This window comes from Dendrobates tinctorius, unplaced genomic scaffold, assembly GCF_039654945.1.
Source record: "Dendrobates tinctorius isolate UK_male_01 unplaced genomic scaffold, ASM3965494v1 ptg000293l, whole genome shotgun sequence".
Classification (NCBI taxonomy): domain Eukaryota; kingdom Metazoa; phylum Chordata; class Amphibia; order Anura; family Dendrobatidae; genus Dendrobates; species Dendrobates tinctorius.
Genome location: NW_027361960.1, coordinates 6,521,111 through 7,517,885, shown reverse-complemented (window position 1 = coordinate 7,517,885; position 996,775 = coordinate 6,521,111). Strand labels below are relative to the sequence as shown.

The window sequence follows — 996,775 nt, the reverse complement described above, 5'->3', positions numbered from 1 at the left end:
AGAAATATTGGTCTTGTAGAAAATCTTCCTTTCATCCAGGGTAATATTAGTAATATATTCCATTTGGTTCATGGGGACGGGGACTACATGGGCCTGTGTGATTTCAAATGCCAGGACTGAATTTCAGCCCAAGTCCGTACCTGAGCGCATGCTAGATCTAAACATTTTGAAAAAGCAGCAAAGTGCAGTTCCATTCAATTTGTCATGGTTGCTGCCAGGTACTGCAGAACAGCTTCTGTTCTTTTAAAATAGGAGCTGTTCGGCAGTACCTGGCAGCGGCCGCTATACAATGACTGGAGCAGCACTTTGCTGTTCTGTTCAATATGTTAACATTTGAAATCTGCTGGAACAAACAACAAGTGATAGATGGGGGATCTGGGTATCCGACCTCCACCAATCCAATATTGATAATCTATCTTATGGCTTGGTCATTTATTTGTTGAGATCAAACAAATTATTTAACCCCTTGACACCCAAGCCTGTTTTCACCTTCCTGACCAGGCAATATTTATGTGGTAATAACACTCCACATATCTCAGTGATCCTAAGATTGCTTTTTTTAATGACACATTGTACTTTTTGGAAGTGGTAAACTTAGGTCGTTATGATTTGTGCTTATTTATTAAAATATCAAAAAGTTGACAAAAATTTGGAAAAATGTGAAAATTTTAGAACTTTGATTTTTTTTGCCCCTAAAATAGTCATACGATACAAAATAGTTAATGAATAATGTCTACTATACATCAGCTTCATTTTGAAAAGACTTTTCTTATTAGGATATTAAAAGGGTTACAAATTTTTAATACATTTACAAAATCTTTAGTTTTAGGGGCCACATCACTTTAAAAGTGACTTTAAGGGGTTTATATGCCAGAAAAATCAGAAACAAGACCCGATTTCCAAATCTGCACCCTTCAAACTATTTATAACTGTGTTCAAAAACCCTTCTGGGGCAAAATTTACTGCAAATGAAGAAGAACATGAAAAATTACATTCTTTTTTACTAAAATGTTGCTTTATCTTTACTTTTTTCATTTTCACACGGAAAAAATGAGAAAATGGACCCCACAATTTATTGTTCAATTTCTCTTGAGTATGTTGATACCCCATATATAGACTACTGTTTAGGTACACGGCAGGGCTTGGAAGGGAAGAACGCAATTTGACTATTGCAGCGCAATTTTCAGTGGAATATAAATTGCAGTTGCCATGTCTCATTTACAGAGCCCTTGAGGTTCCAAAACAGCAGAAACCACCCACATGTGACACCAATTTGTAAGCTACACCACTTGAGGAATTTTTCTAGGGGAGGGATTGAGCATCTTGAACCCACAGGTGCTTCACAGAGATTTATAATATTGGTATGTGAAAATGAAATATTAATGTTTTTCCATGAAAATGTTGATTTTTGACAGAAATTTCTCATTTTCACAAGATTAAAAGGATAATATGGACCACACAATTTACTGTGCAATTTCTCCTGAGTACAGGATTTCCCCATATGTGATTGAAAACTACTGTTTGGCCATATGGACAGATTTCTACATCAGGGCAAGATTAACGAAAATTACCTCTACAGAGTGGGAGAAATAGAACTAAGCAACAGCACGTGTGAAAAAAACCTTGGGTATACTAATAGATTACAGATGGCACACGAGTCAATAGTGTGATGCAGCCAGAAAAAAGGCAAACATAGTTCTGGGATGTATTAAGAGAAGCCTCATCTGCAATACTGTGTCCAGTTTTGGGCACCACATTTTAAAAAAATACATCTAAAAACTAGATTCAGAGAAGAACTACCAGAGTGTTGAGGTGACTGCAAAGTATGTCCTACAAGGAAGGGTTAAAAGATCTGGGTATGTTTAGCTTGCAAAAAAACAAGACAATGAGGAGACTTAATAGCTGTCTACAAATATCTGAAGGGATGTGTCACAATCCCACCAGGGGGTCAGTCAGCTGACGGCATGACACACGCAACAGGATGGAAATGGGGAGAGGAAAGCCCTACTGATAGGGAAATGAGGGCTGGTCACCTCCTGATCAAACCTGAGCCTGACCCTGCACTCCCCTAACGCCATAAGTGGGTCCTTCCTTCCCACCGCCATCAGTAACCTCGTCCCTTGCTGTCACCTAGCACTGCCCTGGCTAGTGCCCTGGCCTGCAAGGGCGCCAGTATCACCACTGATGGATCAATACAGGACAGTGACAAGCACAAAACAGACAAGGTAAAAACACAAAACTTAGCTTTACAACTTTCTCTGCTGCAAAGCACCGCACAGCAGAAGAAAGGCACCAGGATCATGAACTCACAAAACCAGCAGAGGCACCACTGAAACCAGAGCGCTCCTTACTCCAGGCTTGGTCAATATAGAATGCTCTATCACCGACAGTCAGCTGTTGCATCAGGTGACTATTTAAAAGATGGTGGGAGTGGTCACCACCCACATCGGCTGACCTAGCAATTCTGCAGCTGCAGCCAGGGAAACTGACATTAACCCCTGCTGGCCTGAAAGCAAAAAGCTAAATTTAAAACATAGTGGAACCAGAGCTGCCACAAATCCAAAAATGGATCGTGACAGGATATCACAGTGTAGGGGGATCATCCTTATTCTTATTTGCACATGGAAACACAAGAAGAAATGAAATTAAACAAAGAGAGAAGATACAGATTAGATATTAGAAAGAACTTTTTGACAGTGAGGGTGATCAATGAGTGGAACAGGCTGCCACGAGAGGTGGTGAGTTTTCCTTCAAGTCTTGAAACAGAGGCTGGACAGACATCTGTCTGAGATGGTTTAGTGAATCCTGCATTGAACAGTTTGTTGGACACGATGACCCTGGAGGTCCCTTCCAACTCTAATATTCTGTGACTCTATGATATGGGAGGACTCGGAAGAAAAGGCTTCTTTTGGAGCACAATTTTTACTTGAACAGATTGTAGACAGCATGTCACATTAGGAAAAAACCCCTGAGGTGACAAAACAGCATTGACCCTATTTTGGAAACTAAACCCCTTGAGAAATTTATTTAGGGATGCAGTGAGCATATCGACACCACAGATGTTTCACAGAGCAGTGCAGAAAAAATAATTACATTTTTATCACTAAAATACTATTTAAGAACCAGATTTTACATTTTCACAAGGGGAAATAGGTACAAATGGCACCAAAGTGTGTTACACAATTGCTCCTGAACATAGCAACACCCCATACATGACTGTCCAGTACTGTTTGGCCACATTACAGGTCTTCGGAGCGAAGGAGCGCGATTTGATTTTTGGAGTTCAGATATTCTTAGAATATTTTGCACTCTCCAAATTCACAGCCCCTAAGTGCCAAAAGAAGTAGAATCCCCCTTAAATGACCCAATTTCGAAAATTGATCTCTAGGTGTAATGACAATTTTGACTCCATGGGTGTTTTCCAGAAACAAACCCACAGTGGATGTTGCAGAGTGAAAATTGAAAATATACCATTGTAGTGCCCATACATTATACCCAGCTTGAGATTCTGAAGGCACGCACCCCATAAATTCAGTGGGTCGCCTTATAATAGTAATGCCAAACATGTGGACGCTAAGGGTGTTTGCACACGTTGCGGATTCTGCTGCGGAATTTTCCACGCGGATTTGTCTAAATCCGCAGGCAAATCTGCAGGTCAAAAGACCTGCGGTTTATCTGCGGATTTATTGTGGATTCATGCGGTTTTCCCCTGCGGTTTGACACCTGTCATGTAGCAGGTGCCAAACCGCTGCGGAATCAGCACAAAAAATTGACATGCTGCGTATTTAAATCCGCAGCAAATCTGCGCGGAAATTTCCGCACCGTGTGCACTGCGTTTATCAATTTGCATTGAGTTAAATGGTACTGTACATCGCAGCATAAACTGCTGCGGATCCGCAGGGCCAAATCCGCTGCGGATCCACAGCAGAATCCGAAACGTGTGCACATACCCTAACTATGGTCTAAGCACATTGTCGAGCTGAGAAGGGAGATGAGGCATTTGGATCTTGGGGCACAGATTTTGCTGGATTTCTTTTTGAGGGGAAGTAATACTGCTTTTTCAGTATCTTTGTGCTGCCAATAACATTGAACCCTCCTACATTTTTGTAAACTGATGACGGACCTGAGTGGGTAATTGCTTTTTTTTGTGGATTGAGTTGAAGCTTCTATTAGTACCATTTTGGGGTACATAACAATTTGGATAACTTTTAAAGCTTGATTCATATTTACCATATGTATAATGTTTCTTATTTTTGCCCAAATGAGTCATGTGAGGCCTTGATTTTTGCAGGATTAGTTGAAATTTTTTTTATACCATTTTGAGATGCATTACATTTTTAGATTGCTTTCTTTTCTTAGTTTTTGATCATCCTGACTCCTAAAATATCAATTCAGCAATTGTATTTTGGGTTTATTTTTACGCTGCTCATCGTTTGGTATAACTGATAAGATGACTTTATTCTTTGGATCAGTATGATTTCTTTGATACTACGTTTATATAGTTTTGTTGCTTTTACACAATAAAAATTAGGTTATATAAAAAATAATTTGTTTTTACATCTCAATAGTCTTAAGAGATATAGCTTTTTTGTTTTTCCATTGACAGAGCTGAGTGGGGGCTTGATGTTTGAGGAAGCAGTTGAAAATTTTAGCTATACCATTTCTATTTACATACAACTTCTTTATTGCATTTTAATCTATTGTTTGTTTGGCGTATGATGAAAAAGAATATTTTTTTGCCACCTTTTTTTTTTTTTTTTCGGTGTTCACTGTAGGGGTTAAATAGTGTGACACTTTTATAGTTCAGGTTGTCCAGAAATACCAAGTATGTAATTTATTTTTGTTTTTGTATAAAAAAATGCATATTATTGCAACATTTTTAGTGATCTTTGTTCCTTTTTTATATTGTGTTTATTTTAATATTTTTACATTTTCTTTTCCTTTTTTACTTAGTCTCTCTATGGAAATTTAACTTTGATTTCTCTGTTCACAGGTGTGATGCATTACAATGCCCATTCATTCCAATGCATGAGACCTGTTAGCTTTGAACTGATAGATCGCCTGTTAGACCCTGCTTCTGGCTGTTATTAATTGACCTCTGGCTCCCATGACAACCCTCAGCTCCCCATGATCAAGTTACGTGGGTGTCATTGGAGTGAGAAAGTGAGCCCACTCCCTTTCACAAACTTCTACATGCATCTAGAAGATAAGACATTGCTGGGACCTGTCGCACTCCTCCGCACTGGGTCACCCTGTCATCAACATCTGGTGGGGGGCATCAAATGAGCATTGCAGCCCACTGCAGCATTTACCTACATTCAGTCTGAGCAGGTCTTTTCCAGTTGCGTGGAATGTGAAGGTTATACCTGATCAGCAGTTGTGAATTTCAGGCTATACCTGATCAGCAGTTGTGAATTTCCTGAACCAGTTATGTGATACTGAATGCTGTATTTTGATGCTACAGTGCACATTGTGGAGAAGCGGCATCAGTGTGGAAGGTGCATATAAGTTTTTTTTTTTATTACACCTCCCAGAAATGAGTACGTTAAACTTGGAGAACCCATATGACTTTGCTGAGTGGGCCTTCTCTGGGAAACAATAGCTCCTCTGTGCTGCCGCTCCTACAGCAAGGTCTGTATCGCTCTGTGGTGAAGTGCTGAATGGCATTGCTACATCATCTAGCGTGCCTGAAGTTATGCTGCCTTTACATACATCAGCTTTGTGTGCTTTCATGAGGTGGCATTATGTCATAAACCTTCTTCACAGAGATTACAGTGGTTGGCCCACCATTGCATATCACATTTGCACATCACACTGTATAAATCATAAACCATGAATATTATTGGTAATTCATTTGCTGTTAAAAAGAAATATAGTAAAGAGTTAAAAAAAACATTCCTATATGGTATGGTGCCACCTGATGTTTATGATGTAAAAGGTTCAACATTTAGCCCTGGGCCCCCCTGCACGTTGGTCAGATGTATGGGCCCTTGTAGAATTATAGAAACTGTAAGGACATATGTGTTGCCCCCAGTCTCCCATTATGTAAAAATGACCCCCATCCTACACTAATGTTCCCCATCCTGGTATATATATCCTCTATTCTGGGCCTCTTCCTGGTACATATGTCCCCCATCCTGGAATATATGTACCCTACCCTGGGCCCACTTTGGTGTTTATATCCATCATCCTGAGCCTCTTCATGACAAAATGTCCTCCATCATGGGCACATCATGGGCACATGCTGGTATGTATGTCCAAGAACTTGGGCTCCTACCTGATGCATATGTCCCTCATCCTGGTATACAGTACATACCTCCCCCATTCTGGACTCCTTCCTGGTATATATGTCTCCTGTCCTGGGCTGATTCCACGTATATATGTCCTCCATCCTTGGAGACTTCGAAATACATATGTCCGCCATCCTGGGCCTCTTCCTAGTATATATGTCCCTCATCCAAGGCCCAATCTGGTATATATGTCAACCATCCTGGTATATATGGCCCTCATCCTGGGATCCTTTCTGGTATGTATGTCGCCCATCCTGAGTCTCTTCCTGGTGTATATGTTCTCCATCCATGGCCCATCCTGGTATATATGCCTCCATCCTGGATTATAAGTCCCCCATCTGGTAAATATGTCCCCCATCCTGAGCCTCTTTCTGGTATATTCAGTGATGAAAATAAGTATTTGATACACTGGCGATTTTTGGAAGTTTTCCCACCTACAAAAAATGGAGATGTCTGTAATTTTTATCGTAGGTACACATCAACTGTGAGAGACAGAATCGTAAAAAAAATCAAGAAAATTAAATTGTATGATTTTTACATAATTAATTTGCATTTTATTGCATGTAATAAGTATTTGATACAATAGAAAAACGGAATGTAATATTTTGTACAGAAACCTTTGTTTGCAGTCACAAAGGTCAGATGTTTCCCGTAGTTCTTGACCAAGTTTGAACACACTGCAGCAGGGATTTTGGCCCACTCATCCATAAAGATCTTCTCCAGATCTTTCAGGTTTCTTAGCAGTCACTGGGAAACATTGATTTTCAGCTCCCTCCAAAGATTTTCTGTTGTGTTCAGGTCTGCAGACTGGCTAGGCAATTCCAGGATCTTGAAATGCTTCTTATGGAGCAACTACTTAGCTGCCCAGGCTGTGTGTTTCAGATCATTGCCATTCTGGAAGATCCAGTCACGATCCATCTTTAATGCTCTTACTAAGGGAAGGAGATTGTTGGCCAAAATCTCACTATACATGGCCCCATCCATCCTCCCTTCAATGGGGTTGTACTCATCCTTGTGAGTTACTAATGGTAATGTTTGACACTGTGGTCCCAGCTCTATTCTTGTCATTGACCAGGTCCTCTCGTGGTGTCTTTTGTACAGGTAACATGTTCAAACAGGTGAAATTAATACAGGTATGAGTGCAAAATAGGACAGCATCTTAAAGAAAAACCAACATGTCTGTGAAAGCCAGAATTCTTGCTGGTTGGTAGGTGACTGAGAAGGATTGACAATCCTCCTGGAAATGTGCAGCTGTAACAGGACAACCAGCATAACAAGGATTCATGCCTCAAAAGGCTGTGAGTGACAGATCTCACACCATGAGCCAGCTAAGCTCAGAAAAGGCTTGCTTGCAATGTCCATACCATGTGGCCTAACTGCTTTATTCAGACAGCTATGATTTTATAAAGAGAACATGGAATTATTGTAAGTTCCCACTGCTTGTCAAAGGAGGGGACTTGCACACTTTCTTGTTGTCATTTGAAAAAACTTGCCATCAGTACAATCTACCTGAGTTCCAGTGAGTCTGGTTCTTAACCCCTCGCCTCAGGGATAAGGCCCTGGAAATCTTTGTGTACCTGCCCAACAAGACCACCCTGAGCTTTGAAAACATCAAGCAGACTCTGGTCCAGCAGTACAACTTGACCCCTGAAATGAACCGGATGAAGCTCCATAGTATGCAGCGGGGTTCTGCAGACAGCTGGGCTGATTACATGCGGGCCCTACTGAGAACAGTCGACCAGTGGACCACAGGATTGGAGCTCAGCATCATCCAGCAGCTGAAGGAGCTCATCACTACTGAGCAATTTTTGTGGAACTGCCTGGAGGACCTGAAGCTGCATCTCCGTGAATGGAAGCCAAAGGGGGCCTCTGCTACAGCGACACTTGCTGAAGAGTACGCCAACAACAGGACTCCAGAGGCCAAGAAACCTGCCAGCTGGAGACGGAGTAAGATAAAAACGGTGCCTGCAGTCCCTGCCCCCTATGCCAAGGGGGCACCTGCCCATGCTTCCCTTTCCATGGTGGAGGAACTCCGACTATGTAATCTCCGCAAGCAGCAGGGACACTTCAAAGCCATGTGTCCCCAGCGCCAGAAGAACCTGTCTCCGTCCCCGAAACCGTCCACTGTTTTGTGTGTGTGTGCGAGTGGTGGGAGGTCACTTGACATCTTTCAGACTGTCACCGTAGGCCAGGCCATGGTTATGGGACTAAGGGACACTGACACTGAAATGACTCTTGTGCGACCTGAGATGGTGTCCCCACAGCATTTCGTACCCGGAAAAAACCTTGTTGTCTACAAAATTGTGGGAGTCGAACCGGTGCTGCCCATCGCCAAAATGTATTTGGACTGGGGAGCAAGGAAGGGAGTGCAGGAGGTGGGGGTAACCTCGAATATTCCCGCAAGTGTTTTGCTTGGGACAGACTTGGGGCGACTAGTGTCCCAGTATGTGGCCGCTGTACCCCCAAGGCCGGAGACACCAGAAAACAACGTAATGCCCACCCTTTTGATGTCAATGTGATTAACATGCCTACTGATGGGAATGTGGGGTGGGTGATGTACCATGTCCATCGACCCTTGGGAGGGGGGGAATCTATCACGCAACCTGTAATAATTAGAGATGAGCTAACCTTTTTCAGGATTGGTTGCAATTGGTGAACTTCCCGATATTCGCCAGTTTGCTGAACAGTTCATTTAACGTATCCGAATACCATTGAATTCAATGGGAGGCAAAATCAAACGCATAGACAACACCTTTAGTGGATAAATTAGGGGCAGACACCAGGAAAAGTGGCATCAATTGACCCATAGTACAAATAATATAATTATGCAGCATGGATACATGTGACAGGGCCTGGGATAGGGCTTGGACCAGCATTTCAAGCTTAAACATTGAACAGTAATAGGTGGATAAGTGACAGGTGTAGGACTGGTGCTCTAAAAGAGCCCTGCAAACTCTAGGCAACACACATGAAGGAGACCCAACTTGAAATCCAAACATTTCCAATAAGTTAGGGTCACATACCAGGAAAAGTGGCATCAATTGACCCACAGCATAAATGTTATAATGGCATAACAATCAGGCATGGGTCGTGCAAGAGACAGGGTCTGGACCAGCTTTTACCGCTTTGAATTTAATTTAAAATTAAGAGGTGGGAGAGGGAACAGTGTAGGCCTGCTGTGCTGGAAACCCTGATACCTCATGCAACAGCTCAAACTGCTTTTCTGCTCAGCCACACTCAGGTGGCACAAATGTCAGCTTTGCAGACTACTATTGTTATAAACATTTAAGGATAGTAACACAGGTAGTTGATTGAAAGTAAGTGCAGGCCTGCTGCTACAGGATGAGTGCCAGGTGTAGGTCTGGTGCTCTGAGAGCCCTGACAAATTGAGGCAACACACATGAAGGAGACCCAACTTGGAGTTCAAACATTTCCAAAAATTAGGGTCAGACACCAGGAAACGTGGCATCAATTAACCCACAGTAGAAATTTTATAATTTCACAGCATGGATGGATGAGACAGGGCCTGGCCCAGCATTTCTAGCTTACAAATTGATCAGTAAGACGTGGACAAGTGACAGGTGTAGGCCTGGTTCTCTGAGACCCCTTCCACAACAGGAAACCCATCAGATGAAAACCCATCTTGGAGTTTTCACATTTCAAAAAAATTAATGGCAAACAAGCGTAAAGTGGAATCAATTTCTCGGGAGTAGATAGTATAATGGTGCTCTGACACCCCTTCCACTACAGGCAACCCACCAGGTGGAGACCCAACTTTGAGACTCCTATTTCAAAAAATTATTGGAAAAGTAGCATCAATTTCCCCATAGCAAAAATAGCAAATTGTAAAAGTAACAGTGGTGGACACACCTTGTTGCGCCTACAAGGCTCTTATTAATAACATCAGCAGCAGTAGCAACAGCAGCCACAGAAACCATCACAAAGGTGTCACAGATTGCAATAATGCGAGGGTAATGCAGCATACTAAAAACTACACCATTGCCTAGTCTGACCAATCTGCGACTGGGGTGCAAAAGTCATTGGAGATTCATGACTTGTTCATCTTGATGGAAGTTAGGCAGTCCACACTTTCAGGGGATGCTCTTATTCGTCAGGACACCACCAGCAGTGCCGAAGACATTTTCTGAGAGAACGCTGGCTGCCGGGCATGACAAAACCTCCAATGCGTGACTGGCGACCTCAGACTACTCTTCCATTTTTGAAGACCAAAATGCAAAAGGGTCCAACCTCTCCTGATGGTATGGACATTGAGCTTGAAATACTCCTGCACCATCCTCTCCAATCATTCACTATGTGTCAGATTTGTACTCTGCTCTGCTGGTGGACCAATGTAGCGATGCAAGTCGATGACCCACGGCGTGTGAACGGCGGAAGTGTGCACACAGTGATCGAGCTTTCTGCAGCAATGTTTCCAGGCCAGGATAGTGGAGGAGAAATAGCTGTACCACCAGGTTGAGGTCGTGAGCTATGCAAGGTATGTGTTTTAGGTTGTGTATCGCACTCGGCCTTCCCTGGCTCTAGGTTCAGTGAAGACAGCCATTGCTCAAACTCGGCCTGGATAGCTGTCCGCAACTCTTGAGCTATGTGACTGCGATCTCAAAGGCATATTAACTTAAACACTGCCTTATTGCAGTGATCCCTGGCTTCGCTGTACAGAGGTGTGGGGGGATTCTCTCTGCACTGTTGGAATGCATGTCTCATTAAGGGACAGGTTGAGGGAGCAGGTGCAGGCCCTAGAGGTTGAGAAGGCAGATGCAATGTATGAAGTGTTAGAAACAGAGGTTTGTCCTCCAAGCCTTGGGGTTTTCAAGACTTGTGGAGCAGCCCCTTCGGCAGCTCTGCCTGCAGCTACCACAATCACCTAGTCCCCAGTCAGCGAGATGTAACGCCCCTGCCATGCTTGCTCGTCCAGGTGTCAGTAGTGAAATGCATTCTGTCAGACATAGATTTTTTCGAAGAACGGGTGATGTTGTCTATGACATGCTGGTGTAGCTCAGGCACAGCTTTCTTAGGAAAATAATGGCGACTAGGCAACTGGTACTGGGGGACTGCGACGGCCATCAGCTTTCAGAAAGCGTCTGTATCCACCAGGTGGAAATGCAGCATTTCTGTGGCCAACAGATTGGAAATGGTGAAGTTCAAGCTCTTAGCTTTGGCATGTGTAGGAGGAAGCATTCCTTTACGTGACCACAACTGTGGGGCCGAGGGCTGGCTGCTGTGCTAAGAGGGTGGAGTAGGGTGTACACAGCAAACTTCTGGACTGTGTGTGATGTGCAGGCGGAGTTGTTAGTCGATTGAGAAAGATGTGGTGTGCTCTGTGTCTGAAATCTGTCAAAAACAGCAGGCATGTCCACTATCGTTACAGCTGATGGCCTCTTACTCACCCCTACTGTAGCGGGTAAACAAGTGGAGGTTCTTTGGCTGCAGACCTGCGTGGGAACACGCCACGGTGACAGAGGTGGAAGAAGCAGCAGATGCGGTTGATGGGGTCGGTTGTTGGCGATGCCAGCTTAGCACAGTGTGATTGCCAGACTAACGCATGTTGATCGCGCATGTGTCGACACATGCATGTATTAGTCAAGTTATTGCAATTTTTTCCTATACTGAATCGTTTTTTTACAAAGTTGGCAGATAACGTGAGTTGGGTCTTCCATTACGGTCTCAAAAAAGGAATGGCTAGGCAACCCTTGCTGCCTCAGTGAACTGCAGCCCGCAATCACTGCTGGCCAAAGCCAGAGTTGTGGATGAGGATGCAGAGCTTGTCGTGCTGAATCACTCTGTGTCTGTGCGGGAAGCTGCAATGTTCACCTCCTCTGCAGGGCTACTCAGCTGAGTGCCTGTGGATTCACAGAGGGATCTACAACCTCGTCGTTATCCTCTATGTTCACCCACTCTTTGCCTTGTGAATCACCCTCCTCCTCTGACAGCACAGTACAGTCCTCATGCGCCTCAGATATGAGTCTCATCAGTATCACCTCCATCCCCATCGGTTAACGTCTGGTGATGAGGGTCTTGATTCTGGTAGGACCCTTTTCGTCAGGCCTATTCTTTTTTTTTTTGTCCAACTAAAAAGCATGGATTTTTGTGGTACTCACCATAAAATCCTTTTCTCCGAGATGGTCATTGGAGGACACAGGACTGTGGGTGTATGCTACTGCCACAAGGAGGCTGACACTAAGTAAATGAAAAAAGGGTTAGCTCCTCCTCCGCAGTATACACCCTCACCCTGGTTGCCGGCTAGACCAGTTTGGTGCAAAAGCAGTAGATCCAAAAAACAGACAAAATCAATCCTATTGCTGGTAACAACATGTTTAGAATACCCACCTGCTATCAAAAATACATATTAGCAAACAAAAAAAGAGCCAATTGGCTAACAAGGTGCGTGCTGTGTCCCCCAATGAGCGTCTTGGAGAAAAGGATTTTACGGTGAGTATCACAAATATCCATGTTTCTCCTTTGCCTCATTGGGGGACACAGGACTGTGGGACGTCCTAATACAGTCCCTGGGTGGAAAGTCGACTCATCGGTTCAAGCTATACACACCTCCTGTCTAAAGGTGTGCCACCGCTGCTTAGAGAATCCTTCTATCCAGGCTTGCATCTGCTGAAGTCTAAGTATGGATATTGTAGTGTTTAGAGAATGTGTGCAGACTGGACCAGGTTGCCGCCTTACAAACCTGCTCCGCCGATGCCTGGTACCGAAGAGCCCAAGAGGCGCCCACTGCCCAAGTTGAGTGTGCTCTGATCCCTGCTGGAACAGCTGCGCCTCTGATGCGGTAAGATTCCTGAATCGTCAGACGAATCCACCTGGCTATGGTCGATCTTGAGGCAGCAAGTCCCTTCCTGCGACCCTCGGGGAGCACGAACAGCGTGTCTGTCTGACGAAAGGATGCCGTCTGTGACACGTACTTCTTGAGAGCTCTCACCAGATCCAACGTATGGAGAGCCTTTTCCACAAGGTGTATCGGTGCTGGGCAAAAAGAGGGCAAGACAATATCTTCATTAACGTGAAACGAGGAAACGACCTTTGGCAGAAAAGGAGGAGCCGGCCTGAGAACCACCTTATCCTTGTGGAAAATCAGATACGGGTCTCGACAGGATAGAGCCGCCAGCTCCCGCATGATTGACATTATGGCCACAAGGAACACCACCTTCCAAGAAAGGTATGCCAAAGTGACATCCTGTAGTGGTTCAAATGGAGCTTCCTGCAGAACACCTAGGACCAGGTTAAGGTCCCAGGCGTCCAGAGGGGCCCTATAGGGAGGTACCAAGTGGGAGACCCCCTGGATGAAGGTCTTTACCTGCAGATTGGTAGCAATCCTGCTCTGGAATAGAATGGATAAGTCCGATATCTGTCTCCTGAGGGAACTTGGAGCTAAACCTGAGTCTAGGCAAGACTGGAGAAAAGCTAAAATGTTGGGAATGGAGAACCTCAGTGGAGAATAACCGTGGTCCCTACACCATGTAAAGAAATCCAGGTGTGGTGGTAAATACGAGCTGAAGTGGGCTTCCGGGCGCTAACCATTGTAGCAACCACATTCCGGCCAAACCCAGCCTGGGTCAGGATCCAAGATTCAATGGCCAAGTCGTCAAACACAGGACCCCTGAGTTCTGGTGGTAGATCGAGCCCTGGGAAAGTAGGTCTGGGCGCTCTGGCAGCCGCCAGGGGACATCGGCGAGCAGCTGCACTAGATCTGCGTACCATGACCGAAGAGGCCAATCTGGGACAATCAGTATTACTGGGACCCCCTCTGCCTTGACCTTCCTGATGACCCTCGGAAGCAGCGGTAGTGGAGGGAACAGGTACGGGAGGCGAAACCGGTTCCATGGCAGAACCAGCGCATCCACGGCGATTGCCTGTGGGTCCAGGACTGAGTGACAAACATGGGCACTTTGGCGTTTAATCTGGAGGCCATCAGATCCACATCCGGAGTTCTCCAACGTTGGCAAATCTGCCGGAAGACCTTGTGGTGGAGAGACCACTCCCTGAACGCAAGACCCTGCCGGCTGAGGAAGTCTGCTGCCCAGTTTTCAATGGGGTTGGTCACTGCAGCCCACCCGCGGTTGCGAAAGGACCTGAAACTGTGTCTGAAGCTGGTGACGAAAAGGCTGTTTAACCTTTTGCTGAGGGAGAAAACTGCTTTTGCCCCCTGTGTAGTCAGAGATAAGCTGGACCAACTTCTCACCGAATAGGCGGCCGCTCTGATAGGGTAAAGAAATTAAGGATTTTTTGGAGGTTGAATCTGCACGCCAAGTCCTCAACCACAGAGCCCTCCTAAAGGAAATCGCATCGGGCTCCTGGGCATGTTCAGAATCGCAGGCTTCACATATTTGTTTGCTCTGTGCCTGTGGGAAAGCGAACCGACAGGAGGTGCATGCAACGTACAGAAAGGTGTGCGTCTTAGTCTTTCTGGACATGGTGGCCCTGCTAGGTGATATGTATGCAGGGGGGATAAGCAAATCACTTAGCCTCTGGAAAAAAAAGGGACAGGCCCTGCCAACAAATGGGGGGTGGCCTTCCTCCTTCAGGAGTAGAACTTACCCCAGCCCTGTGTCCCCTTAGGAGTCCAGGCTGCCGAACAGCTGCTCCCTTTTCAAAAAAGTGCGCCGTGATGGCATGGGGGCGGGGCATCTGCCCGTGGCCTAGTGCCAGCTGAAGCCGGAGACTAAATCTCTGGCGCCCGCCCGCCCGAGGCCCCAGGGGCGGGCCCGCCAGAAGTAGACATGTCGCCGTGGGGCGGAACTTCCGCCCACGGCCTAGTGCCGGCTGAAGCTGGGGGCTAAATTTTTGGCGCCTGCCCGGGTACAGGGGTGGGGCTGCTGGAAGCAGGGGCCTGGGCCAGGTATGGTGCTGCCGACCACCTCAAGCTCTGGGGGCGCCTGCTGGCATCCGAAGCCCGTAACAAAAAGGTGCCACCAGCCTATGCTGCCACGGGGACCTACAGATGCCCTCCCAGCCCATCTCCTTCTGCGCCCCACCCCTGGATGATACAGCTGTCGGCCTCAGGTTAGGGGGGGAAGAGGGGCTCTACAAAAACAAGGATGGTGCAGGCACCCTAACTCCATCTTCCCTCCAAGGGAAGAGGAGAGGGACCGTCCGCCTCCTTCCACCACCGCAGTCTTTGCATTGGTGGTGCAGTGGGGGCCGCACGTACTGAATGTGTGCCTCTGTACAGCCTAGGGTTTCAATACATTAGGGTGGTCAGGGCTGAGTCCGGCATCATGTCCCACATTGCAGGAAAGGATATGTGGAGGTGACACTCCACGTGCTCGCCTGTTGATAGTTTGTGGAGCTTGGACCCTTTCAATTGGGTCCGTCGCCCCGTCTCATCTTCATGGAAAAAAAAGTCTGGGAAAAAAACAGATATGCCTCCTACGGACACTAAGCATGAACTGGTATCGCTGGCAACCAGGGCGAGGGTGTATACTGGGGAGGAGCTAACCTTTTTTTCATTCATTTAGTGTCAGCCTCTTGGCCGCAGTAGCATACACCCACAGTCCTGTGTCCCCCAATGAGATGAAGGAGAAAAATGTTGGGCATCGGTGCAGATGTTTTCCTCCTCTTGAGTCTATGAATCTTTGAGCAGACCTCTGATGCCCATGGAATAGAATGTGTGACCAGCTCTGCAAACTCGCCCCTCTGTGGTTCCCCACAGTCAGTTGGGTGGTTGGAGAGTTGTGATGCAGGGAAAAACGAGGGTAACTGATGTGCCACCTCTGAGTACTGTACTGTGTTTGATGTTAAGATGGAGGAAGAGGAGAGGCCACTTGATGCAATGCTTGCTATCCACTGGAGCACATGCTCTTTCTGGCCCTCATCTTCATGGTGTACCGCTCTGCGGCTGCCAAAGACAGGGAGTCGATTAGCTCATCCAGTAACACAAGTTGTCAATTGTTTTTGGATAGGATGAGCCGGTGTTTGTTCAGTAGAGATTTCAGTAACATTAACACCTACACCATGTACAGGGCCGGCTCCAGGTTTTCGTTGATCCCGGGAGAAAGAATCTCCGTGGTCCCTGTTAACACATACTACGATTCATGATGAACAGATACGGCACAGAAATATAGGTACAGTACAATGCCAAAGATTTCACTTACTTCTTACATTACATGAGTGATATCTATTGTAAATTAAACAATATCATTCAGCTGAGGGGGTTCAGGTGATCGAGGGTCCACTGGTTTAAGGGTTTCAGTACCTGTAGTATTAGAGGTAAATGGGATATTGATAAATGTACCCTACCAGTAGAAACTGTTCTCAGCAGTGTACCCTTTACAAAAGTCAATTTCCTCCTATATAGTCCTCCACACAGTATAATAGGCAACATGTTAGGAGTCAGATTTCTGCCTCTCCTATGCTGAAATCTAGTCCCTCACATGCTGCAGTCTCCTGCTCTTCATCTGCTGCAGAGGAGATTGCAGAGGAGATTGCCTTGCGGCAACTCTCTCTAGAGGATAAGTCCTTTGTTCCCTCACCTGAGCATGCTTATGGGACGAACTCCCATTGGAGTTCGGGAGTCAGGTGCTCAGGTCCTGTGTCGGATCCTATTGGCTCCTCTTGGAGCCTTGGAGATTTCCGGAAGGTCCCGTTCACTATAAAAAGCGCGCATGGCCGTTCCGCCATGCGCTAGTATATTCATACTTGCTGCTGTATGTTTGTGGATGGATGCTTGGACTGGTGAATGACTCATTTGAAACCCCCATTCCTCTGATACTACGTATGTGTGAGTGATTGAGTTCTGCCAGTAGCAGCGCCAGCGCGCCTAGCTCCATCTTGGTCAGCAGCTTAAGCGTCTGCATTGCGCCAGCGTTGTTGCAGCGTTTTGCCAGCGGATCAGTTATTGCCGCGCTGCAGATGCAGCTTATCTCAGCGTCCGCGGCTGCGACGCCAGGCACACTTGTATCCACGGTAGGTCTCTGCGGGTGTAGTGCAGTCATATTTAACTACCCCGGTGACCATCTACCGTTTGTGTGCTGCTGTGTTCCTGTGCAGCTAACAGGTTTAGCACAGCTATATATTTATTATTTGCCTTTGGACTCTGTGAGTACAACAGAGTCTGTGCAGTGAACACTGGGTGTGGTTTAACCCTGTGCACGCTACCGCCAGATTGCACTGTCGTCACTTAGCTGCGGTTTTCCATCCTCCTCTCGGTGGACCCCGAGTGGCTAAGTCACTTTATTTACATTTTTATTTAGTGCCGTCCGCCACTCCTAACATTACACTAGCGCCAGGGTCTGGCTAGTGATGGCAGATCAGCAGCAGCTTATGCAGTGCATACAGCAGCTTGAGAGCCGGTTACTCTGGAGGCTCTCGCTGCTTGCACAAGCTACTGATGCTGCTGTACAGGCTCTAACTGATGCGGTAGGCTGTATGTCCGTGTCCACCCTTACACCGACAGTCACCCGCCTCCCGTTACCCGATAAGTTCTCCGGGGATGCCGCCTCCTGTAGGGGTTTCATCAGCCAGTGCTCAATCCACCTGGAGCTGCTGGCCGCGCAATTCCCCACTGAACGGGCCAAGGTGGCATTTATTATCTCCCTACTGTGGGGCAAGGCTCTGGAATGGGCTGCGCCTTTGTGGGAGCGCGGTGATCCTGATATTCGGACCATAGGTCACCTGTTAATGGCCATCAAGCAGGTTTTCCTCGGCCCACGGGTCACGCATGATACGTCTCTGCAGCTACTCGCGCTTACTCAGGGGTCACTCTCAGTTAGCCAGTATGCCGTCCGTTTTCGGACACTGGCGTCTGAGCTGGAGTGGTTGGATAAGGCCCTTATCCCCGTCTTTTGGCGAGGGCTAGCGGAGCACATTAAGGATGCTCTTTCCACTAGAGATCCCCACCAGCTTGGAGGAGCTAATTTCTGTCTCCTCACGCATTGACCTCCGTTTTTCGGAGCGCGGTATGGAGCGTGCTCACTCCAAGCGCAGAGCTAGTTCGGCTCCCAAATTTTTTGAGCCTCTTGAGCTGCCTGAGCCAGAAGTTCTACCCCCTTAGCCCATGGAGGTGTCTCGCACCAACTTTAATAGACTCAGACCAGGAGTCCTTTTGCGGTTGTCATCACGTGTGTGCGGCTTCTCCAGAAGCCAGCTCCCCGCAATGGTCGGAGTCTGAGTCGGTCAATGAGACCTTTGTCCCTCCTCATCTTAGGGCTCAGGTTCTCACCTGGGCACATGCGTCCAATGCGCACCACCATCGGGGTTACATGCAAATCTCGAAGCTATTGTGCGGAGTGTATTGGTGGCCCCATAGGGCTCGGGACATCAAAAAGTTTATTCAGGCCTGCACCTCATGTGCTCAAGATAGCCTTCCTAGGCGGAGAGGGGTGACGGTCGCCGATTCACGACGGCGTTCTGTTACATCGCCCGCTCCCACTATCTCCCAGGTGTCCCTTCTGAAACCTGGTGACCTTGCTTCCACTGATGCCTTCCAAGTGTCCCGGTTTACTGTAACACCTACCAGGACACCAAGCTCGCCTTCGGACAAGTTTGAGCCCTATGCCACCGCAGGGCACAGGGTGATGGCCCGGAAGGCTCAGGGAGGATGGGGCCCTTGGAGGGGGGGTAATGTTAGGCGTCAGATTTCTGCCTCTCCTATGCTGAAGTCTAGACCCTCACATGCTGCAGTCTCCTGCTCTTCATCTGCTGCAGAGATTGCCTTGCGGCAACTCTCTCCAGAGGCTAAGTCCTTTGTTCCCTCATCTGAGCATGCTCATGGGACGAACTCCCATTGGAGTTCGGGAGTCAGGTGCTCAGGTCCTGTGTCGGATCCTATTGGCTCCTCTTGGAGCCTTGGAGATTTCCGGAAGGTCCCGTTCACTATAAAAAGCGCGCAAGGCCGTTCCGCCATGCGCTAGTATATTCATACTTGCTGCTGTATGTTTGTGGATGAATGCTTGGACTGGTGAATGACTCATTTGAAACCCCCATTCCTCTCATACTACGTATGTGTGAGTGATTGAGTTCTGCCAGTAGCAGCGCCAGCGCGCCTAGCTCCATCTTGGTCAGCAGCTTAAGCGTCTGCATTGCGCCAGTGTTATTGCAGCGTTTTGCCAGCGGCTCAGTTCTTGCCGCGCTGCAGTTGAAGCTTATCTCAGCGTCCGCGGTTGCGACGCCAGGCACACTTGTATCCACGGTATGTCTCTGCGGGTGTAGTGCAGTCATATTTAACTACCCCGGTGACCATCTACCGTTTGTGTGCTGCTGTGTTCCTGTGCAGCTAACAGGTTTAGCACAGCTATATATTTATTATTTGCCTTTGGACTGTGAGTACATATGAAAAGTCTCCTTAATATCTGGGCCAAATGAAAAACAATAGAAAAAAAGTGACTAAAATTAGAGAAGAAAAAAATTCAGGATTGAGAGTCCTCAGTAGTTGATACCTTTTAATTGCTAACTGAAAAGATGGTAATACATTGCAAGCTTTCTGATAAAATTAAGAGAAAATTTCCCCTACAAGGTGCCTGGATCTAAGGGCCCATGTACACTGTCCAGTGTGTACGGCAAACAATCGATGACCAATTATATGAAGCCAATCGGCAGGCGTTTAATAGCCTGTTTAGACAGATCAACTGCACTTTGTGTGCACAAAACAACCCTTTAAGGTAATATGTCAGTAGTTTTTTTTGCTATATAAAATCTGAGAGCAGCATAACATAGGGCAAGTAAGCCTGATTCCAGAGATGTATCACTTAATGGACGGCTTGGTGTAGTTTTTATAGAATACTTGTTTTGTCTGATGCAGATGTAGCAGAGCTAATTCTTCTGCTGTGTGTATAACCCTGCCCACATCCCTGATTGGCAGTTTCTCGTGTACTTTGTGAGCAAGCTGCTAATCAGTGGTGGAGGTGGGGTTACACAGATTAACTGGACTGCTCTGTACAGGAAATGCAGTCCTACAGTGTTAATCTCTTGCTTATAAAACCAATAAGTGAGATATCCCTGAAATAAGGGCATCATATAGTGATGAGTGAGTATACTCGTTGCTCGGGTTTTCCCGAGCATGCTTAGGTGATCTCCGAGTATTTTGGCGTGCTCGGAGATTTAGTTTTCATCGTCCTATATGCATGATTTGCGACTTGTAGACAGGTTGAATACATGGGGGAATTCCCTAACAAGCAGGCATTCCACACATGTATTCAAGCTGTCTACAAGTCGCAAATCATGCAACTGAGACGAAAAACTAAATCTTCGAGCAAGCCAAAATACTCGGAGGAAAACCTGAGCAACGAGTATACTCGCTCATCGCTATCATACCCTATATTATAAGGTGCCTGATTGTAGTAATAAAGTGCATATGCAAGAAATAAGCAGAAGTATACTGACAAAACGAAAGACCCTGCACCTACCCGACACACGTTTCGCCTGAGTTTTGACAAGGGACGAAACCCTCCCCTCGTCAAAGCTCAGGAGAAACGTGCGTCGGGCAGCTGCAGCATCTTTCGTTTGGTCAGTATACTGCTGCTTATTTCTTGCATATGCACTTTATTACTACATTCAGGCAACAACTTATATGTTATACATTCTTTCTACCCCAGCTAGCTTTATCTTACCATGCTCTTATTACTATGAGTCATCCCTTACATGGATGTGATTTTGTTTTACTGAACACTTTCATTAACCTGTGGTAGTTTTATTTACTCTGTTAACCATCTACACTGTGGTCACTGTTATATGTAGTCAGTGATTCCATTTCTCAGCACCTGACCCCTTACTGTTGCCAACTTTGCACTTTATCCTACACACCTCTGACCTTGTCTCACATTGATCAGGCACATTTGATGTACTTTAGATTTGTACTGTATCAGGAACTTACTGTATATTATTTAATTCATTATTTAATCATTTACGTATAGACAGTCAAGTCAATCCATCATTATTCATTATGAATATTTAGATCATGCTTGTGATTTTATCATTGGCGTTTGTTAATACTTTATTGGTACATAAACTTACCCTGTACTCCTTTGCACATTTTTTCCACCTGTTTGGTTTTCCCTTTACTCCTTTTCTTTATGCCTTATAATTATTTTTTTTTTCTAAATCTCAGTTGTATATCATATTTATAAGTTTTATGCATTTCAGTGGATACACAACCTCTATAATACTGTATTAATAAACATTACTTCAAGAAAATAATGAAAAAAAAAAAAGTATGAAAAAAAGAAAGTACATTGCTATACTTTTAATTTAAAAAACAAACTCTTAGGTTAAAGTGTTATTCCCATCTTGTACATGTATGGCATATCCACAGAATATGCAATAAATGTATGGTAGATGCGGATCTCACGAACGTGTCACGCCTTTAACTTGTGCGGCTGTCAGTGGCGAGGAGTTCAGAAACCTCCTAAAAATGAATGTAGAGAGTCGCTTATTACATATCCTATTGATCTGACAAACAGTAAATGTATGATTTGGGATTACCTCTGTTTTTTTAATAGAAGAGTCTTACCATTTTTACGTAATCAGAATTTAAAGCATGCAGTATGTAAAAAAAGGAGGTAAATATTCCTTCAAATGGAACACCACACAATATGCATCATTTCTATACTTTTATTGTATCACTGGCATGCCTGTGCAGGCATTTTACATTTTGAGCAGGAAGCACTCAAGTTTCCAACAGAGCAAACCACTCTAAAACTGGTTTTTAATTTCTAAATAACAAACTTCAATTTTCTTAAAAAAAACAACACACTGCTCCTCTTTTGGCCACCATAACGTTATAGAGCTTATTGAAAAAAAAACAAAACAACATAACCTTAAACTACATATGTATGAAACATAAGGGAGATTCAATCAAGACTAGTTATATAAAAAAAAAAGGTAAAAACCTTTGGAAAAGCAATTATACCCATCTATAAAAAGTTCTTCATAATATCTGAATATGTAAGGAGGTTCTTGCGAGCAATGCTCTCCTGATGATTGACATTTTGGACCAATAGCCAGATTGAGCTGCTGGTCTGAATTGTGTGCTTTTCAGTGCTAGAAGCAGAGCTAACTTTGCCTCTGCAGTATCGGAGGAGTGGATCCAGATGGCTTTTGAGCATGAATTGCAGGGTCTACAGCAAAGATCTTTACAGCTGTGCTCATTGCCTAAAAGACCTGACACAGCTGAAGGATTACACAGGTGGCTGGTAGCCTAATCAATGAGTAATACACAAGAGTTAAAAATCACTGTTTCTGAGAACATAGTAGATTTTGTAAAAGCACTTTGCAACCAATACTTCATAGATGAAACCTAATAAATCACTAAGAATATGTATTTTGTTGTCCAGAGTATTTGTAACACCCAAGGTTAGAGTATGCTATCATTTATAAAATAAAGTCCTATATTATTAGTATCATGCATAATGTCAATTGAAGAACAAAAAGATGCACTTTAAAGAATATTGCAAAAAAATTTCTTTTCCCTAAAAGGATTTTCTGAGGCAGGCACAGGTAGAATCAGTGGATCTTCTCTAACGTGAGCGTCACAATAGGCCATCAAATCTGCTGCAGCTTTGGATATCTAGAGAGAAAAACAGGATTTCCATCAGTTTTCAGCATATCAAGAGAACGCCGTGTTAAACAAAAATGCTTCAATTAAAAAAAAAAAAACACCTCAGTTTTAAATGCTTATTTTAATAAGAAGAAATTAACGTAAAAATATAAGACATGATTCTCAAAAGTCCTGATTTTGCATGGAATTATTCTATGAACCAGATCACAATATGGATGGAGGTGCCTCAAGGGGACACCATTTAGTTTTGCTTCTCCTCCTACCTCTCAAGGCTCAGTCCTAGGCCCCCTACTCTTTTCTAGATACACTGCATCTATTGGGCAGATTTGATTTTCAGTACCATCTGTACGCTGATGACACCTTATTATACACATCTTCTCCTGACATCACCCCAATCTTAATACCAAATACGAGGGATTGTCTTATTGCAGTTTCTATTATTAAGTCTTCCCTCTAGCTGAAACGGCATCTCTCCAAAACTTAACATCTTGTGTTCCATCTCTCTACTATCCTACCTAATCTTGATATTGCATTTTCCTTGGGTTGTTCAACCATAACTCTGAAGCAGCACACTCACTGCCCTGGAGTCATATTTGACACCGAACTTTCCTTTGTTCCCTATATCCAATCACTCACCTGCTTCTTAAAACATCTCCAGAATCTGGCCTTTCCTCACCTTGAAATCTGCAAAAACTCCTACTGCTGCTCATATTCATTCTTACCTGGAGCATTGCAACTCTCTACTGATCAGTCCGCCTTTAACCAAACTGTCTGCCCTCCTATTCGCACTGAATCTGGCAGCCAGGTTCAGATTTCTCAAAACAAAGAAAAAGAGCTTAAAGAGGTTGTCCACTACTGTTTTATTGATGACCTATCCTCAGGATATCTGTCTTGGCGGCCGTCGGCCAGAAATACTTGCCAAGCTTCTCCGTCTACCGATAGAGGCCGCGGCAGAGTACTACACATCCCCCTCCTAGTCACATCAATATGAGCAGAAGATGGAGCATCTCGTCAAGTGAGTATTTCTGGCAGGTGTTAGACAACACCGATGACAGCTGATTGGCCTGATGGTTGTCAAGGCATGTCTACCAGTGTCACGCTTACAGCTTTAATGTTTTCTCCCCTGCCCAGGAGCTATGGTATGATCAGACCATGTTCCTGCACGGTCAGGCACAGCCATTACACAATACACAGCAGGGGCACATTTATAAGATTATCTCAACACAGGAACATTTTATTTAAACACATCCAATTGTGAAACATATTTTTATTCCCAGATCTATTGATTCAAATGTATTTTGTTTGTGGGAAAACCCCTTTAAGTTTTCATGAAATATCTAGGCATTGCACTATTTGATGCTTTTGACAGCAAATGTAACACTGGGGGGAGGTATGTTGGTCAGGAATAGTTTGCCTAATACATTGGAAGAGCATTGAGTTTGTAGGACTCTGTTTACTTTCACACTTTGGTGTTTACTTTGTTACAATGTTTACGTTGCACACATCACTAATTTAATTAAATTGTACTAATCACTAATTTAATTAAATTGTACTAATCCCAATTAAAATTGTACTAGTCCTAAACTGCCATTCTCAGGTGAAGAGACCAAGACATTATGGTTTAAATTTCGGGACATCACAGAAATAAATGGTTTTCACATACTGCAGTACCTGCTTTTTTCACTACAAACCTGATAACTGCGTTTTTTGCTGAGTTTTTTGCACTTACTAATTGCTTTCTATGGGTGCAAAAACACTGAAAGAAGTGACATGCTGAAGTTTTTAAAGACGCAGCAGTTTTCCAATTCAGTCAGGAAAAAAAAAAGTGTGTTCATAAGATTTCTGAAATCTCATAGATTTTGTTGGTACTGTAAAATGCAGCTTTTAACCCCTTTGAGACCTTGCCCTTTTTCGTTTTTGCGTTTGTATTTTGCTCCCATTCTTCCCAGTGCCATAACTTTTTTATTTTTCTGTCAATATGGCCATGTGAGGGCTTGTTTCTTGTGGGAGAAGTTGTAATTTTGAACGACATCATTGGTTTCACCATATCGGGAAAAAAAGTGCAATTCCACAACATTTTTTGGGGATTTTTTTTTACCATGTTCACCAAATGCTAAAACTGAACATTATGATTCTCCAGGTCATTTTGAGTTCATTGACACCAAAAATGTCTAGGTTCTTTTTTTATTTAAGTGGTGAAAAAAAAAATCCAAAGTTTGTTAAAAAAAAAAATTTTAAAAAAAAAAAGCGCCATTTTCCGAGACCCATGGTTTCTCAGTTTTTCGTGATCTTGGGTTGGGTGAGGGCTTATTTTTTGCATGCCGAGCTGGCGTTCTTATTGATACAATTTTGGTGCAGACTTTTGATTGCCCGTTATTGCATTTTAATGCAATGTCGCAGCGACCAAAAAAAAAAAAATGTAGTTTTGGCATTATAACTTTTTTTCTTGCTAAGCCGTTTAGCGATCAGGTTAATCCTTTTTTTTTTTTTATTGATCAGGCTATTCTGAATATGTGCATGCTTGATTTTTTTTATTGTTTTATTTTGAATGGGGCAAAAGGGAGGTGATTTAAACTCTTATTTTTAAAACATTTTTTTTTTTTTACTTTTGGCATGCTTCAATAGTCTCCATGGAAGACTAGAAGCTGCCATAACCCGATCGGCTCTGCTACATACAGGTGATGATCAGATCACCTGTATGTAGCAGAATACCTCACTTGGTTCAAAACAGCTGACGTAGCGGGAAAAATGTAGGCTCACCACCGGAGCCCACATCAAAGGGAGAGAAGCGACCTGCGCATTACTAGTACGGCGCAGTTCGCAAAGGGGTTAATTAGCATAAATTTGCATAAAAACACAGCAAAAATGTGTGTGAACATAGCTTAGGAGTGAAGGGGGAAAAGACAGCAAATCTACTGTACGTGTCATTACATAAACCGCTCTGCATGCATACCAGACACTCAGTTCCCTTCTCCTTCTGGCACTTGTAATCACAATAGATAATGGTAGTGAGATCTATGATGACCTAGGAAAGAGACCAGAGTTGTGTGCCCTTACATACAGCTTATTATCTACTATGCCAGGAGGAGAGCAGAGTTGTGTGCTTGGTAAAGATGCAAAGCAGTGTATGTAATGACACACAGCTCTGCTTTTCTCAAATTCCCCCACACAGTCAGTGCTACAGGATGAGAACTGCAGTGTGTCACATACACTGCTCTGCATATATTCAAGTTACTAGAGAAATATTCCCCAATGCCTGGGGATGATACAGAGCAATGTATGCAATGTCATGACAGCACAGCTGTCCTCCCTTGCACTTGTAATTATAGTAGTTGCCAGCAGTAAGATCTCAGTGTGACCTGGTTACACACATCAGTCTCACCACATTCACATCACACAGAGAAAGCCAGTTGTAAATATCTCTAGGGAGTTTTTTTCTTCCCCTGCATGATTGTGCAAAAAAGAATCTCTGTTACTGCCCACTTGGTTAAAGTGTAAATTAGAAGAATATATTAGAATATAGACTTTATATGCTAATATCTCTGCAAATGGTAAAACTATTAGAGTGATTACCATTTGCCAATCTAGTAAAGTACACGGCAGCACTAGGTTAGAGCAAAAAGCAATATCCCTCTCTTTCACAGTGAGAGGCGCCGTGGAGGACTATGGAATAGCACTCTGCGTGCTAGGATCTCATAATAAGGCTGGTTTCACACGTCCAGATATATCCGGTACCAGAGATATCCGGAGAAGACGTGGCTACTGTAAGCGCTGTTCCCCGGCGGCTAATGGTGAAGCTGGCTGTCATTCGAGCAGAGGAGAACAATGAGCGGTATATTAACCCCTTCCTGACATCCGACGTACTATCCCGTCCATGGGACCCGGGCCCCTATGCCCATGGACGGGATAGTACGTCAACCGCGATCAGCGGCGCCCACGTGGTGAGCGCCGCTGATCGCGACGGGTGTCAGCTGATTATCACAGCTGACACCCGGCACAATGTGTCAGGGGCGGTCACGGACCGCCCCCGACATGTTAACCCCTTGCACACCGCGATCAAACATGCTTCCCTGAGCCCCCCACAGCAGCGCAATGTGCCTCCTTTCCTGCAGGCCCCCGAATCCAAGATGGCATGAGGAAGCCTTGTGCACTGCCTGTGACAGATCGCTGATCTGTCACAGTGATCTGTGATGTGACAGATCAGCGATCTGTCACAGAACAGTGATGTCCCACCTGGGACTATTTAATAAAGTAAAAAAAAATAAAAATAAAGTGTTAAAATAATTTTCAAAAAAAATCGCCAAATAAATTAAAAAAAAAAAAAAAATATTCCCCCAAATAAATCCATTTTTTGAAAATAAAAAAAAAAACAATAAAAGTACACATATTAGGTGTCCCCGCGTCCGTAACGACCCGCCCTATAAAACTGTCCCATTAGTTAACCCCTTTAGCGAACCCCTTAAAAAATAAATAAAAAACGAAGCAAAAAATAATGATTTATTATCATACCGCCAAACAAAAAGTTTAATAACGCGCGATCAAAAAGACGCATATAAATATCCATGGTACCGATGAAAACGTCATCTTGTCCCGCAAAAAACGAGCTGCCACACAGCATCATCAGCGAAAAAATAAAAAAGTTATAGCTCGCAGAATAAAGCGATGCAAAAATAATTATTTTTTATATAAAATAGTTTTCATTGCATAAAACAGACAAAACATAAAAAAACGACCTAAATGAGGTATCGCTGTAACCGTACTGACCCGAAGAATAAAACCGCTTTATCAATTTTACCGCACGCGGAACGGTGTAAACACACCCCCCCAAAAGAAATTCATGAAACGCTGGTTTTTGTTCATTCTGCGTCCCAAAAATAGGAATAAAAAGCAATCAAAAAGTGTCACGTGCCCGAAAATGGTACCAATAAAAACGTCAACTCGTCCCGCAAAAAATAAGACCTCATATGACTCGGTGGATCAAAATACGGAAAAATTATAGCTCTCAATATGTGGTGATGCAAAAACTATTTTTACAATAAAAAGCGTCTTTTAGCGTGCGACAGCTGCCAAATATAAAGACCGCCATAAATAGTAAATCAAACACCCCGTTATCACCCCCTTAGTTAGGGAAAAATAATAAAATAAAAAAAATGTATTTATTTCCATTACGGTTAGGGTTATGGTTAGGGTTAGGGCTGAGATTAGGGTTAGGGGTGTGTTGGGGTTCGGGTTGGAGTTAGAATTGGGGGTTTCCACTGTTTGGGCACATCAGGGGCTCTCCAAATGCAACATGGCGTCTGATTTCAATTCCAGCCAATTCTGAGTTGAAAAAGTCAAATGGTGCTCCTTCCCTTCCAAGCTCCGAGATGCGCCCAAACAGTGTTTTACCCCCACATATAGGGTATCAGCCTACTCAGGACAAATTGCAAAACAATTTTTGGGGTCCAATTTCTCCTGTTACCCTTAGGAAAATAAAAAATTGGGGGCAAAAATATCATTTTTGTGGAAAAAAATGATTTTTTTATTTTCACGTCCGAGCGTTATAAAATTCTGTGAAGCACTTGGGGGTTCAAAGTGCTCACCACACATCTAGATAAGTTCCGTGGGGGGTCTAGTGTCCAAAATGGGGTCACTTGGGAGTTTCAATAGTTTAGGTACATCAGGGGCTCTCCAAACGCAGACCATTCCATCAAAGTCTGCATTCCAAAACGTCACTACTTCCCTTCCGAGCCTCGACGTGTGTCCATACAGTAGTTTTCTCCCACATATGGGGTGTCATCGTACTCATGACAAATTGGTTTCCACTGTTTAGGTACATTAGGGGCTCTCCAAAGGCAACATGACACCCGCAGACCATTCCATCAAAGTCTGCATTCCAAAACGTCACTACTTCCCTTCCGATCCCCGACGTGTGCCCATACAGTAGTTTTCTCCCACATATGGGGTATCAGCATACTCAGGACAAATTGGACAACAACTTTTGGGGTCCAATTTCTCCTTGTACCCTTGGGAAAATAAAAAAATGGTGACTAAAAGATCATGTTTGTGGAAAAAAAGCCGGATTACTTACCGGTAATGCTCTTTTAATGAGTCCACGACAGCACCCACTGGAGGTATCGGATCCGCCCATTTGGAACAGGAAACCCTACAGGAAAGATAAAAGGGGCGGTCCTCCTTTCCTCCTCAGTTTTACGTTTCAGAGTACCAGAAGGACCGCCAAGGATTAGGCAATGTTCTCTTATTTTAACATCTTTCTTATCCATTATTTGGTTAATATACTTTAACTATTGATATCTTTAGGGGGGGGAAGTGAACGGGTGCTGTCGTGGACTCATTAAAAGAGCATTACCGGTAAGTAATCCGGCTTTTTACTCTTCGCCACGACAGCACCCACTGGAGAGATTCCAGAGACCATCACCTGGGTGGGACCACCGTGCCAAGGATAGTCCTGCCAAAGCTTAAGTCAGAGGTGGATGAAAGATCAAGTCTGTAGTGCTTATAGAAGGTAGAAGGGGATGACCAAACTGCCACCTTACATATAGTTTCAATCGGAACATCTCCCTTTTCCGCCCAAGAGGTTGCCATTGCTCTGGTGGAATGCGCCCTGATGTTCCCTGGAGGCTCTTCGTTTTTTGCGGAGTAGGCTAAACGAATGGCCTCTCTGATCCACCGGGAAATGGTGCTCTTCGTGACTCCATACCCCTTCTTACAGCCCTGAAATGAAACAAATAGGGCCCTGCTCTGCCTCCAACTGTTGGACCTCTCAATACATTTTAGGACAGTTCTTTTGACGTCCAGAGTATGGAACTTCTGCTCTTCCGGAGTAGAGGGATTTTTATAGAAGGTTGGGAGGAGTATCTCCTGAGATCTATGGTATTTTGTTGCCACTTTTGGCAGGTAGGCAGGGTCTGGTTTTAATACTAATCTGTCTTGGTATTCTTGGAAAAAAGGTGGATCTATTGACAAGGCCTGAATATCACCCACTCTTCTAGCTGAGGTCAGTGATACTAAGAGGGCCATTTTAAGTGCTAAGTATTTGAAGGGTATTGTGTCGATCGGCTCAAAGGGGTCTACCGTTAGGGCGTCTAAGACCAGATTTAGATCCCATGTAGGGACGGAGGGTATGTGGATTGGAGCTATTCGTTCACATGCTGTAATAAAACGAGTTATCCACTTGTTGCCTGCTATATTATGGCCATATAGTGCTCCTAATGCCGATATTTGTACTCTCAGTGTATTTACTGCTAAGCCTAAGTCTTTCCCCTTCTGCAGAAATTCCAAGATTGGGATTATCGGAACTTCTGTTGTATGAGGTACTGTATGGAATTGAAGAAATTTTTTCCATATTCTAGTGTAAATTTGGGTTGTGGACTGTTTTCTACTTTGTAGTAGTGTAGTAATTAAGGACTCCGAGAATCCTCTTGTCCTCAATAACTGCCTCTCAAATTCCATGCCGTCAAGTGCAAGCTGAGCACTTGAGGGTGGAAAAAGGGGCCTTGGGAGAGTAGATTGGCAGTCGGAAGGACCCAAGGATCTGTTATCGACATAATCTGCAGCCACGAAAACCACGGTCTTTTTGGCCAGAACGGTGCTATTAAGATTATTCTTGCTTTGTCGTCTCTGATCTTCCGAATTACTTGAGGTAGGAGGATCAATGGAGGGAACGCATACGCCAGGTTGAAATTCCATGGAACTAGAAAGGCGTCCAGTATGTTTGGGTGATCTGACGGAGATAGGGAGGCAAAAGTTTTTATCTGCCTGTTCTCTCTTGTGGCGAAAAGATCCACCTCGGGTTGTCCCCATGCGGCTACTATGTCCCTGAAGACCTTCCGATTGAGGCACCACTCTCCTTGTCGTAGAGTGTGACGGCTTAGGAAGTCTGCCTTTTGATTGCTCTCGCCTCTTATATGAAGGGCCGAGAGGGACAAAAAATAGTTTTCTGCTAAGTTTAAAATTCTTGCCGCTGAAGACATCAGAGTCTCTGATCGAGTTCCTCCTTGTCTGTTTATATATGCCACTGTGGTGGTATTGTCCGACAGGATCCTTACATGCTTCTGCTGGAGCTGCGGAAGGAAGTTGTATAGAGCATAGAACACTGCAGTCAGTTCTTTTAAATTAGATGAGTAATCACATTCCTCTTTACTCCACCTTCCCTGATAAAACCCATTCTCCATGTGGGCTCCCCAGCCCTGGGGACTGGCATCGGTGGTTACGATACAGGATGGAACTATAACCCATGGAACTCCTGAACATAAATGATCATCGTCTAACCACCACTCTAGGGAAGTCAAGACTTCTTGTGACAGGGTTATTTTGCTCTGTAAATGACCACTATGTCGCTTATCCTCCTGGAGGATCTGGTGTTGTAGCGTACGGACATGGTACTGGGCCCACCGGACTGCCGGGGTGCAAGAATTTAGTGATCCTAATAGTGACATTGCTCCTCTTAAGGATACACGTGGTTTATCTATAGCTGCTTGTATTTTTTGTTTTGTGAGGATGATTTTTACCTGGGGTAGTAGACATCTCTGGGTCAAGGAATCTAGTTGAAATCCTAGAAATGTCTGGAGAGATTGCGGATCGAGTCTGGACTTTTGGATATTGATGATCCAGCCAAGGCTCTGAAAAGAGGATATTGCGTCAGTCACGCGTTCAGTACATTGTTTGACTGAATTCCCAATTACTAGGAAGTCGTCTAGATATGGCACAATTAGTGTGTCCTTTTGGCGAAGGTAGGCCATCACTTCTGCCATCACCTTGGTAAATATTCTTGGTGCCGTGGAAAGCCCGAAGGGCATGGCCGCGTATTGGAAATGATGAATCCTTCCCTCGACTTCCACTGCGACTCTTAGGTATTTCTGGAATCTGTTGTGTATAGGGAGATGATAATAAGCATCTTTTAAATCAATCCCTGCCATTACGCAATTTGGGAAAAGAAGCTTTATAGTGGATCTGATTGATTCCATTTTGAACTTATAATTTTTTATAAATGAATTTAGCTTCTTTAAATTAATAATGGTTCTAAATGTACCGTCTGGTTTAGACACCAAAAACAGGGGAGAGTAAAAGCCTCTACCCTGTTGTTCCTCAGGGACGTCAACTAAAACTTTTTTAGCTAGCAGGACTCGAATCTCGTCTTCGAGAGCCTTTTGCTGAAGTGAGGAATTAAGGCGAGTTATAACAAAGAACTCATAGGGGATCCGAAGGAATTCAATCTTTATTCCTTCCTTGATTATATTCAAAATCCATGGGTTTAACGTAATCTGTTCCCACTTGGTAAAAAAAATTTTTAATCTACCCCCAACTGGTGGGTCTAAACTTTTAATTTTTTTCTCTCCTATATGTTGGCCCTCTGAAGATGGTACCCTTCTGCTTTTCGTCTTTCGTGGCCCATCTGTTCGTTCTGTCCGATTGCCTTCTTCTCCCGAATGGCCGTCTTTTAAAGGTTTTCCTATAAAACGGAATGGGAGAATCACTGAAGGCCTTTTTCCTTTCTTTTGCCTTGGCGAGAATTTCGTCTAAGGCTTTTCCGAAGAGGAACTCACCCTCGCATGGGGTTGCACTAATTTTGGATTTTGACTGTGCATCCCCTTTCCAGCTCTTTATCCACAGCGCGCGTCTGGCGTTATTCACCAGGGCTGCCGACCTTGCTGCCAGTCTTAGGGTGTCCGCTGAAGCGTCTGCCATAAAGGCAGCTGCCCCTCTTATCAACGGGATGGCTGCACGCAGTTTCTCCCTTGACACTCTTTGCTCAATCTGCTGGTCTAATTGATCTAGCCATACCAGCACATGTGCTGGCTATTGCGGGTTTGAATACCCCGGTGGTGGATTCCCAGGACCTTTTGAGCGAAGATTCAGCCTTTCGGTCCAATGGGTCTGCTAACAATCCTGCGTCCTCGACCGGGATCGAGGTTTGTTTGGAAGTGGAGGATATAACAGCGTCCACCTTTGGTATTTTAGTCCATTTTAATAGATCTTCATCAGTGAACGGATACTTCCGTTTTGAAGCGGATGGGAGAAAACCCCTCTGGTCGTGTTTTTCCCACTCTCTTTTGATGAGATCTTTAATTGCCGGTATCACTGGAAATGATCTCCTCTTTTTCTCTGCCAATCCCGCAAACATAATGTCCTGCGCGGTCTGGGCTCCCCTTTCCTCTTCACACCCCATAGTATTTCTAACCGCTTTTACCAGGTTATCTACGCTGTCCAGTGGAAAACATGCGCGTCCTTCCACCTCCGAGGATGATGATGAGGATGTGGATGCGGAGCCTGAGTTTAACTCCTGTTCTTCCTCTGACTCTGAACTAACAATGACCTGTTTTCTATGACTGGACTCTGCGGGAGTGCTGGCGCGGTTGATGGCTTGTATTTCCTCCCTAATTATGGCTCGGATATCCTTAGAAGATATCGTCGACCCCTGCCTGGTCTCTTTAATGCATTGTTTGCAGAGTTTTTTGGGGTAGGAGTCAGGGAGAGGCTCTGAACATAATGCGCATTCTTTATGTTTTGTTTTTCCTTTTTTCTTTGACTTAAGTGGGAGGTCAAAGGTAAAGAGAGGGGGGAGGGGGGGGGAGGAGAGGAGGTTAGCTTAATAGGTAGAGCATATGCTTTGCACACTCACCCAGTGAAGCTTAATACCGGTTCGGATGGCTGAGACGGTTTGGATCGGGTTTCTGCTGCCTCGCTCCTGCGGGCAGTCTCTGTCCTGGCGCTGCGGTCCCTGGTGGAGTTGCCCCCAGCTGAATCCCCTGCTGGGGTCTGCGACTCTGCGGGGGACGACATGTTCCAACGTTGCAGCGCTGTTTTATCTGTACACTTATCGTACCCCCGGAAGTCGCCCTGTCACAGGGCGCATGCGCCGCGTCATCGCCATCTTACCCCGGAAGTTCAACCATTACTTCCGGGGTATAGGAGCGTCGGGCGCCGGCCTGCTCCCGCGCCACCGCTATTGACACGCGCGGCTCGCGCGCTCATGGCCTCACCATCCACGTTATACCCCCACCGATGGGGATGGGGGGGGGAATCTCCCGGATGCCAGACCGGCCCCGCTCCCTGGTAAGACCGGGCGGCCCTCCCCGGACCCGGCCATTACCACTATGCCACCAGACGAGGGGGGAGCCGTCAAACGGAGTCTCCCCCGACGCTGCTTCCGGACCGCAGCCCCTGCCGTTCCCGAAGAGACCGCACAGGCAGATGCATGGCCCAGGTAAGATCCTGCAGGATCCTGCTCCATTTGGAACAGGAAACCAAAACTGAGGAGGAAAGGCGGACCGCCCCTTTTATCTTTCCTGTAGGGTTTCCTGTTCCAAATGGGCGGATCCGATACCTCCAGTGGGTGCTGTCGTGGCGAAGAGTAAAATACGAATTTTTTATTTTCACGCCCGGGCGTTATAAACTTCTGTGAAGCACTGGGGGGTTCAAAGTTCTCACCACACATCTAGATAAGTTCCTTGGGGGGTCTAGTCTACAAAATGGTGTCATTTGTGGGGGGTTTCCACTGTTTAGGTACATCAGGGGTTTTCCAATCGCGACATGGTGTCCGATCTCAATTCCAGCCAAAAACGTCAAATGGCGCTGCTTCCCTTCCGAGCTCTGCCATGCGCCCAAATAGTGGTTTACCCCCACATGTGGGGTATCAGCGTACTCAGGACAAATTGCACAATAACTTTTAGGGTCCTGTTACCCTTGGAAAAATAAGAATTGAGGGTGAAAAGATCATATTTGTGGAAAAAATATGATTTTTTAATTGTACGGCTTTATGTTATAAACTTCTGTGAAGCCCTTGGGGGTTCAAAGTTCTCACCACATATCTAGATAAGTTCCTTGGGGGGTCTAGTTTCCAAAACGGGGTCACTTGTAGGGGGTTTCCACTGTTTAGGTACATCAGGGACTCTCCAAACGTGACATGGCGTCCGATCTGAATTCCAGACAATTTTGCATTGAAAAAGTCAAACGGCGCTCCTTCCATTCTGAGCTCTGCCATGCGCCGAAACAGTCGTTCCCCCCCACATATCAGGTATCAGCGTACTCAGGACAAATTGCACAATAACTTTTGCAGTCCAATTTCTCCTGTTACCCTTGGTAAAATAAAAAAATTGAACCTGAAGTACTTTTTTTGTGAAAAAAGTTAGATGTTCATTTTTTTTAAAATATTCAAAAAAATTCCTGTAATGCACCTAAAGGGTTAATAAACTTCTTGAATGTGGTTTTGAGCACCTTAAGGGGTGCAGTTTTTAGAATGGTGTCACTTTTGGGTATTTTCTATCATATAGACCCCTCAAAGTGGCTTCAAATGTGATGTGGTCTGTAAAAATAAAATGGTGTTGTAAAAATGAGAAATCGCTGGTCAACTTTTAACCCTTATAACTTCCTAACAAAAAAAAATTTTGGTTCCAAAATTGTACTGATGTAAAGTAAACATGTGGGAAATGTTAGTTATCAAGTTTTTTGGGTGCCATATCTCTGTGATTTAAGGGCATAAAAATTCAAAGTTGGAAAATTGCGAAATTTTCAAAATTTTCGCCAAATTTCCGTTTTTCTCACAAATAAACGCAAGTTATTTGAATGAAATTTTACCACTAACATGAAGTACAATATATCACGAGAAAACAATGTCAGAATCACCGGGATCCATGGAAGCGTTCCAGAGTTATGACCTCATAATGGTACAGTGGTCAGAATTGTAAAAATTGGCCCGGTCATGAACGTGCAAACCACCCTTGGGGGTGAAGGGGTTAAAGTCCGAACGACAGCAGGTGTCGGATGATGGGGGTAACAGTCCCAAAAGCCCCCACCTGCTGTCGTTCAGACTTTAAAATACCGCTCATCGTTCTCCTCTGCTCGAATGACAGCTGGCTTCAGCACCAGCCGCTGGGGAACAGCGCTTACAGTAGCCACTTCTTTCCCGAAGGCCGTCAGTGCACACGGAGGACAGTGTGAACTGTTCTCCGTGTTCACGTTTTGCGGACCGTGCTGCAGGTAAAACACGGACATGTCAGCGTGTTTTACACATGGTCCGTGTAAACATGCTGACATGTACACAGACCCATTTATTTGAATGGGTCTACGTGGGTCAGTGTCTCCAGTACATGAGAAAACTGTCACTACACGTACCAGAGACACTGATGTGTGAAACCGGCCTAAGGAAGTCAGGGTCAGACTTTCTGTTCGGAGGACAGTAGAGTCACTTTTGAGTGCTTTTGTAAATATGTCATATTTAGAAAAATACAATAATCACCAGCTAGTTATCAACATAGGTTGTGTGAATATTCACGGCTTAAACATTATAACTACTCCAGAAAAGTGAACTGACACAGCTGCACTGAATAAAAATGTACAATTTTATTAAATTCATATTATCCAAAAGAGCAATAAAAAAGGGGGACATAAGGGGATGTATAAGTCCTATACAAGGAAAACACAGTAAAACTTACAAATGGTGGGTATAATCACAAAATAGTATTTAAACCTCCACAGTATGGCCATATGGCCCGCATGAAGACGAACAAAGTGAGAATAGGTATATACCGTATTATAAGACGTACCACAAAATTTTGAGAAATTTTTTTTTTTAATAAAATGGTGCTTCATATAATCCATGCGTCTTATTGCTTACCGAGGGTGGTGGCTGCAGTAAAGCAGGTTCCCAGGGTCCCTGCTGGAGGAGGCAGGAGTGGGGTGATGCTGCAGGCTGGGATGAGGGGCTGTCCGATGTGCAGTGCACCGCTGCAGATGTCAGGTGCTTTGGGTGTCTCCGGCGGTGCTGTCCGGGGTGTCCGGTGCTGGGGGGGGCTCTGCCGATATTTTGTGAAAAGCCAGAGCCCCCCGCAGTTCCTTGGTTTTCTGTGCGGTGGACTCTGGGAAAATGGCTGCTGGGGGGCAGCGCATGCACAAATGGAGATCTCGGCATCAAGATCTCGGGAGATGAGATTTCAGCACTGAGATCACCAGCAGCGGACACGTTGGGGAGCACCGCCGGACACTCCCTCATCCCAGCCTGCAGCAATGGTATCGGTAAGGTATATATGCATTATAAGACGCACCCCCATTTCCCTCCCAAATTTTGGGGAAAAAAGGGCGTCTTATAATGCGTAAAATACGGTACATTTTTACATACTAATTCATAATAGACAAAGGCTAAAAAGACTCATGTGCATGACATGTAATAAAAGTACAATGATGTGGAAAAATTTAGTTACCAGTAGTAAGTACCCAGGGGCTCCAACGTATGTTTCGCCTGGTGGCTTTCTCAAGGAGTTCCACACTCTAACTGATAGGAATGGCTTGCAGACACACTTGGTTGGATCTCAATAGCATGGCTATATTGCTCCTGCAATGTAACCAGTCCATCTGGGGTGTGCATATTATCCATCTATAGTAATACTGCAAAGTTTTTCAGCACTTAAATATTATTAAATAGTGCATCCATCTTGCATCAAAAGTATACAGCCAAACTTGGTTGGATCTCAATAGCATAGCGATATTTATACTGCAGTGTAACAAGTCTATGGTAATAGTCTTGCCAATTTTTTCCAGCAGACAAATATACGCCATTTATACTCTGCAAGTTGTGCATTAAAATAGATAAGCCTTGGTTGGTATTTCAGAAATTGCATCGTTATATTGCTCCAGCACTGTAACAACTCCATGTGAGGTGGTCAAATTGGTGTGTTCTAGTATTCCTGTCAATATTTTCAGCAGACAAATATTATAAGCCATTTATACTGCGCCAGTTGTACATCAAAATAAAAAATCCAGACTGGTTGGTTACAAATAGCATCGCTATATTACTCCAGCACAGTAACAAGTCCATGTGAGGTGGGCAAATTTTCCTGTGCTAGTATTCCTGCCAATTTTTTCAGCAGACAAATATTATACACCATTTATACTGAGCCAGTTCCACATCAAAATAAAAAAGCCACAGTTTGGTTGGCTAGAGGGTATTTCTCAGCACTAGATCCCTAGCCCCCACTATTTCTCCTGTTGTGATGTCCGCGTCTTACACTATCACGTGTCCCATAACATCAGCCTTGACCTGACCAACGCTGTTACTGTGAAGATCTACTTAACCACGGACATGTGCTTGCGTCCAGGGACGCTACATTTTGATGACGGCACACTGGATGAATATTGTGGAATCTGGTACCCAGTTGCACCTTGGGACGGAACATGTGCTACCAACACCAAGGACTGCAGCCTCAATCAGGGTTGCTCCCACCGTCTAGAGCAGTTGCTGCACCTCCTCCTCCTCAGCCTCCATCTCCAATTTGTCAACATCAGTCGCAAGCTGGAAGAACAGCAGCACTACCTCAGCCAAGCAGCAACAGGCTCTGCTAAAGTTAATCTGCTTAGATAACAAACCACAGACAGAATTGTTGAGAGGTCTAACTGTCCAGACAGATTTATGGCTCTCGCCCTGAAGCTACAACCAGACATGCTCGTGCGTGACAGTGGCTGTAACCTAACAGTGGCTCAGAAGGTTGGCAACCTCACAAACGTAACATGCCTGGACCATGCTCTCAATTTAGTGGCTCATCTGTTTCTCAAATCCTATCCAGATCTGTCTGATACTTGTGAAAGTATGACGTGTGTTTGCCCATTTCCGAAAGACAGCTACAGCTGCTGCCTCCCTTGCAGTGTTGCAGGGGCGTTTGCAACTTCCAGCTCACCGACTGGTGTGTGATGTCACCACTAGAGATGAGCGAACTTGTTCAGAACATGTTCGCCAATTTCAAATTCGGCACGAACGTAGCATATTCGGATTCCTGTTCGAATTCCTGAGCATTTTTCTTCAAAGTTGGCAAAATTGGGTAAATGATCAAGTTTCCGCTAAATGCTTTTGTTGGGACTTTGGCTAGGGTAGTGGTTCTGTATGATGAGCTGGGGGGGACGTAGTTGTCAGAGGAGCAGCGGAGAGTAATTTTTTTAAATTAGCTTAATGTGTGTACATTCCAGCAGTAAATTGGGGCGCAAAAACATCCACAATGTTCAGACACAAGGGCTTCTGTCATTGACTCCCGAAGTCACATGTCCCTCTCCACATAAAATGCGGACATCTTGTTTTGCTGGCTCCATTTTGTCAGTGTAACAGCGCATAAAGGCGTCTCCTGCTGCAACTGTCAGAAAGTTGGATAGGATCCTGTCCTGTGTTAAATCGACCATCCAGCATCTAACTTGTTTGTGCTAATAGTGTTCACATTTCCTACTCAAAATCGTTTCGGCTAATACTCTGTTGCAGTCAGGACTCAGGAGGTCATACTGTATTTGCTAATCAAAATCATTAGGGCTAATATTGGAGTGCTGCCAGGAGGCCCCATTTGCTAATCAAAATCGTAAGGGCTAATATTGTTGATCAGGCACACTATATCTCAAAATAAATACTGATTATTCATTTAGTGAAAAAGCAAGGTCATGGTGGAAGGGGAATAGGCTTGATGTTCAATGTGTACGTATTCTAGTTGGTAATGTTACTGAAAGCTCTACTGAACAAACACTGTCTCGTCCTAATCCAAAGACAACATCTGTTACTGGAAGGGCTACTTGACTCCATTTCTTTGGCAGTCGCACAGCGGTACACCTTGTAAATGAGGGTCAGAAAGAGCATGTGCTCCACTGGATGGCAAGCGCTGCATCAAGTGTGCTTCTCCTCCTCTTCCTCCACCTTAAGATCACATCAGTACAATCCTCAAAAGTAACACCCCAATTACCCTGGTTTACCCGGCATCACAACTTTCCAACAGCCCAACTGACTGTGGAGAACCACAGATGGGTCAGTCTGCAGAGCTGTTCACACATCCTGTTCCATGGGCATCAGAGGTCTGCTCCAAAGATTCACAGAATCCAAAGGAGGAAAGCATCTGCACTGATGGCCAAAATGTTTTCCTGTTGGATTTGGGGCCGGACGAAGTAGGGTCCCAGCAGAATCCAGACCCTCGTCACCAGATGTTAACCCCGGGGATGGAGGTAACACTGATGAGATTCAGATTCCAGAGGAGCACGAGAATTGTACTGTGCTGCCCAGGCGGGAAGGGAAGGAGGGGGTGACTCTCAGGGTGAGGAGTGGGAGAATAGTGAGGATGACAATGAGGTTATAGATCCCACCTGGTAAGAACCCAAAGGCATGCAGCTGAGTAACTCAACAGAGGAAAACAAATGTGGTTACAATGCGGCTTCCCGAACACACACAGAGTAATGCAGCACGACAAGCAGTGCACCAGTTGCGAGTCTGCAGTTTGCAGGGGTGGCAAGGGTTGCCTGGGCCTTTTTTGAGACTGCAAATGATGACCCAACTCATGTTATCTGACAACTTTGCAAAAAAACAACTCAGTAGAGGCAAAAATTGCAATAATTTGACTAATACATGTATGAACCGGAACACGCGTGAGCAACATGCTTTAGTCTGAAAATTACACTGGACTAAAATGCAGACTAGTGGCCTCGCCAACCACCGGTCATCCCATCAACCATATCTACTGCCTTCTTCCTCCTGTCACCGTGGCAAATGTTCTCACATAGGTCTCTGACTGCAGAATTTCTACTGGTTTACCCACTACAGTCAGGGTGAGTGAGAGCCCGTCAGCTGTTACAGAAGTAGAGATGCCTGCTGTTTTTGTTTCACCGAGCACACAATATCTTTCTCAATCCACCATAACATATCCATCTGCACTTCACACTCCAGAAGTTTGACTTGTTCACCCTACTCCACCCTCTCTCAGCACAGCAGCCAGTCCTCGGTCCCGCAGTTGTGGTCATGTAAAATAAGGTTTCCTCCTACATGTGCCAAACCTAAAAGCTTGAACGCCACCATCTCCAACGTGTTGGCCACGGAAATGCTGCCTTTCAGTTTGGTGAATACAGATGGCTTCCGAAAGTTGATGGCTGTCGCAGTCCCACAGTATCAGTTGCCCAGTCGCCATTACTTCTCTAAGAAAACTGTGCCTGTGCTACACAAGCATTTTGCAGACAACATAACCCTTTCCCTGAAAAAATCTGTCTGCCAGGGTGCATTTCACTACTGACAGCTGGACGAGCAAACAAGGGCAGGGGCGTTACATCTTGCTTACTGGACACTGGGTGACTCTGTTCGCTGTGGGTGCAGGTGAGCAAGGGGCTGCTCCACAAGTCTTGGAATCTCCAAGGCTTGCGTGATAAACCTCTGTATCTAACACTTCCTCCATTGCTTCTGGCTCCTTCATCTCCTCTAGAGCCTCAACCTGCGCTCTCAACCTCTCCTTTAATGAGACACTCGTTCCAACAGTGCAGAGGGAATCTCCCGACCTCCATACTGTGCAGATAGGGCTCATTGCAATCAGACAGTGTTCAAATTAATATGCCTTGGAGATCGCAGTCACACAGCAGAAGACTTGTGGACAGCTATCGAGGCCGAGTTTGAGCAATGACTGTCTCCACTGAACCAGGAGCCAGAGAAGGCCCTGTGCGATAGAGGAGCAAACCTGGTGGCGGCCATATGCCGGGGAAATCTCACACAAGGGACTTGCATGGCTCACTTCCTCAACCTGCTGTAGGTAAGCCCTGAAAGGCAGTGGCCGTATCTTATAGCGGCCAAATCAGGTGACATGTTCCCTTTAATTTGTGATGTGCCGACACGGTGGAATTACACTCAGCACATATTTCAGTGACTTTGGCAACAGCGACGAGCCCTAGTGCAGCATGTCCTTTTGCACAGCCTGGGCCAACGCAGTAGGAACGTGGTGCAAATCAAGCTTGTGAAGTGGGCAAAGATGAAGGACCTCTGCACCCTTCTGAACAGTTTTGAAATGGCTGCAAAGATGATTAGCGCTAATGATGCCGTCATCTACATCACTATTCCAGTCATCTACATGCTAGAGCGCCGCTGATTGCTATGACTTACTATCCCGTCCATGGGCATAGGGGCCCGGGTCCCATGGACGGGATAGTACTTCAGATGTCAGGAAGGGGTTAATTTATATTTTGATAAAACGGACATTTCTGAAAGCAGTGACAAATGTCTATTTTTAATTGTTATATTTTGAATGGAGCAAAAGGGGGGTGATTTGAACTTGCGTTAATTTTTTCTTTTACTTTTTTAACTTTTTTTAACTGACTTCAATAGTCACCCCAAGTACACCTGAAGGTGCGATCATCTGACTGTCTGAGCAACACATAGCAGAAATCACGGGCCGACATTAACAAAGACAGACAACCCATCGGTGCCACTTGATCATGTGACATGGGCACCGACGGGCGGGACTAGTGATGCACGCCATGACAGCTTGTGTTAAATGCCACTGTCAGTGATTGACAGCGGCATTTAACTGATTGGAGCCTGCAGGGACACGACCTATGACATACCTATACGTCTAAAGTCTTGAACGGGTTAATCAAAGTGCACAAGTAAACAGCAACTCATGAGTTTGCTTCCTATGCACCTTTCATAATTTCAAAAGTGATAATACAACCCTTTTCTTCAGGTTAGGACAAATAAAGAATTACTAGATGTATTTATTTTTACGCCGTTACTTTTGCACACTTTTTACGCATTGACATATTTATGAGAGCCATTTCTTTTACTTTTCAGCTGACAGAGCTGTAAAATGGCTTCTTTTTTGTGGGGCGAGTTGTTTCTATGGGTACTATTTTGACTGTTTGATCACGTTCTATTCCACTTTTTGTGTTGCAGTAAGTAATGGTTTTATAGTTGAAGTTGTTGCGGACAAGCAATACCAATTATCCACATTTTTTTGCTTTTACTTATGCAAATTGCCTCTTCAGAGAGGAAGAGGACTTTAACTTTAAGTGCCATCTATTGGAAGTAGCAATCCTAAAAGTCAATATCAAGCATGCATTGATTATAAGTCTCCTCACTCTGACATCTCAGACCTCGCTTGTCACTCTCCACAAAGAGAAACGTTATCCCTTAGATCCCAGTCGTAAGCCTCTCAAGTAGCCAAATCAGATGTCATACTTTGCACTGATGAGGGGCAATAGCCCAAAACACCATGTCTACAAATAGAGATTCTGGCTTGGCTTTTCTCCTAAGTCATATGGCAAGGTTCTTTAAAGGGAATCTGTCACCCCATTTTAGCCCTATGAGCTGCGGCCACCGCCATCAGGGGCTTATCTACAGCATTCTGTAATGCTGTAGATAAGCCCCCGATGAAACCTGAAAGATAAGAAAAACACGTTAGATTATACTCATCGGGGGGCGGAGTCGGGTGCGGCGAGTGTCGCGGTCCGATCCGGCGACTCCCATCTTCATACGATGACGTCCTCCTCCTTCCTTCTCCCTCGGCTCCTGCGCAGGCGTCTTTATCTGCCCTGTTGAGGGCAGAGTAAAGTACTTCAGTGAACAGGTGCTGGGAAAGGTCAGAGAGGTCCGATGCCTGCGCACTGCAGTACTCTGCTCTGCCCTCAACAGGGCAGAGCAGTACGCCTGCGCAGGAGCCGAGGGAGAAGTAAGGAGGAGGACGGCAACTGATGAAGATGGGATGCGCCGGACAGGACGGCGACACCCATCGGACCGGACCGAACGCCGGGGTGAGTATAATCTAACTCTTTTTTTCATATCTTTCAGGTTACATCGGGGGCTTATCAACAGCATTACAGAATGCTGTAGATTAGCCCCTGATGGTGGTGCCAGCAGCTGATAGGGCTAAAATGGGGTGACAGACTCCCTTTAACAGGTCAATATTGATTGTTAGGATTGCTACTTCCAGTAGCTAGCACTAAAGTTCAAGTCCTCTTCCTCTCTGAAAAAGCAATTTGCATATTCAATTTTCCAGAGGAGCATGCATGGCTTTGGCTATGTGTACACAGGTGGAATTCCCGTGGAAATTTCAGCAGGAATTCCGCAACTCCCTGCCGCGGGAAATACGCGAGAAATCCGCATGCGTAATTCCCGCAAAAAAATAGCATTTGGCAAGCGTAATTAGCTTGCAGAATACTAGCATTTTCCAAGCAATCTGTAGCATCGCTTGGAAAACTGATTGACAGGTTAGTTACACTTGTCAAACATAGTGTTTGACTAGTGTGACCAACTTTTTACTATTGAGGCTGCCTATGCAGCATCAGTAGTAAAAGATATAATGTTAAAAATAGTAAAAAAAAATAAATCGTGATATTCTCACCTTCCGGCGTCCCCCGCAGCGTCCCCAGGCCTCAGCGATGCTCCCGGCAAGTCTCGTGACGGCTACATCATCAAAGGTCATTGTTGCAAGGCATCGCTGGGAACGGGACTTGCCGGGAGCATCGCTGAGGCCTGGGAACACTGCGGGGGACGCCGGAAAGTGAGAATATCACAATTTTTTATTTTAATTATTTTTTTTAACAGGGATATGGTACCCAGAGCCTGGAGGAGATTCTCCTCTCCTCCAGACCCTGGATACCATCTGCACATTTTCCGCTTACTTTGCGCATGGTGGGCATACCAATATGCGAAAAGTAAGTGGAACAATGCATTCCTATGTGTGCGGAATTCCCGCGATTCCGCAAAAAGAATGAGCATGCTGCGTATTTTTCCGCGATGCGATTCCGCCGCGGCTAAATATGCAGCATTAGCACAGAATGTGCGGAATGCCATTGAATTCAATGGGTTGCTTATTTTATGCGTTTTCCCAGCGTTTTCGGGGCGAAAAAACGAGGGAAAACCGCCTAAAATCCATGGGAATTCTGCACGTGTGCACATAGCTTTTTAAGTCTCCTCACTCTGACATGCCAGGCCTGACTTGTCAATCTCCACAAGGAGAAATGTTAACCCTTAGGTCTTAGCCTTTATATAAAACCTACATTTTATTTTGGCAAACTCTTTTTGCGATTTCATCGTTTGCCATGATAAGGATCACCCCTTCTTCTGTCCATCACTTGGATGCTGAGCATGCTAGTGAGTGTGGCATCTAGATAGGGTTAAACAGCCATTGATGGTGCTGTTGCTGCCAAAGTTCAGTTGACAGTTAAGGCCTGTTTCACACTTCAGTTTTTTTTCACATCAGTCAAAATCCGCCACTTTTAGAAATTTTTTGGCGGATCCGTTTTTTCCCCCATAGACTTGCATTAGCGGCGGATTTTGACTGATGTTCGTCCGTCAGATCCGTTTTTTGACAGATCCGAGAAAAATTTTAGCGTCTCCCGGGCGGAAGAGACGGACGATGCAATGTTTTTTTGCAGCGACTGTCCGCTATTTTATAGTGCGCATGCCCGGCAGATTTCCCCTGCCGACCACATTAACTCTAAATACTGTTCTGGAAGCGCAAAAAAAAACAAAAAAACGCTCTTTCCCTCTCTCTCTCCTTCCCGGACCGCGGTTCCTTTAAATTTAGCCCACATGCCGACTCCAGCGGATCCGTACACAACACGGATCCAGTGACGACCGTTTGGCCCACAACGGCAGCGGATCCATTTTTAACAGCTCTGGCGGATTTGGCCTTCCGTCAAGAACCGGAAATGTGAAACAGGCCTAAGACGAGCTCCCATGGTGATTATACTGGACACAGCTCCTGTGCCCACCCAATCTTGCGGAGACTCATTGTTGATCATGACGTACAAAGGAGCTAATCTGAAGATTTAAAGGTGTTATCCGGGCTTATCACAAATTTCTGCAGTCACTCTATGTGACTGCAGACTTGTAAATCCTCACACCACACGCACTACACACCATGAATATTCTCCAAGTGTTGGTGGCACTAGGATGTATGCATATTGCATAACTGCAGTCAGTTTGGTTTTGCCGTCAGCACAGGAAAATTCTCAAAAAGTGACGGCAGACTTCTGTTATAAGCCCGGACAACTCCTTTAATAATTTCTATGTTTAATAAACATTAAACACAATTGATTTTTTTTAGATTGCTAAAAATACCTTTATCCTGTCCATGAATGCTTCCATTTTGAGTTGTTCAACCGCTTTCCGTGCTTGAGAGATGCTAGTTGTGCTGTTGTTACAAAGTATTTCCTTCATGGTTTTGATCCTGATTATAAAAGAGAAAAAAAAACCTGTTCAGTATTGATAGTAGGAATGTCAAGTGTCAGACATAGGACACAAACCACCGCCCCACGTCAAAGGCTACTGTTCCGCTGAGATGCCACGGAGTAGGGATGCCAAGTTTGGTCATCTTGTGTAAACAGGGGCTACCGTCTCGTTTTCATTCCCCCCACCCGTCTTCTAAGAGCCAAACATCTTTGTTTGAGGACTTGTTTTCTTGCAGGAAGAATTGTAATTTTGAATGACACTATTTATTTTATCAGATAATGCACTGGAAGCATGACAAAAATTCCAAGTGCTTTGAAATAGCAACTAAAGCCCCCGTTACACACTGCGATATCGCTAGCAATATCGCTGTAAAGTCACCGATTTTGTGACGTTGCAGCGATATTGCTAGCGATATCGCTGAATGTGATACTTACCTCCGACCGGCTCCCCCGGTGCTCATCGGTGGTCGCGCGAGAACTCCCTGGACCATTCCTCGTCGGCCACTTCTTGCTGGGCTTCCTGTGGCGCCGACGAGCGAGGCGTGGAGGCGGGCGGGAGGACGCCAGGATCGCCGCGTATGACAGGTAAGTAGCGACCCCCGACCCCTGCGATGTTGCTGGTGAGATCTGCCTGTGTGGCAGCTCACTAGCGACCACTTAGCGATGCACCAGCGATCCATATCGTTGTCGGGATCGCTGGTGCATCGCTACGTGTAACTGTACCCTAAAAGTGCAATTCCAAAATTTTTTTTTGTTTTTATAGTTACCATGTTTACTGTATGGTAAAACTGACCTAGCAATATGACTCTCCAGGCCAGTACAATTGCGCACATACCAAACATGCATTTTTTTTAATTATTTATTATTTATATTTATTTTTTTTTAAAATTTGTAATAAACAAAAATTTTTTGATAATGTTGCCATGTTCTAAGAATCATAACGTTTAACATTTTCAGGCTATGGGACTGGTAGAGAGTTTATTTTTTGAACCTCTTGAACCTTCAGGTGCTGCACAGAAGTTTATAACGTTAAGCCGTGAAAATAAAAAAAAAAAAATAAAAAAAAAATCTCATTTTTCCCACAAAAATCTTTTTTAGCTCCATATTTTGCATTTACATAAGGGTAATAGGAAAAATTGCTCCATACAATTTGTTGCGCAATTTCTTCTGAGTGCGCAGATACCCAATATGTGGGGGAAAACCAATGTATGGGTGCACGGCAGGGCTTGGAAGAGTAGGAGCGCTATTTGAGTTTTGGAACGCAAAATTTCATGGAATAATTAGCGTTTGGAGAGCCCCTGATGTGCCTAAACAGTGTAAACCCCCACAACGGACACCATCTTGGAAACTAGACCCCTTTGGGACCTTATCTAGATATGTATTGGGCACCTTGAACTCCCAAGTGCTTCACATAAGTTTATAACGCTGTAAAAATTTAAAAAAAAAAAAAAAACATCACATTTTTCTCACAAAAATCCTTTTTAGCTATAAATTTTGTATTTTCACAAGAGCAAAATGAGAAAATGCACCCAAAGTTTCGTTGTGCAATTTCTTCTGAGTTCACCGATACCCCATATGTGGTAAAAAACTACTTTTGAGACACAGTGCAAAGCTCAGAAGGGAAGTAGCACCATATTACAGTGCAGATTTTGCTGCACTTGTTTGAGGGTGCCATGTTACATTGACAGAGCCCCTGAGGTACCAGAACATCAGAACCCCCCATAAGTGATCCCATTTTGCCATTAAACCTCTCCATTAATTCATCTAGGGGTGCAGTGATTATATTGACACCACAGGTGTGTCACAAACTTTTATACCATTGGGCAGTAAGTAAAGTAAAAATAATTCCCAGTTTTATCACCATGATTGTGTGTTAGCTTCAAGTTTTACATTTTCACACTGGGAAATGGGTAAAAATGACACCATAATTTGTCCCACAATTTCTGCTGAATGGAAATACCCCACATGTGGCTGTGCAGTACTACTTAGCCATACAAAGTGACTCAGGAGGGACAGAGCGCTATTTGCCTACTGGAGTCCAGATTTTCTTAGACTAGTTTGTAGATTTCATATAAAGAGCCCCTAAGTGCTAGAAAAGCAGAATTCCCCCTCAAGTGACCCCATTTAGGAAATTATACTCCTTTGGGAGTTTATCTACAGGTGTAATGATGATTTGACTCCATGTCTGTTTTCCAGAAACAAGCAGCAGTGGATGTTGCTGAGTGAAAATTACAAATCTTCTATTGTAGTTGTCACGCTGCTCTCACCTGAGTCAGGACCCCGGGTCCGGCGTCACCACTTCCGTTGCCACGGCCGCTGCGGGGGTCCCGTCGGGTGCGCACACGCACCTCTCACACCTAGTTCCATGGTTGCTCAATGTTGCTAGTGCACATGTGCGCTCTTCTCAGCTCTGTCTACAGCCGTGTCCTATCTATGGTCCTGGAGGACCTGACCCGGAAGTCCAAGTGCTCATGTGCTATATCAATGCTACCTCTGCCTATGGGAGGTGCCTGATTATTGTTGCTCTTCCTGACTTGGTCTGCTTGGTCCTTGGCTGGCTATGCGCTGTATTCGGGTCCTCTGCCTTGCGCTCCGTTCCTGTGCCGTGCTTCCTAGCACATGCTCCGTCCATATACTCTGCTCTGTCATATTCCTTTGCACACGGCTCAGCTCCTACCTTGCTCCTGTCGTGCTTGTCAGCACACCCTCTGTCTAACCTTGCACTCAGGCGTGCCCTCTGCGCACGCTTTGTCTAACTCTGTACTCTGGCATGCTCCTTCGCACGCGCCCTGCTTTGCTCACACCCGGGCGTGCTTTTCTGTGCACGCCATACATGGCCTTGTGTACTCGCCTTGCACTATCCTGTGTCTAACACACTCCCGTGTACGCGCCTTCTATTGTCCTGTACTCTGTGTGCTCCCGTACAATTGCCATGTATCGTCCTATACCTTGCGTGCCCGTGTCCACACTTTGCACACTCTTGTACGCTGCACATCTCCAGTTGCTAGACACACTTGTGTCTCCTGTGAGACGACCACCTGGTTCCAGCAGTCGTGGTACCTCACCCCCTTGGGCTTTCCCCTGACACTTCCTGTATAGGGGGTGGTCCTCACTAGGTCAGCTCGCCCTAGGTGGGTTGGTGCCACAACCCAGAGGGTCCACTCCAGGAGTCGTCACAGTAGTGCTCAGTAAGTTATGCTCAGCTGATGCTTCTGGAGACAGGCACCTGTACAGTAAATTAGGCAGGCTCTCATCACTACAGAAATGACAAACATGTGGGAGCTAAATGTGGTTTAGGCACACTGGGGCTCAGAAGGCAGAGGGCATTTGGATCTGGAATTGGAGAATTTGCTGAATTTCTTTTGTGGGGCGAGGAGCCATTTCACTTTTCCAGAGCCTTTGTGCTACCAGTAACGTTGAATGGAAGCCCCTTATATTTCCGTTAACAGATGACAGACCTGAGTAGGGACTTGCTTCTTTGTGGATTTAGTTGAAGGTTTTATTGGGAACATTTTACATAATGTTTGGGTTCACATTTATCAGGTGCTCTACGCTGAGCGCTTACTTTGGGGTTTCATCTAAATCTCCGAGTGACGTGATTCAGATGAAACCCCCGATGGATCCATTCACTATAATGAGGCAGCAGAGATACTCTGGACTTTGTCTGGCCTCTGTTCCGCGGTATCCTCCTTTTCAGAAGTGCACAGAACTGTGGCCGACAGCACTTTTATGTAATCCTAAAAAGATGGACACCGCCGGATCACAGGTCAGATGGCGTCCACAGTGTCTCCATCTGCCTCATTATAGGGAATCTTCCGCTGGGGGTTCTGACTGAATCACGTATTTCAGAGATTTACATGGAAACCCCGGTGTAAGCGCTCAGCACAGAGAGCAGGATAAATGTGCGCCAAGCCTTACTGTGATCTTTGGGAGGCAGAATGAAAAAAAAAAAACAGCATGTGAAGAATTGGTTCTATTTAGGCGACTTTATTCTCGGGTCGGTGCGATTACAGTGATACCAGGATTATATCGGGTTTTTATATTTGGCTGCTGTCACACACTAAAAGATGCTTTTTATTGCGAAAACTTTTGCATCACCACATTTTGAGAGCTATAATTTTTCAGATTTCGACCGACAGTCATGTAATGGCTTGTTTTTTGTGGGATAAGCTGATGTTTTTACTGGTACCTTTTTCGGGCACATGACATTTTTTGATCGCTTTCTATTCTGATTTTTGGGAGACAGAATGAATAAAAGCCTGCAATTAGGGATTTTTCTTTTTATACCGTTCCATGTGTGGTAAAATTGGTAAGGCAGCTTTATTCTTCGGGTCAATACAGCGCTACCTCATTTATATCGTTTTTTATGTTTTGGCGTTTCTACACACTAAAAACTATTTTATAGAAAAAATTATTTTTGCATTGTTTTATTCTGCTATTCTGAGAGCTATAACTTTTTTTTATTTTTCTGCTGATGATGCTGTATGGCGGCTTGTTTTTTGTGGGACAAGATGACGTTTTCAGAGGCACCATATTTATTTACATCCGTCTTTTTTGTCGCATTTTATTGCAAGTTTTGTTCGGCGGTATGATAAAGCATTGCTTTTTGTGTTGTTTATTATTTGTTTACAATGTTCACTGAAGGGGTTAACTAGTAGGAGTTTTATAGAGCGGCTTGTTACGGATGCGGCGATACCAAATACCGAAAATGTGTTTATTGGAAAAATACTTAATTTTTTCTTTATTTAAGGATATTTTTAAAAAATATTTTTACACATTGTAATTTTTTTTTAAACTTTTTTACATTGTCCCAGTATGGGACGCGCCTGGGCAGTCTGGCTCCAGATAGAATCAGACACCCAGCGTATGGCGCCAGAGATGGCGGTACGCGTAGACACTGAATGCATACCGCGATCTCCGGCGCCATACTTACATACTTACCTGACTGGGAGGAGCGTTGTCGCAGCGCTTCTCTTCTCGCCGAAGACCGGGGCAGGAGTTCATTGTCAGAATCGCGCATACACATAGCACTATCCGGCGCCATTTTACTGAAGACACATTTGCAGTGTGTCTTTCACAATATGGTGCCGGACAGCGCAGTATGGGCATGCGCGTACTCCAGCGCCACACTCCTCCCTCAGCCTCCAGCAGAACTGGACAGCACTGGAGCACAGGGAAGAAAGGTGAGTAGAAATGTTTTTTTTTTGTATGTGTGCAGTTTAATAGGGGTGAGAGGACCATGCATACCACGATAGGGGGGGTGAGGGGTAGCATGCATACCAGGAAAGGGGGGTGAGGGGACCATGCATACCAGGATAGGGGGGGGTGAGGGGGACCATGCATACCAGGATAGGGGGGGGGGTGAGGGGTAGCATGCATACCAGGATAGGGGAGTCAGGGGTAGCATGCATACCAGGATAGGGGGGTGAGAGGACCATGCATACCAGGATAGGGGGGTGAGAGGACCATGCATACCGGGAAAGGGGGGTGAGGGGTAGCATGCATACCAGGATAGGGGGGGGTGAGAGGACCATGCATACCAGGAAAGGGGGGTGAGAGGAACATGCATATCAGGATTGGGGGTGAGAGGACCATGCAAACCAGAAAATGGGGTGAGAGGACCATGCATACCAGGAAATGGGGGTGAGAGGACCATGCATTCCAGGAAAGGGGGGTGAGAGAACCATGCATACCGGGAAAGGGGGGGTGAGGACAATGCATACCAGGATAGGGGGGTGAAAGGACCATGCATACCAGGAAAGGGGGGGTGAAAGGACCATGTATATTAGGATAGAGGGGTGAGGGGACCATGCATACCAAGCAAGGGGGGTGAGGGGACCATGCATACCAGGATAGGGGGGGTGAGAGGACCATGCATACCAGGATAGGAGTGTGAGAGGGCCATGCATACCAGGACAGGGGGGTGAGGGGACCATGCATACCAAGAAAGGGGGGTGAGGGGACTATGCATACTAGGAAAGGGGGGTGAGGGGACCATGCATACCAGAATTGGGGGATGAGGGGACCATGCATACCAGGATTGGGGGGTGAGGGGACCATGCATACCAGGATTGAGGGGGTGAGGGGACCATGCTTTCCAGGATTGAGGGGGGTGAGGGGTACCATGCATACCTGGATAGGGGGGTGAGAGGACCATGCATACCAGGAAAGGAGGGTGAGAGGGCCATGCATACCAGGAAAGGGGGGTGAGGGGACCATGCATACCAGGAAAGGGGGGTGAGGGGACCATGCATACCAGGAAAGGGGGGTGAGGGGACCATGCATACCAGGATTGGGGGGTGAGGGGACCATGCATACCAGGATTGGGGGGTGAGGGGACCATGCATACCAGGATTGAGGGGGGTGAGGGGACCATGCTTTCCAGGATTGAGGGGGGTGAGGGGACCATGCTTTCCAGGATTGAGGGGGGTGAGTGGTACCATGCATACCAGGATAGGGGGGTGAGGGGACCATGCATACCAAGAAAGGGGGGTGAGAGAACCATGCTACCAGGATAGGGGGGTGAGGGAACCATGCATACCAGGATAGGGGGGTGAGGGGACCATGCATACCAGGATTGAGGGGGTGAGGGGACCATGCATTCCAGGATTGAGGGGGGTTGAGGGGTACCATGCATACCCGGATAGGGGGTGAGGGGACCATGCATTCCAGGAAAGGGGGGTGAGAGGAACATGCATACCAGGATAGGGGATGAGAGGACCATGCATACCAGGATTGGGGGGGGTGAGGGGACCATGCATACCAGGATTGGGGGGGAGTGAGGGGACCATGCATACCAGGATTGGGGGGGGGTGAGGGGACCATGCATACCAGGATTGGGGGGGTGAGGGGACCATGCATACCAGGATTGGGGGGTGAGGGGACCATGCATACCAGGAATGGGGGGGTGAGGGGACCATGCATACCAGGAATGGGGGGGTGAGGGGACCATGCATACCAGGTTTGGGGGGTGAGGGGACCATGCATTCTAGGATTGGGGGGTGAGGGGACCATGCATTCCAGGATTGGGGGATGAGGGGGTACCATGCATTCCAGGATAGGGGGGGTGAGGGGACCATGCATTCCAGGATTGGGGGGTTAAGGGACCATACATACCAGGATAGGGATGAGGGGGTACCATGCATACCAGGATTGGGGGGTGAGGGTACCATGCATACCAGGATGAGGAATGGGGTGACATGCATACCAGGATTGGGGGGGGTGAGGGGACCATACATACCATTATAGGGATGAGGGGGCCATGCATAGCGGGATAGGGATGAAGGGGTACCATGCATACCAGGATAAGGATGAGGGAGCCATGAATATCAGGAATGGGGGGGTGAGGGGACCATACATACCATTATAGGGAAGAGGGGGCCATGCATAGCAGGATAGGGATGAAGGGGTACCATGCATACCAGGATAGGGATGAGGGGGCCATGCATAGCAGGATAGGGATGAAGGGGTACCATGCATACCAGGATATTGATGAGGGGGCCATGCATACCAGGATAGGGCTGAATGGGTACCATGCATAGCAGGATAGGGATGAAGGGGTACTATGCATACCAGGATAGGAGGGGAGCAGCACATACCAGGATGGGAGACCATATACCAATAAAAATGTTCGCCACCCGGGCGTAGAACGGGTTCATAGCTAGTTACTATATAATGTCAGATTGCTGATCTGACAGGCAGGGAAGGAGGCATGTCAACTGCACCCGATTGCCGCGGCGCTCAGCGCGAGGCCGTGCGATCGTACCGCCGTACATATACTGCTCTTTGTGGGAACGCACCTCCCACAGAGCAGTATACTACTGTATGTACGGTGCACGTCGGAAAGGTGTTAAAATATTTAGAAAACGATGTATCATTTCCTTTATGCCTCACAAATACTTGCTACTTTAAGTTGGGATATCAGATAAAATCCCAATAAAATACATTTAAAGGTTGTTGGTGTAACGTGAAAAAAAATGTGCAAAAGGTCATGTGGTATGAATATTTTGTCAAGGCATGTTAGAATATAAGCAATGAGGAAAACACAGGTTCAAATTTGGGGCTCATGCACATAACATATCTTTGTAAATCGGTTGGAACATGGACTGCTAATATACGAACTGGCTGCGGCTCTCCCGACCTGAGCATGGCAGACTCACTGAAAAGGAATCTGTCACCTATTTTTTCATATAAGCTGCTGCCACGGCCATCAGGTGTAATCTGAAAGAGAAGAAAAACAAGTTTTATTATACTCACCCGGGGGTCCGGTCCGATGGATGTTGCGGTCCGGGTCTGGCGCCTCCCATGTTCTAGCAATGACGTCCTCTTCCTTGCTTCTGTCGCGGCTCTTGCGCAGGCGTACTGATCTGCCCTGTTGAGCGCAGAGTAAAGTACTGCAGTGCTCTCTGACCTTTCCCGGCGCCCGTGTACTGCAATACTCGTACTTGGCTCTGCCCTCAACAGGGCAGATAAGAACGCCTACGCAGTAGCCGCGACAGGCAGCAAGGAAGAGGACGTAATCGCATGAAGATGAGAGACCGGGCCGCGACACCCATTGGACCGCCCCCCTCCCCCCCGGTGAGTATAATCTAACATGTTTTTCTTACCTTCCAGGTTACATCGGGGGCTTATCTACAGCATTTCAGGATGCTGTAGATAAGCCCCTGATGGTGGTGGCAGCAGCTTATGTATGAAAAAAAATAGGTGCCGGATTCCCTTGAAACACATGAAGCTGTCACGTTAGGACCAGGAGAGCTGCGACCAGTCTGTGCACTGCGGCCAGATATCCACGTACGTCTGAGTGAGCCCTAAGGTAACTAAAAAAAATAAAGTAAAAAAATAAAAACAAATCTTTTTAAAAATACATAAAATTCAAATCACAGCCCACACGTTTACTCCATTAATACTAAATTAAAGATTAACCCCTTACAGATATATTATGTACTATTACATCATATGCCGGCTCTCTGACTTTGATACTCTCATGCTGAGCCCTCATCTTTCCCAGCACATGAAGGCTGATTTAACAGCTGCGTATGGAGAAGAGTTCTGCCTGCGGTTGTTAACCTGTTGTGAGGCAGTGACTGGTGTTACATGTGAGGGTTACTGCATGTTCGCCCCAGGATGCTCACTGAGGCGTATTAAGGCCATGGGAGTGCATTGCGGTCACAGGTGTAGCTGGGGTTGCAATGCAGACTAAAGTCAGCATAGGTCTTGGACATGCTGTTTGTCCAAGGCAGAGTAAGGCCGGGATCACACATGCGAGAAACAGGGCTGTGTAGTCGGAGTCGGTGCTCATTTTGGTGGAGTCGGAGTCGGTATAAAATGGACCGACTCCTAAAATATATAATAAATTGGGTACAGTAATTCAATGCAGAATGTGCTGAATATATTTTCACAGGAATTTGGGAAAGTTATGAAATATCCTATAAATGACTGTTCTATTCCTGATCTAAGGCTACATTCACACACAGCGTTTTACCTGCATTTTTTGAGGATATGTTTTTCAGCTGCAAAAGCAGATCAGCTTTTTAAAAAACCGCATCACCTGAAAGATTTTTGAGCTCATAGATAATGTTTTCAATAGCAAGATTAGAAATCTGCTCTATCTATCCATTTATCCATATCTGTCTATCCATAGCTTATCTGTACCAAAAAGAATGAAAGCCGGGTAGCACACTCCTTTTTTTTTTTAGCACCAGTCAGGTACACCTCATAGCTGCCCAAAATGACGCCCAGGTCAGGCATTGCTCGTCCTTAGTAACACATTAACATCAATTGATAGTTGGAATAAAGAGACTGCATTCATCACCACATCTTCTTATGGTGCAGGCTTTATTTTCAAGTGTAGGGGTGTGCAGTATGAGGTTCTGCGGAACAATATGAGGTTCTGCCCCCCCAGGTTTAATCCTAGCTATGCCCATGGTGTGAATCTAGCCTGAGGATCTAGGCTTTGTCTATGCTGAGATAAGTCATAGTGATTATATATATATATATATATGTATATATATATATACACACACACACAGTATAATGTGTATATATATATATATATATATATATATATATATATATATATATATATACACATACAGTACAGACCAAAAGTTTGGACACACCTTCTCATTCAAAGAGTTTTCTTTATTTTCATGACTATGAATATTGTAGATTCACTCTGAAGACATGAAAACTATGAACACATGTGGAATTATATAATTAACAAAAAAGTGTGAAGCAACTGAAAATATGTCTTATATTCTAGGTTCTTCAAAGTAGCCACCTTTTGCTTTGATTACTGCTTTGCACTCTCTTGGCATTCTCTTGATGAGCTTCAAGAGGTAGTCACCGGAAATGGTTTTCACTTCACAGGTGTGCCCTGTCAGGTTTAATAAGTGGGATTTCTTGCCTTATAAATGGGGTTGGGACCATCAGTTGTGTTGTGCAGAAGTCTGGTGGATACACAGCTGATAGTCCTACTGAATAGACAGTTAGAATTTGTATTATGGCAAGAAAGAAGCAGCTAAGTAAAGAAAAACGAGTGGCCATCATTACTTTAAGTAATGAAGGTCAGTCAGTCCGAAAAATTGGGAAAACTTTGAAAGTGTCCCCAAGTGCAGTGGCAAAAACCATCAAGCGCTACAAAGAAACTGGCTCACATGAGGACCGCCCCAGGAAAGGAAGACCAAGAGTCACCTCTGCTGCGGAGGATAAGTTCATCCGAGTCACCAGCCTCAGAAATCGCAGGTTAACAGCAGCTCAGATTAGAGACCAGGTCAATGCCACACAGAGTTCTAGCAGCAGACACATCTCTACAACAACTGTTAAGAGGAGACTTTGTGCAGCAGGCCTTCATGGTAAAATAGCTTCTACGAAACCACTGTTAAGGACAGGCAACAAGCAGAAGAGACTTGTTTGGGCTTAAGAACACAAGGAATGGACATTAGACCAGTGGAAATCTGTGCTTTGGTCTGATGAGTCCACATTTGAGATCTTTGGTTCCAACCACCGTGTCTTTGTGCGATGCAGAAAAGATGAACGGATGGACTCTACATGCCTGGTTCCCACCGTGAAGCACGGAGGAGGAGGTATGATGGTGTTGGGGTGCTTTGATGGTGAAACTGTTGGGGATTTATTCAAAATTGAAGACATACTGAACCAGCGTGGCTACCACAGCATCTTGCAGCGGCATGCTATTCCATCCGGTTTGCGTTTAGTTGGACCATCATTTATTTTTCAACAGGACAATGACCCCAAACACACCTCCAGGCTGTGTAAGGGCTATTTGACCAAGGAGAGTGATGGGGTGCTACTAGTGTTGAGCATTCTGATACCGCAAGTATCGGAATTCCGATACTTTTAGCATATCGAATACCGGAATCGGAAGTTCCCATAATGCTATGAGCCAGTTTGATTTGATTCAGCCAATGACAATCCTCAGAAGTGTGGGCACATCCTGTTAGGCATGTAGGCATGTTAACTAATGGCATGGCTGTGATTGGCTGCTGAAATGATGTCATGATGCACTATAAAAGACGCCGCCGCCATTTCGGGTTCACTCTGCTGTGAATTCAGTTAGGGACAGGCTGCTGTTCAAGACTCTGAGGGACAGTTAGAGATAGCGATTTTCAAAATCATATTGTGCTTTACCCAGGCTACATAAAAAACCACTGTAGCTTTCTTTTGCCTTGCAGTGTGTTCACAGCTGTCTGCAAGGTCTGTGTGAGTGCAGCTCACGCTGTGTAGTGTGTCCTGCAGCCACGTCTGGTTGTAGGCCGCTCAGCGTGTGTCACTGCCTCATACATACTTTTCTTTTTTTGCTGCTTTTTTCATTCTCCTATTAGTGTGCATCCATCCGTATCCATCTACATTGGTTGGTTGCAAACACTATAGGAGTAGACAGCGGAGCCTCTCTGCAGCCTTTCAGTGCTAGTGCCCAGTTTTCTGCACTGTTCACGGCTGTCTGAGAGGTCTCTGTGTGTGAGTGCAGCTCACGCTGTTGTGTGTCCTACAGCTACGTCTGGTTGTAGGCCGCTCAGCGTGCGTCATTGCCTCACACATATTTTTCTTTTATTGCAGCTCATTTTTCATTCTCCTATTAGTGTGCATCCATCCGTATCCATCTACATTCGTTGATTGCAAACACTATATAGGAATAGATAGAGGAGCCTTTTTTCTGGCCTTCAGCTGCAGCCAGATTAGTATTACCCTATTTTTTGGAGCCTCATCTTTTGCATTGTAGGTTACCTTCCTGCATTGTAATAGCTCCAAAGAGTTTGTGATACTATCGCTTTCAAATCTTTGGTCACATCCTTTTAGTTTTTTTGAAAAAAAACCCAAAACAAAATAAAGTTCACCAAACACTCCATTTGACAGTTGTGTAGTCCACATTAGCTCATATTAAAGTGTAGCCCACACACACACTTTATAAAATTAGTGTTTCTTATACCTGTTAGCAGCTGTTCAGGAATAAGCACACTAAGCCCCCCTTTTGTACTTTTCTGCCTATCTTTATCAGTCTACCAAGATGAAGAAGGTAGGGAGTAAGGCACGTGGGCGTGGAGTTTCAGCAGGGAGAGGATGTGGGGATTCTGTGCCTGCTACGAGCACCAGTGAGTCAGCATCCCCCAGTTTTACCAGGCAACAGTCCTTTATGCGCAGCTTTGTAGGACCTCGCCGTACCCCACTGCTGCGGGAGGAACAAATTGAAGCCGTTGTCGGATGGATGGCAGCTAACGCATCGACTTCAATGACTTACACGTCCTCTCAGGGCCAGAGCACTGAAGAGCAACCATCTGTCTCTTCACCACCTGCCAAAGTGCCCAGGCAGTCAGAGAGCCCTGGACAGGAGCCATCACAGTCTCTACTTCTGTTCTCTGAATCTGTTGGCTTGGAAAGAGGGGGCCAGCCAAGCAGCATTCAAGAATGTGAAGAGGGAGTATGCAGTGATGCGCAACTTCTTTGTCCCTCTGAATCTGAAGAGGCGGGTGGGCCAGTGCCTATGGTCAGCACACCTCTGTACGCACCAGATGATGACGAGACTCAGGTGCCACTTTCTGGTGCGTATGGTGCTGGCGAGACAACCCAGGAGAAGCAGGTGTTGGAAGAGGGGAGTGTAGATGATGAGGTCCTTGAGCCATCATGGCGTGAGGAACAGGAAGGTGGTGGGAGGGGGCAGACTTGGTTGCCTGTAGCCTCCACTTCGGCACCCGTTAGGAGCATTCCTCTTCCAAAAGCCAAAACGGGCGCTCCCAAGACTTGCAGTGCGTGGTCCTTTTTTGACATAGTTGCAGATGACATTTGCTTTGTCAAATGCAAGCTGTGCCATCAGAAAGTCAAAAGAGGGAAAAATGTCAGCAACCTCAATACCACAAATATGTGGAAACATGTGCGGACCAAGCACGAGCTGGAGTTACACAGACACACTGAAGACGTAGGCCAACGTACAGCACCACCTACCACCTCTTCAGCTCGTGTTAGGGCCTCTTCCTCCAGCTCACACACAGCTGGTTCGGCTTCCTCACAGGATCACCAAGGAAGAACCTCTGCCACGGTTGTCCAGAGACCCAGTGACATTCCACCCACAGCACCACATTCCCAGTCTTCCTCACACTCCCAGGCCACTCTACAGCCATCGGTAGCACAGGCATGGTATAAAAGGCGGTCATACTCGGCAAACCATCTCCGAGCACAGGCTCTGAATGCTGGCATTGCCAAACTACTGGCCCTTGAAATGCTATCATTCAGGCTGGTGGAGACTGACACCGTCCGGAACTTCATGGCATTGGCAGTCCCACAATACACCGTGCCCAGCTGCTTTTATTTCAGCAGGCAAGCCGTCCCTGCCCTGCAAAAGCATGAGGAGGGAAAAATAAAACATGCACTACTAAACGCCTTCAGTAGCAAGGTCCACCTGACCACCGATGCGTGGACCAGTAACCATGGACAGGGACGATACCTTTCCCTCACTGCCCATTGGGTCAATATTGTGGAGCCGGGTACAGATCTGGAGAGTGGCGCTGTATGTGTTCTGCCAACTCCACGGATTGCAGGAATCCAGTCTGTACACATTGACTCCTCCTCCTACTCAAGTTCCTCAGAATCAGCGCTGCAGGAGCCTGTTACGACCGATATGAGCACAGCCGTGGCCAAACGTCAACAGGCCGTATTGAAATTAATTTATTTGGGGAATCGAAGCCACACAGCGCAGGAGCTCTGGAATGCCATCAAGCAGGAGAGCGACGTGTGGTTTCTGCCAGCGAATCTCCAGCCAGACTTGGTAGTGTGTGACAATGGCTGAAATCTTGTGGCAGCTCTGGGCCTAGGCAACCTCACTCACATCCCATGTCTGGCACATGTGCTGAACTTGGTCATGCAGAGCTTTCTGAGGGACTATTCGGATCTTGATGCACTGCTACACAAGGTCCGCATAGAGTGCGCTCACTTGCGGCGTTCCAGCACGGCAAGATCGCGCCTTGCAGCTCTGCAGCGCCGATTACGCCTTCCGGAACATCGCATCATATGTGACCTACCCACCAGGTGGAATTCAACGTTACATGTGTTGGAGCGGTTGTGTGAGCAGCAGGCAGCAGTAATGGAGTACCAGATGCATCAGGTGCAAACAAGTCGCACTATGCGCCGGTCACACTTCAGCACCACTGAGTGGGCCTCTATGAAGGACATCTGCCTCGTTTTGCGTGCCTTCGATGATTCCACGCGGATGGCGAGTGCAGATGATGCACTAGTCAGCATGACTGTCCCCCTTATCTGCCTGCTTCAAAAAACACTGCAAGCACTAAGGGAGGAGGTTTTGGAAGAGGTGGAGGATGAGGAGTCACAAATGCCATCTGCTTCTGGACAGTCTGCGCTACGTGGTTCCTCACAAAGGCCTAGGCAGGGGACACTTTGTGAGGAGGATGAGGAGGAGTCAATGGAGGAGGAAGACATCTCTCCAGAGGAGGGGGGTACACAATGCTCTAGTCAGTATGTACAGCGAGGGTGGGGTGATGCAGAGCAGGCAGAGATGACACCTCAAGCAGGGGACAGCGTTTCTTGGACAGTTGTCTGCAGCACATGGTTGATTTCATGCTGCAGTGCCTGAGAAACGACCGCCGCATCGCCCACATTCTCAACACGGCTGATTATTGGGTGTACACCCTCCTAGATCCTCGCTACCGGGACAACTTACAAAGCCTCATAACACCGGTGAACCGGGAGCGTAAAATGCGGGAGTACCAAGACACACTGGTGCAGTCCATCATGCTCTCCATTCCACCCGAGAGCAGTGCTGCTAGTGCTTTACAAAGCAGCTCTGTGAGACGAGGCAGTGGAGGAAGCTCTGCACAAAGAGGGAGCAGAGGCAGCGCCTCAGCACAAGGCAAGACCAGTATGGCCCAAATGTGGCAAAGTTTTGTCTGTCCGCCACAAATGTCTACACCATCACAGACGGCTCCAGTCAGCAGGAGGCAACGTTTCCGTCACATGGTGACAGACTACATGTCTTGCCCTCTCAGTGTACTCCGAGACGGCTCTTCCCCCTTCAAGTTTTGGGTCTCTAAGCTGGATACATGGCCAGAGCTTAGCCAGTATGCATTGTAGGTGCTGGCTTGCCCTGCTGCCAGTGTATTATCGGAACGCGTCTTTAGTGCCGCAGGTGGTGTACTAACAGACCGTCGCACTCGACTATCCTCCGATAACGTTGACCGGCTTACTTTTCTGAAAATGAACAAGGCCTGGATCTCGCCAGAATTTGCCAGTCCTCTTCCAGAATAAATAATTGGTTGGCAACAGTATCCAGGTCTCCTGTTGTGTTCATGTTTCTACCACCTGAACTGTAATCCCTGGGCTTCAACACAGCCAGTTGTTGCTCAGAAGTGCCCTCTGCACAGAGAAAAACACTAGCTCCTGTGTTAGTAGGGTTCAGTAACGCCAGCTGCTCCCCTGCTGTCTCCTGCTCCCACCACATTCAAACTACTACTGATTTTTAACCGTGCTCCACTTAGGCCTCTGACTCCACTGTCTCTAGTATTTCCCCTGGCTTCCAACCCCGCCAGTTGCTGCTCTGAAGTGGCGTCTGCACAATCCACACTTGTTCCTGTGTTACTGGGGCTCAGTCACATCAGCTGATCCCTTGATGTGTGTCCGGCAATGTCTCCTGCTCTGTCCACATTCCCATTACTAGTAGTGGGAATGTGGACAGAGCAGGAGACATTGCCGGACACACATCAGGGGATCAACTGACGTGACTGAGCCCCAGTAACACAGGAACAAGTGTGGATTGTGCAGACGCCACTTCTGAGCAGCAACTGGCGGGGGTTGGAGACCAGGGGAAATACTAGAGACAGTGGAGCCAGAGGCCTAAGTGGAGCACAGTTACAATCAGTAGTAGTCTACAACCTATATAAAACTTGCTGCAAGTAGGCCTCCGCCTGCTGCATGATTGATCCTGGGCTTCAACACAGCCAGTTGTCGCTCGGAAGTGCCGTCCACACAGAGAAAAACACTAGCTCCTGTGTTAGTGGGGTTCAGTCACGCCAGCTGCTCCCCTGCTGGGTGGACGGCAAAGTCTCCTGCTCCCTCCACATTGACACAACATCTGATTTTCTACTTGTTCCAAGTAGGCATCAGCCTGCTGCATGATTGATCCTGGGCTTCAACACAGCTAGAGAAAAACACTAGCTCCTGTGTTAGTGGGGTTCAGTCACGCCAGCTGCTCCCCTGCTGTGTGGACGGCAAAGTCTCCTGCTCCCTCCACATTGACACAACATCCGATTTTCTACTTGTTCCAAGTAGGCATCAGCCTGCTGCATGATTGATCCTGGGCTTCAACACAGCCAGTTGTCGCTCGGAAGTGCTGTCCGCACAGAGAAAAACACTAGCTCCTGTGTTAGTAGGGTTCAGTCACGCCAGCTGTTCCCCTGCTGTGTGGATGGCAAAGTGTCCGGCTCCCTCCACATTAACACAACATCCGATTTTCTACTTGTTCCAAATAGGCCTCAGCCTGCTGCATGATTGATCCTGGGCTTCAACACAGCCAGTTGTCGCTCGGAAGTGCTGTCCGCACAGAGAAAAACAATAGCTCCTGTGTTAGTGGGGTTCAGTCACGCCAGCTGCTCCCCTGCTGTGTGGACGGCAAAGTCTCCTGCTCCCTCCACACTGACACAACATCCGGTTTTCTACTTGTTCCAAGTAGGCCTCAGCCTGCTGCATGATTGATCCTGGGCTTCAACACAGCCAGTTGTCGCTCGGAAGTGCTGTCCGCACAGAGAAAAACACTAGCTCCTGTGTTAGTGGGGTTCAGTCACGCCAGCTGCTCCCCTGCTATGTGGATGGCAAAGTCTCCTGCTCCCTCCACATTGACACAACATCCATTCAGTAGTGGGAATGTGGACAGAGCAGGAGACATTGCCGGACACACATCAGGGGATCAACTGACGTGACTGAGCCCCAGTAACACAGGAACAAGTGTGGATTGTGCAGACGCCACTTCAGAGCAGCAACTGGCGGGGTTGGGGGCCAGGGGAAATACTAGAGACAGTGGAGCCAGAGGCCGAAGTGGAGCAAGGTTACAATCTGTAGTAGTCTACAACCTATATAAAACTTGCTGCAATTAGGCCTCAGCCTGCTCCATGACTGTTCTTGGGCTTCAACACAGACAGTTGTTGCTTGGAAATGCCGTCTGCACAGAGAGAAACACTAGCTTCAGTGTTAGTGGGGTTCAGTAATGCCAGCTGCTCCCCTGCTGTGTGGACGGCAATATCTCCTGCTGCCTCCACATGCAAACTACATCACCTCTAAAACTTGATGCAATTAGGCCTCAGCCTGCTCCATGACTGTTCCTGGGCTTCAACACAGACAGTTGTTGCTTGGAAGTGCCGTCTGCACAGAGAGAAACACATGCTCCAGTGTTAGTGGGGTTCAGTAATGCCAGCTGCTCCCCTGCTGTGTGGACGGCAATATCTCCTGCTGCCTCCACATTCACACTACTACTGATTTCAAACTTGCTCCAATTAGGCCTCTGGCTCCACTCTGTCTCTAGTATTTCCTCTGGCCTCCAACCCCGCCAGTTGCTGCTCAGAAGTGGCATCTGCACAATCAACACTTGTTCCTGTGTTACTGGGGTTCAGTAACGTCAGCTGAACCCCAGATGTGTGTCTGGCAATCTCTCCTGCTCTGTCCACATTCCTAGAATGTGGACAGAGCAGGAGACATTGCCAGACACACATCTGGGGTTCAGCTGATGTTACTGAACCCCAGTAACACAGGAACAAGTGTTGATTGTGCAGATGCCACTTCTGAGCAGCAACTGGCGGGGTTGGAGGCCAGGGGAAATACTAGAGACAGAGTGGAGCCAGAGGCCTAGTTGGAGCACGTTTGAAATCAGTAGTAGTCTACAACAGATATTAAACTTGATGAAATTAGGCCTCAGCCTACACCCTGATTGACCCTGGGCTCCAACATCGCCAGTTGCTGCTCAGAAGTGTCTTTGGCACGAGTACTCCCTCCTGCCCAGCCTGGTTCCAGCACGCCTGCTGTTTCCGGGTAGTGTCAACGTCACTTTGCCACCGACTCGTTGTCCGGTCGTGCTGCAGTCGGGTTAGCCGAGTCTATGGTGCCTGCAGTTTAGGTGCTTCTTATGTGGGCTGCGGGTTCTGGTAATAAAGGCTGGTTCCGTAGTGCCAATAGGACAAGCACCCCCTGTAGGACTGTGGGTTTCGGTAACTGCCGCCTGCTCGCGGCCTTGCAACTTTGTTTATCATGGGTAACTTCTGCTACCCATCCGGGTTCCAGCACCGTCAGCTGGTTCTCGGCAGTGCCTTTGGCCGAGGTGCCTCCTTCTCGGTATCCGAGTTCCAGCAACGTCTGCTGGTCCTTGGTAGTGCTTTCTAGCACAGGTACCTCCCGCTTAGTAACCGTGTTCCAGCACCGTCAGCTGGTCCACGGTTGTGCCATTGGCTCTTGTTCCTTATGCTGCCCCTCCGGGTTCCAGCACTGTCAGCTGGTCCTCGCTATTTCCATTGGCTCTTGCAGCTTCTGCTACCCATCCGGGTTCCAGCACCGTCAGCTAGTTCTCGGCAGTGCCTTTGGCCTTGGTGCCTCCGTCTTGGTATCCGAGTTCCAGCAACGTCTGCTGGTCCTTGATAGTGCTTTGTAGCACAGGTACCTCCTGCTTAGTAACCGTGTTCCAGCACCGTCAGCTGGTCCACGGTTGTGCCATTGGCTCTTGTTCCTTATGCTGCCCCTCCGGGTTCCAGCACTGTCAGCTGGTCCTTGCTAGTTCCATTTGCTCTTGTTGTTTCTGCTAACCATCTGGGTTCCAGTACCGTCAGCTGGTTCTCAGCAGTTCCTCAGCCTTCTTGTACCTTCTGCTACTTTTCCAAGTTCGAGCTTGTGGAAATGGTTTTTGGTTCTCACTCTGGATCTCCCTGACGACGACCCTGAAGACCACACCGAAGAAGACCAAAAAGATGACCCTGAAGGAGATGACCAAGAGGACAAAGAACATGAAGACAACCACCAAGATGCAGAACAATAAGAGACAGAAGACCAAGAAGCAGAAAAACCAAAAGCAAAAGAACACTAAGCATAAGACTAAAAATCAGAGCAAATGATATTATCTATATTATAAGCAGAAGACTAAGCAGTGTATGGGGGTGAGTCCGTTCCTCCTCGTGGTGCCCCTGGAAAATGCCTGCTCCTGCAGGCCAAACTGAACGAGAACAAATACTGTTGTAAATCTTTTGTGACAGGCAGAACGGAAGGTGTAATCTTCAAACTTTTATAGATAACAACTACAGGAATGCCTGTCACAAATAAGAATATGATGAAGAAGAAGAATAGGAAGAAAATGAAAAAGTAGAATATGAAGAAGAATAATAGTTGAATAAGAAGAATATGAAGAATGTAAAAAAAAAGAATAATAGGAAGAAGGTGAAGAAGATGAATAAGGTGAAGAAGAAGTTGATGAAAAAGATGCTGCTGCTGCTGCTGCTGCTGAGGATCAAGAAGGAGAAAGTGTGGGAGAAGTAAAAAAGAAGGTGAAGAGCATGGAAGTAGTGAAACATACATATCTGACAAAATATAAAAGAGGTTGACATAGTCAATATCTTTGTAACTCCGAACGTCTTTAAAAAAAAATAATAATTCCTGCTATTCCATTTGATTGGGCTAAACCTCTATGGCTTTAATGTCTCCTCCACCTCCCCCAATACATTCTACATTATTATTAGTTGTTTTTCTTCATGTAGAATTAACCTACAAGGAAAGAAAGTGTTTTTGTTATTCCGATATTTCTGTCCCATTGACTTGAATGGGACTTCCGGGATCGGAATCGGAGATACCCGATACTTTTTGGATATCGGCCGATCCAATCCGATCCAATATTTTTCAATATCGGATGGTATCGCTCAACACTAGGTGCTACGCCAGATGACCTGGCCTCCACAGTCATCAGACCTGAACCCAATCGAGATGGTTTGGGGAGAGCTGGACCGGAGAGTGAAGGCAAAAGGGCCAACAAGTGCTAAGCATCTCTGGGAACTCCTTCAACTGTTGGAAGACCATTTCCAGTGACTACCTCTTGAAGTTCATCAAGAGAATGCCAAGAGTGTGCAAAGCAGTAATCAAAGTAAAAGGTGGCTACTTTGAAGACCCTAGACCAGGGTTTCCCAACTCCAGTCCTCAAGGCACACCAACAGATCATGTTTTCAGGATTTCCTTAGTATTGCTCAGGTGATAATTGCTTCACCTGTGCAATACAAAGGAAATCCTGAAAACATGATCTGTTGGTGTGCCTTGAGGACTGGAGTTGGGAAACCCTGCCCTAGACTATAAGACATATTTTCAGTTGTTTCACACTTTTTTGTTAATTATATAATTCCACATGTGTTAATTCATAGTTTTGATGCCTTCAGAGTGAATCTACAATTTTCATTGTCATGAAAATAAAGAAAACTCTTTGAATGAGGTGTGTCCAAACTTTGGTCTGTACCGTATATATGTACATGTATACAGTGTATAAAAATATTTACAATTTATTAGTTTTTTGTGTTCTAAAGTTGTATTCCAATAAATATATATTATGTTCTATCTAAATATCTTCATTATTGTATCATAAAAATGATTCAATGTCTGATGTTCACATTGTACTACAATAAATTTTTCACTTAAATATAAGCAATATATGTGGGAGTCGGGAGTCGTGGAGTCGGTGTAAGGGAAATTGAGGAGTCGGAGTCACAGGTTTGGCTTACAGACTCCACAGCCCTGGCAAGAAACACGACCGAGTCTTGATTGTTGATACCCGGAGCGGAGCATGCGGCCGCATAGCAATAAATGCAGCTGAACGCTCTGCTCCCGAGTGCCTTGTATTAACAAGCAAGACTCAGCTGTGTTTCTCGCATGTGTGATGCTGGCCTTAGGAAAAACCTGCTCTGGGTTTGTGCTTTGAAACAGACTACAAGATGGTAGTGTTGCAGTCCGTTTCATTCCTGGCCGGGTTATCCATGTGGCTGAAGGCCACAGGTTGCTAGTTAAAAACCCTGCAGTATAGGGTTTGGTTGTGTCAGGTTGATGGTCATTGTCAGTCTGGTGTTTGGAGGAGTACAGAGCAGAAGGCTCTGCAGCGCTCCACCTGTGTGACGCAACACAGGCCAGCGAAGCCAAACAGCCAAAGCTGCTGGAAAAGCCTGGCACCCACAGCGGTGCAGTCGTCCATGGCAACTGGTTTCAAGAGGACTGCCATGTTTAGTGACTGTAAACTGAAGGATATCATGTACTGTGTAAAGCTGTAAGTAGCACATTAACACGGCGGTACAGTCGCCCATGGCAACAAGTCAGAGATGGACTGGCGTGTTTAGTGACTGTAATCCAGAGGATATATTTCCCGGCTGTGATCTGGAGGATATCACATGCTGTGTTTTGCTGAACATTAAAAAGACGTTTGGCTTTGAACTTTGCTTTGTCACTACTTCATCACTGCATAGTGTGCTACCGCAGCACTACACTGTTAAATCCCATTGTCAATCTCAGCAAATAACATGCATCGGCAGGTGGTGTGTCATTCCACATGTCCAACAGTGCATCCGTGACGTATCCATGAGGCACTGATGGGTTGTTGTAACAGCCAGGGGTCTGTTGATGACTGTCTTGCTGTCATTAGGATTTAAAAATATGTGAGCAAACAAGTTCCTATCACCCCCCTTTTGCCCCAAATACAACAAATTAAAATTGATCTGTAAACGGCATAATGACAAAAGAAAATCAAAGCGCTAGGATTACATATTTTTTGGCCACCGCAACATTGTAATAAAATGTAAAAACATTGTATCTACCCCAAAATGTTATCAGTAAGGCTGAGTGCACACGTACTTTTTTGCCCTGCGGATTTTTCCGCGCAGAATTGAAGAAATCCGCAGGTCAAATGACCTGCATTTTTCCTGCGGATTTCTTCCATTTTTAATGCGGTTTTCCACTGCGGTTTTCCCCCTTCGGATTTGGAGACTGGGGAGGTGGAAAACCGCACAAAAGAAGTGACATGTTGCGGATTTTGTACAGCGGAAAAATCCGCAGCGTCTGCACAGCGTTTTTTTTTTTTTCATTGACTAACATGCTACTGTACATCACAATGCGGATATGCAACGTTTCTGCGCGTAAAATCCGCTGCGGATCCCCTGGATATCTGCATCGTGTGCACACAGCCTAAAAATGTCAGCCTAAAAATGTCAGCTCGGCGCGCAGAAAATAAGCTCTCACACGTTTTAATTCCAAGATCTGTTAATTTAAATGTACTTTTAATTCGTGGAAAAACCCTTCTCAAATCTGCGAAGGGGATTGGTGATAACTGGCTGTTCTGCGGAGGTCTCACTGTAGTGACATACACCACTCAGTCCAATGGAGAACTTCTGTCATGTGCGGCCTGCGCACCAATCTCAATCAGGTGGCAGAGCGTGGACTCAGCGTTTTCCGGTGGCCCCATAGAGACTGAATAGAGCAGCGATCGGGCGTCCGACCTTCTGCCCCATTTTGTAACGGGATACAAATTCCCTGATCTGACAATCAGTGCGAGCTTCAGCGATCACCAAGATAACACGGAACAACCCCTTTTACGGCCTGTTTCACACTTCCGTTTTTGACCATCAGTCAAAATCCGCCGTTTTGCAAAAAAAACGGATCCGCCAATTTTTTTGGCGGATCCGTTTTTTCTCCATTAATTTGCATTACCGGCGGATCTTGACGGGTGGCCATCCGTTGGATACGTTTTTTGCGGATCCATCAATTTTTTTGTGTCCGCCGAGATGCCGGGACGGACCCTGCAATGTTTTTTTTGCTGCAGGATCCACATTTTATAGTGTGCATGGCCGAACAGAAAAAATTCTCTCTCGGGCAGCGGTTCCTTTAAAATTCTTCATTCATCGGCTCCGTAAAAAAAAACGGTCCGGTGCCATCCGTTCACATCAGTTAGCAACGGATCCGCTTTCCACCATTTTGGCGGATTTTAACTGACACAAAAAACTGAAGTGTGAAACAGGATTAAGCAGAGGACCATCTATGATCTAGAAGAGCCCTAACTGATAAATGAGCAGGACCGCACCCATCTCTGCCTGCTACTCAAAGCCTAGGATAAGAACAAGTAGAGGATTAGCCAATCAGCGCGCAGCTCTCATTTACCTCATACCAGTTGGAAGATGAAAGCAGTGAGCTGACTGGTTGCCATACATTGTCAGCCCCAGGTTTTCGCAAATATGGCGGAAGAGCGATGAGTGAGCCATACACACTGGCGTCACGGCTATGGAAGAGTAGCGGCTGCCCTCATGACGGTGCCATACTTACCACAGCTGACAGTGCGTGTGCTGGGATTCCGGCGGCGGCCTCCTTCATGCACACTGCCCGGTTCTTCAATTAACACTGACGCTGGTGATAAAGCGACCACGGGAACCGAGCTGCAAAAAGCACGAGCAGTGTATTAGCGTGTGCGAGCCGTGAGGCCGGCATTGCCGTGCTGCTTGTGGAGGGTGAGAGGCGGCCACGGGCTTGGTGACGGTGGTGGCCCTGTCCGCAGTGCACGGAATGAGGCCCCCGGACCCGCCATGCCTCTATTGTCTCCCTGGCTGTGTGCTGCACAACTTACCGGACGGGAGCATGCTGGGGAAGGACCGGGCCAGACTGCAGAGTGTCGCCAGGGACCGGCTCTGAGCACTGCCTGCTGCCGACACCGGCGGGGGCTTCTCTGCAGCTACTGATTCTCTATAGAAACGCGCTGCTGTGTGTGTGCGCCCACGCTTCACCCAGCCCACCACACAAAGAGCTCTCGGGCTGGCAGGCATGTGAGAGGAGGCAGACCTAGAGTGTGTGGGGGTCCTGCCAGGTATATATTATAGGGGCCAGCGGAATGTGTGGGCTCCTGCCAGGTATAGGGGCCCGCAGAATGTGTGGGGGTCCTTCCAGGTATATATTATAGGGGCCAGCAGAATGTGTGGGGCTCCTGCCAGGTATAGGGGCTCGCAGAATGTGTGGGCTCCTGCCAGGTATAGGGGCCAGCGGAATGTGTGGGGGTCCTGCCAGGTATAGGGGCTCGCAGAATGTGTGGGGGTCCTGCCAGGTATAGGGGCCAGCGGAATGTGTGGGGGTCCTTCCAGTTATAGGGGCTCGCAGAATGTATGGGCTCCTGCCAGGTATAGGGGCCCGCAGAATGTGTGGGGGTCCTGCCAGTTATAGGGGCTCGCAGAATGTATGGGCTCCTGCCAGGTATATATTATAGGGGCCAGCAGAATGTGTGGGGCTCCTGCCAGGTATAGGGGCCCGCAGAATGTGTTGGGGTCCTGCCAGGTATAGGGGCTCGCAGAATGTGTGGGCTCCTGCCAGGTATAGGGGCCCGCAGAATGTGTGGGGGTCCTTCCAGGTATATATTATAGGGGCCAGCAGAATGTGTGGGGCTCCTGCCAGGTATAGGGGCCCGCAGAATGTGTGGGGGTCCTGCCAGGTATAGGGGCTCGCAGAATGTGTGGGGGTCCTGCCAGGTATAGGGGCCAGCGGAATGTGTGGGGGTCCTTCCAGTTATAGGGGCTCGCAGAATGTATGGGCTCCTGCCAGGTATAGGGGCCCGCAGAATGTGTGGGGGTCCTGCCAGTTATAGGGGCTCGCAGAATGTATGGGCTCCTGCCAGGTATATATTATAGGGGCCAGCAGAATGTATGGGCTCCTGCCAGGTATAGGGGCCCGCAGAATGTGTGGGGGTCCTTCCAGGTATAGGGGCCCGCAGAATATGTGGGGGTCCTTCCAGGTATAGGGGCCAGCAGAATGTGTGGGGGTCCTTCCAGGTATAGGGGCCCGCAGAATGTGTGGGGGTCCTTCCAGGTATAGGGGTCCTTCCAGGTATAGGGGCCCACAGAATGTGTGGGGGTCCTTCCAGGTATAGGGGCCCGCAGAATGTGTGGGGGTCCTTCCAGGTATAGGGGCCCGCAGAATGTGTGGGGGTCCTTCCAGGTATATATTATAGGGGCCAGCAGAATGTATGGGCTCCTGCCAGGTATATATTATAGGGGTCTGCAGACTGTATGGGCTCCTGCCAGGTATATGTTATAGGGGCCAGCAGACTGTATGGGCTCCTGCCAGGTATATATTATAGGGGCCAGCAGACTGGGATCCTGCCAGGTATATGTTATAGGGGCCAGCAGAATGTATGGGCTCCTGCCAGGTATATACTATAGGGGCCAGCAGACTGGGATCCTGCCAGGTATATATTATAGGGGCCAGCAGACTGTTTGGGATCCTGCCAGGTATATATTATAAGGGCCAGCAGACTGTATGGGCTCCTGCCAGGTATATATTATAGTGGCCAGCAGACTGGGATCCTGCCAGGTATATATTATAGGGGCCAGCAGACTGTTTGGGATCCTGCCAGGTATATATTATAGGGGCCAGCAGACTGTATGGGCTCCTGCCAGGTATATGTTATAGGGGCCAGCAGACTGTATGGGCTCCTGCCAGGTATATATTATAGGGGCCAGCAGACTGTATGGGCTCCTGCCAGGTATATATTATAGGGGCCAGCAGACTGGGATCCTGCCAGGTATATGTTATAGGGGCCAGCAGAATGTATGGGCTCCTGCCAGGTATATATTATAGGGGCCAGCAGACTGGGATCCTGCCAGGTATATATTATAGGGGCCAGCAGACTGTTTGGGATCCTGCCAGGTATATATTATAGGGGCCAGCAGACTGTATGGGCTCCTGCCAGGTATATATTATAGGGGCCAGCAGACTGGGATCCTGCCAGGTATATATTATAGGGGCCAGCAGACTGTTTGGGATCCTGCCAGGTATAGGGGCCCACAGAATGTGTGGGGGTCCTTCCAGGTATAGGGGCCAGCAGAATGTGTGGGGGTCCTTCCAGGTATAGGGGCCCGCAGAATGTGTGGGGGTCCTTCCAGGTATAGGGGCCCGCAGAATGTGTGGGGGTCCTTCCAGGTATATATTATAGGGGCCAGCAGAATGTATGGGCTCCTGCCAGGTATATATTATAGGGTTCTGCAGACTGTATGGGCTCCTGCCAGGTATATGTTATAGGGGCCAGCAGACTGTATGGGCTCCTGCCAGGCATATATTATAGGGGCCAGCAGACTGTATGGGCTCCTGCCAGGTATATATTATAGGGGCCAGCAGACTGGGATCCTGCCAGGTATATGTTATAGGGGCCAGCAGAATGTATGGGCTCCTGCCAGGTATATACTATAGGGGCCAGCAGACTGGGATCCTGCCAGGTATATATTATAGGGGCCAGCAGACTGTTTGGGATCCTGCCAGGTATATATTATAGGGGCCAGCAGACTGTATGGGCTCCTGCCAGGTATATATTATAGTGGCCAGCAGACTGGGATCCTGCCAGGTATATATTATAGGGGCCAGCAGACTGTTTGGGATCGTGCCAGGTATATATTATAGGGGCCAGCAGACTGTATGGGCTCCTGCCAGGTATATATTATAGGGGCCAGCAGACTGTATGGGCTCCTGCCAGGTATATATTATAGGGGCCAGCAGACTGGGATCCTGCCAGGTATATGTTATAGGGGCCAGCAGAATGTATGGGCTCCTGCCAGGTATATATTATAGGGGCCAGCAGACTGGGATCCTGCCAGGTATATATTATAGGGGCCAGCAGACTGTTTGGGATCCTGCCAGGTATATATTATAGGGGCCAGCAGACTGTATGGGCTCCTGCCAGGTATATATTATAGGGGCCAGCAGACTGGGATCCTGCCAGGTATATATTATAGGGGCCAGCAGACTGTTTGGGATCCTGCCAGGTATAGGGGCCAGCAGACTGTATGGGCTCCTGCCAGGTATAGGGGTCCGCAGAATGTGTGGGGGTCTTTCCAGGTATAGGGGCCAGCAGAATGTGTGGGGGTCCTTCCAGGTATATATTATAGGGGTCAGCAGAATGTATGGGCTCCTGCCAGGTATAGGGGCCCGCAGAATGTGTGGGGGTCCTTCCAGGTATAGGGGCCCTCAGAATATGTGGGGGTCCTTCCAGGTATAGGGGCCAGCGGAATGTATGGGCTCCTGCCAAGTATATGTTATAGGGGCCAGCAGAATGTATGGGCTCCTGCCAGGTATAGGTATATGTTCTAGGGGCCAGCGGAATGTATGGGCTCCTGCCAGGTATATGTTATAGGGGCCAGCAGAATGTATGGGCTCCTGCCAAGTATATGTTATAGGGGCCAGCGGAATGTAAGGGCTCCTGCCAGGTATATATTATAGGGGCCAGCAGAATGTTTGGGATCCTGCCAGGTATATATTATAGGGGCCAGCAGACTGTTTGGGATCCTGCCAGGTATATATTATAGGGGCCAGCAGACTGTTTGGGATCCTGCCAGGTATATATTATAGGGGCCACCAGAATGTATGGGCTCCTGACAGGTATATAATGTAGGGGCCAGGAGACTGTATGGGCTCCTGCCAGGTATATATTATAGGGGCCAGCAGAATGTATGGGCTCCTGCCAGGTATAATAGGGGCCAGCAGACTGTATGGGCTCCTGCCAGGTATATATTATAAGGGCCAGCAGGATGTATGGGCTTCTGCCAGGTATGTATTATAGGGCCAGCAGAAAGTATAGTCTCCAGCCAGGTATATATTATAGGGGCCAGCAGACTGTATGGGCTCCCGCCAGGTATATATTATGGGGGCCTGCAGAATGTATGGGCTCCCGCCAGGTATAATAGGGGCCACCAGACTGTATGGGCTCCTTCCAGATACATATCATATGGGTCACCAGACTGTATGGGCTACTGCCAGGTATATATCATAGGGGTCACCAGACTGTATGGGCTACTCCCGAGTATATACTATAGGGGCTACCAGAATGTATGGGCTCCTGCCAGGTATAATAGGGGCCACCAGAATGTATGGACTCCTGCCAGGTATATATTATAGGGGCCAGCAAAATGGGCTCCTTTTTTAAGGGGTCCTTTTACCTGCAGCTCTAGGGAACAGCCATGGGGGCATCCTATGTGTGTTATGATTGGGTCAACGAGGAGGAACACAAAACCAAGCTAAGTCACAGAAAACAAGAGAGGTTGGTAACTACGCGGATTGCAGACCCTGATCCTATCCACACAACTAACAGTAGCCTATGATGATTCTAGATGCCTCGTCACAGCCGGAAAACTAAATAAGCCTAAAGCAAGAAAAGGGGAAATCTACACTGCCCCAGAGCAGACCCCAAAGGAATAGACAGCTCCCACACATGTATTGACGGTGAAACAAGACGAAAGCACAAACACAGGTAGGATAATAGGCTGAGCAAACGATGGGGCCCACACTAACTAGAAAGGTCAGGAAAGGAAAGATACTGTCTGCAACGACGCCAAAAAACCCTGCAAAAAATGTCCAACACTTCTGATAGCAAAAAAACCCTGAAGTCACTAGACTTCACCCACTATATCAGCATTCTGGCATATTCTGAGAACAGAGCAAAAAGAGGCCAATCTAATAAGGGACAAAAAGCAAACTGGCACATACGGTAACATAAGAGTGGAAATTCAGCACAGCCCCAGCCGGGGCTGGCTGACCACACAAAAACTGAATAGAAAAAACCAAATCAAATGTGAACATTAGCAGAGAAAACTTAGCTTGAGAAGACAGGAACTGAGCCGGAAACCAAGACCTCAGGAGGCAGGAAAAAATCAACAGCATGGGAATAGGGAGTCGACTGTCTTAAATCCAGTCTGAGACTCCAGATGTCCATTCGTCGTCCTCATTATCAGGTGGCAGGTCTCTGTTAATTAGATCAGCTTCATTACCTCCTGCCACCACCAGAGGGAGCCCGGAAAGAGAACTCATGACTTCTCTGTCATCACAAACAGTTCCCTCACCAGAAACCAGAGGCAGACCAGGAAATGAGTTCACAACAATGTGCCTTCCTATGCAAATCTGTTCCTGGGTCTGTGGGAGAGGGACCTCTTCCTGTCGGATCGGATGTCATCTATGGGCCGTGTCCTTTTTTTGGGCACGGTACATAGATGACATCTTTTTGATCTGGCAGGGGTCTTTGGACTTGCTTCTTTTATGGCAGCTTTAAAGGGAATTTGTCACCCCATTTTTGGCCTATAAGCTGCGGCCACCGCCATCATGGGCTTATCTACAGCATTCTGTAATGCTGTAGATAAGCCCTCGATGTAACCTGAAAAAGAAAAACAAGTTAGATTATACTCACCGGGGGGGCGGGGACGGGTGTCGTGGTTTGGTCCGGTGCCTCCCATCTTCTAGAGATGACGTCCTCCTTTTTACTTCTGCTGCGGCTCCTGCGCAGGCGTACTTTATCTGTTGAGGGCAGAGTAAAGTACTGCAGTGCGCAGGCGCCGGGGGGAGGTCAGAGAGGTCCTCAACTGGGCAGATAAAGTACGCCTGCGCAGGAGCTGCGGCTGCAGTAAGAAGGAGGATGTCATCTCTAAAAGATGGGAGGCGCCGGACCGGACGCTGGGGTGAGTTTAATATAACTTATTTTTCTTATCTTTCAGGTTACATCGGGGGCTTATCTACAGCAGTACAGAATGCTGTAGATAAGCCCTTGATGGTGGTGGTGTATTGCCAAGTTTTTAACACTAAGGTTCGGATACGGCTTTAAAGAAGGCTACTGCTTGCGATATAACGCAATTTTATTACAAAGTACAAAATTAAAGGAATAGTATGATTGGATAGTATGATTGCATACACTTTGGTATAGTTTAAGATACAAAGGTTAAGTACATATAAAGATTCAATACATATAATGATTAGGTATATATATAAAGATTAACTATATACAGTATACCCACATCATCAGTCACCAAGAGGCTTTTAAACATCATCCGCCTGGAATATCAGAGAAGCAACACTAAGACAGAGACCCCTGGAAGATTCACAACACTGCACGGGCGTCCCCACTTATGCAGGTATCAACACTGTACATGTGTACAGGTATCCAGTTTTTGCTTCTGTCTACAGCCCCCGTTACACATTGCGATATCGCTAGCAATATCGCTGTAACGTCACCGATTTTGTGACGTAGCAGCGATATTGCTAGCGATATCGCTACATGTGATACTTACCTCCGACCGGCTCCCCCGCTGCTCATCGCTGGTCGCGCGAGAACGTCCTGGACCATTTCTCGTCGGGCGCTTCCTGTGGCGACGCATGGACGCGGGTGGGAGGACGTCAGGATTGCCGCGTCTGACAGGTAAGTAGCGACCCCTGCTATGTCGCTGGTGAGATCTGCCTGTGTGGCAGCTCACTAGCGACCACTTAGCGATGCACCAGCGATCCATATCGTTGTCGGGATCGCTGGTGCATCGCTAAGTGTAACGGTACCCTAAGTCATGTTTCTCTGGCCTTATATAATAAATTACACTAATGTGTAACTTGCTTCACTCAACCCATCCAGTGGCCGGCCTTCAAGGTTGGATGAAACAGACAACATGGCATCATCAGACAATGGGTTGTAAACCCTAACAATATAAAAGCCACATGGGTTTAGATAAAACCAACACAGACAGAGGTTAAGTAAACCTTAATGTTTTACAATGACAAACATAGCTGTAACTGTTAATGTTTGATCAGAAATGCAGCTTTGTAATATACAGAATTCATTCTATATATTTCAATATGGACTCAAAATAGCCATTTTTATATTTGCAGTACAATCCACCCTTGGCTATTTTGAGCCAAACATTTATACAAGGTACCATATAAGTGTACACTGTATACAACAGCACAAAGCAATGCATGCAGAAAGTATAGCAAAAATTCCTATTGTATATGAAGTTCTGGGTCATATTTTCTTGTGTATTTTCATCTTGAATAGATACCCCTATCAGCTTTGTCCATAACTGTAAAGGGGTTGGTACTGCCACCAGCCAAGTTTCTAATATATTGGTAGCAGTAGTAGTCTTTGTCACACCAAAATGACTAGTGTTCATCAGCTAAGCCAAGTAAATCCATAGATTCTCTTTGGTTTTCCATAAAACTCTATTTTCCATGGTTGGTCTCTCGGATTTTCATCTGAAGATCTCTTGGGTAGTGGCAGAAGTTGAAAGGACCATGACACTGTGGCTGCAACGATGCACCATTTCCAGATTCTAATCTAAAGGGAAAAATATATACAGTGGGGCAAAAAAGTATTTAGTCAGTCAGCAATAGTGCAAGTTCCACCACTTAAAAAGATGAGAGGCGTCTGTAATTTACATCATAGGTAGACCTCAACTATGGGAGACAAACTGAGAAAAAAAAATCCAGAAAATCACATTGTCTGTTTTTTTTCATTTTATTTGCATATTATGGTGGAAAATAAGTATTTGGTCAGAAGCAAGCAATCAAGATTTCTGGCTCTCACAGACCTGTAACTTCTTCTTTAAGAGTCTCCTCTTTCCTCCACTCATTACCTGTAGTAATGGCACCTGTTTAAACTTGTTATCAGTATAAAAAGACACCTGTGCACACCCTCAAACAGTCTGACTCCAAACTCCACTATGGTGAAGACCAAAGAGCTGTCAAAGGACACCAGAAACAAAATTGTAGCCCTGCACCAGGCTGGGAAGACTGAATCTGCAATAGCCAACCAGCTTGGAGTGAAGAAATCAACTGTGGGAGCAATAATTAGAAAATGGAAGACATACAAGACCACTGATAATCTCCCTCGATCTGGTGCTCCACGCAAAATCCCACCCCGTGGGGTCAGAATGATCACAAGAACGGTGAGCAAAAATCCCAGAACCACGCGGGGGGACCTAGTGAATGAACTGCAGAGAGCTGGGATCAATGTAACAAGGCCTACCATAAGTAACACACTACGCCACCATGGACTCAGATCCTGCAGTGCCAGACGTGTCCCACTGCTTAAGCCTGTACATGTCCGGGCCCGTCTGAAGTTTGCTAGAGAGCATTTGGATGATCCAGAGGAGTTTTGGGAGAATGTCCTATGGTCTGATGAAACCAAACTGGAACTGTTTGATAGAAACACAACTTGTCGTGTTTGGAGGAAAAAGAATACTGAGTTGCATCCATCAAACACCACACCTACTGTAAAGCATGGTGGTGGAAACATCATGCTTTGGGGCTGTTTCTCTGCAAAGGGGCCAGGACGACTGATCCGGGAACATGAAAGAATGAATGGGGTCATGTATCGTGAGATTTTGAGTGCAAACCTCCTTCCATCAGCAAGGGCATTGAAGATGAAACGTGGCTGGGTCTTTCAACATGACAATGATCCAAAGCACACCGCCAGGGCAACGTAGGCGTGGCTTCATAAGAAGCATTTCAAGGTCCTGGAGTGGCCTAGCCAGTCTCCAGATCTCAACCCTATAGAAAACCTTTGGAGGGAGTTGAAAGTCCGTGTTGCCAAGCGAAAAGCCAAAAACATCACTGCTCTAGAGGAGATCTGCATGGAGGAATGGGCCAACATACCAACAACAGTGTGTGGCAACCTTGTGAAGACTTACAGAAAACGTTTGACCTCTGTCATTGCCAACAAAGGATATATCACAAAGTATTGAGATGAAATTTTGTTTCTGACCAAATACTTATTTTCCACCATAATATGCAAATAAAATGAAAAAAAAAACAGACAATGTGATTTTCTGGATTTTTTTTTCTCAGTTTGTCTCCCATAGTTGAGGTCTACCTATGATGTAAATTACAGACGCCTCTCATCTTTTTAAATGGTGGAACTTGCACTATTGCTGACTGACTAAATACTTTTTTGCCCCACTGTATATATTATTCTCTGAGATAAACCTGTCAGTTGGGACGTGTTCCCACTTCTGTTGCTCGGGTTTCAAAACTATCAGCACATTATCTGCTTCACGAGCAATTACTTTAGCAGGTTCTGGAGGACCTTTGTCCCCCAGATTTTTACACCATTATTGATAGGATGTGAGGATCCAAATCCTTTATCAAATCTAACCTGATGGGCAACCTTCTGGTCTGTGCCCATTGGTAAGCAGCTATTTCTCCATATTTCTGGTGTGCCCACTGAGTCAATCTGAGCAGTCCCTCAGTGGCGTCAGTCTTTGAACTGGATTCAGCGACTGATATTTTGGAAGGTTCCTCTGCTAATAAGTTGAAGAGTCTTTCCAGTGTACCTGAAGCACAATAAGCATCAACATTAAACACAGTCACTTTAATTCTTTATACAATTGTCCAGATATCTTGATACAACTATTTCTCCACACAGGATTGTTCCATTCAGTAGTAGTAGGCACAAGCACAGGGTCTCCTACTAATTCTGTAACCTTGCACCCACTGAATTGTTTTGGATTTACATAAAGAAACTAGCCTCCACCCTCCACTCTTGAATCTACCAAAACTTTATCATGTTGGCTGTTTTTATTGTTCAGTTAATCACCAAATCTACATGGGGGTGTCTATCCATTTATGGAGTGTGGCCAGCAAGTCAATAACTCATCTTCTTCCCCCCATTGATCCTCCATTTTAGATGATAACATCTACATATGGGCTTTGAATTCCTGTATAAATGATTTCATTTCAGCATAAAGATCCTCTCTCCCTCTCTGCCCGTGTCTTGTCTCGCCCCTGCTGTGGAGATTCAGAATCTTTTACTGTAACCTCTCTATTATGTGAAACATCCGCCTTTTTATTAATTCCTCTCTTTTGATACAGTTTCCACATCTCTCCAGTACCAATCCCATCTATTTTATCCCTGTGGACGCCAGCCTTTATTAAGGCCCTAAACATATATTGCCGGGTACTGCGGGGTCTAGGATTGTAATAACTTTTGTCACTGTAATGCTGCTCTTCAGAGGAAAAATTACCTTTTTGTTTGAGACCCCAATCTCCCAGATCCCTTAACTCTCGAATTGCCTCCAATGTATTAGCGATTGTTTTCCCAGTCTGATTTACCATAAACGTCATCATGACGTGTTTATAAGCTGGAGGGGCATGTCTAATGATACGATTTCTAACAGATACACTTACGCCAACTTGCATATAATCATTATAGGTGTTTGCTGAAATAGCATTTTTCATTACCTCCTCCTTCAACCTCTGAGCACAATCTTTTAACGTAAACCATGGTTTTTCATTGGGCGACCAGGCCGCCTCAGATGGGTATTTATGCCGCAATGCCATAACCACAACATCAAGCATACTACACACCACATGTGGTTGCTGGATTATCAAGGTACGGAATGCCTCCTTCACTACAGGCTCATGACTGAGCTGGACAAATTTTGGGCCATCCACAGTGTCTGCCTGTACTTCATGAGCCCCCCATCTCCCATAATCTGACTGCCCAAGCTACCAGGGATTCATTTGACTTGAGAAAAGCGATCATGAAGGTCATTAAGCTCCTGCTGAATGGGATCCTCTATCGCATTCTCATTCCGCTTACCTGTCGCTGTCTCTACAATCCGTCTCCGATATATAGAATGAACTTTCACTGGGTTAAGAGGAGGAGCAATTTCCCTTTTTCCATGGAAATGTTCATCCTCAGACTCCGGATCGGTAATGTTTTCGGAGTCAGTTGAATTCCACACATCACCATCCCACTGATCAGGGTTCCACTCTACCCCTGCTTTGGCTATGGCCAAAGCTACTTTCTTTTTATTCACCTTGCCTTTCCTCCTTCTGTTCTTATACTCTGCTACACGTACGGCAGCCTTTTCTGCAACATTTTGATAACCATCACATTTATCCATTAATATCTTATTCTGACATTGTGCTATAACCAATGCATTCTGGGCTTCACACAACTGTTTTTCTAATTCCTGTACTTTTGTTAACATACGTATTCTTTCCTTATGCTGTTTTCTATATGCAGACAATAATATCCATCCGGGCCTACCAACAGCGCTCAACTCTTTACCTTTCTCAACTTTCACTTTCTCTAAGCATGCAGCCACATCAACAGGTTCAGCGTCCTTCAAACATTTATCCCATGCTTCAACCAAACCAGCACTGTGCGACCACTTGGTTGCCAAATTATGATAGGGAGCCTGTTCCCAGCCTGGAATCTCAATAGATTCACCCACAGCCACCTTTTTCTTAAAGACAGGCATGTTTTACGCAATATCACACAGAGTCCTGTTAATAATAGTAATAAAAAAACTTCTGAGCCTTCTGCGTATCCTGCCGACTACGCCAATTATGAATTGCCAAGTTTTTAACACTAAGGTTCGGATACGGCTTTAAAGAAGGCTACTGCTTGCGATATAACGCAATTTTATTACAAAGTACAAAATTAAAGGAATTGTATGATTGGATAGTATGATTGCGTACACTTTGGTATATTTTAAGATACAAAGGTTAAGTACATATAAAGGTTCAATACATATAATGATTAGGTATATATATAAAGATTAACTATATACAGTATACTCACATCATCAGTCACTAAGAGGCTTTTAAACATCATCCGTCTGGAATATCAATGAAGCAACACCAAGACAGAGAACTGGAAGATTCACAACACTGCACGGGCATCCCCACTTATGCAGGTATCAACACTGTACATGTGTACAGGTATCCAGTTTTTGCTTCTGTCTATAGCCCCCGTTACACACTGCGATATCGCTGTAAAGTCACCGATTTTGTGACGTAGCAGCGATATTGCTAGCGATATCGCTATGTGTGATACTTACCTCCGACCGACTCCCCCGCTGGCTATCGCTGGTCACGCAAGAAAGTCCTGGATCATTTCTCGTCGTCAGCTTCCTGCGGCGCTTCCTGCTGTGACGACGAGCGATGCGTGGAGGCGGGCGGGAGGACGTCAGGATCGCCGCGTCTGACAGGTAAGTAGCGACCCCCGACCCCTGCAATGTCGCTGGTGAGATCTGCCTGTGTGGCAGCTCACTAGCGACCACTTAGCGATGCACCAGCGATCCATATCGTTGTCGGGATCACTGGTGCATCGCTAAGTGTAACGGTACCCTAAGTCATGTTTCTCTGGCCTTATATAATAAATTACACTAATGTGTAACTTGCTTCACTCAACCCATCCAGTGGCCGGCCTTCAAGGTTGGATGAAACAGACAACATGGAATCATCAGACAATGGGTTGTAAACCCTAACAATATAAAAGCCACATGGGTTTAGATAAAACCAACACAGACAGAGGTTAAGTAAACCTTAATGTTTTAAGGTACTGTCACACTAAGCGATATCGCTAGCAATATCGCTATAACTTGTGACGTTATAGCGATATTGCTAGCGATATCGCTGTGTGTGATACTTACCTACAACCCACTCCCCCGCTGGTTATCGCTGATCGTGCGAGAACAGGCTGGACTGTTTCTCGTCATCAGCTTCCTGCGGCGCTTCGTGTGGAGAGACGAGCGTGGAGCCAGGCGGGAGGACGCAGGATCGCCTGGTGTGACAGGTAAGTAGCGACCCCCGTCCCCAGTGATGTCGCTGGTGAGATCTGCCTGTGTGGCAGCTCACTAGCGACCACTTAGCGATGTACCAGCGATCCTGACCGCGTCATATCGCTGGTCGGGATCGCTGGTGCATCGCTAAGTGTGACAGTACCTTTACAATGACAGACATAGCTGTAACTGTTACAGCTTGATCAGAAATGCAGCTATGTAATATACAGAATTCATTCTATATATTTCAATATGGACTCAAAATAGCCATTTTTATATTTGCACTACAGGTGGCCGCATCTTATAGGCCAAAAATGGGGTGACAGATTCCCTTTAAATGTTATTGACTGCAATATGCATTTGTCTTATCCCGTTACTGTTAATTTTTAGATGTGCGTATTAAACGGGACAACGAAACGTTCTCCAAATGGATTTATATCGGAAACCTAGCTCAGCTAATACTCTGTTACAAACCTTGTCTGCTCATCCGTCTTCCATTGTCAATGCAATCCCGACTGTCAATTTCTCCGGTTGCGCCACGTGTTCTTCGGATACGGATTTTATCAAACAAGCTCAGGATTTAAAAACACAGCTGTGGAAGCGAGGTTATAGTCGCAGATCTGTAAAGAAAGCGTTTAACCGAGCAAAACATTCATCACGTCATGAATTACTTTATTCAGTTAAACAGAGATCTAATGACGATCAAGTTAGGTTTATTACACAATTTCATGCACAATCTGTTGCCTTGAGAGAGTGTCTTAAAAAATCATGGCTAGTTTTGCTTGCTGACCCTACTTTATACTGCTGCTTACCACAAAATCCACAAATTACGTTTCGTCGTTCAAGGAATTTGTATGATAAATTGGTCAGCAGTCATTATTAGCCGATTCCACTATCCACATTTTTGGATAATGGCTGCACTCCATGCGGTAAATGTGAGGCATGTCCTAATGTCGAACATGCGATTTCTTTTACTGACTCAAGTAAAAAAAACTTTCAAATAAAATACCCTATAACTTGCACGACAAAAACTGTCATTTACTATGCCTCATGTCCATGCTTCAAAATATATGTGGGATTGACCAAGAGACAGTTAAAAGTACGTATTCATGAGCACGTGTTAGGAATTACGGCAGCTAAAGACGTAGAAGATGTTAATTCCGAATACCGAAACATTTTAGAAAATACCATTATTGTGATGTATCCCTGTTTAAAGTACGGGGTATTGATAAAATCTCCACAAATAACAGGGGAGGTAACATCAGCCGTATACTTGCACAACGGGAAACTAAGTGGATATGGACTCTTAATACTGTGCAGCCACATAGCCTTAATAATATTAATACTTTTGTCCCTTTTCTGTGACCACCGTTTATATATATATTTTATATATTTTTTTATATTTTTTAAAAAGACTCAACTTATGTTTTTATATCATTCGGTGGTTTTCTGTGCCTCTTTATATTATTGCTAATTTATGTTTTTATTTTTATGCTTTAGGTTCTATATTATATATAATATATAATTATGTGCAACTATATATAATCTAATATTACTTTGTTGCATTGCATGTTAGCTGAAAGGACATCAAGACCTAGTCGTATATTGGATTTCACTTTAACCCCTTTTTGCCATCTGACATACTATCCCCTTCATGGGACCCGGAACACTATTCCCATGGACAGGATAGTGCGTCATAGCGATCAGCGGCGCTCACGGGGGGAGCGTCGCTGATCGCGGCCAGGTGTCAGCTGATTATCACAGCTGACAACCGGCACTATGTGTCAGGGGCGGTCACGGATCGCCCCCGACATGATAACCCCTGGCACATTGCGATCAAACATGATCGCAGTGCAGCGGGGGTTTAGGGAAGCATTGGCAAGGAGGGGGCTCCCTCTGTGCTTCCCTGAGCCCCCCGGAGCAGCGCGATGTGCTGCTCTGGGGGCCTCCTTCCTTGCAGGTCCCCAGATCCAAAATGGCGGCGGGGACATTCGGGGGCCTACAGGGAGCCGGCTTCCTCATGCCTGCAAAGCGTCGGCATGAGGAAGCCTCCAGCACTGCCTGTGACAGATCGCTGATCTGTCACAGCGATCTGTGATGTGACAGATCAGCGATCTGTCACATGACAGTTATGTCCCCCTGGGACAGTATAATAAAGTTAAAAAAAGTGTAAAAATAATTTATAAAAAAAAATCGCTAAATAAATAAAAAAAAATATTCCCTAATAAATTCGTTTTTTGGAAATAAAAAAAACAAAACAATAAAAGTACACATATTTAGTATTTTAAAACTGTCCTATTAGTTAACCCCTTTAGCAAACCCCTTAAAAATAAAAATAAAAAACAAAGCAAAAAATAATGCTTTATTATCATAATGTCGAACAAAAAGTGCAATAACGCGCGATCAAAAAGACGGATATAAATAACCATGGTACCGCTGAAAACGTCATCTTGTCCCACAAAAAACGAGCTGCCATACAGCATCATCAGTGAAAAAATAAAAAAGTTATAGCTCGCAGAATAAAGCGATGCAAAAATAATTATTTTATATAAAATTGTTTTCATTGCATAAAAGCGCCAAAACACAAAAAAAAAGATGAGGTATCGCTGTAATCGTACTGACCAAATGAATAAAACCGCCTTTTCAATTTTACCGCATGCAGAATGGTATAAACGCACCCCCCAAAAGAAATTCTTGAAACGCTGGTTTTTGGTCATTCTTCGTCCCAAAAATTAGAATAAAAAGCGATCAAAAAAGTGTCACATGCACGAAAATGGTACCAATAAAAATGTCAACTCGTCCCACAAAAAATAAGACCTCACATGACTCGGTGGGTCAAAATATGGAAAAATTATAGCACTCAAAATGTGGTGATGCAAAAACTATTTTTACAATAAAAAGCATCTTTTAGCGTGTGACAGCTGCCAAGCAAAAAAACCCGCCATAAATAGTAAATCAAACCCCCCGTTATCACCCTCTTAGTTAGGAAAAAATAACAAAATTAAAAAGATGTATTTATTTCCATTTTCCCATTAGGGTTAGGGCTAGGGTTAGGGCTGAGATTAGGGTTAGGGGTGTGTTGGGGTTAGGGTTGGAGTTAGAATTGGGGGGTTTCCACTGTTTGGGCACATCAGGTGCTCTCCAAACGCAACATGGCGTCTGATCTCAATTCCAGCCAATTCTGTGCTGAAAAAGTCAAATGTGCTCCTTCCCTTCCAAGCTCTGCCATGTGCCCAAACAGTGTTTTACCCCCACATATGGGGTATCAGCCTACTCAGGACAAATTGCAAAACAACTTTTGGGGTCCAATTTCTCCTGTTACCCTTGGGAAAATAAAAAAATTGGGGTCTAAAAGATCATGTTTGTGGAAAAAATATGATTATTTTTGCTTTCACGCCTGGGCATTATAAACTTCTGTGAAGCCCTTGGGGGTTCAAAGTGCTCACCACACATCTAGATAAGTTCCTTGGGGGTCTAGTTTCCAAAATGGTGTCATTTGTGGGGGGTTTCCACTGTTTAGGCACATCAGGGGCTTTCCTAACGCGGCATGGCGTCCGAACTCAATTCCAGCCATAAAAGTCAAATGGCGCTGCTTCCCTTCCGAGCTCTGCCATGCGCCCAAATGGTGGTTTACCCCCCCACATGTGGGGTATCAGCGTACTTAGGACAAATTGCACAATAACTTTTACGGTCCTGTTACCCTTGGGAAAATAAAGATTGGGGGTGAAAAGATCATTTTTGTGGAATTAATATGATTTTTTAATTGTACGGCTGTACATTATAAACTTCTGTGAAACCCTTGGGGGTTCAAAGTTCTCACCACACATCTAGATAAGTTCCTTGGGGGGGTCTAGTTTCCAAAATGGTGTCATTTGTGGGGGGTTTCCACTGTTTTGGCACATCAGGTGCTTTCCAAACGCGGCATGGCGTCCAATCCCAATTTCAGCCAAAAAAGTCAAATGGCGCTGCTTCCCTTCCGAGCTCTGCCATGCGCTCAAATAGTCATTTACACCCACATATGGGGTATCAGCGTACTCAGGACAAATTGCACAATAACTTTTAGGGTCCTGTTACCCTTGGGAAAATAAAAATCATACGGCTGTACGTTGTAAACTTCAGTGAAGCCCTTGTGGGTTCAAAGTTCTCACCACATATCTAGATAAGTTCCTTGGGGATCTAGTTTCCAAAATGGGGTCACTTGTGGGGAGTTTCCACTGTTTAGGCACAGGGGCTCTCCAAACGTAACATGGCGTCCAATCTCAATTCCAGCCAATTTTGCATTGAAAAAAGTCAAACGGCGCTCCATCCAGCTCTGCCATGCGCCGAAACAGTGGTTCCCTCCACATATCAGGTATCAGGACAAATTGCACAATAACTTTTGCAGTCCAATTTCTCCTGTTTCCCTTGGTAAAATAAAAAAATTGGACCTGAATTAATTTTTTTGTGAAAAAAAGTTAAATGTTCATTTTTTTAAACATTCAAAGAATTCCTGTGAAGCACCTGAAGGCTTAATAAACTTCTTGAATATGGTTTTGAGCACCTTGAGGAGTGCAGTTTTTAGAATGGTGTCACTTTTGGGTATTTTCTATCATATAGACCCCTCAAAGTGACTTCAAATGTGATGTGGTCCGTAAAAACAAAATGGTGTAAAAATTAGAAATCGCTGGTCAACTTTTAACCCTTATAACTTCCTAACAAAAAAAAATTTTGGTTGCAAAATTGTGCTGATGTAAAGTAAACATATGTGAAATGTTACTTATTAAGTTTTTTTGTGTGCCATATCTCTGTGATTTAAGGGCATAAAAATTCAAATTTGGAAAATTGCGATATTTTCAAAATTTTCACCAAATTTCCGTTTTTTTCACAAATAAGCGCAAATTATTTGAATGAAATTGTACCACTAACATGAAGTACAATATGTCACGAGAAAACAATGTCAGAATCAGTGGGATCCATGGAAGCGTTTCAGAGTTATTGCCTCATAAAGGGACAGTGGTCAGAATTGACCCGGTCATGAACGTGCAAACCACCCTTGGTGGTAAAGGGGTTAAGGACAGTGGACTCCTGACGTATAACGCTGCTGCAATTACTCTCTATGGACTCTATTGTACCGTGTGTTAATCACTTTGTTCATGTAATTTTTATTATTCATTTTTACTTTTATTATTTTGTTCATATTTATTGTTTACTTTTCATTTTTAATTGTTTTTGGCATCGTGGTGTCATATTTTGTATATCATAATTTTCTGCTTACTTTCTTATTTTATATCACCATTTGCTTTACATTTATGGATTATTTATTATTTTTTCTTTATATATAATTTTTTTTGGCCACCTTCTTATTATTATTGTTATTATTATTATTATTTTTACTATATACCCGGAGTACAATAATCAGAAGTACATATCATGTCCTCTTATAGTCTTTTTTCTTCAGTTTATACAAAATATCCCCTAATTTTGTCGCTTTTCGGCTATCATTCATTCATTTGTCCAGGGAGAACGCTGTACGCACGCTATCACGGGCGCGCCTATGTTCCCTTGATTACCGCGCCTCTGTGTCCCTGCCTTCTTCGGGTCACGTGTCCCTGATATGGCTGTGATGTCAGCGGTGGCATGACGCGGTTGCCGGGGTTGCAAGTCTGCGAGAGCCGCTCATCACGATTACGCCTCCTCCCTGTGATTAGCTATTTGTCCACACACCCTTCAATTTTGATTGGTCATTGGCACTACTTAACCACGACCTGTAGACTCCACCCTTTGACGAAGGCGCAAGCCGAAACGCACGTTGGGGTGGACGCCACGTGGACTCAGGAGCCTGCTTCCCATGTTTTTTGCCTTTAGTATATTTAATTTACTTTTCTCACCACCCTTATGCTGGCATAAGCACTACTCTTGGAATATCCACATACTGCCTATTATAAATGCCTTGCGATATCTTTGCCACACAGATGATGGTGATTCTTTTTGTCTAGCCATCATATTATATTTTAAGGAGCGATTCACACCATCAAGTTTTTAATATGGCTATATTTGGTTAAACTTACACTTTGCACTTTACAGCATTACTTACATTCTAACCTATATTGACAGCACTATAATATGTATAACTAATTGATTATACAGTTGCATGGTACATTACTTTGCACATTGTTTTATATGGCAATATTATAACTGTTAAATATGAATTATTGGTTATGGATTTATTGTTATTACACTCAATTCTGTACCGAGCACATTGGCTTTTGCTGACATTATATATGTTATTTCTGTATGGTAAAATGTCAACCCCATATATAGAGACCAAATGCTCTGAGGGATGTGTATATATAACATGGCTACAGGAAGTGAGGGGGTCGCTCTTCACTTTCTTCACACACTCCAGGGATGTTTTACTCTGACACTAGGTTGAATGAACAGCTGGTATGTAAGTTAATCACATGTTGCTTCCAGAGATGCTTTTAACAGAGACAGACGCAATTTAACATTCAGGATCCAAGGAAAGAAGTGTACAAACTTTGATATGGACAATGAAACTATTTCACCTAATTTTATATTTTGCTATAATGATCTTTTTTGGGTGGACAATTTTCTTTAAAGTATCACATCTGGTAACAAGTCCTGAATTAAATAAATATACAAAAATAAGTATATTTAACATTGGTAGAGTCAGTTATATCTGGCTTTTCTGTGCTATTTTTTTTGTGTGGATTTCCCTCTAATTGCACAAGGGGGAATTTTAAAGAGCTTTGTTAACATCAGATGTGCAAGTTATCAGGAATTCCACTACTATGTTTCTAGTTACAAGGATCAGACAGAACCTAGGAGTGAGGACTAAGAGTTGCCAGATAGATTGAAAAGCTACAAGTGCCAGATGTACTACAAGGTAGACGTGCTGATGACCACAGCCCATAGCATTATCCAACAAAGGAATTACAAGCTGAGATCTTTCAAGGTAAGAAACATGGTTGTAATTACTTCTTTTTCTAAGCAAAGTAAACTGAAAATTATGTCTGTAGACGAGTCTACTTTAGATGTTTTATGGCTCAGCTTATATGCAGAATGTGAAATGGAAAATCTAAAGTTAGATTCTAAGCTGGTGTCCTTTAATTGAGAAAGAGAGAAATTGAAAAATATTTTACAGTTGGTTGATGTATTCCACAAGTTTGTGTCAGAGAAATCCAAAAATGACTGCAAAGGAAAGTAGTGATGTTCCCGAGATAGACTGTAATGTGGAGAAACAGTTACAAGGTGAGGCATGTGTCTGTAACAGCCACTCAAGGTGACCTTATGTCTGAAGACATGGAAAAAGATCGAGGAAGCAAAGGAGGAGACTTCAGACCTTACGTAGAAGACGTGCGAGGGACAGATGTACCACTAAAAATAGACCACTCAGAGGCCCAACTCCAAATTAAAGTTAAGAAAAATTTGCTAAAATTATACAAAATCATTCCTGCATATGATAACAAAATCCATATGATATTTGAGAGTTTTGCTGGTAAGTTTGATGTAACTAATGAGAAGAAAAATCAGTTGTTTAAAATGTGGCTTCCTGTAACCTTTTCCAGACGAGTAACATTAAAAATTTCTTGTGAGTCACATGAAATTTTAAATGATAAAGACAGATTAAAAATTTTGATTTTCTGTGCGTCAAATGAAAATTATCCAGATATTGATATTCTTCAATAATTAAGGATTGGTCGGAAAGAATGTACTTTTATATTCATGTCCATATTTGAACGGTTGTACAAAACTCTCAATAACAATGTGAAAACACAATGATAAAAAGTTTTGTAAACAAATTTGGATTTTTAAATCCTGTATCTTGTGTTATTGCATCACAAAATGATTCTTTATTTGATTGTGCGCAATCCCTTGACTTTGCTAGAAAACATGAGAATTGTGAAAGAAAAATAAATCGTGCTAAATTGGTAAAATCAGGCAGAGTAAAATCTTATCAGAAGCCAGTATCAAACTCTCCTAAACTGAGTTATCTCTGTAATCAAATTTATGAAGTACGAAGAAAATTACATATTTGTTATAAGCCTTACCAAATGATCCAAGAGTCCACAGAAAGAGTTAAAAATTCCAAGTTCAGACCTTTAAAAAGACAAACGGCGGAAATTGTGAGAAACAGGTCACTTCTCAGAGTGACATCATAGGGGGTGTGGTGTAGTTACCACTATGTCAGCTAGGGGGCGCTGTGTGGGTGTCCCAGGACGGGTGTACAGGCACATTCAGTGTGGTAACAGGAGCAGGGTCCTAAATGACCATTATGGGTCTCAAGGTGGGTGGCCTTGGGATGCAGGCTCCAGGGTGTATTGATCAGCAGAGGTACTGCTGATCTTTCTGTTACACTGTGTCAGGGAAGCCTGTGTGTGTCTATACAACGTTTAGTGATGTCATAGTCATGTGATCACCTGTGGGTGTGGTTACAGGGCTATGTAATTGAGGTGTTTGGCACATGTGAGAGAGTGTGAAAGTGAGTCTGTCTGAGTGTGGACAGACTTCCATGTGTCCAGGTGGGACACTACAGAGAGTGGCCTGTGTGCTAAGGAAGGAGAAGCCTTCCTGGGTCTGCGGCTGCAGATAGAGCGCTGCTCGGGACATTGCCCTGGCCTATGTATATTAGTTGTATATGGGGAGGACTACACCTCCCAGCATGTGCTGAGACTCTCGGTCCGAGTCTGAAGCCACGGACGTTTATGTTCTTTTATGCCTAAGCTAGAGGCTATTTTGGTGATATGCTGAGTTATGGTTTATGGAGCAAATAAACCTCATGAACTTTGGGAAGAACCTTCCTCATGATTGTCTCCCACTGCACCTGAGCGAGTCACATCCCTACAATTGGTGACAGACTGCGGGCAGCGACTCCCAGAAGCACGTGTGGCAGCGCTGGCGATTCTGAGCCAGGAGAGCAGACTGTCTGACAACCGTGAGTAATACTGACCGAGGTCAGAGAAAGTGACTGTGTTAATATTTGTGGGATACCTCTGAGGAGAAGAGGCATCCAGGAACCTGTGTGGCCGACACAGGTAACAGACAGGAGTCTGTGTTGCACTGACCAGGGTCAGTGAGAGACTGTGTTCCTGGAGGGGTCAGTGAGCAAGGTCCTGGAGGGTCAGTGTTGGGAGGTTCTGGGAGAGGAATCGGATCCCTGGAACACGTGCTATGACCTTGGACCTGGTGAGGCGTGTGTTGGGCAGTCTCAGGCGGAGACGGATGTCCTGAAGAGCACCCGCTGAGCCCCTGGACCTGGTGAGGCTGGTGTGTTGGGAGACCCTGGGAGGAGGGTCGGCTACCTGAATAGCACCCGGTGTGCGCCTGTGTGTTGGACGGTCTCAGGCGGAGACGGTACGTCCTGAACAGCACACGGACAGGACATGAGAGACTGTGCATGTGTTTTTGGGTTTTTTTTTCTTTTCCTCTGCAAAACCTGAAGGTGCTTGCTGTGGCTCAGTGGGGTCACGAAGGTCTCGCAGCACAGGGTCCTGGTGTTTTTCCTTTTTTGGGATCTGCCCTGGGAGCATTGGTAGCAGACGCTGTCTGTCTACACCATCCTGCTGCAGCTTTATTGCATGTGACTAAGCGGATACAGTAGTTGTGGCTTTACACAACTATTAAGGGGTGACAAGCGGCTTCCAGTAACCCGGCGGGGTTACGAAGGTGACAAGCGGCTTCCGGTGGATCGGCGTGTCCACGAAGATGGCGCAGCAGGAGCTGCAGTGACACCAGCCGCTGTGTATGTGTGTGAACAGCAGCCGGAGGTGCCGGTGATCAGTGACAGCAGGAGCTGTGGTGGTGCCAGCAAAGACTTGTGTGGTATCGTTAAAAGACAAACTGTACTGTGTGAACTGTGGCCTAAGAGGTTCTGCAGGACGGACATGGGGAAATCCCAAAAGGGGCGGTGACCCAAAAGGGGGCGGTGACCCAAAAGGGGGCGGTGACCCAAATTGGAGTGGTAACCCAAAAAGGGGTGGAGTTCCAAAAGGGGCGGTGACCAAAATTGGGGTGGCAACCCAAAGCGGGGGGGTGGTCCAGAAAGTGGCCAAGTGTGAAGAAGTGACAGCACTGGGTGACTCAGTAGGTATGTCTGGAGTACCGCAGTGTATGTGCAGGTCTTTTTCAGAATGTGGAATATCCTTTCCGGGTAGTAATGATGGGCCACAGATGTGTACAGTGATGCTGCACCGGGAAGGAGCCTTTGGTCGGCTGGAGTCAGAGAGTCAGGTGACTCTGACAGGAACGCCTCTCGTTTTCTCTCTGACCGAGAAAAACATCAGGGTTCGCTGTAAACACGGGGTCACGGTGAACTACGCAGTAGACACAGTAGTGTTTGAGGGGACCAAAGGTGGTGAGTGCCAAGGTAGAGGGATACCACGGGACTTAGTCTATGCCTGGGAGAGGGGCCGGGACTTTCTTTTGTTTGATGACGTTTGGTCTGACGATGGAGATGCTTCGACTGTGGGGCAAGCAGACACTGAGACAGTGACGGCTCCTGACATGGACAGGTCAGAGGTAGAACTGACCAGAGGAAGAAGTACATCTGCCCAACTGATGGACCTGACGTCTCGTGATAAGACAGATGGTGGGCTGGGAGATGAGACTACTGGACTAGACACATTGGTGCTGAACGGTAACTGGAGGGTTCACTCGACTGGTGTGACTGACCCAGTGGTACCCTTTGATGATATAATTAAAGAGGTAGTGGTGAGACACGTGCTGGCCAAAAGAGAACAAGATCATGAGATACAGCTGATAAAGGAGACTGTAACAGAACATGTCGAACGGGAAAGAGTCCTAAGGCAAGCAGCTGAGCACAGAGTGGATGAGCTGGAGAAGGAAGTCTCTGAGCTCAGAGGTCACCTGTCAGCATGTAAAACCATGAACAAGACCCTGTTGGAAGATATGGAGGTGCTCAGAGAGGCCCAAGAGAAGCATCAACAGGAGATTCTCAGGAGAGAGGATCAGCATCGCTACCTGGCAGAGGAGCGAGATAAAGTTCTGCAAGAACTCAGTGGAGTAGTAAAAGGTCTTCTGCAGAAGAAGTGGATGGGCGAAGACGTACAGCGGCCGTGCCCGACTGATAGCAAGGCAGAACTGCCAAAGCCCATCTTGGAAAAGGGTCCTGAAGACTGTAAATCTCAGGAAGATGGTGAGCCAAGAGCTGCACAAGACAGTCACCCGGTCTTGGCAGATACCTTGAGGGAAGTGTCCGTGGGGAACCCAGAGCCATCTGTCCAGGATGAGAGCAAGTCCATGACCTTCAAGTGCGTGATGGAGGTACCCGAAAACGTGCGAGAAGCGTGTGCCAGCGAAGGTGTCCATGAGACCTTTAAAAAGGCAGTAAAGGCCTATAGTGTGAGCTGGGCACCAGAAACAGACCAGTTGGTGATACTGGCAGAAACGGAAGACACAGAGAGAAGGGTGGCTGTCCTGAAGGAGATGCACCTACAATGTCTCCGCACGAAACAGATGCTCGTGGAGCGTAATAGGAAAGCCGCTCGACGTCTGGAGCTTGCAAGGGAGGCTCAAAGTCGGCTGGGCTTTGTGGAAGACATAATTCCGGTACCCAGAAATCTGGTAGGGAAAGTCATTGGCAGACTTGGAAAGGTGATGCAGGAGATGGTGAATCGATCCTGTGTGAAGAGAGTGAGGATCCCACTTGCTGGTGAAATCCAAGTCGTTATTGAAGATGACATGGTTCCTGTCATTGTGGTTGGTTCGGTGGAAAGCATTGGGAAGCTTCGCATGCTCCTGGAATATCGGGTAGCGTACCTGAAGGAGATTGAGCAGCTAAGACAGGATCGACTGCAGATGAATGAGCAGATAGAGAACGTCAGGTGGCGTCCCCCTCCAACCCAAGGTGTAAGGACCCGAAGGGATCCTCCAAGGAATGAAAGGACAGGTAGTCGAAGGCAAGAACGTCGAGAGTCCGCAAGTGGCCGTTCTAATCTTAGTAACATAGGCACGAGACTCGGTGGTGGACATAGCGACAGAGGGTCAGACTCAGACCAGCCAGTTGGCCCAGCTGGACGTGGGACTCATGACCGTGCGAACTGGGAGAGCCAGCCAGTGAGAGAAAGGTCGCGTGATGAAGCACACTGCAGACAGGTGGAGACTAAAGAGTGTCTGGTCACACTGACGGACGTTGACGGGAAGGCCAAAGCCCAAGGCCGAGATACTGACCGCTGGGGGCAGGGGAGGCCTAACGTAAATATGCAGTATGACTACCGAAACAGACGGAGATGGTCCTCCCGACTGGTAGGGCAAGGTGACATGGGTGCCAGGTCTCAAGATCCCTGGGTGATGTCATGTGTTCAACCCCACAAGTTTGAACAGAGGGGGGAGGTATGTGGTGTAGTTACCACTATGTCAGCTAGGGGGCGCTGTGTGGGTGTCCCAGGACGGGTGTACAGGCACATTCAGTGTGGTAACAGGAGCAGGGTCCTAAATGACCATTATGGGTCTCAAGGTGGGTGGCCTTGGGATGCAGGCTCCAGGGTGTATTGATCAGCAGAGGTACTGCTGATCTTTCTGTTACACTGTGTCAGGGAAGCCTGTGTGTGTCTATACAACGTTTAGTGATGTCATAGTCATGTGATCACCTGTGGGTGTGGTTACAGGGCTATGTAATTGAGGTGTTTGGCACATGTGAGAGAGTGTGAGAGTGAGTCTGTCTGAGTATGGACAGACTTCCATGTGTCCAGGTGGGACACTACAGAGAGTGGCCTGTGTGCTAAGGAAGGAGAAGCCTTCCTGGGTCTGCGGCTGCAGATAGAGCGCTGCTCGGGACATTGCCCTGGCCTATGTATATTAGTTGTATATGGGGAGGACTACATCTCCCAGCATGTGCTGAGACTCTCGGTCCGAGTCTGAAGCCACGGACGTTTATGTTCTTTTGTGCCTAAGCTAGAGGCTATTTTGGTGATATGCTGAGTTATGGTTTATGGAGCAAATAAACCTCATGAACTTTGGGAAGAACCTGCCTCATGATTGTCTCCCGCTGCACCTGAGCGAGTCACATCCCTACAGGGGGTAAACTGCAGACTCAATTATCAGAGCTGCTCAGAGAATCCATTAGCTTAAAAATGGCAAGAGCTTTTCAGGACATTTTTTACAGAGAAATAAGATTTGTTTAGGAATTGGCTAAAAATGTAATTATAGGTTGTGTAAAAGTGTTATTTGTAATTATTTTATAGAGTATAATTCTGTAGTTCCTTAGTTTATATATATATATATATATATATATATATATTCATACAGTATATATAGTGTACTTGCATAAGTAGAGATTGTATAACTGTATTTATGTTATTGCCCGCTACAGGAATAGCTATAAATATATATATATGTATATCATCCTTTCCCACTAAATGAACAACAAAACATTGACATAGTGTGTGGCCACTACATATATAAAGTGACTAACCTTGACTTTGATAATTCCTTTCAGCCACTTATCTTGGGCTGTCTTCTTGAGAGATTTTCTTCTCCTTCTGCACCTCACGCAAATTTCCAACACTGGACTAAGGTAATACCTCCCTTCATATTTCAGCTCTATTTGGTGCTAGTCGACTAGGCTATTTGATTGGCATATCCTTGCTTAACTATGGATTATCATATTGTATATATTGTATATATGTGTATATGTATTTATCGCCACCACTTTGATCCACCGGGATGATCTTTGTGTTTTAATGATTTTTTGTTATTGTTTCTCTGTATTTCGTTCTTATATCTGATATATGTTTTTTATATTTCAGCGATAAAGTGATAAAGGCTCGGGCTGAGCCGAAACGTCTTGTTTATATCGCTTCTACTGTGTGCTATATATTCTTGTTTGGCTCCCACATGTAATAAAATGAACACCCATTTGCATAAAATCTGTTTGAGTGTGCGGTGAATTAGATTAATTTGAGATTGGGACCTACTGGTCCGTTGCACCTGCACCTCGTTAAATTTGACTAGAGTGCACGCTAACTCCCCAGTTTATGTTAGGACTGGCGGAACGCACCAAATTATAAAATAATAGTAGGTGCGTTTGCAGCCCGGGGTCCACCGTGCAGAGGTGGTACACTGCTGCTAGGTAATGGCGGAAGAATAGAGCAGCGTAAAAACTCACACGTGGATTACGTCACCCAATGTGAACAGGAGCGGACTTTGTTAATTCACAGAGCCGCACAGCCGCTGAACGTGGATGCCGGAGCCTGTTTAACTCACAGAGCCCGGCCAAAGAGAGCACAGCAAGCGGCCACAGAACTCTACCCCAAGGACACGGGGTTAGAGTCCCTCTAGGCCCACTGAGCGCACGGCGTCGCTGCCACGAGCGCCGCTATAGACGCTGACTATGGAGTGTGGAGCACGGGGCACTGAGGCATGCCGAGTCTCTGATGATGGCTAATGCCTGACTCAAACTCTGACCTACCTACGCCTAAGCCTGGGCGCTAGCAGGCTAGGCTGCACAACACATGCGTACCAAGGGTAGGGGTTTCATAATGAGTCAGTCACCAGAGACATTCATATGTGCATACACCACTCACTCCTTATAGACTGAAAATACAGGCTATCCTAACACATGGCCGAGCGGCCATGCAAACCTTTTATAGCCGCGAGCGTCCGAGACCTTCCTGGCTTCTCAGATGGGCCAATCCGAACACGAGCAGGACCTGAGCACGTGACCCTTGATTTCCAATGGGAGATCACTCCATGGGCATGCTCAGTGGCCCAACATGGGGACTTAGTACCTGGAGAATCTCGCTGCTGAGCAGCATGCATTGCCATAGCTGTGCCAGAGGTGGCAGCAGCAAGCAAACCCCCAGAGATGGTCTGGGCAGAGCGCCGGGACCGACGAGTTTGATGAGCAACCTCCCCTGCGGCTGGAGAGGAATGGGAGACCGCCAGAAGTAAGGCTCGGGATTCCCGCTGTGCAGCGATATGAACCCGATGCCTAACATTTTATATGTATAGTGACAATTAAAATTTACTCCAGTAATAATATTTAGAATTACATTAAAGTCAATACATATATGTATAAGACATTGCAATTATTTTGTTTCTGTATGAATTTGATATTTAACTTTTATCTTTTGTTTTTCCTTAGAATTTTGATTTCACAGCAGGACTTAATCAGAAAAAATTCTCTTACATGGATTTATGGCTTTATTTACACATGAAGTTGTAATAACTGCATGATTTCATATATCATTTGAGAAATATTTGGGGAATATTCAAAGAAATATTAAGATATTAAATGTAATAGTTTACAATGCGCATTGATAATTAGGACACAATAATTTGGGTTAATATACATGTATTCATACCTTCATATGTGGAAACTGTGGTTTGAACTTATGTGTCACAGTCTGAGTGATGAGTGACAGATGAGGATGAGCAGCTGCTAAGAGAGAACATAACATAAGAGTAACATGGTATGGATGATGTATGAGAGGCCTCATGACTCATGGTATGCTAGGAAAAATGAAAAACCTTGTTTTTATGGGAAATAATGCAAATCAGTTAATTAGAATATTAAGATACATAATGAAATATCTACACAACATATATTTCTATATTTCATTAGTAATTATTTTTGGATTTATGTAATTGTGGATAAGTGTAACCACATCAAAATGGGTTATCAGGAAAATCTACATTTAGATTAATTTTTTCCAAAGGATAAATTTATGATATTCAATGTTATTTTTAATGATTACAAAGATGGGTACACATCGTCAGACAAATATATGGTATAAAGCAAGTATAGAATTTACACAATTTATGAATTAATCATTTTTAATTTTGGTTTTGATAAATGAACTATTTCATAAAAATATTTTTTGGTATTAAGGGGGAAATGTGTTTTTAATCCTCATTACATCATCACATTTGATTAATACCTCTTCACACATTTTAATAAAGAAGAAATATGAATAAGGCATAATGGTATAAGTATTGGGTATAATAACATTAAGTATTATAGAGAGTCATTTCTTTACACTAAGAAGGGTATTACATGCAAAATTGTGTAATTTGAATATTTTGATAACACAAGTTTGACAAATATGAAATAATCTATATCATAGAAATATTAAGGTTATATGTTACTGAAAACATAACTACTCTGCATTTATCAACATAAAAGCCTTATTTTTATTCTTATTTATTTTTCATTTTCAATTTTTATTCTTAATTCTTAAATTTTTATTTTTTCTCTCAATCAAGAAAAATACGTCAATATTTAATAAACTAATGTCTAGTATGAGAATATTGCATCATTAAATATAACGATGATATGGTTCCATTATAAGGGAGAAATGTTTCAATTCTGAGTTATATGCAACAATTCTTTCATTCATTCACTCATATATTCTTATTTTGGTTCATTGCTATACATTCTTACGGTCTAATAAATATATAATAAATATATTCCATTAATAAAGTTCTAGTAATAAAGATGGAAACACTTGCTACATAAAAAACACACTGACTCCTATAGGTTAAAAAGGTAATTACACCTATGACATAAAAAATGTTCTATCACATGAAGAATATGGTTAATAATGTATTATCATTTATTGTTTTATTATTTAAAACATGAATTCCATATTAATATTCTGATAATTATATGGATATTATTGATTGCTATGGTATGCTGTAATATTATAGGTTAGGAAAATTACCAGATTTGGTATAGAACTAGGGAATGAAGACTTCAAGCAAGATATTTGAATTGCGTTAATAGAGACTTTTCATATTTCTTAATTCAAAGTAATTAAAAGTTGCAGGAAGAAAATGCTATCCAGAAGGTAACACTGATTTGATTTCTGTGTAATAATAGACTGTGTCAATTACAACTGCAGTATCCATCACTGACAACCATGATTGCAGTATCTAACCTGACAACCAGAGAACGATGATCCTATGATGCTGAGATGAGCTGTGTTATCACGTTTTTATCAAGTTCCAGTGGTTTCCTATCACCTGCAAAGCTTTAATGAAAGTTGGTGAACAATAAGGTAATTGTCAGAAGCTACAACCCTCACATATGTCCTGTGTATTAGGACTACGGACTGGTTAAGGTGCGATGTTTAGCAAGGAAGAGTCATTTTAAATACTTGCTGTGCTGACCAAAGACGTCACACCTGTTCCAAGACCAGGGCGGATGACATGGAGGATTACAGAAATACCCAAGGTGAGCCAATATAAGTCCAGGTCTTTAAAGGTGACACTGCACAGATAAAGCTACATTTCATCTATGGACTTTGTTTTCTTATCAACATTTGAATTTATGGAATTTGATTAACACATGACACACGGTCTCAACAATATCTACATGCTATGTCAAAGGAATTATCATATAAAGACTGTTTTAAAAGAACCAAAAAGAAGACAGAAGAAATCAAAATGAAGACCAGATGATATCAGATGATGATGATGACTGGACCTGATCTGCTTCGATTAAGATTTGGGGAAGTATAATTACATATTTTAATGAATATTGTTCACGGCTTACCATGAATTAACCTCATTATGTTATTGAGTACATATAACAATAATCTGATATTATTATTATGGACATTAAATTATTTTGGCAAAAAAGAAAGAAGATACTATCCTAAAGATGAACTTATCTACTTTGAGGGTTCCAATTAATATTTGTCACCCTCAAAAGAGGAATTGTCAAATATTAATTATTAGTTATTGATTTATATTCTTATGCTGAATTCTTTACCGAGCACATTGCTTTTAGCTGACAGAACATGTGCTCTGTTGTGAATTCTCTTGCTCGGAGTTCTGAGCCGAAGCTCCCTCTGCTCCCTCTGGTGGTTGCTGAGAGTAGTGGAGCTGGCCAGGTGGATGGAAGTTACCCACCTGATGACGATAATTGGAAACCTGGGAATACTGGCTGGGAACATATAATTGAGCTGGCTGCTCTAGGAGGTACATCAGGGGCTTTCCAAACGCACATGACACCCGCAGACCAATCCATCAAAGTCTGCATTCCAAAACGTCACTATTTCCCTTCCAAGCCCCGACGTGTGCCCATACAGTAGTTTTCTCCCACATATGAGCTATCAGCGTACTCAGGACAAATTGGACAATAACTTTTGGGGTTCAATTTCTCCTGTTACCCTTGGGAAAATAAAAAAAATTGGAGACTAATTGATCATGTTTGTGGAAAAAATACGATTTTTTTTATTTTCATGCCTGGGCATTATAAACTTCTGTGAAGCCCTTGGGGGTTCAAAGTGCTCACCACACATCTAGATAAGTTCCTTAGGGGGTCTAGTTTCCAAAATTGGGTCATTTGTGGGGGGTTTCCACTGTTTAGGTACATTAGGGACTCTCCAAAGGCAACGTGACACCTGCAGACCATTCCATCAAAGTCTGCATTCCAAAACGTCACTACTTCCCTTCCGAGCCCCGACGTGTGCCCATACAGTAGTTTTCTCCCACATATGGGGTGTCAGCGTACTCAGGACAAATTGGACAACAACTTTTGGGGTCCAATTTCTCCTGTTACCCTTGGGAAAATAAAAAAATTGGTGACTAAAAGATCATGTTTGTGGAAAAAATAAGATTTTTTTATTTTCATGCTCGGGCGTTATAAACTTCTATGAAGCACTGGGGGGTTCAAAGTGCTCACCACACATCTAGATAAGTTCCTTGGGGGTCTAGTTTCCAAAATGGTGTCATTTGTGGGGTTTTCTACTGTTTTGGTACATCAGGGGCTTTCCAAACGCGACATGGTGTCCGATCTCAATTCCAGCCAAAAACATCAAATGGCGCTGCTTCCCTTCTGAGCTCTGCCATGCGCCCAAATAGTAGTTTATCCCCACATGTGGGGTATCAGCACACTCAGGACAAATTGCACAATATCTTTTAAGGTCCTGTTACCCTTGGAAAAATAAGAATTGAGGGTGAAAAGATCATTTTTGTGGACAAAATGATTTTTTAATTGTACGGCTGTATGTTGTAAACTTCTGTGAAGCCCTTGGGGGTTCAAAGTTCTCACCACACATCTAGATAAGTTCCTAGGGGGGTCTAGTTTCCAAAATGGTGTCATTTGTGGGGGGTTTCCACTGTTTTGATACATCAGGGGTTTTCCAATCGCGACATGGTGTCCGATCTCAATACCAGCCAAAAACGTCAAATGGCGCTGCTTCCCTTCCGATCTCTGCCATACACCCAAATATGCAAAAACGGCGTGAAAGTGCAATGAGGACTGCGCTTGCTTCTTGTGGAGTACAAGGTTCTTTATTCAGCCAACGCGTTTCCTGAGCCTACTGGCTCACTTCATCAGGGCATTTCCTTTCAATGCACCCAAATAGTCATTTACACCCACATATGGGGTATCAGCATACTCAGGACAAATTGCACAATAACTTTTAGGGTCCTGTTACCCTTGGAAAAATAAAAATTGGGGGTGAAAAGATCATTTTTGTGGAAAAAATATGATTTTTTAATTGTACCGCTGTACGTTATAAAATTCCGTGAAGCCCTTGTGGGTTCAAAGTTCTCACCACATATCTAGATAAGTTCCTTGGGGGATCTAGTTTCCACAATGGGGTCACTTGTGGGGGGTTTACACTGTTTAGGTACATCAGGGGCTCTCCAAACGCGACATGGCGTCCAATCTGAATTCCAGCCAATTTTGCATTGAAAAAGTCAAACGGCGCTCCTTCCCTTCTGAGGTCTGCCATGCGCCGAAACAGTGGTTCCCCCCCACATATCAGGTATCAGTGTACTCAGGACAAATTGCACAATTTTGAAGTCCAATTTCTCCTGTTTCCCTTGGTAAAATAAAAAAAATTGAACCTGGAGTATTTTTTTTGTGAAAAAAAGTTAAATGTTCATTTTTTTAAAATATTCAAAAAATTCCTGTGACGCACCTAAAGGGTTAATAAACTTCTTGAATGTGGTTTCCGTAAAAATAAAATGGCGTTGCAAAAATGAGAAATCGTTGGTCAGTTTTTAACCCTTATAGCTTCCTAACAAAAAAAAATTTTGGTTCCAAAATTGTGCTGATGTAAAGTAAACATGTGGGAAATGTTATTTATTATGTTTTTTTGTGTGCTGTATCTCTGTGATTTAAGGGCATAAAAATTCAAACTTGGAAAATTGCGAAATTTTCAACATTTTTACCAAATTTCTGTTTTTTTCACAAATAAACGCAAGTTATATGAATGAAATTTTACCACTAACATGAAGTACAATATGTCACGAGAAAACAATGTCAGAATCACCGGGATCCATGGAAGCGTTTCAGAGTTATAACCTCATAAAGGGACAGTGGTCAGAATTGTAAAAATTGGCTCAGTCGTGAATGTGCAAACCACCCTTGGGGCTTAAGGGGTTAAGGCATTCACAGTACCTGATATGCTTATTTATTAATATATAGTACTACATAATATATATGTAACGGCATAGCGGTTGATGTGTACTAGGTAGTTATACTGTAAATACTTATTTATCTGATCCCACTATATCGTTTGGCACATGTTTTGGAAGGATTGGAGATCTGAATACAATATCATCATGTGTGTGCACATGTGTCTTTATTTAGTCCGGTCCTGTATCTTCTGGTCATTTTTTTGACCCATGGATTCAGTCACATGATTTATAAATATACCCATGCAATTTGTAATAGATGTATTACGTAACTTTTGTACAATTATTGGTAATTTATTAAAACAATTTTTGATAGATACACTGTTTTCTTTTTGAAGTTATTGGCAACATATACTCTTTGTTTCTCCTTGCTTTTATATGTTTGGGGGCTGTCTATCCCTTTGGGAATCTGCTCCGGGGCAGTTTAGAGTTCCTCTTTCTGTCTTTAGGCTTTGTTAGTCCTCCGGCTGTGACAAAGCGTCTAGGGCATCGTAGGAACGCTCCACGGCTACTGCTAGTTGTGTGGATAGAATCAGGGGTCTGCAATCTGCTTAGTTACCAACCTCTCTGGTCTTCTGGTGGCTTAGCCTGTTCCTGCCATGCTCCTCGGTAACCCATTCATAACAGAATCACCAGCCAACCGCAGACTCTATGGTACTCAAAAGTAGTAATTGTAAAAAAAAAAAATAAGTGTCAGAATTTTTTTAGATATTTTATCCTCTTTTTCTCTGGGGCTGTAGGAGAATTTTTTCTTTAATGGAGACTAAGCAATTATCCAATCGTGTTGAGCAGCTCGCTGCTGAAGTGCGGGGAATTTCTGCCTATCTCGCTCAATCATCTGCTGTAGAACCAAAGATCCCTACTCCTGATGTGTTTTCTGGGGATCGGTCTAAATTTTTGAATTTCAAGAATAACTGTAAACTATTTCTTGCCTTGACGTCTAATTCATCGGGGAGCTCAGTGCAGCAGGTTAAAATTGTCGTCTCCCTGCTGCGCGGCGATCCCCAGGATTAGGCTTTTTCTCTGACACCTGGAGATCCTATTGTGGCTAATGTGGATGCGTTTTTTCAGACCCTGGGGTTGTTGTCTGATGAACCTAATGCTATTGATCAAGCTGAGAGGTCCTTATTGGCAATGAACCAGGGTCAGGATGCTGCGGAGTTATACTGCCAGAAGTTCCGGAAGCAGCTCTTTTTCAGAAAGGTCTAGCAGAAACTGTAAAAGATGTTATGGTGGGATTTCCTGCCCCCTCCGGTCTTAACGACTCCATGTCATTAGCCATTCAAATTGATTGACGTTTACATGAACGTAAAAGGTACGCGAGAGGCGGTGCTGCCTTTTGAACAAACTTCTGAACCTATGCAATGTGATAGGGTTTTGTCTAGGACGCAGCGTCAAGAGTTTAGAAGGCGCAATAAGTTATGCTTCTTTTGTGGGGACGCCTCTCATGTTATTTCTGTCTGCCCTAAAAGAGAAAAAAAATTTTCTCACGCATTTGCGGCGGGCAGTGTACAGCCTAAGTTCCTGTTGGCAGTTACCTTGATCTGCTCCTTGTCTACTTTTTCTGCTAAGGCCTTTGTTGATTCAGGAGCAGCTTTGAATCTGATGGATATTGCCAAGGCTTGTGGTTTCCCCATGGTGCCCTTGAGAACCCCTATTCCCTTGAGGGGGATTGATGCTACCCCTTTGGCGGAGAATAAACCCCAGTTTTGGACCCAGGTGGTAATACGGGTCACCCCGGACCATCAAGAGAATTGTAAATTTTTGGTGTTGCACAATGTCCATGATACTATTGTACTGAGTTTTCCTTGGTTGCAAACCCATAATCCTGTTTTAGATTGGAAATCTCTGTCTGTGGTGATTTGGGGTTGTCATTGTGTTCTTAGTGACACTTCTGTTTTCTCCACCTCTTCCCAGTCTCAAGACGTTCTTGACTATTTGGCTGATTTTTCTGATGTGTTTAGTGAGAGTAAATCCGCGTCTTTGCCTCACAGGAGTTATGACTGCGCAATTGAGTTAATGCCCGGTTGTAAATTTCCCAAGGGTTGGCTTTTCAACTTATCTGTACCTGAACATGATGCTATGCGATCTTATATCAAGGAATCATTATAGAAGGGTTATATCAGACCATCCTCTTTGCCTTTGGGTGCTTGTTTTTCCTTTGTGACCAAAAAAAGATGGCTCATTAAGGCCATGTATTGACTATCGTTCCCTTAACAAAATCACTGTTAAATATCAGTACCCCTTACCCCTGATTTCTGATTTATTTTCCAGAGTTAAAAGTGCTTGTTGGTTTACCAAACTTGATGAATGGAAGACGGCGTTTAATACTCCGGAGGGACATTTTGAGTACCTGGTGATGCCCCTTCCTTCTTCCAATCTGTTATGAACGATATTTTCCGGGACCTTGTGGATACGTTTTTGATCATTTATCTGAATGATATTTTGATTTTTTCCAGTGATTGAGATTCTCATGTGGAACATGTCCGGACTGTGTTCCAGATTTTGAGGGAAAATACTCTGTATGTTAATGGATCGAAATGTCTTTTTGGTGTACAGAGGATTTCATTTTTGGGATTCATTTTGTCCCCGTCTGCTATTGAAATGGACCCGGCCAAGGTACAGGCCATTTATGATTAGGTTCAGCCCACTTCTCTGAAGGCTCTGCAGACGTTTTAGGTTTTGCTAATTTCTAACGTAAATTTATAAGTAATTTTTCTGGTATTGTTAAACCTCTAACAGATTTGACCAAAAAGGGCGCTGATGTGGTAAATTGGTCTCCAGAGGCAGTCTCGGCATTTCAGGAGCTTAAGCAGAGATTCACTTCTGCTCCGGTTCTACGGCAACCTGATGTTTCACTCCCATTTCAGGTGGAGATAGATGCTTCTGAGATTATGCAGGAGCCGTTTGTCTCAAAGAGATCCAGTAACCTCTAAGATGAATCCCTGTGCCTTCTTTTCTCGAAAATTTTCTCCTTCTGAACGTAACTATGTCGTGGGGAATCGGGAATTATTGGCCATGAAGTGGGCATTTGAAGAGTGGAGACTTTGGTTGGAGGGAGCTAGACATCAAGTTGTGGTCCTCACCGATCACAAGAATTTGATTTATCTTGAATCAGCCAATCGCTTGAATCCTAGACAGGCAAGGTGGGCCTTGTTTTTCACACGTTTTAATTTTGTGGTCTCCTTTCTTCCGGGCACTAAGAATGTTAAGGCGGATGCCCTTTCTAGGAATTTCTTTGCAGATTCTCTTGACGTGACCGAGCCTACGACCATTCTAAATGAGGGTGTAGTTCTTTCCGCCATTTCTCCTGATTTGAGACGTGCCCTGGAGGAATTTCAGGAGGATAAACCTGAACGATGCCCTATGGGAAAATTGTACGTCCCTGACCAGTGGAGGAAAAGAGTAATGTCTGAAATTCATTGCTCCGTGTTGGCTGGTCATCCAGGTATCTTTGGTACCAGAGATTTGGTGAGTCGATCTTTTTGGTGGCCTGCCTTATCTCGTGATGTCAGGAATTTTGTGCAGTCCTGTGGGACTTGTTCTCGGTCTAAGCCCTGTTCTCGTGCTAGTGGTTTGTTGATGCCTCTGCGGCTGCCCTGGAGGCCATGGACCCATATCTCAATGGATTTTATCTCTGATCTCCCTGTCTCTCAGACAATGACTGTTATTTGGGTGATCTGTGATAGATTTTCTAAGATCCTCCATCTTGTATCACTCCCAAAGTTGCCATCTTCTTCTGAGTTGGTGCCCTTGTTTTTAGAACAAGTGGTTCATTTGCACGGGATTCCTGAGAACATTGTGTTGGACGGAGAGGTCCAGTTTTTTCCAGATTTTGGAGGACTTTTTGTTCCAAACTGGGAATTCAGTTGTCTTTCTCCTCTGCATTTCATCCTCAGACCATTGGGCAGACTGAGAGAACAAACCAGACTTTGGAGTCCTATTTGAGATGTTTCATATCTGCTGATCAGGATGATTGGGTCTCATTTTTTCCCTTGCCCGAATTCGCACTAAACAATAGCCACTTTGATGTCTCCTTTCTTTTGTAACTTTGGGTTTCATCCTCGATTTTCTTCGGGGCAGGTAGAAGCTTCTGCCTGCCCAGGTGTGGATTCTGTGGTAGAGAGAATGCAGCAGATTTGGGACCAAGCAGTGGATAAGTTGTTCCACTCTCAGGAAAAGGCCCAACGGTTTTCCAACCGGCATAGGACCACTTTAAAGTGAGTGATATGGTTTGGTTGTCCTTAAAAAATATCCCCATGAAGGTTGCATCTCCAAAATTCAAGCCAAGGTTTATTGGACCTTATAAGATTTTGGCAATCCTTAACCCCGTTTCTTTTCGTTTGGCTCTTCCAGTTACGTTTAAGATTCATAACGTCTTTCATAAATCTTTGTTGAAAAGGTTTGTGGAGCCAGTCGTTCCTATGGCAGCGCCCCCTGACCCTTTACTGGTTAAGGGTAATTTGGAGCATGACGTAGAGAAGATATTGCATTCTTGTCTGGCTAGACGGAGACTTCAGTGCTTGGACAAGTGGAAGGGTTATGGCGAGGAGGATAATTATTGGGTCTCTGCTTCTGACATCCATGCCAAGAGATTGATTCGTGCCTTTCACGGGGCCCATCCTGATCGGCCTGGTGGAGGGGATGAGGGTTCGGTGACCCTTCCTCAAGGGGGGGTACTGTTGTGAATTCTCTTGCTCGGAGTTCTCAGCCGAAGCTCCCTCTACTCCCTCTGGTGGTTACTGAGAGTAGTGGAGCTGGCCAGGACAGGTGGATGGAAGTTCCCCACCTGACGACGATAATTGGAAACCTGGGATTACTGGCTGGGAGTATATAATTCAGCTGGATGCTCTTGGAGGTTGCTGGTGATTTCCTCAGTGTGCACTTGGAGCTTTTTTGTCCCCTGCCTGATCTGCATGGTTCAGCTAAGTGATTCTTTTGCAAATCCTTTGCATCTAATCTGGTTGTGTCTTTCTTTTGCTTTCTGTTTTGCTGCTAGGGTTCAGCGTGCTCCCTGCTGGGGGCAGCGCTGGGCCCTGCTTCATATGTTGCAGCTTGTTCAGTCCCCTGTTATGTTACTATCTTTTTGCTTTGCTGCCAGTTTATACGAGAGTGCTGATCTAGCGGGGGTGAGGTCGTGTGACCTCAGGTTTTTTGTATATCAGAAGTGCTGGATTTTTCTAGGGTTTTGTGCGTGATTGCAGACAGTATCTTTTCTGTCCTGTCCTGTCTAGACAGCTTGGGCCCCACCGTTTGCTCAGTCTGTTCTCTGCCTGTGTTTGTGTCTCATCTTGTCTCACAGACAATATATGTTTGGGGGCTGTCTATTCCTTTGGGAATCTGCTCCGGGGCAGTTTAGATTTCATCTTTCTGTCTTTAGGCTTAGTTAGTCCTCCGGCTGTGACGAAGCGTCTAGGGCATAGTAGGAATGCTCCATGGCTACTGCTAGTAGTGCGGATAGGATCAGGGGTCTGCAATCCGCTTAGTTACCTACCTTTCTGTACTTCTGGTGGCTTAGCCTGTTCCTGCCATCCTCCTCGGTGACCAATTCATAACAGTGCTCTTTGCGATGTATATAACATGACTCACAGGAAGGAGGGGTCGCTCGCTCTTCTTCACTCTCCAGACACACTACTCTGACACTACAGTGAATGAACAGCTGATATGTAAGTTAGCCACTTGTTTCTTGAGGAACTTCTACCATGCTTTTAACAGACAGATGTCATTTATTATTCAGGATCCCAGGAAAGAAGTGTACAAACTTTGATATGGATATCGTACCATATATATTCGTGTATAAGTCAACCCCCCTAAGCCTAGGGTGGGAAATGCAGCAGCTACTGGTAAATTTCAAAAATAAAAAAAGATACAAATAACATTTGAGGGTATCCACATTAAAATTGGATGAAGGGTTTAGGAGTTTCAGCTCCTTAACATGTGCCACCTTGTTTTTAAAGGGACCAAAGGTAATTGGACAGATTAAATAATTGCAAATAAAATGTTCATTTATAGTACTTGGTTGAAAACCCTTTGTTTGCAATGACTGCCTGAAGTCTTGAACTCATGGACATCACCAGACGCTGTGTTTCCTCCTTCTTGATGCTCTGCCAGGCCTTCACTGCGGTGGTTTTCAGTTGCTGTTTGTTTGTGGGCCTTTCTGTCTGAAGTTTAGTCTTTAACAAGTGAAATGCTTGCTCAATTGGGTTGAGATCAGGTGACTGACTTGGCCATTCAAGAATATTCCACTTCTTTGCTTTAATAAACTCCTGGGTTGCTTTGGCTTTATGTTTTGGGTCATTTCCATCTGTAGTATGAAACGACGACCAATTAGTTAGGCTGCATTTGGCTGGATCTGAGCACACAGTATGGCTCTGAATACCTCAGAATTCATTCGGCTGCTTCTGTCCTGTGTCACATTATCAATAAACACTAGTGACCCAGTGCCACTGGCAGCCATGCATGCCCAAGCCATCACACTGCCTCTGCCGTGTTTTACAGATTATGTGGTATGCTTTGGATCATGAGCTGTACCACACCTTCGCCATACTTTTCTCTTTCCATCATTCTGGTAGAGGTTGATCTTGGTTTCATCTGTCCAAAGAATGTTCTTCCAGAACTGTACTGGCTTTTTTAGATGTTTTTTAGCAAAGTCCAGTCTAGCCTTTTGATTCTTGATGCTTATGAGTGGCTTGCACCGTGCAGTGAACCCTCTGTATTTACTTTCATGCAGTCTTCCCTTTATGGTAGATTTGGATATTGATACGCCTACCTCCTGGAGAGTGTTGGTCACTTGGTTGGCTGTTGTGAAGGGGTTTCTCTTCACCAAGGAGATTATTCTACGATCATCCACCACTGTTGTCTTCCGTGGGCGCCCAGGTCTTTTTGCATTGATGAGTTCCCCAGTGCTTGCTTTCGTTCTCAGGATGTACCAAACTGTAGATTTTGCCACTCCTAATGTTGTAGCAATTTCTCGGATAGGTTTTTCTGTTTTTGCAGCTTAGGGATGGCTTGTTTCACCTGCATGGAGAGCTCCTTTGACTGCATGTTTCCTTCACAGCAAAACCTTCCAAATGCAAGCACCACACCTCAAATCAACTCCAGACCTTTTATCTGCTTAATTGAGAATGACATAACGAAGGGATTGCCCACACCTGTCCATGAAATAGCCTTGGAGTCCATTGTCCAATTACTTTTGGTCCCTTTAAAAACAGGGTGGTACATGTTAAGGAGCTGAAACTTCTAAACCCTTCATCCAATTTTAATGTGGACCCTAAAATGAAAGCTGAAAGTCTGAACTTCAACTGCATCTGAATTGTTTTGTTTAAAATTCATTGTGGTAATGTCTAGAACCAAAATTAGAAAAATGTTGTCTCAGTCCAAATACATATGGACCTAATTGTATTTTAAATTCACACAAATCAAAACTTGCATGGTCTAGAAGTGATATACATCAGGGATTATATCTTGAAATCAAAGAGACCATAGCATTAGGAGCCAAGTGTGTCAAAGGGGAATTATACCACCTTTCCCAAATCTTATGGAACTTCTGGTGACATTTTCTGTTTTTATACAATATGTTCTCATAAGAGATTATGTAATTCACTAATTTCTTCCATTGATTAATCGAAGGGAATTTCCCTCCCATCCACCTCAACACCACTGCTTTCCTAGCCATAAATAGAACCTCTTTAAGAAATATTCTATCATAATGAACCCACATCTCTTCATCCACAACACCCAGGAGACATAATTCAGGAGTGCATTCAATCAGTATTCCCAATATTCTTTCCAATGTATACATGACATGACTCCAATACCCTTGTATACTGCCACAGCTCCAGATAAGGTGCCAAAAGTCCACCCCCGATTCCCCACATCTATGGATTTCATCCGTTGCCCTTCTACCAAATTTATGAAGTCTTCTTGGGGGTCATATAAGACTGGTGAAGAATATACAATTGGATTAACTTGTTGTTTGCAGCTGGTGGCACCATCGTACGTGCCTCTAGGGCGTCATTCCACTGTTCATCAGTGATAGAAGGTATCAAGTGGCGCCACTTTCTACAACGAGTTGAGTGGATGCAATTTTAGAGTTCAATAAAAAGTTATAAAGAGAGGAAATCACCCCTGTAGGTCCCTGGGTTGATAATATTCCTATCAATGGGTATTTAGATATTCTCATTCTAGGAAACGGGAATTGATACATTAAGGCATGCCTCACCTGTAGGTATCTATAAAATTCTCTATAAGAAACTCCAAATCTTACATGAATTTGTTCAAACGATAGTCAGATTTTTTAAAACTAAATTTTATTGTGTTATTATTCCATTCTGTTTCCAAAAACTTGGATCTTGTAAATTCTGGAGGTGTGGGTACTCGGGATTATCCCATATCTGAACATCTCCAATCCGATCATTGAATTTTATAATACGCTTACTTTCTTGCCAAATTTGTATCGCTAATTAATGCGCAAATAACAATTCCTGGGGTGGTCTATATGAACCTTCGAATATTGCCCACGGTGTATGTCCATCCACAAAGTGCATGAGATGTGCCTCTTCCTTACTGAGCCAAACTCCAATTAACCAGAATTTTAAATGACGCAACTGACCAGCTATATTACATAAATACAAGTCAGGTAGAGCATAGCCACCCTGGGTTTTGGGCCTCTGCAGGGATCCAATACTCAATCTAGATCTGGATGATCCCCATACAAACGTTGCTATCATGCTATGTATTTTTTTAAAGCCGTTAGGGACCCTTATTGATATGTGCTCCAGCATATATAAACATTTGGGAAGGATTATCATTTTTATCAATCCAATTCTGCCCGCAACAGATAGGGGAAGCCTGGACCATATCTCAAATTTTTTCCTCATCATATTTCCTAGGGGGTATATATTATCTTTAAGGTCATCGATCGGGTTTTGATTTATTATACCTAAGTATTTAAATTTTTGTACTACCTGTAAGCCACATAGCATAGGCACAGTTATGTTATCCACTAGCGGCATGATCACAGATTTGCTCCAGTTGATTTTAAGACCGGATAATTCCCTAAATCGATTAATGAGGTCAATTGCTCTTGGCAAAGGTCGATCTATTTTATCCATTAAAAGTACCAGATCATCAGCATATATTCCAACCTTATCCATCCTGGAGTTTATATTGATTCCCTCCACCACAGTATCCTGTCTATAATCCTCAGTGCAATCAGCTCAATTGCAAGAGCAAAGAGCATTGGGGATAGTGGGCAGCCCTGTCTAGCTCCCCTGCCTACATCAAAATAATCAGATAATAAGCCATTAACAAGGATATTAGCTCTGGGCCTATGATAGACTAACTTGATCCACTTACGAAATTTATCCGAAGAACCAAATCTCCGAAGCACCCGCTGCAGGAAATCAGACTCCATTGAATCAAAAGCCTTTGCAGTGTCTAAAGAGGCTATCGCCCAAGGTTTCTTATATTTATGTCCTATTTGTGTTAAAACCTGTACCCTTCTGACATTAAAGGAGGTGGATCTTCCTGGCATAAAGCTGGATTAATCTTCATGTATTATGTTAAGAATAGTGTTGAGCATTCCGATACTGCAAATATCGGGTATCAGCCGATATTCGTGGTATTGGAATTCCGATACGGAGTTCCAATACTTTTGCATTTCGAATACCGGAATCGGAAGTTCCCATAATGCTATGAGCCAGTTTGATTTGATTCAGCCAATGAGGAATCCTAAGAAGTGTGGGCACATCCTGTTAGGCATGTAGGCATGTTAACTAATGGCATGGCTGTGATTGGCTGCTGAAATGATGTCATGATGCACTATAAAAGCCACCGCCGCCATTTTGGGTTCACTCTGCTGTGAATTCAGTTAGGGACAGGACGCTGCTGTTCAGACTCTGAGGGACAGTTAGAGATAGCGATTTTCTATATAGTGCTTTACCCAGGCTACTTTATCAACCGCTGTAGCTGTTCACAGCTGTCTGCAAGGTCTATGTGTGTGAGTGCAGCTCACGCTGTAGTGTTCTGCAGCCACCTCTGGTTGTAGTCCGCTCAGCGTGCATCACTGCCTCATACATAGTCCTTTTTTTGCTTTATTGCTGTTCATTTTTCCTGATTTCTCCTATTAGTGTGCCTCCATCCGTATCCATCTACATTGGTTGCAAACACTAAATAGGAATAGATAGCGGAGCTTTTCTGCAGCCTTTCAGTGCTAGTGCACAGTTCTCTGCACTGTTCACGGCTGTCTGTGAGGTCTCTGTGTTTGAGTACAGCTCACGCTGTAGTGTGTTCTGCAGCCACCTCTGGTTGTAGTCCGCTCAGCGTGCGTCACTGCCTCATACATTGTCCTTTTTTACTGTAGTGCTGCTTATTTTTCCTGAATTTCTCCTATTAGTGTGCTTCCATCCGTATCAAGCTAGATTGGTTGCAAACACTATATAGGAGTAGATAGAGGAGCCTTTCTGCTGGCTTGTGCCCTGCAGCCCCAGCCAGATTAGTATTAGCCTATTTTTTGTAGCCTCATCTATTGCATTGTAGGTTACCTTCCTGCATTGTAATAGCTACAAAAAGTTTGTGATACTATCGCTTTTACATCTTTGGTCACATCCTTTTTTTTTTGTGAAAAAAAAACATAAAAAAAGTTCACCAAACACTCCACTTTACAGTTGTGTAGGCCACATTAGCTCATATTAAAGTGTAGTCCACACTTTATAAAATTAGTGTTTCTTATACCTGTTAGCAGCTGTTCAGGAATAAGCACACTAAGCCCTTAGTACTTTTCTGCCTATCTTTATCAGTCTACCAAGATGAAGAAGGCAGGGAGTAAGGCACGTGGTCGTGGGCGTGGAGTTTCAGCAAGGAGAGGACGTGGGGATTCTGTGCCTGCTGCCGGCACCAGTGACTCAGCATCCCCCAGTTTTACAGGGAACAGTCCTTTATGCGCAGCTTTGTAGGAGCTCGCCATACCCCACTGCTGCGGGAGGAACATAATGAAGCCGTTGTCGGATGGATGGCAGCTAACGCATCGACTTCAATTAGTTCCACATCCTCTCAGGTCCAGAGCACTGAAGAGCAACCATCTGTCTCTTCACCACCTGCCAAATTGCCCAGGCAGTCAGAGAGCCCTGGACAGGAGCCAACTCTACTTCTGTTCTCTGGCTTGGAAATAGGGGGCCAGCCAAGCAGCATTCTGGAATGTGAAGAAGAGGTAGTATGCAGTGATGCGCAACAGCTTTGTCTCTCTGAATCTGAAGAGGCGGGTGGGCCAGTGCCTATGGTCAGCACACCTCAGTACGCATCTGATGATGAGACTCAGGTGCCACTTTCTGGTGCGTACTATGCTGGCGAGACTACCCAGGAGAAGCAGGCGTTTGAAGAGGGTAGTGTAGATGATGAGGTCCTTGACCCATCATGGCGTGAGGAACAGGAAGGTGGTGCGAGCAGCTCTGAGGAAGAGATTCCCTGAACGGCCAAAACAGGAGGGAAAGGGAGGGGGCAGACTCGGTTGCCTGTAGCTTCCACTTCGGCACCCATTCCTCTTCCAAAACCCAAAACGGGCACTCCCAGGACTTGCAGTGCGTGGTCCTTTTTTGACACAGTTGCAGATGACATTTGCTTTGTCAAATGTAAGCTGTGTAATCAGAAAGTCAAAAGAGGGAAAAGTGTCAGCAACCTCAATACCACAAATATGTGGAAACATGTGCGGACCAAGCAGGAGGTGGAGTTACACAGACACACTGAAGACGTAGGCCAACCTACAGCACCACCTACCACCTCTTCAGCTCGTGTTGTAGCCTCTTCCTCCAGCTCACACACAGCTGGCTCGGCTTGCTCACAGGATCGCTATGGAAGAACCTCTGGCACTGTTGTACAGAGACACAGTGTAATTCCACCCACAGCACCACGTTCCCTGTCATCCTCACACTCCCAGGCCACTCTACAGCCATCGGTAGCACAGGCATGGGAGAAAAGGCGGCCATACTCGGCAAACCATCCCCGAGCACAGGCTCTGAATGCTGGCATTGCAAAACTACTGTCCCTTGAAATGCTCTCATAGAATCATAGAATCGTAGAGTTGGAAGGGACCTCCTGGGCCATCTGGTCCAACCCCCTGCTCAAAGCAGGATTCGCTAACTCATCCCAGTTAGATGTCTGTCCAGCCTCTGTTTGAAGACTTCCATTGAAGGAGAACTCACCATTTCTCGTGGCAGCCTGTTCCACTCATTGATCACTCTAACTGTCAAAAAGTTTTTTCTAATATCTAATCTGTGTCTCCTCCCATTCAGCTTCATCCCATTGCTTCTAGTCTTTCCTTGTGCAAATGAGAATAAAGTTGATCCTTCTACAATGTGACAGCCCTTTAGATATTTGTAGACAGCTATTAAGTCTCCTCTCAGTCTTCTCTTTTGCAAACTAAACATTCCCAAATCCTGCAACCTTTCCTCATAAGACAGGGTTTGCAGACCGGTCACCATTCTGGTCGCTCTTTTCTGAACTTGCTCCAGTTTGTTGATGTCTTTTTTAAAATGTGGTGCCCAAAATTGGACACAATATTCCAGATGAGGTCTGACCAAAGAGGAGTAGAGGGAAATAATTACTTCACGTGATCTAGACTGTATGCTTCTGTTAATACATCCTAGAATTGCATTTGCCTTTTTTGCTGCTGCATCACACTGTTGACTCATATTCAGTCTGTGATCTATTAGTATACCCAAGTCTTTTTCACATGTGCTGTCACTTAGCCCTATTCCTCCCATTCTATATATGCTTTTTTCATTTTTATTGCCCAGATGTAGTACTTTGCATTTCTCCCTGTTAAAAGCCATTCTGTTAGTTGCTGCCCACTTCTCCAGTTTATTTAAATCTTTTTGAATCCTCTCTCTCTCTTCTCTAGTATTAGCTATCCCTCCTAGCTTTGTGTCATCAGCAAATTTAATCAGTTTACCCTCAATTCCTTCATCTAAATCGTTGATAAAGATGTTGAACAATACAGGGCCCAGGACAGAGCCCTGTGGTACCCCACTTGAGACATTCTTCCAACTGGATGTGCAGCCATTTACGACCACTCTTTGGGTCCGATCACTAAGCCAGTTATGAATCCACCTAACAGTTGCCTTGTCCATTCCATACTTAGTCATTTTTTCAATAAGGATTGTATGAGAGACTTTGTCAAATGCTTTGCTGAAGTCAAGATATACTATATCTACAGCATTTCCTTGATCCACCCAATCAGTAATACCATCATAGAAGGAAATTAAATTAGTCTGACATGACTTATTAGTTACAAACCCATGCTGACTCTGTTTAATCACTTCATTCTTATCCAGGTATTGACATACATGTTGTTTAATAATTTGTTCAAAGATCTTTCCTGGTATAGAAGTCAGACTCACCGGCCTATAGTTGCCTGGGTCCACCTTCTTCCCCTTTTTGAAAATAGGAACAACATTTGCTCTTCTCCAGTCTTCTGGCACTTCTCCTGTTCTCCAAGAATTTTCAAAGATTATGGAGAGGGGTTCAAAAATTTCTTCTGCTATCTCCTTCAGTACTCTGGGGTGTAATTCATCTGGACCTGGAGACTTGAATACATTTAGGTTAGCTAAGTGTTTCCTCACTATCTTTCTGTTTATAGATATCCTGGATTCTTCTATTCCCTTAATAGGACAGTGAATAACAGTTGATGTTACATTTCCTTTCTGAGAGAAAACAGATGCAAAATAGGAATTTAAAAGTTCAGCCTTCTCAACATCCTGTCTTACCATTTCATCATTTTCATCCTGTAAAAATCCTATAGCATCTTTGACTTTTCTTTTACTTTTGACATATCCCCAAAATCCTTTATTATTGCTTTTGACATCTCTTGCAAGCCTCAATTCATTTTCAGCTTTAGATAATCTGATTTGTGCCTTGCAGGTTCTGCAGACAGCATTATATTCTTCTTTAGATATGCCTCCCTCTTTCCATTTTATAAACATTTTTTGCTTCCTTTTTAGCATGTGCTTAAGCTCTGTGTTCATCCATCCTGGTTTCCTTAAATGCTTCCTATTCTTCCCTCTTTTCGGAATTGTTAACAACTGTGCTTTGAGAATTTCATTTTTCAAGATTTCCCATCCTTCCTGGACATTTTTGTCTTTAAGGATATCCAGCCATTGGATCCCTCCAATTCTCTTTCTGAATCCCTTAAAATCTGCCTTTCTGAAATCTAACCTTGACGTCTGAGTCTTCACAGGTCTTCCGCCTCTAGTTATCCAAAATTCTAAAATAGCATGGTCGCTACCTCCTAGGGTCCCAGCCACTTTTACCTCCTCAACCATTTCCTCCCTGTTTATAAGGATTAGATCCAAGGTAGCAGTTCCCCTTGTTTTCTCCCTTACCTTTTGGAAGATAAAGTTGTCAGCAAGAGAGGATAAGAATTTCCTTGACCTGTTAGTTTTGCCTGAGAGAGATTCCCAACAAATGTCTGGATAGTTGAAATCTCCCATGACAACTATGTCATATTTTTTGGAGAACTTGGCGATTTGATGCATAAAGAGTTCATCCATATCTTCAGCTTGCACAGGCGGCCTGTAGTAAATGCCTACAATGGTGTCCTTTCCATTGTTCTGTCCTTGTATTCTTACCCAAACAGTTTCCACAGAACTCCCAGTCTCTGAAGCTTCAATCTCTGTGCAGATATACGCATTTCTAACATACAATGCGACACCCCCTCCTCGTTTATCAAGTCTGTTTCTTGCAAATAAGTTGTATCCTTCTAGTCTTGTATTCCAATCATGTGTATTGTCCCACCAAGTTTCAGTGATTCCAATGACATCATATTTCTTTTCCTGTGTTAGTAGTTCCAATTCTCCTTGTTTGTTGCCCATGCTTTGTGCATTAGTATAGAAACATTTTAGTTTGTGATTGGTTTCTCTTTCTCCAATATTTTTTTTAATTAGATTCTTTCGTCTTTGTTCTTCCTTTCCACTTCTAATAGCAGAGTTCTCAGTAGCATTTGTCAGGTGTATGGCTTTTTCTGGTCTTTTGCTTCCCTTCCCATGTTGTTCTAGTTTAAAGCTCTCCTTACAAGTGTAGCAAGGCGACTTCCAAATACCTGCTTTCCAGTCTTCGTAAGGTGCACCCCATCTCTAGCAAGTAGTCCATCGTATAAGTAGTTCACTCCGTGATCCAGAAATCCAAATCGTTGCTGACGGCACCATCGACGTAGCCAGTTGTTCACCTGCAGAATCTTATTCCACCTCCTTGTTCCATGGCCATCCACTGGGAGGATGGAAGAGAAGACCACCTGCGCTCCCAGTTCTTTCACTTTCTTGCCTAAGTCTTCAAAGTCTCTGCAGATGGTTTCCAGGTCGTTTCTTGCGGTGTCATTTGTCCCCACATGTAGTAGCAGGAATGGGTAGTCATCTGTAGGTCTGAAGAGTCCTGATAATCTGTCAGACACATCTTTAATTTTTGCACCTGGAAGACAGCACATTTCTCTTGAAGTTATATCCGGTCTGCAGATAGCGGCCTCTGTTCCTCTCAACAGGGAATCCCCCATGACCACCACTCTCCGTTTCTTCTTCACAACATTTTTCTTTCTCCATCCAGGAGGACTCTGAAGGCGTACAAGGTTGCTGTTTGTTGGCAAAGTCTTATCCTGATGTATTTCTTCATCGTTTTCCTGCGTGAGAGCCTGGTACTGGTTTCTGAGCAGTATGGGTGCTGACTGCCTCCTGATCCTCCTGCTTCTCTGGGTCACATGTCTCCAATCCTCTGTTTCTTCAGGTGCACTTCGAATTTCTTCTCTTTCTGTAACATGAAGAGATAATTCTGCTCTGTCCAAGAACTCTTCACCTTCCTTAATGATCTTCAACGTAGCTAACCTCTCTTCGAGATTTTGCAACTTTTCCTCCAACAGGGTCACAAGCTTGCATTTGTGGCATGTGAAGTTTGGTTTTTCCACTGGTAAATCTGTGAACATGTAGCAAGAAATGCAGCTCACCAAATGGCTCCTGGCCTCTTCCATCTTGAGATTTCTTAAAAAGATGAAAGATGAGCCAAAATTCGCGCGCCGATAGGCGCGCGGTTTCTCCGATTTCCTCTTTTCAGCTGCAACGGCCAAAACCCAGTGATCGTTGAGCTCGCGGAGACTCTTCACTTATCCCAGAAGGCACTGGGAATATGCAAATGATCTCCTCAAGACTCTTCCCCTGGTTTCTCCGATTTCCTCTTTTCAGCTGCAACGGCCAAAACCCAGTGATCGTTGAGCTCGCGGAGACTCTTCACTTATCCCAGAAGGCACTGGGAATATGCAAATGATCTCCTCAAGACTCTTCCCCTGGTTTCTCCGATTTCCTCTTTTCAGCTGCAACGGCCAAAACCCAGTGATCGTTGAGCTCGCGGAGACTCTTCACTTATCCCAGAAGGCACTGGGAATATGCAAATGATCTCCTCAAGACTCTTCCCCTGGTTTCTCCGATTTCCTCTTTTCAGCTGCAACGGCCAAAACCCAGTGATCGTTGAGCTCGCGGAGACTCTTCACTTATCCCAGAAGGCACTGGGAATATGCAAATGATCTCCTCAAGACTCTTCCCCTGGTTTCTCCGATTTCCTCTTTTCAGCTGCAACGGCCAAAACCCAGTGATCGTTGAGCTCGCGGAGACTCTTCACTTATCCCAGAAGGCACTGGGAATATGCAAATGATCTCCTCAAGACTCTTCCCCTGGTTTCTCCGATTTCCTCTTTTCAGCTGCAACGGCCAAAACCCAGTGATCGTTGAGCTCGCGGAGACTCTTCACTTATCCCAGAAGGCACTGGGAATATGCAAATGATCTCCTCAAGACTCTTCCCCTGGTTTCTCCGATTTCCTCTTTTCAGCTGCAACGGCCAAAACCCAGTGATCGTTGAGCTCGCGGAGACTCTTCACTTATCCCAGAAGGCACTGGGAATATGCAAATGATCTCCTCAAGACTCTTCCCCTGGTTTCTCCGATTTCCTCTTTTCAGCTGCAACGGCCAAAACCCAGTGATCGTTGAGCTCGCGGAGACTCTTCACTTATCCCAGAAGGCACTGGGAATATGCAAATGATCTCCTCAAGACTCTTCCCCTGGTTTCTCCGATTTCCTCTTTTCAGCTGCAACGGCCAAAACCCAGTGATCGTTGAGCTCGCGGAGACTCTTCACTTATCCCAGAAGGCACTGGGAATATGCAAATGATCTCCTCAAGACTCTTCCCCTGGTTTCTCCGATTTCCTCTTTTCAGCTGCAACGGCCAAAACCCAGTGATCGTTGAGCTCGCGGAGACTCTTCACTTATCCCAGAAGGCACTGGGAATATGCAAATGATCTCCTCAAGACTCTTCCCCTGGTTTCTCCGATTTCCTCTTTTCAGCTGCAACGGCCAAAACCCAGTGATCGTTGAGCTCGCGGAGACTCTTCACTTATCCCAGAAGGCACTGGGAATATGCAAATGATCTCCTCAAGACTCTTCCCCTGGTTTCTCCGATTTCCTCTTTTCAGCTGCAACGGCCAAAACCCAGTGATCGTTGAGCTCGCGGAGACTCTTCACTTATCCCAGAAGGCACTGGGAATATGCAAATGATCTCCTCAAGACTCTTCCCCTGGTTTCTCCGATTTCCTCTTTTCAGCTGCAACGGCCAAAACCCAGTGATCGTTGAGCTCGCGGAGACTCTTCACTTATCCCAGAAGGCACTGGGAATATGCAAATGATCTCCTCAAGACTCTTCCCCTGGTTTCTCCGATTTCCTCTTTTCAGCTGCAACGGCCAAAACCCAGTGATCGTTGAGCTCGCGGAGACTCTTCACTTATCCCAGAAGGCACTGGGAATATGCAAATGATCTCCTCAAGACTCTTCCCCTGGTTTCTCCGATTTCCTCTTTTCAGCTGCAACGGCCAAAACCCAGTGATCGTTGAGCTCGCGGAGACTCTTCACTTATCCCAGAAGGCACTGGGAATATGCAAATGATCTCCTCAAGACTCTTCCCCTGGTTTCTCCGATTTCCTCTTTTCAGCTGCAACGGCCAAAACCCAGTGATCGTTGAGCTCGCGGAGACTCTTCACTTATCCCAGAAGGCACTGGGAATATGCAAATGATCTCCTCAAGACTCTTCCCCTGGTTTCTCCGATTTCCTCTTTTCAGCTGCAACGGCCAAAACCCAGTGATCGTTGAGCTCGCGGAGACTCTTCACTTATCCCAGAAGGCACTGGGAATATGCAAATGATCTCCTCAAGACTCTTCCCCTGGTTTCTCCGATTTCCTCTTTTCAGCTGCAACGGCCAAAACCCAGTGATCGTTGAGCTCGCGGAGACTCTTCACTTATCCCAGAAGGCACTGGGAATATGCAAATGATCTCCTCAAGACTCTTCCCCTGGTTTCTCCGATTTCCTCTTTTCAGCTGCAACGGCCAAAACCCAGTGATCGTTGAGCTCGCGGAGACTCTTCACTTATCCCAGAAGGCACTGGGAATATGCAAATGATCTCCTCAAGACTCTTCCCCTGGTTTCTCCGATTTCCTCTTTTCAGCTGCAACGGCCAAAACCCAGTGATCGTTGAGCTCGCGGAGACTCTTCACTTATCCCAGAAGGCACTGGGAATATGCAAATGATCTCCTCAAGACTCTTCCCCTGGTTTCTCCGATTTCCTCTTTTCAGCTGCAACGGCCAAAACCCAGTGATCGTTGAGCTCGCGGAGACTCTTCACTTATCCCAGAAGGCACTGGGAATATGCAAATGATCTCCTCAAGACTCTTCCCCTGGTTTCTCCGATTTCCTCTTTTCAGCTGCAACGGCCAAAACCCAGTGATCGTTGAGCTCGCGGAGACTCTTCACTTATCCCAGAAGGCACTGGGAATATGCAAATGATCTCCTCAAGACTCTTCCCCTGGTTTCTCCGATTTCCTCTTTTCAGCTGCAACGGCCAAAACCCAGTGATCGTTGAGCTCGCGGAGACTCTTCACTTATCCCAGAAGGCACTGGGAATATGCAAATGATCTCCTCAAGACTCTTCCCCTGGTTTCTCCGATTTCCTCTTTTCAGCTGCAACGGCCAAAACCCAGTGATCGTTGAGCTCGCGGAGACTCTTCACTTATCCCAGAAGGCACTGGGAATATGCAAATGATCTCCTCAAGACTCTTCCACCATTCAGGCTGGTGGAGACTGACACCTTCCGTAACTTCATGGCATTGGCAGTCCCACAATACAACGTGCCCAGCCACTTTTATTTCAGCAGGCAAGCTGTCCCTGCCCTGCAAAAGCATGTGGAGGGAAAAATTAAACATTCGCAACTAAACGCCGTCAGTAGCAAGGTCCTCCTGACCACTGATGCGTGGACCAGTAACCATGGACAGGGACGATACCTTTCCCTCACTGCCCATTGGGTAAATGTTGTGGAGCCGGGTATAGATCTTGAGGGTGGCGCTGTACGTGTTCTGCCAACTCCAAGGATTGCAGGAATCCAGTCTGTACACATTGACTCCTCCTCATACTCCAGTTCCTCTGAATCAGTGCTGCAGGAGCCGTCACGGTCTACCTCCACATGGACCCGTGAACGCTTACCTGTTACGACCGATATGAGCACAGCCATGGCCAAACGTCAACAGGCCGTACTGAGATTAATTTCTTTGGGGAATCGAAGCCAAACAGCGCAGGAGCTCTGGAATGCCATCAAGCAGGAGAGCAACGTGTGGTTTGTGTCAGCGAATCTCCAGCCAGGCTTGGTAGTGTGTGACAATGGCCGAAATCTGATGGCAGCTCTGGGCCTAGGCAACCTCACTCACATCCCATGTCTGGCACATGTGCTCAACTTGGTCGTGCATTGTTTTTTGAGGCACTATCCGGATCTTGATGCACTGCTGCACAAGGTCCGCATAGAGTGCGCTCACTTGCGGCGTTCCAGCATGGCAAGATCGCGCATTGCAGCTCTGCAGCGCCGATTCCGCCTTCCGGAACATCGCATCATATGTGACCTACCCACCAGGTAGAATTCAACGTTACATATGTTGGAGCGGTTGTGTGAGCAGCAGGCAGCAGTAATGGAGTACCAGCTGCATCAGGTGCAAACAAGTCGCACTGCGCGCCATTCACACTTCACCACCACTGAGTGGGCCTCTATGAAGGACATCTGCCACGTTTTGCGTGCCTTCGATGATTACACGTGGATGGCGAGTGCAGATGATGCACTAGTCAGCATGACTGTCCCCCTTATCTGCCTGCTTGAAAAAACACTGCAAGCACTAAGGAATGAGGTTGTGGAAGAGGTGGAGGATGAGGAGTCACAAATGCCATCTGCTTCTGGACAGTCTGCGCAACGTGGTTCCTCACAAAGGCCTAGGCAGGGGACACTTTGTGAGGAGGATGAGGAGGAGTCAATGGGGGAGGAAGACATCTCTCCAGAGGAGGGAGGTACACAATGCTCTAGTAGTCAGTATGTAGAGCGAGGGTGGGGTGATGCAGAGCAGGCCGAGATGACACCTCAAGCAGGGGACAGCATTTCTTGGCCAGTTGGGAGTCAGCAGCACATGGTTGATTTCATGCTGCAGTGCCTGAGAAACGACCGCTGCATCGCCCACATTCTCAACACGGCTGATTATTGGGTGTACATCCTCCTGGATCCTCGCTACCGGGACAACTTACAAAGCCTCATAACACCGTTGAACTGGGAGCGTAAAATGCTGGAGTACCAAGACACACTGGTGCATTCCATCATGTTCTCCATTCCACCCGAGAGCAGTGCTGCTAGTGCTTTACAAAGCAGCTCTGTGCGTCGAGGCAGTGGAGGAAGCTCTGCACAAAGAGGTAGCAGAAGCAGCACCTCAGCACAAGACAAGACCAGTATGGCCCAAATGTGGCAAAGTTTTGTGTCCCCGCCACAAATGTCTACACCATCACAGACGGCTCCAGTCAGCAGTTTCCGTCAGATGGTGACAGACTACATGTCTTGCCCTCTCAGTGTACTCCCAGACGGCTCTTCCCCCTTCAAGTTTTGGGTCTCTAAGCTGGATACATGGCCAGAGCTTAGCCAGTATGCATTGGAGGTGCTGGCTTGCCCTGCTGCTAGTGTATTATCGGAATGCGTCTTTAGTGTTGCAGGTGGTGTCAGGGCCGCATCATCCATGAACCAAGTTGAGAAGTGAGCTCAGGCGGCACTCAGGAGGGGGCGTCAGCGTGGCGCTGCCCCTGCAGTCAGATAAGTGCTATGCAACAGAGGCACAGGGAGAATTAGAACTCCCAGTCCCAGCCATGGGTGTACTACCCACTGTGGGGCGGCTCCCCCCCTAGAAGCAGGGGCGCACAGTGAAAGAAGTAGGACTTTGAGAGCGGCCGACCCGGCCAGGCGGCCACACACAGCTGACAGGGGGTGGGTGGGACACTGCAGAGCAGGCTGAGATCCCTGGCGTTGCTATGGCACCCAGCAGCGCGCTGGAGTTCAGACAGGGTTCAGAGGCTGTCATGTACAGCGTGCTATGTCAACATGCCTCTGAACGCTGTCTGAAGCCTCCAGGTGACTGTGTGAAGCGAGAGAGCTGAGAGCAGGACAGGGGACCTCCGGGCACCTAGAGAGAGACCCCCACACCTTCCCTGAGGACCATGTTCCAGCAGGAGCTCCTGGAGGAGACATTCTGGCAGAGCTGTGTGAGTACTACTACCTTGCTGCTGCTGCATCTTCCAAGGGTCACTATGGTTAGCTCCAAACTATGCATCTAGTGAATCTGTGATATCCTGGGATTTGTAGTCCACAGGCACTTCTACTCTTCCCTATTAGTCCAGCTTTATATGCTGGGACTTCTAGTTCTCCAGCAGCTACAGCTTATTACTCTTTACCTAAAACCTGCTGGAGTTTATAGTCCCACAACAGTAACTTGTGGACTGCTACAAATTGTTACCTTGCGTTGCTGCTTCAGAACATCTTGGCAAGGTTGCACTTTATGAGGTTTGCAACCTGTGTCTAGTTGACAAGTTTTTTATGACATGCTGGTAAATGTAGATGAGTGGCTGCTGCAGAACATCTTGGCCACATGTAGTGTTTGATGTACTGGGACTTGTAGTCCCATAGAAGTTGAACAATTACAGTTTGTAGATAGAAATGATGCCGTAATTTACCAAGTAGGACTATAAATAACGGTATGTGCACACGTAGTTTTTTGGGTGTGCGGATTTTGGAGAGTAAACCAAAAGTCCTGCGGTTTATCTGCGGTTTTACACCTCAAAATGGATGAGGTGTAAAACTGCAGCGTTTCTGCACCAAACAATTGACATGCTGCGGATTGTAAACCGCAGCAAAACCGCGCGGAAAAATCCACAGCATGTGCACTGCGGTTTTTTTCCCATTGAAAATAAAGGTACTGTACAACGCATCAGAATCTGCTGCGTTTCCGCAGAGCCAAAACCGCTGCGGAAACGCAGCAGATTTCACTACGTGTGCACATACCCTTAGGCCTGGCCTCAACTCAACCTGATGATGCAGTGTGTGTTTTGTAAAGGTGGAAGCTGCTGCAGAACATCTTGGCCAATATTGACATATTCAGCAAATATTCCCATAAGTTGAAGAGGTTGTAGGTAAAGTTTTGGACTATTAGGACTATGCTCCATGTCCTCTGCTTAGTGATATGGTTTGGTTTGCAGGTGCAAGCTGCTGCAGAACATCTTGTGGCTATTTCTGAACTAAATCCTAATTTGTGATGCTAGATTTGATCAATAATTGAGCTAATATTAGGTCATGCAGGAGGCTTAAGGACCCCATCATCCATGGGATACCAGGTTCCCCATTCCCAGTGGCTGCACATATGAGGTCACCACATTAATGGGATTGTGAAAAGTTCTGCTTTGTTAGCGCCCTCTTGTCTATGGGCTGTGTCTGGTATTGCAGTTCAGTCATATATCTCTCTTTTAGGCTGTGTGCCCACGTTGTGTTTTTTAAGCGTTTCTGCTGCGGAAACGCTTAAGAAAAGCATCCAATGTAATATAATGGAAAACGCACATGTTGTGCTAATGGTGCGTTTTTTCCGCTGCAGAAACGCTAAGCGGAAAAAAACGCAGCATGTTCAATAATTTTGCGGAAACGCACACGTTTCCGCATACATTCAATTGTATAGCAAAAACGCATAGGAAAACGCTTAACAAAAGCGTCAAAAGCGCTTACAAAAGCTCTTCATAAAACGCATGCGTTTTCCTGGGAGGAGGGTGTGCGTTTCCGCTCTGGAATATTCTGCATGGAAAACACTACGAGGGCACATAGCCTTAATGTAGAGTGACTATTTGGGGATTTAAGGGGGTCCTAAAGTTGGTCCCCTCCTGCACCACAGCTAATCAGTTTTATATTAATATTTACTAAGAAAATGTCATATAAAATATTACATTGTTTTGAATAGCATTTATATACCTTTCACGTCCATTACATCAAAGAAGGTGACATTGACTGTGACACAAACGGCCAAAAATTGCTCTAGGCTGCTGCTGCTCCATTGACGGGGTCGAATTATGACCCACAAGGTATTGCAACTGTGACAATCAAGTTTTAAAAAAAATCCAACTGGTTCTGATTCATTGTGGCGGTACCTAGCGGGTCACAATGTGACCCCATTCACCTGCATTATAGAAGCCGCTGTTTCATGGCCAAAGTCGACATATAGCCCCAGCTTAATGAAAAATGACTATTTTCACATCATGTGCGGTATATAGACTGTAGTGTATGATGTATACAGGTCATACACATCGTGTGCGGTATATAGAGTGGAGTGTATGGTGTATACAGGTCATACACATCGTGTGCGGTATATAGACTGTAGTGTATGATGTGTACAGGTCATACACATCGTGTGCGGTATATAGAGTGGAGTGTATGGTGTATACAGGTCATACACATCGTGTGGTATATAAACTGTAGTGTATGCTGTATACAGGTCATACACATCGTGTGTGGTATATAAACTGTAGTGTATGGTGTATACAGGTCATACACATCATGTGCGGTATATAGAGTGTAGCGTATGGTGTCATACACATCTCACACACATACAGGTCATACACATTGTGTGTGGTATATAGACCCCTCTTCTGGATTCTTCTGTGTGGTTCTTATATATGCGGTGATGGCGCTGATATCCTTGTGTTCAGACATCTTTTCTCTATTTCTCTAAATTAAAATGTCCACTATTGTACAAATTTTTACAGGATAGACATGAATCTGTATGAACCAGATTAATTACTACCGATTTTAAAAATTTACTAGGGAGGGGGCGCCGTTGTGCAGTTCGTCTCAGGCGGCAGAGAGGCTAGGTTCACCCCTGGATGGTGTACTAACAGACCGTCGCATGCGACTATCCTCCGATAACGTTGACCGGCTTACTTTTCTGAAAATGAACAAGGCCTGGATCTTGCCGGAATTTGCCAGTCCTCTTCCAGATTAAATAATTGGTTGGCAACAGTATCCAGGTCTCCTGTTGTGTTCATGTTTCCACCACCTGAACTGTAATCCCTGAGCTCCAACACTGCCAGTTGCTGCTCAGAAGTGCTGTCTGCACAGAGAAAAACACTAGCTCCTGTGTTAGTGGGGTTAAGTAACACCAGCTGCTCCCCTGCTGAATGTCCAGCAATATCTCCTGCTCCGTCCACATTCACACAACATCAGATATTAAACTTGCTCCAATTAGGCCTCTGGCTCCACTCTGTCTCTAGTATTTACCCTGGGCTCCAACACCGCCAGTTGCTGCTCAGAAGTGCCGTCTGCGCAATCAACATTTGCTCCTGTGTTACTGGGGTTCAGTAATGTCAGCTGAACCCCAGATGTGTGTCCGGCAATTTCTCCTGCTCTGTCCACATTCCCACTAGTAGTAGTGGGAATGTGGACAGAGCAGGAGTAATTACCAGACAAACAGGGGATCAGCTGATGTTACTGAACCCCAATAACACAGGAGCAAGTGTTGACTGTGCAGACGGCACTTCTGAGCAGCAACTGGTGGTGTTGAAGCCCAGGCTAAATACTAGAAACAGAGTGGAGCCAGAGGCCTAATTGGAGCAAGTTTAAAATCAGTAGTAGTCTTCAACAGATATTAATCTTGATCTAATTAGGCCTCTGGCTCCACTATGTTTGTAGTATTAACCCTGGGCTCCAACACCGCCAGTTGCTGCTCAGAAGTGCCGTCTGCACAGTCAACATATGCTCCAGTGTTATTGGGGTTCAGTACTGTCAGCTGATCCCCAGCTGTGTGTCCGGCAATTTCTCCTGCTCTGTCCACGCTCACACAACTACAGATTTTAAACTTGCTCCAATTAGGCCTCTGTCTCCACTCTGTTTGTAGTATTTACCCTGGGTTCCAGTACCGCCAGCTGGTTCCCGGCAGTGTCTTTGGCACGGGTACTCCCTCCTGCCCAGCCTGATTCCAGCACGCCGGCTGTTTCCGGGTAGTGTCAACGTCACTTTCCCTCCAAAACTTTGTCCTGTCGTGTTGCGGTTGGGTTAGCCGACTCTATGGTGCCTGCAGTTTAGGTGCTTCCTATGTGGGCTGTGGGATCTGGCAATAAAGGCTGGTTCCGTAGTGCCAATAGGACAAGCACCCTCTGTAGGACTGTTGGGTTTCGGTATCCGCGGCCACCTCGCAGCCTTGCAACTTTGTTTTTCATGGGTATCTTCTGCTACCCATCTGGGTTCCAGTACCGTCAGCTGGTTCTCGGCAGTGCCTTTGGCTTAGGTGCCTCCTTCTCGGTATCTGAGTTCCAGCAACGTCTGCTGGCCCTTGGTAATGCTTTCTGGCACAGGTACCTCCTGCTTAGTAACCGGATTCCAGTACCATCAGCTGGTCCTCGGTAGTGCCATTGGCTCTTGTTCTTTCTGCTGCCCCTCTGGGTTCCAGCACCGTCAGCTGGTCCTCGGTAGTTCCATTGGCTCTTGTAGCTTCTGCTACCCATCCGGGTTCCAGTACCGTCAGCTGGTTCTCGGCAGTGCCTTTGGCTTAGGTGCCTCCTCCTCGGTATCCGAGTTCCAGCAACGTCTGCTGGCCCTTGGTAGTGCTTTCTAGCACAGGTACCTCCTGCTTAGTAACCGGGTTCCAGTACCATCAGCTGGTCCTCGGTAGTGCCATTGGCTCTTGTTCTTTCTGCTGCCCCTCTGGGTTCCAGCACCGTCAGCTGGTCCTCGGTAGTTCCATTAGCTCTTGTAGCTTCTGCTACCCATCCGGGTTCCAGTACCGTCAGCTGGTTCTCGGCAGTGCCTTTGGCTTAGGTGCCTCCTTCTCGGTATCCGAGTTCCAGCAACGTCTGCTGGCCCTTGGTAGTGCTTTCTAGCACAGGTACCTCCTGCTTAGTAACCGAGTTCCAGTGCCATCAGCTGGTCCTCTGTAGTGCCATTGGCTCTTGTTCCTTCTGCTGCCCCTCCGGGTTCCAGCACCGTCAGCTGGTACTCGGTAGTTCCATTGGCTCTTGTAGCTTCTGCTACCCATCCGGGTTCCAGCACCGTCAGCTGGTTCTCGGCAGTGTCTTTGGCACGGGTTCTCCCTCCTGCCCAGCCTGGTTCCAGCACGCCGGCTGTTTCCGGGTAGTGTCAACGTCACTTTGCCATCAATACGTTGTCCTGTCGTGTTGCAGTCAGGTTAGCCGACTCTATGGTGCCTGCAGTTTAGGTGCTTCCTATGTGGGCTGCGGGATCTGGCAATAAAGGCTGGTTCCGTAGTGCCAATAGGACAAGCACCCCCTGTAGGACTGTGGGTTTCGGTAACTGCGGCCGGCTCGCGGCCTTGCAACTTTGTTTTTCATGGGTACCTTCTGCTACCCATCCGGGTTCCAGTACCGTCAGCTGGTTCTCGGCTGTGCCTTTGGCTTAGGTGCCTCCTTTTCGGTATCCGAGTTCCAGCAACGTCTGCTGGTCCTTGGTAGTGCTTTCTAGCACAGGTACCTCCTGCTTAGTAACCGGGTTCCAGTACCATCAGCTGGTCCTCGGTAGTGCCATTGGCTCTTGTTCCTTCTGCTACCCATCTGGGTTCCAGTACCGTCAGCTGGTTCTCGGCAGTTCCTCAGCCTTCTTGTACCGTCTGCTACATTTCCAAGTTCAAGCTTTTTGAAATGTTTTTTGGTAATCACTCTGGATCTCCCTGACGGCGACCCTGAAGACGACGACCCCGAAGACGATGACCCTGAAGACGATGACCCTGAAGACCACCCCGAAGAAGACGACGACCCCAAAGATGACGACCCTGAAGACGACCCCAAAGAAGACCAAAAAGATGACCCTGAAGAAGATGACAAAGAGGACAAAGAACATGAAGACAACCATCAACATACAGAACAACAAGAGACAGAAGACCAAGAAGCAGAAGAACAAAAAGCAGAAGAACAAAAAGCAGAAGAACATTAAGCATAAGACTAAAAATCAGAGCAAAAGATATTATCTAAATTATAAGCAGAAGATGACTAAGCAGTGTATGGGGGTGAGTCCGTTCCTCCTCGTGGTGCCCCTGGAAAATGCCTGCTGCTGCAGGCCAAACTGAATGTGGACAAATCCTGTTGTAATTCTTTTGTGACAGGCAGAACGGAAGGTGTAATCTTCAAACTTTTATAGATAACAACTACAGGAATGCCTGTCACAAATAAGAATATGATGAAGAAGAATAGGAAGAAAATGAAAAAGTAGAATATGAAGAATAATAGTTGAATAAGAAGAATATGAAGAATGTAAAAAAAAAGAATAATAGGAAGAAGGTGAAGAAGAAGATGAATAAGGTGAAGAAGTAGATGAAAAAGATGCTGCTCCTGCTGAGGATCATGAAGGAGAAAGTGTGGGAGAAGTAAAAAAGAAGGTGAAGAGCATGGAAGTAGTGAAACATACATATCTGACAAAATATAAAAAAAGGTTAACATAGTCAATATCTTTGTAACTCCGAACGTCTTAAAAAAAAAAATTAATTCCTGCTATTCCATTTGATTGGGCTAAACCTCTATGCCTTTAATGTCTCCTCCACCTCCCCCAATACATTCTAAATTATTCTTAGTTGTTTTCCTTCATGTAGAATTAACCTACAAGGAAAGAAAGGGTTTATTTTAATTCCGATATTTCTGTCCCATTGACTTGCATTGGTTTCCGGTATCGGAATCGGCAATATCCGATACTTTTTGGGTATCGGTCCGATCCAATCCGATCCGATATTTCCCGATACCGGAAGGTATCGCTCAACACTAGTTAAGAATTACTGCTTTAAGCCTATTGGCGATAAGTTTGGCGAGTATTTTATAGTCTGTATTGAGTAGAGATATGGAAGGATAATAGCCACACTCCTCAGCAGGTTTATCTGGTTTTGGTATTACCACTATAGTGGCATCATAAAAAGATTGGGGGAGCGAGTGTCCAGCCAATGCCTCGGGAAAGGTCTGCAATAAAACCGGACCTATCTGATGAATATATCTTTTATAGAGTTCTATGGGCATTCTGTCAGGGCCTTGGGTTTTCCCACTAGAGAGACATATTGGCTTCTCCAGCGTGATATCTCTATCCAAAAACAAACGATCCTCCTCCGACAGCGTGGGGAATACTATATGGTCTAAGTATTCGTCAATTTCTTCTATAGTATGATTCAGTGGCGAATCATTTAGATCTCGAAAATATTCTGCAAATCTATTTGCAATTTGGTTAGATTTAAGTAGTGGGGTTCCCTCCTTAGTACTAATGGCTAGTACAGGTGGAGACAATTGATTTTGCTGGACTATATATGCTAAGAATTTACTCGATAGGTTACCAAATTCAAAGTAAGTCTGTTTAGTGAAAAAAAGTTCTCTCTGGGCTTTTTCCTGTAAATGCAACAGATATTCCCTCCCCTTCCCAAGCCATCTATGCAAGGAATCGTCAGAGGGGTTACTGATATATTCACCCTCTAAGCGTTTACTGTCATGATCCAGTACGGGGTTTCGCTTTGGCCCATCCTGGTCTGATTGGGGGTTAATTATTCTGCCTCTCCCTGGCAGAGGACGGCTATTTAATGCTCACTGGACCTAGGTCCGGTGTCAGTTATACTCCTGCCCTCGGCTGAGTTAGTTGACCTTGTGAGTACGTGTGCCTTGTGCCTGATATCTTGCTTGTTTGGTTTTGATCCGGTTCTGTCCCTGTTAGGCTGGTTTCACATTTGCGTTTTTTAGCGCTGGAAAAAAACGCACACCTGCGCATGCGTTTTTTCCCCTATATTTAACATGGGTGCGCATACCTGCGCGCTGGTAAGCGCATGTATGCGATTTTCATGCGCTGCGTTTTTTTGGGGTGTGCGTTGGGATTTTCCAGACGCAGCATGTTGCATTTTTTGGCCCTGCAAAAAAGCGCATGCGCACATATGCGCACGTTTTGCGCTAAAAATGGCCATTATAGCCTATGGATGCGCATATGTGCGCACTGGCATGCTCATGTATGCGTTTTTTTGCATATGCGTTTTTTTTTTTAAACCATGGAATTTAGGGGTTTGGGTTAGAGTTAGGGTTAGTTAAGGGGGTTTAGGGTTAGGGTTATGGTCAGGGTCAGGGTTAGGGTTGGGGTTTGGGTCAGGGTTAGGGTTAAGTATGGTTTTGTTAAGGATTAGGGTCATGGTTAGGGTCAGGATTAGGGTTAAGTATGGTTTTGTTAAGGGTTAGGGTCAGGGTTAGGGTTAGGGTTAGGGTCAGGGTTAGGGTCAGGATTAGGGTTAAGTATGGTTTTGTTAAGGATTAGGGTCATGGTTAGGGTCAGGATTAGGGTTAAGTATGGTTTTGTTAAGGGTTAGGGTCAGGGTTAGGGTTAGGGTTAGGGTTAGGGTCAGGGTTAGGGTTAGGGTTAGGGTTAGTTAGGGTTTAGGGTTTGGGTTAGGGTTAAGTATGATTTGGTTAAGGGTTAGGGTCAGGGTTAGGGTTAGGGTTAGGGTCAGGGTCAGGGTTAGGGTTAGTAAAGTCATGGTTTGGGTAGTGTGAGGGGCCACCTAAAAATGTTGGAAAAAAATGCAAACGCGGTAAAAACGCGCTAAAAACGCATACAAACGCATAAAAACGCTGCGTTTTTTTCATGCATGCTCATAAAAATGCTTGAAAAAAACGCAGCAGTTGTATGCTTATGTATGCGTTTTTTCAATGCGTTTTTTTGCGGGAAAAACGCGCTGCAAAAAAAAGCAAGTGTGAAACTAGCCTTACGAGTTCTGCCTGTCCCTCTTGTACTGCGCTACCTCTCGTGTATGACTCTCTGCTTGTGACCCGACTTCTCTCTGCTCATCCCCTTTGTACCGTGTCGCCCTCTTGTGTATGACCTTTGGCTTTGTCTGACCTCCCATCTGTTTATCCCTCCTGTACCTCGCTGTCCATACCGTGAATGACCTCCGTTTTGCCCGACTCTGAGTTTTATGTCTTCTCTGAAAGCAGGACGCTAAGCCCCGCCCCTTGGCAGTCACATGACCGTAGGTCCCGTGCCGGCTTGTTAAACTTCATCTCTAAGGTCCTGTGCACCTATACTTTCTAGCTATCCTGGTCCCCAGGGGTCCCTACAGTGCGGGTGAGTCCCTGCTCAGCGGAGGCTGTACGCCGGCACTGTCAGGATCCTGATATTATAACTGACCAATACCATTTTTTTTCTCTGCTCCCATTCTCCTGTGTATGTGATGGATCCTATGCACGCTCTTTCTGAGCAGGTTAAACACCTGGCCCAGATGTCTCAGAAACTCCTTGGAGAACAACGAGTCCTGGCTCAGTCTCAGCAGCTGATCGCTGTGCAGGGGGTTTTTTCATCGGGGGCTCGGGATGTTACATTAGTTTCCCCTGAGTCTCCAGTGAATTTACCAGATACCTTTTCTGGAAATAAAAAAGAGTTCAGAGTTTTCAAGGAGGGCTGTAAGCTTTTTTTTTCCTTAAGACCACACTCTTCTGGGGATGAAAGTCAGAGAGTAGGGGTCATTATGTCTCTTTTAAGGGGGGCCCCCCAAGCTTGGGCTTTCTCCCTTCCGACCACGGCCCCTGAGCGTATGACGGTAGATGCATTTTTTAAGGCCATGGGGCATATTTATGATGAGCCTGATCGTATGCATATGGCTAAGGACATGGTAATGAGTGTGTGCCAGGGGAAGCACTCAGCCGAGTGGTTTTGTACAGAATTCAGACGCTGGGCTGCTGAGGACTGTTGGAATGATGCCGCCCTCCGGGGTTTGTTCTGTAGAGGCCTGTCTGAATATCTGAAAGATGCTTTGGCTCTCTACCCTCCGCCTGATTCCCTGTAGGAGGCTATGACACAGGCCGTCCGAATGGATCGCCGGCTACGGGCGAGGGGAGTGATGCAAAGTGAAAGACCGTTATTCTCCCAAGGAAGGGGAGCCAGTCCTATATTGGAGATTGCGGAGATGGGAACCATCGACCTCAAGGAAAGTGAAAGGAGACAACGGCGCGTGGGAAAAGGCTGTTTTCACTGTGGCGATTCTGGACATTGGAGAAAGGTGTGCCCCTCCCATCCACTAACCAAGCGACTGAGCCCGGGTGATTGTCGTGGAGGTCACCCAGGCTCTCAGGTACCTTTTTCTGCCTTCTCTAAAATGTTGTTGCAAGTGGAACTTTGTTGTGGGAGTGTCTCCACATCCACTTCTGCCTTCGTGGATTGCGGATCAGCATTGAACTTTATTGACTCCGATTTGGTATCCAGGTGTAAGTTAGGGACAGTTAGGTTGGAGACTCCTATTCACATTGTGGCCATTGACAAAACACCACTGGTAAAGAATGACATTATGTTTCGTACTGAAGAGTTTCTCCTTAAAGTGAGTTCCTTGCACCAGGAATGTATTTCATGTTTTGTGATGGACAACCTGTTGGGGTTCCCCTGGTGTTGGGGTTCCCCTGGTTACAATTGCATAATCCTGTAATTAATGGGGAATGTCGGGACATTGTTAAATGGGGTCCCTATTGTTCTGAGAAATGTCTTGATACTGTGTCTGTGTCGTCCGTGGGTCTGGAAGGTATTCCGGAGTGCGTGATAGACTATACGGACATTTTCTCCGAAAAAGAGGCTGAGGTTTTACCACCACATCGTCCATTTGATTGTGCCATTGACCTGGTTCCAGGTGCTAAATTGCCCAAGGCCCGCTTTTATAACCTTTTGGGTCCAGAACGGGCTGCGATGAAGGAGTATATTTCCGAAAGCCTCCGTAAGGGACACATTCGTCCTTCTGTTTCTCCTGTGGCGGCGGGGTTCTTTTTTGTAAAGAAAAAAGACGGTGGTTTACGCCCATGCCTCGATTTTCGTGAGTTAAATAAGATAACTGTGAGGAATACGTATCCCCTTCCACTTATTCCTGATTTATACAACCAATTGTCCGGAGCTAAGTGGTTTTCAAAATTAGATCTACGGGGAGCGTATAACCTTATCCGAGTCCGAGACGGAGATGAATGGAAAACCGCTTTTCACACTACTGAAGGGTTGTTTGAAAATCTGGTCATGCCTTTCGGCTTGACCAATGCTCCAGCGGTCTTCCAAAACTTCATAAATCACGTGTTCTCTGATTTTATTGGACTTTTTTGGTGGTATATTTGATTGACATATTGATCTATTCTCCTGATAAACAGACTCACATTGGTCATGTTCGGGCAGTTCTCCAAAGGCTCCGGGAGAACTGTCTCTTTGCTAAACTGGAAAAATGTTTGTTTTTTGTTCAGGAACTGTCTTTTCTGGGGTTCATTGTGTCTGCTGAGGGGTATCGCATGAATCCTAATAAGGTGCGGGCCATTGTCGAATGGGTTCAACCTTGTGATTTGAAGGCTCTGCAGCCTAGGATTCGCCAATTACTATCGCAAATTTATAAAGGGGTTCTCACAGGTGGTTAAAACCCTCACAGACATGACTCAAAAGGGGGCCTATATCAAGAATTGGTCAACCGCAGCGGTAGCGGCATTTCAGTTTTTGAAAACATGTTTCATGTCGGCCCCGGTTCTTGTTCAACCGGACCCATCTGAACCATTTATTGTTGAGGTAGATGCCTCAGAGGTGGGGGTGGGGGCGGTATTGTCCCAGGGACACGCCACTTTAACCAATTTAAGACCTTGCGCCTTTTTCTCAAAGAAATTCTCTCCTGCGGAGAGAAACTATGATGTGGGAAATCGAGAACTTCTGGCCGTTAAGTTGGCCTTTGAAGAATGGAGGCATTTTTTGGAGGGGGCTGTCCATCCTATAACCGTAATTACGGACCACAAAAACCTAGCTTATATTGAGTCAGCTAAGAGGTTGGCTCCTAGACAGGCTAGCTGGTCACTTTTTTTTTCCCGATTCAACTTCTCGATCACTTTTCGGCCAGGATCTAAAAATGTCAGAGCAGATGCCTTGTCACGCAGTCTAGATCCGGTGTCCCCCCGGAATCTCCATCCCCCATTCTTCAGCCCGGGGTGGTGGCAGGTATTTCGAATATGTTGGAACGAGAGATTCGGGAAGCCCAGTCTCTTGCACTGCCGGCTAAGCCGGTGGACAAACTTTTTGTGCCAGCTCAACATCGCCTTAAGGTCCTCCGGGAGTTCCATGACTCAGTTCTGGGTGGACATCCAAGGATCTCGGCTACCCGGAAGGCCATTGCTAGAGTATTCTGGTGGTCTGCTTTAGCCTCTGATGTTGGGGAATATGTGTCTGCTTGTGATGTTTGTGCCCATGCAAAAACCCCCCATAACCAGCCCGTCGGGGAATTGGTACCACTGCCAATTCCTGAGAGACCATGGACGCATTTGTCCATGGATTTCATAACCAACCTTCCCCCCCTCCAAGGGTAATACCGTTGTCTGGGTTGTGGTGGACAGGTTTAGTAAGCAGGCACACTTTGTACCTTTGGCAGCTCTACCTAATGCGGAAACATTGTCCAGATTGTTTGTTGAGCATGTGGTGCAGTTGCATGGGGTACCCTTGAATGTGGTGTCTGATAGAGGAGTGCAATTTGTTTCCAGATTTTGGAGGGCTTTTTGTAAAAGGTTGGGTATTGGTCTGTCCTTTTCATCAGCTTATCATCCAGAGACTAATGGGCAGACCGAGCGGACCAATCAGTCTCTGGAGCAAATTTTGCGTTGCTTGACCTCAGACCGACAAGATGATTGATGTTCTGTGTTACCAGTGGCTGAGTTTGCATTTAACAACCGCCTTAACCAGTCTACGGGTACATCTCCCTTTTTCTGCAATTATGGGTTTCATCCTCATTTTGGAGAATTTTCCCATTTGAATTCTGGGTGTCCTGGGGCGGATGATACGATCCAGCGGTTGGGGGAGGTATGGCGAGAGGTCCAGAGTAATATTACGAAGGCCCAGGACAAATTTAAATTTTTTGCGGACAAAAAACGATCCGCGGGACCGGTGTTTCAGATTGGGGATAAGGTATGGTTGTCCACCAAGAATATAAGACTCAAGGTCCCCTCTGTGAAGCTTGGACCCAAGTTTATCGGTCCTTATGAAATTACCGAAGCAGTTAACCCGGTGGCTTTTCGGTTGCGTCTCCCGCCATCTCTGCGGATCCCTAATGTTTTTCCTAAGGCCCTTTTGAAACCTGTGAGGTCCGCTGGGGAGGGATCATCTGCTTCCCCAACAGCTGTTTTGGTAGACGGGCAGTTGGAGTATGAGGTGGAACGAATTGTTGACTCCGGGTTGGTCCGTTGTTCCCTTCAATATCTGGTACATTGGAAAGGCTATGGTCCTGAAGAACGCTCGTGGGTTCCTGCTCGATCGGTTCATGCGGAATGGTTGATCCGGGCCTTTCACGTCAAGTACCCTGAGAGACCTGGGGGTCCAGTGGCCCCCCATTGAGAGGAGGGTACTGTCATGATCCAGGATGGGGATTCGCTTTGGCCCGTCCTGGTCTGATTGGGGGTTAATTGTTCCGCCTCTCCCTGGCAGAGGGCGGCTATTTAATGCTCACTAGACCTAGGTCCGGTGTCAGTTTTACTCCTGCCCTCGGCTGAGTTAGTTGACCTTGTGCGTACGTGTGCCTTGTGCCTGATATCTTGCTTGCTTGTTTGGTTTTGATCCGGTTCTGTCTCTGTTACGAGTTCTGCCTGTCCCTCTTGTACTGCGCTACCTCTCGTGTATGACTCTCTGCTTGTGACCCGACTTCTCTCTGCTCGTCCCCTTGGTACCGTGTCGCCCTGTTGAATATAACTTTTATAGAGTTCTATAGGCATTCCGTCAGGGCCTTGGGTTTTCCCACTAGAGAGACATATTGGCTTCTCCAGCGTGATATCTCTATCCAAAAACAAACGATCCTCCTCTGACAGCGTGGGGAATACTATATGGTCTAAGTATTCGTCAATTTCTTCTATAGTATGATTCAGTTGTGAATCATATAGATCTCGAAAATATTCTTCAAATCTATTTGCAATTTGGTTAGATTTAAGTAGTGGGGTTCCCTCCTTAGTACTAATGGCTAGTACAGGTGGAGACAATTGATTTTGCTGGACTATAAATGCTAAGAATTTACTCGATAGGTTACCAAATTCAAAGTATGTCTGTTTAGAGAAAAAAGTTCTCTCTGGGCTTTTTCCTGCAAATGCAACAGATATTCCCTCCCCTTCCCAAGCCATCTATGCAAGGAATCGTCAGAGGGGTTACTGATATATTCACCCTCCAAGAGTTTACTGTCATGATCCAGGATGGGGTTTCGCTTTGGCCCGTCCTGGTCTGATTGGGGGTTAATTGTTCTGCCTCTCCCTGGCAGAGGGCGGCTATTTAATGCTCACTGGACCTAGGTCCGGTGTCAGTTATACTCCTGCCCTCGGCTGAGTTAGTTGACCTTGTGCGTATGTGTGCCTTGTGCCTGATATCTTGCTTGCTTGTTTGGTTTTGATCCGGTTCTGTCCCTGTTATGAGTTCTGCCTGTCCCTCTTGTACTGCGCTACCTCTCGTGTATGACTCTCTGCTTGTGACCCGACTTCTCTCTGCTCGTCCCCTTGGTACCGTGTCACCCTCTTGTGTATGACCTTTGGCTTTGTCTGACCTCCCGTCTGTTTATCTCTCCTGTACCTCGCTGTCCGTACTGTGAATGACCTCCGTTTTGCTCTGAGTTTTGTCTTCTCTGAAAGCAGGACACTAAGGCCCGCCCCTTGGCAGTCAAAAGCCCGTAGGTCCCGTGCCGGCTTGTTAAACTTCATCACTAAGGTCCTGTGCACCTATACTTTCTAGCTATCCTGGTCCCCAGGGGTCCCTACAGTGCGGGTGAGTCCCTGCTCAGCGGAGGCTGTCAGGATCCTGATATTTACACTCTTCAGCAAGCCTTTGCTTCCTCATACAGGATTCTCTTTTAATATATGAGATCGTGGATCTAACACCTCCCCCCCTCAAATATTCTTTGAGTGTATACCACACCAATAATCTATCAGGGATTCACCATGGTCTGTTATAAATACCATATGACCATATTATATCTCTGAATTTTTAAAAAAATTGTATCAATAAACTTTTGCGATTTTATGGCATATAGCTTTCTGTCTTTTCCTTCCCTTTATTTTGATTTATGATTTTTTGGAAGTGCCACAAATCTAGGCATGCAACACTTTTGATGTTTATTCTCTCAATGAATTAATCCCGAGGTGCAGTGATTATATTGACACCACAGGTGTATCACAAACTTTTATTCCATTGAGCAGTGAAATTTTTTTTTACATTTCTACCACCAAGATTGTGTGTTACCCCAAGTTTTACATTTTCGAAATGGGTACAAATGGCACCAGAAATTGTCCCACAATTTCTGCTTGTCATGCTCACGCCCTGACCGGTGGATGTGAGCCAGGGGGTTGTGGCCCTACTGTGCCACAAACCAGATTACCCTGGAAAGGGCGTGACTAGGACAGCTGCCTTGGTTTTCACTGGAGCCTCTGATGGTGAGGTCAGGCTTTTGCAGCAGGTAGCTGCTAGGTGCCACTCCAGGGGGGGGTGTCTGGCTGTGGCTGCTGATCCCACTTGGGGAGACGGTGGCATGGCTGAGACACAGGGCAGGTGGGCACGGCTGAGACACAGGGCAGGCAGGCACAGCTGAGACACAGGGCAAGCAGGCATAGCTGAGACACAGGGCAGGCAGGCACGGCTGAGACACAGAGCAGGCACGGCTGAGACATGGCAGGCAGGCACGGCTGAGACACAGGGCAGGCAGCACGGCTGAGACACAGGGCAAGCAGGTGTGGTGTATGAAGGAACAGGTAGAGACCTGTTCACACAGCGGGTGCTAGTACTGGTACAAACAGAAAAGAGTGGAGTATGATGGAACAGGTTTGGGTCAGTTCACACAGGAGGAGCAGGTACGGGTACTGACAGAAAGGAGTGGAGTATGACGTAACAGGTTTGGACCTGTTCACACAGGAGGAGCCGGTACGAGTACTGACAGGAAAGAGTGGAGTATGATGGAACAGGTTTGGACCTGTCCACACAGGAGGAGAACCGCAAGGCTGCAGAGAAGATTAATAGAGCAGCAAGAGATTCTGCAGCAGCAGAACCAGAACCAAGCAGAACTGCAAGAGTATGGAGCACAGGCAGAGCCTGAAGATTACAGAGCAGGCAGAGTTGCAAGAGAGCGGAGCACGAGCAGAGCCATAAGACTGCAGAGAAGAATAGTAGAGAAGCAAGAGGTTCTGCAGCAGCAGAACCAGAACCAAGCAGAACCGCAAGAGTACGGAGGACAGACAGAGCCTAAAGAGTACAGAGCAGGCAGAGTCGCAAGAGAGCGGAGCATGAACAGAGCCGCAAGAGTGCGGAACACAAGCAGACAGGGAGGACACAAGGAAAGACACAGCAGGGAAAGAAGCCAAAGACAGGGAGACAAAAAACAGATGTAGGACAGAGTTCAGACAAGATGGCAGTGCGAGACAAGGTACAGGACCAAGGACACAGGGACCAGAGTTTACACAGGTAAAAAGCAAGGCTAGAACAAAGACACAGAGACCAGGATATTCTGCCTCGGAGGACAGCCAGACAAGTACCAAGCAAAGCAAGGCGCAACGCCTCCAGAGAAGGCTTTTTGAAGCCCTTGGGGGTTCAAAGTTCTCACCACACATCTAGATAAGTTCCTTGGGGGGTCTAGTTTCCAAAATGGTGTTATTTCTGCAGGGTTTCCACTGTTTAGGCACATCAGGGGCTCTCCAAATGCAACATGGCGTCCGATCTCAATTCCAGCCAAAAAAGTCAAATGGCGTTGCTTCCCTTCCAAGCTCTGCCATGCGCCCAAATAGTGGCTTACCCTCACGTATGGGGTATCAGCATACTCAGGACATATTGCACAATAACATTTGGGGTCCTGTTAACCTTGGGAAAATAAAAATTGGGGGTGAAAAGATCATTGTTTTGGAAAAAATGATTTTTTAATTGTATGGCTGTACGATATAAACTTCTGTGAAGCCCTAGGGGGTTCAAAGTTCTCACCACATATCTAGATAAGTTCCTTGGGGGGTATAGTTTCCAAAATGGGGCCACTTGTGGGGAGTTTACACTGTTTAGGCACATCAGGGGCTCTCCAAACGTGACATGGCGTCCGATCTCAATTCCAGCCAATTTTGCGTTGAAAAAGTCAAACGGCGTTCATTCCCTTCTGAGCTCTGCCATGCGCTGAAACAGTGGTTCTCCCCACATATCAGGTATCAGCATACTCAGGACAAATTGCACAGTAACTTTTGCAGTCCAATTTCTCCTGTTACCCTTGGTAAAATAAAAAAAATTGGACCTGAAGTAATTTTTTTGTGAAAAAAGTTAAATGTTAATTTTTTTTTAAATATTCAAAAAATTCCTGTGAAGCATCTGAAGGGTTAATAAACTTCTTGAATGTGGTTTTGAGCACCTTGAGGGGTGCAGTTTTTAGAATGGTGTCACTTTTGGGTATTTTCTATCATATAGACCCCTCAAAGTGACTTCAAATGTGATGTGGTCCCTAAAAATAAAATGGCGTTGTAAAAATGAGAAATCGCTGGCCAACTTTTAACCCTTATAACTTCCTAGCAAAAAAAAAAAATGTTGGTTCCAAAATGGTGCTGATGTAAAGTAAGCATGTGGGAAATGTTACTTATTAAGTTTTTTGTGTGCCATATCTCTGTGATTTAAGGGCATAAAAAATTCAAAGTTGGAAAATTGTGAAATTTTCAAAATTTTCGCCAAATTTCCGTTTTTTTCACAAATAAGCACAAGTTATATGAATGAAATTTTACCACTACCATGAAGTACAATATTTCACAAGAATCGATGTCAGAATCACCAGGATCCATGGAAGCGTTCCAGAGTTATGACCTCATAAAGGGACAGTGGTTAGAATTGTAAAAATTGGCCCGGGGCATTAACGTGCAAAGTAAGGTAAAGGGAGTAAAGGGGTTAGGCCGGGGTCACACTGTGTTATGGCAGTCCGTTAGGCGGACTGTGTTACACCGCGGCATAGCACGGTATAACGCAGTCCATTAACGCTGCCATTCACCCCCATTATCGGGCGCATCACGACGCATGCCGTAAAGTGGCATGCGCACGCGATGTACTGTCATTCAGTGACGGAGCCATGGACGCGGGCTGCAGCGTTTGAGACTCCGTCACTGATGAATCATCGCGCAGATCGCGTTATGCTATAGCATTAACGGAGCCCGTCAATGCTATGTGTTGAACTGGCTGCCTTAACGCAATATGAACCTGGCCTTAATAAAATGGGGTCTGTCTTATAGTCCGAATTTATGGTAGCTTACCTGGGGACCAGGAGGCACGGTCCCTGCTGCAGGAAGTCAGATGCTGTGGGCCCTTGGTGGGGGGAGGACATGTCCTATCGCTGCGAGGCTGTGGATCCTGGGCTGGAAGGAGGGGTGTTAGCGGTGAGGCACAGTGAGGCATTGATTTCCCAGTTTTAGGCTTAAGAAAAATGGTCGCCTCTGGTGGCGCATACGCAGATTGGAATCTCAGCTGAGGGCCCGCAGCCTCTCCCCACTTCTGCCGCCATCTTCCTGCAGCAGGGACCCTGCCTCCTGTGATCTCCCCACCGTAGGCTATATTCCTCCCAAATTTGGGGAAAAAAGTGCGTCATATAGTACAAAATATATGGTAAATTCTGGTGTGGACAGGAAAGAAATTATTAGCGAGATCTAAAGGATTTAGTGTGGGTCTACGGGTGAGAACTTTGATGCAGATCGTTTACCCAACAAATTGCAATGTGTGAACAAACTCTGAGATTTAGAAATCTAAAAATGAAAATTCAACCCATAGTTCTCAAACAGTTTTATTAAAACACATGTATAAATAAGTCTAAAAGGAGAAAGAAAAATATATTTATCCATGCAAGCCTATAACAATGAACTTTACACATCAATACGTAGAACTAAGCACGTTAGAGAAAAGTCATGAAAACAAAAAGCACACAAGTGACATCACCCCCCCACAGCTCCACCAACATGCAACCCCACGTGACTAACATCACCGTCTTAACTGTGCAGATCAACCTCCGCACATGAAGCCCTATGCATGTGAAATTAAGCCCTTCCCTACACAGCCCACCCACCACATGCAGCTACATGCAAGTAACATCACCCACTAGCCTGAGCAGCACATCAGCATACAGCCCAATACGATTGGCATTACCCCCGTTCACAACACATATCCCCAGCATGTAGCACCATGTGATTGACTTAGTCCCATTCCCTTTGCAGCCTACCAGCATGCAACACCATGCAGCACCGTCATGCATCAGTCCTCAAGCGTGCAGCCACATTAAAGTAACATCATTGCCATTGCCGCACAGCACCCCCATGAGTGACATCACTCCTTTCTCTGCACAGTCCCCAGCATGCATCATCAAGTGAGTAAAGTCACTCCCTTCTCCACACAGGCACTCAGCATGCAGCCCTATGCGAGTGACATTACCCTCTTTACTATGTAGCCCCATGAAAGTAACATCACTTCCATCAGCGCTCAGCACCCAGCCCCACCTTGCATGCAGCTTCAAGAGAGTGACATTATCCAGTTCCCAACACAGCCACAAGGAAGATACATCACCCCCTTCCCCTTGCAGCCACCAAGCATGTATCATCACCCACTTCCCCGCACAGCACCTCATCATCAAGCCCCCTTCTCGGCACAGCCCATCATCATCATGTCTGCGTCTCAGCACAGCCCCTCATCATGACCCACTTCCCTGCACATCTCCACATCATCTCCACTTCTCCACATCATCTCCACTTCTCCACATGACCCCTCCTCATCATGCCCACTTCTCTGCACAGCTCCTCATCATCATGCCCCCTTCTCCAAACAGCCTCTCATCATCATGTCCCTTCTCCGCACAGCCCTTCATCATCATGCCCCATTCTCCGCACAGCCCCTCATCAACATGCTCCCTTCTTTGCACAGCCCCTCATGATCATGCTTTCTTCTTCACACAGCCCCTCTTCATCATACGCCCCCTTCTCCGCACAGCCCTTCATCATCATCATGCCCACTTCTCCGCACAGCCTTTTCATCATCACACATGCTTCTCCGCACAGCCCGTCGTCCTCATGCCCCCTCTTTGCTATCTCCCCTTCTCCACATAGATCCTTGTCATCATGCCCCCTTTTCCGCACAGCCCCTCATTGTTATCCCCCCTTCTGCGCACAGACCTTCGTCATCATGAACCCTTCTCCGCAAGGACCCTCATCATGCCCCTTCTCCACACAACCCCTCATCACTCATTCTCCACACAGTCCCTCATCATCCACCCTTCTCCGCACAGGCCCTCATCATCCACCCTTCTCCAAACAGCCCCTCATCATGCCCCCTTCTCAACAAAGCCCATCATTATTACGCTTCCTCCACACAGCCCCTCATTATCATGCCCCATTCTTCACACAGCCCCTCATCATGTCCCCTTCTCCACACAGCCCCTCATCGTCATGTCCCCTTCTCCACACAGCCCCTCATCATCATGCCCCTTCTCCACATCCCACATCATGCCCTCTTCTCCACACAGCCCCTTATCATCATGCCTTTTCCTCATATACTGTCATCATCCCCCTTCTCCACTCCCACATCATCATGCCACCTTCTACACACAGCTCCTCATCATCCCTTCTCTACACAGTGCCACATCATCATGCACCCTTCTCCACACAGTTACGCATCATCATGACCCCTTCTTCACACAGCACCTCATCATCCCTTCTCCAGAGAGCCACTCATCATTATACCCCCTTCTCCACTCAGCCGCTCATCATCATTCCACCTTCTTCACATAGCCTCTCATCATGTCCCCTTCACCAAACAGCCCTTCATCATCATGTCTTCTTCACACAGCCCTTCATCATCATGTCCCCTTCACCAAACAGCCCTTCATCATCATCATGTCTTCTCCACACAGCCCTTCATCATCATGTCCCCTTCTCCACACAGCCCATCACCATGCCCCCTTCTCCACACAGCCCCTCATCATCCCCTTACTCTACACAACCTGTAATCATCCCCCTCTTCTACAGTACTCCCTCATAATCATGCCCTTCTCCACACAGTCCCTCATCATCATGCCCCCTTCTTCACATAGCATCTCATTATAATGCAGTGGGGCATATATGCACATTTATTCAAAGTACATTTATTAAAGTACAGGCAGTTATAACACGGCTGAATCTAACACGCATCTCTATTCTCTTCATACAGGTATATAACAATTTCAAGCTACTTCACTGAATCCTGCATGTGTCCTACCTATGTTACTCATGTTAGCAGCATATATAATGGTATTTAACTATTTCAAGCTACTTCACTGAATCCTGCATGTGTCCTACCTATGTTACTCATGTTAGCAGCATATATAATGGTATTTAACTATTTCAAGCTACTACACTGAATCCTGCATGTGTCTTACCTATGTTACTCATGTTAGCAACATATATAATGGTATATAGTTATTTCAACTTACTCTGCTTGTTCCCTTATGTTATGAGGTCAAGTAACTTTTCAAAGTGGTTTATGATCCATATACCATATGCATTTGTGCAATGTATATCCTGGCTGCTGCATTCACACACATCCACTGCTCTGGCATTAACTCTCTACACGCATATCGGCCCCTCGCTTCTTTCCTCTCCTATGTATAGCACTCATGCTCTTTTCACATTGTTAAATTGCACAGATCCAGTCAGTCCCCCCATTCAACATAAGAGAAGCTCTCACAAATCACTTAACCATCTGCTCACTCTTTCTATCCTCCTTCTCCAAGTCACAGGAGACATTGCTCCCAACCCTGGTCCCCCATGTTATAGAAAGTCAAACTCTCCAACTACTACACTCAGAAACCCCTCGAATCTTATTAATATTCCCTGCATGCCATCTGTCTCTCATAATTGTGCACTTGGGAATTCTCGCTCAGCGTGTAACAAACTCTCCTTCATTCATGACTTTTTCCTTTCTAATTCTCTTAGCCTCCTGGCTCTTACTGAAACCTGGATCCAGCAGTCAGACACTACCGCTGCTGCTGCTCTTTCATATGGTGGACTACACTTCTCTCATACCCCAAGATCAGACAACAGAGCAGGTGGAGGCGTTGGTCTGCTTCTATCAAAATGTACCTTTCAGGTTATCCCTGAACTACCCTCACTAGTCTTCCCTTCTTTTGAGGTCCATGCCGTCAGACTCTACACCCCCTTCTCCATGCGAGTGGAGGTGGTGTATCGTCCTCCCGGCCCCTCCCATCAGTTCCTGGATAATTTTGCCACTTGGCTTCCACATTTTCTCTCCTGTGACATCCCTACCCTCATCATGGGAGATTTCAACATCCCCACTGCTCTTCCCCTCTCCCCATCTGCTACACACCTTTTATCTCTAACCTCCTCATTTGGCCTTTTGCAGCTTACTAATTCTCCAACGCATGAAGACGGAAACTCCCTCGACTTGGTCTTCTCTCGGCTTTGTGCAGTGGATGATTTCGCAAACTCCCCTCTCCCGCTCTCTGACCACAATCTTCTTTCATTCTCTATCAAGAACTGTCAGGCTGCTCAGGTCACCCACACTGTCCATACTTATAGAAACATACAGGCCATTATCACCCAGAAACTTATGAAGAACTTGCAGTCTTCATTGGCCCCTATCTCCTCCCTCTCATGTCCTAATTCTGCACTGAATCATTACAATGAAACACTTCAAAGTGCCCTGGATGAATTTGCACCCGCTATAAATAGAACACCACAACACAGACGGCGACAACCCTGGCACACCCTGCAAACACGTTTCCTGCAGCGGTGTTCCAGGTGCGCCGAAAGTCTGTGGAGAAAATCCAATCTACACGAAGATTTCATCCATTATAAGTTTATGCTTCGAACATACAACACTGCCCTTCACCTCTCCAAAAAACCTATTTCAACACCCTCATCACCTCACTTGTCCAATAACCCGAAACGTCTCTTTGACACTTTTCATTCTCTACTCAACCCAAGAGTACAGGCCCCAACCACGGAGCTCCGAGCTGACGATCTGGCAAATTACTTCAAAGAAAAAATTGACCAGATTCGACAGGAAATTATCTCCCAATCACCTCATACCATGCACTGTCCTCCCTCCCCCACTGCATCTAGCTCACTCTCTGATTTTGAACCAGTCACAGAAGATGAAGTAAGCAGGCTCCTTGCATCTTCTCGCCCAACCACTTGCATCAGTGACCCATTTCCGTCACATCTCCTCCAGTCCCTTTCCCCTGCTGTAACCCCTCACCGAACTAAAATATTTAACCTCTCTCTCTTCTGGCATCTTTTCCTCCTCATTTAAGCATGCCATCATACATCTACTACTTAAAAAACCATCCCTCGACCAAAACTGTGCCACTAACTATAGACCTGTCTCTAATCTTCCCTTCATCACTAAACTCCTGGAACGCCTGGTCCACTCCCGTCTTATCCGCTATCTCTCTGATAACTCTCTTCTCGACCCTCTCCAATCCGGCTTCTGCTCCTTACACTCTACTGAAACTGCCCTCACTAAAGTCTCTAATGATCTACTAACAGCTAAATCTAATGGTCATTACTCCTTGCTAATTCTCTTGGATCTCTCTGCAGCATTCGACACTGTGGATCATCAGCTCCTCCTCACTATGCTCCGTTCCATTGGCCTCAAGGATACCGTTCTCTCCTGGTTCTCCTCCTATCTCTCTGACCGCTTCTTTACTGTATCTTTTGCCATAGAATCATAGAATCATAGAATCGTAGAGTTGGAAGGGACCTCCTGGGCCATCTGGTCCAACCCCCTGCTCAAAGCAGGATTCGCTAAATCATCCCAGTCAGATGTCTGTCCAGCCTCTGTTTGAAGACTTCCATTGAAGGAGAACTTACCACTTCTCGTGGCAGCCTGTTCCACTCATTGATCACTCTAACTGTCAAAAAGTTTTTTCTAATATCTAATCTGTGTCTCCTCCCATTCAATTTCATCCCATTGCTTCTAGTCTTTCCTTGTGCAAATGAGAATAAAGTTGATCCTTCTACAATGTGACAGCCCTTTAGATATTTGTAGACAGCTATTAAGTCTCCTCTCAGTCTTCTCTTTTGCAAACTAAACATTCCCAATTCCTGCAACCTTTCCTCATAAGACAGGGTTTGCAGACCGGTCACCATTCTGGTCGCTCTTTTCTGAACTTGCTCCAGTTTGTTGATGTCTTTTTTAAAATGTGGTGCCCAAAACTGGACACAATATTCCAGATGAGGTCTGACCAAAGAGGAGTAGAGGGAAATAATGACTTCACGTGATCTAGACTGTATGCTTCTGTTAATACATCCTAGAATTGCATTTGCCTTTTTTGCTGCTGCATCACACTGTTGACTCATATTCAGTCTGTGATCTATTAGTATACCCAAGTCTTTTTCACATGTGCTGTCACTTAGCCCTATTCCTCCCATTCTATATATGCTTTTTTCATTTTTATTGCCCAGATGTAGTACTTTGCATTTTTCCCTGTTAAAAACCATTCTGTTAGTTGCTGCCCACTTCTCCAGTTTATTTAAATCTTTTTGAATCCTTTCTCTCTCTTCTCTAGTATTAGCTATCCCTCCTAGCTTTGTGTCATCAGCAAATTTAATCAGTTTACCCTCAATTTCTTCATCTAAATCGTTGATAAAGATGTTGAACAATACAGGGCCCAGGACAGAGCCCTGTGGTACCCCACTTGAGACATTCTTCCAACTGGATGTGCAGCCATTTACGACCACTCTTTGGGTCCGATCAATAAGCCAGTTATGAATCCACCTAACAGTTGCCTTGTCCATTCCATACTTAGTCATTTTTTCGATAAGGATTGTATGAGAGACTTTGTCAAATGCTTTGCTGAAGTCAAGATAAACTATATCTACAGCATTTCCTTGATCCACCCAATCAGTGATACCGTCATAGAAGGAAATTAAGTTAGTCTGACATGACTTATTAGTTACAAACCCATGCTGACTCTGTTTAATCACTTCATTCTTATCCAGGTATTGACATACATGTTGTTTAATAATTTGTTCAAAGATCTTTCCTGGTATAGAAGTCAGACTCACCGGCCTATAGTTTCCTGGGTCCACCTTCTTCCCCTTTTTGAAGATAGGAACAACATTTGCTCTTCTCCAGTCTTCGGGCACTTCTCCTGTTCTCCAAGAATTTTCAAAGATTATGGAGAGGGGTTCAAAAATTTCTTCTGCTATCTCCTTCAGTACTCTGGGGTGTAATTCATCTGGACCTGGAGACTTGAATTCATTTAGGTTAGCTAAGTGTTTCCTCACTATCTTTCTGTTTATAGATATCCTGGATTCTTCTATTCCCTTAATAGGACAGTGAAGAACAGTTGATGTTACATTTCCTTTCTGAGAGAAAACAGATGCAAAATAGGAATTTAAAAGTTCAGCCTTCTCAACATCCTGTCTTACCATTTCATCATTTTCATCCTGTAAAAATCCTATAGCATCTTTGACTTTTCTTTTACTTTTGACATATCCCCAAAATCCTTTATTATTGCTTTTGACATCTCTTGCAAGCCTCAATTCATTTTCAGCTTTAGGTAATCTGATTTGTGCCCTGCAGGTTCTGCAGACAGCATTATATTCTTCTTTAGATATGCCTCCCTCTTTCCATTTTATAAACATGTTTTTCTTCCTTTTTAGCATGTGCTTAAGTTCTGTGTTCATCCATCCTGGTTTCCTTAAATGCTTCCTATTCTTCCCTCTTTTCGGAATTGTTAACAACTGTGCTTTAAGAATTTCATTTTTCAAGATTTCCCATCCTTCCTGGACATTTTTGTCTTTTAGGATATCCAGCCATTGGATCCCTCCAATTCTCTTTCTGAATCCCTTAAAATCTGCCTTTCTGAAATCTAACCTTGACGTCTGAGTCTTCACAGGTCTTCCGCCTCTAGTTATCCAAAATTCTAAAATAGCATGGTCGCTACCTCCTAGGGTCCCAGCCACTTTTACCTCCTCAACCATTTCCTCCCTGTTTATAAGGATTAGATCCAAGGTAGCAGTTCCCCTTGTTTTCTCCCTTACCTTTTGGAAGATAAAGTTGTCAGCAAGAGAGGATAAGAATTTCCTTGACCTGTTAGTTTTGCCTGAGAGAGATTCCCAACAAATGTCTGGATAGTTGAAATCTCCCATGACAACTATGTCATATTTTTTGGAGAACTTGGCGATTTGATGCATAAAGAGTTCATCCATATCTTCAGCTTGCACAGGCGGCCTGTAGTAAATGCCTACAATGGTGTCCTTTCCATTGTTCTGTCCTTGTATTCTTACCCAAACAGTTTCCACAGAACTCCCAGTCTCTGAAGCTTCAATCTCTGTGCAGATATACGCGTTTCTAACATACAATGCGACACCCCCTCCTCGTTTATCAAGTCTGTTTCTTGCAAATAAGTTGTATCCTTCTAGTCTTGTATTCCAATCATGTGTATCGTCCCACCAAGTTTCAGTGATTCCAATGACATCATATTTCTTTTCCTGTGTTAGTAGTTCCAATTCTCCTTGTTTGTTGCCCATGCTTTGTGCATTAGTATAGAAACATTTTAGTTTGTGATTGGTTTCTCTTTCTCCAATATTTTTATCAATTAGATTCTTTCGTCTTTGTTCTTCCTTTCCACTTCTAATAGCAGAGTTCTCAATAGCATTTGTCAGGTGTATGGCTTTTTCTGGTCTTTTGCTTCCCTTCCCATGTTGTTCTAGTTTAAAGCTCTCCTTACAAGTGTAGCAAGGCGACTTCCAAATACATGCTTTCCAGTATTCGTAAGGTGCACCCCATCTCTAGCAAGTAGTCCATCGTATAAGTAGTTCACTCCGTGATCCAGAAATCCAAATCGTTGCTGACGGCACCATCGACGTAGCCAGTTGTTCACCTGCAGAATCTTATTCCACCTCCTTGTTCCATGGCCATCCACTGGGAGGATGGAAGAGAAGATCACCTGCGCTCCCAGTTCTTTCACTTTCTTGCCTAAGTCTTCAAAGTCTCTGCAGATGGTTTCCAGGTCGTTTCTTGCGGTGTCATTTGTCCCCACATGTAGTAGCAGGAATGGGTAGTCATCTGTAGGTCTGAAGAGTCCTGATATCCTGTCAGACACATCTTTAATTTTTGCACCTTTAATTTTTGCACCTTTAATTTTTGCCAGTTCCTCCTCCTCTCACCTTCCCCTTTCTGTTGGGGTTCCTCAAGGATCAGTCCTAGGCCCCCTACTCTTCTCTTTGTACACTGCCCCTATTGGTCAAACAATCAGTAGATTTGGTTTCCAGTACCATCTCTATGCGGATGACACCCAATTATATGCTTCTTCTCCTGACATCACGCCAGCCTTTCTAGAAAATACCGGCGATTGTCTAAACGCTGTGTCTAACATCATGTCCTCACTATATCTGAAACTGAACCTGTCAAAGACTGAACTCCTTGTGTTTCCTCCCGCTACTAATGCACCTATACCCGACATTGCCATTTCTGTGTGTAACTCCACTATTACTCCCCAGCAACATGCCCGCTGTCTTGGGGTCATACTTGATTCCGAGCTTTCCTTTGCCCCCCACATTTGATCACTGGCTCGCTCTTGTCATCTGCACCTCAAAAACATTTCTAGAATTCGACATTTTCTTACTTTTGAGTCTGCAAAAACTCTTACTGTTTCTCTTATTCATTCTCGTCTCGACTATTGTAACTCTCTTCTAATCGGTCTCCCTCTTACCAAACTCTCCCCTCTTCAATGTGTCTTGAATGCTGCAGCCAGGATCATATTCCTCGCCAATCGTTACACCGATGCCTCTACCTTGTGCCAGTCATTACACTGGCTACCCATCCACTCCAGAATTCAGTATAAACTTATTACCCTCACCCACAAAGCCCTCCATGGCTCAGCACCACCCTACATCTCCCTTGTTTCAGTATACCACCCTACCCGCGCCCTCCATTCTGCTGATGACCTGAGGTTAGCATCCTCAATAATCAGAACCTCCCACTCCCGTCTCCAAGACTTTACACGTGCTGCGCCAATTCTTTGGAATGCACTTCCCAGGTCAATACGATTAGTCCCCAATCCCCACAATTTTAAGCGTGCCCTGAAAACGCATTTATTCAGACTGGCCTATCGCCTCAACATATTAACTTAATCTATCCCTGTGTGGCACAGCCAAAAGTTTTACCATAACCAGGTTCCCCGCATCATGTTCCCACATGCTTTATGCATCCATTAGCCCTCTGTGTCTGTACTTATACACACTTAACATTATGGCTGGTCCATACAATCAAGGCAACTGTTACCACCCACCTTTCATGTCTCCCTTTTTTTCCTCATAGATTGTAAGCTTGCGAGCAGGGCCCTCATACCTCTTGGTATTTGTTATAATCTATGTGATTATTGCTATGCTGTAATGTCTATTGTCTGTACAAATCCCCTCCAAAATGTTAAGTGCTGCGGAATATGTCGGCACTATAGAAATAAAATTTATTATTTATTATTATGATCCATGTAGGTCTGGACACTTGTTTATCTGCTCACTACATTTATTGTGTCCTGCTGTCTCCACTTAATTTGATTGATTGATAACGAGCGAAAAAAAAGTAAGGAGATTTTAGAACTGGCCTCTTATATATTCAGACTTAGCCTGAAGAATCATTTATGCAGGGGGGCATTTATGTACATTTAATTGAAGTACATTTATCAAACTACGGGCAGTTATAACATGGCTGAATCTAACACGCATCTCTCTTCTCTTCATACAGGTATTTAATTATTTCAAGCTACTTCACTGAATCCTGCATGTGTCCTACCTATGTTACTCATGTTAGCAGCATATATAATGTGGTATATACAGTGGGGAAAAAAAGTCAGTCAGCAATAGTGCAAGTTCCACCACTTAAAAAGATGAGAGGCGTCTGTAATTTACATCATAGGTAGACCTCAACTATGGGAGACAAACTGAGAAAAAAAAATCCAGAAAATCACATTGTCTGTTTTTTTTTCATTTTATTAGCATATTATGGTGGAAAATAAGTATTTGGTCAGAAACAAAATTTCATCTCAATACTTTGTGATATATCCTTGGTTGGCAATGACAGAGGTCAAACGTTTTCTGTAAGTCTTCACAAGGTTGCCACACACTGTTGTTGGAATGTTGGCCCATTCCTCCATGCAGATCTCCTCTAGAGCAGTGATGTTTTTGGCTTTTCGCTAGGCAACACGGACTTTCAACTCCCTCCAAAGGTTTTCTATAGGGTTGAGATCTGGAGACTGGCTAGGCCACTCCAGGACCTTGAAATGCTTGTTACGAAGCCACTCCTTCGTTGCCCTGGCGGTGTGCTTTGGATCATTGTCATGTTGAAAGACCCAGCCATGTTTCATCTTCAATGCCCTTGCTGATGGAAGGAGGTTTGCACTCAAAATCTCACGATACATGGCCCCATTCATTCTTTCATGTACCCGGATCAGTCGTCCTGGCCCCTTTGCAGAGAAACAGCCCCAAAGCATGATGTTTCCACCACCATGCTTTACAGTAGGTATGGTGTTTGATGGATGCAACTCAGTATTCTTTTTCCTCCAAACACGACAAGTTGTGTTTCTACCAAACAGTTCCAGTTTGGTTTCATCAGACCATAGGACATTCTCCCAAAACTCCTCTGGATCATCCAAATGCTCTCTAGCAAACTTCAGACGGGCCCGGACATGTACAGGCTTAAGCAGTGGGACACGTCTGGCACTGCAGGATCTGAGTCCATGGTGGCGTAGTGTGTTACTTATGGTAGGCCTTGTTACATTGGTCCCAGCTCCCTGCAGTTCATTCACTAGGTCCCCCCGCGTGGTTCTGGGATTTTTGCTCACCGTTCTTGTGATCATTTTGACCCCACGGGGAGGGATTTTGCGTGGAGCACCAGATCGAGGGAGATTATCAGTGGTCTTGTATGTCTTCCATTTTCTAATTATTGCTCCCACAGTTGATTTCTTCACTCCAAGCTGGTTGGCTATTGCAGATTCAGTCTTCCCAGCCTGGTGCAGGGCTACAATTTTGTTTCTGGTGTCCTTTGACAGCTCTTTGGTCTTCACCATAGTGGAGTTTGGAGTCAGACTGTTTGAGGGTGTGCACAGGTGTCTTTTTATACTGATAACAAGTTTAAACAGGTGCCATTACTACAGGCAATGAGTGGAGGAAAGAGGAGACTCTTAAAGAAGAAGTTACAGGTCTGTGAGAGCCAGAAACGTTGATTGCTTGTTTCTGACCAAATACTTATTTTCCACCATAATATGCAAATAAAATGAAAAAAAAACCAGACAATGTGATTTTCTGGATTTTTTTTTCTCAGTTTGTCTCCCATAGTTGAGGTCTACCTATGATGTAAATTACAGACGCCTCTCATCTTTTTAAGTGGTGGAACTTGCACTATTGCTGACTGACTAAATACTTTTTTTTCCCCACTGTAGTTATTTCAACTTACGCTGCTTGTCCCCTTATGTTATGAGGTCAAGTAACTTTTCAAAGTGTTTTATGATCCATGTAGGCCTGGACACTTGTTTATCTGGTCATTACATTTATCTTGCTGTCTCAACTTAGTTTGATTGATCGCTCATGAGTGAAAAAAAAGTAAGATCTTAGAACTGGCCTCCTATATATTCAGACATAGCCTGGGGAAGTATTTATGCAGGGGAGCATTTATGTACATTTAATTGAAGTACATTTATCAACGTACAGGCAGTTATAACATGGCAGTTAGACAGGTCAGGAGACAGGTAAGACAAATTAATAAATCTGTGCCCTGTACATTTGGATTGCCACAAATATATACCATATGCATTTGTATAATTTATATCCTGGCTGCTGCATCCACCACCCTTGCATTAACTCTTTAAACTCCATCCGTATCGGCCCCTCTGTCCTTTCCTCTCCTATGTATAGCAGTTATGCTTTTTTCACATTGCTAAACTGCACAGATCCATTCAGTCGCACCATCCAACAATACGAGACGCTCTCACAAATCACTTAACCATCGGCTCACTCTTTCTATCCTCCTTCTCCTAGTAGCAGGAGACATGTCTCCCAACCCCGGCCCCTCATGTTATAGTAAGTCGAACCCCCTCTAATCTTATTAATATTCCTTGATTGCCTTCTATCTCTTTTAATTGTGCCCTTTGGAATTCTCGCTCAGTGTGTAATAAACTCTCCTTCATCCATGACTTCTTCCTTCCTGATTCTCTTAACCTTCTGGCTCTTACTGAAACCTGGATCCAGCAGTCAGACACCACCACTGCTGCTGCTCTTTCATATGGTGGACTACACTTCTCTCATACCCCAAGATCGGACAACAGAGCAGGTGGAGGCGTTGGTCTGCTCCTATCACCCAAATGTACCTTTCAGGTTTATCCCTCAAGTATCCTCACTTGTCTTCCTTTCTTTCGAGGTCCATGCTGTCAGACTCTATGTCCCCTTCTCCATGTGAGTGGTGGTGGTGTATCATCCTCCGGGCCCCTCCCATCAGTTTCTGGATCACTTTGCCACCTGACTTCCACATGATCTCTCCTGTGACACCCCAACCCTCATCATTGGAGACTTCAATATTGCTCATCCCCACTCACCATCCGCTTCTCACCTTTTATCTCTAACCTCCTCTTTCGGCCTCTTACAGCATACTAGCTCCCTCACGCATGAAGACGGAAACTCCCTCGACTTGGTCTTCTCCCGGCTTTGCTCAGAGGATGATTTCACAAACTCCCCTCTCCCGCTCTCTGACCACAACCTTCTATCATTCTCTATCAAGAACTGCCATCCCAACCAGGTCACCCCCACTTTCCACACTTTTAGAAACATACAGGCCATTAACACCCAAAAACTTATGAAGAACTTGCAGTCATCGTTGGCCCCTATCTCCTCCCTCTCATGTCCTGATTCTGCACTGAAGCATTACAATGAAACACTTCTAAGTGCCCTGGATGAAACTGCACCTCCTATACATAGAACTAGGCAGAGACGGCGACAACCCTGGCACACACTGCAAACACGCTTCCTACAGTGGTGCTCTAGGTGCGCCGAACGTCTGTGGAGAAAATCCAATCTACCAGATTTCATCCATTATAAGTTTATGCTTAAAACATACAACACTGCCCTTCACCTCTCAAAACAAACCTTTTCAACACCCTCATCACCTCACTATCCAATAACTTGAAACATCTCTTTGACACTTTTCATTCCCTCCCTACTCAACCCAAGAGTGCAGGCCCCAACCACGGAGCTCCACGCTGACGATCTGGCTAATTATTTCAAAGAAAAAATTGACCATATCCAACAGGAAATTATCTCCCAATCCCCTCATACCATGCACTGTCCTCCCTCCCACTGAATCTAGTTCACTCTCATTTTGAACCAGTAACAGAGAAAGAAGTAATCAGGCTCCTTGCATCTTCTCGCCCTACCACTTGCACCAATAACACCATTCCATCACATCTACTCCAGTCGATTTCCCCTGCTGTTACCACTCACCTAATAAAATTATTTTATCTCTCTCTCTTCCGGTATCTTTCCATCCTCATTTTAGCATGCCATCATACAGCCATTACTTAAAAAACCATCCCTCGACCAAAACTGTGCCGCTAACTATAGACCTGTCTCTAATCTTCCCTTCATCTCTAAACTCCTGGAACGCCTGGTCCACTCCCGTCTTATCCGCTATCTCTCAGATAACTCTCTACTCGAACCTCTACAATCCGGTTTCCACTCTCTTCACTCTACTGAAACTGCCCTCACTAAAGTCTCTAATGATATTCTAACAGCTGAGTCTAATGGTCTCTACTCCATGCTAATTCTCTTGGATCTCTCCACAGCATTCAACACTGTGGATCATCAGCTCATCCTCACTATTCTCTGTTCCATCGGCCTCAAGGACACAGTTCTCTCCTGGTTCTCCTATCTCTCTGACAGCTCCTTTACTGTATCTTTGTGTCTTTTGCTGGCTCCTCCTCCTCTCATCTTCCCCTTACCGTGGGGGTTCCTCAAGGATCGGTTCTAGGCCCCCTGTTATGAACACTTTTGACCTGGCTTCCGAGTTTAGGCTCCCTCTGGTGGTTGCTCCTGGTAATGGAGCTGGTCTAGCTGACAGAAGTCAATCACCTGAGCTGGATGATTGGAGGTCAGGTGTTACAGACTGGGGAGATTTAAGTGACCAACCTTCCCTCAGCTCTTGCCGGTGATTTGGTTTGCTTCCTGAGCATATTTTGAAGTCTGCTTGTCTCCTGCTCAGTCCTGCATCTTTCAGATAAGTTATTTGTCTTCTTGAATCTTTTTTTGCATTGGATCCATTTTTGCTTGTCTCTGATTTTTGCTTAGCTGGTGTTACTTCAGCCTGGCTCCCTGCTGGGACCTGTGCTGGACCCTGTTCCATATGCCACTGTGTAAGTTAGTCTTTTTAGTAACCAGTTCACACCAGAAATCTGATCTAGTGGGGGAGAGGTCGTGTGGCCTCAGTATTTTTGCATATCAGACATGATGGATTTTTCTTAGGGTTTTTTGCATGATTGCAGACAGTATCCTTTCCTATCCTGTTCTATCTAGACAGTTTGGGCCCCATCATTTGCTTACTCTATTCTCTGCCTATGTTTTGTGCTTCATCTTGTCTCACCGGCAATATATGTTCGGGGCTATCTATTCCTTTGGGGTTCTACTCCGGGGCAGTTTGGCTTTCCCATTTCTCTCTATAGGCTTAGTTAATTCTGTGGCTGTGCCGAGGCGTCTAGGGCATCATAGTATGTCCCACAGCTAATTCTAGTTGTGTTGTCAGTTTAGGGGTCTGCAATCCGCTAGCTACCAACCTCTCTGGATATCTGTTTGCCTAATCTATTCCCCGTTATCCTCCTCGGTTACCTAATCATAACAGCCCCCTCCTCTTCTCTTTGTATACTGCCCCATTGGTCAAGCAATCAGTAGATTTGGGTTCCAGTACCATTTCTATGCTGAAGACACCCAATTATACACTTCTCCTGATATCACGCCTGCCTTTTTGGAAAACACCAGTGATTGTTTAACGCTGTCTCTAACATCATGTCCTCCCTCTATCTGAAACTGAACATGTCAAAAACTGAACTCCTCATGTTTCCTCCCTCTACTAACCTACCTATGCCCGAATATTGCCATTTCCATGTGTGGTTCCACCATTACTCCCCAGCAACATGCTCGCTGTCTTGGGGTCATACTTGATTCCCAGCTTTCATTCACCCCCCACATCCGATCATTGGCTAGCTCTTGTTATCTGCACCTCAAAAAGATTTCTAGAATTTGACCCTTTCTTACTTTTGACTCTGCAAAAACTCTTACTGTTTCTATTATTCATTCTCGTCTGGACTATTGTAACTCTCTACTAATCGGTCTCCCTCTTGCCAAACTCCCCTCTCCATTCTGTCCTGAATGCTGCAGCAAGGATCATATTCCTCACCCATCGTTATACTGATGCCTCTACCTTCTGCCAGTCCTTACACTGGTTACCAATCCACTCCAGAATTTAGTATAAACTTATTACCCTCACCCACAAAGCACTCCACGGCTCAGCACCACCCTACATCTCCTCCCTCATCTCAGCCTACCATCCTACCCGTGCCCTCCATTCTGCTAATGACCTGAGGTTAACATCCTCAATAATCAGAACCTCCCACTCCCATCTCCAAGACTTTTCACATACTGCGCCAATTCTTTGGAATGGACTACCCAGGTTAATATGATTAATCCCCACAGTGTTAAGCATGCCCTGAAAACGCATTTGTTCAGACTGGCCTATCGCCTCAACGCATTAACCTAAATATCCCTGTTTGGCTCATTCAAAATTTTTTACCATAACCAGGTTCCGTGCATCATGTTCTCTCATGCTTTATACATTTAATAGCCCTCTGTGTCTGTACTGTTACATATTTAGACTGTTAACTGGTTCATGCAGCAACAGGAACACCCGATTCTTACACTATGGCTGGTCCAAACAATAAAAGCAATTGTTACCATCCACCTTTCGTGTCTCCCCTTTTTCCTTATAGATTGTAAGCATGCGAGCAGGGCCCTCACGCCTCTGTTTTGACCTATGTGTTTATTGGTATGCTGTAATGTCTATTGTCTGTAACAGTCCCCTCTATAATGTATAGTGCTGCGGAATATGTTGGCGATATAGAAATAAAATTATTATTCCTTCTCCAGAGAGCCCCTCATCATCATACCCCCTTCTCCACACATCCCTTCAACATCATACCACCTTCTCCATTTAGCCTATCATGATCATGCCCCTTCCCCACACAGCCCAGCATCATCATGCCCCCTTCTCCACACAGCCCCTCATCATATGCCCCCCTTCTCCACACAGGCCCTCATCATGCCCCCTTCTCCACACAGCCCCTCATCATGTCCCCTTCTCCACACAGCCCATTGTCATGTCCTCTTCTCCACACAGACCCTCATCATGCCCCCTTCTCCACATCCCCCCTCATCATAATAATAATAATAATAATAAATGTTATTTCTATAGCGCCGACATATTCCGCAGCACTTTACATTTCAGAGGAGACATGTACAGACGATAGACATTACAGCATAACAATAATCACATAGATCATAACAGATATCAAGAGGAATGAGGGCCCTGCTCGCAAGCTTACAATCTATGAGGAAAAAAAGGGAGACATGAAAGGTGGGTGGTAACAGTTGCCTTGATTGTATGGACCAGCCATAATGTTAAGTGTGTAACAGTACAGACACAGAGGGTTAATGGATGCATAAAGTATGTGGGAACATGATGCGAGGAACCTGGTTATGGTAAAACTTTTGGCTGTGCCACACAGGGATAGATTAGGTTAATGTGTTGAGGCGGTAGGCCAGTCTGAATAAATGCGTTTTCAGGGCATGCTTCAAATTGTGGGGATTGGGGACTAATCATATTGACCTGGGAAGTGCATTCCAAAGAATTGGCGCAGCACGTGTAAAGTCTTGGAGACGGGAGTGGGAGGTTCTGATTATTGAGGATGCTAACCTCAGGTCATCAGCAGAATGGAGGGCGTGGGTAGGGTGGTATACTGAAACAAGGGAGATGTAGGGTGGTGCTGAGCCATGGAGGGCTTTGTGGGTGAGGGTAATAAGTTTATACTGAATTCTGGAGTGGATGGGTAGCCAGTGTAATGACTGGCACAAGGTAGAGGCATCGGTGTAACGATTGGCGAGGAATATGATCCTGGCTGCAGCATTCAAGACAGATTGAAGAGGGGAGAGTTTGGTAAGAGGGAGACCGATTAGAAGAGAGTTACAATAGTCGAGACGAGAATGAATAAGAGAAACAGTAAGAGATTTTGTGGAAACAAAAGTAAGAAAAGGTCGAATTCTAGAAATGTTTTTGAGGTGCAGATAACAAGAGCGAGCCAGTGATCGGATGTGGGGGGCAAAGGAAAGCTCGGAATCAAGTATGACCCCAAGACAGCGGGCATGTTGCTGGGGAGTAATAGGTGAATCACACACGGAAATGGCAATGTCGGGTATAGGTACATTAGTAGCGGGAGGAAACACAAGGAGTTCAGTCTTTGACAGGTTCAGTTTCAGATATAGTGAGGACATGATGTTCGACACAGCGTTTAGACAATCGCTGGTGTTTTCTAGCAAGGCTGTCGTGATGTCAGGAGAAGAAGCATATAATTGGGTGTCATCAGCATAGAGATGGTACTGGAAACCAAATCTACTGATTGTTTGACCAATAGGGGCAGTGTACAAAGAGAAGAGGGGGCCTAGGACTGATCCTTGAGGAACCCCAACAGTAAGGGGAAGATGAGAGGAGGAACCAGCAAAAGATACACTAAAGGAGCGGTCAGAGAGATAGGAGAACCAGGAGAGAATGGTGTCCTTGAGGCCAATGGAACGGAGCACAGTGAGAAGGAGCTGATGATCCACAGTGTCGAATGCTGCAGAGAGATCCAAGAGAATTAGCATGGAGTAATGACCATTTGATTTAGCTGTTAGTAGATCATTAGAAACTTTAGTGAGGGCAGTTTCAGTAGAGTGTAAAGAGCGGAACCTGGATTGGAAAGGGTCGTGAAGAGAGTTATCAGAGAGATAGCGGATAAGACGGGAGTGGACCAGGCGTTCCAGGCGTTTAGAGATGAAGGGAAGATTAGAGACAGGTCTATAGTTAGCGTCACAGTTTTGGTCGAGGGATGGTTTTTTAAGTAGTGGATGTATGATGGCATGCTTAAATGAGGGAAAGATACCAGAAGAGAGAGGTTAAATATTTTAGTTCGGTGAGGGGTGACAGCAGGGGAAAGGGACTGGAGGAGATGTGATGGAAATGGGTTACTGGTGCAAGTGGTTGGGCAAGAAGATGCAAAGAGCCTGCTTACTTCTTCTTCTGTGACTGGTTCAAAATCAGAGTGTGAGCTAGATGCAGTGGGGAGGGAGGACAGTGCATGGTATGAGGTGATTGGGAGATAATTTCCTGTCGGATCTGGTGAATTTTTTCGTTAAAATAATTGGCTAGATCGTCAGCTCGAAGCTCCATGGTTGGGGCCTGTACTCTTGGGCTGAGTAGAGAATGAAAAGTGTCAAAGAGACGTTTAGGGTTATTGGACAGTGAGGTGATGAGGGTGTTGAAATAGGTTTGTTTTGAGAGGTGAAGGGCAGTGTTGTATGTTGTAAGCATAAACTTATAATAGATGAAATCTTCGTGTAGATTGGATTTTCTCCACAGACGTGTATGCAGGGTGTGCCAGGGTTGTCGCCGTCTGTGTTGTGGTTTTCTATTGTTCATCATGCACTCTTCTCCACACAGCCCCTTATCATCATACTGCCTTTTCCTCATAGCCTGTCATCATCCCCTTTTCCACTCCCACATCATCATGCCCTTCTCCACACAGCTCATCCTCCCTTTTCCACACAGCCCGTCATCATCCCCCTTCTCCACTCCCTCATCATCATGCCTCCTCCAGTCCCACATCATAATGCCCCCTTCTCCACAGACCGTCATCATCCACCTTCTCCACTCCCTCATCATGCTTGTTTCTCCACACAGTCACTCATTATCATGCCCCTTCTACACACAGCCCATCATCATGTCCCTTTCTCCACACAGTGCCGCATCATCATACCCCCTTCTTCACATAGCATCTCATTATCCCTTCTCCAGAGAGCCCCTCATCATCATACCCCCTTCTCCACACATCCCTTCAACATCATACCCCCTTCTCCACTTAGCCTCTCATCATGATCATGCCCTCTTCTCCACACAGCCCATCATCATGCCCCCTTCTCCACACAGCCCCTTATCATCATGTCCCCTTATCCATACAGCCCTTCATTTCCCTTCTCCACATAGCCTCTTATAATCATATCCCCTTCTCCACACAGCCTCTCAATGTCACCTCCACACAGCCCTCATCATCATGTCCCCTTCTCGACACAGCCCCTCATCATCATGCCCCCTTCTCTACACAGCCCCTCATCATCTCCCTTACTCCACACAGCTCATAATCATCCCCCTCTTCTACTCCCTCATCATGCCCCCTTCTCCACAGTCCTTCATAATCATGTCCCCTTCTTCACACAGCACCTCATCATCCCTTCTCCACAGAGCCCCTCATCATCATACCTCATTCTACACTTAGCCTCTCATCATAATGCCCCCTTCTCCATACAGCCTCTTATCATAATATCCTCTTATCCACACAGCCTCTCAAGTCACCTTCTCCACACAGTCCCTCATATCGACTTCTCCACACAGCCTCTCATCATGCCCCCTTCTTCACACAGCACCTCATCATATCGACTTCTCCACACAGCCTCTCATCATGCCTCATTCTCCACACATCCCCTCATCATGTCCCCTACTCAACTCCCTCATCATCATGCCTCCTCCACACAGTGTCACATCATAATGCTCCTTGATGATGAGGGACTGTGTGAAGAAAGGGGTATGATGTGGGACTGTGGATAAGACGGATGAGGAACTGTGTGGAGAAGGGGGCATGAAGATGAGGGGATGTGGAGAAGGGGATGAGGCCATGGTGATGAGGGGCTGTGTGGAGAAAGGGGCATGATGATGAGGCTAATGGAAAAGTGGGCATGATGACGTGGGGCTGTGTGGAGAAGGGGGCATGATGAGGACAAAGGGCTGTGTGGAGACGTAGGCATGATGATGAGAGGCTGTGCAGAGAAATGGGTATGATGATGATGAGGGGCTGTGTGGAGAAGAAAGCTTGATAATGATGAGGGGCACCTATTGTAGGCTGGACATCAGTGTTTCAGACAATTTAATTTAACTGAAAATGCTGCGATTGGCTATTCAGAATTGAATAGCCAATCACAGTGATCGTAGTTGTGAGGGAGCTTCTCCACCCATTGGGACGACAACTCCATGTGCCCTGCTGTAAGACTGAGCAGGCACCTGAATGCGATCACCGCGACTGTGATGCTGAATTAAAGATATGATGTATATGTAAGTCCAAGGTCGGTAAGCACCTACCGACCTGGACTTATGGATATGTTAAAGTCGTAAAGGGGTTAAGTTGCCTGAGAGCTTGGACACAAATTGTTCCAGCATGAATATAACTAAGACATATTCTGCTTCCCAAGCCCCCAAATCTTTCTATCCATCAAGTTCATGCCATACCTATTGTGCTTCGGGCTTGTCAGTCTCTCGAAACTTCCTCCAGTAGGTTTCAAGCGTGACAGCACACCTCTCTAGTAATGTGCTGCAAACAGTATAGTACCATCTGTGATCTCCAGAAGACAAGTTATTAAAAGCTTCTCTTGCTTTCCCAGTCAGGCCAATGCTGACAAATCTGGGTCAATCACCGACTGACACCTCACGCAGCAGACAGTGATTCTCAAATTACTGGAGATGTTCATCAATATCCGAGGTGTCTTCATTGAACTGTGGTATGTCCTGATATTTTAAAGATGCAGATCCCTCTCTTCTGTTATTTACTGTCATCTGCACTGGGGAGGCAGAGGTACTGCTGCATGCACACCCAGATATTTGCCTAACACCGCTGCTCCATGAACAGCTCTCCTAGTGGGGCCAGCATCTGCCTCAACTGAGTAGGTCAATTCGCCACCATCAGGATGGCAGCACTGGGCTGTGGTCACTCCACGAAGCACCACTCCTCCACGTCTGAACTGACCTCTTCCTGTGGGTGTTCACAATCCAAGTCCGTCAAGCATTGCATTAGTTAGGGTCTCCCAGTTGTCCCCTGGCAACCACTATAGCTCTCTTCAAGAGCAAAGGGCTCTCAGCTCAAAGTCTCAAGCCTTATGTAGGTGGAGTCTGCCATCTCTTCTGCCAAATCACCGCACAGTAACTTTCCCTGGTATGCTGTCCAGAGATAGGTGATCCCACTGCTGTCACCACATGTGAAGATCAGAGGTTGTGGGTTGTACTAATCACCTAGACAGGCTAATGATACAATTAGTTTTATTTTTTTCGTCCATGGTTATACAGCAACTCTAGGTAGATGGCCAAAATAACATGCCAAGTCCACAAGATCTCATCCCAGAAAGAGCAGTTCCACTGCCCCCCTACCAAGCAATGCCCACTGTCCTGTCTCCCAACTTTTGGATGGCCCACAGCTATGGTATCTCCAGCTTGAATAGTGTGAAATCACAGCCTATGCTCCTTCCCATGACTGTAGCATGTGTATCCAGCTCCAGCCAGGAGCAACCCCCCTTTCCCTCGTCAGTGTCCTAAATACCCCAAGCTGCCCCCTCTGGAATTGAGCCCAGCCCTCTGGAAACACAACCCCGCCACTTACCAAAGCTAACTGTGCATTGGTGGAGGTATTTTCTTGATGTCCTGATGCTGAGCCCATCACCTGGGATAGCATGTGAGATCCCCTGTGGTGGCTACACTGGGTCTACTATCCCCATCCACATAATAGTATTAGTGACTGGGAGAACAATGGCACAATCACAATAAGATCGCTGTAACCAGTGCTTTATGCAGGAAAAAGTCCGCATCCATTAGAGCAGGGTTCCCCAACTCCAGTCCTCAAGGCCCACCAACAGGTCATCTTTTCAGGATTTCCTTAGTATTGCCCAGGTGATAATTGCATCACCTGTAGAATACAAGGGAAATCCTGAAAACATGACCTGTTGGTGGGCCTTGAGGACTGGAGTTGGGGAACCCTGCATTAGAGCAGTGGCTTCCGCGCTTCGTGCATTGGTCCAATAGTCTTTAGTCCGTGGCCAGCTCCTCACAACGTGATTCGGATGAAACCACCGATGCATCTATTCTGGCCCCCTTTACAGTGGTAAAATCCAAAAACTCGTCACTCACAACTCTACATCAAGGGATAGAGTTGACAGAAAAAAACACAAGAACTAAAATTATAGATAAATTGCAATTTTATTAGAAATATCAATTTTTTTTATCACATAAAATTTATTATTTAAGCCCTTGTGTACCATATTTAGAAGGAACAATAAGGCTAAGACATTATTAAAGACAGTATACAAATTAAAAATGAAAAATCATTTCTGCTAATTAGCTAAAAAATATACCACCATGTGAGATAATAAATATTATTATAAAAATTATTTTTTAGTCCTTTCCTAAATAATTAGCTGTAATTTTATCTGTCACAGAAAGCACTATACCAATTATTTAAATATATGCTGGAATAGCATGTAATTATGATGGTGCTTTTTTTTTAAAAAGGAGCAGCAGCCATTCATCTAGGAATTGCCCACAGGTGAATAATTTAACTATGTTTAAAAAGGAACTTGTGCATCAATTTCACTCAGCATACTATAGCTGCTCTGATTCAAACATTCTAATCATCTGCCAAAATGCAGAGAATCATAAAAAGGCGCTGCTAATACAATACAAGTTGCAGTGAAACAAATTTTAAACAAACTTACATGTGCGATGTCTAGAGCCGTAATCCTCAAAACCCTGATGCGCTTTTCGTTGGCAACTTCCTCAGGGGGCGTGTCAGGGCAAAGGAACACCGGATCTAATATAATCATGAATAGCCAATCACACACCCTGGTGAAACTAGGGATAGACTTTTTTTATTATCATAATTTTGATGAATACACATAAATTCACTGGGTCTGTTGGAAGCTGTGGGCACTGCTCTCTTCCAGCTGAGATCTGACCTTTCCTTTCTGGCAATACAAATGGACTCGCTGACACTCATAGTGTATATCACCATGACGCTAGGATGTTTAGCGTTCCATAGACCGGACATGACGGGTCATGTTTGAGATTTCGGCGGCAGGGTGAAGTGCGCCGCATTATGCTTCTTAGTAACAGCCAGCGATAAATTCTAATTGATCAGGCGGTGTGATTGGCTATTCATGATTATATTAGATCCGGTGTTCCTATGCCCTGACACGCCCCCTGAGGAAGTTGCCAACGAAACGCATGTTGGGGTTTTGAGGAGCACGGCTCTAGACATCACACATGTAAGTTTGTTTAAAATTTGTTTCACTGCAACTTGTATTAGCAGCGCCTTTTTATGATTCTCTGCATTTTGGCAGATGATTAGAATGTTTGAATCAGCACAGCTATGGTATGCTGAGTGAAATTGATGCACGAGTTCCTTTTTAAACATAGTTAAATTATTCACCTGTGGGCAATTCCTAGATGAATGGCTGTTAATGTGCCTTTGTTAACAAAGCACAATCATAATTACACGCTATTCCAGCATATATTTATATAATTGGTATAGTGCTTTCTGTGACAGATAAAATTACAGCTAATTATTTAGGAAAGGACTAAAAGATAATTTTTATAATAATATTATCTCACATGGTGGTATTTTTTTGCTAATTAGCAGAAATGATTTTTCATTTTTTATTTGTATACTGTCTTTAATGATGTCTTAGCCTTATTGTTCCTTCTAAATATGGTAAACAATTGCTTAAATAATAAATTTTATGTGATAAAAAAATTGATATTTCTAATAAAATTGCAATTTATCTATAATTTTAGTTCTTGTGTTTTTTTCTGTCAACTCTATCTCTTGATGTAAAGTTGTGAGTGACGGATTTTTGGATTTTACTAATTGTAATAACACAAGTTATTTGGGATCATAAGTTGATTTTATACCCTGTTCCGTGGTGTCTGATTTTTCAGTGGTCCATTAAAGTCCAAAGTGACACCATGTGCCTCATTACAGTGAATCTTCTGTCGGATTTTTGTCTAAATTATTTATTTCAGAGATGTATTCAGAAGCTATGATTCAGTGCTCATCTTGTAGAGCACAAGATAAATGTCAACCGAACATTACGGAGGCAGAATGAACAAATCAAGAGCTGGAGAATTGTCTCTAATTTTTAATGGCATTTATAGTGCATTATATATCAATCTTTAATGTTTTGCTACACACTAAAAAAACATTTTTGTTTGTTTAGGGTTTTTTTTACAAATATTTTCTGCTCTACGATATTTTATATGCTATCATTTTTCAATTTTCCTGCGACAGTCATGTGAGGGCTTCTTTTTTGAGTTGAAGATCTTATGGGAAGAATTTTTGGGTACTTAACAATTTTGGTTTTCCGATTTTTGGGAGGCAGAATGAGCAAAACCAGCAATTCAGGGTTTTTTTTTCTTTCATGCTGTTCAGTGTGGTAAACGTGATAAACAAGTTTATTCTCAGTGTCAGTACAATTTTTATGTTATGACACATTAACACTAATCAAAAATAAAATGTTTTTGCATCGCTAATTTTGAGAGCTATAATTTTTCTTATTTTTCCACTTACAGAGCTGTATGGAGTCTTGCTTTTTGTGGAACAACATGCATTTTTTCAGGGATACCATTTATATTTACATAGGACTTTTTGATAGTATTTTATTTTACTTTTTGATCGGCAGTATGATGAAAAAATATGCTTTTTCTTTGAAAGTATTCACTGTAGGTGTTAAATAGTGTGACAGTTTTATAGATCAGTTTGCTCTGGATGCAGGAATACCAAATTTGAGTACTTTTTGTTTTTACATAAAATATGCGTATCTACATGTACACTATTTTTTTTTAAATTTTTTTATGCTTATTCTGTGGGGGGCTTTTTTAATTTTTTTTTTCACTTTGTTACTTAATCCCTTTATGGGACTTTAATTTTTGTATGCCTGATCATTGTTCTAATGCACTGCAATACACATGCATTAGTCCTGTAAGTTTTACACTGAGAGAACGTCTGTTAGGACCAGCAAAAAACATTGACATGCAAACTCAAATTGTCAGGAAATTGTAGATTTATTTACTTATTGTGCAAAGAAAACAGTCAATGTACATAAAGAATCATAAAGAAATTGTCATCATAATTCCTTTTGTTTTACATGTGTTACTCAAAAGCAAAAAAGTGACTTATGAAAATTCATGCGTAATAATTCAAGTTAAATATACACACTTTCCTTAAAGTTTTTAAATGAAAGCTGCAATCGTGCTCACTCTGCCAGATGTGTCATGAATTGTGACGGGAAAAATAGGGCTTTGTGCAGTGTTATTTTGACTTTCAATATGATAGCAACTTAAATGGACTATGTTTGAAGATCCTGCAGCATTGAATCAATACTACCATATTCTTCTGATTCACTTTGTGTGTTTCTGTAAGCAGCATCTCATAAAATCCCCTATGGCTACAGAACAACTTGACTGCTTTCAAAAATATTTCAACTGTAAAAAAAACTTAGGTAGATGATTTAGAAAGCAAATATATGAAAGTTAATAAGCTACATCAATTTAAAGATGGACGCCTTAAAAAGCTCTAAAGATAATGCAATAGTACATTCACAAAGAACTTGTGTGATATATACAAATAGACTAGACAAAACAAGTCAAAAAAGAGGCCATTAGCACTTCACAAATTATGACCTAACAGTAAAGCAAACATAAAACCACAACTCTCTAAGTTGTATCTATAAAGTGACAGAACACTGGAATAGGTTACCTGACAATGAATTTTCAAATTGGATGTCACCAAAGGAAAAGAACAGATCAGGCTTCTGGAATGCGTCTATAGATGTATTCTCAACAGCTCTAAGATGACTTCAGGAGATCTGCTTTTTACTACGGTTTGTCTAGACTGATCAAAAATATGAATGGATCCTTAGACAAAGAAAATGATGGCAAATGTTTTTCTTCTCCTTTGTGCTAGGATCTGTCTTTATGTTCTCAGCAGCACACTTACATTCATAAATTAGCCCTTATAAATATAAATGTATTTAAATGCAAAGAGCAAAAATATTACTGCAAAAGTATTGCTCAAAGAACGCTTAAAGAAGACCTATCACTTGAAACAAAAATGGAATTTTTTGCCTGGTGTAAATGTCACTGTTCTCCTAAATTTGGCATTGTTTATTTTGCACCTCTCAGTTCTTGAGACATGGCCCCCTCTTCCCTGTACGTGAATCTAATTCTGTTACCCAAGTAGGCATGATCCTCAAGAAGACACCTATAAAAGAGTTGAGGACTAAGCCCACTTGGCTAACAAGACTAGAATTACACACAGGAAAGAAGGGGCATATCTCTTGATCGGAGAGGAGAAGAAGAAAAAAATGTCAGATATAGAAGGACAAGGATATTTACTTGAATGTATGTCAAGGGAAGGGCAAGACTTCTTTTATTCTTTGGTAGAAACTTGTTCTTCATTGCATTGATTAAATGATCACCTGACATCATACGATGAAGGGATCTCCAAACAAAACAACCTTTGTTTTTAGCTTTAGAGGCTACAGCTAAGAAATGCATTAAGCAATCATCAATAATTACATGATCAAATATACATTTATCAATATTAACAAAGCTAAAATAGAGTTTAAGCACAGTTCTTTTGAAATGTTGCTACAGACAACTGTAACGTTTGCAAATTACAGCAAGTGTTTCTAACAAGCCGCATAATTGCTGAGGAATGCGTAAAACATGGGTAGTTTCTTCAGACGTTGTTGGTCCTTGCGACACCAGCCAATCACTGTACCTTCACTGTTTGCAGTGTAAAGATGATGGCCATCACAGGAAAAGGTAAGGCTGGAAGCAGAGCAGATAAAAGGGTACATTATATTACATGGAACTTGATTTAAAAGGCATTATCAAGGAATCATATGTCATTTTTGTTTTCAAATTAGCACATTTTCAAGGCGATTATAATAAAACTTTAAACATTTTTTAGAAAAAAGTCTAGAAAATAATTGCTTACAGCTGTGATAAGTGAGCTTGTGTCATGTGTATAGTGTCCATATTCGGACACTCAGTTACATAACATATAATATACTGTAGATTTGAGACAAATTGCTCCCCCTGACTATTGATAAACTTCAGATGTGCTTCACATAGAGAATGATCGTTTATTCAACGAGCTTCAAAGTCCAAGTGACTTCTTCATCGGGAAATACCATACAAATGTGTGGAATTTCCTGAAGAAGACATTTGGACTGTGAAATGCATTGAATAAACCACCATTCTCTATGTGAAGCACATCTGGACCTACAATTATTCAGCAGAGGGGATGATATCCACATTAACCCGTTCATTTATCTACAACATGGTCACTTGCTGACCTGTGGATCTTCTGCAGCGGATAATTCTACATGCTATAATAATAGCTCCATTTGGTGAGTATAATCTGATCATATTGATCTATTTTGCATCGGATAAGACCCTATTTGCGCTGATCTCTCCAGCAGCATTCATGCTGAAAAAATTCAGCATAAGCTCCCATACATATTAGGTGAAAGTTATTTGTACCCACTGAATTTGCCAGAACCGACCAATAACGTGTATGGAGTCTCACAACTCTCCCTGACAGTTGATGCCAGGGAAGAAAAAGAATTTCAATACCCTTTTGCTTTCAGGGGACATAAGCCAATGTCAGAAGTGTCTACAGATGCCATCTCCTCTCTGTGTGTTGAATACACATGAATTCTCAGCTGATCCAGAAAAGGTTGCCTTCCAAACAGAAGTTTAGCTGACAGCTATTTTATGTGTATGGACATCTTTAACACGAGCGATTATCTTTGTTTTTCGTTTTCACTTTTTCCACCCTTTCTTCCAAAAGCCATAGCTTTTTAATTTTTTCATCAATATGGCCATGTGAGGGTTTGCTTTTTGAGTGACGAGTTGTACTTTTGCATGACACCATTCATTCTAACACATAGTGTACAGAAAAGCGGGGAAAATATTGCAAGTACTGTGAAGTTGCAAAAACAAAATGCAATTAAACAATTTTTTTTTAGTCTTTTTTATTTAACATGTTCACTATATGGTAAAACTGGCCTGGCAATATGATTCTCCAAGTCAGTGCACCAAACATGTATATGCATATTTTTTTTTTTATTTAAGTGGTGAATAAAAATGCAAAAATTTGTAGAGGAAAGAAATATTTTGGGTTTTTTTGTGGCCATTTTCCAAGACTCACAATATTTTCATTTTTCTGGATATGATGCTATGTGATGACTTATTTTTTGCCCCCTGAGCTGACGTTTTTACTTATACCATTTTGGGATAGGAACAATGCTTTGATCACATCTTATTGCATTTTACTGCTATGCTGTAGGGGCCAAGAAAACATAATTCTGGCTTTTCAATTTTCTTTTCATTAAGCTGTTTACAAATCGGATTAATTTATTTTATATTGTTATGGATCGGACATTTTTCAATGCAGCGATACCAAATATTTGTATTTTTTCATTGTTTTACCTTCAAAATGGCAAAAGGTGGGTGATTAACTTTTTTTTATTTTTTCATGTTTTTTAAAACTTTTTTTTACTTTTCATTGTATTTATTAGTCCATTAGGAGACTTGAAGCTGCAATCATTCGATAGCTTGTGCTATACATAGCAGTGCATCAGTGGATTGTAATGAAGTAAAGTTGGCTGTGAATTTAGGAGGCAGCGATCATGCTATCCTCAAATTTTGGATCACAAGAAGAGGAAAACCAGGGAGGAAACACATTTTAAGGTTGGACTTCAGAAAGGCAGCTTTTAATGTACTCTGAAAGAGGGTAGGAAAGGTCCAATCGCTGGATGTTCTAAAGCAGTGGTTTTCAACCAGTGTTCCGCGGCACACTAGTGTGCCGCGACACATGGTCGGGTGTGCCGCGTGTCCGCATGGCTAATTTACATGCGATGCAAATTAGCCATGTGGAGGCAAGCAGGGCGGCGGGTCGGAGAGGCAGCAGTCCCGTGTTCCTGTGTCGCTTCCTCCCTGACACAGCAGTCAGCGGCGCGGCTGGATGACATCATCATTCAGCCCTGCGGCTGCTGTGCCAGTGAGAGGAAGCTGCCGGTGAGGAGAGGTGAGGGGTGTGTGTGTGTGTGTCTAGGTGAGAGGTGTGTGTTTGTGTGCGTGTGTAGGTGAGTTGATGGATGTGATGAGAAGCAATGATGGGAGTCATGGAGAAGGCGGTGATGGGGAGAGGGCAATGGAGAAGGCGGTGATGGGGGTGATAAGAAGGCGGTGGTGGGGAGAGGGCAATGATGGGGTTGTCGAAAGGGCAATAATGGGGTGGTGGGGAGAAGGAAATGATGGCGGTAGTGGAATGGGCAATTTCTACATGAAGGGGATTATGATGGGGCATATTACTACAAGAAGGTGATAATGATGGGGCATATTACTAAAAGAAGGGGATAATGATGGGGCATATTACTAAAAGAAAGGGATAATTATGTGGCTCATATACTGCAATATAAAGGGGTACAATGAGAAATACTATGGCCATGAGGCTGGAGTACAAGCGCCAGCTCATATACTATATATATATATATATATGGTATATGCTGATAATTATGTGGCTCATATACGTGGGACTGTATGTATGACTTTACATGGGACTGTATATATATATGGGAATACATGGGACTGTATGTATGAGGTTACATGGGATTGTATATATGAGGGGGTTATCCTTTTTTATTTAACTTTTTTAAAATAAATAATTTATTGAAAGGACCTCTGCCAGGCATATTTCACTCTTGAGGGCTTAAAAAGCAGCTCTTGTGGTGATAAGAAGCTGATTTAAAACCCCCAAGAGTGAACTCCGTGAGAGCTGTATGTGTGGAATAATAAATGATATTTTGCCGGTCTTCAGCAGTCATGTCCAGCTTGAATTGACTCTAGTGGCGTAGCTCGTAGCACTTTGCAGCCGGCTCTATTCTACTTATAGAGAAAGCTGAGTGCTACGTCACTAGTGTCAATTCAAGCAGGAAATGCAGACCGTAGTAATATAAGTCATTATTACACACATACAGCTCTCACGAAGTTCACTCTTGGGGGTTTTAAATCGGCTTCTTATAACCACAAGAGCTGCTTTTTAAGCCCTCAAGAGTGAAATATGCCTGGCAGAGGTCCTTTAAGACTTAAAGTTTAAGTGTGGCAGATAATGTAATACTCTTCTATTTTAGTGTGTGGCTGCGCACACTATCTCAGCAGTGATGGAGAAGTATTTGAGAATGGAAAAGGCAAATGCCGAACAGGACCCTGGACACAATTCTAACCCAGATGAAGGCCCTAGTATGAGAGGTCGACAAAAGAAAAAAGACAAGACAGTGAGCTCAAGGCAATACAGTGAAAGCTATCTTTCATTTGGATTTACTTCCGCTGGGGATGCGACAGCACCAACACCACTGTGCTTGGTGTGTGGTGAGAAGCTTTCCAATAGCGCCATGGTGCCAAGCAAGCTTAAACGCCATCTCCAAATGAAACACCCTTCCGTTCAAAACAAGCCGATGGAGTATTTTGTATGCTTACGTACAAACAATGAGAAAGGGGCAACTTTTTTGAGAAAAAGCACAAAGGTAAATGAGAGAGCCCTCAAAGCTAGCTACCTTGTTGCTGAACTCATAGCTAAATCAAAAAAGTCCCACACTGTGGCAGAAACATTAATACTGCCAGCTTGTAAAGCTATTGTAAATGAGATGCTTGGCCCTGACGCAGCCAAAGAGATAGCTAAAGTGCCTCTCTCTGATAACACAATTGCCAGACGGATTGATGACATGTCTGCGGACATTGAAACTGTTGTTTTGGAAAAGGTGCGCATCAGTAAGAAATTTGCCTTGCAACTTGATGAGTCGACGGATATCAGTGGACATTGTCAGCTGTTGGCCAATGTGCGTTTTGTGGATGGAGAAGCAATTAGAGAAAACTTCCTATTTTGCAAGGCACTGCCAGAAAAATCAACAGGAGAGGTAATATTCCAGGTCACATCGGAATATCTTGATAAAAGTGGGCTTACATGGGAAAACTGCACAGGTGTCTGCACTGATGGAGCCGCAGCCATGGTCGGGCGCATCAAAGGCTTTGTAAGTAGGGTTAAAGAAAGAAACCCAGATGTTCTTGTTACCCACTGTTTCTTGCACCGTGAGGCCCTCGTTGCAAAGACCTTACCAGCAGATCTAGCTCCTGTGTTGGATGATGTTGTGCGCATAGTGAACTTTGTGAAGACGCGACCTTTGAGATGTCGCTTATTTGCGTCTTTGTGTACAGAAATGGGAGCGGAACATAAAATCTTATTGCTCCACACGGAGGTCAGGTGGCTGTCACGCGGCAAAGTGCTGGCCCGTGTGTATGAGTTGCGAGAGGAACTTAAAATATTTCTGACAAACGAGAGGTCCGATTATTCAAAGCTGCTTGCAAGTGATGAGTGGTGTGCAAAGCTGGCATACCTGGCTGATATATTTCAATATCTGAATGAACTAAACACACGGATGCAAGGCCGAAATGAAAACCTGCTTACAAGCACTGATAAAATGAACGGATTCCGTTTAAAGGTGCAGCTCTGGCAGCAACATGTGCAGGGTGGCAACCTTCAGATGTTCCCGCTCACCGAGAAACTGCATGATGACAACACTGCTGCAATGTGCGAGGTGATTGGCAGACATTTGAAAACTCTTGAGGAGAAGTTATCGTTTTATTTCTCTTCAACCTTCACAGAATGCCTTGACTGGGTTAGGGACCCATACAGCTCATTATCCGTTGCTGGAAAGGACATGACTTTAAAGGAGCAAGAGGAACTCATTGAACTGAAGCAAGACCGAGGTTTAAAGCTAAAGTTTGCTGATCTTCCTTTGCACAGTTTTTGGTTATCTGTTGCCAAGGAGTTCCCCATTCTGGCCAACAAAGCTATTTTGACATTGCTCCCATTTTCGACCACATATCTATGTGAGCTGGGCTTCTCAAGCTTGACTGCGATAAAAACTAAAAACAGGGAGAGACTGAGAACTGTTGAGGAAGAGCTTCGTGTGTGTCTTTCCACCATTCCTGCCAGGATATCCCTTTTGTGTTTATCGAAACAGGCCCAGGTTTCACACTGAGTGAGTAAAAATACATTTAGAATCTATATTATTAACTATATGTATAATATGTACTGTTTTAGTGTCATTTTGTGCCATTTTGGTTGGTGGTGTGCCCCGGGATTTTTTACGTATAAAAAGTGTGCCGCGGCTCAAAAAAGGTTGAAAATCACTGTTCTAAAGGACAGAAATGTCCAAGGAAGGATGGGAGATTTTGCTAAATGTAATTCTCAAGGCACAATTGGAAACAAGCCCGAAAAGAAGGAAGAATTGGAAGCATTTAAAGCAACCAGGAAGGATGAACAGAGAACGTAATCACTTGTTAAAAAGGAAAACAGAAATGCATATAAAATGGAAAGAGGTGGGCATATCTAAAGAAGAATAGAATGTTGTTTGCGGGGAATGCAGGGCAAGAGTTAGAAGAGCTAAAGCCATGAAGTGAGGCTTGCAAGGGAGACTAAAAGCAATAAAAAAAGATTTTGATGGTATGCCAAAAGATAAAGAAAAGTCAAATATGCTATAGAATTTTTACAGGATGAAAATAGTGAAGTGGTCAAAAATGAAGTTGAGATGGGGGAACTTTTAAATTCATATTTTTCATCTGTATTCTCTAAGAAAGCAATTGTAACATCGACTGATCTTCAACGTGCCATTTAAGGAATAAAAAAATCCACAATATCTACATTGCTCAAAAAAATAAAGGGAACACTTAAACAATAGAATATAACTCCAAGTAAATCAACCTTCTGTGAAATCAAACTGTCCACTTAGGAAGCAACACGGATTGACAATCGATTTCACATGCTGTTGTGTAAATGGAATAGACAGAAGATGGAAATTATTGGCAATAATCAAGACACCCTCAATAAAGGAGTGGTTCTGTAGGTGGGGACCACAGACCACATCTCAGTACCAATGCTTTCTGGCTCATGTTTTGGTCGCTTTTGAATGTTGGTTGTGCTTTCACACTCGTGGTAGCATGAGACGGACTCTACAACCCACACAAGTGGCTCAGGTAGTGCAGGTCATTCAGGATGGCACATCAATGCAAGCTGTAGCCAGATGGTTTGCTGTGTCTGTCAGCGTAGTGTCCAGAGGCTGGAGGCACTACCAGGAGACAGGCCAGTACACCAGGAGATGTGGAGGGGGCTGTAGGAGGGCAACAACCCAGCAGCAGGACCACTACCTCTGCCTTTGTGCAAGGAAGAACAGCAGGAGGACTGCCAGAGCCCTGAAAAATGATCTCCAGCAGACCACAAATGTGCATGTGTCTGCACAAACTGTTAGAAATCGACTCCATGAGGATGGTCTGAGGGCCCGACATCCAGAGATGGGGTTGTGGTCACAGCCCAACACCACACAGGACGCTTAGCATTTGCCACAGAACACCAGGATTGGCAAATTCGCCACTGGCGCACTGTGCTCTTCACAGATGAAAGCATGTTCACACTGCGCACATGTGACAGACGTAACAGAGTCTGTACACGCCATAGAGAGCGATCTGCTGCCTGCAACATCCTTCAGCATGCCCGGTTTGGCAGTGGGTCAGTAATGGTGTGGGGTGGCATTTTTTTGGAGGGCCGCATAGCCCTCCATATGCTCGCCGGAGGTAGCCTGACTGCCATTAGGTACCGAGATGAGATCCTCAGACCCCTTGTGAGACCATACATATGCTGGTGCGGTTGGCCCTGGTTTCCTCCTAATGTGTGACAATGCCAGACCTCCTGTGGCTGGAGTGTGTCAGCTCCTGCAAGATGAAAGCATTGAAGCTTTGGACTGGCCCGCCCGTTCTCCAGACCTGAATCCGATTGAGCACATCTGGGACATCATGTCTCAATCCATTCGTCACGTTGCACCATAGGCTGTTCAGGAGTTGGCAGATGCTTTAGTCCAGGTCTAGGAGGACATCCCTCAGGAGACCATCCACCGCCTCATAAGGAGCATGCCCAGGCATTATACAGTAGGGAGGTCATACAGGCATGTGGAGGACACACACAATACTGAGCATCTTTTCCTTATCATGAGGCATTTCCACTGAAGTTGGATCAGCCTGTAATTTGATTTTCCACTTTGATTTTGAGTATCATTCCAAATCCAGACCTCCATGGGATATTCATTTTGATTTAAATTGATAATTGTTATGTTTTATTGTTCTGAACACATTACATTATGCAATGAATAAAAATTTGCAACTGGAATATTTCATTCCGAGATATCTAGGATGTGGTATTTTAGTGTTCCCTTTATTTTTTTGAGCAGTGTATAAACAGAGAGATGGTGAGGGAACACTTCGCTACTTTAAAAGAATTTGAATCTCGTGGTCCAGATAAATTACAACCTAGGGTACTGAAAGAGTTAGCAGAGGAAATTGCAGAACCACTAGCCAGAATCTTTGAAAAATCCCGGCACACAGGGGAAATCCCAGAATATTGGAGAAAGGCAAATGTCCCTATCTTCAAAAAAGGAAAGAAGATGGAGCCAGGAAATTACAGGCCTGTGAGGCTTATTTCTATACCAGGAAAGATCTTTGAACAAATTATTAAACAGCATGTATGTAAGTACTTGGATAAGGATATAGTAATTAACCAGAGCCAGCATGGGTTTGCAGCAAACAAGTCATGCCAAACTAATCTAATTTCATTCTATAACGAAATCACTGACAGGGTGGATCATGGACATAAGGTAGCTATAGTATATCTCGACTTCAGCAAAGCATTTGATAAAGTATCTCATACTATCCTTATTGAAAACAAATTGTGAGTGTGCACTAATAAAATAAAGCAATAATTGATGTAAAGATACTGGGATTAAGCATAATCAACACAAATTTAATGTGTTCCTCCACTCTTGTTGCGTTGTGGAGATCAGTACCCTTGATATAGGGCTTCTTCATGTCTTCTTCAAATATGACCTGCTTTTAAGGCGGCCCCAGTTAATAACTGACCTAACTGCAATAAATAATATTATACCACATGAGATACAGTGTATATTGGCACCTGCTCAAGGACAAAACCAGATGTATAGTCAGGTGATCAGTAATATTTCCCTGGTATTTCCTACCTAATGTGACCCTTCCTGACCACAGGGTTTGGCACCCTAGCAATTAGGCCCTCCACTCACAAGTGGTCTATGCCTAATATTGCCCTTATTATATTGCCCTTAAAATAATGTATCCAATAAGAGAAGGGTAGCTATGCAACAGAGGATCCAATATATCCAAATAAATATGGACAGAGGCTGCTCCAGGATACTTATTAATCCACATGTTTCTCCCTCTAGATGGTGGTTCCTCATAAGATCTAGGGCTTAAAGAGAGCCTGTCAGCAGGATTTACCAATACAAACTAAAGGCATGGCTATAATGGCATTCTTATGCTGATTAATATGATACTTGATGTGAAGAGATCCATGCAGTGGCTGCTGAATACTCACCTTATGAAGTTTTCAGAAAATGACATCTTCTGTGCTCCTGTATGCTTCCAGGTGGAGCGTGGGGGCAGGGTCTTCTCATTCTCCAGAACCCCAGCCTCCTCTGTTTCTTGTGCAGGTGACTGATTTTTCAGTGACCTGCCTCCTTTTTAAAATTCTGTGCCGCCCACACAATGGCAGTGGGAGCTGACATCCTGTTTGCAGGACTTCAATAAAATGGCGCTGGAGGAGGCGCATGCACACATGGAGGAATCGACTTAGTTTGTGTGGCGGCAGTGGTGCAAAAATTTATAAAGGAGGCAGATCATTGAATAATCAGTCACCTGCACAAGAAACTGAGGATGCTGGTGGGGGGAGTGAGGAGAACGAGGAGAAGACTTTGCCCCAACATCCTGCCCCGAAGCACACAAGATGTCATTTTTTGAAAAATTTATAAAGTGAGTATTCAGCAGCCACTGAGTGGTTCCCTTCACATCAGGTATCATATTAATCAGCATTACAGTGCCATTATAGCCATGCCTTTAGCTTATAGGGCCAAATCCTGCTGAAGAGTTATCTTTAAGAATCCATAGATATGTCCTGCTGATGATGTGCATCAAAGATACCCTGGCACATGCCACTTCTCTTTCTGAAATTTATTACTGACATACCATGGGACATGCTCTTATATTTGTTGTATGTTTCTATTAAGCAAGGATATTGTACAGGGGCATGTAAAAGCTTTGGCACCCCTGGTCAAAATTACTGTTATTGCGAACGGTTAAGCAAGCTGAAGATGAAATGATCTCTAAAAGGCCTAAAATTAAAAATAACCCATTTCATTTGTATATTAGGCAAAAAATATATATCTTTTACATTTTAAAAATTACAAAAGGAAAATGGGCCTATGCAAAAGTTTGGGCACTCTTGGAGATTTGTGTGCTCAGATAACTTTCACCAAAGTTTCAGATCTTAATTAGCCTGTTAGGGTTATGGCTTGTTCACTATCATCGTTAGGAAAGACCTGGTGATGCAAATTTACCAGCTTTTTAAAAACCCAGCCTCCTCTAACCTGGTGCCAAAAAACAGCACTCCAAAAATGAAAATGGTGGTGTCATGATCCAGGTTGGATGATGACAGATAAAAGCACATGTAACCTTTTTTTTCCTTAAGCTGTGTGCTTAAGTTTGGTTTTGCCCCCGTTGGCCATTAGGGTCATTGCACAGTGGTGTCTTTTGTTCTAGTTTGCTCCCGGTGGCCATTAGGGTCATTGCACTCTGGTTACTTTAGTTTAGTGCACGTGATTATAAAGCAGGTGTGATTGCTCTGACCTATAAAAGAGTGTCAGGTGTTGCAATCACTGTTGGTGATAGTGGTCATTTCCAACCATCCTTGGTGGAGGAAGGAGCTAGAGAGAGTTCCTGGCAACTTATTCAGAGTCCTGGTGTGGAAGGACCTAGAGAGAGTTCCTTGCAGCTCTGACAAAGCTTGGTGAAGTAGCAGCGATTCTGGAGGAAAGCTGCATTCTAGTGGTGGACTCTGTTGCTGGGAGCAAGAGCAACAGAGCAAAGCTAAGTGGTGTTATCCCTGTTTGTGACTTCCCTTATGTGTGTTTTAGTGCAGTGGTGGGATTAGTTTCTGCACCGTCCAATTCATTATAAAGGGCTAGGTGCAGGGCGAGCCAGGGTTCTTAGGTTTCAGCTCGGCGACAGGTGCGGAGCCTGTATAGGGACTGTAAGGAGTGTACAGACACTGACTCAGGGGAGTGCATGTCCCCGTTCCCTATCGCAGGGCCCTCCATTGTATCAGTTTCCCTGGTGTTTCCCTTTATTATTTAAATTCGCCCTGCTGGAGGCGGTGTGTCCAGTCACACGTGACCATCACAGGTGGAGGCTCACAAGCAGGAAAATGCTATAAGAAGACAGTAAAGTGTTTTTAAATTGCCCTTTCTTCAGTTCGAAATGCAATTAAGAAATGGCAGTTAACAGGAACAGTTGAAGTCAAGATAAGGTCTGGAAGACCCAGCAAAATTTCAGTGGAAGATACTCTTAGGATTGCTGTGATTTAGCGGACTCTGCAGTTGTGGTTTATAGTTCTACTGTTAACAAATACCTGCACAAATATGGCCATCATAGAAGAGTCATCAGAAGAAAACGTCTCCTGCGCCCTCAACATCAAATTCAGAATCAGAAGTATGCAAAAGAACATCTAAACAAGCCTGATTCATTTTGGAAAGTGCTGTGGACACATGAGATTAAAATAGAACTCAATGTCCATAATGATCAAAGTTACAGTGGGTACGGAAAGTATTCAGAACCCCTTTAAATTTTTCACTCTTTGTTTCATTGCAGCCATTAAGTAAATTAAAAAAAGTTCTTTTTTTTCTCATTAATGTACACTCTGCACCCAATCTTGATTGAAAAAAACAGAAATGTAGACATTTTTGCAAATTTATTAAAAAAGAAAAATGCAGCTGACACCCGGCACTATGAGTCAGGGGCGGTCACGGACGGCCCCCGGCACAGTAACTCCTGGCACACTGCGATCAAACATGATCGCAGTGTATCGGGGGCATAGGAGAGAAGCGCACAGGGAGGGGGCTCCCTCTGTGCTTCCCTGCGACCCCCGGAGCGACGCGATGTGCTGTGTCGCTCTGAGAGTCCTCCTCCCTGCAGGCCCCCGGTTCCAATATGGCCACGGAGGCCTTCGGGGTCCTGCAGGGAGGCGGCTTCCTCACTGCCTGTTGAAAGCAGGCATGAGGAAGCCTGCAGCAGCGCCTGTCAGATCGCTGATCTGACACAGCGCTGTTCAAAGCTGGGACAATATAATAAAGTAAAAAGAAAAAAAAAACACTTGTAAAAATCATTTTGAAAAAAATCCCAAAATAAATAAAAAAAAATATATTCCCTAATAAAAATTTTTTTCTAAATAATAAAACCAAAAACAATAAAAGTACACATATTTAGTATCGCCGTGTCCGTAACGACCCGCCCTATAAAACTGTCCCACAAGTTAACCCCTTTAGTGAACCCCTTAAAAAAAAAGAAAACAAAGCAAAAAACAATGCTTTATTATCATACCGCCGAACAAAAAGAGCAATAACGCTCGATCAAAAAGATGTATATAAATAACCATGGTACCGCTGAAAATGTCATCTTGTCCCGCAAAAAACGAGCTGCCACACAGCGTCATCAGTGAAAAATTCAAAAAGTTATAGCTCGCAGAATAAAGCGATGCAAAAATAATTATTTTTTATATAAATTGGTTTTATTGTATAAAAGCGCCAAAACATAAAAAAAGACAAATGAGGTATCGCTGTAATCGTACTGACCTGAAGAATATAACCCCTTTATCAATTTTACCACACGCAACGGTGTAAACGCCCCCAAAAAAGAAATTCATGAAATGCTGGTTTTTGTTCATTTTGCGTCCCAAAAATCGGAATAAAAAGCGATCAAAAAAGTCACGTGCCCAAAAATAGTACCAATAAAAACGTCAACTCATCCCGCAAAAAATAAGACCTCACATAACTCTGTGGGTCAAAATACGGAAAAATTATAGCTCTCAAAATGTGGTGATGCAAAAACCATTTTTACAATAAAAAGCATCTTTTAGCATATGACAGCTGCCAAACATAAAAACCGCCATAAATAGTAAATCAAACCCCCCTTTATCACCCCGTTAGTTAGGGAAAAATAATAAAATAAAAAAAATGTATTTATTTCCATTTTCTCATTAGGGCTAGAGCTAGGGATAGGGTTAGTGTTAGGGCGAGGGTAAGGGCTAGGTCTAGGGCTGAGATTAGGGTTATGGGTGTGTTGGGGTTAGAGTTGGAGTTAGAATTGGGGGGTTTCCACTGTTTGGGCACATCAGGGGCTCTCCAAAAGCAACATGGTGTCTGATCTCAACTCCAGCCAAAAAAGTCAAATGACGCTGCTTCCCTTCCGTGCTCTGCCATGTGCACAAATAGTGGTTTACCCCCACATATGGGGTATCAGCGTACTCAGGACAAATTGCACAATAACTTTTGGTGTCCTGTTTCCCTTGGGAAAATAAAAATTGGGGGTGAAAAGATCATTTTTGTGGAAAAAATATGATTTTTTAATTGTACGGCAGTACGTTATAAACTTCTGTGAAGCCCTTGGGGGTTCAAACTGCTCACCACATATCTAGATAAGTTCCTTGGGGGGTCTAGTTTCCAAAATGGGGTCAATTTTGGGGAGTTTCCACTGTTTAGGCACATCAGGGGCTCTCCAAATGTGACATGGCGCCCGATCTCAATTCCAGCCAATTTTGCGTTGAAAAAGTCAAACGGCGCTCGTTCCCTTCTGAGCTCTGCCATGCGCCGAAACAGTGGTTCCCCCTACATATCAGGTATCAGCGTACTCAGGACAAATTGCACAATAACTTTTGCGGTCCAATTTCTCCTGTTACCCTTGGTAAAATAAAAAAATTGGACCTGAAGTAATTTTTTTTTGTGAAAAAAAGTTAAATGTTCATTTTTTTTAAACATTCAAAAAATTCCTGTGAAGCACCTGAAGGGTTAATAAACTTCTTGAAAGTGGTTTTGAGCACCTTGAGGGGTGCAGTTTTTAGAATGGTGTCACTTTGGGATATTTTCTATTATATAGACCCCTCAAAGTGACTTCAAATGTGACGTGGTCCCTAAAAATAAAATAGTGTTGTAAAAATGAGAAATCGCTGGTCAACTTTTAACCCTTATAACTTCCTAACAAAAAAAAAGGTTGGTTGCAAAATTGTGCTGATGTAAAGTAAACATGTGGGAAATGTTACTTATTAAGCTTTTTGTGTGCCAAATCTCTGTGATTTAAGGGCATAAAAATTCAAATTTGGAAAATAGCGAAATTTTCAAAATTTTTGCTTTTTTTTTTTTTTTTTTACAAATAAACGCAAGTTATATGAATGAAACTTTACCACTAACATGAAGTACAATATGTCACAAGAAAACAATGTCAGAATCACCAGGATCCATGGAAGTGTTCCAGAGTTATTACCTCATAAAGGGACAGTGGTCAGAATTGTAAAAATTGGCCCGGGCATTAACATGCAAACCACCCTTGGGAGTAAAGGGGTTAATGAGAAAAAAATGAACTTTTTTGAATTTACCAAATGGCTGCAATGAAACAAAGAGTGAAAAATTTAAAGGAGTTTGAATACTTTCCGTACCCACTATATGTGCAAAGAAAAAAGGCCACAGAATTTCAGGAAAAGAACATCTCGCCAATCATTAAGCATGGGGGTGGATCAATCATGCTTTGGGTTGTGTTGCACTCAGTAGTATGGTAACATTTCACGGGTAGAGGGAAAAATGGATTCAATGAAATTTCATAAAAATCTTGATGCAAACATAACACCATGTAGCGCATTGGCCTGCGCCCCTGCATGGGGTTCTCTTCACCTTCCTTGAAGGGACACCAGCTTATTCACCGCCCCTCGACATGGTCTCCCTGTTCTCTGCTGCTGTGTGCACCTCTGCTTTTAAAGGGGCAGCGTGCGTTTATAGTAAATGCTTTCAGCTTGTAGCTGAGAGGCATTTAGTATATTTAGTACACCTTCAAGAGTGCTCCTAGCCAATAGCTGTGAGGCATCTTGTATAAAAGACTCCCTTACCTTTTGGAAGTCGTCGAAGCAACAGCATTCATGAGGATGTAGTCTCCTCTACAAGTGAGTTGTTAGGTCCCAATGTGGCCAGTGTCCTGAACCGGAATCCCTGGTTCAGGTGCAGCCAGTCTCCTGAAACCAAATCCCTGATCCCGGTGTGGCCATGCCTGAATATTGTCCCCTGGCCCTGAAGTGGCCATTGCCTGAACATTATCCTCTAATCCTGGTGTGGCCAGTCCTGAACCTAAAGTTCCCTGGTCCCAATGCTGCCAGTGCCTGAAAACTGTCCTCCAGTCCGTGTGCAGCCAGTCCCTGATTCATTATCTTGCACAGGTGTGTGTCTGAACGTAGCACTAGTCTGTGTCAGGGAACCTGACCCCGGGGTAAGCAGCTGCAGTACTGGGCTCTGCCTAGAAGTGATACCTGATGGCAACCTGCAGCCCAGCCTGTCTCCACCATCAAGAGCTCCAATGAACAATAAGTAGCCACTTAGATATACCCCTTCCTAAGCAGATCTGGTCCTGTGGCACAGTAGGTACACAAATCCACTTGCGCCACCCTTGTAACACTTTGCTTCAGGCATGGGCTCCGCTGATCCCCAGTTCTCTCTATGTTTGGAGATGTGTTGGTGGCTGATCTACCAGCGAGAGAGCTAGGAAAAAACTCTGTATTATCTGCAGATATTACATGCCCGATTGGAAGCAATGATGTCAGTTGTGCCAGTCCAAGTCGCAGTACCTATGGCTGTGTTTATGCAACCCGAAACTTATGTCTCTGGAGTGAAACCCGTTCTGTCTGGTCCTCCTCAGTACTATGGGAATCCGAAGCAGTGACGTAGGTTCCTGAAGCAGTGCATGAGGAACTATGAAGTTTTCGGTCAGCAGTTTTCCTCTGATCAGGCCAAAGTGGGACTCCCGATGTCCTACCTAGCAGGAAATGCCCTGGCATGGCTCAAGAACGCATGGGAAAGATGGACTATCACCTCAGACCTGCAGGATTTCCTGTTGTCCTTACGGAAGGTCTTTGACAAGTCAAACCCACAATTTTCTGCAAAAACATCTCATCTCAGCTTCCAGAAGTAGACCAGACAGGTGACGCGTGTGAGGAAACCGTCACATCTGGCCTGTTCTTCCAAAGAACACCCATTTCCAAGCCTGCTGAGGTACCTGTGCAGAATCTATGAAGGCCGGCCACTGAGCAGAAGCCGAAATTCTGTCGTGAGATGGGATTGCGATATTGCTGTGGTTGTGTGGAACATCCTGACTGTCCAGTGAAGTCTAAAAAAAAACTCCAAAACCTTAGGTTAGTAGGATAGCTGCCCTTGGAGGAAGTATCCCCTTTACACAGATGACTGTGACTGGTATCGGTGGCAAGTGGAGGTTACGGTACGGAGGGAAAGTTTGTGCTGCAAGCCGTGAAAAGTTGATGGCTGACTCCCATCCGAAAGCTCCAGAATCCGGTGAGGGTGTTGTCAAGGGAAGGACTAACGCTTCTTAAAAACAGTTAAGTCATGTCTGAACAACTTGAGCTCCAGATTGGAGAATTGTACACAGAGAAATTTGCCTTGTGCATGGACTTTACATAGACAATGACTAAATAAGATGAGTATGTTATATATTAGCGTGTTTTCAAATAACATAAACATGCTGTTTAGGCAATTTTTTTCCTTTTTTTAATTTAAGCATTTATATAGCCATAACTTTACATTTTTTCTCGACACATCTATTTAACCCCTTCAAGACCATTGACACAACGTATGTGTCACGAAAGTCGGTGCCAATCCGACCAATGACGCATATGCTGTGTCATGAATTGATAGCCCCCCGCGGATCGGTTAACCTTTCATTGACCCCGGTCACCCGACCCGCAGGTACAGGGGGCTTTGTACTTCACCCTGAGGGGGGTGGCTTTGCACCCACGTGGCTACGATCGCTCTGATTGGCTGTTTCACTTTGAACAGCCAATCAGAGCAATTGTAATATTTCACCAATGAAATTTGGTGAAATATTACAATCCAGCCATGGCCGATGCTGCAATACCATCGGCCATGGCTGGAGACCGAGATCTGATCCCCCCACCCCACCGACTGATGGGGGCAATCTGCCCCCGCCATCGACTGACTGCTGCGATCTGCCGCCGCCGTCACCATCTTCTCCCCTCTCCCCTTCCCTCCACTCCCCCCGCCTTCCGATCCCCTCCCGGATGCTTCAAGGGCGCTGCCATCTTCCAAAATGGCGGGCGCATATGCAGTGCGTCCGCCGAATCTACCGGGCGGCATTCATTCATTCTGATCACTGTGATAAACCATCACAGTAATCAAAATTAAAAAACAAAGTAAATACACCCCCTGTTTATCATCCCCATAAGTAGGGAGATATAATAAAAGAAGAAAATATATTTATTTTAATTTTTCTATAGGGTTAGGGTTAGAATTAGGCTTAGGGTTACAATTAGGGTTAGGGTAGGAATTAGGGATAGAATTAGGGTTAGAATTAGGGTTGGAATTAGGGTTGGGATTATGGGTGGAGTTGGAATTAGGGTTAGGTGTTATGAATGAGTCACCGGAGGAGGAAAAAACAAAAATACAAGCTAAGTCCAGAAAACCGGAGAGGTTGGTAGCTAGCGGATTGCAGACTCCTGATCCTCTTCACAACAACAGTAGCCGTGGAGCGTTCCTACGGTGGTCCTAGACGCCTCTTCACAGCCGGAGAACTAAATAAGCCTAAAGAAAGGGGAAATCTAAACTGCCCCAGAGCAGACCCCTAAGCAATAGACAGCCCCCAACATGTATTGTCGGTGAAAACAGATGAAAACACAATCACAGACAGAAAGACAGGCAGAGCAAACGATGGGGCCCAACTAACTAGATAGGAAAGGACAGAAAAGATGCTAGCTGCAATCCGCAAAAACCCTACCAAAAATGTCCCAACACGTCTGATAGGAAAAACGGCCCTGAAGTCACTAGACTTCAAAATCCCTATATCAGCACTCCGATATATTCCGAAGACAGAGCAAAAGAGATTTAACCGATCAGGGTCAAAAATGGAAATTCAGCAGAGCCCCAGCCGGGGCTGGCAGAACACAAAACTAAGCAAATCAGACAAAATCTCATGGAACAATAACAGAGCAAAACTTAGCTTTACAAGACAGGAACTGAACTGGAGGCCAGAGCTCAGAGCAGAGAAATCACCAGCAACCCTACAGGGCGTTGGCTGCCTTATATCCACTCAGAGATTCCAGATGTCCAATCACAATCCACCTGTTCAGGTGACAGGTTTCTCCCATCCAAATCAGTTTCACCAACTCCTTTCACCAGCAGAGGGAGTTCATCGGACATCAAAGGTGAAGGAGAAAATGAGCTCACAACAGTTAGGGTTGGAACTAGGGTTAAGATTAGGGTTAGGAGTGGGTTGGGGTTTGGATTAGGGTTAGGTTTGTGGTTAGGGTTGAGATTAGGGTTGTGGTTAGGGTTAGGGTTAAGTTAGAATTGAGGGGTTTGCACTATTTAGGCACATCAGGGGGGTCTCCAAACGCGACATGGTGCCACCACTGATTCCAGCCAATTTTGCGTTCAAAAAGTCAAACGGTGCTCCTTTCCTTCCGAGCCCCGACGTGTGCCCAAACAGTGGTTTACCCCCACATATGGGGTATCAGCGTACTCAGGAAAAATTGCACAACTTTGAGTGTCTAATTTCTCCTGTTACCCTTGGGAAAATAAAAAATTGGGGGCTAAAAAATTATTTTTGTTGAAAAAAATGTTTTTTTATTTTCACGGATCTGCGTTATAAACTTCTGTGAAGCACTTGGGGGTTCAAAGTGCTCACTACACATCTAGATAAGCTCTTTGGGGGGTCTAATTTCCAAAATGGGGTCACTTGTGGGGGGTTTCTACTGTTTAGGCACATCAGGGGCTCTGCGAACGTAACATGATGCCTGCACACCATTCCATCAAGTCGGCATTTCAAAACGTCACTACTTCCCTTCCGAGCCCAGACGTGTGCCCAAACAGTGGTTCTCCCCCATATATGGGGTACCAGCGTACTCATGACAAATTGGACAACATTTGGGGTCCAATTTCTCCTGTTACCCTTGTGACAATAAAAAATTGTGGGCTAAAAAAGCTTTTTTTGAGGAAATAAAATGATTTTTTATTTTCACGGCTCTGTGTTAAAAACTTCTGTGAAGCACTTGGGGGTTCAAAGTGCTCACCACCATCTAGATAAGTTCCTTGGGGGGGGGTCTAGTTTCCAAAATGGGGTCACTTGTGGGGGAGCTCCAATGTTAAGGCACACAGGGGCTCTCCATACGCGACATGGTGTCCGCTAGCGATTAGAGCTAATTTTCCATTTAAAAAGTCAAATGGCGCTCCTTCTCTTCCGAGCCCTGCCGTGCGCCCAAACAGTGGTTTATGACTACATATGAGGTATCAGTGTACTCAGAAGAAATTGCCCAACAAATTTTAGGATCCATTTTATCCTGTTGCCCATGTGAACATGAAAAAATTAAGGCTAAAAGAAAATTTTTGTGAAAAAAAAGTACTTTTTCATTTTTACGGATCAATTTGTGAAGTACCTGGGGGATCAAAGTGCTCACTATGCATCTACATAAGTTCTTTAGGGGGTCTAGTTTCCAAAATGGGGTCATTTGTGGGGGGCTCCAAAGATTAGGCACACAGGGGCTCTCCAAACACGACATGGTGTCTGCTAACGATTGGAGCTAATTTTCCATTCAAAAAGTCAAATGGCGCTCCTTCCCTTCCGAGTCCTGCTGTGCGCCCAAACAGTGGTTCCCCCCTACAAATGGGGTTTCAGCGTACTCAGGACAAATTGGACAACAACCTTTGGGGTCCACTTTCTCCTTTTATCCTTGGGAAAATAGAAAAATTGTTGCTAAAAGATCATTTTTGTGACTAAAAAGTTAAATGTTAATTTTTTCCTTCCATTTTGCTTCTGCTGCTGTGAAACACCTGAAGGGTTAATAAACTTCTTGGATGTGGTTTTGATCAGCTTGAGGGGTGCAGTTTTTAGAATGGTGTCACTTTTGGGTATTTTCTGTCATATAGAACCCCTAAAACTGACTTCAATGTGAGGTGGTCCCTAAAAAAATTGGATTTGTAAATTTTGTTGTAAAAATGAGAAATCGCTGGTCAACTTTTAACCCTTATAAACTTCCTAAAAAAAAAAAATTATTTCCAAAATTGTGCTGATGTAAAGTAGACATGTAGGAAATTTTATTTATTAACTATTTTGTGTCACATAACTCTCTGGTTTAACAGAATAAAAATAATTTGAAAATTGCGAAATTTTCAAAATTTTTGCCAAATTTCTGATTTTTTCCACAAATAAACGCAAAAATTCTTGACCTAACCACCAACATGAAGCCCAATATGTCACGAAAAAACAATCTGAGAATCGCTAGGATCCGTTGAAGCATTCCTGAGTTATTATAATATAAAGGGACACTGGTCAGAATTGCAAAAAATGGCCTGGTCATTTAGGTCTGTGATAAAACACTCCAGGATTACCTTTGCTGGGGTCAAAGGCCACTTGGGTTTAGCATGAAACTCAGGTGCACAGCCGGGATTCGGTCATAAATGACGCTGGGTCAGGTTTATTTCAGGTGAAAGAAAAACATACAAGAAATAAAACATAAAACCAATCCTTGCCTGTCCGGGACTAACTAAACAGGGTCCATACTAACTACCAACTGGAGGGATTCTCCCAGCCAGCCAAACTATCGTTACCATAAGCACAGCTTTCACTCACAAGTGTTGCTCACACAGACATGCTCTCTGTGTTCCCCAGGCTGAGTGACAACTCTTAGGGTACTGTCACACTTAGCGATGCACCAGCGATCTCGACAAGCAATGTGACGCGGTCAGGATCGCTGGTGCATCGCTAAGTGGTCGCTAGTGAGCTGCCACACAGGCAGATCTCACCAGTGACATAGCAGGGGTCGGGGGTCGCTACTTACCTGTCAGACGAGGCGATCCTGCGTCCTCCCACCCGTGTCCACGAGTCGCTCGACGGCGCCACAGGAAGCCCAGCAGGAAGCTGACGACGAGAAACGGCCCAGGACGTTCTCGCGCGATCAGCGATAACCAGCGGGGGAGCCGGTCGGAGGTAAGTATCAAATATATCGATATCGCTAGCAATATCGCTATAATGTCACAAAACCAGTGACGTTGTAGCGATATTGCTAGCGATATCGCTTAGTGTGACAGGCCCTTTACACACACCACCTGGCATCCTTTTATATCCGCTTCCCATTACTCATTAGTCACCAGGTGAGATACTGAACAGACTAGACTAGGCCACATAGGAAAGGTATTTGGGCAAGATATACCTGCCCTCATACACTATTCCCCCATGATTCTCACAGGTCAAAATAGGCTTGGTCATGAAGGGGTTAAGGGCTTGTTTTGGCAGGACAGGTTGTATGTAATGGAACGACTGGCAGATATTATTAAAGTTGTATTGTATACCTTCTTTTTGTTCACAGAGAGGGAAGTTAATCCTATAGTGTAGGGGAGATTTACTCTATGTTTTATGGAAGCCAACATGGGCAATATCTGAAAAATTGAAAAATGGACAACTGGCCTCAGGCCTTCGTCATGGACATATTTCCTAAGAGCAAAGACCATCCAAAGGAAGATGACCTCAGATGATGACCTCTCTGGCCACATTTGGAAATGACCCTCAGAGGAGAATTAACATCAGCTGCAATGTATTTGTTCCTGGAGCATTCACTCAAAGACTGATATATATACACGAGTATAGCAACTGCAGACTTTTGTGCCAAACCTGGACAACCCCTTAAACATTCTGTCACTGCTGTAATACTGAAAACCTGTGCTAGAACTGGAAACACAAGCCCAAATCTTGGTCAAACCCACGTTTCATACCACGTTTACAAGATGACTTGTATGACATAAATGCTTAATAAATATGTGGCATTGTAAATAAGATACTATGTTGGACTAAAACTCCCCACAAAAATACAGGGTGGGCCATTTATATGGATACACCTAAATAAAATGGGAATGGTTGGTGATATCAACTTCCTGTTTGTGGCACATTAGTATATAGGAGGAGGGAAACTTTTCAAGATGGGTGGTGACCATGGCGGCCATTTTGAAGTTGGCTATTTTGGATCAAACTTTTTTTTTCAATGGGAAGAGGGTCATGTGACACACCAGACTTATTGAGAATTTCACAAGAAAAACAATGGTGTGCTTGGTTTTAACGTAACTATATTCTTTCATGAGTTATTTACAAGTTTATGACCACTTATATAATGTGTTCAAAGTGCTGCCTATTGTGTTGGATTATCAATGCAACCCTCTTCTCCCACTCTTGACACACTGATAGCAACACCACAGAAGAAATGCTAGCAGAGGCTTCCAGTATCCGCTGTTTCAGATGCTGCACATCTCGTATCTTCACAGCATAGACAATTGCTTTCAGATGACCCCAAAGATAAAAGTCTAAGGGGGTCAGATTGGGAGACCTTGGTGGCCCAAGACGACCAATCCACTCTCCACAGAACTGTTCATGTAGGAATGCTCGGACCTGACACCCATAATTGTTGGTATGGTGTGGTGTATGGGGTACAAAGCTACTTGGTCCATTCTTCATCAATGGAAACCCCAATGCCACTGGATATCTGAAATTGCTACATGATGATGTGTTGCCCTCTTCATGTACTGAAGATGGCACGTTCCCTGAGTCTATCCAGCAGGATGGTGCACACCACATTATGGGTGTCAGGTCTGAGCATTCCTACATGGAATCTGATCCCCTTAGCCTTAGGGTATGTGCACACTTTGCGGTTTCTGCTGCGTTTCCGCAGCGTTTTTGGCTCTGCAGAAACGCAGCAGATTCTGCTGCGTTGTACAGTACCTTTATTTCCTATGGAAATTAAAAAAAGCTGTGCACATGCTGCGTTTTTTTCCGCGTGGTTTTGCTGCGGTTTTCAAAACGCAGCATGTCAATTGTTTGATGCAGAAACGCTGCAGTTTTACACCTCATCCATTATGAGGTGTAAAACCGCAGGGCAAAACCGCAGAAAAAACGCAGATAAACCGCAGAAAAACCGCAGCACTTTGTCCTGCGGATTTCCTGCAGTTTTCTCTACAAAATCCGCAGAGACAAAAAACTATGTGTGCACATACCCTTAGCATTTCTTCTGCGGTGTTGCTATCAGTGTGTCAAGTGTGGGAGAAGAGGGTTGCATTGTTAATCCAACAGAAAGGGAAGCACTTTGAAAACATTTTACAAGTGGTCATAAACTTGTAAATTACTCATGAAAGAATACAGTTACGTTAAAACCAAGCACACCATTGTTTTTCTTGTGAAATTCTCAATAAGTTTGATGTGTCACATGACCCTCTTCCCATTGAAAAAAAGTTGCATCCATAATGGCCAACTTCAAAATGGCCGCCATGGTCACCACCAATCTTGAAAGGCTTCCCCCCTCCCATATACTAATGTGCCACAAACAGGAAGTTGATATCACCAACCATTCCCATTTTATTTAGGTGTATCCATATAAATGGCCCACCCTGTATTTTTGTGGGGAGTTTTAGTCCAACATAGTATCTTATTTACAATGCCACATATTTATTAAACATTTATGTCATACAAGTCATCTTGTAAACGTGGTATGAAACGTGGGTTTGACCAAGATTTGAACACATTAAAGAAATGCAACTTTTCTTAGAAGAATGGGATAAAATTATGCTTCTAAAGCACACAGACCCTGATGCAGAAAAGTTGCACAATTTTAACGAAGGCAAAATGCAGTCAGAAAATTGGCCCATTTCTCAATACATAGCATTAGTTTAGACATGGGCTAAATTATGCCCCTTTAGAGAAATGTGGGTCCAAAACAGTAGAATATTTTTAATCAAGACTAATGGCTACAATTAATAGCTGCTACAAGTCAGCCCCAATTCAACATAGCAAATATCTGACTCACCTCACTATTGGCTTATTTGACTTTGGGAATGTTATTTCTCGAACGGGCTTCAAATCCCATGTACTCCACAATCTGTGAAAGGAAGTTATATATACTCATCACTCCATTAGAAAATAAAGAAAAGGATCACATTGCTGAAGCCTGAGTACTACCATGATATAACATACAGTAGAATGTTTCCATCTGGGGCATATATGTCATATTGACAGCATATGTCATAAATAACCCACTGCTGGGATCAGTGCAAGTGCTTTTTAAAGGGTTATATGTATGCATCATCTTAAACATCATAGTGTTGCCTTTAATTTTATCAACGACTGTAGATCATCTTGGATGTTATCTCTAACTACATGGCATGATAATATCCTGCTGATAAATTTTATTGAAACAACACAGACTAGTAAGTGACTCATCGCTGCAATCAGGGTTTCTGCCCCAACATCATGTTGCTCTCAAATTACAGAGCAAAAATCTGTGTGCAGATTCCCTTTAAGCACACCATTTTAGGGATCATAGCATCTACAATGTTATAAATAACCTTTTAACTTTATTCTGTGGGTCAATATAAAAAAAATGTATAAATACATAAAACAAATCAAATAAAAACACTGTGGGGCCGATTCGCCAAAGCCAGAAAAAAAATGCTTATAAATTTAGCAACTTTTGGCGGTTTCACACCAGTTTCAATCAGTTCTATTGAAATAGGCAGAACTGCAGAAGAGCCTGTGTATGATGCCTGTCAAATTGATCAAAAGCGAGTGCATTTTATTCAGAAGAAATGCTACTCTAGTCCCTGACTGGAGTAGCATTTCTGTTGCGGTGCATGAGGCGCGAAATTCATTATGTTGCATGTACCTTTTAATTAATTCAGTGATTTCTATGAAACAAGACTGGCATAGCGTGTCGGTGCACTATGCAAGTCTTGATGAATCAGCCCCAATATTTTCTGTGTTGCCACATTTGAAGACCAACAATATTTCAGCTTTCTGTTGACAGTCATATGAGAGCTTGTTTTCTTTGGGACAAGCTGAATTTTAGAGTGAATTCAGATGTCCCCACGAGGCTGGATGCAGCTGCCTCTGATGGCCCCAACGGAGGCGTATGACAGAGATTTTCCTAATTCTTTCCACCAGAAATATTTTAACACTCAGTGGAACTAAAATTTCAAACATATGGGGAAGTGAACCGAAGAAGCACACGTACTTTCCATTATTGAAGTCTATATTACTGTGAATCACTGGTAAGAGACAGTGTAATAGTCGTTAATATGGTCCCTGCAAACTGGGGTACCAAAGCACCAAAAATAGAGAATCAAGTTTGGTCCCCTCCATATATACCTTATTATACTTACAGTGCCTTGCAAAAGTATTCAGCCCCCTGGAACTTTTCAACCTTTTCCCACATATCATGCTTCAAACATAAAGATACCAAATGTAAATTTTTGGTGAAGAATCAACAACAAGTGGGACACAATTGTGAAGTTGAATGAAATTCATTGGTTATTTAAAATTTTTGTGGAAATTCAAAAACTGAAAAGTGGGGTGTGCAATATTATTCAGCCCCTTTAATTTAATACTTTGTTGCGCCACCTTTTGCTGCGATTACAGCTGCAAGTCGCTTGGGGTTTGTCTCTATCAGTTTTGTGCATCGAGAGACTGAATTTCTTGCCCATTCTTCCTTGGAAAACAGCTCGAGCTCAGTGAGGTTTGATGGAGATCGTTTGTGAACAGCAGTTTTCAGCTCTTTCCACAGATTCTCGATTGGATTCAGGTCTGGACTTTGACTTGGCCATTCTAACACCTGGATATGTTTATTTGTGAACCATTCCATTGTAGATTTTGCTTTATGTTTGGGATCATTGTCTTGTTGGAAGACAAATCTCCGTCCCAGTCTCAGGTCTTTTGCAGACTCCAACAGGTTTTCTTCAAGAATGGTCCTGTATTTGGCTCCATCCATCTTCCCATCAATTTTAACCATCTTCCCTGTCCCTGCTGAAGAAAAGCAGGCCCAAACCATGATGCTGCCACCACCATGTTTGACAGTGGGGATGGTGTGTTCAGGGTGATGAGCTATGTTGCCTTTACGCCCAACATATCGTTTAGCATTGTTGCCAAAAAGTTTGATTTTGGTTTCATCTGACCAGAGCACCTTCTTCCACATGTTTGGTGGGTCTCCCAGGTGGCTTGTTGCAAACTTTAAATGACACTTTTTATGGATATCTTTGAGAAATGGCTTTCTTCTTGCCACTCTTCCATAAAGCCCAGATTTGTGCAGTGTACGACTGATTGTTGTCCTATGGACAGACTGTCCCACCTCAGCTGTAGATCTCTGCAGTTCATCCAGAGTGATCATGGGCCTCTTTGGCTGCATCTCTGATCAGTCTTCTCCTTGTCTGAGATGAAAGTTTAGAGGGACAGCCGGGTCTTGGTAGATTTGCAGTGGTATGATACTTCTTCCATTTCAATATGATTGCTTGGACAGTGCTCCTTGGGATGTTTAAAGTTTTGGAAATCATTTTGTATCCAAATACGGCTTCAAACTTCTCCACAACAGTATCACAGACCTGACTGTTGTGCTCCTTGGTCTTCATGATGCTCTCTGTGCTTCAAACAGAACCCTGAGACTATCACAGAGCAGGTGCATTTATATGGAGACTTGATTACACACAGGTGGATTATATTTATCATCATTAGTCATTTAGGACAACATTGGATCATTCAGAGATCCACAATGAACTTCTGGAGTGAGTTTGCTGCACTGAAAGTAAAGGGGCCGAATAATATTGCACACCCCACTTTTCAGTTTTTAACTTTCCACAAAAATTTAAAATAACCAATAAATTTCATTCAACTTCACAATTGTGTTCCACTTGTTGTTGATTCTTCACCAAAAATTTACATTTAGTATCTTAATGTTTAAAGCATGATATGTGGGAAAAGGTTGAAAAGTTCCAGGGGGCAGAATACTTTTGCAAGGCACTGTAGTTGTATGTATAGCAGTAGTGCTGGATAATGCGCTGAGGTTTTGTGAGGCTTGATGTTTTGTGTTTTTTCTTTTAATATAGATGAGCAGTTAAAGACCCTTTAGGCCTGTTTCACATTTCAGTCTTTTGACGTCAGTCAAAATCCGCCAGAGTGTGAAAAAACGGATCCGTTTCCGTTTTGCCACAAATGGATGACACAGGATCCGTTTTTCGACGGATCCGTTTTTAGCTGATAGTTCATGAAATTTAAAGTGACATGACTCTGGAAATGAGAGAGAGAGAAAAAGAAAAAAGAATGAGAATTTTTTGCTGCCGGAATTTGGGTTTAAAATTCATGAAAGGAAATTCTTTTGGGTATGCGCAGTATAAAAATATGACAAAAAAAGACACGTCACTCCGAGAATTCAGATGTGGGGTGCGCAGAAAAGGATACCACTCCCAATTCAATACAGAAAAAGAAATCTGGCACTCCCAAATGCAGAAAAAATAGTTTATTTTTTTTCACAGCTTAATAATCCACACGGTGTACATTCTATTTGTTATGTTTCGGTCACTATCATGGACCTTCTTCAGACTGTATACAGTGTAGAGGAAAAATAACAAACAAATAATAAACATAAACATACATAATAACATACAACTGGTTTCAAAATGACATTTCATAATCCAGTAGAGTCATATTTGAGCTAAAGCTACATAGAAGCACATGTTACACATGAATGAACATTTATATAAAGCGGATTCTAGCCCCAAAAGAACAGATTAACTCCATCATATAGAGGAAAAAATATAGAATCCCTATCAGGACATCAGACATGTTATACCTTACAGAGCAAACAGAGATATATTCATAAAAATATTCAAAAAAAATACCAGGAGAACTTGGATTAACCAATAGATGGGTTTGTGAAGAGAAAATCATGAGTGGTTTTATTATCTAAACATTCAGTTTGCCTCAGAAGGAGACGGTAAATTATGCCTTCTGAGGCAAATTGAATGTTTAGATAATGTGGTCTGAAGAAGGTCCATGATAGTGATGGAAACGTAACAAATAGAATGTACACCGTGTGGATTATTAAGCTGTGAATAAAGCTAAACTATTTTTTCTGCATTTGGGAGTGCCGGATTTCTTTTTCTGCTCAGTATAAAAAGGCGGATCCGTTGGCGGATTCCATCAATTAACGGTTGCCAACGGATCCGCCGCCCATAGGTGTCCATTATAACGCATGGCGGACAGCGACGGATCCGTTGCTATCCGCTTTTTCGATGCACACAAAAAACATTTCAATGCCTGCCCACTCAAGACAGCAGACGCCAAAATTATGACAAATCCATCAAAAAACGGATGCAACGGATGACCATCCGTCAAAATTCGCCGCAATGCAAGTCAATGGGAAAAAAACGGATCTGCCAAAAAAATGGCGGATCTGTTTTTTTTTTGCAAAACGACGGATTTTGACTGACGTAAAAAACTGAAGTGTGAAACAGGCCTTAGTTATGTTTGCCAAAAGTATGGTTATCATAATGTAGGTCTGTGTGATTTTTACTTGATATTGGAGAGAATTTATTAAAACTGGCGTTTTATATGTTACTAGAATTCCACATAAGAGAGTAAGTTTATCACATCTATGCTCCTCTATATCTGCTACATGTTGGCATACTTCATGTCGGGTGGCTTGTGGCCTCACACTTTAAACAAAACTTAGTAGGCAATGGGGAGATGTTTGGGTGCACAAGGTAAAATATAGCCTAGTGTAACACTTATTATTATTCATCTGCAAGGATGCTGTTCCATTTATTTGATCTCTATTTCAATCTTTCACCATTATAAATGAATTTGCTTACTGTCATCAAAGTGCCAATGCTTTATTCATTAAAACCATATTTAATATGTTATTTTGACAATAAAATATATTAGTAATCAAGACACTATTGGGCCCAATTCATCAAGGTGTCTAACTTTTTGCTATTTCATACCAGTTTTGGCCAAAACTGCCAAAGTGGGCAGAGCTGTAGTGGGATAGGGTTTGATGAAGCCTGCCTGAAAAAAAAAAAGTTCATTTTTTGTTCTCATTAATGTACACTCTGCACCCCATCTTGACAGAAAAAGACAAATTTAGAAATGTTAACACATTTATTAAAAAAGAAAAACCAAAATATCACATGGTCATAAGTATTCAGACCCTTTGCTCAGACACTCATATTTAAGTCACATATGCTGTCCATTTCCTTGTAATCCTCCTTGAGATTGTTCTACTCCTTCATTGGAGTCCAGCTGTGTTTAATTAAACTGATAGGACTTGATTTGTAAAGGCACAAACCTGTCTATATAAGACCTCACAGCGCATGTCAGACCACATGAGAATCATGAGGTCAAAGGAACTGGCCAAGGAGCTCAGAGACAGAATTGTGGCAAGGCACAGATCTGGCCAAGGTTTCTAAAGTACAGGGTGGGCCATTTATATGGATACACCTAAATAAAATGGGAGTTGTTGGTGATATAAACTTCCTGTTTGTGGCACATTAGTATATGGGAGGGGGAATACTTTTCAAGATGGGTGGTGACCATGGCTGCCATTTTGGATCCAACTTTATTTTTTTCAATGGGAAGAGGGTCATGTAACACATCAAACTTATTGAGAATTTCACAAGAAAAACAATGGTGTGCTTGGTTTTAATGTAACTTTATTCTTTCATGAGTTATTTACAAGTTTCTCTTTGTTTACAGCCAGTGACATGTCGCAGAGGTTAACATGTGAGGAACGGATAGAAATTGTGTTGATGTTTGGTGAACGCAGTACCCGGGTCATTGCAGCATATTTCAATGCAAGACACCCTGCGCAAGAAAACTGTCACCATTCCCATTTTATTTACGTGTATCCATATAAATGGCCCACCCAAAAAAGTTTGCCTCATCACTGAACATAATGTTCTGTGTAATCTGAGGGTCCTGTTCCAATTTTTGTTTTACACATTCTGCAAATTCAGTGCACCAATCTGGGTCACCAACCATTCCCATTTTATTTAGTTGTATCCATTTAAATGGCCCACCCTGTATTTCTGCAGTACTCAAAGCTCCAAAGATCACAGTGGCCTCCATAATTCTTAAATGGAAGACGTTTGAGACCACCAGAAGTCTTCCTAGTCTGGCTGTCCAGCCAAACTGAGCAATCGTGGGAGAAGAGGCTTGGTGAGAGAGGTAAAGAAGAACCCCAAGATCACTGTGGCTGAGCTCCACAGATGCAGTAGGGAGATGGGAGAAAGTTCCACAAAGTTAACTATCACTGCAGCCCTTCACCAGTCGGGCCTTTATGGCAGAGTGGCCCAACGGAAATCTTTCCTCAGTGCAAGACAACTGTGTGACCATTCTTGACTGGCTCAGCCAGTGCCCTGACCTAAACCCAATTGAGCATCTCTGGAGAGACCTGAAAATGGCTGTCCACCAGCGTTCACCATCCAATCTGACGGAACTGGAGAGGATCTGGAGGAAAGAATGGCAGAGGATCCCCAAATCCAGGTGTGGAAAACTTGTTGCATCATTCCCAAGACGACTCATGGCTGTACTAACTCAAAACGTAATTGTACTCAATACTGAGCAAAGGGTCTGAACACTTATGAACATGTGATATTTCACTTTCTTTTTTAATAAATTTGCAAAAATGTTTACATTTCTGGGTTTTTTTTAGTCAAGATGGGGTGCAGAGTGTACATTAATGAGAAAAAAAATGAACTTCTTTGAATTTACCAACTGGCAGCAATGAAACAGAGTGAAAAATGTAAAGGGGACTGAATACTTTCCGTACCCACTGAACACCCGAAATGATATTCTAGTGAATGATTGGAACAACTGTATGAGTGGTGAAAGTGATGGTCTGCTCACTGACACTCTAAGGCAGACCTGGGCAAAGTGCGGCCCGTAGGCCACATCCAGCCCTCTGGCTGTCTCAGTCCGGCACACGGACCGAGACAGCCGTGAGGTTGAAAACCTGAGGTCCTCCGGCCACTTCCTCCACCAATCAGCATATGTAACCCCTGCTCTAAGGGGTTAAATGTGTTTTATATACAATGTATGTTTCTGAAGATAGAACCCTCTGGGGCAACAGTGTAGCCTAGACCTGGTTAACTGTATTGATTGCTGTCAAAGTTCCAGAAGAGGAAAATCCAAGGAGGCCTGTGGGCCACAGCTAAGTGTTATGCATCCACACACACCAGCACACCGAGACGGGGATACCTGTAGTCTGTAGAGTGCCTAGGCAGTGGGAGCAGTAGTTCGCCAACGACTGCCTAGCTTGGGCACTTTACACAACAGTTTTGACAAAGTGCTGAAAGGCGCACATTAGTGATGAGATGTGCCTAATTCATTAAGTGGCATGCACCTGTTAATAAATTAAATACACCTTACTTCTGCTCACCCATCATTAAGACTGTCATGTGCAGTGCCAGAATTATCCTTGAATAGTTAAAGGGATGCCACTTTCTCTTGTTAGTGCAGCTTTCTTCATTAACTGACCATCACTTCTGACGATAAAATGGCTGCTGATCGAGAAGCATGTGACCAGACCAGCAGCTTTCCCATGTGAAGTGTTTTACAATTGTAGGAGGCTGATGCACAGGTCTGGTCACATGTTCCACCATCGGCAGCCATGATCAGAAGTACTGGTGAATTAGTGAGGAAAGCAGCATTAACAGGAGAAAGTGTCTGACCCCTCTAATGATTATTTATATTGTACACTTTGTGCAGGTAGGAAATGATCCCATTGCTTATGTCAAAAGTATCCACAGACAACTTTACACCCAAAACTAGAGGGTTTGGGGGCATCCACTAGCGTGGTAAAGGTGGATATACATTTTTTCGGTGTATAATCAATTTCCTATAGAGCTAGGCTGGTTTCTCATTTGCGTTTTTTTGCACTGCGTTTTTGCGCATACGTGCGCATGCATTTTTTACCTATATTTAACATGGGTGCGCATACGTGCGCATTGGCATGCACACGTATGCGTTTTCGCGCGCTGCTTTTTTTTAAGATGTGTGTCCATAATTTCCAGACACTACATGTTGCATTTTTTGGTCCGCCCCACCGCTTAAAAAAAAGGCATGCGCATGTTTTGCGCAAAAAATTAACATTATTGTCTATGGGTGCGCATGTGCAAGTATGCGTTTTTTTGCGCATGCTTTTTTTTAGGTGTCCATTGGTTAGACAAGTTATAAAAAACCCCAACTACAAAAACTACATGTCTGTATAAAAGTAGGTGTCTGCCAGAACTGTACCACAACTATAGAGACAGCCTGGAGAGCAGACAGACTGCAAAAGACGACACCATTTTAAATTCCAGCTTCAGCGGCAAGAATGTGAGTATTATCACATCTAAAATTGTATTCCTGTCCTTTTAAATTGGATATGTACTAATGCTTTGTATTATTTTTACATGCAGTATGTCTTCGGAATCTGAATAATCACCATCCTGGCAGGAACTGGCGCAAGCAGACCGTGAGGTGATTATTTCCGTGCGTTTGGTAAGTATATCTGCTGCTTCTCAAAATCGCTAACGTTTGTTGCTTTTTTTCAGACATCGTCATCTTCAGCGGATGCGACTAGTGAGGGTGAACAGCATGAGCAGCCAAGCCAAGTCCCGGTGGTGATACGGAATGTAAGTATCTAATGATTTGTAATGTCCTTTATTTTTTATCTTCTATCTTTCCTCTTTTCTGGATCTTTTTTAACTTTTCATTCACACAAAATTCGAATATTCTAATGAATGTTTTTGGTCTAGGTTCCACAACTGGATGAAGACGTCTACCTGGATAATGAGCACCTTATCCGCCTGGTCCAGGAGCGTGCCCCGTTGTGGGACAGTCGCGACCGGTTGCACAAGGACAATGTGGTGACCCGTCGGCTATGAAATGAGGTGGCCACAGTGTTGATGGATGGATGTGACAGCGCCACTGCAACCTCCAAAAAGGCGTTTAGTAAGTATTTCCCTGCTCTGTTATGCCGCAGTGAGTATTGTCCTTGATGGCACTGTTGTGTTTCGTGCTAGATATATTCTAACAGGAAACCCAACAGTGTCATCTGGCTCAACAGTGACTGTTTTTGGTATTGTATTGCTGTATTGTGCCGCACTGACTCTTGTTCGTGATGGCACTGTTGGGTTTAGTGATAGCATATATCGTGCATCATACACAATTGTTAAATGTTGTTTGTTTGTTTTTCCAACAGTGAACAAAGTCCGAACACGTTAGCGCTCGATCAAGGAGCGCTTCAACACTGATGTTCGTGCTGAGGGGCAGGTCCGCAGTCCGCAAGGACCAGAACAAAATACCGGTACTATCAAGCTTTGCAGTTCCTAAGACCGGTCCTTGCCACCAGAGCGTAAGTATTATAATTTTTGGGTTTTTATTTTTATTAATCTGTGTTTTTCTATTCCGCAGCTGATGCTTCTTGTAAATGCATGATAGTAATGTTTTTCCTTTCTTTAACAGCACCTGGAGCAGCACCCTGCAACCTGGCCCTGAAGCGGTCCTTCATCGGACGACCTCGGACCCGTCTCAGCCATCCGACAGCCAGGAAGCACCTTGCACGTCTGCAACACGGACAGCTGCTGACCAGGAAGCTGGTCAATCAGGTGTTTCCCTGTCACAGGTCTCTGCCACTGGTTATGCGGGCACTACCCGCCAGCGGGAGAGGGCCTTGGAGAGGAATGTCTTGCCCGAGTTTATGCACTTGAGCGAGGCCTTTAATGCCAGCCTCAAGTCGCTGTCAGACAGAGTGGAAAGCGGTTTTTCACTAATGGAACATGGTTTTAACTACATGGAACACCGCTTCCACTCTGTCGAACAGCGCCTTGACCGTCTGGAGGCCAACATCTACAGACCAGCGCACCATTTTTTTTAGTAAAACTGAAAAGGGCATGGCGGAACACAGTCCTGAGCAACAGCTGAGTGTGCTGCAGGCCTGCAACAATGTTTTCTTGCAGACTATGCAGCATAATCGGTAAGGGCAGCAGTCATTTCCAACTGTGCCACCATTGACTCGCTTCACCTCACTACCGACTTGTGCTATATACCACTGCACGGACACCTCTATTCAAAGCCAGGACACCCACCATTACACCACCATAAGTCTGAGTGCTGCTGGTGACTTCACCAACACCACCATGGCAAGCGCTGCTCCTGTCTGGAGCACCACCGCCACCCCCATGCATGCTTGGAGCACAGCCACCATGACCACTCCTCAAACGTGGAACAGCCCGGCCGCCAGCACTATAACATGTACTAGCCCTGCCACCACCACTCCACAAACATGGACCATCACTGCCGCCACCAGTCCTCCTGCAAGGACAAGCACTGCCACCACAGAGCATCAGCAGCAGGCACAGCAGCAGCAGGCACAGCAGCAGCCACAGCAGCAGACGGGGGACCTACATTCCTTATTTGCCACAGGTTCCAGGCAGGGCCAACAATCAAGGTGGGAATTGGGCCCAAGGAGGTCCAGGCAGGCCAGTTTAAGGAGACAAAAAACAGTTAGGACCACTGTCGCTGAACCTCTGTCCTCTCCTCCTAGTGTGTCTAGTTCCATTCCCATCACTGGCCTCCCTTTACCCACAAGTTTTGTTGCACCTTCCCCTAGAACACCTTCATCCACTATAAGCTGTTCATCTTCACTGCACACCCCAAACTTGCAACCATCTGCCACCAAACGCCGAAAAAAATAAAGTTTTTTATAATTTTTTTGTATAAAAATAAATTTGAATTTCTGGTTTACCATAAGAAAGTTTGATTAATATTTTTTGCGCCGCCTACACACACTGCACCGTACACACAATGCGCCTTCAACTTTGCAAGGTGTCATTAAGTGTTTTGAGGATGAGCTGTTTTTACCATCCTCATTTCACTTATTGTTATACTAGGCCAGGGGGATGATATACCTTGTAATTAACAACATATTCTTATTAAGCGTGTGTTCAATCAACTGATGGGTAAAATACACGTCATATGGCCAATACCCAGGCCTAGTATCATAACTATTTATCAATCATGGGCAGGTTAATACACATATTACTTTTAACTTGCAGCGTCGCTTCGTACTTAATATATTTCACAAAAACTAGCGATGCTGCAGTTTAACTCGTATGTGTAGTTACCTGCCCAGGTGTGAGAACATCATTATTTCACAGGTATACATGGGAAGTTGTTTATTTTAATGGAGTGTAAAAAGACATAGTGCACTCGGTACAGGTATCAAAACAGGTTTTTTATTAACATATACACACGAAAACATTTTTACACCATTTCATCATGCTAGTGCACCCGTCCTACATCAGAGAAAAAGTAGGCCGCAAATTGGTCCCTCATTTGGCCAACTTCAATGGATGACCTGAGAGGGTGCTGAGTGAATTCAGGCAATGGGTTAGTAGCAGCATCATCGAGTTCAAAGGTCGGGTGCTCTTCAGCCATCACAAAATTATGTAGAACCACACACGCCTTCACCACCTCATCCACTGTTTCAAGTTTAAGATTAATGGCTGTGCCGAGAATTCACCATCTGGAGACAAGAATCCCAAAAGCACACGCTACAGTTCTTCTGGCCCTGGTCAGCCTGTAATTAAAGATTTATTTGGTGCGGTCCAAGTCACGGCTGGAGTAGGGTTTCAGTAGGTTTGCGCACATTTGAAAAGCCTCATCCCCAACCATTACAAAGGGCAGTGGCGGAGCTTCGGTGTGGGGAAGAGGCCGTGGCATAGGGAAATTAAATTGGTTGCCATACAACCTCCGGCCCATGTCTGAGTTTTTAAAAGCCTGGGAGTCATTACCACGGCCAAATGCTCCAATGTCCACTGCTACAAACATACATCCGGCATCCGCAATTCTTTTGGGTTTGATGATCCGTATGTGTTTCCCATCCACCGCTCCCTAACAGTTGGGGAAATTGCATACTGTCCAGAATTTGTCAGCAATTTCCATCCACTTTTCAGCGGTGGGCAGGGGCATAAATTCTGGACAAAGAACGTTCCAGAGAGCCTGGCAGGTGTCCACAACAATTCCAGACAAGGTGGAGATTCCAATACGGTACTGGAAGTGTAGTGAAGATAGGGTCTCTCCAGTCGCCAGGAATCTGCGAAACAGAGGAAGAAGTAAAATTAATATTTCTGTATATGGTTTTTTAAAACAATAAAAAAAAAATTAGTACATTCACGAAAAATAATGTGGCCAGGTTTAGAATAATACAGGTCACAAAAAAAAATGCAGACCCCCCCCCCTTGGTTTTTAAATATTACATACTGTAATGTCACCAGGAGCCGTTCCTCAGGAGGAATCGCACGACGGAGCTGTGTGTCCTGTCTCCGGATGGATTCTTGGACACGAGCAAGCAAATCCCTGAAAATTTCTTGGGACATCCGGATATAATCTGTAAATTTCTCCGGGTTTGCCTGTAGCTCACTGTAGAGGGTGTGGTGCGCTACACAGCTCTCATGGACTTTAACAATTGGATGTATCCACAAACGCCGCCGCTGCCGTCTTCGCTGTCTCTCTCTCTTCCTTTGTTCATGGCAAGCAACTGCATATGCCCTAGCCATCGCGATGTCCAAATCCAAGTTGAAGTGAAAACTCTTCCAGCGCAGGTCCATGTTGACACGAAAAAATCAAGCAAATGTTAAGAATACGGCTGTAGACAGGGTCTATATATTACCATACCACACCACCACTGATGTCCCATTGGTGGTGTGTGTTGCAAGATTGTTATCTAGATTTCTTTTTGTGGGAAGACAAACAATGTCCAAAAAAACTCAAACGCATAGAAAACGCATGCAAACGCATACAAACGTAGTGTTTTTTTTCTTCATGCGCACAAACAATGCTGGAAAAAAAGCAGCGTTTGTATGCGGTTTTTTAATGCGTTTGTATGCGCAAAAAACGCAGCGCAAAAAAACGCAAGTGTGAAAGTAGCCTTAGGCACTGAAAAAGAAAGTATACTATGGGGCTTATGGGCAAGATATTAAATTGTATTACATACAGCTGAATTCATCAGAGGAGGAATTTCATTTAGAAAAATCCTAGGCATGTACAACTGATTACATGTTCTATTGTACTCCACAGGAAACATAAATCAACAAAAGAAATAATTTTTCAAGGTGGACCACCACACCTTTAAGGTACTGTCACACTTAGCGATGTACCAGCGATCCCGACCAGCGATATGACGCGGTCAGGATCGCTGGTACATCGTTAAGTGGTCGCTAGTGAGCTGCCACACAGGCAGATCTCACCAGCGACATCGCTGGGGTCGGGGGTAGCTACTTACGTGTCAGACGAGGCGATCCTGCGTCCTCCCGCCCGGCTCCACGCGTCGCTCGTCATCACAGCAGGAATCGCCGCAGGAAGCAGACGACGAGAAACAGTCCAGGACGTTCTCGCGCGATCAGCGATAACCAGTGGGGGAGCAGGTTGTAGGTAAGTATCACACACAAAGATATCGCTAGCAATATCGCTATAACGTCACTAGTTATAGCGATATTGCTAGCGATATCTCTTAGTGTGACAGGCCCTTAAGAATACAGGGATTTGGGGCTATATGTGAAACATGGCTTACTTTTTTTAATACATTATTTTAAAATGCGTCATTTTTTAGCTTTGATAATAGAGCCCTAAAATAATAGAGGATAACATTAGCCAACTGAGCACAACAATGCTACTGTTTCACCCGGTCCCCGTCCTGGCGCTACACGCCCAGGTCTGCCGCTGTTACACCTGGCCCCCGTCCTGGCACTGCGTCCAGGCCTGCCGCTGCTCTCTGTTCTGGGCACTCACCTCGAGCCTCTCATGCTGCTGCTCAGCATTCTATCCTCCCTCCTTCTCCTGGCGTCCTGTGAGGAGATCTGTAACTAAGGCTATTAGGGCATGCCCGCCCGCTCTCTTGCCTTCTTAAAGGGGTGGTGTGCATTATTCAAAAAATGCAATCAACCAATGGCAGCACACTGGCTGCTATTTCTGGCCTCTCCTCCATAGGGAGAGCGCCGGAGCAACGAGTATCTATCATTGCTACATCCGGTTCTCATGCTAACCTGTCTGCACTGCATCTGCAGTCTCTGTGCATTGTCTAATGCGCTCTGTTTCCACAGCATATCAGTATCCTGTGTTACCTGGTTATATCAGCAACCATCTGGGCCTAGGCCATCCTGTTCCGCCTACAGCCATCTGAGTCCAAGGACTGTGTGATGGTCACTGGAACAGACTCCTTACCAACTAACCGGATCCAGGACCCAGCGCATTACGGACTCTGCTGTAACTTTTGTTATCCCTTTGGTCCTGCTGGGACAGCTGCCACGTGTTCGGGGTCTAACTGGAGGTAGCACCTGTGTCCTCCGGGTATTCCATTCAGGCCCTGCCTGAGGGGCTTTACTACGGGTGCCCGGGGCTCACTAGTCACGCCCCCTTCGGAGCCCCCGGACCGTGGTCCCGAGGTTCCACTTAAAAAATAAAAACGAATGTGAACTTCACCATCTCTGCCTCCCATTCCATTCGTTACAGCTACAGATGACTTGGCATCGCTTCACAAACTTTTGGAGTCCGATTCATTCATTAAGAATGGGCATAGTACAGTCTTAATGCAGAGGCATGGTGCCTAATTCATGAAGAGACACATGCCTTTAAAGGCGTTGTCCCACGAACAAAGTAAATTTTAATCACTAGATCTTGGAATAAAAATTAGTTCCAGAATTGGTCAGACACAGCCATTACACAGCTGAGCACATTTATAAGATTATATCAGGACAGGAACATTTTTTAAACACATCTAATTGTGGAACCTATTTTTATTCCAAGATTTATTCATTAAAATTAAAGAGGTTTTCCCACCAACAAAGTTAAAGTAAAAAAAATGAAACATTCTTCTCCCAGACAGCCCATGCTTACTTCTCCAGATGTTTTTGAAAGGTGATATCTGGAGAGAAAAATATCAAATATTTGTGACATATTTGGCTCAATATGCTCCCAAACTGCTGTAGGATGATTCATAACTGTGGAGCTATGATCATCTGTAAGGAAAGTAGTAAAAGATCATTATTTTAAAGGGGATCTGTCAGCAGGTTTTTCTAAGTAATCGGAGAGTAGCATAATATAGGGCAAATCAGCACAATGTCTCACTTAGTTTACTGGGTGCAGCAGCTGTGATACAATCAGAGTTCTTAGAACATTGTTTATTGACAGTGAGCTGCTTATCGCAAGAGGGGCGTAGTCAGACAACTGCTTACGGGAGCACCAGTACAGACAGTGATAATGTTCAGATGATAAAACCTTCATTGTAAGTTTAAAAGGGGCTGCCAAAGCACAGCACAAAATGTATTTCTAGGGGCAACAATTATACCAAACAAATATGTTAAAGCATGGTTCCCAATTAACCCCTTCATGACATATGATGTAGCAGAAACTGAGTCCCACAAGCAAGATATTTTACTCTTGCACGCACTGTGTCCTAATGATACAGCTGGATTTCCTTATATCTGCCGAACCATGCTCTGGTGTGGGGATATTGGAGCAGTCAGTCCCACCCATCTCTTTGACTGCTCGTAAACCTGGCCCTTGACACGCCCTATTAACTCTCTCAGCACTATACGTGCTGGAGCCGACTTTTCCAAAATCACCAAGGCTACCATTTTTGATGATACCCATCTCCCCCTTCAAAGACCTGTCTGGCGGCCATCTTGCAATGTAAAGCACATGTGATCAGATGATCGTAGCTTCAAGTCCTCTAATTGGACTATTACATACGGTAAAAAGTTTTTAAAAAAAGTATTTAAAAATATTTTTAAAAAAAGATGTCAAATCACTCTTATTTTTGCCCCATTAACCCCTTTCTGACATATGACATACTACCCCATCCAGGTGACCCGGGCCTGTATGATCGTGGACGGGATATTATGTCATCACAATTAGCTGCGCTCACAGGGTGAAGGGGTTAAATTAAGTTAAATTAATGTACACAAAAAATCATAAGATTGAGCTTTTAAAATATTAAAACAATAATAAAATCAAATTGTAAATATTGTAGAAAATACATTGACAGGATGTCAAAGACAGCAGCAAAATTACCTTCATTCAAGACAAAATAGGATTCACTCCACTTGTAATCATCCTATACATTTTAGTACAACAGGTGTATTTACAGCATAATCTTACCGCACAACACCATTTTCCAGTCCTCCAGCAACAACATTAACAGATATTCCCTCTGGTTGATTTGAAAATGCGATACAGGAAATTGTCTCTCTGCAATGTACATGTCCAATAAGATCACCATTTACAGTCCAAAGTCTCAGGTCACTGCCACCGCCAACTAGAAAGAAAATAAACCTTTTATAATACACTGTTGTAGTAAGGGTTATTTTTAATAGTTTCAATACTCCAATTAATTATAATACTAATAATTAATCAATCAGTTATACAAACATATATATATATATATATATATATATATCCCATTACTTCCATGGAGTTCACATAAGGTCATTGAAGTTTAAGGCTGTGTGCCCACGTTGCATTTTTTAAGCGTTTCCGCAGCGTTTTTTTGCCGCTGCAGAAACGCTTAAAAAAAGCTAACAAAACGCATCCCATTAATTTTAATTGCATTCCACAATTGCTGTGCCCATGCTGCGTATTTTTCTGCAGCGGAATCGCATCGCGCTAAAATACACAGCATGTTCATTAATTTGGCGGAATTGCAGCGATTCCGCCACAATAGACTCGTATTAAATCAATAACGTAGGTGAAGGGGAAAAGGAAAATAGCTCACCAGTCTTCTGCAGGTTTCTCTGATTGAAGCACGCACAGAGCCGCCTTGATCAGAGGCGTGATTCACAATGAGAAATGGAAGAGGAAAAATGTCTCCAGCGTGTAATAACTAAGACCGCAAGAGGTTGAAACGCGCTGGTTGTCACGGGGACCCCATCCTTCCTTTCCTTTGTCTAATTGTATTTTTGATACATACATTTTAACTTGTCTTGAATAAAAGAATTGATTTTATTGGATTACACGCTGGAGATATTTTTCCTCTTCCATAGACTTGTATTGGATTGCTTGAAAACCGCAAATATTAAAAATGTTTGCGGATTTCAAGCGCATTTACTGCAGTTTTGTAAATCAAAACCGCAGCAAATGGGAAGTGACATCATGGGCATCCCATCATGCCATCCCATGAGCATCCCAGATCATTCCCGTCTTCCTGGATGATGGCTGCTACCATGGAATGGTATGACCGCATGGCGTTGGATGTCCCTTTCATGATCAGTGTGGTAAGTGTATATGTGTGTGTCTGTGTGTGTGGTGTATTTGCTGTGTATTTGAGGTGTATGCGTGTAACTAGACATAGGCCAATGGTCTACTACTCCCATCGGTCTATATCTGTTCTCCTTTCAGTAGCAGCAGCAGGATAAGCTCGATGGGAGCAGTATTTCCCATCGAACTGTTCCTGCTGTAAAAAAAACTACAATATATATATTTTTTTGCCACAATATTTTTTATTGCCCCCCCCCCCTTATTTTTCAAAATAATTTTTCCCCTCTATTATTTTATTATTTTTGCTTGGCCAAATATTATTCCTGTCACCCCCTTTTTTTGCCCCATTTTTTTTTTTAAATTTGTCCCCAAAATTAATTTTCATTGGTGGCCAGTGGTTACCTGTGGAAATAAATTATACATACCTGTCCCCGCAGATCGCCACCTAAAATAAAAAAAAAAATACCATATACTCACCCAGACACCTAATTCCCCGAAGCACTCGTTCACTTTAAAAAAAAAGTAGAACAACAAACCACAAAAGATACCTACCCTCCGTAGAATCCATTTTAAGCGAGTGTCCCACGATGCAAAAACACACCAAAAATCACAGAAAAACGCGCATTTTTGCCACCAAGGGATGCAGAAACCTTGCAGAAATTTCAGAAAGCAAATATTCAATGTGCGCACAAAGCCTTATGGAGTAAAAATTGTCACTACACCTGCAGATAAATATCCAGATGGGTGTAATTTCAAGGGGTCACTTGACAGGGAATTCTGCTATTCTGGCACTTAAGGGTTCTTCTGTATATGAAGTCCGCAAACTATTCTAAAATAATTTATTCTCCAAGAGTCAACTAGCACTCTGTCCCTCGTGAGTCTCGCCATATGGCTAAGCAGTACTGTACAGCTACATATGGGGTATTGCCACTTTCAGCAGAAATTGTCTGACATTTTGCCACCATATTATTTTTCCCATTTCCCCATGTGCAAATATAAAATCTAGGGTTAAGTTTTTTCGTTTATTTTTTGTAAAAATGTAATTATTTTTTCTTTACTGCTCAATGGTAAAAATCTGTGACACACCCGTGGTGTCAATATGATCACTACACCCCTAGATGAATTTATTGAGAGGTGTAGTTTTTAAAATTGGAGCACTTAATGGGTTTGTGCTCTTCTGGAACCTCAGAGGATCTTCCAATGTGACATGGCACCCTCAAACCATAACAGTAAAATCTGAATTATAGTATTGCGCTCCTTCCCTTCGGAGCTTTGCACTGTGCCTCAAAAGTAGTGTTCAAACACTCAGGAGAAATAGCACAATACATACGGTACTGTTTGTTTTCTCCTCTTACCCCTTTTGAAAACTGCAAACTTGGGGTCAGAGCAACATTTTAGTGGAAAAAATAGTAATATTTCATCTATTCAGCCCAATGTTATGCAAGTTTGTAAATTGTTTGAGGGTTAAAATACTCACTACACCCCTAGATGAATTCCTTGAGAGGTGTAGCTTACAAAATAGGATCAGTTGTGGGGGTTTTGTGCTGTTTTGGCATGTCAGGAGCTCTTCAAATGTGACATGGTATCCCTAATCTATTCCAGTCAATATAGCGCTCATTCCCTTCCCAGCCCTGCTGTGCACGCAAGCAGTCATTTTCCAACAAATATGGTTATCTGCTTATTCACGAAAAATTGCACAAGAAATTAGAAATTTTGGTATCCATTTTCTCCTGTTACCCTTGTAAAAATAAAAAATTGGGGTTAAAACAACATTTTTGTGAGAAAAATGTTTTTTATGTTTACTGCTCAAAATGATAAAACTATGTGAAGCCCCTGCTCACCACACATATCTAGATACATTTCTTGAGTTGGTTAATTTCCAAAATGTGGTCAGTTGTGGGGGTTTACACTATATAAGCACATAAGGGGCCCAAACCAGACACAGCGTCTGCTATCGATTCCTTACAATTTTTAATTCCAAAACTCAAACGGTGCTCCTTCCCTTCTGAGCCCTGCTGTACACCCAAACAGTAGTTTTCCACGACATATGGGGTATTGGCATACTTAGGAGAAATTGCATAACAAATAATTTTACATGCATTTTCTTCTGCTACCATTGTGAAAATGAAAAATTGAGGCTAAAGTAACATTTTTGTGGGAAAAAGTTAAATGTTCATTTTTTCCTTCCACATTCCATTAATTCCAGTGAAGCACCTGAAGGGTTAATAAGCTTCTTGAATGTGGTTTTGTGCACCTTGAGGGGAGCATTTTTCAGAATGGTGTAACTTTTGGGTATTTTATGTCATATAGACCCCTCAAAGTCACTTCAAATGTGATATGGTCATTAAAAATATGGTTTTGTAAATTTTATGGAAAAATTAGAAATTGCTGGTAAACTTTTAACCCATCTAACGTCGTAACAAAAAAAAAAGTTTTAAAAATGATGTTGATGTAAAGTAGACATGTAGGAAATGTTATTTCTGAACTATTTTGTGTGACATAACTCTCAGGTTTAATTAAGGGTACAAAAATTAAAAATGTGAAAATTTTCTATATTTTCTGAAATAAACTCAAGTCATATAGAACACCTTTTACCACTGTTATGAAGTAGAATATGTCACAATAAAAACAATGTCAGAATCACTGGGATACATAGAACTGTTCCAGAATCATTACCTTACAAAGTGATACTGGTCAGAATTTAAAAAAATTGGCCTGGTCACGAAGCGAAAAACAGGCTCTGGCATGAAAGAGTTAAATTAAAGATTATTAAATTCTAAATGCCACAATGTAAGATTTAATTATTTAAGATGCCACAGAATATTTTACATACATTACCCAACCTAAAACATTTCTACAACTTATCTGTTACACAACCTTTTAAGGTTATGTGCACACGTTGCAGATTTACCTGCAAAATTTTCTGCACAGAATCTGCATCTCTTGGCAGAAAACGCAGGAAAACTCCACTTGGATTTCATGCGTTTTTGATGCAGATTTGTATGCGTTTTTGTAAGCTAAATAAAGATCTATTATTTAACAAAAAAAAGTATTGTGATGTCATTTCTTTGTCGAACCTCTTATTTTGCACTAGATTATGGCCCGATGCTATCGCATCGGGAGGATGCGATAGCATCACACATCTTGCCATGTTAACCCTCAACACACACACTCCAAAACACACACTCCTCTCACCTTTCACCATCTCCACTCACGTCCACTCACTCCTTCACTCCACATACGACCCCTTCTCTCACTCCGTCTCTCATACTCACGCCGTCATCGCCGCTGATCCACGATCCCCGACATCTTCTTCCGCCGGCGCCATCCTGGATCCAGACGTCCTTCCATGCCGGCGACATGTCCTTGCGGCGACGCCATCTTGAGTATCGTGAAATCCCGCGATACTCAAGATGGCGTTGCCGGAAGAACATGTCGCCGGCGTGGACGACGTCGGGATCCAAAATGGCGTCGGCAAAATCTTGCGAGTTTTCGCCGACGCCATTTTGGATCCCGACGTCGTCCTCGCCGGCGACATGTTCTTGCGGCGACGCCATCTTGAGTATTGCGGGATTTTGACGATCCAAAATGGCGTCACCGCAAGAACATGTCGCTGGTGTGGATGCAGTCGGGATCCAAAATGGCGTCGGCGAAATCTCGCGAGAGTATGAGAGACGGAGTGAGAGAAGGGGTCGTATGTGGAGTGAAAGAGTGAGTGGAGATGGTGAAAGGTGAGAGGAGTGTGTGTTGAGGAGTGTGTGTGTTGAGGAGGAGTGGTGTGTTGAGGGTTAACATGGAAAGAGGTGTGCGGTGACGTCACCGGTTACAACTGGACGGAAGTTGTTACAACCGGAAGCTGCTTAGGGCATTTATTATTATGGATACTCCATTTAAGAATAATGGTTACACACACAAATAGATAGATCTATAGATAGATAGAACTATAGATAGATAGCTCTATAGATAGATATAAATCTATAGATAGATAGATCTATACATAGATAAATAAATTAATAGATAGATCTATAGATAGATCTATCTATCCATAGATATATCAATCAATAGATATATCTAGGTATCTATCCATAGATACATCTATAGATAGATATATCCATGGATAGATATATCTCTGGATATATCTATAGATATATCTATCTATAGATATATCTATGGATAGATACCTAGATATATCTATTGATTGATATATCTATGGATAGATAGATCTATCTATAGATCTATCTATTAATTTATTTATCTATGTATAGATCTATCTATCTATAGATTTATATCTATCTATAGAGCTATCTATCTATAGTTCATAGGCATAGGCAGCATCAGTAGTAAAAAGTTGGTCACACTTGTCAAACACTATGTTTGACGAGTGTGACAAACCTGTCAATCAGTTCTCCAAGCGATGCTCCAGATCGCTTGGAAAACGCTAGCATTCTGCAAGCTAATTACGCTTGCAAAGCGCTAGTTTTTCCGCGGGAAAATCGCGGGAATTTAAAATGCGATTTTCCTGCGGAATGGAATTCGAATTCGAGAGAGAGTTCCGCTACGTGTGCACATAGCCATAAAGTGAAGGTTTTCCTAGTTTTTAATCTTTTAGTTTTCAAAGCCAAAGATAAATGTAAAATTTACTTTCAATACATAGTTACGTACAACGTACCTGAATCACAAACTGTTGCAATGTCTCCTGTTGTTTCACTAGCAGACACTGCTGTTACTGGACTTTTGTGGCCAGTGAGACTTTGCACATAGCATAATCTTAAAAAGGAAAAACAAATTAATTAATTAATCCTTGCACTATACACGTAATTAATAAGACATTTTTTAATTGGACACGTTTAAGGATTTAGGACCAAACACAGTCACACCATAATCTATGGCCTAATCCTACACTCATCTCTTAAAAGGGTTTGGAGGTATTTTTATTTTTTAAACTGTTTACTTGCTTGCAGGACCTTCGGTATCTATGGTTACGACCACTGATATAGTGACAGTTAGTTACCTAGTTGCTAGTGGTCGTAACCATGAATAAATAAGGTCCTGTAATGCAATGCCCTGCTTATGAGGAAAGAGACATAGCAAATCAAAAAACTATACTATATTTCTAATTGGAGGAATAGGCTAATATTAGGAATACCCCTTTAATATTTTCAAAGCATTTACAACATGCAGAACATTACAGGAGAGGGAAGGAGAGTTGGGGTGCATTTATACTGACCGATAATTGGGAACAAGTGTTTCTAGTAATGCTCGTTTCAAATGAAATGATTTTAATGCTTCCTGTGTAAATAGGACATGAGCTGCTGTGAACATTAATATTCCATGTGCACAGAATAGTCTCTTTCCAATGATTCTGTGCACATAGGAAGTGTGGTCGGTCGGCCTGTCTAAACAAGCAATTAAATGATTGCTGGTCGTTTACAGCCACAGGTTGATAGTGTAAATGAGCTTTTAGCATATTAGAAACAACATAAACAGGCATTGAAGTTGTCAAACCAACACAAATAAATACAGTCAAATATTAAAGCAGAGAGCCAGTACTAGAGCCAGAATATTCTTTGTGGATTGAGTTAGCGCACTTTGCCCTCCTGTGCTGCTCCTGCCATCTCAGCTCTGTAGGTCCATAGCTCTGCATATCCAGAGTCTAGGTGAGGCCATATAAGCAATCTCATTTCTCCTATGTAAAGCACATACAGCAGCCTCAGCTTCTCGCATGTGATGTATATACAGAAGTCTAATGATTCCTATGTGATTTATACAGCATCCTTATGTCTGCTGTTATGTATACAGCAGTCTCATGTCTGTTGTGCTATTCATACAGCTGTCTTAGTGTATGCTACATGATGTTTACAGCAGTCTCAAGTCTCCTATGTTGTATATACAGCAGTCTCATTTCCCTGATGATGTAAACTGCAGTCTCAGAGACTCCTATGTGATGTATTCAGCAGTCTGTGTCTCCTAAGTAATGTATATACAGCAGTCTCAGTGTATGCTATGTGATGTATGCAGCAGAGTTTCAGTGTATCCTATATAATGTATATAAACTTTCTGCGCAATAATTAAGCAATTTGAACCTTTGATGATTTATTTTATTTTTGAATGACTCCAGTGCTGTGGGTCAATCCAGAAGGTTAATAACCTGAATATTTTATTAAGTAAAAATTAGATTTTGTCTTTCTAAGGAGAATATCCACGTGTATAAAGTTATTGAACAACTATTAGTGTACAGAGTTATTATGCAATTAAATTAAAAACTTAAATTTTCCCAACCCAAATGTTTATTTTCATCTATTAAAGTGAGAATAACAACCAAACCACTCAAAATTAATAAAAATAAATTGATGATCAACTTTTTTGGCAGCACCAACTGCAGCTTCCCAGACACTGTTGAGATATTCAGAGGTGTGCTGTTTTCCTTCATCATAAATCTTCAGTTAAAGAAGGGCCTACAAGTTCTCACTAAGGTATAAGTCAGGTGAGTAAGAGGCCATGTAATTATATTTTCAACTTCAAGTCCTTTAGTGGTCAGCCAAGCAGTAGAGTACTTTGATGCATACGATGGTTTTCATGAAATATGCAGACTTTTCCCTTCACCCATGACAGCACAACTGAGAGATATAGAAACTTGGCACACACTATATATGATTTCCAATACAAAAAGTGCTTTTATTTTTACAGTACATACAGTATAGACGTTTCGGTCACATTGACCTTCATCACAGTACTATTAGTTGTACTGCTGTTGTGAACTCATTTTCTGGTTTACCGCTGGCTTCTGGTGAGGGTGGTGGAGCTGGCTGTGTTGACAGAGGAGTCGTGAGTTCTCCATCCGGGCTCCCTCTGGTGGTGACAGCAGGTAATGAAGCTGATCTAAATGGCAGAGACCTGCCACCTGAGTAGGAGGACTGTGATTGGACATCAGGAGTCTCTGACTGGATTTAAGACAGCCGACTCCCTAATTCTGTGCTGGTGATTTTTTCCTGCCCTGAGGTTCTGGTTTCCAGTTCTGTTCCTGCCTTCTCAAGCTAAATGTGCTCTGCTATTTTTTCACACGTGCATGCCTGCGGTCTCGCTCCCCCAGAGCGCCTAGCGAGGGAGGGCTGCGGGCGTCTTCCGGCCGCTGACGTCAGCGGCGCAGGGCATTCTGGGCACGCCGGCTGACGTCAGTTAGGCAACGGCAACATGGCGCCGGGTGTGACGCCGGCCGGCCTTTCCTGAGAAGATACAGCGATCGGCCGGCGGTCACAGGAGGAGGGGAGGAAACACTCACCAGGACCGAGACAGCCTATTTAAAGGAGGATGGTCGTCGGCACGGATGGGTAATCATGGGGTCAGAGCAGGAGCGGTCACCATCTCTGCCTCCTTCACAGCCCTCCGTCCACAAGCATGGCAGCCGATCGAGCAGCAGTCGCCCCAGCCATAGGTCGGGGGAATCATCGAGATCCAGAGAACACAGATCACGTGCTCCTCCACAGCCTCCGCGTCCGGTACCCTTGACTACGGGTGGTGAGTGATCTTCGTGAATGTTAGCAAGCTGTTAATAAGGACCTTATTTGTATGCTTAAATTCCTTAGGAGAAACCTAAGAAAGCAGGCAGTAAGAAGAACAACAGAGATTGTGCCATATGTAAAAGCTCCCAAGCGAGAGACTGGCACAAGGACCTCTGCGCCAGCTGTATCCAGCGTACCATGGCAGAGGAAGCGCCTAGTTTCGCAACCAATCTTAGATCTGTTATCAGGTTGGAGATGGAAGGCTCGCTTAAAGCTTTGTTGAAAAAAGGGAAAAAGAGCAGGAAGAATCCCCCTAGCTCTATCTCAGACTCGTCCTCAGCCTTATCTCAGGCCGAACACCCGTCCTCCTCCTCAGACAGTGACACGGGTGGCAAACCGTGTTTTCCAGTAGAAGATACAGATGCTCTCCGTAAGGCCATCAGAGTGACGATGGGCCTACAGGAGGAAAAAATGGCTAAAGTCCCTGGAAGACGTCATGTTTGGGGGACTACAAGAGAGAAAGAAACGGACCTTTCCAGTCAATGAAAAGGTCCAAGCACTCATTGAGAGAGAATGGAGGAAGCCTGAGAGGTCAGGGGCTCTTCCCTCCGCCTCTAAGAGTAGATACCCCATTGTGCATAAGGACGCAGAAATATGGAACAAAGTCCCAAAGGTTGACGCGGCGGTGTACAGGTCATCCAAAAAGTCGGCCCTACCCTTAGAGGACTCAGGGGTGCTTAGGGACCCGCTAGATAAAAAATCGGATTCCTACTTGTGACATGCAGCAGCAGGAGGATTGAAGCCTGCAATAGCGGGCACCTGCACGGCTCATTCCCTAATGATTTGGCTGCAGCAATTAGAAGAGAGACTGGCTTCAAAAGTCTCTAGGGAAAAAATACTAGCAGATATGTACCTTCTGCATGGGGCGGCAGCTTTTTTGGCGGACACCTCTGCTGACTATGAGGATGACAGATAGGGCGGCAGGATTTTCAAACGCCGCGAGGCGTGGATTGTGGCTTAAGGGCTGCCCAGGAGATCTGCAGTCTAAAGCTAAGCTGTGCTCCCTCCCGTGCGATGGTCGGTTTTTATTCGGGAAAAACCTAGATGACATCCTAGAGAAGCCAAGTGACAGAAAGAAAGGCTTTACCAGGTTTCCAGCAGATCAGAGGAGGCCGCCCTTTCGGAGAGGAAAATTCAACAGGGTCCATCCCCCGGGGGATAGAACGAGATGGGAAGATAAAAGGAAAAAGGAGTCTGGTTTTATGTTTGGTGGAGCCACCTCCACTTCCAAAAAATCCCCACAATGACGCCAGTATTCCGGTAGGGGGGAGATTGGCGCTCTTTTCCCAGGCTTGGGAAAACATCTCTTCTAATGCCTGAATCCTAAACATCATAAGGGAAGGCCTAAATATTCCTTTTTCACAGCAGCCGAACACAGCATTTGTCATTACCCCTATCAGGAAGGCAATAGAAGAACAGCTGGCCTTAGCATCAGAAATCCTGAGCCTGCTAGACAAGCAGGTTCTTTCCGAAGTCCCGAGAGCACAGGAGAGATCAGGGTTCTACTCGCCCCTCTTCCTGATAAAAAAACCGGACCAGTCATTCAGAACGATCATAAACCTCATAGGCCTCAATCAGTGAATAAAAAACAAGACTTTCAAGATGGAGTCGGTAACTACAGCCATAAAACTGCTGCATCACGATTGTTTCATGGCCGTAGTCAATTTAAAGGATGCATACTATCACATCCCCATCCACCCAGGCTATCAGAAATACTTAAGAGTGGCCTTCTATATCCAGGGCATTCTCAGACATTTCCAATTCAGGGCCCTTCCATTCGGCATATCCATAGCCCCAAGAGTTTTTACCAAAGTCGTAGCGGAAATGACAGCCTTCCTCCGAATTCACGACATGGTCATAATACCCTATTTGGACGATTTCCTGATAGTGGGCAGCTCAGAAGACCACTGCACTGTACAGTTGAGACGAGTAACCAACACCCTACAGGAACTGGGGTGGATGGTAAATGTCAAAAAATCAAGATTACAGCCACTAAAAAGACAGTCTTTTCTAGGGTTTATCCTGGATTCCGAGCAACAAGCCTGTCTACTACCGGAGGCCAAGATAGAGAAGGTTAGGAATATGACCTTGGCAGTCCTAGACCAACCCCACATGACCCTGAGGAACGCAATGTCCTTGCTAGGTACCCTGACGTCCTGTATCCCAGTGGTCAGGTGGGCACAATTTCACACCCGACAGCTTCAAGGTGAAATTCTAGCATCACAAGGATCGCTGAGAGGGCGTTTAGAAGGAAGGCTGGAACTTTCCTTAGAGGTCAGGAACTCTCTCAACTGGTGGTTAGACAGGACAAACTTAGCATCAGGGATGCTCTGGGACAAACCAGTGACCGACATAATCCTGACAGACGCAAGCTCCTCGGGGTGGGGGGCGCACCTAAGGGGTCATGCGGCCCAGGGGTCCTGGGAGCCTCAAGAACGGGACGCATCTTCCAACTTGAGAGAACTGTGGGCAGTGAACAAAGTAACAGTGGCATACATCAATCATCAGGGGGGTACAAGATCTCACTCCCTAATGAATGCAGCCAGCGACATTTTCCACAGAGCAGAACAGCACCTACTCTCTCTAACGGCTTTGCATATAAAGGGGTAGAGAATATAGAAGCCGTTTTCCTAAGCTGCAATACACTAAGGCAAGGGGAATGGGCTCTAAATCGGTCCTTTTTTCAAAAAATAACACAACTATGGGGGGAGACGGTGACAGACCTCTTTGCCAACAAGAACAACAGGCAAGTGGAGAGATTCTGTTAAATTAAACCCAAGGGAAAAACCATAGGCAGTGGACTCATTACAGATCCAGTGGAACTTCAGGCTAGCCTATGCCTTCCCCCCAGTGACTCTGATCCCAACGGTAGTCAGAAAGATCAGGAAGGATCAAGCCAGGGTGATGCTAATAGCCCCATTCTGGCCAAAAAGACCCTGGTTCTCGCTGCTGCGAATGATGTCCCTCTCAGATCCATGGATTCTGCTGGAATTTGAAAGGTCGCTTCTAATGGATAGAGGGTTCTCTCCCGGGTTGGTGGCCACCCTGCTAAAAAGTAGGAAACCGGTAACGACTAATATCTACGTCAGAACATAGAATAAATTCATGCAGTTTTTAGGTAAGCTGTTAGAGCAAGAACCCCCGATTAGTGCTATCTTGGAGTTTTTACAATCAGGATTACAGCTGGGGTTAGCAGTAAATACCCTCAAAGTTCAGGTATCCGCTCTGGGCGCGCTTTATAACTGCAATTTGGCAGCAAACAGATGGGTAGCTAAATTTATTAAATCCTGTCATAGGTCTAGACCTATCCCATTAAAAAGAGTAGCTCCATGGGATCCAAACCTGGTATTAGAGGCACTTACAAAAGAACCATATAAGCCTACTCAACAACTACCCATAAAATATCTTACCCTAAAAACGATTATTTTAGTGGCCCTCACGTCGGCCCGTAGAGTGAGTGACTTGCAGGCTCTCTCAGTAAGTCCACCTTATACTCAAGTATTTCAGGACAGAGTAGTATTAAAAACAGACCCCGCATATCTGCCTAAGGTAGCATCAGATTTCCATCGAAGTCAGGAGATTGTCCTTCCTTCCTTTTGCAAAAATCCAAAACATCCAGGGGAGGAAAAATTCCAGAGAAGAGAGCCCTGCTAGAATATATAACTGTGACTAGTCAATGGAGGAGGTCCCAGTCTCTATTCGTAGCTTTTCAGGGTACCAGGAAAGGCTATGGAGTATCAAAAGGGACTATTGCCAGATGGATTAGGGAGGCCATTAGTATAGCTTACTCAGCTAGTGGTGTTCCGATTCCTGACGGCATCAAGGCTCATTCCACCAGAGACGTGGCGACCACCTGGGCTGAAAATGCAGAGGTATCAATTGAGCAAATTTGTAAGGCCACTACCTGGGCCTCACCATCAACCTTCTTTAAGCACTATAGATTAAACTTATCCTCCTCTGCTGACTTAACCTTTGGTAGAAGGGTGCTACAAGCGGTGGTCCCTCCCTAAGGTGTTTTGAAGTCTCCAAAAATCTCTCAGGTGTGCTGTCATGGGTGAAGGGAAAACCACCATGGTTACTTACCAGTAGCCAGTTTTTCCAGAACCCATGACAGCACCCGTATATCCATCCCCCTTTTTCACCGTATGGGTGTGCACGTAAGTAGGGTGTATTTGTGTGATGTGGTGTTAGATAAACATGTAACTAACCGGGAAGTCCTCTCATGCTCTGTAACCAACTGAAGCGGGGAAGAGGTGCCACCCCTTATATTTCAGTAGGTTCCTGTCCTGGCAAGGCGGATCCCTCTCTCATGTGTGCTATCATGGGTTCCGGAAAGTAACCATGGTGGTTTTTCCATTACCACTGCTTGAAAAAAGTGTCTTCTAAAACCTGGCAGTAAGTTTGGGAGTTAATTTTAAGTCAGTTTGCAACCCAAAAAGGTCCAATTAGCTCATCTTTAACAAAACCAGCTCACAGCAGAACCCCACCTACACCTTGCTGACATCTGAGTCGAAGTGGAGGTCTGTTCCCATTACTGTTCCAGCTATGGGCCCCATCCATATGGTCCGTCAAGAGTCACTCTCGCCTTATCAGTCCATAAAAAAACTGGGAAAAATCTGTCTTCAGATATTTCTTGGCCGAGCCTTGACGTGTCCACTTCTTTGTCTTGTTCAGTGGTGATCGGGTTTCAGCCCAGCTTACATTGATCATGTCTCTGAGCACTGAACACCTACTTCTGGGCAGTTCAAGAATATGAAAGCACTGGAGGATAATGGGCTCCTTGCCACTTCACATTTGATTCTTCTAAATCTTTGTCAGATAATATGCGCCTTTTTGTTTATACACTTTTTTGCAACCTGGTTGACTATTTGCGACAAAACTTTTGTTGATTCTGTCATCACGTCCCAATATCAATAATGCTGCATCCCTCTGGAGGACTTAACAATTTTTGACTTTTCAGAGTGAGTTAAATCTTCTTTTTTGGAAAACAAGCTACCTAATTGTGCACAGCTTGATATCCTTAGGCCACACCTTCCCTAATTACACAAACATACATTACCTGATATGCTTCATACAATAAGCATTCAATTTTACATAAATTTTACTTAGATTTGAAAAATATGCATACAAATTGCAATATGGTGAAAATACTCACTTGCCTAAAAATTCTATACTCAGTGTATAGCAATCTCAGTGTAAGCTACAGTATGTAGTGAAAAAAAACAGAGAACGCTCCGAACGAGATGGAAAGATGCAAATCGATCCAATGAACGCAGATAAAACAGTAATAAAAAATAAAACTATTGTATTTAAAAAACACTATGGGTTTTGGCTGCATCCAGCCTTCCTCAGGTGTACAGGAAACGATCACGTGATGTTTACAGCAGTTTCAAGTCTCTTATGTTGTATATACAGTCCACACTACATCAGCTTCAGCAGGGAGATCGTCTGGCGGTGGAGTATTGCTCCGAGTTTCAGAGGTGGTCCACTGACACTAAGAGGAATGATCCCGCACTCCATAGCCAGTTCTGTGAAGGGCTATCTGCGAGGGTGAATGATGCCTTAGCCCTGTATATGACTCCATTTTCCCTTGAGACGGTCATATCTCTGGCTATCCAAGTAGATTGCCGTCTTCGCCAGAGACATAAAGAGACATCCCAATGTGCGGGAGGTCCGGGGCCAAGAGAAACCTGGTCTGAGTCATCTGACGAACCCATGCAGTTGGGTGGGGCAACTTGTCGTGGAAAGCAGTCTGTTGTTCGACGCAAAGGGCGAGTATGTTTTTACTGAGGTAGACAGGGGGACTTTGTAGACACGTGTCCTTCCCTATCTCACGGTAAACAGCCACCGGAAAACTAAGGAGCCCAGGTTATAGGGAAGTTAGCAACTCGGTTGTACATATTTCCTCCATGGGTAGGACACAAATTTTGTATGCCTGCTGAAATCCATCTGGGCAAAAATAAGGTGGCAATTTCTGCCTTTCTGGACAGTGGGGTGTGATTTAACTTGATTGAGGCTAGGTTCATCCAGGGTCTAAACCACATACACTGTCCAGAGCTATACCCATAATCACCATCGACTCTACTTCCTTGAGACAGGGGTATTTAACTCAAGTCTTCCGAGGGTTACATCTACAGGTAAGGCCTCTTTCACACTTCAGTTTTTTACAATCAGTCACAATGCGCCAGGTTTTGAAAAAAACGGATCCTCAATTTTCTTTTGAGGATCCGTTTTTTTCCCCATTGACTTCCATTAATGGCGGATTGTGACGGATTGCCGTCCGTTGCATCCGTTTTTTTTGAGGATCCACCAAAAGTTGCTGTCCGTCACCATCCTCAAAGATTTCAAAACGGAGCTTGCAACGTGCTTTTCTCTGGCGGATCCTCCAGACACTCATTTAACCCGAAATTCTTTCTGGGTGCCGGACAAAAAAAAAATTCTCTCTCTCTCTCTCTCTCCCCTTCCCGGCCAGCGGTTCCTTTAAATTTCCTCATTTTCAGGATCCGTCTGAAAACGGATCCTGTGGCATCCGTTCACATCAGTTGAGAACGGATCCGCTTGTCTGACTTTTTGGCGGATTTGAACTGATGAAAAAAACTGAAGTGTGAAAGAGGCCTAAGGGTCATGCACTCAAAGTATTTACTTATGTGCTAGAGGGTCTGCCCCCTCCTGTGGGTCTTAGACTTCCTTAGCTCACTCTACACAACCCTGTGGTAGATTGGCAGACTTGGAAGATGGTAAAGTGGAGTGAGTATTGTCAAGAACACTTCTTGGTCACCCGGCTTGCAAGGATGGGTACCCAGCCTGTGCCTAAATACCTATCTGACTTTGGGGATGTGTTCTCAGAGCAGGGGTGCCAAGACCTTCCTCCCCATCATCCTTATGACTGTGCCATTAATCTTGTTCCTTGGGCCAAGCTCCCTAAGAGCAGACAATATTATATCTCTGGTCCAGAGAGGCAGGCAATGAAGGACTATATCACGGAGAGTTTGGCAAAGGGTCATATTAGACCATCCTTATCTTCCATTCATGGATAAGGTGAAAGTCAGGGCGGTACTTGATTGGGAAGGTCCTGAGGATTTGAAGGTGTTACAAAGGTTTTTGGGATTCGCCTACTACTACCATAAGTTCATCAAAAACTTTTCGGTAGTGGCTAAACCTCAGATGGATATAACCAGGAAAAGGACAGACTTTTCCAAGTGGTCCAGTCCAGCCAGGGAGGCATTCGATACCTTGAAGGAGTGTTTTACATCTGCGCCAATTCTCACACAGCCTAATGTCACTCAGGCTTTAATTGTAGAAGTTGACGTGTCTGAAGTGGGGGTGGAGGCTGTATTGTCGCAGAGTGCGTTGCCTGGTAAATGGCGTCCATGTGCATACTTTAAAAAAAAACAAAAAAAAACTGTCATATGCGGAGAGAATTTATGACATTGGTAACAGGGAACTCTTGGCAATCAATTGGGCCTTTGAAGAATGGCGCCATTTTTTGGATGGGGCAATTCATCCGGTTATGGTAATCCTGGATCATAAAAATCTCGTATATATAGAGTCTGCAAAACAACTAGCGCCTCGTCAGGCAAGATGGGCATTGTTCTTCACCAGGTTTAACTTTTTTGTTACATATAGGCTGGGGAACAAGAACATTAAGGTGGATGCCTTATCTTTCTGGGGGTGGAGATAATTGTGAACCAGTTCCTATACTACAAAAAGGGGTGTGTATTGCATCTATATGCTACAATCTTGAAAAAGAGGTTGTTGACGCTCAGGCGTACGTCGTTGCTGCCTGTTTGGTAAACTGTTTTTGTCTCTGAATCTCAGTCTGAGAGATCTTAGTGAACATCATGATTCATTCTTTGCTGGACATCACAGTAATAAATCCACCACTAATTTTCTTACTCTGCGGTTTTGGCGGTCAGGGGTACGTCAGGATGTCCCGGAGTACTGTAGCTGTCTGCAGTGTCTGTACGATTTTCTATAATCTCTCATACTCGTCTGTCTGGTTCTCTAGAACCATTTGCGATTCCCAGTAGGCCTTGGACTCATTTATTGGTCAATTTTATCACTGATCTAACCAGATCGGCAGGTAATACTGTAATTTTGGTTGTGGTGGACAGATTCAGTAAAATGTCAAATTTTATTGTGCTACCCGCTTTACCTAACGCCAAGCAAGACCTTGGCACAAATGTTCATCACAAAGAATATAAAATTACATGGGATCCCAACAGATATTGTTCCTGACTGGGGAATTCAGATTATTTCCAAATTTTGGAGGGCGTTTTGCACTCGTTTCAGAATCCAGCATTTCACCCACAGTCTAATGGGCAAACTGAATGGGTTAACCCAAATCTTGGGACTTATCTTAGGTGTTTTGTGTCTGAGGATCAGGAGGATTTGGTTACCTGTTACCTACTTACTTCTAGCTGAATTCGCAATAAATAATCGTTGTCATGTGTCTACTGGTAAGGCCCCGAGTTTTGGGGTATACAGGTTTCATAATCATTTCAGCTCATTTAATAGGAATCATTCTTCTGGAATAGCTGAAGAGGAACAGTTTTCATCATTACAGTGCCTTGCAAAAGTATTCGGCCCCCTGAAACTTTTCAACCTTTTCCCACATATCATACTTCAAACATAAAGATACTAAATGTAAATTTATGGTGAAGAATCAACAACAAGTGGAACACAATTGTGAAGCTGAACGAAATTGATTGGTTATTTTAAATTTTTGTGGAAATTCAAAAACTGAAAAGTGGGGCGTGCAATATTATTCGGCCCAATCCTTTGTTGCGCCACCTTTTGCTGCAATTACAGCTGCAAGTTGCTTGGGGTATGTCTCTATCAGTTTTGTACAATGAAAGACTGATATTCTTGCCCATTCTTCCTTGGCAAACAGCTCGAGCTCAGTGAGGTTTGATGGAGATCGTTTGTGAACAGCAGTTTTCAGCTCTTTCCACAGATTCTCGATTGGATTCAGGTCTAGACTTTGACTTGGCCATTCTAACACCTGGATACGTTTATTTGTGAACCATTCCATTGTAGATTTTGCTTTATGTTTGGGATCATTGTCTTGTTGGAAGACAAATCTCCATCTCAGTGATGGTACAGAGGACATAGCGTCATCTCCAGTCATTGTGGATGGAAATTTGAAATTTCAGATAGCTAAGATCACTGAGTCTTGCTTAGTTTGTTGGTCACTTCAGTATTTGGTACACTGGAAGGGATACAGTCCTGAAGAGAGAATGTGGGTTCCAGCAACTGACATCCATGCAGCCAAGCTGATCTGATCTTTTCACGTGGAACACCAGGATCAGAGGTTCCAGTGGTCCCTCATAGAAGGGGGGTCCTGTCACATAGGTTTACCGTGACAGACAGGAGCCAGAAGACAGCAGCATCTGATAAGAAGCACTTCACCTTCATATTAAACGGTGTAAATTTATTTTGGCAGTACAGAGGTTAGTCTGTTCAGTTGAGAAATCCTGGCAGCTTTCCTGCATTAAGGATCTCAGCTGTGCACTGTTAGCCACTCCCATCTCCTATATAGTTTGGGTCCTGTCTAGCACTCATTGTCAGAGCTACCTTTGTTGCATGGCTGGTGGTTGTTATTGGAGAAGGTGTTTGGTGGATTTATCTGCAACTCTTGCTAGGTTTTGAGTGTGTGATAATTCGCTTTCTTCTCCTACTTTTGTTTAACTGTATCCTCCACTCCCACAGTGTATTTTTCTATTGTATGGGTGTGAGTATATTTGTGTGTTTGGTATTTTTCATTACCCCTCTTCGTATTACCTTTCTACTCTGGTTGGTGTATTAAGGTACACTACTACTCCCCTCCTCCCTAGCTGGGGGAAGGGTATGGCCTGAGGGCAGATTCAGGACCTAAGACAAGGTACGTGGTCCCGGCGTCTTCACAATCAGAAGTAATCCAGGGAACAGTTTGAGCCAGGGCGCCCCTAGCAGTGGAGACAAGGTCCCAAGACACCCGACAACACAGTCGTGAAAACACAGCATTGGACGTGGCTCGTATGCTTCGTAATAGTGAGGTGACAGATGTATATTGCAAGGGCCATGTGACGCATGTTACACAAGTCTGGAATGGTGGCCAAAAAAAAGTGAAGGCGCCTCAACTTCAATATCGTCATTAGAAGCGTTGGCTCAAGTTTGCAAAAAAATTAAAAAAAAAAGTAGAAGATAGGCAATGGGTGATTTGTAGTGATGTGACAAAATTCAATAGACTAGGATCTGATGGTTGCAAATGGGTCTGGAAGAAACAAGGAAAAAGGGGTGTAAGGTAGCGCTTGTTATTCAGGTAGGGGATACTCGCTAGGCAGCCGATAAATCAGGTCTAGCACAGGTTTCTCAACATAAACTCAGTAGTCCATTCGGTTTATTATGCAGCATAATCCATCAACAGCAACAGAAAGATCATATCAACAGCATAGCGTCCATGACAAAGCCCCCCTCTGTTAATCCCATGGACACACAGGCTTTGCTATGTCCGATACACAGGCTCTCTAGCCTCACGGTTACATCCCTTTCCCTTATTCGGGTTACCTTCTCATAGCTGCTTCTCAGTGCAGACGTTCATTCCCTCCAGGGAACTATCAGACATATGCAGCCATTCTACACAGTCTCTCCACGTGCTGTCAGGAAGGCAGCCACATCAGCCCAGACGAGACCTTCCATACGGACTAACCGGGTCCAAGCATTCACTCATGCGACCTACCCTGGCCACTTTATATGTTCAGTAGCACGTCCACCGGATCACATGGCTATAACCTCATCACAGGTCCTTCAAGCATTCATACACATATACTTTACTATGGCATTCTGGACACCCGCCCCTAGGTGGGTTTGTAGGTGATTGATCCCACCCGTCTCATCAATCACCTGAAGGCTTCTCCCTAATACATTGGAACAAAAGATCAGCTCTGCTGATCAGCACACAATCGAGCCTTCATCCCAAGACCACCCACCTTGGGATACATAACGATCCTTTAGCACCCTGCTCCTGTTACCATTCTGGACATGGCTATCCGTCCGTCCTGGGACACCCACACAGCGGACACAGTGGTCACTACACCACATACCTCCCCCTTCTGTTCAAGCTTGTGGGGTTGAACACACAACATCACCCAGGGATCTCGAGACCGGGCACCCATGTCACCTTGCCCCAACAGATCGAGAGAACTGTCTCCGTCTGTTTTGTCTGTCATATGGCCTCATCTCTACGTTAGGCCTCCCCCGCCCCCAGCGGTCAGAATATCAGTCTTGGGCCCTCCAGTTACAGTCTTTCTGCATCATCAGACACTGTTTAGTCACCACACTTCTACAGTGCGCTCCGTCAACTCCTTTTCTATCTATGTGTCTTGTAACAAATGGTACATCACTACGTCTAAGTTTGCTTTTCAGTGCATTAACCTCACGGTTCATTGCACCTGTTGTCTCAGTAGCATCCTCCAGTTCACGCTGTAATCTACGGTGCAATGTATTGGCATGTTGAGCCTCTTTCTCTGCTTTTTCCACCTGGCACTCCAGCTGTTTCAGATGCACATTATTTCCCTCCGCCAAGTCTTTGTACTGCTCAGAATTACGCCTCTCATCATCCATTTGCAATAGTACATCTTTCAGTTTTCTCTCTGTATGCCATACTTGTTTGCTTGCAGATTGTCGCTTTTTAGTTTCAGCATCAAGCTGTTCTTCCAGCTGTGCAACCTTTGCTTTTAACTCCTTATTCTGGCGATCTAATTGCTGATGGGCATTCTAGTTCTTCTGAGCATTACTATGTTCTGCATTCAGGTCAACCTGCAGTGTGGCCTTTCTCAGCCTGTCATTGGCTAATTCAACGTTGCCTTATTCTTGCTCCAATTCTTCTTCAAGCTGTACAATGCGAGACACTAAACGCCTTTTTTCTTCCAAAGTCAGAGCACCTTTACCACTGTTGTTGGCAATTTCATCGGCCAGTTCATCTCTTTCCTGCGTGTCCGCTCCAGTCGTCTCATCTCCCCGCCCACCATCCGTCATGTCACAAGACGTCAGGTCCGTAAGTTGGGCAGATGTACCCCTTCTTCTGGTCACTCCTACAACTGACTTGTCCACTTTAACAAGCGTCACCGTGTCACTGTCTGCTAGCCCAACAGTAGAAATGTCTCCAACCCCTTGCCATACATCATCAAACACAACAAAGTCCCGGCCCCTCTCCAAGGCATACAATACACTAAGTCTGGTGGTATACCGCCACCTTGGCACTCAATGCCTCCGGACCCCTCAAACATTACTCTGTCTACCGCATAGTTCACAGTGACCCCATGTTTACAGCAAACCTGGACCCTTTTCTCGGTCAGACAGAAAGTGAGAGGAGTTCCTGTCAGAGTCACCTGACTCTGAGTCCAATTGTCCAGAGACTCCTTCCCGGTGCAGCATCACGGTGCACACCTGCTGCCCATCATTATCCGGAAGGAATGCCTCACATTCTGAAAATGTCATACACGAACACTGCGGTTCCCCAGCCATGTTCACTGAGGTACCCAGTGCTGCCCTTTTCTGGACCACCTCGATTTGGGTCGCCACCCCCCTCTGGGACTCCACCCCTTTTTGGGTTACCACCCCAATTTGGGTCTCCACCCCTTTTTGGGTTACCACCCCCATTTGGGTCACCGCCTCCCTCTGAGACTCCACCCCTTCTTGGGTTACCGGTTACCACCCCGATTTGGGTCACCGCCCCCTTTTGGGATTTCCCCATGTCCTTTCTACAGGTCTCCTTAGACCACAGTTCACACCAAACCAGTTTATGTTTTTAAAAATACCACACAAGTTCTTGTTGGCACCACCACAGCTCCTGCTGTCACCGATCTCCGACACCTCCGGCTGCTGTTCACACACAGCTGCTTGTTGTGAGTTCATTCTCTGGTTCACCAGTTGTGAGTTCTCCTTCCAGACTCGCTCTGGTGGTAACGGGAGGTAGTGAGGCTGATTTGATCGGTGGAGATCTGTCACCTGAGAATGAGGATGACGATTGGATCTCAGGAGTCTCAGATTGGATTTAAGACAGCCGACACCCTATTCAGTTGCTGGTGATTCCTTCTGCTTGTCAGGTCTTGGTTCTCAGCTCTGTTCCAGTCAGCTCAAGCTAAGTTTCTCTGTTAATGTTCACTGTTGTGAGTTCATTTTCCCCTTCACCGTCGATGTCTGATGAACTCCCTCTTCTGGTGAAGGAAGGTAGTGAGGCTGATTACCAAACACCTGATCTGGTAGATGATGACTGGGTAACAGGAACTTCTGACTGGATATAAGGCAGCCGACGCCCTTCTGAGTCGCTGGTGATTTCTCTGCTGGATTCTTGGAGACCAGTCTGTTTCCTGCTTCCCAAAGATAAGTTTTGGCTCTGCTATTGAACTTATTAGTTTTGATTTGTTTACCTTGTTTTTTGGAGTTCAGCCATCCCCGGTCTGGGGTGTGCTAAGTTCCATTTTTGTCTCTGATCAGTTTGTCTCTTGCTCTGTCTTCAGAATTTACCTGAGTGCTGATATAGTCATTTTGAAGTCCTAGCGACTTCAGGGCCTGTTTTTCCTATCAGTCGTCTGGGACATTTTTTGGTAGGGTTTTTTACGGATTGCAAACAGCAGCTTTTCTTTCCTGTCCTTTTTAGTTAGCTTGGGCCCCATCGTTTGCTCAACCTATCTTTCTATCTGTGTTAGTGTTTTCTTCTTGCTTCACCGTCATTATATGTTGGGGGCTGCCTATTGCTTTGGGGTCTGCTCTGGGGCAGTTTAGATTTCCCCTTTCTTTCTTTAGGCCTATTTAGTTCTCTGGCTGTGATCGAGGGGTCTAGGGCATCGTAGGAACCCCCCACGGCTACTGTTAGTTGTTGTGGATAGGATCAGGGGTCTGCAATCCGATAGCTACCAACCTCTCCGGTTTTCTGGACTTAGCTTGTATTTTTGTTTTTTCCTCCTTCGGTGACTCATTCATAACAGAATCACCAGCCATACCGCAGATCCTAGGGTACTCAATAGCAGGAAAGAATTGTAAAAAAAAAAAAATAAGAGAAGAGTTTGTCAGAATTTTTTTTTTTGTGTATATATTTTTTCTCTATGTCTCTGAGGCCGTAGGGGGAAATTTTTTTCTTTCTCATTGGAGATGCATTGTCTGATCGTGTGGAGCAGCTCACTGCTGAAGTGCGGGGAATTTCCGCCTATCTTGCTCATTCACATGCTGCTGAACCAAAGATCCCTACTCCTGATGTGTTTTTTGGGGATCGGTCTAAACTTTTGAATTTTAAGAATAATTGTAAATTATTTTTTGCCTTGAAGCCTAACTCGTCGGGGAGCTCCGCGCAGCAGGTTAAAATTGTCATCTCTTTGCTGCGCGGCGATCCCCAGGATTGGGCGTTTTCTTTGAAACCTGATGATCCTATTCTTACTAATGTGAACGCATTTTTTCAAGCCTTGGGGTTGTTGTATGATGAACCTAATGCTATTGATCAGGCTGAAAAGGCCCTGTTGGCATTGAGCCAGAGTTGGGATTCTGCAGAGTTGTACTGTCAAAAATTCCGAAAGTGGGCGGTCCTTACTACCTGGAATGATGGTGCCTTGGCAGCTCTCTTTCGGAAGGGTTTGTCAGAAACCGTAAAAGATACTATGGTGGGATTTCCTGTTCCCTCTGGTCTTGACGATTCTGTGTCATTAGCCATTCAGGTTGATCGGCGTTTGCGTGAACGCAAAACCGCACGAGAGGTGTTGCCACCTGTTGAACAAATGTCTGAACCTATGCAATGTGATAGAGTTTTGTCTAGGGCACAATGTCAGGAGTTCAGAAGGCGTAATAAGCTGTGTTTCTTCTGTGGTGATGCCTCGCATATTATTTCTGTCTGCCCTAAATGAGAGAAACGTTTTGCACACACATTTGCTGTGGGTGGTGTTCAACCTAAGTTTCTTCTGGCAATTACTCTGATCTGCTCCCTGTCCACATTTTCCGCTAAGGCTTTTGTGGATTCAGGAGCAGCTCTGAACCTGATGGACTTGGACTTTGCTAAACGTTGTGGATTTCCTATGACACCTGTGCAGACGCCTATCCCTTTGAGGGGTATTGATGCTACTCCTTTGGCGAAGAATAAACCTCAGTTTTGGACCTAGGTGGTAATGCGGGTCGCCCCAGACCATCAAGAGAATTGCAGATTTTTGGTGTTGCATAATTTGCATGATACCATTGTTCTGGGGTTTCCCTGGTTGCAAATCCATAATCCAGTTTTGGTTTGGAAATCTGTGTCTCTGGTGAGTTGGGGTTGTCGGTGTGCCCTTAGTGATGCTCCTGTTTTCTCCACCTCTCCCCAGTCGCATGATGTTCCTGACTATTTGGCTGATTTTTATGATGTATTTGGTGAGAATGAGTCTGCGTCTTTGCCTCCTCATAGGAGTTATGACTGTGCAATTGAGCTGAGCCCTGGGTGTAAATTTCAATTTATCTGTACCCAAGCACGAGGCTATGCGATCCTATATTAAGGAGTCGTTGGAGAAGGGTCATATTAGACCATCCTCTTCACCCTTAGGTACTGGGTTTTTTTCGTGGTTAAGAAAGATGGGTCATTAAGGCCTTGTATTGACTATCGTTCCTTCAACAAAATTACTGTTAAATACCAGTATCCGTTACCCCTGATTTCTGATCTATTCTCCAGAGTTAAAGGTGCTTGCTGGTTTACAAAGCTTGACCTTAGGGGGGCGTATAATCTTATTCGCATTAAGCATGGGGATGAATGGAAGACGGCGTTTAATACTCTGGAGGGACATTTTGAGTACCTGGTGATGCCTTTTGGGCTCACTAATGCCCCTTCTGTCTTCCAGTGCTTCATGAATGATATTTTACGAGACTTGGTGGATATATTTTTGATCATCTATCTGGATGATATTTTGATCTTTTCCAAGGATTGGGACTCTCATGTGGAACATGTTCGGACTGTGTTCCGGATTTTGAGGGAGAATTCCCTGTATGTCAAGGGATCGAAATGCCTTTTTGGTGTACAGAGGATTTCATTTTTGGGATTTGTTTTGTCTCCGTCAACTATTGAAATGGACCCGGCCAAGGTACAGGCCATTTATGATTGGGTTCAGCCCACTTCTTTGAAGGCCCTCCAGAAGTTTTTGGGTTTTGCTAATTTTTATGGTAAATTTATAGCTAATTTTTCTGGTATTGCCAAACCATTGACTGATTTGACTAAGAAGGGTGCTGATGTGCTGAATTGGTCTCCGGAGGCTGTTTCTTCCTTTCAGGAGCTGAAGCGAAGGTTCACTTCTGCTCCGGTTTTGCGGCAACCTGATGTCTCACTCCCGTTTCAGGTAGAGGTGGACGCTTCTGAGATTGGTGCAGGAGCTGTTTTGTCCCAAAAAGATCCTGTAACATCTAAAATGAATCACTGTGCTTTCTTTTCCCGAAAGTTCTCCCCATCCGAACGTAACTATGATGTGGGGAATCGGGAACTGTTAGCCATGAAATGGGCATTTGAGGAGTGGAGACATTGGTTGGAGGGAGCTAAACATCAAGTCGTGGTCCTTACTGACCACAAGAATTTGATTTACCTGGAGTCGGCCAAACGCTTGAATCCTAGACAGGCTAGGTGGGCCTTGTTTTTCGCACGTTTTGATTCTTTGGTCTCTTTTCTTCCGGGCACTAAGAATGTCAAGACAGACGCCCTCTCTAGGAGTTTCTTTGCCGATTCTCCTGTTGTGACAAAGCCTGCTACCATCTAAGTTGAGGGGGTAGTTCTTTCTGCCATCTCGCCCGATTTGAGACGTGCTCTGGACGAGTTTCAGGAGGACAAACCTGAGCGTTGTCCCATTGGAAAATTGTATGTTCCTGACCAGTGGAGGAAGAGACTGATGTCTGAAGTTCATTGCTCTGCATTGGCTGGTCATCCAGGTATTTTTGGTACTAGAGATTTGGTGAGTCGGTCTTTTTGGTGGCCCGCCTTGTCTCGTGATGTCAGGAATTTTTTGCAGTCCTGTGGGACTTGCTCTCGGTCTAAACCTTGTTCTCGCTCTAGTGGGTTGTTGATGCCTTTGCCGCTGCCCAGGAGGCCATGGACCCATATTTCAATGGATTTTATCTCTGATATGCCTGTCTCTCAGAGAATGACTGTTATTTGGGTGATTTGTGATAGATTCTCTAAGATGGTCCATCTTGTACCACTCCCTAAGTTGCCATCTTCCTCAGAGTTGGTGCCCTTGTTTTTGCAACAGGTGGTTCGCTTGCACGGGATTCCTGAGAACATTGCATCTGACAGAGGAGTTCAGTTTGTGTCTAGATTTTGGAGGACTTTCTGTGCCAAGCTGGGAATTCAGTTGTCCTTCTCCTCTGCGTTTCACCCTCAGACCAATGGGCAGACGGAGAGAACAAACCCGACTTTGGAGTCGTATTTGAGATGTTTTATTTCTGCTGATCAGGATGATTGGGTTTCATTTTTGCCCTTGGCCGAATTTGCTTTAAATAATAGAGCTAGTTCTGCCACTTTGATGTCACCTTTTTTTTGTAACTTTGGGTTTCATCCTCGATTCTCTTCAGGGCAGGTGGAGCCTTCTGCCTGCCCAGGTGTTGACACTGTGGTGGAGAGAATGCACCAGATCTGGGACCAAGTGGTGGATAAGTTGTCTCTCTCCCAGGAAAAGGCCCAGCGGTTTTCCAACCGGCATAGGACCATTGGTCCCCAGTTTAAGGTGGGTGTGATATGGTTTGGTTGTCATCAAAGAATATCGCTATGAAGGTGGCTTCTCCAAAGTTTAAACCTAGATTTATTGGACCTTACAAGATTTTGGAGATTCTTAATCCAGTCTCTTTTCGATTGGCTCTTCCTGTTACATTTAAGATCCATAACGTGTTTCATAAGCCTCTCTTAAAGAGGTTTGTTGAGGCAGTAGTTCCTGTGGTGGCACCTCCTGACCCGGTATTGGTTGAAGGTAATGTGGAATATGAGGTTGAGAAGATACTGGATTCTCGCCTGGCTAGACAGAGACTCCAGTATTTGGCTAAATGGAAGGGTTATGGCCAGGAGGATAATTCTTGGGTCCCTGCATCCGATATTCATGCCGAAAGATTGGTTCGTGCCTTTCATCGGGCCCATCCTGATCGCCCTGGTGGCGTGGATGAGGGTTCGGTGACCCCTCCTCAAGGGGGAGGTACTGTTGTGAGTTCATTTTCCCCTTCACCGTCGATGTCTGATGAACTCCCTCTTCTGGTGAAGGAAGGTAGTGAGGCTGATTACCAAACACCTGATCTGGTAGATGATGACTGGGTAACAGGAACTTCTGACTGGATATAAGTCAGCCGACGCCCTTCTGAGTCACTGGTGATTTCTCTGCTGGATTATTGGAGACCAGTCTGTTGCCTGCTTCCCAAAGATAAGTTTTGGCTCTGCTATTGAACTTATTAGTTTTGTTTTGTTTACCTTGTTTTTTGGAGTTCAGCCATCCCCGGTCTGGGGTGTGCTAAGTTCCATTTTTGTCTCTGATCAGTTTGTCTCTTGCTCTGTCTCCAGAATTTACCTGAGTGCTGATATAGTCATTTTGAAGTCCTAGCGACTTCAGGGCCTGTTTTTCCTATCAGTCGGTTGGGACATTTTTTGGTAGGGTTTTTTTATGGATTGCAGACAGCAGCTTTTCTTTCCTGTCCATTTTAGTTAGCTTGGGCCCCATCGTTTGCTCAACCTATCTTTCTATCTGTGTTAGTGTTTTCTTCTTGCTTCACCGTCATTATATGTTGGGGGCTGCCTATTGCTTTTGGGTTTGCTCTGGGGCAGTTTAGATTTCCCCTTTCTTTCTTTAGGCCTATTTAGTTCTCCGGCTGTGATTGAGGGGTCTAGGGCATCGTAGGAACCCCCCACGGCTACTGTTAGTTGTTGTGGATAGGATCAGGGGTTTGCAATCCGATAGCTACCAACCTCTCCAGTTTTCTAGACTTAGCTTGTATTTTTGTTTTTTCCTCCTTCGGTGACTCAATCATAACAGTTCACACTTGATTTTGTTGTTCTATTCAGTTTTTTGTGTGGTCAGCCAGCCCCGACTTGAGCGGTGCTGAATTTCCACTCTTATTTTTCTGTGCTTGCCAATTTGCTTTTTGTCCCTTATTAGATTGAAATATTCTGAGACAGAGCAAAAAGAGTCCAGAGTGCTGATATAGTGGGAGAAGTCTAGTGGCTTCAGGGTTAATTTTGTTATCAGAAGTGTTGGACATTATTTTGTAGGGTTTTGGGCAGATTGCAGGCAGTGTCTGTCCTTTCCTCTCCTTTCTAGTTAGTTTGGGCCCCATCGTTTGTTCAGCCTATTTTCCTACCTGTGTTTGTGTTTTCATCTTGTTTCACCGTCAATACATGTGTGGGGGCTGTCTATTCCTTTGGGGTCTGCTCTGGGGCAGTTAGTTTTCCCTTTTCTTGCTTTAGGCTTATTTAGTCCTCTGGCCATGACGAGGCGTCTAGGTTCATCGTAGGCATGCTCCACGGCTGCTGCTAGTTGTGTGGTAGGATCAGGGATCTGCAATCTGCATAGTTACCAACCTCTCTGGTTTTTCTGGGCTTAGCATGTTTAGGTTTTTTCCTCCTTGGTCACCCATTCATAACAGCTGCTGGTGTCACATTCATAACCCCGCCAAATTACAGCAAGCCGCTTGTCACCTTCGTAACCCCGCCGAGTTGCAGCAAGCCGCTTGTCACCTTCGTAACCACGCCGAGTTACAGCAAGCCGCTTGTCACCTTCTTGACCCCACTGAGCCACCACCAGCTGACTCACATGTCCTGTCTGTGTGCTATTCAGGACGTCCATTTCCTCCTGAGACCGTCCAACACACAGGGCACACCGGGTGCTATTCAGGGAGCCGACCCTCCTCCCAGGGTTTCCCAACACACTGGCCTCACCAGGTCCAGGGGCTCAGCGGGTGCTCTTCAGGACATCCATCTCCGCCTGAGACTGTCCAACACTCACACCTCACCAGGTCCAAGGTCACAGCACGTGCTCCAGGGATCCGATTTTTCTCCTAAAATCTCCCAACACTGACCCTCCAGGACCTCGCACACTGAACCCTCCAGGTACACAGTCTTACTCACTGACCCCGGTCAGTACAACACGGACACCTGTCCCTTACCTGTGTCGGCCACACAAGTTATCGGGTACCTCTTATCCCCAGAGGCACCCTATAGCAATCAACAGTCTCTTTCACTGACCCCGGTCAGCACATCACATGGCTTTCACAACCGTCACCTGCTGGCCACGCAGGTTCTCGGACCCCTCTACTGCAGAGGTGTCCTATAAGTCTCTTCCACTGACCCCAGTCAGCATATCACACGGCTTTCAAGACCGTCAGCCCTCCTGGCTCAGCGTTGCCAGCACTGCAACATGTGCTGTTGGAACCTTTGCCCTTAGCAACCGAGTTTTGCAGTCCTCGTCCGTTGCCCCTAGCAACAAGGCTACAACACTGCCCTTTGCATTCTCCACCAATTGTAAGGTAGCGCTTGTTATTCAGGTAGGGGATACTCGCTAGGCAGCCGATAAATCAGGTCTGGCACAGGTTTCTCAACATAAACTCAGTCCATTCCAGTCCATGCTGAACTATACGTGAGTATCCTACAAGACAAGTTACTTCGTACACTCGAGTACTAGGAGTATGAAAAGAACAGTGTTCAAGCACAACAATGACCTGAATCATACATCGATATTGGTGAAAAAATGGTTAAATGACAATGAAGTAGAGATGCTGGATTGGCTCCCACAGTGCCCAGACTGCAACCCAATCAAACACTTGTAGGTCGAGTTGAAGAAAAAGCTGTATACATACACAAGTGAGTCGATTAATATGCACCAACATTGTGAACATGTAGAAGAGACCTGGGATCAAATTTTTGGTCGAGACATGCTTGAATCTGATCAAGAGCATGCCCAGAACGATTCAGGAAGTGTTGAAAGCCAAAGGTGGATTTAGAAAATACTAACAAAATATTAAAAATTAAAATTTACATTTTTAGGAGCAAAATGGTAATAATGCAGTGACATGACAAGAATTTGCATAACCAATCATATGCTAAATAGTTGCAAGTCAAACTTATGTATGAGATAGCCAAAATGACTGTCTATAAAATGATAGTAGTCTCACATTTGAAGCAGTAGTGGATGGTAAGCTATGGAGCCTAAAGGTCAAAAGTTCAAAACATGGTTACCCTTTTGCTCAACAGTGTAAATAGGTTGTCACAACTATGGCAGTGTTACAGGTGGGGATTGGGTTATAACAGAAAAGACAGACATAGAACCTTGGAGAGGGGCCTTAGATCTCAAACATGACACATTCAGTACTGACAAAGACAGCTGAAGCATGTAACTGCTGAAATACTACAATAAATCTGTATTTTCCAGCAAACTGTTTTAACCTCCATAAAGGAAACTCAATAAATCATTATATTTTTTATAAATATTTTTATCACGAGTAAAATTGTTCTAACCTGATCAAGACTTCAAGTAAAGTAGAACATACCTGTTTAGGTCCCATATGATGCACGTTCCATCCATGCTGACACTTATAAGTATACTGAACGGTTTACAAACAAACAGGTTGGTTATTTCTCCAGAATGGCCATATAATTGTACCTGTGATTCTACTTCAATTTCCATTGGCTGCATAAAATAATCATAAATTTAGAAGAATTAATGAACAACAACTAAAAAAATATTTCAATTGATTTGTCCATAGGCTTGCTGACTGAGCTTTGGATATATTGGGAGACTCCAGTTAGGTCCAGAACTGTATTTCTCATCCAGAATTTAGGTATGGTATAATAAATACAATTTTTGTGACTTTTTTTATTTAAAATTCATCCTCCACTGCTGCATTGTCCACTGAAACAAATGCAATAAGCTTATCCCTGTTAGACAGACACTGCCTGGTCACAGCAGGGCCAAGTCTCGGGTGTAGGCCACACTCACATCAGTGTTGTGGGCAAATGAAAAATACAAAGAGGCTCTGATCAGCCTGCTATTTAAATGTCTCCCTTATATAACCTTTTACCACTTTCTGCTAAAATTTCCCATAACAAAGCCACCTAATTTGTAGCACTTAACAGCAGATCCCTAACCACTGTATCATCAGGGAAGGGTCATCAGCCTCTATGAGTATATCCACACAACGCCTTTTTCAAATGGATTTAACTTGAAACCTACCTGAAAAAGGTTATAAAAAAATAATTCAGCATTTTGTAACTTCTTTTATCTGCTTCCGCCCAGAAAGTCACGAAGTGGCTAAAAACTGACCTTACCATTTTTCACGTGACTTGTGAAAAAATAAAACAACATTGGTGGAAGCAGAAACGGAGGAAATAATGGCAAAACAGCTTCAGGAAAAACACAGCTTTTCTCCTTCAAAAATTATGCAGATACCTCTACGGATATAAAGACACCATGTGCGCATTCATTCCATTTGCTGTGTATGACTTGGTTTTTTTTTTCGATTTGTTTGTGTACATTTTTAAGTGTTTTAAGCTTTTAAATGGTAATTATGCAAATTGTCTCTTCAGAGAGGAAGAGGACTAGAACTCTAGTGCCACCTATAGGAAGTAGCAATCCTAAAAGTCAATGTCAACCCTTTAACGAGCCTTGTTACATGACTTAGGATAAAAGCCAAGCCAGAATCTCAATTTGCAGACACTGTGTTTCGGGGTACTGCCCCTCGTCAGGGCCAAGTGTGAGATTTGGTTTGGCTGTGAGAGAGGCGTCTGACCGATATCCAAGTAGTATCATTTCTCCTTGCGGATAATGACATGCTAAGCATGTCGAGATGAGGAGACTTAAAGCCGCAATGCTCCTCTGGGAAATATGCTAATTATGCAAATTGTCTCTTCAGAGAGGAAGAGGACTAGAACTCTAGTGCCACCTATTGGAAGTAGCAATCCTAAAAGTCAATGTCAACCCTTTAACGAGCCTTGTTACATGACTTAGGATAAAAGCCAAGCCAGAATCTCAATTTGCAGACACTGTGTTTCGGGGTACTGCCCATCATCAGCACAAAGTGTGAGATCTGGTTTGGCTGTGAGAGAAGCGTCTGACCGATAAGCTTTTTTATGTCTTAGATTACTTAAATAACATTCGGTATCCTCTTGCTATATACAATTCTTAACTTTGCTTCCTCCCAGTTTAGGTGTGTGCAAATGAGTTGCTTATATTATATTATACTGTATAATAGGCGATGACCATGGTTGTTTTTGTGATTTCGAGAGAGTACGTTTGGTGCATTCCATAGATGATCTCCTGAGGTTTGAGAAACACATATCTATAAATTTAATAGGGGCCAAAAGATTTTCCCTGGGAACTGGATGAATAGTGTATTGCTGCTAAGTAAGGCAGAGGGGTTTCAGGCTGTGTGCACACGCTGCGGATTTTGCTGCGGTTCCGCAGCGGTTTTGGCCACTGCGGACCCGCAGCAGTTTCTGCTGCGGTGTACAGTACAATGATTCCCTATGGGAATCAAAAAACGCAGTGCAGACGGTGCGGAATTTTCCGCGCGGATTATCTGCGGTTTTCAATCCGCAGAAAGAATTGACATGTCAATTCTTTCTGCGGATTCTCCTGCGGTTTGCCATCTCCTCCATTGAGGAGATGAAAAACCGCAGGGCAAAACCGCAGAGCAATCCGCAGGTAAAACCGCAGGTCTTTTGACCTGCGGTTTCACCTGCGGATTGTACAAAATCCGCGCGGATGAATCCGCACCTTTTCCGCAGCGTGTGCACACAGCCTTATACTGCCATGAGATCTTGGGTCCGATGGGGCGTTTTGCACACCAGTCTTATCGAACAGGACCACAGGAATAAACTGCATCTAGTTCATTACTAGGCGCTCCCATGAAGCCCAGAAGCAGTCAAAACATGTTGACGATTGTGTGGAGATTTAATACGGAAAGCAGGCGACCCCTGCCACATTGCAAAATTATAGAAGAACTGAGGACCATGACAAAGACTTCAAAATTTTAACTTGTCTTCTAAATATCCCAAGCCTCAATCTAAATCACACATCTATTACATATTAGTTATATGTTGCAAACAGTATGAAACCACAAACATATTGGGGATTAAATAAATACAAATGTGTAACCCAAGTCACCAATGAAGGCTAAGCACCCAGATAAAAACCTTATATTATTTTTCCTTTGGCTACATGTAATGCTATTATTTATAAAAGGTTGATGTCTTTACTTTTCACTAAGACCCTTAATATATATTTTTTTATTTATTATCATTTTACCTGTCTTTATGAAGTATTGATATTTTTATTTGCATTAATTTATTTTTATTTTTCATTTTTATTGGCTTCTTTACTTTTTAGTTCTAAAATAAATCATGTCTTTGTGATAATTTTTCACTGTATCATGCCTTTATGAAAAGAGCAATTTATATTTAGAACAACTATGATTGGTACTATGTTACAATTTGGATTAGTTTAATTCTTTATACCCCATCTTGGTATTTTACATAATTACCTCACATGCGCATGCATGGCTACCGTTGTGGTCGGTACACAGTGACACGTATCTGTAGGTGTTTTGGGTTGTGTGACCATACTCTGGATCACCTGACTTATCATGTGACCGTGACTCCATTCACGCCCCTCAAAGATGCTTCTCACTTGACAATTTGTTAGTGTGTGCGGGTGTCTGTGCTAGAACCACTTTATGCGCCGCAAAATGACTTGCATGTTACCATACCTGGTATTATTAGCTCTTTATTCTGATTGGTCTTTGGATGGTTTAAGAGACATACTTTGTTCAATGTGACACCATGCCCGTTAGATGGCAAGCGCCAAAACGCTTGTTAGGGTGGGTGCGGCTCTCATAGGAAGACTATGGATAGTTCTCTCTATCGATTCACTCAGCCTTGATTGCTTTTTAACCTAAATTTTTTAATCTAGTGATGAAATTGACAAACTTTTTTTGAGCTGTGCATTTTTTGAGTGCCTATTATGTTAACAATATGTGTCATCCTTCCATTTGAGTGACTCACTTTTTATTTTCTACTAAGGCTACAGGTAATGTTTTATTTAATACAGGTTGATGTTTTTACTTTTTTTTTTATAGCTGTTTACTTTTTCTATATAGGACCTAATCTATCAGATATGATGTGTGTCCATGAAGGTCTTTATGTTACTTAAAGGGGTTGTTCAGTCTAAAATGAAATCCCCCAGAGCACAAAGAGTGACTGCAGACTTTTCATTTTAGACTGGAACAACCTCTTGAAATGATCTGCTGCCACGTAATCACAGGACATCATCTTTCGCAGCCCGTGTCTTCAGAGTGGCATGGGGGAAACTAAAGATCCCCACACACAGACTAATCTTGGCCAAACCTTCCGATATCGACAGGTTCAGCCGACAGTTTAATGAGTATTGGGGCTCTGGCCAAATGTAGGAGAAGACGACTGCTAATTGCATTGTTTACATAGGAGCTATTTGCTGAATGAGTACTCCTATGTATTGGAGAGTCAACTGAGATGGCTGTGGACCAACAACCATCTAATGTCTATGGCCTGCTCTACACAATATAAGGCAAGTACCATAGCTATAATTTGATGGCTGATAAGTGTATATATATATATATATAAGTATATGAAGATAAACATACCATGGCATTTGTGAAACGATTTAGGTATGCAGTGATGACACCACATTTGCTTCCAGTATAGAGTTGACAGCTGTCTGGTACCCAAGCACAACTTGTAACCTGTGTAAGGAATACAAATCCTAGTTATTGTAAGTAAATTTAAAGTGGGTTGTCACGCTTTTCCTATAAATTAATAGTAATAAAAACAAACAGTTCTTTACTTCCCCTTCCCTGGTCCAATTCTGTGTCTCCTTAGCTGTTCCAGGGTCTTCTATTGTCTGCAGTGCTGATGTCATGCCATGAGAGCTGCAGACTGAGCTCAGTGGCTCTGCAGAGCTAGATGTCACATACAACTTAGAGATGCTTTGGTCACTCATTGGCTGCCATGGTGTGGACGTGTCATCAGAAATGCAGACAACAGACACTGAGGTGCAGACCTGAAGCCGGACCCAGGGAGAGTAAATAAAGCACAAATTGTTTTTAGTGCCCATGGAACTTCTAGGAAAACGTTTATGAAAATATGAAATAAGAATTCTAAACAAGAAAATAGTTCTGATTTAAAGGCATATGTTTGTAGAGGTTATTTGGTGATGGTATTTCTTGTCCCATCATTTCTTGTTAGCAATAGATTAAAAACATGGTTGTATAAAATGTGTCTGGGTAAAATGAAAGCTTTCTCAGGGACTGGATTTGTAAAATTAAACTCTTTAACAGGATAAACATCGGAACTTGCAGGGTTTTGTGCAGCATTGCGAACGTTTGTCTATGGTGGACATTCACGCAGCGCTCAAGACCCCCAGGGTCCTGCAAGTGCTGCAACTCCGGTGCAGAGTGACAGCTCTAAAAGGTGAGAATATCGGGACCAGATTGGCTCAGGTCCCAACGATGTTACCCCTCTGGTATATTTTAGATGCCGCGATAAATAGCAATAGTGGCATTTAGAAGATTGTGAGAGGGAGAGGACTCCTTACCTCTGTGGTGGCCATGTCAGCCGGATCTGAGTCTGCTAGCTACAACAAGCCTGTTAGACCTAGCCAACAGCAGGGTATGCCAGGCAATCTACCAGTAAAGCTGACAGATATCATGTATTGCAATGCATAGTCTCATACAGGGACTAGGTAAAAAAAAAAAAAAGTAAAAGAAATTAAACTTCTTAAGCTATTTAAAAAATAAATCATAAACTAAATAAAAAAACCCTGAAAAAATATTAAACCGATAAATACGTGAGTGGATCCTTCCGTGTGGTGGTACATTTGAATCATGTCATTCCGAAATGTAGATGGAAACCTCAATGTATGTGCTCAGCGTTGAGCACAGGATAAGTGTGATCCAAAATATTATGTGAAATGATCTCCCACAAAAAACAAGTTTCATCATCTGTTAACGAAAATATAGGAGGCTTCTATGTTACTAGTAGCACAAAAGCGCTGTGGCACCTCACCCCCCAAAAGAAATTCAGCTAAATTTTGCACTCCCCAATCCAAATGCCTAATTCCTGCTAAGCTCCAATGTGCCTAAACCACATTTTGAGTACACCTGTTTGGCATTTCTATAGTGATGAGAGCCTGCTTAATTTATGGGGTGCGTGTCACCAGAAGTACGAGCTGGGCACAATAATGTACGGGCTCAACAATGTACTGAGTGCCACAATGTTAGATTTGCAATTTTCACTTGGCACCATTGACTAGTGCTTGTTTCTGGCGAACAAATCATCGATTCTGCTTTTCTGGCACTTATGGGCTCTAAACAGTGGCATGTAAAAGTTTGGGCACCCCTGGTCAAAATTACTGTTCTTGTGAACAGTTAAGTAAGTTGAAGATGAAATGATTTTTAAAGGCCTAAAGTTAAACATGACAAATTTCCTTTGTGTTTTAGGCAAAAAAAATATATTTTCATCTTTTACATTTAAAAGTTACAAGAAGGAAAATGGGCTTATGCAAAAGCATAGGCACCCTGCATGGTTAGTTCCTAGTAGCACTCCCTTTTGCAAGTATCACAGCTTGTAAATGCTTTTTGTAGCCAGCCAAGGATCTTTCAATTCTTGTTTGATATTATATTCACTAAAGGGTTGAAACAAAAGCGCAATAGGGTCTTATCCGGGTAAAATGTACAAATACTGAAAGTATTATACTCACCTTCTCAAAGAGAAAGTAAAGCCTGCATAGTAAGTCAGCCTGCTGCACGTCCAACGGTCCACAGCGGAACCGCACCACAGTTCAATAAGGAATAAATTCTTGGACTTTAAGTGCGCTGCCAGACAGATTCAATAACCACACAAGGTTAAAAAAGTTTACCCTTTAATCCCTACGCGTTTCGAAGCATAATGCTTCTTCTTCAGGGGTTGATACAACCCCTGAAGAAGAAGCGTTATGCTTCGAAACGCGTAGGGATTAAAGGGTTAACTTTTTTAACCTTGTGTGGTTATTGAATCTGTCTGGCAGCGCACTTAAAGTCCAAGAATTTATTCCTTATTGAATTCTTGTTTGATGCATTTTCTTCCATTGTTCCTTGGAAAATTCTTCCAGTTCTATTAGATTCCTGCGTCGTCTGGCATGCACTGCTCTTTTGAGGTCTAGGCACAGATTTTCAATGATGTTCAGATCAGGGGACTGTGAGGGCCACTGTAAAACCTTCAGATTGCGCCTTTTGAGGTAGTCTATTGAGGAATTTCAAGTGGTTTTAGCATCATTATTCATTTGTAGAAGCCATCCTTTTTCAGCTTTTTTACAGATGGTGTTATACTTGCATCAAGAATTTGTTAAATTTCATTGAATCCATTCTTTCCTCTACCCGTGAAATGTTCCCTGTGCCATAGGCTACAACACAACTCCAAAGCATGACTGATCCACCCCCATGCTTAATGGTTGGCGAGATGTTCTTTTCCTGAAATACTGTACCCTTTTTTTTCCACACATACCTTTGATCATTATGGTCAAAGAGTTCTATTTTAACCTCATCAGTCCACAAGGCTTGTTTAGAAAATACAGCAGGTTTGTTTAGATGTTCTTTTGCATACATCTGAAGCTGAATTTTATGGCGAGGACATAGGAGAGGTTTTCTTCTGATGACTCTTCCATGAAGGCCAAATTTGTGCAGGTGTCTCACAGTAGAACAATATACCACAACAACTGCACAGTCTGCTAAATCTTTATGAAGGTCTTTAGCAGTCAATTGGGGATTTTGATTTGCCTCACAAGCAATCTTACATGCCGCTCTCACTGCTTGATCTTCCAGACCATATATTCACCTCCACTGTTCCTGTTAAATGCCATTTCTTAATTACTGTACATTTCAAACTGATGAATTGGCAACTTGGCAATGCTTTGCTATCTTCTGATAGCCTTCTTATGCTTTATGGGCTTCCACCATTTTCATCTGTTATTCAGATTCAACTGAAACCTGGGGTTAAAAAACCCATCTTGTGTAATCAGTGTTAGAAGTTTTCAGTTAATGAGATGCCATAAAGGGATGGAAAAATGAATTACAGAATGCCCAGAAACTCACAATCTATCGGTCACTGCAGGGGGACTACACTTTGGCCCCATATCTGGAGAGGTTACACCACCCAAAAGATAGGCAGAACCTGAGTCTGTACAGACTGAGTGCCCAAAGCCTAGAGGTGGAAATAGAACCAGCCCTGCCAGAAGGAGGCCCTAGAGGACAAAGTGTACTTCCTGCTGCACTGCAACAAATACTCAGCAGTGAGGGCCACCCAATATGTCACCACATGTCATGAGAGGACCGTAAGACCCCTGAGTGGACTATTACTGCCAAAACTGTGCCCCCCAACATCCCATCCCCATAACCAAAATTCCCTACCCGGTTATGCTTATGTTTTCTAACTTTGGCAACACTAATGATATTTTAGTCCTGCCAATAAAGCCTACTTCAATTTGAATCAGAGATACAGACACAGAGAGACAGACAAACACAGAGAGACAGAGAAAGACAGACATAGAGAAAGACAGACACAGAGAGACAAACAGATAGAGGCAGCCACAAACAGACACAGAGAGACAGAGACAAAGAGTGACAGACACAAAGAGACAGAGACATAGATAGTCAGACACAGAGAGACATAGACAGACACAGAGAGACAGACAGACAGACACAGAGAGACAGACAGATACATACAGAGAGACCAGACATAATAATGATCCTTTTTTTTTTTTTTAACTATTTCAAACATATTTAACTATTGGCTCAGTGGTTAGCACTGCAGCCTTGCAGTGCTAGGGTCCTGGGTTCAAATCCCAAAAAGGACAACATCTGCAAGGAGTTTGTTTGTTCTCCCCGTGTTTGCGTGGGTTTCCTCTGGGTACTCTGGTTTCCTCCCACATTCCAAAGACATACCGATAGGGAATCTAAATTGTGAGCCCCATCGGGGACAGTGCCGATAACGTCTGTAAGCGCTGAGGAATTGATGGCGCTATATAAATGAGTAAAATAAAGAAAAAATAAACTATTTCAAACTTTGGCATCAGCCCATTTTCTGATTTGTATTTTTTAAAATGTAATAGATGAAAATAATTTTTTTTGCCTAAAATACAAGGGAAATGTGTCACCTTTAACTGTAGGCTTTTTGATCTTGAACTTGCTTAACTGTTGACAATAACAGTAATTTTGGCCTGGGTTGCCAAACTTTTACATGCCACTGTATATGGAGTCCGCAAACTATTCTACGATAATTTGTTCTCCAAGAGTCAAACCGTGCTCCATCCCTCCCAAGCCTCACCGTGCAGCTAAGCAGTATTGGACATACACATATGGTATTGCCACGTTCAGCAGAGATTGTGACACATTTTTATGCCATTTTACCCATTTTCCCTGGTGAAAATGTAAAATCTGGGGCTAAAACAATGTTTTTGTGGTAAAAATGTAATTACTTTTTCTTTACCGCCCAAAGGAATAAAATTTTGTAACACACCTTTGGTGTCAATATGATCACTGCACTCCTAGATTAATTCATTGAGTGCTATAGTTTGTAAAATGGGGTCACATCTGTTCTGGGACATCATCGGCTGCCATGGCACCTGCAAACAACAGCAAAATCTGCACTGTAATATGGCGCTCCTTCCCTTGTGAGCTTTGCACTTTGTCTCAAAAGTAGTTTTCCACCACTTGAGTAACAATTACTCTGTTTGTTTTTTCCCTTTTGAAAATTGCAAACTTGATCAAAGTAACATTTTAGTGAAAAAAAAAATGGTAACATTTCATTTCCTTATCCCAATGTTATACACGTCTGTGAATCACCTGAGGGTTACCAATACTCACTATACCCGTAGACGAATTCCTTGAGAGTTGAAGTTACCAAAATGGGGTCACTTGTGGGGGTTTCTGCTGTTTTGGCATTTCAGAGCCTCTTCATTTATGACATGGCATATGCAACCTCTCCTAGCCAAAATGGCGTCCCTTACCTTCCAAAGCCAAACATTAGTTTTGTACCATATATGGGGTATTGGCGAACTCAAGAAAAATTGCTCAACTTGTTGTCTATTTTCTCCTGTTACTCTTGTGAAAATGAAAAAGTTGGGGCTAAAACAATATTTTTGTGAGAAAAACGTGATTTTTTATTTTCACGACTCAACGTTACAAATTCTGTAAAGCATTTGAGAGATCAAGGTGCTCACCACACATCTAGATACATTTCTTAAGAAGTCTAATTTCCAAAATGGGGTAGTTTGTGGGGGGTTTCCACTGTTTAGGCACATCAGGGGCTCTCCAAATGCGACAATGCATCTGCTATCGATTGCAGCCAATTTTGCATTTCCAAAGTCAAATAGTGCTTCTTCCCTTCCGAGCTCTGCTGTGTGCCCAAACAGTAGTTTTCCACCACATATGGGGTATTGGCATACTCAGAAAAATTGCACAACAAATTGTTTGGTACCACAAAAGAAAAAAGGTAGCACTCATTGAGTTGAGGAAACTTCACACATTTATTGACATATAACTCACATGTCGGGCCGGGGGAGTGACATAAGGAGTGCAGAAAGGCTGCAAACGGCCGTTTCGCGCTACACGAGCGCTTCAACGGGTCCCGGCGAAACGGCCGTTGTCAGCCTTTCAGCACTCCTTATGTCACTCCCCCGGCCCAACATGTGATTTATATGTCAATAAATGTGTGAAGTTTCCTCAACTCGATGAGTGCTACCTTTTTTCTTTTGTGGATTCTGAGGATCATCTAGTTCCAGGTCAAGCACCCAAGTCTACCAGTTGTCAGCTTCCCGCACACCATTCAGGAGTACACGGTAACAGCGGTGCCATCCGCGTTTTTTCTTGATTCATTTAAATTGTTTGGTACATTTTCTCATAATACCCTTGTGAAAAATGCAAAATTTGGGGCAAAGTAAAATTTTTGTGGGAAAAATTTAAATGTTCAGTTTTCCTTCCGCATTGCTTTAATTACTGTGAAGCACCTGTAGAGTTAATAAGCTTCGTGAATGTGGTTTTGAGAACTTTGAGGCGTACAGTTTTTAGAATAGTGTCAATTTTAGGTATTTTCTGCCATATAGGCCCCTCTTAGTAATTTCAAATTTGATGTGGTCTCTAAATAAATGGTGTTGGAAAAATGAGAAATTGCTGATAAACCTTTAACCCTTCTAACTTCCTAACAACTAGAAAAAATGTATAAAAAATTATGCAGATGTAAAGTAGGCACTCTCTGATTTAAGGACATAAAAATTAAGTTAGAACACTGCTACATTTTAAAAAATGTTGCCAAATGTCAGTTATTTTCACAAATAAATACAAAAAATATTGTCCCACTAACCGCAATTTTCAAACTTTCAGTATTTACATCTTTAAACCAGTTAGTCATACTGTACAAAATAATTAATAAAATTTCCCATATGGCTACAAAACAAAAAAGTTGTATGCATTAAAGGTTTTGGATCATCTAATACATTTTATTAAACAACATTGAAAGCAAAAGGTTATAGTTCTAATAAAGGTATGCAAAAATGTAGCAATCACCTTTCCCCATCTGCTCCACAAAAGAACCATCAAGATTGTAAATATTAAGAATAGAAGTGATATACTGCAATAATCTGCTATAAATCTAGCATATCATCACTGATATCAGTAATGAACAGCCAAATGCTGAAGAAACCTAAGAGGTACAGTACTAATAATCAATATCATATCATACCAAAACCCTACTGATGTTCCAATAACGGGGATTTGTTTCCTTCCTACAGATGTACTTAAAGGGAATCTGTCAACCATTTTTAGTGATATCATGTAAAGATATTGCCCAATTGTGCGTCCCATAAGGATTCTATTAGGACTTTTGATTCCCCCCGACCATGCACCTTTGATGCATAAATACCTTTATCTTGGTGGAGATGTATGGAAATTGTCGTGGGTACGGTCCGATGGAAGTCTTCACATGCAGGACACACTTCTGGGGCATAGACCGCGCTGAAAAATACTGGCGCATGCGCAGTACCGATTATATGCTTTGCCCACAGTTGGGCAAAGCATACTGCGCAAGCGCCGGAGGCCTTTTCAATGCGCAAGCGTGGAAAACTACGGCATCTGTGATATTCACAGATGAAGATTACGCTCAGTAAGCAGAGGGGGGAGAAGGCGACTAAACCCTGCCAATCGGACTGTACCGCGGCGATTTCCATACATCTCCACCAAGATAAGAAAGGTATTTATGCATCAAAGGTGCGGGGTCGGGGGGAATCAAAAGTCCTAATAGAATCCTTATGGGATGCACAATTGGGTGATATCTTTACATGATATCACTAAAAATGGGTGACAGATTCCCTTTAAGCAGTTATCAATATGGATCCATGACCCGGCATTCAATACAATAAGAAAAAAGTTACCCACAACAGTCCTCTGTAGATAATATGATGATATCAATGTGAGGATTGCTGAGCACAGACACAAACCTCACAAAAACCTATGTATATGAGGAGTGGAGCTTCTGGTGCAGTCCAATGGAAGGAGCAAAACTAAAGATGAGGAAAAACCCCACGCATATCGTCACCTGCCATGTGGCTTCTTCAGGGGTAGAATACCATTAGTTATAAAGTCATCACATTTTATATCACATTAATAAATGAATAAATACTACCAGCTGTTCGGCGGTGTGCAGATAAGCCTGCATCGGAGAGATGCGGTGTCTGGAGTACTAGAGGTGCAATTGCGAATGCGGGAAACACAAATGTGTTCCATAAACTGCGTAAGCGCAAAAGGAGATCAGCAGAGAGCAATGATGCTGTATCTTAGGGTTTTTTTTGCAGCACATGCACTTTTTTGAAAATTTCCCATACCGTATTTTTCGTACAATAAGACGCACTTTTTTTCTCCTCTAGGAAAATGGCTAGCGGTGGTGGCGCATGCTCAGATTGAGATCTCGTCTCGAGAGACGAAATCTCGTCACCAGAGATCTCAATCAGAGCATGAGCCTCCCCCGGCGGTCATTTTCCCAGAGGCCACCCACATCGCAGTAATGGATGTGCGGGGGGCCTCCAGGCTTTCACAAAATGCTGGCGGAGCCCCCCGCACGACAGCTATTTTCACCCGCAGCAGCACACATCAGAATACCCCCTCATCCCAACCAGCAGCAACGTACCACTCTTGCCTCCTCCAGCAGCAATCCCGGGACACTGCTCCACCGCGGCCTGTAATGTATATCTGCATTATAAGACACCCCCCCATCTTCCCCACAAATTTTTGGGGGAAAAAGTGCGTCTTATAATCCGAAAAATACGGTAGTTACAAATTACAGACACAGTGTTACCAAATATGAGTCTTGAGCGAGTTTTTTTTTATTAAAACACTTTTTATTGGTAAAACTGATATTTTCAAGCTTTTTGTAAATGAAAAATAATTTTAAGAAATTGATTAGTTCAACAAGGGAACATGAAAAAGTGATTCTTTAATCCCATAAATAATACACTTTACTACATTTGTAGTGTAATGCATTATCTAAGGCCTCTTTCACACATCAGTATTTTTGATCAGTATTTCATCAGTATTTGTATGCCAAAACCAGGAGTGTCTCCAAAACAAAGAACAGACATCAGTCTTTCAATTATATTTTTTTCTTGGTAAGTTCCATTCCTGGATTTGGCATTCAAACTCTGATGCAAAATACTGACCAAGTACTGATGTGTGAATGAGCCTTAAGTCTGTGCATGTATAGGGCTCGCTCACACTGTCGTTTACTCTCTCTTGCAAGAGAATCGGGCTGAATATGCTATTGACACTCTGCTCAAACTCTGTTAGTGAGTCATCCGAGTGTGCTTTGATTCTATCGCATGAAAGAATAACAGCACAGGTGCAAAGAAGATGGAGAACGTAATTTCTCTATACCCTCCTGAGCCTCTATGGGAGTACATCAAACTGCACACGGATGACATCCGAATGCAGTCCGATGTTTCACACGTACCCATAGACTTGCATAGGTGCACATGATCCGATCATCACAGGCACTCACAGTATACTGTGATTGTTCTCTCATGCCGAATAGTCATGAGAAAATAATCACAGATCTGAACTGCCCCACAGAATAAGAGTAGGCCGAGTGCTGTCCAATACAACATCAGATAGCTTTGTATAAGCCAAATACCAGGATACAAATCAGCTATATTTAAAACATGGCATACCTAAAATACAAAAATCACAGCGTCAAATACGCGATAAAAAAAGCATGTAAAAAATCGGCCACAGACGCAATTAATAAAATGCAAGTAATCTAATTTACATAACAGGTGTAGAGAAATGCTGCAGAAAATGAGCAACATCTAAGACTCCCCCACCTACACATGCATCTAATTCTCATTAATGTAAGATTGGAATTTGCCTTAAAAGTAGGTAAAAGTAAAAATGTTACCTTATGCAGTTCTGAACACTGAATAAAGTTCACGGGAGGCTCACTCTGTTTGCTTTTCAGTCTCAGAATATTATCAGGATACCCCCAGCTTAGTATTGCAGACCACTGGATATCGGTGCTATGCATGCTTCGAACACCTAGACAAAGAGAATACGGTTGTACTTTGAAGCTCTGGTTTATTATATACAGGAAAGATGTATATCTTTGTACCATGTTAGCCAGTAGATAGAAAAATATCCAGAATTGAGAGTCCTCAGTGGTTGATACCTTTTAATGGCTAACTGAAAAGATGGTAACACATTGCAAGCTTTTGAGACTACTCAGGTCTCTTCATCAGGCAAAGACTAATACAAAATCTGAAGAATCACATATTTATGCACAACACAGCACAGAAAAAATGCAATAGATAAGATAAGTGGCGTGAAGCAGAACTATCATTATGGGAGAGGGATAGACATAAATATTGGACCAGTTCATAGATAAGGAGTATGGATATTTTATTGTTCTGTGATTGGGGTCTGGTTCTGGGTTGTGATGACCCCAGAAGGTCCTAGGAGCAAATTCCTTAATTGATGTAAAAAGACAAAAATCCATGCGACACATTCATTCCTGCATTGAGAGTATCAAAGGTCGTCATGAGTTTATACTCCCAGACTTTTCTGTCTCTCTAAGATGTGAAGTTACCTTTCAATACCAGTAATTTCATGTCTGTGGTGTTGTGATCAGGCATACAAAAATGTTTTGCCACAGGCAGATCCATTTTTTTTTCTCTTATTGTTTGGCAATGAGAATTCATCCTTGTTCTAAGCTTTTGCCCTGTCTCCCCCACATACAGACCCCCAGTTGGACATTTAGTACCAATAATTAAGTACACCACATTAGATGTGATGCAGCTGAAAGTACCTGGGATCTTGTAGTCCTGAGGTGAATTGGAGATCTTTATCTTGTCCGTGGTCATTATAAAAGGACAGGTTTTACATTTATTCTGGTTGCAAGGAAAGGTTCCTGCTGCTGTTGGAGAGGACAGGGAGCTTCTGACAATGATGCTTCTTAGATTTGGGGGCTGCTAAAAGCACAGTAGTGGCGGGTCTGGAAAATGGATTGTAAATCGGGCATCTTTTGGAAGTAAAGGTTATCATTTCCGTGCTGCTCCCCTTAGCACTTCCAGATTTGGGTTGTAGGTGACTACTAGAGGCACCCAGTTATTTTCTTCTTTAGCTTTGTAATGTAGCAGGTGATTCCTTGACATTCTGGTGGCTCTTGTAATTTGGTTTTGAATTGTTCTTGGATGGTAGCCCTGATTCAAAAAGGTCTTTTTGAGGCGACCAAGGTGTTCATCTCTATCAATGGGGTTGGAACATATACGATTGTATCTGATGGCTTGGCTATAGATAATAGAGTTCTTTATGTGCTTTGGATGGAAACTGTCCCATTTAAGGTATGTTGGACGGTCGATTGGCTTCTGATACAGGGATGTCTCTATTTCATTGTTCTTTAGCTTAACGATGGTGTCCAAAAAGTTAATCTCAGTGCTGGAGTAGTTGAGTGTTAAGTTGATGGTGGGATGAAATTTATTAAACTGTTCGTGGAACGTATTTAGCTGTTGCTCAGACTCCGTCCAGATGATTAAAATATCATCAATGTAGCGGTAGTAGGCCAGAGGCCTGATTGGACATGAGGACAAAAAGTTGCTTTCAAGCTTGGCTATGAAAAGATTTGCATACTGTGGTGCCATTTTACTTCCCATAGCTGTGCCAGTCTCCAGTATATATATCTTGTTGTCAAATTCAAAGTATTTGTGGGGGGAGGATGAATTTTATAAGTTTCACCACAGCATCAGTCCCTGTGTTTTCCATGAAGATTTTGCAGGCATTTAATCCATCCTGGTGTGGTATTTTATAGTACAAAGATTCCACATCCATGGATTTGGTTTATTATATGACTTTTCTAAAAATAATAATAGATAGAATACGTGCACTATAAAGTGGCATAAGTTTTGTCCCATGTTTATTTCCCTCTGCTTTTGAAAAAATGTGCATTCTAGTCAAAGTTATTCACAAACTGCATTATAATAGTACATCACAGAGAGTAGTATCCTTCACAGCAATATATATTACAACACTGGAAGTGAAAAATGTGGCATTAAACAGCTAAACACATTCTTTTCACCTTAATATCTTATCGCTTCTCACCCACATAAATGGGTTGTCAACCGAGATAAGACGTTGTGTCCATATGTTACGAATTTAGGGTCCCGTTACAAATAGCGACGCACCAGCGATCCCGACAACTATATGACCTGGTCAGGATCGCTGGTGTGTCGCTACATGATCGCTGGTGAGCTGTCAAACAGGCAGACTCACCAGAGATCAGGACCAGCGAGGACGCGGGGAACTAAGCGCATGTGTCGCTTAGTTACCCGCTCTGTACCCTGCATACCAGTGTGCTCACGCTGGGAGCTGGTATCCAAGGTAAACAGCGGGTAACTAAGCGTGCACGCTTAGTTCCCCGTGTCCTCGCTGGTCCTGATCTCTGGTGAGTCTGCCTGTTTGACAGCTCACCAGCGATCATGTAACGACACCAGCGATCCTGACCAGGTCATATCGTTGTCGGGATATTCATTAAGCAAACTAGGGAGCAGGTCACTGAGGGATCAGCAACCTGTCAGAAGCCAGGTACAATTTCAGATCTACAGGCCAGAGAGCATTTGGGATGCAGTAACCATAATATGGTAAGTTTCAGTGTAATTTCCAATCAAACATTCAAAAGGGGAAATGCCAAAACCTGGAACTTTAGGAAAGCTGAATTCAAGGGAGAGCTTAATCGTGTAGACTGAGACCATGTCATGGTATCTGAGGATACCGAACATAAATGGGGCATTTTTAAGGAAATACTACAAGAATCCTGCACAAAACTTATACCCTCTGGTAATAAAATGTCAAGGAATAAAAAGAAACCATTATGGATAAATTAGACAGTACAAAGTTTAACAAGACAAAAACAAGGGGCATTCAAAATCTTGAAAGCCGAGAATACTTTAAAAGCATTTTAGGAGTATAAAGAACTAAATAAGAAATGTAAAAAAAGAAATCAAGCTAGCAAAGTTATCTACAGAGAAACAAATCACCAACGATATTAAAATAAATCCCAAACATTTTTATCAATGCCAAAAAGGAAAAAACAGATGGTATTGGCACCTTAAAAGACAACAATAACAAGATACCGTATATAGTCGTGTATAAGAGGAGCTTTTCAGCACATTTTTTGTGCTGAAAATGCCCCACTCGGTTTAAACACAAGTTATTGTCCCAGAAGCTGGCGGGGGAGGGGGAGTGGCATAGTAGTGGGTCACAGGAGGCGGCGGGGCTGCGTCTGTAACCGTGCCCGCTGCTAAAGAGAAATGAATATTCACTTCACTGGCAATGAATATTCATTTATTTATAGCGCACACAGTTACAGCTGCAGCTGACGGCCAACAGTTGTAATAAAGAAAAACCCTCTCCTACTTACCTTCCCTGCGCGCCCTCGCAGCATCCTGTTTTGGCTTCCAGTAGCTCCTGCGGCCAAGCAATCACGTGTCCCCGGTCAGTGAAGAGAGGTGAATATTCATTACCTGAATGAGCAAGGACACGTGATTGCTCAGTCGTAGGAGCTGCTGGAAGCTGGTACAGGATGCAGCGAGGGTGCGCAGGGAAGGTAAGTGTTATTTTTTCTTTTTTATTTTTTTCTCATGGGGGGCCATGCATTCAAGGATAGAGATGAGGAACCATGCATACAAGGATAGGGATGAGGAGCCAAGCATACCAGAACAGGGATGAGGAGCCTGGCAGACAAAGACGAGAATAAGGAGCCATGCATACAAGGATAGGGATGAGGAGCCATGCATACAAGAATAGGGCTGATGGGACAATGCATACCTGGCTTATACTCGAGTCAATAAGTTTTTCCAGTTTTTGTGGCCAAATTAGGAGCTTGGGCTCATACTCGGGTCGGCTTATACTCAAGTATATACGGTAATTAGAGGACAAAGAAAAGGCTGAGTTAATTAAACAGGGACTTTTCATGCATGATAATCAATTAACTGACTGTTACATTGATAATTCAACAAGGCAGAAATCAAAGTTCAATACCCGATATGAACTAGTTTAACACAAAAAGTACACATACGTCCAAGCAATTTAAACATTGACAAATCCCTAGGTCCAGATGGCATTCATCCATAGATACAGAGGGAATTGAGCTCAATAATTGACAGACCACTGTATCTCATAGGCCGGGATCACACATGCGAGAAACACGGCCGAATCTCGCATGTTAATGCCCGGCACTGCCACCGGAACTCATGAGCGAAGCATTCAGCTGCATGTATTGATACGCTTCGCTCCCGAGTGCTGACGGCAGTGCCAGACTCGGCTGTGTTTCTCGCATGTGTGATCACGGCCATATTCTTAGGGTCCCGTCACATTTAGCGATGCACCAGCGATCTCGACCACTATACGACCCGGTCAGGATCGCTAGGGCATCCCTAAATGGTCACTAGTGAGCTGCCAAACAGGCAGATCTCACCAGCGACGTAGCAGTGGTCGGCGGTCGTTACTTACCTGTCAGACGCGGCGATGAAGACGTCCTTCACCCGCGTCCACGCGTCGCTCGTCGGCGCCAGCAGGAAGCCCAGCAGGAAGCGGCCAACGAGAAACGGTCCAGGACGTTCTCGCACGATCAGCGATAGCCAGCGGGGGAGCCGGTCGGAGGAAGTATCACACATAGCGATATCGCTAGCAATATCGCTGCTACGTCACAAAATCGGTGACGCTTTAGCGATATTGCTAGCGATATCGCTATGTGTGAAACCCCCTTTAGACTCTCTTCTAAGAGGGGGTGATGCCATAGGATTGGAGGATGGCTGATGTGGTAGCGATATTTATGAAAGGTAAGAAGTTGGATCCAGGCAACTACTGTCCAGTAAGCCTCAGTAGTGTGAAAAATTTTTGACGGCATTATAAGAGATGACCTGCAGAAATATATTGTAGATAATAATATAATAACTGACAACCAGCATGGATTCATGAAGAATAAGTCATGTCTAACTAACATGTTGGGTTTTGTATGAGGAAGGGAGTGCAAATCTAGATGTTGGTAATGCGGCTGATGTGATTTATCTGGACATTGCAAAGGCATTTGATACTGTTCCACATAACAGCCTTATACTGAAGCTCAATAAGCAGGGACTGGGGGAAACTACATGCAGATGAGTAACGAATTGGCTAAATGATAGAAAACAAAGAGTTGTCATAAATGGTACAGTGTTGCGACTGTGGACGCGGCCCAGCCGACGCCTCCACATCGCCCGACAACGTGGGGCGAGCGTCCTAGGTGGGCACGGAATGTGGACCCACTGGACCACATAGGGTAATCTGGACCTACCCAGACTAGGGAAGGGCAGCGAGCAGGGTCTGTCGCAGTTGAGCATGTGGACGAGATGGCGACGTGCAGAACCATATGACACCGCACAACTTCAGGTATGAAGAACATAAAGTTTACTCAAACAAAATCACAGTGCATAAACGAAACATAACCATGCCAGGCTCCTGATTCTGCACATCAGGGAAAGGTACACGTCTCAGAATAACAGACGAAGGCATGAGAACATTACGGGTTGATGTAGTCCAGGATCATCTGACAAAGGCATACTTGGACGGCCTCTCTCTCAGGCCTCAGGCGTAGCACAGGCTCAGCAGGAGAACATCAGACACCGACGTCGGACAGACGTCAGACGATGGCAGGGGTCATCACGGGTTGATGCAGTCCAGGGTCATCTGGCATGGGCATACGACGAAGGTATGAGAACATTACGGATTGATGCAGTCCAGGATCAACTGGCATGGGCATACTAGGACAGCCTCTCTCTCAGGCCTCAGGCGTAGCACAGGATCAGCAGGAGAACATCAGACACCGATCCAGGATAGACGTCATCACAGGGTGGACCCCAGGGAACAGGCGGAACATTGGGACACAGACAGGACAGGAACAGGAACACTAGTATACTGGTGTGGGAACATTCTTTTGTGCACCGACTCAGCTGTGCCACGTTATATTATTGAGGAACAGGAACACTGGCATGGCAACACAGGTCATTGGCTGGTCAGATCCAGGCAGAGCTGTCACCGAGAAACAAGGCTGGAGACTTCCCAGGAACACGGAGGAGGAGTCCATCCAGGAACACATGCGGGACCGACTCTGGAACACAGGCTGGACCGTAAGGACCACGGACCAGACATCTGGACACAGGCTGGACAACCAAGACCACAGACCGGACATCGGGACACATCCGTCACTTCATGGTACGAGGAACCCTCAGTCGTGTTAATGTAGAGGTATGCTGTCAAAGGTTCTTTATCGTCCCCACCTAAGCCATTCATTCTCGTCCCCGTCCCAGGAGACACAGAACGTCCAGGAGGGGTCCTTAGCTCAGACGCCCAACTCCCCGGGTCTAACAATCCCATCACCCGTTCTCCATCCAGCCAGAAGGGACACTGTAGGGTCAGTTCACTGACCAAGCTATCCACAGTATAGCAGGAAGTTCGCTGCTCCCAGCTACAGTCCAATGGCACCTTCGCCACCGCCTTTTTTTGCCACCACCCCAATTTGGGTTACTGCCCCCTTTTGGGACTCCACCCCCTTTTGGGCAACTACTCCATTGTGTGATACCACATCCTTTTTGGCAATCATCTATGTATGGGTTACCACCCCATTTTGGGACTCCCTCTTTTGAGCAATCATCCCTGTTAGGGTTACCGCCCCATTTTTTGGGATACCACCCCGCTTAGAGACACCACCCTTCTCCGGAGTACACTCTGTGGACTCCCCCACGGCAGTCTCAGGTCCAAGTTCACACAGTTCCTTATGTCTTTCTGGGGCTGGTACTGGCCCTTTAAGAGGTTGCACATTCTGTACCTCTGACGTCTTTTTATGACACCCCACCAGCTCCTGCTGGCACTGCCACAGCTTTTGCTGTAGCCGCAAATCACCGGCACCTCCGGCTGCCGCTCACAACCAGCTGCTGGCGTCACTGCAGCTCCTGCTGCTGAATCTCTTGCTGCAACTTGCAATTTCAGCTCGCGCTGCCACAAGTCCGTGCACACTACCGCTGCGCCATCTTCGTGGACACGCCGATCTACAGCAACCTTCGTAACCCCACCGAGTTACAGCCAGCCGCTTGTCACCTTCGTGACCCCACTGAGTAACAGCAAACACCTTCAGCTCTTATAGAGAGAGAGAGGGGAAAAAAAAAACACATACACAGTCTCTCACTGACCCCGGTCAGTACAACACGGACTCCTGTCCACTACCTGGCTCAGCATTGCCAGCACTGCAACATGTGCTTCTTGAAACCGTTGCCCCTAGCAACCGATTTTGTAGTCCTCGCCTGTTGCCCCTAGCAACAAGGCTACAGCAGTGCTCTTAGCATTCTCCATCATATGTCACACAGGAACACTTTCCGTTAAAACAGTCCAATGCAGTTTATTATGGCATCATAAACCGCACTGTAAGCCATGTTATACTTCACAGGCTTACACATAGTTCATAACATTTCAACATATGGCTTTTCTTTGCAGTCCCTAAACACGCTGGGCCTCCTCACTGTCCAGTTACAGTGGGCGACCGCATGCCGTATAGTTCATTAATGTTCATCGAACACAACAATCACAATGTCCGGGGTTACTTCGCAGGAGCTCCAGCTCCAGATGCCGACTCTTTGTCAGTCCTCTCTTTCCCAGGGAAGCTGCTGAACTGGGATCACCGTCCTGGATAACGTCTCGCTCACCAGGCCACCTGACCAGATCCACAGATGGACAGTAGCTCCCCCAATGCAGTGACGTCACTGTCTCTGCAAACACACATGGCCTGTCCGGGTGCTATTCAGAGATCCGTCCCTACTCCCAGGGACTCCCAACACACCGGCCTCACCAGGTCCAGGGCCTCAGCAGGTGCTATTCAGGACATCTGTCCCCCCCTGAGACCATCCAACACTCACGATTCACCGGGTGCTATTCAGGGTTCCGTCCCTACTCCCAGGGACTCCCAACTCACCGGCCTCACCAGGTCCAAGGTCGCAGCAGGTGCTATTCAGGAAGGCAGCACACCTTCCAACACCTAGACCCTCCAGGACCTTCCACCCTGAACCATGCAGGTACACACTCTCCTCCCCATGTGACCAGACCTCAGGCACATTATATGGTACATAACCACACCCACAGGTGAGGTATGGATCACATGGTCATGACCTCACTACAGGTCCTATTCCACACAACCAGCCACACACATACAGACTTTACATTGGGCATTCAGACACATGCCCCTGGGTTGGTTTGTAGGTGACTGGTCCCACCCATCTCACCAGCCACCTGGAAGCTCTCCCTATTACACTGCAGCAAACCCTTAGCAGTACCTCTGCTGATCAACACATGTTCCAGCTTCCATCACAAGGCACCCACCATTGTGATACATATCGGCCATTCACATCCCTGCCGCTCACCATTTCCCTATCAGGTTAAAGGAAACACCTGCATGCATATCCTGGGAAGCCCATACAGCGCCCCCTAGCTGTCACAGGGGTCACTGCATCACAGTACCTATGAATACACCTGCACAAATTAAGGATTTTGTAGGATTGTAGTCAAGTGAGTACCAAACAGGTGGTGATAAACAAAAATTTCATAAGAAATTTGGACATAGTGAATCAGAAGAACTATACTACATTTCTAATTGGAGGTATTTGCTACTATTATTATTACATTTGATAAAAATTGGGATAAGATTGGGAGATAGGAATACCACTTTAAGTTCATAACGAGGCTACTTCTGCCAAGCCTTTTCCAACTGTCAGTTCCATACAATGAACAGAGAAAATAACAATACCATACAGTACTACTGACATAAGTCAGAAGACATATTAGACTGATTATTAGGAACTAGATGGAGGCTCGATGCTATCGCATCGGAAGGGCGGTAATGTCACGATGGGGGCAGGCTTTGCAGCGTTGAGAATCTCTCTCCCCCTATGTGCTCACCAACATATCCACTCTCTTTCCCCATGTGCTGACTTCTCCCGTCTGTGCTCTCTTCTTTGACCTGTCTGCCCCATGTGCTATCCCCCTTGTCTGCTGTCTCTCTCCTTCCTGTGCTGTGTTCTCTCCTCATGTGCTGTCCCGTTTGAGCAGTCTTCCTCCTGTGCTCTGCCTCTCACCTCTGTGTCTGACCGTGTACAGAACATACCACAGCTCCTGGGCAGGGGAGGAAGCAAAAGACAATACTGACATTACAGCAGGAGATTGCAGAGAATACATTTTGTGAGGTAAAATATTGTTTAAAAACAGTCAGTGAAATATTTTACCTCACAAAATGAATCCTCTGTGATCCCCTGCTGTAATGTCAGTATTATCTTCTGCCTCCTCCCCTGACGAGCAGATGTGGCATGCCCCGTACACAATTAGTAACAATTGAACATAACTGATTATTCGAAAATATACCAGAAAAATAGAAAATAATAAAATACCATAATATGGTTCATTAATCAGGCCGCCGGTATCAGCCGAATGATTCACTGCTTCTGTGCGGAATTCGTGCAGGCGCAGTGCGACGGTGTTCCGCTGGTGGTACTGTGCAAGAGGCTGCGTGAGTCTGACTGTGTGAGTGAGTGTGACTGTGAGAGTGTGAATGTGTGTGTGAGTGAGTTTGAGTGTGAATGTGAGTCTGAGTGTGAATGTGAATCTGAGTGTGAATCCGAGTGTGTGTTTGACTGTGAGAGTGTAAATGTGAGTGTGGGAGTGTATGAGAGTGAATCTGAGTGTGAGTGTGTGATACGTACAGCATATAGAGTGTGTGTGTGTGGTGCGACGGTGTTCCACTGGTGGTATCGCGCAATAGGTTGGTATCAGCAGGAGTTTCCATATTGAGACACCCATCACTTGGGTGTCCAAATATGGCGGTCGGTGAACTTTCTCCGCTTGGAATTCTGGGTACAATGACATCTGGACAGAACAGGAAATGAAAACATTACAAGGCAATTATATAAATAGATAAGGAGAACTGTATTCAGGTACTCTACTGAGAGATTTAAAAAAAGGGTGGATCCCTGGTAATCTCTGAGTATGAAAACTGCATTGGCGCTGAGGTTGGAACCCTAAATACAAACGCAAAATGACACATATGCTCAATGTCCTGACACACCAGAAAAAAAAAGTTATTTGGTAGAGTTTTATTATAGTCTAGGAAATTCTAAAGTTTCCATAGGAAGACGCACAGGTGCTTGGAGGTGCTTACAGATTCCCTTTAAGCAGATCCAGGTTCACTGGCCAGGGAAAATCCATTGTTTAGTTGGTGAGGCAGCACAAAACACAGATGGACACAGTTTTACCAGGTAAGCTGACGCCTGTGTTACACAGAATACACAATCGGCAATATTATGCAAAGGATTCATACAACCTCAGAGCAGAACATGAAAACATGAGCACAACTTCTTTTTTACTACTTCTATTTTTTACTTGAACAATATAAAATTAATTGATTTCAGGAACACCTTTAGACCTGTAAATAGAAGCCATCATCGGAAAATTATCTATTCGTTATATCAGGATTTTGTGCTAAATGCATTTAAAAAAAGGGAATGCTTTCATTCATTTATTTTTTATGTGGAAATAGCTGCATGAGGTTGTTTTTGCAAGAAGAGTAATAATTTTAAATGACACTATTCAGTTTACCATATAATTTACTGAAAAATAGGAAAACTATTCCAAGCGGGATGAAATGGGGAAGAAAAATGCAAATGCACTATTGTTTTTTTGGGGATTTGTTTCTACAGCGCTCCTTGTGCAATGGCAATACGTTTTTTAAAGTAAGTACAATTATGACAAAACCAAACTGAGTTTTGTTTTTCTTTTTTTAAATTGAGAACCTTGTATTTAAAAAAGCAACCCTAGCGGCACAAGCGTTTTCTCCAGCAGTGCTCTAGATGTGATGAACATCTGTGGAAAAAAATCCCTTTTTTCTGAAGATTTCATTATCATTTTATTCTTAACACCTATAACTTTGCCCTTCACCTTTCCAAGAAAGCCTACCACCCTCATCATCTCAATATCCATCAATCCTAAACAACTCTTTGACACTTTCCTCTCATTTTCAGTCCTCAGCGCTTGCAATCTGGCCAACTATTTTCTACAGTAGAATTTTTGTTACCACATAAGACAGGAAATTGTCTCAAATCCCCTAATATCATTCATCCTCTTCTCCACCCGGCTCCTCACTTCTTTTCACTTTACTACCTCCACCAGTGACTCTATTCACGCTCACCTCCTGGGCTAGTTCTGTGGAATGCACCAACCTGGACAATTTGGTTAATTCCCAGTATCCAAAATTTTCAGCAAGCCTTAAAAATGTATTTCTCTTGACTGATCTATCACTTTGTCCCACCCCTATTTCCTTATAGGTTGTAAGGTTGTGGGCTCACTCCTCTTGATATGTGTTGAGGTGTGTCTAACTCTGTAATGTCACATTTTCTTTGTACATGAACCCTCTGAACCCATAACGCTTTTGTCTTTCTGTCCATAGTTATATATATTTTTTGCATGTTGAGCCATTTTGTCAAGGATTTTCAAAGCAAACAAACATACCAGTCTCATCAGGTCTCAGAGATCTATTTATTAGTGTATGCAGTTTGCATTGTCTAATCTGTTGACAGATCCGCTAAAAGGATAAAAATCTCTCAGTTCACAAGAGGCTAAAAATGAAACATTATAGTTACCTTGTTCCTTGCTGTAACTCATCATTAGGCAGAATTTTCTTGATAGTCCACAAATAGCTTTAGTGGGCAAAGCCTGTAACGATCCAAATATTTCTCCATGAGGCTGACTGAAGCAGACAGTGGGATCTGGAGCACTTGGAGAACCAACAAATTCTCCCCATTTCAGTCCTCGTATCCAAGATAATGGACTCTGTAATTTCAAGAAATTGAACTTTAATACACAAGTTAAAGCTATTTATCTGACATGAAAAATGATCTGTAAAGAAAAAAAAAAATATAACATACAAGTAAAAAATAAATCATATATCTAGATCCGCCATAGCGGAAAATATTGATTATCAGTACAATGATACCACTCAAATAGTAAATTAGGCAGCAAGTGATAAGTCAGTTCAACCAACCAAAAATGTTCGTAGGAAGTAGGAAAGACAGATTGTCCGCAACATTTGAACACTTATTTAAATTTGTTTATAAGAGTTTTTAATTGTGCTTTTGAGAGAGTTTTTAAAACATGGATTTTTGTGATAACTCACTGTAAAATCCTTTTCTCCGAGACGCTCATTGGGGGACACAGATACTGTGGGTGTATGCTTCTGCCGCTAGGAGGCTGACACTAAGTGAAAAAAAAGAGGTTAGCTCCTCCTCCGCCGTATACACCCTCGCCCCTATTGCGGGAGTAAATCAGTTTGTTGCCAAAGCAGGACAACAAAATCAGCCTTAATACAGGTACAACATGTCCAAAACACCACCCTTATATCAAATTAGTAAATGCACATAAATTTAAACAAAACAAGAGCCAACTGGCTAATAGGGTGGGTGCTGTGTCCCCCAATGAGCGTCTCGGAGAAAAGGATTTTACGGTGAGTTATCACAAAAATATATGTTTCTCCTTTGCCTCATTGGGGGACACAGATACTGTGGGACGTCCTAAAGCAGTCCCTGGGTGGGAGATTGACTCACCGATCCACGCTACATGCACCTCTTGTTTACAGGTGCACCACCGCTGCTTGGAGAATCCTTCTACCCAGGCTCGCATCCGCTGAGGCCTGAGTATGGATATTATAATGTTTGGCAAATATGTACAGGCTGAACCAGGTTGCTGCCTTGCAAACCTGTTCCGTCAAAGCCTGGTGCCGAAGCGCCCAAGTGGCTCCCACTGCCCGAGTAGAGTGCGCTCTGATACCTGCTGGAATCGGCGTGCCTCTAATGCGGTAGGACTCCTGAATAGTCAAACAAATCCATCTGGCTATAGTCGATTTTGAGGCAGTGAGTCCCTTCCTGCACCCTTCGGGGAGCACGACCAGCGTGTCCGTCTGACGTAAGGGTGCCGTCCTTGACACGTACCTCCGGAGGGCTCTTACTAGGTCTACGTGTGAAGAGCCTTTTCCACAGGGTGCACCGGTGCTGGACAAAATGAAGGCAAGACAACATCTTCATTAATGTGAAAAGAGGACACGACTATCGGCAGAAAAAGAGGGGCTGGTCTGAGCAACACCTTATCCGTATGGAAAGTGAGGAATGGGGCTTGGCAGGACAGGGCTGCCAGTTCTGAAACCCGCCTGATAGAAGTGATGGCCACTAGGAACACCACTTTCCAGGAAAGGTACCTCAAGGAGATATCCTGAAGCGGTTCAAATGGAGCTTGCTGCAGAACACTTAGGACCAGGTTAAGGTCCCAAGCGTCCATAGGCGCCTTATAGGGAGGTACCAAGTGGGAGACTCCCTGGATGAAAGTCTTCACCTGCAGATTGGTAGCAATTCTGCGCTGGAACAGGATGGATAAAGACGATATTTATCTCCTGAGGGAATTTGTGGCATGGCCCGAGTCTAGGCCCGACTGGAGAAAAGTCAAGATGTTGGGGATCGAGAATCTCAGCGGAGAAACACCGCGGCCTCGACACCAAGCAAAGAACACCTTCCAGGTGTGGTGGTAAATTCGTGCTGAAGCAGGCTTCCGGGCGCTAATCATTGTAGCGACCACCTTGCTCCCGAACTCTGCCTGGGTTAGAATCCAAGATTCAATGGCCATGCTGTCAAACACAGGGCCCCTGAGTTCGGGTGGCAAATCGGCCCTTGAGAAAGTAGATCTGGGCGCTCTGGCAGGTGCCAAGGAACGTCGGCGAGCAGCTGCATTAGATCTGCGTACCACGCTCGACGGGGCCAGTCTGGGGCCAGCAGAATCGCCGGAGCCCCTTCCGTCTTGATCTTCTTGATGACCCTCGGAAGTAGTGGAAGCGGGGGAAATAGATATGGGAGGCAAAACTGGTTCCATGGCAGAACCAACGCGTCCACAGCGATTGCCTGCGGGTCCCTGGCCTGAGCGACATATGTGGGCAACTGGCGTTCACTCTGGACGCCATCAGATCCACATCTGTAGTTCCCCACAGCTGACAAATCTGCCGGAAGACTTCGGGATGTAGACACCACACTCTGGACGCAAGACCCTGCCGGCTGAGAAAGTCTGCCGCCCAATTTTCCACACCCGGGATGTGGACAGCCGAAATCACCGAGTGGTTTGCTTCGGCCCACTGCAGCATGTGCCCCACCTCGCGCATGGTTGCTCTGCTGAGGGTGCCCCCTTGGTGATTTATGTAAGCCACTGTCGAGGCGTTGTCCGACTGAATCCGGACAGGGCGGCCCGCTAGAAAGTGATGAAACTTTTGCAGAGCCAGCCGAATTGCTCGTATCTCCAGTAAGTTGATCGAGAGGTGTGCCTCCTGTGGCGACCACCATCCCTGGGTCGTGTGATGGCGAAACACCGCTCCCCAGTCGAGGAGACTGGCGTCGGTTGTCATCACCAACCAATGGTCTGGGGGGAAAGGTTTCCCCTGGGTCAGAGAGGAACTGGTTAACCACCATCCGAGCGACTGCCTGACTTAAACGGACAGTCGGCACTGCCGATCGAGCGTGAAGGGTTTCTTGTCCCAAGCTGACAAAAGGGCGTGCTGCAGGGGGTGACGATGGAACTGGGCGAACGGTACCGCTTCCATTGCTGCCACCATTTTCCCTAGAATCCTCATCCCAGATCGGATGGTATGAGGGACTGGTTGCCGAAGTGTCCGGACTCCCTGCCGGAGCGCTAGCACCTTTTCCTGAGGGAGAATTACCAACCCTCGGCGAGTGTCGAGAACCATTCCTAGAAAGGAGATATTTTGAGCTGGCACAAGGGATGACTTCTTCGCATTGACCAACCACCCTAAGCGGGCAAGAGTATCTAGCGTGATGTTGACATTTTCCTCGCATGCCCGCATTGAAGGGCCTTTGACCAAGAGGTCATCCAGATAAGGCAAGACGACTATGCCTCGAGAATGCAGTATGGCCATGACAACTGCCATAACCTTTGTGAACACTCTGGGAGCCGTGGCTAGCCCGAAGGGTAGTGCTATGAACTGAAAATGTAGATCGCTGATGGCGAAGCGTAGAAACCTCAGATGAGGAGTAAAAATGGGAATATGCAGATATGCATCCTAGATATCTATTGAAGCCAAGTATTCTCCCTGCTCCATGGCAGATATGACTGACCGGAGAGACTCCATCCGGAAATGTCTGATCCTGATGAATTTGTTCAGAAGCTTCAGGTCCAAAACAGGCCTGACCGACCTGTCCTGTTTGGGGACCGCAAAAAGGTTGGAATAGAATCCCTGATTTTTTTTCGTGTTCCGGCACTGGAACAATGACTCTGTTGTGCTGGAGTGATTTGATGGCACCCAATGGAGCCCTTGCCTGGGCATCCACTCTGGGAAGCCGGGAAAGAAAAAAACGTCTTGGTGGGTATCTGACAAATTCTATTTTGTAACCTGAGGCCACCAATTCCTTTACCCATGTGTCGTGAGCGACACTGGCCCAGACGTGGAAAAACCAGAGTAGGCGGCCGCCCACCTTGCCGGTATCGTCTGGTAAAGGCCTCGAGTCATTTGGCCGACGATCTTTGGGATCTGGATCCCCTCGATCGGGGCTGCTGAGTATGCAATCTCCCCAATGGGTTGGCTCTATATGAGACCAGCCGCTCCCTATCCTGGTTGGGGCGGCCTGAGGCGGCGGAATTGGCCGCTGTAGTCCACCCGGTGTTGCGAAAGGCCCAAAAACGTGCCTGAAATGGGTGACGAAAAAGCGGTTTGACCCTTTGTTGAGGGAGAAACCCACTCTTCCCTCCTGTGGAGTCGGAGATAAGTTGATCCAACTTCTCCCCAAATAGGCGGCCGCACTGATAAGGCAGGGAAGTCAAGGACTTCTTAGAAGAAAAATCGGCTCACCATGTCCTTAGGGCTCTTCTGATCGAAATTGCATTAGCGGCAGCAAGTGCCGAGCAATTGGCCGCATCCAAAGATGCATTGATTACATAGTCTCCGGCCATCTCCATCTGACCTGCAACCTCCGAAATCTCTGCAGGTAGCTCCTGCGTGACCTTGTTTAATGTTTCTGACCATGATATCATAGCCTTGGCTACCCAAGTTGCTGCGAACGAGGGAGCGTTTGCTGACCCTGACGCCTCATATACTGAGCGAGCGAAGCTCTCTATAAGGCAATCCGTGGGATCCTTAATTGAGGAACCACTAGGGATGGATAGCAGGGTCTTAGTGGCTAGGCGCGAAACCGGAGGATTCACCATCGGGGATTCCATCCATCTTTTACGGAGGTTCGGAGCAAACGGATACCTTGTTTCGAGTGCCTTTTGACCCAAGAAACGCATGTCTGGATGTTCTCTGTGCCGCTGCACTATGTCCTCAAACTCTGGGTGAGAGGAAAAAACTCTGTGCAGGCGCTTCACTTGCTTAAATGCCACTTTATGCCCCGTAGCCGTTGCGGGATCATCCTCAATCCCCAGGGTCTGATTGACGGCTTCTATGAGGCTGTCCATTGTTTCACGTGACCCTCGTCTGAGTCGTAATCTGAGGTCTGCTCGCTATCAACCACTGGTGACGGGGAGCGAGAAGCAGAGCTTACGGATGCCAAGGCACCAGACGGAATGGGTGGGTGACACCACGTGGATTTGTTTCCTCCAGGTCTGCCTGGAGCGAGAGTGGCCCCTGCAGGTCGGAGGCTTTTGTGAGGTGGAGGTTCCCTCTAAGGCCGGCGAGCCATAGTCCCTGCCCCTATCTGGGGCTTGAAGGGACTCTATTGCTCTCGTAAGCGATGCCATGGACTGTGACAGTGACCAGGCCCACTCCGGGGGATTTGACACATTGGTCACGGTCGCAGGGGAGGGCTCCTGGGCGCATTTGGATTCGCAGGCTTCTGCATAATCGCTTGCTCTGCGCCCGCGGAAACGCAGCCCGACAAGAGATGCATTCAGCGTAAAAGAACGTGTGCGTCTTTGCCTTTTCGGACATGCTGGATCTGTCCGCTGCTGGGGATGTGGGGAGGAGGTAGCACCTCGTTTTCCATGGCGTGGCCTCTCGGGCAGCACTTACCCCAGTCCCCCCCCCGTCCTGGCTGCTTCCTTCAAATCGTGCGCCACCAGCTGTGGGAGTGAACCAGCATGTAAAACTGCTCTGGGGCGGTGTTTCCGTTCTGCGGCCTAGCCGCGCTCCGAAGCCGGGGCCCAAATTTCTTCGCCGCCGCCCAGTGCGGGGCGGGCCGTCGGAAGTGACGCGCGGCTCCAGGGGCGGGACTTCCGGCCGCAGCCTAGCTCCGGTTGCAGCCGCGGCCTCTATTTTTCCCCTACCCGACCGGGGGGGGGTACACAAAAAAACATGGCGCCGCTAACTGCGCAGCGCCGCCTGACGGGTCCAGCCACTCTCAGCCTTGCATGGCCGGTGGCTTTCGCCGGCTGGGGGCTCCAGCCCTGAGATCTTCGCAGGAGCCCTCCCAGACCCTCTCCTCACCGATGATCCTCTTCAGCCTGAGCACAGGTATGTGAGGGGGTCTTGATAAAATAGGACGGTGCAGGCACCCTAGCTCCATCTAACCCCTTCAGGGGGTGAGGAGAGGGACCGACCGGAACCTTGCAGCACCGCAGTCTAAGCATTGGTGGAGCAGTGGGGGCCGTACGGACTAGTCTTGTGCCTCTGTACAGCCCATGGTTTCAATACCTAGGGGTGGTCGGGGCTAAGTCTGGCACTGTGTCCCACAATTCGGGAGAGGATACATGGAGGCGACACTCTCTCGTGCTCGCCCGTTGTTGGTTTGGGGAAATTAGACCCTTTCAATAGGATCCGTTGCCCCTGTCACATCTTCATGGAAAAAGATGAAAAAAGTCTGGAGAAAAAAACAGACGTGTGCCTCCATGGACACTAAGCAAAAAACTGATTTCCGCCGGCAATAGGGGCAAGGGTGTATACGGCAGAGGAGAAGCTAACCTCTTTTTTTCACTTAGTTTCAGCCTCCTAGCGGCAGAAGCATACACCCACAGTATCTGTGTCCCCCAATGAGGCGAAGGAGAAATAAGTTACGTTTTGGAAGCAGCGCTTTTTAATGTCATGTTTGTTACAATAGTCCTGATGTCCCTGCATGTGTCCCTTTCCTCCCCTCTGCATGGATGGCGACGTGTTGACTTACCCATCTGCGCACCCCCAGCATCTCTCTCCTGACTAAGCAACTTCAGTAATCAGTATACTCTCTGTTACCTAGTTGTGAGGTCCCTGTAACAGTGCTCTCTGAATTTGATCCTTCCCGTCCCATATACCTGACCCTGTCAGCTCCTCATCCTGCTCGTCCTACTGTACCTATACCCGAACCCATCCTGCCTGTGCCTACTCCTGTTCCTGATCCGTCTGAACCAGCCCCTACTGTATCGCTCCTGCTACACCAGTTCCTGTCCAGTCCTGCTTCCCTGATCCTTTGGGGGCCAGCTGCAGGGGTTCCGTAGTCTGCCCTGGAGTACCACCTAGGTTCAAGTCTATCCACAACATCACAGGCTCTAGTGAAGAACCAGGTGTTCGCATAGTTACGCCACTCAGGTTCTTTGAGGACCGCGGCACAGTGGTTCCACAACCACGTGCGTAAAAATGTTTTAACTAAAGCTGCTTTGCTTTTAATAATACTTGGCAATAGGTTTTGACAAAACTTTATGGATACAGTCATGTGTAGTTCACATGAGTTTTTAGTCAGTTTCCACAGCATAAACACACTAAAAACACATTTGCATTTTGATGCAATTCTGTTCGGAAAGTCTTCACAAAAATGTTGACTAACACGGAAGAGAAATTAACATGTTGCACATTTAGAAAAGGCGCCACAGCTACAAATCCCATCCACTTTGCTGAAAGTGTAAAATGCTGCGTTATTTGCGCAGTGAAAATATGCAGGATCAAAAACTCACCAAAACTCAGCGTAAATGATTGGCTATTACTTTTTTTTATTGTTGGCTTATCTTTAGGAATAGAATAGGCCATCAATGTCTGATCGGTGGGCTTGTGACACCTGGTACCCCCACGTAATTTATTGATGATTTGAGCTAACATGACAACAGCTTATTTTCCTTCTGCAGAGCTTGGGCACTGAAAAAGATTAGTCAGGAGGCAAGTGAAAAGGAATTCTCACCCCGAGATGACTGCACAAAGATCCACAACCAGTGCTTTCATATGATATTCAACCTCCTTCACCAACAGTGGTTCGTGCATCATCTTCTCCCAAACTGACAGCAGAAAAACAGATATGCACTTGAAGATCTTTTGTCATGATGTCAGCTCCATCTACCAATGCCACAACCCTCCTCTCCTCTTCTTTACTGACATCACTTCCTCACATCATCACCTTCTCACTCCAATCTCATTCCCAGGTTGACCACCATAAATTCATCATCATCATTAAAATCATCCATGAAGCAGCTGACAATTGTCTCAGTGTGGGAAATATTCTGAGCTCCTTGCCCCTTCTCCTGATTCCCATCTCTAGATTTGTCCTGACTCAGAATATCACTGCAAGTGTGGTGAAATTGCAAAAAAGTGCAATTCTAGAGTTGTTTTTTTTTTTTACCATGTTGTCTAAATGCTAAAACCGACCTGCCATTATGATTCTCCAGGTCATTATGAGTTCATAGACACCAAAAATGCCTAGATTTTTTTTTAATCTAAAGTGGTGAATAAAAATTCCAAAGTTTGTTAAAAAAAAAAGAAAATTGCCCCATTTTCCGATACCTGTAGTCTCCATTTTTCATGATCTGGGGTTGGGTGAGGGCTTATTTTTTGCGTGCTGAACTGACCTTTTTACTGAAACCATTTTGGTGCAGATACAATCTTCTGGTTCATTCTTTTTTTCCATTGATAGATTGGGCGATTCTGATTGTGGCGATACCAAATATGTTTTTTTATTGTTTTATTTTGAATGGGGTGAAAAGGGGGTGATTTGAACTTTTATATTTTTTTCATTTTTTAAATATTATTCAAAACATTTTTTTTTACTTTTTGCATGATTCAATAGTCTCCATGGGAGACTAGAAGCTGCACTACTTCGAACGCCTCTGCTACACACAGACGATGATCAGATCTCGCCTGTGTGTAGAAGAAGTGCTCACTCACAATCTGGCTATGACAACCATAGAGGTCTGCTGGAGACCTCTGGTTGTCATGCCGACCCATCGGTGTCCCGTGATCATGTGACGGGATCACCGATGTGCGGGATAAAGAAATTACCAGTGGCATTTAACTAGCTAACAGCCACGGGTGGATCGTGATTCCACCCTCAGCTGTTGCGGGCACATGTCAGCTATATAGATCAACTGACATGTGCCCGCAAAGGTGCGGGCTCAGCGCCGGAGCCTGCACTAAACAGGGGGAGTCCGACGTGGGCGTATTATTACGTCTAACGTCGGAAAGAGGTTAAAGTCTGCAAACAAAAAGATTATCTGTTATGGAGCTGGATGAGGATGAATTTGCAGAGCACTGAGCCAAACTGATGGTGTCACAGTCAGAGGTAACACAGTACTGATGTTATCAAAGTAAGTGATGTGCCTTATAGTTAATAATGTCCTCAGCATTCTCCACACTAACATGCTTGCCAGCCAAAAGAGGAAAATGGTTACCTATGTTAGGTAGTTATATTACCTAAATGGCTTTTTATCAGTGATGGTGGTGTTGTTGCTGCTACTTGCGGCTCCCACATTGTTACTGCTAGATGCAATAAGTATATTTTTTTCTTTCACAGTACCCCCTCCATTGCCATTTTGACATTACCATTTTCTACAAAAGAACTAACTTTTGTGTTCTGAACCACATTTCCTCCTTCCCCCAAAAAAGCAACCCTGTTGTGAGTTCATTTTTCCCTTCACCATTGAGGTCTGATGAACTCCCTCCTCTAGTGAAGGAAGGTAGTGAGACTGATTACCAAACACCTGGGCAGCTAGATGATGACTGGGTGGCTGGAATTGAGGACTGGATATAAGGCTGCCGACGCCCTTCTTCCTGGCTGGTGATTTTCCTGCTGGATTCTTGGAGACCAGTCTGATTCCTGCATCTCAAAGCTAAGTTTTTCTGCTCTGCTTAGTACTCTTCAGATTTGTTTTTGTTTTGCCTTGTTTTTTGGGAGTTCAGCCATCCCCGGCCGGGGGTGAGCTGAATTCCATTTTTGTCTCTGATCTGTTGTTCTTTGCTCTGTCTTCAGAATATACCTGAGTGCTGATATAGTCTTTTGAAGCCTAGCGACTTCAGGGCCTGTTTTTCCTATCAGTCGGTTGGCTCAATTTGATAGGGTTTTTGTGGATGGCAGACAGCAGCTTTCCTATCCTGTCCTATGTAGTTAGCTTGGGCCCCATCATTTGCTCAACCTATCTTTCTATCTGTGTTAGTGTTTTCATCTTGCTTCACCGTCATTATATGTTGGGGGCTGCCTATTGCTTTGGGGTCTGCTCTGGGGCAGTTTAGTTTTTCCCCTTTCTGTCTTTAGGCTGTGTAGTTCTCCGACTGTGATCGAGGGGTCTAGGGCACGGTAGGAACCCCCCACGGCTACTGCTAGTTGTTGTGGATAGGTTCAGGGGTCTGCAATCCGATAGCTGCCAACCTGTCTGGTTTTTCTGGACTTAGCTGGTATTTTGCTTTTTCCTTCTTTGGTGACTCATCATAACACAACCCACAAAAAAAAAGCCGTTGCGAGAGGACATAATATTGTTAGGCGGAGTAAATAGTCATAAAATATGACGGAGTATTGGATATGATCACCCAAAAAAGAACAAGCCAATACCTATACAGTCAGGAGTCTATACTCAGAAGCTACAGCTACACTCAATAATAATGGCTTGCAATTCTTTTACTATTGCAAAAAATAGGAGACAGAAAAGCGCAATAGGGTCTTATCCACGTTACAAGGAGAGAATATAACAAGAAATTTGCTCACATGGTTAGGATGAGAAAAAGCATAAAGGCTGGCGGCTGCTGCAGATCCACAGGTCCTCAACGACCAAGGAGATTACACAATCAAAGGCACAGGGCCTGGCTACATCCATATGCTAGTAACACCTTGCACCTGATAACATCTCTACTGGCCCCAACATGGATATACAGCACGTCCTGTCTTAACTATATATATATACACGTGTGATGCCTGTACATACTGTGTGGTATTTCCTGACAAACGGGCATGAGACCCCAGAAATGCGCTGAATAAACCACTGTGAATCTTTGACATCTCTCTCCTGGAATCCTTCCTTGCGGCAGCACGGAATATAACTACAAATTCAAAAATTCTTAATAAATATAATTCTGGATTAATTATTCAACAGCTCATATACAAAAAAATCAATCCTTAAAAGATACTTTATTAACCAATCATTAAAAAGTTTTCAAAACTTCAAAAAACAGGTAAACAAAAATAGGCTTTTTGCCGATTTTCAAAATCCAGCCACAAACACTAGAGAGTCGTTCCAATGTCAGGTAGAGGGTCACAAACCTATTTGTCCCTATAGGGCCCTATATCTCTCTCCTACCTGACAGCGGAGGTTGGCACCCTCTTGATACGCAAATGGCGCCCCCGCTCCTCGGCGGCTCTCCCTAATCACCCTGTTGACTCCTATCTAAATGACATCAGCTTGGAGTACAACAGATGGCCGGGGACAAAAATATAATAGATAATAACCCCATGCCACAAACCACCAAGACAAAAATATAAGGAATAGTAACTGGAAAAAACTCTAATTTTTGGCAGATTTGTAAACATTTTCTTTGGGAGGAAAAGGGGTCTAAATAACCCTATTTAGGTGTCTCCCTGCCTGACAGCGGAGCTTTTACACCCTACGTTACTCTGGTGCCCCCGCTCCACGTGGGCTGACCCTTACTGACCCGTACACTTCTCACCCAGAAAGAGGAAAGAGGGTGTCAGAACATATGGCCAAGGGAGACAGGGGTAATAACTTAGAATTATCCCTGAATAAAATCCCCCCCAAAGACAAAAAATGTTTTAATAATAATAATAATAATAAAAAAAAAAAAAAAAATGTATCTGCAAACTGATGTATACAGTGTATGGGATAATAGTGCATTAGCAAAGGCAGTTGCAAGTAAAGGGGGTAAGATATCAATCAGAACAGATACACAATCATTTAAATGTTCTTAAGCAGCATTAATGTACATTTCTCACATCACAAAACGCTGCTATTGCCTCTAATCCCCAACAACACATTTTTCATATTGCATCATGCCCAAAACAATGAGCCATTGATCGCTCAGGCTCAAAATTGCACTGTCCCAAAAAAAAAAAAAAAAAATCAGCAAATTAACAAATATGTAAGAACTTAGCTCATGGCCACTGAAAAATCACCTCAATATATATAGTAGGCGGGGTGATAGTACTTTGACAAAGGCAGTTTCAAATAACGGGGGTAAGGTATCAATCAAAACAGATATACAACCATCTGAGTATTCTTAAACAGCTTAGGATGAGAAAAAGCATAAAGGCTGGCGGCTGCTGCAGATCCACAGGTCCTCAACGACCAAGGAGATTACACAATCAAAGGCACAGGGCCTGGCTACATCCATATGCTAGTAACACCTTGCACCTGATAACATCTCTACTGGCCCCAACATGGATATACAGCACGTCCTGTCTTAACTATATATATATACACGTGTGATGCCTGTACATACTGTGTGGTATTTCCTGACAAACGGGCATGAGACCCCCGAAATGCGCTGAATAAACCACTGTGAATCTTTGACATCTCTCTCCTGGAATCCTTCCTTGCGGCAGCACGGAATATAACTACAAATTCCCCTGAATGCGTGATTTCTTTTACTATGACATGTTTTGGGTAAAAGAGCATGCTACTGTTTAACACTTTTTTATATTTACAGAGTTTTTCCACTTAAAGAAAAATGGACCTAAATACTTATGTACAGTACAGATCATAACAGACAGAGGAGGATCTGAACCTTCCTGGGTCTTGCCCTGGCTCTCCTCCAGTCTCAGTGTATTGACTGTATTGGGGATGTCACATTAAAAGCTCACATCAGGAGCAATTGTTGAGCTCAGAAGCTCTGCTGATATACACATTATGAGCTGCCGAGTTGAAAATCATGGAATCATAGAATCTTAGCTCGCGAGGACTCCAGCGGCCATTTTCCCGGAGGCCACCGCAGTGCAGCAATGGAGCTGCCGGGGGCCTCCGGGCTTTGGGGATATGCCGGCGGAGCCCCAACGCTGGACAAAGAGCCACCGCCGCCCCCAGCTGCACAAAGAGGAGCCGCCACCGACCCCCAGCATAGAGCTCCCATGCTACACAAGAGGGGCCGCCGCCACTGCCGACTCCCAGCACAGAGCCGCAGAAAGCACCGCTGCCACCAATGAGGTAAAAGAGGGATGATAACTCCAGTTACATCTTCCCTGTGAGACGCCCCCTCCCTTGGTCATCGGGACCACTCCCCCACTATATGCAGATTGGTCAGCACCTGGCGCATAAGGCGACTCCCAGCGTATAAGACGACCCCCGACTTTTAAGAAGATTTTCAGGGGTTAAAAGGCCGTCTTATACGCCGGAAAATACAGTAGTTATTCTAAGTGTTATGGACTTGAGTTTTCTCTGCACTTGTTTGAAGCACCGTGTGTTTATAATATAGACTTTTTCACCTACAAGCTGTGTTATGTATTGTCTTGCTCCACGCAACAAGACTCCTTAGTCGTCCAGTATAATTATTACACTGAGGAGCGATTGCTGTAATCATAGAAGCAGTCAGGACAGCCAGGAGCATCTTTGTTACCTCAAAATAGAAGTGAGAAAGCTACAGCAATGGACTCCTCTGTATTGCCTTCATTGATTGACAGTCATCTTGTGCTTCTCCCTTCTAATAATTGTGCCAACAGTTTTTGCCTTCTCAACAAGCTGCTTCTCTATTGTCCTGTAGCCCACCCCAGCCTTGTGCAGGACTACAATTTTGTCCCCGATGTCATTAGACAGCTCTCTGGTCTTGGCGTGGTGGAGAGGTTGAAGTGTAATTGTGTGGTCAGGTGTCTTTTATACAAGTAACGAGTTCAAACACATGCAATTAACACAGGTAATGAGTGCAGAGTAGGAGGGCTTCTTAAAGAAATACAAACAGGTCTTTGAGAGCCAAAATTCTTGCTGGTTGGTAGGTGATAAAATACTAATTTCTTGCAATAAAATGAAATTTAATTATTTAAAAATCATAAAATGTGATTTTCTGCTTTCTTTTTATTTTTAGATTCTGTCTCTCATAGTTGCCGTGTACCTATGATAAAAATTACAGACCTCTCCATTCTTCGTAGGTGGGAAAAATCAGCAATGTATCAAATACTTATTTTCCCCAATGTATATGTCCATAATGGAGCATGACGTGATGTTCTCATGACAGATATATATGTCAAATAGCATTAAGAGGTTAATGAGCCAATATTTAACAATTTATTGTTTTTTTCTTTTTTTTTTATACTTTTTAAAATTAAGGCTGAAAAAGATAATGTGTTCCTTTTTTGGCATTGGTTTTTCTCACCTTTCCCTTTTTGTACTTCCACATACCTTACAATTACACTATTTAAGAATGCTAAATATGTCCTGAATAAAGCACTTGTTTGTCACTAAAGAGACCATATAGCTACCTATATAGGTTGTGCCCTATGGATCTTTGCCTCTACGCTCCAATGGATTCACTACAGATGCCATAATGCATAATCAACACATTGAGGAGCTGTGGCTGGTGTACTTGTGTAAGCTTTTGTACACAGCTGTACCTTTTATAACCAAATCTTGCCATAGAGAGCGGCTCTGCTTAAACAGGTTTGTCAACAGTTTTGGCCAATGTAAAGTAAGGCCACCACCTTTCAAGGCTGATTTACAGCATTCTATAATGCTGTAGTTCTGCCCCCAACCCGACCTGTCAGAGAAAAAAAATAACTTTTATTATACTCACCTGCGGGGCGGTCCGGTCCGAGGGGTACCGCAGGTCTTGGACTTGAGCCTCCCTTCTTCTTATGATCGCCGTCCTCCTGCTTCCTTCATATGGATGACGCATCCCTGCGTCATTCACACAATCTCTTCGTACTTCTCTCACCTGTTGAAGGCAGAGCCAAGTACTGCAGTGTGCAGGTGCTGGGAAAGGTCAAAGAGCCCCAGCGCATGTGCACTGCAGTACTTTGCTCTGCCCTAGTCAGGGCAGAGTATGTCAGTGCAGGAGCGTGATGCCGAGTAGATTGTGAGGATGACATAGGGACGCGTCATCCACATGAAGCAAGCAGGAGGATGGCATCACAAGAAGAAGGGAGGCGTTGGACCAAGACCTGCAACACCCCTCGGACCTCGACACTCGCAAGTCAGTATAATAAAAGCTATTTTTCTTCTCTTTCAGGTCGGGTTGGGGGTAGATGTACAGCATTCTATAATGCTTTATTATCAGGCCTGAAAGGTGGTGGCCATAACTCATATCGGTCAAAACTGGTGACAGGATCCCTTTCATATCGCTGATTGAGAACTGATTTTTCTTGTTACCATATTATGTCAGCCTGTGTAAAGGCAGTGTAGTAGGGGGACCAAGATCACTGCACCAATAGCACATTATATTTCGTTAGATAAAATACAGTGAACTAACAGTTATATTTATGGACTAAACTACTGCAAGAGCTGGTAATTACAAAGTCTAGGAATATCTCAAGGACACTAATTATAATTGAATAGTTTTAACAACTGTTTTACTAAGAGGAATTATTACAAACATTCAAATTAAATTAAATGACTTTTTTTTTTACTTACAGGGAATGTAGGTTCCTTGGTTTGCTCTCTGCTTTCCCGAAAAGCAAATTGAACTAGCAATCCCATGGCTGCAGGTAGCTCTCCTTCCATCAGAAGCTTTGATCCTGCGCGATTCACGTGGGATGAGTGGAAAAGTTGGCGTGGAGTTTGCCCATATGTTTTAATCATAGTTTCTAAAGCCCGCCTTTGTACGGGGTCTTCAACGGCTGAAACATCCATTCCAAAATAAGTCTAGAAGGAAATACAAAGCATACTTCTTATGCCTAAATTAGTTGATGCACATTATTAATAAGGTTATCTCAGCAAAAACCTAGATGACCTACTGTTGGGATGTGGCATTAATACAGTGGGGGAAATAAGTATTTGATCTCTTGCTGATTTTGTAAGTTTGCCCACTGACAGACATGAACAGTCTATATTTTTAAAGGTAGGTTAATTTTAACATTGAGAGATAGAATATCAAAACTAAAATCCAGAAAATCACATTAGATAAATTATATTTTTTTTTGCATTTTGCAGTGAGAAACAAGTATTTGATCCCTCTGACAAACAAGACTTAATACACGGTGGCAAAACCCTTGTTGGCAAGCAGAGCAGTCAGACGTTTTTTGTAGTTGATGAGGTTTGCGCACATGTCAGGAGGAATTTTGGTCCACTCCTCTTTGCAGATCATCTCTAAATCATTAAGATTTTGAGGCTATCGCTTGGAAACTAGGAGCTTCAACTCCCACCATAAGTTTTCTATGGGATTTAGGTCTGGAGACTGGCTAGACCAATTCACGACTTTAATGTGCTTTTTGAGTCACTCCTCTGTTGCCTTGGCTGTATGTTTTGGGTCATTGTCTTGCTGGAAGACCGAGCCATGACACATTTTTAATGTCCTGGCGGAGGGAAGGAGGTTGTCACTCAGAATTTTATGGTACATGGCTCCATCCATTCTCCCATTGATGCAGTGAAGTTGTCCTGTGCCCAGCACCCCCAAAACATAATGTTTCCACCTCCATGCTTGACATTGGGGATGGTGTTCTTTGGGTCATATGCAGCATTTCTCTTCCTCCAAACATGGCAAATTAAGTTAATGCAAAAGAGGTAAATTTTTTTTCTCATCTGACCACAGCACCTTCTCCCAATCACTCACAGAATCATACATGTGTTCATTGGCAAACTTCAGACGGGCCTGCACATGTGCCTTCTTGAGCAGGGGGACCTTGTGGGCACTGCAGGATTTTAAACCTTTACGGCAAAATGTGTTACCAATGGTTTCCTTGGTGACTGTGGTCCCAGCTGCCTTGAGATCATTAACAAGGTTCCCCGTGTAGTTTTAGGCTGATCTCTAACCTTCCTCATGATCATACACTTAGTTAGGAAGGAAGGATCATCACCGCGATGCCGCAAGAAGAATTACAAAAATTGTAGAGGTTTCAGCGTGGTTTATTCTACGCGTATCAGGGTTCAGGTGACCCCTTCATCAGGACACACCACAAATATTGTACAAGAGTCATAGGCATACAGGGTTTAAGTACACATCAGCATTTGAAAACGACGCCCAATGGATCAGATGACACCCAGTGTCAAAGTTCAGGCTCATCAGAAAGTTCACATGAAGATTAAAAGTCATCAGAGAAATACAAATTAATATCTTACACATTTAACCTCATTTTTTTTGCAGGATAACAAAATTGAAAAAGAGAGATATCATGGAAAGAGAAAAAAAAATGTGGCAAGAAGCACAGTCTCACTGAGAAAAAAGATGGAATCGAACTCACATAGGAGTGGTGAAATAAATTCAGAGGTGCAGGCATTTACTTTGAGCTACTGAGCTGGAGGGATGGACTCTTGCAGAACATAGATTGCCAACATTGAACCATAGTTAAAGTACTTTTTTTATTAATAAATATTAAAAGAATTTTTTTATATATTAAAAGTGGAAATGTGTTTGTCAAGTTATTTGGGAGTATGTTATACCACAAAAAGAAATTTTCTTAAATGAAAAGGGGAGAGAATATAGTTGAAACAAACTAATAATTAAGAACTGGGGAGTTAAAACACTGAAGCATACACCAAATGAGGATCTGGTCCAGAATATAAAAAAACAGTTATAAAAATGAGTTTATAGGATCCTGCATTAAACTGACGAGAGAGATGATAAAAAAAAAGTCAGAGGACATCCTGAGCTGAGGAAACTTCTATATGAAGATCTCTAGAACTTTATTTCATTTTGCCACTGACAAAAGTCACCATCTCAATGTTTTCAGCGACCTTGTATTGAAAAAATTTGAGAATATTGTTCGTAACCCGAGAAGTACATATAAGGAGGGGTTCACCAAAAAGAAAATGAATTTAAATCCACGAGAAAGGCAAGCAATGAAAGCTCTATCTATGAATTATTCAATAATCATCAGATCAGCGGATAAAGGAGGGGGCATAGTAATCCAAAATAGATGTGACTATGTCAATGAGGCACTAAGAACTCTTTCTGATACAAGTTATCATGTAAAAAGTTCATATGACATTTATTTTCGTTCAATCCAGGCATATAATGATCTCATTACTGAAGGGGTGGCTTCTAGTAATTTTAATAATAAAGAAAAAAACTTTCTGTGCATAAAAAACCCCAGTATTCCATTCTTCTACCACCTTCCGAAAGTGCACAAAAATGTGAATACGCCAGGCAGACCCATTATTGCTGGCATCAACTCACTAACATCTAATTTGGCACACTACATAGACAGAGTCATGTTACCCCATGTTTTTAATCTTAAGAGTCATCTTCAGGATTCCACACATTTATTATGGCTTCTTAATGAAATACCATGGAAACCTTGTTATATTTTTGTTACCATGGATGTAACATCACTTTACTCCAACATTCCACATAATGTTGGTTTGATTTGTTTTGATCATTTTCTAAAATTTGACAATAGATTGTCTGAGGCACTGAAGCACTTTATCCTGAAAGGTATTGATTTTATATTGAATAATTTTTTTTTTACTTTTGAAGATGTATTCTACCATCAGATCAAAGGCACCGCAATGGGCTCAAAAGTAGCGCCTACGCATGCTAATTCATTTACGGGGGTTTTTGAAGAGATTTTTATTCTAAATGGCATTTGGGGCAAAAACATCATTTTTGATGAGAGATTTATAGACGATCTATTCTTTATTTGGGATAATTCTAACAACAATATTGAGGATTTTATTCAGCAAATTAATTTTAACAATTGGGGTCTTTCCTTTATGGCTTTTAACAATTTTTCTATTATTTTTTTAGATGTCACCATATTTATTGTAAATAATAAAGTATGTAGTGAAACGTTTTTTAAGAAAGTCGATACTAATGGGTACATTCATTTTAGCAGTGGGCATTACAAAAGATGGCTCAAAAATATCCCTAATAACCAGTTCCGTCGGATTAGAAAAAATTGTACATTTGATGATTTTAAGGAACAATCTAATTTATTGAAGAATAAATTTGCTGTCCAAAAATATGCTTCTTATCTTATTTCTAATGCCTTCAAAAACTCGGCAAAACTAGATCTGTTCTCATTACTTTCACATAAATAAAAAAAAAAAACATTCTGGACAAGCATGTATTGAATTTCATTAAACAATATTCTGATGAGCACAAAAAGATTTGTGATGTACTTAAAAAAAAATGGGCACATTTTGCTGAACGACCCTATATTGAATAAATTCCTCCCAAGGAATCCCTCTATCACATTCCGAAGGGCTCCCACCATCAGGGACCTAATACCCAGTCGCCTGAAAAGAAATATTAATGTTAATGAGGTCACAAATAAAGGCATATTTAAATGTGGCACCAAGAATTGCCTTTGCTGCCTCAATATTAATCACAGAACTAGGAATATTATTTCTTTCACTACCAAACAGAGTTTTGTGGTCCCCTTTTTCATGAACTGCAACTCAGACTTTGTGATTTATGTTATTGAATGCCCCTGCGGAAAACAATATGTCAGGAGAACCACACAAGCATTACACCTCCAACTTAATTCGCATTGATATAATATCAAAAATGGTCTACTTACCCATGGCCTTTCTAGGCACTATACCTTGTTACATAATAAAGATTTTAAAGCCCTAAAAATTAGTCCTATTGATCACATCCCGGCACATATCCCCAACAGAGTCATGAAGCTGAACAGAAAAGAGGTTTATTGGATTTACAAGCTTGGCAGCCTGAAACCTCATGGTCTTAATGAAATTACTGAAGTTTTTATCTGATTTTTGCAAGCTTTTAATAATGTATGTGTGCTGACTATTTTTTCATATATACTTTTATTTACATATATTTTTTTAATATATATTTAGTTATATATATATATATATTTATTATTAACACTTTTTTTTATATATTTGTAGAGCTAAAAATTACCCAAATGATTTTATTAATTTTATTACTAAGTTTTAATTGTTGTAAGGCTTTGCTTATATTTATATTTTTATGTGCTTCTTCTCAGTGTGATGAATAAGTTTCTGTGTCTCTCTAGGAAACCAAACCCTTTTTGCGCTCTGCTGATGCTTGAACCTGTCGGCTCTATTCCATATGATTGGAGAAGCATTTGTCCTCTGGACTCTCCATGAATTGATCAGATGTGCCTATTTCCTCTCAATCCTAGTGAAGTGACCCTCTCTTTGCTTCTAAATGGACATGATCGGTCTTACTAAATATTGATGCATACACATTAACCTTTTCGACATCTCCATGTGATATATATATATATATATATATATATATATATATATATAATTTCCACATTAACGAGCTCCTTTATGTCTGTTCCTTATCAGTGGCAAAATGAAATGAAGTTCTAGAGATATTCATATAGAAGCTTCCTCAGCTCAGGATGTCCTCTGACTTTTTTTTTCTATCATCTCTCTCGTCAGTTTAATTCAGGATCCTATAAACTTATTTTTGTAACTTTTTTATTTTCTGGACCAGATCCTTATTTGGTGTATGCTTCAGTGTTTTAACTCCCCAGTTCTTAATTATTAGTTTGGTTCAACTATATTCTCTCCCCTTTTCATTTAAGAAAATTTCTTTTTGTGGTATAACGTACTCCCAAATAACTTGACAAACACATTTCCACTTTTAATATATAAAAAAATTCTTTTAATATTTATTAATAAAAAAGTATTTTAACTATGGTTCAACGTTGGCAATCTGTGTTCTGCAGGAGTCCATCCCTCCAGCTCAGTAGTTCAAAGTAAATGCCTTCACCTCTGAATTTATTCCACCACTCCTATGTGAGTTCGATTCCACCTTTTTTCTTTTTTTTTCTCTTTCCATGATATCTCTCTTTTTCAATTTCGCTATCCTACAAACAAAAATAAGGTTAAATGTGTAAGATATTAATTTGTATTTCTCTGATGACTTTTAATCTTCATTTGAACTTTCTGATGAGCCTGAACTTTGACACTGGGTGTCATCTGATTCATTGGGCATCGTTTTCAAATGCTGATGTGTACTTAAACCCTGTATGCCTATGACTCTTGTACAATATTTGTGGTATGTCCTGATGAAGGGGTCACCTGAACCCTGAAACACGTAAAATAAACCACGCTGAAACCTCCACAATTTTTGGAATTCTTCTTGCGGCAGCGCGGGGATGATCCTTCCTTCCTACCTAAGTGTATGTTTCAACCAGGTTCTGCACTGACCTGTGGATCTGCAGCAGTCACTATTCATATATGTCTTTCCTTCACTCTTACCAGGTCAGTAGTTCTCTTGGTGGGCACCTCTGTGTAACGTTTGATAAGACCCTATTTGCGCTTTTGTGTCTCCCTCTTTTCTCCGACTTCCTCATGATCAAGGATACCCCACAAGGTGAGATTTTGCATGGTGCCCCAAATCGATGTCGACTGACAGTCATTTTGTATTTCTTCCATTTTCTTATTATTGCACCAACAGTTGACTCCTTCTCACCCAGCGTCTTACTTATGGTTTTGTAGCCCATCCAGCTTTGTACAGGTCTATGATCGTGTCCCTGACATCCTTAGAAAGCTCTTTGGTCTTGCACATGTTGTAGAGGTTAGAGTCTGACTGATTGAGTCTGTGGACAGGTGTCTTTGTCTATGTAAGACAGCTGTCTCTAATGCAGATAACGAGTTGATTAGGAGCACCTAACTGGTCTGTAGGAGCCAGAACTCTTAATGGTTGGGTAGGGGATCAAATACTTATTTCTCACTGCAAAATGTAAATAAATTTATATAAAATTTATACAATGTGATTTTCTGGATTTTATTTTTGATATTCTATCTCTCAAGGTTAACAGTAACCTACCCTTAAAATTTTAGACTGTTCATGTCTTTGTCAGTTGGCAAATGTACAAAATCAGCAAGGGATCAAATACTTATTTCCCCCACTGTATGCCTTCTGTGATTGTTAGATTGAAGTAGCATTCTGAGAACTGGTGGGAACAAGATGAAAAAAATATTTAACATATAATTAAATATGCCGTCCAATAGAAGCAAATGCACACTTTTCTGGACATGTCAATTTTTGGGTTGTCAATTGAAGATTTCGTTCTCAGCAACTGAAATAGTTACTGTGTTAGTAAAAGTTGTGTGCATGATGAAAAAGTGAAAAATTAAAACAATCTGAAACTACATGGAACAAATGCTTCTGAACACTGTTCTCTCCACCTTGGAAATTTTGCTAGCATCAGGTATTTATATAAATGTATGATACAAGCAAAATTTCCAAGGTGGAGGGGTACATTATGCAGGGGCATTTGCCCCTTGAAGTTTCAGTCCACTCCCATCCCCCACATTTTATACACAATAAAAGGCTCTTTGCCCTTAGATACAGAGTGCCACTGCAAATTCTGCTTCTAAGCATTTATACTACTGTCACTATTTCACGGTCTGCGGTTACATAGAGTAACTGCAGACTAATGTTAGGAAACCAGACAAGCCTTTTAAAGGGAATCTGTCATGTAAAATAACTCTATTAACCTGCAGATATGGTGTTAATCTGCGGGCTAATAGCGTTCTGAAGTCCTGCGGCCACCGCACTTAACATCCCAGCTGCCAGGAGGAAATGAACTTTAATGCTCCTGGCAGCCTCAGGCTTTCAGTCATAGAAGTGCTGCTGTGCGGCTTTAGTAGTTACTCAGTGCATTGTAAGCGGCATCTGTATCTAGGCCCCTGCACTGACTTAAAGCCAGCCCTAATGCTGTCAATGCGGGACGCGGTTACAGCCAGGATCTGTCTCTCACATCCGTGGGTGGAACTGAGCTCCACTGGCTGCTAACTCTTTAAAGGGGTTTTCCACTACTCTGGCAACCCCATCTCAATCTGTAAGTTTCACCATTGTAAAATACCAACACTTACACTTACTACCGGCGCCATACTATCGATGCTGCTCGTACGGCATCGGAAATTAGTGTAAGGGTATGTTTCCACAGTCAGGAAACGCTGCGTACAGCCACAGCATCCAATCCGCATCGCCCAGATGTTACAGCATAGTGGAGAGGATTTTATGAAATCCCATCTCCACTATGCGTTGAAAGACGCAGGTGGCAGACCTGTGTAAGTGGACATGTGGCGCGTCTTTATAAACTGCAGCATGTCTATTTATCTTGCGGAGCGTCTCTGCAAGATCATGGGTGGCCATACCATACCACCGGTTCAACCGGTGCGACTGCACAGGGCCCAGAGCCTCCAGGGGGCCCTGCAGGGTGGCTAATGATGAGGGAAATCTGGCTGGTTTCTCTGGGCCTGAGGCTCCGGGGGCCCCTGGCCAGATTGCCCTCATGTGCTGCGGGCAAGCAGGAGAAGCAATGATATAATGGGGACATGGGGAGAAGGCCGTGATGAGGAGAGAAGGCCATGATGGGGAGATGGGAGAAGGCCATGATGGGGTGCTGGGCGAAGGCCATGATGGGGTGATGAGGAGAAGGCCATGATGGAGAGAATGCAATGATGGGAGTGATGGGGAGAAGGAAGTGATGGGGAGAAGGCAATGATGGAGAGGGCAATGATGGGGTGGTGGGGGAAAAAGAAATGATGATGGGGTGGTGGGGGAGAATGCAATGATGATGGTGGTGGAAAGGGCAATAATGGGGTGGTGGAGGAGGAGAAAATAATGGAGGTGGTGGAATGGACAATGATGAGATGGTGGGGTGAGAAAGCAAAGATAGTGGTGGGGGGAGAATAAAATGATGGAGGTGGTGAAGAGGGTAATGATGGGGAGAGGACAATAATGGGATGGGGGACAATGAGGGGTGTGGGGGACTGGGATGGGAAGAAGGGGGACTTATAATGGCCTTAGGAACAGGGGGAGGTGGAGGAAGACATTATTATTGCTTATTATGTCTAACACAGGCCCTTAGCATATAGTGTACTCACCAACTCTGTATAACACAATTCATAGTTACATAGTTTCCTCTTTTATTATATATAACACCGTCCCTTATTACGTACCATCCTCTCTAGTTATATATGGTGCCATCCCTTATTATATAGCTTCCTCTGCTGTTATGTATAGTGCTATCTCTTACATATTGTATTCTTGTTAATTTTGTTATTCACAGCGCCTTTTTTTTATCACATAGTCCCCTCTCTTTTTAGATATAAAATGACTGCTGATAGAGGAGCCGGTGACCAAACTACCAGTCCATCAGCTCCTCCATTAGAAAGGACGATTTCCCATGCTCCATCAGCCATCATTGCACTATACAGCTAACAAGACAGGACGGTATGTAATAAAAAACAGAGCTCTATATAATCCAATATGTAAGGGACAGTACTGTACATAACAAGAGAGGGCACTGTGTAAGGGACAGTAACATACATAATAAAGTAGACTATGTAATATATATTCATGTGTGTGGCTATAATATATATATATACAGTTAGGTCCATATATATTTGGACAGAGACAACATTTTTCTAATTTTGGTTCTAGACATTACCACAATGAATTTTAAACAAAACAATTCAGATGCAGTTGAAGTTCAGACTTTCAGCTTTCATTTGAGGGTATCCACATTAAAATTGGATGAAGGGTTTAGGAGTTTCAGCTCCTTAACATGTGCCACCCTGTTTTTAAAGGGACCAAAAGTAATTGGACAGATTAAATAATTGTAAATAAAATGTTCATTTCTAGTACTTGGTTGAAAACCCTTTGTTTGCAATGACTGCCTGAAGTCTTGAACTCATGGACATCACCAGACGCTGTGTTTCCTCCTTTTTGATGCTCTGCCAGGCCTTCACTACGGTGGTTTTCAGTTGCTGTTTGTTTGCGGGCCTTTCTGTCTGAAATTTAGTCTTTAACAAGTGAAATGCATGCTCAATTGGGTTGAGATCAGGTGACTGACTTGGCCATTCAAGAATGTTCCACTTCTTTGCTTTGAAGGGGTTGTCTGGGCTTTTCACATAATCTCAGTACATATCTGGGCTGCAGAATTATGACAATAAGTAATTTACTTTCTGTCACTAGTTTGCACGGTTTTCTAGATATTCTGAACAGAACGTCCAAGGGGGGGTTTTATGGCATTGAAATGAGAACTAGTCGTAACCTCCTACTCTACTCCAAACATGCCCTCTATAGCGACAACTCCACCCTCCATAGCTACAGGCCCTCCCCGTTCACATGAAGAAGCCCTCATCACACAGTAACAAATCCTCCCCCTCTAGCAGCCTCAGTGCAGAGAGCAGACCACCCAGCTGCTCCTCCCCCAGACACACGCTGAACAGTGATCTATGGAAAGTGAAACTAGTGAGGAGGGAAAATCGTCCTGTATTCTGGGCCACTCCATGATTACAATACATAACTCATTATCAGTAATTCCTTCCCTCACTGTCCCAGGCTGCTGGCAGCAGTGAGAACAGACTGTGTAATGGCCAGTGATGGGGGTCTGCAGCTTCTAATCTGCACAGGGGATGGCAGTCACTGATGTAATCTGTTGTGTGACAAAGCCTCTGCCGTGTGAATGAGACAGCTCTGTGTCACTGATGTCTTCACACAGCAGCAGATTTGGTGCAGTGTAAGTGTGAGCACTGTGTCTCTAATGACACAAATACTGATGGAAGCAGCCTGTCCTACATTTACATTGACCAACTGGCTGTCGCAGTTGTTTTCCATCCCAGAGAAAACATTTGGCAGGCAGTGCATCTTACCATATAACTAGGTGTGTATTATACAGTATATAATGTTAGAATTCGGCTCTGCTAGACAGTTCGAGCGGTTGTCACATGACTGCAGTTTAAGATTTGTGCTAAATTGTGGTCAAGTTCTGACTAGATTGTCATCTACTTCTCTCAGTAGAACATTGAGGGAAGCGAAAGAGAATCTATTAGACAGGTAATCGCAACTATAGAAATCAAACAATTGCAGTTATGTGGCAACCATTCAAACCAGCAAGCATAGCCAAATCCTAACATTATGTACTCTACACACTGTTAGTTATTCAGTAAGTTGCAATGTTTGCTAAATGTTTGCTCTGGGGTGGAATAGTCTTATAATGGACCCAGTTGAGAAGTGTAAATGCATCTAACTCCTGTCCAAGATAATTGTCGAAGTCAGATATCTGTTAACGCTGACAGCTCATAGTCTGAAATGTTTACTGATTATTCTATTATGTTCTATTCACATAGACCTAAGCTTAGCATATACACCTGAAAACCTCCTAAATAAACACTGTATATATGGGTTCATTAGTCAGAGACCAAAAGAATGTCCTTTTGGCCTCTGACTGGCAATATACATGAGTGTCTTCCCATTAATATAATTTTGGCTGCATTTAGCCTAAATACTTTCTCATGACCAAGCTACTTAAGGGGAAGACCATGAAGTGTTGAACAAAATAAGCACAGCGCTCCAGGAACAGCTGCCCACGGTAGAACACCTAACTGTATAGACCACCATCCGCAATCAGAGTAAGGACTGCCAGCTTAGCACCCTAGTAATATATACAATGACCTCCCTTATCCCATATTGTTTTGTATTGTTTTCTTAATTACAACTATGTGTACTTCTTTCCCCTTTGGAATATCCATAGTTTCATTCAGCAGCTATTGTTCAGAAATAATCTGTTTTGATGATGACACTGGTCACATTACTGTACGCACAGTCTGAACGGCCCGGGGCCCTGGCTACCCTTAATCTGCTCGTGCGCTATATAAATAAGTAAAATACATACGTTACCCTCAATTTATTATGTATTACCTATACAGTGGACAGGTGATAAATGTGTCAAGCTATAACACTTACACAATACAGAGACATGGATCAGACCAACGACTCCATCTGTTGCCATCACAGGAAGAGGTTAACAACGGAATTCTAATTTTAAGACTTTGCGGAGAACATTTAGTAAAATTCCAATATTGACAATGTAGATTTTAACAGATTATTTGCAACCAATGTTATACTCACAGCTGGATGAAACACATTGATAGCTTGAACAGCAGCACGTCCTTTTTGTTTACAGCCGAAAACCAGATCAATCCAATGACAAATAGTTTGAGAAACATATTCTGATTCGAGGGCTTGTCGGTGTATCAAGATGAAAAGGCGAGGATCATTTCGCGCCCAAGTCGGTAGATTAACATGATTTACACGTTCTCCGTTTTGGCGAATTCCAAAATCAAAGCCTGTGTAATTTAAAAACAAATGCTTAAAGAACAAAACAACAGACAAGTACTACGAGAACGGAGGCCAGAGACTCCTTAGGCTTAAATGATGTGAATGGCGCCATTGGGGTACTGTCAGAGAAACACATAAGCCATATATGGGAACTTTCATTTCCAGAAACACTACTTACCTGCAGATAAACAATTAATATGCAGGTAAATAAGGTTTAAATCTTATGTAGCCCCCTTATTAGATCAGTGGCTACTACAGAGAGGAAATTCACTTTTATTCTCCCTTTGTCCGCTTGCTTCCACACATTGTGGAGGTGCAGGGAGTGGTTAGTCACCACTCACTATAAAGTGAGTGCAGATGTAATCACACCCTGGAACTTTGACTGATGGCCTTCTCAGCCGTGCAATTTGTCTTGTCTTGTTGATCATCTGCGGCTGTATATATCCTTCATATTTATCCTATTAGACCCGCTACGGACCAGATGTTTTTATTTGTTTTTTTTTTAAATATATTCTGATATGTAAAACCATACAATTCAAAAAGGGTTACTGAGTTTTTCTCATGACAGTACATAGATGGTCAGTCTTACAAAGCAAAGTATATTTATGTTAGCAGCTTTCTGCTTGGCCCATTGAAGGTGTCCTAAGAATTAGGTGTGCCACGTTTTGGTGCATGTCTAAAAAAGACAAGTAATACCAGGACAGAGGCCAGACATTGTCCACAGTGACTCTGTAGACTTAATTGGAGAGAATGGCTCCATCAGGTTACTGTCAGAGTTCTTGTCAGAATCCTGGTTTTCAGCGATTTTGGCAGAAACCCACACATAGTGATCGGCAGAGAGCACTGTATTAAGTGTGGCCCTAGATCCTTTTTGTACTGATGAACAATACCCACATCATTTAACATACCTTCTCTGTTTACTAAAAATTCTGGTAAGTAAAAAAATTCTGGAATCAACTCTTTTACATCAGTCATCGATTCATAAGAAGACAATCGCCATGTTGTATTCATGGAATGAAAGGTTCTGTCAGGAATATCAAAGCTTTGATCTGAAATGGAAGCAATTTAAAAGAAGTGGGTCAGGGCAAAATTAAGTTAGTGTATCTTCATTTATGGTACATTTTCCTGAGAAATAGCATACCCACAGTTCTGAAGTGTCTGGGAATATTTCAAGAATGCTATCTAACAAGTAAATCACAAGAGCAGAATAACTGGAGCACTCACCCGATCCTTGATAATGAATATCTTTAATCCACAATTAGGATGACATCAAAATCATATTAAAGTGCGGTGTGCAGGTGGCAGGGGAGTTTAGCAAGTGAAAGAGCCTGTGTGTCCGTGTGACCCATACGTAGACATGTCAGTTTTTTACCGTCAGCACGAACTGCAAAATGTACCGCATACATGCACATGGATGACACACTGGGATGTCATCCGTGTGACACATCCTGATGCCTGAGAAGTAGTGGTACAGTAAGCGCTGTTCCTCAGCGCCGGGTGCTGAAGACGGCTCTCATCACTCTTCCCTGCTCTGCCGGTGATCAGCGTGAGCAGGGCAGAATGATGAGATTTGTATTCAAATGAGAACAGTGACAGCAGGTGGCGGCTGATGGGAGAATTTATCAGCCAACTCCTTCACTGTAAATCAATCATTTTAAAAAATCCGGGGTGGGGTCCCCCCCCATTTTTGACAACCAGCCTTGCTACAGTTAACAGCTGGGGGCAGGTATTCTCAGGCTGGTAAGGTGCCATTGATATAGCCCCCCTCCAGCCTAAAAATAGCAGTCCACAGTTGCCCAGAAAAGGCGCATATATTAGATGTGCCAATTCTGGCGCTTTGCCCAGCTCTTCCCACTTGCCCTGTAGTGGTGACAAGTGAGGTTCATATTTGTGGGGTTGATGTCACCTTTGTATTGTCAGGTGACATCAAGCCCACGGATTTGTAATGCAGAGGCGTCTAAAAGACACCTATCCATTACTAATCCTATAGTTACATGGTAAATAAAGACAAAACCAGAATAAAGTATTTTATTATAAATAAAACAAAAAACAGTTTTCCATTTTTATTTAAGAATACTAAACAGAGTTATAGTCACCTAATGCCTAATTCCACTGAAGCCCTCGTCTCCTGTAATAAAACAAAAATAAAAAACAACAATATTACTCACCTATTGGTCGATCTGTTCCATGCCATAATACATGTTGGGGGGACAAATAGTTTTCAACCTGTTTGGTGCCAAGATATGACCGTCCAGGTTGAGAACCACTGGTGACTGAGCTGCTGCGGGAGCAGTCTCAGTGACTAGCGGTGACATCATCGTGGTTATTGCCGGTCAGTGAGGCTGTGTTCCCAGCAGGGCTGAACTGCGGTGACCTCAGCACCGTGGGAAAAAGCCAGTGATGAGGTCACCCGCAGTTCAAGCACAGTGTCTTCACAGCAGATCACCGTAAAAAAATCTCACTTTTGTGGTATACTACCTATTTCTGCCACCAAGGTTGACATTTCATCTTTGCAGTTTTCTAAAACCCATGAATATGACAAATATAAGAGTCTATTTAATTCTACAGATGTACTGAAATCTTTGTTTAGTGAGACAGAAGAGTGAGTGTAGTTACTGAGATGGGGTGAGCTTTGACCCCGAGTAAGCACTGTGCTGTGAAGCTTGTGGACTAAGGCTACTTACAGACTTGCGTTAGGAGGCGCAGCGCAGGGCCGCCGCTAAGCTCTACCCCCGGCTGCGCCTTCTCCGGTCAGCTCCTCCTATGGGCGCATGACGCTGCATGCGACCAGCGCATCCTATATTTAGCGTTGGGTGTGCTGGCCGTGCGCTGGTATGATTTTGCTGGCCGTGCGTCCTTTTGGCTCTGTGCTGAGCGCACAAAAATGCAACATGGTCTGTTTTTGTGCGCTGGGCGCAGCATCAAAAAGGCACATGCGCTGGCAAAATCATACCAGCGCACGGCCAGTGTACCCAACGCTAAATATAGGGTACACTGGTCGCATGAAGCGTCATGCGCCCATAGGAGGAGCTGACCGGAGGAGGCGCGGCCGGAGGCGGAACCTAGTGGCGGCCCTGCGCTGCGCCTCCTAACGCAAGTCTGAAAGTAGCCTAAGTCTGTCGAGTTTGTGCTCCTTGCTTTGTATTTTTCGGCACGCAGCGGCTTTGCCGGTGATGCTGTGATTCTCATGGCTTTTTTCTCCCCAAGTTGTGAAAGGCATTCCAATGACGTCTGACTTGGTTAGGTTTGAGCAGGTCTGTCCAACTATGAGAAACTAGGTCTGAGCTGAAAAAGTAAATAAATGTGTATGCAAAATATAAATGCATTTATATGCATTTATACACATGACCTTTACACAGAGAGAACAAAAAGCAAAAAACAAATATCCTAAACTAAAAAATTAAAAAATAATAATAAGTAATAATCTAATATATAAAGCTCAATGTGTGTGTGTATGTATGTATGTATGTATGTATGTCCGGGATTGGCATCTGCACCGTCGCAGCTACAGTCACAAAATTTTGCACAGTCACACGTCAAGACCTCGAGAACGTCATAGGCTATGTTGTGAGGCGAAATTTTAACCCCGCACGTTCCAATTCACCAAACAATTTTGCTTATTGTTCTTATCATTTCTATTGTGTTATTGTCCTTCTGTAAAGCTGGAAACATGGATTTTTGTGATAACTCACCGTAAAATCCTTTTCTCCGAGACGCTCATTGGGGGACACAGATACTGTGGGTGTATGCTTCTGCCGCTTGGAGGCTGACACTAAGTGAAAAAAAGAGGTTAGCTCCTCCTCCATCGTATACACCCTTGCCCCTATTGCGGGCGGAACTCAGTTTGGTGCCAAAGCAGTAGGAGGAACACAAAATCAGCCTTAATACAGGTACAACATGTCTAGAAAAGGACCACCCTTACATCACATAAATAAATGCATATTAATTAAACAAACAGAGCCAACTGGCTAATAGGGTGGGTGCTGTGTCCCCCAATGAGCTTCTCGGAGAAAAGGATTTTACGGTGAGTTATCACAAAAATCCATGTTTCTCCTTCACCTCATTGGGGGACACAGATACTGTGGGACGTCCTAAAGCAGTCCGTAGGTGGGAGATTGACTCTCCGATCCAAGCTACATGCAACTCTTGTTTAACAGGTACGCCACCGCTGCTTGGAGAATCCTTCTACCCAGGCTCGCATCCGCCGAGGCCTGAGCATGGATATTATAATGTTTGGCAAATGTGTGCAGGCTGGACCAGGTTGCTGCTTTGCAAACGTGTCCCGTCGAAGCCTTGTGCTGAAGCACCCAAAAGGCGCCCCCTGTCGGGGTAGAGTGCGCTCTGATCCCTGCTGAAATCGGCGTGCCTCTAATGCGGTAGGACTCCTGAATCGTCCAACGAATACATCTGGCTATGGTCGATTTTGAGGCAGCGAGTTCCTTCCTGCGCCCTTCGGGGAGCACGAACAGTGTGTCCGTCTGACGAAAGGGTGCCGTCCGCGACACGTACCTCCGGAGGGCTTTTACCAGGTCTAACGTGTGAAGAGCCTTTTCCACATGGCGCACTGGTGCTGGACAAAATGAAGGCAAAACAACATCTTCATTAATCTGAAAAGAGGACACGACTTTCGGCCGAAAAGGAGGGGCTGGTCTGAGGACCACCTTATCCCTATGGAAAGTGAGGAACGGAGCGCGAGAGGATAGGGCCGCCAGCTCTGAAACCCGCCTGATGGAAGTGATGGCCACTAGGAACACCACTTACCAGGTAAGGTACCTCAAAGAGATCTTCTGAAGCGGTTCAAATGGAGCTTCCTGCAGAACACTTAGGACCATGTTAAGGTCCCAGGCGTCCATAGGCGCCTTCTAGGGAGGTATCAAGTGGGAGACTCCCTGAATGAAAAGTCTTCACCTGCAAATTAGTAGCAATTCTGCACTGGAACAGGACGGATAAGGACGATATTTGTCTCCTGAGGGAACCTGGGGCAAAACCCGAGTCTAATGCTCTACCGACTGAGCTATCCGGGCTCTCTAAGCCTGACTGGAGGAAAAGCCAAGATGTTGGGGATCGAGAATCCCAGCGGAGAAACACCGCGGAGTCAACACCAAGCAAAGAACACCTTCCAGGTGTGGTGGTAAATTCGTGCTGAAGCAGGCTTCTGGGCGCCAATCCTTGTAGCGACCACCTCGTTCCCGAACCCTGCCTGGGTTAGAATCCAAGATTCAACGGCCATGCCATCAAACACAGGGTCCCTGAGTTCGGGTGGCAAATCGGCCCTTGAGACAGTAGATCTGGGCGCTCTGGCAGTCGCCAAGGAACGTCGGCGAGCAGCTGCATTAGATCTGCGTCCCACGCTTGACGGGGCCAGCAGGATCGCCAGCACCCCTTCCGTCTTTATCTTTTTGATGACTCACGGAAGTGGTGCCAGTGGGGGAAATAGATATGGGAGACGAAACTGGTTCCATGGCAGAACCCATGCGTCTACCGCAAATGCCTGCGGGTCCCTGGCCTGAGCGACATATGTGGGCACCTTGGCATTCACTCAGGAAGCCATCAGGTCCACATCCAGAGCTTCCCACAGTTGACAAATCTGCTGAAAAACTTCGAGCTGTAGAGACCACTCTCCGGATGCAAGACCCTGCCGGCTGAGAAAGTCTGCCGCCCAATTTTCCACGCCCCGGGATGTGGACCGCCGAAATCACCGAGTGGTTTGCTTCGGCCCACTGAAGAACGAGCTCCCCCTCTGGTTGCTCTGCTGCAGGTGCCCCCTTGATGATTTATGTAAGCCATCGCCGTGGCGTTGTCTGACTGAATCTGGACAGGGCGGCCTGCTAGAAAGTGAAGAAACTTCTGCAGAGCCAGCCGAATTGCTTGTATCTCCAATAAGTTGATCGTGAGGCGTGCCTCCTGTGGCGACCACCGTCCCTGGGCTGTGTGGTGGCGAAACACCACTCCCCCACCGAGGAGACTGGCGTCGGTTGTCATTACCAGCCAATGATCTGGGGGGAAAGGTTTCCCCTGGGCCAAAGAGGAACTGGTTATCCACCATCCGAGCGACTGCCTGACTTGAGAGGACAGTCGGCACCGCCGCGCCGATCGAGTGTGAAAGGATTCTTGTCCCAGGCTGACAAGAGGGCGTGCTGCAGGGGTGAAGGTGGAACTGGGCGACAGGTATCGTTTCCATTGCTGCCACCATTTTGCCTAGAATCCTCATCCCGGATCGGATGGTATGAGGGACTGGTTGGCGGTGTCCGGACTCTCTGCCGGAGAGCTAGCACCTTTTCCTGAGGGAGAATTTCCAACCCTCGGCAAGTGTCGAAGATCATTCCTAGGAAGGAGATCCTCTGAGCTGGCACAAGGGATGACTTCTTTGCATTGCCAACCATCCTAAGCTGGCAAGAGTATCTAGCGTGATGTTGACCCTTTCCTCGCATGCCCGTATTGACGGGCCCTTGACCAAGAGGTCGTCCAGATAAGGCAGGACGACTATGCCTCGAGAATGCAGTGTGGCCATGACAACTGCCATAACCTTTGTGAACACTCTGGGAGCCGTGGCTAGCCCGAAGGGTAGCGCTACGAACTGAAAATGTTGATCGCCGTTGGTGAAGCGTAGAAACCTCTGATGAGGAGGAAAAATGGGAATATGCAGATATGTGTCCTGGATGTCTATTGAGGTCAAGTATCCTCCTGCTCCATGGCCGATATGACTGAACAGAGAAACTCCATCCGGAAATGTCTCATCCTGATGAATCTGTTCAGAATCTTCAGGTCCAAAACAGGCCTGACAGACCCGTCCTTTTCTGGAACCGCAAAAAAGGTTGGAATAGAACCCCTGAGGTTTTTCGTGTTCCGGCACTGGAGCAATTTGATGGCTCCCAATAGAGCCCTTGCTTGGGTATCCACCCTGGGAAGCCGGGAAAGAAAAAACAGTCTTGGAGGATATCTGACAAATTCTATTCCGTAACCCAAGGCCACCGATTCCTTTCCCCATGCGTCGCGAGCGACATTGACCCAGACGTAGTGAAACCAGAGTAGGCGGCCGCCCACCTTGCCGGTGTCATCTGGTAAAGGCCTCGAGTCATTCGGCCGATGATCTTTGGGATCTGGATCCCCTCGATCTGGGCTGCTGAGTATGCATTTTCCCCAATGGGTTGGCTCTACATGAGACCTGCCGCTCCCTATCCTGGTTGGGGCGGCCTGAGGTGGTGGAATTGGCCGCTGTAGTCCACCCGGGTTGCGAAAGGCCCGAAAACGTGCCTGAAAATGGGTGACGAAAAAGCGTTTTTCCCTTTTGTTGAGGGAGAAACCCGTTCTTTCCCCTGTGGAGTCGGAGATAAGTTGATCCAACTTCTCCCCAAATAGGTGGCTGCACTGATAAGGCAGGGAAGTCAAGGACTTCTTAGAAGTAGGATCGGCTTGCCATGTCCTTAACCATAGGGCTCTTCTGACAGAAATTGCATTAGCGGCAGCAAGTGCCGAGCAATTGTCCGCATCCCAAAACGCATTGATTACATAGTCTCCGGTCATCGCCATCTGACCTGCGACCTCCAAAATCTCTGCAGGTAGATCCTGCTCCCGCGCGACCTTGTTTAATGTTTCTGACCATGATATCATAGCCTTGGCTACCCAAGATGCTGCGAATGAGGAAGCGAGCGCTGACCCTGACACCTCATATACTGAGCGAACTAAGCTCTCTATAAGGTGATCCGTGGGATCCTTAATTGAGGAAACACTAGGGACAGATAGCAGGGTCTTAGTGGCTAGGCGCGAAACCGGAGGATCCCCAAAGGGGATCCCATCCATTTTTTACGGAGGTCTGGAGCAAACGGATACCTTGTTTCGAGTGCCTTTTGACCCGAGAAACGCCTGTCTGGACGTTCTCTGTGCCGCCGCACTACACTGTGTTCCAAATTATTATGCAAAAAATATTTCCTCATATTTTCTCTAAATTACCTATATGAATTGCAGTCATTGTTATTTTCCAGTCATCTAATATTGTAGTATAATTGCAATGTTTTTGAACAAACTGCCTATGAAAACAGTATATTTTTAAAAATAAGAAACTCAAAATGCATGTTCCAAATTATTATGCACAGCAGAGTTTTCAACCTTTTTATTTTTATTTTGAACAAAAAAATGGTCAATTGTGAAATTATAAGCATTATCAGCTTATTACAAAATGAAATCAAACAGTTTTCAAGTCAAAACTTTATTCTAGGTGATGTTACATTTGCACATAGGACCCCTTGATCAAAAGAAGCTTCTGAACTCTCTCGTCCATTGAATTTGTCAGTTTTTGGATGGTGTGTGCTTCAATTGTTTTGCATGTGGACAGAATACCCTCCCAGAGCTGTTGCTTAGATGTTAACTGCCTCCCGCCATCATAGACACTCCTTTTGATGATGCTCCAGAGGTTCTCAATGGGGTTGAGGTCAGGGGAAGATGGTGGCCACACCATAAGTTTGTCCTCTTTTATGCCCATCGCAGCCAGAGATGCAGATGTGTTATTTGCAGCATGAGACGGTGCATTATCATGCATGAAAATGATCTTGCTGCGGAAAGCACGGTTTTTCCTCTTGAACCATGGCAGGAAGTGCCGTTTTAGAAACTCCACATAGATTATGGAGTTTATCTTTACCCCTTCAGGGATCCTAAAGGGGCTGACAATCTCTCTCCCAATGATTCCAGCCCAAAACATTACTCCACCTCCTCCTTGTTGGCGCCTTAGCTGTGTTTTCATGGGGTGTCCATCAACCAGCCATCCTCCACTCCATCCATCTGGACCATCGAGCATTGCTCGGCACTCATCGGTGAACAAAACAGTTTGGAAGTCAGTCTTCATGTATCGTTTGGCCCACTGGAGCCGTTTATGCTTGTGTGCAGTGGATAGAGGTGGTCGACAGGATGGCTTATGCACAGCTGCAAACCTCTGAAGGACCCTGCATCTTGTTGTTCGGGGGACGTTGGAGACACCAGCAGCTTCAAAAACTTGTCTGCTGCTATGACAAGGCATTTTTGCAGCTGCTCTTTTAATCTGACGCAATTGCCTGTTGGAAAGAGTCCTCAATTTTTCCTTATCAGCACGTACACGTGTGTGCTGGGAATCAGCTACATACTTCTTGATTGTGTGATGATCACGATGAAGTGTCTTGGCAATGCTGATTGTAGTCATGCCTTGACCTAAATACTCCACAATTTGTTGCTTCTCAGCAGCCGACACATCCTTTTTCTTTCCCATTTTGGCAAAAAATGTAGGCTGTTTAATAATGTGGAACAGCCTTCTTAAGTAGTTTTGCCTTTATTTGGACACACCTGCCAAACTAATTTGCACAGGTATCTGCAATTGCTTTCAGTGATATAAAGAGCCATGACACATCACCATCACTGAGTTTAAATGACAAACAAAAATATTCTAACCTTATCATTCCTAAACTCTTTTTGCATAATAATTTGGAACACAGTGTATGTCCTCAAACTCCGGGTGAGAGGAAAAAAACTCTGTGCGGGCGCTTCACTCGCTTAAATGGCACTTTATGCCCCGTAGCCGCTGCGGGATCATCCTCAATACCCAGGGTCTGATTGACGGCTTCTATGAGGCTGTCCACTGTTTCACGTGACCCTGGAGTGTCCAGGTCAAGGGGCTCGTCTGAGTCGCAATCTGAGGTCTGCTCGCTATCAACCACTGGTGACGGGGAGCGAGAAGCAGAGCTTACGGATGCCAAGGCATCGGATGGACTGGGCGACACCGTGTGGATTCGTTTCCTACGGGTCTGCCTGGAGTGAGAGCGGCCCCTGGAGGCTGGAGGCTTTTGTGAGGTGGAGGTTCCCCCTAAGGCCGGCAAGCCATTGTCCCTGCCCCTATCTGGGGCAAGAAGGGTCTCTATTGCTCTCGTAAGCGACACCACGGACTGTGACAGAGATAGGGCCCACTCCGGGGACACCTTGGCTACAGTCGCAGGGGAGGGCTCCTGGGCGCGTTCGGAGTCACAGGCTTCTGGCTCTGTGCTCGTGGAAACCTAACCCCACAAGAAATGCATGCGGCATAAAGGAATGTGTGCGATTTACCCTTTTCGGTCATATTGCTGCCAGACCTAATTTATATAAGGGTTGAGGGGAAGGGAGGAGGAGGAAAAAACCACCTCTAATCGCCCGTAGGGCGCCCCTAGGGTTGGGGTCACACTTACCCCGTCCTGTGTCCCCACTCGTTCCTGCCGCTGCCTCTGCGCTCCGATGCCCAGTGTTCCTTTCCTCTGGGTAGGCCGGGACGTTCCTATCCCGGTTGCGGCCTACCCTGCGATGAAGCCGGAGGCTCAATTTGTTCGGCGTCCGCCCTAGCCCAGGGGGCGGCGCCGGAAAAGACGTGACGCCGAAGCCGCGGGCTAAATTTTGCATGCCCGCCGGGGGGGGCGCGCTGGTGGCCTCTGCCTTTTCCCCCTGCGATCCCTGCCGCCGGAACCCGGCGTCCCTGCCTGGTGGAAGAAGGCAGCAGGGAGGAGAGGGAAGGAGGATTGCCTTACACAGCCTAAGATGCCTGGAGCTTCCCCGGAACGCTGCCGCAGGGCCCTCCCCAGCCCTCCATACCTAGCTCCGGATCTAGCACACCCGGTAGAGGGGATGGGGTTAAATTCTGGATGGTGCAGGCACCCTAGCTCTGTTTAACCCCTTCAGGGGGTGAGGAGAGGGACCGTCCGCCGCCTTGCAGCACCGCCGTCTAGCGTTGGTGGAGCAGTGGGCGACGCACAGACTAGTCTTGTTCCTCTGTGCAAGCCCATGGTTTCTATACCTAGGGGTGGACAGGGCTAAGTCCGGCATCATGTCCCACTTCACGGGAGAGGATACGTGGAGGGACACTTGCACGTGCTCGCCCGTTGTTGGTTTGGGGAAATCGGACCCTTTCAATAGGATCCGTTGCCCCTGTCTTATCTTCATAAAATAACAAACAAAAATTGAAGTCTGGGGAAAAAGGCCCAGATATGTCCCTCGGTGCGTGAAAGGATACGTGGAGACGATATTCAACACGTGCTCGCCCGTTGATGGTTTGGGGAGATCGGACCCTTTCAATAGGATCCGTCGCCCCTGTCTTATCTTCATGGAAAAAAGAAGTCTGGAGAAACCCAGACACGTGTGCCTCCAAAGACACTAAGCAAAAAACTGAGTTCCGTCCGCAATAGGGGTGAGGGTGTATACGACGGAGGAGGAGCTAACCTCTTTTTTTCACTTAGCGTCAGCCTCCATGCGGCAGAAGCATACACCCACAGTATCTGTCTCCCCCAATGAGGCGAAGGAGAAATAACACAATTTATTACCGTGCCAACACAGACCACCCTCTGAGACAGACTGCAGGGGGAGCCCAGTATCACACAGGATAGGATTAGATACATGGCTCAGCTGTCAGTATCACACAGGATAGGATTACACACATGGCTCAGCAGTCAGTGTCAAACAGGATAGGATTAGATACACAGCTCAGCAGTCGGTATCACACAGGATAGGATTAGATACACAGCTCAGCAGTCAGTATCACACAGGACAGGAATAGATACACGGCTCAGCAGACAGTATCACACAGGATAGGATTAGATACACGGCTCAGCAGTCAGTATCACACAGGATAGGATTAGATACACGGCTGAGCAGTCAGTAACACATGATGGGAGTAGGTACACGGCTCAGTAGTCAGTATCACACAGGATAGGGTTAGATACACGGCTCAGCAGACGGTATCACACACGATAGGATTAGATGCACTGCTCAACAGTCAATATCACACAGGATAGGATTAGATACATGGTTGAGCAGTCAGTAACACACGATAGGATTAGATGCACAGCTCAGCAGAAAGTATCACACAGGAGAGGATTAGGTACACAGCTCAGCAGACATTATCACACAGGATAGGGTTAGATAAACAGCTCAGAAACAGGATGTGCCAAAGGAGAGGACATTTTCATTCCAAGAATTCCACTCATTCCATCTGATTTGTTTTTTGATTTTAAACGCCTCCAGTTTCCAGTTCAAACAGAATAGGATTAGATACACGGCTCAGCAGTCAGTATCACACATGATAAGATTAGATACACGGCTGAGCAGTCAGTAACACACATGATAGGATTAGGTACACGGCTCAGCAGTCAGTATCACACAGGATAGGATTAGATACACTGGTCAGCAGTCAGTATCACACAGGATAGCATTAGATACATGGCTGAGCAGTCAGTAACACACGATAGGATTAGATACACTGCTCAGCAGAAAGTATCACACAGGAGAGGATTAGGTACACAGCTCAGCAGACATTATTACACAGGATAGGGTTAGATACACAGCTCAGAAACAGGATGTGCCAAAGGAGAGGACATTTTCATTCGAAGAATTCCACTTATTCCATCTTGATTTGTTTTTGGATTTTAAACGCCTCCAGTTTCCAGTTCAACTGCTAATTTGCAATGTCCATTAACAATGCTCAGGGACAGTCATTGAAAGTAGTAGGGATCAATTTAAGTAGTAGGGATCGATTTGCAATCTCCATGCTTTTCTCATGGTCAACTTTACGTGATCTGTTCAAGAGTTGGAACTGCCAAAAATCTGTTCATCTTTGCACCGAAAGGAAAAACCAAAAATGTTGTTTATCAAAAGGCTCTTGAATGAGTTGAAAATAAAATACTATCAATACTTGGGTAATCGTTTAGTTAATTTGTGTTGCAAATCTGTAGTGTTGAATATATCATGTGAAATATTTTTATGTGCAATATAATCATTATAATTTGTTATAACTAACCACACTTGGTTCAAATGCCCATGCATCGCCGGGCTCTTCAGCTAGTTATAATATATAATGACATGGCTTGTACATTCTTTTGATCAAAATAATGTTTACGAAATACCCTTATAATTATCACTACCTTTATGCAATTTTTGCAATTTATTTTTTAATTTTTATTTTAGGATATTTGTTTTTTTCTTTTTGTTTTCTCTGTCCAACTATGGTATGGTGATGCTGAGCGGTGGTGGCTGAGTAAACATGAATGACCCTGCCTTCCTAATACTGGTGGGATGCAATGACTTTGGAGTAAAGATTGATGGAATTCAGGAAAGTGCACACTAGTGTGGTCTTTAAAGGGAACCTGTCACCAGGTTTTCCCGATATGAGATGCGGTCACCACCTTTCAGCCCTCATGTACAGCATTCTAAAATGCATGCATGCACACTGCACTACTTTACCACACAAATCACAGAAGAAGGATGGCATTGAAAGAAGAAAGGAGGACCAGGACCAGCAACACCCCTCGGCCCTGACCGCCCTGCAGGCGAGTATAATTAAAGGTGTTTTTCTTTTGTTGCAGGCTGGATCGGGGGAATATACACAGCATATTAGTATGCTGTATATGAGGGATGAAAAGTGGTGGCCATATGACATATGGGACAAACGTGGTGACAGGTTCCTTTTGTGTTTCAATATTTTTTATTAATTTTAGAATTTTTTTGAGGGAAGGGGAATAGGGTACAGAACAAAATGAAGGGATTAGGGTAGGGAAAACATAATCCCTGTAAAGACAGGGATACCCCACAAAGTGGGGAATTAGACAGGCAAACATACGTGTTGTACAAGTAGTGTAACAAATCGCAAAGCAAATTGTATGCTATTCAAATCTAAGTACCTATGTCTGTAAGAATGTACTAATCAACTGTTGCTTTTTTTGCAAAAAACCTGTAGGAAGAAAGGATTACAATACAAATGCAAAGATCAATATACTTATAATAGCCGTCAGAAAAAAAAAAACAGTACACATATTGTGTTAAATTTTACACAATTGTGATAGCTCAAAAAAAAAAAAAAAAGATCAATACACGTATTATACTCCTGATACTTCAGAAAAAAATTTAAATAGCTAGGTACGTTATATATATCGTGCGCTTTACAGCAGTAATTTTTTCCTATCTCTGCCTATATTTATAATATGCTGCTATGGATAAATATTTTTAATCTACGTTTGAAATAAAGAAAAAGATTTTTTATGTACTTCAAACTTGGCTCTCTGGATTCATCTCCTTTTCGCATTTATATATATCATAGATACCGCTATACCTAAAAAAAAAATCATATTATATTGAATATAAAGAATATGAAAGCCTGTCCTGTCCGGGACATCCAGTGATGTCCCTAGGACTGAGCGGAGGCAAAAAAATTGGTTCTTTCAAAAAAAAAACTATATAAAAGTGGAAAATATTTCTTTATACATTTCTATATGTAACTCTAGATTGAACAGCAACAAATAAATTACAAGACCCTCAGCCAAGAGGAAGATCCGATTTCGACGTTGAAAGGCTCGGGATAACCTTTTGAGTACTTATTCCAACGCACTCAAGGAAGTCCTTTCCCTCATCCGGAGAAGAAATAGGAATCACTCTTGATGCATATTTTACTTGAAGAGTTGAAGAAAGAGTCCAGGTGTATGGTATCTCAGCTCGCCGGAGTTCACGTGTGGTGTGTGCAAACGCTTTCCTTTTTTGTAAAGTCTCTCTTGAAAGGTCCTTGAGGAAGATCAGATGACTGTATTTGGAAGATAGAAATCTTGGCTCTTTTGAAATACTCAGGAGCGCACTTCTTATCCAGTTGGGGTAAAAGGATACAATTATATCACTTGTTAAGCCCTGCGGCAGAGAGGGCGGCCTTCGTATCCTAAACGCTCTCTCAACCAGACATCTCTCATTAATGTCAGGGATCAAGTGAGAGATCATCGAGGATATATAATCTTTTAATTGAGAAGAGTGTATTGACTCAGAAATCCCTCTGATCTTGACATTATTTTTTCTTCTAAAGTCCTCGAAGTTAGCCATATGAATTTCTAGAGAAGCAATATCTTTTTGAATCTTATCTAATGAATCTGTTAATGTAGGTGAAATATGAACATCTCTATGTTGCGTTATTTCACGTTTTTTATTATTAGAGGGGACCTTCATTTTCCGACCACAAAGAGGACCATCAGAGACTCCAGACGAGGTTGAATGGGTGTCGTCAGTCAAAATCATTAATGTATCACTAAAAAGTCTTTTTATGAAAGCCTCAGAGGCTTTGGATTTATTTAATTGCTTGAGGTCAATGTTTTTAAGAGTGGGATCACAGGATACATTACAGATGATATCAGCATTATCTTCTTTCCCCAAAAGTTCCACTGATGTAAGAAGAGCTTTAAACATGCTAACCATTAAAGCCTCTGTTGGATTGTCGTCAGATGCAGGTATCTCGTCTATCAAATTGGAAGAGGATTTTCCATGTTTCCCCTGATCCAATTTAGCTATGTCCAGTTGTTGTAAAGAATTTTCAATAGGGTCTAAGTTTCCCCGTATATCATCATCTCCCAAGTAGGAATTTGTGGATGAAGATTCATCAGAATCATGATTAAAATAATCACTTTTACTGAGTTCAAAAAAATCTGTCCCTTTAAAAATCTTCTCTGAATATACACTCTCCAGTTCTTCCGATAAATAAAGAGAGTCATCCAATTGATCTGATCTCCCAACCAATGATTCCGGGTGCTTTGAGGATTTACTTAGGGGTGCCCCTTTAAGTTTTACATTAGCTTGTACCATATATTCTTGGGGATCGGAAGTAGAGCCCCCCTCAACCAACAGTCCCATATGTACTCCACTCTTATCAGCAGAAGGAGCAGGTTTAGTCCCATTTAACTGCAGACCAGACTCACAAGAATGAAAGCATGTAATCAGACTGCTGTGATTTTTCCTTGTTATGAACATTCCCTCTATCTTCCCCTCTATTAAATTTGTTATTGCATGGCTTCTCATTAGATACATAACTATTTTCCACGCGATTTGTAACTTTAGGGCTCTTATGGGAAGATTTAATAGAGGTACTACGATTCATAATAGGGGATGTAGAAATGAATTGTATGAGTCTGCTTACCCCTTCAGTTGTCTGCTGAACTTTTTCAGACTTTTGTGTACTCCTTTGTCCTGCTTTCTCTTTCCCTGTTGTCATGGCTCTCCCCTCCTGCTCCCGTTCTCCAAAATGCACTCCAGGTGGCTCCCTCTCTGTCCGGAGACCTAGGGATTCCCCAGGCCGGTTCCATGTGCTTGTCACTGTCTCCTGCTCCTCCTTAGCCGCATCCTCTGTTATAAATCCATTTTTTGTTTGTGTCCAAGGAACAAAAGCTGGCGCTTCCACTCTTAATCCTCCTGCCTGCTTGATTGTAGATCCACCAACAGGTCTTGGCTTTGTGAGAACTGCTGAGTCATCTCTGGCTCCTCTCTTCTGCCTCCCAGCACCTGGGCTCACTGCGATCTCCCGACTTTCTTTCCTAGGTCTGTCTTCAAGTACTGGAGTTGCTTTAGGGGAGGATTTCTTCCCCACAGGTTTCCCACGAATCCAAGGTGCTTTGGAAGGCTCTGACTTCACCAAGGCTTGTCTGTCTTGACGTGCAGGTACAGCTTGTTTACCTCCGGCTGAAATCAGGCCTCTGCCTGGTCTTCCACTGCTTTCTTGTCCCAGCATATGACTTTTCTCAGCAATATCAGCTTCTTTCTTCTTGTAGGTGGATCCAGGCATGTTCTAAAGGTTTTAAGTCACAAAATTTTCCACCTTTAGTAGATTTAAGCCGCTTCAAATAGGGGAATTGCAGGAGCTCCTGATGAACAGGTCTGCTCCCTTCCCCTGCAAACCACTCCCCTGATAGGTTCCTTTTAACCCCTTAACCCCCAAGGGTGCTTTGTAGGTTAATAACCAGGCCTATTTTTACAATTCTGACCACTGTCCCTTTATGAGGTAATAACTCTGGAATGCTGCCATGGATCCCAGCGATTCTGACACTGTTTTCTCATGACATATTGTACTTCATGAAAGTGGTAAAATTTCTATGATATGACTTGCGTTTATTTGTTAAAAAAAAACTGGAAAATTGGCGAAAATTTTGAAAATTTCGCAATTTTCCAACTTTGAATTTTCATGCCGTTAAATCACATACGTATGTCACATAAAATACTTAAGTAACACTTCCCACATGTTTAATTCACATCAGCACAATTTTGGAACCAATTTTTTTTTGTTAGGAAGTTATAAGGGTTAACATTTAAACAGCAATTTCTCATTTTTACAACACCATTTTCTTTTAGAGACCACATCATATTTGAAGTCACTTTGAGGGGTCTATATGACAGAAAATACCCAAAACTGCACCCCTGAAGGTGCTCAAAACCACATTCAAGAAGCTTGCTAACCCCTTCAGGTGCTTCACAGGAATTTTTGGAATGTTTAAAAAAAAAAAAAATGAACATTTAACTTTTTTTCCATAAAAAATTTACATCAGATCCATTTTTTTTTTATTTTACCAAGGGTAACAGGAGAAATTGGACCCCAATAAGCTGCTGTGCAATTTCTCCTGAGTACGCTGATACCCGATATATGTAGGTAAACCACTGTTTGGGCGCATAGCAGAACTCGGAAGGGAAGAAGGGCCATTTTGCTTTTCAATGCAAAATCTGCTGGAATTGAGATCAGACGCCATGTCGCGTTTGTAAAACCCCTGATGTGCTTAAACAGTGGAAAACCCCCACAAGTGGCCCCATTTTGGAAACTAGACCTCCTAAGGAACTTATATAGATGTGTGGTGAGCATTTTGAACCCTCAAGTGCTTCTCAGAAGTTTATAACAAAGAGGCGTAAAAATCACAGTTTTTCCACTAAAACGATCTTTTCGCCCCTGATATTTTATTTTCCCAAGGGTAACAGAAGAAATTGGACACCAAAATTTATTGTGAAAATTGTCCTGAGTACGCTGATGCCCCATATGTGCAGGTAAACCACTGTTTGGGCGCACGGCAGAGCTCAGAAGGGAAGGAGCGCCAAATTTTACTGTTATGGTTTGCAGGTGCCATGACCCACTAGGAGAGCCCATGAGGTTCCAAAACAGTAAACCCCCCCCCCCCAAAAGTGACCCCGTTGTAAGAACTACACCTCTCAATGAATTCATTGAGGGGTGCAGTGATCATATTGACACCATGGGAGTGTCACAGAATTTTATACCATTGGGCAGTGAGGACAAAATAACTACATTTTTACCACCAAAATGTTGTTTTAGACAACAATTTTACATTTCCACACAAGAAGTGGGTAAAAATGGCAACAAAATTTGTCCCATAATTTCTACTCAACGTGGCAATACCCCATATGTGGCTTTATAATACTACTTAGCCATTCGGAGAGACTCGAGAGGAAAGGAGCACTACTTGCCTTTTCAAGTGAATGGGTCAGTGTGTTTGCATGGACCGTAAGTCCATTTTTTAATGTCATCACGGGCCATAAAACGTTCTGCACATGTGCATACACATAACACACATTGATGTCATTCATGTGACAAGCATCGGCGCCAGGGAAGAAGCGTTACAGTAAGCGGTGTTCCCCGGCTCCAGGTGCTGAACACGGCTCTCATCATTCTCTCCTGCTCTGCCGGCGATCGGCGCGAGCAGGGGAGAATGATGAGAGTTGCATCTAATATATACAGTTGTGGCCAAAAGTATTGACACCCCTGCAATTTTGTCAGATAATACTCAGTTTCTTCCTGAAAATGATTGCAAACACAAATTCTTTGGTATTATTATCTTCATTTAATGTCTTAAATGAAAAAAACACAAAAGAGAATGAAGCAAAAAGCAAAACATTGATCATTTCACACAAAACTCCAAAAATGGGCCAGACAAAAGTATTGGCACCCTCAGCCTAATACTTGGTTGCACAACCTTTAGCCAAAATAACTGCGACCAACCGCTTCCGGTAACCATCAATGAGTTTCTTACAATGCTCTGCTGGAATTTTAGACCATTCTTCTTTGGCAAACTGCTCCAGGTCCCTGATATTAGAAGGGTGCCTTCTCCAAACTGCCATTTTTAGATCTCTCCACAGGTGTTCTATGGGATTCAGGTCTGGACTCATTGCTGGCCACCTTAGAAGTCTCCAGTGCTTTCTCTCAAACCATTTTCTAGTGCTTTTTGAAGTGTGTTTTGGGTCATTGTCCTGCTGGAAGACCCATGACCTCTGAGGGAGACCCAGCTTTCTGACACTGGGCCCTACATTATGCTGCAAAATTTGTTGGTAGTCTTCAGACTTCATAAAGCCATGCACACGGTCAAGCAGTCCAGTGCCAGAGGCAGCAAAGCAACCCCAAAACATCAGGGAACCTCCACCTTGTTTGACAGTAGGGACTGTGTTTTTTTCTTTGAATGCCTCTTTTTCTCCTGTAAACTCTATGTTGATGCCTTTGCCCAAAAAGCTCTACTTTTGTCTCATCTGACCAGAGAACATTCTTCCAAAACGTTTTAGGCTTTTTCAGGTAAGTTTTGGCAAACTCCAGCCAGGCTTTTTTATGTCTCGGGGTAAGAAGTGGGGTCTTCCTGGGTCTCCTACCATACAGTCCCTTTTTATTCAGACGCTGAGATAGTACGGGTTGACACTGTTATACCCTCGGACTGCAGGGCAGCCTGAACTTGTTTGGATGTTAGTTGAGGTTTTTTATCCAACATCCGCACAATCTTGCATTGAAATCTCTTGTCAATTTTTCTTTTCCGTCCACATCTAGTGAGGTTAGCCACAGTGCCATGGGCTTTAAACTTCTTGATGACACTGTGCACGGTAGACACAGGAACATTCAGGTCTTTGGAGATGGACTTGTAGCCTTGAGATTGCTCATGCTTCCTCACAATTTGGTTTCTCAAGTCCTCAGACAGTTCTTTGGTCTTCTTTCTTTTCTCCATGCTCAATGTGGTACACACAAGGACACAGGACAGAGGTTGAGTCAACTTTAATCCATGTCAACTGGCTGCAAGTGTGATTTAGCTGTTGCCAACACCTGTTAGGTGCCACAGGTAAGTTACAGGTGCTGTTAATTACACAAATTAGAGAAGCATCACATGATTTTTCGAACAGTGCCAATACTTTTGTCCACCCTCTTTTTTATTTTTGGTGTGGAATTATATCCAATTTGGCTTAAGGACAATTCTTTTTGTGTTTTTTCATTTAAGACAAATTAAATGAAGATAATAATACCAAAGAATTTGTGTTTGCAATCATTTTCAGGAAGAAACTGAGTATTATCTGCCAAAATTGCAGGGGTGTCAATACTTTTGGCCACAACTGTACTTACCTTGTAATGTCTTCATATCCTGTTCCGTTCAGATGTGTCCGGATCCCAGAATTCCAAGCGGTGGAAGTTCACCGACCGCCATATTGGGACACCCAAGTGATGGGTGTCTCAATATGGAAACTGCTGGTGGTACCACACACACACAAACACACACTTTAGGCGCCGTACGCAGTCTCTTGCACGGTACCACCAGCGGAACACAGTCGCGAACATGCCGCCGCCAGGATCAGCCAAATGATTCACTGACCGCCACCATCTTTGTACAGCAGGAGCACATGTGCAGTTTTAGTGTGACCACCGCTATCTGTCTGCACAAAGATGGCGGCGGTCTGACTTAGGCTAGTTTCACATTAGCGTTTTTTTGCGCAGCGCATCGGGCGCATAAAAAACGCAAAGAAAAACGCAAAACAAATGCGCGTTTTTTTAACGTCATGCGCACGCTGATGCGTCAAAAAAACGCAGCGTTGCTTGCATTTTACATGCGTTTTTGCATGCGTTTGCGTTTTATGCACATGCGTTTTTAGGTGTGTCATTTTTTCCATTGTCTAGAGAACATTCTAGACTTGTTTAACTCAAAAACGCATGCGCAAAAAAACGCAACCGTGCGCAAGACCATTCGCACGCATGCGTTCCCATAGACTTCAATGTGTTGTTTTTGCGCATTCCGTGCGCAAGCGTGCGAATGCTTTTTTTGCCGAGACAGGGCGCACCAAAAAATGCAACATGTTGCGTCTGGCGCGCCTGGCGCGAAAGACAAAAAAACGCATGCGCACGAAAACGCAAGTGTGCGCAAGACCATGCGCACGTCATGTTAAACATAGGTGCGCACTGCGCATGCGCACGGGTACGCACGATGCGCTGCGCACAAAAGAGCAAATGTGAAACCAGCCTTACTGCGCGAATTCCGCAGTGAATGACAGACAATTTTTAAAATGAACTTTCGTTCGTGAGAAAACCCCTTTATAAGGCAAATATCAATGCCAACATGGCTCCTCCTAAAAAGTACGCCAATGACAATGAATGGTGGAAAGCAGCAAAGGAACAACGTCGAAGACAACAACGGGCGTATGAGACCCTTGAAGAGCAACAGCATCGCTGGGACAAAAACAATGCATATAAGCGTAGGCGTCAAGCAATTGAGTCCCCTGATGCAAAAGTTATTAGATTATCACAGGATGCCATTAGGCAACAACAGCTCCGCAAACAGAAATCTGCAGTCTTAAAAGCAATACCATGCTCACAAGATGACCAATTGGAACCAGCACACCACACCGCCAAGTCTACAACTTCAAAGTGTATGAGGTTAACTAAGAAGCCATTTTCCCAACGTAAAATACTTCAGGAACAATGTCCATTGGCCACAGCAAGAAGACTGCCACAAAATGCAGAAGCACACAGTCTACAGAGACAAGTTGAGACACAAAGCCAGAGAGATGTGCGACTACAACAGCTACGACAAATCAACATCTGCCGGCAAATAAGTCAAATACAGCTCAAACGAGAGAACAAATCAGGGAAGAAGACAGCACAGTGGTGGAAAGAAAGAGAGCAGACAAGGGGGAGAGCACATGGGGTGCACTGGTCAAAGAAGAGATGACATGAGGGGAGAAGACAGCAGATGGAGGAGAGAGAAAGCACACAGGGGTGAGAGAGCCAGAGCACAGGGGGGAGACAGCTCAAACAGGACAGCACATGAGATGAGAAAACAGCACAGGAAGGAGAGAGACAGCAGACAAGGGGGATAACACATGGGGTAGAAAGGTCAAAGAACAGAGCACAAACGGGAGAAGTCAGCACATGGGGAAAGAGAGAGTGGATAGGTGGGTGAGCACATGGGGGGAGAGATTGTCAACGCTGCAAAGCCTACTCCCATCGTGACATTACCGCCCTCCCGATGCGATAGCATAGGGCCTCCATCTAGTTTAAGTAATAAAAGAGACAGCAGGCAGCGGCTGATGAGACTATTGCTTCCATCAGCCTACCCCTGCTTCTGCTAATAACAGTGACAGCAGGATTGGCGGATGGGAGTATTCATCTGCCGCTCCTGCGCAGTAAATAAATACGGTAATTAAAAAAAAAGGCGTGGGTTGTCCCCTCTTTTTGATAACCAGCCAGACCAAACTCACCGCTGGGGCTGCAAACCCCAGCTGTCAGCTTCTGCAAGGCTGGATATCAAGAATAGAGGGTTTTTTTTAAGTATTTAAAAAAATAATTTTAAAAAATGGCATAGGGTCCTCCCTATTTTTGACAACCAGCCTTGCTAAAGCAGACAACTGGGGGCTGGTATTCTCAGGCTGGTAAGGGGCCATGGATATTGACCCCCCAAGCCTAAAAATAGCAGCCTGCAGCTGTCTAAAAAAGGTACATCTATTAGATGCGCCTTTTCTGGTGCTTTGCCTGGCTCTTCCCACTTGCCCTGCAGTGGTGGCAAGTGGGGTAATATTTGTGGCGTTGATGTCACCTTTCAGGTGACATAAAGCCCACGGCTTAGTAATGGAGAGATCTATAAGACACCCATCCATTACTAATCCTATAGTTGTACTGCAAATAAACACAGACACCCAGAATAAAGTCCTTTATTTGAAAAAAATGACACAAACTTCTTTATTAATCTCAATTAAATCATACTTACAACCATGCCTAATCCAAGCTAACCCATGATCTCATGTAATTAAAATAAAATAAAAAGCAACAATATACTATAACTGTCCGTTGTTGTGTCTCACGCCGTAATCCATGTCTGGGGGATATACAGTTTTCAACCTGGACTGTGCCAAGATGCAACCGTCCCCGCTGAAAACCACTGGTGAATGAGATGCTGGAAACGCAGCGTCAGTAACCGGAGGTGACATCATAGAGGTTACATTCGGTCACTGAGCTCCGTTCCCAGCCGGGCTGAGCTGCGATCAGATACCCGCTAGCACAGTCAGCGCTCACGGCTCACTCCGCTAGCAGGGATCTCACCGAAGTCACAACAGCTCAGCCCAGCAGGGAACGCAGCGTCAGTAACCGAGGGTGACATCATAGAGGTAATCTCACTGGGCTCCCTTCCGATCTGTGAGATCCCCGCTAGCACCGTGAGCACTCACTGTGCTAGTGGGGATCTGATCGGAGCTCAACCCCACAAATATTACCCCACTTGCCACCGCTACAGGGCAAGTGGGAAGAGCCAGGCAAAGCGCCAGAAATGGCTCACCTATAGATGTATAAAAAACTGGAGTCTGAACTGAGAAAGTACATTGTTTTGATCAAAATTATGTTTACTAAATACCTTTATTATTATTACTACCTTTATGCATTATTTTCAGTTTATTTTTTAATTTTTAACTTTAGGATATTTGTGTTTTTGTTTTTGCTTTCACCTATAAATGTACATTTTCTAGGCAGCTATGGGCTGGTATTTTTAGGCTGGGGGGGTCAATATTCATGGCACCCTTACCACCCTGAGAATACCAGCCCCCAGTTGTATGCTTTATCAAGGCTGGTTATCAAAATTAAGGAGGACCCCACACCGTTTTTATTTTTTTAAATTATTTTTTTAAATAATTAAAAAAACAGCATGGGGACCCCTCTATTCTTGATAACCAGCAATACTGAAGCTGACAGCTGAGGATTGCAGCCCCCAGCTGTGAGTTTTGTCTGGCTGGTTACCAAAAATAGGGGGAACCCAAGCAGTTTTTTTAATTACCGTATTTATTTACAGCGCAGGAGCGGCAGATGAATACTCCCATCCGCGGCTCCTGCTGTCACTTTTATTAGCAGCAGGGGTAGGCTGATGGAAATAATAGTCCCATCAGCCACCACCTGATGTCTACTTTATTACTTAAATGTAACTCTCATCATTCTCTCCTGCTCACACCGATCGCCGGCAGGGGAGAATCATGAGAGCCGGGGAACAGTGCTTACCTTTAATGCTTCTTCCCTGGTGCCCGTTCTTGTGGTACTGATGTGCCTCAAGTATGCCGCAAGTATTACACACACAGACACTGACATTTCCGGTACCGGAAATATCAGGACGTGTGAAAGAGGCCTTATAGCGGGTTTTTATGTTTGGCTGCTGTCACACGCTAAAAGTCGCTTTTTATTGCAAAAAATAGTTTTTGCATCACCACATTTTGAGAGCTATCATTTTTCAATATTTTGGCCCACAGAGTTATGTGAGATCTTGTTTTTTGCAGAACGAGCTGACATTTTTATTGGTACCATTTTCGGGCACATGACAATTTTTGATCGCTTTCTATTCCAATTTTTGGAAGACAGAATGAGCAAAAACCAGCAATTGATTAATTTCTTATTCTTTGGGTCGGTGCGATTACAGAGATACCTCATTTATATTGTTTTTTTATGTTTGGGCGCATTTATATAATAAAAACTATTTTATAGAAGAAGTAATTGTTTTTGCATCGCTTTATTCTGAGAGCTATAACTATTTTATTTTCCACTGGTGGAGCTGTATGGCAGCTCGTTTTTTACGGGACAAGATGACATTTTCAGCGGTACCATGTTTATTTATATCCAGCTTTTTGATCACGTGTTATTCCACTATTTGTTCGGTGGTATGATTATAATGCATTGTTTTTTGCCTTTTTTTAATTGTGTTCACTAAAGGGGTTAACTAGTGGCACAGGTTTAGGGGGGGTGTGCACACGCTGCGGATTCTGCTGCGGTGTACAGTACCATTATTCCCTATGGGAATAAAAAACCGCAGTGTAGACGGTGCGGATTTTTCTGCGCGGTTTTCCTGCGGTTTTGAAACCGCAGAAAGAATTGACATGTCAATTCTTTCTGCGGATTCCGCTGCGGTTTGCCAACTCCTCCATTGTGGAGATGAAAAACCGCAGGGCAAAACCGCAGAGCAATCCGCAAGTCTTTTGACCTGCAGATTTACCTGCGGATTTTACAAAATCCGCGCGGCCAAATCCGCACCCCAATCTGCAGCGTGTGCACATACCCTTATAGGTCGGGTCATTGCGGACTCGGCGATACCAAATATGTGTACTTTTATTGTTTAGATTTTTTTTCATTCAAATATTTATTTAGTGATAGATTGATTTTTTTTAATTATTTTTGAAAAAAAATATTTTTAGTTATTTAAAACATTTTTTTTTTTTACTTTTTTCTAACTTTTTTACTTTGTCCCACTATGGGACAATCATTTTTTGCAGGCTGATCGCTTTTATAGCATGCAGATGAAGCAGCATCTGCATGTCATAGAAACTGTGAGTGCTGCACTAACAGAGAGACTTGCTGATCATGCACTGCACATGATCAACATGTTTACTAGCTCTGGTGAGGGAGGTCTCCAATCCAAAATCTGAGGGGCTGTCAACCCTGTGCCGGCTCCTGGAATGCTGCGATCTTGTTTGATCGCAGTATTTTGGGGGTTAAAGTGCTAGGAGCGGTCTTTGACCGCTCCTGGCACCTAGTGCCAGGTGTCAACTGTGAGAATCAGCTGACACCCGGCTGCTCATACCCCATGAGCCTAACCGGTCGTGATGACGTAATATTCTGTCCATGGTCAAATTGGCCCAGGTTACATGGACGGAGTATTACGTCAGATGTCAGAAAGGGGTTAATGCAAGCAAAAAATTATATTTTCAATTTTTTGATGAGGCAATCTCAGAAATGATTCATTTTCTATAAAAAAAAACTAAATAAACAACAAACATTTTAAAAATCTTTTCAATTTTACAGGTGCCTACCAATCAAGATATGTAGTCGTTTGAACATATCTTGGGAAAAATTAACTATTACGATTGGGAATTACAAATCAAGTCTATTTCTCAACAAAAACAGTTACTTTGTTGCCTGACAGTTAAACACTTGTTTGATAGCGTCACTTATTATTTGCAGTCCATGAGTGTTTTTTTTGCTCCATCTCCATATCGTTCGATACTCCTTCACTACCAGCAGCAGAAATTGTTTCTGTTCTTCATTTGTTGAGTGTAACTTTTGTTATAGTCTTCCATCAGTACTACTCCTCATTCTGCAATATTATTGGTCACTCTCATGACACTGGCAGCCTGGAAGCCTTCACCTGCAGAGCATAGATCTAAAACTTTGGGCAGCAATGCCGATGACATGACGGTGATGATAAAGAACCTGCAGGTTCTGAGTGACAAAGTCTTCTAGGTACTTCGTCACAACTGATGTTGAATCGACAGCTATCTTCTTGGGAGGATGTTCTACAGCTGGTGTTTGTAGGGCTGTCACCATCAGACGTTTTGTGTCATTTGCCACAAAATCATTAATTAAGGATAGAGCGATCAGTTCCTCCGACAAGTACCATAAGCGTCTTTTCATCTTCTTCATTGTGACTTCTGACACTAAATTGTTCTGTCCCTTGCACAAATAGATGATCTTCAGCAGCTGGGGATCAATGTGTGGAGCTGATGATGCCAGGAACCAAAAATAAACTATACATGTTTTGTATCTGCGTACTCATACTGACCTGGGGAATCATATTGCCAGGTTGGTTTTACCATATAATAAACGTGGTAAATAAAAAAATAAATGAAAGTATAGAATTGCACTTTTTTTTTCAATTTTACCAGACTTGGAATTTTTTTCCTGTTTTATAATAAACTATATGGTAAAATCAATGGTGCCAAAAAACAAGCCCTCATATAGCTATATTGATGGAAAAATAAAAAAGAGGAGGAATAATCGAAAACAAAAAAGTGTCACGGCGTGAAGGGGTTAATCACAGGTCTCATGAATTAAATAGAGAAGATTTGGCATCAACAATGTTTAACGTGCAAGCAAAACGCAGGCTTTTCAAGAGAAGCAGATAATTTCCTATTACCTTGTCTACATATGCATTTGTTCCATGAAGGACAACATTACCTGTATTTGCTGAAATTACAAATTTACCACCCACTGCATATTCTAAAGTTACCTAGCTTACAGCGTCATATGGGGGGGTCTTCCGAGGACCCTGTGGTTTGTAAAGAGTGCAGTGACGGCTTCCCACTGAAGGGGAATTTGCTGGCTTCTTCCTGCTAGATAACTGTTACTTCCTGTCTCTTACAGCTTCCTACATGCTCCAATTAAAATCCAATATTCGAGAAGATGCCACGCAACACTGGAAGTAATATGCCACTTCTAAGCAGTAGGTGGTCAACAACAAATCTTCAGTCTGTACTCCCGGTACAATCCCTACACTCCATAAATTCCACAGTTCATGACCTCTGAACTTCTATTTTCAATATCAGTGCGTGCAGAAAGGGACCAACATGTTTCTGCCCAGACTCAAGGAACGACCTTAGTCTTCTATTCTGGATCTTGCGGTCATGAGTATTAGGTGTGGGAATTCCACATTTTTTGTCATGTGTTGTAATGCTTGAAATGAAGCAGTAGCAACACTGTGCGGACACACACACACGTCTAATCATGCTCAGAAACTCACCTTGGTATGCAAGGAACATTTTGGTGAAAGGAGGCAATCTGACCAAAAAGTGAAGCACGGTACCACTGTTTGAATAGTGTGATCCATAATGATATGGCTGCACTGGAGGCATTGGGTCATCTTCTCTGTCTGTTTTGCAATACTCATCTTCCAAATACTAAAATTATAGAAAAATTTGTTAGGTTCAAATTCACATAGATGTCCATTATCAAAGTCTTACATATACTTCACAAGCTACAGAAAAAGATCTTTACATTAAAGGGAATCGGTCACCTTTTTGAGTTATTAATATGGGCATACAGGTTGTATACAGGTGAAATTAGTCATACCTGTATGCCTCATGGATGTGGCCTTGTTTAGTAAAAATCATAGCTTCGATCTTCCAGGCTATGGGGCATATACTACCTGGAAGATAAGACTGCCTCTTCATTATAAAAGATTTCTCCTCCCCTTCTCTTCATACATCCCTATGATGTTGTGTGTGAGGCCGGAAATCCAGCGCCTGCACATTTTGCCTACTATTGCTCCGCTCCAGGATTTTCCTTTTGATATGCAATTGCCATCAAATTTTTAATTAATTATATTTAGTAAAGTTTTAGTTTGTTATATATTTAAATATTAAAAAATATGTGTCATTTTTGATGACTGTTACTCTCTAAGTACTACATCTAAGCTCCCTTTCACCTCAATAAAAGCTGCAGCACCTGACAACATTCGGCTCTATATACAATGTACATCTTGCCTGCGGAGCTGTAAACAGCTGGTCAGCGCACAATGCTTTCTAGATTGTTTTTTTGTTTATTGTTTTGCAATAGTGATATAAGACAAAGCAAGAGCAACAATTACAAACTAACAAAATAACAATTACTTGGGTTGGATTAAAAAAAATGTTCAATATTGAATTACAGAGGCTTTCAAAGGGTCAGCAGGATTGTGCACAGTAACCTACAGACAGTGTCAGGTCATTATACTGAATACAGTGATACTTTGGTTGATGAAATCTGACGTGTGGTTGTTGTTTAATCCTTATTTTTTGGCCTGTGGGGGGTCTTCATGTGGTGGCGCCTGTTCAAACAGGATGCATTTTTGTTAGAACTGGGCAGCTAATAGTATGGGTGTCACTAATAGGCTTTAAGCCAGAGGCTCTGCATTACCTGTATGTGAACAGCACTGCACAGAGATTATTATTTTTTGTGTATTAATATACCAGACAACCACCCCCTCCATGGATTGGTAGGCTGAGAGTAGTTGTTTCATCGGTATTGTTGCACTTGTGTGGCCGCCACCTTTAATTGGGTCCACTGCACCCCGATAATGCATTTGTTTGGAGGCCTGGGCAGGGAAGCATCTCTGCCTTTTTTCCGGTGTTTTTTGAATAATTTTTGGAGGATTTCTAAGTTCTCTTTTTGTGGTTTTGCTGTCTTCATATTGTGCCATGATTAGATATGCATCTGTATGGCTTCTGTCCAGTGACATCAGAGCACCACATGAAGACCCCCCTCCAGGCCCACCCCGGAACACGAGCATATCATTAACTCAAAAATGAAAATAAAGATTACACTACAAACACAAGATGGATTTCATCAACCAAGGTGTCATTAATCAGTATATCGGCGCCGACCTGACACTGTCTGTAGGTTACTGTGCATAATCCTGCAGACAGATTCCCTTTAAGACTGTCTTCAGTACCTTGTAATTATCTGTATAACGATCTTCTTTCTCCTTTGATTGAACAGCTATAGGTTTCACAAGATTCCTTCAGCACAAAAAAAATAAAAAAAATCAAGTATATAGAAGACACAAACTCAAATAAAGATTCCAAGATGTACCGGTATATTTATAACAGATATAAGCACCTGCTGCTGAAATGTCTATATGTAACATGCTCTGTCTGTCACACAATTTACTTTCTTCATTGTGAGCAAAACCTGCAAATCAATATACCTATAGACTAGAAAATAATAATAATAATATTTATTTTTCTATAGCGCCAACATATTCCGCAGCACTTTACAGTTTTGCGCATATTATCATATTTAAAGAACCCTTCTGGAAAAATGTGCTATGCGTCCATGTACCTTCAGACAGACATAGATTTCTGCACCTCTCTATTAGCTGTCCGCCTGTCCTGTGTCGATTGGGACAAGGTCCGAAGTCATCTTAGTATTGGAAGGCATTAGAGGGCTCAAAGGTTAAACGGGTTGTCCGGTCCAAAACGATAAGTCTGCAGTCACTCAGCAGACCGTCACTTATACATACTACCGGCCAGTGAGCGTGGCTTCGCTCTCCATTCACTTGTCACACCTACTAGATGGCCACATCACTAGTCAGGGCACGGCCTTGGACCAATATAAGTGTATGGAGAGCGAGGCCGCATCCACTGGCCGGGGACATGTATAACTCATACATATCCTCGGGTCCCGGGTCTGAAACCGGCAAATCCCGGCAGCGCACAGTGCTTGCACTGGAAAGATTCATAAGTCTGCCGTCACGCAGTGACTGCAGACTTATTGATTTGGACTGGACAGCTCTGTTAAAGAGGACCTGTCACCAGGTCAAAAGTGGCCTATTTTTGCTCTTATTTTATCCCTGCTGCCTCCTACGGGAATAAAACCACCATTTGGTTTACAGTTTGAGAAATATGGGCCTTTTTATTTAATGGCAATAATGCAGAGCAGCCTCAAGAGAATCCTCTGAGATATGCTCCCGTGCTAAAAATCCAAAAATTAGCACCCAATCAAAATTCCTACATCTCTGGAATCATATGGAGGACTTAGAAAGAAAACAAACCATTACTCAGGGAAGCAGTGAGAATAAAACAAGAGAAAAAACTGGCATTTCTGACCTTGTCCTCTTTAACAATTTACGAACATATGACGGGCAGGGATATCATCTGCCTGCTCCCTGACTTTGATGTGGGCTCAAAAACTGATCCTGTATCTTCGTCAGCAGATGATGACTCAGTTATTCAGCCATCATCTGCCTCTAACAGCCATAAGTGACACGAAGCTCCGCCGCCTGCGGCTGTTAACCAGTTAAATGCCGCTGTCAATGTGTGACAGTGGCATTTACAACATGCATCCTGGAGCATCAGCATCCTCATAACTTGATTACAGGGTGCCCATGGGTTGCCGTAACAGCCAAGGGTTTGCTGAAGATCCTGCCTATCATGAAAGGACTCCTGTCAATGCCAGGTCACAGCTGGCCATTATCAGGAGACTGTAATTTTTACTATATACAGCTGTCCTGTGGTATTGCTGTACCTAGTGCCTGAGATAAGACAATCGCAGCTGTAAGTCTCCTAAGGGAACTGATAAATACAGTAAAAAAAAGCCATAAAAATATTTAAAAAATACATTTAAACGTTCTCTTTTCCCCTATTAAAAATTAAGTATTTAAAAAAATACACATGGTATGACTACCTCTGCAAAAGTCTGATCTATCAAACTATAAAATGAAAATCTGATCAGTACGGTATATGACATGAGAAATAAAATTAAAATACCAGAATTGCATTTTTCTAGTGCTCCATTCAATATGATTGGCATATAAAACACCAGTCTTAAAGAGCAACTGATTTTTTAATAAACCTTTTTTTCAGAAATCAATAGAACACGTAAAAATAGCAAAATTAATACATCTTATTAGAGAAATCCACTACTTTCTTTTTCTGAACTGATCTTTCATTCTCAAAATTCTCAGTTCATTAATAAAATCCATCTTCAGGGAAAACAGATTTTTCGCATTATGGAACTAGAAGCGGACAGTTGATTCTCATAACGTGACAGGAAAACCGTAATTGTCTTTTCAGGGCACTTTGCAGCAGAATGTCTGTGCCAATCTCTAGCTCTTCACTTCTCCTTCCTTCTCCATAGAATCTTACAAGCTCCAACTGTCACTTTCTACCTCAGTAGTGGAAAAATCTGTCTTTAGTGTATATAGATTTTACCATGAATTAAGGGTGAAAGATTAGTCCAGGAGGAGAAAGAAGTAAATTTGTCAGATAAAATATATTACAAAGTTTCATTAATTTGATGATGGGGACACACAATTTAAAAAGGTTGTCTGGTGAAAAATTATCACCTATTCAAAATGGGGGTCCAACTGCTGAGACCACCTTCATTTGTAGATTGGGGAATCTCTATCCCTGTAATAAAATGGATAGGCAGAGAGGATGTCTAACCGCCGCTTCATTCATTCTCAGGAGAAAGCCAAGTGCAGCGCTCGGCAGCCCTGTAGAGTATTAATGGAGCTGTGGTCAATCACTGCTCGAACGGTTCCTTGTTCTGCTGATGAGCGGTCTGAACCTCACCAATTAATAAGTTATCACTTGTACCCACAGTAGATGATAACTTGATTTCACCAGACAACTACGGTACTTTAACTACCATGGCTAGTTCCATAAATACCTGTATATTAAGGCGCTGCTAAGGTCAAGTGTTTCACTGCTGTAATCACTGAGTATGAATGGAAAAACAGGATATTGCATTAGGTCATTGAAAGATCGTCCAGCATGTTTGTTCAGGTGAGTGAGATATTCAAAGTTGGTGATCTGTCCAGAACACCAGAGCTGTGTCAGAGCAGTAATGTTTCCATATTCTAACAGATTAGGAAGATCATTGGACAAGATTTTCTGGAAAACATCATCTCGAACCTTTAAGAGAAAACATACAATTTGGGTAATACGCATTTTCTAAAGCTATTAATATATTTTAACAGAAAGATAAGAAAAAGCTATCTAAAGTTATGTGCGCATGAGATCTTTACAGGGATTGTGCAGGTTTGACACAAAGGTCTGCAGTTGCGCTATGTGACTTCAGACTTGTGAACCCTTACATCGCATATTATGTGAGCTGTCAAGATTCTCCAGAGCCAGTGGTGAGATATATGCAATATACATACTCCCTGCTACTTTATGACTAGACTGAACTGAGCAACGCGACACACCTCTAGTTGTAATGTGGCCGCTACCCAGTGGCAGAGAATCCTGACAGCGGGCGCTGTGTGTGATTTGAAGATCTACAAGTCTGCAGTCACATATAGTGACTTCAGAGTTTCGTGCCAAACCTGGACATACTCTTTAAGACACTGGTAGACCCGTCAAGTTTTTCAAGCCGGAAATGTTAGCAGTCTTTTTCCTGAAGCCTCCTCTCCAGCCGTGCTGTCTTTTTTAATAAAACATTAACAATAAATAGTGAGCTGCTTCTGCCCAAAAATGAACAGCTTCCTTCTTTTAGCTGCTTCATGGCTTTCAAAGCCTGTAGTGGTTAAAAGAAGCTCCAAAAGACGAAACATATGCCCAGCAAGTCATTTTGACATTGCTTTGCATTATGTTCATCCCTTGTAGTCATTATTTTAGTGCTTTTTCAGACCAATTCTGGCACTTAGCCTCGCTCTTCCCACTTGTCCTGTAGCGGTGGCAAGTGGGGTAATATTTGTGGGGTTGATGTCACCTTTGTATTGTCAGGTGACATAAAGTCCATGGCTTAGTAATGGAGAAGCATCTATAAGACACTTATCCATTACTAATCCTATAGTTATATGGTCAATAAAGACACAACCAGAATAAAGTCATTTATTAATCTTAATTAACCATACTTACTGCATTGCCTAATCCCCGACTCCCTCGTCTCCTGCAACAAACATAAAATAATAAACCAACAATAATACTATCATGTCCGCCGTAGTCCATTTACCGAGTGTCCCATGATGATGTCACGTGTAGAACAGTCCCATGGGGTGCCACCCTGAGAGTTCACCGGAGTTCATCACTCCGGTGCTCTCACTTTAAGGCTGTACCTCTGTGTGAGAACTTTCCCACGCAGTGGTGCCGTGACAACACGGAGCCGATGAGCTGATACACTGCAGGGGCGATTATCTTCTGTCAGTGTATCGCCGATCGAGTAGAGTGGTCACATCTCCCAATGTGACTGTTCTACACGTGAGATCGCCGTGGGACAATCTGGATTACCTTGGACTACAGCGGACAGGGAGTATATATTGATTTATTATTTTACGTTATTTCTAGGAGACAAGGGCGTCGGGGATTTGGTGTGCGGTGAGTATAATGTGTTGTTATGTCTATGTGAATATGTATATATTATGTATCAATATGTATGTATTATGTGAATAATGAATATGTATGTCATTTTTCTTTTTTTTTTTTTTTTTTTTAGCAGTGAGCACAGATGATACTACTCTCCCATCAGCGGCACCTGCTGTCACTGTAATCAGCGACACCAGACATAGCGCGTCACCTGCTGTCACTGTAATCAGTGACACCAGACATAGCCGGATGGGAGCAGTAGTCTCATTGGCCCAGGCGCTGGCAGATGATACTACTCTCCCATCAGCGGCACCTGTTGTCACTGTTATCAGTGACACCAGAGATAGTCCGATGGGAGCATTAGTCTCATAGGGCCAAGCCTGCCTCACCGCTGCGGGTCACAGTCAGCTGCGGAATCACGCTGACATCTGACTGCATGATCTGACAGCGCTGTGACCGACAGTGCCAGCGGTAGTGTTACCGCACACACCCAGCACCCAGACACCCCCACACAGCCGCACACATTCTCCGCTAAATTTCAAAAGCAACATTGTTCACAGCAGTGACCTGGGAGTCAGAAATGCTTCCAGGGAGTCTTCCCCATGCTATTCCAATGTCATTGGAGCACTTTTCCCATAGATTTCTGCAGTTTTTAGGCCCTCAAAAGACCTCCGGGGGGGGGGTGTTGCGGCAAAAAAAAGCTTGGGTTTCTCAAAGACTTACATTGGGCTCGTTGCTCGGGTCAAGCACCTGAGCATTTCAATTTGCTCGACCCGAGCAACGAGCACCCGAGCATTTTAGTGCTTGCTCATCACTAGTTCTAACTAGTTAAAACATCGGGGCACCTCAGGGGTGTGTTTTGTCCCCGTTACTGTTTTCTCTCTATACGAATGATTGCATCTCTTCAGCAGACTCAGTAAAAATCTTGAAATTTGCCGATGATATGACACTGATTGGTCTCATCAGGGGAAATGCTGAAGACTTGTATCGGAGTGAGGTGAAAAGAATATGTGACTGGTGTAAAGCCAATAATCTTGTACTCAACACTAAAAAAACTGCTGAGATGGTTTTGGATTTTAGGAAAGATCAACATGAGATACTTCCAATCTACATCCATGACGAAGTGGTTCTTAGGGTCACAGAGACCAAATTCCTTGGTGTTATCATCTCTCATGATCTTAAATGGGGGAAAAACGTGGATGCTGTTATAAGAAAAGCACAACAGAGGATGTTCTTCCTGCGTCAGCTGAAAAGATATGGTTTGTCTAAGAATCTGCTGATCTTATTCTTTAATGCTGTCATCAGATCTGTGATTTGTTCCTCTCTGATAGTCTGGTATGGGGGAGCCACTGCGCATGACAAACTCCGCTTACAAAGGACTTTCAGAACAGCAGAGAGAATTATAGGTTCCCCCCTGCCTAAAATCCAGGATCTTTATGATAAGAGTATTCGATCCCACGCATTGAAAATTTCATCCGATCCCTCTCACCCAGGACACTCCTCATTACAACTACTCCCTTCAGGACGTCGCTTCAGAGTCCCCAAATGCAGCACCAACCGCCATATGAACAGCTTCCATCCACTCTCTGTTCAACAATTAAATCGTCATGTGTAGACTATATACTGCATCTGTCTTGTTGGATGTTACTTGTTGTATCTGTTGTTATATATTATGTTGCCTCTTTGCCACAAAGAATTCCTTATATATATGTAATATGTACTTGGCGATAATAAATTTGATTGATTGATTGATTGATTGATTCAAAAAAGAAAATAACTTGGTGTCACTAATGCCGTACACTTACCTTTGTACTGTCAAAAGCCAGCAACAAGGTTCTACCATTTGTTAAAAAAGTTTCTAAAGCATTATCCCGTAACTGCCACCAGCGTTTGTGGACTTCTTTTATTTCTTCATAAGTCCAGGAAAATGATGCAGGTTCTGATTCGCCAGGGAGAGTCTGTAATATAGTCATATACTATAGTAAATTGTATATTTTTTGTAAAGAATTTAAAGGAGTCTGTCAGTCTGTACTTAGCACATAGCCTTATAGGAGAAAAAGCCCGTTAAAAACTACAACTTTAGTGATCAGATTATTGACTCTGTGCTGCAAAATCTATAGTTTACCAAATTTGATCATTATGGTGCTCAGTGCACTATGCCAGAGTTCTCTTTGGATGCGGTTTGAGCGGGGCGGAGGGGACAGGCAAAACAAGTGGGTGGAAAGGGTACACTGAGCTGGGCACCTTATTATACACCATCATTTGCAACACAGAGGCAGTAATAAGCAGTGATAAAAACATTAAGGTGGGATTTTTATAGGGTCTATATCCTGTGTAAAGCTAAGACCCTAGGCATCAAGACCGGTGATTTTAAGCCAGTCTTGATGAAGGGTCATGCTGGAGTCAAACACTTCTGATTCATTAGGAGGTGTCTAGTTACTGTGCCAGGGACTAATCAAATTTCTGGTGTAAGGAATACCCCAGCTTGCCATGAATTAGATTAGCTGTGCCATGACGCAGATACTATTCCCATTCCTAGCTCTGCCCATTTTGTCGGAGCTGTCCAAAACTGGTCTGAAAACACCAAAAGAAACAAAATTAGAGCGCAAAAAATTTGTGACTGTTCAAAGTCTTTTAAGCCAGAATTCTGGCGTTAAAGCTTTAATGAATCAGGGCCTATGTTTTAGTTTATATTGTTGGTTTGGGCTGACAGACTCCCTTTTAAAGTACTGAATTCACTGAAAGTACAGCACATATTGTTAGAATGGTCAGAGGGGAATACAAAACTAAAATACATCTGGTAAAGTTGGGCATGGAAAAATAATAATTAACAACAGTAAAGAAATGTCAAAAATAGTTTAGGAAATAAATGTTAAGAAAAAAAATCTGCTAACCTTGCCTCACCTAGTAGTAATAGGGAAACTGTATGCACAGACTCACTCGAAGACAACCACAACAGAAATAGAGAACTGCCTCCCAATACGAATTATGGGTGAAGCTAAAGAGTGACTGAAAAGGTTTTCCGCTCCTCTCTTTTATTTTGTATAAAAAAGTAAGAAATACCACATACTTGCCTGCCACAACGGAGGAGGAGCTGCCAGGGATTAGTATGAGAGTATGTATTATTTGTTAAATATGTAGCACATTTGGGCATTATGGAAAATAAAAGAAAGGCAAGGAAAGAACCTTTTGAATGTTTTTCTGCCTCTCTCAATATCCTCAGTGAGAAGCTCTGTTCATGGTCTTTGGCTCGTGTCTCTTTGCTGAAGTGTCTTCTAACGTTACCAGCAGAATATGAAAAACAATGGAAGGTGGTGGTGGATTTCCACAGGACGCCATACTCTGAGTCAGGAACTACCCACGTTAGATAAGAGAAGTCAATTTATTCAACATAGAACTCATTTCAGGGTCGATCCGTCAGGTAATCACGTGATGAAGGGGACGGATTATCCCTGAAACGTATTGTGTGTTGAATAAAACCACTTCTCTTATCAGAACTGGGTGGTTCTTGACTCAGATCGTGGTTCCTGACTCAGAGTATTGGACTATCAAATCAGATAAAGGATTCATTGGTTCAATTTCCAGCACCAGACTCTCTTGATTCAGCCATGTCCAGGGTCAGACTGGCCCATCGGAGGATTCTCCAGTGGGCCCAGGAACTAACATCTGCTGGCACAGTGAACATAAGTAATGTTTGCCAGCAATACGCATACCGACCGCTCTCCCCGGTTGTCATACTGGGCGGAGCAGTGACAAATAATCATCAGAACGCAACTCTGGGAGGAGCCAAGAGCAGGACGTCCTCCCAGCATGTATGTCACCATTACTCGCGTCTCCTCTCACAGTCAGAGAGCAGTACGCATTTCACTGATAACACAGCTGACACAACTTGCCTGCTGCAGACTGCGGCTCACTATTTGTAAGTAACAAGAGCACTGTTGCGCCCTGATGGCTTTTTATGTAACTGCTCTTCCCTGCTTTGGACAAGCAGGAGGAGCAGTGCAGCTCTTCATAAGGCTAACACTGATAGCTTTGTGTCCTCTTTCCCCGGCTGTATAGCACAGGTCAGGTAATGAGCTGTGCTTTCATCCATAACACGCACTCCCCTCACAAACAGTGTAAGCAGCAGGGGGAGATATATGACTCCCTGCTACAGCTGCAATGGTTGAAGAAGGGCCCTTTTGCCAGCTTAACAGTGAGCAAGTGGGGGCCTTTAGTCTGGAGTGATAGAGGGGGAGGAGCTAAGTTACTTAGGGATGAATATTGGCCCCATTATCTCATCTCTCCTTTCACCCCTGACTGACTGCACCCCCCTCCCCCTATATCATCCCTGACTGAGCCCTCTCCTTCCATATCACCCCTGATTGAGTCCCCTACCCCTGTATCACCCCTAGCTGAGCCCCCTCCCCTGTATCACCCAACTGAGCCCCCTCCCCCTATATCACCTCTGACTGAGCCCCCTCCATCTATATAACATTTGACTGAACCACCTCCCACCTTATCACCCAACTGAGCCCTCTCCCCCGTATTACCCCTAACTGCACCACCTCCCCCGTATCACCCTCACTGAGCCCCTCTCCCCCTGTATTATCCATGCCTGCACCACCTCCCTCTGAATCACCCTAACTTAGCCCCTCTCTGCCTATATTACCCCTGACTGACTGAACCCCCTCTCCTTATATCACCTCTGCTGAACCCCCTCTTCCTGTATCACCGGACTGTACCCCCTGTTCCTGTATCATTGGACTGCACCCCCTATTCCTGTATCACTCCTGACTGAGCCACCTTCCCCTGTATCACCCTGACTGACTGAACCCCCCTCTCCCTGTATCTCCCGACTGCGCCACCTCCTCCTGTATAACTCTGACGGTGCCACCACCCTGTATCACCTTGACTGCACCATCTCTCTGTTTTGGCCTTTTAGGTGGCAGAGAGATTTCTGTAAAAAGTGTATGTGAGGATGTGAGGGAAAGCTCTTTCGATATTATTCCAATGTCATACATAAGTGATTTAACACCCCCACCACTATAAGCAGGGACATTCCCGTAATGTACTGGCTGCAGAAATTCTACCATGAAAATCCCACAGCAAATTAACAATGGAAATATCTACACAGATACTTCCACCTCCCCTTGTTTCACCCTGTATCACCCGGACTGGCTGAACCCCCCTCTCCCTGTATCTCCCGACTGCGCCACCTCCTCCTGTATAACCCTGACGGTGCCACCACCCTGTACCACCTTGACTGCACCACCTCTCTGTATTACCCTGACTGAGCCCCTCCCCCCTTTATCACCCCTGACTAAAACTTTTCTTCCACTACTAAAAACAAAATGAGGCCTTTCATAAAAAGTTATGGCCTTTTAAGTGGCAGAGAGATTTCTGTAAAAAGCGTATGGGGGATGTGAGGGAAAGCTCTTTCGATATTATTCCAATGTCATACATAAGTGATTTAAGACCCCCACCACTATAAGAGGGGACATTCCCATAATGTATTGGCTGCAGAATTTCTACCATGAAAATCCCACAGCAAATTAACAATGGAAATATCTACACAGATATTGTGCAGATATTGCTGCGTTTACTACTATGTAATGTCGCACCTTTACCACTGACCTGATCATTCATATTGCAAAGGATTAAATCGGTGGTGAATATGCACAGCACAAATTGACACATTGTTCATGTTAAATCTGCATTGGTTAATTCCCGCCGTGGATTTTCTCAGCGTATAGATGAGATGTCATAAAATATCATCCACTACACTGGTGTTATGACACATTTATCATTGCATTTGCACCAAAATGTGGGCACCAACCCCTGCTTTATCATTAAGACGTGTACTACCTTATGTTATTCCCTGATATTAGCGTGTTGGTGATCTTGTATTTTTTTCTATGTAGTTACATAGTGGTCCCCTAGAAGGATTTTTTCTGGTGGGCTTAAGGTGCTCCAGTCCTACACTGGCCATGTCCCTGGAAATGCATTAGGAACAATGCCTGTGGGAGTACAGACTAGATTGCCAGAGTGATCCAGCTCCACTTCCTAAAATAAAGGCTGCTGCTACACCTACTGAGAACCCCATGCAGATTAGGGTACTCGGTCACAAAAACAGCAATGGTTGTCGGGAGTTGGGCCTTTGTTTTTACTGTGGAGAATCTGGACATCAGACACGTGTTTGCCCACCGGGAAATTCCAGCCTCTAGGTGGGACCAGGGATACCCACCTGGGCGCACAGGTATTTCCCTTTTATTCTTCTCAATTATTGCTCCATGTTTATTTATCTTATCTTGATAAAACTATGTTGCATGAGGCCTTTAATGATTGCGGGTCACAGGAGGCTGGGGCCGGCGGCTGCAGCTAAGGCTAGTTTCACACTAGCGTTTATTCCACACAGTGCACGGCACCGCTAAGCCCCGCCCCCTGCCGGCTCCCTGCCCGCCCCATCTGGTCATCGCCGCCTACTATCGCACATGGACGCATGCGATCTGCGCACCCTATCTTTAGCAAAGGGTGCGCAGATCGTGCGCTGGCCGTGCGCTAGTAGGATTTTGGCGTGCGCTGGGCACTTTTTTGAAGGTACGCCGAGCGTGCCGAAATGCAACATGCTGCGTTCGGTGCACACGGGCGCACCTTCAAAAGTGCGCAGCGCACGCCAAAATTCAACTAGCGCATGGCCAGCACACGATCTCTGCACCCTATGCTAAAGATAGGGTGCGCAGATCGCATGCGTCCATGTGCGATAGTAGGCGGCGATGACCGGATGGGGCGGGCAGGGAGCCGGCAGGAGGCGGGGCTTAGCGGTGCCATGTGCTGCGTGGAATAAACGCTAGTGTGAAACTAGCCTAACTCCTGTTCTCGCTGCTAAAGAGAAATGAATATTCACTGCATTCCACACCCATGGGCATGAAGGGCAATGAATATTCATTTCTCTGTAATAATAGTATCTTGCTATGATTTCCCTAATCCCTATAATTGGCCCCCACCCCATCCTGGTATGCATGACCCCATCAGAAAACATAAAAAAAAACCAAACCATTACACTTACCTTCCTCCGCTCCGTCGCAGCGTCCTGCTCCATTGCCAGCAGCTGCTTAATGCTTGTAAGCAGCGCATAGCAGGGATGTCATGCACTGCTCACAAGCAGAGCACAGCTGATGGAATATTGCTGGGACTGTGCGCGCAGTGAGTATTCATTGCTCTTCAGTAGCACGCACAGTGTCAGTCACCGGCTTCCTGCTGCTGCCGGTGGTCACATGACCGCCGGCAGCAGCAGGAAGCCGGTGGCTGATACTGTGCGCGCTGCTGAAAAGCAATGAATACTCACTGCTCTCTGTGCGCACAGTGCCGGAAAGATTTCCGGCAGCTGTGCTCTGCTTGTGAGCAGCGCAAGACATCAAAGCCATGCGTTGCTTACAAGCATAAAGCAGTTGCTGGCACCGAAACAGGATGCTGCGAGGGAGCGCCAGGTAGGTAACTGTAATGGTTTGTTTTTTTCAATGTTTTCTGATGGGGCCATGCATTCCAGGATGGGGGTGGGGGCCAATTATAAGGATGGGGCCCATGCATACCATGACTGGGATGGGGGACAATCATACCGGAATAGGGATGGGGCCATGCATACAAGGACTAGATGGGGGCCTTCATACCAGGACGAGATGGGGACCCAGCATACAAGGATAGGGATCGGGCCATGCATATTAGGACGAGGTGGCGGCCCTGCATATCAGGATAGGGATGGGGCCATGCATACAAGGATATGGATGGGGCCATGCATACTAGGACAAGATGGGGGGCCCTGCATACCAGGCTGGGGCCATGCATATTAGGACGAGATGGGGGCCCAACATACCAGGATAGGGATGGGGCTATGCATACAAGGATATGGATGGGGCCATGCATACTAGGACAAGATGGGGGCCCTGCATACCAGGATAGGCATGGGGCCATGCATATTAGGATGAGATGGGGGCACTGCATACCAGGATAGGGATGGGGCCATGCATATTAGGATGAGATGGGGTCCCTGCATACCAGGCTGGGGATGGGGCCATGCATACCAGGATAAGGATGGGGCCATACATACTAGTATAGAGATGAGGGTGATCATTCCTACCAGGATAGGGATGAGGGATTCATGCATACCAGGGTAGGGATGAGGGGGGAATTTTTTATCAGGACGAGGATGAGGGGAACATATATACTGTACCAGCATAGGGGATATTAAGTAAAGAATTGACCACATTTTTTGCTTCAATTTTTTTCCTAATTTACTCCACTAAAACCTAGGTGCGTCTTATGATCTGGTGCATCTTATAGTCCGAAAAATACGGTAAGTATTTGAAACACTACCGATTTTGAAAGTTTTCCCATCTACAAAGAATGGAGAGATCTGTAATTTTTATTGTAGGTACACTTCAACTGTTGTAGACAGAATCTAAAAATCCTTTTTTTTTTAAACAAAAACCTAACAGGTCTGTGAGAGCCCGAATTCTTGATGGCTGGTAGGCGATCAAATACTTATTTCATTTAATAAAATGCAAATTAATTATGTAAAATCCTACAATGTGATTTTCTATTTTTTTATTTTTAGATTCTGTCTCTCCCAGTTGAAGTGTACCTACAATAAAAATTACAGATCTCTACATTCTTTGTAGGTGGGAAAACTCGCAGATTCGGCAGTGTATCAAATATTTATTTTCCCCACTATATCTCAAAAACTAGAACAAATTCAGCAAAAGTAATGAGATTTTTAAATTCCGCACCCTCAAAATACCCTAAATCCATTCAAAAAACCTTGGAAAAAATATTTTTTTTGTTGACCTGTGTAAAAGATGATTGTTACAGCTCACCTTCTCCTTCTCTTCTCACTGCACACTGACCTGTGACCAGATTAGAGTATGTATGCTCTTCTATCATATTCAATTTGTGTGAGACATACTGTGGCAAACCTACAACAGAGCTAATGCAACTTTCTTTTATATTTAAGTGGATTTATAATACTTACATTGGATTCCACTGTATCAGTTGAAGAGTCTTCGACAAAATACATGCCAGTTTTCCCTAAACCGAAAAGGAACACAGTAAAAAACAATATGAATAGAGAAGAAACAAAAATTAGCAACAATTGGCTAAAATACACAGTAAAGTGCAGGTGTGGAAAAAAAGTGCTGCAAATTAAGAGGGCTTTCAAAACTAACAATGTTAATATTTGATTTTTTCAATTAACAAAATGCAACATGAATGAATAAGAGAGGAATGTAAATCATACAATATATGGTGAGACCACTCTATGGCTTCAATGCAGCATCAAAGCATCAATTCTTTTAGATATACTTGAACAATTTTTGAATAAACTTTGTCAGGAAGGTTGTCCCAAATATCTTGGGCTATGTTTCCACATATGGTTGGGCTTTTTTATGAGCAGTGATCCCACATGTGTTCATTGAACACATGCGGAATCACCGCATCCTATGCATAGACTGTGTCTCCGCAAGATAAGTAGACATGCTGCGGTCTAGAAAGATGCGCCGCATGTCCAGTTACGAAAAGTGGGCATGGGATTTCATAAAATCCCCTCCATTATGCTGCAACATCTGGCCGACGCGGCAGTACGCAGTGTCCAATCCGCAGCATTTCCTGAAGGTGGAAACCATACCCTTGGAGAACTAAGCACAAATCTCCAGGCGATGCAGGCTTGTGCAAACACTTTTGACTTATCAGGTAATTACAGACAGTTTTTATGATGATGATGAAATCTTCTTTTTAGTGCAGATAGCATATTGTAGAGATAGAGACCCTGATTCCAGCGATGTGTCACTTACTGGGCTGCTTGCTATATTCTTTATATAATTACTATTTTATCAGCAGATCAGCAGGAGATTATCACTAGAGGACTTAGGGTACCGTTACACCTAGCGATGCACCAGCGATCCCGACCAGCGATATGACGCGGTCAGGATCAATGATGCATCGCTAGGTGGTCGCTAGTGAGCTGCCACACAGGCAGATCTCACCAGTGACATCGCTGGGGTCGGGGATCGCTACTCACCTGTCAGACGCGGCGATCTTGACATCCTCCCGCCCGCATCCACGCGTCGCTCGTCGGCGCCACAGGAAGCCCAGCAGGAAGTGGCCGACGAGAAATGATCCAGGAGCTTCTCGCGCGATCAGCGATAACCAGCGGGGGAGCCGGTCGGAGGTAAGTATCACATGCAGCGATATCGCTAGCAATATCGCTGCAACGTCACAAAATCGGTGACTTTACAGCGATATTGCTAGTGATATCGCAATGTGTAACAGGGGCTTTATAAACATGCTGCTATCTAGTCCTTCATAAGCATGATTTCTGTATAACCCCACCCCACCACTGATTTGAAGCTTTCTGCCTATGCACAGTGCACGTCTTTATGATATGAGAAGTGCAGCGTGGGTATAGCAATGGTTCCGTAACAGCCTGTCTGTGCGCCATATCAGCGCAAACAATTGCCAGCAATTAGGTGGCATGGTGGCTCAATAATGCTGGTTAACTATTATCAGCATGGTGACAAGATTGGGAGATTGTGTTTGCAGCTGCCGCAAGCACATGTGCTTACCGACACCGGCTGCGCAACTACAGATGCGGCTGGAGTTTTGAATTGTACAGCGAGGTGCAAAATAATAGAGGTGCAGTGATACACAACATAGAATAATGGTTGTGATATCTCGGAGTAAATTATTAAGAGCCTAAAGCACCCTTCATACCGACACGCTGGCTAACACTAATGCCGCCGAGACAGACACATTAAAGGGCTGTGCCTGCACCTACGGTATTATCAGTGCATGCGACACTAGCCGCACATGTGCAGATGCGGTTACTAGTAGGATGAATAGCGGGGTGCATGGTGATACCTAACAATCTATGTCAGATGAGCTGAGCAATGAGTCATCATTCTGATTACCCATTTAAAGGCAGAAGCTGAAACTCCAGTAACGTGAACCGCTGTACTACTATAATGGCCCATGCCACAATTTGTCAATGTCAGTTTTAAGAGCTTAAACTAAACTGCATTCTGTTACAACAAAACTTTCACAACATCTGCTACAATATTGTTGCACTCTGGATCCTATATTTTCAACTACAGTTCAGTCACTTGTCCATATATACATGTTGAATGCTTTTTAGCCGCAATTCTTCCATGAAGACCAATTCTGGTCTATCTTCCTCTAACAGTAGATGTGTGTAGCTGTGTCCCACTAGCAGTTCTTAGCTGATGGCACTGCTGGACATCTTCTGATTTCAAAGGGTGGTTTGGATTATGAAAGTTTCATCAGCTGCACAAAGTCTCTTTGGCTGACCAATGTGTCTACAGTCCTCAATGTTATACATTTCTTGTCCTACTTCAAAAGAGGTTGAAAATCTTGAAAACCCAGTCTGCTTTGAAATATATTCCTGGTAGAAAAGCTTGCTGATGCTGTATAACTACATGGTGTCTTGCAGCTGTGCCCAGTTATGCCATGCAGTCTGGCCTGTGACATGATACTATCCTTAATCACATCGCCATTATAGCAGACTTAGGCTATTTCTCAACCAGTTAAGGTACTAAGAGAAGGCTGGTAGTACAATAAGAGACTGCGCTGCTGTGGTAGAATTCAAGGTATCTTTATTGCCAACGCGTTTCCTGAGCCAGTCCCAGCTTACTTCATCAGGGCAAGTAAGCTGGGACTGGCTCAGGAAACGCGTTGGCAATAAAGATACCTTGAATTCTACCACAGCAGCGCAGTCTCTTATTGCACTACCAGCCTTCTCTTTGTACCAAGTCCTTGGACCTTGTGCAGACTGCTGCAGCTGTTTTATGCGATTATAGGTGTTGTGACTCTCACAACCCTATCAGGTGAGCCTAACACTTGCTGTGCACTCATCTACTTTCCATACAGACCTACGCATTGGAAGCGCCCTGTCTCCCCCTTTTCTTTTCCCAGTTAAGGTACTGTCACACTTAGTGATGCACCAGCGATCCCGAAAACGATATGGATCGTTGGTGCCATCGCTAAGTGGTCGCTAGTGAGCTGCCACACAGGCAGATCTCACCAGCGACATAGCAGCGGTCGGGGGTCGCTACTTACCTGTCAGACGAGGCGATCTTGATGTCCTCCCGCCCACGTCCACGCATCGCTTGTCGCCACAGCAGGAAGCCCAGCAGGAAGCTGATGATGAGAAACGGCCCAGGCTGTTCTCGCCCGATCAGCGATAACCAGCGGGGAGCGGTCGGAGGTAAGTATCACACATAGCGATATCGCTGCTGCGTCACAAAACCAGTGACGTTATAGCGATATTGCTTAGTGTGACGGGGCCTTTAAAAGCCTGCTACTAAGCTGAATAATTTCAGTTAATGTCTGGTTTCAACCCACATATCAAAATGATCGTTATCACCTGTTTGGTATAATTGGCTGCTCATACATCGGATTACTATAATGCTACAAAATTCATGACTTTTGTGCAAATATACCTGAGGCTGTTTTGAACACAAAGGGTGAACAAACCAAATATTTATTTGATTATTTGTTTAGTTAACAACTTTGAAAGCATTCTTATTTTGCAGCATTTTTTCTACATCTGTAAAAAACATTTGTATAGGTCGAACCGGGGGCTTATCTACAGCATTATAGAAAACTGTAGATAAGCCCTGAAAGGCAGTGGCCGTAACTTATATCAGTCAAAACTACTGACAGGTTCGCTTTAACAGGAACCAAAACTGCTGTGTAGAAGGCATAAAACTAGGTGAGGAACAAAAAAAATCTTCTATCTACAGTTAGTATGGAAAGTATTCAGACCCCTTAAAATTTTTCACTCTTTGTTTCATTGCGATTATTTGGTAAATTCAAAAAAGTTCATTTTTTTCTTATTAACCCCTTCATGACCCAGCCTATTTTGACCTTAATGACCTGGCCATTTTTTGCAATTCTGACCAGTGTCCCTTTATGAGGCAATAAGTCAGGAACGCTCCAACGCATCCTAGCCATTCTGAAATTGTTTTTCGTGACATATTGGACTTCATGTTAGTGGTAAATTTAGGCCGATAATTTTTGCGTTTATTTGTGAAAAAAATGGAAATTTAGCGAAAATTTTGCAATTTTCAAATTTTGAATTTTTATTCTGTTAAACCAGAGTTAATAGTTAATATATAACATTTCCACATGTCTACTTTTACATCAGCACAAATTTTGAAACAAATTTTTTTTTTGTTAGGACGTTATAAGGGTTAAAAGTTGACCAGCAATTTCTCATTTTTAAAACAAAATTTACAAAACCATTTTTTTAGGGACTACCTCACATTTGAAGTCACTTTGAGGGGTCTATATGGCAGAAAATACCCAAAAGTGACAGCAATATAAAAACTGCACCCCTCAAGCTACTCAAAACTACATTCAAGAAGATTATTAACCCTTCAAGTGCTTCACAGGAACTAAAGCAACGTGGAAGGAAAAAATGGACATTTTAATTTTTCCAACAAAAATTTTCTTTTAGCATCAATTTTTTCATTTTCACATGGGTAACAGGATAAAATGGATCCTAAAATTTGCTAAGCAATTTCTCCTGAGTACTCCAATACCTCATATGTGGTCATAAACCACTGTTTGGGTGCACGGCATGGCTCAGAAGGGAAGGAGCGCCATTTGACTTTTTGAATGGAAAATATGCTGGAATATTTAGCAGTTGCCATGTCACGTTTGGAGAGTCCTTGTGCGCCTAAACATTGGAGCTCCCCCACAAGTGACCCCATTTTGGAAACTAGACCATCCAAGGAACTTATCTAGATGCATAGTGAGCACTTTGAACCCCCAGGTGCTTCACAAATTGATCCGTTAAAAAACAGTGGTTTATGACCACATATGAGGTATTGGTGTACTCAGGAGAAATTGCCCAACAAATTTTAGGATCCATTTTATCCTGTTGCCCATGTGAAAATGAACAAACTGAGGCTAAAAGAAAATTTGTGTGAAAAAAAAGTCCTTTTTGGGTGCACGGCAGGGTCCGGAAGGGAAGGAGCATCATTTGACTTTTTGAATGGAAAATTAGCTCCATTCATTAGCGAACACTATGTCGCGTTTGGAGAGCCCCTGTGTACCTAAACATTGGAGCTCCCCCACAAGTGACACCATTTTGGAAACTAGACCCCCCAAGGAACTTATCTAGATGTGTGGTGAGCACTTTGAACCCCCAAGTGCTTCACAGAAGATTATAACGCAGAGCAGAGAAAATAAAAAATAATTTTTTTTCCTCAAAAATGATTTTTTTAGCCCGCTATTTTTTTATTTTCACAAGGCTAACAGGAGAAATTGAACCACAAAAGTTATTGTGCAATTTGTCCTGAGTACATTGATACCCCATATGTGGGGGGAACCACTGTTTTTGCGCATGGGAGAGCTCAGAAGGGAAGGAGCGCCATTTTGGAATGCAGACTTTGATGGAATGTTCTGCGGGCGTCATGTTGCATTTGCAGAGTCCCTGATGTGCCCAAACGGTAGACAGCCCCCACAAGTGACCCCATTTTGGAAACTAGACCCCCCAAGGAGCTTATCTAGATGCATAGTGAGCACTTTGAACCCCCAGGTGCTTCACAGAAGTGTATAGTGCAGAGCCGTGAAAATAAAATGTTTGGGCACACGTCGGGGCTCGGAAGGGAAGTAGTGACGTTTTGAAATACCGACTTGATGGAATCGTCTGCGGGCGTCATGTTACGTTTGCAGAGCCTCTGATGTGCCTAAACAGTGAAAACCCCCTACAAGTGACCCCATTTTGGAAACTAGACCACCCAAGGAACTTATCTAGATGTGTGGTGAGCACTTTGAACCCCTAAGTGCTTCACAGAAGTTTATAACGCAGAGCCGTGAAAATAAAAAATATTTTTTTTCCCTCAAAAAATGATTTTTTAGCCTGCAATTTATTATTTTCACAAGGGTAACAGGAGAAATTGGACCCCAAAAGTTGTTGTACAGTTTGTCCTGAGTACGCTGGTACCCCATATGTGGGGGGGAACCACTGTTCGGGCACATGTCGGTGCTCGGAAGGGAAGTAGTGACGTTTGAAATCTTGACTTTGATGGAATGGTCTGCGGGTGTCATGTACGTTTGCAGAGCCTCTGATGTGCCTAAACAGTAGAAACTCCCCACAATTGACCCCATTTTGGAAACTAGACCTCCCAAAGAACTTATCTAGATGTGTGGTGAGCACTTTGAACCCCCACGTGCTTCACAGAAGTTTATAACGCAGAGCTGTGAAAATAAAAAATCATTTTTTTCCCTCAAAAAATGATTTTTAGCCCACAATTTTTTATTTTGACAAGTGTAAGAGGATAAATTGGACCCCAAAAGTTGTTTTCCAGTTTGTCCTGAGTACGCTGGTATCCCATATGTGGGGGGACCCACTGTCTGGGCACACGTCGGGGCTCAAAATGGAGGGAGCACTATTTGACTTTTTGAACGCAAGATTAGCTGGAATAAATGGTGGTGCCATGTCGCGTTTGGAGACCCCATGATGTGCCTAAACAGTGGAAACCCCTCAATTCTAACTCCAACCCTAACCCCAACACACCCCTAACCCTAATCCCAACCCTAGTCATAACCCTAATCACACCCCTAACCCTAATCCCAACTTTAGTCATAACCCTAACCACAACCCTAACCCCAACACACCCCTAACCCTAATCCCAACTCTAACCCTAACCACAAGCGTAAACCTATTCCCAACCCCAACCCACCCCTAACCCTAATCTTAACCCTAATTCCAACCCCAATCTTAATTCCACCACTAACCCTAATTCCAACCCTAACCCTATTTCTAACCCTAGCCCTAGCCTTAACCCTAACCCTAATGGAAAAATAAAAATATTTTCTTTATTTTATTATTTGATCCTACCTATGGGGGTGATAAAGGGGGGGTGTATTTACTTTTTTTTTATTTTGATCACTGTGAGAGTTTTTCACAGTGATCAAAATGAAAAAAAAAAAAGAATCTGCAACCAGCAGGTCCCGGCGCCCACCATTTTCCAAGATGACGGCGCCCATGATCCGAGACGGTGGGACACCGGGACGGCCAGAGGGACGTCGGAGGCACCGTGGATGGTAACAGGGGGGGATCGGAAGGTGAGGGGGAGCTGATGGCAATGGAGGAGGCACATAGCCGCCGTCCGTCGCCCCCGCCAGTCGGGGTTAGGGGGTCGGGTCCCGGTCTCCACCCATGCCCGATGCTATTGCAGCATCGGCCATGGCTGGATTGTAATATTTCACCAATTTTCATTGGGGAAATATTACAAATCGCTCTGATTGGCAGTTTCACTTTTAACAGCCAACCAGAGCGATCGTAGGCACGTGGGGGCTAAGCCACGCCCCAGGGGTTAGCTTCAAAGGGTCTTCTGTGTGCGGGTCGGGTGACCTTTCAGTGATCCCACTCACCCGACCCGCAGGGGGGCAATGAATTCATGATGCTGCATAGGCATCATGGGTCGGATTGGCACTGACTTTCATGATGCCTATGTGGCGTCAAAGGTCAGGAAGTGGTTAATGTACACTCTGCACCCCATCTTGACTGAAAAAAAACAGAAATGTAGAAATTTTTGCAAATTTATTAAAAAAGAAAAACTAAAATATCACATGGTCATAAGTATTTTAGACCCTTTGCTCAGTATTGAGTAGAAGCACCCTTTTGCGCTAGTACAGCCATGAGTCTTCTTGGGAATGATGCAACAAGTTTTTCACATCTGGATTTGGGGATCCTCTGTCATTCTTCCTTGCAGATCCTCTTCAGTTACGTCAGGTTTGATGGTGAACACTGGTGGACAGTAATTTTCAGGTCTCTCCAGAGATGCTCAATTGGGTTTAGGTCAGGGCTCTGGCTGGGCCAGTCAAGAATGGTCACAGAGTTTTTCTGAAGCCACTCCTTTGTTATTTTAGCTGTGTGCTTAGGGTCATTGTCTTGTTGGAAGGTGAACCTTCGGCCAAGTCTGAGGTCCAGAGCACTCTGGAAGAGGTATTCATCCAGGATATCTCTGTACTTGGCCACCTTTATGTTTCCTTCAATTGCAACCAGTCGTCCAGTCCCTGCAGCTGAAAAACACCCCCATAGCATGATGTTGCCACAACCATGTTTCACTGTTGGGATTGTATTGAGAAGGTAATGAGCAGCACCTGGATTTCTCCACACATACCGCTTAGAATTATCACCAAAAAGTTCTACCTTCGTCTCATCAGACCAGAGAATCTTATTTCTCATAGTTTGGGAGTACTTCATGTGTTTTTTTTATCAAACTCTATGCGGGCTTTCATATGTCTGGCACTGAGGAGAGGGATATAAAGAAAGAGCGTGGCACTACCGGTGTGGTTCGGTCTTAGTGATGAGAGAGCTATCCGTGCGCACGTTTTTCATGGTCAGCAAACAGTGGTGGACACCGTGACAGACCCAGGCAGCCACTCTCCTTAAGGCTAGTTTCACACTTGCTTTTTTTTGCAGCGCGTTTTTCCCGCAAAAAAACGCATTGAAAAAACGCATACATAAGCATACAACTGCTGCGTTTTTTTCAAGCATTTTTATGAGCATGCATGAAAAAAACGCAGCGTTTTTATGCGTTTGTATGCGTTTTTAGCGCGTTTTTACCGCGTTTGCGTTTTTTCCCAACATTTTTAGGTGGCCCCTCACACTACCCAAACCATGACTTTACTAACCCTAACCCTGACCCTAACCCTAACCCTGACCCTAACCCTGACCCTAACCCTTAACCAAATCATACTTAACCCTAACCCAAACCCTAAACCCTAACTAACCCTAACCCTAACCCTAACCCTGACCCTAACCCTAACCCTGACCCTAACCCTAACCATAACCCTGACCCTAACCCTTAACAAAACCATACTTAACCCTAACCCTGACCCTAACCCTAACCCTGACCCTGACCCTAACCCTTAACCAAACCATACTTAACCCTAATCCTGACCCTAACCCTGACCCTAACCCTAACCCTGACCCTAACCCTTAACAAAACCATACTAACCCTAATCCTGACCCTAACCCTGACCCTAATCCTTAACAAAACCATACTTAACCCTAATCTTGACCCTAACCCTGACCCTAACCCTAACCCTGACCCTAACCCTTAACAAAACCATACTTAACCCTAATCCTGACCCTAACCATGACCCTAATCCTTAACAAAACCATACTTAACCCTAATCCTGACCCTAACCCTGACCCTAACCCTAACCCTGACCCTAACCCTAACCCTGACCCTAACCCTTAACAAAACCATACTTAACCCTAATCCTGACCCTAACCATGACCCTAATCCTTAACAAAACCATACTTAACCCTAACCCTGACCCAAACCCCAACCCTAACCCTGACCCTGACCATAACCCTAACCCTAAACCCCCTTAACTAACCCTAACTCTAACCCAAACCCCTAAATTCCATGGTTTAAAAAAAAAAACGCATATGCAAAAAAACGCATACATGAGCATGCCAGTGCGCACATATGCGCATCCATAGGCTATAATGGCCATTTTTAGCGCAAAATGTGCGCATATGTGCGCATGCGCTTTTTTCCAGGGCCAAAAAATGCAACATGCTGCGTCTGGAAAATCCCAACGCACACCCCAAAAAAACGCAGCGCATGAAAATCGCATACATGCGCTTACCAGCGCGCAGGTATGTGCACCCATGTTAAATATAGGGGAAAAAACGCATGCGCAGGTGTGCGTTTTTTTCCAGCGCTAAAAAACGCAAATGTGAAACCAGCCTAAGACGACCTCGTCCCATATAAGAAAAACTTGAGCACAAATGAGACCAAAACGTCTGTGAAATTTATACCACTAACTGTTCATTAAAAATTTCTCTATTCATCTTATTAAGTTGAGTGCCAAGTCTTATTTCATATACATCTGGCACTGAGGAGAGGCTTCCTTTGGGCCACTCTGCCATAAAGGCCCGACTGGTTGAGGGCTGCAGTGATAGTTGACTTTGTGGAACTTTCTCCCATCTCCCTACTGCATCTATGGAGCTCAGCCGCAGTGATCTTGGGGTTTTTCTTTACCTATTTCACCAAGGCTCTTCTCCTACAATTGCTAAGTTTGGCTGGATGACCTGGTCTAGGAATGCTTCTGGTGGTCCCAAAATTCTTCCATTTAAGGAATATTGAGGCCACCTTGAATACTGCAGAAATTCTTTTGTAACCTTGGCCAGATCTGTGCCTTGCCACAATTCTGTCTCTCAGCTCCTTGGCCAGTTCATTTGACCTCAAGATTCTCATCTGGTCTGACATGCACTGTGAGCTGTGAAGTCTTATATAGACAGGTGTGTGCCTTTACAAATCAAGTGGGTCGGAAATAAAGGGGTCTGAATACTTTCCGTACCCACTGTATGTCAGTTTAAGACTGTTTAATGTCATGGGTCTTGCTTAATTCCCTTTGAAACCATATGTCCAGAAGTGCCATCAGCTCAGAACCGGCAGCAACTCGTGAGTCACGGCTATATTTATCAAAGGGAAGTAAGCAAGATGTGCCTTTCACCTGATGCACTTATTTTCCTTGGATGACCACAGCATATATGGCCCTCAAAGTTACTCATTTATTGGTTCAAAACAGGAAATCTTAAAATGCCTATCTGCATTGAAAATATTTCCCTGCCAGAAACTTCTTTAGCATAGCTACTTTGTGTCTTGCTGCTGTGCTCAGTCTTATCATGGTGTATGACCCATGATATGAAATGGTCTTACATTAGCTCATCTATATAGCAGAGATTGCCTGTTCCCCACCTAGTTTTAAGCCTCCTAATACTGCTGTTTTTGTTTCAGTTATTGACTGTATTTCAACCTACAGTAACGTGTGAAAGTTTTTTGCAAATATAGAAAAATGCTGCAAAGTAAAAATGCTTTCGAAATAGAAAGGTTAATGATTTAATTTTATCAACTAAAACAAAATCAAATATTTTGGTATTATCATCCCATCCTTTGAATTCATAGTAGTCCAATGCATGAGTAACCAATTATACAAAACAAGTGATAATGACTATCATTTTCATATGTAAGTTGAAAAAACAGACAATAACTGAAACTAAAACAGCTGTGTAGGAGGTTTGGAACTGGGTGAGGAACAGCCAAAATGTTCTATAGAAGTGAGATTGTGTAACCCCTTAACGTCCATTGACAGACACAGTCTGTCATGGCCGGGTGTAAGTTCCCGCAGCATGACGAACTGTGTCCGTCATGCATTTAAACTACCACAAGCTACAGAAAGCATCTGAGACCATGCTCACAGCATTGTGTTAGACACTTTCAATATAGGTAAAATGCACTGCAATGCTGGAACATTTAAAAAAACAAATATTTTAAAATAATAAAAATAATTTAAAAATCCACTAATAAAAACACATTTTTATGTTAAAAAATTAAACAAAAAAAGTACACGTTTAGTATCGCCATGTCCATAAAAATCAGATCTATAAAAGTGTCACACTAGTTAACCCCTTAAGTGAACGCCGAAAAAAACCCAATAAGTAGTAAATTATGCTTTATCATCATACCGCTTGGAAAAAGTGGAATATAACGCGATAAAAAAGACGAACGTAAATAAAAATAGTATAACTGAAAACGCCATCTTGTCCCGCAAAAAACAAGCCGCCATAAAGCTCCATCAGCCGAAAAATATAAAGGTTATCGCTCTCAGAATAAAGAAACACTAAAATAATTATTTTTTCTATAAAAGTTTTTATTGTGTAAAAACCCCAAAACATTAAAAAAAAAACATATAAATGAGGCATTGCTGTAATCATACTGACCAGAAGAATAAAGCTGCCTTACCAGTTTTACCACATGCAGAACGAAGAAGAAAAAAAAATCCTGAATTGCTGGTTTTTGTTCATTCTGTCTCCACAAAAATCGGAATACAAAGCGATCAAAAAATGTCATGTGCCCAAAAATGGTACCAATAAAAAAGTCTGGTTGTCCCGCAAAAAACAAGCCCTCACATGACTCTGTCGGCCAAAATATGGAAAAATTAGCTCTCAAAATATGACTATGCAAAAACTTCTTACAAAAAAGCGTCTTTTAGTGTTTGACAGAAGCTAAACATAAAAAAGGAAATAAATCTGGCATCACTGTAATCGCACAGACCCGAAGACTAAAGTCGCCTAATCACTAATACCACATGAGGAATGGCGTAAAAAATAAACCCAATTCTTCACCTTTTGTGTATTTGTTCATTCTGCCTCCCAAAGATCGCAGTAAGGCGATCACAGTGTTTTACCCCCACATATGGGGTATCCGCATACTCAGGACAAATTGCACAACAACTTTTAAGGTCCAATTTTTCCTGTTACCCTTGGAAAAATAAAAAATTGGGGGAAAAGATCATTTTTGTGGAAAAAATATGATTTTTTATTTGCTCGGCTCTACGTTATTAACTTCTGTGAAGCACTTGGAGGTTCAAAGTGCTCACCACACATCTAGATAAGTTCCTTGGGGGGTCTAGTTTCCAAAATGGTGTCACTTGTGAGGGGGTTTCCACTGTCTAGGTACATCAGGGGCTCTCCAAGCGCGACATGGCATCCGCTGATAATTCCATCAATTTTACGTTGAAAACCTCAAATGGTGCTCCTTCCCTCCCGAGCCCTGCCGTGCACCTAAAGAGTGGTCCATCCTCCTCACATGGTGTATCGATGTAATCAGGAGAAATTACCCTTGACAAAATTAAAAAAATTGTGTCAAAAGTAAAATTTTTGGCCAAAAAAAGTTAAGTGCTCATTCTTGTGAAGCATCTTAAGGGTTAATAAACTTTTTAAATGCAGTTTTGAGCACTTTGAGGGGTGAAGTTTTTAGAATGGTGTCACTTTTGGGCATTTTCTCTCATATTGACTCCTCAACATGACTTCAAATTTGAGGTGGTCCCTAAAAAAATGGTTTTGTACAGTCTGATGAAAAAATGAGAAATCGCTGGTCAAATTTGAACCCTTAGCACTTTGTGCTGATGTAAAGTAGATATGTGGGAAATGTTATTTATTAACTATTTTGTGTGATATAAAGCTCTGATTTAGGGGCATAAAAATTAAAATTTTGAAAATTGTAACATTTTCAAATTTTTTGCCAAATTTACATTTTTTCCACAATAAACACAAGAAATTTTGAATAAATTGTACTACTATCATAAAGTACAATATGTCACGAAAAACAATCTCAGAATCAGTGAGATACGTTGAAGCATTGCAGACTTATAACCACATAAAGTGACAGTGGCCAGATTTCAAAATTAAGGCCTGGTCAATAACCTACATAGTGGCTTGGTCCTTAACCCCTTCATGACCCAGCCTATTTTGACCTTAATGACCTAGCTAATTTTTGCAATTCTGACCAGTGTCCCTTTATGAGGTAATAACAGGAATGCTTCAATGGATCCTAGCGATTCTGAGATTGTTTTTTCGTGACATATTGGGCTTCATGTTAGTGGTAAATTTAGGTAAATAATTTTTACGTTTATTTGTGAAAAAAATCGGAAAATTTCACAATTTTCAAATTTAGAATTTTTATTCTGTTAAACCAGAGAGTTATGTGACAAAAATAGTTAATAAATAACATTTTCCACATGTCTACTTTACATTAGCCCAATTTTGGAAACAATTTTTTTTTATGTTAGGAAGTTATAGGGGTTAAATGTTGACCAGCAATTTCTCATTTTACAACAGAATTTACAAAACCATTTTTTAGGGACCACCTCACATTTGAAGTCAGTTTGAGGGGTCTATATGGCTGAAAAGTGACACCATTCTAAAAACTGCACCCCTCAAGCTGATCCAAACCACATTCAAGAAGTTTATTAACCCTTCAGGTGTTTCACAGCAGCAGAAGCAACATGGAAGGAAAAAATGAACATTTAACTTTTTAGTCACAAAAATGATCTTTTAGCAACAATTGTTTTATTTTCCCAAGGGTAAAAGGAGAACGTGGACCCCAAAAGTTGTTGTCCAATTTGTCCTGAGTACGCTGATACCCCATATGTGGGGGGGAACCACTGGTTTGGGTGCACAGTAGGACTCGGAAGGGAAGGAGCACCATTTGACATTTTGAATGGAAAATTAGCTCCAATCGTTAGCGGACACCATGTCGTGTTTGGAGAGCCCCTGTGTGCCTAAACTTTGGAGCTCCCTCACAAATGACCCCATTTTGGAAACTAGAACCCTGAAGGAACTTATCTAGATGCATAGTGAGCACTTTCAACCCCCAGGTGCTTCACAAATTGATCTGTAAATATTAAAATACTTTTTTTTCACAAAAATTTTCTTTTAGCCTCAATATTTTCATTTTCACATGGGCAACAGGATAAAATGGATCCTAAAATTTGTTGGGCAATTTCTCCTGAGTACACCGATACCTCATATGTAGTCATAAACTACTGTTTGGGTGCACGGCAGGACTCGGAAGGGAAGGAGCGCCATTTGACTTTTTGAATGGAAAATTAGCTCCAATCGTTAGCGGACACCATGTCGCGTATGGAGAGCCCCTGTGTGCCTAAATATTGGAAACCCCCCCACAAGTGACCCCATTTTGGAAACTAGTCCCCCCCCAAGGAACTTATATAGATGTGTGGTGAGCACTCTGAACCCCCAAATGCTTCACAGAAGTGAAAATAAAAAATCTTTTTTTTTCTCAAAAAATTATTTATTTTTTTAGTCCGCAATTTCTTATTTTCACAAGGGTAACAGGAGAAATTGGACTCCAAAAGTTGTAGTCCAGTTTGTACTGAGTACGCTGGTACCCCATATGTGGGGGGGAACCACTGTTTGGGCACACGTCTGGGCTCGGAAGGAAAGTAGTGACATTTTTAAATGCCGACTTGATAGAATGGTCTGCGGGCGTCATGTTACGTTTGCAGAGCCCCTGATATGCCTAAACAGTAGAAACCCCCCACAAGTGACCCCATTTTGGAAACTAGACCTCCCAAGGAACTCATCTAGATGTGTGGTGAGCACTTTGAATCCCCAAGTGCTTCATAGAAGTTTACAACGCAGAGTCGTGAAAATAAAACTCCACAAAAATAATTTTTTACCCCCCAATTTTTTATTTTCCCAAGGGTAACAGGACAAATTAGACCCCCAAAGTTGTTGCGCAATTTTTCCTGAGTACGCTGATACCCCATATGTTGGGGTAAAGCACTGTTTGGGCACACGTTGGGAATCAGAAGGGAGGGAACATGTTTGACTTTTTGAATGCAAAATTGGCTGGAATCAATGGTGGTACCATGTCGCGTTTGGAGACCCCCTGATGTGCCTAAATAGTGGAAACCCGTCAATTCTAACTCAACCCTAACCCCAACACACCCCCTAATCCTAACCACAACCCTAAACCCAACATACCCCTATCCCTAATCCCAACCCTAACCCTAATCCCAACAACACACCCCTAACCCTAATCTTAACCCTAATTCCAACCCTAACCCCAACCCTAATTCCAGCCGCAGCCCTAATTCCAACCCTAACCCTAATTCCAACTCTAATTCTAACCCTAATCCTAATTCCAACCCTAACAGAAAAATAAATATATTTTCTTTATTTCATTATTTTTCCCTACCTATGGAGGTGATAAAGGGGGGTGTTTATTTACTTTTTTTATTTTGATCACTGTGATAGGGTTTATCACAGTGATCAAAATGTAACTGGAATGGATGAATGAATTTGCCGGCCGGCAGATTCGGCAAGCGCATTGCGCATGCACCCGCCATTTTGGAAGATAGCGGCGCCCATGGAAGATTCAGGAGGGACACCAGGACTCAGGAGGTACCAGGCAGGAGGGGGGATCGGAAGGCGGGGGAAGTGGAGGGCAGGGGGAGCAAATACTGACGGCGGCGGCAGTCGGTGGCAGATCGCCCCGTCAGTTGGTGGGGGGGTCAGATCGTGGTCTCCAGCCATGGCCGATGATATTGCAGCATAGGCCATGACTGGATTGTAATATTCACCAAATTTCATTGGTGAAATATTACAATTGCTCTGATTGGCTGTTGAAAGTGAAACAGCCAATCAGAGCGATCGTAGCCATGGGGGGAGGGGCAAAGCCACCCCCCCAGGGGTCAAGCACAGGTCCTCCTGTACCTGCGGGTCTGGTGACCTTTCATTGACCCCGGTCACCCGACCCGCAGGAACATGATCTCCCCATGACGCCACATAGGCGTCACAAGTCAGATTGGCACAACTTTTCATGACGCCTACGTGGCGTCAAAGGTCGGGAAAGGGTTAAGGGGTTAAGACAGTTTCATGTCATAACTTGTGAGATCTCCCTGTTTAGTTAGGAGAGTGAAATAAAGAAGTGTTCACATATGCGTGACTCCCAGGAACATCCCTGCACTTCAATAGAAGACCGATCACTTATGTTTCCCTGCCCAGCGAAATGTATATTTTGTTGTCCCTGCCTGTCAGCAGCTTCTCTGTCTTTCATCATCACTCTGGTCATTGTACTGATCCGACTGTTTTCACTCTGATCAGAGCAATGATAAGTGTGACAATGGTATATAGTGCAACTTGCAGGCAGAGAAGTCTTCTAATAAAGTAGCAGTGTATTCCTGGGAGAAGAACGCTTCCAGTCTCTCTGTTTGCACTTGTGCAGTAAAAGCATGTGTGGTGCAGAGGGATCAGTGAAGCTTTCCCTTGAACATCAGGTACAAGGTTTTTAGGTTTTTACCGACTTTCAAAACGGTCTGTATCTACAGTGGGGAAAATAAGTATTTGATACACTGCTGATTTTGAAAGTTTTCCCACCTACAAAGAATGCAGAGGTCTGTAATTTTTATCGTAGGTACACTTCAACTGTGAGACACAGAATCTAAAAATAAAAAAAAAAACAGAAAATCACATTGTATGATTTTTACAGAATTAATTTGCATTTTTTTGCATGAAACAATTCTTTGTTTGAAATTACAAAGGTCAGACATTTCCTGCAGTTCTGGACCAAGTTTGCACACACTGCAGTACGGATTTTGGCCCACATCTCTATACAGATCTTCTCTAGATCTTTCAGGTTTCAGAGCTATTGCAGGCAACATTGAGTTTCAGCTCCCTCTGAAGATTTTCTATTGTGTTGAGGTCTGGAAATTGGCTAGGCCACTCCAGGATCTTGTAATGCTTCTTACGGAGCCAATCCTTAGTTGCCCTGGCTGTGTGTGGGGTCATTGTCATGCTGGAAGCCACAATCCATCTTCAATGTTTTTACTGAGGGAAGGATGTAGTTGGCCAAAATATCGGCATACATAACCCCATCATCCTCCCTTCAATATTGTGCAGCCGCCCCTGTCTCCTTTACAGAAAAGCATACCCAAAGTATGAACCTTCCCGCCCAATCAAGCTTCACGGTTTGGACAGTGTCTTTAGGGTTGTACTCATCTTTCTTCTTCCTCTAAACAGCAAGTGGAGATGATATCAAAAAGTACTATTTTGGTCTCATCTGACCACATCACCTTCTCCCATGCTTACTCTAGATCATCGAGATGGTCATTGGCGAACTTCAAACGGGCTAGGACATGTGCTGCGGTGAGCAGGGGGACCTTGGGGGCTCTGCAGGATTTTAATCCATGATGGCGAAGTGTGTTACTAACAGTAATATTTGAGACTGTGGTCCCAGCTCTATTCAGGTCATTGACCAGGTCCTCCCATGTAATTCTGGGCTGATTCCTGACCTTTCTCAGAATCATCCTTACCCCACGAGGCGAAATCTTGCATGGAGCTCTAGATCGAAAAAGTTTGACAATCATCGTGTGCTTCTTCCATTGTCTAATTATTGCACCAAGAAACGTTGCCATCTCACCAAGCTGCATGCCTATTGTCCTGTAGCTCATGCCAGCCTTGTGATGGAGAGGTTGGAGTGTGATTGTGTGGACAGGTATCTTTCATACTGGTAACGAGTTCAAACAGGTGCAATTAATACAGGTAATGAGCGTGGAGTAGGAGAGCTTCTTAAAGAAAAACTATCAGGTCTGTGAGAGCCAGAATTCTTGCTGGTTGGTAGGTGATCAAATATGCATTTCATGCAATAAAATGCAATTTAATTATTTAAAAATCATATAATGTGATTTTCTGGATTTTTTTAAGATTCTGTCTCTCACAGTTGAAGTGTACCTACGATAAAAATTATAGACCTTTCCATTCGTTGTAGGTAGGAAAATTGGCAGTGTTCGAAATACTTATTTTCCCCACTGTATCTAAAATACGTAAATACACACAACTCTATTTTTTATTTTCTAATCAGAGTAGATTTTTGGTGATTGTTCCTCTTTAACATTATAGAGGCTGTCTGGTATTCCATGAAGACAAATCAATTTGTGCCTGCATCGCATTAGCTATTATCCAATTCCCTAAGACAAAAAATCCGTAACTAAAGACTGTTAAGATTTAACTTTTATTGGGGGGGTGTCCGGATGCTGGCCTGAGCAGACGCGCAGGTACAGAGCTCCTGCCAGGCTTCCTGCTTTCCTGCCTTGGCGTCCTATCTCACCTGAGCCTTGTTGGCCAGTTCTGCGCCCACTCTGGACACCTTCCTCCTGTAGAAGCAGAGCGGCGTGTCGGCCCAGGCGCCATCTTGCCTGGAGGGGGAGGTGTCCAGTCGGCATGCAGAGGCTGCAGTTCCCGGCGCCCTGAATGTAGGGGGCTCGCAACCATGCTCAGCGGACTTGGTGCCAGGAGGTGGTAAGCAGGATAAATGTGGGGGTGGCGTCCCACAGCAGAAGGCTGATGGGGACCAGGAGACTGTTATCCTCTCGGCAGTGTATCACACAAAATGGCGGTAAGCCACTGGCTGCAGAAGGAGGACATAGCTCCTCCCCCCTCAACAGGGCCATTACTTGGTCCCTATGCTATCCCCAGACCCACAAAGATCCCCATGGATCAAAGCAGAAATGATGGAGAAGTGAGGGAAATGTTTTTTAAAAAGGGCACCCTAAGTTAACATCTAAAGTCACCCAGGAAAGGGAGTGGAGTAACTATGCGGGGGTAGACCTCTGAGGAGAAAGAGGTCCACATGGGAGAACAGCCTACGCTAGCATGGGTGAAATTTTTTTCAGGTTTTCCCTCAAAGGACGATTTTAAATAGTTACCTGTGTGCGTCGGGACCTGCAGCTTCTGTCCGGTCGGATTGATGCTTTAGAGGGGGACCACAACCTCACCAGATCCCACTTGGCTGAACTACACCAGGCATCTATTTTACCGCAAAAAAACTGTTAAAGAACTTTGGTTCAATTGGAAGACCTTGATATTTGGGGCAGGAGATGTAACATTAGAGAGGGAGGTGTCCTAGAATCTAATGAACAAGAAAATATCAAAATAATTCTGCAGGATATCTTTAATTCCATTTTGGGTGTCTCTGTGTCATGCTCCATGCTGGATCAGGACTGATAAAAAGCACAGGTAACCTTTTTTTTTTTTTTCTTAAGCTGTGCTTAAGTTTGGTTTTTGCCCCCCGGTGGCCATTAGGATTATTGCACTGTGGTGTCTTTTGTTCTAAGTTTGCCCCCGGTCGTGGTGAGCATCACTGCACTCTGGTTTCTTTAGTTAAGTGCACATGATTATAATGCAGGTGTGATTGCTCTGGCTCTGCTATAAAAGAGTCACAGGTGTTGCAATCAGTGTTGGTGATAGTTTTCATTTCAACCATCCTTGGTGGAGGAAGGAGCTGGACAGCGTTCCTTGCAGCACTGTCTTAGCCCTGGTGTGGAAGGAGTCAGAGGGGATTAACTTGTAGCTCTGACAGAGCTTGGTGGCAGCTATTCAGGAGGAGAGCTGCATTCTGGTGGTGGACTCTGTTGCTAGGAGCAAGAGCAACAGCGTACACCTAAGTGGTGTTTCCCTGTTTGTGTTTTTCCTTAGTGTGTATTAGTACAGCGGTGGGGCCAGTGCCGGCGCCACCCAGCTCCCTAGCAAGGGATAGGTGTAGGGTGTGCTAGGGTGACAGGTTCCTGATCGGCGCCCAGTGCGGAACCGGCATAGGGAACTTTAGGAGCGTTAGGGTCACTGACTCAGGGGAGTGCAGGAGGTCTCCACGTCCCCTTACCCTATCGCAGGGCCCACCGTTGTAACGGTTTCCCCTTTCCCTGTGTCTTGTTGTTTTAGTTACCGGCCTGCGGGCCGTGTCACACAGGACAGTTTCACGTGCCGCGTCTTGTTGTTTCAGTTACCGGCCTGTGGGTCACGTCACACAGGACGGGTCATCACCATCCATAACTTTTTTTCCTGCTGAGCCATGGACCCAGTTCAGCTCTTTGCCCAAATGCTGCAGATCCTTACTAATGAGATTAGGGGGCTGCGCGGAGGGTTGGTGCGGCAGCTGCGGCTGTTGGTGGGCTCTGGGGGCTTGGTTCAGGAACAGGATCAGCCAGAACCCAAGATATCCCTCTCTGACAGATTTTCTGGAGGGAGAGATCAAATCTTGGTGTTTCAACAAACCTGCAAATAATATTTCAGGCTGCGCCCTTGTTCATAAGGGATTGAAGATCAACAGGTGGGAATCATTATGTCCCTTCTTAAAGGGGATGCCCAATCCTGGGCCTTCTCCCTACCGGACGATTCTCCATCATTAGAGTCCGTGGACGAGTTTTTTGCAGCTTTGGCACTTGTGTATGTGGATCCTGACTCCGTAGGTGTAAACAGGGAGCCCGGGTTGCTGAGGAGTACTGCTCAGAGCTTAGGAGGTGGGCCACTAACACTCAGTGGAATGACCCTGCACTTAGGAGTCAATTTGTGCAGGGTTTATCTCCAAAGTTGCAGGATACTCTGGTGCAGTACGCTGCCCCCAAGTCGCTGGAGGCCGCCATGTCCCTTGCCATCCGGGTGGATAGACGCCTTAGGGAAAGACATATACAAAAAGTGCCCCCTGAAAGAGTTCTCCAAATGGTGACAAACGAACGAGTGGCAATAAACGTTCAGGTCCGGACCTGTGTGTGAACGAGCATGTATGGGTGGCCACCAAAAAACATCCAGTGGAAGTGTGTTGTGGAGTGTTACCAGCTCATACCAAACATACACATACACAACTCGTTCCCCAGGTCAGCGCGTCAGAGATGTGTAGTGCCTCCAGAACATACATTGCCAATACCAGCGGGCTCGTTTCTCATCAACCTGACGTGCAGGTAGTTGCTGGGGTGAACTCTGGGTCTGGGCGCCCCTGCTGTAGGTGTTCCCTGATGGGGAGAAGTCTTGAGGGTCCAGAGGCTTCTCATTAAGGGGAGGGTACTGTCATGATCCATCCATGCTGGATCAGGACTGATAAAAAGCACAGGTAACCTTTTTTTTTCTTAAGCTGTGCTTAAGTTTGGTTTTTGCCCCCGGTGGCCATTAGGATTATTGCACTGTGGTGTCTTTTGTTCTAAGTTTGCCCCCGGTCGTGGTGAGCGTCATTGCACTCTGGTTTCTTTAGTTAAGTGCACATGATTATAATGCAGGTGTGATTGCTCTGGCTCTGCTATAAAAGAGTCACAGGTGTTGCAATCAGTGTTGGTGATAGTGTTCATTTCAACCATCCTTGGTGGAGGAAGGAGCTGGAGCGCGTTCCTTGCAGCACTGTCTTAGCCCTGGTGTGGAAGGAGTCAGAGGGGATTTCCTTGTAGCTCTGACAGAGCTTGGTGGCAGCTATTCAGGAGGAGTGCTGCATTCTGGTGGTGGATTCTGTTGCCAGGAGCAAGAGCAACAGAGTAAAGCTAAGTGGTGTTTCCCTGTTTGTGTTTTTCCTTAGTGTATATTAGTACAGCAGTGGGGCCAGTGCCTGCGCCACCCAGCTCTCTATCAAGGGATAGGTGTAGGTTGTGCTAGGGTGACAGGTTCCTGATTGGCGCCCGGTGCGGAACCGGCATAGGGAACGTTAAGGAGCGTTAGGGTCACTGACTCAGGGGAGTGTAGGAGGTCTCCCCATCCCCTCACCCTATCGCAGGGTCCACCGTTGTATCTGTTTCCCCTTCCCCCGTGTCTTGTTGTTTTAGTTACTGGTCTGCGGGCCGTGTCACACAGGACAGTTTCAAGTGCCGCGTCTTGTTGTTTCAGTTACCGGCCTGCGGGTCGCGTCATACAGGACGGGTCATCGTGACACTGCCTCAACACCTATTAAATTTGGTCGAGCCCATCGGGCCCTACAGCCCAAAGAATCGTCACCTTACCCACGAGATATTATGTGCTGCCTCCATGATTTTGAAATCAACCAAAAAATTATGATGAAAGCCAGGTCCCAAAGTAAGATATTGTACCTGAGAAGTGCAATCCAGTTATTCCCAGATTTGCATTGTATTACCCTGCAAAAAAGGTGTCATCTCAAGCCCTTATTCACCATCCTGAAGGATCTCCGAGTCCATTTCAGATGTTGTTTCCCCTTTGCTTTAACAGCTCAGAGAGAGGGAATCTCAGCAACCTTGCACTCTCTGGAGGATCTACCAGCTTTTCGCGACTCACTGGGGCTTAAGATCCCCAAGATTGTTGATTGGGACGCTCCTTGTCCTGAAGGTCCACCACCACCACCGGACTGGTCCCAGAAAAGAAGAAAGGAACGAGGAGGCCCAGGTCCCAGGAGTGGCAAGAGAAGATCATCTACTAATGGACTTTGCTGATTATTGTTAGATTTAACTTAACCTGTTGTTAACCATTTTCTAAAATGCAGAAGTCAGCATACTGAACTTGCTTTTCTCTCTCTAGTAGTATTAGCCACTACAGGCTTATCTTTATATTGTTTCTTAAGAAATTGGAAGCCGTTTATATTTTATGCGGAAATTACCGCAAAATAGGGATGTTATAAGCCTGGGGGAGCCCTCGTATTCCCTGCTGTAAGGATTTTCTTTCTTGGTTACTGTTTTGCCCTTTTTTCTCCTTTGTGGAGGTCAAACTTTGGGTTCTGCCCCCCCCCCAGTAATTTTTCCTGGGGCTACGATTATTTCCTTTGTCCTCCTAGTGGGTTCATTTTGCTCCACAGGAGTCTTGGACCATGTAATTCATAATTATAGTTCTTTATTTTCTAATGCCAGCAATTGTTTAATTTTTTTTGTCTTGTCCTTGTCGTTCCCTTGCCCTATTGTTTCCACCTACCCATTTGTTCTGATGCAGCTTCTTGTTCTAGAAACACGGGACATCCTGGAGGAATTGTCACTGGCTTGTCACTGCATACTTGTGGTCTTGGGAGATGTGACAGTTTCCAGATTCTTCAGTGGTGTGAGTACCTCATGCACACACCATGACACACATAATATCAATGAACGTTAGGGGTCTCAATTCCCCCAGAAAAAGGAGGCTCACTCTTCAGGGCCGACATAGTCTTCTTACAAGAGACTCATTTTTATAAATCTAGAACTTTAAGGTTTGCCATCAATTCATTCCCGGTGTCCTATTCTGCCTTTAACAATAATAAGAAGGGTGGAGCAGCAATTTTGATATCTTCAGGTTGCCCCTTGCTGGTGAACAAAACGCATATTGAACAGGGGGTAGGTCTGCGGTGTTGGAAGCTTCTTTGAGGGGTAGACTTGTCATTTTATGTAATCTATATGCTCCAATTACTGGACAGATCAGATTTCGGAGGAAGGTATTCTTTTTAATCCAAAACCTTACACCAGCTGCCTAATTGGAGAAAATTTTAATGTCCCTGTCTCCAAGGTATTTGATAGACAATGTTACCAATAAGCCTGCACCAAAAAAATTAATTAGGATGAGGAGGTATTTTAGAAAATTAGGGCCAACTCCCTGTTTGATTTAGGGAGGATTGAACACCCTAAGGATAGGGCCTTCTCCTTCACTTCCCCTTCCCATCATACCCATACCAAAACTGATTTCTTTTTTGCTAACATAAAATAACCCTTAGGATGATAAAGAAGGTCGAGATGGGTTAAATCACTTGGTCTGATCACGCCGCTGTTGCATTAGACCTCAAGTCCACTCAACTGTTTACGAGGGCATGTCATTGGCAGTTGAATGAGTTTCTAATTAGGGACCCAACTATGCGGAAGACCTTATTGGATCATCTCACTCACTTCCACTCCCTCAGGTTTGTGGGAAGCCCATAAGGCTGTTATGAGGGGTTATTGCATTAACCCCTTTACCCCCAAGGGTGGTTTGCATGTTAATGACTAGGCCAATTTTTATAATCCTGACCACTGTCCCTTTATGAGGTAATAACTCTGGAACGCTTCCATGGATCCGGGTGATTCTGAGAATAGTTTCTCATGATATATTTCACTTCATGACAGTGTTAAAATTTCTTTGATATGACTTGTGTTTTTTGTGAAAAGAAAAACGGAAATTTGGCAAAAATTTTGAAAATTTCGTAATTTTCCAACTTTGAATTTTTATGCCCTTAAATCACAGAGATATGTCACATAAAATACTTAATAAGTAACATATACCATGTTTACTTTACATCAGCACAATTTTGGAACAATTTTTTTTTGTTAGGAAGTTATAAGGGTTAAAAGTTAAACAGAGATTTCTCATTTTTACAAAACCATTTTTTTTAGAGACCACATCACATTTGAAGTCACTTTGAGGGGTCTATGTGATAGAAAATACCCAAAAGTGACATCATTCTAAAAACAGCACCCCTTAAGGTGCTCAAAACCACATTCAAGAAGTTTATTAACCCTTCAGGTGCTTCACAGGAATTTTTGGAATGTTAAAAAAAATGAACTTAGAGAAATTAGACACCAAGAGTTGTTGCGCAATTTGTCCTGAGTATGCTGATACCCCATATGGGGGGGTAAACCACTGTTTGGACGCATGGCAGAGCTCGAAAGGGAAGGAGCGCCGGTTTACTTTTTCAACGCAAAATTGGCTGTAATTAAGATTGGATGCCATGTCGCGTCTGGAGAGCCCTTGATGTGCCTAAACAGTGGAAACCACCTAAAAGTGACACCATTTTGGAAACTAAACCCCCCAAGGAACTTATATAGATGTGTGGTGAGCACTTTGAACTTCCAAGTGCTTCACAGAAGTTTATAACATAGAGCCGTAAAAATGAAAAATCATATTTTTTTCACAAAAATGATCTTTTCGTTCCAAATTTCTATTTCCCAAGGGTAACAGAAGAAATTGGACACCAAAAGTCATTGTGCAAATTGTCCTGAGTACGCTGATACCTCATAAGTGGGGGTAAACCACTGTTTGGGCACATGGCAGAGCTCAGAAGGGAAGGAGTGCCCGATTTTACTGTTATGGTTTGCAGGTGCCATGACCCACTGGTAGAGACCATGAGGTGCCAAAACAGCAGAACCCCCATAAGTGATCCCATTTTACTAACTACACCGCTCAATAACTTCATCTAGGGGTGCAGTGATCATATTGACACCATGGGTGTGTCACAGAATTCTACATGAATTTTGTTGCCATTTTTACCCACTTATTGAGTGAAAATGTAAAATCTTTGGCTAAAACAAAATTTTGGTTGTAAAAATGTAGTTATTTTGTCCTCACTGCCCAATGGTATAAAATGTTATACCATTGTGCAGTGAGGACAAAATAACTACATCTTTTACCACCAAATTTTGTTTTCGCTAAAGATTTTACATTTTCACGCAAGAAGTGGGTAAAAATCCCAACAAAATTTGTCCCACAATTTCTACTGAACGTGGCAATACCCCATATGTGGCTGTACAGTGTCTATTTGCCTATTTAAGTGAATGGGTCTGTGCACATTTCAGTGTGTTTCCACGAACCGTGTGTCCGTGGGCAAAATACAAAGACATGTCTGTTTTTTACTGTCAGCACGGACCATAAAACGTCCCACACATGTACATACACATAACATACATTGATGTCATCCGTGTGACACGCATCGGCACCGGGGAAGAAGCGTTACAGTAAGCGCTGTTCCCTGACTCCGGGTGCTGAAAATGGCTCTCATCATTCTCCCCTGCACTGTCGGCGCTCGGTGTGAGCAGGGGAGAATGGTGAGAGTTACATTTAAATAATAAAAGAGACAGCAGGTGGCAGCTGATGGGACTATTACTCCCATCAGCCTACCCGGCAGCTGCTAATAACAGTGACAGCAGGAGCGGTGGATGGGAGTATTCATCTGCCGCTCCTGCGCTGTAAATAAATATGGTAATTAGAAAAAAAAACAGCATGGGTCCCCCCCTATTTTTCATAACCAGCCAGATAACAAACTCACAGCAGGGGGCTGCAACCCTCAGCTGTCAGCTTCAGCAAGGCTGGTTATCAAGAATAGAGGGGTCCCCATGCTTTTTTTTTAAAATTATTTAGATAAATAATTTAAAAAAACGGAGTGGGGTCCCCCCTCATTTTTGACAACCAGCCTTGCTAAAGCTCACGGCTGAGGGTTGGTATTCTCAGGCTGGTAAGGGGCCATGGATATTGACCCCCCAGCATAAAAATAGCAGCCCGCAGCTGCCCAAAAAAGGCACATCTATTAGATGCACCAATTCAGGCACTTCGCCCGGCTCTTCCCACTTGCCCTGTAGCGGTGGCAAGTGGGGTAATATTTGTGGGGTTGATGTCACCTTTGTATTGTCATGTGACATCAAGCCCACGGCTTAGTAATGGAGGGGTGTCTATAAGACACCCCTCCATTACTAATCCTATAGTTGTATTGTAAATAAAGTCACAGCCAGAATAAAGTCCTTTATTTGAAAAAAATCATACAGACACTTAATTAAACCATACTTTCAACCTCGCCTAATTCCACCAAAGTCCTCGATCTCCTGTCATAAAAGTAAAATAATAAACCAACAATATACCATACTCCATCGTTCTGTCCCACGCAGTATTCCACGTCTGGGGCATAATTAGTTTTAAACCTGGACGGTGCCAATATGTAACCGTCCCGGCTGAAAACCACTGGATCACCGGCAGAGCAGGGGAAAATGATGAGAGACATGTTCCACACCCCTCGCTGGGGAACAGCGCCTACTGTTACGAGTCTTCCCTGGCGCCCGTCCTTTTAGTACTGATGTGGCACATGCATGTCACACGTGTGCCGCAAGTATTACAAACATGGACACTGACATCTCCGGTACCGGAAATATAAGATCGTGTGAAAGAGGCCTTACAGCAGGTTTTTATGTTTGGCTGCTCTCACACTCTAAAAGACGCTTTTTATTGCAAAACACGAAGATTTCTTACCGGTAGCCGTTTTTTCCGAAGCCCATGACAGCACACCTGAGAGAGGGATCCGCCCAGCCAGGACAGGAACCTACTGAATTATAAGGGCGGTACCTCTCCCCCGCTTCAGTTGGTTACAGAGCATGAGAGGAGTTCCCGGTTAATTACACATATAACCAACACCACATCATAAATACACCCAATTATTGTGCACACCCATACGGTGAAAACGGGGAGAATATATGGGTGCTGTCATGGGCTCTGGAAAAACTGGCTACGGACCAGGTAGCGGCCTTACAGATTTGGTCAATTGATACCTCTGCTTTTTCTGCCCAGGAGGTTGCCATGGCTCTGGTGGAGTGAGCCTTGATGCCATCAGGAATCGGAGCACCACTAGCTGAGTAAGCTACACTAATCGCCTCCCTAATCCATCTGGCAATGGTACCCCTTTGACACCCCATAACCCTTCCTGCTACCCTGAAAGGCTATGAATAGGGACTGGAACCTCCTCCACTAGCTAGTCACAGATATATACTCTAGCAGCGCCCTCTTAACATCTAGATAGTGAAATTTCTTTACCCACGAATTTTTAGGGTTCTCACAGAAGGAGGGAAGGACAATCTCCTGACTTCGATGAAACTTTCCGCCGTCTTCCAGCATGGGATTCCCATCCAGGACAGGAACCCAACTGAAGCGGGGGGGAGGTACCACCCTTAAATTTAATTAGGTTCCTGTCCTGGCTGGGCGGATCCCTCTTTCAGGTGTGCTGTCATCGTGAAGGGAAAGAATAGTTTTTGCATCACCACATTTTGAGAGCTATAATTTTTCCACATTTTGGCCCATAAAGTATTGTGAGGTCTTGTTTTTTGCAGGACGAGTTGATGTTTTTATTGGTACCATTTTCGGAACATTTTTTGATAGCTTTCTATTCCGATTTTTGGGAGACAGAAAGAGCAAAAAACAGAAATTCATGAATTTCTGTGTGGTAAAATTGATAAGGCAGTTTTATTCTTTGGGTCAGTACGATTACAGAGATACCTCATTTATATTTTTTTATGTTTTGGTGCTTTTATATAATAAAAACTATTTTATGGAAAAAATTATTTTTGTATCACTTTATTCTGAGAGCTATAACTTTTTTATTTTTCCGCTGATGGAGCTGTATGGCGGCTTGTTTTTTTTGCAGGAAAAGAAGACGCTCTCAGCAGTACCATATTTATTTATATCCATCTTTTTGATCGCATGTTATTCCACTTTTTGTTTGGCGGTACAAAGATAAAGCATTGTTTTTTGCCTTTTTTTCTAATAATGTTCACTAAAGGAGTTAACTAGTAAGTGGGACAGTTTTATAGGTCGGGTTGTTGAGGATGCGGCGATACCAAATATGTCAACTTTTATTGTTTAGATTTTTTTTCATTCAAATATATTTAGTGATAGAATATATATTGATTTTTTATTATTATTTCTGTTTTTTTTTTGGTTTTACAATTATTTAAAATTTTTTTTTACTTTTTCCTAACTTTTTTACTTTGTGCTACTAAGGGACAATCAATATTTTTGCAGGCTGATCACTTCTATGGCATGCAGATGAAGCAGCATTTGCATGCCATAGAAGCTGTCAGCGCTGCACTGACAGGGAGACTTGCTGATCATGCACTGCGCATGATCAACAAGTTTCCTAGCTCTGGTGACCAGGATGTCGTCATCCGCTCACCATGACAATAATTGGGACACCGTGGGGTCTCCGATCCAAAGGCAGAGGGGCTGTCAGCCCTGTGCCGGTTTCCGAAATGATGGGATCTTGGTTGATCACAGTATTTCGGGGGTTAAAGTGACGGAAGCGGTCTGTGACAGCTCCTTTCACCTAGTGCCGGGTGTCAGCTGTCAGAATCAGCTGACAATTGGCTGCCATCGTCCGCGCACTCCCTGCAGCCGATCGTGATAACGTAATGATCCGTCCATGGTTAAATTAACCCAGTGTTATGATTAGGTAACCGAGGAGGATAACGGGGAATAGACCAGGCAACCAGATAACCAGAGAGGTTGGTATCTAGCGGATTGCAGACCCCCTAAACTCACAACACAACTAGAATTAGCCGTGGGACGTACCTACGATGCCCTAGACGCCTCGGCACAGCCACAGAATTAAATAAGCCTAAAGAGAGAAATGGGAAAGCTAAACTGCCCCGGAGTAGAACCCCAAAGGAATAGATAGCCCCCGAACATACATTGCCGGTGAGACAAGATGAAGCACAAAACACAGGCAGAGAATAGAGTAAGCAAATGATGGGACCCAAACTGTCTAGATAGAACAGGACAGGAAATGATACTGTCTGCAATCACGCAAAAAACCCTAAGAAAAATCCAACATGTCTGATATGCAAAAATACTGATGCCACATGACCTCTCCCCCACTAGATCAGAACTCTGGTGTGAACTGGTTATTAAAAAGACTAACATATGCTGTGGCATATGGAACAGGGTCCAGCACAGGTCCCAACAGGGAACCATTAGAATCAAAACCATTTAGCACAGCTAGAGAGTGGTGGTGCAACAAGTAGGATCCTAGTCCGTAGTCATATAGGTATAGAAACTTGGCACACACAATATGTGATTTCCAGTGAAAATGTAGTTTTTAATATAAAGTACATACAGTATAGACGTTTCGGTCACATTGACCTTCATCACAGTACTGTAAGAAAATAAATGAAATAATCAAAAAAACCAAAGTATATACAGTGGGGCAAAAAAGTATTTAGTCAGTCAGCAATAGTGCAAGTTCCACCACTAAAAAAGATGAGAGGCGTCTGTAATTTACATCATAGGTAGACCTCAACTATGGGAGACAAACTGAGAAAAAAAAATCCAGAAAATCACATTGTCTGTTTTTTTTTCATTTTATTTGCATATTATGGTGGAAAATAAGTATTTGGTCAGAAACAAGCAATCAAGATTTCTGGCTCTCACAGACCTGTAACTTCTTCTTTAAGAGTCTCCTCTTTCCTCCACTCATTACCTGTAGTAATGGCACCTGTTTAAATTTGTTATCAGTATAAAAAAACACCTGTGCACACCCTCAAACAGTCTGACTCCAAACTCCACTATGGTGAAGACCAAAGAGCTGTCACAGGACACCAGAAACAAAATTGTAGCCCTGCACCAGGCTGGGAAGACTGAATCTGCAATAGCCAACCAGCTTGGAGTGAAGAAATCAACTGTGGGAGCAATAATTAGAAAATGGAAGACATACAAGACCACTGATAATCTCCCTCGATCTGGTGCTCCATGCAAAATCCCACCCCGTGGGGTCAGAATGATCACAAGAAAGGTGAGCAAAAATCCCAGAACCACGCGGGGGGACCTAGTGAATGAACTGCAGAGAGCTGGGACCAATGTAACAAGGCCTACCATAAGTAACACACTACGCCACCATGGACTCAGATCCTGCAGTGCCAGACGTGTCCCACTGCTTAAGCCTGCACATGTCCGGGCCCGTCTGAAGTTTGCTAGAGAGCATTTGGATGATCCAGAGGAGTTTTGGGAGAATGTCCTATGGTCTGATGAAACCAAACTGGAACTGTTTGGTAGAAACACAACTTGTCGTGTTTGGAGGAAAAAGAATACTGAGTTGCATCCATCAAACACCATACCTACTGTAAAGCATGGTGGTGGAAACATCATGCTTTGGGGCTGTTTCTCTGCAAAGGGGCCAGGACGACTGATCCGGGTACATGAAAGAATGAATGGGGCCATGTGTCGTGAGATTTTGAGTGCAAACCTCCTTCCATCAGCAAGGGCATAAAATATGAAACGTGGCTGGGTCTTTCAACATGACAATGATCCAAAGCACACCGCCAGGGCAATGAAGGAGTGGCTTCGTAAGAAGCATTTCAAGGTCCTGGAGTGGCCTAGCCAGTCTCCAGATCTCAACCCTATAGAAAACCTTTGGAGGGAGTTGAAAGTCCGTGTTGCCAAGCGAAAAGCCAAAAACATCACTGCTATAGAGGAGATCTGCATGGAGGAATGGGCCAACATACCAACAACAGTGTGTGGCAACCTTGTGAAGACTTACAGAAAACGTTTGACCTCTGTCATTGCCAACAAAGGATATATCACAAAGTATTGAGATGAAATTTTGTTTCTGACCAAATACTTATTTTCCACCATAATATGCAAATAAAATGAAAAAAAAACAGACAATGTGATTTTCTGGATTTTTTTTTCTCAGTTTGTCTCCCATAGTTGAGGTCTACCTATGATGTAAATTACAGACGCCTCTCATCTTTTTAAGTGGTGGAACTTGCACTATTGCTGACTGACTAAATACTTTTTTGCCCCACTGTACATAGCAAGAAGCAAAAGATCTGGGATACAGATAAAGTTGCAGATGATGTCTATAAACATTTATAGACATCATCTGCAACTTTGTCTATACTGTATGAACTGTATATTAAAAACGACCTTTTCTAGGTTCGGCTCACTTAGTAATTTTAAAGTCAATTATTCCAAATCAGAAGCCTTAAATATATCAATTTCTCAGAATGAGGTCCTTCAAATCATGAATAAATTTCCGTGAAAAAAAACAAACACACACCGGCGCTACAAATACACAGTCAATAGAAAAGCTGCTGGCACACCTGGCAGATTAAGTGTGCTGTCTGCCACTAAAAAAGACAACTGAAACTGAACTAAAAGTGGCCGCGCTTAAACACTGTGTAATAAATTTGCAAGCATACTGACAATGAAAGTGAAACTAAAGACAGACATTACTCACTGTTACGGAGACTGGCTGTTGGTGATCATAGTACTCTTAAAATCATGAATGTTGAAAAGAAAAGTCTCAAAACTAAAGAAAAACCAGGGAGCGTCCTCCCGTTTGCAAAAAGTAACAGCTCCCAGCAAAGGAGCGCATCCCCCTGGGCGGCAGGCACCCACGGCCGATGGCGCCGCCGGACAGTAGCGTGGTGATTTTTAGTAACATTCAGCCCGAGGGCATTACGTCACACAATGGGATATGTCCGCGCTGCCACTTTTAGTTCAGTTTCACATGAATAAATTTCCATTTAAATGGCAAGGAGAGTCATTGAAATATCTAGGGGTCGTGGTCCCTTCTGATCCTAATAAATTGTTCGAACTTAACTATCAAACTTTATTAAGCAGAACATACAGAGACCTAGCGAATTATAGTAAATTTAAACTGTCCTGGTTTGGAAGGATGAATGCTATCAAAATGGACATTTTGCCCCGTTTCTTATACATATTCCAAACTATACCAATTTCCCCCCCTCATAGTTTCTTCTGTAAATTACGATCAGCTTTAACCAAATTCATATGGGGTAAACTCAAACCTCGCATAAGCATACAGACCCTTTCTCAACCTAAATCTATAGGTGGTGCTGGTCTTCCCAATTTTAAGAGGTATTTTCAGGCTACTACATTACTTAGGATTCTAGACTGGCACTTTTGGGCTGATGCTAAACAATGGGTGGGGGTGGAACAGGAGGGTTTAAATCTTTAAGACATCTGCCGTGGTGTTCTGGGGAGTCATTGACTATTGTCAATTGTAATTTAACTAGAGACACACTTAAAATATGGCACACTCTGAGAAAGAAGGGGTTCCCAGATAGGAATATTAGCCCACTTACATCATTGTTTTTCAATCCATCCTTTCTCCATGGATACTTGCGCGGATCTTTTCTCGGTCGGAGGGCAGTGGAAGATACATGATTGTTTCAGGTGCTAGAAAATGGGAAGTTGCCTTCTTTTGGCTCTATACAGGCTCAGTTTCCAAATGAGAAAATTAGGTGGTTTGAATAGAGAGGAAAATAAGCTGCCACATGCTATATCTGTGATTTATGGGGGATTAAGCGGAGAAGTTAACATTTCAGCAGGCGTGGGAGAGAGACTTGGGGATAAGCTTATCTCCTGAGGAATGGGAAAGGGGGTTTCTCTTCACTCAAACTTGCTAGCGCTGGGATTGCACAAGAGAAGAACTATAAAATACTCATGAGATGGTATCATTACCCTTCTAAACTATATGCAATATATCCAGCAGTTTCAGGGGCTTGTTGGAGATGCGAGAGGGAGATGGGCTCTATGATTCACATTTGGTGGGAATACTCTAAGATCAAGCCATTCTGGGATTAGGTTTTCGACAATTATCAACGAATCACGGGAAACTGTGTAGCAAGGTCCCCTCAAATAGCTCTTCTGTCAATTTTACCTTCTTCAATAGGAACTCAGAAGAGAGATATTCTTCGGTTTTGTTTAACAGCACCACGAATGGTAATCCCGCGGTTTTGGAAACTTACAAACCCCCCTGACATATTAGACTGGTATAAAGAAATGGTCAATCTGTGTAAAATGGAAGAGCTGTCTGAAGACTGCAATGGTACAAACGATAAATTTAGAAGGATTTGGAGTGAATGGATTTTGTTTCAGGACTCACCTGATTTCCATAATTTGTTCCGCTGACTTTTTCAGTTACATAGGAATTTGCACATTAATATATATATGATTTTAAGGACCTCTTTATCCATAACCCCTTCCCCCCTTCTTCCCTTGTCTTTCTTTTCCACTTTTTTTTTATCCTACATCTTTCCTCTGCATAATATAGAGAATACTTCCTCTCTTAAATACCTTGTTGGCGTTCGCCATATGGTTACTGTTATTGTCTACCATGGAATGTTTGACTTACTGATAGAAGGTTGTATTCTCATTTTTGAATACTAGATGTTTTCTATGATTCTATATATTATCTATTTGCATATAATATATTCTTTGTTTGTAAAATGCTTAATAAAATAGATTGAACGTAAAAACTACCTTTTCACTGGAAATCACATATTGTGTGTGCCAAGTTTCTATACCCAACAGGGAACCAGGCTGAACTCACACCAGCTAAGCAAAAATCAGAGACAAGCAAAAATGCATCCAATGCAAAAAAAGATTCAAGAAGACAAATAACTTATCTGAAAGATACAGGATGGAGCAGGAGACAAGCAGACTTCAAAATATGCTCAGGAAACAAACCAAATCACCGGCAAGAGCTGAGGGAAGTTTGTTCACTTAAATCTCCCCAGTCTGTAACACCTGACCTCCAATCATCCAGCTCAGGTGATTGATTTCTGTCAGCTAGACCAGCTCCATTACCAGGAGCAACCACCAAAGGGAGCCCAAACTCAGAAGCCAAGCCAAAAGTGTTCACAACAGACCAGGTCACAAGGACATATAATTACATCGAATGTCAGAAATGGGTTAAAGAAGGTTCAAGGTTAAAAAAGAATGCTAAATTTGAATTTAACAAACTAACCTCTCAATTAGTCGAAGAGGAACATAAGATGGCCGTTTTGTCCTCTTGAGTGCACTGAAGAAAGTAGTAGGAATTAGAAATAGTCTAAAAGATCTTTCTATGCCTAAAGTTGAAAAACTACTTCTTTATACAAAACAAAAATATTACAAAAAAAGTAATAAGACCCACTCATTACTGGCTACGTTATTGAAGGCTTCGACCTCACATCCCAAGGCCCTAAGGGGAGCTGATGGTATGATCCATTACAATCCAAGTGAAATCTCAAATATATTTTGATTTTTACTGCAAATTGTATAACCTTCAAGATACCCTTCCTTCAAATAGGGTGATAAAGATGTCATGTTGAATTTTTTTTTAATCAAATATAAACCTTACAATCCTCCCCTTGAGGCTATGCTGTCACTTAATCAACCAGTGACACAAGAAGAGATTGTGTGCAATCGGAGAGATCTTCCTTTGGGGAAATCCCCCGGACAAGATAGGTGGATGTATTTACAGTTGTGGCCAAAAGTATTGACACCCCTGCAATTTTGTAAGATAATACTCAGTTTCTTCCTGAAAATGATTGCAAACACAAATTCTTTGGTATTATTATCTTCATTTAATGTCTTAAATGAAAAAAACACAAAAGAGAATGAAGCAAAAAGCAAAACATTGATCATTTCACACAAAACTCCAAAAATGGGCCAGACAAAAGTATTGGCACCCTCAGCCTAATACTTGGTTGCACAACCTTTAGCCAAAATAACTGCGACCAACCGCTTCTGGTAACCATCAATGCTCTGCTGGAAGTTTAGACCATTCTTCTTTGGCAAACTGCTCCAGGTCCCTGATATTAGAAGGGTGCCTTCTCGAAACTGCCATTTTTAGATCTCTCCACAGGTGTTCTATGGGGATTCAGGTCTGGACTCATTGCTGACTACCTTAGAAGTCTCCAGTGCTTTCTCTCAAACCATTTTCTAGTGCTTTTTGAAGTGTGTTTTGGGTCATTGTACTGCTGGAAGACCCATGACCTCTGAGGGAGACCCAGCTTTCTCACACTGGGCCCTACATTATGCTGCAAAATTTGTTGGTAGTCTTCTGACTTCATAATGCCATGCACACGGTCAAGCAGTCCAGTGCCAGAGGCAGCAAAGCAACCCCAAAACATCAGGGAACCTCCGCCATGTTTGACTGTAGGGACCGTGTTTTTTTCTTTGAATGCTTCTTTTTTTCTCCTGTAAACTCTATGTTGATGCTTTTGCCCAAAAAGCTCTACTTTTGTCTCATCTGACCAGAGAACATTCTTCCAAAACGTTTTAGGCTTTAAACCAGGGGAAGAGTCCTGAGGAGATCATTTGCATTTTCCCAGTGCCTTCTGGGATAAGTGAAGAGTCTCCGTGAGCTAAACGATCACTGGGTTTTGGCCGTTGCAGCTGAAAAGAGGAAATCGGAAAACCAGGGGAAGAGTCCTGAGGAGATCATTTGCATATTCCCAATGCCTTCTGGGATAAGTGAAGAGTCTCCGCGAGCTCAACGATCACTGGGTTTTGGCCATTGAATTTTGGCTCATCTTTCATCGAAATCTCAATATGGAAGAGGCCAGGAGCCATTTGGTGAGCTGCATTTCTTGCTACATGTTCACAGACTTACCAGTGGAAAAGCCAAACTTCACATGCCACAAATGCAAGCTTGTGTCCCTGTTGGAGGAAAAGTTGCAAAATCTCGAAGAGAGGTTAGCTACGTTGAAGATCATTAAGGAAGGTGAAGAGTTCTTAGACAGAGCAAAATTATCTCTTCATGTTACAGAAAGAGAAGAAATTCGAAGTGCACCTGAAGAAACAGAGGAATGGAAACATGTGACCCAGAGAAGCAGGAGGCAGTCAGCACCCATACTTCTCAGGAACCAGTACCAGGCTCTCACGCAGGAAAACAATGAAGAAATATATCAGGATAAGACTTTGCCCACAAACAGTAACCTTGTACGCCTTCATAGTCCTCCTGGATGGAGAAAGAAAAATGTTGTGAAGAAGAAACGGAGAGTGGTGGTCATGGGGGATTCCCTGTTGAGAGGAACAGAGGCAGCTATCTGCAGACTCGATATAACTTCAAGAGAAATGTACTGTCTTCCAGGTGCAAAAATTAAAGATGTGTCTGACAGGATATCAGGACTCTTCAGACCTACAGATGACTACCCATTCCTGCTACTATATGTGGGGACAAATAACACCGCAAGAAACGACCTGGAAACCATCTGCAGAGACTTTGAAAACTTAGGCAAGAAAGTGAAAGAACTGGGAGCGCAGGTGGTCTTCTTTTCCATCCTCCCAGTGGATGGCCATGGAACAAGGAGGTGGAATAAGATTCTGCAGGTGAACAACTGGCTACGTCGATGGTGCCGTCAGCAACAATTTGGATTTCTGGATCACGGAATGAATTACCTATACGATGGACTACTTGCTAGAGATGGGGTGCACCTTACGAAAACTGGAAAACATGTATTTGGAAGTCGCCTTGCTACACTTGTAAGGAGAGCTTTAAACTAGAACAACATGGGAAGGGAAGCAAAAGACCAGAAAAAAGCAATACACCTGACAAATGCTATTGAGAACTCTGCTATTAGAAGTGGAAAGGAAGAACAAAGACAAAAGACTCTAATTAATAAAAATATTGGAGAAAGAGAAACCAATCACAAACTAAAATGTTTCTAAACTAATGCACAAAGCATGGGCAACAAACAAGGAGAATTGGAACTACTAACACAGGAAAAGAAATATGATGTCATTGGAATCACTGAAACGTGGTGGGACAATACACATGATTGGAATACAAGACTAGAAGGATACAACTTATTTGCAAGAAACAGACTTGATAAACGAGGAGGAGGTGTCGCATTGTATGTTAGAAACGCGTTTATCTGCACAGAGATTGAAGCTTCAGAGACTGGGAGTTCTGTGGAAACTGTTTGGGTAAGGATACCATGACAGAACAATGGAAAGGACACCACTGTAGGCATTTACTACAGGTCGCTTGTGCAAGCTGAAGATATGGATGAACTCTTTATGCATCAAATGGCCAAGTTCTCCAAAAAATATGACATAGCTGTCATGGGAGATTTCAACTATCCAGACATTTGTTGGGAATCTCTCTCAGGCAAAACTAACAGGTCAAGGAAATTCTTATCCTCTCTTGCTGACAACTTTATCTTCCAAAAGGTAGGGGAGAAAACAAGGGGAACTGCTACCTTGGATCTAATCCTTATAAACAGGGAGGAAATAGTTGAGGAGGTAAAAGTGGCTGGGACCCTAGGAGGTAGCGACCATGCTATTTTAGAATTTTGGATAACTAGAGGAGGAAGACATGTGAAGACTCAGACGTCAAGGTTAGATTTCAGAAAGGCAGATTTTAAGGGATTCAGAAAGAGAATTGGAGGGATCCAATGGCTGGATATCCTTAAAGACAAAAATGTCCAGGAAGGATAGGAAATCTTGAAAAATGAAATTCTCAAAGCACAATTGTTAACAATTCTGAAAAGAGGGAAGAATAGGAAGCATTTAAGGAAACCAGGATGGATCAACACAGAACTTAAGCACATGCTAAAAAGGAAGAAAAAAATGTTTATAAAATGGAAAGAAGGAGGCATATCTAAAGAAGAATATAATGCTGTCTGCAGAACCTGCAGGGCACAAATCATATTATCTAAAGCTGACAATGAATTGAGGCTTGCAAGAGATGTCAAAAGCAATAATAAAGGATTTTGGGGATATGTCAAAAGTAAAAGAAAAGTCAAAGATGCTATAGGATTTTTACAGGATGAAAATTATGAAATGGTAAGACAGGATGTTGAGAAGGCCGAACTTTTAAATTCCTATTTTCCATCTGTTTTCTCTCAGAAAGAAAATGTAACATCAACTGTTCTTCACTATCCTATTAAGGGAATAGAAGAATCCAGGCTATCTATAAACAGAAAGATAGTGAGGAAACACTCAGCTAACCTAAATGAATTCAAGTGTCCAGATGAATTACACCCCAGAGTACTGAAGGAGATAGCAGAAGAAATTTTTGAACCCCTCTCCATAATCTTTGAAAATTCTTGGAGAACAGGAGAAGTCCCAGAAGACTGGAGAAGAGCAAATGATGTTCCTATCTTCAAAAAGGGGAAGAAGGTGGACCCAGGCAACTATAGGCCGGTGAGTCTGACTTCTATACCAGGAAGGATCTTTGAACAAATTATTAAACAACATGTATGTCAGTACCTGGATAAGAATGAAGTGATTAAACAGAGTCAGCATGGGTTTGTAACTAATAAGTCATGTCAGACTAACTTAATTTCCTTCTATGACGGAATCACTGATTGGGTGGATCAAGGAAATGCTGTAGATATAGTATATCTTGACTTCAGAAAAGCATTTGACAAAGTATCTCATACAATCCTTATTGAAAAAATGACTAAGTATGGAATGGACAAGGCAACTGTTAGGTGGATTCATAACTGGCTTAGTGATCGGACCCAAAGAGTGGTCGTAAATGGCTGCACATCCAGTTGGAAGAATGTCTCAAGTGGGGTACCACAGGGCTCTGTCCTGGGCCCTGTATTGTTCAACATCTTTATCAATGATTTAGATGAAGGAATTGCGGGTAAACTGATTAAATTTGCTGATGACACAAAGCTAGGAGGGATAGCTAATACTAGAGAAGAGAGAGAAAGGATTCAAAAAGATATAAATAAATTGGAGCAGTGGGCAGCAACTAACAGAATGGTTTTTAACAGGGAAAAATGCAAAGTACTACATCTGGGCAATAAAAATGAAAAAAGCATATACAGAATGGGAGGAATAGGGCTAAGCAACAGCACATGTGAAAAAGACTTGGGTATACTAATAGATCACAGACTGAAGTTGAGTCGACAGTATGATGCAGCAGCAAAAAAGGCAAATGCAATTCTAGGATGTATTAACAGAAGCATACAGCCTAGATCACGTGAAGTCATTATTTCCCTCTACTCCTCTTTGGTCAGACCTCGTCTGGAATATTGTGTCCAGTTTTGGGCACCACATTTTAAAAAAGACATTAACAAACTAGAGCAAGTTCAGAAAAGAGCGACCAGAATGGTGACCGGTCTGCAAACCCTGTTTTATGAGGAAAGGTTGCAGGATTTGGGAATGTTTAGTTTGCAAAAGAGAAGACTGAGAGGAGACTTAATAGCTGTCTACAAATACCTAAAGGGCTGTCACATTGTAGAAGGATCATCTTTATTCTCATCTGCACAAGGAAAGACTAGAAGCAATGGGATGAAACTGAATGGGAGGAGACACAGATTAGATATTAGAAAAAGCTTTTTGACAGTTAGAGTGATCAATGAGTGGAACAGGCTGCCACGAGAAGTGGTGAGTTCTCCTTCAATGGAAGTCTTCAAACAGAGGCTGGACAGACATCTGACTGGGATGATTTAGCGAATCCTGCTTTGAGCAGGGGGTTGGACCAGATGGCCCAGGAGGTCTCTTCCAACTCTACGATTCTATGACCTAAAAATTTTCACCCACATAACTGGCCAATAAGCTTAATTATTGGCTAACCCCAACTTATCAATAAGGACCAAGTGGGGTTTTTCGCGAATCGGCAGGGAGGAGACAACACCAGACGGGCAGTAGATTTAATCGAGGTCTCCAATAGAAATAATTCACAGTCGCTCCTTGAGTTTAGATGCCGAAAAGGCATTTGACCACTTAAACTGGTCCTTTATGTTTGAGACTTTAAAGATCTTTGGAATTTCGGATTCCTTCATGACAGCCATTGGCGTATTATATAGTTCTCCTTCGGCCTCAATTAATCTACCTTTTCACACTTCTCCCTCGTTTAGTATCTCAAATGGCACTCGGCAGGGATGCCCCCTATCGCCTCTACTCTATGTCTTATCCATCAAACCATTAGCGGAGATGATACGACAAAATCCTAACATATCCGGAGTTGAGGTTAAGAACAAAGTGCTTAAGATCTCTTTATTTGTGAATGATGCTCTTTTAACTCTAACTAAACTCCATATTACATTACCTAATCTTATGGAAGATCTTAAAAAGTATGGTGATCTATCGGGTTATAAACTGAACACCTCTAAAACAGAAGCCCTACCATTAAATATTCCACCTGATGGACCATTTAAAGTTAAAATTTAAGTTTAGATGTAAGTCTAAAGCTATTAGATACCTAGGGGTTAACCTGTCTTCTTCTTATAGTAATATATATGTTTGCAATTTCTCGTCACTCCTGGGTGAACTGAGGAGTGACGGGATAGGTGGATGACACTCTCGCTCTCATTAATAAGCAGCATAGCTTTAGTCAAAATGTCTCTCCTTCCTAAGCTGCTTTATTACTTCAAAACCCTACCAGTTAAAGTTCCCATGTGCGAACTTAAGGCTCTTCAAGCAACTATAATGAGGTTCATTTAGAATAATAAGCGTCATCGAATATCCAAGCATGTGCTTGTCTCCCATAAATCAAAGGGGGGGGGGTTTCTGTCCCGGATGTTGTTAAATATCACTGGGTGGCTCATCTATGTAGGATTCCCTCGTGGGTTTCATTGTGGGCTTACAACAAATGGAAGAAGATAGAAATTATGGATGGCTCCTATCCATTCAAACTCGTTATTGTGGTCAACTATATCCACTAAAATAACAGTTTCTTTGTTGGATCCCATACAGTTTACGAGGGAGGTCTAGATTACATGCATGAAGAAGTTATCCTGGCTTCCCCTAGCTCACCAATAATAATTATTATTCATATAGTGCCAATGTATTCAGCAGCGCTTTACAGTTTATGCTCAACAGTCATAAGTAACAACATTAAAGATAATACAAAGATAAAAGCAAAATAAGATGACCCTGCTCATGACAGCTTAAAATCTACAATGAGGTGGGGGAAGACACTAAGAACAGGTGCGTTTTTACAATGATGGTCCAGCCATCTTGAGGGAGTGGGGGATAGATATAGGCTGCATGAGGCTGTCACCAACCAGTATTTGTGGTGCTATTGGGTGCGGTAGAGTTTGATGGAGGCTTATTATTAGATAGTGAACATATGATATACAAACACACACACTTACACATAAAATGACTTGAGTTTCTTAGGGTAGAGCATTCCATAGGATTGGCGCAACAGTGCAGAGGTTAGTTGAAAGTCGTTTGCAGAGAGTAACGAGCGGGTAGGCTGATAAACAGAAATGAGGGAGGAGATATAGGGGGGGGGTGCCGCACTGTGGAGAGCTTTGTGGGTGAGAACAAGCAGTTTTGATACCGAATAGTATGGACTCTGCAATAGTCCATCCGTGGATCTCTGCGCGATTATTCAGATATGTGGATTGGTAGATGGGGACTCGCTCGAGCTTCTTTCTTTTGATGCCATTAAGTCTAAATTTGCCATTTCTAACAAAGAGTTCTTCCTGTACTTGCAAGTCAGGCATTTTACCTCTTCGCTTTATGGTATATTGAAGGTGTCCATGCCTACTGATTTTGAGAGAATTTGCAAAAGGGGTATGTCAACCAAAGGATTAATTTCAGAACTATAGTGCCTTGCGAAAGTATTCGGCCCCATGGAACTTTTCATCCTTTTCCTACATATCATTCTTCAAACATAAAGATACCAAATGTAAATTTTTGGTGAAGAATCAACAAGTGGGACACAATCGTGAAGTTGAACGAAATTTATTGGTTATTTTACATTTTTGTGCAAATTCAAAAACTGAAAAGTGGGGCGTGCAATATTATTCGGCCCCTTTACTTTCAGTGCAGCAAAGTCACTCCAGAAGTTTATTGTGGATCCCTGAGTGATCCAATGTTGTCCTAAATGACTAATGATAAGTATAATCCACCTGTGTGTAATCAAGTCTCCGTGTAAATGCACCTGCTCTGTGATAGTCTCAGGGTTCTGTTTGAAGCACAGAGAGCATCATGAAGACCAAGGAAAACAACAGGCAGGTCTGTGATACTGTTATGGAGAAGTTTAAAGCCGGATTTGGATACAAAATGATTTCCAAAACTTTAACCCCTTTCACCCCCAAGGGTGGTTTGCACGTTCATGACCGGGCCAATTTTTACAATTCTGACCACTGTACCTTTATGAGGTCATAACTCTGGAACGCTTCCATGGATCCCGGTGATTCTGACATTGTTTTATCGTGACATATTGTACTTCATGTTAGTGGTAAAATTTCATTCAAATAACTTGCGTTTATTTGTGAAAAAAACGGAAATCTGGCAAAAATTTTGAAAATTTCGCAATTTTCCAACTTTGAATTTTTATGCCCTTAAATCACAGAGATATGGCACACAAAAAACTTGATAACTAACATTTTCCACATGTTTACTTTACATCAGCACAATTTTGGAACCAAAATTTTTTTTTGTTAGGAAGTTATAAGGGTTAAAAGTTGACCAGCGATTTCTCATTTTTACAACACCATTTTATTTTTAGGACCACATCACATTTGAAGCCACTTTGAGGGGTCTATATGATAGAAAATACCCAAAAGTGACACCATTCTAAAAACTGCACCCCTTAAGGTGCTCAAAACCACATTCAAGAAGTTTATTAACCCTTTAGGTGCGTCACAGGAATTTTTTTGAATATTTAAAAAAAAAAAATGAACATCTAACTTTTTTTCACAAAAAAAATACTTCAGGTTCAATTTTTTTTATTTTACCAAGGGTAACAGGAGAAATTGGACTGCAAAAGTTATTGTGCAATTTGTCCTGAGTACGCTGATACCTGATTTGTGGGGGGGAACGACTGTTTCGGCGCATGGCAGAGCTCAGAATGGAAGGAGCGCCGTTTGACTTTTTCAATGCAAAATTGGCTGGAATTCAGATCGGACGCCATGTCACGTTTGGAGAGTCCCTGATGTATCTAAACAGTGGAAACCCCCACAAGTGACCCCATTTTGGAAACTAGACCCCCCAAGAAACTTATCTAGATATGTGGTGAGAACTTTGAACCCATAAGGGCTTTACAGAAGTTTATAACGTACAGCGGTACAATTAAAAAATCATATTTTTTCCACAAAAATGATCTTTTCATCCCAATTTTTATTTTCCCAAGGGTAACAGGACCCTAAAAGTTATTGTGCAATTTGTCCTGAGTATGCTGATACCCCACATGTGGGGGTAAACCACTATTTGGGCGCATGGCAGAGCTCGGAAGGGAAGCAGCGGCAATTGACGCTTTTGGCTGGAATTGAGATCGGACACCATGTCGCGATTGGAAAACCCCTGATGTACCTAAACAGTGGAAACCCCCCAAAAATGACACCATTTTGTAAACTAGACCCCCCAAGGAACTTATCTAGATGTGTGGTGAGCACTTTGAACCCCCCCAGTGCTTCACAGAAGTTTATAACGCCCGGGCGTGAAAATAAAAAATTCGTATTTTTTCCACAAACATGATCTTTTAGTCACCATTTTTTTTATTTTCCCAAGGGTAACAGGAGAAATTGAACCCCAAAAGTTGTTGTCCAATTTGTCCTGAGTAAGCTGACACCCCATATGTGGGAAAAAACTACTGTATGGACACACGTCAGGGCTCGGAAGGGAAGTAGTGACGTTTTGGAATGCAGACTTTGATGGAATGGTCTGCGGGTGTCATGTTGCCTTTGGAGAGCCTCTAATGTACCTAAACAGTGGAAACACCCACAAATGACCCCATTTTGGAAACGAGAACCCCTAAGGAACTTATCTAGATGTGTGGTGAGCACTTTGAACCCCCAAGTGCTTCACAGAAGTTTATAATGCCCGGGCATGAAAATAAAAAAATCGTATTTTTTCCACAAACATGATCAATTAGTCCCCAATTTTTTCATTTTCCCAAGGGTAACAGGAGAAATTGGACCACAAAAGTTGTTGTCCAATTTGTCATGAGTACGCTGACACCCCATATGTGGGAGAAAACTACTGTATGGACACACGTCGGGGCTCGGAAGGGAAGCAGTGCCATTTTGGAATGCAGACTTTGATGGAATGGTCTGCGGGTGTCATGTGCGTTTGGAGAGCCCCTGATGTACCTAAACTATTGAAACTCCCCACAAGTGACCCCATTTTGGACACTAGACCCCCCCACGGAACTTATCTAGATGTGTGGTGAGCACTTTGAACCCCCAAGTGCTTCACAGAAGTTTATAACGCTCGGACGTGAAAATAAAAAAATCATTTTTTTCCACAAAAATGATATTTTTGCCCCCAATTTTTTATTTTCCTAAGGGTAACAGGAGAAATTGGACCCCAAAAATTATTTTGCAATTTGTCCTGAGTAGGCTGATACCCTACATGTGGGGGTAAAACACTGTTTGGGCGCATGGCAGAGCTTGGAAGGGAAGGAGCACCATATGACTTTTTCAACTCAGAATTGGCTGGAATTGAGATCAGACGCAATGTTGCATTTGGAGAGCCCCTGATGTGCCCAAACAGTGGAAACCCCCAATTCTAACTCCAACCCGAACCCCAACACACCCCTAACCCTAATCTCAGCCCTAACCCTAGCCCTAACCCAAGCCCTAGCCCTAACCCTAACCCAAGCCCTAACCCTAATGGAAAAATGGAAATAAATACATTTTTTTAATTTTATTATTTTTCCCTAACTAAGGGGGTGATAACGGGGGGTTTGATTTACTATTTATGGCGGTTTTTATGTTTGGCGGCTGTCGCACGCTAAAAGACGCTTTTTATTGTAAAAATAGTTTTTGCATCACCACATATTGAGAGCTATAATTTTTCCGTATTTTGACCCACCGAGTCATGTGAGGTCTTATTTTTTGCGGGACGAGTTGACTTTTTTATTGGTATCATTTTCGGGCACGTGACATTTTTTGATCGCTTTTTATTCCGATTTTTGGGACGCAGAATTTACAAAAACCAGCGTTTCATGAATTTCTTTTGGGGGAGTGCGTTTACACCGTTCCGCGTGCGGTAAAATTGATAAAGCGGTTTTATTCTTCGGGTCAGTACGGTTACAGCGATACCTCATTTAGGTTTTTTTTATGTTTTGTCGGTTTTATGCAATGAAAACTATTTTATATAAAAAATAATTATTTTTGCATCGCTTTATTCCGCGAGCTATAACTTTTTTATTTTTTCGCTGATGATGCTGTGTGGCGGCTCGTTTTTTGCGGGACAAGATGACGTTTTCAGCGGTACCATGGATATTTATATGCGTCTTTTTGATCGCGCGTTATTACACTTTTTGTTTGGCGGTATGATAATAAATCATTATTTTTTGCTTCGTTTTTTATTTTTATTTTTTAAGGTGTTCACTAAAGGGGTTAACTAATGGGACAGTTTTATAGGGCGGGTCGTTACGGACGCGGCGATACCTAATATGTGTACTTTTATTGTTTTGGGTTTTTTTTATTTTCAAAAAATGAATTTATTGGGGAATATTTTTTTTTTTTTTTACTAATTTATTTGGCGATTTTTTAAAAATTATTTTTACACTGTTTTTTTATTTTTTTTTACTTTATTACATAGTCCCAGGTGGGATATCACTGTCCTGTGACAGATCGCTGATCTGTCACATCACAGATCACTGTGACAGATCAGCAATCTGTCACAGGCATTGAAGAAGACTTCCTCTTGCCTGCGCTTTGCAGGCACTGAGGAAGCCAGCTTTCTCCAGGCCCCCGAAGCCCCCCGTCGCCATCTTGCATTCGGGGGCCTGGAGGAAAGGAGCCCCCGCAGCAGCGCTGCACATTGCGCTGCCGTGGGGGGCTCAGGGAAGCACGGAGGGAGCCCCCTCCCTGCCGATGCTTCCCTTTAACTCCCGGTACACCGCGATCATGTTTGATCGCGGTGTGCAAGGGGTTAATGTGTCGGGGGCGGTCCGTGACCACCCCTGACACATTGTGCCGGGTGTCAGCTGTGATAATCAGCTGACACCCGGCCGCGATCAGCGGTGCTCACCACGTGGGCGCCGCTGATCGCGGTAGGCATACTATCCCGTCCATGGGCATAGGGGCCCGGGTCCCATGGACGGGATAGTACGTCGGATGTCAGGAAGGGGTTAAACATCCCAAGGAGCACTGTGCAAGCGATCATATTGAAATGGAAGGAGTATCATACCACTGCAAATCTACCAAGACCCGGCCATCCATCTAAACTTTCATCTCAAACAAGGAGAAGACTGATCAGAGATGCAGCCAAGAGGCCCATGATCACTCTGGATAAACTGCAGAGATCTACAGCTGAGGTGGGACAGTCTGTCCATACGACAACAATCAGTCATACACTGCACAAATCTGGCCTTTATGGAAGAGTGGCAAGAAGAAAGCCATTTCTCAAAGATATCCATAAAAAGTGTTGTTTAAAATTTTCAACAAGCCACCTGGGTGACACACCAAACATGTGGAAGAAGGTGCTCTGGTCAGATGAAACCAAAATCGAACTTTTTAGCAACAATGCCAAACGATATGTTTGGCGTAAAGGTAACACAGCTCATCACCCTGAACACACCATCCCCACTGTCAAACATGGTGGTGGCATCATGGTTTGGGCCTGCTTTTCTTCAGGAGGGACAGGGAAGATGGTTAAAATTGATTGGAAGATGGATGGAGCCAAATACAGGACCATTCTTGAAGAAAACCTGTTGGAGTCTGCAAAAGACCTGAGACTGGGATGGAGATTTGTCTTCCAACAAGACAATGATCCCAAACATAAAGCAAAATCTACAATGGAGTTGTTCACAACTAAAGATATCCAGGTGTTATTATGGTCAAGTCAAAGTCCAGACCTGAATCCAATCGAGAATCTGTGGAAAGAGCTGAAAACTGCTGTTCACAAACGATCTCCATCAAACCTCACTGAGCTCGAGCTGTTTTCCAAGGATGAATGGGCAAGAATTTCAGTCTCTCGATGTACAAAACTGATAGAGACAAACCCCAAGCAACTTGCAGCTGTAATCGCAGCAAAAGGTGGCACAATAAAGTATTAAATTAAAGAGGCCGAATAATATTGCAGGCCCACTTTTCAGTTTTTAAATTTCCACAAAAATTTTAAATAACCAATAAATTTCGTTCAACTTCACAATTGTGTTCCACTTGTTGATGATTCTTTACCAAAAATTTACATTTGGTATCTTTGTTTGAAGCATGATATGTGGGAAAAGGTTGAAAAGTTCCAGGGGGCCGAATACTTTCACAAGGCACTGTATATAGGATTATAAATTGTCCTCAGGAGGACCAACAACGTAAACATCCTTACATGAGCAGATGGCAATCTATCCTGGGGAGAGGGTTATCGCCTCAGTGTTGGCAGGCCATATGGGAAAAAGTGTCCAAGTCCTCCATTTGCACCCTTTACAAGAAAAACCAGTATAAAATATTGATGTTCTGGTATCACACCCCTGATCGCCTCTACAGACTGAACCCTCAACTCTCAAATCTGTGCTGGTGATGTGGGTCCGAGGTGGGCACTCAATATCACATTTTTTGGTCTTGTCCCGAGATGATGGGTTTTTGGGATGAAGTGAGAGTCTTAATCAATAGGGTTTTCAAAGTGGAGGTGGGGCTTCCACCAGTTATATATTTGCATAGAACAAAAAACCTGACTTGCACCTCCATATAGTATAAACAGGTGACTACTGCAATGAATACATAACTTGCAAAAAGAATGAACGCAGCAGCACTCTGTGGAGACTAATACACATGCGAATCCAAAATGTATCATAATTGTTGAGTAAACTGTAATAAAAAGTAAAAAAAAAAAATTACTTACAAAAATGAAGGCTGCTGCGTTCCTCCATTTTGACGGTTATATATTTGCTTAATGTTTTCCCCTAAAGGGGTGGAGAAAAATTCTGCCAGGTTGTTACTAAATATCCTCATGGTAGCAAGGTGCCTGTTTGCCCTTAACGGGAAGCAGTCCTCTCCTTCATCTCAGCATCACCTGCTGAATAAAATAGCTGACATTTGTAGGATGGAGTATATGACGGCTTTGATGGGAGCGAGAGTGGATGGTTTTGACTCTGTTTGGGCCCTTTGGGATTATTACTGGGATCAGAGAAGTACTTAGGGTTTCTTCTACCTCCTATTATTTCTTCAGGAACCTGCATCTCTCCCCCCTTCCTTATCCTTGTTTATTATTTTATTATTTATTATTTTATTTAATCTAATATTCTTTATTGTTAATTTAAGTACACTGTACATTGCAGCTAGCAAACAGAGGCTTTCGAAGTTTATGTTCCTATGAATATATGTAATCTTGAATTTAATGCTTGTTTTTATTATTTAGCGTCTCAACATTAGAGGGTGTATTTCCCTTTATCTGTCTAACATTATTTCATCCTCGTGGCTCCTCTGGTTGAATTTTATTGATTTCTGTATAATGGTAGTGAATGTCATTGTCTGGTCGGACTTGTGTCCAATTATTAAACTAAACATTTCAATACAAAGTTACAGTAAGATAAATAATCTTTATTTACACTATTTAAGAGGAATAAAAAATTAATAATTGCAAAGGTCAGTATGTGGCTCAGACAAACTAGGTGATCGTTCCAATCACCATCTTTTATATCACTTACAGTCAACACTCTATGAGGTATCCCCTAATCAGAGTCACTCTTGTGTTTGGAATGTAGCTCAGTGTGACCGTGGACCTACACTTTCCTATGGTACTATATTCATACAGTGTGTACATAGAAGAATTATGCTGTTCTGAAAGTAAAGGGTGGTCAATCCAATTATTGATTCAATTTAGATTTCTCTTTTGTTCATTCAATTTGCATTGTGTTATAATTGATAAAAATAAACTATTATCATTTCTATTGTTTAAACCAAACTTTGCAGCATGTTTTCTACATCTGCCTAAAACTTTTACACAGTACTATACATATAGCCACAACTTTACAATGTCCGAAGTAAATGTAATGTAATTTGAAGGTCACCAACCTAATAATAGTTCTCCAATGGTTTCCCTTGATGGAGCTACGTTAATACACCTTCGATTTACCCTAAACAGGAGGTAAAAAAATTATATTTACTGAATTGAAGTAGACTTAATATTTAACGACACATTCCTTTAAAGCTGTGTGATTATAAAGTAATAGAGGTCCGAAATACGACAGCCTAGTTACTTTTCAATGTTGCTATTTATTAATTATTATTATTTATTAACTTTATCGTTGTTGGAGACTTGACTAATGGAAACCCCACTGATTTGGAGAATGTAGAGACTACTATGGATGTTATTTTCCTGTTTAATGGCACTCAGCTATGGGCTGTATGGGAGCCTGCAGAACATTTAAGGGTACAGCGGAGCCCATATGCCATCACTTTATAAGATGCTTGTTGAAGGCAATCAAAATGAAATTCTGATGCGTAAATTACAACAAACAGAGGGATTTACAATGTGGTACCAAAATAAACTGAAAAGCATGGTAGATTCACAACATAAACTGTAAACATTATTAGATAAAACTTAGGGCCCCGTCACACATAGCGATCTCGCTAGTGAGATTGCTGCTGAGTCACTAGTTTTGTGACGCAACAGCGATCTCACCAGCGAGATCGCTGTGTGTGACAGCGATCAGCGACCGGCCCCCCTGCCGGTATCACTGAACGTTGATGGAAAGCCCTTGACATTTTTGGGGTTGCTGGTCTCCCTCTGGTTAGCACGCATCACTGCGTGTGACAGGCAGAAGACCAGCGAGCAGGAGCTGGTAACTAAGGTATACATCGGGTTTCTAAGGGGGCGCGCTGTGCCTAGAAACCTGATGTGTACCTTAGTTACCAGCGCGCTGATGCAGGGAACTGGTAATCAAGGTACACATCGGGTTTCTAAGTGACGCACGCCCCTTGGAAACCTGATGTATACCTTAGTTACCAGCTCCCTGCATCAGCGCGCTGGTAACTAAAGTACACAGCGATGCTGCGCGCTCGGCGTCGCTGGTGCTGATCGCTGGTGAAGCTGTCTGTTTGGCAGCTCACCAGCGATCATGTAGCGACTCACCAGCGATCCTGACACGTTGATATCGTTGTCGGGATCGCAGGTGAGTCGCTATGTGTGACGGGGCCCTTAGTGTCAATATACACTGGTGAAGGTTCTCTAGCAAAACATTTCTGAACTGTAGCACCGATTACATCATATACTTCAGTGGCACTGCTCTCTCAACAGTTGTGGCAACGAATGTTCAAGCAATTATTGCAAACAATTTCCTACAGCATAGTGTATCTCGGCACTTTGCCGCTTACCATGAGTCTGATTTCAGTAAAATTACCATCCTACCCATTAGAATAAATACCTGTAGATGCCCCCAATAGGTTTACGTAGGCTTTCTGGATTACCAATTTCTCCTGATTGCACCCGAATGAGCTTAATCAGGTGGTTGATACGCCTTCTGATATGTATTGATCACTCGTTCTATTTAGTGATGAAGAACAACAAGTCCCAACATTTGCTTTAACCCGTTTCCTTTATCTATACTGTATAGAACATTACTTTTACGGGGAACAAAGCAATATAGGAAAAAACAGCATTGAATACAATCCAAATCTCGTCAAAAATTCAATATGTAAAACAGCATAGACAAGAATTAAAACATAACTTTTACTAAATATCAGATTAAAATACAAAAAGCGTCACCGAATGTGAATGAATATAAATGAATAGGTTAAGTCAGACTATTGTTAAGTCAGACTATTGTTAGCCCTTTAGGGTTTTATAGGGCTTTTTCTTCCCCATATACTCTATGGATCATCCTGGACCAAGGATTTCTTTCACCTTCCGCACCTGATTATTGAACTAGTGAGACTGTTCCTTTTATTCTCACTTATTACTGTGACAATTTTTGTGGTAACTATGTATTAATGTTACTTAATTTCTAGTAATTATCGCTATATGCAACCAAAATAGTTAACTTGTTGTATGAGAGGTTATGTTGAATCTTTTCCAGCTTTACAACGTGATATTTTGGTATCTTGTTGGTTTCACAGCTGAGACCCTGGACAATTTCCGACGCTGGAGGGCGCTATACACATTTCTCAGTGCCTTTAAAAAGCGGCGCTAAAGAATAAGTACCCTTAACTGCCGCTATTAAAAGGCATATCGGCGGTCGTTAAGGGGTTAATACATATCATCCTATGCACAAAAAAAATACTGCCATAAATTTAAAAAGCAAAAATCAGACTTGAACATTAGGTTATTTTGTGACGACACATTCTCTTTAAAGCGCTATCCGTCGGTTTAATTTTTCTTCATACAGAAATAGTACACGGGAAAATAACATGCAGGCATGGCATGTAAATGTAACATGGAGTATGATCTGTAGAATAGTGTAACCTGTACTGTATGTTATACTCATACTTTGTATAGGGAATATAATTACCGTGCACTGCTTACATGATAACGGATTGCTAATAACCATTTTCAATAAAAAAATTTCCATTCAAATTTGGGCCCTCCTTTTTAGTGATTGTAGAGGACCCTAAAGAATCAGACATTATCACCTACCTAGGGAATAGGTGATAAACTGTAGAATAAAATCTTTTTATAGATTCAAAGGAAATCCAGTTAAAACCATCTTCTCATATGTCATTGATACACATGAGATTACAGTGGTGAATCTTTGATTTAGCGTCAACACTTATGTACAGAATGCTGACTTCAGTGAGCAAAGACTTCACCAACGTGACGTTCATGTATAACGTAACAGATCTGATTAGATTTAGTTTACCGTGCTCATAACTTCTTGCTTTTATTTAAAAGTTAGAACCGTTGAAAGAAAATCCCCAGATATTCAGAAGAGAAATTAGAGCTTGGTGATGAATGATCACGATAAGAACAGTAGTGAACATAAAGAGTTCAAACTCGATTCCCCAGCCATTTGCAATCCCATTGCGTAGATCTATTTATTAATGTATGCAGTTTGTATTAAAAGTCAATTACCATAAACTAAAGGCTTTGTACATACACGTTAGAATGCTTACCTTATATGTTCACTTGCTGCCTTCTCTTTTACAACAGAAGATAATGAGGAATGTGTTTTGTCTTCAAAAAAGTAAGACAGAGGTGGCTTAATAGAATCTGTAATATGACAAGAAAATTAATTGAATGCAACAAAATAATAAAACCATAGGAGGAAATACAGGAATAATGGCAGAGAATTATAGAATTTATAATATTTCTATTATAATATTTTAGAATAATATATACACAGTTGTGTGAAAAAGTGTTTGCCCCCTTCCTAGTTTCCTATTGTTTTGCATGCTTGTCATATGTTTCAGATCACCAGACAGATTTAAATATTAGACAAAGATAACACAGTTAAACACAAAATGCAGTTTTTAATTGAAGGTCTTTACTATTAAGTGGAAAATTAAATCCAAACCTACCGGGCCCTGTGGAACATTTACATGTGACAAACATGTAAAGAATAGGAAATCAGGAAGGGGGCAAACACTTAACCAGGTTTGGACGATATAAGATACAGCCACCGCCATCCAGGGCTTATCTACAGCATTCTATAATGTACCCAAGTACCCAAGTACTGCAGTGCGCAGGCGCCGGGAAAGGTCAGAGAAGCCCAGCACCTGCGCACTCCAGTACTTTGGTCTGCTCTCAACAGGGAGAGAAATACGCCTGTGCAGGAGCGCGATGCCAGGAAGCCATGAAGCTACAGGAGGGCGGTAATCATAAGAAGATAGGAGGCCCCGGACCTGCGACACCCATCGGACTGGACTACCCCTCCCCCGGGTGAGTATAATAAAACTTATTATTCTTCTCTTTCAGGATGGACCGGGGCTTATCTACAGCATTATAGAATGTTGTAGATAAGCCCTGAAAGGCAGTGGCCGTATCTTATATCGGCCAAAACTGCTGACAGGTTCCCTTTAAAGTAACTATCAAAGAGAATCTGCCACTTTATCTAAGAGCAGAACGATATAGAGACAGAGACCCTGATTCCAGAGATGAGTTACTTACTGTGCAGCTTGTGCTGATTTTTATAAAGTCACAGTTTTATCAGCAGGAGGTTATCACTAGAGAACTAGTATACTTGTCGCCATTTAGTCCTCCAGAATCATGAGCTTTGTATAACCCTACCCAGTGGAGTAACTTAAAGCTCTGGGCCCCAATGCAAAAGCTCCAATGGGACCCCACCTATTTCAAGACTTTAATAGTATTGGTCTTTTCATAAAAAGACTACAAGACTGAATGCGACTGCAAACCCAGCACCTACTGTAGTTACACCGCTGATCCTGCCCCCATTACTACTTGTCAACTTTCTGTCTATGCACAGTGTACACAGAAAACTGTCTATCAGTGGTGCAGGCAGGGATATATACTGTAGATTCTGAGACTGCTTTTTTCTTAACTCATAGTGCTTTACGTTAACAGTAAATTAAAGGGAACCTGTCACCAGATTGCTACTCCATTTCAGAATACTATGATGTATGGGCAGAGACCTAGATTCCAGCGATGTGACACTAACTGAGCTACTTGCTGTAGTTTTGATAAAAGTCAGTTTTATCTGTTGCAGCTCTACCAGTTCTCTTAATGCTGAGCTCTGCATAACCACGTCCACGCCACTGATTGTCAGCTTTCTGTGTATAGTGTGCATAGGCTAAAAGTTGCCATTCAATGGTGGGGAGGGTGTGGAGACACGGGAGTCAGTGGGGGCTCTAGTCTGCTAGCCGAAACTGCGTGGACCAGGGCTCATACCACCGAATGCCCTTCTCCTCTTACTGATGACAGAATTCTAGTCAAACAACACAGGGTGAGGGCAAAACAGTGTGACAATACTTTATTGAGCCACAAATAAGGCAAATAACACATAGAACAGTCCCAGCAAAATACCCAAGATGGTGGAAAATTGCAGTCTCACTCTGCCGCTGACTCTCTTGGGTTAAGAGCAGTTGTGAGTTCTGAGCTTCCAGGGCTGACTACCCTCACCTGTCGCACATACAGAGAGGAGGCAACAACAAGCTTTGGAAGCTGACAGTCCATTGACTTACAAGGATAGGTGAATGGAGGGTCACAAAGTGGCTTCTGCAGACATCTCCATAGAGCCAGGTGACCAGTGGGTCACAATCCTGGCTTTCCCAAACGTATCCATAAGGCTCAGGTGACCAGTGGGTCCTAATCCTCGCTTCCCCAAACATATCCATGGGTTCAGTGATGTCAATGGAGCAGATTAGTAGTCTTTCTGCCCTGGCCGTGGTCCCCTAAGCTGGCATCCTGTAGCATGTGTCCCTTGTGATGGAGTCATGATCTGGCAGCTGTCCTGTAGCGTGTTCCTGGCTGTGGTTTTGTAAAAGAGTCTCTGGTTCCTTGGATCTCTTGGATGTTTTGTTACAGAGGCATACTCCCTTTATAAAGTTCACAACTGTTCTTCAAGCCATCATTCACAGGTCAAGGGGAAGGGGTAATGAGATTAACTCACATTGTTTGATTATTTAAATCAATTTGCATAGTTTTTCCTCCTCTGTTTGCAAATTAACAAGCTTCCAGACCCACACAATACTCAATCAATATATTAAGCAAACATCCACTGTTCAAGGACCCTGTATCACTGTCTTACAAATATAGCAGAGAATAAGATGCAGGAGCTGATATAAGAGGCAAGCATCAGCCATTCAAAAATATAACAAAGCAATGGTTAAGACTCATATAACAACAGTGTATGGTTCTTGACTAACTGAAGAACAAATGCATAAATTTAAAAGTCAACATATAGATAACAGTCTATGCCTTCTGGATTGTTGAATTTACGTCAGGATAATTAAGATTCAGGGTCTGTGCACACGGTGCGGTTTCTACTGCGGATTCTCAGCGGATTTGCGGCTGCGGATCTGCAACAGAACTGCAGGTGATGTACAGTATCATTATAGCCTATGAAAAAAAAACCCGCTGTGCACATGCTGCAGATTTTTCTGCGCGTTTTTTGCACGGAAAAAAAAAAGCAGCATGTGACTTCTTTTGTGCGGTTTTGCTGCAGTTTTCTACCTGCTCCATTCTACAAATCCGCAGGTGGAAAACCGCAGTGGAAAACCGCACAAAAACGGCAGTAAAACCGCAAAAAAAAGGAAGAAATCCGCAGGAAAAATGTAGGTCATCTGACCTGCGGATTTGGAAAAACCCGCGGGAGGATCCGCACCGTGTGCACATAGCCTCAATGCTGTGTTGTCAGAGAGGGGTTATATAAATTGTTCAAGAACATGGAGGACTACATGTCAGCAGCCTTACTAATTCTCCAAGTATAATTTACTGCCGTTTTAAAATTGCTTTTTATCAAAACTATAGAGACCCCTACAGTTCCGGCTTGTGAAAATGGACAGTGGAGTATTTATGAGATCATATAAGGTATATACGGCTAGCTTATGATAACCTGTTTATGAAGCAAATGTCAACTGACAGTTGGAGGTATCATCATCCAAATGGAAAAGAGTGCTAAGATCAAAGAGGTTGACTACTTAAAAAAAAAATTTTGCTTGTAGGTTCCCTTAGTCTACAATCTCATGATATATAGTACCGTATTTGTTAATTTTTATGACGTTGCAGATTATCTGCAACATTTCTGCATATATTAACTTTATATATTAGCTTAACTAATTTTTTTTTGTGTTTGTGAATTCCTTTTGCTATGTAATGTTTTATATAAATCTGCTTCATTTTTTTCACTAACAAAATGAATAATCAAAAGTACCAAATTGCCTAATTGTGCACACAGAGAGTATACAGTGCTTGAAAAGGGTGCCCAGAGATCAGTATGCTAAAACAAGCTGTGAACATGGCTTGCAGGAATTTTAACTTAGATGTGACTATGCAAAATAATCAGGTCCACATTTGCCATAGAGTGGCAACCAATTTCACACCCCTGTACTGTAGGGAAGGGGTTCCATTGGGTGGAGTGCAGAGCTAGTTGTCCTCACAATTCAGTGCACTTACTGGCTGGAAACAAAAGGTGTGGAGAGCTGGAGAGGAGCAAGCTAACTAGTGGAGCTGCAGCGATTGTGCAGCCACTGGCGAAGCATCGCTGAGTAGTAAGAAACCGCTCCGATGCATGCTATCACCTCCCTGTGATGATTCTGTATGTTTTCGTGATTGATGGATGGTGTGTATATTTCACCCACATTTCTACACTGGCTGTGTAAGTAAATCAGCCATGAAGGTTGGAAACAAGGGATCTTGTATATTTCACTGCTCAATTAAGCTACTACAGCGTTTTGGGGGACGATTGTAGCTAATCTCCTGCAACTGCTCAGATATGCTTTAAAAGAGCGGGAAGTTCACTAGCGGATGGTTCTATGTCCTCCTGAAAAAAATGCTGTGATAAAAGCAAATCTACGGTTTGTTTGGAGCCCAGCTGTCTTGAGTTAGCATTCATATATATAGTTAACAGCTAGGTGGTCTAGGACTTTACTTTAATTTATTTTGTATTATTTTTTTATTTTTGGTAAAACTAAACTGCATACACCACAAATAAGGTTAGATGGAGCCCGGAAATATTCTGAGGACTCCATATTAGAAGCTCATCAACAGGACTAGCATAGCACATAAATCAGTGTTTTAAAATCTATAGCAAAAAGCCCAGAATTAAGGTCTTTTCCTCTACTGTACACTCCCCTCAGTTGACAGCAACATAAACCTGGTGATAAAGTCTATTTAGTTTGTTTGCTTTGCCACACTATAAGCATCTGTTGGAGTTATTTGGATGTATGTGCTGCTCATGAACTACTTTTAAGCATTTAACAAGGAATTGTGTCAAAAGATATGATGGTTCTTTGAAAATCAAACCATGGAGGTACCAATGAAAATCTGACTATTTAGCAGCCAAATCTAATATATACTTGAAAATCATTTGCAGAAATTATTACTGTACTGATGCTCATTGTAACAAAAATTATCTGCACACCATACAAGTCCAGCACCCAGATTTGGGGCTGTCACCACCATTCAATTAGGGCCAGTCACTTGTACTATAGATGTCATTGGTTATCATGACGGTGTCAGTCCAGTTATCCCAACAGTGTGCTTCTCTTCACTCTTTTCAAGGCTTACTGAGAAGTCCAGTCATCTTCCCCCACCTACCTCTGGACCATATGGATCTTTATACCAGTACTTGGCCGACCAGAGGCGATACCTCAACAGCGTATATTAGCACTGATCAAGTGCATTCCTAGCAGCAGGCTGAGATACCAGTTCAAGATATATATATATATATATATATATATATATATATATATATATATATATATATATATATATATATATATATAGGGACTTTACAAGTAGTAAAAGAGTTTACAAAAAAATGGAAAGGTAGTGAAAAAGAAATAACTTGCCTTCTTTTTTCTGCCGGTCCGGGAGAACGTACTTGTTTGGAATTGTTAAGTAGCACTTTTGTAAACGTCTTCTCTCACGATTTGGACCCTCAGTTGGATCAAGCTGAAAAGAGGTTGGATATGATGCTGGGTCATACCAAACAGCCCTATAAGATAAGATGCACAGAAAGTGTTAGAATAGAGCTATTAAAGAAGAACTGGGCAGCACCAAGAAAAAAGTCATACAATAAAGTACACAAAAGCAAATGATAGAAAAATACATAAAAAGTAATAGCGCGCCCTTCTTAAGGATTATTTCATAAACAATCCAACCTGTCCACCAGAAAGATTATAAATGTATTATCTCTAGGGATCCAGTTGCAAAGATCACAAATGATTCAAAGAACAAGGATTTCAAAGTGACCTCTCTGTATGCAGTGTGAGAATCATGTGGGAATAGTGGATGAGGGCAGGTATATCTCGCCCAGATTCCTTTCCTATGTGGCCTAGTCTGGTCAGTATCGCACCTGCTTGCTAATGAATAATGGGAGGTGGATATAAAAGGATGCCAGGTGGTTGTGTGAGTGTCTCAGCCTGGGAACACAGAGAGCCTGTCTGTGCGAGAGACACACGTGAGTGGAAGCAGTGCCCACTGCAACTGTGGTTTGGCTGGACGGGAGAAGCCCGCCAGTTGGTAGTTAGGTTGTCCATTGTTTAGTTAGTGCCGGACAGGCAAGGATTTGTTTTGTGTTTTATTTCCTTTTGCATTGCTTTCACCGTTAATAAACCTGACCCAGGGTCAGTTACACCCGAATCCCAGCTCTGCGCCTGAGTTTCATGCTGAATGCACGTGACCTTTGACCCCAGCAAAGGCGATACCGGAGTGTTTTATCACATTGTGGTGGAGAACGCGGGCATCACGTTGCAAGCATGAGCATGGAGGACGTGGTGAAAGCGCTGGTACAGTCCACCGCCGTCCAGCAAGAAGCTAATCGGGTGATGATGGCCCAGCTGAAGGAGTTGGTGGACATGACAGTTACCGATCGTTCGCTTCTCCAGCAGGTGGCGCAGAGCTTGGCAAGCTTACCTGAGGTTAACCTGGAAGCCGAGTCGAGAGTGATTCACGTGAGTCGGTACTGGCAGAAGATGACGACAGAAGATGACGTCGAGGCATACCTGACTACGTTTGAACGGACGGCGTTGCGAGAAAAATGGCCGAAGGCAAGATGGGCCGGCCTGATTGCCCCGTTTCTTTCCGGTGAGGCCCAAAAGGCTTATTATGACTTAGAGCCTGAAGCTGCGCAGGACTTTGACAAACTGAAAGCCGAGATCTTGGTCCGGCTGGGAGTGACGACCGCTGTCCGTGCACAGAGAGTGCATCAATGGACTTATCAGCCGGATAAACCACCGCGGTCACAGATGTTCGACCTGATCCACGTGACGAAGAAGTGGCTACAACCCGAGGTGCTGACAGCGCCAGAGATAATCCAGAGAGTCGTCATGGACAAGTACCTGAGAGCTCTACTGCCAGCCCTGAGGAAGTGGGTAAGCCATGGAAATCCTACGACGGCAGTTCAACTGGTGGATCTGGTTGAACGTTACTCCGTGGCGGAAGGACTCCGAGACGACGCTACCCCACCTCGTTTTTCATCATCTCCACGTGGAACCGATAAGACTGTTCCAGGGAGTAGGGGAGATGGAAAAATCCCTAAGACAGTGGGGGAGGAAAACGGGACTGCCCGCACTGCGAGGCCGAGAGTAACGAACTATGGTCTAAGCAAGGGGCCCGTTAGGTGTTTCCGCTGCCAAGAGATGGGACATATTGCTGCGAACTGTCCGGTCACTACTGAACCCATGCAGTGCGACGTCACAGACTCTAAAAACCGCATGTCTATGGTTGCACGGGTAGTGAGTGTGAATGCCGGTCAAAAGGATGTGGAAAAACACTTGTGTGATTTAACTGTTGATGGCAAAAATGTGGTGGCATTGTTAGACTCGGGAAGTGTGGTGACTCTGATGAAGGCCAGTCTGGTGTCAGCCCCGACTGGACCAGCAGACAAATTTTCTGTAACGTGTGTGCATGGAGACACCTGTTCGTACCTCACCACGGTCATATGCATTACAACTTCCTATGGGTCTGTGCAACATAAAGTGGGACTCGTCCCGGCGTTATTGCATGATGTTATCCTGGGCCGGGATTTTCCCCACTTCTGGCAATTGTGGGAGAATCAGTTGATGCCTTCGGGTAATATTGTACATGATTCTTCTCCCAGGGCGCGTGTGGGTCCCGAACCCCGGGAAGAGGTCTCCCCGGAAGACTCGGGGGAAGAGTCTGCGGGAAATGACCTGCAGTTCCCGTTTTCAGTCATGGCGGGTGATACGGAGGAGACCGGGGAAGAGGAGGAGGCTGACAGCCGTCCACCTCCCCGTTTGCCGGATTTAGAAGTTCAGAAAGATGACTTCCAAAGCGAGCAAATAAAGGATCCTACCCTTTCTCAGGCTAGGACAAATGTAAAAGTGATAAATGGGGTACCAGTAGAACCTGGCTCTAGGCTGGCATATCCTTACATGGTTCTGGAGAATGATTTACTCTATCAGATAGAGAAAATGGGGGAAGATACGGTGCAACTATTAGTCGTGCCAAAACCCTACCGGCGGCAGGTGCTGGACCTGGCCCACGGACATGTGATGGGAGGTCACCTGGGAGTCCAGAAAACCACCGAAAGGATATTACACTGTTTTGTTTGGCCAGGCATGCATCACGATATCCGTGTATATTGTGAGTCTTGTCCTGACTGCCAAGCCTCTGCACCTAAGCCCCGGTTCTGTAGCCCTTTGGTACCCCTACCTATTATTGAAGTCCCGTTTGAGAGGATTGGGATGGATTTAGTTGGGCCCCTTCCATGGTCTGCACGTGGACACCAACATATCCTGGTCATCTTGGATTATGCCACTCGTTACCCGGAGGCCATCCCTTTGCGTAACACGGCCACCAAGACGATTGTCAAGGAACTGGTGCATGTGTTTAGTCGGGTCGGTATACCAAAACAGATACTCACCGACCAGGGGACCCCCTATATGTCCAGGGTAATGAAGGAGCTCTGCTGATTGTTACAAATCGAACCGTTACGCACATCCGTGTATCACCCTCAAACAGATGGGTTGGTCGAACGGTTCAATAAAACTCTGAAGCAGATGCTGAGAAAGTGTCACGGGGGCTTAGTTCAAGTAAGGCTGAAATACCCGGGGCCCCTGTGGTGTCCCTTTACTAGGGGAAACCCTGTCTGACCCTCAACCCAGGGTTTTTGCTGAAGGTGCAAATGCCTGAGCCTCCGACCTTTCGTTATCTCCTGCTCAGCCCTGCACTTAACCCTCCACCCTCCACCCAGTGAGAAGTCACCACCAAAGCTCCCACACAAATAATGACAGACAGGGAGAACTTAAACTGCACTGCGCCGCACACACACAGGAATAAACAGTAATGTGAACAGGGCACAACTAAACACAAATATGGGAAGGAGAAAGGATAACGACGGATCATACGACACCAGATATGAATCTCTCTCTCATGAACACCTCCACTCCAGACCGGAACCACTTGGTATGAAACACAAGCTATAATCGGCGACGCCCATATGCCAGTATGACTATTTAAAGACCGTGGGCGTGGCTAACCATCCAACCTGGTCTCCAGCAGGATTAACCCCCGAGAGCCTGAAGATCAGGCCGGCGCCACTGAGGCTATAGTGGCTGGAGGTGGAACTACCTCTGCCTGCCGGATGCTGTGGTGTGAACAGCGTCCGACATGACAGTACCCCGTCTTCTACGAGGGACCCCAGGGCCCTCAAGACTCATAGGACCTGGCTTGTCCGGATGACGACGGTGAAAAGAACTGACCAGCCGATCCGCATGTATGTCTGAGGCTGGAACCCAAGACCTCTCCTCTGGACCATACCCCCGCCAGTGCACCAAATACTGAAGAGTACGGCGTACTACTCGAGAGTCCACTACCTTGGCGACCTCGAACTCTAACTCGCCATCCACCATGACTGGAGGTGGCATCGGCGTCGTGTCCACCAAGCCTACCACCTTTTTCAATAAAGCCCTGTGAAACACGTTGTGTATCCTGTACACCGTGGGAAGTTCCAACCGATAAGCTACTGGGTTAATGATGGCAGAAATCCTAAAAGGCCCAATAAACCTTGGACCCAGTTTTAAAGAAGGGATTTTGAGTTTTATGTTCTTAGTAGCTAACCACACCCATTCACCCACACACAGGTCCGGACCTGGCACGCGTCTACTGTCAGCCACCCGTTTGTACCTGGCACTCATGCTCAACAAACGCTGTTTCACCCGCCTCCAGACTGATGACAATTGGGCTCCTAGCTGATCCTCCTCCTGGACACCCCCGGAGTCACCCTGACGTAAGGTACAAAACTGAGGATGTTGACCGTACACACAAAAGAATGGAGACTCTCCTGATGACTCTTGGCGGTGATTATTTAATGCGAATTCGGCCAGAGGAAGGAAAGTAGACCACTCCTCCTGGTTGTTGGACACAAAGCATCGTAAATACTGTTCTAGATTTTGGTTCATGCGCTCAGTTTGTCCATTAGACTGTGGATGAAACGCCGATGAATGTGACAACTTGATCCCCAACCTTGAGCAAAAAGCTTTCCAAAACCTCGCCACAAATTGCGTACCCCTATCAGATACTATGTCAGACGGTACTCCGTGGAGTCTGACCACCTCCTTCACAAATACCTGAGCCAACGTCTTAGCATTGGGCAAAGAGGACAACGCCACAAAATGCGCCATCTTTGAAAAACGGTCCACCACCACCAGGATGACCGTGTTCCCTGCCGAGGCTGGCAAGTCAGTGATAAAATCCATGGAGATTTCTGTCCATGGCCTATTGGGTACCCCCAGAGGCTGTAGCGTGCCAGCAGGACGGGTTCGGGGTGACTTAGCCCTAGCGCACGTGATGCAAGCTGCCACGTACGAGACCACGTCCTGCCGGATTTTGGGCCACCAGAAACGACGCGATACCAGCTCTAAGGTGCCCTTCACCCCTGGGTGACCAGCCAGTACCGAATCGTGGTGTTCCTTCAACACCTTAGGCCGAAGATGCAGGGGTACAAATGATTTGTTGGCGGGAAGTCCTGGTGGTACCTCCTCTTGGGCATCGGCAATCTCCGCCTCTACCTCAGTCGTGAGAGCCGAGACCACTACCCCTTTATGGAGGATGGGTACCGGCTCTTCCCGAGGTTCTCCCCCCGGAAAACACCTAGACAAAGCATCCGCTTTGGTGTTTTTAGCCCCGGGACGGTACGTCACAAGAAAATTGAAACGAGTAAAAAACAATGCCCAGCGAGCCTGCCTAGGAGACAGACGCTTGGCCGACTCCAGGTAGAGCAGATTCTTATGGTCGGTGATAACTGTGACCTGGTGAGCCGCCCCCTCCAAGAAGTGTCGCCATTCCTCAAAAGCCAGTTTGATGGCCAACAACTCCCTGTTGCCGATATCATAATTCCGTTCGGCCGGCGACAACTTCTTGGAGAAGTAGGCGCATGGATGCATCTCGCTCAAGGACGAGCCTTGAGACAGTACTGCCCCCACTCCCACCTCCGACGCATCAACCTCTACCACAAAAGGTTTAGACACGTCTGGTTGCACCAGAATGGGGGCTGAAGCAAAACTATTCTTCAGACGCTCAAATGCACGTATAGCCACCTCAGGCCAGTTCGCCAGATCGGCACCCTTTTTTGTCATGTCCGTGAGCGGTTTGGCGACAGTCGAAAAGTGTTTTATAAATTTCCTATAATAATTCGCAAACCCAAGGAACCGCTGGAGTGCTTTCAGACTCTCCGGCCTCTCCCATTGCAACACCGCTTGCACCTTAGCGGTGTCCATTTTAAAACCAGCTGCGGACACAATATATCCCAAAAAGGGCAACTCCTGGACAAAAAATAAACATTTTTCCAGCTTAGCATAGAGCTTATTCTCACGGAGCAGCTGTAACACCTGCCTGACATGCTCTAAATGAGTGTCCCGATCGCTAGAATAAATGAGGATATCATCCAGGTATACAATCACAAATCTCCCCAGGACATGAGCAAAGACATCATTAATAAAATGTTGGAAAACGGCAGGCGCGGTGGTCAACCCAAACGGCATAACCAGACTCTCAAAATGACCCTCAGGAGTGTTAAACGCCGTCTTCCACTCATCCCCCTGACGGACCCTTATGAGGTTATACGCCCCCCTGAGGTCCAGCTTGGAAAACCATTTTGCCCCCGCTACCTGGTTGAACAAATCCGGGATCAACGGCATTGGGTAGGGATCACGGATAGTAATCTGGTTTAACTCTCGGAAATCACGGGCGTAACCCCCCATCTTTCTTCTTAATGAAGAAAAACCCCGCGGCTACAGGCGAGGATGAAGGCCGGATGTGACCTTTGCTCAGACTCTCCGCGATGTAGTCTTTCAGAGCTTGTCTCTCAGGACCAGAAATATTAAACATCCTGGCCTTAGGTAATTTGGCCCCGGGTTTTAACCTAATAGCACAGTCATAGGCTCTATGTGGAGGCAGTTCTGAGCAACCCTTCTCAGAGAAAACATCCGCGAAATCCTGCAAAGCCTCCGGCAGGCTGGGCGTCACGGCGGACACACATGTGGCCAAGCAATTGTCTTGGCAGAAACCACTCCATTGTACTATGTCCTGAGTTTTCCAATCAATTACCGGGTTGTGCCTGGACAGCCATGGAAAACCCAGGACCATTTGAGCTGGGAGATTACGGAGGACCCTACATGTAACCGACTCAGAATGTAGGACCCCAATGTGGAGTTTCACCTCTGCCACAAACTCAGTAATCTCCCCTTGAGGGAGGGGAACAGCATTAATGGTCACCACCTGTATGGGGTGAGGAAGTTTTTCAATCTTAAACCCGGCGGTGTGTGCAAACTCCTCATCTATGAGATTGGTGGCGGAACCGCTATCCACAAACACTGATATAGGTAGCTCTCTGCCAGCGATAATAACCTTGGCAGGGAGCATACATTGAGATACCATCATGGAGGATATGCATACGCTCAGTTGGGTCTCCATACCCTCTGAGCTTAACAGTTTTCCGCCGGTGTGACCCTCTTAGGTAGTACCGGGCAAACGTTAACATAATGACCTCCTTTACCACAGTAGAAACATGCTCCGGACTTCCGGACTCCCGGAGCGCGAGGCTGAACCTGTGCCACGCCAGCAATCTGCATAGGTTCAGGGGACTCATCTACTTCAACCACACCTGCACCTCTGTTTTCCCCCAGAGGTAGCGTCTCCTGTGCCCCCTGACGAAAACGGCGATCAATACGTATCACCAAACTCATGGCAGACTCCAATGATGCCGGAGTCTCATACATCAGGAGGGCTTGTTTCACCCTCCCTGATACCCCATGAATAAACTGGCTCCGCAGTGCTGGGTCATTCCACTGTGTGTCTACAGCCCAGCGACGAAATTCCGAACAATAGTCTTCTGCCAAGCGCTCCCCCTGGCGGAGGGCGCGGATTTTAGATTCCGCTAGAGCCAGTCGGTCAGGGTCATCGTAAATGAGCCCGAGGGCAGAAAAAACATTATCGACCAAATGAAATGTAGCAGAGTCAGGTGGTAAGGAAAATGCCCATGCTTGGGGGTCACCACTCAGTAATGACAACACCAGCCCTACTCGCTGGGCCTCATTACCTGAGGATATTGGCCGCATGCGGAAGTATAATTTGCAGGCCTCCCGAAATACGACAAATTTGCTGCGAACGCCTGAAAATCGTTCTGGCAGCGGAAACTTCGGCTCTGCACCGATACCTGCAGATGCCGTTTGCACCTTTGCTACTATCAGGCCCTGCTGCTGAACTGCCCCATTCAACTCGGAGACCTGTATGGACAGCGCCGCCAACTGGCGGGTTATGGAATCTAATGGATCCATGGACTCCTGAAAAAATGTGGGCCGATTATAATGTCACGGGGGCTTAGTTCAACTAAGGCTGAAATACCCGGGGCCCCTGTGGTGTCCCTTTACTAGGGGAAACCCTGTCTGACCCTCAACCCAGGGTTTTTGCTGAAGGTGCAAATGCCTGAGCCTCCGACCTTTCGTTATCTCCTGCTCAGCCCTGCACTTAACCCTCCACCCTCCACCCAGTGAGAAGTCACCACCAAAGCTCCCACACAAATAATGACAGACAGGGAGAACTTAAACTGCACTGCGCCGCACACACACAGGAATAAACAGTAATGTGAACAGGGCACAACTAAACACAAATATGGGAAGGAGAAAGGATAACGACGGATCATACGACACCAGATATGAATCTCTCTCTCTTGAACACCTCCACTCCAGACCGGAACCACTTGGTATGAAACACAAGCTATAATCGGCGACGCCCATATGCCAGTATGACTATTTAAAGACCGTGGGCGTGGCTAACCATCCAACCTGGTCTCCAGCAGGATTAACCCCCGAGAGCCTGAAGATCAGGCCGGCGCCACTGAGGCTATAGTGGCTGGAGGTGGAACTACCTCTGCCTGCCGGATGCTGTGGTGTGAACAGCGTCCGACATGACAGAAAGGTGATAGACAAGGATGGGAATAACTGGGACTATTTACTTCCGTATTTGCTTTTTGCCATCAGGGAAGTACCCCAGTCTTCCACGGGATTCTCGCCTTTCGAGTTATTGTACGCCCGACGTCCTCGCGGACTGTTAGACGTTGCAAAAGAAACCTGGGAAGGTCAGGTCACTCCGTTTAAAACAGTGATAGATCACATCACACAAATGCAGGACTGTATTGCGGCTGTTATGCCTATCGTCAAAGAACACATGATACAGGCTCAAGGAGCCCAAAAACGAATCTATGATAGGGGCGCCAAGATCCGTACGTTTGCACCCGGAGATAGGGTGTTGATCCTGGTCCCCACGGTGGACAGTAAGTTCCTGGCAAAGTGGCAGGGCCCCTTTGAGATCAAGGAAAGATTTGGTGAAGTAAACTACAAAGTATACCAGGCAGGTAAACGGAAACCTGAACAGATCTATCATGTAAATCTGATAAAGCCCTGGAAGGATCGGTCTGCCTTGTCAGCGGAGCTGGCCCGTCCTGTCTCCTCGCATACCGTACCGGAGGTACGGGTTGCAGAGACTCTCTCGGAGCGGCAAAAGACTGAGGTCAGGCAGTTTCTACTTCACAACCCAAAGTTTTTCTCAGAAAAACCCGGGCAGACTACGCTAATAAAACATGACATCGTAACGGAACCTGGTGTCACAGTTCACGTCAAGCCCTACCGAATCCCGGAAGCGCGCCGTGAAGCCGTTTCCCGAGAAGTGAAGGCCATGTTAGAGTTAGGTGTCATTGAGGAATCGCACAGTGCTTGGTCCAGCCCGATTGTGCTAATTCCTAAACCGGACGGCACCATCCGGTTATGCAATGACTTCAGGAAACTGAATGCGGTCTCAAAATTTGATGCCTACCCCATGCCCCGGGTCGACGAGTTAATAGATCGGTTAGGAAAAGCCCGGTATATTACGACCCTAGACCTAACAAAGGGGTATTGGCAGATCCCTCTGATGGAGGCTGCCAGAGAAAAGACAGCATTTGCTACCCCAGAAGGTCTATTTCAGTATGTGTATATGCCGTTTGGACTGCACGGAGCACCGGCGACCTTCCAGAGACTGATGGATCGAGTCCTGAGGCCACATAGGCAGTACGCTTCGGCCTATTTGGACGACATTGTCATTTACAGCTTGGACAGGGAGACTCATCTCCAGAAAGTACAAGCTGTGATTGACGACCTGTGGGAGGCAGGTCTAACCGCGAACCCCAAGAAATGTCACATCGGGCTAGAAGAAGCCCGGTATTTGGGGTATGTAATTGGGAGGGGTGTTGTTAAACCCCAGGTTGATAAGATTCAGGCGGTTCAGGACTGGCCACAACCTGTCAACAAGAAGCAGGTGCAAGCCTTCCTGGGGATCGCCGGTTATTATCGCCGGTTCATACCCAATTTTGCAGCCATCGCTACCCCCTGTCGGATCTTACAAAAGGGAAAGACTCCGTCATGATTAAATGGAGTTTAGCGGCTGAAGAAGCCTTCCATAGCCTAAAACGGGCACTTTGCTCTCAGCCCGTACTGGTGACTCCGGACTTCCGCAGTGAGTTTGTGGTACAAACGGATGCCTCTGATACCGGTATCGGGGCCGTACTCTCACAAGTGAGGGACGGAGTGGAACACCCAGTCCTCTATCTCAGCAGGAAGCTGAATAAACACGAGCAAAGATATGCAGTCGTAGAAAAAGAGTGCCTCACCATTAAGTGGGCTCTAGAGGCCCTCAAATATTACCTGGTGGGCCGAAAGTTCAGGCTGATCACTGACCATGCCCCTCTCAAGTGGATGCACTTGAACAAGGAACGGAATAGCCGGGTGACCCGGTGGTTCCTTGCCCTGCAGGCCTACACTTTTACGGTGGAGCACCGTCCAGGGGTACAGATGGGAAATGCAGATGCCCTGTCCCGAGTGCACTGTTTGGCGGGTGTCATTGCTCGACCGGAGTGGTCTGAGCAGAGGGGGGGGATATGTGAGAATCATGTGGGAATAGTGGATGAGGGCAGGTATATCTCGCCCAGATTCCTTTCCTATGTGGCCTAGTCTGGTCAGTATCGCACCTGCTTGCTAATGAATAATGGGAGGTGGATATAAAAGGATGCCAGGTGGTTGTGTGTCTCAGCCTGGGAACACAGAGAGCCTGTCTGTGTGAGAGACACACGTGAGTGGAAGCAGTGCCCACTGCAACTGTGGTTTGGCTGGACGGGAGAAGCCCGCCAGTTGGTAGTTAGGTTGTCCATTGTTTAGTTAGTGCCGGACAGTCAAGGATTTGTTTTATGTTTTATTTCCTTTTGCATTGCTTTCACCGTTAATAAACCTGACCCAGGGTCAGTTACACCCGAATCCCAGCTCTGCGCCTGAGTTTCATGCTGAATGCACGTGACCTTTGACCCCAGCAAAGGCGATACCGGAGTGTTTTATCACAGCAGCATCAGAGAGGATGTGAGACCAACACACCAAAATATCGTGAATTGATCTGTGGTCACACATGCTCACTACGGCTCCATCAAAAATCACACTAGACCAGGATTGCTCGCAGATTGAAAATTGGGATCCATGGTAGGCACAATCCAGAAGAAATTAGGAGCAACAGAAATGATCTAAGACCAGAAAAGAAGCAACTAAAAAACTATGTGAGCAGAATTGACCTTATAAATTAGGATGTTGAAAAAATGTGATACAGTGGGGGGAAATAAGTATTTGATCCCTTGCTGATTTTGTAAGTTTCCCATGGAAAACTAAGGGTATGTGCACACGCTGCGGAATGCTCTGCGGATTTGGCAGAGCGGATTTTGTAAAATCCGCAGGTAAATCTGCAGGTCAAAAGACCTGCGGTTTTGCCTGCGGATTTGCCCTGCGGTTTTTCATCTCCACAATGGAATAGATGGCAAACTGCAGCGGAATCTGCAGAAAGAATTGACACGTCAATTCTTTCTGCGGTTTTGAAACCGCAGCAAATCCGCGCGGAAAATTCCGCAGCATCTGCACAGCGGTTTTTTTTTCATAGGTTAGAATGCTACTGTACACCGCAGCAAAAACTGCTGTGGATCCGCAGCAGCCAAATCCGCTGATACAGTCATATGTAAAAGTTTGGGCACCCCTATTAATGTTAAGCTTTTTTCTTTATAACAATTTTGGTTTTTGCAACATTTATTTCAGTTTCATATATCTAATAACTGATGGACTCAGTTATATTTCTGGATTCAAATGAGGTTTATTGTACTAACAGAAAATGTGCAATCTGCATTTAAACAAAATTTGACCGGTGCAAAAGTATGGGCACCCTTATCATTTTCTTGATTTGAACACTCCTAGCTACTTTTTACTGACTTCCTGAAGCAGTAAATTGGTTTTGTAACCTCATTGAGCTTTGAACTTCATAGCCAGGTGTATCAAATCATGAGACAATGTATTTAAGGTGGCCACTTGCAAGTAGTTCTCCTATTTGATTCTCCTATGAAGAGTGGCATCATGGGCTCCTCAAAACAACTCTCAAATGATCTGAAAACAAAGATTATTCAACATAGCTTTTCAGGGGAAGGATACAAAAAGTTGTCTCAGAGATTTAACCTGTCAGTTTCCACTGTGAGGAACATAGTAAGGAAATGGAAGAACACAGATACAGTTCTTGTTAAGCCCAGAAGTGGCAGGCCAAGAAAAATATCAGAAAGGCAGAGAAGAAGAATGGTGAGAACAGTCAAGGACAATCCACAGACCACCTCCAAAGACCTGCAGCATCATCTTGCTGCAGATGGTGTCACTGTGCATCGGTCAACAATACAGCGCACTTTGCACAAGGAGAAGCTGTATGGGAGAGTGATGCGAAAGAAGCCGTTTCTGCAAGCACGCCACAAACAGTCGCCTGAGGTATGCAAAAGCACATTTGGACAAGCCAGTTACATTTTGGAAGAAGGTCCTGTGGACTGATGAAACAAAGATTGAGTTGTTTGGTCATACAAAAAGGCATTATGCATGGAGGCTAAAAAACACAGCATTCCAAGAAAAACACTTGCTACCCACAGTAAAATTTGGTGGAGGTTCCATCATGCTTTGGGGCTGTGTGGCCAATGCCGGCATCGGGAATCTTGTTAAAGTTGAGGGTCGCATGGATTCAACTCAATATCAGCAGATTCTTGACAATAATGTGCAAGAATCAGTGACGAAGTTGAAGTTACGTAGGGGATGGATATTTCAGCAGGACAATGATCCAAAACAGCGCTCCAAATCTACTCAGGCATTCATGCAGAGGAACAATTACAATGTTCTGGAATGGCCATCCCAGTCCCCAGACCTGAATATCATTGAACATCTGTGGGATGATTTGAAGCGGGCTGTCCATGCTCGGCGACCATCAAACTTAACTGAACTGGAATTGTTTTGTAAACAGGAATGGTCACAAATACCTTCATCCAGGAACTCATTAATAGCTACAGGAAGCGACTAGAGGCTGTTATTTTTGCAAAAGGAGGATCTACGAAATATTAATGTCACTTTTATGTTGAGGTGCCCATACTTTTGCACCTGTCAAATTTTGATAAAATGCAGATTCCCCTTTTTTTGTTAGTACAATAAACCTCATTTGAATCCAGAAATATAACGGAGTCCATCAGTTATTAGATATATGAAACTGAAATAGCTGTTGCAAAAACCAAAATTGTTATAAAGAAAAAAAGGTTAACATTAATAGGGGTGCTCAAACTTTTACATATGACTGTATTTGGCATTCAGGAAGGAGCGGGCCCCAGTACTTCCGGAACTGAAAGTGGTCGTATCGTGCCAGGTCAGCATTTCTCGGGGGTGGTCCCACCAACTGGAAAAAAGGTAAGCCACAAAAAAGGTGCCGAGTGTGTTACAAAAGGGGAATACGCAAGGACACCATTTATCAATACGACACCTGCCCTGGACAACCTGGCCTGTGTATGAAAGCCTGCTTCAAACTGTACAACACCTTCATGCCCTACTAATTGACTTAAATTTACATTAACAGGAAAGAGTAGATTAGTTCAAAAAAGGGGGCACATCTAGATAAGTTCCTTGGGGGTCTAGTTTCCAAAAAGGGGGCACTTGTTGGGCATTGCCACTGTTTAGGCACATCTACATAAGTTCCTTTGAGGTCTAGTTTCCAAAAAGGGGCACTTGTTGGGCATTGCCACTGTTTAGGCACATCTAGATAAGTTCATTGTGGGTTTAGTTTCCAAAAAGGGGGCACTTGTGTTTTTTTTTAGTGTTTAGGCACATCAGGGGCTCTGCAAACGGAACATGACGCCCGCAGACCATTCCATCAAAGTCTGCATTCCAAAACGTGTGACCAAACAGTATTTTTTCCCACAAATGGGGTATCAGCATACTCAGGACAAATTGGACAACAACTTTTGGGGTCCAATTTCTCCTGTTACCCTTGGTAAAATTAAAAATAGGGGACTAAAAGATCATTTTTTGGGGAAAAAAATAGGATTTTTTATTTTCACGGCCGGGCATTATAAACTTTACTCAAACACTTGGGGGTTCAAAGTTCTCATCACACATCTAGATAAGTTCCTTGGGGGGTCTAGTTTCCAAAATCGGGTCACTTGTGGGGGGTTTCTACTGTTTAGGCACATCAGGGGCTCTGTAAACGGAACATGACATCCATAGGCCATTCCATCAAAGTCTGCATTCCAAAACATCACTACTGCCCTTCCGAGCTCTGCCGTGCGCTCAAACAGTGCCCTCCCCTACATGTGGGGTTCATGCAGTCAGAACAAATTGGACAACAACTTTTGGGGTCCAATTTCTCCTGTTACCCTTGGGAAAAAAAATTTTTATTTTATTTTTATGCTGGGCCTTGTAAACTTCTGTTAAAAGAGAAATACCGGTATTTTTCGCTTTATAAGACGCACCCCCAAATTTGATGAAGAAAAACAGAAAAAATGTTAAATGGAGGTGTGTCTTATCATGCCAATGTCAGTCTTTCAAATCGTATACCGTATATGTCCCTCATCCTGGTATATCTATATAACCCCAATCCTGGTGTATTGCCCCCTTGTGCTGGCACATAACCCCCCATCCCATGCTGGCATTCACATGGCCCCCCTCTCTCTATATGCCCCCTGCTGGCATGTACATGGCCCCGTCTCTATATGCCTCCTGGTACGGACATGGCCCCCCGTAGCTATATTCCCCCTGCCCGCACACATTGTCCCCCCATCCCTATTTTCCCCCCTGCTGGCACACATTGTCCCCCCGTCTCTATATTCCCCCCTGCTGGCACACACGGCCCCTCATTCATATATTTCCCCCTGCTGGCACACATTGTCCCCCCCGTCCCTATATTCCTTCTGCTGTCACACATGGCCCCCATTCCTATATTTCCCCCCTGCTGGCAAGCACATGATAAAATAATAAACAGTTAACTCACCTTCTGATGATGGCTCCTGCTCCTAGCTCGGCCCATGGCTTTCCTGTGTCTGCTGACATCCTCCTCCTGCAGGGCGCACGCAGTTGCTGCTCATTCAGGCAGGTCATTGTAGCTACAGGACCTTCCATGATGTGACCAATAGGACCTGCGCTCACGTGACTCGCAGTGCACAAAGGGAGTCACGTGACTGCAGGTCCTATTGGTCACATCATGGAAGGTCCTGAAGCGATGAACTGCCTGAATGAGCAGCTGCTGCCGCGCGCCCTGCAGGAGGAGGATGTCAGCAGACACAGGAAAGCTACAGGGGGACTGGGAGCAGAAGCCATCATCGGCAGGTGACTATAGTGACGGGGCGCGGGGGGGGAGTACAGACACATGTAATATGCACTGCTCCCCTGTCTACCAACTCGGCGTGGCTTCAGCACTGAGGTGATGGACAGCGGGTTCAGTGAATATTACATGAGCCTAATTACATGAGCCCGCAGCCAGCCCACACCTGCCCCCTGACACTATGCCAGCGCCGCCCCCCACTCTATAGCACAGCAGCACACAGATTCGCATTATAAGACGCAACCCCCACTTTCCCCAAAAATTTGGGGGGACAAAAGTGCATCTTATAATCCGAAAAACACGATAGTTGCCAAAGGCAACAAGATATGTACTAGTCCACAAAGTGATTATATGAATCATACAAAATTTTATTGTTTAAAATTTCATACAAAAGAAAGTATCTAAATCGGCACAAGGAATGACAAGGGGGAATGATGGAAAATTTGTGCAAGGATGCTACTGTACAAGGAAAAGACCGCACAAAACCCCTGGGCCCCAGTCAGAGAAGCAATATAATTAGTACCACAATGGTACAATTTAGTGGAACAATAGTGGTATTGAGCCAATATACCAGGAACAAAACAAATAAGGTACATATCCTAGCCACATGTGTGATCAAAATATAGATGACGAAGGCATAGGCCGAAACGCTCGTTGGGGTGGGTGTGCACATCTCCCCGGATCACACAGTGAAACCTGAGCCTGTCATCTTGTCCAGGTAATGCATCTATATGCATGTGTGTACATTGGTGGAGTATATTGCTTGTAAACTTCTGTGAAGCATTTGAGGGTTGAAAGTACTCACCATACAGCTAGATAAGTTCCTTGGGGGGTCTAGTTTCCAAAATAGGGTCACTTCTGGGGGGTTTCCACTGTTTAGGCACATCAGGGGCTCTCCAAACGCAACATGGTGTCCGATCTCAATTCCAGCCAAACGGCGCTCCTTCCCTTCTGAGTACTGCCCTGCGACAAAACAGTAGTTCCCCCCACATATGGGGTATCGGCGAACTCAGGACAAATAGGACAACAAATTTTGGGGTTCAATTTCTTCTATTACCCTTGGCAAAATAAAAAAAAATTGGGGACTAAAAGATCATGTCTGTGGAAAAAATATTATTTTTCATTTTCACAGCTCTACGTTATAAACTTGTGTGAAGCACTTGGGGGTTTAAAGTTCTCACCACACATCTAGATAAGTTCCTTGGGGGGGGTCTAGTTTCCAAAATGTGGTCACTTGTGGGGGGTTTCCATTGTGTAGGCACATCAGGGGCTCTCCAAACGCGACATGTGTCTGGATCTCAATTCCAGCCAATTTTGGGTTGAAAAAGTCAAACGGCGCAACTTTCCTACCGGGCCCTGCTGTGCGCCCAAACAGTGGTTTTCCCCCACTTATCATAGAATCATAGAATGGAAGGGACCTCCTGGGCCATCTGGTCCAACCCCCTGCTCAAAGCAGGATTTGCTAAATAATCCCAGACAGATATCTGTCCAGCCTCTGTTTGAAGACTTCCATTGAAGTAGACCTCACCACTTCTCGTGGCAGCCTGTTCCACTCATTGATCACTCAATAATAATGATAACTGTCAAAAAGTTTTTTTCTAATATCTAATCTGTGTCTCCTCCCATTCAGTTTCATCCCATTGCTTCTAGTCTTTCCTTGTGCAAATGAGAATAAAGATGATCCTTCTACAATGTGACAGCCTTTGAGATATTTGTAGACAGCTATTAAGTCTCCTCTCAGTCTTCTCTTTTGCAAGCTAAACATTCCCAAATCATGCAACCTTTCCTCATAAGACAGGGTTTGCAGACCGGTCACCATTCTGGTCGCTCTTTTCTGAACTTGCTCCAGTTTGTTGATGTCTTTTTTAAAATGTGGCACCCAAAACTGGACACAGTATTCCAGATGAGGTCTGACCAAAGAGGAGTAGAGGGCAATAATGACTTCATGTGATCTAGACTGTATGCTTCTGTTAATACATCCTAGAATTGCATTTGCCTTTTTTGCTGCTGCATCACACTGTTGACTCATATTCAGTCTGTGATCTATTAGTATACCCAAGTCTTTTTCACATGTGCTGTCGCTTAGTCCTATTCCTCCCATTATGTATATGCTTTTTTCATTTTTATTGGAGAGAATATAGGAGAATTTGAACAACAGCTTTATCTTTTTTTTACCCTTGTGAAGATAAAAAAATTGTTGCTAAAAGATCATTTTTATGACTAAAAAGGTAAATGTTCATTTTTTCCTTCCACGTTGCTTCTGCTCCTGCTCCTGTGAAACAGCTGAAAGGTTAATAAACTTCTTGAATATGGTTTTGATCAGTTTGAGGGGTGCAGTTTTTAGAATGGTGTCACTTGGGTAAGTCACTTTTCTGCCATATAGACCCCTCAAAATGACTTCAAATGTGAGGTGGTCCCAAAAAAAATGGTTTTGTAAATTTTGTTGTAAAAATGCGAAATCGCTGGCCAACTTTTAACCCTTATAACTTCCTAACAATAAACAATTTTGTTTCCAAAAGTAAAGTAAACATGTAAAGTAGACATGTGGGAAATATTTATTAACTATTTTGTGTGACATATTTCTCTGTTTTAAGAGCATCAAAATTCAAAATTTGAAAATTGCAAAATTTTACAATTTTCACCATATTTCCGTGTTTTTGCATAAATAAACGGAAGTCATAGCAAAGAAATTTTACCACTACCATGAAGTACAATATGTCACGAAAAAACAATCCCAGAATCGCCAAGATCCATTGAAACGTTTCAGAGTTATTACCTCACAAAGGGACAGTGGTCAGAATTGTAAAAATTGGCCCAGTCGTTAACGTGCAAACCACCCTTGTGGGTAAAGGGGTTAAATCTGTAGCCATACTACTACATGGATGTCTATGCGATGTGCATTATATTTTATGAGTAATTATGGGATGTGCATTATACTACTACATATATATCTATGGGATGTGCATTTTACTTTATTAGTGACTATGGGATGTGCATTATACTACTACTTGGATGTTTATGGGATGTGCATTATACTACTACATGGATGTCTATGGGATGTGTAGTGTACTTTATTGGTGACTGTAACATGTGCATTATACTACTACATGGATGTCTATGGGATGTGCATTATACTTTATTGGTGACTATGGGATGTGCATTATATTACTACATGGATGTCTATGGGATGTGCGTTAAACTTTATGGGTGACTATGGGATGCGTATTAAACTTTATGGGTGACTATGGGCTGTGCATTATACTTTATGGATGACTATGGGCTGTGCATTATATTTTATGGATGACTATGGGCTGTGCAGTATACTTTATAGATGACCATGGACTCTGCATTATACTTTATGGATCATTATGAGGTGCATTATACTTTATAGATGACTATGGGATGTGCAGTATACTTAATGGATAACTATGAGGTGCATTATACTTTATGGATAACTATCAGATGAGCATTATACTGCTACATGGATGTCAATGGGATGTGCATTATACTTTAGTAGTGACTATGGGCTGTGCATTATACATTATGGATGACTATGGGCTGTGCATTATACTTTATGGATCACTATGAGGTGCATTATACTTTATGGATGACTATGGGCTGAGCATTATACTTTATGGATGACTATGGGATGTGCAGTATACTTTATGGAAAACTATGAGGTGCATTATACTTGTTGGATGACTATTGGATGAGCATTATACTGCTACATGGATGTCAATGGGATGTGCATTATACTTTATTAGTGATGTAGAACCCTCCCGGGCCCCATAGGATCTGCATTATACTACTACATGGATGTCTATGGGATGTTCATTAAATTCTATGGGTGACTATCGGATGTGTATTATACTTTATGCATGACTATGGGCTGTGCATTACACTTTTTGGATGACTATGAACTGTATATTATACTTTATGGATGACTATGGGTTGTGCATTATATTTTATGGGTGACTATTGACTGCATTATACTTTAAGGATGACAGTGGACTGTGCATTATGCTGTACGGAGGACTATGGGGTGTGCATTATACTATAGGGAGGACTATGGGCTGTGCGTTATACTATATGGGGGACTATGGGAAGTGCATTATACTTCTGTTATGGATACGCCCCTGGTGAGTATAATGGTTTACTTTTCTTCTATACATTAAAGAACAGCGGCAGAACAGGGGACATATACCAGGATGGGGGATATATATACCAGAATAAAGCCCAGGATAAGGGACATATACCAGGATGGAGGGTGCATATAATGACAGATTTTTTTTAATTCACCTCTGCATAAATTCAACAAAATGGCAACCGCTGGCTACTATTTTACTAAATCGCAAAAGGACTTCAAAATGCTATTTAAAAAAAAAAAGTAAATAAAATTACCTAACAGCTCATTTAACCAGTCGCTCCACTCTGGAATCCCTGGGCCTCTGACATTGGGTCTGGATTTCTGTCTTTAATGGGGCCTGGGAGGGTTCTACATCAGCGTGTAAAAGATCCCAGTGTCATGACGTCACAGCACATGTCATGACTCGCAAGTGCATGCACAGAATCCTCCCAAACACTATTACAGTCGGACATCCTGACCCAGCGTGAGATATCCGGGATTTCAGCAAGCGCTGTGATGATCAGAAGATATGTCAAGAACCAAACAGGTGACAGTAAGGAGAAGAAGGGCCACAGAGAGGTGAGCGGTGTCTATAAAAATATTCATGCTAGTGTGTAAGTAGCTGTATATGCATACATGATGCAGACCCAGAAACTTTTAATTTAGCTCTAGCTGCTGTTGTGCAGCGGGGTTCGTGCAGTGTGACAGACAGGCAGTGACCCACGAAAATTCAGACCAAAGTCTCTTAATAGTCAGCGTACTCACAAAACAGAAAGTAAATAGGATCCCCTGGATCACAGCTGGGAAACAAGATAGTCTGTTACCGGAACCGTTACTGTGGGCGACTGCATCGCCGTGTACGCTGAGGAGTGCCAAGCCTTTTGGCTCCGCTTGGCTCTGTGTTGTTTCACGTAGGCTAAAGCTAAGGCAGAGCCTTCTGCTCTCCAGGTTTGCAAAACAAGACTGACGCACCCAATCCTCTGCTGCAGAGGTTTTTACAAAGAACCTGTGGCCATAGGCCACATGGAAAACCTAGGCCTGGGGGAGTAAACGGACTGCCCCACTATGATGCTGTAGTCCATTTAAAAAATAAAAGCCCAGAGCAGGTTTTCTTAAATCTGCCTTGGACAGATAGCTTGCCCAAAGACCAACACACTTTTATTTTGCATTACAATCACAGCTATGTCTGTGACTGCAATGCACTCCCGGGGACTCAATATGCTACTGTGTGCATCCTGGGGGACACATAGCACATAGCGACCCTAGCATATGATACCTGTCGCTGCCTCACACTGCCCATATCATACTGTGCTGATGCATCATGTATTGATAGTAGAGAATAGAAGAAAAAGAAGCAGAGTGAAATCTGAAATTCAATATTGAGTCTGAAGAGAAGAAATCAGGGTTTTGATATGCATGGAAATAAGTAGAACCAGGAAATACATCACTAAGTTTTTTCAAACATCTTTATTTAGCTCACAAAAAGCATTCATTTCTGTACAAAAAAAAATGCAAAAATGCGAGTTTTTTTCAGCAGCATTTTTGCTGCCAAGAGATGCAGAAACCTTGCAGAAATTTCTGCAAGCAAATATTCAACGTGCGCACATACCCTTAGTTTGCATGAAAATAAGACAGTTTGTAATTGACCTGTTTTTTTCTCTATCTGCTATCATTCTGCTGCTGCAAGAGCTTTTATCTTACATAGTTTACAGCTTGTTGCCTTGAAAATCGATCACTAGAGCCTTGCCAAATATGAGCAGTAGCTATATTCCAGGCTGGGAACTTAATTTTTGTGCTACCAGACACTTCTCTCAATCCCATTGCTTTCTACACAACAGTTAGCTGATCACCTGCCACCCGCACCCTCTCAAATTCTGACCTTTTATCAGTCCTGCAAAATCATCAGTTTCAGCATTTTCCAGAGCAGTTTTCGGAATCAACACTTCTTGTTCCAAGACTCTTCTCTCCATTTGCAAAAAACAGTGTAGACTTTAGAACAAGTGCAGTGACAGACCCATTCATTCCTAGTATCACTAGCTTAGGAAAAGGAAACTGTCACTCAAGAAGTTCCCACAACTAAGCAATAAGAAAGTGACAAACCTGGAGAGATGTGAATGGCTCAGGACACAACTGTTTACCTCAGATGTGATATTACTTTAGAGCAGGAAGATTATATTCATGTATACTATAGTGTTGGTTAGGAACAAGGAATGGTTTGAGTCAAGGGCTCACTAGTAGATCTGCTGGTTCCTGGAAGAGCCAGTCTAGTCCTGTGTGGGTGTAAGCTGATTTCAGCTTCTGTATTCCTCAGTAAAGCAAAAGATCCTCGAGTAACACAGCCCACACAAGTAAACACTATGACCTGGCTGTGCACATGTTATGTAAATGTTATTTTTGACAAATACATCTAAGGTTTTAAATTATAATGCCAAGATTGTATTAATCTCAGGTACCGGCCACTGCAGGGGGAAGTGAGCTGTAATATACAAGCTGACAACTGCTGACAATGATTTGCTACAGCTTCAGTACCCATGGCAGTCCTTTACTATTGTGCTGTTAGCACATCCTGATAGTAACATAAAAGAAAGTATTCTAACCAGGTATTAGCAATTACTTACCTGTCATGAGTCATTTGCTGGACAAGTTCTTGCCAATGTCGACTTGCACTCAAATCAACCTTGTACATATTGCGAATGTGTTGTATAACATTCTTTCTCTCCATTCCCTGAGACAAACACACACTCTGAGTTATTTCACCAGCTATTTTGGAAATCTCTTTCAATTTTGATTCTAGACGTTGGAAAAGTCTGTGAAGCAGGATGAAAATAAAAGAGTTAATATAATGAAAATGCCATTAACTCTTTCACAAAAAAAAGTGTATTGTCAGTACGTTTGACTGACAGGTGCTCCTTCAATAGGCGCTCCTGGTCAGTAACAATGTAGTCACATGCCAGGATTTGTTGAAAAATAGCAGAAACACATGTCGCATTTTGCCTCAATTTTAGTTAAACTTATAACCTGTGATCACATATCTCCTCTGGAGTATTGCGAATAAGAGAGGAAGGAGGCTGGCTTATCACCTGGAGACCACCAACTGGCTCATCTGTACATCTGCAGCCCATATAACACACATGCCAGCGGACTACCGAGTTAGATATATATTTATGACGTGTAGTGATAGTTTAAAATGATCCCTGCATTTGTAGAAGTATTTGTGTAAAGCATTCCTGCTTGTGAAGAAGTATGTGTATAAAGCTGATGTGTGCAGCCCTATATGAAGGAGATCCTTAAACTTGTCATGTAGCATTGGAGCTCACTATTAGGACCCGAAGATATTCATTTTCCCTCATCTTCTTAGAGCAAAAGGAAAATCTGAGTGTGGCTCAAAGGGATATAGAATTGTTCACTAATATTTTTTAGAAAAACTTTCATATCTACAATAAGATACACTCCAATAATCCCTTTGCCCTAAAATTATTTGGGAAAAATGGATGTTATAAATGTGATGCAAAAAGGAAACCTACTTTGGAGATCCCACAGAAGGTGGATGCAATGCGTGCCATTTCCTAGAAAAAGAATTTGCATATAGTTGTTTAGATACAGTTAGGTCCATATATATTTGGACAGAGACAACATTTTTCTAATTTTGGTTCTAGACATTACCACAATGAATTTTAAACAAAACAATTCAGATGCAGTTGAAGTTCAGACTTTCAGCTTTCATTTGAGGGTATCCACATTAAAATTGGATGAAGGGTTTAGGAGTTTCAGCTCTTTAACATGTGCCACCCTGTTTTTAAAGGGACATAAAATAATTGTAAATAAAATGTTCATTTCTAGTACTTGGTTGAAAACCCTTTGTTGGCAATGAATGCCTGAAGTCTTGAACTCATGGACATCACCAGACGCTGTGTTTCCTCCTTTTTGATGCTCTGCCAGGCCTTCACTGTGGTGGTTTTCAGTTGCTGTTTGCTTGTGGGCCTTTCTGTCTGAAGTTTAGTCTTTAACAAGTGAAATGCATGCTCAGTTGGGTTGAGATCAGGTGACGGACTTGGCCGTTCAAGAATATTCCACTTCTTTGCTTTAATAAACTTCTGGGTTGCTTTGGCTTTATGTTTTGGGTCATTGTCCATCTGTAGTATGAAACGACGACCAGTTTGGCTGGATCTGAGCACACAATATAGCTCTGAATACCTCAGAATTCATTCGGCTGCTTCTGTCCTGTGTCACATCATCAATAAACACTAGTGACGCAGTGCCACTGGCAGCCATGCATGTCCAAGCCATCACACTGCCTCCGCCGTGTTTTACAGATGATGTGGTATGCTTTGGATCCTGAGCTGTACCACGCCTTCGCCATACTTTTCTCTTTCCATCATTCTGGTAGAGGTTGATCTTGGTTTCATCTGTCCAAAGAACGTTCTTCCAGAACTGTGTTGGCTTTTTTAGATGTTTTTTAGCAAAGTCCAGTCTAGCCTTTTTATTCTTGATGCTTATGAGTGGCTTGCACCGTGCAGTGAACCCTCTGTATTTACTTTCATGCAGTCTTCTCTTTATGGTAGATTTGGATATTGATCTGCGATCATCCACCACTGTTGTCTTCCGTGGTCGCCCAGGTCTTTTTGCATTGATGAGTTCACCAGTGCTTGCTTTCTTTCTCAGGATGTACCAAACTGTAGATTTTGCCACTCCTAATGTTGTAGCAATTTCTCAGATGGGTTTTTTCTGTTTTTGCAGCTTAAGGATGGCTTGTTTCACCTGCATGGAGAGCTCCTTTGACCGGATGTTTCCTTCACAGCAAAACCTTCCAAATGCAAGCACCACACCTCAAATCAACTCCAGGCCTTTTATCTGCTTAATTGAGAATGACATAACGAAGGGATTGCCCACACCTGTCAATGAAATAGCCTTGGAGTCAATTGTCCAATTTGTTTTGGTCCCTTTAAAAACAGGGTGGCACATGTTAAGGAGCTGAAACTCCTAAACCCTTCATCCAATTTTAATGTGGATACCCTCAAATGAAGCTGAAAGTCTGAACTTCAACTGCATCTGAATTGTTTTGTTTAAAATTCATTGTGGTAATGTCTAGAAGCAAAATTAGAAAAATGTTGTCTCTGTCCAAATATATTTGGACCTAACTGTATGTAGATAAATGGAATGCATGTGCATAGTGACAGTACAGCCCTAATGTAAAGGTAAAACCAAAGTGGCTCAGTGGTTAGCACTGTTACTTTGCATCGCTGGTCCCAAGGTTCAAATGTTAATATGTTCTCCCCATGTTTGTAAGCATTCAAATAAAGCAGGTAAAAGTAAATAATCAATTACCCCTCCTCTGTCAACTTTAGAAGTGTTAATCCAAAATATTTCCCTCTCCTGGTTCAAAAATGGTATTCATCCAATTACTGATCTTGTATTAAACAAGGTACCCAGCTTGCTTCCAAACTCTCAAAGATCACTATCAGATACCCAGACAAAATTTTTACATACAATTGCATATAACACATTGATGACCTAAGGCTAGGCCCATCAAAGTAAAAGTAGTGAACAACCCTTTAATGTCACCCATTATCTGCACAACTAAATTGAAAAAAAAACTATTTTTCTTTTTCTACCGGGAAAGATATCAAAGACCGAAACTAATATGGTAGTACATATGTATGCAATCCCTTAAACTAATACATTGCTGAAGTACCCTTTGAATTTATGACAGTATACAGTATTTTTGGGTAGGATTATGTCAGCACAACATATCTAGAATTGTCAATCTTTGCCCACTCTACCTTGAAGTAACACTCCAAATCTGTCAGATCGCGATTCAGGTCTGGGCTATGACTGCGCCATTCCAAAACTTCAATATTTTTCTGGTAAAGCCATTCTTTTGTTGATTTGTGGGCACACTTAGCCTCAATGTCATGCTAAAAGGTGAAATTCCTCATAAGATTTTTATCAAGGCCATGCAGTACACAACCAGTACTTGGCAGAAAGTCTTGCAGCTTCTTTAATGTTGCTGTTGACCTCTTAGCAGACTCCTTGACCAGTTTTCTAATTGTCTTTTCATTAATTTTTGAGGGATGTACATGGCGCGCCCGCCAGGGCCGTGGGGACTCGGTACCTGGCCAGTTCTTAAGGGGATGTGTCACGGTAGCAGTGAACCGGTCCGTGGCCATGGGCGTCCAACGAAAAAGGATGATTAAAGGGGAAATAAAGTTTATAAGAGATGGTTCGTGACGCAACCTGTGGTACTCGGCCAAGGATGGCCAATGCTGCTTAAAGAGACCGCTCGGCTGATGGTGATGCAGCTCTCTACAGGTAGAGCTTAGTCCCAGGGAAATTATATTGTTAAAGATGGTGATTATGGATGTAGTGCAGGGTGGATGGTGCAGTAAATAACTCTGAGGACACAGCAGGGTGCAGTTTCCACACTTTTACTCATGGTTTGTAGTGCAGGCCAGGGCACTAGTTACAGATGACAATGGAGGTCCGGGCAGTCTGAAAGCAACTTAGGATCCACTAAGCCAGATGGGTTTTGAGGCCTCCTTACTGCGCTGTTCTCTGAGGTCCTTGCTGCCTAAATCTATGCTGAGTCTTCTGTTTCTTATTGTTCTAAAATACTTGCCCATATGGCAGGCAGCTTAAGCCTATTGCAGGTGTTGCTCCTTTATGGCATCTCCAGGCTCTGGTCTGCTGCTGTGCCTTCGGGTATTGCTGGGCCATGAGACCTGCAATCCCCTGCTCTTCAGATTTAGCTGCTTGGACTGTTGTACCAGTCAGCCATGGACTCTGGCGTCCAGCATCTAGCGCTGTACTCTGGGGTGAGCTTGATCACAGCTCCACTTCCCAGGTTCTCTTTCACTTCTCTCTTCACTCAGACTCTGTCTCTCTCAGTCCCAGACAGACTGACTGACCCCACCTCCAGGCCAGAATTAATAGAGAAGTTCCCCTTGAAACTGGGTTTAGAGCTCCCCCTTCTGGTCTGGAGTCAGGAAAAGTGATGGATGTAAGTGTTATCTGGTCAGGAAACCACTCCTTGCTTCCAGGCATGTCATCACCCCCATATGAGGGAGGCAATGCCAATGTGGTAACCGGACTCCTGGAGTGCCACATACACTTCTAGGTAATGCCATTCTTGTGCCAATTTAAAGCCACTTTTGATGACTGTCTTCATAGTTTTCCAGTGTACTGTATATCTAATGATATGTTAGAATTTTTTTTTCTTACTCTTCTCCTGAATGATAAACTTTCAAAAATGAGATCCCTGTGATGTAAGATGCTGTTTACAGACTATGGTTTTTGTTGTAAAATACAACTAAAATAATGTCTGGCAAATCATACTAGAACAGCTAAATCAAATTATTTGATTTTTTTATTTTTATTTTCCGCCTAAAGTAATTTCAGTTGTTTTTTTTTTTTAATTATTTTTTTTAGTCATGTAAAACATTATAGCAAGAAGAATGGTTTAAGAACTTTTTTTTAATGTCAACCATAATCTGTACAAATAGGCAAACTAAAAAGATTGACTTGTTGGCAAGGGTGGCAAGATGGAAGACTTTTTTCTTTTTCTTAACAAAGAAATACATCCCCACCAGGCTATGTTTAGCCAAAACCTATATGATAATTCTGACCAAGTGATAAACTGATGCCTCCATGCTCTGCAAGTCACTGCAAATACTACTGGTTGCCCATCCACTACATAATCCAATATAAACTTTTCACTCTCACACACACAGCTCTCTCCACAGTTCTTCACCGCCCTACAGCTCCTCCCTCATCTCTGTCTACCACCATATCTTTTCCTCTTCATTTCACTAATGACTGAAGACTAACATCCTCTATAATCTGAACCTGACACTCCCGCCTCCAGGACTTCTCTCGTATTGCCCCAGAAAATCAGGCTAATTCCCAGTATCCACAGTTTGAAGCGAGCCCTAAAAACACATTTCTTTAGAATAGCCTCACCTATCTAATTAACTATTGGAGAAAAAAGTGGTTTCATTCCAGCTCCTTTATTAATCCAGTTTAAAATGATAATAGATGCTCCATATCATGAGCGAACAAGGGTGAAGCATTTTGATGGCAGTGGCAATCTTTATCATAGTTGGAACATAACCACTTTTTTCTCCATTTGTCTAAGACGCCTTCTCAGGAGAGAGTTCTGTGTGCCTACAGTGGCTGTCGGTGAGCTGGCTATTGCCTTTTATTAGCTATTCCCTGTTCTGTCTTCTACACACTCAGCAACACTCTGCATCTGCACTTGTACAGATACTGGCTGGTGACTAGTTCATGCAGCGTTATTGGAACGCTTCTGTTTATTACACCAATGGCTGGACCTTAAATGACAAGCACTTTATTTTTAACTTTTGTTGTACCTTATTTCATCAAGTAAGTCAAAAGCATGTGAGAAAAAGTGTTATGGTCACATGAGCCCAAGGTTGAACTTTTTGGCCATAATTCCAAAAGGTATGTTTGGCTCAAAGCCAACACTGTGTATCACCAAAATAACACAATACCCATAGTGAAGCATGGTGGAGACAGCATTATGCTTTTGTACTGTATTTCAGCAGCTGGCACTCTGGCTTTAGTCTAGGTAGAGAGAACTATGAACATTTCCAAATATCGATTTATTTTGCAATAAAATCTTAATCCCTCTGCGGAAAAGCTGAAGAGAAATTTCACCGGCCATAAGCATACCGCCAAATCAACAAAAGAATGTCTTTGTCAGAAGATGATCAAAGTTTTGTTGTCACTCACCCAGAGTCAATACCTGAATCCAATTGAAAGTCTGTGGGATGACCTGAAGAGGATTGTACACAGGACATGCCCTCGCAATCTTACAGATTTGGAGCACTACTGCAAGGAAAAGTGGACAAAGATTGGCAATTCTCGATGGGTCATGCCTATAGGCTTCAATCCAAAAAAAGACTGAATGCTTTCATAAATTCAAAGGCTACCTCAAAGTATTAATTCAAGGTTGTGCATATATATATATATATATATATATATATATATCCATATATATGAATATAAAAATTTTCAAAACTGCCGTCAGGTAATTTTTTAACACTTCAGATGCTTTTCAGAAATTAACGCAAAGCAGAATGACAGGAATGAAAACATTATATTTTTACCACTACAATGTTGCTAACTTCTGAACAGGCCACTATAGCTAGCAGACTCCAAGGCCATTTCTTCGCCATGGAACCATACAATCAAGATTTCAGGGTGCCAATGGTGGTGATGGCTGATGCAGGTATAAGAAGAGTTTGTGTCATCCACTTTTTCCTCCTCCCCTACCTCCTGCTGTTGAAATATGTGGAGTGATGTAAAACATCACAATGTTTGTATGTTTAATAATTTGCATTGCTCAAGAATTATGCTTGGCCCAGCCATAGGTAGTTGACAGGGATAGTTAAAGTTAATAGCTGAGACTCGCTCAGAGAGGAGGAGCCAAGTGAAGGAACTGAAGAGAGCTTCCAGGTAGAACGGGAGATAGTAATGAGCCGGCAATAGAAGCAGACTTCTAATCTGGCTAGTCAGCGAAACTGCATGCAGTGGGTGCTTGTCACAGTACTGTTGCAGGATATCCTGTGGCTAGGGGCTCCTTCCCTATCCGTAAAGATAGAGGCATACCAGCTAGCCCTGATCTCAGTAATTACTTCTGATGGTGAAGATGCAGGAGCCACGTTCCTTGCTGAGCTCCTAAATCAGCCCTGATCTGTCCCCTCCCAGGTAAGTGTGGTGTTGTAGTGTATAAGAATGCACAAACTGGACTAACAAGGGAAGATGTACAGGGATGAATGAAAATACCAATCATACAAATATGCACTCAAACAACAGAGTAGGACACCGAGAAGTTAAGAAAGGAAAAAACAAATAGGAGAGGATGGTGATGATATGCACACAGAGAAATCACCAAGCAACCATTTTCTGAAAAACACTTCAGGAGCTCTCAATTGAACACATTAACCCCTGCAATGCTAGCAGAAACTCTGTTTAATATGATGGTGAAATGATACTAATCAGTGCAAAAGTAAGTGAAATCAGACACCTCGGTGTTCTGGCCCCTCTCTGTCATGGTAAATTCGTGACAGTGCTTTTTTGGTAACAGTGAGATGACCAAGGCAGGTAGTAAGCGACAACGAGAAGGAAGTAAGTAGTGTCTAGAGTTGGCCCAGAGCAAAACAGAGAAAAGGAAGAAGTATAAAGGCCTAGGGCAGGAAGCCTAACGGGATGGTATGCAGTTGTCTGTCAATAGGGTGACCTGCCCAAGAAGGAAGGATAAGTGAGCGGATAAGTAAGTTGAAGAGGAAATGCCCCTGTGTGGTAGTCCAGAGAAGTGAATAAAGCGTAAAATTAAGTAGCGACGATACTGGCAGAGAAAACTCCCCTAAGGGGAGAAGTATGCATAACTGGACGTGAAAGTATAAAACTCATGCTTGCTGGACTATGGCGCCATTTTTGGGGACTAGAAGGCTCCTGGAATAGTGTGCTGGGCTGTGCTGAGGCAGAAGAGCTAAGGCTGGTTTCACATTAGCGTATCTGTGCACAGCGTATAATTCGCATAGATCTGCATGCATCACGCGTACATAAATCTAACATTGAGCTGGTACACATGCAGCATATAAATGCATGTTCACATGGCCAAAAAGCATACAAAACCTACAAAAGACAAAATGAAGAAAACCCTGCTGTAATTAAATAAGTAAAAAGCAAAAGTGCATTTAAATCATACAGAGTTCTTAGTAATACTGTATTTTATGCCATGTTTGATCAAATACAGTATTACTAAGATCTCGGTATGATTTAAATGCACTTTTGCTTTTTACTTAATTACAGCAGGGTTTTTTCATTTTGTCTTTTGTAGGTTTTGTATGCTTTTTGGCCATGTGAACATGCATTTATATGCTGCATGTGTGCCAACTCAAACCAAGCTCAATTTCTGTGTTTTTTCTTTGTATTTTTGCATTCTGTGCAAGCTGGGGTGTGGCCTCCCTCTCCTGAGCTGGAAATTGTATTTAAAGGCTTCCCCTAACTGGTGTCCAGTGGTTGGGACCCGGTCCTTGTCTGCCCTTATTCACACAGACGTCAACTTTGACAAATGATAAGGTTTTTAACCCCTTCCTGACATCCGACGTACTATCCCGTCCACGGTACCCGGGCCCGTATGACCGTGGACGGGATAGTACGTCTACCGCGATCAGCGGCGCCCACGTGGCGAGCGCCGCTGATCGCGGCCGGGTGTCAGCTGATTATCACAGCTGACACCCGGCACTATGTGTCAGGGGCGGTCACGGACCGCCCCCGACACGTTAACCCCTTGCACACCGCGATCAAACATGATCGCGGTGTACCGGGAGTTAAAGGGAAGCATCGGCAGGGAGGGGGCTCCCTCCGTGCTTCCCTGAGCCCCCCAAGGCAGCGCAATGTGCAGCGCTGCTGCGGGGGGCTCCTATCCTCCAGGCCCCCAAATCCAAGATGGCGACGGGGGCCTTCGGGGACCTGAGGAAGCTGGCTTCCTCAGTGCCTGCAAAGCGCAGGCAAGAGGAAGTCTGCTTCAATGCCTGTGACAGATTGCTGATCTGTCACAGTGATCTGTGATGTGACAGATCAGCGATCTGTCACAGGACAGTGATGTCCCACCTGGGACTATGTAATAAAGTAAAAAAAAAATTAAAAAAAAATGTAAAAATAAATTAAAAAAAATCGCCAAATAAATTAGTAAAAAAAAAAAAAAATATTCCCCAATAAATTCATTTTTTGAAAATAATAAAAAAAAAAAAAAATAAAAGTACACATATTAGGTATCGCCGCGTCCGTAATGACCCGCCCTATAAAACTGTCCCATTAGTTAACCCTTTTAGCGAACCCCTTAAAAAATAAAAATAAAAAACGAAGCAAAAAATAATGATTTATTATCATACCGCCAAACAAAAAGTGTAATATCGCGCGATCAAAAAGACGCATATAAATATCCATGGTACCGCTGAAAACGTCTCCTTGTCCCGCAAAAAACGAGCTGCCACACAGCATCATCAGCGAAAAAATAAAAAAGTTATAGCTCACAGAATAAAGCGATGCAAAAATAATTATTTTTTATATAAAATAGTTTTAATTGCATAAAACCGACAAAAACATAAAAAAACGACCTAAATGAGGTATCGCTGTAACCGTACTGACCCGAATAATAAAACCGCTTTATCAATTTTACCGCACGCGGAACGGTGTAAACGCACCCCCCCAAAAGAAATTCATGAAACGCTGGTTTTTGTTCATTCTGCGTCCCAAAAATAGGAATAAAAAGCGATCAAAAAATGTCACGTGCCCGAAAATGGTACCAATAAAAACGTCAACTCGTCCCGCAAAAAATAAGACCTCACATGACTCAGTGGGTCAAAATACAGAAAAATTATAGCTCTCAATATGTGGTGATGCAAAAACTATTTTACAATAAAAAGCGTCTTTTAGCGTGTGACAGCCGCCAAACATAAAAACCGCCATAAATAGTAAATCAAACCCCCCGTTATCACCTCCTTAGTTAGGGAAAAATAATAAAACTAAAAAAAAAAGTATCTATCTCCATTTTCCCGTTAGGGTAAGGCTGTGTGCACACGCTGCGGATTAGGTGCGGATTCATCCGCGCGGATTTTGTAAAATCCGCAGGTGAAACCGCAGGTCAAAAGACCTGCGGTTTTACCTGCAGATTGCTCTGCGGTTTTGTCCTGCGGTTTTTCATCTCCTCATTAGAGGAGATGGCAAACCGCAGGAGAATCCGCAGAAAGAATTGACATGTCAATTCTTTCTGCGGATTGAAAACCGCAGATAATCCGCGCGGAAAATTCCGCACCGTCTGCACTGCGGTTTTTGATTCCCATAGGGAATCATGGTACTGGGGTCCGCAGCAGCCAAAACCGCTGCGGAACTGCAGCAAAATCCGCAGCGTGTGCACACAGCCTTAGGGTTAGGGCTAGGGTTAGGGCTAGGGTTAGGGCTAGGGTTAGGGTTAGGGCTCAGATTAGGGTTAGGGGTGTGTTGGGGTTAGGGTTGGAGTTATAATTGGGGGTTTCCACTGTTTGGGCACATCAGGGGCTCTCCAAATGCAACATGGCGTCTGATCTCAATTCCAGCCAATTCTGAGTTGAAAAAGTCAAATGGTGCTCCTTCCCTTCCAAGCTCTGCCATGCGCCCAAACAGTGTTTTACCCCCACATGTAGGGTATCAGCCTACTCAGGACAAATTGCAAAACAATTTTTGGGGTCCAATTTCTCCTGTTACCCTTAGGAAAATAAAAAATTGGGGGCAAAAATATCATTTTTGTGGAAAAAAATGATTTTTTTATTTTCACGTCCGAGTGTTATAAACTTCTGTGAAGCACTTGGGGGTTCAAAGTGCTCACCACACATCTAGATAAGTTCCGTGGGGGGTCTAGTGTCCAAAATGGGGTCACTTGTGGGGAGTTTCAATAGTTTAGGTACATCAGGGGCTCTCCAAACGCACATGACACCCGCAGACCATTCCATCAAAGTCTGCATTCCAAAACGTCACTGCTTCCCTTCCGAGCCCCGACGTGTGTCCATACAGTAGTTTTCTCCCACATATGGGGTGTCAGCGTACTCAGGCCAAATTGGACAACAACTTTTGGGGTCCAATTTCTCCTGTTACCCTTGGGAAAATGAAAAAATTGGGGACTAATTGATCATGTTTCTGGAAAAAATACCATTTTTTTATTTTCATGCCCTGGCATTATAAACTTCTGTGAAGCCCTTGGGGGTTCAAAGTGCTCACCTCACATCTAGATAAGTTCCTTAGTGGGTCTAGTTTTCAAAATGGGGTCATTTGTGGGGGGTTTCCACTGTTTAGGTACATTAGGGGCTCTCCAAAGGCAACATGACACTCGCAGACCATTCCATCAAAGTCTGCATACCAAAACGTCACTACTTCCCTTCCGAACCCCGACGTGTGCCCATACAGTAGTTTTCACCCACATATGGGGAATCAGCATACTCAGGACAAATTGGACAACAACTTTTGGGGTCCAATTTCTCCTGGTACCCTTGGGAAAATAAGAAAATGGTGACTAAAAGATCATGTTTGAGGAAAAAATACGAATTTTTTATTTTCACGCCCGGGCGTTATAAACTTCTGTGAAGCACTGGGGGGTTCAAAGTGCTCACCACACATCTAGATAAGTTCCTTGGGGGGTCTAGTTTACAAAATGGTGTCATTTGTGGGGGGTTTCCACTGTTTAGGTACATTAGGGGCTCTCCAAAGGCAACATGACACCCGCAGACCATTCCATCAAAGTCTGCATTCCAAAACGTCATTACTTCCCTTCCGAGCTCCGACGTGTGCCCATACAGTAGTTTTCTCCCACATATGGGGTATCAGCATACTCAGGACAAATTGGACAACAACTTTTGGGGTCCAATTTCTCCTGGTACCCTTTGGAAAATAAAAAAATGGTGACTAAAAGATCATGTTTGTGGAAAAAATACGAATTATTTATTTTCACGCCCGGGCATTATAAACTTCTGTGAAGCACTGGGGGGGTCAAAGTGCTCACCACACATCTAGATAAGTTCCTTAGGGGGTCTAGTTTACAAAATGGTGTCATTTGTGGGGGGGTTTCCACTGTTTTGGTACATCAGGAGTTTTCCAAACGCGACATGGTGTCCGATCTCAATTCCAGCCAAAAACGTCAAATGGCGCTGCTTCCCTTCCGAGCTCTGCCATGCGCCCAAATAGTGGTTTACCCCCACATGTTGGGTATCAGCGTACTCAGAACAAATTGCACAATAACTTTTACGGTCCTGTTACCCTTGGAAAAATAAGAATTGAGGGTGAAAAGATCATTTTTGTGGAAAAAATATGATTTTTTAATTGTATGGCTTTATGTTATAAACTTCTGTGAAGCCCATGGGGGTTCAAAGTTCTCACCACACATCTAGATAAGTTCCTTAGGGGGTCTAGTTTCCAAAATGGTGTCATTTGTGGGGGATTTCCACTGTTTTGGTACATCAGGGGTTTTCCAAACGCGACATGGTGTCCGATCTCAATTCCAGCCAAAAACGTCAAATGGCGCTGCTTCCCTTAAGAGCTCTGCCATGCGCCCAAATAGTGGTTTACCCCCACATGTGGGGTATCAGCGTACTCAGGACAAATTGCACAATAACTTTTAGGGTCCTGTTACCCTTGGAAAAATAAGAATTGAGGGTGAAAAGATCATTTTTGTGGAAAATATATGATTTTTTAATTGTATGGCTGTATGTTATAAACTTCTGTGAAGCCCATGGGGGTTCAAAGTTCTCACCACACATCTAGATAAGTTCCTTAGGGGGTCTAGTTTCCAAAATGGTGTCATTTGTGGGGGGTTTCCACTGTTTTGGTACATCAGGAGTTTTCCAAACGCGACATGGTGTCCGATCTCAATTCCAGCCAAAAACGTCAAATGGCATTGCTTCCCTTCCGAGCTCTGCCATGCGCCCAAATAGTGGTTTACCCCCACATGTGGGGTATCAGCGTACTCAGGACAAATTGCACAATAACTTTTAGGGTCCTGTTACCCTTGGGAAAATAAAAATTGGGGTGAAAAGATCATTTTTGTGGAAAAAATATGATTTTTTAATTGTACCGCTGTACGTTATAAACTTCTGTAAAGCCCTTGTGGGTTCAAAGTTCTCACCACATATCTAGATAAGTTCCTTGGGGGGTCTAGTTTCCAAAATGGGGTCACTTGTAGGGGGTTTCCACTGTTTAGGTACATCAGGGACTCTCCAAACGTGACATGGCGTCCGATCTGAATTCCAGCCAATTTTGCATTGAAAAGTCAAACGGCGCTCCTTCCATTCTGAGCTCTGCCATGCGCCGAAACAGTCGTTCCCCCCCACAAATCAGGTATCAGCGTACTCAGGACAAATTGCACAATAACTTTTGCAGTCCAATTTCTCCTGTTACCCTTAGTAAAATAAAAAAAATTGAACCTGAAGTATTTTTTTTGTGAAAAAAAGTTAGATGTTCATTTCTTTTCAAATATTCAAAAAAATTCCTGTGACGCACCTAATGGGTTAATAAACTTCTTGAATGTGGTTTTGAGCACCTTAAGGGGTTCAGTTTTTAGAATGGTGTCACTTTTGGGTATTTTCTATCATATAGACCCCTCAAAGTGGCTTCAAATGTGATGTGGTCCTAAAAATAAAATGGTGTTGTAAAAATGAGAAATCGCTGGTCAACTTTTAACCCTTATAACTTCCTAACAAAAAAAAATTTTGGTTGCAAAATTGTGCTGATGTAAAGTAAACATGTGGGAAATGTTACTTATCAAGTTTTTTGTGTGCCGTATCTCTGTGATTTAAGGGCATAAAAATTCAAAGTTGGAAAATTGCGAAATTTTCAAAATTTTTGCCAAATTTCCAATTTTTTCACAAATAAACGCAAGTTATTTGAATGAAATTTTACCACTAACATGAAGTACAATATGTCACGAGAAAACAATGTCAGAATCACCGGGATCAATGGAAGCGTTCCAGAGTTATGACCTCATAAAGGTACAGTGGTCAGAATTGTAAAAATTGGCCCGGTCATGAACGTGCAAACCACCCTTGGGGGTGAAGGGGTTAATATTAGACAGTGTAGGACCGCCCCGACCACAGAGTCACCTTGTCGATGGTGGACGGCTTTTATGCTGTTTGATCAAATACAGTATTACTAAGAACACTGTATTATTTAAATGCACTTTTGCTTTATACTTATTTAATTACAGCAGGGTTTTTTTCATTTTGTCTTTTGTAGGTTTTGTATAAATCTAACATTGTGTACGCAGGGATATGCGTTTACATCAGTTCACATGCGGATGCGAATGCATGCGTCGTTTTGCGTTGTTCGGCGGTGTCCGGCGAACGCAACATGTTGCTTTTTTTGAGGCGTCAATTATGCGCAGACCTGCACATGCTGATGAGTGCATCAAAACAATGCATTACTGTCTAAGGGAACGCATTGGTACGCAAGGACATGTGTACGCATGAGTTCGATACACATGCGTATTTCAGAATGAGCAGGTCCAGGAAGTGATTTCACCACCTGCTAATTGCCAGCTGTATAAAAGGAATTGTGGACACTGAAAAGCCATTACTCTCCAGACTCTGGATGTGAGTAGAAGACTGTCTATATAAGCATAGAAGCTTAGAAAATGTCTGTCTCTGCAGTCTGTACTCTGTACTATTTTTTTTTTCTGTTCCTTGTAGACTGGTTGCTGCTCCGGTCCCGGACTACTGTTGTGGCTTGCATTTCCTGTTCAGGATTTTTCTTTTCCCGTGGTGTGGTACTGGCCCTTCAGTTCTACTGTCCAGGATTTCTCGGCATTTCAGTGGTGTGGTATTGGTCCTTCAGTTCTCCTGTCCAGGATTTCTCTGTTCCGGTGGTGTGGTATTGGCCCTTCAGTTCTACTGTCCAGGATTTCTCGGCATTTCGGTGGTGTGGTATTGGTCCTTCAGTTCTCCTGTCCAGGATTTCTCTGTTCCGGTGGTGTGGTATTGACCCTTCAGTTCTCCTGTCCAGGATTTCTCGGCGTTCTGGTGGTGTGATATTGGCCCTTCAGTTCTCCTGTCCAGGATTTCTAGGCGTTCCGGTGGAGTGGTATTGGCCCTTCAGTTCCCCTGTCAAGGATTTCTCGGCGTTCCGGTGGTGTGGTATTGGCCCTTCAGTTCTCCTGTCCAGGATTTCTTTGTTCCGGTGCTGTGCTTCTGTCCCGCCTGACTACTGTGCTGTTGGTCTACTACCTGTAATGTAAGTATTGGTGTCCATTGTGTTTTTTATTTTTTTTTTGTTTGGCTCTTAACAAGTTTAATTTTTCTTCTCTGTTCTTTTCTGCAGTATTCCACTTGACTGCTGCCTGCTATTCCAACTTGTCCTCCAGTGAAGCTTCCCAGAGTGGGCATGACACTGATTTGTAATCACATTTGATATACTGATTGGCATGTATTGATTGGCAATACTAGTAATGTATGTGTGCTCAGGTGGGCACCACAAAAAATGTACCATATATAAAATAGCTAGGTGCAACACTGTACCAGGAAAGTAATTAATCAAGAGAAGCTACACGTGTTGTGCGTTGTGGGCAGTGTGATTATTCCCAGGCAATCATTATGTAATCCAGCATTGCACTTTCTTGCCAATTGACTTGCATTAGATTTTTTCAGATCTAATCATTATGCCATAATCTACTCATTGATATCATGAAATTATATATATATAATTATTGGAGATTTTTTCTTTTCTCCTGCAACCTTCCAAAAAGATCTAAACCCCTTTTTTGGTGCTTCATATTGTATTATGAATTGGGAAGAGAGAGCATTGTTGGAAATATATACATTTGGGATATATGTAATGGTTTCACTAGAATGAATACTGCATGTTCTTATATGTAAATATATATCCACTTGCCCACACTTATTTCATCTACTGTTTTTTAACTGTTTTTATTGTGCACTTGGTTTGTCTGGCAATTGCATCTTCAATAAAAGCCTTTTTGCATATTGACTTAATGCTGTGGATGTGCACGTTATTCTGTGCTTCTTTTTTCTTCTCTTGACTGGCAATACTACACATTTGGTAAATCATGTATTTTCTTTACAGGTACCTTCCAGTGCAGAACAGCAGGAGCAGTCGAGTGGAAATGAATCTTCCCAGGATCGTCGGCCTCAAGTTTCTGAGGAGGAAAGAAGGGGTGTAAAAGTTGTCTTTTCATTATCAGAGTTGTAATTGAAATTGTTTTGAGGTTTACTTACCATTTTTTTTTTAAATTTGATCTATAGGTTCCACAATGTCAGGAAGGCAAACCAGAGATTGATAACGACCAACTCATTCAATCTGTGCAAGAGCGAGCAGCGTTGTGGGATCCCCGTGATCGTAATCATTCAGACTCAGCATTGATTCGATAATTTTTTTGACTAATGTTTTTCATTTATTTTCCACACAGAACCTGGAGCAGCACAACACAACCTGGACCGTCCTCAGTTGGAGTGGCCCTTCATCGACCAGCCAACAAACAGGCCCAATCGCAATCATCCACCAGCGATGGAGCAACCAGGCTGGGGAACAGGCAGTCAGTCCCATCTGGTTTTCTCCTCTCCCAGCCCCTTGCCACTGGTTTTGCTGGGTCTTCTCGTCTGTGGCAGAGGGCCTGGGAGAGGCTAGTCATGCCCGAGTTTCTTCACTTAGGCTCGATCTTCCGGGATGGAATGAAGGCGGTTTTAGAGAGAGTGGATAATGGGTTCATTCAGGTAAACACACTTTTCCAGGAAGTGCACAGAAGCTTTAACCGCCTGCAAGCCGACCTTCAGAGACCGGCGCAACATTTTTTTCATCAATAGAGCGGTGCGTGTCGAAAAACCGAAAAGAAAAGTTGTCAAGAAACATTACCTACCACCTCCACCCTCACCTCCCAATGTATCTCTGTTTCCAAGTCTGTCCCCACCTTCCCTTGGGTCTCTCCCTTCTAATGTGTCAATCCCTTTCAATTTGTATTCCACTCCTAATGTGTCATCTTCCCCCAATGTTACATCTGCTGCTAATATATCTGACCCAATCCTCCAATTAACTGCCACTTCATCTTTAACCACTTTACCAACCACTCCTAGCCAATCATTACAGCCCGACACCCCCCAGTTCCACAATATCACACCATTGGGCAGACCCCGAAAGTAAACCTCATTTTTTTCTTTTTTTATGTTTAAAACAATGTTTAATTTATTTTTGTTAATAAAAATTCTTTTATTTCTCAATCCCTGTCTCCCTGTGGTTTTTTCATCTCTTTATTTAAATATGTGTGTATTGTTGAGTGAAGTACTAAGGGGTCTTACAGTCAAGGTCCTTAGTATTAAAGTTACGGTCAAGGTGTTAGTAATAAAGTAAACAAACATTACAGGTACATTTTACTTATTAGCGGCTTAAACCATTTCGTCTTGCCATGCCACACATCCAATATCCGAAACAAAGTAGGCAGCAAATTTATCCCTCACTTGGGCAACTTCCACTGTAGTCCTCAGAGGGTGATCTTGGTAATCCTGCAATGTGGTAGTAACGGGTTCCTCAAGTAATAAGTGTTGACGGTTGTCACTCTTTCACCAGAATGTAATTGTGCAGGACAACACACGCTTTCACAACCTCATCAATTGTCTCAATTTTTAGATTGATGGCTGTTCCCAAAATGCGCGATTTAGACACTAGCACTCCAAAGGCGCTCTCCACAGTTCTTCGTGTCCTTGTCAGTCGGTAGTTGTAAATCCTTTTGGTGTGATTCAAGTCCCGACTTGAGTATGGTTTTATGAGGTTGACACACATTTGAAACGCCTCATCCCCGACAACAACAAATGGCATTGGTGATCCTTCAGTGTTCGGAAGAGGTCATGACTGTGGAAAATTGAAATTATTCCCATACTAACGTTGGCCCATGTCAGAGTCTGTGAGTCATTTCCTCGTCCAAATGAGCCAACGTCCACGGCGACAAATCGACAGTCAGCATCTGCAATTGCCATGAGAACAATCAAAAAGTATTTTTTGTAATTGAAATACTCAGATGCATTTCCAGCAGGTTTCATAATCTGAATGTGTTTGCCATCCACATCCCCCAAAAAGTATGGAAAATTAAAAATGTCCTGGAATTTTTCAGCATTTTCCAGCCAGAGTTCAGTTGTGGGTTGGGGAAGGAATTCTTCATGCAGAACGTCACATAAAGCACGGCAGGTGTCTCCAACAATCCCAGAAAGCGTGGACACTCCAATCTGGAATTGAATATGTAGAGATGATAAGGTTTCTCCGGTAGCCAGGAATCTGCCGAACAGAAAATGGGGAAAAAAAATCAGTACATGGCTTTTAGAACAATCATATTAATGACAGGTGTTTCTTTTTCAAAATTACGTACCTCAGGGTCACCAACAGACGTTCCTCAGCAGGAATTGCTCGATGTAGCTTTGTGTCCTGCCTGGTGATGGATCCTCGGACACATAGCAGCAAGTCAAGGAAGTTCTGTTCCAACATTCTCGTGTACTCGAAAAACTTCACAGGGTTTTTACGTAGCTCTGTGTACGACGAGTGGTATGCGCCACGGCTTTCTCAGACTTCATCGATGGGGTGTTGCCAATAGCGATGACGTCTTCTCCGTCTTTCTTCTTCACAAGCCACAGCAAAGGCAACAGCCAATTTTAATGACAAATCAAGATTAAGAATGAAGCTCTCCATGCTAAGATCCATCTTGCAGCTGGATACAGCAGCAAAAGATGAGGATTTCATCAGTGCAGTGTGTCTATATATAGAAATCCCATGAGACACACCCAATGGGTGTCTAGTGTCAAGGAAATTCTACTGGAAAAACATTGGAAATATCAAACGCATGCACATACACTGCAAACACATGCAAAAACGCATACAAACGCATGCAAACGCAGCTTTTTTGGCGTCATGCGTAAGATGATGTGGATAAAAAATGTTGCGTAAACATGCATTTGCTTGCGTTTTTGCATGCGTTTGCGCATGCAGATGATACGCTGCGCACAGAAATGCTAATGTGAACCTAGCCTAAGCGGAGTAGAAAGTGAAACTGACTTTAAGAAAGAGAAGGGAAAATGAATGATGATGTTCCATGACACAACGGAAATGTCAATGAAGATGAATGCTTACTATCTGCTGTACATAGTTCCACATAAAATATTCTTGAGTAAAAATACATTTATTTATGAACTATGGTCTCCCTCACTGAGCTATTTATCATCAGGTCATGGTGGGGCAAATAGAATGGTATCATGCGTCTACAAGGGGCTTATCGGCATCACAGTAAAAGTCCACACACCCAGTCAGGATCCCCATTTCCATGTAATATGCTGTGGCATGAAGCATGAGTACCTCGTCCACGGCTACCACTCCGCACCACATTACACTTGGCATAGTCGGCAAAGGGATGAACTAAGAAATGCGGCGAGGACTAGAGAAAGATGGAAAATGGTAATGAAAGCATGCTTAGAGATGGTCGCAGGAATGGATCCAAAGATGGGGGTTTATGGTACAGTACATAAACAAACCTGTTCATCACAGGTGTAGAGGGCATGGAGGATCGTTCAACCCTCCAGAGGTTTCGTCTTCAGAAGGGAGTGTCTTGCAGAGAATGAGCAGCCCATTGTGGAAGGTGCACACTATAAGAAGGTGAGATGGAAAAGAAATGCCTGCCCACCAAGATGTGATGAAAGAAAACAGGCAGAGGCACTAGATAAATGGGATGGACTGCGAAACAAAGCCCCACCCAGTGAAAGGCAAAGCAGTAATCAGGAGCACGCAGCGACTAGGAGGTCGGCGCCATTAGTTTGGTGGGAGCCGGACAGTGAAATGAAAAGTACTATACCAGGAGAGCGAGAATTATAGTGATGACAGAAGAAGCCTGGATGAAAGGTGGTTGGAAAACGCCTATGTTTTGTTTGTACCTAAAAGCAACCAGAGCGGAGTCGGAGAGTGCAGTGGATGGCAGGGATCAGAGCGATTCCGAGAAGACTGAGGTAGGCTACATACCTAGTTCACAGTCAGGTGTTGGAGAAGCATGCTTGCGACAGTTAATGAAGCTGGTGTTACAGCATGACACGATACAGGGATTGATGACCCGCATAGCTGATGGTATGCTAGTACTGCTGGAAAAGATGCCACCGAGGACCGTGTTTCTTTGTGTCCTGGATTGCAGAGAGGCAGAAGAGCCCAAGGCCTGAGGTCCGAAGGAGAGGTGAGGCTGGGAGATCTGGCGGAGGTCACCCGGTCCCCTGAACGGAATGGAGCTGGAGTAGCGGGACTGGAGCTGGAGGTCGAGCCTCTTACCCTGGCCTGGTTTGAGGATTGTGGAACGGCAAAGCGGCTAGTCACCATACAGGCTAAAATACCAATCTGTAACCCACCTACACATATGGTGGTGAGGGTCACAGCCAGGGCCTGGTGAATTGCCGCGGTAGCGGAAGAAAGAGGAGAGGAAAGAGGAGAGACGAGTCGGCAAAGGCCTGGGTTGATTGCCCTGAAGGAGATCGTTTGGCTCACTGACAGCCAAAAGAAAAAGTCCTGTCCTTTGATAAAAAAGCAGGGGTACGAATTCCTTGAGGAAGAACATACCAGACACATCATGTATGTGAATCACTGGTCTGGTAAATGGGACTATTTCCTCTCTCCTATGCACAGCCTACAGCCCATGGAGTGGGTGAGGTTCCTGAAAGAGGATGGGCCTAGGGCATGCTATTCGGTGGCCTTCTCCCAAGTGAAGACGGAGAGAAAAAAGGAAAAGTGACTTGAGCAAACAGAAGGGTTAGTGCGTGATGATGTTCCATGTCAAAATAGAAATTTCCATGAAGATGAATGACTACTGTCTGCTGTACATAGTTCCTCATAAATTATTCTTCAATAAAAATACGTTTATTTATGAACTATGGTCTCCCTCACTGAACTCTGTAGCATCAGATCCTGACTGGCAGAATATAATGGTATAATGGTATGATGAGTCTTCAAGGGTGTATAGCCATCACAGCAAAAGTCCACACACCCAGTCAGGACCCCCATTTCCATGTAGCGGGCAGCTTGAAGCAAGAGTTTCTCACCCATGGCTACTGTTCCGAGCGGCATTACACAGCAAAATATCAGCTATAGTGTATATTTGACAGCTGCCACATTTACCTTTTTAAGGGGATATGTTATTTTCTTATTTCTCAGGTCAGTAAAAAGTCATATTAGTATTGGTGGTACATAAGAGCTTAACATGTCTCTGTAGTTGTTAACATCCACAGTATTATGCATAACATAATATTCTACAAAACACAACTAGAAACATACCACCAACAGAGATGTCACTGAAGCCCCGTTATAATACAAAAAAATGATAATGAGTAGGCATACCATATGAGTAGATGCAACTCATCACTTTAACAAAGTTCCTAGGTTAGTGTAGACCTAGCAAATTTGTAGGGTCCCTTGTCAGATCATGTAGTCCTACTTGTTTTAGGTTTCGTCATTCACAAAAAGTAGATGTAGCTCATGTCTAAATTTTGACTGCACTCAGCAAACTAATGGTAGACAATGTGCTATAATTGGTCTTAAAGGGAATCTGTCAGCAGGTTTCTGCTATGTAATCTGAAGACAGAAGGATACAGAGGCTGAAACACAGAATTCAGGGTTATGTCACTTGTCAAAGTGCGTATTGTTGTTTACTAACTGTGAATGATTTATCACTAAGAGATTATCACTGCTGGACTACATTAGTCCGGCAACGCCCCCACCCCCATTATAATCACAACACTGTCTATGGACATTGTACACAAAGAGCCTAATGTGGGTGGGGGCAGATTTCTCAGCTCGGCTTCATTGTAAAACTAAATCTATGATTGTGAAAGAACAGCTGCACCCAGTAATTTAAGTGATATATTGTTGGGTTCAGATTCTCTTTGCCTACAGCTGTGCTCAGATGAAATAGCAAAAACGTGCTGACAGATTCCATTTAAGGAATATTAGGAAAACTTGATTATAGATGTGACTCCTGCAGCCTCAAACTTCTGGCCACTACACACATAGATTACACATGTTTACTTGCCCTGCAGAGCGGTCACATCTTAGAAGTAGAGGGTGAGCAGAGAAAAAAGCTGACATTTCCTCCTTCCATCTTTACCGACTGAGCAGCTACTTGGATCGATTTACAGAGCAGCAGTCAGTACAAAGCTGTCCCTGTACACAATCCAACAGACTGTCCATCAAGATATCCATCTGGGATACACAGGAAAATGTGTGCTCTTACACAAAATGCTGATGCTAATGCAGGAGCACGGAAAGCAGAGAGTAAGGGTCCAGTTTCACATAGCGACGCACCAGCGATCCAGACAATGATACGACCTGATAAGGATCGCTGGTGCGTCGCTACATGGTCGCTAGTAAGCTGCCAAATAGGCAGATCTCTTCAATGACGCAGCAATCCAACAGCGATCCGTATAACGACCTCAGCGGTCGTTGGGACCCTGTCACACAGCAGCTATTCTGACGACTCACGCCTGTGTCCCTGAGTTCTGCGTCGCCAACGAGGTCGCTTGTCGGTGTCAAACACAGCGATGCATGCTGGCCAGCGGAACGCCAACGATCAAACAATGGCCCAGGACATTCGAGCATGATCAGCGATATCCAGCGGGGGGGCCGGTCGCCGCTATGTGTAACACGTAGCGAGATCGCTGGCAAGGTCGCTGTTGCATCACAAAATCGGTGACGTTTCAGCGATCTCGCTAACAATCTTGTTGTGTGAGACGGGGCCTTTAGGCTGGGGTCGCACTGCTTTATGGCAGTCCATTAGACGGACTGCATTACACCGCGGCATAACGCGGTGTAACGCTGCCATTAACCCCCATTATCAGGCGCATCGCCAACGCATGCCATAATCGGCATGCGCTAGCGATGTGCCGTCATTCAGTGACGGAGCCTCGGACGCGGACTGCAGCGTCTGAGGCTCCGTCACCGCTAGTGCAGATGAATCATCTGCGCTAGCGATAGAGCATAACACGATCGCGTTATGTTATACCGTTAACGCAGACCGTCAAGGCTATGCGTTGAAAGGGCTGCTTTAACGCAGTGTGACCCTAGCCTAAGTGCCTGGAGGTTGAATTCTTAACTGTGCTTTCCTCGGCTGAGGTGAATGTCATTGCCCTCTGCTCTGAGTTGTGCATGACCATGTAGACAGTTTATGAGGGTTTATCCTATTGGAACATTCCCTTTAAGGGTATGTGCACACGTTGCGTATTCCGCTGTGGATTTTTCTGCGCGGATTTGGCTAAAACTGCAGGTATAATGACCTGAGTTTTACCTGCGGATTTAATGCGGATTTCTATAATGGAGCAGGTGTCAAACCGCTGCATATTCCGCACAAAGAATTGACATGCTGCGGATTTCAATCTGCAGCTAATCCGCGCAGAAAAATCTGCAGCAAGTGCACAGCATATTTCATTTTCCATTGACTTTAATGGTACTGTACACCAGGGCCGGATCTGCAGCAGAATCCACAACGTGTGCACACAGCCTAAATGTTCGTAATGTGTGCAAGATGAATACAAGAAGAGTGAATCTTTCTCTATTATAAAGATATGGAAGGGCAGACTGTATGAAGGGCTAGCAAAGGCTTTGTGCTAAGTCACGGGATTTCAAGAATGTTTGGACGACTTCCCAGCAATTTTTATTACAATCATTCTGATTTAATAAATAAACTATTTTTTTTTCTGTCTTGACAATTCAAAGTTTTATTTATTGTTTTACTTGGTATATCTCCAATCAGTGTGTTGGCAATGGCAAAATAAAAGCCTGTTTTTTGGCACCCATCCATTCTATTTTTTCTATTCACTTGGTTTATTTTATTGTACTGGATAAAGATCAATCCGTTGTGAATGTAGAGGTGGGGTATGTGCTTCTATGAGAGTGACAAGCGTTTAAGATGGGAACACCCCCTTAAGTATATCCCCCTTAAGTAGCTACTGCAGCTGTCAAGCGACAAAACATGTGCAGACCATACAGCTCCATAGGTCTGAGACCAGCAGATTCAGTTCTACATTTACCAGCAAAACAATTGGGAACACAAAATCATTGAAATACATTTCATAGATATTTTCTTACTTTTGCTGATTATTTACAATTGTTTTTTTCCAAGCTTCTTTGTTGGCTAGCTCTTCATTCTTATATTTTTCCTGTTCCTGAAAATAAAATGAACAAAATATGCAGCAACGTGACGTATAGGAATAACATTGATGTTTATCTCATATTTCTAACAAAACCTCGGCAGGAGCCCCTTTCTGGCATAAAGTCCTAAAAAGGGATGAATTAAAAGCAAAAATCTGGAGACTCTCCATGAGATATTAATTCTGATTTTTGGTTTTATTGTTCCCAACGCATTCCACTATGCAATGAATAAAGATTTGCAACTGGAATATTTCATTCAGGGATATCTAGGGTGTGGTATTTTAGTGCTCCCTTTATTTTTTTGCACAGTGTATTATACTAATGTCCCATCATATGATTTTATAAAACTACAGTTTTTGTACATGGTTTTGTATTTATTTATGAATGTACTAATTTCAACTACCATATACAGCTATGGCAAAATTTTCAGTTTTTCTGATTTTTGTCTTTATAGGTATATTTTTGAGTAAAATGGAAATTGCTCTTTTATTCCATAAACTACTGACAACATGTCTTCAAATTTCCAAGCACTAAATTTTGTATTTATTTTCAGAAAATGAGAAATGGTCAAAATCACAAAAAAATACAGTGCTTGCAGACCTCAAATAATGCTAAGAAAACAAGTTCATAATCATTTAGAAACACAATACTAATGTTTTAACTCAGGAAGAGATCAGAAATCAATATTTTGTGGAATAACCATGATTTGATTTTTAATCACAGCTTTCTTGGCATGCTTTCCACCAGTCTTTCACACTGCTTTTGGGTGATCTTATGCCACTCCTGGCACAAAAAATTAAGCAGTTCTTCTTTGTTTGATGGCTTGTGACTATCCATCTCCCTCTTGATTAAATTCCAGAGGTTTTCAATGGGGTTCAGGTCTGGAGATTGGGCTGGCTATGACAGGGATTTGATGTGGTCGTCCTTCATCCACACATTGTGTGGCATGGCACATTGTCCTGCTGGAAAAAAATAGTACTCAGGCTGGTTTCACATTTGCGTTTTTTTGCGCTTGAAAAAACGCATACGTGCGCATGCGTTTTTTCCCCTATATTTAACATGGGTGCGCATACCTGCGCGCTGGCATGCGCACGTATGCGATTTTCATGCGCTGCGTTTTTTTGGGGTGTGCGTTTGTATTTCACAGACGCTACATGTTGCATTTTTTGGTCCTGCAAAAAAGCGCATGCGCACGTATGCGCACGTTTTGCGCTAAAAATGGCCATTATAGCCTATGGATGCGCATACGTGCGCACTGGCATGCGCATGTATGCGTTTTTTTAGCGCTGCGTTTTTTTGGTGGTGTCCACTTGTTGTACTAGTTATAAACTTCTAAAGTCAAAAAAAAAAGTCTATATAAAGGAGGTGCCTGCCAAAACTCTGCCACTACTACACTGACAGATTGGAAAGCAGACAGTCACCAAGGAACCCATTATCAGCGCAAGAATGTGAGTATATTACATTATATGCCTGTCCTTTTAAATTATGTATGTACTAATGATTTTTATTATTTTTACATGCAGTATGTCTTCATAATCCGAATATTCCCCATCGCGGCAGGAATTGGCGCAAGCAGACCGTGAGGTGATTATTTTCGTGCATCTGGTAAGTATATCTGCTGCTACTCCAAATCTCTTACGTTTTTTTCAACTTTTTTAAGACATCATCATCATCTTCTGCGGACGGGACTTCTGAGGGCGAAGAGCAGGAGCAGCGAAGCCAAGTCCCGGTGGTGATACGGAATGTATGTATCAAATGATTTGTAATGTTCTTTATTTTTTATCGTCTTTTTTTACTCTTTTTTATGTTTCTTTTTTTGTAACTTTTTATTCAATTTAAATTTGATTATTCTAATGAATGTGTTTTGTCAAGGTTCCACAACGGGATGAAGACGTCTACCTGGATAATGAGCAGCTCATCAGCCTGGTCCAGGAGCGTGCGCCGTTGTGGGACAGCCGTGACCGGCTGTACAAGGACAATGTGGTGACCCGGCGGCTATGGAATGAGGTGGCCGCAGCGTTGATGGATGGCTGGGACAGCGCCACAGCATCCTCCAAAAAGGCGTTTAGTGAGTATTTCCCTGCTCTGTATTGTGACGCAGTGACTGTTGTCCTTGACGGCACTGTTGGGTTTCGTGCTAGGTATATTCTAGCAGGAAACCCAACAGTGTCATCGGGCTCTACAGTGACTGCTTTGAGTATTGTATTGCTATATTGTGCCGCAGTGACTGTTGTCCTTGACGGCACTGTTGGGGTTCGTGCTAGGTATATTCTAGCAGGAAACCCAACAGTGTCATCGGGCTCTACAGTGACTGCTTTGAGTATTGTATTGCTATATTGTGCCGCAGTGACTGTTGTCCTTGACGGCACTGTTGGGTTTCGTGCTAGGTATATTCTAGCAGGAAACCCAACAGTGTCATCGGGCTCTACAGTGACTGCTTTGAGTATTGTATTGCTATATTGTGCCGCAGTGACTGTTGTCCTTGACGGCACTGTTGGGTTTCGTGCTAGGTATATTCTAGCAGGAAACCCAACAGTGTCATCGGGCTCTACAGTGACTGCTTTGAGTATTGTAATGCTATATTGTGCCGCAGTGACTGTTGTCCTTGACGGCACTGTTTTTTTTTTCCCAACAGTGGACAAAGTCCGAACACGTTGGCGTTCGATCAAGGACCGCTTCAACAGTGATGTTCGTGCTGAGGGCCAGGTTCGCAGTGGATCTGCGTCAAGGACCAGAACTAGATACCGTCACTATCACGCGTTGCAGTTCCTAAGACCGGTCCTTGCCACGAGATCGTAAGTATCATAAATTTTGGGTTTTTATTTTTATTAATCTGTGTTTTTCTAATCCACAGCTGATGCCTCTTGTAAAGGCATGGTAGTAATGATTTTCCTTTCTTTCACAGCACCTGGAGCAGCACCCTGCAACCTGGCCCTGGAGCGGTCCTTCCTCGGACGTCCTCTGACCCGTCCCAGCCATCCGACAGCCAGGAAGCACCTTGCAGGTCAGCCACACACACATCTGGTGACCAGGAAGCTGGGCCATCAGGTGTTCCCCTGTCCCAGGTCTCTGCCACTGGTTATGCGGGCACTACCCGCCAGCGGCAGAGGGCCTTGGACAGGAATGTCTTGCCCGAGTTTATGCATTTGAGCGAGGCCTTTAATTCCAGCCTCAAGTCGCTGTCCGACAGAGTTGAAAGCGGTTTTGCACTCATGGAACGTGGTTTTAACCACTTTGAACACCGCTTCAATTCTGTAGAACAGCGCCTTGACCGTCTGGAGGCCGACCTCAACAGACCAGCACACCATTTTTTTAGTAAGATTGAAAAGGGCATGGCGGAACACCTTAGTCCTGAGCAACAGCTGAATGTGCTGCAGGCCTGCAACAATGCTTTCTTGCAGGCTATGCAGCATAATCGGTACGGTCAGCAGTCAGTGGTGTCATTTCCACCTGTGCCACCATTGACTCGCTTCACCTCACTACCGACTTGTGCTGCATACCACTGCATGGACACCTCTATTCAAAGCCAGGACACCCACCGTTACACCACCACAAGTCTGAGTGCAGCTGGTCACTTCACCGACACCACCATGGCAAGCGCTGCTCCTGTCTGAAGCACCACCGCCACTCCCATGCATGCGTGGAGCTCAGCCACCACTAGGCAAACATGGAACAGCCCTGCCGCTACAACAACATGTAGTAGCCCTGCCACCACCACTCCGCAAACCTGGACCATCACTGCCGCCACCAGTCCTCCTGCAAGGACGAGCACTGCCAACCAAGAGCAGCAGCAGCAGCCACCTCAGCAGCAGCCACCTCAGCAGCAGCCACCTCAGCAGCAGCCACCTCAGCAGCAGCAGCAGCCACCTCAGCAGCAGCAGCCACCTCAGCAGACGGGGGACGTACACTCAATATTTGCCCCAAGTTCAAGGCGATATCAATCAAGGCGGGCATTGGGCCAAAGTCGGTCCAGGCACACAAGCCTACGGCGACATGCCATTACAACAAATGTACCTGAACAGATTTCCTCTCCTCCAAGTGTTCCTAGTTTAATTCCCTTAACTGGACTACCTTCCCCCACAAGTTTTGTTGCCCCTTCCCCTCAAGCACCGTCTTCAACTGCAAGTGTTGCATATTCCCTGCACACCCCCAAATTGAAACCATCTGCCCCCAAACGCCGGAAAAAATAATTTTTTGGTTTATTTTTGTGATTAAAAATAAATTTACATTTGTGGTTCACCATTACAAAGTTTCATTAATGTTGTTTGCGCCGCTCACACACACTGATGGGTAAATACATGTTAAAAACCAACCCAAGGCCTAGTATAGTCATATGTGAAATAACACGGACTAGTATAGTCATACCAAGGCCTAGTGTAATAACTCGAGTTTTACCAACTTGGATCTGGTTTCATGAAAAACAAACTGGTGAAACTTGTCAAGTTTCACCAGTTTGTTTTTCGTGAAACAAGCTCCTAGTTGGTAAAAATCGAGTTATTACAGTAGGCCTTGGTATGACTATACTAGGCCGTGGTATTTCACATATGACTATACTAGTAGGCCCAAGGCCTACTATACTCATATTTGAAATACCACGGCCTAGTATAGTCATTCCAAGGCCTAGTGTAATAACTCTAGAAACTTGTCTATTTCTGCACTACAAGTTGGAATTGAGCTGATTACATTCATCCACTCAATGCTGACTTGTATTCCCCATTGAGTTTCATTGGGGTTGGGTTTTGAAAAAATCACATACTTTTTTTTCAACTAGTTGGACAATTTTCTCTTGAAAAAAATTGGTTTCCTGATTCATGGCCTGCAGCTTTGCTCGTTCCAATATATTTCACGCAGACTAGCAATGCTGCATTTTAACTCATATGTGTATTTACCTGCCCAGGTGTGTGAACATCAAAAAATTCAGTTATACATGGGAAGTTTTTTATTTAATTGGAGTTTAAAAAATATAGTGCACTCAGTAATGGTATCAAATAAGGTTTTTTATTACCATAAACAAACAAAAACATTACACCATTTCATCTTGCCAGTGCACCCGTCCTACATCAGAAATAAAGTAGGCCGCAAATTGGTCCCTCATTTGGCCAACTTCAACGGATGACCTGAGAGTGTGCTGAGTGAATTCAGGCAATGGGTTAGGAGCATCATCGTCCAGTTCAAAGGTCGGGTGCTCTTTAGCCATCACAAAGTTATGTAGAACCACACAGGCCTTCACCACCTCATCGACTGTTTCAAGTTTAAGATTAACGGCCGTGCCCAGAATTCGCCATCTGGAGACAAGAATCCCAAAAGCACACTCGACAGTTCTTCTGGCCCTGGTCAGCCTGTAATTAAATATTTTTTTGGTGTGGTCCAAGTCCCGGCTGGAGTAGGGTTTCAGTAAGTTTCCGCACATTTGAAAAGCCTCATCGCCAACCATTACAAAGGGCAGTGGCGGAGCTTCGGTGTGAGGAAGAGGCCGTGGCATAGGGAAATTAAATTGGTTGCCATGAGTTTTTAAAAGCCTGTGAGTCATTACCACGGCCAAATGCTCCAATGTCCACTGCTACAAACATACATCCGGCATCCGCAATGGCCATGAGTACTATTGAAAAGTACTTTTTGTAATTATAGTACTCAGATCCCGTTCTTTTGGGTTTGATGATCCGTATGTGTTTACCATCAACAGCTCCCAAACAGTTGGGAAAATTGCATACTGTCCAGAATTTGTCAGCAATTTCCATCCACTTTTCAGCGGTGGGCAAGGGCATAAATTCTGGACAAAGAACATTCCAGAGAGCCCGGCAGGTGTCAGCAACAATTCCAGACAAGGTAGAGATTCCAATACGGTACTGGAAGTGTAGTGAAGATAGGGTTTCTCCAGTCGCCAGGAATCTGTGAACAGACAAAGAAGTAAAATTAATATTTATGTATATTATTTTAAAAAACTATAAAATAAAATATTAGTACATTCACGAAAACTAATTACCCAAGGTTTTGAATACTAAATTTAAAAAAAAAACATCAGACCGCACCCCTTGGTTTTTAAATATTACATACCGTAATGTCACCAGTAGCCGTTCCTCAGGAGGAATCGCACGACGGAGCTGTGTGTCCTGTCTCCGGATGGATTGTTGGACACGAGCAAGCAAATCCCTGAAACTTTCTTGGGACATCCGGATATAATCTGTAAATTTCTCCGGGTTTGCCTGGAGCTCGCTGTAGAGGGTGTGGTATGCCCCACGGCTCTCCCGGCGTTCAACAATCGGATGTATCCACATACGCCGCCGCTGCCGTCTTCGCTGCCTCTCTCTCTTCCTTTGTTCATGGCAAGCAACTGCATACGCCTGAGCCATCGCGATGTCCAAATCCAAGTTGAAGTGAAAACTCTTCCAGCGCAGATCCATGGTCACGAGAAGAATCAAGCAAATGTGAAGAATACTGTAGACAGGGTCTATATATTAACATACCACACCCACAATGAAGTCCCATTGGTCTTGTGTGTTGTTGAATGTTTTTTTTTTGTTTTTTGGGGGGTTTTTCAAAAATCTGTAAAAAAACGCAAACGCACAAAAAACGCATACAAACGCACAAAAACGCTGCTTTTTTTTCCTGCATGTGCATAAAAATGCTTGAAAAAAACGCAGCGTTTGTATGCATTTGTATGCGTTTTTTCAATGCGTTTTTTTGCGGGAAAAACGCGCTGCAAAAAAAAGCAAGTGTGAAACCAGCCTCAGAGTTGGAAAACATTGGATGAGCAGAAGGAATCAACTGTTTTTCCAGGATAACCTTGTATGTGGCTTAATTCATAAGTCATTCGCAAAGATTATCCTGCCCAATTCCTGCCTTGCTAAAGCATCCCCAGATCATCAGTGATCACCGATCCTCCACCAAATGTCACAGTGGGTGCAAGACACTGTGCCTTGTTCGCCTCTCCAGGTCTCCGTCTAACCATTACATGACCAGGTGTTGGGCAAAGCTGAAAATTAGACTCATTAGAGAAGATTACCTTACTCCAGTCCTCTATGGTCCAATCCTTATGGTCTTTGGCAAACTTCTGCCTGGCAATCCTTTGATTCTCATTGATGAAAGGCTTTTTTCTAGCTTTACATGACTTGAGCCCTGCCTCTAGGAGCCTGTTACGAACTTTCCATGCCATGCACTTCACCCCAGCTGCCATTTGCCATTCCTTTTGTAGGTCACTTGATATCATCCTGAGGTTGCTGAGTGACATTCGAATAAGATAACGGTCATCCCGGTCAGTGGAGCGTCGTTTTTCACCCTCTGCCGGTCTGTGGCTTTGTTGTCCCCAATGTCTGCTGCTTCACCTCGTTGTAATGGACCGCCGTCTTAGAAATTTTAAGGATGGAGGCAACATAACGCTCACTGTATCCCTCTGCCAGAATTAAGCCCTTCTTTTCCTCACTCAAGACTTTTCTTTTAAACTCCTTTGGCATGGTTAAAAGTTATTTTTTTCATTACTATTACTTTTGAGATATTACTAGCTCTTGTTTTGCCATCTAGCTTGTCCTATTACAAGAGGATTGTGAACACCACACAAGGGTTTTTTATACTTTCCTTTGTTAAATAAGATTTGGTTTGGGTGATTACCTAATCAGAAGCACATTAAGTAGAATGAGGTGTACTCTGATTGGAATGCAACTGACACTGGAATGGCTGTCAGACATGTAGAGAAGCTGATGTTTATAAAACTGTGCAGTGGTCTTTTAATGTTTGCCAGAGCTGTATATGCGGTTGGGGGATTGATGTTAACCAACAGATTCCATTTAAGAAAAGGCAATAGAGCAGGACAGCTAATACTCAGGATGTAAAGTTCCCAAACCTCTTCAGAAGCCTTAATTAGGTCAAGATCGAGGGGAGCATTTGGAGGGATACATTTATAACCAGACTCCTTTAGTGCACTCATAAGTAATGCCCCCAACGTTTGGTCTTCTTTTGTTAATTCCTCCTTGTGATTGTACATCAATTCAAACAAATACAGAGACATCTTGGGTCCATGCTGAAAAAGAAAAAACAAGTTCTCAATAATTCCAAATACCATAAAGAAATATACATTCCAAATTAAAGATTATTACATTCTTCAATATTGAAATTGCAATACCAAGAAAGAAAAGTTTTGGAATTATGGAAATCACAGCCTTCATAGATATTTTAATGGCATGCAAATAATAAATAAAAAGCTAAAAAAAAATTGAAACCTCTTCATTTACTCATTATAGAGAATGAGCACCACACACAGTAATACACTTTTTACACATTTTGGCATGCTATCAATGAGGTTCATAAGGATTGTCTGAAAAATGTAACGAGACAGTGAACCACTTTGTGTATGCAAATCATCAATGTCTCATTTTCATATAAATTACTATGCAGAGTAACCATACAATAATCGCATTCAGATGCTATGATATTAAGATTAGGGTTCGGTGGGGACACATTATCACTTCCAGGACTTTCCAGGTGTTCTTTTTGATTTAAAAATCGACCATACTAACCATACTAACATTTGTTGTATTGTTTGGGGCCATTGCCCTGTTGCAGAATAAATTTTGAGCCAATCAGACATATTCCCAATGTTTTAACAAGATGGATAAGTAGCTGCCTATATTTCTTAGGACATCATTAGTTATAACCCAATCCCCAACTCCATTTGCTGAAATGCAGACCCAAATTTTCAAGGAACTTCTACCATGCTACACTGTTGTCTTCTCATTGTTGCATCGCTCTTCATTCCTCAGGCAAAAAACTGCCTCTTTCACAGCCAAATATTTCAAATTTTGACACATCAGACCAGAGCATCTGTTTCTATTTTCTATACCCCAGTTCTTATGCTTTTGGGCACAGTCGACTCACTTGGCATTGATACCATGTAGAAGTTATATTTTTGGCAACACTCTTACATGAAGGCCACTTCTGGAAAGATTTATCTGAACTGCAGATGGCAGTAGCTGGCTCTCATTGGTTGCTGCCAGTTTCTAAGCTGATTGAACTGTAATATATATATATGTATGTGTGTGTGTTATGTACTATGTGAAATAAAAGTTTCATGATTAATGTGTAATATAAGTGTCATGTACAAGTGCTTCTCACTAAATTAGAATATCATCAAAAAGATAATTTATTTCAATTCTTCAATACAAAAAGGGAAACTCATATTATATAGAGTCATTACAAACAGAGTGATCTATTTCAAGTATTTCTACGGGTCCTGAGGACCCATAGAAGTGCAGGTGCGCGAAACTGCCGTCGTCCGATTCTTATCCACTTGTTCTCACCTTGCCTGTGTGAAGATGTTTTAAGGTTAGTACTAATAAAAGACTGGATTTTAAGAACGGTGACTGCCACCCATTTTTTTCTTTTTTGTTTTGTACCCGTAAGTTCACGTGGTAATGCTCGGAACGAGGTGATTCAATATTGTGGACCCGGGGTTCTGCTGAGATAGTGCAGATTTTTTCTCTGTGATAAATGTATTTCAAGTATTTATTTCTGCTAATGTTGATGACTATGGCTTACAGCCAATGAAAACCCAAAAGTCATTATCTCAGTAAACTGGAATACTTTATAACACCAGCTTGAAAAATGATTTTAAAATCCAAAATGTTGGCCTACTGAAATATATATTCTGTAAATGCGCCTCAATACTTGGTTGAGGCTCCTTTGGCATCAAGTACTGCATCAATGTGGCATGGAAAGGAGACGATCAGTCTGTTGCACTGCTGAGGTGTTGTGAAAGCCTAGGTTGCTTTGATAGCAGCCCTCAGCTTGTCTGCATTGTTGGGTCTGGTGTCTCTCATTTTCCTCTTGACAATACCCCATAGATTTTCCATGAGGTTAAGGTAGTAAATAAAATAAAGCAGATGGATACAGTGGCGAGGGAACGATAGAGACTTTTTTAATTAAAGCATTTCAGAAAAGAGGTTAGATTAGAGGTTAGACATTAAATAAAAAGACATTTAGGATTAAAATAAATTTTAGTTTCGGACCACCCCTTTAAGGCATGCGGTATGTGGTTGCACCACCTCATGTCACATTGATGGGCAGATCAAATTTCATGGACTTTAGAGCAGATTGTGATTTTAGCTATATACTGCAACACTTTGGTGTTTTCAAACTGGTGTTATAAAGTATTCTAATTTACTGAGATAATGACTTTTGGGTTTTCATTGGCTTCACAATCATCAACATTAACAGAAATAAACACTTGAAATACATCACCCTGTTTGTAATGACTCTATATAATATAGGAGTTTCATTTTTTGTATTGAAGAACTAGAATGTTCAAATTTTGTGAGATGCACACATATATATACACACACATATATATGTACACCCCTCGTTTAATGACAGAAGAACCCACAATGGTCACAGAAGTAACTTGAATCTGACAATGGTAATAATAAATCCAAAATCTATGAAAATGAACAATTGAAAATCAGACATTGCTTTTCAACTTTGCTTCCACAGAATTTAAAAAAAAATAAAACTCATGAAATAGGCCTGGACAGACATGATGGTACCCCTGAAAATATTGTGACAAAAGGGACATGTTAAATCAAGGTGTGTCCACTAACTAGTCTAGCATCACAGGTCTACAATCTTGGAATCAGTGAGTGGGCCTGTATAGAGGACTACAGATACTCACTGTGCTGTTTGGTGACATGGTGTGTATCACGGTCAACATGGATCAGAGGAAGCGAAGGAAAGAGTTGTCTGAGGAGATTAGAAAGAAAATGAAAGACAAACAGGTAAAAGTTAAAAGACCATCTCCACGTAGCTTCAGAAATTTAAGCTCCATGGGACTATAGCCAACCTCTCTGGACGTGGCCGCAGGAGGAAAATTGATGACAAATCAAAGAGACGGATAATACGAGTGGTAAAAAAAGAGCCCAGAAAACTTCTAAATAGATTAAAGGTGAAATTCAAGCTCAAGGAACATCAGTGTCAGATTGCACCACCCATTGCTGTATGAGCCAAAGTGAACTTCATGGGAGACGACAAGAGGACACCATTGTTGGAAAAAAAATCTTAAAAAAGCCAGACTGGAATTTGCCAAACTACATGTTGACAAGCCATAAAGTTTTTGGGAGAATGTCCTATGGACAGATGAGACAAAAATGGAACATTTTGGCAAGGCACATCATCTCTATGTTCACAGACAGAAAAATGAAGCATATCAAGAAAAGAACACTGTCCCTACTGTGAAACATGGAGGAGGCTCTATTATGTTCTGGGGCTACTATGCAGCATCTGGCACAGGGTGTATACAATCTGTGCAGGGTACAATGAAATCTCAAGACTATCAAGGGATTCTAGAGAGAAATGTGCTGCCCAGTGTCAGAAAGATTGGTCTCAGTCGCCGGTAATGGGTTTTGCAACAGGATAATGACCCAAAACACATAAAAACACCCAAGAATGGCTAAGAGGAAAACATTGGACTAATCTGAAGCGGTCTTCTATGAGCCCTGACCTAAATCCTATTGAGCATCTTTGGAAAGAGCTGAAACATGCCATCTGGAAAAGACAACCTTCAAATATGAGACAACTGGAGCAGTTTGCTCTTGAGGAGTGGGCCAAAATATTTGTTGAGGTGCAAAAGTCTCATTGACAGTTACAGGAATCGCTTGATTGCAGTAATTGCCTCAAAAGGTTGTGCAACAAAATATTAAGTTAAGGGTACCATCATTTCTGTCCAGGCCTATTTCATGAGTTTTATTTTTTTAAAAATTCAGTGGAAGCATGATTGAAAAGCAATGTCTGACATTCATTAGTTCGTTTTCATAGATTTTTGATTATTACTTTTGTCAGATTCAAGTTTTTTCTGTCACCATTGTGGGTTTTTCTGTCATTAAATTTTGACCACGTGTGTGTGTGTGTGTGTGTGTGTGTGTTGTATATATATATATATATATATATATATATATATATATATATATATATCCCTTCCTGGCACCTTCCTCAGGGATATCCCTGAGGAAGGTGCCAGGAAGGGCGCCGAAACGCGTAGGAGGAAATAAAGGAGTACACTGCTACTACATCTTGCATCCCAGGTGATTTGTGAATCTCGGCAGCACGGACCGTAATACACCCTGCTTCCCACAACTTTCTGGAGTTTTTTCCATGTGCGAGTGGTTGGTGGAGGTCCTGCAGCAGCTGATTCTGTGATATGCTCTCAAGCCAGTTGTGGGTTACACAACTGGAATAGGTGAGTGGAACTGTATTATACCGCTCATACTTCAAGTGTCACTAGTGATAGGGCACTATTGCGCCTCTTGTTCCCCCCACCATTTTTGCATGGACAGTCAATGTCAGACATGTGAAACCAGCTTCAGTTTTATTGTAGTGTGAATCCCATGTCACAGTTAATGAGTAAAAGTTGTGGCAGTATAAGGCTACTTTCACACATCAGTTTTTTGCCGTCAGGCATGATCCGGCTTTTTTTAGAAAAAACGGATCCGGCATAAATTTTGGAGAACTGTAGAAACGGATCCGTTTTTTTGCTGGATCCGTCTCTGTTCCTGGAGGCTGGCCAATTGGATCTGAGCATGCGCAGACTTAAAAAAACCGGATCCGGTGGCTGGATCCGTCTTTTTCTGGATCCGGCGCATTCCGGCGCCCATAGACTTTCATTGTAGCAAAAAGCTGGAAGCGCCGGATCCGGCGCTTCCGGCTTTTTCGCCGGAGACAAAAAACGTTACAGTAGACGTTTTTTCAAGACGCCGGAATGAGACAAGTTGCCGGATCCGGCAAAAAACGGATGATACGCAATGCCATCCGGCACGATCCGGCGCTAATGCAAGTCAATGGGGAAAAACCGGATCCGGCATTGCATTTTGCCGGATCCGTTTTTTCCAAAAAAAGTCGGATCGCGCCTGAAGGCAAAAAACTGATGTGTGAAAGAGGCCTAAGGCAATTAATGAGTTAATTAGAACTCTTATCTTGGAGCTGCTTTGTGTGACTCATTGTGAGGCGTTACCTAAGGATCTGTCTTCTCCACACAGCCTACACAGCCCAGGAGAGGAGGTCTGATACTTCTGCTTATTAGAAGTTTAATGCTAGTGAAGCGTAATTTCCGATGTCCAAAGGATGTTTTCTGCCAATCGGAGGATTATATATGGGTTTGATATATTTTTTGTGAAAGTGGGGAGACACAATGGCAGTCCCCCACCCATAAAAAGTGAGCGATTAATACTAGTTAGTTTACACTTTTTGAAAGTACCCTGATTTATTTGGTTATACGCTGTCAGCTTTTCTTCATTTCATTCCTGTATATTGCCTGCCCGGTTCCCGCAGTGGAGAGGATTCACCGGTTGTGGCTTGCAGCTGAGTAACCAGTACATTTTGTGGAGGCTTTTGCTGGATTATGAGTAGTAGTTACCTGCAACTCACAGAGTATAAATGAAGACTGCTATATAGCTACATCATAATTCTATATTCATCAATCTAGTCAAAATCGCTTTACCAGTGGCATACATATTTTTGTGGGTATGGGGAGAAGTTGCCAGAGACAGGCCTCACACTGGTTAGCCATACAGTCAATAGAGGGCTTTTCAAAGTATGCTCTCTGTGAAAGAGTTTCAGTGGAAAAGTCCATTAACACAAACCAACTGGCAGCATGAGACAACTTTTACAGATCGGTGATCATTTGACTGCCTGTTTACACAGGCAGACCAAAGCAAAAGATGTAAATTGAGCAATCTAGACTAGATTGTTTAGTGCGCATAGGCTACCATGGTTCTACGCAGCGTGAGTCCTTTTTACCCAGGACGATGCACTACATAGAAAGATGATCTTTATGTTACGCAACAGATGAAGTCCTTGATGAACAAGCATTTGCTCATTCATCTGGTGATCAGCAGCCTGTTTACATGAAAAGGCAATCATGAAACAAATAGTTTTAACCCCATAAGGACCAGGGGTATTTCCGTTTTTGAGTTTCCATTTTTTGCTCTGCTTCTTCCAAGAGCCATAACTTTGTTATTTTTCCGTCAATATGGCCATGTGAAAGCTTGTTTTTTTGCGGGACAAGTTATACTTTTGAACACCATTGATTGTACCATATTGTGTAATGGAAAACGGGAAGAAAATTCAAAGTGTGGTGAAAATGCAAAAAAAAGTGCAATTGCATAATTGTTTTTCGGATTGTTTTCTCCCATGTTCACCAGATACTAAAACTGACCAACTGACTGTAGATACCAAACATGTAACGGTTCTTTCTTATTTAATTGGTGAAAAAAAAATTCAAAGTTTGTTAAAAAAAAAAAAAAGTCGCCATATTCTGAGACCCGTAGCTTCTCCATTTTTCGTGATCTGGGGTTGGGTGAGGGCTTATTTTTTGCGAGCCGATATGACGTTTTTATTTATAAAATTTTGGTGTAGATATGATCTTTTGAGTCCCTGTTATTGCAATGTTGCAGTGACCAAAAAAAACATACCGTATTTTTTGGACCATAAGACGCACTTTTTTCCCAAAAAATTTTGGGGAAAAATGGGGGTGCGTCTTATGGTTCAGATGCACATACCAGGAGACAAATCCGAGGCTGATGGGCGGCGATTTGGCAGATGATCGGTGGTGCTGGGGCTCCACCGGCATTGGTGGAAATCCCAGAGCCCCCGCACATCCATCCCGGGCTGGTGCGGCAATTTTGCAGGTGATCGGCGGTGCAGGGGCTCCGCCGGCATTTTGTGAAAGGCCGAAGCCCCCTCACTTCCATTGTTGTGATGCTGAATTGAGCTTCAAGAAAATAGCCGCGCATAGTGAGATCTTGGGAGACGAGACATCGTCCCGAGAGACGAGATCTCGTCTCCTGAGATCTCACTATGCGCATGCGCCGCCTCCGGCGGCCATTTTCCTGAAGCTCAATTCAGCATTACATTGTTGTAATGCTGACTTGAGCTTCAAGAAAATGGCCGCTGGAGGCAGCGCATGCACAGAGTGAGATCTCAGGAGACGAGATCTCGTCTCCCGAGATCTCACTATGCGCAGTCATTTTCATGAAGCTCAATTCAGCATTACAACAATGGAAGTGCTGGGGCTCCGGCCTTTCATAAAAAGCTGGCGGAGCCCCTGCAACGCCGATCACCTGCAAAAGTGCCGCACCAGCCCGGGATGGATGTGCGGGGGCTCCGGGATTTCCACCAATGCCGGCGGAGCCCCTGCACCACCGATCATCTGCCAAATCACCGCCCATCAGCCTAGGATGGATGTGTGGGGGCTTTCACAAAATGGCAGAGCCCCAACACCACCGAACCTGCCGCACCAGCCAGGGATGAGCCAGACCACCTCCTGTGACCCCACTCCACCAGCGCTCCATATCACACCCTACCCCACAGGTAAGCTGAATAATTCGGACTGTAAGACGGACCCTCATTTGACGCATTCATTTTTTTCCCTATTCTTCTTCTGAAAATTTGAGGTGCGTCTTATGGTCCGGTGCGTCTTATAGTCCGAAAAATACGGTAGTTACTTACTGATAACGGGATTTCTCAGAGCCAATGACGGCACCAGGGAGAGAGGGGATCAGCCCATCAGAGACAGGAAACCTACAGATAAAAAGGCGGTATCTCTCTCCCGCATCAGTTGTTTTCAGAGCACGAGAGGAGAATAATAACATAAACAACAAAAATTTAATATTACTATGAAGCTTAGCAGAGACACCACGTGGCTACCTCTAAGAATGAACGTTAAACTGTGTGCACACCCACACGTGAAGGGAGGAAATGTACAGGTGCCGTCATGGGCTCTGAGAAATCCCGTTATTGGTAAGTAACTACATCCTTCTCCTTCCCCCATGGTGGCACCATGGAGAGAATTGCAGAGATTTGTACATTAGGGAGGGACCAGTGCTTCCAGAACCCTTCTCCCAAAGGTAAGGTCTGAAGAAGAGGCTAGGTCCAGCCGATAGTGATTAAAGAATGTAGAGGGGAAAGACTACGTTGCGGCTTTACATATCTGTTTTATTGAGGTACTGGCTTTTTACGCCCAGGATGTCGCCATTGCTCTTTTTGAGTGAGCCTTTATTTTTTCCGGGATGGTTGCCCGATGCGAGGAGTATGACAAGGTAATTGCGTCTCTTATCCATCTTGCTAGTGTGCCCTTTGATGCTTTCTGCCCCTTTTGAGGACACTGAAAGCACACAAAGAGAGAACTATCCTTCCTACACTCCCATGTGGCCTCTAAATACTGGATTAGGCACCTTCTGACGTCTAGTGTGTGCAAGACTTCCTCTTCCATATTTCCTGGATTGGGGCAAAAAGAGGGAAGAGCGATCTCCTGAGATCTGTGAAAATGTGACGCCACCTTTGGAAGGTAGGCCGGATCAGTATTAAGAATAACCCTATCTTCTAAAATTTGCATGAAAGGTAGGCAGGCCGATAGAGCCTGAATGTCGCTGACCCTACGAGCTGATATAAGCGCTACAAGAAGTGATGTTTTCAGGGACAAGACTTTCAGCGAGGCCTCTGACAAGGGTTCAAAATGGGGCTTAGTGAGGGGTGTAAGGACCAAGTTTAAATGCCACGGAGGGGTACAGCAGAAGAGGATGGGTCTAGACCTGTCCGACACTTTGATGAACCTAGATATCCAACTATTCCCAGCCAGGTCGTAATTGTACAAGGTCCCCAGAGCTGCAACTTGAACTTTTAAAGTACTTGTGTCCAGCCCCTGTTCTAACCCCTTTTGAAGGAATAGAAAAACAAAAAGTCAGCTCATCCATCAGTTGTTACTGGACTCCGAGCATGGAAACTGTAGTGCAACAGGAAAATCAATAATCCAAGGTATAATCCGGCTCAAAAAAGTCCATTAAAAAATTCAAAACATTTTAATTGAAAAAATATATTTCATAAAACAATGGCCACACAGTGTTAGGGTTGAAGATCGCACTAAATATAAAATATAAACAAGTGCGATCGCAACCCGGGGTCCACCGTGCAGTGTCATGCTCGCCATGTCTGTTATGTCCGCCATGTCTGTTTTGCCTCATGACCCTGGAGCGGTGTGCACGCGCATCTCATGTCTGCTATCCTGCTTGATCCCTAGAGCAATGTGCACACTCACCTCATGTCTGCTGAGCTGCAAGATGCCTGCGTTTCTGCTTTGCCTTCTGTGATCTTCTCGTCATGTCTAGAATCCCTGATCATGTGTCTTTCCTAGGATCCTGCACTGTCTGGTTCTGCAATCATCTCGTCATGTCTAAAGCCTTGATCAGGTGACGTTTCCCAAGATCCTGCACTGTCTGGTTCTGCAATCATCTCGTCATGTCTGAAACCTTGATCATGTGAAGTTTCCTAAGATCCTGCACTGTCTGGTTCTGTGATCATCTCGTCATGTCTGAAACCCTGATCATGTGACTGCGCTCTGTGATCCTGGAGCATCTGAACTAGGAAGTTCTCCCCTGGTCCTGACCCATTAGAGGAGGTGCTATGCCCTATATTAGACCGCCCCTATCTATGCTCAGGGCCTGAGTATTGTGTTGCTTCTCTGCATGGCTGTTTGGTCTGTGGGGTTGCTCCCTCTATTCTGTGCCCTTGCACTCCGCACACGCTCCGTGCTCGTACTCCATCTCTTGTCCCGTGCCTTGTCTTATGTTTGTCCATTGTGCCATGTTCGTCTTTGTCCTGCTTGGACTTGTAGTCCTTCTGTTATTCTCTGCCTTGCCTGTTTTCGCTATGCCTTGTTTCGTACCTTGCCTTGCTCTGCCTTGTTCCTCCCTATGGTCTCAGTCTTTGCTTGCTCTGCCTCGCTCTCTCCTATGGTGCTCTGTAGTGCTCCCTAGCACACGCACCATCCCTCCTTTCTTTCCTTTTGTGCTCTTTTCCATGTCTAGTCCCAAGGCTCTGCCTTGGCCCGGCTCTGGGCTTCGGCCTACGCTCCACTGCTAGACTCTTTCCTATTATGCTCTCTTGCACGTTTCTAGGCTAGTCCCAAGGTTCTCCCTTGTCCCGGCTCTGGGCTTCGGCCTACGCTCCGCTGCTAGCTCTGTTCTTGCTCTGACCTAATTCCGTGTTTCTGCCTATGCTTCCGTCCCTGGTTCCGTACACTGCCTAAGCTCTGTCTTGTTTCTCGTCTTGTCTTCCCTTGCTCTGTTTCTTCGTGTGCCCTTTGCATGCGCCTGGCCTTCCTAGACTCCTGTTTGTGCCTCAGTCGTGCTCGTCGGTCAGTGTCAGCTGTGTCGCCTGCCATGCCTCAGTCGGGTTTGCTGGAGTCTTTCCCGTCTGTCAGTGCTGCAGCCCGATCAGTTAGCCAGGGCCCCAGCCGTGCCCTCTGTGCTCCCTTGCACCTCACGCTGTTTCTGCACTGTGCTCTACGTGCTCTGTTGTGAGTTCATTTTCCCCTTCACCATTGAGGTCTGATGAACTCCCTCTTCTGGAGAAGGAAGGTAGTGAGGCTGATTACCAAGCAGCTGAGCAGAATGATGATGACTGGGTGACTGGAACTGCTGACTGGATATAAGGCAGCTGACGCCCTTCTGCCTTGCGGGTGATTTCTCTGAGGGATTCTAGGAGACCAGTCTGATTCCTGCTCCTCAAAAGCGAAGTTTTCTACTCTGCTTTTTGCATTTGTGTTTTGGTTTTGTTTTGCCTTGTTTTTCTGGATTTCTGCCATTCCCTGCTGGGGTGAGCTGAATTCCTTTTTGCTCTGTCTTCAGAAAATACCTGAGTTCTGATATAGTCTTTTTGAAGCCTAGCGTCTTCAGGGCTTTTTTCCCTATCAGTCTGTTGGCTCTTGTTTTGATAGGGTTTTTGGCGGATTGCAGACAGCAGCTTTTCTATCCTGTCCTATTTAGTTAGCTTGGGCCCCATCATTTGCTCAGCCTATCTTTCTATCTGTGTGAGTGTTTTTTCATCTTGCTTCACCGTCATTATATGTTGGGGGTTGCCTATTGCTTTGGGGTCTGCTCTGGGGCAGTTTAGATTTCCCTTTCTGTCTTTAGGCTATTTAGTTCTCCGGCTGTGATCGAGGGGTCTAGGGCACCGTAGGAACCCCCCACGGCTACTGCTAGTTGTTGTGGATAGGTTCAGGGGTCTGTAATCCGATAGCTGCCAACTTCTCTGGTTTTCTGGACTTAGCTAGTAGTTCTGTTTTTGCCTCCTACGGTGACTCATTCATAACAGTGCTCTTTTTAGCATGCGTAGGCCTCGCCTGCCCATGGCATACCTCCCCGTGCTTCTTTAAAAGTGCGCGTAGGCTTTGCCATGTCCCCTGTCGTGCCCTCTTGCACGCACAGGCCCTAACCTTGTCCTGGAACCCTGACCCTGGCGTGCCTCTCTGCACGCGCAGGACTCTGCCTTGCCTGACCCTGGCGTGCCTCTTTGCACGCGCAGGACTCTGCTTTGTTACCTTGTGCCTTGGCGTGTCTCTACACACGCACTCTGTCTTACCTTGTGCTTTGGCGTGTCTCTACACACGCACCCTGTCTCGTTTTTTGAACCCTGGCGTGTCCCCTACACACGCACCTTGCCTTGCACCTAGCCTTGAACCCTGGTGTGTCCTACACACACACCTAGCCTTGCACCTAGCCTTGGACCTTGGCGTGTTCCCTAACACGCACCATGCCTGGATATCTGATGTGCCTCCTTGCCTGAACCCTGGTTTGCCTGCCAGATGCCTGGAACCTGCCGATCGCTGCCAGAGATCGTAAGCTGGATGACTGCGGCCTGATGTCCGGAGCTGATGTCCGCAGCCTGATGCCTTGATCATGTCGATCGTTGCCAGCGGTCCGGAGTCCGATGCCATTGTGTCTTTACCTGTACCTAGGTGTGCCACCTGGCACGTACCATGCTATGGACCTTGGCGTGCCGACGCACGCACTTTGCACGTTTTGCTTGTTCACACGTTTTTACACTGAATGTGATTCTGAAGCTATCCTAATGAAGATACCTTGCACTTACCTCTTGTCTTGTTTCCTGCCTGTCCCTGGTCATCAGACACTCCTGTAGTGTCCCCCTGAGCTGGCCGTCTGGTCCCAGCAGTCGTGGTGGCTCACCCCCTTGGTCTTGCCCCTGACACTCCCTGTACAGGGGGTGGGTTCTCACTAGGTCAGCTCGCCCTAGGTGGGTGGGTGCCACGGCCCAGAGGGTCCACTCTAAAAAGGAAAATGGGCTCAGCAGAAGCTGAGTCCGTCACATGCAGAGATGGAAACTGCTGCTTAGTAATGGCGGAGCTCTAAACACCGGGTTAACCGCTGAACCGGTGTGTACAGAAGCAAACTCTTACCTGACAGAGCCGCTGGAACAATTGCCAGAGCCTGTTTATCCTCACAGGACTCGGCAGGAGAGCGTTAGTGCTAAGACACAGGACTCTGCCCCAAGGACAAAGGGTTAGAGAACCTCTAGTCCCACTAGCGCTCAGCACAGCAACAGCGATGCCTGAACAGACACTTATAGATTGCTGTGCCCTGTTAGAAGTCACAGGGTGCAGCTGAACGTTGCTTACCGCACTACGTGTGTACAGCGCAGCTCTGGCGGACTCCACTAACCAGCCTAAACTCAGGACTGGAAAGCGCATAGGACGCGCACGACGCCACACTAACGGATGCTGCAGTACCTGCGGTAGCGTAGTACCTTAGGTAGAGTGGTGCACTCTGGTGTTAGCATGTGTGAGGACCTGGGAGCACTGTGGCGCTAGGCAGTGCCACAACTCGGTGCTGATTCTGAACCCTAAACCCGACTAACATGTGTATCAAAGGGAAGGGGTTTCATAATGAGTCATTCAGGGGTTCACAAGCATCCATCATCACACACATCACTACCAATTACTGCCTATACTAGCACATGGCAGTGCGGCCATGCAACTCTTTTATAGCAGCGTCCTTCCGGGACCTTGCTAGTGGTCCAATGGGAGCAGCAATAGGACCTGAGCATGTGAGCTCAGACCTCCAATGAGAGGACTTCCCACGGGCATGCTGAGTGGGTCGAAAGAAGGACTTAGTTCCAAGAGCTGCTTGCTGCTGGCTATTGCAGGTTACTATAGCTGAACCCTGATTGGCAGCAGTAACCAAGCCAACAGTAGTAGACTGAGCAAGACGCCGGGAACGACGTCTTTGCTGAGCAGGCTCCTCTGCGGCCGGAGAGGAATGGGAGACCACAGAAAGCAAGGGTCAGGATTCCTCCTGTGCAGAGGCAAGAACCCGACGCCTAACACACAGTGTAAAAATCACAACCCCCATGTGGGAATAGTAGCGTGGGCAGACACGTTTCGAACAAGAGTTCTTAGTCTTTGCATTTCAATAAAAGAAATTTGAATTTTTTAATGGACTTGTTTGAGCTGGATTATACCTTCTGAAGGAACTCTAAGATGGACTTTAGTGGAACCCCCCCATCTACCTTGGAGCCTGAAGCCAAAAAGAATTTCTTCCAGGTCTTCCCATACAGTTTGGTGGTCACAGGTTTTCTACTTTGCAGCAAAGTGAAGACTAGGTTTGGTGAAAATCCCTTATTGCTCAGGAGAGACCTTTCAAGTTCTAGGCTGTCATATTTTTTAGCTGCAGATGAACCACCGGCCCCTGGGAAAGAAGGTCCGGAAGCACCCAAGTGTCGGAGATGGACCTCATCCTCAGCCAAGAAAACCATGTCCTCCTTGGCCAGAAGGGGGCTATTATGATCACTCTTGCCTTGTCCTCCCATATTTTCCTCAGAACTGCTGTAATCACGGTAATTGGAGGGAATGCATATGCTAGATGGTAACTCCATGGAGTCATGAAGGCGTCCAATGCGACGGGGTTTGCCAAAGGTTCAATTTCGCAGTAAGCGTGTTCTTTCCGGTTCTGACTGTTGGTGTGCGGATCTATGGCTGGGTACACCCACTTTTCTGCAATTTGATCGAACACCGCCTGATTCATTTCCCACTTGCCCTGCCTCAGCTGGGTCCAACAAAAAATTTGCCCTGCGATTCTCTACCCCCTTATATGGAGTGCCGTCAGAGATCCCAAGTTGTCCTCGGCTAGCTGGAAAATGGACCTTGTTACTTCCTAAGCAGGTGAGACCGGGTTCCTCCCTGGTGATTCATATAAGCTACCACAACATGGTTGTCTGAAAATACCCCCACGTGGTGTGACTGAAGGGTGCTCAAGAATTCTAAGAGGGCGGACTTCACTGCCAAGAGTTCATTCATGTTTGAGGTTACTGATCTTAATTCTTCTGTCCAGACCCCCTGAGCTATCTGGTCGTTCAGGTGAGCCCCCCACCCCCTGAGGCTTGCGTCCGTTTTCAAGACCCGGGAAATTGGTAATACCCAAGGAATGCCCCGGGTTATATTGTCTACCCTCATACACCATTCTAACGAGAGAGCTGTTTTTGATGACATGGTGAACTGCACTTCTAGATTTCCTTCTAGACAGTTTTCTGCTGCCAATATTTCCCACTGTACCTTTCTGGTAAGTACCTGAGCCCACTGAACTGCCAGGATTCAAGATGTCATGGACCCTAGAAGTGAAATCGCCTTCTGCAAGTGGTGAAGGGGAGATCTCTTGCTCGAGATACCAGCTCTATTATCTTTTAAACTTTCTCTATCGGGAGGCAACACTCCTGTTTGTTTGAGTATAGTATGATGCCCAAGTATTTTTGTGACAGGCTCGGCACAATTCTGTTTTTCCCTAGATTCAAGAGCCAGCCTACGTTGGTTAAGGAAATCATGACTCTCTCTAGCTGGTCTTTCCAGTGTGGGGGGAGTTGCCTATTATCAAGAAGTTGTCTAGGCATGGGAAGATATCTTGTTCCCTTAGATGAGCCATCACCTTCGCCACTACCTTGGTGAATAACCGTGGAGCTATGGACTGACCAAATGGAAGGGCATTGAACTGGTAATGTCTTATCAGCCATTGCATTGTGATCGCCACGCTGAGGAACTTTTGATAATCGATGGGGATGTGATAATATGCGTCCTTTAGATCCAGAACAGTCATGAAACAGGATGGAAATAGGATTTTCACTGATATCTTTATTGTTTCCATCTTGAAGAATTGCACTTTCAGACACTTGTTAAGTTTCCTCAAATTTATAATCATTCTGAATGTCCTATCTGTTTTTTTCCTTAGGAAAAGGGGGGAGTACTATCCTTCGCCTCTGTCTTAGGGAGGGACCTCCTGAAGAACTGCCTTCTCCACTAGACAAAACAGGAAGAGATGCTTACTTGTATAAACAGGCCTCAATACAAATGCACTAACAGGGTGCAGCGGACTCAAGTAAAATGGCAACTGCACAGATGCAATAATACCTAATGAAACAGCCAGCCTACAATCAGGGATTGGCCGTGTGGCACACCAGTGCAATTGACATGTCAATTCTTTCTGCGGAATCCGCAGCGGGTTCCTATCTCCACCATTGTGGAGATGGTGAATCCGCAGGACCAAACCGCAGTCAAAACCGCAGATAATCCGCAGGTCTTTTGACCTGCGCTTTATCTGCGGTTTTTGCAAAATCCGTGCGGATTAATCCGCAGCGGATTCCGCAGCGTCTGCACACACCCTAAGGCTAGCCTGTTCCTCTTCTGAGGATCTCGGAGGAGTCACTATGAAGGATGGAGGGGGAGGGGAATGGAAACAAAGTCTTAATTCGGATTTTATCAGGTTCAATATCCAAGGGCTGTTGAACAGGAACCCCTTGCTTCTACTCCTTCTATCTTCCCACTCAGGGGATTTCCTCTGCATAAATCTCTTATTCCAAAAGAGCCGTTAATAGGATTGTTTGGAGAGGATACAGAAGAGTTTATTTTTATCCCCCGCTTTCTCCAGAATATCGTCCAGCGTGGAGCCAAACAAGAACTCACCCTCACAGGGGATGGAACACAATTTTGATTTTGTCTGGAGATCTCCCTGCCAACACTTAAGCCAAAGTGCCCACCAGGCTGCATTGGAGAAGGATGTCGATCTAGCGGCTGATGCTGATCTTTCGACGTCTGCTGACACTTCTGCCAGAAAGGCAGCAGCCCCCTTCATTACGGGTATAGAATTTAATATCATGTCTCTAGAGGTTTTGTTCCTTAGCTTGGATTCCAGCTGGTCCAGCCAGACCATTAAAGATCTGGCTGTACAGGTGGCAGCTACTGCTGGTTTAACCCACCCCTGGCGGCCTCCCATGAACCCTTCAGGAACGTATCAGCTTTTTTCGTCCATGGGATTTTTTAACACTCCCATATCCTCAAAAGGAAGGGCAAATTTTTTGGAGGCTTTGGCAATTGCCACGTCTAACTTTGGTGCTTTCTCCCAAAAAGAACAAACAGGGTCCTCAAATGGCTATTTCCTTTTTGGGGTAAGAAGGCCTTTCCTTTCTGGCTTTTTCCATTCCCTTTTAATGTGTAATGAATGGGATGGAGACACAGATTAGATATTAGAAAAAACTTTTTGACAGTTAGAGTGATCAATGAGTGGAACAGGCTGCCACAAGAAGTGGTGAGTTCTCCTTCAATGGAAGTCTTCAAACAGAGGCTGGACAGACATCTGACTGGGATGATTTAGCGAATCCTGCTTTGAGCAGGGGGTTGGACCAGATGGCCCAGGAGGTCCCTTCCAACTCTACGATTCTATGATTCTATGATTCTATAATTAAGAATTGGATTTCTTCATTCATTGGAAAGGACATCCTTTTTGTTAGCTCTTGTCCCCCAAACATAATGTCCTGTACCGTTTTTTGGGGCGAGGGTCTACCAGTCCATGGTGGTTCGGACTGCCTTAATGAGGCTGTTTACAGTACAGGAAAACAGTTGCGCCCATTTCTACCACCAGAGGAAGATGATGGCAATGATGATCAACACGATGTATCTGAGTCGCCTCCCTTGCTTTCCATACTACTAGACCTGGGATCAGGGAACCTGTGTCTGGTTTCGCGACGTTTCTTCCCTGATTCCTGAAGAGACCAGAAGGTGTTTTGTACCCGACTCTTAATTAAAGATCTAAGGCAAAATCCAGAGTTTCCTTGCAAATTGTCTGCTCTATGCAGGAGTTACAGTCTCTTTCCTCTCGTAGTGGGTAACTTTTCCATACAGAGTGCACAGAGTCTATGCTTAGCTTTCCTTGTATTTCTCTTCCTCTAAAAAAACAGGGGCCCTAATTACAAAGTGGACTTTCATGAAGCTCACTTATCATCTTGACAGAAGAAAGGGTACCGGATTTGGAGGAGGAACCATTCCTAAAGATGGATTCTCTCCTGTGCCCGACGCCACACTGGAGCCCTTGCTGCACTGAGAACCCGAGTTGCCACTTCCGCTGTTGCTCCGTTTATGGTGATGTGAAGGGTCTCCTTCTGCTTGTTGCTGCTGCTGCTGCTCATGATGATGAGGTGACTGAGCCTACAGAGCCTGTACCTCCAGATGCCCTGGTCACTCATGGCTGGTGGAGAAGATTGCCCAAGCTCCATTAGGCTGGTTTCACATTAGCGTTTTTTTGCGCAGCGCATTGTGCGTGTCCATGTGCATGCGTCATACGTACCTATGTTTAACATGGCGTGCACATGGTCTTGCGTTTGCACGCGTTCGTATGCATTTTCGTGCGCATGCGTTTTTTTCAAGGTGGGCGCCTAGACACGCCAGACTCAACCTGTTGCATTTTTGGGTCTGCTGAAAGGCATAAAAAAAAACACATGCACACGCTTGCGAAAAAATAATGCATTACAGTCTATGGGAACACAGGCGTGCGCATGGACATGCGTTCGTCTGCGCTTTCATGCGCATGCGTTTTTGGCGTAAAAATGTGTAGACACTGGTTTTAACCCCTAGAGAATGAATGCGCATAAAAAACGCAAACGCATGCAAAAACGTATGATGCGTTTTTAGCATGCGATTATATTGCGCACAATGCGCTGCGCAAAAAAACGCTAATGTGAAATTAGCCTTAGAAGCTTTGCTTCAGTGCTTCCTTCTGCCAGTAATACTTATGGTACCTCCCCCGGCCACCTGATCCATATCCTTCAATTTCCGTAGGAGGAAACGCCATGCGCCCGGCATGACTGGATTACCCAGTCATGCATTGTGGTCCATATGTTATTGCCCGCACGTTCACTCAACTGGATTACCCAGTAATGTCCAGCGGTGCTCGCTCGCATCACTAGAGCGCTCTGCCCCACGCGTGCGCACTAACTTGCTAAGGTGCTGGCGTGGCCATGAGACAGTACCAGGGAAAGTTCCGGGAGAGGCGGCCTGCGGGAATCTTCTTTTGCAGACTCTCCCCACAAACCCTAAAGGTCCACTGACCCCAGCAGTGGCACGTCAGGGAACCCCTGCTGCCCGGATTGGTCCAGTCTTGCATCCCACGATGATCCTCAGTTATGTTCTCAAACGTCGACTGTAGGTTCCCCATCAGGGATAGGAAACCAACTGATGCGGGAGAGAGGTACTGCATTTTTATCTGTAGGTTTCCTATCCCTGATGGGCGGATCCCCTCTCTCTGTGGTGCAATCATGGGGGAAGGAGGAAACGTAATTCCGGCGTTTTTACTTTTTTTTTTTTTCACACTACACTGTTTACTGATCGGATTAATTCTTTTTATATATTGATAGATCAGGCAATTTTGAACGCAGCGATATCAAATGTGTATTTTTTTAATTGTTTTATTTTGAATGGATCGAATGGGGGGTGCTTTGAAATTTTATTTTTTTTAATATTTTTAAAAACATTTTATTTTACTTGCTACAATTGTCTCCGTGGGAGAATAGAAGAGAAGCTGTGATCATCCGATTATTTGTGCTACATAGAGCAGAGCTTCAGCCCTGCTCTATGTAGCAGATATGCTCACTTGCTAAGAGCGCCGTCCGCTAGGTGTCGCTCATAGCAATCTGGCAATGACAACCACAGGGGTCTCCTGCAGATCCCAGGCTGTCATACCAACCCATCGGCGACCCACAGTCATGTGACACAGGTGCCGAAGGCGGGGTTAATGACCGGTGGTCGATTCCACCCGCGGATGTTAGGGGCACATGACAGCTGATCAGATGTCATTGGACGTTAAGGGGTTAACAATGCCTGTTCACAACTCTCTTGCACTGTAATTGCCCATGGTTCCGAGAGCATGAATCAAATGGCAGGTTCACCTATAGTGCGGAATTTAGAATCAAAGATGACACAAATATCTGCAAAATATTGTTCTAATTAAAAAAAAACAGTAGAAATATATAAACAGCAGTTCAGAAAAGGATTGTTTGTCAGAAATATAACACTTTGGAAATAAACACTTACTTGCAAACCAGAACTGAAACATTCTGCTAAAATATCCTGAATCTGTTTTGGTTCATTGACTATTTGAAGAACTTTTATTCGATTCTCAGTTGACTGTGAAGGTGACAAAAGATGCACCAATAGCCTTACAAGCTGAAGACGAAAAGTATCAGTACATAGATAAAGTATAGTCTTCCACTGATGTTTAGGAGTGCTCACTTTACCAGAGCCCTGCAGAAGGAGCAAACCTAGAATTAAAACATTTACAGCAAAGAAAACTCAAATGCAGTCATTGGAAAGAAGTCTACATTCACAGATGACAGATTTGTTGCAAAAATGTATTATACAGTATACCGTACTTCTGAATGTGGTTGTTTCTGCAACATGTGAAAGAATATGTAAAAATTATCAGAATTATTACTGAACTTTATGCTACAAGTTAATTTCTCCTGGACCTCCATCTCCAAGTAACAGCCATACTGTGAAGAAATGAAAAGTCATTCTTTGTATAGGAGTTGGGAACAAAGCGAGAGTCCAGTGTATCTATGAAAACATTAGGAAGATAATAACCTTACTCAAACCAAAAGCAGACTAGATAATTTGATCCACACTCCACTCAGAAAAACGATTTACAATGTAGTATTCTAATTGTTATTTTTTTAGATGATTCACGAACACTCCTGAATTTAGAACGCATTGCTAAACATGGCATCTCTTCTCTGTCCTGCTGAGTGATGGGTAACAAATTCATAGACTTCTCTTCTTCTATAATAGTTATGTTCAAATATTTCCTTTTCTATTCACCCATTTTTAAGTGCCTATTTTCTGCTTTCTTTCTTGCTACATATTGTGGGCAGTTTTCGGATGTACAGAAGTGGACTGCTCATTCATGGGGACTCTGTTTCTTGCTCTGCTAGGAATTAACAATACATGATTCTTATTTATACTGATCTAGAAAAAGACGTGTGCAGTTCCCCCAAATGAGCCTAGACCTGAGTGTTCATAATGTTTTACTTGTTTCTTTTAACATTTCAGTAAAAACTGAATGTTTAAAAAAATGTGAATTTTTTGTATGCCTAAATGTATCAATACTGAAGACGTTAAGGGGAATCTGTCACCTATTTTATCGCATATAAGATGCGGCCACCGCCATCAGGGGCTTATCTACAGCATTCTGTAATGCTGTAGATAAGCCCCACAATGTATCCTGAAAGATAAGAAAAACGAGTTATATTATACTCACCCGGGGGGCGGTCCGGACCGGGTCCGATGGGTGTCGTGGTACAGGTTCGGTGCCTCCCATCTTCTAGCGATGACATCCTCTTCTTTGCTTCCCGCCGCGGCTCCGTCGCAGGCGTACTGCTCTGCCCTGTTGAGGGCAGAGCAGAGTACTGCTGTGCGCAGGCACCGAACCTCTCCGACCTTTCCCGGTGCCTCCGCACTGCAGTACGCCTGTGCTGGAGCTGCGATGGGAAGAAAAGAAGAGGACGTCATCACTAGAAGATGGGAGGTGCCGGACCCGGACCGGACCGCCCCCCGGTGAGTATAAAAGAACTCGTTTTTCTTATCTTTCAGGTTACATCGGGGGCTTATCTACAGCATTACAGAATGCTGTAGATAAGCCCCTTATGGCGGTGGCCGCATCTTATATGCGAAAAAATAGGTGACTGAATCACTTTAAAAGGCCTATCCAGCACTTCTCCGTTCAGTATCAGGAGGTGAAAGGCCATCCTGACACAGCATTAAAAGCAGTCTGCTGGTGTCATGGGCTATGGTTTATTCTTATTTGGTTACTGAAAACATGGAATGAAATAGCACAAACATTGCAAATATAAGAAAATCATATGTTGGTAATTAATAAAAAATGACATACAAATGAGAGCATGATTGCTTCAATCATGATTCTTAATAATTCACTTTGAAATTCCTTTTTTACATGGAAAACATTCAAATGTAACTCGTCTTCAGAAGCTTCTAAACACAATTCGGGGTCCACTTTTTCTTCTGCAACATCTAAAACAACGGAAAACAAAATCAAGCACTTTCACAAAATGTAACTATTGGCATCTAACTCTTATCCCTATCTGCACAAATATAGAAAAGTGTTCTTTTGAATGAAGCAAAAGGAGAAAATATACTGACTTCAAATGGAGAGTCGCGGCCCATTTTAATTTGAACCCACTGAAATTGTACAAGCAAATGAAATTTGGGAAGTTATATATTAATGAACGCAACTTGCTTAGCCACAGAGGGTATTGTTCTACTATAGCCACAGCTTGTGGCTGCAGATACAATGAGAGCTACCAACCATGAGAACAAGTGTTGGAATGAACCTCTGTCCTCAAGTAGTTAGTATTGACCCGCCGGTTGACTTAAAAGCGTTAGGCTGACGAAGGCATTCACTATTTACGGACAACAAAAATCTGCCCATGTAAGTGTGTATGTAAAAGTGTCAGTTGTTGGGGCTGGAAGCTTCAGCTGTTAAAATATGCTTAGGAAATTCTCGATAAATGTGCACCAGTTATTTGCAGGTATAAAAAGCAATGGAAACAGTTTTACAAGTCCAATGCATGAGATTAATAAATTAGGAACAATTTTTGCCAACTACCCTCTTTGACGTCATGGGTTCAAAATATCTAATTAATAAATCTGGGCCAACTGATGTTGGTAAATATGATTGCCGTTAATTACAGTATACTTTTTTAACATCATACAATAAAAAAGCTTTGTAAACCTTGATAAATAAGTCTGTTGACACCAAGAACTGTCAGTCGCTGAAGTCTTTGCACAAACTCTGATTCAGAAGCACTTATTGGATTTTCTTGACTCATTCGTCTGTGCATTAGTTCTGTAAGTGCACTGCTTGCAAATGAACGCATAGTCATTAAAAGAGGGTCTGACTGTGCAAAAGGCAACCTTTGTGCACCTAGGAAGCAAACACACGATGTTAAAGTGGACAACAATAGTAAATAGCTTCTATATTGTTATTTTATTATTTTTGAAATATTCAAATGTTTCATAGTTTATGAAATAAGTAAAGAAGATAGATTACCCTGGTTGTATATGCGGTTATGGAATATTTTTCTGACCAGCCAAACATTTTACACATTTCTACAATGGAAAGTTCACATATGCACACTTGTTTTGCAAGCTGTTACTTGGTAATGTGTTTAAAAGAATCCCATTTACACAAAAAGGTTGTTTTTACAAGCTGTTGGGAATATCTGTTACCTAATATTATAATACAGTTTGCATACCTTCATGAGGCTGATATACTTACTTTAAAAATTAATGTCAAAATGGCTGTATATTCCTATTTGAAATGCTACTCACTTCATTTCAAAATGAGCATTTTTGGATGTCTTCCTTTGGTTCATCCTTCCCTCACTTCCATTAAGGTTCTGCATCAGTGATGATGTCTTTGACCTAGATATGTTTTTTGGACAACCTGGACACCGCTGCATCAATCTTTGGGACCTTGTCCCATATCTCTGTGTCTTTATGTTCAAAGGGGTACCTCCTTTTAGAGGAGGAGGGAAGTGCTCCTGATCTCTCAGGCTTCTTCCATTCTCTTTCAATGAGTGCCTGGACTTTCTCATTGACTGGAAAGGTACGTTTCTTCCTTTCCTGTAGACCCCCGAACATGACATCTTCCAGGGACTTAGCCGTTTTTTTCCTCCTGTAGGTCCATTGTTACTCTGATGGCCTTGAGGAGAGCATCCGTATCCTCTACCGGAAAACACGGCTAATCCCTGATTGTAGGTTGGCTGTTTCATTTGGTATTTATGCACTTGTGCAGCTGCCATTTTACTTGGGTCCGCTGCACCCTGTATTAGTGCAGATGCATTTAGGCCTGTCTGGTTTGTATCTGAATTTTTTGGAGGATTTTCTTTCCTCTTTTTGAGGTTTCCATGTTAGAGTAGGGACTGACAAGTGTAACGAACTTTGACGCAGTTTGCCAGCTTCCGTATTAAGGCCTTAATATCAACCAATACCTTACATATATTGATATGTTTTTTGTGCACTTTTTATATTTCTTTCAGGATACAGTTGGGCCCAAATGGTTCTGCAAATTTGTGACCTCTGTTCACACGGGATGCATTCTAGTTGGCACTGGGCAGCCCTCCTATATGGTGTTACTAAGAGGTTGTGAACCAGAAGTCCTGCATTTCCTGTGTGAACACTGCCACAAACGGATTATTTCTTCTGCACTGGTGTACCACACGGCCAATCCCTGATTGCAGGTTGGCTGTTTCATTTGGTATTTATGCACCTGTGCAGCTGCCATTTTACTTGGGTCCGCTGCACCCTGCCACATTAGTCTGACAACGTGGAGTAGAAATTCTGCCATACTTGTGTTATGACGGGATCTAGAATTCAGGATTAATTTTTACATCAGTAATGACTTGGAAAAACCACCAAAAATGTATAAAAATAAGTTTAGCATGACATTTTTATAAGATCAATAGTGATTATTTCACAATATAATCCCTTTGAAAAAACAGCATGTTTCATCACATATACTTGTATTAGATTTTTTTGCTAAATGTTGAAATACTAAGGCTCAGGAACATTGGATTTCTCAGTAACTCAGTAGGCTAATGAACAATGCAAGTAGGGCAGCTTGGTGGCTCAGTGGTTAGCACTGCAACCTTGCAGCGCTGGGGTCTGGGTTCAAATCCCACCAACGACAACATCTGCAAGGAGTTTTTGCATGGGTTTCCTCCAGAATCTCCGGTTTCCTCCCACATTCCAAAGACACACTCAAAGGGAATCTAGATTATAATGTCTGTACATAAGTGTATGCATGCGTAAAATAAATATAGAAACACAAATTACGGGCTGCATATATATCAGACATGATAGCTATACCATAAAGCTTACACAACCTTAATGTTACTGGAAATTAAAGGTGTCCATTCTTGGATAGCCCCTCCATAATTTCTACAATGTCCAAAATAAAATAAACAACACATACCGTACTTAACTCTTGGACGGGGAGCAATGTCTAGATGAATCTAATATGAATTTCATCTGATGTTACTGGGATGTTGGTGCTGAGAGAGACAGAGCCAACATTACGCTCAGTCCAGCAGGCGAGTATGTGTTATTTGGGGCACTGTACCATTTAAGAAGGAATTGTCTAATGGTGGATAATAAGTACAAATACAAAAACAACTACAGAATTTCTTTGTAATCAATCACTTACTACTTAGGACTTACCGGTCCCACTTTTTCTTTTAGGGTATTTTGTATGCGAAGATTGAGGAAAATTAGATGTGGTGAAAATATTTTGAGGATCTTGGTTTGAAGTTGTCTTTATGAACTCCACAGCAGAGTGTAAAATTTTAAACTGCATTGCAACAGCAAGGTCTGGAAAAGAAAAACACCACCAACACAAACTTATTGGAAGTTAAATTACATCTCCTAAAAGGAACCTTTTTTTTATCCAAAAACACTTTATCTGCACATATAGTGTTAATACGAGGGTAAATAGTGTTAAAATCTTGCTTGTCTTTCTTACTGGAAGGAAGAGTGGCTACAGGGAGAAAATGAGCCATTCACTTCCAGTCAGAGGGGCGGTTATAGTCACCCGTGACTACATAGTGATGGCGTTGTAATCACTCCCCAACACACTGAATGACAGCCTGCTCTGAAGCGTGTGTGTATTAGAATTTTTGCTTTTTTGCACCGTTTACCATGCAGTATATATAACATGATATATTTACTCTGCAAGTTGTTACATTTACTGGCAATAACAAACCTGAATTTATTTTTGTGTTTTAATACTTTTACACAGTAAAACAACAATTTTTGGGAAATAAATATTTTGTTATTATGTCACTTTATTTTGACAGTAATATTTTTCATTTTTTCAGCAACAAAGGTGTGTGAGGGCTTTTTGGTACATTTTCAGGTGCACATAACTTAAGTTTTTTCGATAATGTGAATGTTTAAAAGCAACAATTCTACCACAGGGTTTTTTTCAGAAAGACTTTGCTTAGGCCTTCATCATGCAGTATAAATTAAGTGCTAACCTTATTCTGTAGGACACTACGATTACAACAATCACACAATTTTTTTTATATTTTATTTCTGCTCAATCTACAATAAAAAACAATAAAAACACTTCAAAATTATTTATATATATATATATATATATATATGTAAATATGACCTGTGGAAGCTCTGTTAAGTGCGAAACGGCCGTCGTTGGTGCGTGCACGTGAAGTTTTAATTGCGTGCCAATAAAAGCGCACTTTCTATTTGGATTGGTGAGTGCTATGGTCCTTTTTTCTTCTGATTGTGGACTTATACATATTTTGTTTTCTGGACAAGCACCAGGATCTTTGTAATAGCCTGCAACACAGCACAAGTTTGACAGCAATACCTGGCAGGGATACCAGCGGTGCCGGCTGGCCTTTTTTCTTACCAAGTTTTATATATACATACATACACAGTACAGACCAAAAGTTTGGACAAACCTTCTCATTCAAAGAGTTTTCTTTATTTTCATGACTATGAAAATTGTAGATTCACTCTGAAGGCATCAAAACTATGAATTAACACATGTGGAATTATATAATTAACAAAAACGTGTGAAACAACTGAAAATATGTCTTATATTCTAGGTTCTTCAAAGTAGCCACCTTTTGCTTTGATTACTGCTTTTCACACTCTTGCCATTCTCTTGATGTGCTTCAAGAGGTAGTCGCCGGAAATGGTCTTCCAACAGTCTTGAAGGAGTTCCCAAAGATGCTTAGCACTTGTTGGCCCTTTTGCCTTCACTCTGCGGTCCAGCTCACCCTAAACCATCTCGATTGGGTTCAGGTCTGGTGACTGTGGAGGCCAGGTCATCTGGCGTAGCACCCCATCACTCTCCTTCTTGGTCAAATAGCCCTTACATAGCCTGGAGATGTGTTTGGGGTCATTGTCCTGTTGAAAAATAAATGCTGGTACATCTAAACGCAAACCGGATGGAATAGCATGCCGCTGCAAGATGCTGTGATAGCCATGCTGGTTCAGTATGCCTTCAGTTTTGAATAAATCCCCAACAGTGTCACCAGCAAAGCACCCCCACACCATCACACCTCCTCCTCTATGCTTCACGGTGGAAACCAGGCATGTAGAGTCCATCCATTCACCTTTTTTGCGTCGCACAAAGACACAGTCGTTGGAACCAAAGATCTCAAATTTGGACTCATTAGACCACAGCACAGATTTCCACTGGTCTAATGTCCATTCTTTGTGTTCTTTAGCCCAAACAAGTCTCTTCTGCTTGTTGCCTGTCCTTAGCAGTGGTTTCGTAGCAGCTATTTTACCATGAAGGCCTGCTGCACAAATTCTCCTCTTAACAGTTGTAGAGATGTGTCTGATGCTAGAACTCTGTGTGGCATTGACCTGGTCTCTAATCTGAGCTGCTGTTAACCTGCAATTTCTGAGGCTGGTGACTCGGATGAACTTATCTTCCGCAGCAGAGGTAACTCTTGGTCTTCCTTTCCTGGGGAGGTCCCATGTGAGCCAGTTTCTTTGTAGCGCTTGATGGTTTTTGCCACTGCACTTGGGGACATTTTCAAAGTTTTCCCAATTCGGACAGACTTCATTTCTTAAAGTAATGATGGCCACTCGTTTTTTTTTTTTACTTAGCTGCTTTTTTCTTGCCATAATACAAATTCTAACAGTCTATTCAGTAGGACTATCAGCTGTGTATCCACCAGACTTCTGCACAACACAACTGATGGTCCCAACCCTATTTATAATGCAAGAAATCCCACTTATTAAACCTGACAGGGCACACCTGTGAAGTGAAAACCATTTCCGGTGACAACCTCTTGAAGCTCATCAAGAGAATGCCAAAAGTGTGCAAAACAGTAATCAAAGCAAAAGGTGGCTACTTTGAAGAACCTAGAATATAAGACATATTTTCAGTTGTTTCACACTTTTTTGTTAATTATATAATTCCACATGTGTTAATTGATAGTTTTGATGCCTTCAGAGTGAATCTACAATTTTCATAGTCACGAAAATAAAGAAAGCTCTTTGAATGAGAAGGCGTGTCTAAACTTTTGGTCTGTACTGTGTGTATATATATATATATATATATATATATATATATGTACATATATATATATATATATATATATATATATATATATATATATATATATATATATACACATACACACACACAGCCCTGGCAAAAATTAAGGGACCATTGCAAGATTTTCAGTTTGCCTAGCTTTTGTCTTTATAGGTAAATTTTTGAGTAAAATGTAAATTGCTCTTTTATTTTATAAACTACTGACATGTCTTCGAATTTCCAAGCAATAAATTTTGTATTTAGAAAATGAGAAATGGTGGAAGTAACAAAAAAAGCAGTGCTTGCAGACTTAAAATAATGCCAAGAAAACAAATTCATAATCATTTAGAAACAACAATACTAATGTTTTAACTCGGGAAGAGTTCAGAAATCAATATTTTGTGGAATAACCATGATTTATAATCACAGCTTTCATGCGTCTTGGCACGCTTTCCACCAGTCTTTCACACTGCTTTTGGGTGACCTTATACCACTCCTGGTACAAAAATTTAAGCAGTTCTTCTTTGTTTGATGGCTTGTGACTCTCCATCTTCCTCTTGATTACACTCCAGAGGTTTTCAATGGGGTTCTGGGCTGACCATGACAGGGATTTGATGTGTGGTCCTTCATCCACACACTGATTGACCTAGCAGTGTGGCATGGCACATTGTTCTGCTGGAAAAACTAGCCCTCAGAGTTGGGGAACATTGCCTGAGCAGAAGGAATCAACTGTTTTTCCAGTTTAATTCATACGTCTTAAGTCATACGTCCTTCGCAAAGATTAACCTGCCCAATTCCAGCCTTGCTGAAGCATCCCCAGATCATCACCGATCCTCCAGCAAATTTCACAGTGGGTGCATGACACCGTGGCTTGTACGCCTCTCCTGGTCTCCGTCTAACCATTAGACGACCAGGTGTTGGGCAAAGATGATAATTAGACTCATCAGAGAAGATTACCTTACTCTAGTCCTCTATGGTCCAATCCTTATGGTCTTTGGCAAACTTCAGCCTGGCTCTCCTTTGCTTCTCATTGATGAAAGGCTTTTTTCTAGCTTTACATGACTTGAGCACTGCCTCTAGGAGCCTGTTATGAACTGTTCTTGCAGTGCACTTCACCCCAGCTGCCATTTGCCATTCCTTTTGTGGATCTCTTGATGTGAATCCTGCGGTTGCTGAGTGACATTCGAATAAGATGATGGTCATCATGGTCAGTGTAGAGTCGTTTTCGCCCTCTGCCTGTCCGTAGCTTTGTTGTCCCCTATGTCTGCTGCTTGAGCTTGTTGTAATGGACTGCCGCCTTAGAAATTTTAAGGATGGAGGCAACACGACACTCACTGTATCCCTCTGCTAGTAAAGCCAGAATTGAGCCCTTCTTCTCCTCACTCAAGTACATTTTTTTTGTCTGTGGTGCCAATTGGGTGTGGTGATTTATGTCTGATTTCACATTTGGACATATTATATATATATATATATATATATATATATATATACGTCCAAAGAAAGAAAACATCCGGCACTGTCCCTGGGAAAGAAATACCTGCAAGGCTGCTTGTAACCGCTATTGGTGTAACACTTGTAACCCTTTACTGAAACGGTGCCCTATCCATGTGAAGAAAAAACATGAAATGTCATAGTGAAAAAAGACAGCAGGATGGCACTCATCGTTCTCTTGAAATGATTCACTTTATTTCATATCGACAAAGCATAGGCATCGGCACGGGAGAAATGTAAAGAGGCGGCCTTGTCTTTTTTCACTATGATATATATATATACACACACACACAACAAAAATCACATCGTTTTGGCATTACCAGGCTTAAGGCTAGCTTCACACTAGCGTTTTGGGCCGCAGCGCACGGCCGCCGCTAAGCCCCGCCCCCTGTCCGCCCCCTCCGGTCATCTCCGCCTAGTATCGCACACGGCTGCATGCGATCTGCACACCCTATCTTTAGCATAGGGTGCGCAGACCGTGCACTAGTAGAATTTTGCGTGCGCTGCGCCCTTTTGACGGTGCTCCGAGCGCACCAAAATGCAACATAGTGCGTTCGGCGCACACCGGCACACCGTCATTGGTGGCTGTTGGGATATTCGCCTATTTGGTGATGCAATAAAGTCAGGAGCCGCTCGATCTCCACCCTCACACCTCATCGCTGAAGCTACTCACTACACTTCCTGGTGTATCAGCGCAGCAGGCAGCATCAGCAGTGATAAGTCAGGTAGGTGACGCCATTGTGTTCACACTCACAAAAAACTGCACAGACAGAACAACCAGTGTGAGTCCGCATGCGCACACACATGAGGCAGTTGTTTGATCTATCAAGTGAGCGCTGTCCATCAGAAGAAAAAAGTCCGGGTGCACTGTAACACCCTCATTTGCATAGAAATTCAAACATATTTTCTCACGCACTGTGACACGTACAGTGCTATTAGAATTTTTAAATATATATATATATATATATATATATATATATATAGTGGTGTAGTAACCACTGAGTCTGCTAGGGGGCGCTGTGTGGATGTCCCAGGAGAAAGGATGAATGGCAGAATACGGAATGGCCGTTATGAATCCCCAAAGCGGGTGGCTTTGGGATGGAGACTTATGTGTTGTTCAGCAATGATATTGCTGAGGTGTTGTTTCAATGTGTAAGGGAGAAGTCTCCAGGTAACTAGAGAGATGGACGGGCCAGTTACCTACAAACCCACCCAGGGGGTGTGTTTAAAGCACTATTGTAAAGAGTGTGTAAATGCTTGAAGGACCTGTGATGAGGTAAGAGTCATGTGACCCGGTGGGCGTGGCTATGAACCATATAATGTGGCCAGGGTAGGTCACAGGTGGTGAATGCTTGGACCCGGTTGGTCCATTGTGGAAGGTACCGCTGAGATGGGGCTTCCTGCCTGACAGCACATGTGTACGCTGTGAGTAATGGCTGCAAGTGCCTGAGAGTTCCCTGGAGGGAATGAATGTCTGCAGTATGGAGAAGCAGCCATGAGAGAACCCTAACGTGGTGAGATATAACTGTGAGGCTGAAAAGCCTGCGTATTGGACATTGTACAACCTGTGTGAACACAGGGTTTACAGAGTGAACCTATAAGGCCGGGGTCACACTAGAGAGGAATATGGACGAGTGAGAACCGTAAAAAGCACTCATTAGACACGGACAAATTATTCTCTATGAGTTTGCTCCCAACAGCCGTATATTTCTCGGGCGTATTCTACGGTCCATGCCAATCGCAGCATGCTGCGATTGTCAGCGTACTACGCCCGTAATACGCCAATGCAAGTCTATGGGTGCGCAAAAAATACAGATTACACACGGACCACACATGTGACTTGCGAGAAATACGCACCCGGTGTCTTTCAGAAAAGCCGGCAATTCAGTGCGCTATACAGTAAACTCACACTGACAGGTTTAATAAAGAAAGAAAGAATAGATATATACACATAGAATACATATATATATATATATACACACACACATACATGTCATTGTGACAAACATATATATATATATATATATATATATATATATTTCACAGAGTTCTTCATAGCAGAATAGCCGCAAATTAACTTGCCGGCTTCTATCAAATAATTCCCCAACCCGACATGAAATGACACATGGTTTACAATCAGTAAAGCATTTCATCTCATGTTTTTTTATATGTCCTTGACTAATAATTAGATGAGGGTTTGTGTGCAAAATTTGGGAGTTATAGTTGTTATTTTAAGGGGTTAATTCTTTGTTAAAAAATGCGTGGGCTTCCCATTGCCCTATATTGGTGGCGAGTGGGTTAATCTAACAAAGGGTTAATGTCACCATTCGATTGTTAGGTGACATTAACCCTTTGTTAGATTAACCCATTCGCCACCACTACAATTTTTTAACAAATTAACCCCTTAAAATAACAACTACAACTCCCAAATTTTGCACACAAACCCTCATCTAATTATTAGTCAGGGACATATAAAAAAAACATGAAATGAAATGCTTTACTGAATGTAAACCATGTGTCATTTCATGTCGGGTTGGGGAATGATTTCATAGAAGCCGGCAAGTTAATTAGCGGCTATTCTGCTATGAAGAACTCTGTGAAGTACAAATATATATATATATATATATATATATATATATATGTGTTTGTCACAATGACATATTATATATATATATATATATATATATATATATATATATATATATACACACACACACACATGTATTCTATGTGTCTATATCTATTCTTTCGTTTGTGTTATAAAACCTGCCATAGGGCTCCATTATATGTCCATTTTGCAAGCCGGCGAGAAAATCTCAGCATACGGATTCCATACGGATGCTTACATGCGCAAAATACGCGACCACACCTGGCTTACGGATGACATACGGAGCACTATTTAGTGGTCATTCATCCGTATTACACCTGTAAACTATGGACCGTATTTTGCGCCTGTTAGTGTGACCCCGGCCTAATGGACGCTCTGCTGTTTTGTTTTGGTTTATGATGATGAATAAACCTCATGGACTTTACTGCTTTATGAAAACCCGTGCTGGATCTGGTTTTGTGGCGGCTGAGCGAGAATTCCCTAACTGAATGACAGCGCTACCTCACGTTATATATATATATTTATACATATACACACACGTCTTATATATAGTTTGTTTAAAACTCATTTAGTTGAAAATTCTTACTTTGCAACTTTTCATTTTTGCTTTCATTCAGATATCCAAGTATTACTATTAAATCCTCAATAATTCGAAAATACTGAGATCCAGATGAACTGCAGGAGTGTATAGTAACAGCTATCAGCAGTTGCTGCAAGTCAGAAGCAAGCAAAATATATTCATCCTGGGAAACACTAGAAGATGGAATGAAAAAAGTTTGCAATCTTTGAATGCGTGGGTGTATATTAATACATAAAACTCTAATACATTCAGAACATGTGGCCCCTTCCTCACCTTCTAACATCCATTATCTCTGACTAACCACTAAAGAAGGAACTGGTTATGTTGCAAATGCAGTTCAATTTGTGGTCAGCATAGTATAGCGAAGGAGGAACTGAGCTGCATGATATAAGTTGTTGGAAAAAGATGCAATAACATCCCTAGTGTGTAGGCAGATCTATTGAGTGATTGACAGCCATCTGTGCATGCAGTCATATAGGGCAGGACTGTCATTCACTGAATAGGACCGCCTCCTGAACTTACAAAATGTAAGTTTTACGATAACATCAAGCCTGCAGATCAAATACCATTCTCAACCTTACAGGCTCACTTTAACAAGAACTGGGTCACGTGACTGTTGTGAGGAATCAGGAAAAAATTGTCTGGAGGCCTAAATATCCCTTCACCGTTACACTGTATTTGCTTTCAAAGCCTCAAAAGAACAAGGCAAACGCCCGATGCTGCCTGTTTGAGAGTCTGTAGGTTTGTAGAGTTTTAGCGGTCTGAAACCAAAGTTTAATGTAATCCGAAACGTCTATACATTTAACATGGTAATCGATTTGTTATCATCTTTTCAGTTAGCCATTGAAAGGTATCAACCACTGAGGACTTTCAAGTCTGAATATGTAATAATCTAATCACTTTTCTAATGTAGTTTAATTTAAAATGCAAATTTCGCCAAGTCCCCGCTTTAGTAGTGCCCTAGACAAGGAGACATCACTCTTTTCCTCCTAGTCTTATAAGAATATTCATATTGGAAAAAAAAACCTTCTGCAGGCCATGGAACCTTCGCTGCAGCATGATCGCAAGTGTAATTGTGCATATAATTATTATGGTTGAGGTCATCCTGATATAAAAAAAAAAAATCCACTTGAAAATGGCACCCAATGCATCTGCACAATAGCAACGATTGGTATATATTGAGGTGATCCGACAGCTGCTACTGCGCAGGCTCTGCAGCACCATCTTGGAGAAGGAAATTTATTTTTTCTCTCGCAAGATGGCACCGCCAGCGCAGCAGCAGCTATCGGATCACCTCTATATACACCCATAGCTGCTACTACGCAGGGGCCATTTTCAAATGGATTTTTTTTTAATATCAGGATAACCTCAACCATAATAATTATATACCGTATATATTCATGTATAAGCCGAGTTTTTCAGCACATTTTCTGTGCTGAAAACACCCCCTTGGCTTATACATGAGTCAACTGTCCCACAAAGACAGTGAGGGGGAGGGGTAGCGGCGGAGCAGCAGGTCACAGAGGCAGGAGCTGGTGGCTGCTGCTGTAACTGTGCACGCTGCTAAAGAGAAATGAATATTCATTTCTCTTATAGCGCGCACAGTGACAGCCGCAGCCACCGGCTTCCAGCACACATCCTACTTTCCTTCCTGCATGCCCTCGCTGCACCTCTTTCGTTCCGCTGCAAGCATTTCCGGCCGAGCGATCACGTGGCCCTGCTCATTAAGGTAATAAATATGCACGCCTCTCCACTCCCACAGGCGTGGAGTGAAGATTCATTACCTTAACGCGGCCACGTGATCGCTCAGCAGGAAGATTTGCCGGCACTGGAAGGAGATGCAGCGAGGGCGCACAGGTGAGATAAGTAGGATGTTTGTTTTTTTTAATAGGAACCATGCATACAAGGATAGGGGATAAGAAGCCATGCATACCAGGATAGGTGATAAGAAGCCATGCATACAAGCATGGGACTGGGAGCCACACAGACAAGGATAGGGGATAAGGAGCCATGCATACAAGGACAGGGATAAAGAGCCATACAGACAAGGATAGGGGATAAGGAGCCATGCATACAAGGACGGGAGGGGGAGCCATGTATACCAGGACAGAGATGGGTGAGTCATGCATACCAGGACAGGGGATAAAGAGTCATGCATACAAGGATAGGGGATAAGGATCCATGCATACAAGGACAGCGATAGAGGAGCCATGCATACGAGGACAGTGATGGGGGAGCCATGCATACCAGGACAGAGATGGGTGAGTCATGCATACCAGGATTATGGATGAGGGGACAACGTATACCCAGCTTATACTCAAGTCAATACGTTTACCCAGTTTTTCGTGGCAAAATTAGGTGCCTTGGCTTATACTCGGGTCGGCTGATACTCGAGTATATATGGTACATATTACACATGCAATTATTCTGCAGTGCAAGTGCCACAGCCAGCTCCTGCCTGCAGAGGTTTTTTTTAATATGTATATATAATATTCATTATGTAAACAAGGGGATGGGTCACTGAGAGATCAGTGACCTGTCAGAAGCCATACTGATGAATACATAATCAGAACACCACATGAAGACCCACCCACAGGCCGCCCCGAAGCATGAGCATATCATTAACTTGAAACTGAACATAAAGGTTAAACAACCACCACAAGATAGATTTCATCAACCAAGGTATCATTTTAATCAGTATAACGGCGCCGACCTGACACTGTCTCAAGGTTACTGTGCACAATCCTGCTTGACAGGTACCCTTTAAGGACAAAAAGAAAAGAGGTCAATTTGGGGCTTTGCACAAAATTCATGAATCTAGTCAGCCATTTTTGGGAATTTGTTTTAAAAATTCTAGTGAAAGTCAAAAAGGACAAGTGACTTAACCCCCACCTCCAAGAAATGATGACTTGGAGATCCTATCTCAATATGTAGTAGGTGTAATAGCATATACCTCCAATAAGTGTAGTATAGTTTTTCTGATTTGCTATGTCTCTTTCCTCATGTGCAGGCATTGCAGGACCTTAGGTATCCATGGTTACAATCACTAGCACCTAGCTGTCACTATATAAGTGGTCGTAACCATGGATACCTAAGGTCCTGCAATGCCTGCACATAAGGAAGGAGACACAGCGAATCAGAAAAATTATCCATTTCTAATTGGAGGTATTTGCTATTATTACACATACTACATACTGGGATAGGATCTTGGAGATGGGAATAAATTATTAATGTTTGGATGCATAGCATCAATATAAATCTACCGCGGATGAACTTTATTTCAGTGACTGCTTATAGTGAGGGTTATACTGATATCATTTTCTGTGTGGCTCACAGAAATATCACAAAAGAAAAAAAAATCTTACCTTGTTTGAATACCACATAGGGTTGCTAATGTATTACACAAGGCATACAGCAAACCACTGTCTAGCAGCATATCGGCAACTTTTGAGCAGGAATTAATCATCTGAAGCAAAAGGCAAAAGGAGTTGTGCAAAAGGCGAGCATCATGTAAAGAATTCTCAATCAATCCAAGAACTGGGATGATGCACCACTTCCTGAAAATATTTGCAGATTTGATTTCATCAACATGAAACCTATTTGGGAAAAACAAACTATTAGCCATTTGTCTAATTTTATTGAAATCGCACAAACACAGCCTGTGATACAAACTTCATTCATTTCCTATGGGAAAGCTTTTTCCAACAGACCTATACAAAAAAAATTAATGGTGCAGCAGTTGGGCCTGACACATCATTTCTGTAGTAGGAATAAAAGTGACCAGATCTGATGACCCTATCCTTTCAATAGATGATGACTTGTTTTCATTGGCTAACACCTTTAAATTTATGATCCTAGGTTTCATATACATTTTGAAAAAATGTTTTAAAATTTTTGGCAAAAACTTTGTGATTTTTCTTAATACCCGTATAAAATTAGTCAGACCACAAAAAAACAACAATTTACCATATGTCTATTTTAAGTCTACTTAAAAAAAATAAATTAGGATGTTAGAATGTTTGGTAGTTTAAACGTTCACATTTTCAAGGAACTTTATACAAAAAAAAAAAAAAAACATTTTAGAGCCCGGTTCAATTTTGAAGTTACTTTTACAATTAGAATCATTCCTATAACACTTAAACATTTTTAAAATATGCTTCTCTCAAAATATTTTACAACCACCGTCAGGAAATTTGCTAGTTTTCAATTATTCATGAACTTCACAGAAATTAAAGCAAAATACAATGAATACCGTAATTGAAAAATTCCACTTTTCCAGCCAATATATTGTATTAGCTCCATATTTTTTTATTCTCGTAAGGGCAAAGGAGAAAATGATACCCATAGTTTGTTGTTTAATTTCTTCTGAATGCACCAACTACCCCACAAGGGGTAAAAGGTACGGTTTGGGCACACTGCAAGGCAGGGCTTAGAAGGGAAGGAGTGCTTTTTCACTTTTGGAACGAAAACGTGGCTGGAGCAGATTTACTGACGTTATGTTGCATTTTCAGAGCCACTGAAGTGCCATAATAGAAGAAAACCTCTGACAGTGACCCAGTTTTGAAAACTAGACACCTCATGGAATTAACCTGTGGTTGAGAATTTTCAACCTACAAGTGTTTCACAGGTTCACATTTCATAACATTGGGTTGTGAAAATAAAAAAGTTATTTTCCACAAAAATGTTGTTTTAACCCCAAATTTTTAATTCTCAAAAAAGGTAATATGAGAAAAATGTACACAACAATTTGTTATTCAAATTCTTTTAAGTGCAGTAATACCTCTTTATGTGATCAAACTATTGTTCAAGAAAACTGCAGTGCTCATATATTTATTATTAGATATTCTGTAACTTGCAGCAAAAAGAAATTCCACTCTTCTGTGAAGACCTTTTATTTGGAGTGTGCCTTTGGGAATCTTTGCCCATTGATCCAGAAGAGGACTGAAATTCATCACAAACATTTTTTCAAAGATTTGAGGTAAAGACCTTGTGTGGGGGCCAGTCAAGTTCTTCTAGACCAAACTCACTCAATGCATCAAAACTGGTTCATAACTGCACCGTCTGGCCTCTCCCTTATATTTGGCTATACAATTTATTAAAAAGACATATTTACATAAATCAGCAAATAAGGGATGTACTGTATATTATTAAAAAATGGTTGTTACCTCTGAAGTACCACGGAAGGAGTTTTTTTTTACATCAATTAGTATGCAAGTAAGATATTTAGACAATTTTAAAGATCACAATTACAGTAGATATATAGAATAGAGATGGGCGAGCCAGAACAGTAAAGTTCGGTGTCTGTACTGAACACCTACCATTCGGGCACGGACACAGAACACGGGCTTCACCAGGAAGGTCGTGTTATTGTTCGGGTTCGGCCCCCAAACCCCAGGTGTTTGTCGTGCTGTAATGTGCAAGTCAGCAGGGCAAACACCACTTCTGATCGGTGGTAAAATCATCACCGCTAATCAGAGATTTTTATACCTCCATTTACAGCTGCTGGTTCATGCTGTCTTTTGACACTGTGGGAACCGCGGCTCTCTGACCAGCGGTGATTTTACTGTCGACCAGAAGCAGTGTTTGCCGCGCTGTCATGCACATGATTGCATGGCATACATTGGATGTTCAGGCCCCCAATTCAAGTGAATGCAGTCCGGGTACTACTTTGGTACCCAAACTTTTTGTAACTGTTAGGCCGAACCTGCTGAATCCGAACATCCAAGTGTCCGCCCATCGCTAGTATAAAGTAAATGGCTCTATGGTTAGCTACTGAGGAGCCAGAGTTCCACACTGTATTTATAGCATGGCTGTCTGGACATGTAACAAGTATGAATTACTGTAAAGAATAAATGATTTGATACTTACTCCTCATCCAATCCAATATGTCGCCCAAAGGACATTTCCAGCAAACATTCCAAAACCTCTTGACTACCCTGATGGAGATATAACTGGTTGGCAAGTAGGGAGAAACCACTTTTCTTTAAAAAGGCCTCCTTCTCTTCTTTAGATGCCCGATGAAAATATGCATTCAGTAACTAAAAATATAAATAGATTTAACATGTGTGGAATTACACACACATATGTGCAGTATATTTTAGAAATACATTATATTATAGAATCCTTTTCTGGACTAGTAGGTGTGTATAAACTATTGGACTTAAATTATGACAATTTTTTTTTCTTTTTTTAAAGTTTTAAAATGAATTCCCCCACTGAGGAACTTAAACCTGTAATCACACAACTGCAGGTACAATACTTTTGTATTGCGGTGCAATTATAACAATCGCTTATTAATAAAAACTACAGAAATAGGAGATATGGGGCCTTTCAGGAAATCTGTCATAAGGTTTTTGCCACCTAATCTGGACTAGCCAGGGATGCCCACTATCCCCTTTATTGTACATCTTGATTATGGAACATCTTGGAGTGGCCCTTCGCAATAACACTTCTATCAAAGGAGTCAAAATCTGAACAAACTTGCCATAGTCACAGATAACCTTCTAAACATATTTTCCCCTATTACTACCTTACCAAACATTATATCTGAACTACATACATTTGGTTCTCTTAGCAATTTCACAAACGCTCACAAATCTGAAATGTTCAATATCTTACTTCCCTTAACATTAGTTGCCCAGTTGCATTATTCCTTCCCCTTTCTCTGGCAAATGAACTTCCTTACCTATCTAGATATTAAAATAACCCCACATTCCTCTCTTCTATATAGCACCAATTTTCTTTGCGCGTTATGCAAAGTTGAGTCTGATCTCAAAAAATTGAATAAGCTCCAGCTATCATGGTTCGGAAGAATCAATGAAGTTAAAATGGACCTCCTATCCAGACTATTAAACTTTTTCCAATCATATGCCTTTATTTACCCTTCTCTTTCTTCTCCCATTTTAAAACTGCAATAACTAGATTTGTCTGGGCCTACAAACGTACTCGGTTGTCATATCATATGGCAAAACTAAACAATTGCGCCTGAGTAACAAACTCTGTGATCAAGAGTAAATATCAAGGCATAATAAGGTTGAAATCAGGGATATTCCTGAAGCCATTGCTGACAAAGATCTGCATGATTACTTTCAAAAGTTGTTAAAGTGGGCGCAGCCAGACTGGGATACTAGGAATCTTATTGTGGACAGGATCCACAGGGTCCCAAAGCCCAAAAATATAAACCCTGCTCTCCCACGTGATACACTGGCAAGGATTCATCTTTTTCAAGCTAAAGATGCCTTCATGCAGAAATTCAAGCAGGATCATCCACCTCCAGACCCTTTTCACAACCTGAAAATCTTCCCTGATTTGTCTGCCGCTACTTTGGCCAAAAGGCGGGAATTTGCGGGGCTGTCTAGGATCCTCCGTGAAAGCAATATTCCATACCGGTGGGGATTTCCAGTTAAAATGGTGGTCACCCATGGTGGGAGACTGCACATATGCCACTCTCCTTTGCAGCTGGAGAAACTAATGAAAGAATGGAACCTAATCGCTCCCCAAGCCACTTCAATGGTGAGGCCTGGTCTAGGTCATTCACAGAAAAAGCTTTCTCCTGACTGGTATAAAGCTTGAACTTAAGCACATATGTCCTGTGCTGTATTTTCCAATTCTGGGTTAAGATAGTATAACCCTCCTGCATGCTCATGGACCTAGAGCATGTCGTCCAACCGTGGCTTTTGTGGTCCTGGTTGAACTTGTTGTGTTTTTGTGTTCCCTTTCCTTTCCATCCTTGTTCCCTTCCTGTTGGACGATGTGAGAGTGCAGCAGAAGTTAACCTGATGTGCTTAGGATTTCTTACATGATTATTGTTGAATGTAAAGGGATTGAACTTGCCCATGAAGAGAACTTTAACCCCTTCACCCCCAAGGGTGGTTTGCACGTTCATGACCGGGCCAATTTTTACAATTCTGACCACTGTACCTTTATGAGGTCATAACTCTGGAACGCTTCCATGGATCCCGGTGATTCTGACATTGTTTTCTCGTGACATATTGTACTTCATGTTAGTGGTAAAATTTCATTCAAATAACTTGCGTTTATTTGTGAGAAAAACGGAAATTTGGCGAAAATTTTGAAAATTTCGCAATTTTCCAACTTTGAATTTTTATGCCCTTAAATCACAGAGATACGGCACACAAAAAACTTGATAACTAACATTTCCCACATGTTTACTTTACATCAGCACAATTTTGGAACCAAAATTTTTTTTTGTTAGGAAGTTATAAGGGTTAAAAGTTGACCAGCGATTTCTCATTTTTACAACACCATTTTATTTTTAGGACCACATCACATTTGAAGCCACTTTGAGGGTCTATATGATAGAAAATACCCAAAAGTGACACCATTCTAAAAACTGCACCCCTTAAGGTGCTTAAAACCACATTCAAGAAGTTTATTAACCCTTTAGGGGCGTCACAGGAATTTTTTTGAATATTTAAAAAAAAAATGAACATCTAACTTTTTTTCATAAAAAAAAATACTTCAGGTTCAATTTTTTTTATTTTACCAAGGGTAACAGGAGAAATGGGACTGCAAAAATTATTGTGCAATTTGTCCTGAGTACGCAGATACCTGATATGTGGGGGGGAACCACTGTTTCGGTGCATGGCAGAGCTCAGAATGGAAGGAGTGCCGTTTGACTTTTTCAATGCAAAATTGGCTGGAATTCAGATTGGACGCCATGTCACGTTTGGAGAGCCCCTGAGGTACCTAAACAGTGGAAACCCCCTACAAGTGACCCCATTTTAGAAACTAGACCCCCCAAGGAACTTATCTAGATATGTGGTGAGAACTTTGAACCCACAAGGGCTTTACAGAAGTTTATAACGTACAGCGGTACAATTAAAAAATCATATTTTTTCCACAAAAATGATCTTTTCACCCCAATTTTTATTTTCCCAAGGGTAACAGGACCGTAAGAGTTATTGTGCAATTTGTCCTGAGTGCGCTGATACCCCACATGTGGGGGTAAACCACTATTTGGGCGCATGGCAGAGCTCGGAAGGGAAGCAGCGCCATTTGACGTTTTTGGCTGGAATTGAGATCGGACACCATGTCGCGTTTGGAAAACCCCTGATGTACCAAAACAGTGGAAACCCCCCACAAATGACACCATTTTGGAAACTAGACCCCCTAAGGAACTTATCTAGATGTGTGGTGAGAACTTTGAACCCCCATGGGCTTCACAGAAGTTTATAACATAAAGCCATACAATTAAAAAATCATATTTTTTCCACAAAAATGATCTTTTCACCCTCAATTCTTATTTTTCCAAGGGTAACAGGACCCTAAAAGTTATTGTGCAATTTGTCCTGAGTACGCTGATACCCCACATGTGGGGGTAAACCACTATTTGGGAGCATGGCAGAGCTCGGAAGGGAAGCAGCGCCATTTGACGTTTTTGGCTGAAATTGAGATCGGACACCATGTCGCGTTTGGAAAACCCCTGATGTACCAAAACAGTGGAAACCCCCCACATATGACACCATTTTGGAAACTAGACCCCCTAAGGAACTTATCTAGATGTGTGGTGAGAACTTTGAACCCCCATGGGCTTCACAGAAGTTTATAACATAAAGCCATACAATTAAAAAATCATATTTTTTCCACAAAAATGATCTTTTCACCCTCAATTCTTATTTTTCCAAGGGTAACAGGACCGTAAAAGTTATTGTGCAATTTGTCCTGAGTACGCTGATACCCCACATGTGGGGGTAAACCACTATTTGGGTGCATGGCAGAGCTCGGAAGGGAAGCAGCGCCATTTGACGTTTTTGGCTGAAATTGAGATCGGACACCATGTCGCGTTTGGAAACCCCTGATGTACCAAAACAGTGGAAACCCCCCACATATGACACCATTTTGGAAACTAGACCCCCTAAGGAACTTATCTAGATGTGTGGTGAGCACTTTGACCCCCCCAGTGCTTCACAGAAGTTTATAATGCCCGGGCGTGAAAATAAAAAATTCGTATTTTTTTCCACAAACATGATCTTTTAGTCACCATTTTTTTATTTTCCCAAGGGTACCAGGAGAAATTGGACCCCAAAAGTTGTTGTCCAATTTGTCCTGAGTATGCTGATACCCCATATGTGGGAGAAAACTACTGTATGGGCACACGTCGGGGCTCGGAAGGGAAGTAGTGACGTTTTGGAATGCAGACTTTGATGGAATGGTCTGCGGGTGTCTTGTTGCCTTTGGAGAGCCCCTAATGTTCCCAAACAGTGGAAAACCCCCACAAATGACACCATTTTGTAAACTAGACCCCCCAAGGAACTTATCTAGATGTGTGGTGAGCACTTTGAACCTCCCAGTGCGTCACAGAAGTTTATAACGCCCGGGCGTGAAAATAAAAAAATCGTATTTTTTCCACAAACATGATCTTTTAGTCACCATTTTTTTATTTTCCCAAGGGTACCAGGGGAAATTGGACCCCAAAAGTTGTTGTCCAATTTGTCCTGAGTATGCTGATACCCCATATGTGGGAGAAAACTACTGTATGGGCACACGTCGGGGCTCGGAAGGGAAGTAGTGACGTTTGGGAATGCAGACTTTGATGGAATGGTCTGAGGGTGTCATGTTGCCTTTGGAGAGCCCCTAATGTACCTAAACAGTGGAAACCCCCCACAAATGACACCATTTGTAAACTAGACCCCCCAAGGAACTTATCTAGATGTGTGGTGAGCACTTTGAACCCCCCAGTGCTTCACAGAAGTTTATAACGCCCGGGCGTGAAAATAAAAAATTCGTATTTTTTCCACAAACATGATCTTTTAGTCACCATTTTTTTATTTTCCCAAGGGTACCAGGAGAAATTGGACCCCAAAAGTTGTTGTCCAATTTTTCCTGAGTATGCTGATACCCCATATGTGGGAGAAAACTACTGTATGGGCACACGTCGGGGCTCGGAAGGGAAGTAGTGACGTTTTGGAATGCAGACTTTGATGGAATGGTCTGCGGGTGTCATGTTGCCTTTGGAGAGCCCCTAATGTACCTAAACAGTGGAAACCCCCCACAAATGACCCCATTTTGAAAACTAGACCCACTAAGGAACTTATCTAGATGTGAGGTGAGCACTTTGAACCCCCAAGGGCTTCACAGAAGTTTATAATGCCAGGGCATGAAAATAAAAAAATCGTATTTTTTCCAGAAACATGATCAATTAGTTCCCAATTTTTTCATTTTCCCAAGGGTAACAGGAGAAATTGGACCCCAAAAGTTGTTGTCCAATTTGGCCTGAGTACGCTGACACCCCATATGTGGGAGAAAACTACTGTATGGACACACGTCGGGGCTCGGAAGGGAAGCAGTGACGTTTTGGAATGCAGACTTTGATGGAATGGTCTGCGGGTGTCATGTGCGTTTGGAGAGCCCCTGATGTACCTAAACTATTGAAACTCCCCACAAATGACCCCATTTTGGACACTAGACCCTCCACGGAACTTATCTAGATATGTGGTGAGCACTTTGAACCCCCAAGTGCTTCACAGAAGTTTATAACACTCGGACGTGAAAATAAAAAAATCATTTTTTTCCACAAAAATGATATTTTTGCCTCCAATTTTTTATTTTCCTAAGGGTAACAGGAGAAATTGGACCCCAAAAATTGTTTTTCAATTTGTCCTGAGTAGGCTGATACCCTACATGTGGGGGTAAAACACTGTTTGGGCGCATGGCAGAGCTTGGAAGGGAAGGAGCACCATTTGACTTTTTCAACTCAGAATTGGCTGGAATTGAGATCAGACGCCATGTTGCATTTGGAGAGCCCCTGATGTGCCCAAACAGTGGAAAACCCCCAATTATAACTCCAACCCTAACCCCAACACACCCCTAACCCTAATCTGAGCCCTAACCCTAGCCCTAACCCTAACCCTAATGGGAAAATGGAGATACTTTTTTTTTAATTTTATTATTTTTCCCTAACTAAGGGGCTGATAACGGGGGGTTTGATTTACTATTTATGGCAGGTTTTTATGTTTGGCGGCTGTCGCACGCTAAAAGACGCTTTTTATTGTAAAAATAGTTTTTGCATCACCACATATTGAGAGCTATAATTTTTCCGTATTTTGACCCACCGAGTCATGTGAGGTCTTATTTTTTGCGGGACGAGTTGACGTTTTTATTGGTACCATTTTCGGGCACGTGACATTTTTTGATCGCTTTTTATTCCTATTTTTGGGACGCAGAATGAACAAAAACCAGCGTTTCATGAATTTCTTTTGGGGGGGTGCGTTTACACCGTTCCGCGTGCGGTAAAATTGATAAAGCGGTTTTATTCTTCGGGTCAGTACGGTTACAGCGATACCTCATTTAGGTCGTTTTTTTATGTTTTGTCGGTTTTATGCAATGAAAACTATTTTATATAAAAAATAATTATTTTTGCATCGCTTTATTCTGCGAGCTATAACTTTTTATTTTTTCGTTGATGATGCTGTGTGGCGGCTCGTTTTTTGCGGGACAAGATGACGTTTTCAGCGGTACCATGGATATTTATATGCGTCTTTTTGATCGCGCGTTATTACACTTTTTGTTTGGCGGTATGATAATAAATCATTTTTTGCTTCGTTTTTTATTTTTATTTTTTAAGGGGTTCGCTAAAGGGGTTAACTAATGGGACAGTTTTATAGGGCGGGTCATTACGGACGCGGCGATACCTAATATGTGTACTTTTATTGTTTTTTTTTATTATTTCCAAAAAATGGATTTATTGGGGGAATATTTTTTTTTTTTTTTCTAATTTATTTGGCGATTTTTTTTTTTTATTATTTTAACACTTTTTTTTATTTTTTTTTTTACTTTATTAAATAGTCCCAGGTGGGACATCACTGTCCTGTGACAGATCGCTGATCTGTCACATCACAGATCACTGTGACAGATCAGCGATCTGACACAGGCACTGCTGAAGGCTTCCTCATGCCTGCGCTTTGCACGCACTGAGGAAGCCAGCTTCCTCAGGCCCCCGAAGGCCCCCGTCGCCATCTTGGATTCGGGGGCCTGGAGGAAAGGAGCCCCCCGCAGCAGCGCTGCACATTGCGCTGCCGTGGGGGGCTCAGGGAAGCACGGAGGGAGCCCCCTCCCTGCCGATGCTTCCCTTTAACCCCCGGTACACCGCGATCATGTTTGATCGCGGTGTGCAAGGGATTAACGTGTCGGGGGCGGTCCGTGACCGCCCCTGACACATTGTGCCGGGTGTCAGCTGATAATCAGCTGACACCCGGCCGCGATCAGCGGCGCTCACCACATGGGCGCCGCTGATCGCGCCGATGTACTATCCCGTCCATGGGCATAGGGGCCCAGGGCACATGGACGGGATAGTACGTCGGATGGCAGAAAGGGGTTAAAGGGAATCTGTCACTTCAATTTGGTGCGGTATGTAAATGAGTTTTGTCCGGTTCAATGGGCGGTGTTTTGGCTCCTTCCCTCCACTCCTCCTTGGCCGCTGTACGCAATCTTTAAGGTAATATGTGCAGTTGTCGTCCAGATTACGCACGTGCACATTGCAATTTCCAATCGCGCGTGCGCAGTATGATTTGCCCAACTGTGGGCAAAGCCGAAAAGCATTAGTGCGCATGCACCGGTGAACTATGTTTTTTCTTCAGGCTTTAGGTCGGAGGGGTTCTCTATTTCTAATGGAACCCGCCAGGGGTGTCCTCTTTAGCCTGTAATTTTTTTCTTTGGTTATGGAACCCCTGGCGGAGGCTATCAGGAGTAACCTGGGATTGACAGGCATTAAGGTGGGGTACTCTAACCATGTAATTGGTCTATATGCGGATGATGTTATTATCGCTTGCACGAATATTAAGCAATCTCTTCCGGCTATAATGTCCACTTTGACAACATTTTCCTAGGTTTCTTATTATAAACTTAACTCACAAAAATTCCCATAAATAATGGATATCACTTCTAGAACTCTAGATACAATATGACACACTAATTTTTCTAGCTAATTATAGCAGAAAAATATTAGTATTTTAAGAAAGATATGACAATTTTTATTAGAATATATTTAAAATTACATCAATAAACAGAGTTTCTCCCACTAAGCAGGCATATAACATGGGGTTAATCCAAAAGTAAATAATGCTATACATGTGTTCACAATTTTGCACATTCAACACGGCTATAAAGAATTATTACCATCTCAAAACCATCCTTATATTGTAATACTAGCATAAGTGATGTAAGCTTGTAAATTCCATTGACTATAGCTCAATACATTATGAAATCCAAATACAAAGTGCTTATAGTGCATATAGTGCATATATTAAACAATGGGCTATATATAATCTACCTAAAGTATGACCAGTACGCCTATACCAAAATTCAGTGCCAGCCGAATAAACAATACTGACTCGATCCACATGTGCTACATATGGAGGATTATATAATGCTGCCAATACATAAAGAGTGGCCCCACTAAGTAAGAAATATCAGGAATCAGGAATCAGGAATTCCTCCTAATACTTACATCTAACCGTGTACAATAGGATTCCCCCGGCCTGCCGCCTCCACGGGCGTTTCACCGCTTCTTCCTCAGGAGGCGTAACCTACACCAGCCCCGGTGCCAGTATTTATAGGAAGTGATGTCCAATTGCACAGAAGCAATCAGAAAACAGGTCATCTAACGGCGCATGCGCAGAATCCGGACCGTCATCAACCTGGGCTTTCTCCCTTGTGCTCATGGAATGCCAGCGTCCCGGTGCTGCTAGCAGGGCTGTGGAGTCGGTAAGCCAAACCTGCGACTCAGACTCCTCAATTTCCCTTACACCGACTCCAACTCCAACTCTGACTCCACGACATCCGACATATATTGCTTATATTTAAGTGAAAAATTTATTGTAGTACAATGTGAACATCAGACATTTAATCATTTCTATGATCCAATAATCAAGATATTTAGATAGAACATAATATCTATTTATTGGAATACAACTTTAGAACACAAAAAACTGTAATAAATTGTAAATATGTAATACACTGTATACATGTACATGTATACGGTACAGACCAAAGTTTGGACACACCTTCTCATTCAAAGAGTTTTCTTTATTTTCATGACTATGAAAATTGTAGATTCATTCTGAAGGCATCAAAACAATGAATTAACACATGTGGAATTATATAATTAAAGTGTGAAACAACTGAAAATATGTCTTATATTCTAGATTCTTCAAAGTAGCCACCTTTTGCTTTGATTACTGCTTTGCACACTCTTGGCATTCTCTTGATGAGCTTCAAGTGGTAGTCACCAGAAATGGTCTTCCAACAGTCTTGAAGGAGTTCCCAGAGATGCTTAGCACTTGTTGGCCCTTTTGCCTTCACTCTGCGGTCCAGCTCACCCCAAACCATCTCGATTGTGTTCAGGTCTGGTGACTGTGGAGGCCAGGTCATCTGGCGTAGCACCCCATCACTCTCCTTCTTGGTCCAATAGTCCTTACACAGCTTGGAGGTGTGTTTGGGGTCCTTGTCCTGTTGCAAAATAAATGATGGTCCAACTAAACGCAAACCGGATGGAATAGCATGCCACTGCAAGATTCTTTGGTAGCCATGCTGGTTCAGTATGCCTTCAATTTTGAATAAATCCCCAACAGTGTCACCAGCAAAGCACCACCACACCATCACACCTCCTCCTCCATGCTTCACGGTGGGAACCAGGCATGTAGAGTCCATTCGTTCACCTTTTCTGCGTCGAACAAAAACACGGTGGTTGGAACCAAAGATCTCAAATTTGGACTCATCAGACCAAAGCACAGATTTCCACTGGTCTAATGTCCATTCCTTGTGTTCTCTAGCCCAAACAAGTCTCTTCTGCTTGTTGCCTGTCCTTAGCAGTGGTTTCCTAGCAGCTATTTTACCATGAAGGCCTGCTGCACAAAGTCTCCTCTTAACAGTTATTGTAGAGATGTGTCTGCTGCTAGAACTCTGTGTGGCATTGACCTGGTCTCTATTCTGAGCTGCTGTTAACCTGCGATTTCTGAGGCTGGTGACTATGATGAACTTATCCTCCGCAGCAGAGGTGACTCTTGGTCTTCCTTTCCTGGGGCGGTCCTCATGTGAGCCAGTTTCTTTGTAGCGCTTGATGGTTTTTGCCAATGCACTTGGGGACACTTTCAAAGTTTTCCCAATTATTCGGACTGACTAACCTTCATTTCTTAAAGTAATGATGGCCACTCGTTGTTCTTTACTCAGTTGCTTTTTTCTTGCTATAATACAAATTCTATCAGTCTATTCAGTAGGACTATCACCTGTGTATCCACCAGTGTTATGATTGAGTCACCGTAGGAGGCAAAAACAGAAATGCTAGCTAAGTCCAGAAAACCAGAGAGGTTGGCAGCTATCGGATTGCAGACCCCTGATCCTATCACAACAGCTAACAGTAGCCGTGGAGGGTTCCTACGATGCCCTAGACCCCTCGATCACAGACGGAGAATTAAATAGGCCTAAAGAAAGAAAGGGGAAATCTAAACTGCCCCAGAGCAGACCCCAAAGCAATAGGCAGCACCCAAAATATAATGACGGTGAAGCAAGATGAAAACACTAACACAGACAGAAAGATAGACTGAGCAAAGACGGGGCCCAAGCTAACTAGGAAGGAAAGGACAGGAAGGCTGCTGTCTGCAATCTGTGAAAAACCCTATGAAAATAAGAGCCAACAGACTGACAGTGAAAAAGGCTCTGAAGACGCTAGGCTTCAAAAAAGCTATGTCAGTACTCAGGAATATTCTGAAGACAGAGCAACCGGCAAAAGGAGATTCAGCTCACCCCAGCAGGGAATGGCAGAATCCAGAAAAGCAAGGAAAACAAAAACAAAACACAAACGCTAACAGGCAAAGCAGAAAACTTAGCTTTAGAGGAGCAGGAATCAGACTGGTGTCCTAGAAGTCCATAGAAAAATCACCCGCAGGGCAGAAGGGCGTCGGCAGCCTTATATCCAGTCAGTGACTCCACTCAGCCAGTCATCCTCATTAGGCTCAGGTGCCTGATAATCAGGCTCATTACCTTCCTTTACCAGAATAGGGAGTTCACCAGACCTCAGTGACGAAGGGGAAAATGAACTCACAACAGTACCTCCCACTTGAGGAGGGGTCACTGAACCCTCAACCACGCCACCAGGGCGATCAGGGTGAGCCAGATGAAAGGCACGCACAAATCTTTTGGCATGAATATCAGAGGCAGAGACCCAGGAATTATCCTCCTGACCATAACCCTTCCACTTAACCAAATACTGGTGTCTCCGTCTAGCCAGATGGGAATCCAGTATTTTCTCTACCTCATATTCCATGTTACCTTCAACCAACACAGGGTCTGGAGGTGCCACCCCAGGAACAACTGGTTCAACAAACCTCTTCAACAAGGCCTTATGGAACACATTATGGATTTTAAATGTGACAGGAAGAGCCAAACGAAAAGAGACCGGATTAATAATCTCCAAAATCTTGTAAGGTCCAATAAATCTAGGCTTAAACTTAGGAGAAGCCACCTTCATAGCAATATTTTTTGATGATAACCACACCATATCACCAATCTTAAACTGGGGACCAATGGTCCTATGTCGATTGGAAAACCGCTGGGCCTTTTCCTGGGAGAGAGATAACTTATCCACCACCCAGATCTGGTGCATTCTCTCTACCACAGTGTCAACACCTGGGCAGGCAGAAGGCTCCACCTGCCCTGAAGAAAATCGAGGATGAAACCCAAAGTTACAAAAAAGAGGTGACATCAAAGTGGCAGAACTAGCTCTATTATTTAAAGCAAATTCGGCCAAGGGCAAAAATGAAACCCAATCATCCTGATCAGCGGAAATAAAACATCTCAAATACGACTCCAAGGTCTGGTTTGTTCTCTCTGTCTGCCCATTGGTCTGAGGGTGAAAAGCAGAGGAGAAGGACAACTGAATTCCCAGCTTGGAACAGAAAGTCCTCCAAAATCTAGACACAAACTGAACTCCTCTGTCAGATACAATGTTCTCAGGAATCCCGTGTAAGCGAACCACCTGTTGCAAAAACAGGGGCACCAACTCAGAGGAAGATGGCAACTTAGGGAGTGGTACGAGATGAACCATCTTAGAGAACCTATCACAAATCACCCAAATAACAGTCATTCTTTGAGAGACCGGCATATCAGAGATGAAATCCATTGAAATATGGGTCCATGGCCTCCTGGGGACCGGCAAAGGCATCAACAACCCACTAGAGCGAGAACAAGATTTAGACCGGGAGCAAGTCCCACAGGACTGCACAAAATTCCTGACATCATGAGACAAGGTGGGCCACCAAAAAGAGCGACTCACCAGATCTCTAGTACCAAAAATACCTGGATGACCAGCCAATGCAGAGCAATGAACTTCAGACATCACTCTCTTCTTCCACTGGTCAGGAACATACAACTTTCCACTGGGACAACGCTCAGGTTTGTCCTCCTGGAACTCTTGCAGAGCAAGTCTCAAATCGGGCGAGATGGCAGAAAGAACTACCCCTTCGCCTAAGATGGTAGTAGGCTTGGTCACCACAGGAGAATCAGCAAAGAAACTCCTAGAGAGGGCGTCTGCCTTGACATTCTTAGTTCCAGGAAGAAAAGAGACCACAAAATCAAACGTGTAAAAAACAAGGCCCACCTAGCCTGTATAGGGTTCAAGCGTTTAGCCGACTCTAGGTAAATCAAATTCTTGTGGTCAGTGAGGACCACAACTTGATGTTTAGCTCCCTCCAACCAATGTCTCCACTCCTCAAATGCCCATTTCATGGCCAACAGTTCCCGATTCCCCACATCATAGTTACGTTCAGATGGAGAGAACTTTCGGGAAAAGAAAGCACAGGGATTCATTTTAGATGTTACAGGATCCTTTTGGGACAAAACAGCTCCTGCACCAATCTCAGAAGCATCCACCTCTACCTGGAACGGGAGTGAGACATCAGGTTGCCGCAAAACTGGGGCGGAGGTAAATCTTCGCTTCAGCTCCTGAAAGGAAGCAACAGCCTCCAGAGACCAATTCAACACATCAGCACCCTTCTTAGTCAGATCAGTCAGTGGCTTGGCAATACTAGAAAATTTTGCTATAAATTTTCGATAAAAACTAGCAAAACCCAAAAACTTCTGGAGGGCCTTCAAAGAAGTGGGCTGAACCCAATCATAAATGGCCTGTACCTTGGCCGGGTCCATTTCAATAGTTGACGGAGACAAAATAAATCCCAAAAATGAAATCCTCTGTACTCCAAAAAGGCATTTCGATCCTTTGACATACAGGGAATTCTCCCTCAAGATACGGAACACAGTCCGAATATGTTCCACATGAGAATCCCAATCCTTGGAGAAGATCAAAATATCATCCAGATAGATAATCAAAAATTTATCGACAAAGTCTCGGAAAATATCGTTCATGAAGCACTGGAAGACAGAAGGGGCATTAGTGAGCCCAAAAGGCATCACCAGGTACTCAAAATGTCCCTCCGGAGTATTAAACGCCGTCTTCCATTCATCCCCATGCTTAATGCGGATAAGATTATACGCCCCCTGAGGTCAAGCTTGGTAAACCAGCAAGCACCTCTACCTCTAGAGAATAGATCCAAAATCAGGGGTAACGGATACTGATATTTAACAGTAATTTTATTGAGGGCACGATAATCAATACAAGGCCTTAAAGAACCATCCTTTTTGGCCACAAAAAAAAAAAAACGGCACCTAAGGGTGAAGAGGATGGTCTAATATGACCCTTCTCCAAAGCCTCCTTAATATAGGACCGCATAGCCTCGTGCTCGGGTACAGATAAATTGAAGAGCCGACCCTTGGGAAATTTACACCCCGGGCTTAGTTCAATTGCACAGTCATAACTCCTATGAAGAGGCAAGGACGCAGACTCATTCTCACTAAATACATCATAAAAGTCCGCCAAATAGTCAGGAACATCATGCGACTGAGGAGAGGTGGAAAAAACCGGAGCCTCACTAAAGGCACACCGACAACCCCAACTCACCACAGACACAGATTTCCAATCCAAAACTGGATTATGAATTTGCAACCAGGGAAACCCCAGAACAACGGCATCATGCAGACCATGCAACACCAAAAATCTGCAATTTTCTTGATGGTCTGGGGCGACCCGCATGACCACCTGGGTCCAAAACTGAGGTTTATTTTTAGCCAAAGGAGTAGCATCAATCCCCCTCAAAGGGATAAGCATCTGCAGAGGTGTCATCGGAAATCCACAACGTTTAGCAAAATCCAAGTCCATTAGGTTTAGCGCTGCTCCCGAATCCACAAAAGCCTTGGCGGAAAATGTGGACAGGGAGCAGATCAGAGTAATTGCCAGAAGAAACTTAGGTTGAACACCACCAACAGAAAACGTGTGTGCAAAGCGTTTCTCTCGTTTAGGACAAACAGAAATAATATGCGAGGCATCTCCACAGAAAAAACACAGCTTATTACGCCTTCTGAACTCCTGACATTGCGCCTTAGACAAAACTCTATCAGATTGCATAGGTTCAGACGTCTGTTCAACCGGTGGCAACACCTCTCGTGCAATCCTGCGTTCACGTAAACGCCGATCAACCTGAATGGCTAATGACATAGAATCGTCCAGACCAGAGGGAACAGGAAATCCCACCATAGCATCTTTTACGGCTTCTGACAAACCCTTCAGAAAGAGAGCAGCCAAGGCATTATCATTCCAGGTAGTAAGGACCGCCCACTTTCGGAACTTTTGACAGTGCAACTCTGCAGAATCTCGACCCTGGTTCAATGCTAACAGGGTCTTTTCAGCCTGATCAATAGCATTAGGTTCGTCATACAACAATCCCAAAGCTTGAAAGAATGCGTTTACATTAGTCAGAATAGGATCATCTGGTTTCAAAGAAAACGCCCAATCCTGGGGATCATCACGCAGCAAAGAGATGACAATTTTAACCTGCTGCGCGGAGCTCCCTGACGAGTTAGGCTTCAAGGCAAAAAATAATTTACAATTATTTTTGAAACTCAAAAATTTAGATCGATCCCCAAAAAATACATCAGGTGTAGGGATCTTTGGTTCAACAGCATGCGAACGAGCAAGGTAGGCGGAAATTCCCCGCACTTCCGCAGCGAGCTGCTCCACACGATCAGACAATTGCTTTATCTCCATTGAGAGAAAAAGTGAAAAAGGCCCTGAAGACGCTAGGCTTCAAAAAAGCTATGTCAGTACTCAGGAATATTCTGAAGACAGCGCAACCGGCAAAAGGAGATTCAGCTCACCCCAGCAGGGAATGGCAGAATCCAGAAAAGCAAGGAAAACAAAAGCAAAACACAAATGCTAACAGGCAAAGCAGAAAACTTAGCTTTAGAGGAGCAGGAATCAGACTGGTGTCCTAGAAGTCCACAGAGAAATCACCCGCAGGGCAGAAGGGCATCGGCAGCCTTATATCCAGTCAGTGACTCCACTCAGCTAGTCATCCTCATTAGGCTCAGGTGCCTGATAATCAGGCTCATTACCTTCCTTTACCAGAATAGGGAGTTCACCAGACCTCAGTGACGAAGGGGAAAATGAACTCACAACACACCAGACTTCTGCACAACACAACTGATGGTCCCAACCTCATTTATAAGGCAAGAAATCCCACTTATTAAACCTGACAGGGCACACCTGTGAAGTGAAAACCATTTCCGGTGACTACCCAAGAGTGTGCAAAGCAGAAATCAAAGCAAAAGGTGGCTACTTTGAAGAACCTAGAATATAAGACATACAGTATTTTCAGTTGTTTCACACTTTTTTGTTAATTATATAATTCCACATGTGTTAATTAATAGTTTTGATGCCTTCAGAGTGAATCTACAATTTTCATAGTCATGAAAATAAAGAAAACGCTTTGATTGAGAAGGTGTGTCCAAACTTTTGATCTGTACTGTGTGTGTGTATGTATATATATATATTTATATATATATACACACACATACACACACACTATGACTTATCTCGGCTAAGATAAAGCCTAGATCCTCGGGCTACATTCACACTATGGGCGTAGCCAGGATCAAACCTGGGGGGGGGGGCAGAATCTCATACTGTTCCGCAGATTTTCATACTGCACACCTCAGCTGCTGCAGAACCTCATACTTCACACCCCTACACTTGAAAATAAAGCCTGCACCTTAAGAAGATGTGGTGATGAATGCAGTCTGTTTATTCCAACTATCAGTTGATGTTGATGTTACTGAAGACAAATGCCTGTCCTGGGCGTCCTTTTGGGCAGCTATGAGGTGTACCTGACTGGTGCTAAAAAAAAAAAAAAAAAAAGGAGTGTTAGTCTGTGTGCTATCCGGCTTTCATTCTTTTTGGTACAGATATGATATGGATAGACAGATATGGATAAATGGATATATAGAGCAGATTTCTAATCTGCTTTTGCTATTGAAAACATTATCTATGAGCTCAAAAACCTTTCAGGTGATGCGGTTTTTTAAAAAGCTGATCTGCTTTTGCAACTGAAAAACGTATCCTCAAAAAACGCAGGAAAAACGCTGTGTGTGAATGCAGCCTTAGATCAGGAATAGAACAGTAATTTATAGGACATTTCATAACTTTCCCAAATTCCTATGAAAAAATATTCAGCACATTCTGCATTGAACTACTGTACCCAAATTATTATATATTTTAGGAGTCGGAGTCGGTCCATTTTATACCGACTCCAACTCCACCAAAATGAGCACCGACTCCACAGCCCTGGCTGCTAGGCAACCGAAGTCGCTCACCATTCTCGTCGAGCGCTCAAAAAAATCCCTGACATGGCCAGTTCTGGGCATGCGCACTTGAACATAGATAAAAAAAGACAACAAATTCACATGTAAACATACAAGGTGCTACTCCTTCCATACAAAACATGCAACAGACTGTTGAATTGTATCTATCTATATAAAAAACATAAAAAGTAAATGGCACCGTGAATATGGTGCCACCCTAAATTTAATGTGAATTAAATGTGTATATTATTATCTAATTACTGCAACAAAATGTGTACTAAAATGTGAAAATTGACCTACCAATATATGACACTTATATTGTATCAATCATGACACTAAACTGGTGAATATATATATTGGTGATATAAAGAATACTAATACCAAGTGTCTATACAACACATTAATTAATGAAATTAATTATAATACGTGACAAAATAAATATACAACTAATTACCATATACAAAACATATATTAAATACATTAAACCCAATCAGTCCATTTTCTTCAAACGACAATTTACTTCTTTTTCTCATTAGATGGTATCCACAGAAAATCTTGACTTTTTCCCATCCCAGGACCAAAAAAAGGGGCTCGTCAACAAGATCATACGCACCATGGATGTACCCAAGAAAATACTGTAATAAAAATAAACACAATAATGAATGAAAATTAATAAAAAAATAAAGAATAAAAACACCTAGGCTAAAACAACCCATGTATTTATAGAAAGGACCCAAACCCATGACTCTCGTTCAAACCTCGAGGGACCATAGAATTAAGTCTATAAATCCACCTACTTTTGATTTGCGACAATCTTTTAAACAAATTCCCACCCCTCATCCCCAACGATACCTGGTCAATGGCCATTATCCAAAGGCCATTTGTATCAGAAATATGACACTTTTTAAAATGTCGGGGTAGGGTCTTTAATTGCTCACCCTCTTCAGATTCTTTAGACCTCTCGATATCCCGGACGTGCTCTCGTATTCTTATTCGCAGCTCTCTTGTTGTCATTCCAATATACATTTTGTTACATGGACACTTGGCCAAATAAATAGCTCCCTTAGAGGAGCAGGTCAAACATTTTCTAATAGAGTATGTTCGGGTCTGATCAGAATTTTGGAATTCCTTCCCTTTCATGGTATTAGCACAAGCCTTGCATTTTCTACAAGGAAAAAAGCCCTGGATATCACCCAGAAAACCTTTTTGTTCTTTTTTAGATGAAAAATGACTATTGACCAACAGGTCTGACAAATTCCTAGATCTCTTAGCAGTTATGCAAGGCTTGCTATATAAGGTTTTATTCAAAATTGGATCAGTCAGTAAAATTCCCCAATGATCATGAATGACACTGGAAAATTGTTTCCACTGCTCATTAAAAGGTGTAATCAACCTTACTATTTTGGAATCCACATCACGAACTTCTTTCTTCTTATATAAGAGCTGATTACGCGAAACACTCTGTGCTCTCTTATAGGCATATCTAATTTGGCTATGGCCATAGGACCTTTCTCTAAATCTAGAGATTTATATTCAAGATTTAGAGAAAGGTCCTATGGCCATAGGCAAATTAGATATGCCTATAAGAGAGCACAGAGTGTTTCGCGTAATCAGCTCTTATATAAGAAGAAAGAAGTTCGTGATGTGGATTCCAAAATAGTAAGGTTGATTACACCTTTTAATGAGCAGTGGAAACAATTTTCCAGTGTCATTCATGATCATTGGGGAATTTTACTGACTGATCCAATTTTGAATAAAACCTTATTTAGCAAGCCTTGCATAACTGCTAAGAGATCTAGGAATTTGTCAGACCTGTTGGTCAATAGTCATTTTTCATCTAAAAAAGAGCAAAAAGGTTTTCTGGGTGATATCCAGGGCTTTTTTCCTTGTAGAAAATGCAAAGCTTGTGCTAATACCATGAAAGGGAAGGAATTCCAAAATTCTGATCAGGCCCGAACATACTCTATTAGAAAATGTTTGACCTGCTCCTCTAAGGGAGCTATTTATTTGGCCAAGTGTCCATGTAACAAAATGTATATTGGAATGACAACAAGAGAGCTGCGAATAAGAATATGAGAACACATCCGGGATATCGAGAGGTCTAAAGAATCTGAAGATGGTGAGCAATTAAAGATCCTACCCCGACATTTTAAAAAATGTCATAATTCTGATACAAATGGCCTTCGGATAATGGCCATTGACCAGGTATCGTTGTGGATGAGGGGTGGGGATTTGTTTAAAAGATTGTCGCAAATCAAAAGTAGGTGGATTTATAGACTTAATTTTATGGTCCCTCGAGGTTTGAACGAGAGTCATGGGTTTGGGTCCTTTTTATAAATACATGGGTTGTTTTAGCCTAGGTGTTTTTATTTTTTATTAATTTTCATTCATTATTGTGTTTATTTTTATTACATTATTTTCTTGGGTACATCCATGGTGCGTATGATCTTGTTGACGAGCCCCTTTTTTTGGTCCTGGGATGGGAAAAAGTCAAGATTTTCTGTGGATACCATCTAATGAGAAAAAGAAGTAAATTGTCGTTTGAAGAAAATGGACTGATTGGGTTTAATGTATTTAATATATGTTTTGTATACGGTCATTAGTTGTATATTTATTTTGTCACGTATTATAATTAATTTCATTAATTAATGTGTTGTATAGACACTTGGTATTAGTATTCTTTATATCACCAATATATATATTCACCAGTTTAGTGTCATGATTGATACAATATAAGTGTCATATATTGGTAGGTCAATTTTCACATTTTAGTACACATTTTGTTGTAGTAATTAGATAATAATATACACATTTAATTCACATTAAATTTAGGGTGGCGCCATATTCACGGTGCAATTTACTTGTTATGTTTTTTATATAGATAGATATAATTAAACAGTCTGTTGCATGTTTTCTATGGAAGGAGTAGCACCTTGTATGTTTACAAGTGAATTTGTTGTCTTTTTTTTTTTTTTATCTATGGTCAGGTGCGCATGCCCAGAACTGGCCCTCTCACGGATTCTTTTGAGCGCTCGACGAGAATGGTGAGCGACTTCGGTTGCCTAGCAGCACCAGGACGCTGGCGTTCCATGAGCGCAAGGGAGAAAGCCCAGGGTGATGACGGTTCGGATTCTGCGCATGCGCCGTTAGATGACCTGTTTTCTGATTGCTTCTGTGCAATTGGACATCACTTCCTATAAATACTGGCACCGGGGGTGGTGTAGGTTACGCCTCCTGAGGAAGAAGCGGTGAAACGCGCGCCGAGGCAGCAGGCCGGGGGAATCCTATTGTACACGGTTAGATGTAAGTATTAGGAGGAATTCCTGACTTTCGTACTTAGTGGGGCCACTCTTTATGTATTGAAAGCATTATATAATCCTCCATATGTAGCACATGTGGATCGAGTCAGTATTGTTTATTCGGCTGGCACTGAATTTTGGTATAGGCATACTGGTCATACTTTAGGTAGATTATATATAGCCCATTGTTTAATATATGCATTTTGAGCACTATAAGCACTTTGTATTTGGATTTGCTAATGTATTGAGCTATAGTCAGTGGAATTTACAACCTTACATCACATATGCTAGTATTACAATATAAGGATGGTTTTAAGATGGTAATAATTCTTTATAGCCGTGTTGAATGTGCAAAATTGTGAACACATGTATAGCATTATTTACTTTTGGATTAACCCCATGTTATATGCCTGCTTAGTGGGAGAAACTCTGTTTATTGATGTAATTTTAAATATATTCTAATAAAAATTGTCATATCTTTCTTAAAATACTCTTTTTTCTGCTATAATTAGCTAGAAAAATTAGTGTGTCATATAAACTTAACTCGTCCAAGTCTTTAATCCTTCCAATTGGAGTCCCGATTGACTTGAGGGAAAAATTAACAGCTACGTTACCTTTTCAGTGGGCCGAGAAAAGTATTCCTTATTTAGGGATAAATCTGTCAGCCTCCCATCTCCTGGTTCAATCTAATGTACTCCCTTTACATAGAACTCTCAAGAAAGAATTGATTAGATGCTCTAAATTGATCCTTTCCTTTCATGGGTTGCAAGGATTCAATCCTTTAAAATGGTCTTTCTACCAAAAATAATTTACTTATTCAAGTGTCTGCCAGTGTTGTACCCCCCACCCCCCCCAAAGTATATTTCTAAAATTCAAAATTTGGTGGGGAGATTTGTATGAGCTAACAAACCCCCTTGTGTAGCAGCAAAAATTTTGCAATATCCCTACAGCATATAGCAAACTATATATATATAAAGCTGCCCTTCTGGAATCAGTTAGGGACTGGTGGCTGTCTTAGATGCCTCATAGATGGCTGCAAATTAAGCCATTTCTTTCCAGGAGCGGGTCAACGAGACGGTCACTTGAAATCAAATATATCAGACCTACAGAACATAAACTAATCCTTTTAACTATGGAGGCAATGATTAGAATCTGGAGACGATTAAGTCAGTCGAACGTCATATACCCTATCTAAGTATGTCAAGATGGGAGGCCGCGGGTATTAAATCATTGGGAGACCTTATAGATGACTTTGGCTTAATTCAATTTAATGATATCCTGACATCACAACCATCCCTGAAGGGGGCCTTTCATCAATACCTTCAAGGTAGGCATCTGCTATACATTGGGCCTACTCCTTGGACTTTAACCACGACTTCTTCACTGAAAAAATCACTTTTCTCCTCTGGTAGGGAAAAACTCAGGTTTATCTCCTTTTTATAACATGCTCAATAAACCCCCATGGAGAGAACACTCCCATACATGATAAAGTGGGAAAAAGAATTGAAATTCTCTACATCCCCTCGGAAGTGGCATGATGCTATTAGTCTAGTACAAAAATCCTCTAGATGCGTTAATCACCTAGAGCAGATTAAAAAACTTCACCTCAGATGGTATCTGATCAGATGGTATCACTTCTCACCAAATTATTCCCCCCTTTGCTGGAGAGGTTGCAATCAAAAAGGTTCCATGAGCTATATGTGGTGGGACTGACCAGTAATTCTTCCAGTCTGGCTTAGGGATTTTGATCTGTGCTCACACATTTTAGGCCAGAGAATACCCCCAGACACAATATGCAAACAGAATGATTGGTTGATTAAATAGTATGCAGAGGATGACCAATATAAGTATTGCCAACCAGTGGTATTGCAAAGAATCAATGGACATTCAATGCTTAATCAAGCTTAGTTAACATGCTCAGAGCCTCTGAACAGAGTAAAGGTAGAGGTAAGGTGAAGAACTAATCAGTATTCAAATAAATACAATGACCAGAGCTGAGAGAGAGCATGCCAGGTCCTCTACACGCGCTTCAGCACTTGCCTTCTTTGGGCGTAGTGCTTAAGAACACCCAAGCGAAACGCTTTGCTCTGATTTACACAGGTTATGATGGAGAAGATGGTCCCTTTTTTTATATATCTCCTCCACTCTTCACTTTAACAGCACTCTAGTGATTACAATACCTAGTACCAGCTAGATTTAGAGGCATAGTGGTTTCTATGTATCTGCATTTTTTGTGAGATCTATTCCACTCACACAGTATAAGGGTTTTAGAATGTATGCACTGGCACTTTAATAGTTGATGTATAACAAACATAGTTACCGTATGTACTTGAGTATAAGTCAACCCAAGTATAAGCCGAAGCACATAATTTGGTCACGAAAAATAGGGTAAACTTATTGACTTGATTATAACCCAGGTATGCATGACTCCCCTGACCCGCTCTTGTATGCATGACTCCTCATTCCCATACTTGTATGCATGGCTCCTTATCCTCTATCCTTGCATGCATGGCTTCTTATCCCCTTATCCGTGAATGCATGGTTGCTAAAAAAAAAAAAAAAAAAAACACATCCTACTTACCTTGCCTGTGCGCACTTGCTGCACCTTGTTCCGGAGCCAGCAGCTCTTCCTGCCGAGGCCGAGCGATCACGTGGCACCGCTCGTTAAGGTATTAAATATTCACTCCACACCTATGGGAGTGGTAAGGCGTGAATATTCATTTCTCTTTAGCAGCGGCACAGGCTTTAGCCACAGACGCCGGATCCTGCCTCTGTGACCCGCTGCTTCACTGCTCCCCCTCCCACGCCGTCTTCCTGGAACAAATGACTCGTGCATAAGCCGAGGGGGTGGTGGTGTTTACAGCACATAAAAAGTGCTGAAAAACTCGGCTTATACACAAGTATAATTGGTATATCGTGTCATCTCCTAATCAGAAGTGCCATTAGTAGCTATGAGTACATTGTTAATCTATGGTATATATTTATACATGGGGATGTGTGTGTGAGTGGTGCTTTTAAATGTGTATTGTGTGGGGTTTGTGTAAAGGGTACTACTTATTATAAAAGTAGAAAGAGAAAAAGCAGAGAGAAAAAGTAGAGAAACAAGCATAAAGGAAAAATTTAGAAGAAAAAAATGAAAATCAGATGTGAAAAAAAAATTACAGTGATATTCACTACACTAATGCCCTACCTAGAAATTTATCTGGCGCTAACTATTCTTTCTTTTTTTGCAAAAGGAAAACGGACGTCACCAACACTGAGACGTACGCTTCCCTAATGCATTCGCTAAAAATTTAATCAACGAAAATAATAATTTTTTTTTTCAAAAGAAAAATGTACGTCACTAACAATTTAACGCACACTCCCATGATGCACTAGCTAAAAATTTACTCAACACTATTTGTTTTGTTTTTGCAGAAGAAAAACTAACATCACTAACAATGCAATGTACACCCCGCTAATGCACTCCATAAAAATTTGCTCGACCCAAATAATTATTTTTTTGCAAAAGAAAAACGGACGTTACTAACAATACAACGTAAACTCCCATAATGCACAACATAAAGATTTACTCAACGCTAACAATTTTTTTTCTGCAGAAGAAAAACGAACATCACTAACACTGCCACGTACGCTCCCCTAATGCACTAGAAATTGGTGCTGTGTCAGACAGCACCCATCGCAGCATGTCACATGATTTTTTTAATAACTTTATTGTCACATTGGTGTAATTGGCTGATAAGAATTGACTAGCCAATCACAGCAATCGCGGAAGCTGGGGGGAGGGGCATACAGACCAAACAAAGCAGTATATGTACGGTGCATGTCAGGAAGGGGTTAAGATCAACTTGTAACTATTTAGATCATTGTTTTTTTTAATCACAGTTTTTATTGAAGAAAATGAAAATGAGAATAACAATACATACTGTACAGTACATAAGCATGTATATCAGCAATATTACTTTCCTTTCTCTACACTTTTAGTAATACAAGAAAATCCCCCCTTAGAAACTAAGAAAAACCTCCCCTAACTCCCCCTCGTCACACTTACACAATCCTTGTCCATATAATACAATGCCGCACACATTTCTTCTATAACACTAATGTCCTGTCTTTAATGAGTTCCAGAGAGGCTAACCCAGGAAAGTCCAATAATATATATTTTCATCACTCTTTCTATCAAATTCAAGACCACTATCCAGAATGACTGCAATCAGGGACAGGACCATAATAGATGTAGCATATCGGCCTCATCCATCGTACACCTGGAATCCATTTTCAAACCAGCTTTTTTCATCCACACAGGAGTCCTATACTCCTTATGTATGGTGAATAATTGCGACACCCTCCCAGACTCATTTATAGAAATTTTAGGGACATATCGCAAGACCGGCTCCCATTGGGCATCAGATATGTCTCCCAAGTCCGCAATCCACCTAACTTTGGCCGTCAACGGATGTCTGTCCAAAAACGTGTCTAAAAATCCCTTGTAAATAAGTGTTATAAAACCCCTAGTACTCCTCTGTGCCCCAAGTATACTCAACAAACTGTCCCTCTGTATCATTATCGGTGATCTTCTCCACTGCTAATGAAATGCATGTCACAGCTGTAGGTACTGATAGCGCACAGTACAGGCAGTCCAAAGGGAATTCTTTCTCAAGTGCTTCAAATGTTTTGAACATCCCACCATGCAACAGCTGCGACACATACCATATACCTATTCTTCGCCACTGTCCAAAATTTTGTAGATTTAGCATTTCGGCCAACCGCTGATCGTACCAAATAGATGTGTAACTCGTGTATTCCCTTATTCCCCTCCACTGCTTAAGATTTTCCCATAATTTCTCAATCAGCGCCAGTGTTGGAAACCTTCTAGAACTCAGCCGAAATCTGCCCGCCTCCAAGGAAGCCAACAGTGGACCTTTACCCACTATATGAGAAATAAACTTCCCCACTGAACTTGAAAATTGAGACCCAATGTAATATAACCATGGATTGGGGACAGCCAAGCCTCAGTCATCCTTTGGGCGCTGCAACAACTCTAGCTTCATATGCGCTCGGCCTCCCTTCCATATAAAATCTCGGAAGATGACCTTTACCCACCATATGAGAAATAACCTTCCCCACTGAACTTGAAAATTTATGATCCACCCATCCCACCATATGCTGACATTGAGACTCAATGTAATATAACCATGGATTGGGGACAGGCAAGCCTCAGTCATCCTTTGGGCGCTGCAACAACTCTAGCTTGATATAATATCTCGGAAGATGGCATTAATTCTATAAAATCTGTTCTGAGGTAACCAGATCGGTGCATTACAGTATGCAATACATACAAAAGCTGAGGCATGATTATCATCTTTATTAAATTCGAACGCCCGGCCCTTGTCAAGTTTAGCTACTCCACGCTGCGATCTTCCGTTTAAACTTACACAATAGCGGAGCCGACTACCTGTAGTTGAGTTAAACAATCAACAGGGGTCCTGCAGTCCAGTGGCAGCAGCACAGATTTATCCTAATTAATACGTTTCCCAAATACACCGTCATATTCGTTAAGGACCGTCATCGCTGCACTCAAAGAGCCCCCACATCCCCCAAAAACAACAGCATATCATTTGCATAAAGTGCCACCTTTTTCTCGGGTGTTCCATATTGGAATCCCACAATATTTTGTTCCCGTCTTATCACCGCCACCAGTGGTTCAATTGATATGGCAAACAGGAGAGGAGACAGGGGGCACACCTGCCTCGTACCCTTAAATAAGGAAAATTAATCAGACAACTGATTATTAACTCGCACTCTGGCCTTTGAAGCAGTGTACAGCAATTGAACCCACTTAATAAATACTTCCCCAAAGCCCATATAACACATTGTAGCCCACAAGTACCTCCACACTACGCTATTGAATGCTTTGGCAGGATCGCTCTGTGCCCTACATTGTCCACCTCTGCCTGCATATTAATAAAGAGTCTCCACAGATTTCTCGCTGTGGATTTGTTCGGCATAAACCCCACCTGATCCTGGTGTATTATAGAAGTTATGACTTTACTAAGACGATTAGCCATCATCTTTGTCAACAACTTTACATCTGTCGTTAATAATGAGATTGGGTGATATGAAACCGCTGCGGTGGGATCTCTACCTTTTTGGGAAGCACAACAATGATCGCTTCTCGCATGGACCGCAGGAGTTCACCACTTTCTACCCCTGCCTCATATACTTCCAACAAAACAGGCAACAGAAGTTCTTTATATTTTTTAAACATTTTCCCTGGCAAACCATCTACCCCTGGAGCCCTATCATTAGCCATGGAGGCTGGTGCCAGATCTAGCTCCTCTAAATCAAACAGTTTATCTAAAAAATATTGGGACTACATGGACAATTTTGGAAGCCCAGCTCTAACTAAAACATCATCAATCTCAGTATCCATCAGCTGCACCTGTGACCCATACAAGTTAGTATAGGAGCCTGTCATCACCTCCAGCAAACCTTGAGTATCCCTGACCTCCTGCCCATCCTCCCCCTTTAAGGCGACTATGTAAGCGCTGTCTCTTTGAGCAGTAGCCACTAGGACCAAGAGATGACCTGCTCTCTCTCTCAGCAAAGTATTGCAAAGTACAGAACATCTTTTTCCGCTCAGCTGCCCGCAATGACAGTGCATTACCTCCAGCCTGAGCCTTTTTTAGCCTCTCTTGTGCCCGAGTGGATGGGTCATAAATCAATGCCAACACCCAAAATGCCAACTGATCCTTCTGATTAGTGTTTGTTTGGATCTTAGATATCTCTTTAATACACAGCCCCCTAAAAAAGCTTTCATAGCCTCCCAAACAATCCCTTCATGTGCCGTACACCTATTGATCTTAAAGTACTCCCGAAGCTCCCTCCCCAAGTCACCTCCTTTATCAATAAGCTGTAACCAGAAGAGGTTTTATCACCAGAGAGGTCTTCTATTGATCATTTGACCCTGGTCACCAAGCAACACATACATTGGGAAGTGATCAGACACCGTTCTGGTCAGATAGCCCACATCCGCCACAAGGCCCAGCATCCGCTTACTCCCCAGGGCCAAATTAATCCTTGACATTGAAGAGAAAGTTGTGGAGAAACAAGAGAATTTACGCACCCCAGGGTTACAAAACCTCCACAGGTCAGTCGTAGATGTCTCCCTTAATAAAGCCCCAAAAGGATTATAATTGCCCCCCTGCTTTATGTCTTCCCCCTGCCTCTGTCCCAGTGAGAGTCAGGTACATTGTTAAAGTCCCTCATCACCAAGACACGGGATCCTGGGGAATTTTGCAATAATCTGCAGTATCTTCAGGAACAGCTTGCTATTATATGGCGGCGGAATGTTTACAGGCAAAAGCAACATATGCCTATTACTGAGTTTGCAGCGTAGACACACATATCGCCCCTCCAAATTAATAAGTGAAGTAAGCTTTTCAAACTGTATTCCCTGTTATGAATGAGTCACCGTAGGAGGCAAAAACAGAAATGCTAACTAAGTCCAGAAAACCAGAGAAGTTGGCAGCTATCGGATTGCAGACCCCTGAACCTATCAACACAACTAGCAGTAGCCGTGGGAGGTTCCTACGATGCCCTAGACCCCTCGATCACAGCCGGAGGACTATATAGCCTAAAGACAGAAAGGGAAATCTAAACTACCCCAGAGCAGACCCCAAAGCAAAAGGCAGCCCCCAACATATAATGACAGTGAAGTAAGAAGAAAGAACACTAACACAGACAGAAAGATAGACTGAGCAAAGACGGGGCCCAAGCTAACTAGATAGGAAAGGACAGGAAGGCTGCTGTCTGCAATCCGTGAAAAACCCTATGAAAATAAGAGCCAACAGACTGACAGTGAAAAAGGCCCTGAAGACGCTAGGCTTCAAAAAAGCTATGTCAGTACTCAGGAATATTCTGAAGACAGAGCAACCGGCAAAAGGAGATTCAGCTCACCCCAGCAGGGAATGGCAGAATCCAGAAAAGCAAGGCAAACAAAAACAAAACACAAATGCTAACAGGCAAAGCAGAAAACTTAGCTTTAGAGGAGCAGGAATCAGACTGGTCTCCTGAAGTCCACAGAGAAATCACCCGCAGGGCAGAAGGGCGTCGGCAGCCTTATATCCAGTCCGTGACACCACTCAGCCAGTCATCATCATTAGGCTCAGGTGCCTGATAATCAGGCTCATTACCTTCCTTTACCAGAATAGGGAGTTCACCAGACCTCAGTGACGAAGGGGAAAATGAACTCACAACAATTCCCCTACATATCAAAATACTGACTCCTGTGAATATGCAGAATACGTAGCATGGTAGCTTTCTTGTATCCAGTGCCCATTTAGTATATGGGACCTTTCAGGGACCAAATGGGTCTCCTGCAGACAAACCACAGCTGATTTTGCTTCGCACAGGAATTGAAAAACTGCTTGTCTTTTAACATCCACTGCCAGACCTCTTACATTCCAGCTTAAAAATTTGATATCACGTACCATTAAAATTCAAACTTGCATATGATATAAAATGTGTATCAGCATGTATACTGCCTGAATAGGAAGCATGACAAACATTTCCCATAATCTGCCTTCCCCTTCCCCCCAAAAATGAACCCCCAAACAAAGAACACAAAACAGAAAAATCAAAATATCTTTTCTTGTGATGGAAAAATTGGCGTATAATAGCCATAACCATCCTTAATCTCTCCATATCCAGTCCCACATTGGATCCCTGAATGCAGGGGTCCGTGATGTCTTAACCTTGTGATCAAAAATTAAACAGCTAAATCTCCACAGAGATCCCCATAAAACCACCGGGGAAACAGATGACAGAACAGAAGCATAAGTCATGTGACCCTGTCCGCAGAATCCTTTGCCTTCTCCATCAGCAGTTGTTTCTCATTGCAGTCCAGCCACCTGAGTGCATCTTTGGCCTCGGAGAAAAATGGACGATATCAGCAGCCACGATCCGCAATTTAGCCGGATATAACATGGAGTATATAACACCAATCTCCCGCAATCTCTTCTTGATGCTAATAAATTTAGCTCTCTGTTTCTGTACTTCAATTGAATAATCCAGAAAGATGGAGATTGCAGAGCCATTGATTACAAGATCACGGTGATCCCTAGCAAGCTTCAAAATAGTATCTCTGTCCCGATAGTGGAGCATTTTAGCTATTACAGTCGGTGGTGGACATCCAGGGGGGATGGGACGCGTGGGGACTCTATGGGCTCATTCAATGGCATAGAATTGAGACAACTTATTGGCCCACAGTTTATCAAATATCCACTTCTCAGAAAACTCTGTAGGGGTGTTACCCTCAACTTTTTCTGGTACACCGATCAGCCTCAGGTTGTTGCGCCGGGATCTGTTTATTAAATCATCCGCTTTGGCTTGCACAGCGGTTAGAGCCATTGCCATTTGCTTACACTCCTTCTCGGTTCCTATTATATAGTCCTCTGCAGAACTGACCCTTTTCTCGATTTCTCTCACCCTTTCTTTCACCACATGCAGAGTGTGCTGTAGCTTGGACAGGTTAGCCTGGATACCATCCAGCTACATCGCCATACTGAGAATGAAGGAGAGACACTGCATAATGGAGCAACCTTTAGGGTCGGCTCCTCTGGCAGTATCAGTATCAGCTCTACCACCTTCCCCCGCAGCAGCTCTGCAGTCATCTCACCATGTCCTGTGTCTCCCTCCTGTGAGCCACTCTGTCCCTCATCTTCACATTCATTAACCTCCTCTTCCCCCCGTTCCTGCTCCTTCTCTCCCCTCTCATACCTCTGCAGAGAATGCGTGTCTGCTCCATCTCCGGCCTGGCGCCGAGGCTCCCCCTTGTTTCTGGCAAACCGCTGCAGCTTACTTACAGCGTCCATCCTCCGAGACTCTCCCTGTGCCGACTCCTCCTCCACCTCTAGCCCTCCAGAGTCATAGGCCTTTCTGTCCGGGTTCCCGGCGTTTCTCCTGGTGCTTCTTCTGCCGGTCATTGGTGCTACCGATAGTTCCTGGGCGATCCCGGGAGGTCACTGCACTCTAAGCCTCACAGCAAGGAGGCAGAGAAATGCTGCTGGGTGTCACAAGGTATGATTTGGCTACTCTGCAAGAGCTATATCCGCACACATCTCACTCCAGGCCACACCCCATTTAGATCATGTTTAATGTGGCTTTTTTTTTTTTAAAGTGTATTTATATGCTTTCTAATTTGCAAAGTCTTGGTTGATATTGTATACTTTAACCAGTTTCTGACATTAGACGTACTATCCTGTCCATGAAACCCGTGACATTCTGACCATTGACGGGATAGTGCAGCATAGCAATCGGCCTCGCACACAGGGCATGTGCAGCCGATTGCGTCCGGGTGTCAGCTGATTCTCACAGCTGACACCTGGCACTAAGTGGATCCACATAGTAGCTCATGTAATTCATGTACCGTAACTACGCTTCCCAGCGCACGCGCACTTGTTTTTTGGCTTTGCCCGCAGATGGGCGTATTGCGCAGGCACACAAGGCTATATTTCTCAGCAGGCGTGAGATGTCGCACGGGAAAAGAGGTGTTATCGGACGAAGTAGGACGGCGAGCAACAGCAGGTGGGCGTGATGTAGAGACCCGAAACCATGCCCATCGGACCGGACTGAGAAATTACCATACAGCGCGGGACACACTAAAACACGTTTTTGTGAGCATAAAAGGGAAGTCAGGGGGTTCTATAATGATGTCGGAAATGCATAGCAGACTCTTAATAAGGTGATATTTTTAGCTGCAATGCCAAAAAAGTGGTGACAGATTCCCTTTAAATATTTTGTGTGAAATAACTCTGTGATTTAAGGGCATGAAAATTAAAAGTTGGAAAATTATGAAATTTTCAAAATTTCCGCCAAATTTCCTTTTTTTCACAAATAAACGCAAGTCATATCAAAGAAATTTTACCTCTATCATGAAGTACAATATGTCACGAGAAAACAGAGTCAGAATCAGTGGGATCCATGGAAGCATTCCAGAGTTATTACTTAAAAATTGGCCTGGTCATTAACGTGCAAACCACCCTTGGGGGTAAAGGGGTTAAATTTGTACAAAAGCTATATAGTACTCAAGATTAGAGTTTTGGTATTGCTGTGGATATCGTCCATTATGAGTCGTGAAACCTGAAAAACCAAAGCTTCTTTTCAAAGTCAACTAAGTTGTTATAGATGAAAACATATTTGTTTTAAATATTTAAGGTGTTGTCCGGCCTTTTGTTCAAAGTCTGCATGCTGTTAGGACTGGAGGCGGTCGTATGATCGAAAATATGCCATTCCATCTTGACAAGCTAGGCCTTGCTTAAGTGAACTGAGCGAAGCAGAGCATGGCTAGTTGGAATGTGTCCAATGTTGTATTATGCAAATCGCAATATTTGCGGTTACATGTCCACCCACTCTCACCGGCAATACTGACAGGGTGCAGTCACTTTATTTAAGCAGAAGACCAAACAACCCTTTTAAAGATAATATAGCACACACCGAGAAAAGCATAATAAGAATTATAAACATAATAAAAATAAAATCTTACTTTCAGAACTCCTTGTTGAACAAGTAAAGATGGATGGTTAACCAACACTATAAGGACATCAGCATGTATGATTTCATTGAAAACTTCAGAAACCATAAAATCTGGCATAGTAATTAGAACTCCACATAAAAGGCTATAAAGCCCGCAGCACACAAGTTGCATACATTCATCCACTGATCTTTAAAAAGGAAAAAAAAACATTTGACATAAAATGTTTGCTAAATACACTTATAACATCATAAAAGCAATATAGAAAAAGTTAATATATCTTATTCAATGTAAACATTAAAGAGGACCTTTCACCAAATTTTTCATGTTGAACTGGACACAGAATGGCTACAATGTGGAATTAGGGGTTCAATCAGACATCCATGGATTTCGATCAGATATTGGACCACAGTGCATGGAATGGCCACGGGTCTTCTGACCCGAGCGTGACAGCCTCATAGAAATATATGAAGCTGTCACACTTGATTCAAGAAACCTGCGGTCAGTCAATACATTAGTGGACCGACCTCAGACTGATTGGCACAAACGTCTTAATGAGCCCTTAAATGTTTTTTTTTAATTTGGCCTTTCCGTTGCAGATATATCAGCAATCAAAGTAATTTACATCTAATAAGTTAATTTTTGTGCAAATGGGTGTGATCACATTTTCAGTTTACACTTGGGGTGTACATGTTACCCCTCTATATGAGTGGACCTACTATAAGCCCCAGGTTTCTCAGTGTGAGCAGGTTTCTCAGTGTGTGAAGTGTAATGATACTGAGATGATTTCCTAGTCTAAGGGCCCCGTCTCACACAGCGAGATCGCTAGCGATAGCACTGTGCATGACATGCATTAGCGGCCGGCCCCCCCACCGGGTATCGCTGATCGTGCAGGAATGTCCTGGGCCATTTTTTGATCATTGGTCTCCTGCTGGCCAGCATGCATCGCTGCGTGTGGCAGCGGGAGTCCATCGATCAGCGAGCTCCTAGCGCTGTAAGTAGATGCTGGGAGCTGGTATCCAGTGTAAATATCGGGTAACTAAGCGCACACGTCGCTTAGTTACCCGCTGTGTACCCTGGATACCTGCGTGCTCGCGCTTGGAGTAGGTATCCAAGGTACACAGCGGGTAACTAAGTGACGCGCACGCTTAGTTACCCGCTATTTACCTTGGATACCAGCGTCCTCGCTGGTCCTGATCACTGGCAAGTCTGCCTGTTTGACAGCTCACCAGCGATCATGTAGCGAGACACCAGTGATCCTGACAAGGTCGTATCGTTGTCGGGATCGCTGGTGCATCGTTTAGTGTGACGGAATCCTTACCTAGTGCATGATTAGAAAGTGCTGAAAGTAGAGCACATACAACTGAAAATAGAGGTTTATATACACTATATAAAAAGACACATATGCATGTTTTTCTCAATATCTGATATGAAATCAGAATAAACCATTCCCTTTTTATGACAATTAGGATTACCAATATTATTAATATTTGTCAAATGCCAGAATAATGAGAGAAAGAGAATGTTTTAAGGCATTTTTATTACTTACTGTAAAGTCAAAAGTTGCATACACTAAGATTACTATGACTTTAAACAATTATGGACTGCCCATATGATGATGTCATGTGTTTGGAAGCTACTGAAGCGTAGCTTGGGTTGATATGCACATGTCGGATCAAGGACAAAAACAAAAGACGTTGTGAAGATGATGGCGGAAGCTGGTAAGATTGTGTCAATATTCACAGTGAAACGAGTACTGTACCAACATAGGCTGAAAGGCCACTCTGCCAGGAAGAAGCCATTACTCCAAAAGAAACATAAAGCAAGACTAATGTTTACAAATGCACACAGGAACAAAAACCTTAATTTTTGTAGACATGTCCTGTGGTCTGATGAAACTAAAATTGAACTTTTTGGGCATAATGAAAATGGTTACGTTTGGAGGAAACAGGGAGAAGCTTGGAGGCCTAAGAACAACATCCCAACTGTGAAACATGGAGGTGGCAGCATCATGTTGTGGGGTTGTTTTGCTGCAGGAGGGACTGGTGCACTTCACAAAATAGATGGCATCATCAGAAAAGAAGATTATGTGGCAATACTGAAGCAACATCTCAAGACATCAGCCAGGAAGTTAAAGCTTGGAAGGAAATAAGTCTTCCAAATGGACAATGACCCAAAGCATACTGCCAAAATGGTAAAGTGGCTTAAGGATAGCAAAGTCAATGTTTTGGAGTGGCCATCACAAAGCCCTGATCTCAATCCTAATAAAAATTTATGGGCAAATCTGAAAATGCAGGTGCGACCAAGGCGACTTACAAACTGGGATCAGTTACATCAGTTTTGTCAGGAGGAATGGGCCCAAATTCCGACCAACTATTGCGAGAAGTTTGTAGAAGGATATCACAAAAGTTTGACCCAAGTCATTCAGTTTAAAGGCAATGGTACCAAATGCTAATGAAATGGTAATCCTAATTGACCTAAAACAGGAAAGGTTTATTCTGATTTCATATTAGATATTGAGAAGAACATTCATATGTGGATTTTTATATAGTGTATGTAAATTTCTAGTTTCAACTGTATGACTAACACCTTTCAGATAAGGACATTATAGTGTAGAGCAGGCTGTCATTATATGTCTCACAAAAGAGTAACCTGCTCTGCTCTTAAGGGCCTGTCACACTAAGCAATATCGCTAGCAATATCGCTATAACGTCACTGTTTTTTGTGACGTTATAGCGATATTGCTAGTGATATCACTATGTCTGATACTTACCTCCGACCGGCTCCCCGCTGGTTATCGCTGATTGCTCGAGAACGTCCTGGGCCTTTTTTCGTCGTCAGCTTCCTGCTGGGCTTCCTGTGGCACCGACAAGGGACGCGTGGACGCGGGCGGGAGGACGTCAGGATCGCCTCGTCTGACAGGTAAGTAACGACCCCCGAACCCCTGCTATGTCGCTGGTGAGATCTGCCAGTGTGGCAGCTCACTAGCGACCACTTAGCGATGTGCCAGCGATCCTGACCGCGTCATATCGCTGGTACATCGCTAAGTGTGACACTACGTTTACTGCAGAACAATAACAAGTTGCTGTGAGCCCAAAAGATATAAAGGCCCCGTCACACACAGCGATATCGCCAGCGAGATTGCTGATTTTGTGATGCCACAGCGATCTCGCCAGCGACATCGCTGTGTGTGACATGGATCAGCGACCGGCCCCCCTGCTGGGAATCGCTGATCGCACTCCATCATCCTGAGCCATTTTTTGATCGTTGGTCTCCTGCTGCCAGTGCGCATCGCTGCGTGTGGCAACGAGAGACCAGCGATCAGCGACGCTGGACGCTGGTTTCCAATGTAAACAGCAGGTATCTAAGAGTCGCACGGCTCTTAGATACCCGCTGTTTACATTGGAAACCAGCTTTCTCGCTGGTCCTGATCGCTGGAGGGGCTGTCTATGTGACAGCTCACCAGCGATCAGCCTAACGATGTCCCAGCGATCCCATCCATGTCGGATCGTTGGGACATCGTTATGTGTAACGGGGCCTTAAGTGTGACTCATCTCCACACAGTGTGGGGGAGGGGCAGTACAGTAGAGCTGATACTGCTATGACAGGAGGAAGTCTGACAGAAAGGATTGTATTGTGAAAAAAGCTAAACTCAGCTGTGCTGCCCATGTACTGCAAAGACCTTACCTGAAAGTTGTTAATCATATGTACTCTAATCTCCCAGGACTTACTAACCATGCAGGAGGTTAGACCAGAAAAACAGTACTATATCCTTACATGTCACACATTAAGAAACCTGTTCTAAGCTATGGTGAGGGCGTATTCTTCTTTCTCTAGTGTATTGCTGTTTATGATAGGTAAGCATCATACAGGAACATGAAAGCTACATAATACCCACTTGGTCTTAACAAAAGTTAACTCATTTGGTGCAAAATAGTTTGATTGCTAGTACTGCCGCAACGAAGAGGCAAAGTAAAAAAAAATATATTTTTATAACACTCTGCGGCCACTATTACACTCAGCCACTATACCTTTATTTTCTTCTGCAGTGTACAATTTACTAAAACTTTGTAAGCTACAAAAAAAAATCCATGTGGGTTTAGCTTGAAAATAGACCTGTTACACAGATTTTTAAGCCATAGCATTTAATTTTACGCTACATATTTTCATCTCTACTAAGAAAGAGAATGAAAACTATTCAGATAGTTAATTCTTATTTTTTTAAATGGTTGCAAGGATATACATAGCTGAAATAGCACTTCAAAGGCTTACCACAACATTAAAGAGAACATGTTCAGGCGATTCATCCTCTCCAAATCTTGGGCTGACTGAATAGCAGTTTAGCCGCACAATAGTAAACAGGCATATTAGTGAAGCGTTTCAGAGAAAACATCCTGTCTTGGGCCATAGCCATAGATAACACTAGTGTGGTGCCGCCTCTGGCCAGCTCTTCCCAGAGCCGCTACTGTTGATTGACAGGTCTCTATCTTGCATGTACATAGAGAGAACGCTGTCAATCACCTGCTAGGGGTGCTAGGAACAGCCAGCTAGGACACAGCTGGACTAGTATCCGTCTCTGTTCCCTGGCTGGATGTTCAAATTATATTTTTTCTGAAACATTGTGGTTTGGGCAGCATTTCACCTGACAGGTTCTCTATAAAATCAAAACAAACTACTGGTTTAGGAAACTGAATAATTAGCACATTGTAGGAGAAACAGTGTTTTCTTTACTTTTTAATGCTACATACCTATTCTGTGTGAATATAACAAACTGCGGTTATACCATATCTGCACATGTATTGTATACAACGAGTGAACAGCGTTCAGATTCAAACTTGGATGTGAGAGGAGGGGAAATTTTGTTTTATATTTCTAGTGGGTATTTAGGTGTCTTATAATTACTACATCATCACTGTGTACATCTGAATAAAAAAACAATAATGAAAAACAAAACCTTCCCCCTGTATTCTGAAAGCATGTTGATTTATAACTAAAAAAAAATAAAATAATAGTAATTTATAATAGTACCTTTCTTCCATATTGATTGAATTTGCATGAGCAATACCGAATACAGGTGAGAAGGAAAAGCTCCTCCGATCTTCAGACTTTTTATTTTCTGGAACAGCTTCCCCAGTAACACTAGGGAAAGATCCACATGAGGAGAAAGGAAGACTATTGCTAGCTACATTGACATGTCCTTGTCCAAAAGAGTAAATCCCTTTCAATTTACTAGGCCTCTGCAAAACTGTGTCTTCTCCTACCACGTCTTGAGGTGTTCGGATACTTGACTCATCATTTACAGCGAATTGGTCCAAATCATCTTTTGGTACCTCAGTAACTGTGATATAGTCCGGAAGTAAACTTGATTCACAGACTGTTTGAGCTGACTCACAACTGCTTAGCTTTTGATCATCTTCTGTCTTAAGCACTTCTAACCTGTGGTCAGATCTGCATGTTCCATTCATCACGGATTTTTCACTGTTTTTTAGATCAACTTCACTCCTACTAAAGCGTTCCCCTAACTTGACTGGCTGTAAACAAGACGGAGATTCTGGCAAACTCTTGGAACGAAACCTCTTCATTACAGAAAGGTGCTGTTGTGATGAAAATACAGAGGTTTCGGCACCTAAATTAAAGAAAATGCACATTATTATACAATTCTTTATAAATACTAGTCAGCATTTTAGTTAGCAAATCATTTTCTCCTACCTACCTAACCACTATAACTTGTGAAAAGAAAAAATAACAGCAGTGGCCAATAATGGCTGACACAAATTTTGGTTTTCATGAAGTATGCCGTTTCCAACTCTGATATTTTTAGTGTATACTGAAGTGCAATGATAAGCATTTTACAAGTTGTTAAATTTTTATAATACATTCTATTAATTCAATCCATTAAGTTTATGCAAAGATCCGAGATCTTATTAGCAGGTGTAATAATAACATTAGCCAATTCCTCCAATTAGAAATGTAGTATAGTTTTTCTAATTCGCTTTCTCTTTCCTCATGTGCAGGTATTGCAGGACCTTAGGTATCCATGGTTACGACAACTATCAACTAGCTGTCACTATATCAGTGGTGGTAACCATGGATACCTAAGGTCCTGCAATGCCTACATATGAGAAAAGAGACATAGCCAATCAGAAAATCTATACTACATTTCTAATTAGAGGTATTTGCTAATATTATTAATATTACACCTAATAATAGGATCTTGGAGATGGGAGTACCCCTTAAGTCTTTGCATAAACTTAATGGATTACTTAATTTTAAAATGTTTTTAATTTTAAAAGCTTAGCAACTTATAACATATTGAGATAGGATCATGGAAATGGGAATATGTCTTTAAAGGGAACCTATTACCAGCAAAAGCACTGTTAACCTGCACATATTGGGATAATCTGCAGGCTAATAGCATCTAACAATTTGCCATCTTATATCACTCCTGATGAACCTTTGGGAGGAAGGGGTAATCTATCAAGTTCTTTGGCAACAGAGCATGCACTGTTATGGCTATGGTGCAGTACTATAAGAGCGCTCCCAGTATCATTTGTCAGTATGAGTTATTCTTGGTAGGATATTTTTATTTGATTATTTTCCCAACCTGACTAAGGCGGTTTCTGTCAGATGACCTTATACTTGACTATGCACTGTCATGTACTAATTAGGCACATCACTGTTGGACTACCTCATTTTGATGATAAGCTGCACTTGGCACTTTAGTTGTTATGATACCTTCAGAACACAACTTGATCTTACAATTTAATCACAAAAATTGCCCAATAATTACACATTCCCAATAAGGGTAATATACCACCAACAGATAATAATCACTTTATGGTAACCAAAAAAGTAAAAGAAAGAATTTGGCATCACACAATAAAACTACATTTTATTTGTACAAAATATAAATAAAACACAAGACGTAATGAGAAAGGTGTCACACAAATCACAAAGGGACAAACAAAGTCCATAGAAAATCCTACCACAGCAATTTGTTAGAAACATTTTAGTACATCCAAATGTACGGGGATCAAGGGACGTCCAGGTTTCTCCTCCAGCATATACTTATAGGTAATTTACCCTTTTATTGTTCATCCGCCCTGTGGTTAGTACCGTCAGGGCATTCATATGAGAAGGGATTGGCATTATCATTGAACGGTTATTAACCCTCTATTGGTTCATCTACCCTGCGGTTAGCACCATCAGGGCATTCATGTTAGAATGCATTTAGATAATTATTGATGGGTACACGTTCATCATAGATAAAGGGTATTTATCATCATTATAATTACACCTTCGGTGTGCCTTCCTGTCCCTTTTACATTTCATCCTTGGATGTACTAAAATGTTTCTAACAAATTGCTGTGGTAGGATTTTCTATGGACTTTGTTAGTCCCTTTGTGATTTGTGTGACATCTTTCTCAATACGTCTTGTGTTTTATATTTTGTACAAATAAAATGTAGCTTTATTATATGCCATTGTGTGGTGCCAAATTCTTTCTTTTACTTTTTTGGTTACCATAAAGTGATTATTGATCTTACAATTGAATTAGTTTTCAATTGTGCGATAGGCTATATTAATCAGGGCTGAATAGGACCAGAAGGGTCAGTTGTCAAGGAGTGGGGGCGCCATTTGTACATGTAGGGTGCCAACCTCTGCAGCCAGGTAGGGACTTGAGAGTGTTTTATTAGGGTGAGACATTTTTCTAACCGTTTCCTGAGTGCTATTGTTTCTAACGGTGGTAGTGAACTTTTAGCTTCCATTATGCTGCCACATTAATTTGTATTGGTTCGGATATAGTCGCTGAAATACTTGCCTTGTACAGTATGAACCAGATATATTTAGACCGGATTGAGTGTTATGATCTATACTCCAGCAATTATGAGTTGAGTTATGCTGAGGAATCAGAAATTTCTTTAAATTTTTGAGTGATTCTGATATATCTTTTTGGTGTTGTAAGCATCGTCCCAGTTACCCTAGCAAAGGTTGAACAGGGCCAGAAGGGTCAGCTGATGGTGAGCGGGGGCACCATAGATATAGGATGCCAAACTCTGCAGTGCGGCAGGGATAGGACAGCGACCTTGTAGGATGAGGGACTGTCCCACCTTGGTGCTCATTTGTTGTCATCCCTTTAGCATTTTTGGTGTTGGTGGTTCTATCTTTGTTCAAACATATGTGGTATTTTTAATTAACTATTAAAGGTTACATATAAAGGTTTAATATATCTTATAAGTACAGAGTTTTTTTGTGGTGACAACTTCTCCAGCCATAAATTGTCTGCAGAGTTTACACAGACACTGACTTCTCACATTTCCTGCACCGTCCCTATCTATTTCGAACGTGCACAAACTCCTCATCCTACTGATACCTCAATGCTGAGCTGCTGCTGCCGTATGTGTCCTTATTACTGTACTTGCTAAGTGACACAAAACAGTACTCCCTTTACTGCCCCACATAATAATTGTCCACCACTATGCCTCTTATATAGTAAAATTGTCCCCTATAAAATATTAGTGCCCTGTGAAAATGCCCTAGAAAACAGACCCTAGAAATGGCCCATGTGCACCTTTGACAGTCACAATACCTTGAGTGGCCTTATTACAATAATGCTTCTTAAGTGCCCACTTAACATTTAATAATGTACCCTGAGTTCTCCCCATGTACAGCTCCCCTATACACAGTATTATGAGCCTACAGATGCCCTATACACAGTACAAGGGACCCACGGCTCCATTACACAGAACAATACCCTCACAGCTTGCCTTTACACAGTATGCTGGGTCCATGGCTCACCTATGCACAATATTATGGGCCCACTGCTCCCTCAAAACACAATATAATGACCCCAACCTATATAAAAGCCCCACACACTTTAATGATCTTCATAGTAGACCCCACACAGTATAATGACTCCCACAGTAGTGCCAATAAAGTATAATGGTCCAACAGTAGCCTTTACAGTAGTCGCCACACTGTAAGATGGCCCCTAAACGGTATAATGACCCTCACATTAGCTCACACAGTGTATAATGGCCCACAGAGTAATTCCCTACATAATACTGGCCCGGCTGGAAATGCAGCCTCAGTTACCCACAGTAACTTCAAGCATTCGCAGCAGCTTATTCATCAGTGGTTCTCAGCCTGGACGGTCGCATCTTGGCATCGTCCAGGTTGAAAACTAGTAAACTCCAGACATGGATTTCGGAGTAGGACAAAACAACGGGCAGGTGAGGGATATTGCTGTTTTTTATTTTTGTTTTATTACAGGAGACCAGGGATTCAAATGGAATGGGCTGTGTTTGTTATTTTTAAATAAAAAAAGGAAAAGTATGTTTTGTTTTTATTTCAAATAAAAGACTTTATACTTGCTGTATGTTTATTAACAATATAACTGTAGTATTAGTAATGGATAGATGTCTAATAGCTGTGGGCTTGATGTCATCGCACATTACAAAAGTGACAGTCTACAAAATAGATAGCAGTAGAGGAGGGAGATCATGTTGACCTCCAGTATCATAGAGCTTAACTATATCGGTGTGCTGCATATGCCGATACAGTTAGGAGCTGTGGTAGCTCTGAGTGGCTGCCGCCGATTTAGAGGTCCCAAGTGACCGTACCCGCTGCCACCTGGTAGCTACTAGAGATGGGCGGAACCCTGGATGTTCGAATCTGGTCAGTTAAAAAAAAAAAGTTGGGTTCGGGTACTAGGAGAGCACCCAATTCACGCCATAATTCATGTAATAGTTTTTAACTCCTTCATGACCAAGCCAATTTTGACCTTAATGACCATGCCATTTTTTGCAATTCTGACCAGTGCCCCTTTATGAGGTAATAACTCTGGAACGCTTCAACACATCCTAGCGATTCTGAGACTGTTTTTTCGTGACATACTAGGCTTCATGTTAGTGGTAAATTTAGGTCGATCATTTTTGCGTTTATTTGTGAAAAAATCAAGAGATTTGGCGAAAATTTAGAAACTTTCGCAATTTTCAAATTTTTATTCTGTTAAACCAGAGAGTTATGTGACACAAAATAATTACTAAATAACATTTCCCACATCAGCACAATTTTGGAAACAAAATATTATTTTGTTAGGAAGTTATAAGGGTTAAAAGTTGACCAGCGATTTCTCATTTTTACAATAAAATTTACAAACCATTTTTTTTTAGGGACCACCTCACATTTGAAGTCACTTTGAGGGGTCTATATGGCAGAAAATACCCAAAAGTGACACCACTCTAAAAACTGCACCCCTCAAGCTACTAAAAACTACATTCAAGAAGATTATTAACCCTTCAGGTGTTTCACAGGAACTAAAGCAACGTGGAAAGAAAAAATGGACATTTTAATTTTTCCAACAAAAACTTTCTTTTAGCATCAATTTTTTCATTTTCACACGGGCATCAGGATAAAATGGATCCTAAAATTTGTTGGGCAATTTCTCCTGAGTACACCGATACCTCATATGTGGTCATAAACCACTGTTTGGGTGCATGGCAGGGCTCAGAAGGGAAGGAGTGCCATTTGACTTTTTGAATGTAAAATATGCTGGAATATTTAACGGTTGCCATGTCGCGTTTGGAGAGCCCCTGTGTGCATAAACATTGGAGCTCCTCCACAAGTGACCCCATTTTGGAAACTAGACCCCCCCATGGAACTTATCTAGATGCATAGTGATCACTTTGAACCCCCCAGTTGCTTCACAAATTGATCCGTAAAAAAAAAAAGTACTTTTTTTTCAAAAAATTTTTCTTTTAGCCTCAGTTTTTTCATGTTCACATGGGCAATAGGATAAAATGGATCCTAAAATTTGTTGAGCAATTTCTCCTGAGTACACCGATACCTCATATGTGGTCATAAACCACTGTTTGAGCGCACGGCAGGGTCCGGAAGGGAAGGAGCACCATTTGACTTTTTGAATGGAAAATTAGCTCCAATCGTTATCGGACACCATGTCGCGTTTGAAGAGCCCCTGTGCACCTAAACATTGGAGCTCCCCCACAAGTGACCCCATTTTGGAAACTAGACCCCCTAAGGAACTTATCTAGATGTGTAGTGAGCACTTTGAGCCCCCAAGTGCTTCACAAAAGTTTATAACACAGAGCAGTGAAAATAAAAAATATTTTTTTTTCCTCAAAAATGATTTTTAGCCCGCTATTTTTAATTTTCACAAGGCTAACAGGAGAAATTGGACCACAAAAGTTGTTTTCCAGTTTGTCCTGAGTACGCTGGTATCTCATATGTGGGGGGAACCACTGTTTGGGCACACGGCAGGGCTCAGAAGGGAAGGAGCGCCATTTGACTTTTTGAAATGCAAATTACTTCTAATCGATAGCGGACACCATGTCGTGTTTGGAGAGCCCCTGTGTGCCTAAACATTGGAGCTCCCTCACAAATGACCCCATTTTGGAAACTAAACCCCCTAAGGAACTTATCTAGATGCATAGTGAGCACTTTGAACCCTCAAGTGCTTCACAAAAGTTTATAACGCAGAGCCGTGAAAATAAAAAATATTTTTTTTTCCTCAAAAAATTATTTTTTAGTGCGCAATTTTTTATTTTCACAAGGGTACCAGGATAAATTAGACCCCAAAAGTTGTTGTCCAGTTTGTCCTGAGTATGTTGGTACCCCATATGTGGGTGGGGACCACTGTTTGGGTACACGTCGGGGCTCGGAAAGGAAGTAGTGACATTATGAAATGCTGACTTTGATGGAATGGTCTGCGGGCATCATGTTACATTTGCAGAGGCCCTGATGTACCTAAACTGTGGAGCCCCCCCACAAGTGACCCCATTTTGGAAACTAGACCCCCCAAAGAAATTATCTAGATGTGTGGTGAGCACCTTGAACCCCCAAGTGCGTCACAAAGTTTATAACGCAGAGCCGTGAAAATAAAAAATAATTTTTTTTCTCAAAAAAATGATTTTCAGCCAGCAATTTTTTATTTTCACAAGGGTAGCAGGATAAATTGGACCACAAAAGTTGTACAGTTTGTCATGAGTACGCTGGTGCCTCATATATGGGGGGAACCATTGTTTGGGCATACGTAAGGGCTCGGAATGGAAGTAGTGACGTCTTGAAATGCAGACTTTGATGGAATGGTCTGTGGTCGTCGTTACGTTTGCAGAGCCCCTGATGTGCCTAAACAATAGAAACCCCCCACAAGTGACCCCAAGTTGGAAACTAGACCTCCCAAGGAACTTATCTAGATGCCTGGTGAGCACTTTGAACCCCCAATTGCTTCACAGAAGTTTATAAAGCAGAGACGTGAAAATAAAAAAAATAAAAAAATATTTTCCCAAGGGTACCAGGAGAAATTAGATCCCCAAAGTTGTTGTGCAATTTTTCCTGAGTACGCGGATACCCCATATGTTGGGGTAAACCACTGTTTGGGCACACGTCGGGGCTTGGAAGGGAGGGGGCACCGTTTAATTTTTTGAACACAAAATTGGCTGGAATCAATGGTTGCACCATGTCGCGTTTGGAGACCCCCTGATGTGCCTAAACAGTGGAAACACCACAATTCTAACTTCAACACTAACAACCTCACAATTCTAACTTCACCCCTAACCCCAACACACCCCTAACCACAGCCCTAACCCCAACACATCCCTAACCCTAATCCCAACCCTAACCATAACCCTAACCCAAACACACCCCTAACCCTAATCCCAACCATAACCCTAACCACAAGCCTAACCCTAATTTCAACCCTAACCCTAATTCCAACCCTAACCCTAATTTTAACCCAAATTCCAACCCTAACCCTAATTCCAACCCTAACCCTCTTTACAACCCTAACCCTAACCCTCTTTCCAACCCTAACCCTAATGGAAAAATAAAAATAATTTCTTTATTTTATTAGTTGATCCTGCCTATGGGGGTGATAAACGGGGGGTTATGTACATTTCATTCTATTTTGAGAGTGATCAAAATGAATGAATGGAAATTGGAGCCGGCGGGCACAGTGCGCATGCGCCCACCATTTTCCAATATGGTGGTGCCCATGGTCCGGGACCGCGGGACACCGGGAGCCATAACGGCACTCGGTGAGTACCAGGGGGTGGGAGGAGGGGCCATCGGAAGCCGGGGGGAGCGGAGGGAAGGCGGGGGGGAGATAATGACAGCAGCGGCACATCGCCGCTGTCATTCAGTGGCGGGGGGCAGATCGCCTCCGTTAGCGGGTGGGGGGGTCGGATCGCTGTCACCAGCCATGTCCGATGCTACAGCAGCGTCGGACATGGCTGGATTGTAATATTTCATCGATTTTCATTGATGAAATATTACTATCGCTCTGATTGGCTGTTTCACTTTTAACGGCCAATCAGAGCCATCGTAGTCACGTGGGGGCGAAGCCACGCCCCCTACGGTGAAGAACAAAGCCCCCTGTATCTGCGGGTCGGATGACCTTTCTGTGACATAGGTCACCCGACCCGCAGGGGGGCTTTGAAGTTATGACACAGGGTATGAGTCACTGGTCGGAAAGGCACCGACTTTCATGACGCATACGCTGTGTCACTGGTCGTGAAGGGGTTAACCTGACCGATGCCAAGATGTGACCGTCCAGGCTGAGAACCACTGATGAATAAGCTTCTGTGAGCACAGCTTCAGTGAGCAGTGGTGACCGCATCAAGGTTACTGCGGGTCACTGAGGCTGTGTTCCCAGCCAGGCCAATGAACTGCGGTGTCCTCCCTCATATGAGATCACTGCTAACACAGTGAGAAAAAGTTTCACAGTGCAGAGGCGAGTTCGGAGAAGTTCAAATTCACAGCACTGAAATTCTCCCGGTGAACTGCAGTAAACTCATCTCTGCACCATGAGAATTTTTCACTACAGTTCACTGGCCCGGCTGGGAACGCAGCCTCAGTTACCCACAGTAACCTTATGCACTCGCAGCAGCTTATTCATCAGTGGTTCTCAGACTGGACAGTCGCATCTTGGCACCGTCCAGGTTGAAAACTAGTAATCTCCAGACATGGATTACGGCGTAGGACAAAACATCGGGCAGGTGAGGGATATTGCTGTTTTTTACTTTTGTTTTATTACAGGAGACTAGGGATTCAAATAGAATGGGCTGTGTTTGTTATTTTTAAATAAAAAAAGGAAAAGTATGTTTTGTTTTTATTTCAAATAAAAGACTTTATACTTGCTGTGTGTTTATTAACAATATAACTGTAGGATTAGTAATGGATAGATGTCTAATAGCCGTGGGCTTGATGTCATTGTACAAATGAAAAAGTGACATCAACCCCAAAAATATGTACTACCCTAGCCACCGCTACAGGGCAAGTGGGAAGAGCATGGCAAAGAGCCAGAACTGGTGCATCTAATAGATGTGCCTTTTCTGGGGTGGCTGAGAGCTGCTATTTTCAGGCTGGGGGGAGCAATATCCATGGCCCCTTACCAGCCTGAGAATACCAGCCCCCAGTTGTCTGCTTTAGCAAGGCTAATAGTCAAAATAGGGGGGACCCCATGAGTTTTATTTTAATTATTTTAATAATAATAATAAAAAAAACAGGGTGGGGACCCCTCTATTCTTGATCACCAGCCTTGCTATCGCTGAGGGTTGTAGCTCACATCTGTCAGTTTTGCCTGGCTGGTTATCGAAAATACAGAGGCACCCACAACGCTTTTTTTTTATTATTATTTATTTAGAGTGCAGGTGTCAGCTGATGAATAGTCCCATCAGCCGCCTCCTACTCTCACTGTTATTAGTGGCAGCAGGAGTAGGCTGATGGGAGCAGTAGTCCCATCAGCTGAAGCCAGTGACAGAAGGTAAACTTTTTACTACCAATCACAGCTGTGGGCTGAAGCTGTCATTTGACAGTGTGGGAACCACAGCTGTTTGACTGACGGTAATGATTTTACCACCGATCAGAAGCAGCGTTTGCTGGGTTGTCATATCGGGTGGGCCGAACCCGATCAGTAGCACGCACTTCTTGGTGAAGTCCGTGTTCGGTGTCCGGGTCCGAACAGTAGGTGTTCAGTATAGATGAAGAACTATACTGTTCGAGTTCACCTATCTCTAGTAGCTACACTTCTGGTGCCACTATAAACAATAATGCTTCTTAAGTGCTCGCTTAACATTTAATGATTTGTATACTGAACTCCGGGACTGTGAAGAGATGACCAAGTAGAGTTCCTATTCATGACAGAAAAAATGGGGGTAATTCTTGTTAAATACCTCTCAAGTACAGTGTTGTACTGATATTAACATTTGATAATGTCCCCTGAGTCCCCCACCCCATGTACACTAAAAATGTCCCCAGGATCGCTGATGTGAGCAGGCAGTCATGTGACCACAGGTACGCAACTTGCAGTAATGTGTCAATTACACTCCTTCGGCTTCTCTCAATTCTCTTCTATTGAAAGATGCTACACTTACACACGTGGTCAAAATTGTTGGTACCTCTCATTTAATTACAGAAAAAAACAGAAAAACCCACAATGATCACAGAAATAACTTGAGTCTGACAACAGTAATAATAAATAATCAAAAATCTATGAACAAATGAAAGTCAGACATTGCTTTTCAACCATGTTTCCACAGAACTTAAAAAAATAAATAAATAAATAAATAAAAACTCAAGAAATAGGCCTGGACAGAAATGATGGTACCCTTGAAAATAAAGTGACAAAAGGGACATCCACTAGGTGTGTCCACTAATTAGCATCACAGGTGTTTACAATCTTGGAATCAGTGAGTGGGCCTGTATAGAGGGCTACACATACTCACTGTGCTGTGGATTTTTGATTTATTATTACTTTTGTCAGATTCAAGTTATTTCTGCCACCATTGTGGGTTTTTCTGTCATTAAACGAGGGGTACCAACAATTTTAACCACGTGTGTATCTAGTCGGCACATGTAAATAGCATACATACGCTCGCATGACCGCCTGATCGCACCTAATCAGACTCTCAACAGCACGTGCACTTCACCTTGTCATGATTTAGCTATCTGCAGTCACAAAGATTGACTGCAGACTTTTATCTCAATTTTGGACAACCCCTTAAAAGGAGTCTGACAGGTGACACATGCTGGCCAAACCATATGCAGTATGTATCAGACAACAGCTGTAGTATTCCAGGCATGTATGTTTCTGAAATGCTGTGGCGTTTCACAGAAAAACATAGTTCGACCTAAGTCATACTGTGAGCTAGTCATACAGTGACTGGCAAGACTCTTCCTACATGCATGTATAGGGCAGAGACCTGCCAGTCACAGTCAGCAGGCGGGCAGAAGCCGCTGAGATCAGCCTGTAAAACTAGTGCACAGCGTGGCTTAAAAGCACGGCTATTAAAAGTATGTTTGCCTCTGAAACACAGCAGAATTTAGAGTTCAATCAGCCAGTGTCTGATTCATGCTGCACATGGTTTGAGCAGCAGGTATCATCTGTCAAGATATCTTTATTAACTCATTATTATTTTTAAGCTGCTTACTATAAAATTATTAAATGCAGTGCCATGGTTACTGTATGGGGCTTGTTATACTAATAGGATAGGGCCTATAATAAGACACTGAACGTAAGAATAATAAGCCCCTTACTTCCCCATCTCCAGCCTCCCCAGAGAGATATACTCACCTTCCGACGGCCCCCAAAGGGAAAGAGTCCGGGGGCCGTCGGTGAGTATATCACTATTTTTTATTTTAATTCTATTTTTACAGGTTTAGGGTACCCAGGGCCTCTTCTCCTCCGGACCCTGGGTACCATCCGCACATTGAGCGCTGCGCCGGTCATCTCCCGGCTGCGTCGCCACTGACCTCCATGCAGCAGGAGATGACCCACGGCAACCGTTGGGAGATCAGCCGCTAGTGCCGCAGATCTCCCAACGGTTGCCGTGGCGTGCGTCGTATAAATGCAGCGCCAAATCGCGGCCGGACTGCGCCTGTCGCTGATTGGTCGCGGCCGGCCGCGACCAATCAGCGACGCAGGATTTCCGTTACAGACAGACAGAATTAGACGATTATATAGTAGAAGCAGTATAATATTAAGGTCCCCCATCACTCTGTCCTCCCTCCACCACCCCTCCAGCTCCTATCCTACCTCTCACATTCACCCCAGTGACCATGACATACCTGAATTAACCTAATAAATTCTAGGCACTCTCAGATCACATTTGAAAGCAGGCAAGTAGTTAATGGATGGCACTTGCAATTTCTCATCCAACATGCTGTGGGCGAGCAAAGCACATAAGAAAGCCAGGCCAAGGCAGTGTTGAGAGTTAAATCCAAGGTGGTCAATAGGACCCAGGGAAAGTCCTGCATGCGTGAAGCAAAGCACTCAGAGAGGGGAGCTGATTGTAGCAATGATAGCTCAGCCTGCCAGAAGTCTTTCAGGTCAGCTCCAGGTCACAAAGTATAAGACATGGACAGACTCTGCAACTATGCTAGCCAGCATTCAGAGTCTCAGTCAGATATTGGAGCAGGCATTTTGCTGCCCTCTCCCTGACACCTCAGAGCGCCGCCTTCTCCCTAAAGACAGAAGCGGACGTGGCTCCTTCGTCTGACGCGGCCTGAGGCGACTGCCCCCTCTGCCCCTATGTAGCTACTCTACTGAGTCCAACCCATGTACTTCCTGCAGAATGTCAGTTTGTTGTTGTTTTTATAGGAGAGAAGTGGCTATTTTGCTGCCCCACAAGGGTTGCCTTGACGTGGCGGGATGGCTTGTACATTATTTTGATCAAAATTATGTTTACCAAATACCCTTACTATTACCTTTATGCATTATTTGCAGTTTATTTTTTAATTTTTAATTTTAGGATATTTGTGTTTTTTGTTTTCTGTGTGTAATGGTGATATGTTAATATGCACTTACATTGTGCATACACATTAACTTACTTTCTCAGTTCAGACTCCAGTTTTTTATCCATGTACTTCATGCAGAATGTCATTTTGTTGTTGATGTTTTTATAGGAGAGTAGTAGCTATTTTGCTGCCCTTCCTTACACCAGATCAGCCTTCAAAAGCCTTTGCCTCACTCTGGGTGCAGATGCACCAACACCTGCCTGCTGCCATTCCTGAGCAAACTCAGAATGGATGAACTCATCCTGTAGCTGAAACTTGTTTAGTAGACAGTCTTGGCATTTGCTGGACTTTCTAGGATACCCCAAAGTATTCATCACAGCAAATGAACCTCTCTCTTTGAAGTTGTTGGTAATCGGATAATTGCTTGAATTGTGGGCCATCTTATAAGATGCAATGTCTTTGCCAGTAAAGCCTTTTGATGAAAAGCAATGATGGCTGTTTTCTTGGAGGTAACCACGGTTAGAAGAAGAAGACAATTATTTCAAGTACCAGCTCGGAACAGAGTGATGTTGGCTGCCCTGTCCTCATCAACATTTTTCTACTAAACTTATGAAAATATCACAGAAATTATGTAATCAGTTCAGTTTGTGGCAGGGCTGAAAAAATCAGTGGCAATAGAGGTTTTGTAATTAGACAATCTAAAATTAATGCAGATTGCTATCATAAAAACTCAAGCAGCAAACTAGGCGAAAATCAAAACTTTTGTCAGGCCCAAAACGTTTGTCCATGACTGTGTATTCCACTACAGATCTTTATACTTTCATATCTTCAAATAAAGCATTACTTGAATTTTAAAGCAGCTCACCTGGTTCTTTGTTATACAGAGATCTTAGTGAGGATTTCATTATGAAGCTTTGATGCTTTTGGGGTAGTAGTTTGGACTAGAAAATAAATATTTTTGAAATTTACATTCGCCCATTGAGCTACTTCCAGCTGTAAAAGAGTATGTTGAATAAAAGAAATTGGCTACAAAAACAAAACTCTCATTGATTGATATTACTGGGAACGGAGCAAAGCTTAGTTTCCCTTATGGTAGCTGCCGATCAGTTTTTTTTTACAGTAGCAAGATTCTTTGTGAACAATAATAACTTTTTTGAAGCCCTACTCTTTTGCCTTCTAAGGGAGAACATTTTTCTTCCTGACCTCAAAAAATTGGGATCACCAATTATTGGATAAGCACCTAATTTAAGGGGTTGTCCAGGCATGGAAATCATAGTGACTGCAGACATGTGAATCCTGACAGAGCGCAGCGTTTGACATTCTAACTGACCTTTTCTTGAAAACACCACATTGATTGAAGATTGCCCTCCAACTGAAGAATGTCTTTGACTTATTACAGATTTAAGTTTCTCTTGAAATATCTTATCATCTGATGAGAGAGACAAATAACACAATTACTATTTAAAATAAAAAAGGTGAAAAGTAAAATTAAGAAATTGTCAACATTCACAGTAATTAATATATCCCCAAAACATGAGCTGAGCTTAGTACCAAAAAACACCTTAAGTACTTCTATTAGGCTGGTTTCACACATGCTCTTTTTTTGCGCTGTTTTTAGCGCAAAAAAAGCATGCTTTTTTTCCCTATACTTTAACATGAGTGCACATAGGTGCGCATACACATGCGTTTGTACGCATTTGTATGCGCATGCGTTTTTTTGTAGCGTGCGCTCGGGTGCACAAAATGCATCCTGTTGCATTTTTTGTGCGTCCGACTTGCCCCCAAAAAACGCATGTGCACGCAATGCGTTTTTTTAAAGCAAAACACCATTATAGTCTATGGGTGCGCATATGTGTGCATTGTAATGCGCATGTATGCGCAAAAAAACGCACCAAAACCCGCAAAAAAACGCACACAAACGCATGATGCGTTTTTTTCATGCATTTGTGTGCGCAAAAAACGCGCAGCAAAAAAACGCAAGGGTGAAAGTAGCCTTATACTGGGAATACTTATTTATAACACTGTAGAGAAAACCCCCGTAAAAAAGGAACTTTATTGTTTACTCAATTAGCTAGATATGTTACAAAAGAAAAATGCTAAAAGCACCTATTTGTCAGGTAGGTTTTGAAACCAATAACCACAAGTGAGAATAATTTCCCACCATTAATTTTTTCCTTTATTTATACGTAAATATCTAAAATAGTCCCCTATAAATAAAGGACTACACACATAACACAATAGAAAATGCAAAAAGACAAAACTTAACAAAACCACACCTAGACCACAAACCTGACACACATATGATGCTGAGTAACCAATGGCAAATAAAATTGCTTGTAAGAACAACAATATTCTATAATGCTCCTAGATTTAGTCAAGAACAATGCCTTAATTTGAGCATAGTAAAACACTAATTCTTTTGTAGGGATATAAGTCCCAATATAGATGTAAATGTTCAGACTGACCATCACAAGAAGTTATTCTTGAGCCAACCAGTTATCCCGTATACTGGGCCATAGAAAATACTAGCTGGCCAAGAATTCCACTACCTAGATATTGTTGAATAACTATCTAAGAGCTTTCCCTACAGTGTTTTATTAAATTGCTCAATAATAAAGTGCAAATATGCAGTTGTCCTAATGGACTAAAGTGTTGCGGGAAAAAGTATTGACACCCCTGCAATTCTGTCAGATAATACTCAGTTTCTTCCTGAAAATGATTGCAAACACAAATTCTTTGCTATTATTATCTTCATTTAATTTGTCTTAAATAAAAAACACAAAAGAGAATGAAGCAAAAAGCAAAACATTGATCATTTCACACAAAACTCCAAAAATGGGCCAGACAAAAGTATTGGCACCCTCAGCCTAATACTTGGTTGCACAATCTTTAGCCAAAATAACAGCGACCAAACGCTTCCGGTAACCATCAATGAGTTTCTTACAATGCTCTGCTGGAAGTTTAGAAAATTCTTCTTTGGCAAACTGCTCCAGGTCCCTGATATTTGAAGGGTGCCTTCTCCAAACTGCCATTTTTAGATCTCTCCACAGGTGTACTATGGGATTCATGTCTGGACTCATTGCTGGCCACCTTAGAAGCCTCCAGTGCTTTCTCTCAAACCATTTTCTAGTGCTTTTTGAGGTGTTTTGGATCATTGTCCTGCTGGAAGACCCATGACCTCTGAGGGAGACCCAGCTTTCTCACACTGGGCCCTACATTATGCTGCAAAATTTGTTGGTAGTCTTCTGACTTCATAATGCCATGCACACGGTCAAGCAGTCCAGTGCCAGAGGCAGCAAAGCAACCCCAAAACATCAGGGAACCTCCGCCATGTTTGACTGTAGGGACCGTGCTCTTTTCTTTGAATGGCTCTTTTTTTCTCCTGTAAACTCTATGTTGATGCCTTTGCCAAAAAAGCTCTACTTTTGTCTCATCTGACCAGAAAACATTCTTCCAAAACGTTTTAGGCTTTTCCAGGTAAGTTTTGGCAAACTCCAGCCTGGCTTTTTTATGTCTCGGGGTAAGAAGTGGGGTCTTCCTGGGTCTCCTACCATACAGTCCCTTTTCATTCAGACGCCGACGGATAGTACGGGTTGACACTGTTGTACCCTCGGACTGCAGGGCAGCTGGAACTAGTTTGGATGTTAGTCGAGGTTCTTTATCCAACATCAGCACAATCTTGTGTTGAAATCTCTTGTCAATTTTTCTTTTCTGTCCACATCTAGGGAGGTTAGCCACAGTGCCATGGGCTTTAAACTTCTTGATGACACTGCGCACGGTAGACACAGGAACATTCAGGTCTTTGGAGATGGACTTGTAGCCTTGAGATTGCTCATGCTTCCTCACAATTTGGTTTCTCAAGTCCTCAGACAGTTCTTTGGTCTTCTTTCTTTTCTCCATGCTCAATGTGGTACACACAAGGACACAGGACAGAGGTTGAGTCAACTTTAGTCCATGTCAACTGGCTGCAAGTGTGATTTAGTTATTGCCAACACCTGTTAGGTGCCACAGGTAAGTTACAGGTGCTGTTAAGTACACAAATTAGAGAAGCATCACATGATTTTTTGAACAGTGCCAATACTTTTGTCCACCCTCTTTTTTATGTTTGGTGTGGAATTATATCCAATTTGGCTTTAGGACAATTCTTTTTGTGTTTTTCATTTAAGACAAATTAAATGAAGATAATAATACCAAAGAATTTGTGTTTGCAATCATTTTCAGGAAGAAACTGAGTATTATCTGACAGAATTGCAGGGGTGTCAATACTTTTGGCCACAACTGTATGTGTGTCAGGTTTGTGGTCTAGGTGTGGTTTTGTTAAGTTTTGTCTTTTTGCATTTTCTATTGTGTTATGTGTGTAGTCCTTTATTTATAGGGGACTATTTTAGATATTTACGTATAAATAAAGGAAAAAAATGAAGGTTGGAAATTACTCTCACTTGTGGTTATTTGTTTCAAAACCTACCTGACAAATAGGTGCTTTTAGCATTTTTCTTTTGTAATATATCTAGCTAATTGAGCAAACAATAAAGTTCATTTTCTATGGGGGTTTTCTCTACGCTGACCTTAGTACCCCAGTCTTATTTTTTGCTTTTTTAATTCATAAAGATAAGCAGCATACTTTTTAATACATCAAGTCAAAAAAGCAAGTTAGTACCCAACATTGAAGTAAAACAACCTAGAAAAAGATTCTCACCTATGTGTAATGAAAATAAAAAATTATTGGGATTATGACAAACAAAAGTATTTGTTGGTGGATGGACTGCCAATAAAAAACTGACGATTAACTTAAGTAGGTCCAACTCCGGAGGTGATCCAAGTACTTCTTCAATAATTTTTATATAAGATCCACACACCTCTTGTGGAATAGATGTTATATAGCTTTCCCTGTGTTCCTGGTGTAGGAAAAATAACATTAAAATGAAAATCATTAACACATTTATTTTACAAAATGCAACTACAACTATGAAAACGTAAATATAATTATGCAAAACTGACTTGGCTGAAAAGAAGTCTGTGTTAATGACTAGAACACTGTGGCACCTGCATTTAGAAGCTGTTACATTTACAACAGGGGTGGGCAATTAATTTTCCTCAGGGGCCACATAACAGACCGTGACTGTTGTCGAGGGCCGAACCAATAGGCCGAAATTAATTCTACTCAATATTAATATATTATAATTATATTACCGTATTGATAATTATATTAATTGTATCACTTAATATTGAGCAGAATTAAGTATGCTGACTTCCTCCTAAATATCGTTTAAACCTCAGTACAGCGGCTTCTGTATATTGTATGACTGCCCCTTATATACTGTAAGGGCCCTAACATAGGCTCCCTATATGCAACATGAGCCTCACACAGCTTCCCTATATAGAGCATGCGCCCCACACAGCCTCCCTTTATATATTGCATGAGCCCCACAGCCTCCCTATATATACTATTATAATCTCTTTTTATTGGTTTCAAAAACACATTAACATATCAACATGTAAACATATATTAACAAGAAACAGTACATAATGCTTAGAAATGGTGTGCATAATAAGCCACATTCTCTAATATTTCTTGATAAGACTCCTACACCTTTTATCCAATGACGGAATGCACATTGTGAAGTAACCAACACTATAGACCCCCCAAACAGATCTACATTACGGTAGTACATATGATGAAACAAAAGAAAGAAAGTACACAAAAGAAAATAAAAGAGAGAACTTAAATATAAGCAAGAAAGAAAAAGCGAGGGAGGGAACTCCCATGAGCCCCACAAAGCCTCCCTATACACTGCATGAGCCCCACACAGTCTTCCTATGTACTGTATGAGCCCCACACAGCCTCCCTATATACACTGCATGAACCCCAGACAGCCTCCCTATATTTATACTGCATGAGCCCCACACAGCCTCTCTCTCTATATATACTGCATGAACCCCAGACAGCCTGCCTATATACACTGCATGAGTCCCACACAGCCTCCCCAAATACTGCATGAGCCCCACACAGCCTCTCTCTATATATACTGCATGAGCCCCACACAGCCTCTCTCTATATATACTGCATGAACCCCAGACAAGCCTCCCTATATACATTGCATGAGCCACACACAGCATCCCTATATATACTGCATGAGCCCCACACAACCTCCCTATATACAGCATGAGCCCCACACAGCCTCCCCATATACTGCACAAGCCCAATACAGCCTCCCAATGTGCAGCACAGGGCTCCCATAGCCTCCCCTTGTGCAGCACGACGCCCCCATAGCCTCCGTTTGTGCAGCACAACACCCCCATAGCCTCCCCTTGCTCAGCACAATATCCCCATAGCCTCCTCATGCCCACCCAAACATCCCATACACATGAAAAAAAATGAGCACCACATACTCACCTCAGTCCCATTCCCTGGGGCTCTGCTTGTCTCCCTGCACCGCAGCCACATGCCGAATGGTGGAGGATGTGGCCAGAGGCGGTGCCTATGAATGCAACAGAGACAGTAAGTGGGCTGTTTTCCAGCCCCTCGGCTGACACAGTCGCACTCGGCCACACTTTGCCCAGGTCTGACTTACAGTCATTGTGCCACTAGCTAACTTGATCTCTGAAGCTTTTAGTTTTATTGCTTTGCTTATACTATCCATATGAAGACGTTTGTGTTTGTGATGATGGTGGCAATTAGCTGATACAATATGCATTTCCCTATGTAATGGAAGATTTATTTATTTTTGAGTGTTTTCAAAATCTTTAAAGTGTAAAATTGAAAGTGCTTATACGTAAAAACAAGTAATTTTGCAATGCAATTGTTAAAAATGTGCTCCATTCTTACAGTTTACTGCTTGTCTAGATCATTGTCTGCGGCTGCAGGCTATCAGCAATGGCTGGCAAGGAGTTCAGCATTTGCAAACACTGCACTGAACAAATCCGATAGAGAAGTAATTGTAACTCGGTGAAATGTGAAGTCGAAGCATTACATAGTAGTTCTCCATTTAGTTAGTATTCAGGCCTACACTTACTTAGTGTTAGACAGGGTACAGCAGGAATAATGTTATCTGAATCATATTGTGTGTGCTAGTTGTGAGTGTGGTGATTCCTTCGGTCTCTGGTCCTCTCCCAGTTTTCCTCCTTTCCTTCACTCGGACTCTGGTAATGACTTGGACAGATACATCACACAGGAAGCTGGCTCAAATTGCAGAATTAAAGAAACAAGATTTTCTTGTGTGGTGATGTATTTTTACAGAATGTATGTGTGGAATGTTCAAGGCCAGGACATGTTCCTACTTCAAGACATTTGGATGATTTAGTAAAACAAAGTACTCATTAAAAATCTAATTAACTTGTGAGGAAAAGTTTCTCTTGTAGTAATGGAAATGTTTCAAATGTATGTAAACGTCCTTCAATGTTTATTATAAAAATTTATGTAACCCCAGAAGAGACAAACACTCTGCCATATCCCTTCTCAGGTGATTTGTGTTTCTGAGCTTTCTCCTCATATATGAGAAATAAACCTGGGTATTGTTTCAACCTCAGTCTTTTCTGGCCATTTCATTCCATAGAAAGGAGATTTTCTTGATATTTTTGGTCCTTCGAAGCAAAGTCCATATATCCCCTCCTGCGGTCTCTGAATGGCAAGACTGACACCGGGGAGGGTCACAAACTCTACAACTAAGTCCTCCGACTGAATTGATGTCAAAAGAGGCCAGTTTTCTCATTTGACTACAGGAAGGGTGACGGATTTGAACACAGCCAAGGAGAAACTGGTGGCCAGACACGTCTGACCTGGGTAAGACCCTTCTTTGTTTATTGTTAGATAAGTCTGGTTATTCAGAAAGATTTTGTAATAGTTTTGCTTGGCAGCAGGGGAATCTAAGGGTCCCGTTTCACTTAGCGATGCACCAGCGATCCCGACAACGATAGCACCTGGTAAGGGTAGGGTTGCCTACAATAAGTCCAATAAAGCTCGAGAGGAGTAGCACCCGACACGGCACTCCCTATGGGTTATAGAGCTTGACTCCTTGGACATGAGAATATAGAAAACGGTTTTAGGAGCGCAGGAAAGAGACTCAGACGAGAGATGGGGTTAAACCACAACGCGTTTCGACGGAGGATCCGTCTTCATCAGGTGGATTTTCAAAAATCCACCTGATGAAGATGGATCCTTCGTCAAAACGCGTTGTGGTTTAACCCCATCCCTCGTCTGAGTCTATTTTCTGCGCTCCTAAGACCGTTTTCTATATTCTCATTGCTTCTATCCTCCATCAGAGGTTTTCGGCTGGAGCTGCGGTGGAGACTTGACATCCCAGTCTGCCCCTGGGTTGCTTCCTAAGCGCTCCTCTATGACCGCTCATTACTGACTCCTTGGAGAGGCTCAACAAAGCCAATTGATGCAACTAAAGACATCTTATCTATGATTGAGGTGCCAAGTGGCAAAGGAGGAATGGTACATGTGTACAGACCATGGAAAGATAAGGATGCCATTGAGGCTACACAGGGGATCCCTCACCCAAAAATAAAAGTGAGGGAATTTGAGGAAGGAGTGCGAGGATAGTATACTGGTTTCAGATTAAATAGAGTTGAATTAGAGCGAGTAATCAGGAAAGTTATTTGCTCACAACCTGTGTGTGTACTGTTCCCTGAGGTCGTTATCTGGGGCGTCACCTCAATTTGGCCTCACTGGTGATCTGGCATATCTGACTTTGGGTCAGAACGCAAACAGCTACAACAGTTTTTAGTGCCCAATGCGAGGCAGTGGTAACCAGCCTATTCGGAATCCATATGTAGGAGTTTCCTAGGAGATTGGACGTGCAAATCCTAGCTGCAGCAAGGTAAGAAATTTTAGTCTTACACCTTGTTTTGCACTTGCAATCTCTCTTCTGGATCTCTCCATATCTCTGGGTAAAGGCTGCAAACATGGTTCACAGAACCGACATCACCAGTGAGTTTTGTGTTTTGTCTGTTTATGTCTGTATGAGAGTTGAATAATCGTAATAAGATGATAATTGTCATCAGTATTTTCTGCCAATATACTAACTGGTTGTGTATTGTGCAGTGCAGAGCTGGGACAGACTCTATGCAGTTTTGTTGTTTTGCTCCTTGGTCATTTTTCATTTTAGATTGGCAGTACATTGTATAGGGCTGTGTTGCTGTGTTTTATGTTTATGTACAGGTTTGGCCAAAAGTATTGACACCCCTGCAATTTTGTCAGATAATACTCAGTTTCTTCCTGAAAATGATTGCAAACACAAATTCTTTGGTATTATCTTCATTTAATTTGTCTTAAATGAAAAAACACAAAAAGAATTGTCCTAAAGCCAAATTGGATATAATTCCACACCAAACATAAAAAAAGAGGGTGGACAAAAGTATTGGCACTGTATGAAAAATCATGTGATGCTTCTCTAATTTGTGTAATTAATAGCACCTGTAACTTACCTGTGGCACCTAACAGGTGTTGGCAATAACTAAATCACACTTGCAGCCAGTTGACATGGATTAAAGTTGACTCAAACTCTGTCATGTGTCCTTGTGTGTACCACATTGAGCATGGAGAAAAGAAAGAAGACCAAAGAACTGTCTGAGGACTTGAGAAACCAAATTGAGAGGAAGCATGAGCAATCTCAAGGCTACAAGTCCATCTCCAAAGACCTGAATGTTCCTGTGTCTACCGTGCGCAGTGTCATCAAGAAGTTTAAAGCCCATGGCACTGTGGCTAACCTCCCTAGAAGTGGACGGAAAAGAAAAATTGACAAGAGATTTTAGCACAAGATTGTGCGGATGTTGGATAAAGAACCTCGACTAACATCCAAACAAGATCAAGCTGCCCTGCAGTCCGAGGGTACAACAGTGTCAACCCGTACTATCCGTCGGCGTCTGAATGAAAAGGGACTGTATAATAGGAGACCCAGGAAGACCCCACTTCTTACCCCGAGACATAAAAAAGCCAGGCTGGAGTTTGCCAAAACTTACCTGAAAAAGCCTAAAATGTTTTGGAAGAATGTTCTCTGGTCAGATGAGACAAAAGTAGAGCTTTTTGGGCAAAGGCATCAACAGAGTTTACAGGAGAAAAAAAGAGGCATTCAAAGAAAAAAACACGGTCCCTACAGTCAAACATGGCGGAGGTTCCCTGATGTTTTGGGGTTGCTTTGCTGCCTCTGGCACTGGACTGCTTGACCGTGTGCATGGCATTATGAAGTCAAAAGACTACCAACAAATTTTGCAGCATAATGTAGGGCCCAGTGTGAGAAAGCTGAGTCTCCCTCAGAGGTCATGGGTCTTCCAGCAGGACAATGACCCAAAACACACTTCAAAAAGCATTAGAAAATGGTTTGAGATAAAGCACTGGAGACTTCTAAGGTGGCCAGCAATGAGTCCAGACCTGAATCCCATAGAACACCTGTGGAGAGATCTAAAAATGGCAGTTTGGAGAAGGCACCCTTCTAATATCAGGGACCTGGAGCAGTTTGCCAAAGAAGAATGGTCTAAAATTCCAGCAGAGCATTGTAAGAAACTCATTGATGGTTACCGGAAGCGGTTGGTCGCAGTTATTTTGGCTAAAGGTTGTGCAACCAAGTATTAGGCTGAGGGTGCCAATACTTTTGTCTGGCCCATTTTTGGAGTTTCGTGTGAAATGATCAATGTTTTGCTTTTTGCTTCATTCTCTTTTGTGTTTTTTCATTTAAGACAAATTAAATGAAGATAATAATACCAAAGAATTTGTGATTGCAATCATTTTCAGTAAGAAACGGAGTATTATCTGACAAAATTCAAGGGGTGTCAATACTTTTGGCCACAACTGTAGCTGGCATCAGCATTCTCAGAGTGTCAGTGGGCACTGCTGCAGTTTTCAAAAGTTGGGCTAATTTTTGGTACTTTAGACCAGCAGTGTGAATCCTTGTATGTATGCATATGAGAACCTCTGAATGAGATGAGTGATGAGTAACTAAGTATAAGGGACACAAAATTGTCCTTGATTGATGAGGGGTTCCGTTAGGTGTGGTCCAGCTTAGAGATGCCCTTATTCTGGTTGACTGGGACAATGTCATCAGAAATAAGAATACAGAAAATAAATATGAAATGTTTAAGAACATCCTTAATAGGCGCTGTAAGCGGATTATACCTTGTGGGAATAAAAGGACAAGAAATAGGAAAAACCCAATGTGGCTAAACAAAAAAATAAGAGGGGCAATTAACAGTAAAAAGAAAGCATTTAAACTACTAAAGCAGGATGGGACCGTTGAAGCTCTAAAAAACTATAAGGAGAAAAATTCTTTATCTAAAAAAATAATTAAAGCTGCCAAAAAGGAAACAGAGAAGCACATTGCTAAAGAGATTAAAACTAATCCCAAGCTGTTCTTCAACTATATCAATAGTAAAAGAATCAAAAGTGAAAGTGTAGGCCCATTAAAAAATTGTGAGGAAAGTATGGTTGTAGACGATGAGGAAAAAGCTAATATATTAACCCCTTTCTGACATCAGACGTACTATCCCGTCCATGGGCCCCTATGCCCATGGACGGGATAGTACGTCTAGCGCAATCAGCGGCGCTCACGTGGTGAGCGCCGCTGATCGCGGCCGGGTGTCAGCTGATTATCACAGCTGACACCCAGCACAATGTGTCAGGAGCGGTCACGGACCGTCCCCGTCACGTTAACCCCTTGCACACCGCGATCAAACACGATCACGGTGTACCAGGGGTTAAAGGGAAACATCGGCAGGGAGGGGGCTCCCTCCGTGCTTCCCTGAGCCCCACACAGCAGCGCAATGTGCAGCGCTGCTGCGGGGGGCTCCATCCCTGCAGGTCCCTGAATCCAATTATTAAAATCTAATTATCATAGCTGACACCCGGCACAATGTGTCAGGGGCAGTCACGGACCGCCCCCGACACGTTAACCCCTTGTACACCGCGATCAAACACGATCGCGGTGTACCGGGGGTTAAAGGGAAGCATCGGCAGGGAGGGGGCTCCCTCCGTGCTTCCCTGAGCCCCCCACGGCAGCGCAATGTGCAGCGCTGCTGCGGGGGACTCCTTTCCTGCAGGTCCCCGGATCCAATATGGCGACAGGGACCTCCGGGGGCCTGCAGGAAGCTGGCTTCCTCAGTGCCTGCAAAGCGCAGGCATGAGGAAGCCTGTGCAGTGCCTGTGACAGATCGCTGATCTGTCACAGTGATCTGTGATGTGACAGATCAGCGATCTGTCACAGGACAGTGATGTCCCCCATGGGACATTGTAAGAAAGTAAAAAAAAAATGAAAAAAAAGTGTAAAAATAATTTTAAAAAAATCGCCAAATTAAAAAAAAAAAAAAAATAATCCCCAATAAATTCATTTTTTGGAAATAAAAAAAAACAAAAAACAATAAAAGTACACATATTTGGTATCGCCGCGTCCGTAACGACCCGCCCTATAAAACTGTCCCAATAGTTAACCCCTTAAGCGAACCCCTTAAAAAATAAAAATAAAAAACGAAGCAAAAAATAATGATTTATTATCATACCGCCGAACAAAAAGTGCAATAACGCGCGATCAAAAAGACGCATATAAATATCCATGGTACCGCTGAAAACGTCATCTTGTCCCGCAAAAAATGAGCCACCATAGAGCATCATCAGCGAAAAAATAAAAAAGTTATAGCTCGCAGAATAAAGTGATGCAAAAATAATTATTTTTTATATAAAATTGTTTTCATTGCATAAAAGCGCCAAAACATAAAAAAAAAAGGCCTAAATGAGGTATTGCTGTAACCGTACTGACCCGAAGAATAAAACCGCCTTATAAATTTTACCGCACCCGGAACGGCGTAAACGCACCACCCAAAAGAAATTCATGAAACGCTGTTTTTTGTAAATTCTGCGTCCCAAAAAACGAAATAAAAAGCGATCAAAAAATGTCACGTGCCCGAACATGATACCAATAAAAGCGTCAACTCGTCCCACAAAAAATAAGACCTCACATGACTCGGTGGGTCAAAATATGGAAAAATTATAGCTCTCAATATGTGGTGATGCAAAAGTATTAAGTTACGTACCGGTAACGGTATTTTTCGGAAGCCCATGACAGCACCACGAGAGAGGGGATCCGCCCTTTAGGAACAGGAAACCTACAGATACAAAAAAGGGCGGCACCTCTCCCACGCATCAGTTGGTTTACAGAGCTTGAGAGGCTACCATGGTTAGTACACAACATATAATATATACAACCTATCTACCCTATATAGCAGAAACATTTTCCTTTTTTTTTTTCTTTACACCATCTCCCACATACCGTAAATTGTGGACAATCTTCTAAAGGAGTGCACCCCTATATGTGAACAAGGGAGGGAACTAAGGGTGCTGTCATGGGCTTCCGAAAAATACCGTTACCGGTACGTAACTTAATACTTTATTCGGACTCCCATGACAGCACCACGAGAGAATTACAGAGATGTAAACTAATTTAGGGCGGGACTACAGCCTATAGCACCCTTAGCCCGAAGGTGAGATCTGAAGAGGCACCCATATCTAATCGATAGTGGTTAAAAAAAGTTGGAAGGAGATGACCAGGTGGCCGCCTTACATATCTGATCAATTGACACTCCAGATCTTTCTGCCCAAGATGATGCCATGGCACGAGTGGAATGCGCCCTCAGGTTCTGCGGAGCCGGACCTCCACCTGCTGTGTAGGCAAGAGAGATAGCCTCCCTAATCCACCTCGCTAATGTGCGTTTTGATACCCTACAACCTTTCCTGGGACCTTGGAAGGATAGGAATAATGCATTCTCCTTCTTCCAAGGATCCGTGGCTGCTAAATATTTAAGTAAGCATCTCCTAATATCTAATGCCTGAAGTTTTTGCTCCTTAGGGTTGGTCGGATTAGGGAGGAAGGAAGGCAGAACTATCTCTTGTGTCCTGTGAAATTGTGATGCTACCTTGGGAAGGTATGCTGGATCTGGCCTTAGGATTACTCTATCCTGTAAGAACTCTGTGTAAGGGGGCAATCTGGAAAGTGCCTGTATGTCGCTCACTCTACGTGCGGATGTTATCGCCACTAGAAAAGCTGCCTTAAGAGATATAATCTTTAATGAGGCCGAATCCAGAGGTTCAAATGGTTTTTCTGTCAAGGCCGTAAGGACTAAATTTAAGTCCCAAGGTACACATCTGTCTTTGTGTATGGGTCTCGATCTAGCCGCTGCTTTGATGAACCTTGCTACCCAATAGTTATTGGCAATATCACGTGCAAACAAGGCCCCTAAGGCTGAAACTTGTACTTTTAATGTACTTGTGGAGAGACCCAATTCGAGACCCTTCTGGAGAAATTCCAGAATATGTTTCGTGGGAATTCCGTCTCTGGCGTCAAACTGAAAGGTGGACAGGAATCGCTTCCAGGTCCTAGCATAAATGTTAGTGGTAGTCAACTTCCTGCTTTTTAGGAGGGTATCAATTAACTTCTTGGAGAACCCTCTATCCTCTAACAGTGACCTTTCAAAGACCACGCCGTCAAATGGAGTCTCGCTACTTGTGGGTGGCTGACTGGCCCCTGGTAGAGGAGATCTGGAAGGTTCGGCAGCACCCAGGGATCGCATACAGACATGGTCCTCAACCACGCGAACCAGGTCCTCCTGGGCCAAAAGGGGGCAATTAATATAACTCTTGCCCGATCTTCCCTGATCTTCCTTACTACCAGAGGTAGAAGATTTAATGGCGGGAAGGCGTATGCCAGAGAAAAGTTCCATTTTATCAGGAGGGCATCCACTGCCAGTGGATTTTCCCTGGGGTTCAGAGAGCAGAATGATTTTTCTTTCCTGTTTTCTCTGGTGGCAAAGAGGTCTACCTCTGGCCGACCCCATCTGCGGACAATTTGGTGGTAAATATCCCTGTTCAAAGCCCATTCTCCTTGCTTTAGAGTCTTGCGGCTTAGAAAGTCTGCCTTTACGTTGTCCTTTCCTCTGATGTGGAGCGCCGTCAAAGATAGAAAACTTCCCTCTGCTATTTGAAGGAGACGTTCTGTTGTCCGCATCAGGGCGTCGGAGCGGGTTCCACCTTGGTGGTTGATATATGCTACCGCTACCTGGTTGTCCGAGAGTATCCTCACGTGATGGCCCTGTAGGTACATAATGAGTTTTTTGACTGCCTGCTCTATCGCCAGTAGCTCTCTTTGGTTGGATGAGATCTCCGTATCCGAATCCCACTGTCCCTGTACTACTATGTCCCCCATATGGGCCCCCCAACCGAAGGGACTAGCGTCTGTGGTTATAACACGGGTTATCTGCGTTATCCAGGGCACCCCTGAGGCTAGGTTTTTATCATCGAGCCACCATCTAAGCGATGTGACAGTCGAGGGGCTTAGCAACAGTTGACCTTGTAAGGAGTGTCTTAACGCCCTGCTATTAAATAGGACATCCTTCTGAAGGGCTCTAGTATGGAATTGTGCCCACCTAACTGCTGGGATGCATGAGGTTAGAGATCCCAACAGGGACATGGCCTGTCTGAGGGTCATAGAAGGATTATCAACCGCCCGAAGAACCTGCTGCTGTATCTTTTGCATTTTATCCAATGGCAACAGACACTGCTGAGTTTCTGAATTTAATAGTAAGCCTAGAAACTTTTGTATTTTTGAGGGCTGGAGTCGGGATTTCTCGTAGTTTAATATCCATCCGAGGTTTCCTAACCTGGACTTAGCTCTTTCTATCTGGGATGTACAATGGCCCACTGATTTTCCCACAATTAAAAAATCATCCAAATATGGAACAATCAGGATGTCCACTTCCCGTAAATGCGCCATCACTTCGGCCACTATCTTTGTAAATACCCGGGGCGCTGCTGAGAGACCAAAGGGAAGGGCTCTATATTGATAATGACGGACTGTGCCGTTTATTGAAACCGCCACCCTCAGGAACTGCTGGAAGTCTGCATGGATAGGTACATGATAGTACGCATCTTTCAAATCTATGACTGCCATAAAACACCCTTTAAACAATATTTTTATTGTCGTATTGATGGACTCCATCTTAAAAGTACGGTTTACCAAAAACTTATTAAGGAAACGTAAGTTAATGATCGTTCTAAATGTCTTATCAGGTTTTTGGATCAGGAATAAGGGAGAGTAGAACCCTCTTCCTCTCTCAGCTTCTGGAACCTCTATCAGGACGTTTTTCTGGCATAGGCTCAAGACCTCCGCTTCTAAAGCTGTTTGTTCGAGGGGTGAAGATCTTAACGGAGTAGATTTAAAGGTATCCCGCGGGACCTGGGTAAACTCCAATCTAAGCCCGGTGGATATTACATTGCGCACCCAGACACTATTTGTAATCTGTGACCATGCCGGAAGAAAGGGTGATAGTCTACCTCCCACGGGAATTGCTAGTCATTGATCTTGTCTCTTTTGATCTCTAGACGAGCGTCCAAACATGTAGCCCGTACCTCTTCTCCTTCTATCTTCCCATCTGGGACGGTCTCTAGTAGGCGAAGAATTGCGCCTTCTCCCCAGACGGAATCTCCTTCTACTAAATGGGCGTCGGTAGGATGTAGGCCAGAGATTTGGAAATTTTTTCTTGTCGTCCCCAGCCTTCTCAAGCAGTTCGTCCAGGACTGCGCCGAACAAATATTCCCCCTCACACGGAATAGTACAAAGCTTCGCCCTGGTTTGAATGTCTCCCTGCCAGCACTTTAGCCACAGGGCTCTACGAGCCGCATTAGAGAGACCTGCTGCTCTGGCTGCCATTCTTACTGCATCCGCCGAGGCATCTGCAAGGAAGGCTGCTCCCTCTTGGATTGTTGGTAGGGCCCCAAGAATTGTTTGTCTTGACGTACCCTGTTTTAATTGTGACTCCAACTGGTCCAACCAGACCATCATGGACCTGGCTGTGCATGTCGACGCCACTGCTGGTCTTAAGGAACCGGCTGCCATCTCCCAAGTATTCTTAAGGAAGGTGTCTGCCTTCCTGTCTAGGGGATCTTTAAGGGATCCCATGTCCTCAAAGGGCAGCGAGGATCTTTTCGATGCCTTTGCAATGGCCGCATCTAATTTGGGGGCCTTGTCCCAAGTATTTACTGCCGGATCATCGAAGGGATATCTGCGTTTGAGGGCTGGTGGTAGCGACCCTCTTTTATCCGGTTTTTTCCACTCTCTGTGGATTAGATCTTGGATCTTCTGATTTAACGGGAAGACTCTATGCTTCCTCTGCTCCAGCCCCCTGAACATGACATCCTGCATGGATAATTGGGGCTTAGGCTCCTCTACTTCCATTGTCCCTCTGACTGCTTTGACCAGCTTGTCTACCCGGTCAAGAGGCAGACAAAACCGACCAGAGTCCTCTTCTCCTGAGGAGGACGAGGGAGATGAAGCCTGGGAGTCTCTACTTCTCCTCCATTCTGCCGAGGAATCGGACTCCACCGGGACCCCGCCCTTTACAGTTTCCCGCTGGGACAGTGACTTTAGGGTTTCATTCATTTCCGCCCTAACAATGTCTCTCAAACTCGCCGCTACTGCGGGCGACTCTTCCGCCACTGTCTGCTGAATACAGGGGGGGCACAATCTTTTAGGGCATGAGTCCGGTAATGGGCATGCACAGAGTGCGCATTCCCTGTGTTTAGCCTTACTTGAAGCCTTCTTCCCCTAGAATAAAGCACAGAAGGGGGGGGCCTCGTCACTGAGTGAACTTTCACGAAGATCACTTACCAGTGCCACAATCAAGTACCGGAGGATGAGGGGGGTTCTTCTCAGACGATGCTCCTGTCTGCTTAGAGGAGCTTTTATGGCTGGACTGATCACTTCGTCCCGCACGTTCGCTGCCACGTGACTCTTTCTTTTTCTGCTTGACCTGCCGAAGGTCATCCAGGGGCGGCAGGGATGTTTGACGCTGCTGCCGTCTTTGCTGCTGTTGCCGCCGCTGCTGCTGCTGCTCGCTCTCCATTACTGCTCGCAGTAATGTGGCCAAGGCAAGGCACCCTACCAGGGTCCTGCCTTTATACCCCTCCTCCGGACAGCAGTATGCGTGCCGCGCCCCTCCCCCCCTAACCGGGCTCCCTTCCCCAGCTGGCGCCGCACCTGGTCGGAGAGCCGACACTCATCGGCGTTTGCGATGGGCGCCGCCATCTTGTTTTTCTCGCGCATGCGCAGTGGCGCCGCCGACCCGGAAGCACCTCCTCCGGCCGCCCCCTGACGTCACCGCGACCCCGCCTGACCGGAAGTCACGCGGGACGCCCGGGAGCTTCGGAATACCGCGCTCCCCGGTCGCAGCCCCCCCGCAGCGCGCCGGCCACCGCACTAGCGCCGCCGGATCCGGGGGGCCCCCGGGGGGGAATATACTCACCGGCGGCGGCCTTTATTCTGGAGTCGGACATCCTCCGGACGCCGCTCCCTGCTGACTACGCCACCGCCGTGCTACCCATCCTGGGCCACTGTGACGTCTTCCAGGGATCCGCACCAGGCCGAGGTAGGAGACCCCCCCGCTACCTGTATCGGCCGGCCTGGGATCCTGGTCTTCTGTAGGATCCCGTCCCTTCAGGAACAGGAAACCAACTGATGCGTGGGAGAGGTGCCGCCCTTTTTTGTATCTGTAGGTTTCCTGTTCCTAAAGGGCGGATCCCCTCTCTCGTGGTGCTGTCATGGGAGTCCGAATAAAACTATTTTTACAATAAAAAGCGTCTTTTAGCGGGCGACAGCTGTCAAACATAAAAACCGCCATAAATAGTAAATCAAACCCCCCGTTATCAACCCCTTAGTTAGGGAAAAATAATAAAATTAAAAAAAGTATTTATTTCCATTTTCCCATTAGGGTTAGGGTTAGGGCTAGGGCTAGAATTGGGGGTTTCCACTATTTGCGCACATCAGGTGCTCTCCAAACGCAACATGGCATCTGATCTCAATTCCAGCCAATTCTGCGTTGAAAAAGTCAAATGGTGCTCCTTCCCTTCCAAGCCCTGCCATGCACCCAAAAAATTTTTTACCCCTCATATGGGGTATCAGCCTACTCAGGACAAATTGCAAAACAACTTTTGGGGTCCTATTTCTCCTGTTGCCCTTAGGAAAATAAAAATTTTGGGGCAAAAATATCATTTTTGTGGAAAAAAATTTTTTTGTTATTTTCACGCCTGGGCGTTATAAACTTCTGTGAAGCACTTGGGGGTTCAAAGTTCTCACCACACATCTAGATAAGTTCCTTGGGGGGGTCTAGTTTCCAAAATGGGGTCATTTGTGGGGGGTTTCCACTGTTTTGGTAAATCAGGGGCTTTCAAAACGCGACATGGTGTCTGATCTCAATTCCAGCCAAAAAAGTCAAATGGCGCTGCTTCCCTTCCGAGCTCTGCCATGTGCCCAAATAGTCATTTACACCGACATATGGGGTATCAGTGTACTCAGGACAAATTGCACAATAACTTTTAGGGTCCTGTTACCCTTGGGAAAATAAAAATTGGGGGTGAAAAGATCATTTTGTGGAAAAAATATGATTTTTTAATTGTACCGCTGTGCATTATAAACTTCTGTGAAGCCCTTGTGGGTTCAAAGTTCTCACCACATATCTAGATAAGTTCCTTAGGGGGTCTAGTTTCAAAAATGGGGTCACTTGTGGGGGGTTTCCACTGTTTAGGTACATCAGGGGCTCTCCAAACGCGACATGGCGTCCGATCAGAATTCCAGCCAATTTTGCATTGAAAAAGTCAAACGGCGCTCCTTCCCTTCTGAGCTCTGCCATGCGCCGAAACAGTGGTTCCCCCCCACATATCAGGTATCAGCGTGCTCAGGACAAATTGCACAATAATTTTTGCAGTCCAATTTCTCCTGTTACACTTGGTAAAATAAAAAAAATTGAACCTGAAGTAATTTTTTTTGTGAAAAAAAGTTAAATGTTAATTTTTTTTAAATATTCAAAAAATTCCTGTGACGCACCTGAAGGGTTAATAAACTTCTTGAATGTGGTTTTAAGCACCTTAAGGGGTGCAGTTTTTAGAATGGTGTCACTTTTGGGTATTTTCTATCATATAGACCCTTCAAAGTGGCTTCAAATGTGATGTGGTCCGTAAAAATAAAATGGTGTTGCAAAAATGAGAGATCGCTGGTCAACTTTTAACCCTTATATCTTGCTAACAAATAAAAATTTTGGTTCCAAAATTGTGCTGATGTAAAGTAAACATGTGGCAAATGTTACTTATTAACTTTTTTGTGTGCCATATCTCTGTGATTTAAGGGCATAAAAATTCAAAGTTGGAAAATTGCGGAATTTTCAAAATTTTCGCCAAATTTCCGTTTTTCTCATAAATAAACGCAAGTTATATGAATGAAATTTTACCACTAACATGAAGTACAATATGTCACGAGAAAACAATGTCAGAATCACCGGGATCCACGGAAGCGTTTCAGAGTTATGACCTCATAAAGGGACAGTGGTCAGAATTGTAAAAATTGGCCCGGTAGTTAACGTGCAAACCACCCTTGGTAGTGAAGGGGTTAAAAAAAATATTCCCTAATAAATTCGTTTTTTGGAAATAATAAAAAAACAAACAATAAAAGTACACATATTTGGTATCGCCGCGTCCGTAACAACCCGCCCTATAAAACTGTCCCAGTAGTTAACCCCTTTAGTGAAACCCTTAAAAAATAAAAAACTAAGCAAAAAATAATGATTTATTATCATACCGCCGAACAAAAAGTGCAATAACGCGCGATCAAAAAAGACGCACATAAATATCCATGGTACCGCTGAAAACGTCTTCTTGTCCTGCAATAAACGAGCTGCCATACAGCATCATCAGCAAAAAAAATAAAAAAGTTATAGCTCACAGAATAAAGCGACGCAAAAATAACTATTTTTTATATAAAATTGTTTTCATTGCATAAAAGCCCCAAAGACCTAAATGACCTAAATGAGGTATCGCTGTAACCGTACCGACTCGAAGAATAAAACCGTCTTATCAATTTCACCGCATGTGGAACGGTGTAAACGCACCCCCCAAAAGAAATTCATGAAACGTTGGTTTTTGTTCATTCTGCGTCCCAAAAATCGGAATAAAAACGAGCAAAAGAGGTCACGTGCCTGAAAATGATACCAATAAAAACGTTAACTCGTCCCACAAAAAATAAGACCTCACATGACTCGGTGGGTCAAAATATGGAAAAATTATAGCTCTCAATATGTGGTGATGCAAAAACTATTTTTACAATAAAAAGCGTCTTTTAGCGTGCGACAGCTGCCAAACATAAAAACCGCCATAAATAGTAAATCAACCCCCCCCCCATTATCACCCCCTTAGTTAGGGAAAAATAATAAAATTAAAAGAAAATGTATTTATTTCCATTTTCCCATTACGGCTAGGGTTAGGGCTAGAGTTAAGGCCCCGTCACACTAAGCGACTTACCAGCGATCCCGACACCGATATCAAGGTGTCAGGATCGCTAGTAAGTCGCTATGTGATCACTGGTGAGCTGTCACACAGACAGCATCACCAGTGATCAGCACAGCGATGCCGAGCGCCCGGCATCGCTGGCCATCGCTGTAAAAAATAGAATCAAAATAAAAAATATAGTTATTCTCACCTTCCGACGTCCCATTCAGCCATCCTGCCTCTCTCCATGCTCCGGTCCCAGTGATCCTTTGCACGAATGACCGCGAGATGTCAAGGTCTCTAGGGATAACAAAGTCTCGCGGTCATTCGTGCAAAGGATTACTGGGACCGGAGCGTGGAGAGAGGCAGGATGGCTGAACAGGACGTCGGAAGGTGAGAATAACTATATTTTTATTTTTTTTTATTATCTTTTACACCTGATCGCTGGTCTCCCGCCTGTCACACAGCAATGCGTGCTGGCCAGCGGGAGACTAGCGACCAAAGAAATGTCCAGAGATTTCTTCCAGCGATCAGCGATACCGGCAGGGGGGCCGCTCGCTGATCGCTGTCACACACAGCGATCTCGCTGGTGAGATCGCTGTTATGTCACAAAAGTTGTGACTCAGCAGCGATCTCGCTACCGAGATCGCTTAGTGAGACGGGGCCTTTAGGGCTGAGATTAGGGTTAGGGGTGTGTTGGGGTTAGGGTTGGAGTTATAATTGGGGGGTTCCCACTGTTTGGGCACATCAGGTGCTCTCCAAATGCAACATGGCGTCTGATCTCAATTCCAGCCAATTCTGCGTTGAAAAAGTCAAATGGTGCTCCTTCCCTTCCAAGCTCTGCCATGCGCTCAAACAGTGTTTTACCCCCACATATAGGGTATCAGCCTACTCAGGACAAATTGCAAAACAACTTTTGGGGTCCAATTTCTCCTGTTACCCGTAGGAAAATAAAAAATTGGGGGCAAAAATATCATTTTTGTGGAAAAAAATAATTTTTTTATTTTCACGCCTGGGCGTTATAAACTTCTGTGAAGCACTTGCGGGTTCAAAGTGCTCACCACACATCTACATAAGTTCCTTGGGGGGTCTAGTTTCCAAAATGGGGTCACTTGTGGGGAGTTTCAATAGTTTAGGTACATCAGGGGCTCTCCAAACGCATATGACACCTGCAGACCATTTCATCAAAGTCTGCAGTCCAAAACGTCACTACTTCCCTTCCGAGCCCCGACGTGTGCCCATACAGTAGTTTTCTCCCACATATGGGGTATCAGCGTACTCAGGACAAATTGGACAACAAGTTTGGGGTCCATTTTCTCCTGATACCCTTGGGAAAATAAAAAAGTTGGGGACTAAATGATCATGTTTGTGGAAAAAATACAATTTTTTTATTATCACTTCTGTGAAGTCCTTGGGGGTTCAAAGTGCTCACCACACATCTAGATAAGTTCCTTAGGGGGTCTAGTTTCCAAAATGGTATCATTTGAGGGGGGTTTCCACTGTTTAGTTACATTAGGGGCTCTCCAAAGGCAACATGACACCCGCAGACCATTCCATCAAAGTCTGCATTCTAAAACGTCACTACTTCCCTTCCGAGCCCCGATGTGTGCCGATACAGTAGTTTTCTCCCACATATCGGGTATCAGCGTACTCAGGACAAATTGGACAACAACTTTTGGGGTCAAATTTCTCCTGTTACCCTTGGGAAAATAAAAAAATGGGGACTAAAAGATCATGTTTGTTGAAAAATTACGATTTTTTTAATTTCACGCCTGGTCGTTATAAACTTCTGTGAAGCACTGGGGGGTTGAAAGTGCTCACCACACATCTAGATAAGTTCCTTGGGGGGTCTAGTTTCCAAAATGGTGTCATTTGTGGGGGGTTTCCACTGTTTTGGTACATTGGGGGTTTTCCAATCGCGACATGGTGTCCGATCTCAATTTCAGCCAAAAAAGTCAAATGGCGCTGCTTCCCTTCTGAGCTCTGCCATGCGCCCAAATAGTCATTTACACCCACATATGGGGTATCAGCGTACTCGGAGCAAATTGCACAATAACTTTTAGGGTCCTGTTACACTTGGGAAAATAAAAGTTGGGGGTGAAAAAAACATTTTTTGGAAAAATATGACTTTTTAATTGTACCGCTGTACGTTATAAACTTCTGTGAAGCCATTGTGGGTTCAAAGTTCTCACCACATAACTAGATAAGTTCCTTGTGGGGTCTAGTTTCCAAAATGGGGTCACTTGTGGTGGGTTTCCACTGTTTAGGTAAATCAGAGGCTCTCCAAACGTGACATGGCGTCCAATCTGAATTCCAGCCAATTTTGCATTGAAAAAGTCAACAGGCGCTCCTTCCCTTCTGAGCTCTGCCATGCGCAGAAACAGTGGTTCCCCCCCCCACATATCAGGTATCGGCATACTCAGGACAAATTGCACAATAACTTTTGCTGTTTAATTTCTCCTGTTACCCTTGGTAAAATAAAAAAAATTGAACCTGAAGTATTTTTTTTGTGAAAAAAAGTTAAATGTTCATTTTTTTTTAAATATTCAAAAAATTCCTGTGACGCACCTGAAGGGTTAATAAACTTCTTGAATGTGGTTTTGAGCACCTTAAGGGGTGCAGTTTTTAGAATGGTGTCACTTTTGGGTATTTTCTATCATATAGACCCCTCAAAGTGGATTCAAATGTGATGGGGTCCGTAAAAATAAAATGGTGTTGCAAAAATGAGAAATCGCTGGTCAACTTTTAACCATTATAACTTCCTAAGAAAAAAAATTTTGGTTCCAAAATTGTGCTGATGTAAAGTAAACATGTGGGAAATGTGACTTATTAAGTTTTTTGTGTGCCATATCTCTGTGATTTAAGTGCTTAAAAAATCAAATTTTGAAAATTGCGAAATTTTCAAAATTTTCACCAAATTTCCATTTTTCACACAAATAAACGCAAGTTATTTGAATGAAATTCTATCACTAACATGAAGTACAATATGTCACAAGAAAACAATGTCAGAATCACCAGGATCCATGGAAATGTTTCAGAGTTATTACCTCATAAAGGGACAGTGGTCAGAATTGCAGAAATTGGCTTGGTCATGAACGTGCAAACCACCCTTGGGGGTGAAGGGGTTAAACAGCTTCTTCACGGTATTCACGGTGGAAAATGAAATGCTAGGTGAAATGCCGAGAGACAAAGAAAACCCTATATTAAGGGTCACAAATCTAACCCAAGAAGAGGTGCAAAACTGGCTAAATAAGATTAAAATAGATAAATCTCCGGGTCCGGATGGCATACATCCACGAGTACTAAGAGAACTAAGTAATGTAATAGACAAACCATTATTTCTTATATTTAGAGACTCTATAGCGACAGAGTCTTCCACAGGACTGGCGCATAGCAAATGTGGTACCAATATTCAAAAAGGGCTCTAAAAGTGAACCTGGAAATTATAGGCCAGTAAGTCTAATCTCTATTGTTGGTAAAATATTTGAAGGGTTTCTGAGGGATGTTATTCTGGATTATCTCAATGAGAATAACTGTTTAACGCCATATCAGCATGGGTTTATGAGGAATCGCTCCTGTCAAACCAATCTAATCAGTTTTTATGAAGAGGTAAGCTATAGACTGGACCAAGGTGAGTCATTGGATGTGGTATATCTTGATTTTTCCAAAGCGTTTGATACCGTGCCACACAAGAGGTTGGTACACAAAATGAGAATGCTGGGTCTGGGGGAAAATGTGTGTAAATAGGTAAGTAACTGGCTTAGTGATAGAAAGCAGAGGATTGTTATAAATGGTATATTCTCTAACTGGGTCGCTGTGACCAGTGGGGTACCGCAGGTGTTGGTGTTGGGACCTATTCTCTTCAACATATTTATTAACGATCTAGATGATACAAAACTATGTAAAGAAGTCAATACAAGAGAAGATAGTATTCTGCTACAGATGGATCTGGATAAGTTGGGAACTTGAGCCGAAAGGTGGCAGATGCAGTTTAACAATGATAAATGTAAAGTTATACACATGGGAAGAAGGAATCAATATCACCATTACACACTGAACAGTAAACCACTGGGTAAATCTGACATGGAGAAGGACTTGGGGATCCTAGTTAATGACAAACTTACCTGGAGCAGCCAGTGCCAGACAGCGGCTGCCAAGGTAAACAGGATCATAGGGTGCATTAAAAGAGGTCTAGATACACATGATGAGAGCATTATACTGCCTCTGTAAAAATCTCTGGTTAGACCGCACATGGAGTACTGTGTACAGTTTTGGGCACCGGTGCTCAGGAAGGATATAATGGAACTAGAGCGGGTACAAAGGAGGGCAACAAAATTAATAAAGGGGATGAGGGAACTACAATACCCAGAGAGATTAGCAAAATTAGGATTATTTAGTCTAGAAAAAAGACGACTGAGGGGCGATCTAATAACCATGTATAAGTATATAAGGGGACAATACAAATATCTCTCCGAGGATCTGTTTATACCAAGGAAGGTGACTGTCACAAGGGGGCATTCTCTGCATCTGGAGGAGAAAATGTTTCTCTACCAACATAGAAGAGGATTCTTTACTGTTAGGGCAGTGAGAATCTGGAATTCCCTGCCTGTGGAGGTGGTGATGGCGAACTCAGTCAAAGGGTTCAAGAGAGGCCTGGATTTCTTCCTGGAGCATAACAATAATTTTTTTTAAATTTGTTTATTAAACCTTAAACAGGTGTACAATATACATACTGGTATATAATGTTAAACACGATACAAAGTGTACATATGTTTCATACGACATTGAAATACAAGGCAAAATGTGCATACCAGTTGTATACAGAATAAAGCAAAATACAATATCAATTAAATCATAATGGTCTTGTTTTATTACTTGAGTGATGAGATCTGACTAACCTCTAAACTGTACCTACATCTACAAGAACATAAACAAACTATTCCGCAGCCTACTTCCACACAATTAACTATTATGTGACATCTCCACTCTACAAGGTGAGGTGAGAGGAATTCCACCTCTCCCAAATCTTTTCAAATTTACCCGGGCACCCTCTGTTTTGATATAACGTGCATTCCTATGGGATAATCGAATTCACTAAGTTGGTCCAGGACCCGAGAGAGGGAGATGAACCTCTCATCCACCGCAATGCCAGTACCTTTCGTGCCATAAACAGCGTCTCCCGTAGGAAGATCCCAATATATTAACCCCATGTCTCCTCGTCCCATACTCCAAACAGACAGACCAGTAGTTCAAGGGGAATAGGAACTTGTCCAGAGATGTTAATACTGATGTCACCTCCTTCCAATATTGTGCAACGATAGGACAGTACCAGATTATATGAATAAAGTCTGCATCTGTTGAATGTGAAAAATGAGGATGAATGAACTCATGGAGATCAACATCCAACACTGTGGAGACACCATCACATGTTTCTCAACGCAGTGATTCTAGAGCAATGCCCCCATCCCTTATGGGAAATATGCAAAAACATGCAAAACACAAGCCACGGAGACACCATCACATGTTTCTCAACGCAAGCAATGACTAGCCAGGTCTTTCCCCGGGAAGGAACAACCACGGGAAGGGCAGTCTCCAATGAAGGAAACCACCTATGCCAAAACATGGTATCCATCCACAGACAGCTGTTTCGGGGTATAGCCCCTCATCAGTGTGGAGTAGGAAACTGGCTAGTAGGAGCAATGCCTAGTAAAAGACTGTGAAAAATGAGGATGAATGAACTCATGGAGATCAACATCCAACACTGCGGAGACACCATCACGTTTCTCAACGCAGTGATTCTAGAGCAATGCCCCCATCCCTTATGGGAAATATGCAAAAACATGCAAAACACAAGCCGCGGAGACACCATCACATGTTTCTCAATGCAAGCAATGACTAGCCAGGTCTTTCCCTGGGAAGGAACAACCACAGGAAGGGCAGTCTCCAATGAAGAAAACCACCTATGCCAAAACATGGTATCCATCCACAGACAGCTGTTTCGGGGTATTGCCCCTCATCAGTGTGGAGTAGGAAACTGGCTAGTAGGAGCAATGCCTAGTAAAAGACTGTGAAAAACGAGGATGAATGAACACATGGAGATCAACATCCAACACTGCGGAGACACCATCACATGTTTCTCAACGCAGTGATTCTAGAGCAATGCCCTATCAAGGGTAGAGACGAAATAGCATTATCTATACCTATACATCTCATATGCGATTGAAAAGCTGACCTTAGTTGTAGATAATGAAAGAACTGGGATCTCGGGACATTGCGGTGAACTTGTAATTGTTCAAAAAATATCAGAGTTCCATGATCATATAGATCAACTATCGTAAAAACATTATACTGAGCCCAAAACTCAGCGGATGGGTGTTCAAGTAACGCTGGAAGGTAATCATTATTCCATAAGGGCATTTCGGCTATAATATCCTCAAATCCAACCACCCTTTTTATCTGCTTTCATACTGATCGTGCCAGACGAAGCAGGGGCAACAGCCACGGGACATTTATTTTCCTCATTTCCAAAAATCCTAGCGGGCAACTAACTTGTGCGGCATGAAGCAGATGACCTTCAGAATTAGGAAGATGACCCCCGGGTATCCATGTTCTTATGGCTTTGGCCTGTCCGGCCAGATAATACAGAAAGAAATCGGGTAACGCTGCCCCCCCCTCCCTTTTTGGGCCTCTGCAAAGTGGATAGTTTAAGTTTGGGCCTGGTTTTCCCCCATATAAAAGATGTGATCTGGGAATTCAGATTAGCAAAAAAGGATCTGGGCACCACTACAGCACTATGTTGGAGAGAATAGCTAAGCTTGGGGAGTAATATAATTTTAATTAAACTAATACGTCCAGCCATAGACAGTGGAAGTTTACCCCAAATAGCGAATTTGGCTTTAACCATCTCCATCAGTGGATGTATGTTAAGTTGTAGATCAAACTTACTGCCTTGAGAAATATGGACACCCAGATATTTGAAACTGGTTACAATGGGTAGTGAGGAGAGAGTCTCAAGTCGTGGCATTGGAGCATGGGAGAGAGGCATCAAAGCAGACTTCTCCCAATTTATATATAGGCCAGAGGATTTACCAAATTTATTTATAGTAGTGATCACTCCTTGTCAGGGTTTCCCCCGCTTTGTCCATAAATATCACCATATCATCAGCATATAGGCCTATGGTGTCTGTCCGGCCCGCTATTTCTATACCAGCAATATTAGGGGAAGATCTTATACGAATTGCCAGTGCCTCGATAGCAAGAGCAAAAAGGGCCGGGGAAAGGGGACACGCCTGACAAATTCCCCTATGCAATGAAAAGGGCTCAGATATGGAACTATTTATGATGACCCGGGCCCTAGGCTTCATGCATAATATACTGACCCACTTTTGGAATCTATCACCGAATCCATACCTCTGCAAACATGCGTGGAGAAAAGGCCATTCAAGAGAGTCAAAGGCCTTGGCCGCATCAAGTGATGTCAATGCCCATTCGTTGTCCGGCACCAGAGAGCTATACTGGACCACTGACTGAACTCGTCTAATATTGATGGAGGTGCTCTTACCAGGCATAAAGCCAGTTTGGTCAGAATGTATGAGGTCCAATATAACTGATTCCAATCTGTTGGCCAAAATTTTCGTAAAGATCTTAGAATCCACATTTACTAATGATATAGGCAGATAAGATCCACAATCTAAAGGGCCCTTCCTCTCCTTTTTTAGAACTATTATATTAGCCTCATAGGAGGATTCCGGCATGCATCCCCCCTCCCAAATCCCATGAAGCACCGTTAACAAAAGGGGCGCCAATATCTCCTGGTATTTCCTATATAATTCGACAGGAAATCCATCTGGTCCAGGGGCTTTCCCAGAGGCCATATCCTTCACGGCATCCTCTACCTCCTCCAGAGTAAACTCAGCATCCATAAAAGCCCGCTGGGAAGGGCCTAGTGTGGGAAACTCTATATCTGACAGATAATTTAGACACCCTGGGCTATCAACATCAGTCTTAGAATTGTACAATGAGCTATAATAATCATAAAAGCATTTCAGCATTTCCTCAGTTGAAGAAGCCAGAGCACCATCCGAACTGCAAATCTGTAAGATTGTGTTAGTTGTATTATGTTGACGCACTAAGTAAGCCAAAAAATTTGCTTGCCTGATTCTCCATCTCAAAGTAAGATTGTCGGGCAAAAAATAATTTACGTTTAGTTTTACTGTCAACATGCTGAGTATATAACCTTTGAGCAGTCAACCATTCCACCCTATTACTATTAGTTTGGTCAGATATGTAGGCGGCCTCCGAATCTTTCAGACGTCGCTCCATCTCGCCATCCTCCTCCGATGTCACTCGTTTAATGTAAGAGATCGTAGAGGATAAACAACCTCTCAGATAAGCTTTAAGAGTGTCCGAAAATAAATTAACATTTTGGGGTTCAGGGTGGGACGAGACGAAGCAACGTAGCTGATCCATCGTTCTATCTGGTGGTTTTATCAACTTCAACCAAAAAGGGTTCATCTTCCATGTCATCCTATTATTCAATGGTCCGGATTTAAGTTTAAGAATAACTGGACTGTGGTCTGAAATCCCCCTACTGCCATGTTCAATATCATCCACCCATGTCGCTAGGCTGCTGGATCCAAAAATGTAATCTATGCGAGATAGGGAGCGTTTAGTGGAGGAATGGCAAGTATACTCCCTCGTCTCAGGATGGCGCATTCTCCATAGATCCAGCCACCCGCTACCCGCCATGAATTGTGACAGCTGGGATGTACCTGGATAATTTAGGGCGAAACTCAATGCTTTCTGAATAATTGACATATTGGCCGGGGGGGGTTATAGATACACAGAATAACATATTTCTCAGAGTTGATCAGCGTATGTACAAACACAAGGCATCCCTCAGGATCTTTCCGGGCCTCCCTGGTTTCCCACCGAACATCTTTATGTATTAACAGTGAAACCCCCCTTGAATAGCTGGTGTGAAAAGCATGTATAAACCACTGTACCCACAGTTTTTGCACACACCAAACTGTATCTCTGGTCAGGTGCGTCTCAACCAGAGCCACAATGTGAGGGCAATATTGTCTAATTTGTGAGAACACCTTAATTTTCTTTCTGGGGGTTTTTATGCCTCTTACATTCCAGGTCATACATATCAACTCAGTACCCATTCCCACCTATCCGAATATGTTGCATAGTGGTGCCCGAGCAGAATGCAGAGATATCACCTAGATAACAAAGTTGGCATCGGCTGCGGCATTTACCTAAATAACTATAAAATCTAAAACCTTTGTAAAAGAAAGAACAGAACAAGAACCTAATAATATAGGAGCACAGTCTCACACTCCCATCAAAAAATAAGCAAGGGGATACCATCACTGAGTACAGTGTCCGGTATTGTTGGTAATTGGATACTCGCCGAGAGAGCTCCAATTAGACCTTTGACTGAAAGGATCCAGATTAACAGCCATCACATTAGGATTCCTTTGCAGGCGATCCCCTATGGGACAGCAGCCATTCAGTCGCCTCCATTGGATCTGTGAAGAACACGGAGGTATCTCCGTGGACAACCCGAAGCCGGGCTGGATATATCATTGAGTACACAATGTTCCTTTCCCTGAGCCGTTTCTTGACTTCAATAAATTGTGCCCGCTGCTTCTGCAGCTCCATGGAAAAGTCCGGGAAGATGGAGATCGCAGCATTGTTGAACTTGATGGGACTTTTTTGTCGTGCAAGACGCAGAATGGTGTCTCTGTCTTACAATTGAGGAGGCGTGCCAGGAAAGGCTGAGGTGGGGCCCCCGGAGGCAGGGGTTTAGTAGGGACCCTATGTAGTTTTTCAATTGCTAACACTGAAGAGAATTCATCCCCCAGGGAGGCCTTAAGCCAGTCTTCAGAAACTGCTCAGGATGCTGACCTTCCGAGCGCTCAGGCAGACCAATGATGCGGATATTATTCCGACGCATTCTGTTCTCCAAGTCATCCGCCTTCTGTTTCCAAGCATTCATAGAGCCCGCCACTTTCGTTAATTTGGCCTCCATAGGTGTAATGGTATCCTCTACCTGAGACACCCTCATCTCCACCTCCGTAATGCGTCCCCTCATGGTCTGCATATCTTGACGAAGTCTCCCCAGCTCCGTGTAAACATCCTCAATTTTCTCAGTCAGGGATGTCCTGGTTAGGGAGATAGCCTGCATCAATTGCTCAGATGCCTGTTTAAGGGTCAATTCCTCCTGCTCAGTTTCTTCCTCACCCCCAGAAAGACGATTTTTAAGTTGAACTTGGGAGGAAGTGTTTCTAAGAGGCCATGCACTATCAGAGGGATCGGGTCTTGCATACTCCTTTAGTTTTTCTGCTGCTGCTCCTGACCCTTTAAATCGACTCATGGTTAGCTGCAGTATGATTCATTAAGACAACTAAAGGTATATGCTCCGGAAATGCCCCACAGCGCATGGTGAGCACAGCAGGACTTGTAGCTCAGGCCACAGAAAGAGGGAGCCACATGAAGTTGTCAGGATGATGACCCGCACTATGCCAATAGAGTTCCTTGCGGCCAGGGGAGGGAGAGGGGGTCCCCACAGCGACAGCAGCAGTGGGGGGAGGGTGTACAGAGTCTCCCACAGTGATGGCGCCAACCGGTGCGGAGATTAATTAATGGAGGGGAAGGAGCATGCAGGGCCCAATCTTTCAGGGCACTCACCGCGTGTCCCCTCTGTTCTGTCAGCCGATATCTTCACCGCCCGAGCAGCGGTACAGCGGTATGAGCCGACGCTGCAGCTCTCAGTGGCAGAGCCGCACCTCCAAGATGGCTGCCGCCTCATGGAGGATCAGCCGCCTGCTCCAGTCTCCCCGGCCGCCCGCTCTCGAAAGCTGCTCACGTCCTCCTGCGGGGGGGTCCAGGGGGAATCCGACAATCCAAGATATATCACAAAAAAAGGGTCCAGAGTCCAGGATAAAACAGGATTCTGAGGAGCTCTCCCATCAAGCATCCTCTCTCGCTCGCTACATAGCCACGCCCCCCCTGGAGTGTAACAATATTGTATCTTACAGTTATTGTTAGGTTCTTTAGAAGGACGTAGATCTGGGGATTTGTTCTGACAGAATTTTATAGACTAAACTGGATGCACTAATGTCTTTTTTCGGCCTTACTATGCAATCTATGTAATCCAACTCACTTTGAGCTGAATCAGGTGGAGTGATTGAGATAAGGGATTTTGTTATTCTCTTCTTTTTATAAAAATCAACTGATGGCAGGAAAGTGAAATAAAAAAAAAAACTGAATGAGCACGTATGAATGAATCATCACACATCATTCTGTGAAGGGTGCAAAGGTATCCTGGGTGTACTGTGTGTATCAAGGGGCAGAGCCCTACAGGATTTTATTTTATGGAGTCCTAGTATCATTACTTATATTAATCTACATTTGAGATTGAGCAACAATGAAGCCCATTTTATATATGGTTTAACATTGGACAGGTTCCTCTATGTGTTTGGCCAGACGTGGTCAGGGTCAGATTATTCAAATCGTGCAGTGATCTGCTCTTATAGTGAAATTGTTTCCAGAGGAGGATGAAGGTTTTGCAAAAATAAATTAAGTCTGAGAACTGCTGCATTCTGTTTCTGTGTGAAAAGACACTAAGTTCTTATCTCCGCTCGCACATGATGGGAGGAGGAATGAAGCTGTGCGCAAGATTCTCTGCATTTCTGTCCTTGGTGTAATATGCGCTGGGAGATTTATGCTTTTAAAGAAAAAAGTACTGTAATATTGGAAGTTGAAGTTGGAAGTTGAAAGTAAAATGTTGTGCCTTTTTTTTTTAGAAGGAAACTTGTGATTGTTTGATCATTAATGTGTTTTTACCTTCTTCTAGTTGTGTGTACAGCTAATTGAGGATCAGCAGAAGGGGGTAGCCAACAGCACGTCTGATCGAGTAGTGAGAGGCCTGAGCCTTCCTACTTTCGTCAGCGGTTTTTGTTGTGGGTGAGAGGCCTGAGCCTTCCCACAGTCCATGGAGCTGGTCTAGTAGGTGAGAGGCCTGAGCCTTCCTACTTTAGTCAGCTGGTCAAATGGGTGAGAGGCAAAGAGCCTTCCCGTTGCACCCTGTAGGTCTACCGGGTGAGAGGCACGAGAGCCTTCCCGCTACATCTTGACAGGCTCATTCTGACTTGCTAAAGTGTGGCCTGTAGACAAGGTCTTGGCCCACTGAGAGGGCATTTGCAGAAAGGTGAGCTGTCTGGAGTATAAGTTGAAGCCATGGGCAACTTGCTCTGTGTGCAGTCACGGCCCCCAATGGGATCCAAAACAGCTATATAGATTGTAAAAGATAGAGAGGGAAAAGAAGCAGTGAAAGAATGTGGGACCAATATTGAAAAAGGCAAACATGCCAGAGTGTGATTGTTGGATGTACAAAAATGGCACAGACAAGGGAAGAAAATAGCAAGTAAACACATGGTGTCTAAGATAGTGAAGCAGTACAGAAGTAAGATGTATTATGAATGTTTTGATGCAAAAAAGTCTGACTATGACCGATACATGACTGCTACCATCATACCTCTGTATAACCAGAGACCCAGAACAAGCTAAATGGACAAATAAAGGAGCAATTCTAGAAAATGGGTTATATGTGTCCTCTGAAAATAAATACATTCTACCAGCTAATGGTAATCATTTCATTCAACTCCTGCATTGATCCATCTTGCATGTGTTCACTCTATTCCATGTCAGCAAGCATTTTGTACTGGTAATCATTTCATTCAACTCCTGCATTGATCCATCTTGCATGTGTTCACTCTATTCCATGTCAGCAAGCATTTTGTACTGGTAATCATTTCATTCAACTCCTTTGCTATAATTCATCTGTTACATTTTTCTCAGTACTTACTGTTGTATATCCATGGGGGGAATCGCTGGAGATGTTATCATGGGAGAGGTGCTATAGCACAGAGATGTAATCAGGACTAGCGTCTTTGATCATCTATTCCAAACCAGGATGTGTTGAGCAGCCGTTGCTAATTTGTAACTAACCAGCTCCCACAATCCCCTTCTCTTGGCCCTGTAGTGTGGAGTCTAAATTTAGATTCATTCTAAGGGGAACATGAATGTGAGGGGTCGCACGCATTCAGCAAAGCATCGCATTAGCTAAGCATCATACAAAAGCAGTTATCCCATGGCAGTTAGTCAGGGCAGGAGTTAGGTAACTCACACTTTGTACTCCCTTTTACACATGTGCTTTATTTCTATCCACCTGTGTTCCCTTGCCATCCACATTCACCACCCCATCCCTCCTCCATCACGACTTATAAACATCAGCCCCTCTATACAGCTCCCATGCACTCCTCACCTTCCTGACAAACCTCAGCCCAACTTGCCCATACACATCGCAAAAAAAACTTCTTCCAATTCCAATAACTACTTGCTCTTTATCTTCCTACTCCTACTGATTTCGGGGGATATCTCCCCCAACCCCGGTCCACCATCCCCCAACCTCAACCCCTACTCTACCTCATATCAAAACAATACTAATCTTATTAATATTACTTGCAATCCCTCATCTCCCTCTTTCAATTGTGCCCTCTGGAATGCAAGGTCTGTATGTAACAAGCTTCCTTTCCTGCACAATTACTTTCTGATTAACTCTCTTAATCTATTTGCCCTCACCAAAACCCGGATTCAGGATTCTGACACTGTCTCCCCTGCTGCCATTTCCCATGGTAGCATACAATTCTCCCATTCCCCGAGACCCACAAACAGACTTGGTGGTGTGGAGTCAGCATACTCCTGTCCCCACAATGCACTTTCCAGGTAATCCCCCCAGTTCCATCACTCTCATTCCCTTCATATACTGGCCCCCAGGCTCACCCACCCACTTCCTTGACCACTTCTCAGGTTGGCTGCCGCACTTTATGTCCTCAGAACTCCCAACCCTTATCCTGGGAGACTTCAACATCCCCATTAACAGCCCCCTTTTCACATCTGCATCCCAGCTTCTATCACTAACCACTTCTCTCGGCCTCTCACAGCTCTCAACCTGTGAGACACACAAGGACAGTAACACTCTTGACCTGGTCTTTCAATCTCCTTCCTAAATAATGCACGGCTTCCCCTCTCTGACCACAACATTTTCTCCTTCATGCTCACAAATCCTCACCCACCCCAGCACACTCCCATCTTCTTGTCCGACTACGTGCACTACCGACCCCATTTCCTCACATCTCCTCCTGTCTCTCTCTCCAGTCGTCACAACTCACCTAACTACAATATTTAATCTCTCCCTCTCCTCTGGCATTTTCCTATCCTCCTTCAAACACTCTATTGTTACTCCATTATTAACCCCTTTCTGACAGCTGACGGGATAGTACATCAGAGTCCCCTGTTTTGAGGTGGGCTCCGGCGGTGAGCCCACCTCAAAGCCGCGACATATCAGCTGTTATAAAAAACTGACATGTGCCCACAATAGGCGCAAGCGGAATCGCGATTGGCTCGCGCCTAATAACTAATTAAATCCCGCTGTCAAACTCTGACAGTGGGCATTTAACTACCGCTTCCAGCCGCCAGGCCGGAAGTGAGCGCATCGCCGACCCCGTCACGTGATCGGGGGTCTGCAACGTGTTGCCTTGACAACCAGACTCTATGGTTGTTGCAGGCACATTGCTAGATGCCCCAATTAGTAAAGAGGAAATAAAAGGTGCTATTAAAGCACTTCCTTTTGTAAAAACTTCTGGAACCGATGGTTTAGTAGGGGATTGGTACAAGAATAATTATGATTTGGTTAGATATTGTTTGTTTGCACTCTATGAGACCATTTTTAAGAAAAGGAGCTCCCCGACTCTGTGAGAAAGGCGCTAGTTGTGGTCTTACTAAAGTCCGGAAAAGACTTATGTCTCCAGAATCTTATCTTCTAATTTTGTTAATACAGATATAAAAATTTATAGCTAAAATACTTGCTTAAGATTGAATTGGTTACTGTCATCATTAATACATCCTGACTAGAGATGAGCGAACTTGAGGGTTCAGTGACATGTCAGCAGTCTGCATTATGAATAGCTAAGCAGAGCACCATATGAAGCCCCTACCCCACAGGTTGCATCGGAGCACGAGCATATCATTAACTCAAAACTGAAAATAAAGATTAAACAATAACCAAAAAACGGATTTCATCAACCAAGGTATCATTTTAATCAGCATAACAGCGCTGACCTGACACTGTGTGTAGATTACTGTGCACAATCCTGCTAACAGGTTCCCTTTAAAGACGAACTGTAACCCTGCTGTGGAACCATGGGGTCATATAGACCCCATGGCTGAATAAATTGAAATATTTCTAAAACTGGTCAATCTCAGACATTGACCTTCTATGTATTTTCAAGTAACATATTTCTGCTTACGGTATGTTGGTGATATTGTGAATTTGTTTTTCAATTTTGTTTCAAAGTTATTTCCAATTTTCTGTGTTTGGGACTCTCCTGACTCCATAGTACCTTTACTGTCTGACTTTTTTTTTTTTAAATATTTTCTGTTTATTCACAGGTTTTGTAATATAATTGTAAGTAAGCCATGGCTAGACTAACTGTGATGACTCCTGATGAAATATTGGCAGCCTTGGATGCTTCTAGTGATGTCGATACTGATAATGAAGGTAATTTGGAAGATAATTTGAGCTGGGTCGAAAGTGACGCAGATCTCGATGTTGCATCGGATTCAGACAGCGAACAAAGTGCTATTCTGTCTGACACTGGTGATGCCAATTCCTTCGATGATGAGGACGACGACGATGATACTTCAGGTGAAATTCTTGGCAAAGATGGCTATAAGTGGTTGCTACAGCCAAAGACTATTCAACAAACTCCAATCCGAAACATTGTCAAGGCCAAACCAGGACCAAAGGGTGATGGACGTCTTGCAGATATGCCCTTGAAATCATTCAAACTTTTTTTCAACAATGCTTTGATTGAAGAAGTCATCAAATGGATGAACTAAAAAATTCAAAGTGCTAAAGTGAAATACAAGATCCAGTCTGGATAATTGTATGACACAAGCATTTTGGTATAAATTTCAGTTTGTGTTTTGATGATGACAAATAAATCACTTCAAAGTTACGTTTGATTTCATAACTGTGTTCTGAAATGATGACAGAATAAAACTTGATTATTCTGAACAGCCAGCATGTTCATTTTAATGAAATATGACAATTTTGAGCCTGGAATCAAATAGACCCCATGGTACCAAAGCAGTGATTTTTTTCATGGTTCCCACAGCAGGGCTAAATTTAGAGGCTATTAAATGCTTGGAGTTAATCTGTCCTCTTCCTATAACAATTTATACAGCTCTGGCAAAAATTAAGAGACCATTGCAAAATTTTCAGTTTGTTTGATTTTTTTTCTTTATAGGCACATTTTTGAGTAAAATGTAAATTGCTCTTTTATTCTATAAACTACTGACAACATGTCTTCGAATTTCCAAGCAATAAATTTTGTATTTATTTTCAGAAAATGAGAAATGGTTTAAAATAAAGAAAATGCAGTGCTTGCAGACCTCAAATAATGCTAAGAAAACAAGTTTATAATCATTTAGAAATAATACTGTTTTAACTCAGGAAGAGTTCAGAAATCAATATTTTGTGGAATAACCATGGTTTTTAATCACAGCTTTCACACTGCTTTTGGGTGACCATATGCCACTCATGGTACAAATATTTAAGCAGTTGTTCTTTGTTTGATGGCTTGTAACTATCCGTCTTCCTCTTGATTACATTCCAGAGGTTTTCAATGGAGTTCAGGTCTGGAGATTGGGCTGGCCATGACATGGATTTGATGTGGTGGTCCTTCATCCACACATTGATTGACCTAGCTGTGTGGCATGGCGCCTTGTCCTGCTGGAAAAAACAGTCCTCAAAGTTGGGGAGCATTGCCTGAGCAGAAGTAATCAACTGTTTTTCCAGGAAAACTTTGTATGCGGCTTGATTCATATGTCCTTCACAAAAATTAACCTGCCCAATTCCAGTCTTGCTGAAGCATCCCCAGATCATCACCGATCCTCCACCAAATCTCACAGTGGGTGCAAGACACTGTGGCTTGTACGTCTCTCCAGGTCTCCACCTAATCATTAGACGACCAGGTGTTGGGCAAAGCTGAAAATTAGACTCATCAGAGAAGATTACCTTACTCCAGTCCTCTATGGTCTAATCCTTATGGTCTTTGGCAAACTTCAGCCTGGCTCGCCTTTGCTTCCCATTGATGAAACAGGGTGGATTTGATTTAAATCTAACTGATTTAAATCACGATTTAAATCACGATTTAAATCACTAGTCAGTAAGGCTTGATTTAAATCAGTGATTTAAATCAAAGTTTCTACCTAAACTAGTTCTTGCTACTTTAAAATGCAAGTAGATGAAGATTTTTAGAATCACTTTTTATATTACTTTTTTCTCCCCAGTTTAATGGGTTAATCATTCATATTTGGACACCACTGTTCTGTTGTACTTAGGAAGGAGAAAAATAATCCTGACCTTAATAACAATTTAAATAGATTTATTCAACTGAAACAATAACAACATTACAGCATAAGTTATTTGCTTAAACAAACATCCTTGTTTGTTAACTAATTTGGCTAAACAAAATATATATATATTTTAAGAAACTTAGACTGTCAGCCCAGCCGACACATGAAAAACTTAAATACTACTGTCCCTGCTGTCCTCTGTAGCTCACTTGTCATCTTCATCATCATCTTCTTCTTTGTTCCTATTCATAATCTGGAAAAGAAAAACAAGCTTTCCTGCTTTATTGGGTCCCAACCGATTTCTCAATTTAGAATGAATGAGTCCAAAGGAAGAGAATATTCTTTCAACGCCTGCAGAAGAAGCTACTGCTGTTAAAAGTGAAATCATTACTTGAACAGTCTCTAAATCCAAGCGTTTAAGTGACTTCCACCAGTTTACTGGTGTGACCTTCCTTAAAATATCTTCAGCAAACATATATTTCTTGAATGGTTCCCCCTTAGCTCTGAAGTTTATTATAGTTGGCATTAAAGATGGATTATTGCTGGATACCCATGTCATAGCTAACTCCTCTTCCTCAGCACTTAGGTTTTGACCCTGATATTGGATATTAACAATATTTGCCAAAAAATGAGCTGGAGTCAGTGCTTGTCCCATTCGTTTGTTTACTGCTTGTAATTTAATTCTGTCCATGTGTAGTTCTGTTTTTAAGTGTTCACTCAGTTCCTTCCAAATTTCAACAGCATCCGCAATAAAACAGCTATTTTTCTGTATTTTGTTTAAAGCTTGAGAGATGGGTTTCAGGAAGCTCAGCATATGTTCAACATTTCTCTTAAGCCCAATGTTGAGGATTTTGGCCGTGACAGTGCCATCTATTTTATCTCGATTTTCTTCACAAAGTGTCATCAGAATAGGCCAGTTTTTGATATACTGCTCAAAACAGTCCACCACAGAGTTCCATCTAACATCTTGTGGGAGCGTTAGCTTGGTTCCACCCATCCTTTTCAGAGCTGCTGCAGCAAAATGATTATTACGGAAGTATTTAGCAATTTCAACAACATTAGCCTTTATTTCTGGAACACTTAAGTCTTTGGCTAAGAGGTGCAGCAAATGAGCACTGCAACCATATGTTATTAGCAGCTTTGTATTCCCTCCCTGCTCTTCTAAATCTCTTCTCATCTTGGATACGTTTGCAGCATTGTCAGTGACCAAACTGCGTACTAGACATTTGAATTTTTGTTCACATGTCGTTATAGCTTTTACTGCCACTTCTTGTAAGTATTCTGCTGTGTGTGCATTTCCTGACGTATCAGTTGTTTGTGCAAGGAAGACTTTACCTTCTTCTGTTGTTATACAAGCACATACAATAGGATCATTGTGGACATTACTCCACCCATCAATACTTAGGTTAACAATTTTACCCTCCAGAGCTGTTGCACATTGCTCCATTTCTCTGTCATACACTTGATCCAGCAGTTTCCCTGCAACATCAGCTCTGCGGGGTGGACTGTATCCTGGTCTCAGTGACTGAACCATATTAATGAAATGTGGGTTCTCAGTCAGAGGGAAAGAAGAGTTCGTTTCATAAATAAACTGGGCAATTTTTTCATCAATCAACTCTTTTTCTAATCTGCTAGTTCTTATCACAAACCTATCTATGGTGGTTCCAGGAGGTAAAGGTTTTTTCTTCCTTTTGGGTGATGGTGATATGTGGCTGTGGGTGTCTGATGATGATGCTGCTGCTGCTAATGAAGCACTATCCTGGATGGATAACTCTGAAACTGTAGAACAGGATGATGGTGATCTTGGAGGTGGATAGTTTCCAGAATCCATGAATTCCCCTAAACAAAAAAAGTCAATGCTGTTATTTTATTGTTTATACAATTTCTGCTTATTGTACACAACACATCACTGCCCCTGCCCCAAAAAGAATATTTGTTTTTCTTCATAACTGTTCCAAATGACAGTAACATGCAGTAATAATAAGAAATATAATTTTTCTCACACATGACAGTTCAGTCTTTAGAAATAGGATTCAATAAAAATGTTTACCAACCTGAAGATCCTGCCTGTTCAGAAGTGTTTCTTTGGTCATCTTCATCACCGCACTTCTCATGATGTTGCCTCATTCGCGCCACCAGGCCTTGCATCTCGTTGTTGCATCGTTTGCATTTTGCACGCATGCCTGCCTTACCGATAGGCGAAGGAGCTTCATTAAAATATTCCCAAACTGGGTCTCTTTTACGGCCTGCTGCCATTATAAGGAAAGAATGTAATAAACCTCAGATCGTACACACAAACAGATCCAGACTTGTCTGTCTGTGGCTATGCTGCAGTATTGTGCTCAAAGTTTCACTTTCATTTTCTTGTCTGCTTGCCCTTCCTCCTCCTCACACTTAGATTCACATTCTTGTGTTGTGCAGATCTATTCCACTCCAAACAATCAGAAACATATTGTCTAACTTCTTGGACTTGGCACTGAAGGGGTTGATTCTGTATTCATAGGTTTGTAGAACAATAGGATTAAGGTCTTTTTCTCAACTCTGTTCATGTTGTAACATTTTTGCCGTGAAGAAGAGGCTGGGACCTCTGTGGAGTCAAATTCAGTTTTGAGAACTGCGTAAGTAAAGCGAGCGTCTGTGATAATATAGGAGAGAAACTGCCCACTAATCCTACAGAAACCTCTGGAAGAGCATGGCATTGTGAATGTTACACATATACAGCCTTTATTCTACTGAGTTAAACAACTCAGCATTATCTCATGATGGAAGAACCTTTGGATGGTAAAATATTTTCCTCAAAAAGCAGTTTATTGAAAAAAAATCCGATTTAAATCAAAAAAATCCGATTTAAATCAAAAAAATCCGATTTTTTTGATTTTTTAAAAAAAACCCATTGATTTTTATCCACCCTGGATGAAAGGCTTTTTCCTAGCTTTACATGACTTGAGCCCTGCCTCTAGGAGCCTGTTACCAACTGTTCTTGCCGTGCACTTCACCCCAGTTGCCATTTGCCATTCCTTTTGTAGGCCACTTAATGTCATCCTGCGGTTGATGAGTGACATTCGAATAAGATGACGGTCATCCCGGTCAGTAGAGAGTCATTTTAGCCCTCTGCCGATCAGTGGCTTCATTGTCCCAAATGTCTGCTGCTTGACCTTGTTGTAAGGGACTGCCATCTTAGAATTTTAAGGATGGAGGCAAAATGCCGCTTACTGTATCCCTCTGCTAGTAAAGCCAGAATTGAGCCCTTCTTTTCCTCACTCAAGACTTTTCTTTTCAACTCCTTTGGCATGGATAAAAGTTATTTTTTCTATTCCTATTACTTTTGGGATATTACTAGCGCTTGTTTTGCCATCCAGCTTGTCCTATTGCAAAAGGATTGTGAACACCACAGCAAGGTTTCTATACTTTCCTTCATTAAATAAGATTTGCTTCAGGTGATGACCTAATCAGAAGCACATTAAGTAGAATGAGGTGTACTCTGGTTGGAATTCAACTGACACTGGAATGGAATGGCTGTCAGACATGTAGAGAAGCTGATTTTTATTAAACTGTGCAGTGGTCTGTTAATTTTTGCCAGAGCTGTATAAGGCCGGGGTCAGACTTGTGAGTACAATGCGAGATAGGTGTGCGAGTCTCTTCCATCAATACATGGCTCTGCCGTCGGCACTCGGGACCAGAGTGTGCGGCTGCAGGAAACCCTATGCAGCCGCACGCTCCGGTCCTCGCAAGTCTGACCCCGGCCAAATTGTGACTATCCGTCTCTTTTTGGAGAGTTGAGGAGGCTATCGACTAAGTGGATGCCACTTTCACTCTCACTGATTGGCTGGATAGCTTCAGTTAAGATGATTCTTCTGCCTAAGCTACTTTATTATTTTGAGACTTTCCCCGTTAAGGTACCCCTTGGGGAATTTAGGTTTCTCCAAGCTGCTATAATGAAGTTCATATGGAACAAAAGACGCCGAAGAATATCTAAAAGTGTTCCCACATCCCATAGATCACAAGGGGGCTTGTGTGGTGCTAATAAAAATATGGATATCTTATAGCCTTCATGTTGTAATATATTGTTTATATGCTTTGACATAGTGTGGTCACGAGACAAAGGGTGGAAAGTATTGCAAATATGAAATATGGTTGTTTGAATCCAAACACTATATATTGCAATATACTATGGTGTAATATCTTTAATGAAGATTTGTGCTGCTTGAACAAGGAAGTCTTGTGTTCAATAATAGTGTGATGCTCGGAGACAAGGGAGACCAAAATGTTTTGATGGTCTCATGTAGCAATGGTCATGCATGACATCAATAATCGAGGACCGATTGTGATACAAATAAGACGAGTATGAGTGTGTGACTGGGTTACGATAGGTATCCAGTTTTCAGAAAAGGTGATTATGGAAGTCATGCTGCCCATATAGCTACCATCTTAGAGCGTTATGCTATGATCATGAAGAGTTAACTTTGTAACAAGCAACATATGTTGAACTTTGAACAGTGACAGACAGTGACAGACAATCTTGATTGTTAGAAGACATGCCAGTGGTAAACAGATCTTGGGTTGGTGCAAACAAACTTTAAGATTGTAGTAGTCTATAACAAACAGACCTTGAAGTCTTGTGCTGTTATCAAGACAACAACCAATTGCGCAATGGCAAGGTACTGATGATTCAGCCTAAACATGCTGCACAGATGTCATAGGGGAGGATGTGGGAGTTGTGTATAAAAAGGTGGACCCTGTGTCAGTGAGGTAGGGACATTTCCAGAAGGTATCGTGGATGCACGGTTTCTGTGATAAGACCAGAGTATTTCCTTCTCGCTGACACTGTGGTCCCTCCAGTGGAGAAGTGATGTTACAATACTTGGTAATGTAATGTATTGATGCTTATTTCTCTATGTACTATAATTCATATTAATTGTATGATTCACATGAAATGAATTAACAAAAAACAGGGTAATATTATATTTGCCATTCCATAATTTATCATTATCCTGATGTAATCTTAATAAATTGTTACATTATTGTTTTACCATAAAACTGTATCCAAGTGGTGCCTTCTTTAAAGCCGTATCCGAACCTTATTGCTAAACAGTTGGCAATACAGGCTTGCCTGTTCCGGATATCGTTAAATACTATTGGGCAGCACACTTAAGGAAGATTTCCTCGTGGGCTTCATTATGGGCTTACAATATTTGGACTGAAACAGAAAAGATATGGTTGGTTCCGATCCACCCGAACTGCCTTTTATTGTTGACTAAGCCTATTAAGATACCATTTACTTTTTTGGGCCCTAAGCCGTTTACAAGGGATTTTCGGCTCTCATGTGCAAGGCATTTTGGGTTGGTCTCTCCCAATAATATCTTATATATACCATCCTCTGATACCAAACAGTTTGGAAGTGATAATGATCCACCCGTGGATTTCGGCAGAATTATTTAGATTTGTGGACTTGGTGGATGGAAACACATTGGAAGTTCTCGTCTGATGCTATAAAATCTAAATTTGCCATAACTAATAGAGAGTTCTTCCAGTTCATGCAGATTAAGCACCTGCAGTCTTTACTATATGGCTCATTGACATTTTCTCAGCCAACCAAATTTGAGAGGCTTTGTAAGAAAGGCACGTCAACTAAAGGATTAATATCAGATATTTACAGGATCTTGGGTTCTCCTCGGACTGAACCCCATCCGTATATGATTAGATTGGAGTCTCTCCTGGAAAGGATGCTGTATCCTCAATGCTGGAAGAATACTGTATATGGGAAAAGGCAGCCCAAATCCTCTATTTGCACCCTTTCTAAGGAAAAGCAATATAAAATTTTGCTGTTTTGGTATAACACTCAGGACCTCCTTCATAGACTGAACCACCAGCTCCCAAATATTTGCTGGCGTTGTTGCTCAGCACAGGGTTCTCGTTTACACATTTTCTGGTCTTGCCCCGGGCTGGCTGTATTTTGTGAAAAAGTGAAAATCTTAATACAAAAGGTTATATATGTGGAGGTTGAGCTGGACCCTGCTATATACCTACTAAATGTTTCCCCTAGAGGGATGGAGAGGAATTCGACCAGACTGTGGTTACATCTGTTGACGGCAGCTAGATGTTTGATTGTCCTTCATTGAAGACAGACTACTCCCCCCTCTTAGAAGGTTTTGGATAGAATAGCTGACATCCTCAGGATGGAGCACAACAGCCTTATTGAATGCGAGTTTGGACAGATTTGAGACCGTCTGGGGTCCCTAGGACTATTTTAGGGCTCAAAACAACAGTTAGGAGCATGTTTGTTTTTGAACTGGTATCTTCTTACCTTCCCTTGTGTATGTCTCGTCTTATTTGGTATTGTGGTTTGACAATAATTGTAATAGTTGTATGGGAATGGAGCCATCTTAACTTGGCATAATTTAGAAACTGCTGTTGAGCTTTCTGTCTTTTTCTGATCTATTGCATAATATGTTTTGAGTTCATTCTAATTGTACCCCATTGTTTCTGATCTTCAAATTTGTAAGACAAATTGTGATTGTTTTGTCTTATTTCTGATTGTAAAATTTTAAAAAAATCAATATAAATTAGTTATTAAAAAAAACCTGATACCTTATACTGTAGTGACGTCACCAACTAAGGTCTCCTATGCAGGCAAAAAAGAGGTATGCTTCTAATCCTACACAATAAATAGATGCTGCAGATCCACGGCTCTTCCAACAAGAAAGGAGGAGAAAAAAATGAGCCAAAACTGGCTATCCATGCAGCTGGTAGGCAATGAAGATCCATCACTCTAAGTTGGTTCTATAAATGGAGCAGCAGCTGATGAGGAGATTCTAGCATCCAATTTCACGTTTATCCTCAATGTTGTGCTTTACCCTTACACAGGGTAAGCACTTACTTTTTTCATCATCTTTACCAGGCCATATGGTTTTTCACTATATGATATTTTTTTTTATATTCTCACTTCAGGAAATAACATTTCGATTTTATTTTTTGTAATCAAAAAATACTAAACACTGGTCAACTAACCCTAGAAGTCACGTGTCTCATTTATTGAATAATTTATTGGTAATCTGTGTGAAAATTTTCTTCTGACAATTTTTCCTTCATTAGTAGACAACAAAATCTTACCAATAATTGAAGTCTAGAACCCTTCAATAATAATTGCTGATTTCATTAAAGGTAACCGGAGTGACGCTTATAAAATGACATACCTGTAGAACCTGACAAGCAAGCAGGAAGTGATGCACCACCTTTGCTTTTAATAACTGTTTTATGTTAAACACTTTGTAAGGATGTGTATCTCGGATTAAAAGTTCCAAACATGTCAGTAAAGTTTCCCAAACTCCAGCCTAGAAATAAATGAAATCAAATTAGCAATAAGCAATGAGTAAACTCTAAAGTATATATACAGTTACAAAGTGACAATAGCTCTACCTGCTGTCATGTAAAATAATACAAACACATGCCTACACACCCTTGCTAGTAGCACTGTTTTTAATTAGGAGTCAAAAATATTCCTACCATTTTATTTTTTACTTTTCTTAACTTGATTTCTTTTTGGAGGACAGCCATTTTCTATAGTGATGCTGCTTTGAGGTTGGAAAGAAAACTGGCTGGCAAATGTGGGAAGGGCAGGCGGTGGCTATGCCGTAGATTGGGGATCTACGACTGAAACCCTGGGGTCACCTCTAACAAATAGAAACAAGATTATTTCCTCCTCCAAAATAAAATATTAACTAGATACAGAGCACACAAAAATGTATCTATATTTTTTGTCTGATTTTTAACATAGCACTACAGAGTATAACGTTGTGTGCATCGGTATTCAACAGTGCAACAAAGCTGTCATTTGCCATTGAATCCCCATGTTACTTGTGCTAATGTGAGCAATCTGTGTGGCCTAAAAATGCTATCATAGCCTGTAGCATCTCCAGAATTGTTTCAAGCACATCTGGGACACCATTGGTTAGCAACTGCAAGGGAGATGGCAGCAGCGGATCTTGATGATGTGTGTGACCAAGAGCTCTCAGCATAACAGAAAATTCCTCGGACAACCTCATTGATAAAATGACAATGTGAGTAAGTGCATGAATTTCCTTGCATATTTGTTTCCATTTTTTCATTGCACATTATTAACATGTTTATCAATCCTGTGAAAGTACATTATATTTGTTCAAGAATTTGCCATTTTTTTATTTTCTAAACGCAAATCATTTTTCTAAACATGATGGTGAAAAACCATGTGAAACCTGACAAATTTACTATTTACTATCATTAATTCCAAAAACTGAAGTAAATTATAGTGCATGCCTGAAATGACTTTTTGGCACCTGCTGAACAAGAAATATCCTATCATCTATTTTCCTCAGGTTATTTTTTGGGGTGATATGGATGATTAATTTATAAATATTGTTTTACACTTCTGCATATTGTAATTTTCATACTTTTTTTCTTCACTACTCATCCAATGGTTCTCACCTTGCTTGGCAACATCTTCACATTCTACCTTCACCATCTCTGTTGTTTATTCACTGCATTCCACGCTCATGGGTGTGGAGGGCAATAAATATTCATTTCTCTTTAATAGAAGACACGCTGTTAGCCTCAGCAGCTCACTTCTTGCAGCTGCCCGGCGTTCACATGTGCTCGCTACTTAAAGCAATGAATAGTCACTGCTCTCCATTCCCATAGAAGATGAATGCAGTGAATATTCATTCCCATTAGTAGCGGCACATGGGAACGCACGGCAGCTGCAGGAAGCCAGCTGCTGCGGCTAACACTGTGCTCGCTATTAAAGAGTAATCAATATTCACTGCTCTCCACGCACATAGTCCCGACATGGAGAACAGTGAGTATTCTGGCAGCTATTCTTGGCTTGTAAGCAGAGCATGACGTCCCTGCCATGCACTGCTTACAAGCATAAATCAGCTACTGGCATCGGAATAAGATGCAGGAAAGTAAGTTTAATGGCTTATGGTTTTTTCAATGTTTTTCTGATGGGAACCATGCACACCAGGATGGGGATGGGGCCAATAATACAAGGTTAAGGATGGGGCTGTGTATACCAGGAAGGCGATGGGGGCCAATCATACCAAGATAAGGATGGGGCCATGCATACCAGGATAGGGATGAGGGGGCCATGCCTACCAGGATAGGGATAAGGGGGATTTTGCCTACTAGGATAGGGATGATGAGGCCATGCCTACAAGGCTAGGGATAAGGGGGACATACCTTCCAGGCTAGGTATGAGTGGGCCATGCATACTAGGATGGGGATGAGGGGGCCGTGCGTAACAGGATGGGGATGAGGGGACCGTGCATACCAGGATAGGGATGAGGCAGCTGTGCATACCAGGAAATTGATATTGGGATTAGGGGGCCATGCATACCTGGATAGGGATTAGGGTGCCATGCATACCAAGGTAGGGATGAGGGAGCCATGCATACCAGGATGGGGATGACGGGACCATATATACCAGGATAGGGTATAATAAGTACAGAATTGACAATATTTTTTGCTTTAAAATTTTTTTTCTAATTTCCTCTTCTAATACCTAGATGCATTTTATGGTCCGGTGAGTCTTACAGTCCGAAAAATTTGGCAATCTACAGACATTTTCAGGTTGGCAGTGTTATACTGAATAAAATGATACTGGGGTGAAGAAATCTGATTTGTGGTTCTTGTGTAATCTTTATTTGAAATTTTAATTTAATTATATGGTCCTGCATTGGGGCCGGACTGTGGTAACGGTCTTTCCTTTGTGCTCTAGGCCACAGAAACCAAGAAAAAAATGACATGCCCACACCGAAGAACAAGCATCTCTCTCATCATAGAGACAGACAGAGAGAAAAGGGCAGAAAGACACACAGACAGTGTTGCTGTGGTGGGGTCGCTGAAAAACTTTCTGCTGCTCTGCTCTGTGCTGATGTGGCAGTGTCACTGCCATCCTCTGTGCTGCTGTGGCAGGGGTCTCTGGAGGAGGCTGTGTATGTATTATTGGTTGACGTATATGAAAAAAAGAGATAGACAGAAATACAGAAAGAGGGAGACAAAGAAATAGACAGACAGAAAGAGAGAGTCAGAAAGATACAGACAGACAAAGAGTGACAGAAAGACAGAGGAACAGAGACAGATGCTGTGACAGTGTCGCTGACATGCTCTAAGTTGCTCTGCTCCTGTGCACTGCTGTGGAGGGGTCATGGACACATTCTGTTCTGATCTGTACAGCTGTGGCAGGATCTCTCACATTCTCTGTACTGCTGTGGTGGGGTCTCTGGAGGGGGTCTGTGTCTGTCTGTCTGCCCGCCCCTTTCTCTACCTCTCTCTATGATGTGGAACATGTTTGTGCTTCGGGGCGACCTGTGGGCAGGTCTTTCCTTGGCTTCTCTAGCTTAAGCCCCCGTTACACACAGCGAGATCGACAGCGATCTCGCTAAGTGTGACACTGCGGAAGCGACCGGCGCCCTGCTGCGATGTTGCTGATCGTGCTCGAACGTCCGGGATCATTTTTTGATCGCTGGCGTCCCGCTGACCTGCATGCATCGCTGTGTTTGATGCCCTTTATCAACGACGAGCGACCATAAGACTCTGCCTACAGTCCCGCCCCAGAGCACGGACATCTCATTGAAAACTTCTAACATGGATTACACAAGAACTACAAAATGGATTTCTTCACCACAGGTATTATTTTAATCAGTATAACTGTGGCAACCTGACAATGCCTGTAGTTTAATTAGCAAAATCCTGCTGACAGGTTCTCTTTAAATAGTTTTAGGTAAAAAAAAACAACTTCAATAGGGTTAAATAACATATTAGGCATATTGTAATATATACCTCTCCCTTTGACCAAACTTTCCAATCTAAGAGCAGTTGTTCCAGTAATCCAACATCTTGAATTACAGCAGTTGTTTCATAATGTGGGCAAAAATTGTCATTTTCATTTAGTAACATATCACCAGTGCATCCTTTCAGAATAGTCTGCAATATAAACAGAGAAAACATGAAAAATGACTATATGGAATTTGCAAAAGTAGTAGGATAACAACATTTTACTTGATAACAAACTAGCAAATTATCAAATTATTCAGCTCATTATAGTTCAAACAAAGTGCCCTAAACACAGATAAAAGCAGACATGTATTAGGGCTTACTGACACTTCTCCAACATGTGATGTCAGGGGAAAGAAGCATTTGGCTTGCTGAATTTCAGCTGCGGGTTCTTACTGTTCTGTGGGGAAAGAACAAGGATCTGGCAGCCAATAACTCCTAGAGAGCCCTGGAAAGTGGCACTTTTATGCATGGGAGGGTTGGGAGAGAGAGCTGCTGGATGATTGATTGACCAACAGATACTTCATGTGTACATCCAGCTTAAATGCCTTAATATGCGTTAAGATTCTGATTTGGCTGTTATCCTAAGTCATATTACAAGACTCGTTAAAGGGTTGATTGTGACTTGGAGAATCGCTACTACCAACAGGTGGCGCTGTAGAGTAAAAGTCCTCTTTCTTTCTGAAGAGGCAATTTGCATATTAATATGCACCTTCATTATTGGATTTTTTTCTATAGAGCCATCTTTTCACAAAAGTGCATTATAGTCCTGCATCTGTTTCCTGTGGCACCCCAAGCACACAGCTGCCTAATAAAAGCTCACCTTGTGCTATAATGGCTAGGTTTAACCCCTTCACCCCAGGGACATTTCCTGCTTTTTTCTCACCTTCTACCCAAAGCCATATTTTTATTAGTTCTCTCTCAATGTGGTCCAGTGAGGGCTTGATTTTTACGGGGTGACTTGCATGAACCACTGATTTTACCATATAATGTACTGAAAACCGTGAAAAAGTACCACGTGCAGTGAAATTGCAAAATAAGGCAATTCCACAATTTTTTTTTTACCATGTTCACCAAATGCTCAAATTGACCTGCCTTTATGATTCTCCAGGTCATTATGAGCTTGTAGATACCAAACATGTATAGGTTATTTTGAATTTAAGTGGTGAAAAAAAATAAAAAATTTGTTAAAAAATGGCTCCATGGGGGCATTGCCTGGCTATGGAAGAGTGAGGACCCACTTCACCTCAGCTCTCTTCTCCGGGCCCAGAATCAGCCTATCGTGAACTCCCTGGGGTGTTTCGCTCAGAGTATGAGCTGTAGGAGGAAGAGGAGATCAGCCCGCAGCAGATCTAAGAGCCTCTCATTCAGCAACAGAGGCATACAGAACTTTCTTCTGGGAACCCTAGCCAGTAAGGGGAGCACAAAAATGGCTGCCGCCCCTCCAGCAATGCAGCTGCCGTGGGGCTGAAGGGGAGTGAGGTTAGAGCCAGAGAAGAAGAGCATGATCTTGTACAGACTCCAGCACGCATACCATCACTCCATGCTGCAGGAGTTAAAACAAGGGGGTCCTCTAGGCAGCCAGAGAGCACGGCACGGGGGGGGGTCTCTCCCTTCACCATGAATGAGGACCAGGACTGGTAGAGCACAGACATGGATGCACAAGGCACGCTGATGGCAGCTGGCCATTCTAGCCAGACTTAGACATGGCATGCAGACTTTGGGTGGGGGGTATCCCTTGACGAGACTCAGATGCAGAAAGGGTGTTCTGAGGAGCTGCCTCCTCCCACACTTTCTCCAGGGTGCATTACAATCCCCAGCAGTGCAGCAGGAGCTAATTCTCCTTTGGAGGAGACTGCTGATTCTCCTGCTCATCTCAGGGGAGAGTACACACATTCCTCTGCCACACAAGCCTCAGGAGTTATAGCAGAGCTAACTCAGCCACGTAACAGGCTAGCAGCTATTCCTACAAGGGAAGATGTGGAGACATGCATAATACGGCTGAAGCAGGAGGCTTTCAGGTCAGAACTGAATACTCTGCACACTGAAGTTAAACAAGTAGATACTCAGGTCCAGGACTATACTAACAGAATCCAAGATATTGAAAGGAAGATGCTGTAATGGTTAAGTGTGACTGGACACACCGCCTCCAGCAGGGTGAATTTATATGACACACGCGACCCTGGATACACCGCCTCCAGTAAGGCAAATTTAAATAATAAGACGTGCAGCCAGATACACCGCCTCCAGCAAGCGAATTTCAGAAATACACGTAAAACCGGATAAACCGACTCCAGCAGGGCGAATTTAAATAATAAGGGGAAACACCAAGGAAACAATTACAATGGTGGGCCCTGCGATTGGGAACGGGGACGTGGAGACCTCCTGCACTCCCCTGAGTCAGTGTTACTACACTCCTACCGATCCCTAGGCCGGTTCCGCACCGGGCGCCGCTCAGGATACCTTTAAACCCTAGCTCGCCCTGCACCTACCCCTTTCTAGTGAAATGGCTGGTGCAGAGACTAATCCCACCACTGCACTGAAACACACATAAAGGAAAGGCACAAACAGGGAAACACCACTTAGCTTTACTCTGTTGCACTTGCTCCTGGCAACAGAGTCCACCACCAGAATGCAGCTCTCCTCCTGAAACGCTGCCACCAAGCTCTGTCAGAGCTGCAAGGAAATCCCCTCTGATTCCTTCCACACCAGGGCGCTGACCGTGCTGCAAGGAGATCTCTTCAGCTCCTTTCTCCACCAAGGATGGTTGGAAATGAATACTATCACCAAAGCTGATTGCAACACCTGTGACTCTTTTATAGCAGAGCCAGCAATCACACCTGCATACTAATCATGTGCACTAAAGAAACAAGAGTGCAATGACGCTCACCACTACTGGGGGGCAAACTTAGAACACCACATTATTGCACTTAGGACACCACAGTGCAATAATCCCAATGGCCACCAGGGGCAAAAACCACCCTTAAGCACACAGCTTTAGGAAAAAAAAAGGTTACATATGCTTTTAACTGCCAACCTGGATCATGACAGATGCTTTCTCATCAAAAGTCACTAGACATATACGAGTCAGCTTTATCACAACGGAGGAAGAAAAAGACTGGGTTTTTCAATGTATCCGCGCTGACCACACAAGGACAGAAATATTCTTGAAAGCTGTAGTGCCGAAGCGTTTTGTGGCAAATCTGCCAATTCCTCAGGGCCATAGCTATTCTTGGCCCTGAGGAAGTGGCAGATTTGCCACGAAACACGTCGGCACTCTAAGGCTATGTGTACACGTATGCAGAAAATTTCTGCATAAAAACCGGGCTCCTTCCCAGGAACCACGCTTTTTTTCAGTGCATTTTTTTGCGCGGCTTTTGCACAAAAACCGCACGGTTTTTATGCGTTTTTTCTCCGTGCAGCCCCAGACACATAGAAATAGCCATAAATGCGGAAAAATCCGCGAAATTAATGAGCATGCTGCGTTTTTTACCGCAAAGCGTTTTTTTCGCGGAAAATAACGCATCAATATGCACAAAAGTGCAAAATGCATTAAAATGATTGGGAAGCTTCTTTAAGCGTTTAAGTGGATTTTTTGGCAAATCCGCGAAAAAAACGCTGTGTGTGAACACAGCCTAAAGCTTTCAAGAATATTTCTGTCCTTGTGTGGTCAGCGCGGATATATTGAAAAACCCGGTCTTTTTCTTCCTCCTTTGTGACATTGGAATCTACGGGAGTCTGCAGCGACCACTGGTTCCTTTTACATCCTGCAAGGGGTTGTGACTGTTCAAAACCTGTAAAGGTGAGTGCACTAACAGAGTATTGTCACCCAAAATATCACTTTTATTGCCCTATGTGCGCTCTCTTTCCTTAATTTCAGTCAGCTTTACTAACTGATAGAAACCCAGGATGATGCAGAAAACAGGGGAAAGCGCAATAATCTGAGGATACGGGGTCTACCTGAGCCAGTAAAATCTAAAAATCTTTCTCATACATTGCAACGCATTTTCAACAGAATTCAGGGTGAGCCTCCTGAGAATGAGACTGAATTGGACAGAGCACTTGGCCCCAGAGCATATGACCTGGATCGTCCACGGGACAAGATATGCTGAATTCATCACTATGTACAAAAAGAAGCCATCCTGCAGAGGCTCAGAGATGGATCCCCTGCTCTATTCCAAGGATCAAAGATTGTAATCCTACAGGAACTGCCCCGTCTGACTTTGCAAAGAAGAAGAGCATTGAGACCTCTCTTGAATTTGCTTCAAGATCATAACTTGCTGTATAGCTGGAGGTTTCCATTTTGTTCGCAGGTCCGTCATGCAGGCCGCATGCATATCCTCAGGTCCCCTTCGGACATTGCATCATTTACATCCAGCTTGAACCTCCCTCGGATTTAAATTATGGACTGGCATACTATTCCAGTGAAGGCCTCTGGCGGGTTATCCCATGTGCGCCGAGGGCCTCTCAACGTTGGGGCAGGAATTTTTCTCTCCTCCTTGAGATCTGTGGTCTGGGGAGGATTTACTTTAAAAAATTAATGCACTATTCTGATATGCAATGTTATGTTTCCTTGCTTTGCTTTCAGATACTGATTGTGGAATGTTGCTCTGGTTTTCTATATTTGTAACAGTCATCATGAGTTGTGTTATCAATATTTTCTTCATCCTGGGGCTTAGTGACCTTCTTCTCCCTCCCTAGACATAGACAACAGGTTAATAATAGTCTTGGGAGAGGGAGGGTTCTGGGGTTTGTATTCTGATTATATACTGTACTCTGTTTTCCTTGGTTTTTACATGGGGGTAGGGCAATGGTAGCTTAGGGGACAGATTCAGCTTTGGTGTCATCTCAGCCTGGGGAGGGGACACCCTCTACGGAAAGCATAGTCCCCACCGGGAATTCACGTCACATTGTTGGTCTTTAAACAATTTTCCCAACAATACCTGTGCACTTCGCACATCTTTTTGTACATGTTCTTTTGTATCTTCTTAGTATATCCACTCTAACCTAGTTAATACGTTTCTTTCTGTTTTCTTCTCCTACATTTTTCTTCTCTCCCTTGCCGACTCTTCTTTTATATTTTCCTTTCTCTTCCCTCTACTCACTCCAGTTTCTGCTTCTGTCCCTTCTTCTTTTCCTCCCCCTCCCATAATTTTTTTTTTCTTTTTCTTCTCTCCTTTTTCCTCCCTCACTTAAAAAGTACTTTACCATTACCATGGAGTGGATCAACATAGGATCCATTAACGCCCGAGGGATGAATGTCCCTCAGAAAAAGTCACAAATTCTGTATAAAATGCATAAAAAGCAGACTCATATCCTCCTGCTCCAAGAGACTCATTTCAAGGCTGGCTGTCTCCCCACCCTGAAGGATCGTTATTATTGCTCTTGGTTTCACAGCCCTAACCCCGACTCAAAGTCAAAAGGGGTTTCAATAGTCCTACATAAGTCATTGGCCCATTCGGCCCTGCATTCTAGGAGTGACCAAGGAGGCAGGTACATTCTCCTAAAACCACCATAGCTAATTGGTACCTACCTAATAAAGACCCGACTTTAGCTTGTTCCGCTATTCTGTCGCTCCTGTCAGATTTCGGGGAGGAGACTCTGATTGCAGGCGGTGACTTCAATTTTACCTTGATCCGGAAGTGGATACTACATCCAAGTGACATTTCCTGCCCCATAAACATATCAATGCTCTTAAACTTAACATTCAGAACCTATGCCTGGTAGACGCCTGGAGAGTTCTGCATACCATGGATAGGGACTATACGTATTACTCCCCGACACATTCTTCATACAGCCGCATAGGTATGCTATTAATCAGCCAGCATGCCCTGACCTGGCAGGCCCAATAGGTCACATTGCCTGGTCGGACCATGCTTCAGCGTTTCTCCATCTTACCCCACCAAATGGCCTTCACTGACCATGGACATGGCGCCTCAACGATAACTTACTTAAAAACCCTCTATGCACTATGGAGATCAAGAAGTCAATCTCTCAATTTCTAAAAATCCATGAATGTGACCAGACGTCCCTTCTTACCCAGTTGGAAACACTTAAGTGTGTTATAAGGGGTCTTTTGATAAAGCATGTCTCTAGATTGAAAAAAAGAGAGGGCCTCTTTAATTTCTAGTCTGCTCCAGCGGATTAATACATTGGAATCCTCACATAAACAATCTGTATCCTCTTCTGTGTATGTGGACCTGTTAAAAGCAAAGGAGGAGCTCAGGGTCCTACTGGATCAAAAATATTCCCGTAAAAAAAATCAGATTACGTCAATTTGTGTATGAACATGTGGATAAATGTGGCAGGGCATTGGCTAGAGTGCTACATCCCAGAAAGGACACTGATTATATCCCACAAATCATGCGGATCGGGGGGGCCGCACACAGGATCCAACCCAAATTACCGAATCCTTTCAAGCCTATTATAGTGACCTATATAATATTAAGGGCCAATTCAGGGACATGTCAGCTTTGTCTCTTCACCTTAAAATAAGCGACTATATCAGACAAAACGCCCTCCCAACTATCCATCCTGAACTTGCGGAATCTCTGGAGGAGGACTTTTCAGAGGAAGAGATTGTTGCCATTATTAAAGGGAATCTGTCACCTATTTTTTCGACTATAAGCTGCGGCCACTGCCATCAGGGGCTTATCTACAGCACTCTGTAATGCTGTAGATAAGCCCCTGATGTAACCTGAAAGAGAAGAAAAACGAGCTATATTATACTCATCCAGGGGTGGTCCGGGTCCCATAGGTGTTGCGGTCCGGTCCGGCGCCTTCCATCTTCTAGCGATGACGTCCTCTTCTTTGCTTCCTGTCGCCGGCTCCTGCGCAGGTGTACTTTATCTGCCCTGTTGAGGGCAGAGCAGAGTACTGCAGTGCGCAGGGAAAGGTCCGGCGCCTGCGCACTGCAGTACTCTACTCTGCCCTCAACAGGGCAGAGCAGTACGCCTGCGCAGGAGCCGTGACAGGAAGCAAAGAAGAGGACGTCATCCCTAGAAGATGGGAGGCGCCGGACCGGACCGCGACACCCATCGGACCCGGACCACCCCTGGGTGAGTAAAATATACAGTGCTGTGCAAATTAATTGGGACAAAGCATTTTTTTTTTTTAAGTAAAATCGTAAGTTGGTTACCAGTCAGTGATTCAAACCAGTTTTAACTGCTTTGAACAGGTGTGAGTGCCTGTTCCAAGCAATTAAAACTGGTTTGAATCACTGACTGGTAACCAACTTACGATTTTACTTAAAAAAATGCTGTGTCCCAATTAATTTGCACAGCACTGTAACTCATTTTTCTTCTCTTTCAGGTTACATCGGGGGCTTATCTACAGCATTACAGATGGTAGTGGTAATGGCCGCAGCTTATAGTCGAAAAAAATAGGCGACAGATTGCTTTTAAATCAAATACGGTGGGAAAAAGCTCAGGCCCTGATGGGTTCACGCCAAAATTTTATAAGGTATTTAGCGAGCAGCTTGTTCCTTTCCTAGCAAAAGTCTTCAGTTCTGTGTCAGAAGAATCCCCATTTGTATCCCAGTCCCTGGAGGCCCACATCAGCGTTTTACCAAAACCTGGAAATGATCCATTGTTAATTTCCAATTATAGGCCCATCTCCTTGATTAATGCGGACATCAAAGTATTTTCGAAGGCCCTGGCCAATAGGTTGGCGCCTTTGTTACCCGGGGTTATTCAAACAGATCAAGTATGGTTTGTCAAGGGCAGGGAGGCCAGCCTTAATACGTATAAAACTCTTCTCCTGATGGCTCGGACGAGGTCCAGATTGCTCCCGTTGTTGCTTTTGCTTGATGGGGAGAAGGCCTTCAACTGGGTCAGCTGGAGCTTCATGTCGGCTTCCTTGTATCAATTGGGCCTGGGAGCCAAATTTATCGAGAAGATTCTCTCTCTATATAGGAGCCCTTCAGCTAGGGTTAGGGTTAATGGGTTCCTGTCCTCCCTATCCACATCAACAACGATACAATGGTGTCCTCTGTCCCCTCTCTTGTATGTTTTGATAATGGAACATCTGGCAATAGCCATTAGAAAGAACCCCAGCATTCACGGCATTCCAGTTGGGGTAGGTCAATGTAAATCGGCCTTATATGCAGATGACCTACTCAAGTATATATCACAGTCTCACGCAATTCCTTCCCCTCCATAGTCAAAGAAATTGAGACATTTGGCCATCTTAGTAATTTTAAAGTGAATTATTCAAAATCGGAGGCCCTTAATATAACTTTATCTAGAGATGAAGTTCAACATCTTAAAGATAATGTTCCCTTTAAATGGCAGGAAACAGCATTAAGCCACTTGGGGGTAACCGTCCCAGCAGGTCATACTAAACCATATTGTTTAAACTTACAACCCCTTTTCGATAAGATTTTTTATATTAATTATATTAATTCCTCTAATTCCTCCTCCTTCTTTCTTTTCCAGAATCTTATCAGCCATCTCGAGATTTGTGTGTGTGTGTGTGTGTGTGTGTGTGTGTGTGTGTGTGTGTGTGGGGGGGGGGTAGACCCCGGATCAGCATGGGTACTTTATATAGGCACAGCCTGTCTTCTAGAGCAAGATAGCGCTAAAATTCTACTCCATAACCTTTCCTGGTTCAGCCCTAAAAGTAGAAGTCAATTCAATTCTGAATCTGACCTCCTTAAAGATACTTAGGCAGTGGATCGCTTACACCTGTCTTCTCTAATCGGGAGTTTCCCCCGGGGTTTGAGAGGGATCGTTTTCTTGGGTGGGAAAGAATGGAAAATACTAGAAGCTTTCATATTCTCAAGGTTTCGGCCATGCCCACTTTCGAATCATTGCAGCTGTTAGAGGACGAGGGCCCTTCTGATTGGTTGGAATACCTCCAACTAAAATCCTTCTTCTAGTCTCCAGAAGGCGCAGGCTCATACTCCTCCCTTCCTACGCCGTTTTAAAAGCTTTTCCTGTTGGGGTCGCCCCCTGCACATGCGATCTCCTTAATATATGCTGTTTTGAACCAAAATATCAAATATGATCTCCCCAAGTACGTGGGGAGGTGGAGGGGTGAGTTAGGAGTTAATATATCAGAGGCGGAGTGGAGGAAGGCGTATACTCACATAAATTATCTATTGCCTGTGCAGTACAGGAAAAGAATTATAAAATTCTCACCAGGTGGTATCGCTGTCTTGATGTCTTAAATGCCGCTTTTTTCTCTGTATCCGATAGGTGCTGGGTTTGTGGAGTAGAGAGAGATACCATGCTACACATTTGGTGGGGATGTAATCATATTAAGCCATTCTGGGATTCTGCCTTTTCCGCTTATCAAGCCATTAGCGGTCATTTGGTGACCAACTCGGGCTGGTTTTGGTTCCAGAAAAAGCAGCTCCTAAGATTCTGCTTAACTGCTGCACGCATTGTGATCCCGAGACACTGGAAATCCTCCCAAACTCCAAACGGGTTAAGGAGATGACCAGCCTTCAAAGTATGGAGGAACTGTTGGCTGATGTTAATGGTTCAATGGAGAAATATATGCAGGTTTGGAATCCTTGGATTTTGTATAGGGACTCTCAGGATTTTCCATTCCTCTTTTCTAAGCCATAAGGAAGATAGATTGAACAATACGGATTAGACGGACATCATTATAGGGGTGCACGTTGCCCCCTTTTATATCAGATTTCATGGTTCCTCCCCCCCTCTTTATTCCTATTCTTTGTCTCATACTATGTTGTTTATACCATTATTATTTGGAGTGACTTAACTTCTCTTGTTTGGGGTGCTCTCTTTCAGTGGATACTTCATATGTATTGCCAAAAGTCATAGTCTCCCTGGAGAGGGGATTCCTACATCAGCCATGGAAATATTTTTCTTTTCAGATTTTGTTGGATTTGATTGGAAACGTCTTTTAGCCAGAAAGTTCTATTATTTCGGGACTTATTGGCTACAGGTCTTGATATACAGTTGTAAATGAGATTTCTTTTTGTACTCAGTAATCGTTACGTTGCTGAATCCTTTGTTACTTGATTGTTCTGAATTTCTTTTCAATAAAAAACAGATTATACATAAACAAATGGCTTCAGTTTCTGAGACCATCTCCATTTTTTGTGCTCTGGGTTTGGGTAAGGGACAACTTTTTGCACGTCGAGTTTTTATCGTATCTATCCCATTTTGGGATAGATACGATATTTTGATCGCCTGTTATTGCAATTTTCTGCCAAACAATAAAACGTAATTCTGGAGTTTTGAATTTTTTTCTCATTATGCCGTCTACCGATCTGATTAATTCATTCTATATTTTGCTAGACCGGGCATTTCTGAACGCGGCATTAACAAATATTTGCATTTTTTATATTTTTTATTTGAACTTTCATTTTTTTTAATACTTTTAAAAACTTTTTTTGCACTTTTCCACATGCTTCAATAGACTCCATAGGAGACGTGAAGCTGCGATCTTCTGCTCGCTTGTGCTACACAGAACAGGGCTTCAGCATTTCGGCAATCACAACCACAGACTCTCCTGTAGACTCCATGTTGTCAGGCCAATCCATCGGTGACCCACGATCATGTGACAGGGGCACTGATGGGACAGCAGCATTTACCAGGCTAACAGCCGCGGGTGGATCATGATTCACCCGCGGCTGTTAGTGGCACATGTCAGCTGATCAAATCAGCTGTCAACTGCCAGAAAAGATGAGGGGCTCAGCGCCGGAGCCCACATCAAAGGGGGATATATACGGCACAGGTCATGAAGGGGGTTAAAGAAAACTTACCTGAATGGTAACTCCTCTGATTACTGCAGTTATAGGTGATCACAACATTAATCAAATGGGACTTTGCTATAATGATTGAGTCACCTGGTTTCCTTATGATGATATTTGGGACCAGTGTCAGACTGGGTTGGCAAAAGCCCACCAATAACATTGACTCTTGGGGACCACTGTTCAGCTGCCTGCAAAAACGACTTGACCCTAGTAAGAAAATATACTTTTGCTTTTATGTAATGGTAATTTGGCTAGGTTGTTTATGGAATGATTAGATGAAAGTGAATCAAGTGTAATAGCACCGCTCATTATTACTCCTTCACAGGGGCCTACCGGAAGATTCTCTTTGTCCTCTGAGGGACAGTCCGAGCCTGTTTGGGACTCAGTCCTGAGGATGGAGAAAACAATCCAAAGCAGTTTGTACACTACAGGCCGAAGTAAATGGGCTTATTTTAGTGTGTGAAGATATGCCGGATCAACTGCATACAAGGCAATCAGTGCTCACTTACCATCCTATTTACAGGCTAATGAAAACTGAGGAGAACAGAACAATCTATAAAAGGGTGGTCCGAAACTAACCTAACATTTATTCCTGAATGTCTGTCTATTTAATGTAATAATATCACCTACTTTCTAATATATTTTAATTATAAAGTCCCTACGTTTCCCTCAATAGTCAAACTGTTTAATTTTTTTTTTTTTTACCCACGCTTTGTTTGAGTATCCCCAGTGCATGCTGGGATACTCATACGAGATAGAGAGAAGAATGTAGTAACTGCTGTAGCCTCTGCCCCATCCTAAAATGAAGCGTCATCAGTGACATCCATCACAGGGACTAGGCTAGTCCCAGGTCTATTTAGCATGCATTGGCTGTCAAATACAGTGGGGCAAAAAAGTATTTAGTCAGTCAGCAATAGTGCAAGTTCCACCACTTAAAAAGATGAGAGGCGTCTGTAATTTACATCATAGGTAGACCTCAACTATGGGAGACAAACTGAGAAAAAAAAATCCAGAAAATCACATTGTCTGTTTTTTTTTCATTTTATTTGCATATTATGGTGGAAAATAAGTATTTGGTCAGAAACAAAATTTCATCTCAATACTTTGTGATATATCCTTTGTTGGCAATGACAGAGGTCAAACATTTTCTGTAAGTTTTCACAAGGTTGCCACACACTGTTGTTGGTATGTTGGCCCATTCCTCCATGCAGATCTCCTCTAGAGCAGTGATGTTTTTGGCTTTTCGCTTGGCAACACGGACTTTCAACTCCCTCCAAAGGTTTTCTATAGGGTTGAGATCTGGAGACTGGCTAGGCCACTCCAGGACCTTGAAATGCTTCTTACGAAGCCACTCCTTCGTTACCCTGGCGGTGTGCTTTGGATCATTGTCATGTTGAAAGACCCAGCCACGTTTCATATTCAATGCCCTTGCTGATGGAAGGAGGTTTGCACTCAAAATCTCACGATACATGGCCCCATTCATTCTTTCATGTACCCGGATCAGTCGTCCTGGCCCCTTTGCAGAGAAACAGCCCCAAAGCATGATGTTTCCACCACCATGCTTTACAGTAGGTATGGTGTTTGATGGATGCAACTCATTATTCTTTTTCCTCCAAACACGACAAGTTGTGTTTCTACCAAACAGTTCCAGTTTGGTTTCATCAGACCATAGGACATTCTCCCAAAACTCCTCTGGATCATCCAAATGCTCTCTAGCAAACTTCAGACAGGCCCGGACATGTACAGGCTTAAGCAGTGGGACACGTCTGGCACTGCAGGATCTGAGTCCATGGTGGCGTAGTGTGTTACTTATGGTAGGCCTTGTTACATTGGTCCCAGCTCTCTGCAGTTCATTCACTAGGTCCCCCCGCGTGGTTCTGGGATTTTTGCTCACCGTTCTTGTGATCATTCTGACCCCAAGGGGTGGGATTTTGCGTGGAGCACCAGATTGAGGGAGAATATCAGTGGTCTTGTATGTCTTCCATTTTCTAATTATTGCTCCCACAGTTGATTTCTTCACTCCAAGCTGGTTGGCTATTGCAGATTCAGTCTTCCCAGCCTGGTGCAGGGCTACAATTTTGTTTCTGGTGTCCTTTGACAGCTCTTTGGTCTTCACCATAGTGGAGTTTGGAGTCAGACTGTTTGAGGGTGTGCACAGGTGTCTTTTTATACTGATAACAAGTTTAAACAGGTGCCATTACTACAGGTAATGAGTGGAGGAAAGAGGAGACTCTTAAAGAAGAAGTTACAGGTCTGTGAGAGCCAGAAATCTTGATTGCTTGTTTCTGACCAAATACTTATTTTCCACCATAATATGCAAATAAAATGAAAAAAAAACAGACAATGTGATTTTCTGGATTTTTTTTTCTCAGTTTGTCTCCCATAGTTGAGGTCTACCTATGATGTAAATTACAGACGCCTCTCATCTTTTTAAGTGGTGGAACTTGCACTATTGCTGACTGACTAAATACTTTTTTGCCCCACTGTATGAGGTATGCTCAGTAGGATCTCGTCACTGTGCAATATTCTTTTGAATGCACAGGAGTGAAAAGCTGGCAATAAGACCCACTGTCAGTGTGCATTGTAAGGATAAAACCCAGCATACAGGAAAAGCAGAGACTAGAGGTCTGGTCTCTGCTATTTCTGATCGCTCGTTCTCTCCTGATAACGCGGCTCAGACGAGTGCCATATGATTTTTATCAGACAGCAGTAGGATCAATGTTATTTAATGCGACAGTGCAGACGACTGATTTTTTTTTACCACTGACAGAATCATTGTAAAAAAAATTGCGGTATACTGCAATTTGACTTTAAAATCGGATGAGATTTACTCATTCAAGTCTATGGAAGCAAGAAATAAAATCGGATACCAGTGTGTGATTTCAGATTTTTATGGATTCATTGGAATTCTGCAATATAGGAAACTGTAAATGGTCCTGCAAATTATTAACAGCTGCTACTGTAAAAAAACAGACTACACACGGACACCACATAAATGACAAGTGAGAAAAAAATTGTCCCACATTTCAGGATGAAAATCGTAACGAATTTTATACTGTCATGTGGTTCTAGTCTGAGAGGCGACCCTGGCTGTGTCTCACAGTCATCGTGTGCCCTTCAATCCACTTCATACACCAGCTTATAATGTGCGGCGGATGTCCATGAGCGATTAAAGAGGCCGCAGAACTGTCTTTTAAGCATTTTTTTCCTACACACGTTGTCAAAATTGTTGATACCCCTCGTTTAAAGACAGAAAAACCCACAATTGTCACAGAAATAATTTGAATCTGACAAACGCAGTAATAACTAAAAAATCTATGATAATGAACAAATGAAAGTCAGGCACTGCTTTTCAACCATGCTTCCACAGATTTAAAAAAAAAAAAAATAAAACTCATAAAATAGGCCTGGACAGAAATGATGGTACCCTTAACTTAATATTTTGTTGCACAACCTTTAGAGGCAATCACTGCAATCAAACGATTCCTGTAACTGTCAATGAAACTTCTGCACCTCTCGACAGGTATTTTGACCCACTGCTCAAGAGCAAACTGCTCCAGTTGTCTCGTGTTTGAAAGTTGCCTTTTTCAGACGGCATGTTTCAGCCGATACCAACAGGTGAACTGACACGTATCACCAGAAACTGTAGTGATAATACTGTTTTGGATTAGGAGAAAAAAATACTGTTGCAATAGACTAAAAAGGGGACTATCCCCAATGGACCTTAGATAGAGCCTTAAAGGGAACCTGTCACCTCATTTTGCCGCTATAAGATGCGGCCAATGCCTTTCGGGGCTTATCTACAGCATTCTGTAATGTTGTAGATAAGCCCCGGGTCTGACCTGAAAGAGAAGAAAAACAACTTGTTTGTTTTTAAATTTGTTTATTGAACCTCAGGGCATAAAAAAAATGTACAACATACATTTTGACTTATAATAACAAGCATTATAAAGAGCATACATGTTTCCATCCATTGTGAAATATAAAGCAAAGAAATTGCACTCTTATTGATATACAAGGTAATATGTACATAACCTTCCAAGCATACACAAAGGACAGTTGGCTATACACTGTAAAGCATATATATCAATCAAATTTCACAAGCCTTTATCATATTACTCGGATAATAAAGTCTAATTAGAAATTCCTAAACTACGACTACCACTACATGAACTAGTATTTACTATTTTTGCAGCCTGGTTTCCTATATCATATTATCTCGCATGTGATGTCTCAACTTTGCAAAGTAAGATGAGAGGAATTCCACCTCTCCCAAATCTTTTCAAATTTACCCGGGCATCCTCTATTTTGGTATAACGTGCGCTCATATGGAACAATCGAATTTACCAAATCAATCCAAATTCTAAGGGAGGGACATGAGCTTCCCATCCACCGTAGTGCCAGTACCTTCTGTGCCATGAACAGTGTCTCGTGCAGGAAGACCCCGGTATAGTGATCCCAAATCTCCTCATCCCATACCCCAAATAAGCAGACCAATGGCTCTAAAGGGACAGGGGCTTGTACCAGGGATGTCAGTAACAATGTCACCTCTTTCCAGTAATGTAGGATAGTGGGACAGTGCCACACCATATGAATAAAATCTGCATCTGGTGAGTGACATCGTAAACATTCGGATGATTGAAGTCGACCCATCCTAAAGAGTCGTGTCGGAGTCAAGTATGAGTGATTTGTTATATATAATTGTATCATTCTGTTATTAATAGATGGTGATACTCCGATCGAAGATTCCAGGATCTCCTCCCACTCCTCTCCTTGCGTATTAGGGATGAGTAGTTCCCACTTCCTCTTAATAGAGCTTATGGCAGATTCTGCCCCTACTGACAGCATGTATGTATATAAAGAGGAGATGAGACCCTGGGAAGCCTGTGAATTAAGGATTCCTATCAGAGGTAGAGATGAAATAGTACGGCCCACACCCCTACACCTCATGTGTGATTGAAGAGCCGATCTCAGCTGTAAATAGTGGAAAAATTGAGATCTCGGGATATCATGTGTAACCTGTAATTGTTCAGAAGACATTAAGGTCCCCTGGTCATACAAGTCCTCCATCGAGGAGACGTTATGCTGAATCCAAAAATCAGTGGATGGGTGATTTAGCAATTCCGGAAAATAATCATTATTCCACAGGGGCATTTCAGCTATAAAATCTTTAAACCCAATCACTTTCTTGATTTGCCTCCATGTTAATAGTGCCAGCCGGAGCAAGGGCAGCAGACGAGGGGCACTAGACCTCTCCAACTCAAGGAAATCCAATGGGCAGTCAGTTTGTGCAGCGTGAAGTAAGTGACTTTCAGAATTAGGGAGGTAATTACCTGGCATCCATTTACCTAAAGCTTTAGTCTGCCTAGCCAAATAGTACAGGAAAAAATCTGGTAACGCCGCCACACCTCCCTTTTTAGGTCTTTGTAAAGTGGACAAATTAAGTTTGGGCCTAGCTTTCCCACAAATAAAGGATGTGATCTGGGAATTGAGATTCACAAAGAAAGATTTGGGTACCATTACAGCACTGTGTTGAAGGAAGTAGCTGAGCTTGGGGAGTAATATCATTTTAATCAGGTTAGGCTGGTTTCACATTCGCGTTAAAACGACGCTGCGCACTGCGTCGTTAAGCCCCGCCCCGATCCGGCTCCCTGCCTGCCCCATCCGGGATCACCGCCTACTTTCGCATTTGCACGCATGCGATCGGCGCACCCTATCTTTAGCATAGGGTGTGCAGATCATGCGCTGCCAGTGTGAAAGTAGCGTGCTGCGCACTTTTGACGGTGCGCCGTGCGCGCCGAAATGCAGCATGTTGCACTTCGGCGCGCACGGCGCACCGTCAAAAGTGCGCAGCACGCTACTTTCACACTGGCAGCGCATGATCTGCGCACCCTATGCTAAAGATAGGGTGCGCCGATCGCATGCGTGCAAATGCGAAAGTAGGCGGTGATCCCGGATGGGGCGGGCAGGGAGCCGGATCGGGGCGGGGCCTAACGACGCAGTGCGCAGCGTCGTTTTAACGCGAATGTGAAACCAGCCTTAATGCGTCCGGCTACAGACAACGGAAGCTTGCTCCAGGATGCAGATTTAACTTTAACTAGTTCCAGCAGTGGGTGGACATTAAGTTGTAAGTGAAGCGTACTATTGTGAGATATGTAGATACCTATGTAGATACCCAAATATTTAAAACTAGATACAATAAACAACGAGGAGAGAGCCTCTAGCTGGGGCATCGGGGCATGGGAAAGGGGTAACAGGGCAGACTTCTCCCAATTTATATATAAGCCTCAATATTTGCTGAATCTATCTAAAATGGCTATCACTTGTGGCAAAGTTTCTTCTGCTTCATCCATGAATATCACCATATCGTCAGCATATAGACCTATGGTATCTACCCGACCTGCTATATCTATACCCTTAATGCCAGGGGAAAACCTTATACGTATTGCCAGTGCCTCAATCGCAAGGGCGAAGAGGGCCGGGGAAAGGGGGCAGCCTTGACGAGTCCCCCTATGTAATGAAAAGGACTCAGATACAGAATTATTTACTATAAATGGGCTTTGGGTTTCATATATAATATTTTGATCCATTTTATAAATTTATCACCAAAGCCATATCTTTGCAAGCATGCGGAGAGGAAAGGCCATTCAATAGAGTCAAAAGCCTTGGCAGCATCTAACGATGCCAGTGCCCATTTGGTGTCTGGCATTAGGGAGCTATATTGGACTATTGACTGGACTCGTCTGATGTTAATGGAAGTGCTCTTACCAGGCATAAAGCCCGTTTGATCAAGATGAATAAGGTTCAATATAATTGAATTCAGTCAGGTAGCTAGGATCTTGGTAAAAATTTTACAGTCCACATTTACTAATGAAAAAGGGCGATAGGATCCACATTCCAAAGGGTCCTTTCCCTCCTTTCTAAGCACTATGATATTAGCCTCATAAAAGGATTCAGGCATACATTTCCCGTCCCAAATTCCCCAAAATACCTTCACCAGAATTGGCGTCAATATATCCCGGTATTTCCTGTACAATTCAATAGGCAACCCGTCTGGTCCAGGGGCCTTCCCAGAGGCCATGTCTGTTATAGCATTTCCTCCGCGGTGAACACAGCGTCCATAAGGGCTCACTGTTCAGGATCTAATGTAGGGAATGTCACATCTGACAAATCGTCTAAACACCCCAAGTTATCAAAGTCACTTTTAGATTCATATAATGACCTGTATTAGTCATTAAAACAACCAAGTATCTCCTTGGTCGAAGACACCAATAGACCATCCGCCTTACGAATCTGCAATATTGTGTTAGAGGTGTTGTGCTGGCGCACTAAATAGGCCAAGAATTTGCTTGCCTGGCTTCCCAGTTCGAAATAAGATTGACGGGTAAAGAATAGTATACGCTTAGACTTAGTGTCTATATGCTGAGTGTATAACCTCTGGGCAGCCAGCCACTCAATCCTGTTGCCGCTAGTTTGGTTAGATATATATGTAGCCTCTGAATCTTTCAATCGCCGTTCCATTTCATCATCCTCCCTTGAGGTTACCTACTTGATATAAGAGATCGTGGAGGACAAACAGTCCCTCAGATATGCCTTAAGGGCATCCCAAAATAAATTAATATCTTTAACCAGAAAGGATTCAACTTCCAAGCTATCCTATTGTTTAATTGTCCATATTTAAGTTTAAGAATGACAGGGCTATGGTCTGAGATCCCCCCTACTGCCATGCTCTATATCATCCACCCACATCGCCAGACCGATGGAACCAAATATATAATTATATAATCTATGCGCGATAGAGAGCATTTAGTGGATGAGTGACAGGCATATTCTCTTAACTCAGGGTGACGCACCCTACACAGATCAAATCACCCGCTATCCCCCATAAATAGTGACAGCAGGGTTGTAGTCGGCGAAGAGGACCCCCCAGTTATTCCATCATCCAATCTCAATTTATGAAAGCAGTTGTTCATGACCATATTGAAGTCTCCCATACAAATAACATCTGCGTCTGAATAATTTAGGGCAAAACTCATTGCCTTCTGAAGAATTGACATACTAGCCGGAGGGGGGTTATAAACACATAGGATTACATATTTCCTGGTACTTATCAATGCATGCACAAAAACAAAGCGACCCTCAGGGTCCCTCCGAGTCCCCCTGGCTTCCCACCTAACGTCTCTATGTATCAATAGCGAAACCCCTCTCGAATAGCTAGTGTGGAATGCATGGACAGACCATTGTACCCAAGGTTTCTGCACGCACCGAGCTGTATCGCAGGTCAGGTGTGTCTCCACCAAGGTCACAATGTGGGGGTGATAATGAAAACTTTGATCTTTTTCCGAGGGGTTTTTATACCCCTCACATTCCATGTCATACATATCAACTCAGACCCCATGTTTTACTCTGCTGAATATGGCGCATAGCATTACCCGGGTAAAATTTAGAGACATCACCTAGAAACTGAAATTTCTGTTGGCTGCGATTTTTACCTAAAAAATACATAGAACCACTATAGAGAAAAAACAAAGTAAATAAACAACAAACAATATGGCAGCAATGTCCTGTACTCCCATCGTGAAGTGAACAAGAGGATACCATCACTGAGCTCAGTGTCCGGTATTGTTGGTAATTTGGTCGCTTGCGGACAAAGCTCCAATCAGACCATTAATAGAAAAGTACTAACTAGCAATAGATACATTAGGATTCCTTTGCAGCAGACCCTTTGTGGGACTGTAGCCACTCAGTTTATTTTCTAAATAAACTTTTTGGAATTTTAAAGAAGCTGGAACGATACTTCCTTTACTGACATTTTGCAAGTGATCTCACACGAGATCAGTCGTTCAGGACGCCATATGCCGTTGCATGTGAGCTGGTTTTCTTCTTTATTCTCATTCTGCCTAGTATTCGTAGACCACGTACAGAACTCTGAGCAATACTCCTCTGCTGGCTGGTTTCCCTGCTAAAGCTGAAATTAGTTTAGACTCAGCCAAAGAGACAAGGTTGGGGTCATCATAGATAATACCCAGAGCCTGAAAAGAATTCCTCGAGCGTCTGAAGCGACTGGGAATCAGACGAGAAAGAAAATAGCCAAGGCTTGCGGGTAACCCTGTAGAAGAGAGAATACGATTCCCACCCATTGCTCCTTGGTACCTGAGGAATGAGGTGGCAATTTAAAATGACGTTTTCAGACATCCCTGAAAACTACAAACTTATGCCGACCTCCTAAGGCAAAGTGATCTTGGGCTCTATCAGGGGTTGCTCGGGAGCCACGAGCCCCAAACCTGAAGTCAATGGGTGCTGCAAGGTCACTGAGTGCAAGTCTTCCACCTCCAGGGACTGTGGGGAGCTATCCGATCCCTCAAACTAGGGGCACCCTAGGCTGTCCCTGTCCCCTGGATTACCTCAGATGGTGGAGACTCTTGCATTGCTATGCTCCTATCTTATCCCTTATTTGTTTCCTCCCCCCACCCATAGAGGTGTGAGGCCAAATTATATAGGAAAACACAAGCCAGACAAATGGGTAAACAGACAGGGAATAAGAGAAAACTACAATCATATAAATACACTCACAAATCTACAGAGTGGAAATCATGGGAACACACAATAGCAAATCTACGCAGATAACTCCTGTAAACTGGACTGCTACTATTTCAGAACTCTCCTTCGGCACCAAACTAGGAAGTTGTAACTATCATTGGCAACTCCCAAGTGCAAGTTTCAAGAATATATAGGAGAGGGGTCAACACAGAGCTACAGGTAGTGTAATTTAAAAATGTTGCTTCCCCCTTTTTTAATTTGCATATTAACATGTTTAATACTCATGTGACATGTTAATTCCATGACTTCCCCTTCTTGGTGTTGCAATTTCAATGTTGAGGAGGTATCATTGGTCTTAGTATTTTTATACAGTACTAGCTGAAGAGCCCAGTGTTGCCCGGGCATAGTAACTAACTGTAGTTAGTTATAACAAATTATAATTATTATCCTCCATCCCACAGCCCCGTGCCCATATACCCAACGTACATATCCGCCATCCCATAGTCCCGTGCCCATATACCCATCATACATATCCACCATCCCATAGGCCCGTGCCCATATACCAATCATACATATCCTCCATCCCATAGTTGAGTGCCCATATACCCATCACACATCCTCCATCCCATAGTCCCATGCCCATATACCCATCATACATAGTCTCCATCCCATAGTCCCATGCCCATATACCCATCATACATATTCGCCATCCCATAGTCGAGTGCCCATATACCCATCACACATCCTTCATCTCATAGTCCCATGCCCATATACCCATCATACATATCCTCCATCCCATAGTCCCCTGCCCATATACCCATCATACATATCCGCTATCCCATAGTCCCGTGCCCATATACCCATCATACATATCTGCCATCCCATAGTCCCGTGCCCATATACCCGTCATACATATCCGCCATCCCATAGTCAAGTGCCCATATACCCATCACACATCCTCCATCCCATAGACCCGTGCCCATATACCCGTCATACATAGCCTCCATTCCATAGTCCAGTGCCCATATACCCATCACACATTCTCCATCCCATAGTCCCGTGCCCATATACCCGTCATACATAGCCTCCATCCCATAGTCCAGTGCCCATATACCCATCACACATCCTCCATCCCATGGTCAACCATTATGACATCATAATGAGAGGCGGGGCTTGCAACCTATGATGACATCAGCTTCGCCATGGCAACCATTATGACATCATAATGAGGGGCGGGGCTTGATACACACATTTTCCCAATTATGTAGATAGGGGCAAAATTGTTTGGTGAATTGGAAAGCGCGGGGTTAAAATTTCGCCTCACCACGTAGCTTAGGACACTCTCTGGGTCCAGACGTGTGACTGTGCCAAATTTTATGGCTGTAGCTGCGACCGTGCGGATGCCAATCCCGGACATACACACACACATAAATACATACACACACTTGAGCTTTATATATTAGATTAGATATTTATTATACGGGGCTTTGAGTGAGTGTGGCTATGTGGAGTGTGCGTGGCTTGATACACACAAACATACATACATATATACACATTTTTCTATATATAGATTTTACTCAGTAACAGTAAAAGACTGTGCCTACACTGTGACCAGGAGGCCCTGGAGTATGAGACCCACTTCCTGCTACACTGCCCCAAATACTCAGCAGTGAGGGACACTCACTTCAGGAGACTCTCACATCTCTTCCCGGATTTCATCACCATGAAGGAGGAAGAGAAAACATATATCCTGCTTGGGGAAGAAGAGAGAGCAGTGGAGATAGCAGCGCAATATGTGAGCGCATGCCATAGACTGCGAGAAAGAGAATTATGATATGCCATGGACTTCTATGGCCCCCACCCTGGATCTTCCCCATGCCCCCCCCTTCCACCTTCCCTATGCCATGGACTTCTATAGCCCCATCCTGGATCTGCCCCCATCCACCTTTCCTACAGCCCCTACCCAACATCCCTACAGTCCCTATCCCTATTCCCTTTTGTACACTTGCTTTGGCAAAACTAATGTGTATTTAGTCCTGCCAATAAAGCTTCTTTGAATTTGAATTTGTATTATCATCTGCTGAGGAGCCACAGTAGACACTATAATTTTGGCTTTTTCAGGTGTGTTTTGCACCAACTTCCTACAATGCTGAATACCTTTGACTTAAGCTTTAAAATGTATATTTCAGAAAAAAAAAAAATTTCATCTGCTTTAAATTTTATGTTTTTCTCCAAAGCAAAGGACATCGTCAATTAAAAAATAAATAGTGATGAGCGAGTATACTCGTTAATCGGGTTTCTCCGAGAATGCTCGGGTGGTCTCCAAGTATATTGGCGTGCTCGGAGATTTAGTATTCGTCGCCTCAGCTGCATGATTTGCGGCTGCTAGACAATCTGAATATATGTGGGAATTCCCTAACAAAGAGGCAACGCCCACAACTAAATCTCCGAGCATGCCCTAATACTCGGAGATCACCCAAGGATGCTCAGGAAAACCCGAGCAACGAGTATACTCGCTCATCACTAAAAATAAATCAATACAAAAAATCAACAAATTTCACATAAAACTTCATTTAAATATAATAGGTCATCTTCTGATGACATTTCTTTAAAGAAAAATTGTTAACACTTAATATACATACCTTTAGTATATGAAATCCCACAATACATTTGGGCTGCATTAAAACTTTGTGTATCATAGGATATATGTCACAGTTTCCACTTTCCTGTATTCTCTGCTGGTTATACTTGACTAATGACAATACAATCTGTAATCCTAATGATTGTGTTTTTTCAAAGTTGCTGATTTCCACAATCTGAAATCAAGGATACAACATTTAAAAAAAAATACAATACTTTCAAACATGATGAATTAATAATCACAATTATTATGAAAAACATGGTCAAATATGCAAAGGCTCAAAGGCTTGAGAATTGGTACTAAATTATTTATTATATGCTTTTACTAGACATGCCAGTCCAGAAATTTTTTTGGGTTACACCTGTGTCCTTTCGGCCTATCGCAATCTGCACTTCTTTAATATACCGTATACTTCCCTGCAGTTCACCCTACTCTTTTTTTTCAGGTCAGCCTCCTTGATGGAATTTCTTTACTCGCTGCACTGCAATAAATTCCATGATGCATTAATTCAGTATGATGTGAGCAGCTAAAGTAAAAAACATATCTGCCTGGTACCCTTTATAACCTCCAAAAAAAGCTCAAAGAATGTAAGTATACAGAAACAGATGATGAAAGGTCACATTCTTTATAGAGATGAGCCAGCACGAAAATGCTCGGGTGCTCGTTGCTCGAACCGAGCAATTTTTAATACTGGAATGCTCGTTTCGAGTAACGAGTATAATGGGAGTCAATGAGAAAGCCTATGCTTTACATGAAAGCTAAAATCCTGCAGTGCTAGGAACCACCTGGTCACTCGAGCAATTGTTCCCCTTCTCCCTCATCCACGTTAGGGGCATGGACTGACACTAGCCTGAATTTCCTGCCTAAGAGGTAGTACTTTAGAGTGTCCAACGCTCACTTGTCACGACACACACTGTATTAGTCTGGACCACAAACTCCTTAGAGAAATCTAGTGCCACCAACACTGGCTATTTACACAGGGCTTGTTTCAGTTCCTGGAAGGCCGTCTCAGCTTCTGGTGACTACTTATCCATAGCCGAATTTGTCCCTTTAAGGAGGTCCATCAAAGGGATGACTATCATGGTGAAGATAGGGATAAACTGGCAGGAATAGCCCACGAGGCCCAGGAATGCTTTGACCTGCTTCTCTGAGATGGGTTGTGGACAACTCTGGATTGAATCAACTTTATTTGGGGTTTTATTTCACCTCTGCCTACGATATAGCCCAAAGATTTAGCTTCCTCCATTCCCATAGCACATTTCTCCATGTTTATGGAAAACCCAGCCTTTCATAGAGCATCAAGTATCGCCTGGTCGTTGCTCAGATGGCTTCCCCAATTCTGTCTGAAGATCACAACATCATCCAGGAAGGCCGCTGCATACCTCTTGTTGGCAGTTAGGATCCATGCCTCTCTGGAAGGTGGCTGTTTCTCCTTGTAACCCAAACAGCATCCCTGTGTACTGTAAGCATCCGTCTGACGTTGAGTAGGCAGTCTTCTCCTTGGCATCTTGGGACATGGGAATTTGCCAAAACCCTTTTTTGATAAAGTGCCGGGCCGGCCTTAGCCTTTCAATCAGTTCATCGAAAAGGGGCATTGGGTACGTATTGAACTTGGGAGACCTCATTCAACTTTCTATAGTCATTGCAAAACCACCATGGTTACTTACCGGTAGCCGGTTTTTCCGGAACCCATGACAGCACCACCTGAGAGAGGGATCCGCCCCGCCAGGACAGGAACCTACTGAGACATAAGGGGCGGCACCTCTCCCCCGCTTCAGTTGGGTTACAGAGCATTGAGAGGACTTCCCGGTTAGTTACATGTTTAATCCAACACCACAACACTCAAAACACCCTACTAATTGTGCACACCCATACAGTGAAAAAGGGGGGGAATGTACGGGTGCTGTCATGGGTTCCGGAAAAACCGGCTACCGGTAAGTAACCATGGTGGTTTTCCCTTCACCCATGACAGCACCACCTGAGAGATTTTTGGAGACTTCGAAACACCTTAGGGAGGGACCACCGCTTGCAGCACCCTTCTACCAAAGGTTAAGTCAGCAGAGGAGGATAGATTTAATCTATAGTGCTTAAAGAAGGTTGAAGGTGAGGCCCAGGTAGCGGCCTTACAAATCTGTTCAATTGATACCTCTGCCTTTTCAGCCCAGGAGGTCGCCACGGCTCTGGTGGAATGAGCCTTGATGCCGTCAGGAATCGGGATACCACTAGCTGAATAGGCTACACTAATGGCTTCCCTAATTCATCTAGCAATAGTCCCTTTTGAAACCCCATAGCCTTTCCTGGCACCCTGAAAAGCTACGAATAGGGACTGTGACCTCCTCCACTGGCTAGTGGCAGATATATATTCTACGAGAGCCCTTTTAACATCCAGACTATGGAATTTTTCCTCCCGCAGATTTTTTTGGATTTTCGCAAAAGGATGGAAGGACAATTTCCTGACCCCGATGGAAATCTGATACTACCTTGGGCAGATAACTGGGGTCTGTTCTTAAAACTACCCTATCCTGAAAGACTTGCGTGTAAGGAGGATTTACTGAGAGAGCCTGTAAGTCGCTTATCCTGCGGGCTGATGTGAGGGCTACTAACAGGATTGTTTTTAGGGTCAAGAACTTTAGGGGTAGCTGATGTAATGGCTCATACGGATCTTTTGTAAGGGCTTCTAACACCAGGTTTAAATCCCAGGGGGCTATTCTGGGTATTGGAATAGGCTTAGCTCTATGGCAGGATTTAATAAATCTGGCTATCCACCTATCTGATGCCAGTTTGCAATTGTAGAGCGCCCCTAGTGCCGACACCTGAACCTTAAGTGTGTTTACTGCTAACCCCATCTGCAACCCAGATTGTAAGAACTCTAGGATGGCCCTAATCGGGGGTTCTTTTCCTAACGGCTTACCCAAGAACTGTAGGAACTTATCCCATGTTCTGCCGTAGATGTTAGTAGTCACCGGTTTCCTGCTTTTTAGCAGAGTGGCCACCAGCCCAGGGGAGAACCCCCTATCCATTAAAAGCGACCTTTCAAATTCCACGCCGTCAGATGGAATCCTTTGACCTGAGCGTGCAATATTGGACCCTGAGCTAGTAGGTCCGGGATTTCTGGCAGAACCCATGGATCGGAGAGGGACATCTTCCGTAGCAGAGCAAACCAGGGCCTTTTTGGCCAGAATGGAGCTATTAGAATCACCCTGGCTTGATCGTTTCTGATTTTTCTTACCACAGTTGGGATCAGAGCTACTGGGGGGGAACGCGTAAGCCAGTCTGAAGTTCCACTGGATGTGCAACGAGTCCACTGCCCATGGATTTTCCCTCGGGTTTAGAGAGCAGAACCTTTCTGTTTGCCTGTTGTGCTTGTTCGCAAAGAGGTCTATCACCGGTTCCCCCCAAAGCTGAATTATCTTTTGAAAAATGGACCGGTTTAGCGCCCATTCTCCTTGCCTCAGGGTATTGCGACTCAGGAAATCTGCCTCTATGTTTTCTGCCCCTTTTATGTGTAGGGCTGTCACGGAGTGTAGGTGTTCCTCTGCACTGCTCAGAATGTCTGTTGCTGCTTCCATTAAGGAGTGTGATTTTGTCCCACCTTGGTGGTTGATGTATGCCACTGCTACCTTGTTGTCTGACATGATGCGTACGTCTCGACCCTGGAGTAGCGGAATGAAGTGGCTTAGGGCCTTGCCCACTGCCCACAGTTCTCTCAGGTTGGAGGATGCCTTCCTTTCTTGAGGTGTCCAGGAACCCTGACCTATGAGGCCCCTTAGGTGTGCCCCCCACCCCGAGGAGCTTGCATCTGTTAAAATTATATCTGTCGCCTGTCTGTCCCATGGTATTCCTAAGGTCAGATTTGTCCCGTTCAACCACCAGTTGAGAGAGTCTCTGGTTTTTGAGGAAAGCTCCAGCTTCCCTTCCAAACGCCCTCTTAGCGATCTTTGTGCTCTTAGTATCTCCCCCTGGAGTTGCCGGGTGTGAAACTGAGCCCACCTGACCGCCGGAATACAGGATGTTAGGGTACCTAGTAGGGACATTGCTTTTCTTAATGTCATACATGGTTGGTTTCGCCCCGCCAAGGCCAGATTTTGTACCTTCTCTATCTTGGACTCTGGGAGCAGACACTCTTGCCTTTCTGAGTCCAGTATAAATCCTAGGAAGGTCTGATTCTTTAGGGGTTGTAATTTTGATTTTTTGAAATTGACTATCCACCCTAATTCTTGCAAGGTGTTGATCACCTGAGTCAACTGTGCTGTACAGTGGTCCTCTGAACTGCCCACTATAAGAAAATCGTCCAGGTATGGTATTATGACCGTATCGTGAATCCGGAGAAAGGCTGTCACTTCCGCTATGACCTTGGTGAAGACCCTCGGGGCTATGGATATGCCAAACGGAAGAGCCCTGAACTGAAAGTGCCTTAGTGTGCCCTGAATATAAAGCGCTACCCTCAGGTATTTCTGGTAATCTGGATGGATAGGGATGTGATAATACGCATCCTTTAAATCGACTACGGCCATGAAGCAATCTTGATGTAGCAGCTTCACTGCCGTAGTCACTGATTCCATCTTGAAGGTCGGGTTCCTTATCCAAAGATTGAGGCGTCTGAGATTTATGATTGTCCTGAACGACTGATCCGGTTTTTTTATTAGAAAAAGGGGTGAATAAAACCCCTTTCCTTCCTGTAAGCGTGGCACCTCGGACAGTACCCGCTTGTCTATCAGGCTCAGGATTTCTGTTTCTAAGGCCAGTTGTTCTTCGGTCATCTTCCTGATAGGTGTGATGACGACCACGGGTTTTGGCTGACGAATAAAGGGGATTTTCAGGCCTTCTTTTAGGATGCTCAGAATCCAGGTATTGGAGGAGATCTTTTCCCAGGCCTGGAAAAAGAGTGCCAATCTCCCTCCTACTGGAATACCGGCGTCATTGTGGTGACTTTTTTGAGGTGGAGGTGCCTCCACCAAACATAAACCCTGATTCTTTCTTTCTTTTATCCTCCCATCTTCTCCTGTCAGCGGGAGGACGCCCTCTATTGAATCTCCCCCTCCGAAAGGGCTGTCTCCTCTGATCCATAGGGAATCTGGGGAAGCCTTTTTTCTTATCGCCTGCTTTCTCCAGAATATCGTCCAAGTTCTTGCCGAACAGGAATCGACCATCGCAGGGGAGAGAGCACAATTTGGCCTTGGACTGAAGGTCACCCGGACAGCCCTTAAGCCATAACGCGCGTCTAGCAGCATTTGATAGTGACGCTGCTCTGGCTGTCAATCGCATAGAGTCCGCCGAGATATCTGCCAAAAAAGCCGCTGCCCCGTGCAAGAGATACATGTCTGATAAGATCTTCTCTCTTGGGACCCTTGACGCCAGCTTCTCTTCTAACTGCTGCAGCCAGATCATGAGGGAGCGTGCCGTGCAGGTGCCCGCTATCGCCGGCTTTAGACCTCCTGCTGTCGCTTCCCATGCGTGCCTCAAATATGAGTCCGCTTTTTTGTCCAGCGGGTCTCTAAGAACCCCTGCATCTTCCAAGGGCAGGGCCGACCTTTTGGAAGATTTGGACACCGCTGCATCTATTTTTGGGACTTTGTCCCATACCTCCGTATCCTTGTATTCAAAGGGGTATCGTCTCTTAGAGGCGGATGGAAGGGCCCCCGATTTTTCAGGCTTTTTCCACTCCTTCTCAATAAGCGCCTGGATTTTCGCGTTTACTGGAAAGGTTCGTTTTTTCCTCTCCTGAAGCCCCCCAAACATGACGTCCTCTAGGGTTTTAGCCGCCCTTTCTTCCTGTAGGCCCATTGTGGTTCTAATGGCCTTTAGGAGGGCATCTGTATCTTCTACAGGGAAACATGGCTTACCCCCTGTGTCACTATCTGAGGAGTCTGAGGAGGATGATTTTTCCGCCTGAGATGATACTGACGCGGAATCTGAGGGGGAACTAGGGAAATCCTTCCTGCTTTTTTTCCCTTTTTTCAATAAGGACTTAATTGAGCCTTCCATTTCTGACCTGAGGGCAGATATTAGATTGGCTGCGAAACTAGGCGCTTCCTCCGCCATAGTCCGCTGAATGCACGAAGCACAGAGATCTTTTTGCCAGTCTCTTGCTAGGGGAGATTTACATATAGCACAATCCCTATTCTTCTTCTTGCTTCCCGCTTGGGCCTTTCCTACAGGGTGAAGCATACAATAGAAAACCCCTATTAATGTACTGTTAACATTCACGAAGATCACTCACCACCCGTAATCAAGGGTACCGGACTTGGAGGCTGCATCGGAGCACCTGACCCGCGCTCTTTGGACCTTGAGGAGTGCCCCGACCTGCGGCTGGGGTGACTGCTGCTTGAATGGCTTCCATGCTTCCTGCCAGAGGGCTGTGAGGGAGGCAGGGACGCTGAACGTTCCTGCTCGGACTCCATTTTGCACCGCCGATCTACAGCTGTCTTCCTCCTTTTAAATTGCATGCCTCCGCCTGGTGAGCGTCTTCCTCCCCTCCCCCCTGCGACCGCCGGCTCAGCGCTTCAGAAGCCGGCCGGCGTCGCACCCAGCGCCATTACACCGTCGCCTTCTGCTGACGTCAGCCGGCGCACCCAGCATTCCAAGCGCCGCTGACGTCAGCGGCCGGAAGACGCCAGCGTCTCTCCCCTACCACGGGGATCGAGATGCGGCGTGCGCGAGGGGAGGGCGGCGCGGTGGGGGCTTCCCGGAGCCACCGGAATCCCATCCACGCCCGCACGAACCCGGAGCCCCAGGGACCCCGGGGACTGCGCTTCCAGGACCCGACGGCCGGCGCTACAGGTAAGCTACCTGTTCTTCCCGCGCCGGGACGGGCCTGGGTCTTATCTTTTTCTTCGCCCATGACAGGCACCGCCACAGTGGGATTCCTTCCAGGACAGGAACCCAACTGAAGCGGGGGAGAGGTGCCGCCCCTTATGTCTCAGTAGGTTCCTGTCCTGGCGGGGCGGATCCCTCTCTCAGGTGGTGCTGTCATGGGTGAAGGGAAAACTGTCATTCTCCATCTGGTTTCGGCACCAGGACTATGGGACTGGACTAGCCACTGTTACTCGTCAATGACTCCCAGGCTCAACATCGGCTTCACTTCTTTTGAGATTACCTCTCGATACGGTTTCAAGCTTACCCGGATATGAGAGTCTGTAAGAATCTCATGCTCAATGATATGAGTACAACTCAATAGTTCTGAGAAGAGGTCTCTGTTCCCATGTAGCAAATCTCGGCACTGTTCTTTTGGGCACGTGACAGACACTCTGCCACCTTAAACTGCTTCACGTTGGCTTCAGACCAAGCCACCAAATAGTGTCGCCGATCTATTGTACATACTCGTCTGTGCCTCTGGTGCTTTGAGGTGGTGCTCTTCCACAATGGGCATCACCTCGGAAATACTGTCTTGCATCTGGGCCACATGTTCGATTATATTCATGTAGGGTGTAGACTCCGCTTCCCAGGTCTCCTTTGCGACATCCAGGAGTCCACGGGGATGTCATACAACAGTACAAAGGGGAGAATCCAGCAGAGACATAAATGGGGTCCCTTGGTCCGATAGGATCTCCTTAGGCATCTCCATTCTAGAAATGATATAAACCAACTGTCAGGCTATACACTTGGTGGATGAGTTTCATAGAGGTACAGCCTCCATATACCGTGTAGCATAGTCCAGTACCACCAGAGTATACGATATATTGATGACCTATAGTGAGCCACGGAGAAGGTCAGCTGACAGGTGGGACAAGACCTACAATAATTCACTTTTTCTCGCTCCTGGGCTTTTTCTACCACCAAATGACCACCTGACACATGTGTATGGGCCATATCTAGCAGCTTGCGCCTGTATGGCCCTGACACCATTAAGTGCTCGATTACCTCCTATCTCAGCTTGGTGACCAAAAATAATAACTCCCCATTAATGGCAAAATACGGGTATCGGGTGTTAGCCCCCAGCTCTTGAGCAACTCCATTAACAACAAACACATTATCAAATGCCCCTTTTAGAGTTAATCCCTGAATTTCCCCCGGGACACCTCCAGCTAAGGGATGTTGGCCTCAGGGGGTACTGCCTCATCCCCAACAAGCACTCAAAAGAGAAACCTGCCGGCTGCGGCCTGTGACAAGATTTCTTTAGGAGCGACCTGGCTGACATACAGGCAACCAGGAGTCCTTCCTTTCCTGCACAAGTCCCAAAACAAAGCAAAGTCCCACCCTATTATAACAGGGTGCAAAAGGTCCTTGACTATGACAACATCATGGGACTCAGTGCCACAGTTTGTGTATAAAACCACTCGGGCTACAGGGTAGTCTTTAGCGTCCCCATGGATACAGCAGACGCCCATCATCTTCCCAGGAATCAGCCGATGAGGAATTGTGGCACTTACTAGAGTTACCAAACTCCCAAAGTCCAACAGACGAAACATTTGCACTCTGTTCACTGATACGTGGCATGCATGCAGTGCTTGGCCGGTTGAGGGACAGCACTGCAGGCAAGAAATGCAAAATATGAGTACCTTTCCACCAGCCTCACCAGGTCATTGGCACGACAGGAATTTCCCTGGTCATCCCAGGACTGCCCCGGCCTCGCTATGGAGTGTATGAACCTGTCGTTGATAACCCTCTCCACCATCTGTGCTGCGGAGGAAGATTCAAATTGCAACCACTTTTGGACCAGATGTAGGAGGTTGAACAACTGGGACTGGGGGGAGGTTTGTCATTGCAATAGACCCAGTGGTGCACCTGTTGCACCCTTACAGTAAGTCACTCACAAGCGATCCAAGATCACAGTTTTCAATTTGGTGTACTCTTTTGCATCCTACAAGGCCAGTTAATAGTAGGCATTCCACGGTTCCCCAGTTAAATATGGAGCCAGAACCTCTGCCCACTGTTCCAAAGGCAATTTCGCCCGTTCCGCCACCCTTTCAAAATGTCAGGAATGCTTCCTCATCATCACCCGTGATCATGGGTCATCTTTTGTAATGCTTTCCTTACAGTCTTTCGCACGTGCGAGTCATCACCTGGACTTGGGGAAGGGGCTGCCAGCCTCCCACGAATGGCCTCTGCGAGGAGCTCCATCTAGTGTGCAAGCACTTTCTGTTGCTGTCGCTGCTGCTGCTGGAGCTGCTGCACCAACAGTTTATTTCATGTTGTGCCAGCTGCTTCTGTCGATTTACTTGCTGCTGCTGTTGATGCTGCTGTTGGACCTAGACTAGGTGCTTGATAAGATCCTCCTTACTGTCTGTCGTCGTTACCTGTGTTCCTGCAATCGCTTTTACCTAGAACATGCGGCATATCTGTGGCAGTCACACTGACCCTCGGTATTTGTGCCTGTGCTTCTAGCACCAATTGTAAGGTTATACTAACTAAGCTGTGGTTGAGGAAGGCACAGGAAAACGGTTTCATTAAAATGTCCAGGCTGGTTTATTAAGACTGCATAAACCACTCAGGAAACCAAATAAAAAAAACAGCCTTTTCTGGCACAAAGTGAAAACACAAAGTGAATAGTCCTTACAGGATTGTGGGATCACCCGATCAGGTTAGTGTCCAATTCTTAAGGCCTTAGCACAGACCAACAGACAGAAAATCCACATATCTCCAGACCCAGACACTGAATGAGACACTTGGTTTCCATTTTATCTGCAAAACCACTGCCCTGGTGTGGGGATATGTGAGCTGCCACTTCCACCCATCTCTGACTGCTCGCAAAACTCGACCCTGATACGCCCTATTAACATTAACTCTTTCAGTACTATACGTGGTTGAGCATGCTTTTCTGGGCTTACATCACCGAAGCTACCAACCTTGAACCCTCAAGGAACTGTCTAGTGGCCACCTTACAACACCTATAACTCTGGTTAAAACAAGTGGAATTTTACACTGCTTAGCACTCTACTGCTATCTGACAACAATGGAAATTGCAGGCAATTACGCGATTATTTGGCTTGGTTATCATTTACAATTAACAGTTTTGGTTATACAATTAAAGAGGATTCGACAAGTTGGGGAACTCGTGGCTACAGTACTCCTCAAAATTGGACTGTAGAGTCCCTTTCTACTTATATCTGCTACCCATGGACTATGGGAGTATAACATTTTTTTTTTTTACTATTGTGGTGATCACCACACAGTGTCACTGTGAGCAGCATGCAGCAGGTAGAGCTTTACAGTTAACATGCAAAACAACAGTTATGTATCATCTCCAAGATAGCAGAGCAATAATTAGCAAGTGACACATCCTCCCTTTTCCCACTATTTCTCTTATTATAAATTAGTTTCTTGTACCACTGAATGGCGAAAGGTTCTGCCAAGAAAAGACTGCTTAACAATCCACCTCTCAAGCACCTGAACAACAGCTAGTCAAAGAGGCTTCTGATGACACACAAGATGTGTGCAGAGCCCCAATCAGATCCAGCCTTTCTAGAGTACCATTCAGAAGCACCATCATGTAGCCCATCTATAACAGTGCAAGGCCACAATCACGCTTATTCAGCCCATCGCTATCTCCAGTACCATCACTGGATTAAGCAATAACTAATATAGTGCTTTAAGCAAGATACACAGGGGTATACCTTCACAAGCAAGCATTAGAATATTCTTGCTAATGGGGTTCTAACTTCTTAAGCAAGAACTGAACAAGGTCTACACCAAGTTAACGACAGGAATTTAAAGCTTTGGGCTTATCGTACAGACTCTATAGAATCAAACTACATGTAATAACATCCAAGGTAAATCAGAATGCTGACTGCATCACAAATCTTCCTCATAAAGAAGAAATCACTAAAGCCAAAATAGAAGACATGGAAAACCGTTCACAAAGTGTCAACTTCCAAGGACTTCCAGAATCAGTATAGTACTTGTGAAAGATCTGTATAAAGGACCTTATTCCAGGAAAAACTGAAATTTACTATGGAATTAACCACATTCATAGGGCATTACCAAGGCCCCATTAGGCTTATCCAGGGATATATTAGTCAAGACAACATTCCAAAAGACAAAGTCTAATGCAAATTGGATAGAACAAAGGTGTTACTAAGATTGGAAAACAGAAAGTCCAAATAATTGCAGGCATCACTCCATCTACCACCCACAGAAGGCCATTAAACACACTAATAGAGGTCCTTGATTTTTTTCTTACGAAAACCGCAACTATACTTTGACCTCCTTTCAGTATGATGTCTGGAAAAGCTTGACTTGCTCCCTAAAAGATGCCCCTAAAGCTTCACAGCTGTCATCTCTAGTCCAGCGTTTGCACCTCTATGGGGAAAAACCTACAGACAAAAGCAATACTACCCAGTTAAAAACCTGTAAAAATACAATCTTTTACTATCTCATTAAGTGACTCCCCAGAATTTTTTCCATGATCCTACACAGTACTATTACAAGGAACTAAACAAGTTGGTATCTTGTCTGCCTGACCAGTCCATAAGAGCCGGCGATGACTTGATACCAGAGAGTCCAAGAATAGGGACATTCTACATGCTTCCCAAAATCCACAAATCTGGAAATCCAGGAAGACCAATTATTTCATGTGTGGGCACCCTTACTGAGCAGGTATCTGGATGGGTAGAGGGTATTCTTAAACCACTGGTGAAGGATACACCCAGCTACATTCAGGACACAACTGACCTACTGAATAAACTAGCAGCAATAGGTCCTCTACCAGAAGGAACCATCCTGGCCACCATGGATGTGGAATCTTTGTAGTCTAATATCCCACACCAAGATGGATTAAATGCCTGCAAATTCTTCATGGAAAACACAGGGACTGATGCTGATGCTGTGGTGAAACTTATAAAATTCATCCTCACTCCCAATTACTTTGAATTTGACAACAAGATCTATCTACAGGAGATTGGCACAGCTATGGGAAATAAAATGGCTCCACAGTATGCAAATCTTTTCATGGCCAAGCTTGAAAACGACTTTTTGTCCTCATGCCCCATCAGGCCCCTGGCCTACTACCGCTTCATTGATGATATTTTAATAATCTGGACGGAGTCTGAACAACAGCTAAAGACGTTCCATGAACAGTTTAATCAATTTCATCCCACCATCAACTTAACACTCAACTACTTCAGCACTGAAATTAACTTTTTGGACACCATCATTAAGCTAAAAAACAATGAAATAGAGACATCCTGGTATCAGAAGCCAATCGACCGTCCAACATACCTTAAATGGGACAGTTTCCATCCAAAATACATAAAGAACTCTATTATCTATAGCCAAGCCATCAGATACAATCGTATATGTTCCAACCCCATGGATAGAGATGAACACCTTGGTCGCCTCAAAAAGACCTTTTTGAATCAGGGCTACCATCCAAGAACAATTGAAAACCAAATTACAAGAGCCACCAGAATGTCAAGGAATCACCTGCTACATTATAAAGCTAAAGAAAATAACCGGGTGCAATCTAGTAGTCACCTACAACTCAAATCTGGACGTGCTAAGGGGAGCTGCACGGAAATTACAACCTTTACTACAAAAAGATGCCCGACTACAATCCATTTTTCCAAACCCCCCCACTACTGTGCTTTAGGCAGCCCCCAAATCTAAGAAGCATCATTGTCAGAAGCTCTCTGTCCTCTCCAACAGCTGCAGGAACCTCTCCTTACAACCAGAAAAAATGTAAAACATGTCCATTTATAATGACCACAGACATGATAAAGATCAACAATTCACATCAGGACTACAAGATCCCAGATAATTTCAGCTGCATTACATCTAATGTAGTGTACTTAATTATTTGTATTAAATGTCCAACTGGGGGTCTGTATGTGGGGGAGACAGGGCAAAAGCTTAGAACAAGGATGAATGCTCATCGTCACACAATAAGAGAAAAAAGAATGGATCTACCTGTGGCAAAACATTTTTGTATGCCTGATCACAACAACACCATGGATATGAAATTACTGGTATTGAAAAGTAACTTCACATCTCAGAGAGACAGGAGGGTTTGGGAGTATAAATTTATGACGACCTTTGACACTCTCAGTGTTGGAATGAATGTGTCACATGGATTTATGTCTTTTTACATCAATTAAGGAATTTGCTAAGACCTTGTGGGGGCATCACAACACATTAGGAGACCGCAATCACAGGACAATAAAACATCCAGACTCCTTATCTATGAACTAGTCCAATATTTATGTTTCTCCCCATTTCATAATGATAATTCTGCTTCACGTCACTTATCTATTGCATTTTTTCTGTGCTGTGTTGTGCATATATATGTGATTCTTCAGATGTTGTATTAGTCAATGCCTGATGAAGAGACCTGAGTAGTCTCGAAAGCTTGCAATGTGTTACCATCTTTTCAGTTAGCCATTAAAAGGTATCAACCACTGAGGACTCTCAATTCTGAATATTTTTCTATTTACTGGCTAACACAGTACAAAGATATGCATCTTTCCTGTATCCCATGACATGGTAGTTTATGGGACTAAGATGAGACAATGCTATAAAGATAAGATTCCATACATCCTTAATTCTCCCCAATTTTTTTTTTTTACATAAAAAAGAAAAAAGGAGAGAGGGGATTGACCGCAGATTATCTGACATGGCCATCAAAGAAAAATGCACTTTCCGAGGTGGACAAAATTGTTGGTACCCTTCTGTTACAAGTAAGAAAAACCCACAGTGGTAACAGGCATAACTTGAAAAATACAAAAGTAAATTTATGGTACTTTTAGTTATCAACTAATGAAAATCAGATACTGCTTTTAAATTTTCCTTCAACAGAAAAAATAAAAACACAAAATAATGAAAATGACCTTGTCAACTATTAGTATTATCCATCTTTTCAATTTGTCATCAATTTGATGCCTAGCCCACGTAGCTTGGGTATGGTCCCATAGACCTTAAACTTCTGAATAAAATGTGCAACTGAAGTAACAGAAACATCAGGAAGGTGTGAGACTAGGAGTGTAAGATCTTAGGACCTTTTTAGGGGCTAAAGTCAACTGCAGGAAGTTAGGGGAATGCTCTTCGGAGACTGGCAAATGGCTTTCTTTGCCCACTTTCCCTTCAACATCCAGCCAGATTTCATCAACGTTCTTGGAGTATGGTTCGAAAAGGAAGGAATAGCCCTCAAGTCTTGGAAAGTAAGCTTGACCAAAGTAAACCAAAGGATCAAACTGTGAAGCCTTAGACTCCACACTTGTAAGGGTAAAGCACTGGTCCTGTGTAATGGGGTGCTGCCCATTCTGCAATACTCCACCCAGGCCTGTCTCACCCTATCACCCTCATCACTGTGTGCAGGGCCATTACCAGGACTGTGTTTTGCTTTATCTGGGGTTCTAAGATGTACAGAGTGAAGTGGACGGTCATATGTAAGGGTGGGAAGGGAGTACTGATTATCCCCACTCTTCTGCAGACCTCCATTGTTTGTGATTGTGTTCAACGAACTCTGAAAGAGAGGTTCAGGTCCATGTTCCACTTCTTCCTACTTTCTCTTTGTAGGAGGCTCAACTGGGACAAATGGGACAAGTTCCCACTCCAAAAACTGTATGAGTTCCTGGTTCTGCAGAGACATTGCACGTGAAGGAACACCAGCTGGGGCGACTCATGCCCAATTTGTGGATGCCAAAGACTCTTCACAAACTCATATATACACACATACATATACTGTGTGTATATATATATATATATATATATATATATATATATATACACACACACACACACACACATATATATATATATACACACACACATATATACACACATACATATACACACACTGTATGTATGTGTGCAAGAAAAAAAAACAAAACTTCCTTCTCACCCCTCTCTGGGGGTGGTCTTTGCTGTCCTTTCTCATTCTTGGGTCCTCTACCAGAGGCCTTGGAGTTTGAGGGTTCTACATAGGATTTCAGTTGTTCCCAGCATTGCGATTTTCTGGACAAAGAGCTCAGATGTTGCTGCTGGCATCTCTTGTAGCCATTCTTCCAACTTAGGGGTCACTGCTCCAAGTGCTCCTATCACCACTGGAATCACTGTTGCCTTCACCTTTCGCATCTTCTCCAGTTCTCCTTTGTGGCCTTGGTATTTCTCAAGCGTCTCATATTCCTTCTTTCTGATGTTGCTGTGACTTGGCACTGCCACATCTATTATCATTGCTGTCTTCTGATCATTGTCTACTATCACAATGCCTGGTTGGTTAGCCAACACCTGCTTATCCATCTGGATCTTGAAGTCCCACAGGATTTTTTCCCTTTCACTCTCCAGCACTTTCTCTGGGGTCTCCCCCCTGGACTTAGGGGGACTTAACCCATATGCTGCGCAGTTGTTCCTGTATACAATCCCCGCTACTTGGTTGTGGGGTTCAGCATATGCTGTTCCTGCTAGCATTTTGCATCCTGCCACTATGTGTTGGACTGTTTCTGAGGTTTCTTTGCACAGCCAGCACCTTGGGTCTTGTCTTGTGTGGTAGATTCCTGCTTCTATGGAACTGGTACTTAGTGCTTGCTCCTGTGCCACTATGATTAGTGCCTCTGTGCTGTCTCAGAGTCCAGCTTTCTCCAGCCATTAGTAGGATTTCTCCATATCAGCCACCTCCATTATCTATCAACGGTACCTCCCACGCAGCGGCTTGTCTTGCCATGGCGCTTCATGTTCCTGTTCTTCCATCCAGATCTGTTGTTGTTGCTGCCTTAGGGTTTCTCTCTGCATCTCATCTACTGGTGACATTTTTCTGAAGTATTCCTGGATACTCCGTGTTTCATCCGTGATGGTGGCTTGGATGCTTATCAAGCCTCGACCACCCTCCTTTCTGTTGGTATATAGTGTCTGGGTGCTAGACTTAGGGTGGAGATTTCCATGCATTGTGAGGAGCTTTCTTGCCTTCACATCTGCAGCTTCGTTTTCTTTACATTTCAAAAGTACTTGCTACTTTTTGTTATGTCACGTAAAGTCCCATTAAAATACGTTTAAATTTAAGTGTACAACGTGAAAAAATGTGCCTACCTTCTATCAGTGAAATGAAAAAAATTGTCTAAATTCAATTTAAACCTAGCATTTAGACTTTCTGTGTAGGAGTCTATCAGCATGGTAAATCTAGAATCTTGCAGGCACATCTGAATGAAGCTTTACTGCTGTGCCTGCAAAGCACATCAGAAGAGGTGACTGTCACTGGTTACTACACGCTGTATATTTAAATTTAACGTACCTTGCAGACACTGATAATTTAAGCTGTGAAATTAGAGAAAACTTTTTCTAGATTTAATGACAACCATTAATGGGATCTTGTCATGTCCCCACACGCTATTAACCTGTCGATATGGGGGTTAACCTGAAGGTAGAAAGCATTTCAAAGCAGTCTGGCGGCCGTACTGAAAGTGTGGATGCCTGGAGAAAATTTACTCTATTGCTCCTGGGAGGTGCCAGCTTTCAGTCATAGAGTCGTGTCAGGAGCAGATACAGGACCCGCTCAGAACACAGAAAGCACTCCCTGACCCTTTGACAGCTCGCTGTGCAAAACAAAAAACTGTGTGCTTACAGTCGCAATTCACTGTGTACTGAGGGGTGACAGATGCAGCTCTGGGCACACCTACTGTATATGACTGAAAGCAAACAGCTCCAACAGCCACACTTTCAGCGCAGCACCAGACTGCTCTGTAACATTATTAAAGGGGTTATCTGGTTTAAATTGCTAATCTGCAGTCACTCAGTGTGACTGCAGACTTATGAATTCCCCCAGCGCACTCAGTGTGAGCTATAATGATTCGTCGTGATCGGTGGGTACGTGTGCGTTGGGCATACTCCCGGCAAGAACCATTCAGTGGATGCAGCCATGCCCACTAGTCGGATTCTGGCCAGGAGTATTCCCAACGCACACCTACCCACAAATCCCGGCTCAGAAACCAGCGAATCCTCACTGCACTGGGTGAAGACTTATCAATTTAGACAGTACAACCCCTGTACAGGCTAATAGTGCTTAGAGACATGACAGGCTCCATTCAATGATGAATACATCAATTATGGGTTCAGGCCTAGAGAAATCCCCTTGTACACTTACAATCTAACAAGCATGTTTACAACGCATTTTTAAAACTTTGCAGTGAAAGGAAAGATAACTAACCCGTGCAAAAAGAAACACAATTGATCCAATTCCTCCAATCTCATGCAGAACACTCTGAATATTTTTTTCATTGCATGGAAATATCATTTTCAGTGACTGAGAATCCAAGGATTTGCTTTTAACTTCCTTTGTGCTAAATGGTCTTTGAGATGCTGTGGTTTTCAAGCATCCTTTCATCCTTATTACTGGTTCATAAATTGTGTAAGTCGCAGGATTTTCCATACTGTACACAATAGCAAGGTTTTCCTAGGGCAACAAAAAATAATATGCTTTGCAATCACATTTTCACTTTAAGAGAACCTGTCACTAGATCAAAAGTGGCCAGCTTTTCCTGTCATTTTATTCCTGTTTCCCTGAGCATTGATTTTTTTTAATTCGCCATATAGTTTCAGAGATATGGGACTTTGTAATAACTACCAATTCCATGGTCTTTACCAAGGGGTGTTGCTCTAAAGGTAATAACTAATGATGTGTGAACGTGGTCGTATAAGGCATTATCCGAGCATAGTAGTGTGCTGAGTGACTTCGGCGTGCTCAAAAAATATGCTGGAGTCCCCGCGGATGCATGTCTCGCGGCTGTTAGACAGCCTCAACTCGTGCAGGGATTTCCTGCTTGTTAGGCAACCCCTGCATGTGTTGCGGCCATTCAGCTGAGACATGCAGCTGCGGGGTCTTGAACATTTTATTCGAGCATGCCAAAGACAATCTGTTAGCACACTAGTATGCTCGGATAACGCCTTTTACGACCACATTCACACATCACTCGTTATTACAAATAGCAGCCTGTGGGTCAAGCCAGAAATGGCAAAGGGTAGCCCGCGGGCCACATGTGACCCTTTGGCTGTTCTGGGGCTGCCCATGGACTGGGACAGCCAAAGGGGCTTATGCAAAGATGTGCCGCAACACGCAGCTGCCCTCTGCCCGGCATCTCATTTTCACTGGTATCGGTATCCTCAGGAAGCAAATACCAGTGACAACAATTTTGGGGCATGGAGCCCTCTTCCATCATTGAGCCAGTGTGTCTGAAAGGGCAGCAGGAGGGATGATGTTACTACAATTACCAAAGCTGCAGGGCAACTAGGTCAGGCAAGAAGATTTTTGTTTTCTTTTTTAATCATTCTGCAGGGGAAGGGTGACATAACACTGTGTAGGGACATCGGAATGGGGACTGGTGTCGCCATTTAATACTGTGTAAGCAGGCTGTGTGGGGATATCATTCTGTATGGGGGCTGAGTGAGGACATCATTCTGAGTGGGGGCTGAGTGAGGACATCATTCTGAGTGGGGAGCTGTGTAGGGACATAATACTGTGCAAGGGTGCTGTGTGGACACATCATTCTGTATGGGGACTGTGTGGACACATCATTCTGTATGGGGGCTGTGTGGACACATCATTCTGTATGGGGGCTGTGTGGACACATCATTCTGTATGGGGGCTGAGTGAGGACATCATTCTGAGTGGGGACCTGTGTAGGGACATAATACTGTGCAAGGGCGCTGTGTGGACACATCATTCTGTATGGGGGCTGTGTGGGGATATCATTCCGAAAGGGGGCTGAGTGAGGACATCTGTTATGATTGGGTCACCGAGGAGGAGAGCAAGCCCAAGCTAAGCCACAGAAAACCAGAGAGGTTGGTAACTAAGCGGATTGCAGACCCCTGATCCTATCCATACAACTAGCAGTAGCCGTGGAGCGTACCTACGATGATTTTAGACGCCTCGACACAGCCGGAGAACTAAATAAGCCTAAAGCAAGAAAGGAGAAATCTAAACTGCCCCAGAGCAGACCCCAAAGGAATAGATAGCCCCCAAACATATATTGTCGGTGAGACAAGATGAAAACACAAACGCAGGTAGGAAAATAGGCTGATCAAACGATGGGGCCCAAGCTAACTAGACAGGACAGGAAAGGAAAGACACTGTCTGCAATCACGCAAAAAAACCTGCAAAAAATGCCCAACACGTCTGATAGAAAAAATAATGAAGTCACTAGACTTCGCCCACTATATCAGCACTCTGGTATATTCTGAAAGCAGAGTAAAGAGAGGCCAATCTAATAAGGGACAAAAACAAACTGGCACAAACAGTAACATAAGGATGGAGATTCAGCACAGCCCCAGCCGGGGCTGGCTGACCACACAAAACTGAAATAGACAAAACTAAATCAAATGTGAACAATAGCAAAAAAACACTTAACTTGAGCATGCAGGGACTGAGCTGGAAACTAAGACCTCAGGAGGCAGGAAAAAATCACCAGCAGGGATAGAGGGAGTCGGCTGTCTTAAATCCAGTCAGAAACTCCCAATGTCCAATCGTCCTCTTCATTATCAGGTGGCAGGCCTTTGTTAATTAGTTCAGCTCCATTACCTCCTGTAACCACCAGAGGGAGCCATATAACCATCTCCACTACCTTCACCAGTAACCGGAGGTAGGCCAGAAAGTGAATTCACAACAGAGTCGACTGTCTTAAATCCCAATCTGAAACCCCAGATCTCCAACCGTCGTCATCATCATCAGGTCGCAAGCCTCTGTTAATCAGATCAGCTCCATTACCTCCAGTAACCATCAGAGGGAGCCCAGAAAGAGAACTTGCAACCCCTCTATCAATCTGACCAGCTCCACTACCTTCAGTAATAACCAGAGGGAGGCCAAAAAGCGAATTCACAACAGTACCCCCCCCCCCTTGAAGAGGGGTCACTGAACCCTCATCCATGCCACCAGGCCGATCAGGATGGGCCCGGCGAAAAGCACGAACCAATCTTTCGGCATGAATGTCAGAAGCAGAGACCCAAAAATTATCCTCCTGGCCATAACCCTTCCATTTGACCAAGTACTGGAGTCTCCGTCTAGCCAAACGAGAATCCAATATTTTCTCTACCTCACATTCCAAATTGCCTTTAACCAATACAGGGTCAGGAGGCGCTGCCATAGGAACTACTGGCTCCACAAACCTCTTCAACAAAGATTTATGAAACACGTTATGGATCTTAAACTTAACTGGAAGAGCCAATCGGAAGGAAACGGGATTAAGGATCTCCAAAAGCTTATAAGGCCCAATGAATCTTGGCTTGAATTTTGGAGATGCAACCTTCATAGGAATATTCTTTGAAGACAACCAAACCATATCACCCACTTTAAACCGGGGACCAATGGTCCTATGCTGGTTGGAAAACCGTTGGGCTTTTTCCTGAGGATGGGACAACTTATCCACCAATTGGTCCCAAATCTGCTGCATTCTCTCTACCACAGTGTCCACACTTGGGAAGGTCGAAGATTCCACCTTCCCCCGAAGAAAATCGAGGATGAAACCCAAAGTTACAGAAAAAGGGCTACATCAAAGTGGCAGAACTAGCTCTATTGTTTAGCAATAATTTGGCCAAGGGCAAAAGTGAGACCCAGTCATCCTGATCAGCAGATATGAAACATCTCAAATAGGATTCCAAAATCTGGTTTGTTCTCTCAGTCTGCCCATTGGTCTAAGGATGAAATGCAGAGGAGAAAGATAACTGAATTCCCAGTTTGGAACAAAAAGCTCTTCAAAATCTGGAAACAAACTGAACTCCTTTGTCCGACACAATGTTCTCAGGATTGCCGTGCAACCGAACCACCTGTTGTAAAAACAAGGGCACCAACTCAGAAGAAGATGGCAACTTTGGGAGTGGTACAAGATGGATCATCTTAGAAAATCTATCACAAATCACCCAGATAACAGTCATTCTCTGAGAGACCGGAAGATTGGAAATAAAATCCATTGAGATATGGGTCCATGGCCTCCTGGGCACCGGCAGGGGCATCAATAACCCACTAGAACGAGAACAGGGCTTGGACCGAGAACAAGTCCCACAGGACTGCACAAAATTCCTGACATCATGAGATAAGGCAGGCCACCAAAAAGGCCGACTCACCAAATCTCTGGTATAAAAAATACCTGGATGACCAGCCAATATGGAGCAATGAATTTCAGACATTACTCTCTTCCTCCACTGGTCAGGGACATACAATTTTCCCATAGGGAAACGTTCAGGCTTGTCCTCCTGAAATTCCTCCAGGGCACGTCTCAAATTGGGTGAGATGGCGGAAAGAACTACACCCTCATTTAGAATGGTAGTAGCCTCGGTCATATTAAGAGAATCCGCAAAGAAACTCCTAGAAAGAGCGTCCGCCTTAACATTCTTAGTGCCCGGAAGAAAAGAGACCACAAAATTAAAACGCGTGAAAAACAAGGCCCACCTAGCCTGTCTAGGATTCATGCGTTTGGCTGAATCAAGATAAATCAAATTCTTGTGGTCAGTGAGGACCACAACTTGAGGTCTAGCTCCCTCCAACCAATGTCTCCACTCTTCAAATGCCCATTTCATGGCCAACAATTCTCGATTCCCCACGTCATAGTTACATTCAGATGGGGAGAATTTTCGAGAAAAGAAGGCACAGGGATTCATTTTAGAAGTCACCGGATCCTTTTGGGACAAAACGGCTTCTGCACCAATCTCAGAAGCATCTACCTCCACCTGAAATGGGAGTGAGACATCAGGTTGCCGTAGAACCGGAGCAGAAGTGAATCTCCGCTTAAGCTCCTGAAAGGCCGAGACTGCCTCTGGAGACCAATTCACCACATCAGCGCCCTTTTTGGTCAGATCAGTCAGTGGTTTAACAATACCAGAAAAATTACTTATAAATTTACGGTAGAAATTAGCAAAACCCAAAAACTTCTGGAGAGCCTTCAAAGAAGTGGGCTGAACCCAAACATATATGGCCTGTATCTTGGCCGGGTCCATTTCAATAGCAGACGGGGACAAAATGAATCCCAAAAATGAAATCCTCTGTACACCAAAGAGGCACTTCGATCCCTTAACATGCAGAGAATTTTCCCTCAAAATCCGGAACACAGTCCGGACATGTTCCGCATGAGAATCCCAATCACTGGAAAAGATCAAAATATCATCCAGATAAATGATCAAAAACTTATCCACAAAGTCCCGGAAAATATCGTTCATAAAAGATTGGAAGACAGAAGGGGCATTAGTGAGCCCAAAAGGCATCACCGGGTACTCAAAATGTCCCTCCAGAGTATTAAACGCCGTCTTCCATTCATCCCTGTGCTGGATGCGAATAAGATTATACGCCCCCCTGAGGTCAAGCTTGGTAAACCAACAGGCACTTTTAACTCTGGAAAATAAATCAGAAATCAGGGGTAACGGATACTGATATTTAACAGTGATTTTTTTTTAAGGGAACGATAGTCAATACACTGTGAGAGTGGATGGTCCGGAGCCGGAAACTCCAGGAGTGGACCATCTGGACCGTGGCACCGAGGGGCCCCGGGCGAGCTGCCAGGTGGAACCGACCCCTATACAGGGACCGTTAGGAGCAGGCCCAGGGGTTCGAGTACCACGGTAGCCGGTACCGAGAGGGACGGCTCACAGGAGACACGGGTGGGTATGACTGAGGGATGGTACTGGATACTAGGAACACCAGGTGTGTACACGGAAGTGCGATAACTACAGGAAGTTCAGAAAGGGTGCCCTGGAGCACCAAGAACACAAGGCGGAACAGAGGACATGAGTACAGCGAACAGCCTGGCAGAGACACAGACGTCCCATCCAGGAAGCACAACAATAATCAGGCACCTCCCATAGGGGAAGGTTGCCTGATATAGCACCTGACCACTACAGCTTCCAGGTCAGGTCCTCCTTTACCATAGAGAGGGCCGACCCGAGGCCTGGATGACAGGAACATGCCAGCGCGAGCGCGACATGGAGGAGGCGAAGACCCGAGAGCGCAGCGTGCGCACCCGAGGAGGGACCCGGAGCGAGCGAGACACTGGAGAGAATGACGTCGGGACCGCAGCCCCGCCTCCTGGTGAGCGCGGCATAACAGTACCCCCTCCCTTATGCCCCCTCTTTCTAGGTCTGGAAAACCACACCTTATCTTCAGGAGCGGGATCCAGGTACCTCCCATCTGCATGTGGTCCTATCAGATCCAAAGTCTCTCCAAGAGAAAGTTTGGTCTCCTGCCGTACCCTGGAGAACTCCACGGACAGAGAGCCGGAGGCAGGTACACCCAAGACAGGACGAACCGGCAGGGGCACACTGACATGCTTGGAGGCCAAAGCGGTTGTGCGGGCACTGAAAGTCAACTCAGCCTCAAGAGGCGAGCTGTCAGAGGATGGTTGCTTGGGAACTTCCTTCTGGGCACAAGACGGACAAGCAGCCACAAAGTCTTTGACATCCTGAGCAATAGACGGCCACCAGTAGCAGTGGGATAAACGGGAGAGTGTCCTCTTGACACCAACATGGCCGGTAACCGGAGAAGAATGTCCCCAGGATAACACACCTCTACGGTTACTTTTAGACACAAAGGTCTCCCCTGGGCGCTGGGATGTCAACTTGACGGAAGACACGGTAATTACCTTGGACCGGTTACTTGACAGATGTGGAGACTGACTCTGGCCCCTTCTCGACAATGTCACAAGTCACAGGCCGGTTGCCTAACCGATGTGGAGACTGACTCTCAGCCCACTTCTCGACAATGTCACACGTCACAGACCGGTTGCTTGACAGATGTGGAGACTGACTCTCAGGCCCCTTCTCGACAATGTCACGAGTCGCAGGCCGGTTGCTTGACAGATGTGGAGACTGACTCTCAGGCCCCTTCTCGACAATGTCACAAGTCACAGGCCAGTTGCTTGACAGATGTGGAGACTGACTCCCAGCTCCCTTCTCGAGAATGTCACACGTCACAGACCGGATAGCGGACAGCGGACCTGTAACCACCGAAGACGAGCAAGCAGGGTTCTTCGGATGAATGGACAGCAGGCAACTTTTTTGACAGGACGGTCCCCAAAGGAGTATATCACCGGATTGCCAGTCCAGGGTCGGCCCGTGAGTTCGTAACCAAGGAACACCAAGAAGAAGGGTATGAGCCGAAGTCGGTAATACGTGGAAGGAGATCCGCTCCCGATGACATGTGCCAATCTGCAACCCTACTTCCTCAGTGACCATGTTAACGGTGTCCTGCAAGGGCTTACTGTTGACCGGAACTACCGACCTAGGAGTCTCCAGGGATCTGACAGGAATCCGAAACTTCTTAACTGCCTCGAGACTAATAAAGTTACCCACTGCACCAGAGTCCACAATAGCCTTCATAGTGAAACTCTCGGAACCAAAATTCAGGGACACAGGCACGGTCAGGGGTAAAGAGGAATCACATACACCAGAGGAGAGCTCACTTACCAGTCCCAGGCGGAGAAACTTCCCCGGCCTCTTGGGACATGAGCGTAGGAAGTGGGAGGTATCCCCACAATAGAAACAGAGCCCTCTTCACACGACGCCGTTGAGCTATCTGGAGACGATCCATCTGCATAGGCTCAGGTACCGGATCTACTGCAGATAACTCGGGTAACAGATGGGAAGAACTGCGCGTGGAAGAGAAGAGGTGGGAGGCCCCTCTCTCTCTGGCTGACTCGCGGGTGCGCTCCTGGTAGCGCAAATCAATGTGTGTCGCGAGAGAGATGAGGTCCTCTAAAATGGTAGGAGTATCTCGGCCCGCCAGTTCGTCTTTGATCCGGCTGGACAGACCACGCCAAAAGGCCCCTACGAGGGCATTATTATTCCAACCAAGTTCGGAGGACAAGGTGCGAAAACATATTGCTTATTGTCCAACTGTTAGAGTACCTTGACGGAGATTAAAGAGTGACTCGGTGGTGGAAGCGAGGCGACCCGGCTCGTCTAACACCTTATGGAAGGTGTCCAAAAAGATGGAAAGCTGAGAGACGAGTGGGTCATCCCACTCCCGAAGGGGATTAACCCATGCAGGGGCCTTCCCCTCCAAGTGAGAAACTATAAATGCTATTTTAGCACGATCGGTGGGGTAATACAGCGGCAAAAACTCAAAATGCAAACAACACTGATTCAAAAACCCGCGACACAACACAGGGTCACCACCATACTGAGGTGGCGTACATAAGCGCGGTAGCGAAAGAGGAACCATGGCCTGGGCAGAAACGGATTGTATAGACAGGAGCCGATTATCTACCGACGACATATAGTTGAGGATCTGGGCCTGGGAGTCGCGTTGCTGCGCGAGTTCCTGCTGGAGACTGGCCAACTGGGCAGCATTCCCAGGCTCAGAGGACTGTAAGGCAGATAAACAGAACTCCATGGACTTGAGAAATAACATAATTCTAATCTGGTTTTCCCGGAGGAACGCCAGCTCCTTTTGGAAGGAAGCCGCAGTACCAGCGGGGTCCATGGTCAATACACTGTGAGAGTGGATGGTCTGGAGCTGGAAACTCCAGGAGTGGATCCTCTGGGCCGTGGCACCGAGGGGCCCCAGGCAAGCTGCCAGGTGGAACCGACCCCTATACAGGGACCGTTAGGAGCAGGCCCAGGGGTTCGAGTACCACGGTAGCCGGTACACCAGGTGTGTACACGGAAGTGCGCTAACTACAGGATAGTGTGAGACAGGTACACGTGAGCACGTATGGCGAGTAATAAGTCCGGAGGTAAACCAAGAAAGACGCGTGCAAGGAGCACGACAGAGTACAGAATGGAGCAGCAGTCGTGCCAGGAGGAGTATTAGATTATAGGGACAGAGAGAGTGCCCGGAGGCACAGCGGAGCAAGAGACAGAGCACAAGATCCGAGTGGATGCCAGAGGGCACGACTGAGCAAAGACAGAGCGAAATGGAAGTTCAGAAAGGGTGCCCTGGAGCACCAAGAACACAAGGCGGAACAGAGGACCTGAGTACAGCCACACAGACGTCCCAGCCAGGAAGCACAACAATAATCAGGCACCTCCCATAGGGGAAGGTCGCCTGATATAGCACATGACTACTACACGTTCCGGGTCAGGTCCTCTAGCCAGAAGCACCTGACCACTACAGCTTCCGGGTCAGGTCCTCCTTTACCATAGAGAGGGCTGACCCGAGGCCTGGAGGACAGAAATGCGCCAGCACGAGCGCGACATGGAGGAGGCGAAAACCCGAGAGCGCGGCGTGCGCACCCGAGGAGGGACCCGGAGCAGGCGCGACACTGGAGAGAATGACGTCGGGACCGCAGCCCTGCCTCCTGGTGAGCACGGCATAACATACATGGCCTTAATGAACCATCTTTCTTGGCCACAAAGAAAAAACAGCACCTAAAGGTGAAGAGGATGGTTTAATATGACCCTTCTCCAACGACTCCTTAATATAAGACCACACAGCATCTTGTTCGGGTACCGATAAGTTGAAAAGCCGACCCTTGGGAAATTTACACCCAGGCATTAACTCAATTGCACAGTCATAACTCCTATGAGGAGGCAAAGATGTAGACTTACTCTCACTAAATACATCAGAAAAATCAGCCAAATAGTCAGGAATTAAATTTGCTGATGACACAAAGCTAGGAGGGATAGCTAATACTAGAGAAGAGAGAGAGAGGATTCAAAAAGATTTAAATAAACTGGAGAAGTGGGCAGCAACTAACAGAATGGTTTTTAACAGGGAGAAATGCAAAGTACTACATCTGGGCAATAAAAATGAAAAAAGCATATATAGAATGGGAGGAATAGGGCTAAGTGACAGCACATGTGAAAAAGACTTGGGTATACTAATAGATCACAGACTGAATATGAGTCAACAGTGTGATGCAGCAGCAAAAAAAGCAAATGCAATTCTAGGATGTATTAACAGAAGCATACAGTCTAGATCACGTGAAGTCATTATTGCCCTCTACTCCTCTTTGGTCAGACCTCATCTGGAATATTGTGTCCAGTTTTGGGCACCACATTTTAAAAAAGACATCAACAAACTGGAGCAAGTTCAGAGAAGAGCGACCAGAATGGTGACCGGTCTGCAAACCCTGTCTTATGAGGAAAGGTTGCAGGATTTGGGAATGTTTAGTTTGCAAAAGAGAAGACTGAGAGGAGACTTAATAGCTGTCTACAAATATCTAAAGGGCTGTCACATTGTAGAAGGATCAACTTTATTCTCATTTGCACAAGGAAAGACTAGAAGCAATGGGATGAAACTGAATGGGAGGAGACACAGATTAGATATTAGAAAAAACTTTTTGACAGTTAGAGTGATCAATGAGTGGAACAGGCTGCCACGAGAAGTGGTGAGTTCTCCTTCAATGGAAGTCTTCAAACAGAGGCTGGACAGACATCTGACTGGGATGATTTAGCGAATCCTGCTTTGAGCAGGGGGTTGGACCAGATGGCCCAGGAGGTCCCTTCCAACTCTACGATTCTATGATTCTATGATTCTATGAATATCATGAGACTGGGGAGAGGTGGAGAAAACAGGAGTGTCACTAAGAACACAATGACAACCCCAACTCACCACAGACACAGATTTCCAATCCAAAACAGGATTATGAGTTTGTAACCAGGGAAAACCCAGAACAATAGTATCATGCAAATTGTGCAACACCAAAAATTTACAATTTTCTTGGTGGTCCGGGGCGACCCGCATTATCACCTGGGTCCAAAACTGGGGTTTATTCTCTGCCAAAGGAGTAGCATCAATACCCCTCAAAGGGATAGGATTCCGCAGGGGTATCACAGGAAAACCACAACATTTAGCAAAGTCTAAATCCATCAGATTCAAAGCTGCTCCTGAATCTACAAAAGCCTTAGCGGAAAATGTAGACAAGGAGCAGATCAGGGTAATTGCCAAAAGGAACTTAGGCTGTACACTGCCCACAGCAAATGTGTGAGCAAAACGCTTTTCTCGTTTAGGGCAGACAGAAATAGCATGAGAGGCGTCCCCACAGAAAACACACAGCTTATTACACCTTCTAAACTCCTGACGTTGCGCCCTAGACAAAACCCTATCACATTGCATGGGTTCAGACGTTCGTTCGAAAGGCGGCAACGCCTCTCGTGTAGTTTTACGTTCACGTAAAAGCCGATCAACTTGAATGGCCAATGACATAGAGTCGTCTAGACCGAGGGAACAGGAAATCCCAACATAACATCTTTTACGGCTTCTGCCAAACCCTTCTGAAAGAGAGCTGGTAGGGCATCGTCATTACATTTAATAAGGACCGCCCACTTTCGGAATTTTTGACAATATAACTCTGCAGAATCCTGACCCTGGTTCAATGCCAATAAGGTTTTCTCAGCTTGATCAATAGCATTAGGTTCATCACACAACAACCCCAAGGCTTGAAAAAATGCATCCACATTAGCCAGAATAGGATCTCCGGGTGTCAAAGAAAAGGCCCAATCCTGGGGATCGCTGCGCAGCAGGGAGATGACAATTTTAACCTGTTGCACAGAGCTCCCCGATGAGTTAGGTTTCAAAGCAAAAAATAGTTTACAATTATTTCTTAAAATTCTAAAATTTAGACTGATCCCCAGAAAACACATCAGGAGTAGGGATTTTTGGTACAACAGCAGATGATTGAGCGAGATAGGCAGAAATTCCCCGCACTTCAGCAGCGAGCTGCTCAACACGATCAGACAATTGCTTAGTCTCCATTTAGAAAAATAAAAAAAAAATCTCCTTCTGGAGCCCCAGAAAGAGGAAAAAATATACAAGAAAAAAAAAATTCTGATACTTTTTTTCTATTTTTTTTTTTTTTTAATTCTTTCCTACTTTAGAGTACCCTAGAGTCTACAGTTAGGCTGGTGATTCTGTTATGATTGGGTCACCGAGGAGGAGAGCAAGCCCAAGCTAAGCCACAGAAAACCAGAGAGGTTGGTAACTAAGCGGATTGCAGACCCCTGATCCTAGCCACACAACTAGCAGTAGCCATGGAGCGTAACTACGATGATCCTAGATGCCTCGGCACAGCTGGAGAGCTAACTAAGCCTAAAGCAAGAAAGGGGAAATCTAAACTGCCCCAGAGCAGACCCCCAAAGGAATAGATAGCCCCAAACATATCTTGTCGGTGAGACAAGGTGAAAACACAAACGCAGGCAGGAAAATAGACTGAGCAAATGATGGGGCCCACACTGACTAGACAGGACAGGAAAGGAAAGACGATGTCTGCAATCACGCAAAAAAACCCTGCAAAAAGTCCAACACGTCTGATGCAAAATACACTAAAGTCGCATGACCTCGCCCACTATATCAACACACTGGTATATTCCGAAAGCAGAGCAAAAAGAGGCCAATCTAATAAGGGACAAAAACAAACTGGCACAAGCAGTAACATATGGACGGTGATTCAGCACAGCCCCAGCCGAAGCTGGCTGACCCACGCAAAACTGAGATAGACAAAACCAGATCAAATGCAAACAGAATAACAAAAGAACACTTAGCTGAACATGCAGGGACTGAGCTGTTAACATCAGACCTCAGGAGGCAAGAAGAAAATCACGAGCAGGGATAGAGGGAGTCGGCTGTCTTAAATCTCAATCTGAAACCCCAGATCTCCAATCGTCATCCTCATCATCAGGTGGCAAGCCTCTGTTAATCAGATCAGCTCCATTACCTCCAGTAACCACCAGAGGGAGCCCAGAAAGAGAACTCGCAACCCCTCTGTCAATCTGACCAGCTCCACTACCTTCAGTAATAAACAGAGGGAGGCCAGAAAGCAAATTCACAGCAGACATCATTCTGAGTGGGGAGTTGTATAGGGACATAATACTGTGCAAGGGCACTGTGTGGGGATATTCTGTATGGGGGCTGAGTGAGGATATAATTCTGTATGGGGGCTGTGTGGACACATTCTGTATGGGTTCTGTGTGGGGATATCATTCTGTATGGGGGCTGAGTGAGGACATAATTCTAAGTGGGGAGCTGAGTAGGGACATAATACTGTGTGGGGATATTCTGTATAGGGGCTGAGTGAGGATATCATTCTGTATGGGGGCTGTGTGGGGATATCATTCTGTATGGGGGCTGTGAGGAGCTGTGTAGGGACATAATACTGTGCAAGGGCGCAGTGTGGACACATCATTCTGAGTGGGGGGACATAATACTGTGTAAGGGGGCTGTGTTTATACATCTTTCTGAGCGGGAGGCTGAGGATACATAATACTGTACAAGGCGGCTGTGTGGGGACAGAATACTATGTAACAGGACTGTATGGGGACATCATTCTGCAAGGGGGCTTTGTAGGGGCATAATACTATGCAATGGAGATGTGTGCTGACATAATTCTGAATTGGGGTCTGTGTGGAGACAGAATACTGCGAAACAAGGCAGTTTGGGGATATCTTTCTGAATGAGGGCTTTGTAAGGACATCATACTATTTGAGGGGACATCTTACAGTGAGGGGCTCTGTGGTGACATGATACTATGTGGAGACTGTGGAGGAATCATACCGTGTTTGGAGCTGTTGATCAAGATACAAGGACTGAAAAACAGGAGCAGTATGATTCACCACTTTATATTCTGTAAACTTTACAAAAAGTAGTAAATTATAATTTTTTGACTAGATTCTACATGTAAGAATACATGTTACAATAAGACCTACTGTAAGGCTGGTGTCACACTACCATATAACACGACAGAGTGCTATGCGATAAAACATCGCATAGTACTCGGGCTACTGTTATACTATGGGACAGGTCACATCTGCGATTATTTTTTCATGCTAATTGGGCATGAGAGAACAATTATTGCATGCGCACTACAAGTCTATGATTGCGAGTGAAACATAGGACTGCACTCGGATGTCATCCCAGTGCATTTCGATATATGACGAGTCAGGACATAGAGGAGATGGAGAAATTACTTTCTCTGTCTCCATCTCCTCTGCACCTGAACTGTGATTCTTTCATGCAAGAGGACTGGAGCACAGCACGCATTGACACTTAGCTCCCATTCGCAGCAGAGCTGGGCGCCGAGTGTCATTAGCATGTAGCATCATCATATGTTATATGCTAGTGTGATTCCAGCCTAACATGTAAATTGACAAGCAAAACTAACAATATTTTGAACTTTTGACTTTCAGACTCCATGTCTCACCATCCACTACTACTTCGTGCATGAGACAACCCTCATTTTATAGACAATCATCTTGGCTATCTCACACATAAATTTGACTTGCAACTATTTAGCATATGATTAGTTTATACAGATTCTTGTCATGTCACTGAATTGTTACTGTTTTGCTTCCAAAAATGTGAATTTTATTTTTTTATTAAAAGCCAATCCAGCACCTCTACTTCTTTGTCACTTAACCATTTTGTTCACCAATCTTGACGTACGCTTCGGGGCACTCTCCTGGAACACTATGTCGTCCTTTTCATACCTATAGTACTCAAGTGTACGAAGTAACTCATTTTACAAGATACTCACATATAGCTCAGTATTGAGACCACCATCTATCAAGGTCTCGTATCCAACGTCTTTGGCTGTGAAGCAACCCCATATCATCAGGCTTCCTCCACCAAACTTGACAGTTCCTTCAATTTCTCGATTATCCTGTTTTTCCTTTGTTTCGTCCAGACCCATTTGCACCCATCAGAGCCGTGTCTATTGACTTTCATCTCATCTCCAAATCACCTGTTTCCAATATTCTACTGTACACTTTTCACACTTTTTTGCAAATTCAAACAGACGCTTCTTATGACGATATTGAAGTCGGGGCTACTTCACCTTCTTTCGGGCCACTATTCCAGACTTGTGTAATATGCGTTGCATGGTGCTTGCATGGACGTCAGTGATTTCACCAATAAGAAGCATACGAGCCACAGTGTTTGTTGCACCAGAACTCCTAGACCTTGAATATTTTTCCTGGATGTCCACCTCTTGGCTTTTGAATGGATGGCTAGACTTCATTTCATATTCTTCCAACTGTCATGGCATTCACATGATGCAGTTTGGCAGTTTTCTTGGCTGAGAGACCGGTACAGATGAGCTGGATGATGCTGTTTAATTTCTTTGTCAATCTTCTTCATGGTTTTTCCTCAATTCGAACCAGAGATCTTTCACTTGGGAATTACCGTAATAACATACTGAGCTATTAGGGAATGTGAAAACAGGTCGTAATTTCTAGTATACAGGAAATATTTTTTTTTTTTGGCAGCAAAATGGTAATGCAGTGACATGACAAGAATCTGCATAACTAAATCATATGCTAAATAGTTGCAAGTCAAATTTATGTATGAGATAGCCAAGATGATTGTCTATAAAATGATAGTAGTCTCACGTTTGAAGTAGTAGCGCATGGTGAGATATGGAGCCTAAAAGTCGAAAGTTCTAAACATTGTTACCCTTTTGCTCGTTGGTGTATTAACAACAGCACTATTCAGCATCTTCAATTGTGCTCAATAATAAGTGATAAAAATAAATATAAAAATATAAAACAATAATAATAAGCAGAATTAAGTTTGGTCATTTGGTGCAGCATTTCACAACGGTCACAATCTCTTATGTGAGCCCTTGGAAAAATTAATTGTCCACCCCTGCTAAAAATCATAAACATTATCTCTAAATAAAAAGTCCCATATCTCTGAACCTGTATGTCGGATATAAAAAAAAAAAAAAAATCAGTATAGTCAGAGGAGCGGCTGAAATGAAATAAGAGGCAAAACTGGACATTTTGGCTTGGAGAAATATATTTACTTCAAACTAGTAACTGACCTGGTTAACCAACAATCTGTTAGCATTTGACAAAATTTAGTGTTTTTCAAAATAATTTTAGACAGGAAAAGTACACAGATTACAAAAAAAACAAAAAAAAAGGATTTCTTCCCTTTATATCGTTTCCAACTATTCTGTCTCACATTATAATAAAGATGGAAAAATCCCGTATTTTTCAGATTGTAAGACGCACTTTTGTTCCACCAAATTTTGGGGGAAAGTGGGGGGTGCATCTTATAATCCGAATTTGTGTGCTGTGCTGTAGAGTGGGGGGGATCGCTCTGGCATGGTGTCAGGGGTGGGCTGGCTGCAGAGACAGCGGGTGGTCACGTGTTCCCGCTAATTAGGCTCATGTAATATTCACTGCACCCGCTGTCCATCACCTCGGTGCTAAAGCTGCGCCGAGTTGGTAGACAGGGGAGCGGTGCATATTACATGAGCCTTCACTCTCCCCTCCCCCCGCCCCGTCACTATATTCACCTTCCGATGATGGCTCCTGCTTCCAACATCCCCGTGGCTCTTCCTGTGTCTGTGCTGACATTCTCCTCCTGCGAGGGCGCGCGGCAGCAGCTGCTATTTCAGGCAGTTCATTGTAGCTTTAGGACCTTCCATCATGTGACCAATAGGACCTGCGGTCACGTGACTCCCAGTGGAGTCACGTGACCGCAGGTCCTATTGGTCACGTGACGGAAGGTCCTGAAGCTACAATGAACTGCCTGAATGAGCACCTGCTGGCGCTGCCATCATCGGAAGGTGAGTTAAGTGTTTGTTATTTTATCATGTGCTTGCCAGCAGGGGGGAATATAGGGATGGGGGGGCAAGGACGGGGGGGGGGGCCGTGTGAATGCCAGCAGGGAGGAATATAGGGACGGGGGGGGGACAGTGTGCATGCCAGCAAGGGGGAATATAGGGACGGGGGGGGCAATGTGCATGCCAGCAGGGGGGAATATTGGGACGGGGGGCCGTGTGAATGCCAGCAGGGGGGAATATAGGGATGGGGGCAGTGTGCCTGCCAGCACGGGGGGCATATCGAGAGGGGGGCCATGTGCGTGCCAGCAGGGGGGGCATATAGAGAGAGGGGGGGCCATGTGAGTGCCGGCAGGGGGGCATATAGTGACGGGGGGGCCATATCCAGGATGGGATAGGGGGGCTATGTGCCAGCACAAGGGGGAAATGTGCCAGGATGGGGATTATATAGATACCAGGATGAGGGGCATATATATGATTTGAAAGACGGACACTGGCATAAGACACACCTCCATTTAACATAAAAAAAAAATTCTCTTTTTCTTCACCAAATTTGGGGGTGCGTCTTATAATCAGGTGCGTCATAAAGCGAAAAATACGGTATATTACAAAATTCTCCTTTGTGCATGTCAGAATCTGAGACATTTCCCCCCTAACATGTCAGGTGGTAAGACAAATAGTTGAAGCAATAAGCTACCTTTTCCGCTATGTCTACAGTAAGATACAAAATTATTTATCTACAGCACTAAGCTAAATCTCACCACTCAACTATTCCCCAACTGAAAATAGCACTGATCAGCAACGTTTATGGTTTATATCGGTTTGCCACAAAGCGCTGTCATTTCTGTTGTTTGCCAAAAACTACTAGCGCTAGATGTGCCCCTTTGCCATATAATGGAATTCATCAGATTTTGCCATGATTTCCCTCAAATCTGCAGATGACTACAGTGTGAAAAGAACTGTATAATAATACCACTAGATAATCTCCATTTCACATAAGTACTTACAGCTAAACACATTAGGTCGATTTCTTTGTTTTCAATAAGAAAATCATGAATTGTTCTATTTTGTAATATTTCTTTTGAAATGTATTTGCAATGATCGATAAGAATATTGCCATGTTTACAAGTCATTAATGAAGTTAAATCTGGGCCTCGGCAATATAAATGAAAAGCTTCTTCTATGCCAAGAACAGGACCTTGATGAAAAAAGAACAAAAATTACAAGTTGTTAATACAGAAAAATTATTTTAGTTCTAATTTGAAAAAAATAAATTGGGGTTTAAGTTATATAGATGTATTGAAATACTGAATCTCACCATTAAAGAGAAGTAGATTTCCAAAACATAGATGTCCCGCTGAAGGGATATTTTCTTCTTGAGATGATACAAGATGACCAAGCATACAAAATGTTCGATTGCTGTCAGAGGAAAAACTTCCTTTTCGGGGAGAATTATATTCCAGAGTAACTTCTGCTTTCCTTTATTTGTTAGTTTTTTTCAGTGGGAGTAAAACAAAGCAACACAAAAAAATAAGAATTCATATATGCTTTTTTCAGTAATAATTATTTCAGACATATGGTAGCTTAAAGAGTTAATATAAAAATCCCAAGTTATTCATTTTCCAAACTTGCTGATCATTGCGAGACCGACCACTGGGACCTCCAGTGATCCCGATATCTTCAATGAAGCACAGGGTTGCATGGTTAGCCGCCGCTCAATTCATTGTCAATGGGACAGCCTGAAATAGCGGAGTACAGCATTCGGCTTTCCTCTGGCATTCTCAGACAATAAATGAAGCGAAGGGTAAGCACGTGCCCCTCTGCTCCAATCATGAAGGCGATGCAGAGCCGTGTTCTTTGGGTTCCAGAGCCCCAGCAATCAAAAGATTATCCCTTATCTCAGGGATGGAGGAAAATTTAAGATTTGTGGAATAATCCATTCAAAGATTTTATTATGTGATAAATGTCTGATAATGGGAGGCCTCCACTGCTGGGGATCCAAAAATCGCCAGTGCCCTGTGTACTAAACTCTGAATGGAGTAACGGTCACAAATGCGCACTGCGGCTCCGCTAATTTTCTATGGAGATTCTGGACATGTACAGCACTTGCCTATCTCTTGGAAGAAACTACCTTGCAAGTGCCACCCAGGAGATACTCAAATAGATTAGTGCGCTGGTCTGATTTTGCTGGCGCTGCGCCCAGCGCACAAAAATGCAACACAGTGCGTTTTTATTCACTGGGCGCAGCGCCAGCAAAATCAGACCAGCGCACGACCAGCGTACTCAATGCTAAATATAGGGTACACTGATCGCATGCAGCGTCATGTGATCATAGGAGGAGCTGACTGGAGGGGGCGTGACCGGGGGCGGAGCTTAGCGGCAGCCCTGCGCTGCGCCCGAGAACTCTAGTGTGAAACTAGCCTAAGACAAAACTTAAGGCAAAAAGACCCTAAAACAAGCAAAAAATGAATTCAGCTACAGTAAAAGCCTCACAAAGACGGAATGCCAGCGATTGGTGACATCCATAGCTTCCAGACTTCAGGCAGTTATTGCCTGCAAAGGATTCTTTACAAAGCATTAAAAATAAACACTTGCCTGTATCTGCAAAGCGAGCATGCTTCTGTTACCGTATCTGCACAGTGAGCATGCTTGTTACCGTATCTGTATAGTGAGCATGCTTCTGTTACTGTATCTGCACAGTGAGCATGCTTGTAACTGTATCTGTATAGTGAGCATGCTTCTGTTTCTGTATCTGCACAGTGAGCATGCTTGTAACTGTATCTGTATAGTGAGCATGCTTCTGTTACAGTATCTGTATAGTGAGCATGCTTCTGTTACTTTATCTGCACAGTGCGCATGCTTGTAACCGTATCTGTATAGTGAGCATGCTTCTGTTACCGTATCTGTATAGTGAGCATGCTTTTGTTACCATATCTGTATAGTGAGCATGCTTCTGTTACCTTATCTGTATATTGAGCATGCTTCTGTTACTGTATAGTGGGAATGGTTCTGTTACCTTATCTACTGTATATAGCGAGCATGCTTCTGTTACCTTATCTGTATAGCGAGCATGCTTTAGTTATTGTATCTGTATAGTGAGCATGCTTCAGTTATCGTATCTGTATATTGGAGCATGCTCCTGTTACCTTATCTGTATAGCGAGCATGCTTCAGTTATCGTATCTGTATATTGAGCATGCTTGTTACTGTATCGTGAGAAAGCTTCTGTTACCTTATCTGTATATTGAGCATGCTTCTGTTACTGTATCATGAACAAGCTTCTATTACCTTATCTGTATAGTGAGCATGCTTTAGTTATCGTATCTGTACAGTGAGCAAGTTTCTGTTACTGTATCGTGAGCAAGCTTCTGTTACATTATCTGCATAGCGAGCATGGTTCAGTTATCGTATCAGTATAGTGAGCATGCTTGTTACTGTATCGTGAGCATGCTTCTGTTACCTTCTCTGTATAGCGAGCATGCTTCAGTTATCGTATCAGTACAGTGAGCATGCTTCTGTTACTGCATCGTGCGCAAGACTCTGTTACTTTATCTGTATATTGAGCATGTTACTGTATCGTGAGCAAGCTTCTGTTACCTTATCTGTATAGTGAGCATGCTTCTGCTCCCTTATCTGTATAGTGAGCATGCTTCTATTATCTTATCTGTATAGTGAGCATGCTTCTGTTACTGTATAGTGAGAATGGTTCTGTTACCGTATCTGCATAGTGAACATGCTTGTTACTGTATCGTGAGCATGCTTCTGTTACCTTATCTGTATAGTGAGCATTCTTCTGTTACCTTATCTGTATAGTGAGCATTCTTCTGTTACCTTATCTGTATAGTGAGCATTCTTCTGTTACCTTATCTGTATAGTGAGCATGCTTCTGTTACCTTATCTGTATAGTGAGCATTCTTCTGTTACCTTATCTGTATAGTGAGCATGCTTCTGTTACCTTATCTATATAGTGGGCATGCTTCAGTTATCGTATCTGTATAGTGAGCATGCTTCTGTTACTGTATCGTGAGCCAGCTTGTTACTTTATCTGTATAGTGAGCATGCTTCTGTTACCTTATCTGTATAGTGGCATGTTTCTGTTACCTTATCTGTATAGTGAGCATGCTTCTGTTACCTTATCTATATAGTGGGCATGCTTCAGTTATCGTATCTGTATAGTGAGCATGCTTCTGTTACTGTATCATGAGCCAGCTTCTGTTACTTTATCTGTATAGTGAGCATGCTTCTGTTACCTTATCTGTATAGTGGCATGCTTCTGTTACCTTATCTGTATAGTAAGCATGCTTCTGTTACTGTATCGTGAGCAAGCTTCTGTTACCTTATCTATATAGCGAGCATGCTTCAGTTATCGTATCTGTATAGTGAGCATGCTTCTGTTACTGTATCGTGAGCATGCTTCTGTTACCTTATCTGTATAGTGAGCATGCTTCTGTTACCTTATCTGTATAGTGGCATGCTTCTGTTACCTTATCTGTATAGTGAGCATGCTTGTTACCTTATCTATATAGTGGGCATGCTTCAGTTATCGTATCTGTATAGTGAGCATGCTTCTGTTACTGTATCATGAGCCAGCTTCTGTTACTTTATCTGTATAGTGAGCATGCTTCTGTTACCTTATCTGTATAGTAAGCATGCTTCTGTTACTGTATCGTGAGCAAGCTTCTGTTACCTTATCTATATAGCGAGCATGCTTCAGTTATCGTATCTGTATAGTGAGCATGCTTCTGTTACTGTATCGTGAGCATGCTTCTGTTACCTTATCTGTATAGTGAGCATGCTTCTGTTACCTTATCTGTATAGTGAGCATGCTTGTTACCTTATCTATATAGTGGGCATGCTTCAGTTATCGTATCTGTATAGTGAGCATGCTTCTGTTACTGTATCATGAGCCAGCTTCTGTTACTTTATCTGTATAGTGAGCATGCTTCTGTTACCTTATCTGTATAGTGAGCATGCTTCTGTTACTGTATTGTGAGCAAGCTTCTGTTACCTTATCTGTATAGCGAGCATGCTTCAGTTATCGTATCTGTATACAGGAAAGATGTATATCTTTGTACCGTGTTAGCCAGTGGATAGAAAAATATTCAGGATTGAGAGTCCTCAGTGAGCATGCTTCTGTTACTGTATCGTGAGCATGCTTCTGTTACCTTATCTGTATAGTGAGCATGCTTCTGTTACCTTATCTGTATAGTGAGCATGCTTGTTACCTTATCTATATAGTGGGCATGCTTCAGTTATCGTATCTGTATAGTGAGCATGCTTCTGTTACTGTATCATGAGCCAGCTTCTGTTACTTTATCTGTATAGTGAGCATGCTTCTGTTACCTTATCTGTATAGTGGCATGCTTCTGTTACCTTATCTGTATAGTAAGCATGCTTCTGTTACTGTATCGTGAGCAAGCTTCTGTTACCTTATCTGTATAGCGAGCATGCTTCAGTTATCGTATCTGTATAGTGAGCATGCTTCTGTTACTGTATTGTGAGCAAGCTTCTGTTACCTTATCTGTAAAGTGAGCATGTTTCTGTTACCTTATCTGTATAGTGAGCATGCTTCTGTTACTCTATAGTGAGAATGGTTCTCTTAATGTAACTGTATACTGAGCATGCTTCAATTACCATAAGTATTTGGAAAGCATGCTTCTGCTTTTGTATATATGTAACGCTAAGAACCTCACATTTTATCAGTGTAGTAATAGGGTGATTCATGTCTGTAGTGTTTGCAAAGTGCTGTAGCATTGTTTTGGTATTTATTTTTGTACTCCAGCCATAGCATTGGTGTTTCCCAATAGGAAAACAAATTACCCAGCCAAGTCTTGTACCTGTGGCTGGATATAATCCATGTTACATCTTCTGCCTTTACAAGACAAGAGGAGGTAAGCTGGTTAAGAATGGGACACTGCTGTGTGCTTGTCCTTCAGTCTAAAACTTATATAGTAAAGATCATAAAAATAGATTCACCTTAAAAACACATACTATTTTGACATAATTTCAAACTTTAATGTTGGCATTTTCATTTATTACAAAATTGGAGAGGACGGCATTTGATAAAAAAATAAGCAATTAAGAACATAAAAACCTACCTTTGTCCAGAGACCCATAGCATTATTTTACTGCACACTTTGTTCTTACTTTCAAAAATGTCTTTACATGTAAATGCCAAGTGTTGCCAGTTTCCAGAATTTAATATGTTCTCTTGCGTTTCAACTTGTGCCAAGGGGGTTAATTTACATTCATCACTTGTGCTTGAGCATAGTCTATAAAAATATAAATTAATTCTGTCAAAATGTGTACCACGCACAACTCCATCGGGTCACCATGGCAACAATCAGCCCCTCGTGATGACACCGATTGGAAAGCACAGGAAGCCCACTCTTTCTGCCTGTCTTCTAAATGCAGCGATCGATATAGATCGCAGCAGTTAGAGGGTTAAACTGCCGGGAGCGGTATGGAACGGCACTGCTCCTTTCAGTGAGTGCCGGATGTCAGCTGTCATATCTGCTGAAAACCCAGGGGCGATCGAGTGGCAACAACTCCTAAGTCCATAGAAGAAAAAAAAATCTCAGACTAATTTAAAAAATTTGGCCTGGTCAGAACGATGAAAAATGAAGATGAACACGGGTGGCAAAGACTGATGCACTGACCAAACACTGATGAAACTTGGATTCAAAATACTGATACAACGCATCTATTTTTTGCATACATGAGAAATCATTCACATCTAAATGAGGCCTCAATCTGAGGACAATGAATAATTCACTTTCATTTTTTAAGTTCAACAATTTACTGCTACAAGTGCATATCTACCAACTTTGAAAAATAAGAAAGATTTACACATATTGTTGCACATGTAGCCGAATATGGCAAGCTTTGACAATAAAAAACTTACCTAAACTTATCCAGTACATTATACTTGTCCACACGTAAATACTGTTCGTGCCACCCATAGAGTATGAAGATCCTCATAGAGTCCCTGCACTGTAAGATGACCCCGCAATACATTCATCCCCTTCACAACATGATGCCCCTTACTCTACTCAAAGTATGCTGCACTACACGTACTCAACATGCACACAGTATGAAGGCTGCACAGTTCTTCTCCCTATGCAGTATGATGGCCACACAGTCCCACCTACCCCCCCCCCCCCCCCTCCGCACATAGTATAAAGTCACCAGAGCTGGCCTCCACACAGTCATCCCACTTGTCTGTGCGTTCTGTCAAATTCCTGCTCCTCTGCAAATGGGCTGGTCTTTCCTGCCTAGTCATGTTACCTGGAGAACATGCTAAGACTTCATGTCCTATCACATTCTCAGGCCACAAGACTGGGCAGCAGTCTCTTCCCAGCCAATATCGTGGAGCAAGGACCTAATGGCTCTCTGCTCCACCATTACATTCAACTGTCTTTGAGTCCTGAGGATACAGATACAGTTGATGATGACACTTATCTCCCAACCATCCCGCATTTGAGTATTTGTCCTAGTATGTAGGAAGCAAGAGACTCTTCCACTCATACTAATGTGATTTACATCATTTGTCTTTTTCACCTTACAATTAAAAATGTAATGCTAGTAACTCACTAAAGTGTAAAAGAAGTAAACAATTTAGCAGTATAAGAGCGATTACCTAAAAGTAAAACAACCCGATGCCACATTGAACCAGATCTGCATCATGAGCACCTTAGAGCCCAAGGACAGCACATGCATATAACCATCTTCTAAAAGTCTGTCAGAAGTGGAATAATCTGCTCCAACGATCTTGTCACTTGCTGAAAATAAAATACAAACAGAAACTTTTATATAACATGGTGCTTCATGAATCTGTTGCAATTATGCTTCTGAAATTGTCCTGAATCAACACTGAAGAAATGTTTTTATTTCAAACATCAGTAATCAACATGTAAGTTTGTTAAGTACCCTACATCATGACACATTCTACACATGATAATGCACACAGTAAGTTCCTATTTAGGATAAAAGAATAAAACTATGTCCCAATAATAAGGGGAGAAGTTCTACTTTTGAAAAGGGAATCTGTCACAAGGATCATTCCTCCTAAGCCGTGAATATGTGAATGTACGGATAGTAGAGATGGTTAGCACTCGACTAGATGGTGTGGATATACGATGCTAGTGAAAAGGGAACTGGTAGTCCCATTAGCATAAGTTTAATATAGAGTCACTGCACACGTGAATTTTTGTTCAAGTGAATTATTTTTATCTTTATTTGACGGTGAAGAAGCGACAGCTTTTGAAAATTGCTGTCATTGGTGGCAGTGGGAGATGCAGGCACCGCCATGCCTGTGCAGCGGCGCCTGCATCTCCCACTGCCACCAATGACAGCAATTTTCTTTGGGCACATTTTCATTATAGTGTATCCTCAGGAATCAGGATCACTCGCCATAAAGGATAATCCACTGAATTTAGAAACATTGCCTAACAGTGAAACCATTTACCCGGTGACTACAACCTCTCTTCTCCAAAGGGCGACTATATGATAAAGGCCGTTGTGAGGCCGAAACGTCAAAAGCTGTCGCTTCTTCACCGTTAAATAAAAATAATTCACTTGAACAAAAATTCACGTGTGCAGTGACTCTATATTAAACTATATGTGCATGTATTCCTAAGAAGCTGAATAAAATGATATCTTGAAATCAGCAATCTGAAGTCTAGGCTATGTGCACACAGGGCGTTTTTGATGCGTTTTCGCAGCGGTTTTTTTCCGGCGGAAATGGGTCAAAAAGGCTGTGGAAACCTTGTGCAAGCTAATTCAATAACAATCCTGAAGTGTTGTGTGCATGATCAGTAAATTTCTTTTGCGTATTCGCAGTGCATTTTTTTCTGCAGCATGTCCATTCTTTGTGCGTTTCAGCAGCGTTTCCCACACATTGACTTTAATTGAGTCAGTCAAATCCGCAGCAAAAACGCAGGTATAAAAATGTTTGTGGATTTGCTGAGTTTTTGTTTGTGTTTTTACAGGCTTCCCATGGTGTTTCCCAAGCTGTCATCTGTGTGACAGTGTGGGAAACACCAGCGCAGTGATTCTGATCGGCAGTAATGCTACCACCAATAAGACCGTCAGTCACAGATGTCAGATGTCTGCGCTGTGACTAGAGTAATGTGACAGTGCACGCTGCCCGAGAACCGACATCAGGCTATTGCGCCTGGGTGTTGCTGAGGCCCCAGATCCCGCCCCGCAGTGTGTTATGATGGATTCACACTGCGGGGCTGGGGCCTCAGCAACACTCAGGCGCAATAGCCCGATATCGGTTCTCGGGCTGCACGCACTGTGCATGCCCGAGAACTCGTCACAGTGCAGGCGCCGGCATACAAAACAGGAGGAGGTGGAGGTGCACAGGGGCATGGTGGGCGGCACCCAGGCACAAGACAAGGGGCATGATGGACGGATGGTAGGCGGCACCCAGGCACAAGACAAGGGGCATGATGGACGGAAGGTGGGCGGCGCCCAGGCACAAGACGGGGGCATGATGGACGGATGGTGGGCGGCTGATACAGGGGGATACACCATACCTATGGGACGCATTACAGGTATGAGGACCTATTTATAAAAGTTGATATTTCAGCGTTACTAGGGGTAAACAGAAACAGAAGAGCCACCTTCACAGAATACAGCCTTGGTGCTGCTGAAGGTGGCTCTTTAACTTAAAAACGCCCTGGGGGGGTGACAGGTTCCCTTTAAGGCACCACCGCTGCGTGAGAACTGCTCTCAAAGACATCAGGATCGTTGTGGGACACTATGGATTATCTTCTCTGCGAACAGCTGAAGAATATTGGGGGTTTATTATATTATTTTTGTTGCAGGAGACATTGGCTTCGGTGGATTAGGTGTTCGGTGGGAAGAGTTTAATTTAGATTCAATAATGGAGTCTGTGTCATTATTTCAAATAAAGGACTTTATTCTGGATGTCTTTTTTTTATAATATCACTATGGGGTTAGTAATGGGGGCGTCTTATAGACGCCTAAACTTTACTAACCTCCGGGCCTGATGTCAACTGACAATACAAAGATGACATCAACCCCCCCCAACATCACCCCACCTGCCACCGCTATAGGGCAAGTGGGAAGAACGAGGCTAAGTGCCAGATTAGGCACATCTTAATGATTCGCCTTTTCTGGGGTGCTGGTTAGATTTTATAGGGGACCCTATGTCAAATTTTTCTGGGGTCCCCCTGTAAACTAGTCAGTAAAGGCTAAGCCGACAGCTGTGAGCTAATATTAACTGCCTGGGAACCTTTATGGCTATTGACTCCTTCCCATAATATTAACATTAGCCCTCAGTCGTCGGCTTTCCCTCTCTTGGTTATGAAAATTATGCGGGAGCCAAAACAATTTTTTTTCCTTTAAATTAAGAGTTGCTGTTTGGTTACTGCCTATATAGGTTCATTCTGCTAACACTCCTACATAGGATGGCGACAAGGAGTGTGTGTGCTTGTGTGTATTTACTTATCAGTTTAGTAATGAAGGTGTCGGGCTGACTTTTCATTACTAATCATGGGGCTGGGTGTCAATAACAGCTGCTGAAACCAAGCCCTAATCCCATTACTCAGATGCTACCGCATCAGAATGAAAAAGGTGGTGTTGAACCAAGAAATTACATCACAAAACTTTTTTCTTTAATATCATTATTTAGCTCAAAAAAGCCTTCAATGCTGTGAAAAATAGCGTGCAAAAAACGCAAGCAAAAAGCATGTTTTTGTTGCCAAGAGATGAAGAAAACTTGCAGAAATTTCTGCAAGCAAATACTCAATGTGCACACATAGCCTTAGAGAGACATCCATGTTTTTCTTATATGTAAATGAGCTATACAGGACTATGGGGTGGGCTCTGATCTAAATGAGTCTGTCTCCTGAGCTTATTTTACATGAAGGGGGACTTTACCAGTGTGATGTGTAATGACCACGTTCTGCTCTCCTCATCTCACGGCAGAGCTGTATGTGATTAAAACTGACACGTCTGTAGGTTCCTCTCAGTGATTCAGCCTCCATCTCACAGACAGACAGGGTTACAATAATTTTGCAATATAGAAGAGCTGTTAGAGCTGCAGCTGCTTAACATGTTGGGTATGAGACAAATGTCAGTTCTACCGTACTGTAAATAACATTGTGCCCCGTGATTTATCCCTTTGATGGCATATGTCGTATATTTACGTCACATGTCTCGTACCTAACTTTGTCGAGGGCTCTGGTGCTGAGCCTGCATCTTTCTCTGTACATGACAGCTGATTTAATCAGCTGTCATCTGCTTTTAACAGCAGCAGGTGGATCAAAGCTCAACCGGCAGCTGTGAACCAGTTAACTCATGTGCCAGACAGAAGAAAGTCACAAATCCCACCTATCAGTGTCTGTCACGTGATTGGGGGGTGGGGCGCCAGTGGTCTTCAGAAGACCCCCGTGCCTGCCATAGTTCATGACCGGCATTCATAGGAGATCATGATTTCTACTATACATAGAGCTGATGCACTGCTATGCATAGCATAAGCGATCAGATGATCGCAGCTTCAGGTCTCCTAAGGTAACTATTAAATATTGTAAAAAATAAAAAAAAGTTTTAAAAAATATGAAAAAAACCCAAAAGCTCAAATCAGCCCCTTTTGCCCCATTAAAAATTAAAGAAAACTACAACACATATTTGGTATTGCTGCATTCAGAAGTATCCAATCTATCAATCTATATGATAAATTAATCAGATTGGAAAACTGCGTAATGAGAAAAAAAATCAAAATGACAGAATTACATTTTTTGCCCGACGCAACATTGAAATAAAATATAATAAGAGGCTATTAAAACTTTGCTAGAAAAAAGAGGGATCCAAACAGTGCTTAAAAACCAAGAAATAACACCACATTCAGGATAAAACCCAAGTCAGGTAGTGATAGAATGTGTCCTCACATAGAGGTTGGTTCAAGGGCAAGCATATATGAAAAATGCTGCTCTCTGAGCCAAAGTGTGAGTAAAAGCTGTTATTTGGCTCAGAGAGCAGCATTTTGCACGTATGCTTGCCCTTGAACCAACCTCTATGGGAGGACACATTCTATCACCACCTGACTTGGGTTATATCCTGAATGTGGTGTTATTTCTTGGTTTTTAAGTGTCGTTTGGATCCCTCTTTTTTCTAGTTCATACTTTTACTATGGACAGCAGGTGGTTGTTGTCAACCAAAGAGGCAGCTGGAAACCTTATCATTGTTCACGTTTAGCGCCAGTGGACCATTTTTTGTCATTAAAACTTTGCATCTATCCCAAAATGGTGTCAATAAAAACATCAGCTCAGGGTGTAAAAAATAAGCCACCAATCAGTCTCGGAAAATGGACACAAACGCAAAATCTTTTTTTTTTCATACACGTTTGGTATCTGCGTACTCATACTGACCTGGGGAATCATAATGGCAGGTCAATTTTACCATATAGTGAACATGGTAAATTAAAATACCCAAAAAGCAACTGGGTAATTGCACTTTTTTTTGCAATTTCTCCACACTTGAATTTTTTTCTCTCTTCCAGTACACTATATGGTAAAATCAATGCTGCCATTCAGAAGTACAACTCGCCCTGCAAAAAAACAAGCCTTCATTCGGCTAAATTGACAGAAATATAAAAAATACATATATTTTGCAAAAGCAGTAAGAACCCTCCACAAAACTATAAAACCTAGGTATTGCTGTAATAACCTGCATAATGAAATCTTAACTTTTCAATTTTTGCACAATGAGCACAAAAAATTAAATTTAGAAAAACTTGTTTTTCAATATGCTATATGGTAAATGGAAATGTACCACTAAAAATAAGGTTTGTCCCCCAAAAAAAAGAAGCTCTCATACGGCTATATCAACATATATGGGGAAACAAACATTTAATCAAAAACAGTGCCTGGTCTTTAACATGTTAATTTTTAAAAAAATTGGACTTTTATAATCAAGCCTACCTGTACTTTGGGCTTGAAAAGGAAACCTCTTTTTTCTCTTTGTCTGTTTTCGTCTTATCAACCTTTCTGATTCTAGACTGCACTCCTGTTTCACCCACAGAGTAAGACTGAATCCATCCGACATGTGTGGCCAACAATTCTGACCAACCAGAGGTAAAAGGATAGGTGCAATATGCCAGGGGCAGAGCACCTGATCACAATGAAGATCTTTATTTTGCCATGTTTTTGTTCTTCGACAGAATGCTGGTAATTTTCCGGCGGTAGAGCCAGAAGATTTGTGCCCAATACCGTTTGCTCCCATCAAGTTCTGTTGCAGAGGAAAGGTCACGTGTGTCAGGGGTATCATGCCACTGTTGGCTTCAGTGATCTTGAGGACGCCTTTTAATAGGATTTCCTAAAACAATAAAAGACCATACATTTAGGAGTAAAATAATGTACTTAGAAAAGTCACATTAGTGAGACAACATAATACATTACACTCAGATAAATGTGAACTGCTATGTGCTCTATTGGTTTACCTATCCCAATTTATTTGGGAGCCATCACTATTTCATACTAGAAACCTTTGGTAAATTGCAATTTTATTTATTCTATTAAATTGATGGTTTACTCACATTAGGCAAAGAATTTTCCAAGAAACAATGTAACAGGAGGGCAAGCTCATCTGAATTTATACTATGCCCCATTAATGTAACCAGAATGTTGATCAATACGTCATGACAATCTGAAAGAAAGGAACATATTTATTACACAGAGCGGCCGACACAAGGCTTTTTCCCGCTCTGTAGCATTACTGTAAACGTAACATTTCATGTCATCATTTTGATTCCTTCAGCTCATCCTGCATATTATACGTCTAAGGCCTCTTTCACACTTCCGTTTTTTTGGTCAGTTGCAATCTGTGAAAAAATGCAAAAGACGGATCCGTTTCCGTTGTGACACAACAGCATTCGCAATGGGCAGAAAAGAAACAGTTCATATGAATGCTATCTTTTCCCTGAGGAAGCCACCTGTGTGTGGCGATACGCATGGGAGCTGATGCCACACTTAGGTTCTCTCCATCCTGTGGCGCTGCTGGCCTGATTTGTTCACTCTGGGGCATATAATGATCCTAGAGTATACATAGATTCATATGAACTTATTTTGTTCATATACCATAGCTGTTGGGCATCCATAATTGCTGAGTCTCTTATATCTGACCTATATAGCTAAAATCCCTGCTTAAGGATAATCTTTCTTTATTCCCTTTGCAAGAAAAAAATCAGTTTATTATCAGAGAAACTGTTTCTTTTCTGCCCATTACGAATGCTGTCGGACCCCTCTCCTTTGGTATTGTATGCACACTTTTTTCTGGTTGTATACATCTTTTTGCATATGTATTGATTTTGTGCATATATGTGATTCTTGTTAACTTGAAGTGTGTTATGTCACATATTTATCGTGAAGTTGTATATATATTTAAGCCAGTTATTTTTCTGGTTGTACACATCTTCTTGAATATGTATGGACTTTGTGCATATATGTGATCCATGTCAACTTGAAGTGTGTTAGGTCACATATTTATTGTGAAGTTGTATATATTTAAGCCAGCCTTTTTCTCCACAGCCTTTTGTGAGAACCTTGTGTGGTTTGCCACAGCCTTTATATTAAGGTGTGGCACTGTGTTGGGTTTCTTTGCATATATTATATGCAATTGTAATTGTTTTTATATGTGTTTCGGTTTTGTCATGTATGATTATTAATAAAATCTGATCTTTATGTATCACTATATTTTTGTGCAATTGAGGCGTTCCCTTGTTATGGGTATGATCTCTGCTTTCCATTTTTACCTAGAGCCAATTTTGTACTTAATGACCAAGACAATTTTTACAATTCTGACCACTGTCACTTTATGAGGTTATAGCTCTGGAACGCTTTATTGGATCCCACTGATTCTGAGAATGTTTTTTCATTACATATTGTTCTTCATGTTAGTGGTTAAATTTCTTCGATATGACTTAAGTTTATTTTTGAAACAAAAAAGGAAATTTGGCAAAAAAATTGAAAATTTTGCAGTTCTCAAACTCACATCGCACAAAATACTTAATAACATTTCTGACATGTCTACTTTACATCAGCACAATTTTGGAAACATATTTATTTTTGTTAGGACGTTATAAGAGTTAAAACTTGACCAGCGATTTCTCATTTTTCCAACAAAATTTACAAAACCATTTTTTTAGGGGCCACCTCACATTTGAAGTGAGTTTGAGGGGGGCAATATAACAGAAAATACCCAAAAATGACACCGTTCTAAAAACTGCACCCCTGAACGTGCGCAAAACCACATTCAAGAAGACTATTAACCCTTCAGGTGCTTCACGAGAACTAAAGCAATATGGAAAGAAAAAAAATGAACATTTTACTTTTTTCACAAAAAAATTACTTTAGAGCCAAATTTTTTTTATTTTCACAAGGGTAACAAGAAAAATGGACCACAAAATTTGATGTGCAATTTCTCCTGAATACACTGACACCCGATATGTGGGGTAAAGCCACTGTTTGGGCGCATGGCAGGGCTCAGAAGAGTGGGAGAACCATTTGACTTTTTGAACCCCAAATTGGCTGGAATCAATGGCGGACGCCATGTCGCATTTGGAGAACCCCTAAACAGTGGAAACCCCCCAATTCTAACTCCAACCCTAGCACAGCCCTACCCCTGATCCTAATTGCAACCTTATCCACAACCCTAACCCCAACTCCACCCTAACCCCAAAAAGCCAACTATAACCCCAACCGTAACATCCACACCACAAATGTAAACTTAACACCACAACAGTTACCTCAACAATAACCCCAACACAAGCCTCACCGTAGCCCAACCCTAACTGTAGCCAAGACCCCAGAGATTTTCTGACACTGGGGGGTTCTATAACCTTATTTCTATCGGCACTGAGGAATAAGTACCCTTAATTGCCACCGTTAAAAGGCATATCGGTGGTCGTTAAGGGGATAAATCAGTGTTGGGGTTTTAAATTTTAATCAGAGGTCCATGAGAGTTTGGTCACTGTGTCAGTTTTTACCATCAATATTTCATCAGTCTTTCTTGCATCGGAAAAAAAAATTACGGCTTCTCAACATTTAAAAAAAGCTAAAGGTGACCTAATTAACCCCTTCATCACCTTGAGCTTTTCATTTCGTGCTCCCCTTCTTCCCAGAGCCATTACTTTTTTAGTTTTCCATCAATATGGCCATATTGTGGGCTTGTTTTTTTGCGGACAAGTTGTACTTTTAAATGACACCATTGGTTTTACCATCTAGTGTACTGGAAAACGGGAAAAAAATTCAAAGTGAAATTGCAAAAAAAGTGCAACTCCACAATCGTTTTTTGTTTTTACCATGTTCACTAAGTGCCAAAACTGACTTGCCATTATGATTCTCCAGGTCATTACGAGTTCATAGATATCAAACATGTATAGGTCCTTTTTTCTTTAAGTGGTGAAAAAAAATCAAAATTTTGTAAAAAAAAAAAGTCACCATATTCCGAGATCCGTAGAGTCTCCATTTTTCATGACCTGGAGTTGGATGAGGGCTTACTTTTTACGTACCAAGCTGACGATTTTATTTACCGTATATACTCGAATATAAGCCGAGATTTTCAGCCCGCTTTTTTGGGCTGAAAGTCCCCCTCTCGGCTTATATTCGAGTCATATACACCGGGGGGTCGGAGGGGGAGAGGGGGCGGGGGTGTCAGGTCATACTTACCCGTCCTGACGCTGTCTCTTGAGCCCCCAGCTTCTCCGCGCTCTCTCTTCCCGCCTTCAGCAGTCACGTGGTACAGCTCATTAAAACTCATGAATATGCGCATATTCATGAGTTTTAATGAGCGGTATCACATGACCGCTGAACGCAGGAAGAGAAAGCGCGGAGAAGCTGGGGGCTCAAGCGACAGCGTCAGGACGGGTAAGTATAGCGATACTCACCTGTCCTGCGTCCATGGCTGCTTGCTGCTGTCTGTCATCGGTCAGTGACTTCAGACAGCGGTGTCGTGATTAGTGCGCGCCGCGCCCCCTGCAGTCTGAACGTCACTGACCGATGATGTGGCAGATAGCGGTGAGCAGCCATGGACGCAGGACAGGTGAGTATCTGACACCCAGCGACGGAGAGGTGAGTATGTCATTTTTTAATTTTTACATGCAGCAGCACATGGGGGAATAATCTAAGGAGCTTCTTATGGGGGCAGTACATGGGGGAACAATCTATGGAGCTCCTTATGGGGGCAGCATATGGGGGAACAATATGGAGCTTCTTATGGGGGCAGTATATGGGGGAACAATATGGAGCTTCTTATGGGGCAGCATATGGGGGAATAATCTATGGAGCTTCTTATGGGGGCAGTATATGGGGGAATAATCTATGGAGCTTCTTATGGGGGAACAATCTATGGAGCTTCTTATGGGGGCAGAATATGGGGGAACAATCTATGGAGCTTCTTCTGGGAACACCATATGGGGGAATAATCTATGGAGCATTTCCCACCCTAGGTTTATACTCGAGTCAATAAGTTTTCCCAGTTTTTTTGTGGCAAAATTAGGGGGGTCGGCTTATACTCGGGTCGGCTTATACTCGAGTATATACGGTATATCATTTTGGTGTAGATATAATCTTTTGATCGCCCATTATTGCATTTTCATGCAATGTTGCAGTGACCAAAAAATATAATTCTGGAGTTTTGATTTTTTTTTCCTCGTTACGCTGTTTAATGATGGGATTTATTATTTTTATATATTGATAGAATGGGCGATTCTGAACGTGGAGATAAAGGTTTTTTTTATTATTTTCAAAAAATCATTTTTTTTTTTTACTTTGCACTTGTTTCAATAGTCTCCATGGAAGACTAGAAGTTGCAATCTTCTGATCGCTTGCGCTACAGACAGCAGAAATGCTCACTTGCTAGGAACGCTTGCCATGAGGCGGCGCTCATAGCTATCCGACAATAACAACCACATGGGGGGGTGATGCGCTTCCAGCGTAATCATGTTAAATGCCGCTTTCAGAGATTGACAGCGGCATTTAATATGTTAACAGCCGCAGGTGAATCACAATTCCACCAGTGGCTGTGAGGGACACATGTCAGCTGATGAAATAAGCTGACCCGTGCCGGAAAAGTTGCAGGCTCTTCTCTGGAGCCTGTAGCTAGCAGGGAGATGCGACCTTAGGCGTTCTTATACGTCCAAGGTTGTAAAGGGTTTAAACATCTACCACCTTAAACAGAGTAATACAGCTATCCTTAGTACTGACATATATCCACGACTATAAATGGTACTGAACAAATTATATCTTTCAAAATTTCCTTTATCAAGTCACATATACAAACAGATACATTTTATAGATATAAATCTTGTATATGCAAGGACTATCATCATATTTACCATGGTGAAGAAAGTCCATAGTTATCCAGTATAGACAATACTGAAAACTCACTCTAGCAAGGAAACTCTAAACAGGGAGGAAATGGTTGAGGAGGTAAAAGTGGCTGGGACCCTAGGAGGTAGCGACCATGCTATTTTAGAATTTTGGATAACTAGAGGCGGAAGACCTGTGAAGACTCAGACATCAAGGTTAGATTTCAGAAAGGCAGATTTTAAGGGATTCAGAAAGAGAATTGGAGGGATCCAATGGCTGGATATCCTTAAAGACAAAAATGTCCAGGAAGGATGGGAAATCTTGAAAAATGAAATTCTCAAAGCACAGTTGTTAACAATTCCGAAAAGAGGGAAGAATAGGAAGCAGTTAAGGAAACCAGGATGGATGAACACAGAACTTAAGCACATGCTAAAAAGGAAGAAAAAAATGTTTATAAAATGGAAAGAGGGAGGCATATCTAAAGAAGAATATAATGCTGTCTGCAGAACCTGCAGGGCACAAATCAGATTATCTAAAGCTGAAAATGAATTGAGGCTTGCAAGAGATGTCAAAAGCAATAATAAAGGATTTTGGGGATATGTCAAAAGTAAAAGAAAAGTCAAAGATGCTATAGGATTTTTACAGGATGAAAATGATGAAATGGTAAGACAGGATGTTGAGAAGGCTGAACTTTTAAATTCCTATTTTGCATCTGTTTTCTCTCAGAAAGGAAATGTAACATCAACTGTTATTCACTGTCCTATTAAGGGAATAGAAGAATCCAGGATATCTATAAACAGAAAGATAGTGAGGAAACACTTAGCTAGCCTAAATGAATTCAAGTCTCCAGGTCCAGATGAATTACACCCCAGAGTACTGAAGGAGATAGCAGAAGAAATTTTTGAACCCCTCTCTATAATCTTTGAAAATTCTTGGAGAACAGGAGAAGTGCCAGAAGACTGGAGAAGAGCAAATGTTGTTCCTATCTTCAAAAAGGGGAAGAAGGTGGACCCAGGTAACTATAGGCCGGTGAGTCTGACTTCTATACCAGGAAAGATCTTTGAACAAATTATTAAACAACATGTATGTCAATACCTGGATAAGAATGAAGTGATTAAACAGAGTCAGCATGGGTTTGTAACTAATAAGTCATGTCAGACTAACTTAATTTCCTTCTATGACGGTATCACTGATTGGGTGGATCAAGGAAATGCTGTAGATATAGTATATCTTGACTTCAGCAAAGCATTTGACAAAGTCTCTCATACAATCCTTATTGAAAAAATGATTAAGTATGGAATGGACAAGGCAACTGTTAGGTGGATTCATAACTGGCTTAGTGATCGGACCCAAAGAGTGGTCGTAAATGGCTGCACATCCAGTTGGAAGAATGTCTCAAGTGGGGTACCACAGGGCTCTGTCCTGGGCCCTGTATTGTTCAACATCTTTATCAACGATTTAGATGAAGGAATTGAGGGTAAACTGATTAAATTTGCTGATGACACAAAGCTAGGAGGGATAGCTAATACTAGAGAAGAGAGAGAGAGGATTCAAAAAGATTTAAATAAACTGGAGAAGTGGGCAGCAACTAACAGAATGGTTTTTAACAGGGAGAAATGCAAAGTACTACATCTGGGCAATAAAAATGGAAAAAACATATATAGAATGGGAGGAATAGGGCTAAGTGACAGCACATGTGAAAAAGACTTGGGTATACTAATAGATCACAGACTGAATATGAGTCAACAGTGTGATGCAGCAGCAAAAAAGGCAAATGCAATTCTAGGATGTATTAACAGAAGCATACAGTCTAGATCACGTGAAGTCATTATTTCCCTCTACTCCTCTTTGGTCAGACCTCATCTGGAATATTGTGTCAAGTTTTGGGCACATTTTAAAAAAGACATCAACAAACTGGAGCAAGTTCAGAAAAGAGCGACCAGAATGGTGACCGGTCTGCAAACCCTGTCTTATGAGGAAAGGTTGCAGGATTTGGGAATGTTTAGTTTGCAAAAGAGAAGACTGAGAGGAGACTTAATAGCTGTCTACAAATATCTAAAGGGCTGTCACATTGTAGAAGGATCAACTTTATTCTCATTTGCACAAGGAAAGACTAGAAGCAATGGGATGAAACTGAATGGGAGGAGACACAGATTAGATATTAGAAAAAACTTTTTGACAGTTAGAGTGATCAATGAGTGGAACAGGCTGCCACGAGAAGTGGTGAGTTCTCCTTCAATGGAAGTCTTCAAACAGAGGCTGGACAGACATCTGACTGGGATGATTTAGCGAATCCTGCTTTGAGCAGGGGGTTGGACCAGATGGCCCAGGAGGTCCCTTCCAACTCTACGATTCTATGATTCTATGATTCTATGATTCTAAGTTAAAACAGAAATGCTGCATGATGAATGGGACATCTATACCTGTACCAACATTTCAGGGATCCTCCATTGTTTTCTTAAAGGTACTCTGTCAACACAGAATGACTGTTGAAACCAAGTACAGGCACTCGGTGCATCACAGCAGTGCCAATCATTTTACCCTTTTACCCCCAAGGGTGGTTTGCATGTTAAGGACAAGTCCAATTTTTACAATTCTGACCACTGTCCCTTTATGAGGTAATAAATCTGGAACGCTTCCATGGATCCAGGTGATTCTGACATTGTTTTCTAGTGACATGTTGTACTTCATGATAGTGGTAAAATTTCTTTGATATTACTTGCGATTATTTGTGAAAAAAAATGGAAATTTGGCAAAAATGTTGAAAATTTGGCAATTTTCCAACTATGAATTTTCATGTCCTTAAATCACAGAGATATGTCACATAAAATACTTAATAAGTAACATTTCCCACATGTTTACTTTACATCCGCACAATTTTAAAACCAAAATTTTTTTTGTTAGGAAGTTATAAGGGTTAAAAGTTGACCAGCGATTTCTCATTTTTACAACACCATTTTTTTTTTAGGGGCCACATCACATTTGAAATCACTTTGAGGGGTCTATATGATAGAAAATACCCAAAAGTGACACCATTCTAAAAACTGCCTCCCCTGAAGGTGATCAAAACCACATTCAAGAAGTTTATTAACCCTTCAGGTGCTTCACGGGAATTTTTGGAATGTTTAAAAAAAAAAATGAACATTTAACTTTTTTTCACCAAAAATTTACTTCAGATCCAGTTTTTTTAATTCTACCAAGGGTAACAGGAGAAATTGGACCACAAAAGTTATTGTGCAATTTCTCCTGGGTATGCTGATACCCCTTATATGCAGGTAAACCACTGTTTGGGCGCATGGCAGAGCTCGGAAAGGAAGGAGCACCATTTTACATTTTCAACGCAAAATTGGCTGGAATTAAGATCAGAAGCCATGTCGCGTTTGGAGAGCCCCTGATGTGCCTAAACAGTAGAGACCCCCCCACAAGTGATACCATTTTGGAAACTATACCCCCCAATGAACTTATCTAGATGGGTGATGAGCACTTTGAACCCCCAAGTGCTTCACACTAGTTTATAACGTAGAGCCGTAAAAATAAAAAAATTATTTTTCCAAAAAAATGATCTTTTCGCCCAATTTTTTATTTGCCCAAGGGTAACAGGAGAAATTGGACCCCAAAAGTTGTTGTGTAATTTGCCCTGAGTATGCCAATACCCCATATGTGGGTGTAAACCACTGTTTGGGCGCATGGCAGAGCTCAGAAGGGAAGGAGTGCCAGATTTTACCGTTATGGTTTGCAAGTGCCATGACCCACTGGGAAAGCCCATGAGGTGCCAAAACAGCAGAACCCCCCCATAAGTGACCTACAAACTACACCTCTCAATTAATTTATCTAGGGGTGCAGTGATCATATTGACACATTTTATACCATTGGGAAGTGAGGACAAAGAAACCACATTTTACCAACAAAATTTTGTTTTAGTCAAAGATTTTAAATTTTAACACAAGAAGTGGGTAAAAAGGCAACAAAACTTCACTGTTATTTTGAGCCCAAAAATAGCCAAAGGTGGTCAAGATAACTTCAAATCTGTCCACTATCACATTCATCAAGGCCATAACAAATTTCATCCTACAGAAGTCAGCTATTCTATTTAATAAACTTTGGTAAGAGGGAGGAGTGGTCTGCTTCCATTAAAGATCAATCAAACACCTAGCTTCAGTTCGCAAATGCAATAATAATCTAGCAGTGCTCTTCCCCCATCCCTCTATGAGAAACATTTAGTAGGTAGATAGCAGGATCCAAGCCCAACCTCCACATAGGGAGCCTTACATATTATGACTTTTACCTCTTCCCAGAATCTAGTTAACCCCTGGCAGGACCAGCAGATTCGATATTGGGAACCTACAGATAAACTACAATGCCTGTATAAATTTGGAAGTTGTTGATTCATTCTGTGGAGGAGCTCCAAAACATGATACCAAAACATCAATATTTTATACTACTTCTCCTTATAGAGGGTGCAGATAGAAAATTTGGCCGCTTACCAGGCCCAATCTTACAATTCTGACCAGTGTCACTTTATGTAGTAATAACTCTGGAACGCTTCAATGGATCCCACTGATTCTGAGAATATTTTTTCATGACATATTGTACTTCATGATAGTGGTAAAAATTGTCTGATATGAATTGCGTTTGTCATAAATACAGGAAATTTGGCGAAAATGTTCAAACATCTAATTTTTATGCCCATAAATCATAGAGTTAGGTCACACAAAATAGTTAATACATTACATTTCCCACATGTCTACTATATATCAGCACAATTGTTGAAACATTTTTTTTGTTAGGAAGTTAGAAGGGTTAAAAGTTGATCAGCGATTTCTCAATTTTACAACACCATTTTTTTAGGGACCACATCACATTTCAAGTGACTTGTGACTTTGAGGGGCCTGTATGACAGAAAAGCTATCCGATACAGTTCAACCAGAATCAGCGTAGGGTTTAGTACAATAATTAACGAATTGCCGAATGGCACGGCAAATAAACCCTAACTAAGGATTCTGAGATTAATAAAATATAACTTTTACTGATTAAATTATAATGATAATAAGAAAAATGTGCTCATTAAAATTAGAGCCCACAGTAGTTATTGGTGTCCTAGCTTAATAGATTGATCATACAGTCATCATGAGGAGGTAGTACGTCTAGACTGTATGATCAATATATTAAGCTAGGACACCAATAACTATTGTGTGCTTTAATTTTAATGAGCACATTTTTCTTATTATCATTATAATTTAATAATTACAAGTTACATTTTATTAATCTCAGAATCTTTAGTTAGGGTTTATTTGCCATGCCATTCGGCAACTTGTTTATTATATAACAGAAAATACCCCAAAGTGAAACCATTCTAAAAACTGCACCCCTTAAAATCCACAAAATCACATTCAAGAAGTATATTAACCCTTCCGGTGCTTTACAAGAACTAATGCAATGTGGATGAAAAAAGGAACATTTAACTTTTTTCACCAAAAATTTATTTGAGCTCCAAGTTTGTTATTTTCACATGGGTAACAGTAGAAAATGGACCCTAAAATTTGTTGTGCAATTTCTCCTGAGTACGCCAATACCCATATGTGGGGGATATCCACTGCTTGGAACCATGGCAGGTCTCCATTTTACTTTTTGAACACAAAAATGGCTGGAATTGAGATTGGACGTCATGTCGCATTTGGAGAGCCCCTGATGTGCATAAACAGTGAAAAAAAACACAAGTGACCCCATTATGGAAGCCACACCCCTCAAGGATTTTATCCAGGGGTATAGTGAGCATTTTAAACCCACAAGTATTACACAAAATTTGAAGTTATATTAGCCCATTTTCATAGTGGATAATAGGAGAAAACGGATCCCATGATTTGTTGTGCAATTTGTCCCAAATGCAACTAAACCCCATATGTGGTCAAAAACTTCTGCTTGGGCACATGGCACGGTTAGGAAAGGAAAAAGCGTCATTTGCCTGGGATAGATTTTGAAAGTCATGTTGCATTTGAAGAGCTCAACATGTGAAAATAGCAGAAACCCCCCCATAAGTGACCCCATTTTGGAAACTAGACCCCTTAAGGAATTCATATAGAGGTCTAGTGAGTATTTTCAACCCATAGGTGCCTCACAGAATTTTTAGTGGTAAAAAATTTAATTTTTGCATTTGCTGCAAAATTGTCAGGTACACAAGGGATAATAGGTGAAACTAGAACCCACAATTTATAGCGCAATTTCTCCCAAAAGTGGTGCTGCACCACATGTCAGAAATTACTGTTTAGCAACACATCAGGGCTGAGAAAGAAGGAGCGCTATTTGAAACACAGATTTTGCTAGAATAGTTTGCGGGTGACATTTGCGGAGCCCTAAAGGCACCAGAACAGCAGAAAAACCCCTAAAGTGATCTCATTGTAGAAACTGCATTTCTCAATTAATTCATCTACAGTTGCAATGACTATTTTGTAACATCTATGCCAAGCTTTTTTTTCTGGAGCATTGCAAATCTGCCAATCTACTGTCCATACATTGTGTCCCCATACAGTGTAGAGCCCCTATATATTGTAGCATCCCATACATTGTGCCCAGCTTGTGCTTCTGGTGATACGCACCCGTAAATGAAATGCCTTCTCTCTATTACAATAAAGCCAGGCATGTGGTCGCTTACTATAGTTTAGGCACAGTGGGGCTCAGAAGGCGGGGGCATTTGTATTTTAGAGCGCAGAATTCACTGGATTTTATTTGGGAGGCGGGAGCCATGTAGCAGTTACAGAGTCTTTGTTCTAGCAGTAACGTGGGAACCCCCAATAGTTCCAGTGAGAGATGACAGAACTGAGTGGGAGGGGCTGGTTTTGTGGTGGATAAATTAGGGTTTTTATTGGTAACATTTTGGGGTATATAATATTTTTCGATCAATTCCACAATAAGGCTGGATCACATTCTTGTGTTCTACACTGAGCAATTATGTGGGGGCTTCCATGTAAACCCCACAAAAATGAAATGTGGTTCAGACAGAACACCCAAAGGGAGCACCCACCATGAGGCAAATGGAGACACTCCGAACTCTGTTTGAAGTTCAATCTGTTGATCTCCATGGTCTTAGGTGTGCACAGATCTGTGGTCGCCCATACTTTTGCGCTAAAAAAATGCCTAAAATAATGGAACACAGCCAGAACAAAGACCAGTCCAAAGTGACTCCAAAATCAGACAAGGTGATTTTATGGATTTGTTTTCTCACTTTGACTCTCATAGTTGTGGTCTACCTATGATGTCAATTACAGGCCTTTCTCATCTTTTTAAGTGGGAGAACTTGCACAATTGGTGGCTGACTAAATACTTTTTTACCCACTGTACTGTATATCATGTCAGAACAGAGAGAAATCATTGTAACAGTGGGCACAATGTTTTTTTTGTGAACAGGGATTGGAAAATCCTTCCCTGATCATTTTCTTCAGGGTCTTCAGCTACCCTCAGTAGTTGAAACCCCGGAGATTTTCCAACTCGGAGAGGGTGCTACAGCCTTTTTCCTGATTGCTGTTTTAAAAAGGCAATGAGAGAATAAGGCCCATTAATGGCAGCAGGTTTAATGCGTATCAGCAGTCGTTAAGGGGTTAATGGTTGTTGAGATGCTGTTTTCCTGAAACTCTGAGCCCTTTTTTTTGCACACAGACCTTTTATCATTGTGGCCAAAGAGTTCTATTTTATCTTCATCGGTCCACATGACTTTCTTCCAAAATGCAGCAGGCTTGTTTAGATGTTATTTTGCATACGTCTAATGCTGAATTTTATGGTGAGGATGCAGAATAGGTTGTCTGCTCATGAGTCTTCCATGAAGGCCACATTTGTGCAGGTGTCTCTGAACAGCAGAATGACGTATGACAACTCCAGAATCTGCTAAACCTTTCTGAAGGACTATTGCAGTCAAACGGTGGTTCTGATTTGCCTCTCTAGCAATTCTATGAGCAGCTCTCGCTGAAGACCTTATTTTAAGCTCCACTGTTCCTGTTAATTGAAATTTCAAAGTCAGGAAAGGGTAACTTGAAAATGCTTTGTTATCTTCTTATAGCCTTCTCTTGCTTTGTAGGCCTCCACCAGTTTCATTTTCAGCTGTTTTTTTGGCACCAGGTTAGACGAGGCAGGGTTTTTATAAAGCTGGGAAATTTGCATCACCTGGCCTTTCCTAAACGATGTTGGTGAACAAGTCATAACCCTAACAGGCTAATTAAGGTCTGAAACCTTGGTCAAAGTTATCTGAGCAAACAAATCTCCAAGGGTGCCCAAACATTTGCACAGGCCCATTTTCCTTTTTGTCATTTTTAAAATGAAAAAGAAATGTAATTTTTTTTATTTGCTTAAAATACAAAGGAAATGTGTCCTCAAACGTTAGATTTTTCAGATATCATTTAACTTTCAACTTAGTTGTTAACAGTAATTTTGACCAGGGGTGCCCAAACTTTTAAATGCTACTGTATAGAAGTAAAACGGTGTTTACTCTTTAAGGGTTAAATGCAGTAAAATGTAATTCTATTATTTCACATGTCACAGTTTGTTAAAGGAACTCCATAAGGCACAATAAATTCACATTCTAGTATCACAAAACTACAGTAATGGATATTTACATCAGTAATATAAAGTGTTTTAACCAAACTTAGAAGTTCTTCTTCAGCAAACAGGAATCCATTCCTTAGAGGATAACTTTTACACTGGGTAAAAAACCCTTGAAATATTAAAACACAACACATTACTAACCTTGGACCAAGAAATCAGTGCTTGTGAAAAGAAAGTGAAATCCTCTTAGCAAAGATTTTGTGGCTCCCTAAAAAGAGAAGAAACATTAAAAATATTTTGAAGTGTACACATGGTTACCAACTTAGGCTAAACTTTTATTGTTTGCATCAACTTTTCAACTCATCAGCAAAGTGACAATATTTAAAAGCATAAATAACAGCTTGCGACAAAAATCAGGCCCAGATTGGGCATCTGCCCAACCGGCCAATTCCCACTGGGCTGCAACACTACAGTACAGAGTGGGCGGCCGGACTGGGTTTTGGGACTGCTGTCCCTTTATTATTAATAGACAGAGAGCATGTGGGCGCCTGCCTGCACACACTCAATATTTAGTACACTGCAGTGGTGTAACAGTGCACCACTGTCAGCATCAGGCCTCAGGAGAACTTTCTTTGTACGTGACGTCTGCTCTCCCGCTCTGCAGGTGCCGGGCGGGCTCCATCCTTCTGTGCACTTGGATTAATGAGTTACTAACATTAAAAGTCACAGTCAGTACCTACTACATGATGTATAAACACCACCTTCAGTGTATCCTATATTGTGTGTATACAAGGGATTCCGCGTCCTCTATGTGATGCATATACACCGGCCCCAGGATCTAGTATGTGATTTACATATTCCAGCGTATGCTATCTGGTATATATACACCAGCCTCAGGATATTCTATGGGATGTATACAGAATAATTATGTATGTAGTGTAGACCCATGTATAAAATATAAAGTAATGCATACATACACAGGCCCATCTATGAACTATATAGTATATACACAGCTCCATATTATATGCTGTAACACAGAATATAGTGTGAAGTTTTGTATATACTAAATAGTATATGGCGTGGACGCCCCAAAACTTATGATAACCACAGGCATAGCTCCACACCAAATAATATTTATACAGAGCTCCACTGTACATACTACAATATAGTCCACATACTGGTATTTTCCTATCCTGTATACAGTGTGTAATTGTATTATTCTTTATATATATGCTGCACAGTACCACTTCTGTCTGGTATACTGGGTGTAATTCTCAGTACCTGTAATATTCTCTATACATACATTGCACAGTACTACTTCTCCTGTCCTGTATACTGGGTGCAATTCTCAGAATCTGTATTACTCTGTATATATACACTGCACAGTACCACTTCTTCTGCCCTGAATATATATACTGCACAGTGCGACAACTCCTGTCCTGTATATACAGCTTCAGCAAAAATCAAGAGACCACTGCAAAATTTTCAGTTTGCCTGATTTTTCTCTTTATAGGTATACTAGCTTGGCCCGTGCAAAATTATCGCACATTGGTAGTCAGGGGCGCAGGCAATTTTAGAAAAAGCAAGCTGGTCAAATGTAAATGTATTTCATGAGCTGATGATCACAGACCGGTATTTATATATGTAGATTGGTAATACAATAAATTGTTTTGAGAAGCAGAGGCCAAAAAATGTTTTCCGGTTGAGGTGCCACCTGCAGGTCATTGTGTCTTTCTGCAGGTTTATGAAAATTAATGTTTAAACTGTATTTAGTGATAAAATCGTGAATGTGTGGTTTGCTTGGCTGTTTTCTTGCTGAAGGGAGCAAGTTTACCTTTCAAACGGTGTATCATGTGTGTGTGTGTAGGGCGAAGTAATCAGCGAAAAAGCAGTGTATGTTTACAAATGTGTTAGTAGTGTGCTTTGGGGTACTGTGGTGCCATCTGCAGGTCATTTTTCCTTACTGCAGGTTTATGAAAATTAATGTTTAAACGGTATTTTGTGATCAAATCGTGGATGTGTGGTTTGTTTGGCTATTTTCTGGCTGAAGGGGGCAAGTTTACCTTTCAAATGGTGTATCATTTGTGTGTGTGGGTGCAGTAAGAACGGGGATACAAAGGAATCACCGGAAAACAGTGTTTAGAAATAATAGAATAGATTTTTGAGTCAAATGTAAATTGCTCTTTTATTCTATAAACTACTGACAACATGTCTTCGAATTTCCAAGCACTAAATTTTGTATTTATTTTCAGAAAACGAGAAATGGTCAAAATAACAAAAAAATGCAGTGCTTGCAGACCTCAAATAATGCTAAGAAAACAAGTTCATAATAATTTAGAAACAACAATAATAACAGAGTTCAGAAATCAATATTTTGAGGAATAACCATAATTTTGAATCACACCTTTCATGCGTCTTGGCATGCTTTCAACCAGTCTTTCACATTGCTTTTGGGTGACCTTATGCTACTCCTGGTACAAAAATTTAAGCAGTTCTTCTCTGTTTGATGGCCTATGACAATCCATCTTCCTCTTGATTACATTTCATGGGGTTCAGGTCTGGAGATAGGGCTGGTCATAACAGGGATTTGATGTGGTGGTCCTTCATCCACACATTTATTGACCTAGTTGTGTGGCATGGAGCATGCTCCATTGTCCTGATGGAAAAACCAGACCTCAGAGTTGGGAAACAATGCCTGAGCAGAAGGAATCAACTGTTTTTTCAGGATAGCCTTGTACAGTGCCTTGAGAAAGTATTCGGCTCCCTGGAATTTTTCAACCTTTTCCCACACATCATGCTTCAAACATAAAGATACCAAATGTAAATTTTTGGTGAAGAATCAACAAGTGAGACACAATTGTGAAGTTGAACAAAATTTATTGGTTATTTTAAATTTTTTTGGAAATTGAAAAACTGAAAAGTGGGGCGTGCAATATTATTCGGCCCCTTTACTTTCAGTGCAGCAAACTCACTCTAGAAGTTCATTGTGGATTTCTGAATGATCAAATGTTGTCCTAAATGACTAATGATGATAAATATAATCCACCTGTGTGTAATCAAGTCTCCGCATAAATGCACATGCTCTGTGATGGTCTCAGGGTTCTGCTTGATGCACAGAGAGCATCATGGAGACGAAGGAACACAACAGGCAGGTGCATGATACTGTTGGGGAGAAGTTTAAAGCCGGATTTGGATACAAAATGATTTCCAAAACTTTAAACATCCCAAGGAGCACTGTGCAAGCGATCATATTGAAATGGAAGAAGTATCATACCACTGCAAATCTACCAAGACCCAGCTGTACCTCTAAACTTTCATCTCAAACAAGGAGAAGACTGATCAGAGATGCAGCCAAGAGGCCCATGATCACTCTGGATGAACTCCAGAGATCTACAGCTGAGGTGGGACAGTCTGTCCATAGGACAACAATCAGTCGTACACTGCACAAATCTGGCCTTTATGGGAGAGTGGCAAGAAGAAAGCCATTTCTCAAAGATATCCATAAAAAGTGTTGTTTAAAGTTTGCAACAAGCCACCTGGTAGACACACCAAACATGTGGAAGAAGGTGCTCTGTTCAGATGAAAACAAAATCGAACTTTTTGGCAACAATGCCAAACAATATGTTTGGTGTAAAGGCAACACAGCTCATCACCCTGAACACACCATCCCCACTGTCAAACATGGTGGTGGCAGCATCGTGATTTGGGCCTGCTTTTCTTCAGCAGGGACTGGGAAGATAGATAAAATTGATGGGAAGATAGGAGGAGCCAAATACAGGACCATTCCTGAAGAAAACCTGATGGAGTCTTCAAAAGACCCGAGACTGGGATGGAGATTTGTCTTCCAACAAGACAATGATCCCAAACATAAAGCAAAATCTACAATGGAATGGTTCACAAATAAACGTATCCAGGTGTTAGAATGGCCAAGTCAAAGTCCAGACCTGAATCCAATCGAGAATCTGTGGAAAGAGCTGAAAACTGCTGTTCACAAACGATCTCCATCAAACCTCACTGAGCGCGAGCTGTTTGCCAAGAAAGAATGGGTAATAATTTCAGTCTCTCGATGTACAACACTGATAGAGACATACCCCAAGCGACTTGCAGCTGTCATCGCTAGTGTTGAGCATTCCGATACCGCAAGTATCGGACGATATTCACTGTATTGGAATTCCGATAGAGTTCCGATACTTTTAGCATATCGAATACCGGAATCGGAAGTTCCCATAATGCTATGAGCCAGTTTGATTTGATTCAGCCAATGACAATCCTCAGAAGTATGGGCACATCATGTTAGGCATATAGGCATGTTAACTAATGGCATGGCTGTGATTGGCTGTTGAAATGATGTCATGATGCACTATAAAAGCCGCCGCCGCTGCCATTTCGGGTTCACTCTGCTGTGAATTCAGTTATGGACAGGCTGCTGTTCAAGACTGTGAGGGACAGTTAGAGATAGCGATTTTCACAATAATAGCGTGCTTTACCCAGGCTACATAATCCACCACTGTAGCTTTCTTTTGCCTTGCAGCAGTGTTCACAGCTGTCTGCAAGGTCTGTGTGAGTGCAGCTCACGCTGAGTAGTGTGTCCTGCAGCCACGTCTGGTTGTAGGCCGCTCAGCGTGTGTCACTGCCTCATACATATTTTACTTTTTTTGCTGCTCATTTTTCATTCTCCTATTAGTGTGCATCCATCCGTATCCATATACGTTGGTTGCAAACACTACAGGAGAAGACAGCGGAGCCTCTCTGCAGCCTTTCAGTGCTAGTGCCCAGTTTGCTGCACTGTTCACGGCTGTCTGAGAGGTCTCTGTGTGTGAGTGCAGCTCACGCTGAGTAGTGTGTCCTGCAGCTACGTCTGGTTGTAGGCTGCTCAGCGTGCGTCACTGCCTCACACATATTTTTCTTTTATTGTAGCTCATTTTTCATTCTCCTATTAGTGTGCATCCATCCGTATCCATCTACATTGGTTGGTTGCAAACACTATATAGGAGTAGATAGAGGAGCCTTTTTTCTGGCTTGTGCCCTTCAACTGCAGCCAGATTAGTATTACCCTATTTTTTGGAGCCTCATCTTTTGCATTGTAGGTTACCTTCCTGCATTGTAATAGCTCCAAAAAGTTTGTGATACTATCGCTTTCAAATCTTTGGTCACATCCTTTTAGTTTTTTTGAAAAAACAAAAAAACAAAATAAAGTTCACCAAACACTCCATTTGACAGTTGTGTAGGCCACATTAGCTCATATTAAAGTGTAGTCCACACACACACTTTAGTGTTTCTTATACCTGTTAGCAGCTGTTCAGGAATAAGCACACTAAGCCCCCCTTTGTACTTTTCTGCCTATCTTTATCAGTCTACCAAGATGAAGAAGGCAGGGAGTAAGGCACGTGGGCGTGGAGTTTCAGCAGGGGGAGAGGACGTGGGGATTCTGCAAGGAGAGGACGTGGGGATTCTGCAGGGAGAGGATGTGGGGATTCTGTGCCTGCTGCGGGTACCAGTGAGTCAGCATCCCCCAGTTTTATCAGGCAACAGTCCTTTATGCGCAGCTTTGTAGGTCCTCGCCGTACCCCACTGCTGCGGGAGGAACAAATTGAAGCTGTTGTCGGATAGATGGCAGCTAACGCATCGACTTCAATGACTTCCACGTCCTCTCAGGGCCAGAGCACTGAAGAGCAACCATCGGTCTCTTCACCACCTGCCAAAGTACCCAGGCAGTCAGAGAGCCCTGGACAGGAGCCATCACAGTCTCTACTTCTGTTCTCTGAATCTGTTGGCTTGGAAAGAGGGGGCCAGCCAAGCAGCATTCAAGAATGTGAAGAATAGGGAGTATGCAGTGATGCACAACTTCTTTGTCCCTCTGAATCTGAAGAGGCGGGTGGGCCAGTGCCTATGGTCAGCACACCTCAGTACGCATCAGATGACGACGAGACTCAGGTGCCATTTTCTGGTGTGTACGGTGCTGGCGAGACTACACAGGAGAAGCAGGTGTTTGAAGAGGGGAGTGTAGATGATGCGGTCCTTGACCCATCATGGCGTGAGGAACAGGAAGGTGGTGGGAGCAGCTCTGAGGAAGAGATTCCCCGAACGGCCAAAACAGGAGGGAGAGGGAGGGGGCAGACTTGGCTGCCTGTAGCCTCCACTTCGGCACCCGTTAGGAGTATTCCTCTTCCAAAAGCCAAAACGGGTTCTCCCAAGACTTGCAGTGCGTGGTCCTTTTTTGACACAGTTGCAGATGACAATTGTTTGTCAAATGCAAGCTGTGTCATCAGAAAGTCAAGAGGGAAAAATGTCAGCAACCTCAATACCACAAATATGTGGAAACATGTGCGGACAAAGCATGAGCTGGAGTTACACAGACACACTGAAGACGTAGGCCAACGTACAGCACCACCTACCACCTCTTCAGCTCGTGTTGGGGCCTCTTCCTCCAGCTCACACACAGCTGGTTCGGCTTCCTCACAGGATCGCCAAGGAAGAACCACTGGCACTGTTGTCTGGAGACCCAGTGACATTCCACCCACAGCACCACGTTCCCAGTCATCCTCACACTCCCAGGCCACTCTACAGCCATCGGTAGCACAGACATGGGATAAAAGGCGGCCATATTCGGCAAACCATCCCCGAGCACAGGCTCTGAATGCTGGCATTGCCAAACTACTGGCCCTTGAAATGCTCTCATTCAGGCTGGTGGAGACTGACACCTTCCGGGACTTCATGGCATTGGCAGTCCTACAATACACCATGCCCAGCCGCTTTTATTTCAGCAGGCAAGCCGTCCCTGCCCTGCAAAAGCATGTGAAGGGAAAAATAAAACATGCGCTACTAAACGCCGTCAGTAGCAAGGTCCACCTGACCACCGATGCGTGGACCAGTAACCATGGACAGGGACGATACCTTTCCCTCACTGCCCATTGAGTCAATGTTGTGGAGCCGGGTACAGATCTGGAGAGTGGCGCTGTATGTGTTCTACCAACTCCACGGATTGCAGGAATCCAGTCTGTACACATTGACTCCGCCTTCTACTCAAGTTCCTCAGAATCAGCGCTGCAGGAGCCTGTTACGACCGATATGAGCACAGCCGTGGCCAGACGTCAACAGGCCGTACTGAAATTAATTTCTTTGGGGAATCGAAGCCACACAGCGCAGGAGCTCTGGAATGCCATCAAGCAGGAGAGCAACGTGTGGTTTCTGCCAGCGAATCTCCAGCCAGGCTTGGTAGTGTGTGACAATGGCCGAAATCTGGTGGCAGCTCTGGGCCTAGGCAACCTCACTCACATCCCATGTCTGGCACATGTGCTGAACTTGGTCGTGCAGAGCTTTCTGAGGGACTACGTGGATCTTGATGCACTGCTGCACAAGGTCCGCATAGAGTGCGCTCACTTGCGGCGTTCCAGCACGGCAAGATCGCGCCTTGCAGCTCTGCAGCGCCGATTATACCTTCCGGAACATCGCATCATATGTGACCTACCCACCTGGTGGAATTCAACGTTACATATGTTGGAGCGGTTGTGTGAGCAGCAGGCAGCAGTAATGGAGTACCAGCTGCATCAGGCGCAAACAAGTCGCACTGAGCGCCGGTCACACTTTAGCACCACTGAGTGGGCCTCTATGAAGGACATCTCCCTCATTTTGCGTGCCTTCGATGATTCCACGCGGATGGCGAGTGCAGATGATGCACTAGTCAGCATGACTGTCCCCCTTATCTGCCTGCTTCAAAAAAACACTGCAAGCCCTAAGGGAGGAGGTTTTAGAAGAGGTGGAGGATGAGGAGTCACAAATGCCATCTGCTTCTGGACAGTCTGCACTACGTGGTTCCTCACAAAGGCCTAGGCAGGGGACACTTTGTGAGGATGATGAGGAGGAGTCAATGGAGGAGGAAGACATCTCTCCAGAGGAGGGAGGTACACAATGCTCTAGTCAGTATGTACAGCGAGGGTGGGGTGATGCAGAGCAGGCAGAGATGACGCCTCAAGCAGGGGACAGCGTTACTTTGGCAGTTGGGAGTCTGCAGCACATGGTTGAATTCATGCTGCAGTGCCTGAGAAACGACCGCCGCATCGCCCACATTCTCAACATGGCTGATTATTGGGTGTACACCCTCTTAGATCCTCGCTACCGGGACAACTTACAAAGCCTCATACCACCGTTGAACCGGGAGCGTAAAATGCGGGAGTACCAAGACACACTGGTGCAGTCCATCATGTTCTCCATTCCACCCGAGAGCAGTGCTGCTAGAGCTTTACAAAGCAGCTCTGTGCGTCGAGGCAGTGGAGGAAGCTCTGCACAAAGAGGGAGCAGAGGCAGCGCCTCAGCACAAGGCAAGACCAGTATGGCCCAAATGTGGCAAAGTTTTGTGTGTCCGCCACAAATGTCTACACCATCACAGACGGCTCCAGTCAGCAGGAGGCAACGTTTCCGTCAGATGGTGACAGACTACATGTCTTGCCCTGTCAGTGCACTCCCAGACGGCTTTTCCCCCTTCAAGTTTTGTGTCTCTAAGCTGGATACATAGCCAGAGCTTAGGCAGTATGCATTGGAGGTGCTGGCTTGCCCTGCTGCCAGTGTATTATCGGAACGCGTCTTTAGTGCCGCAGGTGGTGTACTAACAGACCGTTGCACGCGACTATCCTCCGATAACGTTGACCGGCTAACTTTTCTGAAAATGAACAAGGCCTGGATCTCGCCAGAACTTGCCAGTCCTCTTCCAGAATAAATAATTGGTTGGCAACAGTATCCAGGTCTCCTGTTGTGTTCATGTTTCTACCACCTGAACTGTAATCCCTGGGCTTCAACACAGCCAGTTGTTGCTCAGAAGTGCCATCTGCACAGAGAAAAACACTAGCTTCTGTGTTAGTGGGGTTCAGTAATGCCAGCTGCTCCCCTCCTGTGTGGACGGCAAAGTCTCCTGCTCCCTCCAATTTCAAACTACTACTGATTTTTAACTGTGCTCCACTTAGGCCTCTGGCTCCACTGTCTCTAGTATTTCCCCTGGCCTCCAACCCCGCCAGTTTCTGCTCTGAAGTGGCGTCTGCACAATCCACACTTGTTCCTGTGTTACTGGGGCTCAGTCACGTCAGTTTATCCCCTGATGTGTGTCCGGCAAGGTCTCCTGCTCTGTCCACATTCCCATTACTAGTAGTGGGAATGTGGACAGAGCAGGAGACCTTGCCGGACACACATCAGGGGATCAACTGACGTGACTGAGCCCCAGTAACACAGGAACAAGTGTGGATTGTGCAGACGCCACTTCAGAGCAGCAACTGGCGGGGTTGGAGGCCAGGGGAAATACTAGAGACAGTGGAGCCAGAGGCCTAAGTGGAGCACGGTTACAATCAGTTGTAGTCTACAACCTATATAAAACTTGCTGCAAGTAGGCCTCAGCCTGCTGCATGATTGATCCTGGGCTTCAACACAGCCAGTTGTCGCTCGGAAGTGCCGTCCGCACAGAGAAAAACACTAGCTCCTGTGTTAGTGGGGTTCAGTAATGCCAGCTGCTCCCCTGCTGTGTGGACAGCAATATCTGGGAATGTGGACAGAGCAGGAGACATTGCCGGACACACATCAGGGGATCAGCTGATGTGACTGAGCCCCAGTAACACAGGAACAAGTGTGGATTGTGCAGACGCCACTTCTGAGCAGCAACTGGCGGGGTTGGAGGCCAGGGGAAATACTGAGACAGAGTGGAGCCAGAGGCCTAGTTGGAGCACGTTTAAAATCAGTACTAGTCTACAACAGATATTAAACTTGATGAAATTAGGCCTCAGCCTACACCCTGATTGACCCTGGGCTCCAACATCTCCAGTTGCTGCTCAACAGTGTCTTTGGCACAGGTACTCCCTCCTGCCCATCCTGGTTCCAGCACGCCTGCTGTTTCCGGGGAGTGTCAACATCACTTTGCCACCAATACGTTGTCCTGTCGTGTTGCGGTCGGGTTAGCCGAGTCTATGGTGCCTGCAGTTTAGGTGCTTCCTTCTCGGTATCCGAGTTCCAGCAACGTCTGCTGGTCCTTGGAAGTACTTTGTAGCACAGGTACCTCCTGCTCGGAAACCGTGTTCCAGCACCGTCAGCTGGTCCACGGTTGTGCCATTGGCTCTTATTCCTTCAGCTGGCACTCTGGGTTCCAGCACCGTCAGTTGGTTCTCGGTAGTTCCATTGACTCTTGTAGCTTCTGCTACCCATCCGGGCTCCAGCACAGTCAGCTGGTCCTCGGCAGTGTCTTTGGCACGGGTACTCCCTCCTGCCCAGCCTGGTTCCAGCACGCCTGCTGTTTCCGGGTAGTGTCAACGTCACTTTGCCACGAACTCGTTGTCAAGTCACGCTGCGGTGGGGTTAGCCGAGTCAATGATGCCTGCAGTTTAGGTGCTTCCTATGTGGGCAGCGGGTTCTGGTAATAAAGGCTGGTTCCGTAGTGCCAATAGGACAAGCAACCCCTGTAGGACTGTGGGTTTCGGTAACTGCGGCCTGCTCGCGGCCTTGCAACTTTGTCTTTTTCATGGGTACCTTCTGCTACCCATACGGGTTCCAGTACCATCACCTGGTTCTCGGCAGTGCCTTTTGCCGAGGTGCCTCCTTCTCGGTATCCGAGTTCCAGCAACGTCTGCTGGTCCTTGGTAGTGCTTTCTAGCACAGGTACCTCCTGCTTAGTAACCGTGTTCCAGCACCGTCAGCTGGTCCATGGTTGTGCCATTGGCTCTTGTTCCTTCTGCTGCCCCTCCGGGTTCCAGCACCGTCAGCTGGTGCTCGCTAGTTCCATTTGCTCTGGCAGCTTCTGCTACCCATCCGGGTTCTAGCACCGTCAGCTGGTTCTCGGCAGTGCCTTTGGCCTAGGTGCCTCCTTCTCGGTATCCGAGTTCCAGCAATGCCTGCTGGTCCTTGGTAGTGCTTTGTAGCACAGGTAACCTTCTGCTTAGTAACCGTGTTCCAGCACCGTCAGCTGGTCCACGGTTGTGCCATTGGCTCTTGTTCCTTCTGCTGCACCTCCAGGTTCCAGCACCGTCAGCTGGTCCTCGCTAGTTCCATTTGCTCTTGCAGCTTATGCTACCCATCCGGGTTCCAGCACCGTCAGCTGGTTCTCGGCAGTGCCTTTGGCCTAGGTGCCTCCTTCTCGGTATCCGAGTTCCAGCAACGTCTGCTGGTCCTTGGTAGTGCTTTCTAGCACAGGTACCTCCTGCTTAGTAACCGTGTTCCAGCACCATCAGCTGGTCTGCGGTTGTGCCATTGGCTCTTGTTCCTTATGCTGCCCCTCCGGGTTCCAGCACCGTCAGCTGGTCCTCGCTAGTTCCATTTGCTCTTGTTCCTTCTGCTAACCATCCGGGTTCCAGTACCGTCAGCTGGTTCTCAGCAGTTCCTGAGCCTTCTTGTACCTTCTGCTACTTTTCCAAGTTCGAGCTTGTGGAAATGGTTTTTGGTTCTCACTCTGGAACTCCCTGACGACGACCCTGAAGACCACACCGAAGCAGACCAAAAAGATGACCCTGAAGAAGATGACCAAGAGGACAAAGAACATGAAGACACCCACCAAGATGCAGAACAACAAGAGACAGAAGACCAAGAAGCAGAAAAACCAAAAGCAGAAGAACATTAAGCAAAAGACTAAAAATCAGAGCAAATGATATTATCTAAATTATAAGCAGAAGACGACTAAGCAGTGTATGGGGGTGAGTCCGTTCCTCCTCGTGGTGCCCCTGGAAAATGCCTGCTACTGCAGGCCAAACTGAACGCGGACAAATCCTGTTGTAAATCTTTTGTGACAGGCAGAACGGAAGGTGTAATCTTCAAACTTTTATAGATAACAACTACAGGAATGCCTGTCACAAATAAGAATATGATGAAGAAGAAGAAGAATAGGAAGAAGATGAAGAAGTAGAATATGAAGAAGAATAATAGTTGAATAAGAAGAATATGAAGAATGTAAAAAAAAAGAATAATAGGAAGAAGGTGAAGAAGAAGAAGATGAATAAGGTGAAGAAGTTGAAAAAGATGCTGCTGCTGAGGATGATGAAGGAGAAAGTGTGGGAGAAGTAAAAAAGAAGGTGAAGAGCATGGAAGTAGTGAAACATACATATCTGACAAAATATAAAAGAGGTTAACATAGTCAATATCTTTGTAACTCCAAACGTCTTTAAAATAAAAAAAAATTTTTTCCTGCTATTCCATTTGATTGGGCTAAATCTCTATGGCTTTAATGTCTCCTACATCTCCCACAATACATTCTACATTATTATTAGTTGCTTTTCTTCGTGTAGAATGAACCTACAAGGAAAGAAAGGTTTTTTTTTTTTAATTCCAATATTTCTGTCCCATTGACTTGAATGGGACTTCCGGGATCGGAATCGGCGATACCCGATACTGTTTGGATATCGGCCGATCCAATCCGATCCAATATTTTTCAATATCGGACGGTATCGCTCCACACTAGTCATCACCGCAAAAGGTGGCACAACAAAGTATTAAGTTAAAGGGGCCGAATAATATTGCACACCCCACTTTTCAGTTTTTGAATTTCCACAAAAATTTAAAATAACCAATAAATTTCGTTCAACTTCACAATTGTGTCCCACTTGTTGTTGATTCTTCAACAAAAAATTACATTTGGTATCAGGGTTTTTGCTCACTTTGTCTTTTGCAGGTTTTATGTTTTATGGCCAATGTCAACATGCATATATGCTGTATGTGTATCAACGCAAACCAAGCTCAATTTTTGTGCTTTTTATTTGGCATCTTTATGTTTGAAGCTTGATATGTGGGAAAAGGTTGAAAAGCTCCAGGGGGCCGAATACTTTCACAAGGCACTGTATGTGGCTTCATTCATACATCCTTCGCAAAGATTAACCTGCCCAATTCCAGCCTTGCTGAAGCATCACCAGATCATCACCAATCCTCCACCAAATTTCAGTGGGTGCAAGACACTGTGGCTTGTATGCCTCTCTAGTTCTCTGTCTAGCCATTAGACGATCAGGTGTTGGGCAAAGCTGAAAATTAGACTCATCAGTAGTGTTGAGCGATACCTTCCGATATCTGGAAATATCGGATCGGATTGGATCGGACCAATACCCCAAAAATATCGGGTATCGCCGATTCCCATACCGGAATCCCATGCAAGTGAATGGTACTCAAATATCGGAATGAAAATAAACCCTTTCTATCCTTGCACATCCAGTTCGGGAGGGGGGAAGAGTGTGGGAGGTGCGTGGGCGGAGACTGTGCGTGTGTGTGCAGGCGGGGTCTGTACGGGCCTCTCAGGGGTCTGAGCGGGCTGCCGGGAGTCTGTGCGGGCCTGCCGGGGGTCTGTGCGGGCTGCCGGGGGTCTGTGCGGGCCTGCCGGGGGTCTGTGCGGGCCTGCCGGGGGTCTGTGCGGGCCTGCCGGGGGTCTGTGCGGGCCTGTCGGGGGTCTGTGCGGGCCTGTCGGGGGTCTGTGCGGGCCTGTCGGGGGTCTGTGCGGGCCTGCCGGGGGTCTGTGCGGGCCTGCCGGGGGTCTGTGCGGGCCTGCCGGGGGTCTGTGCGGGCCTGCCGGGGGTCTGTGCGGGCCTGCCTAAGGGTTGTGTGTGTGTGTGTGCAGGCATTGTCCGATGGGACTACAAGTCCCATCGGGCTATGCCTGCTACAATGACAGTGATTGACACATTAGCCAATGATGGGACAGTAGTAGTTCCATCATCCGGCTAATGTGTTGAATGTAAAAAAAAAAACCTCAAAAAACATACATACTACATACATACAACATTCATACAACATACATACATACTACATTCATACAACATACATACATACTACATAATACACACATACTACATATATACTACATAATACATACTACATACATACAACATACTACATACATACAACATACATACTACATACAATACTTACATATAGACATACAGTACATATAACAAAGAGTACATACTCACCAACACTGGTCACTTTGATCCCCGAAGCCAGTGTCATCTGTAAAAAATAATATAACAAACAACCAATATACTCCCTGATCCGCAGAAATACACGAGTGTCCCACAACGATCTCCCGTGGAGAACAGCAGCATCAGCTGATGCGACCGCTCTCTAGGGGCTCCAGGAATACAATGACAGGAGGTAGGTATCCTTCCGCACTGTATTCCTCCGCCACTGTAAAAAAATAGTCCCTAGTCTCACTTTTGGCAATGCTGTGTGAGAAAGTTCCCAAGCAGCTTTTGCCATAAAGTGAGACCAGTGAACTATAGTAACCTCTCAGTGATGCACTGCAGGAGATCGTCGTGGGACACTCGTGGATTTCTGCGGATCAGGGAGTATATTGGTTGCTTGTTATTTTAATATTTTTTACAGATGACACTGGCTTTGGGGACCAAAGTGACAAGTGATGGTGAGTATGTACTTTATGTTATATGTACTGTATGTCTATATGTATGTATTGTATGAATGTATTGTATGTAGTATGTATGTAGTATGTATGTAGTATGTTGTATGTATGTAGTATGTATGTATGTTGTATGAATGTAGTATGTATGTATTATGTAGTATGTATGTATGTTGTATGAATACAGTATATATGTAGTATGTATGTATTATGTAGTATGTATGTTGTATGAATGTTGTATATATGTAGTATGTATGTAGTATGTATGTTGTATGAATGTAGTATATATGTAGAATGTATGTATTATGTAGTATGTATGCATTTTGTATGAATGTTGTATATATGTAGTATGTATGTAGTATGTATGGGTTTTTTTTACATTCAACACATTAGCCGGATGATGGGACTACTACTGTCCCATCATTGGCTAATGTGTCACTGTCATTGTAGCAGGCATCGCCCGATGGGACTTGTAGTCCTATCGGACGATGCCTGCACACACACACAACCCCCAGCAGGCCCGCACAGACCCCCGGCAGGCCCGCACAGAGCCCCGGCAGGCCCGCACAGAGCCCCCGGCAGGCCCGCACAGAGCCCCCGGCAGCCCGCACAGACCTCCGGCAGGCCCGCACAGACCCCCGGCAGCCCGCACAGACCCCGGCAGGCCCGCACAGACCGCGCATCATGATGACATCATTTCAGCAGCCAATCACAGCCATGCCATTAGTTAACATGGCTAATATGCCTAACAGGATGTGCCCACACTTCTTAGGATCCTCAACTGGCTCATTGCATTATGGGAACTTCCGATTCCGGTATTCGATATTATAAAAATATCGGAACTCAGTATCGGAACTCCGATACAGCGAATATCGGCCGATACCCGATATTTGCAGTATTGGAATGCTCAACACTACTCATCAGAGAAGATTACCTTACTCCAGTCCTCCATGGTCCAATCCTTATGGTCTATGGCAAACTTCAGCCTGGCTCTCCTTTGCTTCTCATTGATTAAAGGCGTTTTCTAGCTTTACATGACTTGAGCCCTGACTCTAAGAGCCTGTTACTAACTGTTCATGCCATGCACTTCACCCCAGTTGCCATCTGCCATTCCTTTTGTTGGTAACTTGATGTCATCCTGCGGTTGCTGAGTGATATTCTGTAGCTTTGTTGTCCCCAATGTCTGCTGCGTCACCTTGTTGTAATGGACTGCTGCCTTAGAAATGAAAAGGATGGGGGCAACATGACACTCACTTTATCCCTCTGCTAGTAAAGCCAGAATTGAGCCCTTCTTTTCCTCACTCAAAACAACGAAAAAACACCAAGAAAAAATGTCCAAATTAAATTTATTAGCAATTAACACATATATGAATTAATAAATTGTATATAAAATATATGTATGTATACATGTATAAAATAAAATATATATGGTAAAGAGGTAAGGGGGTCAATGCCAAAGGCACAACCGGGGACCAAAATTAGCAATAATAAAATGACATATAAAGACAAAAATTCATAAATAAATAGGTACACAACGTGAATATTAACAACTTATATATGTATAACAATATAAGTGACCGTGCTAAAGTGAATGTGCTGAGCAAATATAAAATGCAAACAACAAAAAAGAAAATATATATCTTTTTATATATTATTAGTGCAACAGAACAATATATTAGAGTATTGAAATTAATATGTATATATATATAAAAAAATATATATATATAATAATAAAATAAATAGTGACTCAAATATAAAGCAAACTCTATAATATTGTGCTCACAATTAACAAGGTGACACGCAAAATTGCCCAAAAATAAACAGTGAAAAGAGGACAAATAATAGACACTATGTGCAATACCTTTATGCTGCAAGGGTCCCCGGGATGTGCCAGCCCCGACGCGCGTTTCGGCGTACCTTCGTCAGGGTACGCCGAAACGCGCGTCGGGGCTGGCACATCCCGGGGACCCTTGCAGCATAAAGGTATTGCACATAGTGTCTATTATTTGTCCTCTTTTCACTGTTTATTTTTGGGCAATTTTGCGTGTCACCTTGTTAATTGTGAGCACAATATTATAGAGTTTGCTTTATATTTGAGTCACTATTTATTTATTATATATATATTTTTTTATATATATATATATATATACATATTAATTTCAATACTCTAATATATTGTTCTGTTGCACTAATAATATATAAAAAGATATATATTTTCTTTTTTGTTGTTTGCATTTTATATTTGCTCAGCACATTCACTTTAGCACGGTCACTTATATTGTTATACATATATAAGTTGTTAATATTCACGTTGTGTACCTATTTATTTATGAATTTTTGTCTTTATATGTCATTTTATTATTGCTAATTTTGGTCCCCGGTTGTGCCTTTGGCATTGACCCCCTTACCTCTTTACCATATATATTTTATTTTATACATGTATACATACATATATTTTATATACAATTTATTAATTCATATATGTGTTAATTGCTAATAAATTTAATTTGGACATTTTTTCTTGGTGTTTTTTCGTTGTTTTTATCTTAATTACCGAGTGTCCTCTATTATTCCATGTGTGCTAAGCTTTTACCATAATAACATGTTTTTATTGCACTTTTTCCTTGAGTTTATCTTAACTTTTCCTCACAAGACTTTTTTTTTCAACTCCTTTGGCATGGTTAAAAGCTATTTTTTCATTCCTATAACTTTTGGGATATTACTAGCACTAGTTTTGCCACCCACCTTGTCCTTGTCATGATCCATGCTGGATCATGACAGATAAAAGCACATGTAACCTTTTTTTTTCCCTTAAGCTGTGTGCTTAAGTTTGGTTTTGCCCCCGGTGGCCATTAGGATTATTACACAGTGGTGTCTTTTGCTCTAGTTTGCCCCCGGTGGTGGTGAGCGTCTTTGCACTCTGGTTTCTTTAGTTTAGTGCATGTGATTATAAAGCAGGTGTGATTGCTCTGGCTCTGCTATAAAAGAGTGTCACGTGTTGCAATCACGGTTGGTGATAGTGTTCATTTTAACCATCCTTGGTGAAGGAAGGATCTAGAGAGAGGTCCTGGCAGCTCAGTCAGACCCCTGTTGTGGAAGGAGTCAGAGGGGATTTCCTTGCAGCTCTAACAGAGCTTGGTGGCAGCTATTCAGGAGGAAAGCTGCATTCTGGGAGTGGACTCTATTGCTGGGAGCAAGAGCAACAGAGCAAAGTTAAGTGGTGTTTCCCTGTTTGTATTTTTCCCTGGTGTGTATTAGTACAGCGTGGGGCCAGTGCCTGCATCACCCAGCTCCCTAGCAAGGGATAGATGTAAGGTGGGCTAGGGTGACAGGTATCCTGATCGGCGCCCGGTGTGGAACCGGCCTAGGGAACTTTAGGATTGTGAGGGACACGGACTCCGGAGTGCAGTAGGTCTCCACGTCCCCTTTCCCTATCGCAGGGCCCACCGTTGTAACTGTTTCCCCTTCCCCGTGTCTTGTTGTTTTAGTTACCGGCCTGCGGGTCGTGTCACACAGGACAGTTTCACGTGCCGTGTCTTGTTGTTTCAGTTACCGGCCTGCTGGTCGCGTATTACAGGACGGGCCACGTGACATTATCACCAACCACAACTTTTTTTTCCTCTGGTGAGCCGTGGGCCAAGCTCAGACCAGTGAGCAGTTGCTGCTGGCCCTCACTGAGATTAGTGACGAGCTGAATGATGTGGTTCAGCAGCACCTGCATCAGAATTATGGGTCTGAGGCCTACCCTCTGCCTCAACTAGAGGGTCTATATATGGCTTTGGCCAGGATGTGCTGTGGAGCCCCTGCTGGGGAGCAGGACTTGCTTATACAGGCGGACGTACCCAGGCAGGTGGGTGAAGTTGGTGTCCCCATGGTGCTGCCTGGTGTTCCCCAAGGTGAAGGGGTACGTCCCTGTAGTGAGCAGACTAATGATTTAGTCCTTGGCACTCACTCCGAAACTTCGGCTATATCAGAGAAGCCATGTCCCCCTGGTCGTGTGGAGGAAGACGACCTGGGAGTGTATATTTCCTCCTCGCCCTCTTAAGGTACTTTGTCAGCAGAGGTGATGGTTGGCCAGATAATGAGGGCATACCGTTGCTTGTTAACAGTGGAGCAGAAGTCAGTCTGGTGGATGCTCAGGTTGTCCAGACTCATAGACTGAGGTGTAAGACGCTGGACAAACCAATAAGCGTCCAGGCCATTAACTCTGTCCCACTGAGCCGGGGGGTTAAACCAAGTCGTAGAAGACATTGAGCTGCATAGCGGACATCAGGATGTGTCCCAGCCATACTACGTCTTGGAGGGAAATCCAGCACCTATCGTTGTGGGCCCCCCTTGGTCTAAAAAACACAACCCGGTCTTAGATTGGCGGACTAGGGAAGTAGTCAGCTGGGAGCAGTCATGTGAGGGCTGCTGCCTAGGGGCTACTGTCTCTGCCATCTCTCTACGAACATCCCCTTCCTCTCCAGTGGTAGCAGCTGAGGTGCTGCAGGAGTAGGGGCAAGGCTCAACCCTCGCCATTAGCCAACCCTGAGAGGCACAGTCCTCGCAGTAGGAGGGGATGGAGGGTGGTGTTTCCCTTGGTGAATTGCGGGGGTGTGAGTGTGGTGACACAGGAGGACGCCTCTCTTGTCAGTTCCAGAAAGAGTTCCCCGTATTGTGACAAATGAATGTGTGGCAATAAATGTTCAGGTCCGGACCTGTGTGTGAACGAGCATGTATGGGTGGCCACCAAAAACATCCAGTGGAAGTGTGTTGCGGGGGTCTGGAATTGCTGAGGTATCTTTTCCAATGTAGGAGTGCTAGAAAGACCGCCCCCTGTTCTAGAATGTTGATTGATAGTGAGGATTCTCGCCTCGACCATCGTCCCTGGACCGTCAGGTGGCAGAATCCCGCACCCCAGCCCAGGAGACTGGCATATGTAGTTACTGCCTGCCAGTGGACAGGGGGAAAAGGCCACCCCAGATGAACGAGGGGGGAGGTCAGCCACCACTTGAGGGACTCCCTGGTCTGAGTGGAAGGGAGGAAGGGGCGATCCAGAGAAGAGATGGACCTGTCCCACTGAAGGAGGATGTTCCTCTGCAGTATCCTGGAACGGAACAGGGCAAAGGGTATTGCCTCTGAAGCTGCCACCATCCTTCCCAGGACTCTCATGGCAGCGCGAAAGGATAGAAGCCGGAATTTCAACACAGAGCGAATTCCCTTCTGGAGGGTAATCCACTTTCTTTCTGGGAGAAAGACCCTCGAGCGGCGGGTGTCGATTACCATCCCTAAGAATTCTAGGCATTGTGTTGGCGTTAGGTGAGATTTCTCCCTGTTTATGATCCAACCAAACCGGGACAGTGTGTTTAAAACTACCGCTAGATTTTCCTGGGCCTGAGCAAAGGAGGGCGCTTTGACAAGAATATTGTCGAGATATGGTACCAATATTATGCCTCTGAACCTTAATATAGCTACCATCGCTGCCATAATCTTTGTAAAAATTCTGGGGGCTGTTGGCAGCCCAAATGGCAGGGCCACAAACTGGAAATGCTGCTTTTGGACAGCAAAACGCAGAAAACTTTGATGTCCCTGAAAAATGTGGACGTGCAGTTAGGCGTCCCGGATAGCTATGGAACATAGGAATTCCTGATCCTCCATAGACGTAATTACCGACTGAATCGATTCCATCCTGAAATGGCGTAAGCGGACCCATCTGTTCAGCCTTTTAAGGTCTAGTATGGGGCGAACTGAGCCATCCTTTTTGGTATCACAAACAGGTTTGAGTAAAAGCCGGCAAAACGCTCCTGCTTGGGAACGGGGACGAATACTCCTGCGTTGAGGAGAGAGTCGATTGGCGCAAAAAAACCTAGAGCCATAGCAGCATTTTTTGGTGGTTGCGATAGAAAGAAGCGATCTCGCGGAAGCGCGTTGAAGTCTATCTTGCATCCTGTCGATACTACCTCCTTTACCCAGATATCCTCTACTGAACACTGCCAGACGTCGCTGAAGAGGAGAAAGTGGCCTCCTAGTCTGGGGGAGGTACTGAGCAGGGAGTTGAACTCCCTGCTGGCGTCAGGCTGAAGTGGCTCTGTCCGGCCCTGACCTGGTAGCTCTGCTGTTGGAACTGCAGGAATGCCATGAAGGGGTGGCCCGAAAGGATACCTTCCTCCTATCTCTCGGTGCTTGTGACCTCTGCGGTCCCTGAGCATAAGTGCCTGTCGCTGGGGTACGGCAAAAGGGCTGAGCCCTACGTTTGAAAACATATCAACAAGGCTTGGCCTGAGGGAGAATGGAGCTTGTACCCCCTGTTGCATCCTTAATGATTTGATCTAACATTGACCCAAAAAGCTGGGTGCCCTGAAGCGGCAGATTGGTCAGTGATTTCTTTGAGGACAAATCAGCCTGCCAAGCCTTTAGCCAGACCGTCCGCCGGACGGCTACCAAGTTACTGGATGCTTGAGCTGCGCAAGACGCGGCATCCAGGGCTGCTGATACCATATACCTCCTGGCATGAGACATTTGATCTGCGAACTCCACCAGTTACGCTGGTGGTGCCCCGGCTAATATGCCCTGACTAAGCTATTTGGCCCATTTTGTAACAGACAGCTACCCAGGCTGAGACGAAGGCTGGACAAAATGTAGTGGCTGCTGCCTCAAAGGCGGATTTTGCCAGGGATTCTATCCTTCTATCATAGGGATCCTTTAGGGCTGCCCCACTGGCGAGTGGGAGGACTGTATTGGTAGCGAGTCTGGATACTGGTGGATCCACTGAAGGAGAGGCGGTCCAGTTGGCTGGGAGTGTTATGGTTGGGGTTATAGTTGTGGTAATAGCTAGGGTTAGGGTTGGAGCTAGGTTAAGGGTTGGGTTGGGGATAGGGTTAGATATAAGGTTATAATATAATCCTAGCCCCAATCCTAACCAAAACCCTAACCCTATTTCTAACCATAGCCCCAATCCTAACTCTAGCCCAACTCTAACCATAACCCTAGCCCCAACCCTAACCCTAGCTATAACCCCAACCATAACCCTAGCCCAACCTTAACTAAAACCCTAGCCCAAACCTAACCCTATTTCTAACACAAGCCTCAACCCTAAACCCATTTCAAACTGCAGCCCCAACCCAACACACCCCTAAACCTAATCACAACCCTAGCCCCAACCCTAACCCCAACCTTAACACCAACACAACCCTAACCCCAACCCTAACCCTAGCTATACCCCCAACTATAACACCAACCATAACCCTAGCACCAACTCTAACCCTAGCCCAAACCTAACCCTACTTCTAACCCTACTCCAAAACCTAACCCTAGCCCCAACTCTAGCTATAACCTATTATATAAGGTTATAGCTATAAGCTATACAGTTGTGGCCAAAAGTATTGACACCCCTGCAATTATGTCAGATAATACTCCGTTTCTTCCTGAAAATGATTGCAAATCATCAGGGAACCTCCGCCATGTTTGACTGTAGGGACCATGTTCTTTTCTTTGAATGCCTCTTTTTTTCTCCTGTAAACTCTATGTTGATGCCTTTGCCCAAAAAGCTCTACTTTTGTCTCATCTGACCAGAGAACGTTCTTCCAAAACGTTTTAGGCTTTTTCAGGTTTTTCAAGTTTTGGCCAACTCCAGCCTGGATTTTTTATGTCTTGGGGTAAGAAGTGGGGTCTTCCTGGGTCTCCTACCATACAGTTCCTTTTCATTCAGACGCCGACGGATAGTACGGGTTGACACTGTTGTACCCTCAGACTGCAGGGCAGCTTGAACTTGTTTGGATGTTAGTCGAGGTTCTTTATCCAACATTCGCACAATCTTGCGTTGAAATCTGTTGTCAATTTTTCTTTTCCGTCCACATCTAGGGAGGTTAGCCACAGTGCCATGGGCTTTAAACTTCTTGATGACACTGCGCACGGTAGACACAGGAACATTCAGGTCTTTGGAGATGGACTTGTAGCCTTGAGATTGCTCATGCTTCCTCACAATTTAGTTTCTCAAGTCCTCAGACAGTTCTTTGGTTTTCTTTCTTTTCTCCATGCTCAATGTGGTACACACAAGGACACAGGACAGAGGTTGAGTCAACTTTAATCCATGTCAACTGGCTGCAAGTGTGATTTAGTTATTGCCAACACCTGTTAGGTGCCACAGGTAAGTTACAGGTGCTGTTAATTACACAAATTAGAGAAGCATCACATGATTTTTCTAACAGTGCCAATACTTTTGACCACCCTCTTTTTTATGTTTGGTGTGGAATTATATCCAATTTGACTTTAGGACAATTCTTTTTGTGTTTTTTCATTTAAGACAAATTAAATGAAGATAATAATACCAAAGAATTTGTGTTTGCAATCATTTTCAGGAAGAAACTGAGTATTATCTGACAGAATTGCAGGGGTGTCAATACTTTTGGCCACAACTGTAGCTATTCTAGACCAACAATAACCTTATATCTAACCCTATCCCCAACCCAACACTTAACCTAGCTCCAACCCAACCCCTAGCTATAACCTCAACTATAACCCCAACCATAACCCTAACCCAAACCTAACTCTAGCTATAACCCCAACCCTAACCCCAACCATAACCCTAACACCAACCCTAACCCTACCCTAAACCTATTTCTAACCTTAGCCCCAACCCTAACTCTATTTCTAAACCTAGCCCAACCATATCCCTAGCAATAACCCCAACTATAACCCTAATCATAACCCTAGCCTCAACCCTAGCTCTATCCACAACTATAACCCCAACCATAACCCTAATGGAAAAAAATAAATTTTTATTACTTTATCAGTCTTACCTAACTAAGGGGGTGATAAAGGGGGCTTGATTTACTATTTTTTTATTTTGATCACTGTGATAGGGTCTATCACAGTAATCAAAATGAACCAAGAGAAGAAATCTATTTTTGCTGGGTGCTGGACGGCAGTTTTCGGCGGGCGCACAGCACATTCGCCCGTCATTTTCTTTCTGGAAGACGACGCCGATGGCCGGGAGATGTAGGAAGTTCTAGGGACAAAGGAGGTACCCCATTTCTCTCTCATCTGATGTGCTAGATCACATCAGAGAGAGAAATTAAATGGGAAATCTGACTTTTTTTTGTGGTCACCGTTATTCCGTGAATAACGAGGATCGCAACACTGGGAATGGTAAAAACCGACCTGAATCATGTTCTCCGGGGTCTCGGCTACCCCCGAGATCCCGGAGAATTTCTAACGCTGGGGGGGGGGTCACTATAACTTTGCTTCTCATCGCTGTTAAAAAGCGGCGCTGCTGAATAAGAACCCTTAACTGCTGCAGTTAAAAGGCGTATCGGCGGTCGTTAAGGGGTTAACTCTTCAGGTGCTTCACAGGAATTAATGGAATGTGGAAGGAAAAAACCTTTTAACACGGGAATTTTACTTTAGAGCTCATTTTTTTATTTTTGCAAAGATAAGAGGAAAAAATGGACCCCAAAATTTGTTGCACAATTTCTCCTGAGTACACCAATACAACATATATGATCGAAAACCACTGTTTGCACAAACGGCAGACCTCGGAAGGGAAGTAGAGCCATTTGACTTTATGAATGTAAAATTTGCTGGAATAATTAGAGGACACCATGTTGCGTTCGATGACCCCTGATGTGCATAAACAATAAAAAACACTCACAAGTACCTCCATTTTGGAAACTAGACCCCTCAAGGAACGTCACAGAAGTTTATAACATTGAGCGGTGAAAATTTAAAAAAAAAAAAAAAAAAAAAATCACATTTTCCCCACAAAAATGTTTTTTAGCCCCAAAATTTTTAGTTACAAAAAGGTAACAGGAAAATACAGATCTCAACATTTTTTATGTAATTTCTCCTGAGTATGCAGATACCCCATACGTGGGAGAAAACTACAGTTTGCAGATTTTCATTAAATTTTCTGCAGGTGTCATGTCGCGTTTGGAGAATGACCCCATTTTGGAAACTGGAACCCTCAAGGAATTTATTTAAATGTGTGGCGAACACCTTGAACTTACAGAAGTTAATAATGTTGAGCCATGAAAAAAAAAAAATAAATAAATCACATTATTTCCCACAAAAATGTTGTTTTAGACACAAATGTTTCAATTTTACAAGGTTACCAGGGGAAAATGGACCACAAAGTTTGTTGTGCAATTTTTCCTGAGTACACAGATACCCCATATATGTGGCCGAAAACTATTTCTGAGGCACAGTAAAAAGCTCAGAAGGGAAAAAGCGCAATACTGGAGTTCAGATTCTGCTGGACTGGTTTGAGGGTGCCATGTCACATTGGTATAGCCCCTGAGGTGCTAGCACAGCAAAAAAAAAAAAAAAAACACGGGACCACGATCACCTCCATACTTTGGCTAAGGTAATTATGAGCTACACCGCTACTAACTTTTGGCAGTAATTGATGTTATAGGTATTGAGTAATAGACCTTTGTAGGTCATTCAGGCACTGGCACCTTTTCAATATACTCTGACTTAGGTCACTATGAGATATACTGCTATTATCTTTGGGTAGCAATTGTGTTTGTAGGTACTGAAAAATAGACCTTTTGCAGGTCATTTAAGCGCTGACACCTTACAACTGAGTATTGTGAACTCTTGATAGTTGTATTTTTTGGCGATGATGATTTAGTAGCTGGGCTCCGGCAACGCTGTGGTGGTACTTCATTGGTATACCAGAACATAGTGTTATCAAATGTACATTCATTTTTTTGATTAATTGGTGTACTATAATAGAGATATTGTTATTTATCTTGGTCTGTGCTATTCTCCCTTGGGGTATGTTATGTATGTAATGTTATGTAGTCTTTTTAATTCTTTTTGTGTCTAATAAAATTGTGTGATCTTATTACATAATATCTTTTTTGGTTCGCTTCATTCTGGGTTATCAGTTACATCTTGTTGTCCTTGAGTGTGTATTATTGTGGTAGAAGTGCCAATATATTACTTTAAGGACACTATAGTGTTTTAGTCGATATTGGTAGAAGTATTTAGGGGATTAAAGTATTGGGAGTGATGTAGGCACCGCTCCTTCACTGAGTGCCGGGTGACAGCTGTCAGAATCATTGATACCTGGCGGCAATTGCGCGAGATCGCCATGACGTATCCATACGTCAAAGGATGGTAAGTACCAACCGACCATAATGTATGAATACGTCCAATGTCGGGAAGATGTTAAATTTTTCATACTCTGTCTATATTTAACCAAGTTTCAAAAATTCAAACCACAAGTGTATTCCTCCATTCTACTTAACATTATCTTTGATCATTCTTGTCTGTATTCTAGAAAAAAACAGCTTAACTTACTTGTTGAACTAGAAGTAAAATATTTTTTTTCCTCATCTTCAATATTTTCAAAAGTGTGTGTAAAACTCGGTTAACCAAGGTCGTGTTTGAATGATGTCCAAAAAGTAAATTCAGCACTAAAGCGCATATTTCAGGATAAAGTAGTTCTCCAGTGGCGCACATCTCTACTTGATCATTTGTGCTTCCTAACTCTTCCAGCTCTGTTTTGACTCCTAAAAGAAAAAAAGGAAAAATGGACAATAGGTTAAAGAAATCCTGGTACACAAGATTAAATGGATAGTCACAAGCAATCAAAGAAGAACTGCTTAAATTTTTGTACCAGGAGTGGCATAAGGTCATCCAAAAGCAGTGTGAAAGACTGGTGGAAAGCATGACAAGACGCATGAAAGCTGTGAGTAAAAATCATGGTTATTCCACAAAATATTGATTTCTGAACTCTTCCCGAGTTAAAACATTAGTATTGTTGTTTCTAAATGATTATTAACTTGTTTTCTTAGCATTATTTGAGGTCTGCAAGCACTTCATTTTATTGTTATTTTTACCATTTCTCATTTTCTGAAAATAAATACAAAATTTAGTGCTTAGAAATTCGAAGACATGTTGTCAGTAGTTTATAGAATAAAAGAGCAATTTACATTTTACTCAAAAATATACCTATAAAGAGAAAAATCAGACAAACTGAAAATTTTGCAGTGGTCTCTTAATTTTTTACAGAGCTGTATATCGTATTTTCTACGAGTTACAAATGGAACTATTCGCTATGTGTTCTCCTTATTGTTTACCTTGTTGTTTGCTATTTTGTTTTATTTTAGAACAGCTCACTGGATCAAAAGAAACAGCAGAGGATTATATTTGAAACACAGGGTATACTGAATCTTTTCTCAAAACACTATAAATCAATCTACTACGCTTCTCCTGCTCTGTAAAAAGATACATTTATATTGAACTGCATTTTTCTGGTTACAGGTTTCCTTTAAGGTCCTGGTCACATGACAATCTCAGATTACATTACTAGGCTGCATAGGAGACTGTAAGGAAGCAGGACAGAGGCAAGGTGGGTGTGGGTGGTTGGCAGAGTGGAGAATGCATGCATGTGTGGAAGAGCTGAGTGTGTAAGTGCATGTGTGTATGTGGCAGAGCAGAGTGTGTGCACAGGAGAGCCAAGAGTGTGTATGTGTGCGTCTGTGGCAATTCTCCCGCAAGTGACATCACTGCTCTGCACGCTGGGTATTCTGACACTATGGGACATTCACTTTTTGCAGTTTGATCGCTTATAAAGCATAGCATAAAAGGAGCTTTGCCATGCTTTGCAAACTGTCAGAGCTGCACTGTCAAATTTGCTAGGCCATGTTCTGAGAATGTTGTAGCAAGTTTGCTAGCTCTAGTGACCCTACAACATCGGGTCACCATACCAACGATAGTTCCCTCGCGATGATGTCCTGCACTGAGTGCCTGGTGTCAGCATCATCTGCCACCTGGCAGCAATAGTGCATGTGCACAGCCCACCCCGAAGCACAAACATGTTCCTCATCATAGAGACATACTGTTTGTGCTTCGGTGTGACCTGTGCGCAGGTCTTTCCTTGGTTTCTCTAGCTTACAGCAGAAAGATAAGACTCTGCCTATAGTCCTGCCTCCAAGCACGAGTGTTATGTACTGAACCTGGGTTGGAGTAGAGGTATTGTAACCACTAGGAGCATCACCGGCAGGTAGCATATTCAGGGATAGCCAAGGGTCGGTACACAGGAGCAGTAACGTAATCTTAGAATGAAGGAGCAGGTGAAAGGAAGCTTGACTAGAGTCTGGGAGAGTGTTCAATCAAGAACTCGGGGTGGAGACAATCAGGAACTAGGGGTGGAGACAATCAGAAACAACACAGGTACAAGTATCTGGGTTAGAATGGAACTGTCAATAAGCTGAATTGCTCAGAGGAAAGAGCTGTAGCCTGGTGCACAAGAGCTGCTAGATTTGAGTCCTGACAATGAGCATCTCATTAACTGACAACTTCTAATGCTGATTACACAAGAACAGCAAGACAGATTTCTTCACCCAGGTATCATTTGAATCAGTATAACAGTGGCAACATGACAATGTATGTAGCATACTTAGCAAAATCTTGCTGACATGTTCACTTTAAAGAGGTTTTCCCACAAACAAATGTTCATTTTAATCAACAGATCTTGGAATAATAATAAGTTCCACAATTGGATGTTTTTAAATAAAATGTTCCTGTGCTAAGATAATCTTATAAATGTGCCCCTGCTGTGTAGTGTGTAATGGCTGTGTCTGACCGTGCAGGAACATGGTCTGATCAACAGCTCCTGGCAGGTGCGAAAGAAAAAGAGCATACAGACATTACAGGCTCAGAGGCTAGCCTTGCAGTGCTGGGTCCTGGGTTCAAATCCCACCAAGGACAACATCCACAAGGAGTATGTATGTTCGCCTCATGTTTGCGTGGGTTTCCTCCACACTCCAAAGACATACTGACAGGAAATTTAGATTGTGAGTCCCATTCGGGACAGTGATGATAAAGTATGTAAAGTGCTTTGGAATATGATAGCACTACATAAGCAAAGCATAAGCAAATAAAATAAATCACAGCATGAGATAAGTCAATTATTTTTGTGAGGTTAACATATCACTGCCTGATTTAAACATAGTTTCATTTCAAAGAAAGAATCATTTGCGATCCACTGCTGTAATGTCTGTATACTTTTTTTTTCTCCCCCACCTTCCTGCCCAGGAGATGTGGTATGATCAGACCATTTCACTGTACACTCAAACAAAATAGGAAGCACACTTTAGCACCGTAACATGCAAACATGAAATATGAAAAATAAACTGCATTACTGCATTAGAAATATGAAAAATTGAGAAAGCTTAGCGCATAAAATGGCCAATTTATGTGCACCTGGAAGCCACGGTAAGGCGTTTCTCGTTTTCCAGGACCCTAACCTAATGACAATCCTCACTTAGACTAAAGTCTCCATCTGCATGGGAACCTATGTAAATCCTCTCCTTAGACTGAAATCTATATCTCTGTGGAGGGGTGGTGGCCCTGCTGTGATTAAAAACGCCTGCTGCTAAGAGGTGGAGTGCTCAGTCAGAAGCACACTCAGTGAGTGTGCTACCTATTTTGTTTGAGTGACTATGAGTTGGTGACTCTAGGTTAAGCACCTGTTCACATTTAGTTTATGCTTGGCATTTCAGTTTTTTGAAATTTGTATTTATTAACCTTCTGACTGAGCACTCCACCTCTTAGCCGCAGAAAACATCCCCTTCAGCTTATACACAAGTCAAAGTGACAGAAGATTGCGGGGGAGGGGGAGAGGCGGCTGTAACTGTGCTCGCTGCTAAAAAGAAATGAATATTCACTGCACTGGCAATGAATATTAATTTCTCTTATAGCACACACACAGTTAAAGCCGCCAGCTTCCAGCAGCTCCTGTGGCAGGCTGATTACGTGTCCCCACTCATTAAGGTAATGAATATTCACCTCTCTCCACTCCCATAGGCGTGGAGTGAATATTCATTCCCTTAACGAGCGTGGACCTGTGATCGGTTGGCCGCAGGAGCTGCTGGCACCGGAACAAGATGCTACGAGGGCGAGAAGGGAAGGTAAGAAGGATGAGGGTGGGAATAAGGAGCCATACAGACAAGGGTAGGAATAAGGAGCCATGCAGACAAGGATGGCAATAAGGAGCCATGCAGACAAGGATAGGAACAAGGAGCCACGCAGACAAGGATGGGAACAAGGATCCATGCAGACAAGGATGGGAATAAGAAGCCATGCAGACAAGGATGGGAATGAGGAGCCGTGCATACAAGGATAGGGATGAGGGGACAATGCACACCCGGCTTATACTCGAGTAAATACATTTTTCCAGTTTTTCGTGGAAAAATTAGGTGCCTGGGCTTATACACGATTGTATACGGTTTAATTATGTTCTTGAGTCAACGTTATAAACTTTTGGAAGGGCTCAGAAAGGATGAAGTGACGTTTTGCAATGCAGATTTTGATGGAAAGTTCTGCGGGAGATATGTTGAGTTTGGAGATCCCCTGTTGTGCCTAAACCATGGAAACCCCCCACAAGTGACACCATTTTGGAAACTAGACCCGTCAAGGAATTTATCTAGATGTGTGGTGAGCACCTCAAACTGACAGGTGCTTCAAGGAATTTTACAATGTTGATCTGTGAAAATTTTAAAAAAATATATATTTTTCTCTCAAAAATGTTGTTTTAGTCCCAATTTTTTTCTTCATTCACACAAGGATAGCAGGAGAAAATAGACCACAACATTTTGGAGATTTCTAACTACACAGATACCCCATATGTGGTTGAAAACTACTTTTGAGGCACAGTGAAACATGGATTTTTGTGATAAACTCACCATATAATCCTTTTCTCCGAGACGCTCATTGGGGGACACAGGTACTGTGGGTGTATGCTACTGCCGCCTGGAGGCTGACACTAAGTGAAAAAAAGAGGTTAGCTCCTCCGCCATATACACCCTCGCCCCTGTTGCGGATGGAATCAGTTTGGTGCAAAAGCAGTAGGAAATCAAACAAAAATCAGACAACATCAACCTTAATGCAGGTAACAACATGTCTAGAAAAAACACCACCCTAATATCATTCAAAAAAGTATATTAATTAAACAAAACAGAAGCCAATTTGGCTAACAGAGTGGGTGCTGTGTCCCCAATGAGCGTCTCGGAGAAAAGGATTTTACGGTGAGTTTATCACAAAAATCCATGTTTCTCCTTCGCCTCATTGGGGGACATAGATACTGTGGGACGTCCTAAAGCAGTCCCTGGGTGGGAAGTTGACTCACCGATCCAAGCTGCATGCACCTCCTGTCTAAAGGTGCGCCACCGCTGCTTGGAGAATCCTTCTACCCAGACTCGCATCTGAAGAAACCTAAGTATGGATATTGTAGTGCTTTGCGAATGTGTGCAAGCTGGACCAGGCTGCAGCCTAGCAAACCTGTTCCGCCAATGCTCGGTGCCGAAGCGCCCAAGAGGCGCCCACTGCCCGAGTAGAATGTGCTCTGATCCCTGCTGGAACAGGTGTGCCTCTGATGCGGTAAGATTCCTGAATAGTGAAACGAATCCATCTGGCTATGGTCGATTTTGAGGCAGCAAGTCCCTTCCTGCGCCTCTCGGGAAGCACGAACAGCGTTTCCGTCTGACGAAAGGGTGTCGTCCGCGACACGTACCTCCGGAGTGCTTTCACCAGGTCCAACGTATGAAAAACCTTTTCCACACAGTGTATCGGTGCTGGACAAAAAGAGGGCAAGACAATATCCTCATTAATGTGAAATGAGGAAACTACCTTCGGCAGAAAGGGAGGGGCTGGTCTGAGAACCACCTTATCTTTGTGGAAGACCAGAAACGGAGCTCGGCAGTATAGAGCTGCCAGCTCCGAGACCCGTCTGATTGATGTTATTGCCATAAGAAATACTACCTTCCAAGAAAGGTAGGTTAAAGAGACCTCCTGTAACGGCTCAAATGGAGCCTCCTGTAGAACACCTCGGACCAGGTTAAGGTCCCAAGCGTCCAGGGGCGCCCTATAAGGAGGTACCAAGTGGGAGACTGCCTGAATGAAAGTCTTCACCTGCAGATTGGTAGCAATCCTGCGTTGGAACAGAACGGATAAGGCCGATATTTGTCTCCTGAGAGAACTTGGGGCCAAGCCTCGGTCTAGGCCAGACTGGAGAAAAGCCAAGATGTTGGGAATAGAAAATCTCAGTGGAGAACAACCATGGTTCCGACACCATGTGAAGAAAACCTTCCAGGTGTAGTGATAAATATGTGCTGAGGCCAGCTTCTGGGCGCTAATCATTGTAGCGACCACACTGCGGCCAAACCCAGCCTGGGTTAGAATCCAGGATTCAATGGCCAAGCCGTCAAACACAGGGCCCCTGAGTTTGGGTGGTAGATCGGGCCCTGGGACAGTAGGTCTGGGCGCTCTGGCAGGCACCAAGGAACGCCAGCGAGTAGCTGTACCAGAGGTCTGCGTACCATGCCCGATGAGGCCAATCTGGGGCCAGCAGAATCACTGGCACCCCTTCCACCTTGATCTTCTTGATGACCCTCGGAAGTAGTGGCAGCGGGGGAAATAGGTATGGGAGTGGAAACTGGTTCCATGGCAGAACCAACGCATCCATGGCAATTGCCTGCGGATCCCGGGATCGAGATACAAACGCTGGTACCTTGACGTTCACTCTGGAGGCCATTAGATCCACATCCGGCGTCCCCTATCGTTGGCAAATCTGCTGGAAGATCTCGGGGTGAAGTGACCATTCCCCGGATGAGAGACCCTGCCAGCTGAGGAAGTCTGCCACCCAGTTCTCCACTCCCGGGATGTGGATTGCCGATATCGCCGAGTGGTTTCTCTCGGCCCAATGAAGCACATGCCCTACCTTGCACATGTCTGCCCCGCTGCGGGTGCCCCCCTGATGATTTATGTAAGCCACAGCCATGGCGTTGTCTGACTGAATCCAAAAGGGCTGGCCTGCTACAAGGGGATGAAACTGTCGCAGAGCTAGCTGAATTGCCCGTATTTCCAACAAGCTGATTGGGAGGCGTGCCTCCTACGGCGACCACCGTCACTGGGTCGTGTGGTAGCGAAAAACCGCTCCCAGCCGAGGAGGCTGGCGTCAGTTGTCACCACCAACCAATGGTCTGGGGGAAAGGGTTGCCCTGGAGAAGTGAGGCACTGGCTGTCCACCACCTGAGTACCCGTGTGACCCGCGTGGGCAACCAGCACCGGCGATCGAGAGAGAATGGGTTTTTGTCGCAGACTGATAACAGGGCATGCTGCAGGGGGCGAAGATGGAGCTGGGCAAACGGAATTGACTCCATTGCTGCCACGATCCTTCCTTGGACCCTCATGCAGAAGCGGATGGTATGAGGGACCGGTTGGCGCAGCTTCCGGACTCCCTGACGAGAGCTAAGGCCTTGTCCTGAGGGAGAATTACCAACCCTTGGGAAGTGTCAAAGATCATTCCTAAGAAGGCGATCCTCTGAGCTGGCACAGGGGATGACTTTTTCAGATTAACCAACCATCCTAAGCGGGAAAGAGACACTCTCCTCGCATGCCCGAAAGGAAGGGCCTTTGACCAAGGGGTCGTCTAAATAAGGAAAGACAACTATGCCCCAGGAGTGCAGGGTGGCCATGACCTTTGTGAATACCCTAGGAGCAGTGGCCAACCCGAAGGGCAGTGCTGCGAACTGAAAGTGTAGGCCATTGATGGCGAAGAGCAGAAACCTTTGGTGCGGGGGAAAAATGGGGATGTGTAGGTAGGTGTCTTGGATGTCGATAGAGGCCAAGTATTCTCCCTGCCCCATGGCAGATATGACTGAACGGTGAGACTCCATCCGGAAATGTCTGATCCTGATAAACTTGTTTAGGAGCTTTAGGTCCAGAATGGGCCTGATGGCCTCATCCTTTTTGGGCACTGTGAACAGGTTGGAGTAGAACCCCTGATATTTTTCGTTCTCCGGTACGGAAACAATGACTCCGTTGTGCTGGAGTAATTTTATGGCCTTGAGTAAAGCCCTTGCTCGGGTGATTACTTTTGGAGGACGGGAAAGAAAAAAACGTCTTGGGGGGTATTTGATGAATTCTATCTTGTACCCCGAGGACACCAGCTCCGTTACCCATGTGTCGTGTGAGACGGAGAGCCAGGCGTGGCGAAACCAAATCAGGTGGCCACCTACCTTGCTGAAGTCGCCTTGAAATTGCCTCGAGTTATTTGGCTGCAGATCTTTGGGACCTAGGTCCTCTTGATATGGGCTAGTGGGTACGCATTCTCCCCAACGGGTTGGTTCTATATGAGACCTAACGATCCCTGTCCTGGCTGGGACGACCTGAAGTGGCGGGATTGGTCACTGCAGCCCACCCGGTGATGCGAAAGGACAGAAAGAGTGTCTGAGTTTGGTGGCAAAACGGCTGTTTAACCCTTTGTTGAGGGAGGAAACTGCTCTTTCCACCTGTGGAATCAGAGATGAGCTGATCCAACTTCTCCCCGAACAGGCGACCGCTCTGATAAAGCAAGGAAGGCAGGGATTTCTTGGAAGTTGTGTCTGCCCGCTATGTCCTCAACCATAAAGCCCTCCTAATTGAGATCGCATTTGCCGCAGCGAGAGCCGCGCAGTTGGCCGCATCCAAAGATGCATTAATTAGGTAGTCCCCGGCCAAAGTGATCTGATTTGCGATCTCTGATACCTCTGCTGGTAGGTCTATACCCTGCAGGGCTCTGTTCAATGATTCTGACCAAGCCATCATGGCCTTTGCTACCCAGGTTGCCGCAAATGACAGGGAGAGTGCTGAACCTGATGCCTCAAGTACTGAGCGAGCTAGGCACTCTATGAGACGGTCAGTGGGATCCTTGATAGAGGACCCTCTAGGTATGGATAACAGGGTCCTAGAGGCCAAGCGTGACACGGGTGGATCTACCGTTGGGGACTCTGACCATTTCTTACAGAGATCAAGGGCGAACGGATACCTCGCCTCGAGCGCCTTTTGCCCTGAGAACCGTTTGTCGGGCCGCTGTGTTGTTGTACTATGTCCTCAAACTCTGGGTGAGAACTAAACACTCTATGCGGCCGCTTTGTTCGCTTAAATGAGACCTTGTGTGGTTTAAGACCCCTCTAACACAGGCGAGCCGCTATCCCTGCCCCTATCTGGGGCCCAAAGGGAAGTCGATTGCACTCGTAAGCGATGCCATGGACTGCGAAAGAGACAGAGCCCATTCCGGGGGGGCTCGGTACACTGGCCTCGGTCGCAGCGGAGGGCTCCTGGGCACGTTCGGAATCGTAGGCTTCGCAAATCTGCTTGGTTTGCGCCCGTGGGAAGGCGGATTGACAGGAGGTGCACGCAACATATAAGAATGTGTGTGCCTTTGCTTTTCTGGACATGATGGCTGCTAAGTGATATGACAAGGACCAAAAAGCTGCTTAGCCTCTGGAAAACACACAGAGGGTGGCCTTCCTCCAGGGGTAGCACTTACCCCAGTCCTGTGTCCCCGTCCTGGACCTGTCAGACGTCCATCATGCCGTCCAGCTGTTCCTTCTTTAAAAAACAGCGTGCTCCAGCATGGGGGTGGGCCTCCGGACGAAGAGGCAGCCCCGGAGCATCAAGGGGCGGAACTTCCGTCCGCGTCCTAGTCCCTGGCAGAAGCCGGGGACTAAATTTCTGCCGTCTGCCCAAGGCCCCGATGGGGGGGTCTGCCGGAAGTGGCCGCGTCACGGGGGGCGGGACTTCCGCCCACGGCCTAGCTCTGGGAAAAGCAGGGGACTAAATTTCCGGTGTGCGCCCGGACTCGGGGCGGGACCGCCGGACACCGGGCCAGGAGCCTGCGCCGCCGGCTGCCACGCTATGTGGCGCACCCAGGGAGCCCGGGGATGCCTAAGAACGGCGCCAGGAGTACCGACCACGGGGGTCCACAGGAGCCCTCCCAGCCCACCTCCTTCCATGCCTCACCCCTCGACGTCCATCTTCATCCTCAGGTTAGGGGGGGCCGAAAAAAAAGATTAAGGACGATGCAGGTACACTAGCTCCATCTTCCTTTATAGGGGATGAGGAGAGGGACCGTCCGCCACCTTCCATCACCACTGTCTGGCATTGGTGATGCAGTGGGGGCCGCACGGACAGTTCGCAGGCCTCTGTACAGCCTAGGGTTTCTCTACCTCAGGGTGGTCAGGGCTCAGTCCAGCATCATGTCCCACGTAGTGGGAAAGGATACGTGGAGGCGACACTCGCATGTTGTTGGTTTGGGGAAATCGGACCCTTTCAATAGGATCCGTTGCCCCTGTCTTATCTTCATGGAAAAAATGACAGTCTGGAAAAAAAGACCAGACGTGTGCCTCCAATGGACACTAAGCAAAAACTGATTCCGCCCGCAACCGGGGTGAGGGTGTATATGGCGGAGGAGGAGCTAACCTCTTTTTTCACTTATTGTCAGCCACCAGGCGGCAGTAGCATACACCCACAGTACCTGTTTCCCCAAATTAGGCGAAGGAGAAAAGCTCAGGAGGGAAAAAGCGTTATATTGGAGTTCACATTTTGCTGGACTGGTTAGAGGGTGTCATGTCGCAATGGTAGAGCCCCTGAGGTCCAGAACAGCAGAACTCACCCCTAGGTGACTTCATTTTACAAACTACACATCTCAATGAAGTCATCTAGTGGTGCAGTGATCATATTGACACCAGGTGGGTCACCGAATTTTATACCATTGGGTGATGAAGAAACAAGAATTAAATGTTTACCACCAAAATTGTATTAGGCCCAGATTTTACATTTTCACATTGGGAAAGGGTACAAATGACACCAAAATTTGGCCACAATCTCTGTTGAATGTAGAAATACATCTATATATACAGTATTTGGAGTGCAGATTTTCCTAGACTAGTTTGCTGACTCCATCTGCTGAGCCCCCTAAGTGCTAGAAGAGCAGAATCCCACCTCCCCAGTGATCCTATTTTGGACATTACACCCCTTTGGGAATTTATCTACAGGTGTAGTGATGATTTTTAATCCACAGGTGTTTTACACAAACAAGCATCAGTGGATGTTGCTGAGCGATAATTGCTAACTGCCATTGTAGTGCCCAGTAGGTTGTAGTTATCAGTACGTTGTAGTGCCCAGTAAGTTGTGGTGCCCAGCTCATACTTCTGGAGGCATACACCTGTAACTTAAGTGGTCTGTGATTGCTACAGAAATGCCAAACATGTGGATGCTAAATGTGGTTTAGCCACACTGTAGGGCTCAGAAGGGAGGGGGCACTTGGATTTGGGAGTGCAGAATTTTCTGGATTGATTTTGGGGCGCAATGAGCCTTTGCACTACCAGTAACATAGAAGCCGTCTATATTTGCATTAAAGGGAATCTGTCACCAGTTTTTTGGCCTATCTACTAAAAATATCATCTAATAAAGTGTGAGCTATTCATTCCCCAACTACTTGTGAAACCCCCTGACTCCCCATGAATCCCCCATAAAAACCTTTTATATTGCCCCCCGCAGTATAATAATATCCTTGGTCCGATGGGCATTGGTTCTGGTCCCTATCTCCACCCCAAATCGGGGTGCTGTACGCATTCCGTTCTGTGAATAGTGTTGTCCACGTACACGTCCTGCACCATCAAATTGCCTCCCGCGCGTGCGTAGTATGATTTCCCTAACTGCGGGCAAAGCCGAAAAGCATTAGTGCGCATGTGCCGGTGAACTATGTCTCAGAACACAGCAAAATACTTCCGGGACATAGTAAATCCAGCACATGTGTGATGGAGTTGACTGGGGACTTTTTTTTTTTTGTGAATTGAGGTGAAGCTTTAACATTTGGGATCACATTTATACTGCAGTTTACTGAGAGCACTTATATCCAAGTGACGCGATTCAGATGAAACCCATGAGGGTGCCACTCACTATAATGAGGCAGAAGAGTTACTCTGGACTCCGCCTGGCTTATGTTCAGTGGCCTCCTTTTTTTCAGAAGTGCACAAAACTTTGGTGGACTGCGCTTTCATGCACGCCCAAAAAGATGGACACCACTGAATCACAGGTCAGACATCGCCAAAATGACTCCATCTGCCTCATTATAGGGAATCTTACACCGGGGTTTCCATCTGAATCACATATTTCAGAGATTTACATGGAAACAGCGGTGTAAGCTCGCAGCGTAGTGTGCGGGAAATTGTGAGAGAGCCATATTGCAATCTATGGGAGGCAGAATGAACAAATAAACTGCAGGTAAAGAATTATTTATTGTTCTTTATTTTCTGATTTTTTTTATGCTTTTACAATTATTAACAACTTATTTTTTTTTTTTTTTAACTCCAGACTGAAGCTCATGCGAGAGCTGCCGTATGTGTAGACCCAGAAGGCGGAAGCCGTACTGGGAAGGACGTTACATGAACTTTTCACATTCATTTAAGCCAGAAAGGCTGTTTTCAGTTACTATTTTGTGCTTATTGGTTTATGACGCAATAAATCACCCAGAGACTTTAACCAAACGTGTTCCTGTGTCTACCTGGGGGAGCAGCTAAGTGAGCTGACCTTCCACAAGTGGTATTTTACAAAATTTCCAGGAACATGGGTAGTAGCTGTGGACAAATTATATGTCCTGGGTTAAGGCGGCAACAAAGCTGGAACAACAGTCGGACAAAATGGAGGAGTTAATCAAGCACCTGATACTGAATCAACAGCCACAATATCAACTGCGTCGTGAACAGCAGCAGCTCAGAAGCAGCAGTTCTGTGAGCAGCAGACAAACTCCTGAGGCAGCAGATCCAACAACAACAAAGGCAGATGCAACTCCTGATGGTAGATGTCCGCAGCTGTGAAACCGCGCCTCCCTCACATCAAGGTGGTGAGTCGTGTGTCCGAAAAGTGTTGAGACGAGTCATGCAAAAGATGACCCCAGGGGATGATATGGAGGTGTTTTTGACTTTTGACTGTTTTCGAATGGGTTGCAGAGTGGGAGAGGCTTTCCCCGGAGCAGTGGGCGGAGCTGCTGGCCCCCTATCTGACAGGTGAACCCCAGAAAGCTTATTTTGACTTGGCCTTATACGGTGACCGGGAATATGCCAAGTTGAAAACGGAGATATTAGCATGCTCAGAAGTCCCTTTGTCTGTAAGAGACCAAAGGGTTCATCACTGGGCATATTATGGTGACAAATCTCCCATGCTCAAAAATGTTTGACTTGTTGCATTTGGTCCAGAAATGGTTGCAGCTCATATGGTCGAGCGGGCGGTCATGGACAGGTTTATTCACTCCCTTCTCAGGCTGGTGCAGGCCTGAATTGCTCAGGGAGACCCCTGGAATGCGGATGACCTGGTGGGCCTCGTAGAAAGGTACCAGGTGGTCGAGAGGTCCCTAAGGAAAGCGAAAGGTGGTACATCTCCATACTGAGGTACCAAACGGGAGCCCAAGTCCCAAAAGAGGGGTAACAGAGCCACCACTGGGGGGAGTCCAAGGTCCCAAGGAGCCGCTCAGGGGCTACCAAAGGCTGCAGGTAAAGACTTGATCTGCTGGAGGTGTCACGGTCCTGGGTACTGTAAGGATTGTACTCACTCAGCTGCAGCAGGAGGAAAAACAGGAGGTGTGCTTCTTTAAAAGAGTATGTGTGGGTTTATTTGCTCCATAAACCCCAAAGCAACAACACAAGGTTTCCAGTCTTTACATCAGTCAAACACGGCATTAATGTCCATAGCAGAACTCAGTCTGGAGCCACAGACCCAGGAAGGCTTCTCCTTCCCTGCACCCAGACCACTCTGTAGTGTCCCACCTGGACACATGGAAGTCTGTGCACACTGCCAGACTCCCAAACACTCACTGCCAAGTGCTAAACACACCTCCATTATGTAGGCTATAACCACACCCACAGGTGAGGTATGGACCACATGGGCTGGTCACATGGTCATGACTTCACTGCAGGTCCTGAAGGAAAACAGGGGTACAGTCAGCACCCTCACCCAGAGGTGAGGTAATATGGGTAGCCAGACCCTCCCATCTCTCATAGCTACCCTCAACCCGGACCCAGGTGCACTAAACGCCATATTAGTGCTCATGTGCACTAACAACAAAATACTCCGGGTTGCATCACAGAGAACATCCATCCCTGTGACATGCCTCCCAGTAACCACGTGACCACCAGTCACACCACAGCACATAGAGGCCCATTGTCCTATGTCGTCCGAGCAGATGGATTGTAGTCTAGGCAAGCGATGCTCATATTATGCCTATCACATCTGAAGTGTGGACTATCAGCCCGGAGAGGGGCTGCAGTCACGACTCGTGACAATAAAAGGAGTACTGGTGTCAGGACTCTTGCACTCTGGGAGTTTGGTGACTCTGAAAAGGGCCACGTTTCCCCACCAGTTCATTACATGAAACATGTGGGCATTTGCTGTGTCCACGGAGACGCAAAAGATTACACTATTGCCAGAGTGTTGATAAAAACGAGCCGTGGTATGAAGAGGCCGGGATAGTCAGACACTTGGTAACCCCATGATAATCAGGTGGGACTTCAGCCTGTTCTGGGACTTGTGTGGAAAGGCAGATATACCATGTAACTCAGGCAGGAGCGAGGACAACCCTGATGAATCCCCGTTGCAGTCGGAGGTGGAGGAGTTCCACTTGTGTGTCCTAGATGGGGATGAGGACAAAACCAGTGAGGCCGAGGTTCTTGAACAGGGGGTTTCTGGGGAAAATTTTGTTACTGCTCAAATGTGGAATCTTACTCTAAAAGGGGCCTTTGAAAATGTGTCTGTGATTGATGGGGTTGCTCATGAGTGGTCAGCTGACATCAGGTACCCACACTTTGCAGTCAATGGAGAACTGTTGTATCAAGTGACTACACGGAGGGGAGGTGAGTTTGTGGAGCAGCTGTTGGTTCCAGGTCCCTACCGGCGGAGTGTTTTAGACATGGCCCATTCTCTTAATATATGAACCTGTCTTCACGAAAATGCAGTCCAATCTGCACATATTATGTTAAAGAGCAGGGGGAGCTGAACAGATTAATATATAATTTTGTGAGTCAGTTTAAATTGTGATTTATTAATTTAATCCTCTGCTCTTTCTGGGATTTTTGGTTTAGTGAGCAGTCCTTTCAGTGACTGACAGTTATCTCCATTTGCACACTTGTACAAAGAGAGCTGTCAATCACTGATGGACCCCCCCCCGACTGAAAATCCCAGAAAGAGCAGAGGTTTACATAATTATATCACAGGTTATACTGAATCTTCTCTTTCTTTTCGCACAAAACTTCATATGAATCTGCTCTGATCCTTCTGCTCTATAAGACAGTGGCTGGCAAATTAGACTTGATTTTCATGGTGACAGAAGCCCTTTAAAACGGTCACCCTTGTTTCTAGTGCTTCTCGAATAAAAAAAAAAATAAATGGGGCAGTTAAATTCACAGACAGAAAAGGTAGCGAAATGGTGTATATCATGTATATCACGGATCAACCAACTCATAATCACACTGACTATGCAGCTCCTGCACCTCTCCCATCTCTACTTATCACTTGAATCTATGTATTAGGCCACGTTCACACGTTACATATTTGATCCTTATCAGTATTTAAATTTAAGCCAAAATCAGAAGTGGAACAATCTGTGGAAAAGTATAATACAAACACATGCACCACTTCTGCATTTTTCACCCACTCCTGGTTTTGGCTTACAAATACTAATGTAAAATAATGACCAAATACTGAACGTGTGAACATGGTCTTATTCACAGACTACCATATCCATTTCCTATGGTCTTCAGCACTGCAGTAGAACACCACAATATATTCTATTTATATATTCTCTATCTTAAGTGCAGAGTGTTGCCCTCTGAGATTCTATCCCTATTCTGGAAAACACTAAAATTGTTGCTGCTTTCTCTTTCTCATCATGTATAGGGGCTCTGATAGTTCCACCATATGGGTTGAGCAACATCATGTGATGTAATAACTGTCAGGTAGAGATGAGCGACTTTGCCTTTTTTAGGGTCGAGTCGGGTTTCATGAAACCCGACTTTCTCAAAAGTCGAGTTGAACGAAATCGGCCGACTATAGGGAATAGTCGGGAAACACGAAACCCAATGCAAGTCAATGGGTGGAAAGGACGACAGAGAGTGGAGGCCTGTAAACACACCTGGCATGAATTTTAACCCCAGAGGCGGCAAAATCTCTCTCTCTCTCTTCTCCCTCTCCCACTCCCACTCCAGCTACGCTCCGCTTCTGTCATTGGCTGAAAAAAGTCACGAGCAAGCATTCGGTGAAACCCGACTTTGACGCTTGGGTCGCTGACCGCATGGCCAACTTCACAATGTGGTCGGGTTTCGTTTCATGAAACCCGAGTTTGGCGAAAGTCGGCGACTTTTGAATCTGACCGACCTGTTTCGCTCAACTCTACTGGCAGGCTTTATGAGGAAGCCTGCACAGTCACCCTCTGACATGTGAGCATGCTCTCTGGCTGAGGCAATCTTTGGCAAATTTTGAAATGATGCCAGGCACTTTTTGGGGGGGTGAAGAAAATAAATCGAGTTGCAAACTATTTGAATCTGTTGTGACCTTAGAATTATTTGTAATTTGACTTAAAGTTGATAGATAGTGTATTGAATTAAGTCATCTCTAAGAGTAAAAAAAAAAAGCATACTGCAAGTTCAACATTTCTTTGCAGTGTCCCTAAAAAATGAAGTTTGCTGCACTTTGCTATACAGGAATACATATAGTATACAGATGCATACTTGCCAGACAGAGACTGAAAGGACACACTTTGGCACCAGTTGGTGAATAGGGTACAATGGGAACGTTACAGTATACAGTAGGTTGGGAAAAGCTTCTGACAGATAATAGCATAAGTACACAGACACAGTGCCTCATACTGTTTCTCCAGGGACTGGAATCTTAGTCCACTTTAAAGGAGCACTGACATGCTTAGCAGTTTACCTGCTTCTTCTCTGCTCATGCAGAGTAATGATTTGATATGAAGCGTTAAATACTATGTGGTCATGAAAAAAAACTACTACATATTTAGTAGCTGTAACATGAGGGGAAAGGAGAAAAAGCGATATAGGCAGATGGAGATCTTCAGTACAAATACAGTATGAGGAAAATGGTAGTTAGATGTGAGGCAGAAATATAAATTGATAAATAGAAAGATAAAAACAATTAAACAGAGGAACATTATAATCTGTGTAATCATGCAATGGGACCAAAGCCTTACAAGATTCCAGCAACAACATCTTCATGTATGCTGCTCAAAAAAAACACACAAAAACAACTTTGTTGCAAGTCTGGAATTCAAATGTAATGGACTTGGTTCGGCCGGCATTGTGACACCTGCTAGGTTTTACTTTCTGATCCAACCTTGAGTAAGTTTCTTGATCCATATCCTTCAGTGGTGGCTAGACGTTCACAAAATTTACGTGATCTTCTGGTACATAGCCACTATGAATCTAATAAAAAGGTAAATTCCAAAAGTTATGAAAATCCTGTTTTTTCCCTTGTGGCCTATGTAAGGCCTGTGCAAATTTGGTAAGAGGGAACACCTTTAAGAATCATGATGGTTCTAAAACCTTTGAAATTCGTAGACATATAACATGTTCCACGAAAGGGGTAATATATCACGCTTCATGTCCTTGCAATAAAGTGTACATTGGTTTAATAACTCTCGAATTAAAAATTCGCACACGGGAACATTGTCTTGATATAGAGAAAGCCAGGTCGGTCACAGATGAAATTTCTCTCAAGACGCTTCCAAGACATTTTAAGAAATATCACTAATGCAAGGCACACTTGTTAAAAATCAAGGGCATTGATACTATCTCTTTGAATTTTAGGGGTGGAAATTTGGACAAAGAACTGGCGAAATTAGAATGCAGATGGATATTTAAGTTGGGTACATTGAATCCACATGGTCTTAATGAGAGTTCTGGATTTGGAGCTTTTTTATAATAGCATTTTGATATTTTAGCTTGGTATTTTGATCTCTTGACTTTTGTGGGCGTAGGGTGATTTTTTAGTTTTTTAAAATAGTTTTTTTAAGTGTTTTTATGCTGTACTTACCTCTTCATTTTTTTTCTTTTTCGTATATTTGATATGAGCCATTGTCATGGTGAATTGTTGGGACGTTGACGGACTGAAGATGGGGTGCACGTTTTTGAGTCGGATACAACAGGTGGCGGCTTCAAAAAATGCAAACAAAGAAATTTAAAGATTGAGGACAGCTACACAAGGACTTTTTTATGCCCGCAGATATATGAACTCATCTCCGTCATGATGGTGTTTTTTCATTTGACACATTAACTGTGTCTATATGGTAACAGAAATATGTCACTTTATTATGAAGAGGCTTTCACTATATATTATGACATCATTAGAATGATATTCTGGAATGTCTAATAAGTCATGATTGGATATTTAATGCACGAGTCACTTTATACATCCACTTTATTCACAATTCCAGAATAACACACTGAAACGCTTTGTTTAGGAATTATGATATTGCATTATTTAGTTATGATTGTTGACATTTTTTTTTAGTTTTACACTGAAGCACTTGGCACTTTATTCGTTACTTATTCACTGTGATGTGTTATCACATTAAGGAGCGATTAATAGGTTTTTATAACATCTACCCCATCTTACCTAGCCCTTTTGGAGTCATTCATCATTTTAGATTTCCCTCTTTCTTCCTTGTTAAGTCTCCCATTGCGACAGACACTATCAGCTGTATGGTTTGCTGTGCGCATGCGCAGGCCAGCACGCTCTTGACATGTTAATTGCGGTCTCAGACGCTGACTTCACTCACTCCCCATCACGTGATTGAACGTAGGGGATTGTGGGTGAGTCACCGTGACCGCAGTTGCATGTCTGTGCTATTATGAGTGCTGCACAGCCTACGCATGCGCCGTTCGGTCATCCTGAGCGGGATCATTGAGATGCAAATTAAGAGACCTCTCTGACTGGATGAGGCTCATATTTAAACCACACACACCCTCTGCCTAGACACGCCACCCCCCCCGAGGAAGCAGGGCGAAACGTGCGCGTCGGGGCAGAAGGACGGGACTCCCACTCTATAGGTTTAGCACGCTGCTAGGATCCAGGTAAAGGCCCTTGTGGCTCCCTTCATGGATTAATTTCATTAGGTTGTTATGGTGCAACAGTCCTGGTAATATATAGCCCTCACATTTGTGGGTCATTACAATAGTTATCTAACCGTGGCTATCAGGACATTTAGATTACTCTCAGCTAGTGTTGTAGTTGTGTCTGATGTCTCACGTGTCTTTTTTGGCTAGTGTGGCCATTATTTAGTGTTCATAGGTGGATAATCAGATTGTACCTGTTTATAAGTCATTTATACCTTTTTACTATCTCCATGGTCTGAAGCCATGCGGTCCTTTGCCATGTAGCAATATTTATAATAATGGGAGTCCGTTCTTTTTTCTTGTACTCTTTCTTGTAACATGATTTATTACATTTTAATATTTCTGATTAAATAAAAGTGATTTTATTTAATGAGTTATTTCTGTTCTTTTTTTAACTGAGCTATACGGTAGCATTGAGATCTGGTTTTCTATCGACAAAAACTGCTCTTTGCTTTGTATTTACCATTTCTTTAGACAAATTGGACAGTAACCACCAAGTGAGATCTATTTTCTGTCTTCATATACCTTAATTTATGATAGGATGGAAATAACACATCTAATCAGGAGTCCGATCGGTTTTGCAAGTCACAGAAGTGTATTATTAGGCTATTTTACGTAATAGTACTTTCTTCAGTGTTTGGAATCAGTATTTGTAAGGAAAAACTAGGCATGGCCCCTACAGACAGAAAAATGGTATAACGAAAACAGCTGATCTCACAAAATACAAGATATGTGAACGTTGCCTTAAAATGTTTAAACATTTACCATCATCTTCAGATGCATCTTCAGGATTACTTTCGCTGTCTGCTTCGTATCCTTCTTCCTCTCCAAAATTCTGAAACTTGCAACTGTGGCTTTCCTCCGGCTCTTGAGAAATGTTCCCATGCTGTAAAGTCAACTCTTCAGTCTTCTGTACCTACCAAAAGTAAGTCACATTAAAATGAACCTCTGTGGCATGGTGTATATTTGCTCTTGTGTACTCCTCTACAACAGCTGCCTATGTGACCACCATTGAGAAATACAACAGTCTAGTTATTAGCTAAAGTGTTGTTAGTTTAATTTTATTGTCAGTGTATTATCCTGAATTTGATATGTGAATGGTTTGCATAATTAAAAATCACACAAATCATATATGGCTTCATATTTCAAATGAAAAAGTACCATAAAAACATCATCATGCTCATTTTATTATAATTTTTAATATAGATGACTGGTTGGGACATCACAAGTCAGTTTGAAATGTACCCAGTCCAACAGCTATGGAAGCCCAAAGCAGATCCAAGATTAACTGTTAATGTTGGAAGCAGAAGTCTTTTGTCTTCATCTCTAAGGAATAAAATGGTTGAAATTTAAAATAAAAAGCCCCAGATAGCTGTAATTTTTAGAAGATCTAGGGTCTAGCCTATAGAGAAAAGTCTCTAACAGGGCACCTTGCTCATTTAAACATGTATGACTAGTAGGTGTATAAACTACACAAAAGGTAGTGACGGTGTTGATGCCAACATCCCTAATGGTTTAAGGATAAAGTTGTAAAAAAAATTGTGCAAGCATACTCTCACGTCAACCTGGTGAGTAAAGACACAAACGTTTATTCAGGGGGACAGGTACAAGGGTAACCATTTGATGCCCTTTCTCCATCATGTATGGCATTTCTCCATGCACAATGTCATAATGAAAAGCATGCCTGGACATTGTTGGGCTCACCTAGTGAGGTAGATTCATAACGTTTCAGGTCAGGGCAGATATATGAACACAGGGCATTGGTGCAGCAAACCAAGTAATATATGGAAAACCGTGACCCAAAAAAACCCACGAGAGGGTGGGGGGCAAACACTGAATTGGAAATTGCAAAGCGCCACACAAAGTAAGGCGGAAGAACCACAGGAGTTTTTCAAAGATATTTACAGAATAGTCACAGAGACCAAAAACAGTTTGTGATACTAGTGCAACCTATGGGTAATAAGGGAGGTGGAAAGTACAAATTTAACCCCTTAGTGACCAAGCCAAATTTTTCACATCTGACCACTGTCACTTTATGTCGTAATAACTCTAGAAGACTTCAACGAACCGCATTGATTTTGATTGTAGATTTTTTTTTAGTGACACTTCTTTATGTTAATAGTAAATTTGTTCATATTTTATGCTTTTAATTATAAAAACATCATAAATGTGTCCAAAAAATTCCAAAAATTAGCAATATTCAAACTCTGAATGATTATCCCTTTAATCCAGACAGTTATACCACATAAAATAGTCATTAAAAACATTTAGCTCATGTCTGCTTTACATCAGCACCATTTTTAAAATATCCTTTAATTTTGTTAGGATGTTGGAAGTTTTAAAATTGTAGCAGCAATTTTTTATCTTTTCAAGGAAATTTACAAAACTTACTTTTTTAGGGACTGATTCATTTTTGACTTTGGCGGGCCTGTAAGTCGAACACCCCCAAAAGTATGACTACTTTAAAAACAGCCCCCCTCAACGTATTCAAAACTGCTGTCAGGTAGTTTCTTAACCATTAGGGTGCTTTACAGGAATTAATACAAATTGTCATGACAGGAAGGAAAAATCAGTAAAATAGATGTGCAATCCGGTGGTGTATTTCACTTGCGCTGCTGATAACACTCAAGGCAGAGGTAAAATCCAAAAAACTAACATTACAGGTTTTAAAAGGCAACGTGCTTCAAGGTTCTACATAACCTCTTCATCAGAACAAAAAGCAAAAAACTTTTTTTGGATTTTTGTCCTGATAAAGATGTCATGTAGAACCTTGAAATGGGTTGACTTTTAAAACCTGTAATATTAAACTTTTTAAACTTTTTGGATTTGACCTCTGCCTTGACTGTTATCAGCAGCGCAAGTGAAATACACCACCGGCTTGCACATCTATTTTTCTGATCTTTCTCTGGTCGGTGTCTTGCGGCAGCTGTAAATATACCGTATTTTCCGCCGTATAAGACGACTGGGCGTATAAGAAAACCCTCAACTTTTTAAGTTAAAATATAGAGTGTGGGATATACTTGTCGCATAAGACTACCCCCTCTTCCAGTGTTTGCTCCAGTGTAATGTGCATGACAGCGCAGCAAACAACGCTTCTGATCGGCAGGGAAATCATCCCTTCAGGTCAGAGCCACAGTTCCCACGCTGTCAAAAGACAGCGTGAGCGCTCAACTGTGATTGGAGGTACAAACTTTACCTCTGGTCGCTGGTGTCATCTTATGGGATTACTGATCTCATCATCCAACACCCACTACCACTAATTAGTGAGAGCAGGAGCGGCGGATGGGGGTTTTCATCAGCCGCTGCTGCGCTTTGAATAAATATGGTAATTAAAAAAAAAGAAACGGCGTGGATTCCCCCCTATTTGTGATAACCAGCCAGACAAAACTCACAGCTGGGGGTTGCAAACCTCAGCTGTCAGCTTCAGCAAGGCTAGTTATCAAGAATTGAGAGGTCCCCATGCTGTTTTTTAATTATTTAAATAAATAATTAAAAACAAAATGGCGTGGGGTCCTCCCCATTTTTGACAACAGACCTTGCTAAAGCTGACAGTTGGTACTCTCAGTCCGATAAGGGGCCATGGATATTACCACCCCTCAAGCCTAAAAATAGCAGCTCGCAGCTGCCCAGAAAAGGCACATCTATTAGATGCGTCAATTCTGGCACTTTGCCCAGCTCTTCCAACTTGCCCTGTAGTGGTGGCAAGTGGGGTTCATATTTTTGGGGTGGATGTCACCTTTGTATTGTCAGGTGACACAAATCCCACGGCTTAGTAATGGAGAGGCGTAAGAGACTTATCCATTACTAATCCTACAGTTGTATGGTAAATAAAGACACAGCAAGACTAAAGTCCTTTATTTGAAATAAGACTAAACACAGTTGTCCATTTTTATTTAAATGCCTAATTCTAGCAAAGCCCTTGTTCTCCTATAATAAAAGTAAAATAAAAAAACATACACCATATACCATATCTGTCCGTCGTTCTGTCCCACGCCGTAATCCATGTCTGGGGGATAAACAATTTTCAACCTGGGCGGTGCCAAGATGAATCCATCCAGGCTGAAAACCACTGGTGAATGAGCTGCTGTGAATGCAGCCTCAGAGACAGGTGTTGACATCATTGAGGTTACATCCAGTCACTGAGGCTCTGTTCCCAGCCAGGCTGAACTGCCGTGACCTCGGTGACATCCCCGCTAGCACCGTGAGAGGTTTTTTCACGGTTCTAGCGGAGATCTCACTGAGGTCACCGAAGTCCAGCCCGGCTGGGAACGTAGTCTCAGTGACGTCACCGCTAGTTACTGGCAGCTCATTCACCAATGGTTTTCAGCCTGGTCGATCACATCTTGGCACCGTCTAAGTTGAAAACAGCTTATCCCCCAGACATGGATTATGGCGTGGGACAGAACGACAGACAGGTATGGTATATTGTTGTTTTTTATTTTTGGTTTATTACAGGAGATCAAGGGCTTCGGTGGAATTAAGCAAGGTCGTAAATATGGTTTAACTGAGATTATTAAAGGAGTCTGTGTCATTCTTTCAATTAAAGGACTTTTTTCTGGGTGTATGTGTTTTCTTACAATGTGGCTATGGGGTTAGTAATGCATAAGTGTCTTACAGACATCACTCCATTACTATGCTGTGGGCTTGATGTCACCTGACAATACAAAGGTAACGTCAACCCCCACAACTATCACCCCACTTGCCACCACTACAGGGCAAAGGGCCAGAATTGGAGCAACTAATAGATGTGCCTTTTCTGGGCAGTTGCGGGCTGCTATTTTTAGGCTGGGGGCAATATCCATGGCCCCTTACCAGCCTGAGAATACTAGCCCCCAACTGTCTGCTTTAGCAAGGCTAGTTGTCAAAAATGGGGGGGACCCCACGAAGTTTTTTGTAATTATTTAAATAATTGAAAAATACGGCGTGGGGACCCCTCTATTCTTGATAACCAACCTTGCTGAAGCTGACAGCTTGAGGGTTGCAACCCCCAGCTGTGAGTTTTGCCCGGCTGGTAATCAAAAATACAGGGGACCCACGCCGTTTGTTTTTTTTAATTATTTATTTATTTAAAGCACAGGAGTGGTTGAGGAATACTCCCATCTGCCGCTCCTTCTCTCACTGTAATTAGCGGTAGTAGGTGTTGGATGATAGGTGTAGTAGTCCCATCAGCTGACACCAGTGACCAGAGGTAAACTTTATACCTCTGATCGCAGCTGAGTGCTCACGCTGTCTTCTGACAGTGTGGGAACTGCAGCTCTCTGACCGACGGGAATGATTTCACTGTCGATTAGAAGCGGTGTTTGCCGCGCTCTCATGCTCATGAAAGCGCAACAAACACCAGGTGTTCGGGCCCAACAGTACGGAACTTTACTTTTTGGGTTTACCCATCTCTACTCCTGAGGACTGCAGTGAAGTGGCGCAAGCCACTCTCTCTTTTTTCTATACCCCGGGTGTCCCGGACGCCTGCAGCTTGCTTCACTAAAGACGACACCCGAGGTATAAGACTATCCCCGACTTTTGTGAAGATTTTCAGGGGTTAAAAAGTCATCTTATATGCCAGAAACATGGATTTTTGTGAGTACTCACCGTAAAATCCTTTTCTCCGAGACGCTCATTGGGGGACACAGAGACTGTGGGTGTGTGCTTCTGCCGTCTGGAGGCCGACACTAAGTGTACAAAAAAAGAGTTAGCTCCTCCTCCGCCGCATACACCCTCGCCCCTAGGCCGGGCGTAACTCAGTTTAGTGCATAAGCAGTAGGAGAACGCGCCTTAAACTCAGGCAAGAAACTATATGTCTGAAAAAGGGGGCCACCCTAAACTTTGTACAAGGATTTGTATAACTCAAAATAAGTAAATGCCAACTGGCTGATAGGGTGGGTGCTGTGTCCCCCAATGAGCGTCTCGGAGAAAAGGATTTTACGGTGAGTACTCACAAAAATCCATGTTTCTCCTTCGTCTCATTGGGGGACACAGAGACTGTGGGACGTTCTAAAGCAGTCCTCTGGGCGGGATCTTAGCTCACCCAATCCATGCTAATTTGCGCCCCTGATTAGAGGTGCGCAACTGCTGCCTGGAGAATCTTTCTTCCCAGGCTTGCATCCGAGGATGCCTGGGTATGTACGTTATAATGTTTGACAAACGTATGCAAACTGGACCAGGTAGCTGCTTTGCATACCTGCTCCGCTGAAGCCTGGTGTCGCAGTGCCCATGAGGCACCCACTGCCCGTGCCGAGTGAGCCTTGATCCCTGCCGGAACCGGCGTGCCACTGATTTGATAAGCTTCTTGGACCGTCAGGCGAACCCATCTGGCCAAAGTCGCTCTGGACGCAGCGAGTCCCTTCCGCCGCCCCTCTGGAACCACGAATAGAGAGTCTGTCTGGCGGAATGGCGCTGTCCTTGTCACATACCTTCTAAGAGCTCTTACCAGATCCAGGGTGTGCAAAGCCTTCTCTACCCTGTGCACCGGTGCCGGGCAAAACGAGGGTAAGACAATGTCTTCGTTGATATGAAATGCAGACACAACCTTCGGCAAGAAGGGAGGAGCTGGCCTTAAAACTACCTTATCTTTATAAAAGGTCAGGAACGGCGGTTTACAAGATAAGGCCGCCAATTCCGAAACCCGCCTAATAGACGTTATAGCTACTAGAAAAACGACCTTTCTGGACAGGTAAGGTAAGGAGACCTCTTGCAATGGTTCGAAAGGAGCCTCCTGAAGGGCCCTGAGCACCAAGTTCAGGTCCCATGATTCCGTCGGCGCCTTATAGGGGGGTACTAAATGTGCGACCCCCTGCATAAACGTCCTAACCTGCCAGACGGAAGCGACTTTTCGTTGGAAAAGCACCGACAGGGCCGAGATTTGCGTTCTGAGCGAACTCGGAGCCAACCCTGCGTCCAGCCCTGCCTGTAGAAAAGCCAGTACGTTGGGGATCGAAAAAACCAGAGGAGCCACTTCACGATCCCTACACCAACGGAAAAAAACTTCCCAAGTTCGATGATATACTCTCGCCGAGGAAGGCTTTCGGGCACTTACCATCGTGGCCGCCACATCGCGCCTGAATCCTGCCTGTGTTAACAGCCAAGATTCAATGGCCACGCCGTCAAACACAGGGCCCCTAAGTTCGGATGGCAGATCGGCCCTTGGGACAGTAAGTCCGGCCGATCTGGAAGACGCCAGGGTACGTCCACCACTAGTTGGACCAGATCTGCATACCAGGCCCGCCGGGGCCAGTCTGGGGCCAGCAGAATTGCTGGAACCTTCTCTCTCCTTATTTTCCTGATAACTCTTGGAAGCAGCGGCAGCGGGGGGAACAAGTACGGGAGACGAAACTGGCTCCACGGGAGCACCAGAGCGTCTGCTGCGATTGCCTGCGGATCGAGGGATCGAGCGACAAACCTTTGTACTTTGGCATTCTCTCTGGATGCCATAAGGTCCACGTCTGGTGTCCCCCACCGTTGGCAGATCTGCTGAAAGATCTCGGGGTGCAGGGACCATTCCCCTGCCGCGACCCCCTGTCGGCTGAGAAAATCTGCCGCCCAGTTTTCGACTCCTGGAATGTGCACCGCTGAAATTACCACGCGGTTCTTCTCTGCCCAACGCAGTACCAGTCCGACCTCGCGCATGGCTGCCTGGCTGCGCGTGCCCCCTTGATGGTTGACATATGCTACTGCTGTAGCATTGTCCGACTGGATGCGCACCGGCCGGTGTCTCAGGAAACACTGGAAATGTTGCAGGGCCAATCGTATTGCCCGTATCTCCAGAATGTTGATCGGGAGAACTATCTCCTGAACGGACCACCGCCCCTGGGCTATGTGACTCTGGAAAACTGCTCCCCAACCTTGCAGGCTTGCATCGGTCGTCACCACCAACCATTGTTCCGGGGGAAAGGGTTTCCCCTGGACCAGAGACGAGTCGCGAGTCCACCACCGGAGTGAACCTCGTACCAGCGGAGACAACTTGCACCGATGACTGAGAGACAGCAGCCTCCGGTCCCATGCTGTCAAGAGCGCATGCTGAAGCGGACGGAGATGGAACTGGGCAAACGGGATTGCTTCCATCGCCGCCACCATTCTGCCCAACACACTCATGCCGTACCGGATGGATCTGGTGCCCGGCTGTAGAAGGTTCCGTACCCCTTGCTTGATTTTTTGCGCCTTGTCCTGAGGGAGGATCACCAGCCCCCGGGAGGTGTCGAAAATCATGCCTAGGAACACGATTCTTTGGGCTGGAACCAAAGACGACTTGCTCCGATTGATCAACCAGCCCAGACGGGCCAGGGTATCCAGAGTGATACTGACATTGTCCTGGCACTCCTGAAACGACGGCCCCTTTACCAAAAGGTCGTCCAGGTAAGGTAACACCGTTATGCCCCGTGCATGCAGGATGGCCATAACCACCGCCATTATCTTTGTAAAGACTCTGGGGGCAGTGGCTAAGCCGAAGGGCAGAGCCACAAATTGGAAATGACGTCCTCCGATCGCAAAACGCAGGAACCTCTGGTGTGGGGGAAATATCGGAATATGCAGATATGCATCCTGCACATCGATCGAGGCCAGGAATTCCCCTGGATCCATGGCTGCAATGATCGAGCGGAGGGACTCCATCCGGAATCGCCTGACCCTGATGAATCTGTTCAGGATCTTTAGATCCAGTACTGGCCTCACAGTCCCGTCTTTTTTGGGGACCGAAAACAGATTGGAGTAAAACCCCTGCGACTCTTCGCCCTGCGGCACTGGGGCGATGACCCCTTTGCGCTGTAGCGTCATTATAGCCTGTAACAAACTCTCCGCCTGCGAATCTGTCTTGGAAAGTCGGGAACGGAAGAATCGCTGTGGTGGCCGTCCGACAAACTCTATCTTGTACCCGGACGATATTAGTTCTGCCACCCAAGTGTCGCGTGTCACTGCGACCCAAACGTGGCTGAACCCTAGTAGGCGTCCGCCCACTCTGTCGTCCGTAGGTACGGAGCGCCTCCAGTCATTTAGCTGGAGGTTTTTGGGACCTGGCCCCCCTCGCTCTGGGCAAACGGCCTCGGCCTCTACCCAGCGGATTGGCCCTGTAAGAGGCTTGCTTTTCCCTACTCTGGCCATCGTTTGCGGAGGAGTATGCCCTGGCCGAAGTCCCCCCCCAGGGGCTACGAAAGGGTCGAAAACGCCTCTGCGTTTGCCTGAATGCCGGGCAACTTCTCTGCTGCGGGAGGAAACTACTTTTCCCCCCTGAGGCTTCTGAGATAAGCTTGTCCAGCTTCTCACCGAACAGCCGATTGCCCTGAAAAGGCAATGAGGTTAAGGATTTTTTAGAGATAGAATCCGCTTTCCACAGCCTCAGCCATAATGCACGCCTAATGGCGATCGCATTCGCTGCCGCAACAGCCGAACACTCGGCCGCGTCCAGTGAAGCGCTGACAAGATAATCACTCGCTCCTGATATCTGATTTGCCACCTCCAAGACCTCCGCGGGCAGATCCCTGTCTTGGAGGGCCTTATACAGAGCGTCCCCCCACGAAACCATGGCTTTAGCCACCCAAGTTGCCGCAAAGGAGGGGGCCAGAGCCGACCCTGCTGCCTCATATACCGAGCGGGCAAGCCCGTCCATGAGGCGATCAGTTGGGTCCTTTATAGAAGAAACACTGGGTATCGACAATAGCGATCTTGATGCTAAACGTGATACCGGTGGGTCCACTACTGGCGACTCTACCCAACCCTTATGGAGCTCAGGAGGAAACGGATACTTTGCTTGCAGCGCTTTTTGCATTGCAAAACGCTTATCCGGGTGTTCTCTATGTTTCTGGACTAGCTCCTCAAACTCCGGATGCGTGGCAAACCTTCTATGTGGTCGCCTGGATTTCTTGAAAGAGACCTTGTGACCTGAGGCTGTGGGCACCTCGTCCTCGATCTCTAATGTCTGGTTGACTGCCTCAATGAGACTGTCCACCGAGTCCTGGAACCCCAGGCTTTCTAGATTCCAGGCCTCCTCCTCCTCTCCTTCATCCTGATCGCTCCCTGAGCTCAGCGACGGGGAACGGGATGCCCTAATACCCGCCGCCGAAGCCCCGGAGGGCCCGGCCGACGGGGAACGAGCCCTTTTGATATGAGCTTGCCTGGTACTGGAGCGACCTCTAATGGTTGGAGGGTCCTGAGACGAGGACGAGCTCTCTTCCGCTGGCAGACCACCATCCTTGTTCCTGCCCGGGCCTTGAAGGGATTCAATTGCCCTTGTGAGGGACAGCATAGAATGCGATAAGGACACCGCCCATTCCGGGGGGTCCTGACCCCTGGGTTCAGAAACAGTGGGGGGCTCCTGGGCGCGCTCCGACTCGCAGGCTTCACAATATTTACCCGCCTGTGCCTTTGGCAGCCTGACCCCACAGGACACGCAAACCGCGTAAAGGAAAGAGTGAGCTTTCCCTTTGGCAGACATACTTGCACAGGCTGAAGGCAGGGTAGAAGGAGGAGGAGGGTAACCCCTTCCCTGACAACCAGTGCGGTTCTCCAAACGGAGTTACACTCACCCACCGGCAGGGTCCCACTCCTGTTTGAAGTACCCCGCGAAGCTCCGGATGCGTGGACGCGAGGTGGTAGGGCGGAAGTCTCCTCTCCGGGACCTGTGCGCCCGCCGTTTTCCACCCCTTGACCCCCAGGCCTCCTGCTCCTATACAGCGCGTCTCCCCGACGTCAGTGGGCGGGACTTCCGGCTACCACCGGAAGTCGGCGCGCGGCCTCGCGCGATAGTCACGGACCTCCTCCTGCAGCGGGGCCGCGGCCGCCGGCGGGCTTCCGGCCGCACTCCGGTACACGCGGTGTGCGGCGTCCGGTTGCAACGCCACTCTGGCTACCGTTACACACCGGGGCAAACTTGCGGTGCGCTCCAGGAGCGGATCCCCCAAATATTAAAGGTGAGCAGGGCCATCCGCCGTGGGCTCCATCCCTGGCAGGGGGGGGGGGGACTTCTGGTACCGGCTTCTTCCCCCTGTACTCGCCACGTCCACAAACTAGATCGGCTCACCTGCGCCTCCAATTCAGCCCCTGGACTCACTACCAAGGGGTGGAAGGGGCCTCCATACATTGTTGTTGTAGGAGAGGAACAACGTGGAGGCTGACCCCTGGTTCTGCTCACACGTGCTCGCCTGATGAAGTTATGGGGAAACCGAATCCTCTTATCAGGACGCGTTGCCCCTCTTTTAAAAAAAAAATAGTTGTCTGGCAAAAAGTCCCAGATGTGTCCCTCGGTGCGGGAGAGGACACGTGGAGGGTTACTCACACGTGGTCGCCCGTTGATGATTTGGGGAGATCGGATCCTCTCTATAGGATCCGTCGCCCCTGTCTTATCTTCATAGAAAAAAAGGGAAAAGAAAAAAAAAAAAAATCTAGTCTGGAGCTCCAGACTGCGTGTGCCTCCATCAGACACTAAGCAAAAACTGAGTTACGCCCGGCCTAGGGGCGAGGGTGTATGCGGCGGAGGAGGAGCTAACTCTTTTTTTGTACACTTAGTGTCGGCCTCCAGACGGCAGAAGCACACACCCACAGTCTCTGTGTCCCCCAATGAGACGAAGGAGAAAATAAGGTACATGTTTCATGTTGCTAGCTTGCAACCATACCAGGTGAGTGGTTCCACATCTCTTATTTATGTACATATAATCTAAGTACATGTATCAAAGTACGCTGGCAGTTATAACATGGCAGTTAGACAGGGCAGAAGACAGGTAAGACAAATAAATAAATCTATTCCCTGTACATTTGGGCAACCCCATATATTTACCATATGCATTTGTCTAATTTATATCCTGGCCGCTGCATTTACACACATCCACTCTCTACACTCCGTCACTATTGGCCCCTCACTCCTTTCCTCTCCTATGTATAGCACTCACGCTCTTTTCACATTGCTACACAGCACAGATCAATTCAGTTCCACCATTCAACATCAGAGATGCTCTCACAAATCAATTAACCATCTGCTCACTCTTTCTATCCTCCTTCTCCTAGTTGCAGGAGACATTGCTCCCAACCCTGGTCCCCAATGTTATAGAAAGTCAAACCCCCCAACTGCTACACTCAGAAACCCCTCTAATCTTATCAATATTCCCTGCCTGTCATCTGTCTCTCTTAATTGTGCCCTTTGGAATTCTCGCTCAGTGTGTAACAAACTCTCCTTCATTCATAACTTTTTCCTTTCTAATTCTCTTAACCTTCTGGCTCTTACTGAAACCTGGATCCAGCAGTCAGACACTACTGCTGCTGCTGCTCTTTCATGGTGGACTACACTTCTCTCATACCCCAAGATTAGACAATAAAGCAGGTGGAGGCGTTGGTCTGCTCCTATCATCAAAATGTACCTTTCAGGTTATCCCTCAAGTACCCTCACTTGTATTCCCTTCTTTTGAGGCCCATGCCGTCAGACTCTACACCCCCTTCCCCATGGGAGTGGCGGTGGAATATCGTCCTCCCGGCCCCTCCCATCAGTTCCTGGATCATTTTGCCACTTGGCTTCCACATTTTCTCTCCTGTGACATCCCTACCCTCATCATGGGCGATTTCAACATCCCCATTGCTCTTCCCCTCTCCCCATCTGCTACTCACCTTTTATCTCTAACCTCCTCATTTGGCCTTTTGCAGCTTACCAATTCTCCAACGCATGAAGATGGAAACTCCCTCGACTTGGTCTTCTCTCGGCTTTGTGCAGTGGATGATTTTGCAAACTCCCTTCTCCCGCTCTCTGACCACAACCTTCTTTCATTCTCTATCAAGAACTGCCAGGCTGCTCAGGTCACCCCCACTGTCCATATTTATAGAAACATACAGGCCATTAACACCCAGAAACTTATGAAGAACTTGCAGTCTTCATTGGCCCCTATCTCCTCCCTCTCATGTCCTGATTCTGCATTGAAGCATTACAATGAAACACTTCAAAGTGCCCTGGATGAATTTGCTCCTCCTATACATAGAACACCACAACACAGACGGCGACATCCCTGGCACACCCTGCAAACACGTTTCCTGCAGCAGTGCTCCAGGTGCGCCGAACGTCTGTGGAGAAAATCCAACCTACCCGAAGATTTCTTCCATTATAAGTTTATGCTTCGAACATACAACACCGCCCTTTCACCTCTCAAAACAAACCTATTCCAACACCCTCATCACTTCACTGTCCAATAACCCTAAACGTCTCTTTGACACTTTTCATCCTCTACTCAACCCAAGAGTACAGGACCCAACCACGGAGCTTTGAGCTGACGATCTGGCCAATTACTTCAAAGAAAAAATTGACCAGATCCGACAGGAAATTATCTCCCAATCCCCTCATACCATGCACTGTCCTCCCTCCCCCACTGCATCTAGCTCACTCTCTGATTTTGAACCAGTCACAGAAGAAGAAGTAAGCAGGCTCCTTGCATCTTCTCGCCCAACCACTTGCACCAGTGACCCATTCCCGTCACATCTACTCCAGCCCCTTTCCCCTGCTGTCACCCCTCACCTAACTCAAATATTTAACCTCTATCTCTCTTCTGGTATCTTTCCCTCCTCATTTAAGCATGCCGTCATACATCCACTACTTAAAAAACCATCCCTCGACCAAAACTGTGACCTGTCTCTATTCTTCCCTTCATCTCTAAACTCCTGGAATGCCTGGTCCACTCCCGTCTTATCCGCTATCTCTTTGATAACGCTCTTCTCGACCCTCTCCAATCCGGTTTCCGCTCTTTACACTCTACTGAAACTGCCCTCACTAAAGTCTCTAATGATCTACTAACAGCTAAATCAAATGGTCATTACTCCATGCTAATTCTCTTGGATCTCTCTGCAGCATTCGACACTGTGGATCATCAGCTCCTCCTCACTATGCTCCATTCCATTGGCCTCAAGGAGACCGTTCTCTCCTGGATCTCCTCCTATCTCGCTGACCGCTCCTTTACTGTATCTTTTGCTGGCTCCTCCTCCTCTCACCTTCCCCTTACTGCTGGGGTTCCTCAAGGATCAGCCCTAGGCTCCCTCCTCTTCTCTTTGTATACTGCCCCTATTGGTCAAACAATCAGTAGATTTGGTTTCCATTACCATCTCTATGCTGACGACACCCAATTATACGCTTCTTCTCCTGACATCACGCCAGCCTTTCTAGAAAACACCGGCGATTGTCTAAACATTGTGTCTACCATCATGTCCTCACTATATCTGAAACTGAACCTGTCAAAGACTGAACACCTTGTGTTTCCTCCCGCTACTAATGTACCTATACCCGACATTGCCATTTCCGTGTGTGGTTCCACTATTACTCCCCAGCAACATGCCCGCTGTCTTGGGGTCATACTTGACTCCGAGCTTTCCTTTGTCCCCCACATACGATCACTGGCTCGCTCTTGTTATCTGCACCTCAAAAACATTTCCAGAACTCGATCTTTTCTTACTTACTCTGACTGTTTCTCTTATTCATTCTCGTCTCGACTATTGTAACTCCCTTCTAATCGGTCTCCCTCTTACCAAACGCTCCCCCCCCAATCTGTCTTGAATGCTGCTGCCAGGATCATATTCCTCGCAAATCGTTACACCGATGCCTCTACCTTGTGCCAGTCATTACACTGGCTACCCATCCACTCCAGAATCCAGTACAAACTTATTACCCTCACCCGCAAAGCTCTTCATGGCTCAGCACCACCCTACATCTCCTCCCTTGTTTCAGTATACCATCCTACCCGCGCTCTCCGTTCTGCTGATGACCTGAGGTTAGCATCCTCAATAATCAGAACCTCCCACTCCCGTCTCTAAGACTATACACGTGCTGCGCCAATTCTTTGGAATGCACTTCCCAGGTTAATACGAGTAGTCCCCAATCCCCACAATTTTAAGCGTGCCCTGAAAATGCATTTATTCAGACTGGCCTATCACCTCAACACATTAACCTAATCTTTCCCTGTGTGGCACAGCCAAAAGTTTTACCATAACTAGACTCCCCGCATCATGTTCCCACATGCTTTATGCATCCATTAGCCCTCTGTGTCTGTACTGTTACACACTTAACATTATGGCTGGTCCATACAATCAGGTCAACTGTTACCACCCACCTTTCGTGTCTCCCCTTTTTTCCTCATAGATTGTAAGCTTGCGAGCAGGGCCCTCATTCCTCTTGGTATTTGTTATAATCTATGTGATTATTGTTATGCTGTAATGTCTATTGTCTGTACAAGTCCCCTCTGAAATGTAAAGTGCTGCGAAATATGTCAGCGCTATAGAAATAAAATTTATTATTATTATCTGTGCTATCGGCTAAGACCCTATTGCGCTTCTTGTCTCCTAGTTTTCTCTCCAAGGAAGGAAAAATGTTATTTTTACCACGTAAATGTTGCTAACTTCTGAACAGGCCACTATAGCCGGCAGACTCTAAGGCCACTATTTGGCCGTGAATTGCCATGGCAAACATCACGACCACACAATCAGGATCTCAGGGTGGCGGTGGCGTTAAAGAGGAAGCCCGCCAAACTCTGCTAACCACATAGATGCCGTAGTCACTATTGTCAGCAGCATCAAAGGGGTTAAAAAGCCATGGTTGGTGCCAAAAAACAATTAAGGCTGATACAGCAAGATGTTAGCTATAGTGTATAGCTATATTTTTATCAGTTGAGGCTTGCTATTGTCTGTTATGTGAGGTCAGTAAAAAGACGTATTGGTGGTCACAAAGTGGTTAACAGGACAGAAGGTATGTAGAAGTCAAAGGAATTTAGCAAGATGAATGTACAATATAAACAGTTCATTACACCTACTGAAACAGATGTGTTAAGAGTCAATGGCTATCAAAGAGTTAATTGGAAAAACTGAAGATATGAAGGAATCACAAGAGTACTGCAAGATAACTGCACAGTGTGAATGGACAATGCTCCACTCCAAACAACTGAACTTTTGAGTCTCAATACTATTACACGGGTGTGACTCTGCCTGGGTCTAGGGAAATTAGGTCACAAACGCACCAAACAAGTTGTAAAACCTGATGTGGGGAATAGCAAATGGCAACAGCCATAGGGGAATGGAGTGGAGCCCAGCCTAGTCGGATTGGTACATTAGACTAGAGCATTAATATCCTTTTTTCCTTTTTTGTGTACTCAGCATTTCTCCTTAGAACCATGCCCCTTCTAATCAAGAAAAAGTTTCTCATATACCTTTTTGCAATCTACAATCCAAATTTGATTGAACTCATACTCAGTTTCTGCTTCTGCCTCTGGTCCATACACTATCTTGACACTAGTAGAGAATCTATTGACGACCAGAAGATGTAGGGAGATATTAAAAGCATTAAGGACTTTTAGCATAAGAGGAAATTTTAAATGGAAATTGACAGGTTTAATGTACTAAATAATTTAGACTTGGCTACTGAACTTAGCAACCAACTGTTTTTCAACAAGCCTATGGGCTGACTGAAGATATTCCAGATTTTTTAACTAAGCACAGACAGTCACAGGAAATGTCGCTCTTTCAAGTAAATATCACCATTTATCAAGGGCTAATTTATAGCGAAGTGCTCATGGTCGTCATTAGAATAATGTTTTTGGTGGAAAGCCAAACATCTATGAGAGCCATTTTGAGAATAGGTCAAAGTTGTATCGGCGAAATTGCATTGTTAGTCAGTCCAGATTTTAAAAAAGTCCTGTGAAATGCAGTTAAGCGATATGTCTAGGTTCAATTACATGGGGGAGCATCTTCAGAAGAATCACCTAGGTCAAAGGAGCTGGATAGGGTGCAGTACCTGAGTCTTTCTCTGCAAGACTGTAAGTGAAAAATGCTTGAGTTTCTCCATCACTTCTATTATACTAGTTACTCAAGTCGAGCCCATTTGAGTGTCTGACCTGCTCGATTCGAGTACCGAGCACTCGATCATCACTATTCATAACTTCCCTAAATTCTTATGAAAAAATATTCAGGACATGCTGCACTGAACTACTGTAACCAATTTTGTATATATTTTATTAGTCGGAGTAGGTACATTTAACATTGGCTCCACCAAAATGGACCCAGACTCAGACTCCACAGCACTGGCTTCAAGTTGACTAGTGGATATCACTATTAGTAATAAGCGCAAGTGCTCTTTACTCGAGTTTGTATTTGTCTGTGGTGCTCGGGTATGACTCGACTATCACGGTTGCTCAAGCAACATGTTCGAGTCTCCGTGGCCGCATGTTTCGTGGCTCTTAGATAAACAGAAAACATGTGCGGATTGCAAGACAAACATGGGCAAGCTCTGCATATTTTGTGGCTCGCTAGCAAGAGCAAAACGTACGGCCACGGGGACTCGAACATGTCACTTAAGCACTTGCGATACTCTGTACTTAACCAAGGATCTAGGCAAACTCGCGTAAAAAGCACTTACGTTCATCACTAATCACCATTCCTCAAAGCCTAATTTTAAGGCCAAGAGCTATTAGTGACCGACTGAATATTTGTATTTTACTGGAGAAAAATTCTTAGAAAAGAAACCACAAGGATAATTTCTTGATCCATATGCAAAAAGGCTCAGAATAATTGCCAAAAGGAACTTAGGTTGTATACTGCCCACAGCAAATGTGTGTGCAAAACGTTTCTCTCGTTTAGGGCAGACAGAAATAGTATGAGAGGCGTCTCCACAGAAAAAACACAGCTTATTACGCCTTCTAAACTCCCGACGTTGCGCCGTAGACAAAACCCCATCACATTCAGGTTCAGACATTTGTTCAAAAGGTGGCAGCGCCTCCCGTGTAGTTTTACGCTCACGTAAACGCCAATCAACTTGAATGGCTAATGACATAGAGCCATCCAGATCAGAGGGAACAGGAAATCTCACCATAACATCTTTTACGGTCTCTGACAAACCTTTCCGAAAGAGAGCTGCCAATGCACTATCATTCCATGTAGTAAGGACCGCCCACTTTCGGAATTTTTGACAGTACAACTCTGCAGGATCCTGACTCTGGTTTAATGCCAACAGGGTTATCTCAGCTTGATCAACGGCATTAGGTTCATCATACAACAACCCCAAGGCCTGAAAAATGCATCCACATTAGTCAGAAAAGGATTTTCAGGTGTCAGAGAAAAAGCCCAATCTTGGGGATCGCCGCGCAGCAAGGAGATGACAATTTTAACCTGCTGCACAGAGCTCCCCGATGACTTAGGCTTCAAAGCAAGAAATAATTTACAATTATTCTTAAAATACAGAAATTTAGACCGATCGCCAGAAAACACATCAGGAGTAGGAATCTTGGGTTCGGCAGCATGTGACTGAATAAGGTAGGTGGAAATTCCCTGTACTTCAGCAGCAAGCTGCTCCACACGATCAGACAGTTGCTTAATCTCCATTAGGAAAAAAATCCTCCTACGGCCCCAGAGAAAGAGAGGAAAAAATACATAACTAAAAATAAAAAAATTCTGACACTTTTTTTTTTCTTTCTCTAACAATTCTTTCTTGCATTTGAGTACCCTAGAATCTGCGGTATGACTGGTGATTCTGTTATGAATGGGAAACCGAGGAGGAAAAAAAGACAACAAGCTAAGTCTCAGAAAACCAGAGAAGTTGGTAACTATGCAGATTGCAGATCCCTGATCTTACCCGCACAACTAGCAGCAGTCGTGGAGCGTTCCTACGCTGGTCCTAGACGCCTCGTCACAACCGGAGAACTACATAAGCCTAAAGCAGGAAAAGAGGAAAACTAACTGCCCCAGAGCAGACCCTAAAGGAAAGACAGCCTCCCACATGTATTGACGGTGAAACAAGATGAAAATATAAACAAAGGCAGGAAAATAGGCTGAGCAAACGATGGGGCCCGGCTAACTAAAAAGGACAGAAAAGGAAAGACACTGTCTGCAATCAGCTAAAAAAAAACCTACAAAAATATTGTCCAACACTTCTGATAGCAAAATTAACCCTGAAGTCACTAGACTTCTAAAGGTACTGTCACACTTAGTGATGTACCAGCGATATGATGCAGTCAGGATCGCTGGTACATCTGTTATGATTGAGTCACCGTAGGAGGCAAAAACAGAAATGCTATCTAAGTCCAGAAAACCAGAGAAGTTGGCAACTATCAGATTGCAGACCCCTGAACCTATCAACACAACTAGCTGTAGCCGTGGGGGGTTCCTACGATGACCTAGACCCCTCGATCACAGCCGGAGAGATACAAAGGCCTAAAGAAGGAAAGGGGAAATCTAACTGCCCCAGAGCAGACCCCAAAGCAAAAGGCAGCCCCCCACATATAATGACGGTGAAGCAAGATGAAAACACTTACACAGACAGAAAGACAGGCTGAGCAAAGACGGGGCCCAAAAACTACCTAGATAGAAACGGATAGGAAGGCTGCTGTCTGCAATCTGCCAAAACCCTATCAGAGACAAAAGCCAACAAGCTGATATAAAAATGGCCCTGAAGCAACTAAGCTTCAAAAACTAAATCAGCACTCAGGTACTTTCTGAAGACAGAGCTCACGGAACACTGCACACTCCAGCAGGGAGTGGCAGAATCCAAAAAGCAAGAAAAACAAAAGCAAATCTAAATGCAAAAAGGCAAAACAGAAAACTTAGCTTTAGGAGAGCAGGAATCAGACTGGTGTCCGAGAGTCCACAGAGAAATCACCCACAGGGCAGAAAGGGCGTAGGCTGCCTTAAATCCAGTCAGAGACTCCACTCAGCCAATCGTCTTCATTAGTCCCAGGTGCCTGATAATCAGGCTCACTACCTTCCTTCAATAGAATAGGGAGTTCACCAGGCCTCAGTGACGGAGGGGAAAATGAACTCACAACATACATCGCTAAGTGGTCGCTAGTGAGCTGCCACACAGGCAGATCTCACCAGCGACATCGCTGGGGACGGGGGTCGCTAGGTAAGTATCAGACACAGCGATGTCGGTAGCAATATCGCTATAACGTCACAAGTTATAGCGATATTGCTAGCGATATCGCTTAGTGTGACAGTACCTTAAACCTACATCAGCACTCTGAAATATTCTGAGACAGAGCAAAAAAGAGGCCAATATAATAAGGGACAAAAAGCAGATTGGCAAATACTGATTAATAGGAGTGGAATTTCAGCATAGCCCCAGCAGGGGCAGGCTGATTACACCAAAAACTGAATTGACCAACAAGCGCAAGTGTGAACATTAGCAAAAAACAAACTTAACTTGAGAAGACTGGAAAAGAGCTGAAGTCCAGGACCTGAGAAGCAGACTGAATCACCAGCACCCGGATAGGGCGTCGGCTGTCTTATATCCAGTCTGATACTCCAGAGATCCAATCGTTATCTTCCTCATCAGGTGGCAGATCACTACCACTTAAACCAACCGCACTACCTCCTGTCACCACCAGAGGGAGAATGGAATGGGAACTCTCAACTGGTGGAGCAGAAAATGAGTTCATGACAGCCAAGCCGGCGTAGAGAGACTTCTAGGCCATGCAATGTTTCTCTGGGAATTTAAATATGAAAATAGCCTACTCGTCGAGAAAAAGAGAACTTGATCTCTGGCACCACCTGTTGGATGTAGCAATCCTGAAAATGAATATCTACCTTCTAATTGAGAATCGGAAACACCCTGGAACATGTGTCTGCAAATGAAGGTTTGGCTTCTTGCCACTAGTCATGCGGCCCGACTCATTAAAGGGGCAATACTGATTTTTAAGAATGCTACATCCAAAAAGTTGCACCCTAGATCAAGACCCTATCCTTCTGAAGAGGCTATTTGAATATTTTAATTCCCATAGGAGCATTCTATGGCCTATATGGCTCCTTACAATTGCATGGCATTCTGCACAAAAAGTCTTAGTTCCTCACCGGTTAACGGTATTTTTCGGAGTCCATGACAGCACCACCTGAGAGAGGGGATCCGCCCTTCAGGAACAGGAAACCTACAGATACAAAAGGGCAGCACCTCTCCCACTCATCAGTTGGATTACAGAGCACAAGAGGACCTCCAAGGTTAATGGCATGAATTATGTACAATACTATTATTACTTAACTATTTATCACCCGTGGATATATATAAGAGGAAAAAGGTGCACTCCCCAACTTAGGACCGGGGCGGGAATCTACGGGTGCTGTCATGGACTCCGAAAGATACCATTAACCGGTGAGTAACTAAGACTTTATTCGGTCGTCCATGACAGCACCACCTGAGAGAATTAGAGAATAATAACTACTTTAGAGAGGGACTACAGCCTGCAGAACCCTGACACCAAAGGAGAGGTCTGAGGAAGTACCCAAGTCTAGCCTATAATGACTATAGAAGGTGCTCGGAGAGGACCAAGTAGCCGCCTTACATATCTCGTCAATGGAGACTTCTGATCTTTTGGCCCACGAGGTCGCCATGGCTCTGGTGGAATGCGCCAGCTTTCCTGGTGCCGATCTGCCTTTTGAGGTGTATGCAAGTGAAATAGCTTCTCTAATCTACCTGGCTAGTGTGTTTTTTGATGCTCTAAGGCCTTTCCTAGCGCCTTGATGGGAGACAAATAGGGCATTATCTTTCTTCCAGGGATCGGTAACTGCCAGATATTCTATGAGGCATCTCCTAACATCTAGGGTGTGTAGTTTCATTTCCTTCTCGTTAGCTGTATTAAGGAGGAAGGATGGAAGGACTATCTCCTGTAACCTATGAAACCTAGAAACTACCTTAGGTAAGTATGCCGGATCCGGCCTAAGTATTACCCTATCGTCCCTGAACTGCATATAAGGAGGATGCCTAGATAATGCCTGGATGTCGCTTACTCTACGAGCTGACGTCAGAGCTACCAGGAAGGCTACTTTGAGGGACAGGTTTTTTATGGAAGCTGATGAGATAGGTTCAAATGGAGCTTCCATCATAGCCGTGAGCACTAGATTCAGGTCACATGGCATGAATCTATCCCTCACTACTGGTCTGGATCTACCTGCTGCCTTAATGAACCTACTGACCCTGTAATTACCCGTGATGTCACAGCAAAAAAGGGCCCCCAAGGCTGATACTTGTACCTTAAGGGTACTGTTGGAAAGCCCCATGTCCAGACCTTTCTGTAGAAGTTCTAAGATCTGAATTATAGGTGCTGACTCCCCAGCGACTACTACCGAGTTCTGAAGGAATCTTTTCCAGATTCTAACGTAAATTTTGGTTGTAATGATTTTTCTACTTTTAAGCAGGGTGTTAATCAGGTCTGGGGAGAAACCTTTATCTTTTAGAAGTGATCGTTCAAAATCCACACCGTCAGATGTAGGCCAGCCACCTGAGGATAGTAAACTGGGCCCTGGGATAGGAGATCTGAGATGTCCGGCAGTACCCAAGGATCGGACACAGACATGGCCCTGCCTCCTGGGCCAAAACGGAGCGATCACTATAATCCTCACCCTATCTTTCCTGATTTTCCTCATCACCAGGGATAGTAGAGATAGGTGAGGGAAGGCGTAGGCCAGCCTGAAGTCCCACTTTATCAGAAAAGCGTCTACCACCAGAGGGTCTTCTCTGGGATTTAGAGAGTAGAATTGTCTCACTTTCCTGTTTTCCTTGTGGCGAAGAGATCTACCTCTGGTTGCTCCCACTTTTGTACAGTCAGGACGAAGATGGAGGTTTTTAGGGACCATTCCCCTTGTTTTAGCAGATTGCGGCTTAAGAAATCTGCTGTGGCGTTTTCTTTCCCTTTTATAAGTAGAGCTGTTAAAGATAGAAAATGCTGCTCTGCAAGTTGGAAAAAGCGCTCTGCTACATTCATCAGGGGTCTGGAACGAGTCCCGCCTTGGTGATTGATATATGCCACGGTGACCTGATTGTCGGAGAACACTCGCACGTGATGACCCTGTAGATACACAAGGAGCCTTTTAGCTGCCTGCTCCACCGCTGTCAATTCTTTTAGGTTAGACGACATTTCTACCTGATTATGCTCCCATAGTCCCTGGACTAAAATCTCACCCAAATGAGCCCCCCAGCTGGAAGGGCTTGCGTCTGTGGTGACTATGCGGGTTAAGTTATACTCCCAGGGTACCCCTCTGGATAAGTTATTCCTCTCTAACCACCACTCTAGGGACTCTCTCGTGCTCCGGGACAAAGTTAGCTGGCCCTCCAGGTAACCTCCAAGGATTCTTTGATGTAATAACACCTCGCCCTGTAATTTCATTGTGTGAAACTGGGCCCACCGGACCGTGGGGATGCAGGACGAGAGAGAGACCAGAAGGGACATGGCTTTCCTGAAGGACATGGTGGCGTTATTGGAAGCGTTCAGGACCTGATAGTGTAGGCGAACTAACTTCTCAGGAGGCAGACGGCATTCCTGCTTCTCAGAATCTAAGATTAGGCCTAAGAATTGCTGGACTTTCATTGGCTGCAACCGAGAATTTTTGATGTTAAGTAGCCATCCCAACCGTTCTAGGGCAGATATTGCCTTTTGTAACTGCTCCGAACAATGTTCCGCCGATTCGCCTATAATGAGGAAGTCATCCAGGTAGGGGACCACTAGAATGTCTGATTCATGTGGATGGGCCATAAACTCTGATACAACTTTAGTAAATACCCGTGGAGCGACTGCAACCCCAAAGGGGAGGGCTCCATATTGGAAATGTCGAACTGACCCATCTAACTGAACCGCCACTCTGAGGAAACGCTGATGGGCTGCATGAATGGGTATATGGTAGTAGGCGTCTTTTAAAACTAACACCACCATAAAGCAATTTTAAAACAACAATTTTATTGTGGAATTGATTGTTTCTATTTTGAACGGACGCATGACCAGAAATTCGTTAAGGGCTTTAAAATTTATTATAGTCCTGAAGGAGCCGTCTGGCTTACGGACTAGGAACAGAGGGGAGTAGAAACCTCTTCCCCTCTCTGCCTCCGGCACCTCTGTTAGGACCTTCTTGCGGCATAGATCATGAACCTCGGCCTCCAGGGCAGCTTGTTCTGATGGGTAAGACCTAAGTGGGGTAACCTTAAATCTGTGTTGGGGAAACAGGAAAATTCTAGCCGTAGTCCTGAGGCTATCAACCCGAGGATCCAGTTGCTACTAGAAATTAGCGACCGGGCCAGGTAGAAGGCAGCTAGTCTCCCTCCTACCGGAGCCACTAGTCATTGGGGTGGCTTTTTAGCTTCACGCGCTGGCCCTTCCTGGCGCCCCCTCCTCCAAACATTAATCCTGTACCTTTCCTTCTTTTTTCCTCCCATCTGCCTTGATCCCTGGACGGCCTTCTACGGAAATATCCCTTCCTGGTAAAGGGACATCTGTAAGAAGGATTCGGCAGACTGGGGTATTTCTTTTTATCATCCCTGGCTTTTTCTAAAAGTTCGTCCAGCACGGGACCGAATAGATATTCCCCCTCACACGGAATGGAACAGAGACGGGACCTGGCCTGGATATCTCCCGGCCAACATTTCAACCAGAGAGCCCTTCGAGCTGCATTTGATAATCCTGCGGTCCTGGCCGCCATCCTTGCCGAATCCGCCGAAGCATCAGCTAAAAAGGAAGCTGCGTTTTGAATGATCGGCAGGGTCTTCCGGATGGATGCTCTCGAGGCTCCGTCTTTTAGCTGAGAATCCAGTTGATCCAGCCAGATCCATGATGGTGCATGTGGCAGCTACCGCTGGTCTTAAGGGCATGTCACACTAAGAGATATCGCTAGCAATATCGCTATAACTAGTGACGTTATAGCGATATTGCTAGCGATATCTCTGTGTCTGATACTTACCAGCGACCGGCTCCCCCGCTGGTTATCGCTGATCGCGCGAGAACGTTCAGGACTGTTTCTCGTCGTCAGCTTCCTGTGGCGCTTCCTGCTGTGAGGACGAGCGACGCGTGGAGCCGGGCGGGAGGACGCAGGATCGCCTGGTGTGACAGGTAAGTAGCGATCCCCGTCCCCAGCGATGTCGCTGGTGAGATCTGCCTATGTGGCAGCTCACTAGCGACCACTTAGCGATGTACCAGCGATCCTGACCGCGTCATATCGCTGGTCGGGATCGCTGGTACATCGCTAAGTGTGACAGTACCTTTAGAGCACCAGCTGACATCTCCCATGTTCCTTTTAGAAATGAATCCGCTTTTTTATCTAACGGATCTTTTAGGGAGACCATGTCGTCAAACAGTATGGAGGATTTTTTGGATGCCTTGGCTACTGCTGCGTCGAACTTAGGGGCCTTGTCCCATCTGCTTACCACAGGGTCATCAAAGGGGTACTGCCGCTTAAAGGCCGGTGGTAAGGTGCCCCTCATTTCAGGCCTTTTCCATTCTGTCTATCAGGCTCTGGACTTTGTTATTTAGCGGGAAGGCCCTGTGCTTCCTTGGATCTAGACCACCGAACATCATATCCTGTGCAGAGAGTTCTGGTTTCGTGTCCGCTACCCCCATGGTGGACCTTGCTGCTTTGACTAGCCTATCCATTTGGTCTAGGGGGAAGTAGAAACGGCTAGAGTCTTCCTCCGAAGATCAAGAGGAGGCAGGGGACACTGAGGAGTTATCGTCCTTCCTACGGGCGACCGAGGACTCTGAACCCGAAAAACTAACCTCTTCTCCTAGAAGATTCACCTTGTGATAGGGCTTTCATCTCTGTCCTGATTATTTCTCTCAGGCTTGTGTTGAAATCAGGCGTCTCTTCCGCTACCTGTGTAAACGGGGGAGAGTGTAAGGGCCTGTCAATCTAGCCATGGACTATCGTTCCCTTTTTAACCCCTACCATCTGTCGCACGCATGGCTGACACAACTTTTTAGGGTGGGCATCTGGCAAGGGGCAACTACAGAGGGCACACTCCCTGTGCTTCTGTTTAACCGAACTTTTCTTCCCCTGTGAAAAAACATAAGGGAACACTGACTGCATCAGGGTACTTTCACGGAGATCTCTTACCCATGCAGTTGAAGCAGGTACCAGATCACGGAGGGAGGAAGGGGGATCCTTCAGCCTGGAGGAAATTCTGCGGCTCTGCCTGCTCGTTCGTCCCTGCTTCTTCTGCTGGCCACTTGTATGAGGCTTCACCGAGGCCTGCTTCTGCGGGTGCTCCTGCACCTCATCCTGCTGGTCTATGGGGGCTTCCGTCATATCCATTGCTGCAATGGGCCTTCGGAAGCACCCCAGCAGTGCCCCAGCCTGCCTTATATTACCTCCCGATATCCGGGTTAGCAGGGCTCTGGCCAGGGCACCTCCCATCTGGGACCCTCCTGCGACTTACCCGCCCTCCGGCCCCCCCTCCCCCCCGCTACATGCGACCCTGGACAGCCGTGCTCTTGCGGAGCATACAGAAAGCCGGCTGGCACCTGACTTCCGGTTTCGACGTTCCCAGCACCGCCCCCTCCACCGCGTCACCTCCGCCGCTGAAACTGAGACCACGGGAGCGTGCGACAGGGAGCCGACACGGCGCCCCCAGATCGGTATGCCTCCAGGCCCCCGTGCGCCGACCTGTGCAGCTGATCGGGCGCTAATGCAGGACGGGGCTGAAAAAAGACCGGACCCCGGGGAGGGGGGCGCACCAGGAAGGGCCCAGGAAATAAATACCGCCGGTGCTGGCACTCTGGAGATGGCTATCCTCCGGACCCCTTGCTCCACCTGCTCCGCACACTGCCTTGGAGACCTACCCGGCCCCACCGTGGCGCTTTCATGGACCCCGGACTGACCGAGGTAGGAGATCCCCCCGCTACCTGGGTCGGTCAGCCGGCCTGGGAATTCCCTTGACGATCCATGACGGACGATCTGTAGGAAGTCCTGTCCTCTAGGAACAGGAAACTAACTGATGCATGGGAGAGGTGCCGCCCTTTTGTATCTGTAGGTTTCCTGTTCCTGAAGGGCGGATCCCCTCTCTCAGGTGGTGCTGTCATGGACGACCAAATAAAGAATGTTTCCCCTGAGACCTTTGTCAAAGAAAATATTAAGATCCATAAAGCCACTCTAGTGAGTGGGCATTCACCCCCCTCCCCTCCTCTAACAAATTTTCCAGTAGGAAAAAGAGCTTACATTTTACATCAAATAAGGCAGGATACCTTTCACAAGATGGGACATGAAGTCTGGTGTTTCACTGATTAGAGGAGGGGCAAAGAGCTCTAGCCAGGATGAGCTGCTATGATGAAAGAACTTCCCTCAGACTTATTGCCTCCAAAAGACCGGAGCCTGCCTACAGAAGATTTTTTTTTCCTCCCCCAAGAAATATATAATATTCATTATGTAAATTAGGGGAGAGGTCACTGAGGGATCAGAGACCTGTCAGAAGCCATACATATGAATAGCTAAGCAGAGCACCACATGAAGACCCTCCCACAGGCCCGCCCTGAAGCACGAGCATATCACTAACTCAAAACTAAAAATAAAGACTAAGCAACAACCACAAGATGGATTTCATCAACCAAGGTATAATTTTAATCAATATAACGGCGTTAACCTGACACTGTCTGTAGGTTACTATGCACAACGCTGCTGAAAGGTTCCCTTTAAAGCAAACATCAATTAAGTGGTGTTAGGAGGAAGGCAAACTGAAGGCAATGAACACTGAAATGAGTTTCAGAAAAGGTGGTTATGGTGGAGCTCTACAGCAATCAGGAAAACAAGATGATGTGATAAAGGACGACCAATCAATCAATAACTAGAGAATGTAGCAGCAACCACAGATGTCCCAAAAGCACTGGTGCTTCAGTAAATGGCAACGTTAAAAAAAGAAATGTCCTTAACGTGTGCTGCACCAATCTGAAGGTTCACCTTCTCAAACTGGAATTGGATACCACCAGGAAATTACAGGTCAGTGAGCCTTACTTCTATACCAGGAAAGATCTTTGAACAAATTATTAAACATTAAGTATGTAAGCACTTGGATAAAAATATAGTAATTAACCAAGACCAACATGGGTTTATAGCAAAAAAGTCATGCCAGTCCAATCTAATTTCCTAGAATCACTGACTCGGTGGATCAGGGAAATCTGGAAGATATAGTATATTTCAACTTTAGTAAAACATTTGATAAAGTATCTCATACTATCGTTACTGAAAAAATGAATGCGGATGGGATTGACAAGGCTACGGTTAGATAGATTCATATCTAGCTCAGTCACCGTACTCAAAGAGTGGTAATAAATGGTTGTACATCCAGTTGGAAGAGTGTTTCACATGGGGTACCTTAAGGGCCCCTTTACATTTAGCGATGCACCAGCGATCCAGACCACGATATGACCCGGTCAGGATTGCTGGTGCATCGCTAAATGGTCGCTAGTGAGCTGCCAAACAGGCAGATCTCAGCAGCGACGCAGCAGCGGTCGTTACTTACCTGTCAGACGCGGCAATGATGATGTCCTCCGCCCGCGTCCACGCGTCGCTCGTTGGCGCCAACAGGAAGCCCAGCAGGAAGCCGCCGCCAAGAAATGGACCAGGCCGATCTCGCGCGATCACTGATAACCAGCAGGGGAGCCGGTCGGAGGTAAGTATCACATGTAGCGATATCGCTAGCAATATCGCTGCTGCGTCACAAAATCGGTGACGCTTTAGCGATATCGCTATGTGTAAAGCCCCCTTAAGGCTCTGTCCTGGCCCCAATGTTGTTCAACACTTTTATAAATGATCTAGATAAGGGAATTGAAGGTAAACTAATCAAATTTGTGGACATTGCAAAGCTAGGTGGGATAGCTATCTCTAGAGAAGACAGATAAATGGTCCAGTAAGATCTAGATAAGCTTGTGTATAGCAAAAAATATGCTGCCGCTCTATATAACACCACAATAGCTGTAGCTTTGGAATCCGCTGCCCCACTTACACATACCAAAACTCGCAAAATCAACAGACAGCCCTGGCACACCAGCCTGACCAAAGAGCTGAGGCGAGCTTCCAGGGCTGCTGAGCGCAGATGGAAAAGATCCCACTCCAACGAGCATTTCATCGCATTCAAACAGTCCCTCACTACTTTCAAGACCACACTCGCCACAGCTAAACAAACCTACTTCTCATCTCTCATATCCTCCCTGTCTCACAAACCTAAACAGTTATTCAACACCTTCAATTCTCTCCTCCGCCCCCCAGCACCTCCTCCCTCCCCACTCATCTCAGCTGAAGACTTTGCCTCATTTTTCAAGCAGAAAATTGATAACATCAGGGACAGTTTTGGTCAACAACCCCCAGAGCCCTTCCTCCCGACTTCCCAGCCCTCCACCTTCAAAACCAACTTCTCCACCATTACAGAAGATCGACTCTCCACTCTACTCTCAAGATCACATCTCACCACCTGTGCACTCGACCCGATCCCATCCCACTTCATCCCAAACCTCACCACAGTCTTCATCCCAACCCTAACCCATCTCTTCAACCTATCACTAACAACTGGTGTTTTCCCCTCAAGCTTTAAACATGCCTCCATCACACCTATCCTCAAAAAGCCCTCTCTTGACCCATCCTCTGCATCTAGCTATCGCCCTATATCACTTCTCCCATACGCCTCCAAGCTACTGGAACAACACGTCTACCTTGAACTGTCCTCCCATCTCTCTTCTTGCTCCCTCTTCGACCGCTTACAATCTGGCTTCCGGTCACACCACTCCACTGAAACTGCCCTTACTAAGGTCACCAATGACCTCTTAACTGCCAAGAGCAAGCGACACTACTCTGTCCTCCTCCTCCTGGACCTGTCGGCTGCCTTTGACACAGTGGACCATTCCCTATTATTACAGACCCTCTCATCCCTCGGCATCACAGACTTGGCCCTCTCCTGGATCTCATCATACCTAACAGACCGGACATTCAGCGTCTCCCACTCACACACCACCTCCTCACCTCGCCCCCTATCTGTCGGAGTCCCACAAGGTTCAGTCCTAGGGCCCCTGCTGTTCTCTATTTACACCTTTGGCCTGGGACAGCTCATAGAATCTCATGGCTTTCAGTATCATCTTTATGCTGATGACACACAGATCTACATCTCTGGACCAGATATCACCTCCCTACTAACCAGAATCCCTCAATGTCTGTCCACTATTTCATCCTTCTTCTCCACTAGATATCTGAAACTCAACATGGACAAAACAGAATTCATCATCTTTCCCCCATCTCACGTGACCCCCCCTACGAACCTATCAATTACAGTAAATGACTGCCCACTCTCCCCAGTCCCACAAGCTCGCTGCCTCGGAGTAATCCTTGATGCTGATCTCTCCTTCAAACCACATATCCAAACCCTTTCCACTTCCTGCCGACTTCAACTCAAAAATATTTCACGCATCCGTTCATTCCTCACCCAAGAATCTGCAAAAACCCTAGTCCATGCCCTCATCATCTCTCGCCTTGACTACTGCAACCTCATGCTCTGCGGCCTCCCCTCAAACACTCTCGCACCCCTCCAATCTATTCTAAACTCTGCTGCCCGACTAATCCACCTGTCCCCCCGCTATTCCCCAGCTTCTCCCCTCTGTCAATCCCTTCACTGGCTCCCAATTGCCCAGAGACTCCATTACAAAACCCTAACCATGACATACAAAGCCATCCACAACTTGTCTCCTCCATACATCTGTGACCTCGTCTCCCGGTACTTTCCTGCACGCAACCTCCGATCCTCACAAGATCTCCTTCTCTACTCCCCTCTTATCTCCTCTTCCCACAATCGCATACAAGATTTCTCTCGCGCATCACCCCTACTCTGGAACTCTCTACCACAACATATCAGACTCTCACCTACCATCGAAACCTTCAAAAAGAGCCTGAAGACCCACCTCTTCCGACAAGCCTATAACCTGCAGTAACCACCGATCGACCAAACCGCTGCACGACCAGCTCTACCCTCGCCTACTGTATTATCACCCATCCCTTGAAGATTGTGAGCCCTCGCGGGCAGGGTCCTCTCTCCTCCTGTACCAGTTATGACTTGTATTGTTTAAGATTATTGTACTTGTTTTTATGTATACCCCCCTCACATGTAAAGCGCCATGGAATAAATGGCGCTATAACAATAAATAATAATAATAATAATAATAGCAAAAAATAGGGATTTAATACTTAACCTTTAATAGGTATATATATTTTTTACATTTTTAAAAGACGGATTCTACACTTTATGCAACATCCTGCCACCCCATTAAAACCATACAAAATATTCCACTAGGTGAAGTTGTATGAGTCAGAAGGAATACTTCTTCAGATATTACATTTAAAAAGGAAAAATTTCAGGTTAATGAAAGATTAAAAAAGCGTGGATATTCTCAGTGTATGTTGGACAGAGCAAACAGTTTGATTGCTGTTAGAAAGAGACAAGATATGTTAAAAGAAAAAATATTAGATAATACAGAACAGGCGTTTAATCAGATTACATTTGTAACACAGTATAGTCCCCAGTTTGCTGAAATAAAAAGTATAATTACTAAATATATTCCAGTACTATATCAGAATGACATACTACGCAACATTTTGAAACAACCTATTAGATTTTCTGCAAAAGGGCACCATCTTTGGAGGGATTTATTATCACCAAGCCTTTACATGAATAATGCTATAATAAGGGAGAAAACTTGACTGAACACTGTTGAATTTTTTAAATGTGGACAACGCTCTTGTCTATGTTGTGATCTTATTGAGAATACAAGGGAATTTAATTCAATGACAATGAATAGATCTTACAAGATTAAATCATTAACTGTAATAGTACTTTTGTAGTATATCTAATATCTTGTTTGATGTGCAGAGTTCGAAACGTGGGATGTACAACTAATGGATTAAAAGTGAGAATCAGATGGCATCTCTCTGCTGCAGCCAACAATAAAACAGTTACACATTCAGCTGCATCAAAGCATTTCTCCCAGCAGCACAATGGGAACACTACAATGTGTAGATCACTGGCATTGAAAGAGTGTTTAAACCTTTTAGAGGGGGAGACCACCACAGAAAGTTGTTTAATAGGGAATCTTGGTGGATTTATACTTTGCAAACTAGAGCCCCTATGGGAATGAATATCAAACATGATCTAACGCACCATTACATATGAGTGTGGTTTTCTGTTTCCTCTAAGTTTTTTCTGGGTGTTGATTTGCTTACTTATGTATTTTTCAATTCTTTGTCTATGTCTTTCTTTAGAATTTTAAACAAGTGTGATACCTCTTAGCAGGAGAGGAATTTTATATGTGATTGTGTGCAATTAGAGACATGGTTGGGATAGGATGTGGTATTTAAAGGGGTAACTTAGTATTGTATGGTATGCAAAAACTAAGAACTTTTGTTCGAAACGCGTCTGCCCATGCTACAGTTCCCACATGGGGTTGTGATTTTTTTTACACTGTTTGACCTTTGGTTTATGAAAAATGTTATTCAATAAAAAAAAAATTTAATTTTTTAATGGACTTGTTTGAGCTGGATTATACCTTGGACCATTGCTTTTCCTGTTGCACTACAGTTTTCATGCTCGGAGTCCAGTAACAACTGATGGGTGACTTTTTATTTTTCTGTTCCAGAGTTATAGCCACATAAAGTGACAGTGGTCAGAATTGTAAAATGTGGACTGGTCAGGAAGGTGAAAGCAGGCTTCGGACTGAAGGGGTTAGAGAGATTTTATTATAACTTTATGAAGGTTTTATAAAAAATTATTTTCAGAATTGGTGTAAAATCCAATTTGAAAATGAATCCACCCCATGTTAACCCCTTTCTGACCTTTGATGTACTATTCCATCCATGTGCCCTAGGCCCCTATGACCATGGATGGAATAGTAAGTCATACGCAATCAGCCGTGCTCACGGGGGAGCGTGGCTGATCGTGGCCAGGTGTCAGCCGATTCTCACAGCTGACACCCGGGAGCAAGCAGAGGGGCTGTCAGCTGTGACAGCCCCTCTGCCTTTGGATCGGAGACCAAACGGTAGAACGTGGGGTCCCGATCGCTCCCATCGTAACCTTATGTCGTCATAATGATATCCGGGTTACTAGAGCTCAGACTTCCCGTCATGGGCAGAGCATGTCAGGAAGTCTCTGGGGTTAGTGAGAAATTACATGCAGCGCTGACAGCTTATATGGCATGCAGATCTGCATGACATATAAGCGATCAGCCTGCACAAAATGAGTGTCCCACAGTGGGACACAGTGTAAAACAGAATTAAATAAAAAAACTTTTTTTTTAATAATTGTACAAATATAAAAAATAAATAAATAAAAAATAAATATTTATTCCATCAATATTTGAATAAAAAAATCTAAACAATAAAAGTACACATTTAGTATCGCCGCATTAGCAATGACCTGACCTATAAAACTGTCCCACTAGATTTTAATGAACACCATTAAAAAAACAAGGCAAAAAAACAATGCTTTATCATCATACGCCGAACAAAAAGTGGAATAACACGCAATCAAAAATACGTATATAAATAAACGTGGTACCGCTGAAAACGTCATCTTGTCTCACAAAAAAAACCCCACCATATAGCTCCATCACTGGAAAAATAAAAATGTTATAGCTCTCAGAATAAAGCGATGCAAAAATAATTATTTTTTCTATAAAATAGTTATTATTGTATAAAAGCGCCAAAACATAAAAAAATGATATAAATGAGGTATCGCTGTCATCGTACTGACCTGAAGAATAAAACTGCTTTATCAATTTTACCACACGCGGAACGGTATAAAGGCCCCCCCGACCCCCAAAAGAAATTCATGAATTGCTGGTTTTTTTTGTTCATTCTGCCTCACAAAAATCGGAATAAAAAGCGATCAAAAAATGTCATGTGCCTGAAAATGGTACCACTAAAAACGTCAACTCACATGACTCTGTGGGCCAAAATATGGAAAAATTATAGCTCTCAAAATGTGGTGATGCAAAAACTATTTTTTGCAATAAAAAGCGTCTTTTAGTGTGTGACAGCTATCAAAGATAAAAACCTGCCATAAATAGTAAAAATCAAACCCCCCTTTATCACCCCCTTAGTTAGAGAAAATAATAAAATAAAAAAAGTATTTATTTCCTTTTTCCCCATTAGATATAGGGTTAGGATTGGGGTTGGAGCTTTAGTTAGGGTTAGGGTTGGGACTAACGTTAGAGTTAGGGTTGGGATTAGAGTTAGGGGTGTGTTAGGTTAGGTTTGTGGTTAGGGTTATGGGTACTGTTGGTATTAGGGCTAAGGGAGTGTTTGGGTTAGGGTTGAAGCTGGAATTGGGGGGTTTCCTCTGTTTAGGCACATCAGGGGCTCTCCAAATCCGACATGCGTCTGATCACAATTCCAGCCAATTCTGCGTTGAAAAAGTAAAACGGTGATTTTTCAGAGCTCTGCCATGCGTCTAAATAGTGGTTTACTCCCACATATGGGGTATCAGCACACTCAGGACAAATCGGACAACAACTTTTGGGGTCAAACTTCGACAGTTACCCTTGGGAAAATACAAAATTGGGGGCGAAAAGATCATTTTTGTGAAAAAAATATGATTTATTATTTTTACGGCTCTACATTATAAACTTTTGTGTAGCACTTGGGGGTTCAAAGTGCTCACCACTAGAGTTGAGCGACTTTGGTCGGATCAGGTTTTGTGAAACCCGAATGAAACAAAATTTGTTTCAGATGAAACTGGTCCGACTAGGGCAAAAAAAGTCGGAGTTTCGTCTGAAACCTGACCCCAATGCAAGTCAATGGGAAATAAAAGTCGGCATTGAGTGGATGACATTCTCCGACTTTTTTTGACCTAGTCTGACCAGTTTCATCCTAAACAAATTTTCTTTCATTCGGGTTTCACGAAACCCGATCTGACCAAAGTCGCTCAACTCTACTCACCACACATCTAGTTAAGTTCTTTAGGGGGTCTACTTTCCAAAATGGTGTCACTTGTGGGAGTTTTCCACTGTTTAGGCACATCAGTGGCTCTCCAAACGTGACATGGCGTCCAATCTCAATTACAGTCAATTTTGCATTGAAAAGTCAAATGGCACTCCTTCCTTTCCGAGCACTGCCATGCGCCCAAACAGTGGTTTACCTGCATATATGGGGTATCAGCATACTCAGGACAAATTGTACAACAACTTTTGGGGTCCAATTTCTCCTATTACCCTTGGTAAAATAAAACAAATTGGATCTGAAGTAAATTTTTTGTGAAAACAAGTTAAATGTTCATTTTTTTTAATCATTCCAAAAACTCCTGTGACGCACCTGAAGGGTTACTAAACCGCATTCTGGATCGTTGGTACATAACCTCACAGACCAGAATGAAAAAAAAAACAAGATTTTTTTCTCTTAGATAGTGACATGAAAAATAGAAAAATAAATGTTAGGCTGGTGTCACACTAGAGAGAAATACGGACGAGTGCTATGCGATAAAAAAAATCGCACAGCACTCGAACGAATGTTTGTCTATGGGGCAGCTCCCATCATCCGTTTTTTTCTCGGCCGTATTATACATGCAAGAGAAATCACAGCATGCTGTGATTTGCACCATATTATGGCCAAGACTCACCAATGCAAGTCTATCGGTGCAAGAAAAAAACGGATTACACACAGACCATACATGTGACATGCGAGAAATATGCATCGGTGTCCTTTAGAAAAGCCGACAATTCAGGGTGCTGTAATGTAAAATCACACTGAAAGGTTAAAATAGAATAAATAAAATAAATGTATACACATGGTATAGGTGTGTATATATATAAATATATATATATATATATATATATGTCATTGACACACACATAATGTGTATATATATATATATATATATATATATATATATATATATATATATATATATATATATATATATATATATATATAATATACCTTGTAATGTTTCCATTTCTTGTTCTGTCCAGTTGTTACCGTATCCCAGAATTCCAAGCGGAGGAAGTTCACCGACTTCCATATTGGAACACCCAAGTGATGGGTGTCTCAATATGGAAACTGCTGCTGGTACCAAGCTATTGCGGGGTACCGCCAGCGGAACACCGCCGCACCACACACACACTCTATACGCCGTACGCACCACAAACACACACACACAGCCTTTTGCACGGTACCACCCGCGGAACACCGTCGCACTGAGTCTGAGCGAATTCTGGGCAGGCGCAGTGACTCATTCGGCTGAACCCGGTGGCAGATGCGCGACGTGTCTACAGGCAGAGGAAGCCGGTCACATTAAAGGGGTTTTCCCACGAACGAAAGTTCATTTTAAAAATTGTCTCCGTTTGACCATGTACAGAGCATACCAAATCTCCTGGGCAGGGGAGGAAGCAAAAGACAATACTGACATTACAGCAGGAGATCACAGAGGATTCATTTTGTGAGGTAAAATATTTCACTGACTGTTTTTAAACAATATTTTACCTCACAAAATGTATCCTCTGCGATCTCCTGCTGTAATGTCAGTAAAGTCTTTTGCTTCCTCCCCTGCCCAGGAGCTGTGGTATGTTCTGTACACGGTCACACACAAGGGTGAGAGAGATAGAGCACAGGGGTGAGACAGCTCAAATGGGACAGCACATGAGAGGAGAACACAGCACAGGAAGGAGAGAGAAAGCAGTCAAGGGGGATAGCACATGGGGTAGTGAGGTCAAAGAAGAGAGCACTGACAGGAGAAGTCAGCACATGGGGAAAGAGAGTGGATAGGTGGGTGAGCACATGGGGGGGGAGAGATTCTCAGCACTGCAAAGCCTGCCCCCATCGTGACATTACCGCCCTCCCGATGCGATAGCATCAGGCCTCCATCTAGCATATTTATATATATTTATATATTTGCGTGCACAGCCCCCCATCTGTGGACATCGGGCACTCAGACCATGCTCATGGAGTCGGTTTCTAACCGTTTGTGCAGATACATGCATATTTGTGGCCTGCTGGAGGTCATTTTGCAGGGCTGCTCCTCCTGTTCCTCCTTGCACAAAGGCTGAGGTAGCGGTCCTGCTGCTGGGTTGTTGCTCTTCTACGGCCCCCTCCAAGTCTCCTGGTGTACTGGCCTGTCTTCCTGGTAGCACCTCCAGCCTCTGGACACTACGCTGACAGACACAGCAAACCTTGCCACAGCTCACATTGATGTTACATCCTGCATGAGCTATGCAAGCGAGTAAAATAAAAAATATAATAATATTTGGGATGACCGCCCTTTGCCTTCAAAACAGCATCAATTCTTCCAAATACACTTGCACAGATTTTAAACTACGGTAACTACTCAGGGATGTTGTTACAAACATCTTGAAAAACTGTGTCAACTATGTGCATATAGGCTTGTAAAACTGCAGACTGACCCAATGATGTTGAGATCAGGGCTCTGTGAGGTCTGTATCATCACTTCATTGACTCCTTGTTCTTCAGTACAATGAAGATAGTTATTACCTCCTTCAAGCACCACTACACATCATGGAGCATGTGATTTTCTGGATTTTATTTTTGATATTCTATCTCCCAATGTTAAAATTAACCTACTCTTAAAATTAGAGACTTTGAAAGTCTTTGTCAGTGGGCAAACTTACAAAATCAGCAAGGGATCAAATAATTATTTCCTTCACTTTAACATCGTAAAAAAACAATGGCAGAGTTGCATTTGTTTCATAATTTCACCGCACTTCTTTTTTGCCATTTTCCTTTATGTTTTGTGCTTACGATGAATTTTTCATGCTGCATATTTTTGCTGCATCAAAAACATAGTTTCATCAAACTGTGCGTGTGGAGGAATTCACTGTGAGGCTGTGTGCCCACGTTGCGTTTTTTTAAGCGTTTTTGAAGTGATTGTGCCAGATCAGACGCTTCAGAAACGCTTAAATGGAATCTGTCACCTTTTTTTTGGCCTTTCAGCTGCCGGCATAGACATCTGGGGCTTATCTACAGCATTCTGTAATGCTGTAGATAAGCCCCCGATGTAACCTGAAAGAGAAGAAAAACACGTTACATTATACTCACCAAGGTGGGCAGTCCGGTCCGATGGGTGTTGCGGTCCGGACCGACGCCTCCCTTCTTCATGCGATGACGTCCTCTTCTCCCGTCCTGTAATGGATCCTGCGCAAGCGCACTGCTCTGCCCTGTTATATAGAAGTCAGACTCACCAGCCAATAGTTCCCTGGGTCAACCTTCTTCCCCTTTTTCAAATTAGGAACAACATTTGCTCTTCTCCTGTCTTCTGGGACTTCTCCTGTTCTCCAAGAATTTTCAAAGATTATGGAGAGTGGTTCAAAAATATCTTCTGATATCTCCTTCAATACTCTGGGGTGTAATTCATCTGGACCTGGAGACTTGAATTCATTTAGGTTAGCTAAGTGTTTCCTCACTATCTTTCTGTTTTTTTTTCACTATCTTTCTGTTTATAGGTATCCTGGATTCTTCTATTCCCTTAATAGGACAGTGAAGATCAGTTGATGTTACATTTCCATTCTGAGAGAAAACGGATGCAAAATAGGAATTTAAAATTTTGGCCTTCTCAACATCCTGTCTTACCATGTCATCATTTTCATCCTGGAAAAATCCTATAGCATCTATGACTTTTCTTTTACTTTTGACATATTCCCGAAAATCCTTTTTTATTGCTTTGGACATCTCTTGCAAGCCTTAATTCATTGTCAGCTTTAGTAATCTGATTCGTGCCCTGCAGGTTCTGCAGACAACATTATATTCTTCTTTAGATCTGCCTCCCTCTTTCCATTTGATAGACATTTCTTTCTTCCTTTTTAGCATACATTTAAGTTCTTTGTTCATCCATCCTGGTTTCCTTAAATGCTTCCTATTCTTCCCTCTTTTTGGAATTGTTAATGATTGTGCTTTGAGAATCTCATTTTTCAAGATTTCCCATCCTTCCTGGACATTTTTGTCTGTAAGGATATCCAGCCACTGGATCCCTGCAATTCTCCTTCTGAGTCCCTTAAAATCTGCCTTTCTTTAATCTAACCTTGACATCTGAGTCTTCACAGGTCTTCCTTCTCTAGTTATCCATAATTTTAAAATAGCATGGTCGCTAACTCCTAGGGTCCCAGCCACTCTTACATCCTCAGCCATTTCCTCCCTGTTTATAAGGATTAGATCCAAGGTAGCAGATCCCCTTATTTTCTACCCTACCTTTTGCAAGATAAAGTTGTCAGCAAGAGAGGTTAAGAATTTCCTTGACCAGTTAGTTTTGCCTGAGTGATATTCCCAACAAATGTCTGGATAATTGAAATCTCCCATGACAACTATGTCATATTTTTTGAAAAACTTGGCCATTTGATGCTTAAAGAGTTCATCCATATCTTCAGCATGCACAGGCGGTCTGTAGTAAATGCCTACAATGGTGTCCTTGTATTCTTACCTAAACAGTTTCCACAGAACTCGCAGTCTCTGAAGTTTCAGTCTCTGTGCACATTACGCTTTTCTAACATACAATGCAACACCTCCTCCTCGTTCATCAAGTCTGTTTCTTGCATATAAGTTGTATCCTTCTATCCTTGTATTCCATTCATGTGTATCATCCCACCAAGTTTCAGTGATTCCAATGACATCATATTTCTTTTCCTGCGTTAGTATTTCCAATTCTCCTTGTTTGTTGCCCATGCTTTGTGCATTTGTATAGAAACATTTTAGTTTGTGATTCTCTTTCTTCAATATTTTTATTATTTAGATTTTTTCTGTCTTTGTTCTTCCCTTCCACTTCTAATAGCAGAATTCTCAATAGTACGGTATTTGTCAGGTGTATGGCTTTTTCTGGTGTTTTGCTTCCCTTCCCACATTGTTCAAGTTTAAAGCTCTCCTTATAAGTGTAGAAAGGCGACTTCCGAATACATGTTTTCCAGTCTTTGTAAGGTGCACCCCATCTCTAGCAAGTAGTCCATCGCACAGGTAATTCACTCCGTGATCCAGAAAATCCAAATCTTTGCTGACGGCACCATCGATGTAGCCAGTTGTTCACGTGCAGAATCTTAATCCACCTGCTTGTTCCATGGCCATCCATTGGGAGGATGGAAGAGAAGATCACCTGCGCTCCCAGTTCTTTCACTTTCGTTCCTAAGTTTTCAAAGTCACTGCAGATGGTTTCCAGGTCGTTTCTCGAGGTGTCATTTGTCCCCACATGTATTAGCAAGAATGGGTCGTCATCTGTAGGCCTGAAGAGTCCTGATATCCTGTCAGTCACAATTTTTGCACCTGGAACGCAGCACATTTCTCTTGAGGTTATATCCGGTCAACAGGGAATCCCCCATGACGACAACTCTCCGTTTCGTCTTCACAACATTTTTCTTTCTCCATCCATGAGAACTCTGAAGGTGTACAATGTTGTTGTTTGTGGGCAAAGTCTTATTCTGATGTATTTTTTAATACTCCTGAGTGAGAACCTGGTACTGGTTCTTGAGCAGCATGGGTGCTGACTGCCTCCCGATCCTCCTGCTTCTCTGGGTCACATGCTTCCGTTCCTCTGTTTCTTCAGGTGCACTTCTAATTTCTTCTCTTTTTGTAACAAGAAGAGATGGTTCTGCTCTGTCTAATAACTCTTCACCTTCCTTAATTAATTTCATTGTAGCTAACCTCTTCTAGATTTTGCAACTTTTCCTCCAACAGGGACACAAGCTTGCATTTCTGGCATGTGAAGTTTGGCTTTTCCACTGGTAAGTCTGTGAACATGTAGCAAGAAATGCAGCTCACCAAATGGCTCCTGGCCTCTTCCATGTTCTTATTGTATCATACTATTATACTGTGTTGGGGGAACCACTTTTGTTGGCATCATAACCTTACTGGGTCCATGAAAAGGATATGTTGGTGTGTGGGAACCCTAAGCTGCTTCAGTAGCAGCACATTTACTCGGTGAATGGGTAAAACAACGTCACAGTTTCATAGATTGATCCGTTCAGGATGCAGCAATACCAAATATGTGCACATGACTGCAGTAGTCTCATCTCTGGCTCGAGTTCCCAGCTAGATCATTAACTATGTTTCTTTTGAAACACAAGAGCATTTCAGAGAAAAACTAATCTGGCTGCAATGGTGGTTTGGGCAACATTAATCAGCTGACAATTTTTAGTGAATAGTGGATTGTGAATGTCTCAAATAGAAACTATTTTGGGATAGCGCTTTATAATTTATTTGATCAGAAATGCTAAGTAGAAAACAGAAAAAATCATGCTTCTTAGCATCTTTTAAACAATTTTTTTCACTAAAAGAAAAAAAAATAGCTAAAATGTGTGTGCATTCAATAGCTCTTTTATAAAGAGGAGCATCCATGAAGCGGTCTTCCAAATTCTTGAGAAAACTGTGCAACCCCAAAATACTCCTTCTGCCTGAAACTGATCTAACAGCAGATGAAGACTGTATTAACTTCCCCATGATTACCCAGTATAACTCTAATGTGTACATACTACAGAAAATTATTTAAAAACACTGGGATATTCTAAAGGATGATAAAATTATTGGGGATAAGTTATACAATCATGGCAGATTTATTTTAAAAAAAAGCCAGCAATTTGGGGAATATAATCACTCCAACGGTATGAGATCCTCATGCACAGAAAAAACAAATTGGGTACCGGTACATGGGGGTTCATTGATAGGTATTGACATAATAGGCATTCAAATCATAAAGAAACATTGGTGCAAGGGCGATTTTATTAAGCAAATGATAAGGGCTGAAAGCCATTGGATATTATAACTTGATACACTGAGGCCAAGAGGTCTTAATAATGAGATTGAACTTTTCGCTTTTGAATGACCGATATTACTGCAAAACCGCCATGGGTATATAAACTAACCTAGATGCAGTAATGACCATACTTGAAGAAGGAAATCAACAGATTTCTAATGCGTTGGATTTTGGTGCTTGGCTGCGTCATCACCACATGAATTGCATGTGTCATGTGACTGAAGACGTCACACAGGTCCTGCGGACGCCCAAGCACAGACAGGGTGCTGCTGAACTCTACGTATTACCGCCTGTCACCGACTGGGACATCGCTCCAACTCTCCCCAGCTTCTACAGCCTACCACATGGCTGACTGCTTATTATTCCTCCAATTGGGAAATCCTGGAGAACAGACAAAAAACTAGGAACACATTTAAGTACCCTGAGGCATCACGGACCTCCACACAGCATCCTCAGGTAAACCCTGCTTGCCTGCATTTTATCGTAGTATGCTCCACAGGTTTTATACCAGCCCGATTCTAAGGGTATCGCCATTAGTGTTATACTATCTGAGATACTAACCTTTCCCCATCTGTTTTTTTTATACAATAGTCACCATTATGCATACTTAACCAGCGCAAATTATTTTTATCTTTCATTTGGCTCCCCCTTTTTTGACCTATGTGGTTTTAGGTCCTAATTTGCAGCAGGTTTTTCACAACATCAATTTCTATTGAAATTGGTTAAGTTCTCACTTTTTTCACTACACTGCTTGCACAATTATTAGGTAATAAGCCTTTTCAATTATTAATTTTACTACTGAACTACAGTGCTGTTGATAAATCAAAAAAGGTTAATAAACCTGAATATTTAAGGGGAATCTGTCACAAGTTTTTGCTAACCCATCTGAGAGCAGCATAATATAGAGGCTGAGACCCCTATTTCAGGGATGTGTCACGTACCGAACTGCTTGCTGTTATTTTGATAGAATCACTGTTTTATCTGCTGCAGTTCTCTGAGTGTTGAACTCTGGTGGGAGTGGTGTTATACAGAGATCGTGAAAATGAAGGACTATACGAGAGCACGTTTACTAGTCCTCTACAGATAATTTTTTGCTGATTAAAAAAAGTGATTTTATGAAAACCAGAGCAAGTAGCCCACTAAGTGATACACAGCTGAAACAGTGTCTCTGTCTCCACATTATGCTGCTGCCAGATTAAGTGGCAAAAATCCGGTGACAAATTCTCATTAAGAAAGTAAAGTTGAGCCGTTGTCTTTCTTAGGCTACATTCTCACAGGAGTATGTTGGTCAGTATTTTATATCAGCATTTGTAAACCAGGAGTGGATCAAAAATGCAGAAGTGATCCACGTCTTTCTATTATAAATCTTCTTTAATTGTTCCTCTCCTGGTTTTGGCTTAAAAATACTGATGTGTGTGAACACAGCCTTCAGAGAATATCTAGGTGTGCATAATTACTGGGCAACTGTGCAGAATTATTACCGTATATACTCGAGTATAAGCCAAACTAGAGTACAAGCCGAGGCACCTAATTTTGCCATGAAAAACTGGGTAAGCTTATGACTCGAGTATAAGCCAGGTATGCATTGTCCCCTCATCCCTGTACTTGTATGCGTGGCTCCCCCGGCACTGTCCTCGTATGCATGGCTCCTTATTCTCTAACCTTGCATGCTTGGCTCCCCAGTCCCTCTCCTTGCATGCATGGCTCCCCGGTCCCTGTCCTTGTATGCATGGCTCCCCTATCGCTGTCCTTGTACGCATGGCTCCTTATCACCTATCCTTGTATGCATTTGCCACATTAAAAAAACAAACATCCAGCTTACCTTACACAATGAATGAAATTGACCAGCTCACCTGTCCCAGCTAATGGTGGTGCGTGGAAGCTCGGATTCCATGTAGCCACACGTAAAAGCAGTCCAAGAAGAAAAAATATATCCAGCTTCCAAACATGCAAAAATTTATTAAAGGCATAAGAGCAGAGATACAAGGACAAGCCACATCATAGCGGTGTAGCAATAGCAACGTGTTTAGAACAATATGTTCTTTTTCCAAGCTTGGTCTTCCTGCAAAGCAACAGGTAGCCCCACTCATTAAGCTAATGAATATTCACTCCACGGCTATGGGAGTGGAGAGGCGTGCATATTCATTACCTTAATGAGCTGGGCCACGTGATTCCTCGGCTGGAAATGCTGCTGGCGCCAGAACCAATGAGATGCAGCAAGGGCGCGCAGGAAGGTGAGTAGGAGGTCTCCCGGAAGCTGTGGGGGTCACTGTGCCCACTATAAGAGAAATGAATATACGTTTCTATTTAGCAGCGAGCACAGTTACAGCTGCAGCCACCGGCTCCTGCCTGCTGTGACCTGCTGTCCCCCCCCGCCTGCCCTCTGGGATGACTGATTCTTGTATAAGCCGATGAGGGCATTTTCAGCAAAAGAAAAACTCGGCTTATGCACAAGTATATACAGTATGTAACTAAGTGAAAAATATTTTTCCAACTCAATTGTTTAATTTCATCTCTTAATCCCTTCCCGACATTTCCAGTATATATACGTCATCATTGGGAAATATTTCAGGATCAATGTAGTTTATATACGTCATGCCAATCTCCATCAGCTGACACCCAGCACTCTGTGCCCAGAACGCTTGCCGCACTTTAACCCCTTCATGAACGAGCCAAATGTTTTAAACCTGACCCGTGTCGCTTTATGTGGTAATAACTCAGGAACACTTCCATATATCCCAGTGATTTTCTTTTTACTCAAATAGATTTTTATTAAGAAGTTTATATCAGTATGATAATCAGAGTGAGATAAACATTTTCAGTTTTAATAATAATAATAATAATATTAATAACAATAATCATCTTTATTTATATAGCGCCAACATATTCCGCAGCGCTTTACAGTTTTAGGCTGTGTGCCCACGTAGCGTTTTAAGCGTTTTTGATGCTTTTTTCGGGGTCAAACTGCATCAAAAACGCTTAAAAGAAGCATCCCATTCATTTAAATGCATTTTGGCCTTTTTGTGCTAATGGATGCGTTTTTTTACCGCTAAGGAAACGCTTAGCGGTAAAAAACGCAGCATGTTCATTAATTTCCGCTTAGGTCCGCGTTTTTGGCTATTTCCTATAGTCCAAAAGACGTGCGGAAAAAAACGCATCAAAAACGCGCAAAAATCGCGGTAAAAACACGCGTTTTCTGGGAAGGAGAACCCGTTTCCTGAGTGTTTAAAAAACGCTACGTGGGCACATAGCCTAACAGTTTCAAAACACAAGTCATAAGTAACAACATTAACAATACAATAATTAAAGCCAAATAAGACGACCCTGCTTGTGAGAGCTTACAATCTACAATGAGGTGGGGGAGATACAAAGTACAGGTGTGTATTTACAATTGTATATTTACAATGATGGTCCAGCCATCTTGAGGGAGTGAGGGATGGATGGAGATAGTGAAAGGGCTACACACGCACACTTATACATAGAATGACTTTGATTTGTGAACGTGATAGGCCGCTCTGAACAAATGTGTTTTGAGGGAGCGCCTGAAACTATGCAAATTGTGGATAGTCCTAATTTCTTGGGGTAGAGTTATAACAAACAAAGCCCTCATAACAAAACAGCCCCACCCCTCGGACAACTTATGATATCTTGTCAGTATGAACTGTGCTGTGATATACATTCAAAGCATACATGGTCATCCAGGAAAGTAGTATGGACGCGTGTATCCAAAGGACATAACTCCTACATCCAGCTACCCCAACTCCAGCCATGGCATCCATAGTTTGTCATACATCGCCCCTCTTCTTGTAGACTCCCTTCTCCAGCTTAGTGACATGCTTTACATAATTAAGATATTCTCCTCTTGAAGGTGGCTCCTCCCTTATCCAGTTCCCTGCTATCACCTTCCTAGCCATATACAACAGCCTGGCAATTGCAAACTTAAAAGAATTTTCCACATTTATCTCCTCCAGATATCCCAACAGACAAACCACCGGCTCCCTCGGGATCGTGCATCTATAAGCCCCTTCTATCCGACTTATAACCACCACCCAAAAACCAGACAGCCTAGGACACGTCCACATCATATGAAACATTCCAGCGTTCTCACTTTTACATCGGGGACATTCAGAGGTAGATCGCAAACCAGCCTTATACAACACTTCCAGAGATCTATACACTCTATGGAGAATAAAAAGCTGGGACAGCCTGTATGGTTCACTCAAAGAAAGTTTCAGTATCCATTCTAAAACAGACTCCCAAATTTCATCCTCCATGCAGCCCAACTTAGTTCTCGCCTTAATGGGTATGGGTATGCAATAAGTCTCTATATAGGGAGAAGATGACCCCCCTCATAGAGCCATCTCCACAAACATACTCCAACACCAAGTCTCCCTGGATATTGAGACGGTCACCCCTGTTCTGCGCCCTATTTGCATGTTTCATCCTTGCATATTGAAATTCCCCAGAGGCCCTAAGACCAAACTCCGCTTGCAGCCGAGAAAAGGGTTTCAGCTCTCACTGGTCCAATATCTGGTAAACATAGCGTATCCCCCTTGACTGCCATTCCGGTAAACTTCACAGTGCCTTAAACTCTGGTAAATTATTATTACCCCATAGTGGAGAGAATCTAGTTAGGCCGGTGACCCCACGCATTTGTATAACCCGTTCCCACAGTTTAGAAATCAGTAATAATGTTGGGCAAGTCTTCCCAAGTACACCCAGTGACCCATCCTCCAAGCTCTGTACAACAGGACACCTTCTCGTGACCCCTTCAATAAGACCAGGGCTGTGGAGTCGGTAAGCCACAGTTGCGACTCCGACTCCTGGATTTTATCAGGCTCCGGCTCCGACGCCTTCATAAATGGCCAATTCATAACAACAAATTTACTGTTGTAAAATATTAAACATCGTGCTTATTCAGTTTCTCACCATCATATAAGTAATCAGACCACTTAGAGCAAAAACTACATTTATTAGAATACAATTAGAATATAGCAAATAACTTTTATAAACTTTTCTAAACTGTAAGTAAATATGCAATAAACACTTTTATGCAGTTAATAAGAAATTTATAAATTTGTCCTCAGAAAAAGTATTGCCTCTGTCAGATCCTCCTTCATGGATGCCCTCAAATCTGATCTAATTATTTTGAGAGCAGAGAACAACCTCTCTACACTAACTTGTGTTGGTGGCAAAGCAGTAACCACTCGGGCAACATCTCTGACAATGTCAGGATACAGAGGAATCGCTTGTTGCACTGTTATTTTTGATGAACGGTCAAATTTCTCAATTTCTTTTAGTGCACATGAAAAATTCTGCTGAAATGTACTGGCTGTGTTCCTTGATAGGGATGACTCTTCTTCTATGCGGGAACGCTTTGCACGGTCCTTGTGATCCAAATATTTTTCGAAATTAAATTCTTCATCAGTTGATGATGAGGGTGAAGATGTGGCAGGACGACCAAATTCTTCTTGTTCCTCCTGACTGTTCTGCAACCCTTTCATCCTTACTGCTATTTCAAACAGAGCTTCTTTTCCTTTACTTAGCTGTTGATCATCTAGAAGAATCCGATGCATTGGGTCTTCATAAACAGCTGCCAAAAGAATGTTATTTTGTAATAGTAGCTCCTCTCTCCGTTTCATTGATGTAGCAATGCCACTTGCAATTAACCCTCCTCTTTGGGACAGGCGAAACATCAGGTTCTTCCGCTCCTTTAAGAAAATACCTGGAGTTAAGTCCTCTGCTTGTAATTTTTTAGTCACTGTAAATGGGTGCTCTAGCAATTTTTCCAGCTCAGTCACCTGATTCCACTGACTTTCATTTAGCGTCAGTTGAGGGTTAGCCAAGTCTACAAGAAAGGTTCTCAGTTCAACCAAGCGCTGAATCATTAAGTAAGTACTGCCCCATCGTGTGGCTTGATCAATAATTGCCCCTTTTCCAGCACGTCTCTTCAAAATTGAGTCAACTTTAGGGGTTCTGGCAACAGTAGCCAATTTTCTCACTTTGCCAATCAGTGCAGCAGCATGTCCTTCTTGCAGACTGTCTCTTATAGCCAGCTGTAGCGTATGCACAACACAGCGCATGTGATGAATGAAAGAACATATTGACACAGTTTCAACAAGATCATCTAAACTATCATGTTGCTGTTCATCTGAAGCAACTTCAGTTTGCTCCTCAGTTACAATACTGTGTTCCTCTATTTCAAACATTTCTGTGTCTGTGGACCCAGAATGTTCTTCTAGCTGCTGGTCACCATCATTACTCTCATTCATTAGCTTAATAGTACTTATATTACTTATATTTGAAGCATTGTCAGTTACGACAGAAAGAACTTGCTCTTTTTTAAGTTCATAGTCTTGCAGAACCTTTTCCACCAAGACCTGGAGAAACTCACTGGTGTGATGAGCTTTGGTGTCTTTTACTGCCAATGTCTTGGTAACTATTTCATTTTTGTCACAAACAAATCGGACATTGATGGCAAAATAGTTCACTCTGTGACGTGTGCAGGCATCCATTTTAAGAAACAGAAAGCGTCCCTTGAGAGTTTTTTTAAGTTCTTCCTTTTGTTTAAAAGCTTCTTCGATTACTAATTTTCTAATACTCTCTCTCTCTCCAGAGAAACACCAAGCTTGTGGGCCATTTCCCCATTCAGACACATAAAAGCTGGTCGTGAAAATAATGAAATAGGCACACTATCCTTTACAACAAGCTCTATGATCTGTTTTTTTAAATGTATCTACTGTCATTGTCACAGTAACTTTGTCACTGACAAAATATCTTGCAACTGATGGCTGCAAAGTTCTCTGCTCCTTTGTTTGGCTGGAAGAGCTGGGCACTGGTTCATTGGTTTGGATGCAGTCTTTCTCATCCACTGCTTTCAGTACTTCTGGATGAAAGCGCTGTAAATGTCTCTTTAGATTAGAAGCTCTGGTAGGAGCATTTTTATCTTTGCCTGAATATGCACTCATCTTGGCTTCACAGCATTTGTTTTCGTCTGCATCATTTGTCATACACTGACAGACATAATGTTTTCTATCTTGAGTGATGGTGAAATGTTCAAATACAGCTGATTTAATGTGATGCTTCTTTGACATTCTCAGGTTTTTAATTCAGCATTCACAATCCAAATGACAATTGTTTTTCCTAAAAACAATTGTACAAAATTATTGCCAGGTCGTACAACTGATATAGTGGTCAGTAATACTGTTATTATTCCTCATGTACTCACAGTTAACTGATGCAAAGTTTGTTGAAAGGATAATACTTCTTACAGTCTTCCTCTTCTGAGTAGCAGGCAGCTGTGAGATGCTTGGAAGACGCACACCTAGTATGATCTAGTCTAGAGGAGGAGCTTTACTACTAAGAATTTGCAACACATTTTCACTTACAGTTTCATACATTGTAAGTAGGGGGGTTGGGGCAGCATGAGGTTAACCAAGTATAAAATTAGATAAGGGCAGTGGAGAACAGTGACACACAAGAAGTAAGAAATGTCTCTATCTCCAGCAGAACTGCTTATCACTGTTGTTCATAGTTTGATAGAACATATATATTTGAGTAACATTTATAAAATTCATATGAAAGTTCAATTATGAAATATTAATACATTTTTTTTAAAGCTGGAGTCGGCGTCGGTACATTTCTACCGACTATGACTCCAACCAAAACTAACTCCGACTCCACAGCCCTGAATAAGACGCTGTAATACGTTAGAAGTTCCCTCGTGTGCCCAGCCTCTAAAGTGTTGGCACTGAGCCGCAAGAAAATATACTTCCGGATTTGGCAAAGCCAGCTCCCCTCTTCTTTAGGCCGCTAGAGTGTCTCTAGCTTAATACGAGGATACTGTTTCCACCATACCAAGCTTCGAAATAAAGAATTAATCTGTTTAAACCTCTCAAGGGATATCCAAATGGGAGAGTTGTGCAGGACATACAGCACCTTAGGCATCAGAATCATTTTAATAAGGTTAACTCGGCCCACCACCAACAAATGTAATTTCTTCCAGGCCCCAACCTTTGCCATAAGAATCCCCAGAGGAGGGTCCAGGTTCCCATGCAGGTAGTCCGTAACCAGGAGAGAAATCCGTATCCCAAGATATTTAAATTGGTCTACAACCTTAATTCTACCCCCAACAGCTGACTCTCCCCCCTCCTCTCTTGTGTTATCCACCCTAAACAGAATTGATTTATTCCAGTTTATCACCAACCCCGATAAAGACCCAAATTTCTCAATGATTCGAATGGCACCATCCAGGAAAGAGCCGGGAATCCCTCAAGAACAATAATATATTGTCCGCATAGAGCGCTATCTTTTCCTCAATGGCCCCATATTTGAACCCTGAGACCTCAGCAGACCCTCGTATCTTTGCGGCCAACGGTTCCACAGCGAGAGCAAACAAGAGAGGAGAGAGCGGACACCCCTGCCTCGTCCCTCTATTTAACTCTATGGTGCGTGATAATTCTCCATTCACCCTAATTCTAGCCACTGGTTGAGCATACAGCAATTGAACCCAAGGTATGAATTGCGGCCCAAAGCCCATACAGCGCAATACCTACATAAATTTCCCCACTCCACGCTATCGAATGCCTTATGGGCATCTAACGATGCGATAACCCTCTGACTACAGTTGTCGCCCTGCAGCTGCACATTCATAAAAAGCCTTCTCAGGTTAACGGCTGTGGACCTGTCCAGCATAAAGTCAGACTGATCCGGATGTATCAACTTAGAAATTACACCCAACAACCGGTCAGCCAACACCCTGGCCAGGAGCTTCATATCTGTTGAGAGTAGAGAAATTGGGCGGTATGATTCAGGCAGAAGTGGATCCTTATCTTCCTTCGGAATTACCACAATTATTGCTTCTCTCATGGATGCTGGCAAAGACCCTCTACTCTTAAGCATCTTCCAAAACCACTCATAATCTATGCACCTACACCTCCCCCAATCCTTTATAGATTTCAGCTGGTAACCCGTCCACCCCCCCGGTGCCTTCCCTTTGGACATAGACCCTAGAACCTGACTTTTTTCCTCATCTGTGATAGGTGCCTCCAGACATTCCCAATCATCTCTCCCAGTCTAGGTAGTTAAATTCCCTCTAAAAATGTCCCCGTTTCTCCCGCTGATGACCCCACCCGAGAGGAGTATAAATCTTTGTAAAAATCCGTAAAAACCCCTAAAATATCAGAGGTCTCCGACACCTTTGTGCCGTCTCCCGAGATCAGCAAGTGCACATGTGAGGTACTCCTCTGGGCGGACGCCACCAGCGACAACATGTAGCCTAATGTCTCCCCCTCCTGGTAATAAGCCAGTTGCTGAAACCCCCTTTTCCTCTCCGCCTTTCCAATAGAATCCTATCCATACTCCCCTGCCTCTGGGGTGCCAAGTGTAGTCATCTCGTCCTCTGCTTCTTTAGACACTTCTCGGCGGCCCTCTCCACCTGTTTTGCCCACCGCTTGCATCTACTAATATCCCTAAACAATAGACCTCTCAGGTACGCTTTCATAGCCTCCCATATGATCGGTACATCAGTACTTCCATCATTAAGCTCGAAGAACTCCATTACCTCCCGCTGTATGCTCACCAGATCATACCAATTTCTATGACATACGTACCGAACGCAGTAGTGTGACTCTGAGACCTATTCCTCACGTTCTTATTTTTATCCCAAAAGTCAACACATATATTATTAAGGTCGCCAATAATTAACACTGGCAACGTTCCCCACCGCCCAGTTAATTCCAGCACTTCCCTAATTTTCCTGGAGGAATGTGGAGGCGGAATATACATAGCTGCCACACACATCAACCAACACCCCAAACATTTTACATATCACTACTACATATTGTCTATCCACATCCACATGCACCCCAACTTCTTCATAACGTACCCCCGCCGAGATCAGTACCGATATTCCTCTTCAGTATGTGGAGTGAGTAGAGTGATACGCTTTTTGAATCCAGTTCCTATGCAAGACATCAATCCTCTCACGCACTAGATGTGTCTCAAGCAGGCTTATCATAGAGGCTTTTTGGTCTCGATCACACTGCAAAACAGCCGCTCGCCTTGTTCTGTCGGCTAGGCCTCTTACATTCCAGCTCAATATCTTAACACGGTCACCAATCGCACCACTCATCCTTCCTGAAGATGTCTACTGCTTCCAATACCAGCTGTCCAAACCCTCCCCCCCAAACTCCCTTCCCCCCCTTTCCCTTCTCAAAATTATACTTTCTTCCTCTCATCGAGAGCGGGGCTCCTCTGCCCAATGCACGCACTCTCTTTTGTTCGGCTTTCCCCTCCCGCCACCACTGAAACCTCAACTCTTCACATTGCTGCAAAACTACCAAAACATTTTACATTGAAGAGAAATTGAAGTGCGTCGCCGCAACACTCCAAATCAGATCTGCTTCTCCTCTCACACTGTGTATTACAACATCATAAAGAGCCTGTAATTAGACAGACCGAACATACCAAAATCTGAAAACAATGCCAAAAGGGAGCATGTATCAAGAAGACTCAGTTCTCCCATTCCAGGCATGAAAAACAACTCACACCCAAACACAGGTGCTCAGACCCCTTTGGCTTGTAACTTTTTAGCATTAATGTCGATCCACTGGGTAGTGTCCTCTGGTGTAAGAAAAAACTGGACTTTTTCAAAGGCTACCACCCGCAGTCTCACCGGGAACAGCATGGAGTACTCCACCCCCAGCTCTCTCAAACGTCTCTTGACCCCCGTAAATTTAATTCTGTTTTTGGACCGCAGCAGAATAATCTGGATAAATGTCAATCCTCTGTCCGTCGACAGTTAAATCCTCCATCTCTCTGGCCCTCCTGAGAATGTCTCTGTCCCTGTAGTTCAGTAGTTTAGCAAGCACAGTACGGGGTTAGCATCCGGGGCAGGGGGTTGTGGGGGAACCCTGTGAGCCCTTTCCACAGCAAAAACTTTTGTCAGCATCTCAGCTCCAATTTTCTCCCTCAGCCAACATTCAATAAACTAAGTGGTATTCCTCCCCTCTGTTTTTTCCGGCAGACCCACTAAACGGAGGTTATTCCTTCTGGACCCGTTTTCCAGGTCCTCATTTTTTCCAGCCTGTTCCGACAGTGCCTGTGCAAACTTTTTCTCCGCTTTCTGCAGCTTTACTACATGGTCTTCTGCAGTGCTCACCCTCTCCTCTACTGCACCCATGCGCTTATCCACCTTCTGCAGAGCGGTATTTATGTGGGCTATTTCACTTCTTACCTCCTGCACCTGCAGGGATAAGGTATTAGGGGTCTGCTTACATGAGGAGACCAAAGTAAAGACATCCCTCAGGGTCGGCTCCCCTCCCGGCATCTCTTCATTCTGTGCCTCTGTCACCACGGCCATACTGCTCCCCCCTGCCCCCTTCTGTACCTCAGTCTCTTAGTCAGAAATCGCCTCCTCCTCCACCTTATCCGATCCATCTCCTGCTAGTGTTTCTGCCTCGTTCCACCCGTGCGAACTGCTGGAGCTTTGCAGCTGCCGCCATGCGCAGCTGACATGCGGCGTTAGCCTTTGCAGCTTCCTCCCTGGCCGCGGTGTCATCTTGGATTGCTCCTGCCTCTCCTCCACCCGCATCTCGCTGCCTCCGTCTGGTCATCTCTCCCTCTGCAGACCGCCCGACCAGCACTCCTCGGTTCCCGGGACCTTCAGGCGACAGTCAGCACTTGATTTAGGGCAGGCAACGAGACCTGCACAGGATTAATCGCTCATTGGCAGCGAGAGCTCTCTCCTGAACATCCTCTCACATGGCCAGCTAGGACACGCCCCCATATCTCAGTGATTTTGGCGTTGTTTTTCGTGACACACTGTACTTTATGATTTTATTAAAAAAAATATCAGAAATTTTACATAAAAATTCAAAAAATAGTGATTTTCAAACTTTGATTATCCATTTAATCCAGCTGTTCATACCACACAAAAACATCAATAATTAACATTTCCCACATGTCTGTTTTATTTTGTTAGCATTTTAAAAAGTTTAACAATGCAGCAGTAATTTTTCATTTTTTCAAGCAAATTTGCAAAACTTATTTTTTTAGGGACCTATTAAGTTTTGAAGTGACTTTGGGGGTCCTATATATTGGAAAACCCCAAAAGTGATAACATTTTAAAAACAACACCCCTCAAGGTATTCAAAATAATTCTCTTTCAGGTAGTTTATTAACCCTTCATGTGCTTTTCAGGAATTAATGCAAAGTGGCATAACAGGAATGAAGAAATGTATTTTTTACCATCTAAATGTTTTTAACTTCAGAACAGAGCACTATAACCGACAGACTTTAAAGACCGTTATTTGGCTATGAATTACATAGTAACATAGTTAGCAAGGCCGAAAAAAGACATCCATCCAGATCAGCCTATAATTGCCATGGCTAAAATCCAAACCACACGATCAACATCTCAAGGTGCCGATGGGGTTAAAGAGAGAGCCCCCACACACACTCAGTTAACAATCTAGATGCTGCAGTAATCATTTAAAGAGTTAAACGACCACAGTCGGTACCAACATTGATTGTGGCTGATGCAGCAAGTTGTCAGCTATAGTGTCAGTAAAATAGCTATACTATCAGTAAAAAGATGTATTAGTGGGCACTAAGCGGTTAACCCCCTAAATCGATATCGACTGCAGCATTTAGTAGGCATGCAGAGGGATGGAGCCCTATGTGCTCTCTGATCAGCGCCATCATGAGGGGATGATAGTTGCCATGGTGATCCAATGTCATCACAATGACATTCAGGTCATTAGAGCTGGCAAACTTGCTAGATCATGCTCAGAGAATGGCGTCGCAAGTATGTCTGTCAATGTAAGCGCTGACAGTTTGTAAAGCGTAACAAATGGCTCTTCAAACGCGACATGACACCCGCAGACCATTCCATCAAAGTTTTTGTTCCACAATGTCACACCTTCCTTTCTCAGCCCTGTTATGCACCAAAACATTTGTTTTCCACCACATATGGGCTATCTGCATACTCTACCCAAATTACACAAGTCCATTTTCTGTTACCCTTGTGAAAATTAAAAATTTGAGGCTAAAAATATATTTGCCCAAAAAATGTGATGTTATAAACTTTTGTGAAGCACCTTGGGGGTTCAAGGTGCTCACCACACATCTAGATAAGTTCTCTGAGGGGTCTCATTTCCAAAATGGTGCCATTTGTGGGGGGTTTCCACTCTTTAGGCACATCAGGGGCTCTCCACATGAGACATAGCGTCCACCAATTATTCCAGCAAATTTTACATTGAAAAACTCAAATAGAGCTCCTGCCTTCCGAGCCCGGCTGTTTCCCCCAAACAGTGGTTTTCCCTCACATATGGGGTATCAGCATTATTAGGGGAAATTGCACAACACATTTTTGAGGTCTATTTTTTCCTGTCACCCTTGTGAAAATAAAAAAAAAAAAATTGGCTCTAAGGTAAATTTTTTGAGACAAAAATGTAAATGTTAGTTTTTTCCTTCCACATGACAAAAATTCCTGTGAAGCACCTGAAGGGTTAATAAACTTCTTGAATGTGGTTTTGAGCACCATGAGTATTTGTCATACAGTCACTTTGTAATGTGATGTGGTCCCTAAAAAAATGGTTTTGTAAATTCTGTTGGAAAAATTAGAAATAGCTGATCAGCTTTTAACCCTTATAACTTCCTAATAAAAAAAATTAGGTTTAAACAATTGTGCTGATGTAAGGTAGACATGTGGGAAATGTTATTTATTAACTATGTAGTGTGACATAATGCTCTGATTTAAGGGGATAAAAATTAAAAGTTTGAACATTTTCAAAATTTTTCACCAAATTTCCATTTTTTTCTCAAATAAACGCAAGTCATATCGAACAAATTTTACCACTATCATGAAGTACAATATGTCATGGAAAAACATTACCAGTATCAGTGGGATAAAACTTGGTGTGGTCGTGAAGGTAAAAACAGGCTCAGGGGTGAAGGGGTTTAAGTAACAATAATAATCAATCTCAAAATGTACAATTATAACGAGATGTGTATTTCCTGAAGGAAGTACAGATAGTGTTTTGAAATGGAGCCTGGGCTGCCCCTTTAAGAGAGACTTGCCTGCCTGCAAGACTTTCAACTCAGGATCTGTTTTAACTGTGGGTGCCACTCTGGGTCCGATTCGGTGAGCGGGGCCACTCTGGGTCCGATTCGGTGAGCGGGGCCACTCTGGGTCCGATTCGGTGAGCGGGGCCACTCTGGGTCCGATTCGGTGAGCGGGGCCACTCTGGGTCCGATTCGGTGAGCGGGGCCACTCTGGGTCCGATTCGGTGAGCGGGGCCACTCTGGGTCCGATTCGGTGAGCGGGGCCACTCTGGGTCCGATTCGGTGAGCGGGGCCACTCTGGGTCCGATTCGGTGAGCGGGGCCACTCTGGGTCCGATTTGGAGGCCAGGGTGGCTCAGCCTCCGATTTGTAGGCCAGGGTCGATCAGTCTCCGATTTGGAGCCTGGGGTCACTCAGCTTTCGATTTGGCGCGCCGGCCCTTTAACCCCTTCATGACCAAGCCTATTTTGACCTTAATGACCAGGCCATTTTTTGCAATTCTGACCACTGTCCCTTTATGAGGTAATAACTCTGGAACGCTTCAATGCATCCTAGCGATTCCGAGATTGTTTTTTCGTGACACATTGGGCTTCATGTTAGTGGTAAATTTAGGATGATAATTTTTGCGTTTAGTTGTGAAAAAATTGGAAATTTGGTGAAAATTTTGCAATTTTCAAATTTTGAATTTTTATTCTGTTACGCCAGAGAGTTATATGACACAAAATAGTTACTAAATAACATTTCCCACATGTCTACTTTACATCAGCACAATTTTGGAAAAAAAATTTCTTTTTGTTAGGAAGTTATAAGGTTTAAAAGTTGACCAGCGATTTCTCCTTTTTACAACAAAATTTATAAAACCTTTTTTTAGGGACCACCTCACATTTGAAGTCACTTTGAGGGGTCTATATGGCAGAAAATACCCAAAAGTGACACCATTCTAAAAACTGCACCCCTCATGCTAATCAAAACTACATTCAAGAAGATTATTAACCCTTCAGGTGCTTCACAGGAACTAAAGCAATATGGAAGTTTTTCCTTCCATACATTCCATGGACATTTTAATTTTTCCAACAAAAATTTTCTTTTAACATCAATTTATTCATTTTCACATGGGCAACAGGATAAAATGTATGCTAAAATTTGTTGGGCCATTTCTCCTGATTACACCGTTATCTCACATGTGGTCATAAACCACTGTGTGGGCGCATGGCAGGGCTCAGAAGGGAAGGAGCGCCATTTGACTTTTTGAATGGAAAATTAGCTCCAATCATTCGCGGACACCATGTCACGTTTGGAGAGCCCCTGTGTGCCTAAACATTGGAGCTCCCCCACAAGTGACCCCATTTTGGAAACTAGACCCCCCCAAGGAACTTATCTAGATGCATTCTGTGCACCTTGAACCCCCAGGTGCTTCACAAATTGATCCGTAAAAAAGAAAAAGCACTTTTTTTTTCACAAAAATCTTGTTTTAGCCTCAATTTTTTCATTTTCACATGGGCACACACTCATATGTGGTCATAAACCACTGTTTGGACGCACGGCAGGGCCCGGAAGGGTAGGAGCGCCATTTGACTTTTAAAATGGTAAATTAGCTCCAATTGTTAGTGGTTGCCATGTCGCATTTGGAGAGACCCTGTGTGCCTAAACATTGGAGCTCCTCCACAAGTGACCCCATTTTGGAAACTAGACCCCCCCCCAAGGAACTTATCTAGATGCATAGTGTGCATCTTGAACCCCCAGGTGCTTCACAAATTGATCCGTAAAAAAGAAAAAGCACTTTTTTTCACGAAAATCTTGTTTTAGCCTCAATTTTTTCATTTTTTCATTTTCACATGGGCAACAGGATAAAATGGATCCTAAAATTTGTTGGGCAATTTATCCTGAGTACACCGATACCTCATATGTGGTCATAAACCACTGTTTGGGCGCACAGCAGGGCCTGGAAGGGTAGGAGCGCCATTTGACTTTTTGAACAGAAAATTAGCTCCAATCATTAGTGGACACCATGTCGCTTATGGAAAGTATGTAATGTATGTCAGGTTGGTGTGTGTGGTGTAGTATACACCACACACACCCCAAACTGATGTACACTATGCCACACACACCAACCTGACACACTACGCCACACATACCAACTTGACACACTACGTCAGGTTGATGTGCGTGGTGTAGTGTATGTCAGGTTTGTGTGCGTGGTGTGGTGTAGTGTACGTCAGGTTGGTGTGTGTGGTATAGTATACAAACACACACCAACCTGGCGTACACTACAGCACACACACCAACCTGACGTACTACGTCAGGTTGATGTGCGTGGTGTAGTGTATGTCAGGTTGGTGTGCGTGGTGTGGTGTAGTGTACGTCAGGTTGGTGTGTGTGGTATAGTATACACCAAACACACACCAACCTGGCGTACACTACAGCACACACACCAACCTGACGTACACTACGCCACACACACCAACCTGACGTACGTCAGGTTGATGTGCGTGGTGTAGTGTATGTCAGGTTGGTGTGCGTGGTGTGGTGTAGTGTACGTCAGGTTGGTGTGTGTGGTATAGTATACACCAAACACACACCAACCTGGCGTACACTACAGCACACATGCCAACCTGACGTACACTACGCCACACACACCAACCTGACACACTACGTCAGGTTGATGTGCGTGGTGTAGTGTATGTCAGGTTGGTGTGTGTGGTGTTGTGTATGTCAGGCTGGTGTGGGTTAGTTCTGTTGTGGATGTGTTTAGTCCACGGATATGTGATGAATTTTGAAACATTCATTCAAACACAGTCCAGGTTTGTCGGGACACATTTTGCATTGGAAACAAGTTTCCCTTCTTGTCCCCCTTTTATAGCACACCCGGCACCTTTTTTTTTTTCTCTCCTCACGGGGAAAATGTTGCCCAGGTACCATACGGGAAACTTGAGTTCCAGGGGTGCTGGGCCGTGCTCCGTCCTCGTCTCCAAAAATCATGGCCTTTATCACCGCCTCCTGGACGTCAAGTAAGGTGTGGTTCTGGCCTACACATCGTGATAGCACGCATGCGTTATACAGTGCCATTTGTACGATGTGCACAGTCAGTTTTTGTACCACACTGTCGCCTTCCGCATGGCACTATAGGGCTGGAGGACTTGATCAGAAAGATCAACTCCCCCCATGTGATGGTTGTACGCCAGGACACAGTCCGGTTTGTGGACTGGTGCTGGGGTACCTCGAACGGTGGTGGCCGTGGTGCCGGTGCCATGGATTGTGGTCAAGATAAAGACTTCTCTTTTGTCTTTGAACTTGACAACAAGCATGTTGCCGCTACATTGGGCTCGGCTCTCACCCTTTGGGAGAGGCTGCTCAATTAGCGGCAAAGGGAGACCCCTCTGGTTTCTGCGCACGGTACCGCAAGCGACGGTAGCTCTGGCAGAGAGGGATTTAAATAGTGTGATGCTTGTATAAAAGTTATCAACGTACAGATGGTAACCTTTATCAAGCATTGGGTGGACCAAATCCCACACTATTTTCCCACTCACCCCCAGAGCAGGTGGACATTCTGGGGGCTGGATCTTGGCGTCCTTTCCTTGGTAAACTCTAAAGGTGAGAGTGTACCCTGAGGTACTCTCACACTGCTTGTAGAGTTTTATCCCGTACCTCGCCCTTTTGCTGGGCAGGTACTGATGGAAATGAAGCCTCCCTTTGTAGTGGACGAGGGATTCATCCACACAAATTTCCCTTTCGGGAATGTACACTTCAGCAAACTTGTTGCTGAAGTGTTCGATGACTGGCCGAATTTTGAACAGTCTATCAAAATTCGGGTCATCGCGGTGAAGGCTTTCAGTGGTGTCCCTGAAATGAAGAAATTTATGAATCGCCTCAAAACGTCTGCGACTCATAACCATGCCAAATACTGGAGCTTGATATAAAATATCGGTACTCCAGTATTGGCGAATTTCTGGTTTCTTCACAATCCCCATGTGAAGAACCAGTCCCCAATATTTAATCATTTCTACAGAGTCCACGGGACTCCAAGTAGAGAATGAAGAAATTGGGTGTTGGGCCAAAAAATTGTTGAGCGTACAAGTTGGTTTGCTCCACCATGAGACTGACGATTGACTCCGAGAAAAAGACTTTGAAAAAGTCTATTTCCCTGAAGTTGGCAGTCTCAAACTGGATTCCTGATTGGGGAATGAAATCAGGAATCCGTGGAGCAAAATTTTCAGGGACGGGGGTCCAGGAGGAAGAACTAGTGCTAGGTTGGGCGTGACTAGCACTAGGTTGGGGGAAACTCACATTTGGCTGTGGGACTTACTCCAAGGTACCCGACTCTTCCTCCAAGGCCTCCGACTCTTACCCCCTGGACGATTTCTCGTCCTGAGACATCTCGTTGGTGCTGAGGATGTGTCGCTGGAAGAGGAAGAGTGGGAAGAATAGAGAAAAGTGTGGTCATCTCTCTCACTATCAGTATCAGAGGCAATCATTTCATATGCCTCCTCAACTGAGTAGACCCTTTGGGACCGGGATGACTGGGACATTGTGCGTGTGGTGTGTGTGCGTGTGTAAAAAAGCTTTATTATAGTGTGCGTGTATATGTGCGAGTGTTTGGTGAAACTTTACTTCAGGAGGTGGCTGTCAGGAAGGAGCAGTCAGGTGCGCGGGGGGCAGGAGGGAGCTGTCAGGCGCGCGGGGGGCAGGAGGGAGCTGTCAGGCGCGCGGGGGGCAGGAGGGAGCTGTCAGGCGCGCGGGGGGCAGGAGGGAGCTGTCAGGCGCGCGGGGGCAGAGGAGATGCAGCAGCAGGCAGAAAGGGCTGTCAGGCGCGAGGGGGCAGAACGGGGCTGAGGAGATGGAGGTGGATATGCAGCAGCAGGGGTTGATCAAAGGGTGATCACCAGGGGCGGAAAGGGCTGTCAGATGCGAGGGGGCAGAAAGGGGCTGAAGAGATGGAGGTGGATATGTAGCAGCAGGGGTTGATCAGGGGGGGCAGAAAGGGCTGTCAGAAGCGAGGGGGCAGAAAGAGGCTGAAAAGATGGAGGTGGATATGCAGCAGCAGGGGGTGATCGGGGGGCAGGGGGTGATCAGGGGGGACAGAAAGGGTTGTCAGAAACGAGGGAGCAGAAAGGGGCTGAAGAGATGGAGGTGGATATGAAGCAGCAGGGGTTGATCAGGGGGGCAGTGGGTGATCAGGGGGTGATCACAGGGGGCAGGAGGTGATCACAGGGGGCTGTCAGGTGCAAGGGAGCAGGAGGGGGCTGAGGAGATAGATCTGGATATGCAGCAGCAGGGGGGTGATCAGGAGGGCAGGGGGTGATCAGGGGTGATCACTGAGGCTGAGGGATAATCACCGGGGCAGAAAGGGGCTGACAGGCGTGGGGGTCAGAAGGGGGCTGAGGAGATGGAGGTGGATATACAGCAGCAGCAAGAGTTGATCAGGGAGGCAGGGGTTGATCAGGCAGGCAGGGGTTAATCAGGGGGCTGAGGGGTGATCACGGGGGGGTGGGAGGGGGCGGTCAGGCACAGGAGAAAGGGGCTGAGGAGCTGGCAGCAGCAGGTGAGAATATCAGTGGTGCAGGGGCTGATCAGAGGTGCAGGGGTTAATCAGGAGTGCAGGGGGTGGTGATCGGAGGTTGGGGGGATGGAAACAGGCGGTGGGGGAGAGCCGGTATATACTTAGATCGGTGGCGGCAGTCAGCGGCGGCGGCAGTCACGGGGCAGAGCAGCGGTCAGTCAGGTCCTTCCTCAGCTTCCACAGACGGGATGAAGCTGAGGAAGGAAGCAGCCATCATTATACTCCGCCCCTCCACATCTGATTGGAGGGCTAGCGTCACATGGACGCTAGCTCCAATCAGATCTGAGGGGGGTAACTAAAAGGTCACCAGGTGTGATCGTATCCCCGGGGGGGCGAAGCCACCCCCCCGGGGTGAAGTCTAGGTCCACCTGCAACGGCCGGTCGGGTGACCTTTGATTGAACCCAGTCACCCGACCCGCAGGAGCGCGATCTTCTCATGACGCCACATAGGTGTCACTGGTCGGATTTGTACCGACTTTCATGACGCCTATGTGGCGTCATTGGTCGTGAAGGGATTAAGACTCATTTTGGTGCGTCGGCCCTTTAAGAATCACTTAGGCGCATCGGCCGTTTAAGAGCTAGTTTGGTGCACTGGGCTTCTAAATCCACTTTGGCGCACATTCTCTCTCAGAGGCATGCGTCATGTGATGAAGCTAGATTTGCATTTGTGCTGTGGGTTTCACTTTAAGAGCTGCAATTATCTGCCAGAATCTGTGTCCTGGGGGCGTCATGTGAAGTTCGTAGGCGTTGGCATAGTAATTGGGTGTGCCTGTGCATATCAATGAGCTTAACTGCCATTTGAATGCCTCAGGGCATGTTTTGACTGTGGCAACATTTTCCCATTGAAATGCATTGAGGAAAATGTTTTTTCAAACGCAAATTGCGCAAAAACTACAAATCCACGAAAATTACTTAGCACACCTCTCGTGGACGCTGGCTCAACGGAGTCTGTGCGTGTAGCGGTTCAGGCCGCATTCATTGCGGAAAATCAAAATAATAATAATAATAATAATAATAATAATAATAATAATAATAATAATAAGAAGAAGAAGAAGAAGAAGAAGAAGAAGAAGAAGAAGAAGTTAGCAGCGTTCGGATTACAATATAGTGGTTTCATCAAACCACTATAATTAGAAATGTACCCAAAAATAAATAAATTTCCACTGTAGTCACCCTTCTTTTTGAGAACAGTCACAAGCCTTCTATCCATGGAGTCTGTCAGTTTGTTAATCTGTTGCCGATAAATTTTTTGAGCAGCGCCAACCATAATCTCCATACCTCCCAACTTTTGAAGAAAGGAAAGAGGGACAACGCGCGCTGCTGCAAATTTTAGGCCATGCCCCAACCACACCCATTTCACGACTAGTCACACCCATGTCCACGCCCAGTCGCACCCATTTAGCACTGCTGATCACACTGACTGCTATTAGGGGCATAGTGGCTGGCATTATGGGCACAGTGGCTGGTAATGTGGGTACACTGACTGGTACTAAGTAAAAGAAAGAAAGAAAACAGAGAGAAAAAGAAAATAGAAATAAAGAAAGAAAGGAGAGCGAGAGAGAAAGAAAGAACAGAGAGAGAAAGAAAGAACAGAGAGAGAGAAAGAACAGAGTGAAGAACAGAGAGAGAATGAAGAAAGAACAGAGAGAAAGAAAGAGGGGAAAGAAAGAACAGAGTGAAAGAAAGAACAGAGAGCGAAAGAAAGAACAGAGAGAAAAAGAAAGAACAGAGAGCGAAAGAAAGAACAGAGAGAAAGGAGAAAGATCAGAGAAAAGTAAAGAGGGGAAATAAAGAAAGAACAGAGAAAAAGAGAGAAAGAAAGAATACAGAGAGAAAAAAAGCGGGGACAGAAAAAAAGAACAGAGAGAGAGAAAGAAATAGCAGAGAGAAAGAACACAGAGAAAGAAAGAGGGGAAAGAAAAAAGAAAGAACAGAGAGAGAACAGATAGAGAGAAAGAAAGAGAGAAAGAAAGAGGGGAAAGAAAGAACAGAGAGAAAGAGGGGACAGAAAAAAAGAACAGAGGGAGAGAGAAAGAAAGAGGGGAAAGAAAAAGAAAGAAAGAAAGAGAAAAAAAAAGAAAGAAAGAACAGAGAGAAAAAGAAAGAGGGGGAAAGAAAGAACAGATCGATAGCGAGAAAGAGGGGAAGAAAGAACGGAGAGAGAAAGAAAGAGAAAGAAAGAAAAAGGGGAAGAAAGAACAGAGAGAAAGAAAGAGAAAGAAAAAGAAAAAAATGAAAGAAAGAACAGAGAGAAAGAAAAATATGGGAAAGAAAGAAAGAAGAGAGAGAAAGAAAGAAAGAGGGGAAAGAAAGAACACAGAGAGAGACTGAGAAAGAACAGAGGGATTGAAAGAAGTAACGAAAGTACAGAGAGAAAGAAAGAAAGAGAGGAAAGACTGAAAGAAAGAGAGGAAAGAAAGAAAGAAAGAAAGAGGGGAAAGAAAGAACAGAGAGAAAGAAAGAACAGAGAGAGAGAAAGAACAGAGAGAGAGAAAGACAGAACAGAGAATGAGAAAGAAACAGAGAGAAAGAAAGAACAGAGAAATAAAGAAACAGAGAGAAAGAAAGATTCTATAAAGATACTATAGCAGCCCGACTCCCATTGAAGTGCCCACCTGAGCCTCCTGGTGCAGGACATATCATGATCCGCTCACATGGCCAGCATCCCTGATTCTAAGGTGATTCCTGCTGTCCGCGCTATCGGAGGAGGACACGGTGATGGATCTGAAGCATTCCTGGTTCCGTCACAATCTCCTCATGAAATTACCTCATTTCCGTTCCGCTTCCAGCACATCACTTCCGGTGGAACGTCATGTGCGAGTTTTAAAGTGCTCCTTGGGGCACCGCCGTGTACTCCTGTGTCCGTGGGAAATGCCCTCTTTGTATGCCTCATATACACTTGGCTCCGCTCCGTACATCCAGTACACATATGGCTCCACTCCGCACACACACGGCATACATACCCCATACACATGCGGCTCCGCTCCGTACACCAAGTACACAAGCAGCTCCGCACGCTCTGTACACCTCGTACGCGCGCGGCTCCGCTCCGTACACCTCACGCGCACACGCGCGGCTCCGCTCCGTACACCGCGCACACGCGCAGCTCTGCTATATCCACACAGTAAACCTCTCCTGACCCCACACAGAAACTTTACCTCATCCAGCATGACAACCAGCACAGGAGACCAGACTCCTGCAGAGTGCAGACAGACACGGAGGCAGACACAGCCCCTGATCATGCGACCCCTGACTCCTCCCCTCTCACAGGTCCTGTGCGCACAGAACACACACAGCTCAGCCACATAGACACGGAGGGCCCTGATCATGTGACCCCTGACCCCTCCCCTCTCACAGGTCCTCTGCGCACAGACAGAACACACACAGCCCAGCCACATCATTGCAGGCTGCGGTGCGTCTATCTGGGACGGCGAGCATGGCGTCGGTGGATGGGGGGCGTGGCGTGGCGGCTCAGTGCAATGTGGGAAAAATACCGTCCCGGGTGGGACGCAGGAGAGCGGTGTCAGAAACGGGACTGTCCCGCGGGAGTCGGGACGCTCGGGAGCTATGATAATCTCCAAGATACAATTCAGAGAGATGTACAGTTTTCTTTCACCATAAATCTCCCATTTAAGAAGGCCCCGCAAGTTCTCAATAGGGTTTACGTCAGGTGAGGAAGGGAAAAATGTAATTATTTTTTACTAGATATCCAAGCAGTGGAGTACTTTGATCCATGCAATGGGGCAGTTCCTTGAATGAATAAATATCATGCTTTTCTTGAAACATGAAGACTTTATCCTGTACCACTGCTTAAAATCAGCTCCCAAACCTACTGACAGTTTTTAGAAGACACCTTTTTTTAAGTCCATTTAAAACATGAAAAGTCCAACCAGCCCATTTTTAATAATACCATATCATAGCAATATCCCACACCTCCATCTTCCTAGCATCTGAATGGAAGTGGAGGTCTGTGCCCGTTACTCATCCAGCCACAAGCTCATTTATTTTTTTTGTCAAGAGTCACTCTAATCTCATAGGACCAAATAACCTTTGAAAAATCTGTCTTCAGATATTTCAAGGCCCAGTCTCGAAATTTCAACTTAAGTCTTCCTTAGAGGTGGTTAGGTATCAGTCTTCCTTGCTTTGGCCATGTCTCCACTGAAAACTTTATACTTCTGGGTATAAAGGGGGCTGTCTGTAGTTCTGGAATATGACAGCACTTATGGATAATGGGCTCCTGGTCACTTCAATTTTGAAGGCAATTTTGACAATTAATGGGCATCTTTTTCTCAACACATTTTTTACGACGCTTGACTATTTGCAACAAAACTTTTGAAGGTTCTGTGGACATGCTACAATATCTTACCAATTTCAAGAGTGCTGTATCCCTGTGTAAAGCTTAACAAATTTTAATTGCCAGAGTCAATTAAATCCTCTTGTTTGGCCCGTTATGCATAAGGAAAACAAGCTGTCTATTAATTCTTAACACCTTGATAAAGGGTGTTGATATCTTTAAAGGGGTTATCTGGTCAAAACAGGTAATTCTGCAGTCACTCTGTGTGACTCCAGACTTAAAGGGAATCTGTCACCCTTTTTTGAGCTATCGTATAATGATATCATTCAATTGTGTGTCACATAAGGATTCTCTTAGTACTTTTGCTTCCCCCTGACAACGCACCTTTCATGCATAAATACCTATTTTATATCGGTTCAGATGTATGTAAACTGCCACGGTCCGGTCCGCTGGGCGGGGCTTATTCACCTGCTCCCCCCTTTCCCTGTCTTGCTCTACGCATTTCTTCTTGTGTAGAGCAAGACAGGGGGGGGGGGGCAGTTGAATGAGCCCCGCCCATCGGACCGGACTGTGGCAGTTTACATACATCTGAACCGATATAAAAAAGGTATTTATGCATGATAGGTGCGGGGTCAGGGGGAAGCAAAAGTACTAAGAGAATCCTTATGTGACACACAACTGAATGATATCATTATATGATATCTCAAAAAAGGGGTGACAGATTCCCTTTAAGAATCCCCCCAACACATGCACTGTGAACTGTGGGGATTTGCCGATTTCAGACCGGGGATCAGAGGGTATGTAGGCATTATACATACTCCCGGCCAGTTGGTGCGACCTCACTCTCCTTACACTTGAATGGAGCGTGGCCACGCCCTCTAGTCGACCATGTCCACTGGCCAGCTGCATCACTGCATCACTATGAAGCGAGGCTGTGCCTATTGTTCGGGAGTATGCATCACTTATACATACCCTTCGTTCTCGGGTCTGAAACCGGCAAATCCTTGCAGCGCACAGTGCATGCACTGGGGGGGGATTAATAGGTCTGCAGTCACACTGCAGTCTGCAGTAACTTCAAAATTACCAGTTTTGACAAGATAACCCCATTAAGCCACACTTTATCTCATTACACATCAACTGATCTGCTTCAAACCAATAAGCATTCAAGTTTATGCAGCTTGGAGATTGAAAATCTGCGTAAAATTATTAATACTGTCAAAATACTCACTTACCTAATAATTCTGCACAGTGTTTTGATTTTTTTTTTACAATTTTTTAATTCCACTTACCTCTTCACTTTGTTCATCATATGGATCAGAGAGCAAAGGAACATTTGACACAGCCACTTGCAGAAGGCTATCAAAAATATGTGATGAATGTTTTGACTCAAGTATTCTTGAATGTGCAAGTAGCTCCTGTATTCTAAGCATAATATGTTGGACAGAGATATTCTACAAGAGAAGTAGAGATAGTTAGCGTTTACCTAATATAATCCGTTAAATTCTAACTTCGTCTTGCAAATAATTGTATTTTACATCGATTTTAAAAAAGGCTACATCCCTATCCTGCCCATTTTTTATTACCTAAGGAATCTCCCTGTGTGGAGAGTGATAGGACTGAAATGTCAGTTTGACTTCTAGACCATGCATTACTACTCCAAAAAATATACAAATTGCCTCTTCAGAGAGGAAGAGGACTTGAATTCTAGTGCCACCTACTAGAAGTAGCAATCCTAAAAGTCAAAATTGAGCCTTACCACAAGACTTAGGATAAAAGCCAAACCAGATATTCTTGCTTTGGTTAATTGCCCCTACTCAGAGCAAAGAAAAAGATCTAATTTGGCTGGGTGAGAGGCATTGGACTAAGGATTAACATTTCTCCATGTGGGAATTGACATGCCTGACATGCCACTGTAAAGAGATTTCTAGGCAATGCAATTCTCAGATTTCTTGCTTTGCACTGAGGAAGAGCAAAAACCAGGACACATGTTTCTGCAAATTGAGTACCTGGATGGCGTTTATCCTAAGTCATGTGTCAAAACTTGTTAAAGGGTCGATATTGACTTTGAGGATTGCTACTTCCTGTAGGTGGCAGCACAGCTAAAATCCTCTGAAGAGGCAACTTGCATACATCATTTATGAAACATATTTACTTGCAAGGTGATACATATACAAATATAGAAACCATGAACACAGGAGGAAACGGAGTATAAAGGTAAAATAGTACATTTTATTGAACAAACATCATAAAAAAGTCACAACTAACATGAAACTGGTGTGTAAAAAATAAACAAGTAGAGACCGGTCTGAAGCATACAAGAAAAAGCACATCATATCTTTTGACATGTGAATGAGTTGTACTGGGGGCAAGAGAAGCACACCACCAACACATAGTTCAATATCTAAATACAACCAAGAGGGCATATAGAGTTGGGGAAGGCACATGTTACCAAAGGTGGAGGATGCACAGCCTGGATGTTTTTATTATACTTTAATATGTAATCATTTTTTCTTATCTCCATATAACTATTGCGTCAAAAAGGTTGATTTCCTGGACATCACTCTTTATATTCAGATTGATGTCTACAGGAAACTTTCTTCAGTTAATGCCCTGATATATGCAGACTCTGCTCACAATCCAGCCAGCATTAGGGCTGTCCAGGTTGGACAGTTCCTAAGAATGAGGCGGAGCTGTTCATCAGATGATAAATGTGAGACACAAGTCAGTGATCTAAAAAAAAAAAAAAAAAAAGATTCAAAGAAGTTATAGTCATAGATGTATTAAACACAGCTATGACAGAGCAAGGACGACGCCTCGTAACAATCTTTTATATCAAAAGAAACACATGGGCAAAGGTACCGATGATAAAATTAAATTCATACCTACGTTTAATCATGAGTGGACACGTATGTGGGACATCCTAGTCAAACATTGGGCCATACTTAAGACAGGACCCTCCCTGGGATCCCTCTTGAGCAACTTCCCGCTTAGGACATCGAGATCTAAAAATCTCAATGATCTCTATGTTACTGTCACATCAAAACCTTTTGGATCAAAAGTACCAGTGCTGGGATGCTTTTCATGCGGCCACTGTCTTGTCTGCACCAATGTCCTCCACTGCTCCACATCTGACTCGTCTGATGGATCTAACCAATTCCAAATTAGACATCACATATCGTGCAGTAGTATGAATGTAATATACTATGCCACAGGCAGTTGTCCACTGGTGTATGTAAACTTCACATCTAGGGAACTCTGAGTGTGGGTGCGGAAACATGTGCCGGACATTGCTGCAGCCAAGACAGTGGTCGACCCCTCTAATCTCGAAACAATACCCCGCCATTTTAAGGATTATCACAACTGTGACCCTAGGTCATTCAAGGTTCTGGGTTTTGACACTATCCATACGGAGATCAGAGGAGGAAATACCAAAAAACTCCTAGCCCAATGCGAACCCAAATGGATAGTGACACTTGACACCATGACCCCCAAAGGTCTGCATGTACTAATATAAATATTTTTCCTCATTTCTATACCCATCCTGTTTCCCATTTCATTTCATTTTTGCTTGTATATTTCCTTTTAGGGGCAATGAACGCTTATGGCTAGCATCACTGTTTGTCCTTTTATCTGTTATGTACTGTTATTATATTATGGGCTCTTCTTACACGATCCCCACTTTTTCTACCTAACAGCGGGCTACTAAAGTGATGTGCCACTTGGATAAATACCCCATTCTCTTATGCTGCCATCTAACTATAATGCATCTCCAGTTGGAATTGTGGTGCACGTGCGTACTACCGCTTGTCCTGCGTGCCTTTTGGCATCTACACGCCTCCTGTGCATGACCGAGGGCTGTGAATCTTCAATTTCCCTCCCACATGCGTGGTGATGCTTGACAGCCGGGGGCGTGTTCATGGGGCATGGCACGCATGCGCCATAGGACCAATTCCATTTGTCCATCATGGAGCAGATGGCGGCCACATGACCGGTCTCTATGGAGATACAAAGATCCTGCTTGCCACCATACCTACTGTCTCCTTGATAAAGCGGCATTCTCTACCTGCAATGCGCGTCTCAGTCCTGCCATCTGGCATTTTTGGCCGGCCTGTGCCTCCCCCAACTCTATATTTATGCAAACTTGGCTGCATTTAGATATTGATCTATGGGTAGGTGGTGTGCTTCTCTTTCCCCCAGTACAACTCACACATGTCACTAGGTATGAAGTGCTTTTTCTTGTATGCTTCAGGCTGGTCTCTACCTGTTTGTCTTTTACACATTGTTTTCACCTTAGCTGTAACTTTTTATAATGTTTGTTCAATAAAATGTACTATTTTTCCTTTATACTCCGTTTCCTCCTGTGTTCATGTTTATCTTGGAGTTGTTTTTTTATTCCAAGAGTGTTTGCACCCATTGTGTGCAATCATTTTTTCATCTAGTATGCAACTGGGTTCTCTGTTTTTCATCAATATAGAAACCAGCAGCAGGAAAGGGATCATTTAATAATGCTGCTCACTTTCCTGCACCACATAGGTGTTGAACGTTGGTACCGTAAGCACTCCAATGCAGCTGAAGAATCCAAAATCTTGTGAGGGGAAGTAAAGAGTTGGGGGAAGAGTTTGGGGAGAAAACATGGAGAAAGGGAAAAGTGAAGAGACAGTATGGGACTGCGGGGGGGAAGGGGATGTTTGAGGAGACAATATGGGGAGAAGGTGGAGTAATGTGTGGGGGATACAGCTTGGAGGAGAAACGTATGGGGCGTTGGTGAAGTGATAGTATGGAGGGGTACAGTATCGAGACTGGGTAGTGAGGTGGCAGAATTGAAATGGAAGCATAGGGAAACAGTGTAGGGGCACAGAATGAAGGCGACCGCATATTGGGGGGGGGGGAGAGTGTGAGGGGACAATGTGAAAAGGAGGTGCAGTATAGAAAATAGAAGCCAGTGTGGAGGCTATATACCATAATAGGAACAATGAGGGAGTCATATTTTGTGCAGGAAGCATAATGAGGGGTAGTTATTAAGGCGCATAGCGTAGGGCATTTATTTTTTATTCAGGAGCTTTATAATCACGCTGTCGAGATGTGGTGCAGCAGGCTGGACAAGAGAGGGGAGTCTGTGGATTTTAAAATCATGATGGCGTCTGGACAAAATGTAGCAAAAAATAAAGAGAACCACTCCAGTCAGAGACTAGATCACCTATAAGACACCTGGATGAGTTTATTGTTGACACTGCCTCCATCTTATCATTACTGTGGTTCCTGTAATCTGATGATGACTGAAAACAACTTCCAGCATCTCCTTACTTATGTTAAAAACATGGGAATTGTAAGTTCCTGCAATACATTTGTAAATGAGGCTGACCTAACATTACAATTGATCGCTATACTAAGCTTGGTGATGTATTTGTGTACTGAAGGTTCGTTTTTAGTAATGTATTACTATAGTAATTTTGGCTCTGGTAATTTATTCCTGTGCTGATGGAGATTCGGGTTATGTATTCCTGTACTGATGGTGATTCTGGTGATGTACAATGTAAGGATGGTGGTTCTGCGGATGTATTCTTGTACTGATGGGGGTTCTAGTTATGTATTTCCGTACTACTGGTGGCTTTGCTAATGTATTTTTATGGTGTTATTGGTTCACATGTAATATATTCCATAACTTGTAAAATTTTGTGATATATAACCATATTAAAATATTGTGCCGTCTGACAATTTGTGGTTACTACATTTGTATTTATGTTAGGTACATTTAAGGGGTTGTCATTGAGAGAAGCAGGAAGAGAAGCTATATGGCACTGTAAGTATGCAAATAGCATATGAGTGGTCATATTAACGACCCCTGAAACTGAGTCTTGACAGTAAGTTTAGGATTGGGCATGCTACAGTATTTAGTTTTATAATTAGACTATAAGTCCACAAGTGCAAGGCCCTCCCTTTTCTGTACCAGTCATTGTTAGTTTGTTCACTAATTTATGTTTGTATATTGTATGTAACCCCTTCTCATGTATAACACCATTGAATCAATGGTGCTATAAAAATAAAATAATAACAACAATAATGGGGTTGTCAAGATTTCCGATGAAAGTATGTGTTCTTGCTATGTGACTGTAGACTTCAGAATCCTCTTAACACACACAGTATAAGCTGTCATATGCTATTTGCATACTTACAGTCAGGTGCCGACGAACCTTTCTTCCTGCCTCTCCCAAACGCAAATTAAGATGTTATGTGTTTTTTTCCCAATAAGGAAAAATAATTTTAAAAAGGAGGAGGGGCGGTCACTGCTGAATCCTGTAGGTGCACTAGTTTTCTGACCTGACCTGTGTTGGTATATACAGATGCCTATTTTCAGAAAAAATCTATAGTATATCTCATTATGCTGCGATTTTGCTTTGGATGTTAGTGTAGAGACTTGAAAGACAATGAATAACCTTGCCGTGGGTTGCGTGCTTGTGTATTTTGACCAAAATATCAACCAATACCCCATACATACTATTTATATTTACTGCACATTTTTCACTTTTATGCAGGATGCAGCCAAACCCATCAATGTTGAGCTTGTAAACTAGGGTGAATGTCCCTATGGCGTGCACTTATCTAGTACTGGGTAGCCTGCCTAATCTAATAGTATGGCATTCACCAATAGGCTGTAAGCCAGCACTATGCACCACCTCTGAGTGGCTGGTGTCCTATACAAACCTTATCTGTGTGCAATTCTAATTCTAAGCAAACACCCCCTTAATTGATAAGTATGTGAGTGGTTCATCATTATTTTGCACCTGTGTTGCCTCTGCCTTTATTAAGTTTTGGGACTGCAGCATCCGATAAGTGCAATTGTTTTCTGACCTGCGTTGTTAAATATGGCTGTCTTTTTTTCTGTTTAAAGGAGAAATAATTGCTTTAATATGAAAGGGGGTGATGGGTTGAATAAATCTTGATTAGTGATGAGCAAACGTGCTCGGATAAGGTCTTATCTGAGTGTGTTCGGGTGTTAGGCAGGAGTCACACTGGCGAGGAATACGGGAGAGTGAGAGGCGCTAAAAGCACGCATTAGACACGGACCAATGATTCTCTATGGGGTCCCTCGCACCAGCCGTATATTTCTCCTCAGTATCCTACGCTCCGTGCCACTCGCAGCATGCTGCGATTGTCAGCGTACTACGGCCGTAGTACGCCAATGCAAGTCTATGGGTGCGCAAAAAATACGCATTACACACGGACCACACATGTGACTTGCGAGAAATACGCACCAGGTGTCTTTTAGCAAAGCCGGCAATTCAGTGCACTATACAGTAAACTCACACTGACAGGTTTAATAAAGAAATGAAAGAATAGATATAGACACATAGAATACATATATCAATATAAAAATATATATATATATGCATTCTATGTGTCTATATCTATTCTTTCATTTCTTTATTAAAACTGTCATAGGGCTCCATTATATGTCCATTTTGCAAGCCTGCGAGAAAATCTCTCCATACGGATGCCATACGGATTACATACGGATGCTTACATGCGCAAAATACGCAACCACACCTTGATTACGGATGACATACGGAGCACTATTTAGGGGTCTGTCATCCGTATTACGCATGTAAATTACTGACCGTATTTTGCGCAGGTTAGTGTGACTCCAGCCTTAGAGTATCTTCGGCATCCTCGTATATTATGTTCAAGTACCTACAGCTGCATGATTTATGGCTATTAATCAACCTCAACACATATGGGGATTGCATGTTTGTTAGGCAATCTCCGCATGTGTTGAGCATGTCTAGCAGCTGCAAATCATGCAGCTACAGGGTCTTGAACACCCAAGAACACCCAAGATACAAGGAAAACACCCATGCATGCTCAGAGAACACGTTATCCGAGCACGTTCGCTCATCAATAATATTGATCCCTTCCTGGCATACAGCGAATGTAGGGTCCACATGCATGCTCAAGATCTAAGCCTGCACCATGCAAAGTGAGTGCCATCTGCAGCAGTTGGATGTTCAGAATGCATGTTCAGGCAGAATGAATCAACTGACTGGATCATCTTAATATTCCTACAAAATTCCAACCATTGTAAATACAAAAATTAAAGTAAAATTTATATTGCGGTAACAAAATTTGCTTTACCTGAGATGTTTCCAAATCGGACTTATATTGACTGTTTTGTGCACTATGAAGACAAATAGATAATAAAGCTTCAAACAATTTTCCAACACCAGATGACCACTTCTGAGCATCAGTTTTGCCATCAGACAACAAACTTGATTTGTCATCCGGAGTATCAGGAAGGATCATGTAATCTTGATTTGTAATTAAAATTTCCCCCTGCTCACAGGATTCCAAATTGGATTTTTCTTCTATGCATTGCTTTAATGCCTCTGAATGTGAAGACTTGAGTCTCACATCACTAAAGTCTTCAAAACTGCATAACTTACTGATCATTAAACAGACAAGCTTATAACACAAATCAAAGCCACCGATCTTAAGGAATTGCTTCTGGAATAACATACTTCTCAAGTAAAGCCGGTAACACATAGACCAAATGTCTGCTGCTTGGTGTATTTGAGCTGGTGAAGGCAAGAACAAGCTTTCAGCATTTAGCTTTGGTAAAACGTTTAGTGGTTCACTCGCGGTACTGTCATAACCAGATGTGTCTTCTGATTCATTGACTGATTCAAGATCAGACTCCGCATCTTTGCTCACAGTCAAAAAGGCCAAACAGAGAAATATATTTATTGTGTTTATCTTCACATCGAAATCCTTTCTTTTCTTTGGACAGGCATCTTTCAAGACACCATAAAATTTACTCAAACTCTGAGAAACATTTATGCTTTCATGAGACTTTAACAGATGAACAGAAAATTCTGAAGTCAGTGCTATGTTAGCATCATTGGTACCAACGTCTGAAGTAGGTGGTAAAAGACCAGGTTGCAGCTCTCCGATGCAAATAAGGGTCTCAAATACTTTCAAACAGAAAACCCTCAATGAATCCAAATAGTTAAGTTCAGTAACTTGATTTAATCCATTCAAACTGAAGAAAGCTTCTCGAACTACCCTAGGAGAAAAAAAAATATTTACTATATTTTATTTCCTTAAAGAGTACCCTTCCCTAATTTTTTCATGTTGCATTGGACAGTGTCTCTCTGCCCTAACTATAAAGAACCCTTTCCTATTTAGCTGCCGGAATTGCCTTTCTTCCACCCGTAATGAGTGTCCCCTGGTCCTAAGGATAGTGTTTGGAAGGACTAATGTGCCAGTCCTCAGGCACTGACAACACACATATTTATACATATACGGTAAATGAAATCTTTTCTGAGGGGTCTTTTTCTAAGCTAAACAAACGAAACTTTTCTAACCTCTCACCCAATGAGGGGCCTTCCATCCCTTGTAATAAACTAGTTGCCCGCCTTTGAACGTACTCTAACTTTTGAATATCATTTTAAAATGTGTAATTTATTATCAGAATAACTAAAGCTGTTCTGTGAAGGCCTCAAAGAACATTACGGCTCCGACACCATGATTAACACCAAGAAATACACCAGAGAGGTTAGAGATATAATTGTGGAGGAGAGTAAAGCCCCCGTCACACATAGCGATCTCGCTAGCAAGATCGCTGCTGAGTCACAAGTTTTGTGACGCAACAGCGATCTCACCAGCGAGATCGCTGTGTGTTACAGCTATCAGCGGCCGGCCCCCCTGCCGGGTATTGCGGATCGTTCAGGAAAGGTCAGGACATTTTTTTGGGTCGTTGGTCTCCCGCTGGCCAGCAGGCATCGCTGTGTGTGGCAGGCGGGAGAGCAACGACCACCGATCAGCATTCTGGTAACCAAGGTAAACGTCAGGTTTCTAAGCAGCGCGTGGTGCTTAGAAACCCGATGTGTACCTTAGTTACCAGCTCCCTGCATCAGCGTGCTGGTAACTAACGTACACAGCGACGCCGTGTGCTCGGCGTCGCTGGTGCTGATCGCTGCTGAAGCTGCCTGTTTGACAGCTCCCCAGCGATCATGTAGCGACAAACCAGCGATCCTGACAAGTTGATATCACTGTCGGGATCGCTAGTGAGTCGCTATGTGTGACGGGGCCCTAAAGCAGGATTAGGTTATTAAAAAAAATAGCCCAAACTCTGAACGTGGAGCACTGTTCAACCCATCATCCAAAAAATTAAAGGCGTATGGCACAACTGCAAAGTTACCAAGACATGGTTGTCCATATAAACTGGCATCCCAAGCAATGAGAGCACTAATTATAGTAACAGCAAAGAGGCCCATGGTCACTCTGGGGGAGCTGCAGAGATCCACATCTCAGGTAGGACAATCTGTCCACAGGACAACTATTAATCATATATTCCACAAATCTGGCCTTTATGGGAGGAGTGTCAAGAAGAAAGCAAGCCATAAAAATCTATTTTACAAAAAGCCAAGTAGGGGACACATCTTGAATGTGGAAGAAGGTATTCTTGTCAGATGAGAAGTAGACCTTTTTATGTTAAAGGGAATCTGTCACCACATTTGACCTATCTTAACTATTAATATTGGCATACAAGTTATAGACTGCTGAAGAAAGTCTTACCTGTTTGCCTCATATCAGATGCCTTTTTGTTGCGAAATAATCTTTTATCACTTTATGTAAATGTTCTCTTCCAGACTATGGGAAGGATGTTGTGTGGAAGATAGCTGTGCCTCCAGAGCTTCTTTTAAGTAAAAAGGGAAGTTACCAGTGTGAGACAGGTAACTTACACACAACAGGAGAACTGAAATTTGTCTTCTTGCAAACAAATTTTCTGCATCTCTTGAGCTATGCTGTATTGCAACAATATTACAACCCTGTCTGCCTGTGAGCTGGAAGCTGAGAGGAACCAGCAGATGAGTAAGTTATAATCTCACACTGCTCTGCAGTGAGATCAGGAGAGCAGAGAGCGTTCATTACACATCACACAGTTAACTCCCTCTTCATGTAAAATAAGCTCTGGAAGCAGAGTTATCTTCCACCTAGCATTCGCCCCTTTGCTTTAAAGAGGTAATTTATATAAAAGTAGTAACAGATGATTTATCAGCTACAATGCGTTTGGCCTGAGACATACAGGCATCACTTTCCTCAGCAGTCTATATAACCTATATGCCCATAGTAATAATTTAGATAAGTCAAATGTTGTGACCGATTCCCTTTAAAAAATGCAAAATGCAGAAAACTAATGCTGCACATCACATTGAAAACACCATTTCCGCAGTCAAACATGGTGATGGCATCATGCTGTGGAGATTCTTTTCTTTTTGGATGGTGCTAAATACAGGGTATTCCTGGACAAAGACCCGTTAAAGGCTGGAAAAGACTAAGATATAGATTCACCTTCCAGCAGGATAACAACCATAAATATACTGCCAGAGCAACAACAAATGGTTTAGATCAAAGCATATTGTGTTTGAAATGCCCAGTCAATGTCCAGACCTAAACTTATTGATCTGTGGCAAGACTTCAAAATTGCTGTTCACATGCTCTCCATCCAATTTCACTGAACTAAAGGTAGCTTACAAAGAAGAATGGGCAAAAATTTCAGCCTCTAGATGTGCAAAGATGGTTGAGACATACCCCAAATGAATTGCAGTGAAAGGTGGTCCTACAATGTATTGACTTGGGGGCTGAATGTAAATATACATCAATTTTCAGATTTATAGTTTTAAAACAATTAGAAAACCATATGAAAAGGTTCACAGGAACAATAATAATAAAATAGGTTAGAAGCAAATTCATTATGCAAATATAGTTTCCTATCAGTATTTATTGGAGAATTATTTTGAAGAAACTCCTGCTTAAGGATATTTAGATTAACAAATGGAGTGCTGACTTCATAAATATAATCAATAGACATAATGTTATTATTTTTTTACAAAATTCTTTACAACATGAAACACTGATCAATAGAAGGTGAAACAATAATAACAACCCATGTGAAAAAGCTAACCCGAAACATGAGTTGGGGCTGACCCCTGGGTCTCTGCACTCACATTTTACTATGGGTAAGATTTATTTAGTGTGATTTGATACATGTTTACATATGATTTAGACACAGTGTCATTAGCATAAACTGTAAATTCTGGGGGAATATTATGTTCATTGGCACATGCATATGCACTTTATTGATGTCCCTTGTCTTGGCAAATTTGATATATATGTGGTGTATCTGTTTTGCACGGATTTAGTATTGTGAGTATATGATATAATTGTGATCCACATTATTAGGGAACAATATATTAATATTTGTAAGGCATCTTTTTGCCCCTCTCATTCACATGTACAGCTCTGGAAAAAACTGAGAGACTATCACATCAAATCCCTGTCATGGGCAGCCCATTCTCCAGACCTGAACCCCATTGAAAACCTCTGGAATGTAATCAAGAGGATGATGGATAGTCACAAGCCATCAAACAAAGAACTGCTTACATTTTTGCGCCAGAAGCAGTGTGAAAGACTGGTGGCAAGCATGCCAAGACGCATGAAAGATGTTTTTAAATATCATGGTTATTCCACAAAATATTAGTTTCTGCACTGTTCCCGAATTAAAACATTACCGTATTTTCCAGCGTATAAGACGACTTTTTAACATTACTTTTAGCATTACTGGGACTGGAATATGCCTGGAGCGATGAGAGAGGCGGGAAGGACATCGGGGGCCGTCGGAAGGTGAGAATAACAATTTTTATTTTTTTTATTATTTTTTTTACATCCTATCTTTTATTACCGATGCTGCATCGGCAGCATCAATAGTAAAAAGTTGGTCATACTTGTCAAGCACTATGCTTGACAAGTGTGACCAACCCGTCAATCAGTTTTCCCAGCAATGCTACAGATCGCTTGGAAAATGCTAGCATTCTACAAGCTAATTATGCTTGCAATATGCTAATTTTTCGCGGGAATTCCGCATGCGAATTTCCAGCAGCAGGGAGTTGTGGAAGTGCCACAGAAAATTCCGCACGTGTGCACATAGCCTGAGACTGCCACAGATTCTCAATGGGATACAGGTCTAGACTCTGACTGGACCTTTCAAACACGATTATGCCTTTGATCTAAACTCAAGTCTCTTGCAGCCTCTAACAGGTTTTTCTCCAGGAATAGTCTAGTTACTTACCGGTTAACGGTAGTTTTCTGAGTCCATGACAGCACCACTTGAGAGAGGGGATCCGCCCTTTAGGAACAGGAAACCTACAGATACAAAAGGGCGGCACCTCTTCCACGCATCAGTTGGATTACAGAGCACAAGAGGACCTCCAAGGTTACTGGCATGATTTATGTACAATACTGTTACTACTTAACTATTTATCACCAGAGGACACATAAGAGGAAGAAGTGCACACCCAAACTTAAGAAAAAGGGACGGGAATCTAAGGGTGCTGTCATGGACTCCAAAAAATACTGTTAACCGGTAAGTAACTAGACTTTATTCGATCGTCCATGACAGCACCACCTGAGAGAATTACAGAGAGTAATAACTACTTAGGGAGGGACTACAGCCTGCAGCACCCTTACCCCAAAGGAGAGGTCTGAGGAAGCACCCAGGTCTAGCCTATAATGACTATAAAAGGTGCTTGGAGAGGACCAAGTAGCCACCTTACATATTTGGTCAATGCAGACTTCCAATCTTTCGGCCCACGAGGTCGCCATGGCTCTGGTGGAATGCGCCCCCAGCTTCCCAGGTGCCGATCTGCCTTTTGAGGTGTATGCTAGTGAAATAGCCTCCCTAATCCACATGGCTAGTGTGTTTTTTGATGCTCTAAGACCCTTTCTAGCGCCTTGATGGGAGACAAACAAGGCATTATCTTTTTTCCAGGGATCAGTAACTGCCAGGTATTCTAGGAGACATCTCCTAACATCTAGGGTGTGTAGTTTCTTTTCCTTCACATTAACTGGATTAGGGAGGAAGGATGGAAGGACTATTTCCTGCGTCCTATGGAAACTAGAAACTACCTTAGGTAAGTATGCTAGATCGGGCCTAAGTATTACCCTATCGTCTCTGAATTGTATATAAGGTGGAATCCTAGATAACTCCTAGATGTCACTTACTCTACGAGCTGACGTCAGTGCTACCAGGAAGGCTACTTTGAGGGATAGGTTTTTTATGGAGGCTGATGAGATCAAATGGGGCCTCTGTCATAGCCGTGAGGACTAGATTCAAGTCCCTCGGCATGAACCTATCCTTTACTACTGGTCTGGATCTACTTGCTGCCTTAATCAACCTACTGACCCAATAATTACCAGCAATGTTGGAGCTAAAAAGGGCTCCCAAGGCTGATACTTGTACTTTAAGGGTACTGGTGGAAAGCCCCATGTCCAGACCTTTCTGTAGGAATTCTAAGATTTGAACTATTGGTGCCGATTGTCCAGTAACTACCCCTGAGTTTTTAAGGAATCTTTTCCAGATTCTAACGTAAATTTTGGTTGCAATGATTTTTCTACTTTTAAGTAGGGTGTTAACCAAGTCTGGGGAGAAACCTTTATCTTATAGCAGTGACCGTTCAAAATCCACGCCGTCAGATGTAGGCCAGCCACCTTGTGACGCTTCAGGGATTGGCAGCGTCCGAGAGTGGACCCTCTTGGTAGCGGAACTGAGGCCCCCGGAGCGAGCACACCAGGTGGAACCGACCCCTATACAGGGACCGTTAGGGGCAGGCCAGCGGGGGTCAGACACCGCGACAGCTGGAACCAAGAGGGGCGGCTCGAAGGACCGGAGGGGCTACAGGCAGGACCGGGATACCAGACAGGGACCAAGGTACAGGACTCTGTGCACAAAGCGCGGAGAGAGGCACGGAGCGGTTTAGCACCAGGAACAACTATGACGACAGACAGCAGGCAGGAGAACTGGACAGGGAACGGGGCAGGCACTGGAGGACGGAACTGAGACAGAGACCAGAGGGGACATAGGCTGAGGAACAGGGACCAGGCAGATCGGATGACAGGCAGGTAATAGAACACAATGGCAGAGACAACGAAGGCAGGGACAGGAGGAATCACGAGACTGAGGAAAAGACTATAGACTAGCTATAGGCGGCCAGATTAGCGCAGGGTAAAGCACACGATAACCAGGCGTCCTCCCATTATGGGAGACGCCTGATATATCCCCTGCCAGCAGGTGATTGGCTGGCCGTGACCAAGAAGCCGCCCACCGCAGGGTTAAGAAATCTGTAGGGCACGCGCCCGCGGCCTAAGGCACATGCGTGGGGCCGCAGCTGACCGGGAGAAAGGAGGAGGTAGGAGCAGGAAGCAGTGCGACAGGATGCGGCCGAGTAATTGGACGCAGCGGCGGGGCCCGATGCTGGTGGAACGGCGGCGGGCATAGTCGCCGACGTTACACACCTGAGGATGGCAAACTGGGCCCTGGGATAGGAGATCCGGGATGTCCGGAAGGACCCACGGGTCGGACACAGACATGGTCCTGAGGCATGAGAACCACGCCCTCCTGGGCCAAAATGGAGCAATGACTATAATCCTCACCCTGTCTTTTCTGATTTTCCTCATCACCAGGGGTAGTAGAGACATGGGAGGGAAGGCGTATGCTAGCCTGAAGTCCCACTTTATCAGAAAAGCGTCTACCGCCAGAGGGTCCTCTCTGGAATTCAGTGAGCAGAATTACCTCACTTTCCTGTTCTCCCTGGTGGTGAAGAGATCCACCTCTGGTTGACCCCATTTTTGTACAATCAGGTCGAAGATGGAGGTTTTTAGGGACCATTCCCCTTGTTTTAGCAGATTGCGGCTTAAGAAATCTGCCGTGGTGTTTTCTCCTCCTTTTATATGCAGAGCTGTTAAAGATAGAAAATGCTGCTCTGCTAGTCGGAACAAACGCTCTGCTACATTCATCAGGGGTCTGGAACGAGTCCCGCCTTGGTGACTGATATAAGCCACGGTGACCAGATTGTGAGAGAACACTCGTACGGGATGACCCTGCAGATACAAAAGGAGCTTTTTAGCTGCCTGCTCCACTGCTGTCAATTCTTTCAGGTTAGAGGACATTTCTAACTGATGATGATCCCATAGGCACTGGACCAAAAGCTCACCCATATGAGCCCCCCAACCGGAAGGGCTTGCATCTGTGGTGACTATGCGGGTTATGTTATACTCCCAGGGCACCCTTCTGGATAAATTATTCCTTTCTAGCCACCACTTTAGGGACTCCCTAGTGTTACGGGATAAAGTTAGCTGGCCCTCCAGGTAACCCCCAAGGACTCTTTGATGTAATAAAACCTCACCCTGTAGTTTCCTTGTATGAAACTGGGCCCACCGGACCGCGGGGATACAGGACGAGAGAGAGCCCAAAAGAGACATGGCTTTCCTGAGGGACATGGTGGGGTTATTGGAAGCGTTCAGGACCTGATAGCATAGGCGAACTAACTTTTCAGGAGGTAGACGGCATTCCTGATTCTTGGAATCCAAGATTAGGTCTAAGAATTGCTGGATTTTCATTGGCTGCAAACAAGATTTTTTTGATGTTTACTAGCCATCCTAACTGCTCTAGAGCAGACATTGCTCTTTGTAATTGCTCCAAACAAAGTTCAGCTGTTTTGCCTATAATAAGGAAGTAATCCAGGTAAGGGACCACCAGAATGTCTGATTCACGCAGATGGGCCATAACCTCGGCTATAACTTTAGTAAATACCCGGGAAGCGACTGCAATACCAAAGGGGAGGGCCACATATTGGAAATGTTGAACTGACCCATCTAACTGAACCGCCACTCTGAGGAAACGCTGATGAGCTGAATGAATGGGTATTTGGAAGTAGGCGTCTTTTAAAGGGAACCTGTCACCCCCCCAGGGCGTTTTTCAGTTAAAGAGCCACCTTCAGCAGCACTAAGGCTGCATTCTGTGAAGGTGGCTCTTCCTTTTCTGACCCCCAGTAATGCCAAAATATTGACTTTTATAATTAGCTCCTCATACCTGTAATGTGTCCCACAGGTATGTTGTGTCCCCCAGTATCAGCCGCCTACCATCCGTCAATCATGCCTGTCCGAGGCCTCAGCGCCGCCCACGATCTGTCCATCATGATGCCTCTGTGCGTCGCTGCCTCCTCTTGAAATGAATCCCGGCACCTGTGCTGTAACAAGTGTTCTCGGCATGTGCAGTGTGCGCTTCCCGAGAACCGACATCAGGCTATTGCGCCTGCGCATTGTGAAGGCCCCAGATCCCGCCCCTCAGTGTGTTATGATGTATTCACACTGCGGGGCTGGGGCCTCCGCAATGCGCAATAGCCTGATGTCAGTTCTCGGGCCGCGCGCACTGCGCAAGCCCGAGAACACTTGTTACAGCGCAGGCGCAGGGATTCAAATTAAGAGGATGCAGCGACGCACGGGGCATCATGATGGACAGATCATGGGCAGCGCCAAGGCCTCAGACAGGCATGATTAACAGATGGAATGCGGCTGATAGAGGGGGACACAACATACCTGTGGGACGCATTACAGGTATGAGGAGCTAATTATAAAAGTCAATATTTTGGCATTACTGGGGGTCAGAAAAAGAAGAGCCACCTTCACAGAATGCAGCCTTAGTGCTGCTGAAGGTGGCTCTTTAACTGAAAAACACCCCGGGGGGTGACAGGTTCCCTTTAAATCTAACACCACCATAAAGCAATTTTCAAACAGCAATTTTATTGTGGAATTGATTGTTTCCATTTTGAACGGGCGTATAACCAAAAACTCATTGAGGGCGATTAATTATAGTCCTGAAGGAGCCGTTTGGCTTATGGACTAGGAACAGAGGGGAGTAGAAACCTCTTCCCCTTTCCGCCTCCGGCACCTCTGTCAGGACTTTTTTGCGGCGTAGATCATGAATCTCGGCTTCCAGGGCAGCCTGTTCTGATGGGGAAGATCTGAGTGGGGTAAACTTAAATCTGTTTTGGGGGGCACAGGAAAATTCTAGCCATAGTCCCGAGGCTATCAACCCCAGGATCCAGTTGCTACAGGAACTTAGCGACCAGGCCGGGTAGAAGGCAGCTAGCCTACCTCCTACCGGAGCAGCTAGTCATTGGGGTGGCTTTTTAGCTTCACGCCCTGGTCCTTCCAGGCGCTCCCCTCCTCCAAACATAAATCCTGTACCTTTTCTTCTTTTTTCATCCCATCTGCCTTGATCTCTTGATGACCGTCTGCGGAAATATCCTTTACTGGTGAAGGGACGTCTATAAGAAGGGTTCGGCAGACTGGGGAATTTCTTTTTATCATCCCTGGCTTTTTCTAAAAGTTCGTCCAGCACTGGACCGAATAGATATTCTCCCTCACACGGAATGGAACAGAGTCGGGATCGGGCCTGGATGTCCCCCGGCCAACACTTCAACCAGAGAGCCCTTCGAGCTGCATTCGATAATCCTGCGGTCCTGGCTGCCATCCTTGCCGAATCCGCCGAAACATCGGCAAAAAAGGCAGCAGCATTTTGAATCATCGGCAGGTTCTTCCGGATGGATGCTCTCAAGGCTCCGTCTTTCAGCTGAGAATCAAGCTGGTCCAGCCAGACCATCATGGATCTGGCTGTGCAAGTAGCAGCTACTTCTGGTCTTAGAGCGCCAGCTGACATCTCCCATGTTCCTTTTACAAATGAATCCACTTTTTTGTCCAACGGATCTTTTAAGGAGGCCATGTCATCAAAAGGTACCGAAGATTTTTTGGAGGCTTTGGCTACTGCTGCGTCAAGCTTAGGGGCCTTGTCCCATCTGCTGACCAACGGGTCATCGAAGGGGTATCGCCGCTTGAAGGCCGGTGGTAAGGTGCCCCTTTTTTCAGGCTTCTTCCACTCTGTTTATCAGGCTCTGGACTGTTATGAATGAGTCACCGGAGGAGGAAAAAATAAAAATACAAGCTAAGTCCAGAAAACCGGAGAGGTTGGTAGCTAGCGGATTGCAGACCCCTGATCCTATTCACAACAACTAACAGTAGCTGTGGGGTGTTCCTACGGTGGTCCTAGACACCTCGTTCACAGCCGGAGAACTAAATAAACCTAAAGAAAGAAAAGGGAAATCTAAACTTCCCCAGAGCAGACCCCAAAGCAACAGACAGCCCCCAACATGTATTGACGGTGAAAACAAATGAAAACACAAACACAGACAGAAAGACAGGCTGAGCAAACGATGGGGCCCTCACTAACTAGATAGGACAGGAAAGAAAAGCAACAGTCTGCAATCACGCAAAAACCCTGCCAAAAATAATGTCCAACACGTATGATAGAAAAGGCCCTGAAGTCACTAGACTTCAAAATCACTATATCAGCACTCAGGTATATTCTGAAAACAGAGCAAAGAGATCAACTGATCAGAGACAAAAATGGAGTTCAGCCAGTCCCAACCAGGGCTGGCTGAACACAAACACTAAGTAAACCAGACAAAATCTCATGGAACAATAGCAGAGCAAAAACTTAGCTTTAGTAGACAGGACTAAACTGGAGGCCAGAGCTCAGAGCAGAGAGGATCACCAGCAACCCAGCAGGGCGTCGGCAGCCTTATATCCACTCAGAGATTCCGGATGTTCAATCACACTCCACCTGTTCAGATGACAGGTTTTCCCATCCAAATCAATTTCACTACCTCCTTTCACCAGAAGAGGGAGTTCATCGGACATCAAAGGTGAAGGAGAAAATGAGCTCATAACACTGGACTTTGTTATTTAGCGGGAAGGCCTTGCACTTCCTTGGATCTAGGCTGCTGAACATCAAATCCTGCACTGAGAGTTCCGGTTTTGTGTCCGCTACCCCACTGTGGACCTTACTGCTTTTACTAGCCTGTCCATTTGGTCTAAGGGGAAGCAGAAACGGCTAGAGTCTTCCTCCGAAGAAGATGAAGAAGAGACAGAGGGCTCTGAGGAATCTTCATCCTTCCTAGGGGCGGCCGAGGACTCTGAACCCAAAAAACTAGCTTCTCTTCTCCTAGAAGATTCCCCTTGTGATAGGGACTTTAGGGAGTCTTTCACCTCTGTCCTGATTATTTCCCTCAGGCTTGCGGTCAAGTCAGAAGGTTCTTCTGCTACCTGTATAAATGGGGGAAGAGTGTAAGGGCCTGCAAGCCTAGCCATGGACTATCGCTCCCTTTTTGTACCCTACCGTCTGTCGCACGCACGGCTGACAACTTTTTAGGGTGGGCATAAGGCAAGGGACAACTACAGAGGGCACACTCCCTATGTTTCTGTTTACCAGAGCTTTTCTTCCCCTGCGAAAAAAACATAAGGGAACACTGCATCAGGGTACTTTCATGGAGATCTCTCACCCAAGCAGTAGAAGCAGGTACCAGATCACGCAGGGAGGCAGCTTAATTCTTCAGCCTGCAGGAACTTTTGCGGCTCTGCCCGCTCGTCCGTCCTCAGTTCTTCAGCTGGGAGCATGTATGAGGCTTCACTGAGGCCTGTCCCTGCGGGTGTGGGTGCTCCTGCACCTCATCCTGCTGGTCTATGGGGGTTTCTGTCGTATCCATCGCTGCAATGGGCCTTTCAGAAGCACCCCAGCAGCGTTCCAGTCTCTATTATATTGGCCTCCCCCAGAATCCGGGTCAGCAGGGTTCTGGCCAAGGTACCTCCCACCTGGGACCCTCCCTGCGACCACCCGCCCTGTGGTCCGGCCCCCCTTCGCCCTCGGCCGCTGCACGCGATCCAGAACCACCGCGCTCCCGCGGCGCATACAAAAAAGCCGGCCGGCACACGACCTCCGGTTTCGGCATTCCCGGCCCCGCCCCTTCCACTGCGTCACTTCCGCCGCTCAAACGAGCCCGCGGGAACACGCGTTATGGAGCTGGCACGGCGCCCCCGGCCAGGTATGCCACCAGCCTCCCGTGTGCTGCCCCGCACCCGCCGACTGGGCCCCATGCAGGACCGGGGCTGAAACAAAGACCGGACACCGGGGGGACACACAAGGAAGGGCCCGAGGAATACTTACCTACCGGTGCCGGCACTCTGGAGACGGCTGTCCTCCGGACCCCTGCTCCGCACACTTCCGTGGAGACCTGCCCGGCCCCACCGTGGCGCTTCCAGGGACCCCGCACTGACCGAGGTAGGAGACCCTCCCGCTACCTGGGTCGATCAGCCGGCCTGGGAATTCCTGACGATCCATGTCGGACGATCTGTAGGGAATCCTGTCCTCCAGGAACAGGAAACAAACTGATGCGTGGGAGAGGTACCGCCATTTTGAATCTGTAGGTTTCCTGTTCCTGAAGGGCGGATCACCTCTCTCAGGTGGTGCTGTCATGGACGATCGAATAAACCCTGTTTTTACCTCCTTCCATCAACTCTGACCAGCTTCTCTGTCCATGCTATAGAAAAGCATCCCCACAACATTATGCTACCACCATGCTTGACGTTGAGGATTGAGTTTTCAGGGTTATGTGCAGCGTTAATTTTCTGCCACACGGCATTTTGTATTTACCCTAAAAAGTTCCACTTTGGTCTCGTCTGACAAGAGCCCCTTCTTTCACATGCTTTTTTCTCCCTTCCTAACTTTTCTTCAGAATCTGGTCCCTCTCTCCTTTCCACTCTCTCCATGCACTCAATTACGCTTTGTATCTCTATTTACCTAGATATCAGCTGGTGACCGGTTTATGCGACGTTATTTGAATGCCCCTATTATACTGATGGCTAGACCATACAGTACAAGCAATTTTTTACCTTTTGTGTCACCCTTGGTATCGCTATAATGTCTTATTTTGTTTGTACATGTCACCTTTGAATTGCAAAGTGCCGTGAAATATTTTGACACTATAGTAAAAAAATGTATCATTAGAAAATTACCTATTTGTTGAAATCAGGTTCTAATGTCAAAGAGTAACCATCATTTAAATTTTTATTTCATAAATCAGCAGTAAACATGAAAATAAGTGAATGTTGTAATAAATCTTATCCGAATAATCAGCTTCTTTTTCCGATAGGATTGATCATTAGTTATCAAAATCCTCAATTCTGGGTAAAATCTGTATTCAGTGAAGAAATTTCCCATTACTGAAAAGAAATGCAGGAAAGATGAAAAGGTGGTACTCTCAGTCCCGTAAAAACGTCTTTGTTCAACCACATTAAAACATGAATGCGGGATAGTGGGTAACAGAGGACAACGGCCATTTCACCTCTAACGCTTCAACGGGTCCACTTTTTTTTTTTTTTTTTTTTTTTTTTACAGGACAGAGTGCCACTTTTTCATCCTTACAGCATTTCTTTGACAATCACTCTTCTGGGTGTAGCACCCATCGATCCTGCTGCTGGCAAGAAGCAATTAATTCTACGCCTAACACAGAAATATGCAAGTTTGAATGGTGCTGGGTATTTTCTCTCATGTTATGAATTTCCCATTACTGAGATAGGGGATGGCGGCTGCTTCTAATAATATGCTATATGCAGAGGAGGAGGAAGGCGCTAGAGGTAGAGCTCCTCCTCCATCCCCTCCTGTTTACACAGAATCATATCAGTTGCAGCTGCCATCTCCCATTTCACTAATGGGAAAGTCTGTCTTCACTGAACACAGATTTGATTTCTCAGAATTGAGAATTTTGAGAATGAATAAACAGTCCCATTGGATAAAAAAGATATATTACAAAGTTGCATGTTTATCATGTGTACTATTAATTTATTAAATTAAAACAACAGTTACTCATTAAGTGCATTTTTATGCAATATTTTTTATTCCACGTGACAATCCGTATTAAAACTAAAATATAAATATTCAAATTTTCACACTGGCCACTGTGGCTTTGAATTTTCGACTCTAAATTTGGTTATTTCAGGAAACCTCACCTGGGCATTGGCCACAATGAAAAGACTCGGACAATATTTTTTTTTTTTAAAGCAAAAGTCTGTGCAAATGTCATTATGTAAGAAGAAAAAGAAGCAGAGGCAGCGCTAACATTGACTATTGTGAATGGTGGATTCTTGGTTACCAGTGGTGTTACCCATCATTGTAACACTGCCTTTACCGATAAGGAGCCTTTGCTGATACCGCTAAAAGCCTTAGGCTGTGTGCACATGTTGCGGATTCGCAGCATTTTTTCCACACGGATTTGCACCAATTCGGCAAAGAGTAGCTCATGCAATGTTAATCAATAGCAATCCAGAATTGGTGTGCACATGCTGATTCTCAGAGTTTTATTTTCCGCAGCATGTCAATTCTTTTTGCAGATCTGCAGCATTTCTGCACACACTGATTTACATTGAGTCAGTCAAATCTGCAGCTAAACCGCAGGTGTAAAAAGGTCTGCGGATTTGCGTGCCAAAAACGCTGCGGAAATGAAGGAGGAAGAGTGTGTAGGCACAGACTATGTGTGAGCAGAGAATATGTGTGTGTCCGCCTGTGGGTGTCCGTCTGCCTGCGGGTGTCTGTGTGTGTCTGTGTGTAGCCAGGCATCATCTGATGGGACTACTACTCCCATCTGGCTATGTCTGGTGTCACATATAACAGTAACAGCATGAGCCGATGATGGGACAGTAGTAGTCCCATCATCCACTGACTGTGTTCAATTGTAAAACAAAAAAAAACACATTCATACTCATGAAACACCTAATCCCCAATGCCCTTGATCTCCTGCAACAAAAATAAAATAATAAACCAACATATACTTACCTTTCTGACATTTAATAATGAGTTTCCCATGGTGATCTCACATGTAAAACAGTCACATTGGGAGATGTGACCACTCTGCACAGCTCCGGTGATGCACTGACAGGAGGTAATCCTCCTGCAGTGTATCACTGCGCCACTGTGAGAGGTAACCGGAGTTTGTGCTGTCACTTGCGGCACCACTGCATGAGAAAATTCTCACACAGCGGCAGTGCCGTAAGTGAGAGCACAGACTCCGGTGACCTCTCAGTGATGCACTGTGGGAGCGAGTATCTCCTGTCAGTGAATCCCTGGAGCCGTGTAGAGCAGTCAAATCTCCCGATGTGACTGTTCTACACATGAGATCGTTGTTGGACACTCGGTAAATGGACTACGTCGGACAGGGAGTATTTGTGCTGGTTTACTATTTTATTTTTGCTGCAGGAGATCGAGGGATTCGGGGATTAGGCGATGCAGTAAGTAAGGTTAATTTAGATTCAATAAAGGAGTCTGTGTCATTATTTCAAATACAGGACGCTATTCTGGTTGTGTTTTTATTTACCACATAACTAGAATTAGTAATGAATAGGTGGCTTTTTGACGCTTCACCATTACTAATCCATGGGCTTGATGTCACGAGATAATACAAAGATTATATCAACCCCACAAATATTGTACCATTTGCCACCGCTACAGGGCAAGTGGGAAGAGTGAGGCTAAGTGCCAGAATTGGCGCATCTATAAGATGTGCCATTTCTGGGGCGGCTGAGAGCTGATGAAGCGGAGTTTCTTTTTAACATATTTATTAATAACCTTGTAGGGGGCATAGAGAGTAGAATTTCAATATTTGCAGATGACACTAAACTCTGCAGGGTAATCAATACAGAGGAGGATAATTTTATATTACAGAAGGATTTATGTACACTAGAAGCTTGGGCTGATAAATGGCAAATGAGCTTTAATGGGGATAAATGTAAGGTCATGCACTTGGGTAGAACGAACAAGATGTATAATTATGTGCTTAATTGTAAAACAGTGGGCAAAACTGTCACTGAAAAAGACATGGGTGTATGGGTGGACGAAAAACTCACATTTAGTGGCCAGTGTCAGGCAGCTGCTGCAAAGGCAAATAAAATAATGGGATGCATTAAAAGAGGTATAGATGCTCATGAGGAGAACATAATTTTACCTCTATATAAGTAACTAGTGCGACCACACTTAGAATACTGTGTACAGTTCTGGTCTCCGGTGTATAAGAAAGACATAGCTGAACTGGAGCGGGTGCAGAGAAGAGCGACCAAGGTTATTAGGGAACTGGGGGGTCTGTAATACCAAGACAGGTTATTACACTTGGGGTTATTTAGTTTGGAAAATTGAAGGCTCCGGGGTGATCTTATTATAATGTATAAATATATGAGGGGACAGTACAAAGACTTTTCTAATTATTTTTTTACTCTTAGACCTGTGACGGGGACAAGGAGGCACCCTCTACATCTGGAGGAAAGAAGGTTTAAGCATAATCACAGACGCGGATTCTTTACTGTAAGAGCAGTGAGACTATGGAACTCTCTGCCATATGATGTTGTAATGAGTGAGTCCCTACTAAAATTTAAGAAGGGACTGGATGCCTTTCTTGAAAAGTATAATATTACAGGTTATATACACTAGTTTCCTTGATATTGCGTTGATCCAGGGAGCTAGTCTGATTGCCGTATGTGTAGTCAGGAAGGAATTTTTTTCCCCAATGTGAAGCTTACTGTTTGCCACATTGGTTTTTTTTTGCATTCCTCTGGATCAACATGTTAGGGCAAGTTAGGATAGGATATGGGTAGAACTAGATGGACTTAAAGTCTTCCTTCAACCTTAATGACTATGTTTTTAGCCTGGTGGGTGCTAATATATATGGCCCCTTTCCAGGCTAATAATATCAGCCTGCAGCTGTCTGACTAGCCTTTACTGTTTCAATTTTATAGGGGGACTCCATGTCAATTTTCTTTCAGGGACTACTACTCATGCTGTCACTGTTATATGTCACACCAGACATAGCCAGGTGGGAATAGTAGTCCCATCAGACGATGCCTGGCTACACAGAGACATTCGCATACAGACACAGACACCCGCAGACACACGTAGACAGACACACACATATTCTACGCTCACACACATATTCTCTGCCCACACACATATTCTCTGCCCACACACTCTTCCTCCTTCCTTTCCACGTTTTTTGCATGCAAATTCACAGCTAATCTGCAGACCTTTTTACACCGGCAGTTTAACTGCGGATTTGACTGACTCAGTTTAAGTCAATGGGTGCAGAAACGCTGCAGTTCCGCAAAAAGAATTGACATCCTGCGGAAAATAAAACACTGAGAATCAGTGTAGAATTTTCCACAGCATGTGCACAGCAATTCTGGATTCCCATTGATTAATATTGCTTGAGCAACCCTTTGCAGATTTTGTGCAAATCTGCGCGGAAAAAACGCTGCGGATTCGCAAAAAAATCCGCAACGTGTGCACATAGCCTAATAGGTCATTTTCTGATAACATCTAATTACATTTAACAAAAACATTTAATTAATATAACCGTAAAAAAAAAAAATTAAGGGATATATATAAAATATGAATATCATCTAAAATGACTTCTCTTCAATATTGTTTGCTCATTAAATTTTAATGCTTGTTATCCATCTTTCTAGTAAAATTTATTAAAATGAGTTTCCAATATTTGAACCCATATTCCCTTGAGTACTGCACAAAGTAAGATTAGGTGGCTGCTGGTCCATCTCTGCCAAAAAAACACTGTTCTTCTGCCTCTCTTGAACAGTGAAAGACGCAGGCAAGTCGGGAAGAGTGGAGGACTCAAAGTGAGAGTACAGGTGCACTGGCATTCCATGATTTAAGTATATTATTCTTTTAATTCTTTTCTTGCGCAGCACTCAAGAATAATTAGTAAGGATCTGTCTGGTAGCAGACAACCCGTTTACGTTTTTTTTTTTTAGATTAAATTAACTTAGCATACAAATTATACATACATAGTGAGGTGCAAAAAAATTATTGCTAGAAATAAAGATCTTGCAAAAAAAAAAAAAAAATAGTAAAAACAAATACAGATGACTACTAACCTGGAATTAAGCAAATCCGGTAAACTTTTTAAATAAACTTTAAGCATTTCCAGGAAACATGATTTCTGGTCATTACCAGGCTCGCCATACAATGTAGAAATACCAAACTGTTGGCAGTGATGAGCCATTTCCACCCCTCTTTGCAGAACTCCATTGACAATAAGAGCATATAATTTTCTCTGAATGACTGCATTACCTTCTTGAATTAGGATGCAAATGTGGCTAGAAATAAGCAAGCTTAGTTGCAAATCATTGCCAAATACAAGTTCCTGGTAAGTTTCTAAAGAATCCCATTTCCACATCATATCCTCAGATCCTCCGCATGGTAAAACTCCTTGCAATCGGTACGGCACATTGTACAAACTTGAAGCAGACGTTAAGACGGCTTTCTCTTGAAATGGATTGTATTTCTCTGTAAACTGATCATTATCCATCACACACATGTTACAAGATGCTTGTTTAAGAACATTGGCTGTTTTGCCTCCACCCAACTGATTCAGTAAAAAATTTGCAAGAATACTTAGTATGTGGGGCTGCAGATTTTTTAAGGTTGGCACTTTTAAAGCATGAAGAAGAGGAGTGACAACGGATAAAGGATCCATGCAACAACAAATCCCAGCATTCTCAATTCCTAGGAGAATCTGCAAGAATATAGCGGTTTCTGACACTCTCTGGAGTAAACGCAAACAGTGATGTGAACAAACCGCTATGCAACACCTCCTCTCGGGATGACAGCTTTCCCCACACATACCTTCATCAAGGTTATCATTCTTGAACAGTGAAATGGGAAGACCAGATAGGTCTCTGTGGTGGTGCATAAAGTGCGAAAACTCACATCTCCGATGTCTTTTTCGTGTGCACATAGTTTGATGGAGCTGTTCAGACTTCACCTTTTTTATTAGGCTGACTATTTTTAAAACAAGGCTAATAAGAATCAACACACGGTCAGAAGCTTGTGAATGCAGCTCTACAGAATATAAACGTAAAGATTCCATCTGAATGATTGAATTTTCAAAAAGAACAAAGCCACTATATTGTATAAAGTCATGTAACAGTTCTATACATTGACTAAAATAGAGAGGATTTGGGGCTGCACTTTTAAGACATGAGACAAAAATGTGAAAAACACCTTCAAGGAGATCTGCAATAAAAAAAGCTTGGTGTTCGCAGCCTACATAATCCACAGTCTCTTGTTGTTGATCGGAGTTTGGTTTTTTATCCAAGTAATATTTTAGCTTCAAAGATGTCTGTAACAAGCCAATAAGATTATTTCTAAGATTGTCAGGCATGACATCCTTCTCAATAATGTCTACAGAGAGAAGACTTAATACTGTATGTAACAGCATTCTTTGAACTAAAGCCAATGGTTCCGCAGTCCACCCTTTTGTTACAGTTCCCTTTCCAGGAGCATTACATTCACCGACTTCCGATATGAATTCGGTAATTCCTGGAATGATACAGACCGAAATTACAGAACTGTGACTCTGCATATCAACCTTGCAAACTTTTTCGAGCAATGACAACAAGATCTGACAAAGACTAAATGGAGAAGCTTCCTTAGCGGATATGCAGGAAGTTTCTTCCATCTGATTCATTTCTGCTGAGATTGAGAAAGCAGTTTCCAAATCTTGATTCAGGTCCTTCTGCTGTTGTGAACTTTTGTCGGCTATATTAGGATCTCTAATATATGTATGCGTTGTTTTTTTTCTCTGCTTAATCAAAGACATCGATTGTTTTTGTAACGTAGTCTCAGAGTCTGACGACGACAGTGATTGTTGGTTATCCTTCAATGATTGAGGACATAAGCTTTTGGGCTGATGCCTTGCTTTATTTTGCAACAAAGTATTAGCGCTATAGGAAAAGTCTGAGTAGGATGTTCCTTCAGTATCTATCCTTTTCTGAGATAGCTGGAACATTTCACTGGTAGCAAAGGTTTCCAATCCCTTAGGAAGCAGGTTAAACACTGAAAAAGAAATTTAAAACTGAAATTAACACATGAAAAGGCTTAAATTGAGCAAGTCTGTAAATACAACGGGATGATTGCCTGGAAATTTGTATTTTAGATTAGAAAAGTGCTGTGGTCTGTGACTGTTGTTTAGCTTAAAATGTGTTATTTCCGGAGCTTTTATTTCCCTGTGGTGCTGACCACTTACCAGCAGGACGTTGCCAATTACCTACCTGTTCTGCCATGTGACAATCTCTTCTAGCTCAGGGCAGTTAATAACCACTTTTGGCGGCGATTCTCCAGCTTCCTGTTATTTTCGTTCGACAAAGCAGTTACTTCTCTACTGCTCTGCCGAAAGGGTGTCAATGGTGATATCATGGTGACTGACAGGCATGTTGACTGATAGCCTGCTCACTGCCGCCTCAATGTGGGGAGCTGGTTGCCTGACAATATGAGGTCAAAAGTGACACCCAGGAGTGAGAGTAAAGCAAAAGTGAACAAACTGATCTGCTGATGTGACATCACAGAAAGCATGAAAATTGGCACCAGGAGAGGTCCGTAACCTCCCAGTGTGAGGAACAGATCGCTGTAGTCAGGTTCCTGCTATCTCCTCTGCAGTTGCTCAGAAGGGAAGGAGCACCAATGGACTTTTGCAGTGCAATTTTTGCTGCAACAGGTTGCGTAGCTATTCTGCATTTGCAGTGCCAACAATGGATCAAATCGGCAAAAACTCACAAGTGACCCCATTTTTTGAAATGTCACCCCTCGAGGAATTTATCAAAAGGTGCAGTGAGCATCTTGAACCCAAAAGGTCATACAATCAATTTAATAAAAATGGGCTTTGAAAATTAAATGTTTTTCTTCTACAAAAATTTAGCTTTAGCCAAAATGTCTAATTTTCACAAGGGAAACTAGAAAGACATACATGGTCAGAACGACTGCTTGGGCACTCTGTGGGCTTGACTTTTGGAAAGCAATTTTTGCTAGAATAAATTGTGGACACCACGTCACATTAGGAGACTACCTGAGATGCCAAAAAAGGCAGAAACCCAAACAAGTAACCCCATCTTGGAAACTACATCTCCCACGGAATTAATCTAGGGATATAGTGAACATTTTAAACCTACAAGTGATTCTCAGAATTTAAAAAAAACTGAATAATTATATTTTTTTCCACTAAAATGTAGCTTTAAGCACAAACTTTTACTTAAAAAAAAAACAAAAAACGATGTATAGGAAAAATTGCATAACAAAATATGTGGACCAATTTCTCCTGAGCATGCCAATATCCTATATGTGGTTGGAAACTACTTTTTCAGGCACACAGCAAAGCTCAAAAGGGAAGGACCGCTATGTTGGACTGCATATTTTGTGGAATGGGCTGCGCATGCCATGTTACATTTGAGCCTCTAAAATGCCAGAAAAGCAGAAGCCGCCCAACTCATGAGTGATCCCATTTTACAAACTACAAAGTTTAGTAAATTAATCGAGGGATGCAGTGAGCATATTGACAGCACAGGTGTTACGCAGAATTTTGTACTATTGTGCAATGAAAAAAAATAATTACATTTTTATAGATTTTGCATTTTCACATGCCCCCTTAATTTCTTACACAATTTCTCCTGAACATGGCAATGCCCACTTGTAGCTTTACAGTACTGTTTTACCACATGAAAGGGCTCAGGAGGGAAGGAGCGCTATTTGGCCTTTGGAGCGTTGGTTTTCCTAGAATAATTTACGGACTTCTGACACTTGAGTGCTCTGCAAATAAACAGCAGAAACCCATTACACCCTTCTGGGAATTTATCTACAGGTGTGGTGATGATGTTGACTCCATGTATGTTGCCTAGAAACAAGCACACATTGGATGTTATAAAGTTTTTTTAAAATGCAATTTTGCCATTGTAGTGCCCAGCTTGTGCCTCTAGAGAAACCTCACCCAGAAAATATTTATAGGGACTCTCTTTGCTCAAGTATGTGGATACTAAGAACAATTTAGGCACACCGTGGGGCATTTGGATTAGGGAGTGCAAATTTAGTTGAATTTCTTTTGTGAGTAAAGAAACATGTCGCTTTTCCAGAGCCTTTGTAATACCATTAATGAGCAATCCGCCTTTACTTCCGTTAACAGATAACGGACTTGAGTGTAGAATTGTTTTTTGGGGTGGAAAAAACCCCAAGAAAAGAAAACAAATTGAGCATGTACCCTATAGTAAATATGTAAATAGTATAAGTAAATAAGACAGGGTACTTAGTGAACACTATTTTGATCAAAAAAAGCATTAAAGCCAGTGTCAATGTGCTCTTACACTGTGCACATATAACAACTTACTGTATGTTTCGGCTCATTTCTTTGGTTTTGCTGTGCTTTTTTTTTGCTTGTGTTGAGTTTTAGCTGTTATTTATTGATATTATTTTGGGAAACATATTATTTTGGATCACTTTTGAGGCTCGGTTCATATTTATTCTTTGAGCTACACTGAGCACTTAGGTCTCGGTTTCCATTTAAATCTCTAAAATATGTGAGTCAGACATAACGCGTTCACAATAATGAAGCAAGCAAAGTTACTCTGGAATCCATTTGCCCTCTGATCAGCAGTGTGTGCTCTTTGTCTTGTATCCGCCTAAAAATACACCTAAAAAGACAGACACAGCTGGATGAAAGGACAGAGTTCAATGTAAATCCACTTTTCTCATTATAGTGAATGTTCCGACAGTGGTTTTGTGCTCACCATAGAGCAGAGGATAAATGTGCACCGCGCCTTACTGCGATCTTTATGAAGCAGCATGAACAAATCAACAGCAGTTCAAGAAATGCTTTTATTTAGTTTTTATGCCAATCACCGTATGGTATAAGTGACACGACTGGGTCAGTACGTTTGCAGCGATACTACCTTTCTATTATTTTTTTAGGGTTTGCTACCATCACACACTAAAAATCAAAACAACATTTATATAGTTTTTATGTTTTGTTGCTTTTATATATAAAAACAATTTTCATTTAAAAAAAAAAGGTTTTTGCATTGCCATATGATAAGAACAATAGCTATTTTTATTTTTCAGCTGATGAAGCAGAGGGAAGCTTGTTTTTGCGGGACAAAACATTTTCAGAGTCATCATTTTGTTTTTTTACTTTTTTATCACGTTTTGCTCCACATTGTTTGGCGGTCTAATGAAAAATCAGTCTTTGCACTTTTTTATGGTGCTTAACATAAGGATTAAATAGTGTGACAGTTTAATAGATCAGGTCTTTCCGGACATGGCTGGTGTGAAAGGGAGCCCCCATCCTTTCTCAATTTTCTAAATACAAAAATTACAATTTTCAGCAGTATTAGGGCTCTTAATACATTCTGATATTTCTGGTACTGCGAATACCAGAACAGGAGATATCAGTGTCCCTGTGTTGATGTGTTTAATACTTGTGGCATACATGCCAACTGTGTGCGACATCAGTACCACACGTACTGGCGCCTGGGAATCAGCGATACAGCTCACACTGTTCCCGGCTCTGGGTGCTGAAGATAGCTCACATCATTGTCGTATGCTCGTGCTGCCATCAGCGCTAGCAGGGGAGAATGTTGAGAATTGCATTCAACAGATAACAGCGAGAGCAGGTGGCGACTGATGAATACTCTCATCAGCCGGCGCCTGCTCTCGCAGTTATCAGTTGAAAACAACTTTCAACATTCTCCCGATAGCGCTGATCGCAACACCGGGGACAGTGATGCAAGTTATCTTCACCACCCGGCGCCGATATGCATCACGCTGATGACATACGGATGTCATGCATGTGTCATTAGTGTGCACGTGAGGGGAACGATTTGCAGCCCATGCACCAGTTAATAAATGGACATGTAAGAGTTCTTTGCTCACAGACACACGGTCCATGGAAACACACTGACATGTGCACAGACCCATTCAATTGCCACGAGCACCGGACACACTGATGTCTGAAAGAGGATTAAACAGCAAGAGGCAGTGCTGACACCTGCCATTGCAGCTACAGCAGGTGCAGGAAATCACTGACTGTAGCAAGTTTTCTGTCATAGGGAACATCACAGTTGGCCACAAACTAAAAGAGCTGTGGCGTCATGACCTGTCACACGACCATCCTGCACAGCTACTCCCATTGCCACGCCCTTGCCCCAGCTCTGTTTATTTTGGTATATATTGGAGAAAACACCAACATTTGTAAAAGTTTTGCAGAACTATGAGTTGTGCAAAAAATGTGCCTTTCAAAGCAATGATTTCTCACCAATATTGTGCTGCAGCCTTTCCATCAGAAACAAAATTTGAAAAAAGTAAGATACATTATTAATAGAGATGAGTGAACATGCTCGATGATACTCTTATTACTCGTGTATCATGATGTTCAGATGTGCTCGTTACTCAGCAAACAATGGGCGGTGCTCGAGTTCAAACTCAAATTCCCGCCCCGCATCTTGGGCACCTGTTATGCAGCCAATAAGCATACAGGGATTTCCTGTGAGTCACTGAAATCTCACAGCCATCTAGGTTGTGGCATTGCTGTCATTGGCTGGCTGTATGACTTCATCAGAAGTTATAAAAAGACAGGCGCCACCTGCTCTGCACACTGACACCACCGCACAGCTCTGTGCACAGGCCCATGTGTGAAAAGTATAACGAATCAGAGGCCTGTAGTGTTGATACTGGTGCTGCATACTAACAGCCCTTCTAATCGCTAATCGTTTGCATGACATACAATCTGCATTTAGCCAAGGGAAGGAGAGTGTCACAGAAGAATGAACAGTGACAGAATCCAGTCTGTAGGCAGGGATTAGGACTGTGCAGTTTGTTGGCAAATACATAGCTGCATTTTTCTTTCTGGGGTCTCAAACAATTGAACATATTTTCATACATCGATTATAACATGCTTTGAGGTCCTTTTTTATGTTATATAACACACCCAAAAATTGTTGAAACATTTTACTGGGCTACATTTCTCGGCCATACACTATTCCGTAGTGGGTAGTAAGTTTTTGTGATCTCTATAGCTTCTAAAAAACTTTTTAAAGTTTAGTAGGCCTCCATTTTTCAGACATACAGTGTTACTTTGTCTGGGAATACTTCTGTGAGGTCTAAAAGAGAACAAAAGCTTTGAAAAATTTTGTAGGCTTCCATTTCTCAGACAGACAGCATTACGTGGGGTCTGTGAACATTCCTGTGATCTATAAGCCTGCTAAAAAGCTTTTAAAGATTTTGAAGGCCTACATTTCTCAGACAGAATGTGTCACATGGTGTGTGAACATTAGGGTGACCGGATCTCATATGGGGGGGAAAAAATGTCAGAATCTTGTTCGTCTGGACCCCACAAAACGATTCCCCTTTCCAGATATTGAGAGAGCCAAAATTTGAGCTCGATCAAACGACGTTAACCCGTGCCGCTCGTCGCTCAAAGTTTGAAAAAATCCAAATTGAGGTATTTTAAGATTTAGGTATTTTGCATAGTCTGTTAGACTATAAAGAATGTGACAACAACATTGCAGAAATAGCCCTGACCAAATTTTCGAACCATTTGTGGTATTTGAATGCAGAGTTGGTGGGATTATCGTTTTTTGATCCCACCATTACAGACAATGAAAAGTTGTTAATGGCTAATAAATTGCTCAGTAGCACAGATGACCCATCAGAGCACGCTAACCTACATGAGTTGATAATTTTACATAGTTATCTAATCTATTCTAGAGCTTTTGTTAAAGTAGTTTTTGAAACGTCAGAATATAATGCTCGGCATTTGCTTACAACTTGCAGGACATATTGCTTTTGTTCTTCATCTTTTGTCAGAAGGTCGTTAAAGTCGGTTACTTCCTACCTCTTTTAATTTTTCTTTCCTAACTTTTGGATTTACAACCCTAGCGTGCCACAGTCCACCCACAACCCACAGTCTTCCACACAGTCCAATCTCACCAGTCTAAAGTCTGGAACACTCAATCCTCACCCTGTTTCTCCTTCCTCCACCATGTTGATTCCCAGGAGACTATTGATCTCGCACTAAGACACTCTGAGGTGCTCTTAACCACTACATTTCATGACTGTGGCATCTCAACCTGCATGCTTCAAAAGGAACAAGACAACATGCTGTTTAAGGATGCCTAACACTTAGAGCAGCCAAGGCCAAAGAACATGATGATGGGGAATGACAAATTTGGGACAAGTCGTTGTTAAGTAACAAAGTCAGGAGGACCAGGGTGCGGTGGTGGAAGACCAACCTGGGAAGCTGGAATGCAGAGCGAGACCAGTAGTCCTGAGAGGCACTAAAACAGACAGGAAGAGGCAGTGGGGTGACCAGATGGACAAGGTGGAAAACTGTTCCGCAGAGCACCAACACTCGTGCATTTCTCCGTCAAAGAAATAGGTGATCCTCAGTTTGGGACTTTTTTAAAGAGTTCTGAGAGTAACAAAATGACCATTTGCAACCTGTGCCATGCCAAGATCAGCAGAGGCAAGATCACTAAGATCCTAACCACCACCAGCATGATCAAGCACATGTCAGCTAAGTACCTGATTTGGTGAGCCGAACACCTACATCCACAATTGGTACCATCAAGTGACACCACTGCCTCTTCCACTGTGCTAGGTGCTTTCCAATCCCCAGTCCAAAACACTGGCACAGATGACTCTCACTCTGCACCGGTCCTTGCACATTCTGACTTACCATCATCAGGCACTTGCAGATCCTTTCCCCAGCCCAACGTTCAGCTGTTCCTACCCCAGGCCTTGGAACAAAAAAGTAAGTTCCCAGACACCCACAGGCCCAAATGCTAAACTAGCAAATTTCCAGTCTGCTAGCTGTGGAAATGTTTCCATTTAGGATGGTAGAAATGGAGGATTTACACCGACTCATGGCGGCAGCCATCCCTTGGTACTCGGTACCCAACTGCCACTTTTTCTCCCAGTGTGGCGTCCCTGTCTTGTACCACTTAGCAACATATTTACTGGCATTTTTCACTTAATGACAGACACATGGACAAGGGCTTGTGGTTAGGGACGTTACTTTTTTCTGCCAGCACACTGGGTGAACATTATGGAGACTGCACCCCCTCCTGCTCCTTCTCACCCTCCATTTCCGATGTGGTATCTCAGAGCACATCGTGCACATCAGCCACTAGCTGAAAGCTCTGCAGCACTGCCTCAGTGAAGCAACAACAGGCTCTGCTGAAGCTAATTTTTCTAGCAGACAAACCACGGCAACGTTAGTTAAATGAATAACAGACCAGACAGATATGTGGTTTTTGCCGCTGAACCTCCAGCCAGGCATGGTCGTGTGTTAATGGCAGCTGTGAAGCTTGGCAAGCTCACACACGCACCATGCTTTGCATATGTGCTAAACTTGGTAGTTCAGCGGTTTCTGAAAACATAACCAGATTTGCCAGAATGCCTGGTCAAGGTACGCCACGTAAACGTGCATTTATGCAAGTCAGCTACAGTTGCCACCGCTGTAGCAGCGCATGCAAGTGCCAGCTCACCGTCTGGTGTGCAACGTCACTAAGCACTGGAACTCCAATTGCACATGTTGGCAATACTTCATAAGTAGAAGAGGTCAGAAGTTGAGCACCAGCTCCAAAACACCCGTCGGTATTCGGGTCAGCCTCTGCACACAACAAATGAAGAGTGGACATGGATGCCTGACACTTGTTTGGTACTCCAAGACTTTGAGAACTCCACAAAGATGGTGAGTGGTGATGACAATATAGTCAGCACAACTATCCTGCTTCTGTGCCTACTTAAACAGTTGCTGCTTACAATTAATCATGAAGCTTTGCATGCGGATCATGTGGGAATGGAGGAAGACCTATCACAGAGATTGTAGCCAACCTAGCCTCATCTCATCTGCTTAGCGCGAATTTGATAACAATAAGGACGTGGATGCTGAGTAAGAGAAAGAGGAGGAACAGGAGCTGGTGGATAGTGCAACAGAGACTAGTACCCACATAGCTTTGGTCCCATCTCTCCTACATGGATGGATGAGTATGGGAATGAGGAGGAAGAGAGGAAAAAGGAAACGGAAGAGAGGGGGGAGGAGGAGGAGGAGATGGAGAGTCATCAACATGGTGGAAAGAATTCAAAATTCACTGCACACTCTTAGTGGAATATCTTTCAAAGAATGTCAAAATTTTATTGTGCATATACAATATATAGTGCTCACAATACACTGGAAAAGAAGGGGGGAAGGGAGCGATTGCGACACAACTTAACGTTTCGACCCCACCGGGGTCTTAATCATAAGTCGTTGTAAAACAAAAGGCCATCACCATGGTGGAGACAGGGAAGTGTTGATTGTATGGAGCTTGGCATATATGGCTGATTTTTAGGTACCAATGCCTTTCCTGGGATCCTCACGTTACATTCATCTTGGCCAAAAAAAGAGTACTGATTGTGCACCCTGCTAGACCTACAATACAAGGACAACTTTACACCTGTTCTTCCTGAGCTGTAGAGGTCTTCTAAAATGTTACTATGTTGAAAAAATTCCCAGCAGACTACGCTAGCTGCAGGGGGCAAGCTTCCTTGCCCAATCAAGGAGGGGAGGACAAGGAGACACACAGTAGAGACAGGGGTACACTGTAAAAGGCATGGGCCAATTTCATGACAACAGCACAGCATCCATGGCCTGATGATCGGGTATTTTAGACAAGGATGTAAAAGTTTTTTTAGACAACCAAACCAGTGTGCTCCCTAATTCCACTGCGACTTTCAACTATTGGGTCTCAAAGCTCGACAAATGGCATGAGCTGTCCCTCTATGCCTTGGAGGTGTTGCGCTGCTATGTTGCTAACATCTTGTATGAGCGGGTTTTTAGTGCCGCCGGAGGGGTCATAATAGACCGATGCTTTCGCCTGTTATTAAAAAAAAAAACATTTTTGGTTTACTTAAATTTATCATTTTTAACATAATTTTTGAATTTTGCCTTGTATATAAGTCATTATACTGGAAAATTGTTTCGTAAATTTTTTTTCCTGTAAAATGAAATGTCTCGTTGGTTCGGAAAGTTTTATTGTCATTCCTTAAAGTGGCGTAAAACCATTGTTCTCAGCAGCGATCTGGGAATCAGATGCTTGCAGGGGTCTTCCCCTTGCTGTTCTCCTTCCATTCAATTCCCATTCATTCCAACATTTTCATTGCCCCTCAGACCTCTTTGTAGGGTCTGCCACAAAAAAACTCAGCTTTCCCATTGACTGCCATTATACTTGTTAGGCTGGTTTCACATTCGCGCTTTTTAAGCGCACGCACGGCCGGGGGTAGCTCCGCCCCCGAGCCGGTCTCTGCCCGGCGTGCCCGCCCCTTCCTTGTAGCGCCGCCTCCTAGCGCACAGCGGCGCCTGCGATCGGCGCACCCTATCTTTAGCATAGGGTGCGCAGATCGTGCGCAGGCCGTGCGCTAGTTGCGCTTTGACCTGCGCTGCGCACTTTTGACGGTGCGCCGTGCGCGCCAAAATCCGAAAAGTTTGATTTTGGCGCGCACGGCGCACCGTCAAAAGTGCGCAGCGCAGGTCAAAGCGCAACTAGCGCACGGCCTGCGCACGATCTGCGCACCCTATGCTAAAGATAGGGTGCGCCGATCGCAGGCGCCGCTGTGCGCTAGGAGGTGGCGCTACAAGGAAGGGGCGGGCATGCCGGGCAGAGAGCCGGCTCGGGGGCGGAGCTACCCCCGGCCGTGCGTGCGCTTAAAAAGCGCGAATGTGAAACCAGCCTTACTCATATCAAGCACGTGAGTATTAGGAATTGCTTGGTTCGAGCAACAAGCACCTGGGCATTTTAGTGCTCACTCATCCCTAATTATTAACTCATTGTATAAGCTATCACAAAATTACTGTATATACTCGTGTATAAGCCGAGATTTTCAGCCCATTTTTGGGGGCTGAAAGTCCCCCTCTCGGCTTATACACGGGTCATATACCTGGGGGTCAGTGGGGGAAGGCGGGTGGGTGTGTCACAGATCATACTCACCCGTCCTGGCACTCTCTACAGCCCCCTCGCTTCTCCACTGTCTCCCTTGCTGCCTTCAGCGGTCATGTGGTACCGCTCATTAAACTCATGAATATGCGCATATTCATGAGTTTTAATGAGCGGTATCACGTGACCGCTGAAGGCAGGAAGGGATACAGTGGAGAAGCGAGGCTGCAGAGACATTCCAGGACAGGTGAGTATAGCGATATTCACCTGTCCTCGTTCCCACGCTAGTCACCGCCGTTTGCTGCTTCCTGTGTCCGTGATGTTTAGCCAGCACGGGGCACAGTGACGTGGTTAGTGCGCGCTGCGCCCTCTGCTGGCTGAACAGTCACTGACAGAGGACGCGCAGACAGTGGTGAGCAGCGATGGATCCCGGACAGGTGAATATCACAGGTGCCGGGTCCTGAGCAGGAGAGGTGAGTATGGCTTTTTTTTTGCAGCAGCAGCATTTGGGGGCATATTCTATGGGGCAGCATATGGGGGCATAATCTATGGGGCAGCATATGGGGGCATATTCCATGGAGCAGCATATGGGGGCATAATCTATGGGGCAGCATATGGGGGCATATTCCATGGAGCAGCATATGGGGGCATAATCTATGGAGCAGCATATGGGGGCATATTCTATTGGGCAGCATATGGGGGCATAATCTATGGAGCAGCATATGGGGGCATATCCTATGGGGCAGCATATGGGGGCATATTCCATGGAGCAGCATATGGGGGCATAATCTATGGAGCAGCATATGGGGGCATATTCTATGGGGCAGCATATGGGGGCTTAGTCTATGGGGCAGCATATGGGGACTTAGTCTATGGGGCAGCATATGGGGGCATATTCTATGGGGCATTTTATGGGGGCATAATCTATGGAGCATTTTATGGGGGCATAATCTATGGAGCATCTTATGGGGGCATAATCTTTATAGAGCATTATATGGGGCATATTATTCTATGGAGCATCTTATGGGGCCATTATTAACCTTTGTGCAGCATTATATGGGGTGTATTTTGTATGGAGCATTATATGGGGCTCCTGATTCAATATGGATATTCAAAAACATTTAACCTACTGAAGTCTCAATTAATTTTACTTTTATTGGTATCTATTTTTATTTTTGAAATTTACCAGTAGCTGCTGCATTTTTCACCCTAGGCTTATACACGAGTCAATAAGTTTTCCCAGTTTTTTGTGGCAAAATTAGGGGGGGGGGGGGGGTCGGGTTATACACGAGTATATACGGTATGTTTGAAGTTTACCTCTTGTCTCTTCTTCCACAGGAATCTTCCAAACCAAAGGTAAAAGAGACATAATTAGAGTCCTAAGTTCTTCTCGACATGTTAAGCTCTGTAATAAATAAAATTCTGAATAAGAACAAGGAAGTGAAAAGAAATATCAACATATAGTGGCATGCAAAAGTTTGGCCACCCCAGTCAAAATTACTGTTATTGTGAAAAGTTAAGCATGTTGAAGATTAAATGGTCTCTATAAGGGCTAAAGATAAAGATGACATTTCCTTTGTATTTTCGTAAATATATATATATATATATATATATATATATTCATCTTTCACATTTTACAAATTACAAAAAGGAAAGAAAATGGGCCAATGCAAAAGTTTGGGCACCCTACATGGTCAGTACCTAGTAGCACCCCCTTCTGAAAGTATCACAGCTTGTAAACGCTTGTAAACGCTTTATATAACCAGCCAAGAGACGTTCAATTTCATGTTCCAACAGTTCTGTGAGATTCCACCCCCATGCTTAATGGTTGGCGAGATGTTCTTTCCTGAAACTTTGTGCCCTTTTTTCTCCACACATATCTCTGATGACTGTGGCCAAAGAGTTCTATTTTAACCTCATCGGAGCACAGACTTGTTTCAAAATGCTTCGGGCTTATTTAGATATTCTTTTACATACTTCTTTCAAATATTTTTATTAACTTTTCAAACAGGGGAGGGAACTAATGGAAGGGAGGGGTAAATCAAGAGATGGGTATGTTAACAATAGAGAATTCAAACCAATACATAGATAGTTATATCTAGAGATAACAATATGTACACAGTGGCTAAATGTAACAAACACATTGTAGCGGGATGAGTAAGGGTACCGTTACACTTAGCGATGCACCAGCGATCCCGACAACGATATGGATCGCTGGTGCATCGCTAAGTGGTCGCTATTGAGTTGCCACACAGGCAGATCTGACCAGCGACATCGCTGGGGTCGGGGGTCGCTACTTACCTGTCAGACGCGGCGATCCTGACGTCCTCCCGCCCGCGTCCACGCGTCGCTTGTCGGCGCCACAGGAAGCCCAGCAGGAAGCGCCCGACAAGAAATTATCCAGGACCTTCTCGCGTGACCAGCGATAATCAGCGGGGGAGCCAGTCGGAGGTAAGTATCACACATAGCGATATCGCTAGCAATATCGCTGCTACGTCACAAAATCGGTGACGTTACAGCGATATTGCTAGCGATATCGCAGTGTGTAACGGGGGCTTAAGTATAACTTAAGATTTATTACAAATCCAAGAAGACAAGAGAGCCTAGGAGCCAGATTCTGTCTATAACGCAACATATTTGGCATTCCACAAGTCCCATTTTGTATGATATTTTTGGAGGAAATTATTGTTCAAAGCGAACCTTTTTTCAATGGAGCTGTTGAATTGTCTATAATGTCTAAAAAATTTTGGTGATTGAGATTTTTTCCACCACATTGCTATTGAATTTTTTAGCACCAGGAAGATATGGATAATGATATATTTAATGGACGGGTCAACACTCTTAAGTCCCAACAAGAAGAGCGCCATTTGTGGCGTGTCTATGAGTTTGATATGTGTAAGAGTATTGATATGTAATATAGCATCCTTCCAAAGTTTCTTTATTTTTGGGCATGTCCAAAAAATATGATATAAGTTAACGGATGATCCGCATCTTCTCCAGCAAAGAAGAGAGTTATCTCCATTGATATGTGAAAGATGTATTCATGTGTAATAGCACCTTGTAATCAGCTTATAAAATGACTCATGAGGGAGGATGGAGATATTTGACTTGTAGGTGTGCTTGATCGCATATTCCCATTTTTCCATCGGAAAATCTATATTTAAGTTGGATTCCCATTGTCGTAGATAAATATTTTTGGTTGTATTAGTATCTTTATTGAAGTGGCTATAGATATTTTTAAGGCTCCATCTGTTTTTATGATTAGTGTTTTTAATAAGGAAGAGAGTATATCTAAGCTTAGGGATCTACTTGATAATTTTTGGATATTTTCTTTTAATAGCGTATAAAATAAAAATTGGGAAGAAGGCAGGTTATAGATACGTTTGAAAAAACACAAAAATTGAGCTTGGTTTGAGTTGGTACACATGCAGCATATAAATGCATGTCCACATGGCCAAAAAGCATACAAAACCTACAAAAAGACAAAATGAAAAAAACCCTGCTATAATTAAATAAGTAAAAAGCAAAAGTGCATTTAAATCATACAGAGTTCTTACTAATACTGTATTTGATCAAACATAGCATAAAAGCCGTCCCACCATCGACAAGGTGACTCTGTGGTCGGGGCGGTCCTACACTGTACATATAAATGCATGTGTACCAACTCAAACCAAGCTCAATTTTTGTGTTTTTTCTTTGTATTTTTGCATTCTGTGCAAGCTGGGGTGTGGCCTCCCTCTCCTGAGCTGGAAATTGTATTTAAAGGCTTCCCCAGACTGGTGTCCAGTGGTTGGGACCTGGTCCTTGTCTGCCCTTATTCACACAGACGTCAACTTTGACACATGATAAGGTTATTAATACTAGACAGTCTAGGACCGCCCCGACCACAGTCACCTTGTTGATGGTGGGACAGCTTTTATGCCATGTTTGATCAAATACAGTATTAATAAGAACTCTGTATGATTTAAATGCACTTTTGCTTTTTACTTATTTAATTATAGCAGGGTTTTTTTCATTTTGTCTTTTGTAGGTTTTGTATAGATACGTTTGATCTCACTGTATGGGTAAAAAGACTCACCATTGTAAATGTTGTCTACATTGTTTATTCCAAATTAAATAGATGGGATTGAAATTTTGTAAATTATAGCTATTAGAGACATAGGGAAATTCTTAATCTGGCTAAGCCTCGAACCTCCCTTCCCCGGCCTCGTCAGCGACTTCCAAGCAGAGAGAACCGCTTGAAAAATGGGATGATGGTGTTCTCTTTGGATTGGTTCCAACAGATATTTAAAGAAGGAATCTCATAGAGGCATATTATTGTTTTGGGCTATTTCTAGATGGAGCCAGGCTACTCGGGGATTATCAATAAACCAGTATTGGCTATGTCTGATCATATAAGCCTGATAGTAGGCCGAGATGTTTGGTAAGGCTATACCTCCATTGCTTTTCAGGACATCAATAGCTACCCTCACCTTTCTGTCATTTCAAATAAAGGATTTTATTAGGTTTTGTATTGTTGTTAAGTAGGAAGAATGAATTGTTAGAGGAAGCGTTCGAAAGAAGTATAGAATTTTTGGCAAAATAAACAATTTCACCACCAGAGTCTTACCTAGCAGGGACAAATTTAAGAGTTTAAAGAGGGAAAAGTCTTTAGTTATAGTTTTAATCAAGTTATCTATATTTGTGAGGATTAATAAATGAAATTTATTTGATAATGTAATTTTTAAATAATCAATTTCTTTGTCTTCCCATAGATAGTTTGCTTTTTAATTTCTTGGATGAAGTTATGGTTTAGGAAAAAATGTGAGATTTTAGATTTCTGAGGGTTGATTTGTTCGAGAATAAGTCCAAATCTAGTTTAAGAGTCAGTGATAAGCGATCATAAAGGAGCACTTAGGAAGCAACCCAGGGGCAGACAAGAATGTCAGGTCTCCACTGCAGCTCCAGCCGAAAACCTCCAATGAAGGATAGGAGCAATGAGAAAATGGAAAACTGTCTTAGGAGCGCAAGAAAGAGACTCAGACAAGAGATGGGTTTAAAGCACAACGCGCTTCGACGGAGGATCCGTCTTCATCCTCCAGTGAAACGCGTTGTGGTTTAAACCCATCTCTTGTCTGAGTCTCTTTCCTGTGCTCCTAAGACCGTTTTCCATTTTCTCAAATCTAGTTTAAGGGCATCAATTGAATTTAAGGGGTCCGCAATTTCAAAAAGATATCGGCAGCGAATAAAGTAATTTAATGATGGCGGCGTAGAGTATTAAACCTATTGATCAAATTATTTGATCTAATCTTTTCAGCCAAGGGTTCTATTGCTAAGACGAAGAGCAAAGGTGATAAAGGGGACCCCTGTCTTGGTCCATTTGTTATGGGGAACAATTTGGAAAGATGGTTATTGGTGTAAACTTTAGCATTAGGGTCTGAGTATAGTGCAAAAACAGAGGATATAAATTTGTAATTGAAGCCAAATTTAAATAAGGTTGCTTTAAGGTAATTCCAATTTATTCTATCAAAGGCCTTTTCCACGTCCAAAGTTACAAAAAGCGAAGGGGTATTCTGGGATTTCACTATGTTAAAGTGTTATGAATGGGTCACCGAGGAGGATGGCAGGAACAGGCTAAGCCACCAGGACACCAGAGAGGTTGGTAACTCAGCGGATTGCAGACCCCTGATCCTAACAACACAACTAGCAGTAGCCGTGGAGCATCCCCACGATGCACCAGACACCTCGGCACAGCCGGAGAACCAAACAAGCCCAAAGCCAGAAAGGTGAAATTCAAACTTCCCAAAAGGAACAGACAGCTCCCAAACATATATTGTCGGTGAGACAAGATGAGAGACAAACATAGGCAGAAAATAGACTGAGCAAATGATGGGACCCAAACTGTCTAGATAGGACAGAAAAGATACTGTCTGCAATCTCGCAAAAACTCTAAAAAATCCATCTCATCTGATATACAAAAAACCTGAGGCCACACAACCTCACCCCCCACTAGATCAGCACTCTGGTGTGAAGGTGTGAACTGGAAGCAAAGCAAAAGATACTAATATAACAGGGGACTGAACAAACTGGCACAAGCTGTAACATATGGAGCGGGGCCCAGCGCTGCCCCCAGCAGGGAGTACGCTGAACCCTCGCAACAAAGCAGAAAGCAAAAAAAAGGCACAACCAGATTAGACACAAAGGATTAGCAAAAGAATCACTTAACTGAACCATGCAGATCAGGCAGGAGACTGAAGAGCTCAAAATGCACAAAGAGGAAATCACCAGCAACCACTAAGGGAAGCCTGCTCACTTATATGCTTCCCAGCCAGTAATCCCAGTTTCCCAATTATCGTCGTCAGGTGGCAAACTTCCATCAGACTGGCCAGCTCCACTACTCCCAGTAACCACCTGGGGGAGCTCCAGCTCAGAAGTGCGAGCAAGGGAATTCACAACAGTTAAGTATATGTAATATTCTTCTTGTGCCGTCAGGTGCTTGCCTACCTGTAATAAAGCCAATTTGATCGTCTTTGATGAGTGAGGGAAGAAGATTTTTCATTCGATCAGCTAAGATTTTGGAATAGATTTTAATATCCCCATTAATTAAAGATATAGGCCTATAGTTTTGGACCATGTCTGTAATCCCCCTTATCTTTAGGTATCAGAATTATGTTAGCTTGTAGCATTTCTCTAGGGAAGGATCCTGTTGAGGAAGTGTGGTCGCATAATAATTTTAATTGAGGGGAAATAATGTTAGAGAAGGTCTTAAAATAGTAATTTGTGAAACCATCCAGCCATGGGGATTTTTGGGATTTGAGTGTATTGATGTTATTTCTTCTACTTTGAAAGGTTAGTTCAAGGATAATAGGTCAAGCGGCTCTAAACGGGGAAGGTTAAGTTCAGATAGAAAAGAGTTTATGGATTCCTTGTCAGTTGTAGGAGTTGAAGGGTCGTATTTCAGATAAAGTTTGTAGAAAGTCTGCGAAAAAATTTGTAATTTCTGAAGGATGGGTTTTAATAACCCCAGAGGGTTCTTTAATTTTAAGTATTCTTTTCCTTATATGATCTTGTTTCAATCTGTCCATCATATGGTTAGTCGGTTTGTTGGCTGCAGAATAGTAATTGTAATTTGAGGGTCTTATTACAGCATCATACTCGGCAAGAATAGCTGCTTTGAGCTTTTGCATTAAGTCTAAAATCTCCTGGTGGATTTCTGAGGAAGGGGTTGTTAAGTTTTTTTGCAAATCCTCCTTTATTTTTTATTTGGGACTGTAGGGAGGTAATCTTTTCCCTAGTTTTCTTTTTGAGTCTGGAGGATAGTTGAATCAGGCAACCCCTCAAAACTGCATTATGGGCACACCTTAGTACAAATGGATCTATGTCCTCAGATGAGTTTTCTTTGAAATAATTGACTATTGTGTTGTCTATGATTTCCTTATACTCTGGAATTTTAAAAAGGTTGGATTCGATTTCCATAGAAAGGTATTAGTAAGAGGGGGTCTATAAATTCATCCATAATTGGGGAGTGGTCTGAGGATTTATCTAGTATGTCGATTTTTGTAAATTTGGATAGCAAAAATATATCAGTCAGAAATAAATCTATTCTAGAGAATGATTTATGGACTGTACAGTAAAGTGTAAATTCCCGGGAAGTCAAATTAAGGCAATGAAAGACGTCGAACAATTCATTTTTAGTGATCCAATTATTAAAGGATTGCGACTGTCAGCGTACCGTAGAGGAGGAGTCCAAGAGAGCATCTGGCACCACATTAAAATCCCCTGCCATTATCAGATCGCCTCTCCTGACTTCATTGACCTTTTTTATTAGTTTGTGGAAAAAGCGAAAACTGCCTTTTATTTGGTGCATAAATATTGACAATTGTGCAGGCCTTAGAATTTAGGTTGGCTATAAGGATGTGGAACCTTCCTAGAGGATCTATTACTTCATCTAACAATTGGAATGAGACATTATTATTAACCAATATGATAACCCCTGCACTCTTATTTTCTCGCAATGACTTGAAAATATGGGGATAGTACTTAAGTTGAAATGTTGGATTATCTCTTGCAAATCTGACTTATTGCAAGCAAGTGATATTGGCCTGATAATTTTTGATTTCCTTCCAGGTGATAAATCATTTGTATGGACTGTTTAGTCCCTTAACATTATAAGAAAGAACTTCTATTTTCATATAGACTACTATAGGCTTTCCTGGTAACACAGTAGAAGCGAGAAAAGAAAATAAAGAGAAATAAAACTTATCACAAGAAAAAAAATGGAAAAATCAGAACAGGAAGAAATTCAGGTACGTATTAATGAATTCCCCTGGAGGATATCACCTATAGTGATGCCACTCCTACCATGGGGGCAAAAGAAAATGGGCACAAACCCATGGTACACCGACCTTATCAATTAGACTGACCTATTTGTTGAACAAAATGATAACTACTGTTGTATGAGGGTTCAAATTGCAGTGCGTTAACCAATAATTTAAAGCTTCAACTGTTATCTTTATTAATGTGAACCCCCTGAAGGGAAGAGATGAAACGCATCCCTTCTTCAAAAGTGTGTAATGGGGTAATCCTACCCCCTGTGCCACACCAGAATCTTGGTGGGGAATCCCCATCTGTATGACACTCCTAAAGATCTCAATTTAGTGGTCACCTCTTAGAAATCTCTCCCAGCCTCCATTGTTGCCTTGGAGAGGTCTGCAAAAATTTCTATGCTCGCATACGGATCCGGGAAAGTACCCCTTTCTCTAATGTAATTTAATACTTTTTGTTTTGTATCATAGAAGTGCATATGTAGTATTATGTCCCTTGGTTTGTCTGGAGCGATATTCCTTGGTCGTGGGAGTCTATGGATCCTATCGATAGTAAGATCTAGATCCGATAATCTCGGAATAGCTTTCTTAAATAGGTTCTTAACGTAGCTTGAGAGATCTTTCTGCACTATATTTTCAGAGACCCCGCCTTATTTTTAAGTTATTACGTCTATTCCTGTCCTCTAAATCTATAAGTTTGACCTTCAATGAGTGAATTTCTTGTTTGGAGGACAGAATTTTCCTCCATAAGGGAGTTGGTTTTTGATAAAACCTCTAAAATCCTCCTTTTGTTAGCCTCGAATCTTTGAAAAAAAGAACCCTGTATCTCCTGAAGTGTTTTGTTTTGTGCCTCAAAACCCATTCTAATAGATTCGTTAAATGTCCTATACAGTTTGGTCATAAAGCCTTGTTACTTGTCTCTCAGAAGAGAAAAAGTCATCATAACTGATGGTAGAAAATGCAATGTCTGATGGATTAGTAAGTTTTGAGTGTTTTTTTGGGGTCGTTGCTTATTTGGGCTATTAGGGGAGAACTCATCAGAGTAGCTGTCTGTATCAATGTTTAAAGAATTTTTATCTGAAGCTCGAGTCAGGACCTTTCCTTTTAGTTGTATTCGAGAGGTCCACGTTTTCTGTTGTGTTGCTACCCAGAGTAGAAGTATGGAGATTAGTATTATCATTTCCCTTATTAGTAGCAGTTTCAGGAAAGGTTTTTGGCTCTATGCTATTTAAATTATTCCCTTCATTTGAGTTTAATTAAAAATAGGTATAGAGAATTTAATAGGTTTGCTGATCGAGTCCTCTCTGTTAGGGAGTGGCTCAGAACTTGGAAGACTTAACAAGTTTGGTGGTTCTTCAGTTGTGTTTAATGTTAATTGTCGGGGAGCTTCTTTCCCTTTTGAGTTTTTTGTCTTGTTGGTGGAGTGTTCTCCTGTTTTAATAGGAATTCTGGATCTAGCTCCACCAGATTCCATAGTATAGCTCAGTATTTCGATTATATAACCAGGTTAAATGTTAATTTCACAACCAGGTCTATGTGCTGTTGACCTTTATGAGAGGTCAGACCCACCCTTTTATTTTAAGATCCCTTATTATTAACAGGTTATCACAATATTATACTCTTTCTGTAGATGTTCAAATAAATATTTGTAACGCCGGTATGTTTGTATCTTGTTTCCCCGGTGTTACTCTGCATATCTCTGCATTAACCCTTTGCTCTTTTCCCCCTAATTAGCAGGGATACTGTTGTCTGTCACCTCTATGGATGCTGCTCAGTTCGCTGCTCCGCTGAGAAGCCGTATATGCGTGTGTGGCTCCACTGCACTGCATGACCACCCACTTGTGCGGTCCCTGGCTGCCGCTGTGGAAAGCTATCCGTGGGTTTTAGGTCCTCTGCACTATGCATGGGTTACCACGTGTGTTCAGGCTTGCAGCTCTCGGCAGGTGTCCTCTGCAAAAGCTGATTTGTGTCTGGCTGTGCTTAGTGTGCGCGCGGCCACACCTCCCCTGTTTTTATGCGGAATGGGTGTGTGCTACAATTGCTGCTCCAGCCTATCGCTGTGAGGCAGCTCCTATATAAAAGTTCCCTGCCCTGTGGGGCATTGCCAGAGGTTCGACTTATGTCTCAGTTTGTCTGTGTGCTATTCGGCACCTGCCCTGCGTGCCTGCAGTTCTAGGTGAGCTGATGCCTGTCTTGCTGCCCACCAGGAGGCAGAATATCCTGGTGCTTGTTCCTGTCCGCCCTCCAGGAGGCAGAATATCCTGGCCCTTGTTCCTGTCTGCCCTCCAGGAGGTAGAATATCCTGGTCCCTGCTCCTGTCTGCCCTCCAGGAGGCAGAATATGCTGGTCCCTGTGTTAATGTTTGGAGTATTGCCTTGTACCTGTTTCCTGCTGTGTCTTGTTTCCTGAATCCTGGATCTGCTCCTGTACCTGACCCTGTCTGCACTGTGTCCTCTGTTATGTTCCTGAGGTTTTTCTGCGTCTTGAACCCTGTGCATAGTGACTGAGACTCTTTACTAATTGACTTTCCGTGATCTAACCTGGGTTCATCTTGGAAGTAGGAGCCTGATCTGCCCGCCGAGTTTCTGCTACTCTGTGCTCAGCTTGTTATTTGGTGCAATCCCCGGACGGTTCCAGTTCAACCCGGCCAGGCTTACACCAGACCGCATGGGTTCCTTTTTAGGTCGCTGTCAGATGTCCGGAACCTGATGACCATGGCCTCTTGTCCGGTGTCTGACGACCTCTTCCAGATGTGCTGTGCCTGATGTCCTCTGCCAGATGTCTGGATCCTATGCTTCCCTGCCCGATGTCCGGAGCCTGCCGATCACTGCTAGAGGTCCGGAGCCTGATATCCTGCCTGGTGTCCTGATGTCCGCCTGGTGCCCTGATGTCTACATGTCCTACCTGGTGTCCTGATGTCCAGCCTGTGACCTGTTGTCCTGATGTCTAGTCCGTGTTCCTGATGCCCTGCCTGTGTCTCGATGTCCGGTCTGTGGTCCTGGTCGTCCTGTCTGTGTCCAGATGTCTGGTCCATGGTGCTGGTGGTCCCGCCTGTGTTCCTGGAGAGTCTCCAGCCTTGTTTCCCGGTGACGGCTCTGCCTGGATCTAACCAGCCGGTGACCTGTGTCATGCCGGAGTTCCTGTTCCTGTCCTGCCTGTGTCACGATGTTACGCCGGTTCCCTGAAGTCCCCCTGTGATGACGTCTGTCCTGGATTGGTGTCTGATGTTCTCCTGCTGAGCCTGCGCTATGCCTGAGAGAGAGGCCGTCCTGATATGCCCGTGCCAGATGACCCTGGACTGCATCAACCCGTGATGACCCCTGCCATCATCTGAAGTCTGTCTGAGGTCGGTGTCTGATGTTCTCCTACTGAGCCTGTGCTACGCCTGAGGCCTGAGAGAGAGGCAGCCCTAGTATGCCCGTGCCAGACAACCCTGGACTGCATCAACCTGTGATGGCCTCCTGCCTTCGTCTGTTATCCTGAGACGTGTACCCTTCCCTGATGTGCGGACCCGGGAGCCTGGCATTTTTAAGTTTCGTTCCTGTACTATGGCTGTCTTTGAGTAAACTTTATGTCTTATACCTGAAGTTGTGCAGTGTCATGTCGTTCTGCCACCTCGTCCACATGCTCAGCTGCCACAGATACTGCTCACTGCCCTTCCCTAGTCTGGGTAGGTTCAGGTTACTCTATCTGGTCCAGTGGGTCCACATTCCGTCCCCACCTGGGACGCTCGCCCCACGTCAGCGTGGTTGTTCGAGGTGGAGGCGCCGACTCGGCCGCGTCCGCGGTAGCAGTCGCGACAATATTAAATGGTCTCCAATATTCTTAACCACATCGGTATTACCCCTTACAACAAACAGAGCCAGAAATACTTGACCAGAGCTAAAATGGTCCCAGTAGGCTCTACCAGCACAGAGTGAAACAGCACTTTTATAGTACCTTACCTACTATATCTCGTTATAGGGTCAGCATTCACAGGTACTATCTTAATATTTTGTAGCCAGAAACACAATCTAAACACTTAATTTAAGTTTCATATTATGCTAATATTTTGCTGCTCTTCTAGCGCTGCCAGAATCTTAATATGTCCAATTCTATATTGTCCAGATCTCAAGTTCTTATTATGTCTCTGTAGTGTCTCCGCTGTTAAAACTCCAGATCCTTCCAGTCACAATTGGTGGGCACTATCTCAGTAGCTCCAATTCAGAAGAAGCAAAGGATAATCAAAATTAGACCCAGGTACCTTTATTCCTCTGGGAACCCGCTTTTACACTGCAAAGTCTCACAAGATGGCTCTATTTTACTGAACAGGTCGCCGTGTTAGCCAGATTCACTTTTAACCAACCTGTTTCCTCTCAGCCACAGTCCGGTATTCTCCGCTGTAGAGGCTCTAATTAGAAGGTGGGGAAAGATGGCGTCAGCTCTGGAACAGGGTGTATTCATACCCTTGGCTGTATGCAGAGGCACCTCCCACCTCAGCCCCTCTTCGCTTTTACCCGCTACAACGCTTACTCCTACAGCGGTAGAAGAGCTCCGGTATGTCCACACTTAATCTCAATTCACCAACCTGTCACTTCTCAGATGCTTTCTGACCGTCGACAGTGCTGAGGCTCAAGAAGGAAGGCGGGAAAAAAAGGTGCCTGCTCTGTGACAGGGCGCGTTCAGTCTCTCAGCTGTTCACTGTGGCGCCTCCCACCTCAGCTCCTCCCCGTTCTCCCCGCAGCAGCGTCTTTACTCACAACAGTGGGAGAGCCCGTTCACAGGCACCGGGGTACAGGCAGGGAACAAGATAAAAAAAAGGGTATGTTTTAATCTACTCAGGAGTCCGCCATCACTCAAATTTTCGTGCTTTAGCAACATACAGTTTGAACACAGGCTGGAATTCACCTCAGGCTCTGGCTCCACTCCCCTCAAGGGGACCCAGTTCAATTATTACTGAATCAAAAGTCACATTCTTGGTGTCAAAATGATCCCATTAAAGAGAAAAAAATTCTAATAAGAAATGTGAGGGAAAGCCTCTAAGTCAAGTTATGGGTCGCTTCAATGGCGCCCAAAGCCACACCCCCTGTTCTTTTACATACTTCTGACTCTGAATTTTATGGTGAGGATGCAGGAGATTTTTCCTTCTGATGACTCTTCCATGAAGGCCATATTTTTGTAGGTGTCTTTGAATAGAACAATGTGCCACAACTCTAGAGTCTGCTAAATATTTCTAAGGGACTTTGGAAGTCAAGCGGGGGTTTTGATTTGCATCTCTAGCAATCTTATGAGCAGCTCTCACTGAAATTTTCCTTGATCTTTCAGACCTTATCTTGGCCTCCACAGGTCCTGTTAACTGCCATTTCTTAATTACATTTCGAACTGACAAAAAGGCAACTTGAAAATGCTTTGCTATCTTCTTATAGCCTTCTCCTGCTTTGTGGACCTCCACCATTTTCAGAGTGCTGGGCAGTTGCTTTGAAGAACCCATGGCTGCTGTTTTTCAGGCATAAGGTTAAATGAGGCTGAGTTTTTTACAAAGATGGTAAATTTACATCACCTGGCCTTTGCTAATGATGACAGTGAACAAGCGATAACACTAACACACTGATTAAGGTCTGAAACCTTGGTTAAAGTTATCTCAGCAAACAAATGTCCAAACTGGGCCCAAACTTTTGCTTCGGCCCATTTTATTTTTTTGTAATTTTTTAAAATGTATAAATTGACAATATTTATGTTTTTTGCCTAAAGTAGAAAGAAAATGTGTTATCTTTAACTTTAGGCCTTTTAAAGATAATTTCAGCTTCAACTTGCTTAGCAAAGGAGTGCCCAATCTTTTACACACCACTGTACACGCTAAATGATTATAAGACAATATACTCTGTGGTCACTGTTGGAAGCCAACTGTCATGATCCAGGTTGGATTATGACAGATAAATGCACTAGTAACCTTTTTTTTTTTTCCTTCAAGCCTTTGGCTTTAAGGTAGTTTTCCCCCCGGTGGCCATTGGGGTTATTGCACTGTGGTGATATCAGTTCTAGTTTTGCCCTCGGTGGCCGGTAGGGTCATTGCACTCTGGTTTCTTTTGTTTAGTGCAGGTGATTATCACTAACAGGTGTGATTGCTCTGGTTTAACTATATAGGTGTGTCTTGTTCTCTCACTCACTGTTGGTGATATTGCTCATTTCCAACCAAGTCTGGTGGAGGAAGGAACTACAAAGAGGAGTTCCTTTCAGCTCAGGCAGAGCTCTGGTGAAGTAGCTTCAGGTGGAAGCTGAATTCAGTGGAATGACCCTGCACTTAGGAGTCAATTTGTGCAGGGTCTGTCTCCAAAGTTGCAGGATACTCTGGTGCAGTACGCCGCCCCCAGGTCCCTGGAGGCCGCCATGTCCCTTGCCATCCGGGTGGATAGATGCCTTACGAGAGACATACACAAAATGTGCCCTCTGTAGTCCTCGCTAGGGAGGAGGACCCACCAGTGCGGACGGAGGAACCCAGACAGCCCGGTGTTGTTGGTACAAAAAAGTGGTTGTCTGTGGTTCGCCGTGGTGGGGGGGTATGCTTTTCCTGTGGGAAGCCGGGCCATTTCATGAGAGCCTGCCCAGTGCGTGCCAAGTCTCCAGATGAACCTATGCAAGTAGGAGGAGCTAGTTTGTGTTCAGGCCTGCCTGCGGCACAGGGAGTGGTGGAGGCATGTTTTTTTCTGTGGGCAGACTGGTCATGTCTTGAAGGCTTGCCCAACACGCGCCAAATTATCTGTGCCATCTCAGAAGCCGCATCCCCCTGGTCGCTAGGAGGGAGGCGACCAGGGAGTGTATATTTCCTCCATTTTGCCCTCCCAAGGTACTATGACAGCAGAGGTGTTGGCTGGCGGGGTACCGGAGGTGATAACAGTGCTTGTGGACAGCGGAGCAGGAGTCAGTCTGGTGGATGCTCGCTTTGTCCAGACTCATGGCCTGAGGTGTAGGATGCTAGCCCAATCTATAAGCCTCCAGGCCATAAACTCTGTTCCACTGAGCCAGGGGAGCTTGACCCAACGCATAGAAATTATCCATCTACGTATAGGACATCATGAGGAGTCCTTGTCATGCTACGTCTTGGAGGGAATGCCAGTACCTATCGTTTTAGGCCTCCCTTGGCTGAAAAAACACAACGCGGTAATAGATTGGCGGGCGAGGGAAGTGGTCAGCTGGGGGCAGTCGTGTGAGGGCTGCTGCCTAGGGACTACAGTCTCTGCCGTCTCTCTTCAACTGACCCCTTTCTCTCCAGTGAGAGCAGCAGATGTGCTGCAGGAGAGTAGGGGCAAGTCTTAATCCTCGCCATTAGCCAACCCTGGGAGGCGCAGACCTCGTGGTGGAAGGGGTTGGAGGGTGGTGTACCCCGTGGTGAATTGCGGGGGTGTGAGTGTGGTGACACAGGGGGACGGACGCCTCTGTTGTCAATCCCAGAAAGAGTTCACCGATTCACCGAATTGTGACAAACGAATGTGTGGCAGTAAACGTTCAGGTCCGGACCTGTGTGTGAACGAGCATGTATGGGTGGCCACCAAAAAACATCCAGTGGAAGTGTGTTGCGGAGTCTTATCAGCTCGAGTTGCCCCCAAGCATGCACATACACAACTCGCTCCCCAGGTCAGCGGTTCGGAGATGTGTGGTGCCTCCAGAACATACATTGCCAATACCAGCGGTGCTCGTTTGTCATCAACCTGACGTGCAGGTAGTTGCAGGGGTGAACTCTGGATCTGGGCGTCCCCTCTGTAGGTGGTTCCCTGATGAGGAGCGGTCTTGAGGCCCCTCATTAAGGGGAGGGTACTGTCATGATCCAGGTTGGATTATGACAGATAAATGCACTAGTAACCTTTTTTTTCCTTCAAGCCTTTAGCTTTAAGGTAGTTTTGCCCCTGGTGGCCATTGGGGTCATTGCACTGTGGTGATTTCAGTTCTATTTTAGCCCCCGGTGGCCGGTAGGGTCATTGCACTCCGGTTTCTTTAGTTTAGTGCACGTGATTATCACTAACAGGTGTGATTGCTCTGGTTTAACTATATAGGTGTGTCGTGTTCTCTCACTCACTGTTGGTGATATTGCTCATTTCCAACCAAGTCTGTTGTGAGTTCATTTTCCCCTTCACTACTGAGGCCCGAGGAACTCCCTCTTCTGGTAAAGAAAGGTAGTGAGCCTGATTATCAAACACCTGAGGCTGATGATTATGACTGGCTGAGTGGAGTTACTGACTGGATATAAGGCTGCCGACGCCCTTCTGCCCTGCGGGTGATTTCTCTGTGGGATCCTTGGAGACCAGTCTGAATTCCTGCTCCTCGAAAGCTAAGTTTGCTGCTCGTCTTTTTGCATTTGTGCTTTGACTTTGTTTGCTTTGTTTTTCTGGATTTCTGCCATTCCCTGCTGGGGTATGCTGAATTCCTTTAGCTCTGTCTTCTGAAAATACCTGAGTGCTGATTTAGTTTTTGAAGCCTAGCTGCTTCAGGGTCTTTTTCATATCAGCTTGTTGGCTTATGTCTTTGATAGGGTTTTTGCAGACTGCAGACAGCAGCCTTCCTGTCCTTTCCTATCTAGGTAGTTTTGGGCCCCGGCTTTGCTCAGTCTATCTTTCTGTCTGTGTTAGTGTTTTCATCTTGCTTCACCGTCATTATATGTGGGGGGCTGCCAATTGCTTTGGGGTCTGCTCTGGGGCAGTTTAGATTTCCCCTTTCTTTCTTTAGACCTATTTAATTCTCCGGCTGTGATCGAGGGGTCTAGGGCATCGTAGGAACCCCCCACGGCTACTGCTAGTTGTGTTGATAGGTTCAGGGGTCTGCAATCTGATAGTTGCCAACTTCTCTGGTTTTCTGGACTTAACTTGTATTTCTGTTTATGCCTCCTACGGTGACTCAATCATAACAGAATCACCCGCCATACTGCAGATCCTAGGGTACTCAGTAGCAGGAAAGAATTGTAAAAAAAAAAAAAAAAAAAAGTGTGTATATTTTTTCCTCTATATCTCTGAGGCGGTAGAGGGAATTTTTTTTTCTCTCAATGGAGATAAAGCAATTGTCTGATCGTGTGGAGCAGCTCACTGTGGAAGTGCGGGGAATTTCCGCCTACTTTGCTCATTCACATGCTGCTGAACCAAAGATTCCTACACCTGATGTATTTTTTGGGGATCAGTCTAAATTTTTGAATTTCAAAAATAATTGTAAATTATTTTTTGCCTTGAAGCCTAACTCGTCAGGGAGCTCCGCGCAGCAGGTTAAAATTGTCATCTCTTTGCTGCGTGGCGATCCCCAGGATTGGGCGTTTTCTTTGAAACCAGATGATCCTATTCTGACTAATGTGAACGCATTTTTTCAGGCCTTGGGGTTGTTGCATGACGAACCTAATGCCATTGATCAGGCTGAAAAGACCCTGCTGGCATTGAACCAGGGTCGTGATTCTGCAGAATTGTACTGTCAAAAATTCCGAAAGTGGGCAGTACTTACTACCTGGAATGATAGTGCCTTGGCTGCTCTCTTTCGGAAGGGGTTGTCTGAAGCCGTAAAAGATACTATGGTGGGATTTCCTGTTCCCTCTGGTCTGGACGATTCTATGTTATTAGCCATTCAGGTTGATCGGCGTTTGCGCGAACGCAAAGCTGCACGAGAGGTGTTGCCACCTGTTGAACAAATGTCTGAACCTATGCAATGTGATTGAGTTTTTTCCAGAGAGCAGCGTCAGGAGTTCAGAAGGCGTAATAAGCTGTGTTTTTTCTTTGGAGATGCCTCTCATATTATTTCTGTCTGTCCTAAACGAGAGAAACGCTTTGCACACACGTTTTCTGTTGGGGGTGTTCAACCTAAGTTTCTTCTGGCTATTACTCTGATCTGCTCTCTGTCCACATTTTCCGCCAAGGCTTTTGTGGATTCGGGAGCAGCCCTAAACCTAATGGACTTGGATTTTTCTAAACGTTGTGGATTTCCGATGACACCTCTGCAGACGCCTATCCCTTTGAGGGGGATTGATGCTACTCCTTTGGCTAAAAATAAACCTCAGTTTTGGACCCAGGTGGTAATGCGGGTCGCTCCAGACCATCAAGAAAATTGCAGATTTTTGGTGTTGCATAATCTGCATGATACTATTGTTCTGGGGTTTCCCTGGTTACAAATTCATAATCCAGTTTTGGATTGGAAATCTGTGTCTGTGGTGAGTTGGGGTTGTCGGTGTGCCTTTAGTGAGGCTCCGGTGTTTTCCACCTCTCCTCAGTCGCATGATGTTCCTGATTATTTGGCGGACTTTTATGATGTATTTAGTGAGAATGAGTCTGCGTCTCTGCCTCCTCATAGGAGTTATGACTGTGCAATTGAACTGAGCCCGGGGTGTAAATTTCCCAAGGGTCGGGTCTTCAATTTATCTGTACCCGAGCACGAGGCTATGCGATCCTATATTAAGGAGGCGTTGGAGAAGAGTCATATTAGACCATCCTCGTCACCCTTAGGTGCCGGGTTTTTTTTTGTAGCCAAAAAGGATGGATCATTAAGACCTTGTATTGATTATCGTGCCCTCAACAAAATTACTGTTAAATATCAGTATCCGTTACCCCTGATTTCTGATCTATTCTCCAGAGTTAAAGGTGCTTGCTGGTTTACCAAGCTTGACCTCAGGGGGCGTATAATCTTATTCGCATTAAGCATGGGGATGAATGGAAGACGGCGTTTAATACTCCGGAGGGACATTTTGAGTACCTGGTGATGCCTTTTGGGCTCACTAATGCCCCTTCTGTCTTCCAGTGCTTCATGAACGATATTTTCCGAGATTTTGTCGATAAATTTTTGATTATCTATCTGGATGATATTTTGATCTTCTCCAAGGATTGGGATTCTCATGTGGAACATATTCGGACTGTGTTCCGGATCTTGAGGGAAAATTCCCTGTATGTCAAAGGATCGAAATGCCTTTTTGGAGTACAGAGGATTTCTTTTTTGGAATTTATTTTGTCCCCGTCAACTACTGAAATGGACCCGGCCAAGGTACAGGCCATTTACGATTGGGTTCAGCCCACTTCTTTGAAGGCCCTCCAGAAGTTTTTGGGTTTTGCTAATTTTTATCGGAAATTTATAGCAAAATTTTCTAGTATTGCCAAGCCATTGACTGATTTGACTAAGAAGGGTGCTGATGTATTAAATTGGTCTCCGGAGGCTGTTTCTTCCTTTCAGGAGCTGAAGCGAAGATTCACCTCCGCCCCGGTTTTGCGGCAACCTGATGTCTCACTTCCATTCCAGGTAGAGGTGGATGCTTCTGAGATTGGTGCAGGAGCTGTTTTGTCCCAAAAGGATCCTGTAACATCTAAAATGAATCCCTGTGCTTTCTTTTCCCGAAAGTTCTCTCCATCTGAACGTAACTATGATGTGGGGAATAGGGAACTGTTGGCCATGAAATGGGCATTTGAGGAGTGGAGACATTGGTTGGAGGGAGCCAAGCATCAAGTCGTGGTCCTCACTGACCACAAGAATTTGATTTACCTAGAGTCGGCTAAGCGCTTGAACCCTAGACAGGCTAGGTGGGCCTTGTTTTTTTACACGATTTGATTTTGTGGTTTCTTTTCTTCCTGGAACGAAGAATGTCAAGGCAGACGCCCTCTCTAGGAGCTTCTTTGCTGATTCTCCTGTGGTGACCAAGCCTGCTACCATCTTAGGCGAAGGGGTAGTTCTTTCTGCCATCTCGCCCGATTTGAGACGTGCTCTGCAAGAGTTTCAGGAGGACAAACCTGAGCGTTGTCCCAGTGGAAAGTTGTATGTTCCTGACCAGTGGAAGAAGAGAGTGATGTCTGAAGTTCATTGCTCTGCTTTGGCTGGTCATCCAGGTATTTTTGGTACTAGAGATCTGGTGAGTCGGTTTTTTTGGTGGCCCACCTTGTCGCGTGATGTCAGGAATTTTGTGCAGTCCTGTGGGACGTGCTCCCTGTCTAAATCGTGTTCTCCCTCTAGTGGGTTGTTGATGCCTTTGCCTGTCCCCAAGAGGCCATGGACCCATATTTCAATGGATTTCATCTCTGATATGCCTGTCTCTCAAAGGATGACTGTTATTTGGGTGATTTATGATAGGTTCTCTAAGATGGTTCATCTTGTACCACTCCCTAAGTTGCTGTCTTCCTCTGAGTTGGTGCCCCTGTTTTTACAACAGGTGGTTCGTTTGCACGGGATTCCTGAGAACATTGTATCTGACAGAGGAGTCCAGTTTGTGTCTAGATTTTGGAGAACTTTCTGTTCCAGGCTGGGAATTCAGTTGTCCTTCTCCTCTGCTTTTCACCCTCAGACCAATGGGCAGACAGAGAGAACAAACCAGACCTTGGAGTCATATTTGAGATGTTTTATTTCTGCTGATCAGGATGATTGGGTTTCATTTTTGCCCTTGGCCGAATTTGCTTTAAATAATAGAGCTAGTTCTGCCACTTTGATGTCACCTTTTTTTTTGTAACTTTGGGTTTCATCCTCGATTTTCTTCAGGGCAGGTGGAGCCCTCTGCCTGCCCAGGTGTTGACACTGTGGTGGAGAGAATGCACCAGATCTGGGACCAAGTGGTGGATAAGTTATCTCTCTCCCAGGAAAAGGCCCAGCGGTTTTCCAAACGACATAGGACCATTGGTCCCCAGTTTAAGGTTGGTGATATGGTGTGGTTATCATCAAAAAATATTGCTATGAAGGTGGCTTCTCCTAAGTTTAAGCCTAGATTTATTGGACCTTACAAGATTGTGGAGATTATTAATCCGGTCTCTTTTCGTTTGGCTCTTCCTGTCACATTTAAAATCCATAATGTGTTCCATAAATCTTTGTTGAAGAGGTTTGTTGAACCTGTTGTTCTGGGGGTGGCACCTCCAGACCCTGTATTGGTTGAAGGTAACATGGAATATGAGGTAGAGAAAGTACTGGATTCCCGTATGGCTAGACGGAGACTCCAGTATTTGGTTAAGTGGAAGGGTTATGGTCAGGAGGATAATTCCTGGGTCTCTGCCTCTGATATTCATGCCAAAAGATTGGGGCGTGCCTTTCATCGGGCTCACCCTGATCGCCCTGGTGGCGTGGTTGAGGGTTCGGTGACCCCTCCTCAAGGGGGAGGTACTGTTGTGAGTTCATTTTCCCCTTCACTACTGAGGCCTGAGGAACTCCCTCTTCTGGTAAAGAAAGGTAGTGAGCCTGATTATCAAACACCTGAGGCTGATGATTATGACTGGCTGAGTGGAGTTACTGACTGGATATAAGGCTGCCGACGCCCTTCTGCCCTGCGGGTGATTTCTCTGTGGGATCCTTGGAGACCAGTCTGAATACCTGCTCCTCGAAAGCTAAGTTTGCTGCTCGGCTTTTTGCATTTGTGCTTTGACTTTGTTTGCTTTGTTTTTCTGGATTTCTGCCATTCCCTGCTGGGGTGTGCTGAATTCCTTTAGCTCTGTCTTCTGAAAATACCTGAGTGCTGATTTAGTTTTTGAAGCCTAGCTGCTTCAGGGTCTTTTTCATATCAGCTTGTTGGCTTATGTCTTTGATAGGGTTTTTGCAGACTGCAGACAGCAGCCTTCCTGTCCTTTCCTATCTAGGTAGTTTTGGGCCCCGGCTTTGCTCAGTCTATCTTTCTGTCTGTGTTAGTGTTTTCATCTTGCTTCACCGTCATTATATGTTGGGGGCTGCCTATTGCTTTGGGGTAGTATAGATTTCCCCTTTCTTTCTTTAGACCTATTTAATTCTCCGGCTGTGATCGAGGGGTCTAGGGCATCGTAGGAACCCCCCACGGCTACTGCTAGTTGTGTTGATAGGTTCAGGGGTCTGCAATCTGATAGTTGCCAACTTCTCTGGTTTTCTGGACTTAGCTTGTATTTCTGCTTTTGCCTCCTACGGTGACTCAATCATAACACAAGTCTGGTGGAGGAAGGAACTACAGAGAGGAGTTCCTTGCAGCTCAGGCAGAGCTCTGGTGTAGTAGCTTCAGGTGGAAGCTGAATTCTGGTGGTGGACTCTGTTGCTGGGAGCAAGAGCAACAGAGCAAAGCTAAGGGGTGTTACCTTTTGTGTGTTTCAGTGCAGTGGTGGGATTACGTTCTGCACCGTCCATTTCACTAGAAAGGGCTAGGTGCAGGGCGAGCTAGGGTTTTTTAGGTTCCTGATCGGCGCCCGGTGTGGAACCAGACTAGGGATCGTTAGGAGTGTAGAGACACTGACTCAGGGGAGTGCAGCAGGTCTCCACGTCCCCGTTCCCTATCGCAGGGCCCTCCATTGTATCAGTTTCCCTGGTGTTTTCCTTTATTTATTAAATTCGCCCTGCTGGAGGCAGTGTATCCAGTTATAAGTGTAATTCTGAAATTCGCCTGCTGGAGACGGTGTATCCGGCTGCACGTTATATTATTTAAATTCGCCCTGCTGGAGGCGGTGTATCCAGGGTCACGTGTGCCATAAAAATTCGCCCTGCTGGAGGCGGTGTGTCCAGTCACACGTTGACCATCACACCAACATGGGCAATGTCATTAATATCAAGCACGGGACAAAGGAATTGATCACTAAACTCTAGATTACTCCAAATATAATCAAAAGGATTAGAACATGAAAGAAATGGCTGAAATAGATAACATCTGGTCTCAGACCTTTATCATGTACACTTCCAGTGCCAATACTAAAGAGCACATCTGTACTTTGCATGAATGGTTAGCCTCGAGCCTTTACATTAGAAACATTTCATTAGTGCATGGTTGCTATTGACAGGAAGATGGAGACTTGAGATGGGCGAATTTGTTAAGATTCGGTTCTGAATACAATCGGCATTGAATATTGTTTTTGCAATATTCGTCGAAAACAGCCAAATGTCATTAGAGTCATTGGGAGTAGAAATTACCAAATATGTTCAGAACTGATCATTAAACATACATTCGGCACGAATAGTGTTCGAATATGGCACGAATATGTCAAAATCAGATTCAGGGACAAGAAACAAACAAATTCGCTCATCTCTAATAAAGACCACTGTGACAATCTAATATATAAAGCTTAATGTGGGTGTGTATGTGTGTGTGTATGTATGTCCGGGATTGGCATCCGCAACGTCGCAGCTACAGCCACAAAATTTGGCAGAGTCACATGTCTGGACCCCGAGAGCATCATAGGCTATGTTGTGAGGCAAAATTTCAACCCTGCGCATTCCAATTCACCAAACAATTTTGCCCCTATCTACATAATGGGGAAAAAGTGTATGTATTGGCATCTGCACCGTCGTAGCTACAGCCACAAAATTTTACACAGTCACACGTCTGGACCCCGAGAGTGTCACAGGCTATGTTGTGAGGCGAAATTTTAACCCTGCGCGTTCCAATTCACCAAACAATTTTGCCCCTATCTACATAATGGGGAAAAAGTGAAAGGAAAAGTGTTGGAGGCAAATTGACAGCTGCCAGATGTGAACAAGGGGGACTTAAAGAATGAGAGCGATGGTGCCAAAGAGTATATACCGTACAGTTGCTTAGGTGGGGCCCTGACATGGGATACTCACCACACATGGGGATATGAACACACCCACAAAATGAGCCACACACTACCACGTGCTTCAACACATATACCACCCTCAGCACACATTTCACCACATACACCAACCTCGCCACATAAAAGTCGAAACACAAAAGTCGCCACTCAAAACTCACCACGCTGTCCCAGAGCTGTTTAAAAGATGAAAAATGAGCTGTGATTGGTTGCTATCACCAACAGTTTTCTTTGTAGACAGTTGTGGTAACTGAGGCCTATTATTCTTATCATTTCTATGGTGTTATCGTCCATCTGTAAAGCTGGAAATAACACAATTTATTACCGTGCCAACACAGACCACCCTCTGACACAGACTGCAGGGGGAGCCCAGTATAACACAGGATAGGATTAGATACACGGCTCACCAGTCAGTATCACACAGGATAGGATTAGATACACAGCTCAGCAGTCAGTATCACAGGAGAGGATTAGATACACAGCTCAGCAGTCAGTATCACACAGGAGAGGATTAGATACACAGCTCAGCAGTCAGTATCACACAGGAGAGGATTAGATACATGGCTCAGCAGTCAGTATCACACAGGATAGGATTAGATACATGGCTCAGCAGTCAGTATCACACAGGATAGGATTAGATACATGGCTCAGCAGTAAGTATCACACAGGATAGGATTAGATACATGGCTCAGCAGTCAGTATCACACAGGATAGGAATAGATACACGGCTCAGCAGTCAGTATCACACAGGATAGGAATAGATACAAGGCTCAGCAGTCAGTATCACACAGGATAGGATTAGATGCATGGTTTTTATGTGCAATATAATCATTATAATTTGTTATAGCTAACCACAGTTGGTTACTATGCCCAGGCAACACCAGGCTCTTCAGCTAGTGTTTGCATAAGTTCCTTCTATCTCTAGTCAATTTGACTCAAGAGTGCCATCTTTTTAGGGAGTGTTGACATCAGCAATTAGTATTTTCCTGCAGAAATCAAGGCAGCAACTTGAGTCGATAGTTTTATTATGTGGAGGGGTTACAGTGACTGACCTTGAAAGAGCTATGCATGAGAATATGTCTGATATATTAAAGGTTGCACAAACAACTAGATAGGCACTTCACATTTTCCACTACTGTTACCTTATTTTCTTTATACCCTTTTAATTTAGTAGGTTGCCCTTATGAATACTTGTTATAACAATGTCTTTTATAAACCCCTTTAAAAGAAGCAATCCCACAGTTTTGAATTCATTAAATGTGTGCATTTGAGGATTTAATGTAGTGTGTGTGTATGAATATACTCAAATACCGTTGCTTTCTCTGGTGTCCAGCACCGTTCTACTCCTTTTCTGAGTGATGTCTCCGCTCTGCTCTGTGGCCAATGGCCACACATTGCTGGAAATTCCAATTCATTATAAGCCTTTTTTTTTTTTTTTATAATGTTTCCTTTGTAATAATGATTTTTTTAAATTGACAGATGGAAGCCCAAAGGGCTCTAAATTTTCACCGTGCGTCGTAGAATTGGTTATGGCATAGTGGTAGAAATTTTACGTTTTCTCAGAAGAAAATCCTTTTAAAAATCACATCAAGTGGTACGGACAACACAGAAGACACCCATTGTTTGGGGGTAGCGATGAATTGTCTAGTTTTTGGACGCGCGGAATTGCATCAAGTCCGCAGCGTAGAGCACAGCCAATGTTAGTCAATGGTAAATTAAGAACTGCTGTGCACATACTGCGGAAAAATCCGCACAGATTTGCAGCGTTTTTTTTTCCGCAGCATGTCAATTCTATTTGCGGATCTCGCTCTCCTCCAGAAGCACAAAGGAGAACATTCACAGACCAAATCCATTCCCAGTATCACCTAACAAATCCGCACAGCAAAAACACATTATAAACTGCAAGAAATCCGCATCAATTCCACAAGCATTTTACCCTGCGTTTTCTACTAAGAGATGCGGATTCTGGGCAGAATAGCCTGCGGAATTTTCTGCAACATGTGCACATACCCTAACGGTAATGATTTCAACTCAGGATCAGCTCTACAAGAAACACAGAAATACGCTACAGGTGAAGATTGACATTGGAGTCTTTGCTGGAATTCTGCTGAGCAGATTAGTGCTGTATGCAGAATATTGATTGGCTCTGCAACTCGCTAAAAATAATAAAGGTTAAACAAACAGTGCAATATACAGTATATACAGTGCAATATAATCGGCTGCAGTGGCGAGGAACGATATCTACCAAAGCCTTTCATTAAAAGCGGATTTCAAATATAGCTGAGGCTATTATCATACAGGCTACTAACTACTAATTACATATTGCAGGTGGGCGTTAGAAAGGCTCATCTTTTATAGAAACTTACATTTAGGGATAATGCCCATACTAGGATGAAGACCCCTGATATAACTCTTTAGGTATAATGTGAGAAGAGTAAGGATTTTTGGTTGCGCTGGACATTAAACAAATTGAAAAAGATAGCAATTGCTCACTTATCTTAGGAGTTTTTACTTCGTTAACTGGAATATAGGTGAATAACCTAAACACATTCTTATAAAGAAGGGGTGCAAAACAGAATTAACCCCTTTACCCCTGAGGGTGGTTTGTATGTTCATGACCGGGCCAATTGTTACAATTCTGACAACTGTCCCTTTATGAGTTAATAACTCTGAAACGCTTCCATGGATCCCGGTGATTCTGACATTGTTTTCTCGTGACATATTGTGCTTCACGTTAGTGGTAAAATTTAATTCATATAACTTGTGTTTACTTGAGAAAAAAACGGAAATTTGTTGAAAATTTTCAAAATTTCACAATTTTCCAACTTTGAATTTTTATGCCCTTAAATCACAGAGATATGGCACACAAAAAAACATTTCCCACATGTTTACTTTTCATCAGCACAATTTTGGAACCAACATTTTTTTTGTTAGGAAGTTATAAGGGTTAAAAATTGACCAGTGATTTCTCATTCTTACAACACCATTTTTTTTTTTAAGGACTACAGCACATCTGAAGTCACTTTGAGGGGGTCTACATGAGAGAACATACCCAAAAGTGATAACATTCTAAAAACTGCACCCCTGACAATACTCAAAACCACATTCAAGAAGTTTATTAACCCTTCAGGTGCCTCACAGGAATTTTTTGAATGTTTAAAAAAAAAGAAAAAACAAACATTTAACTTTTTTTCACAAAAAATTACTTCAGGTCCAATTTTTTTTTATTTTTCCAAGGGTAACAGGAGAAATTTGACTGCAAAAGTTATTGTGCAATTTGTCCTGATACCTGATATGTGGGGGGGGACCACTGTTTCGGCGCATGGCAGAGCTCGAAAGTTAAGGAGCGCTGTTTGACTTTTTCAACACAAAATTGGCTGGAATTGAGATCGGACGCCAGGTCACATTTGGAGAGCCCCTGATGTGCCTAAACAGTGGAAACCCCCCACAAGTGACACCATTTTGGAAACTAGACCCCCCCAGGAACTTATCTAGATGTGTGGTGAGAACTTTGAACCCCCAAGGGCTTCACAGAAGTTTATAACATACAGCAGTACAATTAAAAAATCATATTTTTTCCACAAACATGATCTTTTAGTCCCCAATTTTCATTTTCCCTAGGGAAACAGGACCCCAAAAGTTATTGTGCAATTTGTTCTGAGTACGCTGATACCCCATATGCGGGGGTAAACCACTGTTTGGGCGCATGGCAGAGCTCAGAAGGGAATGAGCGCCGTTTGACTTATTCAACACAGAATTGGCTTGACGCCACATCGCATTTGGAGAGCCCCTGATGTGCCTAAACAGTGGAAACCCCTCACAAGTGACCCCATTTTGGAAACTAGACCCTCCAAGGAACTTATCTAGATGTTTGGTGAGCACTTTGAACCCCTAAGTGCTTCACAGAAGTTTATAACGCCCGGGCATGAAAATAAAAAAAAAATCATTTTTTCCACAAACATGATCTTTTAGTCCCCAATTTTTTTTATTTTCCCAAGGGTAACAGGAAAAATAGGACCCCAAAATTTGTTGTCCAATTTGTACTGAGTACGTTGATACCCCATATGTGGGAGAAAACTACTGTATGGGCACACATTGGGGCTCGTAAGGGCAGTAGAAACGTTTTGTAATGCAGACTTTGATGGAAACTAGACCCCCCAAGGAACTTATCTAGATGTGTGGTGAGCACTTTGAACCCCCAAGTGCTTCACAGAAGTTTATAACGCAGAGCCGTGAAAATAAAAAATCATTTTCGTTTCCTCAAAAAATGATTTTTTAGCCCGCAATTTTTTATTTTCACAAGGGTAACAGGAGAAATTGGACCCCAAAAGTTGTTGTCCAGTTTGTCCAGAGTACGCTGGCACCCCATATGTGTGGGGGGAACCACTGCTTGGGCACACGTCTGGGCTCGGATGGGAAGTAGTGACGTTTTGAAATGCTGACTTTGATGGAATGGTCTGCGTGCGTCATGTTACGTTTGCAGAGCCACTGATGTGCCTATACAAAAGAAACCCTGACAAGTGACCCCATTTTGGACACTAGACCCCCCCAAGGAACTTATCTAGATGTGTGGTGAGCACTTTGAACCCCCAAGTGCTTCACAGAAGTTTATAACGCAGTAGGCTGATACCCTATATGTGAGGGTAAACCACTGTTTGGGCACATGGCAGAGCTTGGAAGGGAAGGAGCACCGTTTGACTTTCTCAACATAGAGTTAGCTGGAATTGAGATAAGACGCCATGTCGTGTTTGGAGAGCCATTGATGTGCCTAAACAGTGGAAACCCCCCAATTGTAACTCCAACCTTAACCCCAACACACCCCTAACCCTAGCCTTAACCCTAGCCCTAACCCTAACATACCCCTAGCCCTAACCCTTGCCCTAACGGGAAAATGGAAATAAATACATTTTTTTTATTTTATTATTTATCCCTAACTAAGGGGGTGATAATGAGGGGTTTGATTTACTATTTATAGCAGATTTTTATGTTTTGCAGCTGTCACATGGTAAAAGACCCTTTTTATTGTAAAAATAGTTTTTGCATCGCCACATTTTGCGCGCTATAATTTTTCCCTATTTTGATTCATAGAGTTATGTGAGGTCTTATTTTTTGCAGGATGAGTTGTCGTTTTTATTGGTTCCATTTTCGGGCACGTGACTTTTTTTATCGCTTTTTATTCTGATTTTTGGCACGCAGAATGAACAAATACCAGCATTTCATGAATTTCTTTTGGGGGGTGCGTTTACACCGTTCCGCATGTGGTAAAATTGATAAAGCGGTTTTATTATTTGGGTCAGTACGATTACAGCGATACCTCATTTATGTCTTTTTATGTTTTGGCGCTTTTTTGTAATGAAAACAATTTTATATAAAAAATAATTATTTTTGCATCACTTTCTTCTGCGAGCTCTAACCTTTTTAATTTTTCACTGATGATGCTGTATGGCAGCTCGTTTTTTGCGGGACAAGATGACGTTTTCAGCGGTTCCATGGTTATTTATATCTGTCTTTTTGATCGCGCGGTAATGCATTTTTTTGTTCAGCGGTATGATGATAAAGCAATGTTTTTTGTTTTATTTTTTAAGGGGTTCGCTAAAGGGGTTTACTAATGGGACAGTTTTATAGGGCGGGTCGGTACGGACGTGGCAATACTAAATATGTGTACTTTTATTTCTTTATTTTTTTATTTCTAAAAAATGAATTAGGGAATATTTTTTTTTTATTTATTTAGAGATTGTTCATAAACTATTTTTACACTTTTTTTTTTACTTTATTACATTGTCCCAGGGGGCGACATCACTGTCTTGCGAGATCGCTGATCTGACACATTACACAGCGCTGTGTCAGATCAGTGATCTGACAGGCGCTGCAGAGGCTTCCTCACTGCCTGCTCTCTGCAGTCACTGAGGAAGCTGCCTCCCTGCAGGCCCCCAAAGGCCCCTGCGGCCACATTGGATCCGGGGACCTGCATGGAAGGAGGCCCACAGAGCAGCGCAGTACATCGCCCTGCACTAGGGAGTCTCAGGGAAGCACAGAGGGAGCCCCCTCCCTGCCGATGCTTCTCTAATCCCCCGGCAACACCCGGCCACGATCAGCGGCGCCCCCCTCCGGGAGCACCGCTGATCGCTTAGACGTACTATCCCGTCCCAGGTAATAGGGGCCCGGGTACCGTGGAAGTGATAGTACGTCTGATGTCAGAAAGGGGTTAAACTGATCTATAAAAATAAAAAAATTTAACAATATGTTAGACACCAAAAAGGAAGGAGTTCAAACGCATGAAAGGCACCAACTACAAGAAATGCAATAAAAATACATCAATAACATTGTATGTAAAACAGTATACAAAACGTAATCTTGGCATGAAAAAAACAAAACTTCACATAGCAACATTGACAGAAAATTATAGAAGTTGCAAGTCAAAAACGTAGCCCCAAACACTTTTTTTTTTTTACATTCTGAATTTTTTTAAGCACTAAAATAAATAAAAAGCACTAATAAGTTTGGTAGCACTATACTCAAACTGACCTGAAGAATATGGTCAGGTCATTTTTACTCAAAAGTGAAAAAGAAAAAAAAAAGAATGAAAGAATGAGGATTGCACTTTTTCTCCATGGTTTTACCACATATTAATGCTACAGTCTTTCTCAGACAGCAATTAGACATATAAAATTTAATGGAACCATACACAATTTAAATTGTTTTTTTGCAATGTAGCTAAAACAACATACCGGACCAACAATTTTATTGAGTGAGGCTAGTAGCAGATGTCCTCGTCCATTCGTTAGGTATTCCACAAGTATTACTATATGACTTTCGTCCTCTTCATCATCCTTAATCTCCCCCTGCACACTACAAAGTTTATTAACATCAGACAAAAATTCTCTAGCAATATCATTGCAGTGGACATACATGATGAATCTGGAAAGAAAAAACAAAAACAAATGACTTAAAATGAAACAACATTCACTGTATTTGTATAACTAGTGCATTACAATAATCCATTATAACACAACGTAGTTTTGGCGGATATAAGCTACAGCCACCGCCTTTCAGGGTTTATCTACAGCATTCTATAGAATGCTCAAGAAGATGGGATGTGCCGGACCTGGACCTGTGACACCCATCGGACCGGACTGCCCCCCGGGGTGAGTATAATAAAACGTATTTTTCTTATCTTTCAGGTCGGACCGGGGGCTTATCTACAACATTATAGAATCCTGTAGATAAGCCCCAAAAGGCTGTGGCCGTATCTTATATGGCCAAAACTGCTGACAAGTTCCCTTTAACACCTTTATCCCCTAAGCATGTTTGCAACTTTATGACCAGTCAAAACTTTACAATTCTGACCAGTGTCACTTTATGTAGTAATAACTCTGGAGCGCTTACACGGATCCCATTGATTCAGAGACTGTTTTTTCATGACATATTGTACTTCATGGGAAGGAACAACTGCACTCAATAAATTTTGTCAAGTTGCAAAAAATGTCTCTGTTTATTACATGTACAGAGAAAAAAATCACCACACGAAAAAGCCAATGAGTGGAAGCAAGGTAACGTTTCAAAGTTATTATATTTAATGATAGTGATAACATTTTGAAAATATAGCAATTTTCCAAATTTTTATGTCCTTAAACCAGAGAGTTATTATATTACACAAAATAGTTAATGAATAACATGTCCCACATGTCTATTTTACATCAGCACAATTTTTAAACATTTTTTTGTTAGAAAGTTAAAAGGGTTAAAAGTTGACCAACGATTTCTCATTTGTTCAACAAAATTTACATAAACATTTTTTTAGTGGCCTTTGAGAGGCCTTTATGGCAGAAAATACCCAAATTGACACCATTCTACAAACTGTAACCCTCAAGGTGCACAAAATCCGTACAAGAACTTTATTAACCCTTTAGGTACGCTGATACCACATATGTGGGATGCAAGCCAGGCCTCAAAAAGGAAGAAGTGATGTTTTGTAACGCAGACTTTGATGGAACGGTCTGCGGGTGTCATGTCACATTTGGAGAGCTCTTGATGTGCCTACACAGTGAAAATCCCACACAAATGACCACATTTTGGAAACTATATCCCTCAAGGAATTTATCTAGATGTGTAGTGAGCACACTGAACCCCCAGGAACTTCACAGAAATTTATAACGTAGAGCCGTGAAAATAGAAAATAAAATTAAAAAATAAATTAAATTTTTTTCCCACAAAAATGTTATTTTATATCCAATTTGTTTATTTTCACGAAGGCAACAGGCCAAAATGGCCCCCAAATATTGTTGTGCAATTTCTTTTGACTACACAGCTACCTCATATGTGTTTGAAAACTACTTTTGAGGTACAGTGTAAATGGCAGAAGCGCCATATTGGAGTTCAGATTTTGCTAGACTGGTTTGAGGATGCCATATCACATTAGCAAAGCTAGTGAGGTACCAGAATAGCAGAACCCCCCCATAAGAGACAACATTTTACAAACTACACTTCTCAGTTAATTCATCTAGGGGTACTGTGATCATATTGACACCACAAATGTCAATGCATAATTACATTTTTACCACAAAAATGTAGTTTTAGCCCCAGATTTAACATTTTCACAAGTGGAAATAGGAAAAAATGGCACAAAAAATTGTTCCACAATTTCTGCTGAATATAGAAACACCCCATATGTTGCTGTACAGTGCTGCTTAGCCATAGACTTGGGAGTGACAACATGCTATTAGCCTCCTTTAGTGCAGATTTTCATACAATAGTTTGCAGACTCCTTGTACAGAGCCCCTAAGTGCTAGAAGAGCAGAATCCTCCATCAAGTGAACCCATTTTGGAAATTATACAGCTTTCAGGAATTTATCTTCAGGTGTAGTGACGATTTTGACTATAAGGGTGTTTTACAGAAACAAGCAGCAGTGGAAGCTGCTGAGAGAAAATTGCAAACGGACGTTGTAGTGACCAGTACATTATGTCCAGCTCATGCTTCTGGAGACATGCACCCAAAAATTGATATAGAAATGCCAAGCATATGAACACTAAATGTGATTTAGGCACCCTGTATGGCTCAGAAGCGAAAGGCACATTTGGATTTTGGAGCGCAGAATTTGCTGGATTTCTTGCGGGGGGCAAGGAGTCATTTCACTTTTTCAGAACCTTTGTACCACCAATAACGTGGAAGCCCCATATAGTTCCATTGACAGATGACGGACACGAATGGGGACTTGCTTTTTTTTAAGGATTTGAAGCACTTGTTAGAAACATTTTACATTACATTTGGGATCACATTTATACTTTGCTCTATGCTGAGCACTTATATTGGGATTTCCAACTAAATCTCTGAGTGAGATGTCTCCCTCAGATGAAACTCCCGAGAAATCCATTCACTATAATGAGGCAGGAGACTCTGTCTGTCCTCTGTACAGAGGTGTCCTTTTCAGAGGTGCACAAAACGGTGGACGACGTCACTTTTATGTACACCTAAAAAGATGGCAACACCAGATCACAGGCCAGACAGCGTCTACAGTGACTCCATCTGCTTCATTATAGGGAAACTTCCGCTGGGGGTTCAATCTGAATCATGTTTTACAGGGATTTATACGGAAACCCCCGATGTAAGCACTCAGCGCAAGATAAATGTGAGCTTAGCCTTACTGCAATCTTTGGGAGGCAGAATGAACAAAGCAACAGTAGGTGAAGACTTTGTTTCATTTCTTTTTTACACCATTCCTCATGCAATGTGATTAGACGACTTCGGGAAATCCTTGGATTGGTGCGATCACACCAATACCAGATTTATTTAGATGTTTTTACATTTGGCTGCTGTCACATATTAAAATACTTTTTTTTGCAAAACTAGTCTGCATCACCATATTTTGAGAGCTATAATTCTTACATATTTCTTTCAACAGTATATGACATTTCTTGATCGCTTTGTATTCCAATTTTTGGGAGCCAGAATGAACAAAGACCATCATGTCAGGATTTTTAATTTTTTTTTTTTTTTTTTTGGGGGGGCGTTCCACATGTGGCAAAAATTCAAAAGTCGGCTTTAATCTTCAGGCCAATTCGATTACAGTGATACCACATTTATATAATTTTTTAGAGTTTTGGTGCTTTTATGCCATAATAACTATTTTATAATAAAAATAATTATCTTTGGATTCCTTTATTCTGAAAGCTATAATTTATTTTTCAGTTGATTTAACTGTGTGGCAGCTTGCTTTTTGCGGGTCAAGATGATGTTTTCAGAGATGACATTTTTTTTACAGTCGTCTTTATGATCGCATTTTATTCCACTTTTTGTTTGGCAGTATGATGAAAAAGCATTTTTTGTCTCATTTCCTTTTTACAGTGTTCACTGAAGGAGTTAACTGGTGGGATAGTTTTATAGGTCGGGTCGTTCCCAATACGGAAATACCAAATATGATATTCTTCTTCAGACTGTTCACTGATGGAATGAAGGAATATGTTCTGACGCTGGCTAGTGTCAGCATCATTTCAAATTATGAAGGCAGCAGTGTCTCCTATGTAATGTATGTAATGTATACACAGTAGTGTTGAGCTCATTGCTCGGGTGATCTCCGAGCATTTGGAAGTGCAAGGAGATTTAGTTTCTGCTGCCATAGCTGCATGATTTGCGGCTACTTGACAGCCTGAACATGTAGGAATTCCCTAACAAACATCCAATCCCCACATGTATTCAGGCTGTCCCCATGCCTTAGTTTTAATTTATTTAAATAATTAAAAAAAACAAAACAGCATGGGGGTCCCCCCATTTTTGACAACCAGCATTGCTAAAGCTCACAGATGGGGGCTGGTATTCTCAGGCTGGTAAGGGGCCATTGAAATGGGCCACCCCACACTAAAAATAGCAGCGCCCAGCTGCCCAGAAAAGGCACATCTATGAGATGTGCCAATTCTGGCGCTTTGCCCAGCTCTTCCCACTTGCCCTGTAGCGGTGCCAAGTGGGGTTCATATTTGTGGGGTTGATGTCACCTTTGTATGGTCAGGTGACATCAAGCCTATGGCTTAGTAATGGAGAGGTGTCTATAAGACACCTATACATTACTAATCCTATAGTTGTATCTATATATATAAAACTGAGTAGATGTGTGTATGCATGTGTGTATCAGCCACACCCACTCCACATAGCCCCACCCATTCACTAAGCATCTTTCATTTCACCAGAGCTGTTTAAAAGAAGCTGAGCTGTGATTGGTTGCTATGAGCAACAGTTTTCCCATGCCACAACACCTCAGCAGACACTGACCAGGTGGGAGAAATCTAGCATCCTCAGGAACATAAACTCCCAGTCATTGTCTGCCCCTTAGAAAGGAGTAGAGAGCACATGACAGAAATGAATCACCCCCTCCCGTGCCCATATACCCATCACACATCCTCCATCCCATAGGCACATCTTCACTCTTATGCTGGGTTCACATTGCACTAGAGCAGTCCGTCTAACGCAGGGTTCCCCAACTCCTGTACTCAAGGCCCACCAACAGGTCATGTTTTCAGGATTTCCCTTGGATTGTACAGGTGATACAATTATCACCTGGGCAATACTAAGGAAATCCTGAAAACATGACCTGTTGATGGGCCTTGAGGACTGGAGTTGGGGAACCCTGGTCTAACGGACAAGTTTTTAAGTACCCAAAACGCAATGTAACGGACATTGTAACGCACCCCATAGACTTTCATTAGTGTGACGCATCGTAACGCATGTCAAAATTAGCATGCATTTGCAACATTTTTCTGATGCACCTTCCAATGTGGCCTGCAGCGATTTTGGGTCCGGTCCAGCTAACGCACGGGTAACGGAAGCATTATTTCTGCCATTGTAGTCTATTGCAAACACAGCCAGATGCAAATCAACCAAAATGTCCAAATGAAACCATGCGTTGGATTGTGTTAATGAGGGTTTTCCATGTGGTCATATGACAGGAAATATGATTTCAGGCATTTTGGAACATACTCTCTGCAGACACAGTCTTCATAACGTCAGCTGTACAGGGTGTCTAGTGTGTGAGCGACCTGAGGCAATGTAAGTACAATTAAATATGTTGTAAGGTAGCTCTTGTCTTTAAGGTAGGGGATACTCGCTTTGCAGCCAAATAAATCACGTCCGGCACGGATTTTCCATAAAACAATAACATTCCATGCAGTTTATTAAGCATCATAAACCCACAGCAATAGAAAGTTCATATAAAAAAAAAAAAAAAAAAAAAAAAAAAAAAAGAGTATAGCGTCCATGATAGAGCTCCACTCCGTTAACCCTGTAGTCACACAAGTTATGCAATGTCCAATACGCAAGCTCTCTAGCCTCACAGTTATCTCACCCAGTCAGGGTTACCTCATGGTTGCTTCACCACACTGCAGATGTCCATTCCCTCCCCTGGGAACTGTCAGACACAAGCAGCCATTATACACACAGGCACTTCAGGAAGGCAGACACATCTTCCAGCGAAACCTTCAAAACGGACCAACCGGGTCCAAGCATTCACTCATGTGACCTACCCTGGCCACCTTATGTGGTCCGTAGCCACGCCCACCGGGTCACATGGCTATGACCTCATCACAGGTCCTACAAGCATTCCTACATTATTTCATGGCGTTCTAGACACACCCATGGGTGGACTTGTAGGTAGCTGGTCCCACCCGTCTCACCAGCTACCTGGAACGCTCTCCATGACACAGTGTAACAGAAGCTCAGCAGTACCTCTGCTGACCAACACACATGTTCAAGCTTCCATCCCAAGGCCACCCTCCTTGAGATTCATAACGGTCATTCAGTATCCTACCAATCGTCCTCTCTTCTGGGACACCCACACAGCACCCCCTAGCGGACACAGTGGTCACTACACCACAATGTCTATATACATCATTTGAGTGTGTAGTGGCCGTCCGATGTATGTGTACTAAATGTATGGTTTTGTATGTACACAGATGTCGGATAGTGAGGGATCAAGCCACAGCAGCGAGATCTCGGGACGAGATCTGAAGCTGCGCACGCGCCGTCCCCGGACCGGCGGCCATCTTTCCGGCGTCCATGCTCCCGGAGGCCACCGCAACATGGCGGCGGCCAGCAAGGGAACTGCGGGGGCCTCCGGACTGCGAAGAAATGCCGGCGGAGCCACCGCCCCTGCACCGGAGCACAGCCCGCTGCCACCACCGCACCGCAGAGCGCCGCCCGCTGCCACCACCGCACCGCAGAGCCCCACCCGCTGCCAACAGGTTAGACCGTGTATTACGACCATAAGACGCACCCCCCACTTTCCCCCAAAATTTGGGGGGAAAAAAGTGCGTCTTATGGTCGGAAAAATACGGTATTCATTTTGAACAAACCAAAATTAAATTTATTTTTTTTCACCAAATCATTATAGATACAAAACTCATGAAACACCACAATAAACTGTGTTCCAAATTATTATGCAAAAAGAGTTTAGGAGTGATAAGGTTAGAATTTTTTTGTTTGTCATTTAAACTCATTGATGGTGATGTGTGTCAGGGCTCTTTATATCACTGAAAGCAATTGCAGATACCTGTGCAAATCAGTTTGGCAGGTGTGTCCAAATAAAGGCAAGACTACTTAAGAAGGCTGTTCCACATTATTAAGCAGCCTACATTTTTTGCCAAAATGGGAAAGAAAAAAGGATGTGTCGGCTGCTGAGAAGCAACAAATTGTGGAGTATTTAGGTCAAGGCATGACTACAATCAACATTGCCAAGACACTTCATTGTGATCATCGCAAATCAAGAAGTATGTAGCTGATTCCCAGCACACACGTGTGTGTGCTGATAAGGAAAAGTTGAGGGCTCTTTCCAACAGGCAATTGCATCAGGTTAACCTTCGTCCGGCTGAGTAGGTACAATTGTACCTATTCCGTTTTAAAATTGCAATAACTTTTTTTCGAAAAGCCGTAGAGGGCTACAATTTCTTGACATCTCTGCAGTTTTGGTCCAGAATATATTGGCCAAATTTCAATAAAATATCTCCACCCCTTTCCGAGATAAGGGGTCGAGATATTTTTGCATCCATAACAAGCTGCATAGGTACAAATGTACCCTCATATATTTTGAATGAAGATAATGCAAGGAAATAAGAATAATTTTTTTTTAATGATAATGCTATTTTATTATTATAAACAAGTAAAAAAAACTGTTCATTTACATTATAAAATAAAATGTAAGAAATTTTTGTTATTGATTTTCTTCGCAAGTAATGCATGTTGTCTTTGCTACCGAGTGTTCATCGCAAATGGGTTTCACACAAACCACACAAGACTTTCTAGTCTTACGTTGTTTTCGCCTCAGGTCTCGGCAGACATAGCAACTACCAACAACAGGGGAGGGTCCACGACTACCATGAGGTATTTGAGGGCCAGCTGCTGCTTGCGATGCTACCAGAATGCATCGGCCAAGCACCATTTCTACTGCACCTCGAAGAAAATGGTTTCTCATCATCATTCGGTTTGTACTACGATCTTCAATTGCAGGCATACACAGCTGATTTGCGAGATCTTTCAGGAACTTTCTTCGTTGATCCTTTGTCCTGAAGCTTGGATTGTGTTCTCTGTAGATGATGTAGGATGCAAACCCAGTGACGTCAATCATATTGTAGAAAAATGCCAGAGGCCAACGTAATGTTCGTCGTTTCACAGTGTACTCTCCCAACATTTTATCCATAACATCAACTCCACCTTTTGTTTTGTTGTAGTATTTTATTATCTCTGGCTTGGCTGCTAGTGTCTCTTCAACTTCTCCCGTCATGTGCATAGATGATAGAAGCACGACTGATTTGTTCTTCTTTGGTACATATGAACAGACTGTTGCATCATGATTGTAGGCAAAATTTGTCGAGTTTACAGGCCTTTCTTTGGCAGGCTGCATGTTGCTAGGTAGGAACCTTTTGTTTTTTCTCACTGTACCAACTAGTGTCATGTTCCAGGAGTTCAATACCTTAGCTAGTTCCATGGTTGTAAAGAAGTTATCGGTGGTGACATTTCTTCCAGAGCCTTTATACGAGCTCACTAGGTCCAATACTGTTTGTTCACCAATGTTTACTTGTCGAGGACCATCAGTTGGTTTCCCAGTGTAGAGCTGACCTTGTAATGGGTAGCCGTTTGACGAGTCACAAGCCCAGAAAATCTTTATGCCATATTTAGCTGGTTTTGAAGGTATATACTGGGTAAATTTAGTATGGCCTCTAAATGGAAATAATTGCTCGTCGACGGTGATACAATTATATGGCTTGTAGGCTCTCTTCAGATTTCTGTTCAGCATTGTCCAGATGTCCCGTATTGGTGCAGCTTTATCTGTTTGCACACGTTCTGCACGTGTATTTTCGTTGTCAAATCTGATAAATCTGAGTATCATCTTGAAGCGGTCACGAGACATGGCTGCACGTATAAGAGGCAGAGCATCAACATTCCACATTTCCTCCAGATTCTCTTTGTTATCTCTGTGCACACCAGCAGCAATCAGTATGCCCAAAAATGCATGGAGTTCAGTTTCAGTAAATTGCTTGAATGTTTTTAGTGGTGGCCGTTCAGAAGAATCAGGAAAACGTTGTACCAGTTCGTTGTTGTAAGCATCACAAACTCTCTTGGCCTTTCGATTCGTTTCTCGTAATATGATGTCACACATCTCGGGAGTCATGATTGACTTGAATATCTTTTTTGCTGTATACAGGTTGCTAATTGCTGCAGGGCCACCTCTTTGTTGTAGGACATTACGAGATTTTGTTTGTGCATTTGGCAGTAGATCACTACACCATTGAGTTTTATCCTTAGCAGTCCAAATGTCGCCTGCACTTTGAGGCACAGACTCATCCTCAACACTTTCGTCTGAGTCGTATTCTTTTTCCTGCTCTATGACCATTTCTTGTTCAATGTCTGAATCTTCTTCAGTAACATCCACTTGTGGTACATAGTTTTCATCATCAGATGCAACATATGGTTCTTCCTCATGCTTAGAATCAGATTCTTCTAGCATTCGCATTATTTCGTCAGACGTAAATCTGTAAATATGAAAAAATGAAAAATAAACAATTTTCCGAAATACTACACAATACTACATTATTGGCTTTTCACAAAATGATACTAACCTGCAAACACGTTTTCTTGGATTATGGCGGAAACTAGATCCAGCATCACTATCACTCATGCTGACTTGGTAGATGAATTTTGGCTTTGTAATTTAGTTCAGTAACACGTGGCAAGTAGAATGAAACTCGATTCTAAAGTGCAGATAAAAAAGTAAATTATTTCTAGTGATAATTATTTATAAATGTAATTTATATATTATGTAAACCGTATACGGTTTCAGAATTTTCATTCCATCTTCGACTGTTTTTTCGACCAATAGGAAAATTGTAACAGAGCCACCATCTTTATTTTGTGCTGAATATAAGTAAAACATCGTAAAACAATATGTAGATACTAATTATTATCCATTTTTCATATAAAAATCATACCTATAGTGATAAGTTTCATACAAAATATATGTAAGCCAAGTCCAGGCTCAAAGACAATTTCTGACTGTTCTTTCCCCACATAAAGCGAATGAAGGTATAACTGGCTGTTAGATGCTGTGAGACTTTCCTACCTTCGTATCCAAGAAATTGAAGACTTCACAAGCCTAGAAATGTGTGTGCTCACAGCAATGAGATGAACAGCAAAATGGCTATGAGAGGAGGGAGGCAGGAAGAGAAGTAGAAGCCACTCCCAGTTTGAATCAACTTAATTGACAGCAACATAAGTGAGCAGTAACAACACTGGCCAATAGATATCAGCATAACATTTGTAGCTGAATGAACTTTAGTTACTGAAACCAAGTAAAGGAGAAAGTCTTCCCACAGTGGAGATATATATGAAGGTACAATTGTACCTCTGCAGCCTGTTAACGTTGTAAAATTATGCAGCCTGACGAAGGTTAAAAGACCAGCTGCAAAAAATGCCTTGTCATAGCAGCAGACAAGTTTTTGAAGCTGCTGGTGCCTCCAATGTCCCCCGAACAACAAGATGCAGGGTTCTTCAGAGGTTTGCAGCTGTGTGTAAGCCATCCTGTCGACCACCTCTATCCACTGCACACAAGCAGAAACGGCTCCAGTGGGCCAAACGATACATGAAGACTGACTTCCAAACTGTTTTGTTCACCGATGAGTGCCGTGCAACGCTCGATGGTCCAGATGGATGGAGTGGAGGATGGCTGGTTGATGGACACCCCATGAAAACACGGCTAAGGCGCCAACAAGGAGGAGGTGGAGTAATGTTTTGGGCTGGAATCATGGGGAGAGATTGTCGGCCCCTTTAGGATCCCTGAAGGGGTAAAGATGAACTCCATAATCTATGAGTTTCTAAAACAGCACTTCCTGCCATGGTTCAAGAGGAAGAACCGTGCTTTCTGCAGCAAGATCATTTTCATGCATGATAATGCACCGTCTCATGCTGCAAATAACATATCTGCATCTCTGGCTGCTATGGGCATAAAAGAGGACAAACTTATGGTGTGGCCACCATCTTACCCTGACCTCAACCCCATTGAGAACCTCTGGAGCATCATCAAAAAAAGTGTTTATGACGGCGGGAGGCAGTTCACATCTAAGCAACAGCTCTGGGAGGGTATTCTGTCCACATGCAAAACAATTGAAGCACAAACCATCCAAAAACTGACAAATTCAATGGACGAGAGAGTTCAGAAGCTTCTTTCGAACAAGGGGTCCTATGTGCAAATGTAACATCACCTAGAATAAAGTTTTGACTTGAAAACTGTTTGATTTCATTTTGTAATAAGCTAATAATGCTTATAATTTCACAATTGACCATTTTTTTGTGCAAAATAAAAATAAAAAGTTTGAAAACTCTGCTGTGCATAATAATTTGGAACATGCATTTTGAGTGTTTCTTGTTTTTAAAAATATACTGTTTTCATAGGCAGTTTGTGCAAAAACATTGCAATTATACTAGAATATTAGATGACTGGAAAATAACAATGACTGCAATTCATATAGGTAATTTAGAGAAAATATGAGGAAATATTTTTTGCATAAAAATTTGGAACACAGTGTATAACATTTAAAACCCCTTTTTTAACAAACTACATTCATTTCATAACATTTAGTAAACAGTCACGTCGGCGGCGGTGACCGCCGCAGTTCCAGCAGTTCCAGCGGGGCCCGCCGCCTGTACTCACTGGCCCTTTGCGCGCCACGCTGTGCCCGCCTCCTCCTCGCTCCTATCTTCCCATCGCATGAGTGTCACGTGCAGCCGCCCTAGGCCGCGGGCGCGCGCTCTGCAGGTTCCTTAACTCTGCAAGCGCCCGCCCAGAGGTCTGGCTGCCCAATCAGAGTACAGCGCGTGCTATATCAGGCGTCTCCACCATCTTGGGGATGCCTGATTATCGTGTGCAGTGCCATGCGGTATTCTGGCCAAGTTGTAGGGGCTCTCCCTACAACCCTCTCTCTATTCCTGTCCTCCGTGCCTCAGCCCTGTACTCCGTGCCTCAGCCCTGTACTCCGCCCTGTACTTCCTACTCAGTCCTGCACTTCGCACTCAGCCCCGTACTCCACTCTCAGTCCTGTACTCCGCCCCGTGTGCCTGACCCGTCTTGTATCTCTGGTTCGTCTTGTGCTTTGGTTCCGCCAGCCCCTCTCTGGTCCTTTGAGCCGCCCCTCTTGGTTCTAGCAGTCGCGGTATCTGTCTTCCGAGGGTCTGCCCTTAACGGTCCCTGTATAGGGGTCGGCTCCACCTGGCGCGCTCACCCCTGGGAGCTCCAGTGCCGCGATCCAGAGGGTCCACTCTCGGATGTTACCTTCCTGGTCAACACATAAACAGTACATGGACACCCAACAAACATATTACTATAAACGATAACATTGCAATATAATTTTTAAAAAGTTGTGTTAAAAATTAAAAAATTGATCAAAAGTGGCCTAGATTGTTGTTTCTGGGATGTGATAAACGTATTCAGAACAAATCAAAAGAAACCTTTTAATAAAAAAATTAGTTTACATAGTCCAAGCAGCCCTCCAAAAAAAGAAGGCACATTGATGTTGACGAAGAGTCCTTGGACATCGAAAATGAGACACTGATAACTGTTAGGGCTGGCGGAACGCACCAAATATAAAAAGATGGTAATAAGGTGCGTTCGCAGCCCGGGGTCCACCGTGCAGGGGTGGTAAACTGCTGCTCAGTAATGGCGGACGCTATATGGCGGTATAATAGAAAAACACACGCGGGTTAGTGTCACTTGGTGTGTACAGGGGTGGACTCTGTTGCTTCACAGAGCCACACTACCGCAGAACATAAATGCCGGAGCCTGTTTAAAGCTCACAGAGCTTGGCAAGGGAGCGCACAGAATGCGGTCACAGAACTCTGTCCCAAGGACACGGGGTCAGAGTCCCTCTAGACCTTCTGGGCGCGTGGCGTCGCACCTGCGGACGCCACTATAGACGCTGACTATGCTGGAGTGTCGAGCACGTGCACCGTGGCGTGCAGAGCCAGCGGTGGACACTGATGCCAGTCTGAGACTCTGCCTCTACCTCTACCTACACCTAAGCCTGGGCGCTTAACAGGCTAGGCTGCACAACATATGCGTACCAAGGGCAGCGGTTTCTTAATGAGTCATTCACCAGAGACATTCATACATGCATACAACACTCACTCCTCATAGTCTGGTAATGCAGTCTATATTAGCGCATGGCTGAGCGGCCATGCAAACCTTTTATAGCAGCGTCCTTCCGGGACCTTCCTGACCTTTCTGATGGTCTAATCCGAGCTGGAGAAGGACCTGAGCATGTGACCTCCGATCTCCAATGAGAGATCGTCCCACGGGCATGCTCAGTGGACTGAAAGGAGGACTTAGTCCCTGGAGTAGCTCGCTGCTGACCAGCACATTGCTATAGCTGGACCAGAGGTGGCAGCAGCAACCAAACCCACAGAGCTGGTCTGAGCAGAGTGCCGGGATCGACGAGTCTGCTGAGCAGCCTCCTCTGCGGCCGGAGAGGAATGGGAGACTGCCGAATGCAAGGCTCGGGATTCCTGCTGTGAAGCGACAGGAACCCGACGCCAGATAACACTAGTGGAAGCGAATCCGTCCATATGAGATCAAAGTGACAGTTCGCACAATGATATTATTAAAAACCGAACGTTGTGGGAGAAGATAATTTGCTAGTTGGACCCTCGGTATCTGGAGAAATCCACCTCCTCTCAAAAAAAAACTGGTAATTAACGGTCAGCTTAAATTGCTAAAATGTTCATTAAGACTGTTAAAGAGAAAAAAAAATTTGGGATTTTTGATTGTAGCCTATGCAGTCCATACCCGGTAGAGATCGATTTGTCCATGACTACCGGAACAGCCAAAACACCCCCAGTGGATCTGCCGGCAAACGAGTCACCTCGTATGTTCATTACGAGCAACTGATGTTTCTACAGAAAACATTGTCCCAGCGATCGAAAGTAAACATAATGTTAATGTTTGTGTTGGTAAAATGTGAGAGAACAACAAGTGTTTCTTAAAAAAAAATATAAATATATATTTTTTTTTTTGGGGGGGGGGGGGGTAGAACGATCTGCAGTACAGCTGCGCCTCGAGAGGCACAGGCATCGGAGCCATCTCGACAGGAAACAAGCCAACAGACGGGCACTGAAGATGTAAGAGTCAGTGATAAGCGGTCATAGAGGAGCGCTTAGGAAGCAACCCAGGGGCAGACAAAAATGTCAGGTCTCCACCGCAGCTCCAGCCGAAAACCTCCAATGGAGGATGGGAGCAATGAGAAAACGGAAACGGTCTTAGGAGCGCAGGAAAGAGACTCAGACAAGAGATGGGGTTAAACCACAATGTGTTTCGACCGGATGAAGACGGATTCTCCATAGAAACGCGTTGTGGTTTAACACCATCTCTTGTCCGAGTCTCTTTCCTGCGCTCCTAAGACCGTTTCCATTTTCTCAGGGCACTGAAGATGTGTCAGTCCTGAGTGAGCTACGATCAATGGACAGTAGTACTGTGGCTCCTCTTGTCAGTGCCCGTTTTCAAGCACAGAGCGGAAGCAAGCGATCGTCTGCAAAAGATGAAGTCGATGCCATAATTGTCGATGGACTCCAACGCTTAGAGGATCTGTGTTGCAGCAAACACAGAGATATAAGGTGAAAAATTAAGGAATTGCAATCACGGGAATCAGTATATGCAGCCAATGAGTGGAAGCTCCTGTTTTTATCATATACCCCTGTAGCCCAAAAGATACCGCCGCACAGAAATTTACTCTTTAGGCAACGATTTCATGATCTATTTGAGGAATTTTTGGCCCCGCAGGAACCCACTTCCTCTAGACCAAAAACCATGGACATGCCGTCATACCAAGCACAATTCAGAGGCCAGGGTGAACCTGGTATGGAAATGCACAGGCAATGTAGCAGTCCAGCGTACAGTTGGGCCGACAATACCACAATCTGTAAATAATTTAAAAAAAAATGACTTAATAGTTTGGCAATATAGCCTTGAAAAGTTTTGTGTAACCAAAGTTAATTTTGAATATTTTGTTTCATCCCTATCAGATCACATATGTTAAAAATGTCTACCAACATTCTGAGTAGAAGACCATTGTCGTCCATAATTTTTAGTAAACTTTTGTATTATTCAACATTTTATAACATTGTATAGATTGAATTAATTTTTAAAATTTACTAAGGTTATAAAAAGGAAAAAAAAATTATATATAGCACATACACCAATAAATATCTGGTTTTAAAATGATGACACGTGGATGTTTTGCCATGGAACAAGACCTTCATTGATGAAATAATTAGCAAATTGATCACGAATCTGCATAATCTCAACTGGAGACCGAACAGTAGTCGAATCAATGCTCATGAGGTTCGACTCAGTCATCAGGGTCAACCAGCAGGGGTTCATGTCTGGACACAAAATTGTGCATGCAGATGCAAGCCTTCACTACACGGTCCACATTTTCAGGTTGTAGTTGCATGCAAGTTCGTAAGATACGCCATTTTGCGGTCAAAATACCAAAGGTACATTCCACATAGCATCTTGCCCGGCTCAAGCGATAATTGAAAATGTGTCTTGTGTAGCTTAGACTACAGCTTGAGTACGGCTTTAGGAGATTTCTTCCGAGTTGGAATGCCTCATCCCCAACTAAAACGTAGGGCAACCTTGGGCCTTCTGTCCCCGGAATAGGTCGTGCTAAGGGTATGTTGAAGCGGTTGCTGTACAAACATTTCCCCATGTTGGACTCTTTGAAGACTCTGGAATCGTTCATCCCTCCATATGCACCAATATCCAAGGCTAAAAAACGGTATCTGTTGTGAACACTTTTGACCTGGCTTCTGAGTTTGGGCTCAATCTGCTGGTTGTTGCTGCTGGTAATGGAGCTGGTCTGGCTGACAGAAGTCAATCACCTGAGGAGGATGATTGGAGGTCAGGTATTACAGACTGGAGAGATTTAAGTGAGCAATCTTCCCTCAGTTGTTGCCAGTAATTTAGTTTTCTTCCTGAGCATTTTGTAAGTCTGCTTGCCTCCTGCTTTGTCCTGCATCTTTCAGATAAGTTATTTGTCTGCTTGAATCTTTTTGCATTTGATCCATTTTTTGCTTTTCTCTGATTTCTGCTTTGCTGGTGTGAGTTCAGCATTGTTCCCTGCTGGGACCTGTGCTGGACTCAGTTCCATATGCCACAGCTCATGTTAGTCTTTTCAGTATTTCTAATCCCCTGTTATATCAGTATCTTTTGTTTTGCGTCCAGTTCAGACCAAAGTTCTGATTTAGTGGGGGAGAGGTCGTGTGGCCCCAGTATTTTTGCATACCAGACGTGTTGGATTTTTTCTTAGGGTTTTTTGCATGATTGCAGACAGTATCCTTTCCTGTCCTATCTAGACAGTTTTGGCCCCATCATTCGCTTACTCTATTTTCTGCCTGTGTTTTGTGCCTCATCTTGTCTCACCAGCAATATATGTTCGGGGGCTATCTATTCCTTTGGGGTTCTACTCAGGGGCAGTTTAGCTTTCCCCTGTCTCTCTTTAGGCTTAGTTAATTCTTTGGCTGTGCCGAGGCATCTAGGGCATCGTAGGTACGTTCCACGGCTAATTCTAGTTGGTTGTCAGTTTAGGGGTCTGCAATCCGCTAAGTTACCAACCTCTCTGGTTGCCTAGCCTATTCCCCTGCTATCCTCCTCAGTGACCTAATCATAACAGGAGCACCTAATCATAACTAGCACCCGCAATAGCCATTAACACAATGGAAAAATATTTTTTATAGTTATAGTAAAGGGATCCACTAGTGATGCACTGGTTTCTAAATCCGAATGTGTTTCCCATCCACAGCACCAATGCAATTCGGGAAATTAGCCACATCCTCAAAATTTTGGGAAACCGATAGCCACATTTCTGCTGTTGGGGTCGGTAGCACAAGTGGTTCTAAGTTGTTCCAAATGGCATCACAAGTTTCCCTAACTAGTTCGCAAATGGTTGATTTCCCAAGCCGAAATTGAAAATGCAGTTACGCAAAAGTTTCTCCCGTAGCCAGATATCTATCGACAATCAAAAAAAAAAAACTAGGACTATGGACATATTCTACAGATTTTTACGGACAACGAAAAGAAAGGCAACTTAAAATGGACTAGGACAATTGGCTACGTGTAGAAAATAAAAAGACATGAACAACGATAAATTAAATCCTGTGTTTGCCAATAGAACAAAGTTAAGAAAAGGAAATTTACCTCAGTCACCACTAAACTTTCTTCCGCACAAATACTTTCCCGGAAAGTGCTGCGTTGATGATGTTGAAATTTAAAGGGATGATCCTGAAGTTGTATATAGAGGGTGTGAAAAGCACCATATGTATTCCGCAAAAAATGCACTTCATGGATCCAATATCTCCTTTTGGAAATACGCCTTCTCTGACAACGTCGCAGCTGCATCAAGCGAAATCTAACAAGCTCAGACACAAACATCTTGCTTGCAGCAGAAGTTCACTCAATGCTACCAAAATGGAGAATGTGTGTCCACCCACACCCGACGCTGACAAAAGGCAAAAAAAAAAATGAACAACTTTACTGACAGTGCCTGAAGGCAGACAAACGGATGCTTCACAAATGGACATCAAAATGACAAAACGCAGTCTCATGCGTTACAGCAAGCGTCAACGCGAGGGCAAACTTAGACAGAATTTGGCACATTTCAGCACATCCGTTTAACGGATCAGTTAAACGGATTCTACTAAACGCACCTTGCCTTAAAGGGATCTCCGCTATGGAAGTGAGGGCAATTCCCTCAGCGCTATGATTCTGACTCCAAAAGGGATCATTGGCATGGAAGTCAGGGCAAATCCACTCAGCACTCTGGTTCTGACCCCAGGCTCTCTTAACGGGATCCCCGACGGAAGCCTCTCCTCAGTGCAACACATATGAAAGCCCGCACTGAGTTTGCTAAAAAACACATGAAGGACTCCCAGAGTATGAGAAATAAGATTCTCTGGTCTGATGAGACAAAAATAGACCTTTTTTAATTCTAAGCGGTATGTGTGGAGAAAGCCAGGCATTGCTCATCACCAGCCCAATACAATCCTAACAGTGAAACATTGTGCTGGCAGCATTATGCTATGGGGGGTGTTTTTCACCTGCAGGGACAAGAAGACTGGTTGCCATTGAAGAAAACATGACTGCGGCTAAGTACAGAGATATCCTGGATGAAAACCTCTTCCAGAGTGCTCTGGACCTCAGACTTGGCCAAAGGCAATGACCCTAAGCACACAGCTAAAACAACAAAGGAGTGGCTTCGGAACAACTCTGTGACCATTCTTGACTACCCCAGCCAGAGCCCTGACCTAAATCCAATTGAGCATCTCTGGAGAGACCTGCAAATGGCTGTCCACCAATGTTCACCATCCAACCTGACGGAACTGGAAACGATATGCAAGGAAGAATGGCAGAGGATTCCCAAATCCAAGTGTGAAAAACTTGTTGCATCATTCCCAAGAAGTCTCATGACTGTATTAGCTCAAAAGGGTGCTTATGCTCAATACTGAGCAAAGGGTCTGAATACTTATGACCAAGTGATATTTCAGTTTTTCTTTTTTAACACATTTGCAAAAATGTCTACATTTCTGTTTTTTTCAGTCAAGATGGGGTGCAGAGTGTATATTAATGAGAAAAAAATGAACTTTTTTGAATTTAACAAATGGCTGCAATGAAACAAAGAGTTAAAACTGTAAAGGGGTCTGACAACTTTCTGTTCCCACTGTATGTGCCAGCAAAGTGGTTACTGGTGTACCAGTAACACTAAGTTACAGAGAGAGTTTTAATTTAACTGTATTTGGGGCCCAGGTTTAGGGTGTGTGCACACGCTGCGGATTCTGCTGCGGTTCCGCAGCGGTTTTGGCTGCTGCGGGTCAGCAACAGTTTTTGCTGCGGTGTAGAATACCATTATTCCCTATGGGATAAAAAACCGCAGTGCAGACGGTGCAGATTTTTCCGCGGTTTTGAAACCGCAGAAAGAGTTGACATGTCAATTCTTTCTGCGGATTCCGCTGCGGTTTGCCATCTCCTCCATTGAGGAGATGAAAAACCGCAGGGCAAAACCGCAGAGCAATCCGCAGTTAAAACCGCAGGTCTTTTGACCTGCAGATTTACCTGCGGATTTTACAAAATCCGCGCGGCCAAATTCGCACTACAATCCGCAGCGTGTGCACTAGGGTGACCGCAAAAAATCGATATCGGAATTTTGTCCGTCTGGACCCCACAAAACGATTCCCCTTTCCAGATATTGAGAGAGCCAAAATTTGAGCTCGATCAAACGACGTTAACCCGTGCCGCTCGTCGCTCAAAGTTTGAAAAAATCCAAATTGAGGTATTTTAAGATTTAGGTATTTTGCATAGTCTGTTAGACTATAAAGAATGTGACAACAACATTGCAGAAATAGCCCTGACAAAATTTTCGAACCATTTGTGGTATTTGAATGCAGAGTTGGTGGGATTATCGTTTTTTGATCCCACCATTACAGACAATGAAAAGTTGTTAATGGCTAATAAATTGCTCAGTAGCACAGATGAACCATCAGAGCACGCTAGGGTTGTAAATCCAAAAGTTAGGAAAGAAAAATTAAAAGAGGTAGGAAGTAACCGACTTTAACGACCTTCTGACAAAAGATGAAGAACAAAAGCAATATGTCCTGCAAGTTGTAAGCAAATGCCGAGCATTATATTCTGACGTTTCAAAAACTACTTTAACAAAAGCTCTAGAATAGATTAGATAACTATGTAAAATTATCAACTCATGTAGGTTAGCGTGCGCTGATGGTTCATCTGTGCTACTGAGCAATTTATTAGCCATTAACAACTTTTCATTGTCTGTAATGGTGGGATCAAAAAACGATAATCCCACCAACTCTGCATTCAAATACCACAAATGGTTCGAAAATTTGGTCAGGGCTATTTCTGCAATGTTGTTGTCACATTCTTTATAGTCTAACAGACTATGCAAAATACCTAAATCTTAAAATACCTCAATTTGGATTTTTTCAAACTTTGAGCGACGAGCGGCACGGGTTAACGTCGTTTGATCGAGCTCAAATTTTGGCTCTCTCAATATCTGGAAAGGGGAATCGTTTTGTGGGGTCCAGACGAACAAGATTCTGACATTTTTTCCCCCCCATTTGAGATCCGGTCACCCTAGTGTGCACATACCCTTAAGGAGCAACCAAATTAGTGTGGGTGGGAAGGTGGTTCCATAGGCTTAAAGGCCTAATAACATCAGCTGGGTTAGCTCAGCAGAGTGGACTTTGGGCTGGAGCTGAGCAGACCTATTTTTGCTTGGTGAATACCTTTAGAAATGCTTGAGCAGATACTGTCTGGAATACATAGATTGGTGAAACTGCTATATTTACTTTGTTACATGGTGATCGAAGAAAGGACTGTTTTGTTATTTATTTGTACTGGAGAAAAGCTGTTTTAATTTTGGAGCTGTAAAGTTTATGATGGACAATAAATTTAATGCTGTTTTGATATGAAAAAGTTGTGATAATGTGCATCCAAGTGGCTACCAGAGAGCTGAAAACCTACATGGCCTTAAGACTCAGTTCACATGACTATAAAGAAAAAAAGAAAATCTATGTTTCATGCAGAAAACTTGCACAATTTTTTTTCTCATTTGTCAAACCGACTAACTCCGTAAATGTAGGAAGAAGTTTGAAAAAAAATAGAAAAATATTTAGGTCATGTGCACACGATGCAGATTTCCAGCGGATATTACTGCGCAGAAACGCTGCATATCCGCATTGTGATTTACAGTAGCATGTTAATCAATTGAAAAAAAAAAACGCTGTGCAGACGCTGCAGATTTTTCCACGTGGTTTTCTTGTGGTTCAAAAGATGCAGCATGTCACTTCTTTTGTGCGGTTTTCCACCTGCTCCATTCTCCAAATCTGCAGGGGGAAATATGTGGTGGAAAACTGCACAAAAACCACAAGAAAAAAGGAAGCAATCCGCAGGAAAAATGCAGGTCATTTGACCTGTGGATTTCTTCAAATCTGCGTGGAAAAATCCACAGGGCAAAAAAGTACGTGTGCACTCAGCCTTAGAATTGAGAGTCCTCAGTGGTTGATACCTTTTAATAGCTAACTGAAAGATGTTAACAAATTGCAAGCTTTCGAGACTACTCAAGTCTCTTCATCAGGCATATAGACTAATACAAAATGTGAAGAATCACATTTATACACAACACAGCACAGAAAGCAATAATGCAATAGATAAGACAAGTAACGTGAAGCTGAACTATCATTACGGTAGAGGGATAAATGGTTGTGGCCATAAATATTAGAACAGTTCGTAGATAAGGAGTGTGAAAGATTTATTGTACTCTGATTGGGGTCTGGTTCTTTGTTGTGATGCCCCAACAAGGTCTAAGGAGCAAATTGCTGAAATGATGTAAAACGACAAAAATCCATGCGAAACATTAATCCCTGCACTGAGTGTGTCAAAGGTTGTCATAAGTCTATACTCCCAAACTGCACCACTGAAGGTGCTCAAAACCACATTCAAGAAGTTTATTAACCTTTCAGGTGCTTCACAGGAATTATTGGAATGTTTTTTTAAAAATTAACATTATACTTTTTTTCCACCAAAAAATTACTTCAGGTACAGTTTTTTTTTATTTTACCAAGGGTAACAGGAGAAGTTGGACCCCAAAAGATGTTGTACAATTTGTCCTGCGTACCGCTGATACCCTATATGTGGAGGTAAACCACTGTTTGGGCGCATGGCAGAGCTAGGAAAGGAAGGAACGCAGTTTGACTTTTCAATGCAAAATGGGTTGGAATAGAGATTGGACGCCATGTTGCGCTTGGAGAGCCCCTGATGTGCCTAAAAAGTGGAAATCCCCCCACAAGTGACACCATTTTGGAAACTAGACCCACTAAGGAACTTATCTAGACGTGTGGTGAGCATTTTGAGACCCCAAATGCTTCACAGAAGTTTATAACGTAGTCGTAAAAATAAAAAATCATATTTTTTTCAAAAGTGATTTTTTTTCGCCACCAATTTTTTATTTTTACAAGGGTGAAATTGGACCCCAAAACTTGGTGTTCAATTTGTCCTGAGTATGCGGATACCCTAAATGTGGGGGTAAATCACTGTTTGGGAGCACAGCAGAGCTCGGAAGGGAAGGGCACCATTTGACTTTTTAACGCAGAATTAGCTGGAATTGAGACCAGACGCCATGTCGCGGTTAGAGAGCCCCTGATGTGCCAAAACAGTGGAAACCCCAATTCTAACTCCAACCCTAAACCAAACACACCCTAACCCTAATCCCAGCCCTAACCCTAATCCCAACCCTAATCCAAGCCCTAACCCTATCTTTAGCCCAACCCTAATCCTAACTTTAGCCCTAACCCTAACTTTAGCCCCAACCCTAACCCTATCTTTAGCCCCAACCCCAACGGGAAAATGGAAATAAATATTTTATTTTATTATTTTTCCCTAACTAAGGGGGTGATAAAGGGGGTTTGATTTACTATTTACAGCGGGATTTTATAGCGGGTTTTTATGTTTGGCAGCTGTCACACGCTAAAAGACGCTTTTTATTGCAAAAAATTGTTTTTGTATCACATTTTGAGAGCTATAATTTTTCCATATTTTGGCCCACAGAGTCATGCGAGTTCTTGTTTTCTGCGGGACGAGCTGACGTTTTTATTGGTACCATTTTCGGGCACATGACACTTTTTGATCACTTTTTATTACGATTTTTGGAAGGCAGAATGAACAAAAACCAGCAATTCAAGAATTTCTTTTGGGGGGGGTGTTTATACCGTTCCACATCTGTTAAAATTGATAAAGCAGTTTTATTCTTCATGTTAGTACAATTACAGCGATACCTCATTTATATTTTTTTTAGGTTTTGGCGTTTTTATACAATAAAAAATAGTTTACATAAAAATAATTGTTTTTGCATCGCTTTATTCTGAGAGCTAAAACTTTTTTATTTTTTCGCTGATGACACTGTATGGCGGCTCGTTTTTTGCGGGACAAGATGATGTTTTCAGCGGTACCATATTTATTTATATCGTTCTTTTTGATTGCGTGTTTTGCACTTTTTGTTCAGCGGTATGATGATAAAGCATTGTTTTTTTACATTGTCCCAGGGTGGGACATTACTATACAAAGTCAGATCGCACAGCACTGTGTCAGATCAGCAATCTGAAAGGCAGTGGGGGAGGCTTGAAGTGCCTGCTCTCACATCGCATTGTTCTGAGGGTCTCAGGGAAGCACGCAGGGAGCCCCTCCATGCGCAATGCATCCCTATGCCACCGGAACACTGATCTTGTTTGGTCACAGTGTACCAGGGGTTAAAGTGCCGGGAGCGGTCCGTGACACCCGGCCACGATTGTCCGCGGCCGATCGCGATGACATACTATCTCGTCCATGGTCAGAATGTCAGGGTTTCATGGATGGGATAGTACATCTAAAGTCAGAAGGGGGTTAATTTTGCCTTGCAAAGAGTATAATAGGAGTGATCAAAAAGTTGCATGTATTACAAAACAGCACCAATGAAAACAAACAGCTTGCCATTAACACAAAGAAGAAGCCATCTTTAATCATGCAACCAGTCTCTGATTGATGCTGCCTATGACGTAGGCAGAATGAATCAGATGGCAGGTTCCCATTAAAAAGATAAAGACTTCAAAAAGTTCTATTTTCTCAAGTAACAACTGTACCACGTCACACTAGAGAGGCTGGATAAGCTTAGGCTACTTTCACACATCCATCTTTTTGAATCCGGCACGATGCGGCGAAAAGTGTGAAAACCGGATCCGGTTTTGTCACTTAGAAAGTAATGATCGCCGCATCGTGCCGGATGTACATGCGGCAGCCCCAGTTCTTTCCGGATACGGCAAAAATGCGCCATCCGGCGTCTGCAAAAAACGTTCCCTGCAACATTTTTTGGCAGCGCCGGAACGGCTTTTTAAAGTGCGCATGCCCGGACACTGTGTGATTTAACCCCACAGGTGCCCGGCAAGCCCAAGACACTCTCTCTCTCTCCATACCTTTCTTTGTCTGACTCACTCGTCCCCCCACTCTCTCCAGATGGCTCTCATCGCTGCGGCTCCGGTCTCTACAGCTGGCTCTCGTCGCCCGGTGCTGCGGCTCCTTTAAATTTTATCCAGGCTGCATCCGGCGACGTATCCACATACGGTGTCACCGCTACAGGCTGGTTCCAGCGGAACGGCTTTTCGCCGCACGCCGCCGGAACGCTAAAACCAAATGTGTGAAAGAGGCCTTAAGGCGGAAATGGAGTAGGAAGGAAGGGTTTAGGTTCCTGAAGAAGTGAGCCGCCTTTTAATTTCTCAAATTCCATGGTAGGCTAGGGCTGCACCTTAATGTGGAGGGTGCAGCTGTGCTGGTGAAAGAACGGCTAGATGATTTCAGACGTGCTTACTTTTTGTAAGCTAAAAACATTTCCCTGCCTGTTTTTAAACAATGTTTTACCCCAAATAAAAAATCAGCTGTGACCCCCTGCTGTAATGTCTGTATGGTCTTTTGCTTCCTTCCCTGCTCAGGAGATATGGTATGACCAGACCATGTTCCTGCATGGTAAGACACAGCCATTACACAGTACACAGCAGGGGCACATTTATAAGATTATCTCAGCACAGGAACATTTTATTTAAACACATCCAATTGTGAAAGTTATTATTATTCCAAGATCCATTGATTAAAAACAACTTTTGTTCATGGGAAAACCTCTTTAATGACCTGTACACTTCTTATTGTTGGGCTTTCAAGGTTTTTTTCAATTTTTTTTTACCCATCCTTCTCCCTTGTTCCAAGAACCATCACTTTATTACTTTATTTCTCTGTCAACAAAACAGTACGAGGTTGCTTTTTTTGAATGAGCCTGTGAGGGACGAGGGAGAATCCATTTTGGATTATAAGTTCAGGACATCTCCGTCCGCTCCTGGAATGTGCCCCCACCCTTGCATCCCCCAGGCCATAAAAGGCAATGCAATGTTTTGCTTTAATTAAAACGCCAGGAAAAACCTCTTTGAAGCTCTTAACACAAGGGTGCAAACTTTTTTTGCAGCTGCAGCCAGCTTTGCTCCCTTTGTTTGACTGAAGCACATGGAGACAGCGCATACTGTCACAGCAAGCTCTGAGGTATCGAATCTGGAAAATGACCTATAATAACAGAATGCAACAACTCTGAGACTAGCCGAGCACATAATCTGAATCGGCATTCCTTTCCCCATGCGCACATATTATTTAGCCACCTCCAGAACCCTGCATTATGGAGTTATGAAGCATAGCTAACAGGAATTACATACGGTAGGCATATTTGGTCTCTATGCGCAGACAGAATCCAGCAGAATCCAGTGGCATTGCTGCCATTTCATTCAGAGCTTCGGGCGGAAGGTTATGAACCTCCACAGTTCTAAGCAGAAAATCATACTCTCCGATGTGGGAGGGGAGAGGCTGCACATGTCCAGGGGTGGGAGCAGAGTGTGGGAGGGAACAGCCTGGGAGATATAAGGCAGTTGTTATGATCCAGCGTGGATCTGACAGATTAAATGGATAAGTGAATTTTTTTTCCTTTGGCTAGGTGTCAAAGTGATGTGATTGCCCCCGGTGGCCATTAGAATTATTACATGTGGTGTCGTTCATTCTAAGTTGCCCCGATGGTGGTGAGTGGTAGTGCACTTTAGTTTCTTTGGTTTAGTGCACGTAATTATAAATCAGGTGTGAGGCTCTATAAAAGAGTTCAGGTGTGTTTGATGACTGTTGGTGATATTGTGTGTTAGTCATTCACAAGGAAGCCTGGGTGAAAGAAGGAGCTGAACATGAGTCCTGCGCAGCCCAGCCAGAGGGGACGAGTGGCAGCTATGTGGTCTGCAGGAAGGGCTGGCATGGCGTGGTGGAGTCGCAGTTTACGGTGTCAGCAGGAGGTGCTTGCATGGCTTGGTGGAGTGGCGACGATGGTGAGAGTTGCACTCAGCATGCTGGACTTGGTTGCTGAAAACTGGACTCAAGCATGCTGGACTTTTTGGCAGAAGCTGGACTCATCTTTGGGACTGTTTACTGGGCAGCTGCAACTGGTGGTGGACTCTGCTCCAAGGCTGCACTATGGTGAAGGATCCAGTTATGGTGATGGATCCGGGTGGAGGAGAAGATGCACACAGGTGGTGGGCTCTGTTGCTAGGAGCGTACACAACAGAGCAAAGCTAAGTGGTGTTTCCCCCATATTATCATTTTCCCTCATGTGTGTTTAGTGCAGTGGTGGGATTAGTTTCCACACCGACCAATTCCCTAGTGAGGGTTTAGGTTCAGGGCGAGCTAGGGTTTTTAGGTTCCTGTGTGTCGCCCGGTGCGGAACCGGCATAGGGAACGTTAGAAGTGCAGGGACACTGGCTCAGGGGAGTACAGATCTCCACTTCCCTATTCCCTATTGCAGGACCCACCATTGTTAATGTTACCCAGGTTCCCCTTTATTATTTAAATTCGCCTTACTGGAGGCGGGGTTTCCAGACTACTTTATATATACGTGTAATACCTAAATTCGCCAGTTGGAGGCAGTGTATCCAGCTGCACGTCTTATTATTTAAATTCGCCCCACTGGAGACGGTGTTTCCAGGGTCACGTGTGTCATATGGGTTCGCCTTGCGGTACTCGCTGCGTCCAGACACACATGACCGTGACAGCAGTCCCTCATTTTGGACTGAGTTTTCTAATGGCAGGAGGATCCGTTAGCTGACGCAGCCAGGAAAGCCTGTAACTAAGATTTGGACCTGTGATCCATCAGCGCCTTCCTGTGGTCACATGCTACATAACAAGGTAATTGCAACCTATCCATACCCTATCCTTGTACTACACTCTTGACTGTATAACTGTACATTGTTCTTGTAAATATATACCTAATAATAATCTTTATTTTTATATAGCGCTAACATATTCCGCAGCGCTTTACAGTTTGCACACATTATCATCACTGTCCCTGATGGGGCTCACAATCTAAATTCCCTATCAGTAAGTCTGTATATTTCTAGTGCACCTTTTTGGTGATTAAATATAAAACTAATCTTGGGCTGCTCTTTTATCTCGATACATGAATCCCCACGTCCGTACGCTCCGTTGGTTAATATACGCTACCCGGGTTGGTTTCTGACCTGATATAAGCCTGTTGTCGGACAGGGCTTAATTCGAACAAGGAACTGGTGGCAGTGAAAGGTACTGTGTTAGTGAGGAGCCCTGACAGTGATGGCCGGGAGGTTTACATATATATATATATCCCCAGCCTGGACTGGTGATGTATATCCTCCTTCACTGGGAGTGCTTCAGTAACTCGTACCTATAAGGGAAGCCTTTCCGCCGACTATTTGCCCTCGGTGCAGTTCCCTAACTGACCGGGGCAAGTGATGGCGCCAGAGAGCCGATCCCTGCTGGGTGCTTTTCTTCCCTCCCCCAAGGTGGGCAAATTCGACACCCCCTTCTCCTGTGTGATTCATCACAGGCGGTGCTGCTGGATTTTATCTGTGCATAGAGACTAAATATGCCTACTGCATGTAATCCTGGTAGCTATGCTTTGTAACTCCATAATTCAGAGTGCTACAGGTGGCTGCCGAGCACAGGCGTGTGGAGGAACGAATGCCGGTTCTGATTATGTGCTCGGCTAGTCTCAGAAATATTGCATTCTGTTATTATAGGTAGTTTTCCAGATTCAATATCTCAGAGCCTTGCTGTGACAAGTAATCTAGTTTGGCTGTGCCTGCAATAGAACTCACACCCTTGTGCTAACTGGTAGTCATCCAACTTCAAAGAACTTGTTACTGGAGTTTTTTAATTAAACCAAAACATTACATTGCTTTTTATGGCCTTGGGGAATGCATGCCAAAGGAGGGAGGCTGAGTGGTCTGAAGCAAGTATTTTTGGGCAAAACTTTATCTTGATGGGGAATTCCATCAGAAATCAAAATGATATAATTTTCCCACAGCGCCCCTGTGCCAACGTATGTTAAATGATGCTCCCCTATACTCACAATTGTTAGAAGCAGATCTTGGTTCTACCAAACAGCCCTCACCCCGTGAGCCCACTCTATTCACCCACTCCTGACTTGTGCCATACATATCAATAAGGAGTTAAATGCTGATGTTAGACACTGAAAGATGCATATGAAGAGTAATTGTCATTTAAATGTTTTCATTCATAAATCAGAACACATTAAAAATTGCAACTTTGTAATATATATCAGAAAAATCAGCTTCTTTCTTCTCATGGATAGATTTTTCAATTTTAATTGATGGGTAAAAGCTGCTGTATTCAGTGACGACAGACTTACATATTACGAAGATGACAGATTGTGCTTTCAAGGTTCTATGGAGAGGGGACAGTAAGAGGGAAGAGCTGTAGCCATGCAGGCAGAGCAAGTGTCGTTTCAGTGCTCGTTCACACTTCCTTGTTTTTGGTCCAAGTGATGTCCATAACAAAACGGACCGCATTCGAACCAATGTTATTCATCGGGACAGTGCAGATGACAGATTTATTTCATGGACCTAATCTGTGAGTAGGGGGAAAAAATTAAAATTGGATGCCAAACAAAGCCACAGTAGAATCCATTGTTGCAATTCTGTAACATTGAAAGTGAAAATAATATTGTAAATTATTAATAGCTGCTGCAAAAAAAAACAAAACAAAAACAGACTGCACACAGAGTAGGTCATCTTCTTTGTCAGTACTGAAAAACTGTGTTTTCACTGGACATAGAATTTACAGCTTTAACCCCCTTCACTGCAGACCAGGCCAAATTTTACAATTCTGACAATTGTCACTTTATAAGGTAACTAGCTGAAGAGCCCGGCGCTGCCCGGGCATAGTAACTAACTGTGGATAGTTATAACAAATTATAATTATCCTCCATCCCATAGTCCCGTGCCCGTATACCCAACATACAGTACATATCCACCATCCCATAATCGAGTGCTCATATACCAATCACACATCCTCCATGCCATAGTCCCATGCCCATATACCCATCATACATATTCTCCAGGGGAAGAGTCTTGAGGAGATCATTTTGGCGCGCGAATTTTGGCTCATCTTTCATCGTTTTTAAGAAATCTCAAGATGGAAGAGGCCAGGAGCCATTTGGTGAGCTGCATTTCTTGCTATATGTTCACAGATTTACCAGTGGAAAAGCCAAACTTCACATGCCACAAATGCAAGCTTGTGTCCCTGTTGGAGGAAAAGTTGCAAAATCTCGAAGAGAGGTTAGCTACGTTGAAGATCATTAAGGAAGGTGAAGAGTTCTTGGACAGAGCAGAATTATCTCTTCATGTTACAGAAAGAGAAGAAATTCGAAGTGCACCTGAAGAAACAGAGGAATGGAGACATGTGACCCAGAGAAGCAGGAGGATCAGGAGGCAGTCAGCACCCATACTGCTCAGAAACCAGTACCAGGCTCTCACGCAGGAAAACAATGAAGAAATACATCAGGATAAGACTTTGCCAACAAACAGCAACCTTGTACGCCTTCAGAGTCCTCCTGGATGGAGAAAGAAAAATGTTGTGAAGAAGAAGCGGAGAGTGGTGGTCATGGGGGATTCCCTGTTGAGAGGAACAGAGGCCGCTATCTGCAGACCGGATATAACTTCAAGAGAAATGTGCTGTCTTCCAGGTGCAAAAACTAAAGATGTGTCTGACAGGATATCAGGACTCTTCAGACCTACAGATGACTACCCATTCCTGCTACTACATGTGGGGACAAATGACACCACAAGAAACGACCTGGAAACCATCTGCAGAGACTTTGAAGACTTAGGCAAGAAAGTGAAAGAACTGGGAGCGCAGGTGGTCTTCTCTTCCATCCTCCCAGTGGATGGCCATGGAACAAGGAGGTGGAATAAGATTCTGCAGGTGAACAACTGGCTACGTCGATGGTGCCGTCAGCAACGATTTGGATTTCTGGATCACGGAGTGAACTACTTATATGATGGACTACTTGCTAGAGATGGGGTGCACCTTACGAAGACTGGAAAGCATGTATTTGGAAGTCGCCTTGCTACACTTGTAAGGAGAGCTTTAAACTAGAACAACATGGGAAGGGAAGCAAAAGACCAGAAAAAGCCATACACCTGACAAATGCTATTGAGAACTCTGCTATTAGAAGTGGAAAGGAAGAACAAAGACGAAAGAATCTAATCAATAAAAATATTGGAGAAAGAGAAACCAATCACCAACTAAAATGTTTCTATACTAATGCACAAAGCATGGGCAACAAACAAGGAGAATTGGAACTACTAACACAGGAAAAGAAATATGATGTCATTGGAATCACTGAAACTTGGTGGGACGATACACATGATTGGAATACAAGACTAGAAGGATACAACTTATTTGCAAGAAACAGACTTGATAAACGAGGAGGGGGTGTCGCATTGTATTTTAGAAACGCGTATATCTGCACAGAGATTGAAGCTTCAGAGACGGGGAGTCCTGTGGAAACTGTTTGGGTAAGAATACAAGGACAGAACAATGGAAAGGACACCATTGTAGGCATTTACTACAGGCCGCCTGTGCAAGCTGAAGATATGGATGAACTCTTTATGCATCAAATGGCCAAGTTCTCCAAAAAATATGACATAGTTGTCATGGGAGATTTCAACTATCCAGAAATTTGTTGGGAATCTCTCTCAGGCAAAACTAACAGGTCAAGGAAATTCTTATCCTCTCTTGCTGACAACTTTATCTTCCAAAAGGTAAGGGAGAAAACAAGGGGAACTGCTACCTTGGATCTAATCCTTATAAACAGGGAGGAAATGGTTGAGGAGGTAAAAGTGGCTGGGACCCTAGGAGGTAGCGACCATTCTATTTTAGAATTTTGGATAACTAGAGGCGGAAGACCTGTTGTCACGTTTCCGCCAGACTTAGGGCCTGCTGTTCCAGTCGCGGCCTCCAGGAGGCGCCGGACCGCCACTTTATCGTCAGACTCAGGGACGGCTGTTCCTGCCTCGGCCACTGGACAGGGCCGTGGTTCTGTCACGTCAGGCTCAGAGCCTACTGTCCCGGCTTTAGCCTCTAGGAGGCGCCGGTCTGTCACGTCGCCATTAAATTCTGGGTCTGCTGCTCCTGTCGCGGTCACTAGGAGGCGCCATGGCTCGCCCGGGAGTTATGGTGCTGACAGAGTAAGGGCACCTGCGCAGGCATCTGGTGGACGCAGGCTCCCCCCCTCTGTCAGTCATCAAGAGGTTACTGCATCTCCATCTGGCCTGGTCCTGGGGACGGTACTGATGACATCATCAGTCCAGGAACCTATGAGGGGTGACCTGATCCCTGAAATACCTTGGGACTGGTCTTGCAAGCCGCCGGATATATTCTTGGTTCCCCTGTGTGTTACTGTGTGAATTGCTTTCTGACTGACTGACTTTGGCCTGGACTTCTGACTCTCCTTCTGCCTAACGATTCTGTACCTCTGCGACTCTCCTGGTTTATGACTTTCGGCCTGAATCTGACTCTGCTTCTGCCTAACGATTCTGTACCTCTGCTACTCTCCTGGTTTATGACTCTCGGCCTGAATCTGACTCTGCTTCTGTCTACCGTTTTTGTACCATTGCTGCCCGACTGGTTTAGACTCGCATATCTCCACGTTTGTGTCCTGTATTGGAACACCTTTCTGGCGACCGTCCTGCTCTGGTCACTGCTCCTATTCAGACAGCGCCTCCTGGGCTCTGCTATAAATCCAGATCCCTGTATAGGGGTAAAGGGTATCAGTGTTTCTCGGGGTGTTGCCTGGCTGCAGCCCAGACCCGCAGGCGGAAGTCACATTATATCCGGCCATATAAAAAAAAACTGCTTCTTGTGTATATATCCAGCATATACAAAAGCAGTCTCCCTGAACTTTTTTTTTTCTCTCCCTTCTTCTGACTGAGCTGATTTCTGGCCTAAACACCTGGTTCAGTGCACAGCCTGAAGGAGCACTTTCATCTTCCTGCACCAGTATGCTGCAGTCTGGAGCCTTCAGAGAGAGAGCTGAGCATCAGAGATCCATACAATCTAGTCCGCATAAGAGACGGGGATGAGTGGAAAACAGCCTTTAATACCCCTCTTGGCCACTTTGAGTACCTGGTAATGCCCTTCGGACTCAGTAACGCACCTGCCGTGTTCCAGCACTTTGTAAATGACATTTTCAGGGACATTTGTGGGGTGTATGTCGTCGTGTATTTAGATGACATTTTGATTTATTCTGCTGACCCTGTGACACATGCTCAGCACGTTCGCTCTGTACTGCAGAGACTGCGAGAACACTCCCTGTTTGCTAAACTGGAGAAATGTGTTTTTTTTGCGGAGGAGGTACAATTTTTAGGATATGTGGTTTCAAGCACAGGCTTCCGTATGGATCCTGCCAAGATCCAACCTATTAAAACTTGGGTGCAACCCAAGTCGCTAAAAGCGCTGCAGCGATTTTTAGGGTTTGCAAATTATTACCGAAAATTCATCAGGGGTTTCTCCGAAATTGCTAAACCACTCACGGATTTGACCCGAAAAGGGGCAGACGTGACCAATTGGAACCCTGAGGCAATTCAGGCTTTTGCTACGTTAAAAGAGTGCTTTGTAGCCAACCCAGTTTTGGTTCAGCCTGATCTGAACCGCCCGTTTATTGTAGAGGTGGACGCCTCTGAGGTCGGAGTTGGAGCAGTGCTGTCGCAAGGCACTGCATCACTCACTCAGCTTCGCCCATGTGCCTTTTTCTCCCGCAAATTCTCTGCCACTGAGAAGAATTACGATATAGGTAATCGGGAGTTATTGGCGATCAAATGGGCCTTCGAGGAATGGCGCCACTTCCTCGAAGGCGCCAAACATAAGATCACTGTGATTACAGATCACAAGAATCTGACTTACCTGGAGTCAGCTAAAAGATTAAATCCTAGACAAGCGAGGTGGGCCTTGTTCTTCTCTAGGTTTGATTTCTTAATAACCTTTCGTCCCGGTACCAAAAATGTGAGGGCTGATGCTCTCTCTCGAAGTTTCTGCCCCTCACAGGCTGAGGACTCGGAGCCAGTTCCAATACTGGCCAATGGTATTGTTGTGTCGGCTGTGTCTCTGGACCTTCTGGAGGAGATCCGTAGGTCCCCAGAACCAGCCCCTGACTCGACGCCCCCCCAGAAATTGTTTGTTCCAGCGCCGTTTCGCCTACAAGTTCTGAAGGAGTCGCACGACTCCGTCCTGGCAGGCCATCCTGGGGTCAATAATACCGCCAGGCTTGTGACTAGGAGTTTTTGGTGGCCAACGGTAGTTAAGGACTGCAAGGATTATGTACTAGCTTGTGAAATCTGTGCTCGCGCCAAGTCCCCTCACAATCGGCCTGCCGGCTGGCTCCAGTCCTTGCCCGCTCCAGAGAGTCCATGGACCCACATCTCCATGGACTTCATTACTGACCTACCACCCTCAGAGGGGAAGACATGTATCTGGGTGGTGGTGGACAGGTTCAGTAAGCAATGTCATTTCGTTCCCCTCTCTGGATTACCTAATTCAGAAACTCTGAGTAAGTTGTTTATTGTTCATGTAATAAGGCTGCATGGCGCTCCAGAGAATATCGTGTCCGACCGAGGTACCCAGTTTGTTTCCAAATTCTGGAGAGCATTCTGCAAACGTATTGGTATTGAATTATCCTTCTCCTCCGCTTACCACCCTGAGACCAATGGTCAAACGGAGCGCACCAACCAGGCTCTAGAGCAATATCTTCGCTGCTATGTCTCGGAACATCAGTCTGATTGGGCGGAACATCTCCCATTAGCTGAGTTCGCTCTAAATAACCAGTACCAGGAATCTATCAAAACCACCCCGTTCTTCTGCAATCATGGTTTGCACCCACGTTTTGGTTCATTTTCGGCCAAGATGTCGGAGCTTCCGGGAGTAGAGAATTCCATACGTCACTTAAGGACAATCTGGTCGGAGGTGAACACAAACTTGAAAGGGTCCCAGGTCAGGCAGGCTTCGGCCGCAAATAAACGGAGGTCCACGGGGCCGCACCTAGGAGTTGGGGACAAAGTTTGGCTGTCTACCAGAAACATTAAGCTTAAGGTGCCATCTGCCAAACTGGGGCCCAGGTTTATTGGTCCCTACGAGATATTAGAAGTAATTAACCCGGTAGCCTTTCGTTTAAGGCTCCCTCAGTCTTTTAAAATTCCTAATGTTTTCCACAAATCCCTTCTCAAGGTGTACCGCTCCCCCAATTCATCCCGTCCAGTCCCCTCCTCCTCCAGTTTTGGTCAAGGGTGCCTTGGAGTACGAAGTCCAGGGCATCCTTGATTCCCGTTTAGTGAGAAAGTCTGTGCAATATTTAGTTCATTGGAAAGGCTATGGCCCAGAGGAGAGGTCCTGGGTCCCCGCTAGTGACATTCATGCCAAGGGGTTGATTAGAAGGTTTCACCTCCTTCACCCTGATAAACCGGGTTTTGAGGGTCCGGAGGCCCCTCTTGGAGGGGGGGTACTGTCACGTTTCCGCCAGACTTAGGGCCTGCTGTTCCGGTCGCGGCCTCTAGGAGGCGCCGGACCGCCACTTTATCGTCAGACTCAGGGACGGCTGTTCCTGCCTCGGCCACTGGACAGGGCCGTGGTTCTGTCACGTCAGGCTCAGAGCCTACTGTCCCGGCTTTAGCCTCTAGGAGGCGCCGGTCTGTCACGTCGCCATTAAATTCTGGGTCTGCTGCTCCTGTCGCGGTCACTAGGAGGCGCCATGGCTCGCCCGGGAGTTATGGTGCTGACAGAGTAAGGGCACCTGCGCAGGCATCTGGTGGACGCAGGCTCCCCCCCTCTGTCAGTCATCAAGAGGTTACTGCATCTCCATCTGGCCTGGTCCTGGGGGCGGTACTGATGACATCATCAGTCCAGGAACCTATGAGGGGTGACCTGATCCCTGAAATACCTTGGGACTGGTCTTGCAAGCCGCCGGATATATTCTTAGTTCCCCTGTGTGTTACTGTGTGAATTGCTTTCTGACTGACTGACTTTGGCCTGGACTTCTGACTCTCCTTCTGCCTAACGATTCTGTACCTCTGCGACTCTCCTGGTTTATGACTTTCGGCCTGAATCTGACTCTGCTTCTGCCTAACGATTCTGTACCTCTGCTACTCTCCTGGTTTATGACTCTCGGCCTGAATCTGACTCTGCTTCTGCCTAACGATTCTGTACCTCTGCTACTCTCCTGGTTTATGACTCTCGGCCTGAATCTGACTCTGCTTCTGTCTACCGTTTTTGTACCATTGCTGCCCGACTGGTTTAGACTCGCATATCTCCACGTTTGTGTCCTGTATTGGAACACCATTCTGGCGACCGTCCTGCTCTGGTCACTGCTCCTATTCAGACAGCGCCTCCTGGGCTCTGCTATAAATCCAGATCCCTGTATAGGGGTAAAGGGTATCAGTGTTTCTCGGGGTGTTGCCTGGCTGCAGCCCAGACCCGCAGGCGGACGTCACACCTGTGAAGACTCAGACATCAAGGTTAGATTTCAGAAAGGCAGATTTTAAGGGATTCAGAAAGAGAATTGGAGGGATCCAATGGCTGGATATCCTTAAAGACAAAAATGTCCAGGAAGGATGGGAAATCTTGAAAATGAAATTCTCAAAGCACAGTTGTTAATAATTCCGAAAAGAGGGAAGAATAGGAAGCATTTGAGGAAACCAGGATGGATGAACACAGAACTTAAGCACATGCTAAAAAGGAAGAAAAAATGTTTATAAAATGGAAGGAGGGAAGCATATCTAAAGAAGAATATAATGCGGTCTGCAGAACCTGCAGAGCACAAATCAGATTAGCTAAAGCTGAAAATGAATTGAGGCTTGCAAGAGATGTCAAAAGCAATAATAAAGGATTTTGGGGATATGTCAAAAGTAAAAGAAAAGTCAAAGATGCTATAGGATTTTTACAGGATGAAAATGATGAAATGGTAAGACAGGATGTTGAGAAGGCTGAACTTTTAAATTCCTATTTTGCATCTGTTTTCTCTCAGAAAGGAAATGTAACATCAACTGTTATTCACTGTCCTATTAAGGGAATAGAAGAATCCAGGATATCTATAAACAGAAAGATAGTGAGGAAACACTTAGCTAACCTAAATGAATTCAAGTCTCCAGGTCCAGATGAATTACACCCCAGAGTACTGAAGGAGATAGCAGAAGAACTTTTTGAACCCCTCTCCATAATCTTTGAAAATTCTTGGAGAACAGGAGAAGTGCCAGAAGACTGGAGAAGAGCAAATGTTGTTCCTATCTTCAAAAAGGCGAAGAAGGTGGACCCAAGCAACTATAGGCCGGTGAGTCTGACTTCTATACCAGGAAAGATCTTTGAACAAATTATTAAACAACATGTATGTCAATACCTGGATAAGAATGAAGTGATTAAACAGAGTCAGCATGGGTTTGTAACTAATAAGTCATGTCAGACTAACTTAATTTCCTTCTATGACGGTATCACTGATTGGGTGGATCAAGGAAATGCTGTAGATATAGTATATCTTGACTTCAGCAAAGCATTTGACAAAGTCTCTCATACAATCCTTATTGAAAAAATGACTAAGTATGGAATGGACAAGGCAACTGTTAGGTGGATTCAAAACTGGCTTAGTGATCGGACCCAAAGAGTGGTCGTAAATGGCTGCACATCCAGTTGGAAGAATGTCTCAAGTGGGGTACCACAGGGCTCTATCCTGGGCCCTGTATTGTTCAACATCTTTATCAACGATTTAGATGAAGGAATTGAGGGTAAACTGATTAAATTTGCTGATGACACAAAGCTAGGAGGGATAGCTAATACTAGAGAAGAGAGAGAGAGGATTCAAAAAGATTTAAATAAACTGGAGAAGAGGGCAGCGACTAACACAATGGTTTTTAACAGGGAGAAATGCAAAGTACTACATCTGGGCAATAAAAATGAAAAAAGCATATATAGAATGGGAGGAATAGGGCTAAGTGACAGCACATGTGAAAAAGACTTGGGTATACTAATAGATCACAGACTAAATATGAGTCAACAGTGTGATGCAGCAGCAAAAAAGGCAAATGCAATTCTAGGATGTATTAACAGAAGCATACAGTCTAGATCACGTGAAGTCATTATTTCCCTCTACTCCTCTTTGGTCAGACCTCATCTGGAATATTGTGTCCAGTTTTGGGCACCACATTTTAAAAAAGACATCAACAAACTGGAGCAAGTTCAGAAAAGAGCGACCAGAATGGTGACCGGTCTGCAAACCCTGTCTTATGAGGAAAGGTTGCAGGATTTGGGAATGTTTAGTTTGCAAAAGAGAAGACTGAGAGGAGACTTAATAGCTGTCTACAAATATCTAAAGGGCTGTCACATTGTAGAAGGATCAACTTTATTCTCATTTGCACAAGGAAAGACTAGAAGCAATGGGATGAAACTGAATGGGAGGAGACACAGATTAGATATTAGAAAAAACTTTTTGACAGTTAGAGTGATCAATGAGTGGAACAGGCTGCCACGAGAAGTGGTGAGTTCTCCTTCAATGGAAGTCTTCAAACAGAGGCTGGACAGACATCTGACTGGGATGATTTAGCGAATCCTGCTTTGAGCAGGGGGTTGGACCAGATGGCCCAGGAGGTCCCTTTCAACTCTACGATTCTATGATTCTATGATTCTATGATTCCATCCCATAGTCCCATGCCCATATACCCATCATACATATCCGCCATCCCATAGTCCCGTGCCCATATACCCATCATACATATCCGCCATCCCATAGTCGAGTGCCCATATACCCGTCATACATATCCTCCATCCCATAGTGCCATGCCCATATACCCATCATACATATCCGCCATCCCATAGTCCCGTGCCCATATACCCGTCATACATATCCTCCATCCCATAGTCCCGTGCCCATACACCCATCACACATCCTCCATCCCATAGTCAACCATTATGACATCATAATGAGCGGCGGAGCTTGCAACCTATGATGACATCAGCATCGCCATGGCAACCATTATGACATCATAATGAGGGGCGGGGCTTGATACACACACACTTTTTCCCCATTATGTAGATAGGGGTAAAATTGTTTGGTGAATTGGAACGCGCGGGGTTAATCTTTCGCCTCACATCATATCCTAGGACGCTCTCGGGGTCCAGATGTGTGACTGTGCCAAATTTTGTGGCTGTAGCTGCGACGGTGCGGATGCCAATCCCGGACATACATACATACACACACTTGAGCTTTATATATTAGAGTAGCTGAAGAGCCCGGCGTTGCCCGGGCATAGTAATTAACTTTGGTTAGTTATAACAAATTATAATTATCCTCCATCCCATAGTCCAGTGCCCATATACCCATGGAGGATATGTATGTTGGGTATATGGGCATGGGACTATGGGATGGCGGATATGTATGATGGGTATATGGGCAAGGGACTATGGGATGGCGGATATGTATGATGGGTTTGTATGATGGGTATATGGGCACTGGACTGTGGGATGGCGGATATGTATGATGGGTATATGGGCACGGGACTATGGGATGGCGGATATGTATGATGGGTATATGGGCACGGGGCTATGGGATGGAGGATATGTATGATGGGTATATGGGCACGGGGCTATGGGATGGAGGATAATCATTATAATTTGTTATAACTAACCACAGTTAGTTACTATTGTTACACCTGGTTCTGGCGCTGGTTCCAGTTCTGGTCCCTCACTTGCTACTGCTCCCGACGCTGCCCCTGTACCTCTGTGAGGTCCCTGCCAGGATCCTCGCTCTCTGTCCCTCGGAGTCCTGCTGCTGACTCTTACTCCTCTACTTCCTTGCACGCTGCCAGCAGGCCTCCAGGGAGAATGATTAGGACGCACGCGCTTACCCCGATCTCTTAAAGAGAAAGCACGCATTTTTTGAGAATATCAATTAACCAATGGCAGCGCACTGATTACTATTTCTGGCCCTCCCGTCATAGGGAGAGTGCCGGAGCAACGAGTATCTACTCTTGATAATCCCGGTTCTGTCTCTGTTCTGCCTCTATAGCATTCCGTTTTTGCACTCTGCTTATACTCTTTGTCTCCGCAGAATATCAGTGACCAGTGCTATTCCAGACGACATCTGTACCATAACTCTCAAGTTCCATCCCGCTCCGCCACTCTGCCATCTGTACCCGTTGACAACACTAAAATCGCCAGAGCCAGCTTCACTCCATATACCCGGTGTCCGCCGGTCAGCTCCACTATATCTGTAATATCTGTTTACCCGTTTGTCCCACTGGGACAGCTGCTACGTGTGTCCTCCAGGTATCCCACTCTGGTCCTGTTCGAGGGATCTTACTACGGGTACCTGGGGCTCACTAGTCTCGCACCCATCGGAGCCACTGTGGACCGTGGTCCCGAGGTTCCACTCAAAAGATAAAAGACGAATGTGAACTTCACCACCTGTGCCTCCGCTTCCATTCGTTACAACTATGCCCGGTGTCTAAAATGTATGGCTGGGGGGCCCCAGGGAAGAAGCATTGCAGTAAGTGCTGTTGCCCTGCGCCAGCTGATGAACACGGTTCTCGTCAATCTGAATGATGAGAGTTACATTTAACCCCTTATCGACCGTCGATACGCCTTTTAACAGCGGCAGTTAAGGGTACTTAAGCCACAGCGCCGCTTTTTAACGACGCTCAGGTTTAAGGTTACAGCACCCTCCAGCGTTGGAATGTCTTTGGGGTCTCGGTTGCCAGGGGTAGCCAAAACCCCAGAGAACTTCATTCGGGTTGGTTCTTACTGACCCTGGTGTTGCAAAAAAAAAGCCCAATTTTCCATTTAATTTCTCTCTCCTCTGATATATGAGGGTCCTCCAGTCACCCCCCGGTACCTCCGCTGTCCCTGCAGGCCCCGCCCGAAGTTCACCAGGCCGCCGGCTTCTTCTTCTGGGAGGAAATGTAGGGCGTATGCGCAGTGCGTCCGCTGAAATCTGCCGGCCGCCACCCAGCAACAACAGATTTTTTCCTATTGGTTAATTTTGATCACTGTGATAGGGTCTATCACAGGGATCAAAATAACAAAAATAGTAAAGCAAAGTTAGGGTTAGAGTTGGAGGTAAAGTTAGGGATAGGGTTAGGGCTAAAGTCAGGGTTAGGGATGGGGCTAAACTTAGGGTTAGGGTTTTGATTAGGGTTGGGGTTAGGGTTGTGGTTATTGCTTTCATACTACTCTGTTATAAGTAAAGTAATTTTATATTTAATTAATTCATAGGACTGAATATAATGGGTATATGGGCACGGAACTAATAGATGGAGGATGTGTGATGGGTATATGAGCACGGGACTATGGGATGGAGGATATGTATGATGGGTATATGGGCACGGGACTATGGGATGGTGGATATATATGATGGGTATATGTGTGTGTGTGTATATCAAGCCCCGCATTATGATGTCAAAATGGTTGCCATGGCGATGCTGATGTCATAATGGGTTGCAATGGTGACGGTTATGTCATAAAGGTTGCCATGGTGACGATGATGTCATAATAGGTTGCCATGGCGAAGATGATATCATAATGGGTATATGGGCACTGGACTGTGGGATGGAGGATATGTATGATGGGTATATGGGCACTGGACTGTGGGATGGAGGATATGTATGATGGGTATATGGGCACTGTACTGTGGAATGGAGGATATGTATGATGGGAATATGGGCACGGGACTATGGGATGGAAGATATGCATGATGGGTATATGGGCTCGGGACTATGGGATGGAGGATATGTATGAAGGGTATATGGGTACTGAACTATGGGATGAAGGATAATCATTATAATTTGTTATAACTAACCAGTTAGTTACTATGGCCAGGCAACGCCAGGCTCTTCAGCTAGTAACATCATAATGTGGGGCGGGGCTTAAGAGTATGTGTGTGTGTATGAGTATGTGTGTGCGTGTATAAGCTCCACCCTGTATTTTGATGTCATAATGGTTGCCATGGCGACGCTGATGTCATAATGGGTTGCAATGGTGACGGTTATGTCATAACGGTTGCCATGGTGATGATGATGTCATAATAGGTTGCCATGGCGAAGATGTCATATAGGGTACATGGGCACGGAACTGTGGGATGGAGTATTTGTATGATGGGTATATGGGAACTGGACTATGGGATATCTGATATGTATGATGGGTATATGGGCACGGGACTATGGGATGGCGGATATGTATGATGGGTATATGGGCACTGGACTATGGGATATCTGATATGATGGGTATATGGGCATAGGACTATGGGATGGCAGATATGTATTATGGGTATATGGGCACGGGACTATGGGATGGAGGATATGAATGATGGGTATATGGGCACGGGACTATTGGATGGAGGATATGTATGATGAGAATATGGGCATGGGACTATGGGATGGAGGATATGTATGACCACCTGAAGAGCCCCGTGTTGCCTGGGCATTGTAACTAACTGTGCTTAGTTATAACAAATTTTAATGGATTATCCTCCATCCCATAGTCCAGTGACCATATACCCATCATACATATCCTCCTCCATCCAATAATCCAGTGCCCATATCCCCATTATACATATCATCCATCCCATAGTCTCATGCCCATATACCCATCATACATATCCACCATCCCGTAGTCCTGTGCCCATATACTCATCATAGATATCCTCCATGGGTATATGGGCACTGGACTATGGGATGGCGGATATGTATGATGGGTATATGGGCACGGGACTATGGGATGTAGGATATGTGTGATGGGTATGGGCATAGTTACTGATTAGTCTTAACAAATTATAATGATTATCCTCCATCCCATAGTCCAGTCCCCATATACCCATCATACATATTGTTAGGTGTCGAGTTTCCTCTACTGCACAGGGGGAATCTCAAGCCATGTCCTCTGCAGAGATTCCTGCTCAGCAGAAGCGTCGGACCAGGCGGCTTGCCCAGGCTAATGCTAGGCGTCTGATCGCTCCTTCAGGCTCTGCTGTAAGAAAATGCTTGAGTCAGCAGCAAGCAGACGCTCCAGGGACTAAGTCCTGTATTTTGCCTACTGAGCATGCCCCGTGGGATGACCTCTCATTGGAGGTCGAAGGTCACATGCGCAGGTCCCGCTCCTGCTCTAATTAGTCCACTACTGGGAAGGACGCCGCTATAAAAGAGTCGCATGGCCGTTCGGCCATGCGCTAGTATAGACTCTTATGCTGATTTGTGTGTATGATGATGGACGCGTGCATCTGGTGACTGACTCATTAAAACTCCCCCTCCTTTGATACGCATGTTGGTTAGGGCTTCTTAGTTAGAGTCAGCGCCAATGGGTGGCTATGCTCACGCCACTGTGCTCCTGATATCCAGCACACACTAGTGTCCGATTGTGTCGCCCTCAGCAGGGCACTATCATACCACGGCAGGTGGCGGTTACCGTCTGTGCACACCTGCACGCCTTTCTGGGGTTATTACCCCGTGCTGGCACCGCGGCAGCGGCACCGAGCGCTAGTGGACTAGAAGGACTTTAATCCCGTGTCCTTGGGACAGAGCCCTGTGTACATACTCTAGCGCTCATCTGGCCAAGTCCGGTGAACTAAACATGCTTCGGCATTTACTTTGTGCGGCACCACGGTTCTGTGAAGTAACAGAACTCGCGTCTGTACACACCGGGTGATGCTAACCAGCGTGTGTTTATTTATTGTATGCTGTATAACCTTCGCCATTACCTAGCAGCAGCTTACCACCTCTGCACCGTGCACGGTGGACCCCGGGCTGCGAACGCACCTTACCATCATCTTTATTACTTGGTGCGTTCCGCCAGCCCTAACACATAGCCTCCATCCCATAGTCCCGTGCCCATATACCTATCATACATATCCGCCATCCCATAGTCCCACGCCCATATACCCATCATACATATCCGATATTCCATAGTCCCGTACCCATATTCCCATCATACGTATCCTCCATCCCATAGTCCCGTGCCCATAAACCCATCACACATCCTCCATCCCATAGTTTCGTGCCCATGTACCCTATATGACATCATCTTCGCCATGGCAAACTATTATGACATCGTCACCATGGCAACCGTTATGACATCATAATGCGGAGTGGGGCTTGATACACATTTTCGTGACACATTGTGCCAGTGGTAAATTTAGTCAGATATTTTTTGCATTTATGGAAAATATCGGAATATTGGCAAAAATTTGAAAACAATTTTTATGCTCATAAAAGTACTAATGTATTGCAGTGCAAGAGACGTGTTAGTTCTGCCTTGACACGGCCTGTTAGATCGTGCTTATTGCAGTGCCTAAAAGGCCTCCGTTCCCTGAGCTCATCAGATGACCTTGGGGTGCAATGATGACAATCACAGGGGAACGATAGTGTAAAAGAGGAGTATTCTCCCTCTTATGTAATTACTTACATGACGCTGTTGCGACTGACAGCAGCATATACGGGGTTAATCATGACAGGTGACATACACTGCAGGATTTTCACCCGTTACACACTTACCTCTCAGCGCCGTGAAAAAGTGACGCTGCGGAATTAGGCCTCTTAACGGCCACAATGAAAAGGTGTATACTCAGCAGTTAAAGAAAAAAGAAAAAAATGAAAAGTTTTGGAATGGCCAAGTCAAAGTCCTGACCACATAACAATTCATACAGATGTGGAAGTATCTCACGTGAGCAGAACATGGGAGAAAAACTTCAACAATACAGACTTACAGTCGTTTTGTAAGAAATGGGCAATGTTCCTTCAGGCCAATGTGCAGGACAAACCAACAATTACCAGAAATGTTTAGCTGTAGTTATTCCTGCACAAGGGGAGGGGGGGGGTCACATCAGATACTGAAGGCAAAGGTTCACATACTTCTGACAATCTGAGGCTAGTTTCACACTAGCGTTTTTTAGTGCTGCGCTTTGTGCGCAATAGAAACACATGCAAAAACGCATCATGCGTTTGGCACACGTTTGCTAATTTTAGGCGCATGCGTTTTAACCAGTTTCAAGCCATGTTAACTCTTAAAACGCATGTGATTTTAAACGAAGGCGTGCGCATGTCCATGTGCACGCCTGCGTTCCCATAGACTGTAAAGTGATTTTTTGGCACATTCCGTGCGCATGCGTTTTTTTGACACAGGTTGGACAGACCAAAAATACAACAGGTTGCGTCTGGCGCGCCTACACGCACACTACAAAAAAACGCATGCGCACGAAAACGCATGCAAACGCTAGACCATACGCCCCCATGTTAAATATAGGGGCGCAAGGCGCATGGACGCGCACGATGCGCTGCGCTAAAAACGCTAGTGTGAAACCAGCCTTAGACATGCAATATTACATTATCATCTTAAAAAAACTAAATGTTTTTACTCATCTGTTTGAGTCAGATCATTTTATCTACAGTCTGGACTTGTGTTAAAATTTGATGTAGTTTTAGGTCAAATTTATACAGAAACACGAAAAAATTTCAAAATGTGCACAATAAAATATTGCCCACTGAAAGTGGTCTTTAGCACACCTGCCATGTGCGTGCGGGCATCTGCCCCTCACTAGACAACCTGCAACCGCATAACAGAAATATAAAGACGTCAACATCTTATGTCTCAGCGTAACACCATAACAGGATATACAGCACAATGAAAAGGTTACCCGTTGTGAGGACAAACCCGAAAGAAAGGCAAATGGAGCCTGGGCTTGCTCTGTGGAGCAGCACCTGCACTGGAGAGGTCTGACACAGGGGAGCAGCACCTGCACTGGAGAGGTCTGACACAGGGGAGCAGCACCTGCACTGGAGAGGTCTGACACAAGGGAGCAGCACCTGCACTGGAGAGGTATGACACAGGGGAGCAGCACCTGCACTGGAGAGGTCTGACACAGGAGAGCAGCACCTGCACTGGAGAGGTCTGACACAGGGGAGCAGCACAGGCACTCGAGAGGTCTGACACAGGGGGGCAGCACCTGCACTGGAGAGGTCTGACACAGGGGGGCAGCACCTGCACTGGAGAGGTCTGACACAGGGGGGCAGCACCTGCACTGGAGAGGTCTGACACAGGGGGGCAGCACCGGCACTGGAGAGGTCTCACACAGGGGGGCAGCACCGGCACTGGAGAGGTCTCACACAGGGGGGCAGCACCGGAGAGGTCTCACACAGGGGGGCAGCACCGGAGAGGTCTCACACAGGGGGGCAGCACCGGAGAGGTCTCACACAGGGGGGCAGCACCGGAGAGGTCTCACACAGGGGGGCAGCACCGGAGAGGTCTCACACAGGGGGGCAGCACCGGAGAGGTCTCACACAGGGGGGCAGCACTGGAGAGGTCTCACACAGGGAGGGCAGCACCGGCACTGGAGAGGTCTGACACAGGGGGGCAGCACCGGCACTGGAGAGGTCTGACACAGGGGGGCAGCACCGGCACTGGAGAGGTCTGACACAGGGGGGCAGCACCGGCACTGGAGAGGTCTGACACAGGGGGGGCAGCACCGGCACTGGAGAGGTCTGACACAGGGGGGGCAGCACCGGCACTGGAGAGGTCTAGCAAAGGGTCAGCACCGGAACTGGGGAGGTCTGACACAGGGGGGGCAGCACCGGCACTGGATAGGTCTGGCAAAGGGTCAGCACCGGAACAGGGGAGGTCTGACACAGGGGGGCAGCACCGGCACTGGAGAGGTCTGACACAGGGGGGCAGCACCGGCACTGGAGAGGTCTGACACAGGGGGGCAGCACCGGCACTGGAGAGGTCTGACACAGGGGGGCAGCACCGGCACTGGAGAGGTCTGACACAGGGGGGCAGCACCGGCACTGGAGAGGTCTGACACAGGGGGGGCAGCACCGGCACTGGAGAGGTCTGACACAGGAGAGCAGCACCGGCACTGGAGAGGTCTGACACAGGGGGGCAGCATCAGCACGTCGGCAGTTATAGGTTTATTGCATAATTAAAATGACAAGCTGCAGGAGGCGTCTAGAAAGAGGCTTATAAGGAGCTATGATGGCAGGAACTGATGTCTGCTATACTGACTAGTAAAGAGACCTTCACTGAGGCTGGGCCAAGGAATCTTCAGGTAAAGGAGAGAAGCAACAGCTGGGAAACAGGGGCCACACGTCACCCACCATCACTGACAGTACCCAAGCAGGAAATGACTGGAGCAGCTCCTTACCGGCTCGCAGAGCGGCACCATGGATACAAGGACAGCTGCCACTACTGCAGGGAAGACGCAGGGCGGGCACCGCTGGGAGACTAGCGATGCCACAAAACCGCTGGCACAGAATCAGCCAGTGTTTCCACTCATGTGACGGGCGCAGGACCGGAAGTGCTGTGACGCAGAGCGGAGAGAGGCAGAGGAAACGTCGTGCGGGCAGGGCAGCCACTAATGTCCGGCAGACTCTGCGGAGAGAAGCGATATCCGGGTCTTTCTTCATGTCCTCTGTTCTAACGGAGGCGCTTCTGTGAGGGAAAGCAGCCATGGCTTCCCTGCGTATAGCTATGGGCTGCGTGACGGCGGGAGGCTCTGGCGCGTCTCAAAATGGTCGGTTCAGAAAAGCTGAGAGGACACTGTGGCGCACTGGGCACAGCTGCTAGCACCCTATGCCTCCCTGTGTCACCCTATATGCCCCACTGTATCCCCCTATGCTCTACTATATTCTACTATGCCCCACTGTATCCCCCTATGCTCTACTATATTCCACTATGCCCCACTAGCCCCTTGGCACCCTACATCCCCCACGAGGCTGAAGTTGGTTTCTTAGTTGTCAGTTTCTTATTCAGCAGTTATTTTCTGTTTTCTATAGGTTTAACAAAAAATAACTCACAATAATAAAAAAAACAATGCAGCGAGGTGCCCTGGTGTGAATACACTTAACATCAGCATCAAAACTTATAAAACTGGCACAAAAGGGCGTTAATGAAAGGGTTAAATGACTTTGGGCCACTGATATCACACTGCAAATATATAGAACAGGGAGCCCCACATCAAAAACAGGTCTCTCCAGCCTGACCCAAATGGGTTATTGGCACCAGAACTGGCATCAAAGTGGGCACACAGTCGATTTTCACAGGTTTGAATAAGTAACTGATGTTTTTAAGGGGTTAAATGACTTTGGGCCACTGATGTCACACTAAGAATACACAGATAGTGATGCCCCGCATCAACCCCAGGTCCATCCAGCCTGACCCAAATGGGTTCTGGGCATCAGAATTGGCATCAAAGTGGGGAAACAACCAATTTTCACAGATTTGAATAAGTAACTGATGTTTTTAAGGGGTTAGATGACCTTGGACCTCTGATCTCACACCACCATTACATACACAGGCTCTAGACACACTAGCGATTTAAAAATTGATTCGCTTTTGATGCAGGAGAGTTGGACAAGTGTAATGCAATTGTCATGTGAGAGTCATGCGTTTTTTTTATGCGAGTACAATCCGATTTTTCACACCTAGCATCTGATTTACATCCAAATGCAGTGCAATTGCGCTCAGACTGCAATGCGATTTTAACATCAGATTTTACATAGAGAAATGTTCTAAATCATTTACACATTTTTAAAACAAAATATTCTTCAAAACATATATATTCTAGATGATGGATTTAAAGCCGGCAAGTGATCTGCGGCATACATTTTAATCACAAGAGTGACACGTTAGCTTACAATAGAGTAGAGATATACACATAGAATACATGTGTGTGTATATATTGTGGTAGGGCTGAGGGTCGTGTAATCGATGGGAGATTACACTGTGAGAATAATGTTCTTCCATTTCTCTAGTGCTTTTAACACCATACAGCCAGGTCTACTGAGAGACAAGCTGGGCCTTGTTGGTGTGGACCTCCAACTCTCCACCTGGATCCTTAACTACCTCACAAACCGACCTCAGTTTGTAAGGTTCGGGACAGTGTGTCAGACACGGTGATCTGCAATACAGGGGCACCTCAAGGTACAGTTCTTGCCCCTTTTCTCTTCACACTGTACACTGCGGATTTTAGGCGCAACTCATCTAGCTGCTACTTGCAGAAGTATTCTGATGACTGCAATAGTAGGCCTCATCACAGGAGGTGATGAAAGAGAGTACAGAGACACTAACCAAGCTTTTGTGGAGTGGTGTCAGAGGAACCACCTTAGGATTAATTCCGGGAAGACCAAGGAATTGGTGGTGGACTTTCGCAAGGGCAAAAATCCACCAGTAGTGGTGAACATTCAGGGAAATGACATTGAAATAGTCGACACCTATAAGTACCTTGGTGTTATCCTCAATAATAAGCTTGACTGGGCCCATCACTTGGATGCAGTGTACAGGAAGAGCCAAAGCAGGCTTTATCTGCTCAGAAGGCTGAGAGCCTTCGGAGTTAGAGGGGCTCTCTTTGCATCCTTCTTCAACTCTGTTGTGGCATCAGTCATCTTCTTTGGTGTGGCGTGCTGGGGTAGTGGCATATCAACCAGGGATAGGAATAGGCTGGACAAACTGATTAGAAGGGCCAGCTCTGTCCTGGGATGCCCCCTTGATCCAGTTCAGGAAGTAGGCGACAGGAGGATACTGGCCAAGGTGAGCTACATGGTGCAGAATGATTCCCATCCCATGCATGAGACCGTGATAAAGATGTGCAGTACTGTCAGTGACCGGCCACTTCATCCTAAATGTGAGAGGGAGCGCTATCGAAAGTCCTTCCTTCCTACTGCAGTTAGGCTGTATAACCAGCACTGTCCAAAACGGAGAACGACCCAAACAGAGAACTGATAGATCCAAAGTTGTGACAGTCTGGTTACATTTTTTTTTTTTCCCCCGTATATGTACCTACCTACTGTCAATGTAATGCCTTTATGCATCTGTATCTGTACTTGTTCCTGCCTTGTTACTGTAATGCTCTGAATTTCCCCATGGTGGGACGATTAAAGGATTATCTTATCTTATTACACTCAAATGGCTTGTCTCCATAATGTAAGGCATAACAAATATTGCTGTATTATTATTGTTTGAAGGACCTGTGGTGAGGTCACAGTCATGTGACCAGTCAGCTGCTGGGTTCGTGGGTGTGGCTACACCCTTATAATGTGGCCTGCGCTTGAACCAGGCAGCTGTATGTGAAGGGGTATACACCTCCTGTGTGCGCTGAGGCTCGCAGACTGAGCCTGAAGTAAAGGCCATATGATGTTATTTTGTCTCCTGAACTGATGGCTGTTTATTTTGGTGACATGCTGTTTGGTTTATGACGTAATAAACCGCATGAACTTTAAGGGAACCTGCCTCCTGACTGTCTCCCATCTCACCTAAGCGAGTAGAATCCCTACAATTGGTGCTAGACGTACGGGCAGAGTTCCCAGCAGAGACTTGAGACCATTGCTGCATGTTCTGGGTAAAGTTTTCAGCAAGGCAGCAAGCTCTACCCGGAATAATGGAGGACCTGCTGAAACACCTGGTCCAGGACCAGACACAGCAACAGGAGGCCACCAGGCTGTTCTTACAGCAGAGCCAGCAGGAGCAACTGCAGCTGATGCAGCTTCTGGCAACTGCCATCCAGGAGGGCAGGACGAGCTCCCCAACCCCAGGTCCGGCTGATGCCACCCACGTCACGAAGGCGGTAAGACGCGCATTGCAAAAAATGACCCCTGAGGATGATGTGGAGGCCTTCCTGACGGTGTTTGAGAGGGATAAACTTCAGCCAGAGCGCTGGGCAGAGGTACTGGCCCCATACCTAACGGGGGAGCCCCAGAAGGCGTACTTTGACCTGACTGTACAATACGCCAGAGAGTATCCCAAATTAAAAGCGGAAATTCTCACGCTTGGGGGTAACAATGACTACCAGGGCACAGCGAGTTCATCGCTGGGCCTATCACCGGGAAAAACCACCGCGCTCCCAAATGTTTGACCTGTTGCACCTGGTCCAAAAATGGCTGCAGCCAGAGTCGGCTTCCCCTGCACAGGTAGTAGAGCGAGTCGTGATGGATCGGTTTGTGCATTCTCTGCCGAGACCTCTACAGACTTGGGTTGCCCAGGGTGATCCCCAGAATGCCGATGAACTGGTAGGACTGGTCGAGAGATACCAGGGGATGGAAGGCTCCTTGGGGAAGCAGCCTATTCTGTATTGGGGGTCCCAACAAGGGGCGGAGTCCCAAAAAGGGGTGGGTCGTCCAAGGTCAAAAGGGGCGGGGAAGGCGGTGCCCAAGGTCCCCACGGGTGATATTGTTTGCAGGAAGTGCCATGGGCCTGGACATATAGCTGCCCATTGTTCACAGACCACTGAGCAGATGGACTGCAGCATGGGACGCCGTAGTTCATACTACGCATATCCAGCTTGCAGTGTGAATTCGCCACCTAACGAGGGGCCACAAGCGTGTCCCGTGAAGGTGAACAGGCGAGCCGCAATGGCGCTTCTAGACTCCGGGAGCTTGGTGACTCTTGTGAGGGCCAGTTTTCCTCTTGACCTACTCCCGGGTAAAAAGATTGGCGTTCGGTGCATACATGGCGATGCAAAGGACTACCCTATGGCCAGGGTGAACATTGAAACGGCGCATAGCACCGAGTCGCATGAAGTTGGCGTTCGAGATTTGTTACATCCCTTAATTATTGGCCGGGATTTCTGTCTGTTTTGGGGTCTGTGGGGGAAGGGTTCTGAGTGTGCTAGCAAGAGCATGGAGCCATTCCACCCCAATGAGGTATCGCCACCACCAGAGGCAGACGAGTTTCCTTTATGTGTCCTTGTTGGGGATGAAGAGGAAGGGTCCCCTGTACCTGACATCCCGAAGTTAGGGGTGGCCGGGGAGAATTTGGGGACTGTACAACATAGGGACCCCACGCTGAGGGAAGCCTTTAACAATGTCACCATCATTAATGGGGTTACACAAAAGCTGGGAGCAGACACAACGTTTCCCTATTTTATGTTGAGTGGGGAATTGTACCGGGTCACGAAAATAAAGGAGGAGGTGGTAGAGCAGTTAATAGTACCAGGCCCCTATAGAAGGAAGGTGTTGGACATGGCCCATTCACACATCTTGGGGGGACACCTGGGGGTGGGAAAAAACGCAGGAACGGATTGTACAGAGGTTCTATTGGCCTGGGTGTCACCGGGAAATAGCAAACTATTGCAGGTCCTGCCCGACATGTCAGTTAACTGCCCCCACATCTCATTTTCGGAACCCTCTTGTGCCACTGCCCATTATTGAGGTGCCATTTGAGAGAATTGCCATGCACTTGGTCGGTCCCTTAGTTAAATCAGCTCGGGGCCATCAGTATATATTAGTCATCCTGGACTATGCCACATGCTATCCTAAGGCCATTCCCCTGAGAAACTCCGCGAAGAGTATAGCCCGCGAGCTGGTCCATGTGTTTTCCCGTACGGGTTTGCCGAAGGAGATCCTGACCGACCAGGGGACACCTTTTATGAGCAAGGTGATGAGGGAATTGTGCAGAGTCTTGCAAATCTCCCAGTTGAAGACTTCAGTGTACCATCCGCAGTCAGATGGCCTTGTTGAAAGGTTTAACAAGGCACTGAAGAGCATGCTGAGAAAAGTCATAGAGAAAGATGGTAGAGACTGGGATTGACTCTTACCGTATTTACTGTTTTCTATCCGTGAAGTTCCCCAGGCCTCCACGGGGTTCTGGCCCTTCGAGCTTGTGTACGGCCGGCATCCGCGAGGTCTCCTAGATATAACCAAGGAAACCTGGGAAGCCGAAGTCACGCCCCACAGAAGCGTCATTGAGCATGTGGCACTGATGCAGCAGAGGGTTGCGAAGGTGATGCCCATTGTTAAAGAACATCTCCGCCAGGCAGAAGAGGCTTAGGCCAGGGTCTACAACCGGTCAGCCAGAGTGAGGCAGTTCAATCCGGGAGACCGAGTTCTCGTGCTAATCCTGACGGTGGAGAGTAAGTTCTTAGCCAAGTGGCAAGGGCCATATGAGGTGGTGGAGAAGCTGGGAGACGTAAACTACAAGATCCACCAACCCGGAAGACAGAAGCCATACCCGGTTTACCATGTCAACCTCATCAAGCCGTGGCAAGATAGCCAGTGGTAACTCCGTGCTTGCTGGGCAACCTAGAAGGGGAGGTTGGAGCGGTTACCATAGCGGAGACGCTATCAAAGGCCCAGAAACAGCAGTGCCGGGAGTTACTCCAGAAAAACAGGGACCTGTTCTCAGAGCTTCCGGGGTGCACGAAGGTGGTGGAGCATGAAGTTCTGACCGAGCCATATGTGCGGGTGAACGTGAAACCGTATCATATTCCTGAGAGGTAATCTCCAAGGAGGTTCAGCGTATGTTGGAACTCGGGGTCATTGAGGAATCCAAGAGCGGCTGGTCGAGTCCGATTGTCCTGGTCCCAAAACCTGATGGTGAATGGAGGTTCTGCAACGATTACCGGAAGCTGAATGAGGTCTCCAAGTTCGACGCTTATCCCATGCCACGCGTTGATGAGCTCATCGAGAGACTTGGACCTGCCAGGTACATAACCACTTTGGATCTGACAAAGGGATACTGGCAGATCCCCATGGCACAGGAAGCCAAGGAGAAGACAGCATTCTCCACACCAGACGGGTGCTTCCAGTATGTCCGGATACCATTTGGCCTGCAGGGAGCTTCGGCAACCTTCCAGAGGGCTATGGATAGAATCATTGCACCTCATAAGCTATACGCTGCCGCGTACCTAGATGATATCGTCATCTTTACCCCGGACTGGGAGTCTCACCTGGAAAAGGTCCAAGCAGTGTTTGACGCTCTAAGGGAGGCGGGGTTTACAATAAACTCGAAAAAGTGTGCCTTCAGTAAGGAGGAAGCCAAGTACCTCGGATATGTAGTGGGGCGTGGCGAGATCAAACCAAATCAATAAAAGTGGAGGCAATTTAAACATGGCCGAGACCTCTGTCAAAAAAGCAAGATAAAGCCTTCCTGGGGATTGTGGGATATTACAGGAGGTTCATCCCAAACTTCGCCACAATGGCTGCACCTCTAACTGATCTGCTTAAGGGGACAGCTGGTCCGAAGAAGCAGAGTCAGCCTTCCAAGAAATGAATGGAGCTCTTTGTAAGCAACCGTTTTGGTGGCCCCAGACTTTAAACGTGAATTTGTCCTCCAGACAGATGCCTCAGATGTCGGGGTAGGAGCAGTCCTTTCCCAAGAGATATGTGGGGAGGAGCATACTGTTCTCTACTTGAGTAGGAAGTTGACTTCTTGTGAGAGAAATTACTCAGTTGTAGAGAAGGAGTGTTTGGCCATAAAATGGGCAGTGGATACATTACGGTACTACCTGGTGGGACGGAAGTTTAGATTAATCTCTGACCATGCCCCACTCAGGTGGATGAGGGAAACAAAAGGTAAGAATGCTAGGGTCACCCACTGGTTCTTAGGCCTGTTTCACACATCCGTTTGTCACCATCAGTCAAAATCCGCCGTGTTGGCAAAAAACGGATCCGCCATTTTTCTTGGCCGATACGTTTTTTTTTTTCCCCATTGACTTGCATTATCGGCGGATTTTGACTGATGGTGATCCGATGCATCCGTTTGTCAGCAGATCCGCCAAGATTTTGGCGTCCGCTGACGTGTCCGGACGGACCCTGCAACGTTTTTTCGCTGCCCGGATCCGCCATTTGGTATTTGTAAACATATTTAACCCCCAATTCTGTCTGGCTGCTGGATCTCTCGCTCCGTCCCCCGACCTTTCAGCGACATCAGCGGTGCTCCCGCGAGATCCCGCCGTGCCCGTGACATCAGCGGTGCTCCCGCGAGATCCCGCCGTGCCCGCGACATCAGCGGTGCTCCCGCGACATCCTGATGACAGCTCCCACGTAATCAGCATGCCCGCTCCCGCTACATGTAGATGCCCGCTCCCGGAGCACGCTACAGCGCCGATATTTTTTTTTTCTTTTTTCCCAGGCGCGGTTCCTTTAAATTTTAACCATCGGCGGATCCGTACATCCGCTGATCCGGTGGCACCCGTTCCTGTCAGTCCGCCTGCGGATCCGTTTTCCGCTATTTTGGTGGATTTTGACTGACAAGAAAAACTGAAGTGTGAAACAGGCCTTAGCCCTACAAGACTTCAGCTTCCATGCAGAGCATAGGGCCGGGAAGCTACATGGGAATGCCGATGCCCTCTCCAGAATCCCTTGCCTGGTAGGTGAAAGTGCCAAGCCCCACGGCTTTAGGCAGAGGTGGGAGGTATGTGGCAGGGCTGAGGGTCGTGTAATCGATGGGAGATATGTGTCTCATAAATGGCATGTCTCCATAATGTAAGGCATAACAAATATTGCTGTATTATTATTGTTTGAAGGACCTGTGGTGAGGTCACAGTCGCTGGGTTCGTGTGTGTGGCTACACCCTTATAATGTGGCCTGCTTTTGAACCAGGCAGCTGTATGTGAAGGGATATACACCTCCTGTGTGCGCTGAGGCTCGCTGACTGAGCCTGAAAGAAAGTACTTGATGTTTTTTTGTCTCATGAACTGATGGCTGTTTATTTTGGTGATGTGCTGTTTGGTTTATGACGTAATAAACCACATGAACTTTAAGGGAACCTGCCACCTGACTGTCTCATGTCGCACCTAAGTGAGTTAAATCCCTACAATATATATATATAGCTAATATATAATTGCCAATTGGCTCTGTCAAAGTTTCCAGCGATTGTGTCTCTATCCCACAATTCACAGCGGCCGGAAGCTGTGATTAAAAACGGCACCGCTATTCCGTCTGGAGATCAGTGGCGCTAGCTGCTGATCTCCCGATGGTAGCCGCGGGTCATTTCCCGCTGCAGGGAGGTCAGCGGCGGCGCCAGTCGATCGGAACTACGCTGACCGCCACATTGGAACAGTCAAGTTATGGGTATTCCGATATGGCATCCGGGATTCATATACCCCGCTAAGCCATGTGGCACCAGGGGCGATCAGCCAATGAGCGGCGCGGGATTCAAATCCCTTGCCCTGCCGGCTGAGCCAATGAGCGTTACCGCGCGGGATTTGAATCCCCCGCCAAGCCGAGCGGCACCAAACATACCTCTCCAGGAGGAGCATTGCCATGACGCTTCTCTTCTGGAGACCAGGGCAGGAGTGCGCATGAGAATCGTGCATGTGCATAGCGCTATCCGGTGCCATTTTACTGAAGACACATTTGCAGTGTGTCTTCAGCAATATGGCGCCGGACAGCGCGGTATGGACATGCGCGTTCTCCGGCGCCACACTCCTCCCCTGGCCTCCAACATAACGGGACAGTGCTGGAATACAGGAAAGAAGGGTGAGTATAAATGTGTGTTTTTTTTGTTTGTTTTTTTTTGTATGTGTGCAGGGGGTGAGGGGGACCATAAATACCGGGATAGGAGGGTGAGAGGTAACATGTATGCCAGGAAAGGGGGAGGAGGGGGACGATGTATGCCAGGATTGGGGGGTGAGAGGACCATGCATACCAGGAAAGGGGGGGTAAGAGGACCATGCATACCAGGATTAGGGGGTGAGGGGACCATGCATACCAGAAAAGGGGGGTGAGAGCACCATGCATACCAGGATAGGGGGGTGAGGGGACCATGCATACCAGGATAGAGGGGTGAGGGGATCATGTATACCAGAATAAGTGGTGAGGAGACCATGCATAACAGGATAAGGGGGTGAGGGGACCATGCATACCAGGAAAGGGGGGTGAGAGCACCATGCATACCAGGATTGGGGGGTGAGAGGACCATGCATACCAGGATTGGGGGGTGAGAGGACCATGCATATCAGAATTGGGGGGTGAGGGGACCATGCATACCAGGAAAGGAGGGTGAGAGGCCCATGCATACCAGGATAGGGGGGTGAGGGGTAGCTTGCATACCAGGATTGGGGGGTGAGGGGACCATGCATACCAGGAAAGGGATATAAGAGGCCCAGGCATACCAGGATAGGGGGGTGAGGGGACCATGCATACCAAGATAAGGGGGTTAGAGGACCATGCATACCAGGATAGGGGGGTGAGAGGGCCATGCATACCAGGATAGGGGGGTGAGAGGGCCATGCATACCAGCATAGGGGGGTGAGAGGGCCATGCATACCAGGATAGGGGGGGTGAGTGGACCATGCATACCAGGATAGGGGGGTGAGAGGACCATGCATACCAGGATAGGGGGGTGAGAGGACCATGCATACCAGGATAGGGGGGTGAGGGGACCATGCATACCAGGATAGGGGGGTGAGGGGACCATGCATATGTAACAAAGTGCAGGTGTTGGGTATGCCACCACGGAACAGACGGACCAACAATTAAAGGGAGGTTTATTTACAGGGATTAACACTGGCAATATAACAATGCAAGTATTAGTAATGTGAAACAAGTTCTCAGACAGGCAAACAGTATAAACAGAAATAAATCGTATTTCCAGAAATGAACTTAACAGTCTGAAGGGGACTTGCTTGCAGGGTAGACCTTTTCCCACGTAAGCGCCGAACAACAGCGGCACTTGTCGTCTATAGTCTCTGTGAACTCTGTGGTCTTTAACAATCCGCAGCCGGGGTCTCAGGGGTTACTGTAAGAGTCAGAAGGGACACGAGGCAAACGGGGTCCCCTCCGCTCTGGGTCCTTCGCTCCAACACTACAGTCTCTCCTGGAGAGGCGAAGCTCCATCTACAATTGAGCCCCTCCACTGGAATCAGGGGCTCTGCACTAACACCGCAGATACCGGGGCTTCGCGCGGGGTGTAACAGTCTCTGTATGGGCTACAGTCTCTGCACGGGCCACAGTCTCTGCACCGGGGTCAGGATGCACCTCTCCTGTCACTGCAGACTCCGGATTCACATACTCACAAGATGCAGTCTTCCTGTGCAGTCCACCCGTATGTGTCCTCTGGACGAGAGTTCTCTTTCCTCTCCCGAGCGCAGCTGCGTCCTGCCCTGTCCGCTGCCCAAGCTGCTCTGAGGATGGCGCGCGCGGCTTCCCCGCTCTCTGCCTGGCTTCCTTCCTGTACCAGTCTCCTTTTGTGTCCCCCGGGGAACCTGCTGTGCCGCTCAATGGTTCCAGGCACGGAGCAGAGGAGGCAAACCCCCCCGACTCTTCCTGCGTTTCACCCCCTTACACATACCAGCATTGGGGGGTGAGAGGGCCATGCATACCAAGATTGGGGGGTGAGGGGGCCATGCATACCAAGATTGGGAAATGAGGGGTACCATGCATATCAGGATTGGGGGGATGAGGGAACCATACATACCTGAATAGGGATGAGAGGACCATGCATACCATTATAGGGATGACGGGGCCAAGCCAGGGGCGCTCAGTCAATAAGCGGTGCCATGCGGCTTTGGCGGGGCATTCAAATCCCGCACGGCACCGCTCATTGGCTCAGCCGGTGGGGCGGGGGATTTGAATCCCATGACGATCTTTGGCTGAGCACCAGGGGTGCTCAGCCAATGAGCGGTGTCGCATGGCTTTGGTGGGGATTTGAATCCCGCGCTGCTCAAAGCCGCGTGGCACAGCTCATTGACTGAGCTGATGCTGGCTGAGCCAATGAGTGGCGCGGGATTCAAATCCCCCGCCAAAGCCGCACGGCACCGCTCATTGGCTGAGCCGCCCGCCAGCTGAGCCAATGAGCGGCACAGGATTCAAATCCCCCGCTGGCTGAGCCAATGAGTGGTGCCACGCGGGATTTGAATCGCCCGCCACTAAGGATACACAGATGTTCATTTCACCGCACTCCCGATGCAATAGCATCGGGCCTATTTCTAGTATATATATTAATACAGTGTATATATGTCAGTGACACACACATATATCTATATATCTTTATTAGTGATGAGCGAACGTGCTCGCCACTACTCGTTACTCGCCGGAGTATCACGGTACTTTGTGTACTTGGCGAGCACCGAGCATTTCCGTGATTACTCGGCAGGAACACGGGTCTCCACCCAGCTTTTTTGGCGGACTTTAGAGACCCAATCATTATGCAGGGATTGTCTGCCAGGCAATAAAACGCCTCAGCCATCTTTGTTGTGGTCATGCAGTGATTGGCTGGCTGCACAGCATCATCAGGGGTATAAGAGACCGGACGCCGCCCTGCTCGGCGCATTCAGCTTTGGATTTAGATGGTGTAGGGAGTGCTGCTGCCGAGATAGGGACAGATTTGGGGATTTATTAGTCTGTGGGTTCTACCATCGTAAACTACTCAAATCCAGCTAAACCAACAGTCCTAATGACTAATACCGGAGTATATAGGTTCCAGTGTTAGGCTGGTTTCACATTAGTGTTTTTTTTGCACAGCGCATCCATGCGCATGCGTCAGGCGCACCTATGTTTAACATAGTGGGCGCATGGTCTAGCGTTTGCACGCGTTCATATGCGTTTTCGTGTGCATGCGTTTTTTTAAGGTGTGCGCCCAGGCGCGCCAGACGCAACCTGCTGCATTTTTGGGTCCGTCCAACGATGCCTAAAAAACGCATGCGCACAATTTCGCACGGAATGCGACAAAATAATGCATTACAGTCTATGTCGGATGTTGATCTCCATGAGTTCATTCATCCTCCTCTTCATAGTCTTTTTACTAGGCATTGCTCCTACCAGCCAGTTTCCTACTCCACACTGATGAGGGGCAATACCCCGAAACAGCTGTATGTGGATGGATACCATGTTTTGGCATAGGTGGTTTCCTTCATTGGAGACTGCCCTTCCCGTGGTTGTTCCTTCCCGGGCAAAGACCTGGCTGGTCATTGCTTGCGTTGAGAAACATGTGATGGTGTCTCCGCGGCTTATGTTTTGCATGTTTTACATATTTCCCATAAGGGATGGGGGCAGTGCTCTAGAATCACTGCGTTGAGAAACACGTGATGGTGTCTCCGCAGTGTCGGATGTTGATCTCCATGAGTTCATTCATCCTCCTCTTTACAGTCTATGGGAACGCAGGCGTGCGCATGGACATGCACACGCCTGCGTTAAAAAACGCATGTGTTTTAAGAGTTAACATGGCTTGAAACTGGTTAAAACGCGCCAAAAAACGCAAACACATGATGCGTTTTTTGCATGTGTTTCTATTGCGCACGAAGCGCTGCGCTAAAAAACGCTAATGTGAAAGTAGCCTTAGGTAGGCAGGGTACTGTATATCACTCTATACACATCAGTGCAAGGCCTGTATGTGTGTACATAGCTCATTGCATACATCAAGAGGGTCCATTCCCTTCCTGTGTTCTGGTGCTGCTGCTGCTGCTGCTGCTGCTACCTGTAGGATATATTGATCGTATATACCTAGCCCCAGGTGTAATTGGCTTTGAAAAAATTTTTGGCCAGGGTTACTAGAGCTTTTTTATTGCAAAGCAATCCAGAGCCCTTTTTTTTCTCAATTTGCTTTTTGATAATACAGCCTGATCCTTTTCCTAGCACGGCGTGAAAATCCAGCAATTTTAAAGGGGTCCCAAAAATCCCTTTGAGTGCGCTGAGAAATATTTAATTTTTATGTGGTACGAATGAGTAGATTTTTTTTTGATTGTCTTAGGCCGGTTTCACATTAGCGCTTTTTAAGCGCACGCACGGCCGGGGGTAGCTCCGCCCCCGAGCCGGCTCTCTGCCCGGCGTGCCCGCCCCTTGCTTGTAGCGCCGCCTACTAGCGGACAGCGGCGCCTGCGATCGGCGCACCCTATCTTTAGCATAGGGTGCGCAGATCGTGCGCAGGCCGTGCGCTAGTTGCGCTTTGACCTGCGCTGCGCACTTTTGACGGTGCGCCGTGCGCGCCAAAATCAAACTTTTCGGATTTTGGCGCGCACGGCGCACCGTCAAAAGTGCGCAGCGCAGGTCAAAGCGCAACTAGCGCACGGCCTGCACACGATCTGCGCACCCTATGCTAAAGATAGGGTGCGCCGATCGCAGGCGCCGCTGTCCGCTAGTAGGCGGCGCTACAAGCAAGGGGCGGGCACGCCGGGCAGAGAGCCGGCTCGGGGGCGGAGCTACCCCCGGCCGTGCGTGCGCTTAAAAAGCGCTAATGTGAAACCGGCCTTACCCAATTTCTTGACACTTTTTTGCTGAACCCCCCCCCAAAAAAAAAGGCCACATATTTTACAGTGCGGTATATCTGAGACACACCTCATCTGTCCGTCTGCTAAAAATTTTGGTCTTTTTAGGCCTAAATTCAATTTTTTCTGTCTGTCACTGTACTACTATACCGCACTATTTAGCCAAAAAAGCAAGAAATACAGGCCATACATTTGTCGTTCTGGTATCTCCATGCCAGCTTATATCTGTGCGTGCTCAGAGTTGAGCCAGTTTAGGCCGGTTTTCCTTTTTTGTCCTGTGTGTCACTGTACTTATATACAGCACTATTTAGCCAAAAAAGCCAAAAATACAGGCCACACATTTGTCAGTGTAGTATCTCCCTAGCAGGCCTCATTTATCAGTGCCAAAAATGTGGCCATTTTTGGCCTACATATTGTAATTTTTTTCTGTCTGTTAACGTACTTATTGACACAAATCTGATAAGGCAAAATACATTTTTACCTACAGTCCAGATAGGTAAAAGTGTGGTGTTCCAGCACACGTATCACATACAAGTTCCCTCCCAAATCAGCCATTTGTAGTGAACGTGTATAATATTATAGTCCATTTACAATGGGCAAGGGGCGTGGTAAGGGACCGGGAAATGGATGTGTTGGTAATGGTGAAGGACAAGGCCGTGGGCAAGCTGAAATTAGGCAACCAAAAACACCAACATCTTCTCGCTGGACTTTAGTGTCTGAAGTCCTAGGGGACCGCGGCAAGACAGCACTATTGAAGCCCGAGCAGTGTGAAAAGGTTGGTCCCCAGCCACCACTATTTCTCCCGCTGTGCTGTCCCGACATTACACAAGCATGTGTCACATAACATTACCTGTGCCCTCAACAATGCCGTTACTGGGAAAGTACACCTAACCGTGGACAAGTGCTTGTGGCCAGGGACAGTACATGTCGCTGACACGACAGTGGGTTAACAGTGGAAGCCGGGACCCAGTCACACCTTGAGATGGAACACGTCCTCCCGACACCAAGGATTGCGGGCCCTATGTCAATCAGGGTTGCCCCCACTGTGTACAGCTCCTGCACCTCCTTCTCTTCAGCCTCCATCTCCGAAATTAGCACAAGTCACAAGCTTGAAGCACTGCAGCACAATGCTGAAGAGTTGGTGACAGCTCTGAAAGAGCAGGCAGATGTGTGGCTGACACCGCTGAATCTCCAGCCAGGTCGAGTGTAACAATGGCAGGAACCTGGTGGCGGCTCTGAGGCGAGGCGAACTGACACACGTACCATGCCTTGCCCATGTGCTTAACCTCGTTGTTCAATGTTTTCTAAAAAGAAACCTGGAGCTGCCAGATCTGCTGGTGAAAGTATGCCACCTGAGTGCCCATTTTAGAAAGTCAGCTACAGCTTCAACCGCCCTTGCCGTGCTTTCAGCAGTGACTGTAGATTCCGGCTCACGGACTGGTGTGTGATGTCCCCACGCATTGGAACTCTACACTGCATATGTTGGAAAGGATTTGTTAGCAGAAGCAGGCAGTTGTTGAATACCAGCATCAACAAGGCCGTCGTTTTTCAGGTTTGACTCCACACATAAGACCTCAGGAGTGGACATGGATGTCAGACATATGTAACATCTTCCAAAACTTTGAGGAGTCCACCAAGATAGTGAGCGGCGATGACGCCATAATTAGCATCACCATCCCGCTCATCTGCATTCTGAAAAGCTCTCTGCTCACAATGAAAGAGGATGCATTGCAGGCGGAGCATGAGGACATGGATCAAGGAACCATACAGGGTGATTACACACAGCCCAGCCTCATGTCATCCCAACATGGATTGGTTGACAATGAGGAAGAGGAGAAGGAGGAAGAACAGGAGCTACTTTCATGCGCTATAGACGTGACTACATCCACAGCTTTAGCATGGATGGCCTGAGGACAGGGAGGAGGAGGACGCCTTGGTCAGTCATCCTGTTGGTGAGGACACGGAAGGCTTGCCTGTTACCAGTCTGGCACGCATGGCTGACTTTTTGTTGCGCTGCCTTTCTCGTAACCAAGGAGGACAGGCGAGAGAGATGCAACTCCTATCCAGCAGAGGCAGGGGAACACTGGCAAAGTTCTGGGACATTTTTCTAAGACCCTCCCATTGCCCTGGCACTGAGGCGCGGGGTAATCTCACAAGGAATGCAATGTTTTCTAAGACGCTGAGGGAGTACCTTGTTGACCATACCTACGTCCTCCGTGATTCCTCTGTGCCTTTTAATTATTGGGTATCCAAGCTGGACACGTGGCATGAACTGGCTCTCTATGCCTTTGAGGTCCTAGCCTGCCCTGCCGCTAACGTTTTGTCAGAGCGGGTTTTTAGTGCCGCTGGTGGAATTATCACAGATAAGCGCATTCGCCTTTCAGTGGAAAATGCAGATAGGCTGACTCTTATAAAAATGAACAAGGGATGGATTGGGCCTGACTTCTTGACACCACCAATTGATGACAGCGAAACATAAACTCCAATGTAGTGTTTCTTTGGGAGGTGTATTCCCAAGCACCTCTTCACACCCACACATGGGTATACGCCTCCTGATTTTGGCTATTTGGTGTCCTCATCCTCCTTCTCCTCATCCTCACTGTCCACCACCACTCGAACACCAGGGTGAATGTGTTCCAGCATGCTCCAGCCACTCTATTTTTGGGCAAGGGTGTTATGATACCCGTAACCAAAATGCAAAAAATATGTACACCCCATAGGGGAAATGTTTGACAGCCCATACACTAAGCGTATGGGCATTCCAAGTCTTTGAGACCCACTGTGAGGAGTCAGCTTTAGCTGAGTCGACTTTTCTTTAGCGTGGACCCTCTGGGTCGTGGCACCCACCCCCCCGAGGACGAGCTGACCTTGTGAGGAACCACTCCCTATACAGGGAGCATCAGGGGCAAAACCAAGGGGGTGAGCCACCACGACTGCTGGAACCAGACGGCCAGCTCAAGAAAGACACAATGTGAGTGTCTGACGACCAGGGACGGGCAGGAAACAAGACAAGACGTAAGTTCAAGGTATCTTCATTAAGGAAAACTTCAGGGTAACATCAGGTACAGGACGTGAAAACACAGCAAGGTGCATGCAGGGGCACACCAAGGTCCATGGCATGATACGTGCTAGATGGTATGCCTGGGTACAGGCAAAGGCACGATGATGTCGGACTCCGGACAGCAGGCAACGATTGACAGGATCAGGGCATCAGGCTGCGGACATCAGCTCCAGACATCAGGCCGCAGTCATCAGGTTTAGGATCTCTAGCAGCGATCGGCAGGTTTCGGGCATCGGGCCGGCAAGCCAAGGTTCAGGCAAGGAGACACGACAAGGTTCAAGACATGATGTGTGTTAAGGAACACGCCAGGGTCCAAGGCAAAGTTCAAGGCAGGGTGCATGTGTAGGGGACACGCCAGGGTTCAAAGCACAAGACAGGGTGTGTGTGTAGGGACACGCCAGGGTTCAAGGTCCTCGGCGCGCTAAGGAAGCCACCAGGATTCAAGATTCAAGGTCCTGCGTGTGCTAGGGCACGCCAGGAGCATGGTACAAAGAATGGTCCTGGCCGTGCTAGGGGGCACTCTAGGGTACAAGGTTAGCAGCGGTTCCCACACGTGCTAGAGAACACGTTGGGCTTTGAAGGTCAGGACTGGTGTCCTGCACATGCAGAGGGGCACGCCAAGGTCAGGGTTCAAGGCAAAGAGCAAAGCACAGAGCAAGGTACTAGCAAGACAAGGATACAAGACAGGTCATAGAACTCAGAACACGACAGAGAGACAAGGTTCAGGACAGAGCAAGGAAAGCGAAAGACTTGTGCAAGAGTAGCACGAAAGCGCACAGTGCGAGAAACAGCGTGAGTGCAAGGGAGCACAGAAACCACGACTGGGACACTGGCAGGCAGTACCGGCTGGAGGCACAGGCAGGCGGGCACGACTAGAGGCGGCACGGCTGTGGCACAGACAGGCGAAAACCACAATAGCACTGGACGGCGAGCACGGCTTAGGCACACAGGCGGGCACGACTAGGGGCGGCACGGCTGAGGCACAACAGGCGGGCACGGAGCGACCAGGCGCATGCAAGAGGGCACGCAGTCACAAGGCAGGGCTAGGCAAAGGTACAGGACAGAGACGCGTGCGATACAGCATGGCAAAGCCTAGTACGAGAGGTGCAAGGACGCACGAAAAGCGGAGGCAAGACACAGAGTTCAAGACAAGGTCCTGCACGTGCAGAGGGCACGCCAGGGTCAGGGTTCAGGACAGAGAGCGGAACTAGCAGCGGAGCGTAGGCCGAAGCCCAGAGCCGGGTCAAGGCAGAGCCTTGAGACTAGTCCGGTACAGAGACATAGAACTAGCAGCGGAGCGTAGGCCGAAGCCCAGAGCTGGGTCAAGGCAGAGCCTTGAGACTAGTCAGGGAGTGTGCTAGAGAGCACCATAGAACAGAGTCTAGCAGTGGAGCGTAGGCCAAAGCCGGGTCAAGGCAGAGCCTTGAGACTAGACACAGAACACAGGACGAACAACAAGGCAAGGAAGAGCTTAGGCAAGACCTAGCGAAACAGGCAAAGGCAGAGAACAGAGGAAGTACTGCAAAGCATAGCAAAAGCAAACACAGCACGAGAGACAACACAAGACATGGCACGAGACAAGAGACAGAGTACAAGCACAGAGCGTGTGCAGAGACGCACTACAGAGCATAGTGCAGGGGCACAGAATACAGGGAGCGACTGAGTAGACCAAGCAGCCATGCAGAGAAGCAACACGATACTCATGCCCCGACCATAGGAAGGGGCGGTCTGATATAGCACCATAGCACCTGGACTTCCAGGTCAGGACCAGGGAAGGACTTCCGGTTCAGATCCTCCTGGGTCATAGAGAGCGTTGCTAGATCAGACTGGCTGGACCATAGAGAAGGTCACATGCTCAGGGGTTCCAGGAACACAGAGGATTGCAGAATCAGACAGTGCTGGAACATAGGAAAGGTCACATGATCAGGGGTTCCAGGAATACAGAGGATTGCTGAATCAGAGCAGAGACGGATGGCTACCTAGCAACAGCCTGCAGCCATGAGGTAAGGCGTGCGTGCACACTGCTCCAGGCGTCTTGCGGCATAACAGTCATGAGGTGCACCTGTACACACAGGCGAGACCTGCGGGGCGCCCTCAGGGATCCGGACCTGGGGACAATGAGGCATGACAGGCATGACAATGGGGATCATGCAGCGCAAGCAGCATGGCCGGCATGACGGGCATGACACCCGCTCATAGAAATCGGGCCTATTTTTTAATCAGGCCTTCCACCAAGTCTCATCATTCACCTCCACTAGATCAAAAGGATTTACGTGTACGGTGTAGCTACAGCCAGTGTCGAATTCCGAACAAGGGTGTGTGGTTTTGCTGGGCATAAAATACTTGTTATGGAAAAGGATGAGGTGTATCCCACAGGGGAAATGTTTGCCAGCCCATACACTAAGTGTATGGGCATTACAAGTCTAGGAGATGCGCTCCTTTTTAATGGGACATTTTTGGTTAAGAGGCCCTCCTCCATGTTTCTTCCAAGGGTGATTGGGGTTATTGGGGTGCAGAATGAATAATGTGAAGTGGATTTTCCTGTGCCCATCCAGTACCTGGGTTCAAAGGCATATTGGGGTGCATATGACTTGGTAGCAGAGCAAGCCTTGCAGACAATGCATAAGAAAAGAGTTTGGGATTACGAAATTAATAATGTGAAGTGGATTTTCCAGTGGACATCCAGTACATGGCTTGAAAATCTTTCTTGGGGTGCATGTAACTTTGGGGCAGGCCAGGCCTTGCATTCAATGCAATATTTTTTCTGGAAGCCCTCCTGGACCTCTTGTGAAAGGGGTATTGGGTGCGTCATAATTCTTGGCAGCGATCCACTCACTGCATAGGCAATAACAGTTTAGGAGACCCACTGTTTAATAATGGCACTTTAAGAAGATTACTGCCGCCTGATGCCCCGGTAAAAATAGGCTCTGTGACTTTGAGTCCCTCATTCATAAATGAAACAAGATGTGTCTGCTTATGTGTCACACACCACATGGACAGCTAGGGTTGTTAAATGTTACAATGACATTCCCAGTGAATGCCTTTGTATTGGTTGAAAGCAATGTTAAAGTTAAAATAACGCTTCAAAAACGCTGCGTTTGAAAATAGCCCAAGTGGGGGAGGAACATTTTGGTCTGGGATTAATTATTTTGCCTTATATACAAGTCATTAACCTGGAAAGGATGTAACTTAATATATTTCCCAGCAAAATCCATTTTGGTCTCGTTTTAGTATGTATTTTGGTGCACCAGTAAAAATGGCATGAAACTCTGTCAACATTGTTTAAAGCTGTGAACTAGGAGTCAGAAATGCTTACAGGGGTGATTCCCATGATGTCCCCTTGTCATTTGAGCAGTTTTTCCACCATTTTCAGATGTTTTTAGACCTTAAAAGGACCGCTGTAAAAATTTTCGGGTCTCCCATAGACTTACATTGGGCTCGTTGTTCTGTCAGAGTACCCGAGTATTCCAATTTTCTCGACCCGAGCAACGAGCACCCGAGCACTTTAGTACTCGCTCATCACTAATCTTTATATTGCAGAGAGAGATAGAAGAATAGCAGTTAGTTCATTTGTCGGCTTATGTAAAATCACTGCAGGAGCTGACAGGATAGAAGACATGGTTTACATACACTAAATAGATGCAGAATAGTTAGATATATAAATGTCAGTGACCAATACAATTAGTAGTGTGTGTGTGCAAATTAGGTGACATGTATGTAATTAATAAAAGATTCTTATTGGGGGAAAAAATGGCGTGGGCTCCCGTGCAATTTTCCAATCCAGAGAGGGAAAGCTATCGACTGGGGGCCAATGTTTATAGCCTAGGAAGAAGTAAATACCTATGGATCTCCCAGGCTATGAATATCAGCCCGCAGCTGTATACAGTGTGTCCGTAAAGTCATGGTGCACTTTTGTCGCCCTTTCTCTGGCCAAATCATATCAGACCTGTTCATGAGGAGAGATAACAAGAACCAATCAAACAACACAAACTCATTTAAGCTTTTTCTGAGCCCCCAGTCAGATTAACTCCTGATAAACTGAACTCTGATTAATACACTGCCAGGTCTGTGACATCATGCAACCACAAGTTATAGTTTGGATGTGTGTATGGCAGCAAATGGAGCCCACATCAAACTGAACTGAATAGGTATGAAACTGAGAGAGTTTTTCTTTTATTGGGAGCAGATTTCACATTTCTATCGACTTTTGTTGCTTTCCAGTGACTGGTCAAAAGTGCACCATGACTTTACAGACACACTATATTTAGCGTTTACTGGCTATTAAAATAGGGGGGCCCCCAAAAAAATGACATAGGGTCCCCTTATAATTAATAGCCAGAAAAGGCTATGCAGACAGCTGCTGGCTGATATTCATAGCCTAGGAAGGTGCCATGGATATTGACCACCCCCCCCGGCTACAAACACCAGCTCTCAGCTAGCCCAGAAATGGTGCATCTGTAAAATAAGCCAATTCCGGCACTTAGCCTTTCTCTTCCCACTGCCCTGTAGCGGTGTCATATGGGGTAATAGTTTGGGAGTTGATGTGACCTTTGTATTGTAAGGTCACATCAAGCCCAATTTACTAATGGAGAGGTGTCATTAAGACACGTATCCATTACTAATCATATAGTCATTACAGGTTCTATAGAGACACAGCCAGAATAAAGTATTTTAATGAAATAAAACACTAAACACAGTTTTTCATCTTTATTATCCAGCTAATCCATGTGACGCCCTCGTTCTCCTGTAATAAATAGAAAAGAAAAAATATATATACCATACCTGTCCATCGTTCTGTCCCATGCCAGTAATCCATAAACAATAATTTGAAAGGTAACTCACCAAACCCTGACTAATGCACTAAGTAAGTACTTATGCCTTATGCAAGCCTCATCTGTGTGCAGTTTTTCCACTGGGCAGCCGGACCACAATTGGTTACTGGCTGTCCTTATCAGTGGAATGCACCTGTGCTGCCCCAACCTTTATCAATGGGGTTCTGCTGCATCCTGCCAGTGCATTAGTCAGGGTTTGGTGAGTTACCTTTCAAATGATTTTTCATGCCAGTAATCCATAACGGGAAAATACAGCTTGCAACCAGGAGCGGTGCTAAGACGCGACCGCCCCGGATGCAAACTACTGGTGAACGAATGAGATGATGCCAGCGCAGCTACAGAGACTAGCAGTGACATGACCGAGTCTGCCCTCCCTGCCGGCCTGAACTGCGATGAACTCTGCAGCGTGGGAAAATGAACAAGCATTAGGCTGTTTGCCCACTTTGATGCCAGTTCTGATACCCATAATCCATTTGGGACAGACTGGAGGAACCTGGTTTTGATGCAGGGCATCACTAGCTGTGTATTCTTAGTGTGACATCAGTGGCCCAAAGTCATTTAACCCCTTAAAAACATCAGTTACTTATTCAAATCTGTGAAAATTGTCTGTTTGCCCACTTTGATGCCAATTCTGATGCCCGGAACCCATATGGGCCAGGCTGGAGGGACCTGGGTTTGATGCGGGGCATCACTTTATGTGTACTCATAGTGTGAGATCAGTGGCCCAAAGTCATTTAACCCCATTTGGGCCAGGCTGGAGGGACCTGGGTTTGATGTGTGCCATCACTATCTATGTATTCTTAATGTGACATCAGTGGCCCAAAGTCATTTAACCCCTTAAAAACATCAGTTACTTATTCAAATCTGTGAAAATTGGCTGTTTGCCCACTTTGATGCCAATTCTGATGCCCAGAACCCATTTGGGCCAGGCTGGAGGGACCTGGGTTTGATTCGGGGCATCACTTTATGTGTACTCAGAGTGTGAGATCAGTGGCCCAAAGTCATTTAACCCCTATAAAACATCAGTTACTTATTCAAATCTGTAAAAATTGGCTGTTTGCCCACTTTTATGCCAATTCTGATGCCCAAAACCCATTTGGGCCAGGATGGAGGGACCTGGGTTTGATGCAGGGCATCACTATCTGAGTATTCTTAGTGTGAGATCAGTGGCCCAAAGTCATTTAACCCCTTAAAATCATCAGTTACTTATTCAAACCTGTGAAAATCGACTGTGTGCCCACTTTGATGCCAGTTCTGGTGCCCATAACCCATTCGGGCCAGGCTGGCGAGACCTGATTTTGATGTGGGGCTTCCTGTTCTATATGTCAGCAGTGTGATATCAGTGGCCCAAAGTCATTTAACCCTTTCATTAACTCCCTTTGTTGCCCACTACGATGCCCATTTTTGTGCCATTTTATTTTAAGTGTATTCACATCAGGGCACCTCGCTGCATTTTTTATTATTGTGATGCTTATTTTTTGTTAAAGCTATGAAAAACAGAAAAGAAAAAATTACCGAATAAGAAACTGACGAATAAGAAACCAACTTCAGCTCCGAATAAGAAACTGGACGAATAAAAAAACAACTTCATGGATGAATAAGAAGCCAACTTCAGCTTTGTACATCCCCCTAAGATCTACTATATCCCTCTGGCACCCTACATCCCCCTATGAGCTACTATATTCCCCTGTCACCCTACATCCCCCTATGCCCCACTATATCCCCCTGGCACACTACATCCCCTATGCTCTACTGTATTCCCCAGGCACCCTACATCCCCCTATGCCCAACTATATCCCCATGGCACCCTACATCCCCTATGCTCTACTATATCCCCGTGGCACAGTACATCCCCCTATGCTCTACTATATCCCCCTGGCACACTACAACCCCCTATGCTCTACTATATTCCCCTGGCACCCAACATCCTCCTATGCTCTACTATATCTCCCTGTCATCCTACATTCCCCTATGCCCCACTATATCCCCTGTCACCCTTTAGCTCCTGTGTAGAGTCAGTGGGCCATAGGCTGTGTGCATATGTCGTCCGCTCAGTTTTCCTTGGCGGTTTTGGCTTCATTCCCTCTGCCACTGGCATCTGTCTCGTACAGAAAGCAGGCAACTACACGGCAGAAGCTACAGGAAGAAAATGAGTTTCTAATCAACCTGTAGGAGGGTATGTGTCCACGATCCGAGTTGGACGCTGTGTACTTATGCAGAATCAAACCTGCAGCTGCGACAGCGTAGAGGATGGGATTTCAAGAAATTTTGTGCCCACTATGCGTCCACAGATGCCCACAGATCACCCGTGGACACTGACTTGCCACGTCTTTCCAGACTGCAGCATATCAAATTCTCTTATGGAGACGCGAGTCTCCGCAAGAGAAATTTCACCCATAGGATGTATTGGATATGGTGATTCCGCATGGCTCAGTGAACACATGCGGATTCACCTGCGTTCAGTAGACGGCAACGCTTTGGACATAGCGAACATGCGCTGTATCCAAATTGCTGGTTCTTCCTTATCGTGAGCACCCTGCCTAAGATGGAATATTTACACAGCAACATCGATTTGACATTGATGTGCTGTGTGCCCATTATTTGGGGCGCTTTTGCGACCATTATTCAGGCAGGATCAGCCTGAAAAATAACAATATTATAGCTAGTTGTATTGGACAATGCTGAAGTTGGTTTCTTATTTGTTCAGTTTCTTATTCAGGGCTGAGGTTCGTTTCTATTCGGCAGTTTCTCATTTTGCAGTTTTTTTACAGTCTTTTACGGGTTTAACAACAAAAATCAGAATAATAAACAACAAAGCAGCGAGGTGCCCTGATGTGAATACACTTTAAAATCAGCGACAAAAATTATAAAACTGGCACAAAAATGGGCATCAAGGTAGCCACCAAAGTGCGTTATTGAAGGGGTTAACTGATTTTGGGCCACTGATCTTAAAATGCGGACACCCAGTTAGTGATGCCTTACATTAAAATTTAGGTCACTTCGGCCTGGCCCAAATGTGTTCTTGGCTGGCATCAAATTAGGCAAATAGCCAAATTTCATATTTTAATAAGTGATGCCTTACATTAAAATTCAGGTCACTTTGGCCTGGCCCAGATGTGTTCTTGGCTGGCATCAAATTAGGCAAATAGCCAATTTTCATATTTGAATAAGTGACTGGTGTTTTAAGGGGTTAAATGACTGGCCCACTGAACTCACCAGACTTGGACAAATGGGTTCTGGCATCAAACTGGGCAAAGGCTGCTGTGGCTCACAGTTAGCATGGGGATGTGGAAACCACAAAAATTACGACCAATAGATCCAAGTAAAAAAACATATATACTTTATTAAGGAAAATACACAGAACAGGAAAAATGGGGAACATGTGCAAAGAGAGCAAAGTGCTGCAGTGTTAGAGGACACTGTTGTGAGTTCATTTTCCCCTTCGTCACTGGGGTCTGGTGAACTCCCTATTCTGGTGAAGGAAGGTAATGAGCCTGATTATCAGGCACCTGAGTCTAATGAGGATGACTGGCTGAGTGGAGTCATGGACTGGATATAAGGCTGCCGACGCCCTTCTGCCCTGCGGGTGATTTCTCTGTGGACTTCTAGGACACCAGTCTGATTCCTGCTCCTCTAAAGCTAAGTTTTCTGTTTTGCCTGTTAGCTTTTTTGTTTTGTTTTTTGTTTTCCTTGCTTTTCAGTATTCTGCCATTCCCTGCTGGGGTGAGCTGAATCTCCTTTTGCCTGTAGCTCTGTCTTCAGTATATTCCTGAGTACTGACATAGCTTTTTTGAAGCCTAGCGTCTTCAGGGCCTTTTTCACTGTCAGTCTGTTGGCTCTTATTTTCATAGGGTTTTTCACGGATTGCAGACAGCAGCCTTCCTGTCCTTTTCTATCTAGTTAGCTTGGGCCCCTCTTTGCTCAGTCTGTCTTTCTGTCTGTGTTAGTGTTTTCATCTTGCTTCACCGTCATTATATGTTGGGGGCTGCCTATTGCTTTGGGGTCTGCCCTGGGGCAGTTTAGATTTCCCCTTTCTTTCTTTAGGCCTATTTAATTCTCCGGCTGTGATCGAGGGGTCTAGGGCATCGTAGGAACCCCCCACGGCTAATGCTAGTTGTGTTGATAGGTTCAGGGGTCTGCAATCCGATAGCTGCCAACTTCTCTGGTTTTCTGGACTTAGCTAGCATTTCTGTTTTTGCCTCCTACGGTGACTCAATCATAACAGAATCACCCGCCATACCGCAGATCCTAGGGTACTCAATAGCAGGAAAGAATTGTGTTTAAAAAAAAAAAAAAAAAAAGTGTGTGTATATTCTTTCCTCTATATCTCTGAGGCCGTAGGGGGAATTTTTTTTCTCTCTCAATGGAGATAAAGCAATTGTCTGATCATGTGGAGCAGCTCGCTGCGGAAGTACGGGGAATTTCCGCCTACCTTGCTCGTTCGCATGCTGTTGAACCAAAGATCCCTACACCTGATGTATTTTTTGGGGATCGATCTAAATTTTTGAGTTTCAAAAATAATTGTAAATTATTTTTTGCCTTGAAGCCTAACTCGTTAGGGAGCTCCGCACAGCAGGTTAAAATTGTCATCTCTTTGCTGCGTGGCGATCCCCAGGATTGGGCGTTTTCTTTGAAACCAGATGATCCTATTCTGACTAATGTGAACGCATTCTTTCAAGCTTTGGGGTTGTTGTATGACGAACCTAATGCTATTGATCAGGCTGAAAAGACCCTGTTGGCATTGAACCAGGGTCGAGATTCTGCAGAGTTGTACTGTCAAAAGTTCCAAAAGTGGGCGGTCCTTACTACCTGGAATGATAATGCCTTGGCTGCTCTCTTTCGGAAGGGTTTGTCAGAAGCCGTAAAAGATACTATGGTGGGATTTCCTGTTCCCTCTGGTCTGGACGATTCTATGTCATTAGCCATTCAGGTTGATCGGCGTTTACGTGAACGCAGGATTGCATGAGAGGTGTTGCCACTGGTTGAACAGACGTCTGAACCTATGCAATGTGATAGAGTTTTGTCTAAGGCGCAACGTCAGGAGTTCAGAAGGCGTAATAAGCTGTGTTTTTCCTGTGGAGATGCCTCGCATATTATTTCTGTTTGTCCTAAACGAGAGAAACGCTTTGCACACACGTTTTCTGTTGGTGGTGTTCAACCTAAGTTTCTTCTGGCAATTACTCTGATCTGCTCCCTGTCCACATTTTCCACTAAGGCTTTTGTGGATTCGGGAGCAGCGCTAAACCTAATGGACTTGGATTTTGCTAAACGTTGTGGATTTCCGATGACACCTCTGCAGACGCCTATCCCTTTGAGGGGGATTGATGCTACTCCTTTGGCTAAAAATAAACCCCAGTTTTAGACCCAGGTGGTCATGCGGGTCGCCCCAGACCATCAAGAAAATTGCAGATTTTTGGTATTGCATGGTCTGCATGATGCCGTTGTTCTGGGGTTTCCCTGGTTGCAAATTCATAATCCAGTTTTGGATTGGAAATCTGTGTCTGTGGTGAGTTGGGGTTGTCGGTGTGCCTTTAGTGAGGCTCCAGTTTTTTCCACCTCTCCTCAGTCGCATGATGTTCCTGACTATTTGGCGGACTTTTATGATGTATTTAGTGAGAATGAGTCTGCGTCCTTGCCTCCTCATAGGAGTTATGACTGTGCAATTGAACTAAGCCCGGGGTGTAAATTTCCCAAGGGTCGGCTCTTCAATTTATCTGTACCCGAACACGAGGCTATGCGGTCCTATATTAAGGAGGTGTTGGAGAAGGGTCATATTAGACCATCCTCTTCACCCTTAGGTGCCGGGTTTTTTTTGTGGCCAAAAAGGATGGTTCTTTAAGGCCTTGTATTGATTATCGTGCCCTCAATAAAATTACTATTAAATATCAGTATCCGTTACCCCTGATTTCGGATCTATTCTCTAGAGTTAGAGGTGCTTGCTGGTTTACCAAGCTTGACCTCAGGGGGGCGTATAATCTTATCCGCATTAAGCAGGGGGATGAATGGAAGACGGCGTTTAATACTCCGGAGGGACATTTTGAGTACCTGGTGATGCCTTTTGGGCTCACTAATGCCCCTTCTGTCTTCCAGTGCTTCATGAACGATATTTTCCGAGACTTTGTCGATAAATTTTTGATTATCTATCTGGATGAAATTTTGATCTTCTCCAAGGATTGGGATTCTCATGTGGAACATATTCGGACTGTGTTCCGGATCTTGAGGGAGAATTCCCTGTATGTCAAAGGATCAAAATGCCTTTTTGGAGTACAGAGGATTTCATTTTTGGGATTTATTTTGTCTCCGTCAACTATTGAAATGGACCCGGCCAAGGTACAGGCCATTTATGATTGGGTTCAGCCCACTTCTTTGAAGGCCCTCCAGAAGTTTTTGGGTTTTGCTAATTTTTATCGGAAATTTATAGCAAAATTTTCTAGTATTGCCAAGCCATTGACTGATCTGACTAAGAAGGGTGCTGATGTGTTGAATTGGTCTCCTGAGGCTGTTGCTTCCTTTCAGGAGCTGAAGCGAAGATTTACCTCCGCCCCGGTTTTGCGGCAACCTGATGTCTCACTCCCGTTCCAGGTAGAGGTGGATGCTTCTGAGATTGGTGCAGGAGCTGTTTTGTCCCAAAAGGATCCTGTAACATCTAAAATGAATCCCTGTGCTTTCTTTTCCCGAAAGTTCTCTCCATCTGAACGTAACTATGATGTGGGGAATCGGGAACTGTTGGCCATGAAATGGGCATTTGAGGAGTGGAGACATTGGTTGGAGGGAGCTAAACATCAAGTTGTGGTCCTCACTGACCACAAGAATTTGATTTACCTAGAGTCGGCTAAACGCTTGAACCCTAGACAGGCTAGGTGGGCCTTGTTTTTTACACGTTTTGATTTTGTGGTCTCTTTTCTTCCTGGAACTAAGAATGTCAAGGCAGACGCCCTCTCTAGGAGTTTCTTTGCTGATTCTCCTGTGGTGACCAAGCCTGCTACCATCTTAGGCGAAGGGGTAGTTCTTTCTGCCATCTCGCCCGATTTGAGACTTGCTCTGCAAGAGTTTCAGGAGGACAAACCTGAGCGTTGTCCCAGTGGAAAGTTGTATGTTCCTGACCAGTGGAAGAAGAGAGTGATGTCTGAAGTTCATTGCTCTGCATTGGCTGGTCATCCAGGTATTTTTGGTACTAGAGATCTGGTGAGTCGCTCTTTTTGGTGGCCCACCTTGTCTCATGATGTCAGGAATTTTGTGCAGTCCTGTGGGACTTGCTCCCGGTCTAAATCTTGTTCTCGCTCTAGTGGGTTGTTGATGCCTTTGCCGGTTCCCAGGAGGCCATGGACCCATATTTCAATGCATTTCATCTCTGATATGCCGGTCTCTCAAAGAATGACTGTTATTTGGGTGATTTGTGATAGGTTCTCTAAGATGGTTCATCTTGTACCACTCCCTAAGTTGCCATCTTCCTCTGAGTTGGTGCCCCTGTTTTTGCAACAGGTGGTTCGCTTACACGGGATTCCTGAGAATATTGTATCTGACAGAGGAGTTCAGTTTGTGTCTAGATTTTGGAGGACTTTCTGTTCCAAGCTGGGAATTCAGTTGTCCCTCTCCTCTGCTTTTCACCCTCAGACCAATGGGCAGACAGAGAGAACAAACCAGACCTTGGAGTCGTATTTGAGATGTTTTATTTCCGCTGATCAGAATGATTGGGTTTCATTTTTGCCCTTGGCCGAATTTGCTTTAAATAATAGAGCTAGTTCTGTCACTTTGATGTCACCTTTTTTTTGTAACTTTGGGTTTCATCCTCGATTTTCTTCAGGGCAGGTGGAGCCTTCTGCCTGCCCAGGTGTTGACACTGTGGTGGAGAGAATGCACCAGATCTGGGACCAATTGGTGGATAAGTTATCTCTCTCCCAGGAAAAGGCCCAGCGGTTTTCCAATCGACATAGGACCATTGGTCCCCAGTTTAAGATTGGTGATATGGTGTGGTTATCATCAAAAAATATTGCTATGAAGGTGGCTTCTCCTAAGTTTAAGCCTAGATTTATTGGACCTTACAAGATTTTGGAGATTATTAATCCGGTCTCTTTTCGTTTGGCTCTTCCTGTCACATTTAAAATCCATAATGTGTTCCATAAGTCCTTGTTGAAGAGGTTTGTTGAACCAGTTGTTCCTGGGGTGGCACCTCCAGACCCTGTATTGGTTGAAGGTAACATGGAATATGAGGTAGAGAAAATACTGGATTCCCATCTGGCTAGACGGAGACTCCAGTATTTGGTTAAGTGGAAGGGTTATGGTCAGGAGGATAATTCCTGGGTCTCTGCCTCTGATATTCATGCCAAAAGATTGGTGCGTGCATTTCATCAGGCTCACCCTGATCGCCCTGGTGGCGTGGTTGAGGGCTCGGTGACCCCTCCTCAAGGGGGAGGTACTGTTGTGAGTTCATTTTCCCCTTCGTCACTGGGGTCTGGGGAACTCCCTATTCTGGTGAAGGAAGGTAATGAGCCTGATTATCAGGCACCTGAGTCTAATGAGGATGACTGGCTGAGTGGAGTCACGGACTGGATATAAGGCTGCCGACGCCCTTCTGCCCTGTGGGTGATTTCTCTGTGGACTTCTAGGACACCAGTCTGATTCCTGCTCCTCTAAAGCTAAGTTTTCTGTTTTGCCTGTTAGCTTTTTTGTTTTGTTTTTTGTTTTCTTTGCTTTTCAGTATTCTGCCATTCCCTGCCGGGGTGAGCTGAATCTCCTTTTGCCTGTAGCTCTGTCTTCAGTATATTCCTGAGTACTGACATAGCTTTTTTGAAGCCTAGCGTCTTCAGGGCCTTTTTCACTGTCAGTCTGTTGGCTCTTATTTTCATAGGGATTTTCACGGATTGCAGACAGCAGCCTTCCTGTCCTTTTCTATCTAGTTAGCTTGGACCCCTCTTTGCTCAGTCTGTCTTTCTGTCTGTGTTAGTGTTTTCATCTTGCTTCACCGTCATTATATGTTGGGGGCTGCCTATTGCTTTGGGGTCTGCTCTGGGGCAGTTTAGATTTCCCCTTTCTTTCTTTAGGCCTATTTAATTCTCCGGCTGTGATCGAGGGGTCTAGGGCATCGTAGGAACCCCCCACGGCTACTGCTAGTTGTGTTGATAGGTTCAGGGGTCTGCAATCCGATAGCTGCCAACTTCTCTGGTTTTCTGGACTTAGCTAGCATTTCTGTTTTTGCCTCCTACGGTGACTCAATCATAACAGGACACGTGACCTACCCTGACCATATTTACATATACATAAGTATGCAATTAAATTAAGGTAAGTACCACCTTCACTGAGGACCAACTTAGCCTTACAGCCCTTGGATCTGCAAAGGAGTCTGAAAGACCCCCCCTTTTTTTTTTTTCGGCTATCAATACACATCCGTGCCAGTTTACAATGTGACTAAATCACAGATAGATATAAATATAAATACACAGGCAATGTGATATCCTGACGAAGGAGATTCTCTCCGAAACGCGCGTCGGGGTGACGCGTTGACTAGCCGGCCTTCTATAGTCCTTCTTCTGAGGTAATGTTCCGCTCTGGTACCGTCCACCCCTATGTGGGAGGGCGGATTATGGGCCATGTTTAGGGGTGGATAATATGCCCTGGCCTCTCGGGATATCACATTGCCTGTGTATTTATATTTATATCTATCTGTAATTTAGTCACATTGTAAAAATTGTAGATTGGCACGGGTGTGTATTGGTAGCCGAAAAAAAAAAGGGGGGGGTCTTTCAGACTCCTTTGCAGATCCAAGGGCTGTAAGGCTAAGTTGGTCCTCAGTGAAGGTGGTACTTACCTTAATTTAATTGCATACTTATGTATATGTAAATATGGTCAGGGTAAGTCACATGTCCTCTAGCACTGCAGCACTTTGCTCTCTTTGCACATGTTCTGTGTATTTTCCTTAATAAAGTATATATTTTTTTACTTAGATCTATTGGTTGTAATTTTTGTGGTTTCCACATCCCCATGCTATATGTCGTGAGCGACTGATCCTCCGTTTATCCAATACTATCGGCATCTGATATTGGTAGTTCACATGATGCTGTTTTATACCTTTGCTTGTTTGCTATGTGGCTCACAGTTGTATAAAGGGTCGTAACCTGCAGCTTACAAATAAAGTATCCCAAAATGTCCTAAAGTAAATAGCGGCACTTGTATATAACAACAGACATGTATGGAGAAAGTAAAACGCTCAATTCAAAATGTAAATCTTTATTATTCCATAAAAAAGATAAAATACAAATATTTTAAAGGGCGTCAATGCAGAGTTACTGTGTCATTCAGGCAATAGTAAAGATCTTTAAAAAGTATAGTATCCGTCAGGTGCCATGGTATAGTATATACCAAAAAACTATGTTCAATAAGTGATCAGGTAAACCAATAAATTGCTATGTGTAAGAAAAAAATTCAGTTTAATATAGAAAATGTAATACACCCAAATGACCAAGTGGTTATAACTAGGAAGTGCAGTCAATAGCAAATGGCTAATCGTTGCTCAAAACCTAACTAGACATAATGGCCATACATATAAAATGCAGTGCAAAAGATCACTTGTCACTAGAGATACCCTAACAGTAGGGTTTGGGGTCTTTACCGAACACCTGACCGGTTGTAAAAAGGTTACTTCTGGTCACAGGCGACAGCTGATGAGGAAGTACTACTCCCATCAGCCTATTCATCAACCGGCACCTATGCAATAAAAAAATGACGTGGGGCAGCATCTCAAGGAGATGGGAGGCGCTGGACCTGCGACACCCATCAGACCGGACCGCCCCCCCGGGTGAGTATAATAAAACTTATTTTTCTTATTTTGCAGGTCGGATCGGGGGCTTATCTACAGCATTATAAAATGCTGTAGATAAGCCCTGAAAGGCAGCAACCGCATCTTATAGTGGCCAAAACAGCTGACAGGTTCCTTTTAAGCACATTGGCGCGTGTGCAGTTCATCTAAAGTGTTCCATTCAGACATTTGGCACGCATGCACGTCACGTGCTGATTTGTATTGGAGGACGTGGACACGCGCAGTCTTACTGAGTATCACTAGTGCAAGCGTAAATGAATACAAAGGACCCTCTAGTGACTATACCTTCAGAGTAAATGACGTGTATAAATACTACTGACATGCGCCGTTAACCTGCAGTAGACAGGCTTCAGCTGTGTTACACATGGAGACCTCTCCCCTTACCTCTAACTGACATCTTGGGGCAGAGGTGATTAATGTGAGGGGTATTTATATAGTGTAGCATTGCTGCTCACTTAGGAGTGTTCTGACGTATTACAGGAACCATTTCTATTTAAAGTCCCGCTGGTTTATTGCAGTCCTCACAGGAAACTGAAATAAAGACCTTGTCTGGCTCAAAGTATAACATAAAGTCCATACAATAGGGCCGGTTAGCCTGCCTGACTTGGGAGTTCAGCTTCTTAGTCCTTTAGCAAAGGTAGTCTCCAGCAGATTTGCACACTTCTGTCCACATAGCCATCTATGAGACAAACAGGTCCTCAATCTACAAATGAACCACACCCAGGGGTAGAGCTATGATGAGCAGCCTCTCCCAACTCATCAACTGCTCTCAATCTGTCATGGCCGGACAACCCCTTCTAGTCCTATATGTACTAAAGCATTACTTCAAGTTTACGTCCCAACTATTAGGTGTCCGATAGCCACCTTACGATGGGTTAAGTCACACATCATGAGACCTGCAATCAAGCCACAGAATCTACTCAACATAATTTCCTGATGCCATGCTCACCTTTAACCCCCCAAGGGTGGTTTGCAAGTTAATGGCCAGGCCAATTTTTACAATTATGACCACTGTCCCTTTATGAGGTAATAACTCTGCAACGCTTCCATGGATCCCGGGGATTCTGACATTGTTTTCTCGTGACATATTGTACTTCGTGATAGTGGTAAAATTTCTTTGCTATTACTTGCGTTTATTTGTGACAAAAATGGAAATCTGGTGAAAATTTTGAAAATTTCGCAATTTTCTAACTGTGAATTTTCATGCCCTTAAATCACAGAGATATGTCACTTGTTAGAAAGTTATAAGGGTTAAAAGTTAAACAGCGATTTCTCATTTTTACAAAACATTTTTTTTAGGGACCACATCGCATTTGAAGTCAGTTTGAGGGGTCTATATGATAGAAAATACCCAAAACTGACACAATTCTAAAAACTGCACCCCTAAAGGTGCTCAAAACCACATTCAAGAAGTTTATTAACCCTCCAGGTGCTTCACAGGAATTTTTGGAATGGTTTTTTTAAAAAAAAAGAACGTTTACCTTTTTTTCACAAAAATTTTCTTTAGATTGAATTCTTTGCTTTTACCAAGGGTAAAAGTTGTTGTGCAATTTGTCCTGAGTACGCTAATACCACATATGTGCAGATAAACCACTGTTTGGGCACATGGCAGAGCTCGGAAGGGAATGAGCGCCGTTTGACTTTTCAATGCAAAATTGGCTGGAGTTAAGATCAGACGCAATGTCACGTTTGGAGAGCCCCTGATGTGCCTAAACAGTGGAAACCCCCCACAATTGACACCATTTTGGAAACTAGACCCCATAAGGAACTTATCTAGATGTGTGGTGAGCACTTTGAACCCCCCAAATGCTTCACAGAAGTTTATAACGTAGAGCCATAAAAATAAAAAATCATTTTTTTTCACAAAATCTTTTCGCCCCCAATTTTTTATTTTCCCAAGGGTAACAAAAGAAATTGGACGCCAAAAGTTGTGCAAATTGTCCTGAGTACGCTGATAACCCTTATGTGGGGGTAAACCGTTGTTTGGGTGCATGGCAGAGCTCAGAAAGGAAGGAGCACCAAATTTTACTGTTCGCAGGTGTCATGACCCACTGGGAGAGCCCGTGAGGTGCCAAAACAGCAGACCCCCCATAAGTGACCCCATTTTACGAACTACACCTCACAATAAATTCATTTAGGTGTGTAGTGATCATATTGGCATCATGGGTGCGTCACAGAATTTTATACCATTGGGCAGTGAGGACAAAATAACTACATTTTTACCACTAAAATTTAATTTTAGCCAAAGATTTTACATTTTTACACAAGAAGTGAGTAAAAATGGCAACAAAATTTGTCCCACTATTTTTACTGAACGTGGCAATACCCCATATGTGGCTGTACAAGTGCTACTTAGCCATGCGGAGAGACTCGGGAGGAATGGAGCGCTATTTGCCTATTCAAGTGAATGGGTCTGTGCACATGTCAGTGTGTTTCCAAGGACCGTGTGCCCGTGGGCAAAACACATGGACATGTCTGTTTTTTAACTTTAGCACGGGCCATAAAATGTCCTCCACACATGCATACACATAAAACACATTGATTTCATCCATGTGACACGCATTGGCGCCGGGGAAGTGTTACAGTAAGCGCTGTTCCCCTGCTTTGGGTGCTGTACGTGGCTCTCATCATTCTCCCCTGCTCTGCCGGCGATCGGCGCGAGCAGGGGAGAATGATGAAAGTTACATTAAAGTAATAAAAGAAACAGCAGGCAGTAGCTGATGGGACTATTACTCCCATCAGCCTACCCCTGCCGCTGCTAATAACAGTGACACGTCACCAAACCGCAAAACTTCACACAAGGCAAAATAAAATTAAAATAAATCTTTATTGAAAAATATCACAAGATAAAAGGCCAAACAGGTACCACAGGTTCAGAAAAAGAAGGTGGGTAACCCAAGGAGTGTCACGTCGCAGCCAGACTCAGGGCCTGCTGTTCCGGCGTCGGCCACTAGGAGGCGCCGGACGTCACTGCCAGACTCAGGGCCTGCAGTTCCGGTCTCGGCCACTCGGGGGCGCCGGACCGTCACGTCGCCGTCGGACTCAGGGCCTGCTGTTCCGGCGTCGGCCACTAGGAGGCGCCGGACGTCACTGCCAGACTCAGGGCCTGCAGTTCCGGTCTCGGCCACTCGGGGGCGCCGGACCGTCACATCGCCGTCGGACTCAGGGACGGCTATTCCTGCCTCAGCCACTGGGAGGTGCCGTGGTTCGCTCCAGGGTGAGGGTGGTGGCAGAGAGGGGGCTCCTGCACAGGCATCTGGTGGGCGCAGGCTCCGCCCCTCTGTCAGTCATGTAGGGCTTACTGCATGTCCATCTGGCCTGGTCCGGGGGCGGTCCTGGTTACATCATCGGGCCGGGAACCTGTGAGGGAGGACCTGATCCCTCAAATACCTGGGGACTGGTCTTGCAAGCCGCCGGATATATTCTTGGTTCCCCTGCATGTTACTGTGTGAATTTCTATAGTGTATACTCTGACCTCAGCCTGGATTCTTGACCATTCTATTGCCTGCCGTTTTTGTACCTCCGCCTCTCTTCCGACTTTTTGACGCTGACCTTTGCTTGGATTCCTGACTCTCCTTCTGCCTGCTGATTCTGTACCTCGCTGCCCTCCTGGTTTTACTGACCCTGGCCTGGACTTTTGACTCTCCCTCTGTCTGCTGATTTTGTGCCTCTGCGGCGCCCTGGTCTCAGACTCCTGCATCCTGACCTTGATTACGGGTTTTAGTTTTGACCCCTTGGTGGCCGTCCTGCTCTGGTCCACTGCTAATCTAGACAGCTACCTCCTGGACCTTGCTACAATTCCAGATCCCTGTATAGGGGTTAAGGGTCTCGGGGTTACTCGGGGTGCTGTCCCCACTGCAGCCCAGATTCGCAGACGGCCGTCACATTATATCCGGCCCATTAAGAACTGCTTTTTGTGTATATTTCCATCATATATAAAAGCAGTCTCCTGATTTTTTTTTTTTTCCCTGAGCTGATTACCTGGCCTACACCTGCTCCAGTGCACAGTCTGAAGGAATACTCCCATCTTCCTATACCATCATGCTGGAGGCTTCAAGGGAAATGCTGAGCGTCAGAAATCCACATTCCTGGGACGTCTGCCTCTGGGCAGCTCTGGTCGTGCTGTCCCAGAGGCTCAGGTATTGCCCGCAAATGCGGCTAAACTTTTGTTACCCATTTCTCTCTTATTTTCAAAGAAATCTTTGTGTGTGAAGGCCTATGTGGATTGTGGTTCCGCAGGCAACTTCATAGATTTTTTGCTTGCAAGGAAACTCGGTGTACCTCTTTTAAGGCTTAATGCCCCTATTCAAACCACGGAGATTAATGGTACATCCATTATCCAGGGTGGAGTGGAATTTGTTACTACAGAGATTGTCAGTGGGGGCATTACACACAGAACATATGTCATTTTTTGTTATTTCCAATTTATCACATGCAGTTGTGTTAGGTATGCCATGGTTGCGCCAGCATAATCCTATTATTGACTGGCACCAAGGGGATATCGTGCGCTGGAGTCCACAGTGTCAGAATCACTGTATGTCGCTGTCAGTGAACCAAATTAAAATTAAAACACCCTTTATACCTTACGCATTAAGGGACTATGAGGACGTCTTTTCCATAGTGGAGTCTGAGAAATTACCGCCTCATAGAGAGTATGACTGTCCTATAGACTTGGTTCCAAGTGCTCGTCTCCCTAAGGGGAGAATATTTAACCTCTCTGGTCCTGAGCGTGTAGCCATGAAGGACTACATAGCGGACAGCTTGCAAAAAGGTTTTATTAGACCCTCCACTTCACCTGTAGGGGCTGGGTTTTTCTTTGTAGAAAAACAAGATGGTGGACTCAGACCGTGTATTGATTATCGTGAGCTGAACGCGATTACTGTGAAAAATCAGTATCCGCTTCCACTCATCCCTGATCTGTTTAATCAGCTACTAGGAGCCTGTTGGTTCACTAAGCTTGATCTCCGGGGGGCTTACAATCTGGTTCGCATAAGAAATGGGGATGAGTGGAAAACAGCCTTTAACACACCTCTTGGTCATTTTGAGTACCTTGTGATGCCGTTTGGATTGAGTAACGCGCCCGCCGTGTTCCAACACTTTGTGAATGATATATTCAGGGATATTTGTGGGGTATATGTAGTGGTTTATTTGGATGACATCCTGATTTACTCCGCTGATGTTCTTACACACGTGTAACATGTCCGTTCTGTACTCCAGAGACTTAGAGAACATTCTCTATACGCCAAGTTGGAGAAATGTGTTTTTATGGCTGAGGAGGTACAATTTTTGGGGTACATGATTTCTGCTAAGGGGTTTCGCATGGATCCTGCCAAGATCCGACCCATTAGAGAATGGGTACAACCTAAAACTCTAAAAGCGCTGCAGCGATTCTTGGGATTTACTAATTACTACCGTAAATTCATCAAAGGCTTCTCTGAGATCGCCAAACCGCTCACGGATCTGACCCGGAAGGGGGCTGATGTGGTTAATTGGAAGCCAGAGGCACTTCAGGCATTTTCTGTTTTAAAGGAGTGTTTTTCTGCCAACCCAATATTAATTCAGCCTGATCTAGATCGCCCCTTTGTGGTAGAGGTTGGGGTAGGTGCAGTGCTTTCCCAAGGCACTGCCTCTCTCACTCAACTCCGCCCATGTGCCTTCTTTTCCCGAAAATTGTCCCCTTCTGAGAAAAATTATGATATAGGGAATCGGGAATTGTTGGCCATAAAGTGGGCCTTCGAAGAATGGCGCCACTTTCTCGAAGGTGCTAAACACAAGGTTACCGTGATCACAGATCACAAGAACCTGACCTACTTGGAGTCAGCTAAAAGACTGAATCCTAGGCAGGCCAGGTGGGCCTTATTTTTCTCAAGGTTTAACTTTGTGATCACGTTTCGTCCAGGGACGAAAAATGTAAGGGCTGATGCCCTCTCTCGAAGTTTCTGCCCCTCACAGGCTGAGGACTCGGAACCAGTCCCAATACTGGCCAATGGGATCGTCGTGTCGGCCGTGTCTCTGGACCTTCTGGAGGAGATCCATAGATCCTCAGAACAAGTCCCGGACACGACGCCCCCCCAGAAATTGTTCGTTCCGGCCCCGTTGCGTCTACAAGTTATGAAAGAGTCGCATGACTCTGTCCTGGCAGGCCATCCTGGTGTTAATAATACAGCCAGACTTGTGACCAGGAATTTTTGGTGGCCGACGGTGGTTAAGGACTGCAAGGATTACGTACTGGCTTGCGAAACTTGTGCTCATGCTAAGTCCCCCCATAATCGGCCTGCCGGCTGGCTCCAGTCCTTGCCTGCCCCAGAGAGTCCATGGACCCACATCTCCATGGACTTCATTACTGACCTGCCACCCTCAGAAGGGAAGACATGTATCTGGGTGGTGGTAGACAGGTTCAGTAAGCAGTGCCATTTTGTTCCCCTGTCTGGACTAACTAATGCAGAAACGCTGAGTAAATTGTTCGTTATTCATGTAATACGACTGCATGGCGCCCCGGTGAATATCGTGTCCGACCGAGGAACCCAGTTCGTTTCTAAATTCTGGAGGGCGTTCTGCAAACGGATTGGCGTTGAATTATCCTTCTCCTCCGCTTACCACCCTGAGACCAATGGTCAAACTGAGCGCACTAACCAGGGCCTAGAGCAGTATCTCCGCTGTTATGTTTCGGAACATCAATCTGATTGGGTGGAACATCTCCCGTTAGCCGAATTCGCCCTAAATAACCAATACCAAGAATCCATCAAAACCACCCCGTTCTTCTGTGATCTTGGTTTACACCCACGTTTTGGTTCATTTTCGGCTAAGATGTCGGACCTCCCGGGGGTAGAGAAATCCATACATCACTTAAGGACCATCTGGTCAGAGGTGAACTCAAACTTGAAAGGCTCCCAAGTCAGACAGGCTTCGGCGGCAAATAAACGGCAGTCCAAGGGGCCGCACCTGGGAGTTGGGGACAAAGTTTGGCTGTCTACCAAGAACATTAAACTTAAGGTACCGTCTGCCAAACTGGGCCCCAGATTTATTGGTCCCTATGAGATTTTGGAGGTAATTAACCCGGTAGCCTTTCGCTTAAAGCTCCCTCAGTCCTTCAAAATACCCAACGTTTTCCACAAATCCCTCCTAAAAACGTACCACTCCCCAATTCAACCTGTCCAGTCCCCTCCTCCTCCAGTTTTGGTCAAGGGTACCTTGGAGTACGAAGTCCATGGTATCCTTGATTCCCGATTAGTGAGAGGGTCCGTGCAATACTTAGTGCATTGGAAGGGCTACGGCCCAGAGGAGAGGTCCTGGGTCCCCGCTGGTGACATCCATGCCAAGGGGTTAATTAGAAGATTTCACCTCCTTCACCCGGACAAACCGGGTTTTGAGGGTCCGGAGGCCCCTCTTAGAAGGGGGGGGTACTGTCACGTCGCAGCCAGACTCAGGGCCTGCTGTTCCGGCGTCGGCCACTAGGAGGCGCCGGACGTCACTGCCAGACTCAGGGCCTGCAGTTCCGGTCTCGGCCACTCGGGGGCGCCGGACCGTCACGTCGCCGTCGGACTCAGGGCCTGCTGTTCCGGCGTCGGCCACTAGGAGGCGCCGGACGTCACTGCCAGACTCAGGGCCTGCAGTTCCGGTCTCGGCCACTCGGGGGCGCCGGACCGTCACATCGCCGTCGGACTCAAGGACGGCTATTCCTGCCTCAGCCACTGGGAGGCGCCGTGGTTCGCTCCAGGGTGAGGGTGGTGGCAGAGAGGGGGCTCCTGCACAGGCATCTGGTGGGCTCAGGCTCCGCCCCTCTGTCAGTCATGTAGGGCTTACTGCATGTCCATCTGGCCTGGTCCGGGGGCGGTCCTGGTTACATCATCGGGCCGGGAACCTGTGAGGGAGGACCTGATCCCTCAAATACCTGGGGACTGGTCTTGCAAGCCGCCGGATATATTCTTGGTTCCCCTGCGTGTTACTGTGTGAATTTCTATAGTGTATACTCTGACCTCAGCCTGGATTCTTGACCATTCTATTGCCTGCCGTTTTTGTACCTCCGTCTCTCTTCCGACTTTTTGACGCTGACCTTTGCTTGGATTCCGGACTCTCCTTCTGCCTGCTGATTCTGTACCTCGCTGCCCTCCTGGTTTTACTGACCCTGGCCTGGACTTTTGACTCTCCCTCTGTCTGCTGATTTTGTGCCTCTGCGGCGCCCTGATCTCAGACTCCTGCATCCTGACCTTGATTACGGGTTTTAGTTTTGACCCTTGGTGGCCGTCCTGCTCTGGTCCACTGCTAATCTAGACAGCTACCTCCTGGGCCTTGCTACAATTCCAGATCCCTTTATAGGGGTTAAGGGTCTCGGGGTTACTCGGGGTGCTGTCCCCACTGCAGCCCAGATTCGCAGACGGCCGTCACAAGGAGTGACCAAGAACACTATAGTATATAACACTATATATTTTTTTTGCCTTGTGTGAAGTTTTGCGGTTTGGTGATGTGCTTATGTGTACTTCATGGCTTTGTTACAGGGATATAGTTAGGTGTTGTAATAACAGTGACAGCAAGAGCAACAGATGGGTTTATTCAGTCCGGTCCGGCGCCTCCCATCTTCTAGAGATGACGTCCTCCTTCCTAACTTCTGCCACGGCTCCTACGCAGGCGTACTTTATCTGCCCTGTTGAGGGCAGAGTAAAGTACTGCAGTACTGCTTGCACAGGAGAGCAGAAAGAACCAAAGAGGAGGACATCATCTCTAGAAGATGGGAAGGACTGGACCGCGACACCCACTGCACCTGACCCCGCCCCCGGTGAGTATAATTTAACTTGTTTTTCTTATCTTTCAGGATACATCGGGGGGTTTATCTACAGCATTACAGAATGATGTAGATAAGCCCTTGATGGCCGGGGCCGCAGCTTATAGGCTGAAAATGGCGTGACAGATTCCTTTAAATAGATGAATAAAGTGATGTTTTAATATACAGTCAGTGGTACAAAATCCAGACGTTTCGGGCTTAATTGACCTTCATCAGTGTACTGAAAAAAAAACAAGTATACAGAAAATAATGACTATAAAGATCAACAAGGCCTAATATGCCATGTAAAATGTAAATCCTTGTGAAGCACATTAAAATAAAAAACTAGATACAAGTGATCTAATAACACATGTGACCCAAGATAATGAGCAAAAGCAAAAACTGGTAAAAGGGATTTTAGGATTGAGGTGACCTACCCAACTGCTATGGTTGGTATGTAGATAATAAGGGAGAACAGAGCAGGTCATCCCTAAGAGCCTATGTGAGAAAGGGAATAATATAAATAGTGTATACTAGAGGTGGAAATAGTGGATTAAATAGTATCACCTGCTTAGTATTCCATGTTTGGTAAAACAGGTCTCATAAGAAAAGGGTATCTGTAAGTCAGAGCAGTGATAGTGAGTGGAAATATTAATGATAATAATTTAAAGTGAGGTAAGGTGAGGTAAAAAAATCCATACCTTCTAGTAATAATGGTGCTACAGTATTCATGCACCAGAGTATGTCTTGCGAGATGCAGTCTAGAAAATATATAGTAGTAAACACTACAACACTACAAGCAATAGGTGAGGCCAGTCCCTTAACAAATGTAATGAAGGGTTAACATACCGTTAGCAAGTGAAGTGACTGCTCATGTCTAACGCGGTGTCCACCGCTAGTTGCCGACCTATGTGACATAACGTTGGTGTGATATATCAGGAAGGGGTGGGACAATAAACAGGTCTGACCAATTGCATATCTTAGTGCAATGCTGGAATTGACGTGGTATGCTGGCATCTGTGCGCTCCAGAGATAGGAAGTGTACTGTGCGTTCCAAGAGACTGAGTAGTTGCTGATAGGTTCAGTAAATAGGCGCATTTTGTACCTTTGGCGGGCCTCCCTAATGCTGAGATTCTATCAAAACTATTCATTGAGCATGTGGTCTGAGGTCATGGTGTGCCTGTGAGTGTGGTGTCTGATAGAGGGGTGCAATTTGTGGCAAAATTCTGGAGGGCCTCTTGTAGAAGGCTGGGTATCAGTCTGAACTTTTCATCGGCCTACCAACCCGAGACCAACAGTCAGACTGAAAGGACGAAACAGTCTTTTGAGCAGATATTGCAGTGTCTTGCCATGTCTAGACAGGATGATTGGTGCTCTGCGGTACCCATGGAATTTGCTTTCAATTATCGTGTCAATCAGTCCAATGGTACTTCCCCATTCTTCTGCAACTATGGGTTTCACACTCACTTTGGTGAGTTTTCCTGACTAGATTTGTTAAGAGTAGAAAGAGTGGACCCTCTGGGTCACGGTACCAGGATCCCTGGGGTGAGCTGGCCAGGTGGTGCTGACCCCTATACAGGGACCGTTAGGAGCAGACCTGAAAGAGTTGAATACCGTGACAGCTGATACTGTTATGAATGAGTCACCGTAGGAGGCAAAAACAGAAATACTAGCTAAGTCCAGAAAACCAGAGAAGTTGGCAGCTATCGGATTGCAGACCCCTGAACCTATCAACAACAACTAGCAGTAGCCGTGGGGGGTTCCTACGGTGCCCTAGACCCCTCGATCACAGCTGGAGAACTAAATAGCCTAAAGACAGAAAGGGAAATGTAAACTGCCCCAGAGCAGACCCAAAGCAATAGGCAGCCCCCAACATATAATGACGGTGAAGCAAGATGAAAAAACACTCACACAGATAGAAAGATAGGCTGAGCAAATGATGGGGCCCAAGCTAACTAAATAGGACAGGATAGAAAAGCTGCTGTCTGCAATCCGCCAAAAACCCTATCAAAACAAGCCAACAGACTGATAGGGAAAAAAGCCCTGAAGACGCTAGGCTTCAAAAAGACTATATCAGTACTCAGGTATTTTCTGAAGACCGAGCAAAAAGGAATTCAGCTCACCCCAGCAGGGAATGGCAGAAATCCAGAAAAACAAGGCAAAACAAAACCAAAACACAAATGCAAAAAGCAGTGCAGAAAACTTAGCTTTTGAGGAGCAGGAATCAGACTGGTCTCCTAGAATCCCTCAGAGAAATCACCCGCAAGGCAGAAGGGCGTCGGCTGCCTTATATCCAGTCAGCAATTCCAGTCACCCAGTCATCATCATTCTGCTCAGGTGCTTGGTAATCAGCCTCACTACCTTCCTTCACCAGAAGAGGGAGTTCATCAGACCTCAATGGTGAAGGGGAAAATTAACTCACAACATGATACCAAGAGGGGCGGCTCAGATGCGGGTGAGAGAGACAAGGCAGAGCGACCGGGGTCAGGAGCGACCGGGGTCAGGAGCGACCGGGGTCAGGAGCGACTGGAGACTGGATTTACCAGACGGGGCCAGAGTACTGTACGGAAGGCACACGATAATCAGGCGCCTCCATGAGGGAGGAGCCGCCTGATATACCCAGTGTTGGAGCTTGATTGGTGATCACTCCACAGGGGTGGTGCAGAAGGGGTTAAGTGAGGAGAAGGGCGCGCGCCCGCAGCCCAAGGCGCATACCTGGAGCAGGACAGGAAGAGGAACCCTCGTGCTGAATCCCACGGGCTGCAGGACGGGAGGATGAGGGTGTCGTGTGGCGGCCAGAGCGGTAAGCGGGGATCCGAGGGGGAACCCTGGGAACAGCAGCAGGAAGAGCGGGACCCGGTGAGATAGGTGATGCCGGCCCCGACCTGACAGGCGGTGGCGGTACAGTCATGACAGTACCCCCCCTTTACATCTCCTCCTTCTGAGATTGGCCAAGAATCTGTCCATGATGTGAGGAGCATCAACATTCTCTCGCGGTTCCCAAGACCTCTCCTCAGGCCCGAACCCTCTTCAATCGATGAGAAAAAAGGTCTTTCCCCTAACCCTTTTCATGGTCAAAATATCCCTCACTTCGAAGACGTCATTGGCCCCTACTGGCTGAGGAACAATGGGAGGCGCAGGACAGAACTGATTGAGGATGACTGGTTTCAGGAGCGAGACATGGAAGGCGTTATGGACCCGGAGTGAAGCAGGCCGCCTCAATCTGTAGGCCGTATTGTTGATGCGTCCAAGAATCTCGAAGGGACCGATGTACCGGGGGACCCAATTTATACGAAGGGATTTTCAAGCGGATGTGCTTTGTCGACAGCCAGACTTTGTCTCCTGGATGGTATGGTGGGAGATGTCGGCATGTTTTTTCGTCTGGGCCGCAGCTTGTATAAGAGCCTCTTTTGGTCTTCCTCCAGACCTGGGAAAACTCTTGGGAGAGGGCATTGGCGGTGGGTACGCCGGAGGATGAAGATACTGGAAGAGGCACACCTGGATTCTGACTGGAGACCACAAAAAACAGAGACTTGGTGGTGGATTCATTGGAGTGATTATTATGGGCGAACTCTGCCCATGGAAGAATATCGACCCAATTGTCATGATGGGCGTTAGAGAAGTTCCGCAGGTAGGAGGTCAAGACTTGGTTGACCCGTTCGACATGCCCGTTGGTCTGTGGATGATAAGCGGAAGAGAAAGCCAGGGATATGCCCAAGAGTTTACAGAGTGTTCTCCAGAAGCGGCAGGTAAACTGTACCCCGCGGTCAGACACGATTCGCTGAGGGAGTCCGTGTTATCTGAAAATCTGATGAATGAAGATTTTAGCCAATTCGGAGGCCATGGACAAGCCGGGTAACGGGACAAAATGGGCCATTTTGGAAAACCGATCGACTACCACCAGAACTGTCGTGCATCCAGAAGAGTGGGGTAAGTTGGTAATAAAATCCATGGCGATATGTTGCCAAGGAGCTTCGGGAACCGGCAACGGCAGAAGGAGGCCGGAGGACAAGCTTCTAGGTACCTTGTTCCTGGCACAAATTGAGCAGGAGGCCACGAAGTCTGACACATCTTGGCGTAGAGAAGGCCACCAGTAATAACGGGAAACCAGCGCAAGGGTCCTCATGATGTCGACATGTCCAGCGATCTTGGAGGAGTCGCCCCAGTGTAGTACTTCTGCCCTTTTGTCTTGTGGGACGAGGGTCTTGCCAGGCAGCACGGAATGAAGATTCACAGGAGCTACCGTGATAACTCGGGCAGGATCGATAACATGCGACGGAGCCTCCTCCACTTCGGGTGACTGCAGGGACCGGGAGAGAGCATCTGCTTTGGTATTTTTGTCACGGGTCGGAAATGGAGCTCAAAGTCGAAGCGAGAGAAAAACAATGACCACCTGGCTTGTCTGGAGTTAAGTCTTTGAGCCGACTGGAGGTAGGCCGAGTTTTTGTGGTCAGTGAATATGGTGAAGGGATGGACCGCCCCTTCCAGGAGATAACGCCACTCCTCCAGCGCCATCTTTAGGGCCAGCAACTCTCGATCCCCAATCTGCGGGTGAAAATGACTTGGAGAAGAACCCACACGGAGCCAAGCGCCCAGTGGATGTCTTTTGGGAAAGAATCGCCCCAGCCCCAGTAGAAGATGCGTCTACCTCCAAGACGAAGGTCTTGCCGACCTCAGGCCGATGCAAAACCGGAGCCGTAGCAAAGGCCCGCTTCAGGGCGAGAAATACGTCTTCAGCTTCCGAGGGTCAGATGTTCGGTCTTGCTCCCTTCCGGGTGAGGGCAACAATAGGCTTGGTTAAAGCAGAGACGTGCGGGACGAATTGCCTATAGTAATTTGCGAAGCCCAAGAACCGTTGAATGGCCTTCACTCCGGTAGGTCGTGGCCATTTAAGCACCGCGGACAATTTCTCTGGGTCCATTCGCAACCCTGAGTCCGTGATGATATACCCCAAGAAGGGTAGGGAAGTCTGCTCAAACAGACATTTCTCCAACTTGGCATAAAGTTGATTCTCCCACAGGCGTTGCAAGACCAGGCGAACACTCCTCCTGTGAGAGGACAGGTCTGGTGAAAAGATGAGGATGTCATCTAAATACACCACAAGGCACGAGTATAGAAGATCCCGGAAGACATCGTTAACAAATTCTTGGAAGACCGCTGGGGTGTTACAAATTCCAAAGGGCATGACCAAATGTTCATAATGGCTATCCCGTGTGTTGAAGGCGGTCTTCCACTCTCCGGCACGTATTCGGACCAAATTGTAGGCCCCCCGTAGATCCAGTTTGGTAAAGATCCGGGCACCACGCAGGCGGTCAAACAGTTCGGGGATAAGTGGTAGAGGATACCTATTTGTGACCGTGATGTTATTTAAGCCTCGGTAGTCAATGCAAGGTCGAAGGGATCCATCCTTCGTACGAACAAAGAAAAACCCTGCCCCTGCTGGAGAAGACGACTTCCAGATAAAGCCCCTTGCCAAATTTCCCTGGATGTAGTCCGACATGGCTGAGGTTTCTGCAGGCGACAATGGGTATATTCTTCTCCTGGGAGGAGTAGCTGCAGGAACTAGCTTGATTGGGCAATCGTAGGCCCAATGCGGAGGAAGGGTCTCAGCTTCCTTCTTGTTGAAGACATCCGCAAATGAATGGTAGGCCACGGGAAGCCCCGGAAGGTCCACGGGCATTTGGTGCAGACTGGTACGGGTAACAGGCAGCAGACAACATTCTTGGCAAGAGTGACTCCAGCGGAGGACTTCCCTGGAGTGCCAAGCAAGGACTGGCTCATGCGACCTGAGCCAGGGCAGGCCAAGGAGCAGAGCGTGAGACAAATTAGGCAAAACATAAAAAGCAATTCTCTCCCGGTGGAGAGCTCCAATCTGCATTTCCAGCTTGAGAGTGACCGTGGTGACGGGGACAGGTAACGGCTTGCCATCCACCGAGGTGATCACACGTGGCTCTTTAAGGGTGATGACAGGAATCCGGAACTTGTCCACCTCTTCCATCTGAATGAAGTTGCCCGCCGCACCCGAGTCCACATAAGCCTCCACAGATCTACGATCCCGACCTTGGAGAATTAAAGCTGTGATGTAAGGGGTAGAGCGGGAACAGAGTCACCTAGGAAGGCCTCTCTTACCTGGCCTAGGCGGAGGAGTTTCCCGGCCTCTCAGAACAGGAATGCAGGAAGTGGTTGGTTCCACCACAATAGAGGCATAAACCTTGCTCTAACCTTTCCCTGCGCCGCAGCTCTGATAGCTTAACGCGATCCAACTGCACGGGCTCCGGGCCAGAACTACTGGCAGGCTTGAACGGACGAGGACTGGGGGCAGGATTGAACCTAGACGGGCCTCTCTCCCTGACTGTCTTGCGGGAGTGTTCCTGGAACCGCAAGTCAATACGAGTAGCCAGGGATATAAGGTCCTCTAAAGAGGTGGGGGTATCCCTACCAGCAAGCTCGTCCTTGATATTCCCCGAAAGCCCCCTCCAAAAGGCCCCTACCAATGCCTCATTATTCCACCCGAGCTCTGAGTCCAGGGTCCAGAAGCAGATAGCGTACTGTCCCACGGTAAGAGTTCCCTGTCTGAGATTGAAAAGGGACTCCATGGTGGAGTACAGACGCCCGGGCTCGTCAAAGACCCGGTGGAAAGTATCCAGGAAGCCATGTAGGCTGGACACCACCGGATCATCCCGCTCCCACAGGGGGTTCACCCATGCCAAGGCCTCCCCCTTGAGATGGGACACAATAAATGCCACCTTAGCCCTATCAGATGGGTATTGCTGGGGCAGCAGCTCGAAATGTAGGTGGCACTGGTTAAGAAACCCCTGGCATAATTTGGGATCCCCGCTGTACCAAGGAGGCTTCCCCAAACATGACGGTGGGTGAGGTGTAGGGTCGCGGGGCGGGACAGAGGCTGCTGCGGACGACTGCAGGAACTGCAAACGGTCATCAACAGACGCTATGCAATTTAGAATATGGGACTGAGTATCATGCTGCTGCGCGAGCTCCTGCTGGAGTCCCGCCAGCAGGGGGGCGCTCCCTGGATCGGAGGTTTGAATAGCAGATAACCGAGTGTCCATGGACTTCATAAAAGCCATAATCCAGGTTTGGTTCTCCCACAAAAAGAGTAGTTCCTTTTGGGTGGCTGCCGAGGCAACAGCGGGGTCCATGGCCTGATTATACTGTTAAGAGTAGCAAGAGTGGACCCTCTGAGTCACGGTACCGGGATCCCTGGGGCGAGCTGGCCAAGTGGTGCCGACCCCTATACAGGGACCTTTAGGAGCAGGCCTGAAGGAGTCGAATACCGTAACAGCTGAATCCAAGAGGGGCGGCTCAGGTGCGGGTGAGACAGACAAGGCAGAGCGACCGGAGTCAGGAGCGACCGGAGTCAGGAGCGACCGGAGACAGGAGTGACCAGACGGGGCCAGAGTACCGTACGGAAGGCACACGATAATCAGGCACCTTCATGAGGGAGGAGCCGCCTGATATACCCTGTGCTGGAGCTTGATTGGTGATCGCTCCACAGGGGTGGTGCAGAAGGGGTTAAGTGAGGAGGGCGTGCACCCGCGGCCTAAGGCGCATACCTGGAGCAGGAGCAGGACAGGAAGAGGAACCCTCGTGCTGAATCCCCCGGGCTGCAGGACAGGAGGCTGAGGGTGTCGCGCGGCGGCCAGAGCGGTAAGCGGGGATCCGAGGGAGAACCCTGGGAACAGCAGCAGGAAGAGCGGGACTCGGTGAGATAGGTGACGCCGGCCCCGCCCTGACAGGTGGCGCCGGTACCGGCGGCGCAGACATGACGGGATTCGGGGTGTCCAGGGGCTGATTCAGCCTTTCTGCGGTTGGGGGAGATCTGGAGGGAGGTTCAGAGAAACATTGGGCAGGCTCAGGACAAGTATACATTTTTTTGCGGATAAACGACGTTCTGTGGGGCCAGCTTACCAGGTGGGGGATAAGGTATGGTTGTCCACCAAAAATATTAGATTGAGGATTCCCTCTACTAAGTTGGGTCCCAAGTTTATTGGCCATTATGAAATTTTAGAAGTGATTAATCCTGTGACCTTTCGCCTGCGCTTGCCTCCGTCATAGCGAATCCCCAATGTTTTCCATAAGCCGTCGTTGTGGTGGATGGCCAGACCAAGTATGAGGTGGAATGAGTGGTGGATTATCGTATGCTCTGCCGTCAACTTTAGTATTTGGTTCATTGGAAAGGTTATGGTCCTGAGGACTGGTCCTGGGTGCTGGCGCGTTCAGTCCATGCTGATCGGTAGGTCCGGGCCTTTCATGCTCATTGTCCAGGGAAGCCTGGGGGTCCTGTGGCCCCCCATTGAGAGGGGAGTACTTTCATGATCCAGTCCGGGTTTGTTTTCTTCTGTCTTCTCTCTGGACTGGTCATGCGGGGGTTAATCCCCTCTGCCTCGTGTTGGAGCTGGCTGGGCTATTTCAGTCCTCTGCAGCCTGCTGGCCAGCATCAGCTATAGTTCATGTTTCCAGGCTAGAGCCGCTGACCCTTGTACCCTAGTGATCCTTCTGCCTCTGACTTACCGTATTTGTGTGTGACCCGTCCCCTATCCCTGACTTAGTGTGTGTCTGTGGTTTCCTTACAGTGTATGACTCGGCCTGATCTCTGAACTCCACCTCTTGTTTCTCGTCCCTGATACTGCATTCCCCGACTAGCTTTGAATCAATGGCTTGAACCCCAACTACGTCTTACATCTCAAGTTCCCATTAGGCTGACTTCTGGCTTGCCTCTGGCTACGTATATTGCGGTAACTGTTGGTACTTCTGCCCTTGACAGTGTATGACTCGGCTTGTCTGACCAATCTTTCGTTACCTGTGACACCTGTGCTGCTGCTCAGTGTTGCTACGCTGTGTGTGCAGCCTCTCTTCCCTCATCAGCACCCCCTGATGGCGGTTGCGCTATACTGTACTGCAGCAGCAATACAGTAACATTTCCCACATGTCTACTTTACATCAGCACAATTTTGGAATTTTTTTTTTAGGGACCACATCACATTTGAAGTCACTTTGAGGGGTCTATATGATAGAAAATACCCAAAAGTGACACCATTCTAAAAACTGCACCTCTGAAGGTGCTCAAAACCACATTCAAGAAGTTTATTAACCCTTCAGGTGCTTCACAGGAATTTTTGGAATGTTTAAAAAAATGAACATTTAACTTTTTTTCACAAAATTTTTTATTTCAGATCCAATTTGTTTTATTTTCCCAAGGGTAACAAGAGAAATTAGACCCCAAAAGTTGTTGTACAATGTGTCCTGAGTACGCTGATACCACATATATGCAGGTAAACCACTATTTGGGTGCATGGCAGAGCTCGGAAGGGAAGGAGTACCGTTTGACTTTTCAATGCAAAATTGGCTGGAATTGAGATCGGACACCATGTCACGTTTGGAGAGCCCCTGATGTGCCTAAACAGTGCAAACCCCCCAATTCTAACTCCAACCCTAACACCAACACACCCCTAACCCTAATCCCAACCATAACCCTAACCACAAACCTAACCCTAACACATCCCTAATCCTAATCCCAACCCTAACCCTAATCCTAACTCTAAGCCTAATACCAACCCTAACCTTAATACCAACCCTAATCCAAACCCTAACACCAACCCTAGCCCCAGCCCTAACTTTAGCCCCAACCCTAACCCTAACTTTAGCCCCAACCCTAACCCCAAGGGTATGTGCACACACTGCGGATTCTGCTGCGGATTCGCAGCGAATTTGGCCCTGCGGATCCACAGCAGTTCCGCAGACAGTGTACAGTGTACAATGTTAGTCAATGGGATTTCAAATCCGCAGTGCACATGCTGCGGATTTTTCCGTGCGGATTTGCTGCAGTTTTAAATCCACAGCATGTCAAATCTTTCTGCGGATTCCACAGCGGTTTGCCACCTGTTCCATTGTCCAGGTCAAACCACAGGGGAAAACTGCTGGCAAATCCGCGGGAAAACTGCAGGTCACTTCACCTGCGGTTTTACCTGCAGATCCGTGCGGAAAAATCCGCAGGTGAATCCGCAGCGTGTGCACGCAGCCCAACTTTAGCTCTAACCCTGACCCTAATGGGAAAAATGAAATAAATAATTTTTTTTTATTTTTCCCTAACTAAGGGGTGATAAAGCGGGGTTTGATTTACTATTTATAGCGGGTTTTTATAGTGAGTTTTTATATTTGGCAGCTGTCACACACTAAAAGACGCTTTTTATTGCAAAAAATTGCTTTTGCATCACCACATTTTGAGAGCTATAATTTTTCCATATTTTGGACGAGTTGTTGTTTTTATTGGTACCATTTTATGGTACATGACATTTTTTGATCGCTTTTTATTCCGATTTTTGTGAGGCAGAATGAGCAAAAACCAGCAATTCATGAATTTCTTTTGGGGGGTGCGCTTACACCGTTCCGCGTGTGGTAATATTGATAAGGCAGGTTTATTCTTCGTGTCAGTACGATTACAGCGATACCTCATTTATATCTTTTTTTAATGTTTTGGCGCTTTTATATATTAAAAGCTATTTTATAGAAAAAATAATTGTTTTTGCATCGCTTTATTCTGACAGCTATAACTTTTTAGTTTTTCGCTGATGACACTGTATGGCAGCTTGTTTTTTGTGGGACAAGATGACGTTTTCAGCGGTACCATGTTTATTTATAATCGTCTTTTTGATCGCGTGTTATTCCACTTTTTGTCCGGCGGTATGATGATAAAGCATTGTTTTTTGCCTTGATTTTTTTTTTTATGGGGTTCACTAAAGGGGTTAACTGGTGGGACAGTTTTATAGGTCTGGTCATTACGGACACAGCGATACCAAATATGTGTACTATTATTTTTTAGATTTTTTTTTCATTCAAATATTTATTTAGCGATCAGATAAATAATGATTTTTTTATTATTTTTTCTTAAATATTTTTACAATTAAACATTTTTTTTTTTTCAATCTAAGTTTTACACTTTGTCCCACTATGGGACACTCATTTTTTGCAGGCTGATCGCTTCTAGATCATGCAGATCTGCATGCTATGGAAGCTGTTAGCGTTGCAGGTTACACTGACCTGAGAGACTTCCTGGTCATCACTGAGCACTGGCATTGAGTTTGTGATAGTCCACACAAAAACGCAAAGTACCATCTTTCTTTTGCACCAGCACGATGGGAGCAGCCTACAGGCTCTGACTCTCTCGAATAGCAACATTCTGTAGCATCTGGGTCAGCACCTCTTGGTACAATTGTGGTGGAATTTGTCGGTACCGTTCTCTTATGAGTGCGGTATTTCCAGTCGGAATCTCGTGTGTGATTGCTGTAGTGCAGCTGAAGTCGTCCTCATGACGTGCAAACACATCTTGATATCACCCTAAGAGAGGTTCAACCTGCTGGATCTGGTGCCATGTAAGTTCTGTCAATTTGTTCTAGTATATGGCGCCCTTCCCGCAGGTGCTGAGGTTCTGGTGTATCTATAGCCACGGTCCAAGGATCTCCCTGTATCACTGTCAATTGCACGGCCTGTGGTGGTATCAGTTCTTCCGGCATGCCCAGGATTTGCGCTACTTCACTCCTGGATGGGAGCGTGATATTATTTTCTCCTAAATTAACACATCGTACTGGGACCGTCCCGTCATGTACAGTGGCTAGTGTCCGCGCAACAAGGAGCCCTGGAGGTAGTTGCTCCATAATAGATGGCTCTATCTGAATCTCGACTCATTCCAGATGGATACAAGGCCGGACAGGCAGGGTAAGCAAGGTTTGTCCCGGTGGCAAAACGAGATTGGCAGAGGCTGGAACGATCACTTTCCCCAACATCTTCCCACCACAAGAGGTCTCTTGGGCTTGAGCCGCATGGATTAGCTGTTGAAACACTCTCCTTTGGGGAGTGCAAGGGCTCCACTGTTTCAGGAACACATCTGGGGAGTCGTCGATGAGAAGAATCCCGAATTCTTTCAGCATGCTCATCCCTAGAGTGACAGCGTGTCCATTACCTGCATCCCCAGCGGTCAGCACCACTCCCTTCCGACCTAGGTCTTTACCACAGACAGTTATTTGCATCCAGACCACCCCTGCGACCGGGACGGGCAAGTGATTGGCAGCCGTCAACTTTATCACTGGGCCCCATTCAGGCCACATTGCCTCTGGAAAATGTCGTTGGAAGTTTGTTTCAGGCATCGTGGTCACCTCTGAGCCAGTGTCTACCAGACAACATACAGCCCAACCATCTATTTCAGCCCGGATGATAGGACACATGGAAACTAGATTTGTGGAACTTCTGTTACTCCTTCTTGACTGTTCAGGCTCCGGGCGGCGTCCCCAAGGCTCGGAGCCTCCTAGTTTAACGGACGTAATTGAAGGGGCCTTGTTGTGAGTTCATTTTTCCCTTCACTATTGAGGTCTGAGGAACTCCCTCCTCTGGTGAAGGAAGGTAGTGAGGCTGATTATCAGACACCTGGGCAGCTAGATGATGACTGGGTGGCTGGAATTGAGGACTGGATATAAGGCTGCCGACGCCCTTCTTCCTGGCTGGTGATTTTCCTGCTGGATTCTTGGAGACCAGTCTGATTCCTGCATCTCAAAGCTAAGTTTTTCTGCTCTGCTTTGTACTCTTCTGTTTTGTTTTTGTTTTGCCTTGTTTTTTGGGAGTTCTGCCATCCCCGGCCGGGGGTGAGCTGAATTCCATTTTTGTCTCTGATCTGTTGATCTTTTGCTCTGTCTTCAGAATATACCTGAGTGCTGATATAGTCTTTTGAAGCCTAGCAACTTCAGGGCCTGTTTTTCCTATCAGTCGGTTGGCTCATTTTCATAGGGTTTTTGCAGATGGCAGACAGCAGCTTTCCTATCCTGTCCTATGTAGTTAGCTTGGGCCCCATCATTTGCTCAACTTATCTTTCTATCTGTGTTAGTGTTTTCATCTTGCTTCACCGTCATTATATGTTGGGGGCTGCCTATTGCTTTGGGGTCTGCTCTGGGGCAGTTTAGTTTTTCCCCTTTCTGTCTTTAGGCTATATAGTTCTCCGGCTGTGATCGAGGGGTCTAGGGCACCGTAGGAACCCCCCACGGCTACTGCTAGTTGTTGTGGATAGGTTCAGGGGTCTGCAATCCGATAGCTGCCAACCTCTCTGGTTTTTCTGGACTTAGCTGGTATTTTGTTTCTTCCTCCTTCGGTGACTCATCATAACAGGGCCTATTCTCTTGTGCGCACCCCTGAGCCAAATGTCCAGTTTCACAATTATAACGTGGGGAATCCCTCTCGGCCTGGCGTTCTCGTTTCGCGACGAGGTTCAGGACCATTTCTGCCCCCAGACAGATTTAATGAAACTGCAAGTTCTTTTTTGAATCAGCCAATTTTTCTCGTATATCATGAATTTCCTTCTGCAACTCTTCCACCCATCTAGGTTTGGGGACCATTGTAACAGATACTTCTCCACTCCGGACCTGTCACCCCCTGCTCTTACTCGAGCGTGCGCGCTTCGCTACCCACCTCGGAAAAGGTCAAGCGTGGATTTACCCGCAAGCGCTCTGTAACGTCCGTCTGCGGTTCTGGGCTGCAGCCAGGCAACACCCCGAGAAACACTGATACCCTTTACCCCTATACAGGGATCTGAATTTACAACAGAGCCCAGGAGGTACTGTCTGAATAGGAGCAGCGGCCAGAGCAGGACGGTCGTCAAAGTGAAGTACAAAAACGGCAGGCAATAGCAGAGTCAATTTCAGGCCAAGGTCAGAGTCAAAAACCAGGAGGGCAGCAGAGGTACAGAATCGTTAGGAAGTAGCAGAGTCAGAATATCCAGGCCAAGGTCACAAACCAGGAGAGTAGCAGAAGTACAGAATCGTCAGGCAAAAGAGGGGTCAGAAATCCAGGCTGAGGTCAGAGTCAAACAGAAATCAATCACTAAGTAACACACAGGGGAACCAAGAATATATCCGGCGGCTTGCAAGACCAGTCCCAAGGTATTTGAGGGATCAGGTCATCCCTCACAGGTTCCTGGACTGGTGATGTCATTAGGGCCGCCCCCAGGACCAGGCCAGATGGAGTTGCAGTAACCCCCTCATGACTGACAGAGGGGCGGAGCCTGCGCCCACCAGATGCCTGCGCAGGAGCCACTTCTCTGTCACCACCATAACTCACGGGCGGACCACGGCGCCTCCCAGTGGCCGAGGCAGGAACAGCCGTCCCCGAGTCTGACAGTGAAGTGGCGGTCTGGCGCCTCCTAGTGGCCGTGACCGGAACAGCAGGCCTCGAATCCAACGGTGACGTGACAGACCGGCGCCTCCTAGTGGCTAAAGCTGGGACCATAGGCCCTGAGTCTGACGGCGATGTAATAGAACCACGGCGCCTCCCAGTGGCCGAGGCAGGAACAGCCGTCCCCGAGTCTGACGGCGAAGTGGCGGCCCGGCGCCTCCTAGTGGCTGCGACCGGAACAGCAGGCCCCAAATCTGACGGAGACGTGACAGTACCCCCCTTCCAAGAGGGGCCTCCGGACCCTCAAAACCTGGTTTGTCAGGGTGAAGGAGGTGAAACCTTCTAATTAGTGCTTTTGCATGGATGTCCCGCGCAGGGACCCAGGACCTCTCCTCCGGGCCGTAGCCCCTCCAGTGTACCAGATACTGTACGGACCCTCTTACAAGGCGGGAGTCAAGGACACCCTGGACTTCATACTCCAAGGACCCTCCGACCGAAACGGGAGGAGGAGGGGACGGGACAGGGTGAATTGGGGAGCGATACAACTTGAGGAGAGACTTGTGGAAGACATTGGGTAATTTGAAAGACTGAGGGAGTTTTAAACGGAAGGCCACCGGGTTAATCACCTCAATAATCTCGTATGGACCAATAAATCTGGGACCCAGTTTGGCAGACGGTACTTTAAGCTTGATGTTTTTGGTGGAGAGCCAAACCTTGTCTCCAACTCCCAGGTGCGGTCCTTTGGATCGCCGTTTGTTCGCTGCCGAGGTCTGTCTAACCCGGGCCCCTTTCAAGTTAGAGTTTACCTCAGACCAAATGGTTTTTAAACGATGAATATTTTTCTCTACCCCAGGAAGCTCCGACATTCTGGCCGAGAATGAGCCAAAGCGCGGATGCAGCCCGTGGTTGCAGAAAAAGGGGGTAGACTTAATGGAGTCCTGATACTGATTGTTTAGGGCAAACTCGGCTAGTGGCAGATGTTCTGCCCAATCGGACTGGTGTTCTGAGATGTAGCAACGAAGGTATTGCTCCAGAGCCTGGTTGACACTTTTGGTTTGCCCATTGGTTTCAGGGTGGTAAGCCGAGGAAAAAGATAGCTCAATACCAATGCGTTTACAGAACACCCTCCAGAACTTTGACACGAATTGGGTACCCCTGTCAGACACAATATTGACCGGGGCACCGTGTAAACGTACCACATGTACAATAAACAGTTTACTCAACGTTTCCAAGTTAGGTAACCCCGACAGGGGGACAAAATGACATTGTTTACTGAACCTGTCCACCACCACCCAGATACACGTCTTTCCATCTGAGGACGGAAGGTCCGTAATGAAGTCCATGGAGATGTGGGTCCATGGACTCTCGGGGGTGGGCAAGGACTGGAGCCAGCCGGCAGGGCGAGTATGGGAGGACTTGGCGCGGGCACAGACCTCACATGCTAAGACATATTCTTTGCAGTCCTTAACCACCGTCGGCCACCAAAAATTCCTAGTTATCAATCTGGCAGTATTATTAAGACCGGGATGGCCTGCCAAAACAGAGTCATGTGATTCTCTAAGCACTTGTAGGCGAAATGCAGGCGGAACGAACAATTTGTTGGGTGGCGTAGTGTCAGGGGCTTGTTCTGGGGATTTACGGATCTCCTCCAGAAGGTCCAATGACACTGCGGACACAATAATCCCAGTGGCCAATATCGGAACTGGTTCACAGTCCTCGGCTTGTGAGGGGCAGAAACTGCGAGAGAGGGCATCGGCCCTCACATTTTTTGTACCAGGGCGGAAGGTGATTATAAAATTAAACCTAGAGAAAAACAATGCCCACCTTGCTTGTCTAGGATTTAACCTTTTTGCTGATTCTAGGTATGTCAGGTTCTTATGATCGGTAATTACCGTGATCTTGTGTTTGGCGCCCTCGAGGAAGTGACGCCATTCCTCGAAGGCCCATTTAATTGCCAATAGTTCCCGATTCCCAATATCATAGTTTTTCTCCGTGGGAGAGAATTTGCGGGAAAAAAACGCACATGGACGAAGCTGAGTGAGGGATGTAGTGCCTTGTGATAGCACTGCTCCCACTCCGACTTCAGAGGCATCCACCTCCACAATAAATGGACAGTCCAGATCCGGCTGAACCAAAACTGGGTTGGCCACAAAACTCTCTTTTAACGTAGAAAACGCCTGAATTGCCTCAGGATTCCAGTTGGCCACGTCCGCCCCTTTCCGGGTCAGATCCGTGAGTGGCTTGGCAATCTCTGAGAAACCTCTAATAAACTTGCGGTAATAATTAGCGAACCCCAAAAATCGCTGCAGCGCTTTCAGCGATTTTGGTTGCACCCAAGCCTTAATAGGCTGGACCTTGGCAGGATCCATGCGGAAGCCTTTACCTGAAACCATGTATCCTAAAAACTGTACCTCCTCAGCAAAAAAGACACATTTCTCCAGTTTAGCAAACAAGGAGTGTTCACGTAGTCTTTGTAGCACGGAACAGACGTGTTGAGAGTGTGTCACAGGGTCAGCAGAGTAAATCAGAATGTCATCTAAATACACCACGACATACACCCCACAAATGTCTCTAAAAATATTATTAACAAAGTGCTGAAATACGGCAGGTGCGTTGCTGAGTCCGAACGGCATAACCAGGTACTCAAAATGGCCAAGGGGTGTATTGAAGGCCGTTTTCCACTCATCTCCCTTTCTTATGCGGACCAGATTATATGCCCCCCGGAGGTCAAGTTTAGTAAACCAACGGGCTCCTGTTAGCTGATTAAAAAGATCAGGGATGAGTGGAAGCGGATACTGGTTTTTTATAGTGATTGCATTCAACTCCCGATAATCAATGCAGGGTCTGAGACCACCATCTTTCTTCTCCACAAAGAAGAACCCGGCCCCAACTGGAGAAATGGACGGTCTGATAAACCCTTTTCTTAAGCTGTCTGCAATATAGTCATTCATGGCCTGACGCTCTGGACCAGAGAGATTAAATATTCTTCCCTTAGGGAGACGGGCATCCGGAATCAGATCAATAGGGCAATCATACTCTCTGTGAGGGGGTAGCTTTTCAGATTCTACAATAGAAAAGACATCCTCAAAATCTCTGAAAGCAAACGGTATGCGGGGGGTTTTAACCTTAACTTGGTTTACTGCCAAGGATATGCAATTTTTCTGACACTGTGGGCTCCAGCATACAACGTCACCCAAGTGCCAGTCGATGACAGGATTGTGCTGGCGTAGCCATGGCATACCCAGAATAACTGCAGAGGTTAAATTGTCCATCACAAAAAATGACACCAGCTCAGTGTGTTAAGCTCCCACAGACATAGCAACCATGGCAGTAACAAACTTAACCCCCTCCTGAATAATGGACGTGCCATTAATAGCCGTGGTTTTAATAGGGGCATTAAGTTTTAGTAGAGTTACACCCAGATTCCTAGCAGTCAAGGAATCCATAAAATTTCCTTCAGAGCCACTATCCACATACGCGTTTAAACACAGCGATTTCTGACCACATGAAACTGAAATGGGTAATAAAACTTTAGCCGCATCTGCGGGCAATACCTGAGCCCCTGGGCAACCATAGCCAGAGTAGTTGCCCAGAGGTCGACGTGCCAGGAGCATGGATCTCTGAGGTGCAGCTCTCTCCCTGAAGACTCCAGACTGCCGCATAGTTGACCAAGAAAATGAGAGAGATCTTCCAGGCTGTGCACTGCAACAGGTGTTCAGGCTAAAAATCAGCTCAGTCAGAAGAGGAAAAAAAAAGTTCAGGGAGACTGCTTTTGTATATGTTGGGTATATACACAAGAAGCAGTTAATTTTATGGCCGGATATAATGTAACGTCCGTCTGCGGTTCTGGGCTGCAGCCAGGCAACACCCCGAGAAACACTGATACCCTTTACCCCTATACAGGGATCTGGATTTACAACAGAGCCCAGGAGGTACTGTCTGAATAGGAGCAGCGGCCAGAGCAGGACGGTCGTCAAAGTGAAGTACAAAAACGGCAGGCAATAGCAGAGTCAATTTCAGGCCAAGGTCAGAGTCAAAAACCAGGAGGGCAGCAGAGGTACAGAATCGTTAGGAAGTAGCAGAGTCAGAATATCCAGGCCAAGGTCACAAACCAGGAGAGTAGCAGAAGTACAGAATCGTCAGGCAAAAGAGGGGTCAGAAATCCAGGCTGAGGTCAGAGTCAAACAGAAATCAATCACTAAGTAACACACAGGGGAACCAAGAATATATCCGGCGGCTTGCAAGACCAGTCCCAAGGTATTTGAGGGATCAGGTCATCCCTCACAGGTTCCTGGACTGGTGATGTCATTAGGGCCGCCCCCAGGACCAGGCCAGATGGAGTTGCAGTAACCCCCTGATGACTGACAGAGGGGCGGAGCCTGCGCCCACCAGATGCCTGCGCAGGAGCCACTTCTCTGTCACCACCATAACTCACGGGCGGACCACGGCGCCTCCCAGTGGCCGAGGCAGGAACAGCCGTCCCCGAGTCTGACAGTGAAGTGGCGGTCTGGCGCCTCCTAGTGGCCGTGACCGGAACAGCAGGCCTCGAATCCAACGGTGACGTGACAGACCGGCGCCTCCTAGTGGCTAAAGCTGGGACCATAGGCCCTGAGTCTGACGGCGATGTAATAGAACCACGGCGCCTCCCAGTGGCCGAGGCAGGAACAGCCGTCCCCGAGTCTGACGGCGAAGTGGCGGCCCGGCGCCTCCTAGTGGCTGCGACCGGAACAGCAGGCCCCAAATCTGACGGAGACGTGACACACTCCCGCAGAGCCTGTTTCAGCAGCACGTCTCGCAAGCCTGTCACCAACTGATCCTGCAGCACTAGGTCACTGGACCCTATGCCTATGCCATCTTTTCTAGTAATGGCAGTATGGATCTCCTGTAGTGCTTTCATGTACAGGGTCACCATCTCCCCCTCCCTTTGAATCCGGCAAAATAAGCGCATGCATAACTCCCCTATGTCAGTGGGTTCTCTTTGTGTTTCCTCCAGTATTTGTAACACTTTGTTAAGTGTCTCATTCCTGAGGGGTTGTAGCATGACAGAATCCCTCACCTCTCCATCTAAAGACATCATGGCAACTTCCGCTTCTAAAGCAGGGGTCATGGGGGTCATCATCCCCCTGTTTCACTCAGTCCAGCTCCATAGCATCGTATTGTTCCCAGTAAACTTTGGTAGGTTGCTCAACATCACCTCCAGGATATACTGGACCTAGGGCCCAAACCAACTGCTTGGTCTGCTGCCTCCATGCTGTTGGACTGCATCCTGCTGACTATGCCAAGTGTAAGCAGGTAGCGGGATGCAGTGACGGACAGGAGGTAGAGCAAGGGTTAACAGATTTATTAACAAAGGTATACTCCACACAGGGAGATAATGGATTAAGCAGGGGGGTAAGGGAGGTGATATTAGCACGGTATGGGTATCAGTCTGCCAGCTTCCTGGCTGCAGAGCTGTAGGTTCCAACGATGGCGCCCACGCAAGTGGCACGTGATGTCTCCGGTGTCATCCTGAAGAAGCTGGGGGTCCGGTTCCCAGTGATGGCGGTGAGTTCTCGTTGTCCTAAGCGGGGTCCTTGATCCACGGCTCATCGTACGGGATGCAGAGCAGTCTGTGTTACTGCTCAAGAGTGACTCAGCTCGGTCGTAGAAAGCGGGTGAGGAATTACACAGTTCTAAGTGAGTCACCTGGTCTGTCTTAGGCGGCATGTGTGCAGCAACCACCGGCCCGGAACGTTTGCAACTTTCGGTCACGGGAAGCAACGGGCACATGGCAGATTGCTGTCCACAGTCAGTGTCTCTGGACATAGTGCAGGCCCGCGATGTAGATCCCCTATCACAATGCTCAAGGAACGGAGCACCAAACTTTCCTTGCTGCACGCTCTGTCTTCCCGCCAAGTTTCCTCTCCCTTTCCCGCACACAGCGCCTTTTATTAAAGACTCGCCCTCTGCTGTAGAATGCAAAGGTCGGTCCGGGTCAGAATACTTTCCCCTGGGCAACAATGGTTACAGCCCCCACACTTCTGGAACCGGCGCAAGAGAGGTACCCCCAGTCCAGTCCATCTTTTTACAATGTCACCTTTGTATTGTCCCATGACATCAAGCCCACATCTATAAGACACCTCTCCATTACTAACCCTATAGTTACAGTTGAAATTAGAATTTTACGTACCCGTAAATTTCGGATTATAAGACGCACAGGACTATAAGACACATCTAGGTTTTAGAGGAGGAAATTAGGGGAAAAAAGAAGCAAAAAATGTGGTCAATTCTGTACTTAATATCCCCTATCCTGGTATATATGGTCCCCTCATCCCTACCCTGGCATGCATGGCCCCCTTATGCCTATATTGGTATGCATGGCCCCTCATCCCTATCTTGGTATGCATGGATCCCTCATCCCTATCCTGGTGTGAATGGCCCCCTCATCCCTATCCTAGCAGGAATGATCGCCCTCATCCCTATCCTGGTATGCAGGGCACCCATCTCATCCTAGTATGCATGGCTCATCCCTATCCTAGTATGCATGGCCCCCCCATTCGTCCTAGTATTATACATGGCCCCCACCCTTATCCTGGTATGCATGGCCCCATCCTTATTCTGGCATGATTGGCCCCTAACCTGGTCCTGGTATGCATGGCTCCATCCTTATAATTGATCCCCACCCCCATCCTGGTATGCATGACCCCATCAGAAAACATTAAAAAAATTACACTTAACTTCCCGGCACTCCCTCGCAGCATCTTGTTCCGATTCCAGCAGCTGCTTTATGCTTGTAAGCAGCGCATGGCAGGGACGTCATGCGCTGCTCACAAGCAGAGCACACCTGCCGGAATACTCACTGCTCTGCACGCCGGGACTGTGTGCACAGAGAGCAGTGAGTATTCATTGCTCATCAGTAGCGTGCAGTGTCAGCCGCTGGCTTCCTCCTGCTGCCGGCAGTCACGTGTGCAGCTACTTGAGAGAGGTGAATATTCATTTCTCTTGTGACTGCTAGAAGCAGCAGGAAGCTGGCAGCTGACACTGTGCACACTACTGAAGAGCAATGAATACTCACTGCTCTCTGTGTGCACAGTCCTGGCATGCAGAGCAGTGAGTATTCTTGCAGCTGTGCTCTGCCTGTGAGCAGTGCATGACGTCCCTGCCATGTGCTGCTTACATGCATAAAGCAGCTGCTGGAACAAGATGCTGCAAGGAGTGCCGGGAAGGTAAGTGTAATTTTTTTTATGTTTTATGATTGGCGCCATGCAAACCAGGATGGGTGTTATGAATGGGTCACCGAGGAGGAGAGCAACCCTAAGCTAAGCCACAGAAAACCAGAGAGGTTGGTAACTAAGCAGATTGCAGACCCCTGATCCTATCCACACAACTAGCAGTAGCCGTGGAACGTACCTATGATGATCCTAGACGCCTCTGCACAGCCGGAGAGCTAACTAAGCCTAAAGCAAGAAAGGGTAAATCTAAACTGCCCCAGAGCAGACCCCAAAGGAATAGATAGCCCCAAACATATATTGTCGGTGAGACAAGGTGAAAACACAAACGCAGGCAGGAAAATAGACTGAGCAAATGATGGGGCCCACACTGACTAGACAGGACAGGAAAGGAAAGACGCTGTCTGCAATCATGCAAAAAACCCAACACATCTGATGCAAAAAAACACTGAAGTCGCACGACTTCGCCCACAATATCAGCATTCTGGTATATTCTGAAAGCAGAGCAAAAAGAGGCCAATCTAATAAGGGACAAAAACAAACTGGCACAAGCAGGAAGATATGGACGGTGATTCAGCACAGCCCCAGCCGGAGCTGGCTGACCCACACAAAACTGAGATAGACAAAACCAGATCAAATGCAAACAGAATAGCAAATGAACACTTAGCTGAAAATGCAGGGACTGAGCTGGAAACATAAGACCTCAGGAGGCAGAAGAAAATCACCAGCAGGGATAGAGTGAGTCGGCTGTTAGTAAATCCCAATCTGAAACCCCAGATCTCCTATCGTCGTCCTCATTATCAGTTGGCAAGCCTCTGTTAATCAGATCAGCTCCATTACCTCCAGTAACCACCAGAGGGAGCCCAGAAAGAGAACTCGCAACCCCTCTGTCAATGTGACCAGCTCTACTACCTTCAGTAATAACCAGAGGGAGGCCAGAAAGCGAATTCACAACAGATGGGATTGTGTGGGGGTCAATCATAAGAATGGGACCATGCATACCAGGACCAAGGTTGGGGGTCAATCATACCAAGACGCTATGAAAGAGAAATGAATATTCATTGCCCTCCACTCCCATGGGCATGGAATGCAGTGAATATTAATTTCTTTTTAGCAGCGGGCACAGGAGTTAGGCCTGTTTCACACTTCAGTTTTTTTAAATCAGTCAAAATCCGCCAAAAAGTGAAAATGGCAGATCCGCAAAAATTGTGTAAAAACGGATGCCAGCTGATGGTACGGATCCGTTTTTTTACGGATCCGTCCCATCCGCTGGCATCCGTTTTTTCCATCTGTTGGATCCGTTTTCTTGCGGATCCGTTTTTCCACACCTCCAAAATGGCATGCTCCCAAATATGTTTGGCTCTTGGAGAATGCTCCCAAATGTGATTGGATACTGGAAAGTAGGGAAAACTATATCTAGGGTGTTGTAATACAAAATCTTTGAAAGGTTTTAGAGCTAGTGGCAGCGATGGAAGGAGTTATTGCGAGTATTAACAGCTTCTGTGTGGACTTTGATCTTCACTGCAATCGGTTGGCAATTATTGCTCTCCAGAGGGAGAAAAGAAGACTGCGAATCCTGCTTCTGAGGAGACGACGGCAGTGGATTCATCCGATTAATGCGCAGAGGTTTACCCGTGGTGTGTTTTGTACACTATACCTGGAATTGAAGGATAATCCGGACAAGTTCAACTACGTGCGCATGAGGCTGGACTTGTTTGAGCTATTGGTGGAGCGTGTTGGAGAACAAATCTGGAGAAGGGACACCTACATGCGGTTTTCTATTTCACCGGAGGAGTGTTTGATGGTGACCCTTCGGTAAGTGATCTATTTTTTAATAGGCTTCAGATTCTGCAGACTTTTATTGTTATGTTATGGCTTGTAGTTTGTATTAATTTTACATTTTTCCCTTTTTTTACAAGTTTCCTGGCAACTGGAGAATCATTCACCTCCCTCCATTACCAGTTTCAGCTTGGTATTTCAAGTATATCTGGAATTGTACAACATACCTGTCGGGCATTGTGGGATTGTCTACACGAGGAGTACATCCCACAGCCAAAACAGGAGAGGTGGCTGGAGATTGCCGACAAGTTTCAACAAATCTGCCAGTTTCCAAATTGCATTGGTGCCGTGGATGGGAAGCATATCAGGATTGTGAAACCCATCGGATCTGGATCTGAATTTTACAACTATAAGAAATTCTTCTCCGTTGTACTTATGGCCATTGCAGATGCCAACTACAAATTTATTGCCGTGGACATTGGTGCGTATGGGCGTTCAAATGACTCTCAGGTCTTCAAGATGTCCGCAATTGGCCGTTGTTTGTATGGAGACAATTTTGACTTCCCACCTCCAAGACCACTCCCTGGAACAACAGGCCCACCAATGCCATTTGTGTGCGTTGCTGACGACGCATTTCAGCTTTCCAAACACCTACTCAAGCCATATGGTAGTCGTGGATTGACACACCGCAAAAAAATCTATAACTATCGATTGACCAGAGCGCGAAGAGTGGTGGAGTGCGCTTTTGGGATTTTAACTGCAAAATGGAGAGTCCTGTTAGCGGCCATAAAAATGAAAACAGAGACTGTGGATGAGGTGGTGAAGGCGTGTGTCATCCTGCACAAATTTGTACTTTCAAAGGAACCTGTTTCCATAGAAGAAAATCTTTCTGAAACCACATTGTGGGATTATCAGCAGCCAACTGTTCGGAGTACAGGGTCAGTGGCAAGAATGAGGGACACTTTTGCAGATTATTTTCTGACACCAGAGGGAAAACTTGACTGGCAAGATGACATGGTATAATTTTTTTTTATACCAATTGTGGGTAATAAGTGTTGTGTTTTTTTTACCTCTTACACCACCGGTGTACTGTGAAATGTTACCAAGTGTTGGGTTACCAAGCATTGTGTTACCAAGTGTTGTGTTAAACCAAGTGTTGTGTTTTTTTTTACCTTTTACACCACCGGTGTACTGTGAAATGTTACCAAGTGTTGTGTTTTGTTTACCTTTTACACCACCAGTGTACTTTGAACCTTTACCAAGTGTGATAAAACACTCCGGGATCGCCTTTGCTGGGGTCAAAGGTCACGTGCGTTCAGCATGAAACTCAGGCGCAGAGCTGGGATTCGGGTGTAACTGACCCTGAGTCAGGTTTATGAACGGTGAAAGCAATGCATAAAGGAAATAAAACATAAAACAAATCCTTGCCTGTCCAGCACTAACTAAACAATGGACAACCTAACTACCAACTGGCGGGCTTCTCCCATCCAGCCAAACCACAGTTGCAGTGGGCACTGCTTCCACTCACGTGTGTCTCTCACACAGACAGGCTCTCTGTGTTCCCAGGCTGAGACACTCCCACAACCACCTGGCATCCTTTTATATCCACCCCCCATTATTCATTAGCAAGCAGGTGCGATACTGACCAGACTAGGCCACATAGGAAAGGAATCTGGGCGAGATATACCTGCCCTCATCCACTATTCCCACATGATTCTCACATATCCCCCCCCTCTGCTCAGACCACTCCGGTCGAGCAATGACACCCGCCAAACAGTGCACTCGGGACAGGGCATCTGCATTTCCCATCTGTACGCCTGGGCGGTGCTCCACCGTAAAAGTGTAGGCCTGCAGGGCAAGGAACCACCGGGTCACCCGGCTATTCCGTTCCTTGTTCAAGTGCATCCACTTGAGAGGGGCATGGTCAGTGATCAGCCTGAACTTTCGGCCCACCAGGTAATATTTGAGGGCCTCTAGAGCCCACTTAATGGCGAGGCACTCTTTTTCTATGACTGCATACCTTTGCTCGTGTTTATTCAGCTTCCTGCTGAGAGAGGACTGGGTGTTCCGCTCCGTCCCTCACTTGTGAGAGTACGGCCCCGATACCGGTATCAGAGGCATCCGTTTGTACCACAAACTCGCTGCGGAAGTCCGGAGTCACCAGTACGGGCTGAGAGCAAAGTGCCCGTTTTAGGCTATGGAAGGCTTCTTCAGCCGCTAAACTCCATTTAATCATGACGGAGTCTTTCCCTTTTGTAAGATCCGTCAGGGGGGTAGCGATGGCTGCATAATTGGGTATGAACCGGCGATAATAGCCGGCGATCCCCAGGAAGGCTTGTACCTGCTTCTTGTTGACAGGTTGCGGCCAGTCCTGAACTGCCTGAATCTTATCAACCTGGGGTTTAACAACACCCCTCCCAATTACATACCCCAAATACCGGGCTTCTTCTAGCCCGATGTGACATTTCTTGGGGTTCGCGGTTAGACCTGCCTCCCACAGGTCGTCAATCACAGCTTGTACTTTCTGGAGATGAGTCTCCCAGTCCAAGCTGTAAATGACAATGTCGTCCAAATAGGCCGAAGCGTACCGCCTATGTGGCATCAGGACTCGATCCATCAGTCTCTGGAAGGTCGCCGGTGCTCCGTGCAGTCCAAACGGCATATACACATACTGAAATAGACCTTCTGGGGTAGCAAATGCCGTCTTTTCTCTGGCAGCCTCCGCCAGAGGGATCTGCCAATACCCCTTTGTTAGGTCTAGGGTCGTAATATACCGGGCTTTTCCTAACCGATCTATTAACTCGTCGACCCGGGGCATAGGGTAGGCATCAAATTTTGAGACCGCATTCAGTTTCCTGAAGTCATTGCAGAACCGGATGGTGCCGTTCGGTTTAGGAATTAGCACAATTGGGCTGGACCAAGCACTGTGCGATTCCTCAATGACACCTAACTCTAACATTGCCTTCACTTCTCGGGGAAACGGCTTCACGGCGCGCTTCCGGGATTCGGTAGGGCTTTACGTGAACTGTGACACCAGGTTCCGTTACAATGTCATGTTTCATTAGCGTAGTCTGCCCGGGTTTTTCTGAAAAAAACTTTTGGTTGTAAAGTAGAAACTGCCTGACCTCAGTCTTTTGCCGCTCCGAGAGAGTCTCTGCAACCCGTACCTCCGGTACGGTATGTGAGCAGACGGGACGGGCCAGCTCCGCTGACAAGGCAGACCGATCTTTCCAGGGTTTTATCAGATTTACATGATAAATCTGTTCAGGTTTCCGTTTACCTGCCTTGTATACTTTGTTGTTTACTTCACCAACTCTTTCCTTAATCTCAAAGGGGCCCTGCCACTTTGCCAGGAACTTACTGTCCACCGTGGGGACCAGGATCAACACCCTATCTCCGGGTGCAAACGTATGGATCTTGGCGCCCCTATCATAGATTCTTTTTTGGGCTCCTTGAGCCTGTATCATGTGTTCTTTGACGATAGGCATAACAGCCGCAATACGGTCCTGCATTTGTGTGACGTGATCTATCACTGTTTTAAACGGAGTGACCTGACCCTCCCAGGTTTCTTTTGCAACGTCTAACAGTCCGCGAGGACGTCGGGCGTACAATAACTCGAAAGGCGAGAATCCTGTGGAAGACTGGGGTACTTCCCTGATGGCAAAAAGCAAATACGGAAGTAAATAGTCCCAGTTCTTCCCATCCTTGTCTATCACCTCTCTCAGCATCTGCTTCAGAGTTTTATTGTACCGTTCGACCAACCCGTCTGTTTGAGGGTGATACACGGATGTGCGTAACGGTTCGATTTGTAACAATCGGCAGAGCTCCTTCATTACCCTGGACATAAAGGGGGTCCCCTGGTCGGTGAGTATCTGTTTTGGTATACCGACCCGACTAAACACATGCACCAGTTCCTTGGCAATCGTCTTGGTGGCCGCGTTACGCAAAGGGATGGCATAATCCAAGATGACCAGGATATGTTGGTGTCCACGTGCAGACCGTGGAAGGGGCCCAACTAAATCCATCCCAATCCTCTCAAACGGGACTTCAATAATAGGTAGGGGTACCAAAGGGCTACAGAACCGGGGCTTAGGTGCAGAGGCTTGGCAGTCAGGACAAGACTCACAATGTACACGAATATCGTGATGCATGCCTGGCCAAACAAAACAGTGTAATATCCTTTCGGTGGTTTTCTAGACTCCCAGGTGACCTCCCATCACATGTCCGTGGGCCAGGTCCAGCACCTGCCGCCGGTAGGGTTTTGGCACGACTAATAGTTGCACCGTATCTTCCCCCTTTTTCTCTATCTGATAGAGTAAATCATTCTCCAGAACCATGTAAGGATATGCCAGCCTAGAGCCAGGTTCTACGGGTACCCCATTTATCACTTTTACATTTGTCCTAGCCTGAGAAAGGGTAGGATCCTTTATTTGCTCGCTTTGGAAGTCATCTTTCTGAACTTCTAAATCCGGCAAACGGGGAGGTGGACGGCTGTCGGCCTCCTCCTCTTCCCCGGTCTCCTCCGTATCACCCGCCATGACTGAAAACGGGAACTGCAGGTCATTTCCCGCAGACTCTTCCCCCGAGTCTTCCGGGGAGACATCTTCCAGGGGTTCGAGACCCCCACGCGCCCTGGGAGAAGAATCTTGTACACTATTACCCGAGGGCATCAACTGATTCTCCCACAATTGCCAGAAGTGGGGAAAATCCGGTCCCAGGATAACATCATGCAATAACGCCGGGACGAGTCCCACTTTATGTTGCACAGACCCATAGGAAGTAGTAATGCATATGACCGTGGTGAGGTACGAACAGGTGTCTCCATGCACAAACGTTACAGAAAATTTGTCTGATGGTCCAGTCGGGGCTGACACCAGACTGGCCTTCACCAGAGTCACCACACTTCCCGAGTCTAACAATGCCACCACATTTTTGCCATCAACAGTTAAATCACACAAGTGTTTTTCCACATCCTTTTGACCGGCATTCACACTCACTACCCGTGCAACCATAGACATGCGGTTTTTAGAGTCTGTGACGTCGCACTGCATGGGTTCAGTAGTGACCGGACAGTTCGCAGCAATATGTCCCATCTCTTGGCAGCGGAAACACCTAACGGGCCCCTTGCTTAGACCATAGTTCGTTACTCTCGGCCTCGCAGTGCGGGCAGTCCCGTTTTCCTCCCCCACTGTCTTAGGAATTTTTCCATCTCCCCTACTCCCTGGAACAGTCTTACCGGTTCCACGTGGAGATGATGAAGAACGAGGTGGGGTAGCGTCGTCTCGGAGTCCTTCCGCCACGGAGTAACGTTCAACCAGATCCACCAGTTGATCTGCCGTCGTAGGATTTCCATGGCTTACCCACTTCCTCAGGGCAGGCGGTAGAGCTCTCAAGTACTTGTCCATGACGACTCTCTGGATTATCTCTGGCGCTGTCAACACCTCGGGTTGTAGCCACTTCTTCGTCACGTGGATCAGGTCAAACATCTGTGACCACGGTGGTTTATCCGGCTGATAAGTCCATTGATACACTCTCTGTGCACGGACAGCGGTCGTCACTCCCAGCCGGGCCAAGATCTCGGCTTTCAGTTTGTCAAAGTCCTGCGCGGCTTCAGGCTCTAAGTCATAATAAGCCTTTTGGGCCTCACCGGAAAGAAACGGGGCAATCAGGCCGGCCCATCGTGCCTTCGGCCATTTTTCTCGCACCGCCGTCCGTTCAAACGTGGTCAGGTATGCCTCGACGTCCTCTTCGGTCGTCATCTTCTGCCAGTACCGACTCACGTGAATCACTCTCGACTCGGCTTCCAGGTTAACCTCATGTAGGCTTGCCAGGCACTGCGCCACCTGCTGGAGAAGCGAACGATCGGTAGCTGTCATGTCCACCAACTCCTTCAGCTGGGCCATCATCACCCGATTAGCTTCTTGCTGGACGGCGGTGGACTGTACCAGCGCTTTCACCACGTCCTCCATGCTCATGCTTGCAATGTGATGCCCGCGTTCTCCACCACAATGTGATAAAACACTCCGGGATCGCCTTTGCTGGGGTCAAAGGTCACGTGCGTTCAGCATGAAACTCAGGCGTAGAGCTGGGATTCGGGTGTAACTGACCCGGAGTCAGGTTTATTAACGGTGAAAGCAATGCATAAAGGAAATAAAACATAAAACAAATCCTTGCCTGTCCGGCACTAACTAAACAATGGACAACCTAACTACCAACTGGCGGGCTTCTCCCGTCCAGCCAAACCACAGTTGCAGTGGGCACTGCTTCCACTCACGTTTGTCTCTCACACAGACAGGCTCTCTGTGTTCCCAGGCTGAGACACTCACACAACCACCTGGCATCCTTTTATATCCACCTCCCATTATTCATTAGCAAGCAGGTGCGATACTGACCAGACTAGGCCACATAGGAAAGGAATCTGGGCGAGATATACCTGCCCTCATCCACTATTCCCACATGATTCTCACATATCCCCCCCCTCTGCTCAGACCACTCCGGTCGAGCAATGACACCCGCCAAACAGTGCACTCGGGACAGGGCATCTGCATTTCCCATCTGTACGCCTGGGCGGTGCTCCACCGTAAAAGTGTAGGCCTGCAGGGCAAGGAACCACCGGGTCACCCGGCTATTCCGTTCCTTGTTCAAGTGCATCCACTTGAGAGGGGCATGGTCAGTGATCAGCCTGAACTTTCGGCCCACCAGGTAATATTTGAGGGCCTCTAGAGCCCACTTAATGGCGAGGCACTCTTTTTCTACGACTGCATACCTTTGCTCGTGTTTATTCAGCTTCCTGCTGAGAGAGGACTGGGTGTTCCGCTCCGTCCCTCACTTGTGAGAGTACGGCCCCGATACCGGTATCAGAGGCATAAAGAACAAAAAAGAAACTACACAATAAAGTTCTTTGAAAAAAAAAAACTTGTTTATTCGTGGAATTTTTCAAAGTTATATATTTTAAAACTTTGGTTTTTTTTTATATATATTTTAAAACTTTTTTTTTTTAAATTTTTTTGTAGAAATTTTTTTTTGTAGAACAAACAAAAAATTCCAACATCACAAATGCTGGTACTGTTGGGTGGAGTTACTATCGGAGGGGTTAACAGGGTTGACCACATCGGGGGGGGGTGGAGGACTGGGAACGGAGTTGGTGAGGATCAGAAGTGGAAGGGGGTTGAAAACATGAGATTGGGACGGGAGTGGATGGACAGCCGAGGTTTGTGGGAACATTGAAGGGGTGTGTGGGGGTGAGTATGGTGAGGGCATTGGAGTATAATGCAATGGGGAAGGAAGGTACTGGGAAGAATGGAATGGGGAACTAGAGAAGGGAGAGGGAGTGGTAGGAGGAGGGATGGTTGTATGATGGATGGTGGTGGAAGGATAGACAGAGGGAGGATGGACAGGGGGAGGATGGACAGGGGGAGGATGGACAGGGGGAGGATGGACAGGGGGAGGTTGGGATGCTTCGGACAATACTTCCACTAGAGCATTGTGACAGGCTTGCATCACACGCATCTGTTGGTGAGTACTTAAACCTTCCATTTGCCGGACAACCGATTGAAAAAAAAAAAATGTCTCGGCGTCTGGTTTGATTCTAAATTCATCTGTTCCATTTATCTTCTGAGTTCCATGATACTTTGATTGATCATGGTCAACACAGAAGATAACTGTTGTCCATAAGTGTGGAAACCATGCTGGACAGATGAGTTCAGACTCAAACAGTCAGACAAGGTCATCCTTTCCTGACTCCTCAGACGCTGCCGGTCAGAACCAAAAGTTGGTCGAGATGTTGCGGCAGTGTCTGAGGGGTGGGGAACAGGGTACAAGTCGTCACCAGCAGCTACATGTGATGAAGTCTGCCCTGCTGCTCCAGTGCTGGTGGAGGGGATAGAGGGACGAGACAAGAGGGAAGGTAGAGAGGGGTCGGATACCTCGATGTGGTCACCGGGGCGGTCTCACAAGGGATCACTTCAGAGGGAGGCAACTCAGATGCAGGTTCCCGAGTGCTGCAGATGAGCTAAAAAAAAGAAAAAAAAATATATTAAAGATATTGATATTTTATTTAACTGTGCTTAAAAAAAATGGTTAAACATGTAAACATTTGTACTACAGAAATGGTTTGTGGAATATTTACCTTCTGGACACCATCGTCGACCGGAGGAACCCCAGGGCTCTGTAGTTTTTATACTGGGTTCCTCGACGTCCTCCCGATCCACACGGGGCCTGCATCTCCTTGTTGAAGTCCCTCTTGAAGCGATCCCTGAGCGACCACCACCGTGTGATAACCCTGTCACCTGTGAAGAAAAAAAACAAAGTGGTTAGTATTCAACACTTCACATGCTGGAATATAAGTTACTGAAATTGGAATACTTACGCACAAAATCCCTGGCCCTCGCATTGAGCTCCTCCCAGTTCTCTACAACCGCGGAACACACCTCATCCCAGAGCCATCGGGTGGTCGGTTGGTCGGCATGTAAACGGTTTCCCATGTTCCACAGCGGCTCCCGTGTTTCAACCTCAAGGATGAGGTCGTCAGTGTCTATTTGGAGACCCTCCTCAATTGGTCTCCGGGGAGCACGCTGTGAAACCTGTGAAGAAAAAAATAACAAAAAAAATTACATTCAATTCAAACACATGATGTTCATTAATCAATTATCCAAATAGGGTTACTTACCGTTTGCCGACCACCAGAGGCATCACCTCGACGACGCTGGGATGTCCTGGGAGTCGCTCTAGTGCGGGCACCAGATTGTGAAGACTGTGAAAAAAAAATTTGGGTTTGGATGGATGCGTAGTTATTGTGTGTGTGCTGTGATGAATGTTTGTGTTGGGTGTAGCATTATGTATGTCTGTATGTGCTAAACTTACACTCTGCGCGCCCCCTCCTTGCGTCTCTCCACCCTGCATGTCTCCTCCTGGAAGCTCCTCTGAATCAGCTTCCTGTGAAAGCATAATACATGGATATAGGGTTTAAAAAAAAAAATGTAAATAAGAGTTAAAAAAAAAAAAAAATTATTTACCTCAGTTCGCTGATGATGTGAGGGGGAGCTTTCAGAAGAAGACATTCCTGAGGTCTGGCTTGCGGGTCTCCTGCGGTGTGGCTGCTGCTGCTGCTCTTCTGCAGTAGTTCCTGAAGTGATCTGCAAGTATAAAGATACTTGTTAAGCTACTATACAAAGGATATCAAAAGCTTTCAGGCCTTTATACTTACTGAGCAAATTGCACTCTTTTTTGTGGGTCTGCTGCGGCTTGGTGGGTTTGCTGCAGCGTGCTGCGTCTGCTGCGTACTGATGAAAATAAAATTCTGTACACATGCAACAGAAAAACAATTAAAGTATGAAAAAAAACAATAATAATACACACACACACACACACACACAAACAGACATGCAACACTGGGAGGCCACGAACATACATGCAGGAAGGCCGACCACACACCCACACAATCACGCAGGCCACACACACACAGACAGACAAGCCACGGACACACACAGACATGCCCCACACAAATAGTTTTAATACTCACACAATTGCAGGCTTTGGTGGCATGGTAGCAGGCCTCTCTCTGTCCTGGCTTGTGGCTGGGCAGGTGCTGGCAGGCCTCTTGCAGCTGGGGTATGGCAGGCTGGCAGGCTCTCTCTCTTCTCAGCTGGGGGTCTTTATGCTGGGCAGGTCCTGGCTGGCTGGCTCTGGCTCCGTGTTGTCAGTCTGGCTGGTGCCGAATGTCTGGGCCCAATGATTAATTAGCCCACCTTATATAGTTTTGGGACTGTCTGGAAAAGTATCTTTTTTTCTGAGCATGCTCAGTGCGATTTAGCGGATTCCGCTGGCAGATTCCGCAAAATAGCGGATCCCGGCGGATCCGCCGCCCATAGGCGCCCATTCTACCGCTTGGCGGATGACGGCGGATCCGCCATTGTCCGCCACTTTGACGGCGCCAAAAAACGTTGCAAGCTCCGTCCACCTCAGACAGAATCCACCTGGAATATGGCGGACCCGCCGAATAGCGGACATAACAGACGACCATCTGCCACAATCCGCCACTAATGTATCTCAATGGGAAAAAATGGTGGATCCGCCACAAGAAAAGTGGATCCGACATTTTCCCTTTTTGGCGGATTTAAAAAAACTGAAGTGTGAAACAGGCCTTAGCCACAGTGCGTCTTATAGTCCAACAAATAAGGTACACTATATAAAAAGACTCATATGCAATGTTTTTTTCAATATTTGCCAAATTCGAGAATAAAGAGAGAATGTTTTAAGGCATTTTTATTACTTACTGCAAAGTCATAAGTTTACATACATTTCATTAGTATTTGGTACCATTGCCCTTAAACTGAATGACTTGGGTCAAACATTTGGGATATCCTTTTACAAGATTCTCACAATAGTTAGTCAGAATTTGGGCCCATTCTTTCTGACAAAACTGGTGTAACTGATCCAGGTGTAGGGGAAGTGGACTGACCTATGGACCTGTCTGCAGCAGGAGGGGTAACGTACAGTATGTTTGACGTGGACTGCTGTATATGGAGATGGAAAACAGCTGGAGATAGGAAAGAATGGTGATATACCGGGTTTTGGCCACTAGGGGGAGACCAAGGACAGCAGAAGGTGTAGTACTGCAGTTTGGACACAAGATGGGAGCAGGGAGCAGTGAGGACAGGGCTTAACAGCAGCTTAAGGCTACGAAACCGCAAAGTCATATGGGCGGGATTACAGGAGCTCTAGAGGGGGAATTCCCAGGAAGGGGATATATATAGTTGGAGAGAGTTCCAGAAGTCAGTCAGGCCAGGGAGAGGAGCTTAGGAGTGAAGAAGACTGGAGAGAGAGGTAGGACAAGAAGCTCCAGGAAGGACTGGTGAGAGAGATGGTCAGGGGGGTGGCCCTGACAGGAGAGCCGCAGGACAGAGAGCCCGGGAGGTACCAGAGACAGACGGATTCGGACTGGTGAAGCGCTGTGGTGTTAGGCCTAGGGCAGCCACAGTGAAAGAGCCACGAGGGATGTTATTCAGGAAGACAGTAGAAAGGGAAGGTACCCGGGCCTGTGTGCAGAGTTTATTGTGCAGCAGCTGTGTGGTGCTGCGGTCGTTGAGAGGACGGCCAATAAAGGAGGACCTGTTGGACGCACATCAGTCTCTGTCTCAGTCTGTTAACGACGAAGAAAGGGGCCACCCCCGGTCGGCACACTTACCTACACAGGTTTGTAGGTCGCCTTGCTCACACCTGCCTTTTCAACTTTGCCCATAAATTTTGAATAGGATTGAGATCAAGGCTTTGTGATGGTCACTCCAAAACATTGACTTTGTCATCCTTAAGCCACTTTGTTACCATTTTGACAGTATACTTCGGGTCATTGTCCATTTGGAAGACTCATTTCCGTCCAAGCTTTATCTTCTTGGCTGATGTCTTGAGATGCTGCTTGAGTTTTGCCACATAATCTTCTTTTCTCATGATGCCATCTATTTTGTGACGTGCACCAGTACCTCCTGCAGCAAAACAACCTCACAACATAATGCTGCCACCCCCATGTTTCACAGTTGGGATGGTGTTCTTAGGCTTTGAAGCTTCTCCTTTTTTCCTCCAAACATTATGATGATCATTATGCCCAAAAAGTTAAATTTTAGTTTAATCAGACCACAGAACATGTCTCCAAAAATTAAGGTCTTTGTTCCTGTGTGCATTTGCAAACATTAATTTGGTTTTTCACGTTTTTTTTTTTTTGAGTAATGGCTTATTCCTGGCTGAGTTGCTTTCAGCCCATGTTGATACAGTACTCAATTTAATGTGGATATTGACACAGTCTTATCAGCTTCTGCCATCATCTTTACAAGGTCTTTTGCTTTTGTGACTGGGTTGATATGCACATGTCAGACCAAAGCACGCTCATCTCTGGGACACAGAACCCGTCTCCTTCCTGAGTGGTACTGTATGATGGCTGGACATTCCCATCTTCTTTGTGCTGGCGTATAATTGTTTGAACAGAAGAACGAGGCACCTTCAGGTATCTTGAAATTGTACCCAAGACCCACAATTCTCTTCCTGCTCTCTTGGCTGATTTCTTTAGACTTTCCCATGATGCTACACAAAGAAGCTGTGTATTTCTGGTGTGCATTAAAATAAATCCACAGGCGTGTCTCTAATTAACACAGATGTTGCAAAAAAAACAGAAGCTTCCAAACACATGACATCATCATATGGGCAGTCCAGAATTGTTTAAGGGCATACTAATTTTATTGTATGTAAACTTTTGATTTAGCAGTAAGTAATTAAAATGCCTTAAAACATTCTCTCTCTCATTATTCTGGCATTTGGCAAATATTAATAATTATGGTAGTCTTAATTGACCTAAAACAGGAAAAGTTTATTCTGATTTCATGTCAGATATTGAGTAAAGCATGCATATCTGTCTTTTTATATAGTGTACTAGCTGAAGAGCCTGGCATTGCCTGGGCATAGTAACCAACTGTGGTTAGTTATAACTAGAGTTGAGCGATACCGTCCGATACTTCAAAGTATCGGATCGGAATGGATCGGCCGATCTTAAAAAAAAGTATCGGTATCGCCAATTCCGATACCGGAAGTCCCATTCAAGTCTATGGGACTTCCGGTATCGGAATAAGAAAAACCCTGTTTTTGCCTTGTACAGCCTCTCTGGGGTCTGTACGGGCCTTTCGGGGGGCTGTGCCGGCCTGCCAGGGGGTCTGTGCAGGCTCCGGTGGTCTGTGCCGGCCTGCCGGGGGGCTGTGCCGGCCTGCCGGGGGGGCTGTGCCGGCCTGCCGGGGGGCTGTGCAGGCTCCGGGGGGCTGTGCCGGCCTGCCGGGGGGCTGTGCAGGCTCCGGTGGGCTGTGCCGGCCTGCCGAGGGGCTGTGCCGGCCTGCCGGGGGGCTGTGCAGGCGCCGGGGGGCTGTGCAGGCATCGTCCGATGGGACTACAAGTCCCATCGGGCGATGCCTGCTACCATGACAGTGATTGACACATTAGCCAATGATGGGACAGTAGTAGTCCCATCATCCGGCTAATGTGTTGAATGTAAAAAAAAAAAAAAAAAAAAAATTACATGCTACATACATGCTACATTCATACTACATACTACATACATGCTACATTCATACTACATATATACTACATGCAACATACATACTACATATATACTACATGCATGCAACATGCATACTACATATATGCAACATGCATACTACATATATACTACATGCTACATACATACTACATATATGCTACATATATACTACATTCATGCTACATACATACTGCATGCTACATACATACTGCATGCTACATACATACTGCATGCTACATACATACTGCATGCTACATACATACTACATACTACATATATGCTACATACATACTACATATATACTACATGCATGCTACATACATACTGCATGCTACATACATACTACATGCTACATACATACCACATATACACTCACTGGCCACTTTATTAGGTACACCATGCTAGTAAGGGGTTGGACCCCCTTTTGCCTTCAGAACTGCCTCAATTCTTCGTGGCAGAGATTCAACAAGGTGCTGGAAGCATTCCTCAGAGATTTTGGACCATATTGACATGATGGCATCACACAGTTGGCGCAGATTTGTCGGCTGCACATCCCTGATGCGAATCTCCCGTTCCACCACATCCCAAAGATGCTCTATTGGATTGAGATCTGGTGACTGAGGAGGCCATTTGAGTACAGTAAACTCATTGTCATGTTCAAGAAACCAATCTGAGATGATTCGAGCTTTATGACATGGCGCATTATCCTGCTGAAAGTAGCCATCAGATGTTGGGTACATTGTGGTCATAAAGGGATGGACATGGTCAGCAACAATACTCAGGTAGGCTGTGGCGTTGCAACGATGCTCAATTGGTACCAAGGGGCCCAAAGAGTGCCCAGAAAAAATTCCCCACACCATGACACCACCACCACCAGCCTGAACCGTTGATACAAGGCAGGATGGATCCATGCTTTCATGTTGTTTACGCCAAATTCTGACCCTACCATCCGAATGTCGCAGCAGAAATCGAGACTCATCAGACCAGGCAATGTTTTTCCAATCTTCTACTGTCCAATTTCGATGAGCTTGTGCAAATTGTAGCCTCAGTTTCCTGTTCTTAGCTGAGAGGAGTGGTACCCAGTGTGGTCTTCTGCTGCTGTAGCCCATCTGCCTCAAAGTTCGACGCACTGTGCGTTCAGAGATGCTCTTCTGCCTACCTTGGTTGTAACGGGTGGCAATTTGAGTCACTGTTGCCTTTCTATCAGCTCGAACCAGTCTGCCCATTCTCCTCTGACCTCTGGCATCAACATGGCATTTCCGGCCACAGAACTGCCGCTCACTGGATTTTTTTTCTTTTTCGGACCATTCTCTGTAAACCCTAGAGATGGTTGTGCGTGAAAATCCCAGTAGATCAGCAGTTTCTGAAATACTCAGACCAGCCCTTCTGGCACCAACAATCATGCCACGTTCAAAGGCACTCAAATCACCTTTCTTCCCCATACTGATGCTCGGTTTGAACTGCAGGAGATTGTCTTGACCATGTCTACATGCCTAAATGCACTGAGTTGCCGCCATGTGATTGGCTGATTAGAAATTAAGTCTTAACACACAGTTGGACAGGTGTACCTAATAAAGTGGCCAGTGAGTGTATACTACATACATACTACATGCATGCTACATGCTACATACATACCACATACATACTACATACATACTACATGCATGCTACATACATACTACATGCTACATACATACTACATATATACTACATGCATGCTACATACATACTACATACATACTACATGCATGCTACATGCATGCTACATACATGCTACATACATACTACATGCTACATACATACCACATACATACTACATATATACTACATGCATGCTATATACATACTGCATGCTACATGCATGCTACATACATACTACATACATACTACATGCTACATACATACCACATATATACTACATACTTACTACATACAATACATTCATACAATACATACATAGACATACAGTACATATAACATAGAGTAACATACTTACCAATACTTGTCACATTGTTCCCCGAAGCCATTGTCTTTTACGGAATAAATATTAACATAACAAACCACAAAAATACTCACCCACGATCCGAAGCAGTCCACGAGTGTGTCCCACGACGATCTTGGGTAGAGAACTGCAGCATCAGCTGATGCTGCCGTTCTCTACGGGCTGCAGGAATCCAATGACGGAAGGTAGGTATCCTTCCGCACTGTATTCCTCCGCCACTTAAAAAAAAAAAGTCCCTAGTCTCACTTTATGCCATTGCTGTGTGGGAATTTCCCACGCAGCAATGGCATAAAGTGAGACTAGGGACTTTTTTTTTTAAGTGGCGGAGGAATACAGTGCGGAAGGATACCTACCTTCCGTCATTGGATTCCTGCAGCCCGTAGAGAACGGCAGCATCAGCTGATGCTGCAGTTCTCTACCCAAGATCGTCGTGGGACACACTCGTGGACTGCTTCGGATCGTGGGTGAGTATTTTTGTGGTTTGTTATGTTAATATTTATTCCGTAAAAGACAATGGCTTCGGGGAACAATGTGACAAGTATTGGTAAGTATGTTACTCTATGTTATATGTACTGTATGTCTATGTATGTATTGTATGAATGTATTGTATGTAGTATGTATGTAGTATATATGTGGTATGTATGTAGCATGTAGTATGTATGTAGTATGTATGTAGCATGCATGTAGCATGCAGTATGTATGTAGCATGCATGTAGTATATATGTAGTATGTATGTAGCATGTAGTATGTATGTAGCATGCATGTAGTATATATGTAGTATGTATGTAGCATGTAGTATGTATGTAGCATGTAGTATGTATGTAGCATGTAGTATGTATGTAGCATGTAGTATGTATGTAGCATGTAGTATGTATGTAGCATGTAGTATGTATGTAGCATGTAGTATGTATGTAGCATGCAGTATGTATGTAGCATGCATGTAGTATGTATGTAGCATGTAGTATGTATGTAGCATGCATGTAGTATATATGTAGTATGTAGCATGTAGTATGTATGTAGCATGTATGTAGTATGTATGTAGTATGTATGTAGTATGTATGTAGCATGCATGTAGTATATATGTGTTATGTATGTAGCATGCATGTAGTGTGTATGTAGTATGTATGTAGCATGCATGTAGTATGTATGTAGTATATATGTGGTATGCATGTAGTATGTATGTAGCATGCAGTATGTATGTAGCATGCATGTAGTATATATGTAGTATGTATGTAGCATGTAGTATGTATGTAGCATGCATGTAGTATATATGTAGTATGTATGTAGCATGTAGCATGCATGTAGTATGTAGTATGTATGTAGTATTTTTTTTTTTTTTTTTAACATTTAACACATCAGCCGGATGATGGGACTACTACTGTCCCATCATTGGCTAATGTGTCAATCACTGTCATGGTAGCAGGCATCGCCAGATGGGACTTATAGTCCCATCGGACGATGCTGGCACAGACCCCCGGACATCAGCACAGCCCCCCGGCAGGCCGGCACAGCCCCCCGGCAGGCCGGTACAGACCCCCACAGGGTGCACAGACCACCGGCAGGCCGGCACAGCCCCCCGGCAGGCCGGTACAGACCCCGGGCAGTCCACACAGCCCCCCGGCAGGCCGGTACAGACCCCGGGCAGTCCACACAGCCCCCCGGCAGGCCGGCAGAGACCCCCGGAAGGCCCGAAATGACGGCGCATCATGATGCGCACACACCGCGCATCATGATGACGTCAGGCTGTCAATCAACTTTGAACTTCCGATTCCGATGCCGACTTCCGATATTGAAAAAATATCGGAAGTCGGTATCGGAATTCCGATACAGCAAGTATCGGCCGATACCCGATACTTGCGGTATCGGAATGCTCAACACTAGTTATAACAAATTATAATGATTATTTTTGACATAAAAACATTTCACATCATATATTCAACACTACAGATTTGCAACACAAATTAACTAAACGATTACCCAAGTATTGAGGCTATGTGCCCACGTAGCATTTTTCATGCAGAATATTCCTGAGCAGAAATGCACACCCTCTTCCCAGGAAAACGCATGCGTTTTATGAAGCGCTTTTGTAAGAGTTTTTGACGCTTTTGTTAAGTGTTTTAGCATGCATTTTCCTATGCGTTTTTGCCATACAATTATTGAAAGTATGCGGAAACACGTGCATTTCCGCAAAATTAATGAATATGCTGCGCTTTTTCTGCTTAGCGTTTCCGCAGCGGAAAAAAACGCACCATTAGCAAAACATGTGCGGATTCCATTATGATTCCATTGGATGCTTTTCTTAAGAGTTTCCGCTGGAGAAACGCTTGTCTAAAAGCGACACAAACGCTTAAAAAATGCAACGTGGGCACACAGCCTGATAGTATTCTATTTTCAACTCATTCAAGAGCCTTTTGATAAACAACATGTGTATCTGTGTATCTAAAGCCTGTTTCACACTTCCGTTTGTTTCCATCAGTCAAAATCCGCTGTTTTGCAAAAAAACGGATCCACCATTTTTTTGGCGGATCCGTTTTTTTCCCATTGACTTGCATTAGCAGCGGATTTTGACGGTTGGATTCGTTTCTTGACGGATCCGCCAAAATTTTGGCATCCACTTACTTGAGTGGACGGACAATGAAACGTTTTTTCTCTGCACGGATCCGCTTTTTCACACTGAGCTTGCCCGGAAGAATTTCCTGTCCAGAAATTTAACCCCAAATCCCGTTCTGGCGGCAGGAAAAATTCTCTCCCTCTCCCTCTCTCTCCTTTTCCAGGCTGCGGTTCCTTTAAATTTCCGACTTTAGCGGATACGTCAAAGCAACAGTCCGGTGGCAAATGGAAACAGATCCGTCTTTTGCATTTTTTCACGGATTGCAACTGACCAAAAAAACGCAAGTGTGAGAGAGGCCTAACCCTATCCTGTGTGATAATGTCTGCTGAGCTGTGTACCTAATCCTCTCCTGTGTGATACTTTCTGCTGAGCTGTGTATCTAATCCTATCATGTGTTACTGACTGCTCAGCTGTGTGTCTAATCCTATCCTGTGTGATACTGACTGCTGAGCCGTGTATCTAATCCTATCCTTTGTGATACTGACTGCTGAGCCGTGTGTCTAATCCTCTCCTGTGTGATACTGACTGCTGATCCGTGTATCTAATCCAATCCTGTGTGATACTGTCTGCTGAGCCATGTATCTAATCCTATCCTGTGTGATACTGTCTGCTGAGCCATGTATCTAATCCTATCCTGTGTGATACTGACTACTGAGCCGTGTGTCTAATCCTCTCCTGTATGATACTGACTGCTGAGCTGTGTATCTAATCCTATCCTGTGTGATACTGACTGCTGAGCAGTGTATCCTGTGTGATACTGGGTTCCTCCTGCAGTCTGTGTCAGAGAGTGGTCTGTGTCAGAGAGTGGTCTGTGTCGGCACGGTAATAAATTGTGTTATTTCCAGCTTTACAGAAGGACGATAACACCATAGAAATGATAAGAATAATAGGCAAAATTGTTTGGTGAATTGGAATGCACAGGGTTAAAATTTCGCCTCACAACATAGCCTATGACGCTCTCGGGGTCCAGACGTGCGACTGTGCAAAATTTTGTGGCTGTAGCTGCGACGGTGCCGATGCCAATCCCGGACATACATACATACATACATACATACATACATACATACATACATACACTTTTTCCCCATTATGTACATAGGGGAAAAATTGTTTGGTGAATTGGAATGTGCGGGGCTAAAATTTCACCTCACAACATAGCCTATGACGCTCTCGGGCTCCTGACGTGTGACTGTGCAAAATTTTGTGGCTGTAGCTGCGACGGTGCAGATGCCAATCCCGGACATACACACATACATAGACACACTCATTGAGCTTTATATATTAGATGTAGACTTCTAGTTTAAATTGTATGTTAGGGACTGACGGAACGCATCTAATTATATTATTATATTATTATATATGTGGCGCCCCTGAGGCTCAGTCGCCACAGAGGTACTGCACCTTCTCCTAAGGTGTAGTGCCCCACCGCCTAGGTAAGTTGGGAGCTCCTTTCCACACTCAACACTCGCATCCCACTCAACAGGGTAGATCAGCACAACCACATGTAGGTCTCTCTCTTCTCCTAGACATTAGGAGTGCCTTTGGTGGTTCCCTGCTTGGAACAATGGATGTGCTGGGAGGTGGGTGGAGTTGAGATCCATATAAAAGATGGGGATGGTTTAGAATTACAGATGAGTCTAGGTTCAGTCTGGCGGGAGGTCAGGCGAGAGGACAGTCAGTCAGGAGAGTCTGAGGACGGGTCTGAAAGGAAGGAGATTCCCTAGAAGAGGGAGAGGAGAAAGAGTGTTGCAGCTGCCTCAGTGATCTGAGCCAGCTGGCACGGGAAAGGAACAAGCGAGAGAAAGATGTAGAACTGCAACCTAAGCTTCCATAGGAAAGAGAGACAAGTACGGAACGAAGGAGTAGGAGAACAGAGAGGAGTTGTGGGTCGGAAGAGGAACCCTGCCTATAGGTTCTCAGCGCAAGGCCAGGGCCCGGTCCCCGAGGCTGTATGGACACTTATGGTTCTGCAGCAGACACCGGTGGAGTAGTTGGCTGTAAATGCACTACTCCCATCTAAGACTTGGGGCACAACAGCAACTGAATAGAGAGCCAGGACTTCGGAGAAGGGAGAAGGGAGTCCCCGATAGAGGCTACAGCTGTCTGCCATACGAGTAGAGTTGTTAGGAACATCTGACAGGAGGAACTCCAGAGTACCACAGTATTGGAGAGCTTCACACTAAAAGGCGCATTGGCGGAGTCGTTCAGGAAAGGTACGTGTTGGTGGAGTGTTGGAGAGGAGAATCCTGACTTGCCCGGGAGGTTGATTGAGTCTCTGCCCCGGAGGACACGGCATGGAAACGGGCACCAGTGTGTACCACGAACTGTGAGTAAAGCGTTGAAACTGCAAGCCTTGGTGTCCGCCTTTCCTTCTTGCGTCCGCCAGCACTACTACATCCCCTGCGCCGCCGGACACTACACCATCAAAGTGTCCCCACATCTACACTGCCCTGGGACAACAACCCTGCCTGTGGAGGGCTATACCACCATTGCTGCATCACACCATCTGTCCCAGAGGATCTGTCTGCAGCGTCGGCTTAAAACCTCCCTTGCCGAACACCACAGGTGGCGTGACGAACTATTCCATTCCATTACACTACAAACCACCATTGATTTGGGCGCCCAGGGCCACGGACCGGGTCACCGCTGCTGTGACACATCCCACTGATACCGGCCCGGTATCGAGTACAACACGGCCCTGGGGGGGCGACCCAACTATCTATGGATATATGTGAAGAGCATGTACATATACAGTACATCTATCTATATATATATCTACAGTGCCTTTGCGAAGGTATTTGGGCCCCTTGAACTTTTCAGCCTTTTCCCACATATCATGCTTCAAACGGAAAGATGCCAAATGTAAATTTTTGGTGAAGAAACAACAAATGTGAAGTTGAACAAAATGTATTGGTTATTTTAAATTTTTGTGGAAATTCAAAAACTGAAAAGTGGGGCGTGCAATATTATTCGGCCCCTTTAACTTAATACTTTGTTGCGCCACCTTTTGCTGCGATTACAGCTGCAAGTCGCTTGGGGTATGTCTCCATCAGTTTTGTACATCGAGAGACTGAAATTCTTGCCCATTCTTCCTTGGCAAACAGCTTGAGCTCAGTGAGGTTGGATGGAGGTCGTTTGTGAACAGCAGTTTTCAGCTCTTTCCACAGATTCTCGATTGGATTCAGGTCTGGAGTTTGACTTGGCCATTCTAACACCTGGATACGTTTATTTGTGAACCATTCCATTGTAGATTTTGCTTTATGTTTGGGATCATTGTCTTGTTGGAAGACAAATCTCCATCCCAGTCTCAGGTCTTTTGCAGACTCCAACAGGTTTTCTTCAAGAATGGTCCTGTATTTGGCTCCATCCATCTTCCCATCAATTTTAACCATCTTCCCTGTCCCTGCTGAAGAAAAGCAGGCCCAAACCATGGCTTCGGGGATTAGCAGAATCTGGTGAGTATGAACTATATTTGTGTGCAAACACACACGCACACACAACCCCGCACAGACACCCACATACCCCCGCACAGCCCTGCAAAGACCCCTGCACAGCCCCGCACACCCCCGCACAGACCCGTATACTCCCGCACAGACCCCTGCTAATACCCGCACAGACCCCCGCACAGCCCCGCATACCGCCTGTGCATACCCCCGCACAGACCCGCCACACACCATACAGGCACAGTGTTGGCGCATGCGCAGTTAAAAAAAACGGAATCCGTCACCGGATTTCGCAATTTGTCGGACAGCGACGGATCCGTCGCCCATAGGCTTCTATTCTAGCAAAAATTGGACAGCGACAGATCCGTCGCTGTCCGATTTTTCGACGGAGACTAGAAACGTTCCTATGTCCGTTGTCTCTGGCCAACGAACAAAGAATTTCCAACGGATCCGTTGAATGACGGATGAAATGTGTGGCAATCCGTCGCTAATACAAGTCTATGAGAAAAGGACGGATCCAGAGAAATCAGTGACCAGACACTTTTTTTTTCAAAATTCGACGGATTGTGACTGATGGCAAAAATCTAATATGTGAAAGGGGCCTTAAAATAATAAAGAACAATATTCCTTACCTGTCCTACGAGAAGATGATAATCCATTTGTACCGCAATGGGTCTAGCTCTGCTACATCTAGATGGCAGGCTGCATTGTTGCATGATGCGACTATACAGTCTACCATCCAGCAGAGACACTAAGTAGCATGTGCTACCACTGCTCAGTGTTTCGCAGTGCACTTCTGTGACCTGATTGATGTCAACGTCAGCATGAGAAAGTTCTCACTCTCGATGCCGTCACAAAGGTCGTAATATCAAAAGGAGGGGAATTTTAATGAGTCATTTACCAGGTACATGCATCCGTCATCATCCACACATATAGCAACTAGAGTCTATACTAGCGCATGGCCAAGCGGCCATGTGGACCTTTTATAGCTGTGCGCTTCCGGGACCTTCCTGATGCTCCAGATGGACCAATCGGAACAGGAGAAGGACCTGAGCATGTGGCTCCCGATCCCCAATGGGAGATCGTCTCATGAGCATGCTCAGTGGGATGAAGGAAAGACTTAGCCTCTGGAGTCTTTTGCTGCTGGCCAGGCTGCATTGCCATAACTGAACCAGAGGGGGGCAGTAGCAACTGAACCCACAATGCTGGTGTGGGCTGAGCAGGCTCCACTGCGGCCGTAGAGTAATGGGAGACCGAAGGTGGCAAGGCTTGGGAACCCCACTCTGCTGCGCCTGGAACCCGACACCTAACATTACGCCCTCCTAGGGCCCCCTCTCCTCTGAGCCTCGCTGCGCTCAAATGCCACAATAAGGAGCGGAGCGTGGATATTCTCCACTGGCTCCCAGGTCCGGGCCTCAGGACCATGACCCTTCCAGTCCACCAAATAAAATTTTTTGCCATGAACCACCCTGCAACCCACGATGGCATTGTCCTCAAACTCACCCGAAGATAGGTCAGATGTCCCGGCAGATGACTCGGAAAACCGGGACAAGTGGGCAAGCTTAAGGAGGGACATGTGAAAGGTGTCAGAAATGGCCAAGTGGGGAGGAAGAGCCAAACGATAGACCACAGGGTTGACCTGCTCCAGGACCTTGAAGGGACCAATGTATCACGGTACAAACTTGGTGGACTCAGCCGGCAGCCTGATATTTCGGGCAGAGAGCCACACCAAGTCTCCAGGGGCAAAAGTTGGAATGGGATGCCGATGCGTGTCGGCGGACGCCCTCATTCTCTCCTTAGAGGCTCGAATGGCATCCTGAGTGCAATCCCAAATGTTGCGAGCCTCCACTGCCCAGTCTGCCTCCCTGGAATCAGTGGAAGACACTGGCATCGGGACAGAGACACGCGGATGCTGGCCGTAATAAAGGAGGAACGGTGTCTGACCAGTGGAGTCCGCCACTGCATTATTCAGAGCAAATTCTGCCCACGGTAGTAAGGATGCCCAGTCATCCTGACTGGCCGAGACAAAATGTCGCAGGTATGTGACCAGAGTTTGGTTAGCTCTCTCAACCAACCTGTTCGTCTCGGGATGATAAGAGGAGGACAAATTTAGCTCAATACTGAGTAGACTGCAGAGTTCCCTCCAAAACCGAGACGCAAATTGGGGACCTCTTCAACAGAGATTTGTGAAATACGTTATGGATCTTAAACGTAACTGGAAGAGCCAATGGAAAAGAAACAGGATTAAGAATCTCCAAGATCTTATAGGGTCCAATAAATCTTGGCTTGAACTTTGGAGACGCAACCTTCATAGACATATTCTTTGACGACAACCAAACCATATCACCAACTTTAACCCGGGGACCAATGGTCCTATGCCGGATGGAAAACCGCTGGGCCTTTTCCTGAGAGAGTGACAACTTATCCACCACTTGGTCCCAAATCTGCTGCATTCTCTCTACCACAGTGTCCACACCTGGGCAGGCTGAAGATTCCACTTGCGCTGATGAAAATCGAGGATGAAACCCAAAGTTACAGAAAAAGGGCAACATCAAAGTGGCAGACTAGCTCTATTGTTTAGCGCAAATTCAGCCAAGGGCAAAAATGAGACACAGTCATCCTGATCAGCAGATATAAAACATCTCAAATAGGACTCCAAAGTCTGGTTTGTTCTCTCAGTCTGCCCATTGGTCTGAGGATGAAACGCAGAGGAGAAAGATAACTGAATTCCCAGATTGGAACAAAAGGCTTTCCATAATCTGGAAACAAACTGGACTCCTCTGTCCGACACAATGTTCTCAGGAATCCCATGCAACTGAACCACCTGTTGTAAAAACAAGGGCACCAACTCTGAGGAAGATGTCAACTTTGGGAGTGGTACAAGATGACTCACCAAATCTCTGGTACCAAAAATACCTGGATGACCAGCCAATGCGGAGCAATGAACTTCAGACATCACTCTCTTCCTCCACTGGTCAGGAACATACAATTTTCCCATAGGACAACGCTCAGGTTTATCCTCCTGAAATTCCTCCAGGGCGCATCTCAAATCGGGCAAAATGGCAGAAAGAACTACCCCCTCACCTAGGATGGTAGTAGGCTCGGTCACAATAAGAAAATCAGCAAAGAAACTCCTAGAAAGGGCGTCTGCCTTAACATTCTTAGTGCCCGGAAGAAAAGAGACCACAAAATTAAAACGCGTGAAAAACAAGGCCCACCTAGCCTGTCTAGGATTCAAGCGTTTGGCCGACTCCAGATAAATCAAATTCTTGTGGTCGGTGAGGACCACAACTTGATGTCTAGCTCCCTCCAACCAATGTCTCCACTCCTCAGATGCCCATTTCATGGCCAACAATTCCCGATTCCCCACGTCATAGTTGCGTTCAGATGGGGAGAACTTTCGAGAAAAGAAGGCACAGGGATTCATTTTAGAAGTCACAGGATCTTTTTAGGACAAAACAGCTCTCGCACCAATCTCAGAAGCATCTACCTCCACCTGAAATGGAAGTGAGACATCAGGTTGCCGTAAAACCGGAGCAGAAGTGAATCTCCGCTTAAGCTCCTGAAATGCCGAGACAGCCTCTGGAGACCAATTCAGCACATCAGCACCCTTCTTGGTCAGATCAGTCAGTGGTTTGACAATACCAGAAAAATTACCTATAAATTTATGATAGAAATTAGCAAAACCCTAAAACTTCTGGAGAGCCTTCAAAGAAGTGGGCTGAACCCAATCATAAGTGGCCTGTACCTTGGCCGGGTCCATTTCAATAGTCGACAGAGACAAAATGAATCCCAAAAATGGAATCCTCTGAACACCAAAGAGGTATTTCTATCCCTTAATAAACAGGGAATTCTCCCTCAAAATCCGAAACACAGTTGTCCGGACATGTTCCACATGAGAATTCCAATCACTGGAAAAGATCAAAATATCATCCAGATAGATGATCAAAAACTTATCCACAAAGTCCCGGAAAATATCATTCATAAAGGATTGGAAGACAGAAGGGGCATTAGTGAGCCCAAAAGGCATCACCAGGTACTCAAAATGTCCCTCCGGAGTATTAAACACCGTCTTCCATTCATCCCCATGCTTGATGCGAATAAGATTATACACCCCCCTGAGGTCAAGCTTAGTAAACCAGCAGGCACTCTTAACTCTGGAGAATAAATCAGACATCAGGGGTAACGGGTACTGATATTTAACCGTCATCTTGTTAAGGGAACAATAGTCAATAGAAGGTCTTAATGAACCATCTTTCTTGGCCACAAAAAAAACCCAGCACCTAAGGGTGAAGAGGATGGTCTAATATGACCCTTCTCCAATGACTTCTTAATATAGGATCGCATAGCATCATGTTCGGGTACTGATAAGTTGAAAAGCCGACTCTTGGGAAATTTACACCCAGGCATCAACTCAATTGCACAGTCATAACTCCTATGAGGAGGTAAAGACGCAGACTTACTCTCACTAAATACATCAGAAAAATCAGCCAAATAATCAGGAATATCATGAGACTGAGAAGAGGTGGAGAAAACAGGAGTCTCCCTAAGCACACTGACAACCCCAACTCACCACAGACACAGATTTCCAATCCAAAACTGGATTATGAGTTTGCAACCAGGGAAAACCCAGAACAATGGTATCATGCAAATTGTGCAGCACCAAAAATTTACAATTTTCTTGGTGGTCTGGGGCAACTCTCATTATCACCTGGGTCCAAAACTGAGGTTTATTCTCCGCCAAAGGAGTAGCATCAATACCCCTCAAAGGAATAGGCGTCCGCAGAGGTATCATAGGAAAGCCACAACGTTTAGTAAAGTCCAAATCCATCAGATTCAAAGCTGCTCCTGAATCTACAAAAGCCTTAGCGGAAAATGTGGATAAGGAGCAGATCAGAGTAATTGCCAAAAGAAACTTAGGTTGTACACTGCCCACAGAAAATGTGTGTGCAAATCGTTTCTCTCATTTAGGGTAGACAGAAATAGTATGAGAGGCATCTCCACAGAAAAAACATAGCTTATTAAGTCTTCTAAACTCCTGATGTTGCGCCCTAGACAAAACCCTATCACATTGAATGGGTTCAGACGTTTGTTCAAAAGGTGGCAACGCCTCTCATGTAGTTTTACGTTCACGTAAACGCCAATCAACTTGAATGGCTAATGACATAGAATCATCAAGACCAGAGGGAACAGGAAATCCCACCATCATATATTTTATGGTCTCTGATTAACCCTTCCGAAAGAGAGCTGCCAATGCACCATCATTCCATGTAGTGAGGACCGCCCACTTTTGGAATTTTTGACAACTCTGCAGAATCCTGAACCTGGTTCAATGCCAATAGGGTTTTCTCAGCTTGATCAATAGCATTAGGTTCATCATACAACAACCCCAAGGCTTGAAAAAATGCATCCACATTAGTCAGAATAGCATTTTCAGGTGTCAGAGAAAAAGCCCAATCCTGAGGATCGCCGCGCAGCAAGGAGATGACAATTTTAACCTGCTGCACAGAGCTCCCCGATGAGTTAGGCTTCAAGGCAAGAAATAATTTACAATTATTCTTAAAATTCAAAAATTTAGACCGATCCCCAGAAAACACATCAGGAGTAGGGATTTTGGTTCAACAGCATGTGACTGAGCGAGATAGGCGGAAATTCCCCGCACTTCAGCAGTGAGCTGCTCCACACGTTCAGACAATTGCTTAGTCTCCATTAGAGAAAAAATCCTCCTACAGTCCCAGTGACAAAGAGGAAAAAATACATATAAAAATAAAATTCTGACACTTTTTTTTTTTTTCCTTTTAAAATTTTTTTCCTGCTTTTGAGTACCCTAGAATCTGCAGTTTAGGCTGGTGATTCTGTTATGAATGGGTCACCGAGGAGGAAAACAAGACAAGGCAAGTCACAGAAAACCAGAGAGGTTGGTATCTACGCGGATTGCAGACCCCTGATCCTAACCACACAACTAACAGCAGCCGTGGAGCGTACCTACGATGATTCTAGACGTCTCGTCACAGCCGGAGGACTAAATAAGCCTAAAGCAAGAAAAGGGGAAATCTAACTGCCCCAGAGCAGACCCCAAAGGAATAGACAGCCCCCACACATGTATTGATGATGAGACAAGATGAAAACACGAACACAGGTAGGAAAAAAGGCTGAGCAAACGATGAGGCCCACACTAGCTAGCAAGGACAGGAAAGGAAAGATACTGTCTGCATTTATGCCAAAAAACCCTGCAAAAATGTCCAACACTTCTGATAGCAAAAAATACCCTGAAGTCACTAGACTTCTCCCACTATATCAGCACTCTGGCATATTCTGAGAACAGAGCAAAAAGAGGCCAATCTAATAAGGGACAAAAAGCAAACTGGCACATACAGTGACATAAGAGTGGAAAATCAGCACAGCCCCAAACCAAATCAAATGTGAACATTAGCAAAGACAACTTAGCTTGAGAAGACAGGAGCTGAGCTGGAAACTAAGACCTCAGGAGGCAGGAAAAAAATCACCAGCATGGGAATAGGGAGTCGGCTGTCTTAAATCCAGTCTGAAACTCCAGATGTGCACTCCTCTTCCTCATTATCAGGTGGCAGGTCTCTGTTAATTAGATCAGCTTCACTACCTCCTGCCACCACTAGAGGGAGCCTGGAAAAAGAACTCACAACTCCTCTGTCAGCACAACCAGCTCCCTCACCAGAAACCAGAGGCAGACCAGAAAATGAGTTCACAACAGGTGCACCAGCAAAATGGGTCTTAAGAGACGAGAAGGCCGCGGAGACCTGTTCTGACCAAATCTTGGGATTGTCTCCCTTTTTGGTGAGGGCGACCAAAGGAGCAACCAGTGTGGAGAAGTGGGGAATGAACTGATGGTAGTAATTAACGAATCCCAAAAAGCTCTGCACCGCTTTAAGACAATGGGGATCCTGCCAGTCCATTACCGCCTGCAATTTGGCAGGATCCATAGCCAACCCCTAGGCCGAGATGATATAGTCCAGGAAAGGTAAAGACCCCTGCTCAAACTGACACTTCGCCAACTTGGCAAAGAGAGAATTCGCCCGCAAACGTTTGAAGACCTTGCAGACGTCTCTCAGGTGAGATGCCAAATCTGGAGAGAAGATGAGGATGTCATCAAGATAGACCATCAACAAGGTGGAGAGCATATCGCGAAAGACATAATTTACGAAGTCCTGGAAGACAGCTGGGGCGTTAGAGGCCGAAGGGCATGACTAGATACTCATAATGGCCATCCCTGGTATTAAAGGCTGTCTTCCACTCGTCCCCTTGGCGTATGCGGATCAGGTTGTAAGCCCCTCGTAGGTCTAGCTTAGTGAAGACCTGGGCCCCATACAACCTGATGAAAAACTCAGAGATCAGGGGAAGAGGATATTTGTTTTTGTCGGTTGTTGCATTGAGACCTCTGTAATCAATGCAAGGGCGCAGCTCTCCACTCTTCTTCTGTATGAAGAAGAATCCTGCCCCCGCTGGTGACACCGACTTCCTAATAAACCCCATGGCCAGGTTCTCACGGATGTACTGGGACATGGCCTCCGTTTCCGGAAGGGTCAGAGGATATACGCGACCTCGAAGAGGTTCCGCGCCTGGCAAGAGGTCTATAGGACAGTCGTAGGGGCGATGGGGCAGATGGGTCTTAGCGGACTTTTTCGAGAACACGTCCGCGTATTGCTGGTAGTGACTTGGGAGTGAGGAGAGATCCGCGAGCACCTCGGTGGAGGCTATCTGAATGCGGTCCTTCACACACTGTCACGCCGCCTGTCACGCCGCGCTCACCTGGGGGCGGGACTTCGGTCCCGATGTCATCTCTTCCGGAGCCGCGGCCACTCCGGGGGTCCCGTCGGGTGTGCACGCGCACCTCTCGTGCTTAGGTGCTTGTGTGCACTATGTTCTGTGTGTGCACGCGCGCTCTTCTCAGTTCTGTCTCCAGGCCTGTCCTCTCTATAGTATTGGAGGACTTGACCCGGAAGCCCTAGTGATCATGTGCTATGTCAGGCTACTTCTTCCTGTGGGAGGTGCCTGATTATTGTTGTACTTCCTGGCTTGGTCTGCCGTGTCCCTGCCTGGCTGTGCATCTGTTGTGCCTCTTGGCACACGCTCTGAACCTGTACTCTGCCTTGTACTCTATTGTGCCTCTTGGCACATGCTCTGAACCTGTACTCTGTCTTGTGCTCAGTTGTGCCTCCTGGCACACACTCTGATCCTGTGCTCTGTTTTATACTCAGTTGTGCCTCCTGGCACACACTCTGATCCTGTGCTCTGTCTTATAATCAGTTGTGCCTCCTGGCACATGCTCTGATCCTGTGCTCAGTCTTAAGCTCAGTTGTGCCTCCTGGCACACGCTCTGGTCTTGCACTCTGACTTGTGCTCAGTTGTGCCCCCTGGCACACGCTCTGATCCTGTACTCTGTCTTATGCTCAGTTGTGCCTCCTGACACAAACACTCTGTTCCTGTACTCTGTTACACCTCCTGGAAACCTACTGCCTAACTCAGTACTCTGACGTGCTCCTTTGCACGCGTCCTGCTTTGCTCACACCCGGACGTAGTAGTCGCGGCACGCCATACGTGCTCTCGTGTACCCGTCTTGCACTATCTTGTATCCAGCGCACTCCCGTGTACACGCCTTGTGTTCCCGAGTACACCCTGTACACCATGTGTCCCTGTGTCCACGCTTTACACGTTCCTGCAGACACACTCATTCGTGTCTCCTGTGAGCCGGCCACCTGGTGCCAGCAGTCGTGGTACCTTACCCCCTTGGGCTTGCCCCTGACACTCCCTGTATAGGGGGTGGTCCTCACTAGGTCAGCTCGCCCTGGAAGGGTTGGTGCCACGACCCAGAGGGTCCACTCCAGGAGTCGTCACAGTATAATCAGGCCACGGACTTCGCTGGTACCGCGGAGCCTGTCCAAAAGGAACTGGTGTCCCTCCGGGAGAGTCAGACTAGGATCGTGTCCTCTCTGAAATCTATGGAGTCCCGTTTGTTGACCATTCTGTCCTCTAATCAAACTAGGATTATGGCCTTTTTTAAATCTATGGAGTCCCGTTTGTCGGCCATTCAGTCCTCTGAACCTGGGAATGCTTACCAGTTGGCCAGCCTCCAGCAAGAACTCACACAGCAACGCGACACCCAGGTCCATATCCTCAACTATATGGCGTCGGTAGAGAATCGGCTCCTTTCCATACAATCCGTTTCTGCACTGTCCTCACCCCCGCACCCGCTGCTGCGCTCATGCAAGCCACCACATTATTGTGGTGATCCTAAGTTTTGTTGTGGATTTTTGAACCAATGCCAGTTACATTTTGAGCTTTTGCTGCCGCACTATCCAACCGAGCGAGCTAAGATAGCCTTTATTGTTTCCCACTTAGAGGGGGAGGCATACCTCCCAACTTTTGAAGAAGGGAAAGAGGGACAAAGGCTGCGGCGTGTGCAGCGTGGCAAATTTTAGGCCCCGCCCCCAACCACGCCCATTTCACAACTAGCCACACCCATGTCTATGGCCAAAACACACCCATTTAGCACTGCTGATCACACTGACTGGTACTGAGGGCACAGTGGCTGTTACTGTGGGCACACTGGTACTGAGGGAAAGAAAGAACAGAGAGAGAAAAAAGAAAACGGAGAGAGAGAGAGAGGAAAGAAATAAAGAACAGAGAGAAAGAAAGAGGGGAAAGAAAAAAAGAACAGGGAGAGATGGGAAAGAAAGAAAGATGGTAAAGAAAGAACAGAGAGAGAGAGAGAAAAAAGAGAACAGAGAGAGAAAGAACAGAGAGAAAGAAAGAACAGAGAGAGAGAAAGGAAGAACAGAGAGTGAAAGAAAGATTAGAGCAAGAAAGAGGGGAAAGAAAGAACAGAGAAAGAAAGAGCATAGCAAAAGAAAGAACAGAGAGAGAAAGGAAGAGGGGGAAAGAAAGAAAGAAGAAAGAGGAAAGAAAGAACAGAGAGAGAGAAAGGAAGAGGGGAAAGAAAGAACAGAGCGAAAGAAAGATAGAGAGGAAAGAAAGATGAGAGAGAACGAAAGATTCTATAAAGATTCTATAGCACCCCGGCTCCCATTGTAATGCCCACCTGAGCCTCCCGGTGCAGGACATATCATGATCCCTTCACATGGCCGGCATCCCCGAGTCCAAGGTGATCCCACTGTCCACGCTATCGGAGGAGGACATGGTGATGGATCTGAAGCATTCCCTGAAGTGCCTCCATGGTTCCGTCACAATCTCCTCCCGAAATTACCTCATTTCCGGTCAGCTTCTAGCACGTCGCTTCCGGTGGAATGTCACGTGTGAATTTTAAAGTTCTCTTTGGGGCTCCGCCATGTACTCCTGTGTCCGCGGGAAAAGTAAGCTCCCGGCTGGGGCAGACTATCAAAATTGGGACTGTCCCGCTGGATTCGGGACACCTCATACACACACGGTTCCGCTTTGTATGCCTCATACACACACGGTTCCGCTGCATACACCTCGCACACAAACGGCTCCACTCGGTAAACCTCGTACACATGCGGCTCTGCTCCGTACACCTTGTACACACGTGGCCATGCTCTGTAAACCTTGTACACACATGGCTTCACTCCGTAAACCTTGTACACATGCGGCTTTGCGCCATACACTTCGTACACACGCGGTTCTGCTCCATACACCTCGTACACATATGGCTCTGCTCCATAAACACACGGCTCAGCTCTGTACACTTTGTACACACAGGGCTCCATTCCGTACACTTCGTACAAACACGGCTTTGCTCCATACACCTTCTACACACGCGGCTCCCCTCCGTACACCTCAAATACACGCGGCTCCGCTCCGTGCACATATGGCTCCACTCCTTACACCTCGTACACGTGTGGCTCCGCTCCTTACACCTCGTACACGTGTGGCTCTGCTCCTTACACCTCGTACACGTGCGGCTCTGCTCCGTACACCTCGTACACGTGCGACTCTGCTCCGTACACCCCGTACACGTGCGGCTCTGCTCCGTACACCTCGTACACGTGCGACTCTGCTCCGTACACCCCGTACACGTGCGACTCTGCTCCGTACACCCCGTACACGTGCGACTCTGCTCCGTACACCCCGTACACGTGCGACTCTGCTCCGTACACCCCGTACACGTGCGACTCTGCTCCGTACACCCCGTACACGTGCGGCTCTGCTCCGTACACCCCGTACACGTGCGGCTCTGCTCCGTACACCCCGTACACGTGCGGCTCTGCTCCGTACACCCCGTACACGTGCGGCTCTTCTCCGTACACCCCGTACACGTGCGGCTCTGCTCCGTACACATCGTACACGTGCGACTCTGCTCCGTACACCCCGTACACGTGCGACTCTGCTCCGTACACCCCGTACACGTGCGACTCTGCTCCGTACACCCCGTACACGTGCGACTCTGCTCCGTACACCCCGTACACGTGCGACTCTGCTCCGTACACCCCGTACACGTGCGACTCTGCTCCGTACACCCCGTACACGTGCGACTCTGCTCCGTACACCCCGTACACGTGCGACTCTGCTCCGTACACCCCGTACACGTGCGACTCTGCTCCGTACACCCCGTACACGTGCGACTCTGCTCCGTACACCCCGTACACGTGCGACTCTGCTCCGTACACCCCGTACACGTGCGACTCTGCTCCGTACACCCCGTACACGTGCGACTCTGCTCCGTACACCCCGTACACGTGCGACTCTGCTCCGTACACCCCGTACACGTGCGACTCTGCTCCGTACACCCCGTACACGTGCGACTCTGCTCCGTACACCCCGTACACGTGCGGCTCTGCTCCGTACACCCCGTACACGTGCGGCTCTGCTCCGTACACCCCGTACACGTGCGGCTCTGCTCCGTACACCCCGTACACGTGCGGCTCTGCTCCGTACACCCCGTACACGTGCGGCTCTGCTCCGTACACCTCGTACACGTGCGGCTCTGCTCCGCACACCTCTTACACGTGCGGCTCTGCTCCGCACACCTCGTACATGTGCAAACCTTCTATATCATACACATGAGGCTCTGCTCCGTACACCTCGTACACACAGCTCCGCTCTGTACACCTCGTACACGTGCAACTCTGCTCCATACACCTCGTACACGTGCGACTCCGCTCCATACACCTCGTACACACGGCTCCTCTCCGTACACCTCGTACACGTGCGGCTCCGCTCCGTACACCTCGTACACGTGCGGCTCTGCTCCGTACACCTCGTACACGTGCGGCTCTGCTCCGTACACCTCGTACACGTGCGGCTCTGCTTCGTACACCTCGTACACGTGCGGCTCTGCTTCGTACACCTCGTACACGTGCGACTCTGCTCCGTACACCTCGTACACGTGCGACTCTGCTCCGTACACCTCGTACATGTGCGACTTTGCTCCGTACACCTCGTACACGTGTGACTCTGCTCCGTACACCTCGTACACGTGCGACTCTGCTCCGTACACCTCGTACACGTGCGATTCTGCTCCGTACACCTCGTACACATGCGACTCCGCTCCGTACACCTCGTACACGTGCGACTCTGCTCCGTACACCTTGTACATGCGCGGCTCTGCTACATCCACACTGAAAACCCCTCCTGACCCCACACTCAAACTTCATCTCATCCAGCACCATGACAACCAGCACAGCAGAGTCCTGCAGGCACTCTGGGGTCAGGGCTGTGCGCACAGGACCTGTGATGAGGTACACCTCGTACACGTGCAACTCTGCTCCATACACCTCGTACACGTGCGACTATGCTCCGTACACCTCGTACACACGGCTCCGCTCCATACACCTCGTACACGTGTGGCTCTGCTCCGTACACCTCGTACACGTGCGGCTCTGCTCCGTACACCTCGTACACGTGCGACTCTGCTCCGTACACCTCGTACACATGCGACTCTGCTCCGTTCACCTCGCGCACATGCGACTCTGCTCCGTACACCTCGTACACGTGCAACTTTGCTTCGTACACGTGCGACTCTGCTCCGTACACCTCGTACACACGCCGCTCTGCTCCGTACACCTCGTACACATGTGACTCTGCTCAGTACACCTCGTACACGTGCGATTCTGCTCCGTACACCTCGTACACATGCGACTCCGCTCCGTACACCTTGTACATGCGCGGCTCTGCTACATCCACACTGAAAACCCCTCCTGACCCCACACTCAAACTTCATCTCATCCAGCACCATGACAACCAGCACAGCAGAGTTCTGCAGGCACTCTGGGGTCAGGGCTGTGCGCACAGGACCTGTGATGAGGTCACAGGAGGGGAGGAGTCAGGTCACATGATCAGGGGCATCGGATGCCCCTGATCATGTGACCCCTGACTCCTCCCCTCCTGTGACCTCATCACAGGTCCTGTGCGCACTGAAGAACCCAGCGATCGGCGCTGGGATTCATCACTGTGGGGCTGTGGTGGCCAGTGGGTCTGTCTGGGGGGGCGTGGCGGCTCAGTGAAATGCTGGAAAAATAAGCTGCCGCCCGGGACAGCGAAACTTGCAATCAAAAACGGGACTGTCCCGCCAAATCCGGGACGCTTGGGAGCTATGGGGAGGCGTTAGCACGGGTGAATCCCCTCTGGGAGAGTAATGATCAACTCGCCTCTCAGCTTTCCACCTTTTTGGACACCTTCCGCAAGGTGTTCGGTGAACCGGGCCATCTGGATTCCACCACCAAGTCCCTCTTTAACCTCCATCAGGGTACCTTATCGGTGGGACAGTATGCCATCCGGTTTCATACTTTGTCCTCCGAACTCAGTTGGAACAACAAGGCCCTTGTAGGGGTCTTTTGGCGTGGTCTGTCCGGTCGGATCAAAGATGAACTGGCAGGTCAGGATATCCCCACCTCTTTAGAGGATCTGATCTCTCTGGCGACACGCATTGACCTGCGGTTCCAAGAGCGTGCCCGTGAATCAGCCAGAGAGAGAAGGTGTTCTCCTCTCCCTTGCTCCGGTCCCAAGAAGCCGAGAAACTTCTCCGCCTAGGATTGTTAAGTGAGGCCTCCCTAGGTGTACGTGATTTCTCTCCCTCCCTGGTCGTGTCCGTTTTACTGAATCTCGGTGCCAAGCGTTATTCAGAGGAGGCTTTTCTAGATTCTGGCACGGCTGGGAATTTTATCACACTCGAGGCTGTTAAAAAATACCAGATTCCTGTCAGATCCCTGGAGACTCCTCGGTCGATAGTTTCGGTCAATGGTACATCCTTGCAGGAGATCATTACCCAGGCCACCGAAGAGATCGAGCTGCAGGTCAGAGCCCTGCACCGGGAGAAGATCTCCTTCCACGTCATGTCTACCATGTCTCACATGCTTTTTCTAGGTCTCCCTTGGCTACGGACTCATGAGCCAACCCTGGACTGGCGGTCGGGTGATATACTCCGCTGGGGACTGTTCTGTCAGGAGAAATGCCTGTTGCCCGTCCATCCGAAGAAATCTGCCTGTCCGTCCTCGGCACCTACAGGTCTGCCGTTGGCTTACTGGTCCTTTGCAGACGTCTTCGACAAGAAGGAGGCCGAGACTCTGCCCCTCCATCGGCCATATGATTGTCCAATTGACCACGTTCCTGGTTCTACACCACCCAGGGGTAGAATATATCCGCTATCCCCTGCTGAAACCCAAGCGATGTCTGAGTATATCCAGGAGAACCTTGCTAGAGATTTTATCCGTAAGTCCTCCTCACTCGCAGGAGCGGGATTTTTCTTTGTCAAAAAGGACGGCTCCCTTCGTCCCTGCATAGACTACTGAGGGCTGAACGATTTCATGGTCAAGAACAAGTACCCACTGCCATTGATCCCGGAGCTCTTTGACCGGCTTAGAGGAGCTTGAATTTTCACCAAACTGGATCTTCGTGAGGCCTACAACTTGATCCGAATTTGTTCCGGTGATGAGTGGAAGACCGCCTTTAACACCCGAGATGGTCACTACGAGTACTTGGTCATGCCCTTCGGTCTCTGCAATGCCCCAGTGGTGATCCAGGAGTTTGTGAATGACGTCTTCTGGGATATGCTGTACTCCTGCGTGGTAGTCTATTTGGATGACATCCTTGTTTTTTCTCCAGACCTCTCTGCCCACAGAGAGAACGTGCGTCAAGTACTCCAGCGCCTGAGGGAGAACTGCCTTTATGCCAAGCTCGAGAAGTGTGCCTTCGAGCAAACGTCCTTGCCATTCTTGGGGTACATTATCTCAGACTCTGGTCTTCGCATGGATCCGGCAAAGGTGTCCGCCGTTCTCGATTGGCCACGGCCTCATGGGGTGAAGGCAATCCAACGCTTCTTTGGTTTTGCGAACTACTACCGACAGTTCGTTCCCCATTTCTCCTCGTTGGTTCGCCCCATCTTGTCCCTTATCCGCAAAGGAGCTAATCCAAAGGCTTGGCCTCCTGAGGCTGAAGATGCCTTCCAGTCGTTGAAACAAGCCTTCGCCTCTGCTCCGGCGCTTCATCGTCCAGAGGTTAGTAGACCTTTCACTCTCGAGGTAGACGCATCCACTACCGGGGCTGGCGCAGTCCTTCTGCAGAAATCTTCTTCTGGATGTTTTGGCACCTGTGGCTTCTTTTCTAAAGTATTTTCCTCCACTGAGCAGAATTACTCCATTGGCAACAAAGAGCTATTGGCCATTAAATTGGCCTTGGAGGAGTGGAGGTACTTTCTGGAGGGTGCCATACACCCGTTCAAGATCTTCACGGACCATAAGAACCTGGCGTACATCCAGTCCGCACAGAGGCTCAACCCTCGGCAAGCCAGGTGGTCCTTATTCTTCGCCCGCTTTGACTTTGAACTACATTTTCGGCCCGGCGATAAAAACGTTAGCGCGGATGTGTTGTCAAGATCATTCCTGTCATCTGATACAGAAGAAGAACCTTCTAATATCATTGACCCGTCCAAAGTAATTACTGTGGCTCCTATCAGGTTAACCATGTTACCTCCGGGAAGAACCTTTGTGGCTGAGAATAACCGAAAACGAGTGTTAAACTGGGGACATTTGTCCAAGATTGCTGGCCACATTGGTGTCAAAAAGACTTTCTGCTTAATCTCTCGCTACTATTGGTGGCATTCCCTTTCCCAGGACGTTAAAGACTTTGTGACATCTTGTCCTTCCTGTGCCCAGAACAAGATACCCAGACAACCGCCCTCCGGTCTTCTGCTCCCGCTTCCCGAAGATCTTTATTTCCCATATCTTCAGAATTCACGGCTTCCCTCTGCACATCGTGTCGGACAGAGGGGTCCAATTCACCTCCCGGTTCTGTAGAGCTCTATGCAGACTCATGAAAGTGTCATTGGATTTCTCCTCCGCCTATCACCCCCAAAGCAATGGGCAGGTGGAACGTACCAACCAGATCCTTACATCTTATCTTCGGCACTTTTCAAATACTCATCAGAATGACTGGGTCAGCCTACTCCCTTGGGCTGAGTTCGCCTACAATAACCACTCCAGTGAATCGTCCTCCAAGTCTTCTTTCTTCATCGTCTTTGGACAGCATCCCAGTGTGCCTCTACCGGTACTTCCTGTCTTGGGGGTACCTGCTGCCGATTCTCTGTGGAGTTCTCCAGGGTATGGCAGGAGACCAAAACCGCTCTCGAGAAAGCACAGGACAGAATGAAACTACACGCTGACAAGAGACGCCTGGGCGTTCCTCCATATCTCCCTGGTGACAAGGTGTGGCTTTCCTCCAAAGGTACCATCTTACAAACTGGGTCCCGGTTACATTGGTCCTTTTGAGGTCCTCAAGCGTATTAATGATGTTACATGCAAACTGAAGTTACCTCCTTCGCTCCGTATTCCCAATTCCTTCCATGTGTTGCTCCTTAAACCTGTGGTACTTAACCGTTTTCATCCTTCTCCAGGCCATACACCCCAGCCTGTTGGCATGGGGGATGAGTTTGAGGTGAATGACATTTTGGCCATGAAGAAGGTAAGAGGGGGAACCATGTTCTTGATTGATTGGAAGGGTTTTCGCCCTGAGGAAAGGTCATGGGAACCCAGGGAGAATATCCACGCACCCCAGATTTTGTCTAAATTCCTCTCCAGCTTTAGAAAGAGGGAGCGTAAAGGGGGGGTACTGTCACGCCGCGCTCACCTGGGGGCGGGACCTCGGTCCCGATGTTATCTCTTCCGGAGCCGCGGCCGCTCCGGGGGTCCCGTCGGGTGCGTGCTTAGGTGCTGTGTGCGCACGCGTGCTCTTCTCAGTTCTGTCTCCAGGCCTGTCCTCTCTATAGTATTGGAGGACTTGACCCGGAAGCCCTAGTGATCATGTGCTAAATCATGCTACCTCTTCCTATAGGAGGAGCCTGATTATTGTTGTACTTCCTGGCTTGGTCTGCCGTGTCCCTGCCTGGCTGTGTGCTATATTCGGGTCCTCTGCCTTGTACCCTGTTGTGCCTCTTGGCACACGCTCTGAACCCGTACTCTGCCTTGTACTCTATTGTGCCTCTTGGCACACACTCTGGACCTGTACTCTGCCTTGTGCTCTGCTGTGCCTCCTGGCACACACTCTGTTCCTGTGCTCTTTCTTATACTCAGTTGTGCCTCCTGGCACACACTCTGATCCTGTGCTCTGTCTTATACTCAGTTGTGCCTCCTAGCACACGCTCTGATCCTGTGCTCAGTCTTATGCTCAGTTGTGCCTCCTGGCACACAATCTGGTCTTGTACTCTGTCTTATGCTCAGTTGTGCCTCCTGGCACACACTCTGTCCCTGTACTCTGTTACACTTCCTGGCACACCTGCTGCCTAACTCAGTACTCTGACGTGCTCCTTTGCACGCGTCCTGCTTTGCTCACACCCGGATGTACTAGTCGCTGCATGCCATACGTGCTCTCGTGTATTCATCTTGCACTATCCTGTATCTAGCGAACTCCCGTGTACACGCCTTCTGTTCCCGAGTACATCCTGTACCGTCCTGTACACCATGTGTCCCTGTGTCGACGCTTTATACGTTCCTGCAGACACACTCATTCGTGTCTCTTGTGAGCCGGCCACCTGGTGCCAGGAGTCGTGGTACCTTACCCCCTTGGGCTTGCCCTTGACACTACCTGTATAGGGGGAGGTCCTCACTAGGTCAGCTCGCCCTGGAAGGGTTGGTGCCACGACCCAGAGGGTCCACTCCAGGAGTCGTCACACACACCTATCCTTGGACTTGCCCCAACCCAGTAGCAATGCAACCAGGGAACTCCTAGGAGGACCTGGTCGATGCCCTCGGGCATAATAAGGAGCGACACTGTCTCGTGATGGGACGGAGGCAGTGAGAGTTTTAATGGAGCAGTCTGATGGGTAATTTGCGAGGGTAATGTCGAACCGTTCACCACCCTGATGGTGACCGGCTGAGGTAGCATAACCAAGGGGACTGCGTGCTGGAGCGCCAAGGCTGAGGACATAAAATTACCCTCCGCTCCAGAATCTACGCAAACCTCCACCGCCAAAGGAGAGGAACCGTACTCCAACTCCCCCTGAAAGGTTAGCTTGGAGGAAAACGGTGTGGTGTCTTGTAACCCTCCTGCTGTTGCCACCAGACGCAGACGTTTCTCTGAACACTGTGGGCACCTATTGGCAAGGTGACCAGACTGTCGGCAGTGAGCTTGAGCTATGGAGGTTTGATCTGGGCGGAACTTAGAGCCCGTGTGAGGCACCTCCCTAACTGCCGACGACTCGACCGCTCGATCGGGAGACTCCAGAGGTTTGGAGAAAGTTGGAGCCAACCTAAACCTCTGTCTGGACTGGGAGTGCTCCAACCCTCGCTCTAAGAAGCGGAGATTAATATGGTTGGAGATAGTAATGAGCTCCTCCAGAGTGCCGGGAACCGCCCCGAGTGGCCAGAGCGTCCTTAACGTGGTCAGCCAAAGCCCTCCAAAAAAATTGGTATTAGAGTATTGTTTGACCACCCCACTCCAGAGCCCTGCCAGCCAGAAGGGACACGATGAATCCGACCTTAGCCTGCTCAGAGGGAAATCGCGCGGCCAGCAGCTCAAGCTGAATAGCACATTGGCTCACGAATCCCCTGCAGGAGGCACTATCGCCCGAGAACTTTTCGGGCAGCGGGAGGTGGGATAACATCGGTGCAGGGATGGATGTAGGAACACGGGAGACAGCCTCAGCGGCTGCCTGAGCAGCGGCCACAGTAACATTCACAGCTGAGGTTTAACGCTCAAGAGCCGCCAACCTGCCCCCCAGCTGCTGAATGTGCTGCAGTAGCTGCTGCTTATCCGCCATTACTAGCCAGACCCTGGCGCTAGTATAATGTTAGGGCTGGCAGAATGCACCAAATTATAAAATAGTAGGCGCGTTCGCCACCCGGAGTCCACCATGCAGAGTTGGTATGCTGCTAAGTAGGCTCAGGGCCGCACCTATAATGAGGCAATTTGCACCAGCTGCTCAAGCGGCAGGCACCAGGGGGCGGCATTATGCGTTCCTCTACCCGCAGCACCTACAATTTAGCCTCTGCACACTGGTGCTGCGGTCGTGCAAGAGGCTGTAATTGATGCGGTCTAGTGATGTGTCGTTCATGAACGATCCGATTCAAAGAGCCGGCTCCCTGCTGTGAACGAGACGTTTTTTTTTTTCCCTGGCGCCTCAGCAGCTTATCAGACTCAGCTTACTGAAGCCTGACTGACTCATCTGGGGGAGGAGCAGTCACGAGAGGACTGTGAATAAATACAGGGGAGTTAACCCTTCAGTCCAATATACACTGCCAGTTCCTCCATGGCATATATGGCATGGAGGGACTCAGCACATTGTCATAATCATCATCATCTGCAATGATCTGTGCGTTACCTTTAGTCCCGAATAAAGATCTACTTTCCTGGCCCCTCATCCATGGCGTATACATACAGTATATGGTATGTGCAGGAGGAAAGACTCAGCACATTGTTTGGTATATCATCTTCTCATAGTGTTAGGCCAGGTTCATATTGCGTTAATGGCCCTGCTTTCAATGGGATCCGTTACATAGCAA

General features: G+C 44.4%; 2 protein-coding genes across 6 annotated transcripts; both read right to left on the bottom strand.

The window, feature by feature from the left end:
• Positions 1-21,846: 21,846 nt before the first annotated feature.
• Positions 21,847-70,042, bottom strand: GNG4 (G protein subunit gamma 4). 3 transcript variants are annotated; one of them, XM_073560095.1, is made up of 4 exons: positions 69,872-70,042; positions 69,574-69,683; positions 45,638-45,746; positions 21,847-22,815 (listed from the first exon to the last, which is right to left on the bottom strand). In XM_073560095.1, exons 3-4 carry the CDS (start codon positions 45,734-45,736, stop codon positions 22,687-22,689), a joined length of 228 nt encoding a protein of 75 aa, XP_073416196.1. In that variant the 5' UTR covers positions 45,737-45,746; positions 69,574-69,683; positions 69,872-70,042; the 3' UTR covers positions 21,847-22,686. The 3 variants fall into 3 exon arrangements, with proteins under 3 accessions (XP_073416196.1, XP_073416195.1, XP_073416197.1); XM_073560094.1 differs by lacking the exons at positions 69,574-69,683; positions 69,872-70,042 and adding an exon at positions 69,412-69,543; XM_073560096.1 differs by lacking the exons at positions 69,574-69,683; positions 69,872-70,042 and adding an exon at positions 48,015-48,155.
• A 98,510-nt stretch (positions 70,043-168,552) lies between these two features.
• Positions 168,553-891,449, bottom strand: LYST (lysosomal trafficking regulator). 3 transcript variants are annotated; one of them, XM_073560091.1, is made up of 52 exons: positions 891,312-891,449; positions 845,414-845,603; positions 816,242-816,329; positions 803,066-805,028; positions 784,538-785,465; positions 777,697-777,858; positions 711,822-711,972; positions 692,407-692,618; positions 666,969-667,035; positions 653,468-653,577; positions 652,854-653,247; positions 647,540-647,681; positions 645,999-646,172; positions 641,220-641,380; positions 640,909-641,099; positions 623,629-623,874; positions 606,562-606,735; positions 583,657-583,800; positions 580,035-580,172; positions 538,756-538,954; positions 535,390-535,488; positions 521,336-521,933; positions 516,320-516,497; positions 484,640-484,809; positions 482,137-482,367; positions 478,778-478,944; positions 471,236-471,385; positions 468,747-468,938; positions 467,886-468,025; positions 466,034-466,243; positions 446,696-446,872; positions 438,796-438,872; positions 414,771-414,959; positions 392,687-392,832; positions 387,332-387,428; positions 384,296-384,357; positions 335,016-335,071; positions 327,814-327,966; positions 324,372-324,616; positions 321,652-321,718; positions 319,963-320,119; positions 293,317-293,457; positions 292,199-292,416; positions 280,798-281,028; positions 265,671-265,860; positions 253,871-254,007; positions 244,042-244,140; positions 239,914-240,053; positions 215,529-215,626; positions 209,765-209,921; positions 193,608-193,679; positions 168,553-170,341 (listed from the first exon to the last, which is right to left on the bottom strand). In XM_073560091.1, the coding sequence occupies exons 2-52, from the start codon at positions 845,594-845,596 to the stop codon at positions 170,200-170,202; spliced, it is 11,013 nt and encodes a 3,670-aa protein (XP_073416192.1). In that variant the 5' UTR covers positions 845,597-845,603; positions 891,312-891,449; the 3' UTR covers positions 168,553-170,199. The 3 variants fall into 3 exon arrangements, with proteins under 3 accessions (XP_073416192.1, XP_073416193.1, XP_073416194.1); XM_073560092.1 differs by lacking the exons at positions 168,553-170,341; positions 193,608-193,679; positions 209,765-209,921; positions 215,529-215,626; positions 239,914-240,053 and adding an exon at positions 248,948-249,053; XM_073560093.1 differs by lacking the exons at positions 168,553-170,341; positions 193,608-193,679; positions 209,765-209,921; ... (6 more) ...; positions 292,199-292,416; positions 293,317-293,457 and adding an exon at positions 303,417-304,998.
• Positions 891,450-996,775: the final 105,326 nt, after the last annotated feature.

Coding starts and splice junctions, on each gene's coding strand:
- LYST (XM_073560091.1), bottom strand. CDS start 845,596: ATGTATGTCCACTGCAATGATATTGCTAGAGAATTTTTGTCTGATGTT. Junction 414,960..438,795: donor ATTGTAAATAATCAGCAAAA/GTAAGAAAATAT, acceptor CCTGCTTCACAG/ACTTTTCCAACGTCTAGAAT. Junction 384,358..387,331: donor GCAGCAAGTGAACATATAAG/GTAAGCATTCTA, acceptor CCTCCTGTTTAG/GGTAAATCGAAGGTGTATTA.
- GNG4 (XM_073560094.1), bottom strand. CDS start 69,512: ATGGCTCACTCATCGCTCTTCCGCCATATTTGCGAAAACCTGGGGCTG. Junction 45,747..69,411: donor CATCTTCCAACTGGTATGAG/GTAAATGAGAGC, acceptor TTTTATAATCAG/GATCAAAACCATGAAGGAAA. Junction 22,816..45,637: donor CATTCATGGACAGGATAAAG/GTATTTTTAGCA, acceptor TTTTCTCTCTAG/ATATCCAAAGCTGCAGCAGA.